General features: G+C 35.6%; 2 pseudogenes; both read left to right on the top strand.

Annotated features, from left to right (window-relative positions):
* Window positions 1–487,332: 487,332 nt before the first annotated feature.
* LOC148119578 (NADH dehydrogenase [ubiquinone] 1 alpha subcomplex subunit 8 pseudogene) lies at window positions 487,333–488,082 on the top strand (annotated as a pseudogene).
* Window positions 488,083–1,067,215: 579,133 nt separating this feature from the next.
* On the top strand, window positions 1,067,216–1,067,714 carry LOC125391294 (large ribosomal subunit protein uL14m pseudogene; annotated as a pseudogene).
* The last annotated feature ends 85,719 nt before the right edge of the window (window positions 1,067,715–1,153,433 follow it).

Below are 1,153,433 nucleotides of genomic sequence, written 5' to 3'. Positions count from 1 at the left end.
TTATGAAATTGTCGGTTGTTTGGTCCAGAAGACAGTGCTATGTAATAGCACCTTAAATAAAATAAAGCTGAATCTAACATATATACAGAGGACAATGCATGCATGCTTACTGATAAACCAAGAGACATTGGAAATTTAAAGGTAAATTGTACAGAAAATAAAAGACACTCTCTATACTGTACACGGAGCTCTACTGTACATACTATCATAATCCTGCTTTGGTTTTGAAAAATGTATGTAGCAGATACATAACAAAATATACTCAATTCTTTATAAGTTCCCCTCAAAATCATCTAAGAAGGTCACATTAAAACTACTCTACTAGAGTTATTACCTGAGAGACCTTTAGGGAGAAAATTATCTGTCCTTTCCATGGATGAGAACTCAATTAACTGCTTTTATTATAGACATCTCTACATCATGAGATAAATAGTTATAGCTATGATGATTTACCCATTAGCTGTTCTTGATGTCACAATAGCTTTAGTGTTGGTCTATTTAGTAGTTCTCCTTTACCTTGTCACAGAGTCAGGGATCGAGACTGGCACAAGATGGACTTTTAAGGATATTTCAAGATAAAGTTTCTGAAGTCTCATGTGGGAGGGCCAAATCCCATCTCTAGTGAACTTACACAGCACATGATAATTTCCCTACTATAATGACTGAGAATGAGAATTGCTCATATATTTGAAAACCCAGTGCCCACGTGGTAGAGGTGTTTGGGAAGGATTAGGAGGTGTGACTTTGTTGGAGGAAATGTGTAACTGGTAGTAAGCTTTGAGTTTTCAAAATACTTCGTGATTCTCAGTGCTCTATCTCTTCCATGTTCTCCCTCCTTCTGCTCCTCATTTAGACCTTGGGGGCTCAGTCCCGTGCTCCCAATGTGGGTCTCTGTCTCAATCTCCATCCATCAACGGGTGAAGGTTCCCTCTAATCTTGCCTTCTTTGCTCACGTTCCCTTTCCTTCTGCTTCTCGTTTGGACCTAGGGAGTTAAGTCCAGTGTTCCAACGTGGGTCTCTGCCTCTATCTTCATCCATTGCCAGATGAAGGTTCTATGGTGATATGCAAAATATTCATCAGCATGGTTGTGGGCCAAGGCTGGTTCAGGCACCCTCTCCTCTGTCCAGAGAACAATCTGGGGATCTCTCCTTGGACCTGGGATCCCCTTTATAATCAAGTCTCTTGTAAACCCTAAAATGATTCCCTTAGTTGAGGTATATACTTCCCTGATCCCATATCTATCCCTCCTCCCTCCCCCCATCCCAATCCCCCAAGCTTTCCCCATTCCTCCCCTACTCCCTTCTCTCTAACCCTCTCCCCTTCCAACAACCCCCCCACCCCCATGCACCCGAGGATGCCTGGCACTCTTGTCTACTTCCAATCTCCAGGAGGATAACTACATGATTTTCTTCAGGTTCACCTTCTTATTTAGCTTCTCTAGGATCATGAATAATAGGCTCAAAGACCTTTAATTATGTCTAGAATCCACTTATGAGTGAATACATACCATATTCCTCTTTTTGGGTCTGGGTTACCTCACTCAGTAAAGCATTTTCTATGTCCATCCATTGGCATGCAAAAGTCAAGATGTCATTGTTTTTTATCGCTGAGTAAAACTCTAATGTATATATGTTCCACACCTTTTTTAACCATTCTTCTATTGAGGGGCACCTAGGTTGTTTGCAGGTTCTGGCTATTACAAATAGTGCTGCTATGAACATAGTTGAACAAATGCTTTTGTGGTATGATAGGACATCTCTTGGGTATATTCCCAAGAGTGGAAGTGCTGGGTCTTGAGGGAGGTTGACTCCCAGTTTCCTGAGAAACTGCCACACTGCTTTCCACAGTGGCTGCACAAGTTTACGTTCCCACCAACAATGGATGAGTGTTCCCTCTCTCCACAACCTCTCCAGCATAGGCTATCATTGGTGTTTTTGACTTTAGCTATTCTGACCGGTGTAATATGGTATCTCATGGTTGTTTTGATTTGCATTTCCCTGATCGCTAAAGATGTTGAGCATGACCTTAAGTGTCTTTTGGCCATTCGAAGTTCTTCTGTTGAGAATTCTCTGTTCAGATCAGCACCCCATTTTTTAATTGGGTTAATTAGAGTCTTAGTGTCTAGTTTCTTGAGTTCTTTCTATAGTTTGGAGATCAGACCTTTGTCTGATGAGGGGTTAGTGAAGATCTTCTCCCAGTCAGAAGGTAGCCTTTTTGTCTTACTGACGGTGTCCTTTGCTTTACAGAAGCTTCTCAGTTTCAGGAGGTCCCATTTATTCATTGATTCTCTTATTGTCTGTGCTACTGGGGTTCTACCTAGGAAGTGGTCTCCTGTGCCTATATCTTGTAGACTACTTCCCACTTTCTCTTCTATCTGGTTCAAAGTGGTCAGATTAATGTTGAGGTCTTTAATCCATTTGGACTTGATTTTTGTGCATGGTGATAGATATGGATCTACTTTCATTCTTCTACAGGTTGACATCCAGTTATGCCAGCACCATTTGTTAAAGATGCTTTCGTTCTTCCATTGCATACCTTTAGCTCCCTTGTCGAAAATCAAGTGTTCATAGGTTTGTGGGTTAATATCTGGGTCTTCTATTTGATTCCATAGGTCGATTTCTCTGTTCTTATTCCAGTTCCAAGCTGTTTTCAATACTGTTGCTCTGTAATAGAATTTGAAGTCAGGGATGGTTACACCTCCAGAAGATCCTTTATTATATAAGATTGTTTTGGCTATTTTGGGTTTTTTGTTTTTCCATATAAAATTGATTATTGTCTCTCAAGGTCTGTGAAGAAGTTTTATGGGATTTTGATGGGGGTTGCATTGAATCTATAGATTGCTTTTGGTAGAATTGTCATTTTTACTATGTTGATCCTCCCAATTCAAGAGCAGGGGAGATCTTTCCATTTTCTGGTATCCTCCTCAATTTCTTTCTTCAAAGACTTGCAGCGCGCTTCCTGACCAGCAGGAATGAACGGCCACGAAAACGAGATTCCTTCCCTATCATGTCTTTATTCAGAGCACTCGGTTGAGGAAAATTGGGGGAAGGGAAGAGAGAGAAAAGACAGAGAGAGAGAGCTTAGAGAGAGCTTAGAGAGAGAGCTTAGAGAGAGAGCTAAAAACCCAAAGACAGCCGCTTTTCTATGGTGAGAGGCTCGAATGCTGATTGGTTGATGCCATTCTGCTAGGGCCCAAGGCCACAGGACAGGTCAGGATACCAAGTCTCTGAAATGCAAAACAAGGCTCCAAGCACACTGGCCTGTGCAGCAACATCAAAGGATTTGTATACCTCCAGGTTGTAGGACTGGTGGCACTATCTCGCCAAGGCGACATCCTGGCGGCTCCTTACAAAGACTTAAAGTTCTTGTCAAGTAGGTCTTTCACTTCCTTGGTCAGAGTTATCCCAAGATATTTTATGCTATTTGTGGCTATCGTGAAAGGTGAAGTTTCTCTGATTTCCCTCCCTGCTTCTTTATCCTTTGTGTATAGGAGAGCAACTGATTTTTTGGAGTTAATCTTGTATCCTGCCACATTACTAAAGGTGTTTATCAGCTGTAGGAGTTCTTTGGTAGAGTTTTTGGGATTGCTCATGTATACTGTCATATCGTCTGCAAATAACGAGAGTTTAATTTCTTCCTTTCCAATTTGAATCCCCTTGATCCCCTTATGTTGTCGTATTGCTATTGTTAGAACCTCAAGCACTATATTGAAGAGGTATGGGGAGAGTGGACAGCCTTGTCATGTGTTCTGGTAAGTATGAAAATATTAAATGAATGACAAAAAGGAAAGAGAAAGAAAAGACTAGAAAAAGAGAAAAGGAAGAGCTACATGGAATAAAGGAAAAGAAGACAAGGCAAAGAACATGATATTAAAAAAAATAAATAATGAGGGGAAAAAAGGTTCTCCAGAATTGAAAATGCTCAAAATCACAAAAAGATAAATGTCAGAAGCAAAATAGCAAATACAGGTGTTTTTAAGCTAAACAGATTATTCCACAATGCTATACAGACATAGAGAGGTAAAGATGAAACGTTGGAGAAAATAGAATAAGGAAGGAAAAGTCCAACTATATGAAAAATGCACAGGCAAGATTACATGGATGTATGAGACTAGAAAGCAAAATCATAAACAATTTAAAACTATATCACAAACTAAATTTTTTAAATATGTACATAAAAGCACACAGTAACACAGAAAAGAAAGCAAACAGAGGAAAAGAAGAAAAGGGAAGGTGTTGGAGAAACTTCTTTCTCAGATCTCAAAATATGAAGACTTCTACATACATGAATGAAAGGGACAGTCATTTCAAATTGTTGGTTCGAATCCTTCCTTTGTTTATGTTACTTCAGCATCTTTTTTGGAAAAATGTGTGATGGCTGCCGTTTTCTATGGTGAGACTACATTTTTTTAACATATTATGGAGCACTGCTGGACACAGTTCTATTATTCTATAGTCTTAGTAGGTTCTCTCTCCCTTCAAGGACTACTAAGATTGTATACCTGAGGTTGTCTGTAGAGGATGCTTGTGTTAGGTTCTTCAAGGTAACTTTGGAGCGTGGGAGAATCAACCATAGTACCGAGACTGGAATGAATGGAGGACCATATTCATTGTTTCGAAGTGCCAAGTTCTCTTGAGTATTGAACACTTAGATGCAGGGATGCCATTGCAGGTATTGTGAGAGCCCTGGAACTTTAGAGTTCTGTATGGGTTCCACATTAAAATGAAGCTCCAGAATTTTTAAACACACACACACACACACACACACACACACACACACACACACACATATGGATCAAAGATTTACATTTTATGAGAACTGTTAGATCTGTTCCTGTTGCCTGATGGTAGGATCATCTGCCTTTATGTTACATTAACTACAAATGCCAGCAAAACAGAATATGAACCCTGCTAAGACCCTAAGCATTAGTGGAGAGGGTGCCTGAACTGGCTTTGTCATGTAGTCAGATTGATGACTATCATAAATGTCACCTAGAACCTTCATCCAGAAACTGATGGAAACAGAGGCAGAGACCTGCAACAGAGCACTGGGCTGAGCTTCTAAAGTCCAGTTGAAGAATGTGAGGAGTGAGAATATGAGCAAAGAGGTCAAGACCATGATGGGGACACCCACTGAAACAGTTTGCCTGAGTTAATGGGAGCTCACCAATTCTAGCTGAACAGGGAAGGAACCAGCATAGGACCAAATTAGACCCTCTGAATGGGGGTGAGAGTTGCATGGCTGGGCAGACTGTGGGGCAATGGCATCAGGATTTATCCCTACTGCTTGTTTTGGCTTTTTGGAACCCTTTTTCTTTGAATAGATACCTTGATCAGCCTAGATATAGTAGTGAGGGCTTTGATCCTGCCTCAAAGCAATGCTCCTCACCCTCTCTGAGGTGTGATTGAAGGCTGAGGTGGGGATGGAAGGTGGAAAGAATGGGAAGAGGGGAGAGAGTGGGAAATGGGATTGGAATGTAAAATAAAAAAATAGCTTATTTTATTTTTAAAAATATAAAATGAAATTTAGAAAAGAAAGCAAAAAAGTGACGAAGAGGAGATGGATTGAAAAGGAAAAAAAATCTCATACACTGAAGTCAGAATATAGTAATACTAAACATAGACATGGAGAAGGCAGATGGAAACATAGGTGGGGGAGAAAAACATTTTCTATCAACATAAATAATACTTAGACAAAATTAAATGGCTATATAAAAGAAATTAACAACTATAGACATAACTTTCTTCTTCCTTTCACCTTCTGAGTCAATACTTAATGTTCTTGTTGGTCAGGTTATTAATCTTGTTAATAGACGGCCCTTCAGGGAGGGCTGGGCTTAAGGCATGTTAAAAAGACAGGGGGAATAATTATCCTTTTAATGAGATGATGTACTTCTCCTCCTCCAAGTTTCCTCCCGGTAGTATAGCTGCTCTGGTATGCTTCTCTGGGACTTTGGACTGTTTCATTCCTTTTCTCTGAAGCTGGCCACCTCGAGGCCCCAAGCTCCTCCTTGACCCACTGTATGTCTTTTTATAAGTGTCATGACTTTCTCTCTTTTTGTAATTTAAAAGTTCTTTTTTTCTCATTTTACATACAAACAACAGGTCTCCCTCCGTCCTCCCCTGCCCCCCAACTTCCCCACTCAACCTCATATCCACTGCTCAGAAAGGTGCAGAGATTTACAGACTTCTCTTTTAAACTGTGCTTGAGCTTCCTTTGAAGTCAGGGCTTTTTGTTTGTTTGTTTGTTTTTTGTTTTTCTCCCCAGTTCTTTGTTCAATGTGACTAAGAACTCCAGGAGGAAAACTTCAATTTCCCTAGAAACATGTGGCTATTTTGACAAGACTCACTCTAATTTCCAATAACTTTTATAATTTCTCAGCCAGAAGCAGCTTCATGCCATTTCCAACCTTCACCTGTCAGTATCCCATTCTTCAGCTCTCTACAACTGGCCAATAAGCTATAAGGCTGGGGCTTAGAATAAGCAGTAAGTCTGGGATTATCAAACACAGATCTAATTTTGATTAAATCAGAATTCTCATTGATGTCTGAAATTTATTTGAATTAAAATTGGTCGCCGTCATTAATTCCTAGGAGGAAAATAATATAAATTACATATCTGTTATTATTTATATATTTTATAAATATATCTTATTTATATATTTTACTATTTATATAATACATATTAATTAAAATAACTCTAGCAAAGGAAATGATATTTGCTTGATTCTGTTTTCAGATGTTTTGATAAAAGATTATTATGGCAGATCCATAAAATAGTAATGCAGGAAATGAATGGATATGATTAAAAAAATTGTTGATTTTGCTCCAAATTATGCTTTGCGCAATATCAAATGAATAAAAATTATACTAATATGGTAAATTTTATGTCTTGCAAAATCTATATTGACATTAATTAATAACTCAGAATTTATCGTTATCCTCATATTTTTGCTACTTTAAAAACAAAATTTTAAACCAAAAATATATAGTATGATGAATGCTTAAAATTATTGAAATTTTGGGTCTGGTTTACCTCACTCAGTAAAATGTTTTCTATTTCCATCCATTTGCATGCAAAATTCAAGATGTCATTGTTTTTTACCGCTGAGTAGAAATCTAAAGTGCCACACCTTCTTTATCAATTCTTCTATTGTGGGGCACCTAGGTTGTTTCCAGGTTCTGACTATTACAAATAGTACTGCTATGAACATAGTTGAACAAATGTTTTTTGTAGTATGATTGGGCATCTCTTGGGTATATTCCCAAGAGTGGAACTTTGGGTCCTGAGGTAGGTTGACTCTCAGTTTCCTGAGAAACTGTCACACTGATTTCCAAAGTGGCAGCACAAGTTTGCATTCCCACCAACAATGGATGTAAACCAGACCCAATAAGACGAATATGGTAAGTACTCACTCATAAGTGGATTCTCGAAAATAAAGAACATTGAGCCTATAATTCGTGATCCTACAGAAGTTAAATAAGAAGGTGAACCTAAAGAAAAACATATAGCTATCCTTCTGGATATTGGAAGTTGACAAAATTGCCGGGCAGGGGTTGGGAGCACGGTGGGGGGGGGTGAGGTGGGGATAAGGGGAGATGGCCGGAAAGAAGGGGAGGATGGGGAGAGCTTGAGGGAATGGGATGGTTGGGATGAAGGAGGGGTGGATGTGAGAGCAGGGAAGAATATATCGTAATTAAGGGAGCCATTTTAGGGTTGGCAAGAGACTTGACTCTAGAGGACTTCCCATGTATCCAAGGAGATGTTCTCAGATTGTTCCTTGAGCATCAGAGGAAAGGGTGCCTGAACTGGCCTTGCCCTATAGCCACACTGATGAATATCTTGCATATCACCATAAAAACTTTATCTGGTGATGGATGGAGATAGAGACAGAGACCCACATTGGAGTACTGGATTGAGCTCCCAAGGTACTAATGAGGAGCATAAGAAGGGAGAACATGAGCAAGGAATTCAGGACCGCGAGGGGTGGTCCCACTGAGATGGTGGGACAGATCTAATGGGAGAACACCAAAGCCAGTTGGATTGTGACTGATGAAGCATGTGACCAAACCGGACTCTCTGAATGTAGCTGATGGTGGATGCTGACTGAGAAGCCAAGGACAATGGCGCTGGTCTTTGATTCTGCTGCATGGACGGGCTTTGTGGGAGCCTTGTCTGTTTGGATGCTCACCTTCCTGGATCTGAGGGGAGCGGGGAGGACCTTGGACTTCCCATAGGGTAGGGAACCCTGACTGTTCAGGGTAGGGAGAAGGAGGAGTGGGGGGGAGGGGAGGGGAGGGAAGAGGAAGGAGGGGAGGAGGTGGAAATTTTTAATAAAAAAATAATAAATAAATAAATAAATAAAATTATTGAAATTTGAAAGTGTTTTTATTCATTGAAGAATATTCAACATTTAAAATTTTTTTGGGTGTGTTTGTTTACACATGCATGTATGGGTTTTTGTGTGTGAATATGTGTGAATGAGGGTGTCACTGAGTATGTATGGAGGTAAGAGGAAAACTTGTGCGAATTGGGTCTCTTCTTCTGCTATATGGGTTCCAGAGATCAAACTCAAGTCCCAGACTCTGTATGTCCTGTCTTTCTAAACTGCACAGTCTCTCCAAATTAGAATACTTCCTTCAGGAGGTCAGAGAAACAAGAGGCAATTGAAGGTCACATGTTTGGGGAAAAAAAAAGAAATTGGAAGATTGCTGAGGACTTCTGTCTAGCAGTGAAAAAAAAAGTAAACAGTTCTGGAGGTGGAGAATCTGACCATGCAAACCACAGAAAAAAAAGAAAGACATTTGGATTGTGGGTTTTTTTTTGGCAAGCTGATCAGAGATCTCTATGGTGGTAGGGTTTTCAGGCTTGATCACCCATGTGGGGTGTGCTTTCTGGTGATGCAGCTGCTTTTGTCCTCATCCTATCCCTGTTGGCAACCCCAATAAAAACCTCCTTGATTCACCAAGTTGGGATTGGCACATTGTTACTTTGGTCTATTGTGGGCTCCCTATATGGGGTGAGTTATTTTGTGTCTTTCCAAGAAAAGTCTGTCTCACAAAGAATATTTGATAACAAGTACCTCTACCTGCTGAGGCACTTGCTGTCCCATTTGAAGAAGAGTCACAAAATTATTAAAGTCCATCAGAGAATACAATTTAATGGTTCTCAAATTTGTGATTTCACCTACATACTAACCAAGGAGAAGTGCAAGTAGATACATTACATACACATGGATGCAAATGTCACAAGTTAAAGAGCCTGGTCTAAGTGCAATGTAATCTGGCCCTGATTTTAGGTTAATGAGTAGCAATCACTGAATGAAACTGAATATTCTATTAGTGTAAATTTCTGTATTTTAGAAGACTTACTATATAAATGCATACTTAGTTGTCATTTGAACTGTCTTAATCAGAAATCTGTCCTTGAGGGTGCTTAAAGCCCTTCAATATTGTCATTGCAAGTTATAAAGAATGAACTTCCAAATTGTCATTATGGATGCTTGTGGTATGTTCTCATTGTGAATTGACTAGATTTCAAACAAAATTTGCTTAGAAAGATGTTACAGCTTCCTACTCAGGAGTGTGACAAATTCAGCCTCCTCAAATGCAAGGAGTTTAATTTTGGATTGGTGGTCTGTTTGGTTTTTGGTTTCCCAACTAAGGCCCTGACAAAGGTTTTACCCTTTCATCATCAAACATTTGTTACTTCCTCTGAAATTTGCTTCCAGGAATACTGACAAGCAGATAGTGAGATAATCATTACTTTCATAAACAATCTTTTTTGATGTTTTATTTCCAGTCAATGTTTGTACTGACTAAGAATAAATCTTGCATTTATTGTGGCATCATCATACTAGGTGGTGCTGAGGTTGTTGGAGAGAAGATGGTCGAGTCCCCCTTCCCACTGACTCTTAGAGGTTTCCAATATCTAGTAATAATTGTTAAGCAGCTAGATTGGCCCTTTGTCACAACCAGAAAGGAAGAGAATCTGGAAGGAACTTGGAAAATCACTAAAATTTGGAATCACAAGACAAGTCTTCTAGTATATTTCTCTACCTGCATAAGTTACAACTTCCTTCTAGAGTAACCCCATAAGCATGACTCCTGATTGATGTGGGAGTCCCCTCTGTGTGCTGTGATTACCATTATGAATAAAGAAACTGCTTTGAACCTGTACCACGGCAGAACTTAGGTAGACCGGGAAAGCTTGTATGAATACTTGGAGGAAGGAGGTAGAGTCAGGGGGAAGGCATGGAGCTGCTAGTGTCAGAGATAGATGTGCTGAATCTTTACAGGTAGGCTACGACCTCATGGTGATGTACAGATTACTGGAGATGGGTTAAATTAAGATGTAAGAGTTAGCCAATAAGAAGCTAGAGCCAAGCAGTGATTTAAATATTATGGTTTCTGTGTGATTATTTCTGTTCTGGGCATCCAGGACAAAAAGGCATCTTCCTTCCAATACCTGATTGTGGTTCGAAGGGAGAAGAGGCAAACAGAAAGGAAACATGGAATAGATAAGAGGCTTCTGAAGGATGCCTCCCTGTGTAATTTCATGAAGCTTGGACTCAACAGAAGAAAACGAAGTCAATGTTTTTACCAATTTCTCCATGTTCTGTTGTGAGTAGTCCCAATGACACACAGGTGTGGATGAGCACTCCCAATGACACACAGGTGTGGGTGAGCACTCCCGGTGACACACAGGTGAGGGTGAACACTCCCATTGACACACGGGTGTGGGTGAGCATTCTCAGTGACACACAGGTGTGGCTGAGCACTGCCATTGTCACACGGGTGTGGGTGAGCACTCTCAGTGACACACAGGTGTGGATGAGCACTCTCAGTGACACACAATTCTGGACAGGTTGTGACTCTAAAAGAGCTTTGCTGAGTGAATTGACACTGGATTGTTCTTTCATTCCTTCACTTATCAACATTGCTAACCTGAAAAGTCACATCTACTTGTGTGCTAGAATTCATGCTGTTGTACCTCTTTAATTTGATTATTCCAGAAACTGACCCTTTTCTTTTAGGTATATTTTATCCTATGCTGTAAGTTTCTAGTTTCTTCACATCTACTTTTGTTTATCCAATTCTGACAGCAAGTTTTTTTTTTTGTAGTTCTGTTACTTGTCAATCTTCAGTTTATCAGCATATAATAACATCCTATACAATTGTTTGTTTCTGTCTTAGAGCACATCTTTCTCTTGGTTTATAAGAAGTCCGGTTGCCTTCTAAGAATTTCCTCACCTTACTAGCCTCTGGCTGTTAAAACATCTAAATATGTATTTTAATTGGAACAAATATGATGCAAAATATGTTCTGCTTCATAATTCTGAGCTCCTCCTACTGTCTTTCCGTTAGGAACTGTTGCAATTTCACTTTCTAAATATTTCATGTAATCTTTTTTTCTTTCCCTCATATCCTATATTTATCTTTATATAAGCTTTTGCTAGACCCAAATTTAAAATATATGTAGAATGTGACAGCAATAGTAGACTGTAGTTGGGAATGAAAGCTTTTGCCTAGTTAGCCATAAGTTTCCTCATTTTCCTGTCTTATTAAACCAATGCTTTTGTTTATTTGTTTGTTTGCTTTGTTTTTCAAGACAGGGATTCTCTGTATAACTTTGGATCTTTGGATTCTGTTCTGGAATACACTCAGTAGTCCAGATTTGCCACCAACTCGCAGAGATCTTCCTGCCTATGCCTCCTAATGCTGAGATTAAAGGTGTGCATCACTATAACCAGGTAAGTAAATGCTTTTTGGACTTTAATCTGTTGAACACTTGGTAACCATTTGTTGTGGACCTTTTGATTCTTATAAAAACTACTAAAATCTCTGTAACTAAGTATTTTGCCATGATTTGTGATTGTTGCAGCTTGCTTCCTGGCAAGGACCTTGAAATGCCATAGGAGCTTTTGAATGTTGTCTTCTCCATATTCCTTAGCAAATTAAAGATCCATGTGGTCAGAAAAAGAGAGATATACGGTAAAGAGAGATTCAAAGAGGAAGAAAACCTCTAAATGGTTTACACTGTGTTAAAAATATATGCAGGCTTGAAAAAAAAGGTTTAAAGATTCAAAATAAAAAAGAAAGAAAGAGAGTAGTTGGTCACAGTGGAACACACCTTTAATCCCAGCACTGGGGAGGCAGAGACAGAAGAATCTCTGGGAGTTCAAAGATAGCCTGGTCTACAGAGTTATTCCAGGACAAAGATATGCAGAGAACCTGTCTCAAAAAGCTAAAAGTTAAAAGTAAAAAATAAAAGAAATAGAGGTTAAAATAAAGCCACATAAAGATGGAAAATGCACAGAGAATCTTGATACTGTATGCTATTATGCTCTCTTTGAATTGTTGAAATGCTGAGGAAGGAGCAACAGTTGCTAAAAAATATTTGCTTATAAATGCTGAAGAATTAATCCAAGATAGGTATTTTGAAAATACTTTGGCTTCAAAATTGAAGTCAAAAGGTATGTTACTTTGGAGAAGAGATTTTGCTTTTGTTTCCACAGAAAATGAGAGGCTCTGGATTTATTCAGAGTTAAGAAAAAATCATCTTTGACCAAGGGAGACCACCTGAGCAATCTCCGGTTGGAACAGATGGCCCAGATGTCTGAGTTCTTCATCCAGAACAGGTTCAAGACTCCTGCCTGAGATGATCAAGAATCGCAAGATACTTCAGTCAGGACATGATCATAACTCTAAATTTTCTTTAGGTCCCCATAAGATTATCAGCGCCCCCAACCAGCTGAAAGTAGCCTGGAATACTACACCCACATTCCCAAAAAATGGACTATGGATATTTTCCTTTTTTTTTTTTTAAAAGAGGGGGAAGTGGTGCAGGAGAATTGTCTGTATTCTGTCAATCATGTTTTAAATAAATGCTGATTGGCCAGGCAGGAGGTGTAGGTGGGAAACCCAGACAGGAAGTGGAAATGATGCAAGGAGAGCAGGAGAATTCTGGGGAGGAGGAAGCTGATTCCTCCCACTCCTGCCCAGACCACCGAAGCAGCAGGATGTAGCTGCCCCACTGAAAAAGGTACTGTACCACATGGCTAAAATAGATCAGAAAAATGGGTTAATCAAGATATGAGAATTAGCTAATAAGTAGCCTGACCTAATGAGCCAATCAGCTTTATAACTTTCGGAGTCCTGTGTGTGATTTTCTCTGGGACTAAACATCCAGAGGGGCAGGGCGGGAAAGAAGCCCAAACAAGCAGTTCCCCCATGTTACAGATTTGATCACCCATTTTCCATCTGTGTAAGTCTTCTCTTGCAAATCTAGTGACTCACTCTGCCTCAAGGCAGACTCAAGGCCTCCTGTAAACATCAGGCTTCGCTGGACTAAAGTATTCTAGGTTTTTGACTGATCTTTTTTTTTTTGTTTGTTTGTTTTGGTGTCTTGAGGCAGCGTTTCTCTGTGTAACCCTGGCTATTCTGGAATTCACTCTGTAGAACTGACTGGCCTGGAAAACACAGAGATCCTCCTGCTTCTGCCTCCTGAGTGCTGGGATTGAAGGCGTGCGCCTTCACCACAGCTGTTATTCTCTAACCTAGGATTTTTTCCTCGTGTTTACACACATTTTAAAACTTCCTTACAACTTCTGAGTCTCTGTTCAAACATCACTATCTCTATAACGCTATCTCTGGCTGTCTTTTAAATCTGGAAATGGATCCTTCACCTTCAGACCTGAAATGGTGATTTGAATGAAAATGTCCCCCATAGACTCACGTATTTGAATGATGCTGTTTGGAGGCATTTAGGAGATGCTTCCTTATTGGAGGAAATATGTTCCTGAGGGCCAGCTTTGAGGGTTCAAAGTCAAGTCCACTTTTAGTGCTCTCTGTCTGTTTGGTACTTACTTTCCAAGATATGAATTCTCAGAGTCTGTTTCAGGTACAAACCCTGGCTGCTTACAGCCGTGAGATCTTGCCATGAAGAGTTGAGGTGGTTTGAGTAGGAATGTTCCCCATAGACTTATGTGTCTGAAAGCTTGTCTCATAGGGAGCTGTACTACTGGGAAGTGTGGCCTTGTTGAAAGAAGTGTGCTACTGTGAAGGCAGACTTTGAGGTTTCTTCAATGCTCAAGCTATTCCCAATATGGCATACTGTCTCCTTCTGCTGTTTGTGGATCAAGATGTAGAATTCTGAGCTCCTTCTCCAGCACCATGTCTGCCCTCATCATCCGTATTTCCCACCATGAGAACAATGGACTAAAACTCTGAAATCTTAAGACAGCCCCGATTAAATGTTTTCCTTAATAAGAGTTGTCATGATCATGGTGTCTCTTCACAGCACTAGCAAACCTAACTAAGACAGAAATTAAAATCTCTATGGATCCATAAATACAAATAAACTCTTTGTCCTATAAATTCTCTTGGTAATGATATTTCTTCATAGAATTTGAAAAGGAACATACCTATTTAACTCCCTTTGAAATGCATAAGAGTTCTCACTCCAAAGGTGTAGAAGATCATTTATTTTGAATCAGATAGGAGTAATCATGGACCAGAAACAGGAATTCAGCTTTCTCTGAACAAAATTTTGTCATAGAATTGATTACATAAATTAACATATACCCTCTTTTTTCCCCTATATGTTTGCCTATTAATTAAGTTATTTTTTATTTAAAATATATGTATGCAGCACACATGTTTTACTTTATAATGTTTTGTTTAGACAGACTATCTGGATTATCACTGATGTGACATATCAGGCCTTCCTGTGTCAGCAATTAGCTAATAATACGCTTTTTAAAATAGCAATTATTTCTGTTCATTCCCAGTCCTTATTTTAAGCATTTATTTATTTACTTATGTAGTGTGTGTGTGTGTGTGTGTGTGTGTATTTATATGTGATTTGTATGTATTTGTCCCTACCAGGATATAAGGGTGAAAGGAGAAGATAAGTTAGAGAAGGTTTTGTCTCATGTAGATCTAGGAAATCTAACATATGTAGGTTGGGTAGCAAATGCCTTTGCTTACTGACCCATCTCTCACACCTTCAACTCAATTCTTATAATGGTACTCAAGAAAGCATCTCTTTGTGACTTGGTCTATCTTCACCTATACAAACAACATTTTTTTATATATTATTTTTTTTTATTTGTTTATTTATAAAAATTTCTACTTCCTCCCCTCCTCCCCAAACCCTCCCATTCCACCCACTCCTTCTCCTCCCCCCACTCCTTCTCCTCCTCCCTCTCCAGTCCAAAGAGCAGTCAGGGTTTTCTGCCCTGTGGGAAGTTCAAGTTCCTCCCCCCTCCCTCCAGGCCTAGGAAGGTGAGCATCCAAACAGACTAGGGTCCCAAACAGCCAGTACATGCAGACAAAAGAAGATCCAGTGCCATTGTCAATGGCTTCTCAGTCAGCCCCCATGTCAGCCACATTCAGAGAATCCAGTTTGATCACAAGCTCATTCAGTCCCAGTCCAGCTGGCCTTGGTGAGCTCTCATTCGATCAGTCCCCTTGTATCAGTGGGTGAACGCACCCCTCGCGGTACTGATTTCCTTTTTCATGTTCTCCCTCCTTCTGCTCCTCATTTGGACCTTGAGGAGCTCAGTCTGGTGCTCCAATGTGGGTCTCCGTCTGTATCGCCATCCATCGTCGGATGAAGGTTTCCTCTGGTCCTGCCTATCTTGCTCACGTTTTCCTTCCTTCTGCTTCTCATTTGGATCTAGGGAGTTAAGTCCAGTGTTCCAATATGTGTCTAAGGAAATTCAGGGTGATTGCAACATCTCTGTTAATATTGTATGCTTGAATTTTCATGATGCATAAAACTGCATCATATTTTTATGTCTGAACTTCAGTGGTATTGATATTTACATTATTGATATCTCCATACAATGAAGACGGAGATTTACCCCCTGCACTCTGAGTTTGCCAGATCTGAATGTATTTTGCAATACAGTGTATGTAAACTACTGAAAATATAATATCTCTTTAGCATGAAGAAGTGCATATTAAGATTCCATTAGGCAAAATGCTTTAAAGATCCCTGTCCAATCATCTTTAGTTTTATGTATCTAAGAATACTAGATCCAAGATAGAAATTATTATATAATTCATTTATAAAGTGTAACCAGGAAGTTTTCAGAAAGTGATTTTTTAAAAAAAATTTAAACATGTCTGTTTATGACAATTTATGAGCTGAGTTATTTCAAAATTAGTACAGTCTTAGAAATATTAGATTCCTCCTTGCTGGCAAATTAGATGTTGTATTTTATGAAACAAATTCAAAAGTGAAACTGCTACTACAGCTCATGTGTGGAATTGTCATTCTGAGATTGTGGCAATAGAGGCCAGTAAAGCACTAGGCTTTGAGATTCCCCAAGAACTCAGCGTGGCGTTGGCTAGGAAATTCCCCGCATTGCAAGCACATGTTTAATTCAGCTTTAGTAATATATCAAAATAATTGATTCTCATAAAGAGGATGAAATGAAAGAGGTTTTAAGAAAAGGAAATGTTTGGCAATGGAACATATATGAACTCTGAGCATATGGTTAAAATTTAAACTTTCTGTTTCTAGTGAGTTTTTTACTGTTTTATAATAGAGACATTGGGGAAATACATATTTAAAAATTTACCTCCCAATTTTTTACTGTAAGCTTTCAATATCAGTAGTAATGAATCTAGTCACCTCCCATGAATCCCTTTTATAGCCACATGATGAAATGTGTGCAGTTCATTTACTCTACATTTTTATGAGCCTGAGCATAATCAATTAGAGGAGGAGTCTGTGCTCAATTCACAAACACTTCTTTTACTACTCCATAGAGCTGCCTCGCAGAGAATAATTTTGACTATATTTCTTTGGTATTGTAGGCAGATGAAGAACAGAAAGAAATCCTGCTATGGAGTTTTTTCCAACATAATTCATAACAACATAATACAGATCTATTTAATTTTGGCAAAATAAATATTGCCCATAATTTCAAAGACTAGTTAATTAAATCATCTTTAGAAACTGTGAGTCTATTTTTATCTCAAAAGTGTAAGCCAGGTTAATGGAACACCTTTATAAGCATAATGTCTCAATTAAAATGTCTTAGGTAAAAATGTAAGAGAAAAATCTGTTCAACACATGGCAGATCTCCCTACAAGGGCATCAGGGACGCAACTTCACCTCCAAAATGAATCTCGTACATGCTGACCACACACGTTACAGGATTGCTGTTTCCTATCTTTCTGCCAGATCTAACATAACATACTGAAGTTCTTACACCTTAATTTTCTTGGATTATGTTATGCCACAATAGGAATGAGGCCATGAGAATCATCATCGACTGTTTGATGACCTTTGGACTTGGAAATGGCATGCTGCACTGCTGGCTTACTCCTTTAGTTACAAGAAACCCTTGTTCTTTTCAAAGTATTTGGTTTTATTTACAATAAATGGGGGACATTACTTAGCCTATGTGACCACATTTACATTATAATGAGAAGGCAGAATTTGTTACAGAATTAAATAATTTGAACACAAGGACTTTATCATATTTAAAATATTCTAGTTACTATTCACTTGTCACAGTAGAGGGAAATAATAGACATAAATGCTACCTTAATGACTTACTGTACAAATATCATCATGATGTAGTTTGTGCCCATTGAATTCAACTCAGTGCTACCTACCTCTGGAAAAATTCTGTTTATCTAATTCTTCATTAGGTTAAGAAGTTAGTTTTAGATCAAATTAAATTGATTAAGGATCACATGATAGATTTTATCCAAAGCATTATATGTTCCTTCTGGGCCTTACAGTGACTCTGGACATGAAATCTCATTGGTGAAAGACTGTTTCCACCTATAGTGGAGAATGGAAACAAATGTCAGGTGGATGTAGGCATCATGATGCCCGTGATTCAGTATATTCACAATAAATAGTGTACATTCAGCCTGACTTCATTTTAGTCACAAGGAAAGCTCCTGATACATTTCATAACATAAAAATATGATTTAAATAGGTTTTCACAGAAGTTAGAATAAAATTCATTCAAGGTGACTAAATTAACTCTGTGTTGAATCATAAGGATATTTGTTTACCTGTAAATTGAACAAGATGTAGAGTAGTAAAATAGGATCTAAGGCTTTTATACAATAGAGTGTTCATTCACTTTTTATTACTTATCTCTTTATCCTGAGTGGCAGATTGTATACAGAAAGATAATCTAGATTGGTGGCTTTTTCATTTATTGATCAAATACAGTTGCTTGTTAGCAATACTTATGAATATATATGTGTATATATGCATTGATATTAAATATAGCATTGTAAACACTGAATTAATCAGTAATGAATTATTGCTCACACAGATTGTCTTAAAGTTTAAGAGCAACTCTCCCTTGTAGATTATTTTGTTTAAAGAAGAAAAAGTGGCATTGGTAAATTTTACATGAGTTGAAAGAGACACCCCATTAACAAATAAAGTTGAGATTTAAAAACCTCAGCAGGGTCTAATTAGTTTCTTGAACTCCTTGCTACCATCCTCACATCTGTCTTTTTAGTTTTTAGATGGTGGGTATTATAATGCAAAGTCCTATTTTTAGTGTGACATTTTTATTCATTCATATAGCATCTTCTCCAAATTAAAATAGATCAATTGTATGATCCAAAATCACCACTTCTGGATATATAACCCACTTGAAGATGGATTCAAAACCCATATATATATATATTAGAGATGAATTAATGACAAGTAGTGTATTTATAATATAGAATAAAATATTAAAATGAGAAGCTCAAGTAACAACAACTTTTCTCTAGCAGTTGGGTCAATTTTACTACTTTTTTTCCTTTCAACCTAGAGGGGAAGGACAAGTACTTTTGAACTGGAAATGAGCTGTGCTCCTGAGAACATCAGTAGGGTGAAGAGTTCAACAAAGCTGTAATTCAACATTTTGATGTATTTGGAACCAAGATCAATAAAGAACTTGTTAAGTGTTTCACTAGAGGCATTAATGGGGCTGTTATCATTGAGTAGTTTTTCTTGGTAACTCACAGCATGGTAATAACTTAATGATTCAGAAGAAATTCCTAATAGAATAATAATTTCAGCTAGCAACTCAGAATAGAAGCTAACTTTTATAATGAGCATGGTCAGGTCATTTATGAAAATATCTCGAAGAAGCCAAGCAGTAGTTTGGATTATTAGTATTACTAGAATTCTGGAAGGTTTTCATTTAAAAAAGGCAATGTGGCTGTTTATTTAAGCACCATAGAGTCACTGAAATAGCACCATCACCTTTGCTGTTGGGCAGACACTCTCACATCTCCCGAATTTGCTCAGACTTCTCCTGCCCCTGAGGTCACCTGACTGTGTTGCTTACCAGTGACCCTTTCCCCCCAATTTCCATGGCCCTCTCCATTAGAGTCTCGTATCCTTGTTTTCTCATTTCCCGAGCACAAATTTCAGGTTTTAGCAAATATATAAATCCTAGAAAATATTGAAAGTTTCAACAAAATAATTAACACAGCTTAACATGTTGATGAGCTGAATGTTTTCCAACACGAGTTTCCTTTCTCTAACAAGCGGCACCTACAGCATTCATCACCTCTAACCCACTCTTCCAACATCAGCAATCATTTATTCTCCCTTCCAGGATAATAATAAGCCTCTAAAACAAGTTAGAGTTTTAGAAATCATGATAAGTTCTATAGATAAAACATAGTTAATATATGAAAAAACATTAAAAAATATTCTCTGACTCAAGGTTATGCTTGTTAAAACCTTTTTCTTCTACCTTTTTTTGCCATTCTAGAGACAATTTGATGCAAAGCCTTATGTGAATGCATTCTACATAACTTTGAACCCAAACAATTCTGAATTGTCATGAGATTTTTAGTATTCCTATTTAAAAACATTTTTAATCAAAATGCAAAATTTCTTAATGCTTATTTTAAGATACATTTTTTTTGAGACAGGGTTTTTCTGTAGCTTTGTTACCTGTCCTGGAACTACCTCTTGTTGACCAGGCTGGCCTCAAACTCATGGAGATCCGCCTGCCTCTTCCTCCCAAGTGCTGGGATTAAAGGCGTCCGCCACCATTGCCTGGCTATTTTAAGATACTTTCAACATCCAGCACTTTAAGAAAGAATATGACTATGGTGTTTTTAAAAATGCAATTCTGGGATTAGACACTGTCCTTCAAGATTGCAATTTGTTAGTATCTCAGAATACACATGAATACTGTCAGTTTATGAATACAATAAGAAAAATAGCTATGGAATTTCTAAATAGCAGGGACTTGGGCCATATATGATTAAGTCACTTTGTTACTGTGTTTTTGATATCACATGTGTTTTGATTAACATGTGTTTGTAATATATATATATATATATATATATATATATATATATATATATATACCTAACTTTGACTGTTAGTGGTAAGGAGATAATACTATATGACCTTTGTTACGATAAGTGGAAATCCATTTTAATACACAGAAATTCATGAGACAATTTTAGGACCTTAATGAGAAGCTCTTCAGTGTGGATTAAGGTTCTGGAAGGGAAAGGAGAATGTTTACTCTCTGAAGACAAGATCTAAGAAATGGAGAACCAGGCATTCTTTGGGAACTGATTCCAATTTTGGATATTGCAGGAGAAGCTTCAGAACACTAGACATGGGATGATCTGCTTACTGATAAGCCTTCTCAAAGCACTATTTGGAAGACATTGGACTTGGCCTTATGTAGGTAACTCCAATGTCCTGTTGGGTGGGCTAACTTCTCCACTGTTTTCCACACATGAGAACTCTTCTCCAAGTCGAGGATTTCTTCCAGGCTGTGGCCCACTGGTTTGTTGACACTCAAGCACTTGACAACACCACTAAGGTCACTTAAGAAGAGGTCCCTGAGTGCCCAATCCTCACCTTCCAATACCACTCTATAATTGCAGGTTACTTCCTTAGTTAAATACAACAGTGTAATGTTTATTTCACTCAAACTGCCATTCTTCTTTGGTGTACTGATTCAAGCAAGGTGTCTAAAGTGACAACCCACCAAAACTGCAATACATCATTTTTCACAAAATGAAATTCATTGACTTTACCACAGAAAACAACAACATCCATAGGACACAAAAACATGACATCAAAGAATAAAAGAAAAAAACATGAAGTATTTCCCATTTGTAATAATCAAGGTTTAATTCTTTGGAATATCCCGTGACAATGGGCCTTTAAAACAGGACACATGCTTTCTGATAGCAAGAGCATGGAATGAGGAGCTGTTCCAAAGGGCAAATTTTTCTTGGACAGAGGCAGACTAGAGTATGTTTGTCTAGCAGGTTCATCTAGAAGAAAAAGGTCCGATGACTATAAAGGCATAAAATCCCTGAGAAACAGCACTCAGATGCTGAGCAATAAGGGCTGGCCAACAGTTCCTGCTTGTTTGTTTATTTGTTTGTCTGTCTATCTATCTATCTATCTATCTATCTATCTATCTATCTATCTATCTATCTATCTATCTATCTATCATCTATCTATCTATCTATCTATCTATCTATCTATCTATCTATCTATCTATCTAATCTATCTATCTATCTATCTATCTATCTATCTATCTATCTATCTATCTATCTATCTACCTAATCTATCTATCTAATCTATGTATGTATGTATGTATTTATTTATTTATTTATTTATTTATTTATCTATTTATTTATTTGAGACAGGGTTTCTCTGTGTAACAACAGCACTGGTTGTCCTGAACCCACTTTGTAGACCAGGCTAACTTATTCTTATTTTTAGCATTTATTTTTTATTTTATTTATATGACTTCTCCTATGAATATCTTTGTAGCATGTGCATGCCTGGTGCCTAAGGAGGCCAGAAGCGGGCATCAGTTCCACTGGGGCTGGAGTTAAAAATGGTTGTGATTGGCTATGTAGGTGATAGGAATTGGTTCCAGTTCCTTAGCAAATACAGGTGCTTTTAAACACTTAGCCTTCTCCCAAGCTCCAGAATTTTCATTTTTAAGGCCAAACATTACCCTGAAGGAACAATGGCTCTCAAATTAGTATCCATATCAGATGGTTTACAACAAAATACAACTTCAGGTGAAGTTCAGAGTCCTCTTTTGAACTCTGCAGGAACCCATGCTCATACACCCACTCTTGTAGGATATTAGTTTAAGATGTATCACATTTTTCATGCAGTGAAATATTTATTTAATGATGCAAATATGTGTTGCATTCTTTTATGCTGCATTTGTTTAACTCTATAAATTCATGTTACTTTGCCTTCTTAAATACCTAATTGATCTAAAATGAGCCGAATTATCAATAGCTAGGTAGAAGAGAGAAATAGGCAGGGCTTCCAGGCAGAGAGAATAACTAAGAGGAGAAATCTAGGCTCCAGAAAACAATGAGAGAGGAGCAAGAAAAGAACTCTCTTATAAAAGAGAAGGAGAGGAGAATGCCAGGGGCCACCCAGCCACCCAGTTAGTCACGGAATAAAACAGAAATAAAAAATGTAGAATAAGAAAGCTAAAAAACCCAGAAACAAAACATAGTTAAAGAGAAATGGGATCATTTAAGTTAGAAAAGTTGACTAGAAACAAGTCAAGCTAAGGCCAGTCACTCATAAGTAAGAATAAATTCCTATGTAATTATTTGGGAGTTAGGTGGTAGGCTGCCAAAGAGTTAAAAAAATTAACCACAAACCCAACCCTTTTCCCCAAGATATGCATAATTAAAAAATATAAGTCCCCAAAAGTTAGAAAACCAATTAGAACCACCCTTTCCCCTAACATATACATAATTAAAAAGTATAATAGGTCTATACAAAATTTTCCAAAAGAAAATGTCACTACATAAGTTAATTTCTTAGTTACTTATTTTGGATTGCAGTTTTGCCTGGAACGATAATCCGTCTGTAAGAATTGGTTGATCTAGTCCACATGTATCACCATGCTTGATGGGATTTCTATAAATTGTGGGCCACAAAGGTCAGGCATATGAAAGAAGACAGAGGATGAAAGTCTCCATTTATTGGATTGTTTACGTCGATGTCTGTTGTATTCAATTTATTTTACTGTATTTTTACACATGTTTTTGACGAGTCCTTTTTGAGAGTTAAGATAGGTCATACTTTTGAGCTGTAAAGACACAATCCCTTTCAGGTGATTTTAAGCGTGTTTTATATTATTCATAATCACATTCCTTTTATCAGTAGTCAAACCATCATTGTCTCATCCCATGATTGTTGAAATGTGTTCCCTAATCATTATAAACCTCAGTGATCATTCAAATCCTTTCCACCCAGCAATTTATTTACATGAAATCTTCCATTATGTTGTAATTTCACGATCACTCACAATTTATTACTCACTACATCTCATTAAGTATAAGTATTCTCAAAATTGCTACGAGAGGCCTAAAGCTACTTTAGAAACAATTTTTTTAAAGTAAGAATCAAATTAAAATTGCATACCCTTTGTTTGGCAGTGATGGTGCATGCCTTTAATCTCAGCACTTCAGAGACAGAGACATGAGTATCTCTGTGAGTTCAAGGACAGCCTGGTCGAAAAGACATTCCAGGACTGCCAGAACTGTTACAGAACTGAAACTCTATCTCTGAAAAAAAAGAGTTGTAAAAATGTACATATATTTACAAGAGTTGTGAAAAATGAGAATTCCTTGAGATTCTGAATGATATGATATATTTATGTAAAGCTACTTGGAGAACCCTTTTATAGAAGTGCTTAGTATGGCCTGGCTAAGAAGGATCCATTCCATCGGTGCATGGCCTGTTTGTACAACATATTATATTAACAAAGCGATTACATTGGCCTGGGCGATTCACTGGACAAATTAAGGCATTGGATAAAGTGTTATTGTAGTCATTACCCTTCATTGTGAGCATTTTCCCAGCTTTATGTAAGCATTATACAACATAAAGTTAATAGGGAAATAACATTAACCATATTGTGATTTGGTTGCTATTTATGCAGACAGGTTTCCTCTGGTGCTTTGAGAAGCCAAATGAGTATAAGATTTTATTGAAACCTTTACTACAGAGTAATAATTTCTTCATACTGTGTTTAGGATTCTTGCCCAATCCCCTGGGTCACTAATTTAGAATGATTATATTTGTTAGCATGTTCCAACTCCTATCTGCCTAGTCATTTTAAAATGCATGAATTTTACAGGAGTTAAAATCTTGATCATATTTATGTAAACAGACTATTTTAATTAAAACATATTTGTTTCACACACATACACAAATAAACACACACACAGACACATACAACTCAATGGAACTGAGAATAGTTTGACAGGAGTAATGGGAAATCAATTTTATTAATTTAAATATACCCACAGATCAGGTTTTCTGAGTCCTGTTTAAAACATCCTCCATCAATAACTGATGGTTATATTAAGATTTCAAAATTTTAGACATAAATATTATTTCATAGAGAATTTTAAAAAGATGTTAATGTGCCTCTTACCACACAAAGCAATCATTTTGTTCTAATTTTTAATTCAATTGTTCACGCTTCAGTTTTCAGCTTCCTGAATTTAGCAATGTTACTTGCGTTATAGTTGAGTCTGTAATGTTCAGTAATAAGCAAACAGACAGCTAACAAATCTACCTTTAAAAACGGAAGCAGAAAAGTGAACAAGAACAAGTAAGAATGAAGGATTTGAGTTCTGAAAGCCATCTCAGAAAAGCTGAAAGATACAGAGATAAATTGAATGAAGGTTTGAAGCCAGTTCCAGGATCTCTCTCTTCCCCTTGCCTGTAGATGATACACACGTAGAACTCTAATTCATTCTCCAGCATCATGTTTGCCTGCGAGTTGTCATACATCCTGCCATGAGGATAAAGGACTAAACCTCTGAACCTGTAAGGCAGCCTCAATTAAATGTTTTCCTTTATAGGAATTGTTGTGATTATGTTGTCTCTTTACAGCAATAGAAACCCAAACAAGACAGGAGGATTTAGAGGGAAGAAAGGTAGGGGGCAGATGGTGCAATTATAATTATAACCATAAATTGTAGTTTGAGAAAAATAAGTGACACATGGAAGAATGAAATAGTGTAGATAACCCAGAAATAAAATTATACATTAATAGCTGTTCTTGTTAGAATGTTGAATATTACCCATAGGCTCCTGGGTTTTAATCCTTGGTCTCTAGCTGGTGACATTTCTTGGGAAGGTTGAAGAACATTTAGGATATATAACCTAATTGAAAGACATTGATTACTGGCTTGCAGATGGGGAAATTGTGAGGTTTTATGGTTGGTGTTTACTTCTTATTCAATCTGCTTCCCGAGTATGAATGCAATAGGATAGCTTTTTCCTGTTCCTGCCACAATGCCTTCCCCACTCTCCTGGACTGTATCTTTTTGTACTGTAAAACACAAACTCTCTCTCTCTCTCTCTCTCTCTCTCTCTCTCTCTCTCTCTCTCTCTCACACACACACACACACACACACACACACACACACACACCATCCTTCTCTCTTCCATTGCGTGTTAACAAATATCTCCTCACAGCAGCAAGAAAAGTCAGGGATATATTACTTTGATACTATTGTTTGGGCCATGATAAACCTGGCCATGCAGTTTTAGACTTCTGGCACTCAATTTTGGGAGGAAAAGTAGAAGAGCTTAGAATTTTTGGAGTAGAGAAGCCACAGAATGATGTAATGAAATCTAAGAGAGGTGTACTCATAAAGTTTGCACTATCATAAAGCTCAGAGAAATTAGGACAACGGAGGCCAAGAACATGAGACCTCAGTGGAGGGAAAAACAATGTCCTAAAAGCTTGGTTAGTGGCTCTTCCTACAGTATACATGCAAAGAATCTGTTTCCTTCCTCCCCAGCCATGAGATCTTGAACAAGAAAATTTAAAAGCCATAGAATGTTGTGTGTGGTGGAGGAAACAACAAGGTTTAAGAACATTCTGGCTATGGCATGGTAACTGCTCACCACACATCTATATCTACAAGAAAAGAACAAGTCCATCAAAATGGTACAAAATCATGCAATTTGCAAAGAAGAAAACATAAGTTGCATATTGCAGATCAGGTGGTTGCTATAAGAAGGTCAAACTTGTTAAAGACAAGCTCATTCTGCATTGGGGCAATAAGAAAGGTGAACTGAATCCAAATACCTATCAAAGGCTCCTGCTAGTAAAAATGTAAATTTAATTGAACATATGAAGTCTGGATCAATGATGCAACTGATGAATTTCTCTACTCAAAATCATTTCCACAGTGTAAACTTGTAGACTCGTCTTACAGGCATAGTGTGTGCAGTATAGCTGTGGTATAAAGAAACCAACTCAAATGGCAATGGAACAAGTCTAGAATTGTCTGTATTTTACTTCTGGATCTCTGTTAGTTCAAAGCCTCCCTGGTTTACACAAGATAAATGCATAAACAGATTTAGGTGGTGTTGACTCACACCTTTAATCCCAGGACTAGGAACTCACGCATCTTCAATCCCAGCAATAAAGGGGAATGTAAAATGAGAGGAGACAAAGTCTCATGGCTCAGTTTACAGTCACCCAGTCTTGGTAGAGGTAATACTTCTCTACTGAGTTAACTGTTTTGCTCTTCTGATCTTCAGCTTGAACCCCAATGTTTTTATTATATATGCTGCAGTAAAGATTGTGGTGATTTTTAAAGCTTGAATGAATATATGCCACAATGTAGCCATAAGCCCATGGTGGGGGGTTAAGATTATAGTTTGAATATAAAATGTTCCCACAGGCTTTGAAAACTTTCTCTTTAACTGTGGCACTGCTTGAAAAGGTTGTGCAACCTTTAGGGGGTGGAGCATCAGGAGGAAGTGAATCACTGGGAATGGGCATTGAGGTTTTATTTATACCGCAGCATAACTTGGATGAGAAATGGCTTCTTAGGCTCACCTCTTTGAGCTGTGCTTTCCTGTTGGTGGCACTGTCTGAGATGTCATGGAAGTTTTAAGACACGAAGACTTGTTAGTAAGTGTATTGCTGGGACAGGAGGTGAGAGCTTATAACCTGGTCCCACTTGTTGTCTCCTCACTCTGCTTCCTGCACAGAGATAAATGTGTGATTTCTCAGCTTGCAAGTCAAGTCATCTCCTGTGACTCATTAATGTTTTCCTTTGAAAAGTAAATATGTATGAATGTGAACAACACTTGAAATGTACAAATATGAAAATGAAGTAATGTTTATATGCAACTGCAATAGTAAAAAATCATAACAAAATAATTATTGCCAGGTTTCTCAAATATTATATTCCTTGGGTAAAACCTTGGGTTTAAGATATAATGGAGCATGGTAATGAATGTAATAAAGTAATTAGTCATTAAAATATTTTAAATTATTTGATCAAGTAATATTAGAATGTATTTGTATTCAAATGTTTACTAGGATGTATTACTCATGTTTTCTAAAGAACAAAAGGGTTGAAATGAATGAATTTACTATAGTAGTTTACATGTGGTGGTCTGGCTAGTTCAACAATGGTTGTCTCCAAGAATCTTGCAGCTATTTAGTCTAGGAGGCAAAATGTCTCAGCATCCCCAATCTGGTGCTGGAGTCATGGAGGATTCCTAGGGTGCTGGTGGCGTTTGGTCAATGTTGGAATCACAAAGAAGTAGGTCCTGATATCAGAAAAGGAATGTTTAGCAACAGGGTATATGAACTTGCTAGTGGGAATGAGAACAGGAAGACAAGAACAGAAGATTCCTTCTGTGTCCTTTCATGTGGGCAGCCACTAGAAGATGTGGTCCAGTTTGGGGGTGAATATTCCCACCTCAAATGATTCAGTTAAGAAAATTCCTTACAGGTGTGCCATGCTGCTTAGGTTTTTTTTTTTTTTTGATTATAAGTATATTTAAGTTTACAGCCAAGATGATCTACTAAGTCAGTCCAAAAGTAAGTGTTAAAATGAAAGGGATAAATTTAGACCAGAGCAGAATTTATATCTTCTCAATGTATTTTCACATTATTAGCACCTATTACTTTCATAAGACACCAAAGAAAAGTAGTTTCTAATTTTAAATCTAGATGTATAAACAATTTAATTACATCATCGCAAATCTTTCTTGGATGTCTGAGGATAAGGGACAGTAGGTCATGGAATCAAGAGGAAAAACATTGACAAGAAAGAGTTAGCATAGTGAGGTGAGGTGAAGTCATCCTGTGTTACTGGATTGTGCGCACGACTTAAAAATATATGGGACAAACACAGGACTTACTGCTTTCCATAAATATTTTTTTTATTTAATACACTCCTCTGTTCTTCTGTGATTTCTTTAACCTTGTTAGTAGCACATTTAAACAACTTGAAGGGTGCCTATCAGGTAGAAAGTGACAGACCTATTAATAGTCTGCCAAGGGAATGTGGAAGCAAAAGAGAGTTATAAAGTATAGTTGGTTTCCTTAGAAGAGAGCAAGTTAACTATAAAACTTAGAGTTCTGACCACCCAGTGGCCTTGAATATCAAAAGTCTGTCAGTCATACATATCAGTAATTCTATAGAAGTTATAAGGATCTAATTTTATGTCTGCACATGTTTTAACACAAATTTGTCTTTATTTGAAAATTCTGGGTAGGGCAGTAAGAAATCAGTTAACCTTGTCATCTGAGATTTTATTGTCAATGCCAATTGAGTCCAGACTCTCCACCAGTGAGGCTGTGTTTGCATACTTATTTTATATCATAGTTGTGAATCCTTAAGTGCAGCTTATCTGGAGCATCATCTTGATACTCTATGAACTGAGGATGACAATGAAGTTTCCTTCACTGGAGTTCAGGAAGGGTTAAAGTTAGGTAATGTTCACAGAGATCTTAGACCGGTGACTGTAGCTATAACTCATACTCAGCAAGATTGATGCTGGTGACTCTCTAAGACCAGCATTTATCCAACCATGAGTCATGACGCCTTTGGGGGTTGAATGACCCTCTCACAGGAGTCACATATCTTGCATATCATACATTTACAATTTGATTCATAACAGCAGTAAAATTACAGTTATGAAGCAGCAATGAAATAATTTTATGACTGCAGCTCATTACAGCATAAGGGACTGTATTGAAGGGTTGCAGCATTAGGAAAGTTGAAAACCACTGACTCAGAGCTTACAAATTATGCAAATTAGTCATTAACAAGATATATTTACAGGTATTTTAAAATAATGTAGGATAATGCATTAAAATATGATAGAGTTTAAGTGATAACAATGTTTTCAAAGAATATCTTTTGTGTTTATGCTGAGGGGCTGTATCGTCCTAATACATATCAAAGATCCAGATTTTGGGTTAATTATTTATAAGTCATGATGACATATTCTCAATTATATTTCTTTTAAAATTGTGACCTTTTATTGAAAGTTTTGTTCATACAATACAAGAAAAATTTTATTATTGTGTTTTGAGGAAGTGTATATCATCAGGAAATGTTTAACTGTATAAAGTAAATGCTCGACAGTGTACATAATATACTGAGAAGTTCTAGGTAAGAATGTGGAATTACTTCCTTAGAAACAGCAGCCTACTTTTGGTCTACCAAACTCAGACTCAGCGATTATTGGGAGGTTGTGATAAGGATATGTTAGAATACTCATTCAACTTAATCTTTTTGAGGGCATTTATTGAAAGTGGAGATTAAGTGTACAGGTTAATTATTTGTTTTCAGGGCAAATTATTCATTACATGATTAGCCATGCTCTGTAAAGTGGTGCTAGTGGTACTCTCTGGAATCTCTAAGTTAATTCTTAGCATGGACAAGGCATGAACATCTGGGGGAAACAGAAAACCAAGCTGAGAAAAATAAGTATGAGAGCTTTATCTCTTTAGGATGGGAGCAGCCTGAGGCTGGGAGTCTGCTAAGCAGATGTTGATTTGGCTACTTCCTAGGACCCATGGGCCTTCTCCTTTTCCTGTTGGTATTGTTAGAGACTGATCGCCATTTCTGCACACTGTTTGTTCCTACGATGTATTCTGGAATAAGACACTGCCATTACAAGGAGCCTGTTTTCAATTTCCTTGTCTTTGTCCCTCATAGTCTTCTTTACCCTGGCTTTGAGACACATACACCCCCCACCCACACACACAAAACCTGAGTTCTTACCTTTTTCTTTTTTGTCTTCTCCTCATCACTCTCTTCCCTTCTCTTAATATTCTCTTTTCTCATACAGATTCATTTTTTCCTTCTTTCCCTTCCACTCTCTACCTTTAAGATACGTCTTTCATTTTGCTATTTATTCATATGCTTCTCTAAACAATGTGTCTTCCCTCACTACCATTTCTGTATTTATTAGATATCATGACAACAAGCTCTGTATGAGAGAGAGAGAGAGAGAGAGAGAGAGAGAGAGAGAGAGAGAGAGAGAGAGAGAAAGAGTGTGTGTGTGTGTATACTAACTCTTTACTTGTTATTTGGAATCTTTTTCACATGCTGATAATTTCAAACTATGTACTGTTGGGTCCAGGGAGGGTGAAACAAAGATGGGAACAGACTACCAAAGTCTAATAAACCAAAAGCAAACTTTATTCCAGAAACCAGAATTCAGGAAAAATAAAATAAATAAAATAAAAAAATCTCCATGAGGCACCAAAACCTTATCAGCTAGCTGAGACCACAGCCAGAGATGGATTTTGTTAGGCTGTGTCCTGGGCTGGTTTCTGAACCCACCTTTTTAGAGTAGGGGTACCAAGAAATAGGTCTGAACAAAGAAATTTTTACAATCTTAAGGTAAATCTCAGGAACAGATTGCCTTACTTTACAATCTCCATTAACAGAGTTTTTCAGTTAAACTAGTGTTTGTACTTAATCTATTGTCTTCCTTGGTACTTCCAGGTAGTGTTAACTGAACCCACATGGTCTCCCCTTTGATTCTGCCTGCTGTGAGGGGGCCACTTGTTGGTTCCCAGGACCTAGCTGGCTTAGACCCAAAATAATCACACAGAAATTGTATCAGTTAAATCACTGCTTGGCCCATTAGCTCTACTTTCTTATTGGCTAACTCTTAAATTAATTTAACACATTTCTATTAATCTGTATTTTGCTATGTAGCTGTGGCTTACTGGGTGAAGTTCCCAGCATCTATCTCTGGTGGCTCCATGGCTTCTCTCTGACTTACCTTTTTTTCACCACACTATTGGCTAACCCAGTTTCTTTATTCATTAACTAATAAAAGCAACACATAGACAGAAGGACCTCCAACACCGGCTGCCAGTTTCACATAACAGGGATAATAACCTGTTATTATGCATAATCCAGAGGTCATATATCTATTTCCTAAAGGTTGACTCAGCTCATATCCATAGGCTCGCTTTCAGTTTGCAGAGAGATATTTTGGTCTTGTAAAATTAAGGGTTGTTAATAGTTAATCCTCAGACTACTAAAACAAGCTGCTGACAGTTTGTTCTCATTCTTCTAGGCTTATATTTTATATTTTTATTTTTAAAATCTACATTTTTATATTCTTTGTACATGTACAAATGCATTTTGGGTTGAATTTAGCCAATTCAAATTTTTTCGTTCCATTCCTCTGTCTCCATTCCCAATACCCCTCTTCCCTGCTTTATGTACATTTTTCTCTATTTTTATTAGTTCTTTGAGAATTTCATACAATGTAGTTTGATCATATTCATCTCCCATAAATTTTCCTTATATTCATTTGCCTTCACTATCCACCCAACTTTGTAATCTTTACAAACAACCCCTCAAACAAAAATTATTAAGTGGTGTTTGCATTGCTCATATATGATTGGATGTGTGGCTTTTGCTGAAGTGCGGTCAATCTGTCAGGGGCTAAACTGTTAAGGATATCAACTATCTCCCTCTCCCAGCAGCTATCAGTTGTCAAAAGCCCTTTAGCTAGTGGTGGAGTTTCATGCTCATATTCCCTCTCCATGCAGGGATTTTCTCTGGCTTGACTTTGTATGGTTCTTTTGCATTCGTCTCAAATGGAGTGAGTTCTTATTTGTAAACTCCATACTCTACCCAGAAACACCCTTTTCTTGTATTCATTGATGCCTCTTACCCTTAAAATCTTTTTGCTTTTCTTTTCTGCAATGGCCCTGTGAGAAGAAAGCATAATAAAGACATCCTACTTAGCATCAAGCATTCAATAGTTTCTCATTTTCTGAACACTGACTAGTTGTGAATCTTTATGTCAATTGCCATCTTTGGTAAATAGAAGTTTCTCTGATTATGGTTGAGATGTTTGCAAATCTATGAGTTTAAATCAGATCATTAGGAGTTAGATTAAAAACTATGCGTTTTTAGGTAAGTAATGGTGATAGATTTGCCCCAGCGGCCTAAGATCTGTCTAGCTACATGACCTTGGCTTTGATAATGGTTCCAGGTATGACATTCATATTTCAACTATGTCTTAAAACCAAGCATAGAGTGTCTGATTACTCCCATGATGGTCATTCCACTGTAATAACAGTGGACATATTTTACTATGCCATTGTTATTTTATTGTACAGTGTACACAGCTGGGTGAGATTGGAGATTATTTTTCTCATTTGATACGATGCAAAGTACTTTCCAGCACCATGAAAGCTGGCCAGAAGGGTTGATACTTCCAGGTTATTATCAACTTGATTTCTCCATGCTCTATGAGTCAAATGTATGATAGCTTTAGCAGTGGGGTATTAATGTCAGGTACTAGAGGATTACTTACAGCATTTGAAATCCCACATGTGCTTGGGGATCTCTGAGGCATAACTGGCTAACATTCCAGATGGTAACTCATCCTTGGCACTGGAATTTTTGTGTTAATCTGTGACTTCGTAGGTGTGTTGTCACTTGGTTATATATTAGCTCTATTTGAATTCTTTCTATATTTTTAATATGACTATTTTATGGCATTTCTACAGTATTGGTTTGTACGTTACTCATTGGAAATGTGTTTAGTGTCAGTTGTTCTGCCCAATCTTCTCTCGTCTAACCCTCCCTTTTGGTCCTTATCCCATTTAAGTCTTTTCTGTCCCATTATGCTTTAATACAAGTTCTCCTCTCATTAGTTGCTAATATCCCTGAATTTCCCTATTAAGTCAATGCTGCTTCTCAGTACATTTTGACCATGCTCTAGTTACTCAGATAATTCAGATTCCTTAATGAGAGATGTTCTCTCACACTAATTTTATTTTTTTTTATTATTTTTTAGAATTCATCTGTCTTTCCATTTCCTCAAGGTTTCCTTCTTCTTGTCTCTTTCTCCTTGTTATTTAGTTTGTGCATGAATGTGTGTGTGTGTGTGTGTGTGTGTGTGTGTGTGTGTGTGTGTGCAATCATTGTCAAACACGGTGCGCTGCAAATTTTCTATAACTTGGTAGCTTACATAAATGATATGCTAGAAACATGATATGAATTTAACAAGTGCGAGATACTAATAACTCTCAGACCTCCTAGTGTTTACTACCTCTCCTTAGACTCCTGTGTTTGCTATGTTCATCTTTTATGTATTCATCCTGCTCTGTAAGATCTTCCCTTTTGGAATTAATGTTAAGTTTTACCAATGACCTTTTTTTCTTTTTTTTCCCTAGGTTAGCAGCAAACAGATAATGTGGTCTCTGTCTCTGAGTCTTGAGAACAGGTAGAATATATGAATCTCATTACCACTAAATTTTGATTCTCTAAATTTTCACAATTTAAATCCTGAAGATATATTTATGGATACACTGTCAGGATGCATGATCCAAAAGCAGTTATATAGACCAACAGAATAGAAAAGATCCAAATGTAAGCCCAGTAAGTTATGGCCATTTGATTCTTGGCAAAATTTACATAAAAACAAACATTAAGAACAGCATCTTTCAAAGTGAAGCTGAGTAATTTGGTATCCATTTATAGAAGATTTAAATTAGATTCCCATTTTTACCTTTTACAAAAATCAACTAAAAATCAAGATCTCCATGTAAGATGTGAAGCTCTGGACATACTCTCAGGAAGCACAGGGGAAAATACTTTAAGATATAGGTGTATGCACTTTCAAGAGCAAGAATTGACAAATGTTATTATTTCAGCCTTTAAAAGTGTCTAGCAAAAGAACCAAATAATAGGAACAGTATACAGAGCAAAATGAAGTCTTTGTCAGACTTTGTACACTCATTTGATAGGAAAGTAGAACTTAAAATAAAGAAATATTTCAAACTTTGAAAAACTAAAGACCAAATAATCCAACTAAGAATTGGGAATTGGAATTTAACTGAAGAAATATAAGTGGGCACAAAAGCCATCAAAATATTCTCATCGTTCAGAGCTTTTAAGGAAATGCAAGTTAAACTTACATTGAGAAGCAACCTGATTGCAGTCAGAACAGCAATTTTATTTTAAAGAAATGAGGAACAAAACATGCTGAAGAAGATCTGGAGAAAGGAGTTTTTAATAATTGCTGGTTGGAAGGCAAATTAGTCCAACCACTATATTTTGGAGGTTTCTAAAAATATTAAGGCAAGAATCTCCATATAATCCAGCCATAGCACTTCTGTAAATGTACTTGAAAATTCAAATCAGGTTATCACAGAGATACATATACAGCCATGCTTTTCAGAACAGTCTCTTAGTAAACAAGTAGCAAAATTGCTTAGGTCTCCATTAATGAAAGAACAGATAAAGAAAAGACAGCATGATACATGAGGGATTTTTTATGAATCATAAAGATGAATTGCTTCATTGTTATGAAGTTGCTAAACATATTTGTGGAGTAACTCTCTCTCACAAAGAAAACCATCACATTTTCATGTATGACATCTAAGGGTAAAAGACAGTGCAAAGATTTCTGGGATTTGCTAAGAGAAGGAGAAAACAGGGTATAGGTTTAAAAAGTACTAATGAAGGAAGACAACATGAATTTTCTTTTTATATGGAATTACTGTTGAAATCTCCTACAATTAGAGTGTGTGGTTTGATGTATGGTTTGAGTTCTAGTAATGTTTGTTTTACATAAGTGGGTGCTTTTATATTAGGGGCATAGATATTCAGGATAGAGACTTCCTCCTGATGAATTGTTCCTGTTATGAGTATAAAGTGTCCATCTCCATCTCTTCTGATTGATTTTAGTTTGAAATCAATTTTGTTAGATATTAGTATAGCCACACCTGCTTGTTTATTTGGTCCATTTGATTGAAAACCTTTTCCCAACCCTTTACTCTGAGGTAGTGTCTGTCTTTAAGTTTGAGGTGTGTTTCTTGTAAACAGCAGAATGTTGGATCCTGATTTCGTATCCATTCTCTTAACCTGTGCCTTTTTATAGGTGAATTGAGTCCATTGATATTAAATGATATTAACTCCAGTTATTTATTCTGGTGGTAGAGTTTGTGTGTTTCCCTTCTTTGAGTTGTGCTGGTGGAGGGTTGTCAGATGCTTGTGTATTACTGTAATGAAACAGTTATTTCTCTAAACAATGACTAAACACCTGCGTAGATTTTGAACAAACGCTGATGTCTTAAAAAAACATTTCTCATTTATGTTTTAACCATCTATCAAATTTGTCTTCACGTTCAGGAGTAAAAGAATCCCAACTCATATTGCTGCAGTACAGGTCCAAGGTCCCAAAACAGAATAAGACTGGCCTGTCCTTTGCTTTCATGGAATGGTAATTTTGATGAAGCAGCATTCAATGAGCCCTCTAGTTGACACAGTGTGACAGAAGAGATACTTTCAAACCAAATCAGTCTTGGAGATCACATCTTGAAGTACAGCAATGTTCTTACTTAGAGGAGGGAAGAAAGAATTTGATTTATCAAGTGAAAGATGCGTGTGACAGCTCTGAGTGTGAACTTGGCCGTACCTTCTGTTTGCTCATGCAGTCTCTCAGTTCTTCCCATTAGATGCTAGCCCTGTTTCTATAATAAACGTTCATAACACTTCCATCACTGTTTTCAGTTACACACCCATGCTGCCTTTTGGTGTTTTACCTTGATTAAGTAATTTTAATATTTGATAATAAACATGAATTGCTTTAGGCATGTATCCAAAATATATATTTTACGTTCCAAGTTGCTATGAGGCATAAAAATTTTAGTTGCCAAAATTCTAGTTTTTCTATTTTTCAAATCTGAGTCTTGCTTTGTCTCAATTTGCTTGCAAGTTTCCGACTCAAGTGATCTCCTATCTCAACTTCCTGAGCTCTGAGGTTCTAGGCATTTGGCACTGAATCCAACATAAGAATTACATCTTAATGTTCAGTTGTTCAGTTCCTTTACTATGTGCTGGATATTTGTGGGGCAATGTATTAAATACATTAGATGTGATCACTATTTTATTTGAGTGTTCGAGAATAATTCTAACATTAGTAATGAGATATTTGAGGTGGGTCGTGGTTCAGACATTAGCATCTGACATAAAGGATTTTTTTTTACACTTCAATTGCACTTAATTAGAAATCATATATATATATATATATGACTTAGTTATTTAAATTCAATACTGGGGCTGTGGTAAAGCTCAGTTGGCTAAATGCTTAACATGCAGGCATGAGAACATGTGTCAAATTGCTAAAAGCGGAAAAGAATGACTTGATGTTGGATACTTGTAGCTCAAACTCTGGGGAAGTAACTACAGGGTGACCCCTGAAGCTTAATGACCACACAGTGGAGCCTACTTCGAGAGTTCCAGGATGTGAGAAATCTTGTTTCAATGAAAGAAAATAATGGAGGACTGACTGCTCCTGAGAAATGACAGGAGACTGACCGCTGCTAAACCACATACACACACACACACAGGCACCAGCAAGCATTTCCACACGCTCTTACAGATACACTTGCACCCCATACACATACACAAACTCAGACAATAAATAAACAGAAAAAAGTCAGCTATTTTTATCAGAGCAAAATTTTTATTTAGTTTAGTATACAGTATATTTTGAACATGTTTTCCCCCTCCCAGTTCTTCTCAGATCCTCTCTACCTCCTTATGCATCCAACTTCTTCCTTCCTTCCTTCCTTCCTTCCTTCCTTCCTTCCTTCCTTCCTTCCCTCCATATTCCTGCCCTTCTTCCCTCCCTCCCCTCAGAAAACCAACAAAGGAACAAACACAAACAGGGCAAAATCTCACCAACCTCTACCCTTCTCCTCCAAAAATGTTGAAAAAGTGCACAAAACCCATCGAGTTCATTTTATGTTGACCTGCCTGGAGCAGGGCTGGAATACTAAGTGGCATTCCTTTGGAGAAAATTTATTATCCCCCACCAGCAGGGATAATAATAAAATGCAAGTAGCCTCTAGATTAGCAGTGGGATCTTTTGTCCACTCCACCTCTTGGTACTGGAATCCCAAATGGACTGGTTTTAAATTGTGCATGCCCTGTGCATGTTGCCAGAATCTCTGTGAGTTTGCATGCTCAGATACAATTTAAGTGTTAATTTCAAAGTCAATCAGACACTGGAAAATGAATTACATTTGATTCTTATTTTCTATTCATTTTTTCCTTTTATTGAAAATAGATTTATTTCTCATATAATATATCTTAAATACTGTTTCCTCTTCTTCTACACCTCCCAGTTCCTCATCTCCCATCCAGATCTTCTCACTTTCTGTCTTTCATTAGAAAAGTTAGGCATCTAAGAGGTAACAACAAAATATACCAAAGTAAAATATGAAAAAATAAAACAAAAACCTTACATCAAAATTGGGCAAGGCAAACCAACAGAAGAAAAAGAGCGTAAGGCATTGGAATTAGAGACCAACTCATTCACACACCCAGGACTCCCATGAAAATACTAAACTGAAAGCTATAATATAAATACAGATGAGCTGGTGCAGACCCGTGTCAGCCTTGGTCTAGCTGCTTCAGTTTCATTCATAAGAGTATTGCTCAGTTGCTTTAGAAGGACTTGTCTTCCTAATGTCCTTTATCACCTCTAGCTTTTATATACTTTCCTTCTCTTCTTCTGCAGGTTCCCCTGAGTTCTGAGAGGAAGGATTTGAGTCATCATTGCCTGATTATGACTTTCTTCTTTTTTAAATTCTGAGGAATTATAAATATTGAAATCAATCAGAAGAGATGGAGATGGAGATGGACATTTCATACTCATAACAGGAACAATTCACCCACCTCCTTAGTGATCAGGGAAATGCAAATCAAAACAACTTTGAGATACCATCTTACACCTGTCAGAATAGCCAAACTCAAAAACACCAATGATAGCCTATGCTGGAGAGGATGTGGAGTGAGGGGAACACTCATCTATTATTGATGGGAATGCAAACTTGTACAGCCACTGTGGAAATCAGTGTGGCAGTTTCTCAGGAAACTGGGAGTCAACCTTCCTCAAGACCCAGCAATTCCACTCTTGGGAATATACCCAAGAGATGCCATATCATACTACAAAAGTATTTGTTCAACTATGTTCATAGCTGCACTATTTGTAATAGCCAGAATATGGAAACAACCTAGGTGCCCCTCAGTAGAAGAATGGTTAAAGAAGGTGTGGAACATATACACATTAGAGTTTTACTCAGCGGTAAAAAGCAATGACATCATGAATTTTGCATACAAATGGATGGAAATAGAAAACGCTTTACTGATTGAGGTAACCCAGACCCAAAAAAGAGGAATATGGTATGTACTCACTCATAAGTGGATTCTAGTCATAGTTAAAGGTCTTTGAGTCTATAATTTGTGATCCTAGAGAAGCTAAATAAGAAGGTGAACCTGAAGAAAATCATATAGTTATCCTCCTGGATATTAGAAGTAGGCAAGATTGCCAGGCAAACTTGGGTGCACGGGGCGTTGGGGGGTGGTGGAAGTAAGGGGAGATGGTTAGGGAGAGGGGAGAGGGGGAGGATTGGGGATGGCTTGGGGGATTGGGAGGGGGGAGGGAGGATGGATGGTTATGGGAGCAGGGAAGTTTATATCTCAACTAAGGGAGCCATTTTAGGGTTTGCAAGAGACTTGATTCTGGAGGGGTTCCCAGGCCCAAGGAGAGATCCCCATATTGTACTCTGGGCAGCAGAGGAGAGGGTGCCTGAACTGGCCTTGGCCCATAACCATACTGATGAATATTTTGCATGTCACCACAGAACCTTCATATGGCGATGGATGGAGATAGAGACAGAGACACATATTGGAACACTGGACTTAACTCCCTAGGTCCAAATGAGAAGCAGAAGGATGGAGATCGTGAGCAAGGAAAGCAAAATCAGAGGGGGCCTTCATCTGAAGATGGATGGAGATAGAGACGGAGACCCACATTGGAGCACTGAAAGTCAGGACCGCGAAGGGTGCGTTCACCCACTGATACAAGGGGTCTGATCGAATGAGAGCTCACCAAGGCCAGCTGGACTGGGACTGAATGAGCATGTGATCAAACTGGACTCTCTGAATGTGGTTGACATGGGGGTTGACTGAGCTCCCAAGGTCCAAATGAAGACTGAGAAGCCATTGACAATGGCACTGGGTCTTGTTTCGTCTGCATGGACTGGCTTTTTGGGATCCTGGCCCGTTTGGATGCTCACCTTCCTGGACCTGGAGGGAGGGGGAAGGAACTTGGATTTCCCACAGGGCAGGAAACCCTGACTGCTCTTGGGAATAGTGAGGGAGGATGAGAGGGAGTGGGGGGAGTGGGGGGAGCGGGAGGGTATTGGGAGGAGGGGAGGAAATGGAAAGAGTGTTTTCGAATACTTGAATAAACAAGTCTAATGGGGGAAAAAAAAGTACTTGTTTCAGTTGCTTTTGATGGAGCCAGAAACCATCAAATATAAGAGAAAAATAAAATAAGAGCCATGGTTGCTGGTGGGTTTGCAGTCTTGGAAAAGAGACAGACATTCCCACATTTTCTGCATCTGTCTGACTCCCAGTGAGCACATTGGATTTCTACTTTTATTTATTGTGATTTTGATTATGTATATATGTATGTGCCTTTGTGAACTACATCCCAACTTTCACATTGACTCTCTACTGCCAGCTGAACTTATCAAAAGGAAGCGGCCACCAAAAACACCATTTTAATGAGTTAGTTTACATGTTAAATAGGTGAAGCACAGATAAACGTGTCATAGGACTTCCCATTGTTTAAACAATAGACAAAAGTTTAGCTGCCCGGGATAACAAGCTTTTAGGGAAGCTTTGGGAATTTGATTTGTTAAGGTAAAGTAAAATTTACACTAATTTAAATAAGCATACTTGTGTATTCTTTGGGAAATTGAGTATAACTTTTTTTCTGAAAAACAAAAAGCATCTTTCTTCAGAGTTTCCTATTATTCATGTACGTGAACAATTGCTTCCTACTGAATAAGAGCTGACCAATGACCTGCTTTAATTAACAGTATGTAGAAGAATGAAGGTGTGTGTGTGTGTGTGTGTGTGTGTGTGTGTGTGCATGTGCATGTGTGTGTGTGTGTGTAGCTTTCAAGGAGTGAAACAAATGTCATTTGGTTTTTTTTATCATGCTGTGAGATTTATCACTGATCACAGCTCTAAGTGTGTGGAGTAAGTTATGGTTATTTGAATAAGACACTGAAGTAGGAGTCTGCTTCTTTAATTATTAGATTGATATACAGCATAATTAACTAAGTGGTAGCAATAAAGTTACAAAGCCTTGCAATAATTCATTTTGTGATCATGCACCATGTCCAATTTTTCCATGCTAACCTTTAACCTGCACATCATCTTTCACATTATTACTTTGTACAAACAAATGCAAATTTTTCTGTTTTTTAATTACCTAAGGGATTGGGCATGATTACTTATGCGACAATATTAATAACATTTATGTTCAGAACACTCTTGTTGATAAGAATAAAATATCCACACAAAAATGTGAAAATAACAATAATGAATATTTCAAACCATATGCATGAAAGATGATTGCTCATTTGTACCAGCTTATAAAAATGAGTCATATGATTTGTATGCATGAAAGTATATAGGATTGAAAAGAATATTAAAAAGCAAATAACCATGTGTGATGCTTATGCAACAGATCTGGAGGCATTTATGTGTGGGGTGCTGTAGGAAATGTTGCAATCACCAACTGTTTCCTGCTGACAGATCCGCCTGTCCGTGACTATGGCTGTACTGTTCCTGAGATGATCTGATAGTGCCAATTATCTGCCCACTTTATTATTCAATGGACAGAGCTCACAAGGTAGCACTTAGTGAACAGACATCTTGATAGCTTTTATCTGTAATGTGACATTTTTATTCATATCTATTCACATAATAACTAAGTGCAACACATATAACTGAAGTGAAAACATTTAGAATAGAAGCTTATAGTGACTTTATTATCAATATTATATTAAGATAACTAGGAAGATCAGATCCAATTCCTGTGTCCATGTGCACCCTTTTCTCTTGAGCTAAAAGAGCAATAGGTTAGGAATTATTATGCTCCAATTATTCTGAATAATGGTCCAAATTCTTTGTGTAAAATAATTATGAAACTTAGATTGTCGAGTACTGGAGTTTAAACCCATCACCTTGTACATGTTAAACAGGTACTACATTCTACTAATGGTCTATATCACTTTTTACTTCTTAAGACAAAGTCTTATCATATACCCCAGACTGGCCCCAAAATCACAATTCCCTTGCTTCTGTTTCTCATGTACTGGAATTTCAGGCCTACATCAAGACACCTGGTGCTAACTCAGAAGTTTATGCCAGTGGTGTTACTTAAACAATTGTGTTCATGCAAGCATTCCATCTGCCTCAATTTACTTGTACATAATTAAAATTATTGAAATATTCAACAAAGCAACTGAAAACTTAAAACGCTTCTTTATGATATTCCATGTATACGTCCACCTGTTCTTCCACTCTCAAATTCTTCTTCCTATGTGTAATCAAGATTGCAATATTTTTTTCTGCACCTAACTGAGGTGCATATATCAGAGAATGAAAAATTACCTGCAAGAATTACCAGGGAAAATAGATCTGCATATTTTTTTTGTTTTATAAATGTTACCTTATATTCCCCAAAGTAACCAAGCATTTAGTTTGTTAATTTTGTCTGTTTTCTTTACAGTTCTTCAGTCTGAAGTCCTTGGTACACGTTGTAAGGAACTGAAACTTACAATAATTTTGATTCATAGTATAAATAAATTTCTAGTGATCATAATTAAGAAACTACCCCAATTCACACTTGACATAGCTCTAGAGAGATTCTGTTGATTGTGGCAAAAATAACTTCTTTTTTTTAATTTCCTTAATTTCTGGTGGTTTCTTTTTGGAGATGGATAGTGTTAAAAACTGCCGCCAAGATGATATTACAGTTCTGCTGGGGCTTTCGTTTATTAGATTTGGACCTAACTTTATCAAATGAGCTTCTAACTAATGATTATACTCTAAAGACCACTTTTACACTAATTGGCTTTCCCTGTTTAATTGTTTTACAAAATTGATAATTTAGTAGAAATATAATAAGCCTCTAATATTTTAGATAATTTGGCCCCTTTGTGGCCTTTAGAGGGTTCTCACTTCCTAGAAAATTAGAATGCACATTGTAAAATTTTGGTCTTGCTTTCAGCATGATTCATAAAGGCTGTAGAACTACACAAGAAGATTTGCACAATGCTGAGCTCTTGTCCTGAGTGTCTTAGTTTTTTTTTTTTTAAATTTGAACACTTAAGAACACTAAGTCAAAAATATTTTTCGGAGGTGTCAAATACAAGTATAATTTTTTGAAAGACTTAAAACCAAAATTGTTTCTTTTCTTAAGGAGGCAAACACCTACTAATTTTTTCTTTACTTTATTAGATTAAATTTTAATGTGATAATACTCCAGTTTTCTTTGGGATACTACAGTAAGAAACAAGTGCTGTGGTAGACCACAGACAAACACTTTAGGGAAGCTTAAGTTAAAATATTTATGCATATCTCTCCCTTTCCACCTCAGATGAAAGCTGTTTTCCAAGAATCCAGAGGCAACTGTTCTGCATGCCAAAAACTACTCACTGCATAGACCTACCTAGTCATTTCCTTAACTTTGCCCATTAGTATCCATGCCCCCTAAGGACAAGGCTCCCTTCCCTTTTGTAGGGGTTGTCTGCAGTGCTGCCCTCTGTCTTGAGGAAATGTGCTTTCCTGGAATGTCTGGGAATAGAGAATTATTGCAGATAAACTTGGCAACAGAAACTGTGACAAATAATTCAATACTATTGTACTTTGGAAACACAAAGTTGTTTTATTGGGATAGAAAATAAAAACAGCAATGAGCAACCCACCACTTTGGAGAGTGGCCAACAGCGAGATGTTTTATGCTATTTTTATGAAGTAAAGACTGTTTAGTGAATAATATGCTAAAAATGCTCGGTGTGCTCAGCATTTTCTATTCTCTTCATTGAAATTTTGAAAGCTTTCATTGTTGTTGGAGACACAAGAGTGACCGCTGAGCTGAAAATGTATGCTTGAAGTCAGAACTTAAGACTTAATGACAAATTTAGGTAGTTATAAAAGCCATATTTTCCTTTGTTTAATCATATATGACATTGAAAACTACACAATACTTCCAAAAGAATAACTGCAATTCACAAGAATAACTCAGATATTAAAAATCCTAATTGACTTTAAAGGAAATTTTTTGTCCTGTATAATTTCAGTCAATATTTGTTCTTTGCAAATTTCCCTGAAAATTTAGATACAAATTTTCTTTCTTTAGTCATTAGTCCTTTCTAAATGTTCAATTATGAGTAATAAGCACAGTTCCCAAATAATTTAAAGTAGTCCCAAATTATCAAAAAGCAACATCGAGTGTTGTAAACGCATCTATAGACATGATTTTGATGTGGATTTGAATATTGCACAGTGTGTTCCTCAGGGCACATCCCCCAAGATGCACCATCTAATCGCAGAGTTCAACATATGCCATCAATAACAGAGAAAGCGAAGTTAATTACAGGTTCCTATACAGCGTTTCTCTGCCACTAGTGGCCCATTATAATGTATCATTCTTCAAATTGAGAGGAGATTGACAGAAATTTTATCAACTTTTCAGTCCCCATGTCTTTTCTGTGCAATAAGTGTCTGCTGTACACTGGGAAAGTGATTAAATATCAATTTCACGGAAACCTGGGAATAATGTTTAAACGACTAATGAGACACTATTTTTACTGCTGAGGTACTGTGACTGCCCCATGAGTCAGAAGAACGCCTGCCATTCTAATTAGTCATCATTTGGCCAGGTTTTCATTTCTCTCTCTCTCTCTCTTTAGGTCCCTAATTGGGTATTTAGGAACTTTAAACTTAGTATCTCAGTGGGAGGAATGTTCTTACAAAATCAGTCGAATTTTCATGTCATAATTCTTTTGAGTTTTCATATCAGAGGCAGCAAGAATTTTATTTGAAAAACATCATTTATAGTCCATCTTCAACTTATATCAACAATACACAACTTGCTTTATTAAAATTTATTTCAAAATATCAAAACATCTTTTCTATAAAATTATGCTCATTCCTTTATATTATAAAGAAATATATATAGTGTATACATAATACATATTTTATTATATGTATAATTATATAATATATAATTATTGTTTCAGGTATTTTCTCTATTACAGGAACAATATAGAACCTATAAAAGATTTTCAAGTAAAAGCAAGTTCTATTAAAATCATTATTTCTTTCATATAAACATTATTCTACTAATTAGTAAGATACTATAACAGTAGGAGAGTTTTGATAAAATATTCTCAAGGTTAGCATTTTCATGACTATTATGAAAATAGAAGCTGTGGAGTGATTTCAGAGAGGAGGTCTACAATGTTATGATTAATTTCACCCATAAACTCTTCATAAGCAACTTCAAATTTCTGTTGTATGTAATCAATTTAGTTACTATCAGAGTAAGGCAGAAGAGCCTTGGCAAGTGATTTACTCTATTTTCTAAAGGTTCAGGCTTCTCCTATCTGATACTGGCTTATTTCTCCAACCTTGAGCCTACTTGAGTAAAGAAAATGCCAATAGTGACACAACCAAACCCTTGATAAAATCTTAAGGAATATGGTTTTAAGGTTTTTAATACAGAATTGTTCTGGCTCATTCATGGGCCTCATTGCTAAATCATACATTAATTTATGTACAAGAATGTTCTTCGAACCTCCATTTTCTGTTTTGTTCATTGGGGGCTGTGATAGTGCACTGGATGAAAATATTAGAAAGTCTAGGACTAGGATTCTGCTTTTCAAGAAAAAAAAATGTCTATAAGAAGGTAAATGAAGCCTAACACTAGTGAACTTCGGTGAGACGTCTAATTGGGACATTTCTTGTTCCCACCTTTCTGGTCCATTTTTCATTCTTCACTTCTTTACAACATAAACCCAGACATGGGACAATACAATTATTGATACTTTGCTCTGCTCTGATATGTGTGTCTCCCAGAAAGAGGTGCTGTGAGTTCTTTCAGCATCATTTTTATACTAAAGATTACTTCATTTTAATTCTGTTCAAAGATAAATCTAAAACTAAAATACCCACTCAGAAAATATGTGAATCAAGTTTACTTTCAACAGCATAAAAGTAAATGCTTATTGAAGACAATATAAGAAAGAAACTTTGGATATGCCAATCCATACTAAAAATAGAAATAAGTTTACATGTTGCTTTCTATTTATACTTTCAGAGAAAGCTATAAATAATTAAACAAGTGCAAATTCAATTATCATTAAAATGCTGGTCTTTAATTTCACTTTTTGAAATGATCATAAAACATAAGTTCAAAAACATAAATAAATTTTTCTGGTCAAAGGGCAACATCTGTGAATTAAACAATAATAATGGAAAAATTCCACAGTGATATTTAAATAGAAGAAATATACATGTAAATACATTTGACTCTATACTTGCATTATATCATGATAAATATTTGGTCAGCTGAGTTTCATGCCATAGAACATATTAATCCTATAGCACAGGACATCTTGGTGAAGGATACTATGTTACTCTCATGATCCATTTTCAGTTTTTCCTCTTGTTTCTGCTCATTTTCCTGGTGTGGAAAATATGAGGAAATTATATCAAATGCAAGTCTACCTGGGCACTCTGCCTCTCCCCCTCTCTCTCTCATACACACATACATACAAAAATTTTATTAACTTAAATAAGCTTTGTGTGCTGTTGCATTTTCTTCATGTAATCATAATCATAATAAGATTATGTAAAATTAAGTATGGTGTACAAAATATTTTAATATTGGTCATCTTTCTAATGGTTTTCATGTTACACATGGGTCGGTGGAATAGTCTACTGAACTTTGTTGAATGTTCAGATGTAGAGCTTGAGTTTATTACATGTGTTCTATAAGTTATTTCAATACATATTCATTATTCCACAATTTATATGATACAGAGAAAAATAAAGGAAACATAAATGAAGAAATTATAAATGCTTAAAGATTAGGATATGTTTTGAACATAGAAAATATTTCTTTCTCTATACCTTTTAATTCAATATTCATTTTGGGTATAAAATCTCAGTGTCTTCTTGAAGCAATAATTATTTTATGAAATTAACACCAGACAGGTAAAAATAAGAGTTAAAGAAAAGAACACATGTGTGGATTCTGGTTGAGTGGTATTCATTATACAGTGATCCAATTCAGCATCTCCCTTTGTCTGCATACTGTTTGAAAATGCAATCAAGATGCTCTAATCGCTTTAGCATTCTTATGCTTACTAGCAAGTGTACAATATATTATAAACAGATGTTCAGCTTAGCGGGATGTCTCATTAAAGACCTGGAATCCTGACCCATTCCAGAAAATGTATAGCATCTGGCATGATCAAAATAGAACTGCTCCCATCGATTCATCCATGGAATGGTACTCCTGTGTGCTCAGACACTGTGACTCACTTTTCTGGGGATGACTTCACTCGTTTTTTTATCTCATGAGAACTATCTTGGAAGAAATGTCGGTGAAAATACATAAAGTGAAGAAAATAGCATCACATGATAAATCCAGGGCTGGCAACAGCTTTTCCTTTATTTCAATTTTGGGATCATGACTGACATTATGAGAACATTTTTTTTTCCCAGCCATGTATCCTTTAAAATCAGAGAAATTTCACATAACTACTTACGATGTTTTTCTTGCTTTTCTCAAATCTACAATTTTCTTCAGAGTACAATTAGAAATTATTTCACTTGGATTTTCAAAATGTCACTTAAGTATTCATTTATAAAACTCTATGTTGTTTTTTACCTGCAATGTCTTTTAACCAGTCTCTCACATTTGAAAATTTTTTACATTTCTCGAACTTTCTTTTTCTACTTATAACCTCCGATTCTGTTGGCTTGTGATTGTGTTGTATATAGAGTATAACTTTATTTTTATTTGAAGATGCTATACGCCTTGTCCTAGCGAGCCTATTTCTCTTCAACTTAGGTAAAGAGAGTAGCAGCAGATTCCAGTCAAAATTACTTGGTACACCATGGAGTTTACCAGGGTTACTTTCAAAAGCATTTGTGGTTTCAGGAGCTCCTGACTGAAAAGTTCCAGCCCTCATGCCTCACAGGTGATGTGCAGAACGCATAGTGAAAGCTACATTGCTGAGATCTCCTAAACCATCTTCAGGCAACTCCAACACTCAGGTATCTTCTCCTCAACTAACAATTGAGTTGTTTACTGCTATATGGCCTTGTGTAGAGACCTCAGGAGTCTGAGATTTCTTAGTCCTGTGAACTTCCCTCACTCTGAGAGAATGTTAATGGGGGAAACATTTTTGGTTTCCTTTGGTGTCCATAATGGCAAATAACACTGATTTGATTCAAGACAGTAATGATCATATCCTACTTCAAGGAATAGAATTCAGTATTACATAATGACTGAAAATCATCTTCAACCTCTGCTATAAAATTATAAACTAAAATTAATAGGATTGGAAAAGGTGGCATGTAGGTGCTATTTTATTTTAAAATATTTCCAATTATTCTTAGAACTTCTTAAAATTATTTTAGGCACACACATTTTTCTTTCCAAAGTTAAACATAATTAATTGAGTTTTAAGCAAATTTATATCTCTGTCTAGTTCATGGCCTCCTTTTATTTGTTGATTTTACACACATGCGCTTACGCACACACACATATGCACACAGAAACATGACCTTCTGTGTCCATTGTCCATTTAATATTACTGCATGTCTATAATTTCAGAGATGACCACATTGTATTTTGATAATCAATTAAGGAAACCATCCCTGTGGAAGATTAATATTCTTACTCTCAGTATCCAATAGTCCAATACTTCCAATAGTCCTTGGTTTAGGGGTTAAGACCCATGAGATTTTTCCCATTACACATTCACATCTCTACTGATGTTTTCCTTCTTCAGTCTTGTTTACACAGTCGTATTTCTGAGGTATCGTGGTTGAAGCTTCCCTATCGCTTGCAATGTGCACTCTTGATATAGTCAGATGCTCTACAGGAAAATAGCCAAATTTTATATATTTTAAATTAGTAACAAGGGCAAAAGTAATTTGGAACATGGTTACTCAGTCTTTGAAGCTGAGTACCTCAACAATCTGAGTAGTCAAAGTTGCCTCTTACTGGGGGGTGAGTACTGGTAGTTACTCACTCCAACAGTGGTGTTCCTCAGTAGTAACAATCTGCTGCTGGGCACTCGGGAAATTCCTAGAAGCCACTGTTTGATATTCTGCAATGAACTCTTGGGAACACTGATACTGCTATCATGGAAGGAATCATCAGTGGCTTCAAGCATAGGACAGAGTAACTCATGTTGCAAGAAAGAAGTCCAAACAAGCAAAATGTGAGATAAATTTCCTTCTAAAGACATTTAAATAGCAACAATAACAAATGAAACAAGCAAGCAAGCAAACAACAACAAAAACACGACTGCTTACAGAAAGTGCAGTCCACAATTGGGGTTGGACACAAGTCAAGACAAATTAGAACAATTCATCATGCAAGACTTCCTTTGCAGGTGATTCTAATTGTGTCAACTTAATATTAAGAACAACCATAGTACTCCTCTTTCAATAAGTCCCCCGAGTCTTAGATGTAGGAGTTGTGCTGTAGAGGTATCTATGGGATACTGTCATGGGACTGGGAACCTCATGCGCAGTAGTTTCCTGTATCTTGATTAGTTATGATTTTCTGTAATAGAACATTTATTGCAAAGAAGTTTCTTTGATGAAGGCAAGAGTGGCACCCACTCGTGGGTGTAAGGATTATACTAGTTAGGAACTGTGCCTGTCTAGAAAAGTGTTGAGAAAAGTGAGCGGGCAAAGATTCTCTCCCAATCTATGGGCTTCCCCTTCATTCAGTTGTCTATCTCAACCTTCACTCTGCAGAAGATTTTTCATTTCATCAGATCCCATCTGTCAGTTGTCATTAATTCCTGGCTAAATGGAATCCTATTCAGCAAGTCTTTTCCTAAACCAACGTCTTGTAGGTTACTGCGACTTCTCCTAGCCGTTTCAGTGGTGCACATTTAGTTCTCTGATCCACTCAGAGTTGGATTGGTGCAAGGTGATACAGATCTAGTATCATTCTTCTACATGCGAACAGAGAGTTTTTCATATACTATTTGTTGAAGAATCTATTTTTTCTTCAGTGTAGCTTTTTTCTCACTTTGTTTAATATCAGATAGTGAAAATTCATGTGAACTCATGCTTGAGTCTTCAAATTTGTTGCATCTATCCATGTATCTTTTTTTTTTAAATTTTGTTTTGCCAGCACCATACAGTATTCATTAATATGGTTCTGTAATATATTTTAAGATCTGGATTGACAATCCCTCTAGCACTGTTCTTCATTTTCAGGATTTAAAGTTTCGTTAGAGAAGTCTTTTGTCCCCTAAGTTAGCTTCGTACTTAGATATTTATTCCTTAATGCTATTGTGAATATAGATGAAATTGTGCTTCTCAGCGTGTTTTGTAAATTGGTATTGCATTGATTAAATCGTTGATCACTTCTAAAAGTTTAATGACAGCATTTTGAGGATCTCCAATGTATACATAGCCATATCTTAGAAATAATTTGAGTTTTTTTACTACTTTAATGTCTTTCTTTTGCCTTTGTGATCCAGCTAGTGATTCCAATATTGTATTGGAAAGGAGGGAGTTTAATGCACAGTTCAGTATTGCTTCTGATTTAAATAGGATTGTTTCAAGTTTGAGTATGATATTGGATGTGACGTTTTCATGCCTTACATTTTATATTTAGAGGGATGAATCCACTAGTCCTTTCATCTTGATATCATGTTGGAATTTTTGTAAGATTTTTCTTTGTGCATGTATTGAAATGTTTATGTAATTTTGTCTTTAAGTTCACTTACACAATTTATCACATTTATTGCCTTGGGGGTTTTAAAACATCCCTGCATCCCTGGGTTAAAGCCTACTTTGTCATGATGCAGAATTTTTTGACATAGGCAATGACGTTGCAAAACTTTTATTGAGGAATTTTGAATGAATGTTTTCAGATATATTGGTGCACATGTGTGTGCATGTGCACACATTCACACATGCATGCTCATGAAAACTTAGTACAGTTTAAATGTAATAAAATTACTAGAATGTTTAAAATTCATTTACTTTTCACATAGATGTTCACATTGTCATTTTAAGACACATAAGGCACTGCATTGCCAGCAGTAAGATAAGCATCATCAATGACCTGATTCATCAAACTCTGAAATCTCCAGTTTAATCAGAATGTATGATTGTAAATATGAAGGAAGAAGAAAGCTGAAAGAATTATAAGCACCATCTTCACTGGTTTTTTGCAATGTCATGTATTCTATTAATTTCTAAACACATTGGTTCGGTCTTACTAAATATATATCCCTTCACTGCAAAGAAACTGTCAGAACAGATTATTCAAGTGACCATTCCCTCAGCTAGCAGTTGGGAGAGGACCATAAAGAGAATAGAGCTTATGAGACAGATAACAAGTTATAACATATATGTATTTCACCAGTGTCTGTTAATACGGCTTTAAAAAGAACCTGAAAAATAATATACTGTTAGATAGTAATGTTTAGACAACTATGGGTTGTTTAAAATTAATGTAAACAAGGATCTGGAATGTCCTTCTGAATATATGTTGCTTTAATAGTTGATGAATAAAGCTGTTTTGGCCAATGACTTAGCAGAGCAAAGCCAGGCAGAAATCCAAACAGAGATATAGAGAAAGTAGGAGGAATCAAAGAGACATCATGTAGTTGCCAAAGGAGAAAGATGCCCACCACAACCTTACCTTACCGGTAGGCCACAACCTCATGGTGATATACAGAGTGATAGAAATGGATTAATTTAAGGTATAAGAGCTAGCTAGAAATACGCTTGAGCCATTGACTAAACCGTGTTGTAATTAATATAGTTTCTGTATGATTATTAGAGTCTGAGAAGCCAGGAAATGAAAGAGCAGTTTCTGCCTACAAAATAAAACTGCTGAAAATCAAAATTTGTAATATAAAGGTCAGAGAAATGACTTGGAGGATAAGGACACTGCTCTTATAGAACATCTAGGTTTGAGTCTCAGCACTCACATGGAGGTTCACAACTGACTGTAACCTGAATTTCAGGGTATCCAATGGCCTCTTCTGACCTTCCGTTTAAATAGGCATTTACATTGAGGCAAAACAACAACAATAGAAACAACAGTAATAATAAACTTGTAAAATTATGTTTGACAAAATTTTGAAATAACATAAATGCACGTGACTATTATTTTCTATGTATAATTGACTTGTGACACCTTCATGAGGCTGGTGCCAGGAAAGAAAAAGAAAATTTCCTATTTCTATCTCATTTTAATTGGAATTTCCCCATGTTTTTATGAGCAAATGGAAGTGAATAAGCCATGATTTTTCCGAGCACACTTTTGTCACTTTAAATACAGAAAACATTAGAAAGCCACTGTAGTCTATCAGAAAGAATGAATAAATCATGAAGCTGCAGGATAATTTTGTGCCCTTTTCAGAAAACTCATTTCTGAATGTAATCTAGACTTCGAAATATGCTACAGTGCCAGAGAGATTGTTCTGTTTAGAATACTTATGCTATCCTAACTGAGCATTTTCCTATGAATTGTCTTCCCCAGTTTTTGGAAGAATAAGTTCAATTGGACTCCTCTACATGCAATCTTCCATCAGACAAAATTTTGAGTTTTGCAAATGTAAATAGAACAGCAATTCTTGGTGATGAAACCAAAAGCACAAACTCATGGAACAACTTGATGAGTCTATTTAGACTGCATATATTTATTCCTGCCTGCCTAGACTCACACACCATGTATCCCCACTGGAGTGAGCGAATGTGTGTGTGTGTGTGTGTGTGTGTGTGTGTGTGTGTGTGTGTGTATGTGGTGATGTGGAGACTGCTAAGAGGATAATTTAAAGTTTTCTTATTTAATTCCATTTACTCACTTAAATATATGTGTTTTTGCTTAATGTTTACTTGATTTACCTAATTGAAAATGTTTCCATATAAAGTTAGCATGCTTTTTAGTCATTCATTAAGTCATACATAGGTATTTAAAATCCTATCTATCTATCTATCTATCTATCTATCTATCTATCTATCTTTCTATCATCTATCTATCTACCTACCTAGTTATCATCTGTAATCTCTGACTACATTCTCATTCAATAGATCACCCCCTCAAACATTCTATCATTTATATCAAAATACTCATCCTTTGAAATGTCCGCCTCTAATTTTTTAACCAATTTCTTGTCTACTAATGCTGAAAAGACTCCTCATTCTTCTTTACCCTCACTCTTGTTCAAGTAGCATATCATTCTGACAACAAGTTAAATGTCTCCTTACTTATCTTGCTTGCATCTTCGATGTCTCCAGGACTCCAGTCTGGCAGACCAAAGTAACTGTAATTTAGTTTAATTCTGCATTTGTTGTTTCTCTGTGGGGGCTCAAACCTGGGGGGGTCACATTTTCTTTAGCAGGTTCTCAGCCTTTTTTATATTCATAAATTATGGGCTACATTGAGATCTACTTCCAGAAATGTGGCATAATGGAAACATAATGAAGAAAAGGCTAATAGCGCATGGCAGAACAGATAAAAAGGCAAAGCTAATTTTTAGGAACAAAAAAGACTAGTTGATTAATATAAGAGAAACACATGCCAGAGGATGAAAAGGTTATAATTCAAGCTAAATTTAAAAAGTATGTATAAATATGAAAGTAATGAAGATGAGTTTTGCAATAGCAGAATGTTCTATACAAGATAGCAAAGGAGGGGAGAAACAAGCATCCTATCCAGCTTTGACACCACAACAGTGATCAGCATGCCAGGAGAGCCTTAAGGGTTCAGAAGTGCTCAAACTGGGAGGTAACCAAAAGCTCTCTAATTGTACATAAGACCTGGTGAAAAAGAATGAAATCATGTGTGGTACTGGAAACCTCGTTAAATATGCAGTGCTGCTGCAGCCATAAACCTTGGAAAAGAACCTGTAACCACTACTGTGCTAAAATCAGTCTAATCCCTAACTGTATTCTAAATATATGTCCTTAATCCTACAGATGAGTGCAGTCCTTACACTCATCAAGTAAAATTGCTTGGCAACGTGTTGTGACCATTAATAAAAGTCACAATCAATAAAAAGCATGGTTGCTTTTACTGATTCCCAGCAGATATAGCTGCACTATAGCTATTCTACACAATGTTTGCAATTGCTATGAAAAAGGTGAATAAAGATTGTAAGAATCAGAAGAGGGAATTTGCCTTAAGATTGTGTCTTGTAAGGAACTCAGTAGTTATACTCAAAAAACTTACCAACATGACTGCCCAAACATGAGCTGGAGAAGGACAATAGTAGTTGGCATGCTAAAGTGGATGGTGAAGCCAAGGAAGCTTCAACCTTGCACAAAGTACAATAGAAAAATGGGAGATTCTGAGACTGGGACCAATGGCTGCCTCCATGGAAGAGCACATCGATTGGTTGTCCAGTATCATTTGATCAGCCCTGAAAACATACATACATAATAAATACATATATAAAGATATTATATAGAATGAAAAGGTTGTACATATGAATTGGGGATATATATATACATACACATGTGTATACATATATGTAATACATGTGTGCAAGTATATGATTACATTATATGCATATATATCTAAATAACCTTTATATTGCACTTATCTCATTGAGAAAGTAGTGAAAAGACTGATGAAGCTAATCAGGACAACTGTTGTGAGGTAATGTGTGTGTGCGTGTACATATATATATACACGCACACACACATTAGAGTAACTACGCACATAAAATCTCAATAATATTTTTGTCTAAACAATATCAACATAATTACAACATCATTTGACATGCTAACCTGGTTGGGAAAATTTTCACAATGCTCCATCCATAGATGAAGAGCTATAACAAATCACAGGCTGCTGAGACAGAGAAACAAATTTTCAGATAGATTGTCCTAACATATTCAGTTTTAAACACACTACAAAGGAACAGCAATATATAGATTCAGCAGAATATATATATATATATATGTGTGTGTGTGTGTGTGTGTGTGTGTTTGTGTATGTATGGAATATATATATATATATATATATTATATGTGGAATATATGTGTGTGTAATTAAAGAAGTCATAAATGATCAATCAAATGTGGAGACATAGAAGAATTTGGTGTGGAATAAGATGTAGGAAAATGATGTATATACAGTATGAAAAAAAATTTCAAAACAATATAAAGTAAAATTATGGTTTCAAGGAAATTTAAGACTTTTAGAGGATGAAACACAACTGCAATATTTTTATATTTTTAGTCATTTAATTGTTTCATGTCAAATATTGTTTTAAATTTCAAGGTTACGATTTACTTATTACAGGATATTGAGTTTATTAGAACTGTCTAAAGATTGAGACAACTGGATTATTATAAAATATCAAGAAAATGAAAGAGTTAAATTTTCAAAATGTGATGGTAAACTTCAATCATCTGCAAGTATGAAAATACCATAATGAAAACTTTTATTCTTTATATTAATTTAAAATTAATGAATAAAAATATTTTTAAAATATGAGGTGCAGAACATGCATGTATATCAGTTTTGATGACAGCAGACCCGAATTGTATGGCATGAAACAGGAGAATATCACTTTGAAAGTCAAAGAGCTTGGGCAAGGGGCTGATCCTATCAGAGATTCACAGATATAGAAGAATGGCCAGCACAGACAAATAAAAATCAGAAATATCTGAAGTTCCCAATTCCTGCATATAGTTTCCTTATCATCCTACTGTGTGACATTCAATAAATCTGAATTCATATCATTACTGTAATCATGATATTTATGAATTGTATTGTATTTCTAATGTAAAAAGTGTCAATAGATTCTGTTTGTCATAGATATATTTTCTCTAGCCTATTTTATAGTCTGGTACCACTGTCCTGTAGTTCTTACCTATACTACAGATTAAAGTTTCTATCCTCAGAAAATCACCACTTTGTTCCCTCTATACCAGTCAATACAGCTCTGGTTCATGACTGCTTCAGTCCTGGACATATGACACTCTGATCCTGCAACCCTGACTGACCCTGCCACCGGGCTCCTCCAAAAGCATTTCCTTACTTCATGTTGAATATGTGCTAGTGATGCAAAAATAATAGATAATGTTGTAAATACTGCTGACAAGGCAAAGGACATTGATAATCTGAATAAAGAAGGTAACTTTCTAAAGAGCAAGAAAATTAACTTTGTAGGAATGCTGACTCAACATTTAGTTCACTAATTAATTTTTTAAAGACAGAAGTGTCACAAAGTCCAAGAGGTCAGAGGACTAGATATTCTTCATTCCAGTTCAATAAAAAAGAAATGAAGGCAAGCATACACTTCAGAGCAGAGACCTTCTTGGAAAAGTGTACCTCACTGATCTCCTGGCTAGCATTTAGAAAGCTGTAAGTTCACAAGAGCACCAGAATAATATAACAGATTCTTGGCCTGTGACACTTGGCATAAGCATGTGGTTTTACTAAGAACTTTATAAAGTACCTCTGTATGGGTTTCTCTGCCAGAGAAATGCTTCTATGTGAAGATTGCCCAAAGGTACTGTATTTTCAAAGTTTTCTTTTGTACACATCCTCAAAATTCTCAAAATTGTTAGGAAATATTTAGAAGTGCTTCACTCACAGAAAAAAATTAAGTTTTAGAAGCCAAAATCATTGCATTGGTAAAAGCACCAATTGAAGAAATAAAATTAAATTATTTTGCTGCAAACCTGGTGGAACTGTGAAACACAGCTTGTTCCAATACTGAGGGGACTTAAGAGGTGAGTGAACATCCAAATTAACAAAATAATTAATGAAAAGGGGTAAATAGCAACAGACCTTGAGGAAATTCAGAGAATCATTAGGTCATACCACAAAAACCAGTATTCCACAAATTTGAAAAATGTAAAAGAAACGGACCATTTTATATAGATACCATATACCAAAATTAACTCAAGACCAGTTTAGCAATTTAAATAGACCTATAAACTGCAAGGAAGTCGAAGTAGTCATCAAAAACCTCCCAACCAAAAAAAGCCTAGGACCAGATGGTTTTCATGCAGAATTCTACCAAAACTTCCAAGAAGAGCTAATACCTATACTCCTCAAAGTGTCCAACATAATAGAAACAGAAGGGTCATTGCCAAACCTTTTTATGGGCTACTGTTACTCTGATACTAAACCACACAAAGAATCAACCAAGAAAGAGAATTACAGACCAGTCCCACTCATGTACATGGATGCAAAATACTCAATAAAATACAGTTCTGTAAAGAAAAGGACACAGTCAATAAGACAAAAAGTCAGCCTACTTAATGGGAGAAGATCTTCACCAGCCCCATATCAAACAAAGGACTGATCTCCAAAATATATAAAGAACTCAAAATATTAGACATTAAAATTATAAATAACCCGATTAAAAAATTGGGCATGGTACTAAACAGAGAATTCTCAACAGAAGAATCTCAAGTGGCCAAAATATACTTAAGGAAATGTTCAACATACTTAGCCATGAGGGATACCATCTTACACCTGTCAGAATGGCTAAGATCAAAAACACTAATGATAGCTTATGTTGGAAAAGATGGAGAGTAAGGGGAACAGACCATTCATTACTCGTAGAAACGTAAGCTTGTTTAATCACTTTGGAAATCAGTATGGCAGTTTCTCAGAAAACTGGGAACCAACCTATGTCAGGATTCAGCAATACCATTCTTGAGCATATATGCAAAAGATGCTCAATCATACTACAAAGGCACTTGTTCAACTATGTTCATAGCATCATTATTTGTATTAGCCAGAACCTGGAATCAACCTAGATGTCCCTCAACTGAGGAATGAATAAAGAAAATGTGACACATTTACACATTAGAGTACTACTTAGTGGTAAAAAACAATGACATCTTGAATTTTGCATGCAAATGGATGGAATTAGAAAACACTATCCTGAGTGAGGTAACCCATACCCAAAAAGATGAATATGATATGTACTAACCCATAACTGGATACTAGCTATAAACAAATGACATCGGGCCTATGGTTCATGATCCTAGAGAAGCTAAGTAATAAGGTGAACCCAAAGAAAAAACATATATAGGTCCACCTGGAAATGGAAACAGACAAGATTGCCTGACAAAATTGGGAACATGGGGGTGGGGAAAAAGTAGAAAAAGAAGAATAGGGGAGAAAGGGATGGTTAAGGAGAATTTGAGGGAATGAGATAGTCAAGATGGAAGATGGACAGAGATGGGACAAAGGAAAGAGATATCATGATTGAGGGAGCCATTGTAGGGTTAGAAGAAGTCTGGCTCTAGAGAAATTCCCAGGAATCCACAAGGATGACACCACCTAAGACTCTAAGCAATAGAGTAGAGGGGTCCTGATCTTGACTTGTCCTGTAGTCAGACTGATGATTACTTTAAATATCACCATAGAACCTTCATCTAACTACTGATGAAAATAAAGGTAGATAACCACATTGGAGCACTGGACTGAGCTCCCAAAGTCCAGTTGTAGAGTGTAAGGAATGAAAATATGAACAAAGAGATCAAGACTATGATGGCTTCACCTACTGAAACAGTTTGCCTGAGCTAATAGGAGCTCACCAACTCCAGCCAGACTGGGAAGAAACACGCACTGGCAGTGGCACCAGGATTTATCCCTACTGCATGTACTGACTTTGGGGGATCTTATTTTCTTAGGATGTATATCTTGCTCAGCCTAGATATAGTATAAAGGGCCTTGGACCTTCCACAAAACAATCTGCATTACCCTCTCATAGGATTAGATGGTGGTGTGGTACAACGGTATGTGAAGGGAATGGAGGAGGAGAGGGAGTGAGAATTTGGATTAGCATTTTTTTAAAAAAAATTAATAAATTAAAAAATTACACAATAAAAATTTGCCAAATTTTTTGGCATTTTGAGTTATTGGCTTCATTGAAACCTACATAAATTGTTTTAATTATTGCCATATATATTAGAAATTCAAAATAATAATCTGTAGAATCAAGTTTACACTTAAAATTTACAAGTTCCAATGTAAACAATGTCTTTTTTTAAAAAAATATTTATTTATTTGCTTATTATGTATACAGTATTCTTTCTTCAGTCCAGAAGAGGGCACCAGGCCTCATTTCAGATGGTTGTGAGCCACCATGTGATTGCTGGGAATTGAACTCAGGACCTTTGGAAGAGCAGGCAATGCTCTTAACCTCTGAGCCATCTCCCCTGTAAATAATGTCTTAAACATTAGTTCAAATTCATTTTGTGTCTTATGTTTTGATAACACAATATGTTTACTAAATATTTTATAAAATAATTAGGAGTTCAGGTTTTACATAGATAATTTGTTAATTCTTTCAAGGATGTTTTGAATTTATGATCATTTAATTTTGTACTATGATTAAGAAAATTGGTTTCTTTTTATTATTTTTATCAGTTGTTTCTTATAGTTTAATAATTTAATATTTATTATTTAAAATTTTATTCTAAAATGTTATTTAAACTATCATTAAAAATGTTAAAGGAATGGTTTTGTTCATACGTATTGATTAAAAATAAAGAAAATAATATCAGTTAAGGTTTTTAATTCCTCATAGTCCTTTGAGAGTCTTCCACAACGTAGTTTGATTATATCACCTCTCTTTCCCCAATTCTCAGATTCTGCTGTCTTCTCTACTCAACAAACTTCGTTCGTTTAAAATAAATAAACAGACAAACAACACCAGGACAAATTTTTGCTGCTCAAAGGACAACAAACTTGGAGAAAACGGTTTCTCCTTTCCCAGTTCCAAACAGTTGCCAATAGTTCCACGGTTAGCAATGGGATTTCATGTCCACCTCCAATCGCCACACCAGTGTTTTACGAAAGTCTTGTGTATGCTGGAGTAACTACTCTGATTTCATATATCTAGCTGCTCTCCTGTGTTCAGGAGACATTGTTTGCCTATAGTTATTCAGTACCACTGACTAGTAAATTCATTTCATCCCCTCTTCTGAAATTATCTCTCAGTCTTGAAAAGAGGAGGTACAGTATATATCTTAATTTAGGGCTAAACATTATGCTCTTATTATTTGAATCAATGCCAATAATGGGTATTAGTTCACTATTTATTATGCATAGAAGCTCCTATTGTTCAGTTATTTCCTCTGCAACATGCCCTCCTTAAGGGAGGAAGTTGATTTATGGACTCAGTAAGCTAATGAAATACACCATTAAGGAAATTTAAAAAGCTACAAAATTCAAAAAATGCCTTCACAAATTTGTAAAAGCAAAAAACAATCGAGGGGAAAGAGGAAACCCTTCAGAGTTGATTGTGAAGATGGGCAGGGATCTCCAAGAATACAAATTTGTGAGTCATCAAAAATTTTGGGTTGAGCATTTTGCAATGCAGCGGCCACTGAGTCCCTTATTTCTTCTTTTAAACCCTTTAATCATACTGCTGTGTCTCCAATAAACTTATTGATTCATGGAACAGGATGTAATTATTTCTTTTTCCTGCCATCTGTATCTGATTAAGTTTGAATAAATATTTTAAAATCATTGTCAACTTGAGATTTTGAATAGATGGGAACAATACAACTTGAGATATGTCTTCGATAGTTTCTGATTTTGGCTAATTGAAATGAGAAGACTCACTCTAAATGTGGGAGCACCATTGCATGGGCTAGCATCCAGGACTGTACATAATAAGAGAGGAATCTAAATACCAGACATCTACTCTCTTACTCTGCTTCCTATGAACACATGCATTGACACCAGCTGCCTTAAGTCACTGACAATGTATCTTCCTTGACATTATTCATGTTACCCTCAAATAACAAAACAAAATAAACCTTTTCTTTATCAGGTGTTCTCCTGAGGTTGTTTTCATAGCAGCAAGAAAAGTAACTACAACATTTCTCTAGGAAAATTCATGTAACACCATTATCCAGTAACTAGAACATTTCTCTAGGAAAAGGCATGAAACAACATTATCCAGGGAAAGCTATGAAAAGTAAAGGTCAAAAGGCAAAAGATCCAGGAACTGTGATGAAGACAAACTGAAGAACAAAACACAAAGACTCGTTACGAGACTCCAAACTTTACTATATATAAATAATACTTGTAATAGAAGTTTTTCTCAGAGCACTTTGAAAGGGGGAGAAAGAAACCTACAAAACTTAAATATCAATTGACAATGGCTCAAAAATCTTGTTTTCAGAAATTGCAAAGAGTAATTGAGAATACATAATATCAATAAATAGAAGTAGAGGTTCAGACTCAGCTAATATCTTTCTGTCGTGGTCAGGAGATCAATCAAATCTGAAAAAGGACAAATTTAGTATGTATTTGTATAGATAAAATTCTAAATAAATGATATTTACAAAGTATTGAACATTTTGTAAGTGTCTCTCCTTATAGACCCTTAGCAATTGCTAACTTTACAATGAATTTTCTATGACGAAATTGAATATAAACAATAGATTTGCTGCTGAGTTTGCCTGTGATAGATGTATTGTCTCTAGGGCATGATGTAAGAAGCGATGGAATTTAAAAGGTGAGTTCCAAACTGAGGTTCATAGAATACTTGGAAAGGATGACTGAAACTCTCATGGGATCCCCAAGATCCTGTGAGAATAAATGTTATTTGAGTGAATCTGACCTGTGGTAATTTTCTAGGCTTATGTTTTTCAACACTTACATCACCCCAGTTACCATGCTCTCATTTATGATGCCATGTGCCATGTGACCATGTGAACTTCATCAGAGGTGAACTACTAAAACTTAGCCTTTCAGAAACTAAATGAACATTTCTTTTTATATTCTTAGCAAGTATCAAAGATCTTTTCGTAATAATAAGGAGCAGACTAGAACAGAAAGAGTCTTAATCAAGGAACACATTGAATATTGACAATTCCTGAATATATATATGTATATATATATGCTCCCTCCTCCCTTCTTCCTTGCCTTCCTCCCTTCCCTCCCCTCCCTCCCTCCCTCCCTCCCTTCCTCCCTAATTCTCTCTCTCTCTCTCTCTCTCTCCTCTTTCCTTTCTTTTCTCTTCTCTTTTCTTTCTATTTCTTAGACAGGGTTTCAATCTATCCCTGCTTGATCTGGTGCTCTTTATGTAGACCTGACCTTGAAATCATGATGATCACCTGCCTCAAACTTGAATGCACTTTGACTTGAAGTATGGACAACTGTAACTACCTAGTTTCTAGTCTTTTTCTTTTTATAGCCTTTGTTCCTACCATGAAAAGAACTCCTGCTTGGCTACATTGATTTTCCACCATAAAGTGTCATAATTATTCAGGAATTAGTAATGTAGGTATATTTTGTTGGCTATAACTCTAACTAAATTAGCTATTATAAATATGAATAGTTCTTATTTCATAAGGTTAGTTCAATCATTCTTAAATGGTGTTTTGTTATCTTTATGAACATTCAAATTGGAAAACCTTTCCAGGTATTAATTACTATGTATGAAAATAGAAAATGAAAGAAAAAGACAAATTATAGTGACATAGGAAGAGAAGCTTCATCTCAGGACCCTTTTGTTTGTCCTGATGAGAGGGTGCAAACACAGGTACCACTTACATTGCTGAAGAACAAAGTGCATGCTTTCTTAAATCCAACTCAGAGATGAAATTGTCTTCACTTAGGGCACAATTCATGTACAACCTTGAGATTTTAAAATTCCTCTCCTATTACTTAAGTCTAATAAATGAAGTCCCCCAGAAGGCCACTTTACAACTATGTTTATAAAAGAAAACTCTTTAAATTTTATTCACTGGTGTATAAACTATGCTCTTTGAGCAATATTTTTAAAAATAGGTTTGGGTGTCTTAGCAAACTCTATAGGTGTAACGTAAGAGGCATCTAAATTTCATATATGAACATTATAAAGCCATTTTATTATGATTCTCCCTGGAAGATCCGATATTCACACTTGGGTGACTCTTTCTTCCCCTGATTACCCCTCTTTCCATTAACTCCCATGCCAAAACTCTATGTTAACATGACTCTTAATGAATCTGGAACTTTTCTTCTTCTCATCTCATCCTGAAATTCTTCTCTTCATCAAAACTGTGATTCCTACATTTACCTGCATGGAACTCTTCAAGTGGAAAGGGAGTTTTTCAGGCTGCTGTGACTAGATGGTAGTGGCAGGAACGGAACAATGTCCCTGAACTACTTACAAATGTAAGAGTAGATCTTTCTTGTGTGTGTTCTGTATGGAAATCAAGATTCTGTTTTCATAATGAGACTTGGAAAATGCAATCATAACAAAAACATTACCTAAGTAAGATCTGCAAATTATTTTAGACTAAATTTAGTTAATTATACCTAAATCAGTGATATGGTGATTATGTTTAAAAGTAAACCATTTAAGAAACAAAATTTAAATATCATTTTAGAAACAAAGGGTGAAGATTGAAATGTATAGTCAACCCTAGAAAAGGTGCAGATTGTGACTTCCCAAACGTACTGGAAGTTTGTCATGATATCTCATTGATAGAGGAAAGTTGAGGTGTTTCTAAAACTGGGCTGTCAGGAGCAACAGTGAACACATTTACCAGTCTCCAAATATCATCCTTGATGTTTACAACATTAAGGAGAAGAAAAAGTAAAATTTAGAATTTTAGAATGATTTTTTCTTGTTATAACTAATAGAAAATTTTCAAAAATCTCATTAGAATTAATCATATCATATTTAAAACCTTGGTTTCATAAGAGGAATATTTATACAAGAAATTTATCTTTTATTTAGTACTTGCAAGCTTAAGTATTCCCTTTACAGATTTGATATTTATATGTAAGATTCATTTATTCATAACATTTATATTCATTATTCACTAACAATTTCAGACTTATAAATGTATTTATAATAATTGCATTTGCTTTTATAATGTCTTATGCAAATGTAGGAGAGTATGTAAGAAGCATTTTCTGCTCTGGCCACAGTCTCGGATGAATGGGTACTCCGAAGTCCATACCACCCCTTGTACTAATACTGGCCAATATGAGTTGTAGATGGTATTATATTTGCTACAGTTAGGTTAGAGTCAGCAGTAATGGAAATACTTATATAAATTGACGTTTTGAATACCAGCTAAAAATTTCACTTTCTTAATGTAAAATCTTTTGTTGCTTATTTAACTGGAGTAATTAAGTTAAACTAGTACTCATTTATAGGCCAGGACAAGCATCCTGAATCCAAAGTTGACATGTTGTTTCTTAAGGCTTGACTAAAATTATTAACATGCAACCCCTAACTCCAACTAACAAGCCTATCACATGGACAAATAATTTTTGTATACTTCCTCATAAATTGCTCACCACAACCAGTCCAGTCACTAATTATAATTTTACGTTTTAGGTGGGGAAATTGGGGCTTGGAGATGTAACAGTAATTTGCATATTTCTAATAAACAAAATATTAAGTGTGATTATGTGCCACCAATGTGGCGGCCTAAAGATTTGGGGCCCTCAAATAAATTTATCCATTTTGTTATAAACACAAAGCAAAGTTTATATAGTACATTGCAAGGGGCAATCCGAGAGGCTCAACAGATCAAGTAACATAGACATTGGAATTCAGAGGTCGCAATTCTGGAAGAGTGGTTTGATCAGAATGAGTTATTTCACTTGCAGGTTCTGGGCTAGTCATTCTTGCCATGTGACTAAAAGGCAGTAAAGTAAAAGGCAGGTGTTCAAGTAAGAATGGGTGGCTCATGTAACTTTTATCAATGCACTGTCTTCTGTACAAATTGCACACACATACACACACTTATGGACAGTCAAGTTTGCTCAGTGCTGGAACTGAACACGGGGATCTGTTTATTGTTAGTTTGAACAGATAATGAACAAATGGTGTAAAAATTTAGTCTGATGTGAAGAGATAATGAAAAATGGAGTAAAAATTCTCACTTTAATCAATTTAATAATTTTGTTCTTTATTTGTAGTGAAATGTTTGAAAATACTTACATATTGGGTAGCAATATAATCATAAGTAGAAAAGTGTGTTAATAACAAGCTCACTTTACACCATTGGTTTATCATGTTATCAATCATAACTCAACAAGCTATCTCATTAACTGAGTGACTTTGTACAACTTGTCTACTGTCTCTGCATGCTTCCTTACTTGAAAAGTGGTGATTGTAATAATAATAATGTCAAAGAAGTTTATACGAATGGATTTAATCAATTTGTAACTATGACTTTATAAACCACAAAAAGCACTTTGCTAGGTCCTGACTCCATTAATTTAGTGATTTATGCTACTGTTTTCAGAAGAAGTACACAAGTTTCTAAACATGCCTTAGTTTAAAAATGGATGGATTCACTCCTGACAGGGAAATCAGGTAGGCTAATTGCACATCTTTGCCTCTCACTCTCCACATCCAAATCTTATCCCTACATATTTAGCAGAACACCTGCCTCAACCTCCCCTTCCTCCCTCCTCTCCTATCTCCAGTGGATCGCACAGTTTTTCTCTTAACTTGCTTCTCCACACTCACAGATTTAGCTCATCTCCCAGCTCCAGCAGACATCCCCTAGGAAGCTAAAGCCTACTCCAGCAAGGGAAAGAAGAGATAGCTTAACTACAGATCTTCACACCGCGTTCTTAGCTCCTCCGAAACCAATGTCCCAGTCTCATAACCAGGTCTGCAGGAGACCACCTGTTGTGGCCTCCTGTCTTTACTAACTCCCATCTGCAAAGGGTCACACAGATCTCTCCCTCCAAACCTCTCTCTTTCCACTCCTTGCTATATGCCAACCCATAACCTCAGCAGGCAATTTCTGGGCACATGCAGACTACGTTAGCCCAGGAGCAAGTAGGTTAAGCGAGTCTTTCTCTCTCCCTCAGCTCTTCCAAATTCAATCTTCAAGTCTCATTCCCAGCTCTTTATCAGACCACTTCTCACTCTGTGCTCCAAATTTTCAGGGCAGAAAGCAAACCCTGAGCCCAGGAAAATCCTCTCTGAATGATTTTTTCTAAGTACTGCAAAGATACCATCTAGTTAGGAAACAAAAGGAGAGGTGCGACTCAACCATAGGTCCTGTGTCCAGGATCCATGTGAAATATCACTGGATACCCATGATCTGTTTAGGTGTATCATTGTGTGGTTGCCACCCCTATTTTGTCTTTATATGTGTCTCTCTAGATGATCGTGTTTCCATTTGTGTCTGACTCTGTGTATTTCCATTACTTTTGTTGGTTGGAGAAACAGAACGAAAATTGCAAGGATGTAAGGTGTCCAATGACCACAGTCATGGCTGACCTCCAGGCAATACACATTTTGACAAAGGCTCATAGACCACACCAGACCACTCACCTGTATTGTGACACTGCCCCTTACTGTGACACCTATGACCAGGGAAGAAGCATGTTACTTTTGTTTCTATGGCGATAACTGGGAATCCCAAATGGCAATGCTAGCCATGATTTTCCCTGTTATAATCAATAGTTTTCTCTGATGAGAAAGACCACCTCCATTCCAGCACCTCCTTTTGAATTGAGATGTGTGTTTCATGTTGAATATCTGAATTAATTTTGCCTGGCCATCTTGGATGAAGAAATCCAAAACATTCATCTGTTTTCTCAGCCTTGTTGGGGGAAACTGACCTGCTCACCCCTTCCTGTCCTGGGTCATTTTCTTCTGGCTTGTTTAGCTTGATTTCTGCTTACCGTTCCCAGGTCCTATAAGTATTTTCTGTGTGGAAGTAGAGTGAGCCTCACTGTGACTCAGGGAGAGAAATAGATCTTCAAGTCTCTTGTGCTCTCTGATTCTTTGACAGTCTGCTGGAAGCAGCTGGTTGTTTCTGGGTTAAAGGAAAACTTATTCCCCCAGTTGTTTCAGGATGGGGAGAAAGTTCAACTCCTTCTCTAGTCACGGTTTGAATTCCCTTCACTACCAGTGATGTGTAAAATTGTAACTCCCAAAACCTTCGTTGTGGAGAAGTCAAAGGTTCTCATCAGCCTGATGAGAACTGTTTTAAAGCTAGAGGGTGACAGACATTTATTTACTGGAGTAATTTCTTTTCTTAGTAACTACTGGTGTAACCTCTATTTTGCTCGGGTAGTGTAGGGTAAAAAAAACTAAAGAAAGAACACCGTGACCCTGATTTAATCCCAAGATCAGGGTCAAGGAAAAACACCCTGACCTGAATTTGACCCCAGGATCAGGGCTTGAAATTCCACCAATAATCCAACATAAAATACCATCATTCCCTGAGCGGACCCCATAATCAGGCTACAAACCTTTCAAATCTCAAGCTACTTCAGGAGGCTCTGCCCCCAGGAAACCCTATAACATCTCTTGTATGAGTTTTGTTGTGTGGTGGTATGACATTTTGACCAGAGTGGAACTCAGCTATAACGTTTTTTTTTTTTTTGTTTTGTTTTTTTTTTTTTTGTTTTTTGCCTGGGTCAGAGAAAGGCAGAGCTGCAGCATTTTTCCCTGGGAAAACTTATCCCTAAAGGATCAGAGTTGATACACTCTGGGGGCCTGAAAAGAGCTGTAATACATTCACTGGGGAAACATTCCCCTACAGGAGCAGAGCTATAACACTTTCCCTGGAGAAACATTCTGCTAGGGTAGCAGAGCTGTAACATTTTCCCTGGGGAAACTTTCTGCTAGAGGGGCAGAGTTGTACCATTTCCCCTAGGGAAACCCGTCCCAGGGACAGAACTTTAACCTTCTAAGCTTACAGTAATTTTGTGCTATTGATTGGCTCCCGACTGCCAAGATCTCTTTTCATCTGAGCTGCAGTGCTTACAGATAGGCAACAACCAATCCTAAGAAGGTATCTGCAAACCCCAGAAAATATTTATAGTCTATCATTGTTACAGCCCTGGTGGAAAGGTATCTTGGCAGTAGTTAGAAGTTAAGGATTATCACAAAGTTAGAGGACACAACAACCCTCACACAAAAGATTTATTGGGAGGGAAAAATTCCAGGAGGGTGGCTGCCTCTGCTCATGTGAGAAGCAGCAAAGAACTGATCAGAAGACAGGGTTTATACAGATTTTCCTGGGGTATGGGGGTGAAGAAGAGCTTTCCAGGGGAAAGCTTTCCAGGATGGAGATTGGTAGAAATTCAAATATAGAACTTTGCTTTTTGCTATGTAGAAGGGAGGCAGAGTCCAGCTGTAAGGGCAGTAAATCTATGGAACCTGGCTGCTGGAGCTCCTCAAAGGGAGGGGCCTGGTCACTTGTGGGGTTTGAGAGCCTTTCTTAACCCAAACTGGAGGCCTGATTTCACTAAAATCAAACTCCCAATGGTCCTTAGAGCCATTTCCTTGAGCCTGGATCATTTGTATGATCTTGCCTAGGCCATTGAGGTTGATTTACCTGAGCACAAAGCACATCTAAAATTGTTATCTTTAGCCATGCTATCAAAGGTTAGAACATAATACCTGGGTCTGAGAAGTTCAGCAGTTTTTGAGACTCCTACGCGAGTAGCTTGGTAGAAATCTTTAACTTGTTCTCCCAGAGAAGAATGGGTCTGCCATCCAGTAGCATTCACTATCCTTTATCCTATGTGTCTAGATCTCATTTTTCCCAGTCAATTGTAAGAAGGCCACTTGTTTGTTTCCCAGCCTAATGGCAGCTCAGGCCCAAAATAACCACACAAAACCTATATTATTTAAATCACTGCTTGGCTCATTAGCTCTAGCTTCTTATTGGCTAACTCTTACATATTAATTTAACCCATCTCCGCGTGTATCGCCATGTGGCTGTGACTTACCACGTAAAGTTCTGTTCAGCATCTATCTCCGGCAGGGGTTACATGGCTTCTCTCTGCCTCTGCCTCCTTTCTCCCAGAATTCAGTTTAGTTTTCCCCACCTACCTCTATTACCTGCACAGGCTCAAGACTTTTTTTTTTTTTTTTGTATTAACTAATGGTATTCACAGCATACAGAGGGGAATCACACATCAGTAAATCCACCCCCTCCCCAGGTGTATACTAGCATTCAGTTTGATCTGGTAAAATAGGCTCTGGCAAGGTTACTAAGACTTTGAGAACCCCCTCTGGCTCTTCCTTGACAAGCAAATCAGCTGCTATGTGTATTCTAGCATATGGGAAAATCCCTTTGTGCGTGTGTGTGTGTCCCGTGCACTCGGTTACCTTTGCGGTAACCAAACAGCTTCCAATAGGGCTAAGATTTTTTCTCTATTTTAGGTTTTTTTTTTTTTTCTGCTGAGTTTAACAGTCCTTCCCTGTAAGAAGATGGGCCATGGCAAAGCATGCTGGCTATCAGTACATATGGTGATAGCCTTGTTTTTCCCCAAGTCAAAAGCATGAGTCAAAGTTAAAAGCTTAGCTCACTGAAGTAAAGTTTCTATGCTTAAAAATGTACCCAGATCAGCTTATCTTGGGTCACAACTACTGCCTTCCGTATACAGATTTCATTGGGAGTGAAAATGCTCTCCTCTATGAACAATACCACATCTGAGGTCATCAATGAGTAGTCAGTCGGATCAGACTTGATAGACTAGATCAGATGAGCCACCTCAGGATAGACATGCAGGAGATTGTTGTCTGGCAGGAGACTGTGAGGGTAAAGAACGGATATCTTGTGGCACCAAATGTGGTATTGATACAGAAATAGGGCTTGCTATTGGATCTCGAGGACATTAGACATTCATCTCTCTGGTAGACCCTGCAAGAGGACTCTTAGGAGTAGTTCATGCCCCAGTTAATTTTTCAGATTCCCCTGGTGATCTTGAAAGAAAATATTGAGGTTTGAGCATATCTCTCGGTAACCTGGTTCGGCCAAAAGGATTCAGGTCTCCAACAGAGACAGCAGAATTTTAGCATCGAAAAAGTCTTTGGTTATTATAGCAAAACTTTGTCTCAGGAGCCACCTGCATTGCCATATCATCAGCAACACCTAGCCACATTTGCTTCCAGAAGGGGACACACAACAATGTGGTTGAGCTGTTCTTCTTTGGGAGATAGTGCCATGCCTCATGGGCAAATGTAACTGTTGTCTCTTGACAGTTCATTTCCACTTCTATTATAAATCTGCCTTTCTTACCAATGGAAATGACAGAAAAACACATAGAGAGACATATACAATCATATAGATGGACACATATTAAAGAAAACAATAGGGTTTGCAACCACACATTCACATACCTGAACAGAGCACGTGAAAAAGCATTGCATCGTGTGGATTCTGGACCAGGATCAACAATCTTGCCTAGCATTCCCCTGTTTGTTTGTTTGTTTATTTTCCAGATAGTACCTCTTACAGAACAAACTTACTTCCAGTTATTCCGGCCAGAGGACTGTTGATTTACCTTTTTTTCCTTTTGAGTAGAAGCATTAGTGTGCTTCCAGAGTGCATAAGACTGGTCAGAAATTATTTTCCTGAGACCTTGGAATATCTAAGGATATGTAACCCCTGATAGTTCTCTCTAGCCAGTGCACTCTTACCCACTCCTGGGGGTCCCTAGTCACAGTCTCTTGATATTCTAAACAGGGCCTCAAAATATTATGGCAAGACCACTAGAGATGACTAATTAGATTCAGTTTATTATCAATTAGAACTCTATATTCCAGTCTACTGTGGCTACACTCAAGATATTTGGGGGAAAAGGTATAGTTTCCAGTGTCCAGACAATGAATTGTTTGTTTGAAGGCAAGAAAGAAAACCTGGTGTCTTGTTTGGCAGTTGCAAGGGGATGTGAGAGTGATTTGCAGAAACGAACAGTTTAACAGAAGCTAAGCTAAGATACCTGAAGCATCTTGACTTTGGGTTCCAAAACAGAGCTAGGAAATTTTCTATGAGATTCTTACTCAAGAAGATCAAATTCTAGTTAAATATCAAGTGATCTCAACAAAAATCCAAGATAACAGATTTGAGAAAATCAAGAAGATTAACAAACTCTCATCCAAATTAACTATAAGTTGATGTAGTAGTTTGAATAAAAATGGCTCCCATTGGCCCATAAAGAGTGTTATTATTAGGAGGTATGGACTTGTAGTAGTAGGTGTGGCCTTGTTGAAGAATATATGTTACTGAGGGTGGGCTTTTAGGTTTAAGCAGCTCAGGCCAGACCTAGTTAGTGGCTCACTCTCACTTCCTGCTGCTTGTGTATCCAGATGTAGAACTCTCAGCTACCTCTCCAGCACCATGTCTGCCTGCATGTTGCCATGATGATAATGGACTCTAAAATGTAAGCCAGTTAAAACTAAATGTTTATTAGAGTTCCTATGGTCTTGGTGTCTCTTCCCAGCAATAAGAATTCTAATTAAGAAAGATGAGGAGAGAATATCCAAACTAAAAAAATTAAATATGAGAGAAGAAATACAGCAGACATTGAGGACATCTAAAGAATCCTAAGGACATACTTAAAAACATGTTCATTGTCAAATTGGAAGACATAAAAGAAATAGCTAAAGGTTTCAACACATATCACTTACCAAGGTTAAATCAGGATAACACAAGCAATTAAACATACCTATAACCCCCAGAAAAATAGAATCATTAATTAAGTCTTTCAAATAATAAGCAGCCAGGACCAGATGGTTTTAGCAGAGAAGAGTTAATACCAATGCTCCTCAAATCATTTTACAAAATACAAACAGAAGGAGCATTGCCTACATTGTTTTATGAGGCCACAATTACACAAATCATATGAAGACCTAACAAATAAAGAGAATTATAGATTCTTTCCTTTATGATCATAGATGCAAGATTCTTAATAAAGTACTCGGAGACTGAATTTAAGAACTCATTCAAAAGTTCATTTGCCTTTATCAAGCATGCTTCATTCTAGAGATGTAGGAATGGTTCATCATATATAAATTGATAAATGCAGTGTACTTTATAAAGAAACTGAAAGGCAAAAACACATGATCATCTCATGAGATACAAAGAAAGCTTTTCAAAAATTCTAAACTACTTCACGATGAAAGTCATAGAGATATTAGCGATAAAATGGACATACCTTCACTAATAAAAACAGGCTACAGAAAGCCCATAACAAGTGCCAAATTATATAGAAAGAAACTCAAAGCAACTCTGAGTTTCTTTAAAATCACGAGTAAGGCAAGGTTGTCCATTCTCTCTATACATATTAAATTTAGTACTTGCAATTATGGGTAAAACAATAAGACAAGTGAAGGAGATCATGAGGATACAAATTGAAAGTATATTTTCATGCAGATGATAAATGATCCTAAAATTCCTTTGGGAAACTACTGCAGTAAATAAACGCCTTCAACAAAGTAGCTGGATACAAAATTAGCATACAAAATTTAATAGCCCTCTTATATACAAATGACCAATGGAATGAAAAGGAAATAAAAGAAATAACACCTTTCACAGTAGCCCCAAATAATGTAAAATATCTTAGGGGTAATTCTAAGCAAAAAAGCGATATATTTGACTGAAAAAAACCTTTGAATCCCTGAAGAAAATGGAAGAAGATATTAGAATATGAAATTATCTCTCATTTTCAAGGGTGGGTGGAATTAAAATAGTAAAACTGAATATCCTATCAAAAGCAATCTCAAAATTTAAAACAATTTCCATCAAAAGTCCAACATAATCTTGAAGTAAGAATCTTCGATTTCATATGGAAACACCAAAACAATAGAACAGTTTAAAGAATCCTAAAAAATAAAAGAAGAGAAGAAGGTATCACCATCACTGATTTTAAGTTGTATTTCAGAGCTGAAGTAATAAAAAGTAGCATTGTATTGACACAAAAATAGAAAGATTGATTAATGTAAATATAGTGAAGACAGAGATGTCTATGCATTATGTTAAAAACATATTTTTTTAGATAAGAGAAGACAAAAATATTCACTGGAAGAAAGATCACGTTTTTAATAAATGATGTTGGTCAACGTGAATGACTGAATATAGAAGAATGCAAATAAATGTATACTTACCATCCAGCCCAAAAGTCCAGTCTTAATGGATCAAGGCCTCAACATTAAGCTAAATACACTGTACCTGGTAAAAGACAAATTGGGGATAACCTTGAATTCATTAGCACGGGAAAGATTTTTCTGAACAAAGTACTGTTGGAAAAGACATTAATATCAACAATTAATAAATGGGGCCTCATGAAACTGAAAAGCCTCTGTAAGATAGAGGACACTGTCATTCAGTCAAAGTAGGAGGCTAAAGAATGGGAAATGTTTTTATCAAGTACACATCTGACAGAAGGCTAACTGCCAAAATACAAAGAACTTAAGATACTAGATATCAAAATTTCGCACATAAACCAATTTAAAAATGAGATACAGAATTAAACAGAAAATTCTCAAAAGATGAAACTCAAGTTACTGAGAAACAATTGTAGAGAAGTTCAATGTCCATACCCATCAAGGAAATGCAAATCAAAACTACTTTGAGATTTCATCTTAGCCCTTCAGAATGTCAAAGATCAGTAACACAAGTGATAGCTCATGCTGGTGAGAAAGTGGATGAAGGCGAACTCTTATCCATTCCTGGTTATGTACAAACTTGTAGAGACATTATTGAGATCTGTGTGGCAGCTTATGAGGAAACTAGAAACAATGTACCTCAATATTCATCTAAACCACTCTTGAACATAAATCCAAAGAGTGCTTCAACCCACCACAGAGACTCTTGCACAACCAAGCTCATTGCCATTCTATTCAAAGTAACTATAAATTGGAAAGATATTACATGTACCTCAACAGAAAAATGGACAAAGAAAATGTGATACATTTACATGATGGGGTATTACTCAGCTACTAAAGGAAAATGAAACCATGAAATTCACAAGTAAATAGATGAAATTGGCAAAAAAAATCATCCTGAATGAGGTAGACACAGAAAGACAAATGTGTGGATATTAACTGTTAAGTCAATGATAAGCTATAATCTATAGATATCACAGAGGTTACATATAGAGCACAGGACTAGGGGGGACAGATAGGTCTCATTAGGAAAGGAGATCTAGAGATGGAATGGGTAGAGGTTAAATAGCCAGGATCAAATGGTGAGAGGGAATCAGAAAAGAAAAAGGAAATACCAAGAAAAATGGGGATAGTATGGAAACCTAATACAATGTATAGTAATATTATTAATACGTATTAATATACATATAATTTCTAAATGACATTTTCTAATAATGTGGTGAACAGAATCCCAACAAGCTGTCTGTTGTCATCAAATGAAGCTACCTGTACTGGATTGCATTTAATTGAGTTGTTGGCCAGAGGTTCCCATGTTGTCTTAGAATTTCTATTTCTATGAAGAGACACCCTACCCTGGCCAACTCTTTTTATGGAAAGCATTTAACTGAGATTGGCTTACAGTTCAGAGGTTTAGCTCACTATCATATTGGTGGTAAGTATGACAGCACACAGGCAGACATGGTACAGAAGAGGAAGCCAGGAGTTTTATATTCAGATATGCAGGAAGAAAGAAACAGACACTGGGTATGGCTTGAGCTTCTGAAAGCCCAAAGCGCCCCGACCCCCGTGACACACTCATCAAACTACTCTATATCTACTACAACAAGGTTCACCTGCTAATTGTGCCACTTGCTATGAGCCTATAGTGAACCATTTTTATTTTAATTACCACACATGGGAATCCTTAAACAACCCAATCTGTTTCTAAGACCGGAAGTTGTTCTCCATAAGCTGATGATAAATCCCCATTTGCTAAAATAAACCCTACATACTTATTGTACATGCAGAAGTTGAGCCTGTGCCTACATGGAGCCTTCATGCCTATGTGTTCTTCTCTTGGAACAGGAAGGTATATCGCATGCTACCGAAGGAGAAATGTAAACACCATTTCAGCTTCAAGTCCTTTGGTCTGTAATGGAGTCCTGTCAGAAAGTTATGATAATCAATTTTGGCATGAAACTTGTGAGAGCAATCAACCAATAGCTGATTTTAGTTAAGGTCTACTCCATGAGATGAACCCATAAATGATACTGCTTGGGTGACCAAGTCCCTGAGTCTAGATAGGTCAGGATCTCATAGCAAAACCAAATACAGTAAAAATGCAGTAATGAAACAACTCCTAATTATGTTCTGCTATACTCGTAAATAAGTGCCTAGTCAATCATCATCAGAGAAGTTTCCTCCTCCATCAGATGGGAACAAATACAGAGACCCACAGTAAGATGATTCTGAGAATGAGAGATATTCATGACTGATAGGGATATCTCCATCAGATCATTCCTCTCAGGGATCAGGGAACCCTGTCAAAATGGGAACAGACAGAGGGTAAGAGCAAGGGAGGATGGACAACTCAAAAAAAAAGTCCTCTAAACTATGATTGACAAAAGTATAAACACATGTCTTCATGTGACAGCATGCACAGGGCCTGCACGGGTTTGCAGCAGCTGGAATCCTAAAAGGAAAAGTGCACACATGCCCCATCCCTAACCCACAAGCTATCTCCAATTGATAAACCCTTGCTAATAAAAATTCAGTTTCCTCCAAGGAAGCCTCCCTAGGGAAACAATCTACTTTTCAGAATAGGCTGCTGCCAAGCAGTGGATGGTCACCAAAGAATGAATTTGTCATGTCTTTTTCTTTCTTCTTTATTTTTAATTTTAATTTTATTTTATTCATGTTTGCTTTCTTCTCTCTTTTTACCCTACAGGTCATTTGCATATATATTATGGCTTCCTGTTTAGTGTTTTTATAATGGCATTTCTGAGTGTGCAAGTGGATCTCTGCTTTTTTTGTTGATTTCTCTTGGGATCTTTGCTTTCTCTTGGGATCTGTTTGTTTTGTTTTGTCTCGTCCTCATGTGCTAGTTTTATTTGATCATATTATATTTCATTATTATAATCCCTTAGAAGAATATTCATTTTCAAATAGAAGACCGAATGGGGATAGGTAGGGATGTGGGAAAGAACTGAGAGGAGTAGAGGCATGGAAAACTAACCAGTATATATTATGTGAGAAAGAAAAAAAAATTTTAGACTTCTTTGTTGATTCTTTGTGGATTTCATACCATGCATCCTGTTAGTTCTCCCCATTCCATCATATCTGCCCTCTGCCTTTGCAACTTCCCCCACAAAACAGAATTTATGGTGTGAAATTCACAAAGAATAAAGACACAACCAAGAAAGAGAATTACAGGCCAATCTCACTCATGAACGTTGACGCAAAAATTCTCAACAAAATCCTGGCAAATCGATTCCAAGAACACATTAGAAAAATTATCCATTATGATCAAGTAGGATTCATTCCAGAGACGCAAGGCTTATTCAACATAAGCAAAACTATCAATGTAATCCATCATATAAATAAACTGAAAGAAAAAAACCATATGATCATCTCATTAGATGCAGAAAAAGCATTTGACAAAATTCAACATCCCTTTATGATAAAGGTGTTGGAGAGATTGGGGATACAAGGATCATACCTAAATATAATAAAAGCTATTTACAGCAAGCCGACAGCTAACATAAAACTGAACGGAGAGAAACTCAAAGCCATTCCATTGAAAGCAGGAACAACACAAGGCTGTCCACTCTCCCCATACCTCTTCACTATAGTGCTAGATGTTCTAGCAATAGCAATACGACAACATAAGGGGATCAAGGGGATTCAAATTGGAAAAGAAGAAGTTAAACTCTTGTTATTTGCAGACGATCTGAGAGTATACATGAGCGACCCCAAAAACTCTACCAAAGAACTCCTATAGCTGATAAACACCTTTAGTAATGTGGCAGGATACAAGATCAACTCCAAAAAATCAGTTGCCCTCCTATACACAAAGGATAAAGAAGGAGGGATGGAAATCAGAGAAACTTCACCTTTCACGATAGCCACAAGTAGCATAAAATATCTTGGGATAACTCTGACCAAGGAAGTGAAAGACCTATTTGACAAGAACTTTAAGTCTTTGAAAAAAGAAATTGAGGAGGATACCAGAAAATGGAAAGATCTCCCTTGCTCTTGGATTGGGAGGATCAACATAGTAAAAATGGCAATTCTACCAAGAGCAATCTATAGATTCAATGCAATCCCCATCAAAATCCCATCAAACTTCTTCACAGACCTTGAGAGAATAATAATTAATTTTATATGGAAAAACAAAAAACCCAGGATAGCCAAAACAATCTTATATAATAAAGGAACTTCTGGAGGTATAACTATCCCTGACTTCAAACTCTATTACACAGCTACAGTATTGAAAACAGCTTGGTATTGGCATAAGAACAGAGAAGTCGACCTATGGAATCGAATAGAAGACCCAGATATTAACCCACAAATCTATGAACACTTGATTTTCGACAAGGGGGCTAAAGGTATGCAATGGAAGAAGGAAAGCATCTTTAACAAAGTGTGCTGGCATAACTGGATGTCAACCTGTAGAAGAATGAAAGTAGATCCATATCTATCACCATGCACAAAAATCATGTCCTAATGGGTTAAAGACATCAACTTTAATCTGACCACTTTGAACCAGATAGAAGAGAAAGTGGAAAGTAGTGTATAAGACATAGGCACAGGAGACCACTTCCTAGGTAGAACCCCAGTAGCACAGACAATAAGAGAATCAATGAATAAATGGGACCTCCTGAAACTGAGAAGCTTCTGTAAAGCAAAGGACACCGTCAGTAAGACAAAAAGGCTACCTTCTGACTGGGAGAAGATCTTCACCAACCCCTAATCAGATAAAGGCCTGATCTCCAAAATATACGAAGAACTCAAGAAACTAGACACTAAAACTCTAATTAACCCAATTAAAAAATGGGGTACTGATCTGAACAGAGAATTCACAACAGAAAAACTTCGAATGGTCAAAAGATACTTAAGGTCATGCTCAACATCCTTACCGATCAGGGAAATGCAAATCAAAACAACTATGAGATACCATTTTACACCGGTCAGATAAGCTAAAGTCAAACACACCAATGATAGCCTATGCTGGAGAGGATGTGGAGAGAGGGAAACACTCATCCATTGTTGGTAGGAATGCAAACTTGTGCAGCCACTGTGGAAATCAGTGTGGCGGTTTCTCAGGAAACTGGGAGTCAACCTCCCTCAAGACCCAGTAATTCCTCTCTTGGTAATATACCCAAAAGATGCCCTATCATACCACAAAAGCATTTGTTCAACTATGTTCACAGCAGCACTATTTGTAATAGCCAGAACCTGGAAACAACCTAGGTGCCCCTCAATAGAAGAATGGTTAAAAAAGGTGTGGAACATATATACATTACAGTTTTACTCAGCGGTAAAAAACAATGACATCTTGAATTTTGCATGCAAATGGATGGACATAGAAAACGCTTTACTGAGTGAGGTAAGTCAGACCCAAAAAGAGGAATATGGTATGTATTCACTCATAAGTGGATTCTAGTCATAATTAAAGGTCTTTGAGCCTATAATTCGTGATCCTAGAGAAGCTAAAAAAGAAGGTGAACCTGAAGAAAATCATGTAGTTATCCTCCTGGAGATTGGAAAGAGAAAAGAGGGCTAGGTAACCTCGGGTGCATAGAGGAGGTGGGAGGGTTGTTGGAAGGGGAGAGGGTTAGAGAGAAGGGAGTAGGGGAGGAATGGGGAAAGTTCTGGGGACTGGGATGGGGGAGAGGGAGGAAGGATGGATATGGGATCAGGGAAGAATATATCTCAACTAAGGGCGTCATTTAGGGTTTACTAGAGACTTGATTATAAATGGGATCCCAGGTCCAAGGAGAGATCCCCAGATTGTTCTCTGGACAGAGGAGAGGGTGCCTGAACCGGCCTTGGCCCATAACCATACTGATGAATATTTTGCTTATCACCATAGAACCTTCATCTGGCGATGGATGGAGATAGAGACAGAGACCCACATTGGAACACTGAACTTAACTCCCTAAGTCCAAACGAGAAGCAGAAGGAAAGAGAACGTGAGCAAAGAAGGCAAGACCAGAGGGAACCTTCATCTGACGATGGATGGCGATACAGACGGAGACCCACATTTGAGCACCGGACTGAGCCCCCCAAGGTCCAAATGAGGAGCAGAAGGAGGAAGAACATGAAAAAGGAAATCAGGACCGCGAGGGGTGCGATCACCCACTGACACAAGGGGACTGATCTAATGAGAGTTCCCCAAGGCCATTTGGACTGGGACTGAACGAGCATGTGATCCAACCAGATTCTCTGAATGTGACTGGCCTGGAGTCTTTCTGAAAAGCCATTGACAATGACGCTGGGACTTATTTCTTCTGCATATACTGGATTTTGGGGATCCAGTCTGCTTGGATACTCACCTTCCTGGACCTGGAGGGAGGGGGGAGGAACTTGAACTTCCCACAGGGCAGGAAACCCTGACTGCTCTTAGGGATGGAGTGGGAGGAGGAGAGGGAGTGGGGGGAGTGGGAGGGTGTTGAGTGGAGGGGCGGAAATGGAAACTTTTATAATTTAATAAACTTTGAAAAAATAAAATGAACTTAAAAGGCAAAAAGAAAACAAAAACAAATAAGCATATAACAAAAGAACAATAATTCTTGACATAGCAACTGTAGGTTGACACTGTAAGTCACACAGTATATATAACCTTTCTTCCATACATATGTACCTGTAAATCTTCATTGCAGTGAGTCATTTGTTTTATTCAAGGCTCCTGGCTTCTGCCACACCCTCAATAAGATAGTGAGCTCAAGTGCATTAAAAGAGTGGAGCTCGTATTATAAATTAGTTTGGTTTTAAGGGTTATTCTCTATCATAAATGTTCTTTTGTGAAAAAATTATTATCTATCCACTAAATTCCTCATTACTAAAGAACACATGTTGATTATTTTCCAGACACATGAAAGCTACTAGTTCAGTTCTGTTAAAGTACTATTACCCTGTAAAACCTCATTAGTTGTGTCTCTCCTCTACATGCTACGCTTGCTATTTTGTCTATTTAGTTCTGTTTGCAATATACATGGGATTTACTCTTCTGATTTCCTAAACCCTTTCACATACCTCAAAAAAATTAATTCCAAAGCCACAGGTCCAAGTTTTTTGTGATGTCATTGATATGGGATTCCCCTCTGTATGCTGTGAATACCATTGGTTAACAAAGAAACTGTCTTGAGCCTGCACAGGGAATAGAGGTAGGCAGGGGAAGCTAAACTGAATGCTGGGAGAAAGGAGGAGGCTGAGAAAAACCTTGGAACCACTGCTGAAGACAGACATGCTGAACATTTGCTGATGGGCCATGACCTCGTGGTGATGCACAGATTAATGGAGATGGGTTAAATTCAAATGTAAGAGTTAGCAAATAAGAAACTAATGGGCCAAGCAGTGCTTTAAATATGGTTTCTGTATGATTACTTCGGGTCTTAGCTTCTGAGTAGCCGGGAACTAACTAGTGGCCTTACTACAACATGTCATAGCATTGTCCTGTCTTTTGGTACAGATGTATTTTGGTTCACAGTTAAAATGGGTATTTACACATCAATTAATGTAATAAAGATAATCATTTATGAACTTGCTCAGAGGACAATAACCCTCACACATGTTACTGTAGGTTGCTCTCCTATATGAATTGGATCCTGTGAAAGTTCACAGTTGATATTAATCTCACACTCCCTTTTCTTAAATGACCATGATACATATGTACAAATGTTTGGAGCATGTTGGTACATAATTATACTAAAATTTTATATAGTAGAAAATAGTTCTTGGTATTAATTCTCTACAAAAATAGAAAACTTCAATTATACTTAGATATATTTAAATCTTCAGTGTTCATAAACTCATTCTGTTCAAGATCATTGCCAAGGATATGAATTCAGGAGTGGGATATTTAACCTAGTTATGTAGCAAACCTCTGTAGTTCAATATATTACCGGAAAAACAGCTTGTCTCTCTTTTTTGTGATAATTATAGTTTTGGTTGAGTTTCCTGAGATGTATTTCAAAATCATATTCTTTATAACTACATAATTTGATTCTTTTTTCCAAGAGACTCTTTGTTACTTTTACGTTAAATTTTGTTCAATTCACCACTGATTTCCTATTTTTTAGGTTCTTTTGAAGAATGCTTGAGCTATTTTGTTGTCTAAAACTTTACATAAGAAGAATCAGCACACCATTGTCTCAGTGACAAAATGTGAATGTGGGGCTTCACGTGCAATTTGAATGTATGTGCTATTTATTGCTTATAAAATTAACTGAGTGCAGTTGATTTTCAGCAGGAAATCCTCAAGGAAGAATCACTTGACCCGTATCTACCCATCTTTCCAGGGGGATAACAGACCCTTCACTTCTTGCACAGTACTTCATAGTTTCATACTACATAAAAAATTCAATGAGTCTGGTAAATAGATACCCTTTGCATAAAACTTCTAATTCAAACTTTGCCTATAACTTATTATGCATCTTAGTTTAATTTCAAATCTTACTTAAGTTTATATTTCCTCATATGATTATGAACTATAATGGACTTTGAGTACTATTATTGAATATTAAACTATGCAAAACGACACATAATTTATAAAATACCCACGCATCGTGTATTTGTACATGTATGCCAACATAAGTAGGTAGAAAAGATTCTTTGCATTTCCTCTGCTTTTCTCTATATGAAGCCACTACCTGTTGATTAAACTTCAATAACACAGCACACTTTGTTAGTTGTTCCCTGAATCTATCTACGTACGACATTTAAAATAATATTGCTCCATCTGAAAAAAAAATCTCACTTTAGTCATCCCTTATTTTGGAAAATATTTAAAGTATTTTCTAAGAAGAAAAACAAATTTGGATATCTTGAGACTATTGAACTATTTTGATGTTGATATTAGATTTTTTTATTGGCTGAATCTCACTGAATTCTAATTATTCATATGTCAAACAGAACTATATTGATAATAAATGAATATCTCTGAGAGAAATTATTGAAAATTTATTTGAATTTATTAGGGAAGACACATGTTTAAAGTCATTTATAGACAGCTTATAATGGTGTATTTAAGCTATGATAGTCTTTGTTATTAGTTTTACAAAGCAGAATGACAATCTATATTAAGTTTTTTTCTATAAACTCTACAAACCAAAGAATAATCATTTACATAGTTATATGGTAGCCATATCTGATTTTTTTTCTTTAAGAGTTTGTTTTCTGAAAAAGATTTAATTAGTGAAACTAGATTTTGTAAATGTGTGTCATAAGTATCTGGATAAAGTATCTTAGAGTGCTGTTTCAAAGTAGCCTCATTCGCCCATTGGTTAAAAGAAGCCAGACAATCTTTTATTCAGGTTACTTTTCATCCCTAAATCTATTAAGTTACAAGAATAATGTTTAAGTGAAAGAGACTTGACTCCTCAAGGGCAATAGGGAGTCTTGCTGGGAAATACTCAAATTAAGGTCATACTTAGTGCAAAGCCATTTAACTGAGACTTCCCGTAAACTTTCCTCTTTCATGAAAGTAAATAACTCACAAATAAATTATTTATTTATTCCATATAAAATGAGACTAAGACCTAATCTAGTAATGATCATTAATTTTTACCAGGAGTGTTAAAGTTTTTATTTGCATAATAATAACAACACCTCTTTACCTTATAAGACATAAATTCCAAAGTTAGATTTATCAATAACTCTTCTTAAAATATGAAAACTAAAGTTACTCATGTGTTCCTGATTTTCCTGGTTTGACACACACAGTTATTAAGTAGATCTCTTTTTGAGGACAATGAGGCCTTAATCAATAATCCTGTATTATTAACACTTAATCCATCACCAGATTATTTATGATGATAGAATATATCTTGGTTACTGCTCTTGTGTTGAAGAATGTATCCATATGAGCAAAATTTTGCATATAAATTAACTTTGATGAAGATAAATAGAATCCTTTTGGTACTGGAGCATCATTAAAGGCTGAAAGAACTCCCTAATGTTAATAGAAATAGCCTAATCATGAAACACTGAGATTCATATATTTTCCTGATGTCTTGCAAGTTGACTAAATAGAAAAAATACCAGCCACCAAAACTGGTTGAGTTTGATACCTGGGACCCACAAGGTGAAAAGAAACAAGCAACTCCCACAAGCTACAGCACAATACTTGCACTCATTAGTACATGTGTGTGCTCAAAAGTGGATCTCAGCATCCAAACTGCACATTAGTTTCTTTAATTTAAAGTAGCAGTAGAACCCAGGAAACTAGAAAGAAAAACTAGTGGGAAAATTATAGAATGATCTTACAAACTTGAAGATAATAGTAAACAATGATATTAAAGGAAAGGGGGGAAATAATGGTGATAGAAGTTTAAGAGGAAAGATCAATGGGAGGGTGGGGCAAATCAGGGATTAGGAAAAAAGATACCAAACAGCAAAAATATTTAAAAAATATTTTATTTAAAAATATTTTTATCAATTCCATATTTATTTTTGTATAAAGAGCTCAAGTAAAGTTACCCTATTCAAAAGCTTATGTTTATCTCTGAAGGAATAGGTTTCCATTCTTGTGTGACACCTCTATTCAAGGGTTTGTTCCTGGAGGTACCCAAACAATTTTTCATGGTTGTCCAAGAAGTTAATTAATTAATTATATTTACTGGTGATATTTTTGATGAAGAAACTTACACATCTGTTACAGAACATGAAGAAATCAATCTGTTACTGCCCAACAATATGCCTTTGCAGGCTAAATTTCATAGCATTGGAAGCTCCTGAAGGAAAATTCATCAACAGTCTCATTCATCTGTGAAGTCTATAAACTACAATAATGACAAGCATGGTAAGACGTGTCCATGGGTTTAGAACTGACAGGCACGTTATGCGGACAGCCAACTGCTCTCTGATTTCATTTAAGACCTTTTCCAAAGGAAGGAGACTTGACTAGTGTTATAAATCTGTCAAAGAACCCATGGTTAGGAGCTCATGGGGGGCACGGGTAAGCTTACTACTATTATTCTGGTAAAAGGATATAGCATCAAGTTGCACTCTCAAGTAGTGTCTCTATAAGAATGGATAAGTCCAGCTCTCAGACCTCTTGAAGGATGTTTCTTTGTGCATTAAAGGTTAAAACAGAAGTTCAAAACTAATTCAAGTACAGAGAAACAAATGTCAAAGAGTTCTTTGTCATGAGTGCCACATCTATATCACACTTCTCTCCCCAAGGTTGAGATAATATCATGGAAGAAAGGCCAGAGAATTTGCAAAATTCAGAAGTTGGTCAGTAAAATAGTGAAACAATGTCTTCTGATCATGATTAGACACCTGTACCCATGAACTCATAAAATTTGTGATTGACTTCAAAAGATTTGCACAAAGTTAAGCTAGTAAACATTCTAGCATAAAGTGGGAAGGAGTTAATGAACCCCACCTCTAACTGAGTAGCTATTGATAAATGGGAGATTTGGGGGGAGAGAAGGGTATTTTTCTCTAAAGGTAGCTCTGAATAAATTGACAATACTTCAGTGTATGTTCCACATGTAGTTTACATAAACAATTTGAGTCAACACATTATTTAAGAAAAAATGACTGTAATTTGGGTTGATAACATGAAGGAATCTAGAATATTTAGTGGAAGAATTGGGTCTTCAACATGATTAAAATATGTTGCATAAGATTATCAAAGTATTAATAAAAATAAAATATATGGTTGAAGTGGAACAGCTTCTGTAATAACTTACATGATAAGTCAGTGATATACAGTAATATTTAAATTGTTTGAATCTTTATTTCTGTTTCTATGAATTGAATTATATATTTAAAATACCTATTGTAAATTCTACAAATTAATTTGATGAACCCAAGTATATTTTAATCATCATTCACTACTATTGTCTACAATGCTTTCTATTTTCTACTAAATATTATTTAGCAAAAATTCTACTAAACTAATCATCTATTTTCTACTAAACACTATATTAAATAATGGATTGCAAAGAAATGTAGGACAAATATCTTTAATTCAAAAGAGTGCAATTAACCTAACTTTTAATATAAATGTACTATATTCATAGAAGAAAAATCTAATAAAATAGAGATGTGAAATGATGTATGGAGACTTTCAAAAAATATTGAGGCACAAACCTTATTTGAGAATATTTGAGAATATCCGTGATTGTTAGCAGATTCCAGACATTGAACCACAATTCATATTTGCTGGTTATGCTGCTAACATTTTGCACTCTGCTTAATCTATCAGTCACTACATCAGTAGCAAGGCACTTCTCAATTCATGCTCAGAAAGTAATATCCACTTTTTAATTTATTAAATATTAATGCATTTTAAATTCATACTTTAGAAACTTAAAGTCATGTTGGCTATAGGTTTATTATATAAATCCTCTATTTTTTTAAAGTATATTTCCTTTAGTCCTGCTTACTTCAGCACTTTTATGATAAAAACATACAACAATCCCACTCAAATCAGAAACGAGAGAGACATGTCTGCTACACTACTCATTATTGGCATAATACTTGAGGTACTAGGCAGAGAAATAAAACAACACATGGCAATTAAAGGGACATAAGAAGAAAAAGAAGTCAAATTAGTTTCTCTGTGTGGCTTTGACTGTCCTGGAAGTTTCTGTAGACCTGGCTGTCCTCAAACTCACAGAGATCTGCCAGCCTCTACCTCCGACGTGCTGGGATTACAGGCATGTGCCATTACCACCTGGCAAGAATTTCCATCTTAAAATCTTCTAGAGATAATCAACATTTTGACAAAAGTGGCAGGATACTGACAGTTTTAAAATTCAGTGGGTTTTCTGCATAACAATAGAAGTTTGCAAAGAAGCAGGTCATGGAAATATTCCTATTCACAGAAGTCTAGAATAAAGAAGTGTCTAGAAATAAACCTAACCAAAGAGCTGAAAGACGTCTACAATGAAAGCTAAATACCCCCCAAACATTAAGAAAGACTTTAGAAAATGGTAAATATGAATATATGTGAATATATAATGAAGAATTAGTCTTTCCAAAGGAAGGATTTGTCAAGCTATATATGTTACTAAGTGGAACAATTTAACCTTGCTGTATCTCCAGAATGGTACCAATGCTGTTAGGACTCAGGATGTTGATAGGGACACTAAGCTAATGTCAAGTAGTTCAGCAAAGTAGGGAGTGACTAACAAATAAAGAGATGACAAATTTGAACAGACTCTAGACTTCTCAAAGTACTTCTTGTAATTTTTGATAACTGAAAAATTCATATTTACTTTAAATGTTATTTTTCAAAATACACAATGCAATGATTAGAATACAATGCCCTATATATCAGTCAAAATTCCAGTGTTGCTACAACTAATTCTTCACTCTTACAGCTTATAAATTCTTCACCAGACAAAGTTGCTTCCAACCTTGAACTCCTTTAAGTTTCACTTCCCAGTTCACGACTTCACCAAACACTGCACCGTTTATCTTCGCCACCTCCTGAAAGTCGGAAGGAACCAGAAAACAGTGGGTTCAGCCAGTTTAGACAGTTTGGTGCTTATTCCAACCTCCAATCCTGGAAATCGTTAAGCTCTTTTGTCAACTATGATCTCCTCCCATTGCCTTGCCTCACTCAGACTCTTTTAGGCTGTGCAAAACACCTTTCTTAACTTTTGAGCTAATGAGGCATAAATTCAAGCTCCTTTGATTAAAAAATCAGTTTCCAGCACCTACTGGATAAGTCCCAAGAGGAGCTTTCAGTTGTACACATCAAATTCATGGAAACCTGGGAATGAATGGTCATTCCAGAAACGTCAAGTAAATGAGAATCAAATTTGAGAAGATTTGGAGTAAGAATTCAAGAAAAGAGACAAAAATAAAATTATGTGCTTAAGCTGCACTATTTGAAAGATGAAATATATAATTTTGTCAATTTATCATTATGTTTATTAGAGACAATCAAATTAAAATTCATTGGAGAAAAACTTATAGGCTATATTTTCCTTTTATTTATAATTTTTGTCTTTCCTTCCTGAAAATAAAAAATCAGACATAAGAAAATGTCAGGAACCATTTTCATCATAAAAACACATATGTTTACTGTCCATTAAACTGTCTATACTAAGTACCATGATCTCAGTGGACAGAATTTGTTATCTTCTTTCAGTACTTACAATATAGGCATTAATCACCAGAAATAGGGCACCTGTTTATGTTTTGACAAGTATCTCCCAGCGTTTATCATTGCATTAGGTATCTTAATTCTAGGTCTCTGCTACAACTGAGGGTATACTTTCACCAATGCCCTCTCCCATGTCTTCTTCAAACATTCTAACCCTGCCGAGTCTCAGCAGTCTTTCATGATCACCTCGTTCTGTCAAAATCAGTACAACCTAGTAAATCTTACACGGCTGTGTATACCGTATTCATGGGATACAGCTGTGGTTCACTCTGGAACACAAGATGTGTGTGCTGACCTTTGGAAACATGCCAAGAATTATGATCCTTAATGTTGATGACCATCTTTCTCATCACCAATTTGCAAGCTCCAACTAACCAGCATCAATTAATTGTCTAAATAAAGAAAAAAAATTTCCTTTAATGTTACTGGTCTCTTTTTATCACAGCTAACTCAGCTTCAAGCAGACCAATCACCACAACTTCTTAGTTCAAAATATTGAATGGACTAACGAGTCTTTAAGAGACTCCGAGATCTTCACTGTGAAACTTGACAACCCAGACTTTCACTATGTGTACTGCTCAATAGTTAGCTTCTTATTTTCTACACAATATGCTTATTCCTGAACTCTCAGTATTACAAAACATGATCAGATGTGTTACACCAATATAGTACCAGTTTCTGTCTTAGTTAGATTTCTATTGCCCAAATAAAACGGAATAATCAGAGCATCTCTGGTGGAAAGCCTTATTTCAGTTTATAGTGCTCCACATAGTCCCTCATTGATTGGAATCATGGAAAGAGCAGGTTCCTGGACGCAGGAACAGATGCAAAGGTCACAGAAAAGTACTACTTTCTGGCTTGGCCCTAATGGCACAGTCTGCCTTCTTAAAGCACCCAGAACCACCAGTATAGGGATAACATCTCCCACAATGCAATAGGACTACCCATCTCAATAATCAATCGGAAAGTACAACACAGGCTATCACATAGCCAAATCTGGATGGAGCATCAATAGAGACCCCATTTTCCAAAAATGACTACATCTGAGTCAAGCTGAATAAAACTAGCCAGCATGAAGCTGAAGCAGAAGAATCTCAAAATGAAGACCATTCTAGGTTGTAATGAACATACGGCTAATTATTACTTTTTAAAGTAGTCTTTTAAGACAAGCGAAAAGCAAATAATATTTTAAGAGGCAAATGGAAAGATGGATGCCTGTATCAGTGTTCTACTGCTCTGAGGAGACACAATGACCCTAGCAGCTCTTAAGGATAGCATTAAATTGAGGTTTTCTTACATTTTCCGTATTTTAGTCCATATTCATCACGACAGGGAGTACGTCAGCATGCAGGTAGATGGTGCTGGAGAAGTAAATGAGAGTTCTACATCCAGATCCACTGGCAGCATGAGAAGAGAGACACTGGGGATGCATGGGCTTTTGAATCACCAAAACCCACTCCCAGTGACACAGTTCCTCCAGCAGGGCACATCTACTCTAAAATTATTGCACCTTCTAATCTTTTTAAAACTTTTATTTATTATTATTATCATTATTATTATTAAAAATTTTCATCTTCTCCCCCCCTCTCATTTCCCTCCCCCCACTTACATTCCTCCTTCCCCTCCCTCCCCAGTCCAAAGAATAGGGTTCCTTGCCCTGTGGGTAGTCTAAGGTTCTCCCCCTCCATCCAGGTCTAGGAAGGTGTGCATCCAAGCAGACTAGGTTCTCACATAGCCAGTACATGCAGTAGAATCAGAACCCAGTGCAATTGTCCTTGGACTGAGAAGCACCTTCTAATCTTTCAAATAATGCCATTTCCTAAGAATTAAATAAATGAAACTATATGGGCCATTCTTATTCAAACCACCACAAGGAAGAAATTATTGCAGTTTATTTTTCTAGTTTCAAAGGTACAAACCACAATAATCTGTGGATAGACAAAAGAAAATCTGTGAAAATATGTTCCTGAATTTCAATCATCTGCTGGACACACATCTAAATGAACCACAGTCTCAGCTTTACAAACTGAGAAGCCCTTTTTTGTCCTTGTCATCTCCTCTTTGTCCTCTGAAGTCTCTTGACAATGTGAAAAATCTTTACCTATCTTTTAGGTTGTTGCCTACACTGCTTTTTCAAATTTCTTTACACTCTTCCCTTTAGCTCACTCTAGTAACCTTTAGCATTACTGCTTTCTTTAAATATGCTATTCATTTCATTATGAGATGATTATCTTTCATTTGCTTGACACTTATGTGCATTATGATCCTTTTGAGCAATACAAAGCCACATCAATGCCTTTCAGAGGAATTTGTCAAAATAGTCAAACACAATTATGATGGGAGTATGTTTACTCAGAATTCTTAGATTAGGTCCTTTTGGCAGGACTGTAAAGTCATATAATCTGATGATTCTTAAATCTTGCTGTAGCAAATTGATGGCAATATTTGGTCTCAAGATCAGAAACAATTATTTACTCCTAGATGATAAAATACTTTAAAACTTCCCTTCTGAATATTGAATTGCAACTTATACACTATAAAGTATTGTCTTTGGTTGAATATAATTCCTGAGTATGGTTTTTGCATCATACTTACTGAAACAAGCATATTCTATTAAATTTGTGACCTACTCTGTGCTTTCTGTCACAAAAAGGGATTGCAGGCATAAATCAAAATATGACATCATGATTTTATTTAAATGAGACATTATATATGCACTTCACAGTATGTCTAGACAAAATTACATTCTTACATGAACTTCTTTCTTCCATTTATCATAATGTTGTTCATTAATAATGAAAACAAAATGAAGGCCCATTATATGAATGTACATCAGATACAACAACCATTACAACATAGTCATGGTGCTGCTCTGTGTTATTTAAGTTACAATACAAAAAAACTAAAAACTTTACATTTGAAGTTATAATGTTTATGCCTTAGGCTTCTCTTCCAATATAACTTCATTTAATAAAACTTTTTCTTTACACAGTGATGCTAAGAACAATTTGTTTGGAGGGTTGTATTTAATTATAAAATTTCATTTTATAAGATGAGATGAAATTGTGGAAATTTAATACTTTTCAAGTGTATATTTAAAATTATATAGTACAAGAACTGTTTCATTGTCGACTCTGCTCTGCTCTACTATTAGGTTCAGATTTTTTTTTAATGAGAAAGTAATTTTGGTTAGATTTCCCTACCTCTATTTTTCTTGATTGATCCACTAAGACTTTATACTAATCAACTTTCTTTAAAACTGGTGCGTAATTTTGGATAGATAATGTTAACCTATGTGGCCATGTCCATGAGACTTTATGGGTGCAGCTTCTGAAATTACTAGGAGACACCGTCTTCCAGCAAACTCTCTGATCCTCTAACTCAGGTACATTCTGAACTATCTTTCGCATTGATTCCTGATCTTTAAATAAAGTTTTGTTGTAGATCTGTTACTTGGCACTGGCTATCAAACTCTGCATTTTGATTGGCTGCACTTTTCTGTGAGGGTCTTCATCCGCTGCAAAGAGAAGTTATCTTAGTGAGGTGTGATAACTATACACATCTTTAGGCATAACTATAAAGGTACATATTTAGAAGATAGAGATTATGATAGTGTGGTGAAGTGTTAGTTATAGGTGCGCATCTAGGATTCAGGACTTACTGGTCCTGAGTAGGTGTTAATGTTTCCAGTCCCAGGCATGAATTTCCTTTGGTAGACTGGGTCTTACATTCAGTTAGAGTTGTTAGCACTGGAGTATCTGTGCCACTGTTGGACCCTTTGCCTTATTGTGCCGTATTTTCTCTGGAGAGGCATCATAGATGAATAAAATAAATGGCTGCTTCCAAGTCCTTTGAAATGATGTTAAAGTTTGCATTGCATAAAGGTATAACTTGAAGATTTAAAATGTGAAGATACACTAGAAGCCAACATAGATAGGAGGACTCTCACAAGATCCTACCTTTGATGAAGAACTGTACTCAATCAGTGGCCTCTGAGATAGGGGAAGAAACAGTTTCTCTAAGGATAAACCTCTGACAAGTTATTAATTCAAATGGTCAGCCTTAAACAAATTCATATGTGAACAAAACTAAACTGACTAAATATAGATAATTAAAGAAAAAGAGAACCTGAGCTTAATATGGAGTTGGGGGATCACAATGGGAAAAGGAAATGATAAAAATAAATAAAAATGTGTGAGAGATTCCATAGTGTGGCAGGTGGAAAGAAATTCTTCCTTGACTGGTATTAACTTTTACCTATGGGGATAATTTTTTCATGTCATGTATTCCTTTGTTTCTTTTCTGACACCTGTGTCACTCTAGCTTGTCTGGAAACAGTATGTAGCTCACACTGCCAGCAAGTTTATGGTAATCCTTTTGCCAAAACCTGACCTCAAATTTAGGGCACTCCTCTGTCAGAGGTTGTGAAAATATACAGCGTATAGCAATTGATAATTCGGACATCGATTCACCAGACTCTGATGGAGATAGTCCTGACTAGCAAGACTCATAGGACCACTGACTCTGAAAACCAGTTGCCTTTATCTGTAATGTCTCTCTTATGTCACGTCACTTCATCCCTTCCTTAGAATAGCTTCGGGTGTTATTCCACTGCTTGTGGATTTATCTCATGAAAATATTACAACTACTGGGCACAGATTCTTTGTTGATGATCAAGAGAAGGACTTTTATATGTGTGTGTATAAGCTATGTATACATACATATATATGTGTGTATTTGTATATGTACATATATGTATATATAAAATAATGGGGCATGTTTCATAACTGAATCTATTTGTCCCACAAGGACTGTGGACATTTCACTGTTGGCATTATGGGTATTTTTTTTTTTTTGCTCAGACTTTGTGCACAATTAGCTCACGCTCACCTCAGTGCAAGTTCACACTAGATTAAAGACTTCCTGTAAACAGATTATAAGTTTGAAACCTTACACCCATATACAAGGTTAGAGTGTGTGTCTAACCAAGATTACAAAGACAAGCATGCCAGTTCTTCACTTGCCATTATAAGAACAATGAATCCGTGTCTCAAGGTTGTCATTGAGCACTGTGCCCCCCTCCATCTGGTCTTGGTTTTGCTCCTATAGGCTTGGACCCTTGTGTTGCAATGGTAAATGGCTCAATTCCTTATTGCTCTAGGAATGGGCTTCTGACAAATAAGAGATTTTTTTTAAAGCTTCAAGGCTCTGGAAGGAGAAGAGCTTTTAGATCAGAAGAAGCTAGGGTAAATTAGAAGTAGGGCAGGATTATTAGAGTAGAAACAGAACAATAAAGAAACAGAAGCATCAAAGTTCATAGTGGAGAATTTATTTCACCCTCATATTTTCTTCTAAGTACTGTGCTTGCTGTAAGCTTTTCTTCTGGACCCTGAGGGGGTACTGAGGCTGGAACTCAGAGGCCCCCAATACTACTCTAACCTTGCCTTCTTATGTGAGAGGATTACAGGAATGAGTATTGAAGGAGTCTATTCAATGTGTTGAGGTACAATATCTGTGCTCAGTTCCAGATCTTATTATCATCAATTTCTTAATTAGTGATACTCAAAATTAACTATTTTAGCTCAGTTTTAGAGCTAATTATCTCCATGTATTTAGCTGTCTTGTGTTCTGTGTCTGCTATTTATCTACTTAACTATTTCAGTGTGTTATTATTTGAGCTCTAAATCTTTTTTAAATTGTTCAAAGGAGCTTAATCTTCTGTATGCTTGCACTAAATGTTAGTTTGTTATAATATGATATGAACTTGTTTCATGTTACATAAAGAACAACCAATCCCAGTGGAATAAACCAGAATGGAAATATTTTAATTATATGCTCACTTATTAGTTGTTAAGTACATTGAAGATTTGGGTTCAAAACTGGAAACCTGTTAAGGGATATTTCTTTTATATGCTAATGTCTCTAGCTTTGAAGAATAGACCCACAAAGTGAACACCTGATTGCAAATATTCTTTAGTTTTGTCAGGCTTGGGAGCTAGTTGTAAATGATCTCTATGGTTGATGAAATTATTTCTACAAGAGTACATGCTTTTACTTTCAGACTTTTATATAGTAGGGAAATGTGTTTGTATTGTTTCTTTCATTTCCTATTTTTCTCAGTTAATTCAGAGTCAGGCACTTCTACAGTTATTTGGCATACAAAATAAAAGCTTGCCAATTTCTGTGTATAAACATGCACATATATTGGCCAACTCTATGATGACATTTGTTTTCATGCAGTGATTGTTTCTGAGAAACCTCTTCAGTGGCTTTGTAACACTGAACTAAGGTCTTTGTCTTTTAATGAAGTACACATGATAGGGTAAGTGCAGTGAAAGCATTCGCAATGACAGAATACGAGACTATGCTGGGTGAAAAATCCCAAAATAGCCTCATGAGGATGAGTGACATATGGAACATCATTTGATGTAGGATATCAGCAGGAAATGCGTAAATATTATGACATATGTGAAGGAGTTTTGACTGACAATGAAAATTTGTTAGATGGTGACATAGAAGCAGAACTATATAAAAGTTTCAGCCTGAAGGAAGAGACTAAGTAAATGTTTAGAAGTAAAAACAAGAAGATGTAGATAGGAAAGACCCAGCAATCTAACTCACTGCAGGGTAGAAGTTTTATGTGGTAGATATAGCAGAGTTCTCACTATATAACTATGCTGGGGGAAGTATATTAAACCTAGAATTGACACAGATATTTAGTCTATTATTAAATAAATCATATTTAGTTTTACTAGACAGACAATCACAGAAATAAATACATTTCTGTACAATTCACAAACATGAAAGCACATTATTGTTACACTTATTAAGGTTTGTTTTACCTAAGTTGCTATTTGATTTCCCATTTTATTAGAACTAATCATTAGCGATGATTGTGATGATAAATTATATAGTGATCATCAGTGTGAAAACCATGGGCATGAAGTTTATATAAGAATATAATAAGCATATTATTGTAAGTAATAGAGACAAAATGTTTTCAGACACACAGGCTATTGAAATGTAAGGTTATTACCCACAAAAGTAAAACTGGTGAGGCATGAACAATGATTTTAAGAATGATCCATATGGAAGAAATTCAGACAATAGGATGTGTATGAGATTTTCCTTAAAAATATTTCATTGTGATAAAATAAGAGGGGAATAAATAATCCAAAGCTTTCAAATAATGTTTCTTATTAACAATTCATAGAGATAATCATATTGCATGAGACAATAACTCTAGGTGCTGCTATACCATGTAGGCAGATCCATATCTTGGCATTTGAATCCCCCAATTTCTAATTTTAAAATTTGTTGAGAATTCAAAGATTTCAAAAAGAGAAAGTAAATTTTGTTGAATAAAAGAACGAGCCCGGATTATCCTAAATTACATTTCTAAGTTTTACTTGGCTCCTACAGTAATGATTCTTTAATACCTATGCCACTATCCAAGTGACATCCTAGTGAGGTTGATTGTCTCCTAAGGTGAGATTTATAAACCAAGACTCTTTGCTATTCTAGGCAGATCCATCTCCCACATGTTAGTGTTCTTCTCAATGGGATCTTTTTACTGGGTACCCAGAAAAGAATGTTCACAAGTGCATTGATATGTCACGCAGTATTATTTTATTTTCCAGGTCTGGAATTGACCCCTAGATCTTAGTATGTATGTGAATTTGATAAACTTAGTAACAATCTATTCCTGTCTTTTTTGCTGAATTAGTTTTCTAGTCATTCTCTAACAACATACCTTTGATATGGTAGCTAACACAACATGAATTTATTGTCTAATAGGGATGCAATTTAAAATTCTAATAGCAAGGTCTCAGTAGTTTTTTTTTATGTTTCTCTTTAAGGTCTGTAGAGATTCTTTCTATACCACACTTATGGCTTCTGATAGTTTACTGTCGGTCTTTGGCATTGCTTGTCTTATTTTAATCACTGCATTCTTCTTTATATTGCATTCTTCCTATGTCTGTGCCCCAATTTTTCTCCTTTTCTAGGAGCTGTTTCCCTCAGTTTCTTGGATTTGAGCCACAACCTCTTCCTGTGTGACCCCCTTCTTAACTAATTATATATTCCATATATATTCCATAATAATTCACACTACAAGCTAAACAGAGGTAGGACTTCAATATTTTATAACTTAACACATAAGAAGAGAAAGTGTAGAGTGCTAAATTCATAGATTTGAAATCATTATAATGTTATCAAAGAAACAATAAAGTGGAAAAAGGAGAACACTTTTGCCATAGTAATTGTGTTGCTTGTAGTGAGTTGGAAAACCAAAAGTGAACAGATTTCTCAGTGACACCAGAGGTGAGGGTGGCGAGGAGAATCCTATGAGAAGGATAGTGTGACAAAGCCAAGGGCAGGGAGGATTGTGCTTGAAGAGTGTTTGCTAAACAATTGTCTCCAGTGCCAACTGCTGAAGCTATTGTGCAACTCTTAACAGGTTTGTGTTCACTACTTTCTTTGTATAATGAGAACATTCTCATACAGAGAACAATAGCTTGCCCAATATCTTTTAATATGCTACTGTCAGAACTGAAATTGGCAGCAAGAACTCACGAGTCAGAAGTAAGCCAAGTTCCAGGCTTTCTTGTCTATATATACCACCTGTCTGTTTTTGCTGGAAGGAAGTGTGAGAGAACACACATTTGTCTCTATAAGATTTTTAACTTGTGAAATGTTTTGGATTGCTTATTCCATCTTTCTGTTATTTTTTTTAGAGCCAAAAAGTTTTTTTCCAGATATATTGCATGACAATTCAGCATCTATAAATTAAAGGAACAGGATCCTGACATGGTATTTATGTCTAGAAAGTAGCATGATATAAAACTGAAAACAGAGTCAAACTGGGCATTTAACCATCCTAGGCTCCAAATATTTCCTAACTACGTAAGTTAAGCTGTCCTGTAAAAATTATGGGCTTCCATCTCATAATGAATTTAACGGAGTGGAGAAATAGTGGATGTTCATGACCATCCTTGGAGTTATCTCCATTGAAGACCTGAATGATCAGTGATATTATTGTAGGAAAACTTACAGGTTGTAACAATTGAATATACTTTTACATTTGATTGATTTAAAATCAAAATTTTATTCTCTAGGATGTGTGTACATGTACTGTAAATTCCAATTGATTAACTGGCATGAAATTAAACTTATGTGTGTATTATTTTCCCGTGTGCAATGAAAACAGTGGCTCTGTAAGTAGCCAGAAAAATCATCCTTATTAACCAAGTATTTACTTGCAGACAAAGGTATTTCTTGTTCTCTCTCCATCAGTACTAGTTTCTGGTTCCTCAATTTTGCAATACCTATGAATTTCTTGTGCTGAACTTCAAACAAATGTCCTACTATTTTCTGAAATTTGCTGAAACTGCTCTCAAATTAGAATCATACTTATTTTCCTTTTATAATTGAAGATATATAACACATATATACACATATTTTATTGATATGCATGGGGCCATATATTTTAGTATTTTTAAGATATTCATGTCCTATATTAATAGTACATGACTCTTGGTTTAATTATGATATTATCATACCTTTTTATATTGTATTTTAATCACTTTTATTTGTAGTCAGAAACTGTTTATTCATTTCCCCGCCTCCCTTACCCAAAATAATTATATAGAAACTATATTAATTAAAACACTGGTTGGCCTATTAGCTTAGGCTTAATATTTACTAACTCTTACATCTTTAATTAACTTGTATATCCCACAAAGCTGTGGCTTACCATGTAAACTTCTGGGGTCTGTCTCCTTTGGCAGTTACATGGTGTCTCCTTGACTGCACTTTCTTTCTCTTTATATCTCTGTTCAGATTTCGCACCTGCCCATTCTACCTGCCATAGGCCCAAAGCAGCTTCTTTATTAACCGATGGTAATAAAACATATTCACAGCCTACAGAGGGAAATCTCACATCATTTAGTCCCTTACTATAACCTTCTAATTGTTCCTTAATCCCTCTTATATTTTTCCTTTTCTAACAAATCTTTTTTCCTTTGTCTATTTTCTATGACATACTGTGTTTGTGTATTATATAAACATTTACAAATAATTTGAACAATCAATAACTTTTTATAATCTTTTGATTTTAGTGATTAAAATATAATTATATTGGCCTCTTTACTTTCCTCTCTTATGTACTAAAAATATCCCTACTCTTTTTCACATTCATGATCAATTTTTCTTTAATTGCATACACACACACACACACACACACACACACACACACACACACACATGTATATATATACCATACAACCCGCTCAGTCCTTATATTGCTACTTCTATGTATATGTTTTTCAGAGATTATTTTCATGAACTTTCAGATGATTCTCATAAATTTGGTTTATGAAAATAAAGTGGTGTGCTGGTGTGCTCCTCCCTGGAAATATTATTTCCATATCTCTCAGCAGAGTTTAGTTGACTGATGCTGTTTGTTTATGGAGAAGATCTCCTAGACTATACCTATTCCACTTCAGCATGTCTATTTGTGTCTTTCAAGTTTAAGTCGTGTTTATGCAGCCACGTTGGTGAGATGACATGGGTGTAACTTCTCCAGCATTTGTAGTAAAAACGTTTTCACAACAAATTTCCTGTTTCTCCAACTCTTACACTCTTCCCACCCCTTTTTCTACAACGATATCTAAGATTTTGGTATGAGTTCTATTGTCAGTACATTCATTAAGACTTATTGTCTACCCCTAGGGGATGCAACAAAGGGCAACATCAATAGCTTATTAAGTTTGTGGGATATCTTAGATAGCCTTGCTCAAAATCCCAAAAAAAGACTTCCCTTCTTGGTTTGAGTTTGTGTTAGATGGTCTATGGCTATTTGTGGAACATTGTATATGTACGTAGAAAAATTCTTACAATCTCTACATGTATGTGTATACAAAAACTTATCTATATTACATTAAAGGTAATTTTAAGTAGTCTGCTGATAGATTTTTTTCAGGTTTTTTAGATAGCATTACTGTTATTGTACCCTTCTCCCACCTTCTATTGTATTTATCTACTTTTCCCTCCCTGATTAAAGTCCCCTTTACTTTTACCCCTTTTCCCTTGAGACATACATACCTTCTTTTTTATTTTTCATGGCTCTACACACACACAATACTTCCTTTATTCTTATTGGTTTATTTATTCGTATCTATATATTCATATGTATGTATTCATATATATATATATATATATATATATATATATATATATGTACACACACCCACACCCACACCTGAAGAGTTGAAGACAGAATTAGATGAGAGAGAACATATGTTGCTTTATTTCTGTATCTGAGTTAGGTTATCTCACTGATTAAAATATTTTTGAGTTCCATAAATTTACTTGAAAATTTTATAATTTTATTCTTCTTAATAGACTAGCAATATTCCATAGTGTATTTCTACCACATTTTCCTTACACGTTTATCAGCTGAAAAACATTCAAGTTGTTTCATTTTCTTACAACTGTAAATAGAGTGGCAATAAACATGACCCAACACAGTATCCATGGAGTATGTAAAGTTCTGTAGTCAAATGTCAAAAAGTGATATAGCTGGGTCATATTCAGATTTATTTTAGTTCTTGAGGATTCTCCACACTAATTTCCAATGAGTATTTATAATAATACATATGTTCATAGTAGACTAGAAATATATTTCTTTATATGCACCAGTACACAATAGAAATAAATACAGGAAATGCATAAACTTGGTTTTGAATGGTAAGAAAGAGCTAAGTCTGAATCCCAGAAAGTAATCTGATATTTCTTAGAACAAATTATTTCTTCTACAATCAATAGTTATTTTCTTTTCTTTTATCTGATATTATTATTGTTTTATCTTATGTCAATAAATATGACTTCATTTTCGGGGGCTCACTACTACTATTGTTGAAAGATCCCTGGTTATTACATTTATAGATGGTCATAATTTAAATATTAAATGTGGGGCACCTATGAACTATTAGCCTAAACACTTTGATTTCATGAGTTCCATTTGTTCCATTCTGTGAACAGAGATTTCTTTCTTGGAGTTATTAAAATGAGTGCAGAGAGTCATTGGTGATGTAGTTCAGTGAGAATTTCTACAACTTGGGTACAGAGTCAAATGGACTCCTTTTCATTTTTAACATATATGAGAAAATGATTCATTTTTCTCCTCTTACTGATACAACCTTCTCTACCTGTGTTTTCAGCCTTAGTTTAACTAGAACAAAAAGTAAACTTAATCTTAGACACTCATCTTAATTAGTTTTGGGTATTTAAGCAAAATTTTTTGTTTGACTTTTGTGAGAAAGCCCACTTTGGTGCTCTCAAGTGTGTTGTCCACTGAAAGATTTCTCACATGGAAATATGCCAATTAAGTGTTTAAATTGTCTAAGGAGAATTTGTTGAAGACTACTGCATTAGATACTAAGGCCATTGAGATTAAATCCAATAGCTCAGAAGCAAAGGTTGGAGGATATTTTCAGGTATGATTAGGGTGAGCTATAGCATATTGGGTTATGAACATAAGGAGGGGTTAATCACTGTCACAAGGCTATCTGAATTTGCTAGAAGATTCTTATGAAAGAAAAGAAACTTCTATACTGAGCTTAAGAGACTATATAGCTTCTATATTAAGCTTAAGATTAAATGTCCACATATCATTTGGACACTAACCAGGTGACCTATTAGTGAATTTGATATTAAACATTTTCACACTATGTTCTTTCAAATTCTTCTCAAAGTAACATAATATAGCATTGTATAAGGATATTTTGTAAGCTTGTAAACTTTTGAATTATTGACTTGTATATTAGCAGGATAAAATGGTTTAAATCATTCCATTTTTTGCCTACCATTTACAGAATTTATAACTTTACAAAATCCTGCACTAAGAGGGACACCAATATTCAGATAAATTATGTTATCTTCTCATAGTTTGTGAAACAGTGTGAGGCAAGTTCAGATTGCAAATTCTGTTCTTGATTAATAGCAGTAACAATAAAAGATAACACTCATTGCCCACATGCTTATGTCAAGAACTGCTTGAAACCACATTCTTTCTGAGTCTGATAGGAGCAGAAAGTAAACTTTAAAGTTTCAAATGACTTTCTCAGTGAATGCCAATAAATAAATATGGATCTCTGGTTTTCATTGTTGGACCAAGATTCTTATCTTTATAACCACCCTCTGCTGAATTATCTTTGCCGTTATAAGAGACAAAGTCTGGTACTTTTCTCGTCTAGCTCTTTTAGTTATTGCCATTGCAAATGTAGAGGATGTACAAATTGAAAGGTACAGCGTTGCTTCACATATGTGATTCAATTTAAATCACGCCATGTAGATTATACTCAGAACTAAAGTTTATAATTTATATCCATATGTGATCCCACAGTAGAGAGTTACTGAGCTTGAGGTGCTTTGAAATGTTTTGTTGTTCATAGTGACTAACATTTTATACGAAAATTTTATCTCTGAAAAATGATTAAAATAAAAAATATTTTCTCATATATTACTCAAAATCCTCTAGAACATCTATATATATTGGGAAAAGCAATTTACCACATATATTTGAAAACATTTAGAAGTAATATATTTTATTTATGATATTTTCCAAAACATACTGAAATTATCTAGAATAAAATATAAAGATTATTTCCATTTTTAAATGTATGTTCATCTGAAGACACATGCAATTAAATTTTATTTTCATGACATGTTGTAAACTGAAAATGTATTTTAGATCCGGTCTGTGTGCCAGTCAAGGACATGGAAAAATAATCAAAATGAATCAGGAAATTAATTATAAAGTCTCGGAAATGTAGTTCAGTTTGAAGAATATTTTGTTAATGTTTAAAAAGTCTTTGAACTCATTCCACGCCCCACACAAACTAGGCTTAGTATCACAGTCCTGTAATTGGGAAAGTTGGTAAAAGAAGGCAAGAGTCATGTTCAGCGATGTAGTGAGCTGAAGGCAAACTAGGGAAATATAAGGTGCCATCTTAAAAACATATCACTAGTTACAAAAACTAAAGTACTGAAAACATGTTAATAAAGTATAGACATTTACAGAGATAACAAATGGAAATGAAATAATACGGACTTTCATTTTTATTATAAACAAAAAACAGGATCTCCTAAGGAACACTTGACTTGTATTTATCTATGGTGGTTTGAATAGGAATGGCCCCTGTAGGCACATATATTTGAATGTTTAGTCATCAGGTAGTGGCACTACTTGTAAAAGATCAGGTTGTGTGGCCTAGTCAGAGTAGGTAGGCCCTTTGTGAAGGAAGTGTGTGTCAGTAAGTGTGGGCTTGGAGTTTTCAAAAGCCCAAGCAATATTCAGTTAAAACAGGCAGATATATAAATCATGCAAAATCACAGGCTATATAAAAACTTTTACAAAGTTTTGTGTGAATCTTCTCATTACTCTTTTAAGAGTTGGAAAGAATTCTAGTAAAAAGAAAACAGGCAGATTTTATTAGGAATTTTTCTATAATGTCATTTAGCAGCAATCTCTTATAGTCAGTCTTTAAGTAGAAGTGATTGTAACTTTATTCTTATAGTCACATGGGAAGCATATCCCTAAAGTCCTAGGACTTGGAAGACTGGGAGCAAGGGTACTAGGGATTGAGGCAAGCCTGAATTATAAAATGATACCACATCTTTCATAACATTTCAGGAAAGAGCAAAGAAATAATTTTGGAGAGTTTGTATTGTGTGTATTTAAATAAATTAATTTACAATGTGTTCAATCCTATATTTTAATTATTTAGAAACAGAAAATAAATTTAAGAATTTTAGCATTGAATGTGGAGAGAAGGCTAAGAGGCTAACATCCCACACTATTTTTGTAACAAGTTACAGTAAATAAGTTCTATTAGTCTAGTATTAAATTACCCACTTACTTTATATTTAAGGTGTCCCTAGTATTATTATTTCATTAAACGTAGCTACCAGTGTTCTATATTAATTTTATCAGGCATTTCTATTTGTGTCTTCATGACTTTTATTAGAGGAAAATTGAATCAAGTTTTGTAAAATCGGTAGCGCGAAGCACACATTTCATAGGAGACAATAGAGGGGTTGTTTGCATTCTTGCTGATTTTTTCAAGAAACCACTGAAAGTTGAATTTTTGCTGATGCTTTGATAATTGCACATATGAGGTTAATTCAAGAAGTTAAGCATGTCACCTCTGCAGTCAACTTCAACTTTCACTATTGTATAACATTTCGTACTGTGGTGGACCCACAATGTGTAAGCCTGATATTTACTGCCTCGTTGTTTTATTCCTGCTGACCTTGAGTCTTCCTGTAAGTAAGAAAGTGAGCTTAGGAAAGAGTTGATGCATAGAATGTTGTGAATGATGCTAAGTTACAGATTGATTCCCGGAAGTCAGAAGTTATTAGGAGGTGCATTCTCTTCTCAAAAGCCTGTAAGTTTATTTTCTAGCACATATGTTTTATATGCTAGGATTTTTGGATAATAATGAAGAAGTTTAAAGATTGGCAAAAATCTTTCTACTATCACTCAACAAAATACAGCACTTCAGTTTGAAAAGGCTGATAACAATTATCATAACCTTAATAAACTGTAACAGTTGGGAAACATGGGCCCAGATTTATTCTTAGTCTGTACTCATAACCTTTGATCCTATTTTAAAATAAATAAATAGAACTAGTTCTTTATGAAAAATGAATTTTCCATCCTCAATTTGTTAAAAATATATAAATCATCTGAAGGGATAAATTGCAAAGGAAGAAATAAACTTCAAATGTTATGTTTGTTTTAAAATTTGCAGAGCTTTTTTAAGATGGTGAGTGTGTTTTCTTCTGTTTAGCTAGCGGTACAGATTTCCTTCCCTTGTCAGATCACAGGAGAATGGCTCTTACATCACCGGGAGCAAGAACACATTAATAGCAAGGCAATGATGGATTCTTTCTAGATATGAGAGAAATAGCAAATGCATTGCAGAGGAGTCAGGTTACATAAGGATACGGCAGCCACCCCTGCATTTTGTAAGACTCTGAAAAAAATTGAGGAAATTTAACATGATTATTCTGTTTTGCTCCATTTAACCATATTAATATTTCACATTATAAATAATGAAAGCTTTCATACAGCAAAAACGTGGTCTATATATTATGTCAATAACTCAGCACTCCTCAGTTCACAGGAAGACTATAGAACTTATGTTTTGTCTATGAAAAAGGTTATAAATGTTGCTTCTGTCATGGAATCATTGAATTTGAGAAACAGAAGGTATACTCACAAAATATTTTCTACATAAGAAACTATGATACCCATGACTAAAATACTAAGAAAAAAAATAACAAAGTGAACCTGATGGGGACAAACAAAAACTGCCAGTGAGAAGCAATGCAGAGAAGAGCCTGCATGTGTCATGTGATATCAAAAATATAAATAACAGGAAAGGAAGAAGATTAACACTGGTCGTAGGGTGGTTGGCAAAAAAAAAAAAGTTGCAGTGAGATTTGACTACTAGTTTCTCCATTAGTTATTTAGGAGAAATCATAGGCTTTTGGTATTTATGATAGCACAAGGAGGCATTTTTCTACAACAACAATAATGACGGGAGATAGAAAGACTTTGTTTTGAAAGAATAAAATGTTCTCAATCAAAGTTAATGAGTAAGTCAAATAGGAAAGCTACAATTTTAACAAGTGAAGAATGACCAAGATTGGGTGTTAGATGACAACTAGGAGAAGGAACTCGGAATAAGAGTTAGGATAGGCAAAGTCTTCATCTTAATTCAATAGACAGATGAATTATGAGGAGAAAGAACAATGGTGCTGTTGACAATATTTAGTTAAGTTTGATTTTGGAAATAGTAACATCAAATAGTGAGAAACAAGCTATCCAACTATGTCTAGATGGCAAAGATTAGTGTTGCTGTCAATTCCTGTTACCAAGAGACAGGACATTATGCAAATCACAAAATATCATTTTACTAAGTATTATTACACATTGAATTTGATTTGAAACTTATGATTATCTAGATGTATAATTTGAAAAGAAGAACAATATTTCAGAAGTAGGGGAATGAAGAAAAGGGTGAAGAGGAAAGAGAGGAATAGAAGAGGAAAACGATATTTTTATGTTTTTAAATTTTCAATTATTACTATTTTTTCTGGAGAGGGTCTCACTAGCTTTGGCTGTCCTGCAGCTCATTATGTAGACCAGAGTGACTGCCATCTCACAGAGATTTGCCTATTTTTGCTTACCAATTCCTGGTATTAAAGGCATGCACCACTATGCTTGGTATGTTCTGTAAATGGAAATTTTTGTCCTGCCCAGTCTAGCAGCCATTCAGTCCCAAAGAAACACACAGAGGCTTATATTAATTATAACATGTCTGGCCTATTAGCCCAGGATTATTAATAACTAGCTCTTACCACTTAAATTAACCCACAATTCTCATCTATGGTAAGCCATGTATCTTGGTACCTTTTAGCAGTTTTCTCATCTTGCTTCCTCTGCATCTTGCTGGTGAATGTGTCTATGCCTTTCTCTTCTTAGAATTCTAGTCAGCTTGCCCCACCTATGCTTTCTGCCTGGTTACTGGCAAATCAGGATTTTATTAAACCAAGACAAGTGACAAATATTTACAGTGTACAAAAGCATTATCTCACAGCAATGTTTTTGACATTTTAATAAGGTATTGGAAGAACTTACTTCCCAAAGTTTAAAGCTTACTGAAAAGTATACAAATAATTTTCCTTTCCTTGGGAAAATCATTTAAAAAGACAAACAAAGAAAGAAATTGAAGACAGTAAAAAATTTCAAGAGTCAATGGGTAATAGAGGAAAGTAGAGGATGCAGAGGGAAGATTGGTTCAGGGTTCCAGGGATGGGAACTAGGTACCCACAGACGCACTTTCAACCATTTGTCTTAGGACATGAAGTACCCACAGAGTGTTGAAAGTCTTCTATAATAATAACACAAAGAAAGTACAGAAACTCAGTTCTGAGGCTCATTGACTTGGCCAACATATTTTACATGTAATGAGGTACTGCAATGGTTTGCATGCATCATATTTAAAATGAAGGTGAGGACTGCAAGCAATAATTATTTTAGTCTGTAATATCAGTGAAGATAACAGAGTAAAACAGGGTTATGGCTTGTGAGCTTTGCAAGTCATTTCAGTGCTTTAGAGGAGGAATAATTGTACAAAAACTATGTGAAATACTTTGATTTTCTCGCAGTCCTTTAGAATGACTTCTCAGTTACTCTCAGACAAGGTAAGCAAGGTTCTGTTTAGTCTAGCATCTACTGCATTCCTGCCTGCAGCACAAATTTAGCTGCTAAGTGAAAATGAACACCTTTTATCTAGGAAATGCATGCCTCAATGTATAACTGTGTTTATTCACACATTTGCCATTGATGTAAATTATGAAAGTGGCCCCTAATAAACTCATTGCTCTTGTAATGGAGTCAAAAAAAGCTACCCATGATACATGACTATGTCTATTTCAATTTTCTTTAGTATTACAGGATGTGAAATTTCTGTAGTCCAACCAGTATAGTTCTCTTGGGATGTTTGTAACTGAGAGAAATGTTAGTTCAGTGGTTTAAAATGATAATACTCTTAAAAATATTAAAATATGTATTTATTGTTTCATGTATATTACTTTGCCTGTGTGCATAAGTGTGTGCAATGCACATAGAGGTCAAAAGAAAATGTCAGATTTCCCTAAAACTGGAGCTATATATGCCTGTCAGCCTAATGTAGGTGATAGAAACTGAATCCAGGTCCACTAAAATGTTTTTAATCAGTCATTCATCTGTACAGCCTCTGATGATGCTTGACATTTTAAAATTCACCATCACTCTGTGAACCTGTCAGCCACTGTTCTATTACTATGAAGAGATGCCAGGACCAACACATCTCTTATCAAATCAAGCATGTATTTGGGGTCTTTCCAAACAGTGTTAGAGGATTAGTTCATTATAAACATGGCAAGGAGCATGGCAGCATACTGGCAGGTATGGCCATGGAGCAGTAACAAAGAGCATTATATCCTGATCCTTTGACAGGGGCCAGAGACAGTAAACTCTTGGTGTTTTATTTGTATGTTTCCCACTTAGATATTTGATACTTGCCTCAGTAGATTAGTTTCATTTTTTGATGCTTGAAAAGAATTCTTGACTGTGATAGGACCATGGGCACGAAGACTTGGGCTCTTGTTTCAATGCATTTTTGTGCCATTTGCTTTCTTTTAGGAAAAAAAAGTTAACATCTCTTTTGGAGAAGAAATGACATACCTTTAAGGTCTATGTTTAGCAATTCTTGACTAGACAGAGGGAGAGTGAGTGAGTGAGAGAGAGAGAGAGAGAGAGAGAGAGAGAGAGAGAGAGAGAATACTCCTGGTGTGGGTTTATAAAACCTTAAAGGTCTTCCCAGCAGCATAACTACTTCAGTAAGGACCACAACACCTAAGTCTTGCAAATAGCCCTCCATCTGAAGGCCAAGAATTCAAATATATAATCCTAAATTGGGCATTCTCATTGAACACCACAACCTGATAGACTCATTAAAGTAGTCCTTAAAACATTATTTGAGTATATACTAAATTGCAAATATTTATAAGATGAGACTGCACATAACATGTAAATGAATGTACTCTGTTTGTTTAAAACAAACCATAGAAATGCAGCTATATGATTCTTACCCTATACTATTCTTGAGATGCGCTTAGCAAGATGAGCAGGAAGATAAAGACCTTCATTCTATGTAGCTCCTACTGGACTCTTTGATTGAGCATACCACTTAAATCATATCTGGACTGAAAAGTAATGGTGACGGAAGTTGTGGTTTAGTGAAGACATATGAGTAATAGAAAACTGATATTATTCATTTCATATTTGCCTTTTCTAGATGCCAAGATGGATTACCTGAAATATTTCAATTTCTTAACTATATGCATTCCATAATATTAAGGGAACTTACCATTTTTATTGCATATTCTATATGGGCTCTTAATGCACTAGAAAATTTGGCTCTACATTTGGTTCTTTATTCTTAAGCCAGCTGTATAAGGTTCCATTTTTGTGCATTCATCTGCTTTTAGCACAGTAGGCTGCCAAACTCCACTGACTTTTTTTCATGTTGCCTGTTCTATATTTATTATTCTCCTCAGAGTTTTCAAATTTAACAAATCCACAGATGCTTTCTCCGTCTAGGCTCATTTATGGAGATTTGTATAACAGTAAATATGTCTACTGACCTACTCAACACTTCTCTCTGTTCTGGTAAACTCTTGGTGTTTTATTTGCATTTTTCCCACTTAGATACTTGTCATAGTGGAATCATTTCATTCCTTGATGTTTGAAAATAATTCTTGACTGTGGTTGGACCATGGGCACTAAGACATGGGCTCTTGTTTCAATGCATTTTTGTGCCATTTCTTTTCTTTTAGAAAAAAAGAAGTTAACATCTCTGTTGGAGAAGAAATGACATACCTTTAAGGTTTATGTTTAACTATACTTGACTAGACAGAATATTAATTTTAAATACTCAATTGGGCATATTCTTAATTATGCTGGCAACTAATATCTTTACAGTGAAATTGTTTTGTTGGACTTTGGCCAACAACATACTTAGAAAATTGAAGTATTATTCAACAAGAAAAATAGAAGCTAAATTTATGATTTCTTCTGCTAAGTTTCATGTTTTCCTTCCTGACATACTCAAAGAATTCAAATTTTAATGTAAAATATAGCTATGGCCTGTCAGCTGTTGCTTTGAAAAAAAAGGTAAAAAGAATGCTAATTATACAAGTCTCTTTAAGTGGTTGTCTTTTATCTTTGTCTCAATTTCTTCCTGTGCAAAATTATTGTTTTGATTTACTGTTATGCTTAAGTATTTCAGTATACACCTACAAATGAAATACTGTCATTTTATGTGGCACCAAAATTGAAGGTTTTATTTTGAGGATCAATGAGTCAGATGAAAAATTCCATTTCCGTTATTCATGATGCCACCATTTCTTTATATAGTAAATCTTATGTGTCCATGGATGATGATTCTGAATTGTAGTGCAACTAAACACTTATCATATGTGCTGTCTACCTGTAACTCAGCACAATTAATTCTTACCAGGAGTTTGCTTTGATAAATTGTGTGATAATTCACCACAGCATTACCAGAGCATATTTTTATCTGTCAAAAATAATAGGTGATGTGGATTCAGATGCTTATAATGACATTAGTATTCCTTGGTTTGAGTAGATATGATTTGTTTATCCTTTTGGGGACTCACACTATTGGATCCCTTGTATTACAGTTGAAATATTTAAAAATGATTTCCTACATAGTCACTTGCCAAATGAATATTTTTCTTTTAAAAAACATAGTGTGCTAATATTTCATAAATTTTTATAGAATCTTTGCTCAGATTAGCTATTTCATCTTTATTCTTCCTTCTTTCCCTCCTTCCTTCTTCCTTTCTTTCCTTCTTTCCTGCCCTCCTTTCTTTCTTTCTTTTTTTCTTTATCTTTTTGTAGCATTTGGTCTTCCTAAATTCAGAAAATGATCCCATAGTAAGAATAAGAACTGATATCTCACCATTTAAATTAAAAATAAAACAATTACAAAATAGATTACAATTTTAAGAAAATTTATTGGAATGTTTTGAAACATTTTTCTGCTTCACCTATTTAAAATTTTGACATAACTTTTGGCTTTTTAATATTAAATTTATTTCTAAAAACAGATACATCAATTAAATGAGACCTTTTGTCTTTCAGAGCAACAACTTTTAGTTGCACTGCCGATAGTTGTCAAATATTGTTAAAGTTTTATTAATACAGAATGATGCTCTTTATAGCATCTGATTATTTTTTGAGTCTATCATGCTCTAAAATATTGTTCTTAATTTCTTCTTTAATTTTATATGTAGAAATTTCTTTTATTTCTGTAGTGATCATTATGTTCACATAAATCTATTGTTTATCATGTTTAAAATATGAGTACCAACTACAATGGTGGACAAGTTACTGAGAATGGCAGGTTTTTTAGGAACACTAATTTCAAGCACTTAAAACGATGTTATATTGGATTTTCATATTTAGAGTTTAGGCAAGACTTGACAATGAGAAATATCAAAGTCATTTTATTTTAAATCCACAGATTAATGAATTACAAAAGTGTGGAAACTTTTAGCTTTATGTGTTAATAAATAATAATGCAAACACAGTATGTGGTGTCAAACTTATCATCTTGATAATGCCAGTCAAGATGAACTAAGTTCCCTCCCCGGAACTCAAATGATGAAGGAGAACACTGACTTTCCCAAGTTGCTCTCTCGACATTATATTTATGATGCTGTATGCCCTCCTCTCAAATAAATATAAAATGTAAATGAAGAAAATAATTGAGATGGTGAAATGTTCTTTCAATATTCTCCATTTTGTGGTATTAATTATTGCATTCCATGAATAGAAAGGCTCATTCTACTTAGCAAAAAATTAATGAAATTGGGACCATAACAGTCATTAGAGTAAGTCAGACTCAGAAAGCAAGAATTATATGTGAAAATAACAACGCAGTTAGGAAGAAGAAACAGTTCAAAAACAGCAGGTGCTAGTACATACACATACACACACACACACACACACACACACACAGAGAGAGAGAGAGAGAGAGAGAGAGAGAGAGAAAGGGAGGGGGAGAGAGAGAGAGCTCTTCCCTCCACACGTAAAAATATATATGTACACTCTGCAACATAGAAATTTAAGTTAAAATCTTGTACAATATTTAATCAGCTTGCATGCATTTACAGCCTCAGATATTTAGCCTTAAATTATGTTGTAAACCTCCAAAACTCCTTTGTCTGACTTTCTGAAATTTTAATAGTTCTTGTTACAATTGTTAACTAACAATTGCATTATAACTATCAATTTTTTAATCTTACAGTGAACATTCGAATTCCTTCCTAACAGTAAGTTAACATTCTTAGCTAAATGTTTCTTTATGGTAAATGTTACTTAGGAAGCAAAGTTTGCAATGTTCCACACTGAAGGGCTATGTTTTGGGTCTGCTCTAACCTTCCTCTGCCTTCTACAAAAGGTTCTATGCCATTTAGTGTACAGGATTGACTCTCCTATCCAAAGGACACTAAGTAGTAGAGTAAGTGCCTTCTAGTTTACTGGGTGATAAGAATACCAACAATGAGTGATTGGGAAAGATGAGCAGTTTCACATTGCCGATTGTGAGCAATCCATTCACAACACTCATGTGTTTTTTGTACCAGGATTTAGAGTTCTCCACATTAAAGCCATTCTGTCTTCTGAGTTACATAAGATATCATCAAAACATCCTTGGGAATCAGCAGTTGCATTGGCACATTCTGTTTATCATCAGTATTAATCATCTATGAGCTGTCCTTAGTGACTGGTGGCAATTAGGAAGCGAGTGTCAGAAAACTGCTGTTTCATTGTTAGGGGCATATGGACCCTGGCACACACACATGGCCTGGAACATTTAGAACCATTACGCTTTTTATACTCATGAAATATCACAGACTTTGGGTTTTATATTTCACTATCTCTTAAATCAAGCCTATAATATAAAAGCCTAATGAATGCATTAAGCAATAGTACCATGAACTAATAACCTCCATTTATTTTAGTAATGTTTCTATTTACATATGAAATCATTTTGCGTGTATTTTAACTTTATTTAATTTTTGGGAGACATTTATTCTCCACCTTTTATAGTTGGAATTTATTGTGTGAAATGAGGCCTGTGGTATATGTATGTTTGTATATATGAATATATATATATATGTACATATATGTATTCATGGTATTTTATTGTCTGACTGAATTTCCATATGTATGATCACGTGGGAACTGAAGCAATAGCCACACGAATTGGTTTCACCAGAGTAGTTGAATGAGTTCTTTTCAAATGTGACCCCTATACAAAGCGACTCCATTAAAATTATCATCCATCTTACTTACAGTAATTGTGAAGAACTAGGTTAAACAATCAACTAATGATTGAGTTTCAAGCTTGCTGTAAATTTTTGAAATGTGTCCAGGGACAATGCCTCGCTATGCTACTGTTCCTTAATCCAAACTGGCTGAACATCACAGATTTCCCATCACACTTACCGTTGACTCTGTTACTGCTCTATTTTGGTGTTGTGTACCTTTTTGGCACCTGCTTCTGTGCATGCACATGCTGTATATGACTATGTGTGTGCACACACGTGTACATTCATGTATGCACGTGAATGCTTGAAAATGTGTGCATGCATATGTGTTGCATTGTGTATGTGAATGTGTTTGCACATGTGTATGTCTGTATGTGTCTGCATGTTTGTATGTGTGTGTACATTTCTATGTGCAATTTTGTGTGTGTGTGTATTTGTGTGTGATGTATTTTCTATTTCTGGTGTTACAAAAGTATACAAAAATAATTCTACCACTTTTAGTTATAATATTGGCTGATTTAGAAGTTGAAATAGAAATTTTCTCTAAGGAAAAGTGGGAAGACAAAGTCGTAAGTAATCCTTTGAATTACTTTTTTGAATCTTTCTGCAATCTATGAATTGCATCTTTTGTAGTCATGTCCTGGTTGCTTAGCATTTGTTTTTCACTAAAGAGCCACTATTGAGTTTATATGACATACAATGTATCTTTCTATGTGCACACACTTGGATCACTCTGACACATCTTTATGAGTGGATAAGATTTATGTCTGTAGACTTTTGCAAGTGAATGGTAAGACTTGCATTCTGGTGAGTTGCTGACAACATTTGAACACAGGTAATTTGTCCCAGAATCATTGTGAATACGCTTTGATCTTCTCATAGTATCTCATCTCACAGTTTCCATGAGCAGACTGTTTTTACTCCAACAATGTTGTCCCTCTTCCTATTAAATTCACACTCCAAAAGTACTGTCCTAGAATCTTTTCATTTGCTATCTATCTTTAATGCTTTTGCCTGTGATTCTCCTCATTTCCATCAATTATTTTGACATGATTTTAAAAAGTATTTATTTATTTATTATATTTATTTATTTATTATGTATACAATATTCTGTCTGGGTATATACCTGCAGGCCAGAAGAGGGCACTAGACCTCATTACAGATGGTTGTGAGCCACCATGTGATTGCTGGGAATTGAACTCAGTACCTTTGGAAGAGCAGGCAAGGCTCTTAATCTCTGAGCCATCTCTCCAGCCTTATTTTGACATGATTTAAAGCCAAATTAGAATTCTTTCTGTCAATGCTAAATGGCTCATGTTCACTACAGCACTTCAATGCTTATTGTCTACTTCCACATGGACTATAAATGGAAGCTTATGTGATTGGTTAAATTTAGTCATTTAAGTTATTATTTAAGAATATGATGTACTGCTTTTTCATGAAAAGCTGAAACCTTGATTTACAGTAATATCATTATTTGGGCACGTTAACTCTACCTACATACTATACTTATACATTTTCAGGAGTTTGTTTTGTTCTTCCCTGTGGGAGGAATATGTTTTATTTGCAAGTGTGTTGTATCTGCACTACTCTCAGTAATTGCTTATATTTTGTTGCTAAAACAAATTTTTTCTTTGTCACTTCTCACTGATGTTAACACCTCTCACTGCTTCCTAAATTACAAAGTTATGACACCACCACTTTCTACCTCACTTTGTAAAGTCACAAAGATTAATTCCCACTTAAAACTGACCTAATAGAAAGCTTGGGGTCAGTGTGAACTTAGTATGACTTTACCATATGGCCATTGTATCAGTTTCTTTTCATAACAGGTATTATATCTTGCCACACTAATGCCTGGTGCCAGGGTCAGCACCAGAAATATCACTGGGCATTTCAAAATGGTACACATAGCCAAAAGTTTTGTATTTTCTTGCTCTGAAGATGGGGCATATCTGAGCATATCTGTTCATACATCATGAGAGAATAAGTCCAATTCACTGTCTAGTTTAGAAGTGTGTCTCTCCATAGGCAGGATAAATGATGAGTGGAAAGATGCTTGCAGCACCCTGGACAAGTCTAAAGAAACATGTGAGCAGACATGTTTAGAGAGGTCTTTAGCATACTATGAATTAGTGAGGGTCACCTTTCCACCCATGACCACAGCAGTGTGCTATTCAAAACACAGACTCTATTGTTAAAGTTAAATTATGTGGTAAAATACACAGGACTAAATGGACAGCAATAATGCCTAGAACAATTTAGAAACCCTGTTGTTTAATGAAAGTCTCTGGCAGGGGGGTTGATTGTAAACCATTTCAAATTCTTCTTTTGCTGAGTCTCTGGTCATCTGCAATGACCTGGTCAACACAGAGCAGTTTCTCTGCTTTCTCCTAATATAGGAATAACGATTTATCTTATTTGTCTAGCCTCCTGACAAACTCAGCTTGTGGATAGTATGTAGCTGACCGAGTGTAACAAAACAAAGTTGCTGATGTCTAATGTAAACTTTCAAACTTACTTCAAAGATTATGAATGCTTTAGTTTGTAATTATTTCCTTTTGCCATAATTTGATTCTACAGTCCTTGAGCATGTACTCTGTAGGTGACAATTTTTGGTTGGGCACAACTAACGTTTAATATTTTTAAAAATATCTTTTAAGGGATATGACAAGTCAACACATTTGTCTACAATTTCAGATATTTGTAGAATAAACATAAAAGAAATATCTGTAATGTAGTAATGCTTTCAATGCAATGAAATACAATGTCCATAGTTTTTCTCAGTTGATTATGCACTACTCCTTGCTTTGAGTAGTTATTGATAAGATCCGTATGACTTGGAATTTGCCTGATTGGTGTATAAGTGATGAAGACATGACAGACACATATGCAAAAAGCTGGCATGAGGTTGCTAATGCTTTCTATTGGAAACAACACCCAGCAGCTCGGAAAATTCAGGGTTCTAATCTCAAAAGACGCCTCTGTAGGGAAGCAGTCTGGGGTTACAGTCATCCAGAGAGGGAAAGTGGTTGATATTTTCATAATACATTATCAACCTCTGTATTCCAACTAGAAAAATGACCAAGGGAAGGCTTGCTGTTCACTTCAGTCTGAGGCATTCAGATCCTTTACACAGCTATGATGATGTCAGCAATATTCATTCACCGAGAACTTCAGCTGTTCTCTACAGCTTATACTGATTCTCAGTATCTAAAGAAACATGGAACTATACAGTGATCATAGATCGAAAGGTTTGTCTAAGTAAGATAACAGATCTCTCCAACTTGATATTGACTTATCACAATTCTGTCCATAACAAACACAAAGATTTAAAGTTTCGCACCTCAAAATATTTACATGCTAGTACCAATTATTTAGTAAATCTGTTTTCTTTGCAAATATCTCTATTTCTTTTTATAATATATAAAATATCAATAAACAAAAAACTTAGTATTGTGATATATTATAAAAACAAACATTCATGAAATACAACTTTAAGACCAAATTAGAAATTTCTGGGACATGTTTAATATAGGCTTATACATAGAAAAATATGAAATGAAGATGATTTTCGGTGATCTCAGAAAAATTTGCTTACTGATTGTCTATGTTTTGTTTCTTACTTTGTATTTTGTTTTTTGTTTCCACCATTATTTAACTACATAAAAATTACGTTATTTCTTCTTTTCATCTTTACCATCTGGTTGTGACCGTTGCAGTGAGCTGTCCTGAAAGAAGTCGAAAGATCATCCTGCAAACCTAGGAAGCATGGAAGAAGAGATATGGGCAACTAGAGGAATCCCGAGTGACTAAAGCCCTGAGTGGATGTGTATTTTGACATGACAAAGGTCTGTCGAAGATTCTGAGACTAATTGGTCTATTGTAAGGTGAAACAATAATAACCGTTTTATGCCGAACTGGACAGGGATTGCAAAGCCTTCATTGGGTGTCTGACTCAGGTTTTATGGGTTTATGAACAATTGGACAATGTGTGCAAAACGGTAGGAACTGCAGCTTCTTCCTCTTGGACTTTTGCAGTGTCAGACTGATGGCCTACTGAGACCTCCTACTGAGATTAGCCTTCCCCCTATGCTGGCCCTGTACCTAATTGACATTCTGACATTCCAGGTTGACAAAGTAGTAGTCAGAGAGCTTCCTTATGGAAAAAAAGGAAAAAGTAAGTTTCCATCACTTAGGTACTCTTGTAAATAATCATTCTTGGTGGTTCTACACATCTAGGTGATATTCTACACATGCATGTGATAATCTCATTCCTCCAATACTTCTAGACTCAACACTATTGTTTGCATTTGTTGCCACCCTTCTAACTTATCTTACTCCCACAACACATTTAAGTTTTTTTTTTTTTTTTAAATAAACTTCAGGGTCCTTTAATTCACTTATTTTATTTGATTGTTGTTGAGAAAACGTCTTACTCTATAGTCTATGGTAACTGCTCCTTTCATATAGATAAGACTTGCCCTTGATTACGTGATAGTCTCCTAAGTAATGCAGTTATTGCTGCTGAGCCTCAGTACTGGCAGTCCATTCGATCCTATTAGATCCAATTCTGGATCTCTCACAGACATCATGTTCAGTCTCTGTCACCAATTCATTGTTCCATTGTTCCATGATATTGCTTTTTTTTTTGAGTTCTTGGATTTTAATAAACTTTCAACTTCATGCACTAACACATGATAAGAGTTCTCTAGAATGTTCTTTTTGCTTCTAATTAAATTCTAGATTTCAGCTTTAATTTGTTCTTCCAACACAGATTCAAATTATTTTAATTAAACCCACAAAACCTGCTTATTTTGTCAGATTATTTCAAAAAATGATATTCCACGTGCTCTTGCAACATTGCATTTATGGATTACTTCCCTTTTGAACATTAAAGTCTTCTTTCCTGCTAAAATAAAAGCTTCATTAACTCAGAGGCTGTGTTCATAGTTTGAACATTTTATACCTCGCACTTGTCATAGAACCTGGTAAATATTAAGTGTTTAATAATTATTTGTTGAGCCAATAATTACATCAAGTGTATGAGCAACAGAAATAAACTTTTCCTTCTTTCAGTGTCTCAAAAATAGCAAATTATGATGCATCTGTGACATGTGTTGCATGATATAAAGCCAAAAAAATACAACATTTAAGAGTTCTGAATTTGTTGTAGCAAATTAGTGTAACCTCATTATAGATTGCTTGGAGCTAGTCATTTACAAAATAATGTGAGCAATGTGAAACGAAAGCATTGGAAAACGATTCCAATTTTAGAAAAGAACATTTCAAATGAGAACATTAACATTTACGAAGACATTTATTTTCAATTTTAGCAAGATGACTAAATGGCAATATGTGCAATACTTTGTGTGTGAAGGTGTAGTCAGTTGGCTCTACTTATGTGCTGAAGTGAGTATCTGATTTGCTAAAAAAAAATGTTGAATCCATTTGTTCTCATTTCTCTAAGCCCAGGATATGTTGAAACAGAAGTAGGATCCACTTAATGACATTCTGACTTCTGCTAAATATGTCACAAAATTTTATTGGAATTTCTCTATTAGGTGGTACAACTTACTTGGGGAGTGACGTTTCTTTGAGTCCCATATAATTTTAAAAAATATTAATTCAGGTAGTAAATTCAACGCCGCCTTCTTGGTAATCTGATTTCAAATCCTATACATGAAAGTACTTAGCCATGATGCCCTTTTTGATGAGAATCACTGAAATCACAATTTGAAGTCCCAGCTAAAGTAGTTAAACATCACGAGGAATTTCCTAGACTTCATTCCTTCAACCTTCCTGTGTTTTCGAGGCTAAAAGATTAAACTTGGTTTTCTCTGTCAGAAAGGCCAACATATGTGAAGTTCTATCTCTTTATTCCTTTTTTTACATTTTTATAATAAGAAGCTTGATGAATGGTGAAATGTGTTTTTGAGAATTTCTGCTGCTTTTCTTAATTAAATAAACCCAGTTTAGAAAAGTTCAGTTATTTGACAATACATGCAAGACTATTTAGTACTTGTTAACTGAAAAAGGCAGATTAAAGTTTTAACTTCAATATAAATTTCTGAATGACATTAGTTCATTTCTGTGATGTAAGAGAGTACAGATTACAAGATATATTTAATAGATACTTATGACCTGTTCACACTTATTTCTTTGGTTTGAAAGTGTTTTTGTGTCAGGAACAATTGGTGCAAAGACAACAAAGAGCCATGTTTGACAGTTATGAAAATGTTACACACCCCAAATTTTGCAGTACTTTTGTTTGTTCACTGAGATTATAATAATTACAATATTTCTCCTTAGTTTTTTCTTTCGAAAGCTTCATATATGCCTATGTATTACTTGTATATATGTTTACAAAGATGACTCAGTGTTATTAGTTAAGAAATTGGTATATTCTTCTCAGAGAAATATTTATCCTTAATTTAGCACATCTCTGCTTCCTATAGTTCTCTGTGTAATTCTGAAACTTAAGGGGATTGTTCCTATGTATGTTGACATGTTTACTGGTGTCATCCTCATTCACCTCCAGCTATGATGCTTATGAACCACAAAGGCCAATATGTCACATTAATACTAAGGGTACAGTAGTGGCATGCAGTCTTTGTTGGCAACCAACAGATTTCTAATGGTTAGTAAGATTCGATCAACAAGAGGTATATCATGGCTGGTAATTGAAAATTAGCTAACTATACTGTGCTAGTGAAAGTCAATGTTATTTGAGGAGCATCTACCAATATTAATTTCTTAAATGAGCATGATGCATAACAGCAATCTAAATATTTATTTTTATACCCACAGATAACTGTAGTCTCTATGCTTCTTCAAGGTAACTTTTCTTTTTAAAAGAAAAGACCATCAGATAAAACCATAACAAACAATAATGCAGAGTTGTGAAGCCCAGTCCTGGTAAGTATATCTATATAAGTCTCCCATTGGGTTTATATTTTTAAAGAATAAAGTCTATTTGGTTTAAATGTGGTAAAATATAAGAAAATGTTATGAATCCTTTTTGATAAGTTGAAAGATTAGTTGATGTTCTAAGCACTCTCTTACTATATGATCAAGATAAAAGCAAATGTTCTGTCTATGGTGTCCAGGTTATATATCTTCAAGATATTGATAATGGTGAACATTTTAAATGATTTTCCTTTTTAATTTGAAACACAAAATTCTGTGAGAAATGGTTTTCTAATTTCCATATTTATATGCATTCTATAGCTGACCTTTAGAAAATTTTCTTAAGGTAAGATATCATAAAAGAGCAAAAAATATCTAATAGCACTTGGATAATGATCTTGATAACTCCTTGGTGGATAAAGAGAAAATTAGAGAGAATTATTAAAAAGCATTATGAGTGTGTAAGAGAAATAAATTGATATATTGTATTTTATAAGCTATTCACTGATATGTAACACATAACTTGATATTTTATTGTCTATTGTTTTAGACAATATAATATAAGTAAGCTGAGTGTTTCATGCAGGTAATGACATGGATACTAACACAAGCTCATGAAATACCTAACTCTGAGTTTTAAACATGTAATTCTAGGGTCTACCAAGTTTCATGTGATCAGAATTTTAAAAAGTTTGAGAGAATCCTCATGAAAAGCAAGCTAGCAAAGGATTCTAAAGGAAAATTTTTAAATCTCACCAACATCCATTTTAAAAACTTTCTGAATCAAATGTCCATTTTAATGAGATATTCAGATTAATCATCAGTTTGAGGATAAAACTTCTATCTTTACAATATAGTGTTATGAAAATAAACTCAATTCCTCTACTATATTATAGATTACATATATAAACATATTGCAAATAACATATATATTATATGCATATAATTACTTCAACATTTCAGGCTATTACACCTTTAACTCATTATTAATAATTTTATTTATTTATTTATTTATTTTCTATTCTTATTTATTCAAACACAAAACCGCTTTAGAAGTTTTAAATAAGGAGTTGAAGAGATTTTTCAGGGGTTAAGAGCACTTGCTGGTAATGAAGAGGACCGCATTTTGCTTCTCAACAGCTACTTAGTGGTTAACAACATCTGTAACTCCAGTTCTAGTGAATCCGATGCCCTCCCTTTTTATTTCAGGCATGCACATTGTGTACATGTATGCACACTGACAAAAAGCTCATAAACATAAAATAAAATAAATTAAAATTTTAAAAATTCTTTAAATAAAATTAAGAACAATTATTCCTGCCCTTAGTTTACTTTATAATATAAAATAACAAACATACCTCTTTCTTATTATTTTGTTTCTTTGGGAAAATTTTGTAGTGGAGGCCACTAGTTAGGTACCAGCTGCTATCCCTGAAGTAATCACACAGAAACTGTATTAATTAGACCACTGCTTGGGCAATTACTTGGCGTAGGAGTTCCTTATGTTTGTGTGTTGCTTTCATTGGTTAATGAATAAAGAAACTGCCTTGGCCTAGTTGATAGGGCAGAACTTAGGTAGGTGGAGTAAACAAAACTGAATTCTGGGAGGAAAGAAAGCAGAGTCAGAGAAGCCATGGATCCTCTGCCTGAGATGGACGCCGGTTAGAATCTCTGGTAAGCCACTGTCTCATGGCAATGCACAGATTAATGGAGATGGGCTAAACAAATATGTAAGAGTGAGCCAATTAGAAGTTAGAGCTAATGGCCAAGCAGTGTTTTAATTAATATAGTTTCTGTGTGGTTATTTGGGGTGTAAGCTGGCTGGGTGGCTGGGACAAACAAGGAACCATCTCACTGTAACAATTACTTAAAACATATTGCTAGCTATCTCTTACATCTAGAATTAACCAATATCCATTGTTTTATATTTTAGCAAGAGGCTTGTGGCCTACCAGCAAGGTTTCAGCATGTCTGTCTCTGCCGGTGGCTCCATGGCTTTCCCTGACTATGCCTCCTTCCTCCCAGCATTCTTTTCAGTTTTCCCTACCTAGCTCTGGTCTACCCTATCATTCCAAGCCAGTTTCTTTATTATCCAGTGGTATTCACAACATACAGAGGAGAATCCCACATCAGGAAAACTTAGTTCCTCTTATTTTTTTTCAAACTTTCAATTATATTTGCTATATTTTAACTGATTTAAAACAACTTGAAAGACTTGGAAGATGGCTTAGTTAACAAGCACTTGGTTTGCAAGCATGAGAAACAGAGTTTGATTGCTAACACCCATGTGGAAAACTAAGCATTTTTTGACATCCAATTATATAATATCAGTGCTGGGTAGAACAGGTTAAGAAGTACCCTGGAATTTACTGTCCGAATCTCATAGCCAAATAATAAAGTCTCAGGACCAAGTAAGAGATCCTGCTTAAACAAACTAGATTATTTACTAAATAACTAACCAAGTGCTCTCAGTGAAATGGTTCATCAGCTCAAAGCATTTACCCTGCAAAGCTGACTACTTGAGTTCCACTTCCTGGAACTATGTTGTGGAAATAGAGACCTACATGCGTTTTCTGTCACTCACATACAAATGCAAAATAGAAAAACTAATGTAAAAATAAACACATCAACAGTAACAGCAGAAGCCAACTGGTAAAACAACAATAACCATGATTAAATTCTGACCACCAGGTAGATAGCTGCACATGTACATGCACATTTCCACTAACACGTGTCCTCAGATATGTGTGAACACACAGACATACAGAAAATGTGGAAAATTGCATAAACAGGTTCATTTTGATATATGTACATATCATGCATGTATATGATGCATGATAATCAGCTTTTAACTGATTATAAATTGGCTTCATTGAGGTAACTCCTCAGTTCAAAATACTTGCTCCTAAGGCTGACTACTTGAGGCCTATTTCTGAAAAACATGTGGCAGAGAGAACCCACATATATTTCCTAGAATTAATATTTATTAAGTATATGTTTTTAATCATAAATCTGTGATTAAACTTAAAGCTTTCTCTTGTTTTTAGTGAAAACATAACCAATATATTTACAAGCAATACATTGTAGCTAACCAGTAATTCTCCTGTGCACAGTACATAAGAACCTCATGTTCTAACTGTGATTTAATATCCAATCATATGTCTATCATACCTCTTCCTCTTCTCTCCCTGGATTACAGAATCCACTAATCAGCACTCTATTCTCAACTTGTTTGAGACTGGCTTTTTAGGATAATATGTTCAAGGTCACATGGTACTCATATTTCTGTGTTCAATTTCTATCATTTATCACATTAACCTCACATTCTATCTGTTCTGCCCAAAAGATCAAGATCTCCTCTTATTTTTATGAAGGAGCAGTGTTCCACTATCTGTATTTCTTTTGTGTTTTCATCAGAAGAGGGAAGCAGAATTTTCTGTTTCTTGGACATATACCGACCAGAAGTAGAGATGGCTCCTCAATTTTAGTTTCTTTGGACATACACCTACCAATTGGGCTGTTGAATTAAATTATAGCTTTTTTTCCTGAAATATTACTATCATATATCCTGTGATGTTCAAATGAAACAAAAGAATGTTTAGCCACTTTGCCAAGAATTTTTTATTAATTTTTTTTATAATAATCACACTTACTGGATCTGAGGGATACTTCATTGAATTGTATTTCCTTGGAGACTGATGATGTTGAGAATTTTCTTTTCATGTGCTCATTGACTGTGTGTTTCTGTAGGTGTTTGTCAAAGTTGTTGTCTTCTATTATATGGAACTGTCAGTGGTACATGTTGCCATCAGGTTGTTTTCTCATTTTTACTTTATTCATATTTTTCAATTTTTGTTATTATCGTTGGTTTTGATTTCTTGAATTCATTATATATCTCTATTAGTATATACCTGACAGATACATAATTAGTTTCCTTTGTTGTTATTTTGATGTTTTTATTAAATAGGTCTTTTCCCATTTGACTGTCTACTCTGTGTAAGAACTTTACATGATCCTAACATTTTATAGTCTTCAAGTGCATATCATTTCATTCCAGAAAAATTCTGTAACAAGAAATGATTATTCAAGTTATTTTAAAGAATAAATACCACCAGAAAAAATAAAGCTTAATATAGAAAACATTTGGCATTTTAGAATTAAGCCAGTTTTAAAGTCTCTGAAATAACTTATTTTATATCAACAAATAAGTTTCAGAGGGTAGTTTGCTAATTTTTTTTACCCTGTTTGTATCACACACAGAACACAGTGAAGAATGATCACCTCTGTATGATTTTGTGAATTGTGTTTTCAGTTTCTATACTCTAGTGCAGCAGCATTCAATCTTCTCCTCTACAGTGATTCCCTTGGCAATAACTCTGTTTTTTGGTTGTTGATTGGTTTTTCTTTGCTGATTCAGTGGTCCAGTTTGGGCTGCAATTTACTATGTGGCCCAGGATGGCTGGCCTCCACCTCTAGTTGGTCATCTAGTCTCAGGTGCCTGACTAAGTCATGATAGCCAACACTGCTACTCTAAGGATAGTTTTGAATTGAAGTTAACTTTTAATTCTCCTATGAATTCTTTTTCTGAGATTCTAATAAATCAAAGTAGTGTAGAGAGTGAAATATTGGCTTTGGATTAAATGCTAAATTATGACAGACATCTGATATTATTAAGAATTTTATGTGTTTATTTCTTAGAATATCAAATCCATATTAATGGTACTTGGCAAATATGATTCCCTAGGCAAGTTGTCTTTCCCAAGGTTATATTTTCTTTCAAAGGAGTATGTTAACAACTAAGATGGATGGAGATAGAGACAGAGACCCACATCAGAACACTGGACTTAACTCCCTAGGTCCAAACGAGAAGCAGAAGGAAAGAGAACGTGAGCAAGGAAGGCAAGATCAGAGGGAACCTTCACCCGTTGATGGATGGAGATTGAGACAGAGACCCACATTGGAGCACTGGACTGAGCCCCCAAGGTCTAAATGAGGAGCAGGAGGAAGAACATGAACAAGAATGGCAGGACCGTGAGGAGTGCGTTCACCCACTGATACAAGGGGACTGATCTGATGAGAGTTCACCAAGGCCAGTTGGACTGGGACTGAACGAGGACATGATCCAACCAGATTCTCTGAATGTGGCCGGATTCTCTGAATGAGGCTGGCACGGGGACTTTCTGAGAAGCCATTGACAATGACACTGGGACTTGTTTCCTCTGCATGTACTGGATTTTTGGGATCCAGTCTGTTTGGATCCTCACCTTCCTGGACCTGGAGGGAGGGGAGAGGGACTTGAACTTCCCACAGGGCAGGAAACCCTGATTGCTCCTAGGGATGGAGAGGGAGGAGGAGGGAGAGTGGGGGGAATGGGAGGGTGTTGGGAGGAGGGGCGGAAATGGAAAGTTTTATAAATTAATAAACTTTTATAATTGAAAAAAAGATGAATTAGTACAAAAATACATGTCCGAGAAGGGATGAATCTGTGCCAAGAGCACCTCTAGCTGTGCCTTGTGAACCACAGAGCACTACAAAAGCAACCACACTGGAAGACTATGCTTGCACCACCCAGTGGGTGCTAACTTTGAAGGTTTCTCTTGGTAGTAAATACATAGGTCCCTTGAGAAACCTCCAAAGTTAGCACCCACTAATTGTTGTAAGCACAGAAGCCAAACTTGGTGGGTAGATGCCTGCAGTCCTAGCCACTCAGAATGCTAACAAAGGATATCACTTCAGCCCAGAACTCAGAATTCACCTCAGAAGAATAAAAGCAGAAACACTGTAGCTCAAAAAAAAATCATGTTATAAAGATCTGAAACCATTAGCTAGTGAATTAATGAAGATTTTTCTTTTGTATTTCTTTTTTATCTTTTAATTGTGTTTATAAATTCATGTTTGTAATGTTTTTTTGTGTATTTTAGATAACAGCAGTTAATATGGTGTTCAATCTTTCCTGTATTTTGGCATTGGAAATCTGAATAAGTTCTCTTGAAAAAGAGGATATTTTAATTGATTTGAGATGGAATTTAGCTCTTTTTGGAGACCCTATGTTCTGTTGATAATGTGTCAATACATTTTCATTTTCCCTGACTATGTATTTCCTGCATAACACCCTGCTTCCCCTTCAGCCTCAGATTTGAATATATTTTATGAAGTATGCATATTGTACAATATTAATAATTATATAAACAAACCTTCATTTGATTAATGTGAAACTTACTCTTTATCATTTATAAATGTTAAATATATGTACAAGTATACTTTTTCTGCCTCTAATGGTGATGATGATTTTTGGTGATTATGATTGAGACAAGAACTCTTGTACCTAAGTTGTCCTCTAACATACTTGTAGCCTAGGCTAATACTAAATCTCTGATCTGCTTCTACCTTCAAATTACAAGCATGTAACATTGTTCTTGGTCAGTCTTCCATCCAATGTGAGGTTGGTGAAATCTTTTCCCATTCTGTAGGCTGCTGTTTTGTCTTGTTTACCATGTCTTTTGCTTTACAAAAGCTTCTCAAATTCAGTTGGTCCAATTTATTAATTATTTCTCTCAGTGTCTGTTTCTGGGATTATATTTAGGAAGTGGTCTCCTATGCCAATATGTTCAAGTGTACTTTCCACTTTCTCTTCTATGAGATTCAATGTGGTTGGATTTATGTTGAGGTCTTTGATCCATTTTTTACTTGAGTTCTGTGCATGAAGATAGATGTGGATCTATTTGTGTCTTTCTACATGTTGATATCTAGCTACACAAGCATAATTTGTTAAGTATTCTTTCTTTTTATTCCATTTTATGTTTTTTGGTTCTTTGTCAAAAATCAGGTGTTTGAAGGTATATGGATTGATATCTGGGTCTTCAATTCAGTTCCATTGGTCCTTCTGTCTGTTTTTATGCCAATACCAATAAGTTTTCAGTACTGTAACTCTGTAGTAGAGTTTGAAGTTAGGGATTGTGATGCCTCCAGAAGTTTCTTTGTTGTACAGGATTGTTTTGACTACTTTGAGCTTCTTGCTTTTCTGTATGAAGTTGAGTATTATTCAAAGTTTGTTAAGAAGTTTGCTGGGATTTTGATGGGCATTGCATTGAATCTGTAGACTGCTTTGTTAAGATTAACATTTTATTATGTTAATACTACCTACCCAAAGATCTTGGAAGATCTTTCAATTTTATTGTGTCTTCTCTAATTTTTTTCTGCAAAGATTTTAAGTTCTTACCACACAGGTCTTCTACTTGTTTGGTTAGAGTTACTCCAAGATATTTTATGTTATTTGTTGCTATTGTGAAGGGTGATGTTTCTCTGATTTCTTTCTCAGCCCATTTATCATATGTGTAAAAGAGGGCTACTATTTTTTTTCAAGTTAATTGTCTATCCTGCTACATTACTAAAGGTGTTTATGAGTTGTAGACGTTTCTTGGTAAAATTTTTGAGGTCACTTATGTAACTAACATATCATCAGCAAATAGTCAGAGTTTCACTTCTTATTTTTTTAATTGTATCCCCTTTTGACATCTGATTGCTCTAGCTAGAACCTTAAGTACTATACTGAATAGATAGGGAAAGAGTGGACAGTCATGTCTTGTTCCTGATTTCAGTGTGATCATTTAGTTTGATGTTGGCTGTTGACTTGCTGAATATTGCCTTTATTATGTTTAGATATGTGCCTTGTATCCCCGCTCTCTCCAAGACCTTTATAGTGAAGAGATGTTATATTTGTTGAAGGCTTTTTCAGCATCTAATAAGATGGTCGTGTGGTTTTTACTTTCAGTTTGTTTATGTGGTGGACTACATTGATAGATTTCTGTATTTGAACCATCGCTGAAGCTCTGGGATGAAGCCTACTTCATCACGGTGGATAATTTTTCTGATGTGTTTTTGAATTCAGTTTGCCAGTATTTTATTGAGTATTTTTGCATCAATGTTCATGAGTAAGATTGGCCTGTAATTCTCTTTCTTAGTAATGTCTTTTTGTGTTTTGGGTATTAAGGCAATTTTAGCCTCATAAAAATGTTTTGCAGTATTCCTTCTGTTTTTATTGTGTGGAACAATTTGAGAAGTATTGGTATTAATAATTCTTTGAAAATCTTGTAGAATTCTGCACTGAAATATTCTGATCCTGGGATTTTTTTTTATTAGGAGACTTTTGATGACTGTTTCTATTTTATTAGCAGTTATAGGTCAACTTAATATGTTAATTAATATATTAATTAATATTAATATTATAGCACTAGCATATTAATTAATATGTTAATTAATATATTAATTAAATATATTAATTTTGGTAATATACTTCCTAAAAATTTTCCAATTCCTTTAAGTTTTCCAATTTTGTGGAGTATAGGTTTTCAAAGTATGACGTGATAATTCTCTGGATTTCTTCCATGTCTGTTGTTATGTCCCCATTTTTATTCTGATCTTGTTAATTTGGATATTCTCTCTCTGATCTTTTATTAGTTTGGATAAAGTTTTGTCTATTTTGTTGATTTTCTCAATGAACCAACTCTTTGTCTCATTGATTTTTTGTATTGTTTTCATAGTTTCTATTTTGTTGATTTCATCTCTCAATTTGTTTATTCCCTGTCATCTAGTTCTCCAGGGTGAGTCTGCTTCCTTTTGTTCTAGAGCTTTCAGGTGGTCTGTTTACTCACTAGTATGGAATTTTTCCAGATTTTTTAATGTAGGTATTTGGTGGTATAAATTTTCTTTAACACCGATTTCATTGTGTACCATAAGCTGTGTATGTTGTGTGGTCATTTTCATTGAATTTTGGGAATTCCCAGTTTCTTCCTTAACCCATTGTTTATTCAGGTGAGCATTGTTTAATTTCCATGTATTTGTGTGCTTTCTGAAATTAGTGTTGCTGTTGAATTCTAATTTTAAGCCATGGTGATCCGATAAGATACATGGGATTACTCCAATTTATTTTGTGCATCTGTTGAACTTTGCTTTGTTACCTAGTATGTGGTCAACTTTTGAGAACATTCCATGAGGTACTAAGAAGAAGGTATATTCTTTTATATTTGGATGGGATGTTCTATAGATGTCTATTTGAGTTATAATATCTGTGAATTCTCTGATTTCTCTGTTAAATTTCTCTCTGGAAAATCTGTTCTGTGGTGAGAGTGGGGTGTTGAAGTCTCCCACTATTAGTATGTGTGGTTTATTTTGTGATTTAATCTTTCATAGTGTTTCTTTTACATAAGAGGGTGTCCTTGTATTTGAAACATAGATATTCAGTATTGAGATTTCCTTTTGATGAATTTGTCCTATGATTAATATAAAATGTTCTTATTTGTCTATTTTGATTGATTTCAGTTTGATGTCTATTTTCTTAGATATTAGGATAGCTACACCAGCTTGTTTTTAAGTCCATTTGTTTGGAAAATCTTTTCCCAACCCTTTACTCTGGGGTTTGATGTGTTGTTTACGGCTTTGTGGATGTAGCTAATTTCCTTGGGTTGGAGTTTTCTTATTACTTTGTGTTGGCCTTTGTTCGTGGCTTGGTATTGTTTAAATCTGGTTCTGCCATGGAATTTCTTGTTTTATCCACTTATGGAGATTGACAATTTTGCTGGGTATAGTAGTCTAGACTGACATCTGTGGTCCCTTAATGTCTGCATAATGCTTGACCAGGACCTTCTGGTTTTTATTGTTTCTGTTGAGAAGTCAGGTGTAATTCTAATAGGTCTGCCTTTATACGTTACTTGACCTTTTTCCTTTGCAGCTATAAATAATCTTTCCTCATTCTTATATTTAGTGCTTTGATTATTATGTGGTGATGGGACTTTTTTTATCTATTCTCTTTGTTGTTCTGTAAGCTTCTTGTATCTTTATAGGCATATATTTCTTTAGGATGGGAAAATTTTCTTCTATGATTTTGTTGAGAATATTTTCTGTGCTTTTCAGTTGTACATCTTCTTTTACTATCCCTATTATTCTTAGATTTGGTTTTGTCCATAGTGTTTCATATTTTCTGGATATTTTATGTTAAGCTTTTGTTAGATTTTGTGCTTTCTTTGACTTTTAGGTTTATTTCCTCAATTGTAATCTTCAACACTTGAGATTCTCTCTTTCATCTCTTGTATTCTGCTGTTTAGTGCTTGCATTTGTGATTCCTGAGCATTTTTTCATATTTTCCATTTCCAGAATTCCCTCCATTTGTTTTTTTCTTTATTGTCTTTATTTGGTTTTAAAATCTTTAATTTTTTTTTCATCTGTTTAGTTGCTTTTTTTGGTTTTCTTTAAGGGATTTGTTGATTTCTTCCAATTTTATGTTTGCCTTTTTCTCCATTTCTGTGATGAAATTTTTTATTTCCTCTTTAAGGGCCTCAAAGATTCATCTAAAATTATTTTGTAGGCCATTTTCTTCTGATTCATATATATTGGATGTTCAATTTTTCTGTTGTAGACCCACTAGTATTTTTAGTGTTGTATTATTCTTTGTGTGTTCTTACCTTGTCTACCCATCTTTTCCTCTGATTGCTGTAGCTGGGGCTGTGTCTCTGGCAATCAATCTTCAGGTGCCAGTACATTCAAGGCTCAGATGGTTACTCCTCGTGATGCAGTCAGGGCCACAATTCCAGTCACCCTGGAGACCACTCAATGTGTATGAAGGTTGCTCTGTAACGCCAGAGTTCATTCCATCCTGCTCCCACTGAGGTTGGTGGCTCGTGCCTGGTCCCACAGAAGTGGCTGGTTTGGATCTGCTCCTGTGGATGCTGTTGTGTCAGGCCTGCTTTGGTGGGGATGCCTGTACCAGTGAAGGTAGCTGGTTTGAGACAGCTCCAGAGGAGGTTGCTTACTTGGGGCTGTTCACATTGATGTCCCTGGCTAGGGCCGGCTCCCCAGGAGATCCATGGCTTGGGTGTGGTCCTGCAGAGGTCTCTAGGTTGGGATGCTCCCTCAGTGGTTGCTCCTTGTACCTGCTGCTGTGGAAGTTGCTGCCTTGGTTCTGCTCTGGTGGAGGTTGCTGACTCAGGCCTGCTCCCATGGAGGTTACTCGCTTGGGCCTTTTCCTGTGGACGTCCTTGCCTTGAGCCCGGTCCCGCAGAAGTCCCTGGATTGGCCCCAGTACATCAGAAGTCTCTGTCTTGGGCTTGCTCCCTTGGCAGTCACTCCCTTGGCAGCTGCGTCCTCCTACCTGCTCCTGTGGAAGTCGCTTGCTTGGGCCTGCTCTGCGACGTTATTTCTTAATTAAATATTGTAGTACATTATCTAGCACACATACATTTTTAATGTTATAACCAACTCAAATTCTGGACCTTAGAATATTTATTTAGTATCTTTTCCATTAAACATAGTTTCTTATATCTGTATTAAGAATTCCCATTCTTATAATTTTGGAAACTGGTAGGATTAAAATACAAAATAATGACTCATTTGTTGATCTTAATTTGCATGTTTAAGTATTGCACCTAACACAAGTCAAATAAATGACAGCTCTGAGCTTTCATTTAGGGCTCAGACCTTCCATCTGCACACCCTTGTACTTCCTTCTGCACACCGTTGATCCTCAGTACTGCAAACAAAACAAAGAGAAATAAACAACTGAATAATTCAAGCTCACCCCCATCCCTGTCCCCATCACAATGATGTTGTTGCTTAAACATTTACATTTTGTTTCATTGTTTTTAATCTGAATAACATAAGAATAATTGTCATTCACACCTGAGCAACCTTCCTTTGTGCTCTTTGTTGTATCTGGATATATGCAAACATCTGCATTGCCATTAACACAATCAAGGTAATAGCTTTTGTTTTTAGTATATGTTCCTCGGGAATATATAATTAGACAACACGCTTTAACGTCAGCTTAAATAATTCCTTGCTTTATAACTGCCAGTGGTGAACACAGTTGCACTTGTTTCTTGCCTCAAATTTACAAATCTCTGTTCATGGATGTAATTATAAATCTCAATATAAACTATCAGTTTTCAGGTTCATAACTACAGAATTGGATATATTCAAAGATCTCTGGTTTTTCATCTTAACTCCCCATTATTTCCTTTTGTCCTTAGGGGGAGCTATTTATTTCTTTTCCTTGACTATCTGGTGTATCTTTCTATTGTGTGTTTATTCATTCTTTTGTTCTTAATGTATGTAATATTGTCTTTTGTTGGTACTAAGGCAACTTTGCAGTTTTTTGTTCCTGTGTTTACCTTCCCACTAAATCTCTTTCTACAGTCCCCCTAATTTCCCTCTATTGGTTATGGGTTGTTAGATCCCAATATAAGAAACAATGAAAGTAGTTGCTAATTGTGTCTTGTTTGTGCCTCTTTTCTTCCCAAGAATCTGACTAGAAGCAATTCAGTTTAATTCACAGTTAATAGCTACTGGATGTCAGCAAGCAGATTTTATTTCTTATTCCATTTAATTTGGTAATGTTATTTAGAACCACTTTTGAACTAAGCACATTCCCAACATATTCGTTGATTGTTTTTTATTCATTTCCTAGAAATTATGGGTGTAAAATATTTTAAATTTTTATTTTCTGGATATGCCATATATTCTTCTTTGAATCATATTTATTAAATACAGCATTAATTTTGATTCAAACTTTAATAAAATGATTAGATGAATTTATAATAATTTAATATTTCCATGCAATGATTCAAATTGTAGGAGCTTTATTAATTGGTTGTAGAGTGTAGAGTTTGCTAATTTCTATCAAAATGCTGAGGCAGGAAAGTCAAAGTAATGTTCAAATAAGCTAATTTGAGGTAAGTGAACAGTTGTCTAGTTTTATGGGGGTATAAATATGCTGGGAAACTGACCAGATGATAGACTCAGATATTTAACTTTTTAAACTCTTTCCCAGCTCACAACATTTTTCTTTAGTACTCCTAGAGGCACACCTCTAGCTGAATTCTCTTCTTCATGTTTCTAATGTTACCTTTTGGAAGCAGTCAAAAACTCTTGCAAAGTTCTGCTATATTTGCATACTCATAACATAATCATCATCTTCTAGTGTGTTTAAGGGTTTATATGTACACATGATTCATCTTTGCTGTAGTTTATACACAGAACTCATTGCTGTAGTTTATACACAGAGCTCAATATGAGGAACTAGGCTTTAACTTAAAGTAATTCAGAAAATGAAAACAGAACCACAAAATTAGAACTTCCCTTGGATCTGAATCAAAATATATAACACCTCTGAGTTATCCACTTGCTGTAGAATGTAGTATTTTCTGTGAGAGAAACATCATTGGATATCCATCCCCCATTCTTACAGACATATCATTGAATTAGGGTAGTTAGTCTTTAGTAAAAATGTGGTTCAGACTTTGACCTTTTTGAAATTTTCCTCTCATTAACTTCCCACTATGTCTGGAACAAGAGAAAATATACTTAAATAAATATTAATGCTTTGGGCATTTGCTTTTCAACAATAAGCTCAATTCCTTTGATACCTTCTAGTCAAAAAGATGAGTCCTGTATTCACACATTAAAAATACAGAAAAGAAAACCTATCTCATAAAAGAGCAATTTTGAAAGCAATCAAGGGTATAAGATGTAAAATTTGAGACACCTGCCTACATTTAGATATCACTATAAAATTTGATTTTAGGATAATAATCTACTCCTAAAATGCAGAATATGCATCACCCTCACTTGCCAATTGTGCATCTGTGAAAATAATATTGTGTTGGCAAGAAAAAAAGCAAGATCCTTTTATGCTTTTAACAGCATTGCATTCTTGCCCAAGAATTCAGAAATTTTATGAAACCTTTGATGTTGAAATCATAACGCAAGTATTACTCTGCTAATCCCAAATTTATAAACATATTTTTTAAAAGTGAAATTATGGGTGAATACATATTTAATATTCTTCATATTTCTGATAAACTGTGCATTATTCTCACTTAAAATGTATAGTGGTTTAGCTATGATGGAATATTATTTTCTCCTGTAGATGAAGCCTGAATAATTGTAATTATTAGTAGTCCATATCCATATATATGGATACACACACACACACACACAAATGATAGATATTATCATTTGCCTGTGCAATTCTTTGAGATTAGCCCTAATCTTTCTAGTTTATTTGTTAGGAATTGTATCAGTTTGTGTGACTATTAAAGGTCAATAAAATAATAAAATGGCTATTTTAGAAAAGAATCTCATATGAAATTGTGTTTCTGAGGTAGTCAAATCAATGGACACGACACAATAGATAACATTATTTCCAGTTGTTTGTATCAGAGTAAACAAAGAAAGATGAGTTTTATGATTTAATAACATTTCAGTGGAAGTTAGTACTGAGTAGGGTAATAATTGATTTCACCTTTTTCATAACATGTACAATGTCCATCTAATCAAAATGGTTTTCAGGATATTCTGAGATTTCAGTGAGACTGTAGCTATGTTTCAGGATACAAGGTGGTGCTGTTTCATTTAGAATCAACACTGCTGAATAAAATAATAAGTACTGCTAGAACACGGACATCATTTCTTATAAAGAAAAGAGAAATACAGAGTCAATCCCATACCTCTATGTGCCAGTTATGATTTTGTTCAATGGAAAAGTAGCTAAGTTATATCTGTATACACTGAACAATGTAAATTTAAAGTCAATAGAAATATTCAATGAAGGATAAAATATTCATTCTTCATAGTTTGTAAGGCTCTGTGACCTGCAGTGTTGGGAAAGTCTGAAAGCCCTGCCCTTAAAGGAACAAAAAAACAGGTAACTTTGAAAAATGAAGAGTGAAACCAAAGGATTATTTCTAGTTCTTTTTACTTTCTTTTTTTAATTTTTAATTCATTTTGCATAGCAACCACAGATCCCCCTCCCTACCCTCCTCTTCCTCCCCGTATCTTCTCCCTATGCCCCATGAACTACTCAGAGAGTGTCAGCTCTCCCATGGGGAGTCAACACAGCCTGGCATATCAAGTTGAGACAAGACCAAGCCCTTCACCACTATACCAAGGTTCAGCATGCTATCTCATCATAGGGAATGGGCTCCTAAAAGTCGGTTCATGTACCAGAGATAAATCCTAATTCTGCTGCCAGGGAAGCACACAAAAAAATTCTGCCCCCCCACACACACAAAAAAAGACCAAATCCATGAGCTAGCTTGTGTCAGATGTATCTGTGGGTTTTCTATTGTGATTTTGACCCCTCTTGCTCATATAACCCCTCTTCCCTCTTTTCAAATGGACTCCAGGAGTTCATCTCAGTGTATGGCTGTGTATTTCTGCATCTGCTTTAATCAGTCACTGGATGAAGGTTATATGATATAGGGAATCATTATGGCATTAGGGAGAAAGAAACCTAGGGATAGGGAAACACCAAAGAATCCACAAGGATGTCCCCAGCTGAGTCTCCTGGCAATAGTGGACAAGGTGTAAACAGTTTCTGCACTCTTATAAGTCTTTTTTGATGCAATATTTTAAATAAGACCAAATTAGACTGAATTAGAACAAGCCCAGGTTTAATGGACACAAAGCTCTATGATGGCTTTTCCAGAGAGGAGATAGCAAAGAAGACCAACTGTTTGCTTTCCGGGGTCAGCTTAAATACTCTGTGGAAGTGGTCTTGTGCATCTCTGGGGAAGGGACCATCATTTGGAGGGCTTTCTGAGATGCAGCAGTGAAGTCCCAGGCCACTCATTCATTTTCCAGTCACATCGACCCAAAATAATCACACAGAAACTGTACTATTTAAAACACTGCTTGGGCTATTACTTCATGAATATTTCTAGCTAGCTTGTAAATCTTAAATTAACTGATTTCTATTAATCTGTATCACCACATGGTTTTGTCCTACTGGTAAGCTTTTGTTCAGCACCCAGCATCTGTCTCCTGCAGTGGCTACATGGTGTCTCCTTGAGTCTGCCGTTTCTCTTCTCTACATTCTTGGAATTTTCATCTTGCCATATTCTGCACTGCAATAGGTCCAAGCAGCTTCTTTATTAACCAATGGTATCCACAGCATACAGAGGGGAATCCTCCATCACAGCTGGATTTGAAGAGAGATGGGGAGGGAACTTGAAATGGAGCTTCCATCAGAATAGGGTGTCTCAACTGGCCTTCCCCTGTAATCAGACTGGTGACTACCCTAATTTTCATCATAGAACCTTCATCCAGTAATTTTGGGCTTTTTTTTTTTACTGAAAACATTTTAATGGCTTTGAAATGAAAATCTAGCTTCTCTATCCACTATTTTCCCAATGACCCATATCAAATGTATTACTACCTTCCTATCGCTACAAAAAACCCACCACAATTATCATTAGAATGTCTATTTACCTGCTGTACATCAGGAGGTTGATTCTCATCTTACCTTATTTTGTGCTTATTGTTCTAGAGAATAGGGATAAAATTCTATACACGATTCCTCTGTAGCATTAGCCAATTTTAATCACCTTTCTGCTTTTGAGTTTAGCTTAAACGGACACTCAATGTAAATATTTTCACAGTAGTTTTTGAAATGTGTGTACTATCTCTATAAAAAATAACAATGTAATTTTAAAAATAATAAATATGTTTATTGAAAATTGTTAATGTAGTGAAGTTGAATTGTTTTATGTGATTTGATTTTTTTGGCAGCTCTTTTGTAATACTGATGTTTTATTAAACTTCAATATATTATCATACTTTATACATTATATATCTTATATATTGTTATAAAACATATTTTGCTGTTTTAAATACATTTCAAAAAATAATATTAGTGATAATCCACTCTTCTTCTTTGAGACAGCTTCTCACATAGCTCAGAATACAGCTGAGAATGGCCTGAAACTTCTGATCTTCCTGCTTCTACTTCCCACATTCTGAGAGTGCAAGTGTGATCTTTGTACCCAGACTAACTTAAAATTTTTGAGTATCTTGTAATTCTTTTTTTTATTAATTAATTTATTTGTTTATAAAAATTTCCACTTCCTCCCCTCCTCCCCATATCCTCCCATTCTCCCCACTCCCTCTCCTCCCCCCCCACTCCCTCCCCTCCTTCCTCTCCAGTCCTAAGAGCAGTCAGGGTTTCCTGTTCTGTGGGAAGTTCAAGTTCCTCCCCTCTCCCTCCAGGTCTAGGAAGGTGAGCATCCAAACAGACTAGGATCCCAGAAAGCTAGTACATGCAGACAAAACAAGACCCAGCGCCATTGACAATGGCTTCTCAGAGATGATTAGAGAGAAGGGAGTATCTTGTAATTCTTGATTTAAAATTGTTCGATGAAAATAATTTTTTTTTGTAATTTTATTAAATTATAAAAAGTTTCCATTTACGCCCCTCCTCCCAACACCCTCCCACTCCCCCCCCCTCCCTCTCCTCCTCCCTCTTTGTCCCCTAGTGAAGTCAGGGTCTCCTGCCCTGTGGGAAGTCCAAGTTCCTCCCCCCTCACTCCAGGTCCAGGAAGGTGAGCATCCAAACAGACTGGATCCCAAAAATCCAGTATATGCAGAGGAAACCAGTCCCAGTGTCATTGTCAATGGCTTCTCGGAAAGACTGCAGGCCAGCCACATTCAGAAACTCCGGCCACATTCAGAGAATCTGGTTGGATCACATGCTCGTTCAGTCACGGTCCATCTGGCCTTGGTAAACTCTCATTAGATCCGACCCCTTGTATCAGTGGGTGATAGTATCCCTCGCAGTCCTTCGTCATTTTCTTCCTCCTTTTGCTCCTCGTTTGAATCTTGGGGGGCTCAGTTCGGTGCTCCAACGCGGGCCTCCATCTGTATCGTCATCCAACGCCAGATGAGGGATCTATGGTGATAAGCAAAATATTCATCAGTATGGTCACGGGCCAAGGCCGGTTCAGGCACCCCCTCCTCTGTCCAGAGAGCAATCTGGGAATCTCTCCTTGGACCTGGGATCCCATATATAATCAAGTTTCCTGTAAACTCTAATATGACTCCCTTAGTTGAAATATATTCTTCCCTGATCCCACATTCATCCTTCCTCCCTTCCCCCCATCCCGGTCAACCGAGCTTTCTCCATTCCTCCCCTACTCCCTTCTCTCTAACCCTCTCCCCTTCCATCAACCCTCCCACCCCCCCCATGCACCCAAGGTTACCTGGGACTCTTGACTATTTCCTACCTCCTGGCGGATAGGTAAATAATCTTCATCAGGTTCGTCTTCTTATTTAGCTTCTCTAGGATCACGAATAATAGGCTCAAAGACCTTTAATTATGGTTAGAATCCACTTATGAGTGAATACATACCGTGTTCCTCTTTTTGGGTCTGGCTTACCTCACTCAGTAAAGCGTTTTCTATGTCCATCCATTTGCATGCAAAATTCAAGATGTCATTATTTTTTACCGCTGAGTAAAACTCTAATGTGTATATGTTCCACACCTTTTTTAACCATTCTTCTATTGAGGGGCACCTAGGCTGTTTCCAGGTTCTGGCTATTACAAATAGTGCTGCTATGAACATAGTTGAACAAACGCTTTTGTAGTATGTTTGGGCATCTCTAGGGTATATTCCCAAGAGAGGAATTGCTGGGTCCTGAGGGAGGTTGAATCCCAGTTTCCTGAGAAACCTCCACACTGATTTCCAAAGTGGCTGCACAAGTTTGCATTCCCACCAACAATGGATGAGTGTTCCCCTCATTCCACATCCCCTCCAGCATAGGTTATCATTGGTGTTTTTAACTTTAGCTATTCTGACAGGTGTAAGATGGTATCTCAAAGTGGTTTTGATTTGCATTTCCCTGATCGCTAAGGAGGTTGAGCATGACCTTAAGTGTCTTCTGGCCATTCGAAGTTCATCTGTTGTGAATTCTCTGTTCAGATCAGTACCCCATTTTTTAATTGGGTTAATTAGTTTTAGTGTCTAGTTTCTTGAGTTCTTTGTAAATTCTGGAGATCAGACCTTTGTCTGATGAGGGGTTGGTGAAGATCTTCTCCCAGTCAGAAGGCAGCCTTTTTGTCTTACTGACAGTGTCCTTTGCTTTACAGAAGCTTCTCAGTTTCAGCAGGTCCCATTTATTCATTGTTTCTCTTATTGTCTGTGCTGCTGGGGTCCTACTTAGGAAGTGGCCTCCTGTGCCTATATCTTGTAGACTACTTCCCACTTTCTCTTCTATCAGGTTCAAAGTGGACATATTGATGTTGATGTCTTTAATCCATTTGGACTTGAGTTTTGTGCAAGGTGATAGATATGGATCTATTTTCATTCTTCTACAGGTTGACATCCAGTTATGCCAGCACCATTTGTTAAAGACGCTTTCCTTCTTCCATTGTATACCTTTAGCTCCCTTGTCAAAAATTAGGTGTTCGTAGGTTTGAGGGTTAGTATCTGGGTCTTCTATTCGATTCCATAGGTCGACTTCTCTGTTCTTATGCCAATACCAAGCTGTTTTCAATACTGTAGCTCTGTAATAGAGTTTGAAGTCAGGGATAGTAATGCCTCCAGAAGTTCCTTTATTGTATAAGATTGTTTTGGCTATCCTGGGTTTTTTGTTTTTCCATATAAACTTAATTATTGTTCTCTCAAGGTCTGTGAAGAAGTTTGATGGGATTTTGATGGGGATTGCATTGAATCTGTAGATTGCTTTTGGTAGAATTGCCATTTTTACTATGTTGATTCTCCCAATCCAAGAGCAGGGGAGGTCTTTCCATTTTCTGGTATCCTCCTCAATTTCTCTTTTCAAAGGCTTAAAGTTCTTGTCAAATAGGTCTTTCACATCCTTGGTTAGAGTAACCCCAAGATATTTTATGGTGTTTGTGGCTATCGTGAAAGGTGATGTTTCTCTGATTTCCCTCTCCGTTTCTTTATCCTTTGTGTATAGGAGTGCCACTGATTTTTTGGAGTTGATCTTGTATCCTGCCACGTTACTAAAGGTGTTTATCAGCTGTAGGAGTTCTTTGGTAGAGTTTTTGGGGTCGCTTATGTACACTATCATATCGTCTGCAAATAACGAAAGTTTCACTTCATCCTTTCCAATTCGAATCCCCTTGATCCCCTTATGTTGTCTTATTGCTATTGCTAGAACTTCAAGCACTATATTGAAGAGGTATGGAGAGAGTGGACAGCCTTGTCGTGTTCCTGATTTTAGTGGAAAGGCTTTGAGTTTCTCTCCATTCAATTTGATGTTAGCTGTCGGCTTGCTGTATATTGCTTTTATTATATTTAGGTATGATCCTTGTATCCCCAGTCTCTCCAACACCTTTATCATAAAAGGGTGTTGAATTTTGTCAAACGCTTTTTCAGCATCCAATGAAATGATCATATGATTTTTTTCCTTCCGTTTATTTATATGATGGATTACATTGATAGATTTGCGTATGTTGAACCATCCCTGCATCTCTGGGATGAAGCCTACTTGATCATAATGGATGATTTTTCTAATGTGTTCTTGGATTCGGTTTGCCAGTATTTTATTGAGAATTTTCGCATCGATGTTCATGAGTGAGATTGGCCTGTAATTCTCTTTCTTGGTTGTGTCTTTGTGTGGTTTTGGTATTAGGGTGACTGTAGCTTCATAAAAGGAGTTTGGCAGTGACTTTTCTTTTTCTATATTGTGGAATACATTAAGGAGTATAGGTATTAGCTCTTCCTGGAAGTTCTGGTAGAATTCTGCATTGAAACCATCTGGTCCTGGGCTTTTTTTGGTAGGGAGATTTTTGATAACAGCTTCTAGTTCTTCACGACTAACAGGTCTATTTAGATTGTTCACCTGGTCTTGGTTCAACTTTGGTATATGGTACTTATCTAAAAAAATGTCCATTTCTTTTACATTTTCCAACTTTGTGGCATATAAACTTTCGTAGTAAGATCTAATGATTCTCTGTATTTCCTCTGTGTCTGTGGTTATGTCCCCCTTTTCATTTCTGATCCTATTAATTTGCAAGTTCTCTCTCTGCCGTTTGATTAGTTTGGATAGGGGTTTGTCAATCTTGTTAATTTTCTCCAAGAACCAGCTTTTTGCTTCATTGATTCTTTGAATTGTTTTCTGTGTTTCTATTTTGTTGATTTCAGCCCTCAGTTTGATTATTTCCAGTCTTCTACTCCTCCTGGGTAAATCAGCTTCTTTTTTTTCTAGAGCTTTCAAGAGTGTTGTTAAGTCTCCAATGTGTGCTTTCTCTGTTTTCTTTAGGTGGGCACTTAGTGCTATGAACTTTCCTCTTAGCACTGCTTTCATTGTGTCCCATAGGTTTGAATACGTTGTGTCTTTGTTTTCATTATATTCAAGGAAGACTTTAATTTCTTTCTTTATTTCTTCCTTGACCCAGGGGTGATTTAGTAGTTGACTGTTCAACTTCCATGAGTTTGTTGGCTTCCTGGGGGTACCATTGTTGTTGAATTCTAATTTTAATCCATGGTGATCTGACAAGACACAGGTGGTCACTAATATTTTTTTGTATCTGTGGAAGTTTGCTTTGTTACCAAGTATGTGGTCAATTTTCGAGAAGGTTCCATGAGCTGCAGAGAAGAAGGTATACTCTTTCCTATTTGGGTGGAGTGTTCTATAGATGTCTGTTAAGTCCATTTGATTCAGTACCTCCAGTAAATCTCTTATTTCTCTTTTAGGTTTCTGTCTGATTGACCTGTCCATTAGTGAGAGAGGAGTGTTGAAGTCTCCTACTATTAGTGTGTGTGGTTTGATGACTGCCTTGAGTTCTAGAAGAGTTTCTTTTACAAATGTGGGTGCCTTTATATTAGGAGCATAGATATTCAAGATTGAGACTTCTTCCTGATGAATTGTTCCTGTTATGAGTATGAAATGTCCATCTCCATCTCTTCTGATTGATTTTAGTTTGAAGTCGATTTTGTTAGATATTAGAATGGCCACACCCTCTTGTTTCTTAGGTCCATTTGCTTGGAAAACCTTTTCCCAACCCTTTACTCTGAGTAGGTGTCTGTCTTTGTGGTTGAGGTGTGTTTCTTGTAGACAGCAGAATGTTGGATCCTGTTTTCGTATCCAATCTCTAAGTCTGTGCCTCTTTATAGGTGAGTTGAGACCATTGATATTAAGTGATATTAATGACCAGTGATCGATGACTCCGGTCATTTTTTTGGGTAGTAGTGTGTATGTGTTTTCCTTCTTTGAGTTGTGCTTGTGGAGGGTCGCTAAATGTCTGAGTTAATGTAGGCAGTGTTGGGAATGTTGGATTCCTTGGGTTGTGATTTTCCTTCTAGTATTCTCTGTAAGGCTGGATTAGTAGCTACGTATTGTTTAAATTTGTTTTTATCCTGGAATATTTTGTTTTCTCCGTTGATAGTGAACAATAGCTTGGCTGGGTAAAGTAGTCTGGGTTTGCATCCATTGTCTCTTAGTTTCTGCAGTACCTCTATCCAGGACCTTCTGGCTTTCATGGTTTCCATAGAGAAGTCTGGTGTAAGTCTGATAGGTTTACCTTTATAAGTTACTTGACCTTTTTCCTTTGCAGCTTTCAATATCCTTTCTTTAGTCTGAATGCTTTGTGTTTTGATTACTATATGACGAGGGGATGTTTTTTTCTGATCCAGTCTATTCGGTGTTCTGTATGCTTCTTGAACCTTCATAGGAATATCGTTCTTTAGGATGGGAAGGTTTTCTTCTATAATTTTGTTGAGTATATTTTCTGGACCTTTGAAATGCAATTCTTCTCCTTCTTCTACTCCTATTATTCTTAGATTTGGTTTTTTTATTGTGTCCCACAGATCCTGAATGTTTTGTGATGAGAATTTGTTGGATTTGCTGTTTTCTTTGGACAGAGTGTTTAATTTCTCTATGGTGTCCTCAGAGTCTGAGATTCTTTCTTCTATCTCTTGTATTCTATTGGTTAAGCTTGTTTCTGAAGTCTCTGTTCGTTTACCCAGATTTTCCATAGCCAGCCGGCCCTCGGTTTGTGATTTCTTCATTGACTCCATTTCAGTTTTCAAATCTTGAACTGTTTCTATTACCTGTTTGATTGTTTTTTCTTGGTTTCCCAGAATTTCATTTACGGATTTACTCATTTCTTCAAACTTTTTGGTATATTTCTCTTCCATTTCTTTACTCATTTCCTCAATTTTTTTGTTATACTTATCTTCCATTTCTTTACGGCAGATTTTCACCTCCTGTTTAATTTCCTCTATTATTTTCATAAAGAAGCGCTTAGAGTCAATTTCTTCTATTTCTTCTGGCGTAGGGTGTTCAATTCTTCTAGTTTCGAGCTCCCTGGATTCTGGCGGTGTCATGTTGCCTTTCAGGTTGTTGGAGGAATTCTTGCATTGGCGCCTGCCCATCTCTTCCACTCTGGATGAAACTCCTCAGCACTTTCTGGATAGAACTCCTCAGCACTCTCTGGGTAGGACTTCACAGCACTCTCTGGATAGAGCTCCTCAGCCCTCTCTGGGAAGAACTGCTCCCGATGAAAATAATTTTATTTTCCACTAGTTAGGCATTTTTCTTTTGATAATTCTTTGTTGTTAACATTATGGACAGAACAAATACTTAGACTTGCTCATTGATGATATCATATTATTCAATTCCATGGAATGTAGAATTATAATAAATATAATAAAGAAGTTGAGTTTATGTCTGTAATAGTTACATTGATGTGAAAGATGAATGCTAAGTAATTTCTGTAGCAAAAAGTGAAATCATGCAAACATTAAACATATTTAATGTGTATAATCCTTCTGAAAAATATCGCATGTCCTTTGATATCTCCTTTTCCCTGAGATTTGAGTCTGTACACTAAGACACACAGTTTTTATCTCTTCTTTGGGAAATGTACATATTATCTTAGAAAGACTGTTTTGATATAGAAAAGGTGCCTTTGAATTACATCAATTCCTCACTTGAAAATTAAGGCAAAGAATGTTGCTACTCTGTAGAATGGGAAGAATAAACATTCCTTATATACCTATATATAGGGATAATATTTTTATGGTGAAATGTTTGGGAAGATGATATATACCTAATGTCTAATAATAGTAAATACTCAAAAATTTGGTAAGTATAGCTTCAGACAAAGACCTTTGGCAGATATCTTTGAATGCCATTAGAATACAAAGAATAAACTAAACAAGCTCAATTAACAAACATTAAATTTTATTTTGATTGAACAGAAGAGAAGTTAAGAAAATTCAGTAGATCCCATGAACTTCTGGTAAATGTTTCTTCATCATGTGGTGTAATATGTGAAAAATAATTGAGATTGTTGAGCTCAATGTGAAGCTAGATATTTCCAGTTAGGTTTTTAGATCTATTTATCTCTATCTATCTATCTATCTATCTATCTATCTATCTATCTATCTATCTATCTATCTATTCATCCTCCACCCACCCATCTATCTATTCATCCATCTATCCTTCCTTGTGTCTACCTATTTTATATATGTATGTATGTATATATATACATATACAGAGAGAGAGGGAGAGGGAGAGAGAGAGAAAGAGAGTCTGTGACAACTCTGGCTCTCCTAGAACTCACTTTGTAGACTATGCCAGTCTCAAACTCATAGAGATAAACCTGTCTCTGCCTCACAAATGCTGGGATTAAAGGAGTGTGTCACCCCACTCAACATTTAGGTTTATTTGTAATTTACGTTATAAGTGTTTACTTTCATGTATGTAATTGTACCATAGCTTTGCTTTGTGCCTGTAGTGGCCATAAGAGAGATAGATCACTTGGAATTGGATGTATATATTAGCCCTCTGCAGATGCTGGGAACAGAATAAGTGAGAGTCTTGAACTACAATATCCTCACTGCAAGATATGCCAGGACAATGGCATCACAGTTATTATTGTTGAGGTCAACCAATATCTCATTTGACTTAATTCCCACTCTGTTAAATGAATCCCTACACAACACTGCTTAGGTGACCAAGAACCAGAGAATAAATATCCCACAGACAAAAACCAAGCACTACTAAAACATAAATTCTAAAAAGTAAATGTATCAATAAAATGACTAATAATGATATTCTGCTCTACTTATAGATCAGTGCTTTTCAGTCATCATCAGGGAAGTTTTCTATGCCAGCAAATGGGAATGAATACAGAGACCCAAAGCAGATATTACATGAACAGAGGTTCTAAGAGATGTCTTGATGAAATTCATCCCCTTGGAGTTATGAGAATCATCCCAGGAGAAAAGACCAAAATAGGGAAATAGTCATAGGCTATGGAAACAACAAGAGAACAAGGCCCCTTGAATTAGCTAATCAAGGGCACAGATATGCTCACAGAGACTGAAACCACAAGCACAGGGCCTACCCAGGTTTACACTAACACCTCTGCATGCATATTAAAACATGTAGTGTAGTATTTTAACAGAACACCTTAGTGTGTGAACAAATGGGCCTCTGATTATTGTGCCTACTCTTAGGACTATTTTCCTTCTGTTGAGTTTTCTTGTTCAGCTTTGATATCACTGTTTTTGCTTCATCTTATTATGTTTTATTTTGTCATATTTTGTTGTTATCTCTTAGACACCTGCTCTATTCTAATGAGACACAGAAAGGAGAGGATCTTGAGGGAAGGGCAGGTAATAAGGAAGTGGAAGGGGTAAAAGGAGGAGAGATATAATTTGAACATGTTTTCTGAGAAAAAATTATTTTAAAGAAAAGAAAAGCAAATGAAAAAGAAAAATAATATATACTTCAGTCTTGGAAGCCTGGGGAAGCTGATAAATGGGATCTTTGTTGATGTTGGATGTATGGGAACTCATTCTTATTATACTGTCTGTTGTCCAGACATGAAAGATTGATTGTGAGCCCTTGGCCAGAGGAGATGCCCCATTGCATATGTCAAATGATCAGTTGTTTAGATGTACAATTCTAGGAAAATAGCTCAGGGCTGAGAGAATGCCAGGAAGTCTAACATAAGCAATATGTGGTCAGAAATGACCACTAGTCTCTTATCTTTTCAAATATGTGAGGTCTGGATTTTCATCTTTTCTTTTGCAACAGAACACATTTTCCTTTGAACATTTCAAATTGACTTTAATTTTTATCATTAGATAACCAATTGTGATGGGTCGAAGTGGACTCTATATTTAGTAACTCTGCACATTTTCTCTTACATTTGACACAGGATTACAGACTAATATATTCTAATTTTGACATTTTTTTTCAGAACTGTATATAATAGACACCTGTATGTATTGTTTTATTCTGTTATTGTTTCTATAGTTCTAGGCATTCATTGTTGCTGTGTAAGCATTATTAACATATATTCAATTTCATATTAGATAAAACTATAATACTGGCTTTTTAATATTTTACTGCTAATTTAATTAATACTATAACAAATTTATATATATATATATAGCATACTGTAATCAAATCATAGACTTTTCTAAATCTAAAAAATTTAAATGATTAATATGTAATAACTATAAATACTTTTGGGGAATATTTAGAGTTATATATTGCATATGCATATGTACACAAATATGTACTCATAAAACTGAGGTAATTAAACTTTTCATCTCACCATTCAATTACTTTTTGAAGTTTCAACTTAATTTATTTCTAGTTATGTTTTTAGTCACCTTTTGTTTATATTAATTCATTGCTGACTTTATATATTTTTGGTTCATTTGTTAGTTGACTTGGTTTAATAGTGAAATTTTTTCCCACAAAGGGAATATACATGATGTATTGCCTAGAAGCTTTCAAATTTAAGAACAATTTTTGTTAGACTTTATGACTGTATAATATCTTGTCCTGTGTACATGGGTACTTCAGTTCCTTTTGTTCCTTTTAGAACTTTGTTCACAGAGACTTATCATCTTGCGGTATATTATTATTATGGTGCTAAATTAGACTTACTTTTTCTTAGGAGTGTCCTTTTAAAGTAAAATGACTTAAAATCCTTTATTTCACTTTGATTTTAGGAATATTGCAAAATGACTCGTTGTGACTCTCTTTTGCCATATCTTTTCTGGAAAATGAGAGATCGGTTCATCCATACACACTTTCTTCCTTCACATTACTGATGTATCCTTTGTAATTTTGAATTATTGACAAATGTCCCATTATATCTACAGAATTTTCCAACTTAATGATTGCCTTAATATGGTTTCTGTTATTTTTATAAAACACTGATAATTTGAGGGGAAAATGTTTTTTACATCTTGCAGATTAGAGTTTCCTGTCAAAAAAGGAAAGAGAAAGAATTGAAGCAGGAATCTGGAGGAAAGAACTGAAGCAAAAATCTCAGGAAATATCTGCTAACCGGCTTACTTATCCTGTTTTCTTATAGAACCCATGAACAGCTGATTGCAAGGGAATAGCACCCCTCACAATTGCCTGGGATCTCCTTTGCCAATCATTAACCATGTAAATGCACATCAGACTTGACCATAGGTTAAACATTGAAGGCCATTATTAAATTGAGGTTCCCTCTTCTAAGGTAACTTGATGTATGTCAAGTTGATAAAAGCTAATCAGGACAATTGTCTCCTTGTCAAAATGACACACAAAAATTTAAATTATACCTATTTTTTCTTGCCTATACACAAGAGCTGAAGTTACTATACTAACATAAAGTCTAACTTTTAAACTCCTGGATTTTAAAATCCAAAAAGTGATAAAATGTTTTAACAATTTGAAAGTCTAAATTCTCTCATTTTAATATAAACAGTCTCTTTATTAGGCTAAAGCATCATATGTCATCTTTTATAATACACAACATAGATTATATATTTTCTTATTACAATTGGGAAGAATCAAGGTTAAAAAAAATCGAACACTGTAAATAGTCTGTGTGCAGCATCTTGAACTCTCCAATAATCTGTTCTCCAAAACTTGAGTATTTGGGTCGTTCCACCTCTCTACCTCTGCCAATCACAGGACATATATTTGGTCTCATAAGCTTAGGTTGGCTCCACTTGACTCCCTCTACTTACTGTCATTGACAGTTATCCTATGGTCCAGGAATGTCCTAATACTGAAGTCTCAACTGCAACTAAGGCTTCATTTTAGCAATGCCATACCTGGCCTCTCATATTGCCAGACTCCAGCGCCTCTCCAAGAACTTTCCATGGTGCAGCTTTCATGATGCCAAGACCAACAAGTACCATTTTCAAGGATCTTACATATTATCAAGATGACTGCCACCTTCATGTATGGGTTTACCCTCGTCTGGAGTAGACTTTCTGTGGGCTGATGCTGAGGAAATACTTCCATGAAGATTTTACCTCAACCATGATAGTCTCTTATTAATTAGAGTTGATTTCTCAGCCTCAGCCCCCAGCGTTGTTTGTCCCAATAAAGAAAAGTTCTCCAACAACTGATGTTTATCTTTCAGTATTCATAGATGATTCTTCAACACAGTTGGCCAGAAACAGCACAGATTCTTAGTTAAAAATACTTGAATGGCACTGATAGACTCTTCAAGAGACTCTCAAACTTCCTTCTGAAATTTCACATGCCAAGCCACCATATTCTGACTTTTCCACAGCATCTTACCTTGTGCTGTTACAGAACAGTCCACTAAGATTTGGAACCTCCATGGCCATTGCTGTCCAAAATTCCAAAACAACTACAAGCTGAAAGATATAGAGGAAGAGAAAGAAAAAGGCAAAGAGAGAGAGAGAGAGAAAGAAAGAAAGAAAACAACAAAACAAAAAATCAAACAAACAGACAAACAAATCCCCCCCAAAGCAAGCAAACAAACAAACAAAAAAATTATGATCAAGCCTGTCACAGAAATGTCCCACATCTGGTGCCAGTTTTTGTCCTAATTGCTTTACTATTGCTGTTCTAAATATTGCGACCAAAATCAACTTGGGGGTGGAAACTCTTTATTTCAACGTATGGTTTACAGTTCATTGTTAAGAGAAGGCAAAACAGAAATACTAGGTAGGAACCTAGTTAAACAAACTCAAGGGGAGACCTCAAAAGGAAACTTCTTATTGGTTTCCTTGTCTTTCTTCCTGGCCAGTGCAGCCCTGCCCACAGTTACCTCAGCTCGTCCACAGCAAACATTAATCACAAAAATTCCCGTACAGACACGACTATAGGCCAGGATGATGGAAGCGTTTCTCAATATAGATTCTCTCTCTCCAGGTGACATCAGTTTGTTTCGAGTTGATGAAAAGTAGCCAGCTCAATGATATTTATTTTCTGGTTACTATGTTATACTTATTCTTGTTATCTATAACTGTAGCTGTTTTCTTTTATTTAAACAGATAATTTATCTTATTCATTTCAACTGTCTCAAATACATACATACATAGCAAAATTCCATTTCCTCATTCTGAAAATCTCTGTAGTCAGCTTTTATTTTGACATTTATTTGTGTGCATTGCACTTTTATTATTTGTACACATTATTATTTACGTTGTGTCTACCTTTGTATTGTATTTTTAATACTTCAGACTTTGGTTTTACTTGTGTAATATTTTTATGTAGTTCGAAGTATTTGATCTGAGCTAATCAGAATTTTACTCATTTCAGTGGAAACTCTTTATATCCAATTATTCAAATTTTATATGAGTTTATTTTATTCTTATATGGCTCAATGTCAATATCTGAATTGCTGGGTGATTATTCATATAGACATTTATTGTATGTGCAAATTATAACACTTAAAATTAAAACTTAGTTTCGTTTTGCTTACTTCTTTCTAACTCCAAATACATTGGAATTGACAGAAAAATGTCTATTTATGCAGGATCATAAAAACAATTAAAACATGAAATCCAATGTTTTTCTGGTATTTCAATTGACACTCTGGCTATCTGTCTATCTTCTTAAATATATGATGATTGATTATAAAAACAATGTAGTTTCTAGTTAGGTTTTCACTAATAGAAGGAAATGGGAACAATGATAGTGTCAATATCATGTTCTGTTATTTGACGTGGATTTTATTAAACTGAATTTAGTATTTAATTTTTAAGTCAGCACTACATATTCATATTTCTTATGTCATTTTATTACCTTTGATTAACATTTATAGAGATTCTTTTCAAAGTCTTTCTCTTTGCACTGGTAAATTTTATTTAGTTTCTCCTTGATTTTCTCCTCTTGCTTGTTTCTTTTCTAAGTCAATTTTTGCAAACCACAATACTAAAATCAGAATTATAAATGTTCAGGTGTTTAGGTGATAGAATGTCAGAGACTTTTAGAACTCATGACAAAGATGCCAAAACACTGCTCTTTATAGTTTATAGCTACCTTTGAAGGTTAATGATATTGAATATTCTAATATTCTTTCTTGCTTGTGTTTGCAACTTCAAACATATTATTATGTTTATTTTGTTTGCGTTCATTGAGTAAGGAGAAGTGACAATGCCTAAAAAGAACCTTTACCTAACAACCTAATGAAAATGCTTGTCTGGGCTGGAATATTGGTAGAATTGATTTAAGCCCAGTTGAATTATTTTAAACTTGTCAGTAGACTGGGTCAACTTGTTTGCTCTGCATTCCTCTGCAGCATCTCCTGCTGCTATGATCCACTATTGTAAGCAACATCCAGACTGGTGTCTTAGGTACTAAGTAGAGATAATTGTTGTGTGTCTTAGACAATGAGTTATAATCAACCATAAATTTGAAGATGTATATATTTATTTGATGTTGAAAAGAATTTTAATGTCCTACCTTAAGAAAAATTTATCAGAGATTCTAATGTCAAGAGGTAGCGTATCAATATTCTCTACTTAATACTTAGCCTTACAGTAAAAAACAAAAAAAAAACACAAAAACAAAAACAAAACTAATAAATAAAAGCATCTTCTACATGAGATACATGTGCAGTGTTGGAAAAACAGTTTGCAATCATTTATAACTTTGTCACAATTATTATTTGTATTGAAATATAAATAAGAAATAGAGAAAATTCCATGTTTTTTTGACTTTGTTCTCTTACTTGTAAAATCATTGAAAGTTCTTTATTGTTTCAGAAATGAATGAATCATTCTTAATTAAAAAAATAATGGTTCATAAAGTGGAAAAACCTCACATGGTTTTGATACCATGTGCTTTTAACTATAAAATTGTCATCAAATTTCAAATACTAGAACAGATTTTAAAATATTACTACCACAAAACCTCATAAGGTATCAAATGAAATGAGTCAACTTTTAGAAATAGGTTCCTTAGGCTCATAGAAACGTGAAATCTTCAGTTGATTTAGAAGCCAAGTCTCTAAAAGTACCAATAAGAGTATTGCCGCCTCAGTTCTCTATGGAGCAGCAGTTCTGTGTGTCTGGAATCTGAGCTTTGAGCTTTAATTTATGATTGCCATGTGCAATGTATTCCATGTACACTTTCATTCTTTTTGCTCCAGTTTAATTTTTATAGACTGCCATGTACTATATATGAACTCAGTTTTACGCTCACCCCTTTGGCAAGCTCACTTTAGTACTTAAGGAATTGCCTGTCTATTTAAGAACTTGGCTTAAAATAACAAAGGGGCAAATGGTAGAAAGATGGCAAAAATCTGCTTTTGGATTACCAGCCAACAAGCAAAAAATAGACATGCACACACACATTAGACTGAGTAGCTAAAATAAGTTATACTTAATTATAAACTATGTGAATCATTAATTTACACTAAACCATAGGTCTTGTGGAATGTTCTAATCTGTGGGGCAAAGGCATGTTGTGTCTGTTCAATGCAGGGGAAGAGTGCTGATTCAAGAAAAGATCTTACTGTAGAAGTCACTTATTCCTATGAACATTACCCAATTTATGAAAGACTTTTAATATTTGTATATTTTTTGAACATGAATTTCTCAAATGACACTATTTTCATAAAAATGGAGCACTGCAATACTACTGTATGTCTTTGAATTCCTTAGATTATAATCATATGTGTGGGTGCTTTCATGATAGTCACAGGTAAGTCACCAGAAAGGTAAGGGTTCATGGTGACATAATATAAGTGACAGAAATATACCTTGTGTGAAAAACTCCACAGGTTCTGCACCTGCACATGTCCGGACCCAGTATTATTCTTTATCTTAACTGAGAACAATAGTTCTTTCTTTCCAGCACCACTTTTGAGTTTTTGAATAAACATGTTGATTTAACTTTTGAAGTATGATAGGTATCTGAACACTTATCATTAGCACAGGACCTGCACTCTGGGCCAGGTCTCCAGAGTCAGGAGTGCTGCACTGCCCCATGATCTTCTGTTGGGTCTCCCGGCCTCTGTGTTTGTAAACGGGTATGTTTATAGAACTTTGTGCTTTATATCCTAATCTATGTAAAATTTTCTCTCCTGAAGGTGCTGTCAACATTCATATACACAATGTGTAATCAGACAGTGTCACACTGTTTTACATGGTGTTCATCGTATAGGCATATTTCTTTTCAGATGTCAATCGTGAAAAAAAAGTCAATTATAATATCTATAGATAGAATGTTTTTTTTATTAAATCTGGTGGAAATTTGAAGAAACCAAAAGAAAATAAGTAAGGTAGAAAGGGCCACACTAAAATCCTCCCACATATCAGAGCAAGAAAAAAGTATTTCTAAAGACCAAAGGTTCCCTTCAAAGTAGAAAGACAAAGTTCCTCTCATAAGCAAGCTGGGAATACAAAGAAGTTATAGATGAAAACACAATGGCGTTTCCACAACCATTGTCTTCTAAACCCAAACCAGCATCTCCAGTGCCCATTGCAATCAGAGCAAGCAGGTTGCACATCCTGGGAAATGTGCTATGAAGCGCTTCTTTCCTCTCAGAGTGTGGCTAGAGGAGAACAGGGAACACATTGAGATCAACCAAGGCCAGTACTGACTCTAGCTACTATAAAAGTTCTGAAAATTAGCAGTCTAGTATAAAGGATGATTAAGCATTCTTCCAAAAAGGCAACTGTGTAGAGGAGAGGAAAGATTGCATTCTAGGCTGGGCTTCATACAAAAATTAATAATGACATAGATTTGTATGTTGCGTGTGTGTGTGTGTGTGTGTGTGTGTGTGTGTGTGTGTAAGAAAAAGTACATATCACTGCCAGTCAAGGAATCACTGCCAGTCAAGGAACAATAATAATAATGAAATTTCAAAAAAACCTTTTCTATTAGTTAAATTTCCTCCTTTTTTAGAACAAGAAGTAGGGTAGCCACTTGAATAACTCAGAGATATAAATTAAAAACCTTAAATCCTATAAATCAGATGCATAAATTGAATATAAAATATCTCATCAAATACATGTGTCATATGTGGGATTGTCACAGGTTTTGGTCTGGATCATTGGGGTACAGTGCTCAACAAAATCTTCAAAGTAAAACAGAATTTGCAGAAATCAATAAAAATACCCTTGAAATATAAGAGCACATCTTGGAAATATATTCTATGTTGGAAAATTCTTGCTATGCTGAAATTTAAAGTATTGTGCTTATATGTGTGAAATTTCTAGGTGAGAAGGAAGCTTAGCTTTGTAATATTAGAAGGTATAACTTGAAGTTAATAGCACCAGTAAACCAGAACTGTTTTTCTCATGTGCTGTTCCAGGGATCAAAGCTATGATCCTGAGGCTGTTAGACAAGCACTCCACCATTGAGTAACATCTTTCAATTCTTTCTTTTTATCTTCTTCTTACTGTGCTAATATAAAGTTAGGTTCATGCACTTGTATAGGAAATTATAAAAAAGCTATAATATTGAAAAGAACTTCAGAATCAGTTAAATTAAGTAAATATTTTTGTTTCTAAAGAAGAACTATTTTTTGCTTTGTTCTATTTGTCCATATGAACAAGATCAGGTGGATCCCAAGTATCTTTTATTGATTTTTATAAGTTTGTAGATATACCTGGCAATTATATTCAGTAGAATTTATTTACATGTTTTAGCAAAAACACATAAATCTAACGAATAATTAGATAAGAAGTGAAAATGTAATTAATTCAGGACAACTCTCTGATAGTATGATGGGCATCTTCCCATTTTATTGCATATGAAGCACTTTAGAAATAATTAAACAAAACCTAAAAATCCTTGACAGAGCAGCTGTGGGAACTCAGGAGCATCTCTTTTGTCTGACAAGTGGTAGGGACTGGCTTCAGTTGCCAGTACTACTCAAAAATCTAATAAAAATGAGCCTTATTTTTCACTTTTACTTGTTTCAGAAAACTCCATTTTGCTATTAGCTTGCAAGTGATCTTTCTTAATCCCCTGTGTAAGACTGAGGCAATAATAGAACACTACTGATGACTTAATTTTAGGGGGTGAATTCACATCCATTTCCTTCTGCACTGCAGAGAGATACTGACAAGACTGTCACTCTCTATTTAACATAAGCTGAAAGCCTTTCTCATTAACAATTTTAATTTTTTTAAGTAAAAAAATATTTTAATTATAATGTAATTACACTATTCTCTACTCTTCTCTCTCCAATTTCACATGCCTCACATCCATGCTCTTTCAAATTCATGTCTTTAGTCTTCAATTATTTTAAGTGTATATACATTAGTCATACATGCATATATTATAATTATATTGTTTAATATATTAAAAATTTTAGAAAATCATGTGTAATATATCATATTATATTACATATAATATAAACAAGATATGTGTGAATGATTACATAATTTTTGGGTTTATATGCCTATTCTTTTAGGACTGATCAGTTAGATGACCAAGTAGGGTAGTACTTGTCTTTGAAGAATACTAATTCTCCTTCTCTTAGTGGTCAGCTGTGCTTTTGAAATAGTCTCTGTCTAAAATAGTCTTTGCAAAAGAAAATCACCTATGGTGAGGAGTGAGAGCAAAATTTATCAACTCCATAGGTATAGACTCAGCCATGGCCATCACTCCTCTATTCAGAGGAGCCAGGAAATGAACAAAATAAGTGTGCTTCAATTGTTACAAGGAACAGGACCCCTTGTTTATCCCTGCCGTCTGGCTAGCTTAGCCCCTGAAATGAACTGTGTTCATTAAAACACTGCTTGGCCATTAGCTCTAACTTCTTATTAGCTAACTCTGACATATTAGTTTAACCCATTTCCATTAACTTGTGTATCGCCACATGACTGTGGCTTACCTGACAAGATTCTAACCAGCGTCTGTCTCAGGCAGAAGATCCATGGCATCTCTCCCTCTGCACTTCTCCCCATCGTCCAGTTCTGTCTTCTCTGCCTACCTAAGTTCTGCCCTATCAGGCCCAAAGCAGTTTCTTTATTCATTAGCCAATGAAGGCAACACATGAACAGAACTTCCTATACCACTTCAATTGATGAATTGATAAGAAAAATGTGACGCACATACACACTGGAAATTATTTGGGCACAAAACAAAAAATTTATTAAATTTTCAGGCAAATGAATGAACTTGAAAAGTTCATGTTCAATGAGGTAACAAGTTCCAGAAAAAAAACATCACAAACTTTTGCTCATTAGTTCTTTCTGGGTCCATATCTTTATGTGTGAATGTAAGACCTAGAGTTACCACAGATATCAGGGGATTCTTAAGGGATTTTTGGGGAGTGGGGCTTACAAAGGGACATACAAGAGGTGTGGGAGATTAAATGGAAAAAAATGGGTAGGCTTTAATTGGTAAGGTATATGGAAGGAATAGAAAACAGTGACATAAATAACACTAGGAAATTTTGAAAAATACATAATTATTTTATATTTACCTAAATATATAAACATATACAGTTAAGTTAATTAGAGTGGCATTGCTCCTACCAAGAACCATAGATCTTCTAACAGAAACCTCAGTGCAAGGCATAAGAACCATTGTTTGAAGGTTGGTCAGGAAAGTCCAAGGGACTCCCAGAACAAGAGGTTATTGCTGATACCCTTTGGTGTCTCCTATAAATTGAAGCTGTATTCCACTAAGAAAGCCAGGCTCTTCAGACGTGGGGCTTGGAGGTTGGAGCTGGATCAGCTCTGCAAGCCTCTTCCTTAAGTATCATTTTGCATAGCTCCAGAAGTTAATATTCAAGCTGACTAGGAGAAGAGCTCTCAAAAGTCTTATAGAGTTATAGAGTCTATGAAACACAGTATTTCAGACTCAACAAAGTATCCCCAAATGTACAATAGTTGCATTTATATCTGGGAGATCAATAACAGGTTTCTAATTGGATTTAGCATACAATAAACAGGATCCTTGCTACGCATGATATTGTAAGCCTAACAGTTAACTAGTGAAGTCATATGCCTTAGAAAAGCGACTACTACTGCCGTTTTCCCAAACCAGTATAATTCCTAACTACATTCTGAATAGCTATCCTTGTTTTTTAGTTCTGAAAAAACATAAAGCAACATTTAAATATCTCTGCTCCCCATATTTTCTGAACAAGAACTCATCATTCTGTAAAGTCTGAGGAAAAAAATATCACTGAACAACGTGAAATCTTTAGGGAAGTTTCATCATTTTTAATTTTCTTGTGCTCCATTTTGAGTCTATGATATACACTAAAACTTATTAAAAAGCTCAAATGATTATCTTAAAGTTATTGCATCTTGCATATTTAAGTGGACTTTAGTCTAGTTATAGTTAATATTTGATGAAAGTTCCTTAATATTTCAACAGCTTGTCTTGTATGTCCATCCCTTCTAAAAGTCTCTGTACACCCTGCTATTACTTCAGAATAAATAAAATACAACTTTTTAATTTGGTAAGATGAAATCAGCTAATTTTAGAATTTTAGAGACTTCTGTTTGAAAATGTGATGTCTTTTGTCTTACTGACAGTGTCCTTTGCTTCACAGAAGCTTCTAGTTTCAGGAGGTCCCATTTATTCACTGTTGCTCTTGTTGTCTGTGCTACTGGGGTTATACATAGGAGGTGGTCTCCTGTGCTCATATGTTGCAGTCTACTTTCAACTTTCTCTTCTATCAGGTTCAGTGTGGATGGATTTATATTGAGGTCTTTATTCCATTTGGACTTGAGTTTTGTGCATGGTGATAGATATGGATCTATTTTCATTCTGCTACAGGTTGACATCCAATTATGCCAGCACCATTTGTTGAAGATGGTTTCTTTCTTCCATTGAATACTTTTAGCTCCCTTGTCAAAAAATCAGGTGTTCGTAGATTTATGGGTTAATATCCAGGACTCGGATTCAATTAAATTGGTCAACGTCTCTGTTTTTGTGCCAATATCAAGCAGTTTTCATTACTGCAGCTTTGTAATAGAGTTTGAAGTCAGGGATGGTAATGCCTCTGGAAGTACTTTTATTGTATAGGATTGTTTTGGTTATCATGAGTTTTTTGTTTTTCCATATAAAGTTGATTGTTGTTCTCTCAAGGTCTGTGATGAATTTTGTTGGGATTTTGATAGAAATTGCGCTGAATTTATAGATTGCCTTAGGTAGAATTGCCATTTTTACTATGCTGATCCTACCCATCCAAGAGCATGGGTGATACTTCCATTTTCTGGTGTCCTCTTCAATTTCTTTCTTCAAAGCCTTAAAGTTCTTGTCAAATAGATCTTTCACTTCCTAGGCATCCTACTAAATGGGAGAATATCTTCACCAACCCTTCAACAGACAAAAGACTGATCTCCAAAATAAATAAAGAATTCAAAAAACTGGACATGAAAATTCTAATTAACCCAATTAAAAAATGGGGTACTGAACTGAAAAGAGAATTCTCAGCAGACTAAGTTCGAATGGCCTAAAGACACTTAAGGTCCTGCTCAACCTCCTTAGCAATCAGGGAAATGCAAATCAAAACAACTTTGAGATACCATCTTACACCTGTCGGAATGGCTAAAATCAAAAACACCAATGACAGCCTATGCTGGAAAGGATGTGGAGCAACAGGAACACTCATCCATTGCTGGTGGGAATGCAAACTTCTGCAACCACTTGAAAATCATTGTGGAGGTTTCTCAGGAAATTAGGAATCAATCTACCTCAGGATCCAGCAATACCACTCTTGGGAATATACCCAGGAGATGCCCAATCATACTACAAAAGCATTTGTTCAACTATGTTTTTAGCAGCATTATTTGTAATTGCCAGATCCTGGAAACAACCTAGATGCCTCTCAATGGAAGAATGGATAACAAATGTGTGGAATATATACACATTAGAGTACTACTCAGCGATAAAAAATAATGACAGTTTGAATTTTGCATGCAAATGGATGGAAATAGAAAATACTATCCTGAGTGAGATAACCCAGACCCAAAAAGATGAATATAGTATTTACTCACTCACTAGGGGACTCTAGCCATAAACAAAGGACATTAAGCCTATAGCCTACAAGCCTAGAGAAACCAAATAACAAGGTCAATCCAAAGAAAAACTTATATAGATCCTCTTGGAAATTGGAAGCAAACAAGATTGCTGGGCAAAAGTTGGGAGCATGTGGGTGGGCGTAGGGTTGGGGGAAGTGGAGAAGGGGAGAGAGAAGGGAAAAGGGAAAGACTGGAAAGTGCTTGGGAGACAGGGAGGGTGGAGATGGAGGAAAGGCAGATATAGGAGCAGGGAAGAAGATATCTACAATAAGGGAGCCATTTTAGGATTGGCAAGAGACTTTGCTCAAGAGGGGATCCCAGGTGTCCATGGGGATGTCCCCAGCTAGGTCCTTGGGCAGCAGCGTAGAGGGTACCTGAACTGGCCTTGCCCCACTATCACACTGATGATTATCTTGAATATCACCATAGAATCTTCATCCTGCAACAGATGAAGATAGAGACATAGTCCCTCATCAGAGCAATGGACTGAGCCCCCAAGGTGAGTTGAAGAGTAGAAAGAGAGAGAAGATGAGCAAGGAAGTCTGAACTGCGAGGGGATGGTCCATCCACTGAGGCAGTGTTCATGTTCTAATGGGAGCTCACCAAATCCAGGTGGACAGGTACTGAATAAGCATGGGATCAAACCGGACTCAATGAATGGGGCTGAAAATGGGGGCTGACTGAGAAGCCATTGATAAAGGCACTGGGACTTTTTTCTACTGCATGTACTGGCTATTTGGGACCCTAGTCTATTTGTCTATTTGGATGAAAAGCTTCCTCGGACTGGATGGGGGCGGGGGGGGCGGGTGCTTGGACTTCCCACAGGGCAGAGTTCCCTGCCCTCTCTTAAGGAGGGAGGCAGAGGGAGGAGGGTGAGTGGGGTAGTAGGAGGGGGATGGGAGGAGGGGAGAAAGTGCAAATTTTTTGAATGGAAAATTTTTTAAAAAAAGAAATAAAAAGAAAATGTGATTTTTTTATGAGCAAAAAAATGTCCTACTAATTGTTTTTAGCATCAAAAGCTAAATATCACCAGACTTTGACTTGTTGATATTGATGTTGGTACAAATCATGCTCCAACATCTTTGAAATAGTTGAGATTTTTCTTAGAATCAAATACAAAAATTTCTTCCTTAACTAGTATAAACTGTGTAGGGAAATAGATGACACATGTCTTTTAATTTTATTTATGGAAATATCTTCAAGTTTTAGATGGCCACCAGAACAATGAAAATAGCTCATATTGGTTTTGGCAGTTTCTTGTAGTCTTCCAACCAATCAGAGAAGAAGAATGTCACACTTGGTATTGTCTGGCACATTCCCACCCCCACCTTTTTTTTTTTTTTTTTTAGAAAATTTACTTCTTTTTGGTTGAGCATCATCATCCTATGTGTCATCTTTTCTTTAAAAGTATACAGGGATTGGAGAGATGACTCACTTGGTAAAAACGTTTGCAACTCTTCCAGATAAATCAAGTTGAAATCTCAATACCTAAATGAAAGTATCCAATTAACATTAATTCCAGATCCAAAGACTCCAATCTACATTCTGGCTTTGGTGGGAACCTGTGGACATTTGGTAGACACATGTATGCACATCCATATAAATAAGAATACTATAACTTGAATATATTATGTTTATTCTTTTCTGTAACTTTCTGTTGTTTTTCTATGGCTTTTGCAGATAACCTCTGGTATTTTCTCTTTCTCCCTTCCCTGCTAGTGCATCTCTCATTTTTCCCATCATCTGCTTCATAGCACTCGTGGCCACAATTTTAAGGGACATTATCAAGCTATAGCAATAAAAATAAGCATTGTATTGGGGAAAAACTTTCCTGTGTGTCAATTGAACAAAACAGAAGACACAAGAATGAGTTCACAAAATTTGAGCCATCTGATATTTGACAAAGATCCCCCAAATGTAAATAAAACAGCCTGTTCAACAAATGCTCCTGGGAAAATTAGACATTCACATGGAGAAGATTGAAATTAGACCCATAACTGTCACCTGGCACAAAACTTAATTCCAAGTGCATCAGAGATTCCAATATGAATATTGAACCTGCCAGAAAAAAAAATCATATAAAATGCCTTACACAATTGTGTCTAGGAAAGCATTTTCTACATGCAGCTCCATTTGCTCAGGAACAGAGACCATCATTTTGCAAATGGGACCTCACAAAACAAAAACAACAACAACAAAGAAATAAACAGACAGAAAAAAATGCTTCTGTACAACAAAAGAAACAATAAAGTGAGGAAGAATCCTACCAACAAGGAGAAAACTTGGCAACTATACACCTAAGAGAGTGTCAATATTCAGAATATATTATAAAGATCTCAAACAACTAAGAATCAAGAAAATAAGTGACTAAGTTAATCTGGATAGAGTGGTCTTAAGAAAAACAAACAGCTAAGAAATATCTTTACAAATGTGCCATGTGTTTCTTATTCAACATCAGAGAAGCTTCTTCCTGCAGCAGATGAAAAACAATACAGAAAACAGCAACAGGACAATGGCGGAGGGTAGAAACCTTGGAATACTCAGTCCTAAGGGGGATGTCTCCATCAGATCCCTCACCTCTTGACTCAGGAAACTCTGTGGAAGACAAGAGGGAAAGATTGTGAGAGTCAGGGGGGGGGGGGGGACGAAGGACACCAAAGAAATAAGACTGATGCTCATATGAACTCACAGAGACTTGGCAGCATGTGCAGGGCCTACATAGGTCCGAGCTGGATGGGGTATGAACCCGGAAGTGAACATGATCGCTCATCCCTAATCAACAAATTATCTCCAATTAAAAATGGGCTTCACTGGGTCAATAAACGACACTTTTTTGGAGGCCTCTTGCCCAGGAGTAGATGGTCAACTCAAAATAAACTCAATGCTAGTTTTGGAGATGACTTTTTTGTCTCACAGTGCTTTGTTTGGGCATGGTTTAAATTTTATTCATATTTGCTTATTTGTTATAGTTTTTGTTTTGATTTTGTTTTTCTTGTGCTTTTTTAAATGTGCACATATCTTCATATATCATGCACTTATATATTTATGTAATTCTGTTCTTTTTTTCTTTTGGTATTCTGAGACAGGATTTCTCTGTGTAACAGCCTTGAATGTTCTGGAGCGTGGTCTAAAGGAAGCAGGTTCACCTCAAACTCATAAAAATCCTCCTCCCTCTGCCTCCTGACGATTAATTAAAGGCGTGTGCAACAACAGGCTGGCATTTTTTGCTTTGTTTTGTTTTGTAACGTCCTTGTTTGCTTTATAAAGAGGAAAGAAATAATGTGTGAAGTTGGATGGTTACGGAGATGGGGAGAATCTGGGATGAAATGTGGCCAGGACACTGATCAGAATTCATTGTATGGAAAAAATATATTTTCAATTTTTAAAAGTGTTCTACATCCTTAGCAATTAGGGCAATGTAAATTTAAAATTACTTTGAGATTTCTTGTTACCCAAGTTAGAATGCCCAACATCGAGAAAACAACTGACAACAAATGTTAGGGAAGATGAGGGAAAAGGGGAATCCTCAGTTATTTTTGGAGTGTTTTCAAATGAATGCAGCCATCTTGGAAATCAGTATGCAGATATTAGCCAGCTATACCACTCTTGGCATATACTCAAAAGACTGGATATACTCTTACATAGACACTTGATCAGCTATTAATCATAGCTGGGAAATAGAAACAGCATGGTGGATAATGACATTATGAGACACATACACAATCACATACTATTTGGCTATAAAGACATTTGTCTTAGAAGTCCTTTTTTCCCTTGGCCTCTTGTCTATCTCCCTGTTTCTTTCTATCAACTTGGTACTTATGAACAAAATAATGGTCTAAGTGGCAATACAATCAGGACTAGAAGAAATTCAAGGTGAACAATTCACTTTTCTCCTGAATATTCTATTTAGAATTAGTGTGGTTTTCTTAAAATGGGTAGTTGTATGTTAATAATTAATATTTTATGCTTAACAAGCAGTGTGTTCAAAGTCTATATTAGCATCTAACACACCTCTAAAGAGTTTTACTAGAATATTTTGAATAATAATATACATTTTGTTTTATTAATGACTTCAACATAAATAATTTCTTGTGAATATATGCTATATGTTACAGAGGAAAAATTAAAAACTCAGAAAGTGTTTCAAAATATATTTGCGCCTGTTTGAAATCTGTGTTGCTTATGTTTCATATTGAAGACACTGTGCCAGGAACTGCACAGGACATGGTTCCCATGAACATAGTACCAACATTACCAGCAGCTTTAGGGATTATTTCCTCACAGAATACATTTGTCACCTATGAATTTTCACTTTTCCCATGGAGAACCATAACTGAAGAACGGGTCTGTTCTCGTTTCTCAATTCTTTCAGTATGAGAACTTTTAATTCTTTTCCAGGACTTAATTATTTACTCTTATATTTTTCCTGTGCTTCAAATTCAAAGACAGGGATTTATTTATTACTTGATTCCTGCAGCATCTAATTCTTTCTTATTATATAGCTTAATATTTATTATTTCAGTAAAAATACCTTCCTCTAATTTGCTAGTTTATAGAAGCAAGTTCATGTAAAAAATCAAAAGTGCTACAAGTTCTGCAAGGCACTACAAAACTCTCATAAACAGCAATGGATGGATCACTACCCTCTAATCATTTTGCCAATTAAGTCAAGATATGAAAAGGAAGCTTGGGAAGCTTGGGAAGATGTATAGGAAACAACAAAAGACTCCAGATTTCTAGGGACAGATGGAACATTTACATCTAACTTATATAGTAGGTAATATGAGGCAAGGACAGTAAGAAAGTTGGATGGCTTGGACTGAGCAAACTTTTGGGAATAAATGCAATGTTTCAATGTGTTGCCTCTACAGAAATTTTGGACTGACTGGAAGATGACTCTGTTCAATGTTGAGAGCTCTGAGGGCAAAGCCATATGCCATCACTCATACAACATCCTCCCAGATAAAGCACACTAGTGATTGAGGCTTGGAGTAAGGAAGTGTAGCGCTACTCTTATGCTTGTAAGCCATATGAAAATTGAGTCTCTGAAGGGAGAAATCTTTATTTTCTTGGAAAAAGAAAAGGCAACAGGCACTCTTCCATCCTCTGAGGCATTCCTGCCGACCGCGAGAGGACAAAGAGGCCGATGCTACTGCTGCCACACTCATGCATATTCCTTCGATTGCTTAATCAAAACCTTATGTTTTCTACAGACTACATATGTGAAAATGTTTCAGAGTGCTTTGCTTCCCCCCTGGATGACTGAATGATGATTGAGTTCGAGCATTACGTAGTGATCTTGTCTCCTTTAAATCAAGGAAATCAGAAAAATTGCCCCTGTTGTAAGCAAATTCCAACACAATGCTATAAGTCTAAAATCATTTTCACTTTAGAATCGTGGCTATTCCAAGAGCATCAATTCACTTGCAAATGCCCATGCTTTCATAGAGACTCCTTTGTTTCCTTGGCTCTCAGAATGGTTAGTACACTCATTTCGGTTATTAGCATCAAATTCGTAGGATTTCAAAAGAGTTAGTGCAGTTAGAAAAATATATTTTCATAGTTACTTTCAAATATGTTGCAGTTGTGGAAGTTAAACCCGACTCTTCTGAAGTTATCAGCATCTATGCATACAGAAGCTCAGGTGCTCATTGGAATCATAGGTGGTTATTATCTTCTTTTTCATCTCTAAATATTAGTTCTTCTGTTCCATTTCTGCAGCGTCAAGGTGCCCATTCACATTCTTATCCACTTGCTGTTGTTGCAACAGCTCTAGCATATTCCATGGATGACATCGAGAGCATTTGGCCATAAGGGGGTGTATTTTGGCCACTTATTTCACATGCTGGGGTTCTCAGAGAAAACTAATATGTGGTTCATTTATAACAACTTTCATAAGTGGATGGGTAAATTTGACATAAAGATTGCCTTCATATTAAAGATTCATTTACTATTTATAACATTATAGTTAACAGTCTATTTAAAAAGCATGAGAGAACAAAGGAATTTAAATTGCGTTAGTTTTTCATAACTGGCAGTAACAACTGAAGATATTCTTTTTACTCATTTGATATACAAGCCTACTGGTCATTTCAAAATATTTTTTCTATTATTTATGCATGCATAATTTAAATTAAATGGCTTGAATCTATTGTCATTTACTACCATTGGACAAAATGTTGAATAGTATTTAAATATATATTAGTCATATGTACTTATTTGCATCCATTATGTTTTAAAATAGTTGAAAATTAATTATTTGAAAAGGCAAATTTGGAAGTGGAAGCTGAATTTTTCAATTTGAAAATTAATTTTTTATATCTTTTAAAATGAGCACTTTGAACTTTTAGTGTTTCAGGAATCTCCCCAAAGAATGCAGACCTGCCGCACACATGAGACTGCTAACCACAAGGCAGTCTTTTCTGGAAAATCATCTAAATACAGAAACCTCATTATGTCATGGGGATTTCACCTCATCAATCCATAGTTCAAACAATGGAAATTGAAGCATTGTGTTCAACTTTACTTGTAAAGTATTTTGCATGAAAAGACCACAAGGACATAAAAATTATGGCCACATTGCTTCCTCTTGGTACCATTACATTTATCGCCAGACATGAGGTCAAACAATTACAAAACAGGGTGAAGAGTTGGAGCATTGAGAATTCTAAGATTTGTTAACTATAGGATGGAATGTCCACTCAGCAAGAATTTCCCTAAGAGTAAAATGATAGGCTAAGTGTATTAGACTTTGGGTGACCCAAGGGCACTGTCCATAGATCTTCCTACACAGACCAACGGCTTGTAAACTGTCAGATAACTGCTTAATCTTGGGATCTCTTTGTCCTTGCTTTTGTATTCTATATAGACAGAAAATAACTTGAGGGTCCCTCAGTGAAGGTGGTGGTTGAGTAGTTATCAGCTAGGATCATTGAGGGCTGCTGATGCCCCTTCTCATCTGCTTTAAGAAGAGTTTCCTGTGATTCCCTGGACTTTCTCTGCACAGGCTTGTTATGATCATCCCAGGTGTTTTAACTCTCATATGGACGACAAAGCATATGAAGCTTGCATTGGGGGAAGGAAAAAGTTTTAGTGACGTTTGCCTTCTTAATCTTTTCACTTTCAGAGACACATTAGCAGCTCTTTGGTTTGATAAAGAAGAGGACAAGATCGCCTTAGAGTTGACTTTATTACTTGGAACAGTTGTTGAGTCAAAACAAAATGTAATTTTAACTGATATGCAAATAATGCCATGAATTTTATTCTTTTCAGTGTTACAAAATTTCTATGATGGGAACTGGAAGTTAATAAGTTTTGCTGAATAAGTTAGGAGTAGATGCACTCAATAACCACTGTGATTACTTTCAATATTAACTCGCTAAGGACAGTGTCTTAACGTCTTCTACAACAAAATGTTTATTTCATTTACAACATAGACTTCTACAAGATGAATATTCATCAAAGTTCATAAAATGAACTGACCTCAAAAAGGCTTATTTGTGACAGTGTGTTTGTAATTGTTTGGTCTAAAAAGTTCACTCCAGTAAGCAAAGTGGAGGAGTTAATGGCTCCCATTTGTAAATAGATGGCATTATTTATTGTAATGCTCAATTATCCCTGGTCCATGGATTGTTCAATTATGCAAGCCCTCATCTACCGAAATAAATACTCATTAAGGTGAGCATCTATGCCAAAAATATAAATTTTCTGTGATTTAGTTTTCATGTGCATAATAAATCCCGGAGAACTGGGTGAGCAGAATCAATAAAACCCTAAATTATGGACATAATTTGACAAATTAGATGCCCATTTAAAAGCAATGAAATGATTTGTTTAGAGAAATATATAAAATTACTTTGTAGAGACATTCCCCACGTTGAGCATAGTAAAAGAAATATTACTTTGGCTCCAAAATTCTATTTTTATAGAAAGTCGGGAATGGTCAAAGGTGAAAAACTTGAGGGTCATGGCAGTCCCAAATTACAGTGATAAATGGCACACATGCCACTCTAACTTTTTCAGGCTCATTGCAGAGAAGCGAGTTCGTGCATCTCATTCGAACTTCAAAGCTGCTTTCTCCTTTTTATGCTTAAACCAAAGCTTTCAAGAATGGAGGCCAGGGTTTCTTTACAATTTAAAATTCAAAGAGCACCACTTTGAAATTTAATAGAGCAGTGTTTGCTAAAGTAAACATTTTAGTCACAGTGAGGGCAGATGCCTCGGCATCCGCAGCCTTTCTGTAGATACCAAAGCAGTGCTTCAAAATATGGGCATGGCTTTTTCCCAACGGACGTCCGAAAAGATAACAGATTTCACGGTATGCAGACTCTTACTTCTCCAAATGACATACACCTTTAGTGTCAAAGCAATTTCAGCATTTTAAAAGTTCTCCCAACACTTTAAAGGGACGCTGAACATTGAGAATGCACTCTGATTTCTATGAAGGGGCTGTAGTTCCACCACCCCCATCTACAGACACAGGGCTAGAGAAAAGGCCGGGGAGGTAGGGAAAGAATTGGCTGGGACAAGCATTCATGGTGTCAATTTGTGGTGTGAGAAACCTTTTGTATTATTTAAAAATGGGCCTACAAACTATGCTCAGTGAAAGGCCTGTTTCTTTTACAATGCATACCAAATCCAATTATGGAAGAAGAACACAGAAAATTCTTTTCTTATTGAAAGCTAAACCAGTGTACTAAACCGTGTAATTTTCTCCGTAATCCTAGAACAGAGACAAATACATGTATTAAAGGATTTTTTTCTTTATGCAACAATGGCTACGTGCTGACGAACATCTTTTTTAGCCTTGTGAAATATTACATCTTATTTTGTTTCATTATTGCTATTATTTTCCATTCAGAATTCACTTAAAAAGATAAATTGCAAGGTGGATGATAAAACTTGAAATTTGAATCTTTTAGAAAAATAAAAATTTTAAATAAATTGTTTTCTTATGTAAGTAAGTTTACAATTGTGACTATATCCATATTGTAATGTGTACAACATATTCTCAGTATTGTATACTGATAAATGAACAAATGTTTAGAAATTACATATAATATATATATATATATATATATATATATGAATTGAAACCTCAAACCTCAAATTTTATGTTAAAGTCTATATTTCCCATTACACAATTAAAATTAAATTCCCTTGTTTAATTATACTAAAATAAATATATGTTTTAATTTATGTTATACTGTTATACTAGTCTTTAAAACATATGATTGATAAGAGACATGATTTACTTGATTATTTTTACCTGGATGAACACTTTGCATATTTAAATTCAGCATCAATAAAAGAAATAAAAACAAGTTTCAGATTAACTACATATTTCTAAGTTTTTAATTACACGTGTACATTGACCACTGACTTGATCTCCTTTCAGATGATGGTATGTTAAACATGGATAGAAACTTCTCTTCGAATAAGATAAGAATAAACAAAGACAAAAATTGAAACCAAGGAAGCAGTCATTTTCGTAAACTTGCAAGAGGCACACTCCACGAATTCTTATGTTTGTTGTGCTATCCCGTTGACTATGTTTCCCCCCTGGCACAGTAATTATAGCATTGCAGTTTTCTGGCAACGAAAGGCTTCTGGGGGTCACCAAATGTCTCTGATTCACTGCAGCATTTAATCTTCCATAAAAGCTGTTGACTGCTTCATGTAAGCTGAACGCCAGGAACATTATCCTTTAAATCATGCCTAGCTGCTAATTAATGGATGTCTAAATGTGGAACAGCCAATCCTACACAGAGCCAGCACAGACACTCTGCCCATCAGTAAAATAGACTTCCGATGAGCCATAAGCTATTGCATTGTGTATCTATCCTGATTGAAGTGCACTTGAGAAATATAAAGCTATCAGAAACTTAAAATATATTATGTGCTCTTGAGCTGCTCCACAATGTCTTACTATCTTTCAGGATACCCCTCCCATCCATTTTAAGAGACTCTAGCATGTCTCAATTTTGGAAACAAAACACAGGATCAAGATTTGGTATTTAGTACCAAGATTTGAGACGATGTAACTGTTGGACAACTGGCACCATGGTGTTTCATCTTTCTCTTATAAACCAAGTAGAAACTGCTTTCAGTTTCTAGGTTTTCTCTAGCTGTCCAATGTGATGTGATACACCATTCTAATAGAAACCTAGAGAGGATTTTCTGACATATAGGTACCAGGTAGGGTTCCAGGTTGGCACTGTAAGAAACCTGCCACATATACCAACTTTTTCACTCCTAATGACAGTGCTACATTTTGAACTAAAGATATTTATCAGATATCTATGGTTTCTAGATGAGTGTGAATGCAAGAATGGGAATTTGGGAACTTGTTCAGGCATTCATGAATGGCTAAAAGCAGAGTATATACTGAAAATCAATTTAAAAACTGGCTGAAACAAAATGCCTATGCTGTGAAGTACAATCATGCATTAGTCTCCTATTAATCTTGTCTTTAATGGAAATATAAATATATCTTCAAGTTTTCAAGTCACAGAGGGAAAATAATTAAAATACAAAATTAAAAAAGTCAATAATATCAAAACAAAGGGTCACACATAAAAAAGCAAGCAATACAGAGATTCAGAGGAACCCACAACGAAGGGAATGCTCGAACTTTACACATTGGGACATAAATTTAGATATTTTTTAAAATTTGGAAAGTGATAGGGAGGTAGAATAAATCATGTGCAGAGTGTCCCTCAGCCTGCTGAAGTGTGAAGAACTAATTCAGATCATTAAATGTACACTAAAACTTTACCCCCAACATTTTATTATTTTTATTTTGTGAAATTTTGTTTATTTCACAGAAACTTAGTTTAATTCACCTTCAGACAAAACATTTTAATTATTGTAGAAATAGTACAAGTACATAGATTCTGAATAAATGGTAATAAAAGAATAACTTGAAATTGAATGTTGTTTTGTCAAAGTAGTTGTGCTTAGAGAGATGGTTCTTCAAGTAAGTTACTTTATTTATTCTAGGGTTTTCTGTTGAAAACAAAAAATCTTCCTAATACTCACTAAGGCATCGTTAGTATTAAATGATGAGGTATTTGGAAAAGTTTCAATACCATACAAATAGCATTAAGGTTGATCGTTTTCTTCTCATTCTCTGTAACTCAACATTCTGAGTATCTTTTTCTTCAGAAAAGAAGGAGACATCCAAAGGTGACATCCCTCAGCACTTTGTCAGGAAGTTATTTCTCCCAACCAGATGGATAACCATTATCAGCTAACATGACAATGTAACTTTATGTTTCAAACCCTTTTTGTTCTCACTTCAAATTTATTTTAATCGTGGAAAGCTTCAGCAAAGATTTCAAAATAAAATGGCAGAAAAATAAGTAACCCAAGAAACAGCAATAAAATTGCTATAATAAAAGAAAGTTTTAAAATTCAAATACTGAACTTCTTAGTGTCATCAACTCATGGGTCAGAAAAAGCTTCTGGTAGTGTAGCTACTTTCTGAAGTTTGAAATGTCCTCTCCTGGAGGGAAGCTGAATCCTCATAAAATTCTAGAAACTAAGGAAAAGTACAAAACTTAGGAAACTCCTGAAATTACAGTTTGCGAAGCTTAGAATGTTACAGGAAGCCCAAGGTCATCGGCCAAATTGGTTTTTTTTTTTTTTTTTTTTAAAAAAAAACATAGTCAAGAATCAGTGAAGGAAAAGAATATGGGACGAGGCTGAAAGATAGTGATACAGTTTTCAAGGTCCATTCCCGTTCAGGCCTGAGCTTCTCAGTTATGCAGTATAATGTAAGTCACCCATATTCCTGGAAATTGCCCATCACTCAATCTCATGTAATTAAGACCAACAGATTTATCTATTCTGCAGGCTGGATTGATGGGCTTGTTTCTTTGTTGCCAGTGCTCTAGGTGGGGGGTGAATACACATTTGTTCATGTTTTTCCAGGGAAACTTCACAATTCCCGTATCTCCAGCATTTCTATGAACTATCTGTAACTCACCATGTTATAGAAGGAATGTAACAAATGATTGTGGAAAAGAATCTCACTATGTGGCGACATACTATGCCTGGGCATTGACTGTGTTTGGATAATTACATGCATACACACACATACATACATACATACATATATATATATATACATATATATATATATACATATATATGAGTATGTAAGTGATGTAAGTGTGCATCTTTTGCAATAGGACATTTCACAAGGTTATCTTCTGTATGAGATAGACTAACTAGACAACAGCCCTTTGCATAGATATGGGCAATTGAAGTATGTGGTAGTTGAAGTTAGTAACAATTCAGTATGAGTAAGGATCTTAACAGTGTTTGAAATGTATAAACAAATAAACAAAAGAAACTCACAGTAAAATCAATTTACAGGGATTTTAGACTGGTATATATGCTACTGATCACCCAATAAAAGTTAATCTTCATGAAAAGTCTGCTTAAATATTTAAGGATAGCAAGTTATTACTAGTGTGGGCTTTATTCTGATGAGTAAACCAAATGTAAAATTAATTCTTCTGAAGTAATATTTTCATTTGCATAACCTGATTTTGTTCCTGTCGTCATTTCCATTGCAAAACCATCCACCTTTCCTCCACTTCCATAAACTAGTAGCTCACATGAGAGACAGCTGCTGCGCCATTCTCCTGCCTTCTCTCCTCCAAACAGCCGCTTCAACAATGAAATCAAATGATCATACCCAAGCTACTTTCAACTCTCCTGTTAACACTGTATGGCTGTTTTGGTTTGCACACTAATGTTGGCAGAGAATCAGCACATTGTTTAGTACCTGGACTCATAAGTGCAGCTTACAGATAGATAATCATTCTTGTGCTTGTGACACTCAGCTTTCATGAATGTCTGATAAAAATGCTTTAGCTTTGCTGCAGGTTGGATAACACTCTGGAGTCATATTGGTTTTGTCATTAAAGGTAAATCTAGTTAGCTTTTCACACAAATTATAGTTCAATAGCTCCTTGCACAATTTTAGGTTTTATGCATCTAAAATTTTAAAACACAAATATAATTCTCTATTCTTGCACTAAAAACTTATTCCAGTTCTTTAGTCAGCTGAGAGATTTGAAATTCTATCTTTCGTTCTGTTCAGTGAGATATTGCTGAAGTGTGATTAAGTGTCTTACTTGAATGTAACACAGAACAATTAATTGGTTGTTTCAGCCTTTATCTTCTTTGGTAATTTCTCTTTAGAAATTACGGCCTCATAGAGCTACAATATACTCTTTTTGAATTAAACTGTCAGTGAATACCTGCTTTGCAACCAAAATCAATTTGCCATTGAAAATTGCCAATGTAGTTCAAACATCAAATATAAGCAATATCTAAGACACTATCACTTCTAAATTTAAAAAAAAAATGTAGTGTAAGCCAAAAGGAAAAGTATGTCATCTTCCATGTGCTTAAAAAACATAATAGAAGAGGAATCAAAAAAGACTGTAGAAACCAGAGAGTGGGGAAGAACAGTGCAAGTTTTTCTATTCTGAGTAAGAAATGGATATAACAGTCAATGACACACAGCAGAGGCACCTATCTTCCCAGGACATATGCACACACCCAAAGATGATGGAGAAGGACTAATGAGATAAGTAAGGAAGAGTGAAGAAGTTTGGGTGGGACAGTAGAGGTGAGTGTGATCACTGTGCTTCCTGTACACATGTATGACTGCCACAGAAGAGGTGTGAACATCATTATGAGTCATTGATTCATTCTAATATACAGACTTAGAATGGGAAGTGTGCTTTCACAGAAATGATGCCGGGGGAATGAATGGTGACTGCATGGGACCAAAAGGAGAAAAAACAATTTCCATGCAAAACTAAAATACGATGAAAAGAGCTTTTGGCCAGAATATTCAAATTTCCTTTCATAGACCACCTGCAATGTGTTACCTTGTCATAACAGGAAATCTGCAGACTCCTCTGTTTGTCTCCAGACATCCAAGAGAGGATTTTTGGATGAGGCTGTGCAACCGATACTTGTTTCCTTGGTGATGATTATGCGTGCAAATGTTGGGAAACTAATATTTTATGTTATGTGAAGTTACTGAATACTATTTCCACATTGTGGCCATGCTGTTCTAACGATGAGGCTGACCATCAACTACGGGGTTGGCAACAGAAAATCTCATACTCTCTTGGGTATAGATGTTGGGAACAGAAGCTTCTAAAATTGTTCAGAAAGGCATTGCAAGGAAAGGTCATGATATCATCTTGGAAAATACATGTGATGATAATATGAACAGCATAGTGGCTTCAATGATTCACAGGGTTTTAGAGGCTTTTTTTAAGACTCTGGTAATTCAACATATCAGCATTCATGATACTGATGAGGAAGATAGGAACTGAGGGCTTTTTAACTTCAGCCCGGGAGAAACAAACTGGCAAAGCAAAGGAGGTAGATTTGAGGGAAAACTGATGACCTATTTCAAGTTATGCTGCGAAGAGGTAACACATTTTTTTTGAAAGAGTGTGAGACAAAACTGTTGTCTAAGTGGAGAATATTAATGCAATGTTTCAATTGTGTAGTGCTAAATTCTTCTGACTCATTTTGAGAAAGTTATGCAGCAATTAGTTTAGAATATTGATCCACAGTATAAGAGTTGTCTGAAAACTAGGAGACTGTGTTTGGGGCCTGTCACGTGATGTTGTTTAAATCAATTAGACTACAAACTTTGATGTTTCCAAAAATTTTTAAGTCAGGTACAGAGGAAGAGAAATATGCCCCCTGCATGTTTGATACAGAGGTTAGGGAAACGGCAGAGAGGTCTCCTGGAAAGACGATTGTGGAGAAACAGCATAGGACTTAAAGAGAAAGAGAAGTAATCATTACAATGAAATCCAAAATGGGATGAAAGTAAATGAATGAAGATAAGAAAACAGGAAACTGAGTAAAATCTGAAAAGATACAATAGTGTTATCAAAAGAACAGGTTATACAGTAAAAAATTCAGACTGTTTTTATTTTTATTTTACCTGTGTGACTTTTTGCTTATTTATTAAGTGGTTATATTTTTAATTTACTTTTTTTACATTGGAAAAAAATGTTTTCCTGCCATATTTTTGGATCACATTCTTTCCTTTTCCAGTTCCTCCAATTTTCATAGACAAGATTAATTTTCTGTAATTAAGTCTACTGTGTATTTTAACCACAATTTAGAGTAGGCCCATGTTCAGAAGCCAATACAAAGCAAACACTATATTTTTATAGATTTTTTGTCTCATATTGCATTGTTTGGGAATTTTACTTTTTTGTTTTGTTTTACTATTCTGTTCTATTCTGTTGTTTGTATATCTTTGATTTTGATTTTGTGGCTCTTGTGTGTTAGTGTGTGTTTATTTAGAGGGGGGAAGAGAGAGAGAGAGAGAAAGGGAGAGAAAGAGAGAGAGACAGAGAGAAAGAGAGAGAGAGAGAGAGAGAGAGAGAAATTAATGGTTTTGAGTGGGCAAGGAAGTGGGGAAGATCTGGGAAGAGTTGGGAAAAAGACAATTTTTTGAAACAAATTTTTATCACAGGATTAATTCTGAATACTTTCCCTCCAACAAGGTGTCTCAAAATAAAAGATGATATTTAAACATGAATACAACTAATTCTTTTTTTTAATATCTCTCTGATATTGAGTTAAAGTTTTAATGTGCTATAATAGTTTTCCAATGCTTGTCTTTAAGAAATTTAAATGTTTCTTCTAGAAATGAAACAGTAATATCACTACTTCATGACTATGTCACCAGGATGGCTGGCTTTGACATTAGGTGAGTTTTAAGAGTTTGCTCATTGAAAAGAGTGAGGAAAATGATGTCACTGTTAATTCTCATAAACAATTCATTTACTTCCACTTATCTTAAATATTAGGTAGAACATATAATATGGAGTTCATAATCATAAGCATTTACCATTATACCTATTCATGTACTTAGTCCGGATATATTTTATTCTTCCCACTGAAGTCAAATATCTTATAATTGAGTTTCAATTAAGAATGCTAATGAAAATAACATGACCTAAAAAAAAAATCTGTCCTCCTCTCTCTCATTTCTTGACTGGTGCTAGGTACGAAATCCAGGACCACCCACATTCTTTACAGGTGCAATATCAGTAAGCGGCTCCCCAGCTCTATACAGAAGTCTTTCAAAGTTGACATACAATTTACCATATACATTGTGTTGTAGCAGTATTCAGAAACACGCAGATGTTGAGCCCTAGATAGGTTAGAAAAATCCATGTAGAGTGTCATAGAATTAAAAGCTTATTACTTGAGTAATACTCATTTTGCAGTTAATCATTGTCTCCATACAGCTTGGCATATTTGAACTGGGAAAGCATTATATGATATAAACTATTCCTAGTGATACATGAGCAAGCATCAATTTACACAGATGGGGCACCAATAACAGACCAAACTAATCACTTCATTATCAGTATTCATCTTGGTAAACCAATGAATATTTTGGGCAAGGAGTATGAATGTGACATTAGTTTCAGGAGGGTGAGAAACCCTAAAACAAGTGCAATGTTGCAAAATCCCACCCTATTAAGAATGAGAAACTTCTGGAAGCTACAGCATGGACCCGCACTTTCTAAGTGAAAAACAAAGACATTTCCATTTCCTATTGACGGAATTCTAGCAGGCTCCACAATGGGAAACATGGATCTTACAGACCTTTCCCTTCCCGTTTCTTCTGCCTCGGTAAATTCTTAAATTATATCCTAAAGCTAGCTGCCATGTGTATTCGCTTATTTGGCCACTTCCTCCTCCTGAGGCATACTAAAAGGCACCAATAATTTGACTTCAAATAATGTATTGAAGTCCAGTAATCAAAAGTCTCTTTTTGGCTACCCTAATTAACATGCTCAATCAAAATTAAACACCTCATCCTAACATAGAGTTTCCCACTTTAACTTTATTAACTGTCATGTGCCCATGTGCCATGTCTGTTCTCTCTCTATCCTGAGACAATCCTGTGTCCCTCCAGGATAAATATCCTTTCCCCCATCCCCCTAAACCGTTTCTCATTTCCCTTGTCTTTTATTTCTTGTCTTTGTTTTTTATTCCCTGCCTTTAGTACCTCAGGCACAAAAAAATCTTTGTGCTGAGAACTTGTTCTTGTGGTGTCTTTTGTGGTTACCAATCCTTTCATGCCTATTCTCATTTATCTAAGTCACTTGTAGCTGGAGGAAAGCAGGGCAGACTAATGGTGAAAACCACAGATAGAGTTAGTTACCAGTGTATCACTCAGCACAAAAAGTTAGTGCAAAAGGAGGAAGAAGTGCTCTTATTACAGATAGGAAAGAAGAAAAGCTGTTCTATACCACAAGGTAATCTGTTGAGCAAAATGGTTTCTTGCTGCTTTCTGTGTGGGCACGTCTTTGTGCAGTTGTTCTAATTATTTTTACCCCTCACTTCATTATCTCACCATCAGAATATGAAGGCAAACAATGTGCAAAGATACCAAACATATTAGAGGAACGCGTGCATAACATAAGTGGAAATTATATTTGTAGACTGTAGAACAGGTGTAAGATGAATTGAGATTTCAGAGAAAGGACTTGATTCTATTTAGAATAGATTAAGCCAAAAAGGTTCAATTCAAATAAATTTCTGACTGTTTCCAGAGTTTCTGTGCCATCAGAATCTGGACCTGAAATATCTGGACTATTATCTGGCTATTTGTCTGACATGAAATTATTCTCATTTCCTGGCAACACTATCAAATATCTTCTTCCTACAGGTCAGACTGTCGTATCTCTGATTGCGCTCTGGAGAGAATATTAGGGTGTTCCCCTTTTCACTGTTATATTCGAGACACAATGTGCATAGCGCCTTTCTAGTTGATTCATTTATTATGATGATTTAGTTCTATTTGTTAAGAAGCCTGAACTGCATAGTTAGTCTTAATAGAGTATAAACTTGCTGAAACAATATTTTCTAAGTCAAGAGTTATTGCACAGAAGTGACCTGTGCTCTCTATTCCCTTAAGATTTGGTCTATGAGCTCTCTTTTCAGTAGAAAGAATATTAAAATTCTCCATGCCCTGTTCATTAAATCTGATTCTGCTGTGATTTCAGAACATGAGCATTTTGTAACTCTGTGTACTGTTTGGGCATGCATCCTTCGGGACTTTTGTTGTTTGGAACACATATTCCATTGAGTTTATATATATATATCCTGTACTTCTTAGTTCAAATATTTTTTCCTATATACTTTACTTCTGATCTCAGATCTCCTCAAGGATACAGTCCATATTTGAGCTCAGTTATTCATTCAAAAACTGATAGACAACCTATTTTAGTTCAGGCTCTGAAATCTTGAGACTGATATCATGTATTTCCTAGTGAGGCAAAGCACTACAATAATTTTTCCTTATGGATGACTGTTCTGTTATAACATAAGGAAGCATGGTGCTATCTAAGACCAGGGATGGCATCTGGCCTCCATTTGTGGCCTCTCTCATAGACTTCATACTTGGTTTATTTTTAAAATTATTTGCTTAAAAAATTATGTGAAAATACATACATACAGATATGGATAAATGAAGTCTTAAAATATGTTATTTGTAATAAATGTAGTCATAACTCCATTAAATATTTTCTTAGTATATGTAATATAATTGCCATTAACTATCAGTAATACAGAGAAGAAAATATAAAATGTGGTTCTGAGTAAAAATATTAATTTGGAGAGACAATTCAGTTTTCTAAAGAGTTTTTATCTTTCTTATCCATTCGTTACCCAGAATAATATTAGTTAGCAATCACAAAAATAATTTTGTTTTCTTTTTCTCTTGTTTATTCTTTAAAACAATTATTTCTTTAATTTTGAGATCATATTAATCTATCTTGTCTTCCTTCCCTTTCCTCACTCCCAAACCTCCAATTGAATTCTCTCTTTCTTTCTTTGTTTTTTCTTTCAAATTCGTTGCCTCCAATTTTTATTTATTGCTACTACATGCATATCTAAATGTGTCAATACACATACATTCAAAATTATAACCTTTTTAGTCTTTATAATATTTTATGAATGTATATTATTTCTATTTTATCATGTGCATTTGTAGTGTACAAACATATTATTTATTAAATAAAATTCTGAGTGGAAAAACAAAGCTTTCAGTGCATCTTAACATCCTAAATTTGTAAACAAGTACAAAATTAAGAGTAATTGTGTATTCCAACAGTGTTTTCATATGAAAATATGTGGGGCTGCAAGATGGTTCAGCAAGTGAATCTTTAAGAACAGAGTTCTGTCCCCAGTAATTGCATGGTGAATGAGAGTGTCGATTCTTAAAAGTTATCCTCTGACCTCTTTTGTGCGGGTCATGGCATGCACACATAAAGGTATATATTCGTATTCATATACCCAATTTAAAGTTATAAAAATGCAGTGCATATAGACCAAAACAGCATTTTTACTAAAAGCATAATTTGATATAAAAATCTCAAACTCTGACTTCAGTAGTCAATTAACATATTGGATAGAGAAGTCAATGACAAATTCTTATTCATATTCAGTTTCCTTATCAGACAAATAATTATATACAAGTTTAATTTTTCAGTACACACTAAGGACAGCATGGTAATAAATTCTCTAGAGTAATAAATCTTCACAAATAGTTGACTTTAATTTGCTGAATTTACTGAATTTGATAATATTTTGCAGACTAACCCAACGTCTTGCCAATTTTTTTCATTATTTTAAATTCTGTTTTAAGATGTTAGAAACCCCAATATCTCTACACACCTCCCTTCCCCAAGACATGGTTTGTCTCTTCACTGTCCTAGAACTTTCTCTGTAGATTGATCTGGACTCAAACTCAAGAGATCACCTCTCCACCCACCTCTACCTTCTGAGAGCTAGGATTAAATGCATGCACGACCAAAACCCAGCTACATTTAATTGATTTGTTGGTCAAAGGAGCTCCAACGGAATTTCCAAACAACCCAGGCTGTTGCCAAACAACAGTTTGCTGTCTACAACCCGACAGCAATGCGTCATTGCTGAAGACAACACCTACAGAAATCACTGAACATAGACATTTGGTGATGGTGCCTACATAGAGACTTCGTTCAGATTTTACTAGTCTCATTAGTACAGGAAAGTAAGAGCAAGATACACTGCAAGGGACCAAAAGAAAATGAAAGCACCATGCAAGTCAACAACCCTTGTATCTAGACTGGTGTACAGTCTCCAGGATATGCTATAGCAATGATGGTACAACACTTGTGGGAGTGAGGTAGAAATACCTGATTTGACTTAAGGCCCACTCTATGAGATGAAACCCATATTCAGAACTGCTTAGGTGACCAAGAACCAGAAACTAGATGGTTCAGAAATCTTTGTGGGAACCAAATAATACTGTGGAGCCCATTACATGGTGATAAACTACTACCGAGCACTGGGCCTGAAATGGAATGGTTGATTTATAGGGCTTTGTTTTCTAAGTGTCTTCTGTCTCTTCTGGTTCTTACACTCTCTATGCCTCCTCTTCTGTTGGGTTCTATGTGCTAGGAGGAGAAGGATTTGGTGGAGACTTCCTTTATAAGGATTAGTGTTCCAAGGTCTCTCATTTTTACTTAATGTCTGGGTGTGGGTCTTTGTGTCTGTTCCCATGTGCTGCAGAAGGAAGCTTCTCTGATGAGTGCAGAACAAGGCACTAATCTACGAGTATTTAATGTCATTAGGAGTCATTTTATCACTATCTTCTATCTTTTTAGCATCTGTAAAACAAAACTACAAAAAAAAATGTTAGCCTTTAAAATCAATTTGTGTATTTGGTCTGAGTATAGTATATTTGATACAATAGTTATAGGCAATTTATTATTGAAGTAATACAGTTTGTTGCTTATTTTTCACTCTGACTGTACCTATCTTTAGATATTTTGATTTTTTGTTGCTTATTTTTCACTCTGACTGTACCTATCTTTAGATATTTTGATTTCCTATCTTTAGAAATATTGATTTTTTTCAGATCCCTCTCTTTTCCTTGCTCTACCTTATTTCTAAAAATCTTACTGTGCATAAAGTCCCATTAAGTTTATTTTTTGCACAATAAATATGCAAAGAATTCTTAACAGAAATTAGCATGTTTGCAAAGACATAAAGATTGTTCTTTCCTAAAGATGGTCTCAGATAATGATAGACCATATCTAAATATTAGCCACTGTCTATTTTTTCTTTAAATATCACTTTTATATGTATATTAAATCAGATTTGCCCTTCTCAAAACACTTCCAGATTCACAGAATAGATTACACATTACTCCTAGTGAAATAAATACACTGTGTATGTCATTCCTATTAGTTCTTTATACAGGTGAGCTTTTGTGTTCATCCTGCCATCTCACATCTACTCTCCCTTTATTTTCATTTGCTTGGAGTGTTTTTAAGTTAAAAACTATGTTTTTCATCACCTATTTCATCTCTGCTTATTGTATTCTCTAAAAGCAATTCCAAGACTAGAAAAGACAAATATGCCCAAAACATAATTAGAAATCTGCATAGAATAAATGGCTGTTAAGAAAACAAATATTATTATTTCTTCCCAATTTTAAATATTTTTATTAATTTAATACTATTTCTGTTTACTGTATTTTGTTCTCTATTTTATAATCATTTTTAAAATTTATTCATAATGACTCTTTTGTAGCATGCTAATTTGAAAGGACTAAGACTCTCCTATGTAGTGTTAACCATTAACTACCCCACTACTTGGGACTTTTAAAAAGTTTCCCTTTACCTAAAATTACATGTTTTAGAAAATCCAATAAGAAAGGTGAATCCATGTCTTAATGCTGATAAACAGCAGCTATGTGGTTGAATTTATTTGAATGATTTTTTTTAAAGTTACATTGTTGCAAAGCTAGAAATAATTTGTACTAAAAACTATCCCAGTCTCACACTGTAAACACTAATACTATAACTATAACTAGAAATTCTTCAGTTTCATCAAACATTCCAGAAAGATATATTACCTAAGTAAACAGGAAGTACATTTTAAGGAACTTCCAAAATTCTAGAATTGACAGAAACATCTTGCTGCCTGGACAGTCACCCAAGATTCTTCTAAACTGTTGGGGTATCCATCTTTGGCATACAGGTCCATAGTATCCAGCAGACTTTTCCATGAAGTAGGAAATTTCAAAGACAGTTCGGCCTATATTGGCAGTTTGTCAGTAACTTTTATCTGTGTCCTGCAGAATATTTAGAAGACTCTTTCATGAAGCATAAACCCTGAAGGGTAGTCTCATCTTTATGCATATTCAGCAGCCATTTTCTGTGAGTCCTGATTGCCCAGTTTATCAAGCAGTCCAGGCAAGAATAGGTTCTTATCAAAATACTAAATAAATCCATGAGGAACTTCTTCAAATGTCCATCTTCCTCTTGAAGCAATTGGTGCTACCAGGAGCAGATGTGTCTCATTGACATGAAAAGTCCTAAGTTCTTAGAATATTTGAAATGCCATATTCTCTAGTCTTTGAAAGATATGAAGAATATCTATCCATCTAAAATGCATGTCTGTACATCTAGAAACCTAACTGATATGACTACAAGCTTGACTATTATAGATGATTATCTATTAACCTATATTTTAATTGCACATTACATTTTTAAATGAACTGTTTTTGTTGTGGAATATTTAAGTATGCAAAGATGTGTTGGATTTATTTAATTATATAAGGACAGATTGCTGTTTTACCTTTCATGCATATGGTACTTGATTAGTCTAACAAAAAAAGCTGAATGGCCAATAGTGGGAGAGGAGGATTAGGCAAGACTTCTGGGCAGGAATAAAAAATAGGAGGAGAAATTTAGGCTGGGGGGGAATATAGAGTGACACTATGTAGATGCTATGGGCCAGTCAGGCAAATATGGAGAAAGTAGGACAGTGTGACAAACAAAATAAAAGAATAATAAAAAGTATAGATATATAGAAACAGATGAAATTAAGTTAAATAATTAGTTAGATAAGCAAAAGTGAAAGTTGAGCATTCATAATTAATAATTCTCTGTATCTTTATTTGGGAACTGATTGGTGGCCCAAAGAAAATTCAAACTAAAATTTCATGTGAGTTTTAACCCAAAGTTTAAACAATTGAATGCTTAGTGGATAGTTTTTAAAGATGGCGTGAGAATACTAGTATAATTTACTTCATCCTGGTAGTATGTGATCACAAAGAGGGAAGGATTATTCTGTCACACAGGTGCTTTTCCTAAGGATTGTCCATATCTTACAATATCGCGTTCAGTTAATACTTCATTGTCTGTAAAAAATTAATAAGCAAATATATCTCATTACTATACAAATCTATCAACTTTGTTTAAAATAAATGTACATAAATATATGTATATATCAGAGATATAGATATTGAGAAAGATATTTCATTGTATTGTCATCTCTTTTCATTTAAAATAGAGGGTATTTTTCAAAAATAATATATCCTGGCTAAATTACTCTTAGTTCCTCCTCATCTCTCCTCCAATCACAATCTTCTCTCTTTCTTTTTCTAATTATAGATAAATAGGCTTCTAAGGGATAATAGTAAAATATGATGTAGCATAATAGAATATAACTAAGATAATACAAAACTTAATATATCAAAATTGGACAAGCAAACATAGAAAAAAATCTCAAGAGATGGCACAAGATTGGATGAGCATTCATTCACACATTAGGAATCTCATCAAAACCCTTAACTTGAGGCTGTAATGTATGTGCACAGAATCTGGTACAAACCCATGCAGGTCCTCCACATACTGTATTAGTCTCCATGAGTTCACATGATCTTGTTTTATTGGTGTTCCCAGTTTTCTCTGGCTCTTAAACTATTTCTGTATTCTCTTCAGCAGGATTACTTCAACACTGAGGGGAAGGATTTGTTGGAGATATCACATTTAGGGTTGAGTGTTCCAAAATCTCTCACTCTGCATGTATGGCTGTGTTTTCTATATTTTTTATCTGCTGCATGAAGAAGCTTTTATGATGATTACTGAGCAATACCATGACCTATGAGTATAGAAGCATGTCATTATCAGTCATTTCATTACTGTAAATTTTTAAAACAATAGTTATTTGTTTTTATCCTAGGTTACTGAGCTACGTCATCTACGTTATGTTTAGTCTCCTAAACAATATTAAGTATGCATTCCATCTCATGGAGTAGGGCTTAAGTCAAGTCAGATATAGGTTGTTTACTTTTTTGAGTTTTGCACCACGGTTACCATAATCTACCTTAAAGAACTCTTTTAAAGTCACATTTCTTTACAGTTTGTTACATGTAATTACTTTATTTGTATGAGGAAGATTCATTTCTCTGTAGACGTTGGGTTATGTGCTTCCATTGTTTAATGGAAGTAGAGCTGAGGCCATTTACCTTGTCTTCCTAAGATGTCACTGATACTTTAGCAGCAAGAGTTATGTAGGATGCTAAACCCACTTTGGAATACCAAGAATTGTAGTGCTCTAGGCACCAATCAAAACAAAACACCGAAGATTACCCCAGATAAGTGTTTTATAGGAGAGGGGGTGGGGGGAGTGGGAGGGTGTTGGGAGGCGGGGTGGAAATGGAAACTTTTATAAATTAATAAACTTTTATAAATAAAAAAATAAAATTAAAATAGTTGATATTTAATCCAATTTTTATTCTGGGAGAGCTTTTAAATGTAGCAAAAGTACTTAAACCTGAGCAAATGTGGAAGAGTAGGAAGGCAATTTCTGATAGAAGATAAGAAGAATAAACATGGATGATTAACGAGGGCATTAATATTGGACAAAGATAAACAACAGTGAAGTAGCAGCTGTTACATGGAGGGAGATATACAAATCAGCAACGTTGATTTCGTTATGATATGAATCAAGAGAACTTAGTAAATCTAGTGTAGTACACTGCAGTTTTTACTTCTTAAAAGTAACACTCACACACACACACATACACACGCACACGCACACGCACACACACACACACACACACACACGCACAGTCACCCAGAATGGCATATCATCTTGGAATGAATACTAGAAGAACATTTTCACCAAAGCCTAGTGCCCTCTTTTTACTAGAGAAAAGTTCAGAGATAAATTTATGGTATGAAGGTAATTCTTGTTATGAAAAATATGACTACTTTTAAGTTGTGTTAAATATGATTATATATAGGAGCTCAAATAAATACCAGTAATATATAATTGCTATATGATATATGAAGTGGAAAGTATATCAAGGATTTATTTTTTTATAGAAAGGCATGGAACATATTTTTTAAAATAATTTTAATGATTGATGGTAGATTATTTTAGACTACTTTATTCTAAATCTTTCCCTCTTTTGAGACCTCATGAATACCTGAAGCTTCAAAATAGTTTAAAATTTTTCCATTTCTTTCTTTATCAGAATCATGGATTCAGCTGTTCCATGATGGTTGAATTAGCCTGGCCAAATGTACAATATCTTCAGCAGAGAGTTAAGCCTCAATTTAAAGATTTGAATTTAAGTATTATACTTTACCTTCTACAATCCTTCAAAACCAGACACATGAGAACTATTAGTGAATTTAGGTGTCAACTTTACCAAGACCTAATTAATTTTCTGGTAGTCAAAGGTCTCTTTTTTATTAATTTTTATGTATTCTTTTTTATTTCAAACACAATTGTTATGAATTTAGATCCTTTCTACCCATGTTCCCCTTCTCCAATCTTCTCTTCAATATTAGGTTTGATCAATATATCTTGACAGGTTTTTCTCATGCATCAGTGGCAGATCCTTCACTTTGAAATTTTGAATGAAAAGGGCAACATTCTTTCTTTCCAAGAATATCATTTCCTCATACAGTAATTTCCAGATGAAATGGTCCTGCAAGCATAATTGCTGATTCGATTGGAACTGTTTTCTACCCACATGTGCCCCTGACTAACTATTCGTTTATTTACCCATTGTACTTCTCTCAAGGTACATGCTTTAGTAGAGAAACTGATTCACATGAAATTCACTATATACATCATATGGATATCATAATATGCCAGGAATAAAATACTCCGTTTTGAAGATTTAATTTTTTATTTTTAAATTTTCATTTCTATGTATGTTTGTCTCTGAGTGCATATGTGCTGATGAATAGAGAGTTCAATGAAGGACATAGGTGCTGGCTCCCTATTGTAGGTACAAATTGATAAGAATCACCTGATGTCTGGGAACCAATCTTTGGTTCTATGAATTAACAATATGTGCTCTTGGTTGATGAAACATATTTCCAGCATCCAAATATTCAATTTCAAGATTGTATACACACTGTTTAAGCATTTTCTGAGATTGATATCAAGCTATAACAATCCCACTTTCCTTAGACTGATGCTGTTCATTTCCAGGGGTGAAACAAGATACACTGAGTATATTAGGTTTAAACGGTTATCTTGCCTGAATCGATATATTCTTTTGATATTTTCTGGTAATTTAGAGTAAGATAGCAATATAGTTTACATGGATACTAAAATTATAAAAGTGAATTCAAAAGCTATAATGAAGTTTTAATTGGTCATGCAAACTAGAGAACAGAGAAAGCTGATATCTAGAATCGTGCAGAGAGAAAAAACTTGAGATAAACAAGCAAATGAAGGCAATTCTGGGCTCTAAAACCTTTCAGTGTGTATATAAACATTTAGTGAACTTAGATTGTACTCTTGCCAATTGAGTGCTGGAGGCTCTGCTTACACACATTCCCCTTTCCTTCACCAAGGGGGCAAATTTGGTTTTCAACCTCTGAAAACATCTTAGTTTTCTATGTAAACAAAATTTGACTTGTTACATGTGTTCATGGGGACATTGATAAGGATAATAACAGGTATTTAGGTTATTTTCCATATTCCCATATACTAATGATGTTTTCTCAACTCAAAATTTTGGTTGATAGTTGGATTACATTCTTTTCATAATTTCGTTTTAATCAATATTCTCAAAGTAATTCTCTAAATGTTATTCCATTGTGCTTACATTCTTATCTTAAGTATAATGAATAAGGTAAAGAGAAAGTTGTTTTCAAGAATTGGGATAAAGATATATCCTTTTTATTGAATTCTCTTACATATGTTATTTCCAACCTGTATGCATGAAGAAGCATCAATAACAGGAAGTGTTTTCCTTTATCGGATTTCTAAGAATTAATCATAAATTTAAATAAATGAATGTGCTTGTTATACATTTTTATAAAGGTATTAATTAGGTCTTTAGGTTTTTCTTATTAGCCCATGCAACTTCATAGCATATTATGGTATAATTAATAATTTCAAAATTTTATTTTCTATAAAAGATTTTATAGATTTGTGATTTTTGCAGTTTGGAAATATTTCTCCATTTAAAGTGATTACAAAATTGTTACTCATCAGTTATTTTAGACATATACACCTATCATTTTTATACCTTACATACAGTTTATAAACATATACATAGTTTATAACTACATATATGCATATATGCATATATATATATAAAACCATATATCTAGATGTAGTAGTTGATAATAAATTATAATAAAAATTTCAGATTTTTATATTTAATTTTCATATTCTCACAGACCTGATGTAATGTTGCTACCATGAATTAAAAGCAAGACTTTTGTTACTATTTTTCCCTTCTCATCTTGAGTTAGTAAAGAATTATCTTCATTATTAGAAAATCTTTTATACTTTCTGTTAGTATCAACTACATAATTGGCAACTGTCTTAATCTTTAGTGAATGTTTTTTAAGAAATAGTATAAATTTAAATACACACTGTCCTAACTAATAGTGCATTCTTTGTGTATATTTTGGGATTATGCTAACATATTTTCTGAATATTTTTATAAATTGATTTTTTTTACTTTACCTCTAGCTATGCACCATTTTAATGCTGTCAGCAAAATCCCATTTAAAGTTTATTTTGCATAGATGAAAATGATCTTGTAATTGCTTTTCTGTCTTCTTTCAACATATTTATCTTAATATTGCCTAAGCTTTCTACCCTTTTCTTATGTGGGATGCCTACAGATATTGCTTCACTAACTGAAAAAATGTTTCTCATTCTTCTAATCTGTTTTTTTATTATCACTCCTATTATATTAGTTTCAACCACAACATTGCAAGTAAATTTGTTTCCAAATTTGATTTTAATGAATAGTCTATTAATTTTCTGGCCTTAAGATTTTTTTGATATTTTTAAAAATATATTTGAACTAAACATTTTATATTCAAAAGTTTAAAAGGTAAAATCAATCCTCAAAGATTCATCTTCTGCTCTGTCACCTGCCTCGCTGTCACCACATAAGACATCATTCAATTTTATTATTGATACGCACAAGAAAGCTATGCCATATTCAGCTCTACTGCAATATTAAAGTCCTTTTGTGGTACAGGAATATGTATGAATTTACAGTTTCAACTCCAGCACCCTTTAAAAAAGGACCTTGGCTCATTTATTATTATAAGTAATACATCTATTTTTACCTCAGATCAGAAAAGCACACTGTCATATCCAAGCAGGTATGAATTGTCAATATTTTTACTGTGACATTATGATTATCTCTCTCTTCAGTGCGTTTAGCTATGCTTATTTGTGCTGAAGGAAAGGGGATTTAAATCACCATGGTTTACTATTCCTGTAATCATAGGACTTTAGTTTTGTTTTTGAAGAATTTCAAGATGCAAAGTAATAACTATATTGTCTTTTGAATGAAAGAAGCTAGCCATACTTAGTTTAGCCATCTGACATAAATATATGGGTTTTATTCAATAATGAACTATAATTCTCTAGCACAATGATATATGAAATTGCACAAAATCCATTTGCTTGGGAGTACACTATATAAAGTGCTATATAACTTTAAACTAGAGAGCTATGAAGTTAACAATAGACATTTAGTAAATGATAGGAAAAGATCACCTTTGCTCTCTCATTAGAGTTACAGCATTCTGCACCACAGAAACTTCAATTTTGCTGCTGACATAGAATATTCATAAAAACAGAAATGTTCCAATTCCACTCAAGATCCAATGGCATCCTCAATAAAACAATGTCTAGTGTAGTCTTTTTCTTAGTAATGTTGAAATAGGATTTATCACTATTTACATTGTCAAATTGAGATGCAAAGAATAGAAACTTTAATTCTCTTTTAATCTTTTAAAACTTCTCCCTAGCAAAGGGGAAAAAAAATCCTATAACTAGGTTGTGATGATTTTCACTTACAGCCCAGCAGTAGGAACAGAAAAGAAATTAGACATTAAAAAAATCCCTTTCAACTTTGAGCACTATTTTGAAGGGGAAGTTTTATTCTGAATTTGAAATTTGCCAAGGTCTGTGGCAGAGTTTCAGACACCACTTCCCTTGTTGGCAGGAGATGATTTGGAAATCAGAAGTCTGCACACTTGTGATATTTCCAGGCTTAGAGTGTCAAAAAGACAAGATGGCATATGGTGAAGAAAAAGGGATTTCTCACATTCAGGAACACATTTCAACTTCCAAAACATAAAAATAAATAAGTGCTTTTTCAAATTCATAAGGGAAATAATGAGAATTTTTCCAAAATATTATAGACATACCATAGTTAAGCAGCAAGATGCCCGAGTCTGTCACTTCCTGAAGCTTTTTGCTAAGTGGATAAGTTCAGATTTCGGGATTGTCATGTTAACTTTGGCATGAAAATGACTTATTCTTTGGCAAGGATGACAGTAATCCCCCTCAAGGAAAAAAATATAGTCTAATTAAAATATACAATTTGATGTTTTCGTATGAGCATTTTCGTGGGAAGTTTCTTCAATATTCGCTAGCTAACTTGTTCCAGTATATCAGTTGTATTGAAGGAATTGGCCCAGTTGAGTTAAGATCTGATAGCTGGGTCAGGCTATAGTCCATTTACTAAAGTTATTTATTGAGACTGTTCGTTTATACAAAGAAAGAAGTGGGAGCATTCTGGAGTCAAGTTCAAGTGTTGGTCTTTGAGCATATCAATACTGCCCATGTCAGAGGACCAGTAAGTCATTACAAATGAAATTGATGAATTTTCTAATTTCTTCCTCATAAAGTTTAGCAAGAGAAAAATTTAAAAAACTATCTCTAAAAGCTGAAGAGGAAACTCAGATAAAAAAGGTTTTGCTGTGCAGGCAGGAGAAACTGAGGTATGACATTAGCACTCACGCATACACACAGACGCACACACTCTCGTGTGGTAGCATATGTTGGATTTTAATCCTAGTGCCAGTTTTGGGGTAGCAGAAGAAAAGAATGCCTGGAGTGTGCTAGCCAGGCTTCTAGTTCAGGCTGTGAAGTCCATGCTCATGTTTAGTGAGAGGCTCTGTTTCAAAAATTAAAGGGGAGCATTAAAAGAAAGGAATCTTGAGCATTGACATCTAGCCCTCACAAGCATGAATACAGAGAGAGAGAGAGAGACAGAAAGAGAGAGAGAGAGAGAGAGAGAGAGAGAGAGAGAGAGAGAGAGAGAGGTACATATGCACATATTTGTGTGTGCATATATATGTAAAAATGTGCATATGTATAATATATAGAGGCAAATTCACAAAAGACTCAATCAAACAAAGACATTGAGCATGCTAGTAGATTTCCATTATTGGAGTAAATACTAATTATTGCTTCAATTATGAAAAGTTGATATTTTCTTCTTAAGTCTAAATTAAACTAGCAGAAGAACTCTGTTGATTCTAAGATATCAAAGAGTGTAAGTTAATAAGAAGTTTTGAAGATACCCATATATATGTTTTTCATCATTTAGGCTTAGACATGGAAATCTTTCTGTAATAGTTTCTTTACAATATAAGTGCAAGTCCAAACATGTTTGAAAATGACAAAGAGTTACCCAAGAAAGCAAAATATCACAAAATTCAATTTATAAAGGCGAGACAAACTGTCAGACAACCAGCAACATTTGTATGTGACTGCACCAGGATGCTTTTCTATGACATTTATTTTTATGTAATGAGAAAGGATCACTAAAATACACTAAACTTAAAAGTCTCACTTTTCTGTGTCATAAAATATCAGATTCCAGTGCGCAAATAGCACCTACATTTTAGTCAACAACATTCTAGAAGTTGTGTTTTTGTAGATTTTATTAAAAATGAAGTCTATCTTTACCACCTACAGCATTGTATTTCCAGAAAAACATTAGAATGAAATGTTAATTGAACAATAATCCTATAATTTATGCTGTGTGAATTTCAGAATTTTTTCCTTTTTTTTCCTGAGATTTCTGTGAAGCAGACCCTCACATAGCTCATGTCAGCTCTGAACTTACTATGTAAGTGAAAATGAACTTGAACACATGAACCTTTGGCCATTACTTCTCAAGCACGGAGAGCACAAGTGAAACACTTACATTGGGTTCTGATCTTTTCAAATACATGAAACGTATTGAAAATGATAGTTACTGCAATACGAAATAGAGATCATGCTTATGAATATGCCGTTGTCTACAAGAGAAGCACAGTATCTTATCAAAATGCATTCTAACATGAGCTATACTATCTTCTGAATGTTTTAAATTACAAGACTAGTCAGAACTGAAGAATGATATGATTTGATTTGAAGAAATCACCCCAACCATTTTCTTCATAGTAAATATATAACATGATATTTTGACCAATGAAATAAAACTTTCAAAAGAATAAAGTTTGCATCAATACACATAGCAATAAAACTAATTAAATATCAATAATCCGTATGACTGTGCATTTCTCTGATTATATATCAATTTCAAAGTGTTCATAAACAAAAGTACCCACTTACTTTACTTATCCATTTAAAACGTGCTATAACAGGCTATTGCTTAAGGCAATGACTCTTCTGTTGCTGTTAGATAATACCATGTATGAGAATTTTTCCATCTTTGTGAATACTTACGAACTCCCAGTTTCAAAACAGCTTAACATTATTTAAATCTCTTATGTTTTTAACAAGAAAATATTTGAGTTCTTTTCATTTATTTGTTTGCTTTTCAGTTAAATTTATTTATTTTACATTCCAACCACAATCTCCCCCACCCTCTCTCCTCCGATTCTTTTTCCCACCTCTCCTCTACACCCCCTATCCGCCCCTCCCTCTATTTCTGTTCAGAAAGGGGCAGGCCTTTCCTTTGGCATCAACAAAGCATGCCATTTCAAGTTTCAGTAAGATTAAGCATCTCCCCTTATACTGAGGGCTGGTCAAGGCAACCCAGAATGAGGAATAGGTTCCCAAGAGGTAGCCAAAGCATTAGGTACAGACCCTGCTCCCACTATTAGGAGTCGCACAAGCAGACCAAGCTAAGCAACTATCATATCTACATAGAGGGTCTTGGCGGGTCCCTTGCAGGCTTCCCAGTTGTAGGTTCAGACACTGTGAGCTCCTATGAGCCCAGGTTAGTAGTTTCTGTGGGTTTTCTGGTGATATCCTTGATCCCTCTGGCTCCTACAATTCCTCCTCCCACACTTAAGCAGGATTCCCCAAGCTTAAACTGATGTTAGCTGTGGTCTCTGCATCAGTAGCAACATGAAGGCTCTCTGATGACAATTGGAGTTGTCACCAATCTATTAGTATAACAGAATATAATTAGGCATCATTACACTGACATTTGTTTTTTCTCAGGTCCTGTTTGGTACTGTCTTATGTCTCTGGGCCATCCAGATTCTGAGTCCTAGAACTCCAGACGGTCTCAGCGGTGGACTCACTCTCCTGGCACTGGTCTCAGGCTGGACTAGTCATTCGCCTGTCACTCCTACAATCTTTGTGGCGCCCCAGTACTGAGAGGTTAGACTTTATTTATGTAGCTTGGCTAGTGTCCAAGTCCCTCCACTGGAAGTCTTTCTTGGTAACCGGAAATGGCCAGTTCAGGCTAAGTATCTACTATTACTATCAATCTTAGCTGGGGTCATCCTTGTAGATTCCTGGGAACTTCCTTTGCACAAGGCTTTAAACTGACCCCTAAATGTCCCCATTTCCTTTCATCTCTTTCAGCCCTCTCCAACTCCATCCGACCTGCAAACCAATCCCTCATGTTCCCACCCCCACCCACCTTTAGTCCACCCATGGTATCTCTTGGATTCTCACTTTACAGAGAGATTCATGCATTCCCCTTGGGCAATCATTGATTCTTAGCTTCTTTGGGTATGTGAATTGTAGTAAGGTTTTCCTTTGCTTTACATCTAATATCCACTTATGATGAGTACAAAACATGTTTGTCTTTTAGGTCTGGCTTATGACACTCATAATGCTTTTTCTAGTTCCATCCATTTGCCTTCAAGTTTCATAATGTTATTAGTTATAGCAGTTGAGTAATACCCCACTGTGTAAATGTACTACATTTTCTTTATCCATCATTGAGGCATTTAGGTTATTTTTAGGTTCTTACTATTATGTACAAAGCAGTTATGAACACATTTGAGCAAGTGCTCTTGTGGTATAACTGAACATCCTTTGGATATATGCTTATGAGTGGTGTAACTGGATGTTTAAGTAGATCGATTTCCCTGAGTTCTATTGAATAAGATGTGCATATTTCAGTAAAAATAGTTTTATATATAAAAGTTAATTTAAGTATGTTGTGAGTAATGTGAAATCCAGAATAGTTTCAATGACCAAATATAAAAGTCGAAATAAAACGTTTTAAATGTAGGGTGTTTTCCTACCCAGCTGTAAGGTCTATGAATCTCGGCAATTTTGAGAATAGCAAAATATTTCCAAAGTTGCAATAGTGGCACTTATTTTTTTAAGTAACCAACAGTCATTAAATTGGTCTTAGACCCCACTTAATAGGAGGTAATTAGTTTCTGATACTGTCAAACTAGCAAAATACCCCTAGCTAATGATGCCATGGAATTTACAGGAGAACCAACCATTGCCATTTCCCTCCACCAGTATAATTGATAACTGTTTTGTAAAAGCGTATCCTGAAACTCACAGATAATTGTAGTTCAGTCCTTATCAATGGAGCTTTCTCTTCTCTATCAGATGAAGACTGTTACAGAAAGCCACAACTGGCCGAAATACAGAGAATAATTGACTGTAAAGAGTTCATTAGACATATCTATTGTACAACCTACAAACCTAAGGCTCAAGGATCACCATAGAAGAGGGCTGAGCAGATTGTAAGAGCCAAAGTATCTTAGATTCTGCCGTGAGAGAGTATCTTTTGATTGCGACAGGGAGGTTATTTCCATAAAAATCTCAACAAAATTGTTTCCTCAACAAGACTTGAGCAACTTTTGTCAAAGTTGTAGGGAAAACATCACACCAGGTCTCCTTCTTAGACAGAACACCATAAGAAATCAATGACTGCAGCGAGAAGAAAACTTATTCTTTCCCAGGGTAAATCCTCGCTGGTTATCCAATACAAAAAATAATCAACCATAAACACTAATAAAAAATTGCAAAGAGCATATGTAGGTTATATATATGAAACAAAAAATAATTAAAGAATAAATGATTCTGAATTTCATAAAGACTAGTGAAGAGGTTATAGTAAGAGTTAGAAGGGTAGAAATGATGTAAAAATGTAGTCATGTGTGAAATTATCAAAAATATAAATAAATGAGTGCCTGTTGTTTAAAATCTAATAATTGATATGCATAAATTTTAAAACATAATACTTCAATAATTTACTTTAGCAGATACAGAGACTTTATTTCTAATATATCTCTGAATATTCATGAATTTATATGCATACATCCATTTACATACATAGATTATATGATTCATAAAGTTAAATATATTTTATATATTCTTATAAGCAGAGTCAATTTACTTTTACAACTTTTCTATGATAATTTTCTAATATTAAATTTAAGACTTGTTAGATAGCTAAGTCTGAAATCTTGATTTGGGTCATGAGAACCCATATGAATATACTGTATTGTCACACACATCTGCTATCTTACAGCTGGGGCACAGGTGGTGAATACAGGAGAATATCTGGAATAGGTACACACTCTTCACACTCACACATACACACAGACATTACTCATGCACTCAATTTTAAAATGATGTTCAATTTATTTTAATCTTTATGTAAAACATTCATAGTGTGTCTATATCTATATACTATCGTCTCATTTAAAATCATGGTTTCTTACATCATCAGGATTAACTTATTGAAATTAGAATTCTGATTAAAACAGTGCAAAATTGGGGAATTTATTATGCTCTTTACTTAAATTATTTCACTCTTTAATGCCATGTGGTTTTAAGTACTACTTCTATCTTGGTTACTTGATAGTGAAGCTTCAATTCTGATCATTCTTCTAATTCTTAAGGTGCGAGTCTATCTACATGGAATCTCCACTGACAAAACAGTAAACAAAAAACCCACAAAAATATACAAAAGAGAACACAAAAAACATTCAAATAATGTTCTCATATACATTTACATTATTAATGAAGACTTACATAAACATTTCCATAGTAGAAGATTTTTGTGAGAGTTGCCTGAGCTCTTGACATAATTCTCAGACTCTATGCCCTGATTTTATAAGCAGAAGGGTAGTATTAGAGTAAAATCATATATTTTTATTCAAAATACATGAACTTCTGTAAATTTCACAACGAAAGACATTGTCCTCTTGCTGTGTTATACGAATCTTTAGATAAGCTGATTTCTCACATTTTTTGCTGTATTACTTTATTTTTATTATTTTTTCTTTCTTTTTTATTTATTTATTTATTTATTTATTTACTTGAAAGTAATTTTATTAAATTATAAAAGTTTCCATTTCTGCCCCTCTTCCCAACACCCTCCCACTTCCCCCACTTCCTCTCCTCCTCCCTCTTCGTCCCTTAGGGCAGTCAGGGTTTCCTGCCCTATAGGAAGTTCAAGTTCCTCCCCCCTCCCTCCAGGTCCAGGAAGGTGAGTATTCAAACAGACTGGATCCCCAAAATCCAGTATATGCAGAGGAAACAAGTCTCAGTGTCATAGTCAATGGCTTTTCAGAAAGACTTCGGGCCAGCCACATTCAGAGAATCCGGCCAAATTCCGAGAATCTGGTTAGATCACGTCCTCGTTCATTCCCAGTCCAACTGGCCTTGGTAAACTCTCATTAGATCCGTCCCCTTGAATCAGTGGGTGATAGCATCCCTCGCAGTCCTTATTTCCTTTTTCATTTTCTTCCTCCTTCTGCTCCTCATTTGGACCATGGGGGACTCAGTCCAGTGCTCCAATGTGGGTCTCCGTCTTTATCGCCAATCTTCGCCAGATGAAGGCTCTATGGTGATAAGCAAAATATTTATCAGAATGGTTATGGGCCAAGGTCGGTTCAGGCACCCTCTCCTCTGTCCAGAGAACAATCTGGGGATCTCTCCTTGGACCTGGGATCCCATATATAATCAAGTCTCCTGTAAACCCTAGAATGACTCCCTTAGTTGAAATATATTCTTCCCTGATCCCATATTCATCCTTCCTCCCTCCCCCCCCCCCCATCCTGGTCCACCGAGCTTTCCCCATTCCTCCCCTACTCCCTTCTCTCTAATCCTCTCCCCTTCCAACAACCCTCCCAACCCCCCCCCCCCCATGCACCCGAGGTTACCTGGGACTCTTGTCTATTTCCTACCTCCTGGCGGATAGCTAAATAATCTTCATCAGGTTCATCTTCTTATTTAGCTTCTCTAGGATCACGAATAATAGGCTCAAAGACCTTTAATTTATTTATTTATTTTTTAAACTTATTTATTTATTTGTTTATAAAAATTTCTACTTCCTCCCCCCTCCCCATACCATCCCATTCCCCCTACTCCCTCTCCTCCTCCCTCCACTCCCTCTCTTCCTCCCTCTCCAGTCCTAAGAGCAATCAGGATTTCCTGTCCTGTGGGAAGTTCAAGTTCCTCCCCCCTCCCTCCAGGTCTAGGAAGGTGAGCATCCAACCAGACTAGGATCCCAAAAAGCCAGTACATGCAGACAAAACAAGACCCAGTGCCATTGTCAATGGATTCTCAGTCAGCCCCCATGTCAGCCACATTCAGAGAATCCGGTTTGATCACATGCTCGTTCAGTCCCAGTCCAGCTGGCCTTGGTGAGCTCTCATTCGATCAGTCCCCTTGTATCAGAGGGTGAACACACCCCTAGCGATCCTGATTTCCTTTTTCATGGTCTCCCTCCTTCTACTCTTCATTTGGACCTTGGGGGTTCAGTCCAGTGCTCCAATGTGGGTCTCCGTCTCTATCTCCATCCATCGTCAGATGAAGGTTCCCTCTGGTCCTGCCTTTCTTGCTCACGTTCTCCCTCCTTCTGCTTCTCATTTGGACCTAGGGAGTTAAATCCAGTGTTCCAATATGTGTCTCTATCTCTATCTCCATCCATCGCCAGATGAAGGTTCTATGGTGATATGCAAAATATTTATCAGTATGGTTATGGGCCAAGATTTCTCACTTTATAACTCTTTTTTTTATGTCAACTCAAACAGTGTATTCTAATTATGGGTCAGCTAACAGTAGTAGAGTTATTGAAGGATGCAAAAGGAGAAAACCGTGAAAGATATGCAGACATATGCAAAAATAAGTGTTGATGATACAGAACCACCCCAAATTGATTTGAGAGAACAGGCATTAGTTTGTCACATATTGAGCGACAGCACTCTTTTCTGACAGTTTCTCTGAGTACTGGCCTTTGAAAAGGACACTAAGCTTTCACTGTATGTGATGGCATGTGAAAGAGAAACTAGAGAGTCAAAAGTAGTTCCACATGGTTTCAGTGATGAGATCATAGAATATGGTTTTAAATGAATGTCCTCATTCAGTTCCCGAAATAACTCCATGAACACACATCTAACATTAGTATGTAAGTATCTTGTCATGTTTCTCAAAGTCATAATTTTTCTAAAATATTTTTTCTAAGTTCACAAAACATTTACTTTTGAAAAACATATTTCTTCCTTCTAATATTTCCATGTAACTACGTGTGTGCCATGGGTATTTACTGGACCACCAATGAAAATGTTCAATAACAAGGATTTATGATGATTCTAAAGCAGATTTCATGTGATTCATTCAAATAAAACATTTCTGTTAGTTGATACCATGGTTGACAGCTGCTATTCATTCCCCATTTGATGTTTAGCATAAAGTCATTATAGAATTAGTTTTTTTATCTTCATCAGTGATGCTCCAAAGATTATTAGGCTTTATAACATTTGTGACAACAGACAGGGGAAAACAACATCCTTTGAAGAGAGACTTAGTTCTCAATTCTGTTGCAGAAAAAGAAACAAACAATAAAAATGAGATCAAACTAGCAAGAAAGTAGTAAATGGAAGAAGGAGACAAGGAAGGAAGGAAGGGAAAGAAACACAGAAACGCTTATGGATTATATAGGTGCTAGTCTCTCTGTGTATAACATTAGGGTGTTAGTGAAAGGAATTTTTTTTAAATAATCCAGAAAAGACATCATTCAGAGTTTTCTAAATGATGTTTGAGTTAAATTGTGATGTAACCTTTGCTATGAGCAATGTTGATAACATCTGCAAAGATGACTGTGCTCAACCTGAAACAGGGCATTTATAACATAAGCTTAGGAGCCATCTCAGAAGATGGGTAAGAAATATTGCAATAGCCAGAGGTGCTGAGTTCTGCTGGGAAATAGTATATTCTGGACCACACAGGGCTATTGTCCTTATGAACCTCAACAGCCATAGTTGACCAGTACATGGTAAATCCAGTAACATCCCAGCATACATGGAGAGGAGCTCACAGGGGCCCAGCTCAATCTGAAGAGGTCTGGGCAGTTCATGCCTACTAAGGAAGAGAATCAATTTCTTTTCACGTGTTCACGTGTTTTTAATGGTTCTAAGGATGACTGTACACCATCCACATATGGGAAGCACAATCTGGACTAACTAGAATATATTAAAAAAAAATGAAGAGGCTTTGACACTGGGTTGTAACATGGTAGAATGAGTGACCAGAAAAGGTTGCAGTAAAAGTACTATCATTTCTTCGGTTAATACTTCCAAGGAATTTCTGGAGAGCATTAATGTTTGAATGCTTTTTAAATCAAAGAAGAACATCACTTATTGAAGACTATAACAGGAAAATAGCTTTAGGTTATTTTTAAATAATTTAGTTCAGTGTAAGAATTCTTTCATTATTCATCAGCATGTGAAGCATAAAGTGAAGTTTGCTTTTCATACAAGCAAGTTAAGTAAATGGCAAGGGGAGTCTGCCTACTGTATGATCTAACATGTCTTGTAAACCATTGCTACAGAGAAACTAAAATTTCCCATATTTTTTCTTTATATTGTTTAACCTTTTAAATTATTTCTATTTTTATTTCTCATTATTACTTCTTATGACTTCTCCATTTCTTTTTATGAAGACATTTTTATGTCAATATCTTCTTTCATTACCAAAGGTTGTATCATACATTAAAATATACTATCTTTTTGACTAAAGGTTCTATAATAAAATAGTTATATAATTAATTTAATTCTCAAATGTACTCTTAATTGCCTATATCTAACATATTGCACACTAATACATAGAAGGAATCTGGCAAATATCATTAAAGTAATATGTAAATAAATCTTTAAAATTACTGGATCATCAACTAATTCTACATGTCTTACTGAAAAAAATTAAAACACATTTTTCAATTATTTCCATATGATGGCTTTATAATAACTGATGTTCAAAAATTTATCCTTGCCAGAAGCTTGAAGAAAGTAACTGTAAAGATTAAAAATTGAAATTGTTGGCTGAGTGGTAGTAGCACATGCCTTTAATCCCAGCCCTCCAGAGTCAGAAGCAGATGAATGTCTGTGAGTTCAAGGCCAGCCTGGTCTACAAAGCAAGCTCCAGGACAGCGAAGGCTGTTCTACAGAGAATCTTATCTCTAAATCCAGAAAGAAAAAAGAATTAAAATTGTGTACACAATCTTTCTGAGACAATCAAGAAAACAATGAATGACTGAACTGAGCCCAACTTAAAAAAAAAAAAGATAAGAAAGCGTGGCACATCTAGACATTAGAGTACTATTCAGTGGTAAAAAACAATGACGTCATGATTTTTTCATGCAAATGGTTGGAAATAGAAAACACTCTCTTGAGTGAGATAATCCAGACCCAAAAATATGAATTTGGTATGTACTCACTCATTATTGGATTCTAGCCATAAATAAAGGATACTGAGCTTATACTTTGCGATCTTAGAGAAGCTAAGTTAACATGAACCCGAAGAAAAACATATGTAGATCCTCCTGGAAATTGAAAGCAGACAAGATTGACAGGCAAAAGTTGGAAGCATGGGGATGATGAGAAGGGGATAGGGGGAGAGAGAAGGGAGAAGGGGAGGGTTGGGGAGAGCTTAAGGGAGTGGGATGGTTGAGATGGAGGAAGAACAGATGTGAGAGCAGGGAGGAAGATATCTTATTTAAGGGAGCCATTTTGGAGTTGGTAAGAGGCTTGGCTCTAGAGGGGTTTCCAGGAGTGCACGGGGATGTCCCCAGCTAGGACCCTGGGCAGTGGAGGAGTGGAACTGGCCTTGTCTTGTAGTCAGACTGATGACTATCTGGAATATCACCATAGAACCTTCGTCCAGCGACAGATGGAGATAGAAACAAAGACCCACATCGGAACCCTGGACTGAGCTCCTAAGGTCCAGCTGAAGAGCAGAAAGAGGGGAGAATATGAGCAAGGAAGTCAGGACTGCGAGGGGTTGGTCCACCCACTGAGACAGTGTGCCTGAGCTAATGGGAGCTCACCAAATCCAGATGTACTGGGACTGAAAGAGTATGGGATCAAACTGGACCTTCTGAATGTGGCTGACAATTGAGGCTGACTGAGAAGCCAAAGATAATGGCACTGGGATTTGTCTCTACTACATGTACTGGCTTTTTAGATGCATACTTTCCTAAGCCTTGATGGGGGTGGGTCTTGGACTTCCCACAGGGCAGGGTACCCTGCCCTTTCTTATGACTGGAGGGTGAGGGTGAGTGGGGGAGCAGTATGGAAGTGGGAGGAGGGGAGGAAGTGGAAATTTTGAATGGTATTATATATAAAGTAATAAAAAATAATCTGCTGAAAAGAATTCTTTAACCAACTTCTGGAATGAGGGAAAATGTATTCTATTATTGGCAAGCCAAAAATCCCATGCTATATGAATGTATACATGGGTATATGTGCATGCTTACATATGTACATTTGTGTGTGTGTGTATGTGTGTGTGTTAGGGAAAGAAAAGAAATACAGAGACAGAGAGACAAATAAGTAGGAGAGAAAGAGGGAGAGAAGGAGAGAGAAAGACAGTGATGAGTGGTTAGGACTAAGAAGCATGGATACACTCTGGTTAAGTTTGCCCCAGTTAGTGCTATTTTATATTTTTATTTTATTTTATATCATTCTTTTAAAAAGTAAGCAAACTATCTTTTTTCATTATACATACCAAACCAAGTTCCCACTCCCTCCCTTCCTCTCATTCCCTCCACTGAACTCCCCACCCCAAGCCCCACCCACTTCTGAGAGAGGGTAAGGTACATTGCTTTGGGGTAGGTCTAAGGCCCTCCCTTTTGTATCTAGGCTGAACAAGGTATTCACCCGAAGAGAATAGGTTCCCAAAAAGCTAGTACAAGCAGTAGGAATAAATCTGGACGCCACAGTCAGAGGCCTCTCAGTCTGCCCCAGCCATGTAACTGTCAAGCACATAAGGAGGGACTCGTTTGGTGCTATGCTTGTTCCTTCCCAGTTCGGCTGGAGTTGGTGAGCTCCAATTAGCTTAGATAGATGGTTTCAGTGGGTGTCTCCTTCATGGTCCGGGCCTATTTGCTCATATTCTCATTCTTCTCAATCTTCAACTGGATTTTTGGAGTTCAGTCCAGTGCTGCACTGCATGTTTCTGCCTCTGTTTCCATCAGTTGCTGAATGAAGGTTCTATGGTGATATGTAAGATACTCATCAGTCTGACTACAGGGCAAGGTCAGTTTGGGAACCCTCTCCTCTGTTGCTTAGGGTCTTAGCTGGGGTCGTCTTTGAGGATTCCTGGAAATTTCTCTCGAACAAGGTTTCTTGCTAACTCCATAATGGGCGAGGAGAACTTGAGAGAACGGGATTGTCGAGATGGAGGAAGGACAAAGATGAAAGCAAGGAAAGAGATACTTTGATAGTGGGAGCCATCATGGTGTTAGCAGTTAGTGCCGTTTAATTTTTATGAAAACCTAGACATATGTGGAAAGAGGAAACCTGAACTCAGGAATTATTTCATTGTATTGTCCTGTGGATATCTCTGTCATGTAGTTTCCTGATTGCTGACTGATGTTGAAGAGCACAGCCCACAAATAGTGATGCCTTCTTGGGCAGGTGGGCTTGATTGGTATAAGAAAGGTAGCTTGGCAAATCTTCGGAAGTAAACCAATAAGAATAATTTCAGCAGGTTGGTCTCTGCCTCAATTCTTGTTTCAAGAATTTTTTTTCTTGAATCTCCCCCCTAACTTTCCTCAATGGTGTATTATGGCTTGGGAGTATAAGCCTTAAACTGTTTTTTCTCCTAGCAATGATACACAACCTAAGACAAAGTTACATGATGCCAGAAACAAAATCAGAGTCCATTAAAGAAACAAAAATGCTGAACATTGTTATTGAAATTCTCCCAAAAATATGTGAATCAAGGATTTATTTTTTTCGGTAGCAGAAGAATTAATGAGTTTAGGCTGAAATAAAATTAATTTAATCATTACATTTCAAGGTTGAAAAAGACTCTTAACAAATATTTGACTATTAGAAAATAAGTATTATGTAACATCTATTGTTGAAGCCTACCAGAATAATTATCAAAATAAAAACTGAATTCTATAAAGATGAATTTAATATTTACAGAGATTTATTAAAAGAGTGCAAGGTTTAGAAATGTAAAGGAAGGACTACGGAGATAGATAATGATCAACTTCTGGATTGGCTGCTGGAGGAAAAGAGATTATGCGAGGACTCAGGATGTAGAGAGTGCAGCAACTTACTGTACTACACATTCGTGTGAAGGTAAAGTAACACTGTATGAGTAACATCAGCTGTCCAAAAGGCTGAACAGATGTGGGGCTGAGAAGATGTCTGAGTTAAAGTCCATTACTTAATGAACAAGGGAAAACTTTTCGTATCATGTATCCTTCCTCAGGTGCCTCTAAGAGAAAGATTTATAATCTTCAGTTTACTGGGAAGCATAGAGAAGAATGAGAGCTGGAGCTTAAATTGATGTTCAAGAACATTCGAACTAGCAAAAATCTCACATATTGTCATGCTAATTTATCATACACTAAGGCATCCCTTATTTTATTGGAATTTCTATAAGACACCATTAGTTATGTGCTACTTGGTACAATTGCAATAGTATATATACAAGTCCATTGAAGTTTATATAAAATCAGTCTTTGTTTGAGTGAGAAGGTTATTCAGACAACTTGAAACATTTTTTAACTATATAGTAGTTTCATAATAAATCTATGCTTCTTTGCTGCAGTAGATGAAGCTAACACTATATATTTTCTTCCAATTTTTAATCTCCCATTAAAGATGAGAATAATATCTATAATCCTGATATGCCAGTTATGGCTCATTAGTCACGGGAAAAAAATAGACAGCTGTATGGGGAATGGTTCTAACAAAATTCATCATGGTCTCTGCAAAAAACAACACAGACCTATATCCTATTAGTGTTGTGCCAGGAGCTTGATCATTAAAAGTGAAGGATGGTGTGCTAATGAATTTATATAAAGACAGTTCTCAGATTCACATATTTCAAATTAACATCAATCAGTCAATTATACACATGATATTGACTTACTTCACACACTGCCCTTGAGCAGGCTGGAAACATACAAATGAAGAAGAGTCAGAGTTATGATGGATCTGCAGATTCCTAATTTACATCCTAGTGAATGCTTTGTCTTCAAGGCAGAAAAAACACAATTTTAATTAAAATAACGAATTCTAAAGGAGTATGGCTGATATCTAAGCAGTTATAGAGAAAAGAAAAACCAACAAAAATAATCCTAAAGGTAGCAGAATGTGAAGGCACTGGCAAGAGTCCTATGACACATGATTAAACACTGCATTTCCCTAAAGTAAATGGACAGATTTTCAGAAATTATGGATACAAAATGATTCCAAAAATGCATAGGATAATAGTATCTTGTTTTCAGTGGATCATTAATACTATGATTTTTATAGAGATAGCTGATTTCTATGTATTTTATATTTTATATCTATATGTTTCATTAAAAAGTAAAGTATTCTAAAGAACTGCATGTTAGAATTTCTTAAACTTAAGTGTTTAAAAGCTGAGATAATAGTTGGATATTGTTGAGTTTACCTCATGTCTGTTTTGGTAATAAGATTAACCATAATTAACTGGTGCCACTTTTTGCAGTTTTTTTTAAGGAACAACCTTAGTTAAAACTAAAAAGGGATGCATTTTAACATTTAATTTAACCAAGGAAAGTGTGTATCAAAGTGATAATATCACTAAAATTGATGTAATTTAAATATGAAATTTAAAAAGCACATCCATTTGAATATTTGTTATTTTCATTAAGGGATAGATAATATGTCAGAGCACCTGCAAATGAAAAGAAAGAGATTCCATGATGGGAACTGGTCATAAGATCTCTAATTGCAAATGCTATAGTCTGAATTTTCACACTAACTCTGGCTGTGCCTAGCAAAAATTGACCCCAGATTGACAGAAACCTTCCCAGGAGATTGGGCAATGGAAGAGGGAGATTTTCTGAAAACTTGTCAGTTTACTGAGCAGTTAATTAATTACCTGCTTTTCCATTGTTTTGTTGTTTGTTAATGACAATTAAAACAACTGATCTAATGTGAATCATAAGCATGATGACACTGATTTCATTGGGAGTTAGCTTTACAGTGTGTCTATGTTAAAAGCGTGGACCAACTCAACATTTTGATTTGACTACTTCCCCACCACCCAGGAGCTTCTCAAGTTGCATTCTGCCCTATTTTCTTGCTTCCTTCTCATGCTTTTTATTTATTTATTTTCAACATTGGCTTTTAAAATGACTTTTAAAAACTGATGTTTGTTTGGCAATGCAAGTGGCAAGTGCTGGATTTACGAAACAGTTGGCAGCTTATTTTACTATTATGACTTATGATGGTTGATGTTTTAGACACCTATATAGTTACAGTTACCATCCCTAACAAAATTGAAACTCACAAGGATAAGATGAATCCTTATTTACTCTAAAATTTCAGAACTACAACAAACACTGTTTGCTAGTATTTTTGTGTACAACTAGATCATATTCCACATGGCATAAAAAGGAAGTAAATCTAAACAAAAGCAGTACTTACTAATTTGATTTTTAGGAAATAATTATTTGTATATTTTCTTTTGAAAATTTAATGTACACATTATTTTGTGTGCCAAAAAATCTGTCAAGAGTTTTACTGCTCTTGAGTATATTTAAAAACATAACATATGTACATTGATTTCTTGACATTTAAATCACACCGTGGAAATAGATCTTACCCCACTAGCTAGGCTGGTTGCCACAAAATGAAAGAAACTATAAAATAGAAAGTTGAAGCTCTGATTCTTACTGGACAGTGGTCAGAAATTCTTTGGGAATAAGGCAATAGTTGTCAATTGTCTGTCTAATGAAATTTCTAAGCCTTTTGGTGACCCTAGGAGTTTTATATTTCTTTAGCTCTCCCCTGAGTAGCAATCATAGAAAATGAGAAAAATAAAAGAGAAATCTCTCTAATGTAATTCCCTAGAAAATTCTTTGATTTGGCATGTGGTTAGAGAAGGATGTAGACAGACATACTCAAAATAACTAACATTATGGAATTCTACTCTATGACAGGCAGTTCCCTGGAAAATTATGTATTTGAATTACAAGCACACTTTACATTGCTCATTCTTTTCCTGTGCTTTACTGTACAATAATAGTATATTTCTTTTCCCACACATTAGTATATCTTTAGTTTTATTTCAATTCAAATATGTTTATTATGTTCTGTTAGCAAACAGTCCCACTGTTTTGAGTAGAAAAAGGAATCAGAATCCTCATGAGCATCTGGAAATGGCATAATTTTTTTTGTAACTTGAATGGTGCTAAAAGCAATTAAGAATTTCTATTGTGAAGTACAAGTTCATGCATTTAATATTGAGAGAAAAATAAGATATGGAAATTCATAAGTCAAATGAAACCTCAACCTAATTTGAACATAGTCTTTGAAATATAATGTAGTTATATTTATTATATATATATATTATATATGTAGTATATATATTAAATTACACATTTGACCGATTGCCTTTAAACAATTTAATGTTACACTATTGCTATTGCTCATATACTCTAATAAAAAGAAACAAAAACAGTGGTCAAACAATGTATTTGCTTATTTAAGTTACCTTCTAAGATATTTTTTTTCAATTTGCACTGTGTTGGTTTTAATAAAAGTTGAAGATTTCTAATCCCTCAAAAAGGAAAGGAAAAAAAACTTAATAATCTTGTTATTGTTTTTCTTTATGCATTTGCTTAGTTCAAGGCAATTGAATAAGCTGTGTAGATTTTCTTATTAGCATAGTGGGAAGGGAAAGTTTCCATAGAACTGAGGATCTTCATGATCAAATGATACATTGTTATTAATTATAAAATAAATGATATAAGCAGAAAATATTTTCCTCTTTGTGTTAACAGAGTCAGTCACAGTGATAATGGGAAAAGAATTCAATCAGGAAAGAGAAAATATTCACACCAGGGCTTATACTCTAGCTAATTACCAATGATCTTTGCTTTTCATGTATCTCTCTATGCTGCAGGAGATCATAAGACCTTTGTTATTCTATGTTGCTTATAGAAATATATCATTTGGAGAACAAAAGCATTATTTTTGAAATAAAGGTAGTTTATTTATATGGATTTTGCTGTTATTCTTGTTTATTTATGTGTTGTTGTAAGTAATTTTATAAAAAAAGTGCTATGAAAGACTAAATGTAAATAGTCCAAATCTTATTAAACAATCATCTACAAACCTTACGTTTTTATTTAAGTTATTATATATAATTTTGATTTTTCTTAAGCAGTCACTACAATTCACTTCTAAAATTTTTTAGTCAAAAAGAATTTAATGGGGCTAAAGAGATTGCTCAGTGGTGAAGAGCATTGCCTGCTCTTCCAAAGGTCCTGAGTTCAATTCCCGGCTCCAACATGGTGGCTCACAACCATCTGTAATGAGGTCTGGTGCCCTCTTCTGGCCTGCAGACATACACACAGACAGAATATTATATACATAATAAATAAATATTTTTTTAAAAAAAGAAGTTAATGAAAGGAATCTATATATCTACTTATCTAAGATTGAAAGAGGAGATAACTGACACTGACTCATGTTAGGAAAAAAAATCCCTCTTTTGTTAAAGATAATTCATTTTCATACAGTATTTATTCTAAAGATGGTTTGGCCTTATTCTTCTCACATATCTTTCCCACCTTCTCTCCATTGAATTTAAGTTTCACACCTTCTTTCTGTCTCACTCTAGAAAACAAGCAGGCAACACAGCAACCAACAGCAACAAACCAAGGAAACATAAATTCCCACCATCCTGAAAAGAAAAAAAAAGGAGGAAAAAGTGAGGGAGAGATGTGGGATAAAGAAGCCTGCTTAGCCTGTGATAGGGCAGAGTGTGGCTAGGTGGGGAAAACTAAACTTAATGGTGTGAGAAAGAAGGTGGAGCCAGAGACACCATGTAGCTCCAGAGAGGAAAGACACAAGCTGCCAGCCTGAACATTCCTGGTAGGGTTAATTCTAGATGTAAGAGCTAGCTAACAATATGACTTAAGCTATTGGTCAAACAATATTGCAAATCTATAGTTGCTGTGTGATTATTTCGGGAGCCTGGGCTGCCCGGAAATGAATACGCAGCTTTGCACAACAGGTGGCACACTGACATAGCTGACTACATCCACATCAAACCTGAGAAAGCTTGGAAAGGAATTCTGGTCACACACACACACACACACACACACACACACACACACACACACACAAATTAAACCTCTCCACCCCCACCCCCACTCCCTTTGGTAGCGTGCCACAGCTTCCTTAAGAAAGGTCTTCCTGATTCAGCAGTAGCAGAAAATAAATAAATAAATAAATAAATAGATCTGCGAGGTTTCAAAATATTCAAAATGGCAGCATCCTGGTTTGCTCTGAATCTATGGAGCATTTAAAGTAGGTTGTGTGAGCAGATTGCTACAACTTGCTTAATGGTGCAACATTGGCACATAGACCCGCTGTGTGCCTAGAAATGGGGCAATGTGCATGGCAGTATGAACATGTTTCTGCCATGTTGGACTGGGCGAAACAAGTAGACAGGGCCATGTTGACCCTAGTCATGCCGACTTAGCATAAAAAAAGGTGCTTCTAAAAAGGTGCTTCTTGTCAGAAAATGGTTACAGATATGCAATAAAAGCAGATTCAGATAAAATAAATAATACCTGTAAGTGGATCGCAGTGTTGTATTAATGTACATGATACAGGTCATTACTCTGCCAGCCTTTCTGTGTAAAAGACCACCATAAAGCTTATTTTGTAGTAGGTTTCCATTAGACCTTTAATATGACCTTCAGTGTTAATTTTCCTTCTCTTTATTCCTTCCCTTGTAAACCTTTTCCTCTCCATTCTGATTAATACTATTCCAATCTTTCCATTCTCCCTCCACAATGATATCTTCCAGTTTCCCTTTCTCAGGAAGTCCTTTCTTTAATCCTCATAGCATCTCCATACCTCACCTCTGTGGTTATATTTATTATAGGATACTAATAGAAAGCTTAAATATTAACATTTGCATACAAGAGAAAACAAACAATATTAGTTTTAGGCTCTGTATTTCTTCACTCAGGATGCTTTTTTCTCCTTGCTATATCCTGTGAATTTCATGATTTTTTAAAACTCAATAATACTCTATTGTACAAGTGTAATATTTTTATTATCCATTTATTTCCTCATGGGCATTTAGGCTATTCTGTCTATTATGAGTAAAACAGAAATCAACATAGATTAGCGATATTCTAAAGTAGGTTAAAAAGTCCTTTGATTATATTCCTCACAGTGGTAATATCTGGATCTTAAGACACCAGTTCTCAGCTACCAGAGATATCAGCTACTGCACTGACTTCCATGTTGGCTTTATGAGGTTGCACTTCCACCTGCAAAGGTTGAATGTTCCTTTTACTCCTCATCTTCCCCATTGTTTTTTCTTTGCTCACGTTTATTGGTCTTGACAGTTCTGACTAGTTTAAGATACACATGCTTTTGATCTACTTTTCCCAGGAAACTAAGGATTTTGAAGATTTCTTTCTTTTTTTTTTTTTATTAAATTATAAAAAGTTTCCATTTACGCCCCTCCTCCCAACACCCTCCCACTCCCCCCCTCCCTCTCCTCCTCCCTCTTTGTCCCCAAGGGAAGTCAGGGTCTCCCGCCCTGTGGGAAGTCCAAGTTCCTCCCCCCTCACTCCAGGTCCAGGAAGGTGAGCATCCAAACAGACTGGATCCCAAAAATCCAGTATATGCAGAGGAAACAAGTCCCAGTGTCATTGTCAATGGCTTCTCAGAAAGACTGCAGGCCAGCCACATTCAGAGAATCCGGCCACATTCAGAGAATCTGGTTGGATCACATGCTCGTTCAGTCACGGTCCATCTGGCCTTGGTAAACTCTCATTAGATCCGACCCCTTGTATCTGTGGGTGATAGTATCCCTCGCAGTCCTTCCTCATTTTCTTCCTCCTTTTGCTCCTCGTTTGGATCTTGGGGGGCTCAGTTCGGTGCTCCAACGCGGGCCTCCATCTGTTTCGTCATCCAACGCCAGATGAGGGATCTATGGTGATAAGCAAAATATTCATCAGTATGGTCACGGGCCAAGGCCGGTTCAGGCACCCCCTAATCTGTCCAGAGAACAATCTGGGGATCTCTCCTTGGACCTGGGATCCCATATATAATCAAGTTTCCTGTAAACTCTAATATGACTCCCTTAGTTGAAATATATTCTTCCCTGATCCCACATTCATCCTTCCTCCCTTCCCCCCATCCCGGTCAACCGAGCTTTCTCCATTCCTCCCCTACTCCCTTCTCTCTAACCCTCTCCCCTTCCAACAACCCTCCCACCCCCCTCCCCCATGCACCCAAGATTACCTGGGACTCTTGACTATTTCCTACCTCCTGGCGGATAGGTAAATAATCTTCATCAGGTTCGTCTTCTTATTTAGCTTCTCTAGGATCACGAATAATAGGCTCAAAGACCTTTAATTATGGTTAGAATCCACTTATGAGTGAATACATACCGTGTTCCTCTTTTTGGGTCTGGCTTACCTCACTCAGTAAAGCGTTTTCTATGTCCATCCATTTGCATGCAAAATTCAAGATGTCATTATTTTTTACCGCTGAGTAAAACTCTAATGTGTATATGTTCCACACCTTTTTTAACCATTCTTCTATTGAGGGGCACCTAGGCTGTTTCCAGGTTCTGGCTATTACAAATAGTGCTGCTATGAACATCGTTGAACAAACGCTTTTGTAGTATGTTTGGGCATCTCTAGGGTATATTCCCAAGAGAGGAATTGCTGGGTCCTGAGGGAGGTTGACTCCCAGTTTCCTGAGAAACCGCCACACTGATTTCCAAAGTGGCTGCACAAGTTTGCATTCCCACCAACAATGGATGAGTGTTCCCCTCATTCCACATCCCCTCCAGCACAATAAGAGAAACAATGAATAAATGGGATCTACTGAAACTGAGAAGCTTCTGTAAAGCAAAGGACACTGTCAGTAAGACAAAAAGGCTGCCTTCTGACTGGGAGAAGATCTTCACCAGCCCCTCATCAGACAAAGGTCTGATCTCCAGAATATACAAAGAACTCAAGAAACTAGACACTAAAACTCTAATTAACCCAATTAAAAAATGGGGTACTGATCTGAACAGAGAATTCACAACAGATGAACTTCGAATGGCCAGAAGACACTTAAGGTCATGCTCAATCTCCTTAGCGATCAGGGAAATGCAAATCAAAACCACTTTGAGATACCATCTCACACCTGTCAGAATAGCTAAAGGATTTTGAAGATTTCTTTAAGTGTGTCTTAGTCATTTGTGTTTGCTCTTTTGAGAATTCTCCATTTAGTTTTCTGACTTTTTTGTTTTTGTTTTATTTTGTATGTTTTGTTTATCAAGACAGGGTTTCTCTGTAGCTTTGGAGTCTGTCCTGAAACAAGCTTTTGTAGAATAGACTGGCTTCAAACTCAAAGTCTTCCTCTGCCCCCTGAGTGCTGGGATTAAAGGCACGTGCCACCCCTTCCCAGCTTCTGACTCAATTTTAAATTTGATTGTTCTCTTTTATGTTCTCTATATATCTTAGATGTTATGTGTAATTGGTAATGATGTCTTTCCATTCTATAGCCTGCTACTTTTTCTAAGTTATGGTGTCCTTTTCCATATTAAGACTTTCTTTTCAGTGTTTTGAGACAGAATTTCTCTGTAGCTTTGGGTCTGTCCTGGAACTAGTTCTTGTAGACCAGGCTGGACTTGAACTCACAGAGATTGGCTTACCTCTGCCTCCTCACTGCTGTATTAAAGGCATGCATCACCACTGCCTTGCTACTTACAGAAATTTTTGAATTTCATGATGTCCCATTTATTAATTGTTGGTCTCAGTGACTTTTATATTAGTATTCAATTCAGAAAGTCTTTTTCTGTGCCAATGAATTCAAACCTATTTCCCATTTTTCTTTGTTATCATACCATAGTGATTTGGTCTTATATTGAGATCCTGAAGTATCTAGAATTGAACTTTGTTCAGGGTTATAAATATGGATCTATTTCTGTTCTATATCCAGTCATCCATTTTGACTTGCACAATATGAAGATGCTCCCTTGAGAGTCCTAGACAATGCAAATCTGGGGAACTGTGTGAAATTCCATTTTCTTTTTTTGCTAGCTCTTAAAATTACCTAATTATTCCAAACATGTTTTTTTTCTAATGTTCCACCATGATTAAACTGAGACCTCTCTATATTACTACTCTTACTTGGTTAACTAAAGCCAGTGTGTGTGTGTGTGTGTGTATGTGTGTATGTGTGTGTGTGTTACAGCAAGTGTAAAGGTCAGAGGGCAACTTGCTTGTCCAGAAGTTGTCTTCTTATGTCATGAAGGTTCAGAGATTGAAAGTCTTAGTCTTATTGGCAAATACCTTTAACATCTCAATGGTCATATTTGCTCGTTTTTTTTTTCTTTTTAAACAAGGAAATTTGAAAGTATTCCAGTACCATTATTCTCTTTTGTATATGATTTAATTACCCTGGGTTTAAAGCCCAAGCTCCTAAATATCCATTTAATAACACTACTCTAAGTATTTCCAACCTACACCACTAGGTGATCTCCTTTTTAAAACTACACATTTTACCAAGTAGAATATGTTAATATCTCTTCTCCTATCTCTCTGGGCCATTTGTTCATTCAAAGTAAATAATGATTATAAAGTGACTCTCTGGTCACTTCATTTTTTTTTTATTTTTCCATTAAAAAATTTACACTTCCTCGCCTCCTCCTATTTCCCTCCTGCTCCTCCACTCACTCTCCTCCCTCTCCCTCCCTGATTGAGAGGGCAGGGATGTCCGAAGCCCTCCCTGCTGCATCAAGGCCTAGGAAGCTGTGCATCCATGTAGAGTAGGGTTCCAAAAAGCCAGAACATAACGTAAAAACAAGTCCCAGTGCCTATATCAATGGCTTCTCAGTCAGCCCCCATTGTCAGCCACAATCAGAGAGTCTGGTTTGATCACATGCTCGTTCAGTGTTCAGTTCCAGTCCAGCTGGATTTGGTGAGCTCCCATTAGATCAGGCACACTGCCTCAGTTGGTGAACCAACCCCTCACAGTCCTGACTTCCTTGCTTGTCTTCTCCCTCCTTCTGCCTTTCAACTGGACTTTGGAAGCTCAGTCCGTTGATCTGATGAGGGTCTCTGTCTCTATATCCATCCATCACCGGATGAAGATTTTATGGTGATATGCGGGATAATCATCAGTGTGATAATGGGGCAAGGACAGTTCAGGCACCCTCTCCTCTGCTGACCAAGGACCTAGCTGGGGACATCCCTGTGGACACCTGGGATCCCCCTAGAGCCAATTCTCTTGCCAACCCTAAAATGGCTCCCTTAATGTAGATATCTTCTTCCCTGCTCCTATATCCGCCCTTCCTCCATCTCCACCCTCCCACTCCCCCAAGCTCTATCCAGTCTTTCCTTTATCCCTTCCCTCTCCCCCCTCCCCTTCCTCCAACCTCACCCCCTTTGCCTTTTATCCTCAAAATTCTATAGTTGTAGACTTAAAGTATTGTGTAACTGCAGATAGCCCAATATCTGGGGAAAGTTGAAAGTATGGAATTATATTCAGCAGAGAAAAATGTGTAACTTTTATTTCCTTGGCCCAGTCCTATTACTGATGGGATTTGTGATGCTTGTGAGTGATTTCAATGTCAGTTGAAGAGAAGTTAGAACCCATTGTCCTGTAACAGTGATTCTCATAGCTTTAAGGATACTGAAAATAGGAAACAGAACTTCTCAAATCACAATTCCTCATTAAGTTTTAGTAAAGTACCACAGACATAAATTTGGTGTTAAGGCTGCTTTTTTGAAGATAGTGAACATAGATATCACTTGGAAATTAAAATCAGTGTATTAGATTGTTTTGATGTTTCAAATATAGAGAAAATTTTCTCACCAAGTTCCACATTGTACTATGTGAGTTTTGCTTTAAAATTTCACGTTGTTGATGAAAAATATTTTAAGTATATTATTACTTCTGAATAGGATATGATTTTTTATGCAACTCATTTTACTAAATAATTAATCATTAGTGTTTTAAAAACTTATTTCAGTAATAACTTTCTTAGAATTAAACCAAAATTAGTTCCTTTTAGGTAAATGTCATGCATGTGATGATCATTGTAAACTTTAAAATGTTAACTTAGCACAAAATAAAAGCACATATTGAATAGAAACAGTGTCATGGAGGTAGTATTCAACACTAAGAATTGTAATTATATGATTCATTAGATCAGAAATGCAAGTTTCTCCGTTGCTCTTTATGACACTGGTATATGCTAAGTGTTGTAAGGAAATTAAGTGTAAGTGTGTTAGAGAAGTCTAGTCAAGCAAGAAATTTAAGTAAAAACTAGTACTGTCTTTGTGTCAGATAAACCCACATCTCGAAGCAAACTTATTTCTGAGGGTTAGAGGAAGCGCTTCAAGAGAGGGTTTGCTGATTAATAAAAATGGCTGCAATTGCTAAGAAGTCTCAACAGGAATGCTGTTTTTCTCTGAGGGAACTTATATTCTAGTAAATAAGTGGGGAAAATGTGTTGCATGTTAGAAAATGGATACAAAGGAAAATTAGGCTAGAGAGCTTGTCTAGTCATTAAGTGTATTTCCTGGCCTTCCTGAGGATACCAGTTTGGCTCCCAGCATTTGTGTGAGAAGTCTCACTATTACACAAGGGTTGTGATGCTCTTTCTTAGCCACACTGGACACTCAACACATGTCACAGACACTCACACCAATATATACATATATATGAATAAAAATAAACATCAATTATTGAAAATGAAAAGAATTGAGTAGATTAAATAATTGGATGTAGGGACAAGGCTCAAAAGAAAATGTAGTATACCACTGGAGGAAGAGATCCATAGTGATTAAGAGGACATCCCTGTGGTATATCCTAAAGTGTGTTTGGAATACTAATATTCTAATACAGGTGGTACTCAAAGAAAGATTCTGTCTGGGTTTACAAAAAAAGTTACTCCTTGTGTGTGATGCAGTCTGAGAGAGAAGATAAGTGAAAAGAATACGGTGCTGAGAGAGAACAAACGAAGTGTGTCTAAATGACTTATTCTAGGGAAAACTTTGAGTTATCAAGGGTTTCAAGTAAAAGTATAGGCGTCTGCTTTCCGTTTCCAATGCATCATTTTCTGGTTCTTCACTGAGTGTAGTTTATGTTAGGTAGGCAGGGCTGGAAGATTGGTGAACTGATTGGTGAATCAGTTATATATTCTTGCAATCAGCATTTGAAATATCATTTGGTTCATTGAAATCACATAGACACCAAGGCACAGCCAGTTAGTCCTTTCTCTACTGAGAAAGTCACTGGCAGGACCCCACTTACTCTGTCAGTTGACTTATTGTCAGATGAGAAACAGTTGAAGAAGCGTTCTGAAGTTTTGTATAATTTTACATAATAAAGCCTAAAATTATTAACCTTCAGTCATACTCACTTGTTTTTTTTTATTTTATAAAGAATACCAATCAAAATTTCCACTTCCTCCCCTTCTCCCACTTCCCTCCTTCTCCCCCACATACCCTCCCTCCATACCCCCCCAGTCCTGAGAGAGGGAAAGGTACCCTGCCCTGTGAGAAGTCCAAGGCCCTCCCCCCTCCATCCAGGCTTAGGAAGGTATGCATCCAAATAGAATAGGATCCCAAAAAGTCAGTGCATGCAGTAGAGAGAAATTCCAGTGCCATTATCATTGGCTTCTCAGTCTGCCCCAAATGTCACCCACAGTCAGATGGTCCAATTTGATCCCATGTTTTTTCAGTCCCAGTTCAGCTGGATTTGGTAAGCTCCCATTAGCTCAGGCACACTTTCTCAGTGGGTGTACCAAGCCCTCGTGGTCCTGACTTCCTTGCTCGTTCTGTCCTTCAACTGGACCTTGGGAGCTCAGTCCAGTGCTCCGATGTTGGTCTCTGTCTCTATCTCCTTTTGTCGCAGGACTAAGGTTCTATGGTGATATTCAAGATAGTCATCAGTGTGACTATAGGACAGGGCCCATTCAGGCACCCTCTCTTTCACTGCCCAGGATCCTAGCTGGGGCCATCCCCGTGGACTCCTGGGAATCCCTCCAGAAGTCAAGCCTCTTGCCAAACCTAAAACGGCTTCCTCAGTTAAAATATCTCCTTCCCTGCTATCATACCCATCCTTCCTCCATCTCAACCATCCCACTCCCCCAAGCTCTCCCAAACCCTCCCCTTCTCTCCTCTCTCTCTTCCTGATCCCTTTTTAAGCATGATTTACTGATTCCACTGTTTATTTCCTTTCTTATTTGCCTTTTGCAATGAATGGAGAAGGGATGTGATGGAGACAATTAGGTCACACAGTGCCCACAATAAAATTATGTTTTTTCACATATGTGCAGATTTGGAAGACACATGAGAAGCATAAAAAGAGGAAATATTGATATTACATCATTCTGGTTTGCTTTACTGTTGCTATGCGGTGATTTAAAGCAATTTGGCTAGGAAAGGCATTATTTCAGTTTAGAATTCCAAAGTCTCAAATATGTTATTGAGGAAGTTCAGAGTAGCAACCAGAATAAGAGACCATGTAGTAACATTTCTCATTGCTTTTCTTCCTCTGGCTTATGTGCTTCTATAATCCAGCATTACTTTCCCAGGGTTGGCACCACTAATAGTGGATTGAGCACTTCCACATCATTAATTAAATAATAAAATACCTTATAGACTTTCCAACAAGGTATTGTCATAGAGACACTTCTCAGTTCAGGTTCTCTCTTGCAAGGTATGTTAAGTTGAAAACCAAGATTAAAACACCATAGGAGGGTTATAATATATATTATAATGATAATAAATAGCCAAATCTAGTATATTTAAATAGCATTTAAATACTATTTATGCCCTCTAATATAGTTGCATGAATGTGCAATACCAAAATAGGACTTGTGTAGTTCTTGTTGTTGATTTTGACAAAAAGTACTCATATACACTATATATTTTTATATACATGAAAGCAAAAATGTCTTTCTATTATTTGGTATAAATACTTTTTAAGGAGTATTCATTCACTATTTAAAATACCAGATCACACTTAATAAATATCCAATTCATTTTGCCAAAGGTAATTCAAATAAATTGCCTTCCTATAAGGTAATCATTAACTATTCAATTGGCAGAAATAATTATTTTTAGATATATTTCTTTGGCAGCTCAGCAAAAAGTAAACAAAATTGCCTCTGCAGAATAAGCAATAGAAGGATTTCTTGTAGTCAGCATTTAAAGGTGACTTCTGATCCGCTGTGAGATCTCCTCCTCTGAAGAGAGTGCATGTGGCATTCTCCTCTCACCCTTTGCTTACTTTACAATTCATTCATAGAAAAATTAGAGGCCGAACAGCAGCATATTTTCTTACTTGATGCTTGGTCTTTTTTTTCTAAAGAACTACATCAAAAGTGACACTGTTGCAATGGGATTTCACGTTTGCCTTAACAGAGCAAAGATGTTGCTGATTATACAGAACTTAAAACGAAAACACCAAGATAACACATTTAAAGGATCCAGGACTTTGAAAAGAAAGTACACAAGCAATAAGTTGCAAAACCTTAGACTATACCTCAGTATGTGAAAGCCTTAAACCCCCATGGGGTTCTGAGTTTCGATAGAGAGATAATTTTCTCTGCTTTTTCGCACCAGCACTTGACCTGAAAGTACCATATACTTGTATTCCAACCTGTGTCATACTCCATTCAGAATGACTGCTAATTAATCAACTTTCCTTAGCACATTCATTTACATTGTTTTGTAAGTACAGCAAATATTTTTAAAATGGCAAACTTGTTGCTTTACATGAAAGGGAGGCATCTCTGTTACTTTTGAATGTTGCATCCCCTAGTCAGTGAAACTGAAAGAAAAATATAATAATACTTCACATATTTTTTAAATCACATTGCAGCCCATTAAAATACAATGCTCATAATGATTATAACATCAAACATGAAAAACAGTAAAAAAATATAAAAATAATGGAACTGAACTTAATATTCATAAATCAATGAGTTGTAGTGAGCAGAACAGCAGAGTTTAGTCATATCTCAGTATCAACTTTCTAAAATTAAATTAATGATGGTGAAGAAGTCAGCACATCTGTTGCATCTCAAGTAGCAACATCATTTAAAAATAAATATTGATTATTGTATCATATTCTTATTTAAAGCTTCATTTCCTTTTTATACTTTAAATTTAATCACTAATTTTTTTTTTCGAGACAGGGTTTCTCTGTGGCTATGGAGCCTGTCCTGGTACTAGCTCTTTTAGACCAGGCTGCCCTTAAACTCACAGAAATATGCCTGCTTCTGCCTCTGAGTGCTGGGATTAAAGGCTTGTGCCACCACAGCCCGGATTAATCACTAAATTTTATAGATGAAACTAGTATGATAATTGTCTCTCATTTTAGCTAAAATTATAACAATATTTGGGCAAAAGATTGTAGTATGAAATATAGTTGATGGAACTATCATTAAAACACCCAATGAAAAGAATTACTCTACATATTCAATCTCATGTCATCGACATGTGTCAAAGACAAAGAAAAGTCCCAACCCCTCTGATATGTATTGCTCTTATATCCTAATGAAGAGCAACAAACAATATGACAAATTTCAAAGAAATGCGCTGTTGTAGATGATGCTTGGGAAGAGTGGATATGGGTATTGAGAAGAGAGGGTATGGGTACTAGGAAGAAAACAGAAAGACAAAGGCAGAAAGGCACATTAATAGAATATTTTTCAACACTGAAATAAAATTTGCAATGGTGCAACCTGAATGATTTTCCTATCTATCTGGAATAGAATAGAGGCATTCACTAACAGGTTTGAATCTTAGTAGAGATTGCTGTTTAAAATTCTACTAATAAAAGGAAGAACCTCCACTTTAGCCACATTAGTAAGCCAGCGTAATTCCTAATTTCATTTTAAATATAATACTTATACCCACAAATATGATTTTATCCATCACCAAAGAAACTTCTGTGTGTAAAAGGTATAGACAATGACAGAAAACTAAAACTGATCAAAAGCATCATTTTATTAAGAGTGATGCTCTTGGGTGGCCAAGTGCATGGCAAGGAGACAGGACAGCAGGGAGCACATGCATACCTGAAAACCATATATTTCTCCTCTGGAAACTCACTTAAATACCCTTGCATGCTGGGATTTGGAGTCCATACAAGTACAACTTCCAGGCCAGGTTGGCTGGGAGGAATGCCAGGGGCTGAAGGCTATACGCCCAACTTAGCATCTACCAAACTTTGTAAGTTCTTCCATACCTAGTTTCTTAAAAATTTATTTCTATATTTATTAAAAATTCATTTGGTATATAAATCCCTTTTGTGTTTTTGACATATTGCTTAACAAGTACTCCTCAAAAAGGAAGCTAAATATTTAGACCTCCTGAATCTATGAAAAAATTCACTGAGTGAAATTTTGTATCTCACCAGCTATTGTAATGATCTTTGACTTGATGCTAACATCAACATTTTATTTCTAGTTATCTGTATAAAAGCAAACACTGATACATTGTACTTAATTGTACAAAATTGTAATTAATTTTTTAAAATTTATTTATTTATTAAAAATTTCCACTTCCTCCCCACCTCTCTTTTCCCTCCCCCTCCCCCTCCCCTCCTCCTCCTCCTCTTCCAGTCCTAAGAGCAGTCCAAAGTCTTTCTTTTCTTGAGACAGGATTTCTTGTTAGCATTGGAACCTGTCCTGGAACTACCCCTTGTAGACCAGGCTGGTCAAACTCACGGAGATCTGCCTAAGACTTCTCTTGGAGAGTCAACAAAGTTCAGCACATTACTTTGAGGCGGGACCTAGGCTCTCCCCACTGTATCAAGGCTGAGCATGGTATCCCTCCAAAGAGAATGAGCTTCAAAAAACGGTTCAAGCAAGTTGGATAAACCTTGGTCCCATTTCCAGTGGCACTATAGACAGTATCAGCCATACATACAACTGTCACACTTTCAGAAGGCCTAGTTTGGTCCTCTGTTGGTTGACCTGATGTCAGTCCAGAGTCAGTGAGCTCCCATTAGCTCAGATCAGCTGTTTCAGTGGGTACTCTTATCATGGTCTTCACCCCCTTTGCTCACAATGTAGCTCCTCCCTGAAAAAGTTGAGAACATACTGGTGGAGGGAGAAGGGATGGCAAAAGTGGGAGAAGATCATGAGGGAACAGGTTTTCTGAGATGGGGGTGATGTGGGATTCCTTGCTGTATACTGTCAATATGTTTTGTTACCATTAGCTAATAAAGAATTTGCTTGGCCTATGACAAATAAAAGCAGACTAAAGCCAGGCAGGAAATTCAAACAGAGATATAGAGATTAGGCAGAGTCAAAGAAATGCCATGCTGCTGAATCTTCCTGGTAGGCTACAGCCTCATGGCAATACTCAGATAAATATATATGGGTTAATTTAAGATGTAAAATCTAGCTCTGCCTGAGCCTTCACCCAAACAGTGTTGTAACTAATATAGATTTTTTGTGATTATTCATATCTTGTTTGCTGAGAAATGAATAAGTTTTCTCCATCTACATGGAGGAAGGACAGAGAGGGAGAGAAAGGAAAGAAATATCTTCCCAGATAAACTGGTAACAAAGATAACCCTAAGAGAAACATACATGGACACCCCTGGAAAGGGGAAATAGACAAGATCTCTTGAGAAAATTGGAAGCGTGGAAGTGGAGAGACTGGAGGGCAGAAAGAAAGGATGAAATGGGAAAGGAAGGGGGCAGGAGGAGAACATGAGGGGAAAAGATGATAGAGATGGGGGGAGAAGAGAGAGGGAGAGCAAGGAAAGAGATATCTTAATTGAGGGAGTCATTATGGGGCTAGCTGGAAACCTGGCTCTAGGAAAATTCCAAGAATAAATGAGGATGACCCCAGCTAATGCCCTAAGCAATAGTGGAAAGGGTTCCTATACTGGCCTTTCCCTGTAATCAGACTGATGACTACCTTAATTGTCACCATTGAACCTTCATTCAACAACTGATGGAAACATGCAGAGATTCACAGGGAGACAATGAATTTCTTACATGGTAGCTAAGTAGTGGGGGGAAAGCTTCCTTAGCTTTATAGAAATTAAGAATATGGCTACATGAAAGGCAATGGAAAATTGTCTATTTGAAAAAATATTTCTCTTTTAAAATTCATTTATTAAAATATATTTTGAGAAGGGTTTTCTAATTTAGAACTAAATAAAGAAATTAAGTCAGTTGTCTTTTACTTTCATATAAGCATATCTCAAATATTTTCTAAAGCATGGCCAAATAAATTGTTTGATGTGCTCTATAATTAAATTTAAAAGTAGCTTCCAAATTTTATCTGACAGACTAATTGGAAGACATTTTTAAATATGTGCTTCTTTTATCCCCGAATCAAACTGCACACACACACACACACACACACACACACACACACACACACACAAATGCAAACACACAAATGGAATACTCAAGTAAGATAATATACAAAAGGATAATTATAGAGAGTAGTTTTTACATTTTTGATATGAGAAAATGTTTTTCTTTTGCATGTTTATGAGAGTGTGCATGCACATACCATGATCACACCAGAAGGTGAAAGATATTCAGTACTATTTTTTGATTCCACATCATTGTCCTAGATTGAAAATAAGATAATAGCTATATGGAATCACCTCTGATAAATTCAGTGGCACAAAGCTATTCATTGGAAAGTTTACAATTTACAGAATAGACATTTAAGTTCAAATTTAATCACATTTGTAAAGTATGTCTGTTTCAAATTCATTTGTATGTACTTTTTTCTCTAATTATTCTTTGGCTATCTTGCCAACACATACTTAATCGTGAGCAAATTTTTATTACAGTTGGAACTTGTCAAATTTTGGGTTCAGGAAAATATTTTCAGCCCTGTCCATTTATGCTCATGCCAAGTTATTTTCATTTGCTTTATAAACTGTGTGTTTTAAAATAAGTGAATACATTTTAGCTTTTTTTTTCTTATCCTTAACTCACCCAGACAATCCAGGAGACATTCAATAAAAACTTGTTTCAGATTATAAGAAACTGATTGCTCAAAGGTTTGAAAAGTCAAGAAATACATTTCCTCATTTGTAAATCATACTAAACTAAATATTCTAGCTTTGTAGATGACAGTGGATCACAGTATTCTGTCTGGAATGAATATTATCCTGAATCTCATTAAGGTTAGTCTAGTGCTTCATTAATTGGTCAAATCTAATGTTGCTCCATTTTCTATTAAGTAATTGTATTTCTCAGATCTTATTAAATTCATTAACTTACTGATACATGTGAAAACAGGCTATTTACCCACTCACCGAGTAATTATTAAAACTGATAACATTTGAAAATATTGAGTATTGAAATGATAGGGGTTTTTCTATATAACTGTAAGTTTAGTGTATGAATTAGCCTGTGCACTGCACTGGAAAAAGTGATATAGATGTTGCTAAGAGACACAAAGAATTATTTTACATTATTTTTTATATTTCATCTCTGTTATATAAATAATGATGTAATGATAAATATTATTGACTGTTTATTTGATATTTATTTATGTCTTAGTTATGAAATCATGTATGGAACTCAATTTGAGAGGATTTTCTCTAATTTATTTAGTCTTAACTCTTGAGGAGAAAAATGTTCTCCATCAAGACAATCCCCTTTCTCTACAGTTGAGTGAGATATTTTGATGAGGGCACTTTCATAGTGTAGCAACGTTGCAGAAGGGAGTATTTTAACTGCTGCATCTGTCCTCTGTGCATAGCACTCTCCATTCCCACTGCTTTGCTTGGCATTAGCTACATTACCACTGGAATGTTTCTTGATACTGACGCCATGACTTTCAAGTTCTGATGTAGTTTATCATACCATGCATTGTTAGGTCCTGCATTACCTTTTCCATTCTAATTCTTTGTCATAATTTCTTTGTGAATAAAATATAATGCTGTACCTTTAAACATTGATAGACTAGTTTCCCTTTCACCTCTAACTGTTCAATGTTAGGGGAGTGTGTGTGTGTGTGTGTGTGTGTGTGTGTGTGTGTGTGTGTGTGGTGCACATATGTGTGTATGTGTTTTATTTGTGATTTGTGGGAGGTATCACACTTCAGCCCTGGATGAATGTTTTTAGGTTCCACAAGGTAACATGAGTTTCTTTGTCCTTATAACAGAAATAGAAAGGAAACCAGAATAAGAGGGTGGAGTCTATTCTATAAGAAATCTGAGCATGTAATTTGTAGACTTTTAATTGGTTCACAGGGTGAATGTGGAAATGTTTCGAGCTGTGGGCTAGAGGAAGCATACATTCTGCTAGTAGAGCATATTGGTCCATTTTAGTTAAAGAAATGGCTGGACGGTGGTGGCACAGGCCTTTAATCCCAGCACTTTGCAGGAAGAGACAGGTGGATCTCTGTGAGTTTGAGACCAGCCTGGTCTACAAGAGCTAGTTCCAGGACAGGTTCCAAAGCTACAGAAAAATCCTGTCTCAAAAAACAAGACAAAACAAAAAGAAATGTGGACAGTGGAGTCCTAGGTTATAGATGTCAGCAAGAACAAGCCGAAAGGCTACTAAGCTTATTTTTTTTGAGAGATTCTGGCTTAATTCTGCCCCTGTTCTACAAACAGAAGAAATCTTAATTTAGAAAGGGTGAAGTAATTTGAATGATGGACGAAATTACAAAATACTATTGTATTCAGACTAGAAAATAGCTACTGGTAACTTCCATTATTAAGGTCTACGATTATGATAAATTTATTGTTATGAAAAATGTGAAGTTTATGTTCTCTCTCAGTCTGCTCCTCATTTGGACCTTGGGGGCTCAGTCCAGTGCTCCAATGTGGGTCTCTTGTCTCTATCTCCATCCATCGTTGGATGAAGATTCCCTCTGATCCTGACTTCCTAGCTCACGTTCTCCCTCCTTCTGCTTCTCATTTGGACCTATGGAGTTAAGTCCAGTGTTCCAATGTGGGCCTCTGTCTCTATCTTCATTCATCGCCAGATGAAAGTTCTATGGTGATATGCAAAATATTCGTCAGTATGGTTATGGCCAAGGCCAGTTCAGGCACCCTCTCCTCTGCTGTCCAGGGAACAATCTGGGGATCTCTCCATGGACCTGGGAAACCCTCTAGAATCAAGTCTCTTGCAAACCCTAAAATGGCTCCCTTAGTTGAGATATATACTTCCCTGCTCCTATATCCATCCTTCCCCCTTCCCCCCATCCCATTCCCCCAAGCTTTCCCCAGAGGGAACCTTCATCCCACGATGGATGGAGATTGAGACAGAGACCCATATTGGAGCACTGACTGAGCCCCCAAGGTCCAAATGAGGAGCAGAAGGAGGGAAAACATGAACAAGGAAATCAGGATCGCGAGGGGTCCTTCACCCACTGATACAAGGGGTCTGATCTAATGAGAACTCACCAAGGCCAGCTGGATTGGGACTGAACGAGCATGTAATCAAACTGGATTCTCTGAATGTGGCTGACACGGGGACTGTCTGAGAAGCCATTGATAATGGTACTGGGACTTGTTTCCTCTGCATGTACTGGCTTTTTGGGATCCTAGTCTGTTTGGTTGCTCACCTTCCTAGACCTGGAGGGAGGGGGGTCAGGTCAGGAAACCCTGACTGCTGTTAGAACTGGAGAAGGAGGAGAAGAGGGAGGGAGGGAGTGGGAGGGTATTAGAAGGAGGGGCGGAAGTGGAAATTTTTATAAATTAATAATAAAAAAAATTCCCTAAAAAAAAGAACATTCACACCAGAATTCATGTGGTGCTTGAATAACCTAACCATATTAATATAATAAAAATCTGAACTGCAAAAAAAAAAGAAAAATGTGAAGTTAAGATAGAAAGAAGTTTGAATGAGTGTTAAAGTTTCAGATAAGAAAGGTACCAAAATGTGTCTGTAATTGTCCAAAATGAACAGAAATAAAGAGAAAGTTTATTAACTGCACTGAAATGTCAACCCTTATAAAATACTTTATCTTCTCTCAAGAAGGTCCCAACATTTGAAAATTGAAATTCGTTTGAAAATAAAGTCTAAACTGAAATTACCCCTGAAGAGATTCCCTGCTTCTCAAGAGCCATAGAACACTATTTCCCTATAAAGCATAGAGGCAGATGCAAATTAGATCTAAAAAAGCAAGTCTATGACACAAAATGGCAGCAGAAGCTGGCAGCTGTTTTCCATGTAGTTCTAATATTATAGACATGGTAGATACAAGACTGCTGAAGCTATACAATCTGGATTAGTGCTTTATTCCTTACAAAGACCTGTAGGGCTGTTGCATGAAACTGAGAAGGGGGAGCAAAGCTGCAATAGGGATCATAGGATATTGGGGATTCCAGGACTGTGGGATAGTTGCCATTGAATGCTGCAGTCACAGAGCTGAGTTGGCCCACAAAAGAGATGGTTTGTGCTGTGTGCAGGATGAAAGAGCTGGAGAGGTGGAGTGACAAGTCCTTTGGAGTGCCAATGATTCTGTTGCAGTCCCAAATGCCTGCTATGCAATGATACAATTTGGTGTTTGCCATGCTGGGTTTTGGCCTTGCTTTGGTCCAACCCTTCTCTTGATGTGCCTCAATTTCTCACTTTTGAAATAGAAGGTCTACTCTTTGTCATTTTGTATAAAAAGTACATAACATGAGCTCCCAGGTAAAGAATTGCCTGGGGAGTCAAAATAAGCTTTTGCCAGCTATCAATGTAGATACACTTAAAACTTGGTGACAGAGATAAATTAAACCTATTTGTATTTAAAGATGCGAATGAGACAGTGGAACTCAGTGATAGAAATCTATGGTTTTAAGGGATATGTTTGGGGATCAGATTGGCAATAGGTAGAGATATAGTAGTCAATCTTCATTGTCAAATTTATTGAGTTTAGAATGAACACAGAAACACACTCAGAAAATAGGGGATGGTTATTGTTTTTAATGCACATTTTAATAATATTTTTAAAATTATTGAAATTTTATCACGATCTAGAAGTTCTTTGGTATTGGTCAAAGTTCTGAGAGCTGATATGGAATGGACAGATGCTATAAAAGTGGATAGAACAGGAAAAAGTTGACTTATGTTCAAACTTACATGCCTTAAAATGACTAATTGTATTAGTCAAGAGTTTATGTTATTATACAGGAAATTTTCATTAAATTATATATAATAAATTTGAGAACAGAAGTTGAAACATATTTCAAGTTGTATAGATAGACAACTATATGTCTAGAGTGTATTCCATGAATTTGTCTTATTTATTTGTTTGTTTGTTTATTTAATTATCCAGAGATATCATCATCTGTTGCATCCTTCTATTCATTTTAAATGAAAATATACAGAATAGACCCAACAAAGTATATGTGCAGATTATATTGGTGGCTTTTTAACTGTGCCAACTTAATTACATGTCCTGAATATTATCTAATTTGAAAAGATAACTTAGCTAGTGAGTTATTTTGTAAATTACTACACCGAGTCGGATGGAAATTTCAAGAAATGTTACCAAATTGTTCATGTTATTTTATTCAAAGAAACACTTATCCTTTCCTTTTGAATGTCTGCCATCCCTGGTTAAATAGTTCTTTTCATCTCCTTCATAATAGGATAGAAAGATTATCATTGAAAAGAAATCAGAATAACTTCCAAAATGTGATTCTTTAGTATGAAATTGGTGCAGTTATTAAGAAGACTAAGATAAAAAAATTTATGTTTTAAAATACTTTATTAAATGGTGAGATATTAAGACACTGATTATTGCTGGACTTTCTTGGAGTTTTGATAAGTATAAATATGTATGTTTCCACAGCAATTTTCTCTCCATTTGATTTGGAACCACTAATCCTAGTGTATACCTTTGGCAGTTCATTTTAGATATTATAAGCATTTATTGAACATTCTTACATTTCTTAAATCGATTGTTATAAGTTTTCTTATCTGAATTTATTTATGCTATCTTTAGTCTTAGAAAGTTTAAATACAAGAAACTGAGATTCTAAAAGATGAAGTGATGTGACCCTATTAAGTACTGAAACAACAGTAAAAACACAAACAAAACCATTTATCTCTAGTTTACGCCACAAGTAGTTTCCAACTTCCTTGCTTCTCAGAGTTGCAAGACTATTTCAAATCTCTTTTCCATAATTCTATTTTGTTTTTCTTCTTTTTTTTCTATTTTATTTTATTTTTTGAAAGTAATTTTATTAAATTATAAAAGTTTCCATTTCCGCCCCTCCTCCCACCACCCTCCCACTCCCCCCACTCCCTCTACTCCTCCATCTTCATCCCTAAGGGCAGTCAGGGTTTCCTGCCCTGTGGAAAGTTCATGTTCCTCCCTGCTCCCTCCAGGTCCAGGAAGGTGAGTATCCAAACAGACTGGATCTCCAAAATCCAGTATATGCAGAGGAAACAAGTCCCAGTGTCATTGTTAATGGCTTTTCAGAAAGACTCCGGGCCAGCCACATTCAGAGAATCCGGTCACATTCAGAGAATCTGGTTGGATCATGTCCGCGTTCAGTCCTAGTCCAACTGGCCTTGGTAAAATCTCATTAGATCCGTCCCCTTGTATCAGTGGGTGATAGCATCCCTCGCAGTCCTTATTTCCTTTTTCATTTTCTTCGTCCTTCTGCTCCTCATTTGGATCTTGGGGGGCTCAGTCCGGTGCTCCAATGTGGGTCTCCCTCTGTATCGCCATCCATCGCCAGATGAAGGATCTATGGTGATAAGCAAAATATTCATCAGTATGGTTATGGGCCAAGGCCGGTTCAGGCACCCTCTCCTCTGTCCAGAGAACAATCTGGGGATCTCTCCTTGGACCTGGGATCCCATATATAATCAAGTCTCCTGTAAACCCTAAAATGACTCCCTTAGTTGAGATATATTCTTCCCTGATCCCATATCTATCCTTCCTCCCTCCGCCCCCGTCCGGGTCCACCGAGCTTTCCCCATTCCTACCCTACTCCCTTCTCTCTAACTCTCTCCCCTTCCAACAACCCTCCCACCCCCCCCCATGCACCCGAGGTTACCTGGGACTCTTGTCTATTTCCTACCACCTGACGGATAGCTAAATAATCTTCATCAGGTTCATTTTCTTATTTAGCTTCTCTAGGATCACGAATAATAGGCTCAAAGACCTTTAATTATGGTTAGAATCCACTTATGAGTGAATACACACCGTGTTCCTCTTTTTGGGCCTGGCTTACCTCACCCAGTAAAGCGTTTTCTATTTCCATCCATTTGCATGCAAAATTCAAGATGTCATTGTTTTTTACCGCTGAGTAAAACTCTAATGTGTATATGTTCCACACCTTTTTTAACCATTCTTCTATTGAGGGGCACCTAGTCTGCTTCCAGGTTCTGGCTATTACAAATAGTGCTGCTATGAACATAGTTGAACAAACGGTTTTCTAGTATGTTAGGGAATCTCTAGGGTATATTCCCAAGAGTGGAATTGCTGGGTCCTGAGGGAGGTTGACTCCCAGTTTCCTGAGAAACCGCCACACTGATTTCCACAGTGGCTGCACAAGTTTGCATTCCCACCAACAATGGATGAGTGTTCCCCTCATTCCACATCCTCTCCAGCATAGGCTATCATTGGTGTTTTTGAAGTCTCAATCCTGAGTATCTATGCCCCTAATATAAAAGCACCCACTTATGTAAAAGAAAAACTTTTAGAACTCAAGGCAGTCATCAAACCACACATACTAATAGTAGGAGACTTCAACACACCTCTCTCACCAATGGACAGGTCAATCAAACAGAAACTCAACAGAGAAATAAGAGAATTACTAGAGGTAATGAATCAAATGGACTTAACAGATATCTATAGAACATTCTACCCAAAAAGGAAAGAATATACCTTCTTCTCTGCAGCTCATGGGACCTTCTCGAAAATTGACCACATACTCGGTAACAAAGCAAACTTACACAAAAAAATATTAGTAATCACCTGTGTCTTATCGGATCACCACGGAATAAAGTTAGAATTCAATAACAATTCGAACACCAGAAAGCCTCCAAACGCGTGGAAGTTGAACAGTCAACTACTGAATCATCCCTGGGTCAAGGAAGAAATAAAGAAAGAAATTAAAGTCTTCCTTGAATTTAATGAAAATAAAGACACAACATACTCAAACCTCTGGGACACAATGTTTTTATTCTTAATATATATCTGTGGGGAAAGATTTGATAACAACCTAAAATGGTGAAAGAGAAATTTATGAAGTTTAAACCCTTACTAGAAATTTACCAGCGAATTAGAACAGGTTCAAAGGTGTAAGCAAACTCTCTGAATCTTTGAAGGAAACTTTCTTAGCTCTATCTATCCTGAGCCATGCAAGAAAACAGGAGCAACTTTTCATTTACCTTAATATAACTGTCCTGTTTTATTTCACCCAAGTCCTAAGTGGCTGTGCAGTGTGCATGCCTTTTACTTGTAGTTCTTGGTTTTAATTATACCTTTCACCACGTCCTTCGGTTTTTAACTATCTGTCATCCCCTTGCAAGATATTTTCAGAATCACTGGTCATTGATGGCTAAGTCACAGCTACTTTATTTCAGGCTCAAACTTTTTTTTTCCATTTGTGCTAATCATAAGCCTTTCACTTCTAACATGCTACTTAGGAGAGAATTCAGTGGAGTTAATTATATTCCCCACATAATGTAATTCCAAACTCCCTGGGACGAAAATAGCATTAGAATTTTCTGTAATTTTATGTTTGCTCTCTCATTGCTTCTGAGATTTAAACAGATTTAGTTTAGGTGACCTGAAGTTCAAGGTTTTCCTAAGTGAACTGAATGAATTATCTCTGCTTTCCATTTAGCAGCAATGTTTATAAACTGACAAAGAGGGACATGACAACCCCCCTAAGGGTAGGGAGACAACAAGCTGCTGTCAACATCATAGTGTGCTTGTTGATTTGTTTTGTATTTTTTTCCACTGGTTTTTGTTCATGAAAGCCAAATCACAAAATAACCCTAGAGTATCTTGGGGTCATCAAGGATTGTGCTGACCATGCTAACACTTTACATTTTGATGAGAAAATATACAAAGAAAAAAATACAAGTACTTCTTTAGAAAACAAAAGGGTTTTCTTCTGTATACATTGCCTACATATTCATGTGTAATAGTAAGCATTGGTCTTGGAATGGATGGTGTAATTTCTTCTGAATTTGTATATGGTTATATGATATGAGAGAACAACATACCTCAGAATCAGACTAGATTACCTGGACTTTTGACTTCATATAAGAATATAATACTACACCTCTATATTACTACAGGTGTGATAATGAGAACTGAATATGGTAACATATATTGCAGTCACTTATTACAACTGGGGTTTATTCCTAGCAAGTTCTATTCAAGGGTTAGTGATGGTTATTTATAGTAATAATTAAATTTGATCAAGCCTTGGAATGTAGCAGAAGAAAGCTCCCTTAAAATACTCAAAATTCTCTCACAATTCTTTCTTCTCCTCATTATTTACTGAATATACAGCTAACTTGTAACTTTGGCAGGATCCACTTTAAACACAAAGCTCTTGTTATTTAAGACTTTCTTCTCTGTTTCAGGTAGGTCTGCAGTGTTTGATGTGTTCTCTTTAAAGCACACAGTGTATATTTTCTTCTGATACTACCATGTCCTGTCACCTGTACTACGTCACTGTTAAAAATGATTACCAGATTTTCAAACAATCTACTCCTACACATCGCCTTCTCTTCTTTCCGCAACATCGGGAGAGCACTTTTATAGATGTTCAAACTAAGCTAGGGTAGTAGACTCTATTATTTCGTTCTAATTGTGTCTTAAAGAACCAGGCTGGAATCTATTTATCAGATACAAAATAAAACCTTCTTCTTATTATTATTTTACTAATTTTTGTAAACTGAGGTCTTTCAGAGCTTTTTATTTTACCTCCTGTTTTCTCTGCAGGAAATCAGAAATGAGCCAACACAATCTGACATGCGTCATTCATTACTAAAATAAAAATCTTCCTGTATGCCAGTCCTCATCTGAGTGCGACTTGTGAACACCATTTGTCTCTGGCTCTCTCCCTTAGTCACAGAATCAAAATGCCTTGACAGTTGTGCATCCATTCATTTCGAATCAAAGGCATTTGTTTGTCTTATGAATAGAAGCATGCTGACTACCTTCCATCCTGATCCTAATACACATTTTCGGATTTGAATAAATTAACTCAGTGAAGAACAATAAGGTTTTTTCCTCTTAAGGCATGACTACTTAGCAATATCTGACCATGTGAAATTCCACCATACACTTGTAGGAAAATTTCATAAAATACTAGTCAATATAGACTTGCATAGTTACATAGATAATAAATCCAAATAATGACATTGTTATTATTAGTTTAGTCATCATATTCAACTGGTCATTAATTATAAGGGACTAACTTGTTCAAAACTACTGGATTTTCATTCAATATATTTATTGGCTATTATCACGGGAAACAGTACATTAAACTATTTTTAATATACTTGAAAATGTAGATTGAAAATACTTTTCAATGTCTAGAAATCAAATTAGGGAAATAAATATATTTGTATGTCTAGGCAACATGCTTGCAAGCATAGCGGTTGAATTTTAAAAATTGCTTCACCTATCTGCAATCTTGAAATTCTACATTGATCCATTACTTGTTAGAAAACACTGAACTGTTTCTAGAGAAAAAAAAGACATTTTCATCCTTCTCGCAATTGAATTAGGACTATATCAAGGAGACACTCTGTGCAGTAAAGTAGCTATTTCCTAATTGTTCCTGAATTACTGACCTATCTTTGAAATAAAGATGCACAGGATTTTATTCTATCATCACATATACAAATGTTAAAGTTAAAGATGAACCTAGATAGGAGACGATATTTTCATTATAAATAAATGTGGCTCTTCCATTAGATTATTGTATCCATGGTTGTCCCACTGAGCTGTAAATTATTCTCATTACTTTATCATGTGGTTCAATTTCTGTTGTCCTGGTAACAAACTATAATTGCCTTTTTAATATTTATGTGTTTTATTCAAATGTTCCTTTTTAAGTAAAGGAAAAATGAGCTCTTTAACAAGTTGAAGGGCATCTTAATTTTAATCTTTATAAAACTTAATTTATTTTCCTTTTTCTGTCTTTGTTTTCCTTTAGCTCTGTAAAATGAACTGGAATTAGTTAAAAAATGAACAAAATTCTTAAATATTTAAGTATAAATCTTATGTCTAAAATTGCAAATCTTCAGATTTGTTTAATAAAAGTCACAGTTTAATCAAATATAATAATAAAATATCCTATGTTATATTAAATACTATTAATTCAGGTATGTTTATTAGGTCAGACAATTATTTATGAAGGAAGTGAATTCTAACCCTTTAATGTTGTCCATTTTCAGATTATATATAAAAGGAGGCCATTTTGTTGGAAAATACTTGGTATATTATTAAAGACTGACTATTTTAGAGAATCCTGTAGGTCTTTTAGTCTGAGCAAAATATTCCACAAGTTCAAATGAATTTAAGGTAAATTCTATTAAACCATTACATTTAGATATTGAAGTAACATGTTATTTGAAAAATTACATAAATATCTTGGGATATTACACTAAGTGATGAGGTGGCATGTTTTCATCTTATTTTTCCTGGCATCATAATTTCAAAATGAGAAATATATACTTCTTAAATTAGAGACAAGCATATTTTGAAGACAGATGTTAGTTTTCAAAATGGAATCTATTAGATGAGCTAGAGAAAATGGAAAATATTCTAAACTTTTAAGCAACATATTCCTAAAGTTTTACGGCAACCTGCGTATATCAGCTATTTCTTGGATGTTGCAGAGTCAGTGTAATTTAGACAATATGCACTACTGTGAAAATAAATAAGAAAAGTAACACGTAAAAGAGAAAATTTCTGCCAACTGGAAGTTGAAAGAGCCGTGTTAATAGACAGGTCCATGTTTAGAAATGATCAGGTTAGCTCTTGCTCACACATGATGTAACAGGAGCATTGAGCTTGTGAAACCTGCCTCTTACTCTATCTGCTCCACTGCATTGTGTAGGGAACATACGAACAAACCATCTGTCACAAAACCTACAAACTCTCATTGAAATGTGGTAGTTACTTAGTGAGATGATCTAGCTAAATAAAATTACTTCAAATTGTAGATTATTTTAATCTAAACTGTATTAAGCAGACATGTTTGGGATTCTTTTATCCTTTCTGCTACAAACACACACACACAGACAAAACAAGTTTTGGCTCAATCTTTAAGAAAAGTGTCTAAAGATGACTAGGATTTCTAGGCTAATTTTATGATATATTCATGTGACAGCTAGGTCTTTACAAACTTGACTGCATTAGAATGTCAATACATTGGTGTGAGTTTGAGAGAGAACTGATATTCTGTATCCCAGCACAATACTTCATTTTTGTAACTTCGTTGTGTTGGACTAGATGTCCAAACATCAGGGAGGAGTTGCTTCACACACCACTCAAACAACCACAATTGATGCAAAAGCAAGAGAATTTTTATTCTTTCATGACAGGGCCCCTCAAGTTCGGGATATGAAGGACATCCTATAGTTATTACAGTCTATCTATTAAAGCGAAAAGGAACAGACAGAAGCAGGAGAACCTGAAGGTTGTTCTCCAACTTATTGGATTGGCTTATTCAAAGGGTTACTAGCAGTGATTGGTCTATTCCAGGACAGGAGAATAGCTGCGTGATCGGGTGAGAGAAGGGGGAGCTTGTGTGGGTCATCCTGACCTTGTTCCAGTGACTAAATCAATACATCAGGAACTGAGTCAACATCTGTGGGTTATCTTTGCCTCAGTTCCCAGAATGGAGTTATGTTTGAAGATTATTCACAAGGACACAGGAGGATGAGCAGTCCAGCATGTGTAGGGAGGGGCGACTGTCCCGTTTCCAAACGCTAAGAGGCTTCAGAAAATATCTTTAGAGCTTAGAAGTCTCAGAAATGCATTTAGAGTCTTTCAGTTGTTGACAGAGAATTAAAGTTACTAGGAAAGTGATCAGACATCTTAGTTAAGATTCAAAAGAGGACAGCCCATTGTCTTAGACCCACATTGTCCAACAATTTATTAAATACAACCCAGTCCTACTAGTAGAAGCCTTTCTTGGTGACAAAAGATGGCCAGTTGAGACCTCATTAGGATCATTATATTTCTTAGAATGTTCCCACTGGAGTAGGTTTCATATCTTCCCTCAATAGCACCAAAAATCCAGCAGTCTCTCCATGAACTGACAGCAGGGCCCTATTTACAACAACAGAACTGAGCATGGTGGAATTGAACTGTGCCCACATGATGTCTTCATTTCTAAATTTTTAGGTTACTATTTGTTTTGGGGTGTGGAAAGGTACTCTGCAGGATACTGAATAAGAAATGGATTCACCAAGCCAGCCACAAACACTTTGATTCATCCTACTGAAAAATATTGGAGCAATGGCAACACATAACATGTCTGATTTGAGTTAAGGCCCATTTCATTGGTAGAACCCATGCATAGCACTGCTAGGGCAACAGAGAAACAGACTAGATAGCCCAGAGGCCTAGGGTAAAACCAAACACTGGTGTAAAAAAATAGTATTATTATAATGTCTTCTATTGATTTTCTTTATAGACATACATAAGTGATTTGTTCAGTCATCATCAGAGAGGCATCTTCTGGCAGCAGATGGTAAGAGATGCAGAGATCAACAGATGAATATTGATGGATAAAGTGTAATAATGGGATATCTCTATCAAAGAGCTCAGGGATTCCAGTGAAAGAGTGTGCAGAAAGAGTGTAAGACTCAGAGGGGATGGAGGACAACTGGAGAACATAGACTCCTAGCTCAACTGAGCAAAGCTCACATGAACTCACAGAGAGTGAAGCAGCAAGCACAGGGCATGCACAGCTTAGCACCAAGTCATCTGTCTACATATTCTATATTATAGATAGTTTTTAGCATAACATTTTTATGGAATTCATGAGTATAATGAGTAGGTCTCATGTGCTTGCTATTGGGCTGGTTTACCTTCTCTTAGGTTGCCTTCTTCATCATCAAAATGATAGTTTTTGCATTATTTGTTTTTTTTTATTTTGTCATATTTCTTTGTTATCTCTTTGAAGTCTGTATGTATCTAATGAGAGGCAGAAAGATAGCAGATCTAAAGGGTAGAAGATGATAGGAGGAGAAGCAGGAGGAGAACCTTGAGTCCTGATATAATTTATGAGAAAAAAATTTCATTTTCAATAAAAGGATAAAATGAAAAAGACATTCAGAATTACAGTCAAAATAAAAAACAGAAAAGATTCAAAGGAGGGCCTGCTAGGATTGCTCTCTGGCCTACTACAAGAATAAGATATATACAAGAGGATATATACAAGAAGGAAATATATCAAATAAGTTAAAATATCAAATGTGTTACCAATGGGAAATATCAAATGTTTTAAAATACCCAGATATGTGTGGATAGTGATAGGAAAAAATACAGAAGAAACATGACAGACACACCCATACACAAAAACACAAAGACACACACCTAGAGAGAGAGGGGTTGGGGGTGGGGCAGAGAGAATTAGTAATGATCTTAAGATTCCACGTAATCAAAATAACTTGTTTAGAGAAACATAATAGTTAGTCAACACAAAACACACTCCTTTGTTTCTACATGAGAGATGTTATTTGGTTTTGTTTTCTTTCGTTTTGTTTTTTATCTTACTAGGTTGTTTTGTTCTTATTTGTTCTGAGTTTTGTTTTTGTTTGCTTGCTTATTTTACGACAGAGAGAGAGAGAGAGAGAGAGAGAGAGAGAGAGAGAGAGAGAGAGTCAATTTGACTGGTAGGGAGTGAGTGGGAAGTTGAGAAGGAAAAACTGCCATCAAACATATTTTATGAAAATATTTAAATAAAAGGAAAAATTTTGCTGCGCTATGGTGGCAAATGCCTTTAATCACAACACTAGAGAGACAGAGGCAGGTGGGTCTCTGTGGGTTCACGGTCAGCCTGATCTGCAGAACAAGTTCAACCATAGACTCCAAAGCTATACCTGTCTCAAAAAAACAAAACAAAAAAGGAAAAAAATAAAGCTATATGCAACCATATTATTGATATTTCATGAATGTAGTTTACATACATATATAAGAGGTAACCTAACCCTCTGGATCCTCCAATATTTCTGCCTTGTCTTGATCAATGTTCCTTGATCCTTTTATATATAGGAGTTGTGTGGTAGATGTATCAATTGTGCTCGGTAATCCACAGTCAGTGGTTGTCTAAACAAGGCCAGAATAATGACAATACCAATTTACCCTAAGACATAGATGGAGACATTTTCAGGAGCTCCCACCTTCAGAGGAAGAGCTACAGAGTCACAGGCAATTAATGGTAAGAGAAAGGAAATAGCTTTGCTTCAGGATGAACCCCTTTTAAGTTATCTAATCCCAAGTGGGGTTATTTTCCTTAAGTGCACACAAATGACCTCCACTAAATGTATCCATCAGCAAATCCGCATATCTTTGGCTTATAGTATGTTAAAATACGGATTTTAAAATCTGCTACTTCAGTTTATGACTTGCGACTTTTGAACAGTCTTGAAATAAATTTACACAGGCACTTCAGTTTCTATTTTGGACCTAAAAACCCTTTTGACATTTGATATTGTGTTTGTTAAAACTTGTCCTTCTTAAATTTGACAAGAATAAAGTCAAAATACTAATGAACTCTGAAAGCATAAAAATGCTATATGGCCTACATTATTGTATATTCAGCCTATATTTATTTATTTTAAAATAAATATTCACATCCAGCTCATATGCATAGTTTTGCTTCCATATTCAATAAATTGCTAATTGCATATACCAACACCTGTCTAAAATCAATGTGTTTATTATATTACTGGTAAATGTTTGCTTCTTATGACTATTCCATTGCTACCTAAACATCTTTGGAGCAAAGAGGATTGTGAGTAGCAAAGGTATAGGAAGCCCTGATCTACATGGGAAGTAGAAAAAGACTAGACCTCCTGAGTAAACTTGGAGCATAGGGATTTTGGGAGAGGGTAGAAGAGGAGCAGGGAGAAAAGGAAGGGAGGGGATAAAAATATATAACTCAATAAAAATAAGAAAAAAAGAAAGCCTGATTTATAGTCCCTACCATATGCAAAAATGCACATAAGTTTCTCGCTATCCACCTAACATGGTGCTATTGAGAAACCTTCCTCATCCATTTTCAGATTACTCAGAATTTCTAATAGTCATACAAATTTTAAAGGGCATTAAATAAGCATCTATTGAATTTAAATAAACTTGTCATTATTTAAACATTGTTCTTATATTTCTTTTTGCGTGATTCTAGACTATCCCAAAACTATGTCACCTAAACTGGTCTTCTGTTCCTTTCAATTCTCTTGCCTTACTATGCTGATTACTTGGACTGCAGACATGTATCATCATGCATAGCCTTTATTTTCATATTTTTAACAATGACATTTTCAGTTCTAAGCACAATGAATAAATCGCTACTTTGTGATTTTTATCATCATTATAACACATTATTTTGAGAAATAAAGCAAAAAGTAATTTAAGTATTGTGTCTTTCTTTGATTACCATACCTTACAGTCTAGGCACAAGCCAGACAAGTGCTTTGTTACTGAACTGTATTCCCAACCCTTTTACCTTATATTCTCATCATCACATAAAATTCTGCAAATATATGGATGAATAATAGTTATATATATATATATATATATATATATATATATATATATATATATAAATTTTACATATGGGTGAAGAAAATAAAGAATGTAAGGACCAGGTGAAAGGGCAGGAAACATGGAGCTTGTGTAGATATCATGAGTGACTTAAGATGGTCAATATCAGTAATCTGGCACTCATGAATAAACAATAAATGTGACTGCTATGCAGCTCTTTATATAATGAGTTTTGTCAGGATGCCACTTTTGGGTTACTTTGCAAAATGTTTTCAGTTTCAAGGGCACACAGTGAAGGTATCAGGAATGAATAAAGCAGTGTCTCTGAATCTTAAAATTTTTCTGGCCCCTTGTAAATTGCCAACCCTCTTCCTATAGTCAGCCCCACACTGTGTACTTATGTGGAACCAAGTATAGGTAAGATGGTTTCTGAGTGAAGAAGTGGAGAGATCTAATTTATTTTCTTTTTTTGTGGTAGAATAGATGGTAATCGAGAAGAATACAAAGGGATTATTAAAGGGAGCTTGTAAAAAGATATTAGGAAGCATCATTCGTTTTTTCAAAGTGCAGTGATGTAAAATTTATGTTAGTTAATTTCCTAGCATTGGGATAACAATTCATCTGTATATTTTCTCAATAACACTTTCTGGTCATTGATCATAGCTTAAGCAAAACCAAAACAAACACAAAAAAAGAAAATTGAAAGGAAGGGAGGGAAGTAAAGCAGAAAAGTGTAGAAGGAGCAACAGGCTGCATTTCCGCCTGGATCCTGGCTAGCTTACCTCCAAAAAATTACACGGAAAATGTATTTTTTTAAAGTAATTTTATTAAATTATAAAAGTTTCCATTTCTGCCCCTCCTCCCACCACCCTCCCACTCCCCCCACCCCCTCTCCTCCTCCCTCTCCATCCCCAAGAGCAGTCAGGGTTTCCTGCCCTGTGGGAAGTTCAAGTTCCTCCCCCCTCCCTCCAGGTCCAGGAAGGTGAGCGTCCAGACGGACTGGATCTGCAAAATCCAGTATATGCAGAGGAAACAAGTCCCAGTGCCATTGTCAATGGCTTTTTAGAAAGACTCCGGGCCAGCCACATTCAGAGAATCCGGCCACATTCAGAGAATCTGGTTGGATTGCTTCCTCGTTCAGTCCCAGTCCAACTGGCCTTGGTAAACTCTCATTAGATCAGTTCCCTTGTATCAGTGGGTGATCACATCAAAATGTATTCTTTTAAACACTGCTTGGCCCATTATATCTAGCCTCTTATTGGCTAACTCTTACATATTGATTCAACCCATTTCTAATAATTTGTATATCACCACGAGGTCATGGCCTACCGGGAAAGTATCAGCATGTCTGACCTGGTAGCTTCATGGCCAGCAGCTCTCTGCCTCTGCTTTCTTTCTCCCACAATTCTGTTCTATCTTCCCTGCCTACCTATGTTCTGACCTATCATGCCAGGCAGTCTTCTTTATTAATTCACCAATGAAAGCAACAGATAGATAGAAGACTTTCCAACATCAGAAAAGAGAAAATTAGAGAAGAAAGGAAGGAAAAAAAATAAGGAAACAAAGAAGGAAAGATGGACAGAAACAGTGGACAGCACTTTCTCATAAATTATCAGCATCCACAAGTTTCTATAAGCCTATTCTACATTGTCCCAGGCTGCTACTAAACATTTCACACTTGTCCTGCCACTGAAGCCTACAGCAACACTGCTCAGTAGACCTTGAAATTAGTGAGGGAGAGGGGAGACTGACAGCCAGTCAGATCATGACCAACAAATATAGCAACTAGGAGCAGCTTTGCCCCTACGAGAGAAATAAGGTTAGGGGAAATATTAAAGTAGTGGGACTGTCTCAGTTTCATGTCAATGGCTCTTTGTAACACATGGCAGGCTAAGTTTGAAACCTAAAAATTGAAAGCAGAAAATCCATATTTCAGAAAACTGACTTTTCTCAGGTAAAGAAAATGGACCATGTGCTTAGTGCATAAACCAACAGGCTTCTATTTTTTTCTTTTCTTTTGAATTTAAAGCGTGTCATACAAACTCCTATGCTAACATACTTAAATCATTACTTTGTATAGGTTTTAATTTTAATTAATCATTATTTATAGGTCTGTATTCTTATATCTTATTTTTCCATAGCATTTGTCAAATGAAATCAGGTGTAAATGTATCCTTGACTTATCTTTTCATTCTTGTTGTGCAATTTTTTTTGGTTAGACACAACTTTTTGTCATATGCACCAAAGAATCAGCTACTCCAACACAGAAGAGACCTTTCCTCAAAATGTAAAGATTTAACTTCTCTTCAATTTAAAAAACAACTGGAAATGAAGAATGGTATACTGGAGGTCAAAGAAAACACGAGGAACTCTCATATCCATATCATTAATAAAGTAATAAAAAAAACTCTAACAGCTTTAGGATTTAGTTGGTCATTTATACTCCTAAGTTCTACTGACACAATTACTGTGATATCATTATTAGAGACACAAAACTTCCAAATGGGTTTCAAAGCTATAAATATGGTCAGTTCTTTGATTTATTAATTCTCTTCTTGAGAATTTATCAAATTTAAAAGCCTGTAATTTAAAAAATATTTAGAAAAGTTAATGCAGAAGTATCTACTTCATCAGAAGACTTAAAAACACCCCAAATAACCCTTAAACAGTGTATAGCCATCTACTGAGATTGCTATGACCAGCACTAATGAATGGCTGGTTTAAACATCACCCTCCAGAATGTCATCCCAACCTGTTACCTGATATGCATACATTTGTCCAGAATGAGAAGGTTGAAGCCAAGGTGCTGGTCAATTTGTGACATGGGAAAGTTCTTTTCTGATCTTTCAAATGGCTGTATCCATCCTGTATTTTTAATGAAAAGATGAGAGTAAGTACAAGATAATGTTCAACAGGGAGAATGCAAAATGTACAGGTACTCTGATGCTTCTTTTTAAGATGATAATAAATCTGAGGGACAGAGCTCTACACTAATGGCTTCACTTGACCCCCACTAACCAAACTAATATCCTATTGCTAAGTAAATCTCCACTGAGACTTAAGATCTGTATTAGTCAGGGTTCTCTAGAGAAATAGGACTGATTGCCACACCTGCACAGCCTGGAAACGAAACCTAGCGAAGGATGTCAGGATTGAACACACATACACCTCTCAAGCTGCTGGTGGAAGAAGCCCTTTGTTGAACAGCAATATGGAGGTTTTATAGCTCACACAACCAGGTGGGCCAACAGGTGAAGACCTCATTGCCTGATCCTCGGTCAAGGCCAGGGCAATGTGTGCTCAAGAAGCAGGGTTGGTAAACAACTTTGACACAGTTCTCAGAAGCTCAAATCAAAAGGGCAAGAAAAGGTCACTAGCAGGGAAGAGCATCTTGAGGCCAGGACTCCAAATGGTCCCAACAACTGATAGAACACACACACACACACACACACACACACACACACACACACACACACACAATTTTTTAGAGCAGGTTAAAGACTGAGGTCTGACTATAACAAAAATGCTTGTCACCAAATAGAAAGCCAAAAAACCCAGTAGTTATTCAGTCGAGAGGATTGGAAATCTCAGGTGTTTTCATCATACATCAGATCCCTTAGGATGTAGGCTCTAAAACAAGTGAAGGAATGAACTTTCCCCTGAGATTGAGGACAAGCAGGCAAAGAACAAGAACTAACTTCCTCCATGTCTTTTATATAGGCAGCTACCAGAAGGTATGAAATAACAGCTTGGGTTTTAGTTAAACTCAGAGGCAATAAAATTAAAAATCAAAAATATCTGTAAGGTTTTGACATGGAAAATCTGGGAAGACCAAACAATTTAGGCCACAGCACAGGGATGGCAACAGAAGAATTTTTCCAGTTTACTAAAATGTTTTTTAAAAAGAGAAATATTTAGAATATATTTTAAATGAAAAATAGAAAATGCAATTCCTGATATTTAACCTTGGTTAACTCTTAAAAGTCAAGTTGAGTGTAGGCCGCTAATGCTGAATATACAGCTCACACAAAACAATACTGCTCACATAAACACAGGACTCAAATGATTCAGGCTGAATACGATATGAAATTCTCTTTCTTGCAAACTAACTTCCATGGTTCCAAAAGATACCATTCAAGCTGCCAAGAGAGGAAAGCATTACCCACTTGCAGTACGCATGGTCCATGACAGTACCAGCCTGGCAAAATAATGCATAAAGTGGAATAAGTGGTGCTCACATGTCGGTGGCACCCAAGAGCTGTATAATTTGGCACAAGGTCCAATCAGCTGGAGGTAAATAATGCCTAGTATTGGAAAACTTGCCAACTTTCTGGGGATAGTGAGGGTTTGGACTTTAGGAAAATAAGATATTATGACCACTTTGCTAGACAAACATAAATCTTTAATACAGGGTATATCTTATCCTTCTAGACACATGTATGTACAGCTACCATATTTCATCAAAGAAGTCTCACTTTTCAACCACTGGAATTCATCACAGGAAACACAATGGTACACAATATAAAAATCAATGTATCAACATATTTGGAAATCCAGACCTCAAAAAAATCCCTCTACATTACAGTTCCTACATCCATGGCTCTAAGAACACCACAGAAGACTTTAAGAGCAAAAATCACAGAAAGTATGATGTGAAACAGTCTTAGAAACTGCTGCATAAACATGATGGGTACAATGGCAATACTGATAGAGATGTTACCATAGAAGGAGTAACATTTCACATGGTACCCCCCCTAGAAAAAGTTTGCTTGTTGTGAAAAGAAGTCTTATAATCATCTAGGGACAAGTTCCTCACTGGCTGTCATTCTTAAAACCATACACAGACAAGCAACAATATCATACTCAATAAAATTTATTTATATATAATTGTGCATACACATGCATGTATGTATATATACATCAAAAATAATAATAGAAAGAAGGGAATTAACTTGATAGTGGGAGGGTCTGAAAGGAGTTTGTTGGAGAGTAGCTGGTGGGGTGGGGGTAGGGAATTGGAGGAAGGAAAGAAATACAGGAAATTAATGTAACTATATTTCAATTAAAAATATATGAAGCTAAGTATGCAAATGTAGGAGATGCATTTTAAAACTTTTTATGTGAAGGTTATGAAATATACAATTGAAAGTTTTCAAACTTATTCAATAACATTATTTATGCTATATGATTTATACATTAAAAGTAATCTGATTATAAAACAACCATCATTTTTTTAAAAAAATAAATAGACAATTTTTTCTTCCTAGAAAATGTATACAATCTCATACCAAATCTTATGCAACTACTAGTTCCAGGAAGATTTGGGATATAATATAAATCACAGATTCACAAATTGAAAAAAAAAAAAAAACTCCTCCTGATGTTAGGTAAGAAAGACTACCTTAATTAGTGACATCAAGTGAAATGTAATGGAAAGAGGCATAATTATTTACTATATTTAATCATAAGACTTGTCTACTCTTTGTAAACCCATAACTCTAAAGGAATTAAAAAGATAAACGATACTTGCAATAGACACTGGGTATTTTTAAGCCACAAGAGAAGGGGAGAAATATGTTGTGTCATCACTACAGGGCTGACAGTGGAGCAGCACAGAACTTCCCAGCATGAGCGTAAAGGGACTTCATCTAAGAAAGGTATGTCCATTAACCAGTATAGTATGTCATAGAAATACAAGTAGAAATCATACAGTTTTTTGTTTTCATTGTGCCACAGTTGCAAGAATAAATGATGTTTGATACTCATCGGTTAGATAGAAACAGGTTATATTTCATGAGCTATTGGACTTTTAATATGAAAATAGCTTGGAGCTATCTAGCTATGAGGAGATGAACATCATCTTATAATAACTCCATCATCTCTTACTCACTCAATACCTAGACACTCTTGTACAGATGGTATAGAAAGTTGTAGCCACCCATACACAGCAGCACTCTTAAGCATAGAAAAAAAGATAGTCTACACAAATACCCACCACCACTAGAAAATCAATAATAGTTGACAGATTACTGTATAAAGTTAATATAATGAATCAATGAATATGGAATCATTTGGTCAAGATTTTTCTTCATTGCCTCCATTTCAGTTTTCAATTCTTGAACTGTTTCCTTTACCTGTTTGATTGTTTTTTCTTGGTTTCTCAGGGTATCATTCACAGATTTACTTATTTCTTCAAACTTTTTGTTATATTTCTCATCCATTTCTATACTCATTTCTTCAAACTTTTTGTTATATTTCTCATCCAATTCTTTAAGGGAGTTATTCATATCCTGTTTAAGGGACTCTATTGCTTTCATAATGGCACTTTTTTCCACTTCTTCTGGGTTAAGGTGTTCAAGTCCTTCTATTGTAGGGTCCTTGGGATCTGGTGTTTTCATGTTTTTTTTCAGATTGTTGGATGAGGTCTTGCCTTGGCTTCTGCCCATCTCTTACTTCAAATGCTCTCTATTGGAACTTCTGGTACTGGGTCAGGTTCCCTTCTTGGGCAGGGACTTCACTGACAGAATGCCTACCTTTCCTCAGGCAGGCTATTGAAGCACAGGCACTCCCTCTTTCCGGGATGCGCTTACAATGCAGGCCCAGCTTGCAAGGCAGCTGAGCTGAGGAAATTTTATGGCCCCAGGGGGGAGGGAGAAATATATGAATTCGTACCTGGATGGGAGCTGGGATGGCAGGCGGGAGGGGGAAGCCAGTACTGCAGGGTGACCTGGGCGTCTATGGGGTCGGGGAACGCCCGAGCTCCTCTTCACTGGGACCCTGCCATGGGCCCGAAGCCTCATTTGGTCAAGATTAAAGAATCTCACAAAGATATGGCACAAGAATAAACCTCATTTGTATTTGTATTGAGTAAGCCATAACAAGTCTGGTACTCTATAATTAGCATGCCAAGCACAGTAAAAGAAGAAGAAAGACATTAAACAATGAGCATATCTAAGAACGCTTAGCAATCAAAAGGAAAAAGATGGCTGTGGTCAGATAGGACTATGTAGGGCTTATTTCATAGATACTATGATTTTCATTACTTCTTTCTGATACGTCATGTACAGTGTATTTTTCCATAAGGCCTTTAAAAGTGAGAAAAATTTAAATTTGAATATAACTTTGAATTAGACATGGACAGTGAAGTCATGTCTACATAAAACTAATACTAAATAGCGAGTATCCTAAATTTGAAATGTGTTTTGATATATTAAACCTTTAAAAGCACAGCTGGCTAACACAGGTTGTGATCATGAGAATAAATGACAGCTGTACCACATAGTCACTCCCAGGCATCACATGTCATACCATACCACACAGCCATACCAATAGCTATAAAATGATCATACATAAAAATTAAATATAGATTAATACTTTTGAGTGCATATTTGTTTTATATTACCCTAAACTCAAAATATTTAGCCAATTATTCAAAATAAACTGTCAGTTATAGTGTATGTCCCCCAAAATAATAGTCATTTACAAAACACTGCATCGTATGTCAGATTTTCCTGTAATGATCAATTGGTATCAACTTGCTGGAATTGTCACTAGCTTGGCAATAGACTCTCATAGAAATATCAGCAGATGATTAAAAGACAGAAACAATTTATCAAATTGTGGAGACCCAAATCCATAAATAAGTACAAGAAGAAGTTTATTAAAACCCTTTCTTCTTCCTCCCCATCATATCATGTCACCTCTCTCTCTGGTTCCTACAATCAAAATGTTCTTCTTAACCACAGACACAGAATTGATGAAGCCCACACTGGTCCTTAGAGCTCAATCATCCTCTCTTTGAAGAAACAAAGCAAAATACCACACATAATTGTAGCCACTGGAATGGTAGCATGAAAAACTCAATGTAATCAGAGCCTTGGTTGGCTTCTAAATTTGTCACTTCAGCATTTTAGGTAACATTGTAAACTATAGATTTATTTTGTACTGGAATCTGATCTTTTGTTCTATTTAGCAGCCCCACTGTCTCCAGAAGCATCCCTTCATCTTCTACCAACCCTAAGATCAATGATGATAATCCTGGGACTATATCATCCTTAGAAATCAGATAGGCTGTTTGGTTATTTTGCAAAGAATACACTAAAACTGATTGCTTTGTTGGACTTTAAATGACACCATTTTTAACTTCAAAAGACATATATGTATTCTTAAATATTTTGTCCTTAGAATGAAAATAGTTTAAAAAATTGCTTAGTATATACTTGATATTTTAACTTGAAAATAGTCACCATGACTTTTAGTAGAAAAGACTCAAAAGCTTTAAAAATTCACAAGCAAAAGCACTTCCTTTTATTATTATTTTATGTATCTTATTTCTATTTCCATGGAAACAGAATAGAAGTTGCAGCTAGAGGCCAGAAGTAGATTAGAAATCTTTCTTCTGACTTTGTTTGCTGTCTCCTGAGGTGATAGACTTTGCTAGTATTTTATGAGTGGAAAGGAAAGGACCTTCACAATTCAATGTTGTTTGTCAGATTCTTCAATAAATTAACATGTGCAAGAATTTATTCTTTTCCAGCAGAAATGATTGAATATTTGGGTCCCTTTTTCACAGAAAATGAAGCTAGAACACAGACAGTAGATTTTAATTTAGCTGTTGGACTTTAATTTTAATTGATGGTAAATATGAACAAGTTCAGGATATACATAAAATAAATAGAAAGACACTGTTAATCATTGAGTTGTGACCTTCTTATCTAAAATCAGCATAAATATATGCATAAAATTAAATGTAGTGCTGCAAGTGTGAGATAGTACACATGGCCTTTAAATTTAAGCTTACAATTTAACCTTAGAGATGACCTAACCTCTTCACCATAGCATTATGAAGTCATAGTTCTCTTGTCAGTATCATGTAATCATTCAAGTTTCCAATGACGTGTATTCCAAAAGTTTTTGTACTAACTGAATTAGAAATATTACACTTACATATTAAAAGTAAAAATTTAATTTATTTCAATAATCTGTGCTTTAATAACAAAAATAAATACATTGGAATGGTGTCAATTTTTATTATTTGTGGGAATAACAGTTCACTTGAATATACTTAACATTTTTTTCTCTCTTACTATATATCAATGTACTTATTCCTAAGGATAATTCTTCATATAAACAATATTTAATACATTACTCTCTTTTGACTGCATCCTAGGAATTTGCTAAAGTTACAATATGATACTCTTGAATGCTTTTAGAATTGCAAGAAATAATTTTAACTAGATTTTAAACTATAGAATTCATACCAGTATAAGTATATAGTTTATTCAATAGAAGTCTGTGTATAGGTCTTCTGATTCCAATGTGATGAACTAAAAATATGTTTAATGCAGCATGGAAATACACAAATTGGTTAGGGCTACAAATCTTCAAACTTTGTTTCAAATTGCTTTATTCTCATACACTCAATCTTCAAATTTCAAGTTTTCATCTTATAATGATGAACCCTTACAATTAATATTATAAAAGTACTTAGTGCATTATTTAAAAAAAAAAAACAAACATTCTCAGTAAAAACCATAAAAGGAACAGGAAGAGAGAGAGAATATTTGTGATTTTTTTGTGTGTGTCAGAGTTGCAATGCAACACAACTTCACTTGAGTAGAGATTTAAGGATGTGAGCACCAGAAAACATTGCTTATCTTGAAGAGCAACCCACCGAATGTGAAGTCAGTTCAATATTTTTGAAGGAGAGCTGAATTTCTGTTTGAGCAACACAAATTCAGGTTAGCATGGAAAATGCAAAAATGGTTACTGTTGTTTCAGGAAAGGTGTACTGTAGCCAGATTGGGCTAGAAGGGAGAATGAATTACTAATTTTAATTGACTAGTGGACCTTTGTGGGTATTAAGAACCATTGGTTTCCATGAGGTACTAATTACTATTTTAAATGCACATTCTTGAAAAAGGAACTCTGTTTGAGCATGAAGTTATTTCAGGAAAAGTTTTAAGCCTACATAGAATTAAAAAATAAAATCATGATAGAATTGTAATATTATATGATAGAAATAGTGAAAAGTACAAAGAACCTAATCTAACAAAATTACTGATGATGTGTAATTGTTTTTTTTAAAATATTTGATCATTGACATTCTCCCAAATAAATACACAGAGACTTATTCTTCCTTATGAATGCTTGTTTTAGTTGAATTATTTCTAGTCAAGTGTTCTTAAATTAAATTATTACCTCTATCTATTGCCTCTGGGCTATTCCTTTCTCTATTCCATATTTCTTTCATTACTTCTGTTGCTGGCTGTGGGACTGGATAGTTACCATTATTATAGTTACTGGATAGTTACCATTCTATTACTATTCATGACACCGTGAAGTTGACCCTTACAAAATGTGATGTAAGGGATCACATGATGATGGGAGATATGGAGCCTGAACCAGTCATTTTCTGTAACCAGGAAAGACCTACAGTATAGGGTCTAGGGATAGCAACACAGACACAAAATCTTCAACCAACAGTCTGTCCTTCCTACAAGATATAATTGGGTAAAGGTGACACAAAACTTTGAGAATAGCCAAGCGAGGACTGATGATATTTGTACCACGAGAGGGAGCTCACCTGTGACATTGTCTGAAGGGCCAGGAGCCAGATGCAGGACAGGCCAGAGATCTACTATAAAAGTACAACAAGAAAACCAAACAAGAAAACAAACAAAGTCAATGAAATAATTGCTGATGATACTCTCATATATGTTTAGACAAGAGTATGGCATAATCATCATCATAGAAGCCTCATTCAGCAACTGATGGAAGCAGACACAGAAACTTATGGCAAAACATTAGTTGGAGCTTGGGAAATCCTGCATAAGAGGGGAAGGATTGAAGGCGCCATAAGGATCAAAGTCACCACAAGAAAATGGCTCACAGTACAACTAAGTTGGATTCACAGGAACTCACAGAGACTGAACCTACCATTGAGAACTTGGTATGGACTGACTTAGGTCCTCTGAATATGTGTTATGTTATGGTGTTGGAGATTGGTCCTCTTGTGGGACCCTAAAAGTGGGAACCAGGCTGTCTCTTGATTCTAGTCTGCTTTGGGACCCTTTTCCTCCTACTGGGTTTCCTCATTTATCCTTAATATGACAGAGGTGCCTATTCTTATTACAGGAAGATATGCCATGTTTGGTTAATATTCCTGGGAAGTGTGCTATTTTCTGAAGGGAAAGGTGGATCTGGGGGAGAGAGAAGTGGAGTGGAGAGAATGGCCAGAGAGAGAAGGGAAGAGAAACTCTGATCACGATGCAATTTATGAGAGAATAATGAATAGAAAAATAAAAAGTAAGAAAAAGGTTAAAAAGAAACTCAGAGCAATAGACTGAAGTCATAATGCAGAAATAAGTAAAATGCCTTTTACAATTATAAATAGATACAAGAACAATTTAGGAAATAAGTGTCAAATAGTAGTTTTTACAGCTTTGAATTTTTTTAAAAAAGGTTTTTTTTTCCCTGAATATGATGTCAAGTGCGTAGAATCCTAGTATTTATGAGGGTGGGGGGGATAAAAACTGTGGTGTCAGCCTTGGCTTCATAGAGGCAGCAAAACTAAGATGGAAAAAAGCATCAAATGCCTACTTTTCAAAAGGAACCTTTGCACTGATTTTGGTAATGTCCTATTAAGATAATATTGATTCTTAGTTTTCATTTTTTCTATTTTATGCACATTCTATGATATTAAACTCAACTAACTCAATATAATATAGAATTTTAAAAACTGGATAATAAAAAGTCAAGGTAGGATAAGCAATATTAAGACTGATAATTTCTACTTTCTTTATAGTATCAATTGAATAAATACCAATAACATATGAAGCTATACTAAAAACAAATAATACTGAATTCCTTCTTTTATTTTTATTTTTCCATTCAATTATTTACACTTCCTTCCCTCCTCCCAATCCCCTTCTGCTCCCCCACACCTTCTCCTATGTCTCCCACCCTAGTTGAGAGAGGACAGGGAACCCTGCCCTGTAGGAAGTCCAAGTCCCTCCCCACTACATCCAGGCCTCGGTAGCTGTGCATCCATATGCACAAAAAGGGTCTCAAAAAGCCAGAACATGCCTTAAAAATAAGTCCCAGTGCCTTTATCAATAGCTTCTCAGTCAGCCCCCATTGTCAGCCACATTCAGAGAGTCCAGTTTGATCACATGCTCATTCAGACAAGGTCCAGCTGGATTTAGTGAACTCCCATTAGAACAGCACACTGTCTCAGTGGGTGGACCAACCCCTCGAGATCCTGACTTCCTTGCTTGTCTTCTCCCTCCTTCTGAATTTCAACTGGACCTTGGGAGCTCAGTTTGTTGCTCTGATGAGGGTCTCTGTCCCTATCTCCATCCATCGCCAGACAAAGATTCTATGGTGATATTTGAGATAATCATCAGTGTGATAGTGGGGCAAGGTCAGTACAGGCACCTTCTCCTCTGCTACCTAGGACCTAGTTGGGGACTTCCCCGTGGACACCTGGGATCCTCTCTAGAGCCAATTCTCTTGCCAACCCTAAAATGAATCCCTTAATGTAGGTATCTTCTTCCCTGCTCCTATATCTGCCCTTCCTCCATCTCCACCCTCCCACTCACCCAAGCTCTTGCCAGTCCTTCCCTTCTCCCTTCCCTCTCCCCCTCTCCCCTTCCTCCAACCTGAACCCCCACTCCTGTCCCCACTCCCATGCTCACAACTTTTGCCCTGCAATCTTGTTTGCTTCCAATTTCCACGAGGATCACTATATGTTTTTCTATATATGTGTTCACCTTGTTATTTGACTTCTCTGGGCTTGTAAATTATAGGTTTAATGACCTTGGTTTATGGCTAGTGTCCACAAGTGAGTGAGTACATACCATATTAATCTTTTTGGGTCAATATAATTTCAATATGTATAGCTCCACTGTGAAGTGGTTTCAGAATGTCTCCTTCTGGCTCTCTGAAGGAGACAGAAACAGATTGCTTGGATGTATAAGGTGATGATTGCAGGGAACTGAAAAGCAATCTGAAAGCTTCATCAGTGCTTAAGGGATATATGCAGATGTTAATATGCATGCAAACTTCCCAAGTCGTTAAACGTTCCTCTGATTCTCTATATGGAAAAGGGCTCTTTGTGTTTTTCTCACACCCTCAGTGATTCCATGACTTTCTCAGTGACTTTCATGCATGGAACATGATTGAGAAGCATCAGAGTACAGGATTAATCTGTACAAATTAGAATAGACTAATTCTAGTCTAGACTAGAATAATAGTTAGACTGCAGTAGTTGGTGAAGAGCAGTTGTATCAGTTCTGAGTCATAATTTAGAATCATCTGTATGAAGCTAATTAACCAACACAGACATAATAAACCCTATCTTCCTTTTATAATACTTATTTTGAGACATTTATATATAATATGCAATATAAATATTAATATATTTATGAAATATTTTAGAAGTGCTTAATCTAAAATAAGCAGTGTCTACAACTATTCCAGACATCTCCAAAACTGTACTTTTATTTGGAAAACAAGAATTTGATCAATATTTGCTTATATCACAATGAATCCAAATACCTGCTTTATAGAAGGGAAGAGTGACATCCCTCAGTTGCCTTCTGACCTTTACATATATTTTAGAGTATTCATGTGTCCCTCATGCAGCAAGGTAAAAATAAATTTTAAATTAAAAGCTATCATTCTGTAACCTTGCCCCTGCCTTGTTTCTCAGAATTAAGTGGAATTCTTATCATTGTTTCCAGTTATCAGCATTTTTGAATGATACATAAAATGATAAAATGATAGAGTGACATTTTGTGATGCACGTGTGTTGGATAATAATGTAATCATAATTTCATTATTTAAGTAGAAAAAACTTCTATTATTTAAATATATATTTGGTTTTGTTACCATAAAATATTACAATATCTTGTTTGCTATATTTTCAAGATATATAGCAAATTGTTAATTGTAATCAAATGATGCTAATACCAAAATTTCTAATTCCTATATAAATATAATACAAAATTCACTTATCAGCCTTTTGCTACTCTAACTTCTGATAGTTCAATCTTTTACTATTCCTCAAATTAGTAAGATCATCTGGTATTCTTTTACATTTTGTTTATTTTGCTTAACTTAATGATCTATACTTCCATTGTAATACAAGAGAATTTTATTTTATGGGCTATTAGCAATAGACTCTTAGTCCAGATTATGTGCAATTGGTTAATACTCTACCTGTTTCATTTTCTTGGTTACTTAGGATATTGATGTCATGAACATGGGAACACAGTCCTATCTCTTACAGACTGTGTATCTCCTTCATATATACAGGAGTTAAATTGTTAGACATATTGATTATTTTTAATTTAAGAAATTCCACACTGAATGTCACGATGTCTGAAATTCCTTTTCTTCTCTGTCTTTGACAGCACTTATTATCTCAATTATTTTGCATAATATTCATTTTCTACTGGAGTATGGCTTTATCTCCTATGGATTTGATTTTCATTGATGTGTCAGTTAGGGATGTGGATTGTCTTTTCATACATTTACTATTTGCCTGCATTCATTTGAGAAATTTCTAATCAGGTCTGTTGTCCGGTTCCAGTTTGATCAATTTGAATTTTTCTTTAATACTGAGACTTTAGTTTCTATTATATCCTAGATGTTAACCCTTTGTCTTTTATGTAGTTTCTGAGTATTTCTGTTAATTTCTCAGGCTGTCTTTCAATCTAAGAATGCCGGTTTTTCTGTTTGGAAGTGATTTTATATGTTGTAACCCAATTTATTTTGTTTTCCTTTTGTTTGTCATGCTTTAGGGTCTTGCCCCAAAATAACTTTATCCATTCATCAATATTGCTCAGATGATTATGCCAAGTTTGAGAATCATTGAAGTAGAAGGTAAAAGAAATAAAGAATCAGAGGTCAGTAGTAGTGAGAAAAGAAACGGTGCCTGAGGAGAGGTGTAGCCTCTACAGAGGAAGATGCATAGATCAAACTCACAACCCAGTGAAAGAAATTTTGCAGAGAAATGAGTAAAATGGGCAAGAAATACTGGACTGAATATTATTGCAGTCAGAGAGATAAACTGAACTCAGTTACACCGAAACCAAAATTTACTTTTCAGCCTCACAGGGTGCTAGAGGAAAAATACAAGCTCTTCCCTGTGAATTTGATCCGTGCTCATAACCTTTATCAGAAATAGGCTAGCACAATCCACAGCGATGGAGAAATGGGTATTTTCTCTGTTAGTGGATACAGTCAGAAGGATAATGTGCACATTTCTCACAGCCCCAGGCTGTAGCAGAATTAACAACAACAAATGAGAGAAAGAATTAACAACTAAATGTAAAGTAATGCTCTAAGAAAAAAGGAGTTTTGTTTGTCAACATGACATAGACTAGAGCGGCCTTGCAAGGGAGAACTGAGTTCTAACAATTGAGGAACTGTATTTATCACATTGGCCTATGGGCATTTTCTCAACTCAACATTGATGGAAGAGGGTCTGGCCCTGGAAGTATGGTTCAGAGTTTTATAAATCCATGCTGAGCATATCAGTAAGTAATTTTGTTCCATGGATTCTTCTTCAGTTCCTGTCTTTGAGTTCCTTTCTTGATTGTTATTCTCGTGATAATTAGCTATAACATATTTTCTAAAATTAGCCATCCCTTTTCCCATGTTGCTCATGGTCAAGATATTCATCAGAGCAACAGATGCAAATTAGAACATGAGGCCAGTAGCCCAGAGTAGGGACATATTTCTTTCATCTTTACTCAAACTGTAGGGTTTAGGTTGAAATGACCTACATTAAGAGCATAGTTCATTAAGTTGATTAATAATTCGGTTGCCAATTCTTGTTTAGTATTTATAATTAGTTTCCTCATAGGAAGTCTTAAGGCGTGTTCTTTTAGTCTTCCAGAACTTCAGATATCTGTGCTTCTGATCTTCCTTCCTCTGTGCATAAGTATTATTTCCTTGTTTTTAAATCATAATCTTGTTTTAGTGTGACTCTGCCAATTAATTTTGTTACTAGTGGTCCTAGTATTATGTTACTTTTTTCCCATAATCTTTAATACATTTGGGTATATTTTATGAAATTAGCTGTAATAGTTTTTTTTCCTGTCAGTTCACTATGAGGAACTGTCTTCTGGGTGATGAAACCCTCAAATATATATGAACATTCTTAGCTCTCTTCAGTTAAAAAATAAACTGTAAAATAACAATACTTTCTCAATAATGAATGAGATTTAAGTTTTCCTAAAACCCAGCATGCATTTCTCATATTTTTCCTGTTTTCTGAGCATACCAATATGGATTAATATTGCATCCTATATGAGAAACTCTATTTTTAAGATTATATTTTCCTACTTCTTTTTAAAACTCAGGTTGTGATAATACTGGGGCAAAATTAACTGTCCAAGGAGCCCTGAACTGTTCAGTGCAATTTATCTATTGTTTCCTGAAATGCTAGACCATGTATTGATTGGAAGGAAAGGGGATCAAGAATTGGACATGAAAACATTAATTAATGTTTAACATTTATATTCTCTATTTTTATAAGCTTCTGGTTCTCTCTGTGGGGTAGGTGTCAGGAAACAGTCATTGTGTTTATAATTGATCTAAGAGACATAGTCTCTATCATTGTTCTAAGTGTAAAGTCTTATTCCTGTTGATAAGGACAGGTATTATGATTACATTTCCAGAGAATTATATTCCCACTTATATGGCCCCATGGGACCAAGTAAATGTTGAGAGATTAGAGCTGGTGCTGGTGTTAGTGGAGCAGATTTATAATAAAACTGCTGTCATTGTAGTGAACAGAAAAATATCTTTTAGAGTTAAAGCAAATGAATCAAAATGCCCAGAAATTTATACAGCAATATTTATGTACAAGTTTAAATGTGCCATCATTTTTATTTTACAGTTATATGACCGAGTTGCCCTGGGCAAGACAAGCCATTTGATTTTCTGAGAGTGAAGATAAATTGGATAAATTCTTCATTTTCATACACTGACTCCCTTTTAACCCGCATGGCAACATAAATAAGACTTTGCAGGCTTATGCTCTTCTCATGCCAATGATGTTGGTTGCAAACCTAAAGAAATTTTAAATGAAGGAAAAGGTGGCTGGAGGAGTGAATCGTTAGAAAGCATTGGATGAGTAGCCATCCAATTAGTGCACAAGAGGGAAATGAGTCCCCAAGAATCCCCACTGCATCACTTCGGAAGTTTCTGACTAAAGGATCACTGAGGCTCCATAGGAGAGGAAGATCACTAGTGAGAGACACAAATCATTTTGTTTGCTTTTTGCACAAAACCAAGGTGATGTTTTCCTTTCTTTGTACTATTACATCATCAACTATAAATAGTAGATGCCGAATACACATGACAAGGTTATTGTTAAGTAGGATGTATGCTGATCTTTGAAATAAGATATAGATAGATGTAAGCACCAACCAGTTTCCTTCAGTTCATGTTGGGTATTGTATTTTTGTGATGAGCCATTCTTGTGAGAAAGACACCAAGAAGACAGGAGAAAATGGTCTAGACGATCAAGGGAAGCCTTTTAAGAGTACCCAGAAGAAAGGCAAGAAGGAAATTTCAGAGTGGAGGGGATTAGGAGATGAGTGGAAACTACTTCAAATCAGAATCTATTTTTAGGGTCTCTGTCTCTATCTCCACCCATCGTCAGACAAAGATTCTATGGTGATATTCAAGATAATCTTCAGCGTGATAGTGGGACAAGGACAGTTCAGGCACCCCCTCCTCCGCTGTCCAAAGACCTAGCTGGGGACATCCCCATGGACATCTGGGATCCCCTCTAGATCAAAGTCTCTTGCCAACCCTAAAATGGATCTCTTACTGTAGGTGTCTTTTTCCCTGTTCCTATATCCACCCTTCCTCCATCTCCACCCTTCCACTCCCCCAAGCTCTTGCCAGTCCTTCTCTTCTCCCTTCCCTCTCCCCCTCTCCCCTTCCCCAAAACTCACCCCCACCCTTGTCCCCACCCCCATGCTCACAGCTTTTGCCCTGAACTCTTGTTTGCTTCCAATTTCCAGGAGGATCTATATATGGTTTTCTTTAGGTTCACTTTGTTATTTGGCTTCTCTGGGCTTGTGAACTATAGGCTTAACGACCTTGGTTTAAGGCTAGAGTCCACAAATTCATCTTTTGGGTCTGGGCTATCTCTTTCAGGATAGTGTTTTCTATTTGCATCCATTTGCATGCAAAATTCAAGATGTCCCAAGGTCCAATTGAAAGGCAGAAGGAGGGAGAAGATGAGCAAGGAAGTCAGAACCACGAGGGGTTGATCCACCAACTGAGGCAGTGTGCCTGTTCTAATGGGAGCTCACCAAATCCAGGTGGATCAGTACTGAATAAGCATGTGATCAAACCGGACTCTCTGAATGTGGCTGACAATGGGGGCTGACTGAGAAGCCATTGATAAAGGCACTGGGACTTGTTTTTAAGGCATGTTCTGGCTTTTTGGGACCCTAGTCTATATGAATACACAGCTCCCTAGGCCTGGATATAGGTGGGAGGAACTTGGTTTTACCACAGGGCAGGATTCTTGGCCCTCTAAAAAGCAGGGCTGGAGAAGGAGGAGGGGGTGTGAGGAAGCAGGAGGGGATTGGGAGGAGGGAAGGAAGTGTAAATAATTGAATGAAAAAATAAAAATAAAAAAAGAATCTATTTTGAATTGTTTTCATAAGTAACATGCTTAAGTTAAGTTTAAATATAAATAAATTTATTTCTTTCATTAATTACCAAAGATTTCTAAATAGATCCATAAAATACAAATAACTTCCACTTATGTGTATCACTATATTTTTCTAATATCACATGGCAGTCTTAGTGAAATATAAAAAACCAGAGTTTACAACCTAATGGAAAGTATTACAATAGTTTCCTCATACACATTGTCTTCATAAGAAGATGTAGGGTACTAAAAAAATGCATCATGGTGGTGGTGGCACATGTCTTTGATCTTTGAATTTGGGAGGCAGAAGCAGATAGGTCTTGGAGGTCAAGGTCAGCCTGGTCTACAGAAAAAGTTCTAGGACAGTCAGAGCAATACAGAAAAACGCTGTCTTAGGAAAACAAAAAGGAGGAAAATAGTTCAAACTGGAAATATTTGTAAAAAAACAAGGAGTATTCTAAGATCTTGGCCCAGAGGAAGTAACATCAGAGGCAGATAAGAGGATCATAGTAGCCATGTGGACTGCTTTAGTGAAGAGCAAGCTCCTCTGATTGCCAGAGGCTGAGACAGCTGCTATCTAGGGAGACATGGTACGATAGACACATGGCTAATCAAAAGGCAGCCACATGAATAGTCTTTGGCTTCAATATGTTTGAATGTAGCCAAAAAGTCTAGGAGCAGCAAGGATTTGTTTTGTGCATAGTGTGTGTTCATGCCATCTGCTGGAAGGCAATCTTATATTTCTGTTACTTCACTTCACTTCCCAGCCTCAAAGCAAGTTAATAAATGGGTAACTAAACCCTGTGTGTATTCTTTGGAGAGAGGATGCATTCAAATGATCACCAGTAAGTAGGCATGTCCTTGCAGAATTTTTAAAAATGCAAATCAACTTCAAGGAGTTGTAAGGGTTAGTCTGCTAGGAACAACTTCTTGTTAACAACTTCTTGGAAGTCATTATTTTAAACATTTTATAGTGATTCTCATGGATTTTATCTATGGATAGCTTGAAGATGTCAAAAGTAGATTCATGTCAGAATCATGGATGTCACCTACAGTAAAGAATTGTACAGGGCAAATACAAAGAGTTTCTATAAACACTTTTTGTTGAACTTATTTTGTAAAGTATTGATACTGAATGAAAGAAAAATGCCTGCTGTATGATATTTAAAGTTTTTCACTGATAACTCTATAATAAAACCAAAGGAAATGTAGAAATATTTCATAAAATTAAAAATAAAGCTTCAAAATGGAAATGAATTTTGGAAAACATACAACAAGATGGGACAGGTGGATTTAATTTGCTCTTTCTTTCTGCTTTTTATTATTATATAGCAACACATTTACTTGATCATACCAAAGAACTCAGTGATAATTCAACATATTGTCAACTTATGCTTTATGAAACAAACATTTATAACAAATAAATGTTAGGTCAGGATGTCATTCTTAATGTCATCAACATTTCCTTATCTGCTGAGAATTATGGGAGACTGAAAAAAAATTTGGTGTGGGATCTGTCCATGTGTTGCTTTTATTGGTTAATGAATAAAGAAACTGTCTCAACCTGTGATAGGCAAAAGAATAGAGCTAGGTGGGAAAAACTAAACTGAATGCTGGGAGAAGGAAAGTGGAGAGAAAGACGCCATGAAGCCTCTGGTAGAGATAGACATGCTGGTAGGCAACAACCTCGTGGTGATGCACAGATTACTAGAAATGGGTTAAATTAATAAATAAGCGTTAACCAATAAGAAGCTAGAGTTAATGGGTCAAGCAATTCTTTAATTAATAAAGTTTCTGTATGATTAATTTGGTTCTGGATGGCCAGGACAAATAAGCAGACCCTCCTCCAACAAAATCAGTATTTCTGTCTCAGTACATAGGCATCCTTGTCTGTATACATGCACTCATTCGCACACACCAATTACACAATGCAGAATATGTTTTTATTGTGTGTGTGTATGTGTATATATAGCCAATAAAGGCCTCTGGCTATAACATAAACCTGCGTAATGAAGAAAAAATACATGTTGCAGAATAATTTGGTCATATTAGCAAAAGTACTGAAAGCTCTTAACTAAATTAATATTTTTGAAAAGGGAGAGGCGTAACTTCTCTAGGATCATAAACTATAGACTCAACGTCCTTTGTTTCTGGCTAGTATCTACCAGCGAGTAAGTACACACCATATTCATATTTTTGGGTCTGGTTTATCTCACTCAGGAGAGTCTTTTCTAATTGTATCCATTTGGATGCAAAATTCAAGATGTCATTGTTTTTTTTTTACCACTAAGTAGTACCCAAAGAAAAGCATATATAGATCCACCTGGAAATTGAAAGTAGAAGAGATCACATGACAAAATTTGGGGGCATGGGGATTGGGGATAGAAGAAAGGGGAGAAGGGGAAGAGGAGTGGAGAAGGCGAGGGATGGGGAGCGCTTAAGGGAATGGATAGTTGAGATGGAGGAAAGACAGATATGAGGGCAAGAAAAGAGATATCTGATTGAGGGAGCCATTTTGGAATTAGCAAGAAACCTGGTTCTAGAAAAACTCCCTGGAATTCACAAGAATGACCCCAGCTAAGACCCTAAGCAATAGAGAGGGTGCCGGAACTGGCCTTGGCCTGTAGTTACACTGATGATTATCTTAAATAGCACCATAGAACCTTTGTGTAACAACAGATGGGAACAGGACAGAGACCCACATCAGAGCACTGGGCTGAGCCTCCAAGGTCCAGCTGAAGAGCAGAAGAAGGGAGAGTATGAGCAAGGAAGTCAAGACCATGAGGGGTTCACCGACTGAGACAGTTTGCCCGAGTTAATGGGAGTTCACCATCTCCAACTGGACTGGGAATGAATGAGCATTCGATCAAACTAGTCCCTCTGAATGTGTTTGACATTTGGAGCAAACTGAGCTATCAATGACGATGGCTTTGGGATTTATCTCTACTGCATGTACTGGCTTTTGGGGATCCTATTCTCTTTGGATGTACACCTTGCACAACCTGGATGTTGTGGGGAGGGCCTTGGACTTTTCACACAGCAGGGTGCCTTGGCTTCTCTTTAGATTGGAGGTGGGTGGGGGAAGGGTAGGGGAATGGAGTGGGAGGGAAGTGGGAGGAGAAGAGGAAGTGGATATTTGGAATGGTATTTTTTAAGTATTAGAATAAAATAATAATAATAAAAATGCAAAAAAGGGAGAGGCCTAGAGTTAATGTTATAGTATTTATAAATATTTTATTATTCCTAGTTATTTCATTATTAATGTGAGTATTAAGAGTAACATGAATATTTCAACTTCTCATACAATTAAGAAATGCCTCAGTGGTAATTTCAAAATATTAATATATCTAGGATACAAATATAAATAATGTTTAAGAATATGATACTTTGACCAGTCAGAGAAGCTGGGCCAACTGGAGTTTTTCACTTCTCCCTCTTCTCCTCCAATTCAAATCCTAAATCACATGTCTAGGTCAGCATCAGGGTACCTGTTGTGGTTTCTCTTCACTTTTTGCTACCATTGCAAGGATACCAAGCATATTGGTGGAAAACAACATTTTCTCCATCCTGTGAACTCTCTTATACCTACAAAACTTACCCATCCCTATACCAAAGTATCAGCTCCATGTATGTGGTAACAATTTCAATCTAGAATCCTTATTGAACCCAATTAGCTGGATTATAAAAATTTCCATCTCGACAATTCATAAACACTGCACTCTCAAAAAGTCAAGAGAGGCCAATAGAAAGCAAGGAACAACACACACATCCAGCAGAAACAAGACCAGATTATAGTATCTAGAATTACAAACATCTGAAATTTAGAATCCTAGATGCTACTATAAAAACACAGACAGTAAGTCTTCTCTAAGACTCAGAAACCTTGCTACAGCAGGCCCTGAGAGACACCACATAGATGAAACAAATGACAGGGGCCTTCAAATAGCTTTCATGTCAAAAGAAGTCCCTAAGAGGAAATGAGAAAATTCTTTACAGAAATCTATGAAAATGCAAACAAGTTGTAGATTGAAATGAAAAAAAAAAACTGTTCAAGATCTCAATTGAATCAATAAATAAAAACTAAAGTGAGGGATAACTGGTAATGAAAGATTTAGGATCACAAATAGGAACTTCAGAAACAAGCCTCCTCGAATGTTTATAAAAATGCAAGAAAGAATGTCGGGAATTTGAGTTAAGATAGAAGAAATAGATAACTTCGTAAAAGAAAATGTTAAATGTCTAGAGCAAAACAAAAGAGACACTATGAAAAAAATAGTAAGAATAAAATAAAGGGATGAGAGCCAGGTCAAAGACACAGAAAGCATTTTCAACAAAACTATATAAAATGTTTCTCACAAAAGGCAGGTGATATCTATCAGAGTGGTATAAGAAGCAAAGAGAAGAACAAATAGACTGGCTCAAATAATAAATTCCTCTTGGCACATAATAATCAAAACACAATATGTATAGAACAAAGAAAGAATATTAAATGCTAAAAGGGAAAAGAATCAAGAAACATATAAAGGCAGCTCTATTAGGACAATACCTGTTTTCTCAATGGATATAACAAAAGCCACAACAGTCTGAACAGATATTTCACAAACTCTGAGGGACCATAGATGCCAGCACAGACAACGATACCCAGTACAACTGTCAGTCATGATAGATGGAAGTAAAAATTTCAATATTAAAATCAAATTTAAGCCATATCTACCTACAAATTTGGACCTAAGAGTCAATAAAAGGAAAACTTCACCTAAAGAAGTTACTGACCCACACCCCTATCCAAAAAAAAAAAAATAACACAAGGACTAAATAACACCAGACTGGAAAATCAAAAGAAGGCACAAATAAAAACACACAACACAACACAACAGCATAATAACAGTAATAAACAAACAGTTCTCATTGAAAACAATCAACAATGATATCAACTAACAATATAAACAAAAGCACGGCAAATAGAATGGATGAGAAAACCGAGTTCATTCTTTGTTGCATCCAAGAAGATAACACAACACAAAAGGATAAGCAATACCTTGGATAAAATGATAGAAATATAATCCAACTAAGTGAAATTAAATAGCAAGTGGTATAATCATTTTAATACCTGATAAATTAAACATCAAACCAAAACTGATCAGAAGAGACAGGGAAGGACACTACATACTCATCAAAGAAAAATTTAGCAAAAGGACATTGCAATCCTTAATATAAGTCAACCAAACAGGAGAGCTCCCAGTTCATAAAAGAAACACTACTAAAGCTTAAAATACATATTGACCTGCACATGGTGATAGTGACAGACAACAAATACTCCTCTCTCATCAATATATTGGACATAAAGACAAAAACTAAGAAGAAATTCTGCAGCTAACTGTGAGTATAAGCCAGCAGAACCTAACAGACATTTTCAGAAGATTGACTCAAACACAAAATAATTTACCTTTTTCTTAGCACCTCAGTTTGGAAATTTACTCCAAACTGGGCATATACTTGGACCACAAATCTCACAGGATGGAATAAAATTGAAATAACTCCATGCATCCCATCTGACCACCACATACTAAGGCTGAATATCAACAATAACAGAAACAGCATAAACTTTACAAACTCATGGAAACTGAATAAAAGTCTACAGAATGAAAAATGGGTCAAGAAAGATAGAAAGAAAGAAATTAAGAGTATATAGAATTCAATGAAAATAAATACCCAACATATCCAAACTTACAGGAAACAGTAAAAGTTGTTCTTAAAGCATGTTCATAGCACTAAAAACTTACATAAAAATGGAGAAATAGCATGCTAGTAATTTAAAGTTTCCCACCTGTATGTGCTAGAGCAAAAAGGAGTAATCAATTTCAAGGAATAGAGAACATGAAATAAACTGATGGCCAAAATCAATAAAATAAAAAGAAACAAAAATGTAAATAATCAATGAAACAATAAGCTGGTATTTTGAGAAAATCAAAAATATTGAGAAACTTTTATCCAAATTAGCTACAAGGCAGTGTGAAAATATCCAAATTAAGAAAATTAGAGATGAAAAGGAGGATGTAACAGCAGACCATAAGGAATCCCATAAATTCATACGTCCATGCTTTAAAAATCTGTACTTTATCAAATTTTAAAATCTAAAACTAACAGATAATAGATAATTTTCTCAACGCATATCATTTATCAAAGTTCAATCAGTATCAGAGAAGAAATTTAAACATACCTACAACACCTAGTAAAATGGCAGCAGTGATTAAAAGTCTCCCAACCAAAAAAAAAAAATCTTGTGCCTTTCTTGGGATTTTTATTTTATGTTTTTTGTTTTGTTCTATTTCAATGAATATGCTTTTGTTTTATCTGATTCTTTTATTATTATCACTGAGAAGCCCATTTATTTTTTTTAATGAGAGACAGAAAGAAGGTGGATAGGAACAGAAAGGGAAGTTAGGAGAAACTGGAAGGAGTTATATGGAAAAAAAAAACTATTTTCAATGAAAAAAATTTAAAAAAGAATCATAGTGATCAACCTCATTTCAGGAGAACGATACATTTTCTAGAGAGTCACAGGAACTGGTCCTCCTTACTGGATCAATAGTTATCACACAGATGGTGTGTCACAAAGGGGAAACTCGCAAGCTGCAGTGATACTTACAGAACTGCAGATGTACAACTCAATAGACCATTTCGATCTTTTCACCCTCTGACTTCTCGCCCCCCCCCACACACAAACCTTCCATGTACTCAGAGTTCTTTATATGGTCAATAGAACAATTGAGTGCCCATTTTACAATTATGTGATTTATAATAAAAAAAATTTTTCTTGATATATAAAAAGTGACTATTACAAATTTCTGATATAGTAGATTTTCATTATTAGCCTATAATAGTAAGTATTTATATTAACCTTTTCTCTTAGGTCCAGTATCACAAAAAACCATAATACCATAATTTATTAAAGATCTGCCTGCCTCTTCCTCCTAAAGATATGTGTCTCTATTACCCAGCTTATAATATGAATTTTATAAGCCATATAGAAGAATATATGCAAATATTCATATTATATATCCAGATAATATTTTAGTTTATGGACATTGTTGTAAATTCAATAAAAGTTCAAATAAATAACTATATTACATGAAAATATTCCTAGAGGTAACTTAATTAGTAAACTTTCCATGTTAAATTGAAATAAATTATATTAAAAAGTGGGTTCCAACCAACTATAAAAAGTTATACTTATTTTACGAATGCATCCAGTAGTTGATACTTGATTGTTACATTGTGATGCAGCAAAATAAAATATATATAGAAATATATATATATATATATTCTAACTAATACACAAAGGAATCTCCATGTATCAAATATAACATGGTAAATGATATAATACTAGACATATTATCGAAACTTAAACTATATTAAGTAAAATAAAATCTGACAATAGCTGAAACATTTTTATGTATTTATCCCTCAGCAATCTCCAAAAAGGCAAACTCTCAGAGTGGACTGTTTAATTACCTCACCTCTGGCACTTTGGCACAAGTTCTTTGCTTGTTTTAGACCAGCGGAATGATGACAAGACAAACATTTTCACTCGTCTGAGCTGAAGGAGGGAAAATAATAAAACACCTGAAGCAGCTGGCTGAGAAGATCTATGATGTATAGAGTCAGACACAGGGAGTGAAGAAACAATTAGACTGTGATGAATTTATTTTTGAGTCTTTAACTAAAAGCTGGTCTGCACATGTTTTAATAGAAACTCAACTAGTGCTTGTTGAAAAGGGAAGAAAAATGTTTGGGTGATATGAAGAGATCTGAGAGTTCTGACCCAGTGAAAAAGGAAACTGACGCCAAAGAGTTTCGACTGAGATAGCTAGAACATTTAGTCTTAGAAAAAAAATGAGCATTCCTTAGAGTAATATCTGCTTACAAAAGCAATGAAAAACTAGCAGTTAAGAATCTATGTTAAATAAGATTTACAGAGGCATCAGATATAGATAGGGCAAACTATAAGGCCAGAGGAATTTAGTAAACACTCTATGGTTTCAACAGATTCAACCTCTGTTAAAAATAAATCCAAGTAAGATTAAAATGATTAGCCAATAATAATTGCCTGTTTAAAAGTGGATCCAACACACTTCTTAAAAATAGAATACATTCTAATCTTTACAACATTGATTTACAATGCAAAGCACACTGCCAAAACTCCTACATCTATCAACAAATAAAACAAACAATAATATGACATGCATACCAGGTGAACAAAAATAAAGCAAACTGACTCTGAGGAAAATCACAATTTAAAAATAGAAAATAGTAAAGTATATAGGGGTAAATATGTTGAAAAACTCAATGAAATATGAAATCAATGAATACCTATATCAATAAATCAAGTATGTATGGTTAACCAAGAATGTCTCAGTAAGAACTTTTGATAATTTAGTAGAAAATTCACTGGAAGAATTAAAATTAGAGTAGTTATAATAGATCACTGAACTTAAAAAAATACTCACAGAACTAATTCACTTTCAAGGAAGTGAAACTATTAAGTAAAAAGAGAAATAAATGAAAGGACTAGTAGGGCAGTGTTAGGCAGTAGAAAGTATGTTTAATTAAAATCTTCTGAGGAGAGAGTAGAAATGAGACAGAACATTTTATTTTAAAAATGACCAAAATCCTTTATGTACTTGACGAAGAATTTTAATTTACTGATTCAAGATATTGAATGAATTCAACATCACAAAATTCTAATAACTTATACAGAAGCATAACATTTTCCTGCTAAAAAATAAAAGTAATGCTAAAGCAGATAAAACACAAAATGTATGTCAAGGTACCACAACGTATATTGGGTACGGTAAAAGATAAAAGGCAATGCCAGAACATATTTTTAAAAATACTGAAAAATTCCTCTGTAAAACATCCAACAGAATAGTACCAGTTTAAACAAAATGAACACATTGTTAAACTGTGCTTATAAGGAGTGTTTATAGTAAAACATCTCAATCCTCCTAAGATTCTGGGTAAATACAAGGTGAGTTTTTGCACTCATTTTCAGTACCTTGGGTCAGCTTACTTCAGTTCCAGTGCACAGGACCACGTTAAACAGTGGAAAATAAATTCAAATAGATCGCATGCTCAGTCTAACAATATTAGAAACAATAAAACATGTATAGTACATTTTCTGAAAATAACAAAGTCAATTGAAAGTCAACCTAAATGTTGGTGATTAAATGGATATATTTCTAAATCATGCAGATGTCAAGCAAAAACTTGCAAAGGAACGAAATTTATTGAAGTAAAGGAAAACAAAAGCACAAAATCTCCTATTTGTAGGTTATAGCTATGGTGGTAGTTTCATTGAAATTACTGGCATTATATAATGATATTGTGAACTATAAAAGTGATTAAATAATTATGATTTACTCCATATTTGCTGAAAATTTTGTAGAAAATTCAGAATATGTCATATTTTTAAATGTAAAATATCGAAAGGAAAATCATAATGTACAACTTTGAAGTAAGCCTAGAATTATAGAAAATGTTAAGAGTATGTTCTGTCTACAAGATATGCTAATACAATGATAACACAGGAATCATGAGTGTATCCAAACAATGTCTGATATGATTTAAGTGCACTCCATGATATGAGACCCATACCCAACACTGGCTGAGCAAAAACAAGAAACTGTATATCTCAGAATAGTAGGATAAAGCCAGATAAAACTAGATTAACAGCACCCCCAAACAGTAGAAAGCAGTGTGGACAAATCTACACCCATATTCCCAAATATTGTTTGTGAGTGTTTCTTCAAATTTAAAGGGAGAAATGCTATAGAGATGAATAATTTGCATTGGTATGGATTTTGGTTTATTTATACAAATTTAAGGTCAATTTTGTTATATGTATATGTATTTCTGATCTTGATTAAGGTATTTTGATTGTGTAGCTCATTTAAAAATGTAATATATAATTAGTAAATACAGGTTAATAGATAATCATCTATAATGTCAAGCTCGTAGTCATGTTAGTAAGATTTTTCTAGATGTGCATAGATACATTTCAGATGGATAGGCCTTCTTCATATCTTTCAAAGACTAGAGAATATGGCATTTAGAATGTTTTAAGAACTTAGGACTTTCTATGACAGTGAGGTACATCTGCTCCTGGCAGCAGGAATTACTTTGATAGGAAGATGGGCATCAAAGAGGCTCCTTAACCATTGCCTTGCCTGAACTGCTTAACCAGACATGCAGGACCTGCAAAGAAATGACTACTGAACTTGCCTAAAGGTGAGATGATACTTCAGGGTTCCTGCTTCATGAAAGAGCTTGCAAGACATACTGCAGGATAAAGAAGAAAGTGCCTGAACTGTCTTTGAAATTTCCTGCTTCATGGAAAAGTCTGCTGGATACTATGGAACTGTGGGCTGAAGATGGATGCCCCAATGGTACAGAAGAAATTTGGGTAATTGTTCAGGCAGCAAGATGTCTCTATCAATTCTAGAATTTTGGAAGTTGCTTGCAATGCACTTCCTGTTTGTTTACGTAATATTATATCCTTCTGGAGTCTTTGATGGAGTCGAAGAATTTATAGTTATAGTTTTCCTTAGTTATGATAAAAATAAAGTAGACCTAAATATTGTAACTATAATTCTTGCTTGATAACTGCTTTGTTATTTGTAATTTTATTACGTTAAAGATAAAGTTTTCCTTTTTTTGAAACAGAAATGGGGAAATGGTATAGGAGGTACTTCTGTCTTGGTGTTGCTTTCATTGGTTAATAAAGAAACTTCTTTCAGCCTGTTGATAGGGCAGAACTTAGGTAGGTGGAAAAAACTAAATGGGATGCTGGGAGAAAAAAGAAAGGGTCAGAGAAAGATGCTATGGAACTGCCACCAGATTCAGACAGACTGAATCTTTGCCAGTAAACTATTGCCATGTGGCGATATACAGATTAATAGAAATAGGTTAATAAGAGGCTAGAGCTAATGGGCCAAGCAATAATTAAATTAATATATTTTTGTGTGGTTATTTTGGGACTAAGCTAGCCAGGGGGCTGGGATGAACAAGTGGCCTGGCCCACCATACTACACATGTACAATAGCAATACCTTAAAACAAACTATATGAAGAAGATAGAGGTGCAGAGAGAAATGCCTGGCATTCGGGAGCATTTGATGGTCAATGTGGAACTATAATGCAGTGAATTCTCTGGGAATAGATGAGGGTGATCATAGTGAGGACTCCTAGCAATATGGTATTTGGAGTCTCAACTGGCCATCTCTTTTAACCAGGCAAAGTTTCTAGTGGTAGTACTGGGTTGTGTTCCATTGAGTTGTTTGCAGAGAGTATCCTGTGGAGATTCCCAAACAAACAAGACTGATGCTAGGACAGAGGATTTTTCATTATAAACCAACAACTAGGACCCCATTGCCAAGGAAAACAAACACACCATTCATTGACTATAGAGAGTTTGAGCTGATGCCGAAATGAACCTGTTTTTCCCTACATTCTAGTACACTGCAGGCTAAAGAGACCCATAGACACCATCTCAACCACAAAATCTTCGGCCAACAATAAGTTGTGCAAGATTTTTTGGGACAATGGTGGTAAAGTAATTGTGAGAATTGCCAGCCAATATTTCCTTTAATTTAAGGTCCACTCTATGAGTGGGAACCCATGTACAATACTGTTTTAACGACCAGGAACCAGTGACTAGATAGTTCAGAGACCTAGGGTAGAACTAAACACAAATGGTCTTTAAAAAAAACATTCAATGAAATGATTTGATGTGGGATATCCCTTATGTACATGTGATACTTATATTGGTTAATGAATAAAGCTACATAGTAGAGTGAACCCAGGCATCAAATTAGAAAACATACCCTAGAACCTTACTGTTAGGCCACAGCCATGTGGCAATCCACAGATTTATCGAAATGCATTAATTTAAGATATAAGAGTTAGCCAGGAAATTTCTAATTCTAATCTACTGGCCAAGGATGCCTAGAAATAAATAGATAGATAGATAGATAGATAGATAGATAGATAGATAGATAGATAGATAGATAGATATAAATAAATAAAAACTGTTATGCATAGCTTCATGGCAGAAGCATGTTCTTGGGTGGGCTGTGTTTGAGCTTTCCTGACTCAGGGGAAGCAGCAAAAAATTGTGCAGCTCCTTTAAGAAGGCTTCCTGGTTCATACTAGTTGCACAAATGGCTCTGGATCTTTAACGAGGCCATGCACTTGAATGGGGTTCTGGGCAGTGTGCTGCAAGTTATTTGGTGGCAGCATGGGCCAGTTGCTCCCCAGAGTTGAAGTGACAGGCATGGCTCCTATCTGGTGGTCCCAGAGCTGGTATTAAAAGTATCTCTAACATATTGAGAGGCTGAGAGATGTAGAGCCACCATCCAGGGCTGCTGCAATCACACTGCTTAATATTTTAAAATGCTTCTTAGCATAAAAGGTTAACATATACACAATAGGACAGATTCAGTCATAAAAGACGTCTAAATGAGACACAGTATGTTAAAACATGCACAAAGGCTTGGGAGAGAGAAGATAAAAGAGTATAGACAGTCAAATATAAATAAAGTCTTTAAAGAGACAGTAAAAGTAATATAAAAGAGTACAAACAAAAAAAATTCATGGGGACTGTCTGAGAAGCCATTGATAAAGGCACTGGGACTTGTTTCCTCTGCATGTACTGGCTTTTTGGGATCCTAGTCTGTTTGGATGCTCAGCTTCCTAGACCTGGAGGGAAGGGGGAGGAACTTGAATTTCCCACAGGGAAGGAAACCCTGGTTGATCTTAGGACTGGAAAGGGAGGAAGAGAGGGAGTTGGGGGAGTGAGAGGGTTATGGGAGGAGGGGCAGAAGTGGAAATTTTTATAAACTAATAAAAAAAGCTACATAAAGATAAAAATTACACAGAGATTCTGGATAACGTATACTATTGTGTTTTCTTTGAATTTTTTGTATGCAGAGAGACATTTGACTGGGGGGTTGCTAAGTTAAGTCAACATGTGTATTTTAAATGTATCTTGACTTCAAAATTTGAGTCTAAGGATTGGTTGCTTTGGAAAATAGATTCTGCTTTTCTATACACAGAAGATGAGAACATGTGGATTTCTTCCAGGTTCTGTGGGTGAATCACAAAAGAACCTCTAAAGTGATAGCCTAGGTGGTCCAACATCCACAACAGCTTTAGGACTGATGGCTGAGATGGATTAACCACACAGGATACACAAAAAAGACTTGATTAACGGCTCCATAATCAGTTGGAAATAGTCTAAAGATCTATGCCCAAATTTCCAAATATTATTTATAGATGATTGTTTTCATTTAAATGGGGTTCATTTTAAGTGATTAATTGTTATAGTCAACTTCTGTAAAAATAATGGAGGATATCATACAGAGATGAATACTTTGCTTATGGTGTTGGTCTACTAATACAAATTTAAGTTCAATTTTGTTATATGTATTTCTGTTCTTATTTAAGGTATTATGTTTAGCCATCTCAATTAAAAATGTAATGTATTATTAAAAACTGCGGATTGATAGGTAATAATTTTTAATAGTCAAAGGTCATTTAGTTAGGTTTTCTAGATATATAGAGATATATTTCAGTCCAATGGATCATAATTTTCAATACTTCTTTTCTTTTTCTTTCTTTTTTTTGAGACAAGGTTTCTCTATAGCTTTGGTGATTGTACTGAAACTAGCTCTTATAGACCAAGCTGACCTTAAACCCACAGATATCCTCCTGTCTCTGTCTCCCGAGTGCTGGTATTAAAGGCATGAGTCACCACCACCTGTCAACACTTCAAAGAATTTTGGAGTATGACCAAGAGACACTTAAGGTTTTGTTCAACTTCCTTAGTGATCAGGGAAATGCTTTGAGATACCATCTTATACCTGTCAGAATGGCTAAAATCAAAAACACCAATGATAACCTATGCTGGAGAGGATGTGGAATAAGGGGAACACACATTCATTGTTGATGGGAATGCAAACTTGTGCAACCAGTTTGGAAATGAGTGTGGCGGTTTCTCAGGAAACTGGGAGTCAACCTACCTCCGGACCCAGCAATTCCACTCTTGGGAATATACCCAAGAGGTGCCCTATCATACTAGAAAAGCATTTGTTCAACTATGTTCATAGCAGCACTATTTGTAATAGCCAGAACCTGGAAACAACCTAGGTGCCCCTCAATAGAAGAATGGATAAAGAAGGTGTGGCATATATATATATATATATATATATATATATATATATATATATATATATATATATATATACTTTAGAGTTCTACTCAGCGGTAAAAAAAAAAATGACATCTTGAATTTTGCATGAAAATGGATGGAAATAGAAAGCACTTTACTTAGTGAGGTAACCCAAACTCCAAAAAAAGGAATATGGTATGTACTCACTCATAAGTGGATTCTAGCCATAAATAAAGGACATTGAGCCTATAATTCGTGATTCTAGAGAAGCTAAATAAAAAGTGAACCTAAAGAAAAACATATAGTTATCCTGAATATTGGAAGTTTACAAAATTGCCAGGTAGGGGTTGGGAGCATGGGGGTGGGGGTGAGGTGGGGATAAGGGAAGATGGGGCAAGAGAAGGGAGAATGGGAGGATGTGGAGAGCTTAAGGAAATGGGATGGTTGGGATGCAGGAGGGGTGTATGTGGGAGCAGGGAAGTATATATCTTAATTAAGGGAGCCATTTTAGGGTTGGCAAGAGACTTGACTCTAGAGGGTTCCCAGGTGTTTAAAGAGAGGTCCCCAGATTGTTCCTTGAGCAGCAGAAGAAAGGGTGCCTGAACTGACCTTGTCCTATAGCCACACTGATGAATATCTTGCATATTACCATAGAACCTTCATCTGGTGATAGATGGAGATAGAGACCCACATTGGAGCACTGGACTGAGCTCCCAAGGTCCTAATGAGGAGCAAAAGGAGGAAGAACATGAGGAGGGAAGTCAGGACTGCGAGGGGTGCGTTCACCCACTGAGATGGTGGGACAGATCTAATGGGAGCTCACCAAGGACAGATGGACTGGGACTGATGAAACACGTGATCAAACCAGTCTCTCTGAATGTGGCTGACGGTGGAGGCTGACTGAGAAGCCAAGTACAATGGCACTGGGCTTTGATTCTACTGCATGGATGGGCTTGAGGGAACCTTGTCTGTTTGGATGCTTCCCTTCCTGGACCTTGGAGGAGCGGGAATGACCTTGTCCTTTCCATAGGGTAGGTAACCCTGACTGCTCTTTGGCCTGGAGAAGGAGGAGAAGGGTGAGTGGGGGGAGGGGAGGAGAGGGAAGTGGGAGGAGGGGAAGAGGTGGAAATTTTTAATAAAAAATTAAAATAAAAATAAAAAAAGAAGAAAGAGAGCCAGTGTCTCATGCATTTCTGAAGTCTCCATGAAATCCATTCATTTCTTGCATAGAAATGGTTATGAGGATCATTGCGGTGCACATGCGTTTGTGCCTGTTCTTACCTGCTGTGTTTGAAAAATAAAATAAATTAGTGAGTTCAGTATTGGGATTCTTGGCTACACTACCTGCTTGATTTGTGTCACAGAATTGTTGTTACTGAAATAAAATAGTAAACATGTGTTGTATGATTTAAATATTATTTTCAAGATTATGAAAATAGGAAGCTTGTTTTAATAGTCTGCCCCTTATAACAGGAGTAAAGCCCCTTTAGAGGACAGTTTTGTAGAATATTCTCATTCTACAATATTCTTCCTAATGAGGGAAAGAGCTGTCATTTCTGAGCTAATATGTTATTATTAGATCTGAGTAAGAAGCTATGTGTTACAGCATTCATATGTTGCTATGGAGAACAACACATAATCCATTTACAAAACCTACAAGAAGGAGTTTTGAGCATGTTTACACAATGGAATGATAAATGCAACAATGAACTCAGCCATCCTTATTGGACATACATCTGCTCAGCACTCTAAATGGTCTGTGATTGTTAAAGTGGAACGTGCCTGCTGCAGCATTCTGTGTTCCACCTGGATACCAGGCATTCAGGTGATGAAAAGGAGAACACTATAATGAGCAGAGCCATTACTTCCCTTTGCCTGCGGGTGGAACCAAAACATTTGTTTTGAATCACCAATTCTCTGTTGTACATGCGGGCATTAGTATCTGTAGTGTTTTGTTTTCAACTCGCTTTTGCAAGTTTTTATTGAACTATCAGATCTCGTTATACTGGAACAATACTCTTATATGTCTTCATGACTATACTTGACTGTAAAATATTCAGAAAATTTTGTTAATTAAAGTGCATGTTATTTGCTGTTAATACTTTATAATTGGAAGGTATGGGCTTTCTATTACGGATTTTAAGATTTTGTGCTGAATAGTAGCTCTCTTCTCACTCCTTAGTCATGTAAACTTAAAACTGAAAACAAGATATTATTCCATTGTAGAACTCTACATAAGTCCTATTTACTCAGGAGGAAATAATACAAATCCAGTTGCCCCAAGATATCATTTACTTTCTTTCTTAAAAACACTTAAAATTCACACTATTTGTGAGTTTCAAATAAATAAGTTAGAAAAAAAAAGTCTTATTTTTGGGAATATCTTCCAGATACAACTCAGATCAAAGTAGGAACAGTGCAACAAATTTAGTAATCACTCAAAAATACTTAATGAATAGTTATAAAAATCAATCTTATAGCTAAAATCATGCATAGTCATAAAACATGTTGCAAAAGCTATATTGAGGAAAGTCTTTGAAAAAGTAATTTTCACTAAATGATAAACATGCTTCTGAATTTTAATCTTTTCAGAAATTTATGCAATAGCATCAAAGTTGGAAATTAACTAGGTCACTAGGGTCAAAAAGTTAATGGTATGTCTATGTGAAGCAGAAAATTGATGTGACTTCAAGACTAAATTCAAAATGAGTCAATTCAAAAGCGATTTTAAGGATACTTTGATGGTAAGATGATATTGGAACATAAAGTGCCTTATATGATGTAACAAGTCTAAGTGGGCATGATGTTAGGAATTCTAGGTGAAGAAGAATCCTGGTCACTGGATTAGCGTCAACAAAGGATGAAGACTGTACTTACAGCCAGCATGCTTCTGGACACTGCACAAATAATTTCTCAGTATTGATCTCCTCATTCCAAGTGCAGGCAAAGCCACCTTGGCTTCTTTATAAAATCATCTTCCATTACGCAGCACAAACACATTCAAAGTTAGTAAAAGAAATAGAGTATTTTAACTCTGCATTTAGTTTCTCTGGTTAACGTTAAGATTTGTGTGTGTTTGTATGTATATCTATATGCTTCAGAGGCTGAGTCCATCCATAACTTACATTTTGTTCTTTAAGGTTTAAGATCCATCAAAAATACATGAAAGGCTGAGATCAGAAGTAGTAAAATGAAGTGAGTCTGATCAATAAAATTTTCCTTTCTGTTTAAAATATTTTTGAAGATAACAAAAATAACTGCTTAAAAATATTAATATAATTGATCATTCTTTATCAAAATATTTTATTTATAACTCACATGACCTTTCCTTAAGAGATTCTATGTAAGCCGCCTAAACCTAAGAGGGAAAACTGTTGAACATTAAGCAATACATAAGCTTGAAAACAAAGTTTTGAAAACGGATTGTTTTCTAATCTATCTAGCTCCCAGATAATATGCTATAGACCATGTCTGAAATATACATTATTTCTCACAAAGAAGGTGGAGTTTATATTCTTCTGGAAGACTGCTCTGACATGATAGGAAAGGTTGGGTAGTGATGTTGTAAGTCTTTAATCCCAACACTTGTGAGGCAGATGCAGGCAGATCTCTGAAATCAAGGCCAGCCTGGTCTACAAAGGACAGACAGACCTACACAAAGTAACCGTTTCTCAAACAGACAAAAAAAAATCAAATAAAAAAGAAATATAGGAAGGAATATACATTACATGTTTTATATAATAACCATGAGGACCAAATATTTTAAGTAAGTAAAGATGCCCACCACTCAAACACTCTAGATTCAATAACTAATATTAAATTTAAAAATGGTTATTTTTTAATTTTCATCTAAGACTAGTGAATCTCACTTTTAAAAGATGCCACCATATGATGTGATTTTAGATAAGTCTGCAAGGCATTTTTTTAATTTATGATTTGTTGTTGGAAGACCCAGCTCAATGTGGGGAATGCTACTACTGGGATGATGGTCCTGAATTCTCCAAGAAAGCAGAATGAGCAATCCAGTAGGAAAAAAATCATTAAGTAGCTTCCCTCCATGACTCTGATTATCTCTTGCCTCCTCCAAGTTCTTGCCCTGTTTGTTTTCCTCTCCTGACTTCCTTCAGTGGTGAATGGTGATTTGAAAGCATAAGCTTAATAAATCCTTCCCTTCCAAAGTTACTTTGGCCATGGTGTTTCTTCATGGCAATAGTAACCTTAACTAAGACAGATATCAACATGGCCGGAAGTTCTCAAGTACTTGAACAGTAGTACAGACAGAAATCCAGGAGATTCTGACAGTAAGATCCATGGCAGAGATAGTGATTGTAGACTACATAATTTTCAATTCTAATTTAAGAGAGTTTTGCAAGTCGTGTTTTAGGAACAATGTAGTTGTAAAGTATGAAAGAATAAGTTTTTACTGTTTGGAGTAAGTAGTCAATCTTAAAAGATGAGAATAGCTTAGTGAGGTAGAATCTAATACAATTAGGTTAAATAGTAATGAAAAGTTTAAACATCATTTGGGCATGATATTTTATTTGTGCATAAGAAAGAGTTAGTCTTAATTATCTAATGAATATACAGTACTATATATATATATATATATATATATATATTACCTAGTTTATTTTAGTATAGAGGATGGTAATTGAAATGTAAACTCTAAAGTGTATTAATATTTGATATTTATTTTGTATTAACAATAAAATTTTCCCAAACTTCTATGGATAGAAAAAAATCTCAGTTTTGTTTTATAACTATTCCATTTTTGTTACATTAAATAATTGTATGATCATTTCTTGTAAGATGTGTAAATAATTAATACAGCTGCTTAGATAGCTGATGCTTTCAAATGCATACTATTTTATTATTTCTCTAATTATTTTGTGGATCACAAGTCATGTGAGTCAATATTTGAACATTATATATAATGTGATTTCTTTATGAATGAGGTAATAAAACCGATTTATTTAATACAGGGATGAGAAAGGCAGAAATATTTTTGTGTCATTTTTTAGTAGCCCACAACTAGGACTTCATATACTCTCCGTCATCGGCTTCTTTAAGCATAAATCATGCTTTCACCAGCAAACCCAGTGTGGGATTTAATCAGGAGAAGCAGATTACTCCCGTGTTGTAATGTATAACATGTTCTACAATATGGCGGAATTTAACCCAGAATTGTTTAGTATAATTCAGCTGGAAAATCTGAGCTGAATTCGTTTCCATTTCATTTTTTTTCCAGTGTTGTTATTTAGAAAAGATTCGGGAGAAACTCTTGAACAGGAGGACCTCAAGCTATGGTTTGGAAACAGTCATGCTCAGTATGACTCTATGATAAGACTATTTTGACAGCTTGACTGGACAGAATGAGGAGGATAATACTCTTTTTAGCAAGTGGCTGTGCAGAACTTCAGGTAAAAAATAGACCTCGTGAGAATATCCTACTGGAGAACAAAGTGAGCACACTAGCTGAGACTTTCACTTTTCAAACATAATATTTAGCAAATCATCTCTATTCCCCTACTTATTGTCCTTTCCCCAAGTAATGTCTGAGCTTTGCTTTGCCAAAAACTAAACTTAGGTGAGGAAAGTTGGAGAGAGGGTCAACTTCTGCTGGAGTATTGAACTTGTTCCATGTGCCTGCAGAACTCTGCAGGGGAGATGTAGACTCTGTCAGGGCAAGTATTGTTGGTGTCATGACTCAGTCTGGCTACATTCCTTTCCTGTTGATGTGTGTTAGAGCGAATAAAATGAAGACAGACAAGGGATGAGGGAAACACTTAAACCCACACACTCGAGTACAATTCTTAAATATTGTGACTGATTTGAGTTACTCTAAAAACAGTTGGGTCTGGACTAAATCATATTAAAATATGGCAGACTGAATAGTGTCTCAGAGCTAGAAGAAAATTATTAAAATGAAGGGAATGAAAGTACATTCATAATGTCAATTTTATATTTATAAACAAGAACTTGCACGTTGTTTGTTTGTTTGCTTGACACAGGGTTCTCTGTGTAACAGGCCTAGGTGTCCTTGAACTAGGTCCTGTAGACCATGCTGGCCTTGAACTCCCAGAGAAGTGCTTGCCTCTCCCTCCCAAGTGCTGGGATTAAAGGTCTATTTCACCACCATCCCTTTACAACAAGCACAATTTTTGTAATTGATTGTCATTCATGTTAATATTTATCCATGGTAGATCATGTATTCCTTTATAAAGTTATGATATTTATATAACATTTTTCTCTTGAATAAATAATCTTCTACATTATACTTTACTTTTGCTGGGGAAAATGGAGTCAAAGAGTGTCTTCTGAGGGTCTCACAGTTAATACAAGTTGGATTCAGGTTTCATAACTCAGACAACCTTCCTCGTGTCTATATATTTAATGACTTCACTGTAGAAGTTAACCACTAAGAATTCGAGAAGTTGCATAAAATCAAATGAAATATTGTATAGTCACAGTTAAAGCTAAAGACCAATGAATTTGGAGAGAAATAAGTCAGTCGGCAAAGGTATGAACTGTTCTTTGAGGGTATATTTTAGATCTGTGAATCCCTGAGAAGGAGAAGGTGTCTGGGTTTCCATAGAGATGTTGTTCCTTATGTCTGAAATGTTTGGATACATATTGCAGATAGATTTGAATTTACACTTTAACAAAAAACTGCAAACAAATATACATTTTTGTTAATCCACAAATGACCTAGATTGCCCCAAACAGAATTTCTCTGGAGAGAAAATCTGTGAAAATTGGCACGAAAATTAAAGCAGAACATTGAAAGGAAAAAAACCGCACAGAGTTTAACCTTAACCTTTAATACACATCCTCAGTGGTGTAGCTATGAAAAGATAAAGACAATGACAGTATGTTCGCTATGGTGACTGCAAGCACCCAAGCCTGTCCTCAGATTAATGCTTTTGCCACAGTTCTCCACCTCTGTAATCAAGATACACTTACGGAATTGATTGAAATAAACAGTCACACTCTCAAATGTGTCCCCGAATTATCCTTAATGGTAAATGTAACAACAAAGCAGCAAGGAAATTGCCTTGCTCAAGAACTATATGGTATTTACAGATAGATCTTGGATGTAAAAGGATATTGTGAGGTCGGATGTCTTCTCTTTTTTCTAATATTGTATTCTTTAAAAGGAGAAAACACATGTACTTTTTATATGCTTCAGGGAACACTCAAAGTTTTATTATCTACATTTTTATCTTTGCTCCCTGACTGCTCACACTGCTGGAGTGCCTGGCATTGGGGACAGAAAAGCAATGTACCATGGTCAAGAGTAACTATCATTGCAGTCTCACTCTGAGCAGGCTCTTTGCCCAAAGTCCTAATTCAAGTGATAGGGAAGAGCTCTCCAGAGGTTGTAACGGAAGGCGATTGCAAATGTGGAGCCCACAAAATCATTTTCACTCGCTTTGAAGAATACTTAGGGAAGGCTTTCATTCCGCTGTTCTTTTTTTGTGAGGTGCTTTGGCTCTACAAAGAAAGTGAAGCAAAACACTGCAGTTTTTGCCCAAGTGGCCAATTGAAAGAGTGATAGATAATTGTATTATATTCATAACAATATTCTCCAAAGAAAAATAACCGCACAGTGCTCAGACAAAAAGAAAAAAAAAACCTTTTCCTTTTCCCCATTTCTAAATTGTAATAGATAAATTAAAATTCACACTGCTTGTGTTTCTCTGTAGAAATTGTTTTGCATGGTAAAAGTAATGTCAGTTTTTTTTCCTACTTTAGATGCTACCAAATTTAATGTTAATATGCTATCCATTTATCACATGTAATATTTATATTTCTTTATTATATATAATTAATAAAATATATGTTGTATATTTGTTACATATTATATATAATTAATATATTATGTTTTAGATTACATATAAATCATATACCTCTCCCCATTCTCCTTCAAATTTTCAAATTAATAGCCTCCTGTTTCACTAATTGTTACTGAATGTATATATTTATAAGTCTTGACATATACATATTCCTAATTTAATCTCGTATCTGATAGTTTTATGTTATCATACAGGAAAGTATGTGCATTGCTCCAGCATACATGTTGAGGTTACAGGATAATTTGTGGACTTCAATTGATAATTTCATTATTTGGTTCCCTGGGCTGGAAACTCAGGTTTTCAGTCTTGACAGTAAGAAATTAATCTGTTGAGCCACTTAAAAGGATCATCATTTTTTTTTCAAATTTGAAGTATCATAAATTTTGAATATATCAAAATAATGTGTTTTAAGACAATAATGTCCTTGGGAAACAACTTACCTCAGGATCCAGTAATATCATTCTTGAGAATAGATCCAAAAGATGTTCAATCACACTACAAAGACATTTATTCAACTATGTTCATTACAGTGTTATTTATAATAGCCAGAACCTGAAAGCAACCTAGATGCCCCTCAACTGAAAAATGGATAAAAATAGTGTGACACATCTACACATTAGAGTACTACTCAGTAGTAAAATAACAATGCCATCTTGAATTTTGCATGCAAATGGATCAATTAGAAAACACTACCTGGAGTGAGGTAACCCAGACCCAAAAAGATGAATAGGTACGTATGCACTCATAAGTGGACTCTAGCCATAAACAAAAGGACACTGAACCTATAGTTTATGATCCTAGAGAAGCTAAGTAATAAGGTGAACCCAATGAAAAACATATAGACCCACCTGGAAATTGGAAACAGACAAGGTCTCCTGACAAAAATTGGGAGCATGAGGGTGGGGGTAGAAAGAAGGATAAAAAGGGAAGAAGAGGGAAGAAGGGGAGGGTTGAGGAGAACTTGAGGGAATGAAATAATTGAGATGGAGGAAGGACAGATATGAGAGCAAGGAAACAGATATCTTGATTGAAGGAGCCTTCGTGGGGATAGCAAGGAACTTGGCTTGTGAAAACTTTCCAGAATCCATAAAGATGACCCCAGTTAAGACAGTAAGCAGTAGAGGAGAGGGTGCCGGAACTGGCCTTGCCCTGTAGTCAGACTGATGATTATCTTAAATATCACCAAAGAACCTTCATCTAACAACAGATGGAAACACAGACAGAGACCCACATTGGATCACTCGACTGAGCTCTCAAGGTCTAGCTGAAGAGTAGAAGGAATGAGAATATGAGCAAAGATGTCAAAACCACGAAGGGTTCATCCACTGAAGCAATTTATCTGAGCTAAGGGAAGCTCACATACTCCAGCTGGAGTGGGAAGGAGCAAGCTTAGGACCAAACTAGTCACTCTGAATGCGGTCAACAATTGCATTCCTGTGGCAGACTGAGGGGCCACGGTCAGCGCACTGGGATTTATCTCTACTGCATGTGCTGACTTTTTTGGGGGGTTCTATTCTCTTTGATATATTCTCTTTGAGAAATGTATACCTTGCTCAGATTAGATGTAGTAGGGAGGGCCTTGGACCTTCCCAAAGGCAAAGAGCCTTACCCTCTCTTAGGATTGGAGGTGGTGAGATGGGAGGGGGTGTAGAGGGAAGGGGAGGAGGGAAGAGAGTGAGAATTTGAATTGGCATAATTTTTAATCTAATTTAAAAAAGAAAAGAAAGCAAAACAAAACAAAGACAGTAATGTCCTTGTTCTTCTCATGATTGTCCAAAGCCTGTTCTTGTTCCTAATTTCTGATTATGTTGCATATACTCATTCTGCACAGTATATTTATCTGTGTATTAAGAAAAGGCTTTCAAGCATTCACAGATGACTCCCCCAGCCTTAACCAATGTACAATGTGAACATTCACATATATTCACTACTATCAGAAAATATCAAACTATCAGGCAGTCACACAAATTTTTAGTTCTACTTATGAGGTTTTAATTTTTTTAATAAATATAATGGCAAAGTGTTTTAAAGCTAGTGATGTAACAGTAAGTTAACATTTTCTTGTTATTTCTCTACTACTCTGAAATATTTCTCACAAACACAAAATTAGGATAGAGTGAATCCAAAGCTATGAGTCCATAAAATAGACATGTTTTGCCATGTTCTAGCTTCCAGGTTTATTCATGGGCGTTTTTCTCTAATTCTGTTATGGAGCAGATTGATTATGTTCTCTTTTTATTTTTAATTAATTTGAAACTTTTTAATTTAACATATATTCTATAACTGGAAAAATATTAAAATAGTAACAATATGTTTGATGTGAGGTCTGAAGTCCATTAAATTCATTATCCCTTTCTGACCAGTTCAAGTGCAGCAAAATCCTTCAGCTCTCACAATGCCTGCCTGTCTTCAATGTGACTTAATTCTCATATCTTAACTCTGTTTGATTATTTCATGCTGTGCACCATTCACCCTTCCTTAATACTGCTTTATCCTACAAATTAACAATGCATTTTCCCATCTGTCTGTCTTTTCGATAAAGGAATGTAATTTGAGTTATTGCAGTGTGCTCTGAGAAACTATAAAATCTCTCCATTTTCTGAAAATGGGCTTGTTTTTATTCCTCTTGAGTGATAATGTGAATAAACACTTGTTCGTGTTCACTACTGTTCTTTGGGAACTTTGATGATACCTTGAATGGTCAATTTTTCTTATTTATGATAAAAGATAAATAACATATAAAACCTTATAATCATAAAGAAATATTGTAACTATAATTCTTCTTTGATACCTGTTTTGTTATACGTTATTTTATTATGTTAAAGTGAAAATCTTCTTTTTATTTAGACAGAGAAGTGGAAATGATGTTTAATACCCCTCTGTATGGTACGAATGTGAGTTATTGCCATTGGTTAATTAAGAATCCATTCTGGACCACGGGCCGGGTCAGGCGGTGAGTGCAAAGGGACGGGAGTCCCTTTGTTCGGATAGCCGGCCTGCAGCAAGCTAAGCCTGCAGGCAGGGAGTCCTCTGACCAGCGAGGGGCTCTGATCCTGTGGAGGGATAAGTGTGTTGACCGCCATACAAGTCCGGTTAGGGAACACACAATATTCCCGCCATCCTTATCTCCCTGGCTACTCCAAAGGGGCAGCTTCCCCCAGCTAATCCCTCTCTCCTGCTATGCCATCCCAGCTTTCGGCCTGGAACCCCTCCCCTCCCCACTCCCTTTTTCGGGGCTTAAATTCCTCCATCTCAGCCGGGGTGGGCACCGCGGGTCGGGACAGGTGGTGAGTCCAAAGGGAAGGGAGTCCCTTTGTTCTAATAGCCTGCCTGCAGCAAGCTAAGGCTGCAGGCAAAGTGATTCCCGGATAGCAAGGGGCACTAATCCAGTAGAAGAAGACCTAGCGGAGGGAAGAGCCATTGGAGAGCATCTGAAGGAAGAGATGGACAGGCACCAAGGCAAGAATTCCTCCAACAATCTGAAAAACAACATGAAAACACCAGATCCCAGCGATCTTACGACAGAAGGACTTGAACGCCCTTTTCCGGAAGAAGTAAAAACAGTGTCATTATGAAAGCAATAGAGTCTCTTAAACAGGGTATAAATAACTCACTTAAAGAAATAGAAGAGAAATATAACAAAAAGATGGAAGAAATGAGAAAAGAAATGGAAGACAAATAAAACAAAAAGTTTGAAGAAATGAGTAAATTCGTAAATGATACCCTGGGAAACCAAGAAAAAACAATCAAACAGGTAATGGAATCAGTTCAAGAATTGAAAACTGAAATGGAGGCAGTGAAGAAAACACAAACCGAGGGCCGGCTGAATATGGAAAATCTAGGTAAACGAACAGAGACTACAGAATCAAGCATAACCAATAGAATACAAGAGATAGAAGAACGAATCTCAGATTATGAAGACACCATAGAGAAAATAAACGCCCTGACCAAAGAAAACAGCAAATCCAACAAATTCTCATCACAAAACATTCAGGAAATATGGGACATAATAAAAAAACCAAATCTAAGAATAATAGGAGTAGAAGAAGGAGAAGAATTGCAGATCAAAGGTCCAGAAGATATATTCAACAAAACTATAGAAGAAAACTTTCCCATCCTAAAGAGGGATATTCCTATGAAGGTGCAAGAAGCATACAGAACACCGAATAGACTGGATCAGAAAAAACATCCCCTCGCCATATAATAATCAAAACACAAAGCAGTCAGATTAAAGAAAGGATATTAAGAGCTGCAAAGGAAAAAGGTCAAGTAACCTATAAAGGTAAACCTATCAGACTTACACCAGACTTCTCTATAGAAACCATGAAAGCCAGAAGGTCCTGGGTAGAGGTACTGCAGAAATTAAGGGACCATGGATGCAAGCCCAGACTACTTTACCCAGCCAAGCTTTCGTTCACTATCAACGGAGAAAACAAAATATTCCAGGATAAAAACAAATTTAAACAATACGTAACTACTAATCCAGCCTTACAGAGAATATTAGAAGGAAAATTACATCCCAAGGAATCCAACATTGCCAACACTGACTACAATAATTCAGACATCTAGCGACCCTTCACTAGCACAATTCAAAGAAGGAAAACACATACACTCTATTATCCCCCCAAAAAAAATGACTGGAGTCAACAACCAATGGTCATTAATATCTCTTAATATCAATGGACTCAATTCACCTATAAAGAGGCACAGACTTAGAGATTGGATACGAAAACAGGATCCAACATTCTGCTGTTTACAAGAAACACACCTCAACCACAAAGACAGACACCTACTCAGAGTAAAGGGTTGGGAAAAGGTTTTCCAAGCAAATGGACCTAAGAAACAAGACGGTGTGGCCATTCTAATATCTAACAAAATCGACTTCAAACTAAAATCAATCAGAAGAGATGGAGATGGACATTTCATACTCATAACAGGAACAACTCATCAGGAAGAAGTCTCAATCCTGAATATCTATGCCCCTAATGTAAAGGCACCCACATATGTAAAAGAAACTCTTCTAGAACTCAAGGCAGTAATCAAACCACACACGCTAATAGTAGGAGACTTCAACACTCCTCTCTCACCAATGGACAGGTCAATCAGACAGAAACCAAACAGAGAATTAAGAGATTTATTGGAGGTATTGAATCAAATGGACTTAACAGACATCTATAGAACACTCCACCCAAATAGGAAAGAATATACCTTCTTCTCTGCAGCTCATGGAACCTTCTCGAAGATTGACCACATACTCGGTAACAAAGCAAACTCTCACAGATACAAAAAAATATTAGTAACCACCTGTGTCTTGTCAGATCACCATGGATTAAAATTAGAATTCAACAACAATGGTACCCCCAGGAAGCCAACAAACTCATGGAAGTTGAACAGTCAACTACTAAATCACCCCTGGGTCAAGGACGAAATTAAGAGAGAAATTAAACTCTTCCTTGAATTTAATGAAAACAAAGACACAACATACTCAAACCTATGGGACACTATGAAAGCAGTGCTAAGAGGAAAGTTCATAGCAATAGGTGCCCAAATAAAGAAAACAGAGAAAGCACACATTGGAGACTTAACAACACACTTGAAAGCTCTAGAAAAAAAAGAAGCTCAATAAAATCCTGGCAAACCGAATCCAGGAACACATTAGAAAAATTATCCATTATGATCAAGTCGGCTTCATCCCAGAGATGCAGGGCTGGTTCAATATATGCAAATCTATCAATGTAATCCATCATATAAATAAACTGAAAGAGAAAAACCATATGATCATTTCATTGGATGCTGAAAAAGCATTTGACAAAATTCAACACCCATTTATGATAAAGGTGTTGGAGAGACTGGGGATACAAGGATCATACCTAAATATAATAAAAGCAATATACAGCAAGCCGACAGCTAACATCAAATTGAATGGAGAGAAACTCAAAGCTTTTCCACTAAAATCAGGAACACGACAAGGCTGTCCACTCTCTCCATACCTCTTCAATATAGTGCTTGAAGTTCTAGCAATAGCAATAAGACAACACAAGGTGATCGAGGGGATTCGAATTGGAAAGGATGAAGTTAAACTTTCATTATTTGCTGACGATATGATAGTGTATATAAGTGACCCCAAAAACTCTACCAAAGAACTCCTACAGCTGATAAACACCTTTAGTAACGTGGCAGAATACAAGATCAACTCCAAAAAATCAGTGGCCCTCCTATACACAAAGGATAAAGAAGCAGAGAGGGAAATCAGAGAAACATCACCTTTCATGATAGTCACAAATAGCATAAAATATCTTGGGGTTACTCTAACCAAGAAAGTGAAAGACCTATTTGACAAGAACTTTAAGTCTTTGAAGAAAGAAATCGAGGAGGATACCAGAAAATGGAAAGATCTCCCTTGTTTTTGGATTGGGAGGATCAACATAGTAAAAATGGCAATTCTACCAAAAGCAATCTATAGATTCAATGCAATCCCCATCAAAATCCCATCAAACTTCTTCACAGACCTTGAGAAAACAATTATCAAGATTATATGGCAAAACAAAAAACCCAGGATAGCCAAAACAATCTTATACAATAAAGGAACTTCAGGAGGCATTACCATCCCTGACTTCAAACTCTATTACAGAGCTACAGTATTGAAAACAGCTTGGTAATGGCATAAGAACAGAGAAATCGACCTTTGGAATCGAATAGAAGATCCGGATATTAACACACAAACCTACGAGCATCTAATTTTTGACAAGGGAGCTAAAGGTATACAATGGAAGAAGGAAAGCATCTTTAACAAATGGTGCTGGCATAACTGGATGTCAACCTGTAGAAGGATGAAAGTAGATCCATACCTATCACCATGCACAAAACTCAGGTCCAAATGGATTAAAGACATCAACATTAATCCGTCCACTTTGAACCTGATAGAAGAGAAAGTGGGAAGTAGTCTACAAGATATAGGCACAGGAGGCCTCTTCCTAAGTAGGACCCCAGCAGCACAGACAATAAGAGAAACAATGAATAAATGGGATCTACTGAAACTGAGAAGCTTCTGTAAAGCAAAGGACACTGTCAGTAAGACAAAAAGGCTGCCTTCTGACTGGGAGAAGATCTTCACCAACCCCTCATCAGACAAAGGTCTGATCTCCAAAATATACAAAGAACTCAAGAAACTAGGCACTAAAACTCTAATTAACCCAATTAAAAAATGGGGTACTGAACTGAACAGAGAATTCACAACAGATGAACTTTGAATGGCCAGAAGACACTTAAGGTCATGCTCAACCTCCTTAGCGATCAAGGAAATGCAAATCAAAACCACTTTGAGATACCATCTTACACCTGTCAGAATAGCTAAAGTCAAAAACACCAATGATAGCCTATGCTGGAGAGGATGTGGGGTGAAGGGAACACTCATCCATTGTTGGTGGGAATGCAAACTTGTGTAGCCACTGTGGAAATCAGTGTGGCGGTTTCTCAGGAAACTGGGAGTCAACCTCCCTCAGGACCCAGCAATTCCACTCTTGGGAATATACCCAAGAGATTCCCTAGCATACTACAAAAGCATTTGTTCAACTATGTTCGTAGCAGCACTATTTGTAATAGCCAGAACATGGAAACAGCCTAGGTGCCCCTCAATTGAAGAATGGTTAAAAAAGGTGTGGAACATATATACATTAGAGTTTTACTCAGCGGTAAAAAATATTGACATCTTGAATTTTGCATGCAGATGGATGGACATAGAAAACGCTTTACTGAGTGAGGTAATCCAGACCCAAAAAGAGGAACACGGTATGTATTCACTCATAAGTGGATTCTAACCATAATTAAAGGTCTTTGAGCCTATTATTCGTGATCCTAGAGAAGCTAAATAAGAAGACGAACCTGATGAAGACTATTTAGCTAACCGCCAGGAGGTAGGAAATAGTCAAGAGTCCCAGGTAACCTAGGGTGCAGGGGAGGGGTGGGAGGGTTGTTGGAAGGGGAGAAGGTTAGAGAGAAGGGAGTAGGGGAGGAATGGAGAAAGCTCGGTTGACCGGGATGGGGGGGAAGGGAGGAAGGATGAATATGGTATCAGGGAAGAATATATCTCAACTAAGGGAGTCATTTTAGGGTTTACAGGAAACTTGATTATATATGGGATCCCAGGTCCAAGGAGAGATCCCCAGATTGTTCTCTGGACAGAGGAGAAGGTGCCTGAACTGGCCTTGGCCCATAACCATACTGATGAATATTTTGCTTATCACCATAGATCCTTCATTTGGCGATGGATGGCGATACAGACGGAGATCCACATTGGAGCACCGGACTGAGCCCCCCAAGGTCCAAATGAGGAGCAGAAGGACGAAGAAAATCACGAAGGACTGCGAGGGATGCTATCACCAACTGATACAAGGGGTCGGATCTAATGAGAGTTTACCAAGGGCAGTTGGACTGCGACTGAAGGAGCAAGTGATCCAACCAGATTTTCTGAATGTGACCGGATTCTCTGAATGTGTCTGGCCTCGGGTCTTTCTGAGAAGCCATTGACAACGACACTGGGACTAGTTTCCTCTGTATATACTGGATTTTTGGGATCCAGTGAGTTTGGATACTCACCTTCCTGGACCTGAAGGGAGGAGGGAGGAACTTGAACTTCCCACAGGGCTGGAAACCCTGACTGTCCTTAGGGACAAATAGGGAGGAGGAGAGTGGGGGGGAGTGGGAGGGTGTTGGGAAAAGGGGCGTAAATGGAAACTTTTATAATTTAATAAAATTACTTTCAAAAAAAAAAAGAATCCATTCTGGCTTATTTTCAGGTTAAGATATAAGAGCCAGCTATGAATATGCCTAAGTTATTGGCCAAACAGTATTGTAATCAATACAGTTTTTGTATGATTTTTCAGATCTTGGTGGCAGGGAAACAAGTGAGCAGTCTCTGCCTACAGATTGTTTTTGAGCAAGAGAATTTGCTAATAATATCATCATGACACTGAATATTTGATGTTTTGTCCTTCATAGTACCCCAACATTTTTCAGCAGTATCATTTTCTTCTCTTCTTACCTCTACACAAATGATAGCAGAGACTCATACAGTATTATTGTTTGCTAAGTAATTCTACATGTTCTCCAGTACTCTATCTTAGGGAACTATAACTTATTAATGCAAAATTGAACAAATAGGGCATGTGGAACACACTTTCAGTTCTTATTAAAATATGGTTTTAGAGCCTCAATTTATTGCTAATTCCATTTACAAATGTTTCTATACCTGTTTCTTTTTCTCTACATATTTAAACATTTTCATATGAACTCTCCTCAATCTAACTTTTAAGACTCTCAATTTTTTTCTCAATGAATTTTGTATTTTGAGTTATGTGTCTTATTTTCTTGGCTTATAGTTCAGCTTCTAGCATGGTTTAAAGATCTGAAAGTCATAAAATAAAATTAATATTTTACTAATCTCCTTGAACACCGGTTTAGAATTACTTTTTGCCCTTTAGTAGTATTTTCACATATGCTGTTCACTTCACTGTTGATATTCTGTAGAATCTCATGTAGTACTAGGGGCCAGACATTAGAAAAGGGCTTCATGCTTTCATTTTTTCAAACTCTACCCAGACTCAATACAGGTATCCAGCAACTAGTTATACATAGTCAGAACCACTAAATCCCTTGTACACGTGTCCTTGTACCCTAAATACTACACAAGGCACCCAGTTTCTTGTCTATGTTGGAACTCTGGTCCAGTGGACTAACATGATATGTAAGATACAAAATCAACAAGCTTTTTAAAATATATGTAGTTCCTACCACAAAACCATAAACACAAAATGAAGTCAATATATGGCCCCAAAGATTATCAATCCTATAGTCATTGTCCCCAACAAAAATAATTTAGATAAACTCACAACACAAAATTGAAAAGAGCTATTAAAAATTTGTTCAAAGAGTTCAAACATGACAATAATAAACAACAGAAATAAACTTTTGACAAACTTCAAATAGATGGCTGAATGAAATAAGTGAGGAAAACTTAAAAATTAAAATTGAATTCAGTAAATAAATATATCTGAAATTCACTCAAAGATGAGCATGCAGACATTTAACATAGTCAAAGAGAGAATTAGGAAACCTTGAGATAAACATGTAAAGTTTTCTTTTTTAATTTTATTTTTTATCTTTTTATCATCTTTATTGCTTTATAAATAAGACCATTAAAATTTTCCACTTCCTCCCGTCCTCCCATTTTCCTACTGCTCCCTCACTCACCCTTTCCCCTCTATCCCCAGTCCTAAGAGAGGGCAGGGTACCCTGCCCTGTGGGAAGGCCAAGGCCCTCCCCCCTCCATCCAGGCTTAGGAAGGTATGAATCCAAATAGACTGGGATCCCAATAAACCAGTACATGCAGTAGAGACAAATCCCAGTGCCATTATCTTTGGCTTCTCAGTCTGCCCTAATTGTCAGCCACATTCAGAGGGTTCAGTTTGATCCTATGCTTGTTCAGTGCATAGGATATCAGTGCAAAATAGTGAATGGCCACCAAATCAGCCTCATTGAGACTATTGGGAGAAATACTTTATTATGATTTAAAAAAAGAATAATTGAACTCAATCTGTTATTCAATATAGAAACAAAACACCATATATAACAGCATCAACAAAATTACAGCAATTAAAACATACCATGGAAGACTAATTCTGAACATTAAATTCTCATTTTTTCACTCAAAAGTCACATGGGAGTTAATTGTATTGACAAACAGCAGTCATTTTGACGTATACATGAAAAGCACCAAATTTTGAAAAGCATGCACTATCCTAAAGTAAAAGAATGGGGAGGCATATTGCAAGCAGACTGGGCAGGAAACTGGTGGTGTTGCTATACTCTCATCTGCCCAAACTACTCTTGAAAACTATCCAGAAACGTTAATGAAAGTCCCTTTATTCTGATAAAAGAAACAATCCACCAAGAAGATAAAACAACTTTAAACATGTGTGACCAAACACATATCAGATCAACCAATTTTATAAAACAAATTATATTAGTCGTGAAGCCACCCATTAAGGAAATAGTAAGCAACATTACTACTTCACTTTCACTCATGGGCATGTCATATATACAGACATGTAAACCAGTGAACATTGGTGATAAATGCGGTCATACTCCAAGCAGATACATCAAATGTTCATGGGATATTCCACCCAAACTCTAGAGAACAGCAGTTTTTGTCAGCAGCTTTGGAAGTTTCTCTATAATAAACAGTATACTGTAATACAAGCAAATTTCAACTAATATAGGAAGACTAAACTAGCTTTATGTGTCGTCTCTATTCACAGTGGACCAAAGCTCAATACTAATCTCCAATATGAAACTACATTTTCTCATTTTCATCCTACTCAAAAATCATCTTGTTATTCATCAATGAGTCCAAAGTGAAACTTGAAAACATGAAACTCATAGAAGTGAACGAGGAGTGTACACTACAAGATATTTATGTAGGCTCTTTCTAAATAAGGTTAGAGTCTCTCTAAAAGTCCAAAAATTGACAAATGTGACTTCATGACAAATCAGTCTTCTCTAGCTCTTAGCCAAACAGTGAAAAGTAATGAAAAGTATCTGTAAAATACATAGCCAATCCACTGAAGAGGGAGGAAAGAGAATGGAGAAAATCCTCTGACAGAGAATTAATATCTAAATTATTTAAAGACTGAAGAAAACTCAAAATAATCCAAAAATAGAATATGATTATAAAGTGGGCTCTCAAGAGTAGAAATGCAAATGACTAATAAGAATTTTTTAAAGTTCTTGAAAATTATTAGCTTTCCAGAAAACAAATTCAAACTACTTTGAGGTTCTCCCTGCTCCCTGAATGACTATAATCAAGAAATCAAATGACAATAATTGTCAATGATGATTGGACAAAGAGAGACCCTGATTCATGGTTGGTGTCAGTACACACTGGTATAGAAGCTATGACAAACAGTGGCATATTTATAGATATGATAAAACTAAGAGGCGTGGATACTACTGTTGCATAGATTTTCAGCTTCTAAGCATACTTAGAGCTCTCTATACCCTACTACTAGACATATTTTCTCACCCATGTTGTTTAGTGTTTCATTCATAGTTAGAATGTAGTAACTATAGAATAAAAAAAAACCAAGAACGTGGCCATGTACTTTTGCTGTAATCGGATGGGGATAGTAGGACATAATATATGAAATAAAAGTCGAGAAGTCTGTGGAAATTCTGGTGCATATGCAGGGGTGGGAAAAAAGATGAAGGAGTGGGGAGTAAACAAAAATTAAGGTGTATACAAAACCTATATAGGGACATAATACTTGCAAGCCAACAAAAATATGCATAGTTATTAAAAGTATTGCTCTTCTTAAAATCCAAGGATTATTTTTTTTTTAAAAAAAATCAGTGTCAGCTCTAAAACACCTCCTTAAGAATGACTGGCCAAGGATGACCTAGAGGTCCTGCAAAAATGTCTGTCTCTTGTCACCCCACTTGTTGTTTTCCAGAGCTACTTGATAAGATCCTACCTTTGAAAACAGTACACATTTTCATTGTAAGAGAAATGGAAATCAAACTGGGATGTGAACTGGAGTTGAAAGCTGTCTCCTTGCTTCTATGAACCTGAAAGTAGCTATACAGTCTGATAGAATATATATGTCAGCCATGTTCTTGACAAAGTATAAACACTAATGCTGCAGTGCCAACTTGCTAGACAGGCTGTGAACACTTGTGTAATTATGGTAGGCTGTTAAGGGATTATCCAACCTTTCTCTAATTGTATTTGAGCTATGTTCTAAGAAGGGAATTCGGGCCTGGTTGCTGCAATCCTAGTCAAACATTCATGGCTGAAGAGATGTTAGGGCACAGGTAGAAACTTACTATTTTAAAGTTACATGTTCCCAAATTTCCTTTTAAATATTTGTGTTTATATCTGTAGACAAATACTTGTTTTGGTGTTAATCAAAGAATTTTTTTTTGTAGTGAACAGTAATGAATACAGACATTCATGGATTCAATAGATGCTAAGAATATTTAATGGCTGAATGTTGAAACATAAACAGAATTTTTTCATCAATATTTCTAAGGCTTAGGGAATCTTACAGACTTGAAGACAAAAAGGCAATATCAGAAAAGGCCAAGGGATATGGCATGCTGCCTTCAGGGTACGACTCAGATATTAGAGTCATGGTCCTCCATTTGGCCTGTGCAAGACTGGGCTTGACATCAGTCTGCCATAGCCAAGGGAAATGGATTCTACCCCTCCCTTTTGAATATTGGCAAAACATTTGATTCTGTGAGAGGGACTTTATTTGTCTTAAATTATGTACCCAGGGATGAGATGCACACAGATAGATATCCTTGTTTAAACCTGGTAGATCATAAAACAAAACAAAGAGGTGTGAATGTTCATGAAAGTGATTTTTATTAAGGGTAGGTTGACAAAGTTTGGAGAGAAAGAGGTGAACAAAATTGGGAGGGAGATAGGTAAAGGAAATTGTTGAGAGTAGCCAGAATGTGTGTGTGTGTGTGTGTGTGTGTGTGTGTGTGTGTGTGTCTGTATGAAAAACCTGAATAGAATTGTTTTTTTTTTAAGTTGGTTTTTGTTGTTTTTTCTGTTCCTAATACACTTAAATGACAGTACATGGCAAATAATGGCAATTTAGCATTTTTTCCCTATGGAAGAATGGTAGGCCTCTCCTCCTCAAACAGTCCCCAGGCACAAGCAGTACCCCTCTCCCATCCTTTTGACTCAGAGAGATATAGGCACATCCAAGAAAAAATAATGATCAGAGTGCAGGTCAATCACCCAGGGAAAACTGTTTAGCCCCCCCAGGGACTGATGATCTTTTATAGTCTTTATTAAATTCAATAACTCCTGGTTGTTGCTTGTGTACTTAGGCTGCTTTTTTCTTTTCTATTCTTTAAAACTATTTTTAAGTTTAAATATATGTTGATTATATTCTATCCCTTACCCAAGTTCTCCATGATCCTGTCACCCTCCCTACCTCCCTACCTACTCAACTTTCAGTTCTTTCTCAAAAAGCAAACGAAACACAATTTTGCAACAAAACCTCCAAAACCAAGATAACGACAACAATAAAAATAAGACACCCTTCCCTGATAAAATGTCAAATTGTAACTAAATAAAAGTACATGCAAAAGGACTGTGGATTTCACTGTATGTTGGTCAACTAATCCTGAACCTAAGATCTGTCTTGTACTGGTTGATATACCTAGTTTCTCTTTATTAAAGAAAACTGATTCCCTCTCTTAGCAGGTATAAGCAATGGTTCAGCTGTTATTCTTTACCATAGTGTCTAGGTTTATATTCATTCATTTTTAAATATAACAAAATAAAACACAATATGATAAAATGATCACATCAGATTTAGACAAAACAAAAAAAAAGAAGGAGTACAAAAAAGGCACAAGAATCAGAGACCCACTCATTCATACTCTCAGGAATCCCATAAAATCACTAAACTGGAATCCATAATATAAGCGCAAAGGGCCTTGGGCAGATCCATGCAGGTCCCAGTCATACTGTTTCAGTCTCTGTGAGTTCACATTAGCTAGGCCCATGTTGATCTGGAGGGCCTTTCTTTCAGTTTTCTATTCCAAACACTTTCTTCTATATTGTTGATTCCTTAGGAAAGAAGTCTAAAATTCACTGTTCCAAGATGCAAATTCCAAGATGCATTTTCTGGCAAATCATCGGCACAGTCTAATTGTTCATGTGTTATTTTCTCTTTTTTGTTAGCTTTTAATTTTAGTTGTTGAAAATTGAATTAGTTTATATTTGAGATTGTAATTTCTCCTTCTATTTCTTCCCTCCAGCCCATCCCATGTCTCTCCGATTTTCTTTCAAATTCATGGCTTCTCTAGTCTCATTTGTTTTCCAGGTTTCATATAGAGAACACATGAGAATTGATACTTTATTGCTTAATGGATAAATGGCCAGTTTTGCATCTGAAGCAATGTGTCTCGCTGGCCAGGATGCACAGTAAAGCAGCATCGGCCCTTCCTCTGATGGTCTGTGATGAGTGATATGCAGAACAGATAAAAGCAAAGTAACTCCTATGTGTCATTTGCTTTTATTACTGTAAATGATATCATGTGTATGCATTTACTTGAAAGTTGATCAAATGTAATAGGAGACAGTGTTGACAGATGCTGAAGAAGTGTTAACCTCTCCTTTCATCTTTTCTGCTTATGTGCCTCTTGTACCATACCCGGGCTTCTTAGATAGTTTTATTAGCTGATAGGTGAAATGTTGTACAAAATACTCACATAAAGAATTCCATAGTTATAAGGAATTGCCTGAAATTGCATAAATGATATATTCAAACTGGTGTTTCATATATGATAACACTACATGCATTAGCTTGATCAAATGGTTTTTTTTTACTGAAATGCATAAATGTAAAGAAAAGTAATTTGTTTTAATGTGTATTGAATTAATATTAAACTAATTGATTGCATCTATTTATACAACTGCTTTATACTGTGTGAAAAATCCTTCAAAATATATGAAGTTTATCCATGTTAATTTAAATTTAAAGTTATTTTAAAACCATGACATTAAAACTGCTTTAACAGAATGCATTTTTGTTTTGCTTCTTATGTATTTATAAAACTAAATGAGTTTCATATAGAACAAGTACTTATAGGCCTGCTTCCAGAAACATCAAAGCATTGCATTTTATCATACATGGCTAGTAAAGGGAGCCTTTTTGTTGTATATAGAATCACCTATCCTATGTATATTCTTTTACTGTGTAAAATAGCAAAAAGTTTGAAACTATTAACTAGTTTCTTACCATTGTTTCATTACAAATACATTTCTGATGTCAAAGAAATGTAATACTGAAGAAATAAATTTGGCTCCTTTAGGAATATAAAACAGAAGAGATACCATTCTTTGGAGTATGTTGACATGTCATTTCAGTCTTTCCCTTAACTCTAGGTAAGGCTGGGAAGTGTGTTTTGGAACTTAGCATGAGAGAAAGAAGAAATCCATTAGGAGAAATTGAAAATAAAATGAATGCATTAATCATGGAAGATGACTGAGGTAGGACACTGGCTAGAAACTGACGGTATGTGGAAATGTTAAGTACAGATGCCAAGAGAAGAATCTCAGCCGCAATTAAACCAGAACCAACTAAGAAAACCAAAACAATAACAAAAAGTCCCAAGTAAAATGACAGCTGAGAAGTATCTAGGAGATCTACTTTCTCAGAATTGTATTAGACTCTCTGCTTCATTTGCCTATAAAATTGTTTCTGATGGAAGTACACAGATTAAGAGCATAATGAGTAATGAGCCAATAGTTTATTCCAAACACACTAAGAAATAAGCCAGTTTTGGTTTGCCTCACTATTTGGTTGGGGAAGAGGATAGGTTAGTAATTTTAAAATTGTTAACATCATAATGGCATAGAAAACATATGAATTTGCTCTCTGAACTTCAGATTTGGTTTTCTAGTAATGCTATCTAAATCTTCATTTGATATATATTACAATTAAGCATCATAGCAAACAACTATGAAGGGAACTTCTATGCTATCAAGATACATACCATTCTCATTTCATCATAAATAATTTTATTCCTTATATTATTTTTAAGAACAATCTAACTAATGCTTAACTTTCAAGAAGAACAAAATGCAGTCTTTGCACATAAGTTCATGTTCTGGGATGTTCTTCAATGACATGTGGTAATCATAGGAGGAGAAACTATCAGTACTCCATGTAGTGTGTCCTTAGCACATGTGGCTTACCTGTAGGTTCCCTGGAAAATCTGAGAGTTTCATGGACTTATAATTCCTCTCAATGTGTCAGTGGGAAAAACGGTGCTGCAGGTTATGAGTGCATAGGTCATATAGCACAGACATGTAGGACATAGTCTGATCTACCTCGTTGTAGAGGAGAAGCTATTTGTCTTTCAGAATATGCTATAAATTTATCATTATTTATTATTTGGTATATTATTTTAATATGTAACAGACTCATTGGAGCTAATAATTTCAGAACAAACTGTGGATATTTAATTAAAATCAAGAGTTTCCATGTCTTAGAGTGGTACTTTCCTCTAGGTTTTACCTACTAGAGGCTGCAATGCCTTAGGGGATGGCCAAACACTTATGTATAAGGATTGTGCTAAGTGTCCTCAAGAGGTAGTTAATAACCAAAACAAAAATTAAAAAGAGGATATAAATCTAGGGTAGAGATGAGGTGAATCACACAGAGAGGACAAAGGAGACTTTGGTGGAGGTGGATGTGGTCAATATACATTGTCCAAATGTGTGAAACTTAAAAATGAAGGTATTATTTAAAAGTATTTATTAAAACTTACCATAGACCAATTGAGTCCAATTAATACATAAAAAATCTTCACTCTAAAAGCGAAAGACATACATCACCAAAGAAGCTTCAGTGTCTATAAGGTAATTACTCAAAGCAACCAGAACGGTTGCTTTCTGTATACTAAAGAAAGGAGGGATGAGCTAATCCATTTAAGGCCTGTTATGAAGTTCTGAATTCTGTCTTCTCCAGAACTTGGCAGCCTTGTACATGCTCTGAGGTCTTTAAGGAAGCAGAGCTAAAATAGTGCTTCCCTGTCATTAGGGTTTTAGAGTTATTGCGACCACACCACATTGTCTGTGAGGCAAGTAGATTTATAAAACAAGATAGCAAGACAGATTTTATATATTAACCTTCAGGGAAGAAACAATTCAGCAGACCGCAGAAAGTCTGGCGGTAATGTTGTTCATCCACGTCATCCACACAGTCTTAATGCTTTTCTGCTCCCTCATTATGAGTGTTGATGAATAAGTTTGTGGGGCTTTTTATCAGCAGACAGATGAATAATAAATGGTATGTAACTAACTGTCAGCTAAGATTTTATTAGACATGTAATTGACCTTTCAATTTGCTAACCATACAGGATTTTTACCCATAAGATATATAGCAAGATAAAAGACTCTAAAGATCTTGTATGGTCTGTGAGTATCATTTTAAGGAGACATAAAAAGCAAGCTTCTGATAGCTGAATTTAATTTTAAATCCTTCCTAAATTTTCTCCAGGCAGAGATTTCTTCTATTTACACACCTTAACCTTTTTATATAAAGCTGGGTTATATAGAGAAAGTGAGAACTTCAGTTCTAAAAGGAAACTTCACATCAAATAATAACATTTCAGCCACTACACAGAGAAGGAAAACAAAACATAAGAATTATTTCTAAAACATCACATCCTCCTCCTTTTTTGAGACTTTCTAAATTAAAAACAGTTTTTTTTTCCACACAATATATTCACATTATGGCTCCACCTTCCCCAGATTCTGCCAGATCTTCCCCATCTACCCACACACTGAAATACACATCTTTGGGAATCTCTCTCATTAGAAAAAAAGAAGCATCTAAAAAAGAAAGTAAGTAACAATAAAATAAGATAAAATAAAGCAAACAATCCTAAATAGGACAAAAACAAGCAAATGTCTAGAAAAAGAGTCCAACAAACACATAGAGATGCAGAGGCATATGCACTAACAATCATAGAATCCCCATAAACACAAAATCAAAACCCATAATTTATAATAAAAAGATCTCTGCAAGAGGCAGCTTCTCTGATGATGACTGAGCAAGACACTATCTACCAGCTTAACAGAATTTCATCCAAAGTCATTTGGTTGCTACTCTCCTTTAGCAGGACAGTACTATTTGGTTTTCCTCTAGATCCCTGGAATATTTGTTCTCAGGTTCTTGAACACCCAAGAAATATCAGATATAGGTTATATCTCATAGAGTGGATCTTAAATTTAATCTTATATGAGTTGGCTACTTCTACAAGATTTGTGCTACTGTTCCATTTTTGCTTCCTGTATCCGGGTCATTTTTGTAGATTCAAGAGTTTGTACCTGGGTTGTGTTAACAGTGATTCTTCTTCAGTAGTATGCAGAGTACTTCCAAGTACTGCTGCCAGCAATCAGTAGGGTGAAGTGGGTAGGTAGGCATCAGATCGAATTCTCCATGTTCAAGGAGCTGTTCAGATGTCTTCGGCAACACAATCGCACCATCAGTTTGTAGAGGGTAACCAATAACCTTGGCAACAGTTGGACTGTTTGTAAGTTTTCGTGGTATACCTGTGACCCTCAGCTCTATTATCTGTTGCTGTAATGACAGTTTGGAATTAAATATCTGAAACCCCATTCACTATGTTTTTATTTTTTACTATTAATGTACATTTGAATACTTACATTTACTGACTGTGCTGTAGATATGCAAACCCATTATACATTAGTATACTAACTATGGAGAAGATGATTTCTTACTAAGTCATTGATCTGTGGATCTAGTTGACTTTTATCTTTGTTTCCTTGGTTGGTTTGTTTCCTTCAGAATTTTGCCCGAGCTTTGACCATAGGTGGAGAAGAACTTACCTTTATCTACTTAGAGACAAATGTTTTCTTGTGTCCAGAGAAGAAAGATTCCCTATCTGCACAAAGAACATCCCTCTATACAGAGAATCACAGTCTTTGGTATAGAAATTCACTTTCCTCTATTCACCTAGATAAAGGCCTTCCTCTATTCACCTAGAGGTGAACCTTTCGCTATCCGCCCAGAGCAGATTCTTTATCTGCCAAGAGAGCCTGCTTCTATCCATATAGACAAGAACCTTCCTCTTGTACCTAGAGAAGAACTTTCCTCTATCTGTTGAGAGGGCTTTCCTCTTTTTATCCAGCAACAAGGATCTAGGGAAAATAAGTAGAGACTTTATCATATAGCTTTCAAACTACATAATTTTAAAAAGTGTACAAACCAAGTAATCAACCCTGAAGTCATACACATACAAGTAATATGATATGGTATAAACATTATATATAATCTATATCTATATATATTTACATTATGCTCTATTAATTAGATAATAAATATATATATACATACATATGTATATATATTTAAAGAAAATGAGATCAGAGGCAATAAATTGGAAAGCAAGATAACTTTGCATAAGAGGATTGGAAAGAGTAAAGGAAAAGGAAGAAATATGAATCAATTTCAAAACATTTAAAAAATAATGTAAAATAGATAATAAATCACTGGGAATATACTTGGACACATTGTATAAATCAAATTTGCAAATAAACAATGACTTAAACTATATAGTGAGAGATAACAATTATCTTGCCTTTCCTTTAAACCACTACCCTTTGCATTAGTCCCCTTAAAAGACTTTTTCCCACAATCTTCCATTAGTGACATCATCACACAAGATTCATAATCTCTTCTCTGTATTTCACTTTCTGGCCCTTAAAATTTGATGGTTATTCACCCATTTACTGCCGTTTTATGCCTTCTTTTTCTTCTTACTGAAAATCTGTGATTTTTCTCCCTTGTTCTAATCACTTATTGCTCCATGACTTTCACAAGAATATTCTGGTTTACTGTATTCCGTTGTTAATAAGATGCCACTGAACTTGTGTCCTTCATGTAGTACATAATGATTCATGGCTGGGACAATTATCTTTCAGAAAACATTTTTCTGGGAATTAACCCTCTTCACACAGTAAGCGTTTCTACTCACAATAAATTTTCAGTGATGGAAATAAGAAAGAACTCCACATACAATAATGTAAGATTAAGACCCGAGAGGTCTTGTTTCAACACAGTTTTTCATAATGAGGTAGAAAAAAGGCAATGTAATATGTTGTTTTGTGATTTAAAATGTTTCCTTATAGATGTGACACATGCAGCCCTTCTCTTACTACTTTATCAAGATTACCAAACATATGAGCACATACTTCAAATGGCATCATGAGAAAAATACTGGTCATCTCTAACCCTTGCATCAGCTAGGACAGCTAGGATAGAGAACCCTGTCTGCTTAGATCCTGTTATCTTATTTTGTGGAAGGGACTATGGAAATGACTTGATGTTCTTCATTTCCTTGAGTGTAATTATTGAACCTCCTTTCCTTGTGAAGGCAGAACTTATAGATGTGCATCTCCAAAGCTCTTAGTGGTGTATACCAAATGCTACGGTGCAAAGATTTGGTCATTTTGAAAATTAACACGTTGAATTTTAATCAACCAACAGAATGACTATATTGAGTGGACTCAAAATAATCTCCCATCTTCAGATAGGCACTGACTGAGTCTTTTTCTGAAAGAAACCTGGTTAATTGCCATGATGTGTAGGACTTGGAAGAGTAACTTGTCTTCTGGGTCTCTAAGAACCAAAAGAAGTCTCTAGCTCACACTGTATATGCAACTTTTAAAGACATTCTCATACACTCGGAGATAACTCAGACTTAAAATCTGTAGATGGTAATGTGTGAAATTATCAATTCATGTTGCTTGAGACACTATGACATTAGCCATTTAGAGTAATAAACTAGAAAAATAAAGTATGCCTCCATGTGTAAATTCACATTTTTATTATATAACTATTTTGTATACATGTAAAATTGAATAGATTGGATATTATTCAGTTTACTTTTAATAGATACTTTAAAACATAGTCTTTTATTTTGATACATGATTACATTTATATGTCTAACATGGTAAGTTTTACTTATTCTTATGATGGGAATCTATGCTTTAAGTGGACAGCTAATCATGGGTGGGAAATAAGAGCATCACTGATTTTGAGGCTGTTGTACCTGACAATAGCAAAGTTTAGAAGTTGAAAGGGCAAATTTTAAGTCACATCTAAGGATTTGGTCTTATTTGTTTGCAGTGGATTTTAAATTTAGGGAAGAGCTTCCTAAGGACTGCCTTGGCCACATGCAGGAACATTGTGTGAAATTCTCACTGAATTTCAGTACCGTGTTCTAATACTTGACCATGATGGATAAAAAATTGCTGAATGAGGAAGACTGCAAAGTACTACAAATCTTCATTTTCTCAGGATTGCTTCTATCTCTAATGCAGCATGTAACTAAAAGGATGAAAGATGGGAACAAATAGATTTTCTTTTCTATCTTTGGGCAATCAACAAAATCATGTCTTCAACTTTCACTTTTTTGTCTTAAGTTTTATTTTTATTTTATGTATGTGTGTGTTTTCTTGTCTGTGCCTAAACCATGTGCATGCAGCTGAATAAGGAGTCCAGGAAAGAGCCCCGTATCCTCTAAAAGGAGAGGTTACAGTTACAGTTGATAGTTGCCATCACTATAGTTCCCAGCCTATACCTTTGATGTTTAGTCATATAGGCACTGAGGGAGATTTATGCACAATTGCTGTAGGGCAATGCTCTTGTAACCTGGACTGATTTGTGACTTTCACTGGTTTAATAAAACACTGATTTGACCAATAGGCAGACAGGGAATAATGGTGGACTGACCAGAGTAGGAGAACTCTGGGAAGAGGATAGGCTCTGTCTGCAGTCACCAGTCAGACACACAGGAAGGAAGATAAGAATGCCTTACAGAGTAAGGTACCAAGCAGCAGAGATAAACATAGACAAGAATTAGGGGTTAATTTAAATTGTAAGAGCCAGTTTATAATTAATATAAGCATGTGTGTTTCTTTGGGAATGACTGCGGAACCAGGGTGGACAGAAACTTCTGTCTACACACAATTGAACTGTCCTTCCACTTGATTAAGCAAGAACACTCACACCCTAGTTGAGGCATGAGGATGGAAGAGGTAATCCTTTCACTTTCCCAGTGTGCATCTTCACTCTGTGGACAGAGGGCTCCTGATAATAGTGTGAAAAGCCGATAAGCATTTACTGGAAAGTTTTAACTATAGAGGGAAAGCAATAGTAATTCTCTTATCTAATGCTTAGTTTTGTCCAGCTAGGTTCACCCTTAAGTATATATGAAATCCAACTTATATTTTTAATTTTAATGCCTGAAAAATGAACATACGTATCCTGTTATTAAGAAAAAAGTTAAATTTTAAAAAGTAAGAGAAAAAAGGAAACTGATATAACTTGAATGTAGAACTTCTTTCTTGCAGTCATTTTTATAACGAAATAGAATATGGGGTTGCATGAATGATTATTTTTCTATGTTCAACTAGTAATCTCATTGAAAAATAATTCTAATATTGTAAGACTTATTTGATTAAATTTTTCTCATTTATTATTAAAAGTTTTGAAAATGGGAGTATAGTTTTTCTTTTAAAGTCATTACCACTGCTTTTGAGTTAAGTAAAATTGGCTAAATTGCCGGTGTTATCCACAAATTAATATTGTGCTCCTAATATAAGATTCAGAAGAAGCCAAATCATTTCACTTAGTTTTATTATAGTTAAAACTACAGTGTATGCCATATAATTTCTAGTAAAAAGTAATAGGAACTGAAAGTCATTTATGATTGTAATAGAATTATTCCTTTTTATTCAATTTTAAATAACACTTTAATCTCTGGATCATACTTTGAAAAATGAAGTATGATAACAAAATTTAGGCTTTTCCCTAAAGAATTATAAAATGACCCTAGAAAAATCTACATTTAATTTTCTGTGACTGTACAGATCATTCTGTGTCCCAAAAACAGGTGCAAGTTTTTAAGTGGCTACTCTCCCTGATAGATATCATACCTATAGTTTTGAAAATATAGCTAATTTATCAATGAGCATTTATTGTAATAGTACATTTACTATTTTGGGAATTATTTTCTGTATTCCCTGAGAATTTGTGACTTTCCTTTACTGTATCCAAAATGCCATATTATGAAAACTAGGTCAAGTTTTATAAACTTATTTTGTCAATCAAGTGACTTTGTTTATAGTACTAAGGCATTGATGTTAAAGTGAAATAATGTAAAATTTTGTGGCAAAGAAGTGCTAGTTTAATGAAATAAAGTACCAGAATTTTATAATGGAACATTCCTATATTTGGGGAAACATTTTGATCAGCAATTGACATTAGTAGGTATAATAGTACTGTACACAAATTCCATTACGTATCATGTTTGTTGTTATACAGCTTTTTTGCTTGATAGCTTTTTCTGTGAGAGTACTTATGTCAAGTATATAAGCATTAAGAGACTTTATAGTCTCTTGTCTGTAGTTACAAACTGCACCTTCACAAGATTTGATATATTTGTAAATATTTATTAATTCACACATTTATTTTTAATTTTGTAAGCTGATACATAATAAATGAAGAAACATATAGGATATTGAGGGAGATTTTTGTATACAAACACATAATTAATATGACAGACATTTTCATTGGATTAAAATATATGTGTTGAAAATGTTGAAAATCCTGTCTTCTGACCATTTTTAAGTATCCCTGATGCTCTAGAAGTATTGACTATATAACAACATATAGAACCCAGAGGCAGGTACTAAAGAATATTGGTAATACTCTAATTTTGGCCAACAGCAATACAAAGAACCTGAGCAGGGGAACATAGTCTCATGTCCCTGATGCCAAATAATTGTTCTGTGTTATGAGAAAGAGAATATGTTGATGTTTCAAATTGTAATAAATTTACATAAGTCATAGCCCTCTTTGGAACATGCAAAAGTTCTTGGTAGACCACATACTTCAGTGAAGCACTATTAACAATGAAATGTTCAAATTGTATGCCAATGAATAGTGAAATGCATTATTTTCCCATTTGCTCTTTGGATCTTTTCATTGTACTGCTTCAGCTTAAGGTGTCTAGGACCCGGGTAGTCTATAAAGTGTTCAGTAAGGGTCAAAAAGAGATTGACATATTATTACAACACAGGTAGCACTAATACATGTGAGGGATTCAAAGAAACCCATGGACTGATTGAACACATGTTCTCTTCCAGATTAATATAAATTGAGTGCTCCTGGGTGAAGATAAAGGCCAAGAATGAGTTCGCTAAGGATATTATATTCAAATGGAGTAAATCTTACAATAAAAAACACATTTTCTGTGAGGATGATAATGAAGTTAACTCCCACTTCTCAGGTTAAGGAATACTAACAAATCATTGTGATGCTGTGATAGCATGCTACGCCGTGAACAATGATGCAAAATGTAGCATGTCGTATATTTGAAGTATCATAATAACTGATGCTTTAATATATTACAGATTTTAATGCATCATCGAGGAAATTATGTGATAATGTATTTTACGACAGGGTTTAGCAGTGGGAGTAAAACTCAATTAATGCCACAGTCATTAACGTTTAATTTCATTTGTCATTTATAGCTTGTAATTGTACTGTTTCTTAACCTTTTCATTCACTCATGTTCATAATTCTACTGAGCCTTACATCTGTCACGACTGATACTTCTCCGAGAGATTCCTACAGCTAAATCCTTCATGCAGTGGAGGAGAATGTTTTTCCTTTCTAACTACTGCTACTAATTTAAGAAAACATGAGCTGGCAAAGACTCAGAACTTTCCAACTATGAGGACTCTAGTAATTGGAGGCAGGAGAAAGAAATCCAGTTTTAAATACATGAGGTGGAGGTAAGTATAGTACATGTGACATGGTTAATATCTGAACTTTGGAATAGTCAAACAGCACACAGTAAAAGCTCAATATTATGATTTGCGAGCACATTTGAGTAGTTAAATCTTCCGCTCAAGATGCTCATGTCAAAGTTGGAAATATAGTAGAAGAGTATTGGAGAAACGGTAACATAAGAATTAGTGGATTGCAGAGCTGTGTTGTCCCAGCACCTTTCTGGAGAAAGTTTAGTCTTCCTGTATTCAGTAGATAAACCATAACAATTATTTTAAACCCTTTAGAAGGAGATGATTATCACAAATAAATGCGCTGAGAGAAGTTCAGAGCCTGGGATGTAGCTCAAAGACAAAGCAGGTTTCTAAGGATTGTAAAGTTCTTGGTCCAATCCACAGTACTGTGAAAGAAAAGAAAGGGGAACCCAAGAAGTGCAAACAGTGCTAATCACAGTCATGGTCAAAGTTTGCTCCCACAAATTGTTTGGTTTATGCTAGAATACAGATGGTGAATGTGGTTTTACTTTTGTGTCCTTTTAGTTCTTTCCCTTTTCAGCAACCAATCTCCTGAAATCTAAGTAGCCTTATTGGGATATTTTTCCTAGTTTCATTTTGATGTATAAATGATAGGTCCTATTATCACATGCTTATATTTTGGATGACAAGGTCTTAGAAAGACTAAGAACTTTCTTGAAGTTTTAGGATATGTCTACAAACTTATTCTGAAGATAGTTTATTTTTAATATTTTTATAATACCAATTTCAATGAATAGTTAACAGAGAAGAAGACAGGAAATTCTAGATATATTTTAATTATTTTTCTTAGTAAATTGATTTTGTGGTATATACTTTCCATAACTGCAGATTATATAAGCTATAGTTACATTTTCTTAACTATTATGTTTCCTTTCTGAAATTATTCTTACCAACTGATTTTGAATTGGAATGGACAATTTAATTTTTTAAATTGTTTTTGTTTGAATAAAATCTAAATTAATTCATTCTTCCTTTACTCTCCTCTCCCATGTTTTATTACTCTAAAGGATTCCATGTCAAAAATCACTCATTCTAAATTGATGACACCTTTTTCTTTGATGTAACACTTGAAACATTTTGAGTCTGTTTAGTGTTTTATGTGTGAATATGACTTCAGGGATGATGACTTGATATGAGATAACCAATGAGGGGCTAATCCTTGGGTAAGACTAATTTTCCTCTTACCACTCATTACCTTCACACAAAATGATCAGTTGATCTCTAAATTATACCGACTTTTGTTTCTCTAAGATGGTCTATTTGCTGAAAAGGAAAGCTTTTAGATGAGGAAAGGGAGATACACTTATATGTGGGTGCAAAGATAAATTTTAAACAGTTAAGAATCATACTGAGCTAATCAAATGACAGTAGAAGGTTGGTTCCTCTAAGAGCCAAACCATAATTCATACAGTCAGTCAGCTAAACTTCTGAGAGCAGTCATAGCAGACCTTAACTCCTAGTAACTACCTGTTTGTTGCCAGCAAAATATCAGTCCATTGTGGCTTATTATTTAGTTAATGGTTCTTATTATGGTTCTCAGGAGTCACAATTTCAATAGATTATTGATTGTTTTTCAGGCAAGTTTCAAAAATTATCAATCAACTTATAAATAGAAAGAAATAGAAAAAAAATATGGTATGATTGCTTTAATGGACATAAGTGAGCACAGTCCTAACGTCTGGCCCTATGAAAGCTAGACAACAGAATGTAAGTTATCAAGTTGACCCCTGCTCAAATTTTCTAAATCCTGTGTGGAATGGTATGATATGCTCAGCAATATGAACTTAGCTCAAACTTTGGGAGGTAACCAAGGAAAACAGAAATAATTTACATAGTTTTACAAGGCTCCTAGTGTTATGAAAGGGGAAATAGAAAAAGTAGATTAATTGAGAAGGGAATAAGGAGGTCAATATAGAATAATATGAATGAAAGAGGGAGCAACAATGTGAAGGACATATAAAATGGCCTAAAAGATTCCCATTATTTTATGTGCCAAAAATTATATATGCCGCATTACATAGCGTACACACACACACACACATATACATATAAACTTATATATTCACTAAATATGTATACACACACACACACACACACATTTATTTTGGACTGGTAGAGCTCAACACAAAGGACATAGTGATGCCGGGCAGTGGTGGCACATACCTTTAATCCCAGCACTCAGGAGGCAGAGGCAGGCGGCTCTCTGTGAGCTCGAGACCAGCCTGGTCTATAAGAGCTAGTTTCAGGACATGCTCCAAAGCTGCAGACAAACCCTGTCTCGAAAAACCCAAAATAAATAAATAAATAAATAAATAAATATAAAAAAATAAAGACAATGATTACTATTGCACTTGATTGCCTTACAAACATTGGCGCTTGGCGCTAAGACACTATTGTTGAAGATGCCATATAATTTAGGCAAAGTATTCACATAACCTAAGATATCTCTTAGCTAAGCTTCTCCCTCAGGACTAGGTTTTATAGTACCAGAAGGTGCTATGGAAATTGCCAAAGAGAAAAGCAACCAATAGTCCTGCTTTGCTATGACACCAATGAACCACAATGACCAGCTCAGCAAAACATTCCTATAGATGTTACTACTCATAATATGGCAGTAGCAAACAACTGTGTAATTGGACTTTAGGACTGCTCAACATGGGAGAAATCCTGACTGATACTGGAAAACCAACTAGGTATAGAAAAGTTATGGATTTTAGTGGAAAACCTATTTTGCGTACTTCAGTAGATCAACACAATTCTTGATTGAATTCCATATATTCATCCTTATATCAGTCATTAAATACAGCTCCCATCACTCACCATACTTCTGCTCACAACAGAGGGATCTCATGCAGAAAACCATAGTTGCCTAGATACAACTACATTACAAGTGCTGCTCAGCAACTTTGCAGAAGATGGCGCAGAGTGGCTATAAGAGCCAGAGGCCCAAGAAACCTGTTGGGTGTTATATCTCTTTGAAATGACATAAAATTTATACTGTGATATCTCAATTAAATGGCTACCTAAATAAGATCTAACAATGATAGAACCAATAAACATAACAATGTGGTAGGAAGAACTTTCATCCACAAGACTCCATGGTTGGATAAAGATCTCTAGCAAACTAATGACTCCTAAGAGAGGGAAAATCAGTTTTCTTCTAGGGATGAGTTAAATTATTTATCAAATACCAAGGAGTCAGACCTAAAATATATATACTAAGGGAACAATAAATAGCAGGCTTTATTTACATATTCTCGAATATGGTAAATATAATAATCGAAGAAAAAGAAGCCACAAATTTTAAAATTCCCTCAGAGAACAAGTGAGGGAAATGGGAAGATCTAGATGAAAGGGTGGAAATTATGTAATTATATTTTACTTAAAAATGAAATACTTAAGAATTGAATTTTACCTTTATTGATATTATAATATCAGTTACTGGAAAACACACAAACATTAATTATTGACTGTGCAATGTCAATATTTGTATTTATGCTTCATTCATTGTCTAGTTGTTGGTTGCAATGCAAATATATTGCTTTTACTAGCACTTTGATAAATTGCTTCTCAGTAGGAGTTTCCTCAGGAAGACTTCCATGCTTGGCTCTCTTGTCATTCAGATGTAAGTACTGGTGATTCTGTTTCTTCGTCAAGTTTATTAACCAAGGCAATGTGAGATGCTAGCACCCTGATTTGTTTACATTTGAAACGGAAATTCATTTAAGGAAAAAGTGAAATAGAGCCCAACATTAGACCTAGATAGTGTATAATTTCAGGACTCAACGTTTCAAATGTTTTGGAATGAGTCTGAGAAATATTATCATAAGTAAATGACACATTTTAATCTTTTCATATTTTAAGTGAAATAAATTTGCCAATTTTTTTCTTCTCCAGATCACAATAATTAATTTGAATGTAACTGTCCACTCAAAAATCTGAACAAAAATGAAAATCATTTTCAATTCTCACAAGTAGTAATTAAACAAATGGTAAACATATGAATTGGTTTTGCTTCAGTATGTTGATCAGTAATGAAATTATTTCATCAGTATTTATTGAGTACTTATTGCATGTTAGGCAAGAAGTCAGGCGACAAGTGTGCAGTGATGAACATACTTGGCATCTTTCCTCAGACAGCTGTGTTATGACCAAGATTGACTTGTCGCAGAAACTATTTGATGTGTTCTCTGAAAGAGGGATTTCTAGATATCCCATAACTATGGCTGGCAGGTATTGAAGTGCGGAACTCTGGAATCATTTTGGTTTGAAGTTATTTGTCCTGGTTGACTCATGATCAAAACTGAGATATTGATTAGTTAATGTGGTGTATGCCCTCCCAAAACACTAATTCCTCTGAACTATTTATGCTTTTTTATTTAAATCAGAGAGATAAAGATAATTAAACTTTTAAAAGGCATGCTTAAAATTTATCAACTTTTAAGCTGGGCGGTGGTGGTGCAAACCTTTCATCCCAGCACTTGGGAAGCAGAGGCAAGCGGATCTCTGTGTGTTCGAGGCCAACCTGGCCTACAAGAGCTAGTTTCAGGACAGGCTCCAAAGCTACAGAGAAACCGTGTCTTGAAAGAAACAAACAACAAATAAAAAATTTTAAAAAAAATTATCAACTTTTATCTGCTTTCATGGTAAAAGCTTCCTCTTAGTCTTTCTAATCCCAATGCCCCCCCCCCCTTAGAACTATACTAGGCACTTTACAATACACTGCAACCTGGGCTAGTACACAGGTGTAACACACATGGTTTGCTATTATAGCCAAATGGTATTTTTTAATCCTGGTTAGTGTCTTTGTTTATTTTGCTCCCTTTTTGTCAACCTGATACAAACTAGCAATAATGTTCCCATCATATTTACTTGTAGGCAAGCCTACAAAATACTTTTTAGTGATGATTGATGTGGAAGAGCCAAGCCTACTGTGATGAGAGCATCCCTAGGCAGGTGATTTTGGGGGTATAAAAGAAAGCAATCTGAGTAAGCTAGGAGGGACAAGACCATTGAAAACATTCTCTCACTACCTCTGCTTCAGTTCCTCTGTCCGTGTTACTGTCTCAAAATTCATGCTTTGACTTTCTTGAGGGAAGACCTATAAGCTATATAATAAAATAAACTCTTTCCTTTTCAAATGTTGTTGGTCATGGTGTTTATGAAAGCTTTAGAAAATAATCTACTGCTCATAGCATCTTCCAATAAGTGTATATCAATTGAAAGGCAAAATATACTTGTTTGAAGTTGATCCTAGAAACTTAATAAATGAATTTGAGTACAAAATTTATTTTATCTAATCAATAATATATATATATATGAATGCATTTATAGATGAAATGCTTCATTATTTTCTTCACATGTATATTGTTATATTTAAGAAGAAAGAAAATTATTGCTACCCTAGGAAAATGGAAGTTCAAGTAGATACAAATAACAATTAAGAATACAATATGAATTATAATTCTAAACTCTAATGATTGTACATAGTTTTGTTAATTACAGAGTTTCCCCCTATGTCCCGTGAAGTTGATTAAAATCACTTGTAGACATGAGAATGCTCACACAATCAAATGCAAGTGTGATATTTTAATTATCCACACCTGCAAGCATTCAAAGAAAAATACCCTACTGACTTTTTCAAGTGTCAGAAATAAGCACACAAATTGTTTTCAGTATAAACTTTAAAGTAGGTCTACTAAACTTTATTCTCTTATGGGATAATAAAACTAATATTTTTCAGTAAATCTAAGTAATCTTTTTTCCTAATAAATCCAGTTCTCATCCTTATGTCTTTTCATCCTTTCCACTTTATTGTTAAGGTTACCTCCTCCAGTTATATTCCCCTAATATCTACACGTACCAGTTTCTCAGGTGATACTCTCCAAATTCCTGGTGTGGTATGTGTATTTATTCATTTGTATGCAGCTTTGCTTAATTCTAAAACTCATTGATAACTATTTATACTACAAATATAATTCTAGTCCCTTCCAGAGAAGAGGAGCAAAACTATTGACACGTCTGTGGTTATTATGATAACCTTTTCCAGGGTATCATATATGCTATACAACGTGTAACAAAATATCATGATAGTCTGTCCTGACCAGCTGGTGTGGAGTTTTTAAATTTATCCTTAAGTTATACATTTTTTAAAATTTTTTATTGTTTTTATTGAGTTATACAAAACACACAATAAAAATCGAAATCACATCAGGTGGCACTCCAGGAGTCCTGCAGAGGAGGGGAGAAAGGGTCAGAGACACCAGAGGGCTCAGGGACACTGTTAGAAAATATTCCACAGTATCAATTTGTCAGGACTCATGGGGGTTCACAGAAATTGGGGAGCGTGTTGGGATCTGACCTTGGTTCTATGCATACATGTTTTGGCTGAGTAACTTGGGGTTCTTGTGGGACTCCTAACAGTGGGAGTGGGGGTCAATCACTGACTCTTTTGCCTACTTATATGACCTTTTTCCTCCTACTGGGTTGCTTCGTCCAGCCTTGATGTAACACAGTACATGCCTGGTGTTATTGTAATATATTGTGCCACATGAGGCCTGCTCTTTTCTGAGAGGAGATGGAGGGGGTGTGAATCTGTGGGAAGAGGAGAGATGGGTGGGAGAGACTCGGGGAGAGAAAGGAGGGGGAAATGCAATCTGGAGGTAATATATAGGAAAAGAATAAAAACATTTAAAATCAAAACAATAAATAAAAATAATAAAATTTAATCTCTTTTCAGGACCAGAAATTAATTTAAATTAAGTACAAATTATTTTTTAGAAAGGAATGCTTTCTGCAACCCTAGGGGTCAAAGGTACATATGTGCCTTACAAATGGCTAGAATGACACAGAAGATGAGAAAAAGTTATTGTTGGCTCATCAACATTGTCTTCCTTTATTGAAGTTGCTTCAACATTTCCAACCAAAATATTGCCCTGAGATCTGTGGTGTTGTGCAGATTGGAGGAAATTATTCCGCAACTGAAAGGGAAGTTTCGTAGTTAGGGTTCCAGTTTCCATGCAACATACTGGTATGAGATATGATCTGCTTCTAAAATAACTGATAATTTCAGAAAACAAATGCATAGTAAGGCATAGTAAATGCATAGTAAAGCAGACATTATGGGATACCCAAGACAGAATGTTTGGTATGTTTAAATGTAAAATGTCCCTCCTAGTCTCAGGCATTTGAACACTTGGTTGCCAGCTATACTGGGAGACTGCAGACCCTTTAGGAAATTGGAGCTCACTGAAGAGTGTTTTTTAGCTTAGAGTGATTCCTACCTCAGAAAAACACAGCCATCTCTGCATGTATTCTCTTAACCCCAGTCTTGCTACTATGCCTTCTCACCACAATAGATCTAACCAAATGTGCTCAAATATGCAACAGAAATCAGACACACTTTCCCTTAACTGTCTCTCTATACTGTATTTGCTTATACACATGAGAAAAAGCATAACTAATATATTTAACTACACTGAGGAGAGGGTAGTTTTCTCTTTCTGCCAGGGTGACACCATTTCTTTAACTTTTTTATTGCTAAATCTTGCATTGCTTTCAATAGTGACGAGCCATGTTCATTTCTTAGGATAGTAATCAATTCGGTAACTTTCTCAAAATGGTGGACCTTTCTTCTCCTCAGGGAGGTCTGAAAGTAAGATTCTCGGAATCACAAGCCACGAGCTTTGAGACTTTTATTTCTTGTTTGTTCCTTGTACAAACTTAAGTACAGTGCATACCTTAAATACTTTTCTGTTGTTCTTCCACAATAACTTTGTCTTCCAAAAGTGAAATACAGAACACAATCATTGTGACTTGTCGTTCCAGAGGATGGGCAGCAAGCAATAGGTATGTCAACAGAATCAGAAAGATGAGGGATAAGAATTTCTGAAATGCATGAAGAAGTTATCAACCTGGCAACAGAGCAAGGTTTCATGCATGCAAAGCCAATCCTGCCTGCATACTTGCTCCCACGAAGTTGTGTTTCCTAAACTTCCCTAAACAGCTCCTCCAACGGGGAATTGAGTATTTCAATGCTGGAGCCTATGGGGAATATTTCTCATTTAAAGCAACCCAGATATAACCTTAGTTTCACCCAGGTGATTCTCAAGGTCTCCATACAAGGAGACACTCTGCTTCATGCTGTTTGACCTGAGGAATGGTTGTTACTGACAGTATTCCACAGACTCAGTGTTTCACTGTCCTGACATTTCCTCCCCCAAGTAAATTAGCCCATTGCTCTTACATTTAGCCCAAGTCACACTTGTAGGACACATTCAGATTCTTTGCCAAAATATGACTGGAATGCCGTCTAGTCTAGTTGCCAATATTCTTATCCCATGAATCTTTTGATCTGGGCACCTATCATCCTAATTATTCTTAGTACTCTGTATTCCATGTTCCTCTTGAACATCCCTTTAAGATTTGCTTATAAAGATTAAATACTTTACTGATCAAAAGTCCCAAGGTCTCCCAAGTTAAAGTAAACAAGCAAAAATACCAAACCACAACAAAAACAAAAAGCCTGGTGCAATGGTCCAGTTCTTCAGCTCTTCACAATAGCCCACTCTCTGGTACCAATTCCCAGTTGATATTTTACTGTTGCTGTGCTAAACTATCATGCTCATAAACAACTTATTGGAGAAAATATTTATATTGCTTATGTCTCCAGAAGGGTCAAAGTTCATAGTGCCGAGGAAGCAGAGCACCAGGAACTGGAAGGTAGGAACTCATCTCCTTAGCCTCAAGAACAAAGCAGAGAGTACAAACAAGAGCTAGAATCAGTTTGTAAGGTTGCAAAATTCATGCTAGTGAGGCACTTTTTTTCCAGCATAATTGCACAACTTTCTGAGTCTGTCTATATAGTGCCACACACTTGGGACCACATATTCAAATATCAAAACCTAAGGGTGAAAATTGTCATTGAATCCACTACAGTTCACTTAACAAGAAACAAAACAAAAAGCAAACAGAAGCAACACAAGTAGAAAGGACATCATTTTTAACCCCATAGACATCCTGTGATCCTTCTTCAGCTATAGTTGGCAATTTCAGGAAATGTGTCCAAACAGCAAAATGTGTCTGAGTCTCTAGCTCGGAGGATTTGGTGGAGAAGCAGTCATAGCTTAGGAACAAAATGCAGGACCACAGCAACGAAGTCATATTTAATAATAATTCAGATACTTTTGTGTTACAATCCTGGTAAATTGTAAAGTCAGAAGAAGTGTACCTCATGGCTCCCAGGGTACATAACACCATCTACTCAGTACCAATATTTTGCTGGTCACACTGCCACACGTTGATTATAATTAAAAATGAAAATGATCATAGACTTCCAGGAAGGCTGTCAAGGATTGACGGATGAGAACTGGCTGTGCCAGCTTTCTTCTGGTAGTCGTTATTAACAACATCTTCTCAGGCACCCCCACTACTCTTGGTCCCTTTCCTTAAATGAAAGTAGAACATGGCAGACTTGTTTATCTGTGTCCTCCTCATCCTCTTTTTCTGTCTGTTTTCCTTGCCTCTCTTTTTTTCTGATCTATCTTCTATATATTTCTTGTATCGTCAGAACGTACAACAGTATATATACTCAGCAAATATTTCTTGAATGAGTAGACTATCATAGCCTTATTGATTATTTAATTTTATTATTTTTCAATGTTTTTTAAGCCTTCCTCTTTGCTTTATCCCATGCACTCTTCCAAGTAGTGCTGCTTCGGGTATCTGCCTTTATTCACTCTCATAATATAGTCAAACTATCTCATGCACTATTGCCACATCCTGTAGTTTACTTCCTTCTGTAGATGAAGTTTTTTTAAAATATTTATTTATTTGTTATGTATACAATATACTGTCTGCGTGTATGCCTGCAGGCCAAAAGAGGGCACCAGACATCATTATAGATGATTGTGAGCCACCATGTGGTTGCCGGGAATTGAACTCAGGATCTTTGGAAGAGCAGGCAATGCTCTGAACCACTGAGTCATCTCTCCAGTCCCGATGAAGATGTTTTTTAATGTCATTGTTGCACAGCCTGTCTCTTCATGTGCGACCTAGAATCCTCCTGAGACACGCCATCTCAAACACATTCAACCACTATTCTGAGGAGCGTTTCATTGTCCAGGTTTCTGGGTTGTAAAGAAGGCAGCTCAAGACAAGTGTGTCATATACTTGTCATTTTGTTGCTGTTGTTATGGCTTTTGCTAATCAAACCTTTCCTAGTACCTAAAATGCAGTCTTCCCTATCTCTGTCTGTCTCCTGATCTCTGAAATAATTCCACTTTGAACTGAGGTTTCCCCCCACATAGACTAAGTTGACTGTTTGCTTGAGGTTCTGTTTCTTTATTACAATGTTAAAATCCTTGTGTACCCTTCCCATGTGTTCTATCTCAATATTTTCAATATTTCTCTTCACACCAAGGTTTTCACTTATTTCCACCACTCTATTTACCATGGTCTGTGACTCATTTGGACTTTCACCAAGAAGTGCTGTATTGTTGGTGAAACACAAGTTATTGATTCACACACCACCTCTCTGCACACTTGATTCTTATTCCTAGCACCTAAAAGAATGCCCGAAATATTGTGGTTATACAGGCAGAGTTGTTGGGTCATATAAGAATACGTGAATCAGAGTTCCATAGAATAAAATCTATGTCAAATTGCTGCAGAAATGTAATATCAGACAGTGCTAAACAAAATAGAACTAAGCTGACAGCTACTCTGAGGATGAGGACAAATAAGGTATGTCAAATACATGAATATTTTAGCAGTTAAAATTGACTACTGGGAAAAATATAATTCAGCTCAATCAACAAGTGATCAATTTTTAATAATATGAAAAAGTCATTGAAATGTTTAATTGCTAGTTAATGTCTCCCAGATTTGGTGCTATGATTGTACCCATAATATATTCATGTCCGTGCACATGGTAGCATAAGAAGTATGTGGGGTTTTTTGGGTTTGTTGGTTTGTTTTCAATGAGAGGAAATAAAACCTGACCTATATATAAGGTTATTGTCTAATAATTTAACATATGACAATATCATTTGCTTTCCTACCATCCTAAAGCAAGGCCTGTAAAATTGACAACTATGTAAGTAGTATGCCTTAGGATTTGGTGGAAGACAATCTATGCTCAGGTTGACATTACATGTCTGTCACCGTAGTACTGCTCATGTTACTTGAAGTAAAGGACATGGTCTTTCTTTACCTTACTTCCTTTAGTGTTGAAATTGTGTTTGGGCGTCACATACCGCTAAACATACAGCACTATAGGGATGTGCTACCATCCCCAGCTTTCCAGCAACACATCACTTTCTCGGTAAGGTTGGTGAGAAATGGCAGCCTGGCTACTTCGCTCTGCTTTAACACTCAGTTTTTTTGCACTTAATACAAGTCCTGGAGATCAAACCCAGGGCCTTGCACAGGCTGGATGATGACGATTTCAGTGGCATTGTATTACAGTGATTAATTATACAAACTGTCAACTTGAATTTATCTCTTGGAATCACCTAGAAAACAAATATCTGGGCACATACGTGATTGAGATGCTAGAAAAGTTAAAAGGAACTAGAAAGCCCCACCCTAAGAATGGGCAGAAGGATTCTGTGGGTTAAGGTTCAGGAGTAAATAAAGGATAAAGTGAGGTGAGCAATATCTCTCTGATTCTTGAGTATGCATGCAGCGTTCCATAGCCTGAAATTCCTGGTGCCATGATCCAGCCCTCTCACAAATTGTACCCTTGTTATATAAATGATAATAAGTCTTTCATAAGTTGTTAATCACCATTCTTTATTTGTGTCTGTGTGTTACTGGAAACCCAAGTGACCAATATTTCACTCTAACATTTTAATATTTATCCTCTGAAATTTTTATACATGTCTATTGTTCATAGATCATTAAACATTGCAAATTCTATAGGTTACTGCCATTAAGTGACAAGGGAATTTTAGGTATTTTAGAAGTCCTTAACATCTTTCTTGGTGAATTTAGGAGAACGTTTTGTTTTTGGTTCCCTTGTTTCCCCAAACAGGTGATCTCTAACATATAATGTCTCTTGTTCTAAGTCTTCAGTTATTATGACTTTTGGCTCTTTACGATTCCTCTTTCAGATCACTCTATAATGTCCTCATTTCTAGTAGATATTAATAGAAATTACAAAGAAAGCACAAATCTATGTATCAAAAATGATTGTGCTATATGAAACGTTTATTGGTTTTAATCTGTTTTTATTGTTTTAGCAATAGCCTTCTGAATTGTATCCTTGCTTCAATGTTCCTCACACTATCATGAGATAATATACAAATTATGATTGCACTATAAGTTAAATAAAAAAGGTTGGTGAGAAGTTTCAGCAGGTAAAGGCATTCGTTGCACAAGTCTGGAGACTTGAATTCATTCCCTCAAATGCACATCCGGAGAGAAAGCCAAACTCAGTACTCTAACATTCTCATATAAGGCATGCAGGAAGCCTATTGTGCACACATGCCTACTTTCACACACAGAGACACAATGGTGACGATAACAATATAGTAATAATACTACTAATAAACTTGAAAATAAAATTATCTGTCAATTGGTGATTTTCGATAATTTTTAACTTGCTAAAGAAATAACAGTCTTCAAAACTAGCAGGCACAAGGAGCTGTGGAATTTAATGCAAGTTATAACACTACTTCTCTTTTAAAATTATCTTTTAAATTATGTGCATATGTATATGTGCTATGTGGAACTGAGCACAAGTAAGGCAGTAGCCTATAGGGGCCAAATATAGTGTCAGATTCCATAAACCTCAAGTTTCAGGTCATTTTAGGCTCCCATGAGAGCGCTGGGATCTGAACTTGTTTTCTCTCAAATGACAGTTGGCACTGCTAAAGGTTGAGCTATGTTTTCTACCTAAATTTATTAAATTTTGACTCAAAGTTGAATTTTTTCATGTTTCCAAAAGAGAAAAGCACATCAATAAGGATAAACATTTAGTTAAGGTTTTCAAAGGAGTTGAGAGTGTAGAAAAACAATGGTCAAGGAGTGGAACAAGACTTTGGAAGGTGTTGAAAACATTCTGTTTCTTAATTGTGGTAATTTGACAAAGCTCATTAAACTGTATATATCAAAAGATGCGAATGTTGCCCTCCGTAAATTTTTACAAAATATCCTCATTTTACAGAAATGGAAGCATCTGACATGAAGCAGTCACTGAATGGATAGCAGCTTTCATCATTATTGCCATTTAGATCATTCACACATGGGTAACATTTTACTAGCGTGCCCAGACACTAAATTCCAGGAAGGGATCTTATTGGAGGTCCATCCTCTAGTCTGGCAAATCCATGAGTACAGAACACTAGACAATGCGAACAGAGGCTTAAAGAAGGTGGATGTGAAAACTGAAGAAAAACACAGAAAGCTAGACCACTAAACGTTTTCACGCCTTAGCTCCATGAGTGATGTATGGATTTTCTATTGCCCACCCTTGAGAAACCAGCCTCTCTTATACAAACAACAGCTCCCTCTGAATAATTCAGTTAGGGTAATACTAGTTTAAAATCTGACACACACAGCTTCTTTCTGGGTGACAGCCAAAGAAAGGTGATGCCAAAGCTGCAGGAAGCTACTTAGAATTCACCTGAAATCGCAACCACAGTGGTGTGTAATATGTCCTAAGTACATGTGTGATGCTGTGGTTTTGATAATTTTATGTCAAATTGATATGTTTATTGAGGGGTTCAGTTCAATGGAAGTAAAAACCTTATAGTAGAATTTTAACAAGCTGTATAGCTTGAGGCTTTTTACATGCTAACAATCCAGCCTAAGGGCATGATATAAGTGGAAAAACAAGCAAGCTAGACAAATGAATTGGCTCGTCCATGAAATTTCTAAGTTCTGCGAACTTTGTGGAAATTTGGTCATTCATCACTCAACAAGAGGAAATCTTTCAGAAATGCTTAAATAGAACAAATGTATTAAACTGAGCCGCTCTGACAGAAACTCTGTCCGCATTTAAACCTGCTCATTTCCTAAGTCTGGACTCTGACAAATCTACTAATCTCAAACTCTGACCTCCACTTCAGCTTCCTTCGGCCATCTAGTGGGTGGTATCAAACCCCATGACACAAATAAAGTGTTTGTTATTAATATTTTCATTTCCTTTATTAAAGTAAGAAAACTAGATCTAGGTCCAAAACTTTAAAAACATACCCTTCATTTTTTGATATAACTCTTCTGGAAATCTCACCTGTTCCTTTCATTTTTCTTAGGTTTGAATCTTATTTTTTTTTCCTCACAGGTACTACTTTATTTTAATTCGTTGGTTCATTGGTTACGTGGGCACAAACCATTACAAATCATGCCAATTCATATGATTTGTGTTACACCTGTGTTCCAGAGCTTGCTTTAAGCAGTTTCCCTTTGTTTAATAGGAGTAGTATAAGGACCAGGTACCACTTTTATATTGCTTTGAAGAAGGAGGACACTGATTTTGCAAAAGTAGGTCAGCTGTTCAAATCAAACAGGTATATTGAATTTGTATATTGAATTGGTTTGCAGAAATATAAAATTAGATCATATTAAGTGTATGTGGTTTTCAATTTTGTGACTATTAACATCCTATTTTTCATTGCTCTACAATTCTTTGCGGCTTTAGTATATTTGACGATATTATTTAGTAATTAGAGTGTATTTGCATGGCATTATAATTGCTTATTATATTTCACACGTAGTATAGAACGGTTTCACTACACTGAAGGTTCCACACACTAAGGAAAATGATGTCAGGCCTTTCCTGCTTACAGAAGACAAAACTGAAGCTCAGAACTCTGAACCCGCTGTGCTTATTAAGTGGCAGTGTCCAGATTTATTTAACACCAGTGTGCATGCACAGCCTGACAGTATTGCCGGCATGTCAGTGAAAAGTGGACAGAAATGCTTACCGACTGCTGTTCTTCCATGGCATGCATCAGAGGATCAATTCTAGAATGAGGTTTATTCATTTATTCCTGAGAAACAGGGAAGCACGTGAAGTAGCAACACAATTGGGAGTGATAATAATTATTTTAGTAAATCTTATTTTTAGGGTGCTGTTATGGTTCAGGGGGTAAAAAACACTTGCTGTGTAAGCATGAGGTTAGGAGTTTGAGACTCTAGTACCCACAAAAACAGTCTGAGATTTTTGCATGTCCTTCAGGGATGTTAGGGACAGAAACGGGACTATCTAGACAATGATCTTACCATTAAGCCAGGCTAGCTGATAAAGCAAGCTAAGTACTCAATGATAGATACCTGCTCAAGGAATACACTGGCTAGTGATAGAGGAAGACATCCTACATCCTCCTCTGGCCTGTGGATTCTTGCATTAACATGGCCAGCTGCATTTATCTGGACACCCATGTGAATCCAGCATACCATACAGATGTGTTGGGGATTGGGGACAAGATGCATATCACACACAGACACACACACATACACACAAACACACCTAAAACACATTTGCACCACACATACACTAAACACATAAATCTATACACATCACATATAGATATACAACACAATAGATACCACATGAACATATGCACACACACACATTCACACATACACATGCTTCACACACACCCCAAATACATAAATCCACACACATTAAGCACACACATATATATGTACCACAATACATACATGTACACACATGCACACATATGCAAATAAACAATCTTATACCTAATAATTCCATTATTAAATATTAATGTTCCCAGTGTGTGTGACAGGATAAATAGATCAGTGTGTCTCATTCTCTCATTCTGCACAGAGCTACCTGTTTATTTCAGTAACTTCACCTTCCTTCTCTATTATATTAGATTCAAATATCGCTAAAGGGATATCGACTCTTGGAGGCTTATTATTTTTCCTACTCCAATGCCCTCCAGGGTGCTGCAGAACAATTTCTGCCACCTCGTCATTACTGCAGAGGTCATATCTGACAGAAAGCCAAACATACTCATGCAATTCAACACACACACACACACACACACACACATACATTCATTCACTCTTCTTATTTTCATGTGAATAATTTCATGTAAAGAACTCAGACTTCTAAAATTTTCAGAGAAGTAAGAAAAGAAATACTTCTCATGTGAGTGTTATCACTCGTTTCTACCTTGACCTCAATTCTAAAACCTTTTACTACTTGAACCTTCTCTGTTGACATACTGTCTGGTAGATGATTCTCTCAAGTGTTTCAGAAATACCTATTTGCCTAGTCCAGATGTTTACTGTTTTATTTCCATTTCCTTGTTTAGGGAAACAAAAATCACTGTTACCTAGTAACAATACTTAAAGTGCACATTTTAGGGACTTCTATATTTAATTTAGATTTTGGTATTTATATTAATAACATAATATATTAAATGTGATTCCTAGTTTTTCAAAATTGTCTATCATAGGAATAATTTGTGGCATGATAGTCAATATGAAAGAGAGTAATTTTCCTTTTCTTTCATTTGAACTGTATTTTTAAGTTGATTTGAAGTTTTTCTTATGTTAATATGTTAGTGTTCCAGACAAAATTAGATTGTTTTAAATTTGATAATATAATATGAAACTTTATACTGATTTGAAATATATATTAAAATATTTACACGAACTCTGGAGAATATATACTGCTCCAGACATAGGATTTCCATAAAGAGTTGTCACGCTGACTGTTTAGCCATTTCTGGCTTTGCTTCCTCCTTTAGTTTGGTAATTGTTATGTTTGTGGTCACTAAATTGTTCTAGAATTAATGTAGCTTCTATGGGGATAAGAGTTCATATTTTATCTCCACTCTTACATCTCTCCTGCTGTTTACATCATGTTCACACACAAAAACTGGTTATTGTCTTTTAGCACTTTTTGCCTTGCTGTATGTACCCAAATAAAGTTACAAATCCTATTTGATATATCTGTTTGTCATTCTTGTTATCTCTGAAGACTCATAGTCTCAACCTAAACAGGGAGGGGTGGATTACTGTAGTATTTTGTAATGTTAACATGTAAGTGAGAATCTCAATTCAAGGAGAGTAAAACAGAAGATATTTAAGCAGAGAGGCAATAATTTGTATTATATCATTGGCACAAATACTATTAAAATGCTAATTTGGGCAAATTACACAACGGCAATGTCTGTCTTGTGATTCATAATTTCAAACATTAAACAAATCAACTAGAATGGGCAGTTTAGTACAGCATCATTGCAGCCCGAGCATAGAAAACAAGGGTCTTGGAGATCCTGTGTCAGTTGAGACTGCCAAAAAGTGAATGTTCATTTGAAATGAGCTCTTATTTTTATCATTAAAACAAAAATAATTTTCTACAAAACTAAATACAAGAATAGTATATAATGCAAATGACAATTATCCAAAGATAACTGAATTACATTTTATATACCAGAGGGAACAGAGATTATTCAAACTATTGAAGCAGTGGGAAAAAGATACAATGCAGTTTACACAAATGAAATTTTTAAATAATTAGCTTTCTTTATACAGATGTATTTATATTAGGTCTGCATATCTAGTTATTGGTTTCAATCCTACAATTTATCTTTCAGAACATTTTTAGGTCCATGTGGAAATCAAATGGGTCTAAATCACAAAATAAAGGCAATAATTGCATCATCAAAGTGTGTAGAGGACTTCCAATTTCTATTGCATGTTCACAAGTTCCCATTTATACTGCCTTCTGTGAAGAGTAAATAGGAAGGGAGCGTCAACCATTCAACAGTTTCATAGGTGATTGCACTAAAAAATGATTCAAGACCCGTTTTATGAACTATTGGGCCATCTTTTACAGGAAGCTAACTATAATAAGCGATTTTGTCTGAAATTGGTTATTAGATGTTGTTTGCTTTCTTATACTGAGTGTGAATTAATAAAGATTCCTCTTGTTAACACTCAATATACAGTAAATAGAAGCTCTTAAGTGTGTAAACTCATGATTATTTTCACAGTAAGAAAAGCAGAAAACAACTGAATGGATGCTTTAGGGTCAGAAATAATATACTTTATGTATAAGAATAAAAAAATAGAAAGAAATCAAATGATTGCTTTTAAATCAATGCAATGTTAAACTTATGTGAATGTAAACATCTTTCTCAACCTGTATTTCACCTTACACACCATGGCATATATAATATATTTTGAAGCAAGATTTTGTACATAGAAATGTTAAGATGTTTTGTTAATTCTCTACAGAAATTTTTCTTTTTGAAAGGCTTCATGATTTATTTGGAAACAGAAATTCAAAATTCTCCAAATGTATTAATGGCAAGAATTTTAAATGTATTATTTTAAAGAAGTGGAAGTATGCAGAAGGCAGTTTAATGCACGGCAGTGTTAACAGCTCAACATTAATGTTATAGAATAGTATATTTTTTTTTCAAGTAAGGAAAGTAGAACAGAGAGAAGTCATAAAAAACACGAGTAAGAAAAAACAATATTTAAGTATTTGACATATTGAGGACAAGGTATTTTTGATGGATCATTGTCTTAGCTTGTTTCATGACCCACATGATACCTCATATCAATCAGAGATGAAATTTTCTGAGCAAGTCTTCATTTTTGTGTCTTTTTCCAGTATTCTGTCAGTGGTAGGGGAAGCAATGATTTATTCAGTGCTCATGACTGGTCAGTATGTAATTCCTTTCCATATTCAACCAATTTAAATACAAATTTAAAACTACAAGTAGATATTTGAATAGAGTTGCCTTGATAAGAGTCGGTATTGTGTTTAAACATAAACTACTGTAAGACTGAATTTTTAAAAATAAATCCAGTATATAATATTATAAGGAAAGATCATTAAATAAGTTTGATATAAGCTAGATAACACATGTGTCCCATGTTGGGTAGTAGTTTTGTCCAGAAAACTTGGATCAATGCTTTTACTCAAGTGAGTCTGTTGATGTCATGTGATATATGGCATATATTGTCCAACTCTAAGCACTATAGAATGTAAATTTGTGATATAAAAAGATTCAGTTAAGTAATAGAATGGCAGCGTGTTATTAAATAGTTTGTCTAAGAAAATATAAGCATGCATGTATTTATAAACATTGAGGTGAAACTTTACAAAATGATAGCTATATATTTAATATTACTACAGAAATCTTGACTCAAAAAACTCCTAAAGTGATTTATTTTAAAAATTTATTAAACAGCAGACATTCAGAAGAACTTTTGTTATTTATTGCAAATTATAATACCTCTCTATTGTTTAAAATCCTCTAAATAATATACAATTTACTTTAAAATACTTCTCTTCCTGTAGACAAATTTTTAATGCAAATCCAACAAAGGAAATCCTGAAGGATGAGTCTTCTGTTTCTTGTTTCATAGTTCCCCTTTAATTTCATCTTGAAAGGCCAGAATTGTATTTATTATACATGACCTGACAAAAGCAGATAACATCTGTAATGCTTTTATTTGTGATTCCATTTCCTGCCTTGCATTAGATGCAATATAAATCTTTTACATATATCATCAAAAGTGCTTTATTCTGACAATTAAAATAAAAGAAACAAAGCACTTACAGAATGAAAACTGATCAGATTTCCAACTAGCAGTCTCTGTTTATTTTATCTACCTGAAATATTTGCATCTCCGGAGTAAGTAGTTTTGCTAATCGGTTTACATCTCCAAGCTCGCTTCAGTTCCTTAAATATTTATACAGTCTTAATGTACATCATGCTGGTTTTATTAATTTTAACCCCAAAGCCTCTCCTACCAATTACTACCTAATGACTATATTGCTTTTCTCTTGATCGCCTTTGTTCTTTGCTACGATATTAAAAATGGGTGGGAGGGAAATATGAGGCTTAAAATCAGATGGCTAAATCAATTGCTCTTCCCAAAGATCCAGTATGGAGGACCCAGTGTCTCTGCCCCTACTGTGTTACCCTGGCAAAGTGTCTGGGTTACGTTCGGATTTTTTTCTTTCTTAATCCAAATTGATATGTTTTTCAGCTTAAGAAAATAAAAAAAAGACATATTTTCTACCAACGAAGTTGGTATTAGGCTTCATTTCACTGGATAAAAAGTACATCAAAGACATTGAAACATTCTACATCTTTCAAATGATCAGTAAAGGAAAACATGCCTTTTGGCAAGCTTAGTAAGATCATTCAGCCAAAAAAATTAAAGTATTCCTCTCATGAAACACACTTAGCATTTCATGCTATAAAAGGTGCTTGTGAAAGGGATTAATTTCAAAGTCTGTGATATTTCTTCACATTTTTAATACTTGCCTAAGGTAATAATTATATTAGGGTATAAAACAAAGCAAACATAAATATACATGTATGCATGTATGTATATACATGAATAAAAATACTCTCCATCTCATGACTTATAAAATAGTATCTTTAGTGCTAGAGAATGTGTTTTTTAACCTAAATATTTGCTTATCTGAATGACCACAAAAATGTATTTCAGTATAAAATGAATACATTTGTATACTCAAATAAAATTATGTTTTCTTATTTCATTTTTCAGAATTGAAAGTGGAAAGATTTACCAAAGTTAATCTTAAATATGTCTTGCTATATTTTACTCATATTTTATTATTTGTAACTCGCTGGTATGTATCTATTTTATCTATAACTAAAATCATTTATCTATATCACTCTATCATTCATCTGTCATAAAGGTGTTATGCAAATTTCTATACACAGACAGGATTCACATAGCATCCAAGATGCCTCACAAACCAGCAAGGCACTCTGGAACATGAAGAGGTACGATGATATTTGTTCATAATTGAAAAGTATTTAAATGTCCATTTTAGCTGCATTGCTAGGTGTTAGTGCTATTAGTGATAAAAATATTTAGGAATTTTTAGTTGTTTTGAAATGAATTATAGTCATCGAACTTTTGATTATCTAAATTTCTCACATTCCTTCCAGCTTTACAGTGTTTGGCAGCTCTGATAAAGAGTGAGAAACACAATTTAGGCTAAAGGAAAAAAAGAGATAAATCAAATGTTTAGACTGATTGAAGATATAAAATTCTTTCTTAACTATTTGCTACACAATATACAAGTTTATTTAAAACTCAAAAATTCAGTGCACTGCACCTAGCTTTATTTTTATCACATGAATTTTTCCACAATTGCTTTTACAAGTAAATTTTATGTAAATATTTATATGTCCAGCATAGACTGTAATGTGTATTTGTTGCTATTTTTTGTGAATAAAAATCATACATCTTTTTTACTGGTCCCGATCAATTAACTAATGGTTTGAAATTCACATAGATCTAATGTAAGAAAACAGTTTCCTGACATTCTTTCTTTCCATTCAAAGATATGTACACTTTTGAAAACACAGAACTGAAAATAGAAAGATTGTCGTAAAAGAAAATCTCAGCTTGGATTTTCTTTTAGGACAATCTTTACTTATGTGATTCACCAATTTTCCCTATGGTCCTTCTCTGTGTCTGAGAGAATAATCACCTACCTGTTCTTCAAACACACCAAATTTCTTTCAATTTCTCATATTCATTTCTTGAGCTATTGTATTTTAGCCCTCTACATAATCATCCTCTCTTTGAAAACCTCAAATTAAAACCATCAATTTTCAGGACGGTATCCTGTTGACTGAGGTTTCCTATCATCCTCAAAATTCAGGCCTTGCATTATGTTTCAGACTTTTCTCTTTGGAGAAGAGACTCATGTGTTTCTGGTCTTTCAACATGAGATGTACTCAACTTCTTGTAAAAATCGAACATTACATTTATATAGAGCTGCTTACTGTGTTCATTAAGACAAGGCTTTCTCTGTTGTCCGTAGTTCACAGTCATTACTTCTGTACACCATGCATCACAGTGAGTGCAGCTCCTGAGGAGAAATTGCAGAGAATGTATGAAAATTTGATCTTGTCTATTCAATTGAAAATCGAGCATTTCCCCTTTCTAGAACATCACCCCAGCCCTACTTAGCTGCCAACATTGTTTCCTTTTTCTGTCTTTTGGTGTCTTAAGGATTTCACATAGCTGAAAGCTACTGAGTCCTAATTAACCCAGCATGTTAGAAAGCACTACATTATACATCTCCTAGACTGTACCTCACTAAGTCAGCACAAGACTACTGACACACAAACAACACATATGTGTACACACACACACATGCATGCACACACACACAGACACACAAACATACAAGAACATTCTTGAGTGAAATGTGTAGTGCGATCTTATTTTCCTGTTTAAATTATACTTTTGTATTGTAGAGCAGGTACCATTAACATAACAAGTATTTTCTAGTCTTTGTTTCAGCTAAAGAAAAATATTATAGAAATTAAAGCATATATTAAATTGAAAACTAATAATCTTACATTTTTATGAAGGTTCCATTAGATCATTCACCTGTTTTGTATTCTGTAGTCCAGCTGTATACACAGAACTTCATTGCCTGAACTTTTTTCCCTTTATACATAGACATGTTTATAAAATATTCATAAGAAATTGTTGACTGTAGAACTGTGGCAATTCTCCTGAGTGATCTGGGGAGTTTTTCAGTCAATGAGCTCCATGCAGCTCTGGCAGCATGGGCTACGCTCCATAAATCAGGCTAAAACCATTTTATGCTACTTTCTAAAATTACTGCTATCAACAAAACCCATGAGCCTGAATTACTTAATCTATGCAGATGTTGTTAACTGCATTAATTATTTAATTCTGGCAATAAAACAGCAGTTGCATTTGCCTTAATACAGACAGACCATTCACAGGGCTCATTTTTGAGAAAATGTGCAATAAAGTGACCACTAGATGGGAGTAGAAAGCCTTCCAAGCAATGCTCAGTTTGAGACTGACAGTCCCTAAACTCAGATGTAAGGTGATTCTAGGTTACTGTATCACATTTCTAACCAAAGCTCAAAAAGTATCCTTTGTTAACTCTTGGAGGTTACATTGAGATTGAGTTGCTTATGTCAAGAACTAAACTGATCTGAAAACACATTCTTCTTCAGAGCCAGAATTGTCATCTATATGATTTCATGGTGAGAAAGCAACACAGAAATATTTTTATGCCTTTATTGACACAGAACTAACTTTAGATCATAGTAAAGACACTAAAAGCTTGATGAATAATATTGTCCATTATGAAATGCAGCTGTGTTAGAAAAAAAACTAGACATGAAGGAGAGGAATCAAATAAGCCCCTTCTGTCTTAGAGATGGATAATTGAACAGTTCATGCATATGTGTTGAGTAACAAGCTCCTCCAATCAAACGCAGGTCTAGAACAAAATGAAGGTTTTTAACTGGGTGGGATGTGGCAGTGAGCCCTGGCAGGTCAATGAAGTTATAATTGGTTCTAATTACCACATTTCAAGCTGTTAGTGATTTTGTTACTGTTACTAATCTGTATCAAAATCAAGAACAAAGGTAAAAATAATTAGAGGAAATAAGAATAAAATGACCAGGATGCACGATTCTTTCATCTTGGGTAACATCTCCAAAGCTTAGATTTTGTTCTAGAGAGGCAGCGATAGATAAATAAACTGTCCCTCTTAAACTGCAGTATTTGTCCTGAAGGGAAAGAGAAAAGAAAGAATGTCATTGTAATAGTCATGTTCATTTTGTTATTGTTCATTTCACACATAGCAACACAGTCAAGGAGGTCATCAATATGAGGCAAAGGCAACATTGTCTACAGAAATCTCAGCCTTAGTAATCCGCTCACTTTCCTGAAAGCTTTCTCATTGATGCAGTTTAACACTCATATTTAGGTCAGTTTTGATTTTTATTATAGGGTAGTTTATTTGTTTCTTACTGTTATATATGATTGATACATAAGTTTATCCTCTAAAGTTTCTCCTAATAATATACTTGAGAAACTTTTCAAGAATTTAATCTCAGGCTACATTTCCTATATTTGGCCTTTAATCACATTTTCCCAATTTAAGACTCAGAAGATCTTTGCCATTCAATTATATTCTTACAAATGTAAATTTTATTTCAATTTTAATATTTTTCTAAAATTAAATATCATCATTTTAAGAAAAACTCCCCCGAAAAATGAAAGAATGTGTTTTATGGCAGTTTTGCAAATTTAAATAATAAAGTAACTGTTAAATATGTCTCTTATGCTATTAACTTGTATTAATATGTCTGTCAAATTATGAGCAAGAAAAGTTGTCTTTGTAATTGTAGATAATAGATGCAATTTCGAAAGATTTTTCTAACTGGATTCAAATGTCTTTAAGGAAAATAGTATTGTATAGCAATATTTTACAGTAAAATTAACACTGTTTTTTAAAATATGTTTCAAAGTAAACATTTTAATGTGTATAAAGGTTACAATGCATGTGAAGCCAACTTAGACTTCCAAATGTTCATTTTATGTGGCTACTAAGAGCTTTAAGGGGATTGTAAACTGATTTTTAGGAAAACAAGGGCAAAAAGGCCAGTCTTATGAGACAAGTTAAAAAATTCAATTTATAATCAAGTGGGATTTAATTACCTTTTCCAAATAAGTTTTAATAACAGACTTATAAGGAATTTTTAAACTACAATTTAAACATTTCAATAAGAAAATTAAAAAAAAATACTGTTACTAAATGGAAATTTTTATGGCAGTCTTTAGCTTTTAACAAAACACAAATATTTTATATGTAGTTACATTTATTTAAATTTTCCTATTTTAATATCTGAAAGATGCAAATTGAGAAATTATTAAATCAGAGGTAGTATTAAATGTATTTAGGTTTTCCTAATTATATTAAAAAAATGAAAAAAGTAAAAAAATCTGAATAATTATAAATGATTAAATGTAACTTATATTTATTCTATTTTTGTATATGGGACCTTAAATGACCTTAGCATTTATGTGACAATAGGAACTTATTTTGGCATGTACTGATATATCATATATTATATTTCCCAGTTATTTGTTAATGATTATCTTTTGGTAAAAATTTCAATGAGTCAGGTGCATATTTTTATGTGTCTGGGTAGTTTTGGAATCTATGTATTAGTTTATGAAAGCCAACCTTTTCATTTATATAGAAATTGAAATGTTAATATAAAGTATCTAAATCTCTTCATTTATTCTAAATTAGTTGTTGATAGCTATTGATGAAATCTGCAGAAAATCTGAAATGGCACTGCTAGTGTCCATTTTGAAAGAGAAAAATATAAAGTAATTGTGGGGAGAGCAAGCATTCTTCGGTTTAAATAAGAAAAATGTAAAGAAAGCACATTAGTTTGAACACGACCAAACTAAATTGAATGGAACTGAAGGATGTAAGCCTGCTCATTTTTGCTTTCATTTTACTTACCTTGTGTTTCCTTGGCTTTACATTATGACTGCCTGAAAACACAGCAAACACTGAAGCCCAGGCAAGTGCTGGGGCCCAACCCTGCTGCTGCTGAGAAATCCTTCATCTCTAAGTCTCTCAGCCTGAGTTAGGAAGATGCCTCTCTCCTGTCAGCTGCCCCTCCTACCTCCTCCTTACAAATCACCGAAATGTTATAAGAATCAACAGAATTACTTTTGCAAAAGAATGATCGTCACCAGGAGAGAAAATGTTCTAAGTACAAGGGGATAACACAAACTATCTTTCTAATGGAGAAACTGCAAATAAAGTACAAGGTAAATTGGTACATCCCTGCGCGCGCAGAAAGCAGCGAGCTAGCATAGCTGGCATTATGCATCCAGGACAGCAGCCCTGGAGGCCCCTTCATGACTGAGAGACAGCGCTGCCTGGGGGTTTCTACAAGCTCAATGGTTTCATTATTGCATGTGTTGTTTGAGGTTAAAATCAGCCTGAGTATTCCGTGTTTATGCTATGACCGACATAACACAGACGGAACAGGCTTTGTTCATGTATCCGAAGCTGGCAGAGCTGGTGCAAAATATATATTTAAGAGGAGTTATGTCTAAATGATGGCATATCTCTATATATTTAAAACTGACCTACGAGGTTTCCTTCTGGTACATTTCCCAACAGGAAATGTATATGAATTTTGACTTTTAAGGTGGATCAGTGAAATAAAATGCAGAGAAGTTATAAAATGAAGACACACACACATACACACACACATGTCAAGTCATTTCAATTTACACTGTCAAGATAACATCTCAAGCTACGGTAGCTAAACAAACAGCACGGACTAAGAGATTTTCTCTGGCCTTCAAAAGGGAAAAAACAGTTAATTTTTCACAAATCTGTAATTTAAACAATGAAACACGTTTTGCATACTGCATTATATTTTGTGGTTACATTTAGCACATCTCACAGAAGAATCTTATTCTAATTCCACACAGCTCAGGAACAAGAACATGGAGGGTATAGAAAAATCTGAGAACAGGGGGAGGCAAACCGTGACTTTGGCCCTTCCAGAGAACGAAGAAGCACAAGCTGTTGTAAACAATTTGATTTTATTTGGCATTTTTCAAGCTTGCTTAACATAAACTTCATTTTAATTGCAGAATAATCATCCAGAGGGAGTGGTTTTATAGTCAACACACAAGGTTTGAAACTCTTGGATTTTCTGAAACTCCAGGTTCAAATCCCTGCAGTGCTCCGTTCTTTGGCGGTGGCTGAGCTAAGCACCGTGCACATGTGTACATGTGAGAGCGAATATTTTGCGGTTGAAGCTTCCAAAACGAGAGCACTGGTTTCACTCCACAAAATACCCCGTGTATTTTTCCTAAGAACAGAGTGTGTGGCTCATGAATGACTGCAGCTTCTGGGAACCTTGCCAAAAACCTAGGGAAACCATGAGTATGGCTCTGCTCTAAAGGAGATTAAACTCCCTATTTAAAAGCTCTCTGTACTCCACCATTGTGAGGGTTACACTCATTACTTTTTCCATGTTAGATGGCGAGTTAATACACATGTCTAAATGCAATATCTTAATTCTCTTCTCCCTCTGTGTCTCAGAGTTGGTGGACTTGCTACCACGTGCTGCATTCAGGGTTGGGGATTTACAATGGCGCACACAAGGTGCTAATGTAAAGGAAAAAGTATGCACGCTGGACCAACAGTCAAATAAATAGTAACTGACTGACAATAGTTATCTCGGTAAGAATTTTAAAATAGAAATATTTTAAAATCTGAGGTAATAAGACTAGTTTCCCCACGCATCTTTTATTTTAGTTTTTCTACGTACACACGGAGGTTTCTTATTAGCAAGATTTGTTAAAAGGATTAGGGGAAAGCATGCGAATGACCGACATTTATTAATGTCTCCTACTCATCTGTTTTGCATCTCTCATTATGCATGTGATTATACACTTAAAGAAGCAAACACAAAATAGTTATTAAATTAATATTTCTTAATAACATTTTCTGTTGTTTATAATTGAAGGTGGCATATAATATATAAATTAGCAAATATGTTCATTTCACTTGACAAATTAAAAACTAAGCATAACAACTAAAATTTATTCAAAAATACTTAAATTTTATATATGTGAGATTAGATGTGAAGGACAATAAGAGTTAAGTATAACAGAAACAATCATTTTCTGCTACTGTGGATATTTTTCTAATAGTATCCTAGGTTTTCTATTAAAGGCACTTTATAGTTTAATCAGTAAGGCATTACTTACATATGTCTGCATAAAATAAATATTATATGAGCTTCAAAATCCTTCACTAACTCTTTTCTTCAGCTTAAGAACAATGCACTAGCCTTTGAACTCAGAATCACTGTAATGATCCAGAGACATAGTGGAGTATCAGTCACCTGAAAAAATGTAATGCATCCTAAAAATTTAAGATTAATTTTTCTAGCTGTGATATTACAGTGAGCAGCTTAGAAGGTTATGAAATAAAGATGGGAAAAGGGCATAAAATAATCATTCCACAAGTACTCCAAATTGATAATGAAGTTAAAAACAATTTGTGGTAAGACCACATTTGGCATCAGAATTATTGTTCAGAATTAGTGATATGATTAGAACCCACAGAAAGCTAGATTTATGATTTTAAAAATTCTGTCCGGAACATGGATTCTATGCTCTGACTTTAAAGAGAACACGGGTTTGACACCTATACATGGACAGTGCTCAAAATAAAAGACAGCTTTAGTTGGACTATTGACCTTTAATTTCTTTGGAAAAGCATTGAAGGTATGGTGAGTTGTAGCATGGAGCCATAATTTTGTACACAGAGAAACAAAAGTTTAAAAGCTGAATTTTCATCTAGATTATTAGTGAATATATACAGTGTGAAGGGAGATTTAACTACCACAAATTTTCCTCTGACCACCACATGTGTATTTTAACACACACATATCCCACACTAAAACATACAACCTGCAAACAAATAAATGGTGACAAAAATCTTTTAAAAATTAATTACAGTATCAAATAACAAAATATAAGTATAAATTTTATAATGATATTTAAAACAATTTCACAATATCATGCAAAAATAAAGGAAGTTTACAACCAGAAAATGTAGGTGAAGAATACAGCTGATAATAATTATAGGTAAGATGAGATCAGTCAAAAGAGAAATGGTCCATGTTATTACCTAAACATAAGAAAATGATCTATTCACATGAAGAAGGTATTCCACACTATCAAACAGATAATTAAAATTGAAAACCAATGCCATATGTTTTCTTAATTTAAATGAAAAATTGTAAAATTGATAAAAACGTCTTTTAAAAATGTGATATAGTGTGTGAAAGAAAGACATGGGTGTGTTGGTATCATGGAAACATGCCCCTATTGTTCACGCTAGAAAAACAACAACAACGTAGATATGGAGATACGGAGCAGAATGACTCTGGCAGCACTATCACAGCCCAAGCAAAAGATAAAAGAATTTTTCTATCAACAGTAGACTGTATGAATGAATCATGATGTGTGGGAAACTTAGTAACTGTATAGATGAACAAATGGGCATTATAACCAATATCATAACTAAAAGTCAATGATGACAGAGTACACAGGGAGCAAATGGTAGAAAAATGTTTAGACAATCAATTTATATAAAAATCAAGAGAAAACATGACAAAGCAATATGTCCTCAGGGAAAAAAAAGCTGATAACAGTCATAGATCTAAGCAAAAAAAGATGAAACTCAGAAAAGACTTTGTCTCCTCATTGAAAGCTGAAAAGATTACTGGGCACGGGGCAGTGTGCTGGCAGCTTTCCTTGGGTTCAACTTCTAGTAGAGATAACAAACAACTCATACAGAATTGAATGGAGAAAAATGCACACAGAGAATTTTAAAGTTTTGAAAACATTTCAGTGGTATGATAGTTGATTAGGAGTATTAATGTTAAAAGGTTTATTTGAGTATTTATGGTTTCAAAATTATTTCCATATTTTATTTATTTATTTATAATTTATTTATTTATTCAAAATGTCCACCTCCTCCCCTCCTACTCTCCCTCTCCCTCCCTCTCCAGTCCTAAGAGAAGTTAGGGTGCCTTGCCCTGTGGGAAGTCCAAGGTCCTCTCCGCTTTATCCAGGTCTAAGCAGGTGAGAATCCAAACAGACTAGGCTCCCAAAAAGCCCGTAGGTGCAATAGAATCAAAATCCAGTGCCATTATCATTGGCTTCTCAGTCAGCCCTCATTGTCAGCCACATTCAGAGAATCCAGTTTGATCACATGCTCATTCAGTCCCAGTCCAGCTGGTCTTGGTGAGCTTCCATTAGATCAGTCGCACCGTCTCCATGGGTGGACGCACCCCTCACGGTCCTGACTTCTTTGCTCATGTTCTCCCTCCTTCTGCTCTTCATTTAGACCTTGGGAGCTCAGTCCAGTGCTCCAGTGTGGGTCTCTGTCTCTATCTTCATCCATCACTGGATAAAGGTTCAATGGTGATATGCAAGATATTCATCAGTGTGGCTATGGGATAAGGCCAGTTTAGGCACCCTCTGCTCTACAGTCCAAGGGACACTGAGCCTATAATTCGTGATCCTAGAGAAGCTAAATAAGAAGGTGAACCCAAAGAAAAACATATATTTATCCTCCTCGATATTGGAAGCAGACAAGATTGCCGGGCAAAAGTTGGGAGCACAAGGGAGGGTGCGGGTGAGGTGGGGGTAAGGGGAGATAGGAAGAGAGAAGAGAGAAGGGGAAGATAGGAAAGAGCTTGGGGGAATGGGAGGTTGAGAGGAAGGAAGGGTGAAAATGGGAGCAGTGAAGAAGATATCTTAATTAAGGGAGCCATTTTAGGGTTGGCAAGAGACTTGGCTCTTGAGAGGTTTCCAGGTGTCCAAGATGTCCCGAGCTAGGTCCTTGGGCAACAGTGGACAGGGTGCCTGAACTGGCATTTCCATATTTTAACATTAGTAAATAATCTTCATGAAACAGGAAAAACAGCTTCATTCAGTAGTCAGGCATTAGCTTCCACTTAGAATGTTTTTATGCAGTTTATTATCCATGTCTTATAGAATATGCAGCTAGTAATGACAAAGTCACAGTTATAAGTCAGTCTTACTTTTATACTAAGAGTTTCAGTTAAAATTAATACAATTGTGATGGCTAGGGGTCTCTGAAAAAACAACTGATTAGTGAATACATACAAATACATACCAACACATACACACATTAGTTTACAGCATTACTTACATAGTAGTCCAGGTACCAATGGCTATCTGATCCTGGAAAGGCTTAAAAATCTTGCAGTTGTTCAGTTCAGGAGGGGAAAATCTCTATTGCTCTTATCTGGCACCAAAGGCTTAGTAGATTCCTTCCTTCCTTCCTTCCTTCCTTCCTTCCTTCCTTCCTTCCTTCCTTCCTTCCTTCTTTCTTCCTTCCTTGCTTCCTCTCCTTGTTTTAAAATCTATCTTTTCTCATTTTATATACCAATCGCAGTTTCCACTCCCTCCCCTACTCCCATTCCCTCCACTTTCCTCCTCACCCCACCTCTACGCCCTCCTCAGAGAGGCTAAGGCTTCCCATGGGGGGTCAGCAATGTCTGGCACATTGCTTTGAGGAAGGACCAAGGACCTCCCTACAATTTATAGGCGGAGCAAAGTTTCCCCCCAAAGAGAATGGGAGCCAAAAAGACAGTACAAGCAGTGGGGATAAATCCTGGTCCCACTGCCAGTGGCCCCACAGTTTGCCCTATGGTTACTTCCGTGTCAGGCTGGAGTTGGTGGGCTCCCATTGGCTCAGATAATATGGTTCAGTGGGTATCTCCATCATGATCTTGTCCTCTTTGCTCCTATTCCCACTCATCCCATTCTTTGACTGGACTCTGGGAGCTCAGTCCAGCGCTCTACTGTGGATCTCTGCCTCTGCTTCCATCAGATGCTGGATCACATTTAAGATAATCATCAGTCTGACAACAGGGCAAGGCCAGTTTGGACACCCTCTACACTATTCTTTAGGGTGTTAAGTGGGGTCATCCTTGTGGATTCCTGGGAATTTCTCTAATGCCGGGTTTCTTCCTAGCCACATAATGACTCCCTCACCAAGATATCTCTTTCCTAGCTCTCCGTTTCTGTCCTTGCCCCATCTCAATTATCCTATTCCCTCAAGTTTCTTCTCCCCTACTCTCTCTTCCATTCCCTTTCTCTAACTACCCACCACCGTGCTTCCAATTTTCTCAAGAGATCTTGTCTATTTCCGCTTCTCAGGGGATCTTTATATGTTTCTCTTAGTGTTCACCTTGTTACTTAGCTTCTGTGCTTTACAGCTAGTACCCACTTATGAGTGAGTACATATCATGCTTATCGTTCTGGATCTGTGTTACCTCACTCAGGATATTTTTTTCTAGTCCCACCTACCTACATGCAAATTTCAAGATGTCATTGTTTTTTTTAAATTAATTTTTAGTGAGCTCTACATTTTTCTCTGCTCCTCTCCCTGCCTATCCCCTCCCCCTCAACCCTCTCCCAAGGTCCCAATTTACTCAGGAGATCTTGTCTTTTTCTACTTCCCATATAGGTTAGATCTATGTCTTTCTCTCTTAGGGTTCTCATTTTTGTCTATGTTCTCTGTCATTGTGATGTTTGAGCTGGTTTTCTTTGCTTTAGGTTTAAAAACCACTTATGAATGAGTACATGTGATAATTATCCTTCTGTGTCTGGGTTACCTCACTCAATGTTTTCTAGCTCCATCCATTTTCCTGCAAAATTCAAGATGCCTTTGATTTTTTTCTGCTCTGTAGTACTCCATTGTGTAAATATACCACATTTTCCTTAGTCGTTCTTCAGTCGAGGGGGCATTTAGGTTGTTTCCAGGTTCTGGCTATGACAAACAATGCTGCTATGAACATTGTTTTTTTATTGCTGAACAATACTCCACTGTGTAAATGTGCCACATATTCTTTATTTATTCTTCAGGTTCAGGGGTATCTAGGGTGCTTCCAGGTTCTGACTATTACAAATAATGTTTCCATGAACATAGTTGAACAAATGTACAAACTGAAATACGATTCTCAAGAATCTCAGTCAAATGGCCACAAGACACTTAAGAAAATGTTCAACATGCTTAGCTATCAGTGAAATGCAAATCAAAATAACTTTGAGATATCATCTTATACCTGTGGAATTGCTAAGTTCAAAAACACCAATAATCACTTATGCTGGAGAAGATGTGGAGTAAGGGGAACTCTCCTCTATTGCTGGTGGGAATGCAAACTCGTACAACCGCTCTGGAAATCAGTATGGCAATTTCTCAGAAAATTGGAAATCAGCTTACCCAAAGACCAGCAATACCACTCTTGAGTGTATACCCAAAGGAGGCTCAATCATATAAGAAGGACATTTGTTCAGCTATGTTCATAGCAACATTGCTTGAAAGTGCTTTAGGTAAGCTTTGTAGTGTATAGTGGTATAGCAGTTTGGGCACTTTCTGGAGGTTTGTGATTTTCCTGATATGGGAGCTGAAACCCGTGGCACTTGCTATTTGCAGCCAAGGGACAAGAAGGAGCTATCCTAAAATATTGATGTTGTTTCTATATGGGACATTCCTAAAGGCAGCTTTATTTCAACATGATGTGTGCCGTCATCAGAACTGTAGAAATAAAGTGCCATCACTTTAGTTTGAAAGGGAGAGAACATCAATGAAAAGGAAAGCAACATCTGAGTGGAAGCTTGTTAGTGGACAAGAGTCTCCCTGATAATGGGGATCTAATGTAATTTTCTTACTTTTGGGCTTTAGGCCCTGAAAACATCTTTATAATGGCTCACCTTTGTTCACCAGTGGAAAATTACAGGCAGAATTTACTATAATTACTCTGAATTTCACATTGTTTTTCATTATTCATTTTACTCACAAGGCTTTGTATATTTTGTTACAAATTAAATTTTCATGGTATTGAGTGTTATCCAGTTTTTATGAGAGCATGATACTAGAAATATGTTTCTGAGAGTAGAGCAGTAGTTGCTAAAATCAGGGAGAAATGAGGGTTAGACACGAAGAAAGATAATCAATATCCACTAAATAAGAACTTTACTGTGACAAGAATGTGGTATGTTATATACACTGATAAGAAAAATATTAGTATGTATGTAATGTATAAAATGATAGGTTTCTATGTGTTAATTCCATAAACCTTATAATGTACCTTGATTATGTTTGCCCCTCTATCACCTTATTTTGTCCTTCCCTTTCTCCTATTCCCTTCCATGCATTAACATTCCTCATTTTATTTTAGTGTTCCCCCACACATTACACATATCATATCTGTCTTTCTCTGTCTGTCTTATTTTACTTGCTATCATGATCTCCAGTTCCATTTTTTTTTCTTGCAAAGGCCATGATTTCATTCTTCTTCAGAGCTAAGTGATATGTCATATTTTTATGTTTTGTGTGTCTATTAGAGTACCTTTAAATATGTAAAAGACAAAGTCAAGTTAACAAAAACTAAAACTTATTAAGCAATTGTTATTATTAAAAATTGTTATTATTAAATTTTAATTAAAAAATTAAAATGTAAATTTTTGAGTATATTACCTTATGAAGATGACACCTACTAAACTGTATCCAATGTTAACATTGACAAATAATTTTATGAAGAATTTTTATGCTGTTTATACTAATTATATATTATGAAGCACTTTAAATGTTTACATAGGTATTTGTTTTTCTAGGAGGTGTAAAAGAATTATGCAGGAATAAAATCAATATTAACATTAAGCCCATAGTCATGTCAGCGTGAGAAATAAGAGAGAAAGAAATAAAACCAGAATCTTTAGATGAATGTTTATCATAGAAACGATCTAAATTTATTGGTAAGTGCAAATATAAACAGAATTTAAAACTATCTGACCAGGTTCAAAATTAAAATTAAAATGGATCAAATCACATATTTTCAATTCATGCAAAATTTCCATACACATATTTAGATTTTAATCCAATGTCCTTGTCTATAAAAATGTGATCACATGTTTGTGCATGGAGGCTCCACCAGCCTTTTTCAGTATTTGACATCATTTATTGGGAACCTTGAGCCCCAGCCTCAGAACCTCCTCTGGGCTCAGAATAGGATGTCTAAGGCATGTGAAGATCTGAGGGTAAAAGAATTAACTCAAGCATATTACTTCTGCATGTTCTTTATTTTTCTGGAGAGGGGGAATTGAGCTTGGAGAAGAATAAGGGGAATAAAGAGAGTGAGGGGTGATCTCCACAAGGTTTCTAGTTTTCCAGACATAGCTGGAAAATTCCTAGGCAAAGACAATGATAATATGCTAATCAAAATTCCAAAAAAAAAAGGCAGGTAAAATCTGAGAAAGTAGTTTTTTGGGAGGGGTGACATGACCCAGGAAAGAGCCAGCATTCAAGGGGAAATTCCTGATGTTACAAATCATTAGATAAAGTTGCTAAATGACCCTGAATCCTGGATTCACCCATTCTTGTTTAATCTCTTTTATGATAACCAACTTTGGGGACACCCAGGTTTTTTGTTTTTTTGTTGTTGTTGTTGTTGTTTTTTTGTTTTTTTTGTTTTTTCTTTTTTTTTTGCAAAGGTGTGGCATAGTGCCTTCCTTCTCAGTATTTGTCTTTTATTGAAATTTCTATGTGGACTGTTCGCAGGCAATTTTGTGGAATTGATTCTGTGTAAATTCGACCGTTAGAAGGAAAGTGCCATTCCTTGCCAGGTAGGAGAAGTTACACAGGTGAGGTGATTTTGGAAATGAATCCCAATTTGAAGGAAGGATCATGCCCCCTCAAGGTTTTTACAGATGTTGCAGTGACTTTTCCAAAAGACAAATATTCCCATACCTCTATAAAATGGGCTATTTCATGTGGAAGTGCACATTTGCACTTCCTGTGGTTCTGCCTATTGGTCTGTCAGATGTACTGTTACTGTGTAGTCTTTTTAGCTCCAACGATCACTCAGAATAAAAAACAAAAGCTATTGTAAGAAGGAATTAGGTTGGTAGAGGGTAGGGAGTTGTCTACCGAAGATAAGGGCCTGCGTTTGAACCGAATACTTTCAGAAAATCTTGAGGATAACATAAAATAGACAGAAGATGTAAAAATGTAAATATGTGGTGTAAAAAAAAAAGGAATAATTAAATGAGAAAGTGCTTCAATGCGACCTATCGAAAGCATGTATTCTGAAACTGCCCATAATCAAAGACAACATCTTAAACTAATGATACAGTTTTCACTTAGTACGTTTACAGAAGATAAAAACAAAATAAAGAAAAGAATAACACCAACATCAATGATACCGTCACTGCCAAAACACAACTTTCACAGAAAAAAAAAAATCAGGGCCAACATGGTGTTGCATGTTAATCCAAATACTAAGAGGACAAAGGGAGGCAGATCTCTGCGTGTTCAAAGCTGTTGTTGTGTTCATAAGAAATTTCAGGACAGCAAGAAGTACACAGTAAGAAAACACCTCAATAAAATTTAACAAAACCACAACAAGAATTACATCTCTATCCTAGTTTTCCTTTGCCTCCTTCTGAATTAGTTCTGCAGTGAGGCACCTAAAAGGACTGTCATAACTATTACTATTATATAGAACATTAGTTCTGAAAATTCAAAGTATAATATAGCATACTACTCCATTTCCCCAAAAATGTGCGAGACCCAAGGTCTCACCACATCTTCTCACCATTGCCAAGACTAAGTCTTAATATTGGTGTCCCATTGTTTTCCTTGTGTTTAAGAAGTCTTACTACTGTTTTTTGTTGTTTTACCTCTTTCCCAATGTATCCTCTTTTCTATTCCTTTTGTTTTTTGGTGTCTTCTATAAATGCTCAGCTTTCAACTTACTGTTCTTGTAGTTATCAAATTCTGTGTCACACTGAATATTTCAAGTATCTGCAAGTGTACTAATGCTTGGTAGCAATTGGAGTTTCAAGTTATCTCTTCAGATTTAGAGCTTACCATAACTAATTGTAGTCATTGTTTAAAATGTTCCACATGCTTTAATATCAGTGTTCCATATATGTTACGAAATAAGTCAGTTTTAATTAATTTATATAGAAAATGTAATTGATTCAAGAATTACTCCAATCTATATGTGGAATGCTCATGAGAGGTTAGGAGGAAAGAAGGGAAGAAATTAAACAGACTTTCGAAATCCTCATCTCCCCAGATAGGGTTGAAAGCCAGAAACTCAAAAGCTCAGTTACAACAGTAGAATTATTGTAACAATGGAATTGCAACGAAGGAACTACTGTGTGACTTTTCCTGAGGAGAAGAAAACAAACATGTTTACCTCAGAAAGAGCACCAATGACTAGTTAGAGTTTCACCAAAATCCAACAGGAAAAATTACTGATTCGGGACTGTGTTTTGTTACGGTAGTTTTGTTGTGTAGTTTTTTTTTAAAAAAAAAAAACATTTTAACAGCAGTATTTGAGAATCCATTCATAAGCATACCATATTTACATAATTTCACCCTTGCTTCTCCCTTTCTAACTCATCCATACATATATTTGTAGACATATGAATGATATACATATATATTAGTTTATGTATAATTATTGTTCCCATAATGTATATGGGTTAAGGGCTGACTGTTTAGGATTACATAACCTGTCAACAGGTTTGTCCGTGGAGATAACCAAATCACTTTTCCCTCAGCAATCATTGCTTGTCTTTCACTTTTCCCTTAAGGGTAGGGTCTTGTGAAATTCCCCCCCCCCCAACGTATTGCAAGTTTACTTCTGTGGTATTGTACAGGTCTTGACGTGAGGACGACTGTACTGTTGAGAGTTGAAGAATATTCATTTTACAGAGCGATGACACTATTTCACAGCAATCAACCTGCTTTGTCCCCTTGTCTCTCACAATTCCAAGCTGTTCCCTGAGCTTTTGTTGTAAATTTTGTGTGGTAGATGGCCCAGCTGAAACTGAACAATCCGTGGTCATTTATTTTCTACAATTTGACCAGTTTAGGCTCCATCTGATACAAAGGATCTCCTTTAATGACGGGTAAGAGCTGCAGTTAATCTATTGATAGAAAGTTAAGTGCTTAGAATAATATAGAAAGCTTTATTAACTTAGGAAATTGGCAGTAGTATGTTCTTTGCTGGAGTCTATAAGCTCTCCAGCCATGGGTGTTGGCTGTGTTTACAGTGACGAGCATTAATCCCCTCCTATTGAGGAGATATTATATCTTATTAGATAGTTGTGTATTACCCTGACATATAAAAGTCACCACTTTGCTGGGGTTGTTTTCAGAAGCTGCTAATTTTTGTTCACAGACTTAACAGGTGGACAGTACCATTGATGATCTTTCTTGGAAACTTGCATTGCAGGGAAGGGTTTTTTTTAGAAGCTCGAATAATTCAACAGCAGTTGTGTTACCAACAGAGTCAATCCAGCCTTGTTGAATACTCAGGAATACTATATTGCTGAAGCTGCCTGCAACTCACACAGGGAACTCTGAAGTCAGGCCCAAAGAGGTCTCTTTCCAGCAGTCCTCCTGCTTAGATAACATTCAAAAGAGGCATTGTGGATCTCATATGTTTCATCTTTCTGAGACTTGTGAGGTATGTCTCTTTCCTGAGTCTCATGAGATTCTGTCTTTCCTTCTGGAGATAATATTTTAATCAGTAGGCAGTTGCAACAAAACAGCTGTTTCCCATATCTGTGCCAAATTGAGAGAGTCCCTCCTTTGAAGCAAGTTCTTTCTTGTTTGAACAGAGAAACCTGTTTTGCAGTAAAAAGGGCATTAAATCAAAATGAATGAAAAAATTAAGACATGCCTGAGTATGAGGTAAATACTTTATATACCTGAAAATCCACAACTGTCTGAAAAGAAAACAAACAAACAACAACAACAACAACAACAAAAGAAACATTTAAAGACCTCCTTTCCCATCCTTCCCACATGCAAGACTCTCCTCTAGCTACTTTTTCCTATATATCTTATACAGATGGCTGCTACTTCCTGTCAGATGACCACTGTGTTGCAGAATATGCAGTTGTCTGAGACAGTGCCATTGTCAAGGCAACCTCCTTACCCACACACACTATTAGTTGACAGGCACAACTTGTGTCTCTCGATAGAGCCTTCCATATTGTTGAAAATACGTGATTAATGTTTTATACAGCCTCTAAATATGCTTTCCATATCCTGCTAACAACTCAGTCATCTGGAAGGATCTAGGATTTCTAAACACAAAAGGCAATTTAGCTACCAACTCTTCATATAAACATGACCATCTTAGGCCTTCTCTCTTAACCTCTCCAGTTGCCATGATTCATTGCAAAGCACATCAGATTGTTGCCCCCAATGTCAGTAAAGACAAAAATCACTCTTATATGGGAGCCTGTCAAGTCATCCTTCCATCTCTTATGATTAAGTCTACTTAATTTCAGGCTAAGCTACTATGTAATGAATAATAAAACGCCTAGCCCTCTTTTAGCATAAAGCATCATTGCTACTTACAGAAAATATTTCACTCTAATACTAAAACCTTTCTATCCTTTTTCTAAACCTACCTGACACTCACACCAGCAGACAAGACCTTTTGGCAGAATGTAACCCAAACCTGTATTGTCTGTCAGAGACCTAACACTACTTTCACTATATTACCCCCTATGTTTCTCACTCATCAGGTCTGGAGACTGCTTCTTGGCTATATCTGTCAGACTGATTTCACCCATATGCTTCAATATCCTTTATTCTGAGTCAGTCTATTCTCTGATCTGTTTGAGAACTATCCAACCACAAACAAAAACTGTTATTTATCACCACTTTTCTGTTCTCTGACATAGTCTCTCACTTCAGACTGACTGCCTACTTCCCTCCAGTCAGACAACAGTCTAGATTCCATCTTTCATGCAACACTATGCCTAATCCCAGCTCTCTAGATTCTCCAGCATTTTCATATCTCATATTATCCACAATTCTCTGATAAGGTAGAGAGCACACCAACAGAGGCCTAAAGTCAATACTAACCAAATTTACCCTCGAGCTTTATCTTGACTAGACCAAATTTCTCTGTCTCGCTCATCACTGTTTTTACTCTATGCCTCACAAGCCCTCAAATCTCTGTCTTGTTCCTTTGAACTAAGGGGAACTCTTCATCCAATAATACTATGTCCCCTTCTAACACTCCAACAACCCACCCCCAATAAACTCCTGACCCCTCTCTTACAGGCCATCCAGTTTCTAATCTGGGCACATTCTTTCCTCTTTCCCAAGTCTTTGCCAGATTTTCCAACTTGCACTCTGCAAGTAACCAATTCCGTTTCTCCAGCTCAAGTGTCAGGGCCCTATATCATGGTACCCATGACCTCGATTGTGGTTAGGCTCAGGAAAATTCCATATTGGGTTCATCTGTCTCATCTCAAACCTTTCTATTCCATTCCTTCTTATCCCATCCATGAATACTCCCCTAGACCCTCCTTTACATATTCTTCCAAACCCTCTGGTCCCAGTTCCCTTAAAATTAGACATTCACTGTTGTCCCCTATCATTGAACTGGTGAATTTTACTCCCTTCTTCCATTCCTTCTTCTCCTTCTCCCAATTAATTGTCAATATGCATGGCAATTCGAGGTCAGGGAAACCCTCATAGGTCACAAAAATTCTGTCCAGGTTATCAGTAAGGCTTTCTGTGCCTTGGCTGAATACAATGCTCCCATTACAATTTCTATTCAGTCCTGATTTATTTTACAAACCATGACAATCCACCCCTTGCTTTTTTAATGTCAAAAGTGCCAAAGTGTGCACTTTCTCTGAATACAGGAGATTTCCTTTCTAGAGATGCAAAGTTCATTGGATAGGTACCAGCACTATGTGTGTAGATGAAAGGTCCCCAGGACCAAAATTTCTCCAAGCCACTACAATAAACACCTTACAAATATATATATCAAAGACTCATGGGAGGATAGATAGTCAACCAGACTCTGTGAGGTATTTTATAAAGGAAAAACAAGATAGTTCCTTTAAATCCTGGACTCTCATTCCCAATGGCCACAATTAACATTTACTGCTTTCCGGCTTCCCTAGTCACTTAGGATCTCCAAGTGTCCTAGGTTATAAGATGGTCTGAACAAAGCCTTCACTACCAATTATGAGAAATACTAGACCCAAATATTCTCAGCCATCAGAATATAAGTAAAAATACTGCCAAGCCTTGCCAAGACAGGTTAAAACACTTTTGAATTCATTTTCTGCCTCTGAAAATGGTCTTTTAGATACTCTAGGCCTTAGCCAAAGTTAGTTGCCCCAATGTTGCAAATGAGACTTTGGGTGATTGTCCCAGTTACCACTTGTTTCTGTCATTTACTGCACCTTTTGGAAGTTGCTTGATTGTGTTCCTGTTTACTCAAGTAATATTATTTCCCTTCTCTTGTCTTTGAGTGGATTGAAGACTAGATAGTCGTAATTACTTTTCTCTCATGACTTAGCCAAACCATTTCCAATATAAGGTTTAAACGCATTAGGGTAGAATAACTATTTAACTATTGAAATATTTTGCAAATGTTTCTTGCTTGATGTTGTTCATATTCATTAGTAATTCTAATTTTTATACTTGATATCTGTTCATATTGTGTATTGTTCTGTATATAGATTTAGAACTTCTTTATTTAGACAAAAGAGAAAGTACTGTGGGAACTTCTTCAGCCAATAGCCTTTAAGATACCAACCCACTTTGGGTTTGGTTATATGTACTATATATGCAGATGTAAAAGTGTTTAAAACCCCATTGCTAGATTTGGTTCCAGTTCCCCACTCATACGGAGGACTGCTGATATGCGAGTCTACCCCTAATTGAAGACATTTTTATTATAATTGATTCTGGGCTAGTGTGGAAATATTTTATTATAATTTACAACAGGGGTGGTAGAGAACATACATACATACATACACACACACACACACACACACACACACACACACACACATCCATACACATATATTTGATGTTTTTCGAGACCGGGTTTCTCTGTAGCTTTGGAGCCTGCTGTTCTGGAACTAGCTCTTGTAGAACATGCGGGCCTCAAACTCACAAAGATCTGCCTGCCTCTCCCTCCTGAGTGCTGGGATTAAAGCCATGCTCCACCACCGCCAGGTGAGAAAAATAAATCTGAGACCCTGCAAAAAGGGATTTTAACTCTGGCTCCTTTTCCAATGTACTCTAATTAATTGGTATAGGCCCTCTTGTCATTATTTTTTCTCATACTTTATAACTTAACTGTTCTTCCTCTTTCTTAACCAAACTAGACAAATATATAATCAAATATTTAAATCAGTTCCTCTTCAAGTGTTTAAGCCTCTCATGACCAAAGATGATATTGCATGAGGCAGTCACCAATCTATGACTAGAAAGTTACTTACAGCTACTTGACCTAGAGAGTGTTGGGTTTGGTCTTTCCTTCTTTATGTATCGTTCTTACCTCATGATTAATGTCCCCCTCTTCCTTGATCAATGGCCAGAAATAGCCAGAAGAATGATGCCCACCCTCCTGAAACCCAGAAACCAAATAATGAACAAAATCTTGACAATTAAGGGCTTTATCAGATCCAAGTAACTCAAACATGGTACCTCTAGCAGGTCTTGCTCTCCCAGCTTCTCTTCTGCTTGCTAAACCATGGATTTTTTTTTTTATTTAGCCACTTCTATACCTCTAATGCTACCCACCAAAGTTTGTTCCCTGATTTAGCCACTTCCTTATGCCTGATTTATTCCTGAGTCTTGTCACCAAGGTGCAACTATGAAAACACCTTTAAGGTCTAGCAATCAAAATTCTGCATTGGTCTCCCCTGACCAGCATGTCCAATCAGAATTTATCAACTCATTCAAACTCATTCTAACACAGACCTCTTCTTTCTTTTTTTTTCCTTTTAAAAACACTTCTACAAATTATTTGTTGCTGTTTCAGCTCCATTCTGCTCAAGTCACCTTGTCTTTTTCTTTCTTAATAAAGGATCTCTTTCTGCTGGAAAGACCACTTATTGGGGCACAGGTGCCTTCTTTAGTATCCTCTTCAATCTTTTCTTCAGAGATTTGAAGATCTTATTGTAAAGGTCTTTAACTTCCTGTGTTAGGTTGTTGCCTCGATGGTATTGTAAATAAGAATGTGATCCTAATCTTTTCAAGTGTTTTTGTTGTTGGCATAGAGAAACTTTTGGATTTTATAAGTTAATTTTGTGTGTTTGTTGAAATTGTTCATTTCTGTAAGTTTTCTCATGAAAACTTTGAGTTTTCTTATGCATATCAAATCATCTGCAAATGGTGAATATTTGACTTCTTTTCCTATTCATATCCTTTTAATTTCCTCCTCTTGTCACATTGACTTTATACCTCATCCAACAGTATGTTGAAAATGAATGGGGATAGTGAACAGAACTCTTTTTCCCTTGATTTTAGAGGGATTGCTTCTAGCTGTTTTCCTCTTAGGATAACCTTGGCTAGGTGTTTGTTATATATAGCCTTTACGTTAAGATGTGTTTTCTTTAGTCCTACTATCTCCAGGTATGTTGGTTGTGATCAAATGTTTTTATTACAGCTAATGAGATGACCAAGTAACTTTTGTCTTTAAATCAATCTACAAACTTTATTTAAATTAATAATGCTGAAATATTCCCGAATTTCCAAGATTATGGTAGAAGATGATCTTCTTGATTTTGCTTGTATACCATTTGCTAGTATTCTATTGAGGAATTTTGCATCTATGTTCAGAAAGGATGTTCTACAGTTTTGTATCTTTACATTGTTTTGATATTATAGTAATAAGGGCTTCTGAATAATTAGGAACTCTTTTCTGTTTACACATTTTTATCTATGATTTTAGAAAAAATTGTTTTAGGGTTTCTATTGCTGTAAAAAAATACTGAAATCATGGCAACTCTTATAAAGGAAAACATTTAATTGTGGGCTGGATCCCATCATTATGGTGGGAATCATGTTGGAACACATGCAAACATGGCACTACAGAGTGACTGAGAGTTCTCTATCTGGATCCTCAGGCTGAAGGAAGAAATGAGTCACTGGGCCTACACTGACCTTCTGAAGAATCAAAGCCTACTTGCAGTAACATATTTCCTCTGACAAAGGACACACTTTCTCCAACATGGACACACCTACTAATAGTGCCATTCTTTGTGAGCCTATGGGAGCTATTTTCATTTAAATAATCACAATGATTGACATATCTTCATAAAATCTGGTAGATTTGTGCTATAAACCACTATGGACATGGGATTTTTCTTTAGAAGCAAGGTGGTGTAGCAATTCTAATATTTAACAAAATAGGATTCCAAATTAATCAAAGGAGATGGAAAATATTTCTCATATTCATCAAAAAAGAACCCACTAAAAAACAGTTCGTTTTCCAACATCTAAAACAAGGCACCCATATTTTTAAAGAAAACACCAGTAAAGCTGAAATCACCCATTGATCGTGGAAGTCTTCAATACTCTACTCTCACCAATTGACAGCCTATCCAAAAAGAAACTAAACAGAAAAAGGCTGCAACTAACAGATGTTATAAAACAAATTGATCTAATAGATATCTATGGAACATTTGAATCAAACACAAAATACTATACTTTATTTTCAGCACGATGACCCATGACCCAGAGACCTAGGATAAAACCAAAGATAACTGGGGGAAAAAGTAACTGAAATGATTTAAAAATATGCTTCTTAAGAGTGGTCTTTGGGAGAGTGTTAAAGGCGAGGGAGAGATAGGGAGGAAAGCAGAGAAAAATGTAGAGCTCAATAAAAATAATAATAATAAAAGAACATCTGTCATCCTTTTGTTCTGACATGAAGAACCAAAAGTCATTGCTGATGCTGGTATAGAAATTCTGGTGTTCTAAAGCTCTTATAAAACACACTATAGTGGTATGAAATGGTAAGTTGTCATAGTAATTTTTGTGGAATTGTGAATTGAGAGTTAACTACCAAATAGTTTCAATGATAATTGAAGAAGTATTATAGCGAATTCAATAGAAAAAAACAAAAGACAAACTGTCCAAGTCCTGTGACCAGGCAAGACTTCTAATAGAGGGATTGGGACACCAAACCAGCCACTTAAACTTTAACTTACAATCTGCCCTGCTTAAGAGATATCCTGGGGTAAGGGAGGCCTAGAGTTTCAGGGAGTGGCCAATCAATAACTTTTCTAGCCTGACAACCATGCCATGAGAGGAAGCCCACTGTGGCATGACTTGGAGCACCAGAGACATAAGATAGAAACAGACATGACTAGCAAAAAAAGAAGAAGAAGAGAGGGGAGAAAAAGAAGAAGTAGAAGAGGAAGAAGAAGAAGGAGAAGAAAAAGAAGGAGAAGGAGAGGGAGAGGGAGAAGAAGAGGAAGAGGAAGAGGAAGAAGTAGAAGGAAAAAAGTGAATATAATTCTATAAATCACAAACACTGATCAATGGTGTGATGGTATGAGTTACAAATACAACTGAATGACCAACAAAGTTTCAAAATTGAACCAATGTATGAAGATGTTTCAAAATAAATGTTTTAGACTAATTATAGATAGAAATTTTATGACCCTTGATTTATATGTCATCTGTGAGAATACAATTGGAATTACCTATAGAAAGTAAATTTTAAAGCTTCTATTGAACAGATAGGACAAAATATAGAAAATACAACTTGCAGAACAATGAGTAGTTGGGTTTGATATTATAGCAATGGATAAATGGGAGCTCAATAAAATTAATATTTGTTGTTTGAAAGGCCGTAAAGACAATGATAAGACAAATGTAATTATACCAAAATAAAAGTTTTCTGCTTAACAAAGGAAACAGAAACTAGAGTAAATTTGTCACTTGCAAAATGGAAGAAAACTATTCAGGTGACAATAAGGAACTCTAGAGACATTGTAAGTAGTATGGCAACTCCACAGTAAAACTCCCAAATAAGAAGATACAAACTTGGAAAACATCTTAAGAGATACTTCCTTAAAAAAATGTCTGAAATAAACAGCAGGTACAAGAAAACTCATTCAACATGAAAAGTCACAAGAGAAATAAAAATTCAAAGCACTATGAGAGACCATCATATTTCAGTAAAAGTGGCTATTATCAAATAGTCTAAAAGAAAATGCTGGATATTGACAAGGGGAGGGATACATGTAGAGCTTATCTACGTTACTATAGCCATTGTGGACAAGAGCATCTGGTTTCCTCCAAATGAAAACAGATTTTTTTCTATTCAAAAATTGCACTTCCTCCCCTCCTCTCATTCCCCTTCTGCTCCCTCACTCACCCTCCTCCCTCCCCCTCCCTCCTTAACAGAGGGCAGGGAAATCTGCCCTGTGTGAAGTCCAAGGCCCTCTCTGCTACATCCAGGACTAGGAAGCTTTTCATCCAAATAGACTAGGGTCCCCCAAAGCAAGCACATGCAGTAGCCATTGATGAAGGCACTGGGACTTGAAATCAGAAATTTCATGTGACACTGCAAGCTCAAATCTGGGAAAACCAGTAAGTCAGCACAATTAAAAGATTCCTGAACTGCCACACTTAATTCACAGCTACTCACAGTTACCAAGATAGACAACTGGTAAAATGACCATGGCCTGACAGATAAGAAATTGAGTAAAAGTATTCATCCCTAAAGATACAGATGATCTGTGAAAATAAGGAAATGGATAATCAACAAATGTATCAGCAGCAGAGCAAATATATCACCCCTAACTCTGAAACATGTCTTTCCAACACACAGTGATAGACCCCCTCCCACACATACATAGAGCCCTTTGGAAGGATAACTAGAGAATGGTCCTTGGTGAAATATGTCAATTCAAAAATAAAACCCATGTAAGAATAATGTTTTTGTAATTTTTAAATTACATATTTACTCTTACATCATTATGGGGGTACTATAATCATGAAGGTGTTTTGCTTATGTTAAGGTTTATCTATTTTACTCCAAATATGCTGACTCTTAAATCTTCCCTAAATGAGAAAATTCATCTTCATAATATCTAGGACTAGGGTAAGGTATTTGTACTTTACCATGGGAAAAAATTACAATTGTCTGTTGTGCATGTTTGCAGGCAATGGACACGAAGGCACACTAGTCTTCTGAGAAAAGTGTTAATACATTTTTATTTACACTTAGATGATTGATCTATCAAGCACAAAGAAGTATTGCAGACAATTTGTATAAAAATTATTAACCAATCCACTGGTTGCATGGTGAGAAGTGTTTGATGTCTCAGTTTTCAAAATAACATAGAATTTAATTCAGTGAATAAAAACGAATTCTGGTACCCTGTGTGAAATAAATTTGGAGAATTTTTACCATTTTATTTAAATTCAGGATATAGTAAAGAAATGATAGATAAGGCGATTAGCTCTGTGATAGGAACACACACTCATTAGAAAGGATATAAGCAGCACACACTGTGAAAATGACTAAATTACTAAGGTTTAAAATTATAGATTGTTTGAATACCTGAAAGTATTCAGGATGGTTTCTTTTTATGTATTTTATGGCAAACAGCACTGTAACAAGAGGGTCTGCTTTACTTATTTTTTTATCTATGAAAATGTTTGGTAGAAGCAAGACTAAAGTATATTCTGAAATTGTACTCCAGCATTATGTTTATCATATCCTGAAACCAGAATTTAATGAACTCAACATTTTCTACAAACCCTGGGAAATTACTTGTGTTGTTAACTTAAAAAAGAAATAAAGATCAGAGTAGGGTGGACTTCCCAGAGAAATTTCTAAATATGTATATTTCTGCTTCTGGACCTCTGAACTTATGTAGGCACCCTCACTCACATTTCCACTACCCCCAACATATGTGTGTGTGTGTGTGTGTGTGTGTGTGTGTATAAATGGAGATAGTCATGGATCTTGGATCCCATTTTTCTTCATTTCTTCCATTATATTGGCATTACAGAGCTTATAAAAGTCTCCAAAGTTGACTGCTTAAGTCTACTGTCTATCAAATGAAAGTGGTAAACAGTGTCAGAATCTAATTGAAATATCATAGCATTTTGTATGATTTTTATTTCAGAAAAATGAAAATGAAATTTTAACTCTTCATAAAATTCTGTACTGGTTTGCAACTGAATAACAAAATCTTAAATATGTTCTGAGACTAAAACATGTTAGGGCAGCATATTTTAATATTGCTTTCACTCTCACTCTCATCATTTTGAAAAGCAATTCTGAGTTGTGGTTTGTTTAGTTGACCAAGTCCCAAAATGATAGAATACTTCTTGAGATTGAATGACCTGAATTGAATTAATTTGACATCTGAATTTCTCAGCAAATGTATCAAGGGCATTTTTGTTATATTTCCATTCAAGAAAATTATAAACATACCAGCAGTTGAAATGATTACACAGAATATATTAGACATTTATAATCTACTATAATATTATACTGAAAAGTGTGTATTTGTGTGTGTACTTGTGTGTAGGTGTAAGTTTATGTATGTACATGTAAGTTTATGTATGTACATGTCTGTATGTATGTGTGAGTGTTCCTTTCCTTGTATGTTTCTGTATATGTATGTATGCATATGTATGTATCTGTTGTATGTGTATGTTTGTGTTTATGATTATGTGTGTATATAAGTACATGAGTTTCCATGTGTGTATGTGTCTTAATTAGGATTTCTATTGCTGTGATGAAACATCATGATGAAAAGGCAAGTTGGGGAAGAAGGGGTTTATTTGGCTTTGACTTAAGAATTATTGTTCATCACTGATAGAAAGTCAGGACAGGAACTCAAACAGATCAGAAAACCAGAGGCAGGAGCTCATGCAGATATCATCAAGAGACTTACCAGCTTGCTTCTCATGGCTAGATTAGCCTGCTCTCTTATGGAATCCAGGACGAGCAGCCCAGGGGTTGTACCACCCACCATGGCCTGTGCTCTCTTTCACTGATTACTAAATGAGAAATTGTCTTACAGCTGGATTTAAAGGAGGCATTTCTCAGCTGAGGCTTCTTTCTCTGATAACTCTATCATGTGTCAAGTTGATACAAAACTACTCAATCCAGTGTGTAAGTATTTGAGTGTGTATATGTGTGTTTGCATGAGTATATGCATGTGTGTGTGTGTGCATGGGTGCCTATGCATATTTTAGTGTGTATGAATGTGTCTATTTGTGTGTTCTTGTGTGCATGTGTATGTATGTGTGTGTATGTCAATGTGTTTGTATGTATGCGTGTACACATGTGTGTATGTGTATTTATTTATGGGTGTATGTATTTGTGTGAATGTGTGTGTATGAATGCACATATATATGTTTATGTGTGTGCATGTGTGTGTGGTATATGGGGCACTGTAAGTACATGCTGCTGTTCACATAAATGAAGAGACCCAATTAGGACATTGAGAGGATATTCTGTTTCTCTCTGCTGCATTGTTTTGAGACAGGGTATCTCAATGAGCAGAAGCTCAACATTTCAGCTTGGATACCTGACAAAGGAGCTCTCTGGCTTCATCTTTCTGTGCCCTTCTAATGTTTGGGTGGCTTTTATGTACAGTAATGCCTATTTACATGGGTTCTGTAGATTAGAACTCAGTTCCTACAAGTTGTGCTTGTAGGCAAAGTGATTTTATCCACTTAGTCATATCTCAGTACTCAGAAAATATTTAAAAAATAGATAATAGTGAAAAAACCTCTTGCTGGTTATGACACTGACAACTGGTGTCTAGTCATTTTGCCTGAAAAGTGATTAGCAAATATGTACCAACAAAGTGTCATATCAGCATGTCTTTCTCATATGATAGGCTGTGACCCCAAATAAACTATTTTTATTGCTCTTTCCAGGTATTTTGTCACGATAATTACAAAATTTAAGTAGGTTGAACAAGATAATCCTGCTTCTACCTCAGGGTAGTAATTAGTTCTCACCTCACATTAATGAAATAAAAATCACAAAAAAATTTCTGCATTTTTAGAGTGTACTTTTCTGAATAACTCATAGTCATTCATTAAGAGATATTATGGATTCTGTGTACAAGTTATTAAAGAAGATAATATGCATGGAATTGATAAATATACTTTTTCATGGCTTGATTCATTTATAAACATTTATTAAAACAGCTTAAATTTCCTGTAGTAAAATGTGCAAATCCCAACTTTCCTAGTCTTTGTGTTTCCTATTAAAGAAATTAAATTATTTTTAAAAGTTCCTATTCAGTTCTATGTTGGAATTTCACTAGGCAGTGATCCAGTTAGTTCCCATGTGTCTTGTGAACATGCCATTCATTGGACTTCCTCCTCATGTCATCTGTTGTGATTGCTTTTTAGTGCACGGTGTCAATACTGTTTTCCATGTGTGACTAAGATTGCTTTTTACCTTTTAACTTAAAACTACTAAGGAGAATAATGGCAGTTGGCATATGTGATGTTTGTTTGCACTCCCACAGTTTGCTAACAATGCCTACTTGGGTTAAACATTTACATGAACTTAATGTTTCCAAATACACTAATTTTAAAATGAGAAAATTTTGCTTTTTTAATTATATTTTGTGCTCTATGGAATCTATGTGCATATTCAATGTTAAAAGGAATCAAAGAGCGCTACAAGAAATGTTTCATCCTCCCACCTATAGCTGATATCCAAAAATAGCATTTCCAGCTGGTTTAGTTGCTCGGCTTTCTTCCCCTCTCATTTCTCTAAGTAAGAAGCATGTGCTTCCCTGAGCCTATTGTTCACAGGAATCATTATATATTCATTTATTCACAACGAATGATTTAAAACACAACCCAAGTACCTACATTTACACAACCCTACAATTTTTATCATAATTTGGTTTTAATTGGATTTATGCTGTCAATATGCTAGAGTGTCTTAAGCAAAGTATAAAGTTTACCATTATTTTTGCTAGCTGGCATACTGTTATTTTGTTCCAGAATTAATAATTTTATTGCAATTAATTTTTCTTAGTATTCATTGTACTTATCACTGATTTTTACAGTGGCTTCTTGGCTAGAATTGCAAAAGTTCTTTCCATGCATTCACACATTATATGTTCTTCATGTCCTTAATAAACTCAACCTGTTCCGATATGTTCCTTTTTCACCTGGTAAACATTTTCATAGTGGGACCTACTTTTCTCATTCTACAGAGTCATTATTTTGAAGGGTCGATAAGAATAGAAATAAAGAAGTGTGATCTGATCAGCCCACTTTACCTGCAGAGCCTGACTCATGGGGAACTATAAAGAAATAAGCTAGAAGTCATTCATGCTTGTAATGAGTGAGACACTCATTTGGACAGACATTTCTTCCCGTGGCCTGCCTGGGGAAGTCTGGCTGAAGTGCCGACATTTTCAGAGGATGCTGGATGCTCCACAGTCTCTCTTTCAGAGCTTAGCTTGTTGAAATCTGTGTGCCACGGTATCAGGTGCCCAATACTAGACACAATTTCCTCTTCAGGCATCTACTGGCATGAGAAAAGAGTGGTCTCTTATTTCTCTAAATAGGATAAAGAAATCGAAGTGTGCTTGTGTTATATATGTATCTACCTAATGCTATTTTAAATGTTTAAAAATGTCTACGGTTACAGTTACCAAACACTACACAGAATTTAAGGGGTGCCACGATGTTACTGGCTCTCCTTTCAATTTCATTTGTTGAAACCCATGGCTGATGTGTGTAAGTCAGAAACTGAGTGGTCATGAGTTAGACTTGTTCTTTAGAGCAGAATCAACATGGGTGGTATTTATGATGTTAATCTTGTTAGTTGATTACTATACTGAGAAATGCTTAGAATATTTACTAGTAATGCCCACATCTGATACTAACTATGAGGAGGGTTCCAGAGAAATGCACAAGGAAGATTAGAAAATAAGGACAGAACTCACTTTGGATGTGGATGGCATTTTCCAGTTGACAGTAAATGGAACAAAAGTGAAAGAAGGAGGTCAGCTGTGACAGGAACACTCCTCTTCCTGGAGGCTGTCATACCATACTGTTGCTGACTCCTTCCACGGATGTCTGACTCTACCTTCTCCAACCTTTCTGGAGTAACTCACAAATTACCTAATCTCCAAAATCTTCCAGCCTTCAGAGTAAGACTGGTAATTACCATTGCTACTTCCTTTATTCTGAATCTTCCAACTTCTCAGAGAGAAGCTGTTGAGTCTCAGATTCTCCAACATACTTACAACCACCATCAGACTATTCAAATTCTATAGTGGAAGTGGTGCAGCAAACTCACTTTTATAATGCCAAATATGATCTGTGTTGTTTTTTTAAACCTGCTTAATACAGGATACGGGCACTTATGAAAACAAAAATAGCATCCATTTTTATTTTCTGGGGACCCAGAAAGTAGTTATATATGTGCAGCTGGGAGTTGGTCTTCACCACATACCAAAGCTGTTGGGCTTTGAACACAGAAGCACCTCAGTCTCTCAAGTGGAAAATGCCTTTCTAATGTGAGTAAGCCAGGCAGGATAGCATTTTCTTACAGCAGCCTTCATGACTCTGATGATAATTTTGAGATATACACATATTTTCTTGGTCTTCTGCTGTTTCAGTAACTTGATATGAACCATCTTCATTTTAGCGTCTGAAATGTGAATATTGTATTTTCTCTCATGTTACTATTGGCTGTGTTGGTTTCAACCCATTAGAAGGACACAACCACCTTTGACGTATGAGTAGTATTGAGCATGTGAAAGCAGAAATCTACTGCTTTAGTAATCACATTTTTGCTGTGCACGATGAGAACACCTACTTGACAAAAGCATTCCTCCACAAGTAGTTTATTTTACCTCCAATGTACAAGTAACCACAAATAAAATAAAAACAATAAAACAAACAATTTATCATTTAGACAACACAATACAATCTTCTTTTGTGGAAATGAAAATGTGGCATTCACAGAGAGTTATGTTGCCATTGTTCTTAAAAGTGCATGATATTTAATGCAGTTTATAAACCTTGAATAATTGATTTGATTAGAACCAAGCAATGTATTAAAACTGACTCCTGTGTCTCTGAGATCAGAAGCTTCTGGTCTCACTGTCAGCACTTAGTCCAGAGTGTCGTAGTGCTGTTGACTTCTTTCCAGTTCTACCACAATGAATCCTTTCTGGTGCTTTATCAACACCTTGAGTATATCTTCTACTTTTCAGCTTTTGATCATAAAATTATGTCACTCTGAGCTACTTTATATATATGTACTGCCTTCATTGAGGAGATAATCTTATCTCTCCTTAACCAGGGCTTTGATGAATGGGAGAGATATTAGCAATTTATAAACACTCCAGTTGTAAGCATAACTGCAATTTTGAAACTATAAATAAGATTCTTCTATTTTGAAACTACGAATGTTCTAATGTAAAGACACTGGTATAAAGTTAGTCTTAGATATTGTCAAAAATTCTCAAAAATGTGCTATTTTATTGTTCTTAGTAATATTGTATAATTGTTTTAAAAGAAAAAATGGTTTCATTAAGAAATTTATGTTTATGGTTAATGCTTCTGATTATTTAGAAAAGTCTTAATGGGCCAGAGATATGACTCAGTGGGTAACACTGCCTGATGACAAAGAAAATTGAGTTCAATCCTTGAGACCTAATGGTATGAGAGAAAAGAACTGTGGGAGAAAGTTGTCTCTGACATTCACATGTTCACTGTGACACACATGTACCACCATGCACGTGCACATGCATATGTCTGAGTCCAAACACACACACACACACACACACACACACACACACACACACACACACACACATTGAGAGAAAGGGGGAAAGAGATAGAGAGAGTGATGGAAAGAGAGAAAGGAAAGGATGGGGAGGGATGCGGTAAGGAGAGGTACAGAGTTAGCAATATGGAGAACAAAAGGGTAAAGGGAATAAATAAATACAATAAAATTATTTTAAAAAGGAAAATAAAATATCTTTTGAAAACCAAACTTCATTTCATAGTGATTTGCATTGGTTTTTGTTTTGTTTTGTTTTGTGTGTGTGTGTTGTTTTCTGTTTGTTTTTATTTTTATTTTTTGTATGTTTTTTCCAAGACAGAGTTTCTCTGAAGCTTTTGGAGCCAGTCTTGCATTATTTTTTTAAGTGAATATTTTGTAGGGAAATATTTTAATATGATTTTAGTACATTTAGTGCCCTATATATCTGTGACTAGAAACATGTGTTGCTGTGTATTTGAATGTCATATGTTGCACAAAATCTAGCAGAATTAAAAACTTGAGAGATTAATTATGCAAAGTGACCTCTAAGAATTCTTTATAACCACATTGGTATTTGAAAATGTTTTCTAATGTATACTTGGATTAAAAACTCATGACCTCAGTTTAGCCAGAAAGCATTTTACTGACTGTGTCATCTTCTCGATCCCAAACTTGTATTTTTTACTTGATTCATTCATTTGTTTCTGTGGCCCCAAGACAGAGGCACACAATTAATAGTAGGTGGCACAAATACTTGTTATGTATAGATACATATAGATGATTTATATATGTATATATGTGTGTGTGTATATATACATATACATATTTACATACATAGATATACTGATACATTTATATATAGATATAAATAGGCTAAAGTGCCCAATAAAATAAAATTTCTTGAGATGGAATACACTTAATTACTTGGGCTCCACATGACAACTACACATAATAAAAAATAATGAATATAATTTCAGGATCTTGCAAATAATACATCAATTACAGTTCCATTGAGAAGTACACCTATCCTTAAGGCAATACTATATAAAAGGTGATGTTCTTTATTCATGGAGAATCTAAGTAACAACACTGAGTTATTTTGTATTACCAAAGTTACTTTCTTGTTATATATTGTGAAATGATTAATTTCTTAAGTCAAGAAAGACACTTAATGTTCTTTAGTTATTAACCAGGTAGTAACCTAGCTATTTGGTAAAGGTGTTATAAATGTGGCTGTTATGTGCAATCACTTGATACTAAGTAAGGAAAGCTACCCTCGACAGTGTGAGTAGGTCCCATTTAACCATCTGATTTATAATGAAGACAGGTTTCCCAGAGAAGAGAAAGCCTGCCTCCTACTGTAACATTAGCATCTTCTAGATTTCCTTGTATTATCTTGCTAGAGACTCTAGGTTTGTCAGCGTTATAATCATCAGAACCACTTATTTATAAAGCTCAATCTATGAGTTATAGGTGTCTAGATATTTCTGTTTATTTGTTCTTTTTCTCTTAAGACCATTAACTGCTATATTTAGTTGTAACACATTTGAAAATCTCATGGAAATTTGTCGGCAACGTACAATGAGATAATTATCACAGAGCACTTCTGCTAAAAGTGAGGTACCAGAGAATCATTAACAAAGTCTTTATGACATGGTGCCAGTTGTAGCTATAGAATCTATAGTCTGTGCCCAAATTCCAGCTTTTAGGCAAGTTATCAGCTCCTCAGAACCCAACTCCTCATCTAAACAATGGCATTGTCAGTGATTCTTGCTGCACAAAGTATTATAAAGATTTAATGAGGTCCTGAATACAAAATAGAATAATGCCTTGCTTGCATCTAATGAAAAATCAGTAAATCTAATGTGCAATTATAATTTTTTAGTTTTGGAAGAAAAACTATACCAATTATAGGAACAAAGAAAAATACAGTAATCTAACTATAAATTTTCAATTGACACACAATTGAGAAAAATGTCTGACACTTCAATTAAACTGTAAAGTAATAAAGACACCTACAGAAAAGAAACAAAAATATATTTTGTTTGAAAAAGGTTCAAATGAAGAAAACTTTCAAATGAAAATTGAAAATTTGAGTGAGTATTACTTTTTAAAGAAATGGAGGAAGTTTACAAAGTTCACCATGATCACTACTAGATGAGAAAAAAATGCCTGACTAAAATGAGAAGGAACATTTCTCTTTCAGGCTGAATCATAAATATGTATTTTTGCCTGGTAGTGGTGGTGCACACCTTTAATCCCAGCACTTGAGTCCAGTCTGGTCTACAAGAGCTAGTTCTAGGACAGGCAGAAAAGCCACAGAGAAACCCTGTCTCCCTTCCCCCCCCCAAGAAAAGTATTTTTATGGTCAGTAATCTACACAAATGACAAAACCTGACCTATAGTTGCTTCTCTAGAGAGCTCCTCATCCTTCCTACAGTGTTTATTTTCTCTTCCTTATGCTTCTCCACCTTGCCCTTGAACTCCTTGTCCTGCTCTCCCTAGTCCTCATCTTCCTTGACCTCCTCATCCTTCTCCTTGTCTACCACATCCTGATTCCTCTTCCCCCTCCCCCCCTCCCCCTCCTCCTCCCCCTCCTCCTCCCCCTTCTTCTTCTTCTTCTTCTTCTTCTTCTTCTTCTTCTTCTTCTTCTTCTTCTTCTTCTTCTTCTTCTTCTTCTTCTTCATCTTCTTCTCCTCCTCCTCCTCCTCCTCCTCCTCCTCCTCCTCCTCCTCCTCCTCCTCCTTCTTCTTTTTCTTCTTTCAGCAATAGGAATCCTGGGTTGGGACTTGGGGCATGGGGCAAGCGGGGAAGTACTCCAAGGTGTGTGAATGAGTGATAAGTATTAGTCACTCCCTATCTAGTGCTAAAAATGTGCATTTTTCTTGAAATACTGAGGAAGAGGAGCTGTGAATTAGTAAACTCCCAATGACCAGTACAGGTCCTTGTTAACAAAAACTGTGAGAAGGGCCTGAAACAATAACTGAACTTTCACCCTTCCAGAAAACTAGGAGTTAAGTGTTGCCATAGTCATTGGCATATTATGAACAAACATTTTGAGGTGAGCATAATAATTCTAAAATTCTTCAAGAATTATCTGTCTAAGATTTATATTCATGTTTTAAACAGTTTTCTTTCATGTAATTTCAATGTAATATAAAACATTTTAATATATTTGTTGAAAATATTTTTATAAAATACATTGTGATCACTGATTCCCATCCTGCAAGTACTTCTATATCTTCCCAACCTCCCTACCAATCCAACTCAACGCATTTCTCTCACTTTTTAGAAAACAAATAGGTAAAGATATAATGTAACAAAATAACTTAGAGTTAAAATAGTTAAAAACAACAAAGAAAAAACGTATGGCACATAAACAAAGAAAACATAACATTAACATACAAACAGAAATGATGATATACAAGCAAAACAACAATTAGAGAAAAAGTCCATATAAACACCTAAGTTTACAAAAATACCATTGAGTTTATTTTTTTGACCATCTACTGTGAGGCAGAATTCTTTTGTTAAATGTGCTTAATATACCTACTGAAGTAAAACTTACAAAAGCTGCTTAAGGTATATACATATAAAAGTAGTCTAAAAGAAGTCACCATGTAACAGGGGAAACAATGTTTCAACTAGAAATCTTTGCCAACAGGTAAACATTTCTTTTTGTCTTTAAGTTCCTCAAATTTCTGCTCTATACATAGGCACCATGGTGTAATTATTATAAATTTCTCATCAAGACTATCCTGAATATTAATTTATATATTAAGATGTGCTATATTACTAATTGAGGTCTTTTTCTGTGCTGACGCTTGGTAATATATTCAGTTATGGAACACTGATGGGGATCAGTTAAATAGCCCATGAGCTGGGGAGGTCCTGAGGCTTTATTTCTTTTTCTTTTATGTTTTTCTTGTTGCTGTTTACTTTTTGTTTGATTTTTGTTTTGTTTTTGAGGCAAGTTCTTATGTATCCAAGGTTGAATTTAAAGTCATTTTATAACCAATAGAAAAGAAGATCTTCTGAATCTTTGGCCTCCATCTCTGTCATGCTGAGATTAGAAATATGTACTAGAAAGCATGCTTTGGAATATGTCTTAAATTGCAGAATAACAAGAATAAGATGAAAGTTTGGGCTTATCATCTCATCTACCAAAATCCTTTAACTCTAATTGGTTTTATAAAAGAAAACTGTATTAAAATCTATTCTTAGACATACTAAAAGGTATGCATTGCCATAGAAGTGTATTAGGGATGTAGAGAGAGGATCAGTAGTAGTGGGGGACAGATAAGGGATTAGAGAGTGTTTAAGAACAAGTAAATGATAGACATGTATGAACTACCAATTAATTTGGTTGGGCAAATATATATAAATAAATATCAAGCTATAGAAACATGAAATGGAGAGAAAGAAAGAAACATTTTGTCTGGTCTAATAGTGTCAAGTGTAATGATAACCTTCCAGGTGACTACAAAGTGCTAGAGATGAGCTAAGTTGTAAAGACACTTTCTAAGGAGACTGGTTTCAAACCTATAATACTCCTGGTGGAAGAGAGAGTGCCAACTACTGCTACCCCCACATAAATAAAAGCAATAATAGACTTAATAGATAATACATTTAAGAAATAAATATTTTGGCATTATTGGATTCCAAAACCCTCCCTAAGCTGCTGTGACTTCCAATCTTCCTTGACTCTTCACTCTAGTAGATCTGTGTGCCCCAAGAGAAAAGCTGCTGGCACGTCCTTTTGCAGATACCTATGTTGTATCTTAGCAACGAACATTAGTTTGTTTGAAGTTCAAAGAAAGACATCAACAAGATGTGGGTTGACCTTCACATGGCTGTCATCTAATTTCAGTCTTTAAATATTTGCAGACCTAAGATGTATAACAAATAATAATTAAATGGACACATTTCACAGGAATTTTCAGTAAAGGTCACTGATATCAGATATCACTGATAACTCCATCAGAAATTAAAATGTTGACAGCAGGTAATCACATGTTTTTGCAAATATGAATGTAATTTATTCAAGGCTAGGAGCATCCTCATTCTGATTTTTTTCTATTCTTTCCCTTCTCACTCTTTCTTTTTCTTAACATTTTGTCAATACATAATGACTCCTTCAGCAGACTGAGGCATAAACATGTATCTAATAACAGCAAGTAAATAATTATGGTCAAAAAAACTGTCTCAAAGGTGGTCTTCACTTAACTATACCAAGTTAAAATTACTCAATAAAGAAATTATTTTAGTAGGCTTTTAAATACAACTTTATTTAACATAACAAAACCTTTCCATTGTCATGATTAATTCCTTATTATCATAAGCAGTGTTTCCTTAATGAGGTCTAATTCCTACTCAAGAAGATGAAATTTCTTCTTTAAATGCTCAGCTAATAATCTAATGTTACATTTTAAATTAGATTCATACAGAATAAAGCATTGTAGGCTATTTGCCAGTGGTCCTCCAGCTATCCTCCAAATAACAGACTTTGCTACTGAAGATACCGCATAACTTGAACTTGAGTTCATGGAGAACTCAAGCCTGCACTAACTGAGATGCTTTGCCCATACGGGCTATTTTTTATAGTGCTGAAGATACCAGAGAAGAGGAATTACCAGTCTAATCCAGATGTGGATCCTGTGAAGGACAGTCATAGCTGGCCTAAAAAATGTGCCCACTGATCAGTAGTGATACAAAAAAAAATAGTAATAAGCAGTTCTTTCTATTTGGGCTGATGGCCTGCTCCACAAGTCAAAAACCATGCCTGGCACATTCATAGGGGACAAAATGTACCAAGATTTGTCTCACCTAGGAGAGAAACTATCATTTTGGTAAGTTTATGGAGGAGCAAAATCATACCTAACATATTAATCTTAAATCCTTAGACCAGTGTGACTCTCAACCTTTATCAAAGAAGCTACTTTTTACTTTAGATAGCAACTAATAGAGACCCACATCTGGTCAAAGTATGGATAATGAGAGACTGTGTAATGCTCATTCCCAAATGGGACATCTGTGTTACATCCCATAATCCAATACTCAGGAATTATTGTGGAAGACGATACAACACATTGTAAAAGTTAAAGGTAGTAGATGAAAACAAGAAAACACTATTTTCTGGGCACAACAGGGTGGTTGTCCATATGGATTCACAGTGGTTTTAGCAGCAGGCACAAGACCTTCACAAGCTGAAGTCGAACAAAATCCCAGCAGGAAGGAAGTAGACATAAAGCACTGTTTCTAGCCAAAGAGATACATGTAATTTATAATAGTTTGTTTTCTTCAAAGGTATGGGTTCAGGCAGATTTACTGGCTCCTGGCAACTTTACGGCTAAGATTATAAGGCCAAGGAAAACTGTACTTGGTGAGTTAAAAAAAAATACGACACAAACTTGGGTGTGTATGGAATGGCTGTGCGTCTAGAAGGTATTGGATATATATGGTCAAAATACATTGGATGGAATTCTTAAAAAACTAATAAAATTGAGGGGGAAAAAGTTTCCAAAATAAGTGAAGCAAATGTCAACATAATAGAACAAGTTATGTAGAGAAGCATAAATAGAAGATCAATGGGAAGTATTTAAAAACAAGAGAAAGAAATTGCTCAATATACAATGTTCAGCATAGAAAATTCTTCTGCTGTAATACTTCATTGATATTTTGTTTAAAGCCAAATGTTTTCTTTGAGGGTTATTAAGATAGCAAAGTATTGTCTTGTGATGCCAGAACTGCTCATTACTAAGAGAGAATATATTTTCCTAGTTATGAAATTTCACATGAGTCAATACTCTATTGTGAAGAGCCAAATATAGACTTAGAAAGTAAGTAATATTTTAGACTGTATAACTTTTTTAACTGTTTAACAACATTTCACAGCAAAAAAAAGCAAATCTATGAATTTTTTTGACCGCAAAGCAGGTAAAACTCCAGTTTGATAAAAAAAAATAAGTTTTCTCAAGATAAATAAAAAAATCACTGGTTATTAAATATTAAAATATAAATGCTTGAGGATACACACTAATCACAATTGATATTGCTAGGCCTGTTATTAAATAATTTTCTAAAGATCCCAAGCCTATTTATGTTTATGGTTTTACTTATAATTCCCAAAACTGAAATATGGTAATAAATGCTTATCTTAGAAAAATAAAACTAATTTCATGAAAATGTAGATAAAATACATTATAGTTAAAAAAGAAGAGAAATTTAAATTAGAATGTAATTGAGTTGAGATCAGAGGGAAATGGAAGCAAAACAGCAATATTCTGACATGATTTCTCAGTATAGATCTTGATCCCATTCACTGTCTTCCCTTGATGATACAAAGTAACCTATCAGCTAAAATAAAACCTTTTTCCCATCCCCAAAAGTCATTTGGGAAATAAATTTTTCCTTATGGCAATTTATCACAAAAAAATAAAAGTAAAAGATATTTAAAATATAATGTGGTATGGGAAGAGGATACAATAACAAGAACACAAGGAAGAAGTTGTAGAGGTTTGTAGAGCAACAGGCCGTGGAACTTTTCTTAACAAAAGAGAAGGTAGTAGTTCTGGATTCAACAGAGAGTGGAGACATCATCCTGCTCTGCCTAACGTCAATAAAGAAAGAAAGAAAGAAAGAAAGAAAGAAAGAAAGAAAGAAAGAAAGAAAGAACAGCACTGAAGAGAAATAAGGCAAAAAAATTCTTCTGACATATATAAACTAAGTTTTATTTTATTTTTTTTTACTTTGGAGGTTATAATTTAATTAAAATTGTTGCCTGATGTTGGATTTCCCTCTGTATGCTCTAAATATGTTTTATTACCATTGGTTAATAAATAAGCTGTTTTAACATATATATATATATAATATATAGTGCTATATATTATATATATATATATATATATATATATATAGAGAGAGAGAGAGAGAGAGAGAGAGAGAAGGCTGAGTCAAGAGACACCATGTAGTTGAAAAAGGAGAAGGTAAGACATAGCCTTGTAGCAATACATAGATTAATAGAAATGGATTTATTTAAGATATAAGAAATTTCTAGGACCACAGCTAGTTATTGGCCAAACAGTGTTGTAATTAATATAGTTTCTGTATGACTGTTTGGCTATGAAAAGTTTGGAAAATAATGTGCAGTCTCTGTTTACAAAAAGTTACCCACTGTCTGGGGCAAGGATCCACATAAGACCTAAAAGAAAGCCTAAGTAAAAACTCAGAGCTTCTAGACCCACAAAAATAGGAGCCAGCTGCAGCTTCTTGGTAGCCATATATTTTTTCCAGATAGGCTCTGTTTGCCGGCCACAAACAGAGGCAGTGATTCTTTAAAGGATGTTTCTCTGCCTGATGGTGGTGGCACACGCCTATACAGGCTCCCTGATTGTCAGCTAAGTCTCTTTGAGTCCCTGCTAACCCTAGTTAGTTGAATCTGTGGGCTGTTTACTTGTGGGATCCTTTACTCCTCTTGCTCTTGCCATCCTTCCTCACCCTTTGCTTCAGAATTCCCCAAACTGTGCCTCGTGTTTGACTATGAGTCTCTTATTTGTCTCCTATTAGTTGCTCCATGAAGTCTATGTGATGTAAATTTTGACAGGTTCATGACTATGAATGTTGCAGAACATCATTAGTTATCATTTCATTGATTTTGTTTTTTGCCTTTCATGTTTGGTTCTATAGTAGACCTCTGGTTCCTAGCTCTCAAGCAGTGTGTGGGTTACTCCTCTCAGGATGATTTTTACTAGTTTCATCAATTTGTCCACAAATTTCATGTTGTTGTTTTTTTCCTTTTTAATAGATAAGTAATATTTCATTGTGTAATGTAGTACAATTTTTCTCTATCCAAGAGAAAAAATCCAAGAGTACATTTAATCTCTATTATATTGGTTAAGGGATATCCTCACATTTGTTGCTATTATAAATAAAGCTGTAATGAAAATAATTAAACAATGTCCTTGTGGTAGGATGAAAAATCCATTGGGTATATACCCAGGAGTGGTATACCTGGGTCTTGATATAACTCTCAAATTTCTGAGAAACTGGAATATTGACTTATAAAATAGCTATACAGGTTTCCATTCCTACTAAAAATAGAAGAGTGTTCCCCTTACTCCACATCCTTGCTAGCATGAACTGTAACTTGCCTATTGATTTTAGCCATTCAGACAGGGCTATGATTGAATCACAGTGGCTTTGATTTGCATTTCCCTAATTGCTAGGATTGTTGAACATTTCTTTAAGTGTTTCTCAGTGATTTGATATTGTTTTGTTGAACATTTTCTGTTTAAATCTGCATCTCATTTTTTAGTTGAAGTATTTGGTTTGTTGGCATCTAGTTTCTTTAATTAATTTATAAAAATTTCCACTTCCTCCCTTCCTCCCAATACTCTCCTACTCCCCCTTCTCCCTCTCCTCCCTCTCTAGTCCTAAGAGCAGTTAGGGTTTCCTGCCCTGTAGGAAGTTCAAGCTCCTCCCCCCTCCCTCCAGGTCTAGAAAGGTGAGCATCCAAACAGACTAGGATCCCAAAAAGCCAGTACTTGAAGACAAAACAAGTTCCAGTGCCATTATCAATGGCTTCTCAGACAGACCCCATGACAGCCACATTCAGAGAATCCAATTTGATCACATGCTCATTCAGTCCCAGTCCAGCTGGCCTTGGGGAACTCTCATTATATCAGTCCCCTTGTATCAGTGGGTGAACGCACCCCTCGCTGTCCTGACTTCCTTGCTCACATTCTCCCTCCTTCTGCTCCTCATTTGGACCTAAGGAGTTAAGTCCTGTGTTCCAATGTGGGTCTCTGTCTCTATCACCATCTATCGCCAGATGAAGGTTCTATGGTGATATGCAAAATATTCATCAGTATGGTTATGGGTCAAGGCCCGTTGAGGCACCCTCTCCTCTGCTGCCCAGGGAACAATCTGGGGACCTCTCCTTGGACCTGGGAACCCCTCTAGAATCAAGTCTCTTGCAAACCCTAAAATGGCTCCCTTAAGTAAGATATTTACTTCTCTGCTCCCATATTCATGCCTCCTCCATCTCACCCATCCCATTCCACCAAGCTTTCCCTAATCCTCCCCTTCTCCCTTTTCTCTAACCATCTCCCCTTACTTCCACACCCCCCCGTGCACCCAAGTTTGCTGGCAATCTTGTCTACTTCCAATATCCAGGAAGATAACAATATGATTTTCTTTAGGTTCACTTTCTTATTTAGCTTCTCTAGGATCACGAATTATAGGCTCAAAGACCTTTAATTATGGCTAGAATCCACTTATAAGTGAGTACATACCATATTTCTCTTTTTGGGTCTGGGTTACCTCACTCAGTAAAGCGTTTTCTATTTCCATCCATTTGCATGCAAAATTCAAGATGTCATTGTTTTTTACCGCTGAGTAAAACTCTAATGTGTATATGTTCCACACCTTTTTAAACCATTCTTCTATTGAGGGGCACCTAGGTTGTTTCCAAATCTGGCTATTACAAATAGTGCTACTATGAACATAGTTGAACAAATGCTTTTGTAGTATGTTAGGGCATCTCTTGGGTATATCCCCAAGAGTGGAATTGCTGGGTCCTGAGGGAAGTTGACTCCCAGCTTCTTGAGTTCTTTATATGTTTTAAATATTGGACCTCTAGCAGATATGAAGTGAATGAAAATCTTTTCCCATTCTGTAAATTGTCATTTGTCTAATTGACGTTGCCATTTGCCTTACTCAAACTTTAGCAATAAATAGAACATTACAATGAATGCATAAAAGAAAGAAATGGTTCTTTGGGAAAGGAAGCAAGATATAAAAACTCATTTCTGAAATAACTAAACGCAGAGAGAAAATATTCAATGTTTTTAAAAAATGAGAAGTTTAAAGTAGGACATAACAATAGACACTGAGAATATCCAGAGAATCATAAGGACATACTTTAAAATCCTGTAATCCACTATATTGGAAAATATAAAAGAAATGGATAATTTTTTTAAATATATACTACTTACCAAACTTAAATCAAGATAAACAATTTAAGTAGATCTTTAACCCTTAGAGAAATAGGAGCAGTTATTTAAAATCTCCCAACCAAAATATCCCAGGGTAAGATTATTTTAGCACAGAATTCTACCAGTTTCTCAGAAAATTCTTCAGCAATATTTCCCAAATTATTCCACAAAATAGAAACAGAAAGAGCATTATCAAAATAGTTTTATGAGGCCACAATCTCCATGTGTGATACGCATCCCTTGTCCAGCAAGCAGAAGCGACCACGAAATCGAGATTCCTTCCCAAATCACGCCTTTATTTGGAGCACTTGGGTGAGGAAAATTGGGGAAAAGGAAAAAGAGAGAAAAGACAGAGAGAGGAAGAGCAGGTGAGGGAGAGAAAGCGAAAGAGGAAGTGAGAGAGAGAAGCTTTTCTAGGGTGGAGAGGCTAGGATGCTGATTGGTTAATACCATTTGCGGGAGCCCAGGAATTTCGAGATAGGCCTGGGAACCAAGGCTCTGTAATGCAAAAATACAAGCCCCAGGCACTCTGGCCCATGCTTAGCAACAAAGGATCTGTTTACCTCCAAGCTGTAGGAGGTCAGTGCCATTTAACAATGGCGACATTCTGATGGCTCCTTACAGCCATGATACCCAAATCACACAATGATAAAAAGGAGAATTCCATACCAATTTTCCCCATGAACATTGAAGCAAAAATAATCACTAAATTATTCACAAACTGAATCCAAGAACACATCAAAAAGATCATCCACCGTGATTAAATAAGGTTTATCCCAGAAATCCAAGGATGGTTCAACATACAAAAATGTGTCTATGTCATGCACTACAAAAACAATCTAAAAGAAAAAAAAAACATGATTATATCACGAGATATGGAAAAAGTCTTTAACAAAATCCAGCATCTTTTTGAAAGACTCCCGCAGGGCGTCTTCCCTCGGGAGAGGCCCCGTGCCCCAAAGATCAGTCGAAAACACGCAGCTGGATGCAAACAGCAGGAGGTTTATTGGTGGATACACAGGTACCTGGGCTACAAGTCTCTCGGATGACTTGCGCGCCTGCAGGTTGGGGATGAGGGGTTCTTATAGGGGAGCAAAAGCGCGGGTACAGAAGCAGAAAAGCTTTCATTTCATTGGTCAATTTAAATAAGGCTAAGCTGAGTGGCACACTCCTGACCTTTTACCTATATACCAAGGAGGGGGTTGTCCAGACCCACCTGGATACCAAAGAGGGGGTTGTCCTACCTGTTTTTCTTATCTCTTCCTGCCTTCCTAGCTTGGCTGGCGACTAGATGTCTGATTTGCACAGCCCCTGACTCGTGAGAAGCCCGCTCTGTACGTGACTCAGGCCTCGCAATCCTCTCTTCCTCCCTTGAAGTCTTTGTTCCTACTCATGTCAGTTCATAAATCTCCTGTCCTGCTGCCAGATAAGGCTGTCCTCGCTCTAATCTCAGGTGTCTTTGCTTTAGCATTCTGGAGGTCCTGAATTAAGCCTGTTATTTGTTCAGCACTCTGGAGGCCCTGACTCCGGAGGCCTTTAATGAAGCTTGCTATCTGAAAACATTTGCAGAGCGTTATAACTGTGGTTAAAGTTAAAACCACAGTTTTAACTGTGACCCCAATGAAGTTGGGGTCCTTCATTTTAATGATAAAAGTCTCAAAGTGATCAGGAACACAAAGTGATCAGGAACAAAAAATATATGACTTTGCCATAACAAAGTCAATATACAACAACTGAAAATTAAGGATGTTATAATTTAAATATTAAATTAAAGAAAAAGAAGACTACCATTAACTTAATGGTAAATAACCTGCTTAATATAATAGTTTGAGTTTGTTATATCACTAACATTTATAAATAGAGTTTAGGTGGGCAAAGTTAGATAGCAATGGTTTACATCATGAGTTCCAAGACAGGCACCAAAGCTACACAGAGAAACCCTGTCAAAAACAAAACAAAACAAAACCAGCAAAATAAATAATGTCTTTTAGTTCTATCATGAGAAAATCACAGACTAGAATTCATTAAGACGCTGTAAGTGGTGATAAGAATCATTAGGTGTTAGTTCTTCATGCTATCTTTCATAGCCAGTATAATATTTTAACTTAAATTTTATGTCAATTAGAAAAAATATAATCTAAAAGTGGGAAATGCACTTGAATGCATTGACACTGGAGACTACTTCCTAAATATAGCCCCAGTAGCACAGACACTGAAAGAAACAATTAATAAGTGGGACCTCCTGAAACTGAAAAGCTTCTATAAAGCAAAGGACATGGTCAAGAAGACAAAATGACACCCTACAGAATGGGAAAATTCTGTAGGTTATCTTCACTAACCACATATCAGACAAAGGTCTGATCTCCAAAATTTACAAAGAATTCAAGAAATTTGACACCAACAGAACACATAATTCAATAAAAAAAATGAAGTACAAATCTAAACAGAGAACTCTCAACAGAGGAATATAAAATGGTTGAAAGACACTTAATAAAATGTTCATCCTCCTTAGTCATCAGAGAAAAGCAAATCAAAACAACTCTGAGATTCCATCTTACACCTGTAAGAACGGCCAAGAATGAAAACACTGGTGACAACTTATGCTGGAGAAGTTGTGGAGAAAAGAGAACACTTCTGCACTGGTGGTGGGAATGCAAGCTGATTCAACTCCATTGGAAGGCAGTGTGTCAATTTCTCAGAAAATTAGGAAACAACCTTCCTCATGATCCAGTAATACCACTTTTGGGAATATATCCAAAGGATGCTCAATCATGCCACAAGGACATATGCTCAACTATGTTTATAGCAGCTTTGTTTGTTTGGCAGAACCTAGAAACAATCTAAATGCCCCTCAACCAAAGAATGAATAAGAAAATGTGGTATATTTATAGAATGGAATACTACACAGCAGAAAAAAATGACATCTTGAATTTTGCAGAAAAATGGATAGAGCTAGAAAACAAGGTAGCCTAGACCCAGAAATACAATTATCACATGTACTCACACATAGTGGTTCTTAAACATAAAGCAGAGAAAAGCAGTCTACAAACCACAATCCCAGAGAACTTAGACAACACTGAGAACACTAAGAGAGACTTGCATAGATCTAATCTACATGGGAAGTAGAAAAAGACGAGATCCCCTCAGTAAATTTGAAGCGTGGAGACTTTGGAGGAGGGTTGAAGCAGGGAGGGGAGCAGAGCTTAATAAAAATCGATAAAAAAAGAAATTAGGGAAAAAAAACCTACAACACTGGCTATTCAAGAGGTGAGATACTATATAGTAAATAAAAGGAGTGATGCTTATTTTGTATTAAAAATATATTCTAAGTACATAGGAATAAACCTTGGAAAATTTGTAAGATATTTTATAAGAAATTATTGAAATTTTGCACATAGTTAATAAGATATTAATAAATGGAAATATAAATCTTCATAATGAAATGATGTATAAAAATAATGAAGATACCAAGTTGTAGAAACTAACCTCAAAAGGTATATATGTAATCAAACTCTATTGTATTCACAAAAAAGGAAACATAACCAATATTCTCAGTATGCTTAAAATAAAAATAAATGTGTTTTTTATTTATTGGTTTTTGCTGTTTTGGTGGGAGGGATTTGTAGTTATTTACCAGTGAATATTATAGTAACTGAGTATAGTTTTCAATTAAAACATCAAATTAATTCATCTTCTTTTTGTAACTTATATACATGTACTTTACCTAATGCTAATTTAGTAAAAAAATTTTTGTTTTATTCATGGTTTGGCAAAAGTTCATATTATTGTCAAGCATGGAATTTTCCATTTTTAGCATCAAGATTAAAATAAAGAATATATATTTTGAAGAATTTAAGGTTTCCTGTACAAGGAGTTGATTCTAAGATACTCATGACTATTCTCATCTCCAATCAGTAAAACTAACATACCCAAACAACAAAGATAGAGCTGAAAATGCAAAAACACACATCAGTTATCAATTTCAATTGTGAATAGAAATCATAGTAACATAATTATGACAAACAAATTATCACTTAATAGGTTATAGGAACATAGCCAATAAAGTTTGTCTTCATTTTGAACAAATTTTATACATAATTTTTTTGTATTTGGGAATAGATTAATAATCACAAAATACTATTCAAAAATACGGAAGCTGGTATAACAAAATGTTAAAAATAGCTATGAAATAATGAAGCATATCTTAACTTTTATAGTCTCTTTACTGCACATATAATATAACATATGCAAATTGAAAAAGAAAAATACATAAACACATAAAAGGAAAATGCTACAAACACATAAAAGTAATGGTATTTATAACAAAATCATATTGCTTACACATTAGCAATAAATACCTACGAATATTAAGTACATAATTACTATAAAATTAAACTAAAGTCAGGAAATATTATTTTTGATTTGTATAACATTGTTAGGTAAAGTATAAAAGGCTTAATAATAACAAAAATTCATGAACCCATAGAAATTAAGTACTTCCTCATGTAGGTTTATAAGCAGTAAAATCCATGTTAGGATAGTATTTTCATATTTTAACTTATAGCATACACAAGTAAAATTATAAAAAGTTCTTTTGGTAGGTCAACTGAAAACTACAAACTTGCATATAAGGTACGCATAGAATATACTCTCCAAACCTCCTAATCCTTTCAATGCAGTTCTACCAACTGGGGACCAAACATTCAAGGATATTGTATAAAGTTGTAAACTTCAAGCTTGAATTGTGTTTGGGATCCCAGAATATTGAAGGTACAAGAACCAGAGGATGTCTCCTTAGAACAGCAACTTACAGGGAAAAGAACCAACTCAAAAGAGAGAACTATGTAGCACCTAGAAGAGCTGGAAGTTTGGAACAATGTTTGCCCTTTGACATCAGACATAGAGATTCAAAATTTGGAGTGTTTCTGCTGGGTTTTATCTTGGATTTAGTACAACGTTTTTCTCATTTTGCCTCTATTCCTCTCTTTTGGAATGGTAATGCATATCTTTGTATTTGTTTAATAAAATGCTGATTGGTCAGTAGTCAGACAGGAAGTATAGGTTGGGTGACCAGGCAGGAAGTAGAGGCAGAACAATAGAAAGAGGAGAATTCTGGGAAGAGAAAGTGTCAGTCCACAGTAGACACAGAGGAAGCCAGATACTGAGCAAGCAAGTTGTGACTGCCTAGCTTGAAAAGGTACCAATACATGTGGCTAACTCAGACAAAAATTATGGGCTAATATAAGATATAAAAGTTAATAAGAAGCCTGAGCTAATAGGCCAATCAGTTTATAGTTAATATAGGCTACTGTGTGTTTATTTGGGACTGAACGACTGCAGGATTGGGCGGGGCAGAAACCTCAGTCAACATGTGGGAGTCTATATGAGTTGATGTCTTTATTTCTTTTGTGTGTATATGTATGTATATATATGGTGTGTGTGTGCATGTGTATGATTGCTATTCATATGATAGTTCCATTTAAAATTTCTGTTGGGATTTTAATTAGTTTCTATAATAATAGTTGCATTTTACAAAAATAAAGAGTAAAACAATGAAAGGAATATATTCATGAATACTACTGCAACTTGTGCCAAAGTACTAGCACATTGACCTTAGAGGAATACCAGTGACTTCCCTATCAAAAGCCAACATAGTACATCTTAGTATTGACAGCTTTCCTTTATTCTAAAGTCATTATTTATACTATTTATAATGTATATATACATACACACATACTATTTTAGTTATATAAGCTTTTGCATTCAGGAGTGCATGTATCTTCACAGCATATTTTCTGGTTCTAGAGAAGAAAAAAAGATGATTTTAGTTTTCTGAACTGAAGAAGAAGATGACTCTGAGAATTCATATGGGAGCTAGGAACACAAGGTAGTCCTCTGTAAGAGGAGCAAGTGTTCTCAACGACTACGCACTTTTCCTAGCTGCTTTCCAGGTTTTCTCAACATTTAAAATTGAACCACATCATTTTTAACAGCAATAAAACACAAGAGAGAAATTGGTAGATAGTATTAAAATTGAAGGAAAAGAATTTACATGGATTCACACCCATTAATTACATAGAAAACAACACTCGGGCTAATATTTTATTGGCTTGAGACAGATTGAAATTTCTTAGGTACCATAAAATAGAGATACATTTTCTGAGCTCTTCTCAGTGTCTTGCTGGGAATTAATGAGAATTTATCAACGTGAATAAAATTATTTTTAACAAGATCTATAAATGAAAGCTTTTTTTCAAAAGAAGAAATATAACTTACAATTGGTGTATCATTTTCTACACAAAAATTTTCAAATTTTACCAAAAATTCCCCAAGATCTTATTAGTGCTTTCCTATGTACTAGCCCACAAAGTAATAAAACTCACATAGCAAAAAGTGCAGTACCATAGAAAAGCACAATATATAGACAAAGGAATGGGCTTTGGGAAAATTAAGGACATGTGTTGACAAAAAAGGAAATCCAGTGAATGAAAGACAATATTTATTACCTCTTCATCTCACAGTGAATTAATATCTACAGTAAAGAAAGAACTGAAAGCAAAGAAGGGAGAACTCAGAAGAGAGGCTATCATGAGGTTAGCAGTTATTGATGTCTCCTAAGGAAGAACTAGAACATACTCCCACCCCTTTCCTGCATGCTGGGGCTTTGGAGGCCATGAATTTATGCAGATATTGTCATAGCCATTGTGAGTGCAACTGCCTTATAATCTCTTGAAAACACTGTTTTGCTTTAGCTGTCCACTTCCTTTGGTCCTTACAAATGTTCTTGTATTTAATTCTAATTTTAAAATTTTAATTGCCATTTATCATCAAACAAATTATCCTTTAACATTTTTATTTTAAAGTCTTTTTCTGACATGTTTACTCATTTTTTTGTCTTTGTTCTCATGTATCTTTGTCTACTCAGGAAAAAATCCAATCATTTTTTCTAGAAGAGATTCTTAATTTACTCTGTAAAAAATTCTTATCATTTATCAATATTTTATTTTCTTATCAAGTTGCAGTGTGAACATTCCTGTTTCTTCACAGCCATCCAACACAGTGTTCTCTCATGCTGGTGCACCAGGATATGATTCAACAGTGGCTACAAAGATTAGAGTTAGAAGGTTGGGAAAGACAGAAACATGAAGCCCAGGAGCTTACAGATGGAGAACAATTCCAACTCTATGTGTCTTTTCTATTTCTCCAAGCAAGATACAAGGAACCAAATGAGTGATAAGCTTGCTATGAGAAAGGGTGAGAGAGAGAAGGAAAGAGAGAGAGAGCAAGACACACACACACACACACACACACACACACACACACACATACATACACAGAGTCTACCATTTAACCCAACCACAAGGAAAATACAATAAAGAACAAATTTAATCTGAAAAGAAATGAGAGTATTACTCTAATGTGGTCTTTTATATGTCAATGACAAGATTTAACTGAGCAGGTGCTTTCTTCTCAGTTCACCCAAATTTGTCTGCTGACTACTAAAATCTTTGGATCTATATGTGTGTTTGTATGTCTGTATCTGTTGATAAATAAAATCCAAAGATTTTAGTACACATATAAATATATATACAAAGATTTTAGTATATATATATATATATATATATATATATATATATATATATATATATTTAACTGTTTTACATTTTTCTTTGATTGAAAAAAGGCTTTTTTTCTCAAAGAATATATCCTGATTACAGTTTCCTTTCCCTCTCCTCCTCCCTGTTTCTCTCCAACATATACATAATGGTTTGTGATTCACTGTATTTGTTTCCATTTGCTGTTGGAGAAAATTTCTCTGATTATGGCTGAATTGTGTGATACTGGAAATGTTCCGGGTATCTATTTCCTTCAGTAGCTACATGACATCTCATTGAATCTGCCCCCCCCCCTCTCTCTCTCTCATCATCATACTACCTAAGTAAACAGGAAGTTTGTAAGCAACTTCCAAAACTTTAGAATTGACAGAGACGAATCACTGCCTGGACAGTCACCCAAAGTTTTTCTGTAATGTAAAACTAGTAGCACACTGCTCACAAACCCCGTTTAAGTACAGGACCTCCCAAAAGAGCCACAACTCCAGAGTTAACATTTAATTTTACTTTGATATTTATTTCATCTATTATGCATTTAATTCCTTAGATCAACTTTGAAATCTCTTGTATTCTGTTAGTAAGAGTTGTTTCTGAGGGCCTTTCAAGTTAGTAAATTTTTCATTTTCAGATTTTTCTTAGTTTGTGTTTTCATTATTGATTCTATTTCAACTTTCAGGTCTTGAACTGTTCTATTTATTTCTTTTGTGTTTTCATGGATTTCTTTAAAGGATTTATTCATTTCCTCTTTAAGGATTGCTGTCATATTTGTAAGACTATTTTAAAGTCTTTTACTTTTGCTTCATCTATCTTGAAATATTTAGAGCCTGTTGTGGTAAGGTTGCTGTTGTCTAGTTTAGAAATATTGTCTTATGTATTATTCATTGTGTTTTCATGTTGGTGCCTAGGAGTCTAGGATTGGGAAGAATGTAACTCTAAAGTACGGCCTCTGGTCTTGTCTTTGTTGGGTGGTTATTTTGTTCTTTGGTTTTGTTGCCCTCTCCAATTCTAAGAAGAACGCAGTGGTTGTGTATTCACTGGTAAAATACTGTTCTGGAATCCTGGTAGGTATGACTGCTGCTGGGTCCTGGTAAAATCTACTTCTAGGTATTAGCAGCTGACACTTAGGGTTTAGTTATGGAGGGGCTGAGGGGATCCACAGTAGATGGAACGCAGGGTTTTGGCCATGATCTTTTGGTCACCTGGGAATGGGGATGAGAGTGCAAAGATGCCACTAAAGCTAGCCTTTTACAGAACTGAGAATGAGATGGGGGATTGGATACTGAAGATAGGAAAGGGAGTGAAGATCTGAAACTTGCCTAATTTCTTCTCTGACCTTGTTGCTTCTCTGGCAGGTTTTGACTGGTGGGTTCCTAGAGAAGGCCTGCTGGAGTTTGGAGCTGAGGTAATAGGATGAGTTAAAATGAAGTTTGGAGGAGAAGATCTGTGTGGCATGATGGAGAGAGTTGGAGACAGTGGGGTTACTGATGCTTTGCTAGAGTGCGATGAGGGGTGGAGGTAGTGAGGAGGACACCTTCAGAGATGGATTCAGAAAAGAGGAGGGGGAACTCTGTAGTTAGCCTAAGTAATCTAAAGGTGGAAAAGGCCTGTGGTTCCAAGATAATGCCTTTTGTTTTTGGAAGTTAAGATAATGGGATTAGTTGGGGAAAAGAAACAGTGAAAGAGAAGTTCAATGTGTTTATTTGGAGATGAGGGACAGGAAGGAAGATAAAGCTGGAACAGTTAGTCCACTACCAACCTGGGGCTGAGTTTCAGGCGTTCAACTTCGAAGAGTCTGCGCTAGAGGTGAAAATTTGGAGCTAGTCTGCCTGCTTCCCTACCTGGGGTGATCCATGGGTTCCTAGGTAAAGCCTAGCTGGGTGCTATGATAAAACAATGAGTGAAGAGAGTTTTGTGGGAGGGGGAAGATCTGTGTGATTCACTGGAGATCATACAGGGAATGGAAAGGGAAGCTGCAACAGGTTGTGTGCTTGACCCAGGGGTGAGATTGGGGCGCTGGATTTGCAGTAGAGGAAGTGGTAAAGATCTCAGTTATGCTACCTACTTTTCTGGCTTTAATGAATATATATTTATAATATATCACACAGATGGCTTCTTTTTTTTTCAAAGTTTATTAAATTATAAAAGTTTCCATTTCGGCCCCTCCTCCCAACACCCTCCCACTCCCCCCACTCCCTCTCCTCCTCCCTCTCCATCCCTAAGAGCAGTCAGGGCTTCCTGCCCTGTGGGAAGTTCAAGTTCCTCCCCACTCCCTCCAGGTCCAGGAAGGTGAGTATCCAAACAGACTGGATCCCAAAAATCCAGTATATGCAGAGGAAACAAGTCCCAGTGTCATTGGCTTTTCAGAAAGACTCCGGGCCAGCCACATTCAGAGAATCCGGCCACATTCAGAGAATCTGGTTGGATCACGTGCTCATTCAGTCCCAGTCCAACTGGCCTTGGTGAACTCTCATTAGATCAGTCCCTTTGTATCAGTGGGTGATCGCACCCCTCGCGGTCCTGATTTCCTTTTTCATGTTCTTCCTCCTTCTGCTCCTCATTTGGACCTTGGAGGGCTCAGTCCGGTGCTCCAATATGGGTCTCCGTCTGTATCGCCATCCATCGTCGGATGAAGGTTCCCTCTTCTTATACAGAGATAGATCCCTTGTATTATTTAAGACTTGGTCAAATTTATTTTATTTCCATACCTGAAAAAATAAATATTATCCTTTGTAATTAGTACAGATATGTAAGTTTCTTTCTTTCTTTCTTTCTTTTTTTCTCTTTCTTTCTTTCTTTTTTTCTCTTTCTTTCTTTCTTTCTTTCTTTCTTTCTTTCTTTCTTTCTTTCTTTCTTTTTTTTTTCTTTTGCCTACTACTCTACGCGGATCTAAGGTGGACAGTGGGAGGTTGTGTATGGGTCGTACTGCAGACCGCCGGGCGGCGCTGACTGATGGTCACGCAACTACATGCGGTACCAGGCCGAGAATAGAACTCTGGTCCTTGAGTGGAGCAGTCGGGCGCTCTGCCCCCTGAGTCTTCTCTCCAGCTGGATATGTAAGCTTCTAAACAAAGCTTTAAAATATAGGTACAAATTCTTTTTATTTTTTTAAATGTAACATTTTCTTTTAGTTTAATTGCAAATATTCTCTTATTTCTTCGGGTCAAGCAAAAGTTTGTTATTTGATTCATATTTTTGTTTGTTTGCTTTTGTTTTTTGCTTTTGGGATTTGGTGGAACCTTGTTTATTTGTTTTGGATTCCTCTAGAATGGTGAAATGAAGACAAACAAACCCATCAAAAATTAGCACAAAGAAGTCTGTTGTGATTAGGTTACCATTGTGATGTCATATTTTAGTGGGAAACTATTTTTGTCCTAAATTCATCATCCACTTAAACTGAAGCAGTTGTAACATGTTGCAGCTTACTCTGTGATTATGTTCGCCAACACTACTGATAAATCTTCCAGAAGTCTCTTTAGTGAATTTATTATAATCTTTATTTCATGAAAGTCAAGGAAATATTACAAAAAGGAAAGAAGAAAACAGAAACTAAATGAAAACAGTTCTTGAGTTAACATAGGCTTAAAGAATATATTTGTAGCTTGAAACATAGTAGGAGTAGCCAGTATACTGAAAGTCATGAGTGTAATGCTTAGTTTCACCACCAAACTAAGCCAATTAAAACAGAAAAACACATAACATGCACAACCAAATGATTGGGTTATCATTTTAGTATGTAAGGTCATGTGGTGATTTGAATGAGCTGCGTTCTACATATTCTTGGGCATTTGAATACTTGGTCCCAATTGCAGACTCTTTGGAGACGGTTAAGAGGATTGGCCTTCCTAAAGTATGTCACCAGCGTGGAAAAGCTTTGTGGTTTCAAATTACACGTGCCATTTTATATGGTTATTCTCTTCTTCTTTTTGTGGTTTGAATGTGACTTCTCACCTGCTTCCATCCCATGCCTGCCATGCTGATACTGTATTGTCATGTTCCCATCTTGATGGTGATGATCCATCTGGAACCATATTTCAGAATAAACGACTCCTTCTAAGTTGCCTTGGTCTTTGTGTTCTAGTATAGCAATAAACAAATGACTAATAAGGATGAGATGGGTATTTAAAACAAATGTTTTAACTGTAAATTTTAAAATATGTGTTCTCTTTCTATGTGCACACACATACACACACACACACATATATGCACATTATTTAAGAAAACACTAATTATGTACTTGGTCTTGTTATTTATTTATTATTTAAGGAATTTATAGAGGTGCCATCATTATAAATTTTCACCACAGTTCATGTGGAAAAAGAATCAAATTATGTCTATTACCAGTAAGGGAAGAATCTATCATTTTTATTCAGTTGAAAAATTGGGACTGATTGGCACATGTCAGAATGCAAAGAAATCCAACTGAGAATGAGCTGTCAGCAGCATAACAGCAATTCTAGTGATAACTAATATTTGTGTATGTGTGTAGACAGGGAGAGAAGGGAACTGACTAGATGACATTATACCACATATTCTGCTCTTGAGGAAAAATAAAATAGTAAATCCTTGCCCTACTTATATTGGTCTATAAATTTCTCTCTCTCTCTCTCTCTCTCCCTCCCTCTGTCTGTCTTTTTCTTTGCCAAGCTCCCTGTTCATTCTGGACAGTTTTTTGGACAATGCATATAAAATTAGATTTTAGATTTTTTTATTTCAAATATCACAAGTCCCTATAAAATATCTGCAATATTACCACATCTCTTTACCTTGTTCTAGATTTTGAGTCTTTGATATTATCTTCTTAACATTACATTTATACTACATTCCTACTACAATAAATTCTCTAATCATAGTTTTAAAAGGACACATAATTCTATATAGGGATAGCATTCAGTAATGTGAGGAAAATATAATTTTCAAGGCCAGTGCCTCCCATAGAGATCCCTTAGTGCCTCAATGACAACAAAGCTTTATTTATGTTGGGCTACTCATTGGTGATCTCTATACCACAGCACAGTTGGTTGTTGCCAATTAGGTATTACTCAAATATTTACAGAGTTATAGTATGTTAACAGAAAAGCATGCTTTGAAAGTATTTATTCTTAAGAAGAAATATAAGAAAAACTATTTTTACATAAACACTTCAAGTAAACATAACTATGTAGCTATTTTGATTTTTAAAATAAACTCTCAAAGATAAAATGTGAAATATCTATATTTACTAGGTAAATAGTTTAAAATACTGCACAAGACAGTTATGTTGTATTTTCTTCTGTTGTTATAAAATGAGATTCAAAATGAAAGTAGAAGAATAATCTAAGAGACAATTCCAGATAAAATGACAAACAGTCTCAACACACTTTTGTCAGGTTTCACATGAAGATAAGGAATATACCAAATACCAACTAATAGCTGAACATTTGTATACTTGGATTCATAGATTACATGGGTTATTGTGAGTATTCTAGGTAAACATTTGATCTGTTTCTGTGCAATACTTCTGGTAAAGTCATTTGCTTTAGGTAAATAAAATTAGCTCTTTTTCCTGAAGGAAGAAATTGATATATTTCTAGTAGATTTTCATTCATTTATTAATCAATTCAGTCTTTATTTTAGTGTTTTCTTTTCATTTATTAATTTAATTCTCAGATGAATATTCTATTGTTTTAATATTACAAGTAACATATTTGTTGCATCTGACCAGCGTGCCATAGTTTCCCAAGTTGATGTTGTCTTGAGTTGGGAACTACATTTACCTTCTGTCTCTTTGTTCCATTTCTTAATCAGAATATAAGCATTATTAATGTTGAAACTTTTCCAAACTGCATAACAGCTAATTACTTTCGTTTTATACTTGATTCTCAGCCATTTTATAAGCTGAGAATTTATTTTTAAGCTTAATTGTTATATATTTTAACCTAAAATGCTTTTTAATGACAATTCAATATTCAAGTCAGTTTATAAGCAGGGAAATGTTATCTGAAGAGATGTAATAATATCTGCAATGCTGCTTCTTCACATTGCAGAGTAACCTGCTTACAGTTACTTTTCCTTCATATAGGCATGTATATTTTCTGAATAACTTTTATATTACCAAATCATTCCTCTGTACAAATGTCTTTCCATGATTTATTCTACTGTCATGAATTTACGCTTCAATGTAGACTTGCTAATCCACATTTTGAGTCATTAAGAGAAGACTTTGTCATTTCTAAGGATGAAAACTCTGACATTTAAATGGAAAAGAGTGTAGCAGGTCAAATACAGGCCAGGGACGAGACCTGGTGAAGGTCTCCTGTTTAGCTTTCCGTTTAGGCATTATTGTGATTACTGGAACGATGTTTGATTAAATTTCATCTATCTCGCACTCCCTTTTGCAATTAAAAAGAAAAGTACCTAGGCTACAACTTTTATAGTTAGCATTGTTCCCATTATGCTGTTTATTAAAATGACTCTATAATTATTAGCATGCTTAAACACTTTGTGGTCACCACTGTCTTTTGTTTTTAAGGCCTCAATTTCAGGGCAACATATGGTTTTATTTCCATTACCCCATCATCCATTTGCATTATGTCACCATTTTTCTTGCCTTTATTTACCCTGGTATCACAAAATTAAGTTTTCAATTTCGATATCTTTAAATTTAATATAAGGGTTATTACCCAGTAGAATATGAGCTTTCATACACTTTAAAAGGTGGTGGCACTGCCTTTAATCCCAGAATTTAGGAGGGAAAAGCAGGTGGATCTCAGTGAGTTCAAGGCCAACCAGGTGTACAAAGTGAGTTCCCGGACAGCCAGGACTGTTACATAGAGAAACCATGTCTTGGAAAACAAAAAAACCAAAACCAAGCAAAACAAAACAAAGAAACATTAAGACCAACAAAATTATTCAGTGAATAAAGACTATTGCTGCATAGCCTACTGCTTTGAATACAAGTTTTGAACCTTTTGTGGTAGAAAAAACTTACACTGCCAAGAAGATGTCCCGACTTCTGTGCTTTCCATGCACACAATGGCTTTTATATGCACACACATGCACATGAAATAGGTGCAGTAAAGTATAATAAAAATCTCAGTAAACATATATTTGTTAATCAGCTATACATGCAAGGAGTTGATAAACACTGATCCATATTTTAGCTAAAACTACATTTGTTATAAAGTTCATCTATGATATACAGCAAAATGATCGGAAATTAGTATTTGAACCTTAAGATCTCATGATGGCATGACTCCTTCACAAGCACATTTAATTAGCACAGAAAAACCTGCTTCAGTTAGTTTATAATTCTTGACTTATAAAGCTCTGTAAGATTATACAGGCTTCAAGGTGCCAAAAAATCTCAAGATCTATTCCTGCCAAGAATGGACATTTGATGATTAGTTTTACACTTATTTTTAAAACTTGTTTCTTCATTTCCAAATTCTGACATATTTCCTTCTCACAGTATGCATCTGTCCTGCAGAACACAAGCTGAATATTCCAAGCATTTTGGCCTGGAGATGTTTGGGGTCCAGGTAAAAATAGAGACTGTAATAGCACATTTGTCATTTTAGATCTCCGATCTGAGCTCTGTTTTGAGTCTGAAAATACAGTGAGAGAGGATGGTGTATTCAACACCTATTGGTAATAGCAAACAAACAAGAATATCAGAGTGTGGCAGTAACACAACTAGCAAAGATAAGGACTGTGACTGTGGACATAACAAATGAGGGGGGGAAACCCTACATTAAATCATAAAACCACTTCATCAATTATGGGTAAGTGTAAAGAAAGGCAAAGGTGAAAACTGAAAGAATGATTGTAAATCAAACCCTACAGATTCTTTTAGCCTTTCCTTATTAATATCTGAAATTTGAAAAATTTTAGGTGTGCATTTCAATTAGTAAGGCATCAGCTCTGTTTGTAGTATTAATTGAGGTCAATGGCCCCTATAATCATTCATCTGGGATAATCAAAGCTTTCCTTAATTTTCTCATGTCAAATATGTAAAACAGCACTGACTGGAGATAAAGAGCCAATAGGGCAGAAGAAGGAAAAGGCTGGAGTGCTGTCTCTTAGAAACAGTAGAAGTCAGGTCTGAATGGGACTATCTGTCTAAAGCCCTGGGTTGCATTAAGCTTCCCCAGTGGACAGAATCTGCATCCTCCAGGTTTCCTCTCTCTGGGGAATCTCAAAAGCGAGTGAATGAAAAATCACATCAATCATGCTGATGTCAGAGGTCGCTGATTCTGCTGCTCTCCTGCCAGGAACATGACAGGCCCAGTTATATAAACTGTGAAAAAGCAACTTAAATTAAGAATACATTGATAAGCTGTTTCAGAACAATTTCTTTTATGTTTCTTGTAGTGCTAGTAACTTTTTCTTCCATCCTGGGCTTAGATGACTTGCACCTTCATATATTATTTTATGATTTTTATTGAGCTCTACATTTTTTTCTGCTCCACTCCCTGCCTCTCCTCTCCCTTCAACCCTTTGCCAAGGTCCCCATGCTCCCAATTTTCTCAGGAGATCTTGTCTTTTTTTACTTCCCATGTAGATTAGATCTATGTAAGTCTCTCTTAGGTTCCTCATTGTTGTCTAGGTTCTCTGGGATTGTGATTTGTGGGCTGGTTCTCTTTGCTTTATGTTTAAAAACCACTTAAGAGTGCGTACATGTGTTAAATGTATTACTAGGTCTGGGTTACCTCACTCAAAGTAATGTTTTCTTGCTCCATTCATGTGCCTGAAAAATTCAAAATGTCGTTATTTTTTTTCTGCTGCGTAGTACTTCATTGTGTAAATGTACCACCTTATCCTCATTTATTCTTCAGTCGAGGGGCATTTAGGCTGTTTCCAGGTTCAGGCTTTGCCAAAAAATGCTGCTATGTTTAGTTGAGCACACGACCTTGTGGCACAATTGAGCATCATTTGGATATATAACCAAAAGTGATATTACTGGATCTTGAGGAAGGTTGTTGTTAATTTGCTGAGAAATCGCCACACTCACATCCAAAAAGGCTGTACCAGCTTGCATTCCCACCAGCAATGCAGGAGTGTTCCTTTTACTCCACAACCTATCCAACATAAGTTGTCATTAGTGTTTTTGTTCTTGGCCATTCATACAGGTGTAAGATGAAATCTCAGAGGTGTTTTGATTTGCTTTTCTCTGATGGTTAAGGATCTTAAACATTTCCTTCAGTGTCTTTCAATCATTTTAGATTTTTCTGTTGAGAGTTCTCTGTTTAGGTCTGTACTCCATTTTTTTATTGGATTATGTCTTCTTTTGATGACCAATTTCTTGAGTTCTTTGTATATTTTGGAGATCAGACATCTGTCTGATATGAGGTTAGTGAAGATCTTTTACCATTCTGTAGGCTGTCCATCTATCTGTCTTGTTGACCATGTCCTTTGCTTACAGAAGCTTTTCAGTTTCAGGAGATATTTTTTATTAATTTTTTTCAGTTTCTGTGCTACTGTGGATATATTTAGTAAGTGTTTTCCTGTGCCAACAAGTTCAGGTGTATTTACTACTTTTTCTTCTATAAGCTTTATGTTGAGGTCTTTGATTCATTTGGATTTGAGTTTTGTGTATGGTGATAGATATGGATATATTTTCATTCTTCTACATGTTAACATATAATTTAATAAAATTTACTATAAAAAAAAATAAAATAAAATAAAATAAAATAAAATTATTTCTACAGTCCTGTCAAAAAAAAAAAAAAAAAAAAAAAAAAAAAAAAAAAAAAAAAAACATCCAGTTATTCCAGCACCATTTGTTAAATATGCTTTCTTTTTCCATTGATATTTTTTTGCTTCTTTGCCAAAAGTCAGGTGTTCTAAAGTTTGTAGATTAATACCTGGGTCTTTGATTCACAGCTTTATATCTTATATGGTAATACTGTTAGCGTCATTCTGAGGGAGATGCCTTCCAATACTCTAACACTGGTGATCTGCTCTGTAGGAATTCATTCAATATTAAAGATGTACTACAATATTAACACATGCATTGCCATTTCTAAATGACTTTCAAGGTCCTGTGACTCCCAAAGTGTTTTTAGTGTTTTTACATGTGTAAGTTGTCAGTCTTTATCAGAGACTCTCAGAGTAGATGATGAGGCTGTTTCCAATAGTATACTTTATAGCTATAAATAAGACCCAGAAAAATAAAATATGTAAAGTCTTCAAAAGTTAATGCTATTACTATTTCCATATACAAATGAAATTGAGGTACCTGAGAATAAAGAATGAATATTTCATATTTCATAAATCTCTTTTGTTACTCTTTTACTAGGGTTTTTATAAGTCTCAGAAAATCAGCAATAAATGGAAAATCAACATGAATGTACAACAATTTCATTCTGGAGTTTTTCTCATTCAGAATCATTTTTTACTTGATCTCATTTGCTACATAAACTGAGGTTTCTATTTCTTGTAATAAAGCAAAGTATATGTTTTGCAGGTCTGTCTAGAATGAACAAATTGTATTACAATAAATACTTTACAAATGTATTCAAGATATCTGCAGATATAAAATGGAAGTAAAATCAGAAATCTTGGCACATGAGCACACAGATTTGCCTATCCTAAGCTGAGCCTCTTGAACTCTATAACAAGTATAGGGTCTATAGATGCAAACGAGACCAATCTTTACTCCCAACCAAACCTAATGAGTCTTAACGCAACCTTCATATACCGGAGAACTCAAGACAACTACCATCAACATAATTCTATTCATAACAAACATTTGGAAATTGTTAGTTAATACAACAAAATGCAAAGTGTTACTACAACTATTTTGTTAAATGTTAATAATCAGCTAGTAAGTTGCTATTTGCTTGTTTTTTTATTATTCAGTCACATGTTCATTAGAAGAGTATATATTATATTTTTGGTATAGAAATATTTCAACATATCTAGAAAACAAATAGAAATATTTTCAGCCAACCTTTTGTAGTTAAGACCATCACAGCAAACTTGAAAATATCAATAATAATTCATAATAAGATAGTTTATTGAGTGAATGTAACTACATAGATCTGTTGACTTCAGCAAGAAAATGTAGTTAGATTTATTGAAATCAAACAGCATCATTAAATATCAAATCCATTGCATTGAGTTAACAATACCGTACTGACAAACATATTATATTTTTATTCATATAAAGTCAGGTTACATAAAAATTGTTTTTTAGGAAACTGGTAGGAAATCACAATTTAGAATGTTAAAAATTGCTAGAAAAACTGATATAGGATATTTTGATTGCTGAGCAGTGAACTTTTAGGTATCTTCAAACATTCTGGAAAACAGAGGTGATTTGACAAGCTTTCTGGAAAATAGAGGTGTTTCTTTAAATTATACATATCTGTATTTAGCAGGAGTATTAAATATGTGTCATGCTGAATAGAAAAGACATTTGGGGACAGGCCAAGGCATAGTCATAGAAAAAAAAGGGAAGCAATAAAAATCTTGAGGTAGTATCACACAACACTCTCCAATGCCCCCACACACACCGTATTATTTCTTAGCAGGCTCTGGTAACCAGCAGTTTCAAAATCAAGACTTCTGATTTCTCATGTAAGTGAGATCACACACTGCTTGTTTTTTTTGTGTGTGTTTATTTAATTTAACACAAATGCACTTACTTTTCATGCACAATATGCATTTGTTATAATTTCTTTCTTAATTATATTTCATTATACATGAATATCACCGTTTCTTTATCTGCTCTCAGCAGATGGGTACAGAGTCTTTGACCTTATTGACTAGGGTAGAAGATCTCAGTTAATGATAGAGTATGTATAGCCTGCATAGGACCAAACTAGGTCCTCCGAATGTGGGTGACAGATGTCTGTTTGGGACAGTCATTGTGGCCACTGGCAGTGGGACCAGGATTTATCCCTAGTGTTTGAACTGACCTCTTGGAGCCCATCTCCTTTGGATGGGTACCTTGCTCAGTCTAAGTATAGAGATGAGGGACTTGGTCCTTCTTCAAAGTGATGTGTTAGATTTTGTTGGCTCCCTAATGGAGACTGTACACTCTCTGGGGAGTGAGGGGGTATGGAAAGGTTGGGGGAACAAGAGGAAGGAAGGGAGTAGGACTGGGATACATATGTAAAATGAGAAAAGATCATTTTAAAATTAATAAATTATTTAATAAAAAGAAGGGAAACACAATAAAAATAAATGAATAAATATAAAAAATAAATATAAAATTATTTCTGTAATTAAAATAAAGTGGATTAAAAGTGCTCTCTGGTAAATTATCTTCAAACTGTCTTCTATAGTTTTATTTCTTAAGACAGAAAATATTTTGCCCAAAAGAAAGAAGAGAACAAATCAGGAAAGCATATCACACGAAAAGAGGAAGGAGAAACACTTTCAGGATTTAACATCTTAGGCAATTGAGTGTAACATAAGTTCTCATGTGCTATACCATTCTGGAAGGCTCCTGCCGAATGACTAGAGCAAAGATACATGAGAAGCACTTTCAAAGAACTCTGACTATGACTGTGTCATGGACATTTCACTCAACAGAATAACAATCTTTTCCTAAGATAGTCTTAGCATCTTTCTGTTATATGTATTTTATAGGAGACAACACAAAAAGACATAGAGTTCCCTCTCTCCTTAGCTTCTTTATGTGGTCCCAGAGCAACAGCCCTACTTAAGGGCATGGGACATACCTCAATATTCTTTCTTTCATAGTTTTTCTTTCAGAATAAAAACTGATATATAGAACCTGAACTGAGATACAGATGACATTGCTTGGTGTGCACAGTTAAAATTTGTGATAAGACATACAGAATCCTATTTTCTTGGATTGAAACTTTGGAACTTTTCTCTGTTTCTTTATTTTGCTAATTTGGGCCTCTAGTCTTAGGGAACATCTACTCTTTCCTTCTATATCTAACTCTATTTATTTGCTTATTTATTTTAAAGAAGAGTGAGGGACTGTGCAAATTTTATCCATGAGATGTGGAGAACAACAGGAACTGAACTCAACGCAGGCATAATATAAACCTGATGCTTTATTAAGATCTCCTTTGGTGGCCTAATCATGGTGGAAACAGTCTTGTGACTTAGCTGCCCTCTTCATCAATGATGTCATTATGATTTTAACAGCCATAGACTTGACCTCCATCTTGTTGTTGAAAGGAGCAATGACCATCTATTTGACTTCATATCCATGCTGTTTAGTTTTATGTGAACTTGATACAAACTAGAGTCATCTGTGTTGCCAGAGACGTAACCCAATCCCTTTGAAGATGTCCAGAAAATCATGAGTGAACACTTGATATTCAGACAGTGAGTGATGGTGACTCACATAAAGTTTTGTTTTAACTCTCAGTAGATCAACAAAACAATTGAATTTCCAGTATCATAAGCATTCAGTCATATGCCTCATTTCTCTTCTTCATTTTTTCCCTTTTAAAATTTCCCCTTTCTTGATGGCTAATAGGGTCGTGTAAATGCAAGACTTGAAGGAGATTTGAAAATGGGATAGAATAAAAAGGGATAAGGTCAATGCATTTTTATGTCAGACTAAGGTGGTAATATCAGACCTCTAATGTGTATTTTTGCTTGATTTATTTTAGTTTCTTTTTACAAATTTTTACATATTGTTTTTTTCTGATATATTTGTTGGTATTTAAGTGTTTCCCTACCCCTGTGTCTTTGATACTAGCCAACTTTTAAAGGAGGCCAGATGACAGTGAAATGACTTGTCTTGGAAAGCTCATGTGAATTTGCAACAGCCCAGGGGAAACTTGGGAAAGTACAGATCCAAAGTTGGACCCAGTGGATAGATTGCCAGATGCTAGGCAAGCTGCTGTCAGCAGCAGTTACAACAGCTGGAGGCAAAGACAAATCAGCCTGCTTGGATAGGAAGCTGAAGATGCAGTCTGTGTTGGCTCATAATGCCTGCACTTTCTGCCTGGCATCTCCAAGACTGCTTTTCTCTAATTGTGATAAAATATTCTCTACTTTCCTGAGACCCTTTAGCAACCATCTTCCTTTTCTGCTACCTTTTGCCCCATTGAACCCTGACTGTTCTTGCTTTGTGCATTGCTTAACTAGTAGTGACTTACATGGACAGGATGAATAAGAGACTGGAACTATCTCTTTCTAACACTTTGGTCAAGAGTCATGGATTAACGGGGCTCAGTTCTGCTGGATATTGTAAGTATCAACATGACGAGGTGGTACTGTGTTTTGCTGCATTTTTATATCTACTCCTTCCAATTATTCAGAACCAAAAACAGCTACTGGAGATCACCACAGCTCAGATTGTTTGTTATTGATAAACATTATGGTGGCTAGAATCTTGTTGACCAGAATAGGATAAAAACAAAACACTAGAAATCTGAAGTAAGTGACAACATTTGATATGTAAAATATTAGACTTTGTATATATGATATTAAAAAACAAAATTCAAAGATTAACACATTAAAGTTTAACCTCAGCTTAAATATATGTCTACTCCAAGTTTACTTTTAAATGTTTGGGTTTTTCCCAGATTTATCTAGTATCTAAATACTAGTTATAATTATCAAACTGTTATATTTGACCTGTGTGTTGGGTAACTCTACCTTGAACCCTATACTAATGTTATAAGAAGGATTAAAAGAGGAGAATATGTCCCCTTGCCCTCCAAGATTAACAAAGTCAAGAGGAACTATGGTACATCTTTCTATATGTCCTTTAATTATGGGAAGTTATCTATTTGGTTGTTCAGGAAATCTATGGAGAACCCAATGCAGGGGACTGTATTCAGTGTAGAGTCCATAAAGAAGGAGACCAACACAAAGAACAATTTCCTCTGTAATTTCAAGAAAAACTATGGTCAAGTAAGGTCTTTTGACTTATACTTACATACAGAGATCAACTAGTAATGGAAAGACAAGACAATTAAGAGGTTGCTCTAGAACTCAGGTGATCCCCGAGGACTTGAGTCTCAACTGGCCTTAAAAAAAGACCATCAATTTTAGCTTTCTGCATGACTTCTAACATTGAACAAGAAATATAAAGACCAAAATGACTAGTATATTTCCTCAATATTTCATGAATAGCACTCAGAATTATAGGATACCTATAGTTTCATGTTCAGAAAACTATTTTTCATTATTTTCTTCTTGATAGCCACTTTGAAACATATTTTCAGACCTTGCTTCACTGAAACACCTATCGACAGTCAACAGAAACAGAGCCCTTCACAATAATTTTCACCACTCCACAGCTATCAAAAGTCCTTTGGTCAGACACTGGGTTTGCCACTCTGGAGACCAGTCCATGGCAACGTAAAAAATGAGAAGAAACCAATAGATGTGTGTGCACACGAATTATCCGAATTATCAAGAGACTGTAACAGATATTATTTAAACATTTTAAAAGATATTTTCTGTTCTGCCTTTTTCTGGTTCCATCTTAGGAGATGTTATGTTGATAACATTGCTTGTAATTCTCCCTTATATCTCTTTCCAGACACAAGTCAAGGTCTTCTTTCCTCACTTCAGCAAATGAAATGACCACTGCATTTTAGGGTTCTTTTAGATAGACTACCCTTTAGGAATATTCTGTTTGCCATAGATGATGATAAAAGCTCTATTGGCCTTTTCCTCAATTTTATAAGGGCAGTGAAAACATTTAACATCAATAGAAAAAATAAATAAAGTGGCTACATAAGAATAAAGAATTCCAAAGAGAAGCCACCAGCATCTATCTGGGCTAAGAGCTCCCAAACATTTTGGGAACTCTTGGTAGCCTCATTTTTTTAGCTGAGGCCAGAAATGCCAAAATTATTTTGTAGAGAAGAGGTTGATCTCAGTTCTGCTTCCTGAGTGATGCTAGTGTTATCTTTGGAGAAGGGAGAATAATAAAACAGCATGTTGACTGAAAATAGTTACTATTCTGATTTGGGTTCTGGCACATTCGCATTTTTTGGTGGGGGGATGCCTTGCCAAATTACTACTATGTGTCCATGCAGTTCTTTCTAAAGCACTGAAATTATTCTTCAAACAACTAGCAATAAAATATTTAACTTTGATATGTTCATCAGCAGTGCTTGAAATCTGTGGATCATTTTGAGCAGTACATCCATCATATCAATATTAACTCCTCTTTAGCTATAAACATGGGTTTTTCGGCCTGGTGATTTTTTTCCCTCCTTTCCTCTTAAAATCTACTGCCTTCTTTGGCAATCTGATAAATCTCTCTTATAGGGTTATATAGAGAAAACTTACAACTCTCTAACTTACCCTGAAACACTAGCAGTTTTCTTTTAATGCTATTTTGTTTTTCTCTTTTATCTGAAACACTATATTAATATTGCCATATATTTTCAACATGATTGTGAACCCTTAAAATAGAAGTGTAACATATCATATTCTATCAGTAGTGATCTAATAGCAATTTATACATGTTCCATCCTAAGTTTGACTTAGCTTTGAATTGTCTAGTTGCTTATAAAGACTTTTTCATCAGCAAGATTTTGTATACTTGATGCAGTTGATTTATCTTATATACTTTTTAAATAAGGTTGCAATTAATACTTGTTTTTAAAATTACAGGGCATATATACTTTATTTACAGAAATATTATAAAAGTACAATAAATTGCAAAGAAACATTTTTTCTATAAAAGTACAACTTAGAAAAAATAGTAAACTGTATATTTTTATTTTTTTATTTTCTTGAATTTGAATTGTTGTTTTTTAATTCTCTTATATATTACAATCTGACCTGTTTATCATTCCTCTATTACTCCCAGGCCCTCAAGTTCAGTTCACCTTTCCTTGAGACCGACTCCCATTCCATTTCCCTTCAGAAAACAGGAGACCTCCAGGTCTATCAACCAAACAAAGTATCAGGGAGCAGGTCTGAGCAAGGTTCTCTGTGTATATATATGTATATGTGTATGTATGTATGTACGTATACACACACACACACAAGCACACACACACACACACAAGCACACACACACACACACACACACATATTGCTCTTGTGAGACTCCTAACAACGGGAAAAGGGGTTGTACCTGACCCTCTTGCCTGCTCTTGGGCAACCTTGATATGGACATTTGTGTCCCGTCTTCTTGTAATGAGTTATGCCATGTTCAGTTGATACCCTTTGCATTTTTTAAATGTCAAGGATTTCCAAAACTTTTCAAGGATTATTTACTTTACTTTGTTAGTTGTCTTCCTCTCCTTTATCATCCAAGAAATTCTCATACATATGTCTAGAGTCTACTTTCTTTGAAATTCTATCCAGTTCCTCAAGTGAATTTAGTTTCTCTCCACTTTTACACTAATAACTTTCTAGCTGTCTTTATATCAAAATTGCAGTAACTGTTTACAGTCCTGAAAAACTATACCAGTATAATAAGACTCTTGAGAATAGTGACCTCATTTTGTGTTTATAAATAACTCCAGAGTCAGAAAAATCAATGTGTTATATTTCCACACTTTATAGAATCATTTTTAGTAAATTAAGTTTGAATGACATTGTGAATTCCTATATATATAAGAATCAAGTTTAATAATCACAAATACATATAATCATATACAAAGCTCTAATATATGTCTCAAAGATAAAACCATTTTTCTACCATTAAAAGAATTTTTTTGTGACTAGTATAAAATGTTGCAATGTGTAATTTTTATCAAACAAAAATGTCCATAAATGTTCTCAATTTTAACACTTTTTCATTTTGTTTTTTTCTTTATTTTTCTTTGAACTACATTCTAAAAAATTTCACAAATTATTTGATTGATCAATATATTAATCCTACTTTTATAATCCCCTAAAGCTTGCTTTGCTTTCATAAGAAACCAGAATTTTCTTCTATAGAATTGTGTGTGTAGTGAATACATTTTATTACATATTGTGATGGCATATAACATATTGCTTTCTAAGTTTTTTTCTCCAATAAATTTCATAGTACAATCTAAGGAAATGCTACCTAGGTCGAAAGTATTTACCTATGATTTCATATTAAATAAAAACTAATACTTTGATGATCAATAGGTAGATGGAAGACAGTGATGATATTGGAAAACCAGTACAGCTTATTCAACAGCATCATTTTTGTCTTTTATTATTTGAAGTATGTAATATTACATAAATTCAGTATAAATTACACCAGAAATATTAGGACACATCTAAAATTTCAAAGGAAAGTAAAATTTTCTCCATTCTGTAATAATTTTGACACTGAATAGCCCAGAGGTAAACTCTTTTCATGATTTAAATCCACAAAAGTTGTTTTCTCTTATAGTGAGATTTATTTCAAGTAAAAATATCTACAAATAATTTTATATTATTAGTTTTTGAAGATTTAGTTATTTTATTTTACATGCAGGTATATTTTGCCTTCATGTATAAATATGCATAATATGTGTGACTGAGGTCCATATAAGTCAGAAGGAGGCACAGGATTGCCTGAAACAGGAGTTATAGATGGTTGTGAGTTATAATACGGGTAACAGTAACTCAAGCCAAGTCCTGTGGAAGAGCAACAAGTGTTCTTAACTGATAGGCCATCCCTCCAGCTTTACTGCTTGTTGTTGTGACTAAAATACCTAGCATATACAACTGAAAAGAATGTGTCTTAGGGTTTCTATCACTGTGAAGAGATGCTATGACTACAACTCTTATAAAGGAAAAACATTTATTTGAGGTAGCTTACCTTTTCAGATGTTTAGTCCATGGTGCAACATGGATGTGTGTAGGCAGATATAGTGCTGGAGACAGAGCTGAGATTCTACATCTTGATATGTAGGCCACAGGAATTGGTCTAACACTGAGTGAAGCTCAGGCAAAAAAAAAAAAAAAAAAAAAAAAAAAAAAACCTCAGTGTAACCCTACAATGATACACTTATTTCAACAAAGTCACACATTTTCCAGCAAAGCTGCACCTCCTAACTATGCCACTTCCTATGTGTTTATGAAGAACAAGTACATTCAAACTACCACAGAGAAGATGGTTTTATTTTGTAACATGGTTTCAGAGTGTACAGTACAAGGCTCCTTCGCTTATGCATGCGAGGAAGCCATATCAGAGGAGACTCTTAACCTCATTGTGCTCAGGAATTTTAGTCAAAGAATGGATACTGGAGGTCAGACATAGCATTTTCAGACAGGCCACTTATGACTTATGTTCTCCTTTTATATCTCAGCTGACTAAGGTTTTACACTCTTCCAGTATAGTGTTGAAAGCCTAAGGTAAAGGTTTCAAGTATATGAGCCTGTTGGAAACATCCATACTCTAATCAAAACATTCTGTTCCTGTCAGACACAGTGTCATGTCCATATCACAATTAAAACCACATTTAAACATGGCTAGAGTGAAGGCTTTCTCCACCAGACATCTATAATCCTACTACTTCCAATATATTGAACTCTTCATTGGAACTCTGTTTTCCAATTCACAATGATCAAATTTGACCCATCGTCCTTTCTGGTGACATGTGAAAGGATCCTGATACAACCACATAGTACTTGATCTCAAATCTTCATTTGATACTACAATGGATGCTTCTTAGATCCTGTACTCTGACAATCTATATGCCTGCAAAGATAGAAGTGCTCAGAGAGTGACCCTAAGCAAGGATGCCAGAATGTGCTATGTTTGCGGCCCCTTTAGCTGCCTCTGTGCACAGTTGCAATGAGTGTAGACAAAAGTTTCTGTCCCACCCAGTCCTGCAGCCATTCAGTTCCAAAGAAATACCCAGAGGCTTATATTAATTATAAACTGTTTGACCTATTAGCACAGGCTTATTATTAACTAGCTCTTACAACTTAAATTAGGCCTTAATTCTTGTTTAGCTGTGTGGCTTGGTACCTTTTCTTAGTGAAGCATTTTCATCTTGCTTCCTCTGTGTCTGACTGGTGACTGACTCTGCTTTTTCTCTTCACAAAAATCTCCTAGACTTGTTGCCCCACCTATACTTTCTGCCTGGCTACTGTCCAATCAGCATTTTATTAAACCAATATGACTAAAATTTTTTACAGTGTACAAGAGTATTATCACACAACAAATGACTTCTTAATCTCTTGGTGTCTGAATCAAGAAAAATATTCTCTCAGGCAGTCTTGCATTATTGAAGTAATGCAAGTTGTCTTCACAGGAAAAGTCCTTCAAATTACTTCGTAATTTCATGTATTGGAGCTAACATGGGTGAAAATTTGACAGATTTTAAAATGTCATCATTCTATTTTTACTGTTTTCTGAGTAATTTGGTTTGCTTTTATTTTAATTTAATGAATTTCTTTAACACTGGAATGACCATTGTTCATAGACATCAACTTAACCTGTTTCTGTTTTAAATAACAATTACAAAAATTCTCCTGTTGTGATATTTTGCACAAATCTTTACTAACAATCAAGCCCAAAGTAGCTAGCAAAGATCATTCTATAGTCTAAATGCCAGACTATCTTAAAATTTTTAGATTCAAATTAAGTAGTTAATTATTTTTTAATTAATCTTCATCCAAATTACAAATAGACAAAGGGGAGAAAAATTCACTGCCAGAATATAACATGAGTGGTGGCTTGTATATTCCCAACATATTTTTCTTCCAAATTGAACTTTCAAAATACTAGCATTTAATAAAGATCCTTATTTCTGTTTCCATTCTTCTCTTCTGAGCTTCCACCAGAATAACCTATTTGCTTGTGGAAATACAGGATGCTTCTAAATTTCATTTCCACATTTCCATGCACCATTTCCTGCAGTAGGACAATGGTCTTTTATCCTGTCACTTGTATTATTTCTAATAAAATGATGATTGGCCAGTAGCCAAGCAGGAAGTATAGGTAGAACGACCCGCAACCAGACAGGTAATAGAAGCATGGCAACAGGAATCCTGGGAAAATGAAAGTTTCATTCTGCAGTTGTGACCAGGCCTCAGAGGAAACAAGATTTGATTGCCTCACTGAAAAAGGTACCAAGTCACATGGCTAACTCAGACAAGAATTACGGGATAATGTAAGTAATAAGAATTGGTTAATAAGAAGTCTGAGTTAATGGGTCAATCAGTTCATAACTATTGTAGACCTCTGTTTGCTTTTTGGGACTTAATGACTGTGGGAACCGGGCAGGCCAGAAACCTCTAACAATTTCCAAAGTCCTTAATGACAGCATGTATAAACATAATCATATCTATGACCCCATTCCTGGCACTATTGCTATTATTTTTTTATTTCTCCTCGCACTCTCGCATCTTCTTTTTCTTTGTTTTGAACTAGGATGAGATAGTTAAATGTGGGCAGGGATTTTTTGGGTCATATTTCAGAGTGTTCACTCCATTATGACTTGACCACAATTGCTTGAGGTAGAATGTGTTGCAGATGAGCTTCAACAGGTACCGGAAGGAAAAATGACAGGTACCTAGCACAACCTTAAAAGGAATGTCCTAGTGGTTTACTTCTGTCAATCAGGTCTAAACTCTGAACTTTTCACAGCTTCCTTGTGGAGTGTCATCAGCTGGGGGTAAAGAATTAAAAATTAAGATAAGCCTAGGGTACATTTAATATTAATATCATAAAAATATTTTAAACCAAAATTTAAGGAGCTTATATTTAGTAAACATTTTGCATTATAGAATTTTTTCTTTTCTTTTATGTATGTATATATATATGTGTGTGTGTGTATACATATATACATATATATGTGGTATAGGTTTATGTGAGGATGTATATTTGGATATGTGTTTATTCGGATCTATATGAGTATACAAGGACATGTTTAAGTGTGTATGTGGAGGAAAGATGTTGACATAAGTTATCTTTATCTGTCTAATTTCACTATAAAGATAAAGGTAGAGTCTATCATTCGAATCCATAGGTCACTGATTTTTCTTGTCTAGCTCAACTGCTTGCTCCTAGGGGCATTGTCTTTCCCTATCATGTTCTGGTATTACAGGTGGGCCACTAACACATCAGGAATTTATATGTATGCTAGGGAACTAAAGTTGAATTCTCAAGGATAGCATGGAAATGTTTCTACCCACTAAGCAATATTCTCATCCCATATGAATATATATACATATATATACATATACATAAAATAATGTACATGAGTATACATGAGTCACTTTATATTTTAGCATAAGATTCTGTTATTGAAAATAGCCATTATTTTCTGATTCTGTTCATAAATATAGTGATTATTTAAAATATGATGGTAAACTAAGTAGATTACATATATTCTATCATGTTTACCAATTAATTTATAAATACTATTTGTAAATTATTTCTTTTTTAGTGAATAAAGTATCTTCATTAAAAATATAATTTGTGGTCAACATTGCACAATTAAAAGGCAGAGAATAGTTTATAAGAAAAGTTATTTTATATTTTCTTGTTCATTTAGTGGAAAATATCATTATGGTTTTCTAAAAGGTAATCTAGCAAAATCAGTTAGTAATTGTTAAATGTCCTAATGCCTAACCTCTTGATGAATCTCTTTTCTATCTCTCTTTTTAGGAATAATGATATTTCATTAAATTGCAACTGCCTAGTACAGCTAGTACAATGTCTACTGTATTGTAGAAATATAGTACTGAAGTTCTGAAACATTATTTTTTAACTAATTTTCTGGAGTTTTAATCTATGGAAATCAGCAAATATTTTAAGTCAGGGCTCTAGTAGTTCAACATAATGGTTTTTTTGAATGTTTAGCAGTACACAGACTACGATCACAAATGCACATATCTACAAAAATAAGTGAAATAATTAGATAACCCTCTGTCATTTAAAACCAATATTTTTTAACAAAATAAAATGCTTAATGTAAAATTTAAGTAAAATCACTATAACTCTGTATATATTGTAAATGCTAGTATGAATTCATTATAAATCTTCACCTTATGTTTCTTTTGTGGGGAAGGTGTTATATATTGGACCTTGAGTATACTAGGCATGAGCTCCACTAGAGTGTTTTATCCTTACTCTTCCTCTCTCCTTTTTAAAATGGAATGGTTTCTAAACTGAATTCTTTTAAAGTTTTTGCGAACAATAAAAAAATCCTGATAGTAATTAGAAACTCAAGGGACAGGATTGTGATTTTGAAAAATAGATAATTCATATGATTGAAACCTTCTAACAGAAATCATTGATTTTAAGTTCTGGTACTTGGTAGAGGTACCCTTGTTCATTTACATCTTCATCAGCTTTATGTTGTTCATGGTTTCTTTCTTGTTTAAGCTTGATTCTCCTGGAACATCCCCTAGACCAGGCTGGCCTTGAACTCATAGATTAACTTGCCTCTGTCTCCTAAGTGCCAGGAATAAAGTGGGGTTAAATGTATGTACCACTGTGCCTAGACCTACTCTGTTCTTTGTTTCTTTATCACAAAATGAGAGTTCAGCTGGGTGGGGTTTCTCCCTGAGGTTATCATTCCCTTTATTCTATTTTGTATTCTATTTCTCTCTTTGGACACAAGATTTAGCTCCATTCTACTTACTGGGCATCTCTTTTCTACTCAAAATAAACATTTTGTATATTTTCTTGCTTAACTTGCTCTTTTTCATCATAGATATTCATAAGAATGAGTATTAATAATATTATGATAGAGTCAGTAGTAGGCTATTTTGAGATTTCCTCTGCCAATGAACTTAATCCAAAACTGTACACTTTAGCATCAGGCTGATTTTTTTGGACAAGAGCAAAGGGCAAGCATATTCTTCAGTATAATATTATGAGACTGGTCTCAAGAACATATACTAATATTCTTTTCCTCAGAAATATTTTGAGCCAGTCCCACACAGTACGAATCACCCTTAGAACCATTGTCTTCCATGCTCTTACTAGAATGGAAGCCTCAATTAAAGAATTCATGCAACTGCTTTTCTAATCCAAAGTCCCAAAGTCCACATGTCTCCAAACAAAAATATGGTTAAGCATATCACAGAAGTACCCCATTCTTGGTATCAATTTCATCCTTAGTTAGAGTTCCTATTGCTGTGAAGAAACACAAAATGTTATAAATAAAACTATTTAATAGAACTGGCTTACAATTTCAGAGGTTTAATTCATTAGCAATTTGGTGGGAAACACAGTGGTATATAATTGGACATGGTGAAGGAGATGGAACTGAGAATTTTGTCTTACTCCAAAGGCAAATAGCTGAGACCTCAATGTTCACCCCTATAATTACAGACCTTTTTCAGCAAGGCCAGACTTACTGCAGCAAGGCCACACCTCCTAATGGTGGCAATTCCTATGAACTAAGCCCTCAGACACGTAAGTCTATGAGGTCCACTCACATTCCAACCTACAAAGTCCATTATTAACTTTTGTCATCTCCCTTAATTTCTTAGAGCTTAGGCAAGAAATTATTTTTCCAGAGTATAAAATGAATGACTCCTAGTCCAGGTCCTTTCAGAGTTCTTTTTCTTTTTTGAAATCTTAGGAGTTAAGCCTTCTCTGACCACATTTTTGTTGGCATTCTTGTCGTCCATACTTACTTAAGAATCTACATTAAATCTTAATTATAGCACTCAAGAGTTTTTCTAGCCCAAATTCTGAAATTCATTTGTATTCCTCACATATGCCATCTTTAAAAGTGAAAGAAAAAGTCAAGATTTTAACAAAATATTCTCCATCTTTGTATCAATTTTATGCATTATTTGCTTATTTCTTTGTAAAAAAATGACAAAAGTTACTTAAAGGAGAAACAGCTTATATTAGCTTATATTTAGCTAAATATAAGAATATAATCTTTCCTAATGGGAATATAATGGAAAGAGAATTGGATGGCAGCTTGTCATATGACATCTGTTGTTAAGAAGAAGCAAGAAATTGGGGCTAGTAAGTGCTCAATTTTCTTATTTATTAAGTCTGATACCTGAGGTATTGGCTTATACCATGCAAGGACAAAGTTTTTCTTTAAAAAAATCTTTAAATCTTTCTGGAAACACAAGTATTGATACACATAGAGATAACTTTCTGTGATTATTATAAATCTAGTCAAGTGTTAATGAAAACTACATCTAACAGTATTGGAGTTGAAAAAATGCAATGGATGGTTATGTATCAAAAATGTTTACATCATTGGTTTTATTCATAAAATTGAATCATTTAACTTTGTTTGATATCTAGAGATTCAACTTTTACTCCAAATACATTTATATCTTAGAGATAGCTCTGTTTTTGTTTTTTTCCTCCTTTGTACATATAAGTGTGATTATGTATACACTTGAATACATCACCACTATCTAGATAAAGATCCAATCAAAATTTTCTAATATATTGTGTTGATTTTTTAATTATATATTCTTAAATATATTTATATAAGCAAAATAATATATTGCCTAATTCCATATGATATTCATATTTTGATATGTTAAATCTATTTCTCTAAAATTGTATTTATTAATATAAGTATATAGGCATATAAATTTAAAATAAAATATATATATATATATATATATGTATATATATATATATATATATATATATAATTTAAAAGAAAATTTCCCTTCCTGGGTGATGATATTTTCCCTAAGAGCCATAGACTACCTAACAAAAAAACCTAGAATTAGGCAAGAGGTATCCCCCTTTGAATATTGGTCAATGTTGTCCAAGAAATGCCCAAAAAAGTATAAGCTATGACTCTTGCCCTTGGTAGTCTCCCAGAGGTCACAGGTAAGTCTCTTCTTGCTGAAGGCAGAATGTAATTCAGGTATAAAAAAATGAGGAGCAAAGATGGATCTTCTTTAATGGTTCAAGAAGGTATCATACAATCTTCTAGGGAAGGAATCAACTCATAGTCCCACTTAGCTATGATACCTATGAACCACAACAATGCCTAGCATGACATTATGTCCCTAAGTGTGCAGCAGAGGCTTATCTCAGTGGTAACCTACAGTTTGATAGTTGAATTTAAGAGCAGCCAAATAAGATAGAGAATATGCCTGGGAATATAAATGTAGTCAGCTATCCGGGGCTGGTAAAATTATGGATTTTGGAGATGAACCCACAACCACCACTTTACTAAACCTACATAATTCCTATCTGTATTCTGATTATTTGCCTTTATTCATATATATATATATATATATATATATATATATATATATATATATATGTGTGTGTGTGTGTGTGTGTGTGTGTGTGTGTGTGTGTGTGTGTCTCACCTCTCATCAAACTTTGTTTTTCCTCTTTGCAATATAGACCATTACAGAAAACCATAAAAGATCAAACTGCTAAGAGAAAGTAACCATGTGGTTCTCATCCCCAACTGATACAACCACAGCACAACTCCTGAACCTATTCTTAGAGATCAAAGAAGAAGAGGTAGGAAAATTGCAGCTAGAAAAACAGTTTCATATGGGATTGTGTCACCTATAAATGTCAGAGAAACTGCAACGATAGAGTCTCATCAATCTGAATGCCTAAAAAAGACCTCAACATGGCTAACATCATCAAACACACTAACATAAGAGGAGGAAATGTCATGGGGCCTCAATCCCAAACAAAGAACTACAGGAAGTTAAGGAAGGCTAAAAGCAGCAGAAGTAATCTTCCCCAAGGAAGAAGTCCCCATTAATGATTCAATACGAAGAGGTCAGCACAACCCTAAAGAAATTGGTATGCAAGTAAAATTGTATGGACTAAACCATTAGAACTTATATTTAGGATTAGACACACATACACACACCTATCATATTAACAACTAAAAAAATAAAGGTTATTTGTTTGAGAGAAAGCAATGAGGGGATACATAGGAAAGAAGAAAGGGAAGGGGAATATGTTGTCGTATTGCTATTGCTAGAACTTCAAGCACTATATTGAAGAGGTATGGAGAGAGTGGACAGCCTTGTCGTATTCCTGATTTTAGTGGAATGGCTTTGAGTTTCTCTCCGTTCAATTTGATGTTAGCTGTCGGTTTACTATATATTGCTTTTATTATATTTAGGTATGATCCTCGTATCCCCAATCTCTCCAACACCTTTATCATAAAGGGGTGTTGAATTTTGTCAAATGCTTTTTCAGCATCCAATGAAATGATCATATTTTTTTTTCTTTCAGTTTATTTACATGATGGATTACATTGATAGATTTGCGTATGTTGAACCAGCCCTGCATCTCTGGGATGAAGCCCACTTGATCATAATGGATAATTTTTCTAATGTATTCTTGGATTCGGTTTGCCAGTATTTTATTGAGTATTTTAGCGTCAATGTTCATGAGTGAGATTGGCCTGTAATTCTCTTTCTTGGTTGTGTCTTTGTGTGGTTTTGGTATCAGGGTAACTGTAGCTTCATAAAAGGAGTTTGGCAGTGACTTTTCTTTTTCTATATTGTGGAATACATTAAGGAGTATAGGTATTAGCTCTTCCTGGAAGTTCTGGTAGAATTCTGCATTGAAACCATCTGGTCCTGGGTTTTTTTTGATAGGGAGATTTTTGATAACAGCTTCTAATTCTTCGCGACTAGCAGGTCTATTGAGATTGTTCACCTGTTCTTGGTTCAACTTTGGTATATGGTACTCATCTAAAAAAATGTCCATTTCTTTTAAATTTTCCAATTTTGTAGCATACAGGCATTTTTAGTAAGATCTAATGATTCTCTGAATTTCCTCTGTTTCTGTGGTTATGTCCCCCTTTCATTTCTGATCTTATTAATTTGCGTGTTCTCTCTCTGATTTTTTTAGATTAGTTTGGATAGGGGTTTGTCAATTTTCTTGATTTTCTCCAAGAACTAGCTTTTTGTTTCATTAATTCTTTGAATTGTTTTCTGTGTTTCTATTTTGTTGATTTCAGCCCTCAGTTCGTTTATTTCCAGTCTTCTACTCCTCCTGGGTGAATCTGCTTCTTTTTTTTCTAGAACTTTAAGGTGTGCTGTTAAGTCTCCAATGTGTGCTTTCTCTGTTTTCTTTAATGGAACACTTAGTGAGTCCAAAAGGTTGTACCTATTTCACTTTCTATTCTAATTTGTAGTACCAAAACAGTCTTTTAATGTCTCTGAACCTTATATTGTTTACACCACTTTGGTGAATTCCTTTTCTGAATCTGGTAGCATGGAAAACTGTAACTCTAAAGTCTTCAACTCCTTCAGAGAACTGAGAAGGAAATAGTAATACATTAGTAAGCAGAAAGTACAACCAAGCTACTTCCAAAAATGAGAAAGGACATAAACAACTGACTACTTGGACAGTAATCCAAGGTTCCTAGGCAACATTGGGGCCTCCATCTTTAGTCTACAGACCTAGAATATCTGACTTTAATGTCAAGCAGGATATTTTGAAGGGTTTTCCTACCTTGTCTTAGCAAAGTTCAGCAGTCTTTTCTTTTGTATCCTGCTTGTACAATTTGGTAAGCATGCTCTCAACAGTCTTGGCAAGAGACCTGTCTCTCAAAATAAAATAAAATAAAATAAAATAATAAAATAAAATAAAAATAGAAAAACTAGCACAACTTATTTTAACACGATACTCGTTGGATCCTGGTCAAAATTTCAATGGCCTGCCCCTTATATAAAACTGAGACATTACTCTCCCACAATCCTACCAGAAGCCATCAGTAATGGAGAGCTATACTTCAACATCCTTACTACACGTTTGAAAGGCTCTCTGTACTAGTTTCCTGTTTAGTCTTTAACTATTTGGCTGTTTGTGGTTAGAAATTGTCACTCAAGTCTTTCGTGTCCCTTTTTCTCAACTGTGTATTTATAGTCATCAATATCATTGCAAAATGTAGTTTCTTTGCTATTACACTTAGTGGGAGCATAGATTATGGGCTTCCACATGCAGAACAGACCACAGACATCTTCTTGGCCTTCAAGATAACAAAGGCCACAGGCATCAATAAAAGCAGTGCCCACAGTAGGACCACAGAACCAGACTTGGCATCTAGCCACAGCATGACTCACAGACATCATTTCAAGCAAATAAAAGTCAAATAAATTTAAAAAGAAATTATAAGTTCTCTACATATTAAGTATTAAATAAATGGGAACTATTCTTCTTCTCTAGATCAATGCATGCTAATTTTTTGAATAAATGAGTTAGTTTCTTTTATGTGGCCATTCCATTTCTTTCTTACATCATAGATATTAGTATTTTTATCATTAAATTTTATAAAGGAATTGGAACTATAATCGTTCAAAATGTTTAAGACCTCTACTTAGAAAGTGGCTGTATTACTTTACATCATAGGGAAAAAGTTGTACAGTAGATTTCATTTGCTACTGACCTGAGGCAATTCTTTCTTGGACAATAAAGAGAAAGGAGGGGTAAACGTCATGGATGAAAAGACTTAAGGACAATATTATCAGTCACTTGAATGATAACCCCAAGCACCACAGGCATGGTAAATTATTAAATAAAAAAATGTAGCACCTGCCATAGCAAAGTTAATGGTGCATATCTTTAAAAAGCAGTAAGGGCCTTAGGTGGTGATATTTAGGCAGTCTGTACCTAAAATGTGCAGTTTTTCTTTCAGAATGAATTGATTAACTAGAAAATACCTTATTGAAGGGAGGGAGCCCTTAACCTCACTAATGAATAGGACCCAAGTTGCAACGCTAATGTTCTAAGTCCTCATTTTATCTTTGTTTCTAGCTGCTTGCCTCTAAATCAAGATTAAAAAGCAAGTCAACATGAACTAAAATGAAAGGGAGGCCATTTAATCACCCTGTTAGCTTCAAATGATTATTGATTCTAGGAGGTGATATCTAATTCTGCTAGCAAATCCATTTTAGTAATGACTACTGCCTCAGTTTTATCTATGATAACAGTGGTTATTAAGAGTGGAGATCTCAAGAAAAATATACAACTTTAAGCCATTAACATCATATTTCACATTTTTTATTTGGGCATGTGTTTTAGGTCTGACTTTTAACCAGTGAAAGAATCAGAATAACCATTTAGGAATATTTGCTTCACAGGTCCAATAATTATCTACAGTCCTTTGGGGAAGGAAAAAACATTGAGATGCTGATAGTTAAGGAGCAGAGTAGAAAATGTTGAATATTGTTAAGTGAATGCACATAACACACAAGCGTTCCTGTAGATGTGACATTAATGTATTGCCTGTTTTTCTCTCAACTTATTTCATGGTCATACATTAAATAATGTTAGAGTCTCAGATTTGCAAATATAGGGAAAACAAATTTCTAAGCATGGTTGAAATAAATATAGGCAGCAATGTACTTCTGACGCAAATAACTAGATTTAAGGTAATACTTTCTGTAGAAATTATAATGGATGATATCCTACCAAATCAGAGCCTTGCTCCTTTGGGCATAGTCCTATGTTTGTGATTGCTCCGTGGAATCAAACAAAAGAAAGGAGCAATATTACATGTGATGCTATAAAGCCTGGACATGTTAATTTATTACACTCTAACCTAGAATAGACTTGGTTCTCTTAGTAGGAATACAGAAAAGCAAGAGTGCTATTTGAGAGTGGAAAGAACTGTTTGCATTTCATACAGCTATATGGTGGTTAATACACGTAAATAATAAATAACTTATGTCATCCACCTATAAGAATAGGAGTAATGGGAAATTTATAAACTCAGTCATATGAAACATAAGCATTAATTTTTAACTTGTGTGAGATTTTGAAAATGTGAATTTTATAAATTAAGGTAGAAAATATAAAAAACCATTTAAGATTTGTATTATCACATTCAATAGGATGTAGAGGAAAAGGCATGTCTTAGTTAGCATTAACTGTCAACTTGCATTAACTGTTAGCATTAACTGTCCAGCCTAGCATTATCTAAAAAATGTAGACTTAATTGAGCATTTGATTTCATCAGGTTGGCATGCTAACATATTTCTGAGAGATCATCTTGATTATTTTAATTTAAGAAGGATGGCCCAGTTAACTGTGGATGGTACCATCTCTAGAGAGGTAGAAACGAAACAGGAAAATACAATGGTCTTTTATATCATTGCAAGCATTCTGTATCCAATTTCATGAGAAATGACAAAATTTTCATATTAAAAATCTTTCACGATATTAAAATAAAAGATTACGCATATAAGGTCTCTTCCTGTCATTTTTATTATTAATTTTCTTATTTTCTCATTTATCTATTTTATTTTTAAGTATAAAACATAATCGTACCAGTTCTCTTCTTTTTCCTTTCTCTCTCCAAAATTTCCCATGTTCCCCAACTTACTTTTTTTTTCTTTTATGAAAGTAATTTTATTAAATTATAAAAGTTTCCATTTACACCCCTCTTCCCAACACCCTCCCACTCCCCCCCCCCTCCTCCTCCCTCTTTGTCCCTAAGGGCAGTCAGGGTTTCCAGCCCTGTGGGAAGTTCAAGTTCCTCCCCCCTCCCTCCAGGTCCAGGAGGCGATGGATGGCGAAACAGACGGAGACCCACATTGGAGCACCGGACTGAGCCCCCCAAGGTCCAAATGAGGAGTAGAAGGACGAAGAAAATGACGAAGGACTGCGAGGGATGCTATCACCCACTGATACAAGGGGTCGGATCTAATGAGAGTTTACCAAGGGAAGTTGGACTGCGACTGAAGGAGCACGTGATCCAACCAGATTCTCTGAAGGTGGCCGGATTCTCTGAATGTGGCAGGCCCAGAGTCTTTCTGAGAAGACATTGACAATGACACTGGGACTAGTTTTCTCTGCATATACTGGATTTTTGGGATCCAGTCTGTTTGGATACCCAACTTACTTTCAATTCATGGTGTTTTTTTTTTGTTTTTGTTTTTTTTTTCCATGTCTGATTCAGCTTTTATTCTCTTTCCCAATAAAGTTGCATAGGAATTCAACAGAGAGATATTCCCTTTCATTTTTTTTATTTTATTAAATTATAAAAGTTTCCATTTCCGACCCTCCTCCCAACACCCTCCCACTCCCCCCACTCCCTCTCCTCCTCCCTCTCCATCCCTAAGAGCAGTCAAGGTTTCCTGCCCTGTGGGAAGTTCAAGCTTCTCCACCCTCCCTCCAGTTCCAGGGAAGGTGAGAATCCAAACAGACTGGATCGCCAAAATCCAGTATATGCAGAGGAAGCAAGTCCCAGTGTTGGTGGGAATGCAAACTTGTGCAGCCACTGTGGAAATCAGTGTGGCGGTTTCTCAGGATACTGGGAGTTAACCTCCCTCAGGACCCAGCAATTCCACTCTTGGGAATATACCCAAGAGATGCCCTAACATACTACAAAAGCATTTGTTCAACTATGTTCATAGCAGCACTATTTGTAATAGCCAGAACCTGGAAACAGCCTAGGTGCCCCTCAATAGAAGAATGGTTAATAAAGGTGTGGAACATATACACATTAGAGTTTTACTCAGCGGTAAAAAACAACGACAACTTGAATTTTGCATGCAAATGGATGGAAATAGAAAACGCTTTACTGAGTGAGGTAAGCCAGACCCAAAAAGAGGAATATGGTATGTATTCACTCATAAGTGGATTCTAACCATAATTAAAGGTCTTTGAGCCTATTATATTCGTGATCTTAGAGAAGCTAAATAAGGTGAACCTGATGAAAATCATGTAGCTATCCTTCTGGAGATTGGAAATAGACAAGAGTGCCAGGTAACCTCGGGTGCATGGGGGGGGGCCTGTTGGAAGGGGTGAGGGTTAGAGAGAAGGGAGTAGGGGAGGAATGGGGAAAGATCAGGGAACTGGGATGTGGGAGAGGGAGGAAGGATGGATATGGGATCAGGGAAGTATATACCTCAACTAAGAGAGTCATTTTAGGGTTTACAAGAGACTTGATTATAAAGGGGATCCCAGGTCCAAGGAGAGATCCCCAGATTGTTCTCTGGACAGAGGAGAGGGTGCCTGAACCGGCCTTGGCCTACAACCATACTGATGAATATTTTGCATATCACTATAGAACCCTCATCTGGCGATGGATGGAGATGTAGGCGGAGACCCACGTTGGAACACTGGACCTAGCTCCCTAGGTCCAAACGAGAGGCAGAAGGAAAGAGAACGTGAGAAAAGAAGGCAAGAGCAGAGGAAACCTTCATCCGACGTTGTATGGCGATACAGACGGAGACCCATATTGGAGCACCGGACTGAGCCCTCCACGGTCCAAATGAGGAGCAGAAGGATGAAGAAAATGAAAAAAAGAAATCAGGACCGCGAGGGATGCGAGCACCCACTGATACAAAGGTACTGATATAATGAGAGTTCACCAAGGCCAGTTGGACTGGGACTGAACGAGGACGTGATCCAACCAGATTCTCTGAATGTGGCTGGCCTGGAGCCTTTCTGAAAAGCCATTGACAATGACACTGGGACTTGCTTCCAATTCATGGTGTTTTTCTTGAATTGTTATTGTTACATATAATTTTTAAGAAAGCATAAGAGTCATGAATTTCATTAGGATATATTAGTATGTACACGTCATCAGATGTGACTCATTTTCTTTCTCTGTTCCTTTCACTTATCCCACTGTCTCTCTCTGTCAGCTTCTATTTTTCACCTAAATTAGATCTCGCATCTGTTTTCATGCTACACTGTCCACTATCCTCTCTTTTCCCTCCATCCCTTAAGAGTTTGCTCCCACTTCTGACAGTTTCTTCTCTATATTCAGGTTACCAACACATGTATACATACATACATACAAAAATAAATATATATGCATTTTAGTTAAAATATTCACACATAAAGAAAGTATTGCGTTTATCTTTCTGGATGAGTTTTTGCCACTAAAATGATGTCAATATTTCAATCTTTATTTCCTCCAATTTTATGTCAATTTCCCAATGTGTAAAAGCATAGTTTTTATTTTCTTTTTATTTACTCTTTCTCATACAATACATGGTCATATAAATTTCTAAACTCCTCCCCTTCACCACAATTTCTGTGATCTGTTTGGGTAACAACAAATAAAGCTCACTTGCAATTTCCCCTATACTAGGACTTATAAAGAAAAGTTAAGCACATTACAGTCTCAGGTCTTTAAATTACAAAGTTAATTGAAAAAAATCAATAACTCAGTTGTTTAATCACATATTTATAAATATTATTAATAAACTATTCTATACACAATCATAACTGAAACATTTTTAGTAATCTTATACTAATAACTGTTTTCATTATAATACTTCACAAGAAAAACTTTTCTTTTTTCCTTTCATCTATGCTTCTGCTTATTTGTGAGATTGTAAAAGCTTCCCATGTCCTTACATGACTGTACAGATGGACGTGATTTGGAATGGCAAGAGAATAAACAAAAGAAAGTAGGCTCTTAGAAAAATCTCAGCATCCTGAAAGTTCAGCATGTTTATTATATAGAATTGAACAGAAAGGCAGAGTTTTGGCACACAGCTGGACAAAAAAAAAAGGGTTATTACATACGGGAAGTTGGATTTTTGCTATACAAGCTGAATAAAAGAGACAGGTTTAGCTAATTTCATTGGGTTCTGTCTCTGTCAGAAAGAATTCTTCACACTATGTGTGGTGATATTTTCATCACACACGATCTACATTGGCACTTTGACATTAGAGGATTTACCATTGTTCTTAGCCTCACCAGAAGGGGAGTTTGACCATTCTTCCATGGTTCTGAGACTGTATTCTTGTTATAACAATATGTAAGTCAACAGTACACACCCACTCAGAACTTTGTTCACTCAGAGCTTCCTCTGCTCCCCCAAGGGCTAACTTGCTAAAAGTGATTTGTTGGATATAAAGTGCCAATTTTAAAATTAAGGTCTGTAATGGGATTGAGTTAGAAACACCCATACATTGAGACTATTTACAAAGTGGAGTGCACATACTCAATTATAGTCAAGACATGAGCTTTCTATATTCTGCCAGTCTGTTCCTTACACTTTCTGTACTTTCCTCCCTTCGCCATTTCTTCCTTCCTTATCATTACTCTGTCCCTCCTTTCCTTATCCCCATTTCTCCCTTAATTAGGATACTGCTGACAATTCTAAATTTCTGAAGTTTTGTCTGTTCAATTTATCTAACGATGGTGCAGAAAATCTACCAGCTTAGAAATTTCTATTAAAAGTTGTAAGACTTCATCTTTTTTTATATATACACCCAAGCCCATACATTGTAGGACTAAGAAAAAGGGATCAATCATAAAGCTTAGCATATGCTTTTACATTTTGCCCTTGTGTTTTTACCTAATGCAATCATTTTGTGATTCACCCATCCTGTATAATAATAAGCATAATAGCTTCCTTTGTATTTATGTTCCATTAATAAATTATATTCCGATAATCTGCTGTAAGAGACATGCTGTAATTTGTTTAGCTCTTACCTGATGAAAGAAATTTGGCTTTTCCCCTTCTGGCAATTTTAAATGAAGATTTTAAGAGTATCACATTCCAATCTGTGGATAGATGCATAATATTTCTCTTCTGTGTAAATGCCATAGAAGTAAAATTGAGTAGGTCTTATCATACATACTTTTTTTTCAGAATTGTGGTTCTGTTTGGTACTTTCACCTCCAGAAAATGAAAACTCCAGGTGTCCTGTATTCTTGTAGCACACGTCACAAAATTATTCAGATTATCCTGATCATTATAATGTGTAAATAGCCATAATTTGTTATGATTTGATTTTTGTTTACTGATAAATAGTGATTAATGTGTAGCATCTTTGCACATGAATATCCTCATCATATTCCCGGCATATGTACTCCATACCTAGTTGTTCTTGAAATTCCTCTACTGTTGTTTTAGAATTTGTTCTATGTTCTATGGCAGACTTTTCCATTCAACTAGCTGCCCACCAAATAGCCACACAGAGACTTATTATTTATAAATCCTCAGCTGACTGCTTAGACTTGTTCCTAACTAGTGCTTTTCACTCAATTAAACCTATTTCTCTGAACCTTTGTGCTTCTTTGAGGCTTGTTTAACTCATCTATGATCTTCCTATGTTGCTTCTTCCAAGTCTAACTCATGACTTTGGCTTTCTTCTTTCCAGTGTTTTCCCAGTTCGTGTCTCCCACCAAACCTCTTCCTGAGTAGCTGTTAGCCAGTTAGCCCTTTACTAAACCAATGTCATCTATACATATTCACAGTGTAGAAAATGATTATGCCACAGCAGTATATTGTATAGATGAGGAACCAAACGGATGGTTTGCAAGTGCTTTTATCCCAGTGTGTGACTTGCTTTTGTGTTCTCTTTAAAGTAGTTCATAATTTTAATGACTGATAATTGATCTTGTTTTTGTATGTTATACCTTGTGGGTTTTTTTTTTCTAAAAAATGTGACTCTATATTTTAAAACATTTTTTGGTGATTTGAAAGATGTCTAAGTGGTGAAGAGAAATTGCTGCTCTTCCAAAAGTACTGGGTTCAGTTTCTTCCAGACTTTACATGGTGACACACAACTGTCTGTAACTCCAGATACAGAGGATTCAATGTCCTCTTTATGAATCCATTGGTAACAGGAATATACACGGTGTATATACACACATACACACACACATACACACAAATTTTATTCTATTTTGTTTTGAAATCTGAAGGTTTTGAAAATTACTCTCAATTCTGATATAAATGAGGCAAAAACACAAGAGACTCTCACTTCAGAAACAAAATGCCTGTTATTTATGGAGCAGGATCAGGTTTCTTTCATATCAGCTTAGCTCCAACGAGAAGGTAGAAGCATCTCAGTAGGCCATACTGTACATGAGTTGACTGATCTGAAAATAAGTTTTATTGTAGTCTCTGCATATATTTATGTTTATTCTCTACAGTCTGTCTACTTGGGTTAATAATGGAATTAAATTAAATTAATTCCCACATCATAAATATCAAAATCCTTCATTGTCTAAGATTCAAGATCTTCAAGAGTTGTACTTCTTGTAGTCTTAATACTGAGTCTCTTATTGTCAAATTTAGATAACTTTTCCATAGGATATTATTATATATTCAACATAATCTTAGCTTGCGTGTGTGTTTTGAATATGCATCAGCATCTTTAACTAAGTCCCTTGAAGGTGATTATCTTATAAATGCATGCCATTCTAATTATAATTTCTAAGAAATACAAATTTAATGTGCCTTTATTTTATTTAATTTTATCAAATTTAACAAAGATGTAATAAGTTAGAATGATAAGATTGGTTCATCCATACCTGCTCACAGCCATGGCTTCTACATGAACAGTTAGTCGTAATAAAAACTCTTTTGATTTGTATAAGTCATGCCTACTTTCTCTACGTGATGGTCAAATTACCTTCATTATTATATTAGCGCATTAGTCAAATTATTTATTCCTAACTACCATTATGAAAAAATGTGGAATTAAGAATAATTTAATCACTAACTAGGGAAATTTAACTTAGTTATTATTGCAGCAGATTTTTGATGCAATAATATAAAAGGCCTGCTTATTTTTTTTTAAATTTTGTCAAATGAAGAAAATCTTGTAAGATTAAGAGTTCAATGAGATGTAATTTTAGTTAATCATCTTACATTCTTTCAGTTTGTAGAGGACATCATGAAACACCATTCTCTCTTTAAAACATAGATTTCATGTTCATAATTAATCAACCAATACTTCTTTGTTTATGTCAGATTCCATTCATTCTTACATTTCCTCCATGTTCTACAAAAATTGATATTGACATCTGCATGGGAAGAAGCTGAGAACATAAGATCCATAAATGCTAGGTAATCATGTGTTACATGATTAAGTGGAACAATTATGAAGGAACAAGTTGGCGCTAGCAGACAGTTGTACATCGTCAGTTAACTCACTGTCAGACTCACTGTCTGCTGATCCTTGTCTCGCTCAACTTTAAACTGGTGATTCATTGCAGTGATGAAACATTTTATATTTAAAAATCTCCATCAAAGCACCTAGATATTTCGTCTATCCTATTTGACCATTTGATAGAAGCTTACTTATTTAACCACAAAAAATTATACACCTCGTGTTTTAATGTACTACTTTTATAATGTATTATTTCTTCATTTTCTTTAAATAACATGCCAAGTATTTCATAACTGTAGTGCTGTTGTTTGAATTCAAGACATACTCTATTACTTCAATTTGTTTTCAAAGATTAAACATTAGTTAACTTAAGTTACACCCATAAATTCTCACCATTGTGAATGTCTAAACATGAACTAAACAAGGATGACCAACAAACATGCCAAACAAGATGAAGAAAAGTCACAAGGCCTTGACTTTATATATAGAATTATAGGAACCTTTAAAAGCTGAGTAAAGAAGAGGTGGTCTTCCCTAGGTAAGAAAACACAAATTGGTTGTTCAGTATCAATTAGTCATTAAAACTTAATTACAAGCATTATTATGTGGATTGAAGAGCTATATTTAAGAAAATATATGCAAACACATAACGCAAGCAGTAGTAGTAAAAAAGAGGATATTTATTTGAAGGAGAGTGGGATATGGGGAGAAAGGAGGAAAGGGATTGGAGAAATGATATTAAATTATAATCTCAAAATCATAGATTTTATTTTGTATTTGTTCAATTCAACACATCTCCTAAATGACATTCATAGTTTGAAATTATTAAGTAAATTATTTGAAACATTTAATATGGTCTCAATATTTCTAAACCATGCAGTGCAATCATAAGGCAAAAAAAGAGCAGTTAGAAAAGAAAGGGAGGGGATAGGATCCACTGATACTCCCTCATGCAGAAAAGTGATATATGTTAAACAGCACTTAAAATGTTCTATGCAATGCAATTTTAATATATTGTAGTAACTAAGAGAAAGAGGAATGAACTGATAGAATGGCATGTGTATCTAGCTAGAGGATTATCCTGTTTATCAAGGGAACCAGCAACTGCACCTGTACCTACTTGTTTGACTCACAGGTGGTACAGTCTACATTTACAAGGATATCTGCCAGTCTAAAGATGCTTTCTTGTAATGAGTGTAAGCCATTGTGATTATAGGCACATAAAATTCAAAGGAAGCCATTCTTAATCCTTCTCATTCCCATCTGTTAGCTTGCTACTTCTCAGGTGTAATTTAGGGAGGCAGATGTGCAATCTGGGAATCCATCCAAGCTCACTTTACTTTCTTCCTCTTTAAAGAAAGAAAAGCATTCAATAATATCTTCTGAAAACAATTTTGTCTCTGCTTGTGTTGTGTTCAATCTGTGATTATATTTTAGTCTCTAATCACAACATGGAAGATGTGGGTCTAACAGCATTAACACTGGGTTTTTCTTTCCTCATAGCAGGCAGTACCACCTTGAGAGTGCTTTCAGCTTTTCTTCAGAGAACCATCCCCAGCCATGACTGTGTGTCTTTGGACAAAGAAAATTTACACTTACATAACGTTCCCCATAATCTGTCCCTGCAGGCAACCCAATGGTGACCGGAGTCAAACCAATTGCTTAATTGATATAATAAAAAGTTTAGGGCTCTTTTACTAACCAGACACGATTGGAATGGTCAGATAGCTATCATTAAAGTATCATATCAGGAGTAGCCAGAGAATGAAAATGGATTAAGATTTTAATTTTTTTATGATTGGGGTATTAATGAGGATAACATCTCTTATACAGTACTAACTAAATAAATGCAAGAAAGATCATAAAGTATTTGGGAAGAATGGAAATATTTTATTATTCAACAGCTAGTTAGGACTACATATGCATTTCAATACAGAATGATATAGATATACATATACATATATATAACACATAGGCGTATATATGTATGTATCAGGGAAGATGAGTTGAGTCAATTATTTCTAAATTGTTAAGATTATTTACTACATATTATGAAATAATAATTTATAAGTAAGTAGCTTAGTTTCATTTTGTATTATTACTCATTAGCCACTCATGTTCATGAAGAAATAAGGAGTAGCTATTACTCTTTTATCTTTCAAAAATAGTCTATACTTATTTTATTTCCATGTGTGTCACTGAGGATTTGTCTGTGTGCACGTGTACAGGACACAGTGGAGGTCAGGAGAAGATGTTATATCCCCTGAAACTGACATTAAAGATGGTTCTGAGTCACTATATGGATGCTAATAATAAACACTAGATCATCCGCAAGAGCAGTAAGTGCTCTTACCCACTCGACAATCTTTCTGGAATACTCTTATTTCTTAATAATTTCTGTATCTCAAATTAATTATGTTTATTTTCATTGCCATTGTATTGTGAGCTCTGTACCTATACCTAAGCAAAATGTAGGTGTTCAGAAAAAGTGGCTACAAATTAAAGTCTTTTATTTAAAAGGACATTGCTGTCACTGACTTAATGATGCTTGAATTATTGAAAATGATGGCCAGTCTTTGTTTGGTGAGACCAAGTGAATGTGTTTAAGTGTTGAGGCAAATAGTGTCATGATGTGGAGGAGAGGAGAGAAGGCCTTGCTAGAAGGAATATAGAAATAGAAATAAAAAGATTAACTCTAGGTAATAGCTGCTAGTGAGAAAATTGCCCAATTTATTTCTGATATCCAAGATTTTCACCACACCTATTTTAGAAGCAGAGAATGTAGAATCAGTTTTGGCACTTTTGATTTATTTGGCCATAACCCAGAGGCCGTGGATCCTTTTCCCTACTAAAGTAAGCCAGGCAATCATACAAGGAAATAACATATATTCTGCAGAAGAATTGTGAGCCAAGTATTGTTGTTGCTATTATTATAATTAAAATTAGAATTAATTATTATCATTTTAATTTTTGTGTTTGGGAGTGCATGACATGTGTATACGGGTACTCAAAGAAATCAGAAGGTGCCAGATTGTCAAGAACTGGAGTTGCAAGCAGTTTGAACTAACCCATGTGAGTACTGGAAAAATCGTAGAAACTCTGAAAGAGTAGTAAGTGGTCCTTACCTCTAAGCCATTTCTTCACCCAGAACCAGGTGTTCATGTCCATTTGAACCATCTTCATAGTTAGATATTAGCTAAAATATCTTGTGCTAACAGTAGGAAATAATTGCAGGATTGTTATGTACACAACATTGAACCAAGTCAAATATTTGTAACAAATTCTTCTAATATAGCTTGATGTCACTTATGATATCTCATAATTGGCATATGTATTAACACAACTAAAGATCTCCTAGAGACATTTCTCCATGGTTAGGAGCAATGGGTGCTCTTCACAGCACCTGTGTTTGATTCTCAGAACCTACCTGGTGGCTCACAACAATCTATACCTCTTACCACTCTTCAGCACTGGGGATGTCTCAAAAGTTCTGGATTCCAGGAAATCTGCGTAGGAATTGCTGGCAGCCTGGCTAGTCCACCACTTAGCTGAAGCTTCATACTGTAGCATCTTTTGGGAAGGCTTTGTGACCTTTAAAAGTTTTGTTTTTGGATACTTGTATTATTTTTTTACTTCTTGAGGTTTTATAGTTAAATATTTTTTTATTTATTACATGAGAATTTCATACAATGCAAGAAAATATGCACATGATTGAACTTCATACATTTTAGATCATATTGATCCCTTCCAACTAGTACCAGATTCTCTTTCATCTCTCTATCCACTCTATTTCATATACTTTTTTTTCAGTTTTTGTGGGCTTGCTTCTCCTACATATATGCCCTACCTTGGAGGATGGCTGATATACAAGGTTTAACTCCTTCAAAAAAACAAAACAAAACAAAACAAAACAAAAAACTAACCTCCTCTTTCTCAACAACAATGAAAAGCAAACACTGATCAGTTAAGGGAAGAATTTTTTGACCATCCCCACTTTTTTATTTTGCACAGTTTCAACATGTGCAGGCCTTTCACATGCTGTCACACTATCTATGAAGTCATAAATATATCTCCCCATTCAGTCTGGAAAATGCTGTTTTCTTGAAGTTATCTACCTCTGACATTCATAATGCTTCCTTAGCCTGTTTCAGGCAGATCCCCAAGTTTTGAGCCTGGTATGTATTGTGGTGGTTTGAATGATATCGTCCCTCAAAGACTCATACCTTTGAACTTTTGATGCCTAGTTCGTGGAACAGTATTTGAAGGATTAGGAATTATGGTTTTTCTTTGAAGGACTTATGTCATTGTGGGTTTGTTTTGAGGCTTCAAAAGTCTGTATTAGATGTAGTGACTGACTGTTTCTGCCTATAGATCAAGATATAAAAGCTCTCTGCATTCCAACACCAACTTTGTCTGTTTCCTGACATAACAATAATGGACTAACAATCTGAAACTGTAAGTAAGGGCCCCTATTAAATGCATTCTTTTATAAGAGTAACCTTGGTCATGGTGTCTCTTAACAGCAATAAAACAGTAACTAATACAGACGTGATATAACGTTCTATTTAGGCTTCAACCCTTTTAAAGTTTCTAACTCTCTGAACATTGAGCAACTGTCTTTTCCTGAGTTAACTCCCATCTACTGCAAGAAGAAGCTTCTCTGACGAGAGCTAAGCAATGTATCAGTTTATTAGAATGGCAATAAACCCAGACAAAGCAAAATGAAATAAAAAGTTCACAAAATATCATTTAGTTCATATTTTATTTATCAGCTTCTCCTGTTCTTGGGGCCTGCCCTAAAGCATGAAGATATTTGTAATGAAACTCTACCATAATACATTGATTTTTCTTTGCCAGCAAGTATCAGTTGTAGATAGCTTCTTGGTTAAGGGTGGGACACGGTGTCCACTTCCCCTTCTCAGTGCTCCCTTTGGCTTCAACTCCTGCAGGTCTTATGTATGTAGCCACAGTCTCTGGGACTTCATATGTTCATTGTTGTATGTGTCTGAACCATGCTGAATTCTATGGAATTCACCATCTCCTTTGCCTCTTACATTCTTTGTGTCTCCTCTTTCATTTTGCTTTGTCTGGGTTATTTAATTTTTACTTATTTTGAGATTTTTTCTTTTTGGTGTGTCTTGTTTTTTTATTATGTTTTTTTGTTTCTTGTTTTATTCTTGTTTTTCAAAGAGAACTAGAGAGGAGGAAACAAGTAGGGTGGGTAGAGAGTTGGGAAAGATCTCGGAGGAGCTAGGGGAAGAGCATACATGAAGAAAATATGCTGTGGGCATCCAAACAAACCAGGCTCCCACAAAGTCAGTCCATACAGTAGAATAAAAACCCAGTGCCATTGTCCTTGGCTTCTCAGTCAGCCTTCATTGCCAGCCACATTCAGAGTGTCCAGTTTGATCACATGCTCCATCACTCCCAGTCCAGCTGGCCTTGGTGAGCTCCCATTAGATCAGTCCCACCGTCTCAGTGGGTGGACACACCCCTCGTGGTCCTGACTTCCTTGCTCGTGTTCTCCCTTCTTCTGCTCCTCATTTGGACCTTGGGAGCTCAGTCCAGTGCTCCAATGTGGGTCTCTGTCTCTATCTCCATCCATCGCCAAATGAAGGTTCTATGATGATATGCAAGATATTCATCAGTGTGGCTATGGGACAAGGCCATTTCAGGCACCCTCTCCTCTGTTGCCCAAGGAACAATCTGGCAACCTCCCCTTGGACCTGGGAACCTCTCTGGAGTGAAGTCTCTTGCAAACCCAAAAATGGCTCCCTTCCCTTGGACTTCCCACGGGGCAGGGAACCCTGACTGCTCTTAGGACTAGAGAGGGAAGGGGAGGTGGGGAGGGGGAGAGAAAAGGGAGGCAGGGAGGAGATAGAAAATTTTTAATAAATAAATAAATAAAATGTTATTTTAATAAGTCATAAAAAAGAGAATGGCAATAAACCACCAAAAACAGTTTTTTCACTATGTCTTTTTAACAGACGAAAAGTAGTAGTATTTTTTTCTTTGTTTGGGAGTTTCTTGGAGTTAACTGACCAACAACTCAAAAGAACTTTTCACATACCTACATAATTGAAATCATCTAAATTGAGTCATCTAAAATATGTGTCAAAACCATAATGGTGATACCGATAAAAACAGCTGAGCTGAGCTAGATAGAGATCACTGACTCTGGACTGAGAGCAGGGAAGTGTGCATAGGTCCAAACGAGGCACACTAAATGTGGGGGAGGGTTGTGAGGCTAGGGCAGACTGTGGAGCCACTGGCAGTGGGATCAGGATGTATCCCTAGTGCTTTAACTGGCATTTTGGAGCACATTTTCTTTGGAGGGATACCTTGCTCAGTCTAGATATAGGGTGGAGGGCTTTGGAAGTGATGTATCAAACTTTGTTAACTCCCCATGGAAAGCTTTGACCTTTTTGAGGAGTGGATCAGGAGGGCATGAGGGAAGGGTGGAATGAGAAGAGTCAAGGGAGTGAGAACAAGGATAACTATGTAAAATGAGAAAAGATTGTATTAAGACAGATCTTACAATTCAAATATAAAAATTGGAAAATGTAAAAAAAAAATTCCATGTAATGGAATAACAATTCACCTTTATTTCCTCGTGTTAACATTGAAGGTTAGGGTTTTAGTAGAAGCTTTTATAGCACATGTAGAAAACATCTAAACCAACTGATTTATTTGAAAGATCAGTATAAACTTACCACTTTCAGTTTCTTCTCCTACTCCTAATGTGTGTTCCATATTCTGCCTCGCAGGATTCTGTTGTTTGTCTGCATCACAGAATGATATCACCTGCACGCCTGCAAAGCATTATCCTTTACCATGCGATTCCATTCTTAAGATGTCACTGCGAGGAATTCTTGCCACCTGTGCTTCTCCATTGTGCTAATGGGGACTATCAGGCTTGTCCCCCTGCTCTCACTTCTGTCACTGGTAATAGTGGATACAAAAGCAAAACTGGAAATTGCATTTAATGGCATTCTTAAATATGGAATAATTAGAAGCTTTATAGCCATCCAGGCTCTAGTTAGTGAATTTACCACGAGAAAAATTTGAAGATATTTAGATAGGATGCATCTGACAGATATTGGCAATGTTGATTTTTACACACCTGTCTTAAAATTGAAACAAAATAAAAGCTTGTTAAAATTAAAGGAAATTGCTCAGTATATGGGATTTTCTTGAATTTCATAATTTGAAAATCATTTTCGATATTGCATTCATTGAGCACTCTTTAAAAATATTTTAATTTCTTCTTTGACAGTGTTATATATACTAGTAATTATTTTGATCATGTTCACCCCCATTGTGGTCTCTTATTCTCTCAATGCTGCTGAATTTATTCTTTCTCCCAAGAAGTCCTTCTCCTTACATAGCTTTTGGTGTGTGTGTGTGTGTGTGTGTGTGTGTGTGTGTGTGTGGTGTGTGTGAATGTGTGTGTGTGTGCATTTGCACACACACATTATTCTGTCTATATTTCTGTGTCTGTTTCTCTGAAAGTATCTGAGTATCTGTGTTTGTGTGTCTGTCTGTCTGTATATATGTATGTATCTTTCTTCGTGTGAGTCTGTGTGAGTATCTCAGTCTGTCTGTGTCTGTTCCTCTACGTGTCTGTGCATGGCTGTTATTTATCAGTCTATGTGTGTCTGTGTTTGTATCCCATTCAGTACTGAGGATTTTTTGCATAAACATGAATAGGAGATCAACGGAATGTATGGAAATAAAGAAGCTATAATTAATTTCCCAGTGGCAATATCAATGAAGAAAATGGCTTTACCATCCAGCAGACATTAACTACCAGTATCTCTTTTATTTATTTATTTATTTATCTGTTTATTTATTTATTTATTAAAAATTTCCACCTCCTCTCTGCCTCCCTTTCCCCTCCCCCTCTCCACCTTCCCTTCCCTCTCTAGTACTAAGAGCAGTCAGGGTTCTGTGCTCCGAGGGCAGTCCAAGGTCCTCCCTTCTCCATCCAGGTCTTGGAAGGTGAGCATCCAAACAAACCAGGCTCCCACCAAGTCAGTCCATGCAGTAGAATAAAAACCCAGTGCCATTGTCCTTGGCTTCTCAGTCAGCCTTCATTGCCAGCCACATTCAGAGTACCCAATTTGATCACATGCTCCATCACTCCCAGTCCAGCTGGCCTTGATAAGCTCCCATTAGATCAGTCCCACTGTTTCAATATCTCTTTAGAGAGAAAAGGGGACTTATTTTTTCCTTCCACATCTATGATGAAGTGTTGAAGGTCTAATCTTGTGCAAGTCTTGTGAAGGTAGCTACAGTGGCTATGAGCTTGACTAAATAGGCATGCTATGCACAGAAATCATTTCACAATGCTGCTTCTCACCCTCAGATTTCTTGACTCATATTGCTTTCATTTCTATGATGACTCAAATGTCAGAGAGTGTGACATAGATGTGCAGTTTTGGACTGAGCACTCGTGAGTTCCTCACTCATTCTTAGCACTTTAAGAAGTCATGCTCCACTTCATTAGCTGCTACAGATTGCAGAGGAAGCCTTGTTGACTATAGCTGCTATCAGCACTAATCTGTTAGTTTAAAGATAAATATTCAGCAAACAGTTGGACAACAACTCCATTTATCAAAATGGCAGTGATTAGTTCTTCTCTAAAGCCTATGACCTACATAGTCAACAGCTTTGGACCAAGATTACAGTATCAAGCAAGAAATTCTTCAGGTGAAGCAGGACAATAATTCCATCAGAGAGTGGTAAGCTATAACCATAGCACACATTCTACTTTCATGCCTCAGAGTATATTTTGATTTTCTGGTCACTATGATGATAATGGGAGTGCATAGGTAAATAAGACTATTGATGCTTTTTCCCCACTCATCAGCCTGTATATAGCATTCAGACACTATCAGAGGTAGCCAACAGGAAAGAAACCTGCGATTCAGTTCCATCTGATTTCTCAATCTCCTATAACAAAAGTGTGCTAAGAGAACAATCTGGGGATCTCTCCTTGGACCTGGGATCCCCTTTATACTCAAGTCTTTTGTAAACCCTAAAATGACTCCCTTAGTTGAGGTATATACTTCCCTGATCCCATATCTATCCATTCTCCCTCCCGCCCCATCCCAGTCCCCCGATCTTTCCCCATTCCTCCCCTACTCCCTTCTCTCGAACCCTCTCCCCTTCCAACAGCCCCCTCACCCCCCCATGCACCCGAGGTTACCTGGGACTCTTGTCTATTTCCAATCTCCAGGAGGATAGCTACATGATTTTCATCAGGTTCACCTTCTTATTTAGCTTCTCTAGGATCACGAATAATAGGCTCAAAGACCTTTAATTACGGTTAGAATCCACTTATGAATACATACCATATTCCTCTTTTTGGGTCTGGCTTACCTCACTCAGTAAAGCGTTTTCTATTTCCATCCATTTGCATGCAAAAGTCAAGATGTCATTGTTTTTTACCGCTGAGTAAAACTCTAATGTATATATGTTCCACACCTTTTTTAACCATTCTTCTATTGAGGGGCACCTAGGTTGTTTCCAGGTTCTGGCTATTACAAATAGTGCTGCTATGAACATAGTTGAACAAATGCTTTTGTAATATGTTAGGGCATCTCTTGGGTATATTCCCAAGAGTGGAATTGCTGGGTCCTGAGGGAGGCTGACTCCCAGTTTCCTGGAGGGAGGGGGGAGGAACTTGAACTTCCCACAGGGCAGGAAACCCTGACTACTCTTAGGGATGGAGAGGGAGGAGGAGAGGGAGTGGGGAAAGTGGGAGGGTGTTGGGAGGAGGGGCGGAAATGGAAACTTTTATAATTTAATAAACTTTAAAAAAAAAGTGTACTGAGAGAAAGAGAGAGACTAAACCTGAGGAGGAGAAGAATTTTGAAATTTCAAAGAACATACCACCTCTAACAAAATTGCACCTCTTCCACACCTGCTAATCATTCCTATACAGTCTTTAAATGGAAAACAAATATTCAAATGTATGAGCATATTGGGGTCATTCATGTCCAAATCACCACAAGGATTTACTATGTAATTATGTTAAATATCCAAAACCAATGATAAGAGCTTATATTATTTTGGTGCTCTGGGGTCTCCCACATAGGGAATTATCCCACACCTGATACTGGTATTTTTCTTTATCACCCTATGCTTCTGGAAGCAGCATTACCCTGAAAATAAAAAGTAATCATTTATACAAAGAAGGAGGTTTGCATATAGCATTTCAGTTTATCAGCCATAATAAAACTGATTTGTAAACACAGTTCTCTAATATATATTCTCACATCAGGTAGTATGATGTCTATAGATTTTTTTCTTTTGTTTAAAACTTCTGTAGCTAGGTGTTATATTTAATGATTCTATTAATTTGAAAATATATTTTTCTATTTCTGTGAAAACTGTCACTGTAATTCTTAAAGTTTATTTTATTTACATAGGTTAACTTATAGAAGACAATTCCTCTCAGTAACAATTCATATATAGAGAGATAGGATACATATATATGCAATCCTTTGATATCAAAGCTTGATTTTGTGTTTATGTGTGTGTGTGTGTGTTTGAGAAACTGCAGTATTCCATATACTGATGTGAGTGACGTGGATATTTTCTTAAGAGTCCTTCAATACACACACACACACACACACACACACACACACACAAATATTTTTTGATTTATTTTCAATGTATTCATTAATGTTTTCTTACATTTAATTGATAGGCTTTCAACTTCTTGCTAGAATTTATTTCTAAATTTATTAGTTACTCTTTGTTGCTGTGATTAAAAAAGTCATGTGCAAACGGGCCTTTTGAAAGTAACAGTTCATTTCGGCTTCTGGTTCCAAAGGGAGAATCCATATTATTGGGGAAGACACAGCAGCAGGGAGCAGGATGAGGAATATAGTGATCACATCTTCACTCACATTTAGGAAGCAGGAAATGAACTAGAAATGGGGTGAAATTGTAAACTATCAAAGTTCAGTCCAGTGACATATGTCTTCCAGGAAGTCTCCACCTCGTAGACATTCTATAATGCCCCTAAACTGTACCACTACCAGGGATCATTTGTACAAATACGAGACGTTGTAAGGGACATTACTTATTCAAGCCTTTACACTAAATTTTTTGTCTCGTTTTGTGCTTGTGTGTGTTCTTCATCTCTTAGGAAAATATTCAACATTAAGCATTGATGTTGATCATAACAATGGGTCTGTCATCCATGACCTGTCATAGGTGGCCCTATTTTATGAACTATATTACTTTTATATAGTATTTTGAGAAATATTACGTGGAATGATTTATTAACTATTGTCAAGCATTTTATATCTATAATATACATGATTGCATGCATTTTCCTCATTATTTTCCATTGGTAAAATTTCATTTATTAGCACATATGCATTGAAAATGTCATATTGTATTCAGCAGATAAAGCATATCTCTCACTGTGAATAATCTTTAAAACATGCTATTTATTAATTTTCGCTAAGATTTTTTTCAAGGTATTTTATGACCATACTGATGTATATTTTGCTTATCACCATAGATCCTTCGTCTGGCGAAGGACGGCTATGCAGTCGGAGGCCCACATTGGAGCAACGGATTGAGCCCCCCGAGGTCCGGAGGGGGAGCGGAAGGAGGAGGAACATGAAAGATGAAATCAGTACTGCGAGGGATGCTATCACCCACTGATACAAGGGAACGGATCTGATGAGAATTTACCAGGGCCAGTCGGACTGGGACTGAACGAGGACGTGATCTAGCCAGATTCTCGGAATTTGGCCGGATTCTCTGACTGTGGCTGGCCCGGGGTCTTTCTGAAAAGCCATTGACTATGACACTGGGACCTGTTTCCTCTGCATATGCTGGATTTTGGGGATCCAGTCTGTTTGGATGCTCGCCTTCCTGGACCTGGAGGGAGGGGAAGGGAGCTGGAGCTTCCCACAGGGCAGGAAACCCTGACTGCCCTGGGGGACGGAGGGGAAGGAGGGGGGGAGTGGGGGGAGTGGGAGGGTGTTGGGAGGGGGGGGCGGAAATGGAAACTTTTATAATTTAATAAAATTTACTAAAAAAAAAAAAAAAACAAAGAAAGAACATGGACCTCAAAGGCAATGGCACTATAAGAAAGTGTTACCTTTTGGGAGTAGTTGTGCTTTTGTTGTAGGGTGTATGTTACTGTGAATGTAGGCTTTGAGTTCTCTTTTGTTCAAGCTTTCCTGAATATGATACTGAGTCTGCTTACTGTTGTCTGATGAACAAGACATAGCCAGCATCATGTCTGGCTGCATGACAACATGTCCCATGATGATAATGGATTGAAACTCTCAAACTGTTAGTAAGCCACCACAATTAAATGTTTTCCATTTTAAAAAATGCCACGGTCATGGTGTCTCTTCACATCAATAGAAACCCCAACTAAGACAATCAGCTGTATTGACTTTAAATGTTTTTGTTTTTTTTTTCGCAGTTTTCATCTAGCCTTGTCATTAAAAGTTGATGGCTTCTTAAAATGGATTTAGAAGAACACAAAAATTTGTGTCTTTTCTAGTCATGGAGTTAAATCTCTCCTGTTTGTTCTTTATACTACTTTTGTAATTCAATAAAAAATTTAGGGTATTTCTAGTTCTGCAAAAAGTTCTTTGAAGTTTTGGATGATATTGAATGTGGAGATCTATCTCAGTATAAATGTTTTAACACTGTGAATACTTCAACCCAGGAACACAGGCCGTCTTATTGTTTTGTGTACTCACTATACAGTAGTTGAGGACTTATGGTAGATTTGAGACCAGCCCTGTGAACAACCTGAGGCTGTTAAGACAATATCAGCAGTTCCAGGAATGCAAAAGACTCAGGTTGTTCTCTTACACCAGTGAAAGGCCTGAGCTGGAAGAGAATGTGAATTTGGCCTTGAAAAGGCTCCTTTTCTTTTATCTGGGCCTCAGTCAAAATACTCAACTCAAGTTTGTGCCATGAAACAGACATGGATAATTTATAAGGAAAATGGGAATATTTTGTTGCAATAGAACAGTTTACAAAATATAAGCAATCAAAAATATAAACAAATTTTATTTTAAATATTATCTAATTAAGTTAATGTTTTTAATGTTTTGTAAAATGACTATGAGTATGTAGGAAAATGATAAATTTGGAATTTCATTTTATTTTCATATAAATGAGAAAAATGTCAATTTATTTAACTTCTTACTGTTTCGATTCTTTTTGCCAACATAATTATTTGAAAAATGACAAATATTTTATAGTGTGTTCAATAGGATGATCTTCCAAGTGAGGCTTTCTGTGTCCTTGTAGAACCTCAAAAAAACACAGGTGCCTGATTTCACTGAGCTCTCAATAAATGGAATCCATAAAAATGAGATTGTTTGCATTCACAGGAAATAACTTTGAAAATAGTCTATTCATATTGAAATCAACTCCTGACTAGGGCTTTTGTGTTAGCAAAGAATGTCTATTCTGCAATGATTGACATTCACATAGCCTCATATAGCACAGGACTGGATTAGGCAGCTATGCGGTAGTATTAGCTCCCTTAACTCCAATATTACATTCAACATTAGAATATAAGTAGAGTCTGCAGTCAAATAAATGTATTGAACACAAATACATATTGAATTTATTTTTTCTCTATTTAATTTGAAGAAATTTTTGTAATTTCTTAAGAATTTATCTGATTTCACTAGGCAAATACTATATTTTAAATTTTAAAATAATATCTTACTACAAGGTAATCATGTATTAAGATAATCATGTAAATAAGTAGTAATTATTAGTGCCTTTTATACAATATCTCCAAACAACCTAGTGAATACAAAAATATATCAAAGGGATTATTAATTAAAATCAAAAGTGTTTTGAGACAAATCAGGATAGCATCTATTTTGTAGAATCAAGTGTTAAGCAGTACACCTACTTCTTCATATAGTTGAAACAGTAATAATGTACCACTATGTTCATCTTGTGTTTCAATTGTGTATGTGTTTGTGTGTATATACATGCAAAAATAAATATATATGTAAAGATATTGTTATTCATCTTTATTTCTTATATTTTTATTTATATATGTATTTATTTGTCTATCATGGTACTTCTCTGTGTAGCCCTAGGTATCCTGGAACTTACTCAGAGCAGGCTCAGTCTCAGAGAGCACCATCTGCCTCTGCTTCCAAAGTGCTGGGATTAAAGTCATGCATCACTATGGCCTGGTTGTTCATATTTTAGTATATCTAGACTCATAACTTCCTTAAGTGATTCATTGTAATTCCAAATGGAGAAATTTATACTATACTATTATGTGTTAATAGCCTATGATGTAGCTTGGCACGTATAACATGACCGCACTCCCAGTCTATCAGACTTAAATCCATTCAGATAGTAATTGATTATGCTCCTGATACTTGTGTCACAATCCAACAGTTACCAAATGTTGTCAGGCCAGTCATTATTGCAGCTGATAAACTTTATATTTAGTGTTGAATGATAATTTTTTTTTGACCAAGAGTAGTGTACATTGCATCTTTTACCACACAGAAAATTAGAAAGTAGTGATTAATGTTCAGGGTATGTTTCAAAGATATTATTTCAGTTTGTCAAAGAAACAACTGATGTCCATGTAGACCAATGCAGATCTGTCTGTGAGACTTTGAAGACCTTAAAGAATGGAGTGGACTACAGTTTAATACAGGTACAATACAAAAAATCAGATAGATTGGTTTGATGGAATAAAGATCACTGGAGACCACCATGACCTGGAGAACATAGGAAGTGTTCCTTCCCAGAGCACTTGACAATTCCATGCTTTGTACACAATTGATTTTCTTTATTTTCAGCCTCCAGGACTGAGAAGGAAAATATCTCTGTCATTTTATCCTCTAGTTTATTGTGCTTTGTTATAGCAGCCTTAGAAACCTGGAACAGGTTGTAAAAGTATTTGGAAGTAGGAGATGGGTTATGGGTAAGAACTGGTATACCTCCTGTGACAAATGGGGCAGTCATGATGCACCTATGATAGAGACTTGCATACTTAGGAAATTTAAATAGTAGGGACCAACATTTTATAATCATTATAAAGCCTTAAAACAACACATTGAATAGCCTAAAACAAAACCTACTTCTTCAGGTTAGTTTTAACGTTCTAAATTTGAAAATTCGCAGTCATTTGCTAAGTATCAGCTAGGCTAATAATACTTTTCAAAATAGCTCTTCCTTGCTCATCATTGCTTTGAAAGCTGACATGTCCAATTATGAGAAGCATATCAAATCTCATATAAATATGAATTATTATCAGTCTTTTCTAGGTTTTTCCTGGAATATGCTACATTTGTCCCCTTTTTTTGCAAGTTTCTTTATATGCTCAGAGAAATATCTCAGCATTTTCCTCCAGAATACACGAATTTCAACTAGTTTGAAAGTTTCTAAAGATTAGAGACTCTATCTCAAATATCCCAAGTCTCATAGAATATCTGCCATAATAGTTTTTAGATGCTTTCAAATAAGATAACTTTTGTCAGAAGAAAAACAATAATCATCTAGACTAGCATTCCTGCACAGGTCAGAGTTTAATAACATTTTATTGTATTAAATGAATTTATTGACACCTATATGTTCAGTCTAAAATATATGGATATTGTTTTTATGATGCATAGATATCGACATTTGACAAACTTTTATTTGACGAACCAAGACATGGGATTTATTGAAAGCATTTTGAACTTATATTTGAGTAAAATAAAATAATAAAGAAAAAAGACTGCTAATTTAATAGGGGGACATGATAGAAGTTGGAGGAAGGGTACTTGGAAGACGCTGGAAGGGAGAAAGAGATCGAAAAAATTGACATAATCCTATTTTAATTAAAATAGACTTATATAAGAAAGTAAAATACAAAATAACTGTGGAAATGAGAGCTTCCAATGTTTTACCCAGTAGAACTGATTATTTTACAAGTTCATTTTTATTAAACTTCTTAAATTTCCATCATGTATTTCTGAACACCATGTTCTCTATTTCCTGGCTACTGAAAAGAAAACAGGGTTGGATAAAGTTAAAATGAAACATTTGCTTATGTCACGGAACCCTTGGCTAGATGTTAGTTAAAGATTTGCTCATTAATGACTGCTGTGAGATGAGAAGTTATTTGAGATTTTTACTCCTTCAAACATGGTTATGTTCCATTGCCAAGGGTAACTGAAAGCTGAATGAATCATGAAATGACATCGGCCCAATGTGTATCTGAAATGGTTCCGGTGGATGCGAGTTAATATTCCGAGCCCCAATCTCCATCTGACTATAGCATCATATCTTTTGTAGAGAAAGTGCTCTTTCTGAATGTCTTGATAACTATTTTGATAAACGAATAATGTATATATTGTATTCAGTTCACATTGAATAATAATATTTCAAATAATTGTTTATTGGAGAATGCAATTGATCACTACCAAATTGATAGTCAGAGGGTATATATAGTCAGAAGGATATATATTTTTTCCTTTTTGAAAATAATAACACCTTAAATATCTATGTATTTTAATTCAGTACAAATATTTTATAAATAGTCTTACCCAAATATTGCAAAATTTCAAGCTAATACTTCATTCAGTTGTAAATAGGGTACAGAAACAAATGAAATTTACAAACTAAAATGTAAGCTATATGTCTAAAAATAAACTGATTTCAGGATATTTTACTGTACTTAATAATGGAAATCTGGGCACATACTGTCAAGTGAGTTATAGAGTACTTAGCACTTTGGTTGTGTTGGCATTGTCTTTCTCTTCTCATTAAATGACAATAAGCATCTGCTTTCAAAATATTTTTCTGAACACTTTTTTGACCTATTCAGCAATACTGACACTATGAGTAATTGTGCCATATTTCCCTGTTATTCTCTTGTTATATATAAAATAAAATATTACTCCATTTAGTAAATTGTGATGGCTAAGTATTTGTTTTATATAAATGAAAACATTATGTTCTTATCTACTGTTAGTCTGCCTAGTAATAATCTATATGTGATTTCACTTAGGCTATAAAAAATTAAAAGGATAAAAGAGGAAATAAAATAAAATTATACACACATATGTTTTATTATACATGAAGAGATTAATTTTTTGTCCTACACTTAAAATGAATGCTTTATCCATGCCATAATTATGTGGAACATGTGGGCATAAGCAGCAAACTTTCTTCCAGAGATTTGAATAAAATCCACTAAAACGTAAATATAGATCTTTAATATTCTCAAAATTCTAGTACATTAATAGGCATTTTGAATTTTAGTCATCATTTGGATTTCATGATATTTCTATGTTATGTACAAGGAAATCAGCTTTTTTTTTTTTGAAAAACAGACAGAAGACATTTTCATTCTTGAACCATGTTCTAGGATGTTGTTAGATAAATTTATTTTCAGTTTTGACATTATACAATTTTGTTTTAATTTATTCGTTGTTTCAGGTTCACAGAAACACGTCTATCCTTTTCTTCTCTAATGAATTCTCACCTATTCAGAGCCAACCTCACCAAATCGAATGCCGCCTCGTGACACATATCATCTGAACTTTTCCATGTACCGATATGTCATTGACAATCTGTGTCAAACCATACTCAAATTACTCATCCATCTAACGTCTGCTCCCCAAACCATCCCCTGAACTGTGACTTTCCGAGCCCTAGACCCCAGGAAGTCTTGCTGTTTCCTAGGCAAACCAAGCACACTGCTGTTCTTCCTATTTCCTTATTCGGAGATAGTCACTCTCCATGCAAATCATGTAGTTACTTCCTGTTTCTTTAACTTTCCATCCATTCCATCTCCTTACTACTTCTTTTATAACTCTTCTCAAAATACGATCATATAAGGAAAGCTTTCAGGAAACAACTCATTTTCTGACACTTTATTGACTTGCCGTAATTTATTGTTCACCAAAGCACTCAGATGCTCTTGCTGATGATTTCTTCAAATTATAGCGTAAAGACACCAAGAGAAGGGCACTTTGTCACTTTTTGTCCACTTCTGTATTCAGAGTTCCAAATATAGCAATGCAAACTTAATACCCACTGAGAAAACAGTTACTGAATAGATGAATGGATAAATGCTTGACTTGTCTTCTTAGATTTCTCTTGACCGACTATGAGCATTCCACACTGACATTCTCCAAACATGCTAATTAAACCCATGGCCAACTTTATTTAAACATTAATTCCAACTTTTTAAACAAATTTTATTTTTAATCTAGCTCATACTCTAAACTTTTATAGTGCTATTTATTTATCTGAAAGTTATACCTAATTCAGATAATTTACCTTATGGTATATTTTTATTTCTCTCTTCACCAAAGATTTGAATTGGTCTTTTCTTGCTTTTTTTCACAAGTTAAGAACAAATAAATTGAGCTTTTCATTTTCATTTATTTATGAAATTTCAGAAAGCAAAAATTTCACAATTATGTTTTAAACGTAAAATTGAGTCAGTGTTGTGGCAATTACTTCTAATTAGTTAATTAATTTTAATACTATACATATTTAAAAAATTCATCATTTTGATTTAATATTTATCAAACATATGGTGCACATAATATTGTCTTTCAAAATTTACAAAACATTACAAGTTAATGAAAAGAAGTAGATCTTTTCCAAAACTGGGGAGCCATTCAAATATTATTCTCATGTAAACCTCAGAAATGTTAAGCACACTTAAAAATTGTAGCTATGATATACTACCATATGTATGTAGCGAACTATATGAATAGAGAACTTTCAAAGGAATATAAACCAATTATGAACCCATATAAATTTTATCAATATAATTGTACACTAGAAAAATGTATATTGAAAATAAGTATATATACATGTGTGTGCATATATACACATATGCACATACATATGTGTTTTTAATTACAATTAATTAAATAAGAGGTCATAAATTTGAAGAAGATAAAGGAAGAGTATACTGGAGAGTTTGAGAAGCAAAACTGAAGGAGAAAATGATCTAATTATATAATCTCAAAAATAGAAGAAATAATTTAAATAATTTAAAAACAATAAAAAGTAATAAACAAAAATTCAATAAAATATATTTGCTTTCACAGTTTGACTGATATCTGCCTGTGTTTGCATATATGTGATTCACAAATGTTGTCCAAAGGATTCTTACATATTTTCTATTAGTGTGCATTTTAAGTTAGTAAAGCTATTAAGGAAAACAGTATAAAGGTTCATCAAATAAATAAATAAATAATAGCGACCCCTTGACAGATTGTTCAGTACTTTGTTATCTTTTTTCCTTAACCTTTAATCTCTTAACATACTGTAGGTTTCTTGAACATACATCATGTATTTTTTATGCTGTTCTTTTTTAGAATTTGACATGTAGATGAAAACAGTGAGTGGAGATCCTGAAAAGTCATTGCTAAGTTTTAAACCTCAACTGTAATGTGGACCGCAAAATCTTACAAACGGCAGGACCGTAGATCTCTCAGAGAGAAGTGCAGGTGTGCCTTGTGCTGTGGAGCTGGCCTAAGAGAGAAGCTCTGCAGAGCTGGAGAAGGGGGCTGCCCATGCTCTTTGGAGACCTAAAGATGAGACCCAGATGAAAATCTTTGAGCTGCAGGAATTGGTACTCCCCTTGCTGAGTTTTGGTTTTGCTAGGATGTGATTGTTTTATGATGCCTCCACTCTTTCTTTTTAGGAAATGAAGTCTGTAACTTGTTTTTATTTTACTGGAATTGACTGTTAAATGATTGGAATTTTTAAAGACTTGGTACTTTTAAATCATGAGTTTAACCTGAAAATGTGAATAGGGATAGAAAATATGTTTTAAGTATGTGCGTGTGTTTTGGAAGTAGGTGTGTGTATGTTTGTTACATTGACAAGGAGTAGATTATGAAGTTTAGTTATGTCAACTCACCACAAGCTGGAACCTCCTTGGAGGAACAGCTTTGTAGAGAACTTATTAAGATGCTTTCGGACAGTGGGCTTGTCTATGGGAGAACTGTTATAAGGGTTAACTGATGTGTTGAACTCTGCCTTGAGTGTTACCATTTAATGGGGTAGACCCTGAAATACTAAGCTGGAAAGTCAACCAACAGTACAATGACTTTCATGTCTTTGTAAGTGGATATAGAGGTATTGTGAGCTCCTGCTTTGAAACCCTGCCTTTTCTGCTATAATGGACTTTAACTTGCTAATTGAAAGTGAAATATGCCCTTTCTATCCCTATGTTACTTTCTGTCAGGGTATTTGTGAAAGCTACAGAAATGGAACATGTGTCCTGAGATCTTTGAGTTGTATATTGTGCCTGCTTTCTCTCAGTTAGTGATTTAGTGATTGCTTCTCAAAGAAAAATTAAGAAGTATGATTAGGGGAAGATTTGAGAGGAAACAAAGAGACTGGAATGAGAAATGGAACGGTGAGAGGACAATAAGAACCAATGTGAAAGATGTGTGGGAAGATAAGGAAGAAGAGCAAATGAGCTAGGTGTAAAGATGTGTAGGTGGGATTTTCTTTTGATTTATTTTTCACTTTTTAATGTACTTATTTTTGTTTTCCATAAATTTCCTTCAGCAAAATAAGCAAGTCTGCTGGCCTGTCAGTAGTTGCCTAAGTCATTGAGTTAAAAGAACTCCAGCTCTTAATGACTATATGTTCGACAATTTGTTGGTGGAGAATCGTGGAATTTTAACCAAGTAACCCATAAAAAAGGCAATTCTTGATTGCTGAGCTAGTTCCTTAGGCACAAATCACTTTTATTCTAAAGGTCTTTCTCACTGATTCAAGAAAGGGGAAGCAGAAAGGATCATGTTAGAATTAAAGATTAGTTACATCATTGTAATAAAAATGATAAGAAAACAGGTAAAAAAACTGAGGAAGTTGATTAATATTCAATTAATTTTATCACAGTGAATTTAATTACATTTACTTTTTATGAAACTATTTTCATGTGGTTCTCTGTGCTTATAAATTGAAGGATTCCAATACATTATTGTATTGTGACATTTTTCAATGTGGATAAAAATATACAGTAACTGAGATACTGTTGCCTAATCCCTGAAAGGGGAGAAGAAATGAACAAAATATACAAAGGGGGTTAGACGGAAAGAAGAAAGAATGAGGGAAGATATGAAGGAGGAAAAATTAGGTAATTATGTGTGCGCATAACCTGAAGAACATGTCAGCTGTGTAGAAGTGTGTTGGTATGAAACACCATGGTCCACAGGGAACTATAAATGAAGATCTCCACAATTACCTCCAATGTTTTAACTTTGGAGGAAAAAAACAATGAAGAAAATACAAGATCCCACCATTAGATAATTAAATTGCAAAGAAAAGTCCTATTCAGAAATGTTTAGGGAGGTGAAGTCCCTTAAAGAGAAGCCTAGAAGCCTATGGTCTACAGAGAGTTGACAAATGACACTGGCCATGATATGAGGGATCTCTCAGAAACTGTTCCGTGAGTTCATTTCACTGGAGCACAAACAAGCACTCCAAATTCTCAGCAATGAAAAAGCTATAGGAACTTACCCATCATCTAGAAGTGTGAGAGTGCCTTGTGAAGCATTTAAAAGTCTGTTGATTTGCTAGCTATGAAAATCGAAGATGGTTGTTTATGTTTGGTCTGCATTACATTTTCTTTTGCAAGAAGAAATGGTTCAGATGCTTTATTCTGTTTAAGAAAACAAGATAGAATAATCTTGAGATGTTCTAGAAAAAAAAACTACCCAAATAATTTCTTCCTTTCCCTTTTTAATGCCTTGGCTTATTGGAGTATGGATGTCACAGAAATAATGAGTTTTTAATATTTAAAATGGGAAATATGCTTAACCACCTACTGTAACACAAATAAAGGTTTACATTTTCAATATTTGCTAATGTTACAGAGTTCAAAATGCTTATGATGTGTCTCTTAGTGCTGCCCCTGTTTTATATATGGAAATAAGACCAGCACTTCAGATCCAATGACTTTTCAATGTCCACCACTGATTACTATTAGACTCTGGGAAAACAGGTGTTCCATTTCTATATCTGCTTCCCAAATGGTGCTTTGCTTTAGGGAGTGATTTTACCAGGCTTGCTTGTTACCTAGAGATCCATCCTCAGATCCTATTTTCTCTTTCATGAGAATTTTCTTTTCTTTCATGAGGCTTTTCTCCTTCATGAGAATTTGTTGCTATTCATTTCCAACAGATCTGTTGAAAGAATATAACTTGGAGGCTAATGTAACACATTTTCTTCCAGTGCACAGAATGCTTTTTTTTCCCAGAGGAGACATTAACATATGATATTTTTGTGGAAAACAATCGGTTCTGATTGGCAGTTTCAGCCATCCACCAACCTCTTCACTGATACCTGAAGTCACTTAGTGACTTACTTTGCTTATCTTTTAATATTATTTGTTAAATAATCAAGTCATTACTGTGAAAACTGGGCTTTTACATATTTTATACTCAGGACAAGTTCGACTAGATGGGCTGAAAGTACCACAATTAATAACTTGTTCACTTTCAGATGTTGAATCATAATGTTTATTTGTGTTTATCTCTGGAGACATGGGAGGCCTCTGGATAAATTGCATTTTTAATCTCAGAGCAAGTGTTAAGCTGATGCCAATGAAAGAAGAAATTTCAATACACTGGACTACAAGCAACCTTATGTGATATTGACAGCGAAAACTAGACAAAAGTAAAATATACTCATAAATATTGAAATTTCTGAGGATTTGACACACTGATTTCCACATTGACTTCCACCAGCAATGTATGTTGGTTCTTACTCCACATTCTTGTCAAAACGAATTGCCAATAATTTTGTTGATCTTATCTATTCTGATAGTTGTAATATGAAACCTCAAAGTAGTTTCAATGTACGTTTCATTCATAAATAAGAATGTTGAATATTTCTTTGTGTTTGCAGCCATTTTACTTTCCTCTACAGAAAAATCTCTGTTTAGATTCATGTCCTATTTGGGGGAACATTGTTTTCTTGATATCTAGTTTCTTGTGTTCTTAGTATATATTAGATATTAGCCCCTTATTTGATGTAAAATTGTTTAGCATCTTTTCCCATTCTGTAGAATGCCACCTAATCTGAATGACAGTGCCCTTTGCCTTATAGAAATTACTCAGTTTCATGAGGTCCCTTTTATGAATTGCTGTTTTTATTCCTGTGGTAATAGTTTTTTGTTCAGAAAATTTTTTCCTGTGCTGTTGAGCTCAAGGCTATTTCCCACTTTCCTTTCTATCACATTCATTGCTTCAGGTTTATATAGTAGTCTTTGATTCATTTTAGTTGAGTTCTGTACAGGGTCACAAAATTGGGTCTATTTCCACTATTCAAGCAGACAACCAATTTGATCAGCACCACGTTGAAGATGATATTTTGCCCAGTGTGTATTTTTGGCCTCTTTATCAAAAATAAGTTTTCCATAGGTGTGTAGAGTCATTCCTGAGTCTTCAGTTTGATTCCATTGATCAATATGTCTGTTTTTGTGACAATACCATGCTGTTGTTTTTATTACTATAGCTTTGTAGGAAAAGTTGAAATTGGGGTGGTGACACCTTTCACAGCCCTTTATTAGTCAGGATTATTTTTAACTATCCAGTTTTTTCTCTTTTTTTCTGTATGAAGCTAATCTTGTCTTTTTTAAAAAAATGAAGAATTGTGTTGGAATTTTCCTGGGAATTGCATTGAATCTATGGATCGCTTTTGGCATGATTGAAGCTCCTTAGTGAGATGGGTATTGATCTACCTCAAAATCCAGCTATACCATTATTTGTCATATACCCAAAGAATGTTTGATACTACCATAGAGGTGCTTAAAACAGGCTCATTGCCTGCTTGGGGTTAGGAGAAAGGTAGCTGAGAGTTCACAGTGAATCAATAAACCCGCTCCCCTGCCTGTATTGGATCAGATTTCCTAGGTATGCACAGGCAGGAGAGCATGGTGATTCCCAGCACCATACACAGAGATAGTTTCACGTCGTGCAGCCCACTGCATGGCAGATTTAGCTTTTACTATGATAAAAAGAGTTTATGTGCTGCACCTTGCATCTCAGAGTTGAGGTGATGAGTACAGCTCCCACCTGATGGTCCTAGAGCTGGCTGTGAACTAACCTCCACCATGTCAAAAGGCCAAGAGAGGCAGAGCTAGCATCCAAGACCTCTCTGATGAAGCTGTTTACATTTTAAAAGTGCTCATTGTCAGAAAATGATTGCCAATATGTATTAAAGACAGATTCAGACAGAAATAAAGCTCTGAAGGAGTCATGGTATGTTTAAAAAAAATGTATGTAGGCTCTAGAAAAAACAAGAAAATGGGTTCAGGCAGATATAGAAAGAATTTTAAAAAATAAAAAAAAACTTTAAAGAGACAGTAAAAGTAATACTAAAAAAACTTAAGATGGAATATAAAGTGTCTGGATTATGTATATTATCGGGTTTTCTTTCAATTTTTGACTATTAATGAGTTAACTGCAGAGAGAGATTTGGCTGTGGAGACTGCTAAGCTAAGCTAGCATAAAGGTATGTTGACTTCAAAATTTAAGTCTAAAAATATGTTATGTTGGAAAAAAGATTCTACTTATGTTTCCACAGAATATGAATCTGCAGATTTCTTCCAGGATAGTGTGGTTTGATGGAATAGGACCCTATGATAGGTCTCCATGAATCTTAAAACTACATTGCCCAACAAACAGGAAGAAGCAGTTTGGCGAAAACTATATTCAAATTTCCTAAATAATTGTTTAAAAATGTTTGTTTTTATTTTAAAAAGATTAATTATAAGTGGTTAATGGTTAGAGTCAATCTCCTTCTAAAAAAAGAAATAAGGGTAATATGATATAGAAATAAATGCTTTACATTGGTATTGACTTTTGCTTATTGATACAAATTTAAGGTTAATTTTTATATGTATATTTCTACATTTGTTTAAGGTATTATGCAATAAAGCTTATTTAAAATGTAATATATAATTAAAAATATAAATTAATAGCTAGTCATCTATAATAACAAAACTTTTTGTTATGATAGTGAGGTTTTCTAGATATACACAGATATATTTCAGTTAGATTGATAATCTTCAACACTTTAAAGACCTATAGAATAAAGTTTTAAGAATTTAGACTTTTCTCAGCAGTGGAAAGTTGGCAGCATCAATTACTTCAGAGATGTTGGTAGTCACTGAAGAAACTCGCTATGAAATTTACCTTTAATGTGACAAGGCTAGCCATTTGGGCAAGAAACTGCTCTTGCCTGGACTGCTTGATAGTATGCTGTATAAACGTGACATGCAGGGACCACAAAAAAATGACTGCTGAACATGCCTCAAGAAGGTGATAAAGTCCTTCCGGGTACTTGCTTCTTGAAAGAGTCTGCCACACATTCTGCAGGAAACAGAAGAACGTGACTGGCAAACTGTCAAAAGAGGTGAAATAATCCTTCAAATCTTTTGCTACATGAAAAAGTATATGAGATACAGTGGGCTTACAGGTTAAAGATGTATGCCCCAGCCTTACAGAACAACTCTGGAGAACTGCACTGTTCAGGCAGCAATTCTAATGTTTTAGAAGTTGCTTACAATGCACTTCCTGTTTACTTAGGCAATATCATATCCTTCTGGGGTCTTTGATGGAGTTGAAGACAGATAGTTATAGTTTTCCTTAGTTATGATGAAAGATAAATTAGATTTGAAACTTTATACTCACAAAGATAAAATAGATGATATAATTTTTTCTTTAAGTTTGCCTGGTACTATTGAAGGAGAGAGGGTCTGCTTTTTGTACCGGCTAGCTTATACCCAAAATAATCACACAGAAACAGTATTAATTAAATCACTTCATGACCCATTATCTCCAGCCTCTTATTGGCTAACTCTCACATCTTAATTTAACCCATTTATGTTAATCTGTATTTTACCACTTGGCAGTGGCCTACTGGGAAAGATTTGGTATGTCTGTCTCTGGCAGCTCCATGGCAGCTCCCTGTCTGCCCTGCTTCCCAGCATTCAGTTCTGTCTACTCTGCCTACCTAAGTGCTGCCCTATTAAAAGGCCAAGGCAGTTTCTTTATTCAACCAACAAAAGCAACACATATACAGAAGAACCTCCTACACCATTTCTTCTTTTTCTGCTTAAACAAAAAGGAAGGCTTTAACTTTAACATAGTAAAATTACATATAACAAAACAGTTATCAAACAAGAATTACAGTTACAATATTTATATCTATTTTATCTTTTATCATAACAAAGAAAAACTACTGCTATTTACCTATTTTTTACTCCATCAAAGACTCCACAAAGATATACTATTACCTAAGTGAACAAGAAGTAACCAACTTCCAAACTCTAGAAATTACAGAGACGTTTCACTGCCTGGACAGTCAACCAAAGTTCTTCTGTACAATTGGGGCATCCATCTTTAGCCTACAGGCCCATAGTATTTTCTATGAAGCTGAAAATTTCACAGACCGTTTAGTCACTTTCTTTTATGTCCTGCAGAATGTCTCGCAGACTGTTTCATGAATCAGGAACCTCAAAGGACCTTCTCACCTTTAGGCAAGTTCAGCAGTCATCTTTCTATGGTTTCTTCATGTCCAGTTTGTACATCAATCCAGGCAATAGATTTTTTTTGCCCAAATAGCTAACCAACTCCTTAAGGAGCCTCTTTGATGCTTATATTTCTCTTCAAATAGATTGCTGCTGATATGTCTCATTGTCATGAACAGCCCTAAGTTATTGAAACATTTTAAATACCATATTCTGTAGTCTTTGAAAGATATGAAAAATGCCTATTTAACTGAAATATATCTCTATATATCTAGAAAATCTAACTAACATGACTACAAGAAATGAATTACACAATCACAATACCTTAATCAGGAATAGAAATGTACATATAACAAGATTGACCTTAAATTTATATCAATAAAGCAAAATCCATAGCAATACAAATTATTTATATCTATATCATATCCCCTTTTAAATGTAAAAGAACATTTATAAACAATATTTGGGAATATGGGCTTTTTTTTCTCCAAATTGCTTCATGCTGTATTGGGGTTCTGTTAATCAGGTCTTTTATGGTGTATCCTGTATGTTAGGTTTATCTCAGCTGTCAGTTGAGCAAAGTAAGTTTTTGAGGGTGTTTACGTTAACCTTTTAGAAGGGAGTAGTCTATCATACCACACTGGTCTAGAAGCAATCCATAGGGTATCATCCTCTGTGAAAAATAAAAGAAGAACCACTTTTTCAAAGTACCATATCTTTAGACCTAAATTTGGAAGTCAAGATACCTTTATAATATAGATGTTGGATTAGCTTAGCAGCACATATAATGAAATGTCTCTCTGCAGTTAGCTCCTTTACAGTCAAAAATATATTAAAAAACACAATAATATACAGAATCCAGACTCTCTGTGAATTTTTTATTTTTACATGGCTTATCTATTTTTTTACTCCTTTTAATTTATCAACATTTGTACTGCCTTTCTCTTTAAAGACTTTACCTTTTTAAAAAGCATTAACTTTATTTTATGACTTTTTATATTTTTTTCTCCCCCAAGCCTACGTACATATATCTAACAGTATGACCCATTTAGAGGTCTCTCACGTCTGAATCTGTCCTATTGTGAATCTGTAATTTTTAACTCCCTAGGAAAACATTTGCTTTGTGCTTTTAAAATGCTGAGCTCTTTAGAATCCAAGCTGCAATGCTGCAACAATCCCAGGTCAAATACAGATACTGCCTGCTTGATTCACCCAGTCCAACATGGCGAAAATACTTCTGCCTTTGAGTCACTTGTGCCTCTGAGTCACAGCAAGCAATGCCCCCTTCCAGGCACAACATAGCACTTTACTCACAAACACCATCTAAATGCTCTGTCTCCTGCAAGAGACAGAGGTTTTGTTAGGAGCATAGGCTGGAAAGCTGGCATTTTAAAACTGTGTGGCTTTTTTTTGTTGCTGCTATTGGTAAGTCAGGAAAATCTCTCTGTGGCACCCCAGCAGAAAACAGCAAAAAATTGTGTTAAACTCCATATTTGTGTCTAGAATTATTTTTAAAGCCCTCTCAGGATTTATGTGGAGTCAGTTTACCATGTTGGAGTACCAGTTGTTGAGGGAGAGGGGGCCTGCTTTTTGTTCTGGCTAGCTCACACCCAAAATAATCACACAGAAACTGTATCAATTAAATCACTGCTTGGGCCATTATCTCTGGTCTCTAATTGGCTAACTCTAACATATTGATTTAACCCGTTTTTGTTAATCTGTATATTGCCACGTGGCAGTAGCCTACTGGGAAAGGTTTAGCATTTCTGTCTCTGGCAGCTCCCCATCTACCCTTCTTCCTAGCATTCAATTCTGTCTACTCTGCCTACCTAAGTGCTGCCCTATCAAAAGGCCAGGGCAATTTCTTTATTCAACCAATAAAAGCAGCACATAGACAGAAGAACCTCCTACACCAAGATACAAATAGACTAAGTATTGTAACTGTATTATTTATTTTATGCCTGTTTTGTTATATATAATTTTGCTAGTTTAAAGTTAAACTCTACTTTTTATTTATACAGAAGAGGAGAGATGTCGTGGGATTCTGCTCTGTGTGCTATGAATATGTTTTATTACCATTGGCTAATAAAGGCACTGCTTTGACCTATGGCAAGGCAAAATATAGATAGGTGGTAAAACTAAACTGAATGCAGGGAGAAAGAAGACAGAGTCAGGCAAATGACATGTAGCTGTCCAAGAAGTAAGAGGTAACTATACACAAGTCTCATGGTAAAATATAAAATAAAAGAAATTGGTTAGTTTAAGATATAAGAGGTAGCTATGAATAAGCCTGAGCCATCAATAAAACAATGTTGGTAATTAATATAGTTTTTATGTGATTATCTGGATCTCAGTGGCTGGGAAACCAGAAGGCAACCTCTGTTTACAAGATGTAGAATTCTCAACTCCTTTTCCTGAACAATGCCTGTTTGTGCATCACTATATTTTCTACCATGATAATAATGACCTAAACCTCTTAAAATGTAAAACATTCAATTTAAATGTTTTCCTCAAAAATAGTTTCTATGTTCATGGTGTCCCTTTACAGCAATTGAAACTCTAACTACAACAACAGTTATAGAATAAGGGAGTAGAGGGAACATATTTATCTTGTTATAAAAGATAAATAAAATAGCTAGATATGTATGAAAGAGGGTTCTGGAATGAAAGTAGCCAGTGAGTAGGGGGAATGAAACACAGGAAAAGACAGCTAAAGTCAAGGGTCATTTTTGGACTACAATAAAAACATAATACAGTGGAAACTTGCTAAAGATATGAAGGCAATCAAAATGAAATCACCAATAACAGGGGAGACAGAGTAATATCTGTTCATCTCTTGTCACTAAATGAAGCTTCTAGTATCAAGGATTAGATTACATCTAATTGAGTTATTTGTCGAAGGAGTTCCATGGAACTTTCCAAACAAACCATGTTGTTTTCATGACTACAATTTGGTCTTGATAAACAAGCAGTAAGGTTACATTACATAAGACAACACTCACAGATCTCACTGAACATGAAGATGTCAAAGTTGTGCCTACAATGGTTTTCATCAATGTATTTCAACATTTTTAGTGTAGTAATGTACTTTGCAGATTCACAAAAGACATAGATAAACACCAAGTGAGACTCAAAACCTTTCTCTATCATTGTGTTCTACCTGCAATGGTGACACAAAGCTTGTAGGAGTGATCAAACAATAACTGATTTGACGCTAGTACCATTGCATGAGAATGAATCCATACCTTGACACTCCTTGGATGACCAAGAACTTGAGGCTACATAACCCAGGGAGATAGGGTAAAACCAAATAATACTGGCTTAAAAAAGAAATGTTAGATAGATAGATAGATAGATAGATGGATAGATAGATAGATAGATAGAGATAGAGAGATAGAGAGAGATAGAGAGATAGAGAGATGATATTCTGGTATGATCACAATACACATTGTTCAGTCATCATCAGAGAAGGAATGTTCAGCCATCATCCTATAAGGAGCTCCTGAAGCATATGGGAACAAATATAAAGATGCATAGCCAGACATGCAGAGAATGAGAAACCTTGGAACACTGAGTCTTCAATGGAATGTCTCCATAAAAGTCTTCCCTTCAGTAATCAAGGAACCATGTGAAAGAATAAAAAATAAAGAGAAAAGAGTGTAAGAGTCAGAGGGAAGTGAAGACATCAAGAAAACAAGGCTCATGTGCTAAAAGCACATGAGCTCACAGATTCTGGAGTAACATGCAAAGAACAATCATGGCTCTGCACTGGGTCCTGTGAATATACATTATGGCTTCCAATTTAGTGTTTTCATAGACCTCCTAAGTATTTGAATGAGTGGGTCTCTGACTTTGTGTCTTCTCTTAGAATCTGTTCCTTCTGTTGAAAAGATCTTTGTCTTGCCTAACTTTGATGTGATTGGTTTTGTTTTATGTTATTTATTTTGTTTGTTATTTCTTAAGGAATGAATGAATGAAAACTTATTGTCAAGGATAAATGTTAACAGCTGAACAGTCACTTATACCCACTGAGAGAGGAAAAACATTAGTTGTCTCTAACAGAGTGACATTGTTTATTCCAACCACTTCAGGACGTTCCTCATGGTTCATGGATCATTGAATAACATATAACAGACTCCATAGTTTTCTCTGTGTGTTTTAAATATGATTGTAGTTTGTTGGTTGGTTTTTGTTTGCTTGTCTGCTTACTTTGGGTATGGTTTTATTTCACTGTTTTGTTTGGGGGTAGTTTGTAGTTGTACTGGATTTTTGTTTATTTATTGAAAAACAACTTAAAGTTCAGTTAGTTGAGAACAGGAGAGGATTTGGGGAGACTTTGGGAAGAGAAAGAATATGATTAGAATATATTTGAATAGGAAAACTCTTTTAAATAATAAAAAATTCAAAAAAGGAATTTCTGAGTATCTTACTCTTGGAAAAATACATACAGTACCATGAAAGACAATTTCATCTCTGGATTATTATTGGATAGTGCACATGATCAATTATACAATATTTTAAACTCCTGATTAATACTACAAATTACTTCCATATTTTTCAATATGGCAATTCAATGTTATACAAACAGGCATGAAGTTGGGAAGATTCTCATACACTAACTGTGTAATGATAGTTTACAATTATTATAAACTTAGCACAAACTTAGAGTCACCATGGTGAAAAGCTGTGGGCATGTTTCTGATGGTTTTCTAGATCAGATTAAATGAGGTTGGAAGATCGACCCATGCTTCTAGACCAGTGGTTCTCAACCTGTGGTTCACGACTCCTTTGGCAATCCTCCATCTCCAAACATAATTTATATTTTGTATAAATAATTTATATAAATAAGAAATAAAATAAAAATTTATAGTTATGAAGTAACTGCAATAATAATGCTATGGTTTGGGGGTTGCCTAGACATGAGGAACTCTGTTAAAGAGTCACAGAATTTGGAAGTTTGAATAACACTGTTTCATTGCAAATCAAAAATAGAAGGCAAGTTGAGTATAGCATTTGTCATTGTGATTCCTGATACAGTGTGATGGACCAGATGCTCAAAGCTCCGCTGCTGTAATATTCCATCTGTGAAGTGTGAGCCACATAACCTTGTAATGCCATGTTCAGTTGATATCCCAGGGAATCCTGTTCTTTTCTGAAGAAAAATGGAAGAGGAGTGGATCTGGGAGAGAGGAAAGTTAGGGAGGGATGGCAGGTGTGAAGGGAGGAGTGGCTGTGGTTGAGAAATATTTATAACAAAATAAATAAAAAGCAAAAAAGAAAATAAAAAATCTTCTCTTAAGTTGCTTCTTTTAGCTGAGCACAAAGATGGCAGCATAGGGTAGCAGTTGTACTGGGACTGGAGTTCATGGAGCTGATCATGGACATCTTGTTTGGATCAAAAAGTGATACTGATAAAAAAGAGAGGTGAAAAATGGAATTCTAATATAATAGCTATTTATAGGCATGATGAAAAGTTGGGGATACAAAATGGTGAGTTGATACATACTAGTGGCACAAGAAATAACACCAAAAAGAGAAATACTTCTATAAATTGGGTATATGAAGCCGTAAAACTTTAGCTTCCATAAATTCTGTATGACACATTTTGAAATATCTTTCAAGGATCTTACTATCTTACTAGGAAGACAACTGTCCCATAAAAATGATTAACTAATATAGTATGGAAAATGTGAACAGTACACACTTATGCTTAGGTATTTTCCACATAAGTGGGAGTACTTTCATTTTTGTAATAACACTTGAAATGGTAGAGGAGATTAATCTCTAAAATTGTATTGTGAATTTGGGACCATGTGGAAGCATTCAACTTGGACATATAAATGTCAAATGGCAGTATCCTTTTATGAGAATTCATTTGTATTGTCAATCTGAAACACTATTGGCAAACTCATAATGCACTTTTGTGAGTTTTTTTTTTTGACAGAGAATAATTAGGGCTTTAAAGTTGCATTAATGCTAAACTTAAGGTTAAAAGAAAATCATTTAATGTATATTTTTATTGATGGTTCATTTTTGTCCATAATCAATTTAGTGTTATCATGTGCTGCTTAATGGTGGAGTATCTTCAAAAATATGTTCAGTGAAATCTTTGAAACATAATTGGTGACTTTTATAAGTTCAGAAAGAGTTGTTATGGTAGATTTTGAGACAGTGCATAGCTCACTGAAGTCTCCTGGGCTTGTTGACATCCTGGCACTTTGTGAATGAGGCCCTTTTTATTCTCCCTTCATTTGTTTAGTTCTTTACCTAATTGATTTTCTGTGCTAATACACTAAAAGTCTGAAGAAGGCAATGCCTCAGGTGTGACAGATGAAATAAGGTGCTCTTAGGCATTTCTTTTATCTTCCATGTCTAATGTGTTGGTTACAGCTGTGCAGTTTAACAGCCAAATCGATACATCATTTACTGCCAGTACCTGAAGGAATTTGGAAGCCCTTCACTATTTTAACTATTAGATTTCCCCTGAAGTTTTATTTAATACTTACTTACTTGTTTGCTTTCTACTTCTAAATTCTACAAGGTAAGAAGTTGTTTTATCCTCTCAGCTTTCTTAGGCATTGTTCTTTCCACTAGCTAGTTAAGCAAATTAGCTCTGCATGCTGGAACATCTGCCAATTAAATGAATCCTAGAAAGTGCAAAATAAATGTTTAAAAAATCTTTTCGATTTTGTTTAAATCATTTTTCAGCCCAAGCATTTAGCATTTACCATATGTTGCACTACAATTGGAAACATTGCAATGTGCATGAAAAACAGAATGTGTGGGGGCATTTGGGCAATTCTTCATTTAAATGGAGTGTTTATTGCCAGTTTACCATTTTGAATCAGTAATGTCAGGATGTCTACAAAAAGTAGAAGCAAAAAAGTTTTACTTCAATAGAACATTTACTCTGTCCATTATTCCCCTGTCTCACTCCCCTTCTCTCTCCCTGTCTCTGTCTCTGTCTTTCTCTTCTGATTGCTAGCTTGCTCTCCCTTTCACTATCTGTCATTCTTTCTCTCTGTGTATGTATGTATGTATTTGTGTAAGTATGTGTGTGCTTGCTCTCTTATTTGCCTTTCCCTAGTTGTTTGGCACTTGTTGCTTTCACTTGTGTGCCTCAAGAGTGACAATTTTGAATATATGAGATGTGCTGTTTCTCTCTCTCTCTCTCTATAAATAAACACACCCAGACAAATGAATGAGAGCTGTTCTTACTGTTTTGAAATCTCGCAGGGGATTTCTCAAGAGGTTTAACCCATAATGGATTCTAAAGAACAATTTATTGGATTTATTTAATAATATCTCTGACAGTTTTTTTTAATTTATGTCCAAAACAATATTAATTGAGGAAAGTTGTTCCTTTATTATGGATAATTTTATCAAATTACACTTACTATTTTAAAAATGAGTCTATATGATTGTTAGTTAAAGGACATAAATGTTAAGGTGAAATAGCAATTACACAGATGTGTATAACATATTGAACAGGAATCAGTTCTCTGGCATTTATTTCTCATTTCATCCTAATATCTGCGTTAAACATACATCTTTAAACGTAAAGGATTACAAATAACTTTGAAATGTTATATCTTTAAACATGAAGGATTTCAAATAACTTTCCCTCATTTGTATGGGGAGAAATGGCAAAATAAGGCATTGCTTTGTTCACAGACTCTCTCCCTTATAGTTTTGGTTATGAGTAAAGTCATTAATGTCTAAACTCTCTCTCTCTCTAGGGATAGATAGATAGATAGATGATAGATAGATAGATAGATAGATAGATAGATAGATAGATAGAAGAATGGATAGATGCTACCCTTTACTTGAGTCCAATTCATCATGTGTACAACTGCCGTGCTTGAACAAACTAAGGGTCCTGAAGCAGCGGAAACTTGATTCACATTAGTTCTATTTCTCCCACAGTGTTATTTGTTGTTTCAATTTACATTACTTTAATGAAGTTTAACAAAGTCTAAATTTTATTAGTGTATTGATTAATAGTTTACTACTCTATACTATTTGCTGTTTGACCAAAACGTTTAAGATTATCTGTATTTAAAAATTACTTTAACCAATTATATACTATATATAATTCATAAGTACTATACATAATTATTAACAATTGGTTATTAATCCATTCTTTATACAAGTTGTTCAATAAGAAAACATATATTTAAATAGTTATATACAAATATATGTATATATCTACAGCCTATTTATGTCAACATTTACCCAGTTTTAAGCTTTTAATTGTTCAGATAGACTAAACTTGTGTCTAGGCTGTTTCAATTTGATTTGGAACTAGACAAACTTCAGTCTTATTTGCTTTAAGGGCAAAAAGCCAAAGTGAAACTTATTCAGACCCAATGCTGCCTTCAAAATAAAATAAATTTCTTTTTGAAATGGTAGAACTACAGTTTTTCCTCATTATTAATTTCACATATTAGGAAGCATTTGATTTTGCTCAATTCTAAGAGAACTAATTCTGTCTATTATGTTTGTGTCTGCATTTTCCTCACATGTTGACTTTATCCATAAAACAAAAGTCACCAAAGAATTTAGTTAAACAGGTTTATGAATCTAAAAGAACATTCAAATAGAATACTTAATTGAATCTGAAAACAGCCTAAAAATACTTAGCCAAATTTGCAAATAAGAAAATATTCTTATTTATATGAAGATAGGTAGGAGGAGGGTCAGCTTGTTTGTCCCGGCCCCCAAGAACTGAATTGTATTAATTAAATTAATGCTTGACCAATTAGCTCTAACTTCTTATTGACTAATTCTTACATCTTAATTTAGCCCATTTATATTAATCTGTGTATCACCATAAGGTTGTTCCCTACGAGCAAACTTCCAGCACGTCTATCTCTGGTAGGACATGCAGGGTGTCTCTCTGACTCTTTTTTTCTCCCAGTATTCAGTTCGATCTTCCCTGCCTACCTATGTTCTACCCTATCAACAGGACAAGGCAGTTTCTTTATTCATTAATAGTAATAACAGCATACAGAGGGTACCTTCACATCAAAGATATGTTTTAAAATGAGACACATTTTCTTTTTTGTGTATGTGTGTGTGTTTTCTTTTTTTTGAAAGTAATTTTATTAAATTATAAAAGTTTCCATTTCCACCCCTCCTCCCAACACCCTCCCACTTCCCCCACTCCCTCTCCTCCTCCCTCTCCATTCCTAAGAGCAGTCAGGGTTTCCTGCCCTGTGGGAAGTTCAAGTTCCTCCCCCCTCCTTCCAGGTCCAGGGAGGTGAGTGTCCAGACAGACTGGATCCCCAAATCCAGTATATGCAGAGGAAACAAGTCCCAGTGTCATGGTCAACGGCTTTTCAAAAGACTCCGGGCCAGCCACATTCAGAGAATCCAGCCACATTCAGAGAATCTGGTTGGATCGCGTCATCATTCAGTCCCAGTCCAACTGGCCTTGGTAAACTCTCATTAGATCCGTCCCCTTGTATCAGTGGGTGATCGCATCCCTCGCAGTCCTGATTTTCTTTTTCATTTTCTTCCTCCTTCTGCTCCTCATTTGGACCTTGGGGGGGCTCAGTCCAGTGCTCCAATGTGGATCTCCATCTGTACCGCCATCCATCATCAGATGAAGGTTCCCTCTGGTCTTGCCTTCATTGCTCAAGTTCTCTTTCCTTCTGCTTCTCGTTTGGACCTAGGGAGTTAAGTCCAGTGTTCCATGTGGGTCTCTGTCTCTATCTCCATCCATCGCCAGATGAAGGTTCTATGGTGATAAGCAAAATATTCATCAGTATGGTTATGGGTCAAGGCCGTTTCAGGCACCATCTCCTCTGTCCAGAGAACAATCTGGGGATCTCTCCTTGGACCTGGGATCCCATTTATAATCAAGACTCCTGTAAACCCTAAAATGGAAATATATTTTCCTTTTAGTGGAAATATATTCTTCCCTGATCCCATATCCATCCTTCCTCCCTCCCCCACATCCCAGACCACCGAGCTTTCCCCATTCCTCCCCTACTCCCTTCTCTCTAACCCTCTCCCCTTCCATCAACCCTTCCACCCCCCCTCCCATGCACCCGAGGTTACCTGGCACTCTTGTCTATTTCCAATCTCCAGGAGGATAACTACATGATTTTCTTCAGATTCACCTTCTTGATTAGCTTCTCTAGGATCACGAATAATAGGCTCAAAGACCTTTAATTAGGGCTAGAATCCACTGATGAGTGAATACATACCATATTCCTCTTTTTGGGTCTGGCTTACCTTACTCAGTAAAGCGTTTTCTATTTCCACCCATTTGCATGCAAAATTCAAGATGTCATTGTTATTTACCGCTGAGTAAAACTCTAATGTGTGTATGTTCCAAACCTTTTTTAACCATTCTTCTATTGAGGGGCACCTAGGTTGTTTCTAGGTTCTGGCTATTACAAATAGTGCTGCTATGAACATAGTTGAACAAATGCTTTTTTAGTATGTTAGGGCATCTCTTGGGTATATTCCCAAGAGTGGAATTGCTGGTTCCTGAGGGAGATGACTCCCAATTTCCTGAGAAACCACCACACTGATTTCCACAGTGGCTGCACAAGTTTGCATTCCCACCAACAATGGATGAGTGTTCCCCTCATTCCACATCCTCTCCAGCATAGGCTATCATTGGTGTATTTGAGTTTGGCTATTCTGACAGGTGTCAGATGATATCTCAAAGTTGTTTTGATTTGTATTTCCCTGACCGCTAAGGAGGTTGAGCATGACCTTAAGTGCCTTTTGGCCATTCGAAGTTCAACTGTTGTAAATTCTCTGTTCAGTTCAGTACCCCATTTTTTAATTGGGTTAATTAGAGTTTTAGTGTCTAGTTTCTTGAGTTCTTTGTATATTTTGGAGATCAGACCTTTGTCTGATGAGGGGTTTGTGAAGATCTATCTTCTCCCAATCAGAAGGTAGCCTTTTTGTCTTACTGACAGTGTCATTTGCTTTACAGAAGCTTCTCAGTTTCAGTAAGTCCCATTTATTCATTGTTTCTCTTATAGTCTGCACTCCTGGGCTTCTGCTTAGGAAGTGGCCTCCTGTGCCTATATCTTGTAGACTACTTCCCACTTTCTCTTCTATCAGGTTCAAAGTGGTCGGATTAATGTTGGTGTCTTTAATCCATTTGGACCTGAGTTTTGTGCATGGTGATAGATATGGATCTACTTTCATTCTTCTACAGGTTGACATCCAGTTATGCCAGCACCATTTGTTAAAGATACTTTCCTTCTTCCATTGTATAGTTTTAGCTCCCTTGTCAAATATCAGGTGTTCATATGTTTGTGGGTTAATACCCGGGTCTTCTATTTGATTCCATAGGTCGACTTCTCTGTTGTTATGCCAATACCAAGAAGTTTTCAATACTGTTGCTCTGTAATAGAGTTTGAAGTCAGGGATGGTAATGCCTCCAGAAGTTCCTTTATTGTATAAGATTGTTTTGGCTATCCTGGGTTTTTTGTTTTTCCATATAAACTTGATTATTGTTCTCTCAAGGTCTGTGAAGAAGTTTGATGTTATTTTGATGGGAATTGCATTGAATCGATAGATTGCTTTTGGTAGAATTGCCATTTTTACTATGTTGATTCTCCCAATCCAAGAGCAGGGGAGGTCTTTCCATTTTCTGGTATCCTCCTCAATTTCTTTCTTCAAGGACTTAAAGTTCTTGTCAAATAGGTCTTTCACTTCCTTGGTTAGAGTTATCCCAAGATATTTTATGCTATTTGTGGCTATCATGAAAGGTGATGTTTCTCTGATTTCCCTCTCTGCTTCTTTATCCTTTGTGTATAGGAGGGCTACCGATTTTTTGGAGTTGATCTTGTATCCTGCCACATTACTAAAGGTTTTTATCAACTGTAGGAGTTCTTTGGTAGGGTTTTCAATTCTTGAACTGTTTCCATTACCTGTTTGATTGTTTTGTCTTGGTTTCCCAGTGTATCATTCACGGATTTACTCATTTCTTCGAACTTTTTGTTATACTTCTCATCCATTTCTTTACTCATTTCTTCAATCTTATTCTTGTATTTCTCATCCAGTTCTTTAAGGGAGTTATTCATAACCAGTTTAAGGGACTCTATTGCTTTCATAATGGCACTTTTTTCCACTTCTTCTGGGTTAAGGTGTTCAGGTCCTTCTATTGTAGGATCATTGGGATCTGGTGTTTTCATGTTGTTTTTCAGATTGTTGGGTGAGGTCTTGCCTTGGTGTCTGCCCATCTCTTCCTTCAAGTGCTCTCTATTGGAACTTCTGGTACTGGGTCAGGTTCCCTTGTTGGGCAGGGACTTCACTGACAGAATGCCCACCTTTCCTCAGGCAGGCTATTGAAGCACAGGCACTCCCTCTTTCCGGGATGTGCCTACAGCCCAGGCTCAGTTCGCAAGGCAGCTGAGCTGCAGAAATTTTATGGCCCCAGGGGGAAGGGAGAAAGATAGGAATTTGTACCTGGATGGAAGCTGGGATGGCAGGCGGGAGAGCTTAGCAGGGTAGAGTCAGCACTGCAGGGTGACCTGGGAGTCGATGGGGTCGGGGAAAGTCTGAGCTCCTCCTAGCCGGACCCCTGCCGCGGGCCCGAAGCAAACTCACCCCTCCGATCTCCCTCTGGATGGAAGCTGGGATGGCTGGCGGGAGAGCTTAGCCGAAACATTTTCTTATATGCAGCTAAAATGGTCAAAAACAGTCTCAAGCTGTGCCTCCATTTGTATCCCAAGCAGCACATTCAAATTACTGTACACAAGTTTCTTTAATCCACATAATTTTTTAAAATGTGGAACTAGCCCATTTTATCATGTCTTATCTTGCCAGAGATTGAACCATTAACTGTCTGAAATATGTAGCTAGAGACAGGAATTACATGTAGTTTAGTAATGAAGAAATGAGAAAAAAAATCTTGCATCAAACAAAAGTAAAACCACAAAATTCTTAATTCTATAGATATGAGATAGTCTTTCCCAATTTTCGATAATTCTTTATTAAATGCAACAGATATGCACATACATGTTAGGTATCCTATTCAGAATTCCTTCAGTATTTTTGCGAGCTACTATTTTGTGATGCTAGAGGTCTAGGAGATCCATACAGGGAAAGGAAATGATCACTATTAAAAACAATACTAATCTGAATGATGGGATAAATGTGGAAGAGAAGACAAAACTTCATAGGAAATAGTAAACTTGTATTCTGGTTCGACTTCTATAAATGATCAAAGACAAAAGTGAAGAGTGTATATGAATGTCATTGTAATTATTGGTTTGATAGGCAAAAGTGTGGATGCGATCATCATTACTCCAGAATCTAGGCATCTGAATTGGCATCTTCAAGAAGTAGATGTTCAGTTCCTGGGAATTGGAACCCCATCTTGGGTAAGACAAAGCACAAGATGGGTTGAATGCATAGGGCTAGAGGGCAAATGGGAGGAAAGAGGCCATATATAGACAATATTGCAGTGACTTTGTGGGGCCATGACCTATTGCAGTAATAGGATACCCAGATTAACATTCCTGCAGCCCCCAAAATGTATGTTTCTGAGGAAAATATTAGAAGATATTACAGATGACAGTTACCAGCCATTTGGGCTGTACAAGAACACAAAGCAATTCGTAAACCTTCAAAGGTACCAACAGCCCTGCCTTTAAAATGGTTAAATGAGAAACCAATATGGGTTAAGAAGTGGCCTCTAGCTGAAAAAAAGTTGCAGGCATTAGAACAGCTGTTACAAGAACAACTAGATGCTCAACATGTTGAAGAATGTACCAGCCCTTGAAATTCTCCTGTATTTGTTGTTAAAAAGAAATCTGGAAAATGGAGAATGATGACAGATCTTAAAATTATCAATAAGGTTATTCAACCTATGGGTCCTCTACAATCTGGAATTTCTCTGTTACCAAAGGAATGGTCTCTTATAGTTACTGATTTAAAGGATTGTTTCTTCACTATACCTTTACAAGAAAAGGGTAGAGAAAAGTTTGCCTTCACAGTGTCTACTTATAATAATCCTCTTTGGGAAGGCCTCTCACAGGCCCCAATATTAAACATGGCCCAGTCATTCCAAGTCACTGTGGAGAACATGTCTCACCAGAAAAATTAAACAATCCAGTGCTTACAGGAAAAAACAAACAAACAAACAAAAAACTCATACTGTTCTGAGTGATTGGATAGACTTGGGGGATGAGTCAAAAACTTCAGCAGGAAATAAAAAATGCATATTTTGGCAGACTTCTATAAATGTTTAAATGTTTAAAGACCAAAGCTAAGAGTGCATATAAATGACATTACAATTGAGGGATTACTAGACACATTGCAGATGTGACCATGATTACTCTAGAATTTTGGCATCTAGATTTGGCTCTTCAAGAGGCAGATATTCAATTCCTAGGAATTATAACCCTATCTCAAGTAAAACAAATGAATGCATAAGGCCTGAAGGACAGAAAAGAAGACCTAGGCCATATGTAGCTCAAAAAGAGGATCAAGAAAAAATTACTTTCACAGTGCCTACTTATAATAATTCTCAGCCTACTAGGAGATACCAGTGGACTCTCCTACCACAGGGAATGCCCAATAGTCCCACACTGTTACAGAAAAAACAAATTGAACTATAAAGAATATGCTAAACAAACCGAATGGGATAGAAAAATAATTCCAGAAATAGATTGAATAATATTTTATGAATCTTGAATTTTCTTAATTCTAATGAAAAATGAACAACAGCAGGAGAGAGACATTGGATAATAGAAAAAAATGCTTCTGAATTTAATCAGTGAGTATATTTCAAGGATGTGCTGACCTCACATTGGAAACCAGATGTGCTACGCTGGGGAAGGGGTTTTTCTCTTGTTTCTACCAGAGAAGAAATGCTATGGGTACCATCAAAATTGATAAAGGTTTGGTTTGAAAAAGAGAAACCTCTTGAGAAAAAGAAGTAATGGCTCATCCACAGTTGTGACAATCATACGTGTGGTAAGATAACCTCATAAGGATGGGGGCAGAGTTCTGTTCTTGTCTTTTAAGGAAAATATTCATCTTCAAAGGGTGGAGAGACCTTGAACTTCTAGAAGTCTAAAGATAAAAACATAGCTACCCAGAAAGAGTCAACAAGCAAAGAGAAATCTGCCTTATGATGTTGTATTACCATTTGTATGGTAAAATTTGTTTATATGAACACATATACATCTCTGATTAAAAATAAGTGCTGGCTTTGGAGTTAGACAATTGCTATTCTTTTCTAAATGCAAACATGTTGTTAAAAGAAAAATTCAGAATTTATGTCCAAAGTCAAGGGTCATCTGGTATGGACAAAGAGAAGAAGATTTTAAGGAAATATTTTACTTTTCTCCATGCCCATTTTGTTTATATTGTATCTACCTTGAATATTGTCTATATGAATAATCCTTAAGTTTTTCACAATTAACAGTAGATTTTCCAGCAGTAAACTTTGAAGCTTCCTGGAAGAAGATGGGGCCCCATAACAATAACGTCACCTGGCTGATATAACATCATGATGTTGATAGTGCTATTATGAGACTGGTTTTTGAATACAAGCTGCAGAAATGGTGGACCGTCTTACAACATCCTGGCTAGAACACCAAATAAGAACTTCAAGAAAAACAAAAAGACAAACAAATATTCAGAGACCATTTTTAGTTATACAAAACAACAATCTTGAAACTTAACCACCATTTTACTTTTACGGGATCCTATAGAAAAATCATCATCCCCATGACAGCAGGAAACAATTCTGGAAAGTGAAATTCCCTCTCCTAACAAAGTTTATCCTCACACTTAGAGACACATTTAGTACTTGATTATTACTTACATAGGGTTGGGGGTTGGGTGCAAATTGTGTAAGCCTAGAGCTTGCAAAAAAAGGGAGATTGAATGGGAAAAAAGTAATTCAGTGTTAACTTATTCACACTAATAATAATAATAATAATAGTTGTAATAGAGTGAATACTTCTGAGCTATTATTTATGGACAATTTACACTGGGATAGTTTCTTGTATATTGACACAAGTTCAAGTTATATTTAATACTTCTGTTTATAATATTTGTACACCTATTCAATGTTATCTTGCTATAATGCATACATGCATGCTTCTACCTCTGTTTCAGACATTTTGTATGTTCATACAAATTTAGGATATATTTATTATATTGCATTATATATTTCTACTTCTGATTAAAATATTTATACATTGTTTACATTTTGATGTTTCTGTCCTCGTTTACTACACAGTTGTTTAAATATTGTTTAACATTTTGAAAAGAAGTCTTAATCTTTAAGTTATATAGGTATTAATTTTTCTAGGTCAATAGTCATTCCTGTTTGTTATACTTTAAGTCAGACTAGTTAGGTTATTTAGATACAAAGAGATTGTGTTCTGCATAGATAGGCAACCTTCAACCACTTCAAAGATCTGTAGAACATGGCATTTGGATAATTTAGGATTCTGTTGACATGAGACACAATTGCTCCTGGCAGCAAAGATCTATTCCCAAGAGAGTGTTGAGCGCCAAAGACACTTCACTTGGAGTTTGTCTTCTGCTTGGCACAATTGGCCTATGGGCAAGCAAAGGCTCATTCCTCGACTACTGACAAAGTGCATGAAGTTCAGACAGGTCAAGCAGGATACAAGAAAAAAATCTTTCCAAGAGATGTTAGAATGGTTTTGAAAAATTTCCTGCCTCTGAAAATGGTCTGCCCATTACTCTAAGTCTTAGCCAATGTTGGTTGCATCAACATTGCAAATGATTGTTCAGGCTGCCAGTTGTCTCTGTCATATACCACACATTTTGGAAGCAGCTTGATTGTACTTCCTGCCTACCCAAATAATATTATCTCCCTTCTCAGGCATTAAATGGAGTTGAAGAATAGATAGTCATAGTTACCGTCCTCTTATGATATAGCCAAGCCATTTCAATACAAGACTTAGACTTCTTAGGAAAGTATGTTTATCAAAACATTTAGCATATGTTCCTTGCTTAATATTGTTTATACTGGTTGTAATTCTAATCTTATACTTGATATCTCTTCCTTGTATATATACTTTTGTATTGGGTTTGGAACTCTCTTTTTAAAACAAAAGGAGGAGGTGCTGAGGGCCTGCTTGTTGAGGCTTTTGTCCTGCCCAGTTCCCACTGCCATTTAACCCCAACGAAAATCATACAGAAGTCTCCATAAGATTATAAACTGATTTACCCATTAGCTCAGGTTTCTTATTAGCTCTTGTAGCTTATATTAACCCATTATTTTTATCTATGTTAGCCACATGGCTCAGTACCTTTTCTTAACAGGGCAGGTCATATCCTGCTTCTTTGGTGATCTGGGCAGGACTGGGGAGGGAGCTTCCTTCTTCCCAGAATACTCCTTTCTCATCACCCCACCTCTACATCCTGTCTGGTTGTCTTGCCTGTACTCCATGCCTGGTTACTGGCCAATCAGTGTTTATTTAAAACATGATTGACAGAATACAGACAATTCTACTGCATCATAAGTGATTTTTTATGTTGTTTACTCAGCTACATTTTACAGGTAAAATAATCTAGAATAATATATTGAAATTTGGGGACACTAGCTTATTCTTAAAACACAAAATGCTTGTGCGCAAACAGAGACCATGGAAATAAGGCTTGATGAAATTATTTTTCCCAAACAATCTTGTTTAGTAAACACTGATTTAAGAATATGTGATATCTGCAGAATTGTAGACAACTTGAATGCTTTCAGTGTAAGTAAATTAGAAACATAGAGTTCTCATGACCAATAATGATCATACAGAGTTAGAATCTACTGGTTGCAGAATAAAGCTAGAAATCTGAAGACAGGAAAGGTAATCCATTTTTAAATTTGATCATTTTTAATTGAAAGTATATATCAATATTTTTGCTGCTATGAGCACAATGAACTATGAGAATAGTAATGGATGAACTGATAAAATTTCATTGAGGGTGAGTTAAGGATGGAAACTAGGGAAACAGAACTAATTCCTCACTGAAATGCCAATGGTCCTCGTAATTTTACTGCACAACCATCCAAGTAACCATCAAGAGTACCCCATAATACAAGTCACTTACAAACATATGTATGGGGACAATAATTCTGTTAAATGACTTAAGATTACTAAGTAAAATAAACATGAAAGATATAAATAACAACAAAAGTATCCAGTTTCTTTGAAATCAACTAAATGTATTTCCTCCCCGCCCCAATTTTCTTACTCTTTCCTCGCTCAAAACTTATCTCTCCTGACATCCTTTCTAATTTATGGTCCCCTCTTTCATTAATTGTTTCATTAATCTTTTTCACTAATATAATTAAAACATTTCTCCCTTCTTTTTTTCTCACTCAAAACTGCTCAAAATATCTCTCGTATTTTTCAAATTCATGGCCTTTTCATTAATTTTTGCTACATGCATATATGTATATGCATATATATTCATACATATGGCAAATATTTTGTATGTATGTTTTTATAACTGGCATTGGATAACCTATCAACATTTAAATGTGGTATCACCATCGACAGTTTGGTTTCTACCACATTTATATGCATAGACAGAAACATGCTTTAGGGACCAGAATTGAAAACTTTAGTCCTATAGGAAATATGGAGCAAAAAGATCACAGTGGAGGTAAAAGGTCATAGAACAAGCATGGATCTTATAATGATTTTGAAAATGATATAATTTATGCACTTTTGAGTCTCTAAGTATTTTTAAGTAGCTAGATTTGAGCTAAATTATAACACACACAACTAGAGATCAAACCCAGGGTATTATGCATGCTAGATAAATATTCTATGATTTAGTTGTCTTCAAGGCCACTATGCTCTTAATCTTCCAACCATGGTATACATGCAAGCATTACTTCATTTTTGTATAAGGACAAAAAGAATCAAGTCAATTACCTGATTTCCACTTGATCACAACCAAACAGGTGGTCTATGCCAATGCCTAAATAGTCTCATATAGATATATGTTGCATTACAATTGACAAAATTATAAGTATCATTGACAAAATAATTACAATTATTATAGTTGGCAAATTGGGGGATTCCCAGATAAGAAGTACAAGTCTTATAATATTGGAGCTCAGAACTAAAGGTGACCTTGTTACAGAAAAAAAATGATTTCCTAACTGCTTTGACTTTTTCCTCCATGATACACAGATTTGCATTCTCTGAAGATTTTTCAAGGAATGGTTCTCTATAATTCTAGGCAGAAATATACATTGATGCACGAGTCAGTACAATAAAGTAAAATAAAACTTTGGGTCTTATCTTTTCCTTACCATCCTGCCCTATATGGAGATGTGTTTAGTTTCTTTGAGTGTTGCACCCTTCCAGAATTTTGTTTTACCATTGTTTGTAAGATTTCATTGAAATAGAAATACTCAAATGATAAGGAATATTTGCTGTAGTAGGTTACTTCACAGTAAATGACTTATTTTTGAGCTAAACATAAAAAAATTGCAGGTCATTTAAGTTCGTGTTCAACAACAGAACGACAGATTAATATAGTTATCTGAAAGTTATCAAAGAATAGTAATGCTTTAACTGGTTCTTTTTTCTAGATTTTTTCTATATATTTATGCTTACATCAGATGTAAGTCTAAATTTTCTTTTCCATAATATGGAGATCAGCAAATCCAGAACAATTTTACATTACAATTTCTAGAGAATAAAACAATTGTGGGAGGCAAAGCATTATTAGCAAATTCTTGTTACAATATAAAATGTCAAGGAAATAGATGTTATTATCATATTACTCATTCTATTTTTGATATGAAGGTTGTAGATTTTAACCATTTTAGAGAGCAAGAAAATTAAACTGAATGGGAATCATTTTCTGCATGACTCAAAGTCATTTTCTGTCCAACTTTTAATTACAAGCTATTTGCTATGAAAATTAGTCAGCTCAACAACAGTTCAAACTGGTAAAAAAAATTGTAGTTCATTCAATTCTGGGTAAGATAAAAAAGCAGATCTTAAAGATATGAATGATCAGTCACCAACCAGATGCAGAGGAAGCAAGATGACAATGCATCACTAATAAATGTGTCCTCAAAAATCTTGGCAGTTAACAGTCCCATTCTCAGGATTCCTGAATGCAGGATCGCCATTTTCATACTGAGGTAGAGAAGGAGAGAGAGTACCTCTCATATAGAGGACATGGTTTTTTCTGTCTTCTACAAAGAAAAAAAAAATCTAAGTCTTACTGTAAAAAGGTGATTGGTTCAAGCTCACTCATTTGCTCAGCTAATTCAAGAAACAGTTCTTAAAGTTAGTGATGACAAAAATCTAAGAAAAAAGTTAGGGGAACACCCGAGTGACCTCCAGGAACAAGCAAGTAAGGCCCCAGGGTCCTCAGTGAGCAGACAGAAAGGTCTGAATGACATCCTGGATAAGGCAGAAAGGCAAGACCAATCTCTAGGGAGTACTGAGCTACTTCTGCGAGCAAGCAAGCAAGGCCTGTGTGACCTCCAAGAGCAGCTAGGAATACCTGAACAAACTCCTGAAGCATCAAGTGACCTCCAGGAACACTGAGAGACCATGACCCTGACTTTACCTTGAGGAGCAACCATCTGAGCCTTGGACACACTGAGAACACAGCCTCACTACAAGAAGTGGAGGAAAAGATGGGTAGATGACAAGGTAAGAATGTACTCAACAACACAAAGAACAACAGGACACCCACCAAAAACTAGTGGCTCTACAGCAGCAAGATTGAGCACGCCAACACAAATGAGGTATAAGAAAATTGCCTTAAAAAATATCTTTAGGAAAATGTTTCAGTCCCTTAACAAGGAAACAAAAAGTTTCCTCAAAGAAATAGAGGAAAAGACAAACAAAAAATAATAATAATAAAAAAACAACAAAATCCTTAAAACCAAGAAAAAGCCATTAAACAGATGAAAGAAATGATTCAAAATTTGAAAACCAAAATAGAAACAATAAAGAAAACACAAACTGAGGGAATTCTGGAAATGGAAATGTAGGTAAATGACCAGGGACCACAAATGCAAGCATAAACAGCAGAAAACAATAGATGGATGAGAGAATCTCAGGCACTGCATTTACAATAGAGGAAGTATATTCATTGTTTAAAGAAAATGTTAACTTTAACAAAAGTTTAACCCAAAATATGCAGCAAGTATGGACAGCATGAAAACCCAAACCTAAGAATAATTATGATAGAAGAAAGAGAAAAAGTCCAACTCAAAGGCAGAGAAAATATATTCAACACATTATAGGAGAAAACTTTCCCAACCTAAAGAAGGACATGCCTAAGAAGATACAAGAAACTTACAGAACACCAAATAGACTGGACTAAGATAAAGTCCCCTCTCAATATAACAATAAAAACACTAAATATAAAGAATAAAGTAAGAGCTGAAAAGAAAAAAGACCAAGTATAATATAAAGGCAGACATATTAGAACTACACCTGACTTCTCAATGGAAACAATGAGTCAGAAAGTCCTGGTTAAACATTATGCAGACATTATAAGACCACATATGCCAGCCAGATTACTATACCAAGCAAACCTTTCAGTAACCATAGACAGAGAAAATAAGATATTCCATGAAAGATTTAAGCAATACCTAGCCACAAATCTGGTCCTAAACAAAGTAATAATAAAGGAAAACTCCAACCAAAGAAGTCATCTACACCCAGAAAAACACAGACTACAGATGATATCTCACAGCAGCATGTCCCAAAGAAGGGAAAAGCACACACAATAGCATCACCAATAATCAAAAGCCAAAATAATAGGAACTGGCAATTACTTGTTATTAATATTCATTAATATAAATGGGCTCACCTCACCTATCAAAAGATGCAGACTCAGACATGAAAACGGTGTTATTTTTTCTGGTGCATACAAGAAACTTACTTCAACCTCAAAGACAGACATTAGGTCAGAGTAAAGGGTTCAGAAATAAATTCCCATCAAACGGACTTAAGAAACAAGCTTGTGTAGCTATTCTTATATCTAACAAAATATACTTCAAACTAAAACCAATCAACAGAGACAAAGAAGGACCTTTCATATTTGTCACATAAAAATTCCATCAAGAAGAAATCTCAATTCTGAACATCTATGCCCCAAATGCAAGAGCGTCCTCATTTGTAAAAGAAACACTACTAAAGCTTAAAACACATTAAAACCCACACACTAAAAGTGGGAAATTTTAGTTAAATCAAGACCAGATAAGCAAAGTAAATAACCTATAACCACTAAGGAATTAGAAACAGTCATCAAAAGTGTTCCAAACAAAACAAAACAAAGCAAAAAATCCAAGTTTAGATGGTCTCAGGGCAAATTCTCCAAGATTTTCAAAGAACTAATACCAATACCCCTCAAATTATTACACAAGAGAAAAGAAGGAACATTGTTAAACATTTTTTGAAGCTAGGGTTATCTTGGAACCCACATCAGACAAAGACACTTCTAAGAAAGAGAATTACAGATCAATATCACTCATGAACATTGATTAAAAAAATCTTAATAAAATACTGGAAAATAGAATCCAAGAACACATCAGAAAAATCATCTCCTATGACCCAATAGGCTTCATCCCAGTGATACAGGGATGGTTCAACATATGGAAATCTTTCAATGTAATCTACATAGAAACAAACTAAAAAAGAAATTAAGAAGACACCAGAAAATGGAAAGATTCCCCATTCTTTTAGGTAGGTAAAACTAACATAATAAAAAGGCAAAAGTAATTTACAGCAAAATTCTTCACAGACTTCAATAGAACAATACTCAACTTCATACGGAAAAGTCAAAAAACTACGATAGCCAAAACAATCCTGTACAATAAATGAACTTCTGGAGGCATCACCATCCCTGACTTCAAACTCTACTTTAGAGTTGCTGTTGAAAATGGCCTAGTATTGGCATAAAACAGACAGGAGTACTAATGTAATCAAATCAAAGACCAAAATATTAATCCACACACCGATGAACACCTTAGATTTGACAAAGAATCTAAAAATATAAAATTAAAAAAGAAAATGTATTAAACAAATGATCCTTGAAAAACTGCATATCAACATGAAGAAGAATGCAGAATGATCCAAATCTATTGCCATGCACAAAATTCAAGTCCAAATGGATCAAAGACCATAAAACCAATCCCACCGAACCTGATAGAAAAGAATGTGAGAAGTATATTTAAGTTCATTACCACAGGGCACTACTTCCTAAATATAACCCTAGTAGCATAGACACTTAAAGCAAATATTAAGAAGTGGACCTCCTAAAACAGAGGAGCTTCTTTAAAACCAAGATGATGATCAACAAGACACAAAGGCAGTCTACAGAATGGTAAAAGTTGTACACTAACCTTACATCAGACAAAGAATCTCCAAAATATACAAGAACTTAAGAAACTAGACATTGAAGGAACATAATCCAATAAAAAATGGCATACAGATCTAAACAGAGAACTCTTAACAGACGAATTTCAAATGGGCAAAAAGCACTTAGGAAATACTCAACATTCTTAGCCAACAGACAATTCCAAATTAAAACAACTCTAAAATTCCATTTTACACCTTTCAGAATGGCTAAGATCAAAAACTCTGATGACAACTTATGCTGGAAAGGATGTGTGGTAAGGGGAACACTCCTCTATTGTTGGTAGGAGTACAAAGTTGTGTAGTTAGTTTGGAAATCAGAACATTCATTTCTCAGAAAATAGGAAACAAGTTATCTCAAGACCCAGCAATACTACTCTTGGGCATAAACCCAAAGGATACTCAATCATACTATAAAGACATGTTATCAACTACGTTTATAGCAGCATTATTTGTAATACCCAGAACCTGGAAACAATCTAGATGCCCCTCAACTGAAAAATGGATAAAGAAGGACAACTGAGTACCACTCAGTGGTAAAATAATAACATCTTGAAATTTGCAGACAAATGGATGGATTAAAAAAGAACATATTGAGAGAGATAGCCAAGACCCAGAAAGACCAAGAAAGAGAAATATAATATGTACTCATTCATAAGTGGATATGGGACATAAAGCAAAGAAATATAAGCTTATACTCCACAATCCCAGAGAACCTAAAAAACAAAGATTCCCCTAACCTTAGAGAGATATACAAGGTTGTACATAGGAAGGAGAAAAAGACAAGACCTCCTGAGTAGATTGGGAGCATGGGGATTATGAGAGAGGGCATAAGGGGATAGAGCAGGGATGGAGGAGAGTAAAGAAAAATGTATAGCATAATAAAAAATAAAATGAAAAACAAATCCTGGCAATCTGGACACAAAGACAAAAAATAATGTGATAAATTTTGAATTATGCTGCTAGGTGTTTGGAAAGTGTTTATTTTGTAGAAGTAGTCCTGTTGTTTTTCACGATTTAATTTGAAACTTATTGACCACTAGAATCACATTGAAAAGAATATCTGAATATTCTAGAACATTTATCAGACACTCAGTCTAGCAAAAACATAATACAATAACCTAAATTAAACAAAAGACTTCTAAGCTATTATATGTCAGCTACATTAATTTTTTTTTCAAATTTGAAGCAAGCTTTATTAAATACTGGCCAAGAAGATGGACAATGGCCATGTCCATACCCAGGATTCCCAGAGATTGGCTGCGAATCACATAAATCAGGCAAAAACCACAAGACTATGTACATCCTGCCTTTGTCCAATTGGGAGAAAGCATACATCCTGATGTACTTCCTGCCCCATACCTCCTGCTTACATGTGTACATCCTATGCAGCTGGGGCAACTAACCTTGATTCTGAAACTTCAAAGTCCATCACTAGGTCACACATACTAATCCTTTTCAGAACTATTCTAACAATTAGGAACTAAGCATTCAAATGCATGAGCCTTTGGGGGTGGTCCATTGTCATTCAGACCACCACAGTTTCTAAAAGGTCTAAGAAATTACATAAGAAGGTGCTGTAAACTCTGATTACACTCCAGTCTGTTTACATTCATCTTTTTTTTTGACCTACGTTAAATTTTTATAACTGAAATATTATGATACACAGAAAATTCCAAGTTATTTATTACATCATTAGAACTGTCATTCATCTTTGATTCTCCTTTACAGTGAATAAATATGGAGTTCTACTCTTTGCAAGTGCTCTCAGAGAAATTTCACATTAGCTAATTGAGACTCATATGATAAGCTTCGAACATCACATACATGTAAGATACAGAAAAAGTTCTAAGACACTAAAATTTTCTAGAGTCCATAAGAATGATGCTGTTTCATTCAAGCCTCCTCTGTGACTGGGTATATGCTAACAATGCATTTTTAGAATATTATGCCTTTAACCAGCTTTTCATTTAAACTTTAATTTACTGAACATCACCAAAATATAGTATTATATTTGTTTTTCAAAACAGGCTTTTAGGTGTCATATTATACAATGTCTAGATGCTTTGAAACGTTTGTGTTACTATAGTTTAAAGGAAATGTCATTTTGTCAATGGGTGAACTCTGTCCCATTGTGTACACAGCCCCAGAGCTCTTTCTCATTCTTTCTGATGTAGTGGCAAAGAAGTATAATTCAGGTCATTACCTCTAGTGTTTTCAGGGAAGAGAAGTGCATTCGATTAAATTAGAAGTGGACAGATGAAAGCTTTTTTTGCTACACAGTATAGCAAAGCTATGAATTTACATTATTACTGATAAAGTCAAAACTCTTCTATGGGTCATTGAAAATTGTTTGCCAATGACCGCACTGTGATTTTCAAGGAGATATTTGATAAATTCTCATCTTTTCTGAGGAAATTCTTGAAACCCTTCTTTTGAGAGAATACATTTAAAGAATTATAGTTTTTCTTGTGTGTGTATAAAACCAAATTTTCATGTATTGTTCATTGAATAAATGATTTCAAAACAGTCTCTTTAGCCACTGTAACTTTTAACCAGCCAAGATGAATTGGGTATTATTTTTCAACCTTTTAACTGGAAATGTAAGGATCATAAAATTGTTGTCACGTTGTTTCTTCAACAGAAGAAAGAGAAGGAGAAGTCTGGCTATGATACAAAAACATGTTCAAGGCTTATCCTTCTAACAAGAATGTTTAGATATCTATGGCTGAAGAGAAAATGACTGTTTTCAGCTCATGAGCAAAATCATGATCTTTGCAGAAAAAGAAACAAACGAAATGTATTAAGTATTTGCTCCAATATTCCTTCTGGGAAAATTTCCAAACTAAAGGTAAGGCAAATAAATTTTACAATGATGTTAAAAATCTCTTAAGTATGTATATTTTTACCTTTATTACTGACAATATAAATCTATAAATATGTGAGTATTGATAATACATAGATTAAACTTTGATAATTCTGAACTTAGACTAAATGTGACAAATAGGTCTCTTACTCATACATACCTGATTCTATCATTTGCTCTTCCTTTAGTCTGTGTGCATTACTAGTGAATTTAAGAACAAACATTCAGTAGAGATTGGAAGGATTCCTTATGGGTGGTATTGTTAAATTTTTACAATGCTACAGGTCAGTTTAGAATGATGTTATAAAAATGGGCAAATAATAACAGAAAAGTAGCTTGTGGTTTCAGAAAAATTATAAGCAACATCTTATATACTTGTCACATTAAGATCTAACCTATTTTAATAGTATATATATTTAGAATTCTACAATATGACCTTACTGTGTAATACATGCAAGCATTAATAGCCACACCTAAGAATAAAAAACAAATATGAATGTCAAGATAATATTTAGTCAATGCAAGCCCATTAAATGTTCTTCAATACACTCTAGTGTACTTATATCAAAATTTTATTATATTACATTGTTCAACAAAGAGAATAAAATTGAAAATGTAAATGCAAGATATGTCAGAAATAGTATAATATACAAAATAAATATAATTGGTTAGAATTGACTATGAACTAGATATTTCAAAACAAAATTATAATGAATTTATATACAAATAATACAGTTTATTAAAATTACACGTAATTTATATGCTATGGAATGAAGAAAACTCAATCATATTAAGTGAATAATAGAACACTTATCAGAAAAATAGAATATGAAATTAAACAAACCCCAGGAACACAAACAATGACAAAACTAAAGACAGTGACTCATGATATTTATCTACTATATGAATAGTTGCTTTAGACACTGCTATATCAACTAGACGTATATTATAATATCACAATGCAGCACACAGCTATATGTTGAATACATGAAAATGAATTCAAATATAAAAGCACAAAAGATTAAAAGTGAAAAAATAAACAGATACCATACTATAATTACTCAAAATATACCTGATATAACTACATTAATTTATGTTGAGCCAATCTTAAAACAGGAAAAAAATTAAGGTTTAAAAAGCAAGAAAAGAGATAAAAGGGAGAGAAAGGATGTGCTTTGAGACAAACCTAACAAAAATAACCATAATAAAGAAGCAAAAAATGGGTATAACTGCAGAGCAATTGAATGTCCTATTCAACTTCAGGACATCAATACATTTTTACTAAAAGTGATCAGATCTAAAAATTAGATGTAGAAAGCCAATAAAGACACGAAGACATGAGTAATGGAAAACGACAAATGCTAAAAATAAAAGTAACTTGTGGTTTTCAAAGATTTGTAACTTTATTTGCCAAGTAGCCAAGGAAGTTGTGACACATGAGTTTAATAGCACATATATTTAGCATTCTACAACATAACAATACTACATGCAAGCATTAAGAATAAAATACAAATATGAAAAGAGCAACATTATTTTCAATTTGATATTGTGTTGGTTGGCCTGCATTGTCAACTTGCTTAAATTACATTCACTAACTAAAATACACGTCACAAATTATTTTATGAGACTATCATTATACTAACAGCCAAAGTAGTAAAAAAAATTGCACACAGGCACACACAATCGTAGTCACACATATAAATGCCCAAATAATAGAATGGAGTATAAGTTCATCTAGCTATAAAAAATGTTCAAAATTAAGAAGTAATCCAGTGATTGTAATTACACATATCTAAACATACAGACTAAAAGAAGTAGAAAAATATTGTCACATCAGTAGACATTATAGACTCATAATTTTTTTTCAATAAACCAAACACAAGTCACAATGATAACTTTCAGTCAACACTGGAATCAAGAGAGATTTCTTTTACTTGATAAGGTATGTCCAATGATTACACAGTTGTAAGCACAGATGATGATATCCACATTCATCAGTTCTTTTCAATTTCACATATGATTTTTGGCCAAGCTAAATAAACAACATATAAAAGATATATAGATAAAGATGCAAATAGAAAACTGAATTTTTAATGATGACATAATCTATAGAGAAAACCAAATAATTTTCAAAAGCCGTATAATAAGCAGGTAAAGTTATAGGATAAAAGGGTGATGCATGAAGTCTTATTACTCTCCTACTGATAAATAATAAAAATGTGTAATTTAAATTTTTAAGTATAACAGAATTTACATTAGCATATATATCAAAGATGAATTAGTAAAGTAATAAAATTAACATCAATAAGTGAAATTTTACAAAATCTGAGGAATAGCATAAGAATGAGTGAAAAATCAAATAACTAAATGGATGAATATTCTATGCTCATAAATAATATGATCTGACATTATAAATATTTCTATTTATCCCAACTTAATTATGAATCCAATTTGAAAGAAACTAATAATATAAGCCTGTTACCTAATTTTGAAGATTATTTAAGATAAAGAATATCTCAATATAGAAGGATTTCAACAAAGTCAGAACACAGACATTATTTGAGGTAAAGATTTATCATGAAGAAACATGTTCAAAGCAATGAGATATTTCTGTAATTATACACAAGAAGACTAAAAGAATAGACATAAACATGAATATTGTGAGTTGACTTTTGACCACATGAGTGAGTGACCAATGATAGTTTTTCAAAAATCTTTCCAAAAAAGAAATTTGAACTAGGTGGTCACTACCACCACCTCCTCCAACTGGATCATGAATCTAAATATGAAACACCATAGTATAATATCCCTGGTATCCAAAATTTATATGAAGTTTACTGGAAATCCTGAAAGCTTTTTAACATGACAGCAAGTCAGTCAACAAAAGAAAGAAATGAAAAGTGAGAACTCATGAAATCAAATTTATATATTGCTTAAATTTTTCAAACATTGTCTAACTGTAAAGATACATTAATCACTTTTATGTTATTAACCTAAAAAATAAACTATGGTGGTAATATCAAGAAAATACATATATAAGGAAATTGATCTGTTTCTTTTGTGCCATCAACAACTTGAGAAAGAATCATAGCTTAGACTTTGGGTATAGTTAGATCGTTACTAGTACAAATTCTAAACTCCTGAGAAGAGTTCCAGTCATCCAGTAATTTTCCATTTCTTCTTGTTCATCACAGTCATCACTACTCTATGTTAAGAAAGAATTTCCTTGAAACTTTCTCAACAAGGAAGAGTGAATGTAGAATATTGGATAAATGACTCACTAGCTCCATAGTTTACTAGGTCTAACCAACGTGTGATTCTCCAAGACAAGCATTCAAGTCAAATATTGGAAAGTCATTATAAGGAAAGAAGAAGAAAGAATGGCTGGTTTGCTAAACATTTTTTTATCAGTTTGGAACTTGGTCTTATAATTTTACATAACAGTAGCTTTGATTAATAGACTAAGAACTGAACATAGAGAAATAATTATTCACACCTATGAATACCTTAGTTTTGACAAAAATAGCCAAAATGATATGTATGTATGCTGGAAAAATTGGATAACCATGTATAGAATAATGAAAATAGTTCTGTATCTATCAGCCCACACAGAACTCAACTCCAAATCAATCAAGGACCTTAAGAACAAATATCTTCAACTGATAGAAGAGAAAGGGAATAACCTTGAACTCACTTATACAAAAAATTTCTGAATCAGGACATCAATAGTACAGGCAGTAAGAACAATGATTAATAAATAGGACCTCATAAACTTAAAAGTCTCCTGTACAGCCAAACACACCATCATTAGACCAAAGAAGCAACCTAAGGAATGGCAAAAATAAAACACTTAGCTTTTATGCATCTAGTAAAGGGTTAGTTTCTAGAATACATAAAGGACTTTAAAAAAAATCAAGCTTGAACATCAAAACTCAAATAAAATTAAATTACCATTTAAACATGGAATCCAATATTAAGCAGAGTCCATAAAAGGAAAAGAACAAATAGCCAAAAAAATCAACCAACCAACCAACCAAACAACAACAACAACAAAAACCACTCAACACTCCTAGCCATCAGGAAACTGTAATTTTAACTACTCTCATATTTCATCTTACCCTAATTAAAATATCAAAAATAAATTAAACATATGATAGCACATGTTGTGGAGGATACAGAGAAAGAGGAAAATTTATTCATTAATAGTACAAATTGATACAGCCACTGTGGAAAGCACTGTAGAGTTTCCTTAAAGAGCTGAAAACCGATGTACTTTAAGACCAAGCAATACCACTCTTGCCCATATACTCAAAAAATTAATCGGAGAAGCTTCTTTATTGGACATAGGGGAAATAGATATGATCTCCTGACAAAATTGGGAGCAATTTGGTACAGGACAAGGCCAGTTCAGGCACCCTATCCACTATTGCTTAGGGTCTTAGCTGGGGTAATCCTTATGGATTCCTATGAAATTCTCTAGTGCTAGGTTTCTTGCCAGCCTCAAAAAGGCTCCTTTTATCAAAATCTCTCTTTCCTTTCTCTCCATCTCTGTCCTTCCTCTGTCTTGACTATTCCATTCCTTTAAGTTCTCCGCCTTCCTTGCCCTTCTCCTCTCTTCTTCCCATTCTGTTCTCCCTTCTCCCTTTACACACATGCTCCCAATTTTGTCAGGAGATCATGTCTATTTCCCTTTCCCAGTGATGGAAACATATATACATACATATACATATGTTTCTCTTACGGTTCCTTTTGTTATTTTGGTTCTGGACTTAGGCTCATTTTCTTTTGCTTTACAGCTAATGGCACAAATTTTAAAGGAGTAACTAACTATTTTCTGGATGGCTTAAAGGAGCTCTCCACTAGATGGGATCTATACATGGCACTGCTTAAATGTCCAAGAAACTAAGACCAGATGGTTTGTGGTTCCTCAAGGAAAACATACAACTATTATTCTCCTCAAGGAACACAGCAATGTAATGACTCATATTTACAAATTGCTGTATCCATAGATTAATACCTTGCTCAACCCTCATTATAGAAGCTTCTTTCTTCAGTTTATAACAATTAACACAGAGATATATAAGTGGACATTGTGGAGTGAGAGACTTGAAGTACTTACTTTTTAATGGGATTTCTTTATTAAAACCCTCTCCTCAAGACTGAGGGATCTACGTGTAAGTGGAGGCAAAAAATTATAAGAACCAGCTATTTCTAATTGATACCCACTAAAAATGAGGAAATCAGTTATCTCTAATGAACTGTCACTATGATTGATTGAGAGTGAATCAATCACTCTCCAGGACAGGCTTAGTTCCCTGGAATAACTAGCCAAAACAAAGCAAACTAATTTTTTTTTGTTTTTTTGCTGTTGTTGTTGTTTATGGAGTGTTTTTATGTTTTCCTTTGAAGGAAGAATGAACATGAAATTGAGTTGGTCTGGGAGATGCTGGGGCAGGGAAGAATATGCTCAAAATAGATCGCAAGAAAAATATTTTTAATAAAACTTATTAGAAATCCTTGTGGTTTATCTTAATCAACTCCTTAAATTTTAAAAATCTTAGACTCAAGAAAAATATCTTTTTTTTCCAGGTATGCCACACCTGCCTGGGTTTTTATATAGAAAGAGCAATTTACTAAGACTGAGATGGAATATAAAACTGAAATTTCTGAACACTGCATCACCTATGCATAGCCCCAGTTCTTCAACCACTACTTCCCTTTACTTGATAGACTGCTTTCCCTGATGCATACCTCACTGCAACAGTTTATTCACAAAGAATATCTGGAAATTAAACCATGATTAGATTATTCACATGAACTTTTTGTTTTACTTATTTCTGTTTGTTTTCTGGTTTTTGTTTTGTTTCATTTGGTCTACATGTGACAATGAGGCACTTTTCCACATTTATATCTATTCTTGGATGACTTGAAAATCCTAAGATAGTACCAACCTTGTAAAGCATTAACGTGGGGGAAATACTTCCAGTGTACAATTCTTGTGCATATGTAAAAGCCCATATTCTTATTTATAAATGAGCATTGGTTTTTCAGTAGCGAGAGCTGTATTACAAGTACTTTTGAGAACAAAAGAAAATAAAAATTATCTCAACACGGATAAAACAGACTTTCTAATATTGAGGTATATTTTCCTTTGGAAGCCAATAAATATTAGTGACTTTTTCTACTTCCAAATTCATACTGAGACTCTCTCTAAGTTAGCATAATAGTCAGTGTCTGTTTTCTGATATTGAGTAGTGAAAAGTGTACTGAAATTATCAAAGTTAAGAGAGAGCAAAATCCTTGACAGGAAGTAAAATTCCATTTCTTATTTGTGGTCTAACTCAAAATATTTACAAATATTAATTAAATTAATTTTCAGATTATATGACTTCATTACTCAATATTTTTCAACTCTAATGCACAAATCTTATGTTTTATTATGAATAATCTATGTATGCTTCATCTACACAGAAAATTCTTACAAAAATCAGAATCAATGTAATTTTTTTAAAAAAGGATATTCTCATATATCTATGTATAAAAAAGAAACTATGAAACTTCAATGTGTTCAAGACATTTTATATAACAAGGTGGACTCCTAATCCAATGTGATATTCTCAGTGAAAAATCATTAGAATTTAACTGGAATTCATTGTACAACTATCAGAATTGTCCAGCCCTGTGACTGTCATGAAATGTGGAGGAAATATTTATGGTGTGAAACAGTGGAGGCTCTGGTGGGATGAGACTTTCAAAGCAATAGCACTTATGATTGAAAAGTTCTCCAAACTTAAGGGTGTCTGAAAATCTTGGCAGTGTCTACTCTGCTTAAAGTTGGAAACAAACTAAATAACAAAATAAATAGTTCATATAAAATAAACTACTTCATGGGCAATTGCAAAAAGATTTAAAATGGCATTTGAAGAATGAAATTTATTGCTTTACTCATTTTAATTTTTTATTTTCTAAAGCTATGACTTTTCTAGTTTCCTTTTTTCTTAAAACCAGTGCTCACCATATGGTCAGGGTGGTCTTGAACACAGCCAGCATGCTTTAGCCTGTTGAAAGGATACCAACAGAAATTCTGAACTTATTTTGAAAGTCATATGTCTGACCAGAGAGAGAGAAAAAGAGATAGGCAGACAGACAGACAGAAAGATAGAGACAGGGAGATTTAATTCTTCATTAGATTTCTGTCTACACAGATGAGTCTGCAGGCTTTACCTCATGTTGTATAGATTAAATTTACCCATGTAGGTTAAAGAAGTTATGTAGCATTATGAAATAACTGAATTTTCCCTGCTGTAGCTCTGTGGATATGTTTTGAGACTATCTTTCAATACCGCCATCCTTAATAGCATTTTTCACAATCTGCACTGGGAAACTACTGAAATGCAATTCTTTTCTGTTCTTAGGAGGGAAGAGAAAAACAGACCTGTGAGTAATCACCAAAGCACATCGAGGATATTTAATGTAGCAGAGCTGAAGCAGCGCAGCGTTCCAGACTGCCTCTGAATCACCAGTACTTGTGAAAGAAGCTTAGGATCCTCATAGATACCTCTGTGAGTGTTCTCCCAAAGTGAGGGTGAAATGTGGAAAGCAAATGGAGTTGGAGTGTTGATGGCATTAAAGATGATATAGAAGACATTTTAATGACAGTGTAATCAAAGATTGCACACCAGCTGTCACAACCAAGGCAGCCATAGTAATCGGAGGTGACCAGAAGGCCTTCCAAAATAAGCTTCTTCAAATACTCTACTAAAACTGTCACCAAAGAACTGTTAACATTTTAAGATTTTCCTTCGATTGGGAGTTACTTTACAATTTTGGGTCTTTTTTCCATTGCAGAGCATTAGAATTCGAAGCTTTGTCACCCTTCTCTATATTGACTCATCAGAAACAGATGAAATGAAAATGAAAAAAATATTTATATAGTGTATATTTTTACTGCATTGAGGCCATTTAATGGCAAACAGAAATAATTCATTAACAGTTTACTTCACATTACCATAGATATAATATGCATATTTAAAGTTATATTTATATCCCTAATTTAATTTGTAACATTTCATTTCTTGATTGGTTTCTAAGTAAATTAGTGTGCACATGAATTAAACCTGTTCAATCGGTTTTAAACATAGAATCAGAATGTACTGCTGTTTGCTTCTGAGCCAGACTGCCAGAGTTCAATCACTGAATACCACATGATAGGAAACAAACAAAAACAAACAAGCATAAAACAATTTCACAAAGGTGTCCTTTGATTTCCACATTGAGTCATGAAACACCACACACACATACACACACACACACACACACACACACACACACTCCACTATATTCTGGCATTAATTTTTTTTTCATTTTTTTTCAAAGTTTATTAAATTTTAAAAGTTTCCATTTCCGCCCCTCCTCCCAACACCCTCTCACTCCTCCCACTCCCTCTCCTCCTCCCTCTCCATCCCTAAGAGCAGTCAGGGTTTCCTGCCCTGTGGGAAGTTCAAGTTCCTCCCCACTCCCTCCAGGTCCAGGAAGGTGAGTATCCAAACAGACTGGATCCCCAAAATCCAGTATATGCAGAGGAAACAAGTCCCAGGGGACTGATCTAAGGAGAGTTCACCAAGGCCAGTTGGACTGGGACTGAGCAAGCACGTGATCCAATCAGATTCCCTGAATGTGGCCGGATTCTCTGGATGTGGCTGGCCCGGAGTCTTTCTGAAAAGCCATTGACAGTGACACTGGGACTTGTTTCCTCTGACATTTATTTTATTATTATGTCTAATTGATAATAACTCTTCTGATGTCTTTCTCTTTCAATAGTGTACAAGTAAATGACTACTGTGCATCGAGTACTTACAATTTCACTCCCTGATAGCTTCATAGGTACACAGTAATAATAGCTCATTTCACAGTCAACTGAATGTATTTTATCAAAGACATTCTGCAGATTTAGATTTAGATTTGTGTCTCATAGCGGCCCAGTTAATTAAGATATGAAAGAGACTCCCAAAGATTGAATCCTCCAGATTATACAATGAAGAGAGTGTGCACCTGAGATTTAATTTTGCTTTGTTAATATTCTTGTTTATTTTAAGCCATGCGTGGTATTTTACCGTGGATTCTCCCTCTGTAATGATAAATGAGATGGGGCCTCTCAGGTGTTCACCATTCATTTGTGTACAAATATCTGTTCACATCTTTGAACTGTTTTGAATATTAGCAGTCTTTCTATTTTTTGAAACTTGAGGTATACTGTGTAAGCTGCATCTTTTGTGGAGCAATATAAATACGTACGCTTTTTCCACATGTCCCTTAATTGTTCAGTTTTTCATTGTTACTCAGAATATTTTGCTTATTGTCAGCTTTAAAGTGAAATTGGTTTTATCTTTTGGATTGTGCTTTTAGCTTTAAATATAAAAGAACATTGAGTAAAAAATATTGTTTTCCTCAATGACAATTAGCAGTCACCCATCTGATTACAGGAGAAGGCCAGTACAGATACTTTCTCCACTTTTAGCTAGGGTCATCCCTGTGGATTCCTTTGAGTTTTACTGGCACCAGGTTCTCTCTAACATCAAAATGCTTCCCCCAATAAGATATCTTTTTCATTACTCTTCCCCTCTGTCCTGTGTCCAACCTGCCCAACCTAAACCCTCATCTTCCCTTTTTCCCATCTTCCTTTCCCCCCAGTTTACCCTAATCTTTTTTCCCCTTTCAAGGGAAATCCATGCATTGCTTTTTGGATCCTCCTTGTAACTTAACTTTTCTGGGGCTGTGGATTGTTGCATGGTTATCCTTTACTTGACATCTATATTCACTTATGAGTTAGTACATACTATATTTGTCTTTTGGGGTCTGAGTTAGCTCACTTGGGATGATTTTTCTAGTTACTTCCATGTGCCTGGAAATTTTATGATGTCATTTTTTTTTACAGCTGAATAATACTCCATTGTGTAATTGTACCACATTTTCTTTATCTATATGTTGGTTGAGTGGCATCTAGGTTGTTTACAGGTTCTGGCTAATACAAATAATGCTACCATAAACACAATTGAGCAAATATCTTTGTGGTATGATTGAACATTCTTTTCTCAAAGAGCCTTCATCCACTAACTTATGGAAACAGATGCAGAAATCCACAGTCAAGTACTGTGTTGAGCTCCTGGAATCCTGTTAAACAGAGGGAAAAGGGATTGTAAGAACCAGGAGGGTCAAGGTCATTATGGAAAACCCAGAGAGACAGCTGACCTGAGCTTATGGGAGCTCACAAAGGCTAGATTGACAGCAAAGGGGCCTGTACAGGACTTACCTAGGCCCTGGATGTGGGTAACTGTTGTGTAGCTTGGTCACTTTGTAGGGCTCCTAGCAGTGAGATCAGGACCTGTCCATGGCACTTGAGCTGACTTTTGGTAACCTATTCCTCATGCTGGCATGTTTCACCTACCCTTGATGCAGCAGGCGGGGCTTGGTCCTGCTTCAACTTGATAAACCATGCTTTTTGACTCACACGGGGAGGCTAGCAGTTTCTGCATGAGGAATGAGGGAGGTAGGATGGATGGGGTAGATGAGAAGTGGGAGGAGGGGACAGGAGAAGGAGAGAGAGGGATAACTGTTGTCAGTATACAAAATGAATGAACAATCTTAAAGAAAAAATATTTTTCTATGTCAGTATTTATCATTTGACCTCATTTCTCCAACCCAGGATGGCCTCAAGAGTGTTAGGTCTAAAGGGGTGTCCCCATTAGTCTCTAAGATTTCCTTAGTTCCTTTCTCAAGATTGGAATTTTTCATGGGTGGGATTTTGCCCTAAAGTCACCATTCAGTTTATTCTGTTTGTTAACCCATTTACCTCCTTGAACATAGAAATTAGCTCTATTGCATTTTCTGGTGGTTTTTCTCCTTAAATATTTTTTCTTCCTCAGCTTGCTCTTTTTCACTATATATCATCATTAGAGTTAACTTTAGTAACTACAATACAGCGTCTACAATAAGCTGCTTTGAAATTTCATCTCCCACACCTCTTAATAGTACCATTTCCTGTGAGATTATGTGGGCCACCTACATTCAAACTACCACACTTACATTCATTTAAAATCATATTTATCTGTCTACTAGCATCACACACCTTCATAACTATGCCTTTGTGTTAACCACTGAAATATTCTTGACTTTTTATTTTCCATACAGTTTTCAAAATACATTGAGAAAAAAATATCATTTAAACTTTGGTTTATTCATGGGCAATTATAGAGCAAAGTAGTTTCTTCAAATCCATGAACAAAGTGTGCATATGCTTAATTCTTATTTGAATTTTTTACTGGTTTTGAGTTCCTTTGTTCTTGTTTTAAAGTTTTTACATACAGATATTATACGTTTTCGGATATTTGTATATCATGTTCATCCTTTCTTTACTGCCTACCTTTTCATTTATTCATTTTAGAATAAAAGTAATTTTTATTCCATGTTCCTAGGCACACACGTACATTCAATGTATGAAGTTTTTAGTTATCCCAGTTTTTCGTTATATAAACAGAAGCAGATTGAGTACATTCCCTTCAGTTAACATTTTGATTGGAAGGAAAAGGTTCTAAGCAAAATAGTTAATCCAAATTTAAGAAAATCCATAAATCTCAAATATAGAGAAAAAAAGCTTGTTTCTTGCTAAATTCCTTCAAGGCTTTGCAATTTGTTGGCCAGGAGAATGGCCTTCTTTCAGAAATTTCTGCACATTGTTTGAGGGTGTTTTGTTCAGTGTCCAAATTGCGAAGGAAAACATCTATTATTATCTTATACTGTTGGCATTTTCCTCTTGTTTTAAAGTAAGGAGTCGAGGGATAGACTTTTAACACAGAGACAAGAATTACACTGCCACAAAGCAAGGATCTCCAGATCCCACTAGAATCTCACCAGATAAAAATACAACCATGGAGCCCAAAGGAGAAGAGCAACTTGCTGTGTAATGAGATTTAGGGTTAGGGCTTGTAAACCTATCTCCTGACCCTCAGGAATGTTGCTCTTACTATTTCAAAATGGGTGTAAGTGAGTCATACTCTATTTTAGACAATAATTACAAGACATTTAACTGTGGTTAAAACAGATGTTATATCTCATGTGGTGTGAATGAACGCTAATAATGTTCATTGCTTGTGAAGAATCTATTTCTTAAATTAAAAAAATAAATTGAAATGAAATCCAATGACACATAATGATATATATTTATACATGATAAAAAGTTCAGTAAGGGTATTATGTTATCTGTCAGATAACTAATATACAAACTTCTGCCTCTCAGGGCATCATTTATTTTTCTACAAATAAAGATCATAGAAAGAAATAAAGAATTTTTGACTTCTGGGAAAAAAACATCATAAGAGGATTATCAATTGTTCAATTTACATAAGTTAATGAATGAAGGCTCTTTGATGACAACTGAGGTAGTCACCAATCTGAGTACAGAAGATAGCCAGACCAGGCTACCTATCCACTATTTTTGGTAATCTTAGCTGGGATCATTCATGTAGATTTATGGGAGTTTCTCTTGCACCAGGTTTTTACTTTACCTCAATGTCAGGAGACTTTCTATAATTAACCATTGTGGTCCATGACACAATTACAACTTATAGCAATAGATAATTCAGATGTCAATCTACCAGAGAAATTATTCTCAGATGGAGGAATCCTGCCCGACCAAGTCGTCAGGGCCACTGACACTGAAAACTGTTGCTTTCCTGTGAAATTTTCTTGTGCAAGAATGGCTGTGATATCTCCTCTTTACCAAGCATTTTCATGCAATGTATACAAGTAATCTCATGATTTCATCTCAATTTTATTGACACACATATGTTTGTGAATGGTCAAGAACATGACTTCTCTCTACACTATATCAAGCAAGCTCTCATAGTCCAGTCTTTGTCCAACATTATGAAATTTTGAAATCTGTCTCCTATCATTAGCCTTACTGAGAGAGTAATTTGGTCAGGCATGTTTCCTTCTAGACATAGCACAAAAGGAACTTACACAGATTTTACTTATGAATTTGCAGGTGTTTGGCCTTGTAGGATCTAAGCATTTCAGAGAATTTACAGTGAACTAGGGTGGTACTGCAAGGGTCTGACCTTATTATATCATAGTCCTTCATGAGATCAATAACACATATGTTGTCCTAAGCCACCTACATAAACACCTCCTTGTTATAATTCAAAATAGCAATTAATAATCTATAGTAGCTTTTGAAGCAAAATTTTAAATTCAGTAGACAAACTATTTTGTTTTAGGTCCTGAGATTCAAGTGGTAAGAAAGGGTGTTAATGGCAAACTCTGTCCAGATATTATTGATCACACTTAAGAAACGTAAAATATCAGGTTCAGTTAGGTCAGATTTATATTGAGGTCTTTAATCCATTTAGACTTGAATTTTGTGCGTGGGAATAGATATCGATCTATTTTCATTCTTCTACATGTTGACATCCAGGTAGACCAGCACCATTTGTTGAAGATGCTTTCTTTTTTCCATTATATAATATTAACTTCTTTGTCAAAAATCAGGTGTTCCTAGGTGTGTGGATTAATATCCGGGTCTTTGATCAGATTCCATTGGCAACATCTCTGTTTTTATGCCAATAACTTCATTCAGCAACTGATGGAAACAGAGGCAGAAACCCACAGCAGAACACTGGGCTGAGTTCCCAAAGTCCAGCAGAGTGGGAGAAGGGAGAACATGAGCAAAGAGGTCAAGACCATAATGGGGATACTCACTGAAATAGTTTACCTAAGCTAATTGAAGCTCACAAACTCTAGTCAGACAGAGTAGCAATTAGCATAGGATGAAAGTAGACCCTTTGTATTTGGATGACAGTTGTATGGCTGGGGCAGACTGGGGCCACTGACAGTGGAGCCAGAATTTGTCCCTACTGATTTTACTGGCTTTTCGAGAACTCATTCTCTTTGGATGGATCCCTTACTCAGCCTAGATATAATAGGGTCTTGGATCTTCCCCAGAACAATGTATGTTACCCTCCCTGAAGAGTGGGTAGAGGTGGAGAAGGGAGGAAGTTGGAGGGAGTGAGAGGAGATGAGGGATTGGTATATAAAATTAAAAAAGATAGTTTTTTAATAAATAGAATAAAATAAATTTTAAAAGAAGCATAAAATAATGCACATATTCTTTACCTTTTCCTTAGATCTATCAATGATTTCGTTTTCTCCCTTTGTAACCTGTAGCAGCCCTTTAATATATAGCCATAACCTCTTCAAGGTTGCAGATGCAGTTGGCTACAAACTAGCTGATAAGTTTTGCTATGTCTTTAAAAAATGTCTGTATCCATAAAACTTTTTTGTAGTTTTTTTTATTGCTGTTAATGAATGGAGGTATATATGCATGGGATTTTGTAATAGTGAAAAGAACAAAAAATTTAGAGATACAATAAGAATGCAGAGGAGTAGATGGTGATTGTGCTTTCTTTTCCTGGTTGCCCAGGCCTGAATAATCACACAGAAACTATATTAACTACAGCAGTGTTTAGACAATGGCTTAGGCCTATTCCTAGTTAGCTCTTACATTTTAATTAACTGATTTCTATTATTCTGTGTATTGTCATGAGACTGACTTATCTGTGTGACCTGTTAATCTTTCAGCAGCCTCGTGGAATCCTTCTGACTCTGCCTACTTCTATATATTTCTGTTCAGATTTCTGAACTAGTTTTACTCTATTAAGCCTTTAGTCAAAAGAGCTTTATTAATTAATCAATAAAAACAACACCTATACAGAAGAACATCCTACATCATGGGAGAAATAAGATGGAAAAATGCAGAATGTAGAGGAATAAGGATATAGAATATAGATAAAATAAGAATGTTTGGCCTGGAACAGATAATTAGAGCTAAGAAATTTTAAACAATTTGGACAACAGAATTAATATAAAAGAAGATAAAAAGACTCTCATATTCTGTGTGAAGTGATTATATAAATCTTTTAAATCCTGCTCTTGAGAAGCATTTCTATTTTGGAACCCTCAGTAGGGACTATGATCTGTCCTTTAGCTTTTTTTTTCTTTATTAAATTATAAAAGTTTCCATTTCAGCCCCTCCTCCCAACACCCTCCCACTCCCCTCACTCCCTCTCATCCTCCCTCTCCATCCCCTAGAGCAGTCAGGGTTTCTTGCCCTGTGGGAAGTTCAAGTTCCTCCCCCCTCCCTCCAGGTCCAGGGAAGGTGAGAATCCAAACAGACTGGATCGCCAAAATCCAGTATATGCAGAGGAAGCAAGTCCCAGTGTCATTGTCAATGGCTTTTCAGAAAGGCTCCGGGCCAGCCACATTCAGAGAATCTTGTTGGATCATGTCCTGTCCTTTAGTTTTTATACCTCAAAATACGTCCCCCATGAAGAAATTGCTTTCAGTTTCACCTGAATCCACCTGCAACTCAATCTGTCCTGATTCCATTCCCACCGACCTGTACTCTACCCAGGAGTTCTCTTCTATATCCCTTTCCCAAGGATACTCATGCATCCTGAATAGAACACCAGTATCACAGACTCTGAAGCTGACAATTAATAAATGGGACCTCATGAAAATGAAAAGCTTCTGTAAAGTAAAGAACATTAGCAATAGGACAAAATAGCAGCCTATAGAATGAGAAAATATCTTCACCAACTCCACATCTGATAAGAAGCTGATCTCCAAAATATAAAACGTACTCTAGAAACAAGACATCAAAAAGCCAAACAATCCGGTTAAAATTGAAACACAGATCTAAATTGAATTCTCAACAGAAGAAATTCAAATGGCTGAGATATACATAAAGAAATGTTCATCATCATTAGCCATCAAAAAAATCAAAATTACTCTAATATTCTAATAACCTATACAAGTCAGAATGGCTTAAATATAAATACTAATGATAACTTATGCTATGGAGGTTGTGGAGCAAGTGCAACACTCCTTCACTGCTGGTGGGAAAACAAACTTGTACAGTCACTTTGGAAATCAATATGATGGTTTCTCAGAAAACTGAAATAATTTGCCTCGAGATCCAGCTATATCACTTTTGGGCATATACCCAAAGGATGCGCAATCATACCACAAGTATACATACTCAACTATGTTCATAGCAGCATTATTTGTAATAGACAGAACCTGGAAAAAAACCTATATGCCCTTCAACCAAAGAATGGGTAAAAAAAATGTGATACAATTGCACAGTGGAACATTTATTACTCAGCTGTCAAAAACAATGACATCAGGAAATTTGAAGCAAATGGATAGAACTAGAATGAATTATCCTGAAAGAGGTAATCCAGACCAGAAAGACAATCATACTATGTACTCACTCATAAGTGTATATTAAAAGTAAAGTAAAGGATAACCATGTTTAATCCACAGCCCCAGAGAATGTAGGTAAGAAAGAGTACTCAAAGATAAGGAAAATGTTTAAATTATTTCATTACCAATAACTTTTCAGTAAGTAATTCCAAGTTTACTTGCATTTTTTAAGGCCAATCTTACACACTTTTTATAAAATAGATCAGGGAAAACTTCTTTAATAACTTAGTCAAGAATTTTATGAATATTTTACAAAAGAAAAAATGTAAGCCAAACCAAGATGATACACTTTAGAACTACTGGCTCTGTGTGTGATTCTGCTTGCCAATCATCTGACTCCTGAGCTTTCTGAAGTCAGATGACATGGATGTAGAAAGTCTCCATTGCTCTCAAAGGATAAGAAGTTAGAGATTATTTACCCTTTCAATAGTTGATGGAGTGACAAAGGTTGAGGTCTTGTCCCAGAGACTTAGAAAACTGTAAGCTGTTTTCAGAAGCAGGCATAGCAGGCTAAAATGCAGTCTTGTGTCTGTTTGGCCCTGAGATGAGCTAGACAAGATCTTTGGAAATTAGAAGGCACATAATGTTTGGGAAGCCAAAATGGAACTTAAAAATAACAAAGATGGGTCTATTATATGGAATGGCTCTGCATTTTGGATATTTAGGTTATGCAATTTCTCCCACCTATATCACTATACCATAGCATCTCCCTTCTTGAAAATACTGGTTTGAATCTAGGACTTTATCTTCATTAGGACCTCTGTTGCAGTGACAAAACAATGTGTCACACACACACACACACACACACACACACACAAAACCTCACAGAACAAGAATTTGTTCCAGCCCATAACTCTGAGGTCACACTGAATCATGTAAGGTACAATGCAACATTATGGGGAGAAACTGTCATATACAGATCTTTTTGGTTATGGACCTGTGTACCATATGCCAGGTATATGTGCCTGCAGGTAGCCTAGGGGTCCATAGAGTATGATTGTTTTCAACTGTTTTCTGGTTGAATGTAAAGCCAACTTCACAGAATAAAATTCACACCTTCTGTTATTAGCAAGGGAAACAAATCTCACAGCAGGGAACATTCATAGAACTCCATGCATAGGCATCAATTTTTATTCTTTTGTTTAACAGATGCCATATGTCTATCAAGTTGTTTTCTAAACATTTACATTCAAACTAATGGATTGTTGATTCTGTAACTCTGGCCATGAGGAGAGGTATTTATATATTTGCCTGTTTGTTTATTATTTATTTACCTTCATATAGATGATGGCTACCAGAAAGTCCCATCTTCAGTTAAGCTTCCTAGACTAAGAGATTTCTGCTGAGTCAATAGACAAATTCTGGAAGATGGAGCTGAAAAAATGTTAGAACTAAAGGAAGGGGTAGACTTTTCAGTAGCTGTTTTCTCTTTGAATTGAAATAGTTCCTTTTCTAATGATTTATAAAGGATATAAGAGTTGGGAATAAAATACAATGCAGATGACTTGGAGGTAATCAAAAATTACTAGGCCTAGGAGGCTGCTAAATCTTAGGAGATTAACATTGCCCTTCCTCAAAATCACAAGTGGAGCAACTGCTCTGGGAAAAAGGAGCTGTACAGCAGCTGAGCTGGTGCACATTCAGGATGCAAGTTTTACACACTGTTGAAAACCCTGATTCTGCCCACTATGACTCTTCCCCATGCCAAAACCATCCCAGTTTTTCCTAGCTCTGCTGTTTCTGGTCTTCTGCATCCAATTCCAGTGGACAGCTGCCACTGAGGTACAGAACATATAAGACAGAATGGGTGAGGGACCTGTCTACCAACCAATCTTCACCACCATCTTAATTCTGACCCAGGGACCATTTTCCAAGTCAAAGTTATCCAAGGTACAGTTCAGTTCTGGCCTATGCCCTCCGCTAAAGCCCAGAATACTGTGAACAACCAGGCCCCTGTCTCACAAGTCAGAAAGGGTGAATGGGACTATCTAGCATCAAAACTGTACACCTCCCTGATTCTGTCATCCAAGATACTTCCCCAGTCTCATATCATCCTAGCTCATCTTTGGACCTGTTGCTGCTGGGCTGCTACCCCAATCCAAGGAGACTACCATTTCTGAGGCACAGAATAGAATACAGCATTTAGAATGTGTGGGACCTGTATACCCAAACCCAGTGGATTTCTGCCACTGAGTTGCAAACCACACCAGACACATTCACCTTTATCAGTCTCCATGTGACTCTTTCCTAGAAATTAAGCGGACTTCACAGCCCAGACATAATCCGCACTACTTACAAGAACAGAAGCCAGAAACCCACTTATAGTCTCCACCATTCTAAAGGACAGCCGCCCCAGCTCTACTGGAGAACAGATTGGTCCTAGGTATCCCAGAAAATAAGACTCAGGTTTTACTGGAGTCTAGACAGGTTCAAGGAACTCAGCACACCCAAAATCTTAGCAGAGACATCCCACTGGACCAGAAGGCTCATCAGTCACCAGAACCCTTGGCCAATATACAAGAAAGAAAGCAGAAATCAGAAACTAAAACACCCATTCAAGAAAGACCTACATAGGAATCAAAACATAAAATTATAATTACTCCAAATCAAAATGCCTAAATTCCAATGTAGGAACACAATAAGTAACAGAAGGGGCAATACACTATCATTAGAATCCAAATAACTACAAAAACAAGATCTGACCATCTCAATGTAGCCAAATACAAGAACATGACCTTAAAATGACTTTATAAAATGATAGAAAAAAATCCCTTAAAGAAGTGGAGAAAATTAATAAAAATATTGGATGAAATTAATAAATCACTTAAAGAAGAATGTCAAGAAAACCAAGGACTGTGTCCTTTGCTTTACAGAAGCTTCTAAGTTTCAGAAGGTCCCATTTATTCATTGTTGCTCTTATTGTCTGTGCTACTGGAGTTATACGTAGGAAATGGTCTCCTATGTTTCTGTATTGCAGAATATTTCCCACTTTTTCTTCTATACGGTTCAGTGTGGTTAAATTTATATCGAGGCCTTTAACCCATTTGGACTTGTGTTTTGTGCATGGTGATTGATATTGATCTACTTTCATTCTTCTACAGGTTAGTAACCAGATATGCCAGCCCCATTTGTTAAAGATGCTTTCTTTCTTCCATTGTATACTTTAAGGTTTTTTTGTCAAAAATAAGGTGTTTATAGGTTTGTGGATTAATATCCACTACTTTGATTCAATTCCATTGATCTCTGTTTTTATGACAATACCAAATAGTTTTCATTACTGTAGCTCTGTAATAGACCTCCAATGATAACCTATGCTGGAGAGGATGTGGAATAAGGGAAACACTCATGTATTGCTGGTGGGAATGCAACCTTGTGCAACCACTTTGGAAATCAGTGTGGCCGTTTCTCAGAAAATTGGGAGTCAACCTTCCTCAGGATCCAACAATACCACTCTTGGGAATTCACCCAAGAGACACCCAATCATACTACAAAATCATTTGTTCAAATATGTTCATAGCAGCACTATTTGTAATAACCAGAACCTGGAAACAACCTAGATGTCCCTCAATGGAATAATGGATAAAGAAAGTGTGGTACATCTATACATTAGAGCACTACTAAGTGTTAAAAACAATGACATCTTGAATTTTGCATGCAAATGAGTAGTAATAGAAAACACTATCTTGAGTGAGATAATCCAGACCCAGAAAGATGAATATGGCATGTAATCACTCATTAGTGGATTGTAGCCATAAACAAAGGACATTAAGCCTATAGTTCACTATCCTAGAAAAGCTAAGTAATAAGGTGAACACAAAGAAAAACATTTATAGTCCCTTGTGGAAATTGGATGCAGACAAGATTGCCAGGCAAAAGTTGGGAGCATGGGGTGGGGAGAAGGGGAGAGGGGGAGAGAGAAGGGAGAAGGAGAGGGTTGGTGAAAGCATGGGAGAGTGGGATGGTTGAGATGTAGGAAGGATGGATATGAGGGCAGGGAAAAAGATATCTTAATGAAGGAAGCCCTTTTGGGGTTAGCAAAAGGCTTGGCTCTAGAGGGGTTCACAGGTGTCCATGGGTATGTCCCCATCTCGGACCCTGGGAGGAGTGGGTGATTGAATTGGCATTGTCCTTTAGTCAGACTGATGACTATCTTGAATATTACCATAGAACTTTGGTCTGGCGACAGATTGAGATAGAGACAGAGATCCACATGGGAGCACTGGACTGAGCTCCCAAGGTCCACTTGAAGAGCAGATGGAGGGAGAATATGATCAAGGAAGTCAGGACTGTGGGAGGTTGGTCCACGCACTGAGACAGAGTGCCTGATCTAATAGGAGCTTACCAAAGCCAGCTGGACTGGGACTGAATGAACATGTGATCCAACTGAACCTTCTGAATGTGGCTGACAATTGAGGCAGATTGAGAAACCAATAATAATGCTACTGGGATTTGTCTCTACTGCATGTACTAGCTTTTTGGAATCCTGGTCTATTTGTATGCATACCTTCCTAAGCCTGGATGGAGGGTAGATGGCCTTGGACTTCCCACAGTTCAGGGTACCAGGCCCTCTCTTAGGACTGGAGGGGGAGGAGCAAGGGAGAGTGAGGGAGTGGAACAGAAATGGGAAGAGTGGAGGAAGTGGAAATTTTGAATGGTATTATTTATAAAGAAATAAATAATGAGTAAAAAAATAAACTGTGAATTTTACCGCTGAGTAGAACTCTAATGTGAATTTGTGCCACAACTTCTTTATCCATAATTCTATTGAGGAGCACCTAGGTTGCTTACAGGTTCTAGCTATTACAAATACTGCAGCTATGAACATAGTTGAACAAATGCTTTGTAGTATGATTGGGCATATCTTGGGTATATTCCCAAGAGTGGAATTGCTGGATCCTGAGATAGGTTGACTCCCAGTTTCCTGAGAAAATGCCACACTGATTTCCAAAGTGGTTGCACAAGTTTGCATTCCAACCAACAATGGATAAGTGTTCCCCATAATCCACATCCTTTCCAACATAGGCTATCATTGGTGTTTTTGATTTTAGCCATTCTGACAGGCAGAAGATGGTATCTCAATGCTATTTTGATTTGCACTTTCCTGATCGCTAAGGAGGTTGAGCATGACCTTAAGTATCTTTTGGCCATTTGAACTTCTTCTGTTGAGAATTCTCTGTTCAGTTCAGCACCCCATTTTTTAAGTGGGTTAATTAGAGTTTTGATGTCTAGTTTCTTGAGTTCTTTATATATTTTGGAGATCAGACCTTTGTCTGATGTGGGGTAGGTGAAGATCTTCTCGCATTCAGTAGGTTTCCTTTTTGTCTTAATGACAGTGTCCTTTGCATAACAGGAGCTTCTCAGTTTCAGGAGGTCCCATTTATTCATTTTCCCCCTTATTGTCTGTGACACTGGGGTTATATGTAAACTGGGGTTAACAGGGTTAAATGGTCTCCTGTGCCCATGTGTTGCAGACTACTTCCTACTTTCTCTTCTATCAGGTTCAGTGTGGTCAGATTTATATAGAAGTCTTTAAACCATTTGGACTTGAGTTTTGTGCATGGTGATAGATACAGATCTCTTTTCATTTTTCTACAGGTTGACATCCAGCTATGCCAGGACCATTTGTTAAAGATGCTTTCTTTCTTCCATTGTATAATTTTAGCTCTTTTGTCAAAAATCAGGTGTTCATATGTTTGTGGATTAATATCTGGGTCTTCGATTTGATTCCATTGGTCAGCATCTGTTTCTAGCCCAATACCAAGCTGTTTTCATTACTGTATCTCTGTAATAAAGTTTTAAGTCAGGGATGGTAATGCCTCTGGAAGTACTTTTATTGTATAGGATTGTTTTGGCTATTCTGGGTTTTTTGTTTTTCCGTATAAAGTTGATTATTGTTCTCTTAAGGCCTTTGAAGAATTTTGTTGGGATTTTGATGGGGATTGTATTGAATCTCAGTGGTAAAAAAACAATGACATCTTGAATTTGCAAGCAAATAGATGGAAATACAAAACACTTTACTGAGTGAGATAACCTGACCCAAAAAGATGAATATGGTACGTACTCACATATAAGTGGATTCTAGCCATAAACAAATGACATTGAGCCTAAAATTTAAATGCATCCTCCTGGATGTTGGAAGTAGATGAGGTCGCCAGGCAAAAGTTGGGAACACAGGGGTAGGGGTAGGGTGGGGAGAAGGGGAGATGGGGAGAGAAAAGGCAGGAGGGGAGGACTGGGGAGACATTGGGGGAATGGGATGGTTGAGATGGAGGAAGGGTGGATATGGGAGCAGGGAAGAAGATAATTAAGGGAGCCATTTTAGGGTTGGCAAGAGACTTGGCTATAGAGTGGTTCCCAGGTGTCCAAGGATATGTCCCCAGCTAGATCCTTGGGCAGCAGAGGAGAGGGTGCCTGAACTGGCCTTCTCCCATAGCCATACTGATGAATATCTTCATATCACATATCACCATAGAACCTTCATCTGGCTTTGGATGGAGATAGAGACAGAGACCCACATTGGAGCACTGGACTGAGTTCCCAAGATCCGGATGAAGAGCAGAAGGAGGGAGAACATGATCAAGGAAGTTAGGACCGCAAGGGATTCGTCCACCCACTGAGACAGTTGACTGATCTAATAGGAGCTCACCAAGGCCAGTTGGAATGGGACTGAATGAGCATGTGATCAGACCAGACTCTCTGGACATGGCTGACAATGATGGCTGACTGAGAAGCCAATGATAACGGCACTGGGTTTCGATTCTACTGCATGTACTGGCTTTTTGGGAGCCTAGTCTGTTTGGATGGTCACTTTCCTAGACCTGGATGGAGGGGGGAGGGCCTTGGACTCCCACAGGGCAGGACACCCTGACATTTCTTAGGACTGAAAAGGAAGGGTGAGGGGGAGTGAGGGGAGTGGAAGGAAAACGGAAGGAGGGGAGGAGGTGGAAATTGTTAATAAATAAATTAATTAAAAACATAAAAAAATTAAAAAAATTAACTATGAAAAAAAGAAACAAAGGAAAAAAATGGATAGTTGATGTAAATAAATAAAGCTTTTCAAGATCTGATAATGGAACTAGATGCACTGAAGCAGGCAAACAAACAAACAAACAAACAAAACAAGCTGAGGGAATTTCAGAAAGAAAAAACCTGGGTAAGCAAATAGGAACTACAGATGCAAGCATCACCATCAGAATATAAGAGAAAGAAGAGAGAATCTCAGGCATTAAAGATATGATAGAGGAAATAGATTGATCAGTCATAGAAAAAGTTAAGTTTAAAAGTATTCCTGACACAAAACATCCAGAAAATCTGGAACTCCATGAAAATATCAACCCTTTAAAAATAGAACAGAAGAATATCTACGCAAAGGCCCAAAAAATATACTTGACAAAACCATTGAAGAAAATTTTCCAAACCTAAAGAAGGACAGAACACCAAATGGACTAAACCAGAAAAAAAAGGTCCCATTGTCACATAATAACCAAAACCCTAAACATACAGAATAAAAAAAAAAAGAATAATAAAATATGCACAGGAAAAGGGCCAAGTAACATATAAAAGCAGACTTATCAAAATTACAACTAACTTCTCAATGGAGAAATTAAAAGCCAGAAGATTCTGGGCATATCTTCCAGACTCTAAGAGACCATGAATGTCAGTTCAGTCTATTATATCCAGCAAAATGTTAAATTACCAATGATGAAAAAATAAGGTATTTCATAACAATGTCAAATTTGGTCAATATCTATCCATAAACCCAGCTCCACAAATGGTACTAGAAGGAAACCTTCAATTCAAGGAAGTCAATTACACCCAGAAAAAGACAGGCAAATATTATCCCCCACCAGAGGAAACATATAAACACCACCACCATCATCACCACAATCGGCAACTATAACAACAAATCACAGGAATTAACAATCACTGGTCATTAATATCTCTCAACATCAATAAACTCAATTTGCCAATAAAAAGACATAGGCTAAAAGATTGGATATGTAAACAGGATCTATTCTTCAGCTACATACAAGAAACACATCTTAATTTCAAAGACAGACATTACTTCAGAGTAAAGTGGTCAAAAAATATTTTCAAATTATACAGACTGAAGCAGCAAACTGATGTAGCTATCATAATATCTAATAAAACAGACTTCAAACTAAAATTATTTTAAAAAGATGGAGAAGGAAAATTCATATTTATCGAAGGAAAAATCCACCATAATGATAATGTCTCAATTCTGAACATCAATTCCCAAAATTCCAGGGTATACACATTTGTAAAAGAAACATTAATATAGCTAAAGTCACAAATCAAATCATATGTTATAGTGGGTGACTTCAACACCACATTCACACCAATAGTCAGACCACCCAGACAGAAACTCAAAACAGAAACAATAGAATCTACAGATGTTATGATTCATGGAACTAACAGATATCTACAGAACATTTCACTGAAACACCAATGAGTTGATATATTTTCTTCTCAGTATCTCGTAGAACATTCTCTAGAACTGATCATGTACTTAGTCACAAAACAAGTCTTATCAGATACACCAAAAGGTATAACGCCCTGTATTTTTTCAGCTCAGCAGGGATTAAAGTTAGAATTCATCGGCAATGTAAACTACATACAGAATGCCTACAAATGCGTGAAAGCTGAATAACTCTCAACTGAATTACCAAGGAAGAAATATAGAACGAAATTAAATATATCCTATAATTCAATGAAAATGAATCCACAACATATCCAGACTTACAGGATACAATGAAAACAGTGCTACAAGGAAAGTTCACAGAATTAAATGACTTCATAAAGAATTTGCAGAAATTTTATGCCAGCAACTTAACAGCATACATGTAAGCTCTAGAACAAAAAGAAACAAAAACATCAAAGAGGAGTAGATGTCAGGAACTAATCAAACTGAGGGCTGAAATCAGTAAAATAGAACCAAAGAGAACAATGCAAAGAATTAATGAAACAAAGAGTAGGTTCTTTGAGAAAATCAACAACATAGACAAACTTTTACTAAAACTAACTAAAAGTAGGGGTAGACTACCCAAATTAATAAAATCAGAAAATAAAAAGTAGAATATAACCACAGACACTGAGAAAATCCATACAATCCTTAGGTCAAAGTTAAAAAAGCTGAACTCTACGTAACTGGAAACTCTCCAAGAAATAAAAAAATTTCTTGATATATATGACACATATTGCCTCTGTTGCCTCTGCCACCTGAGTGCTGGGATTAAAAGTGTGTGTTACCACTGCCTGACAGCTGTCTACTCATTTCATATCTATTCAACAGAGTACTCAAAATTCTAGCTAGAGCAATAAGACAATAAAAGTTCAAATGGATACAAATTGGAAAGGAAGTAGTCAAACTATCTCTATTTGCAGATGACATGATAGTACACAGAAGCAACACAAAATTACACTAAGGAACTCCTCCAGTTGATAAATACATTTAGCTAAGTGGCTGAATACAACATTAACACACACACACAAAAATCAGTAGCATTGTTTAACTCTAACTAAGCAAGTGAAAGACTTTTTTTTGTCAAGAACTGCAAGTTTTTAGAAAGAAATTTGAGAAATTATCAGAAGATGGAAAGATCTCTCATGCTCATGGATCAGTAGGATCAATGTACTAAAAATGACCATCTTACCAAAGCAATCTACAGATTTAATTCAATTCTGATTAAAATTCCAAGACAATTCTTCACAGACTTGAGAGAACAATACTCAATTTCATATTTAAGAACAAAAAATCTATAATAGGTAAAAAAAAAACTGTACAATAAAGAACAGCTGGAGATATCATTATCCCTGATCTCAATACTACTTTCAAGCTTTAAAACCAGTATAATTTTGGCATAAAAACAGATCATAGGGGAGACCCAAAGGGGAATTGAAGGAGACGGGCGGCGCGGCTGAGGGCACCTGATCAGGGTCGGGGCTGCCGCCGTCATGCCGGGGATAGTGGAGCTGCCCACTGTGGAAGAGCTGAAAGTGGAGGAGGTGAAAGTCAGCTCAGCTGTGCTTAAAGCCGCAGCCCACCACTATGGGGCCCAGTGCGACAAGGTCAATAAGGAGTTCATGCTGTGCCGCTGGGAGGAGAAGGACCCCAGGCGCTGTCTGCAGGAGGGCAAGCTGGTCAACAGCTGTGCGCTGGACTTCTTCAGGCAGATCAAGCGTCACTGTGCAGAGCCTTTCACAGAGTACTGGACTTGCCTCGATTATTCCAACCTGCAGATGTTTCGTCACTGCCGCAAGCAGCAGGCCAAGTTTGACAAGTGTGTGCTGGATGAACTGGGCTGGGTGCGGCCAGACCTTGGGGAGCTGTCCAAGGTTACCAAAGTGAAAACGGAGCGCCCTTTACCAGAGAACCCTTACCACTCAAGACCGAGGCCGGAGCCCAATCCTGTGAGAGAAGGGGATCTGAAACCCGCCAAGCACGGCAGCCGATATTTTTTCTGGACCATGTAAAGATGGGGCCACACGTGCCCAGATGACAGCTGATGAAAACACCCATGCTGCTCGCGTGTGCTTTCCTGGATCACGGACGTTAACAAAAAAGTTAATTTATGTGACTTGGCAGTTATTCTATACATTTCCTGTCCATTAAAATTTTAAAGGAAAAAAAAACAGATCATAAAAACTGATCAAGTTTCTATGATCAAGTGTTTTATGATCAGTATAGTATTGGCATAAAAACTGATCAAGGGAATTGAATCGAGAACCAGTCATACATCCACACATCTATGGATACTTGATTTTTGATGAAGAAACATCTTCAAAAATAGTTCTGGTATAACTGGATTTTGGCATGTAGAAGCATGAAGATAGAAAAAACATCCATATCTATCACCCTGCACAGAACTTAAGTCCAAGCACATCAAAAACCTCAACATAAATCCAGTTACACTAAAATGTATAGAATAGAAAGTGGGAAGTAGCTTTGAACACATTGGCACAGACACTAAGATCAACATTTAATAAATGGTACCTCATGAAACTGAACATCTATAAGGCAAAGGATAATACCAATATGAAAAAATGGCATCTGAGAAAATGGGAAAAACTCTTTATCAACCCTATATCTAACATAGGGTTGACCTCTAAAATGTATAAAGAACTCATGCACTAAACATCAAAAAGAGAACTCTAATTCAACCATTAAAAAAATGAGGTACTGTGTCATTATCTTTTTCTGCTACGTTGTACTCCATTGTGTAAAAATAATGACATTTTGAATTTTGCAGGAAAATGGATAGAACTAGAAAACATTATTTTGAGAGAAATATCTCAGACATAGAAAGACAGTCATCACATGTACTCACACATAAGTGGTTTTTAAACATAAAGCAAAGAAAACCAGCCTAAAAATCACAATCCCAGGGAACTTAGGTAACAATGAAGACCCTAATAGAGACTTACATAGATCTAATCTACATGGGAAGTAGGAAAAGACAAGATCTCCTGAGTAAATTGGGAGCATGGAGACTTTGGGGAGAGGGGCAAGAAGGGGAGCAGAGAAAAATGTAAAGCTCAATAAAAAAACAATAAAAAATTTAAAAATGAGATACTGATGTAAATAGAGAATTCTCAACAGAAGAATCTCAAATGGCAGAAATAGTGAATGAAATGTTCATCACCCTTAGCCATCTGGAAGATGTAAATCCAAACAATTCTGAAATTTCATGTTATACTTTCAGAATAGCTAAGATCAAAAACAACAATGACAGATTATGATGGACAGGGTGTAGAGCAAAAGGAACACTCTTCCACTGCTGGTGGAATTGTAAATTTGTGCAGCCACTTTGGAAATCAATATGGAATTTTTCTCAGAAAATTGGGAATCAATCCATCTTAAGAAAGAGCTATATGACTGTTGGACACATACACAAAGGATGTTCAATTATACCACAAGGACATTTGCTCAACTATGTTTAAAACAACTTTATTTGTAATAACCAGAATATTGAAGCAGTTTATATGTAACCTCAACCAATTAATGGATAAAGAAAATGTGGTACAATTACACAATGGCTTATTACTCAGCTGTTAAAAACAATAACATCACGATATTTGAAATCCAACAGATGGAACTAGAATAAATCATCCTGGGTGAGGTAACCCAGATCTAGAAAGACAAATATGGTATATACTCAGTCATTAGTGTGTATTAGATTATCTAAATGATTAGCATGCTACTGTCCACAGACCCACAGAGGCTGGCTAAAAAGGAGTGTCCAAAAGGTGATGCATGTATCTCCCAGAAATAGGGAAAAAGAGATCTCCTGGTTTTGGTGGGGCTGGTGGGCATGGGAACCTGAAGGATGAGGTTGGGGGCTGGGTAGAAGAGAGAGTGCTGAGAAATATGATTGGAAAGGAGGGTTTTATGATGTTGGTTAGAAGCCTGCTGCAGGGCAACATCCAAGAGTGTATAAATATGACCCGAGCTAAGATTCCTGGCAGCAGTTAATACCTACCCTGAAAGGGTCATCCCCTGTGATAGGACTTATTACAACTCTGGTTGACTCAGGAGAGACTTCATCCTCGTATTGCTGCAGACTGGGTCAGAGCCAAGGCCAAGCACTGGACAGAGCTCAGGGAATCCTGCTGCGGAGAGGGAGGATGAATTACAGGAGCCAGTCAGGTCAGTGACATCAGGAGGAATACCCACAGAAATGGCTAGCCTTACTTATGGAAACTCAGTCTGAACCAATAACCAGGGAACTATCATGGGACCAACCTAGGCTCTCTGCATACATGTGACAGTTGTGTAACTGTCTATTTGTGGGAATCCTGGCATTTGGAATGAGCTTGTTCCTGGGGTTTGGACTGGTTCATGGGAACCTATTCTTCATGCTGGATTGTCTTGCCCAGCCTGAATATAGTGGGAGGTGCTTGGTTTAAGGCAGGTTGATATGCCATTACTCTCCTGATGCCCATAGGAGGCCTGTGCCTTTCTGAGGGAATATGGTACAGAGGAGGTGGGTATTAAGGAGTGTGTGGAGAGGTGAGGGGAAAGGAGGGAGTCAGAAAGTAGGGAGTCTGTTAGAGGGATGTAAAATAAAAAGAATTAATAAAAGCTTGAAGAGTCGTATTAACTTTTATGACATTAAAATGAAATATATCAAGAGACATTTGAAGAGACAAACTCTGGGTTGTCATTTTTTTCCCTAATGAAGTGTTTTTAATATATTCAGTAATATTACTGAAATGCAAAAAAGTGAACATTTTCTGATACAGTTTTAATGTATAAATAGCTATCTATGACAACAAGAGTAGAAGGGGAAAAATAACAATATCATGGCAGAATTTCTCCAGTCACTAAAATAGAGTAATAAATATAGTTCATTGTAATTAGCTTCATAGTCTAATACTAGACTATAGAATATTAAAAATATTAGCATTGTAGACAAAATAAAATACATATTGAATAATTGCACACAAACTCTCTGAAAATAATTACATGTTCAGTGTAAAAATAATGGAAAATAACATATTAATACTATCTTAATTTTCTTCTCTGTCACTGTGAGAAACACCACGATCAAATCTAACTTTGTGAGTTAGATTTTGGGAGAACACGGCATATTTTATCTTACCCTCAGGTAACAGCACATTTTCTAGGGAAGGTAAGGCCAGAGTTTAAGGTAGAAACTTGGGTCCAGAAACTCAAACAGAGAATAAAAAGGAACACTACCTCACTGGCAGGCTTTACCTGACTTATTCAGCAATCTTCTTTACTCAACCAAGTACAAACTGTCCAGGGGTGGTACCACCCATGGTAGTATGGACTGTTCCATATCAATTATTAATTAAGAAAATATCCCACAGACTGTCCACAAAATAGTTTGATGGAGGCAATTCTTCAATTAAGTTTACATTTTTTCAAGTGACTCTAGTTTGTGTGGAGTTCACAAAAACTAGCAAGTACAAAGACTAACACATTGTAGTTCATAGAGAGTGCACACACACAGAGAGGGAGAGAGAAAGAGAGAGAGAGAGAGAGAGAGGAGAGAAAGAGAGAGAGAGAGAACTTAAAAATATACAAAGAAAATCAACATGAAATAAACAGAAAAATGTTTCAGCTGAGTAATGGATGATATCAGAATAAAACAGAATGTTCAGGGTTGGAGTCATCTAAGAATAAAGGAGTTTATGGAACACTTTACCTCACTTTCCATCTATCTATCTATCTATCTATCTATCTATCTATCTATCTATCTATCTATCTATCTATCTATCATCTATCTATCTGTATGTATGTATGTATATGTGTATATATGTAGATATATGGTATATAACTCAACATCACATCTGACAGTCATACAACAGAGTTAAACAAATTTAAAATAGTAGAAACTATCTAAATTCTGCTCACTTAAACATAGTCTAGCAGATAATAATGATAGAAGGGGTTCCTGGTCTCTGATTGCCAGGAAGTACCACTATTTTTTTGTACATGCTTTAGAAAACCTTTTTCTGTTTGCATGCAATAAAACTTGCACAAAGTTTCTAAGAATCCTGGCTATATTCATAAATACATAAAACCACAAGTACGTTTCTCACTTACTTACCAAATCCACTCCCTATATGCAGGAAATATAATGTAGAACTGATTTTTATGAAGTTCCTCAATCTCACACAAGTATTGTGTTAAAACCCAAGTAGATAAATGCAATTTAGCATTCAGTCCCTTTCTCACTCCAAAGATATTAAGTTATCTGTTCAAAATATTTTAGAGATCAAAGGAAAGAAAGATCTGAATTTTACACGCATGTTTTCTCTGGAGTTGGAGAGAGACAATAGATAACATTGAAAACAGAAAGTGTCTGGTGACTTTACTGCATTACCAGGGTCACATTTCCAATTTCAGGAGTCTGCAAATGAGTTACTAACAAGAATTTTTAGTGCACATCACAGAAGTAAAATATATTCAATGTCATAAAGAAAATAAAATCAGTATTTATTATAAATTTATATATACTTAGTATTTATTATTAAAAAGCTCGTTTTTATCAAAAAATTGAAGTAACGACTACTTCTGAATTTCAGACTTAAATTTGTAATGAAAGAAATAATAAGCTGAGTACTAGAAAAAGTAATTGTTCTGTAATCAACCATATAATACCCACATTAGTAAACTTTAATGCAAGAGAATTTTTTCATATTAATTTGGGGACAATAAATTCACTTACTAATTTTGGAAAATTATTTTTCATTTCATAGTCAAAGGATTAATTTTCTTAGAAGCTTCCATCACAAAGCCTTTGGGACTACAGTACAGTCAGGTATAGCATTATTCCTTTGTCAATTTAAGTTTTTAATTTTTTTAGAATTTCATAATTCTAAATTGAGTAGGCTATTCACATCTTTTCATGCCCGTTTCTCAAACCTTGATCTCCTACTGGGTCTGCCTAACTTCATCTCAAATTTATGATCCCTTTTTTATCCTTATCAATAGCACACAAAACATATTAATAAAACCTGCTGAATCTAATTTGTGTTTCTTTAGTATATATGTGTTTAGGCTTGATGGCTTGGGATTGTGTATCCTATCAGGCAGCTTGTCTTTGGAGAAGAGTTACTTCCCCTCACTCAATAGTCATTAATCACCTGTTGCTCTGCATCTAGGGTAAGGCCTTTTGAGATTCCTTCTTGGACCCTAGCATGCCAACTAGTGTGGGCAGTGTCAACACCATGTTTTTAGCAGTCACATTGAGATTTCATATGGATAACTTTAATGTCAAACATAAATGACACTATTTCATAGCAGATACCCTGATCTTGTGTCTTCTACAATCTTTCTGTTCTCCTTTCAAGGATGTTCCCTGAGCTTTGGCCATATGGATTGTTTTACAAATATATTCATTCGGTTCCTCACTCTGTGGTCAGCTGTTTTCTACATTTGGATCACTTGTAGATTTCTGTAATGGTTTCATTCTACTGGGGAATGAAGTTTCACTAATGAGGAGAGATATCAACACTTATTTGTCCTGGGCCATTAACTCCTACCCAATTGATCAGGAACTATGTTGAGTCTGAACCCAGAGTTCTAACCAGAAGTTCAGATCTGGGAGTAGTCAGAGTCCAAACCCTAAATCCAAGAGTGGCCCCAAGAATGAAAACCAAGTATCATTCTTGTGTTCCACAACCCATCATATTGGTGTAACAGGGACCATATTACTCTTCTCTTCATCACTTACATTACTTAATCCAATAACCACATGAATTTTCAAATAAATGAATTAGTAGTAATTGCTTTTCACAAGTTTTTTTTCCTTTTATCTTTATTATAAGGAACATTTCTAACTAAAACAAACAAAATCAGTCTGGAAATTAACAAGAAACAAAGACTCTACAATTCAATGAGCCTTTTACACAGTTTTAAAGACAGAAAATTTCAGGGATAGAGTGACAAATTTTAGCCATGAATCTGTTGCTGGTTAACTTGTAGTAAGTTTCTGAAACTTACCAAGCATCTCCATCTATAAATAAGGGTGGTATCTTAACTTCATGAGCAGTCTAGAGGACTAATAAATAATGCATGCACAGCTTTTATCATGATGTGAATTCAGATATTAATTAAATGTAAATATCATTGTCGAAAGGTCTTAGAAACTCTTAGAAAGTGCAGAGATAGGTAAAATATAACATTCTTCTATACTGTGATCCAAATTATATTGAAATTTACCTGTCACTGTGAAACAACTTTAGAAAACATAGTTTTAACTACTTACTACTCCTTCTCCTACACTCCATACAACTGAAAAAGAAACTTGTATAAACCTCAGAATATATGCTCAAAATAACAGATCTTAATCATGGAATACTTAAAAAAACAGTGATAATATTTTAGCATATAATATTTTATAATACTTAGTATAACTTAATTTAGTATTACTTACTAATATATTCTTTAAAATTTCTAACTTGGGCAGCTGCTATAGTTGAGATAGGTTTGCCACCAACCTAATGACCTAAATCCACTCCATTAAACACATATAGTGCAAAAATAAAACAAACCTTCTCAAATTGTTTTCTGACTTTACAAGTACACCATGATCCATAGATAATCTCCCTCCTCATACTCACACACTAAGAGAGAAGATAGATATATATATATATGTAATTAATAAAAAACAACTGACCTGATCACTATTCCTTACACACCAGTTTTCTTTCTTTTATTTGTTTCCATACAAAAGAATATAAGACTAACAGAAGAAATAGTTGTTTTGGAAGTATTCTGATAACAGAATTCACTGGTTCATAGTAAAGCTAATCTGTGTCTTTGTCTTCCAACAATAATCACTCACAATATAGATCAACAAGATGTACAACATGTTGTATAAACATGTATAAATACAAACACATCATATGATACAAATGCATTATATATGCACACACATAATACATATACACAACATATACATAATACATATATATATATATAAAACACTGTATATATTTTGTATACTAGAAAGAAAGCTTAAATACTCCTCAAAATCTATTCAGACATGAAATTCTCTATCTGTGTTCAGTCTTCTAATACCCTGTATGTGTTAACTATAAATTGTAGAATCATTAGAACAGTAATTAGAAGGTGCTTTGTTGAAGATATCATTGTTTGAAATTCAGAATAGTACCACTCACTGTAAGCTGCATGGCATAGGTGGCTTAGGTATAGCTTTTCTTTTATTTTCATTTTTTGTGTCAGGATTTCTATGTTAAATGTCTGTCCTGGATATAATAGAACTAACGTTGTAGACTAGGCTGTCTCAAACTCACAAAGATCTTCATGATTCTTCCTGCCAAGTGCTGGATTAAAGGCACGATCCACTATGCTTGAGTAAGTGCAGTTTTTTTTATTCATTCCCTCACAGTGTATTGGCATCAACCACATGAAGGCTGCTGTTTAGTTATGTTACATTTTGGATCTCATATTAAAATTCATGGCTTTTCTTGAAGAGAGGATAAGAAATCATTATTTTAAAAGTATCAAAGTAATAGTAACTCATTATATAAAATAAATAATCAGTGTCCGTATTTTAACAAGAATATCCTTTTCACATTTTATTTATTTACTTTCTTATATTTATTTATTTATTTTGCTACTTTATTCAAAGAGAAACTAAAGTAAATGTCCAAGGGCCTTACAGACTTCAAACTCAATGCTACTGATGTTGTTTTGTCACAGTATTGTGGTATTTCTTTGCAGAATATGAATAATATTCAACTAGGCGTTTTCATATCTGTGATCACAATTTTAAGCCTGCATCTGGTACAGTGTTTTTCAAAGCTTTTGTTTCGGTGGTATCTTACTCAGGTAATCACATTTTGACATAATTGTTATAAAATAATATTAAAATTAAGAATGATAAATCATGGTCAATATAATAAGTTACACAAAAAATGTAGGGTCTCTAAGAAATGAATGCTTTCATTGTGACTCATAATTTAAAATTGTTACTAATGTAATGTTGCAAATAAACAGGTTCAAAGACTAAATAAATCTTTGCATGGTAAATCAGTTACTGTGTTATATAAAGTAGCTTTTGTTCACACCCAGGATAATAAATAATAAAATCACTGAAAGCATCTGTCTTAGATGTAATATATTTTATTAGACTGTTACTCAAATTAAACTAGAATGCAAAGCTTGCATTTTTCTAAAATTGTATATTTTATTGTATATCTTTAAAATTAAGTAACACAAAATTAAGAATTTTTTTTGAGACAGGATCTCACTAAATGATGCTGTCTTTCCCAGAATTTACCACATAGTTTGGCTGGCCAGGAATTCACAGAGATCTGTCTGCCTCTGCCTCCTGAGTGCTGGGATTAAAGACATGTAGCAGTATGTCCTGAGAACAGAAGTACTGAGCAAAAAAAAAAATACCATGAAAACAAATCAACATCTCAAATAATCAAGTTTGCATTCTAACGTAATCTTCATCTTCATTGGAGTAAAAATATGAAGGTTTAATGGAATGGAGGAATAGGATTGTAAAAGAGAATGTTTAATCAGCCACATAAAGTACTTGTTATTTATAGGCATAAACCCAGCATGGTGACCTACCTTTCACTTACACAAAATATCCCAAGATCCTGAAATTCATGCAAAACTTCCTCAGCTATCATGATCAATTCATACTGTAGAAATCATGTGAATAGTAAAAATCGAGAAACTCATTACTCAGTATCCCAGACAGATTTTACTCTGTTTATTGTAAATTTTTAAAATACAGAAATTTGGTTATCATAAGAATCCATGTTATATAGTTAGAAGACTATGAAATTCCATCACCTTTTAATATTGATGCTGACAATTTATATAATGTCGAGGAGTTAGTCTGTACTGAATGCATACCATAAGAATAGTTACTTTAAATTGAGGTGGAGTTAAAAGGAATGAACAATTTGCAAAGCTCTTAAGAAAATACTGTGGGTATTTTGTTTTTGAATTTATTTCATTATATAAGCTTGAAGTTTGTACAAACCATATAGAACAGAAATGTGTTCAATTTTCAAGAGAGCAAGAAAAGCTACCCAGGATCTCTTCTAGGTGAAATTAGTGGTATGGTGTCACTAGAAACATTAACTATTCCGTATTGTTATTAAAGAAAGACAGGTCAATATTTCCTTTCAGTTTTGTTTTTAGGATTCCTGAGTCTGTGCAGATAGGCCCTGGAACCAGAGCACCCAACAAACAAGAAAATGCTTTCCGCACAGCAGTAGCTCCAACTGTGGAGTCTGCTGCTGTGTTCACTCCTCCCTAATTTAGAGTGCTTTATGGAGGGTTCACAGTTGGTTGTGTGGGTGTTCCCTGTGCATTGGCTCTCTATCAATTATCCTCCCTCTTCCACTAAGCTGGTACTCTGCAGGCTTCTAGTGCACAATGAAGTGCTTTTTGAAAATAGCCATCATGCTTTGAAATAATTTATATGACTTGTCTTATTTTTTACAAATTATCATAGAGATTATTATCTTCAAAATAACAAAGCTAAGTCAATTTTTCTCATACTTAAAATTAGAATTCATATTTTATTTCTAGACCAAATATCGATAATAATAAAAAGACAGCCTGGTAACTGTCAAAAAAATCTTCAGCTAGCAAATAATAACTTAATTTCTGTGTAGCTTGAGGGGTGGGGGTTGCAAAGGGAGTGTGAGAAGTTCATTATTATCCATCAGAAAAAATGGGGGCATGCTAAGAAGAAAGCAGTATCTTTCCTACTGGGATTTCTCTTGGACTACATGATTTGCATGAAGGGCACCACATCAAACACAGTGGGTGCCCTTTTTCAAATATTAATGTGAAGCTTGTTTTAAGTTCTCTCTTGACTTTGTGCCACCTTCTATCAAAGGAACTTAAAAGTAGGACTTGGGGGTGGGAGAACTCTTCCAACTGTTTTAGCACTTAGGAGAATTCTTTCTGCATTTGATCAGTGTGTTTCAGATTTGTAATAATTTCATACATATGCACATTTTAGGATGTCTACTGCTCAAGATATCAGTTTTTCATATGTTTAATTTCTGTATTCTGTGTTGACATATTCTGAAACAAGAAGAAGAATTAAGAGATTGATAGAAATATTGCATGTAGAAACAATAAATTCAGAGACCGATAGCTTATAAATTATTGTGGCAGGAAAATTCTTCGATATTGTTATAGATGAAAATTCTCAGCTATTTAGTTTAGGATCTTTTAATCTCCTATCTTTTGGCATAATTAAAACAAATCGAATTTGGAGTCTAGTATTTGGAAGAGTTAATCAAGAGGCAGATGAACATAAAGTAAGGTACAGGGTGTGGTATGTGATTGTTTAGCTGATCTGCTGTGTGTAAATTTGGATTTGTCTCTGTCTATGTGGGTCAAACTAGAACTTGATCTTGCTATTTATTGTTTAATAATTTAGTGCTTCAGTCTGACAGCTCATATCTGGATGTATTTTGGGGGCAATTAATAACAAGAATTAAATTTTGAAATATTTATAATCTGATGTCATATTATTCATATTGCTTAAAACAAAGATTTATAAAATATTTAAATTGGAAAACTACATTTAAAAACTCCAAATCTACATATTAGATTTGTTAGCTCTAAGAATAACTTGAGAGCATAATTCTCTTAAAAAAGACTGTTCAGTTTTTCCATTCCTCTGATCCTAATGCTTTTCACTATTGGGTGCTGTATGTCCTACTCAGTTTTGCTTTTTCCTTTAATCTCCCTTCAAAGTAAAATTGACAATGGAATATTAGTTTATCTATTAACACTTGAAATATGCTACTGGCATTAATATGCGCTTTATTGACAGAACAAGTAAATATATTTAGAACAAAGCTAGAATCAGTTTTCACTCAATACTAAGGCAATTATTGGGTAAAATCTTCAATATCTCAATGATGACATCCCGTAGATCCCGTTGTCATGTAATGTAGAAAATTATTTATTAACTGAATTTACCCTAAATACTTAAATGTACTATATCCTTAAATATCCTATCTGTACACATTCACAAAGGAGTCCCATAAAAAATGCTGTAACTGAAGGCCGACTGAAAAGCCAAGAACAATGGCACTGGGATTTGATTCTACTGCATGGGCTGACTTTGTGGGAGCCTGGTTTGTTTGGATGCTCACCTTTATAGACCTGGATGGAGGGGGGGGAGGACCTTGGACTTCCCACAAGGTGTGGAACCCTGACTGCTCTTAGGACTAGAGAGGGAGGGATAGGTGGGGAGGGAGAGGGAAAAGGGAGGCGGGGAGGGAGAGGGAAAAGGGAGGCGGGGAGGAGGTGGAAATTTTTAATTAATTAATTAATTAATTAAAAAAAGAATGCTGTAACTATTTTTTTCTTGCTTTGGAATCCACAATCAAAATAACAGCATTGTGCATGTTAGGACAAATACATTCTCCAGAAACTGACCACACTGAGACCCTGATATTCAGATTTCTGCATTCAGAATAGCAAATGAAAACATAATTTTGTGGTTTAAAATTTGTTGTTATTGAAGCTCAAGTAAGTTAATCTGTTGTCTTAGTTTACAGTCTACATCATTATAAATTAGTAAACATATTTACAACATGCTATGTCATTGATATTAAGCACTTGCATTATACAAATAACATGTGAGATAAAACTAGCAGTCTATTGTGTAGGTTTGGTTCCTGGTTTTGTGACAAACTGCCGTGACCAAAAATCATTTAGGTGAAAAAGGATATTATTTGAAATCATAATTGCAGGTTATGGCTCATCTTTCAGGAAAATTTATGAGAGGGACTTGAAGCAAGTCAAATCATAACCACATTCAAGAGCAGAGAGCAGTAAACACACACATGCTCATTTGCTAGTTTGTCTGACTCTGTTCAGCTCAATTTCTCCATTCTCTTTTCTTATTTTTTTAAAAAAGAAAACAAATTATCTTTTTGCATTTTACATACCAATCACAGTTACCACTCCCATTCCCTCCACCTTTCACTCCCCTTCCAACCCCACATTCACTCCTCAGAGAGGGTAAGGACCTTCCATTGGAGAAGGTCCAAGGCCCTCCCTACTATATCTAGGCTGAGCAAAGTGTCCATACAAAAGAAATGGATTCCCAAAAAGCCAGTACAAGCAGTAGGGATAAATCCTGGTGCCATTGCCTGTGGTCACACAGTCTGTCCCAGCCAACAACTATCACCCACATTCAGAGGGACTAGTTTTGTCCTATGTTTGTTTCTTCCCTGTCCAGCTGGAGTTGGTGAGCTCCCATTAACTCAGGTAAACTGTTTCAGTGGGTGTCCCCATCATGGTCTTGAACTCTTTGCTCATATTCTCACTCCTTCCACTCTTCAATTGGACTTTGGGAGCTCAGTCCAGTGCTTCACTATGCATCTCTGCCTCTGTTTCCATCAGTTGCTGGATGAAGGTTCAATGGTGACATTTAACATATTCATCAATCTGACTGCAGGGCAAGGCCAGTTTGGGCACCTCTCCTCTTTGTTTAGGGTCATAACTGGGGTTATTCTTGTGGAAATTTTTCTAGTAACAGATTTCTTGCTAGCTCCATAATGACCACCTCAATCAAAATATCTCCATAAAAATTCACAAAACCATGTCCATGAAATGGTGCTAACCACAGTGAGATGGATCTTCCCATGTCAGGTTACAATCAATATGATTTCCCACAGTCATAACCATCTACTGACAATAGTAGAAAAAAATTTAAGATAATCTTCCCAGATTATTTTGGCTTATGTTATCAACAATAGAGCTATTCACGACAGCTATGGTGAATGTTTTTGTTCAGGTAGATTATTGAAGCAGAGGGATTACTAATTTTTGTATACAGAGTCTCATGCAGTGTCTATTATTATTACTTATAATATATCTAGCCTTCATTTATAAATTATTCACCTTCATAAGTCATATTATACATATTACACAAAATAGATGTACTTTATTTGAAAATATATACCAATTTCTTAACTTAGTACCTATTGTGAATTTTTTATTTTCTGCTTTTCAAGAAAATAAAATTCCATGATTTCTCTCTTCATTTTCTTCCCTCCAAATCCTCTTCATTTGCCTTCAAATCCATAACATGTTGTTCATTCATTGGTATTGTATACAATATACATATATTCTGAAATATTATTGTTCATTCCTGTTAATAGTACTTTTTACCTGTGTTTTCAGGACTGACCATTTGACCCTGAACAACTGGATGTGGTTCTTTGCCATAGAGAAGACCTCATCTCCATTCCCAAGTGTTTCTCAGCTGCCTGCAATTCTTTGCCTAAGTTTAAGGCCTCTTGGACTGTTACTCTTCCACTTTGGAATACCCACTGATGTCCTTGGTCAGCTCATGTTGTAGATAATGTTTGTGAGACTTTATAAATGTAGCTTCTGACATTAAAATGAGTAACAAATTCACAATAAACTTTCTGTCCTGCTCTTTCTAACTCCTTTTTCCCCAAGGTTTCTGACTGTTAAGAGTGGGAGGGTTTTGAAGAAATATTCATTGGAAGAGAGGTTTGTAACTGCATTTTGATTGGATGGTGTTTTCTGTAGTAGTCTCTGTCTGTTGCAAAGAGAAGCTTCAGAGACAAGGGATGAAGACTATAGTAAGCTGTGCGTTTACAGATGATTGGTAGAGATTATGCTGGTTTAGTAAATCAGTGATTGTCGATATTCATACAACAAATAACAATTTCACCTGCACTAAGTAGTTATCTAGGTTCTCAGTACCAGATATGATTTCCATCATTTTGACTGTGTCTTAAATCTAACTAGAGAGTTATTGAATACTATCAAGATTTTCAGTGACACTTAACTGCACCATTAGGGTTATTGTGCCAAATTAGTCTTTGGTGTTGTTTATAGGCATCACAACTTGGTAGGACTGTGGGTAGACCCCTCTTTTGGAAGCTTGCACTCTGTCTTCTGACATCAGTTGGCTTCATATTTTGGGAGTCTCTTGGATGGCCTTTACCAGTAACTCAAAAAAGGCTTTTCTTATTGTGGTTCATATTAGGTGGTTGATGGCTTTTGGAATGAGCATTATCAGTCTTGTTGTGAAAAAATCATTAAAAATATACATATACAGGCTTGTTTATGCACAGAATTGTGTGTATTATGTAACTTTCTTATAGGCAAATAGCTAGCAGCATTGTTCCTTGTATATTTTCAGACACCCCTATTGTTGTTTTAATCTTTCCATTTTCTTCTGCATTACCTTAGCTCCCTTCATTAAAGAGTGTCCTTTTTCCTTTTCCCCATCAGGTTACTTGTATCTTGTTATGCCCCTCTGTATTATTTTTAGAGAAATGCATAATCGGATAATACTTTGGTGAAAATGGTGCTGCAAGGAAATTATATATGTGTTCTCTTCAGCTAAATAAAGAGGACTGTGAAAAAACTCATGTGTAGAATAGATAATTTAGAGGTTGATAGGTACTTAAGCTTACACACGTTCTTCTGTGCGATCTCATTCCTATCCTCTAAGAATTTCAGAAGAAAAAAAGTGTCTTGGACTTAATCTTCCTCGTAGCTTTCAGTTTTATCTTTCAGTATTGGTACTTAGGATGCAGAGTAGTGTCTCACAGTCTTACGGCCCAGTCTGAAATATTTCCTCACCCAACAAGTGACATAAAAAGAATAAATGATTGGTTTTGTTTCTGGTTTGTTTTGTTTGAAAGTTGTTTTGGTTTGGACACTAATTTCTAGAATGGATACATTTTATATTTATTTATTTGGAGATACATATGTTAGAGTCAGAAGACAATTTAAAGGATTGATTCTTTTCTTTTATGATCTGGTTTCCAGGTATCCAACTTATATTGTCAGGCTCGGTGGAAAAAAAATGGGAGCCAACCTGTGGGACCAAATACTCTAAATTTTTAGGATGGTATCTCTCAGGGAATTGGAGGCCAGATTTCTGAGCTATATATAAGTATTAGAATATTTGATAAAGTATGGAGTAGTTAGATGATATCCACATCCTAGTCCTGGGAACCTGTAAATATGCTCCCTACCATAGGGAAAAAAGCTAAAGGAGGAGGAAAAAGATCCCTACATTCAATGAATGTAAACAGTCTGGCACTATGAGCTATTCTAGTAAGGCTCAGTTTAGACTTCTAACTTTTATTATATTTTCTTTTCTTTTTTTGATTTTTTAAATATTCTCTACATTTTTCTATATTCCCCTTCCTGCATCTCCCCTCCCCTTCAACCCTCTCCCAAGGCCCCCATGCTCCCAATTTACTCAGGAGATCTTGTCTTTTTCTACTCCCCATGTAGATTAGATCTATGTAAGTCTCTCTTAGTGTCCTCATTGTATTTACTGTTTCAGCTAATTCTTTTTAATTTATTTGCTCTTCTGTATGTTTCATTGCTGTCTAAGTTCTCTGGGATTGTGGTTTGTAGGCTGGTTTTCTTTGCTTTGTGTTTAAAAACTACCTATGAGTGAGTACTTGTGATAATTGCCTTTCTGTATCTGGATTACCTCACTCAAAATATTGTTTTCTAGCTCCATCCATTTTCCTATAAAACTCAAGATGTCGGGTTTTTTTTCTGCTGTGTAGTACTCCATTGTGTAAAAGGACAAGGGGCATTTAGGTTGTTTCCAGCTTCTGGCTATGACAAACAATGCTGCTATGAACATAGTAGAGCACATGTCCTTGCGGCATGATTGATTATCCTTTGGATATATACCCAAAAGTGGTATTACTGGGCCTTAAGGAAGGTTTTTCCTAATTTTCTGAGAAATGGCCACACAGACATCCAAAGGGTCTCTACCAGCTTGTTATTCCCACCAGCAATGCAGGAGCGTTCCCTTTACCCCTCAGACTTCTAACTTCTAGAACAATACTTGTAACTTTTAAGCTAATGCTGAAGTAAGAGAACTTGTAATGAATAAACTAGTGGATTTCACTATTAACATAGACCCTGTCAACAAAATGGCTTAAAAAGGGAAGGAAGTTGGAGAGACCTAGGACATCCAGGCTTAGAGGATCAGAGTTATTACAGTTACTAATGCTGTCTTGGAAGATGAAAGAAAACAGTACTCCTCTGACTATGGCAATGAAATGAATAAAAGCAAAGTAGAAGAGAGTGGATTACTTTCTAAAATGATATTTTCAAGCTTAGTAAAATAAGTTTTGCCGAGTAAGGGTTCTTCCTCAACAAAATAAATATTTATAACTCTTTCTTTTTTCTGTGTATTTACTGTTTCAGCTAATTCTTTTTTATCTATTTACTCTTCTGTATATTTCTTGTATTTGTATAGACATGTCTTTCCTTAGTTTGGGGATGTTGTCTTCACTGATCTTGTTGAAGATTATGATTATACATTATTAAATTATCCCCATAAATGCTAGAAGCAGTACAGAGTTATTGCTTGGCAACATTTGTTTGCAGTTCTATCTGTTTTTTGGGGGGTGGTGGTGGTAGTGGTGTGTGTCTGGGTGTCTGTATGTTTGTGTAAGTGTATTTCTGGGTCACTTTGAGTCAGTAACCCTGCTTAATTTTTTTCGTAAATTTTCTCTCATTTCTTCCCCTTGTGATGCTTGCTGCTATGTTTAATAAAAGAGTAAGGAAATTTCTTTGCTAGTGAAACAGTACAGACATAGTGTCAGATATCAGACAGATGGAAGAGACAGGGAGAGAAGTGAATAATTCAAACTTGGGCTCCCTCTTCATTTAATTAATCCAAAGAGAAGCATTTTATTTTCCTCCTTTAATTTGACAATGATATATTTTTGTGCCACTGAAGTTGTCATTAATGTATTTAGCTGACATAGAATACATGGTTTATGTCATTCTCCTTCATTTGTGTCTATAATTTAAAAAGTTGGTCTTTTCATGGTATCCCACTGTTTCTAGTTGTGTCCTCCATTTTTTTGACATTCTTGCTATATAGTCAAAATATTCTACTTAATTTTTATTTCCTGGTCATATTTATTCCACTCTACTAGTAAAACATTCCCTTAATTTTTAATTTCATATTAGAAAATTTTAATTCCATCTTCATTCCAGCTTTAGTTCTCTTTAATTTCTACTTATTTAATGGATTTACTTTTTACATGCTAGATTGTCTTCATCATTCAAATGAACAATATGTTTATGTTTTCTGGGGCATGTGAATCACCTATTTTCTGTAACCTCACTGAGCTCTTTTGTTGGGACTTTTTGAAATCTTTTGGAATTTCTAGATTGAGTTTGTGTTTGTTGTTTTAATTTCTTTGTCCTGTAATTCATCTCAACAATACTCACCATAAAACATTTTGGTAGAACTAGGGGTTTGAGAGAGAAAACCATACTATTTGGATGTTTCATGCTGATTGAGGTTTATGATGACACTTGGACATGTGGACTTCCTTATTTGATTTGCATCTGATATTGATATAGTAGGTTGGGCTGGCCTCAACAGGGAAATTGAAAAAGGCATGGCAGGGCTCACTATTTCTTTTTTTTTAATCAGGTCTGTACCGAATTCAGGGGTAAGTCTAGAGTTAGGTAGTTTTAGTTGTATGCACTCAGGAGACTGGGGCAGAGAACAGAATGAGTAAAATTTTGATAGTTATTTAATAAACTTATAGCTAATCAACTTGCTAGTGAAGGACATCAATCCTTTATAGCTTAACTTAAAATCTATAATTATGGTCCAGTGACATTGCTTTGTTCGTAAGGTATTTGCTGCTTAGTCAGACGACATGAGTTTAATTTCTGCAATCCAGGAGGTGAAAGGAAGGAGCTGCTGAATAACCTCCAAGCGAGTATTATGCCATCCATACAAAAAGGCAGACACAAAATTAAAATAGAATATATGTGTGTGTGTGTCTGTGTGTGTGTATGTATACTGTGTATATATCTTGTGTGAATTTGCAATGAACTCAGTCTCAGTTATCTATTTTTCCATTTCAATGTACGTCGATATTTCCATTTATTCACCCTTTTGTAGAGTAGATATTCACATCAAAGTATAAAATGAAAATGAGAATTTTTTTATTTGAACTAAAATTTCTCTGTTATTTTTACTACAGTTATGTACATAAGTAAATGAAAAATCTTTTACAAACAAATGGGACAGAAATATTCATTGAAGAATTATTAGTAATAATCACAAATTGAAAGAAATATTATTATCAATCAGCTAATGAATATAAAACTAATGATTATGCCTCATGATTTTATGATTACTGAAAAGGTGATCATATCACAGCCTTTCAACGCATGACTAAAACTACATGTGAATTGTTTCTTCATAAATATCAAGGAATACCAAGGGAACAAAGACTATCAAGGAAAAGAATAAGACGATATAAAATATATTTTATATTAGTCTTATAAATACTTTTATTATATTAGAAATATCCTAATAACGTATAAACCCAGCAAAATCACATTTTTGTGATTCTAATAAACATTCACTAGTGAAAATATTTCCATGTTATTTCATATTTTTTTAAGAAATATTTCTAAAAAAGGAAAACTGAAACAAATTTTTCAAAACTTACATGAAACAAAATTATCAATTTAAACTACAAGATGATGGGAGGAAAAATCCTCATGGTTGCCTCTTCTTCAATTTTAGAATATCTTATGAAAAAGAGGAAGACACAGCACACAAGACTTTGCTGAAGTCAGTTAAGATAATGCTATTTTCTCTCAGTTAAATCATTAGTATTTACAGACAATCCCATTTTTTATGATTCATTGTGCTTGTCTACTCTATTACATGATTTATTTGACCAAAAGAGTGGAAGTTTTATATAGTAGAATACATTTATTGATTTCAGTATATTGACATTACTGTGCCTCTGGGATGATGCCTACTTGATTGTAGGGAATGATGTTTTTGATGATATGACATACCTAATCATATTAAAGGCAGTTTAGAGCAAGCTCATAACCAGCATCAACTCAGGAAGACAGAAATTCAAATCATTTCCCCTAAAATCAGGAATAACAAAAAGCTGTCCACTCTCTCCATAGCTATTCAATATAGTACTTGAAGTCTTGGCTTCAGCTATAAAGACAATTGAAAGAGAGCAAAGGAAAGCAAATTTTAAAGATTGGACAAAAAGTATGCTTATGTGAAGATGACATGTAGTATGTATAAGTAACCTTAAAATTCAACTAGGGAACTCCTAGAACTGATAAATACTTTAAATAAAGTAACTGAAAAAAATAACACAAAAATCAAATGGAATGAAAAAGAAATCAGGAAAATAACATCTTTCGCAATATCCTCATATAATATAAAATGTCTTGAGACATCTCTAACCAAGCAAGTGAGAGGTTTGCATGATAAAAAGCTCAAGTATTTAAAGACATTGAAGAAGATACAGAAGATGGAAAGATTTGCATGCTCGTGGATGTATAGAATTAATATAATAAAAATGACCATCCTACCAAAAGATACCTACAGATTTGATGCAGTCACCTTCAAAATTTCAACACATTTCTACACAGATCTTGAAATGATAGTTCTTAGCTTCATACAGAAATACAAAACAAAGCAAAAGAATAGCTAAAACAACACTAAACAAAGAAAGAAACTCTATTTCAAGAATTACTACAAAGTCATTGTAATAATACTACATGATATTGGCATAAAAATAATGACAGTGATCAATGGCATTGAATTGTAAACCCTGACATATACCTTCCAACTTATGGGCATCTGATTTTTCATGAAGAATCCAGAAATACGCACTGGGGAAGAAAAGCACCAATAAGCAGTGCTGGGAAAAGTGTTAAAAACTAGATCCATACCTGGCACCCTGTGCAAAACTAAACTCCAAATGGATCAAAAATCTCAACATAAAACCAAGTACAATGAACAAGATAGAAGAGAAAGTGGAGCATAACCTTGAACTCATTGGCACAGGAGAAAACTTTCTGAATAGAACATAGATCATTCATGCTCTAAATTCAACAATTAGTAAATGGGACCTCGTGATACTGAAGAGCTTCTGTAAGGCAAAGGGCAATGTCATTCCGACAAAATGACAGCCTAGAGAATGCAACATAATTAGTCATAAGGGAAATGAAAATAAAGACTACTTTGAAATTTAGGCTTACACTTATCAAAATGGTTAAGGTTAATAATACAAGTACCTACAAATGCTGGCAAGGATGCAGATAAAAGGGAACACTCAACCATTGATGGTGGGACTGTAAACACGTACAACCACTATAGAAATAGTGTGGCAGATAAGACTCAATCTACCTCAAGATACAGCTATACCACTCTTGAACATAAACCCAAAGGATGCTTCATCCTATTCCAAGAACCCTCGCTCAACCTTCTCATTGCTGCTCTAGGCATTCTAGACAGGAACTGGAGCAACCTAGATGTACTTGAACAGAAGAGATGGTAAAAAATGTGCTTACTTTACACAATAGAGTATTACTTTTTTCCTTTTAAAAAGAAAGAAAGAGGGAAGCATGAAATGGATAAAAGAGGGAAGAAAAGAAGGAAAGAAGAAGGGGGAAGGAATTAAAGAAGCATCCAGTATTGACACTAGATTACATTCAACTGAGTTGTTGACCAAAGGGGTCACATGGAAATTTCATTTCAACCCAATTTGTTGTGAGAGTAGAATAACCCCAGTCATAACTCATCTACATCAGTTTAATGAAGGAAGAATTCAGGTAGCATGTGACTAGATGAGAAATTGTGTCTGGGCAAACTATAGTATTTTACATGTTTAAATGTACAGGGAAAGAAAAATCAACAAAATGATAATAAAATAAATGTGAAATAACTGAATAGAAGAAAAAAGTATGGGTGACGTTCATATTAGTGCTTAGAAAAAGTTGTAGGATAAACTTGCAATCTGCAGCAATGGCATTAAGGTGAGAGCAAGAAACATTACCCAAATGTGTAAATATGACACATTTTCTTTATCCATTCTTTGGTTGATGTGCATCTAGGTTGTTTCCAGGTTATGACTATGACGAATAATGATGCTATAACATAGTTGAACAACTGCTTTTGTAGTAGAATTGAGCATCTTTTGGGTATATGCCCAAGAGTGGTAGTGCTAGATCCTGAGGTGAGTTGATTCTCAATTTTCTGAGAAACCACCATACTGATTTCCAAAGTGGTAGTACAAGTTTGCATTCCCACCAGAAATGGAGGAGAGTTTTCCTCCTCCAGCATAAGCTATCATTGGTGGTTTTGATCTCAGCCATTCTGACATATGTAAGGATGGTATCTCAGAGTTGTTTAGATTTGTTTTTCCCTGATAGCTAAGGATGTTGAATATTTCCTTAAGTATCTTTTGGCTATTTGAAATTCTCTGTTTAGTTCAATATTCTATTAGTTAGTTGAGAATTCTCTGTTTAATTCAGTACCTCATTTTCAATTGAGTTATTTAGAATTTTAATGCCTAATTTCTTGAGTTCTTTATATATTTTGAAGATCAGTCCTTTGTCTGATGTGGGGTTGGTGAAGATCTTTTCCCATTCAGTAGGCTGCCTTTTTGTTTTATTGACTGTCCTTTGCTTTACAGAAGCTTCTCAGTTTCAGGAGGTCCCATTTATGCATTGATGCTCTCAGTGTTTGTGCTACTAGGGTTATATTAGGAAGTGGTCTGCTGTGCCCATGCGTTGAAGATTACTTTCCACTTTCTCTTCTATCAGGTTCAGTGTGGTTGAATTTTTAATGAGGTCTTTAATCCATTTGGACTTGAGTTTGGTGCATGCCGATAGATAGATATGGATCTATTTTCATTCTCATACGTGTTGACATCCAGTACTATTTGTTGAAGATGTTTTCCTTTTTCCATTGCATAATTTTAGCTTCTTTGTCAAAAATCAGGTGTTCATAGGTGTATGAATAAATATCCTAGTCATCAGTTTGATTCTATTGACCAACGTCTCTGTTTTTATTCCAATACCAAGCTGTTTTCATTACTGTAGCTCTGTAATAGAGCTTGATGTCAGGGATCGTGATGCCTTCAGAAATTCCTTTATTGTACAGATTGTTTTGGCTATTCTGAGTTTTTTTGTTTTCCCATATGAAGTTGATCATTGTTCTTTCAAGGTCTGTGAAGAATTGTGTTAGGTTTTTAATGGAGATTGCTTTTGGTAGGGTTGCCATTTTTATTATGTTGATCCTTCCTATTCAAGAGCATGGGAGATCTTTCTATTTTCTGGTATATTCTTCAATTTCTTTCCTCAAAGACTTAAAGTTCTTCTCAAATAGGTCTTTCACTTATTTGGTTAGTTATAACCTATGATATTTCATGTTATTTGTGGCTATTGTGAAAGGTGATGTTTCCCTGGTTTCCCTTTCAGCTTCTTTATCTTTTGTGTATAAGAGGGCTATTGATTATTTTTAGTTTTTTTTGTATCCTGAAACATCACTGAAGGTATTTATCAGCTGTAGGGGTTTTCTGGTAGAGGATTTGGGGTCACTTATGTGCACTATCATATCATCTGCGAATAAGGAAAGTTTGGCTTTTTTCTTTCCTATTTGAATCTTCTCGATCTCTTTATGTTGTCTTACTGCTATTGCTAAAACTTCAACAACTATGTTGAAGAGTTATGGAGAGAGTAGACAGATTCTTCTTGTTCCTGATTTTGGTAGAATCACTTTGTGTTTCTCTCTATTTAATTTGATGTTGACTTGCTGTATATTGATTTTATTATATTTAGATAATTTCCTTAATTCCTGGTCCCCCCAAGACCTTTTCTAAAGGGAAACAGAGGAAGAGTGGATCTGGAGGAGAGGGGAAGAAGTGAAAATCTGGGAGAAGCAGAGTGTTGTGGGATATTTGTATACTATGAGAAGGTGTATTGATGTGTTTGGTGAATTAAAAATCTAAATGGCCAATAGTTAGACAGGGACCTTCAGGGCCGAGTGAGTTCTGGGAAGAAGAAAGGAGGAGATGTCAATGAGATACAGAAGGATTTGGACATCCAGATGAAAAAAGATTAAAAGACACACGGCAAAACATAAATTAAGAGAATTGGGTTAATTTAAGTTATAAAAGATAGTAACAAACCTAAACTATAGGTTGAGCTTTCAAAATTAATGATAATTCTCCATGGCATTATTTGGGAGCTGACTGGTGGGACAAAGAAAGGTTCTTGCAGCAGAGGGAAGAGAAATTGTGGTCAGGATGTACGAAACAAGAATCTATTTCAAATAAAAATCATAAAAATAGAAATTAATTTAAAACCTGAAACACTGAAATGTCTACAAGAAAACTAAGGAGGTACCATACAAGTTATTGAGGTAGGCAATAACTTTTTAGATATAACACTAAGAATACAGAAACTAATTGCAAGAAATAAGAAAAATAATTAAAAAGAAATAAAATGATTTCGTACAGGAAAGGAAACAGACAAACAGTCATTAGAGCAAACAGATAAGAAAATAGTCCATAGACTGGGAGAAACTTTGACAGCCATACTTCAGAAAAGGGGCAAATTTAATTTAATTTATGAAGAATTGCAGAACTTAAACACCAGGAAAGTAAAACTTTCAAACAACAAAAGGGTCAATGAACTGAATTGACAGTTTTCAAAAAGGAAACCCAAATGGCCAGTAAATGTTTTAAAAGTGTTCATTTTTACTGTCTAACAAGGAAATGTTATTCAAACTAGTTTGAAAAATTATCTCGCCCCAGTCAGAATAGCTGCCATTAGCAAATATAACAACAAATGTTGAAGAAAATATGGAGATAAAAGAAGCATTACTCATTGTTGATGGAGATTCAAATTATTATATTACTACTTATTTTTGAGATTTCTCAAAAGATTAAAAGAGAAAGTACATATGACCCCTTTCAATTCTACTCCTGGGCATATATCCTGTGAGCAGCATAAACTACCATAGCGATATAGCTGTGTACACATGCTTAGTCCTGATTTATTTACAATATCTGAGAATCAGAATAAAAATTAGTTGCTCATCAGGGGATGAATGAATAATGAAAATTTGCTATATATAGAAAATGAAATGCTATTCATAACTAAAGAAAATGAAAGTACAATTTTTCAAGAAATTTTGAACTTTATAGCGCAAATAATGTGAATATTAACTGGGATCAAATAATCACAAAGAAAGAAAGAAAGGGGGAGAAGGAAAGAAAGAAGAAAGTGAGAAGAAAGAAAGAAAGAAAGAAGGAAAGGTAGCATGGATTCTAATTGGTACTAATAAATAAAGGCAGAGTCAGATATTATGGTGTGAAAGCTGTAGTATCAGAGAAGCAATGCAGCCAGCCACTAGCGAGACCTTTTTACCTTACCAATGCTCAGACCAAAAGAGTGAACCTTCCCTCAGACTCTATCCTTAGACATCATCCTTAGACTGTATGGAGCTCTTGTCTCCTTCCAGCTAATATTCCTCTCTCTGCCCAGCCTTATTCCTTCCAGTCTCTACCTCCCTAATGCTAGATTAAAGGCATGGGACTGCCTTTAATTCCAAGTACTGAGATTAAAGGTGTGAGTCACCACAGCCTGGCCTCTAATGGTTTAGCTCCATACTATGACCTGAAGAAAGCTCTATTTGTTAAAACATAAACAGATTATCACCTCAAAAGAAAAAGAAGGAAAGAAAGAGAGGAAGGAAGGAAGGGAGGGAGGGAGGGAGGGAGGGAGGAAGGAAGGACAAACACATGTTCTCCCTCATATTTTGAATCTGAAAAAGTGAATGAAATTTATGCTCTGGCAATGCTGAAGCATTCATGGACAGCCAGTATATGGTAGTTTTGTTGAACTTGTCCATATAGGGTTTCATGGTCTAAGTTGATTAGGATGACTGAACAGATCTCCTCATATTTTGAATCTAGCCAGTAATATATGTATGTATGTAACAAATTGGTGATGAAGACACCTTATAACATACAGAATAGAGAGTATGTATGAAGGTTAAATAATAAGGGATGAGGAAGGACTGAATGCTGGTGATAGATATAGTTATAAAAAAGGATATGAAGATAATTGTTTATTTAGTTCTAATACTGTCATGGATTTTTAATTTCTGGTGGCTGATAAGTACATGAAATTATAGGCAATAGCTTGGGTGTAAAATCCAACGAGAAATACCACAGATTCAAATAAGCTCTTCTAAATACACAGTTTACTGAAATGCATATACTTTATGTCTGATTAATTTTGGTGTAAGATGTTTATTTTATTTTTATTCTTTTTAGAAAATATAAAATCTATGAATAACATGCCACAGCATAAAAAGCAGCAAAACCAAGTCGTTGGCTATACATGAATTTGAGTTACTCTCTAGTGCCAAGATAGCACAGCACTGTTTCTTGTGAAATTTAACCTCACATTTAACAATCATATAACACAGACATATTTATTTCCCAGATATTTTGTATTGGTCATAGTATGCTGGGTTGTCGTCTTTGGGCATTCTTTTTTATTTCAGTTAGATAGATCAGGATTGGGGAAGTAACTATGTAACATGACACAGTTACACAGCGGACACAAAAATCTTATTGTCACCTGCTGAAAATAGCTGAATTAGCAAAGATTTTGGGCATGTTTTCATGATTCCTACAGAACAGAAAACCCAGATTTGGTAATAGCAACTTGGGCTGTTTGACAGTTTCTTTACAACAATGAGAAGACAAAGTTGCTGATTCACTTGGTAAGTTCCTTGGAAAGAATGCCAGTTAAATGTGTGTGACCCTCATTTTATTTAGGAGTGAGACTCAAGCGTCAAATGTTCAACATTTCACTCTCTGTTGAAGGGCACTTTTTGGAGCTAAAGTCTTAGAAATTTTATCTAGAAGTGCCTCTTTTAGGTACTTCCTAAAATATCTATGATATTCAAAAAGCTTTATTTGTAAAATTGCTATGAAAACTCATCACATGTAGTTAATTTAGTCAGAATATGTGACAGCAAAACTTTATCTTGCCTTCTAGCCACTTAAAAAAAGCTTCATATGTAATAACATATCTAAGTTTGCGTTGTTTAATAAACAATGTAAATTGAATGAAAACTAGGCATGTAAACTGATAATAGCGGTAAGTTCTGGTAAAAGGGACAGTTAAGACAGTGTAGAACTTCGTGCTGATTTTTTTATTACTAGAAAGTACTGTGTAAGGCATGCATTTTAGAACTGAAAAATGAAAAAAAACTGAGTTCAAAATATTTACATAAATTTACTATATGAATATTTGAGTTGTGAAATGAGAGTCTAAATATCAAAATATGTCTGGAGAAATTTAATCACCAACATAGCTGATTTATTTAGTTGGAAAACTGTTATAAAACAAAGGTCAGTCAATAATCCTGTCAATAGACAAGGTAGGGGACACACATGAATTCTAGTTGAGAGCACAGTGTGAGAGGCCCAAAGGCAGTGATGCTGCTGCTGCTGAATGTTGAGATGAGTCACTGAGATGGAGCATGACTTTTCAAATACTAGTTACCTACAAAGGAGTGAAGAGACTATGCCCATCAAATTTAACATGGTGAATAAACATGATTTCCTTGTCTTTCCTTTTGTACTATGCCTATTCTCTGGATTTAGATCCAGTTTGGAACAACTACATAGCAATTGACTTGGCAGTTGTGGCTCATGAGCATCCCTCTTTAATCCTCATGCCCTCTTTAGTCAAGATTGCTTATCGTTTTTGTTCAATTCTCTGGCATTCAGAACAACAACCATTGCCCTCTCTGCTAATGTACCTCAGAACCATTTGGAAAGGTAGTAAAATTGCACAAGCTCCAGGTACAAATTAATGGATGCTTTTAGCCTAGCAAAAGCAATGACAGGTGGTAGACAATCTGAAATGATTCAATTCAGCCAAATCTTTTAAATCTATTTTTCATGTGGTACATCAGAATGATTTTGTTTTGACTTATATTGGCTTCTAAAGTAGATTATTTGAAAAACTCTGCAGCAAATGCTCCTATAAATATCAAAGCCATACTTTGAAACTGAGGACCACCAACCATTGTAGCATTTTCCTTGTAGGCAAATCTGGAAAAGTATAAAAATCAATTTAAAGGGAACATGAATTTTTAATAATCTTACAGCATTCAAATGCCTCTTATTTGCTGGGTATCTCCAAAAATTGTGCAGCACAGTCTCAAAAGTTCAAGTGCAAAAGGAAAAACTAAAATGTTATTCTCCTAATCCACCTCCTGAATAATATTAGTTTCTAAGTTAAAAGCAACCTCATTCTTTGATTGTTGGTATTGTCAGCATGACTAAAAATAGAATTACCTGGTGATGAGCCATGGAAAATGATCAGTGATTACATTAATGAGATTCAGAGATCTGCTGTCTACTCTGGGTCACACCTTTTCCTGACTGGGGCCATAGACATTATAAAACGGAGAAAGAGAGCTGAATACATGCATGTGTGACTTATTGCTTAGTTTCTGGCTGTGCACGTGATGTGATCACCAGCTTCAAGGTCTGCTACCTGGCTTCCCTACCAGATGCAGCACAACTTGAACTTTGAACTCAAATGAACTCTTCCCTCCATTAATTGACATTGTCTGGCCTTTTTATAACAGAAATAGGAAAAAAAAATCTAAGACATTCACTAATTCCATTAAGCAAATAAACCGAATAACAAGCAGTCATATTTAAATATCAGTATTTGTGTTTCTGTAGAACCAGGCACACCCTATCCTCTCAACACTAGAGAGGTGAGGCAGAAAGCTGGACCTAGTATGAAGCTTGCTTGGGTTACATAAAGATTTCCTGCTCCCGTGTTAATAACACCCATTAATATCTCCAAATAATCTCTTGCATTGTCACTAAACAGAAAGAATATTTCTATGAATTAAAAGAAGTATTGATATTTCTGATATGTCTGTGGACCACAGTTTATGAATAAATTGCAAAACAACCACTCTTTTGAATTAATATTTTAGCACATGTATTTGACTCAATAATTTCAAAAGTCTATTTTAATTATCTTTGTTTGTTCAGTGCTGGGTTTTTCATAGTTTAGAAAAATTTATGTGATATGTACAGGTGAAGAAATTGATTTGGGAACAGGATAAAAAATCAAATAAAAATCAAAATAGTGACATTATATAATATGACATGGGGATAAACTTATTAAACATATAGCTGTAGCTATCACCCATAACAGCAAACACTATTTTTGAGAAAATAGTTTTATTTTTTTATACATTTAAAACCTCTAACATTTATTTAGTAAAATTTAAATTGAAGTTTAAGTTTTAAAAATGTATTTTTTCTAGAATACTCTCTAGAAAATTATATGGTACTTGTATATAATCCTTATTTTCAAGAAAATTTTATATGTAGTTATAGAAAATTCTAGCTGGTGGAAATGCTAATCATCACAGTAACGGCTTAGGATAGAATAGACATCCCTTAAGGAACAAAGGTAAATCTGCTGAATGACCTGATTATCTCATTCTAGGTATAAAGGCCAAAGAAAATTCTATTAGTATAAACAAGAGACCTACATATACCTATATTGGTTACTGAATTATACACAGTGGGTAAATATGAAAAAACCAACACATCCATCATAGATGAATATAGAAATATATATAGTGTAAGTAACCTATAGAATTATATTTAACCATAAAAATTACACATCTTGCTATGTGTCGAAGATTAAGGGAATTAGAGAATATTCTGAATAAATGAGTACAGAGAAGCAAACACACATTTGTTCTGAATTCATATATATATATATATATATATATATATATATGGGATTCATATATATACTAAAATATATATACTAAAATACATTATGCCAATGCAGTGCGGTGATTCATCTCTGTAAGTATGGTAGTTGCAAATTGAGGTGAAAATCATTTAGCACTGGAGTTAAAGCAGCCTGAATAACATAGAGACATGCCATTCTTAAAAAAAAGAAATTTTCACATTATATTTATAATGACTGGTGTGGAGTTAGGATAGACAAATATTGGGAAATGAGAAACAAACTCTGTTAAAGACATGCAGTAATGCAAATTGAATATAGGACATTGGCTTAACTACCATTCACAATATATAAATAAATAAATAAATAAATAGAAGAAATATTCTCAAAGCCTGTAATGATAAAACTAAACTAAAGATGCAAATATTACTTATTTTTATGTGGCCACTGCACGCATGTCCATATAATATGTTCATATGCTCAATTATTATGTGTTAGTCAAAAGGTTTTTTAAACTTCTGGAGACTTTAAATGTAAGAGCACTTATTTTTAAAGCATGGGTACTTCAGCTTGAATCCCTAGAACCAGTGTTAATAAGTTAAACATGCCTTCATATATAAATAAAATTCTAGTCTTGAGGGGATGAATACACATGAATCCTTAGATCTTGCTAATCAGTAAGCATAGCAAAGTTATTGGTGAGCTTTGGACTTCTGTTTGAGCAATAGCTACCTCTCAAGAGAATAAGGCAAAGAAAAATAGAGCATTGCACCCTTTACTGAGAGCAAACGCCCGAAGTGGACATGTGTGATATATACAGTGCTCTATACAATAAACCTAACACACACACACACACACACACACACACACACACACACACAGAGAGAGAGAGAGAGAGAGAGAGAGAGAGAGAGAGAGAGAGGAATAGAGAGAGGAATAGAGAGAGGAGTAGAGAGAGGAATAGAGAGTGAGGAAGAGAGAGAGAGAAAGAGAGAGAAGAGAGAATGAGAGAGAAAGGCAATGTTGAGGTTGTCATAACTGACTTCTACATTTTTGTGACATGTGCATCTCTGCGTTTACACATATGAACATTCACATATACATAAACATGCATGCATTATACACAAACAAAAAATAAATTAAAAGTTCAGGAAGTTGAAAAGTGGTCTTTAAATGGGGACCAAAAAAAGGGCACCTTAATCTAGCAGAAAGATCAGGATATATAAGATTTGAAAGTAACTAGGGAGATAGTAAGGGTGGAAAATTTGAAGAACATTTGAGAACAGAGGAGAAAAAAGAAGTGTTAATCAATGCAGTGAGGCTTGAAAAATCTTCATGAAAGCCTATTATTTTGGAAATCTATTAAAAGAAATAATTTAAAACAAAAAACATTGAAGGTATTCTTTTGGGGAGGATGATCCTCCTATCAGAAGCTATAAGTTATTAAGTGAAAATTTTATTACAAGGTGTGGGATAGCTCCCTATGAGCTATTGACAAGGCAAGACCACAGATGTACATAAGACATTATAGGATTTTGCTAATACCCTTGCAGGATTGCATTCTAAGAATGTTATTGTAAGTCTGAGATGAAGAAGGTGCCCACCTTTAGATTGGTTATTTTTTTATTTATAAAAAATTTCCACTTCCTCCCCTCCTCCCAATACCCTCCCACTCCCCCCACTCCCTCCCCTCCTCCCTCACCATTCCCAAGGGCAGTCAGGGTTTCCTGCCCTGTGGGAAGTCCAAGTTCCTCCCCCCTCCCTCCAGGTCCAGGAAGGTGAGCATCCAAACAGACCAGGATCCCAGAAAGCCAGCACATGCAGACGAAACAAGACCCAGTGCCATTGTCAATGGCCTCCCAGTCAGCCCCCATGTCAGCCACATTCAGAGAATCCAGCCTGATCACATGCTCGTTCAGTCCCAGTCCAGCTGGCCCTGGTGAGCTCCCACCAGACCAGTCCCCTTGTATCAGTGGGTGCCACCTTTAGATTGTATCCCAAAGAATTATCAAGTTGGCACTGAACTGGAAGTTCCCTCACTTCTGGATGGCTTCCATAGTGCCTAAAGGCAATCTCCCAGTCCCGGGGAAGACACATATCTGTGGTCCTACCCAGTGTGTACCAATAGTGTATTCAATTTGTTGATGTGCTTTATTTCTTCTGGAAGCAGTTCTTACAGGTTTGGGAAGTAGCATTTGTGACATTCATTTTGCCAGTGTACATGGTGACCTTAGAGACAGCAGTTGTGATGTCAGCTTCCTTAGCGAATGCCTGACACCTTGTACTGGAAACTGTAGCTCATGGTAACAGAATCCCCGTGCACCTTGCTGCTAGAAGCTGGGCTTTTATCCTGCACCAGCATCTCAACTGAAGTGTCATCTTTATCTACACTGAACTAATGTCTGGCATTCCCTAAACTATCCTCCACCTAGACATGCAACTTAAAAGTTGTGGCTTTTCTCTATTCTCTTGCTGTTGAACAGGGACTAGTCGTCTCGGTGACTTCATTCTTAGTTTGTGCATTTTTAAATTGCAATTTTCTTAAATAAGTGTCCAAGATTCTGTCCTGAGCAGTCTTATTTTCTCTTTCAGCTCACATTGTTTTATGTTCTCACACTAAACCCTCATTCACAAACTTCATGAGACTTGTATACTTACCTTGCCTTTTTATATACTGTTACCTACACAAAATCTCTTACAGGACCAGGTGGTGGTGGGACATGTGTTCAATCCCAGCACTTGAGATGCAGAGGCTGGAAGATCATGAGTTTCAGATCAACCTGGTCTACAGAGCGAGCTCCAGGACAGCAGGGGCTGCACAGAAAAACCCTGTCTCAAAAAAATCAAAAAAGAAAAGAAAAGAAAAGTCTCTTATAGGAAAATAGAAGCTGATATCTGCATTTGAGGGAAGAGATTGAGTGCTTGTGCTTCAGAGACTGAGTTGCCAGCTATTATATATTGTTCAAATGAAAACACAAATTCATCTAATTTCCTGAGAACTTTATACACTTGTTTTTCTTTGTGGTTGTATAAAATTAGGTGCTACCTATTTCTCAATTGATCAGCACCTAATCGAGACAGAAATTGGCATCAAGTGTGTGGGATATTGCAGTTAAAGACCTAATGAGGTTGTTCATCTACAATTTCTTCAGGCCCAGATATTCTTTCTGTTCTCTCTTTGATTCTTTATAGAGGTGATATTTTCCAGAGTGTGATTTGCTGTTTCATCTATAATATTTTAATATGGCTTACCTTCACTATTTGCAACTCTTTTCTGATTTTCTTTTTTATATTTTTATTGATTTTTCTCATGCTGTTTAGATGTTTATGTGTATTCTCTTGGTATTCATTCAGTGGTACACATTCTTCTTTAATATCTTTAAATATACTTGAAGTTGATCTTTCTGGGTATCTCAGCTAATTCATTTGCACAAGAGTACATCACTATGAGATAAATAATTTTTTTAATATTATGTTACTTTGGATTTTCATGTTTCTTATATTACTGCTTTGGGATTCTGATGCCTAGCTTTATGTTCTTGGTTGGATATTTTTTATTAGCTCTATTATTATAATTGAACTATTTGTAATATTCAAGTCGGGCTGATTTGTGTTGTAGTTGCCATGTGTAGTTCAGTAGTTATAATCTATAATCAGTGATAGAGCTCAGGGAAATTGGTGCAAACTCTGTATTATTCCCAGTGTAGACTATTAGCTGTGAGGACGATCAAAGTTGGTGGACAGCCACACTATATAATATTTATACTAGCCAATTACTGGAAAAGCACCTAACTTCAATGGCTTAGAGTGAGTTTCTGGTATACATGCAAGCAATCAAGCATTGGAATTCACAGTTCCCTCATTCATGATCTCTTGGGTGTGCTGGTCTCAGGATTTTCTGTGAGAAGAGGAGTGATTGAGAGCCCATAGCTCTATCAGCAGTCCCTAATGTTGGTGGGAGGTTGTAAATCATTTTCTTGTAGTTTTCATGAACTTCTGCTGGTCTTTCCACTCTGTTTCAACTTTTTTCTTTTAAAAAATTTATACTTCTTATTGAAAATATTGTTAATTTAAATATATTTGATAATATTTTTCCAATCCTACAAGTATTTCAGGATCTTTTCTTCCTCCTTCCTAATCTGACGTTATGTTCTTTCTCAAAAAGAAACCAAAAACCAATCCAACAAAATGTCCCCAAACCAAGAAAACAGAACAAAATCATGCACCCCCCCAAAAGAGAAGTACACCAAAAAAATTGTGAAGTCCATTATCTATTTGTCAACTATTCCTCAACACGAATCCTGTCCTGGAGTGTTTAATATATTCAGTACCACTTTATTGAAGAAAACTTGTTTTCTCTCTCTCAGGAGGTAAAAATAACATTTCAGTTCTTAACCTTTACCTTAGTGGCCAGGTTTTCATTCATTCATTCACTTTTAAAAATACAATAAAATAAAATATAATAAGATAAAAGAAAAAAACAATCACACTAAAGTTGAATAAGACAAACCAACATAAGAAAAAGGAGTCCAAAAGAAGACACAGAAATCAGAGACCCATTTGTTTGCAGACTCTGGCATCCCATAAAGATACTAAACTTGGATACCATAATCTATATGCACCTAAATCTTGGTGTAGACTCATGCAGATCCTGTGCATGCTGCTACAATCTCTGGAAGTTCATATGACCTTTGATCATGTTGACGTAGAAAGTTTAGCTTGCATGTTATTCTACTGGTTCATACACTCTTTCTGCATCCACTTCCATGGGGTTCCCTGAGCTCTGATGGAAAAATTTTGATAGGGAAAAATGAGCCTATAATTCGTGATCCTAGAGAAGGTAAATAAGAAGGTGAACCTAAAGAAAAACATATAGTTATCCTCCTGGATAGTGGAAGTTGACAAAATTGTTCCCCCACTGCCTGTTTACCTGGTAGATCTCATCGGTTTGCTCTTCTCAAGGTAATCCATGTGTTCCTCTTAGAGTCCTTCTAGTTATATAGCTTCTCTGCAGCCAAGGATTATAGTCTGGTTATCCTTTGCTTTATATAGGTTTACATATTGTGTCCACTTATGAATGAGAATACACCATGCTTGTCTTTCTGGCTCTGGGTAAACTCAACCAAGGTGACTTTTTCTAGTTTCATTCATTTGTCTGCAAATTTAATGCTTTCATTTTTTAAACTGAATAACACTCCATTGTATATATGTAACACATTTTCTTTATCCATTATTTGGTCATGAGGCAGCTATGTTATTTCCATAACCTTGCTATTACAAAGAATGCTGCTATGGACATACCTGAGCAAATGTCCTTGTGGTATGAGTGAGTATCCTTTGAGTATATTTCCAAGACTACTAATATTAGGTCTTGAGGTATATTGGTTACTAATTTTTTGAGAACTGCCACACTGATTTCCAAGTGACTGCACAAGTTCACTCCCACCAGCAGTAGAGGAATATTCCCCTTACTCTGCATCCTCTCCAGCATAGGCTATCATCAGTGGGCAGGGACTTGGTACTTCCTCAACTTAATGCACCAGGCTTTGTTGACTCACCATAGGAATCCTTAACATTTCTGAAGAATGGATAAGTTGTATTGTGAGAAGTTAGTGGGGATTGGGAGGAGGAGAGTGAGGGAGAACTGTGGTTGGTATGCAAAACAAAGAATAAAAGATAATTAAAGAGAGAAGAAAAAGAAAAAGAAAAAAATCACAACTACTTTGTGATTTAACATTACATATGTTAGAATGGCTAAGATCAACAAAACAAGTGCCAGCACTTCCTGGAGAGTACATGGAGTAGCAGGAACACCCACACAGACATTTTTAGTAAGAATGAAACTATTAGAGCTGATATGGAATTCTGTGTCGTGGTTCCTCGAGAAGATGAGAATCAATTTACCTCAAGATCCTGTTATTTCCCTTTTGAACACATATCCAAAGAATGTTTCGTCCTAGCACATAGACATTTGAGTAACCATTATCACGGCTGCTCTGTTCAGAAAAGTTAGAACTTGGAAACAACCTGGATTTCTTTTAGCAGAAAAATAGATAAGGAAAAGGAAGTACATTTACAAAATGGAGTATTGCTCAGCTGTTAAAAAAAGACATCATGAAATTTAGAGGCAAATTGATGAAACTAGAAAAAAAATCATCCTGAATAAGGTATCCCAGTGTCAGAAAGACAAATATGGTATGTATTCACTTTTATGTGGATATTAGCTGTTAAGTCAATGATAGACAAGCTACAGCCCATAGACTCAAAGAGGAAAGATATAGAGTAAGGGACTTGAGGGAACAGATAGATATCCTTGAAGGGGAGGGGAAAGGCAGAGAGAAGAACAGATAAAAATGTAGAGCCCAATAAAAATCAATAAAAAAGAAAAGGATGTAGAATATGTAGATATGGATAAAAGGGGTACCTGAAATGGGAGGAGAGCTGGAAAGAGGGACTGGTAAAATGAAGCACAGGAAGAGACAGCTAAAATTAAAGTTCATTTCAAGGATAATATGGAAGCCTAATACAGTAACAATTTCATAAATTACTTGCATATATAAAGGCAATCTAAATGAATTCATCAAATAATGGGGCAGACAAAACCCAATAGGCTAGCTCTTGTTACCAAAGGAAACTTTCTGTACTGGGTTTGGGTGATATGAAATTGAGTTGTTGTCCAAAATGACCCCAAAGGAATCTCCAAACAATCCAGACAGCTGTCAACCATAGAACATTTTTGCTTGTGAGGAGAAGCATTTTCAAATATGTTTGCATTGTGTTCTTTAACACAGTTTAAACTCTTGCAAATGTATCCAGAGTAAATGCAGATAGAGCTCAATTGAAAACAATTGCAAGAAAATGCCCCTGCCTCCTCTCTGTTTTTCTAATCATGCTTGAGTAGATCCAACTTGCAGATGGAAGTTTCTACCCTGACTGGTCCCCCAGCCATTTAGGACCAAAGAAACACACAGAGGATTATATTAATTATAAACTATTCAGTCAATTAGATCAGCCTTATTATTAACTAACTATTACAACTCAAATTAACCCATAACTCTTATCTATATTTAGCCACATGGCTTGGTACTTTACTCAGTGAAGCAATCTCTTGTTGCTTCTTCTGCATCTTACTGGTGACTGCTTTGCTCCCTTTCCTTATCCCAGAATTCTCTTTGTTTGGTTGCATTACCTATAATTCCTGCCTGGCTACTGGTCAATGAGCATTTTATTAAACCAATATGAGTGACAAATCTATATAATATACAAAAGCATTATTCCACAGCATCAACTGAGAGTTTATTCACTTTCAGAAAACTAGAGGACTATGAAACACCATTAGCTATGTTAGTAAAATGCCCAACCAGAGTATAGATGACAATCTCAAAAGGTACATTAGTGAAAAAGTTCACATTTATGTGAACATTTCTGGGGTGCCTTAGGGAGCTACATTAGCATAGATTATGTTATCTGTATGGCTCTGAAAATTATCTGATAAATGTTACAAGGCTTTCCTTTCTGTTTGTGTGTGTGTGTGTGCATGTGTGCATGCATGTGTGTGTGCATGTATGTGCATGCACTAGGTATTGAAACTGATTCCTTGTGCATGTGCAGCACATCCTTTACTACTGAACTATGTTCCATGCCCAGATTTATCATTAAATATACTACAGTACATACGATTTATATTTTCATATATTTATATTGAAATATTTATCTAATGGGCTAGAAATTTGAAATTATAGAGGAGAAGAAATAGAAAATAATCCCAAATTTCAAACTTTAATAAATATATTGTAATATTGTGTAATTAATGATAGAGAAGGTAATATTGGTTAATAAAACTGGACAGACTATTATTGGTACCGAAATGACAAAACAATGGCAAAGAGATGAGATGTGTTTCCTGGGCAATAAATATTTGGAAGAATAAGACTACCAAAACTTTTAAAACTGTGATGGAAACAGAGTATGTAAGGAATAATTCAGAGATCCTATCTTAAATATTCCCTGTAAAAATTACTAGATGTGTGTGTGTGTGTGTGTGTGTGTGTGTGTGTGTGTGTGTGATGGTTTAAAAGAAAATACCACCTCATAGGCTCATAGGGAGTGGTGCCTTTAGTAGGTGTGACTTTGTTGAATTAGGTTTGGCCTTATTGAAGGAAATGTGTCACTGTGGGTGGTCTTTGAGCTATGCCCAGTGTTACTCTCTCTTCGTGCTCTCCAAAGATCTTGATGAGAACACTAAACTAATTCTCCAATGCCATATCTGCCTGCATGCTGTCATGCTTTCCAAGAGGACAATGATCAATTAATTAAATCTCTCAACTGTATATCGGCACTGATTCATTTTTTTTCCTTTACAAGAGTTGCTGTATTCATGGTGTTACTTCGCAGGAATAAAAACCGTAAGATGAAGTTTTAAGAAAACAAGGATAAATTATGGCTTTTTTGTACTTGATAACTATAGTATTGATTTCTTTAAAGTCTCTGTTATACAACACTTAAGTTTATATAGAAAAAAGATTGAATAGGATTATTGTACTATTTACACCCACAAACTAACAGTTTTACTATTATTCAGTACATGTGACTTTGACATATTTACAATACTTTTTAATCATTTTGCTTATGAAAATATCTTAGAGTAGATTACAGACAAAGCTTTTACCAAGAAATGCTCAGCCACATTATTTCTAAAATAAGCCACACTTATTTATAAAACTAAAGGTACTTATATTTATATAACCATAATTTTATTTTCATATGCAATTATGGTAGCAATGATTCTTTGAATTAACCCTTTGCAAACAGTGCCCTCATATAATATCAGGACATAATAAGCTTTCATGTTTTTAGAGATTGACTATGAACTCCATAAATAGGTGCTTGATAATTTATCTCTAAAGACTATAATTCTTTTTTACTTCTAAAGTCATAATTTAATATTATATAATATTTTAATTTTACAAATGTTGTAATGAGTTATAGAACACTCATCACAGTTATATTTTATTAACCTATATTATATATAATTGCCAGTTTTATATTATTGCCACATTATATTATTTTGCTGAATAAATAACCATGACAACCTATTATAATAGTAGTAGTCATTGATTGGTTACTGATATAGAGTTTATATGAATATGCTTTTTGAATATTTCTACTGATTCTTCATTTATATACATATGCATTTTCTTGATCACATGCTTAGGGGAACTAACATGATTGGTAACAATTGTCAATTAAATAAATAAGCATATAAAATCATAAATTAGAAGTTTTAAACATGTCTAAACCACTTTATAATACAGAAGACTTCCAGTCTTCTCTTTCTTTTTTCTTTGCTTTTTATTATTATTTTATTACCTTAAAAAAATATCATTCCAAATTCCAACTCCCTCTCCTCCTCCCACTCCCTCCACTCACCCTTCTACCTCTCCCCCCTCCATTCCTAAGAAAGTGCAAGGCACCCTGCCCTGTTGCAAGTCCAAGGCCCTTCTTACTAAATCTTGATTGAGCAAGGTATATATCCAAAGAGAGTAGGATCCCCAAAAGCCAGCAATGGCAGTATCGTAGCTAATGAGATTTATCAGTCTTCCTTTTCTTTTTAGCACTTGGACTTGACTAAATTTGTGACCATTCTGAATGTAGTTTAGTGATAACTACGTGTGTTTTTAATCTTATTCATTTAGAACAAAGATTAGATTGTATTCTATGACTTATTGATTTTTCTAAGATGTTTCATGTTTTTAAATTGACTTTTGCCTCCTTTAATAATTGTTCTTGATAATTCCTGTTGTTCATAAGTTTTTTAAAGATATGAATGTTAACATTTTTTAATATGTTCTATAAAAACTTTGCTACTTTCTATAGTCAAATGTACAAATGAGATGTAATGACTTTTATATTACAGTATGAGGCTCATACAAGATAGGTCAAAGAATCAATATGAGCAGCAGTTAACTGGACACCATTAATAAAACACTTTTCCGGAGTTTGTTTCGGGCCCACGGCAGGGGCCCAGTGAGGAGGAGCTCGGGCTTTCCCCGACCCCATAGACTCCCAGGTCACCCTGCAGTGCTGGCTCTACCCTGATAAGCTCTCACGCCTGCCTTCCCAGCTCCCATCCAGGTACAAATTCCTATATTTCTCCCTTCCCCCTGGGGCCATAAAATTTCCCCAGCTCACCTGCCTTGCAAGCTGGGCCTGGGCTGTACACGCATCCCAGAAACAGGGAGTGCCTATGCTTCAATAGCCTGCCTGAGGAAAGGTGGGCAATCTGTCAGTGAAGTCCCTGCCCAACAAGGGAACCTGACCCGGTACCAGAAGTTCCAATAGAGAGCATTTGAAGTAAGAGATGGGCAGACGCCAAGGCAAGACCTCATCCAACAATCTGAAAAACAACATGAAAACACCAGATCCCAACGATCCTACAATAGAAGGACTTGAACACCTTAACCCAGAAGAAGTGGGAAAAAATGCCATTATGAGAGCAATAGAGTCCCTTAAATAGGATATGAATAACTCCCTTAAAGAATTGGATGAGAAATATAACAAAAAGTTTGAAGAACTAAGTAAATCTGTGAATGATACCCTGAGAAACCAAGAAAAAAAAATCAAACAGGTAAAGGAAACAGTTCAAGAATTGAAAACTGAAATGGAGGCAATGAAGAAAACACAAAAAGAGAACTGGCTGGATATGGAAAACCTAGGTAAACAAATGGAGACTACAGAATCAAGCATAACCAATAGAACACAAGAGATAGAAGAAGGAATCTCAGATTCTGAAGATACCATAGAGGAAAGTAAATGCTCTGCTCAAAGAAAACGGCAAATCCAACAAATTCTCTTCACAAAACATTCAGGAAATCTGCGACACAATAAAAAAACCAAATCTAAGAATAATAGGGATTGAAGAAGGAGAAGAACTGCAGATCAAAGGCCCAGAAAATATATTTAACAAAATTATAGAAGAAAACTTTCCCAATCTAAAGAACGATATTCCTATGAAGGTTCAAGAAGCATACAGAACATCGAATAGACTGGATCAAAAAAAAAAAACATCCCCTTGCCATATAATAATCAAAACACAAAACATACAGATTAAAGAAAGAATATTAAGAGCTGCAAAAGAAAAAGGTCAAGTAACTTATAAAGGTAAACCTATCAGGCTTACACTGGACTTCTCTATGGAAACCATGAAAGCCAGAAGATCCTGGATAGTGATACCGCAGAAACTAAGAGACCATAGATGAAAACCCAGACTACTATACCCAGCCAAGCTATCGTTCACTATCAACGGAGAAAACAAAATATTCCAGGATAAAAATAAATTTAAACAATTCGTAGCCACAAATCCAGCCATACAGAAAGTAATAGAAGGAAAATCGCAACCCAAGGAATTCAACATTGCCATCACTGCCTACAATAACCCAGACATGTAGCGACCCTTCACAACCATAACTCAAAGAAGAGAAACACACAAACTCTACTATACATACACACACAAAATAAAGATAACCGGAATCAACAAGCACTGGTCATTAATATCACTTAATATTAATGGACTCAACTCACCTATTAAAAAGCACAGACTAAGAGATTGGATACGAAAACAGGATCCAACATTCTGCTGTTTACAAGAAACACACCTCAACCACAAAGATAGACATCTACTCAGAGTAAAGGGTTGGGAAAAGGTTTTCCAAGCAAACGGACCTAAGAAACAAGCGGGAGTGGCCATTCTAATATCTAACAAAATTGACTTCAAACTAAAATCAATCAGAAGAGATGGAGATGGACATTTTATACTCATAACAGGAACAATTAATCAGGAGGAAGTCTCAATCCTAAATATCTATGCCCCTAATATAAAAGCACCCACTTATGTAAAAGAAAAACTTTTAGAACTCAAGGCAGTCATCAAACCACACACAGTAATAGTAGGAGACTTCAACACACCTCTCTCACGAATGGACAGGTCAATCCAACAGAAACTCAACAGAGAAATAAGAGAATTACTAGAGGTAATGAATCAAATGGACTTAACAGATATCTATAGAACATTCCACCCAAAAAGGAAAGAAAATACCTTCTTATCTGCAGCACATGGAACCTTCTCGAAAATTGAACACATACTCGGTAACAAAGCAAACTTCCACAGACACAAACAAATATTAATAACCACCTGTGTCTTGTTGGATCACCACAGAAAAAAGTTAGAATTCAATAACAATAAGAACACAAGAAACCCTACAATATCATGGAAGTTGAACAGTCAACTACTGAATCATCCCGGGGTCAAGGAAGAAATAAAGAAAGAAGTTAAAGTCTTCCTTGAATTTAATGAAAATATAGACACAACATACTCAAACCTATGGGACACAATGAAAGCAGTGCTAAGAGGAAAGTTCATAGCACTAAGTGCCCAATTAAAGAAAACGGAGAAAGGACATATTGGAGACTTAACAGCACACCTCAAAGCTCTGGAAAAAAAACAAGCAGACTCTCCCAGGAGGAGTACAAGGTTGGAAATAATCAAACTGAGGGCTGAAATCAACAAAATAGAAACACAGAAAACAATCCAAAAAATCAACGAAACAAAAAGTTGGTTCTTGGAGAAAATCAACAAGATTGACAAAGCCCTAACCAAGCTAATCAAATGGCAGAGAGAGAACACTCAAATTAATAAGATCAGAAATGAAAAGGGGGACATAACAACAGACATAGAGGAAATTCAGAGAATCATTAGATCTTATTACGAAAGTTTATGTCACAAAGTTGGAAAATGTACAAGAAATGGATTGGTTTTTAGATGAATACCATATACCAAAGTTATATCAAGACGAGGTGAATAATCTAAATAGACCTGTTGGTCGTGAAGAATTAGAAGCAGTTATTAAAAACCCCCCGAGCAAAAAAAGCCCAGGACCAGATGGTTTCAATGCAGAATTCTACCAGAACTTCCAAGAAGAGCTGATACCTATACTCCTTAAGGTATTTCACAATATAGAAACAGAAGAGTCATTGCCAAACTCTTTTTATGAAGCTACAGTTACCCTGATACCAAAACCACACAAAGACACAACCAAGAAAGAGAATTACAGGTCAATCTCACTAATGAACATTGACGCAAAAATTCTCAACAAAATCCTGGCAAACTGATTCCAAGAACACATTAGAAAAATCATCCATTATGATCAAGTGGGCTTCATCCCAGAGATGCAGGGCTGGTTCAACATATGCAAATCCATCAATGTAATCCATCATATAAATAAACTGAAAGAAAAAACATATGATCATCTCATTAGATGCTGAAAAAGCATTTGACAAAATCCAACATCCCTTTATGATAAAGGTGTTGGAGAGATTGGGGATACAAGGATCCTAATTAAATATAATAAAAGCTATTTACAGCAAGCCGACAGCTAACATCAAACTGAACAGAGAGAAACTCAAAGCCATTCCATTCAAATCAGGAACAAGACAAGGCTGTCCACTCTCCCCATACCTCTTCAATATAGTGCTAGAAGTTCTAGCAGTAGCAATACGACAACATAAGGGGATTAAGCGGATTCAAATTGGAAAGGAAGAAGTTAAACTTTCGTTATTTGCAGACGATATGATAGTATACATGAGCGACCCCAAAAACTCTACCAAAGAACTCCTACAGCTGATAAACACCTTTAGTAATGTGGCAGGATACAAGATCAACTCCAAAAAATCAGTTGTCCTCCTATACACAAATGATAAAGAAGCAGGGAGGGAAATCAGAGAAACTTCACCTTTCATGATAGCCACAAATAGCATAAAATATCTTGGGGTAACTCTGACCAAGGAAGTGAAAGACCTATTTGACAAGAACATTAAGTCTTTGAAGAAAGAAATTGAGGAGGATATCAGAAAATGGAAAGATCTCCCTTGCTCTTGGATTGGGAGGATTAACATAGAAAAATGGCAATTTTACCAAGAGCAATCTATAGATTCAATGCAATCCCCATCAAAATCCCATCAAACTTCTTCACAGACCTTGAGAGAATAATAATTAATTTTATATGGAAAAACAAAAAATCCAGGATAGCCAAAACAATCTTCCATACTAAAGGAACGTCTGGAGGTATAACCATCCCTGACTTCAAACTCTATTACACAGCTACAGTATTGAAAACAGCTTGGTACTGGCATAAGAACAGAGAAGTCGACCTATGGAATAGAATAGAAGACCCAGATATTAACCCACCAACCTATGAACACTTGATTTTCGACAAGGAGGCTAAAGGTTTCCAATGGAAGAAGGAAAGCATCTTTAACAAATGGTGCTGGCATAACTGGATGTCAACCTGTAGAAGAATGAAAGTAGATCTATATCTATCACCATACACAAAAATCAAGTCCAAATGGATTAAAGACCTCAACATTAATCTGACCACTTTGAACCAGATAGAACAGAAAGTGGGAAGTAGTCTACAAGACAGAGGCACAGGAGACCACTTCCTAGGTAGAACCCCAGTAGCACAGACAATAAGAGAATCAATGAATTAATGGAACCTCCTGAAACTGAGAAGGTTCTGTAAAGCAAAGGACACCGTCAGTAAGACAAAAAGGCTACCTTCTGACTGGGAGAAGATCTTCACCAACCCCTCATCAGATAAAGGCCTGATCTCCAAAATATACAAAGAACTCAAGAAACTAGACACTAAAACTCTAATTAACCCAATTAAAAAATGGGGTGCTGATCTGAACAGAGAATTCTCAACAAAAGAACTCTGAATGGCCAAAAGACACTTAAGGTCATGCTCAACATCCTTAGCGATCAGGGAAATGCAAATCAAAACAGCTATGAGATACCATTTTACACTGGTCAGATTAGATAAAGTCAAAAACACCAATGATAGCCTCACCAATGGAGAGGATGTGGAGAGAGGGGAACTCTCATCCATTGTTGGTGGGAATGCAAACTTGTGCAGCCACTGTGGAAATCAGTGCGGAGGTTTCTCAGGAAACTGGGAGTCAACCTCCCTCAGGACCCAGCAATTCCACTCTTGGGAATATACCCAAGAGATGCCCTATCACACCACAAAAGCATTTGTCCAACTATGTTCATAGCAGCACTATTTTTAATAGCCAGAACCTGGAAACAACCTAGGTGCCCCTCAATAGAAGAATGGTTAAAGAAGGTGTGGAACCTTCTTTTAACCATTTTACCACTGAGAGTTTTACTCAGTGGTAAAAAACAATGACATCTTGAATTTTGCATGCAAATGGTTGGACATAGAAAACGCTTTACTGAGTGAGGTAAGCCAGACCCAAAAAGAGGAATATGGTATGTATTCACTTATAAGTGGATTCTAGCCATAATTAAAAGTCTTTGAGCCTATTATTCGAGATCTTAGAGAAGCTAAATAAGAAGGTGAACCTGAAGAAAATCAAGTACTTATACTCCTGGAGATTGGAAATAGACAAGAGTCCCAGGTAACCTCGGGTGCATGGGGCGGGGTGGGAGGGTTGTTGGAAGGGGAGAGGGTTAGAGAGAAGGGAGTAGGGGAGGAATGGGGAAAACTCAGGGGACTGGAATGGGGGGAGGGAGGAAGGATGAATATGGGATCAGGGAAGAATATATCTCAACTAAGGGAGTCATTTTAGGGTTTACAAGAGACTTGATTCTAAATGGGATCCCAGGTCCAAGGAGAGATCCCCATATTATTCCCTGGACAGAGGAGAGGCTGCCTGAACTGGCCTTGGCCTATAACCATACTGATGAATATTTTGCTTATCACCATAGAACCTTCAACTGGCGATGGATGGAGATAGAGACAGAGACCCACATTGGAACACTGGACTTAACTCCCTAGGTCCAAACGAGAAGCAGAAGGAAAGAGAACGTGAGCAAAGAAGGCAAGACCAGAGGGAACCTTCATCCGACGATGGATGGCAATACAGAGGGGGACCCACATTGGAGCACCTGACTGAGCCCCCCATGGTCCAAATGAGGAGCAGAAGGAGGAAGAACATGAAAAAGGAAATCAGGACTGCGAGAAGTGCGATCACCCACTGATACAAGGGGACTGATCTAATGAGAGTTCACCAAGGCCAGTTGGACTGGGACTGAACGAGCACGTGATCCAACCAGATTCTCTGAATGTGGCTGGATTCTCTAAATGTGGCTGGCCCGGAGTCTTTCTGAAAAGCTATTGACAATGACACTGGGACTTGTTTCCTCTGCATATACTGGATTTTTGGGATCCAGTCTGTTTGGATACTCACCTTCCTGGACCTGGAGGGAGTGGGGAGGAACTTGAACTTCCCACAGGGCAGGAAGCCCTGACTGCTCTTAGGGATGGAAATGGAGGAGGAAGGGGAGTGGGGGGAGTGGGAGGGTGTTTGGAGTAGGGGCAGAAATGGAAACTTTTATAATTTAATAAACTTTGAAAAAAATACTGAATATTGAAAATGTAGAGGCATTCTGTGTTCTCTTTAAATAAATAATTATTATCATTGAAAAAAATAAATAAAACACTTTTCCTTAATACTTTTTAAAAACATGAAATTGTTAGCCAATTGTTGTCAGCTTATTGAAAACAAGGAATATTTGAAAAGAGGGAGCTATAATTGAGAAATTCTTCCATTCATCACAACTGGGCTCTAAGTAGTTTTAGTGGGCAAATTTTTGATCAATGATTGGTACAGGAGGACCCAGCACAATATGCTTGTTGAAATCAACTAGAAAGATACTCCTGGTTTATATTAAAAAACAGAATGAGCAATTCTTGTGTAGAAAGCAATTAAGGAATATTCTTTAATGACCTCTGCTTCAGTTCCTGTTTCATGGTCCTACTTTCCACTCAGGTCAAGTTTATTTAAAAAAATTATAAGCTGAAATAAACTTTTTCTTACTCAAGTTGGTTTATGATGTTTTCATAGCATTAAAAAACTAATTATGACAATTATGAGTATGTGACTATGCATGTTGTACTTAATATTTTATCGTACCTAATACGTGTATTTCGGCATATGTAGTCATGAATGACACGTACATGTAACTTTGAATACTATATATTTGTAACATTTTTATAACTAAAAGTCTGTCTGAAAAATAATTATAAAAGAAAACAAAGTTGATGTAAATACTACACTTTCATTCTTTTATGTCACAAATACCAATTTATATGTACCCAACTTTTCTGTTGAAATTTCTCTTGCTTTTCAGAGTTTTCGGGAATAAAACCTCATACACACACACACACACACACACACACACACACACACAAACAGAAAGAGAGAGAGAGAGGGAGAGAGAGAGAGAGAGAGAGGGAGGGAGGAAGAGAGAGAGTGCGAGAGAGAAAAGAGAAATAAAAGTATAAAACTAGAAATGTTTAGGGATAGAAGTGAAAGGTTATGAACAAGAAAAACATTGTTTCTTATATATTTTTGTCTAGGTTTCTGACTACATTAAATAAATGATAATTAATATATATTATATTTTCGATAAACCTAAAATATTCTGGATATTAATGCTCTATGATATATATTAAAAGTGGATTTTATTTTCAACAGTTGACAGGGGATTTATCTTTATTCATTTTTGAGAATTTCCTATGTGAATATTGCCTGTCCCTCTGTTACTTCCAACCAACTTTCCCTTTCCAACTGCTCACACATGCCTCCAAACCCTGTAAAATTGACCTCTATTCTTTAATTATTATTAGAACATATACACACATGTACATATGAGTGTAGGTATCATGTTTATATAATTGCAACATTCTGAGGCCATTTATTATTTTTTCTGTGTATATGTTTTTAGAGTGAACCTCTTACTATGGGATAATCCATTGGGGGAATTAATTGCTTCTAGCTCTTCATTTAGACATGTAGTCTTTTGAGATTTCCTCCATCCAAATTAAGATGACAAAAGTATTGCCTTTGTACTGGTATTATTCAAGATAATATATTATTAATATTTTATAGGTACAGCTCCCTATCGCACATATAATATATATCACATATATGTATCATATATACATATACACGTATGATACTATAATATTGCAAAAGAATTCCTGCTCTTGTTTGTACAGTCTTTCAACCTCCTATTCCATTATATTCTCTGAGCCTTAGGTTTAGTGTTTTATATATATTGGAGATGAACAATGTATAGGCAGTGATTATCTGCATTTTGACAAGCTGTGCATTTTCTCCATCGGGTGTAAAAAGATACTTCATTGACAATGGAGAATTACACTGTGGTTATAAAGATAGATAGGCAGTTGGAATTGTACTTGTATAGTGTTTGTGACCTCACCAGACAGAGGGAATTGCGTAGATATACAATGACAAAAAATTTCCCTCCTATTTAGTTAGCCTTAATTCCAGCTAGATAGCTATTGACTACCCCAACATATGAGTGTCAGTACTGCTCCCTGATTATATATTGACATGATAGTTATTGTTGTGGATTATAGGTTTGTAAATTATTATTTTTAACGTTTAATTTTATTCATACATCTTTTCTTTTCTCTTTTTACCATATAGGTCTTTTGTATATATATTATGTATGACTTTCAGTTTTGTGTTTGTGTAGAATTCATGAATGTGTGAAAGAGTGTATTTCTGTTTCTTGTGCCTTCTCTTGGACCCTTTTTCTTCTCTTTTGTTCAGTTATGATGTGTTAGCTTTGTTCTACCTCATTAAGTTTTGTTTTATTAGTATTTTCTTTGAACTCATTTGTTTTTTAATGAAAGACATAATGAAGAGAGTATGGATGGAAAGGGAGATACGGAAAGTATGGGAAGAATAATGAAGGAGAAACTTTAATCAGAATATATTATGTAAGAAAATATCCACTTGAGTAAAAAAATATAAGTGAGATGGGGAACCATAGGGGTGTTAGAGATTGGATTATTTATCCCTCTGAGAGAACTTTCCAGTCACAAAAAAGAACGAATCTAAAAACACAAACTGCTCTTTTTATAAGAATAAAATTCAGGAAATAGAAAATATGACTATGGACTGAAAAAAGTAAAAATTTAGTTTTAAAGTTCAGAATTAAATATACATTCTAACTATACCTGTCCTGTTTTAGGAGACTTCATGCAGAAAACGAAGTGAAGGAAGTGTACCTTTGTGGAAACATAGGCCTTGGCTGCACTGGACCACTTACACTGTGCAGAGGATGAAGGTTTTGAAGTGTGGTAATCAAAAATAAAAGAACAAATCAAATTTGAGAGAAACTGGAACCTCAGGGTTTCCCTCTTTCATTTTAATTTTTTTACTTACTAAAAAATAGGAGTTTTGCCTATTATATACATATATATATATGAATGACAAAAAACTACATTTGTATATAGACTTTAAAAAATAAAAATATAACAAACATGATATGATGATGTGATAAATAATCTGGAAGGGTATAACATTACAAGATAATTACAATGTTTTATTTTTCCCTGCGTGCCATATTCTTAACTTGTCAAAATTTTAAATAAGATACTCTTCTATTCATGAAATACATCTTAAAATAAAAACAGGTTAAAGAAACATAAGACATGGTATAAAGCAGAGTCTCTTCAATAACATATTTTCTTTCTTTATGGCAGGAGTTGGCAGTACATTTCAATGAACACTTGCATACAGCAGGCACTTCTCTCATATGTAGTTCTGTTATTCACACTAATCATAGTGCTCACTAATTGACCTATGCTCCATATTTGATAAGCATGTTGTCATTATTTTTATTGATACATTTTACAAATTCTACAACGTTTAAAATGATCACAAACCTTCTTATTCATTATATAACTTGGTGTAACTTTACATTGCTGTTATAACTTCAGCCAGATTTCTCAACAGGTACCTTGTAAGCAAAGAGGATAAAAGCATTTCTTTGACTCAAAGAAGATCTAAACAAAAAGTGACACATAATCTGAGCAGTACCAGATAAATAGATCCATCTCGAAAGCAAACACTGACAGAGTAAAGAAAATCAAATTCTGCAAACTGATAAACTGAAATGGATAGTTGCCATATGTCCACTTCTGTTTGCATATTGTATATAAAAAATTAATTTCCAATGACAAAGTCATGTATTATCATACCCATAGTCTATGCATGGCTTAAAGAAGCTTGTGCACTCAAGGAAATCTTGTTTCAAGAAAAAAATGAATTTCCTATGAGAATGCATATTCCATTATGATGACAAAGATAGCTTCAATTTTGATATGATTCTTGTCAAATAAGCCTATCATTCAAAATAAGGCTTTTTGTGACTCTTCGCTCTTTCTAACTGACTCTAAAACAAGGGAAAGAAGAGAATAATGAGGGTAGCATTTCTCCCTTACTGCATTGCATACATATTTAAGTTTTTTTCTTTTGTTTTTGATTTTCTCAGTGGCTTTACGTAAGTAAATTTGTTACAATTGAGCACAAGTCACTGGTGTATAAGATTTAAAGAAAAAGCTGTACATATTAAGTATCATATAAGTCCTAGAATTAAAGAAAAGACATTAACAAATAATATGAAATATATCATAAATGTCCTCAAATAATTTGAGTAATAGCACTGAAAAAAACACTATTAAGGTTGTTCCTTTAAATTTCTGAGTGTAAAGAAATGTTCTCTGACACAGTTTGTGGTGGAGAAATTCTTAACTTCTCATCTTTGATATTTCCTGCCCACAATGAATCCAACTACTAGCTTATAAACATTCACTGGGTTTCTTTTACTGATAGCATAACTTGGGCACATTTGCCCAACAATTGTTCAATATTTTAAGCCATCTTTTTTATTTTGGCACTGGTCAAGACAATGCAAAGTTTCCTTCATCTTGCTGAGGACATTTTATGTAAACTACCGTTTGATCTCGCTGATGGAAATTTACCCAGCTCTATTCTAAATACCTGAGGTCAATCAATATGCTCCAGTTAACTTATCTTAACTTCTCTTAAACTGCTTGCTTTCATAAAGTCCTCATCCCTCTTTTCCACTTCCACCTGCATCTGCCCAGCTAGACGCCAGAATGTGTTTTTGTCCTCAAAATTCCTATGTTCTGTACCCTTGAAGCTGCACTGAGGTCCTGAATATCTTAGTATATTCCTAATCACCTGGAATAAATCCTTACAGTTGTCTATAAATTCCATCTAAAAAGTGGTCTGGTGAGCTCCAAGACACATTCACATGTCTCCTGTGCATCATACCCACAGTCCATGTTCTTCTGATTTGACCCACAGCTTTTCATTTTGACCTCAGTTTATGCCTCTTCAAAGACAATGTTTTCATGGTCAGTACAAGCAATTAGAGTCTTTCTCTAATTGTACAGATTAGTTACAAAGTCCTCCTCTTTGTAATCCTTCCTGATTTTTAATTTTTCAGTTCTTACCAGGATCCGAACTGATTCTGACTCCAGCTAAAGACTGTGTACAAAGATCCTATCTGATTTTATCTGAGAGTCTGATCAGAAGCACAGTTTAACTTGTTGCTAACTTGATTTAAAATATTCATAAGGAAAACAATGCAGAGTACTTAGCCTGCACTGAGAGCTTATCCACTCAACAGAGATGTCTGGACAGTGTTACTTGTTATAGTCCTTGCTGGGTGATTCCTAATGCATTAATCTTGTATTGCTTATGTTTGAATTTCCTGGGTCTACTGCTTACTGCTCTTTCCTAGTAAGGTTTCACCTTCTCTATTTGGACAGCTAAATAATATTCTACTTAATTTTAAATATGAATTATATATAAATGTTAACATACATTTATTAATTGCATATGTTAATGACATAAAATTAATATATTATATAAATGATAATATAAATATTAGGAAGCACTAAAAGACCATTTCCCTCAAAAAACAAGCAAAGCATACTTCCAATCCACATACTTTAGTAATTCATGAGTTATTTTTATAATATTCTAGTTTCACTGCATTAAATATAACTTGACATAGGTAACATTAAGAATGAAATCTTATTATAAAAGCCAGAGTGCTCAAAGATACCATAAGAAGACACAGAGACTCACTTATCTGAATTTATATAGGCTCACAAAGACTGAACTGCCAACTAGAGATCCTGCATGGGATTGACCTAGGTCCTCTGTACACTGTGTAACTTGGTCTTCTTGTGGAACTCCTAATAGTGAGATCAGATGGTGTGGGAAGTCCTTCTGTACATGTATTGCTTTTATTGGTTAACGAGTAAAAAAGCTGCTTTCGGCCCATGACTTACCAGAATATAGCCAGGCTAAAAAAGATATAGAGACAAAGTAGGCAGAGTCAGGGGGAAGTCATGTAGCCCTGTCAAAGAAAGACGCTGGAAGAACTTTACCCGGTAAAACACAGCAATGTGGTGATACACAGATTAATGGAGATGGGTTAGTTTAGGATATAGGAGCTAGCCAGAAATATGCCTAAGCTATTGACCAAACATTATTGCAAATAATATAATTTATGTGTGATTATTTTGGTTCTGGGCAGTTGGGAATGAACAACAACCTGCCAGAACAAGCAGCCTCCCACATCAAGCAGGGGCTATCTCTGATTTGGTTGCCAGTTTTTGGGACTGTTTCCTCCTACCTGGTTGCCTTTTCCAGCCTTAAAATAAGAGAAGGTGCCTGGTCTCACTGCGAATTGATTTGCCAGGGTTGACTGATATCCATGGGAAGCCTGCCTTTTTCTGAATAGAAAGAGAGCAGAAGTGTAGAGACTGAAAGAAGAGGAGGGAGGGTAATCTCTAGTTAGGATGTATAAAAATAAATACATAAATAAACCAATTAATAAAAAAAACAGAGTGAAATCTTGTAGCAGGATTTAGTTGTTAAATCCTGATGTTAGGATTCTCTTTTAAGACAGAGAGAGATTATAAGACTACAGGAATTTATATGAGGAAAGCCACCTTTGCTTTCTTTTAAATGGGAAGAGACCCTATGGCAAATGATATGAGTTTCCTCATGTGCTAAATATTAATATTTTCCAAGGCTGCTTGGACCAGGGAAATACATAGGCTAACTGCAGATGTCCACATCTCCTTTAGCCCCTCAATAAACCAAACCCCCATTCTTATATATCCCTCACTTTTCCATTGTGTCAAACAAATCTTCCACTTTATACTTTCTTCCCCTGACACAGGGTTTTATCTCAGAACTCAAATACAACAACCCCTTAAAGGAAACCTACAGGCTATTTTTCCAGGAAAGCAGGTGAGTTAACTGCAAACCTTCACCTATTTTTACCCTCCCTAAATCCAGTTTCCCAACCTATCATGATGGAGGAGGGTTATCTGTCTATTGTTACTTTCATTGGTTAATAAAGAGACTGCCCTGGCCTTTTTGATAGGCCAGCCCTTAAGTGGGTGGAGTAGACAAAACAGAATTGTGGGAGAAGAAAAGCAGAGGCAAGCAGATGCCATAGCTCTCCTCCCCGAGATGGACCCTGGTTAGACTTGTCCCGGTAAGCCACAGTCAAGTGGCAACACGCATTAATAGAAATGGGTTGAATCAATATGTAAGAGCTAGTCAATAAGAGGTTATAACTAATTGGTCAGGCAGTGTTTAAATGAATACAGTTTTCGTGTAATTATTTCGGGTAAAACTAGCGACGCAGCCCGCCGCTCCTTCTACAGAGTGGCGCCCAACATGGTAACTAAATCCACTTAAAAACCTGAGAGAGCTTAAAAATAAGGGAAAGAGAGTTTAACACAGATTTTGCTGTTTGCTAGGGCGTGCTATAGAGAGATTTCCTGTTTCAGCAATAGCGGCAAAAAAAAAGCTGCGCCATTTTAAAACGCGGCTTCCTGGGCCCTGTCGCCGGTACAAACTCCAGCTATGGAGCATTTCTGGGCCCAGAGGTTTGTGTTCCCACTCCAGCTCGGGATCAGGAGAAAAATACTCTGAGACCATGCCTGTTCTCCCCACCTGAGCAGACTGTGGGACTAGGCTTAGGCAGACGCGAGAGCATGGAGGATTTCTGCCGCCATACAGAGAGACGTTTCCAGGCTGTGCAGTGCTCTGTGTGTCAGATTTGGCTGTTACTTGGATGAAAAGAGTTTCTGTGCTGCACGCTCAGTCTCAGAGTTAAACTGTTGACTGCGGCTCCAATGTGGACCTGCTGTGTGCCTGGAACTGTGCTCGGCTCTGAGGCTGGAGCAGCTCTAGCTCCACTCTGCCAGGCTAAACTTTGCTGACCTCAGGCAGGAACGATCGTAATTATCATAATAAAAGTGCAGTTAAGGTTTAGACTGGAAATTGGTGGTACCATATTACCTCTGCATGGTGCAACTTAAGTTTTTAAGAACTGCTTAACATATTAAGAAGTGCTCCTGGATACTAAAAATATTACAGATTCACAATAGGACAGATTCAGACATACAAGACCTATAAATGGGTCACAATGTTGGATGACTGTACGTAGGCTTGGGAGAGAGAATAAAAAGAATATAGAGAATAAACTTAATGCTTTAAAAAAAAGTTAAAGTCTTTAAAGAGACAGATTACAGATAGATATAAATTAAAAGAAATAAAGGAAAATAAGCTACATAAAAATGGAAAATTTACAGAGAGTCTGGATTATGTACATTGTGTTTTCTTTAAAATTTTTGATTGTGAAGGAACTAAGTACAGAAAGACATTTCATTATATGGGCTGCCAAGCTAAACTAGAATGGATATCATAAGGGTATAATGACTTCCAAATTTGGTTCTAAGTATATGATGCTTTGGAGAGGGTTTTCTTTTGTTTTCACAGAGGATGAGACCCTGTGGATTGTTTCTATCCCAATATGGTATGATAGACCACGTCCTCCTGAAAGGTTGCTGTGAACACCCTCAAAAATTGCTTCACTCAACTGCCAACTGAGATGAACCTGGCACACAGGTTATCATGAAACACCTGATTAACATCGCCCCTATACAGCAGGAAGAAGTTTGGAGAAAAATAACTACGCCCCTATTCCCAAATATTATTTATAAATGTTCTTTTACATTTAAAGGGAGATATGATAAAGATATGTATAATTTGCATTAGTATGGATTTTAAGGTCAATTTTATTATATGTATATATATTTCTGATCTTGATTAAGGTATTGTGATTGTGTAGTTCATTTACAAATGTAATATATAATTAGGAAATATAGGTTGTTAATGGATAATTGTCAATAATAGTCAAGCTTGTAGTCATGTTAGTTAGATTTTCTTGATATATAGAGATATATTTCAGTTAGATAGACATTCTTCATATCTTTCAAATACTACAGAATATGGCGCTTAATGTTTTAATAACTTAGGGATTTTAATGACAATGAGACATGTCTGCTCCTGGCAGCACAAATCTACTTCAAGAGGAAGATGGGCTTTGAAGAGGCTCCTTATGGAGTTTGATAGCCATTTGGGCAAGAAACTGCTCTTGCCTGGACTGTTGCATAGACTGGATACAAAGAACCCACAGAGAGAGTACTGCTGAACTTGTCTAAAGGTGAGATGGTCTTTCGGGGTTCCTGACTCATGAAAGAGTTTGCAAGACATTCTGCAGGACACACCAGATAATGACTGAACTGTCTTTAAAATTTCCTGCTTCATGGAAAAGTCTGCTGGATACTATGGGCCTGAAGACTGAAGATGGATGCCCCAGCGGTACGAAAGAACTTTGGGTGACTGTCCAGGCAGCAAGATGTCTCTGTTATTTCTAGAGATTGGAAGTTGTTTATTTCTTGTTTATTTAGGTAATATTATATCCTTCTGGAGTCTTTGATGGAATTGAAGAATTATTGGTTATAGTTATAGTTTTCCTTAATGATGATTAAAAAATAAAATAGATATAAATATTATAACTATAATTCTTGCTTGATAACTGTTTTATTATATGTAATTTTACTATGTTAAAATGAAAGCCTTTCTTTTTTGTTTAAACAGAAAAAGAGGAAATGATGGAGGAGGGTTATCTGTCTATTGTTACTTTCATTGGTTAATAAAGAGACTGCCTTGGCCTTTTTGATAGGCCAGCCCTTAAGTGGGTGGAGTAGACAGAACAGAATTGTGGGAGAAAGAAAGCAGAGGCAAGCAGATGCCATAGCTCTCCTCCCCGAGATGAACCCTGGTTAGACTCGTCCCCGTAAGCCACAATCAAGTGGCAACACGCATTAATAGAAATGGCTTGAATCAATATGTAAGAGCTAGTCAATAAGAGGTTATAACTAATTGGTCAGGCAGTGTTTAAATGAATACAGTTTTCGTGTAATTATTTCTGGTAAAGCTAGCTGGGTGGCGGGCGGGGACGCAGTCCACCGCTCCTTCTACATTATCACAAACCCCTTAGCAGACCACCTTCTGCAGCCTCTATTCCCCTCTCAGTGCCCATCACCTTTGGATCACAGGATCTTCCTTTCCAGGCTTCCACTCTTGACTTATTGCTTATCCCAGCTCCCAGTTTCAGGGAAAGCTCCCTGGGAAACCTCTAGTCACTCTCACTGAAGATAAATGACATCGTAAACCACATGAAACTAATAGATACTTACACACACACCATTCACTCAAGCACTAAAAGAAAAACTTCTTATCAGCACCTCATGAATATTCTCCAAAATTAAAACATATTTGTATACAAAACAAGTCTCAGTAGACAAATGAAAATTGATAGCACTGCATATATTGTGTGACCATCTTGAGCAAAGCAGGAAGAACAGAAAGCATAGAAACTCATGAAACTATACAGCATATTATTGAATGGAAAATTAGTGAAGACAGAAATTAAGAAAGAAATTAAATACTTTCTAAAATTAAATAAAAAACAAAACATAATAAAGCATATAGAATCCAATGAAGACAGTTCATTAAAATCCCCATCAATATATAAGCATAATTCTTCACAGAACTTGAAAGGCTAATTTTCAGCTTTATGTTATAAAACAAACAGAAGAAAAAAACCTCAGGAGTGCTACAATAATCTTGAACAATAAAATAACTATTTTAAGTTTCACCATACCTGATATCAACTAGTGTTACATAGCTATATAGTGATAAAAAGAGCATGGAATTGGCATGAATCAGGCATCTTGGCCAATGGAATTGAATTGAAGTCCCAGACATCTGCTTTTCGATAAAGAAGCCAGAAATACACACTGGAAAAAGACATTATCTTCATCAATTGGTTAAATGTTAGAAGAATCCAAGTATGTCAGTACTTACAATACTGCACAAAAAGCAATCTAAATTTGATAAAAGATTTCATCATTAAGTCATATATACTGAACCCAATCAAAGAGAAAAATGGGGAATAGTTATGAATTCACCAGAACCAGAAATATCTTTCTTAAGAAAGCACTGCTGATGTAGACAAAAGATCAACAATTAGTAAATGAGACCTCATAAAACTGAAGAGTTCATGCTCCACCAAGAACTCTGACATTGAGACAAAGTAGCAGCCTATAAAATGGAAGAATTTTTTTTATTAAGTGTATATCTGATAGAGGACCAATATCTAAACCATATAAAGAACTAAAAAATATATATCAAACAAGCAAATAACCCAACTTTTAAAATGGGTTTATAATTAGACTAAAATATCTAAACAGAAAATTCTCAGAAGAGGAAACACAAACGACTGGGAAAGATGCAAAGAAATGTTCAACAACTTGAGTCATTAAAGAAATCTGAATTAAAATTATTATTATGAGATGTTATCTTACCCTTGTCAGCATATCTAAGATCAATAAAAGAAGTGGCACATCATGTTGAGAATATATGGTAAGGGTTTTTTTATTTTTTTAAATTCATTTATTTATTAAGAATTTCCACCTCCTCCCCACCTCCCTTTTCTTTCTCCCTCCCCCTCCCGCTCCATCTCCAGTCCTAAGAGCAGTCAGGGTTCCCTGCCCCATGGGAAGTCCAAGGTCTGATTTCTATAGTGACACACACCAGCAATGGATGAAAAATCACCTTACCTTGATTTTTATCCATTGCTGGTGTGTGTCAATATAGAAATCAGTGACTTGGTTCCTTGGGAAGACGGGACTCAATCTGCCTCAGGATCCAACTATAGCACTCTTGGACATATATCCAAAGGATATTTTCTTCTATCACAGAGTCAATTGGTCAACTGTGCTCACCACTACTATATCCATAATACCTCAATATTGGAAACAATTTAGGTTTCCCTCAAGAGTAGAATAAGTTAATAAAATGTGGTATATTTATAAACCAGAATATTATTCAGCCATTAAAAATAATGAAATTTACTCTTAAATGTATGGAACTAGAAAAAATCTAAGTGAGGTACCTCTGATCAAGAAAGAAAAATATGATTTGTATTTGCTTATATGTAGATATTATCTGTTAATTCAATGAAAACTTAGTTATAATTTGTAGGTATAAAAAATGAGGTGAGACAGCTCTTGTTAGGGGAAGAAAATAGAATATACAGTTATGGATGTATATGGGGATCTAGTGTTGAGGAAACGGGGAGTATACAAATAAGGGAAGATGTGATGAGATAGCTGAATTAAGGTTCATTTGAATAGTAGTATGGAAAATCTAATAGAGGCTTCCCATTATACATTCATACATGAAAGAGATCTAAATGAAATCACCTAATAATGGAAGAGACAAAGTCCATACTCAATATCTCTTGTCATTCAATAGTTTACAGTCCTGAGACTGCGTTATAGGCAATTGAGTTGTTGGCCAAAACAATCCCATGGAAATCTCCAAATGTCTCAGGCTATTTCCAAGGTTACAGGTTTCTGTCGACAAACTGATGTCAAGTTCCATTGCTGAAGACAATTCTTATACAACTCACTGGACATGAAGAGGTCAAACTGGTGCGTATACATGGTCTTATCTCCTTCATTCTAGCTTATTTGGTACAGGAAGGTATTCTGTGCACCGTCAAAGTAGAAATATAAACACCAATCTAGCCACAATGCTGTCTTGCCTGAAAGATATGCTAGGGAAGATATGCTAGGGCAATGGTAGCCCAAAGCTTGTGAGTGTAACCAATGACTATCAGATTTGACTTAATGCACGCTCCATGAGAGTGCACCTCTCCTCAAAAATGCCTGACTGACCAAAACCAGAGGCTAAATATTCTAGGGACATGGGGTAAAACCAATTACTAAAGTCATAAAAAATATTGTAGAAATAAAATAAGTGTTATCATATTATTCTGTACTCATCAATGCCTTGTTAAGTTATTATCAGAGAAGTTTTCTCTTGTAGCAGATGGGAACAAACACAGAGACTCATAACTAGACATTATGTAGAGTATGAGAGATTTTGAACTTTCAGTCAAAAATAAGTTGTCTCCATCCAATGTTACATCTTGGGGATCATAAATCCATGTGGAAGTATAGAAAGGAAGTGTATGAGATCCAGAGGGCATGGAAGACAGCAAGACGATAAGGCCCTTTAAATCAACAATGGTAAAAGCTCTTATGAACTCAAGAGACTAAAGCAACAAGCAAAGAACCTGCTTGAGTCTGAAACAGGTTCTCTGCACATAGATTATAGTTTAGTGTATTTATGTGATTCTTGGGTATAAAAACCAGTGGGTGTTGTTGGTTGCTGTTTTGCTCTTTTTGGTCTTTTTTGGGTTTTTTTTGGGGGGGGGAGAGTGGGGACACCAAGAAGCTACTAATTTAATCACATATGGAGTCTTATTCTTAATTATAAATGCCTAGCCTTTGCTTTGCTTATTTGTAGCCAACTTTTCTTAACTGTAATTTATCCCATCTATCTTTGTCCTCTGTGCATTTTCCTTTCCTTAGTTCTGTATATCCTGCTTTCACTATCACTCTGCACTTGACTGGGTGGCTGGCCCCTGACATCCTCATTTTCTTGTTCTGTCTTGCTCCTCCATTGTCTAGATTTCTCTTTCTATTTATGCTCTCTGTCTGTCAGCCTTACCTATCCATTCTCCTGCCTCACTATTGGCCATCCAGCTCTTTATTAGGCGATCAGGTGTTTTAGACAGGCAAAGAAAACCAGCCTCACAAAGTAAAACAAATGCACTACAAACAAAAGCAATACAACTTACAATTTAAAACAATATTCTAAAACAAGTGGGTCTCTGCTTCTTGTGCCTTCTCTTGGACTCTGTTTCTTGTGTTTGTTTTATCTTGTAAAATTATGATGTGTTAGTTTTGTTTCATCATTTATATTATATTATTATAGTATAATACCTTAGAAGCCTTATACCTAATATACTAATGGAGGTACAGAAATCGAGGGTATTCACATGATAGGAGAAGTTTTGAGGAACCTCCAATGAAAATAGGAAGAAGGGAGTAATTTGAAAACTTTATCAGTGTATATTTGGTGAGAAAAAATATTTTCAATAAAATAAAAAATGTTTTTTCTTCCAATTGTCATTAATATTGCAATAATCTACAGTTCCTCATTCTTCACTATCAAATTAATAGTATGCAGCCTTATCTAAGAGGCTTTGGGTGGTACATGACATTTCTAAAATAATTTGTAATTTGAATAAAATAATACTGTAAAATGACAACATATAACCATTATTTTATTTACACAATGATATTAGTATAGAAATTATTTTGTGTATTTTTTCTAGTAAATTTATAATAAATAGCAGTCCATTTACGTGTACTGAAAACTTGGATTCTAGTTTCATTTTCCAATAAATAAAGAAATAAATCTTTAAAATGAAGTGTGAGCAGTGATTATGCATTCACATTGCTGAGTATACAAAAATGCTTGAAACAGCAGCAGTACTAAGGAACTGCTAATAATTATTCTGTGTTTATTAAGCCTGCAACAGTAAAACACATTCCACATGACCTTCTTATGTCCAGAAAAGTCATTTTAAATAAAGAGATGCCTAGGGAGGAAACATGAGAAAAGAGAAGTTGGTCAAAAACACAACTTTTAAGGTAGAGAGAGGAAATATGATAAAGTGATATACTGTACTAGGTGTGACAATAGTAACTAATATTTTATTGAGTTTACAAACACAGATAATAGATAGGACTTCAATGTCCTCAAGGAATAATGTTAGGATAGTGCACTAAGTGGTGGATATGTTTCTTAGCTTAATCAAAACTTTCTGTAATGTATACACTGATCAAAATTTACATTTTGTTGCATAAACATTGATGGTTATTATCTTTCAGTTAAAATAATTACAGTAAACAAAATCCATGATGAAAAACTATGATGGGTGTATGTCAAAGAGAGCTAATAAAGGAGTGAAGAATACCCAAGTGGGTTGATTTGGAACAAGTTGAGCAATGCAGTTTACAAAGCACTATTGGAATATGAAAGGAAAAATATGTACTAATATCACATTCTGATACAAATAAATAGTTGCTTAAATAAATAAGTGGATATTTGACCTTTTCTTATGCCTAGAATTAAAAGTGATCTAGGTGGAATATTTAATTGAGAGGGAGAATTTTCCAATCCCTCTCTCAACATATAAGCAATGTATGGAGACAAAATTTAAGAGAATAATTTATAAAATGGTTTGTCAAGCATACGACATGTGCTTTTAATCCCAGTAATCTAAAGGTAGACACAGATGGATCTCTGTGTCTACCAGACACAGAAGGCCAACCTGGTCTACAAAGTGAGTTCTAGTACAGGAAGGGCTGTTACACAAGAAACATTTCTCAACAACCAAACAAACAAAAGACAATAAAAAAATACACCTTAAATGCTGTAACTTTAGGGTAGAGAGGCATGACAAATACTATATTGCTACACTGATCAAGGTCAGACTAACAATGAAAAATTTTGTTGATACCCTTGTTCCAAGATGGTAAAAATGTCATGATATATACAACGTTTATATTTTTAAATTTTGTATTAATGTATATATGTATTTTTCTCTCATGTGTGCATGCCATGTGTATGCCTGGTCCCTGCAGAAGCCAAAATAGGATGATGAATCCCCTGGAACTAGAGTTGAGGATAATTGTAAAGCACCTTGTTGGTGCTGGGAGTTGAGATTGTGTCATGGAAGAATAGCCAGTGACAACTGAGAAATCTCTCAAGTCTCTATCACTTCTTCTAAAAACCTACAAACTTGGTATATGTATGAAAAAACAATATCCATCTGATCATTTACTGTTATGCTTCAATCTACATAGCACTTGACCAGTTTTCAAAGTTATGAACACCATCCAAAGAATTGAAAGCACATCCAAGAGGAATCTAAGATGATTGTCTATATTGTCTTATTCTAGGCATGAAGCTGGAAAAGCAGAGGAACATAGGATAAGACTTTGAAAACTTTGAATCTTTTTTTATTTGTTTGTTTTAAGACCGGCTTTCTATGTGTTGCCTTGGAGCCTGTCCTGTAACTAGCTGTTGTAGACCATGCTGTCCTTGAATTCACAGAGATCCACCTCTGCCTCCTGGGTGCTGGGATTAAAGGCATGCACCACCACTGCCCAGCCAAAACCTTGAATCTTGAAGGAGATTTGACTCTGAAAGACAAATATATCTATATCTATATCCATATCTTTATCTATATATCCATATCTTTATCTATATTACCTTGTAAGTTGTTCATAGTAACAGGATTTAGATATGAAGTCAATGATGATCTTTTACTATCAATGTATTTAACTGAATGTGTGTGTAAGTGTTCACTTTATGTGCACCGCATACTTTCAGGTATCTATGGGATAAGAAGGGAGTGTCAGAGCCATTGGAACTGGAGTTACAGGTAGATGTGACCTGTGGGATATGTGTGCTAGTCAATGAACCAGGGTATTGTGAATGAGGAGCAAGCACTTGTAACCCATGCACAATTTCTCCAGCTGCTTAAAACATTTATTTAAATTTGTAGAACTGATCATTATGTTATGAGCAAATGAAAAGAATGAGGGAGTCTGTGATTCTAAAACTATAAAGAAGAGAGTGCTTAGAAACAGAAGGATTTCAGCAGTTAGAATCATTGTTGATCCAGAAATGATTACCAGCTGTGGTTTCCAGATGACAATGTGGACACAATTGTGCCAGAGTTTTGGAAGCAGATCTTGCCAATATTTCATTGACATGCACTTAAATTTATCTGAGCAATATTTGGAGTAACTGTCTTTTATTCTTAGAGTTTGTTTTTACAAATAGCACAAGAACATGTTGATCTGCTTTCTATTGATGAAAGTCCAGTTATTGAAATGCTAATAGCAACCTAATAGGGTTGCAGTCTTTAAAGTGTTGAGCCAAATCAAACAGAAGAAATGCTCAATTAAAAATGAGCTTTTCTTTTAGTTTATCTTAGGATCTATATGCATGGATAGCTCTGTTAAAATTTCATTTGAATTTATTTCTTGAGAAAAAAGCTTAAGCAATATTATTAAATTTAGATTAATGTACTCACATATAATAATGAAAAATAATAGTGTCAGAGTGTACAATTTGAAAATGAGAGATTGTGAAAAGTTAACAATTGTTTTGGAAAAGAAACATTCAGTAAACTGAAAACCTATATTTTTGAGCTATAATCATCTGTACAAAATAAAATTTGTTCTGAACTTCACCTTTCAGTATAGGTAATTCCCGTCTCTCTCACTGTGATCACTCATAGAGGATCAGTTTCATCTACTTTCTGTCTACTGTACATACACTCTAATACCCTAACTCTGATGATGAACTAAACTCATACTCAACCATGACAGAAGTCATTTATAATGTTCTTGTAGATATCCAATACACTAAATTGCAAAATAAAGAGAGCTTTATTTCTGTCTCTGAAAACAAGAATAAAATATTATATAGCAACAGCAAAAATGGTAATATAAATGTATTGTCAATAATGGTAAATGTGTATTCTAGATTTATACTGCATCTCAAAATCTATATCACAATATCCTCCTCAGCCTCCCAAGGATACATCAGTTTCTGTACTGTTATTTTGTGGAACTGATGCTGCTAACCTCTCTGTTTTCATTTGACACCCAAAGGTCATCCTTTCCTGTCCCACCTCTGTATCTCTGTTGGGGACTAAAGCACTGATTATATTCTTCAGATGTATAAATTTAGGAGATACTGAAGTACCTATGTATGATAATTTGATGTGCTATAACAGGGATATGTGAATGTCATAATATTCATTCTGATCCCCCTTATGTCCTAGTACAGAAACAGAAAAAGGGAAAGGTAACATGACATAAAAGCTATTTTTCTTAAAATAGTGACTTGTATGAGAAATGTCATTCACATGAACTGAGCTAAAAAGCTTAGTATGAAAGACCCACCTTGGGAAGTGGAGTTCTCGCTGAGCCTTTTCTTGCTGGCTAATGTATGCTTTTCACAGTTGCATTTTCCACCAGTAGAGCTGTCAAATATTAAGCATCCAGACTTGTCAGAGAATTTGGCTGGAGACCACTGATATTCAGTTTAAAAGAGGACAGATATACAGACTATCATCAGCAGAGGGTGTTATAAAGATGCTGGAGGGTAGATATACTGACTGTCATCAGCACAGGGTGTTATGAATACTGCAGAGAAGATAGAATATAATCAACAGAGGGTGTTATGAAGATGCAGGAGTGTAGATATACTGACCATCTCAGAGTGTATTATGAAGATGCTGGAGGGCAGATTTATAGACTTCCAACAGCAGAAGGTGTATGGACTCTACGGCTTTTACTTGACTTGATGGTTGTACATATACTAGGGTAATGAAACTGTAATAGAATTTGAACCCTTCATTGTAGGCAGAGACTTCTTGTTCATTTCCTGGCTGCCTACACCCAAATAATCACACAGGAACTAAGTCAATTACAAAACTGCTTGGCCTATTAGCTCAGGCTTCTTATTAACTAACTCATATCTTAAATTAACCCTTTTAAATTAAGCTGTGTATCACCATGAGGCTGTGGCCTACTGGTATTGGTAAGGTCCCAGGGCACCTGTCTTTTCAGCTGCTATGTGGCATCTCCTTGACTCTGCCTACTTTCTCTTTATATCTCTGTTCTAATTTTCCGGCTAGCTTTATTCTTCTAAGTCATTGGCTGAAATAGCTTCTTTATTAGCTAATGGTAATAAAACATATTCATAGCATACAGAGGAATACCACATTATTTATTTATTTAAAAAAAGATGTATTTTGTTGGTTTGTATACTTTGTGATATATATACTGTTTCAAGGAAGACCATTCTGCATTGTACAAACAATGAGGGGCTCATGCCTGGAACAAACTAATTCTCTTTCCGTAAGTTATTAGTTGTGTGGTGTGGTAAGTCCTTCTGTCTTACGTGATGCTTTTACTGGTTAATGAATAAATCAGTTTTTGCCAATGACTTAACAGAATAGAGCTAGGTGGAAAAACTAAACTAAATGCTGGGAGAAAAAAGGTGGAAACAATGAGAAGCCATGGAGCTGCAAAAGACAGATGTCAGATGGAACTTTATTCGATAAGCCACAGCCACATGATGACACACAGATGAACAGAAATGGGTTAATTTAAGATATAAGAGTAAGCCAGAAATAAACTATTGGACAAACAGTATTGCTAATAATACAGTTTCTGTGTGATAATTTCATAGTCTGGGCAGCCATAAACACACAACACTAACATCTTTCATCAACAAATTCTTGTGCCAACGTGGACGACTCTATCCATGTGAAAACTAATAAAGCCTAAAAATAAATTCAAAACGCTAAAAAACCAAAGTTTAGCTGTATTTTTATTTCAGATAGGTTCTGTTTGCTGGCCATGACTACTTTAAGACAGACATTTCTGACTCAGCCTTGGCAAGGAAGGCAGCACAGCTTTAGGAGCTGGCTTGCTGGTTCACCAGCAAAAACAAACAGCTTTGGTTCAACAGCACAAAAAGCTCTGACTCTTTCAGGAGGTCTTGCTATGGAGCATTTAAATGGGGTTTGTGAAGAGCATATTACAAACTATTACTTAATGGTGCAACATAGACCAGTTGCATACCTGGAACAGGGGCGGTGAGCATGACTCACAGAAGTGGTGAACATGCCTCCGCCATGTTGAACTGGGCAGAGCCAAAAGGCAAAGCAGCCTTAGTCCTAGCCATGGTGCTTAAGAAGCAATACTGGTCAGAAAAGAATTAGAGATACACAATAAAAACAAATTCAAGTTAAAAAGATAAAAACTCTAAATGGGTCACAATGTTGGACAAATGTATGCAGGCCAGAAAAAAATATAGAAAGAATATAAGAGTACAGACAGTCGTAGATTAAAGGAGTAAAATGAAAAATAAGCCCCATAAAGATGGAAAATACACAGAGTATGGACTATGTATATTATTGTGTTTTCTTTGAATTTTTTGACAGCGAAGGAGCTAAGTACAAATCATATCCTAAAGTAATCCATCTCCATTAATCTGTGTATCACCTCAAGGCTGTAGTTTACCAGGTAAAGTTCCTGTGTCTGCCTTCTCCCAGCATTCAGTTGAGTTTTCCCTGCCTAACTTTTTTATGCCTGCTCTGCTATAGGTTCAAAGCCATTTCTTTACCAACCAATGGTATTCACAGCATACAGAGGGAAATCCCACATGTTTAAATAAAAAGGAAAGTTTTGACTTTAACAGTAATTATAAATAAAACAATAGTTATCAAGCAAGAATTATAGTTATAACATTAATATCTACTTTATCTTTTATCATAAATAAAACTATAACTATAACTATCTGTTTTTCAGCTCCATCAAAGACTCCTGAAGGATACAATATTACCTAAGTAAACAGGATGTACATTGTAAGCAACTTCCAAAACTCAAGAATTGTCAGAGACATCTTGCTACCTGGACAGTCAACCAAAGTTATTCTATATCATTGGGTCATACATTTTCAGCCTATAGGCCCATTGTATCCAGCAGACTTTTCCAAAAAGCAGGAAATTTCAAAGACAGTTCCATCTATATTGGCAGTTTGTCAGTCACTTTCTTTTGTATTCTGAAGAATGTCTCCCAAACTCTTTCATGAAGCAGGAACCCCAAGGACAATCTCACTTTTAGGCAAGTTCTGCAGTCATTTCTCTGCGAGTCCTGCATGTCCAGTTCATACAGCATTTAATCAAGCAGTCAAGTTAAGGGCAGTTTCTTGTCCAAAAGTCTAGCAAACTCCATAAGGAGTTTTTCAATGCCCATCATCCTCTTGAAGTTAAAGGTGCTGGATATATTTCTTAACCATATATTACATTTTTAAATGAACTACAAAATCACAATACCTTAATAAAGAGTAGAAATATACATGCAACAAGATTGACTTAAAATTTGTATCAATAAATAGATTCATACATTGCACAGTTTTCATGTCTATATCATATCCCCCTTTAAATGTAAACAAACATTTATAAGCACTATTTAGGAATTTGGAAATAGTTCTCTCCAAACTGCTTTCTACTTTTTGTTGTGAAAAGTAATTTTGGGGGATGTTTATGGTGACCTTTCATGGAGATATTAATCCATCAATCCACATTAGTCTGGAATTAATCCACAGTATCTCATCTTCTGTGGAAACAAACACAGAACCTCTTTTCCAAAGCAGCATATCCTTAAAGCAAATTTTGAAGACAAGATACCTTTAAATTGGGTATTTAGCTTCTTCACAGTCAAAAAATTCAAAGAAAACACAATATTATAAATAATTTAGATGTTCTGTGTATTTTCCATCTTAACATGGCTTATTTTCTTTACTCCTTTTAATCTATGACTGTTTGTAATCTGTCTTTTTAAAACATATTTCTGGATAAATCATATCCTAAAGTAACCCATCTTTATTAATCTGTGTATCACAATGAGTCTGTGGCTTACCTGGTAAAGTTCTGATAACTATCTCTGGCAGGGTTACATGACTTCTCTCTGACTCAACCTTCTTTCTTCCAGCATTCAGTTTAGTTTTTCTTCCCTAGTTCTGCTATTCTCTGCTCTACTAGAGGCTCAAAGCAGTTTCATTATTAATCAATGATGTTCACAGCGTACAGAGGGGTAATTCTACATCAATAGGTATTATTTGAAAGGATTTAGGACATGTGGCCTTGTTAGATTTGGTGTGGCTTTCTTGGAGAAAGTGTGTCACTGGGAGGGGTGGTATCAGACACTCAAACTAGACAAATTGTCCCACTCTCATTTCCTGCTGTCTGCCAATACAGTTGTAAAATTCTTAGCACCTTTTCCCATGCCATCAGCCTGTACACCATTATGTTTTCCACCATGACTTTAATAAGTTATACCTCTGAAATATAAGCTAGTTCCAATTGAATGCTTTCCTTTATAAAAAAAATGTCATAGGATTATTCATTGAAGAACCCAGGGGCATATGGTTTATGAAATCAACAGAGTAGGCTTCACAGAGACTTTATCAACAATCATGGAGCCTGCGTGGACCTATGCTAGGTCCTCCAAATATATATTATGGTTGTGTAGCTTAGTGTTCTTGTGAACTCCTAACAGTGACTGTGAGAAATGTGTATGATATTTTCCCCTAATCTTAGGATCCTTTTCCTCTTATGGGGTTGCCTCATCCAGCCTTAATATGAGAGTTTATGTCTAGTCTCATTGAAACTTGTTCTTCTCTATTGGGTTGATATACATGGGAGGCATGCATGAAAACAGAGGAGGAATGGACCTGAGAGCTATTGTGCCATGACAGTTAGTGGTTGGTTTATAGGCCTACTATCTGGCTAAGACCCTTGACTACCACTCTCCTTTGGAGGATTGCATGACACATTCTGATATCACACAAACTAGACCTCAAAGGAATATTCTAAAAACAACAGCAGCAGCAGCAACAACAACAAAAAACTATATATAATGCTCATAACTCCATGCATGACTATATATAGTTTTGATGAACTTTACATTTATTAAAGAATCAGAATATATGCGAAGAATTTGGCATAAAAATATTAATCAAATAACACAGTGAAGGAAAACACTTGCCACCAATAATTGTACATACGCAGTGGCATGTATATCCCTAGTTCACACTAAATAAGTAAGCAAATAAATAATTAAATAATTTTTAAATAAACTAAAATATATCAATGAATTAAAACACCCTCTAAGAACAGAATTATGCTGATATGTACATTTAGTGATACAAGTTCTTGATAAAATGTGATGTTCAAAAATTAATTTATGAAGAATATTAATAGAATTAATTATTTTAATGAAAGGAATTTAAATTATATATACTATGTGGTATATCTTAGAACAGAAGGGGACCTTGTTTGAGTCTTATTTAATAAGTACTACAATGATTTGACTCTGTATTTTGTTTTATTTCTTATTAGAACAGATATTTGAAAAAGTTAACTTATGGGAAAACAAATGGAATATATTTACCTTTCAACTATCTCATACTTCCTTTATTTATATTGATGTTCTTATTAAATTTTTCCTAGAATATTATGATCATCCAGAAAAAGTAAACTTTTGTTGTATACCCTTATTGTCAAGTGCACCAGAAGTTAATGTTCTTCTTTCACTTCAAGATTAAATATGTAACTCTTTTAAAATATGTGTCTGTCATTTCATTTAATAGCTCCCTGAATGTCTTTCTTTGGTAATATTGGTTGTTTGGATTTTTTATTGTGGTTTTCATGAAAATGCATTCAAAGACACTTTAAATATTTACTTACTTCTTCTCATTTTGTAAAACTTTTTACTTCACCTGCTTATATAATCCTGTCTAAATGGAGGCTTTTCTTTCCTGCCCAGTCCTACACCACTTTTAAAGTAATCATGTAGAGGCTTAATATTCATTACAAGTCATTTGGTCTATTACTCAGGCTTATTACTAACTAGCTCTTTACAACTTAAATTAAGCAATTTCTTTCAATCTGTATTTTACCACGTGGCTTTGTGACATTGCCTGTTCCCTAGAGCATCTTGTTTCTCTGGCACCTTGTTGGCATCTCCTCTCACTCCACTTCTCCCTATATCTCTGCTTGAATTTCTTGCCTGACTCCATCCTATCTTGCTGTAGGTCAAAACAGCTTCTTTATTAAACATTGTCTACAAAACATATTCATAGTATACACAGAGGTTATCCCACAGAAATACTAAGTATATAAATAACTAAGGAAAAATATCTCTTTATAAATAACTGATTTAATAAGCAGTTAGTCTTAGTCACTGACTTGGAAGACAAAGTGTCCCTTTGAAAGATGTTGACATGACTTGGCACCAAGTAGCAGATCTTTCTTAGTAAACAAACAATAACAGACAGAACATCTTGAATAACCTTAATAGGAAGGCACACCAAACAATTAGGGCAATGTGATCACAAGTTTAGTAAAACAGCTCTGGTTATTTTCTTTTATGCCAAGATAGTTTTGTGCTTGACAGAGAGGTTTAAATTTTATTCTTTATCATAAAACCTGAAATTATAGCAAATGTCAGATATTTTCCAGCTGGTTGGATATCTTTTCCATAGCAGATACTACTGATTTTCCAGGAATATCCCAGGCATAAATGGACCCTCCATGCTGAGCTGCCTTCAAGAGTGTCTTAAGTGGCTTATAGTTTGATCTCCCTGCTCTATCTGTGACTCTTTATACTCTTAACTTTGCCCCTAACATTCTCAGCCTCTTATGCCATTGGTCATTCATTTTATGTTTTCTATACTCATAGCAGGAACATTCTTGATGTTAAACTTGTGTAGACATTTTCTTTGAATATTTCTCACTCAAAAAGTTTTCAGCAGAAGTCATTTTGATCACTTTTTATTGCACCATAATCTTTAGATTTCTCTCTATTCTTAAAGTTCTTTACTTGACATTCTTTCTATATATTCTCTTTATAACCAACAAGTGCATTCATATAAAGGCTAAACCAAATTAATAAATGTTTCTCAAGACACAGTAGATAAACTCAAATTTTTTGCTTATGGAAGCAATAATGATAATTTAATTCTCCTTAAGATTAAGGGGGCATAAAAGAAAACTTAGCATATTTTTAGCATTAATAAACATAGTACAAAGTGTGTGATATAACAGCAAATTCAACACAATACAAGTGACATAAAATTAATTATATACATATATATATATATATATATATATATGTATGTATTTCCAACATTGAGAAATTGAGAAATAGCCTCTAAACATTGCTTGACAAAAATAATTTTCTTTCATGTATGTATGTACAAACTTTGTCTTGCTGAGATGTTAAGAACTAAGCCAGGAATGTATGTACTTAAGGAAATGCCTACATGGTGAAAGAAGACTATGGAGATCTGAAAATTTTCCTTCGACCTCCCAAAGCCCACTGTGGTAGATGAGTGATTGATGTGACAGCTATGAGCCCAAGTGTGCATATTCACTACTTAATGAAAAATAAATTAGAAAAAACAATAAAAAATCGAGCACTGGCAATTCTTAGCAATATTATGAAAAGTGCACAGTGTTGCTAAGCTAAAACCATTTAGTTTTCATCCATAGATTGTGGATTGCATGCTAATTATTTTTAATATGAAAATAAATTTCAATGGAAATCTTCAGTTTTGAAGTTTGGTCAGGGACACTTTCCATTCTGACACTGTCCTTTCTCATTCTACTTCATCTCTAGACAAGTATTAAAGAAATCAGTCCTGCCTCCAACCAAAATTATATCTAATATCTTCCTTTCTTAGAGGAAACTGAGTCTTTCCAAAAGAATCCTCCTGCTGTTTTTGCTGTAATAGGAACTTCTCAGCAGTCATTTAGTGTCTATGGCCCATTTGTCCTGACATCTGTATTAATTCCTGGCATAGATAATGCCAAGAACTCCCAAATGAACTGATAAGACAAGGAACATGACAGATGGGATCCTGGTTTGTAATTTTCTAATATTCGTTGACTATTTATTTTGCTCCTTGCCCCCTAAGTATAAGCACTTTAATTGCTACTTGTGACTTGGACCACTGAAAAATCAAGTGTGACATGTTTTTGCATATATTTCCATGCACAGAGTTGCTGAAAAGGAAGTGGGATCACCACATACATGCTCTGCGGAACAGAGTTTTATACAGAATCCTCCACATTTGTCTATCCAGATTTGTTCCAATGTATATAAAACATAAAAATGCCAAGCACTTTTGCTCAGTTGTTTCTATCATCTTGAAGGCAAATCTATGGATGAATTTGTGTACTGAACTAAAACAGTCCCCGAGGTTCAACCAGAGACATATGGCAGACAGGTTGCACCTGTCAAAAGTCGCTATTGAAAAAGCATCGGTGTGGGCAAATGTATTAATGCTCTTGATTGTTAATGCTTGCTATGTGACCTTCCCATTACCAGATATGTGTGCCTCTCCTTACTGATGCCTTCATCCATCTCCCTAATGGTCCTGCCTCTGTAGCAGTTTCTAGCATGACCCATCCATCACTGCACATAGATGTGCTCCATGCCTGACATGCCTTCATTTCAGCTGAATGTGGACTAGAAAAGATACACGTTTGGACACATTTCTCATTTCTCATATTCTGCATGGTTTAATATTAGTGCAGATCTAAAATTCAGAAATATCAACTTCTCCCTTCTTTAGAGTTTTGTGAAAGATTTCTTACTTATAAAGAAGTAAAAGGGCAAATCATTTTATTTATTATTGAAATTCATTATTATGTGCTTGAACACCTATTCCACTACAGATATAATGTTAAAATAAGATGTACATTAATATAAATTTTTGTGAACTATGATATCATGAACAATTTTGTTTGTACAGCTCAGTTTCTGATTCCAGTTACTCACTCTGTTTTTGATTACTAAGAATAAGTTCACTTTGTTTTATTCTCTGTATATCCTCTTTGCACCATTTCTCCTACCTAGGGCTGTATTATATAACAATTAAAATGGAATCCTACTGACTTTGCTGTGATAGCTATTTTCTGTCAATAAAAGGATGTTTGATTTAATTACATCAAATTTTATATTCATCTCATTAAAACATAAAACTGAGCTCAATAAGATTCCTCTTTTGGTTGTGTTAGTATGAAGATGACTGAAATATGAATGGTGACTCCTTTATGGTAGACACATCTACCACCAAGTCTGGCAACCTAAGCTCAACATGGTAAGAGGAAAAAACTGATTTCTGTAATTTATACTAAAATTTTTCTTATGAGTAGTGAGGTACATGTGCACCCACATATATCAAAAGTAAGGCTGAAAATATAAAAGCTAAATCAAAAAAGTAAAGTTGTGCAAAATATCTACAATGCTCTTGAGATTCTAAGTGAAATAGTTATATATGAACAGTTTTATAAGTTTCAATGTAAAGGTTCTTTTTATTCAGACACAGATATTTGATTCTAAAAATCTACTAATCATATTATGTGAAATATTAAATGGTCACTCTCTTGACACATTCAGTGATGGTCCAGATTTTATATTAACTCAAGAGGCTAGCCCAGAGGCTGTTTAATGCATTGCTTGACAGTGTCTAAGAGACTCAAGTGACTCAGAGAACTATGAGGCAAAATCTTCTAGACAAAACACAATCAGAACGCAAATGAATACTCTGCCTTGGCTCTGTGTCTTTAATTGGTTTAGAATAGAATTTATGACATTAGACTTAAGCATTGAGTATTTATTAACATGGTCCTGGAATGCAGATGACAAAGAAAACCTAAAGACAGCAAACTTACAATCTGTGATCAAGAGAAAGCCAATTAAAAAAGAAAGAAAACAAATAGCAATGTGACCAAAGAGGTAAGAGAGTTCAGATATTCATATGTCAAGGATTCAATATAAGTCCAAAGGTTCAAAATCATGTCCACAATGAAGATTAATAAGAACATATGCTATTATTGTTTACTACTTGTTTTTTATTTAGGTATGGTTATGTAGAAAGGTAGTACATAGATGATAGATCAAGATATACTATTTGATATTTGAACCATTTATAAACAAATTCTTTCCAAATAAGTAGGACTTTTAGAAACCCTAACTGATATAAACAATTCAGAGGTGTTAATAAAGGTTAATTTCATTATCAATTAGGGACATGGAATTTAAATATGCAATAATATTATTTTATACATGCTAGCTTAGCAAAAAGTAAAATTTAATGTTGACTAACAGTGAAAATATGGGACAAAAATTCTTCTGAAATACTGCTCATAAAAGTTCCATTGGCACAAGTTAGGTAGGGTTCTACACAAATTTTAATGTGCCTCTTGTAATGAACATGTACTTGAAATGAAACTGAAATGGTTATAAGATCCAGAATTATTAGAGAAAAATGTTGTATTAGTATTTCATCATAATTTATTTTATGACAATATGTTTTAAAATCCTTATAATTCAAATCATTGATAAATGCACTAATTTATTTTCACATGATGTCTAATTTACAATGCAATTTATCTAAATGATGTGCATTATTTCATAAACAAAATTAACAAGATAAAACAGACTGTTTATTTCCTAGAAATTAAGCTCTTTCATAAATAAAGAGCTTATGAAAGAAATCTTATTCTTTCATAAATAAGACAAACCATACAGTTCATTGAATAAGCTCTTCACTAAAAACATTTTTTTAATTTAGACTATCCATGATATATCGATATATAAATAGATAGTAAAGGAATACATGTCAGTCCTATAAATGAGTCCACAAATGTAGTTAAGAATCTAGCCTTTAAAGAGTTTAGAAACTTAATTGGATGTTACATTTGAATTTATGAGCATAAATTTAAAATTATACATTAACAAGATTGTTTCTGTTATTATACTTCTCATATTTGAGCAAATATAATAAGTGAATTATATAAATATTAAAATTTTACATTTGATTTCTTAAACTATAAAGAATGCAATTTTGGAATGTGCATTTATTGACAAACTGATAATCCCTATTATTTGAATTTGCAATAAATACAAAGACTTTGTAGTTTGCCATAGAAATAAAATTAGCTGTAATACATATTGTGTGTGTATACTGCTTTAGTTACTTTTACGATGGCTATCACGGATACCCATCAGAAGCTGTTTAACAGAGCAGAATTTGGTATATAACCTGAGGGGAACCAATCCGTCACAGCAGACAAGTCATGGCAACAGAGCATTCCCTAGCAGTGAGAACAAAGAGGGCAGTTTCATGCTCACTAATATCTTGGTGGAGCAGGAAGTAGAACCAAGACCAGAAACACACCAGCCAATAAACCTATCCTGCATTGACCTACATACTCGATCTAATTTTTCCAGCTGTTAAAGATTCTGCATTCTCTCAATATCACTAGCTTAGGGCAAGCATTCAAACACATGAGTCTGAATAGCCACGTTGTAATGAAACTTTATTTTACTAGCCCTGAGTTCTTTTAGAATATGCTGGTCTGATAATGTGAAGTGCCTTAATGTCACCATAATCACCATAATTATTGTGCTGACTAGTTTCTTTTTCTTTTCTTTTTGAACAACTAAAGTTTAAGGGAAGAAGTTACCTCAGCTAAGGAATTTCTTTTCATCAGGTTTTCTGTAGAAACTTCTGTAGGACATTTACTTACTTAATAATTGGTATGGGAAGGCCCAACCTTGTAGTAGGGAGCGGGCCCTCTTTGTTTCATCCTGCCCGGCTAGCTTAACCCCCTAAATAACCACACAGAAATTGTATTAATTAAATTACTGCCTGGCCCATTATCTCCAGTCCCTTATTAGCTAACCCTCACATATTAGTTTAACCCATCTCTATTAATGTGTATTGCCACTTGACTATGGCTTACCGGCATGAGTCTAACCAGCATCCATCTTGGGCAGGAGAATCAAGGCATCTGCCTGATTCTGCTCTTCTTCCCAGCATTCTGTTCTGTCTTCCCCACATACCTGAGTTCCACCCTATCAATTAGGCCAAGGCAGTTTCTTTAATAACCAATGAAAGAAGCACAAAAACAGAAGGATCTTCTACGCCACAACCTACTGTGTAAAGTGTCACTCTTAGGCAGGTGGTGCTAGGCTGTATCTGAAAGCAGACTGAGCAGATTGTAGAAAGATCACCAATAAGCATTGGTCCTTTGTGGTCTCTTCTTTAGTAATTATTGCTTGAAGGTTCCTGCCTTGAGTTTTAGTCTTGGTTTCCTTCAGTGATGGACTCTATTATATTAGTCAAATGAACTCTCTTCTTTTCCTAGTTGCTTGTGGTCAGTGTTTTATGACAACAACCATGAAGCACATTAGAGTAGTCACTAACAAATTGCACCCAAATTGTTACAAATTACAAAACCAAAGTCATTTTGAAGATTCAAGACAGTCTTTAAGTTTAAGCTCCTATAAAGAGTCTAAAGTAAGTATATCTTTTCAATGTACAACAAAACTGGGTATAAATTCACACTTCTAAAAGTACAAAATGAGAATAAGGGAAGATTGGACCAAATTAACGTTGAACTCATCAGGTCAAACACCAACCCTTAAATGCTATGAATCTAATCTGGGACTCAAAAACAGTTCAATATGAAATGCAATAAGTTTTTATAGCCCTAATAACCCAACTCTGTTGACATTTTTATTCCAGTACACTATGTTAAAATGTGAATTATTAGTGCAGTTTAAAAATGTGATCTCATTTAACATTTTTGCTCTTTATTTGGTGTGATCTAACTATTAAGTAGGCAAGTAGACATTCAAGCTGACACCTTCTTTTCCTAAAAAGACACTATTTTTCAAAATGCTAACTTTTTATATTTCGGGAAAGAATATAAACTTATTGAGAAGATAATATAACTTCATACTATATCGCATGATGATTCAAAAGCCATTATGAACTTCTATCCTGATGGGTTTCATAAGATAATTGGTATTTGACTCTGCACTCATTTATAGACTGAGAGGTTAAGAATTAGTCCGTGAAATATTCAGAAGTATATTTCCCACCTCATAGGTTTCTGTCAATTATCACTTTCCAGGAACTTGCATGTCCATCATGGTGATTGCCTGTTCAATGTACTGAAAAAAATCACTGAAAGAAATAGTTTTAAGTCTAGAATATAGATTATAAATATTTGCTAGCTAGACAGCATGATTAATCAAGTCTCTTTCATATGACAAGGTTTCTCATTTTTTGCTTTATGAACTTTGCTTATATACCCTTTAGCTGTCCATTTTAGCTTAATGGCTTATTCTATCAAGTCTCTCTGAAGGTTAATCTAATGTGTATATTAGGTAAATAAATTGTACAACAGAAATCTATGCATATGGACTGTGCAATGATATCAAAATTACTCAAGCAAGTGATATGATCATTCATTTTTATATTAATATTTTTATTGTACAGTAGAGATTTTGTAAGAATATGCAAAATGCTTAAATGAGGAGATGTAAATCCAGGATCTACTACTTCATTAATTTTCTTTTCCACCAAATAAGAAAGCACTACAGCTGATTACAATATTAGTATATAATTATTAGACACACAGATTTTGCCTTATATAAATAACATTAAGAATATAGAATTGGTGAAGAATGTGTGAGCTTGTGCATATGTATCCATCCATATATGCACAAACACACACATTATAGCACAAATTCTAGTTGGTTTCAATAATAAAACTCAAGGGTCAGATATTAGGTGGTGAAAGCTGAAAGGACAGAGAAGCAGAACAACCAGTCACTAGTTCACCTCTATAAAATCCTCAGATCAAATGGGGTATCCTGTCTCTACAAGTCCTCCCACTAAATGCCTTTCTTTGAAACAATAGACTGAATACTGAGCTCCTGTCTCCTCCCAACTTATATTCCTTTCTCCACCCAGCCATATGACTTCCTGCTTTCACCTCTGGTCTCCACCTCCCTAGTGCTTAAATTAAAGGTGTGAGTCACCACTTGGCTCTGTTTCTCCATTAGACTCATTTGGTGCAGAAGAATTGTCTGTATTTTGTCAATCATGTTTTAAAAAAATGCTGATTGGCCAGGAAGGAAGTATAGGCAGGTCAACCAGACAGGAAGTAGAGGCTGGGCAATGAGAACAGGAGTATTCTGGGAAGAAGGAAGCTCTTTCTGTAGTTTAGTCCAGATCACTGAAGAAGCAAGATGTTACCTGCCTCACTGAGAAAGGTACTGAGCCATTTGGCTAACATAGATAAGAATAATGGGTTAATATAAGTTACAATAACTAATAAGCAGCCTGAGCTAATGGACCAAACAGATTATATCTAATATAAACTCCCTGTGTGGTTTTCTTTGGAGCTTACTGGCTGTGGGAACTGGGCAGGGCATAAACTCCAACAAGCCCTCATATTACATTCATTCAATCTCCTATAGTCCAGAGTGGCCATGAACTCACAGAGATCCATCTGCCTCTGTTTCCCAAGAGCTGGGATTAAAGGTGTGTGCTACAACTTCCTGGCCTCCATGGCTAACTAGTGTGGCTAGCTCTGCACTTTGCTCTTCAGACAAACTTTATTTGTTAAAGCACAAACAAAGTATCGTCACAACAAATATATGATGAAATACTAAAGCACCATAATTTAGTACAACATGTTTCAATAATAATCCTTGACTTCAAGATTCAAGCATCATTTCTGACTTTTCAAAGAACTATAAAGCACAAGGAATTTTGTTAAGTAGATGTATATTTTCTAATTTGCCCAATGTGTTATCAAAAGGCTATTCTAATAGACATTTTGCTGTACAAACAGATTAAAATGAGTACAGAAATGCACCAACACACAGCACATGAGCACAAACAAAAATAAATATTTAACAGTGTGATGTTTCTGACATTTTATGAAAAATACAGGGTCCAGAAATGAACCTGTTGCACAGATTATTGAAAATGTCTTCCATTATTTAAATGATGAGTTACAAGCTAGGCTTTCCTTTCCTGAACTGTCAGTCACTTGTCTATGCCTTTATTCTTATATACATCCAGTAGCATTTCCTTAGGTTCAGGAATTTGTATGGTTTCCTTGTTTTCATTCAGCTCTTCTGCTCTTCCCTTCAACTCCTTCTGTTTTCCTGTGAAATTCTGTTTTTCTTGGTTCTGAATTTTAAGTCGAATTACTTTAAATCATTTTGAGCTTGTTCCAGATGTATCCAGAGACTGCTTAGCACCTAGTATATCCCTTCTGCTATGTATGTTTTCTCTAATTCTTTGTTGTCATTGTCCCCTCTTAAACAACTAAATAGGAGAGTGGAGAAACCAGTCTGTTTTCAGAGACTAGGAGGGGAAACATAAAGATGGAAGGAAAGTCACACTAAGGAAAAACAGACTCGATAAAATGAGATATAAATGAGAGCTCTACTTTAAGCATGTTTTCCTTAAATGAATCTAAAATGAATCACTCTAGACTTGCATGCTTAGCTGGCTACTGAATATCATTACACAGCTACATAACAATGCACATTCCCCAACATCAAAGTTTCAGCAAATGCCACATTTTTATTTTCATCTTGGGTTATTATTGAATCCTAGATTTTATCTTTCAGTATTCTCAGTTTTCAGTATAAATCTAATAAATCATGTCAGATTACATTCCACATGCGAGACAATATGAAATTTGTATAGAGCAGAAGATTAGGAATTTGTCCTCTATGGCACATTGTTATACTTTCTGTAATCTGTATGTCTCAGTGCCGCTCTGTTTGCTATGAAGAGGCACATGAATAAGATGACTTTCATTAAAAAATTCTTTCAATGGGGGGATTGCTTACCATTTCAGAAAATAAGTCCATTATCATGGTGGGGAGCAAGATGGCAAGCACATAGGTGCTGAAACACCTGTTGAGAGTTACATCAAGTTCTGTAAGCAGAGAGAGATACAGGGCCTAGTGTGAGCCATTGAAACATCAAAGCCCACACCCCGTGACACACTGCCTCTAACAAGTTCATGCTCCTAATTCTTTTAATCCTTTGAAATAGTGCCACTTCCTGATGACTAAGCATTTAAATGCACAATCCATTTTAAGTTATCCTTATTCAATCCACCATACTGTGTATCATTAAGTCATATATCTTTTTATTCTTCTGGAATGGTAGGTCAATCTGCTCTGTTTATTGCTTTGTTTCTACAACCATCTTGGCCAAGATATTTCTTGCTTTTACTGTAGCAATTTAATATTATGTTTCTCTGTCCTCTTCTTAGTTCATATAATTCATATAAAACAGTCCAACCTACTGTTTTAAAATTTTATTTAATCATATTGCTATAATGCTTACATAACTTTTAACTTTTCTTTTTAGGCTGAAGGATGAAGTAGTTTACAAAATATTGTTAACTGCTTTTTTTCTCTCAAACATAAGAGACTTTTAAAGTACTCAATAATTCCCACTATGCATCAAGGGAATATATTCCCATACTGAGGTAATGGTGTTAATTTTAAATATATATGATACTTATTGAATATATGTCTCTATCATCAATAATATATTGGCAATACATTCTACTCATAGAAAATTCTATGCTTCACCAACATCTCACATTTTTTTTAATCACTTCATCTCCTGAAGTCTTTGGACCTATAGATTTCCTTGCCTCTGAATATCAAACAATTACTGAAGTCCACTGAGCCAGCACTGGATTCTTTCTACATTCCTGCTGAGGCATCTTAAAATTTTATCAGCGCTTCATGACCTTAGATCTTTCCTTCCACACATTTGATGTGCTTTAAACTCCACTAAGATTCTGAAATGTCAAGGTCTGAGTATAAAATGCTGGGAATGGAAGAATTCAATTTTTGATTCCTTGGTTCCAAGCCAGGTATTTGGAGTTCACAGTTTGGTTAGCACTGTTCCACATTCCTGGCTAAATAGGAATTATGGTTCCTGCAGGTGCTCTTCTAAAATACAAAGGCATAGAATGACAAAACCAATACTGGAACTGTATTTTATGATTCTATATTATTTCCTAGATTTTTCATCTATGAGATTGATTTGCCTTAAATCAGGGAATTTAGGTAGCAAAGTGCAAGAAAAATACCACACATTGTTTACATTCAGACCATCTTTCCCTTCTCTTTCTCTGCCCCTTTTATATTATATCATATATAGACATAGATATCCACATACTATTTTATTTGATGCTACATTTCTATATTATTTTGACTATTTTTTCTTGATAAATCCCAACAGCCATTCAAATTAACTATATGAATTGCGGTATTTCTCAGAAATTGGATCATTCTTTTACAATTCTGTGCTTCAGAAGAGTTCAATGAACAAAATAGTTATATATAAAGTTTAATACACTATTTATCCCTAAAAGCTAATATTCTATGGTCAAAGAAAAAGAATTAACTAAGGTAATTTAAAAATACTTATTGCTATTAACCAGGAAATTTGTTTAAAACTCAGGTTAAAATTGCGTTTTTTAAAAAAATAAACTTTTCTCTACTCACTGGTTTCCAGATAATCGAATCTGAAAATGTCTGAAATGTTGATTATTAACTGCCACAGGATTGTGACATAAAAATTTTAAACAATAGTAAGGGATTCTCTCCCTTTTAGTGTGACATTTTCTTGCATATATAAATGCACAATTACAGCTAAAACATCAAGAAGGTTGTAATAGCAAGTTTTCCTCAATCATGACATTCATTAATTGCAGTATATTTAATAATCCTTAGTACAATAACTATAAGACTTTTCACATGAAATCTTAAGTGAATGTTAGTTCTATGCATCACAGGTAAGCATTTAAAAAAAATCCTATTTCTTTTCCCCTTATTCCTTTATAAGAACGAATATACATTTCTACTTGTGACTATTTCTAGACATTTGTATAGATTTTATTATACATGAATATTAGGTCATCTATATCTAACATTTCCTTTTAATAAAATAAATGTCATGGGTGAGTGTAAGATAATTTTCCCCAATGAGTTTTGAACTCAGTCAATTCTAGCATGCACTAAAAAGCATGGAAATAGTTGTACTTAAATTTCTCCACAACATAATTTGTGATACTCAGCATTCAGTCACTGTAACAGAAGTCTTTAGAAAAACCTTAAAAGTATACATTCACTGTGAGCCTCTATGAGCACAGTTTAATTCTTTGGGCCTTGCTGTGTTGCCCTCAATCCCTCCAGCACCTAAAATCGCCCATGTCCTTGGGGGTCCCCAAGCTATGCATAATGTTTGCCTTTGGGTTTCTGCATCTGTTCCTATCAGCTTCAGGAGGAATCATCTTTAATGCTCATTAGTCTAGACACTTATCTATGATTATAACAGAATATCATTAGCAATCATGTAATTAACATTTTGTGGGGTGGGCAGTCAGATTTAGTTATTTGCTAGGTGTCTGGTTTATCCAAATTCTGCTTCCTAGCCTTTAAAACAGTGTTAGACATGGGTTCTCTCTCATAGTTAGGGTCTCAAGCTATATCACTCATTGATTTATTACTCCCACAGTTTATGAGTCATCATTGCCCCAGCCCATCCTGCAGAAAGAAAAACTGTAGGTCAAAGGTTTAGTGGCTTAACTGGTGTCCCAGTCTTACCACTGGAGGTGGTCTTGCCTGGCTACAGAAGGAGAGTAGTTCAAGTTCCATATCTGCCTTTACTAGACTCTCCACTGGAGTTATCATCAGAGATTCCAGGAAGTTTTTACTTCCCTAGGTTTCAACATCACCTCTAAATGTTCTCCAATTCCAATCCTTTCACCCTTAACTCTCTCTCTTTGTCCCTCCCTTTCCCACTTGATTCGTCCTGCTCCCATTCCCTGCTTCCCTGAGTCCACCCACAGAGTCTGTTTATTTCACCTTCCCAAAGAGATCCATACATCTCACAGATTGAAAGGGCAGTCTTGGGACCTCTATTGGTCTTCAGCATGTCTTCCGTTGTTATGTTAGGGCTGTTGTACTGGTGCTTTGGGGGAACTCCTAAAAATGGAAGTAGTGGTGTTTTTTTGCTTTTGTGTCTGCTCTAGGGACCCACATTTTTTAATCTACTCAGTTGCCTGATGCAGCCTCTAAATACAAGCTTGTTCCTAGTCTTATTGTGTCTTATTGTGGTACCTTTGGCTGGTATCTTTTGGAGGTTTGCTCCTTCTGAATGGAAATGGGGGAGGGCAGTGAATTGGGAGAGGATGTGGGAGGAACTGAGAGGATTGGAAGGGGAGAAATCTGTGGTCAGGATGTACTACATGAGAGAAGAATACATTGTAAAAATAGCGAATGATAAAAGAACTACTACGCGTGCGCGCACACACACACACACACACACACACACACACACACACACCATTTATTTTGTTTTATGGTTTTAAGGGGTATCATTCATAATCACCTGATCTTGGCATTCCTAGCACTGGGCTCAAATAATAAAACTTGCAGGTAAATGGTGAGAGTGAGTTGGGAAGCAGGGAGAATAAGGTGTATGAATCTATATGTCTCCATGAACATGCCCTCAATAACCTTTTTCTACAAGGATTTTACTTCTCAAAAATTACAAAATACCCAGTAAAGCTATAGACTTCATCATATAGCCTTTAGGGGACTATTTCCTATTCAAACTATAACCCCATTACCATTATAATAGTTAGACTGGGCAAATAGACTCTTAAAGTTATTTTGATTTCTCAAACTACACAGAAGCTTACCTGTATCCATTACAAAATAGGTAAATCTTGTTCTACTGTTGGAAACAAGAATCTCGTCCCCTTCATTAGCATTGGCGTCTTATCCCATTAAAAGGCAAATATAAAATATTGGATTACAATACTCATGAGAACTTAAGTGATAGAAATGACTTCTTCAAATGTTATTTATTTACCTAAATGGTTTCATGTATCGCAATAGACCTGAACATAGTAAACAGTAATAACAAAATTATAACAGGAGACACTTTACTATGTGTTCACATAAAAACTCATCAGCAGTGCTAAGTTTCTGTGTGAGCATAGCCCTTTAGCACAAGACTTCTTTTTTTTTTGAAAGTAATTTTATTAAATTATAAAAGTTTCCATTTACGCCCCTCTTCCCAACACCCTCCCACTCTCCCCACTCCCTCTCCTCCTCCCTCTTTGTTCCTAAGGGCAGTCAGGGTTTCCTGCCCTGTGGGAAGTTCAAGTTCCTCCCCCCTCCCTCCAGGTCCAGGAAGGTGAGTATCCAAACAGACTGGATCCCCAAAATCCAGTATATGCAGAGGAAACAAGTCCCAGTGTCATTGTCAATGGCTTTTCAGAAAGACTCCGGGCCAGCCATATTCAGAGAATCTGGTTGGATCACTTCCTCGTTCAGTCGCAGTCCAACTGGCCTTGGTAAACTCTCAATGGTTAAAAAAGGTGTGGAACATATACACATTAGAGTTTTACTCAGCGGTAAAAAACAATGACATCTTGAATTTTGCATGCAAATGGATGGAAATAGAAAATGCTTCACTGAGTGAGGTAAGCCAGACCCAAAAAGAGGAACACGGTATGTATTCACTCATAAGTGGATTCTAACCATAATTAAAGGTCTTTGAGCATATTATTCGTGATCCCAGAGAAGCTAAATAAGAAGATGAACCTGATGAAGATTATTTAGCTATCTGCCAGGAGGCAGGAAATAGTCACAAGACTTCTTTATATACACTGTTTTCCCTGAACAGGTGATTTGGCTTCAGGATAGCTGAACCTTTAGCTGAGGTCTTTGGGTTCAGTTTCCATTCTCTTACTTTCTTGTCTGTACAAAGAATATTGGGTTCTGCTCTGATTTTACTGCATTTTGATAAGAGTGCTCTTTCTGTCTTTCTATTTTAAAGATGCCCTGAGGCTTCTTGGTCTATATTTGCATTTATATGTAAGTCTAGTTGTTTAGAAATAAATGAGAAAAGAAATAAAATATGTATGATGGATGCAGCATATCAACAGTTGAATATAATACATCTTGATAATTGACTAGAAACACAGGAAATTTTGCCATATTCAGTTTGGTTTCATTCTGAACAAAACTTTCTTGACATAAAAAATGATGTGAGCTAAGAATTTTTTCTTTTCTATACACTATTTGTTTTTTCTCCTTTTTTTCCTTTGTTCCTTCCTTCCTCCCTCTCTCTCTCTCTCTTTCTTTTTTTCTCTTTCTGCTTTTTTACATTTTTCCCTGAAGGAAGGAAAAGGTTGCCAATTCATTTGAAATGCTACTTACAAGTTGAACAAAAAGGGTTAGGACCTCACTGAAACAGTAATTTATGGAGAAGCAGTATCTGCAAGTAGTATACATTAGGGATAAATGCCTAGTGTATAATATATGAAAAGGTTCGTTTACATAAAAATGTAATATCCAGATTATGTGGCAGCTCCTAAAATCAATGAGTTTAGTACAGAATTGTTCCATTTTCTCCTGACAATGATAATCATAGAATGCATTCTCTTACCTAAAAATCAGCCCAGGGGACAATATTAGAATCTTAGAGTTACAAGTAATTCTCATGTAAGAATGTATTCATGTCATATTTTTCAACACATAGCATTTTTTCAACTATTACCATATGTAAATGTAAGCCCTAGAAAAATATGTACATTTTAGCAGCAAGTAATAGTAATCTATAAACATTCAAGCTTACAAAATCAAAGTTAAAATAGTAATACATATTGTCACCTTTAGTGAATATGAATGTTACGTTAAAGCTGAAGTACATATTCTTACATGATATCATAAGATATTCAAATATGATTGTTGTATCAAGCTCCCTTTGGAAGCCATTTCCAAGCTATGTAGCCTAAGATTATTATGTTTTAGAATAGAGCCTGTATTTCTGGTTAATCATTTTAAAATACATAGGTTAAGCTTTCTCTATACTAATTAGGAAAATGAAGCTCAAGAAAGTTAAGCAGTATAGTCAAGAACATATTATTTGTGAAAATCTGTGTTTTGAAATCACGATGCAAATGAAACTGTAAAAATACATAGATGAAAATATACTTAGTGCACAGACAGAAATTTATTCAAAATTTAATATGCCCAATATCTGGAATCACATGAGAGAAAATCTACAAATTAATTGAAAAAAATATATTTATCTGCTCAAATCTTAACTAATGTTTCCTTTGCTATAACTTACACAGAGGCAAGTATGCTCATGACAATTGAATTCTGACTCGTGTCTTTTCTCTAAATAAATTAACACACCTAACATCTCATTTGCAAAATAATTCATGCATGAGCCACAGAAAAATGTCATATCTACATATTTGTGCGTTATTAGAATATTTGTAACAACTTCAACTAATGAGTTCAAATTTTCAGATATTTATAAGTCTACAAGAGCAGACTATAGTAGCCACCACTGCATATTAAAAATGTTTATCTTTAAATTCTTTTTCAGGGTAATCAGTAGATCTTTTTCTAAATTAATGTACATAGAAAATCTCATGCATTATTCTTTATAATATTTCTGTATGAATATGCCATCATAAAATAACTTTTGACTGTTGGAAACAGGGTAGCAACACATAATTTAAGCAAGGAAAGATTTTTTTGGCTACTAGTTTGAGTTAATCTTGATGGGGAAAAATTATGTGGGAGCTACTTGGATCTATTTGGTAGTAGTAGTGTTAAATACATCTTTATTCACAATGCAAGCAGACAGGGAATGCTCAAGTCAGAAGCTGAACTAGTTCTTAACTCTGAGGTTCATTCCCATGGTCCACTCTGTAATAGTTTCCTATTCTTCCTAAGGCTAAATAACTTCTCAAAATATCCTCCCCAGTTTTAATCAAATATTCAAACAAATACAGTACTAGGAAACATTTTACATCCAAATCATACCAGTAAATATCTTACTAAATCAGGAAAAAAGATCAAATAAGCTCAGCAAAGATATGTAAGCATTTGTTTTCCTTTGCCTACCTGTTCAGCTAACAGATTTTACAATGGACTTTAAAATCATACATCAGTTATACTAAAGCACTTTAACCTCAATAAGAATCACTAAGTTTTAGAAACTCAGTTGGTGAATAGGTAAAACTAATGTCAAGCTATAAATTGTGGTTCCTGGGTGTATCATCAATGACATCATTTTTCATTCTTATTATTTTCTATAAAGAAAGATGTTTTAGATATTAGTCAAAGCAAATGGTGTTCTTCCTTAGTGGTAAGCACCATACATCATTCCTAGAATACAGTGGCACATATTCTCATTTGTCATGCTCCTCTTTTCATCTTCATACTGGAAAACAGTAGTCCTGCTCTGATTAGAAGAACTAGATAAAGGCTTAGCTATAATCTTCGGTGATGGATGATACAGAAAATAGTTACTGTTTTCATCCTAGCTTAGCAGTATAGACAACTACTTTATTATTGGCATTTTTAAAATATATGTTTCCATATTTCCTCTATTTAAAACTAAAAACTACTTGTTTGGGGTTAAATATGCATATTGTAGTATAGAAAAATTGGGTCTTAGTTAAAAATTGTGTTTTGAGTAAAACTTAGAAGTTTATTGCTTTAAGTAGATGCCATGACTATGGCAACTGTTATAAAGGCAACATTTAATTGGGGCTGACTTAAAGATTCAGAGTTTTAGTCCATTATTGCCACAGTAGAAGTCACAAGAGCTTGCATACAGACATGACTAGAAGAGAAGCTGAGATTTCTATCTCTAGATCAGCAGGAAACAGGAAGAGGGAGTGACTCAAGGCATAGTTTGAACTTCAGGAAACTCAAAGTTCACCCTCTGTGACACAGGACCTTCACAAAGGTCACACTTCCAAGATGAGTCTTTCAATATACCATCCCTATAATTCTATGCATCATAAACTGTAAGATAAAAAATAAAGGAAGAAAGAAAGAAAGGAAGAAAGAAAGAAAGAAAGAAAGAAAGAAAGAAAGAAAGAAAACTAAAAATATACACACACAATAAAGTACATGGTTAAATGTAGAATACTAGGGGTGTGAATAATTTGATGCAAAAAATATGTTTGAGAAAAATCTGGCTTTATTTATCTCATCATAGAAATTGTGGATCTCTTTTTATTATTTCTGATTATACTTATATGATTCATAAGAATATCAAATTTTAAAACATTTCTTTTGGATTTGGAGAGTTGTTGATTGAATCATTATTTTCACAGTTTGTCTAATTTGATTTTTGATTGGCAAATTATCTAAACATTTCTGATATCTGTGATCCTTGTCATCACCAACTTTTACTGACGTATGAAATGCAATAAGCACCAGATGAAGGTATTATCTAAAGAAAGAGTTTCTTTTGCAATAAAATGTAATATTTTTAGGAGTCCTGGTGAAGGATTATTCAAACAAATACAAAGCACATAAAATAAGGGTAACATGTAATAGAATAAAATTCACATATAAGGACCAAGCAGGGCCCCCCCTTACCTCATTGGGGGACAGTAACATGTAGTTGCTAGAAATAAACAAAGAAACTCAGACTTTGACATTTGTTTCAGTTTGAAGACCAGCAAACATCACCCAGTTTTTTTTTCTTGATGTGGGATTCCCCTTTGTATGCTGTGAATATCAATAGTTAATAAAGAAACTGACTCGTGCCTATGCAGGGAAAAGAGGTAGGCAAGGAAAACTAAACTGAGTGCTGGGAGAAAGAAGAAGAGTTAGAGTGAAACCATGAAGCCCTGACAGAGAAAGTTCCCAGAACTTCACTTGGTAAACCACAGCCATGTGAAGATATGCAGATTAATGGCCATGGGTTAAATTTATATGTAAGACTTAGCCAATAAGAAGCTAGATCTAGTGGGCCAAGTATTGGTTTAAATAATACAGATTCTGTGTGATTATTTTAGTTCTGAGCAGCCAGGAACAAACAGCCAGCCTCCTTACAACAGTTTCTTCCATTTTTCTTTTATTTCCTTATGAGCTAATTTCAGAGATTAATTAATTTAACATGAAGATAAAAATTTATATCACATTCTCCAGACAGCTGTGACTTCCATAACACTTCGTTCTTACTTGCAATAATAAAGGGGAGAATGGAAAATATTTCTGAGAAAATGAGAGGAAAAAAAACTGTTTAATACAAAAAAAAGCTTTATTTTAAATTTCTTTTTTTTTTCAGAGCATATTGTCACATGTTTGAAGTAACACATGGAAAAGGGAGGTGATGCCCATTAAAAATTATATCAAGAGTGAAGAAGGAGACCTGGGTGTATAAACAATGAAAATGTCATACTCAGATAAAAATGAAAATATCAAGGTAGATCTAAAGTGTGCATTCAAACTGAGAACAGTTTTAGCAAACACGCAAGAGGGGCAGCTACCTCTGCACAGCCTGATAGTTACAAATGCAAACAAAAGAGAAGCGTGGGGCTGATAAGAGTGCAGAGTGGGCATGATTAGATCAATTCTATTAAAAGCTGTGAAAGACAATAAATGATTCAGTAGAAGTAATCTACATTCAGGTTTGTTCAGTATCCCACTGGAGGACTTTGTCAAAATCTTTTGACAAGCTAATTAAAAACAGACAGTTATGCAGCATTTGCTGTTTACCTTTGTGAAATGAATCAACCCATCTTCAAGTTCCTTTATTCAAATTTCCTTCACTATCTTGTCATGTTGACCTTTATTGTACAATATCATGAATAAACTGCATATTCATCAAGACAGCATTGATGTCACAGTGAAAATAAAATGTCACCTGGAAAGAATTTTTAGCCTGTGTTTAACTCAATGAAGAAAATGTTCATTGAGTATTGACTACATAGTATACTTATTGCAAGTATTCTAAGTATATCAATAATAAATTTTTCTGCCTTTGAGGAAATAATAATATGTTAAAATATGTAGTCTGCATTTTCCATTGTAAATTTTTTTAGATTTTTTTTCTGAATTAAAAGGATATATTTTCTTCAGAAAAAATATGTCTTTTTACGATGCTCAATTTATTTTAACAATATACATTCAGAACCAGTACAGCTTTAAAAGGTTTCTAAACTAAAGATGGAATGGGGGAAATGTTAATTCTATTTAGTTGCTGTCTTTAATCCATGTTATAGAAATACCTTGCAGTGGTTCTATAGGGTAAGTTGATGTCCCGATGCAAGAATAGTTTATATTGTCACTAGCACGTGGAAACTTGGTAGAAACTTAAGTATTCTTTATGCCCACTCAGTCCTTTAGGGCTAGTTTTAGTTTAACAAACTCCTTTCTAAAGACTCAAAGTAGGTCATCCTTTCTAGCATCCCACTGCCCACGAAGGCTTACAAAGAATTCAGCAAGTAGGGTCAACCCAGCTGTGCCTTTCAAAAAGTTATAGTTCAGGGATTTGAATATTTTGGAAAAAATCTTGTACACGGGCAGATTTCTAATAAAATAAAAGTGTTACAATAGTCTGTATCATGGGCTAGTTTATGCTTTCTGATAGCTAAACAGATGGGAAGATCAAATCAAAATACTAAGCATTATCTTAGAATATTTTAGATATAGTGAGATTTGATGGTGATGAGGCTGCTGATTAGAGTAATTAGAGTGATTAGTCTGTGTGCTATAAGTAGGACTTCATACCCATCTCAGGAATTTCATCTGACCTTGGCTGACCAAGTCTTGTGTATGCTGGCAAAACCGCATTTTTTTAAAAAAAATTGTGATATATTCTGCTTGATAAAGAGAAGTAAGCTCCTGCTTTTATATCATCTTCTCATGCACACATCCACTTTTACCATTCCTCAAATGGTGTTTAATCATTTTTGTCCAATTAGTATTCACATGACACCCTTCGGTGTAAATCTCTTGTCTGTGTGAGCTACCGAGATTGCATTTTTTTATTCCTATATGACTTTTACTTTCCCCCAATGTTGTTAATTGCCACATTCCATTTTCTTAGATGTGTAGGTGCATTCCATTAATTCTGTGTCAATATTCTTTCAAAATTATAATTTACTTGCAGTATATTAAAGTTTATATTCCTTATGTCAAGTTTTGTTTCTATTGTGCATGGAGCTCCACTTTTCTTGCTTCATGATTCTGACCTCTTTAATTTAGTATACAAGACAGTCTTCTCACCACAAGGCAGGGAAATTGACTCATGTCTCATTTTAATCTGGGTCTTTCCCTTTGAAAACTTTCCTGGGGAGGGGACCTTCTTGTGAATAGCTGAACTTTTATCACCATCAGGAAATATGCTGTCAAGAGCTTCTGTAACTATAAACTTTATAGAATATTTAAAATATAAAGTAAGGAATTAATAATACCTCTGCATCTATCTTACACATACACAAATCTTTATAAGCATAGATTTTATATTTCTATGTTCTGCTTAGTTTACAAACTGTTACACACACTCAATTTGTGTTGCATGGGAAAGTTATATAAGAACATTGTAACTCAGACATAAAGAAAGGAGAGCTAAGACACCAAGAGGCCAGATTTCGGGGAATCTGATCAGAGTGATTTAGAAGCAGAGATCAGAATACAAGTCAATCACAGTTATAAAAAAAATATCAGCAACCAAACTCAAATTGAAAATAGAACAATAATTAGAAACATAAATACTAAAGATTTGCCATTCTAATATAGTTTATGTTTATTGTGGCATCAATGAAGGGAATTATTCTAATTCATCCAACCAAAGCTCTGAAAAAATAGCTCAATAAAAGCAATGAGTTAAAAAGATCTATTCAGTCCCTCTTCCTTGCAGGAGATATTGCCATCAATAATTGGAAACCTCCATTAGCCTTCTGATGCATCTAATTTTGATATTGAGTTGGAAGTGTCACCCCAGCCCCTGGCCTGGGAATTGCCAAGCACTTGGACTCCAGTTCCCAGCCTGCCAAGCACTTGGATTCCAATCCCTCTCTGGGAAGGGTCAAGACCACTCCCACAGGACATTTAGGCTCATACTGGAAAAAGGATCATGTTGTTTCGGGTTTTGTGTGTGCTCTCCCTCTGACTTCCCCCACCATGCTCCTGCCGGCCCGAGAGCATGGCATTCATAAAATATGGACATTTTTGATTCATTCTAATCTGATTGGAGTTTTTGCACCAGTGGAGAGTCTCTATTAGGAAATATTCCTAACACTAATGATGATGGAAATTACATATTCTGTATAAGATATTTGCATATTGCTGTGATAAATACTATCACCAAGGCAGCTTATCAAAAAATAGTTTATTTGAGTTTATGGTTCAAAAAGAATGACAGTCTATGTTGGCAAGAAGATTGTGACTGAAGATGAGAATTTACATTATGAACTACCAGCTGGAAATAAGGAGACAACAAGGAATAGTGCATGGCTTCTAAACCTCAAAGACTGCCTCATTGACACAGCAAGGGAAAACCTCCTGAACCCACAAATATCTAAGCATATCTGTTAACCCCACAGAGTCCTTCTTCAAAATGTTTTTCAGTTGTATTAATTCATTCATATTTCATTCATTTACTTGGTTGAAGTCATGGGGTTGGAACAAAAAGCTTCATGCATCTACTCTCCCTCTGAGTCACATCCACAAATTAAGGATGATTGATTAAAAGTGATAAAATGAGCTAATCACAGAATAGATATGCTACACATTAAAAGTCAGGCAAATTGAAAGATACATTTGTGATTATACTCACATAAGTTCATATAAAATGCAAAATAATCATAAGTCACGCTGAAAGTTAGTTGGGCAAAGAGAGGGAAGGGCAAGGCTTTAATAGACACATGAGGGAGCTATGGAGTAATGGGAGTAATGACTATTATTTTTTTATACATTTTTTCAAATATAGTAAAAACCTTTGATTAGATTCAGATGTTGAAATACTTCAAAGTTTACATAAAGAAGCATAAATCATAATTGAAACTTTTGATTTTACTTTAATTTTTCTATTTGACATTTTTACTTTATATCGCTATGACTTTTAAAATTCATTTGATTTAGTTGATTTTTTTTTTAGTTTTGTTCACTTTTTAGTCTGCTGACAAGGTGAAACTGAGGTGAATTAAGTAGAGGGGACACATCTCCATTTCTAGTTTATATTTTGAGATGATGCAACTATATTATTTGTTATATAAAACAAATTTTAAATTATACAACATTTACTTTCCATCTCAGCTATATTTGGTTTATCATAATCTACATCTTAGTAATACATATAACCTATCATAATGTAAAAGTTAATAAATAGTGTCTGGCTCATAACTTATAAATCACTTTATTCTTCTAACTCAAAGGTAGATACAGTAGAATGCAAAAGTGCAAACAATACATCATATGTTCCAAAATGCTGTTCAAATGCAAGGTGGCCTTATGCTTCTAACAGAAAGACACAAATAAGAATTGTGACATGGTGACCAGATTTAGGAGTAATGTTCAATTCTACTGATAGAAGGGTATCTTGAACCACCACAACAAAAAATCTCACTTTCGTAAATGTAACTTTAGATAATTTTTGACAGAAACAGAAAAGTAGTCAAGTGCCCTCTGCTTTATCTCCTTAGGTGCTCTTCTGAAATCCTATAAAATCCCCTCACTTGTTTGTTTTACATTAGGCTTAGAACTCTATTATTTAGACAAAAGTGGGAGAAACTTTTTCTGCCTATAGCTTTTAAGATGCCTTCCCACTTGGGCATGGTCTCTTATACTATAAATGCAGCTGAAAAGCATGTGTGGTCTCTCTCCAGGCTCTTGTTTTCAGTTTCTATTTCCCGTTCATGCAGAGGACTGTGATGGGTGAATCTACTTCTACATAAATAACGCTTTTTGTACTCAGTTCTGAGCTAGTGTGGGTGGTTTATTGTGTCCATCTTCAAGCAATTGTATCCAAGCCACCCTGTAGCTATTATCACCCAAGTACTCTGAAGGAGAAAACAGTAAATTTAGGGAAAAAAGCTACAAAAAAAAGAGTAAATGGTACTTAATGGACCAGTAGTCAGTAATAAGTACTGTGATCTCTTCTAGAATGAAGCCTCTGGGTCTTGTAGTTTGGTGTATATGGAAAAAAAAAAGATGGAATAAGCCCACAAAGAACAAAGAGTAGTACAAAATGGAAAATAGTGAGCACTTTAAATGAAAATTTGATGAGTGACCACTAATGTGCCTTCAAAGTAGATGTACAATAATGAGGAGTTAAACAGTAATAGAACTGTTTGAGTATCTTGCTTGTTTTTAGATTAGAGGGGATAAAACCAATTTTATGTCACATAATCAGGTGACAATCATTTTCAAACACATACAAATGGATAAAGGTGTATGACCTCTCCACTGGGTACCTGTCTAGGTTGTCTGTTCCATATAGTTTACAGAGTGAAATTAAATTGTGCTACTAGAACAAGGGAATATTATGCAAGCACCTTTTCTGGAGTTCTCCTACTTACAGAATCTCACAACACTGTTAGATTTGCTCAAAAACAGAGAGGCAGAATCCCAAGGCACAGTCTTACAACCACTTCCCCCCAGGTTTGTATTTGTGTTTATTTATTTTCTATATCTTATTTACACATTTTTAAAAATTGTAAATAGATTTTTATGCAGTACATTTTTAGCAAGGTTTTCCCTCCCTCAATTCAGTCCAGATCCTTCCAATCTTCTCACTCATCGAAATCCATACTCTTTCTTTCATGAAAACAAAAAATAAAAAAGTAAAAACAGACATCTAAGAAATAAATTAATTAGTTAGAATGGATAAAAACAAACAACAAATAAACAAATAGGAAATAAGGAGCCAAAGAAAAAGCACAAGAAACATAGACATAAAAGCTCACAAGTTTGCACACATAAAAATTCCATATAAACACCAAATTGAAAACCAAAATGGTTAAGCAAAAATTATGTAAGATAAAGAAAATGCCAATCAAAATATGTGACAGAAATCCTCCAAAAAATATCAATAAGGTTGTTTGTATTGTCTGTCTACTGTTGTATATGGGGCTTACCTAGGAGCAGTTAGTACACACAGTCCGTTGGAGAAAAATAATTTTTACTTTTTGAACAGCTGCCAGTTGGAGATAGCTTCTGGGTCAGAGACAGAGCTTTGTGTCTGCTTTCTCTCTCAGTTCTGCTACCCTGTCTATCCCAGACCTGTGTAGCCCCCGTGCATACTGCAATGTGAGTTCATATGTGCATCTGTCCCACTGTGTTTAGAAGGTGTTACGTTCATGGTGTCATCCATCCCCTCTGGCTCTTACATTCTTTCTGCCTTCTCTTGCACAGAGTTGCTTCAAGTGTAAAAACGAAGAGTTCATATGTAGTAATTATGAAGAGTTCATATGTAGTAAATATGTAGTGATATGTAGAATTATGAATTTCAGGTTTACTAACCAGTATGTGGACTGGAGAAAATATTCTGTGTGAGCAGTTAGAGGTAGAAGCACTTTGCTGGCAATAGCCTGAGGAGCAATCCCAGCTTCTGGAATGCCATTCAGGTCCTACGCCCCAGGTCCAATTCCATGCTGCATTGTTTTGGAAAAGGAGAAAACTGCAGAAGCTGCTACAAAACTTTTCTTTATAAGACTTTTATCCCTCAAACTTCAAGACAAGACAGAGAATATCAACACCATCAGGACCATGAGAAAACAACAGAGGTAAGTGGATCTGGTTCAGGAAGATCTACAACTCCTTCATAATAACCTGAAGCCACTTGCAGTTTTATAACTACTGATAAATTTGAGATTTTACATTCTTTCCCTTTTCTCCCCCTTTCCTCATATTGTTTTAACTCTTTATTAAGAAAAATAACTATACTGTAATAAAAGTTTTTTATTGAAATTCATGTCAAAGAGAAGATCATTCCTAGGATTAGATTTTACTTTAATTTTTAAATTCAAATAAATTTTATTCAGAGAATTTAAATTCAGTCACACAACAAGTCTTTGACATTGATATTCGAGTATGCACAGTATTTATGTTTTGCAAGAGAATTGAACGTTCAGATCCCATGGACTAAGCAAGAAGTCTACCACTGATCCATAGCCTCCTTTCTAATACCCATATTTAACATACAAATAATATGAAAATTGTGAGGCTAAGATAACACCTGTTAAGGATGCACCAGAATATGTACATCTAGAGTTAAGGGCTAAATTTACATTTAAATTTAAATTACTGTGCTCCTGAGATCTATAAAACAAAAATAACTCTAGCCTATGAGCCCCAATTGCCCAAAGACAGATAACTTTCTGGAATTCTGGGGACTGTTTTTTATTTAAGATAACAAGCCAGGTGTTTTCACTTCTGTATACAAGTTGCCCTTGGGCAACAACACTCCCTGTGTCTGCACAGGGCATGTTTGTTCACTGGTATACAGGAGGTGTGGGGCAGATGTAAACTTGCCCCTCTTTGGAAAAAAGTTGAAAGCCCATAACCTTGTAGGTTTTGCCCTTCTAAGTACCTGACTATTGCAATTCTAGTGTCCATCATCCTGGCCAGTACTGAGTAAACTTTACTTCAAATTTGGCTCAAAACATGTGGTAACTGTCTTATCATCCCCTAGGATTAAGATTATCTATTTCAAACCTTCACTCCTTCTCTACTTGATTTTTTCCTCCATTTTTCTTTATTGGTTTGATTCCCATTTGCCTTTATTCTCATAACAAAATTCTAAGATTGGTTACATGTAGCAAACATGTAATAAATTTTACTAAAGTGTGAGGAAAAATAAGTAATATATGTGTAGACTGACGTGTATAAAATATTGTTAGTGCATATAAGTTAGGAAATCTGATTTATTAATATGATGTTTTGGTTATTTATATATAGCTATAGATTCTTTGAAAATATTCTTATTAAAATGTTAATAATTGACAAAATCAGAGTAATAAATCACTATAAAATGAAATTAAGAAGTTCTCCAAATCTTCCATGAAAATGAAATATTTAGATACTTGGCAAGTGGCTCTATGCTCAGTAAATACACATATGTGAGAATATGTATAAGTACATATATATGTAAGAAGTTTATATTCACAGGGTCATGTTTATTCCTTTTTTGATCATAGAATTTCAAAACATTTTCATAAATTACATGTAATTGAAAGAAAATTATTAGAATGCAGTTCTGAATTTAAAGCCAGTTTGTTTGAAGACAAATCTTGTTCCTGACACTGTATAGTAGAATACACGGGAGTCAATTTTACTCTGTTTGAAGGTTCCTCTTGTACAAAATCAATATAGTAATAGAATTGAACTGAAAATTTTGTTATAAAATTACTTTTCACAGTCTTAATGTAGATCATTTAGCTTTTACTACTTTCACATCAGACATCAGTTGAACACTTCTGGTGTGGGCTATTTTACTGTTGTGTGTTTTGGTGTATACCTGATATGGCATCGTGAAGGACTATTTCCTTGCCTCATCTTAGGGAAAACAGCACTCTGACATATGTCCTTTATATTTAACATTGATTTACAATTAGCTGGAAAGATGCATGCAATATAAGGAAAATACACTGGTACACTGAAATAATTGACCAAGATTCTTTTTTTCTGTTTTTCAATATGTTGACAATTCAAGTTGTCTAGTTTGAATTTCTGTATGACTATGAAACTCCTTAATTTCCAAAATCTCAATCTTCAATCATACTATTTTGAAATTTTGCCAACTTTTATTACCTGGGTTAACAATCTAGGACCAAAATTATATTTTTAATTATGACACAGGCACATCTCAATATCATTCTACTAGTTCCTTTATTTTGAGACATTATCTGATATATCCCAGGCTGACCTTTAATCCTTTCTGTTGGAAAGCATGACTGAATTTCTGATCCTAATTTTTCCACCTCCCAAATGTTAGACTATTGGCATGCTTGAGTTTGCTCAATTCTTGTGGTACTTGAAATCATACCTAGGGCACGCTACAGAAGGACGATACCAATTGAGCTACATTTCCAATACCCATATATTTTTAAGAGCATATGTCATACATGTGCAAGTAGTGAGAAGTAACATACTGACAAAATTTTAGAAAAGAGGTAACAAAATTTTGGAATAAGGAAAAAAAAACTTTGGATTTCCATTGTAGGTAAGGCTTATCAGTGAAATTTTGCATCATTCAAATTTTATATATATTTTTAAATTTATTCATTGGGTAAGTTTCTGAAGGCATAATATTGAATGCAACAATATGTATAGCATATGTGATATCCTTACTAAGGTAACTTAAATAACAAATTGAAATAAATTTTTCTGATCTTCCAAAGCAGAGCAGCCAATTAATCCTATGATTACAAAGTCACTGGTCACATCACACAGTTTTCTGATAGGCCAAGTTGTAATTAGAATAATTGTGCCAGGCTATGTACTTGATTAAGTTTTTTGGCTTAGACTTTGTATATATGTTTGTGTGTACATGTCTTTCTGTGTGTTTACGTATATTAAAACTATAGTTTTCATAGAGAAGCAAATTCTACTGTGAGAAAAATGACAGTACTATGGCCTGAAATTGAAAATAATAAACTTTTGTTTCCTGTGTATCACAGTAAACCACATTTTACATGATTTACTTACAAAGAAATGGATTAAGGACAAAAGTGAAATATATGAGACACTTTCTACCATTTTTGTGAAGATGTGATCTCTTGATGTTTGATTTGTCTATTTGTTTGGGGTTTTATTTTACTTTACTTTTATACTTTTTGAGATGGTCTATGGCATGAAGGTGTCTTAGGCTTCCCCACAAATAAGAAACATTTCTTCTCCATTTGGATTTATGTTTTCCGAGGGGCAGCTCCAAAGGCCACATTAGATAAAATGCAGGCTCTGCCATGAACTTTGATTTTTAAAAGTTCAAAATATCCTATAGGTCCTTCAAATTATCTTTCTTCTGAAAATGCTTAATTTTCATTCAGGAATTAAATACACCATGAGTCAATAAATTGTGTGTTTAAGCAAACATTCCATCTCCAATCTGAGGTGCACATAAGCAGCTGGTGAAGGTTAAGAAATATTTAAACCTTTTGTTTGTTTAACAAAACAACTATTAAACTATTAAACATGAACTATTAAAACATTTATAATTACAAGAAAAGAAAAAAACAGAATGCCCATTAGAAGTAAATTAAAAACACTGTAATGATTTACAATTACTGTATGTCTCCCACACACATGAGCATATACAAATACACATACCTCAGGCCAAACTTCTTTTAGCAGGTAAACATAGTCTTGCTTGGCAGGCAATCATAGCTGCTTCAGTCTCCAAGACAGAGTCTGGGAGTGAAGTGTATAGAGAAAGAAGTTTGTGTGAATAGTCCTCAGACTTTCCCCCATTAAATAGCAATACTGTACTTTTTCTGCCGTTGTCTGTGAAGATAGTCACTAGTACATAATGGAAGCAGGCATTTTGAGCTGCATACACAAGGCAAAAGGAACTAGAGGTGTGGTAAGGCTATAATTTATTTTATTTTATTTATTTTTCTTTGATTTTTTTTTATTCATTTTACACACCAACTACAGTTTTCCCTCCCTTTCATCCTTCCCCTCACACGTATCTTTCCAGATCTCCCATCTGTTCTTCAGAGAGGATAAGACCTCCCATGGGGAGTCAACAAAGTCTGGCATATCAACTTGAGGTAGGACCAAGGTCCTCCCCCTATTCCAAGGTGGAGCAAGATATTCAACCATATGGAACAGGTTCCAAAAATGCCAGTTCATGCACCAGGGATAAATCCTGGTACCACTGTCAGGGGCCCCACAGAAAGATCAGCCTTCACAAATGTCACCCACATTCAGAGGGCCTAGTTTGGTTCCATGCAGAGTCCCTGTTGTCAGTCCGGAGTTCATAAACTCCCACTAGCTCAGGTCAGCTCTCTCTATGGCGTTCTCCATCATGATCCGAGTGCCCTTTGCTCATCTAATCCCTCCTTACTGTCTTCAACTGTACTCCAGGAGCTCAGCCCAGTGTTAGCAGTGGATTTCTGCATCTGCTTCCATCAGTTACTGGATGAAGGTTCTATGTTGACAATTAGGGTAGTCACCAATGTCATTACAGAAGAAGACTAGATCAGACACATTCTCCATTATTGCTAGGAGTCTTACCTTGGATCATCATTGTGGAGTTCTGTGTGCTTCCCTAGCTTCAGGTTTCTCCCTAACCTAAAAATGGATTCATCTATCAAGGTATTTCTTTCATTGCTTTCCCTTTCCATAAACCCCTTAACTCAACCATCCCATTTCTTCATGTTTCTATTCTCCTTCCCCTCTTCTCTCACTTTCCCCGAGTTTACCCAGGGAATCTTATCTATTTCCCCTTACTAAGGTGACCCAAGTGTCCCTCTTGGGGTCCTCTGTTTCCTAGCTTCTCTGGGAATGCAGGTTGTAGCCTGGTTATCCTTTGCTTTACATCTAATATCTCTTTATGAATACATAACATATTTGTCTTTCTGAGTCTGGGTTACCTTTCTCAGGATAATTTTTTTCTAGATTCATCCATTTGCCTGCAATCTTCATGATGTCATTGTTTTTTACCGCTGGGTATTACACTATTGTGTAAATATACCACACTTTTTTATTCATTCTTTGGTTGAGGGGCACCTAGGCTGTTTCTAGATTTTAAATATTATAAACAATGCTGCTTTGAACAAGTATCCCTAGGGTATGATTAAGTATCATTTGGGTATATGCCCAAGAGGGTATCACTGGGTCTTCAGGTAGATTGATTCCCAATTTTCTCAGAAAGAGCCACAATGATTTCCAAAGTTGTTGTACAAATTTGCACTTCTACCAGCAATGTGGAGTGTTCCCCTTATTCCAAATTCTCTCCAACCTTATCTGTTTTCAGTGTTTTTATTCTTAGCCATTCTGAATGGTGTAAGATGATATCAGAGAGTCATTTTGATTTGCATTTCCTGTATGACTAAGGCTTTTGAGCAATTCTTTAATGTCTTTTGGTCATTTGAGATTCTTCTTTTGATAAATCTCTGTTTAGATTTGTACTCCATTTTTAAAATTTGATTCTTTCATATTTTGATGTCTAGTTCTTGAGTTCTTTATATATTTTGGGGAATAGCCCTCTGTCAGATGTGGAGTTGGTGAAGACCTTGTCCTCTTCTGTACACTGCTGTTTTGTCTCATTTAACATGTGCTTTGCCTTACAGAAGTTTCTCAGTTTTGGAAGGTGCCTTTTATTAATTGTTGCTCTCAGTGTCTGTGCTACTGGTGTTATATTTAGGAAGTGGTCTGCTGTGATAATGTGTTCCAGGCTACTTTCCAGTTCTCTTCTATCAGGTTTAATGTCACTTTAGATATGTTGAGGTCTTTGAGTCACCTGCATTTGAGTTTTGTGCATGGTGATAGATATGGATCTATTTACACTTTCTACATGTCGACATCAGCTATGTCACCACCATTTTTTGAAGATGCTTTCTTTTTTCCATTGAAAAATATGGCTTCTCTGTTAAAAATTACCGGTTCATAGGTATGCGAATTAATGATATCAGGGTCTTCTATTTGACTACATTGGTTCATATGTCTGCTTCTATGCCAATAGCAAATTATTTTTGTTACTATAGTTTTATAGTAGAGCTTTAAGTCAGGGATAGTGATGCCTTTTGAAGTTCTTTTCTATGTGGAGGATTGTTTTGACCATACTGATTTGTTTGTTTGTTTGTTTTTTCTTTTTTTCCTGTAAAGTTGAGTATTGTTCTTTTAAAGTATGGGAAGAATTGTGTTGGGATTTTGATAGGGAATGCATTGAATATGTAGATTGCTTTTGGTAAGATTGACATTTTTATTATGTTAATCGAGTAAAACTTTCAATTACCGTAGAAAGAGCAAACATAGTATTCTGTGACAAAATGAGATTTAAGCAATACCTGTTCATAAATCTAGCCCAACAGAAACCACTGGAAAGAAGAGTCCAACCGAATGAAGTTAACTGTGGTCATGAAAACACAGGCAATAGATAATCTCATATCAGCAATTCCCAAAGAGAGGAAACACACACTCCCACCACCACCAACAAAACCAAGGAAAATAACAAGAATTAACAATCACTGATCATTAATATTTCTTAGTCAATATCAATGGACTCAAATCACCTAAATAAGACACAGGCTAGCAGAAGAGATATGGAAACGGAATTCATTTTTCTGATGCATACACGAAACACACCTCAATTACAAAGACAGACATTACCTCAGAGGAAAGGATTGTGAAAGGTTTTCCAATCCAATAGACCTAAGAAACAACCTAGTATAGCTATCCTAATATCCAACAAAATAGACTTCAAACAAAAATGAAAAGATCTGGAGAAAGACATTTCATATTCATTGTAAGTAACTGTTATAATTTTGAAGGAAAAGTTATTCTGACTTGTTTGGAAGTCAGGCTATCCTGGAGTTGCAAAGGGACATTTCTCCAGGCTGGAACTGCAGTAGGGCAGCTTTGGGGGGAAAGGTATCCTGACTTTTTGGAAATTCAGCTATACATGAAGCTGAAGAGCCATGAGGGATTTTCTTCCAGCAGAATAGAGTAATCCTGTGTCTCTCCTAGAGCTTTGCTCTGATCCCCTAAGGGAATATCCTAGCAGAGCTATCCATTTCTTAAGCTCTGCTCTGCTCTGCTCTCATTCAAGATGTTCTTCTCCTTCACTCTGCTAAATAGGAAACCCCTGGAGAAATGTAACAATTGCCTCCCGCTCTGGTGAAAAGTTATTTTTCTGCTTAACCTGAAGGGAGTTTTTCAGCTGATTTAACTGTTTCTCTGTGTGTTTTCTGCTCAGTCTCCCTAAGGGAATGTCTCAACAAAGGCTCTTCTTAGTTTTCTGATCATCCCTTCTAAGGGAATGACTCAGCAAAGGTTCTTCTCCTTCATGCTGGTGAAAGAAGATCTTCACCTAAAACTCTTTAAGAAAGAGATTTATTTGAGGAGGAGGAGTCAGAAGAGTGGCAGTTTCTACCAGGGTAGGAAAGGACAGTCATCAGTTGGACAGAGGATTTACATAGGGCTTCCTAGGGGAGGAGTTTTCCCAGGGAGAAGATTTTTCTGCTCAGGGATTGCTAAATTTTCCTGCTCAGGAATTTGTTGGTTTCGTTTTCTAGTGGCATAGTCAAACTCTGTTTCCTTCACTGTCCCTACTTTGCATTATAGCTTTATTTCCAGAGCTAAGGCATGTTTGTTTCATTGACTATGGTTCTAGGTCCAAAGTGTGTTTCTTCAGCTCTGGTTTCAGAGTCAGGTGATTTTTTTTCCAAGTTTATCACTAAAGTATTTCATTCAGTAGCTAGGGTTTCAGGGTCAGAGTGCAAGATTTTATATTCAGGGATTGGTTGATTTTCTTCTTAGGGATTGTTTGGTTTTCCTGTTCAGAAATTGGTTGGTTTCATGTTCAATCGGTCAGGGTCAGAGTTGGGTCTGGTTAGAGTCAAACTGTGTTGGCGGAGGCTTCTTGTTCACTTCCAGCCAACCAGACCCAAAATAATCACACAGAAACTGTATTATTACAACACCACTTGGACCATTAGCTCATGCTTTTAATTGGCTAGCTTTTATATCTTAAATTAACCCTTTTCTATTTAAATTGTGTTTCCTTTTTTATTATTTTTTATTTATTTTATTTTATTTTTTAATATTTTATTTTATTTTTTGCTTTTTTGGCTCTAGTTTGGGGCCAAGGCATATTTCTTTCTCTCACTCTGGTTCTAGGATCAAAGTATGTTTCATTGGCTCTGGTTTCAGGGTCAGGGTATGTTTCTTTGGTTCTAGATTCAGGGATAAAATATGTGTGCTTTTTCCATTAACTCAGGTTTCTGATCCATGATGGGTTTTTTTCACTAGCTCCAGTTTCAGGGTCTGAGAAGTTTTCTTTCACTAGTTCTGGCTTCAGGGCAAGGTTAGGTTTCACTGACTCTGGTTTCAGGCCAAGGTGGTTTCACTAGCTCTTTTTTCAGGCTCAGGGCAAGTTTCTTTCACTAGCTCTGGTTTCAAGGCCACAATTGGTTTCTTTGGCTGACCTCTTTACCCTACATTCATCACAGGGACAATCCATCAAGATAAAGTCTCAATATTGAAATTTATGCCCCAAATGTAAGTGCACTCACATTTGTAAGAGAAACATTAATAAAGCTTAAATCAAATATTAAGCCCCAGACACTAATAATGGGAGACTTCAGCACCATACTTTCACCAAGGCATAGCTCTTTCGAGAGAATCTTAACAGAGAAATAATGGAACTAAGAGTTTTTATGACTCAACTAGGTTTAATAGACATATATGGAACCTTTTACCCATACACAAAAGAATGTACCACATGGAACCTTTTGCAAAATTGACCATACACTCAATCACAAGGCAAATCTCAATAGATATAAAAAAAATTGGAATAACCCCTATCAAGTCTTGTGGCTTAAAGAAAAATATAATAACAACTCTAATTCCAGAAAACATACAAACTCATGCAAACTGAATAATTCTCAACTAAATCACCACTGAGTCAGGAAAGAAATTAAAAAAAAAAACTTCCTAGAATTCAGTGAAAATGAATGCAAAACATACCCCCAAATTATGTGACACGATGAAAACAAAGCTATTAGGAGAGTTCATAGCACTAAGTGCCAACATAAAAAGTTTGAAGAAATCTCAGACTAACAATTTAACAACACACCTGAAAGCTCTAGAATAAAACCAAACACATACCTAGGAGGAGTGGATGCCAGGAACTAATGAATCTCTAAGCTGAATTCAATAAAATATAAACAAAGAGCAATACAATTAATTAATTAAATGACAAGTTGATTCTTCTTAAAAATCAACAAGAAAGACAAACCCTTGTGCAAACTAATCAAAGGCAGGGAGATGATATCCAATTTAACAAAATCAGAAATGTAAAGAGGGGGGAAAAAACAGACACTTAGGAAATTCAAAGAATCATCAGGACATAAACCTGTACTCCACAAGATTGAAAAAATCTAAAAATAAATAAACAATTTTGTAGGTAGGTACCAAAACCAAAATTAAGTCTAGACAAGATAAACAACTTAAATAGACATATAATCCTTATGTATATAGAAGAAGTCATTAAAAAGTCTCCCAACTGAAAAAGCCCAGGACCAGATGGTTTCAGCACTGAATTCTACAACTTCAAAGAAGAGTTAATTCCAATACAATTCAAAATGTTTCACGCAATAAAAATCAGAAGAAATATTGTCAAAATCTTTTTATGAAGCTACAGTTATGCTGATTCTTTAACCACACAAAGATGCAACAAAAAAAGAATATTACAGACCAATATCCCTCATAATCATTGACGCAAAAATACTCAAGTAGTTTCCTGGCCAGCAAGGGGCATTGATCCTCTAGCAGACATCCATCGGAGGGGTGAGTTTGCTCCTGACCCATGGCAGAAGTCCAGCAAAGAGGAGCTCAGATATTCCCAAGCCCCTTGACTCCCTGGTCACTCTGCCATGCTAAGCTCTCTCGCCTCCTACCCCATCCCATATTTCACCAAGGTACCCCTTCCTTTATTCCTCCCTTCCCCCTAGGGCCATAAAATTCCCCAGCTCAGCTCCCTTGCATGCTGGGACTGGGCAGGAAGCGCAACCCAGCAGGAGGGAGTTCCTGTGTTTTAATAGCCTGCCTGAGGAAAGGTAGGCCCTGTGTCAGCTCAGCGAGTTTCCTGGCCAGCAAGGGGCTGGTGTTCTGTATACTTCTTGAACCTTCATAGGAATATCATTCTTTAGGTTGGGAAAGTTTTCTTCTATAATTTTGTTGAATATATTTTCTGGGCCTTTGATCTGCAATTCTTCTCCTTCTTCTATCCCTATTATTCTTAGATTTGTTTTTTTTATTGTGTCCCAGATTTCTTGAATATTTTGTGATGAAAATTTGTTGGATTTGCTGTTTTCTTTGATTGGAGCGTTTATTTTCTCTATGGTGTCTTCAGAATCTGAGATTCGTTCTCCTATCTCTTGTATTCTATTGGTTATGCTTGATTCTATAGTCTCTGTTCGTTTCCCTAGATTTTCCATATTCAGCCAGCCCTCGGTTTGTGTTTTCTTCATTGCCTCCATTTCAGTTTTCCATTCTTGAACTGTTTCCATTACCTATTTGATTGCGTTTTCTTGGTTTCCCAGGGTATCTTTTACAGATTTACTCATTTCTTCAAACTTTTTGCTATACTTCTCATCCATTTCTTTACTCATTTCTTCAAACGTTTTGTTATACTTCTGATCCAATTCTTTAAGGGAGTTATTCATATCCTGTTTAAGGGACTATATTGCTTTCATAATGGCACTGAACTGAGCCCCCAAGTTCCAAATGAGGAGCAGAAGGAGGGAGAACATGGACAAGGAAGTCAGGACCCGAGGGGTGCATCCACCCTCTGATATAAGGAGACTGATCTAACGAGAGTTCACCAAGGCCAGCTGGACTGGGACTGAATGAGCATGCGATCAAACCAGATTCCCTGAATGTGGCTGATATGGGGACTGTCTGAGAAGCCATTGATAATAGCACTGGGACTAGTTTCATCTGCATGTACTGGCTTTTTGGGATCCTAGTTTGTTTGGATGCTCAGCTTCCTAGACCTGGAGGGAGCGGGGAGGAACTTGAACTTCCCACAGGGCAGGAAACCCTGACTGCTCTTAGGACTGGAGAGGGAGAAGGAGAGGGAGTGGGGGGAGTGGGAGGGTAATGGGAGGAGGGGCAGAAGTGGAAATTTTTATAAATTAATAAAAAAATAAAAAATACTCAATAAAATATTGACAAACTGAATCCAAGAACAAATAAAAAATCATCCACCATGATCAAGTAGGATTAATCCCAACAATGCAGTTGAATAATTATATTGTTATTAAGTTTTTGAAAGTAATGTTGAAAAGAGTAGAATTAGAATATGTACAACCTTAAATTATAATCATAATAATCAAAGAGATTTTTGTTGGTTGAACCTATCAACATGCTTTTTGAATATAACTTGCTATTATTTCATAGGGCAAATGTTCCAGAAATCTACAAATGAGGAGATATCCTTACATTAACTTTTGGAAGTTTTGACATTTGGAAATCCATCATCATCAATCACTTTTGAGTTCTGCATAAAAGTACATGAAAATCATATTCAAATTCAAAAATACTTCAAAATATATTAGTATTATTTTATAATCCTAGGGCTGCAGAGTTTGTTCAACAGTGTTGTGAGCTACTTACTCTTCTAGAGAAGGCAAGCTAGGTTCTCCAAACCAACATAGCCGCCTGCAATTCCAGCTCTGTAGAATCTGATGCCTGCTTTGGATGATAATATACTCCATTGGTTTGTACATATGGTGACCGGTAACCAGCTGGTAGATATGTATAAGAAAGATTTAGAGGTGTGATTTTGTTGAAGAAGGTGTGTTAATGGGAGTGGACTTTAAGGATTCAGGAGCCCATGTCATATCCAGTTCTCTGTCTCTGTCATCTGTCTCTGTTTGTCTCTGTCTCTATCTTTATGCCTCCTAATTGTGGATCCAATATATGCTCAGCTACTTCTCTAGCAGTGCTATTTGTCTTCTTGATAGCACACTCTCAACAATGATGTTATTAGACTTAACCTTTTGAAACTATGATCAAACCTCCAGGTAGATGCTTTTTTTTTCATGTTTTTTGGCCATGGTATCTTTTCACAGCCATAGAAAAGTACCTAAAACATCTTCCTCTTGCTTACTCAGGTAACTATACATAAAAATTTCACAAACACATATACAATTACAGCAATTCTGTAAATGAAGAGTTATTTGTTTGTTTGTTTATTTATTTATTTATTTATTTATTTATTTATTTTTGGCGGTTATCTGTCAATCACGACCTGTGCTTGTGCACAGCTGGAAGAGGTAACACCACAGGGATTGCAATGTGAAAAAATGAGCTAAGCAATAACATGTATGTGTTGGTCCATAGCAATCTTCCTTTGACAGCCAGGTATTTGTAATGTGGTTAGCTACAAAAGATTTCTGCTGCCCTATGTAGGCTGATCTCTCTTAGTCTGAGTCCATCCTTATCTACAGAGAAAATTCCAGAACAGTCAGAGTTAAATAGACCCATGCCTCAAAAAAGGAAAAATAAATTCTTCTGTCATGTGTTCCTTTTATTGATGAACTCCAAACTTAAAGCATAAGCCAAATAAACTTTCTTTTTATTAGTTTTTTATTTCAATAATAAAAAATAAAATAAAGAAATAAATCAGTATTTAGATGTGAGAATATTACTGTGTTAAACCTGACGATGACAGTATGTATTTTTAGAACTGTTTTGTGAGAAACAACATAACCTGCCATTCTTGGTGTAGTCTGGAAGAGAATAATGCTGATATAAACATACACAGCAGAGCTCTGGCTCTGGAAGTCTTATATAGCAGCAAGGTCTGGAACAGGTTCATGAGCTAGGGACTAATTGTGTGACTGTTGTGCCAAAATCTGTATTCATCCTCCCTGTGTCTTGAGAAATTGATAGACTGGTTTTCATTGCTGCATAAATGTGTGGGAATAGGCTTAAAGTTTACTGAAAAAGGAGTACAAATACAAACACTGATTTACTGTTAATACTACTAAAGAAAAACCTGACATGCTCAACAAATCACTAAAATGGTACCCTGTATGCAAAGTCTCCTCCCATGAACTTTCCGTGTGGTGAAGATCTGAATTCAATTAAAATAAGAATCTGTGTGCATCAGTTGGCAGAGCTGGCATGGTAGAGTCACTCCAACCATTTCACATCCATCCAGTTGTATTTTGAGCTTCAGTTGCCACAAAGCTGAAGGACTTGATTTTTTTCTTGCTGAATTTTGGCTTTGCTTTGTGATGAACATTTCCTATTATGCTCTAATTCTTCCATTTGGAATAAGAATGTTTATGCAATAAAATTTTGGAAATAAGTATCTTTATTTTATGTGAACACATAGTCAAGGGACTTTGGCTCTTCAATTTGGGGAATTTTTAAAGACTATAGCTACTTTTTAAAGTGGTGGGATGTGTTATATTTTTAAATATAGTACTGTTCTTATAATAGCAAGTGTAGCATGAGGCCTGGCTGGCTTGTTGGGGTTTCTGTCCTGCCCGGTAGCCCACAGCCGGCAAGTCCCAAAGAAAATCACACACAAGACTCCATAAGGTTATAAACTGATTGGCCCATTAGGTCAGGCTACTTATTAGCTCTTATAACTTATGTTACCCCATTATCCTTATCTACGTTAGCACATGGCTCAGTACCTTTTCCAGCGGGGCAGCTTACATCTTTCCCCTCCGGTGGTCTGGGCAGAACTGCGGAGGGAGCTTCCTGCTTCCCAGAATACTCCCAGTCTCTTTGCTCCACCTCTACTTCCACCTATACTGCCTGCCTGGACAATCAGCATTTTATTAAAATATGATTGACAGAATATAGACAATTCTCCAGCACCATTTCCCTCTTTTTTTGACGGGACATAATTGTTTATTTAAGAGTATAGAAAGAGAGCTGTGCACTAGAATGCGTTCAGTTGCTCTTTTCTCTTGACTCTGAATATAATGTAATTAGATGCTTCAAATTTTTGTTGCTTTGGCTTCCTACAATGACAGACCATGACCTGGAGTTGTAAGCAAAATAAGCACTTTCTCCATAGGGTTGGTTTTGGCAGAGCATTTTATCACACCAACAGGAAACAAAATTAAGACCTTAACATTCATTAATATTTTATGAAATTGCAAGTTGCAAGTTGGAAGGAACTACTTCCTTGAAGCAGTAATCACATTTCACAGAGCCATCACAAGTCATGATGAGATGCTGCTCTTCTTTTTATATACTAAATTCTGTGTTTACTAGTCAAAGTTTGCCACTATAAATTCATTGACTTTCTGCCTTTGTTATTTTTCCATTGCCCCTTTGACTTTATTACTGGCAATTTTCTTTCAGCTCTCCCATCAAATCTAACCTTGTTATAATACTTTGAGTCATGTGGTTTTCTGTACTAATTCCATGTACCCCCTCCAAAATTATAAATTAAGAAAAGGACCTGAACTAAAATATCATATTTATTAGGTGACTTATAGCATGAAGCAAAATAAAATTTATTCTAGCATTTTTTCAAGGTGTCTAACTTAGAATATTTTAGTATAATTTAAAATGTAAATAATAGAGAGTTTCTAATGTATATTTATTTAATTTATCCATATTTGAATAAAATGCTTTGTCAAAATCTAAGAAATTTTACAATTACAGTTAATCTTAAGCACATGCATATACTAGAACTTTGTAATTTTGTAAATAAAGAATTGAATGAATCCATTGTTTGTTATTAGATATTCCTTTTTATTTTACCACATGTTTCCTCTAATTCTTTGAATTTTGTCTATAATTTGATGTGGTGATTTGAGTAAAAATGATCCTCATAGGCTCATCTCGCTGAAAGCTTAGTCATCAGGAAGTAGCACTCCTTTGAGAAAGGCTAGAAGCTATAAGGTTTTGGGGGTAGCTGCCGTCTTGGAGGAAGTGTGTTACTAATGATGTTCTTTAAAGATTCAAAATCAATGCCAAGCCAAGTGTATCTCTTTCTCCTTTTCTCCCTGATCATCAGTTCTGATAATTTCTTATATTTCTCATCAATTTCTATACTCATTTCTTCAAACTTTTTGTTATATTTCTCATCCAATTCTTTAAGGGAGTTATTCATATCCTGTTTAAGGGACTCTATTGCTTTCATAATGGCACTTTTTTCCACTTCTTCTGGGTTAAGGTGTTCAAGCCCTTCTGTTGTAGGGTCCTTGGGATCTGGTGTTTTCATGTTGTTTTTCAGATTGTTGGATGAGGTCTTGCCTTGGCGTCTGCCCATCTCTTACTTCAAATGTTCTCTATTGGAACTTCTGTTACCGGGTCAGGTTCCCTTCTTGGGGAGGGACTTCACTGACAGAATGCCCACCTTTCCTCAGGCAGGCTATTGAAGCACAGGCACTCCCTCTTTCCTGGATGCGCTTACAATGCAGGCTCAGCTTGCAAGGCAGCTGAGCTGGGGAAAATATTATGGCCACAGGGGGAAGGGAGAAATATAGGAATTCGTACCTGGATGGGAGCTGGGATGGCAGGCGGGAGGGGGTAGCCAGCACTGCAGGGCGACCTGGGCGACTGTGGGTTCGGGGAACGCCAAAGCTCTTCCTCACCAGGACCCTGTCAAGGCCTGAAGCAAACTCACCCCACAGAAGGCCCTCTGCTAGAAGTCAGGGCCCCTGCTGCTCAGGAATGTGGCTGAGCTGGCACCTGGACCACCTGTCCTCAGGGAGGCCTTTAGGACCCAGGAACTGCCTGGAGCCGAGCTGCACCTACAGCCAAGGCCCAGCTTGCAAGGCAGCTGAGCTGGGGAAAATATTATGGCCACAGGGGGAAGGGAGAAATATAGGAATTCGTACCTGGATGGGAGCTGGGATGGCAGGCGGGAGGGGGTAGCCAGCACTGCAGGGCGACCTGGGCGTCTATGGGGTCGGGGAACACCCAAGCTCCTCCTCACCGGGACCCTGCCACGGCCCGAAGGAAACTCACCCCACCGATGGTCCTCTGCTAGAAGTCAGGGCCCCTGCTGGAAGGGAGCCGGGATGGCAGGCAGGAGGGGATAGCCAGCACTGCAGGGCGACCTGGGCGTCTATGGGGTCGGGGAACGCCCAAGCTCCTCCTCACCGGGACCCTGCCATGGCCCAAAGCAAACTCACCCCACCGATGGTCCTCTGCTAGAAGTCCTGATAATTTCTTTAATCATTTCAAGAACATGATTTAGCCTCACCAATATGTGCCAGAGTCCGGGATGACTTAGAAAAAGTTTTATTTGTTTATCTGATAATCTCTTCTGAGAATCCATATTGATTTCTCAACTAACCATTTTAAATAAACCTTTTGATGCTGACAAAGGCTTAAATAGTCCCAGTGAATCAACAGCTGAAGCGAAGAAAGAATTAACTGTAATTGCATCAATATAAAATGTATGGCAAATAAACCAGTAAAGGAAGGTTAAAAATCAGAAGATTTACTGTCCAAAAGGCAGAATTATATGCTATTCTCATGCTACTAAGGAATTTTAAAGAACTTCTCAATAGAGTTACTGGCTCACAATATGCAGAATGAGTTGTCTTGCATGTTGAAACTGCTGAATTTATACCAGATGTTACAGAATTGACTTTATATTTATTCGGGTTCAAGATATAATCAGAAATAAGTTTTGTCACATATACATAACAGGCATCTGATCCCATACAGATTTTTCCAGGTCCTCTAGCACAAGGTATTGCAGAAATTGTTTGATTGTTGATTAGAAGTGTGTTGAAAGCCTCAGATTTTAATAAAATATTATGTCAATAGCAAAGGTTTAAATAAAGAGCTTTCTATTTCATGGCAACAAGTTAAGAATATTATAAAGAGATGTCCTACTTGTTCTTTCTATAACCAAACACCATTACTTGCAGGGAGCAACACAAAGCATACGCAAAGGAATGAAATCCAGCAGGTTGATGTGTTTCAATCTACGGAATTTGAAAAGTTAAAATATGTACACAACACCATTGACACTTATTCAATGGGCAACTGCCTTGAGATCAGTAAAGGCGGATTCAGTGATCATGCATTTAGTAGAAGTTATGGTTATCATGAGTATACCTGCACAAATGAAGGCAGATGATTGTTCTGCCTATTTGAATAATGAAACAGGATTTTTTGCTTACTATAATATAAAGTATATTACAGGTATACTGAACAATCCTACAGATCAGGCAGTTATATAAAGATCAGTCAAACTACAAAGGATATGTTAAATAAACAAAAAGGGATGGAAAATACCTCCAGAAATAGATTGTGTTTATTAACCTTAAATTTTCTTAATCTAAATGAGGAAGGAACAATGGCAGCAGAGAGACATTGAACAATTGAAAATACTTCTGAATTAAGTCAGCTGGTGTATTTCAAGGATGTGTTGACCTCACAATGGAAACCAACAGATTTGCTATGATGGGGAAGGGTTTTCACTCTTGTTTACACAGGAGAAGAAAAACTATGGATACCATCAAAATTAATAAAGATTTGGTTTGAAAAGTGGAAACCCCTTGAGAAAGAAAAATGACATGACAGCTCATCCACAGAGGTGACAATCATACAGGTGTTAAAAAAAATGCCTCATAAGTTTTGAGCTAGGGTTTTGCACTTATCTTTGCAGGAAAATACACAAATAGCTGAGAACCATCTGAAGAAAAAAAAAACTATACATCCCTACTTGTCAAGGAATTCCAAATTAAAAAGACGTTTTGAGGTTTCAATTTGTCCTAATTAGTATGGATAAGGTACAAAAACAAAGAAGGAAAATGTTGGCTTAGATTTAAGGAGAAAAGAATCATTATTTGCTACTGGTGAAATGCAAAGCTATACAGTCACCATGGAAATCAGTTTTAAGCCTTTTAAGGGACTCTTCTATATAAACCATAGATCAGCTCTGACCTTCCAGCCATTCCCCAAATAACCACTCAGAGACACATTATTAATTATAAATGGTGGAATAATGGTTTAGGCTTATTTTTAACTAGCCCATAACTTAAATTAGACAATTTCTATTCCTCTATGCGTTGTCCCAAGGCTTGTTTACCTCCATATATACTTCCCATGTTGCTTCTTTTGTATCTGACTGACAATTCCTGGGATTCCATCCTTCTTCTTCGCAACATACTCTCTGCCTGAAAATCCTAATTATAAAATATAGTCAATGTTCATAGTTACCCTCTAGAACTAGATTGTAAGAGAAATCACACTCTTGATATGAATCCATGCTGTGAATAGAATAATGACCATCACAGGATTAAATGTCTTTTATAGGTACTTAGTGCTTTGAAATTTCCTCTTGGCACCACTTTTATTGAATCCCATAAAATTGGGTAAGTTGTCTATTCAGTTTCATTGAATTCTTGGAAGTCTTTAATTTTTTCTTCATTTCTTCCTTTACCCAGTAGTAATTTAGTAGAGCATTGTTCAGTTTCCATGAGTTTGTAGGCTTTGTTTTATTTCTATTGTTAAAATCCAGCTTTAATTCATAGTAGTCTGACAGGATGTCAGGTGTTATTTCAGTTTTCTTATGTCTTGTTGAGCCTTGTTTTGTGACTGAGTATGTGGTTAGTTTGGAGAATGTCCCTTGAGTTAGCAGAGAAGATTTCTTTTTTGTGTTTGCCTGAAATGTTGCATAGATAACTGTTTTGATAAGTTAAAATGTGAATACTGGGATTTTTCTGTATTTTCAAATTTTTGAGTTTTTCAATTGGCAACACTATTTTCTTAGTATTTAATCTCTCCAGTTCCTTGTAAATTCTGGAATATTGGCTCCTGATTGAAATCTAGCTACTGCAGACTTTCTTCTACACTATGGGCTGTTAGCTCTACTGACAGTTTACTTTGTTGAGAAAATTTAAACTGCATATTTTCTTATCTTCTCATAACTGGAGTTAGTTTCTGTGCAATTGATTACCTACTCACAATGTTCTTACCTACAGTCCTAGTACTGTGTTGCTGTGCTAAAATAAAGAAAAAAAACCAACTTGGTGAGGAAAAGATTTATTTCACTTTACTCTTCTAGGTAACAATCCATATGGAAATGATTCAGGGTGGGAATTGAAAGCAGGAACACATGTAGGGACTGTGGAGGAAAACTTCTTACTAATTCGCTTCAGAGTTTTAAGCAACTGCATTTTTGTGTAACCCAGGGCATCCTATCAAGAATTTGAACTGTCCACAGTAGGCTGTGCTGTCCCCCATCAGGAATATTCAAGAAATTGTTGTGGAACATTAATTGAAGATATGCTGCATTTGTTTAATGATGCAAAGATGTCTTTTATTCTGTTATGTTGCTTTTGTTTAGCTTTGTGAAACTGTGCTACTTTAGCTGCCTAAAACACTTGACTGGCCAAATAAAGATCTGATATGGCCAATAGATAGACAGCAGAGAGAAACAGGCAGTGCTGGTAAGTACAGGGAATAAATAAAAGGAAGAGAGAGAGAGTGAAAAATAGGAGAAGGAAAGGAGGACTACGTGGACCAGTCACCCAGCAACACAGTCAGAGACAGAATAGGAAGGAAAAAAAAGAGATTTGCAATAAAGCTTGAAGCCCAGAGGGAAAAGGAAGGTGGGATTAATATAAATTAAGAAAAGCTTAATATAAATTAAGAAAAGCTTGGTAGAAATAAGCCAAATTAAGACCAGGCATTCATAGGACACAACAAGCCTGTATGTATTTATTTGTGAGCTGGGTGGCAGGTCTAGAAAGAGTAAAAGTTAAAAAAAAAACAGTAACAAGAAAATGTCCCACAAACATATCAACAAGTCACTCAGATGGAAACAAACCTTCAATTTAGATTCTCTCTTCACAAGTGACTGTAATTTTTTTCAAGCTTAACAAAAATTAACTAGCAGACTTAAACCCTGTTTTTCTTCTTGACTTGATATACAACCACATAACTAATATGGTAACACTTTTTTTGTTTATTCTTAAGATCTCCTGTTGATATCACAATATAGAACATGGTGTAACTTTAAAAACCTAACAGTCTTTAAAATTGTCAAATAGCTTAAAACTTCAATCTCTTGGCTATCCAGTGTCTCTTAACTGTGGGTTCCCTATAAAGTGAAGTATCATTAAAAAGTTATATACTTTCTTATTATATACTTATATTCTGGGAAGAACCAGAGTATAATTACAACCAAATCAAACCAAAACAAATTCTCCAGAGCTTACAATCTGTGAGACTCAATAGTTAAGCCAACAGGCTTGGGCTGTTCTTCTTTGACTCTGCCATGTAGAGCTCACATGGCTTGCTTTGGGATTAAGCAAATCTGCTGCACAGATGTCACTGTCCATGATTTCAACATTGAGTGCCAGTGTCTACCACAACATTGGGCCTGGAGTTGTACCTTTCCTAATGGCCTGCAACCAGCTTCACATGATTGCTAGGGAAATGACTGAAATGATCCTAATATTTCTACCTGAGTATGTATGTCAGTTAATGTATTCCTCATGCCTCTTTTTCCTTATTTTTCTTTACATTGTTTTTAAATGTCTTCATTCACAAAGTTAGGGGAGTTTTTTGTAATTGTTTCAGTAACTAGTGTATCAATTCTGTTGTATTTTATCTCTGCTCTTTTCTACAATACAAAATATCATGTTTGTCCTCTCAAATATATCCCAGAAATTTTAGAAATATCATTCATCCATTTTATTTTTTCAAGTGTGTGTATGTGTGTGTGCATGCATGTGTGCATGTATATTCACGCTCACATATTTGTATTATTTTTTTTCTACATTGTTCTCCATCTCTGATATTTATTTTCTGTGTGGTCTTGGTTGTTGTTGATGCTATCAAATGAGTTGTTTATTTATTTGAACATATCCTTTAATTCAAGTATTTCAATTTGTTTCTTTTATAATACTTCAATATCCTGGATTTTCTTTATATTTTGCATTTTGCCTATAATGTAACATTTTATTAACTTTGGAAAAACTACCTCCTAGGTCTTAAAAAGATTTCCTCAATTCAAAAATCTCTTTGCTTGAATCGGCAATATGATCTTGAATTATTTTAAAAATTAAGACCATATTTTATAATCATTTCAGCTACTTGTGTAGTTTGCTTTAAAGTAGTAAGTTAATAGGGAAGAGTTGTGGGTGGTGGTGTATTATACTCTGCACTACTTTGTCATTTGTGTATTTGTTAACATGCACATGTCTTTTAATTTCAACCTTCCCCCATTCTTCTAAACCTGTTTGGATTTTTGGTTTTCTATGATACTTCCTAGACATATGTCTGCAAGAAGTCTACTTAGGGAACTGGTAAGAATGGGTGTCAATTGTCAAATGGATTTATGATAGCCCATTCTTGGCTATGTACCAATAAGACTAAGGTTTTAATTGTTTGCTGAACACCAATATCACCAGAAGGAGTCAAATCCCTGGTCATCTCTTCCATTCTGTGGAGCTTCTGAAGTCAAAACACCAAGAACCAGACTTTGTGGATTCTGTGTATGCTCTAGGATTGTAGTTAGGTCCATAGGTCAGAAGTAACGTCTGTGATGTTTGGAATATAGACTCTGCATCCTTCAGTATGCATTGAAATTGAAGTTAAATCCCCAAGATCTTGAAGGGCTCTGAGTCTGCTGGAACCAAAGGCCCAACCTTTCAGAGTATCTAAACACCCTGAAAACAAAGGTCTGACCCTGAAAATTCCGATAGGGGTGCAAGTCTTTCAGGGCTTTCTTCTCTCTTCAAAGATGGAATCCTGGTTGTTTTCTGTTTGGGGGTAACACAGAAGCTAGGGATCTGATTATGATATAACCTCTACTCTTTTCAGAGGCCTAGTTTCTTGCTACTCTCTCACTGCCTGAAGGTTTCTGCAAATATAATACTAAAGGTAGAGGACACTAGAAGAACATGTCCTACATAATCACCTAAGCTGTTCTCATAGTTCACAGACAATGAACCAGATGTTATGGAGATGGCAAGGCTCTACACTAAGTCCACTGTGTGTGTGTGTGTGTGTGTGTGTGTGTGTGTGTGTGTGTGTGTGTATGTGTGTGTATAATGGCTGTTTAACTTGGGTTTTTTTGGTGGGATTTCTAAGAGTGGGAGTGAGGGTGTCTCTGACTCTTTTCCCTATTTGTAGGACCCTTTTCCTCCTACTGGGTTACCTCATTCAGTCTTGAAATGAGCATTTGTGTCTATTCTTATGGTGTCTTGCTGTACAGTGTTTTGTTGATATCCCTGGGAGACATTTTTATTTCTGAAAGAAATTGAAGAAGAAGTGGATCTTGGGGAAAGGGAAAGGAGAAATGGGGAGGAGTAGAGGAGAGGAGGAGAGGAGGCTATAGTTGAAATATATTACATAACAGAAGAATAAATTTAAAAACTAACATTATTAAAAATAATATTTCATTGAAGAAGTTTTTGAAATAAAACTGTATTAGGTGAAGTTAAATTTGATCCATCATGAACATTTAAATATAAATCTAATATAAACACTTTTAAACAAATGTCATGATGGTCATCCAAAATTAAAAAAATTTCTAACATTTGTATCATTTAATAATTTTTATACTCACAACACACAAAATAGATATCATTTGTCTTATAAAAACAATATAAATTTTCCATTCTTGTTATTTATAACCATTGTTAAAGTGTTGACGTGAATTTGTTCAGATATTGGATAATACTTTCTGTTTTAAGTAAAACATCTGTGCGTTATGGCCTGCTGGCAAACACCCATGCAAATTGTAGATTCTGGAAAGTTCACAAGCACAAACTGGCACAAAAGATATTCATAGCTGTAGGTGGGATGAGGCTTAGCCATCTGTGGTAATGCCACATATGTCCATTTGACAAAGGTTATGTGGGCTGGATTATGTGCAAAGCAGAGATTTTTATTAAAATAATTCATTTTGTACTAAGTGTGACTTAAGTGGTTCTATTGCAACACAGTGACTTACTATTAGAATTGTCTCATTTTGATTATTATAGTTAATACTTTAACAATTAATTTTAATGTGCTTTCAGGTAATAGATTTACTATTTAAAATGATACTTTCATGATCAATTGGACACCATAATTGTGTTACCTAAAAGTAAGCAAACCTTTCTAAAATATACCGAATGGCATAGGTTAGAAATTTAAATTTATAATTCATTTATTTTTAATAAATATTAAAATTAAAATTCTTGAAAAATTTGAAAATTATCTACTTATTATACAATCTCATTAAAGTGCAAAAATTGACATAGTTACTGTTTTTAATTCATTAATAGGAGTAAGTCTAATTTATTGACACAATGGCAGAGTACAGAAGCAATTTTAAACTTAATCACTAAACTAATTATCTGTTAATTTTTTTCTTAAGGCAAAGTATCATAAAAGTTTTATTTTTTTTAGAAATCTATAGCAACATAAACTTCTGATTGCCATCCTATTTCTTAAAGTCAGCTTTGTATATATTTAGACATAAATTTAAATACAGAGTTATTGTGCATAATTTGATAATTCTCACATGGATATTTTTCACATAACAATATAGAAATAGATTAATATATTTAACTTTATAGCACAATACAACCATTGGTAAACTGTCAGTTCTCTAGAACTATTAAGATGAGAGGTCTTCCCATGTTCTATAATTGGCATCGCTTTTCTTTGTTTTACAGTTTTAGTGGTGAAGTTATTACATCTCCTTTAGGTTTATTTCTATAGCTGTCTTTTCATTCTCTTGTTTGCAGGTATTATGAATAACATTTTTCCTATGATGTATTTCTAGGCATATTTGTTATTGGTATACAGAAAATCAATGGATATTTTTCTGAGATTGTATTCAATACTTTTGGCTTGTTTTTCGGCTCTCTGGGATATGTGGTTGGGCCATTTCAGGATAACATAAGGATAGGTCACATCAGACAACAAGGTCAGTTCCATTTCTTCCTTTCCCGTCTGCATTTCTTCCTTTCTTCTCATCATTTTCATTCCAGCCTCTGTCTTGACATAATATTCAGATGACTTTTCCCCCATCAATTAAACTATCTATATGAGTCAACACAGCCTAGCAAAACAAGATGTAGGACTAGATATTAGAAAGGGAATGACAATAAGAAGAAAAATAAAGTTATAGATCAATGAGGTAATTAAATAAAGGCTGTATAGAAATAGATGGGTGAAAAATACAATACAAATAATCCAACCCGTCTTTAGTCTTTTATTTTTCCTTTATGTTGTCTCTGTGTACCCGAAGATTTGCGTTACATATCATATCCTCATGGACGTTAAAATCTCACTTTGTATCCATGGACTGTAGTTTGAACAGGAGTTTTGCTTCACCTGAATGATGAACACTGGGATTTACAGTAAGACCTATGTGGCTACGCCCACCACCTTTTATTCCAGGACCTCGTGAACTTTCTCTGTTCAGGTGTTCACAAGGAGCAAACACAATGGTCTGAAGTCAGGAAACCCAAGGAATCCATATTAAACATAGCAGAAGAAGTGAAAATGCCAGTTCAAAAATGTAAGAAAATATGGATACAATAAATAGATTAAAATATGTACAAAGACATTCAGTAAAATAAAAATTAGAGAGAAAAACAATAAAACACTGTCAGTCTGTCTGGTATCAAGCTGAGCAAATGCCTTTGGGCAGAGAGACAAAACAAACACAAGAGAAGGCTGTCAGAAAGAGGCCATTTTGTCCTAAATGCCTCAGCATTTTTATATTTTTATGTGATCATCATATCTAATATTTCCATTACCCATAATAAAGTAGCATTATTTACAAAAGTAAACGGTAATATAAAATCACTAAACCCAGAGCAGGTGGTGAAGGTAAGGAAACAGAGAAAACACAAAGAAAAGTATTTAAAAATCATAAATATGGGATAGCTTATGTGTTCTATTCATACATACATCTGTGTTAGATATCTTTTACACGTTTATTCAATATTGACATTCCCCTTTCAAACAATGCCCGCAGTTGCCTTTTTCTATTCACCCTGTCTTAAAAGAAGACTCCTTCAAAAACTCTCATCTCTGTGAGTTCTACAGCAGCCACCATTGATAACTGCTCACACTAAGCCTATTTTCACAGCTGTAAGCAGGATTTTTAAATAGCAAAGGTGTGTTGAAAGCCCTCCTTGGCAATTACCAAGTACAATAATAAAAATATTTGCATTTGTGACTTTTTTACTCTGAACAGACCAAAGCACTTTGCAAGTAAATAAACGTTATTAACCTAATTTTTTACAGATGTGCAGGAAAAACCACTTGATTTAGGTTAAGCCCATGTAAATTACTCTGCCTACATTTGACCAAGTGTGACGCATGACCTTGAATGGGGCATGGGATTCCAGTAAGGGCTTTTTCCAAAGCCTGTGCTTTGCCTTTTAAAATCCAGTGCCTCTTAATGCTTGAACTTCAGATGACCACCACTTAATGCATCCATTTGTAGTACCACTTGGCATGGAAAGCATTCTGTTTTGCCTCAAATTGCTTCCATAAAAAAGTAAATATTCTGCAGGTGAAATCTAATGATACGAAATAATCAAAAGGACACAGAAGCTAAAAGAGAACAGATCAGTGGATCAGTGCTGTGCTGGCTGCCTTGCAGAGTGAGTGGAGGGCCCAGGGTTTCATTGTAAAGTCAAACACTCTTCTCCAAAAGGCTTTCCTCAAAATTTCTTAGAGTATTTTCAAATTCTGAGCCTGGTTTGTTTGCTAACACAGACAGATTAGATAACTGTATCACGTAATTCATTCATAGGTTATGGCCAAATATTAACCTGTCTATGGTTCATTGAAGTTATCTTGTCATAATCTAAACTACGAACCCTTTAGATATCACACAAAATGTAAAATATATGGCTTAACTATATCTCCAATTATTCATGTCATGAATGAGTAAAGGTCTCTTCCTTCATTTTTTTTCTTTTTCTTTCTTTCTCACCCAGGGTCCAATTTCCCCCCTCCTTGCCTCCCAGTCCCATTCCCCCATCCAGTCCTCTCCGTTCCCTCCAACTCTCACTTTTCTTTCATCTCTATGCAAGAAAAGGCAGGTCTCCCATGGATATCAACAAAATATGGCATAGCAAGTTGCAGTAAGACTGAGAACCTCCCATTTATTAAAGCTGGGCAAGGGGACTCAGTGTAAAAGGTAGAGTCCCAAATCTAATAGGAGTGTCAGAGACAGCCCCTACTCCCAATTTTGGAGTCCCACATAGGAACAAGCTACACAACTGTAAAGTATAAACATAGTGCCTAGGTCAGTCCCATGCAGGGTCCATGGTTGTTGGTTCAGTCTCTGTGAGCTTCTATGAACCCAGGTCAGTTGATTCTGTGAGTTTTCTTGTGGTGTCCTTAAACTTTCTGGCTTCTACAGTTCCTTCTCCCACTCTTCACAATTCCTAGAGCTCTGCCTAATAGCCAACTATGGTCTCTGCATCTGTTTCCATCAGTTGCTGGATGAGGCCACACTGATGGAGATTGGGGTAGGCACTACCCCAATACTGTGAGCATAGTAGAATATTGTTACAATCACCTTGTGATGTGGGAGAATTGTCTGTATTCTGTCAATCATATTTTAATAAAACGCTGATTGGCCAGGCAGGCAGTATAGGCGGGAAAGGCAGACAGGAAGTAGGGGTAGAGAAAAGAGACTGGGAGTATTCTGGAAAGCAGGAAGCTCCCTCCGCCACTCCTGCGCAGACCACCAAAGAGGCAACATGTAACTTGCCCAGCTGAAAAAGGTACCAAGCCATATGGCTAACATAGATGAGAATAATGGGTTAATATAAGCTATAAGAGTTAACAAGAAGCCTTAGCTAATGGGCCAATCAGCTTTATAACTTATATAGATCTCTGTGTGATTGATTTTCTCTGGGATTTGCCGGCTGTGGGTTACCGGGCGGGAACAGATACCCCAAGCAAACCGGCCCCTCATGTTACAACCTTGGCATTTTGTTTGCCAGTTCTGTTTAGTTCTATCCTAGGTCTCTGAGTCATACAGCTTGTGGGTCCTCTCCATGCAATGTCAGGCAGGAGTGGACTGACTCTCCTGGCATTGGTTTTAGGCTAGACCAGTCATCCTTTAGACATTCCAGAAATTACAGAGATGACTACAACTGAGAATCCTAGCAATGGCAAATATGTCTCCTTTTCAGTCAAGATTTCAAGTAGAGGGAATGGGAAACCAATCCAGGCACATAATCTTCTATATATAATCTGCCCTGTCTATGGGATGTGCTGGGGTAAGGGTGACTGAAGAAATGACCAACTGAAGGTCACTTTTAAGGTGATATCCTAATCTTTGATAACATGTAATTCTTGGGATTTGTCCACTTAAACAGAGCCTCTAATCTGGCACATTTGAAAACTGTTGAAATCTTCATCCAGCATTCTTTACCAAGTCAATACGGAAATGTTATTAAAATATACAAAATAAATAAGTTGTTGATCTCTTCTTGATTTTTCTTTGATGATTTGGATTGACTTAGAAATCATTCATATTTTTTAAGATAATTCAACTTAATAGAGTACAGAGTTCTAATAAGAATATATAGTAAGTAACACTCTGAATTTCTTTGGCATTTGTTTTAAAGTGTCCTGTAGGGAGCTGTGGGAGTATACAGAAAGTGACAACTAGTATTTAGCAGGTCGTTTCACCAGATGTATGAATCTCTGATAGGGGGCCCCCACTTGAAAAATTGTGGAGTTACTGGCTGTAAATGGCCAGTTGACTCTGGCTGTAATTCTCTCATGTGTTGTCATGTTCCTTCCCAAAGAACAGCTCTGGGTGTTTTTATCGCTACTTGTGTATTTATCTCAAGAAAATATTCCATCTACTTGGAACACATGTAGTTGTGAGTGGTCAGGAATATGATTTCTGCTTAAGCTGTACAATTTTGATGACTAGGACTAATACTAGAATATTTTTCATTACTCAGACTCACATAGGAAAAAAAATAGTATTCTTATTCACTAAGAAAGCTAATTTTAGACTTCAAAACAAGTCTATTTTTTGAACTAGACTTTTTTTCAAAACAAAGCAAACTGGTTGCTACTGGAGATGAATAACTGGTTGCCCCTAGAGACAAATAGGTCTCTTTCCAGGTGTCTGGTGCTGATTCAAGGTCAGAGCTTGAAGCAACATAGTAGACACAACTTTCTCAGCAATGGATTTCTGCACGTACTCCCAACCTCAGGTTTCTACCAACTAACTGTTTATTGTTTAAGTTCTGAATTTCAATGTCACTTTCTGTCTCTGAAAGAGCTGCATGCATGACCAAGCCTTACTCACTTACTGGTCAATGTGACCTCCTTTGCCTGAGATGAAGTAAAATGAAGGTGAGCATCAAAAAAGCCTGTGCTTGTTCCTTTTTTTTCCCCTTGCTGCCATCAGATAGCATGTGTTTATTTATTCTCAGATAAAAAACTATAGCCCAAAAATAGAAAAGAAATATTTCCTATGTTTCTCCCTGTTCTAGAAAGGTTTTCTTCTTTTGTTTTTTAATTGATTTTTATTGAGCTCTTCATTTTTCTCTGCTCCCCTCCCTGCCTCTCTCCTCCCCTTCAACCCTCTCCCAAAGTCACCATGCTCCCAGTTTACTCAGGAGACCTTGTCTTTTTCTACTTCCCATGTAGATTAGATCTATGTATATCTCACTTAGGGTCCTCATTGTTGTCTATGTTTTCTGGGACTGTGATTTGGGTGCATCCCTGGGAGTTGGCCTCCTGGCCTACAGCAGTGTCCCTTGCTAATGATTCTTTGATTATTTTTATTTGAGATCTCTACTTCTTTTGGATTGTCTGTTGATTTTGTTTATCATCTCAAATAACCATTTCTTAGACTGACCTTTTGAGATCAACATTATAATAATTCATATATGAGATGGGACACTTATATTTTTGTGCCTTATTTACTTTGCTTAACATAATCTCAAATCCACTCATGTTTCTTCTAACAATAGAATTTCCTTGTTTTTATGACCAAATCATGCTTCATTTTGAATGTTTTCTTTACTCATGCATCCCTTGGAACATTTAAGGAAATTTTATTTCTCTACTGCCATGAATAATGCTGTGTATTTGACTGAGGAAATTGATTGTTGAATTATGTAGCACCTCATATTTATAAATTTAGGGGTTTTGTTCTGTTTGGGGACACCCCTTGTGTGAATCTCTCTTAATAAACATAAAACTACTCATTTATCAAAAACCAACATGAAAGAAATTAATGTTTGTTTCTTTTTTAATGAACAAGCATTTCTGTGCTGGTCTTTTTCATTTGTGCCATCAATTAGCTCCCAAATAATAACACAGAGACTTATTACTAGTATTGCCTGCTTGACCTAGCTTAGGCATATTTCTGGATAGTTCTGAAACCTAAATTAGCCTGTTTCTCTTTATCTACCATTTGCCCCAGGGCTTATTATCTTTGATACTTCTGTGTATCTGTCAGTGCTTCTCTATGTCTGGCTGACTGGTGTCTGCCTGGCTTTTGGCACTAAGCATGTCCCTCTCTTTCTCCCTCTTTCTCTCTTCCTTCTTTCCTCAGACTAGATTTCTCCTCTTCTTTATTCTTTCTACCTAGCAACCCTGCCTAACCTTTTTCCTGCCTACCTATTGCCATTCAGCTCTATCTTAGACCAATCAGGTACCTTAGGCAGGCAAGGTGAAACAGGTGCAATATATCCATGCAAATACACGTCCTTACATCATTAAATGCAGCATCAACTAAATTAACATACCTTTACCACTTAAAGTAATATTCTGCAGCATAAACGAATGTAACACATTTTTGCCTAGTTAATATTCTATACCAAATTTATTTTCAAGTGAACACAAAATAAACACCAGGATAAATCATGTTCATGTCTCCATGTCTCATAATTAAAATTAAATAATTAAAATTATAGAAAATTCGCTCTCTGAATAGACCTAATTTAGCTAGAGATAAATAACAAGAATCTATCTGGGAAATTGATAAATATTTAAGAATTAAACTGAGTTTTAAATAACTCATAGGTAAAAGCAAATTCCAAAGGTAATTGGGACTATCATACATGAGTGTCTCTTGTAATATCACTAAATGTGCACATGTGTATATAACTTACTGAGTTCATTAAGCATTGCTCATATGTACATCTGCCTAAGGCTAATCATTTTGGATTGTCCAACCTGTGCAAGACCTCTTCAATGAGAGAAAATTATTCTACGTCAGCAGATCCTCAATTAAGGTTAAGACATTGAGAACTTCTCCCTGTTCATCTTAGTATGTTAACTGATGTCATAATTCAACTTTTCTTCAGACAACCACATTGCTGAGATGCTTTTAGACTTTTTGAGAAATTTCCACACTATGCTACAATAATTTATATTTCCACCAACAATAGATAAATGTTCCCCATTTTATATATCCTCATCAGAACTTATTTCTTCATTTTTAAATGTTATCCATTTTATAATGGCATGATGCCTTATTAGATTGTAGTTTTAATTTTCATGTTCCTAATGTTAGTAATGTTGGACATTTTTCATGTACCTACTAAGTGAATGAGTTATACTGATGAATGTCTGTGAAGTCAGGATATCAATCTGTTGTCAGAGAAGTATGTTGTAGGATTAGTTAAAGATGTGTTACATTTATTTATGCTGTGGAACACTTGCTTAATGATGCAAAGATGTTTTGCCTCCTTTTATGTTGCATTTTTTTATTTCTGTGAAGCTGTGTTATTTTGCTTATCTAAAAAACTTGAATGATCCAATAAAGAGCTAAATGGCCAATAGCTAGGTAGAAAAAAGGATAGGGAGGGATGGCAGGCAGAGAAAATAATAGCAAGAGAGATATACGGAGAGAAGATAAAGGAATGAGAAAAGTAGGAGAAGAGGATATCAGGGGCCAGCTCCTGAGCTATGTATAAAACCATGGAGTAAGAAGTCAAGAAAGATATATAGAATAGAAAAAGATAAAAGCCAGAGGCAAGAAGTAGATGGGATAATTTAAGGTAAGTTAGCTAGAAATAAATCAAGCTAAGGGCAGACATACATAAGTTAAGAATAATCCTCCCTGTCATTTATTTGGGAACTGGTGTAGCCTCCCCCCCAAAGAGTAAAGAGTAAAAGCAACAAACAACAGAAGTAGTCTGAATATTTTTTCTTGTATTTCTCAGATTGTTTTGCATTCTCTTTGTCATCTTTTCTGTGTAGCACTGTTTAGTGTTACATAATCTGATGTGTTTACCCATGGTTCTGCTTCTTTTGTCCTGCTCCATTATAAAATAATCACACATTTACAGTAGAGTTTCCATGATTAGACTTATGTCTTATGTTTTAATTGTAAATGGCTTTGTGATCAATTTCTAAAATTTGTAAGAAATGTCTATAATTTGTAAGAGCTACAACTTATATTCAGGATTTCACATGTAGAAACTTAGTTTTCACAGAAATATTCCTGAAGATTCTCCTAAATCCAAATGATACACAATAGAAATACTTGAAATATACATTGAAGAAGGGAAATATTACAAATTCGCACTAATTTAAAAAATATAAAACCATTCCAAAATAAAATAATGAAATAGCATTAAAACAGAACTTTATTTCATATTTGACAGTGCCTCAATTATATAACTTATTTGACGTAAATACAAATAATTTATAAACATTATACACATAAGTATATCTTGTTTCTCTTTTCTATAAAAATGTTATGAATGTTCTCTAAATGTTTATTTACTGTATATAAAACAAATTTTAGGAATGTATGAATAAGAATAGATGATCCTTATTCTGTTAAATATGTTTGCATATAAAAATATGTCTTTGATTTAAAGATATTATTACTATCTATATGTGTTTTCAGTTTTAAATAATGATATTAAAGTCATTAAACATAAAGTGCTGTGAGCCAGACAGTGGTGGCACATGTCTTTAATCCCTGCTCTCGGGAGGCAGAGGCAGGAGAATCTCTGTAAATTCAAGGCCAGCCTGAACTACAAGAGCTACTTCTGCAACAGGACTCAAAACTACAGAAAAACCCTGTTCCAATAAATAAGTAGATAGATAGATAAAGTGCTCTGGATTTGATTGCATGTATTGTTATTTAAAATCTGAGAGAAAATAATCAAGAAATAAATGGTATAAATATTAAAATGGAATTTATATTGCCATAATATCCTTCAATTTTTTTCAACTGATTTACATTAACTGCGGAGAATATATTGGATATGTTCATATATTTAAGAACTTGGTCAGCAGTTGATGGAGCTGTGTGAGAAATTTTAATAGGTGCAGACTTACTTGGGTCAGTCTATCCCTAGGGGTGGGATTTGAACTTTCAAACGGTTCTTCCCATTCTCAGTGTACTTTTGTGTTTCCTGCTTGTGGAGTTTGATTTCAGCTCCAGCTCCCATAAGTGCCTGCTACCATACTTACCAACTGTGATAGTAATAGACTATTATCCCTTCTAAATGTATAATCAAACGACTTCTTCATGTGTGATTATAGCAATATAAAAGTAACTAATGATCTTAGAAAGGATAAGAACATAAATCTGATCATCATCATCATCTGGACTCATGAAAAATGTTTGTATGATGTTGTTCATTTGTATTTCCCATTCCGAGGAGAGAAAGAGAGTCAATAGATCCCTGGAACTCACTTACTAGCTTACTAAGTTTCTCAATCTGGAAAAAATAAACAAAAACATGTGAAAGGTACCAATGGAAGAATAGCTGTTGTCATCCCTTTGGGCTCTAGACATATGTGCACACATTTGTACATAAACTTATCATACATGAATATGAATACAGATATGCACACAAGCACACACACCTTATGCTAGACACACTCAGTCTACATCATAGTAATGTGTCTTTTGGTCCTCATGAGCCGTCAGCATACTTTGGAGATCATCTTCAGGTATTGTTTCAAAATGAGAAAAGCATCATATATCATCAAATATATAATAAAAAGCTAGACAGGAGAGTCAAAGTGTGGCAGGGCTATATTCATTCTGACATGATGGTTTTATGGAGAATGAGTTGAAGAGAGCAGCCAGGCTCCTAACTGCATGCTGCAACACTGGAATTCTGAAACTATATGAAAGAGTTAGAGAAGAAAGAAGTTAAGGAGAACAAGAAAAGTTCTGATGAAGATCTAAAAATAAATCCCCAATGCTAGTAGAAATGTGCATATCACCTGACTCTTCAATTCTCTAAGGAATTTTTTCTTTCTTTCTTGTCATCAAAAAGTCATCCTTATTCAGGAGGATTGCTCTGAATAAGACATGTGTGTCGCATTCATGATTCACAGCAGCTGCAGAAGATCAAGCACATGAAAACTTCAAAACGTACAGTGGAGCCCTCAAGGCCTCACCTCTAACTGAACGGTTACTGTCAGCTGATGGCTGCTGTACAAGGAAAAGTAATTTTCTTTGAACTTTTTGTCACCCCTATGTTGTCCATTCTCCAGTGTAGGACATCACACTCAGGTGCATACAAACAGTAATAATTGGATATTGAAAAAAATTAGAAGCAAATAAAGTTTAGTATGAAAGTATTGGCATGACAGGGGAAATGGGAGGGAAGAGAGAGTAGATATGATGATAGTACATTGCCTACACTTTTGACTTCCCAAATGAGAAGCATGAAAGTAGTCATACTGATAATATAAATACCAGTTTCATTTACAAGTATGCAAAAATGTGCATGTTATTTAGTAAAATTAATTCTGATTCCAAAAACATATAAGTCAAGAGGGTTTAGGGAATAACAAATATAGTAACTTATGCAATAAAACTACCTAAGTAAGATAAACTCAAATTTAAAAAAAACTGTTACATTTGTAAACAGAAAAGATTCATATTTTTAAAAAAGAAGACAAAAAGCAGGATATCATTTGCAAAACAAAAGTTTTAAAAAATAAAATGAATTAATATGAGAATAAAATTAAATTTTTCACATTTGTAGTAATGTGAAAAATATCGATTAGTATAGGATTTAAAGTAATATTAAGCATTGTTAATATAATTAATATCTAAAACAATTAGAATAGCATGACCAAATAAATATCCATCTCTAAAATCAATTTTATATTAACAAAATTAATCCAACAAATAGAAACAGAGTTGTAAATCTTACAGTAAAACATGAACAAGTGGAACAATTTGAGAAAAATTAGTTTAGTTATCAGCTAATGAATAGTCTTTAACTGGTATCCAGAAAGAATAGGTGAGGGAAAGCTTTAGGCAATACTGTAAAAAATGATCTGCAAAGAACTTAAATGATATTCTATAAGAAGTGCTAATGTGCACTGAAATCATAAGACTAAAAAAACATTTATTGTATTATACATGTATATATTTGTGAAAAAAACTGAAACAAAAGTAGTTGATAGAATTATAACATTAAGATATACTTGTCAATCCTTAACATAACAATTGTACAAAACACCCACATATATATTTTATTTATATTTTATAGTTAATAAAATAAAATTTTACATAAAAAGACTAGGTATTATAACTAACTATATACAATATTTTATGTAGCTGATGTTAAGGATGAAGCTTGAAACTCCTAAAACCTGTATCACACTAAAAATATTTGTGACTATAACTCATCATGTATCTATTTCAAAATATAATTTCTACAAAGCTCTCTTTCACCTATTACTAATTTCATATTTTTAGGAACTCTCTGTTTAGACATGAACCCAATTTTTAATTTTGTTGTTTTCTTGATTTTCAGATTTTTATTTTTGTTTCATTTTTAGTTGTTTAAATTTTTAAGATGCTAAGCAACATTAGAGGTATAATTGGTTAAGATTTTTTCTCATTCTGTAGCCTGACATTTTGCCCAAGTAATGGTATCCTTTGTCATAGAGATGCTTTTTAGCTTTTTGAGGTACCATTTATTAATTGTTGCTTAGGAAATCTTCCTGTGCTAACGAGTTCAAGTTGATTCATCACTGAATTTCCCTCCTGATTCTATTCTGTATTTCTGTCTTTATTTCTTTCATATCTCTGTTCCTTCTGCTTAATTATTCTATTTCTCACATTCCTACCCTGGAATGTGCAAAACCTGTCGATACTGGGCCCCGACAGATGTCACCCCAAAATGATAGGCTAACTACATTCAAATGACCAGATTCAGATTCCATTCTCTGGTCTGAATAAACTTGTAACAATATCATAATGAAAGGTGAATTTAGTCCAACTTCAAAAATCCCCATAATCTATAATAGTCTCAGACTTGTTCAAAAGTCAAAAGTCTCTTCTGAAACTCACACAACACTAACCCTCTGTAAAATAAAAAATAAAAACGTGGATCACATATAATGACACGGTGTATATTGCTATTCCAAAATGTAGGGAAGGGAGCATAATGAAGAAATACCAGGCCAAAGTAAGACTGAAAACCTGCTCGGCAAACTCCAAACTCAGTATCTCCATGTCTGATGTCAAAATGTTCTTAAGATCTCCAACTCTGTTCATCTTTGATGACTACAACATGTTTCTTCTTCTTGGACTGGTTCCACTTTCTGTTAGCAATTTTCCTCAGTTGGTATCCCATGACTTTGACATCTCTAACATCTTGGGTTCTCCAATGCAATCTGGGGTTCAATTTCAGAGTTTCATGAAATGACATCTGTAGTAGGCCTCCATTCATTAACAACCCTGACACATGCTAGACCATTCTATCTATAGTATGGTTATTAGTGGCTATTTTAATGAAACTTTAAAATGAAAAAGAGCAAGCTGATAAGGGAAAATTGCAGAATGTACATTTTATGGAGGAAAAGAATACCAGGAAGTGGAATGGAGCTAAGGCCTATGGTCAAGGAGATAAAGGAATTAACAAGTGAAATATAGGGAGTGGTGACCTCAGGGAAAGATCCCACCCAGGTAAATTGAGGATAGATTCTATCCTTAATTCTTAAGTCAGTACCATGTGGCAGAGGATGCCAAGCTGTGCTGCTTATTGTGGCTGGAACACAGTCCCCCTCATTCAACTATGTCTACTACAACTTTCTGTTCTTCACTGCCTAAGCTTGACAATCTTGAAACTTGCTCTGTAGACCAGGCTGACTGTGAACTCAAAGACCTCTGCCTTCCTAGTGCTGGGATAGAAGGTGTGCCTCCACCACACCCTACTCTAAGCCTTTCCTTTTAACAAGGTAGAAATTTACCTGGATGGGATCTTTCCCTGAGGTCACCACTCCCTATATTTCACTTGTTAATTCCTTTATCTTCTTGAGCATAGTACTTAGCTCCATTCTGCTTTCTAGTATTCTTTTTCTCCTCAAAATGTACATTTTGCAATTTTCCCTGATCAGCTTGCTCTTTTTCATTTTAAAGTTTCATTAAAATAAACACTAGTAGCCATACTACAGAGTCTATACTAGGCTGTTTGAATATTTCTTTTGCCAAAGGAATTAATCAAAATCTCTTCACTTGAGCCTCAGGCAGACACTTTGGAAAAGGGAAAAAGGCAGATCCTTCTTCACTAAATATTCACAAGAGCAATCTCTAGGTCACACATTAATGTTCTCCCCTGAAACTTCTTGATCAAATCCCCCTAGCTTTATCAAGTCACACTCAGTATCACTCTCTTCCATGCTACTACTAGTATGGCAAATTAGGCAGCACTTAATGCTTAATCTATAGTTCCAAGGTTCATACTCTTTCATACAAAAGTATAGTGAGGCCTATTAGAGCAATGCCCCATTCCCTGGGACCAACTTCTGTCTTAGGGTCTTTATTGCTGTGAAGAGAAACCGTAAGTATGACAACTGATAAAATCATTTCACTGTCGTGGAAGCTTACAATTTTAGAAGTTCAATCCATTATCATTATATTTAAGCTACTACATCTCTATTTCATTCAGCTGGCTTATTGTTCTAACTTCGACTTTAAGTGTTATATTGAACCGTTATGGAGTAATTGGATACTTGACTTTCAGCTAATTTTAGTTGAAATTATTTGGGGTTCTTTCTATTTAAGTAATCATAATTTGTGGACTCCTTTTAAAATGAATTTATTATGTTGATATATATCCCTTGCATTTCTAGTTCTTTAAGTACTCCTTCAATGAATGAAAGGATGTTAAATTTTGTCAAATGTCTCTTCTTCATCTAGTAAAATGAATCCATATTTTTTTCTTTCAGTTTGTGGATTCCCTTCTCTCACTTGATGTCAACTTGGTTTAAAACTATCTAACACTATTGTCCTGTTGTCAACTTGACACACAAACACATCACTGTTAAGCCACAGCATTTCTTTTTTAATAATCCCAGATGAATCACACATAATGTCAACATCTTAATATAAAACAATTTACAAGCTTACAACTCTAGATTTGACAGAGGCTTCTCATTACATGAAGAGTACCCCATAGTTCTTCTATAACATTGGTGCATCCATTTTCAGCCTACAGGCCCATAGTATTCGACAGACTTTTTCACAAAGCAGAAAATTTAAAAAAACTGTTACACCTGTATTGAAAGTTTATCAGTCTCTTTCTAATGTGTCCTGCAGAAAATCTGTCAGATTCTTTCATGAAATAGGAACCATGAATGAATATTTTACGTCCTTTTGTCAAGTTCAACAGTAAGTTTTCTGTGGGTCCTGAATTTCCATTTTATAAAACATACTGTCAAGCAGTTCAGCAAGAGCAGTTCCTTGCCTAAATGACTAACCTTGTAACATTAAAGGCGAATTCCATAATAGGTTTCTTCAATGCCCATCAACCTCGCTGAAGTAACTGATGCTGCCAGAAGCAGACACATTTCACTGCCAAGAAAAGTCTAAGTTTCTAAAACCATTTAAATGCTATAATCTGTAGTTCTTTGAAGTGTTGAAGATTATCTATCTAACTGAAATATATCTCTATAAGTCTAGAAAACCTAAGTTACATGACTACAAGTTTGACTGTTATAAATGACTAACTATTAATCTATATTTACATGTTAAATGAGCCATATAAACATAATTTTTAAACAAGAGAAGAAATATACATATAATCAAATTTACTGTAGTGATGGGAGCAGCGGGCTGTGGCCCTGTTCCCAGCTAGCTTTACCCGAAATAGTTACACAGAAACTGTATTCTTTTAAACACTGCCTGGCCCATTGTCTGTAGCCTCTTATTAGCTAACTCTCTCATATTGATTCAACCCATTTCTAATAATCTGTATCTCACCATGAGGTGGTGGCTTACTGGGAAATATTCAGCATGTCTGACCTTGCGGCTAGCTGCATGGCGTCTGCCTCACTGCCTTCTTCCTCCCAGCATTCTGTTCTGTCTACTCCGCCTATCTAAGTTGCTGTCCTATGAAAAGCCAAGGCAGTTTCTTTATTAACCAATGAAAGTAACAAATAGACAGAAGACCTTCCTCCATCAATTTACCTTAAATTTATATTAATAAATTAAACTTTCTTATCAATGTAAAGTATTTATTTCTATGTCATTCCCTCCTTTTTAGAGAGAGATTGACTGTGACCATTATCTACTTATAATCAACCCCCTTTAAATGAAAGTAAACACTTACAAACAATTAATTTGGGAATTTTAGCATTGTTTTCTTTATACTGCTTCCTTATGTTTGTTAGGAAAAGTATTTTTAGAGTTCATGAAGACTTTTCAGGGGGTCTTATTCCAACAAATCACATTAACTTGGAAGGAATACACAGGTTTTCATCTTCTGTGAAAAAAAAAAGCAGAACCTCTTTTCCAAAGTAACATATCTTTAGATTCAAAATTTGAAGTCAAGATACCTTTAAAATATATATGTTGATTTAGCTTACAGCCCCTACAATCACATGATTTTTAGCAGTTAACTCATTAACAATCAAAAATCAATACAATAATACATATAATCCAGACCCTCTTTGTATATTCTATCTTTATGTGTCTTATTTTTTACCATATTAGTTTTAATATTTATTTTATTGTCTTTACTCCTTTAATCTATGGCTGTCTGTATTCTTTCGTTTCTCATTCTCCTAAGCCCAAGTATATATTTTTTTGAATACTGTGACCCATCCAGAAGTATTTATGGTCTGAATCTCTTATTGTGTATCTGTAATCATTTTCTGACCAGGAGAGTATTTTTTTAATTTTAAGCAGGCATGGCTATCACTAATGCTGTGTCTTTGCCTATTGGTTCCATCCCCTTCAACATGGTGAAGGTGTGTTTGCCACCTCTGCAACCCATGCTGACCACCCCAGATCCAGGGATGCTGCAGGTCTATACCATCATTAAGCAACATGTAACAATCTGCTAACAAAACCCCATTTAAGTGCCTTCTAGCAGGATCACCTGAAAAATTCAGAGCTGTTCTTAATGCCAATATGAACCAGGAAGCCATCTTTTGAAGAAACCATGTTTCTGCTTGGGGCCAGCAAACAGCCCATCTGAAAAAATGCAGCTACCAAGAAACTTCAATTGAATACTATTTTTGTGGGTCTAGAAGCCCCCCTTTTAAAGTTTTCTTAGGCTTTATGTGGATTACTTTGCTGAACATTGGGTGCCATTATATAAACAGAGACTGCACTTTGATTTTCTGCCCATTCACACCCAAATAATAACACAAATTAACTACTATATTAATGGCAACACTGCTTGGCCAAAGGCTCAGGTATAATCCTAGCTATCTGTTACATCTTAAATTGACCTGTTTCTATTATTTTATAATTTACCATTGGGTTTGTGGTTTGTTACCTAATATCTTGCTTCTTGGGTCACCCCATGGCAACTGCCTGACTCTGTCTTCTTTCTCCCTGCATTCACTTTAGTTTTTCCACCTAGCTACATTCTGCCCTGTCATAGGCCAAAGCAGATTCTTTATTAACCAATGGTACTAAAACATATTCATAACATATCCCACATCATGGTCTAACACTGCCCTGTATAGATACAACTTATCAAAGTATAAGCAAGATCAAATAAGCAATTTGAACAGACCCATCACCTACAATTATATTAAGGCATTATATAGAAGATTGCTAACATTTTAGTAACATGTCTGCATTTTAGTCTTAAGCTCATTTACGCCATACTATCTATATTTCAAAGTTGTCTTATATCCAATGTAATATAAAAGACAATGTTGAAAGGCAAACAAGTAATCACTCACTATTTGTTCTTTTTCAATGCTTTTTGTAAGAAGAAACGTTGACTGCAGTATGATTCCCATGTTTGTTTATTTTTTTAAAATATTCATCCATTCACTGTTTTGATCTCAGTTGAATTTTCTCAAATCTGTTGCATCAGCACAAATTCTGAAGTATTTGACCTATAGAGGTAATGCCCAAATCTATTCATTAATCACATACAATATTTAATTAATGTTGTTCTCGAAATGATTCCAAAGAGTCTAATGAAGGCAGCCCTTTGCATTGATGAGGAGATTGACATCCAAAGTACTAGAAATTGCTCAATGAACAAATTAGACTTTTATTTAGATACACCTCTTTATGTTTCCACACATTTCAGTACTTACATTTCTCCCTGGCTTATAGTAGCAATTCAGCAAGTGTATTTCTGATTGCATAACCCAGAGCTTTAAGGGACTACTCACCAGCAGTCTTTGATCTGTGAATGTAAGTGAAATAGTGTGATATGCAGAGCCATGCTCACTTCACTCTGTGTCAGCAATATATTTTGTACTGTTTCTATTTTTTCTTACGCTAAAAAAACACCAATAAATATTAAATAGCACATAATTTTATTTGTTATCCCTCTGAGACTACTAAAGTTATTCAAAAAGAAACACATTTGTAATAATATTTATAGTTGTCTTTGTGTTATAGGATCTAATATTTGTAGTTTATGAAACACTTTAAAAAGTAAAATATCTATTTCTTATGTATCAGCCACTAAATTTGGGGCAGGGGAATGGGGACAAAGTCTTTTCTCTGTATCAGAGAAACACCACTATTTCAGATATATATGAAGTTTCCTTAAATAAAAATTTGTTTGCTATTAGTGGTAATATCCATCAAAAGGAAGCATAAGCTAACAGTAATTCCAAATGCAGCCTCCCAGGAAACTATTAAGATTAGAACTACTATCATGGTCCATCAAAAAAACTGATTTAATTCTAGTTTGAAGGCAACACTTAGGTAATCAGAGCTATGGTGTTTGTCTACCCCATAAAATGACTAAGTGAGGAATATAGGTACATGGAGGGACACTATGCCCAAAGTTACTAGCAGGTAGAGTTTATATAATGTGGTTAAACATATTAAGGAATTCTATCTAAATATTAATCATACATTAAATGAGTTAAACTCACACACACACACACACACACACACACACACACACACACACACACACACAAAACCAAACAACATTATTGTAAATAGCAATAATGATCTAATAATGTTCATCAGGTTCTCAGGCTTTCTGGAACACAGGTAGCCACTGTTGGACTGTGCAGTCTAGATGATAAGCTAATTTAACAATTTTCCTTAATAATATATATCCATTGTATTGGTTTTGTTTATCTGGAGAACCCTACTGAATAAATTTAGAAATTCTAATTACGAGTGTATAATATTTATATAAAAATTCTGTGAGTAAACTTATTTTACATGAATCATTTAGCAGAGTTCATAAGTGAGAATGTATTCATTTTCTCATATTTATCTTTAAATCATAATTTGTATTAATTATTTAATCATTTTGCAATTGCTAAATAATACCCATTTAACCTTTCAATCAGGCTTATTTTTTAATTATTTAACTGTTTCATCAACAGAAAATATATGGATTAGTAGATCCTAAGTAATGTTCTGATATATGCATATATTACGTGATGGTTTAAAAGCTTAAATGTATTTTTGAAATCAAATGTTGATTAAGTTTACCAAGAAACCATTCAAAATCCTGTCTTCTTTCTTGAAATATTCCATATGCTATTTTTAACTTTAATCAGGCTATTGTGAGAAAGAAGGCAAAGATACATTGATGGAGGAGGGTTATCTGTCTATTGTGTTATTTTCATTGGTCAATAAAGAGACTGCCTTGGCCCTTTGATAGGACAGAAAATTAGGTAGGCGGAGTAAACAGAATAGAATGCTGGGAAGAGGGCAATGAGGCAGATGCCATGGAGCCAGCCACCAGGTCAGACATGCTGAATCTTTCCCGGTAAGCCACACCTCGTGGTGTGATACAGATTATTAGAAATGGGTTAATCAAGATGTGAGAGTTAGCCAGTAACTAACTCTGTAGAGATAATGGGCCAGGCAGTATTTAAATAAATACAACTTATGTGTTATTATTTCTGGGGCTAAGCTAGCCGTGCGGGAGCTGGGCAGGATGAAAAGCAGGCCTGCCCACAGCTCCATTGTTACAATACATTACTTCTGTCATTTTTAAAAACATTTTCTTTATTATTTCATTATAATATAATTACTTAACTAACTCCCCCATCCTACTACCACACCCATGCCTGCCACTCTTCCTATATTCCCAAGATCATGGTCTCCTCTTATCTAACTATTACTCTTACATATTCATATAAGGGAACAAACATACAAGTGTAACATGCTGAGCTCATTCAATATTTTTTATACATATTTTTAGGACAGACAACTTGGTATTAAACAACCAAAAAGGGAGCTCATCTCTTGGAAGACCAATTCTCCCTCTTTTGTTAAGTTTTTGTAGCTCTCCAACTCAGGGATGGGCCCTGTGAGATTTTCCTATCTACTTTTGGAAGTCAAATAGTGCGATAATTGCTAAAGTCTTGCTTAGATGGTCATGTTCTTGATATTTTAAGAAGGTAGCTTCTCTGCAATATCTAAAAGGCTCAATCTTACATAAGACTCCTTTATCATGTGGTTCTTTCAATCTTCCCATCACTGTTTTCTGTGATGTCACATTAGAATTAGGTAAAGAAGCTTGATTGTAAACATATTGGCTGAGGATGGGCACTCCACAGTGATTTTTTTTTATTTTGTTTTAACTGGTTGGAACTTTCTGTGATGATCTACTTCTACTGTAAAAGAAAGCTTTGCCAGGTGGTGGTGGCACATGACTTTAATCCCAGAACTCGGAAGGCAGAGGCAGGTGAATCTCTGTGAGTTTGAGGCCAGCTTGTTCTACAAGATCTATATCCAGGACAGGCTCCAAAACTATACAGAGAAATCTTGTCTCAAAAAACCAAAGAGGAAAAAAAGAAAACTTTGAGCAGAGCTAAGGTCGACAATTATTGTGTGTATAAGAATGAATAATTAGATTGCAATTAGGAATTATACTGGTTTGGGAAAGTGGATAGAATGGGTGATCCTTTGAGAACAATGATTTCAAATATTTACAGTTCAAAGTATTATTTCCCTCCTGTTAATTGAGACTTGACTCCAGTTAGATGAATGTTGGGTAACAGAAAATGTAAGTGCCACTGTTGTACTTTTAAGGATATTTCGGATGCTCTAAATTGCACTGGTTGATAGGTTACCTTTTGGAGGAGGACCATAATTGATTTCTTCCTTTAGTAGCTTGTTCATAAACCTTAAGTACTATGAATGCTGGTCCTCAGGCATAAAGCTTTTTGAGACAGTTCAGCTTCAAACCTTTTGTGTCTCCAAGTCATTTCAAACTATGAGTGAACAGTCTTTCCACATTTATCTCTTCATAATGTTGGGAAACAATATTGTACACTCTTAATCAAAAGGAAAAACTTCATTTTTATTTTACATAAGAGCGTAACCAAGTAGTTCTTATTTTTCTTTGATTTGTTTCAATTCATATTACAGTCTCCATTTCGTTCCTTGTAAGTCTGAATGTCAGAGTTCCATGCTTTTTGTGGTCAAATACATTTCTTCTGTGAAAATACAAGCCATCCTGTTTAACTGATCATGATGTGATGATATTTAGTTGATTTCAGTTCTTTATATTATGAATAGTGCTGCGGGAACATGGAAGGTCAGGCATCATTCAACAGATAATTGTGTTGCCTGTGGATATATACCTACTTTGTGAATTGCTAGAACATAGGCTGCATACATTTTATTTTTTAAAAAAAGACTATTATTTTCTACAATGAGTGAGTTACTTTGCATTCCCACCAACAGTTTTCAAGTCTTCTCGTTATCCTATATTCTTGGCATTGCCTGTAATTAAATGTTTGATATTTGTGATACTTACTAGAGAAATATGATAGTTCAATCTTGTTTTGCCATTTTATTTTCTGGTGATTTGCAATATGATATGTTTTTCAAGTACCTTTTGACTATGTGTTTACTTTGAGGTATCTGCTTAGATCTGAATTGTATTTTTTGTCATGAGCTTTTATTTCTGTTATTGAGGTTTTGACATTTGGCATTTGTCTTTGACAGTAGTCTTTTCTGATGTACACTTTATATTTTTAATCATTTTGTTAAATCTTTGAGATTCTAATACAATATATTTTCATCCTATTTACATTCTTTCACCCAAGTCCTCTTCATCTCTCCACAACTGCTTCCCCACCCAATTACGTGTTCTATTTTATTTCCATATCTCTGTTTTTTCAGTCAAGTTTGTGTTGCTCAATAGTCTTTTATGCGAGCCTGCATGAAATACTATTGATATACCAACTCTGAAAGTATTAAAGAAATCCAGTACCACTGGCCCAGTAACTTTCAGATGCCAATTGCTTCTAATCTAAGGGTATGATTTTGTGACCACATAAGCCACTCTAGGTTTGTATATTATCTGGACTGAGCTTCCAAAGATTTTGTCAATGCTGTCATAATATCTTTGAGTTCATAGGTGCAACTTCTTTGTTGTTTCATGGAATCACTGCTTTGTTGAAGTAATCTAGCACCTCTGGTTCTTCCAATCTTTCTGACGCCATTTTTTGTTAATACATCCCTGAGCTCTGAGGGGAGGAGTGTGATATATATAAACAGTGATTTTATTACAATTTTCTCTGAGGGAAAAGCCTTCCATATTGGAGGAAGATGTTTTTATATATATAATAAATAAAAAATAATAGAGCACAACTTTTTGAGATAGAATGTTTACAAATTGGTGAAACGTTAGAATAGTCTAAGGGGAGGTGAAACATTTTATCTTCCAGGATAGTTCCACTATGACTTAAAGTAAACCTCAAAACAGTTTAAGGAAGTCCCTGAAACTGACTTGATTGAATAGGCCCCTTCATCTAAAAGAATATGTAAACTGAGGAGTTCTGAGAGTGACTTTCAAAGATTCAGGCAGTCTAAAAGAAACTGACCAGCCAAGCAGCCTGGAAGAAGCAGAGGCAAGTCAAACTGCCTGGAAGTGGTTCAGGCCAACTGAGTCACATGGAAAAGATGTTCTACAGCCTGTTGAGTGATCTACAAACAGTTTCGTTTGTCCCAGGTTCCCAAATTATGTGAACTGTAATTCATACTGTGGTGGAAGTTAGTAATATTGTCTTTAAGATGAAATCTTAAAGAGACTTTAATTTGCATTTCACCTAGGACTAAAAATAATTAATCCTTGTAAAAGTACTTTGTATTCATTTTGATTCTACTTTTAGAAACTCTTCTTTGGTTCCATGTACCATTTTTAACTGCACTATTTGTTTCCTTGGTGTTTAGCCTTTTTTTTTCTGTTCTTTTAATACTTGAGATAGTTGCCGTCATTCAGATGTATACATGTTAAATATTTTTTCCTCTTCACTCAAATGATGACTTTTTCTTTACATAAATGTTTTGTTTTCATGAGGTCCCATTTATTAATTCTTGAGTTTAATGCCTGCTGTATTGGATCCTTATAAAGAAAGTTTTCTTTTATCCTGAAGTTCAAGTCAGTTTTCTGCTTTCTTCTAAAACATGTTCCTTATATCAGACCATAGGGAGAGGTTCTTTATGCATCTGTAGTTGAAGTTTTTAGTTCCAAAATAAAAACTAATTATCCAGTTTTACCTCCAGTTTAGGAATTACCTAGAAATGAGTTCTTAGCTTTATAATAGTGCTAGTTGTGTGGTTTCATTCTGTGAGAGGGACTTAAGTCCCCTCAGAAAACGGTTTGTTACTTCTACAATATTCACTCCCTTGCTTTACCAGTGGGCATGAATTTCCTAACTAGTCATTATTATAGGTCAAAGAGTTCATTAGGACATGATTTGTGTTTACTCTTTAAGTTACTTAAATAACCTTTTTTTGTTACTATTAATGTTAGTCTATAGGGATGCAACTTCCAGGACCATACCATATTCCTATTACACTAATGTGCAGTTTCTTCAGCAATAGGATTTTGCTGCAGTGTTATGGAGGATACCAAATAAGAAAAGCAATAACACATGTGTTGAAGTGGGGGGAAATCTGTGGGAGTGACTCACGTAAAAACTCACAGTAGCTTTTGTAGCCGTATGCCTGACCAAATTTCAAATAAACAAGCCACACAGTCTCACCCTAAGCCATGGAATCTTTAGAATATTTTAGCTGCTGGGGGGAATAGACAGTTTTCACAGACTGCATCCCCTTTCCAAGTTACCATTCTCCAGAAAAAGAGTCCACACCCAAAACTTCTTGGTAAACACATTAGTCTTGAAAAAAAAAATTAAGTACAATGTAGGGTAACTTGGGAACCAGGTGTTAAATTGTACAAGTGTTCCAGGAGAAATGAAGCATTAATCTAACTAATCTTATCAATAAAAAAATCAGGAGTCAGATATTGGGGTAAACCTTAAAGATTAGAGACGCGAGGGATCAGCCACAGTTGCTTTCTAACTTTCTCATTCTTCCAACCAAAAGCGGCTGATGTCTCCTCTCAGCCCCACCTTGCCTCTTTGTGAGTCCTCTGTCTATTGCCCTCCAAAATTCTATGGTCAGCTGGTGGCTAGCTTTGCCCTCTGACTTCAAGTGAACATTATTTGTCAGAACACAAGCAAAATATCACACACCAGAGAGAAGCAAGTATGATCCAAACACATATAAAATTTTCAATGAATTAATAATATAATTAAAAAGAATCCAGATTTAATTTTTTATATGTAGCTCAATAGTTTGGCCAACATTATTTGTAGAAGATTCAATTCTTTCTACAGTTTTTTTCCTCTTTGTCAAAAATCTGGTCCTAAAATAATACATACTAGAAAGAAAAAAGACAGCTTCTTCAACCATATGATGCTGGTCAAATTTAACATCTGCATGTAGAATAATGCAAAAAGCTCTTAACTTATCACCATGCACAAAACTCAACTACAAATTGCTTGGGTGAAAATGTCACTTCAGTTCCCTATGCCTCTATATCCAAAGAGTCTAGAATGCTTGGGCGAAATACTCACTTCAGCCCCTGGCATCCATATATCCAAAGATTCTGCAACCTTCAGATGGAAGTTTCACCTCAAGTCCCCAACCCTGGGAATCGCCTCAATTCTGACTCCACCCCTCTGAAAGCCCTCCAAGTGATGACCCCTCCCCAGAGATGCTTGCAACCACTGTCACAGGGTATTTAATCTTCCCTTACCCGAGAGAAAAAACATGTGGTTTTCCAGTCTTCCTTTCCAGTTTCCTCTCTGAAGGGATGGAAAGTCATATGGGAGCATTTGTATCCATTCGACCTGTTTTTTTCTTTCTAATTTGGTTTGATTTGATCTGATGTGGATTATTGGGTCAGCAGCAAGGCTTATTGGGGTGCAGGAAACTTTTCATAAAAGAATCAAAGACCTCAATGTAATACCAGATATAACAAATACTTATAGAAAAGGAAGAGAAGAGTGCAAAGGTTTCCTAAACAAAACACTGATACTACAGACACCAATTTCAACAATTAATAAATGGGACCTCCTGAAACTGAAAAGCTCCTGTGAAGTAAAGAACACTGTTATTCAAACAAACAAAATGATAGTCTATCAACTGAGAAAAGACTTTTCATCAGTTTCATATTTGATACAGGAATGAGCCACAATATATAAAGAACTCAAGAATCCAGTTATTTAAAAAACAAATAATCCTGAACCGGCCTTGGCCCACAACCATACTGATGAATATTTTGCATATCACCATAGAACCCTCATCTGGCGATGAATGGAGATGGAGGCGGAGACCCACGTTGGAACACTGGACCTAGCTCCCTAGGTCCAAACGAGAGGCAGAAGGAAAGAGAACGTGAGCAAAGAAGGCAAGAGCAGAGGAAACCTTCATCCGACTTGTATGGCGATACAGGCGGAGACCCATATTGGAGCACCGGACTGAGCCCTCCATGGTTCAAATGAGGAGCAGAAAGATGAAGAAAATGAAAAAAGAAATCAGGACCGCAAGGGACGTGAGCACCCACTGATACAAGGGGACTGATATAATGAGAGTTCACCAAGGCCAGTTGGACTGGGACTGAACGAGGACATGATCCAACCAGATTCTCTGAATGTGGCTGGATTCTCTGAATGTGACTGACCCGGAGCCTTTCTGAAAAGCCATTGACAATGACACTGGGACTTGCTTCCTCTGCATATACTGGATTTTGGCAATCCAGTCTGTTTGGATTCTCACCTTCCCTGGACCTGGAGGGAGGGGGGAGGAACTTGAACTTCCCACAGTGCAGGAAACCCTGACTGCTCTTAGGGATGGAGAGGGAGGAGGAGAGGGAGTGGGGGGAGTGGGAGGGTGTTGGGAGGAGGGGCAGAAATGGAAACTTTTATAATTTAATAAAATAAAATAAAAAATAAAAGTAATAAATAAAAAACAAATAATCCAATTAAAATGAGATACAGTTTTAATCAGATAATTCTAAATAAGCAAAACTCAAATGGCTGAGAAACACTTAAAGAAATGGTCACTATCCATAGACATCAGGCCAATTCAAATAAAAACTTCTTTGAAATTTCATCTCACTCCTGTCAGAATGATTAAAATCATGAATACAAGAGTGTAACATGATGGGCCGGCTAGCTTGGAGTATCTGTCCTGCCCAGTACCCCACAGCCAGCAATCCCAAAGAAAATCAATCACACAGAGATCTCTATAAGTTATAAAGCTGATTGGCCCATTAGGTCAGGCTACTTATTAGCTCTTATAACACATATTACCCCATTATACTTATCTACATTAGCCACATGGCTCCGTACCTTTCTCAGCTGGGCAAGTTACATGCTGCCTCTTCGGTGATCTGCGCAGGAGTGACTAAGGGAGTTTTCTCCTCCCTAGCCTTTTCCTATTCTCATTTCCCCGCCTCTACTTCCTGTCTGCTTGACCCACCTATACTTCCTGCCTGGCCAATCAGCGTTTTTTTAAAATACATGATTGACAGAATACAGACAATTCTCCCGCACCACAAGAGAGATCTCATGTTTGTGATGGTCTACAATAAAGGTGGGAAGCGTGTGTCTATTTCGGATAAAAGTGCTCATTTCTACAGCCACTGTGGAAATCAGTATGACAGTTTCTCAGAAAGTGGGGAATTGATTTACCTTAATATCCAGCTATACCAGTCTTGGGAATATATCCAAAATATGCTTCATTCTATGTGAAGGCCCAAAAATATAAACATATTTCTTCCTTGTCTGAAGGTCATACGGTTTCAGTTTCCTCAAAGTTGTTGCCATTCCACCCTGACAAAGGTCAGAGAGTTGGAACCTAAGCATGACTCTCTTGGAGTTATTGCCAATGGGTGTGACTAACACCCAGACCCTATATTTCAGACCTTATATTTCAGGTATAGAGAAGTAGATCTGTTTCTACCTCAAACAAAAGTCTAAATATTCAAAAAAATTCCTGCTCCCTTAGGAAGATAACTATAGATTCCATGCAGGGAACAGTTTACTTACAGAATGTTTTGATGTAGGTTGTGAGCATTACCTGTATTGTTCTAGCAGACAGAATGTTTAACTAAGAATGTCACCTGCAATTTTCAATTGTTAAGTTCATTTCCTCTTATTATGTTAATGCAGTTTTTTACATTAGTCCTTCATTTTGGGGTTGAGGGTATTTTAAGCAAAAGAAAATTAAATGTGGGTGATTTCAGTGTTCACTGGAACTTTCTCCTGGTACTATTCTATGTTTTCTGTTTTATTATTTCCACTTACGTCTTTAATCTCTTTACTAATTTTCTATTCCCCATACCCTGAACCTGGTAAGTGTCATTTTTGTTGAAGTTGGTCTCTGACAATCCTACTACATGAGAACTTGTTCAAACATTTTAATTGCTGTTGTATTCTACTTCTAATAGCCAGAAAGCAAAAAAAATCTAAATGTACCTTGACAGAAGACTAGAAAAGAAAATGTGATGCATTCCATAATGTATCATTACTCAGTTAAATTGCAGTATGAAATTTGCAAGTAAATAAATGAAGCTAGAAAGCATTATTCCATGTGAGGTAATAGAAATCCTGAAGTATAAATATGATATATATTCATCTATGTATGGACATTAGCCATTAAATGAATGATAACCTACCTACAATCCATAAACCCTGAGATATTAGGTATAGAGGAAGGGAGTAGGAGTGACATAAGCTTCTGCCTTGTAAATGGAAATAGAATAGATTTTATTGGTGGACTATGGGCAGGGGTATGACTGCAATGAGATGATCAGGTGAAAAAAGCAAGGAGAGATAGGGATGAGGGAGAGAATACAGGGAGACACAGCTGGAGCTGAGGAACATTTGAGGTATGGCAGGGCAATCTAATACAGTAGACACTTCCTAAGCATACAAAGGAATTTCTAATGAAGTCTCCCAATAATTGGGGTGACAGAGGCCCAATGGCCATCTCTTGTAACCAAATGGAGCTTCTACTAGCAGGACTAGGGGGCATTCAGTTGATGTGCTGGTAAAGGGAGTCCCAAAGACATCCTTGAACAATGCAGGGTATTGTCAAGAAAATGGATTGCTCTCTGAAAACTGACAGTGGGACCCCATTCCTGAGGAAAACACCTGGACAACTCATTGAACCTGGAGAAGTCAAGTTTGTGCCTACATTGAGCCTTTTACCCCAAGTTCTGATGTTTTTAATGTAGAAGGGTACTTTGGAGGCTACCAAAGGAGAAACAAGCCGCAAACCTTTTACATTTAATCTGTCCTATATGGAAAATATTCTAGGACAATGGTGACACAAAACTGTGGGAGTAGCTAAGTAAGAATAATATGGCTTAAGGACCATAGCACAAGATAGAATCCAGACCTGACATTACTTAGGTGACCAAGAAACAAAGACTAGGTATCTTAGTGACCTAAGATAAACCTAAAATTTACTGCTCTAAACAAAATTTAAAAATATTGATATTCTGCTATATTCAGAGATCAGTTCCTTATTCATTTCTCATCAGAGAAATGTCCTCCTTTTGCAGATGGAAACCAATGCAGACACCTAGAGCCAGACATTTTGTGGAGAGAGAGAGAGACAGAGAGAGACAGACAGAGAGTCCATAAAACACGTAACTTTAAATGGAATTTCTATCAAACCCCTCCCTTTATAATTCAGGGTGCCCTGTGGAAAAAAAAGTCAGAAAGAGCAAAAAAGTCAGGCGGGATGGAAGACTTTCAAAGAACATGACCCTCTGAATCATCTGAGTAAGGCTCAAGAACTCACAGAACCTTAAACAACAAGAACAGAGCAAACATGATCTAAACGAGGCTCTGCATGTATATTATAGTTTTCAGCTTAGTATTTATGTGGGATTCCTGTGGGTGTGAATAAGTGTGCCTCTGATTCTTCTTCCTATTCATAGGCTCTTTTCCTTCTGTTGGATTACCTGGCCCAGGCCCAAATGATTGTTTTTGGGTTATCTTACCATTTTATTTTGTCATGTTTAGTTATTATTTCTTAAATATATTTGTCTTCAAGATCTGATACTTTGTCTTGCATATGATATAAACCATGTTTGAGATTTTTCCTCCAAATATTTGACTTCGTTACTTCTTCTTTTCTAGTTTTACCTCATTTGCTATTCATAAACTATCCTATCTCTTTACAAATCATTATATTCATATCTTGAATTATTTCTAACATTTCACTCAACTGATTGTGCATTTGTAGTTGTCATTCAAATATTCATTCATATCTTCTGTGAAGTCCTTGAACACATTTATAATTGTTTTCATGCAGTGTTTGCCTTATGTGTCAGTGAAGTTGTTTTATTCAAGGGATGTCATTCGATGGTACTGCTGTATGCAACTGTCCTATTGTTTTGATTATTTGTATCTGTTGTGATTTTATGATGTAATCTATACTTTCTAAGGTTATACAGCCATGTCGTAGGTGACGTGGCTGATAGTTGAGAAGGTGAGTAGACTATCAGTGAGGTACTACATAAGGTTCCTATTAGACTCAAATCAGTCATGGAGATCAGCAGATGGTAGATGTTTGATATTCAGGTGGTAATTAGTGTTGAGTGAGGTCCTCTGACTGTGTTTCCACATGGTACTAGTTCTGCCTGATATTTACCTATCTATCTAGAGTGGTTTGTAGACAGACTGGTATGGTAACCAGCCCTGGTGACATTTATGTGATTATTACTTTTAAAGACTTACTTGTTAGGCTATGATGTACAAATTTACATACTGCTGCTTCATTAGAATACCAGCAAATACATTTCTTGTTTTATTCTGTATCCTGATCATCTCCATTGTGTTAACAGAGGAAGCACTAGAGTAGCAAATTTGCTTTAAAAAGCTTTGTGCATGTTCTTTACATTGATCCATTTGACATTTTTTATTATAAAACTCTGAGTAAACAATAAAGAAACAAGTGAACCACATAAGTCTCATTTAAAATACATTTGTAGTTTGTGAAACAAGAATTACGTTTAAGATTTAGTAAGCCTGCATTTGTTTATCTTACTTTAGACTAGGTTAGAGAAGGTCACTGGGCAAAGTAAAAGTATGCAACATTTAAAGTGTGTACAAATTTTGTCATAAACTGATTTTAATTATAACTGGCACTTGTGAACTTAACTGAAGGCAGCTGAGGATATACTTAACGTTAGATGAAGTAATCTGGGACTCCAATGTAAGTGACTGGCAGCAATTTAATAAGCCTAGAAAAGACACATATATAAACCATATGCTTAATTTGAAATATTGCACATCAAAGGACTCCTTATTTCTTCCTGTCACAGTAGAACTAGTTTTAACACAGTCTAAAAATTGGTTTACAGACTTTCCTTATATCAAAGACATGAGAACAGAGATTGTGACCATGTGACTGCATCTAGCTGTAGCCCTTTGCCTGCCATAGATGATTTAGCAGCCTCTGCATAGAAAGAGTCAAGACGTTTTTAGTCTGCATTTAGCAAAAGTAGTTTGGAACAGTTTAAATGAGTTACCTTTATTTTTAGAAACCTTGACTCTTTTTATATTTTCTGTTTTTTCCAGCTGGCTAGTGACTCTGCTTTGCTCCAAATCAGGTGCCTGTCTATAAGAAAGCCAAAACTTCAAGAATTAGATGGAGATAACATTTACTATTACAAATCCATAAATGTCTCTACTAAAGACAAGGGCAATTTAGGTTAAAATGCATGTGTAAGTTTGCCAGCATTTGTGTGTGTGCACATGTATGTATGAGTATATGTATGTAACGGTATAGAGGGGTTGCTGTAAATCATATAGCCAAAGTGTCATATTGCTCTCCAGTCACATGTGGATAATTTTAATAGAGAAGTCACTCCTATTATGCAGCAGTATTTTCCAATTGTTATTCACATATACTTATTGTTCAAGAATTTTCAGAAGTGAGAGCCTTTGAAGACTTAATATGTACATACATTCAAAAAAATGACATGTTCATTAGCGATTGGAGTTCAAGGAAAGATTTATAGGTTTCTCCATTGAAAGAGTTTTATAAGTAATGAATGCTAATTACAGGGTTTCTGTTTTTTATCTAAATTTACTGAAAATGGATTTTGTTTAAGTTCTTTGTATAACACAAAAGTCCTTAGACTCAGACTGCTATGGTTCCTATGCATTATTTATGTAAATTTTCAAACCTTATTTCATCTCATTTACTTATGTGAAACTGACAGTTTATAATAGGTAATTTATGGATTGAGGATGATTAAATAAATCTATACATCCAGTAGTTTTCAGAAAGCACTTGGTATATACTACATCAGACCTACCATAATAAGCAGTCAATACAATATTTAATAAGATTGCCTAATAATGATATTATTAGAACTAAGCCTCATGACAACCTGTGCATGAACAATTTCAATGATAATGTTCATATAATGAAAGTAATAATTGATAATACTAAATTATTCTTTCCAGTTCATCAGAGATTTTTAAGTGATAAAACAGGAGAGCATGCTGACATACTGGGCCTTTCCCAACACAAACATCTACATTTTTCTTCAATTTGTTCAAGTACAGACATGTGTTTTGAGTCATGAAGTACTGGAATTGTGTAACCAAGGTTTAAGAACACAAGATACTGCCTAAATATTTCTAATGACAGGTTAGTTAATAATTTTAAAATAATACGTTAACATTGATAAGTCACATAAGAGTAACTTTGAGTTCTTTCTGTGATGAGCAAGAATATGATATATAACAGACAGTGCTCCAGGGAGAATCAGAGAAATAGAATACAGTAATTTAGTTTGACAGTTTTAACTGAAATCATTAAAACAGTATCTATTAATGAATGTTTACTAAGCAATTTTGCTGTTTTAATTAACCAAGCATATTTGACAGAGAGACCTATAGTTATTGATAAACATATCAAATTTACTTATACTTTCTATATTACCAACCAAATATCAAATTAGTTTAATTTTTTGCAATCTTGGCATATTTCAGCTGAGGTTAGAAACCTTATTCATCAATATTTTAAATATGCTTTTGTGTCATCAAAGTTTTATGGTGAAGTTTAAATTTTATGAAAATTGACTAGGAAAAATATCAAATATACAAATACTTGAGATTTTAAAAATTTTATTACTGGTTTACATTCAATATAAAATTATGAGTTGTGCAATTGCTTAAACTATCTATCAATACAGTAGATATTCTGTTATATTATTTTACTTTTATTATCTTTAAATTATGGCGTTATTGCACTTAAATCATAATGGGACAGAAGAAGGAATATGGGGAGGGATAACTAACACTCAAGGTCTTAAGCTATATGAAAAATGACTATTGTAGAAATTTCCTAAATACATACATATGAAGAAGGAATTTAAATTGATTTATCATGTAATAGGGAAAAATACTGTAACTAGGCATAATATACTACCAAATAAAACCCCTAATAATATGAATGGGTTACAAAGCTTTGAGATGTTGGCAAAATGGGTGCCATGCATCTCCTTTCCACAATCATTAGTGGCTATTGCCAGTACTGTTGGCTATGCTCGACAATCTGATGGTTAGAGCCTATTTCTAAAGAAACCACCTATGTATAGAACATGGAGAAATCAATCAGGCAATCATCTGGAAGATTCTTTCCTACAGACTAGATGTATATTGCTGTAAGAGGGTGCTGTACACTCTCTTCCAAAGATGAAAAGTAATTATCAATGTCACACAACTAAGAATTGTGCAAACCATAAGGGAACTATGTGAAAAACATGCGTGTGACCTAAGGGGGAAGTCTCCTACTATTTTTCTGCTAACTGAACATAGTGTAAGCAGAGGCTGTGTTTCATTTTCCAGCTTCCCAGACCCAATTAATCACACAGAACATATATTAATTACAACACTGCTTGGCCAATAGCTTAGGCATGTTTCTGGATATAACTCTTATATCTTAAATTAACCTATTTCTATGAATCTGTGTATCAACATGAGGCTGTGGCCAACCAGTAAAGCTTCTGGGCATCTTTTCCCTTCAGCAGCTACGTGGCATCTCCCTGACTCCACCTACTCTCTGTTCATATCTCTGTTCATATTTCCTACCTGGTTTTATTCCTCCCTGTTCTAGTCTTCAGTAGCTTCTTTATTAACAAACAGTAATAAAACATATTCATAGCTTACAGAGGGGAATCTCATATTATCATAGTTGTAAAATTACTCCTAATGACATATTCTTATATCTATGAGTGGTGCATTTCTCTAAACCATCATCATACAAGTTTTTTCTTATATAAGATGATAGCTAACACAAATACTCAGAGTGAACAATGTGTAGATAGTGAGAGAATTTAGAGCACTTATCTGTAAATATGATGCCTTTATAGAACCTTTTCTCTTGAGCACACGGATCTATGTGGAAGAGGAAGGAGAAATGTTATAATTTCAACCTTAGTTAAGAACCTTTGTGCTAGTGATTGCTTTTGAGAGATAAAAAAATCATTTTGTCAGTGGAGTGACACTGAGAATATTAACCATATCTCTGGAAGTCCCAGTGCCGAGAACAACTTAAATTTTATTTCTTGTGTGTATGAATGTCTTTGTGTTTGTGCATATATGCACACAGCTTACTTATTTAGTATAATTTAAATATCTGTACCATATGTTTTGCTGTATTTTCATCTCCCTGAACACTTCACAGATATACCCTACCTACTCACATACTTACACACTCAAATTTATCCTTTCTCTTTTCACTCTGTCTGTCTTTCTGTTTCTCTCTCTGTGTGTGTGTTTCTCTCTCTCTCTCTCTTTGTGTGTGTGTGTGTGTGTGTGTGTGTCTCAAAAAGAAAAAAGGAAAATAAAATCAAACAAAAACCCCAATTAGACAAAAACTACAAAAATGAAGGACTGGAGAGATGACTCAATGATTAAGAACACTAGATCCTCTTCCAGTGAATCTTGGTTTAATTCCCAGAACACATATGACTATTCATGACTGTCTGTAACTCCAGTTCCAGGGAATCTGACATCATCATACAGATAAAATGTATGTCCAAACACCAATGAACATAAAAAGTACCCCTGCCAAAACTAAGAAAAATGCCCAAAGAACAAAATAAAACAAAATAAACAAATAAAATGTAGTTTGTTTTGTATTGACCAACTATTTCCAGGCATATGACCTAACTTGGAGTCTGGTTGATAAACACAGTAGCATTATGACTCCACTGGAGAAAAGTGACTTCCCTTCTCACAACAGATATCAATTGTAAACATCCTTTTGGTTAGGAGTAGGATACTGTGTCTACTTTTTCTATCAATTCTGGTGCCCCATCTGGCTTGAAACTGTGGCGGTCGTACACTGCTTCCACTTTCTCTGTGAATTCATGTGTGCTTTGAAGCCTTCAATATGTGTGGTATAATTTGAATAATCACTGAGGTGATATACCTAGTAAAGAAGCAGGAAGAATAATGGAATCTTCCAAGGAAAGGGAAATGGAATATGGTGTTATGAAAAGATGGAAATAAACTACAATGAGATTAAATGGTAGGGAATGGGACAACAGGGTGAAGAAGGTAAATAGAGGATGAACAAATAACTCTAAAGCCCTTTTGAAAATCCTTAAGGAAACCTATCACTACAGAAGCTTCGTAAAATATACATATACAAAAGAAAGAGTCTGTATATGATGAGGAGAAAATGCCTCAACTATAAATCATAGGTTACCAAACAAAACCACCAGAGCCTGGAATGGGTTACAAATTGCTGAGTCATTGATCAAAGAGATTTCATGGACTTCATTCATTGATCATAGGGTGTTGCAAAGAACACTGATAGTTCTTGCCAACATGATGATAAGGCCCTATTGTTTAAAACAACATATACATATGTTATGTGGCATGAAGAACTTGAGCTTGTATCCAGTTAGAAGATTTTCTCTACTGACTAGCAGTCATGGTGTTATAAGGTAATCTATTTGCATGCTACTAGAGGAGAAATGTAGTTATTTAGTACCCAGCTACAAAACCTGTAAACTATAACCATGAACTTCTTACAAGATATCCTGATAAAAAGTCACATAAATATCTATTGAAAAATATCTATTGGGAGTAACCAATCACTTGTTTTTAAGGGATAAAGCTACATCTTTTTTTTTAATCAAATTTTGAATATACATAAATTACCAAGAAAATTCACAGAATTAATCCAATATGTCATTTAATCAATTCACCTCTTTTTTTTTCTTCTTCTTCTTCTTATTTATTCATTTATTTATAAAGAATTTCCACTTCCTTCCCTCCTCCCAATACCCTCCCACTCCCCCCACTCCCTCCCCTCCTCCCTCTCCAGTCCCAAGAGCAGTCAGGGCCTCCTGGCCTGCTGGAAGTCCAAGTTCCTCCCCTCTCCCTCCAGGTCCAGGAAGGTGAGCATCCAAACAGACCAGGATCCCAGAAAGCCAGCACATGCAGACGAAACACGACCCAGCGCCATTGTCAATGGCCTCCCAGTCAGCCCCCATGTCAGCCACATTCAGAGAATCCGGCCCGATTGCTGGTTCAGTCCCAATCCAGCTGGCCCTGGTGAGCTCCCACCAGACCAGTCCCCTTGTATGAGTGGGTGAATGCACCCCTCACGGTCCTGACTTTCTTTTCCATGTTCTCCCTCCTTCTGCTCCTCATTTGGACCTTGGGGGCTCAGTCCAGTGTTCCAATGTGGGTCTCTGTCTCTATCTCCATCCATCCTCTGATGAAGGTTGCCTCCGATCTTGCCTTCCTTGCTCACGCTCTCCCTCCATCTGCTTCTCATTTGAACCTAGGGAGTTAAGTCCAGTGTTCAAATATGTGTCTCTGACTCTATCTCCATCCATCGCCAGATGAAGGATCTATGGTGATATACAAAATATTCATCAGTATGGTTATGGTCTAAGGCCAGTTCAGGCACCCTCTCTTCTGCTGCCCAGGTTCTGGCTATTACAAATAGTGCAGCTATGAACATAGTTGAACAAATGCTTTTGTAGTATGATAGGGCATCTCTTGGGTATATTCCTAGAGTGGAATTGCTGGGTCCTGAGGGAGGTTGACTCCCAGTTTCCTGAGGAACCGCCACACTGATTTCCACAGTGGCTGCACAAGTTTGCATTCCCACCAACAGTGGATGAGTGTTCCCCTCATTCCACATCCTCTCCAGCATAGGCTATCATTGGTGTTTTTGAGTTTGGCTATTCTGACAGATGAAAGATGATATCTTAAAGTTGTTTTGATTTGCATTTCCCTGATCGCTAAGGAGGTTGAGCATGACCTTAAGTGTCTTTTGGCCATTCGAAGTTCATCTGTTGTGAATTCTCTGTTCAGTTCAGTACCCCATTTTTTAATTGGGTTAATTAGAATTTTAGTGTCTAGTTTCTTGAGTTGTTTGTATATTTTGGAGATCAGACCTTTGTCTGATGAGGGGTTGGTGAAGATCTTCTCCCAGTCAGAAGGTAACCTTTTTGTCTTATTGACAGTGTCCTTTGCTTTACAGAAGCTTCTCAGTTTCAGGAGGTTCCATTTATTCATTGATTATCTTATTGTCTGTGCTACTGGGGATCTACTTAGGAAGTGGTCTCCTGTGCCTATGTCTTGTAGACTACTTCCCACTTTCTCTTCTATCAGGTTCAATGTGATCAGATTAATGTTGATGTCTTTAATCCATTTGGACCAATCACTTTTTAAATCAGATTTCAGACCTATTTCTTAATACAGAGCCTCAATCTTACACTGCTAGTGTATCCAGGAACCTGAGATTTTACAGGTCATGTAACTACAGGAAAAGGCACTACTATTATTCTACTAAAGGAACTTAGCAATAAAATGATTACAAGTAGCATATTAATATGGCCATACATTCGTGTTTTATTCAACCCTCATCAGAGAAACTTTTCCTTGCCGGAGATGGAAATTCACACAGAGACCCACAACAGGACAATGGACAGAGAGTGAAAAACTTTTAAGTGCTCAATCTTAAATGGAATGTTTTTCATATACAGCAAGATTGATGAACATTTTGTGGGGGGGATGTGGGAGGTCCTTTTGACTATGTGCTGGTTTTATTGGTTAATGATAAAGAAACTGGCTTGGCCTATAGCAAGGTAGAAGGAAGGCAGAATCAGAAAGAAGCCATGGAGCCATCAGAGACTGACACTGGGAACTTTAGCCAGTAAGCCACTGTCACATGGCGAAACACAGATTAATATAAATGAGTTAAATTAATATGTAAGAGATTAGCAAATAAGAATCTAGAGCTAATGGGCTAAGCAGTGATTTAATTAATACAGTTTTTGTGTGATTACTTTGGATCTAAGCTAGCCAGGAAGTTGGGAACCAGCAAACACCATCCCTTCACCAACAGATTGATGCCAAATGTGGGACTAGGTAAATCTGCATAAAACCTTAGAAAGTTTAAAAAGAAATTATAGACACAAAAATACAGAGTTTAACACATGTTCTTGCTGTTTGCTGATGGCATGCTGCAACTTCTCTAACAGAGGGAGGTTTTCCTGACTCAGTGGCAGCAGAAAAAAGCCACACCATTTTTAAATGCAGGCTTTCTGGGCCATGCAGACAGTGTGACCTCTTGCTCAATCAGGATACTGAATATTTGGATGGGGTTTGTGAACAGCATACAGAAGCTTGCTTGCTGGCAACATGGACTGGCTGTGTGCCTAGAGATGGGGCATAATTCATGACTCTCAGAGGCAGTGAGCAGCTCCGCCATGATGAGTTATGCAGAGCAAGCAGAAAGTATCATATTTACCCTAGTAATGGTACAGTTTAGATATTTTTTAAGAAGCTCTTAGCATTTTAATAATCACTCATGGGCAGTAAAGAATTACAATTATACAATAAAGATTAATTCAGATGAAAAAGGCCTCTAAATGGGTCACAGTGATGGATAAATGTACATAGGCTTGGGAGAAAAAACAAGAATATAGACTCAATAGGAAGTAAATAGTATTAAAAAGGTAGTCTTTAAAGAGACAGAGTAAAGACGGTCATAGATTAAAAGAAATAAAAAAACAAGCCATATAAAAATGGAAAATTCACAGAGAGTCTGGATTATGTATTTATTGTGTTTTATCTTGAAGAAGTCCCATGCTGTGCTTAGTAAGTTTTGTTTTATTTAGGGGTTAAATTAATGTAAAGAGACATCATGACCATGGCAACTCTTATGAAGGAAAACATTTAGTGGGATAGGCTTGCTTATGTTCTGAGATTCTGTCTGTTATCATCATGGTGTGTGATGGCAGTGTGCAGGCAGACATGGTGCTGGGGAAGTAAATGAGAATCATACATCTTGCACGCAACAGAAAGGGGTCTGTAATACTGGGAGTAGCTTGAGTATAGGAAACTTCAAAGCCCACCCCCCATAGTGACACACTTTTTCCAACAAGGCCTTACCTACTGTAACAGTATCCTATCTCCTAACAGTGCTGCACCATTTTAGGGTCCATTTTCTTTCAAACTACTACAGTGATATTTTATTTGTTTGAATAAAATGTTCTGTCAATATGTTAGATCCATTTGGTTTATAATTGATCTTATAACTGATGTTATAAACCAAATGGATCTAACATATTTATCAGCAGTTATATTAAGCTTATAATTTAATTATCTAACTTTTGGTGAGAGTGGAGTATTAAGGGTTCCTCAAATTAGTGTGTGAGGGTGAATATTTGATTAAGCTGTTTCTTTCATGTTTGGTGTCCAGATGGTAAGAGCTGCAATATCTTCTGAGTAATTTTTTTTTCCTTCGAAGCATGTTTAGGGTCCTTCCCTATCTCTACTGTTATATTTTGTTTGATATCTACTTTTTTAGATATTAAAATAGCTACCCAATCTTGCTGCTTTGATCCTTTCATTCTTAGGTGATGCCTATCTTGGTGTTAAAGTGAGTTTATGGATGCAGTAGGAGAAGGTTTCCTGTTTTTCCATCCATTCTGTTAGTCTGCATATTTTTGTTGGGAAATTTGAATAATTATTCTTGAGAAATATCAGAGAGATATATGAGCAGTGCTTCTTGATTCCTGTTATGTTGTTGTTACTGTTGTTGTTTGTGGTAGTTGTGGTGGATGTGTGTGTGTTTCCACACTTTAAATTTGCTGGTCTTGGATTATTTATTCCTGATGTTTTCTTGGGTGTGATTAATCTCTTTAGTCTACATTCTTCTTTATGGTGCCTTCTCTACTGGATTTGTACTTGGATATTACTTAAATTTGGCTACATTATGGGATTTGTAAGTGTTTTGTGATTTGCAATTAAAAGTTTTCCTAGGAATAATAGACTGGACTAACACCTGCGGTCTCTAAAGAGTCTGCTGCACATCTGTCCAGATTTTACTCTCTTCTAGAGTCTCCATTGAGAAATGTGGTATTATTCTAATACATCTTCCATTATATGTTATTTGGTATTTTTCTCATACAGTTTTTAATATCCTTTCTTTGTTCTATACATCTAATGTGTGATTACTGTTTTCAAAGGAATATTTTTGTTTCAGTCAATTTGGTGTTCTCTATGCCGCTTGTACTTTGATAGGCTTCTTCTTATTTAGGTTTAGGGGAATTTTCTTCTATGATTCTGTTTAAAATTTTGTTTTTGGAACTTTGACCTGGGTTTCACCTTCCTCCTCTATCCCTATTAATATTATTATTATTAGATTTGGTTTTTCATTGTGTGCTAGATGTCCTGGAATTCTTGTGTCGGGATCTTTTTATATTTAACATTTTCCCTGACTAAAATTTTCATTTCTTCTACCATGTCTTCAGTGCCTGAGATTTTCTCTTCCATATCTTGAATTCTTTAGTGAGGTCTATTTCTTAGGTTCCTGTTTGAGTTCCTAAAGTTTTCATTTTCAGATTTCCCCCAGTTTAGGTTTTCTTTATCAATGAAGTTTACACCTTCACAATGTTGTGGAATGGGCTAAAGCAAGAAGTTGGGGAGGGGGATTTCAGAAGAAGATCTATGTTGTTCGCTGGATATAGGAATAGGGAAGACATGGAGACTAGAAAGGGTGGTCACCTACAGAACGAGCTTTGAGACTAGGGATTGGATTTGGAAGAGAGGATGGAAAGGAGAAAATCTATAGTTACCCTTTCTTCTACCCTGGCCAGATACTTTTTTCTTACATGTTAGGAAATTTAATTTTAAGAAAAAATTACAAACTTTCAATCACTGGTAGTTCTCTTCAAATACATTGTGTGTCAATAATAACCACAGACCAGCAAGCATTCATAAAGTTGAAAACAGGAGTGTTTTGAAAAGGCTGATGGTCACACATTTATGTTGTAATAACATATGGTCTTTACTTAATTTATGTCACCATAAAAGTACCAGAATTTTTCAGTTTTTTTTTATTGAAAACAGATTCTTCTCTCACACAATGTAACACAACCAAAGTTTCTCCTCCCTCCACTCCTCTTGCCCTCTCTACATCCTGTCTCATTTATATTCACCCCCTTCCATTTTATTTTCAGAACAGAGCAGGTATACAAAAGATTACAGTGAAACAGAACAAAACAAGATATGATAAGACAATGCTCTTGAGACTTTTGCTCTAATTGGGTTGCCTTGTCAGACATCTACAGGAGTGCCTTTTCTCAGTGTGTTTTAAAGTAAACTACTTATCCAGGTCATCACTGCTGAATAAGTCCATTTGTTCATTAGCCGATTGAACACCCCCCTCCCTGCATCTAAACCATCAACAAATAAAATCATCATTATTAGTGCTTAAAACCAAAACAACACTCAAATCCTGAAATTGTGACCAACTTAAGTGGAACAGACACTGTTATTCACTTTGGTACATTAAACACATGATTATGTGCAACAATTACATCATTATTTCAATAGTGTATTGTTTTAATTAGTTTAACTAAATTCTCTTCATTGAAAAATGTAGTGGCAGATTGTCTGGTGACAGTTCATTTTTCCCGATTATACTTCTAACACTGTTTTATTGATTCCATAGAAAATAGTCTCATCGTTGGAATAACACATCTCTCATTCTATAATATCACATCTCTAGTAAGAAATTCCACATAAATATCCTGAAATCACTGTTACATCTGCATGTTTTTTGGAATTTCTGGGGTTCATTTAGAAACATTTTGAACATTCCCTATGCAAATAAAAAAAACTACTGAGTTTAGGAAGAAAAGATTCGTTGCAATTTTGAGTAAGAATACATTCTGCTTTTGTATCTGATGTTACAAAAGTGACCATGTCTTAGATCACCCTGTTTATATGTGGGAATTTACAATTTATTGAACATGACTAACATAGATTCTTTCTTTTGATATTATTTAATTTTTTGGATATGACTAAATTTGGCCTTTTCCTATTAGTTCTATTTATTAAGGAACTGGTTCTAGACTGGCAGAATGACTGTCTTTGAAAACACAAAATCTAAACAATAAAAACTATGTTAATGATCTTACTCCAAATAGTAGAATCATTATGTTACTGATGTTTTTGCTCTCTATCTCTCATTCTATTAATGTTTTGTTTTCTGCCTTCAGTCTTTCACATATTTCAACTATTTTTACTTACTTTTATAAATATATAAATGAAAGAAAATTAAGTCCTGTTCATTTCAGTCCTGTCTGGCTTCTACTGCTAGTGAGTCACACCGATCCTAGTGGTAACACAGCCAACCGGATTTTCTTTGCTGTTTCAACAACATGATGAACTGTTGAGACTTGGACAGTGGTCCTTTAGATCCCTTTGAACTTGTGTAATGCCCCTGGGCTTAGGTTAGATCACATTCCTAGCCACAGCATCTGAAGCCAAAGTGCACATCTTGCTCCTTCATCACGGAGCATGAAGGAAGAGACAGAGTGGAAGACAAGAGAAAGCACCAAGTTGAGGGTGTTTTTAAGTGAGCTGACCACTGCTTGCTGCTGAATATACTTGAATATGCTTGAATGTAAAGAATTCTAGCAGAGAATTCATTATCCTATCTAAGAACAGAATAAGCAGGAACCAGGGGAGAAAGAGAAACTGTCCCGTTCCCCACTGTCAAAGTCAAAGCGAGCTTCAAAGACAGCATCTCTGGCATCTTCAGTAAGTGACTGAGCTATTTGGTCAGTATGCGCAGAAGCAGTGTCTCTCTGCCATGCACAGCATGTGTGGGCGCATCTCATCATGCAGTAGAGTAGGGCAACCATGAGAATCTCTCTGGTTTTGCATCTCTGGAAACAGCATGGCAATCACTCTTGCCAGACCCAGGAGTTTATATAGACAAAGACAAGGAAACAGGAGCCCATGAGCTATGCACTAAGCTCTGAATCCATGGCAGCATCTGTGGACTGAATGTGGTCTCTCATATGCCAGCTCTGCCCTCTATGAACATTCATTGTGAGAAATTGCTCTTTTGCTAAAGCACATGTGTCCAGGCAAACACAACCAGACAAGAACTATGGATCATTCACACCTGCCTTGAGCCACTGGGCCAGACGTACTGTCTTGGGAATTATTTTCTTGTCTCCAGAACCTCAAAGAACACGGAGACCTCTCTCCCAATCCCTGCCTCAGAAATTGTACTCCTTGATACTCTTTTGAGGAAGTGCTTTATTACAACCCTAAATAAGAAATTTTATGCTACAGGGGCCAGGGTGGGGAAAATGGCAGTTAAAAACACAGAGAAATTTATCTGGACAGGGCTCTTTAAAAGCTGATCACCCAAAAATCCAGTATATGCAGAGGAAACAAGTCCCAGTGTCATTGTCAATGGCTTTTCAGAAAGGCTCCGGGCCAGCCACATTCAGAAAATCTGGTTGGATCACGTGCTCGTTCAGTCCCAGTCCAACTGGCCTTGGTGAACTTCTCGGATCCAGTCTGTTTGGATACTCACCTTCCTGGACCTGGAGGGAGGGGGGAGGAACTTGAACTTCCCACAGGGCTGGAAGCCCTGACTGCTCTTAGGGATGGAGAGGGAGGAGGAGGGGGAGGGGGAAGTGGGAGGGTGTTGGGAGGAGGGGCAGAAATGGAAACTTTCATAATTTAATAAACTTTGAAAAAAAAAAGCTGATCACCCATGGCTTGCCACAATCCGCCTTCCAGTTATATAAGAATCAACAGGAAATTTAGCTTTGCGTGTCTGGATCTGGATGAGCCAAAACCTGACTCTTACTGAATGAATCAGCTCAACAATTTCTTCTTGTTATAAATCATATTGAAATTTTGTTTTGTTGTTGGGTCCTTTGGAGAACAGGTTCATATAGGCTGGTGGAAAATGCACTAGGTAGCTGAAGATGGCCGTGAATTCCTGCTCCTCCTGTCTTTATCTCCCAAACACTTTAAAGATATCTTTATGATATCTAATGCATATACATACATTTCATATAGCACTTGCCTGGCAATATAAAAGTATTAGAGACAAATAGAAAATGGGCCTGAACATTTAAATAATTTCCCCAGAATCGCAGAGCCAATTAGAGGCATTTTCATATATGTATATAATATACTTTGATAATATTTACCCCCTCTATGGCTATTTTTAATCCCATCTGTTTTTACTTTTTCTTTCCCCATATACCCTTCTGATTTCATGCCCCCTTTCTCCCCTAGATTCCACATCATAGAAACAGCGGATGATATTTTTCTCATTATTTTGAATAAAGTGAAATGATACTGCTTTTTACACAATAAATAAATAAATAAATCTCTGGTAGAGACAGTTACCATTGTAGGTACATATGATAGGAATTTTATGACAATAAATATGTTTATAAATTTTATTTTGTCACTAAAATGTCTTTGTACTGTACTATAGAAAATAATTATAAACTTTAAAATAATGATCTTTAAACTATCTGTGTTTGGTATCAACAATAAACAGAGGTCAAGTTCATTCATTTCAAAATAATTTTCTCCAATGTATTTTAACTTTTTTGAATTATTTATTTCATCTTATGTGTTAGGGTTTTTCCTGCATTCATGTATATGTACCTTGTAATTGCTTGGTGGCCCCAGAAATAAAAAAAGTATTTATTCTCCTGAAACTGTGTACACAAATTCTTTGAGCAAGAAACTGAACAGGGTTCTTCTCAAGAGAAAGGGTTTTTAAACACTGAGTCATCTCTTCCAGCCTTTCCCGTGTATTCCTGTGATTCATGAAAGTAAACTGTATTCAGAGTCTATGTAAGTTATTTGTATTACTCTCTCTCTTATTCTAAGTGAAAATAAATTCTTGTCTCATACAATGCATCATGACATCCATTGCCTTCCTTCCACACATCCAAGATCCCCTCCCTCCCTCAAATCTACTCTCCCTTTGTTTCCCTTCAGAATAAAGCAGAACTCCAAGAGACAATGACCAAACATGACAAAACAATATACAACAAGACAAGATGAAAGCCCTCATATCCAGCAATGTACAAGGCACCCTAAAAGGAGTAAGGGTCCCAAGAGTTGGCAAAATAATCAGAGCCACAGCCACTCCCTTTCTTAGGAGTCTCACAAACATACCTAGGTAATGGCAGAGTACCTGGTGTAATTCATGCAGCTCCCCCTGAGCTCTCCCTACGCACACACCTTGTGGTTTCTGCTAGTGTCTGTGTGAGCACACAGGAACAGTTGGGATCTGGTAGGGTGGGATATGGAGGGAGAAACTGCAGAATTGAAGGGAATTGAGGGAGGGGGCAGTGTACAAGCCTGGTGTAGCAGAAACTTCCTGAAATCTGTGAGAGTAATTGTACTGAGAATTCTGAACAATGGAGTTTGCCCTGGCTGTCTTTTCTAGTCAGTCAAGTCTTTCAGTAGTGGGATGAGGCTGTGTTTGGGTGAGCTTTGGTCAAGGGGCTGCTGTGGGGATCCACAAACCAATTAGATTCATTGTAGGACAGAAGGTGACTCTCTGAAAACTGACAGCAGAGCCCCATTGTTAAGGACAACATCCACAAAGCTCATAAAGTAAAGAGACGTTAAATTGGTGCCTGCATGAAGTCTTCACTGCTACTAGTATCTTTGGTGCAGGAACTCTGAAGGCTTACCTGAATGGTATTCAGGTAACCCAGGCAAAATTTTTTTTTAAAAAAAATAATCCGCTAATAATCTGTCCTGTTTTGAAGATGTGCTAGGGCAATGATCATGCAGAACTTATCACAGTAGTTAACCAGTACATGGTTTACTTTGGGGTTCATACCAGGTGAAGGATCCCATGCCCTATATTGCTTGAATGGCCAGGAACTGGAGACCTGATAGTACAGAGACCTGGGGCAGAAACAAACACTATTGATAAGAAAAATGTCAGTGGAATGATTCCTAATGATATTCTCCTACACCCATAGATTAGTATCTTGTTCAGTCATCAAAAAGGATTCTTCCAGAAGCAGATGGTAGCAGCTGCGGATATCCACTGCCAGACGTGATAAACAGAGTCTAAATTTTTGGTCTTCATCAGGTGCCTCCTCTCAGAGCTCTGAGAATCCAGTGGGTGTATGAGGGAATAGAAGACACAAGAAGAGCGTGGTCCACTGAATCAATCACACTACTGTATTAAAAAGAAAACACAGTACTACAATCATAGATAAACTGCTGAGCCTGTTTATTGGTAAATTCACAACTGTATCACTGTGTCTAAATTTCTGCTTTTAGTTTGTTTTTGCTGACTTCATTTGAGCTTTCATTTCTTTTTTTGCAAAGAAGTTTGCATGCTCATGATTTTGTTAGTCAAAGAAAAACAATCTAATGTCACTTTTACATTTTCAGCAACACTAGCATTTAAGCCCAGTGATAATGATCATCTCTCTAAATATTGTCTGATCCCTACATTTCCTGCAGACCAAATTTCCTCAGTAGGTTCATGCACACTCTTCAATTTCTTGTTAGCGATTCACCCATTCCTAGAATGTTGGCTCTGATATCCTTTCATCTCTACAAATTCATTTGCTTAAAGATCTCTTAAGATTGTGGAATTTTACATTATCAACTCTCTGTGTACACTGCTGCATATCTGCAACATTTATCCTGCTTGGATAGTCTATTGTCTAACTTGATTTTCTTCTGTGATGTCTGAAAATTATGTAAAATGTAATAGAAATTGGACTTTTTCTCACTTGTAGAACGTTTGCCTACGAAGATCGTGGTTTAATCCCTATTGTTATGACAACAGATAAAGTAATAAATAAATAGTATTTAATATATTCAAGAACACGTTCACACTCACCCCCAACTCTGCACATGTTATTATTTGATACTTACTCTTTCCTTTATTTGGTCTAAAATTTGGAGCTATTATTATTTATTATACCTTTTCATTACTGTAAATAAATCATGCTATAAATCCATGTGAATTTTTAATCTAGTTCTGTTGACTGCTCGACAACAATTTCAATAGAGATATTATATTCTACTCAGACAACTGCAAAGTTCTGTAAGTATCTGTGCTCTCACTTTTAATTTCTTAGTCACCATGTGCCCTGATAACAACTTCACATGCAAAAGGTCAGACAGTCACCACTCCAGAGTATTTTGTATTGGTACTTTCAATGCCCTTTAAAATAAGTCCTTAAAATAAAACACCTTTAATGTGGCCTAAAATAAGGCATAAATCTTAGCATTTCTTATGAAATTCTTTCTTATGTCAAACCACATTCTCTTCTTTCAGTCCAGTGTGAGAACTCCCTGGGTGTCCTTCTTTTCTTCAAATAATTATCTGGAATAGTCATTTATTTATTTCATTTAACCCAATAAGGAAGGTATTTATTAATGCATCTTTCAAAAGAATAGATGCCAACTATTTATTAATATTTAACTTGTCTTGACCTACTTTTCTAAAATATATATTAATAGACCTGACAATTTTACCTATAATTATTAAAAAATTAGTAGTTTTTTTCCTGATATTTCCTTTTGAGGAACAAAATAGAACATGAAATTGCCCTTAGAATTTTACATTTTTGAAATATAAATATAAAGTTGGAATATACCTTATGCTATAGGATAAAATGTATTAATTTTCAGAGTTACAGTACTTACACTGAATAGAACAAAATAGCTTTCATGATGCTCTGCTTTCAAGTCAACATGACAGAATGCAGATCAATTTAATTTTATTCTCTGAAATAATAGAAATACAGTGTGTTAGCAAGGGGTCTAAGGATAAAATGTCATGTTATTTCCTACTAAAATAATAGCTTGTTCATCTTCCCAATATTATCATACTTAATGAAAACTGGCAGATGCCTGAGTTACAAGTATAACATATTTGATGATTCAATGCTTGATAATACTACTTTAATATTTGTGAAGGATTTTACCATGGTATAATTTCATTAATGTAACAGATTTTTTTTAAATATTAGGGTTTGCAGGAAGTAAGTATTTTAGGAAAGAGAGAATGGGGGATTATGTTAGGATCATTTAACAATATTCCTTTGAGTAGGTTCACATACCCTCCTGGCATAGCTATAATGCTGGTTTCTGCTAAGTTTATCACTACATATTATTCCTGTACCTAGGGAGAGAGATTGTTAATGGTCTTACATACCCCTCACTGTGCTTGGGATCATATGTCTTCTCAATCAAATGGTACAGATAATTACTAATGCTAATAAAGACTCAAGATTGACAACTTTTGCAAAATTGAGTTATTTCCAACATATTTAAAACTCCCAGCTTCGAGACAAGCTTTCCCTGCTAACTGAGTAGTAGATGCAATCCATATCATGCCATATATAGATATTGACAAACTGATCTAGTTGCAAATATCTACCCTTTTCTCTTCGTCTTAAAATCTTAGATGTTGAACAGAGCTTGAATTTTTGTTTTGCAGCCTTCTCACCTATGAAAAATCAATATTTCTTTTAAAAAAACACTGGTACATGAATGAGGGAGAAAACAATATAGAATAAAGCAGTCTATATTTTGTTTTATATTGAAGAGTTAAATGGGAACTACCTTGCTATATTCAGCTTGCCATATCTAATCATATGTGTATTAATAACCATATGGGAATAAAATATTTTTAATATGGTATTAATTTTAAAGACGAAGTAATGAACATGTTAGTAATTGGAGTTACATAATGCTTCTTCATATGTCCTCACTCTTGCTTATTCTACTCTCTACAACGCTCTTTTCTTATCACAGTGTTCCCATAACAATTTAAACCTTCAGTTGCCAATATCCTCCACCCTTCTTCCATAACATATGTGCTCTACTATCCCATCTTACTGCGTTTTTCTTAGGCTTGGATGACAGACTCATAGAGTCTCAATTAGACTCCTCTTGCACAGATCATTCTGGTTGACTTCACCAGGTCCTTCATTTCTCCAGCAGCAAACCTCCATTACATATTTGAACATTTCTATATCCGGCATTCCCCCTCTACGTTTTTTTTCACTTACAGTGCTTTATCCACTTTACCTCCTTTCTAGATTTCTAGATTTTTTTTACTCACTCTGCACACTGAAGATTTGAATTTGGGCACATATATGAGGGAGAACATGTGACATTTCTACTTGGGTCCCTTCACTCAGCACGACTGTTTCCAGTTCCATTCATGTATTTACAAACTTCATGATTTAATTTTACTTTGTGACTGGGTAATATTATTTTGTGTATATGTGTCTCATTAATTAACCTTTTTAAGTTTGCAAAATCTAGATTTATACTATTTCTTAGCTATTGGCAATAAAAAAAGAATGATTACAGATAGACAAATATCACTTTAGTACAGTATAAAATTGGGAACATGATCAGTAGTTTAGCTGGTACTATAGATCATATTATAGATCTATATATCAATTTTTCTTTGTTTTGTTTTGTTTTTTTTTAAAAACATCGAGACTGATTTCCAGAATTGCTTCATTAGCTTTCACTACCACCAACAATGGCAAATATTTGTTGACATTTATTTTCCTGATGATTACTATTCAAACAGGGGTGAGATGTCATGTTTAAATAGTTTAAATTTGTACTTCTCCTGATCTCTAAATTAAAGAAGTTTCATATTGTTCATTAGTCATTTATACTGCTTCTTTTGAAACCTGTTGATCCTTGTTTAGTGACAATCATTATTTAATAGTTCTCTCTCTCTCTCTCTCTTTCTCTATCTCCCAACCTCCCTCTGTGTGTGTGTGTGTGTGTGTGTGTGTCTGTCTGTCTGTCTGTCTGTCTTTCTCTCTGACAGATTCTCACTGTGTGTCTCTGGTTGGCCTGGAACTCACATTTTAGACTACACTGACTTCAAACTCACAGAGGTTGCCTGCCATGCATCGCAAATTCTAGGATTAAAAGCAAGTACCATCATGTCTGTCTAGTTTTGGTAGTTCTTATTGCCGAGATACATTCAAAGTACTGAGAATAAGCAACTTTGAGTGCTGAACTGTAGATGAGGCATCTGTATCAATATCTCAGTCACTGCCAAGACTCATAGAACACCATAACAAATATGAGAGAAAAACATGCAAGTCAGAGGATGTGGGGGGGTGATGCAAAATGCTGCCCTCCAGAGATGGCATGACTGGTGCACACATGAATTCTAAGCAATAATGGCTTCCTACATAAGACTATTACTACACAAATTCCAAAACGGAGAAGGAAAGGCTTTCTGAGGTCACACCCCTAATAGAGATATCATTTACAGTTGATGTCTTTTGGGGAATGAACAGTCACTATTTTTCTGGGGAAATAGATGCTGATGAATGAAAATAAAAATAATTTGATAAATTAATGTTTGTTTATCATAGTTAAGTAAATCTTTGACTTTATCTTTGTTCAGTACGCATTTCTAGAAACATAATTACAGAATATGGTTATGTGACTTATGTCTACCCTATGTGTAATATGTATTTTAGAGGATGGAATCTAGAAAACAAAAATAATGTGATACTTGATTTTTAAAATTTTATTAAATATCATCATAATACAATTTTTATTGATTTTATCAAGCTCTACAAATAGTAGTACAATTTTATGTGATAATTTTTGCTTCATTATTTGTATTGAGAAAAGACATGTGTATATTTTTACTGTGTATGTATCCAATAAATATTTCTAAGTCTTTATGTTGAGCTGATATAGTCTTACTATTATTTGTACTGTGATCAAGATAAAATTTAGAAGTTATATAAACTGCTCTCCATCATTTCTTAGCTGTCCCCCAGTGTTTGCAAGTCACTGTATTCGGGAATCACATGATTCTGTATTCTCTGCATGCTTAAGTCTCTAATTCTGTAACATTTATTCATGGTCTACGTATATCTTTCTAAATCCAGATAATCCAGATACTTAAAATAATAAATACAATGTAGTTATTATGCATCTGTACTCTATTGTTTAAAAGATGATGGCAATGGGAAAGACTGGGTATGTTTGATAGAGATTAAATTTGTTTTCTATTTAATTTCCAGTTGTGGTTGGTTGTATCTGTGGATATAAAACTACCAATATGAAAGACAGATTACATTTGACTCAATAATTAATAGCAACTGTTACTGAATAGTATACTTAGTTTGGCTGTACATTTATTTTATATATTAACTAATTTCTAATGATTTTGAAATAATAAGGCACATCAAATATGCAATAAACGTTTGGAGTGAGCTTGATGTAAAATTTGGCTATTTTAGCCTTATTATCGTTTTCTCTTTCCATCCAAGTAATTATTCATCTCTTTTGTTTGCAAATTACAAAGTTCATTCTATACTGAATGCTACAGTCATATATTCCCATTAACACTTTTGTTTACATGATTACACATGTACTACTGACACGATTGTACAAGTTTCACAAACTAATCCTAATAAAGAACAGTGAATGTTAACAAAACCAACATGCTTACTCCTTAATTCAGAGAGATATAGACAAAATATTTTAAAGGACGTACTAAATATTTTATGATGCTATTATTTGAGGTTCTCTTGTAACACAATTTTGGCCAAATGATTATATTATCTGCTAAATAAGGAGATTTAGAGTTTTTGAGGAACTGGGTAGTAAAAACATCCAATGTACAATTGTATATAAGTGGAAGATACTGCAGTATATGACTCTAGATTATTTCTTTCCGTTTTGAGTGAGGTCACTAAAGACTTCAGCTTCCTAAGTAAATCAGGTTACGTTATGCTGAACCAAGGATGTGGAAAATTTGAGAGCAAGAGTAACTTCCTCTCTAACTGCAAGAACACTGAAAATAGTTTTAATAGTATGGACAAATCATGCTGTCATCTTATGCCTTAGGAGCACATTATTATTTGTATTAATCTCAGTCTGTTATATTTTGAATGTTATCTGTGCAATATGGAGGTACACTAGTGACTTCCGAATGAATGATTACATCTCAGCCAGAGTTGTATGGAAATTCTGAACAGAATACAGAAAAGAGTGTAATGCTTTCAGCAAAATATCCCTTTTGGCCGCTTGTTCGTTTCTGATTACCCAGTCCACGAAATGATCACTCTGAAACTATATTATTTGTAATACTGTTTGGCCAATTGCTTAAGCATATTTCTGGCTTACTATTATATCTTAAATTAACAAATTTCTATTAATCTGTATATTACCATGAGGTTGTGGCCTACTGGCAAAGTCGGTGAGCTCCAGGGCAGGTGTCTGTCCCAATGGTGGCTACATGACATCTCCTGACTCCACCTACTCTCTCCTCCTCTATCTGCTTGGAACTCCTGCCTTGCCTGATTCTGCTTGCCTGATTCTGCTAAGCCACTGACCAAAACAGATTTATTCATTAACCAGTAAAAAAACACAAAGACAGAAGGACTTCCCACACCATGTCCCCAAACTGTGATTGATGATTTCTGAATTTTTTCCAAAAACTGTAATAATTCAAATATCATTGCAATTATTGATATATAAAATAACATAGGAAACTAAAAGCAATGTATATCTCCTATAGATCTTAAAACTCAAGATGTGTATAATGAAATAAAATCATAAGTGAGATCATATAATTGTATTTGCCAACTCTTGGTATTCAGCCATTTTTATTCTTACATTTAGAAATCTAGAAATTTAAATTTAAAAATTACCTTCTTTTTGTGATTTTGGTAAACATCTCTAATGTCAGTGTGAAGAGTCAATAATGCTTTAAATACCAACTCTTACTTTATTCCTGTGTATCTGATAGGTTGATGTTTATAAGTATTTGAAAAAACATTTTATAGAAAATAATCAATGACTTTTTAACAAATAAGATAAAATAAGATTTACTTCATTTATTTAAAATAAAATGTGTAGCATGTATCAAGTAGGACAATCTAATAAGTTTACCATTCTAATAATGAGGTCATATTAGAAATTTTCATCTGTAATTTTTATCAGTACATAGAAATATTCTAAAATCATTTGTCATAAATCTACATTTTAGACATTTCACTATTTGAAATATATATATTCAATAAATATTCATGCATTTTTATGTAGCTAAGATGCCAGATTTATTTTTAGATTTAAACAAAATCTCTATGATAATTTTAGACTGAAAAGGGTTAGAAATTAAGCAATTTATATATTCAAATGATGATGATGAATTTGACAGCAAAGAGATATTCTCTAACACTTTGTATCTTCTTCCTAAAATGACACTGTAAACACTGAGATTAGAAATTATACCTTCTTTATGGTCACAGGGTTTTGAAAATAGGCTGTAAGAAACCAGATTAATATATCTTTGACCATGTTCAATTAAACAACACAAATATTAATACTTCCAAAGCTAGAAGCTATTGACATTGTAAGGAACTAGTGTACTACCTCCCTACTAATGTGATAGTTATAATGGGCAATTCTAAACCACCCACTGAACTTTCACCTAGCCTGATTGAAACTATTAGTTAAAGTCCAGGAACTCATTCTAAGTATATTTTGTTACAAGGACTTTCTTTTTTAGGTAAAAGAATACTGATACAAACCTTGAAAAATAATATAAAATGTGCATTTGTTCTTTTCATTTTACCTGGTTTCTGATTTATCTTAATGGGGTAACACATCATGGCCTTCTAGATAGATTGAAATGGGGTTGTCTATATCACAATAACTACCTAAGAGACTGGAGGTTTGAGATTATGTGCCATGCACTGGGAGTTTATTCACATGAGGAAAGTGAGGCCTATGACTGAGTTCATTCCCTGTTCAAAGAATTTAATTAGTTGTTTCTAAGAAACAAAACTATAAAGATTCTCAACAGATGAAGAATTAAAACATATTCCTGGTTAGTCCTACAAATTGATTTGACAGAGGGGTGCTGAATGGCACCATGAGAACAAGGCATTAGAATTATTTATTTAGAATCAATCCACACTATTGTGCAATGAATGGATATTTTTGGCCAATATTGCTTTTGTGTGTTTCTTGAATTTGGAGTCATCCTACCAAAAGACAAGAATGAGAAATAAAAGTTTAAAACAGTTCAACAATTTATACATACAGAGAGAGAGAGAGAGAGAGAGAGAGAGAGAGAGAACAAACAAAATATTGTGAGAATGTTTATAAGTATTTGATCTAATCCTATACAAAGTAATCAATCTATTTTTATCATCTATCTAACTAAGAATTTATATATTAATCTACCTGTATTTCATGAAAAATTTTTTTGTTAACACATTCAAGGAGATAGAGAGACTTTGTGTTTAAATGGAGTCACCAAATCATGAAGAACCAATATCACTAGTACCAACCACAACAAATTAAAAGTGCTGTGTCAAGAATGGGTTTTCTCTATGGAAGTTGTTGACCAATGAGGTACCATAGATCTCTGCAATTTGTATGGTCTAGTACCTTATAGACCTTAGCAATAAGATTCTATCACTGAAGAAGCTGCATATTGGACTCATAGGAGATGATGAATTTGAGCTAATACTTGTATGTAAATTTAATCTCTACAAGTATCTTTCATCATGTTGAAAGTGGTATTCACACTACTGAAAAAGAAAAGTAATTGGCACTCTTACTCAAGTCTAAAGCTGTGAGCTACAATAATGATTTTCAGCAGGGCATGTCCACTGGTACAACAGTGACATAAATGTCATGGTATTGGGGTCAAGAATCTATGGCTAGACAGATTTTGGGCCCTAGAACAAAATCTACTTCTATTGTTCTGCTAAGTAGGTATAGTATTTAATTGACTCCCAATTACTTATCATTAGATCCACATTTATTACATTCACAACTCTAAAAAGAAAGTTTTTACATAGTAGATGGCAATGCACACAGAAACCCACTAGTCAAAGTGAAGAGAATGAAAAACTGCAGAAGGTGCATTCCTAAATGAGACATATAGGTCACTGTCCTCCCAAATCTCAGCAATCATTGTAGAGAACAGAGGGAATATGTGAGTGAGAAAGTGCACATAACTACAAATAAATAGTGTTTTCCAGACACAATAGGGCATTTGCACATGTGAAACTACAGAGGTTTTACCATCATGCACAGCTTAAGACAGAATAATTCCCCCTTGTAGCAGAAGCCAGAAGTGATATCTCACTTCAAGTTACAGAGCTGTAGGCAAGTAATAGTTTCTGATTGAGGGAGAGAACTTTTATTTAAGATTGTTCCTCTGGTATATTGGCCATGCTCATTTGTGTAACTACACCTCTGAGAGTATACAGGTGGTATGAACTGGACTCGATATGCAAAACAGTTGCATAGGTATGGGTATGTCTGTGAGGAGCTAGCAGGGGGATGAATATGATTCAAATATGTTGTCTTAAATTCTCTAGGAATTAAAAATAAACACATGTTTCCTGGTGGCTTGAAGCTTGCAACTGATTTAAGAGTTATGGAATAATACGTCATTAAGCATTGGAGTTTGAACTATGAATTTTTCTTGTCTCATCGGTACTGCATTAATAAAATGTATTACAAGTAAAATATATTCCACTTAGTGGGAAAATATATCCAATATTTCTGTAGCCATAATGGTAAAATAGGGAATTATAAACATAATTATACTTTGTTATTGAAAGTATGTTGCAATTCGATATACTATATGAATATGATGCATTTCTTTAAACTACAATAATTTAATATACATATATATAATGCATATACATTTTAATAAGCTTTGCCTACATAAATTAATTTAACAAAAGTATTACAATGAATGATTTATAAATAATAAAACTAGGTTACACAATAGTAATACTACAGTCTTCCCTCTGTTCATTCTATAAAGACATGTGCTTTAATATTAGTAATATGTCACATGGCTTCCACAGCTCAGGTTAGTTAATTTTGTTATTTCTTGAAGAAAATGTAGCTCTTTGGCAGTTTCTTTGATAACATTTTCCATGTCCCCTATCTTCCTTACTCATAATTAGGCAATGATCAACATGAATGCATGTACATGTTGATAGTCAGAAGAAAAGATTAGTAATACAAATAGTAGCACTTTAAACATGCAAAAATTGTCCTTCAGATAATTTCAATTTAGATATTTAAATAGAAGTCCAATAGAATATTAGTGAAACAGTAATAAAAAATAGTAAAATAAGTTAAAACAAAAATTAATAGGAAATGTTACTACAATAAAATTGGCAAGAGCTTCATAATTGATATTGAAAATGTTTTACTTTATATTCAACAATCTGTTTGAATAAATTATTACTACATAAAAGAAAATTACTTCACTAGTCAGAATCATTGGGTCTTCACTGGTGACTCTATGTAAAATTGAACTCACATTGTAAGATTGCTTTTCTATAGATGTCTCCTAAGTGTCAATCATGTGACTTATTTTGATAATAAATTTTAGTCTTGTTATATTGATGTTTCAATTTTTATACAAAATGTAACAGAGAAAGTTGACAGGGTTTTCAAGGAAAATGACAGTGAAATGTTAATATTTAAAATATGATTTCATGATTATAAAATTTTATTCTGTTAATGTTTATATGGTTTCAGAATAAAACAAAGGTAACAGGAAAATTTTAGCCCCAATAATGATATAATAATGCAATATCAGTAAGGAAAGCATTTCGTATGTTCTGAAATTTGGGTGGTTAAGGCAAGCATTCATTTTCAGAGCATTGCTGCAGCCTTAAAAATAATGGTATCATCTCCTACTCATGACCTCTAAATATCAAACATTCATAGCCATGATTTTCACATTACAGATTATAAATACATATCCATCCATCATTTGTTCATTGAGTCACTGTGTTGCTTTTATATAACTGAATTCATGTCACTTTGATAAATCTGAATTGTAAAGTACAGTCAGGCAACAGGGCGGTCCATAAATATATCCAGCTGACAGAAATGTTTTGTAAGTAAAGTTTTACCAGAGAATAGTAATTCACATTCATGTATATTATCTATAGCAGGTTTTATGTCCAAAATATCTGAACTGTGGCATAAAGAATACAATTTATATACTTTTTGATCATCTGTACTTTGAAATAAAAGTATTTCAATTTCTATTCAACACCATTCAGAGGAACTGACGAGAAGAGAAGAAAGACATTGATGATGCTACTCTGCAAAAATGTCATAGAAATAGACTTAGCTCTCTCAGAATGTTTATTTAATTTAATGTTAGTGAAAATATAAAAATATTTAAGGTACATACCTGATGCTGTTAATGTCTCCAAGTTTTTTTCCAAGTAAGGCAGTTATATAGTTTCCATGTATACCTTGTTCTTCACACAAGTCAGAGAGTAAATGCACATTTTTATCCTACTTTAAAAAAATGTTGGTTTCTAGTTCAAGACACTTCATATTTGGCTAACAATATTTTACAAAGAAATTTTACTCCACTAGGATTTGACTAATTACTCTTTTCCTTTCTAAATTTTTCTTCATGAATTATTATGTCCCACCTTTCCAATTATCCAAATTCAGAGAATTTGGTATAACACTTACCTTTCTTTGTAAAGATGTCTAGATTATTTTATTCAGTGTAGATACTCTTCCCACTAAATACTAAATTGGTATTTTACTAGATGTCAATTTGCCCACAGTCTACATTTTAATGTTCTTTCTATTCCACTGTGACATTTTGTTACATTGTATAATAATTTTGCTTTATAAATTGTTTGTTTCCCATCTTTAAACAAATTAACATTCTTTTCACTCAAAGGATGACACTGAGTATGTATTGCATCTTCATTAACATTGGTTATCAGAAGTAATTTCTACATTTTATATTCAACATTTTTTGCTATTTTACCTATGTGCTTTGCATTACTGTATCTTTGGTTCAAGATATATGATTATTTCCCAGCCTGAACAGTTTTCTTATTCATCTGAAGTAAGTAATGAGAAATGCATACCTTCTCCCAAGATAAAGAATATGTAGAATAGCCAGTGTCTATTGATGTGTTTTGTTTCCCTTAAGACATAAATTCTCACTTTCTAGAATTGCATGAGTACTTAACATGAGAAAATTATATCTACTCTTTAATTTTATATCATACAATAAGTGCTTGACATGTGCCACTTTCCTTCCAGCATTTCCTGGGCTTGAAGAAGAATCATTTCATATTTCTGTTGTGACATTTACCAGATATCATGCAAACTTATTGCTTTGATTATCTAATTTATCTCTTTGTTGTTCATAAACACAACATCAGATGTTAATCTCATCTGAGGTAGCTACTATAATGTTATATTTACAAATATGTTTACGTGAGTAGGCTAGAATTAACATTTAACTTGAAGACATAAGGTAGGAAAGCAACAACTTGTATGATCAAGGAAGGAATAAAGCTGACTACTTCCAATTTACTTCAAGATATGCTTGAAAGGCTCCAGGTGACTGGGAATGTGGTTGTTAGGCCAATATGAGAGCCCTTCAGAACCACCCGTATCAATTTACCATTAAACAGTTTCTTCTTTCTTTCTCACTATGAACTGTCAATTCCAGTATTTTTAGAACTTTTCTTCCCATGAATGGTTACTCTGATAGACTCTTCTGGAAAAACAGTAGTGCATTTAAAAGTTTTAGGAAATTATAGCCTGTGGTCCAGCAACGTTGAGAAGAGATTTACAGTCAGTGATTAGCTGTTTGCACAGAAAAAAGTCTTTGACTCTCTGCTTATCTGATACTTCAATTATTTCACAGTAATCACAGAGTAAAGTAGATATTGATTTCCTAGGTATTCAAGTTATACTCCTGACTGCAACTACCAGTAAAATGATTTTATTTTATTTTATTTTTCGTATCGTAAATGGTATATAATTTGCTATAATGGGTTTGTCATCAAGCAAGGGTATATATTCATGTATGTTTAATGTTATGTTTTAAAACCCAATGTATGGCTAATTTTTAAACATATTTAGACTTTTCCTTGTAAAAAGTGTTCTTTACATAGGAATACAAAGAGAAAGTATTAGATTTTGGAGACTGGCCCAGTTATAAAAATAAACAATTATTGTTTTTTCATAGCAGAGTATAAGAAATCCAAATACATTTAGCTTACATCTGTGAAATTTTTAAAAATTTGTGTGATTATACAATAGTTAGAATTATGTAAAATATTAAAATACTGGGTGATAACAAATGGTTATAGGCTTCTGTCACCAAATTTTGTCATTAACCATTTCCTTTCTAAGTGCACTATGAACAATTCATGCGAAGGCATTTACTGTTTCATCTGAACATTACCAAATATATTTATTAGACTTAATTAAAACAAGTGTTTTAATAATCATCATAATAACTTTTCTGGAAAACCATGTCTGTCTTGCCTTTAAAAATTCAGGGCATGATTTTCCTATCTATGATAGAAACAAGAGACAGATCTGAAACATTCACAAATTACATAAATTACATGGTCACGTGTTTTCATAAGCTAAGGAAGTTAGGTGGGACAAATCACATATGCTTCTCCAAAGGGTAGTGGAACACAGATATTTCAAATGTTCAAATCAATAAATGCAATTTTTCTTTTTCTTTTTTTTTATTAATGGAACCTCGTTTCCATTAATGAAGAGTTTTGGGTTAATATTTTTGTGCTTTGGTTCCTATCTTGTACAGAACTGAGTTTCTAGCCTTTGACACACTCTTGAAGAAAAGAAACTCTGTGAAAATTCTTTCATTACTAATCAAAATGTGTTACTTTTTTGCTTATTCCATTTATGAAAAACAAAGAATAATTTGCAACCAAATTCCCAGTAGTAAGTCTCAACTTTTGTTTTCATCAGATTCCTCCTCAGTCTATGAAACTGCTATGTTGTAAGGGTAGTCATTGTCTTCATCTTGATATTCTACTGTATTCTGTATTTTCCCTAAATAAACAACATGGAATTCAAGATTACACATTTATTCTACTTCTGACGTCCTTCAAATACACCATATATTTTGTATAATTAATATTTTCAAATAATCGTTTTAATGAATAATTTTACATGAACTTGGCACCAGCTAAAGCAACTATGAAAGAGGGACTTCAAGTTTAATAAAAACATCCCCCAGTACTGACCTGTGAAAAAACTTGTAGTGAATTAAAATTTATGTTTGTTTTAATAATATTCATCAACTGTGGGAGTTCCCTGGTAGGGTTTTTGAGGTCGCTTATATTTACTATCACATCATCTGCAAATAGAGAAAGTTTCACTTCTTCCTTTCCAATTTGAAACCTTGTTCTCCTTTTGATGTCTTATTACTACGGCCAGAACTTCAAGAACTATGTTGAATAGATATGCAGAGAGTGACCAGCCTTGTCTTTATTCCTGATTTTAGTGGAATTGCTTTCAGTTTCCATTTAATTTGATGTTGGCTGTTGGCTTGCTGTATGTTGCTTTTATTATGTTTAGATATGTACTTTCTATTCCTGATTTCTCCAAGATCCTTATCATGAAGAAGTGTTGGATTTTGTCCATTGCTCTTTCAGTATCTAATCAGATGATCCTATGTTTTTTTCAGTATATTTATATTTTGGATTATAATGATAGATTTTCATATGTTGAACCATTCCTACATCTCTGGGATAAAACCAACTTGATCATGGTGGATGATTTTTTTCATGTGTTCTTGGATTCTGTTTGACAGTATTTAATTGAGTATTTTTGCATCCATGTTCATGAGTGAGATTGATCTGTAATTCTCGGTTAAGTTTTTGTGTGGTTTTGGTATCAGAGTAACTGTAGCCTGACAGATAGAGTTTGGCGATGTTTCTTCTGTTTCGATTATGTGTAATATTTGTGGAGTGTAAGTATTAGCTCTTCTTGGATATTCTGGTAGAATTCTACACTAAAACCACCTGATCTTGGGCTTCTTTGGTTGGGAGGCTTTTGATGACAGCTTCTATTTCTTTGCAGTTTATAGGTCTATTTAAATTGTTCACCTGGTATTGATTTATTCTTGTTATATGGTATCTATTCAGAAATTTGTCCATTCCTTTTAAGTTTTCCAATTTTATGGAGTACAGATTTTTGTAGTATGACCTAATGATTCTCTTGATTTCCTTAGTGTCTGTTGTTATATCTCCCTTTTCTTTTCTAATCATGTTAATTTCAGTCCTCAGTTTGATTATTTCCTGTCTTTTACTTCTCCTGGGTGCATCTGTTTCTTTTTGTTCTAGAGCTTTCAGGTGTGCTGTTAAGTCACTGGTTTTCTCCACTTTCTTTATTTGTGCACTTATTGCTAAAAACTTTCCTTTTATCACTGCTTTCATACAGTCCCATAGGTTTGGTTGTGCCTTCATTTTCACTGAATTCAAGAAAGGCTTTAATTTCTTTCTTTATTTCTTCCTTGACCCAAGGGTAGTTCAAGAGTTCACTATTCAGTTTCACACAAAGACTCACACACACACACACACACACATCCCACACACACACATTTTAACACTATATAGTTGTAGCTTTTGACATTTCTACAAAGACATTTTCTCAGCAAACTCCTTGATCCCTTACCCTTATAATATTTTCACCCTTACTTGAGAAATGGTCCTTGAGCCGTTGACAAGGGAGTTGTTTTGAAGATGTATCTGTTGTGACTGTGTTCCACACCTCTGCATTTTGAGAAGCTTTGAATTTCTTCACTGTTTTCTGTCAATTGCAAAGAGAAATTTTCTTAACGAAGGTAGGGACTCCAATTATCTGCAAGTCTAAAGACAAATATTTACAGGATAGATAAGGATTATATTGGTTGTGCAAGCACTGGTTGTATAAGATGTAAGAGAGTAGTTGGGTGGAGTGGCATACACCTTTAATCACAGCATTTGAGAAGTAGAGGCAGAAGGATATCTATGAGTTCAAGGACAGCATGGTCTACAGAGTGAGTTCCAGGGTAGTCAAAGATACACAGAGAATCCCTATTTCAAAAAAAAAATAAAAATAAAATATAGAATTTAAAATAAAGCCATGTAAAGATGGAACATATAAAGAGTATCTGGATATTGCATGTTATTGTGTTATTTTTGAATTGTTTGACTGCTAAGGAAGGAGCAACAGCTGCTAAGACATATGATTATAAATGCTGTTGGATTAATCCAACATTTAATTTGAAAATACCTTAACTTAATATTTGAAGTGAAAAGATATATTACTCTGAGGAAGAGGATTTGCTTTTATGTCCACATAAAATGAGAGGCTGTAAATTCATTCTGGGTTAAGAAAAATCAGATTTGATCAAGGAAGACCCTCTGAAAAAACTGATTAATGCTGATGAGCAGATGATCCAACATTTCAGAATACCTCTGTTAAAGTTTCATTTGAGTTCTACATCCAGAATAACCTCAACACTGATATCTGAGATGATCAAGCCCTCACAGAATATTCCAGACAGGATTAACCATAATTCAAATTTTCTTTTGGTATCCATAAGTTTATCCGCATCCCCAATCATCAGGAAGTAGCCTAGAAAACTACACCCACATTCCCAAAGTTGAATTATTCATGTTTGCCTTTTTTGGGTGTGTTGGTTACAAGTTGTTATGGATAATAGTCAGGGAAAAAAGTTAAACAAAGGATATCAGATTCAGAGTTCTTGTTTTGAAAAGAAAAAAAGGGGGGAAGTACTGTGGGACAATGGCCTTGTACCCTGTAAAGATTTTCTGCTTACATTAATTTAATAAAATGCTGTTTGGCCAATAGCCAGGCAGGAGGTATAGGCAGGGCACCAGAATAGGAGAATGCTGAGAAGAAAAAAGGCTTACTCTATAGTCATAACTCAGATGTAGAGGAAGCAAGATGAGAATGCTTCACTGATAAAAGGTACCAGGCCATATGGCTAACACAGACAAGAACTATGGGTTAATGTAAGATGTAACAGTTAGGTTAAAAATAAGAACTCTGAGCTAATAGGTCAACCAGTTTATAATTACTATAGACCTCTGTGTTTTTCTTTGGGATGGAATGGATGAGGAACCAATCAGGACAGAAACATCTGTCAACACAGGCTGAGCAAAGTATCCCTCTAAAGAGAATGGTTCCACAAAGCCAGCTCAAGCTCTAGGAATAAATCCTGGTCTGGCTGCCAGTGGCCCCAGAAACTGTCCTGGTCACACAGTCACCCACACTTAGAGGGCCTAGTTTGGTTCTATGCAGATTCCCCCTCTGTCAGTCTGGATTCAGTGAGTTCCCCCTAGCTTAGCTCAGCTGTTTCTGTGTGTTTCCCTATTATGATCCTTACCCCTTTCCTCGTGTTATTGCCACTTCCTCTCTTTGACTGCACTCTGTGAGCTAAGCCCAGTTCTCACGATGGATCTCTGCATCTGCTTCCATCAGTTGCTGAATGAAGTTTCTGTGATGACAATTAAAGAAGTCATCATTTTGATTACAGGGAAAGGCCAGTTCAGATTCCCTCTCCACTATTGCTTAAGGTCTTAGCTGGGGTCATCCTTGTAAATTCCTGGGATTTTTCCTAGAGAAAGTTTTCTTTTTCACCCCATAATGGCTCCCTCAACCAACATATCTTTTTGCTTCTTCTCCCTCTCAGTACTTCCCCATCTTGGCCATCCCTTTTCCTCTTGTTCTCCACCACTCTTTCGTTCTTCTCTCCCCCTCCTCTTCTACCCTTCCTTCTCCCTGCATGCTTCCAATTTTCTCAGGAGTTATTGTCTATTTCCTTTTCATTAGGGAATCTATGTATGTCTCTCTTAGGTTTCCATTGTTACCTTTCTTCTCTGGGGCCATCCATGTATTATAGGCTTGTTAGACTTTGTTTTGTGTCTACTATCTACTTATGAGTTAGTACATACCATATTCATCCTTCTGTGTCTGGGTTACCTCACTCAAGATGATTTTTTTCTAGTTCCATGCATTAGTCTTCAAATTTTGAGATGTCACTTTTTTTAACCAGAGTTATATTCCAATGTGTAAATTCACCACATTTTTTCTTTATCCATTCTTCAGTTGAGGGCCATCTAGGTGCTTTCAAGATTCTGACTATTACAAATAATTTTGCTATAAACATAGTTGAGCAAATGTCCTTGTGGTATGAGAATGAATAATTTGGATATATGCAAATTTTAATTACCAATTTTTTGAGAGACTACCATACTGATTTCCAAAGTGGTTGAACAAATCTGCACTCCCATCAGCATCTGAGGTGTGTTCTCCATACTCTGAATCCTTTCCAACATAAGCTATCATTGGTGTTTTTTACCTTAGCCTTTCTGATTTGTATAGGATGGTATCTAGGAGATTTGATTTGCATTTCTATGATGACTAAGGACAATGAGCAATTCCTTAAATGTCTTTCAACTATTTGGGATTCTTCTGTGGAGAATTCTCTGTTTAGATCTATAACCCAATTTTTAAAAATTGGATTAATTGGTATCTTGATATCTAATTTCTTAAGTTTTTCTGTATTTTAGAAATCAGTATTCTGTCAAATAGAATGAAATCAAAGAACCTGATATTAATCCACACACCTGTAGACTCCTGATTTTTGACAAAGAAACTAAAATTGTACAATGTAAAAAAGAAAGCACTTTCAATAAATGATGCTGGCATAACTGTGTGTCACCTTGTAGAAGAATGTAAATAGTTCCCTATTCATGAAACTCATGTCTAAATTGATCAAACACCTCAACCTAAATCAAACCACACTGAAACTCAAAGAAGAGAAAGTCGCAAGCAGCCTTCAACATAGGGCACAGGAGACCACTTCCTAAATATAACACTAGTAGCATAGACACTGAAAACAAAAATAAATAAATGGGACCTCCTAAAACTGAGAAGCTTCTGTAAAGCAAAGGACATAGTAAGACAATATGACAGCTATTTGAACAGGGTGTTCTTAGTAGCTATTTTTGGAAACATTCCTTTAGCAAAACAGTAATTTTTGGTTTTTCCTTAGTTCCCTATCCTAATGTTTGAGGTTCATGACATATACCAAAGGATACTTCATCCTTTTATAGAAAGAATTTCCCAACCCTGTTTATTGGTTTTCTATTTATTATAGCTATAATTAGAAACAACCTGGACATTATAAGAAAAATGAATGGACAAAGATAATGTTGTATATTTCAACAATGGAGTATGATTGAGCTCTTAAAACTGAAATAATAAAATTCACAGGTAAATGGGTGTATCCAGAAAAAAACTCCTTCTGAGTGAGGTACCCAATTCCAAATGATTGATCTAAAATAATGTGTATTTCTTATCAGCATTCCAGTACTTGGATTTTAATTAATTCAAGATGTAGGTAAGTTGACAATCAAGAATAGCCTGCTATCTAAACCACACAAATATTTTTATGTGGTTTAGATAGCAGGGTAGTTGTAATCTTGCAAAAAGTAAAAACAAAAGTTAGACAATGTTCCTTCTGTTTCTATTTTGTAGAATACGTTGAAGGGTATTGGCATTAACTCTTAAAGGTCTGCTAAATCAGAGCTAGTATCATTTGATCATGGTATCTTTTACCTTGGGAAAAATTTAATGACAGCTTCTATTTCAATAGGTGTTAAAGGTCTCTTTAAGTTGCTTATTTATTTTATTTAAGTTCAGTAGGTGTTATATATTGAGAAAATTATCCATTTAGTTTTGATTTTCCAATTTGGTAGAATACAGATTTTTCAGTATGTCCTTATGATTTTGTGAATTTCCAAAGTTTCCCTTATTATGTTCCCTTCATAATCTCATAATCTCTAATTATGTTTATTTAGATAGCCTCTCTCTGAATTTAAGTTATCGTAGCTAAGATTTTTCAACCTTACTGATTTTCTCAAAGAATCAACTTTGTTGTTTTTTGAAAATTCTTTGGAAGTTTGAAAGTTCTTTGAAAGTGGGTGATTTAAATATTCTATTTTCACTAATATTTAGGCCATCAAGACAAAAACTAAAGATAGAAATGACAAAGCTAATGAGGCCATAAACCAAATGGACTTAACCGATATTTATAAAACATTTCACTCAAAGAGCAGTGAATTTGCCCTTTCGGCATCTCCTAAACTTTTTCCAAAATTAACCACATGCTAGTGTACAAAGAAAGTCTCAACAGATACAAGAAAATTAAAATAACACTGCCATCCTATCTGACCATGATGGTTAAATCTTGATTTTATTTTTCTTTACAACAGATAATATTCTATGGTATTTTTGGCCATACTTTTATTATTTATTCATCAATTGAAAGACATTTTGTCTTTTAAAATTATTGTTCTTTTTCTATGAATGCAGTATAATCCAGCATACCTGGTAACGTTTGTGTAGAATAGGACATCTTATTCTTAGAAATAAGCCAAAGAGTGTTATCTCTGAGTAACATGGTAGAGTTAATTTTACATTTTTGAGAATTCTCCACATTCATTTCTATAATGTTTCCACTAATTAGCAGTCATTCCAAGAATGAAGTAATCCTGCAATCATAAGTTTCAATAAGGATTTATGGAATAAATATATAAGTTTATTAAATAATTGAAGTATAAGATTAATCTATGTTCCCAACCAGGAACTTTTTTTAAGAAATAAATAAAATATTTGCAAATGCTCTTGGAACACACCTACCAAAGACAACAATCATGTGTCTTTTATTATATGAATCCCAGAATTGAAAGCATTAGCCATGAGCTAGGAAGAAGTATGCAAGTTAATATCCCTGATACTTATTTTGCAAACATCATTTCCAGGACTTTGATATGTACACACTGCAATTGTTTCAAACCACTGGTATTTTGATATTTTATATATGTATATTAGAAAACTAATGTAATTGGAATTACTGTATTATGAGAAATTATTTCAAACTTGTCCTACTCTTCATAAACTTTACCAGTTATGTTCTTTGGAGTAGTATTTATTTAAAAAAAATTTTTCTTTTTATTGTTTTTTAAAAATAAAACAAACTGTTATTTTTCATCATACATACCAATTCAAATTCCCACTCTCTTCCTCCCATTCCTTCTACTTACCCACCCCCATTCACTCTTCAGAGAGGGTAAGAAACATTGCTTTGGGGACAGGTCCAAGGCCCTTCCTACTATATCTAGGCTGAGCAAGGTATCCATCCAAAGAGATAGGTTTCCAAAAAGCCAGTATAAGCAGTAGGGATAAAACCCTGCAGTCTGCCCCAGCCATACATCTGTCAACCACATTCAGAGGGACGTTTTTGGTCCTATGCTTGTTTCTTCAAAGTCTAGCTAGAGTTCGTGAGCTCCTATTAGCTCAGGTAGACTGTTTCATTGGGTGTACTCATCACGGTCTTGATATTCTCATAGTCTCACTCTTCCCACTCTTCAACTGGACTTTGCGAGCTCAGTCCAGTGCTCCGCTGCTGGTCTCTGCCTGTGTTACTATCAGTTTCTGGAGAAGGTTCTATGATGATATTTAAGATATTCTTCAGTCTGACTACAGGGCCAGTTCAGGAACCCTCTCCACTACTGCTTCAGAATACAAACTTAAAGAAACAAATACATAATATCAATGGCATGAGAATTGTGTTGACCAATTATTGAAAAGTATATCCAAAGAGAACCATTTTTATTGAAAATAAGATTCATATATTAGAGAGTAAATTATCTTCCAAGAGTAACACCAATAAATTTGAACTAGGTTATAATTCAATTCAGATTATTGATTATACTTTGCAGTTATCATATGTCAGGTACTTAAAAATATAATTTGCAATTAAAGGACAGAAAATGTGAATTGCAATTAGACTTAGCCACTAAAAATATTAATTCTTATTCCATTATACTCTTTCCCTTACTTATTTATTATGAAAACCATTTATGTATTATTTGTTAAAGTCACACCATAAAAATACATACTTAAGGTTTTTTTACTTTGCTGTTGTTAAGGCTAAAAACAATATAAAAAACTAATTTTAATTATGTTTAATTAATTTTGACATTTAGTGAAATAAGGGCTTATAATCTATGAACTCCCAAAGCTTTAGTAAAATAAATTCTCATAATTTAAGGCTTTATCTAATTTTCAAATTTTTTTATATACAAGCTAGTATGATTGTTTAATACCAGTCATTGTTTAATGGAATTTTATAATTTGCTTCAAAAACAAAAATTGATTTTTTTATTAAGCCATAATAGTAATGCAATGCTATATATGTATATATATATATATATGGTTAGTTAGAATTATTATTGCTATGATAAAGTACTATGTTCCAAATATTCATCTATTCATCATTAATCAAGAAATACCCCACATATCAATCATTACTCAAAATTGCACTTTACAGAAAGTTAATATTAGACTAGAATTTATCACCATCTATAACACACCCAAACACACACACACACACACAAACAAACAAAAGTCACACAAAATGCATCAAAGACCCAAAGCCCTACATATAAAACTTGAAACATCACTGGCAGAAAACATAGGCAGTACCCTCCAGGTTTAAGAAAGTACTTTCTGAATAGTAAATCCATTTGCTCAAGTATTAATGCCAACAATTGACAAGATTAACTTTATACAGTACAAAGCTTTTGCACAGCTAAAGAAAAAAAGTCAATCTGTTAAAGTGGAAGGGCACAGAATGGGTGGAATCTATGTCAGCTCTCATAACTGACTGAATATTAATGTTCATTTATAGAAAAACCAAAGAGTCAAAAAATCCAAATGCATCATTGAAAAACTGGGTCTGAGACCCAAACAGACTTCTAAAATGGGGAATAAAATGGCTAAGAAATATCTCCAAAACATCATATAGACACAAGTAATTAGGGACAATTTTAGATTTCATCCTAGTTAGGGCTGCAAATATTATCACAACAAACAATAACCAGTGCTATATTGCATTATATGGCATGAAGAAAACTAATATAATTGGAATTACTGTATTACAATAAATTATTTCAAACTTGTAATATAATAATTTTAGTATGTATTTTAACAAATGTATCCCAACAGAAACATCATAATTAGTGATGGGCATTTGTTCCATTATGCATATTAATACTGATTTTGCAATTTGCCTATAAATGTCAAGTTATTCTATCATCATTAATTTTGAAACACATACTTATACAAACTTTATTTTGTAGTTCAATTCAAAGAGGCCTAGTTATGATAGCAGGTTTTAATATTCTTAGAGTGGAAGTAAACATAGAAGCTTTTCCAAAATTGAAAGCTTAAAGTAAGTAATAATATAGCAGGAGTTTCTGTCTCACCCAGTTCCACAACCTTCCATTCCCAAATAAACACACAAAGGCTTATATTAATTATAAGCTGATTATCCTATTGCTCAGGTTTATTACTAATTAGTTCTTACAACTTCAATTAACCCAAATTCTTATCTATGTGTAGCCATGTGGCTTGATACCTTTTCTCAGTAAGACATTCTCATCTTATTTCTTCTGTTTCTGGGTGGCGACTACTTGTCTGCTTTTCCTCTTCTCTGAATTCTTCTACTCTGATTGTCCCACCTAATCTTCCTGAATGCCTACTGGCCAATCATTGTTCTATTAAACCAATATGAGTGACAATCTTTGCGCTGTACAAAAGCATTGTCTGACAGCACAATATAAAGCATTAATATTTTCTGTGGTTCAATTTAAAAAGAAAGCCATAAAGACTTTCTTTTTATTTGCTGTTATTTACTAGGATATCTGAATGAAGAAAACAGAAATATTAATCATTTTTTATTCTGAGCATCTAATATGCACCATTTGTTTATGAAAAACCTTTTTTCTTAATTACTGTAAGTGGGAACTGAAAACACGAATATATTTGAATATAAGATTTTGAGAGCCCGCATATCAACCTGTAAATTGCTTTGTTAAAACTCCTGTATTCTATGTGAGTATTCACTATTTGTCAGTGCATTATTTTTTTCAGTGCATCATGCACTGGCTTGCAATTGCCAGCACACAGATATTAATAAGAAAGCTCCTGTCAAATTAGCAAATATATTTGATAAGTCAAAAATGCTAAGATTTTTAAGAACTTAGAGTCTTTAAGCATTCTTAAAATTGATGGGAGGAAGTAAGAACTAGTAGGGATGATCTTATGTCCTCATCACCCTCTCTCTCCCCTGTGTCTTTACAGCTATCTTCTTTATTACTGTAATTTGTGGGTTCCAGTGTGTTTATGTAAAGGCGAAGACACTGAAAAGTGTAGAAGAATGCATGGGAGAAATGTTTTAATCTACAAATAATTTTTTTAAATTTCTTTTGCTAAACCTTTGTTGAATAAAAATATGGTTGATGATTTCAAATCCAAGTCTCCTGTATTCAGCAGGTTGTTGTGTACTTAGGGTTGTTGATGGAAGCATTTTGCAAAGTTCAACTTCTATTTTGCCTGACTACAATTCAATTTGTATAACAAAATCATAGCCAGACTGCTACCAATACTCTTCGATACCTTTCAGAACTTGGAAGTAGTACTTTAATGCTGAAGATAGCATATATACAAGTAACAGATCATGGAGAATTCAAGCTGGTACACGACTGAAAGTTTCATCAAAATGGCTAGTTTCCATGGTGCTGTAAGGAAAGATGTATTTTTTTTCAGTAAAAATGTACTCATCACCATTTATGAATACTATGAACTACAGCAATTGTGAATCTGACATGTTATATAAATCGGTTTAATAGTGGCGTTCATGTGACAGTGGCCAGGCATGTTCTAATTAGATCAAAGGACCATTCCATAAAACAACCCATACCTTTCATTGCTAAAAGTGCCAAGAACCTGTGGTTGGATAGATGACAATTCTTGTAAGTTGTTATAGTGTTGAAATGTCTCCTAATGAACTACTGGTGTTTCCATATATTAGATATCTGTCAACCTTCACTAGAGAAGCTTTTCTTTATTGTAGATGTCAATTAATACAAAGATCCTCAACTGGTCATAATATAAAGGATTGTGGAGTGCTTATTTCTAAATGAGACCCATGTACCATACTCCTTATCCAAAAGCCTAGAGATAATCAAAGAAAGTGGAGAAGAGAGATTTTAAAAAATAAGTGTGGTTGATACTACCAAGAACACACTAATTACTTGAAATATGAATAAAATTGCACTTGAGAATGCATAATAATTACAATAGCATGTATAATACATGTAAAAGCAGTTATAATAGGAATTGGTTGTGACTTGACAAATAAATACATTCAAAACACATTGAAGAGAAAGAGAGACTGAGACAGAGAGACAGAGGGAAACAGACACACAGAGAGACATAGAAACAGAGTGATAGAGACAGACACACATATACACACATGCATTGAGAGAGAGACAGAGAGAGAGAGAGAGAGAGAGGATAAATATATATAGAGGGAGGTAGTTTGCACTTAGAATGGGTCATAATAATAACAAATATCATTTCAGGAAAAGCCCAAGGCAAACAGAATTAAACTAAGAATACATCTGGAATCAGAAATGTAGGTAAATATATACTAAAGTAAAGGACAAACTAAAAATGATGTTTGGGAATATGTTTTATGGTACTCAGTTGGCCTGTGACTTGACGTACCAGGATAACTTTATTGCTTCAATGACTGCTGAAGCACATTATGTGCCATCAGAGATCATTGCTGGAGGGGCATCTCACTTCAGCTTTAAAACACAACTGTGCAGAATGATTAACTGCAGCATTAGAGTGGGTACAAGGCACAACATAGGGTAGTAGAGCATCCAAGATTTTTTAGACAAGCATATATACTAGTCTTGGCACTTTATCCAAGATAAATGATACACCTTGCAACTATGGCACATAATACATGTTCATGTCTATAATTAGAAGATGAAGAGTTTTCTTTTTACACTATATTAAGAAAATTGTGAAATTTACAGTATGTCATTTCTGATAGGAAATTACTTATCTATCCATTACTTACTTGTTTGAACGAAATAACACTGTTCAGAGTAGAAAGTAGTGTTGTTTGTATGTGTGCCTTCTGGGAAGATTGTTTAGTGTTAGATAATCACTTGGTATGCTCTTCCCTTGGAAAGATTGAACAGGTTATACTTAAGTATTTAAGACTATACAGATCGATATCCATACACATGTCTAAAAACAATCAATTAGAAAATATGTCGCGAATTTGAAAAAGAGAAAGCAGCAGTATATAAGAATGTATGGAGAAAGGAAAGGGGATGGGTGAATTAAGTATTTGTTTCCTCAAAAAATAAAATAATTCTTTTAGAAAAAAAATAAACAAATATATAAAATTTATAAAAAATGGACTGAGCCCCCAAGGTCCAAATGAGGAGCAGAAGGAGGGAGAACATGAACAAGGAAGGCAAGATCATGAGGAGTGCGTTCACCCACTAATACAAGGGGACTGATCTAATGAAAGTTCACCAAGGCCAGTTGGACTGGGACTGAATGAGCACATGATCAAACCGGATTTTCTGAATGTGGCCTGATTCTCTGAATGTCGCTGGCACGGGGACTGTCTGAAAAGCCATTGATAATGGCACTGGAACTTGTTTCCTCTGCATATTCTGGATTTTTGGGATCCTAGTCTGTTTGGATGCTCATTTTCCTAGACCTGGAGGTAGGGGGGAGGAACTTGAACTTCCCACAGGGCAGGAAACCATGAGTGCTCTTAGGGATGGAGAGGGAGGAGGAGGGGGAGTGGGGGAAATGGGAGGGTGTTGGGAGGAGGGGCGGAAATAGAAACTTTTATAAATTAATAAAAAAAATATAAAAAATGTATTACAGTATGATCGGGCATCTCTTGGGTATATTCCCAAGAGTGGAATTGCTGGATCCTGAGGGAGGTTGATCCCGAATTTTCGGAGAAACCGCCACACTGATTTCCAAAGTGGTTGCACAAGTTTGCATTCCCACCAGCAATGGATGAGTGTTCCCCTTACTCCACATCCTCTCTAGCATAGGCTATCATTGGTGTTTTTGATTTTAGCCATTCTGACAGGTGTAAGATGGTATCTCAAAGTTGTTTTGATTTGCATTTCCCTGATCGCTAAGGAGGTTGAGCATGACCTTAAGTGTCTTTTGGCCATTTGAACTTTTTCTGTTGAGAATTCTCTGTTCAGTTCAGTGCCCCATTTTTTAATTGGGTCACTTAGCATTTTAAAGTTTAGTTTCTTGAATTCTTTATATATTTTGGAGAACTGAGAGGACACCTGAATTGGCCTTATCCTATAGCCACACCGATGAATATCTTGCATATCTCCATAGAACCTTCATCTGGAGATGGATGGAGATAGAGACAGAAACACACATTGGAGCACTGGACTGAGGTCCCAAGGTCCTTATGAGGAGCAGAAGGGGGGAGAACATGAGCAAGGAAGTCAGGACTGCGAGCAGTGTGCCCACCCACTGAGAAGGTGGGGCTGATCTAATAGGAGCTCACCAAGGCCAGATGGACTGGGATTGATGAAGCATGTGATCAAACTGGACTCTCTGAACATGGCTGACAAAGAGGACTGACTGAGAAGCCAAGGACAATGGCACAGGGTTTTGATTCTACTGCATAGACTGGCTTTGTGGAAGCCTGGTTTGTTTGGATGCTCACCTTCCTAGACTTGCATGGAGTGGGGAGGACCTTGGACTTCCCACAGGGCAGGGAACCCTGACTGCTCTTTGGACTGGAGAGGGAGGGGGAGTGGGGGAGGAGAGTGAGGAAAATGGGAGGAGGTGGAAATTTTTAATAAAAAAATAAAAAATTAAAAAATTAAAAAATGTATTACATCTCCCCTCAGAAATCTGTCAATGTAATGAACAATTTGAAACTAATATACAGGAATAATTTAGGAGATTTTTATAATATAAATCTAAGTTACAAATTGCCTTGACTGACACTATAGAATTATCCAAAACATACAATATTCTGTTTCATAAAATGATGGCAACTGAAATTCAGCTTCACAGAGAGTAAGCAAGTCTTATGTTTGACTTATGTTCTATTGTTCAGTTTTGCTTAGTGACAAAGGAAGGACAAATTTAATTTAAAATAATTCTTAGATGTATAACAATTGTGAATTGAAACAGCTGTGAAATGCTCCACTAAATCCGCACTATTAAAATAGTTCTTAAAGGAATGATGTTATATTTTTCTTTAATAAACATGAACAAGATGTGCAGTTCACTGAGGTAATTTATCATTCAGTAGATAATCCATTAACATGTCTCATAGAAAGCAACAGTCACTAATTCATTTTCAGAAAATTAAGTAGTAAATGTACAGTGACTAGAGTTCTCTCTCACTCTGCTTTCTTTTTTATACTAGTTCTATAAAATATTTGTTTGTACTCTGATCATGTTGATACTCCCATTCCAAAGTCATTCTGAATCTCTCTTCACACACAACTGTGTGTCTTTTTTCCCTCACCAATGATAAATTTGCATTGCCCATATATTCTTGAATATGTAGTCTTCCACTGAAGCATGATAGACTTATTAAAGGTACACTGTAAGGAAAATCAACTCCTCATCCCCATGAAGCTAAGAATTACTAGGTCATCAGATAGAAATAGAAATTCTTGTCTATAACATCCTCTCCATACCGAAATTTGGTCTCACATGGGCTTGTGTAGTAATTGTGACTAGTGTCTCAATGCTATGACTCCATATGTATACGTGTCCTGCTGTGTCCAAAAGATGCTATTTCCTTATAGTCATCCACAAATTCTGTCTCTTACAAATTCCTTTCCCTCCTCTAAAATGGTACTCTTTTAGAGGATGAAGTTTGGAATAACTTCCATTTAGAGATGAACTTTCGCATTCCCTCATTTATTCCACCTTGGTCAGTTGTGGATCTTCTTCTTGATCATCATGTATTGAAAACAAAGATTCCCTGATGAGCGCTATGAGTTGCCTTAATTGATGGGTATAATAAGAGTTTATGTTCTATCTAAACATCGGTTTTTGGAATAATAATGGTATCATGTATGGGTTTTATCTTATAGAATAGATTTTATAGTTCAGGAAGTTATTGTTTAATCTCCTGAGAACTATGGCACTATTTTAAGAGTAGGCTGTATCAAAGTAAATCATCATTGTGGTACATGGAGTTTACAGCTGAGTAATATGGATGATTTTGTTCCTCCTCTGGTACTGTACATAGCACCTTGCAATTTTGATAGGGTATAATAATGAACATATTTGTAATATAGAGTGTAGAAAAATTTTATTTTGCCTTATTCTCTCAGAAGAAACATCACACATGCACATATATTACATATTCACTTTCAGGAATAATGAATAATTCTGGAATAAAGACACCTGAAACACAATTTTCTTTTCCTTTACTTAAATAAATAGATATAATTTTATTATATTATAATCATAATATATTATATATCATGTAATTATTCTATGATACAATATATACAATATTAGAATATATATGTATATATAAATATGTATAAATATCTATGTAAATAGATACACATATGTCATTATTTTTGTGAATTTGATCCTTGGATATAGAAAGTGTGATAACATGCTCTTGTGTGAGTTTTCAATTAAGAGATGTGAAAAAGCACTGTTTTTAAAGTAGAAACATGGATTTAACTCAATATGAATTTTTGTAAGACTTTGATAGAGTAGTTTTTTTTGAGTAAACTATGATGCACTACATTCTGATGTCATCTTACAAAAATAGCTACTTCTAACTAGAAATAAACTTTATATGGTAAAATATTTAAAATATTTTGCTGTGAAATTTTAAATTAGTAAAAATCTATTCATGGTAGAACCAACAAGGTAACATTTGTTCAGTTAAGTCTTTATTAATAACTCCACTCATTATTGCTTCTTTAAAAAGGAGCAATCAGAATCAAAATATTACTAATATTTGGAAATACAAATTTTATTTATTTTCATTTTATCCTTTTCCTTCCTTTGCTTTAAATTTTAGCAGCTTTTATTTTCCACTGTGGGCTTCCATTCATGAGCTGACATTACTTGTATCAGATCCCTCAATCATGTTATTTGAACTGACACTTCTTATACTTTCTTTCTTTTTGTGACCTTGACAGCAACCTTGTGCATCAGTTGGGTGTTTTAGGAAATGTCACCAATTTGGAACATTCCTGCTTGTACCTGATAATCCCATGCATGATCCACAATATGCTTCAACCACAAAATAAAGTGTTCATATACATATTTCATACTAGAAACTGTGTCATGTTCACTAACAATAAGAACATTGTTTTGGTATAGCTTGATATACTACTTCATTATCAAGACAAAATGGGAAGTGTATATTCCACTGTTGTTTTGAAACCATAACTTTTAATTTCATGATCATTGATGCTCCAAGACTTTGTCCTGCTGAGTAGATTCAATGAATCAAATATTTCAAGGTAAACTGTAGAAATATTCTGCACATGATAAAGAAGTGATCACAGGGATCACAGGAAAGCACTCTTTCTTAGAAATGATCACCTGTAATATAAAGACTGAGTATAATACATGTCATCTAGCTAAACTGTTGGTATCAATAACCTTAGGCAAACCAGATTGCATATTCCAAGGAAGAATTTTTTAATGAAATAGGAAGTCAGAAAGCTTTTCCTGAAATACATCAAAGTAGATCATCAAGTTGAAGTGCATTTGATTTGTCCTCATGGAGGAATGGAGTAAAGACTTAGGATGTTTACTATGTTATGGAGTCATAACATAATATGACTATGTTATGGAGTTCATTTTGAAAACAAATCAAAGCAAATAACCAAACAGAAAACAAAATATCTATATATAATAGCTTGCTACTTCACAAAATATTGGGAAAAAAGAAATAATTTCTTAAATTTCATTCCCTAATATTTAATAGAATACTGTGTTAAAACAGTGGTCCAAATGCTATTTTAACTTTGATCATGTTTTCATGATAGATTTAAAATGTTTTAGGGAGATAGACGGGAGGGGGAGAGAAGTACTATGAAGTACTGTACGTAGGCAGGTAGCAAGATTTGGGAGGAGTTGAGAGAGTAAAAACAAAGTAATAATAGATTGAATGAAAAAATGCTGGTGTATTTTTAGAAGAATATTCTTGTATATTTCATTTCAAAGTTTATCCTCCTTCAAATTTGTTTTCTTTTCTTAATTTAAACCTTTTGGAAGTTTACCTACTAGCTCCAGGTCTCCCTCCCACTCATTTTCTTGTTCTAGCTATCTCTATCCCACTTCCCATCTACTCCTAAGAGGGCTTAGGCCTCCCTTGGTGAGTAAACAAAGTCTGGTATACCAAGTTGAAACAGGACCAAGGCCTCCCCCTGTATCAAGACTGAGTAACGTATCCCACCATAGGGAATGTGCTCCAAAATGCGAGTTCATGTACCCAGGATAAGTTCTTGTCCCACTGCCAGGATTTTCCCCAAAAGATCAATCCATGTAACTGTCATTCACATTCAGAGAGCCTAGTTTCGTCCCTTTCAGTATCCCCAGGTGTTAGTCCAGAGCCTGTGTGCTCCCATTAGCTTGGGTCAGCTGCCTCTATGCTTTTCACATACATGATTATCACCCTCCACCTTGTTCATATGATCCCACCTCCCTCTCTTTCACTAAGCTTCAGGAACTCAGCCCAGGGCTTGGTTGTGGATCACTGAATCTGCTTTCATCAGTTACTAGAAGAAGGTTCCATGTTGACAATTAGGATAGTTATAATCTGATTAAAGGGGAAGGCCAGATTAGATAGCCTCTCCGTTATTGCTTGGAGGCTTAGCTGGGGTCATCCTTGTGGATTCCTGAGAATTGCCCTTGTACCTTGTTTCTCCCTAACTCGATTATGGCTCCCTCTTTCAAGACATATTTGTCATTGCTACCCCTCTCTTTCCCAACCCCCAACTTGGTCATCTGCAGCCCTCATGTTCCCATTCCCCATCCCCTCTTTTTAACTCCCCTTCTGAGTGTACCCAGGAGATCTTAACTCTTTCCTTTTTATGGGGACTTCCATGTATGTTCTTCTTGGTGTCCTCCTTTTTTGCCTAGCTTCTCTGGAGTTGTGGATTGCTGCCTGGTTATCCTTTGCTTGTATTTATACAATGGAGTATAACTCAGTGGTAAAAAACAATGACATCTTGAAATTTGCAGGTCAATGGATAGAATAAGAAACAAAAAACATCCTGATAGAATTAACTAAGACCCAGAAAACAGAAATAGTATATATTCACTTATAAGTAGAAATTAGATATGAATCAAATTTATTTTTGTATCGTTTCAATATATGTAGTTCCCTTTGGTGTACTTAGTGAATTATTTTGAGTGCTCACTAGGCAGTCAAAGCAAGTCGAACTACAAATTTCACTTCTCTCCAATTAATTTTAAATTCTGAGACAACAAAGTCATCCATCATGATGTTGGAATGATGTCTCAGGCTTACACAGGCACATAAGGATGTCATTATGGAAGTTTGATTCATTTCCATTTGGCAAAAAAATTCTGATATAAATCACTGGATTCCCACATTTTAAAAAAAGAGATGAAGGCAAAAATATTAGAAAGTATGTATTTATCACTATTTTGCAGAACTCCAATTAAGTGTTCTTGTCCTATAGCATTATTGGCTGTAGTATTTACCAAACTAAATAGGATTATAAGTAGCCAAAGACATCTTTGTTACCACTCTTGAGAAAAGAAGCTTTGTAGATGATTCAAGGGAAAGAAACACCAAATATTCTTACCCATGTTTCCTTTGATAAAAAGCAACTCTATAGGTAAAATGAACATTAAATATCTACTCGATAGAAAGCTAACAGAACATAACATGAGGGATTTAAGGAGCTAATAATGTAGCTATTATTGTAACTAATAATGTGATATTTTATAGTAATATATCACTGTAAGAGCATTTATAAAGAAATGTATTAATTGAGAGTAAGTATTTTTACTTCATGCCGCTATGAGTATAGGTGGATAGATGTGCTGCAGACACTAAGAGACCATGGATGCAAGCCCAAACTACTATACCTAGCAAAGCTTTCTCTCACCATCAATGGAGAAAATAAGATATTCCCTGACAAAAACAGATTTAAACAATATATATATTCATAAACGCAGTCTTACAGAAAGTACTAGAAGGAAAACTTCAACCCAAGAAAGCTAACAATACCCACAATAGAACAGACATCTGATAACCCTCCACCAACACAACTCAAAGAAGGGAGAACATAAACACTACTACCAGAAAAAATAACCAGAGTTAACCACCGGTCATTAAAATCGATTAATATCAATGGACTCAATTCACCTATAAACTGGTACTGGTTAAGAAAATGGATATGAAATCAGGATTCAACATTCTACAGTTTACAAGAAACACACCTCAACTTCAAAGGCAGACACTAGCTCAGAGTAAAGGGTTTGGAAACGGTCTTCCAATCAAACAAACCTAAGAAACAAGTAAGTGTGGCTATCCTAATATCTAACAAAATTGATTTCAAACTAAAATCAATCAGATGAGATGGAGGTCACTTTATACTCATAACAGGAACAATTCATCAAGATGAAATATCAACCCTGAATATCAATGCCTCTAATACAAGAACACCTATATAATGTAAAAGAAACATTACTAAAACTCAAATCACACATCAAACCCCACACACAAATAGTAGGAGATTTCGACACTCCTTTCCCACCAATGGACGGATCAAGCACAGAAACTTAACCGAGAACTAAGAGATGTAATGAATCAAATGGACTTAACATACATCTATAGAACATTTCATCCAAACACAAAAGAATATGCCTTCTTTTTAACATCTAATGGAACCTTGTTGGAAATTGATCACATACACGGTAACAAAGCAAATATCCACAGATACAAATAAATTGTAGTAACCACCTGTGTACTATCGGATCACCATGGAGTAAAGTTAGAATTTAACTACCCCCAAAAGCTTACAAACTCATAGAAACTGAACAGTCAACTACTGAACCACCCCTGGGTTAAGTAAAAAATAAAGAAAGAAATTAAAGTCTTTTTGAATTCAACAAAAATGAAGACAAAACATACCCAAACCTATGGGACACTATGAAAGCAGTGTTAAGAGGAAAGTTCATAGCACTAAGTGCCCACATAAAGAAAGCTGAGAAAGCTCACAGTAGAGACCTAACAACACACCTGAAAGCTCTAGAAAAAAAGAAGCAAACTCACCAGGAGGAGTAGAAGACTGGAAATAATCAAACTGAGGGCTGAAATGAACAAAATAGAACACAGAAACAATTCAAAGAATCATTGAGACAAAGCGCTGGTTCTTTGAGAAAATGAACAGCATTGACAAACTGCTATCCAAACTAAACAAAACACACAGAGAGAACACCCAAATTAACAAATTCAGAAATGAAAAGGGGGAAATAACAGTAGACACTGAAGAAATTCAGAGAAGCATTAGGTCTTACTACAAAAGCCTGTACTCCGCAAAGTTGGAACATGTAAAAGAAATGGACAATTTTTAATATAGATACCATGTACCAAAATTAAATCAAGATCAGGTGAGCAATTTAAATAAACCTATAAGTCACAAGAGAATAGAATCTGTCATCAAAAACCTCCCAACCAAAAAAAAAAAAAAAAAACAACCAACCAAACAAACAAAAAACCTACTTCAGAATTCTACCAGAACTTCCAAGAAGAGCTAATGCCTATACTCCTCAAGGTGTTCCACATAATAGAAACGGAAGGTTCATTGCCAAACTCTTATTATAAAGCTACAGTTACCCTGATGCCAAAACTGCAGAAAGACTCAACCAAGAAAGAAAATTACAGCCCAATCTCACTCATGAACATTGATGCAAAAATCAAAAAATCATCCATTATGATCAAGTAGACTTCATACCAGAGATGCATGGTATGGTATGCAGGGCTGGTACAACAGATGAAAATCTATCAATGTAATCTCTCATATAAATAAACTGAAAGAATAAAAACATATAAGCATTTAAGATGCTGAAAAAGCATTTGACAAAATTCAACACCTCTTTTGATAAAGATATTGGAAAGATTAGGGATACAAGGATTATATCTAAATATAATAAAAGCAATATACAGCAAGCCAACAGCTAACATCAAATTAAATGGAGAGAATGTCAAAGCCATTCCATTAAAATCAGGAACAAGTGAAGGCTGTCCACTCTCTCCATATCCCTTCAACATAGTGCTTGAAGTTCTAGCAATAACAATAAGACAATTTAAGGAGATCAAGGGGATAAAGAAGAGGAGAGGGAAATTAGAGAAACATCACCTTTCATGATAGCCACAATTAGCATAAAGTATCTTGGGGTAACACTAACCAAGGAAGTGAAAGATCTATTTGACAAGAACTTTAAGTCTTTGAAGAAAGAAATTGAAGAGATACCAGAAAATGGAAGGCTTTCCCATGCTCTTAGTTTGGTAGGATCAACATAGTAAAAATGGCAATCCTACCAAAGGTAATGTATAGATTCACTGCAATCCCTATAAATCCCAACAAAATTCTTCACAAAACTTGAGAAAACAATGCTCAACTTTATATGGGAAAGCAAAAATCCCAGAACTCTTTAACACTGAACCATCTCTAGCTACTGTAAGACAAAATGGCAGCCTACAGAATGAGGAAAGTTCTTCACCAGCCCCACATCAGACAGAGGACTGATCTCTAAAATAAATAAAGAACTCAAGAAACTAGACATCAAAATATGAAATAATTCTGTTAAAAAATAGATACAGTTCTAAAGAGAGAATTTTTATCAGAAGAATCTCAGATGACCAAAAGATACTTTAAAAAATGATCAACATCCTTACCCATCAGGGAAATGCAAATCAAAATGACTCTGAGATATCATTTTACACCAGAAAGAATGGCTAAGATCAAGAACACCAATGACAGCTTATGCTGGAAAGAATACAGAGTAAGGAGAATTCTCTTCTATTGCTGGTAGAAGTACAAACTTGTTAGCCACTTTAGACATCAAAATGGCAGAGTCTCAGAAAATTTGGAGTCAATCTACCTCAAGACCCAGCAATACCTCTTCTGAGCATATACCCAAAGGGTGCTCAATCATATTGTAAAGATATTTGCTCAAATATGTTCACAGCAGCATTATTAATAATAGCCAGAACCTTGAAACAACATTGATGCCCCTCAACCAAAGAATGGATAAAGAGAAATGTGCAACATTTACATGATGGAAAACTGCTCAGCCGTTAAAACAATGGCATTTTGAAACTTGCATGCTAATGGATATGACAAAAAAACATCAAAAATGAAGTAGTGAAGTAGCCCATACCACAAAAGGCAAAAAACAGTATATATTCATTCAAAAGTGGATATTAGATATAAAGTAAATGATAATATGCCATTACTCCAGAAAAGTCAGGTAACAAGGAGAACATACATGGATCTTGCTGCGAAGGGAAATATATTAGATCTTCTGAGAAAATTGTGAGCATGAGGGTGTGCGGAGAAGGGAGAGTGGAAGGGGAGGAGGAGTGGAGAAGCAAAGGGAGGAGGAGATCTTGAGGGAACAATATGGGTGAGTGGGGAGAAGGATAGGGAGAGAACATGGAATAAGATATCTTGATTGAAGGAGCCATTATGGGACTAGCAAGAAACCTGGTGGGGGCCATAAAATTTCCCCAGCTCAGCTGCCTTGCGAGCTGGGCCTGGGCTGTAAGCGCATCCCAGATGGAGGCAGTTCTTGGGTCTTAAAGGCCTCCCTGAGGACAGGTGGACCAGGTGCCAGCACAGCAACATTCCTGACCAGCAGGGGCCCTGACTTCTAGCAGAGGGCCACCGGAGGGGTGAGTTTGCTTCGGGCCGTGGCAGGGTCCCAGTGAGGAGGAGCTCGGGTGTTCCCCGACCCCATAGATGCCCAGGTCACCCTGCAGTGCTGGCTGCCCCCTCCTGCCTACCATCCCAACTCCCATCCAGGTACGAATTTCTATATTTCTCCCTTAGCCCTGGGGCCATAAAATTTCCCCAGCTCACCTGCCTTGCAAGCTGGGCATGCATTGTAAGCGCATCCCGGAAAGAGGGAGTGCCTGTGCTTCAATAGCCTGCCTTAAGAAAGGTGGGCATTCTGTCAGTGAAGTCCCTCCCAAGAAGGGACCTGACCCAGTACCAGAAGTTCCAATAGAGAACATTTGAAGTAAGAGATGGGCAGACGCCAAGGCAAGACCTCATCCAACAATCTGAAAAACAACATGAAAACACCAGATCCCAAGGACCCTACAATAGAAGGACTTGAACACCTTAACACAGAAGAAGTGGAAAAAAGTGCCAATATGAAAGCAATAGAGTCCCTTAAACAGGATATGAATAACTCCCTTAAAGAATTGGATGAGAAATATAACAAAAAGTTTGAAGAAATGAGTATAGAAATAGATGAGAAATATAACAAAAAGTTTGAAGAAATAAGTAAATCCGTGAATGAGACCCTGATAAACCAAGAAAAAACAATCAAACAGGTAAAGGAAACAGTTCAAGAATTGAAAACTGAAATGGAGGCAATGAAGAAAACACAAACGGAGAACCGGCTGGATATGGAAAACCTAGGTAAACGAACGGAGACTACAGAATCAAGCATAACCAATAGAATACAAGAGATAGAAGAACGAATCTCAGATTCTGAAGATCCCATAGAGAAAATAAATGCTCTGGTCAAAGAAAACGGCAAATCCAACAAATTCTCTTCACAAAACATTCAGGAAATCTGGGACACAATAAAAAAACCAAATCTAAGAATAATAGGGATTGAAGAAGGAGAAGAACTGCAGATCAAAGGCCCAGAAAATATATTCAACAAAATTATAGAAGAAAACTTTCCCAACCTAAAGAACGATATTCCTATGAAGGTTCAAAAACATACAGAACACCGAATAGACTGGATCAGAAAAAAAATACCCTCGCCATAGAATAATCAAAACACAAAACATACAGATTAAAGAAAGAATTTTAAGAGCTGCAAAGGAAAAAGGTCAAGTAACTTATAAAGGTAAACCTATCAGGCTTACACCAGACTTCTCTATGGAAACCATGAAAGCCAGAAGATCCTGGATAGAGGTACTGCAGAAACTAAGAGACCATGGATACAAACCCAGACTACTATACCCAGCCAAGCTATCGTTCACTAACAAAAGAGAAAACAAAATATTCAGGATAAAAATAAATTTAAACAATTTGTAGTCACAAATCAAGCCTTACAGAAAGTAATAGAAGGAAAATCGCAACCCAAGGAATCCAACATTGCCATCACTGCCCACAATAACCCAGACATTTAGCGACCCTTCACAACCACAACTCAAAGAAGAGAAACACACAAACTCTACTACACACACACACACACACACACACAAAAAAAATAATAACCGGAATCAACAACCACTGGTCATTAATATCACTTAATATTAATGGTCTCAATTCACCTATAAAAAGACACAGACTAAGAGATTGGATACAAAAACAGGATCCAACATTCTGCTGTTTACAAGAAACACACCTCAACCACAAAGACAGATATCTACTCAGAGTAAAGGGTTGGGAAAAGGTTTTCCAAGCAAATGGACCTAAGAAACAAGCAGGCGTGGCCATTCTAATATCTAACAAAACTGATTTCAAACTAAAATCAATCAGAAGAGATGGAGATGGACATTTCATATTCATAACAGGAACAATTAATCAGGAGGAAGTCTCAATCCTGAATATCTATGCCCCTAATATAAAAGCACCCACTTATGTAAAAGAAAAAACTTTTAGAACTCAAGGCAGCCATCGAACCACACACACTAATAGTAGGAGACTTCAACACACCTCTCTCACCAATGGACAGGTCAATCAAACAGAAACTCAACAGAGAAATAAGAGAATTACTAGAGGTAATGAATCAAATGGACTTAACAGATATCTATAGAACATTCCACCCATATGAAGGAAAGAATATACCTTCTTCTCTGCAGCACATGGAACCTTCTCAAAAATTGACCACATACTTGGAAACAAAGCAAACTTCCACAGATACAAAAAAATATTAGTAACCACCTGTGTCTTGTCGGATCACCACTGAATAAAGTTAGAATTCAATAACAATTCTAATACCAGAAAGCCTACAAATGTGTGGAAGTTGAACAGTCAACTACTGAATCATCCCTGGGTCAAGGAAGAAATAAAGAAAGAAGTTAAAGTCTTCCTTGAATTTAATGAAAATGAAGACACAACATACTCAAATCTATGGGACACAATGAAAGCAGTGCTAAGAGGAAAGCTCATAGCACTAAGTGCCCAATTAAAGAAAACGGAGAAAGCACATATTGGAGACTTAACAGCACACCTCAAAGCTCTGGAAAAAAAGAAGCAGACTCTCCCAGGAGGAGTAGAAGATTGGAAATAATCAAAGTGAGGGCTGAAATCAACAAAATAGAAACACAGAAAACAATCCAAAAAAATCAACGAAACAAAAAGTTGATTCTTGGAGAAAATCAACAAGATTGACAAACCCCTAGCAAAACTAATCAAACGGCAGAGAGAGAACACCCAAATTAATAAGATCAGACATGAAAAGGGGGACATAACAACAAACATAGAGGAAATTCAGAGAATCATTAGATCTTACTACGAAAGTTTATATGCCACAAAGTTGGAAAATGTACGAGAAATGGATTGGTTTTTAGATAAATACCATATACCAAAGTTAAATCAAGACCAGTTGAACAATCTAAATACACCTGTTTGTCGCGAAGAATTAGAAGCGGTTATCAAACACAGCCTAACCAAAAAAAGCCCAGGGCCAGATGGTTTCAATGCAGAATTCTACCAGAACTTTCAAGAAGATCTCATACCTGTACTCCTTAAGGTATTTCACAATATAGAAACAGAAGACTCATTGCCAAACTCCTTTTATGAAGCTACAGTTACCCTGATACCAAAACCACATAAAGACACGACCAAGAAAGAGAATTACAGCCCAATCTCACTCATGAATATTGACGCAAAAATTCTCAACAAAATCCTGGCAAATCGATTCCAAGAACACAGTAGAAAAATTATCCATTATGATCAAGTAGGCTTCATTCCAGAGATGCAGGGCTGGTTCAACATACACAAATCCATCAATGTAATCCATCATATAAATAAACTGAAAGGAAAAAACCATATGATCATCTCAATAGATGCTGAAAAAGCATTTGACAAAATTCAACATCCCTTTATGATAAAGGTCTTGGAGAGATTGGGGATACAAGGATCATAACTAAATATAATAAAAGCAATATACAGCAAGCCGACAGCTAAGATCAAATTGAATGGGGAGAAACCCGAAGCCATTCCACTAAAATCAGGAACATGACAAGGCTGTCCACTCTCTCCATACCTCTTCAATATAGTGCTTGAAGTTCTAGCAACAGCAACAAGACAACAGAAGGGGATCAAGGGGATCAAGGGGATTCGAATTGGAAAGGATGAAGTTAAACTTTCGTTATTTGCAGACGATATGATAGTATACATGAGCGACCCCAAAAACTCTAGCAAAGAACTCCTACAGCAGATAAACACCTATAGTAATTGGCAGGATACAAGATCAACTCCAAAAAATCAGTTGCCCTCCTATACACAAAGGATAAAGAAGCAGGGAGGGAAATCAGAGAAACTTCACCTTTCACGATAGCCACAAATAGCATAAAATATCTTGGGATAACTCTGACCAAGGAAGTGAAAGACTTATTTGACAAGAAATTTAAGTCTTTGAAGAAAGAAATTGAGGAGGATACCAGAAAATGGAAAGATCTCCCTTGCTCTTGGATTGGGAGGATCAACATAGTAAAAAGGGCAATTCTACCAAGAGCAATCTATAGATTCAATGCAATCCCCATCAAAATCCCATCAAACTTCTTTACAGACCTTGAGAGAATAATAATTAATTTTATATGGAAAAACAAAAAACCCAGGATAGCCAAAACAATCTTATACAATAAAGGAACTTCAGGAGGCATTACCATCCCTGACTTCAAACTCTATTACACAGCTACAGTATTGAAAACAGCTTGGTACTGGCATAAGAACAGAGAAGTCGACCTATGGAATTGAATAGAAGACCCAGATATTAATCCACAAACCTATGAACACTTGATTTTCGACAAGGGGGCTACAGGTATGCAATGGAAGAAGGAAAGCATCTTTAACAAATGGTGCTGGCATAACTTGATGTCAACCTGTAGAAGAATGAAAGTAGATCCATATCTATCACCATGCACAAAAATCAAGTCCAAATGGATTAAAGACCTCAACATTAATCTGACCACTTTGAACCAGATAGAAGAGAGAGTGGGAAGTAGTGTATGAGACATAGGCACAGGAGACCACTTCCTAAGTAGAACCCCAGTAGCACAGACAATAAGAGAATCAATGAATAAATGGGACCTCCTGAAACTGAGATGCTTCTGTAAAGCAAAGAACATGGTCAGTAAGACAAAAGGCTACCTTCCGACTGGGAGAAGATCTTCACCAACCCCTCATCAGATAAAGGCCTGATCTCCAAAATATACAAAGAACTCAAGAAACTAGACACTAAATCTCTAATTAACCCAATTAAAAAATGGGGTGCTGATCTGAACAGAGAATTCACAACAGATGAACTCCGAATGGCCAAAAGACACTTAAGGTCATGCTCAACATCCGTAGCGATCAGGGAAATGCAAATCAAAACAACTATGAGATACCATTTTACACCGGTCAGATTAGCTAAAGTCAAAAACACCAATGATAGCCTATGCTGGAGAGGATGTGGAGAGAGGGGAACTCTCATCCATTGTTGGTTGGAATGCAAACTTGCACAGCCACTGTGGAAATCAGTGTGGTGGTTTCTCAGGAAACTGGGAGTCAACCTCCCTCAGGATCCAGCAATTCCACTCTTGGGAATATACCCAAGAGATGCCCTATCATACCATAAAAGCATTTGTTCAACTATGTTCATAGCAGCGCTATTTGTAATAGCCAGAACCTGGAATCAACCTAGGTGCCCCTCAATAGAAGAAAGGTTAAAAAAAAGTGTGGAACATATATACACTAGAGTTTTACTCAGCGATAAAAAACAATGACATCTTGAATTTTGCATGCAAATGGATGGACATAGAAAACGCTTTACTGAGTGAGGTAAGCCAGACCCAAAAAGAGGAATATGGTATGTATTCACTCATAAGTGGATTCTAGCCATAATTAAAGGTCTTTGAGCCTATTATTCAAGATCCTAGAGAAGCTAAATAAGAAGGTGAACCTGAAGAAAATCATGTAGTTATCCGCCTGGAGACTGGAAATAGACAAGATTCCCAGGTAACCTCGGGTGCATGGGGGAGTGGGTGGGAGGGTTGTTGGAAGGGGAGAGGGTTAGAGAGAAGGGAGTAGCGGAGGAATGGGGAAAACCCGAGGGACTGAGTTGGGGGGAGGGAGGAACGATGGATATGGGATCAGGGAACAACATATCTAAACTAAGGGAGTCATTTTAGGGTTTACAAGAGACTTGATTATAAATGGGATCCCAGGTCCAAGGAGAGATCCGCAGATTGTTCTCTAGACAGAGGAGAGGGTGCCTGAACCGGCCTTGGCCTATAACCATACTGATGAAGATTTTGCTTATCACCTTAGATCCTTCATCCGACGATGGATGGCGATTCAGACGGAGACCCACATTGGAGCACCGGACTGAGCCCCCCATGGTCCAAATGAGGGACAGAAGGAGGAAGAACATGAAAAAAAAACTCAGGATCGCGAGGGGTGCGATCACCCACTCAGCGTAAGACCAAGCTAGGCCCTCAGAATGTGGGTGACCTTTGCATAGCTGGGGTGGTCTTTGCAGCCACTGGTTGTTGGTCCAGAACTTAACCCTACTGCCTCAACAGGCATTTTGAAACTAATTCTCTTTGAAGGGATACCCTTCTCAGCCTAGATATAGTGGCTGGGGGGCTTGATCCTTCCTCAAAGTGATGCGCTAGACTTTGTTGACTTCCTATGGGAAACCTTGCCCTCGCTGAGGAGTTGATAGGGTTTGGGGTAAAGGGGGATATGGAATGAGTTGAAGGAGGGGAGGGAGTAGGAACTGGGATTGGTATCTAAAATGAGAATTTTTTAAAAACTAATATTAAATAGATATATAAAGAGAATGTAGGGAGATAAGTATACTAAAATATATTGATATGATTTTCATGAATGCGACTTTGACTGGGCAAACATCTGACCCATAATTAGAATTTTAATTGTGGAAATAATAACACTGATTTGAAACACAGCTATCGTGTGCTGAAATTAGATCATGCTTCTGTAACAGTGTCTTACTAATTGCCTAGTTATCAAGTAATGTGAGTTTTATCACTGTTCTGGAGACCTAAAATTCACTATCAGAGGGACAGAAATGTATTACAGTGAAGACTGTCTAGACTCAAGACTGCAGATTCCTCTTTGAACCTTCATGTGCTGGGGAAGAGACAAGTTCTCAGTTATAATTTATGATCCATCTACACATTTAACATGATATTTAAAAGGAATAAAAATCATTGAATTTATATAATAATATAATATGTTAGCTATACAATTGTGAGTTTGACATAGTAAAACAAAGTAATATTGCAACACAGGAAAATAGGTTAACCATTCCTTCACAGATAAGAAAGCATGTTACAGTTTTATGACACTAAGAGTAATTAATAAAGTCTCTCACCTGAATATTAAGAAGTATTTATTGAGAATTTTACTGATGCTACATTTGAGTTAAGGGCCCAAATATAAATTGGAGAAGGAGCAATGGCACACAGTATACACACTCTGAAAACTCAAAATATAAGACAGCCAAGACTGATCCATTTTTATAGTTCTGGAAAAATAATTTTCGAAAAGATTCACATTTGTCAATTACTGTTTTGCATATTGAGTTTGCAGAACAAAATTTACTTAGATAAAGCAAGAGATATGATTCCATTCTCAGGGTACAGAGAAGAGAAGCAGACATTGTGATTGCTCTTTGTTCTTGTCTCCATTAGGACAGCTGAATCTCAAAAGAGTTATTTTTTTTATAAAAGTTTATTAAGTTATAAAAGTTTCCATTTCCGCCCCTCCTCCCAACACCCTCCCACTCCCCCCACTCCCTCTCCTCCTCCCTCTCCATCTCTAAGAGCAGTCAGGGTTTCCTGCCCTGTGGGAAGTTCAAGTTCCTCCCCCCCTCCCTCCAGGTCCAGGAAGGTGAGCATCCAAACAGACTGGATCTCAAAAACCCAGTATATGCAGAGGAAACAAATCCCAGTGTCATGGTCAATGGCTTTTCAGAGAGACCCCGTGCCAGCCACATTCAGATAATCTGGCCACATTCAGAGAATCTAGTTGGATCACGTGCTCGTTCAGTCCCAGTCCAACTGGCCTTGGTGAATTCTCATTAGATCAGTCCCCTTGTATCAGTGGGTGAACGCACTCCTCATGGTCCTGCCTTTCTTGTTCATGTTCTCCTTCCTTCTGCTCCTCATTTAGACCTTGGGGACTCAGTCCAGTAATCAAATGTGGGTCTCTGTCTCAATCTCCATCCATCAATGGATGAAGGTTCCCTCTGGTCTTGCCTTCTTTGCTCACGTTCTCTTTCCTTCTGCTTCTCTTTTGGACCTAGGGAGTTAAGTTCAGTGTCCCAGTGTGGGTCTCTGTCTCATAAAATATCTTGGGATAACTCTGACCAAGGAAGTGAAAGACCTATTTGACAAGAACTTTAAGTCTTTGAAGAAAGAAATTGAGGAGGATACCAGAAAATGGAAAGACCTCCCCTGGAGGTCCAATCTCTTTCTGGAGATTGGAAGTAGACAAGAGTGCCAGGCAACCTCGGGTGCATGGGGGGTGGGGGCTTGTTGGAAGGGGAAAAGGGTTAGAGAGAAGGGAGTAGGGGAGGAATGGGGAAAGCTCGGGGGATTGGGATGGGGAGAGGGAGGAAGGATGGATATGTCATCAGAGAAGTATATACCTCAACTATGGGAGTCATTTTAGGGTTTACAAGAGACTTGATTATAAAGGGGATCCCAGGTCCAAGGAGAGATCCCCAAATTATTCTCTAGACAGAGAAGAGGGTGCCTGAACCGGCCTTGGCCCATAACCATACTGATGAATATTTTGCATATCACCATAGAAACTTCCTCTGGCGATGGATGGAGGTCAAAAGAGTTATTTTTAAAAACATTTTTCTTTACTCTTGGGAATTCCATACAAATAATATGGTCAGATTTACTCCATTCCCTTTCTATGTATTAATGTGTATGCTATAAATTATTATTGAATTTTTTTGACAAATTATAGTTTCTTACAAAATTAAAAGGATCATTACATTAGAAATTTCCTATTTCTAGCATTAAAGCAGTTTTGTAGATTTTTATCATTTTGAGCTTTAAAACATAACATGAAAAAGAAAATCAGAACCGCAAGGGGTACGTTCACCCACTGATACAAGGGGACTGATCTAATGAGAGCTCACCAAGGCCAGCTGGACTGGGACTGATGGAACATGTGATCAAACCGGAGTCTCTGAATGTGACTGACATGGGGGCTGACTGAAAAGCCATTGACAATGGCACTGGGTCTTGTTTTGTCTGCATGTACTGGCTTTTTGGGATCCTAGTCTGTTTGAATGCTCACCTTCCTAGACCTGGAGGGAGAGGGGAGGAACTTGTACTTCCCACAGGGCAGGAAACCCTGACTGCTCTTAGGACTGGAGAGGAAGGAGGAGAGGGAGTCTGGGAAGGAGGAGAGGGAGTGGGGGGAATGGGAGGGTATGGGGAGGAGGGGAGGCAGTGGAAATTTTTATAAACAAATAAATAAATAAAAATAAAATATATTATCTAATAACTAATACACAGTAGTAAAAATCATGCCTACAATCCAAGTTTCACGCAGAAATTTCCACTTTATCCACATTCTCCTGAAGGCATAGGTAAGGGCTGGTCTTTGCTTGTAGAAAGTTCTCCACATGCATTTTTATGATAGCAGAAATCAAAGTAGGAGCCTTAGTAAAAATACTCAAAGATTCATCAATTTCTATAAAGCATACCTGTAAAATTTAAATATTTCCATTTCACTAAAGCACTTTGCATTATTTGATAGTGATAAGACTACTGATAATTCGTGGAAGATTTTCCAAAATCTATACTTTTAAAGTAAAATATAACAATAAGCATTAATATATATTTTCTAGTTCAATTTTAAGACAAAGTCACTACTTTTCTCTATATCCTCTTATTGTGAGATTGAATGAGATGGAACCCTAGATGCCACTGCTTGGGTGAACATGAACCTTCACCTAGATAGCCCAAAAAACCTATGGTAAGATCAAAGTATATATATATATATATATATATATATATATATATATATATAATGACTCCTCACTTTATCCATGTATACTCATAGATAAATGCCTTTTTGGTTATCTGGACAAAAAAAACTTTTCCTTCTGCAGCAGATGGGCACACAAATAGAGACCCATACTCAGACATTACTTAAGAGAATGTGATAACATGGAACACTTGGTCCTAAATGGAATGTCTTCATCAATATCTCTGCTCAGAGCTCTGGGAAGCCTATAGAAGAGGAGGCAGAAATAAGGTATAAGCCAGCGAATATGTAGGATATCAGGACATCAAGGCCCTCTAAATATATATGACCAAAACACATATGAACTCACAGAGACTGAAACAACACATACAGGCTCTACACTGGTCTGTACCATGTTATTTGTGCTCATATTATGGCTTCTAGTTACTGTTTTTATGGAGTTCCTGGGTGTGTAGATAAGTGGGTCTCTGGTTCTTGTGCCTTCTCTTAGGCTATTTTCCTCCTGTCCATTTGTCTTATCCAACTTAGATGTGAGTGTTTTGTTTATATTATTATATCTTATTTTGTATATTTTAAAAACTAAATGAAAGATTTAATGAATGAGCAAAAACTTAGCTACTAAGGTAAAGGTTAACTGTAGGTGGCCTGCCTGCCAAACCCAAAATAATCACACAGAAACTGTATTAATTAGAACATTGCTTGGGCTGTTAGCTTAGACTTCTTATTAACTAACTCTTACATATTGAATTAACCCATTTCTATTATTTTATATTTTACTATGAGGCCCTTGATTTACTGGTAAAGTTCCTGGGCATCTGCCTCCTTCAGCAGCTACACAGTGTCTCCCTGATTCTGCCTATATATCCCTGACTCTCACTGTATATTCTTTCCAGTCTGACTATATGCTTTCCTGCTATAGGTAGAAGCAAATTCTTTTATTAATCAATGCTAGTAATACATATTTACAGCATACAGAGGAGAATCCCACAATGGTTAACACCTGAACAGTCACTTACACTTGCTGGAAAAGGGAAAATCAGTTTTCTTTAGTAGAGCGACAATGGATATATCAAACACTTTAGGACAGCCTACATTCCAGGAGTAGTTCACTGTCATATTATGGTATGGTTTGGTGGGGTTGGTTTTATTTAGTTTTCTTGGTTTTGGGTGGTGCTGATTGTTTTTTGAGAAAGAACTTCAAGTTGGGTAGGTTGGAAGAGGGTAGAATCTAGAAGTTCTTGTTGGCAGAGAAGAATATGTTCAAAGTATATTAAATTTAATTAAAACACAATTTAACAAGAAAAAAACCTTGTGAAATGAACAAAGTACTTTGCAAGTTAAAGAAACTTTCATCGGTCTCAGTGAAATAATATTACACTTAATTGCTATTGCTTATAATAAACATTGTAAGAAATGTCAATATTGTGAATATTGCACTTCACATCAAAATTTACCCATAACATTATTCAGTCAGAATGATTCATTTGCATTACTTATTAACTTTCTGAGAGCATTCCGTATTTATTTCCTGTTCAAGGAGAGTAGGGCATGCAATGCCTCATATAGTAACTTTATATTTCAAAATAGAATATTTTTCATATTTTTAAAATAAAGTTTTACTTTTCCATGTGATATATTAAAATTATAAAAGCATCATCATTTGTGTGATGATTATACCTAATTTTCACCTTTACTAAATCTGATATTAATTAAAGTCCAAAATGGAGGCCACGCCTGTGAGGAAATTAGTTTTATTTAAAATGAGAATGCCTTTAATCTAGATATTTAGGCATGAAGATATAAACTTAATCTTGGCCAAAACTTCCACGTGAAAGTTTGTGTAAGAGCATTGAGAAGGAAGCTTTGGCTCTTTGCATGCTTGCCCTGTCTTGCTAGCAAGTCTATTTCTTCACTTACATTAGAGTTTCTTCAGGACTCCAGCATCTACCAAAGAACAGATGAAACATCCAGCTTTATGGACTGAGCAATTTATGGATTATTGGACTTCACATTGATACCCAGTCATTATTGGATTATTTTGACTGTAACCTGTAATTTATTCTAATCAACCCCATACACATATAATTATAATTGAATAAACCTCAGGTATGTAGTTTATTTTATAAATTCTGTACTCTAGAGAACCCTGGCTAATACAGATAATTGTACCACAGTGATTCCAGAGCAAAAGAAGTATAAAGATGAATATTTCAAGTATCTGGTATATGCTTTCCTGTTTGCTTATTCATACAGTTAGTTACAAAGCCTCTTTAATTACTGTAGCCTCTCTAGGGATCGGAGAGAATAATAAATTCCCATGGTGTAAACTATCTTATAATTTTGATGTGATAAATGCATCTGATTATCCTTATTCACCAATTATGACTAGCAACAGATTTGTTGGCTCTGTATATAAAACTTTTTAGAGTTTGTGGAAAAATATTGAAAATAGTGATGCTGACTGTAGGGAAGTTTACAGTGAATTTGTGGTAGTCCTTGGCTCTGGGCTGCTAGGATCCCTTTCCATCTGAGCTGCAAAACTTATACCAGCCAGTTGATCTTGACATCTTTGGCCAATTTGACAAAAGATAGGAATGAATTCCATGATTAAATTAACTAACTACTTGCATCTCAGAATTTAAAAAAGAACAATGAGTTTAGTGTTAATACTGACTTGTTCCAGATGTTCATAAGCAGTCTGGAGGTTTCTAAGTGTGTCCTGGAAGAGATACTTCTTTCCAGCAGCCAGCAAGTTCAAATTGTGGAAAGTCAAAGTGAAGTCCTCATTATAAGGTTAGCCGAATTATATGGAAAAATGATGCCCCTACCCTGGAGGGTATTGGCATTTAAAATAAGAGCCTTAGTTGGTAAAGAATAAGATCCTGCAATTGGAATAGGGTTGTGGGGAGGTCTGTATTAAGGGTAAAAACTTTTAACACTCAGATTCTCAAGGGTTTCTTTCACTTGAAGAATTAATCTATCTACATTCAGTCCCACCCCTTGAAAGATAGCCTTTTTTATTGTTGATGGGGATAATTAATCCCTCATTGCCTGCTAGATTAGCAATTACCTTCTCTGAAAGAAATGCCAGCAAGACAATACTGATTTCCCTCAAGACATCAGTTGCCTCTATAACAAGACTTAGTGAAAAGTAGTCTCCTAGAATAGAGGTAGAAAATGTAATCAATGAGGTGTACTATGCTACTAAATAGCTCAATGAGTTTGCTAATTTATTCAAGCACAAGTCTTGGGAATATGTGTGAAAATAGATTTTATGAGTATAGTATAATGGTAACAGGAACTTAAAACTGGATTAGGATATGCTTATTGACATGAGCCTTCTGAGTGGAGATTGTTGGTTTAATATGGAAGCTTTTACATTTTTAGAAAAAGATGATTGATGTGGAATGCTATTGTAAAATATGTTACATTTGTTTCTGCTGTGGAACATTTGTTTTATGATGCAATGATATTTTGCTGTCCTTCATGTTGCATTAGTTTAACTCTGTGAAGCTGTGTTACTTTGCCTGTCTAAAACGTCTGATTGGCCTTATTAAGAGCTGAATGGCTCTATAATAGGAGGAGAAATCTGGGAAGGGAGGATGAATGCAGAGGAACATGAAAAGGAGGAGGTCATCAGGGGCCAGCCACCCACAGCAAGCCACAGTGTAAGAAATAAATGTATGTAAAATAAAGTAAAATAAAAGCTCAAAGGCAAAAGGTAGATAGGATAATTTAAGGTAAAGAAAACTTGTCTAGAAACAACTCAAGCTAAAGTTAGGCATCATAAGAATAAGTGTCTGAGTGTAATGTGTTTGGTAACTGGGTGGCAGGCTCCCAAAAGAGCCAAAGAGCCAATGACTAAAAACAACCAACAACAGGTAAGAAAAGTTTGTTTGAATTGCTGACTGAAGCATATGTCAAAAGATGACATAATGAAGGAAATGTGTGATTATTCCTTGACTTAATATTGATGAAGGAATTTTAAGACTGAGGGAAATTGCAATGCTAGAGTGGAACTACTATGTAAAGCCTCATCCTCCTCAATGGGACAGCCCAGAGGACATGTCCTTCACCATTTCTATGCAATAAAGGCAAGAAGGGTGCCAGTACATTTTAATAGTTTTATTGTTTCCCTTTTCCTCATACTAGACATTATGTTTGGAGACATTGCTATTCAGTGGGATGACTTAGATACTTTGGGTTTAATTGGCACACAAAAGTAGCAGGAGCCTAGTGGCAGCACTGACTCATCAAAGGTCAGGTGATCTATCTAGACAGCACAGACCAAGCAATCTTAATAATGACTTAACCCGTAATGAATAGCACAGACAAAGTGAATTTTATGGTGGCATGACTCATCTTGACCTTTGGCACTTATTAATTTGTTATGATGTTTTCAGGCATGAAAAGTGTAACAAGTCTCCCGAATTTTTGTTGAATCAGTGTAAGCAGAAGCATTATCACACAAAGAAAGAAATGCGACATTAGATTATGGCGAAATGGATACTTGGACTGTTAACCAATGTCCAGACTTGAGCTAGTTTGCAGACACAGAACCTACTGAATATCAGGAAAGAGAGGTTTCCCTGAGTAAGGACCTTGATGAAATACCTAAAAGTTTTACAGTTAACCATTCTCCAGTATTTCCCCAGAGCTATCTACAGAATTTTACAATAGTAACTATATAGTAGGGGAAAAGAAGCAAACAGACATCTCAGGTTCTATTGGATACTGATTTTTTAATTGAAGAAGATTACCGAACATCCCAAGAAACATTGTGGTACTTCAGGTAAAGTAGGGACATTTAGAGGCCAGGTTATTAACTCCATTGTTTTGGCTGAAATCTGACTCACAGTAGGTCCAGTGGGTCCTCAAACTCATTCTGTGGTTATTTTCCTGGACCCAGAGAGTATAATTGAAAGAGATATTCCTTGAAGTTGACAGAATTCTCATGTTGGTCTCCTGAACTGTGCAGTGATGGCTTTTATTGGAGGGGCCAATGGAAGCTTTCAGAGTTGCCTCTTCCAAGGAAAAAATAGTGAATCGAAACCAGTATCATACCCTGGAGGAACAGGAGAAATTAATACCACTAATCAGAACTTGAATGATGGAGTAGTTATGCTTCCAATCACATCCCCCTATAACTCTCCTGTCTGTCAAGTGAAGAAGACAGATGGATCATAGAAAATTACAATTGACGATTAAAAACTAAAACTGATATCGATTCCAATTGCAGCTGCTGTACCAGACATGATATCCTTATTACTTACTTAACAGATCTCCTGGTACATAGTGTGCAGTCATTGATCTAACGAATGCCTTTTTCATGGTACCTATCCTTAAAGACCCCTAGAAGCAATTTGCTTTCAACTGGTAAGATTATATTTTGCAGTTCTATATCAAGGGTATATTAACTCTACATCCATCTGTCATAACGTAGAAGGGATGTCTCGATCCTCCGATTCTTCCACAAAGTGTCGCACTGGTGCAATGCATTGACAATATTATGCTGATTAGACCAAATAAGCAGATGGTAACAACAACTTTCAGCTCATTGGTAACACATATGTGTATCAGAGGATGAGAAATAAATTCACCCAAATTTCAAGGGTCTTCTACAATAATGAAATTCTTAGGAGTCAAGTAGTGTAGTGCATGCCAAGATACTCATGCTAAGGCAGTGATTTTCAACCTTCCTAATGTTGTGATTACCACTTCATGGCATTTTGATCCCCAACAATAAATTATGTTTTGGTAATTCATATCTATAATTTTACTACTGTTATAAATAGAAGTGTAAGGTATGAATATATGTGATGCACGATTAATAAAAATTCAGGGTCAGAATTTGGGGTTCTACCTGAAGATCTGAAAAGCAGAAGTCACCTTTTGATGAATATTTTATGGGTGTGCACAACAGCAATTTATTTTCAAATGTAAGTTGCGTATGTGTGTGTGTGTGTGTGTGTGTGTGTGTGGTGTGTGTGTGTGTGTGTGTGTGTGTGTGTGAGAGAGAGAGAGAGAGAGAGAGAGAGAGAGAGAGAGAGAGAGAGAGAGAGTATGATTGGGCCCAGGCAGTTCCTGAAGACACAAGCAAGTTATATGAAGAAGTTGCCAAAATACATATGGTTTCCTAACCTGTTACACTGCCAGATGGTGTCAAGTATGCATCTATGGACTCATGGGGTTTACTAGACTGGGACCTACTGTATTGATAGTTCCTCGTGCAATGCAGGCACTACCCAGAAGCTAACCGATGAGGCAATACAAATCCATTTCTCCAATAACCCTAAACGATATTGGTACAGGAGAATCTTCACAATGGGCAGAACTTTGGGCAGTACACATGACCATACAGTTTGTAAGGAGAAATGACCAGATGTGTGGATTTTCACTGATTCATGGGCTCTAGGCAATGAATTGGCTGGATGTTCAGGACTTGGAAAGAATCTGCTTAGAAAATTGGTGAGAAAGACATCTAGGAAAGAAGTATGTGACTAGATATCTCCAGATGGGTAAAGGATGCGAAGATACCTCTTTTCTGTATAAATGCTCATCAAAAGGCGACTTCTGCTGAGAAGTTCAATAATCAAGTAGATAGGACAACTCATTCTGTGCAGCCTCTTTCTTAATATCTTATTCTAATCAGTCCAGATGTTTCCAGGGTTGTCCAACTGATTCAGAAAACAATACTGATGATTTTTTTTAAATAAAAAGTTCTTTCTTTGGATCACCAGCTCACTAATAATGGAGGCTTTGGCCTTTGCTTAGGAGTTTACCCACCTAGCCCTTAAAATTTACAGTAATTTGTTTATATTAATTTGCACTCTGCCTTGTGGCTCATTACCTCCCTGCAATAATATACATCTGATTTCTTCTACTTCTGGCAGAAGAATCTTCCCCACTTCCATCAATCTTATTCCAAAATTTCTATCTCTTTCTGAAGCCCTGCCTATCCTTTCCTGCTTAGCTATTGTCTGTTTAGCACTTCAGTAAACCAATCAGAGGTGAGATTCATCTCACATAGATAAAATAGAGATTCATCTTCACATAGAGTACAAATGGACTACTCCAATAGTTGTTGCCTATACTGGCTAGTTTTATTTCAGCTGCCATAAGTTAGAGTCACCAGTGAGGGATGAACCACAACTGAGAAAATGCCTCCATAAGGTCTGTCTGTAGGCATGCCTGTAGCACATTTCCCTCATTAGTGATTTATGGAGGAGGGTCCAGCACATAATTTCTACTGCCATGTCTAAGCTGGAGGTCCTGGGTTCTATAACAAAGCAGACAGAGCAAGCGATGGGAAACCAGTCAGTAAGTAGCACCCTTCCATGACCTGTACATCAGACTCCAGCCTTGCAGGTGTTCCTGCTCTCACTTTTTATTATGAACTGATACATGGAGCTGTGGGTTTCCTGGGATAATTTAATGAGAACATGACAAAAATCCACCTTGTCTAATCACATCTTCCTATTAATTTAAATGTGTATTAATATTCCCTCTACCTCTTGCGATATTTTTTATGTTTTTCTTTTGGTTATATCTGCATATACAACTTAAAAGTGTTGAATATCAGCATATTTTTTTAGAAAATGAATTTTCTCTAGAAAATTCAATGAATAGCCCCCAAATTGCTATTATTATAATAATTTGCTTTCTAAAATTCACACAAGGTCTAGGTAGAATAAAAATCTCTCCGTTTATTTACTCACTTCTATTTAATGTGATTAATATAGGTTAATATCTATCAAAATTTAAAATATGTTGCTGTAAAAACATGATGAGTTATATTAAAAATAAAAAAGAGATACATGTGAAAAATCACACGGGCATTTAGGCTACCTGACCAAACTGTTGCTGTGATATATGACTGATATCACATAATTTTTTACTTGTTTCCTTTTATATTTTTGATGATGCAAAGATTTCTGCATTATAGTTGCAGAGATGGGTAAATACAGGGCACCAACCTTGCCTAGAAAAGGTAATAGCAGTTTACAATTCATAAACACCTGACATCCAGATGATCATATTTAGTACCAAATTCAAGAGCTATAATTGACAACAGATGCTAGTGCTCCGGAGCTAGACACACAAGAGGGTGGAGTATCCTCTAGTATTCCAGGGAGCACATGCGCATGTCTGTTTTAATTACACTGTAGTGTGGACTGATTAGGAATTCCAAGATGATGGCTATAAATTTCCTCCTTGTTCCTTAAATTCTGAAATTTAGTTTGAAATTGCTCAGGGAAACCTTAAAAGCTGTGATTAAATCATATGTGACACTTGTGATTTCGCCACTCACAAAAAAAGGAGAAAATATTAGACTAGATTGTAATTTTAGATATTTAACCTTAAATGATAGAAAGCCTAGGAATTGCCATGGTAAATTTTCACCAAGTCAAGAGTCTATAACAGACCTCTGTAGACAAAATCATCAGAATTGTTGGGTGTAGTGGAATACCTCTGTATTTTCAGCCTTTAACATGGGAAGGCAAGAGAATCAAGGTCATTTTTGCCTGCATGGGAAGACTGTCTGAAAAAGAAAAACAAAAAAAAACCAAAAAACTGGTTAAAAACATAAATGATAATTTTGTGTTTTATAAGTCATTCACATCCATTAAAAAGTGGTCTTACTGCTTTAGAAAGAAAAAACTATAGTAAAATTATCATTTGTTCCCTTGTTCCTTCTGTTACTAGAAAATTAACAAGACCTTTTTGTAAGTTCCCATCAATCAAATTAGCATTTTAAATAGATTATTTAAATGAGAAACATCAATTTTGTTGTTTTAAAAGGATGATTTAGATGTACCTCTAGTGATTTGGGGTTAGTTTGAAGCACTTTGTTCTTTCTCTTTCCAAAAACATATGCTAATACATTCCCAGAAATATTATAAAGATAAACTAAAAGGCACTTTGCATAAAAGAAATGGTATATAAATGCAAATTAATAGAACTAATGTATGTTATAATTATGTATAGAACATTCCAATGTTAAGCACTGTCTTAAGTTAGGATTTATCCCGTGGGGGAAGATAAGAATGAAAGAGTTCACAAAAGGACACATAAAATGGTTAAAGTAGAATGAAATGTATGACTGTAAAAAAAATCCAGAAAGGATGCTAAGATTATTTAGTTTGCTAATGTGAAGAGATAGGGAAAATATAATTGAGTTATTTAAGATTTTGAAGGGTATTATAAAAATTGATAAGATCTTTCTGTATATGCTATTTCATAACAGACATTGGAACAATCACTCAAAATTAATGGAAGGTTAATTTAAAAGGAATAGAAGAAAATACTTATACTTAACACTTTGTAAAGTCAAACCACCTAATTCAGTACTTTGGGAGATTATAGATTAAAATGCATAAATTATGTTATATAAAAGGGAAAAGTGGCATTTTTAAACCAAAGTAATTTCCCGTATAAGATGGAAAAAATTCAGAATTAACTTTCAAAGCAAAATTATGATCAACAGTATCAATGTCATAAGATTCCAGCTGTCACTGCACACAGCAAATTAGCATTTTACCATACGGATTGCTGAATTCTTTGCATTTTTGAGACATTTGGTTTATTATCAAGAAAGAAAGCAGTGAACATAGAATGATGTCTATTCCTCCCTATAACTTCACTTTTTACCCCTCCATATATTTTTCCTACAAATATTCTGTATTTTTAAGAAATCAGCTTACAATAGCTGTCATTTATCTATAAATAATTGATAAAATAAAATATCAAAAAAGTAATTTTCAATAAAACACTAAACATCAAACATTGAGGCTTGGAAGTAAATTTAAAAAGCTAAAATTAGATATTCATGCTGCTTTAATTATAAAATTATTATTTTAGCAACTTAAGTATGGCTATTTGGAATGGGAAAATATATTCAAAATTTCATACAATTTTACAAAAAGCTATTTTATGACAAATAAATGATTTCCACTTAGAATTTGAGGGTTATATAAAAATAAGACTAAAAAAATATACAGAGCAGTAAATAAAATATTCATACTTATAGTAAGCTTATTATTTTTCTTAATTTCCTTTTTTATCTTTTATTTCCATTAAAATTCAATAGGGGCATTATGATTTAAAATGTTTTTAAAAAAACTAATATTTTATTGTGGAAACATGATGGTACAGACAAAATAATTAAAATACATATTTTAAACATACATATATATGTATGTTTATACATGCTTTTTCTGTTAGTATTTTGCAATCTCCATCTAGAACATTGTCACTGATGAGCTACCTACAAAGTACTCCTTTTCTCTATTTTCAGCCAACTCAGAGTTTAACAACTAAAGCAAAGGATCTGCTAGAGACAGTGAAGGGCCAGGGAACATGCCTCAGAGAATGAAGGGATTTGCCAACAACCTGACCAATCATATGGTGTAATGAAAAAAGAATAAATCCTTCCACTGTTCTCTGACCTCCACATATGCAATTTGGAATAGGTGTGGGCACAGTCATGCATACCCCCACAAGCAGTAAATTTATAAATGTGAAAAAAATGATGTGTTTCATTAACTTCAATCAGTATTCCTAATCAAAAGATAAAATATGTTGCTTATTTTAGGTTTTGCTGTTGTTTCTGTTCCCTATATGATAAGAACTGATTCATTTAAGTGTTCTAATATTCCATGTGATTGGTTTAATTTGTTTTTTCTTGCATGAGAATGAGTTAATAGTTCACAGTGCTTGATGTCATGAAAATTTTTTTTTTTGCAAATAAAATGTATCTTGACCAAATGCAGCCCACAGTCTCCACTTTTTCACACTTACCATACCTGTAATTCAGCCTCATTCCTCCACACAATCTCATTTCTAATTTAAGGTCATGTAAAGAAATGATTTATATATGAAACCTGCACACAAGCTCAGACTCATAAGAACACATGCATTCCTGGTTGTTTTCAGTCAGATGTATTTTGTTTAATGTGTTCCCCATTTTCAAATATTTTCCTGAATATGATAATATTTCATTCTTTTTCTTTTGAATTGGAATTTCATAAATGTATACGATGAAAATCTTCTCTACACTACAGGCATCTATGGAGTGAAGAAGGCATGATAGCAAGCCTTCCCCCGGTGGGCTCCTCCCTTACACTTCCTGGGTTCACAGCAACATATCTTTCTCTCAACTTTATATCCTGTTTTAATTAATAACCCACTAAGCTCAACGATAATTTATCATTGAATAAAGGTCCACTGTGTATAATATGACATATTCTTTACTGATTCTGTATTGACTCACACATAGAATTAGTTCCTTAATTTGCTCATTTTACAGAACATTATGGAAACATGAAGGGGCAGCAGTCTCTGTAGCATGTTGAGTGAGCTAATTGTCCTTCGAATATATTGCCAAAAGTGCTACATCAAGGCCATAACATAGTTTGGGTTTAGTTTTTTAAGGAGCACCCATATAGAATGCCACAGTGGTTGTACAAATTTTAATTTGCATAAGGAGTGTACAAATGTTCCTCTTTTGTACATCTTTGTCAGAATTTGTTGTTTTATTTTTGATCGATACATTAATTAAAACATTATTGCACCCTTCCTTTCCAATTTCTCTCATTCTCCCCCCTTGTTCATTCTCAAATTCCTGTCATCCTCTTTTTTTAAGTTGTTACTGTTATACACACATACACACATACACGCGCGCACACACACACACAGACACACACACATACCTGTTCAGTGTTGCATTGCATGATTTTACAGCTTGCTAATTAGTTTTGGCTTAGCAATTAGTTACATCCATCCTGGGGGAAGACTTACTATCCTGTCTTCTTCACTCCATGGCTTCTGGTAATTCTTTATCTAGGAATAGGACCCTATTAGTTTTTCTGCTTCTGGTTTAGCATGTCTATTGGTGTTGTCCTTGTTCAGGTCTTTTTAGTTATCATACTGTTTGGGCATTATTCCAAAGTTTCTCTGTCATTCTAGGACATGCGACCTTGCCATTCTCCTTTCAATGGTGTTCCCTGAACCTTAAGTACAAAATTGTAGTTTAGGTTTTTTTTTTTTTTTTCATTGAGGCCAACATCTTTTTCATCAGTTCTTTTCTGAATTTTGACCAGTACTAATTTTTTGGATTGGTCTGTCTATTGCCAAGATAAACTTATTTTATGATCAGTGAGAACTACACTTATCTGTGGATTTAAGCAAAAGTATCCAAGACACTAAAATTATCTTGCTTTATTAAAATGGATATAAGAGGTTTTTCTCTAAGACAGAAGAATCCACTAGCCATGGGTGGCTGGCTTGATTTCCAGCAACAAGCATTATTTCCCTCATATTGATGTGCCTTAAGTTTAATTAGACATCTATTGATTACAAAGAAGATGTGAGTGTCACCACTATTGAACCTGTAGGGATATTTTGTCATTTTGGTTATTGTTGCATTTCATAGGCATAATAACTGAGTAGGAATATTGCTTCTGGTCCTTAGTGGCTTGTATGACACCATTGGGTTCAAGGAAAGCTAGCCCATAGGGAAGAGGTACACAGGACAAATTCTCTGACTCCTATGTCCAAAGTGATGCGGACTTCTGAAAGGTAACTAAAGGCAATGGGTATAGCCTATATCATTTGGGGAATCTCTTAGAATTCCCCCAATCAACAATTTAAAAGAAAGTTTGCATACTTGGATTTAGAGTTTTGTTAGACAGACTAAGTCTCTTTAGGGAGGAAATACTGTCAATCCAAGTTGCTTTGCTTTCCTCAATGTAAATATATATATATATATATATATATATATATATATGTGTGTGTGTGTGTGTGTGTGTGTGTGTGTGTGTGTGTGTGTGTGAAAGAAAAACAGTAGAACTCCTTGTAAATTTTCTAAACATCCTTAGTGTTAATTTTGCCTCCTTGACCCCTCTTTTTCTTTTTGATCTCTGTCCTTTTTCTCAAATAGATATCAACCCCATTTTCTTTGATTTTTTAAGATAAGTAGTTTCTTAGTATAGTTAACATATGTTCTTAACTGTGAATATGTGCTGTAACTAAATAACTGAAATTTTAATGTGATGAGGCTATAAAAAACATTAACTGTCCCAAATTCTCTAATACATATTGAAGCTGTAATTATTACTAACATAAAAAATTTAATGTTCTTGCACTATGTTTTATGTACCAACTCATTTTGACCTTTGTCTTAAAACTATTTCAAATATTTTCAAATATATTAGTAACATTAAAGGGGACTCATACACATCTGGCTTTCTCTCACAGGACCCGGATTAAGAACAAACTACACCCAAACACCTGTTTTTGGAGAGAGATCCTTTATTAAGTAGGGGAGAAAAGATAAAGTAGCTGCTTTCTGACTCAGGTAGGAAAAGAGCAGCAAACAATCTTGTAAGCATAATGATTAAGAAGGAAAGAGGGGATGTCTGTTTCAGAGTGGGTTAGGATGTGATGGGATGTTTTGAATTGGCATCTTAATCGGTTGGAACAAAGGGGGCGTTGATTTAATATTTAATATCTCAATGTCTGGAAATAAGTGGCCAAATAAGGGAATAGACCTTGGTGGCTAGTTTTAGGAATATAATCTAATAGTTTTTACCAAGGCAAAAGGAATGGGGAGGAGGGAAAGCCCTGCATGAGCCATGCTTCCCATGATCGAGCTGGCTGGTTAGAGTCCCTAAAATTTTATTTAAGTAGTCTTTGAAAAGAAATTCTTTTAACTAAAGATGTTTAAATTTCATTAACTTTCTTTTGCTTAACAATAATATGATTGGGTCTAGAGAAAGTTTAAGTGGATTCAATTAACAATATTTTTAAAAATACATTGATTGATTGATTGATTTCACATCCTTCCCACAGTTTCCCCTGCCTCCTCTCATCCCAGTACCTCCCCCACCTGCTTCTGTTCCCACCCAAAATTCACTCCTCCATTTTTATTTAGGAAAGGTCAGTTCTCCCATGAGTATCAACAAAACAAAAACCATCAATTTATAGTAAGAGGAAACCCCTCTCCATGTATTCAGACTAGAAAAGGCATCCAGTATGAGAAATAGAGTTCCTAAAGTAAAAGAGTTAGAGACAGCCCTTTTTCTCACTGTTAGGATTCTCACAAGAGAACCAAACTACACAACTGTAATATATGCAGAGTGTCTAGGTAAGTCCCATACATATTTTCGGTATAGTCTCCATGAGCCACTGGGAGCCCAATTTAGCTGATCCTATGAGATTTCTTGTGGTATCCTTGATGCCTCTCACCTCTTCCTTCCCTTCTTCTTCATAATTATCCAAACTCTAGCTAATGTTTGGCTTGGTCCTGTGTCTCTTACCATCAGTTGTTGGGTGAAGTCTTCTGGATAACAATTGGGTCACCTCATTTATAATCATTTTCATATCCACTCATTTTTTTCTGAATATTTCCATGATTTCATTTTATATCTGAACTCCATTTTGTATATTTGCTCACACCATGTTTGGTTCTATTCTAGGTCTCTGGTTAATTCAGTATCTGGGTCCTGGTGCTCCATGCTGGGTCAGAGGTAGGCTTATTCTCATTTTATGGGATTTAGGCTAGGCTGATCATTGGCTGCCCACTCCCTCAATCTCTAGGTCACTCTTACCCTGACACCTTCCATAGGCAGGGCAGACTGTGGGCCAAAGATTATATGACTGGGTTAGTTTCCCACTCCCAGCACTTGAAGTCCTGCCTGATCAAAGGAGATGACCAGTTAATACAGCTATTGGTAGGAGTGTTAGTTACGGCCATCCTTGTAGATTCGTGGGTGAATCCCTTGCACCAGGTTTTTACCTTACTCTGAACTCCTCCTCTTTCCAGCTGACTCTTTCAGTACTGAGCTCCTTCATTCCTGCCTAATCTGATCACTCGTGTTCCCATCCCCACCTGTCCTCAGTCCCCCCATTAAATCACTTCTATTTTCCCTTCCTGTAACCATCTGGGCATCCTCCAATGAACCCTCCTAGCTACCCAGTTTCTTACTTTCTATGGGTCTGTGGTATGTAGCAATCCATCATATTACAGGTAATATCCACTTAAGAATGAGTACATTTCATGTTTATCATTCTCATTTTGTGTTTCCTTGTTGCAAGGAGGCTACTTGTTTGTCTTGTCTGCCCCAAACCAAAATAATCACACAAAAACCATGATAATTAAAACACTGATAAGCTCATTAGCTCTAACTTCTTATTGGCTAACTCTTACATCTTAATTTAACCATATCTATTAATGTGTGTATTGCCACAGGGTAGTGGTTTACTGGCAAAGTTTTGTCATGTCTGACTCTGGCGGCTCCATGGCATACCTGACTTCACCTTCTTCCTCCCAGCATTCAGCTTAGTCTTCCTCGCCTACCTAAGTTCTACCCTATCAGGCCAAGACAGTTTCTTTATTCATTAACCAATAAAAGCAACACATAGACAGAAGGGCTTCCCACACCATTTTTCCTTTTCTGTTTTAATAATAACAAAGGCTTTAACATAGTAAAATTACATGTAACAAAACAGTTTTCAAGCAAGAATTGTAGTTACAAACTTTATGTCTACTTTATCTTTTATTATAACTAAGGAAGACTATAACTATAAATTCTTTAACTCATTAAAGACTCCAGAAGAATATAATATTATCTAAGTAAACAGGAAGTGCATTATAAGCAACTTACAAATCTAGAATTGACAGAGACATGGTGTGGGAGAATTGTCTGTAATCTGTCAATTATATTTGAAATAAATGCTGATTGGCCAGGCAGGAAATATAGGCAGAAAAACAAGACAGGAAGTAGAGGTGATGCAATGAGAACAGGAGAATTCTGGGAAGCAGGAAGTTTCCTCCACCATTCCTGCCCAGACCACCAAAGAAGCAACATGTGAGCTGACAGCTGAAAAAGGTACCAAGCCATATGGCTAACACAGACAAGAATTATGGGTTACTGTAAGATGTAAGAATTAGTTAACAAGAAGCCAGAGCTAATGGGCCAATCAGTTTATAATCTTATGGAGTCCTGTGTGTGATTTTCTTTGGGTCTTGCAGGCTTATTGGGGTATCTGGCAGGACAGAAACCCCAACAAGCTAGCCGGCCTTCATGTTACAGAGACATCTCATGGCCTGGATAGTCACCCAAATTTCTTCAGTACTGTTGGGGCATCCATTTTCATTCCCTAGGCCCATAGAGAGTAGGCAGCAGACTTTCTGCAAAACAGGAAATTTCAAAGTTAGTTCCACCTATGCTGGTTGTTTGTCAGTCACTTTCTTCTGCACATGCAGAATGTCTTGCAGACTTTTTCATGAAGCAGGAACCCCAAAAGACCATCTGACCTTTAGGCATTTCTCTGTGGGTCCTGCATGTCCAGTTTACCAAGCAGTCCAGAAATGAGCAGTTTCTTGCCCAAATGTCTAACAAACTCCACAATGAGCCTTTTTGATGCACATCTTTCTCTTGAAATGGCTTGTGCTGCCATAAACAGATGTATCTCACTGTCATGGAAAGTCCTAAGTTCTTAAACATTTTAAATGCCATATTCTGAATGTCTCTGAAAAATTTGAAGAATACCTATCTAACTGAAATATATCTCTATACATCTAGAAAATCTAATTAATAAGACTACAAGTTTGAGTATTATAGATGATTGTCTATTAACCTAAATTTCTCTATTACACATTACATTTTTAAATGAGCTGTACAGACACAATATCTTAATCAAGAACAGAAATATAAATATATATAGTATAAAAATTGACCTTAAATTTGTGTTAATAAACCAAGATCTATACCAATGTAAATTATTTTATCTATATCATATTCCCCTTTAAATGTAAACAAACATTTATTAACAATATTTTGGAATATGGGCATAGTTTCTCCAAACTGCTTCCTGCTGCTTATTGAGAAAAGTATTTCCTTTGTGGGAGTGTGTGTGATGACCTTTCAGGGGGTAGTGCTCTATCAAACCATATTGGTCTGGCAGCAATCCACAGGTTCTCACGTTCTATGAAAACAAAAGAAGAGCCCTTTTCCAAAGCAACATATCCTTAGACTCAAATTTTGAAATCAAGATACCTTTCTGTTCATTTAACTTAGCAGTCCATACAATGAAATGTCTCTATATACTTAGCTCTTTCACAGTCAAAAAATTCAAAGATAACACAGTAAAATACATAATCATACTTTCTGTGAATTTTTCATTTTTCTTTACTCCTTTTAATCTATGACCATCTATACTCTGTCTCTTTAAAGACTTTACCATTTTTAAAGCATTAAATTTATTTTATGAGTCTCTATACACTTATTCTCTCTTTCAAGCCTACATACATTTATCCAACACAATGACCCACTTATAGGTCTTTTTTTCTGAATTTGTCTTTATTGCCTATCTGTAATTATTTTCTGAAAAGAAGTACTTCCTAAAATTCTAAGTGCTTAAGAATCTAAGCTGTGACATTACTAGGGTACATAAGGTACTGCCTGTTCTGCATGCCCATTTCAATGTGGTGCAACTGCTTGCTGCTTCTGAGAGCCACACACATTGCCCCACTTCCAGGCACAGTGCCAGTCCATGCTGCCATTATGCAACCTGCAGAAGTCTGCTCACAAACCCCAGTCAAATACTTGGTTTCCTAAAAGTGTCAGAGTTCATGATAACAGCACAACCCATGGCCAGAAAGCTGTCACTGATGAATAAGTAAGACTTCTTTCTCTTTTTTATTGATTTTTATTGAGTTCTACATTTTTTTTCTGTTCCCCTCCCTGCCTCTCCCCTCTCCTTCAACCCTCTCCCAAGGTCTCCATGCTCCCAATTTACTCAGAACATCTTGTCTTCTACTACTACCCATGTAGATTAAAGCTATTTATATCTCTCTTAGGGACCTCATTGTTGTCTAGGTTCTCTGGGATTGTGATTTGTGGGCTGGTTTTCTTTGCTTTATGTTTAAAAATGACTTATGAGTGAGTATATGTGATTATTGTTCTTTCTGGGTCTGGGCTACTTCACTCAAAATGATTTTTCTTGCTCCATCCATTTGCTCGAAAGATTCAAGATGCTGTTATTTTTTTTTAGTTTTGTAGTACTCAATATCTATCATCATGCGCAAAACTCAAATCCAAATGGATCAAAGACCTCAACATAAAGCCAGCCACACTGAACCTCATAGAAGAGAAAGTGAGAAGTACACTTGAATGCATTGTCACAGGGAACTGCTTCCTAAATATATTCCCAGTAGCACAGACACTGAGAGAAACAATTAATAAATGGAACCTCCTGAAACTGAAAGCAAAGGACACAGTCAACAAGACAAAACAACAGCCTAAAGAATGGGAAAAGATCTTCACAAACCCCACATCAGACAGAGGTCTGATTTCCAAAATATACAAAGAGCTCAAGAAAATGGCCATTAAAGGAACAAGTGATCTAATTTAAAAAAAAATAGAGTGCAGAGATAAACAGATAACTCTCAACAAAGGAATTTAAAATTGGTGAAAAACACTTAAGGAAATGTTCAACATCCTTAGTCCTCATGATAAATTTAATCCAAACCAACTCTGAGATTCCATCTTACACCTGTAAGAATGGCCAAGATCAAAAACACTGATGACAATTTATGCTAGAGAGGTTGTGGGGAAAAAGGAACACTCTTTCATTGCTGGTGGGAAGGCAAGCTGGTATAGCCCTTTTGGATGTCAGTGTAGTAATTTTTAGAAAATTAGGAAACAATCTTCCTCAAGACCCAGTAATACCTCAAGGACATGTGCTCAACTATGTTCATAGCAGCACTGTTTGTCATATCCATAACCTGGAAATGGCCTAAATGTCCTTTGACCGGAGAATGGATAAAGAAAATGTGGTACATTTACACAATGTGGTAAGACCTCTCCACCAGCAAAGAGCAAGAAGCTTTGTTAAACTCTGTATTTTTGTGTCTAGAATTACTTTTCAAGCCCTCTCAGGTTTTATATGGATTTAGTCCACCTTGGTGGTGCCAATCTGCTCCGTGGAGGGCTACTTGATTGTCCCAGCCACCCTGAACCAAAATAATCACACAGAAACCATATTAACTAAAACACTGCTTTGTCCATTAGCTCTAATTGCTTATTGGCTAACTCTTTCATCTTTTTTTATCCCATTTCTATTTATCTGTGAGGGTGATTTTTTCTAGGTCTATCCTTAACTTCATATTTTCTAGTGTGATTTTTAACAGCTGAGTAGTACTTCATTGTGTAAACATAACACATTTTCTTTATCCTTTCTTTGGTTGAGGGACATCTAGGTTGTTTCCAGGTTCTTGCCATTAAAAATAGTGTTTCTATAGACCTAGTTAAGCAAATGCCCTTGTGTTGTGACTAAGCATCCTTTGGGTAAATCCACAACATTAGAACTGCTATTATTGTGGTAGATTGATTCCCAGCTTTCTGAAATAAATGTCTTATAGATGGAGTTATGTCTTTTAAGGTCATTCCAATCATGGGTCTTGCAATTATGATGGAGAAAAAAATCACAACAGGATATAGTAGAACAAATAGACAGAGATTTTGTTGTGTTTTGTTTTGTTTGCTTTGTTTTTAATCAGGAGCAAATGCAGAAATGGAAAGAATATCTCAAGACAAACACTGAACAGGCCAGACTCAAGCGACTGGACTTGAGAGACAGGGAGAGAAGAGAGAGAGAGAAAGAGAGAGAGAGAGAGAGAGAGAGAGAGAGAGAGAGAGAGAGAGAGAGACTGAAAAAAACAGGACCACTAGTTTTTGCACTTTACTCGATTGCTTTGTTATCCTAAGGTATTATACAAAAATTTTTGAAGTGCCATGAGATAATTAAACCTCTTTAAAGTGCAGAAGCTGAATTAAATAGTTACTAAATGAAGCCAAGGCAATACATAAGCTTAAATAATGCCATGAGGCTTATTTATAAGAAGTTTACAGTGAAAAATAGTGTCCAACCAAGTATTTTTTCTTTACTTATAAATATTTATTTACTTTTGGGAAACAGTACAGTGCTTTGAAAACAAATATTATAGAGTAATTTCATAGAAATGAGCTAGTAATTGTTTTATTTGTACCAGTAATTAAAGCCAAGTATTTTTCCAATATCTACAAAAATGAGTCTGTAAAAGAGCAGCATAAAATTATAACTAATTATTTTTCAGCCCTTAGTTCTCTGATTATTGTGTCATGTACTGTGACTATTATTCTATTGCTTTCTATAAAAATAGATTTAAGGGAAATCATACAATGAACTGGAATTTTTGTCATTTTAAAATACTTTAATGTTGTACTTAATGTTTATGCTTCTATTTTCTGTATAATTATATTTTGTTTGAATGTAAATCAGATACTTTTATGATTTTAATGGAAAATGTCTGCCATCAACTTACTTGGTTGATTACCTGACCCTCAGCTGGAGATAACATTTTGACAGTTTGTGAAATCTTTAGGAGGTGATGTTTTGTTGAAGGAATTGGATCACTAAGACCAAGACTTGAAATTTTATTTTGTATCTTTACTTCCTTTCTATTAGCTATTCCTGACTGGATAAGAAATATGACTAACCTTAGGTTTCTGCCAAATTGACTATATTGTCATGATGTAATATTTATTCTTGAATTGTGTGGCAAAATATCCTCATTCCCTTAAATTATTTCTTGTCAGGTGTTTATACCAGCATTGTTTGTCATAGCCAGAACCTGAAAACAATCTAAATGTTCCTTAACCAATGAATGGATAAAGAAAATGTAGGACATTTACACAATAAAATGCTACACAGTGGAAAAAATATAATGACACCTTGAACTGTTCAGGCAAATGGGTAGATGGATGGATCTAGAAAGAATCATACTGAGTGAGGTAACCCAGACATAGAAAGATAAATATAATATTTACTTACTCATAAGTGTCTTTTAGACATAATGCAAAGAAAAAACATCCTACAGTTCACAACCCCAGAGAATCTAGACAATGAGGAGGACACTAAGAGAGACATACATGAATCTAAACTACAGGGGAAATACAAAAAGACAAGATCTCCTAAGTAAATTAGGAGTGTGGGGGCAAGAAAGGAGAGGAGTGGAAATAAATAAATAGCTTAACAAAAACAATAAAAAAACATGAATTATAAACTGAATTCTGGGAAAAAAGAGATGGAGTTAGTAATATGCCATGTAGCCATCTGAGAAGACAGATGTTGGAAACTTGCTGGTAGGCCATGACCAATTGGTTATACACAGATTAATAGAGATGAGTTGATTTAAGTAATAAGAGTTAGCTAGAAATATGAATAAGCTAAAAGGCCAAGCAGTGTTGTAATTAATATAGTTTCTGAGTAATTATTTTGGGTTTGGGTAGCTAGGAAATGAATGAGCAGCCTCCAACTATAGATAGCTACTGATATTTTTTAGTTGATCTTGTATCCTATCACATTATTGACAGTATTTATTAGTTGTAAGAGTTCCCTGGTAGAGGTTTTGGGGTCATTTGTGTATACTAGCATATTATTTTCAAGTACAGAAAGTTTGACTTCTTCATTTCCAATTTGTATCCTGTTGACCTCCTTTTGTTTTTTTATTGCTCTAGCCAGAGCTTTAAGAACAATGTTGAATAAATATGAAGAGATGGATGGCTTTATCTTGCTCCTGATTTCAGTGGAACTGCTTTGATTTTCTCTTTATTTAATGTTATGGTGACTGTTGACTTGTATATTGTTTTTATTATGTTTAGATATCTTCCTTGTATCCCTGATCTCTCCAAGACATTCATAATGAGTGGTTGTTGGATTTTGTCAAATAATTTTTCATCATCTAATGAGATCATCATATATTTTTTCAGTTTATTTATATAGTGAATAACACTGATAGATTTTCATATGTTGAACCATGCCTGTATCTCTGGGATGAAGTTGACTTGATCATGGTGGATGATTTGTCTTTTTTGTTTTGATGTATTCTTGATTGTTTCCAGTATTTTATTGTGAGTATTCTTGCATCAATTTTTATGAGAGTGATTGGTCTGTAATTTTCTTAATTGAATATTTGTGTGGTTTCAATATCAGGGTGATCAGAATCTCATAAAAAGAGTTTGTCAGTGTTCTTTCTGTTGCTATGATGTGGAGTACAGGTAGTAGCTCTTCTTGAAAGTTCTTATGGAATTCTGCACTGAAACCATCCAGGTTTGAGTTTTGTTTGGGGGGGGGGAAGCTTTGATGATTGCTTCTATTTCCTTGTAGTTAAACCATCCTGAGTGAGGTAACCCAGACCATGAAAGATGAGCATGGTTGTACTCACTCATAAGTGGATATTAGCTATAAAGCAAAGGATAATGAGCCTATACTTCACAACCCTAGGGAAGCTAAGTAACAAAGTGAATCCCAAGAGAAATGTATATAGATCTTCCTGGGAAGGGGAAATAGACAAGATCTCCTGACATAGTTGGGAACATGGGGTGAGGTGAGAGGGGAGGGCAGAACGGGGGAAGGAGGGACGGAAGGGAGGAAGAAAACAGGGAAGAAGAGGAGGAGTAGAGGGGATGGGGGAAGAGGATAACTTGAGAGAATGGGATAGTAGAGATGGGGGAAGAACAGAGATAAAGAGCAAGGAAACAGATATTTAATTGAGGGAGAGATTATGGGACTAGCAAGAACCTGGCACTAGAAAAATTCCCAGGAATCCACAAGGGTAACCCCACCTAAGACCATATGCAGTAGAAGAGAGGATCCTTAAATTGGCCTTGCCCTGTAGTCAGGTTGATGTCTATCTTAAATTTCACCTTAGAACCTTCACCCAGCAACTGATGGAAACAAGAATATCCCTTTTGACAGATACCTTGCTCAGCCTGGATATAGTGAGGAAGGCCTTGGTCTTTGCTCAGGGCAATATGTCTTACCCTTTCTGCAGAGTGGATGGGGTAGGTTGGGGGGAAAATTGGAGGGAATGGGAGTAGCAGAGTGAGTTGAAACTGGGGTTGATAAGTAAAATGGAAAAAGATAGTTTGTTTCCCTTTTAAAAAGTAGTCAAATAATATTATTTATAAAAAGTAAAATAATTTCTCTCATAAAAATATATCTTGGAAGAAAGAGAAGGTTCAGTGAATAAGATTACTTTCTGCTTTTGCTGAGGACCAAGGCTCAGGTTCTAGCACACATATAACAGCACATAGCAGTCTGTAACTCTATTTCCAGAGGACATCCGTGGGCAATGCATGATCCTGTTACTCACTCATACACCCATACACACAAAATAATATTTTTAAGAGGTGCCTTCTGAGTCTTTGAGTTTACTGTTTTGCCTATTGTGTTTTACCACTCTTTCTAAAATACATCTCAAATATTATCAAGCAGATAAAAATAATAGTTGTTAAAAACTCCGAAAGCAAAGATAATGTGCACATATTTTTATACAATTAGTCTGTAAAAATTAGCTCTCTGTGTGGTTCTTACATCTTCATTAGTAGAGAGCTGCTCTCTTTTATGTTTTCCTCTATTACTAAATTTGCCTTGAACAATTGAGCACATCCTTTAGTCTTTGCCCTGCTGACACTCTACCGTAGAAAATGCCTTACTTTAAGTCTACAAAAATTGAAAATTTCAAGACAGTGACTTTTTTCACATCAGACGATTATGGAGGTAGACATCCCTGTCTCTGAGGACTCTGTGTATATAACAGACCTTTGTCTTGGCTACTCACTTCATCTTTCTGTCTTTTCTTCTGTATCCATTTACTATTTTAGAGGGATAGATTATATGTCAAAAGAAGTACATCTTCTTTCTTTGAAATCTCTTTTACTCTTCTGAAAGTTTCACTCAGTATGGCTTTTCAATCTTTTGGTCACCATAACTGCAAGAGAATTCAGAACACAATATCTCTTTCAATTAGTTAAGACAGTATTTCATCAGTCCTCTTAAAAACAATCACTCGGGTCCAACTTTTATGACTCTGATATACATAGTCTGCTTTGGGTTGGTAAATATCATATCAGATTACCTCACATTTGAAATTCACTAAGAAAACAAACAAAAAGTAATATTTCAAGATATTTTTACTAATAAAAATACGTATTATCTTAAAAGGTCAAGTTATCCAGTAAATTTACAAATAAAAGAAATGCCGTGTTCACTAGTTTGTAATTTAACTTTTCTTTCTTTTATAACACTGAGGAGAAATGAAACACACTTAGGTTACATTTACTAATTTTTTTTGCAGCATAAACATCAGGCCTGAAGGGACATCCCTGTCATAAAATTCATGCTTAATTCTTTAACATTTTAAAGAATAAAAAAGTGGATGGCAAATCTATCTTAGTAAGAGATAGTTAGTGTTTATTTGTATTTAACAGAAATAGTGTAGCTTTCAATAAGTTATTGTAGAAATTAGATTTTAAAAAGAAAATAATGATTTTTAATAAGTAAATATTTAGCAGGGAAATATATATCTTAATTAAGGGAGTCATTTTAGGGTTGTCAAGAGACTTGACTCTAGACGGGTTCCCAGGTGTTCAAGGAGATGTTCCCAGCTTGTTCCTTGAGCAGCAGAGGAAAGGCTGCCTTAACTGGCCTTGTCCTATAGCCACACTGATGAATATCTTGCATATTTCCATAGAACCTTCATCTTGGGATGGATGGAGATAGAGACAGAGACCCACATTGGAGCACTGGACTGAGCTCCCAAGGTCCTAATGAGGAGCAGAATGAGGGAGAACATGAGCAAGGAAGTCAGGACCATCAGGGGTGCATCCACCCACTGAGACGATCTAATGGGGAGATCACGAAGGCCAGCTGGAATGGGACTGATGGAGCATGTGATCAAACCAGACTCTCTGAATGTGGCTGATGGTGGAGGCTGACTGAGAAGCCAAGGACAATGGCACTGGGCTTTGATTCTACTACATGGGCGAGCTTTGTGGGAGCCTTGTCTGTTTGGATGCTCACCTTCCTGGACCTGGTGGGAGCAGGGAGGACCTTGGACTTCCCATAGGGTAGGGAACCCTGACTGCTCTTTGGCTTGGACAAGGAGGCAGAGAGGGGATTGGGGGGAGAGGAGGGGAGGGAAGTAGAAAGAGGGAAGGAGGTGGAAATTTAAAGAAAAAAAAACTCAGTTTTGGCAAGCATATCCAGAGAAAGAAATTCTCTCTCAGATAGTGTTAAATGGATGGAAGTAGAGAAGTTATTTTGAAGAATAATACAGATGCTGCTTAGAATTTGAAAACTACTATTACATGATCTCATGATCTCACCATCAATTTCTCAGGACCTTTAATGAAAGGAAGTTAAAACAGCACGTGGATACACGACCGTAAATTTTAAGAAAATAATTATATTAGCTCATGTATTAAATCGAATCACCCTATGAATAAATGAGTGAAAAAAATGTTGTGTATGTCTAAAATGTAGTTTTCCTTAAAAGAATAATCATGTAAAAAATTTGCAACAAAAATGAATGGAACTTAAAACATATCAAAGAGAATAAGACAGAAGTAGAAGAAAAGTATAATCACATGTGGTAGATACAGAGAAAAATTGATCTAAATGGGAAATAGTGATTTCTAAAGACTGGAAGGATGGCTAAGTAAGTTGGATTCGATCACTGTATGCTCCTTGTATGAGTTAAAATATCAAATGTATCCATGTTCATCCATCTGTGTACATATACTTGCATATAAGCAATATATCCATATACATACTATATATTGCATGTTGAAATTAAACAATAAAAATGGTGAGAGACCTGTTAAAAAAGGCTCAACTTACTGAGTTTTATTCCTATGTGTGTGTGTGTGTGTGTATATATATATATATATATGATCCTAACTTTAGAGCTGAAAATCATCTACTGATGACATAGTTATTTTTCCTAAATTATACTTGGAAATGAAACAAAGAGCAATTTAAATATAATTTCTTCTTATGATTGATACTAATAATGGTATCCTTCATTTGAATCATGCAATTAATTTGTATTTCAAATATCATTATACTTAAAACACTAATGAATTTCTTCTCTTTAATTGAAATGTTCCATAGCCCTTTATTATTTTTGATGTTATAGGATAATTGCAACATTTCTCCCTTTTCATTCCTATCTATAAACATTTCCATATCCCTCTACTTGCTCTCTTTCTATTTCCTGTCCTCATTTTCACTAATTGTTATTGCAAATGTGTATGTGCATGTATGTGTATTTGTGTGTACGTATGCATATGTGTGTGTTTGTGTGTGTCTTTGATTTACTGATGCATCCTAGAGAGACAAGACTTCTAAGTTATAGAATAACTTCCTATTTCCTTGAATAGATGATCTCCCAAACGTTCATCTATACCCTATTCATTAAATCTACTCAAGTTATCCATAAAAAAAGTTACTGAACAATTATGTGAAGTGCTTGTAGGAAAGAACATTCATTCTATATTAAATAAGTATACTGTTTAATCAATTATATGACTTTTTATATTGCTACAGATAATTTGATTCTATAGTCTATCTCAATATAAATAAGTACTATAGAATTTGAATTTGTTTTTATGGAAAATGTATTTGAATGAAAGTTGTGAATGGTTTTAAACAAAGTCAACCCAAAGTCTTGTTATTCATTAATTATAATTAATGAGCTCAAACAGTTAGAATTTGCACACCATGTGAGTATAAGTTCTTGAAAAAAAAAAGTCACTCCAATTTAACTACTTTAAAAATGTCCAGCTTTGACAGGCAGTGGTGATGCATGCCTTTAATCTCATCACCCTGGAGGCAGAGCTAGGTTGATCTCTGTGAGTCTGAGGCCAGCCGGGTTTACAGAGTGAGTTCCAGGACAGACTCTGAAGCTACAGAAAGAAAACCTTGTCCTGAAAACAAACAAACAAACAAACAAATAAGTCCAGGTTTAAATAAGAAAGAAACTGAAGAAGCAAAAATGAGAAGCAAGTCAACTATTTGCTAGCCATTAATCTAATCTATATACTGACAACAGGTGTAGGAGTAAGAAACCAGTTTATATTTTCTGACTTTCAAGCTTACAGAGTGTATCTGTTTGTTCTTTAACACTTTAGTCTTACTAGTGTTAGACTAACGTTTTCCACAGTTTTAGTCTATGATGAATTTGCTCATAATAACTCCCCTTCACAGAGAAATAAAACTAAATAAATACCATGTGATTTGCATTAGTCTGTCCTTGGCTTGCTTCCCAAAGCAATTATAACGATAATGTTTGGTAAGAGTTCATGCCTCAAAAAAATCCAAAGACATGCGTTATATATTATAATAACTCTCAAACTCTGAACAGTCAAGGCATTGAATTTCAAAAACTCTAAGTCTTTGAGTATTGTGAGGTTTTAATAATTAATATCTGCTAAAATTGAGAATTACAATTTTTGTGTCACAAACATTGAATGAAATGATTCTTGAAAAACCTTACATTGCTTATTCTCATGAAGTCAGTATCTGCATATTATTCATTAATAATTTTATTTCCTTTGCTATGCATTTCAATTTCTTTAGGTATTCATTGCCAAAAGTGATTCCAATAATTCACATTATTCTGATGGTCTAATCAATGTATACTTCAGTTTTTCAATGTTCTTGTCAAGGTTACATTAAACTGAATAACCCACTTTAAATATTATAAGTTCTATAGTCCAAAAAGATCTTAAAAATCTATGAAGTTGAAGTATTACTGTCCAACTTGGGACACTGAAATATCCCAATTATTTGATGGTTACTTAATTGGACTTCTGATTTTCAGAGAGAGCTGTAAAACAGATTGGCCCCAAAGCTTGTCAGGGCTGATGGGAATCCTGGCAGTCAGTAAGGGCAGATGGTATAGACCAGACCCTGGCAGAGGCAGATCCCATGGTGGTTGGATTCAAGCAAGTAGAAATGACCAGACACAAGTCAAGCACTGACTGGCAAGATAAACATATCAAAATTAACACACACAATAGAACCACAAAGAGAAATCCTGTTTGTACTGCTTTGCTCAATCTCATCTTATTTGAATTCAAATCAAGGCCTACTTAATGTCTAAAATCTTTGGAGAAACAAGGATTTGATGTGTTGTTGAGAAATTGAATTCTATACTTGAGATAGACAAAGTTTATGAGTGCAAAAAAAGTCTCCTCTTTTTTCTCCCACATGAATTAATATATCTACAGCATGAGCAAGAGATTACAGATTGCAATGATCATTCATGTCCTTGGATTGAAAGCACATGAAAAAAATATCAATTGAAACTCTCTAATAATGATTCTCATTCAGTCAAACTGGCCTTTAAACGCAAGTCAATTACATGATCATCTATTATTTAAGAAAGGAATTATAAATTACTGTAAATTATAAGGAAAATTGTAGGGCTTATCGAGATGTATATAATAAAGAAAGAGTATGCTCTTGTGAAGCACACTGATAGAGACAGGACAAATGTGTTGAGCTCCTGTATTCTCTTCTGGAAGACTGTTCGATTTTACTAGACATAAGAATGCTATAAAAAAGAAAATATAATCTTTAATGTCTTATTGTTTTTTTCTCCTTATGGATAAATACCATCCAGAGTTTCTTGCTATAACTATAGTACATAATTAGAATCTCAAGTAAAATTTTAAACCAATTTATTCTGCAATGTTGTTTAAAAATATTGCAAAAATAGAATAAATAACATTTGCATTAATCTGTTTTCTAAGAGATCAATTAGTATTAACTGAGAAACAAAATAAGAGCAGACATAACTAAAAAGAATCTCTGAATGTATTTTTAGAATATGGGAACGATTATAATTTCTAGGTATTTCCCTGTTATGAATCAGTTATCTTTAAAAATCAAGTGGTTTTGGTTATATCATCTTATAACAACAAATCTTAGTTATCAAAAATACTATTTGGCATGATCATATATAAAAACTGCTTGGTAATAAATTTACAAATAGATAAATATAGATACTAAAACATTTTATGCACTCATGAATGATATACTTAATTTCTCACATAAATGGTAACATTCAAATCATTTCAAAATGATTTGAATTTCTTATACACAAAAGAATAAACTATTCTTTTAAATTATTCTCAATAATACAAATACTTATACAAATAATACTTAATTAATTAATTATTATACAAATAATACTTAATCAGACCTAAGCTTTCTTTATTTTTCATCATTCCAAAACAAGAAGAAATTCAACAGCCAATCTGACAATTTGGAATAGAACTAACAAAAATATGAATAATATCTCATAAATCATAGAATAATAACAGGTGGAATGAATATTTAATAAATAAGCAATTAATAGATGAACATTGGCTGACACAGTATTTTTAATGTTTTCTGCAATTTCTTTTTTTTTGAAAGTAATTTTATTAAATTATAAAAGTTTCCATTTCCGCCCATCTTCCCAACACACTCCCAATTCCCCCACTCCCTCTCCTCCTCCCTCTTCGTCCCTTAGGGCAGTCAGTGTTTCCTGCCCAGTGGGAAGTTCAAGTTCCTCTCCCCTCCCTCCAGGTCCAGGAAGGTGAGTATCCAAACAGACTGGATCCCCAAAATCCAGTATATGCAGAGGAAACAAGTCCCAGTGTCATAGTCAATGGCTTTTCAGAAAGACTTCGGGCCAGTCACATTCAGAGAATCCGGCCAAATTCCGAGAATCTGGTTAGATAACGTCCTCGTTCAGTCCCAGTCCAACTGGCCTTGGTAAACTCTCATTAGATCAGTCCCCTTGTATCAGTGGGTGATAGCATCCCTCTCAGTCCTGATTTCCTTTTTCATGTTCTTCCTCCTTCTGCTCCTCATTTGGACCTTGGGGGCCTCAGTCCGGTGCTCCAATGTGGGTCTCCATCTGTATTGCCGTCCTTCGCCAGATGAAGGATCTATGGTGATAAGCAAAATATTCGCCAGTATGATTATGGGCCAAGGCCGGTTCAGGCACCCTCTCCTCTGTCCAGAGAACAATCTGGGGATCTCTCCTTGGACCTGGGATCCCATATATAATCAAGTCTCCTGTAAGCCCTAAAATGACTCCCTTATTGAAATAAATTCTTCCCTGATCCCATATTCATCCTTCCTCCCTACCCACCCATCACAGGCCACCGAGCTTTCCCCATTCCTCCCCTACTCCCTTCTCTCTAACCCTCTCCACTTCCAACAACCCTCCACACCCCCATGCACCCGAGGTTACCTGGGACTCTTGTCTATTTCCTACCTCCTGGCGGATAGCTAAATAATCTTCATCAGGTTCATCTTATTTAGCTTCTCTAGGATCACGAATAATAGGCTCAAAGACCTTTAATTATGGTTAGAATCCACTTATGAGTGAATACATACCGTGTTCCTCTTTTTGGATCTGGCTTACCTCACTCAGTAAAGCGTTTTCTATTTCCATCCATTTGCATGCAAAATTCAAGATGTCATTGTTTTTTACCGCTGAGTAAAACTCTAATGTGTATATGTTCCACACCTTTTTTAACCATTCTTCTATTGAGGGGCACCTAGACTGTTTCCAGGTTCTGGCTATTACAAATAGTGCTGCTATGAACATAGTAGAACAAATGCTTTTGTAGTATGTTCGGGAATCTATAGGGTATATTCCCAAGAGTGGAATTGCTGGGTCCTGAGGGAGGTTGACTCCCAGTTTCCTGAGAAAAAGCCACACTGATTTCCACAGTGGCTGCACAAGTTTGCATTCCCACCAACAATGGATGAGTGTTCCCCTCACCCCACATCCTCTCCAGCATAGGCTATCGTTAGTGTTTTTGACTTTAGCTATTCTGACAGGTGTAAGATGGTATCTCAAAGTGGTTTTGATTTGCATTTCCCTGATCGCTAAGGAGGTTGAGCATGACCTTAAGAGTCTTCTGGCCATTCGAAGTTCATCTGTTGTGAATTCTCTGTTCAGTTCAGTACCCCATTTTTTAATTGGGTTAATTAGAGCTTTAATGTCTAGTTTCTTGAGTTCTTTGTATATTTTGGAGATCAGACCTTTGTCTGATGAGGGGTTGGTGAAGATCTTCTCCCAGTCAGAAGGTAGCCTTTTTGTCTTACTGACAGTGTCCTTTGCTTTACAAAAGCTTCTCAGTTTCAGTAGATCCCATTTTTTCATTGTTTCTCTTATTGTCTGTGCTACTGGGGTCCTACTTAGGAAGAGGCCTCCTGTGCCTGTATCTTGTAGACTACTTCCCACTTTCTATTAATTTCGGATTAATGTTGATTTCTTTAATTCATTTGGACTTGATTTTTGTGCATGGTGATAGATATGGATCTACTTTCATTCTTTTACAGGCTGACATCCAGTTATGCCAGCACCATTTGTTAAAGATGATTTCCTTCTTCCATTGTATACCTTTAGCTCCCTTGTCAAAAATTAGGTGTTCATAGGTTTGTGGGTTAATATCTGGGTCTTCTATTCGATTCCATAGGTCGACTTCTCTGTTCTTAAGCCAATACCAAGCTGTTTTCAATACTGTAGCTCTGTAATAGAGTTTGAAGTCAGGGATGATAATGCCTCTAGAAGTTCTTTTATTGTATAAGATAGTTTTGGCTATCCTGGGTTTTTTCTTTTGCCATATAAACTTGATTATTGTTCTCTCAAGGTCTGTGAAGAAGTTTGATGGGATTTTGATGGGGATTGCATTGAATCTACGGATTGCTTTTGGTAGAATTGCATTTTTACTATGTTGATTCTCCCAATCCAAGAGCAGGGGAGGTCTTTCCATTTTCTGGTATCCTCCTCAATTTCTTTCTTCAATGACTTAAAGTTCTTGTCAAATAGGTCTTTCACTTCCTTGGTTAGAGTAACCCCAAGATATTTTATGCTATTTGTGGCTATCATGAAAGGTGATGTTTCTCTGATTTCCCTCTCTGCTTCTTTATCCCTTGTGTAAAGGAGGGCCACTGATTTTTTGGAGTTGATCTTGTATCCTGTCACGTTACTAAAGGTGTTTATCAGCTGTAGGAGTTCTTTGGTAGAGTTTTTGGGGTCACTTATGTATACTATCATATCATCAGCAAATAACGAAAGTATAACTTCACCTTTCCAATATGAATCCCCTTGATCTCCTTATGTTTTCTTATTGCTATTGCTAGAACAACAAGCACTATATTGAAGAGGTATGGAGAGAGTGGACAGCCTTGTCGCATTCCTGATTTTAGTGGAAAGGCTTTGAGTTTCTCTCCATTCAGTTTGATGTTAGCTGTCGGCTTGCTGTATATTGCTTTTATTATATTTAGGTATGATCCTCGTAAACCCAATCTCTCCAACACCTTTATCGTAAAGGGGTGTTGAATTTTGTCAAATGCTTTTTCAGCATCCAATGAAATGATCATATGTTTTTTTTTTCTTTCAGTTTATTTACATGATGGATTACATTGATAAATTTGTGTATGTTGAACCAGCCCTACATCTCTGGGATGAAGCCCACTTGATCATAATGGAGAATTTTTCTAATGTATTCTTGGAATCGGTTTGCCAGTATTTTATTGAGTATTTTAGCGTCAATGCTCATGAGTGAGATTGGTCTGTAATTCTCTTTCTTGGTTCGGTCTTTGTGTGGTTTTGGTATCAGGGTAACTGTAGCTTCATAAAAGGAGTTTGACAATGATTCTTCTGTTTCTATATTGTGAAATACATTAAGGAGTATAGGTATTAGCTCTTCCTGGAAGTTCTGGTAGAATTCTGCATTGAAACCATCTGGTCCTGGGCTTTTTTTGATAGGGAGATTTTTGATAACAGCTTCTAATTCTTCGCCACTAACAGGTCTATTGAGATTGTTCACCTGTTCTTGGTTCAACTTTGGTATATGGTACTCATAAAAAAATGTCCATTTCTTTTAAATTTTCCAATTTTGTAGCATACAGGCTTTTTTAGTAAGATCTAATGATTCTCCGAGTTTCCTCTGTGTCTGTGGTTATGTCTCCCTTTTCATTTCTGACCTTATTAATTTGCATGTTCTCTCTCTGATTTTTTTAGATTAGTTTGGATAGGGGTTTGTCAATCTTCTTTATTTTCTCCAACAACCAGCTTTTTGTTTCATTGATTCTTTGAATTGTTTTCTGTGTTTCTATTTTGTTGATTTCAGCCCTCAGTTTGATTATTTCCAGTCTTCTAGACCTCCTGGGTGAATGAGCTTCTTTTTTTCTAGAGCTCTCAAGTGTGCTGTTAAGTCTCCAATGTGTGCTTTCTCCGCTTTCTTTAATTGGGCACTTAGTGCTATGAACTTTCCTCTTAGCACTACTTTCATAGTGTCCCATAGGTTTGAGTATGTTGTGTCTTTGTTTTCATTAAATTCAAGGAAGAGTTTAATTTCTTTCTTTATTTCTTCCTTGACCCAGGGGTGATTTAGTAGTTGACTGTTCAACTTCCATGAGTTTGTTGGCTTCCTGGGGGTGCTATTGTTGTTGAATTCTAATTTTAGTCCATGGTGATCTGACAAGACACAGGTGGTTACTAATATTTTTTTGTATCTGTGGAAGTTTGTTTTGTTACCGAGTATGTGGTCAATTTTCGAGAAGGTTCCATGAGCTGCAGAGAAAAAGGTATATTCTTTCCTATTTGGGTGGAGTGTTCTATAGATGTCTGTTAAGTCCATTTGATTCAATACCTCCAATAAATCTCTTAATTCTCTGTTTGGTTTCTGTCTGATTGACCTGTCCATTGGTGAGAGAGGAGTGTTGAAGTCTCCTACTATTAGTGTGTGTGGTTTGATGACTGCCTTGAGTTCTAGAAGAGTTTCTTTTACATATGTGGGTGCCTTTATATTAGAAGCATAGATATTCAGGATTGAGACTTCCTCCTGATGAATTGTTCCTATTATGAGTATGAAATGTCCATCTCCATTTCTTCTGATTGATTTTAGTTTGAAGTTGATTTTGTTAGATATTAGAATGGCCACACCAGCTTGTTTCTTAGGTCCATTTGCTTGGAAAACCTTTTCCCAACCCTTTACTCTGAGTAGGTGTCTGTCTTTGTGGTTGAGGTGTGTTTCTTGTAAACAGCAGAATGTTGGATCCTGTTTTCTTATCCAATCTCTAAGTCTGTGCCACTTTATAGGGGAATTGAGTCCATTGATATTAAGTGATATTAATGACCAGTGGTTGTTGACTCCGGTCATTTTTTTTTTTTTTAGGTAGTAGAGTGTATGCGTTTTCCTTCTTTGATTTGTGCTTGTGAATGTTCGCTAGATGTTTGAGTTATTGTAGGTGGTGTTGGTAATGTTGGATTACTTTGGTAGCGATTTTCCTTCTAATATTCTCTGTAAAGCTGGATTAGTAGCTACGTATTGTTTAAATTTGTTTTTATCCTGGAATATTTATTTTTCTCCGCTGATAGTGAACAATAGCTTGGCTGGGTATAGTAGTCTGGGTTTGCATCCATGGTCTCTTAGTTTCTGCAGTACCTCTATCCAGGATCTTCTGGCTTTCATGGTTTCCATAGAGAAGTCTGGTGTAAGCCTGATAGGTTTACCTTTATAAGTTACTTGACCTTTTTCCTTTGTAGCTCGTAAAATTTTTTCTTTAATCTGTATGTTTTTTGTTTTGATTATTATATGGCGAGCAGATGTTTTTTTTCTGATCCAGTCTATTCGGTGTTCTGTATGCTTCTTGAACCTTCATAGGAATATCGTTCTTTAGGTTGGGAAAGTTTTCTTCTATAATTTTGTTGAATATATTTTCTGGGCCTTTGATCTGCAGTTCTTCTCCTTCTTTAATCCCTATTATTCTTAGATTTTTTTTTTTTATTGTGTCCCAGATTTCCTGAATGTTTTGTGAAGAGATTTTGTTGGATTTGCTGTTTTCTTTGACCAGAGCATTTATTTTCTCTATGGTATCTTCAGAATCTGAGATTTGTTCTTCTATCTCTTGTATTCTATTGGTTATGCTTGATTCTGTAGTCTCTGTTCGTTTACCTAGGTTTTCCATATCCAGCCGGTTCTCGGTTTGTGTTTTCTTCATTGCCTCCATTTCAGTTTTCAATTCTTGAACTGTTTTCTTTACTTGTTTGATTGTTTTTTCTTGGTTTATCAGGGTCTCATTCACGGATTTACTTATTTCTTCAAACTTTTTGTTATATTTCTCATCTATTTCTTTACTCATTTCTTCAAACTTTTGTTATATTTCTCATCCAATTCTTTAAGGGAGTTATTCATATCCTGTTTAAGGGACTCTATTGCTTTCATAATGGCACTTTTTTCCACTTCTTCTGGGTTAAGGTGTTCAAGTCCTTCTATTGTAGGGCCCTTGGGATCTGGTGTTTTCATGTTGTTTTTCAGATTGTTGGATGAGGTCCTGCCTTGGCGTCTGCCCATCTCTTACTTCAAATGTTCTCTATTGGAACTTCTGTTACCGGGTCAGGTTCCCTTGTTGGGCAGGGACTTCACTGACAGAATGCCCACCTTTCCTCAGGCAGGCTATTGAAGCACAGGCACTCCCTCTTTCCAGGATGCGCTTACAATGCAGGCTCGGCTTGCAAGGCAGCTGAGCTGGGGAAATTTTATGGCCCCAGGGGGAAGGGAGAAATATAGGAATTCGTACCTGGATTGGAGCTTGGATGGCAGGCGGGAGGGGGGAGCCAGTACTGCAGGGCGACCTGGGCGTCTATGGGGTCGGGGATCGCCCAAGCTCCTCCTCACCAGGACCCTGCCAGGGCCCAAAGCAAACTCACCCCTCCTATGGCCCTCTGCTAGAAGTCAGGGCCCCTGCTGGTCAGGAATGTGGCTGAGCTGGCACCTGGTCCACCTGTCCTCAGGGAGGCCTTTAACCCAGGAACTGCCTCCAGCCGGGATACGCCTACAGCCCAGGCCCAGCTAGCAAGGCCGCTGAGCTGGGGAAATTTTATGGCCCCAGGGGGAAGGGAGAAATATAGGAATTCGTACTTGGATGGGAGCTGGGATGGCAGGCGGGAGGGGGTAGTCCTCACTGCAGGGCTACCTGGGTGTCTATGGGGTCGGGGAACACCCAAGCTCCTCCTCACCGGGACCCTGCCACGGCCCGAAGCCTGCAATTTCTTAATGTGAAAAAATTCAAGTAAAATCTAAATTACCCTCCAGTTCTCACCTCTACATTTGTTATTAACTTGAACTCCTTTTTGAAGAAATATTTTAGAATAAAATATGTTTGCAGAAATAAGGACAGTACAAAACATAGTTCTGAGTAGTGGCTGCATTTTCCCTTGCTTTTCATGAGTGGTACTGACTTACCTGAAGCATCAAAATCTGTCCTCCCTGAAAGAGTCACATGTGCCAGCATCCTGCTGCTAGTGTTCAATTTGCAAACAGTATGTGAAAGTTTGTCAGATTCATGTGTTTTCAGTATGATACTCTGTCACTGTCTTGCAGGTTAAAAAGCCACCACATCTTCAGCTGCAGTTTTCCCAGCAGAAAACAGGTGTGTATTGATTATATCGTCAGCAGGGAAACAAGAGTTTTGTGTCTTCCTTACCATGTCATTATGATGTAAAGCGGCAGCTAAAATACCACAAGAAGCTGGTTTATGGTGAACTAAAGGTAAAATTTCCAGGTGTTTGGGAAGTGCCTGATGTGAACTGGCACAGTGATTTTGTTTCTTTCATTTAATGATAGCATTTGCTTATTGCTTCTTTTAGGACACCCTGCAGTGATTTCTGACATATACAACCCCATGTGAATGACAGCTAAAAGGCTACATGATAGCTTGCTAATTAGAGGGGTAGGGACTGCTAGATTGAATTTGGTATTTCTTTGCATATGTGTGTTTATTTTAATGTTCCTACCTCATAGATTCACTTATAATATTCAAGATATATTCATGGTACTTTTGATATGTCTAGTGAAGAGGCATACAAAAATTAAAATATAGAGCTGGAGAGATACTCAGTGATTAAGAATATTGTCTGCTCTTCTAGAGTTAGTTTTTCAGCATCCTTGTCTGGCAAAGACCTGCTCAGGATCTAGAGGGCCTATTTCCACCTTGTGGCCACTGTCATTTAATATACACAGTTTACATATGCGCATAGGTACAAGGATATGTAAATAAAAAAGAAAAATTAATCTTTTGAAAAGAAAGAGGTTTTATCTGGGCTATACACAATAGCATCTCAGTTAATTTTTCTTTCTCCTCTTATTCCAGTTCATACATTTTAATAGTTATTAATAAAAATATACTTTACTAAATTGATAGCGATATTTTAAATCATATATTATTTCATTAACCATGCACAAGTGGCATGTACAGACAGGCACACACATGTTAATAAAAGTAAATATTTTTTTGTAAAGGAAGAGGTTTTATCTTAGTCAAGTTCAATAAAATTTCATGTTTTTCTATATTATTCTCTCATCATTTCAGTATATTTTATTTTTCCTTAAAACTTCCTTTTTAACTATTCTTTGTGCCTTTTACGTCATGCCTCTTGATCACACCTATATCCCCTCACCACCCTCCAGAATAAAACAAAATAAATTTTAATTGAAAAAAATGAGAGAGAGAGAGAGAGAGAGAGAGAGAGAGAGAGAGAGAGAGAGAGAGAGAGAGAGAAAGGGAAAATCTCATCATGGAAGCTACATTGTGGCACAATAATCATGAAGTAAACCCCTTTATCTTTATAGTTATATATGCAGGCTTTCAAGGGAAAGAATCATTGGTCTAATTCAAGGTCTCTGGTTTTTGCTACACCACCAATACTGGGCCCTCAATGAAACTCTCACTGGACATCCTGTTTCTGACCTGTGCTGTGGAGATCCTGCCACTCTGGGTCAAAATGATCTCCCCCACCATTCTGCAGATCACACATGTTTGGATATTCGGTGGACCAACATGTTTTTGCAGGGTTGGTTAGCCTACCTGGTCTCCCTGTCTTCACCACCAGGGTGAGTTCTCTAGCTTTGCCCTGTATAGTTTATCCCTTCTAGTCGTGAGCAAGGGGTGGACATTCTTCAGCTTTCCCATTCTCAAGGTTGGTGTCCCCATACCTACACATCAAGGAGAGCGCTACTGCGCTGCCAAGGCAAGGAGCAGGGTATGTGTTCCTGGATGCTGCGGATGGTCGGAGAGAGGTTCAGCTCCCTTTTCTGTCACAGGCAATGAGAAGCAAGGGTAAGGAGGGAGGTGTCTTTTCTCCCCTGTCTACACCACTGCATTATGGATGAGTAGAAGGGACAGCTCCCCAATGCTAACAACTTCAGGACTGGCTCACCCACAATTCTCTCAGCAGGGTTGACTCTCTAGTGCTGTTCAGGCAAGGTGCAGTGCTCTCCTGACTGTTTCTGCTAGTAGGAGTCCAGGGTCACTTCTCCTACTCTTATGACTTTAGGGCCAACTCTCCCTCCTGCCTGATTCATTTATGGGGCAGGGGAGTGCGTCTTTCTCCTGCCCATGCTAACATATGACAGATGAAGAGTAGGCTAGGTCTTCCAAGCTCAAATTCTCTGGGCTGACTCATCTGTGCACTTGTTAGCAGGGCTAACTCCGCTGTGCTGTCCAGAACAGGTGCAGAGTTTGCTTTCCTGAGTGTTCCAGTTGGCAAAGGAGCCAGCTCCCTCACCAGCTAGAGGCAGCAGCACATGGGGAGGCAGGGGGAGGGCATCTTTACCTGGTCCCTGAGAGTGTTAGGGCAGGGTAAGACCAGAGCCAAGACAGGCTCTCCTAGTAGCCTGACAGAGACCAGGCCTTAGTTTCAATTTACTAAAATGGAACAGAGCTGAACAGACAGTACTCAGTAAAATCACAACTTAGGACCAACCAATAATCATGTACCCCACAGCCTTTTGCTGGCTCTGCAGACTCCCAAAACCCCTTTGCTGGCTCAGCAGGCACCCCCATTCCCACCAATTAGCCCCAGATTAATCTTTCCTCCACCAATTCAGCCCCAGATTAATCCCTTCCTCCTGGAATTTCCTTAACTCTGCTTAAAGGAAGTTGCATCTTCTTGTGGGGGTGGGGGTCGCCCTATGTCACCCTAACATTGGAATTAAATGCTCTTGTTATTGCATACGTGGCTGTTGGTGTCTCCTTGGGGACGTATCTTGGATCCCAACAGTCCCCGTCAGCACACCACAGAGCAGGGAGCTGATACCAACTATGCCCGTTTCACACCCAAGGGCTGGTTCTTCCAAATCTGTGTCAAATCTACTGTGCCGCCCAGATGAGGCCAAGGGCCCATTCTTCTCAGAGCTGCAGCTGATGACAGATTAAGCCAGGTCCCCCACTTGCTGCAGATGTTGCAGGATAAGGAGAGGTGGGTATCTTGACCTCCCCCTTGCTACCAAGTGGCAGACAAGAGGGACATGATCTGCTATTCCTTTCTTATGCCCTCAGGGGCAGCTCCTGAGAACAGGTTCAGTTCCATTGCACTGCAGAGATGAGGTGTAGGGTCCTCTCTTCTGAGTTCTACAACCAGTGAGGGGTGGGGTCAACTCTATGTCTTTCTCAGGGTCCCATACCAAGTCTCGGTCCTTGTCAACAGTCCGGACCCTTATATCTGGCCTTAGGTGGCAGTAGGACATCTTCATTAAAACATTCCTCACCTACCACACTTTTCAAATCTGCCTCTCACTCATTTACACGACTCAGTCTATCCATCTCTCCCTCTTTCATTTTATCTCATATTGCCATCCTGTAGTCATTCATTCCTGGTTGTGATCTTTCCCTGCCGGACATATGGCATGCTGGGGTGCTATTGTTGGGCCTTGCCCAGAGCTAGAGTCTCCAGGCAGTTCTTGGTTGAGACCTGCTCCTGGTGGTTATAGGGCATGACTGGGAGCTGTTGCTGTAACATGCTCATGGCAGTTAGTGTATTTTAATAATTATCAACTAAAATATACTTTATTCAGGTATAAGCAGTATTTTAGGTCACATAAGTCTCACCATAACTGAAACTTTACATTAAGACTTACAGTAAATACTCAATTGAGGAATGGAACTTCTTCATAAAAAATATATTCCTTAATATAGTGTGTGTGTGTGTGTGTGTGTGTGTGTGTGTGTGTGTGTGTGATGCTTATGGGGGCATTTATTGCATGTCTTGAGGTTAGAAAACAGTTTTATGGTGTCTGTTCTCTCCTCCCAGTTTGAGAGAAAGACATCATGGTGTCAGGCTTCTCCATGTGTGTCTCTCTTAGGGTTCTCCTAATTACCTAGATTATCTGGGTCATGGACTATAGGTTGGCTGACATTTTTTTTACATCTAATATCCACTTATGAGGGGGTAGATACTATGTTTGTCTTTCTCAATCTGGGTTACCTCATTCAGGATAATTTTTTTTCTAGTTCCATCCATTTGCATGGAAGTTTCAAGTTGTCTTTTTTTCAACTTCTGAGTGGTACTCCATTGTTTAAATGTACCACATTTTTTTTTATCCATTCTTCAGTTGAGGGGTACCTAGGTTGTTTCCATGTTCTGGCTATTATTAATAATGCTGTTATGAACAAGGTTTAGCAAATATCCTTGTGGTATGAGTGTGCAACCTTTCGTTATATGCCCAAGAGTGGTATATCTGAGTCTTGAGGTAGATGGGTTATCAATTTTCTGAGAAACTGCCAAACTGATTTCCAAAGCAGCTGTACCAGCTTTCACTCCTACCAGCAAAGAGGAATGTTCCCCTTATTCCATATCTTCTCCAGTATAACTTGTCATCAGTGTTTTTAATCTTACTCATTCTGACTGGTGTAAGGTGATATCAGAGAGTTGTTTGATTTGCATTTCCCTAATGACTAAGGATGTTGAGCAAGTCCTTAAATGTGTTTTGGCCACTTGGGATTCCTTTGTACCTCATTATTTAATTGGATTGTTTTTTATTTTAATGTCTAGTTTCTTATGCTCTTTACATATTTTGGAAATTAGCCCTCTGTCAGATGTGAGGTTGATAAAGATCTTTCCTATTCTGTAGGCTGCTATTTTGTCTTATTCAGCATTCCTTTGCCTTACAGAAGATTCTCAGTTTCAGAATGTTCCATTTTTAATTATTGCTCTCAGTGCTTGTGCTACGGGCATTATATTTAGGAAGTGTTCTCCTGTGCCAATTAAAGACTGTTTCCCCTTTCTCTTCTATCAAGTTCAATGTTACTGGATTTAAAATATTGAAAATATATAATTTTTAAAGTCCTTTCCAACTTTTATACAGATGGGCACATACCATTTTGGATATTTGTGCAGCTTCTCTTGCTACGTATGGTTCCCATAGATCATTTCTTATTATATTTATCTCTTCTTTAACCTCTAAGTCATGCTTTTCAATATTAAAGTTTCCCTAAATATATGCCATATATATATACATATATATATGCATTTTCTTATGATTCTCGATTTAAAAAAAAAAGCCAGCATTGTCTCTGTAATGGAAAAGTAAGTATGGATAAAGTGAGCATTTCAGTTCTTAGGAATAAGAATTAGCTGTCTTTAATATGTCTTTGCCTCTTTACAGGTTTTTAAGATTCTTTTAACGTCTGTTCTTTTAACTTCTCTTTTGAGTTTGATCTTTCTGAAATTTGTGTCTATTTCTCTTTCAGCTTTAATTTATCACTCTAGAAAACTGTTGATGTTGAGGTGTGCGAAAAACAGAGAGATTCTGAGATAAATACCAATCTTTCCAATGTCATCAGGATGTGAGTGTTAAACATAAGCCCATTTCCTGGCTTCAATTTCCAGAACCCACTCATACCCCAGAAGGGACTGTCACTCAGCTAGGGTACACCTCAGACTATTCCCACACCCTTGGAAATAAGACCTTTAATGTGGAGAAATCTCTGGAAAGGAATGGTTGATTTTTCCCTACCAGCAGAAAAAGGAATACTTCTTCCTCAGAATTTCAGTTTTCAGAAGGTGAGGCTTTTGGAGCCAATGATCACAGTGCTGCACTTTCACAGAGAACATTCTCCTCTTTCTCTGAGTCTGATGAAACAGAGCAAACTTCACTGTAAGTAGTCCGAAGAAGTGGATTTGTTACTGACGCATAACAGCAAGGGTAAGCAGAGTGCCAAGATTACTTGTAAGCAGGTCCGCCAAGGCTTGGAAAGAAGCCCGAGGCAGATGGTGCCCGGGATGTTTGGTCTCCTCTCCCCCAGACAGAAGGGTCCACAAAAGATTGCTCCTTCCAGCTTTGTAGCCGAGGGTCGCCAGACTAAGTGAGGTGAAGAACTAAAGGGAAGAGATTGAAACGGAAATTGGACTTTCTGAACACGTCCACAGGACTGTCTTAGATGATTTTCCGTTCCACAATGCTCCACATTCAGCTTCTACTATTCTTTAAAATATCTATTTATGTTTGTTTGTTTTTCAGGACATTGCTCTGAGGGTTCCTTCCAGAACTGAGGTTAGTGGTTTGCCCATTACACTGCAGAGTCCAAGAAACGTCATTTATTTTCTCTCTGCCTATATTTTACTTATCAGAGATTGGCAGCGAGTATTCCATTGCAGTAGAAGATGAGAAACCTACCATATTGCCCTCCTCCTGGCTTTGGATTCGTTTAACCTATTAGGAGCGATAGCAGGTTTCTATATATGAATAAGCTCATTTGTTTTTCATTTAAAATATTTTATTAACACTGTGTGTGATTCTCGCAATCCTACTATTTAGATAATATTCTTAACACATTTTATAAAAACGAACAGTTTGATTGTTAACATAGATTTGTTAGCTTAGCTTTATATTGTTTCATACACAAAAACACTTTGTGTAACCCAAACGGAATACTTTCCTAGGTGTTTTGTGTTTTTCTGTACTTCCATCCTTCTTTTCCTCATGAAATTTGAATCTGATTCATGCACAGTTTACTTTCACACTAGGCAGAAGGACGGCTCTCTGTCATGGGGTGAACTGTTCCTGCTGACTCAGTGTTTTCTTCTCTGCAGCTCCCCTTCTAGCCTTCTTTGTTCTTTGTTATTCCTGTGGAGTGCCATCAGTCCTATTGTTGGTATTTTAAGAAACAAATCCTCCCCTTTTAAATATCCTTTGAGTGTATAGAAGTTCTTGTTCTGCTGTTTAAAAATATATCTTCAACACAGGATTCTGAACAGCCTCATTTTTCCTTTCAGGACATTTATGAACTTCTTGTTTGTTTTGAATGAAAAAAAAACAGTGTTATAATCTTTTTATTTTATTTTTATATAATGTATCTATTTTTTGCCTACTCTAAATAAATTTTATTTTTAATAGTATAGATTGTTTTGATAATGGTGTCCTTTGGTGCTGTTATTGGGGGCTTACAAAAATGCTTTATAGGTGGAATTGTCATATCTTAATATGTGGGAAATTTTCAGTCATCATTTTCTCACTCATTTTTCTGTACTAACTTGAATAATTTAAATCAAGGTATATTGACACTTCTGAAATTATTCCACTGTCAACTGATCTTATTTTCATTCTGATTATCATAGTATACTAAATAAAATAGTAGATGTAAGAACATTTCTTTTAATATGTAACTTTTTGCTAATTTAACACTATGTTTACATCATACCATATATTCTAATTCTCTAGTAATACGGTTTTATTTTTTGTCTTCCGTGATCTTACAGAACATATTTTTTTATGTATAAACTTTAAAATTTACTTTACAACATTTATTACAATTTGGAACAATTTTTATTGATGTGTTTTATTCTGGAATATTATATTCATCAGCTTTTCATGATGTAATTCTTACTAAAGTCCAGACATTTTGATTTCATGTATCAGCTGCTAATATTTCTCTATGTCTTGCTATAAAAACTACACAGAGACCCTTTTCTCAATTCCTGCCTTGCCCTTCCAGCTCATTGCTATTAGAGCTCGTTAATTCTACAGTTAAGTATTCCGTGCACTGAGGCATGACCCTTCTATGTAGGCACATTGTCCCGTTAGTTTTGAGAACTACAGTCATTCTTGTGAAAACAAGCAATATTTATAGCTCCTTATGCATATTAGACTGCACTACTTATACTTTATAATTTTACGTATTTGCTAGCTGTAATTAATTTGAACAGTTCCTCAATGGTGGTTTATTTGGAACCTCAGTATGGTTCCTTTATAAATCTGATTTTTCTTCTCAATGAAATTGTACTCCCTCAGGCAACATCCTCTTCCCTTTCTTTTTGCTTCTTAGTTTGATTTGAAACTGGGTTGTGTTGCTTATTATTTATGGCTATCTATTTTCATTTTTCTAATCTTTATTCTGATACCTTTAATTCTCTGTGATTCCATTTATACATTTAGTATAATAGCACTGTTTTATTAGTAATCACTCTTAGATGATGTCCATGATAATGATGACCTTCACACGTTTTTCTTTGTGTTTCCGTTGCAGGAATATTGATGCATCTGTCTATCTCTAAACTCACAAATACCTCCTTCATATACATTTTTAGTTCTATAAACTACTCAAAAATATTCTTCCTATTCATTCTGTTTTTCTTTTTGGTTTATCAACTGGATTATTTAAAATATTACCTATATTTATCTTAGTGTATCCACATACATTAATGTTTAGGCATCTGAATCATAAGTATCATGTATTTTAAATTTCTATGAAGATATGAATCAGTGTTACAGATGCAACCAACATGAAATGTTACTAAAATCTTTCAATGTACTGTAAACTATTACATTTATAAGCTATAACTGTTTACAAACTTCAGCATATAATAACATTTATTTTGATGACTAATAGTCACTTGGCTGCAGTCTTATATTAAATGTGTCCAGTACAGCTAAGGAAATAGATGCTAAATTTTATTGATTTTGGTTAAATTAAAATAGCTTCTTACAGCTGACTGTTGTTGTGTTAAACAGCTGAATCATAGAATTTATCAAAACTAATTTTTCAGATTTTGGTAAAGAAAAATACATTCAACACAGACTACTCCGTCCTCACTGGTATGCAAGAAAACGCTCTTATGCCTTGCAGGTAAAGAGTCAATATTGCTCTTTACCTGCAAGGATTTTACTCATAGGATTTTCTGAGTCACAAACACTCATTTGAACTACCCATATTTTGCAAAAAGCTATTTTTCAGATCATTACAAATGAACTGTCACAAGTTTTAAACAGTCAACTACTTTAGTTATCTATGTTATCCCTGAAATGTGGCTCTAGGCAACTACACTGCTGGTATTTATTTGTCATATAATGAAATGAGAACAAATTTAGAAACATACCTTGATATAACTGGAAAAACTTATTTTATATACTGAACTCAACTTAGGTATCCTTGTGAACAATATCAGTCAGGAGAGATCAAAATGAAGAATAGATCTGGGCATTTTGGCATTTTGTGTCCTCACCTGTAATGTTAATTATCATGGTGTCATTTTTCCTCTTGCATAAATTAGAGAGAAAATTCTACACCATGAAGTTTCTGGGAGTGAAAGACACTGAATATAGTCCAACTGTTTCTTGTTAAATTTTTTTTCTCCAAAAGCCCAGAACTCTGACATTACAGCTCAATATAAATATTGGCAGCGCTCAACCTTTGTTTCTATTTGTATATAATATTATACTTAACACAAAATAATTCACATATAATTTAATTATGAGACATCACATTTACACGTCATGACATACCAAATTACATTTAATTATCTTCACTTATTAATCATTTATAGAAAGAAAGGTAGGGTGTGTGAAGGTTGTGAGATATAACTCAGATATCCATGAACTGAATCATTTATCAGTCTGCAGATTTGCCCCATTCACTCCCTGCTGTGTCCCAGCATTATTTCAACTAGATGAGATGGTGAACACACTACTGGTAATTTAGCCAGCTGATAATAGATGCATAGCATTTTAGCACTACAGCAGGGAGCCTGTCTATTGCCTTTCAGTTCCTAGTATTGTTGCACAATATAACACCAATTAACACGTAAATGATAGAGCTTTGGTTTCCAGGTAAAAACTGGGAATTCTCTGACGTCTCTGGACTAGATCCTGTGTAGTTAGGATATTTAATCAGCTGAAAGCCCAGGGCAGTCTCTTGCAGTGCTGCTATTACTTAGAATTGAATGTAACACTGCTGCTCTGCAAACCTTGCTGGCATCATTTGTATGAGGTTTAATGGTTTCTAGCATTACTCCTAGCTTCTTGCTCATCAGGCCATCCTGCCATAGTGTGGGGAACTATTTTTCTGAATACGACATTAGTTGAAATAGAATTACTTGATTTTTTTCCTCCTCCTGGCCTCCTTTCCAGTCACTCCTAGCTACTGGCCTTGAACGCTTCCCATGCTTTCCTGTTGTCAAATTGATAGCCCCCTTGTCTTGTATTATTGTTGTTATATACAAGTATAAATGTGTCATCACAAATACATGCTGTAGATAATATGTATGTATGTGCTAAAAATACACATGTACATGTTCACAAATGTATTTATTACATATATACATGTATATCTGTGTATATATACATATATGCCATACATATAATCTGTTACATCCATTTTGGTTTTGGTATGTTTATGCTGACAAAAAGGTATTGGAAAGGCAATAATATGTGGGCTCATTCCAAGGCAATTTAATTGTCCTTTACCCAGAAGTCATTGGTTGCCTGTAATTCCTTGTCCAGAAGTGGGACCCTGTGGAAATCTCCTGGTTTCAGTTTAGCACGTTTATGGATGCTGCCATTTTTTTATGGTTTATTTATGCAATCACTTCTATGAAAAAATTGGTTTGCCAGAGACTTCCTGATTTTTATGGCATTTGCTATCTTTTCACATCTCTTTTTTGATGTTTCCAGAACCATCAAAGTAGACACTGTCATGTAGTTGTATGCTGGGCTCTCCATAATATGGGAATCACTGCACTATGTGTTTAGTTTTGTTCTACAATTTTCTCCTTTTTCTGGAAAGAGGCTTCTTTGATGAAGTGTATCAGTGAGTATTAAGGTAAGATTTAGAACATAATATGGTATTATGCTTTTTCTAGCAGAGTGGTGAGAATAGACACTTTTCTAAGACTTTGTTTGCCCCAGGAAGCTGGGTAGATTTCCAGTGCCAGGCATGGATTCCCTTCTATTGAATGAGTTTTAAGTCGAATTAGAAACCTGTCTGCTGAAGTTGAAATGTGATTCCCACTTATTTCACCTTGATGAGTATCTTGCTATAATAGTAATTATCATGGTTCATAGGTGTTTTATCTACCAGGGACTGTTGAACTGCTTATCTGGCTTTGAGACTGGTAAACTATTTGCATACCATAAATGCTAAGCTACAAGAAAGAAACTTTCAAATCTGGTCTATCTATAATAATCTGAGACCTGGGTCCTATGAGTGTGTTGTCATTAGCAATAGGGACCCAATCTCAACTCCTGAGAGGCAACTAAGACCTGCATCTATACTGTATATTGTTTCAGAAGTCATTTGGACTACCCTAACAACCATTCAAATGGAAGTTTCTTATGTCTGGTACTGTTTATTTTTATTTTCTTTTATCTTTTCATCAATAGCTCTGATGGGAGCACTATCAACTCAACCAACTTAACCTCAAGACACACACACACACACACATATTACATACACTTATGGTTATTGTAAATAAATTTAGGTAAGCATAAAATAATATGATTCATTGAAGCTTTATAAAACAACTTTGATATGACATGCTCCACATCCAATCCTTGTTCCTCCTTCTGAATTAATCTGCCTTCCATCTCTTTAGTTGGAACTCCCCCTCTATTTCCTATTTGCTGCTTCATATCACCTGTATCCTACTGGTCTAGTCCCAGTCCCTGGCAACATTGGTTCCTATATACTTCCCTGGTTTTTTGCTTACTACTACGCTGTATACATACATGTGAAGTTTGGGAGCTATGCACTAAAGATGGTGAAGAAATTGTGGCATTAGTCTTTTGGGGTTTGGGTTACCACATGCAATATAATTTTAGAGGTTCATACCTCTTCTTGAAATTTTTATGATTTCATCTTTTCCTTGCAGGTTAAAGCTATTCCAATATGTGCATCATTTGTATTTTACATTCATTTTTGGAAGGGCATTTGCATTGCTTCCCCTTCTTATCTATTGTGAATATGGACGCAACGAACATTGGTGAACAAGTGTATGTAAAGTAGAATGTGGAATAGGATTTTAAAGGTTTTATTTTTTTTCATTAGTTTGATTTGGCTTGGTTTTATTTTTCTGAATTCAATAAGTAGTAGCAGAAATAATATTGAAACCTAAAAACCAGTAATTTTCAGAAGTAAACATCCTCTAACTTGTGCTTATTTTCAAATGAGATCAAGAACAATAAATCGAATATCTATTTTGAAACTAAAGAGGCTCTAGATACATACAGAAACGTACACATTGAAAATAGCAGTGTTTCATAAATTATTATATGAATCTTGATTTGAGGGCTCATATGTGTTATCCTTGGTCATCCCTTCAATGGGAGGGATGGGCTTTTCCTATTTGTGTCAACATCGTTATAAAGGTATTTCTGTATTGACAATGTTGTGACTATATGGTGCTATGGGAAGCAGTTCTCTATCTGTGCTCTTACTAAACATCCACCAACATTTTAGTCATAAAATCTTTGTTATACTAGCAAAATGACACTTTTTTAAAACTTTGAGTAAAATTCACAACTTTAATAAGTGTCACTTTTTCTCCCTTTTCCAGGAACTTTTTCTCTAATATTCTTTTATGAATTGTCTGTGAATACTTTTAAAGTATTAGCTTATTTTTTAGTAGGATATGTGTTGATATAATTTTCTATTAGAAAGTATAAGAGCTGGGAAAGAAGTTATATTCGATAAAAGTTTACTTGTCTGGAATTTAAGCAATATGGGGTTGAAATTCATGCCTGCTACAATTAGTAGAGTTAACATTATACAATTCTCAAGGGTTGAGAGTAGATAAACTAATAACTGAAGGATTTATAATTTTAGAGAGAATTAATTGCATAGTAGTTTGCTTTCATAAAGCATTAAGAATAATGTGATACAAATATGAGCTTCTCAATTTGTTTGAGTGATTAAATATATTTCCCTTTGAATTAATATGAAATTATATCTCATCATAAATGATGAAAATTATATTTTATTCTACCTTCATCATGGATTGTAAACTATCCCCAAACTAACTTGCTAGTGGATTCTTAGAATGTTTAAACCTAATTTACATTCATGTATATGTTTGTCAAACATACTTCGCATTATCAGTTTTTATTTTGAAATATTATTTGTTATTATTCTCATATTAATTAATTATAATTATTTAAATTTAACTATTCAATTTCATAGTCCTTTACAAACTGTTTCCATGTATTGATAAAAATTAAAATTCTTCATTTATTTTTTATGAATTTATAATAAAATTTAATTATGCCTTTAAATTATCATTAACTTCATCATATTTTTAAAATTAATTCCTTTTTGATAGAAATAGAGATTAGATGCCAATTTGTGAAATAAGTATAACGTAAAGAAAATAATTTTTAATTAATCACCTCTGCCTTTTGACAGCAGTTCAAGACTTGAGCAGAAGGTGACAGGATTTTGTATCCTAAAGGATACGCAATAAATATTGAGATGTATCTGATCATTATAGATTTATTTGGTAACTTCTGATAGGAGCAGTGCTATTGACTCTTACACAATGCATTAAATAGTGCTGTACTGAATAAATGACTGAAGGACAGAGGCAATAAGCATGGAGGAATGAGAGAATAGGAACCGGGTTAGGATATTATCATTCCAGGAATCGTAAAAAGTGGATGAAAGGAAGAACTAAGTGCTTCACTTCAATGAACCTAGAATCTTACTTACAAAGCTTCTGTGAAATATCTACACAGGATAATGTGATGATTGTTAGATGACTCTAATAGCATAGAAAGACTAGAGAAGACACCTCTGACTCCCCGACCCCACCACTGCCTGTTGTGATCCAAATGAAAAGAAGCTGGTTCTGACAGTTTATGTCTTCTGGATTCCTGGACTGAGAATAATGAACTTGTAGGTGTATTATTGAACCTGAGGTGGAGACGACACAAACAAGAGGAAAACATTAGGGATTTAACTTTATTTTGGACTTATTAAAATGTTATCTGAATAATCTTGGAGGGGGACTTACAAAGAGGAAATTTGGATAATTAACCTCTTTTCCTCTTATGGCCAAGAGATTTTTTTTTCAATTGACAATTTTAGAATAAGGCATACGAGGATTATTAAACTATATACTGTTTTCTTCCTTTTCAAAGAAAAAAATAATAGTTTCCAAAGAAAATTTCACAGTTTATGTACTAAATATGTTACAGCCTATTCACAATATTGTTGAGCACTTATTTGTCAACCAAATTACTATCAGATAATGGTTTGTCGCAATTAAACCTGTGTGCAAGCATAAATTTTGATGAGCTTGCAAAGTGTTATTACCTTATAATCTAGTAATATTAGAAATTATCATTGCTTATAGAGAGCTTATTTCATCGTTCCTTTCTCTGCTCTTAAAATGGGACCCCTAACTGAGGATTAAATTAAAATAAGTCTTTTCATACATGTCCCCCACTGGAATGCAAATTGTAATTCTAAGATAGCAGGCTCTCATGCCCTTCCTTTGCTATTTTTCTATTAAAGATTCTAATTTTAGTGAAAACAATTAGTGCGTTTGTGCTACATTAAAAGAAGCTTGACCAGAGTGAAAGAAAATTTAAATGTAAATCACCATGAACTTATCATTTCTACAAGCTGACTGAATAGATGTTTTGGCTCAGACACAATAAAGTTTTGCTTCATAACCTCGTTCCCCACTACCTCTACAAGAAGCTTTTATGAGCAACTTGCACTCTAGATTATAAATTAACATGTATAATATGAAAGATCAGACTATTTACATATTTTGATTTAGTCACATTGCCTTTGGTTTACTTCAACCAAGATGTCTTGTAGCCTGGAAGGTAGGGTGATAAAGTTCTTTAAATCTGTCATTTAAAGGGAAACATCCACTGGAACCTGTTTCATAGCAGCTTTCCTGGACCCTATCACGCCTTGTTTGGTTGGTATTTCTGGGAGGCCTGCTCCTTCTTGATGGAAAATGGAGGAGTTGTGGGTTTGGTGGAAATGGAAAGTATGTGCTGGAAATTGAGAAGATCGGGGGGCAGGGAATTGGGGTAGGGATATAATGCATGAAAGAAGAAAGACAATAACAAAACTACTGGGTCAGAATTTCTGTCAAAGAGAGCAAGGTAGCCCTTTATATTATACTAATGCAGGTATATTTTTAAAAATCACTATTTTCTAAGATGCTTAAAAAATGTACAGCTTATGAAAAGTAAAAGATCTATAGGTGTCCCCATTTTAAGTTTTCTAAAGGCTCATATACAACAAAGTTATTTCCATATTATAGTTTAGCTATGTTTATTTAAATATTTTATATGTTCTGTTTCTATCCAAATGAAGAAAGAAAACATTTGCTCCTCAGACACTATGCTCAAATTCCTCTTTTTTAAAAGTCACACATATTTCTAACACTTTAAAATTATGATAAAACTGAAAAAGAACCTACAAGAAATGCTTTAAGAAGGGTTGTACCTCTAGGAATCATCAATTCGATATGAAATTATCAAAAAATATTACATATATTGAAGTCATCAATATGGAAAGGATCAAAATTGGCATAAGACACCCCAAGACCACATTCTCCAGGCAACGAGTATTTGTTCCAGAGGGACAAATGGCCAGGAATAAGAGACAAAGACTTGAGATGATAGAGGTCTGGGGAGAAAGGAAAAGGAACAAAAGAGAGATGGAAGAGAAATTTGTCTCAGAGGGACAAACGACTGCCTGTGGATAGAGAGGAGACAGACTTCACCCAAAGGCAAATGTCAGTTGATAAAGGGACAAAGGGAAGACCAGTGGTAGGATTACTTTGCGTTCCTTGTTCTGTTAATTAGGTAACCAAAAGAGAACATTTTGTTGTTGGACTTCAATACTTTAACAGCTGGAATTTGGTGGTCAAACTCAGGAGGATGTAGTGGCTAAATAAGTAAACAGACCTCAGCGCTAACTTTAGGAATGTAATCTAACAGTTTAGCAAGGAAGGAAAAATGAGGGAAGAGCAATTCCTTGTAGTAACATGTTTGCTATGCTCTGACCTACTAGAAGCTTCAAAATGTCTTTAAATAATTTTGAAAATGGAAATAAAAATACAATGATACTCCAGTTTACCCTACACAGAATGGATATTGCAACTGACGACAAAATGAATTTTAAGGATTCCAAGCATAAGTATTACTAGGGAAGGCCCCAGGTTATAATCCATAGATGTGTCTTTATCTACACTAAAACAAACTATTTTTATAAAACTTTAAAGTTGTGGTGGGTTGAATAAGAATGGACCCATAAGCTCATATAATTGCATGTTTAGTTCTCAGCTGGTAGAACTGTTGCAAAAAGATTAAGAGGTATGCTCTTGTTGGAGAATGCATGTTACTGCAGTGAACATTGAGGTTACAAAAATCAAACTACCATATGGATTTTCAAAGAATCTGTACAATTTTTCACTCCCACCAGCAATGTAGAATTATTTCCATTGCTTTGCATCCTCCCCAGCACAAGCTGTCATTTGTGTTTTGGATCTTAGCCATTTTGACAGATATAAGATAGAATTTCAGAGTCATTTTGATTTGCATTTCCCTGATGGCTAAGGATGTTGTGCACTTTTTAGGTGTTTTCCACCATTTGTGATTCTTCCTGTGAGAATTCTCTGTTTAGGTCTGTATATTTACACAATGGAATATTACTCAGTTGTTGAAAACAATAGCATCAAGAAATTTGAAGGCAAATGGATGGCACTAGAAAATATCATCCTGAAGAAGGTAACTCAGAGGCAGAAAGACAAACATGGTATGTACTCACTCACAAGTGGATAATAACTGTAAAGTAAAAGATAACCATCCTACAATCCATAGACTCTGAGATGCCCGAAGTTGGGGACAGATGGATGTCACTTGGAAGAGCAAATAGAAAAGATTCCATTGGTGCACAGGGAATAAGTAGGGATGGGAATTTGGGAGATTGGGTTTGGGGGGCGCATGGAAATGGAGAGTATTGAAAGAAATTATAGGAGGGGAAATTTCTGTGTCAGATTGAACCTAACACAATAGAAACTTCCATGAATCTACAAGGATGTCCTCAGCTAAGACCCCTAGCAATAGTGAACACGTAACCTGAACTGACTCAGTCCTGTGATCAGGTGGATGACTTACTGCATTGTCATCAGAAAGCCTTTATCTCCAGTAACTGATGGAAACAGTGACCCAGAGTCAAAACATTACCTCAAGCTTGTAGAATCCTGCTTAAGAGAGGGAGAAAGGATTGTAGAAGCTAGAGGGGCTAAGGACATCACAAAAAAATCAACAGAAGTCATTAATCTGGCTCATAGAAACTCAGAGTCTGAACCAAGAACTAGGGAGCCCTCATGGTAGCAAACTAGGCCCTCTCCATATAGGTAATGGTTATGTAGCTTGGTCTACTTGTGAGTCTCCTAACAACGTATTAAGGGTCTGTTCCTAATATATTGGCTGGATCTTGGGAACATATTCCTCATACTAGGTTGACTTGCCAAATTTTAATGAATGTGGTGATGCTTAGTCTTACAACATCTTGATAAGCCATGCTTTATTGACACCTATAGAAGGTCTGTCCCATTCTGAATAGAAACACTGGATGAGTGGATTGGGGGAGTGGAAAAGGGCAGATGTAGGGGGGAAATCAGGGGACAGGAGAGAGGGGAAAATGTTGTTGGAATGGGAAAACTTTTTAAAAAATGTTAAAAAAGTAGTAATTCTAAAAATAGATCACAAGGTTACTGTAAATACTAATGGAGTACATAGATACATGAATTGAACTATAATATGCCTCCATAAGAGAAATATTATCCACAAGCAATTAGAATACTTAGCCATTAGTATTTCTGTGCATATAATTTCCTAATTATATCATTCTTCCATATAATATTCCTGTTTGATACAGCTACCTCTCCCAGGGCTTGACAATTAACCCAAGTTTTTTTTTCAGCATCCCATATATATATATATTTAGTTAGTTAGCCCAAGACAGCAGAAACTAATTTTAAGAATACAATGCTCACATTCCCAAGAGGTAGGGTAGAAGGGTTTTGGGGTTTGGTTGTTCAATGGATTATGTACATTTGTCATTGGTTCAGTAATACTTGTAAGTTATTATTGGTAATAACCAGAAAAAAATCTAAAAAAGTAAATTAGATTCAAGATTCTTGTTTTGAGATGAGTCCAGTGGAAGAGTCCAGTGGAAATGAGGGATATAGTTATGATAGAATAAAAGAATAAATTATGAATCTACACTGAAAAGAAAAAAAGGAGGGTATAGATAATAAGAAAAAAGATGAATTCTTGAGTATAATTTTAAAAAAATACTAGTTTAAGTGTCTTACATTGGATTGGACTTTTATATATTGTATACAAATTTTGTATATTGATACAAATTTGAGATAGTACCTATATAACTCATTTAACAATGTAATGTAAATTTCGAGTCCTTGAAAATTATTATTACCAATGGTATAGAATAATAATAAAATACAGGGTTAGTAGTTAGTCATCTTTGATAATTGAACTTATAGTCACATTAATTATGTTTTCAAGGTCAAACAAAGATATATTTTAGAATAACATGTCCTCTCCAAACACAGTACCTTAAACAAAAGGAGAAATACATATATACAGTGTAGCAAATCAACCTTAAATTTGTATGAATAGACCAATATCCATACCAATGAGAAATATTCTTCTTTGTATCATATTCTGCATATTTCCATTAATCATTTAAAACCAACCACTTCAAAATAAAAACAGATATTTGTAAACAATTATTTTGGGAATTTGGATGTTGTTTTCTCCAAACTGATTCCTAATATTTATTGGATGAAATATTTTAGGGTTCACAGAGACCTTTCAGGGGCTCTTGTTCCATCAAATCATGTTAGCCTGGAAGGAATACATAGGTTCTTACCTTCTGTGGAAACAAAAGTAGAACCTCTTTTCCAAAGCAACATATCCTTTACCCAAACTTAGAAATCCATATTCTTTTATATTGGTTTGATTTATTAGCACCCAGAATCAAATGTCAATCTGCAATCATAAAATTTAAAAAATACACAACAATATACATAATCCATTCTCTCTGTGTGTATTCCATCCTTATGTGGCTTATTTTTTTATTCCTTTAGTCTACAACTATCTGTATTTTTTACATTACTTTTATTGTCTCTTCAAAGACTTTGTTTTATTTTTAAAGCTATTTACTTATTTTTATTATTGTCTAAACTTTTTCCTCTCTCTCCCATGCCTACACACATTTTTGCAAACACTCTGTCTCATTTAGAAGTCTTTTTCATCTGAATCTGTCTTTATTGAATGTTTGTAATCATTTTCTGACTAGGAGCACCTTTTTATTTTTAATGAATGCTAAGCAGGCATGACTAGGAACAACTCTACAAGCAAGCCCTGCCTGCTGGCTCTGCCCTGTACAATATGGCAGAGGCATGTTCACCACCTCTGTGAGCCATGTTCACTGTCCTAGCTCCAGGTACTCAGCAGGTCTATGTCACCATTTAGCAACCAGTGAAATGCTGCCCACAAACCACATTTAAATGCAGGACTTCCTGAAACAGAGTTCATGCTACCACCATGCACCAGGAGGCTGACAATTTTTAAAAGAATAAGACGCACAGTTTTTGCTGTTAATGCTGAGTTAGGAATCCTTCTCTTAGAGGAGATGCACTTCTGTTCACTGCCAGCAAATAGAGCTTATCACACACACACACACACACACACACACACACACACACACACACACACACACACAAAGTCACAGCTATTAAAAAGCTTTGCTTAACCCTGTTCTTTTGTATTTAGAATTTCTTCCCAAGCTCTTTCAGGTTTTATGTGGATATGACAGTTCAGCCAATGACTCAGACATTTTTCTAGCCAGCTCTTACATCTTGAGTTATTGTATTTCTAATACTCTGTGTACCATCATGAGGTTGTGGCCTACCAGTAAAGCAAGGTTCAAATGATTATCTTTCTCCTATGGCAGCTACAAGGCATTGCTCAGACTCAGCTCTCTCTCTCTCTCTCTCTCTCTCTCTCTCTGTCTGTCTGTCTCTCTCTCTCCATATGTATATGGCTTTACTCTACTAAGCCATTGGCCCAAAGAGCTTTATTCATCATCCAATAAAAGCAACACAATATAGAAGGACATCCCATGTCAGTTATAATCTGTATTGTACTATTTAATCATAAGACTATATTTCATTTCAAAAATAATTGCTTTTAATAATAACCTTAATATATTTTATTCTTAAGGCATATATTCTATGAATTCTTAGATACTGTTTACTAAAAATGACAAAACAAAAAAAAGTTATATCTTCAAATGATGTAAGAACTTGAAAGAACTCCTCATTTACCCACACTCATTTCCTGTTGGGGACCAAATCTGTGTCCCCAGGCCTATTCCTGAAATTAAGGATGTAGTAAGATTGTACAGGGATGGGGTGGATGTAGCATCTGGAAACTTGCTGATTCTTCTCACAGAGGTCACCCTCCCCTGTTACATTGTGTGGAGACTTTTGAAGATATGCTGCCTCTGTGTCTCTCTTTGACAGCAGTATAATCTCTTCTTCATTTTTAACTTATAAAGCTATAAAACAATTTCTAACCTAATTGTATTTTTGGCATCAGTTTGAAGAAAGAGACTATTAAAAAGATAGCAGTGTGAGAGAAAGAGAGATAGAGATACAAAGACTTGTTCTTCAGTATTCACAGAGAATTTCATGTCTATTCCAATGATGAGACTGCTACACTTTCTCAAAGAACAAAGCTCACTGTAAACTGTTTTCTTCTTTCTAGCCTAGTTTTGTAAGTATAAACTTATTGTATGTATTAGTTATACTGCTTCCATACATATTGAAAATATTTTTCATTGCATCACCTAATTACCTAAGCCAAGTTTGATCTAAACAATGGATTTTATCTTCTAATTTTGACAATTTTTAAAATCTTCTTAAATTATAACACAATTGTACCATTTGACCTTTTCTTTTCTTCCCTCATTCCCTCCCATACAACCCCCTCTCTTTCATGTTCATGACTTCTTTAATTGTTCTTACATAAATATGTACATCAATTTTTCTATAAAAAGCTGAATTTTAAATATTTTATTTACACACTGTTAAATTTACACACTATTAAATTAATGATAACAAAAGAAAACATGTTCAATTGTTCTCAGAGAGGCTGCTACTTGATGCAATTTACTCTTTCTGATTTTTGTACTTTCCATTTATTTTTTTCTTCAATATTTAGTGTTGATTATGATTCATATACTATTTCATTAAACTATATGGGATATATAGTTATGGAAGAGATTATAACATATTTTCCTTTTCTTATTTCTATTTATTTATTTGTGTATGACTGTAAGTGTGAATGCCTATATAATGACATGAATATGAGGCTTGCTGGGAAATGGTTTTCTCCTTTCACCTTGTGTGTTCATAGTTGGTTACTCAGGCTTGTTTCAAAACCTGTGTCAGCTGAGCTATCTTTTCATCCTTTTATATACATGTACAAACACTCACAATATATAGTCAATAAATAATACGAAGTTGTGGCTAATATGGTTAGTATTGCTATCTGGGTAAATTTTTATTAGAGTGATCTTAAGAAATGAAAATAGAAGCAGGTTTATTTTACTATTAACAGAAAAGTCAACTTCAAATTTTGCAAATGAAAGAAATTATTAAGTTTGTTAAAATATACAATACAGGATGGACAATTTCCACTTGAGGATACACTCAAATTGATACAAAGAAGTTCATTTATTGGATAATGACTGTGATTGTTAAAGTTTGTTGAGAAAAGATATTACTTTGAAAGATCCCTGTCATGAGTCAGAGTCTTCCTTGAGATGTTATTCACCTTAGAATTGTTTTGTAGGGCTCTGTATCCCCCATTACTAAGAGAATTTGCTTTGGTCAGTCTTGTAGATTCCAGGACTTTCCTAATGAGGCAAAGCTCCCAATAGTGGGACTGGGCAATCAACCCAGGCACAAAGCCTTCCACACACAATTGGTTCTGCCTTCAACATTATTGGGTAATGGCTTAGAACTTGTGGGAGTTGCCAACTAAGGACTGGCCTAACTTGAGGCCTTTACCAAAAAATAAGACCATGTCTAACACTGTATGAATGGCCAAAAACTAGAGACCCAGAATAGAACCAAATATAACTGTCCCCTCCCAAAAGGAAAAAAAAAAAGATAATAAAATGGTTCCAATGATACTCCACTATACTCATAGATGGGTTCCTGGTCTAATTGTCTCAGAGTCACCATCTAGCCAGTGATGAGAGCCGATACAGAAACCTAACATCAAATATTAGGAAGAGTTTGTGAAACCCCAAGAAGAAAGGGAAAGTAGGACTCTAGGACTGAGAGTGTTTGACAACTCCGTGGGGAACACTGCCCACAGAGTCAAGTATGCAGGGCAATTTGTGTCTCAAAGAGACTGAAGCAGCACAATGAGGACTAGGGACCATTCATATGCAGTATGCTTGCATAGTTGGTGTTCTCCTTGGAACCCTAAGAGCAAGAGTGTTTGTGTGTGTGGGGGGGGAATTTGTCTTTGACTTGTTTGCCAATGCTTAGGACCATTTCTTTCCTAAGAGGTCTTCTGTGAAGCCTTGATCTGAGGATTTGTTATGTCATGTTCAGTTCATGAGAGCCTGCTCATTTGGGTGAGGGTGTTTGTTTGTTTAAAAAATGGAAGAGGCTGCTAGGTGGTGGTGGTGCACACCTTTATTATCAGCTCTTGGAAGGCAGAGACAGTTGTGGATCTCTGTGAGTTTGAGGCCAACCTTATCTACAGGAGAGAGTTGCAGGACATCCAGTGCTGCTACGCAGAGAAACCCTGTCTGCAAAAAGGAGAAATTATGGAGGTAGAATGGACCTTGGGAGAGAAGAAGTGTGGGGGTACTTGGAGAAAGGAAGGTAGGGTAACCACCGTAAGAACATAAAGTAAGTAAAAAAAGTAAGATTAAGACAAAAACAAAAACAAAAGAACATGAATTGCTTTATACTATTATTGTTGAATTATTCATCAAATATATAAACATTTTCCACTTTATTATTCAGTTTTCTATTATTAATCAGAAGATTACAAACTAAAACATCTGTAGCCTTGGCTGGCTTTTTTGGTAGTAGGATGAGTGATGGTACCATCAGGTAAAAATTCATTAATAGACAATAAGGCAGAAGTTGGCTTAGAATTCAAAGAATGATGGTGGCTCACATTTGTAATCCCTACACACAGGATGGAGAGGCAGGAAGATTTCTGAGTTGAAGGCCAGCCTGGACTACAGGAAGTTTTAGGACTACCAGGACTACTCAGAGAAACCGAGTCTCAAAAATAAACAAAAAAAAAATGAAAAAAAAAGTTACTGAAAAATTACAGAAAGAATTCTCTAAAGCTAATCACAGAAATATCAAAATTGCTGTCTTCTTGTTAACTTTAACTCTGAGCACTACACTAGAGAATTAAACTTAATGGGTCAGATGTTGGGCTTTCCATTCTATTCTTTCAAATCTCTTAAGTTGGGGTGAGCTTGTTTGTCCCAGTCACCCAGTACTGAAATAATCACATAGAAACTGTATTAATTAAAACACTGCTTGGCCCATTAGTTCTATCTTCTTATTGGTTAACTCTAATAACACATTTCTATTAGTCTATATATAACCACGTGGCTCTGGCTTACTGGCTAAAGTTCCTAGTGTCTGTCTTCAGTGGCTCCATGGCTCTTCTCTGACTCTGCCCTTCTCCCAGCATTCAGTTTAGTCTTCCCTGCCTACTTAAGTTCTAAATTGCTATAGGTCCAAAAGAGTTTCTTTGTTCATTAATAGAAATCATAACAAATATAGGGAACTCCCCCATCACTCTTACCTCTGTTAGATTTGTTTGTTTAATTTTTCAAGTGCTTGACTATTCATTGTTGAGTTTTAAAAATCTATGTTAGAGACCAGTGACTAATCCAACCTCATTGAGTTGTGTAGAAGAAGTAAGAAAATTAGCATAAATATTGGCCAAGCCCTCCATGCCATGTTCCACATATTTTATACCTATCAAAACATATACTTGTTACCTTCACGACTACGGGGAACATCCATCTTTGATATTTTATATGTAACAAAATACTAAAATTCAAATGTATCAGACTATAATAAACATTTTTCTTAATAGAAATCTTCGTTCATTTGAACCTTCTTAGAAAATCTCTTCTGGGTAGCAGAAGATACAAGGATGGGTAAGTGTGCTCCTGAACCGCCACACAAGCCTGGTAAGGGAACACACAATTTTCCCGCCATCTTTATCTCCCTGGGTATTCCAAAGGGGCAGCTTCCCCCAGCTAAACCCTCTCTCCTCCTACCCCATCCCCGCTTTCACCCAGGAACCCCTTCCCTTCCTCTCTCCCTTTTTCAGGGCAGAAAATCCTCCAACTCAACCTGTGTGGGCACCACTGGGACAGGGCAGTGAGTGCAAATGGGCAGGAGGGAGTTCCTTTGTTTTAATAGCCTGCCTGCAGCAAGGTAGGACTGCAGGCAAGGAGATTCCTGGCCAGCAAGGGGCATTGATCCTATAGCAGAAGACCCAGTGGAGGGAAGAGCCATTGGAGAACATCTGACGGAAGAGATGGGCAGGCACCAAGGCAAGAATTCCTCCAACAATCTGAAAAACAACATGAAAACACCAGATCCCAGTGATCTTACGACAGAAGGACTGGAACATCCTACTCCGGAAGAAATGGAAAACAGTGCCATTATGAAAGCAATAGAGTCTCTTAAACAGGGTATGAATAACTCACTTAAGAAATATAAGAGAAATATAACAAAAAGATTGAAGAAATGAGTAAAGAAATGGAAGAGAAATATAACAAAATGTTTGAAGAAATGAGTAAATTCGTAAACGATACCCTGGAAAACCAAGAAAAAACAATCAAACAGGTAATGGAATCAGTACAAGAATTGAAAACTGAAATGGAAACAACGAAGAAAACACAAACCGAGGACCAGCTGGATATGGAAAATCTAGGTAAACAAAGAGAGACTTCAGGAACAAGCATAACCAATAGAATACAAGAGATAGAAGAACGAATCTCAGATTATGAAGACACCATAGAGAAAATAAATGCTCTGACCAAAGAAAACAGCAGATCCAACAAATTTTCATCACAAAACATTCAGGAAATCTGGGACATAATAAAAAAAAACAAATCAAAGAATAATATGGGTAGAAGAAGGAGAAGAATTGATGATAAAGGTCCAGAAAAATATATTCAACAAAATTGTAGAAGAAAACTTTCCCAACCTAAAGAACGATATTCCTATGAAGATTCAAGAAGCATACAGAACACCGAAAAGACTGGATCAAAAAAAAAAAAAAAACCATCCCTTCTCCACATAATAATCAAAACACAGAGCATTCAGATTAAAGAAAGGATATTTAGAGCTGCAAAGGAAAAAGGTCAAGTAACTTATAAAGGTAAATCTATCAGACTTACACCAGACTTCTCTATGGAAACCATGAAAGAAAGAAGGTCCTGGATAGAGGTACTGCAGAAACTAAGAGACCATGGATGCAAGCCCAGACTACTATACCCAGTCAAGCTATTGTTCACTATCAACAAAGAAAAAAAATATTCCTGGATAAAAACAAATTTAAACAATACATAGCTACAAATCCAGCCTTACAGAGAATATTAGAAGGAAAACCACAACCCAAGAAATCCAACATTCCCAACACTGCCTACAATAACTCAGACATCTAGTGACCCTTCATAAGCACAGCTCAAAGAAGGAAAACACATACAATCCACTACCCCCCCCCAAAAAAAAATGACCGGAGTCAACAACCACTGGTCATTAATATCACTTAATATCAATGGACTCAATTCACCTATAAAAAGGCAAAGACTTAGAGATTGGATATGAAAACAGGATCCAACTTTCTGCTATTTACAAGAAACACACCTCAACCACAAAGACAGACACCTACTCAGAGTAAAGGGTGGGAAAAGGTTTTCCAAGCAAATGGAAGAAGCCGGTGTGGCCATTCTAATATCTAACAAAATTGACTTCAAACTAAAATCAGTCAGAAGAGATGGAGATGGACATTTCATACTCATAACAGGAACAATTCATCAGGAAGAAGTCTCAATCCTGAATATCTATGCACCTAATATAAAGGCACCCACATATTTAAAAGAAACACTTCTAGAACTCAAGGCAGTCATCAAACCACACACACTAATAGTAGGAGACATCAATACACCTCACCAATGGACAGGTAATCAGACAGAAACCTAACAGAGAAATAAGAGAATTATTGGAGGTATTGAATCAAATGGACTTAACAGACATCTATAGAACACTCCACCCAAATAGGAAAGAATATACCTACTTCTCAGCAGCTCATGGAACCTTCTCGGGAACTGACCACATACTCGGTAACAAAGCAAACTTCCACAGATACAAAAAAATATTAGTAACCACCTGTGTCTTGTCAGATCACCATGGATTAAAATTAGAATTCAACAACAATGCTACCCACAGGAAGCCAACTTACTCGTGGAAGTTGAACAGTCAACTACTAAATCACCCCTGGGTAAAGGAAAAAATTAAGAAAAAAATTAAAGTCTTCCTTGAATTTAATGAAAATAAAGACACAACATACTCAAACCTATGGGACACTATGAAAGCAGTGCTAAGAGGAAAGTTCATAGCACTAAGTGCCCAATTAAAGAACACGGAGAAAGCACACATGAAGACTTAACAGCACACATGAAAGCTTTAGGAAAAAAAAGAAGCTGATTCACTCAGGAGGAGTAGAAGACTGGAAATAATCAAACTGATGGCTGAAATCAACAAAATAGAAACACAGAAAACAATCCAAAGAATCAATGAAACTAAAAGCTGGTTCTTGGAGAAAATCAACCAGATCGACAAACCACTATCCAAGTTAATCAAACGGCAGAGAGAGAACATGCAAATTAAGAAGTTCAGAAATGAAAAGGGGGACATAACCACAGACACAGAGGAAATTCAGAGAATCATTAGATCTAACTACAAAAGCCTGTATGCCACAAAATTGGAAAATGAAAAAGAAATGGACATTTTTTATATATAAGTACCACATACCAAAGTTGAACCAAGAGCAGGTGAACAATCTGAATAGACCTGTTAGTCGCGAAGAATTAGAAGCTGTTATCAAAAATCTCCCTACCAAAATAAGCCCAGGACCAGATGGTTTTAAGGTATAATTCTACCAGAACTTCCAGGAAGAGCTAATACCTATACTCCTTAATGTATTCCACAATATAGAAACAGAAGAGTCATTGCCAAACTCCTTTTATGAATCTACAGTTACCCTGATACCAAAACCACACAAAGACACAATCAAGAAAGAGAATTACAGGCCAATCTCACTCATGAACATCGACGCAAAAATTCTCAATAAAATACTGGCAAACCGAATCCAAGAACACATTAGAAAAATTATCCATTATGATCAAGTAGGCTTCATCCCAGAGATGCAGGGCTGGTTCAACATACGCAATTCGAACAATGTAATCCATCATATAAATAAACTGAAAGAAAAAAACCATATGATCATTTTACTGGATGCTGAAAAAGCATTTGACAAAATTCAACACCCATTTATGATAAAGGTGTTGGAGAGACTGGGGATACAAGGATCATAACTAAATATAATAAAAGAAATATAGAGCAAGCCGACACCTAACATTAAATTGAATTGAGAGAAACTCAAAGCCTTTCCACTAAAATAAGGAACACGACAAGGCTGTCCACTCTCTCCATATCTCTACAATATAGTGCTTGAAGTTCTAGCAATAGCAATAAGACAACATAAGGGGATCAAGGGGATTCGAATTGGAAAGGAAGAAGTTAAACTCTCGTTATTTGCAGACGATATGATAGTGTACATAAGCAACCCCAAAAACTCTACCAAAGAACTCTTACAGCTGATAAACACCTTTAGTAATGTGGCAGGATACAAGATCCACTCCAAAAAATCAGTTGCCCTCCTATACATAAAGGATAAAGAAGCAGAGAGGGAAATCAGAGAAACATCACCTTTCACGATAGCCACAAATAGCATAAAATATCTTGGGGTAGCTCTAACCAAGGAAGTAAAAGACCTATTTGACAAGAACTTTAAGTCTTTGAAGAAAGAAATTGAGGAGGATACCAGAAAATGGAAAGACCTCCTCTGCTCTTGGATTGGGAGAATCAACATAGTAAAAATGGCAATTCTACCAAAAGCAATCTATAGATTCAATACAATCCCCATCAAAATCCTATCAAACTTCTTCACAGATCTTGAGAGAACAATAATCAAGTTTATTTGTCACAACAAAAAACCCAGGATAGCCGAAAACAATCTTAAACAATAAAGGGACTTCTGGAGGCATTACCATCCCTGACTTCAAACTCTATTACAGAGCGACAGTATTGAAAACAGCTTGGTATTGGCATAAGACCAGAGAAGTCGACCTATGGAATCGAATACAAGTCCCGGATATTAACCCACAAAGATATGAACACCTAATTTTCGACAAGGGAGCTAAAGGTATACAATGGAAGAAGGAAAACATCTTTAACAAATGCTGCTGGCATAACTGGATGTCAACCTGTAGAAGAATGAAAGTAGATCCATATCTATCACCATGCACAAAACTCAAGTCCAAATAGATTAAAGACATCAACATTAATCTGTCCATTTTGAATCTGATAGAAGGGAAAGTGGGAAGTAGTCTACAAGATATCGGCACAGGAGACCACTTCCTAAGTAGAAACCCAGTATCACAGACAAAAAGAGAATCAATGAATAAATGGAACCTGCTGAAACTGAGAAGCTTCTGTAAAGCAAAGGACACTGTCAGTAAGACAAAAAGGCTACCTTCTGACTGGGAGAAGATCTTCACCAACCCCTCATCAGACAAAGGTATGATCTACAAAATATACAAAGAACTCAAGAAACTAGACACTAAAACTCTAATTAACCTAATTAAAAAATGGGGTACTGAACTGAACAGAGAATTCACAACAGATAAACTTTAAATGGCCAAAAGACACTTAAGGTCATGCTCAACCTCCTTAGTGATCAGGGAAATGCAAATCAAAACCACTTTGAGATACCATCATACACCTGTCAGAATAGCTAAACTCAAAAACACCAATGATAGCCTATGCTGGATAGGATGTGGAGTGAGGGGAACACTCATCCATTGTTGGTGGGAATGCAAACTTGTGCAGCCACTGTGGAAATCAGTGTGGTGGTTTCTCAGGAAACTGGGAGTCAACCTCCCTCAGGACCCAGCAATTCCACTCTTGGGAATATACCCAAAAGATGCCCTATCATACTACAAAAGTATTTGTTCAACTATGTTCATAGCTGCACTATTTGTAATAGCCAGAACCTGGAAACAACCTAGGTTCCCCTCAATAGAAGAATGGTTGAAAAAGTGTGGACCATTTACACATTAGAGTTTTACTGAGCGGTAAAAAACAATGACATCTTGAATTTTGCATGCAAATAGATGGAAATAGAAAATGCTTTACTGAGTGAGGTAACCCAGACACAAAATGAGGAGTATGGTATGTACTCACTCATAAGTGGATTCTAGCCATAGTTAAAGGTCTTTGAGTCTATAAATCCTGATCCTTGAGAAGCTAAATACGAAGGTGAACCTGAAGAAAATCATAGAGTTATCCTCTTGGATATTAGAAGTAGACAAGATTGCCAGGTAAACTTGGGTCACGCGGGGGGGGGGGTATGAGTGGAGGGGGAGGTGGAAGTAAGGGAGATGTTTAGGGAGAGGGGAGAGGAGGAGGATTGGGGATGGCTCGGGGGAATGGGGGGGAGGGTGGAAGGATGGTTATGGGAGCAGGGAAGTTTATATCTCAACTAAGGGAGCCATTTTAGGGTTTGCAAGAGACTTGATTCTGGATGGGTTCCCAGGCCCAAAGAGAGGTCCCCAGATTGTTCCCTGGGCAGCAGAGGAGAGGGTGCCTGAACTGGCCTTGGCCCATAACCATACTGATGAATATTTTCCATGTCACCCACAGAACCTGCATCTGGCGAAGGATGGAGATAGAGACAGAGACACATATTGGAACACTGGACTTAACTCCCTAGGTCCAAATGAGAAGCAGAGGGAGGGAGAATGTGAACAGGGAAGGCAGAACCAGAGGGAACCTTCATCCGATGATGGATGGAGATAGAGACGGAGACCCACATTGGAGCACTGGGCTGAGCCCCCAAGGTCCAAATGAAGAGCAGAAGGAGGGAGAACATGAAAAAGGAAGTCAGGACCGCGAAGTGTGCATTCACCCATTGATACAAGGGGACTGATCTAATGAGAGCTCACCAAGGCCAGCTGGACTGGGACTGAACGAGCATGTGATCAAACCAGAATCTCTGAATGTGGCTGACATGGGGACTGACTGAGAAGCCATTGACAATGGCACTGGGTCTTGTTTCCTCTGCATTTACTGGCTTTTTGGGATCCTGGTCTGTTTGGATGCTCAACTTCCTGGACCTGGAGGAAGAGGGGAAGAACTTGGACTTCCCACAGGGCAGGAAACCCTGACAGCTCTCGGGATTGGAGAGGGAGGAAGAGAGGGAGTGGGGGAAGCGGGAGGGTAATGGGAGGAGGGGCGAAAGTGAAAATTCTTATAAATAAATAAATAAGGAAACCAAAAAGAAAATCTCTTCTGTGAAAAATCAAAAATTCCAATAAGACTTTGAATTATACAAAAGAATCACTTGGATTTTTCATCTTTATTTTAAATAAATCCATATTAGCTTTTTCTTATATAGTAAATGGAAAATTTGTGATTGAGATGAGCTAAACCATGAGTAACCCAACACTTTTTAAATTTTATTTATTTATTTTTTATAAAACTTTCTTTTCTCATTTTACATACCAAGATCAGTTCCCACTCTTTCCCCTCCTTCTACTCCCTCCACATTCTCCCTCCACCCTAACCCACTCCTTGGAGAGTATAAGGCTTCCCATTGGGAACTCACCAAAGTCTTGCTCATTGCTCTGAGGCAGGACCAAGAATCGTCCCACTATATCTAGGCTTAGCAAGGTATCCTTTCTTTGACAATGCTTTCTAAAAGCCAATACAAGCAGTTGAAGTAAATCCTGATCTCATTGGCAGTGACCACACAATCTGTTTCAGTCATATAATTGTCACCCAAATTCAGAGTGCTAGTTTGGTCCTACACTGACCCCAACTTAATATCACCTGTAACCAACTCCTAATAGATGTCCCTAAGCCTGAGTATAATCTTTGTTGGGAGAGGGGATGTTGTCTTCAAAAATTGCTTCCAACTGTCATAGGGGTGATGTTATTTCTATGGGATACTGTAATAACTAAAATAATGGCTAAGTTTCAAGATTACTATTTTGATTAATTTCAGATAGTCTCTGAGTAGTTAGTAGGGTTTTTCTAAAGTTCTTATTTGAAGTTCCGGCCAGAATATTGTAAGAAAGCACACCATCTCAGCTAGCCAAGTTGGAATCATCTTAAGCCATTTGTAATCCAAAACGAATCTTAAAGTAGTGTTATCAGCATAATGACATTATATCAACCAGGTGGAATCATTGGTGTGGGGCCAAATCTTCTTTCTGGAAACTTCAAAAATCACTGTTTTTTTATTGTTCATTGTGAAAAACAAACATTATTCATATAGACATATATTCAACAAAATGTTCCATAGACACAAAAATAGGTATGGGGAAAAGCAAAACTTTTCATAATTTTTTTCTTTCTTCTGTCCCATACCAGGTGGCTACTGATATGAGACAGAAACTCTGAATTTTTCTTTTAACCACATACTTGGATTTAGAGAAGGATAATCAGTGTCCAATTACAAAGCCAGCTTTGATTTTTGAGTGACTCGTCGTTCTCGTACTGAGAAGTATATATATATATATATATATTTAGGTAGTGAAATTTTTCACTGCAGAGGATATGGATATCATATGTCAGTTGTCTCTGTGCTTGGTGATTCTTTCAGGATAGCTTTCTTTTCTTCTTTAGGCATGTAGATGTCCAAGGTTTCTCAACTTTTGAAGATGGGTATTTTTCAGCAAAGGCAAGAACAACTCTGCCCCACCCTTTATGAGGTTTCCTTACTAACTGTAGGATTGTCACTTCTGTGGATGACCTGTAATTTCTCTTTCTCAAGAGATTTCTCTTTTTCATACTGAGTCTTAATTAATTTTGATAGTATCCATAGCTTTTCTTCTCCTGTGGAAACAAAAGCAAAACCCCTTAACCAACATTGCACATCTCCTAGTTTCCATTCTGAGGTCAACACATTTTTGAAATAAATCAGTTGATTAAATTCAGAAGGTTTTTTTTTTTTATTACCCAATGTCTCTCTGGTGCTTTTGTTCATTTCTCATTAACATTAATAAAATTTAAGGTTGCCAGGTTGTGGTGGTTCATGCCTTTAATTCTGGCACTTGGGAGGCAGAGTCCTATGAAATTATATGAGTTCAAGTCGAACCTGCTCTACCAGACCTAGTTTCCAAGAAAGGTTCCAAAGCTACCAAGAAACCCTGTATTGAAAAATCAAAAAATAAATGAATAAACATAAAAAATTTAAAAATTCAAGATCAATAAATCATTACACAATTTATTTCTGGGGGTATTTTTTCATCCTTTTCTGTTTCTTTAACATATCCTTTATAGTTTGATGTGATTTTTATATAACTACCTGAACTGTAGGATTATTTGGAACACCTGTAATATACTTCATATTATAATAAGCAAAAAACATGGCATGTATGTTTTTTGCTCTTCTTATCCCTGGACAATACTTGATATTTGTTCTTATTTTTATATAGTTTTGTATTAGGCTTAGAACTCTCTTATTTAGAGGAAAGATGGAGGTGCTGTGGGAACTCATTAATTCAATGGCCTTTAAGATACCAGCCCAGTTTGGGTATGGTATCATGTACTATAAATGCAGATGAAAAATGGGTGTGGGTTTCTTGACTGTTGAATTTGGTTTCAGTTACCAGAACATTTAGAGGATTGAAGATTACTACTCATTCTGTGAGTTAATCCCCAGATATAAAAAACTTTGTTTTATTCCCTTCAGAGCTCTTTTGTTTGCCAATAAAGTACTATTTTGAATAGATTTGGAGAGAGTGGGCACCTTTGTCTTGTTTCTGATTTTAGTGGAATCATTTTGAGTTTCTCTTTATTTAATTTGATGTTCATAACCCGACCCTTTTAAAGTTTGCAGTAACCTGAAAGAAAGTGTTGTATTCCACACAGTTTTGCTATTAACAGAGCTCAAAGCCTCTGGACAGTCACACTATGAGATGCCTGTCAAGAAACTTCAGAAATCTACTTGTAGCTCTAGAAAATCTCCCTCTTCTTACTATTATTTATTCAGCCTGTAAGTCAACAAGGATATACCATTAGATTCTCAGAAAAAAATTTATTTATACTTTATATTTCATTTAACAAAATATAGTTTTCAACAAAAGTCATAAAAGTATTTTCTTTGTTTTAAAGTTTAGTTTTATTTATATTTATGTTCAAATGTTAAATTTTTATGGAATTTATTTTCTACATAATATACTAAATGAATAAAAATATAAAAACTGAATTTTCTTAATACTCTTTACTGAATAGATTATATTTGTACTAACTGATACTTTCAGTGGATTATAGAACAGTTTGTGGAGTATAATTGTACTTTTGCAGAAAGTAGGAAACTCAGTAAAATATGTATGGTATACATTACATTTCTATGTGTAATTGTGTTTATAAGCACAAACATTTTATTTGGTACATGTCATAGTCATATTTTCATATTTATATAAATGATGTATATATATGCAGGACAGTTTCACCAATTCCATCTCCTTGGCCTTTGCGAGAGGACGCAGAGCGTTTGTAAGAGTCATACAGGATGGATGACCCCAAGAAAATAGTGTCTTCCAGAAACAACAGCACTGATGCACATATGAACTTATAGAAACTGTGGTAGCACACACAAGACATGCACAAGTTTAAATCAGATACAGTCCTAGTGCAAAGGGTAAAGAGGGAGGTGAATATGAACTCCCATTCCTAGCCAACACCTTGACTTTCATAGGAACAATTAGTTTTCTGCAATGGAATCTCACTGAATATATAAACCATACATAAATGTAGGATTTATGCACAACAGTAGATGACCAACATTGTAGTTGGACCATTTTGTTCAGACTGTCAGCTCCCCAGTAATGACACAGAGACTTAATATTAATTATAAAAGCTCATCCAGTAGCTTAGTCTTGTTTCTAGATAGCTCTTACAACTTAAAGCAACCCTTATTTTTAAATGAATGTCCTTCTGTGTGGTTTGGTGAATTTTACTAACTCCGTACCCCCTATCCTGATTCTTCTTCATCTGGCTGGTGAATCCTCCATCTCCACCCTTTATTTTCTCAGCCACTTCTCTGCCACCAAAATCCTGTCTAGCTATTGGTCATTCAGGTGTTCAATAAATCAATCCAAGTGACAAATTTTCACAGTGTACAAAAAGATTATTACACAATAGAAAATAATGATATTTTTTGTAGACTCCTTTCATCATTTTGCTTTGTTTGGTATTTATTTATTTATTTATTTATTTATTTATTGGCTTACTGATTTTTACTTGTATATTATGGTTTCTGGATTTTCTGTTTTATGGCTTTTGATTTGTTTAGTTTTGCTTTTGTGTTTTATGTGTTTTCATTTTATTTTTCTATTTTGTTATAGTTCTGGTATCCTTAGTTGTTTTGTTTGTCAGACTGTTTTCTAAAGACAGAGAGAGAGAGAGAGGGAGAGAGGGAGAGAGAGAGAAAGGTCATGGAACTAAGCACATGGAGATGTAAGGAGGATCTATTAAAACTTGACAAGGGTAAATGCCTGTTGGAACGTTATATGAAAATTTTTACTCTATTAAAAATGGACAACCACAAAAAACACTTACGTACAATGATTAATTATATTTATTCTATTTATTATCTATAGAACAAAATACTAGTTTTAACATCTAGTTTTTAAAGTGGCTGTTTTACTATTCAGAAGTTTTATAATTTATTTTCCTATATTTTATATAACATATTTTCCTACATTTGGTTTGTATTCTTATTCTAAAAAAATTTCAACTTAATTTTTATTGCCTATAAAGAGGAAGATATAATATGGCAATATCATTATGAATACTAATTTTGTAACATGCTTTGTCATATATTTAAGGGCAAAACAACCTATTGAGACATTTTATTAAATGTGTACTTTTTATTTCATCTAAAAGTAATATCCAAATTTATAACAATCAAATTTCTTTCATGCCACAACCCTGATCAGAGTTGACAGAGAACTATCCAAAAGGAGGTGGGTTGCCTTACTTACTGTCATCTATGATGAATGCATAATGACTTTTAAAAGCTTTCTGAAGGTCTGTGAGATGCCAGTAATATCTCATAGCAATGTGATAGATATTGATGAAGCATGGGAAGATAAATACTTCCCCCTCATAATAGAATAGCCAATTTTTGTCATCTTTGTATTGGCAGCCATTTAACAACAACCATGACAGCTGGTCAGTGAAAGAATAGTATCAAGACCATTGAAGGATGCAGAAATGTGATGCTATTTGGCAAGTTGCCTATATACTTGAGATAAAATAAACCCAGCAACTGGATGCTCTAGCAGCTGTCTAAACAAAAGATATTGTTCACATATTTAGCAGCTGATAATAGAACTAGTAACAGTGGATGAAAGGAAATTGGTTAGTAACCAAATGGGATAGCAAATATTTGAAGACATTGATACTTGAGTTTGCGATATTGACTTATAGAGAGAGATAAGCCAAAAGTTTTTGATTATCACCTCAAACCTTGGATGAATACTTTCAGTAAGATTAGGCTAGAAACCATCATATAAAAGTGAAATGAGTCATACATATGCTTCAGCACTGAATAGTCATTTTATACTTTTGATTTTTATTCACTATAGATCAGTCCCCATACCACCATTTAACCATTTCTATTTTGTTTGATTGCACTGTTTTTCTAATAATAGTATCACTTATATGCCTTTTCAATATAATCTCATATTGTATGATTGAACTTTTCAATAACTAATATATTTAACTCTTCAACAATGTATTCAAATTGGAAGATTATTTATTCATAGTAAAACAAAGAGGAAAAATATTACATTCTCATTATATGACTAATGTGCTATCATTTTGGTTTATGGAGAAAAGTTAACTATGAACAGGCTAATTTGGGAAAATTATTCAAAATTTTAGCTTTCAAACTTAAAGACATATCTATGATCAGTCTCCATTCACAAAATAGTGTCTAACTTTTGGCAATGTGCATCCACATAAAACCTTAGAAAGCTTTAAAAGCATTTCTAGACCCACAGAAACAGAAGTCAGTTGCAGTTACTTTTTTAACTGCATTTTTTCACTTTCCACTGGCAGCATAAACTGCTCTGGTTCTTTTTGGAGGTCCTGCTATGGAACACTTAAATGGGGTTTGTGGCAGAGTTCTATTAGTTGCTAAAAGGCAACAAGGACCCACTGTGTCCCTATAGCTGAGGAACAAAGTAGAGGCCGTGAACATACCTTTACCATGTTGAACTGGGTGGAGGCAATAGGCAAAACCTCAGCATTAATCCTATCTGTGCCTTATTAGCATTTTTAAATAAATGCTCCTAGTTAGAAAAAAATTAAAGATTTACATTAAAGACAGATTCAGACGAAAAATGCCTTTAAATGGACCTTATTATGTTTGATAATAATATAGGCTAAAGACTGAGAGGAAAAATGTAGAATCTTAGAGAAAATAAAATAATTTAGAGATATTAAACTGAGTTTCTTAAAGAAAAAATAGAATTAAAAATCATAATGTGTCATGAAAGGATGGAACATACAGAATCTGGATAATGAATATTTATGCGTTTTCTTTGAATATTTTAATTGCAGAAAGGCATTTGATCCTGGGGCTTCTAAGTTAAACCAACATGTATATTTAAAAGGTATCTTGACTTCAAAATTTAAGTATAAGGATATGTTTCTTTGAAAAAAAGGTTCTGCTTTTGTATCCACAGAAGATGAAAAACTGTGGATTCCTTCCAGGCAAATGTGGTTTTATGGAACAAGACCCCTGGAAGGTGTCCGTGAACTCTAAAATTATGTCTACCAAGAAGTACCAGAAAGAAGTTTGGAGAAAACTATGCACAAATTCCCAAAATGATTACTTATAAATGTTTATTTTTATTGAAAATTGGTTGGTTATAAATGGTTAATGCATACACTCAATTTCTTCCTAGAAAAAAGGGGGCAATATGATATAGATATGAATACATTTGTATGGATTCTGGTTTATTGGTACAAATTTTAGGTTAATTTTGTTTTATATATATATATATATTTATATTTATATTTCTACTTTTGTTTAAAGCATTAAGGTATTTTATACAGTCAACTTAAAAATATAATGTAAAATTAAAAATGTAGATTAGTATATAGTCATCAATAATAATCAAAATTTTAATGATGCTAGTTAGGGTTTTTTAGACATACAGAGATATACATCAGTAAGATAAAATTTAACACTACAAAGACTTACAGAATATGAAATTTAAAAAGTTTTAAGGACTTAGACTTTTTTAACAGTAAGACACATCTGTTTCTGGCAGCACCAATTATTTCTGAGTGATTGATGAGCATTGAAGGAACTCATTATAAAATTTGCCTTCATTGTGACAAGGTTAGTCATTTGGGCAATAAACTGCTCTTGTCTGGATTGCTTGATGATACGTTATATAAGCTGGACATGTAGGGCCCACAGAAAAATGACTGCTGAACTTGCATAAAGAAGGTGAGGTAGTTCTTCAGGGTTCCTACTTCATAAAAGAGTTTGAGAAACATGCTGCAGAGCACAGAAGAAAGTGACTGACAAATTGCCAATATAGGCAAAACAGTCTTTCAAATTCCTGCTTCATGTAAAAGTTTGCTAGATATTGTGACTTTATAGATTGAAGATGGATGCCCCAATACTACAAAAGAACTTTGGGTGACGGTACAGGCAGCGAGATGTCTCTGTCAATTCTAGAGTTTTGGAAGTTGCTTACAATATTGTATCTTTCTGTGGACTTTAATTGAGTTGAAGGCAGATAGTTATAGTTTTACTTGACTGTGGTAAAAAAAATAAATTAGATATGAAGCTTAATACTTAAAAAGAAATATTATAGCTGTAATTATTGATGGATAACTGTTTTACTATATATAATTTTACTACATTAAAGATAAAACCTTCCATTTTATTTAGACAGAAAAGGGCAGGTGATGTAGAATTCCCCTCTATATGATATGAGTATGTTTTATTACCAAAGTTGCTTTGACCTATGGCATGGCAAAATATAGCAAAGCAGGATATCCAAACAGAGATAGAAATGAAAAGAAGGTGGAGTCCTGTCAGATGTCTATCAATTGCCACAGAAACAGGACATGTTGAAAATTATGTAATGCCATGGCCATGTGGCAGGACATGGACTAATAGAAATGGGTTAATTTATGATGTAAGAGCTTGTTAGAATACATCTGACCAATTGGTCAAACAGTTTGTAATTAATATAGTTTTTGAGTGATTTGTGATTATTCAGGTCTGAGCACCTTGGAAATAAAAAAGCAATCTCCATTTACAATTTATCTTGGATATGGGTGTGTCTGTACTCTCAATCACCAACACAGACAAAAAAATGACTCTAATTAGTGGTTCACAAGCCCAGAGCTCATTAAAAATAAAAACATTAGATTTACTCTTTAATTATTATATATTTATCTGATTTAACATAAATAACTCCTTGAATTCAATTACACAATTATGGAAAAAAGTCCATTTTCATTATTGTTTATTAAAGTGAACCTTTAATAATTATAAATGTGCATCTCTTTTAAGACTACATCTCTTTGAAGGCATGTTCTGTAAAAATCATATTTTTCTTAAGAAAATGGCAAAATCTCTTGCAGTCATTAACACTGCCTTCATTTAGATAGAATTATCATTAGTTTCTGAATGAAAGATAAGAGGAAATACACAGATCACCCTTCAGAGGTGATCCAGGAATAGTTCAGAATGGCTCACTTTAGAAGTTACACATATCACACTGAAAACAGGAGAGGCAAATGACAGATAAATTGTCTAGCACTTGAAATGACTACATGGAGAAAACCATAATTGCATAATTCATTTACCAGAGAAAGATGGTTCAACTCTATGAGAGTTCGATAAGCACATTTTAGCTTTCTACAAGTAGAGTCACATTTTACTACATATTAATTCTCATAAGGAAATAAAGGGGGATATTATAGTCACTTTTAGGAATACATCCATAATCTCTAGCATATCCTAAATTTTTGAAAAATATAAGTTCCTGAATAATAATGTCCATATTGTTCATTTTGAGATGCTAACGTAATAGTTTTGAGATTTTTGTTAATTAAGTTTCTTCTTTGGCTAGTGTATGCATGTGTAAATGCGTTCTGAACTATATTGATTTCATATTCACTTTATTTTCAACACCAAAGATAAACCTCCCCATATCTACTAGGCTTTCTCCTATATTTGATTTTTTTCTGTTTTGTTCTTTAATGCAATGGATTTGACCAAGGTCACTCTGTAACCATACATGTGGAATTCTCCTGTGGAGCTTTGTAAGAATCATCAATAAGCACATGGTTTAAGGAAGCAACCAATCCTTACCCAGAGTCTAACAAAGAGGGGAAGAATTTCATGATCCAACCATTTCACCAATGTTTTTCTGGTCAGAACTACATTCTTGTGCAAACAGAGAACAGGCAACCACATCAACCAAAAATTCATTACGTATTGCATGCCCAGACAATACTATATTTATACCTACCCCTTATCTTCTACTTCTTATGTAATTCTTTCTACTCCTTCATCTCTGATGTTACCTAAGCCTATAAATAGAAATTCAGGACTGTAATACATATATGAATGAAAAATATTATTTGTCAATTAGTATAATTTTTCAGTTCCATTATTTTACCAGAATATTTCATTATTTCAAAATTTTCAAAGATGAATAAAATTCCATGGCATGTGACACAATTTCATAACCCGTCTATCAGTTGATCGACATCTAGATTTATCCCACTTGCTGGTGATTATGTGCAAATCAGCAATGGGTACAGATGGACAGAAATCTCCATGATAGGCTACAGATTCTTTTGGGTACATGTTCATGAATGATATAGCTGGGTCAGAAAGTAGCATTATTTTAGCTTTATGTGGAACATGTACACGGATTTCCATTGTGATTGCACTTGTTGATATTCCATTCAACAATGACTAAAGTTTTTCTCTTCTTGTCATGCCTTCCAACACTTACTGTTATTTGATATTTTTTTTTGTAGTGATAGTCACTCTGAGATAAGATGAAATCTCAAAGTAGGCCTAACTTGCATTTTCATAAGAGTCAATGGTGTTGTTTGCATTTCTTCTTTGGAGAACTCTCTTTAGGTCCTCCCATCTTATGGGTTGACAGAAATGATATTGTGAAATTATTATCATACTAAAAGTAGTTTACCTGTTGAATGCAATCCTCTCAAATCCCTATAGCATTATTCATATAAATAGAAAGAGCAATTTAAAAAATCCTTAAATTTATATGGGCATAGGAAAGACTTACGGTAACCAAAGGAGCTTCAAGTAAAATAAAACAAAATGAGAAAAGAATGTCCGAGTCATTTCCGTAGCTAAGCTCAAGTGATTTTGCAAAGTCATAATAATAAAGACAGTTTGACACTAGCACAAAAACAAGCACAAGAAGAAAATGCAGTACGTATGTTTTAAGGTAGACAGAGAAAATGTTGTATTGGATTGCTTAGGGAGTGAGACTATTTAAAAAGATAAGGTTGTGTTGTCTTGTTAGAGTAGGTGTGGCTCTGTTGGAGGAAATATGTCCTTAAGAGTGGGCTTTAATATTTCAAAAGACCAAAGCAAGCCCAGTGTCTCTCTCTTCTGCTGCCTGTGGATTAGAATGTAGGACACTAATTAGGATGTAGCTACTCCTCCAGCACCTTTTCTGTCCACATGCTGCCATGTTTCTTGTAATAATTACAAGGGACTACACCTCTGAAACTGTAAGAAAGACTAAATTAGATGCTTTTCATTACAAGAGTTGTCATGGTCATGTTGTCTCTTCACAGCAATAGAACAATAAGACAGACAGAAATAGTCTAAGTAGATTCTGGCCACATATTAAATAAAGCTGTAAAATTTGATCTGATGAATCTAAAATGCTTCTGAACAGTAAATAATTTGGTCATTCAAGTGGAGAAGAATCCTAGAAAAGAGACTATCTTTACATGCTAAACATTTGACAGAGGATAATTAATTGAAACACATGAAGAACTAGAAAAAATATATTTGGGAAAACAAACAACCTAATCAGAAATGGACGGTTAATCATCTAACACTGTCAAGATATGTATCTTGGCAACATTATCCACGTTATAAAACCCCATTAAGTCACTTTTTGATAAGTAATACGAATATGGATGTGTGTGTGTTCTAACACCCACATACAACTATTTATATAAACTTATGTTTGCCCCTACTACTTGTCTATTCCTAGGCTGATGGCTGCTAAGATAACCACCATTCAGAAAATATGCAGACATCATTCATTTTGCAAAATATGCCAAGGTAATTGTTAAATTTGATCTTTTAAAATATACTTTTGTGGTTAAGGAGAATTATAAGATCATTTATGAACTGATTATTGTGATGATTAAGTTTGATGTCAGGTTTACAGAATTTAAAATCACAATGGAAAATTATGGAGGTTTTTTTGTTTGTTTGTTTCCAGAACTGAAGTGATGGATTGAGAGTAAAATGTTTGTAAATCTAAGGATCCGAGTTCAGATATCTGTCCTCTACATAAAAGCTAGACCCATTGGTGCAAGCATATGTAAATTTACCCTGTGCTTACTGGGAGATGGAAGGCAGAATACAAATTAAAGGAATCTCATGGGTCAGCTAGTGAGACAAACAGAACAGTGAATAACATTACTCAAAGAAAGTGGAAATCAGACACTGGTACAGAAGATTGAAATCTCACTACCACACTCATGCTGTGACATATATACACATACACAGACATGCTATGAGAATTCTGTTCATGTACTGGCTCATTATCCAATGGAACAGGGCATTTGATCTGAGAGACATAGTTCAAATTCAGCCCATCGAAATGAATCAAAGACACCAAGAGAAGAGAAATAGTGGCCCATATGGAGAGAATTGGCATAGCCGGAAGTTTGCACTTGCATTGAACTTTGGCATCCTAAAGTCAGTGTAGGGGATACATTGTGGCCATGATAACTGTTCTTATCTTAAATTTGTTCTCAAATTAATAAGCAGTAAAGAAATCCCTCATTTTATACACACAGATACAAACATGCATATGACTATATGCGAGAGAGAGAGAGAGAGAGAGAGAGAGAGAGAGGAGAGAGAGAGAGAGAGAGAGAGAGAGAGAGGAAAGAAAAGAGAGAGAGGAGAGAGAAAGAAAAGAAAGAGGAGAGAGAGAAAGAGAGTGAAGGAGAAAAGAAAGGAGGAAAGAAGGAAGGAAGAAAGGAAGTAGGAAGGAAGGAAGGAAGGAAGGAAGGAAGGAAGGAAGGAAGGAAGGAAGGAAAAAAAATACTTGTAAATCTTTTCTAGGAACATTTGGCTTATGAAGAAAGATCCAAAGATTAAAGTTGCTTGTGACAGTTTAAGTATTATTCCATGGATTGAGTTTGAACGGGACAAATCAGGTTTTGGTTTTTATGCCTCTCCCACTCCTTACTGTGGATATCATGTGACCAGCTATTCAGGCTATGCCACCATTGTTTGTCCACCATGATGAACTGCATCTCCAACCTAGGAACAAAAATACATTCTTCTTTCCTTTACCTATGTTTATCATCTATCTTATGATTAGAATGAGAGCAATAACTAATAGAGTCATTCCATTCTATTGCTTTACTTTCATTCTGCAAGATGGGAGCTAGTAGAATACCTTATGGGAAGTATTGGTTTCTCTTCTGTTTTTTTTGTTTGTTTGTTTTTATAAATCACCTACTTTGGGACATGAAAATGTATGTTTCTTGCTTTTCAGAATATATATTTCTGGTATAATGAAAAGAGCAAATGGAGCAACCATACTACTCTAGTGGATATAATAACAGCAAGAACGTAGCAATCACCTCTGTTTCTTCACCTTTTAGAAATGTATTTATTTATTTTACCATCCTCTCCTTTCTCTTCTCCAGTTTGTTCTCTCTAGGTCCCTCTGTCCCCGCTGTACAATCCATTTCTTTTCCATTCTGTTCAGAAAAGGGCAGGTTTCTCATGGATATCAATAAATTATGTCATATCAGTTTACAGGAAAAATAAGCATCTCCCCTACACCAAGTAAGGCAACCCAGTATGAGAAGTAGGGTATAAAAAGCCATTAAAAGAGTCAGAGACAGATTCTGTTCCCACTGTTTGGAGTCCCACAAGAGGACCAAGCTATATAACTGTAGCATATATGTAGAATGCCTGGGTCAAGCCTTTACAGGTTCTCTCATTGTAAGTTCAGTCTCTGTGAGCCCCTATGAGCACAGCTTAGAAGATTTTGTGTTTTCTTCTAGTGTCCTTGCCCCCTCTGACTTCTACAATCCAAAAAAAAGGAGGAGTCAATATTGCCATGTAGGGACGTGGATGCCTACTAAGAGTGCATGCAGAGATACTGAATGGGCAGTTTGGTAGTAGGGTTTCCATGCTTGAGGTCATGTTTAATCTAGTTATAGTCCCAGTGGTTAAGAATATTTGCTGTTCTTACAGATGACTGAAGATAGTTTCCATAATATCAAAGAAAGACCTGATAAATAAAATCATCTTGGAAGGTCTCACATTCATCTCTTACAATGGTTAGTAAAAGTAGGTTTGGAGCACAGATATCCATGTTTTGACACTTACAAGAAAAATAGTAGATAAACAATTATGTCAAATATTCAGGATGCTTAGTAGCTGTAGTTTTGCAGAATTGGAAATATGGTCTGGATTTCCTCTATCTAGAAACTTAGATATATTGAATTTTGCAGGCCAGGTGGTGGTGGCACACACCTGATTCCTAGCACTTGGGAGGCAGAGGCAGGTAAATCCCTGTGAATTCGAGGTCAGCCTGGTCTACAAGAGCTAGAACTAGTTCCTGGACAGCTAGGAGTGTGTAAAATAGGGAAACCTTGTCTCAAAAAAAAATTAACTGGATTTTCCATTTGTCTTAACTTAGGGTAAGCTGTTTGGCTAAAGCACAGTCCAAGAGAATTTTAGACACTAGACTGTTGGGTGTTTAAATAAACAGAAGGACTTTGATACACTGATGATTCTTTTCCATTGATGCCAAGTTGTGTTTGAACAAAAGAAACTGAGAAAATGTGCAGCAGTCAAAGTAGCTGCAGTTCCCACAGTTATCTTTCAGTTAAAATGATACAGGCAAGAACTCAGTTGGTCTGAAATACAAATATAGTTATAGAGATAGATAGATAGATAGATAGATAGATAGATAGATAGATAGATAGATAGACAGATATAGGGATGACAAATAGCTAAGTATAAAGATATATTTCTTATCAGGTTTGTAAACTTAGATCTATTCAGATGTTTCATCCACTTTTATTTTCCCTTCGAGCAGGGATAATGACATTGTCTTAATTAAAACATAAGAAATATGTGTACTGAAATTCCACCATGTATATTATAAATATGAGGATTCATATTCTATTATTAAAAATATAAACTAGATAAATGAAGATGAAGATGTTGCTTTCCCTAAGTTGGCAAATGGTATACATTTATTAAAGCACTACATTGCACCCACTAACTATACATAATTAATATAATTATTTAAAGTAACTGAGAACTAAAATGCATAAACTGAAGTTTTAAGAAATAAAAACATCTTGGTGATAATTTTATTAGATTTCATGTAAAAACTATATTGACCATAGGTAATGATATATAAAATTAGTTTAACAGTTACTTTTTATTCCTTTAAATTATTAACTTAGATTTTAGGTTAGAATTATGAATATGAGTATTATTTAATTTTTTTGAACAAGTCCAATGTACAATAAGATATCATGTCACAATTTGACCACATACCCATACAATACATTTATCCATTAGTTGACAGAGAACATATTTCTGATCTAATCTCCAAAATAAAAAGGTGGAGGTGCAAAAAACTTATTCTTTATCAATTTTGATAGTATCCATAGCTTTTGTTCCCCTATGGAAGCAAGAGCACAAACCCTTCCCCAACACAGCACATCTCATGCTTTCCATTGGGAGGGCAGCACATCCTTAAAATATACTAGCTGATTTAATTCAGAAGTTTTTTTTAATTATTATTTTCCAATGTCTCTCTGCTGCTCTTATTCCTTTCTCTTTAACATTAACAAAATTCAAGGCTAATAAAGCATTATGTAATATATTTCTGGGGGTATTTTCCATCTCTTTGTGTTTCTTTAGTATATCCTTTAGAGTTAGATTTGATATAACTGCCTGACCTGAAGGATTGTTTGGTATACCTGTAATATTATAATAAATAAAACACTGTTTCATTTTCTTAGACACATATGCTGGACCATTGTCTGTCTTTATTTGTGCAAGTATAGTCATGATGGCCATAACTTCTAATAAATGTGTGATTATTTAATCAGCCTTTTCTGAGCTCAAAGCAGTTGCCCATTGACAACCTGAATAAGTGTCAATGGTAGGGTGTACATGTTTTAATTTTCCGAATTCTGTAAAGTGGAACACATCTATCTTCCAGATCTCTTGCCTTTGATTACTCTTTGGGCTACTCCCTGCTGATAATTATATTTAGTGATAGAAAGAACAAGTAGGATATCTTTTTATAATCTCCATAGCTTGTTGCCATGTAATAGAAAACTTTTTTTTTCAAAGTTTATTAAATTATGAAAGTTTCCATTTCCGCCCCTCCTCCCAACACCCTCCCACACCCCCCTCCCCCTCCTCCTCCCTCTCCATCCCTAAGAGCAGTATGGGCTTCCAGCCCTTTGGGAAGTTCAAGTTCCTCCCCCCTCCCTCCAGGTCCAGGAAGGTGAGTATCCAAACAGACTGGATCCCAAAAATCTAGTATATGCAGAGGAAACAAGTCCCAGTGTCATTGTCAATGGCTTTTCAGAAAGGCTCCGGGCCAGCCACATTCAGAGAATCCGACCACATTCAGAAAATCTGGTTGGATCACATGCTCGTTCAGTCCCAGTCCAACTGGCCTTGGTGAACTCTCATTAGATCAGTCCCCTTGTATCAGTGGGTGATCGCACCCCTCGCGGTCCTGAGTTTTTTTTTTTTCGTGTTCTTCCTCCTTCTGCTCCTCATTTGGACCATGGGGGGCTCAGTCCGGTGCTCCAATGTGGGTTTCCGTCTGTATCGCCATCCATCGTCGGATGAAGGATCTATGGTGATAAGCAAAATCATCAGTATGGTTATAGGCCAAGGCCGGTTCAGGCACCCTCTCCTCTGTCCAGAGAACAATCTGGGGATCTCTCCTTGGACCTGGGAAAACTCTTTTTTTTAAATCTTTACTATTGATATGATGTTTCTTATAAAATTCTGAAGCCTTCAGCACAATTTCACTCAATAATCAGCCAATTTCTCCATTACCTTATGTTAGAGAACCTGGCAGGGTTATATAGAATCAGATGTGTATTATGTATATGGGACAAAGCCTATTCCTGATTATGCCTTGAACCTGTATGAATAATGAAGTCAATTCTGTATCATCTGGTATAAATTCAGCAATTTCAATATGCAAGACAACTCTTTCTGCACATTCAGAATCAGTAACTATATTAAGAGGTTCTTTAAAATCCCTTAGTATCATGAGAATAGCCTATAATTCTGCCTTTTGGACAAAATTATAAGGGCTTTGTTCCACCTTATTTAAATCTTCTGATTAGTAAGCTGCCTTTCCTGATATATTTTTATCTGTATAAAATGTATGGGTTCCAATTATTGGTGCATCAGTACAATTCTGGGTACAATCCAAGTAGTTCTCTTTATAAGGTTAATTCTATCGCTATTGTAATAATTGCTATTAAGTTCTCCCAAAAAATTAGCAGCTCTTTGCCAAGGTTCATTGTCTTCCCATAATTTTCAATTTCACCAGCAGTAAAAGGAACTCTGCTGGGTCTATACCTGCTAGTTGACAAAGTTTCAATTTTCCTTTTATAATTTATTCAGAGACTTTTTCCACATAAGTTTATAATTTTTTTTTACTTGATAAGGTAAAAATATGCATTCTCAGATAAAATCTTCCCTTTTCATTAAAATTCCTGTAGAGGAAATTCTGGAAGGTAATATGACTAGAATACAATTAAGATTGGGATTCACTCTAGCTACATGTGCTTCCTGCAATTTCAATGACCATCAATTCTTTTTCTGCTTCAGCTGTTAATTCTCTTGGAATATTTAAGTCTTTGTCATCATCTAAGGTTTTGTTTAAATGAACTATTAGATCAGGTGTTATTCCTACAACTGGTGGTAGACTGGAAATATCTCCTAAAAATCTTGGAAAGTCATTAATTGTCTACAATTGGCCTCTCTTAATTTGTGTTTTTCGTGTTTTATTTTTCTGTAAGCCTATTTTATAACCTAGGTAACTGACCAAATTTCCTCTTTGTATTTTTTTCAGGAGCAATTTGTAATCCTGGAAGAAATCCTTCATCCTGGTTTGACTCAGTAGAACATTGTTTTATACACTGCAGCAGTGGCTGGTTTCATTGCATCAGAAGCACCTTCAGTGTAAGAGTAGAGAATGCTCCTGGGTTCCATAGTGGAGGAGGTTTGGTGGTATATTGGTCAGGTCAATTCCAGAGCTGGAAAAGCAGTACGAACAATCAAGCACACATTTTGTACAGTTCTTGGTAGATGAGGAGACCTCTGGGGCAATCTCAGATCTGCTCAGTTATTCCCTAGAAGAAAAAAGAAAAGTGTTTCTATGTATCGACAACTACTAATTTTTAACTGTGAATTGAACTGGGGTGCTAATTCCTTTGCTTCTTTCATAGAAGGGATTTCAAATATTGTATTAGACAATGATCAGCACCAGAGGGAATTAAAAGTGCCAAGTTTTTTCAGTATATTGACAGGGCATGCCACTGCAGAGTCTGAGTAAAAGTTTGGTACGTGAGTGAAAGAGAAAGAGGAGAGGAAGGAGGGAGAGAGGATTTTAATTTTTTTATGTTAATAGTATGTAATGAACTGTACCAAATAATTGGACTGTATGTATCAAAAACTTAGCTAGTTATATTTAATGGCTGATATTGTTCATTCACCTAATAATTTTCCCCATGTAGCAGGGAATGAAATGTCACATTTGGCATGACTTGTGGATGACCTCCTTGGTGATGCAGTCACCTTTGATCTGTCTCTGGCCTTCGAAGTCCTCTGCCTTCTGTGTTCTTAAAAGTAAACTCAAAAACACAAGCTTTGTCAAGTTTGTCTTGGGCAGAATCTTTATTTTGATTGGTGATTGGTTATCTACTTGGAGGAAATCAATATTTCTCAGCTTCTGACTTCTTTATGCTGTGCACTAGCACGTACACACGCGCACACACACACCGTGAGAGAGAGAGAGAGAGAGAGAGAGAGAGAGACAGACAGACAGACAGACAGACAGACAGAGACAGAGAGACAAAGAGGGAAACAGAGAGGGACTGAGTGAGACAGAGACAGATATTACTGTCATGTGGTTTCCAGTTCCTCCGAAATGACTTTGTAATTGGCAGCACTTTAAGTTTCCCTAATTCTTTTAGGCCAAACTTAATTTTTCAAACAATTGAATTTTTCCCTTCAGATTACTACAGCTTCTTAGTGGAGATGGAAAGTAGAAGAATAAACAGTGTCTTCCATCTATCCATAACAATTTGGGCAATTTGACAGCACAGTGTTTTCTTGTGCATATAATTTTCCATTCCACATTACTGAGAAAAGATAGGAAAATTGTTTTTTGCATTGCCACTCTGTATTTATGTCAAAAAGTGTCATGGATTATAATAATGTATATTCTTTTCTTTCATACTATCAGCCTTAAAGAGTGAAGCCAAAAGTTAAACTGAATTATTCATTTGATTTCTGTGTCTCAAAATTTTCCTTTTCATATTACCTTGACTACTTTTGAGATGAATGAATTATTTTATTAATTATATCCAACAGTATAAAAGTCATTCAAGAATGTGAAAATGCACATACAATCATTGTTTTACTTTTTCTTAAAGTTTACTTCTTCCCAACCAGAAGACATGGCCTATGTACTCTCTCTGATTAAATAAAGTAGAACTGAATGCCTTCTCTCCCCTTTACTCAGGTTACTGCCTGCAAAACCTGCCCTTGGTTCCCCTTTGCTATTTCACCTAGACAAGTCGATCAAGAGACTATATACAGAAAAATCTGGTAAAATATGTCTTCAAAAGGAACTCTGAGAACTTAGTGACCTGCAAAAGTGTTGCATATGAAACTAATGACCTAAGAATGCCTTTAATCTCAAAAATATCTAATATAGTATTGAATTGGATATACATACACTGATTCAGCCATGAGATTAAATAGCATGATACATTAAATGTTATAGTTATAATAGAAGTTGGAATGTTTTACGGAGTCCAAATGTTTCACCTGATACCTGAGAAATTCTGCAATTTTCCTTCTTTCTTTCCTTCGATTCTTCCTTCTTTCTTTCCTTCCTTCCTTCTATTCTTTCTTCTTTCTTTTCTTTTTTTCCCTTTTTCTCAATCTTCTGACAGAACCTTATAATTTCTTCATTTCTCTCTCAGAATCACTCATTCTACACATAAATAAACTATAGTAATAATATTTCATCATAAATCCATGATGGATTTATGGAAATTGAATATATCATAATACTAAGCTAACTAGAAATTTATTAGCTTCTTAGGGCAATTCATCTACCAAATCCTTTCACTAATTTTTGGATATGTGCAGGCATGCTGGAATTCACTATTTTAAAAATAATAATAATTCCTAGTGATGACCTACAAAAATAGTGATTAGTGTATTCATTATTCCTTACAAGGTCTGATTTTAAAAACATAGTACATATTTTATGTCACACTTAAAGCCATAGACTTCCAATTTTCTAATCAATACAATACTGATGGATTTTAGAGCTAAGTGACAGGATTAAAAGGAGGCCTCCATAGCATTTAGTTAATGATTAAATCAATAGATAAAGTATTTTTTAATGCTTGCAATGCCAGTTTTATTTTATATGAAAGGAGAAAACACTGTTGTTATGTTGTCTTTCATTTAGAAGATAAGGGTAGAGTTGAAGTATGCATAATGAATTTGAACCTGAAAATTCCTTAGATCAAAACAACCCTTAAATCTCTCCAATTCATTTTTAAATAGAATATTATCCCCAGTGTGCAGTTCAATAGACATCATTAGAAATTATGGATGAACAGCCACAGTGCTGGAAGGGATCAGAAGCTGCTTCTAGAGAACTCGATAATCACATTGTATTCTACAAAGTGTGTTTTCAGTTTACATAATGAGCTGGTTATTTTTCTTTCCACCTCCTATTGTAATTAAATAAATATAAGATGCTTTTTATTGTGTAATTTGTGTTTCTCAAGAAAGCTTTATAAAGAGTCTCATTAAGCCTCAAAAATTAAAACTAATTATAAATCAATTCGCCTTAGATTTGCTTCCTAATTTAGGATTACTAGAGGAAGTGAAAAGTATTATAATATTCCATTGATAGTTTTGTGACCAGCAATTGTACCTAAGACTATGAGAGTTTAGATTTAACAATATTTTTCCATAAAATATTTTGAATATTTTATTTATTTTGTATTTTGATGTCATGTAATATAAAATCAAGTAATAGCACAAAATAAGTCACTTAAAAGAGAAAATTAAATCTCCCACTCAACCTCAATTGCTAACACTTGTGCCTAAACATGCACAATATAACTGTGTATTTAACTCTCACAGTCTGCTTTGTGAACTGAGTATTTAGAGTTACATGATGCTATGACTCTCAAGAGTTGTATATTGCTATTTAGTTGTTCAGTTCATTTTGAGCAAGCATATTTAACATTATTAGAAATGCCGCAAATAAAAATTTTACTTTTATTTTTCCTCCATTTATTGTCCAATTAGCCACACTAGCCTCATACTTTTGTAATAAAATACTGTCAGCTCTGGCACTACAGAAAGATACCACTCATATTTCTGAGAACTAGTAGGCTTGAGATGAGGTGTCATTACTCTTGGAGTACAAAATTTTGGAAGAGACATATTATCTTGATTATTCATGTTGTTTCGTTTTTCCCAGTGGGAATTGGTCTTCTGATGTTAGGTTATAGGCAGTACTATGGGTAGCTGTCAAACCTCTGTCGAGTAGACATTTGAAACTCAGTTGTTACTGTAATGGACAGGTTTTGAACCATCTAAATGGTTTTTGGGATACAGTTTTAGGGTCACTCAATATTCATAAATAAATAAATTTATGAGAGTTTAGATTTAACAATATTTTTCCATAAAATATTTTGAATATTTTATTTATTTTGTATTTTGATGTCATGTAATATAAAATCAAGTAATAGCACAAAATAAGTCACTTAAAAGAGAAAATTAAATCTCCCACTCAACCTCAATTGCTAACACTTGTGCCTAAACATGCACAATATAACTGTGTATTTAACTCTCACAGTCTGCTTTGTGAACTGAGTATTTAGAGTTACATGATGCTATGACTCTCAAGAGTTGTATATTGCTATTTAGTTAAATAAATAAAAGAGATATTAGAAGTGGCCCCAATGGTGCTCAGGCTAGATGTTGCTTTTGAGCACAGGAATAATCCCTTCTGTGAGATGATTGTGACTTAAGATCTTCAAAATCCCATTAAAGGATCACAAAATTATCTTCATGGTATTATCATAGCTTGGTAGGTCTGAATTCCTTGAGAGCTCGGTTTGCTGTGTGGCTCAATGGGGTCCTTAAGCGATGGGGTTGGTTTTGCAACATGGTTAGACAGTATGATTTTGGGTAGGTACACAGAACTCTTTGTGATAAGTAGATTTGGGAAATGAGTTTGAAATGAGGTTATGTGTTGCTACTGGAAAAAGTGAATAGAGTAATGGTCAGGTGATGGGTATGAATCTACTTCGTCCATTCTTCAATTGACAGGCATCTAGGTTATTTTCAGGTTCTGGCTATTATAAATAATGCTGCCATGAACATTGTTGACCAAGGGTTCTTGTGGTATGATTGAGTACCCTGCAGGTATGTGACCAAAAGTGAAATTACTAGGTCTTGAAGTACATTGATTTCCAATATTCTGAGAAACCAACATACTCATTTTCAAAGTGGCTGTACAAGTTTTCAATCCTGCCAGCAGTGGAGAAATGTTCCCCTGACTCTACATCCTTTCCAACTCACACTCTCCTCAGTATCTTTGATCTTAACCATTCTAACAGGTATAAGATACTATCTCAGAGACATTTGGATTTGCATTTCCCTGATGATTAAAAGTGTTAATCAAATCTTTAAATGTACTTCGGCCATTTGTGATTGTTCAACCGAGAATTCTATGTTTGGTCTTCTGCATAGTTTTCAAGAAATGCTTCCCTTATTTTAATTGTGACATTCTATATTTAGGGTCAATATTCTAATATAGGTAGTTTTTGATAAGCTAGATTTTAGAATTGATATGAATTAAACTTCTTTTTATTACAGATGCAATAAAATGAAGAGTATATATATTTCTAAAAAAGTGCATGTACATATTCTACAAATATTGATAATTAGAAAGATATTTTATTATTACCAAATTCATGAAATGTGTTTATAATAAATGTTTGTGTTAATATGTGTTTTGATGATTCTGAATATTATCTCAATATATGCTTAGCCCTGCTGCAGTGCTGAGAAGTTCTATCCAGAGAGGTGAGTGGGTGCTCGCCTGAACGGCCTGTCCCCAAAGAGAGCACAGACCCTTCCCCCTCAGCTTCTACAGCAGGGTCTTCGATGTTACACGGGACCCCTCCCTACCCCCATTGCTACCGCCCTTTTGTCTCCTGGGTCCTGGAAATACCAGCTATCCCTGCTGCAGTACTGAGGAGTTCTATCCAGAGAGTGCTGAGGAGTTTCATCCGGAGAGGAGGAAATGGGCAGGCGCCAATGCAAGAATTCCTCCAACAACCTGAAAGGCAACATGACATCTCCAGAATCCAGGGATCATGAAACTAGAAGAATTCAACACCCTACTCCGGAAGAAATAGAAGAAATTGACTCTAAGTGGATCTTTATGAAAATAATAGAGGAACTTAAACAGGAGGTGAAAATCTGCCGTAAAGAAATGGAAGAGAAGTAGAGCAAACAGATTGAGGAAATGAGTAAAGAAATGGAAGAGAAATATACCAAAAGATTTGAAGAAATGAGTAAATCCGTAAATGAAATTCTGGGAAACCAAGAAAAAACAATCAAACAGGTAATGGAAACAGTTCAAGATTTGAAAACTGAAATGGAGTCAATGAAGAAATCACAAGCCGAGGGCCGGCTGGCTATGCAAAATCTAGGTAAACAAACAGAGGCTTCAGAAACAAGCATAACCAACAGAATACAAGAGATAGAAGAAAGAATCTCAGACTCTGAGGACACCATAGAGAAATTAAACGCTCTGACCAAAGAAAACAGCAAATCCAACAAATTCTCATCACAGAATATTCAGGAAATGTGGGACACAATAAAAAAACCAAATCTAAGAATAATAGGGGTAGAAGAAGGAGAAGAATTGCAGATCAAAGGTCCAGAAAATATATTCAACAAAATTATATAAGAAAACTTCCCCAACCTAAAAAAAACGATATCCCTATGAAGGTTCAAGAAGCATACAGAACACTGAATAGGCTGGATCAAAAAAAAAAAAATCCCCTCGCCATATAATAATCAAAACACAAAACATTCAGATTAAAGAGAGAATATTAAGAGCTGCAAAGGAAAAAGATCAAGTAACTTATAAAGGTAAACCTATCAGACTTACACCAGACTTCTCTATGGAAACCATGAAAACCAGAAAGTCCTGGATCGGGGTACTGCAGAAACGAAGAGACCATGGATGCAAGCCCAGACTACTTTACCCAGGCAAGCTATCATTCACTATCAATGGACAAAACAAAATATTCCAGGATAAAAACAAATTTAAACAATACGTAGCTACAAATCCAGCCTTACAGAAAGTATTAGAAGGCAAATCACAACCTAAGGAATTCAACATACCTAACACCGCCTACAATAACTCAGGCATCTAACGACCCTTCACAAGCAGAACTCAAAGAAGGGAAAAACATTCATTCCACTAACCCCCCCCCCAAAAAAAAAATAACCGGAGTCAACAACCACTGGTCATTAATATCACTTAATATCAATGGACTCAATTCTCCTATAAAAAGGCACAGACTTAGAGATTGGATATGAAAACAGGATCCAACTTTCTGCTGTTTACAAGAAACACACCTCAACCACAAAGACAGATATCTACTCGGAGTAAAGGGCTGGGAAAAGGTTTTCCAAGCAAACGGACCTAAGAAACAAGCAGGTGTGGCCATTCTAATATCTAACAAAATTGACTTTAAACTAAAATCTATCAGAAGAGATAGAGATGGACATTTCATACTCATAACAGGAACAATTCATCAGGAGGAAGTCTCAATCCTGAATATCTATGACCCTAATATAAAGGTAACCATTTATGTAAAAGAAACACTTCTAGAACTCAAGGCAGTCATCAAACCGCACACACTAATAGTAGGAGACTTCAACACACCTCTCTCACCAATGAACAGTTCAATCAGAAACCCAACAGAGAAATAAGAGAATTATTGGAGGTATTGAATCAAATGGACTTAACAGATATCTATAGAACATTCCACCCAAATAGGAAGGAATATACCTTCTTCTCTGCTGTCCATGGAACCTTCTCAAAAATTGACCACATACTTGATAACAAAGCAAACTTCAACAGATACAAAAGAAATATTAGTAACCACCTGTGTCTTGTCAGGTCACCATGGATTAAAGTTAGAATTCAACAACAATGCTACCCCCAGGAAGCCAACAAACTCATGGAAGTTGAACTGTCAACTAGTAAATCACCCATGGGTAAAGGGAAAAATAAAGAAAAAAATTAAAGTCTTCCTTGAATTTAATGAAAATAAAGACACAACATACTCAAACCTATGGGACACTATGAAAGCAGTGCTAAGTTCTTAGCACTAAGTGCCCAATTAAAGAACACGGAGAAAGCACACATTGAAGACTTAACAGCATACTTGAAAGCTTTAGAAAAAAAAAAAGAAGCTGATTCACCCAGGAGGAGTAGAAGACTGGAAATAATCAAACTGAGGGCTGAAATCAACAAAATAGAAACACAGAAAACAATCCAAAGAATCAATGAAACTAAAAGCTGGTTCTTGGAGAAAATCAACCAGATCGACAAACCATTATCCAAACTAATTAAACGGCAGAGAGAGAACATGCAAATTAAGAAGATCAGAAATGAAAAGGGGGACATAACCACAGACACAGAGGAAATTCCAAGAATCATCAGATCTTACTACGAAAGTTTATATGCCACAAAGTTGGAAAATTTAAAAGAAATGGACATTTTTTTTTTTAGATAAGTACCATATACCAAAGTTGAACCAAGAACAGGTGAACAATCTAAAGAGACCTGTTAGTTGTGAAGAATTAGAAGCTGTTATCAAAAATCTCCCTACCAAAAAAAGCCCGGGACCAGATGGTTTCAATGCAGCATTCTACCAGAACTTCCAGGAAGAGCTAATACCTATACTCCTTAATGTATTCCACAATATAGAAACAGAAGAGTCATTGCCAAACTCCTTTTATGAATCTACAGTTACTCTGATACCAAAACCACACAAAGACACAACCAAGAAAGAGAATTACAGGCCAATCTCACTCATGAACATCGATGCGAAAATTCTCAATAAAATACTGGCAAACCGAATCCAAGAACACATTAGAAAAATTATCCATTATGATCAAGTAGGCTTTATCCCAGAGATGCAGGGCTGGTTCAACATATGCAAATCTATCAATGTAATCCATCATATAAACAAACTGAAAGAAAAAAACCATAAGGTCATTTCATTGGATGCTGAAAAAGCATTTGACAAAATTCAACACCCATTTATGATAAAGGTGTTGGAGAGACTGGGGATACAAGGATCATACCTAAATATAATAAAAGCAATATACAGCAAGCCGACAGCTAACATCAAATTGAATGGAGAGAAACTCAAAGCCTTTCCACTAAAATCAGGAACACGACAAGGCTGTCCACTCTCTCCATACCTCTTCAATATAGTGCTTGAATTTCTAGCAATAGCAATAAGACAACATAAGGGGATCAAGGGGATTCAAATTGGAAAGGATGAAGTTAAACTTTTGTTATTTGCTGACGATATGATAGTGTACACAAGCGACCCCAAAAACTCTGCCAAAGAATTCCTACAGCAGATAAACACCTTTAGTAATGTGACAGGATACAAGATCAACTCCAAAAAATCAGTTGCCCTCATATACACAAAGGATAAAGAAGCAGAGAGAGATATCAGAGAAACATCATCTTTCACGATAGCCACAAATAGCATAAAATATCTTGGGGTAGCTCTAACCAAGGAAGTAAAAGACCTATTTGACAAGAACTTTAAGTCTTTGAAGAAAGAAATTGAGGAGGATACCAGAAAATGGAAAGACCTCCCATGTGGATGTCAACTTGTAGAAGAATGAAAGTAGATCCATATCTATCACCATGCACAAAACACAATTCCAAATGGATTAATGACATCAACATTAATCTGTCCACTTTGAACCTGATAGAAGAGAAAGTGGGAAGTAGTCTACAAGATATAGGCACAGGAGGCCACTTCCTAAGTAGAACCCCAGTAGCACAGACAATAAGAGAAACAATGAATAAATGGGACCTACTGAAACTGAGAAGCTTCTGTAAAGCAAAGGGCACTGTCAGTAAGACCGAAAGGCTACCTTTGGACTGGGAAAAGATTTTCACCAACCCCACATCAGACAAAGGTCTGATCTCCAAAATATACAAAGAACTCAAGAAACTAGACACTAAAACTCTAATTAACCAAATTAAAAAATGAGGTACTGAACTGAACAGAGAATTTACAACAGATGAACTTTGAATGGCCAGAAGACACTTAAGGTCATGCTCAACCTCCTTAGTGATCAGGGAAATGCAAATCAAAACCACTTTGAGATACCATCTTACACCTGTCAGAATAGCCAAACTCAAAAACACCAATGATCGCCTATGCTGGAGAGAATGTGGAGTGAGGGGAACACTCATCCATTGCTGGTGGGAATGAAAACTTGTGCAGCCATTGTGGAAATCAGTGTGGCGTTTTCTCAGGAAACTGGGAGTCAACCTCCCTCAGGACCCAGCAATTCCACTCTTGGGAATATACCCATGAGATGCCCTATCATACTACAAAAGTATTTGTTCAACTATGTTCATAGCTGCATTATTTGTAATAGCCAGAACCTTAAAACAACCTAGGTGCCCCTCAATAGAATAATGGTTAAAAAAGGTGTGAAATATATACACATTAGAGTTTTACTCAGCGGTAAAAAACAATGACATCTTGAATTTTGCATGTAAATATATGGAAATAGAAAACGCTTTACTGAGTGAGGTAACCCAGACCCAAAGAGAGGAATATGGTATGTACTCACTCATAAGTGGTTTCTAGCCATAGTTGAAGGTCTTTGAGTCTATAATTTGTGATCCTAGAGAAGCTGAATAAGAAGGTGAACCTGAAGAAAATCATATAGTTATCCTCCTGGATATTAGAAGTAGGCAAGATTGCCAGGCAAACTTGGGTGCACTGGGCGTGGGGGGTGGAACTACGGGAAGTTGGTTAGTGAGAGGGGAGAGGGGGAGGATGGGGATGGATTGGGGGAATGGGTGGGGGAGGGAAGAAGGATGGTTATGGGAGCAGGGAAGTTTATATCTCAACTAAGGGAGTCATTTTAGGCTATGCAAGAGACTTGATTCTGGAGGGGTTCCCAGGCCCAAGGTTAGGTCCCCAGATTGTACTCTGTGCAGCAGATGAGAGGGTACCTATCTGGCCTTGGCCCATAACCATACTGATGAATATTTTGCATGTCACCACAGAACCTTCATATGGCGATGGATGGAGATAGAGACAGAGACACATATTGGAACACTGGACTTAACTCCCTAAGCCCAAATGAGAAGCAGAGGGAGTGAGATCGTGAGCAAGGAAAGCAAAATCAGAGGGGTCATTCATCTTACGATGGATGGAGATAGAGACGGAGACCCACATTGGAGCACTGGAAGTCAGGACCGTGAAGGGTGCGTTCACCCACTGATACAAGGGGACTGACCGAAGGAGAGCTCACCAAGGCCAGCTGGACTGGGACTGAACGAGCATGAGATCAAACCGGACTCTCTGAATGTGGTTGACATGGGGGCTGACTGAGCCCCCAAGCTCCAAATGAAGACTGATAAGCCATTGACAATGGCACTGGGTCTTGTTTCGTCTGCATGGACTGGCTTTTTGGGATCCTGGCTTGTTTGGATGCTCACCTTCCTGGACCTGGAGGGAGGGGGAAGGAACTTGGATTTCCCACAGGGCAGGAAACCCTGACTGCTGTGGGGAATGGTGAGGGAGGAGAAGAGGGAGTGGGGGGAGTGGGGGGAGCGGGAGCGCATTGGGAGGAGGGGAGGAAGTGGAAAGAGTGTTTTCAGATACTTGAATAAACGAGTCTAACGGAAAAAAAAAGACAAACTAAAAAAAAAAGAAGAAATTAATAATATTTTTATAACTACCAAAATCCCAGGATAATTCTGATGGAAATGGCACAGAGAAGGATTGTTACATTCAGTTTTTCTATATAAGAACATTTTTTAACTCTCTCTGTCTGACATTAGTGCTTTATGTCAAAAGTACTTTCATAAAAGTGACTTTTTTTCTTGGCCATCTTCCATGAAGGTGGAATCAAATTGCTACCACTCAATCCTTGATATACACTCCACTGATAATATATTTAGTTTTGGAATATAAAAACATTCCTTCAAAAGAGAACAAATAAAGAGTGTCCTGTGCTTATCACCTCTTTCTTTTGCAAGTAGCAATGGAGTTTAGTAAAGACAAAGCAAATTTCTTTCTACTCCTATGATCTTTTCAGATCTGTGGCCCTGACTGAGCTTAACCACTAAGGCCACAGCCACACATTTTTAAGGAATCATTTGATGTGATTTATAGTGGAGCAAAACTGCTTTCTTTGAGTCATTCTAGTTACCATAATGCTTAAGCTTCTGGTTTGCCCACAGTAGGCAATCTTCAGAATATGATTAGAAAATCGTGCTATTTTAAAGAGATTTTTAATGAAAGTGCTTGTGATACAGATGCAATTAGCTCAGCACTAAAACACACATGAGACATGGCAGGAGGGCAGGAGTATGTACTAAAGCACCAACAGGCCTTCTGGGAACAGGTAAGAGTGTTGCTTTTAATACACACACACACACAGGCACGCTCGCACACACACACACACACACACACACACACACACACACACACACACATATTATCCTTTGTTCAGCTTTATATGAGATGTACTCTACTTTGGTATATGTCTGTCACTTCCAACTTCCTTGGATAGTTGAGACAAGAGTAACTTTTCTGGCCTGGAACTAAAGGGCAGGATGGGAAACACATCACGGTATAGCAAGCAAACAGGTTGGGCTTCCCTTACTAGTACAGAGTGAGTGGGCCAGAACCATGAAGACCAGATGCTGGTGCTACTCCCCCAAACCACTTTCTTAGAGGAACTTCTTTAAGATCCTGCTTAAAGTTCATCTTAAGTATCACTGTGTCAGAAGCTTTCAAAGTGCTGAATTTGCAGGTGCAGAGAATCAATAACGCAAAATGTAGGTTAGACATGGCCCTGTACTGAGTTGGCCTTTCAGAGGAACCTCAAGTAAATTGTCTCTGACCTTACATCATTTCAGCTTCCTGAACTCTAAGTATCACACCAGGCAAATGATAGGATGCCCCTGTACCATGAGCTAAGTGGTCAGAGACAGGAGAAGAAAAGAGAAAACTTCTAGAGTACGCTCATTACTTTGCTTTGTTTCGATTGTTTGAAGTTTAAAATACTCTGTACAAGTGCTACACCACTGAGCTCCAAAGAGAAGCATTTTCAGCATCCTCATGACCTTGAAATGAAAGTAACTACTCAAGAAGAAATCCAAACACAGGAGCAGGGGTCTAGTGAGAGGCATTTAAAGGTCAGAAGTTGGATCAAAGAAGCCTGAATTATGCCTTGTTAAATAAGATGTCAAAAATATAACAGAAATTAGCACAAACATACTTTTTAATTACCTTAAAAATCGACTATATGACAATTATTTGTCCACATGAGCAGATTAATCCATCTCGTCTATCACTGACTTGAGCTTCATAGTCTACTTTTCCTAATCAAATACTTCAGGCTAATCAAGCTTTCGCTCCTCTAGTTTCAACACACAAAATATATCAGTCTTACCACAATGACCTTTCTCGCAGATATGTGTTGTTATGTCCATAGGACAGTGTGTTGTAGTCTAAAAGCAAATCTAGTTAAAGCCTGATTGGTCCTCACTTTTATCTCTTTCTTATTCCTACTCTTTCACAAAACACACAGTGGCCATTGAGAGGCTACACTTCCATCATCCTGGCTCTTGCTTGTGTAATTTCTATTCTTCTGAAACCCTCCCTCAGCAGTCTTTGAACAATGATCTAATTTTTGATACTACACCTTTAATTCATTCCTACTTTTCTCTCACTCCTTGAACTCTGGATTTCTAGAACGAGATATTTTCAAGTCCTCCCACCTATAGTCCTCTATGCTTGAAGATTTCTTTGTTGCATTCTATGAAAAAAAGGAGAAAAGTAGTGAGAGAAAGATGTTATGAGGCACTGTTCATGTGGAGACATTTTTTATTAGGGGAAATGGAATGTAAAAAGGGGGACAGGGAGAGCAGAAGTCCACCTCTGGAAACAGGAGCAGCAGAAGTGAAAAGAGGCAGAGAATCAGAGAACAGATAGAGAGAGAGAGAAGGAGAGAAAGAGAGAGAGAGAGAGATCCACCTTTCAAAGAAAACATAATGAATCTGCATAGAAGAAGCTCTTAGTAGCTGCAGCTGAGGATGTATTCTGTCAGGATCCCAAGGACAGGCAAATACAGATGCCTGAATACTAATAAACTTTCTCCACATCTCTGATTTTGTCAAGTTATTTTCACAGTCTCATCTGAAATGCCATCCCACCTAAGAAATGAACTAAAAGTTCTTGGATAACCCAAGCAAACACAAATACTATCAAGTCACAAAGAAATTTTGTCTATTCATCAATGTGGGAAATGATTTCTCACAATGAATCATTGTTTTAAGTCAATAGCAACTACAATGCAAAGTGATGTCAAAGGTAGGAAATTTCTAGTGAAAGGAATTATGTAATATGTTATTTACAAATTTAATAAAGTATCATTAAACCCTGTGACTTTGTTTTGAAATATTTTAATTATGGTCAATGAGTACAATTAATGACTTTTTAATAAATGTGTGTAAATGGGTTGTTATTGACAATTTTCAATACAGTTTAAATTATAACTACTCTGACATTTCAAATGAAAAACTTACAGTCTTTCTGTAACATTCTACAGAAATTTGGCATATCAGGCTTTTAGAAATCTCTACCCTTTTTCAATTAGAAAGTTGAAAACAAATAGAAAATCAGATAGCATTTACTGCAGATTTTATGTGTTTAAGAAGACTCCATAATAAAATAAATGGTTTTCTTTGAAGTACTGGTTACAGAATCTAATGCTTTGGGCATGCCAAGGAAGCATTCAATTAATGAGCTCTATCCCATGGGGTCATGGGAAAAAATTCCCACTAGACATCATATGCTATGATGTAAAAACTCTGTCACTGTAAGTGAGCTACTTCTTTAAGAGTAATTGGTTAATTGAGACCCATAAATTCCCCAAATATTACAGGTAATAACTACTCATATTTGCTGCCCTCCTGAACTTGACAATATGACCAAATTCCTGAAGATCCCATATACTTTTGACCTAGAATATGGAGAAATCAGAGTGGTAATTAACTGGAACATTTACCTCTGCTGGTTAGAATTCATAGTTCTGGAAAGCTACTGGAGAAGAGAAGAAACCATCAATATCACCCAACTATGAATACCAAAAGCTCCAATAATGAGCTGTCTCATAATGTTTTCCCACCGGTACAATAGTGGCAATGAATCTTATGGGAAAACCAATCAATGTGTGATTGGATTTGAGGCAGCAAACCATATATGGCATTGTAAATGAGGCCAAGAACCAGAGGGTAGATAGATCATAGACCTTAACAGAAAATATGCTGCTACTATTCTGCTAAATGAACATGGCAATAAAATGACTCCTAGTTATGAGTTGCTATATCTATAAAGCCATGCATAACTTAATTAAAATCAAAACAAATTCTTTTTATAATACCAATTATCACAGAAACCCACACACTCTTTTACATTTAAACAATAAAAGACTATTCTAAATATCTTCCTCAAGAAATCTATATGAAAACCTAGAGAAGAAATATTCTAACAGTCAGAGATGGTTCGTTACTTCCAAGAAACTGCTTTCTAGACACAGTAAGGCAGATTCACATGAACTGATAAAGTTTATAAACTTTGTACAAGCCCTGTGCCAACTGAAGAAAGGCAAAATTCAATCTTGGATAAGGAGAGATGTGTGCAATGTCCCACCCCAATGAAGGGGCTATTGATACCTGATTGTTGTTGGGTGAGGGAAGACACTTAGTGTACCTACCAAACTACAGGGCAGTCCTCCAGGTCAGAAGTACTCAGTCACCACAAGCTAGATTCTAAGTTTTTTGTTTTGTATCTCTTTGTGTTGTTCTTATAGAGAGACAGAGATAGGACATTAAGTTGAGTGGATAGTGAGGTGTGGGTAACTAAAAAGAGCTGAGAAAAAATGCATAGGATCAAAATAAATTGCATAAAATTTGCAAAGGCTAAATAAAGGATTACTTAGAAAACACACTAAAATCATTTTCAAATAACATCTCCCAATGAATTAATTTGATTTTTCTCCAGTAAAGAAAATAATTGATTTCAATGAAATTAAGAAAAGACAATTCATGTTTGTATTTTTCAGTCTGAGATATCTCACTTAGGATGATTTTTTTTTTAGTTCTGTCCATTTGCCCTCAAATTTCCTACTTTTAACAGCTAAGTAATACTCTGTTGTATAAATCCATTACATTTCCTTATTCCATTCCTCCCTTTGGGGGCACCTAGGTTGCTTCCAGGTTCTGGCTATTACAAATAAAGCCTTTGTGAACAAAGTTGAGAAAGTTGTATGATTGAACTACCTTTGGGTATATGTACAAGAGTAATATATTTGGATCTTGTGGTAGATTGATGCCTAGTTTCCTGAGAAACTGCCACACTGAAATTCAAAGTGGCTATACAAATCTGTGCTCCCACCAGCAATGAAGGAATGTTCATTCTCCTTGTTTCATATCTTCTCCAGCATAAGCTGTCACTTGTGTTTTTGAACTTAGCCATTCTGACAGGTGTAAGATGGAATCTCAGAGTCATTTTGATTTTCATTTCCCTAATGGCTAAGGATGTTGAATACCCTCTTAAGTGTTTCTCAGTCATTAGATTTTTTTTTGTTGAAAGTTCTCTGCTTAGATGCATATCCCCTTTAAAAATTGGATTATTTTGTTCACTTGAATTCTTTATATATTTTGGGAATCAACCCTCTGTTGGATGTTGGATTAGTCTTTTCCTATTCTCTGAGTTACTATTTTGTTCAATTAATAGAGTTTCTTGTCTTACAAAAGCTTCTTAGTTTCATGATATGCCATTTAATAATTGTTGTCCTTAGTGCCTGTGCTAATGTTTTGTTCAGGAAGTAGTCTCCTGTACCATTGTATTTGAGACTATTTCCTACTTTTTTTTTCTTTCTGGTTAAGTGTATCTGAATTTGTGTTGATATCTTTCACCTGCTTAGACTTGAGTGTTGTGTAGGATCATAGATATGAATCTAGTTGAAGTCTTCTACATGACAGCATCCAGTTAAAGCATCATCACTTGCTGAAGATGCCTTTTCACCCCATTGTATAATTTAGGCTTCTTTGTCAAAAAATCGGCAGTCTGTAGATATTTGGATTTATGGCTGAGTCTTTGATTTAATTCCATTGACTCACATGTTTGGTTTTTCTTTTCCAATACCATACAGTTTCAATAAATATACCTCTGTAGTAGTTCTTTAGACCAGGACAGTGATACCTCTGAGTTACAGGAGGAGAGGGCTGCTTGTCATCTCGGCTAGCTTACACCCAAAATAACACACAGAGATTGAATTAATTAAATCACTGCCTGACCAATTATCTCTAGTCTCTTAATGGCTAACTCTCACATTTTGATTTGACCCATTTCTGTTAATCTGTATATTACCATGTGGCAATGGCCTACCAGGCAAGAAATGGCATGTCTGTCTCTGGCAGCTCCATGGCAGCTCCCCTCTCTCTGCTTCCTTCTTCCCAGAATTCAGTTCTGTCTCCTTGCACACCTATGTTCTGCCCTATCACCAGGCCCAAAACAGTTTCTTTATTAACCAATGAAAGCAACAAGAATACAGAATGACCTTCTGCACAATTTCCCCTTACCTATTTAAACAAATAGTAAGGCTTTAACATAGTAAAATTGCATATAACAGGTATCAAGCAAGAATTATAGTCACAATATTTAGATCTGTTTTATCTTTCATCAGAACAATAGAAAACTTTTACTATCTATCTAACAATTTTTCAACTCCATCAAAGACTCCAGAAGGATATAATATTACCTAAGTAAATAGGAAGTGCATTTTAAACAACTTCCAAAACTCTAGAATTGACAGAGACATCTCATTTCCTGGACAGTCATCGAAAGTTGTTTTGTACCATTGGGGCATCCATCTTCAGTCTACAGAACCATAGTATCCAGCAGACATTTCCATGAAGCAGGAAATTTTTTTTTAAGTTTATTAAATTATAAAAGTTTCCACTTCCGCCCCTCCTCCCAACACCCCCCCACTTCCCCCACTCCCTCTCCTCCTCCCTCTCCATCCCCAAGAGCAGTTTAGTCCCTTTTTTCTGTGTCCTGCAGAATGTCTCACAGACTCTTTCATGAAGCAGGAACCCTGAAGGACCGTCTCACCTTTAGGCATTCATCTCTCTGTGGGTTCTTCATGTCCAGTTTATGCATCAGTCCAGGCAAGAGGAGTTTCATGCCCAAATGGCTATCAAACTCCATAAGGATCCTCTTCGATGCCCATCTTCCTCTTGAAGTAGCTGGTTCTGCCAGGAGTAGATTTGTCTCATTGTCATGAAAAATCATAAGTTATTAAAACATTTCAAATGCCATATTCTGTAGTCTTTGAAAGATATGAAGAATGCCTATCTAAAATATATCTATATATATATCTAGAAAAATCTAATTACCATGACTTTAAGCTTGACTATTATCGATGATTATCCATTATCAACCTATATTTGCTAATTATACATTATATTTTTAAATGAACTACACAATCACAATACCTTAATCTAGATCAGAAATACATATACATATACATATAACAAGATTGACCTTAAATTTACAACAATAAGCCAAGATTTATACCAATGTAAATTATTTATAGCTATATCATATCCCCCTTTAAATGTAAAAGAACATTTATTAACAATATTTTTGAATATGGGCGTAGTTTTTTCTCTCCAATTTGCTTCTGTTGTATGAAGGCGCTGTTAATCAGGTCTTTTATGATATATCCTGTGTGCTAGGTTCATCTCAGTCGGCACTTGACCAAAATAAGTTTTTGAGGGTGTTCACATCAACCTTTCAGGAGGGCATGGTCTACCATACCTTATTGGTCTAGAAGCAAACCACAGGATCTCATCCTCTGTGAAAACAGAAGAACCTCTTTTCCAAAGTATCATATCCTTAGACTCAAATTCTGAAGTCATAATACCTTTATAATATACATGGTGGTTTAGCTTAGCCCACACAATGAGATGTCTCTATGTACTTAGCTCCTTTATAGTCAAAAAATTCAAAGAAAACACAATAAAATACCTAAGCCAGACTCTCTGTGAATTTTCCATTTTTACGTGGCTTTTTTTCTTTATTTTATTAATCTATGACTATCTGTACTCTGTCTCTTTAAAAATTTTACCCCCCTTTTTAAGCATTAACTTTATTTTATGACTTTTTATACTCTTTCTATTCTCTCTCCTAAGCCTACGTGCTTTATCTAACACTATGACCCATTTAGAGGTCTTTTATTTCTGAATCTGTCCTATTGCATTGTTTTTAATTCTCTACTGTCTTGAAAAGCTTTTAAAATGCTAAGCTCTTAAGAATCTAAGCTGTCACAATCCCAGTTCAAATACTGGTACTGCCTCCTTGCCTCACCCAGTTCAATAAAGCAGATCAGCTTGTGCCTCTGAGTCACTTCTGCCTCTGAGCCGCGGCATGCAATGTCCCCCTTCCAGGCACACCATATCCCTTTACCCATGAATGCCATCTAAATTCTCTGTCTCTTACAAGAGACAGAGTTCGTGCTAGGAGCACAGCCCAGAAAGCCAGTTTAAAACTGCACAGCTTTTTTTTTTTTTTTCACCCGCTACAGCTGAATCAGGAAAATCTCTTTTAAAGCAGCTGTGACAAACCACCAGCAAACAGCAAGAAGCTGTGTTAAACTCTGTATACTTTTTGAAGCTCTCTCAGATTTCATGTGGAGTCAGTTTATCACAATGGGGTGCCATTGTTACAGGAGGAACAGGCTGCTTGTAGTCCCGGCTAGCTTACATCCAAAATACACCTGAAATAATCACACAGAGATGTATTAATTAAGTCACTGCCTGGCCCATTATCTCTAGCCTCTTATTGGCTAACTCTCACATCTTGATTTAACCCATTTCTATTAATCTGTATATTACTATGTGGCAGTGGCCTACCAGGAAAGAGATGGCATGTCTGTCTCTGGCAGCTCCATGGCAGCACTCTCTCTGCTTTTTTCCTCCCAGAATTCAGTTCTGTCTCCCTGCATACCTAAGTTCTGCACTATCACCATGCCCAAAGCAGTTTCTTTATTAACCAATGAAAGCAACACAAATACAAAATGACCTCCTACACAACCTCTGCAATTATTTTTATTGTACAGAGTTGTTTTAGCTATCCTGTGTTTTTTGTTTTTGTTTTTTTACATGAAATTGAATATTGTTTTTTAAGGTCTGTAAAGAATTGTGTTCAGATTTTAATTGGGATTGCACTCAATCTGTGAAATGATTTTGGTAAGATGGCCACTTTTATTATGTTAATCCTACTTATCCATGAGCTTGGGAGATGTGTCCATCTTCTGAGATCCTCTTCAATTTCCTTCTTCAAATATCTGAAGTTCTTGTCATATATATCTTTCGCTTGCTTAGTTAGTTACATGAAGATATATTATATGAGGCCATTATAAATAATGTTAATTTTCTGATTTCTTACTCAATCCATTTATCCTCTGTATATAGTATGGCTACTGATTATTTTTTAGTTAAAATTTTATCCAGCCACTTGATTAAAGGTGTATATCAGATGTAGGAGTTTTTCGGTATAGTTTTTGATCATTTATGTGTATTATCACATCATCTGTGGATAATGATATTTTGACTTTTTACTTTCCAGCTTGTATCCCCTTCATTTCCTTTAGTTGTCTTATAGCTTTAGCTAGAATATCAAGTAGTATATTGAGTATGTATATAAAGAGTGGAAACCTTATTTTGTTCCTGATTTTGATGAAATTGCTTCATTTCTTTCCATTTTATTTAATGTAGACTCTAGACTTGCTGTAAATTGCTTTTATGTTCTTGTATGTCTCTTTTATCCCTGATATCTCCAAAATATTTTTCATGAAAGAGTGTGAGATTTTTGTCAAATGCATTTTCAGCATTTATCAAGATAACCAAACATGGTATGTATTCACTAATAAGTGGATATTGGATATAAAATAAAGAATAACTATGCTGCAATCCACAGACACAGACAAAATAGCTAACATGAAGGGTTCATGGAGGAATGCCAGAATCTACATGGGTAGGAGTTATAGGAGAGATTTTGTGAGTGGACTGAGGGTGGAAGGAGATGGGAACATGAGTTATCATGGTGAGGGAAAAGACAGAGGGGTAGAGTGCAGAAATAGACTACTGTAAGGTTGTGGGTATTTCTGAGTCAGATAAAAGCATGGCACAAGTGAATCTCCCAGGAATCTACAAGGATGATACCAGCTATGACTCCTAGCAATAGTAGATATGTAGCCTCAAGTTACCATTTTCTGTGGCCAATTGCCATTGGAGAGGCTTCATTCAGCAACTTATGGAAAGAGATGCACACCCACAGCCCAACGTTAAACTTACTTTGGGGACTCCTGTAGAAGAGAGGTATAAAGAGTTGTAGAAGCCAGAGTAGTTAAGAACATCACAAGAAAATGTGTGTGTGTGTGTGTGTGTGTGTGTTATCTTGGTCCCCTTGTGGGATTTTTAACAATGGTAGCAAGAGCTATCCTCAATTCTTTTACTGACTTTTGGGACCCTACTTTTTATACTGGTTTGCCTTGCCCAGGTTCAATACACGGGAAGGTCTTACTGCAACTTGATATGCCATGTTTTGTTCATACTTATGGAGAACTAAACAAAATGGAGGAGGAATTGATGTATGAGTGGGAACAAAGGGGTTTGGGGGAGAGAGTCGGAAAATGAGGAAGGGGAAACTACATGGGATGTAACATGAATAAATAAATGAAAAAAAGAATGAATGAATGATTGAATGGGATGTAACATGAACAAAAAATAAATAAATAGTTACAGTAATATAAATAACTATTTATTTTGTATAATAAATACTAAACTGGTTAGTCTAATATTAATTTCACATTTAACAAGCTAAAAATTCTCTCCTTTGCCTTTTCAAATTAAACTAACTTCAGAAGTATGAATAGCAATTTTGTATTGATGAAATTGTTTCCTAATAACTTCTATATTCATTTCCTATTGATTTCCGATTGAAAAGTGTTATTTATTCTTTTAAAAATGTAATCATTTAATTTATTAAAAAATTTACTTGTGTTTTATCAGTTATTTGATTAAAATGATAAGATATAATTTTAAATACTGTCTCCCAATTTCAGACAGAAGTTACAATGTTCAATTTCACTGTTTTCCTAACGTTTGATATATTGTTACTAAATTTACACATCTCCAACTATACCTAACAGTCTGTGTTAGAAGCTTATTCCATAAGTGAGAGAAAATGGTCCCAGTACCTAGTGTGACCTAGACACTTACTAGACAACTGTGCTGAATTCATGTACAAATTAAGTTTATCAGAGTTGCACCCAATATGCAGAAATCAACCACAAGCAGAACAAAATATGTGCAATTAAGGACAGAAGAGAATTAATATATTCACTCTGTCATTAAATAATGACCCTAATACTCAATATGGTCTACACCTAGTTCCTTAATATTTCATGTATTTAATTCAATCTTATTTCCTGTATAGGATATAAAAAATAAGTTCTTGTGTGTCCCATTGGATTGCTGGAATGAATGTTGGGTAAGCTTTTCTCATGAATTCTGTTTTTCTACCAGAAAGTTTCGATCTGTTTCCTTGTTTGAGAGTTAATCATTTTTTTCATGGTTACAGTTGTATTGTCACATACTTATTTCTGAATATTTTGGATTATAAAAGAGACATGAGAACCATATAACACCTACATTTTCATAACATGATAGATAAATACAACTTTTATTTTCTTTCTTATCAGTCAATTAGTGGCATGGAACATTTATGACCAAAAATGATAAACCAAGGATACATGTGACTTGTTTAGAACATATTCCTTAGTATGGGAAATGCATTTCACAAATTGTTCAAAGATATATAAATGTAATAATAAGCTTTGTGAGAAAACTGAGGGCATTGGCAGACAATAGGCAATAAAATCTACTTAGAAGAATTATCTGTCAGTGAAGAAATTCTGAGAGTCATTGGCAGACTGTAAGAGAAGGTATTTAATCAGACTAGACTTGTCTGTTTCTGGGACAAGATGAACTTTGCTCTTTGAGGAACAGAAAGGACGTCTGAGTAACATAATTGATAAGAAAGATGCTAAAGAAACAAGCCACGTCGTTGTCCATATTTTAAAAGCTATTCTCCTAATACAAGGTTTTTAAAATCTGTTTTCTTTTTCCATTATTCTTAACATTATATCCTTTAATTTCACAGTTAAATCAGTTAGCATCCAAAATATGTTTGTGTCTATTAACTTATCCATTTTTCCATCCATCTTTCTTTGGTCTAAAGTTGGATTCTATGATTATAAATTATTTTTAGTTTCACAATCATGCTTTTAATAATTTAAAAGTTATTTTCATACTGTTTTATGTTTTTGATAATTTAAAATGTTTATTTGGGTAAACAATGAAGTATATATCCTGGTTTCATGTTGGGGAAACTTCTACCAAGAAATTTCTCTGATTTTCTCTTATATATTTGTTTCTACAGTCCTACTTCTGACTTATGAGTGTAATTCTGGTAAGTCAATAAACCTGAGTCAGCTCTCAGAATATTCCATTATTATACATTGTGAAAACAACAGATAGAACATGTAGAATTGGCATGTCAGTTCACATTGTCTGTATTCATCCAACATCAGAAACATGTTGCTCAGATCCAACATGCATTATTTATTCTTCAATATTTCTTTATTAGAAAGTATGGGCTTATAGAACATTGGCTGTTATTGTTTGCTGTTATAGAGTTTGCAATAAGATATTGTGCCCTGTATTCTTCTATCTTGCTATATTTTCTGCATTTTTTATTTGTGACTTACTATGAATTTGTTTTTCAATATTTGTAAATGTTGTATTCCTATTAAATGTTTTTGTTCTTTTCCCTTTCATAACTGCTGAGGGTATAGATGGCTGTCCTGGATAATTCTGTGCCAGTGTGGCAAAAGCAAATGTCATTTTTCATGAGAGAGCAATGTTTAAGAAAATACTTCCATATGATGTGTATGTCTGCAACCCTATATGAATATTTTAATAAGTGATTGATGGGAGAGTGCCCAACCAGTTGTGGGTAGGGCCCTCCCTGGGCTAGTTGTTCTGAGGTATATAAGAAGCAGGATGAGTAATATAGAGGAAGCAAGCGTGTAAACTGCATCTCACCAAGGCCTCTGAATCAGCTTCTGCATCCAGTTTCAAGTACTGCTTGAGTTCCAATCATGACTTTGTTCAGTGATAGACTACCATTTGAAAGTATGAGCTGAATAAACCCATTCCTCCCCAACTTCTTTGGGTCATAGTATTTCAACATAACAAGAGTGACACTAAGTAGCACTATGGTCCATTATGTAAGATGTGTAGCTTTCTTGATGGAAGTGGTAATTAGATCTCATTTGCCAAATATACACTTGGCTAAAGCAAAGGAGTGTTATCTAATATTAGCCCTGCACATTTGCCATTAAAGTAGCTGTGTAGTTTCTAAATCTCTTAGCTTTCAGATACCACATAAAGGTATATTTTTGGGTGATTTTTTTATAACTCTTTTAGCTTAACACTGGAACCTTGCCCAGCTAATAAATAGATTTGTTATGTATTATTATACCTTCATTATATAAAGTACTGAGAGTTTCTTTTTAGCCATTTAATCATCTCAAACTTCTGATTTTCCTCATAACATACAGTTCATTTTTAAACTGTCAAAACTACTTCTAAATAGCACCAGAAAACTTTCTTTACACACAATCTTTCAGTTTATGAGACTGTCCAAAATTAAATAGACTTTTAATAATTGATAACTTTATATTTAGAACATGCAATCAAGTAAATCCTAAAAAAATATTTAGTGTATTTTGCTAATGATTTTTTTTTGAGAGAGAGAGAAATGTCTCACTAGGTGTCCTTGCTTGGCCTAGAACTTACTATGTAGACCAGGCTGGCCTTGAACTCACTAAACTATGAATGCTACTGCTTCCTGAATTCTGGTATTACAAACATGAACCATCAGACCTAACAAGAGATTTCTTTGTTTTAATCATAAAATGGAACGTGAGTAAAAGCCTGAATATATTACATTATTAGTAATTGCATCTTTGATTTTAAATGTACATAAATGTTTATTTAACTTTATTACCCATGTTTTAAATCAACACACTAATCATAATATTTACAATTAATTAAAACTTTCTACTTATGAACTCCTGAAAACTGACAAAAAAATAGGACTTCATAGTCTCATAGTCATCCAACAATCTTCTGTGCTACAAAGCAGAAAGCAATGAGTGAAGCATCCATCAATAAATTGCATTTCTAAAGAATATAATCAAAGTCCCACACTAATACTGACTGAGTAACTTTGTCATTAATTGTAAATGTATATGTACATACTCATATGAATATATAAATTTCCACAACCATAAATGTACCTTTAGGTAATAGGATGTCTAATAATAATAGAATTGGCTAAAACAGTAAACCATATTCAAGTGAAGCATATTCATTGAAACACTGTTTGTGTTTGCTTCTCTAGAAACGTTTATTTTTAGATCCTTGTTTTTCATCTGCACTACCCCAAGGCAGGTTGTCCTTGTAGAAGGAGCCTGAATAACTGGTAAACCAGGTAGTAACCGTGCAAAATAACTTCAGGGTGAAATTATTTTATAATGAAATGTTTTATACTCTGTTCATAGGCCTCCATGAACAGAAATTTAACTAAAAGTGAACTTCTTTTAAAAATATCTCATATTTTATTGTTAAGTTTGGGTTTTTACTGATTCGAGACCACAATCAGCCAACTGTAATCCTCTTTGTAGGAAGAACTGGCTAGCTGGGAGTTGAAGGTAAGTCATCAAATTTGATTATCAAAATGGGAATTTGAATAAAGATGAAGCCGTTCTTCCCAGGTGTCTTTCATAGAAGAACAGTACTTGCATCTGTGCCACTAAAGACTAAAATGACATTGGAAATAAGCAAACTTAGTTTGTGGGATCATTTGTCTTTTCCTGAACCTATAGCTATGAAAACAGTTTTTCAATATTTTCCACCATTTTCACATGCCTCATTGAATGAGTTACCAGATTCCCTTGCTCTTTAACTGGAGCGTATTTATTTCACACATGCCTATAAATAATTACAAAGTAAATCTTTTGCTTTCTAAAATAGTTTGTATTTGAATAATGTTCCTCAGATAACCTTCTAAAATTATGGGCCCAAAGCCAAAAATAAATAAACAAGCAACCTAGAAAACTGAGGTATTTTGTATCTCATATTACATAATGTTCCTAGAACTCAAAGTAAAATTTACAGCCGTACTTCTTCTGGAACTAATATTCAAGGTCATGGAAAACAGCATGTTACAATCCTGGAAAAGAACCTGACATATTTTGTCTTGTTGATTGTGTCCTTTGCTATACAGAAGCTTTTCAGTTTCAGTATGTCCCATTTATTAATTGTTTCTCTCAATGTCTGTGCTACTGAAGTTATATTTAGGAAGTGGTCTCCTGTGCCAATGTGTTCAAGTGTACGTCTCACTTTCTCTTCTATGAGGTTCAGTGTGGCTGGCTGTTTGTTGAGGTATTTGATCAATTTGTACTTGAGTTTTGTACGTAGTGATAGCTATAGATCTATTTTCATTCTTCTACATTTTGATATCCAGTTATGCCAGCACCATTTGTTAAAAATGCTTTATTTTTACTATTTTATATTTTTTTGCTTTTTTGTCAAAAATCAGGTTTTTGTACGTTTGTAGATTAATAACTTGGTTTCATTGGTCCTCCTGTCTTTTATTTTTTAATGTCAAAACCAGGCTGATTTCAGTACCGTAGCTCTGTGATAGAATTTGAAGTCAGGGATTGTGATGCTTCCAGAAGTTCTTTTGTTGTACAGGATTGTTTTGGCTATCCTGGTTTATTTTATTTTATTGCTTTTCCTCACTCATAAGTGGCTTCTAGACCTAAAGCAAAGAAAACCAGCCTATAATTCACAACTCCAGAGAATCTAGACAATAATGAAAACACTAAAAGAGTCATACATGGATCTAATCTACATGGAAAGTAGAAAAAGACAAGATCTCCTGAGTAAATTGGGAGTATGGGAACCATGGAGAGGATTGAACAGAGAAAAATGTATAACTCAAAAAATCAATTAAGAAAAGACTCTGAGTCATTTTTGTCTATCTTAATTTTTACATCTCATATGTATACAAATCTTAGGCTGAATTTTATACAGTGTTCCTGTGTATAGTACTTAAAGATTTAATAAATGCTTCGGTCTCACAGGGATATTTCTGAACAGTGATATAAGTTACTAACTAGTACTGGAGAGACTAAAATCTGATTTTGAAAGTTTAGTGAGATATAGCCATGTGGAAAACCCACCAGACACTTCCTTGAAGCTTCACTTTACAATAAAAAGATCCTGTGTTCTTGATCAAACAAATTATTCCAGCAATGTAGGATGAAATTAACATACAAAATAAGTATAGAACACGTGACACTCTATATTGAGTGGATCAGCTAGTACTTTTTACCTATTTGAAAAAATAATAAAATATGGAACATATTGCCAAGTTCAGATTGTATAATGTATGACATATATAATTTCTGCTGAAAAATCAAATTACTTTACATGTATAGAAATTTCTCATAAGTATGATAATTGCAAAAATAAATAGAAATAGATTCAAGTGAGAAAGGATATTAATACAATCTAGTATTTCAATGAGTTAAAGATACTATAAATTACTGAATGATGGGAATAATCAATGAAGAAAATAAATTACTAAAAAAGAAGAAAACAGATATTGAAATGCTAAACTACATACTAATTTAAAAGCTATGTTACTAACCATAAGTATATCAAACTGTAACTTACTAAAAATGACTGGTTAATTTGAATAAAATTAATGTAGGCCAATCAATATATTGTACTGAAAATAACCAGGAAGGGAATTTTCAGATAAAAAAGCAAATGTATGCCCTAAAACTATTATTGGAGAAAAATACACTTGTAAAATTTAAATTGTAAAGAAGTATTAATAGCTCGGGATTGGTGGCACATGCCTTTTATCCCAGCACTTTTTTGGCAGAGAAAGTTGGAGCTCAGTGACTTCTATAAGTTCCAGTCAGGGTCCAAAGCTACAGAAAAATCCTTTCTCAAAAAAAATTACCAATGATATAAAATCATAAATGAATGAAATGAGTATTTTAAAACTATACATAAAAGATACATGAAAAGCTTAAATTAATAAACACAGACTCAATGAGCTTAAAAATGAAATGAATAGAAACTTATAAACTGAAAAACACAATTAAACATTCTTTGGAAGTCAGTGAAACAACATAATTAAGTTTAAAGCATGAAAAGCTGGTGTCCCAGGAAGAAGTAGAATAAAAATTAAATTGAATATACAGGAATAATCAATAAATCACAGCCCTAAAGTACTCACGCTCACCTAACCTTGCCCCATATCAAATCATTGTTATAAAGGAAGACAATGAAAACATCCTGTTTGGATGGGCATGGGAAATATGTGGGTAATTAGCCCAACAGAAAATGTATGCAGCTAACAAGATTTATAAATGCTAAATCAGCGAATACCAATAATGCAACAGAACAATTTCAGCATGTGACATGAGGTGAATTCTACCTTCATTGTTTTAGATGATTTTATTCATCTACACAATGAAAATTACCTTTCCTTCCTCGAACTCTTTCTTTACTCGGTAGCAATTCCTCCCTTCCAGCTGGATCAAAAGTGATATGAATGAAGTACCATGTAATATCAAGGGGAAGCATTTCAGAAAGGGGCTGAGGCATGGAAATATTCAAATATAAAGCAGGTGACTCTAAACCTATATACTCACTACAAACAGATTAAATAAAGCCAAATAATAAAACTAACCTAAGTCAGATGCTCTCATGTAAAATAAAATGTAAGCCTAAGTGTTGACACATGAAAATGATAAAGGATTTCAGAAAATGAGTTGAAAAGTCCTTTTAATTCAGAAACGGATGCAATGGCTTCCAAAACAAGTTCACAGAAGCACTTCTGTTAGATGCATCTCCGCACCCATCATTCTGTTTATTCCAATCTCCATGCTGTAAGTCAGTACAAGACATCTTCATAGAAACAACAAACAGAGAGGGAATAATCGTCAGTGCCATGAGTTATGGACCACACAAAGAGGACGTTCTGAAGATGCTCAGGCCTGGTACAGACCCAGTTACCTCCATATGTAGCTATGATCACTAGGCAGAATTTACTAATGGAGGTGTTAATCTACTTTGTACTCAACAAAAATCATGCAAAATGAGAAATTGTTATTATTATGAGAAGCTAATTTTCATATAGTCATGTGGGACATTAAAATGCGACAGATTGTTTAAGATTCTTCATGTTTAAGTTTGCCCAAAGTGGGTGGTGGGGGGACCAAATATAAGCTAACCCAAACTGTTCCCAAAGATTTGTACACTCAATGAAAAAAAATTGTTATTTCAAGGGATTAGGGAAAAATAAAAAATTGAAACTATGTTTCTAATTAAAAATTTTTGGTAAGTTCAAAAACAAGACATTTTAAAAACTTACTGAAAAATAAATATTGTTCATATTCAAAAAGAAACAGAAGAGAAGGATTGCTTAGTGGGGACACCACTTTCCCAGAAGCCCTCAGTTTGGTTCAAAGGACCAATACCAAGCAGTGACTATGGTCTACAATTCCATTTTCAGGAGACCCAGCGCCCTCTTTTACATGCAAATAAAAATGCCCAATAAATAAAAGCAAATAAAAAACTACTAGACTGGGGCAAGTTTGTTGACACTGTGTCACATAGTAGTTAGAATAAACATGAAGGGAATCAATGACTTGCTAAAAGGCACAATAATGGTTTATGTAATTGTATCACCTTAATGTTTGTTTTAAATAAATCAACATTTAGAACATTGGGTTGTATGTTGAAACAACTGAAATCCATATTTAATATATTTGGTCTCAAAGTTGTTAAAAATTATACAGTGGCAGGTCAAGAAAATGGAATAAATTCTCAGTTGATGTTCAGAACAAACAAAGTTGGGAGTATACAAACATAAGAGAAGAGATAAAACTGCCATTATTTATAGAAGATACTATCCCCTAAATAGTTACCTAAGAGAACAATGAAAGAAATCAGAAAATTTTCACAGTGCAAGACCATCATATAAAACGTATTATCTTCCCCATATACCATCAGTCACCAGTAAGAACACATAATGGAAAAAGTTTTTCGTCACAACGACTCCAAAATAAGTGATAAAAATCTAAGATAAAATGAGAAAAACCATAAATTGAAAGCTGTACACAACATAGAAAAAGACTTAGTAGACTGAGAATCCTATTAAAAGCCTAGATAAACGATTCACCATTAAGAACATTTGTATTGACAAAAACCAATCTGATTCAGAAAAAGATTTATATCTGAAGTACCATAAGTCAATTTAAAAAGCTATAAAGAAGAAAATTTCCACAGGAATTATGGAGATGACAATGAAAATAACAGTAGAAAGTCTATTCTGCATTATGTCAACAATAACTTACAGTAACTAAGACATATGGCTATAACTTTATTTTATCTATTATTTTGTCTAATGCTGCAAATTAAACTCCTGTCCTAGGAAATTACCCTATAACTAAGTTACACTCTCAGAGTTTTAAATCCTTGAAAACATTCAAAGAAGCCTTCAAAATTTTTGTATGTGCGAATGTTTTTCTTTTGCGCTGTGTGTTATGTGAGGTGGGCATTTATGCTACATGCACATGAGTGTGTAAGTGTATTCACCCATGCTCACACATGCAAAGGACATAGCAGTATGTCTGGTATCTTGCTCTGTCTCTCCCAGCCTTACTGCCTTGTGACAGGAGTGTCTCATATTAAAAAAAAAAAAAACTCACCAATTTTAACTTAGAAAACTGGCCAGCAAATTATGGTGATCTGCCTATCTCCAGTCCCTAATGCTGGGATCATGAGTTGACACAGCCACACACAGATTTTTATGAGTCTTAAGTATTTGAACACAGGTTCTATTGCTTGCAGGTTAAGAACAGCTCTGCTAAATTAAGCCCATTTTGAATAATTTCATTTTCAAACTTAATCATTCAAAAATATAGACATGACCTAATTATATGGTACTAAGATAGTCATTGTACTGAAACCTAAAAATATCATAAGCAACAATTTAAAATAATGCAGCCAAACCATTGAAATACTAGTAGGCTACAGAAACCTTGGCCCTGACTGCCTGTGAGAGGTGAATGTCTGGGTCTTCGGCTGGAGGGTCCCTCTCTCTAGACTTTGGCCCCTGGAGGCATATCCTCATGTTCAGTTTTCAGCCATAGCAGGAAAAAAGCTGCACCATTTTAAAATGCCAGCTTTCTGGGTTGTCCTGCCAGGGCAAACTCTGACTCTCTCAGGCAGGCAGTCTGATGGTGGAGCATTTTAATGTGGCCTGTGAGCAGAATGATGCAGCTTGCTTGCTGACAAGGACCTTGAAACACCATAGAGTTGTGGCAATAAAAATGGCTACAGCTAGTACCTCTGCGATGAGGCTGGAAAGCTAAGGAATGGGCTGGATCTAGCTGTCAAAGCCATCACTTTAATCCTCTCTAAATAGACTAAAGTGGTCAGAAAAAGAGAGATATACAGTAAAGAGAGATTCAAAGAGTAAGAAAACCTCTAAATGGTTTACAGTGTGTTAAAATTATATGCAGGCTAAAGGTTAAATTCCTTAAAAATAAAAAAAAGAAAGAGTGGTAGGGTGTGGTGGTACACACCTTTAATCCCAATGCCTGGGAGGCAGAGAAAAGTGGATCTCTGTGAGTTCAAGGACTGCCTGGTCTATAGAGTTATTGCAGAAGAAAGATATACAGAGAACCTGTCTCAAAAAGTAAAAGTAAAAAATAAAAGAAATAGAGGTTAAAGTAAAGCCACATAAAGATGGAAAATACTCAGGGAATCTTGATACTGTATGCTATTATGCTCTCTTTGAATTGTTGGAATGCTGAGGAAGGAGCAACAGCTGCTGAAAGATATTTGCTTATAGATGCTGCTGAATTAATCCAAGATAGATATTTTGAAAATGCCTTGGCTTCAAAATTGAAGTCAAAAAGTATGTTACTTTGGAGAAGAGGATTTGCTTTTGTTTCCACAGGAAATGAGAGGCTGTGGATTCATTCTGAGCTAAGAAAAATAAGGTTTGATCAAGGAAGACCACCTGAAAAATTTTCAGTAAGAACAGATGGCCTGGATGTCTGAGTTCTACATCCAGAACAGATTAAAGACTGCTGCTTGAGATGATCAAGACTCACAGGATACTCCAGTCAGGACTTGATTATAACTCTAAATTTTCTTTAGGTCCCCATAAGAGTATCAGCACTCCCAGAAAGTACGAAGTAGCCTGATATACTATGCCGACATTCCCCAAAAATGGACTACGGATATTTTCCTTTGTTTAAAAAAAAGGAGGGGGAAGTGGTGCAGGAGAATTGTCTGTATTTTGTCAATCATGTTTTAAATAAAAGCTGATTGGCCAGGCAGGAAGTATAAGTGGGTCAATCAGACAGGAAGTAGAAGTGGGGCAATGAGAACAGGAATATTCTGGGAAGCAGGAAGCTTCCTCCACCCTCCTTCCCATACCACCTAGAAGCAAAATGTAACGTGCCCAGTGAGAAAGGTACTGAGTCATGTGGCTAACAAATATTAGAATAATGGGTTAATATAAGCTACAAGAGCTAATAAGAAGCCTGGGCTAATGGGCCAATCAGTTTATAACCTTATGGAGATCTCTGTGTGATTTTCTTTGGGGCTTGCTGGTTGTGGGGTACCGGGCAGGACAGATACCCATATAATGGGTCCATATAGCTTTCCTTCTAGCCTGAACTCTTTCTAGCCTGAGCTCTCTCTGCTTCTTGATTCACAGGTATAACAAATTACATCTCAAATTGCCTCAACTTCTTCAGAAGTATGACTTATATATCCTAAACCATGAGCCAAGATTAAATTGCTTCTTTGTGGTAGATGAATTGATAATACCCATTTCAAAACGTGAAGACACCTAACAGATAAATGATACTGAAAGGGGAAACGAATCGCACCCAGTAAAAATATGTCATGTGTATTCAGTTAAGGTTTGAGAAACCTCATTAGGGAAAATTAATTGTAATGCCTGCACTACAGGATGGTTTGAGAGTTGGGCAAGGGGCTGGAGATTAAAACACAAGAGACATGGGTCATCCATGAAGGGAGAATGATGTTTATTCAAGCTTAGAGAAAACCTTATATTCCTAAGTGCTGCACAATGGAAATCCCTCCAGGCAGGTGGGAAATTCAGCTCATGACAGGAGTAAACAACTCCCCATAGCTAACCACCAGTTGGGGCAGAGTGAGCAAGGAACAACAGGATGTTTTGCCTAAAACTGCAAGTTATCCTCAATATGAACCCCAGGACGAAGGGTAGACCTGTGGGCCCTACAATTTATAAGTAATGTTTAAAATAATACTAGTCAATAATTTCTGATAGTAATACAGTAAATAATAAGAATGATAAAGCAAATATTCCTAGTAATCATAAAACAACAAAACATCAATGCGAAACTATGAGAGGAGCTGGGTGCCTATGCACTCCTCTGGTTCAAGCAGTTTCTCAAGAAACATAGAAAAGCTTCCTTGAGCCTAGCAAAGAGACCATATTGGGAAGATCATTGTGTACCTCTCCCACATTCCTGGAAATAGTCAAGCATGTTAAAGGAATTTGTAGATTATATTGGAGCAGTTGAGTTTCATGAAGGCAGAATTGGAAATTTTTCTTATTTTATTTACTCTAACCTAAACTATTATTGATGTATATGGACATTATCCTCCCATCACACCTTATTTTGTTCTTCTATGATTCTCTAAATTCTCACAATCTTACAAATTATGACAATTTAATCTTCAATTTGTGATATTATTAACAACTTTTAATTGCCAAAATCAAGTTGTGAAACATTATTCCTATCTTAAACATTTAATAACTCACATTAAATAAATCAACCTTCATTTTGTTATGCCCAAATATTCAAAGTCCTCCAAAAGCCAACAAGGAGACTGAGTCCCATATGTAAAAGAAAAGAGTCTTTATTTTATGCAAGTTTGCAAACTTGGTCTCTCTGCATGTCCAACACATTGGAATAAATGGAGAGCTCTGAGCTCAGTTCGAGTAGGGTTTTTATCTACAATTGTTGGAATGCTTTTTTTTTTTTTTGATGATCTGTTCTTGGGTGGTGATCTGATATTCTCAGTTTGTTGTTCTTCCTGTAACCAGGTTTTGCTTCAGGGTAAATATCTGAGACTCTAGACTCTATTAAACTTATTGATGGCTGAGTCCCACACTGGAAGGTGATAATGGTTGGAAGTAATAAACTTCCTTTGGGTAATCTGTTTATATTTAGCTTCTCATGTCTGGCTCCTACAATTTGACATATTTCCATATAATAATACATTAGTTGAGTCAAAGTTTGACTACTTACTATATAGCCTAGGATGATAAAGAATTCACTATATAGCCTATTGTGGCTTTGAAGGGCCTATTATGATTGCCCTTATTAGTATCAGGGTTATAGGAATATGCCACAATGATGGTTTAAATCCTTAATAATCAATCTTAACTATTTTGTGAGGGATCTAATTTTTAAATAATTCAACATTCATAGTTAAGACTGGATATTTATTTGAGGGAGATGCTGTTCAATCTGCTATAGAAGATAGACAAATAATTTTACATGATTATAAATATTCCAACTATGTCTTTATAGACTATAAACACACAACGCCTATACAGTAGATAATTATATTCAAACTGAAGAGTGTGACATACTTCTTGATACAATCTTTTATAAATTAGCTTCATATTCATATTAATTGAAGTGATGATTTAGTACAAGTATCTGGAATGTCAGATATTTTGTTCATGCTTAGAGTGGCTGGTGCAGGGTAGGCGGGTGCCTTTCAGGGATGGTAAAGGCAGTTTCTAGTACCACAGCACATGCTTAGAGTGGCTGGTGCAGGGTAGGCGGGTGCCTTTCAGGGATGGTAAAGGCAGTTTCTAGTACCACAGCACATGCTTAGAGTGGCTGGTGCAGGGTAGGCGGGTGCCTTTCAGGGATGGTAAAGGCAGTTTCTAGTACCACAGCACATACTCTAAAAACATTCTTACTTCTCACCAAATGAAAGTTGAATAAAATCTCAAGAGAACTTAAGTAAGCTCATAAGATTAACACATACTGAATGAATGAAGTACCCACACATCTCAAGACTACAGGCTTCTTTAAGAATTTGTATTTCCTCATGAGGAATAGAAAATAACATCTCATTTAAAAAGAAAAAAAATGCTAAATTATCAGGAATAGGGTAGAGCTTTTTTAAAAGACTGGTTATGGACAACAGAACAGGCAATACAGAAAATTGCACACACCTTCATATGGATGTGAAGAGTCACAAATGGTTTTAAAAACACATAAATCCTTTAGAAAATTGATGATCACTTATTTACTTCCAAACTAGGGGTCCAAAGTAGATTAGAGTTGCTGAGTATTCCTTTCCTTTTATGAACTCATGAAAACGAGCCAGTACATACAGATTAAGCTACTTTGAAGAGTGTTGGAAATGTAGTTTTTATACCATATGCTTTGTATAAATCCTGCTCATTATGGGAGCAATAAAAGATGTGGCTGAGATACTTCTTTATTGAATAGTTCATTAAATCTCTGTATGTCAGAGCAGAAAATCAGTAAGCATTCAAAGTAATTTGTGCCTAATTTACTTAAAGTATTTCTGATTTCCATTTGTAACTAATTGATAGTGTAGCAAGAGAGTGTAATGATGATGAAGCTGCCTTAGGGTGTTATGTTAATAATTTATTAGGTTGCTTACATATTATAAGTTGAATAATATGCCCACATTTATTTTAAAAGTCATGACTTACTATTAATAGCATTTTGTTTTAGAGTTTGTGGAATGCAAGGAAACTAGATCCAAGGTTGACATTAATTTGCAATTTTATTTGATGCAGCTCATCATGGGCAACATTTTCAGGGAAAATCATGCTGACAGGTGCCTATCCAATCTTCCCTCTTTCACTTCCAGTTCATTAGAAAAGTACAGTCTTGCACATTCAAAATTATTCTCCAAATAACACTGCATTAGCATTTTTTTCCTGAATTTTGTTGTTCACACCAAGCTGGATTGCAAGCTGGTTGTGGTGAAAACAATTCTTAACCAAAGCCTTGATAGAATAATACTGAGATCAATTTTTGACCACCAAAATATTTTAAAGAACTTTTCTAAGATTTAAGTGGTAAAAGCACTTAAGATCTTTGCCAGGAATTTTGACATTGCTACGTTAATCTTGTTTAACTTTATGGCTAAGATATACAATATAGAATGTGTTACTATTTTAAATCAATGCATTGAAGCATTTGCTGTAGAAACAAGAAGATCCCAAGTGTCAAGCATAGGGAAAGTAGCAGTTCCTAACCTATAAAACATTCTTTTGACTGAATTGTAATCCAAAGGTCACTTCAAATGGTAAAACCAGACTTAAAATGTTCATATGCCAGTTACATACAATTTGATGGCATGGCTGCTCTTAATCATTTCAACAACCAGTAGTAACTAAATGGAATTCATCATAGTTCTTGTGTACTACAACCAAACATATGACAGAGGCAATGTAAAACAATAAAAGGTTAACATGGTCTCTCCATTATAGAAGGTCTAGACTGTCTGGAAGCAAATAGGAGTATTTGCACAATGAGAAGGTGTTTGCTCACCAGAATTCTCAGACCTAGTGAAACTGTTGATTATGGTTGCAAAGTGTGTTCAAGGTTAAATTAAATAAAATTTCTCCTTACCCAATAATGCACAGAAAAAATATTAACCCATGAATGCAAATTTACATTGACTTCATTAAGTTTATAAAGAGAAACATAATTTAACTCACTACTTACTCATTATATACAAGTGAATTTTACTAGTTATTGTTCTTTGTATATATGTTTTGTTTTTTGTCTCAATTTACATGGTTACTATAACAGCAACTACAAGGCTTTTAAAAATAATGTTGAGTCATCAAATACTTATTGTGTAGCTTTAGTGTACAAATTAAAAACAAGTAAGCTTTTAAACAACAGCCTCACAATAATAAAAAATGAGTGAAATCTTTGGACATGGCAACTGGTTCATTCTGGCTTTTGGAGAAATGGATGGAGACTGCTTGAAGTACTAGAAACGGTCAGCACAGTCCACTCTTCTAGACTATCAGGAAGTTTCTTATATATGTTAAATTTCACTTGTCTCAAAAATCTATCGTGCTTCTTCCATTACATTTTTTATTTTATTTTTTGAATAGAAAACAAGCTATTCTTTTTTCATTATACATACCAATCCAAATTCCCACTCCTTCCCCTCCTCGCATACACTTCACCTTTTCCCTCACCTCACCTCCCCCTTCCACTCCTCAGAAAGGTAAGGCTTATTGCTTTGGGAAGGTCCAAGGTCCTCCCTACTACATCTAGCCTGAGTAAGGTGTCCATCCAAAGAGAATATGTTCCAAAAAACCCAGTACAAGCAGCAGGGATAAATCCTGGTGTCAATCCCAGTGACCCCGCACTCTGCCCCAGCCATGCACCCACATTCAGAGGGACTTCTTTGGTCCTATGCTTGTTCCTTCCCAGTGTGGCTGGAGTTGGAGAGCTCTCACTAGCTCAGGTACACTTTTCTGTGGGTGAACCCATCATGGTCTTGACCTCTTTGCTCATATTCTCACTCCTCCCACTCTTCAACTGGACTTTGGGAGCCAGTGCTCCGATGCAAATCTCTGCCTTTGTTTCCACCAGTTGCTGGATGAAGGGTCTATGGTGACATTTATGATATTCATCAGTCTGACTACAGGACAAGGACAATTTAGGCACCCTCTCCTCTATTGCTTAGGGTCTTAGGTGGGGTCATCCTTGTGGATTTCTTGGGATATCTCTAGTGCCAGGTTTCTTACTAGCCCCATAATGTGTCTCTCAGTCAAGATATCTCTTTGCTCTCATCTCTGTTCCTCCATCTAGACTATCCCTTTCCCTCAAGTTCTCCTCCCTCTCCCCTTCTCCTTTTATCTTATGCTTCTACCCTCCTTCCTCTCCCAACCCCCATGCTTCCAATTTTGTAGGGCAATCTTGCCTATTTCGACTTTCCATGTGGATCTATATGTTTTCATTAGGTTACACCTTGTTACTTAGCTTCTCTAGGATCATGAACTAGAGTCTCAATCCCGTTTGCAGTTAGTGTCTACTTAGGAGTGAGTACATACCATATTCATCTTTTTGAGTCTGGGTTACCTCACTCAGGATGGTGTTGTCTAGTTCCATCTACTTGCATGCAAATTGCAAGATGTCACTGTTTTTTTTTACCACTGAGTAGTACACTAATGTGTAAATGTGCCACATTTTCTTTATACATTCTTTGGTTGAGAGGCATGTAGGTTGTTTCTAGGCTCTGGCTATTATAAATAATGCCACTGTGAACATAGTTGAACATATGTCTTTGTAGTATGATTGAGCATCTTTTGGATATATACCCAAGAGTTTGCTGGATTCTAAGGGTGGTTGATCCCCAATTTTCTGTGAAACTGCTATATTGATTTTCAAAGTGATTGTACAAGTTATTATTACATTTTAATGAAGGTAATTTGTTGTGTTTTATATGCAAAAATAAAGCTTTTTAAAAAGAGCAACACACAAAAATAACAATTTGACAAATTTATAGATAAATTAAGTGTATCATTTTTCATTAAGTTTGTAAATAGCAACATAATTTAATTGCCACTTCTGATTTAATAAAATGATTTTACTAGTTATTATTCTGTGTACATGTTTTATATGTTTTTATTCTTTGCTCTCAATTTACACATCATTTACATTGAAGCTTTTATCCAACACCCTAGGAAAATGAAGTTCTGAAAGATGTTGGTGTTTTTGTCATCAGACTTTTTAATACACATGACTAGAAGTTGATTCCAGCCTCTAGACTTAGTCAGATATCATTATATCTATCACTATGGACACTAAAAATAGTGAAAACACATGATTTTTGTTTATTTATTTTGCTATTTTATTTTTTTCTGTACAGTGTGTGTGTGTGTGTGTGTGTGTGTGTGTGTGTGAGTATGTGTGTGTCTCTGTGTGTATGTGTCTAGGTTGGAAGTCAACACTGAATATCTAGCTCTATTTCTTCCCAATTATTTTTGACAGGGGTCAAAAATCATGTCGATTCATCTAGACTGGATAGAGAATGAGCCCTGTGGATCCTTTTGTCTCTACCTTTCTAGCAGCTGTGGAATGTCCATTGTGCAAGGCCACACTGGCTTTTACATAGCTTCTGATGTATGCAGCAATCACTTTACCAAGCAGGCAATCTCCCCAGCACTTGTAACTTTATATAAAGAGAAATTGTTGCACAAATTCTAATTTGCCTAAATAACAAAAACCTGGAGAGAGTTTTCAGTGTGAATGGAGAAATAAAGGAGCCAGTCACTAAAGAGAATTTTTTACCTTTACCGAATTCTCAGACTGAATTCTGTCTCTATGAACCTTTGACTAAATCCTGAATTCCTGTCTGCTCCTGCCTTACATATCTCTCTCTGACCAGTCTTATCACTTACTTCCCTATGCTGGGATTAAAGGTGTGAGCCACTACCACATGGCTATATTTCTCTTTAAGATTTTTACTTTCACTCTTCTGTAGTCCAGCGTGATCTTGAACTCATAGAGATCCTTTTGCCTCTGCCTCTCGAATGTTGGGATTAATGGTGTGTGCCACCACTACCTGGCCTCGATGTGTGGTTAGCTCTGCACTCTGTTCTTCATGAAAGCTGTATTTGTTATAGCACAAACAAAATATCACCACAAGAAATTTCCCACAATTTTAATTTAATAATAATATAATGGCATTACATTTATCAAAAACTGAGAAAAACTGTTTCAGGTAAGTGTAATGGCCAGGCTACATGTAAACATTCTTATATCCTACAGCCACTTAAAGGGTTAAAAAACATACCAATAAACTTTTGGCTAAGTATTACTAGAAAGGTTAGTAAGATAGCTTTTTTAAAAAAGTTAAAAAAATAATGCATATTAACAAGCTTAGTACCTCATAGGGAAGAAATATTTGTAACCCAAATCTAAGATTGCTTATATAGCTTCCATTACAGATGTGAATGTTGGGGATTGTTGGTTAACAGTAAATGTTAACAAGTCTTGATGGATTTGGATCAATTTTTACCTGTATTATTGTTATGAATAAGTCAAAACTGGAACCTATATTTAATTTTCGCAAATTTTAATGTGTCCAAAATGCACTTCATATTTCAACAAGAAAAATACTGAAATGAAATCATAGACATAACTGTAGAAGGAAGAGGTATAAAGGTTGTGCTTTTTGACAATCAAAAATTTTACCATAATTTGATTATAATGAAAACCAATTCAATATGATTCTATTCATGGAACTTTGAAATATGTTTTAATAATTAACAGTGCATAGAATTTTATCAATTTTATTCACACACATTTTACCTTTCTATGTTTTACATATTAAAATATTTGGTAGAGGTAGCAATATCTTATTAATTCTTAAACATAGTTTGTGTTAACACAGGAGATTAGTGGCAATTGCTTTTGGGGGCTTTGTTTATTTGTTATTTCATTTTGGGACAATGGACATTATACTTGTTATTCAATAAATATTTGTAACACAAATGTAGTAACTATGGAAATATTTAAGAATATGTCATAACTGCCCTCCTTCATAAATATTATACACCTCCAAAAGCTCCTGCTAAATTCTTCACATGAATTAGTTGGGGGTGTATTAGCTGTTTTTTGTTGCTGTGATAAAATACCGTGATGCACGCAAGCTACAGGAGGAAGAGTTTATTTAGCTAATAGTCCCAGAAGGATAGGAATTTATCACTTTGAGATTTATGGCAGAAAGCACCAGGCATGCTGTGAGGGACAAGAAGATGAGATTCATATTTTCAAGTACAAGCTGAAGCAGAGAAATGAACTAGAAGTGGCGTAGGGCTATTAATCTTAAAGCCCCCTCCAAGTGACATTCTTCGTACTGAAAGCCTGCACCACCTTAAACTTCCCAAATAGCAGCTAGGGAACATGTTTTCAAAGCCCAATCCAATAAGATTTACTTCTCATTCAAACAACCAAAGGAAATTTCTCTCTCTCCTTTCCTCCCCCCCCCTCCTCTCCTCTCCTCTCCTCTCCCCTCCCCTCCCCTTTCCTTCCCTCTTCTCCCCTCCTTTCTCCTCCCTTCCCCTCCCCTTCTTTATCCAAATTTAGTATTCTCCTGGTTAGTCATTTTCCCAAGTTGCATGCCTAAGAGCTCCTCCATGAGATCTAATCCAGTTTAGATGAAAGTTGTTTCCATCTCAACAGCAAGTTTATTGATTTTGCAAACTCCTCCTCTTTGTCCAATAATGTACGTTGAAGAGTCAACTTTTCCAGATGCTATTCATAGTTTTCTTAATGACACCATCCCAAACCAGACCAAGATTCTTGATGTAATGTGAACATTGCAACCTTGTCAGTACACAACGTCAGTTATAGCAACATCCCAGAAAGGAGTATCCTCCTGGAACAGATGATGCATTAGTTGGATGTAAAGGTATTTGGAAAACCTGTGACTTTAGCAATTAGATGATGATAACAATAAGAATATTACAGAAATCATATTAAAACTTTGTAATAAGCATGCTTTCCTAAACACTGTTTTCTTCCCCCCACCTTACTGGGTTTCTTTACCGTCTGTTTAAAGACTCGTCCCACTCATGCAGATGCTTGTCAGATGTTTCTGAGTCCCATGGCATCCTAAATGGCATGGCTTTCCTCCTCCTCCCCTTCCTCCGTCTTCTTCTTCCTCCTTCTCTTCCTTCTTTTTTCCCTCCTCCTATTTTTCTCTTCTGGGACACTGCTGAGGATTATTGCTTAACTTAGCCTTAAAAAAAACTCTAGTAAAAATGTTCTTGAAATTAAAAATAAAGCAAAGGATAAAAAATAAAACTTAAAAAGTCGGGTGTTGATGGAGCATGCTTTTAATTCCATCATTTGAAAGGCAGAGGCAGGAGGATTCCTTGTGAATTTGAGGCTACCTGTTTTACAGAGTGCACTCCAGGACAAGCTTAAAAGCTACACCGTAAATCCCTGTCTCAAAAAAACTAAAATAATAATAATAATAATGATAATGAAATAAATAAAAAACAAATCAAAATTTTTGAAGAATTCATGGATTATTACAATAATTATTACAATGACTAGACAGTTTCGTAGGTAAAGATGCTTACTGTCAAGACTGAAGACCTGAATTGCGATTTCTCAGAAAATTATGAAACAACCTTCTTCAAGACCCAGCAATGCCACTTTTGGTATATATCCAAAGAATGCTCTATCATACCACAAGGACATGTGCTCAACTATGTTCATAGCAACAATGTTTGTGATAGCCAGAACCTGAAAACAACCTAAATGACCCTCGACCAAAAAATGGATAAGGACAATGTGGTATGTTTACACAGCAAAGCCCTACACAGCAGAAAAAAAATGACATCTTGAAATTTGCAAGCAAATGAATAAATCTAGAAAACATAATATTGAGTGAGGTAACCCAGACCCAGAAAGACAATTATCATATGTACTCACTCATAAGTGGTTTTTAAACATAAAACAAAGAAAACCAGTCTACAATTCACAATCCCAGAGAACCTAGACAACAATGAGAATCCTTAGAGAGACATGGATCTAACTTACAAGGGAAGTAAAAACAGACAAGATCTCCTGAGTAAATTGGGAGCATGGGGGCCATGCGAGAGAGTTGAAGGAGTAGGGAGAGGAAGTGGGGTAGCAGAGAATAATTTATAGCTCAATAAAATCAATAAAAAATTACAAAAAAAAACTGCCTTTGTGATCATGGTGTATTCAAGTGATTTTATTTAAACCCTAGCCACTGTGAATGCTTTATTTAGCTTTTTTATTCTGGCTGAAAAACCAAAAAAGGGTGAGAGTTGGAGGATGCCTTTCCTTTAGCGAGAAAAGTTTCACAAAGTTTAGTTTGTTCTCAAAGACAAGTCTTTTTATGGCTGAAATCTTATTGTGTTTTATAAGAGTTAATCTCTACTTGCTCGATACTGTATGATAATGCTCAAATTTTAGCTATGAAAATATATGAGGGATCCTGGAACCCAAATTAAGGTGCCACAATGTCTATTATACTTAATATGTGTTCTTTTACTCTTCACACATAGTGTTGGTCTGTCAGTATTTTTATCATTGTATTTATTACATTTAAACTTCTACTCACCTATGGAAACAACTGTGGTCTTAGAGGGCAAAACACTGCCATTTCCATATATGAATATGTTTTCTAAGTTTAGAAAGGCAATCTTGTGCTGGACATTGTTTTAAGATTGGTCCAAGAAATGCCAGTTGCTTATTAGTTTTTGATCATTTTCTCTGTTTAACAATGGTGTAAAGACTTTAAATTCCCTATGGGCTTGAACAGCCATTGCATGTCCAGCACATTGGATTTTTCTTCACATTAAGTTAAATTTCTCTCTCCATTCAGACATCTCAGTGTTTAACTACCCGGTTAGATTTGTATCTGTTTTGTTCCGTGTCCATACTTGATGATGCTGTAAAATCTTATGGCCTTGGGATGATGATGTGGCTCAAATGTACAAGATGTGCAAGTTTCTATTTTAGACCTTCAAATTTTCACAGGCTTATCTACTCAAGAATTCTTTCTTCCTTACAAATGATTTTGTCTGTGGGTCTGCAAAATGGTTTATTATAGAATTTGCAGTGAGACAAATATTGAATCTGTAGTTTTAAAAGATAAATTAATAAAATAGTTGAAAAACTACCCCATATAATGTGGCAATGCCTATGAAGGCATTGCTGCCCACACAAGTAGTCTTATTTTCCACAAATAAGTATGGCTGTAATGAACACTCATATACAATGCTTATATGGCTAACTACATGCATTTATTTTTAATATCCATTTACATTCATTTTAAGTTTGTAAGTTGTGAGACTATTTTGAGGTCAAATATTAATTTGAAAATGGGGATTTGGTTCTATTAGTGAAATACTTGGTATAAAATGTGAGGAATAAGATTCAGATATTAAGCACACTTGTAAATATGGCCTTGATGTTCTCCAGTCTCAGTCCTAGAGGTTGGAGGCAATGGGATGCTGGGGTCATGAAGGCCAGTACTATATCAAAAATGGTGAATTTTAGGCATAGTGAGAAATCTTGTCAAATGTTAAAGTGGAAAACAATGGAGGACAGCAAGAGTTCCTCACCTCTGCCTGCTATGTATGCACATACATAAACAAACATACTCATTCATCCAACATACAAACCACACATACACATAAATATACACATTCTTACAAATTTAGGCACACACATACACATAAAGGAATAAAATCTTAATTTCGTTCTTTTGGAAGTTAATTGGTTTCATAGGCTTCATATATATTTCTGCTAAATTAAAATTATCCATATTTTAATTATTGTAGCTACCAAGATGAAACTTCTTTGAAAAAAAAACATTTGATAGTTTTTCTTTGTAAATAATTGCTGAGGATACAGTAGGATGTGCAAAGAAGGAAAGGTTATCTTGAGGAAACTGCAAGGCTTTGGCCAAAAACAAGGAAGAATAATGATCTCTGAAGAAGTGAGAGATAGGATTAGCAGGCCTATGCTATGCAGAACTTTCAAATCCTTTTGTTTCAAGTTTACCAGTATATACTTTGTGATACATCGTGTCCCATTCTGTTACTTTTAGCAAAATGCATTCCATGCTGTGATAAGTAGAATGATTGCTAATTTAACCTCAAAATGGATTCTACCAAAGCAGTCAGTCTTGCTTTCCCTTTAGCTGTTGAAAATTGCTCAGTGCTATACATAATCTAAAGGGTGGTGCTAAATGGTTTATTGTATTACAGAACAGCATTAAAATAATTGAAGCAATATAATTTTATGATTGCCTTCTTTCTGAATGAATCCTCATAATCCTACTTTAAAGCAGACATGGCAGGACTCATTTTACTGATAGAAAAGTTGAATATGGCAGAAAATATTTGAGTCAATGTACCACAGTCATGCTATGCCAGGGTAGTATTTATCATGAGTCATTGTTGTCTCTTAATAAGAAGGTCCTTTATTTCATTTTTATATGTTTATGTTTAGCTCAATCCAAAATACAATTACATATATAAATATCTGTTTGAAACTTATGATATTAAAGATGGAAAAAGAGAACAGAGTTCAAGCATGAAAATTTCAGACACTAGTAGTATTAAATTATTTAATTGAAAATTTAAATAACAATCTCTTCACTGTCACTGAGGACCATGGGTGGGTCCATGGTCCTGATGTAGCCAGAGCCTGAGTTGATGTCCGTGGCCTGAGTTACCACCTAAGGACATTGGGATGCCCATAGTCTGTGCTGTGATCTGAAGCCATGTTGATGCCCATGAACCATGCTTTTGTTGAAGTGCAGGCTGAAGTGAGTTTCCTGTGTAGCCATTTGAGTACAGGTTGATGTCCACAGTCTGTGCTGCCATGTCTGTATCCTTGGTTCTGAAGCTGCGGGGGGCAGTTATCGTGGTCTGTACTGTCACCAGAAACCGTATGGAAGCCCATGATCCATGCCCCCTCTGACTGTAAAGAGCAAGGACGCTGGTTCCTCTGGCAGAAATATCGATGACTGCAGATGCACAGTTGAGAGACAAACAGGGAAGACTTCTAGGACAAGCCCTATTCCACATAACACTCCCCCAAACGTAACAGCCTAAACAGGAAGGCATCAAAGACAGCGCTTTAAAAATTGTGGTAAAAGCCGAGTGGTGGTGCCGTCTGTTTTTAATCCCAACACTCAGGAGGCAGGGGTGAGCGGATCTCTGTGAAATCGAGGTCAGCCTGATCTAGAAGAGCTAATTCCAGGATCGGATCTAAAGCTGCAGAGAAACACTGTCTCAAAAAGAAAAAAAAAAGTACAATAAGGATGAAGACTTGTAGTTCTTCACAATTCATGGCCTCTGTTGGGGGTGTCAGAGGGGAAAAACTCAGTTCTATTTATGGGGCAGGCCACTGAAAGTTGGACCATGCTCCATTGGTTGTAAAATAACACAAACTGGATTTACCTATTTTTTAGTTACTATGATTTTTATTTCTGGTGTGGGGGGGGTGGGTCACAGGGTTTGGGGGAGCAGATATTGAACAACTGGAAAATGTGATCAGTGTATTTAATGTGAAATTCCCAAAGAATCTATGAAGGAATATGGTAGATTATTGCCCCAGGTATAAACTCTTTAAAAAAACTAAATTTTCATCTGCATGTGGTTATCATTAATGGGATTCATCTTTTGAAGTATTCACAATCTTCTTTACATTTTACAAAAGACTTTGGCTTACATATAGATAGAAATCAATGGCAAAATAATACTCCAAACCAAATTATAACCTATTTGCTTTTAAAGGGACAATAAGCAGTCTTTGGTATGATCACTCAGATTCTACTGAGAACTAGACTGTTTGCAGAATGAAAACCCTTGGATTTCTATGAGGTTCTGTGACCCAGAGAAGTTATGGAGAATATATAACAGAAAGTTGGAGATAAATATTGAAAGTTGAAGATAAAAAATAAATATATCCTCATGTATTTCAATATGACATGTTGTGTTGGCATTATTCTCTATAGGTTTTTTCTCCTCTTCTATTAATTTTAGTGTAATCAAAACAAAACTTGGAAAATTCAGAAATAGAAGCATGCAGCTCTAGTGCAACTGTTTCTATTGTATGATGCATCACCTAGTCTTCTCATGCTGATTGTATGATACATCACGTTTTTCTCATGCTGATTTACATCTTTGGAATGTAGACTACAGTGATGCTCAAGACAGTCCTTGGCAGTTTTTGCTTCTTTTGCAACGTGTACAAGTCCAGATCAACATGGCGTGGCACTTCATATTAGCTATGCAGCTTGAGGTGTTTGTATTGTAAATACCGTGCTAACCGTGGAGAGAAAGCTTCATTGCATGTCTCAGTCTTTGAAGTAAGTGGAAACTGCAGAGAAGAACTGGATTTCTGAGAAGGATGAGATGCAGTGCACATTTGAATTGCTCAGATTATATTTTAATGGAAAATGAAGCTTGAAAAGAAGAAATTGGGCATTCTGTCAGAGTATCTAGTTCAAAATGGTGGTCACAATCCACCAAGGTTCCCTAGTTCCTTCCAGCTTTAAAAGTTTTATTTTCAATTTAAATATTTGACTGTGCTGAGGCATGAAAATCCTCCCTACAGGCTACAGTGAAGTAATGTACTGCAATACTAATGTTTGTATCTGGGAAAAAGTTACTGAGATGAGAGCCTTTAAGAAATGGATCTTGAAAGAGAACAAGAATATTGCTCAGGCAGTGAGATGGTGAAAAATGGCTGGCTGCATCTTGGAAATGAGTACTGAATTGCTACAAACTGCATGGATGCAAGAAAATGAAGCAAAGTGATAACACTATAATTCCTTGCATGATCACAGTGGAAAGACTCAATTACAAGCTGTGTTAACTTCCAAAGATAGCGCATGAAACCTAGCAGATGAAAGAAGATGCTCCTATCACTTCTGCATTGATTTGATCACATAACAATTCATATACAGGTGGGAAAAGCATGCACTTGACTTTTTATAAATAAACCTTTCACTCAGTTTAAAATAGCTCACGCAACATTGGGGAAGCAACACCAATGTGGAAGACTCACATAAACAACGGAAAAAGTTGCTCAACTGCACTCATGCCGACATTCACAGTCCTGCACTGAGAGACTCAGATTGAGCTTCTAGTAAAAGACCAGAAGGGTTCTTTCTCAAGTGCTCTCTGATACACCAATATCTTTCCTTATTTTTTATAAGAACTTTATAAAAGAATTAGCTACAAAGAAATATTAAACAAATGAATAGAAAACTACAATATTTTATCTGAATTTTTTGTCATAGTAAACTATATATGTTAATATGGCAAATAATTCTATCATTATTATTTTTAGTATAATTTTAAATATGATAATGACTTACAAAATACATATATAAATGGAGAATCATGCAATGCAATTATTTTTATTCATTTGTGCTTAAAATACCTTTGACTTATATATTAGCTCTACCATTTTGGAAAGTATTTTTTCAAAGATTTCTCAAGACCCCCACATATGACACTATGTAACAAGATATTGACTTTATAATTTGCATTTTATTTGAAAGTTTTTCTTGATTTCAATTCTAGTAAAGCCATAAAGAATTGAATGTGTATTGTAATAATTCCCTAAACATGGTGGTAGATTCATTCATGCTGTTATATGGTATGAGGACATACGTAACTTTATGCAACACAAATAGTCCATTTTATTGTGACAACACAGTTATTATTTATGCTCTTGTTGAATATTCTTTGTCAAGTTACAGCAAACAGTGACCACATGACCATTTTATGTACCTTCTCATAAGCATGATGATGTGTCATAGGATATGCAAATGAGAAATTTAGGGGAAATTCTCAGATCTCTGAATAGTGGCAGAATCAAATTTGGAGAATCAAATTAAATATATTTGTAAAGTAAGGCTAATAATTAAATATATTGGTATATGAAGAGAATATTGAAATATACATTAATGATGTTATCAGTATACTGTCTCAGCTATGATTGCTTTGTTTCTGACATGCCTCTCCATTTGTAGCTAATATTTATAATTCTATTTCAATGAACTAAAAATAATATCCCTTTGAAATGATTTAATTATGGGAACACTATAGATCTTATTTTAGAAGAAATCAAAATTTGGATTTTTATTTGGTTGTGTTTTACGTAATTATTATGGAGGAAGAGTGTATATAATCACAATTTTATGGAGTTCAGAGAAAATAAAACTGTCAAAATCTTGAGGAAATCCATATAGGAGATATTAGAAATTATAAGAAAATATTGAGAGAGCTCAGTTTTTTCGTGGGTGTCATATGATTCATCTAACATTTTAATATCTAGGATATTAAAGTAACCCATTTTTTTAAGTAACTAGTCTATTAAACTATGATATCTTTGATAGCTCCCATGTCCATTTACAATTGAGTAAGTATCTGATGAATTTATTCAGGAAACAGCTTTTCATTGAACCAGATATATTCTGAAGACAAATGCTAAATAAATTAAACTTCAATACCATACTCAAATTTTTTAAACATTAAACCAGAATTAATGTCACTAGATTGATTTCAAATATAATAGTACAGATTAATCATTGCAGCAATGATACATTTTTGGGTTTGAAATGTATGTAGAAAGAGTTTTATACTGAGTAAAAGAAAAAACTTGTAGAAAGGGTTTGGCTTTTTTTGTGTGTGCACTTATGATGACCTCATTTAGAATGTAGGACCCCTAGGTAAATGGTAAAAACAATAGTCAACTTTCTGCCCTCTGGAGAGTAATTATTACAGTAAACTCTGTAATCAGCACATTGGGACATATGGTAGCCAGAGGGGTTCATCCTAGTTATGAGTGTTGATAAATAGCCCAGGGAATTCAGTGTCCATGCGCAGGAGAAAACATCTACCCTTGTCTACACTCAAGGGATGATGCTTTGAGCATTATTTAATGACTCACTGTCTAAGCCCTCAGTTATTTCAAACTTTAAAATATACCTTCCAACAAATCCCTAAATCACGTATATCATTAGATATCCAAAATAAAATATTTCAAGATCATATGCCCTTTTGTTGTTACTTGGACATTTGGTCCCTACTTTCTCTATGCTAACCTTTGGAAAACGTATTTTTAAGTGACATGAAAATAGGAAATCAAGTACTCCTACTAGAAAAAAATGGGTTGCGAAAGCAATTGCATTTGAAAATTAGATGAAAGCACGTAATGTTCGTCACACAAAAATTTTGCACAGTTAAGTCAGAAATGAGTAGCGCCACAATATCATATATGGACTATTCAATATCTTATGTAGCAAAGGCCCTTGGTGTTATTGTTTCATTGAAACATAAAAGTAAGTAGTGATGTTAGAGGTAACAATATGTTCTAGACTGAGGAATCGCAGAACAGATTCTATCCAATATTAACCAGATGGCTTGGAAAAGGAATCCAGTGTTCATGTCCCTGTTTCCCAGAGACAGCAGGAAACCCCAACAGTTCTGTGCTCTATGCCCTATATCGCTGCTCATCTGAAGTGTAATTTCTTTGCTAAAAATTGTGTGTTATTTTCCTAATGTCCTACTTTATAAAAATGTCTTTATGTGGGAAAGAATTCTGACTCACTATGAGCTAAAATGTGAAAGCATAAATAAATTTTACTTTAAAATTATATTACTTAGAATACCAATACAGAAAGAAATTAATTGCTTTGTGTGGGAGTTCAGGATGCTAAAGAAGACCACAATCTCTCAATTATATTTACTACTACCAAAGCTAAACATTTTTTCTCCATTGTCTGATTCACAAAGAAGAAGAAGTGTTAAAAGAAATGATGACTGTTTCATAATTGCTCTAAACATGAAAAAGCAGCATTTTCTTATGCACATTTTTCAAAGACATAATATTTGGTAATTAATGTTGAAATATTTTATTTTCTGAGCACTATGAGAAAAAATAAACGCAGAGTCCAATGTAAGGAAACTTCGTGTGACACAATAACATCAACCATGACAACAAAATTACATCAACTGATAAATGGATGTCAAAACTGGAAACTGGAAATAGGTGGAGAGAAATAGGAAATTATATAGCTCTAAATGAGAAGGAAAAAACAGAGAGATATATTCTATGTACACACAGTGTTTTATTTTCAGCATGCATTGTAATTATGTTCCTAAAATTTGGAAGAAATATGTAACATGCTTTTTTAGATAATAAATGATCAAGTAACAATAATTCTTATTTATCTGAGATAATTTAAAAGTTTTCTGAATTTAAAGTAGGTTCTTCTAGTTTCCTTTGAGGACATGTGATCATACCTATGCCTTGTGGAACACTGGATTGGGAGGTGATGAAAATAGTTTGACAGTTAGTACAGGGATGATCATTTTTGTGAATTCTCTGAGATGAAAATTAAAACTTGATGTTTAATAAAGAGGCATTCTTTTCTTCCACAAATAGTATTCACTCAAAACTATTGTGAATCTGCTATAAACACATATTTTGATCATCAGTAATGAAATAGGTTTTTACCCTAATGAAAGCTTTATTTTGGAATAAGGTACATAGTGTAAGGAGACTCCAGTTCTTTTTACAGGAAGTGAAATATTCACTTTTCACCAGTGTTCTTATTTGTTAACTGTTTTATTTGCTATAAATAAAATGAAAAAAAAAGCAAAGGTGAAAATACAACAAAAATTTCCTTCTTTTCGTCCTTCATTCTTCCCTTCCCTCCTTTCCTGCTTCCATCTTTCTTTCCCTCCCTCCCTCCCTCCCTCCCTCCCTCCCTCCCTCCCTCCCTCCCTCCCTCCCTCTTTGCCTCCTACCATCTATCCATCTATCCATCTCTTCCCAGGGCTACTTCTTTTCCATTCCTTTTCCTCTTGGTCTATCCCTCCCACAGCCAACTTTCCCCCAAAAGTCTTGTGAAATAATACTGCCTGATTTCAAACTTAAATTTTTTTAGTCTGATTGTCAGGATTTTTGTCACATGACCTCATATGTGATTCATTATTGAAAAGAAAATCTATTAAGATTATGATGGAAAGCTTTCCTTAATTCTGTAAGCACTGAAAACATCTGTTTTGGAGACTAACTTGTTTCTTTAGCATAGTAGGTTTGATATTAACTTCTGAATAGTATTTCAAAATTATTCAAAATAAACTTCCTCTGAGCATTTTAACCAGGTATTTTCTTGCTGAAAATGTAAAGGGCCTTTTTTAGGCTGTGAAACAATGTATTAAGAGGCAGGCAGATCTCTGTGAGTTTGACACCAGTCTGGTCTACAAGAGCTAGTACCAGGACAGGCTCCAAAGCCAGAGAAAAACCCTGTCTTGAAACACAGAAAAAAAGAAAGAAAGAAAGAAAGAAAGGAAATAGTTCACTACCTATGTTTTCCAATATTTCTTCTTACAAAATATATATAATTTAAGATGAATTTCTATAATTAAATTCCTTGTAACCAGAAGTTGAATAGAGATAATTAATATTTTATTTTTAAAAAATAATTTTTGTGCCACTGCCCCTATAAATAGTCTTTCCTACTCTTGAGTAAAGACATATTAATAGATACAGGGTAGGTATTCATTACATTCTAAATATGATAGAGTTGCATATTTGAAGGGAAAACAGAAAAGTCTTGAGCAAAACGTGTGTTTTAGGAATTTTGCTAGTCGCTTGCTTTGAAGAAATTTACTTCTATTTATGTACTAATAGAAACATAGAAGCAGAACCATTAGTAATATAGAAATAATGTAACATGTGACAGTAAATAGACAGTAAATAGACAGTAAATAGACAGTAAATAGACAGTAAATAGACAGTAAATAGACAGTACTAAAAGTAGAAGCTGAGTGCTGCCTGGGCGAAAATAAATTGCCATTGCCATTTTGGTGCATATTTTTGAATTCTAGATTTTCATTATTTGAATATCTTCAAATTAGAATGTAGTCTTACTTGACAAATAATATATGGTGATATATAATTTTGTACCACATATTATTTTCCCCAACTTTTGATGGCTGGGGAATATGTTTAGCAACATTTTTATTAGTGTTTTATTTTGAGGAGAAAGATACTTGCTTTGTGTCATGAGAAATTAAGCATATAAGAATAAGAGTGAATTAAGGCATTTGGAGACATTAATCAAATTAATTGGTTATGGAAGGGGATACACATATTGTATGAAAGAAGACAAGAATATTCAGGATTAACGATTTAGGCAGGAATGAAGTTGAGAGAATGGTGGAGAGTAAGGGATGGGGTTGGGTTAAAAATTCATACACGTAAAATCCTTTCTGGAAACCCATGTCACTAAGGTAGGAAAAAATTATCGAGAATTCGGTTAATATAACAGCGTATCTGGCTCAACATGGCCTGCCTCCACAGATGCTCACTTGGTCTTGTGAAGTGTGACCTTTATCGAATGCTGGCTATATGTTCTGCTCTTCAACTCCTCATCTTCTAGAGTAGTAATCTTTCAATACCACTGTTGTTACTCAGTATGTAGTTTTTCCTACAGCAGAAGAAAGTGAATAAAGGTAGGAATTGTAACTAAGATTCTTCTCATAGCAAATGTTTGAAAATATTTTAATCTTGAGGCAGAAACATAATAGGGAGAAACCTAATGAGTAAAAGCTGGAAGAATTTCACCGAGGATTAAGAAAATCTATAAATGTCTTGAATGGACTACTGGGGGTATTTATAGTAAGAAATCCAAAGATTAGAAAATGACAAGACCTGCATTTCTCCCAAATTATTTAAGTGGTTAAAAACAGAAAGGATGGAGAACTATGATGAATAAAATACCATTTCTGATGCAAGTCGGTTACCTTTGTTAAGCATTAAAATGGTAAAAATGTTTATTAAATTCCATAATTAGTTTTAAACATTTAACTGATGTTTTCTGTTTATGAGGTGATGGGTAATATTTCCATAAGTGTGTTCATGTATAGTGTTTAAATCAGGTTAGCAGGGGTAACTACTCAGTTACAATTTGTTTTTAGTGTTAGCTTTCAGAAGTCTTTGTGTAGCTTTTCAAAGCAGTGAGCATTGTTTGTTGATATCCTACTGGATGATGCAGTAATCCTAAACCTTTGGTCCTCTCTCACTAGGATATACGATTTACTCAGCAACCTTTCCGTATCACCTTTGCGGTCCTCATCTTCTCGTGGGTATCACTCTACTTTCAGACTTCTTGAAAATGATGTTTTGGGATTCCCCAGGGTAGCAAGCAGGTGGTACTTCCTTTTCTGTGCCCAGGTTATCTCATTTAATGGAAAGATCTCTGTTTCTCTTCTTGTTGCCTATCAGGCAGATTCCAGTCTTTTGATAGCTGAATATTCCACTTCATGTGAGCCATGCATATGAATCCATGTAACAGATCTTGAAAATGGCATTGAAGTTGTTTCTCTTTCATCTATTTGCTGACCAATTACAACACCAAACAATTGATATTCCAAACGTTTCCCTTAAATTCATGCTGTTTTAGCATCCATTTGGTGTATGTGTTATGTGTTACAAACGAGGAAAGAAAACAAATGTATAATTGTTAAATATGCAAGAGGTTAAACAAAGGCATGAAGGACCATGAGATGGAGCCTTTGGAAGCAATGACCCCACACTGAGCACAGGAGACAAGACCTATCAGGAAGGATTTCAAAGACAGTAAAAACTTCCTGACCTATTACGCTATGCAAAGTTTAAATATATTCTAAATAATCATGAGAGAAGCTTTACTGGATGACAAATGACAAAATAATGAACATAAAAAAATGTTACTAAACCTAATAAGACCAAACTTCTGTGTGCAATAAGAATCAACAATTTCTTGAGTTCCGATTTTTCTGGATCCTCAGTATTCATAAGACCTTGCATGGAACTTTACTCCTTAGTTCTTTCAGGAATGGAGGAATGTATATTCTGCCTTGATCTGTATTGGTTTGTTTTTTATTACTTTTACATATTTAAAATGAGATTATAACTTTATAATATACAAGAAAGACTTTTTTCTCTACAAAATGGAGTTTCATTTTTTTGAATATTAAACCTAATTTTTAATTTATCATTCTCTATATGCAGAAAAGCCCCTGTTAAAGTTTATCATCTGATCTTTCTTTCTTTCTTTCTTTCTTTCTTTCTTTCTTTCTTTCTTTATTAAAAATTTCCACCTCCTCCCATCCTCCCTTTTTCCTCCCCCTCTCCACCTCCTCCTCCCTCTCTAGTCCTAAGAGCAGTCAGGGTTCCCTGCCCCATGGGAAGTTCAAGGTCCTCCCCACTCCATCCAGGTCTATAAAGGTGAGCATCCAAACAGAGCAGGCTCCCACAAAGTCAGTCCATGCAAAATGGAGTTTCTTAATGCAATAGCCCAGCTATTCTGAAACTCACTTTGTAGACCAGGCTGACCTCACAGAGATCTACTTCCCCCGTCTCAAGAGTTCTGGGACTAAAGACATGTGCCACCATGCCTGGTAATAAGAAAGTCATAGAGAACTCTCGACTAGGCATCTTGTTTGACATTGTTGTATTGTCTTCATCTCATTTACATGCTGGACAGACCTTTACTTGGACCTTTCAGGTAATGAACTAATTAACATTTGTGGAGAAAGAACATGAATGCCACTTAAGTCTGAATCTTCTGTAGATCTCTTCTCTTATGATCAAGAAAACAACAGGTTATTAGAAGTTTGAAAAATCCAGAAAACACAAGTAGAAGTATTTTTCTTTGCAGTTTAGTTTATTACCAGCATGTGTGATACTACATAGGGTGATAATATTGTTTTGAAACCATTGTTAAAAATAATTCTGGCTTATAAGTAATTTTAAGTCATATCCTGAATTTACTATAAAGTCTTTAACTAATTTGTCTCTTGTCTGTAAGCAAAACTATAATAAAATGCACATATAAATTCGGCTTAAAAGACATTACAAAAATGAGTGCAAATCAAAAAGTGCCTTAAAAATAAGAGAACATTGCGTGATAGTTTAAGTAGATGTATTTTATTTTTGAAAGTACCAAAATAAGTTAATACTTTGTTTCCTCAACCTAAGCAGCTTGTATGTGAGTAAAGTAGCACTAGACAAGGACTAGAACTAAAGACGGATGATGCTAGTGAGTGTGCAACATTGCACGTTGTCAGTTATTTCTGCATTCAAATGTGTGAATTCACATGTGTGTAGAGTTTTTATGTGAATGTGTGCATCTACGGTGTACATACATATGAAGCTGACTGTGCACACGTGTTTGTGCGTGGTATGTATATGCAAATGTGTGTATGATTTCTACATAGTGTGGAGGAAGACAGTTTGTACATGTGTATGTGAGTGTAAGCATATATATCTGGGTGTATTGTGTAGGTATGTAAAAGTACAAAATCACACAGCAAACTGGCAGCTTTAGTGAATTCATACACTAAGTTGAAATATTGGAAATTCTAGCAATCAGTTAATACATACCAAGTATAGTCAAAAGATTAAAAAGTAGTAATATATGACAGCAAATTCCATATGACACTTATAAGACCCTGGAAAGTCACTGCATGGTAGATATATGATTAACTGCACACTTTGGAACCTTGCATTTCTTTCAAACAAATTACATAAAGTGTCTTAGTATGTTAAAAAGAAATCATCATAATTAACTATTAACAGAATCTTTTTAAGATGACCATTGCATTGGGAAAGACAAAGATAAATAAACATACATCTTGATATGCACTGTGACCACTGTGGAAGGCTTTCTTGGTAATTATTGATAATATTTTTTAGACAAAATAAAATGATTTTTCTGTCCAGTAATCAGTATAAGACATATTTGCCTTTGACAGTCAACACAACTCTTCTGAAAGAGTAACTGGTTCAACATTAATATTAAACAAAACCTTGACTGTATGCAGAAAGGATGGCGATTTCAGGAAAACTGGGTGAGGCAAAATATGGACTGAGAAGGCACAAAGGTAGCATAGAGCCAGTGGTTGTTGACAGGTTGTCAGTGACAAGGACTCACAGATGACACAGTTAAAAGCCTGCGAGAGAAAAGGAGCACGGCAGAGTTTCCTATTTCACAGGCAAAGCTTGCTCTGGATGCCTGGGGGTCTCTTACCTACTGTAAGAGAGAGGAAGATGATCACTTCTCCTTTCCTGACAAAACTGGAGGCTGTTCGGGTGATTATCTGCCATCTGTTGTCTACAGCAATTCACCGCTGAAGAGTCCTCTAAAGGGGGAGGAAGCTCCTTCACGATGGAAGGTTGAATGTACATCCCGAGGTAGCTGAGCAAGTGCCCAGCTAATCCCCTTTGCACATAGGGACAAGCCTGCCACCAGCTCTAATTGATTCTGAAATGAATCTGTATAGAAAATTAGAAGGTTTTGGATTCCCATGTGAGCCTCAATAAAGGACCAGGATGTTAGCCTGACAGCTGAATAGACTCCGAAATGAAAATCTGATAAGCAGCTTAAAACTGTACTTAAGTCCAGCAATGACTTGAATGCTGTTGTTAAGGGTGCATTGTGTGCTGTCACCTAGTTAATTATCTCTGAAGATGAGTTCCTACACAGGAGACGTGCCATTCTTCCCCAGCTTCGCCTCATCACATATTTATCAACCCCACCCCGCCGCCTTCCCCACCTATCTTTGCTGGAAGGCAGACAGGAGGGATTAGGGCTCTGCAGCTCCGCGCTGTCAGTTCACTGTGCCAAACTTCAAATATGAACTGTTGCATGTCCTGTCACCGGCGTTCCCTTTCACGTCTTCATTTGCAAATGAGGAGCTGACAGTGTTTGGGCCTCCTGTTTGCTTGTGGCTCCAGCACATCAAAAGCAAACACTGTCACTGCCGGCTACTTTGTTTATCCCTGGGCAGATATTATATGCCCTATTTAGAGATTTTCTTCAGAAAGTCTCTTTTTTTTTTTCTTTTTAACTAACGGAGAGAGTCACAAAGCTCCATGTCTTCATATTTTATTCAGAAAGCAAGCTACGCTTACAGAGCTAGCACTGCATTTTACAGCCACTTAAAACTGTATTTTAAAAACCAATTTGCACTTTTCTGGTTTATATTCTTTATTTTTATTTTCCCAAAATAAATTTAGGTTCATTTTCTGATTTACAAAATCAAGGTTTCTTACTCATTGTATTTTTTTAATAAAGAATGAATGTTTTCTGCCAAGTGGAAACAAAGAGGTAAATTTTGTAGTATAACAAATTTTCAAAATATTGTTTCTGGTTTATTAAAATTTCATCATTTCAAAATTAGTTTGACAGTGTCAACAGAGCAAAGCAATTGAGATGATCGTCTGTTATTATTACCTTTTCTTGTAACAGAGCTTCAAAGCCACTTTTTCATGGATAGAACACATTCATTCCTGCAGATCAGCTAGACACCAGTCTATAGCAGGGGGCCTGGCTCCTATGTTGGTCACCTAAATGACTGAGTGCTTGTTTAACTTACAGTTAATATAAAATGCTTTGAGCACAGTTTTGCTGTCCAAAAATGACAAATTCAAATCCTGTGCCAGACAATAGCATGAAATAAAAGAAAGATTTAGAGAAGAGTACATGGTGACTAAGAAATCTGAAATAACATTACATCAAGAGAGTTAAGAATCTGAGAGGCGTGTGTGAGAGAGTTAAGATATGAGATGTGTGTGGGGATAGATGTGTGTGGGTGTGTAGGTGGGTAGGTGGTTAATACACTAAATACAACCACCCATGAATTAATAAAAGTATTATTAAAATAGTCTGCTTTCTACCAGATCTTCAGTGATTATTATTCCCTATACCACAAGTGTAAGGTAAATAACATTTCACTACAATTCATGTGTTAGTATATTTGATTAGGTTGTAATTTAAAAAAATGGATAGGAGAATGAGGTAACGCCAAAGGGACTATTGATTCAGATAGTATGCCAAGACAAGCAACTGAAAATAATAAAAAAATATGAGGGATATAGCCAGTGAAATTAAATTGATATTAATTCCCTTTGCTTTCAGCTGTTTATGTGATCAGCAAGGACTATGTCCCAAATTGCAGCAAAGAAAGAAATACTGATGAGAAGGGTGAGAAGAAAGCCACCCTTAAGTTACACCACTCTCCCTGAGATTTACCTGGTTTTCTCTTAAGAAAACAGGAAACTTGAAACCAGTATCACAGAACAATTGCATACTTGTTGATCAGATACTATCAATGCAGTATGGAATTTTGGAAAGGGGACTTGTAAGTACTCCAATGTTAGTGTTCCCTTTACCTGAATCACAGCACCAGCAGTGGTGTCAGCTTATCTTTCTCCCCAACATTTAACATTTGCTAGCAAACATTCTGTGTCACAGACTTGCTTTTTGTGGTAAGTAAGGCAAAGTTAAGGTCAACAAAATGAACCGGCTGCCTGCTCAGAGCAATCAGCCCGATGGGGAAGCTGCTGAGCCTGCAGCAGTAAAAGTTCTGTGGGTAGCATCATATTTTTTTTTCCACACACAACTTTGACTATGTGACTTGCCACCTATTGGCTAATTTGATCCCTGAACCTCATTATTGTGTACCCCTTTAATTTTATGTTATTTTCTTTTCACTGTCTGGGTAATGGCTATCCTTTTGTTATTTTGACAATGTTGAGCAAAAGAAGTTTTGTTCATCCCTTTATTTTCATAATTGTTAAATGATAACATGTTCCTTTCCCATGTTATGAAATCACGTTCTAAATTTTTGGTACCATTGCTCTGAAGGTTATTTTTTTTCCTGTAGATTTTAAATGTGATCTGCAGTGATCAATCGATTGCTTACAAAACACTATATGCCATGGCCTTTGTTTTGAAAATTATTACTTAAATATACAGGACAAAATGCTTCAAGAGTCCACGTTTGCATAGCTTTCTTCCAATTAATAAGGATGTTTCTCTTAAGACACAGCAGGTCATAATTTCTGAAATATGAACTTTGTAGGGGGCCACAATGTTTTCAAAAGAAACGAGAGAGTTAACATGAAACCAGGCTGGATGGCAACTCATGAAAAACCAGGCATTAACGAAGCTTCAGTAGGAGAATTGTTAACTGAGATTCACAGGATCCCAGCTCCTTTCTGGTCCTCCCATAGGAGTAAAGCCTGGAAGCGTAGAAAGAAGAAGATTCTTTCTGAAAGAAACCATGGTAATAAAACAGAATGTCTTCTACAAACTAGAAAATGAAATGGTACATCAATTAGAAGTTCCACATAAAATTTATCTTTGTCTGAGTGTGTACACTTTTCTAATCCCCCCCTCAATATATCCTTCAGTAAATATTAGAAGAAGTAACTTAATCATGGATTTCTTTTTTCAATCTGAAAGAAACTGAAACATAGGTGTAGGAAACATAAAAGGTAAAATATATGGCTTTATGTTTGAAGATAAAACCGATCCCCTCCCCCCAGCACAACATGAATTTCCTAGCATGAACACTAGCTTTGTAAACAAAAAAAGAAAGTTCTTTTAAGGCAAAAATTTCTGTGTGTACCACAGGGAGAGAAGAGCGGTGCACCCTTGCAAACCAGGCCACTGCCTCCTGCTCCAAGAACAATCCCCACTCCCTTCTCAAGTACTGCGGCTTCTTCGGGAGTAGAAATGCAACTTTGTTACCTCCTTCTCTGATAAACTAGGGCTAGAAGAGACAGATTTTTCACTTAGCACATCAATACATTTTCATTATGACTAGTAATTTATTGCTCTTTCAATATTCTCATCAGTTACCTTAAAATACTCTCGCGCGCAACATTATTTTTCTCTGGTAGAAGATTAAGATGGATGATCTGCAAGCATATGTTGTAGCTCATACTTATGGGAATTTCTTAAGAGCATTTAAACTAGTTAATGTGAACAAAAGAACACTCTAAAATTAACAGTTACACAGTGTATATAAAAATGCATCATCTTGAAATTCTACATTGAAAATAAAGCTTTCTGTAACAATTAAAGTCATTGAATTTTGTCTTGTTTCTGGGAATATTCTAATGATAAAGTAAATAAGTGTAGCTTAAACTTTTTTACTTTATTGAAGAATAGAAAGAAATGGCAGTTCTTTTTATTTGATCTGGTCTATTGTATCAGAGGGGGAAATTGGGTAGGAGAAAATGTCTTTAGGTAAGTATAGTAAATATCTATGAGATATTTAGTGAAAATGAATATTGTTAGAATATGACAATGGCATAGTTTGAAAAAAATCATTCATCAAAATTGGTGATATAATATGAAATGTATTTGTTTCTTTAGATTAAAGGACAACATATATAAAAAATTTTCTATACATAAATTTAGTTTAACTTGTTTTTCTGTAATAGAAGTCAGTGAATAATACTGAGACAATATTTTAAGGAATTACCAAAATACTCTGGCAAGAATCCAAACTTAACATTCCAATAAGGAAACATCATATTTGATGAATTCAAACAGGATGGAAACTGTTATTGTGAAGAAAGAAAGAAAGAAAAAAAGGACGGTGAAGTATGGAACTCCAGAAATCAGTTTAAAAATAAGAGGTATAGAGAATTCAACCAGTCCTAGGTTTAAAAATATTGTTCCAGGACAATCTTGTTTGCATTTATTGGTTAAGAATCAGCAGGGTTCTAAATGAATAAATGAACTCTATAGAAAGAAATTGAAACAAGAAAATTCAAAATCCACTTGTCAGGACACTAACTCCAGACTAGTCTCATGACTACTCTGACTCTTCTGCTCACCTTTCTGTTCCCATGATGAGGCATTTGATCCTTTGTTAAAACTCTTATGAAATACCTCCTTCAATCTGAAACTTTTCTGGACATTATAAATTTGGAAACCAGTATTTATTATGATTGCTAAGAATGATGCACCATGACTTGTCATGAAATCAGAAAAGCCAGCTCCATATCTTAATCTATCCTTCTTCTTCAATTTCATTCTGATAATCTTATCCCCAGTACATCAGTATACAACATATAGGACATCCCCTTCCACTTTGCTCCCCATCTTGCAATAATGTCTTAAAACTTCTCCTCCAACCTTACTTCCACCCATTCATTACTTTACCCCAGGCACTAACTCCAGCAGACATTCCCTGGGAGCTAGCAGTCTACTACAGCAAGTGAGGCAAGCTGCTTGACTGGAATAATCACCTCTTTCTCTTCTCTTCCAAGTCCAATTCTCCAGTCTCACTCCACCTCTATAGCAAACTATTCCCTATGGCCTCTGCCTCCTCTCTGACCATATGCTGCAAACCACACTGACTTTTTCCTTCAACCTTGTCCCTATATCATATATTATCTCAGACACCAATAACAGCAGACATTCTTGGGAAACACTCTACCCAAGTCTGTCAGAGAACCAAGTAGGTAAGTGAAAAACATGAGTAAGTTTTACATTTTCATTCTTCCTCCTTTCCTCAAAATCTAATCTCCCAATTGCATCCGAAATTCTTCAGCAAACTGTCTTGTATAGTCTATCCTCACACTCTGAGCCAATTTGCAGGGAACTAAGCAGATTCTGGCAGAACACCTTACTTCCCTTTGTTCTGTGGACTCTTTAAGTACACTTCTTCTGAACCACTTACATCCCTTAGTCTTAAATGTCAATATCTAAAAGCACATTTTACCCAGAACACCGAGTAGCAACACCTAATAGAAACCCAGAACAATTTCTTGCCTAGAAAAATATAAGCAGAACAACCTTCTAAGAAAGAGAAAGCAGAAAACAAGGAACAAAACACCCACCAAAGAGAAGACCAGCAATCAGTACCTCAAATTACAATCTTCCCAATTTCAGATGGTTAGCTAACAGCAAAACAACAAACCTAAGAAATAACAGTCAGGATAGCTGTGTACTGCAAGAACATGGCCCTGAGTACTGCAACAGCACTAAAGGTCCAATGAAGAAGACCTTCAAAAAGTCTTTATGAATGTGATAGAGGTTCTTAAGAGAGAGTTAATAAATTTCTTAAACAAATGTATAAAGACACAAAGGATGGAAGAAAATGATTGGAACCAATCAAGTCCAGAAAATGAAAATATGATTAACAAGATAAAAAATAGATAGGAACTCAAACAGAAAGCTCAGATATAAGCTGCCCCAACAGATACAAGCTATATAAGACATAATGGAAGAAATGACTACCATAGTTAAAGAAAATGTTAAATCTAAAAAGGTCCTGAACAAAACATCCAGGACATCTGAGACACTATGAAAAGACCAAATTTGAGAATAATAGAACTAGAAGACAAAAAAAAACAAGTCAAAGGAACAGAATATACTTTCAAGAATATCACAGAAGATTTTTCTAACCTAAGGAAGTATAAGAAACATACACAACACCGAATAGACTGGAGCAGAAAGAAATTCCCCTGAGCACATAATAACAGAAAATACTAAGCAAGTAGAATGTAAAAAAGATTATTTAAAGATGCAAAAGGAAGAAGGCTAACATATAAAGACATCCCAGCTTTATCAATGGAGACTCTAAAAGACAAAAGAGTCTGGACAGTTGTTCTACATATTCTAAGAAAACACAGATGCCAGACTAGATTTTTATACCCAGAAACATTTCAATCACAATCAATGGAGAATAAAAGCTACTCAAAGTTAAAACCAAATTTGAGCAGTACCTATCTACAAATCCAGTTTTACAGAACTCCAACCTGAAGAGTTTTACACTCAAGAAAAAAGCAAGAAATGAATAATTCCAGACCAGCCAAAATAGTAACACACACACACACACACACACACACACACGTAACAGGAATCAAGAAACACTGCTATTATAGCTCAATGATATCTCTTTGTGTCAATAGACCCAATTCTCCCAATTTAAAAAAAAAAACAGACTTACAAAATGGATGTAAAAGGCTCTAACCCTTGTTTTATCCAAGAAGTAGACCTTAACATTAAACATAGATACTTTCTCATAGAACATAGATGGAAATTTTTTTCAAAGAAATTAAACAGCAAACTTTTATAGTCATTTTAGTATTTGACAAAAGAAACTTCATGCCAAAATTAATCAAAGGCAATAGACACTACATGCTGATCAGAGAAATAATCCATTGAGAAGACACTGCAGTTCTTAGCATGTATACACCACACAGAAGGACACATAATTCCATATGGAAGCACTACTACAGTAAATTACATATTGACCCTCACAGACTGATAGTGGGAGACTTCAATACCTTACTCTCACAAAATGACAGATCATCCAGACAAAAGCTAGAGAAAGAAATGGTGAAGGTAACAGATGTTTACAGAACAGTTCAGCCAAACAAAAAAGAATATACCTTTTTCTCAGTGCCTCATGAAATTTTCTCCAAAAATGGACACATACTAAGACATAACAAAAGTCTCAATAGCCACAAAAATTGGCATAACACCCTGCATGCTATCTGAGCACCAAAGATTAAGACTTAATAACAATAATAGGAAAAACAGAAATATTGCAAGTTCGTAGAGACTTAAAAACTCATTACTGAATGAAAATAAATAAAGACAGAATTTATAAAAATAAATCAAAAATCTCTTTTCAAAGTGAATGAAAATGAATACTCGATATAACCAAACTTGTGGGATGCAATCAAACTTGCTCTAAAAGACAGATATACAGCGCCAAGTGCCTACATAAAAATATTGGGAGAGATCTCACACCAGTATCATAACAGCATACCTGAAAACCCTAGAAGAAAATTAAGAAATAATAATAAATTAAGAAATAATAAAATGCAATAGGTGGCCAGAAATAATCAAATTCAGGGCTGAAATCAATAAATTACAAATAATCCAAAATACAGACAATCAATGAAATGATGAGTTGAATCTTTGACAAATTAAATAACATTGACAAACCCTTAGCCTAAGTAACTAAAAGGCATAGAGAGAAAATCCAAATTAACAAGATTAGAAGTGAAAAGGAACTATAACAATAAATTCTGAGAAAATCCAGAGAATCGTAAGGACATACTTTTAAGGACTTAAGGACATACTATACTCCACCAAATTTGGAAATGTATAGTTGTGTTGGTCATCCACTATTGAAGTTAAATCAAGATCAGAGAGTGAACACTCTATGTAGGCAAGAGCTCATGTTTCCATGAACAAAGAAATATGGAGGTGTTGCCTGAATTAATAGGACTTTGTATTTAGCTTTTGAAGATCAACTTGTTTTCTTGTCAATAGTCTGAGCAGTTTGCCAGGCCCCATGGAAACCCTTTCACCTATAATTTGATTCCCTACAACCCAACACCAGTACCAAGGGCTTCATTTGATGACAAGAGATAAAAAATTATGGTTCTGTCTTTCCCCTATTTGTCAATTTCATTTAGATTGCCTTCATTTCTGTGTATTAGAAAGTCCTGTTGATTCAGACAATGCCTACATATTTCTTTGTAGAAGGAAAAAATTTGAGCTCATGCCTACATAGAATATGTATTCTTATGAGACAGTATCTTTGGTACAGAAAGGTACACTGCACACTACCAATTAAGCAAAATAAATACTAGTCCAGCTAAAATTCCTTTGATCTATAATGGTGTCCTCTCTTTCATATACGCTAGTACAATGGTGGCACATAACCAGTAGGAATAACCGTACAATAGAGGATTTGACTTAATGCTCGCTCTATGAAATGTAACCCACATATGACACTGCTCAGGTGACCAACACCTTAGAAAAGATAGCTCAAGGACCTATGCCAAAATAAAAAAAAACTGCAACAAAAAAGTTATCAATGCAATGACTTCTAATGATATTCTGCTATATTTTCATAGATAAGAGCCTTGTTCAGTCATCAGCCAAGGAGCTTCCTCTTATAGGAGATGGAAATAATACAGACATCCACAACCAAATACCATGCAGAGAAAAAGAAACCTTAATAACTCAGTTCTAAACCATATATTTCCATCAAATTCCTCCACTCAGGGCTCATAGAACTCTTAGAAAGATGTGCAGAAAGAATATAAGAGCCAGAGGAAATGGAAGACACCAAGAAAATAAGACTCTCAAAATAAACAAGATCAAAACATTTATGTACCCATAGAAACTGAGGCTGAATCTCCAGGACATGTATGAATCTGTACCAGGTAGTAACCTTGAGTTAAAAGAAGAGGACACATGTAACTATTCCTAACTCAGAGGTTATCTCTAATTCATAATCACTTGCAAATAAAAATTTAAGTTTGTACAATGGATTCCTACTGAAGAAATAAACTACCCTTACAGCTTGGCCATGAACCCAACAGTAGATCTCTACGGAAAATGACCTCAGTAGCATCTATGAAGGCTCCAAGTCTCCAAATGTTTTGTCAAGATTTTTTTCCTTTTTTAAAAAGTATTTTTTGTTTTACCTTAATAGTTTTATTTAACTATATATTATATTACTATATATATGTATATACATATTTTGTGTGTGTGTGTGTGTGTGTGTGTGTGTGTGAGAGAGAGAGAGAGAGAGAGAGAGAGAGAGAGAGAGAGAGAGAGAGAGACTTCCAATTAAGTGTGTATATGAGATTTCTGAGTGTAAGAAAGAATAAGACTTATTCTTGTAGGTTCTTTTGGACTTTTCCCCCTCTGATTTGTGTTATTCAGATGTGTTAGGTTTTGTTCTATTCTTATCTATCTATCTATCTATCTATCTATCTATCTATCTATCTATCAATTTAGATATGTCTATATGTATGTATATAAAATTTTTATTTCTTTGAAGCCTGTCTCTTTTCTAAGAAGAAACAGAAAATATCTGGTGAATCCAGATGGGAGGCGAGGTAGGGAAGAACTGGGACTAATTAGAGGAAGGTAACCATAATCAGAATATACAATGTGAGAAAAAATATATTTTCAATGAAAAAGGAGTGTCACATCAGGCAACCATGGCAGAAAATCGATTATTCTAATGGAAGAGCTGTTTACCTTAGGAAACATAATAGAACAGATTTTGTCTTTCTATATGCAGCAAAAGATGCAATGTTCTAATATATAACATTAGAACACATGCTGTCTTGTCATGAGTCAGTAAAGTTCTTCCCCTTCGAATATCATTGTCAAGTGACATAAGGAATAACTATAATCGTTTAGAAGTGTTTTGATGCCTGCGAATGTAGCGTACTGTTAAGATGATTTTCTAGCATGTGCAAGGTTCCATGATTGCCTCCAATGCTGAATCAAAGCATGTTCCTTCCCTGATTACTACAGATTAATAAAATTGCATTTACTAATTGACCTCAATTAGTGCCAAGTCTGTGCCATTTCTAACTGATATGCTTAACAGAAGAACAAGGTGTGTCAGACAGATGAAACCTCTTTTGCACTTTGCCTTATACTGTCAAAATCTATCTGGGACATTTTCAATTTTATTACTTTAGAACAGGGGCTGGAGATTTATCTCAGTCTATAAAATGCTTGACCTGTGAGCATGGTGACATGGATATGTACCATAGAACACATATTAAATAAAGTCCTGCCTTGTGGCACAGACTTGTAATCTCAGCAAAGGAACACATAAACACTGGAACTCCTAGAGTTTTCTGGCCCACTAAGCTATTTGGTAAACTCAAAGCCGGTAAGAGACACTTTCTCAAAAAAATAGCTAAAAAGTGTCTGAGAAACAATACCCAAGGAAATCCTCTGGCCTCAATGTGGAGTTCCTCACACATGCACCTACACTAGCTCACTCACATATATACATCCACACATGTAAGAACATATACAAATAATAATCATCATCATAATTATCACAATGTTTTCAAATTTCGCATTTATGCTCTTACTTTTCTTTACTTGTTCTTCTTTCTCCTCATTTTAGTACGTTGAAAAATGCACATTAATCTAGTTATTTTTTATTCAATTTAGAAGCCCTTATTCCAAGAAGACCATAAAGCTAAAAAAAAAATAAAAAGGAAGCATCAAATTGTATAATTTTGTAAGTCCTTGATTGGGAAGATGACTTAGGTTCAGGAGACACTGTTTACCAGAATCTGTTACCAAATTCTGGTTACTACAGTTTTTCCACTCACACTTCTGTGATGTTCGCTGATCCCTGAAGGTGATAGAATATGATGTATGTGTCCTGCTTACAGCTGGGCCATATACAGTCACTTATTCCTATTCTTTTTAGCACTGGGGAAAAGAGGGTCTGTAAGAAATTCCATTAAACTGTGCATCAAATATCCTGCCCATTATTAACACAATCTGAGCTGTCTCCTAGATAAAGGTGCTTCTGGAAAATATTTTGCATGAATAAGATTAACTGTAGATAAATTAAAATGGAAAATATTTTATTTTTTGACTTATTCTCTGTCTTTATATGTTTCAATAGTAATTAGGAATTACTCACTTACTTGCAATGTAAAAGCAACATAATTTTACCATATCCTGAGTTAACACTCAAGAAAAAAGCTAAGTATAAAGTTAAATGTAAAAGAGAGCAGGTGTTTTATAATTTTCATGATCAGGGTCTAAGAAAGACTATGATTATCATTTCATGGCTTACTATTAATATTACTTATGCTAGTTCTTCCAGAATCAAGGTTATAGATTTTTAAAATCTTATAAAGTCTATCACAGAATTTTCATATTGATACACTGCATATGTAGTGTTTTAGGCCATTTCACTACATAAAGATAGTATGATGAACTCTATAGTCAACATAAAAAATTTCTGTACCACAAAGGTCTTAAAATCCTTTTGAACTCTGATTTCTCTTTTCAGATTTTAGAATGTACATTATCATTGACCCAAGGGTTTTGAATAATATAAACTGATGCAAATATTTGCACAAAGTGATACATATATTATGAGAACTGCAATCATGCATTGTTTGAGAAGAATATTATTGTAATGTTGACAAGTTCATTTCTTAGCTCAGATGCCTGTCTTAGCTCACATGTGAAATCATTGTATGCATTTTTTCTTTCAGTTCCTAATGGAGTACAAGGGACCAATTTTGCTACACAATTAAATCACAATGAGTACATGCCATTGATTTAGATAAGTCCAGCATATGTTCAAGTTTTTATACCAGCTTTAAATCTTTCTCCTCTATGGGTGGAGGATGTTACTAGTAAAAGTATAAAGGAAGAATCAAAAGCTAATTTTTTTTTTCTTTTCCTCTTTCATATTGCTCTTCAACAGTTTCCCTTACCTGATGGAGATATAAAAGGGAAATGGTAGTCACAAATTGTCCTTTTGCTGGCGTGGTACTGGGACAGGATCACTGGATGGTACTGGACAGTTCCACTTTCATCACATGCTGGCTTCCATCACTAATATGAAGTTCTCTGTGGAAGAATGAGCACATGCTTGTGATGATGATCCATTTCAAGTCCTACTCTTCACTAACACACTATCTGTGCAGCATTGATAACTCATACTGCTTACATAATTACCCTTCTCTACCTGTATGAAAGATCACTTTCTTTCATTTCTTTCAATCTTTTTCTTTTAGAATAAACATTATAACCTCTTTTTATTTGGGAAGAAAAGGAAAAGTCATTTTTTTTTTAACCAGAAATACTTTTATTTCTACACCAAAAGAGTTTCTAATGCTTCCCATTGCTCATGCTCTGAGAAAAAGAGGTATCAGAATTGTCTTCAAGAGTCACAAGAATCACAAGCCCAGCCTGACTTTCCACTGCAAGGTTTGGGAGATTTCAAATATGGCTTTTCAGCTTTTTTTTTTTATACACCTACCTATATCATGGCAGAGAGTACACTCTGAGCTTAGGAGATTTATATGTAGCTAAGGATTTTTAGTCTTGCACAGATCTAGGTGAAACTGTAAACACTATTAAACACTATATATATCTTATCTTTCAAGCTATAAATTTATCTGTATTTCACTTAATTTTCAGACTTTTGTTGGAGATTTTAAATTATGGGAATGAAGCAATTGTACATGAAGTTGGAATTATTTTGAGGTTAGTTCTTTTACAGTATGGCTATAAAAGGTGCAAGTTGCAAACCAAGTCTTTCAGACTCACTACCACTGAGTGGTTTGGGGTCTAGTGAAACTGTGGTTGTGGCAAGAGTATACTCAATGGGGAATAAATGGTTTTTGGTAAAGTGTTCATAACTAACATTTTGAAAATCACTGAAAATACACATAGAACTCAAGTTAATGAGTGATCAACCTTTTTTCTTGAACAGTGAAAGAATTATTTCTACTAAACACAAAGGGTGCAAGGATTATAGATAATGTGGACAAGAAATAAGACACATGATAGTAGTCAACTCAGTAATATTTGAAGATGAGTTTACAAACAAAAAAAGGATCATTTTAAAGAACTGAAGTGAGGGAAAGTATAGGTAGAGGGTTAATGTTAAGACATGGACATGCAGGGCATTTGGGACAAACTTCTGCCACATATAAATCTTACAGATCTAGTTCCAATCTGATGCTACTGCCAACATAAGTTACCGTTCAGCTCCCAAATTCTAATGTGGTATTGCCAGTTTCCAAAGTACAATTTTTTTTACCAGGTTGTAAGGTTGCAGACTCCTTGTATAGACAAAACTGTTATTCGACAGCCTTTAGCCATATTGGCGTTTAGAATGGGAGAGATGTGGAAGTAGTAGAGTAAGACCACAGCTGCTGGCTTCATTCTGTTAGTTTCATTGCAAGTAGTTAAATGGTGGTCCTTTTCCAGACAAAGACCAATTTCAGGCTCTCTTAGGTGAAATCATGGAGAATAGTGATGGTATTCAACAATTTTATCAGCCAGTAGTCTCTCACCCCCTTGGTGGTTTTAAATGAAACGAATGCATTACAGAGTGAAATTATTTGGACAGATGTCGGAATATCCCTAAAGAGAAAGCCCAGCCTACTGTGAAGGACTCCTCAGTTACCAAAGGCATACACAGAGGTGTGCAGACAAATCCTGTTACCCCGTAATGGGATTGATTTGCGTGTCCAGACGTGGGTTAGAAAATGCAGTTCTGCGCAAGACATAAGCAGAAGAGTGCTTATGTGGGGTGAAATTCTGTCTCTAGCAAAGATGGAATATATTTCCCTAAAGTCATTCTGGCACTCTTTTTAATAATTTGCTTGAAGGAAAAGAAAGTCTTTGCTGACACAGAAAATACAGCGGCTCCCTGAGCTTAGCCTTTGAAGTACAGTCTACATCAGGGAGGAAGCGCGCACAGAAGGGAATCTAAGGAGAGGGAACCTGCAAAAAAGATGGGTTTCTCACTAAAAATCACCTTTGATTTTTGCCAAATAATGACTAGAGGTCTGCAGTATTTTATTTACAACTGTCTTAATATAAATTTATGATGTCTCATGTTAGGGTAGGTATAATGCTTTTTTTTTTAAGTGAAGTATATTATTTAATTCTCTGGTTGCTGCCTAGCCACTGCCATGGATGTTCCTAAAAGTGTTGCTGTATAAAACTGTTACTATGAACTGTGTATGAATGGGTGGTTATGGCTGAGCTCACACCAAGGTTTTCATTGAACAGTCCTTAACCCCATCCAAATTATATGTATTGATGTAGTTCTAACATATGTTTCAATTTTGGCATGCAATACACACTAATAAATAAATAAATAAAATACTTGGGGCATGCTGCTACTGCCTATTTCTTTCCAGAAGGAAACTTTTCCCATCTAATTATCATTTAATATGATTCTAGGTGATGTATTTTTGGCTTTCTGAATATTGATAATAATTTCAGTACTTATAATCGGTGAATACTTTTAAAGGAATCCTTCTAAACTAACCACGAGGGAAGGCTGGAATTACATAAATTAAAAGATTCTCTACAAAATTAAAGGTAAATATTAAAGAGAAAACCGGTGCAACACAACAAAGACATATGAGAATACTTTCATGTAAATTAAATCAACAAGAACAACAAAAAAATGATGAAGAGTTTAAGATGGGTTATATCCGAGTTTGCTTTCTATTGCCATGGTACACACCATTACCAAAACCAACCTGTGAATGAAAGGCTTTATTTGGTTTATAATTCCATATCCCTCTGTATCACTGAGGGAAGTCAAGTCAGGAACACAAACCAGGAAGGAACATGAAGTCATGACTAATACAGAGAGCATGAGTGAACAGTGCTTATGGGATTGTTTCCCAGAATTTGTTCAACCTGCCTTCTTATACCACCCAATTCAGCTGTACTTTCTCATATCCTTACACCATGCACTTTAGATTTGCTTACAGGCAATCTAAGAGAGGCATCTTCTCAACTGAGATTCTGTTGTAGAATATTATTTTAAGGTGTATTATATTTGTTTATGATCTGGAACATTTGTATAAAGATATGAAGATGTATTATCTTTGTTTCTGCTACATCTGATTAAGTGAAGCTGCGATTCTTTGCCTGTCTAAAATACCTGATGGTCTAATAAGGAGCCTAATGGCTAATAGTGAGTCAGGAGAAAGGGTAGTTGGGAGTATAAATAGAAAGAGAAATGAGGAAGAAAGGGGAGGAAGACAGAACAAGTAGAGAAGGACTTTAGGGGTCAACCAAGCAGCTAAAGAGGAAGTCACAGAGAAAAACAAAGTAAAGAAAGGTATGCAGAAATAGAGAACGATAAAAAGCCCAGAGACAAAAGGCAGACAGAATAATTTAAGAGAAGCTAACGAGAAACAAGCCACACTAAGGCCGGGCATTTCTAAGTACTAATAATCCTCTGTGAGTGATTTACTTGGGAGTTGTGTGGTGGAGCCTCCAAAAGAACAAAGTCAAAAGAGTAAAGAGCCAAAAAGAATAAAAAGAGTAAAAGATAATCCAACAAGATTCCTGTTCCCAGATAACTCAAGCTCAAATCAAATTGACAAAACAAACAAACAACAAAAAACTAACAAGCACAGATGGTCAGGCAGAGCACAGACAGAAACATAACTTAGTGAACACAGAAACAACTGTGTGAATTGTGTCCTGGAGGGAGTTGTTTGTCACAGAGGGAGCCTGAGAGGAATTAACAATGGTATGGTGAGTACTTTTGTGGAGGCTAGGTACAGTTTGTTTAGAAAACCATGATTTCTAAACGGAAAATCTTCTAAATTATAACTATAATTGTTATAATATAAATATTATAATGATTTTGATTTTATATTTTTTGAAATAGTGTTTTTATATTGTGCCCCCTCTTTCTCCTCCATCCAATACCTCCTGTGTCCATCCACTGCTTATTAATTTATGACCTCTAATTCTTCAATCGTGATTTTTTACATATGTTTGTATAGAACATATGTTTATAAGAGCAACCTGCTTGAATCATTGAATGATGTCCATATGTGTTTAGGGCTGACCTCTTGGAATTGTCTAGCTTAATTAGGGAGCTCATCCCCAAAAAAGACTATTCTCCCCTATAGCTATTCTGGGTTGAATCCTTGTGAGAATTCCCCCATTCTTGCTACTTGTGGGAAGCAGATGAATCCTTTAGTGCATGTGTAAAGGCTGAATCAAATCCCGAGTGGATCTGTACTCTTGATATGAGCACAGCCATGTCAGGGACCTCAGTGCCTCAGAACCATGAGAAGTGACAATATCTTCCCCAGGTGAGGTTCAGACGGGTGGCAAAGACCTACTTTGGTTCAAGTATAAATGTTGACAGTGTATACAAGTACTATGGTTCACAAACAATTGACCAGTGCAAAAAGTAACAATTGCAGCTTCCTACTGGTTGATGGTACAATGAGACTGCTTCACTGCAGAGAGCGCTGCTGAGACTAACCTCCTCCTTGTGCAATAGGTAACACATATGCTGTGGTTTCAGCATGCTTGTGTTATTGGTAAGGTTCCATGAGAGAAATCACAACCCACCTGATCCCACCTTTTCTGTATGTGTCTGTTCTTCCTTCATTTCTTCCATATCCTTTTCAGGTTTCTAAGCTCCAGTTTGGCAGAACACAAATATCGATGGGTCAATTGGTGTTGACATGTTAGTGTCTTGTATAGGCAAGCGGAGAATTTCTTTGAATAGCTTTATTTCTCTGTCATATGTAGAGCACATCTCATGGTAAATGTTTCATCCTAGTCCTCTGACTCTTGAGATATCTCTGTCCTCTCCTCCAAGATTTTTCCCTGAGCCTTAGGTTTACAGGATATGCTGTAGCTGTATCAATTAGGACTGGGGATCACACTACCCATTGTTCTCTGTGTTTTGATCAGTTGCAGTTTTCTGAAATGATCATTGTCTGCTGAAAAAAAAAACAACTTTGATAAGGAGTGAGGGCTATGTTTTTCTGTGGGTAGAAAAGTGAGTACTTAGAATACAGTTAGAAATTCTAGTGGAAATTGTGAAGTAAGCATAGGTTCTCCATCATAGGAGAAAAGCAATCTGTTGCCCTACCAAGTTTACTGCCTATAAAAACCAGCAGTGAACAATGACAATATATTCTGCAAGGTTCAATAGTGCCATTTACATCCTGTAGCTAACTATAGCCACCTAATTTGCATTAAGGCCTGATATATTGAAATTCATACCCAGATATGTGAACTTAGTCTACTACCTGTGACTGGTAAAGTCATGAACTCTAGATGTGCTTTGCTTATAGACAGATTTACTTTTTCATTTCTGTTTTGTGTTTTCTGTTTTTTTTATGGACAATTGAAGAAATTAAACAGTCTTCAAATTGTCTTAGGCTTATTTATATTAAGGTCCTCTGACCTTAATATAAGTCAGTGTTCAGTTAGAACACTGAACAACTATGTAAATACTTGAACTGTTTTCCGTGTTTTTATCTAAGTGTGTGTGTCTCTGTAGGGGTATGTATGCTAGCTTCAGAAAGCCAAAAATACCCAGAAGTTAGACTTACAGGTGACTGTCAGTGGCCTGACTTGGATGACGGAAACTGAGCCCACAACCCCATTAAAAGTTTACTGCTGAGCCATGTATCCAACCTACTTTTAAACTATATGAAAATAAGCACATTTTTATTTCATTTTAATTTTTAAAATGTATTTATTTTTCATCCCAAATGTAGTTTTCTCTCCCTCCTCTCCCTCAACTCCCTCTCTCTACCCTACTCTGACCCCAAACTCTCTCCTTTTCCATTTCTATTTAGAAAAAAAGATAGGTTACCCATAGGTATAATAAATCATAGAGTGTCGAGTAGCAGCAAGACTAAGTAACTCCCCTTGAATTAAGAATGGGGAATGCAACTCGATATGAGGAATAGTGTACCAAAAGATAGCAAAAGAGTCGAAGACAACCCCTATTGCCATTGTTAGAAGTTCCAGAAGAAGACCAAGATATACAGCTGTCATTTATATCCAGAGGTCCTAAGTTAGTGCTGTGTTGGCTCCCTGGTTGTCTGTTCAGGTTCTACGAGCCCTTATGAGTCCAGGTTAATTGATTCTATGGGTGTTCTTGTGATGTCCTTGACATCTCTGGCTCACACAACCCTTCCGTCCTTTCTTCAGGAGGATTCCAAGAGCTCTGGCTAATGTTTGGCTTTGGATCTGCATCTGTTTCCATCAGTTTCTGGATGAAGCCTCTCTGAAGACTATTGCACTAGGCACCAATCTATGAGTATAACAAAATATCATTAGATGTCATTACATTGACATTTTTTTTCTCTAGTTGTGTTTGGTTCTATCATAGGTCTCTAGGCCATACAGCCTGAGGGTCTTTGTGCTCCAGGCAGTGTCAGTGGTGAATTTACTCTTCTGGCATGTGTCTCAGGCTGAACCAGTCATCGATTGGCCATTTCCAAAATCCCTGTTTCACCCTCACCCCAGCATATCCCATAGGTCAGACAGATTGCAGGTCTAAGGTTATTTGACTTGGTTGAAGTTCCATACCCTCCACAGGTAGTCTTGCCTAGTCAGAAGGGGTGGCCAATTAAGAGTACATATCTTTGGTTGCTTGGAGTATTAGTTGGGGTCATTCTTGTATATTCCTGGGAGTTTCCCATGCACCAGACTTCTATTTGACCCTGAAATAATCCCTTTCCAGTAGCCTTATTCAGTACTCTCTCCATCACCCCCATTTGATCCTTCCTGTATCCCATTTTTCAGTTGAATTGTTTGGATTTTTGAAGTATAGTTTCTTGAGGGATATATATATATATATATATATATATATATATATATATATATATATATATATATACATATATATATATATATATATATTCAATCTTCTGTCCAAAGTGGAGTTGGTGAAGATCTTTCCTATTCTGTAGGTTATCATTTTGTCCTATTGACAGAGTCCTTTGCCTTACAAAAGTTTCTTAGTTCCATGAGGTCTCATTTAATAATTATCAATCTTAGTGCTTGTGCTCTGGTGTTCTATTCAGAAGCTGTCTCTTGTGCCAATGATGTGAAGGTTATTTCTCATTTTTTCTTCTATCAGGTTCAGTGTATCTGGTTTATGTTAAGAACTTTGGTCCACTTAGTCTTGAATTCTCTTCAGGGCAGTCTATTTGCAATCTCTTAAATGCAGAATTCAGTTAGACCATCATCATTTATTTATTGCTTTATCTTTTCCATCCTATAATTGTGACTTCTTTGTCAAAAATCATGTGTCCATATACATATGAATTAATATTTGAGTTATTGATTTGATTAAATAGATATACCTGTCTATTTTATGCCAATATTATGCAGTGTTTAATTACTATGTCTCTGTAGTAGAGCTTGAAATCAGGGATGGTGAGACCTCTGGCAATTCTTATATTGTACAAGATTTGTTTAGCTATCCTGTTTTTGTTTGCTTGTTTGCTTGTTTTTCATATGAAGGTTTTTTTTCTTTAAAGTTTTGCAAAGAATTCTTATAGAATTTTAAAGATATTTGCATTGAATCTGAAAACTGCTTTTGGTAAGATTGTCATTTTTACTATGTTAATCTTACTGTTCCATGAGCATGGGAGATCTTTCCATCTTCTGATATCTTCTCCTATTTCTTTCTTCAAAGATTTGAAGTTCTTGTCATACAAAAACTTGTTTGGTTAAAGTTACCCATGATATTTTATTTTATTTGTCACTCTTATGAAGGGAATTGTTTTTCTGAATTTTTTATCATCCAGTTTATTGTTTATAAATAGAAGGACTAATGGTTTTTCTTTTTTGAGTTAAGTTTCTATATATCTATTTCACTGTAAATATATACCAACTGAAATAAATTCCTGGTAGAATTTGGGGTATGCTACTGTATAATATCATAACATTTACAAATAAGGATATTTTGATTTCTTCCTTTCCAATTTGTATCCCATAATATCCTCAAATTGTCTTATTGTTCTACTTAAAACTATAAATACTATAATGAATATCTATTTTGAGAGTGGATATCTTTGTCTTATTCCTGGTTTTAGTGGAATTACTCTAAGTTTCTCTCTCTCAATTGTTGGCAATTGGCTAGTTATACATTGTCTTTATTATGCTTAGGTATGTCTCTTTTATCCCTGATCTCTCCAACATTTTTATCATGAAGGAGTGTTGGACTTTGTCAAAGTCTTTTCAGTCCCTAATTAGATGATCATGTGAGTTTTTTTCTTTCAGCTTATTTATATGGTGAATTACATTGACAGATTTTCTTAGGTCGAAACATCCCTGCGTCTCTGGGATGAAGGCTATTTGATAATGGTGCATGATCTTTTGGATCTGTTCTTGAGGGAAACTGGCTAGTAATTTTCTTTCTTTGTCGAGTCTTTATGTGCTTTGGTATCAGGGGGACTGTGGCCTCATGAAAATAATTTGACAGTGTTGCTTCTGTTTTGAATTGTTGGAGTAATTTGAGGAGGATTGCTATTAGCTCATCTTTGAAAGTCTAATAGAATTGTGTGATAAACCTATCTTTTTGTTGTTGTTGTTGTTGGGAGACTTTTTTGTTATTAAGAAAATTTTCTTATTGATTCTTAGGGCATCTCAAATCATGTACCCAAGGCATGGCTCTTGGTAGCAACTCAGGCCCTGATGCTGCTATGGCTTCAGGTGGCAGCACAGGTCACTCAGATCAGCATGGCTCTAAAAGCAGCATGGTCCTTGGATACCAATAAGGCCATGGGTTGGAATCCAGACCCTGAGCTTTTCTGTGGCCTTTAGTGGAACATGGGACTTGAACTTCAACTCAGACCCAGCTGTGGTAGCACCACTGACCCAGACGTGTTCTTCAGCACCAGCCAGTCCTATATATCACCATTGTCCCAGATGGCAAGTGCAGGCCACCAAGATCAGCATGACCGAAGTGACAGCATGGTTCCTGGACTCCAACATGTCTCCAGGTGGTGGTCCAGCCCTTGTTTGTTCACATGGTTTTGATGTTGGCAGGAAACACAGATGTCAACTTTAGCTGCAGTAGGACCACGAACCTAGATACGGACCTCAGTTGCAGCCCTGGCCCATGGTAACAGCATAGACCAACTTCATCTGTATGCCCCTGACTGTAGCATTGCCCTTGGACACCAACATGGTCTCAGGTGGTTCTTCAGAACCTGGGCAACCACAGAACCCTCGGTTACAACAGAGATTGGACATCAACTCAGACCGTGTTTGTTATAGGGCCACAGACCCAAATGTGGCAGCAACTCAGGTCTGAACAACACCGTGACCCTAGATGACAACTCAGGCCACTCAAATCAGACTTCCTGTGGCATAGGTTTTGGCCCAGACTCTGGCTTCCATGTGGCATTTGGTGGCAACATTAGCCATGCACAGTAGCACAGACTCCAACTGTGACAGGACCACAATCTCAAACATGGAGTTCTGCAGCAGTCTGGGACCCGGGGTCATTCTGACGTCATTTAGCAGAACAAGCCACTCTGAGAAGTATGGCACACTTGCAGCATGTCTCTTAGACTCCAACATATCCTCAGGTGGCAGACCAGACCCCACACATACTCCCAGCATTTGGTGGTAATGGGAGCCAAGGACATCAACTACCCCACCTAAAGTAGAGCCATAGGGACCCAGTCATGGGTTGCAGCTTCAGCTGTCTCACATGACACCAGGTGGTAGTGCAGGCCAATCAGATTTCTGTGGCCCCTGTGGTGTCATGGCCCTCTGACACCTACATGGCCACAGATACCAACACAAACAGTGGTCATCCTTGTGGCCTTTGGTGGCAACATGTACTATGGATGTCAGCCATAGTTGTCAACCATGGTTGTGATAGAACCATGAACCCAAACATGGCCCAGGGCAGTAGTAGGGGACCAAACATCACCACTGCCCTGGGTGGCAAGTAGGCTACTCACATCAGCTAACTCCTCACCACCTTCACTTCTTCAGTTCGGCCTATTTTCACAGCACATAAACCATTCTGCTTCTTTCTCTCCCATTTCTCTACCACATAATGGCATCCACTTACCTGGTGACACATGACTCCAGGTGGGTCAGTGAAGGTCTTCATACCAGTCCAGGCTGGCTTGTTCATGGTTATCACCTCTCTGAGCCTAATTGCATCTTTGGTTGGGAGACTTTTAATGACAGATTCTATTTCCTTAGGGTTTATAGGTCTATTTAAATTGTTTATCTGATCTTAATTTAATTTTGAAATTACATTATAATGGGAATTTAATAACAATGATTATATTGATGCCTATAAAGAAATTTCTTTTGTATTTTTCAATTTTGTGGAGTACATGTTTTTGAAGTGTGATCTAAAGAGTCTATGGATTTCCTCAGTTTCTGGTGTTATGACCCCCCTTTCACTTCTGATTTTGTTATTTTGGATATTCTTTCCCTGTCTTTACTAGTTTGAATAAGGTTTTGTCTATCTTGTTGATTTTCTCAAAGAACCAACTCTTTGTTTCATTGTTAAGGTTTTGTCTATCTTGTTGATTTTCTCAAAGAACCAACTCTTTGTTTCATTGTTTCTTTGTATTGTTCTCCCTGTTTCTATTTTATTGATTCAAACCTTAATTTGATTATTTCCTGTTGTCTAGTGTTTTTGCTACTTTTTATTCTAGAGCTTTCAGGTGGGCTGCTAAATTGCTAGCATGATATTATTCCACATAATTTATGGCGGCACTTAGCTCTATGAACTTTCCTCTTGGCGCAGCTTTCATTGTGTCTCATTAGTTAGGATATATTGTGCATCCATTTTCACTGAAATCTAGTAAGTCTTTAAATCCTTTATTTCCTCTTTGACCCAGCAGTAATTTAATAGAGATTTCCCCAGTTTCCAAGAGATGGTAGGCTTCCACAAGAGGTGTTGGCTGAGCTAAGATGACGCTTACATTTTGCATTTCTAATATTTTAATTAGAACAGCTTTACCTTGATGTTCATTATATAATATTCTTTCATCACTGGGAGGCAGACCTCAGATAGGTTCCTACAGCCAGACTTGTTTTAAGGTATCAATACATTTTAGCTATGAACATAGCCGATAGGAGCAAGAGAAGCAGTTATGAGTTTAGGTTTATACATACTGCAATTCCAGAGAATGGTAAAATGAATTTTTCATAATTAAACTGCCCTTAAATTCTGATTTTCCAGAAATTGTGTGGTTTTCCTCCTTTACAAGAATATCAAGTATTTTGCTCTTAAATTGGGCAGCTGACCTCTAGAAATCTCCATGTAATTTTTACTAGACTTTGCAGGTTTTCTCTTTACAAATTCTGTTCAAATTAGTTATTGTTATCACAGAGGAGCTCATTCTAAATCTGTTGCTTAGTACAAATAATGCTTAAAATCAGTAGTATTTTCTCATATCTTCGTACTATGTTTAATTTAATTACAGAAGTGGAAGCATTTTTCATCACAAAAAAAATACATTTTTCCTGAATGTCACCTTGATCAAAGGTAATACATTATGAACCTATTTATGTTTTTATATTTAAGCTTTATTCCATTTGATTTTTATTATACAAATACTGATTTCTATATAGTAGCTTTTGAAAATGATGCCTTCATTTGCAAAACTATGGAGCATAATATGCTATAAAAGATCTTTTTTTAGAGTTTATTGAATCCCTATAGTACCTTTTTCTTTTCTTTTTAAACAAAAGGCATTATTGTGATGAGAAGGAAAATAGTTATACTCTCAACATCAATTATGGGTATATTTTTAATCTTATGTATACATTCAGATTGAATTTTAATTACACCATCTCTCACTTACCTTTTCCCTCTCAATACCCTCCTACATAGGCCCACCCCTACTTCCCTTCAAATTCAAGGCTTTGTTATCAAAAATTAATATTATAAATGTATGTATTTGTATATACACACATATTCTCATATAGAAACGATTGAGTCAATTTAATGCTACTTGTCTGTTTTCAGGACTGACCATTTGGAAATGGACAACCATTTTGCATGTTCTTCCCTGGGAAAGACTACCTCTCCTGGTCCAGCTTCCTCAGTTGTGTATTTTCTTTTTGTGTGTGAGTGTAGGATTGAGGTCTCATGGACTTTTTTTTCTGTGCAGTTTGGCAGAAACATTGTTGTCACCTTTCTTCAGTTTACATTTGACCGGACATGCTGGTCAGACATTATGGGCCTGGATTCTCTGGTTACTGGGAGACATAATCTCAAAGCAAACTCCCATCTTCTGTCTCTTATAATTTTTTGGTTTCCTCTTCTGTAAAGATCCGTGAATCTTAAGTATGGAGATTTTGTAGCTGTCTATAAGGAGACTGGGTTCCACAACTCTCCATTGTGATTGGTTGTGACTTTCTGTGTTGGACTCCATGTGTTTTAAAGAGAAATTTCCTGATGAGGAGTAAAGACTATGCTATATATATAGGTCTAGAACCAATGTTTAGAGATTATTGTTAAAGATTATGCCGATTTTGTAAATCACTACTTGTAGATTCTCCTTCAGTAACCATGACTTCACTAGCAATGAGATGTTAGCTATGTCTCTAGCACTTTTATACATACATATGCCACAGATACTTGTTGACAGAATCCTTGTTTTCACTGATCCTTGCACATCCCAAATCCAAAGACTTTTTGAGCTTTCCAAAGCTAAATATGCTCTTTGTGTCACCTGTGGCTTGAACCCCTACCCTTTTCCGTATTGAACAGTCGTAAAATCACATTGTTTATTCTCTTGTTAACTTGCACCAAATTTTGTGTTTTAAATTATACATATTTTTCTGTCAAGTCAGAAACACACATAAGTGAAGAGAAATATTTTGTTATTTGTTTCTTTGGATTTAAGCTCTAGAGCTAATGTGTACATGCCATCTTTGTTGTCTATTTAATAGCAGTGGTTTCTATAATGAGAAATTTTAGAGAGTTATATAAATTTTTCCTGCATACATTTTTTCTAAATATGTATTTTAGTGATGAAAACTTCTAAACATTGTCTAATAACTTTATTTTTTTGTTGGGAAGAGCAACATTTTATTTTTGTTTGACAAACATAAAGCCTCACACAATACATTTTTACACACCCAATTTTTAGTCAAAATTTATAGCATTAGTATTAAAATAAAATACTTCATTTGTTTGAGATACACAAACTATATTCTGTTCCAAGTAAAATTCTATCCCTTAATTCAATTGTGTTTTGGCGTTCATTCCATTTCACTTTTGGTCTACAGCTTTGGCGAATTTTTTGTGATTGTGTTCTTTATCAAATGAGATGGCTCAGCTTTCCCATTGCCAAACACTCGGCTGTGTGAGGGTACATACAGTAGAAATACCCAAGTAAATCACTGAAGCCAGGTTTAAAGTCTTAAATTCTCCTCAACTCAGCAAGTGTCAAAAGAATTACCGAAGACAGTCAAATATAAGACTAACTGCTAGGACTGTCAACTCAAAGAATGCTGCAAGGTCAGAAACCCTTGAACTTCTGGCATTGATACTGCTTTCCACCATGGTAGCCTGATCTAAAGACAAATAATACACAACATAATATCTGTGTTCTTTGGGGAACTTTTAAGGTTTACCCAAGACCACTTGTGAATACAGATATCCCTAGGGAAAGAATGGTTTTCTATGTCACTTTCGACTGTAGTCCCTGGTGCTGTAGCCTACTTAACTCTCACTTTTCAATCCATTGTCGGCTCTTAACTACCAGGCTGTGTGGCCATGTGCAAGTCTTATCTTCAGGAAAGTTTGTTGATGTGATAAGTGTGTGAGCCTGCATAGGTTTGTTTAGTGAAAGAAAGACACTTTGCCAGTTTATTAGTTTATTAGTTAGCTAGCTAGTTAGTTAGTTAGTTAATTTTTATAAATGATGTGAATGGATCAAGGACTGGCTGGGTTTCATTAGCATTATTTTGAATCAAGCTCCCACACTTCTGCCCAAGCTTGCCTGTTGCTCACCTTGGAATTTTTCTTGCTTTCAGTTTGTGAGATTACTGCCTCAGCATCCTAAAGAACAGAATTAAAAGTATGTACTAGTATGTGAACACTCATTAACAATTTGAATTAAATTTGAAGGAAAAATAAATTCTGACATTGTTTATGTTCTGTTACCAAATATATAGTTCCAATGACAGTAAATTAATACCTAAAATTACTATGAGCTAAAAAATATTATTAAGTAAAACTTGAAAATCATGTGAAATCATAAAATTTTTTATGTCTCACATATAACATAAATAATATCTTTGAATCTAAAGTAAATTTTAATGAGTTATATATTAATTTAAAATAAAATTTAAATCATTAGACAATTTAATATATAAACATAATTCTATTAATAATTTAAAAATCTATAGAAATGTATGTATAATGTTTACTGTTGTTTGCAATTGTGCTGTGGTTCATAAAATATTAGTTTGAATCTTTTAAATTTTTTACTAGTTATCTTTTATTTTTATTTACAAGTGAATTAAAAATATATAAACACTGATATACCATTTTAAAAATGCATAAATTATGAAATTTATTATAAACCTAATAAGTCATTATTTTAAATTACACTTTTAACTGCTCAATCATTTTCAGAGTATTAAACTTTGCACAGTAGTAGATTTCATAATACCATTTGCCACTGAGCATATTATATGTTTACTTTCTATTCAGCAGATAATTATCTTAAAAGGAAAAAAATGTGTTTTTGAGATGAATATAACTACATCACTTTCCTCATCCTTCTCCTCCCTCCAAACCCTTCTACCTACCACTGCTTCTCCATCTTCAAAACTATCACTTCATTTCTCACAACTATTGTCAAGACCTCATCTCTGCTTTGTCCATTCCACAACCATTATCGTGCCTTCTGCATGTTTATGCCCTCCTCTCCCTAACCTTCACAGTTCTATCATTAATTCAAAGTTCAAATATTAATTTTAATCACAATAAGTGACTGCTTGTTTTACTTAAAAAATTCACATTCTTCACAAAGGTTTTCTACTCAATAAACTGGATTACTTAAAAATAACATGGATTAAAGTAATTGAGAAAACATAATCTATGCTCAAATGATTCTCTGCATCTTCTGAATTTAACTTCCAATTCTACTTAGTCTTTGATGTGTCAAGCTATAAAATATATTTGGAATTGCTTTTCTTAATCTATTTTAACCATGTTTATTTTTCTTCTTACTTTGTTACTGGGTACATTAGCTCGAGTTAAAAAATACACACAGGAAATTTATTTTGCCCAGGTTTAAATTTTGGCAAAAATATTTTTATTCAAGAGAAAGCAACCACTGTTGATCATTTAAGCTCCTGAATGTATAATGCATATTTGGGATTAGCATAACAATGTTAGCTAAGGGCAATGTACTATAAGAGTTTTCATTTTTAAGTCATTTATTTGAATATAAATCAGATCTCCAGCGAGGTATCTCTCAGCACTACCAGAAAACAATTTCTGAGCACAGTAAAGAATGAACTGAACCTTCTTTCTTTGCTGGCAGTCAGTCTCATTAAAATTCACAATGATAATACCAGTTTGTGTTGACATAATGACAATCACACAGTCAAGTCGCTATAAATAGTGTAAATGCTACTCACAGTTTACTTTTTAGAGTAGGGTTTAGTTTATTTGATTTATTTAAAATATTTATCAAATCTTAACCATAAATCACATGGGATATTCTAATCATGGTGATAAAGTACTTACCTGTAAGTTTGCAGTGCCCAGAGTGAGAAAGCTAACATTTCAACTACAATCTGACTTGATGTTGTTTTAAAGCAATCCCATATTTCTTTTAAGATATATGAAGAGAATGACAATATGGCAACATTTGGTTACTTTTAATCCCGTTACAGTAATGAGCAAAAATTAATAGAATTTTTTAGCAGTTTTTTTTTTATCTGGCAGATACAAATTTGGAAACAAAGTTCATACTTTTCATAGGTTAAAAAACATGAGCATTAAAGTCTGAAGTCTGAATACAAACCAAACCCAGGTATTTCTTGTTGTTGTTGTTGTTTCTATTTTTTTAAGTCTTTCCTATTGAAGGGTTCTCACAGTAATGTCCCTAACAACATACTCAGCTAATTACAGAAATATGAAATTATCTGCACAATCCATTTTTAAGAACTAGATGCACATAGACTTCCAGTACCTTTTATTCTTGTCACCAATTTATTTTCTAAAATGTGGATATAATCATTCATTTAAAAATATCTATTAATTATTTTTAGCTGGGATACTTTTTTGTAGATCTAGAAAATAAAGACATAAAAATTATTTATATTTTCAAATATCCTAGAGTTCTCAGGAAAAAAAATTTCCAGATCATATTTCTGTTGCAATGGCTACAGGGATGCTTCAAAACTGTTGAAGTATTAAATCAAATGAAACTGTTTAGCCAAGTAGCAAGATAGACACACACAATGCTTAGCATCAGCGGTAGATTATTTTTCTAAGTTAAATATCAAATTTCCAGGTAATGATTTCTTGTCTAATTTTATTTTACCCAAGATTCATAATGAAAAATGAACAGCTTAAGACTTATAAATAATATTTCTGGAGTTATTTCAATTATGCTGACTAAAATATTATCATAATTCATAAAAGAGCTGTGATAAACCACATTCTATTTTTTCTAGATCCACTATGTTAGAAAGAAGTTGATTAAAAATAAAGTTTTTAACTGTTGTAAATATTGAACTTTGGAAGTGAGTATAAAATCATTTCGATTAAAATGAAGATTAATGTTTCAGACTATAATTTCCTCATTTGTTTCACACTCACACACACACACAAATATATAATATAAGTTTATCTTAAAATTTTATGATAAAAGCTTCTAAATGTAATTGATACACATATGAATATATGGCATTAATTATATAAACCATTAGTATACTGTAAATACATGAATCAAAAGAGGATATAATAAATATTGTCATTTGACTCATTTTTAATTAGAACTCAATGATTTATACAATAATAGTGTCATCATTCAGTTGGTAATATTGAAAGACAAAGTAATTTATCTTTATATATAGAATTATAAAAAGGAGGGTTCTTCATCATTAGAGTAGTACTGTCATCCCTCATTCACATTTAATATCCACCGTGAAAGAAACATTGTCTACTCATCTAATATGAAGTACTCTTGTACTTTAGTGAAATGAAGATTTATATAAGACGAACTTGTTTATGTTTCATCTGTATGTTGTAGAGTTAGGTCAAAAAATTAAGTAGTAATTCATAATTCACCAGGCAGTGGTGTTACGTGCCTTTAATCCCAACACTCTGGAGGCAGAGGCAGGCATATCTCTGTGAGTTCAAGGCGAGCCTGGTCTATAAGACCTAGTCAAGGACAGACTCTAAAACTACAGAGAAACTCTGTCTCAAAAAAAAAAAAAGAAAAAGAAACAAAGAAAAATTAACTCATAATCCAATGAGGATTAAAATATTTCTTTGTGAACTGATTGTTTTCTGAAAATTTTACCCGAATCTTGGTTTAATTTCCATCCTCCTCAGACTTTGTTTACCTGGCAGAGTTCTTCCCCCTTTATATGTTTCCTCTTGCTCATTGGGCGTGTTTTTTAGAGCTTATTGGTTTATCACTCTGTCTCCTTGTCATTCACAAGCCTTAGCCTTGTACATTTATCTTTTAGAAGTTGGTCCTTTCATTTAAAAATCCAATGTGTCAATATACAATCTTGCAAACATACCTGTCTATAGATCACAGATCCATATATTCATGTCTCATATCAACCCAAAATATGTCATGGAAACTTAATTTTCCAATATCAACAGAACAATGTGGCTGCACATTTTATTTCTTTGCATTATTTTCTCCACCTTTCTCTCTTATGTGCTTTTTACAATAGTAACCGCATACCTTCAGAGCCTTCTCTCAGAACAAATTACTCGTTCTTTGCCAAGAATGAAAGATTTTAAATTGGCTAGTTGCACTGACTGATGTCTGAAAAGGAAAGAGATGGTTACTTTTCTCTCCAGTTACTTTGGCTAATATTTTTCCCCATTTTCTTCCTGTTCTCTGGAGTCCCTAGAAGCCCTAGTTCCTTCTCAGGTATGTTTTCAACACTTAACAGATATCAAAATAAATTATACACATAAAATCTGTAATTCCTAATGACAGTAATTCACCTCTAAGATGTATTTAAGGAGAATAAAACATAATGTATTTAACCTATAATAGAGATTAATATAAAACCTCTTTGTGTTTTGAGCAAATAGAAGATGAAAATAATAAAAGCCAAATCTCAAGGTTTTATACACTGGCCTTTCATATTACAGTGGTGAGGATTAATCAGTTGCACCTCTCACTACTTATGTATGAATTCATGTAATAAGAAATACTATCACATGTCGAGCTTACTGTATTTTGGAGAATGGTTAATGTTAAGATTTAAGAACACTGATGAGCACATATAGTTAGGATAATTGCTGCAATAACATTCTTTTAACTGTTTCTTAATATATTGGATGGTGTATACATGTTGAACCAAGGATTAGACTTTATATTCAACTTCCTCTTTATTTTTAAGAATATTCACATGGTATGAGATGGGAAAAACTCTACTCAACTGAGAAAGTAGAACAGAGTGGTACTGTCACTTGAAAAATGTTTTTTTCTCAACAGCACTTCTTATTTCCTTGCTACATTGCAACCCTTACTCCTCTGCACATTCTTGGGGACTCAAATAAGTATATGCCATGAAAGCAATGCGTGCTCAGCATGCATGCATACACAGATGTTCCAGCTGTGTTGATGGTAGCAACCATATGTTGTCTGTTTCACAGGGGATGTTCAAGCCTGCTCATCTTTGCACAGTAGGAGTAATTGGGTTCAGTGGGAAGCATGGATTTCTGTAATGGTGCAACATATCAGGTGAGAATGCAAATGAGCTGTAAATAAAAGAAAATCACGGTGCTTGATGGCAGAAATGGTATAGGAGGAAAAGGATCATTAATTGCCGTCAGAATGTGTGACAAGAAACAATCAGATATAAGCAATCCAAGACATGAGGAAGGAATAAGAACACCCAGTGCAACCTAAGAAAAACACTCAAGTTACTTCAGACAAACATGGACATATTGGAAGGTTATTTTGCAACGATAAAATAATTTAAAAACAACAAATACAATTATAGGATAATACTGAACACTGTTGGAACTTGTAAGAGAGGGAAGAGCTTTCAAATCATTGCACCTGCATAGTAACTCAAAGATTTGGGATTAAGACATATGTACAGGGAAAAAAAAAGAATTAAACAGTTTGATAAACCAGAGATGGGATAGCTGTTGATATACATTGACTTCCTTGATGACAGCTGAATATTGAAAAGGAAGCTTTATCCAAGAACTCACAACATCATAAATGTACATACCTTGTCCATTTCTCAGTTATTCAGAGGTATGTCTGAAATTTGGATTTCTTTATGTAGATGAAGTGCATTAATTCTAACATTTATTTGGAATGTGCTTCTATAAAAACTGGCCAGATTTAGGATGCAGATAGAGAATCCTTTAAATTCCCAGAACCTATGACTAGTCACCACACCTATTTCTCTTCCCTGGCTGAGCATTTGTTAACAATATTTATAAAGCAAAACACATCATCTGTAAAACTGCATATTTCCTTTTTGTTATCATTTTTTTCCTTGGGAAGCCTTTTCAAATTTCCCTTATGCTTTCTTTGACTGGTAGCAAGAAAATACAATAATACTAAAAACTGCAGTCATGCCTGTTGGAAATCAATCATAAGCAGATGTGAATATATAAAATAATGAATTTATTATGCTTTATTTGAGAATATAAAAAGACCCCTGATTAAATTGAACATTTTACTATGTTTCTCAGTTATTACTGACAGTATATTTATTAATAATTTGATAATCTCATTATTTATTGATTTGATTATAGGACAAAATCAATCACTAGGTAATGTGTACCTTACCAAACTTAGTGGTGGCATCAGTGTGATTCTTCAGGGTGTGAGATGTGAACTCAGTGTGTAGACTCAAATAGAGAGATAATGTATTTACTTACATTTATTTGAGATTGGATTCCTGAAATCAAAGAAGGAATGAAGAGTTGATTTTAAAAACATCATCGTACTATCTTTTCTGTGTTGAGGGAAATAAATGAAGTTTGGACACATATATGAAATATGGACATTTATGGTCACAAATAAAATTTAATTTGAGTACAGCCACAAAAAAAAATCTGTGTTTTGTTTATATACACTTTCCCAGAGTGATGCTAATGTTAATTTGTTATGTCAGAAAACACATATACCATTCTACAAAATTGTACTGATCTTGTTGACAGGATACAATCAGTCAACAGGTGATTTATCTCTTATCCCTTATCATACTTCGAGGGCCCAGTGTGATTTCATTGGATGTGATCGATGTGAAGATGGTGTGTAGACAGAAACACAGAAGTAATGTGTCGTCCTGAGAGATCTCAACCCAGAGGGTCTTGGCACCATCATTCAGGCGCTTCTCTTCCTAATCCTTGATATCCAAGCAACCAGAAACTTCTACCATTCACTTTGAACCTCCTACAACGCCTTTCAGTTTTTAAATTTTGTTTTCAACTTCCTAGACATTAATATGTAAGCCTATGTACTTCTTAACAGGATATTTGTGTTTGTTTGCGGATAGGAAAATAATGGTGTGTCAACGCTCTGATGAGTACAGGTCATCCATTACGGTCCCGCTACAGCTTGAGTCCATTAGCGCCAGGGTACGACTGCAGGGCAAGGCTGTTTCATCTTCTAGGGGCCATTGGTCACGTACCCTTCACCTTCAAGAAAGTCGCTTTGAAGAAAGGGTGGAAGTGTATGGAGAAAGGTTATATTTTCACGCCACATTTGACCAATTAGTGGAACACAGTGTTAAGCTTAACGAATAATTATACAAATAGACACTTTTCTTTACGCCTGAAACCCTTCTGAAAAAGAAAAGGGTTAGAGTAAACGAAAGTCAAGAGAAAGTGAAGTGCCCAAAGATCAAAGTACACTCAGCTGCAACTTTAAGGGAACTCAGAGGAAGGTAGTTACAGCGTTTTCAATCCAGCATCACAGTTTGTTTAAGACAGGGCATTTGCCTTCCTGGTTCTTTTGGATTGAAGGTGTTAAATCTTGAAATGATGATCTTTCTCTGTTCTTTCCTGCAAGATAGAGAAAGAAATTTATGCCACAGCAGGCATGTTTTCTTGAGAGGTGGTAGCTCACAGCAAGGTTTATTAGGAAGTCCATCCGCTCAAACATGGCAGTCTGCTGTGGATTCTCTTGTGATGTGTTCAGCATCAAGTGCTCACGCAGATTCTGTCTTTGAAATCCGAAGGCTTTTGAAGAGGACAATGAGTCTGACCTACCAAGTATTCACCAACTCCTCAATCACTTGAGCCCCTCTTGATGCTATTGAACAAAACACTTCATGTTTTTATGCTCTAGCTGTTGGTCAGTTACAAGTATTTAGAGACCTTGTCAAAAGCTACAGCTTTTCTGGGAGGTGACTTGATACGCAGTGATTCTGCTCTCTTCTAAGCAGCATTTCACCTGGTGCTGGCATATCGACAGCAAAGGGTTTACACTGAAGCAGACCATAAATGAATGCTGTCTTGTTAAACAGACCTCTGCTGACAGGGAGGATTCACGACAGACTCTTTAGGAACTGAAGATACCTATTTTTATTTTTACTAACAGTATTATTATACTATTAAGATTTAGTGAGACATTTTGCGCAATTAGCCAAGAGAAATAAAAATAGAGAAGAATGAAAAGACGCTGTTGAAAATGGAAAGTCATTTCCATGAATACACCTAACCTGCTGCTGCATTACGTGCTTGCTCATCCTGTATGTCCAGTTATGACTTCACTTGCTAAGAGCCTTGCTCCCTAGATCATAAATAAAAGCAAACAAGTCTGTGAAAACTCCGTGAAATCAAAATTGAATTTGAAATTATTAGGATATATTCCTTTATTTTATCTTAAACTCATCATGTGACTTCAAAACCAAGTTATCATGAACAATAAACTTCTATGAACCCAGGACCAAACTCAGTAATTGCTACCAGGTAATTGTCTTTTAACTTTATTTCTTCCTTGGTTACTTTTTTCTTTAAATGAAGAATATAATAGTAAAGTAAATTTTAATTTATGATACCCATTATTTTAACTACATATTTATATACACACAAATTATTTTTCTTTCTTCTTTTGATGGTTATTATACTAAACATTATTGTAGGTAGCTATTTGATGAATGGTTTCTCAACATTTAAGATTGATATATACTTTGTCAGGTAAGCTTCCGTGTAACTACTAAATGTTTACCCAAACCATATTTTTGTTGAGCATTCATTCGTTGTCAATATTCAGTTTTTGTTGTTTCTACAGTCTTGTTATCACCAAAAAAATTCTGCCAATGTGAATACTGCTTTCTCCTTTTCTGGAAAAAATATTGAAAGGTTTTATTATCTTGTATTTGTTTAATAGGTAGCACACTGCTAGGCCAGAGTGCTGCCATATTAGAAGGCAACAAATGACAGTATGATTAATATAGTGACTTAGAGTTCTTAATGAAAGACAGCTATTGTTGCTTCACCAAATTAATTAATCCACATTTTCTCCACTCTTTGATATAAACAGGGTCAATAATTAGTTGATGATCTAGGGGAAAGAAATTGGTATCAAATGTGGCTTAATTTTTAATTCATCTGAATAATAGTTTCACTGAAAATATTTATGTATATTTATTTTAAAAAACTTATACTTCCTCCCATGAGTCATCTCCTCCTCTGACTTCTCCCACTTCTCAGGCTGCATTATTCTGGGAACATTTCCCTACTGTTTTCATATCTTAAAACATATGTCCTTCTAGAACAAATCACAGAATACTGTGGATACCTGTCATCTGAACTATTATGAAAAAGTATATTAAAATTTAAGAACTTTTTGCAGACAAACAAAATCATTATACACTTTATTCTTGGTTGTAAGAATTGTTGAGGAAACAAAATGCTTCATAACCCCACAGTAGGGAGTGAAGTTTTAAGGTTAGAAGACAATGTTAATTTATTTTAAGGAAATGCATATTTAAAAACTTTTATTTATTATTACTCATTTTTATTTTTCTTATAAGAAAATTTGAGATGACAATATATTCTTATGCTTAAAGTTATTTTGGGTTGAACAAATAAAGAGTAAGAAAGAAATAAACATTTTAAATCAAAAACCTCTGCATACATTTTTATCTTATGTTGTGTCTGTGCTTAAACTAAGTTCTAACATGATAAAAAAGATGTTATCCGAAATATTTCTGTGTCTTTGAAGTTCTTCATTTAATCTCCCTAAAGTCACAAAGATACAAGAATTTTTTCACTAAATCATAAATAATCATTGGACTTGGATTTGAAGTTGTCCGTAAGTATGTATCAGTATTTCGAAGATGGAAAAATCACTTAAAATCACTAAAAATATGGTGTTAGTTTCTTTCCATGTGTGTCTACAAACCTAAGCTTCTTACATATTTTTTAGTCTGAAGATCCCCAAACAAGTACAGTCTCAAAAATCTGGACAAGTAAGAAAGAATACTTTTTTCTTCATTCTTACCTTTTAACTTTTCATGAAATCTCTAATCAAGTTGTTCTATTTAAGACAATTGTTGCCATTTCTGCTCTTTGCTTAAATTCAATTTCTGCTATCTTCTTTTTCTTGAAAAAAAGGAAAAAAAATTACAAAAATATACAATTTATTTGAAAAGAACTACTATAACATTTACTACTAGAGACCTGACTGTGTATATCTAAAGGTGTCTATCAACATTTAAAACTTTCCATTATAATATTTTTATTATCAATTACAAAATGTTCAGGCAATGAACATAAGCATTTTCATTTGCTTTAAAAATTCTTCAAAATACACTCAAATAACAGACTTTGTAACAAATTTGAGAAATATAAGGAATTCAGTTAAAAACACTTTTCCTTTTAAAATATCTTGAATGAGGTTGAGATTAGACATTGAGAAAGACTTGTTCTAATGAATTTGTGTTCTTTATTTCCTTTACAACACTATAAAACTGCATTAGGAAACTTATATTCAGTTTTCCACTAAAATGCAATACATAATTACATCTTGAAAACAGCAGATTCAAAAAATGAAAGGAAGAAACAAAGAAAGAAAGAAAATGGCAGCTTCAGAAAAGAACTTGGCAAAATTTATCACTGTACATTGTACAGAAAAGGCTTCCAAATCGTACTACATTAGTAGCAATTTACATATGTGGATTTTGTCTTAAAATGAAATACAGTTCAAAAGGTTTAATCTGAATGGCTGCAAAATGAAAATACAAATCCTGAAAAGAAAGGTTAGCAGGTTACATTCTGAGTGTGACTGATAACATTAATTGCAGAGTAATTTGATTAACACTGATTTTGCAGTAGTCTTACACTGAAGAAAGGTGTAGTTTGTTTTACACTGTGCAGATTTGTTTTCAAAGTGTAACCTACTCTTTATCAACTTATCCAAAACCTTCACTTGTTCAGAGAAGAATAAGCAGTTAACATTTCTGTTTCAAGTGTCAGGACACTTTGTTAATACTTTACTGTCTTGAAAAGGCTTTTGATACAGGATAGATTCACAAATAACGTAAAGTCAACTTTAGTAAAACAATCTCAGGATTACTGTATAGGCTTAAATTTTTACTGGGTAACTTTTCAGACTGAATAATTTTGACTTTGAATAACTTTGTGATTAAAATGACAATGTTAATATTGTTAGCAATGTTTCATCACCAGCTAATGAAATAAATAATTAATATAATCTATAGTCCTATTGACATAAGGTAGAACTGAACTACTGCATGGAGTAATGAGGAAACTGCACTCAATTTAGTGTTCTAGCAGACAAGCGTTCCTCAAGTGTGTATACAGAGTGAGGACAACAGAGTGAGGACAACAGAGTGAGGAATATCAAGTTTTGTCAAAAGAGAAGCCATTTGGACTATCAGAAGAATACAAAGAAAAAGAGTTTAATTTATGAATAGTTAAACATATCACTCTCTATTTGAAGCAGTTTTCTGATAAATATCTTCCAGAATTCAGGAATATCAGATTTGGTAACAAGAATGTCATTTATGACATATGCAAGACACTCACTATTGATAGCAAAATTGGTGACCATTTCATGTTTTCCCAAACATATCTTGATAGATTAATCTGTTCTCCAATGAGTATATACACTTGTCGGGACTACACTTTAGTTTCAACTCAAGTACCAAAATTATCAGTAATTGTTCACTGTATGACACAGTTTAATAGTATGCTAAATTATGTAATTTCAGATTAGTAAAATCAACATAACATCAATTTACAGTCAAATAATTGAGAATTAGCAAAGAAATACCAGAGTATTAATTTTCTGATTTTTTTCTTACAGTTATTAGCCAATACCAGAAAATGTCTATTCTGTTTAGACATTTATATTTAGAGATTGAAAATAATAAAAGTCAAATGAGACAAAGTTCTCATTCAAAGTATGCAACTCTATTTCTACCCTCAGTTTTATATTCCTCCTGTGTAGTTTTCCAACCAATAAACAATGCGACACCTCCCCCTTGTTTTCAATACTTTATTGATTATTTGGGAAATGCACAAAATACTGAGAGGTCACACTTGCTTCCCAGTTTTCCCAGATCGACCACACCTTCTTGTGCCTACTTAAAAAAAAAAAAAAAGAAAAAAAGAAAGAACGAAAGAAAGAAGATGAAGAAAGAATAAAGAAAACCAGAAAAGAAAAAAATACACCATGTCCAATTTATGTTGCCCATATACTCACTGGAGCATGGTCAAACTCACAGTGGCCAGTCCCTTAACAAAAACTGAGTCTACCTCCCATTCCCCTCCCGCCGCACTGCCGTGAAGAGTTATACTTCAGCATCCCTATTACAATTTTTAAGGGCTTTCTTGAATGACTTTCTGTCTAAACTGGTTTTTTTGGGGGGACAGGGATGAGATGAGGCAAGAGGTAGTCACAGAAGTCTTCAATATCTTCCATTCTCAGGTACACGTCTTCAATCATCGATTCCATTTCAAAATTAGCTTCCTTGTCCTTAACAGTCAGAGGCAAAATAGATCACAGAATTCTACATAGTATCAGGTGACAGAAAGGACCAGGGATGTCAACACAGTCTTAGGATTCAGCACAAGTCAAGGACAGCAACATGACCTCTGGCTGCATCATGGGCTAAAGACATGGACATGGCGTCTGGCAATAGCATGGACCATGGGGGTCTTCTAAGAAGGCCCAGTTTGGAAAATTAACCATTGTCCATCTTGAACATTCTATCATTGCTAAGAGTCAGAGTGATCTTATTGCTAGACAGCGCATTTGGGGACAGAGTATACCCAAGCTCCAGGCTGTTGCAAACTACCCTGCTATCCCTACTTGGCAATGACATGTTTCCACACCCGAGGATTCTCTAATTCCATCTCTTTCCCTTGTACCTCTCTCCACTGCGTAATTACATAACTACGGGATTATTGGGTCTTGGATATTTTGTTGTTGCCCAGCATTAGGATAATCTTGCAGCTTGGCAAGGCATTTGGGGACTGCGTCTTCTTGAGTTCTAGGCCTCCACATTCCTCTTTGTCCTCATTGCCCACCACCTGGTGACTCACCAGTTATGATAGCCTTTGTGTTTGCAACCTGTGTGTAGCGCTATGGTCCCACACTTTCCTTCTCCCGGAAGCACAAGCTGCTGTAGGCTCTAGCAGCTCAGACAATTTTGCAGGAACTAGAAGCAACTAACCACTTATCTACTCAAGAACAGAGATGAATGAGTCAATATACTCATGCTTCTTCTCAGATCAGTACCTGATTTTCATTTATTGCAGGGTCTAGCCCTTGAGAGGGTGTTTCCCACAATCAGGGTGGGTCTTCTCATCTCAATGAACAAAAAATTTGGAAATCCCAAGTAGGCAGGCCCACCAGTCAACTAAATCCAAAAAAATCCTCGTTGAGACTTAGAGGTAATTATAGATTGTGTCAAGTTGTAACGAACCATCACACTCTGTACAGTAGATTTCCATTTTTGTCTTTATCAGAAACATCCACCTCACTCATACTGATGACTTCCTGATTAATTCTGCAAGATATCAGATGTATGGCTGCCTCTTCCAAAACTCGTCTTGTGTTTGAAGACACAAGGTATATTTCAATACAGCTCTAAGCACAGCATAGCATAACAATATTGCCATTTGCTTATTTTACCAGAGCTGAATGACCTCCCACATGTTTGAAGTCACTTCACCAACTATCTTAATGACTACTATAATTTCCACTTGCTATTTTCAGGCTGGATAATTCAAGAGATGATGTCTCATTACTTGTCTGTAAAGATACTGTTAATCTCATTTTGATCTCATCAGTCTCATGATATTTTGAATGATGTTTAAAGTTAATATTCTTTATCACAAAAAGAAACTATTTCTGATATATATTATATTGAATATTGAAACTAATAAAATTATTTGTAATATGGTTTCATATACAAAATGGATTTCCTTATGCTATTTTGTATTTATTACTTTGGTTGGACTATAATTTTAAAAGCTTACTGTATGTTACTTATTGTATTATTTCCTTGTTACTATTTAACTTGGTGTAACAGTTCTGATCTTTCTTATTTCACTTAATAAACCAACAATAGACTTTTAAAAATATTGTCTATTTATTTATTTTGGGGAATTTCATAATTTGGTGATTTCATTTTTTTCCCTAATTATTCTCAGACTCTCCCTACCCACTCTACTTTGTGCCAACTTAACATAAAAAACATCAAATACAATGGGTGCTATCCTTATCTTCTCTTTTGTATCCCTATTCAATAGAGCATGGACAATCTAAATAGAACTGATTCTCACTCTCAAGCCATTATTAACTGATGGCAGTAGCTCCTCAGGTAGGTGTGGGACTTCTTGACCTTTTCTATCATCTGTGCTGTGAATTTTTCTGGATTGTTATATGGTCTTATGTTCTTCCTGTGCATGGTGTCACAAATGCTATGAGTTCATTTGAGCAATTGCTCTGTTAATTCTGGAAAAATAAAATTGATTTTTTTGGAGTTCCCCATCTCTGGCTCATAAGATTCACATCCTCTACTGCAATAATCCCAAAGCTTAGGCAGAAGAGAGTGTGATATAATGTCTTTTAAGGTCAAGAATTCTGTCATCTTTTTATTTTTGTACCATGACCACAGTGGATTGCCAAATCAATAAAGGATCTGAAGATAAGAACTGATATTATGAGTATGTTTGAGAAGAAAGTACATAATCTGCTTGATCTTCTTTGTATAAGAGAGAAGTTTATGAATAGAATCTCTAGTATCTTAAGTATTAAGCTACCATTCTTCTAAATGGATATAGTAGTAACACGATTTCTAATGAATTGTAGCCATAGATTATTGTCCCTTTCAGCTTTGATAAGAGAAGCTTATTATTGTAATAATGAATAACAATAACTCAAAAGAAAAATTGAACATAAAAGTGTTATTTGATGGGATTTTACTGTCTTTTTACAACTTTCTTCCACAGTGTCAATAAATGTATAAAATCACATAACTCTCAAACTTATTATGAATTATTAGTGCTTCAAAGAAAAATTCCTTTGTCTTTCACAAATAAAATGCTGTTTATTTTTAGTTATCATTATTAACAGTTGTTAAATGCATTCATATGAAAAAGAAGTTCATTTAAAAATATATTATTCTGAAATACTTACGAATGAAAAATAATAAAAACACTGTCACAAATTAGTCAAGTCATCAAAATCTTACAAAACTGATGATGAATGCTGCAAACTTGACAGCCATCTCTAGGTGTTTGAAGTAAATAGCTTCATACTAATTTGTAAATATATAGCTATTGCATGCACTCTATTGTGAGTCTTCCCAATTATTTCTTTGTTGATTCTAAATCCAGAAATAGACACCAGTAGGCTGAGCTATTGTTATGTTGCCAGCTGCAGCTGCACATTCTCAGAAATAGTGAGGAAAAGATTGAAAGCTACACTATAAGAGGTCCTCTAAAGGTATGGATGTTGTCTTGCATTTCTAAGAATTGCTGTCATGCTATCTGCACCTGGATCCCCAAGAGACACACTTTATTTTAGATGACAATAGTGTAGTTATGAAAGTTCTAATACCATGGGTATATAGAAGAATATTTTAACTAGTTAGGTTTTTTTGTTGTTGTTGCTATTATTTCTCTCTTTACTTGTCTTTGAAGTTAGGAAAATTGGATATGGCTTTTTTTTACAAGTCTTTGGTTCTAAATTTAATATCTGTGTGTGTGCATACCTGTCTTTTATAACAAAGTTCCATACTAAAGCCTTTTTTTCTGAAAATGAGTTAAACACGAAAATTTCTGAGCATGGTAAATAGGAAACGAAAAGAGAAATACTTGTATTTTTGTGCTTTTTAATTAGCATATAAAGAGACAGGTTTCCTTGTCCCATTTTCAGACCTTGTCTTGGCTGATTTCTGGCTCCTGTACCTCCCTGGATAGACTTCCTGATTGCACCTTTCAGCTCCAGTATTCCCTTTTGCACTTTGCTGTCATGTGTGTATTGCCCTCCCCACTTCACTCCCGTAAAACCTGCCTTCCTCTGTCCTCAGGCCATTCCTGAATCACTCCAACAAAATATACATGGGTAGTGGTATAATGATGTATGTGTATGCAATATAAGTATAGAATGACAGAATCTATAATTCAAATATTAGAGCTATTTGAGTTTCTGGGATTCTGTTGTTTAACTTAATATACATTTCATTTGATTTCCATTTTTGTGCAAAGTGCATAATTTTATTTTTTTGTGGTTGAATAAATTTTCATTCTCCATGTACCACAGTTTCATTATCCAACTAAAGGCTATTCTGATTCAATTTCTGTATATTCAAGTATTTCTGTAGTAGAAGACAGAGTTACTTGGATATAGATACAGGAGTGAGGTAACTAAATAATATTATGGTTTTGTTTAAGCTTTTTGAGAAATTTTCATACTGATTTTCACAGCGACTGTACCAGTCCGTTTACCCACCATACAGTAAACGTGGGTTCCTTTCTCACCGAATCCTTGCCAGTATTCATTGTCAATTGTTTTTTAGGAAAAAAGGAACTTCAGACATTCTTCAGGCTGGTGTAAGATAAAATTGCCAAATCCTTTGTGTTTCCCTAATAGTTAAGGATACTGAACATAATAAAAATATTTAAAAGCTATTTTTTCTACTTTTGAGTAGTATTGTTTAAGATATTGGCCTGTACTTTAATTGACATTTGGAATACGTTTTTCATTTCAAAATATGTTCTAAATTGAAATAGAGAAATATTATGTTCTCCCACCCTTTCTTTCCCACAGTACTCCCTAGTACCTTTCCTCTAATCACATCACTTTCAAGTTGAGAGCCTCTCTCTCGTATCCTATTCTTTTAGATTTACATATGGAGTTTTTTTGTATGTTTTGTTCTTTATTTAAGCCAAAAGAACTATAAAAAAAAAACGAGAAGAGAAAATCTTAAGTGTGTTTAGTAGTATCAGTTGTCTTAACTATAATCAAGGTTATCATTTTTGTTTTTATTTCAGTGGACAGTTCAGTTAGTGAAGATACAAAATATAATTAAAATTTGTAAGACACTCCAAAGACTGAAATTTAAAATGTACCAATAATCTTTCAGCAAAAAAACTGTTATTTTAATAAAAGTATTTTTCTAGGGAGAATTTTAATTTGTTATTCAATTTTTCTTTTATTGAAAGTATATTTTTTTCATATAATATAGTCTGTTTACTGCTTCCCCTCTGCAGCTCCAGCTCCTCCCGGTTCCTTTCCACTTCCCTTGCCATTTAGAGTCTCACACTCTCTATCTCCCCTTAGAAACATACATGCCCAGCATGACTCTTGTGATGTGAGTTCCAGGACAGCCAGGACTGTTACACAGAGGTAACCCGGTCTCAAACAAAACAAAACAGAAAAGAAAGAGAACAAGCAACGAAGGCACTGATTCTCAACCATCCTGATACTGTGGCCAGTTAATGCAGTTCTTCATTTGGTAATCACCAGCCAAAAAATTATCTTTATTGCTACTTCATAAATGTTTTTTTGCTACCATTATGAATTGTAATATAAATATATTTTGGAGATAGAGGTTTGGCGGGGGGGCATGACTCACAGGATGAGAAATGCTGATCTAAGGAATAATAATAATAAAAGAGTCAAATAAAATAAAACAAACAGAATTAAAGAGACAAAGAAAACCATGAGAAACATATATGTACTCAGAGACACATTTTTCTGCACACTTAGGAAATCCACATCACAATACTGATGGTCATAATATATTTGCAAAGAATTATGAGGAAAAAGCTATTATGAGACAGAGAACCTCAAAAGATACCTCTGAGATCATTTAGTTTTGTTCATCTATTGCTGGCATTGAGGCCTACCCTTAAGAGTAGTTTTCTTCCCTACAGAGACTCCCTTGGAGAAAACTGACATTTTCTTTTCAAAATCTACCAGTAGAACTAGTTTTTGGCTCAGAGATGGGGTGTATTCCTCCTTCTCTCAGCTCTAGGATGCCATCTGGTATAGCCCTTCTGAAAACTGCTACAACCTGTGTGAATTCATTTGTCTGTTAGTCCTAAATACATGCATTTATTTACAAGTCCTTTCTTCCTTACATTCTTTCTGCTGCCTCTTCCAAAGTATTTCCTGAACCCTGAGGGAAGGGAGGATATGATCCTGTTTTGGTCTGAGTGTTTCAGGTTCTCTCACTCTCTGTATGTATTTTGGCTGTGGATTTGTTCCCATCTGCTGAGGGAGGAAGATTCTCTGACAATGAATGATCAAGGAACTGATATATTAGTATAGCACACTATTATTAGGAAGCATATTGTTAAGTTCCTTTAGTATAACAATAATATTTGATTGTCTTCTAGATCCCTTGTAACATGAGGGCCGGCTTGTTGGGTTTTCTGTTCCACCCAGTACACCACAGACGACAATTCCCAAAGAAAATAACATGGACACTACATTAGGTTATAAACTGTTTGGCCCATTAGCTCAGTCTGCTTATTAGTTCTTATAACATATATCACCCCATTATCCTTATCTACGTTAGGCATATGGCTTAGTACCTTTTTCAGCAGTCAGCTCACATGTTCCTTCTTCAGTAGACTGGGCAGGAATGGCTGAGGGAGCTTCCTCCTCCCTAGCCTTTTCCTATTCTCATTGCCCCACCTCCACTTCCTGTCTGGTTAACCCACCTATACTTCCTGCCTGGCCAATCAGCGTTTTATTAAAATACACGATTGACAGAATACAGACAATTCTCCCACATCATTTCCCTCTTTTTTTTTAAACAAAGGAAAATACCCATAGTCCATTTGTTGGGAATGTGGGTGTAGTATTTCAGGCTACTTCCTGCTGGTTGGGGGCACTGATAGTCTTATGGGGACCTAAAGAAAACTTAGAGTTATAATCAAGTCATGACTGGAGTATCCTGAGAGTCTCGATCATTTCAGGCAGTAGTCTTGAATCTGTTCTGGATGTAGAATTCAGACATCTGGGCCATCTGTTCCTGTCAGAGATTCCTCAGGTGGCCTTCCTTGATCATACTGGATTTTTCTTAACTCAGAATGAATCCACAACCTCTCATTTTCTGTGGAAACAAAAGCAAAATCTCTTCTCCAAAGTAACACATCATTTGACTTCAGCTTTGAAGCTAAAATATTTTCAAAATACCTATCTTGAAAATCAGTGGCCCTCCTATACACAAAGGATAAAGAAGTGGAGAGGGAAATCAGAGAAACTTCACCTTTCACGATAGCCACAAATAGCATAAAATATCTTGGGGTTACTCTAACCAAGAAAGTGAAAGACCTACTTGACAAGAACTTTAAGCCTTTGAAGAAAGAAATTGAGGAGGATACCAGAAAATGGAAAGACCTCCCCTGCTCTTGGATTGGGAGAATCAACATAGTAAAAATGGCAATTCTACCAAAAGCAATCTACAGATTCAATGCAATCCCCAACAAAATCCCATCAAACTACTTCACAGACCTTGAGAGAACAATAATCAAGTTTATATGGAAAAACAAAAAACCCAGGATAGCCAAAACAATCTTATACACTAAAGGAACTTCTGGAGGCATTACCATCCCTGACTTCAAACTGTATTACAGAGCAACAGTATTGAAAACAGTTTGGTATTGGCATAAGAACAGAGAAGTCGACCTATGGAATCGAATAGAAGACCCTTATACTAACCCACAAACCTATGAACACCTAATTTTCGACAAGGGAGCTAAAGGTATACAAGGGAAGAAGAAAAGCATCTTTAACAAATGGTGCTGGCATAACTGGATGTCAACCTGTAGAAGAATGAAAGTAGATCCATATGCATCATCATGCACAAAACTCAGGTCCAAATGAATTAAAGACATCAACATCAATCTGTCCAATTTGAACCTGATAGAAGAGAAAGTGGGAAGTAGTCTACAAGATATAGGCACAGGAGGCCACTTCCTAAGTAGGACCCCAGTAGCGTAGACAATAAGAGAAACAATGAATAAATGGGACCTGCTGAAACTGAGAAGCTTCTGTAAAGCAAAGGACACTGTCAGTAAGACAAAAAGGCTGCCTTCTGACTGGGAGAAGGTCTTCACCAACCCCTCATCAGACAAAGGTCTGATCTCCAAAATATACAATGAACTCAAGAAACTAAACACTAAAACTCTAATTAACCCAATTAAAAAATGGTGTACTGATCTGAACAGAGAATTCACAACAGATGAACTTCGAATGGCCAGAAGACACTTAAGGTCATGCTCAACCTCCTTAGTGATCAGGGAAATGCAAATCAAAACCACTTTGAGATACCATCTTTCACCTGTCAGAATAGCTAAAGTCAAAAGCACCAATGATAGCCTATGCTGGAGAGGATGTGGAATGAGGGGAACATTTATCCATTGTTGGTGGGAATGCAAACTTGTGCAGCCACTGTGGAAATCAGTGTGGCGGTTTCTCAGGAAACTGGGAGTCAACCTCCCTCAGGACCCAGCAATTCCACTCTTGGGAATATACCCAAGAGATGCCCCATCATACTACAAAAGTATTTGTTCAACTATGTTCATAGCTGCACTGTTTGTAATAGCCAGAACCTGGAAACAACCTAGGTGCCCCTCAATAGAAGAATGGTTAAAGAAGGTGTGGAACATATATACATTAGAGTTTTACTCAGCGGTAAAGAACAATGACATCTTGAATTTTGCATGCAAATAGATGGAAATAGAAAATGCTTTACTGAGTGAGGTAACCCAGACCCAAAAAGAGGAATATGGTATGGACTAACTCATAAGTGGATTCTAGCCATAGTTAAAGGTCTTTGAGTCTATAATTTGTGATCCTAGAGAAGCTAGATAAGAAGGTGAACCTGAAGAAAATTTATATAGTTATTCTCCTGGATAATACAACTAGGCAAGATTGCCAAGCAAACTCGGGTGCATGGGTGGTGGGGGGTGGAAGTAAGGGAAGATGGTTAGGGAGAGGGGAGAGGGCGAGAATTGGGGATGCCTTGGGGGAATGGGAGGGCGGAGGGAGGAAGGATGGTTATGGGAGCAGGGAAGTTTATATTGCAACTAAGAGAACCATTCTAGGGTTTGCAAGAGACTTGATTCTGGAGGGGTTCCCAGTAAAAATTAAATAAAATAAATAAATAAATAAATAAATAAATAAATAAATAAAAAGAAAAATAAAAAAAAATAAAAAGAAAATGCTTTACTGAGTCAGGTAAGCCAGACCCAAAAAGAGGAATAAGGTATGTATTCACTCATAAGTGGATTCTAGCCATAATTAAAGATCTTTGAGCCTATTATTCGTGATCCTAGAGAAACTAAATAAGAAGGTGAACCTGAAGAAAATGCAGGTAGTTTTCCTCCTGGAGACTGGAAATAGACAAGAGTTCCAGGTAACCAAGGGTGGATGGGGGGGTGGGTGGGTAGTTGGAAGGGGAGAGGGTTAGAGAGAAGGGAGCAGGGGAGGAATGGGAAATGTTCAAGGGACTGTGAGGGTGGGAGGGAGGAAGGATAGATATGGGTTCAGGGAAGAATATATCTCAACTATGGAAGTCAGTTTAGGGTTTACTAGAGACTTCACTGTAAATGGGATCCCAGGTCCAAGGAGAGATCCCCAGATTGTTCTCTGGACAGAGGAGAGGGTGCCTGAACTGGCCTTGGCTCATAACCATACTGATGAATATTTTGCTTAACACCATAGATCCTTCATCTGGCAATGGATGGAGATAGAGACGGGGACCCACGTTGGAACACTGGACTTAACTCCCTAGGTCCAAGCGAGAAGCAGAAGGAAGAAAAACGTGAGCAGGGAGGGCAAGATCAGAGGGAACCTTCATCTAGCAATCGATGGCGATGCAGACGGAAACCCACATTGGAGCACCGGACTGAGCCTCCCAAAGTCCAAAGGAGGAGCAGAAGGAGGAAGAACATGAGAAAGGAAATCAGAACCGCAAGGGGAGCGATCACCCACTGATACAAGGGGACTGATCTAATGAGAGTTCACCAAGGCCAGTTGACTGAGACTGAAGGAGTGCTTGATCCAACCAGATTCTCTGGAGGAGGCGGGATTCCCTGAATGTGGCTGACCGGAAGTCTTCCTAAAAAGCCATTGACAATGACTCTGGGACTTGTTTCCTCTGCATATTCTGGATTTTTGGGGATCCAGTCTATTTGGATACTCACCTTCCTGGACCTGGAGGGAGCGGGGAGGAACTTGAACTTTCCACAGGGCAGGAAACCCAGACTGCTCTTGGGATGGAGAGGGAGTGGGGGGAGTGGGAGGGTGTTGGGAAGGGGGGCGAAAATGGAAACTTTTATATTTTAATAAACTTTAAAAAAAAAGGTTTTTAGCAGCTGTTGTTCCTTCCTCCGCATTCAAACAATTCAAAGAGAGAATAATAGCATACAGTATCAAGATTCTCTGTGTATTTTCCATCTTTATGTGGCTTTTTTTTAAACCTCTGTTTCTTTTATTTTTACTTTTTGAGATAGGTTCTTTGTATATCTTTGTCCTGGAATAACTGTAGGCCAGGCTGTCTTTAAACTCACAGAGATCCGTCTGTCTCTGCCTCCCAGGCTACTCGTTCTTTCTTTTTTTTTTTTTTATTCTTTTTTTACTCTGAGAACTTTAACCTTTAGCCTTTATATATTTTTATCACAATGTAAACCATTTAGAGGTTTTCTTACTCTCTGACTCTCTCTTTACTGTGTATCTATCTCTCTTTTTCTGACCACATGGGTCTTTAATTTGCTAAGGTATATGGAGAAAACAACACTCAAAAGCTCCTATGGCTTTTCAAGGTCCTTGTCAAGAAGCAAGCTGCAACAGTGTTTCCATAGTCTGGACTGCCTGCTTGAAAGAGTCAGAGTTTTCCCTGGCAGGACAGCCCAGAAATCCGACATTTTAAAACTGCACAGCTTTTTTCCTGCTACAGCTGAAAACCAAAATGCTTTACTCTAGTCTTTCCAAAGCCTTGTCAGGCTTTCTGTGGATGCAGTTATCCACATGGGCGCCATTTGTTATAAACTGATTGGCCTATTAGCTAAGTCTACTTATTAGCTCTTATAATATGTATCACCCCATTATCCTTATCTACGTTAGGCATATGGCTCAGTACCTTTTTCAACTGTCATCTCACATGTTTCTTCTTTGGTGATCTGGGCAGGAATGGCTGAGAGAGCTTCCTCCTCCCTAGCCTTCTCCAATTCTCATTGCCCCGCCTCCACTTCCTGTCTGGTTAACCCACCTATACTTCCTGCCTGGCCAATCAGCGTTTTATAAAAATACATGATTGACAGAATACAGACAATTCTCTCACACCAATCTGTGGTCTATCTAGTCACAGATTTTTGGCCATGCAAACGGTGTTGGATATAGGTTCCATCTTATGCAGTGCGGCTTAAACCACATCAGATCTCGGATGATTAATCCCACAGTCTTCATACCACTATTCAGCCTGCTTAACTTGGAGGCAGGTCGCCATTGTAAATCAAAGGAATTCTGGTTGGTTTGATGTTTCCTTTTGTCTTTTGGTAGGTTAAAGAGTACCTTCCTGTACAAAAGAAAGTAATGACTAATACTTCCTGGTGAAGGCTCTATGAAGTCATTAGTTTGACTTCCATAGGTTCATTGAGCTGTGTGGGTGTTATCTTTAGCAGTGAGGCCTTATAGTTATGAAGAACAATCTAGAGTCTTAGCAACAACATATTAGGTTTGGAGGTTCCCTTGGGGCCCCTGTTGCAGACATCTTAGTCAGTCAACTGTAATCCACATTTGGTTTTATTGGGTGATAAGAAATGTTCAGTTGGGGATAATTTCCCCATTATTTGGTGATTTCATTTAGAATGCTTTCAAATATGTATACATTTTAGGAATCTGTTATTTTGTTAGTTCTCCACATTTTCCACAAATTACCTAAAATGTTAATTTTAGCCATTTCACATTGTATTCCCTTTCTTCCCACCCACTTTTCTCCTGTCTCCACTTGATCAATTTTTTCAAAAACTATGCCCACATCCATCCATAACTATCTTTTCTATTTTTGTTTCCTAGGTAAAGCTATCTGTCCTCACCTTTGCTCTATATTTAACCTTTGCGATTCTATAGATTGTAGCTTAGATATCATTGACTTAAGAACTATTTATTATTGATAAAGAAGGAAATACGTACAATATTTGTCTTTATGTGTCAGGGTTACCTTAATCATGACGATTTTTTCACCAAGCTCCATGCATTTACATACACATTTCATTTGTTGTCTTCTTAGTTTTTATTTTTTATTTTAATTTTTTTATTCATTTTACATACCAAACACAGTTCTCCCTTCTTCCCCTTCTCCCGCTCCTCCCTACCTCCTCCACACCATCCCTCATCTACTCCTCAGGGAAAAAAGGGCCTTCCATGGGTGTGGTCAAGATCATGACAGCTTACCTAAGATAGTGGGAGCTCACAGACTCTAGACTGGCAGCTGGGGAGCATTATGGAACATTACTAGGCCCTCTGCATATGGATGAAAGCTTGTGGAATCCTGGTAGTAGGAACAGGATCTTTCCCTAGTTCATTTTTTAATGTCCGAGTAGGTGGGAATGTACCACATTTTCATTATCCATTTTTTTGACAAGAACCATCTAGTCATCAATTCTATTCCTTTGATCAACAGCTAGCTTTTGTTTAAGCAGCAAACGTTGATATCAGAGATGTTGAGGCCTACAACAACTCTTTTATTATTTGGAGGTGTTTTGACATTTTGGATTTTTCCGTGTTTTCATAAGAAACTGAAAATTGTCCTTATAATATCTGCGTATAATTGTGTTGAAATTCTGATTGAGAGTCTATTGAATATGTAGATTTATTTTGGTAGAATGTTCCTTTTAAAATTTTAATATTACCTATTTATGTACAAGGGTCATTTTTTAATGTTGAATTTTTTCAGTTCTCTTTATATTCTAGAAATGACTAGCTCTCTGTAACAGAACTGACAAAAAACTCTCTGCCACTCTATAGCTCTCTGTTTACCTGGTGTATGCGTCCATTGGCTGTGTGGAGCTTATAAATCAATATAATGGTGTTTGGCAATCATTGAAACTGTATAGTATTTTGTTATGGTTCTATTCACAAGGTTTTTTTTTTATTAGAAAGGTCTTGAAATATTTATCTCAGCATCTTAGGCTTTCAATAAAGGTCTTTGTTCTACTTTAAAATGTTGCACTGGATGAGAAATAATAATACAATTCAATTCTTTTACAAGTGAATCAGTTAATCAATTAACATATTTTAATTACTTTTTCCAATATGAAAGATTTGTTGAAAACTGAGTGATGTCAAGGAAATCACCAACTTCCTTTTACCTTCAAGGAGCTCCCAGATATGTTCACACATACGAAGGTGATGTCAAAAAGAAGAGATGATGTATCTATCACTAAATTACTGATCAAAATTATCCAAGTCAAATGAAACTGACAATCTTTGTTTTATGGATCACCTTCAGACCTTCCCTAAAATTAAGCACAATTGCAGAAAAAACTGGCAGTGTAATTTTCCAGTTTTTTTTACAGTAGCAAAAATCTCTACTTACTACACGCTTCAAAAGCAAAAGATACTCAGTAAAGAGAATATGAAAGGAATATTCAAACAAGTAAAAAATAAATGAACCATTAGGGTCTCATCAAAGGTAACCAAGGAATTAGAAATCCAATTTGAGATGATACTGTGTTTTCTAAATTCTTTCTCAAAGAAAGAAAGGAAGAAAGAAAGACAAGAGGTAAAGATTAAGGAGAAAGAAAGAAAGAAAGAAAGAAAGAAAGAAAGAAAGAAAGAAAGAAAGAAAGAAAGGTAAAGAATAAGGAGAGAGAAAGAAAGAACCGAAGGAAATAATGGTGAGAGAATGGAAAAGTAAAAGACATTAATAAAATAGTAGAACAATGTAGTTTCTACCTTAGTATCCTAACTTACCACTCTTTCATGATCTAAACTTTGTAAATAAATGATATCCATGAGCCTTTACTCTGTAATGTTATATAATTCTTTCATCAATTTGCTGTGTAGAACAGATATTTTATAATTATCTTAAAACAGGCAAGCTTGTTAACTGTATCAGAGATCTTAGCATGGTCAGTGACTCTTTGGAAGCTAACAGAAAGAATTTTCTCTTGTGAACCTTATTTAAAAGTAGGTGGAGATGAGACATAAGTTCTAGAATTCTGTTTTCCAGTCACTTCCTCCCTGGGAGTTGTTACTGTTGATTTAGATAACTCTAGTTCAGACAAAAATCATCTCTGTAATTTTCTTTGCTGGTCCTTAATTTTCTCATCCTGATGCGTCATATACTTGTAGTACGACATTTTTTCCACTACTTTAATTGAGTGGTTAGGAATAACGCTCTTAAATGCAAATGCTTCTGTTACATTTTAAAATAAACAGTGAGAATGTTGAAAGTATTTCTGTGATATATTTCAAGACTTCTGACACTGATATCTTGACCTAACTTGAAAAGACAGTCTAATCTATGTGCTTATAAGTTGATAGTATCAGAGCATAAGTAAACTCACTTTCTAAAGTAAGATCTGTATCATTTGGACACAGGCTTCTGGTAACGCCTGTCTGGGATTATTTGGTTAGTTTAATTGAGGTGCATAGTTATAAACATTAAGGATGGCATCATTTCTTGGAATGGGATCACATCCACATAAAAAGGGGAAGGTAAAATGAGCACAAACTGCTTCTTGACTTTGGACATATTGTGACTTAAAGGTTTCCTATAAAACCTTAACTTCTGCATATTTCATAGACTTATTGATATTTCCATAACATTGCCAAATTCCACTAAAAGAAAAATCAAAGATTCTCCTCATATGAACTTATACCAATGTCTTATTCAGCAATTATTTTATTAAATACATTTTACAATGTCTAATAATACATAGTCATGGACATCCACATATATTAAAATTGTTTGTGCTTAAATGGCCCCTTAGCTTACACAAAAAGCTAAGTATTTCTTTTTAATATTTAAACTTAGTTCCCCTAGCCAGAAGTTATTAGATATTGTTAATTATTAGAAGAGAAACAGTCTTTACTCTTTAAAAGACTAACTCATGGTAGTTTGATAATCACCCAGTGAAAGGCCATAGTCTTACGCATATTTGGTCAGTCCAAATTGGTCTTGATTGTGGAAAAGAAAAAATAGAAACAAAAAATAAAGTTGGTTGGTAGGGGAAGGAAATATGGATCTGTGAGGAGTGAGGAAAACATACAAAATTTTAAAAGTACTAAAATAAACTAATTAATAGATTAATGAAAAATTGGCATACCTCTTGTTAATTTTCCATTTTGTTGAGATAAATCACCTTATTGTACTCAACTTCAAGGGCAAAGGATTTGTTTGGGCACTTTATTCTTTTAGAGAAGTTATAGAAACAGATTGCAGAAGCTGATGACACTGAATCCACAGTCAAAAAACGCATGTAAATATATGTCTGTGATCATATCACTCATTCAATTTTATACACGCCAGAATCCAATTTCAGGGAAGCATACCAATCATAGTGAATGTGTTTTCCCATTGTAAGTCCCCCTTCTTAAGACACATAAGTAACCAGGACCACTAACTGTCATTTTCCACATACAGAACACTGTAATTGGCATAATTCACATACCCAACTACCAACTCATAAAGTAAAAAATCCTAGACTCTGGACTGGAAATCCACCCCCCACCACCCTGAAAATCTCCACCATGGAAAGCTCTGTTCCCAGAAAATGTGATATAAACCTCATCTTCTTCTCAGTTCTCTGATGCTTCTCACCAGTGCTTACAGACGCAGCCGTTCTACTGGATTCTTCCTTCTGAATAAATCTCTTCTTCTGAGGTTTGTTGTGCAGTGCTGTGTAAAATTTGGTGATTATCAGGATACCTTTCCATTTATAGTTGTAACTCTGATAGCCACCTTAACCTAATCATACAAACCTGCACAATGATTCTTTGAAGCTTGCCTCCTGAAGAATTCTAGATTTTATGGTTTTTGTTTGTTTGGTTTTTGTTGTTTTTTTTTTGTTTTGTTTTTGGTTTGGTTTGGTTTGGTTTAGCAACTGTGGTTAACTCTTTTACACTATGTCTGGATTTTAAGATTCTGAGTAATGAACAAGGTATGTTATATTCATTGTCACTTAGTCTAGTCTGTCAAAACAAAGTACCCCATTCAAGATGTGACACCATGGCCAATTTTGAAACCTGTATATTCTGCAAGCAGGTACAGAAACATCATTCCATGCTGCATGCAGAACTACATTGACATTTTAGACTTAGTATACCAAAATAGGACATTTTTTACTTTGTTTAAAATTCACACACACACATATATATATACTTTTCTGGATTATGCTGTACTTGCATTCAGAAATCAAATTTACTAAATTGTGTAGCATTTTATTTGATTTCCAATTCCTGGGTTAATCTTTTCCAAGAGAAAGTAGCCTTATATATAAACGTGTGTGTGTGTATGTGTGTGTGTGTGTGTATACATATAAACAAAATGTAGCATTGACCACATACATTATAATTATTTTCCTCACTCATTTTCAACTTCCCCACACAGATAAATGAGAAGGGTAACTGTGAGTCTGCGAGTTTCAGGTCCAGAATTCAAATAAATACAGATTCCTCATCTGCAGGTCCCCTACCTGTGACTATATACACTGCCTTTCCAGTTGCCTGCACTGTTGATTCCTGTGCCTTACTTTGAATGTGTTTGTATTTAAAGGATAAATAATATTCTTAATGATTACCTATGTCTACTAATTTTACACCACAAAGCTTATGAAACAGTTTGTGTTTCCTTGCAACCCTCTATAATGCCAATTTCTTGTTCATGGTATAATGACAATAAGCAACTTATCCAAATATAGTCAAATATGTCTTTATGACTAAAATGTTTTACAAATCTTAGATCTAAACCCAGCCCGCATATCAAGAGCACTGAGAAGTCAGCATAGTTCAAGTAACTAGGCTGGGGAGGCTCAGTCCACATGTGGATTAACTGCAATATCACAGGAACTGCTAATCTCAAGAATCATTTTTCACAAGAGTAAGTTTGACTTTCAGGATTCCTGCCCTGTCATACATTCCTGTTTGGCTTTCCTCCTCTTATTTACCTTCACTCTTTTTTATAGTGAGGAAATTCACAGGTTCTCTCTAGCTGGTAGCCTCTAGATTTTAGGACCCCAAGCATTCAGAGGTATAGGAATGAAATTTTTGCCCTTTAGAAATTATCCAACTTGTGGATAAAAGAAATAATCTCTTTTATTTCTTTCTCCACTACATGCCAACATAGGAAGGCTAGTTTGTACCCAAAGAATGGCTTATGTTGGACTCTAGCCTTTTAGCTACTTTTCAAAAATTTGTATTAAATCTCAAACTTAATGTGGCTTTTAGCAAACAAAAATACTCAATGTTGAGTACTATTTGAAAAACATTGTAAAAAATGATTATAAATAAATAATCAATAGCCATTCTCAATATTCCCAACTTTTACTTTATGTGTGTGACATAATCAAATAACCTGTAAACATTTTGCCTTTCCAGCTGAATGAAAAAGTTCTAATTTGTTATCAACTGTGTGTATTGATGGTGATTGTTAACTTGACAGTCTCTAGAATTGCCTAAGAAACATACCTTTGGGCAAATCTGTGCTGTTCTAGATTTCATTGAGATATGAAGACCCACATTAAATATTGGCAGCAGAATTCCAATGAGCTGGCTTTCTGACTGAACTAAAAGGAGAGAGCAAGTAGAGTTCTAGAACATATGTTAGTCTTCTCCCTGACTGTAGAACCAATGTGAACAGCTGCCTCCTCTTTCCAGCAGTGAAGGACTATAACACCAAAATTCATAATAATGTTGTTTTCTATAATTTCATCACAGAAGTAAAAAAAAAGACTAATAAAATAATTGCTTATATATTAGCCTATGGGGAAAAAGGTTTTGAATAAAATTAACATAATAAATTAGCTTGTAAATGTAATTTTAAGTTGTGGCTAGAATCTGATCTATCCCCTGAAACCTCATATATTGAAGGACTAGTTTTTAATTAGCAAGCTTTGGGGAGTGGCTATATCATGAGAGCTCTGACATAAGGGATGCTATAGTTCCTTAAGATTTATAAGATGATGACCTTCTGAATATGGGGTGTGGTTGGAGGAAGTAGATCAGTGTGGACTTACTCTTTCTTGGCTGCAATGAGTCAAATAGCATTCTAGAACATAAAACCTGTGCCATATGTTTCTGCCTTACCAGCTAACGATACCAGATATGAAGATCATATACCCTTCTAGTTCTTTTACATTGAGCATATTGTCACATCATCAAGAGCTAACAAAATATTTTGTGGGGTGGATTTTTAAGGGTTTTATTCTCTAAAAAGCACTTTCACAAAAGTAGGTCATACCTTTAAGAAAATGAAGATTCTTCCTTTTACATAATGTATGCTGACAAGACAAATGACATTTTACCTAAAAGTTATAAGAATAAATATATAACCTTTTACATAAAATGGAGTAATACATATCTTTAGTGAGGCAGACAGCAAACACTTAATCAGGAAACAGAATAAATTTCCCTGAGTATCCTAATAGGTGTTTTGGAGGGGAAAAAAAGGAAACAAGCAAAAAGCAGATTCAGCTGAGTGATTTCTTATTGAACCAGTTTATTTTTGATGCCAAACTTACTTAGAAAATCACTCTCTCTTTCGGCAGTTAGCAGCTAGAGAATACCACTTAATTACCCCTTCAGTGCTTATGTACTTAGTTTTATAATCCGTCAAAAAATGCCACAATGTTAGAGTTGGTTTCCATGTAAAAACAATTCCTGTTCCCGATTACATGGTGAAATCGAGGTAAAGCCCAATTGTCTGGTATTTACAACCTTTTCCATTGCTCTCTAGCTATTTACAATTTGGAAGTTTGACACCCTCGTTTGCTTGACTCTTAGATACTCAGATACAATAAACTCTCCCAACAGTATTTAATAGAATAAGTTGAAGGAATTCCGTTGGATTTTTAGGTACCCATTTTATTGTCATGATTATTTAAATTTTATTGTGAACACAATAGTTGTCATTTATTCTTTTTTTCAGATGAGCCACTGGTTGCCATTTCATAACAGTAAGCCATTTCCTAGTTTCTGTTTCTTTTCATAATATGCCCACTAGATAGTTTTTACTATAAACAGCTGTTGAAGCCATAGATTTTTTACTTTTCCTAGAGCCTTGCATTATAAAAATTTGAATTTTCATTGAAACTTAAGCTATAGGTTACAGAAATACCTTGGACACCTATAAAATCATAATGATTATACCCATGACCTTGATCCTCTGTAAAATAATTGGCATAGTATAGTGTATTCTCACACAGTTACAGAAGGTAACTCTATGCTTGTTCTTGACATAGAAAACAAATATACTAATTTTATTTAATATATGTTAGTGATCTGAACGGCATATATTTTCTACTTGCTCCTAAATCCTATACACTGGAATCCTAATTCCTAATGTAATAAAATTAGGACGAGCAGGGTTTGGTATGTAATGTATGCATTCTGCTTGTGGATCTTTTCCTAAAGAGACATCAGATAGTTTTCTACACCTCCCTGCCATGTGCTGACAATAAGGGGCCAACAGTGGTAAGGATTTGGAATAAAGTTATAATTAATTTCCATGATCTTGTGCCCCTTCTTTCTTCAGTTGTACTGTGGACTTAAGGTGATTATTTCTTGTTGATTTTTTTTAAAAAGTTGTTTTTTTTTTTTTTTTTTTAAGATTCATTGCCCTTGAGTGTGGGAGTGAGAACAAAAGAATTTCCCAGCAGAGTGAAGCCATGTGGTGCCCTGTTCCTGGGTCATCAGCCTGCAGAACTTTGAGAAACAGATTCTGTACTTTAGAAGCTTCCCTGACTATAGCAGTTTTTAATATCAGTGAAATTCTACTGTGACTGAAAGCCTTTTAAGTGAGTTCTGTGTACCTAGTCAAATGCCATCCACCAGAAGGTAGCAGAGTTGCAGATTTACCTTGACAGGTAGTTGCTTTTCCTTTGACTTCTTCAATAATAGTAAATGCGCTTAAAAGATTTGCATTTTTGAGCAGTATTATTCTGCCTCAGTTTCTTAATCCTACCCTGTAGGTTTGTCACTATCGCCTTTATCTACTCCTTCAGCCTAAAGTAAATCCAAGCAATCATGTATTGTTCTCTAGGAATACTATAAGCCACAAAGCAAACTCCTATGAACAGATAAGATATTTCTAAAGGTAATATTAAAGTGCAAATGTGACTGAAACCTTGCATTCTGTAACAAAACCAGATAATTCAATAGAACCAACTCCTAGGGAGTGGGGAAAGGAAGAAATCTAACTGAGATGTCTTCTCTCATCAATCCAGGTGAAGCATCCACCTACACATGTATGGTTAAGGTCCCTTTCTGATTCATGAAGGCTATCTTTCCCAACAGTTCTTCTTGCTTCTGAGTTTACTTGAGAAGCACGCTCTACTGCTGAAGCAGAGAAACCTGTGAAGTAAATATCAAACCTTGTTTCTATGCAATACTTTTCTCCCACCTGACATGACAGTTTCTTGAGAGTTGTGATAACAACTGAAAGCAGCACCTATAGTTCTAATACTTCTATTGCTACTGCCATTTCTCTCAGGAACCAGAACGCCATGTGTAAAATCGAGATACTAGATAGTGGAACTAGGGCTATTATTTCCCTTCAGGTGTGCTCACACAGAAGGAACACGCTTATGCTCCTTTCTCTGTGTCTCAGTTGTGGACCAAGGCACCTGAACATTAATTACAAATATTGTTTTCCACTGGTCTTGCCTTCATAAATGACTGGCAAGCGAAATTGGCTTCTAGGACTACCCTTATCTCCTAAGAACTATGACATAGATATTCACATTCTGATACGACTTAGTTTCTGCACTTCCATTTTTTTTCTTACTTATTAATAAACATGAACCATTAATCTAGATTGTAACCATTTACTCTAGATACCAAAACATTTATTAAAAATAAGATAGAACTCCATTTGTTGTCTTATTGCTCTAGCTAGTACCTCAAAAATTGTATTGAATATGTATGGAGAGAGTGAACAATTGTGTCTTGTTCCTGATTTCAGTGGGATTTCTGTGAGTTTCTCTCCATTTATTTTGATGTTGGCTGTTAGCTTGCTGTGTATTGCCTTGATTATGTTTAGGTATGTTCCTTGTATCCCTGCTTTCTCCAAGACCTTTATCATGATGGGATGTTGTATTTTTTCAAAGGCTTTTTCAGCATCTAATGAAATGATCATATGGGTTTTAGTTTTTAATTTGTTTATATGGTGGATTACCCTGACAGATTTTCATATGTTGAACCATTCCTGCATTTCTGGGATGAAGCCAACTTGATCATGGTAGATGAGTTTTCTGATGTATTCTTGGATTCAATTTGCCAGTATTCCTTGAGTATTTTTGCGTCAATGTTCATGAATGAGATTGGTCTGTAATTCTCTTTCTTAGTAATGTCTTTATGTGGTTTGGTTATCAGGGAAATCAAGGGGATAATAATTGAAAAAGAAGAAGTCAAACTCTCATCAATTGCTGATGATATAATAGTTTACATAAGCAACCCCCAAAATTCTACCAATGAACTTCTATAACTCATAAAAACTTTCAGTAATATAGCAGCATACAAGATGTACTCAAAAAATCAATAGTCCTCCTTTACACAGATTATAAATGAGCTGAGAAAGAAAACAGAGAAAAATCACCATTCACAATAACCACAAATAGCATAAAAATTCTCAGAGTAACTATAACCAAACAAATAAAAGACCTGTGTGACAAGAACTTTAAATTTTGAAGAAAGAAATTGAAGAAGGCACCAGAAAATGGGAATATCTTCTATGCTCTTGGGTAGGCAGAATTAACATAGTAAAAATGGCAATTTTACCAAAAGCAATCTACAGATTCAATGCAATGCACATCAAAATCCTTCCCAGACCTTAACAAAACAGTATTCAACTTTATATTAAAGAAGAAAAAAAAAACAAGAATAGCCAAAACAATCCTGTTCAATAAAGGAACTTTTGGAGGCATCACAGTTCCTGACTTCAAACTCTACTACAGAGCTACAGTAATGAAAACAGGCTGGTATTGGCATAAAATTAGGAAGGAGGACAAATAGAAGCAAACTGAAGATCCAGATATTAATCCACAAACCTACAGACACCTGATTTTCAATAAAGAAGCAAAAAAATATAAAATGGAGAAAAGAAAGCATATTTAACAAATGGTGCTGGCATAACTGGATATCAACATGTAGAAGAATGAAAATAGATCCATGTCTATCACCATACACAAAACTCAAGTCCAAATGGATCAAAGACCTCAACATAAAGTTATACTGAACTATATAGAACAGAAAGTGGGACGCACACTTGAATGCATTGGCACAGGAGACCACTTCCTAAATATAACCCTAGCAGCACAGACCCTCTGAGAAAAAATTAGTAAATGGGACTTCCTGAAACTGAAAAGCTGATGTAAAGCAAAGGACATGGTCAACAAGACAAAATGACAATCTACAAAATGAGAAAAGATCATCACTAACCCCATATCAGACAGAGGTCTGATCTCCAAAATATACAAAGAACACAAGAAGCTGATAATCAAAATAACAAATAACCTGATTAAAAAAATGGAGTTCAGACCTAAACAGACAACCCTCAACAGAGGAACCAAAATGACTGAAAGACTCTTAAGGAAATAGTCAACATACTTAGTCATCAAATAAATGAAAATTAAAACTACTCTGAGCTTCCTTCTTACACCTGTAAGAATGTCCAAGATCAAACATACTGATGACAACTCATGCTGGAGAGGATGTGGGGTAAAGGGAACACTCTCAGTGGTGTGAGTGCAAATTGGTACTGTCCCTTAGGATATCAGTTTGGCGATTTCTCAGAAAATAGAAAACAACCTTCCTCAAGACCCAGTAATACCACTTTTGGATATATGCCCAAAGGATGCTCAATCATATCACAAGGACATGTGCTTAACTATGTTCATAGCAGCATTATTTGTCATAGTCAGATCCTGGAAACAACCTAAATATCTTTCAACTGAAGAATGGATAAGGAAAATGTGGTACATTTGCACCATGGAGAAATATACAGCATAAAAAAATAATGACATCTTGAAATTTGCAGGCAAATGGATGGATCTAGAAAACATTATATTGAGTGAGATAGCCCAGACCCAGAAAGACAAATATGATATGTACTCACTTATAAGTGGCTTTTTGAAATAGAGCAAAGAAAACCAGCTTATAATTCACAATTTCAGTGACCCTAGACAACAAGAGGATCCTAAAAGAGACATACACGGATCTAATCTACATGGAAATTAAAAAAATGACAAGATCTCCTGAGAAAACTGGGACCATGGGGACTATGATAAGGTTGAAGGGGAGTAGAGAGGAAAGGAAGGGAGCAGAGAAATATGTATACGTTAATAAAATCAATAAAAATGTGATAAAAGGATTAAGCTAGAAAATAAATAAATATAAAACACTGCCATAAATTCCACTCATGCTACATTTGATTCTCTTTTCCTAACTGAGAAAGACTACTGTGTTCAGAACAAAGGAACATGTGAAACTCCTCTGCATTTACCAGGGTTCAGGCTACTGGACACACAGCATATAAAGCTCTAAAGGTTTGAGGGTGTGAAACACACCTGTTAAGCAGAAATAAAGCAAGGAAAGTTTTCAATCTAAGTTAAACTTAGTGAAATCATTAGTTCATGAAGTTTACATATAAGACCATCTGTGACTCAAAGGGAGCTTTATTTATAGAATGGACCCTAGGTAACTTCAAGTAGCCAAATATTGAAGTTTCTCACTATAAATAATTGTTCACTTAATACATACTCCTTGAGAGAGACAAGGCTTCATAATATCTATGACTTCTACTAGGCATGGTTGCACAAACCTTTAATCTCTGCATTCAGGCAGCAGAGGTAGACAGGTCTGTCAGTTCAAGGCCAGCCTGGTTTACAATGCAAGTTCCAGAACGGTGATAAACCATGTATAAAAAAATCAAAGAAAGAAAAAAAACAAACAAACAAAAAAACAATTCATGGCTTTCTTCTTTATTCCATAACAGAATATTGTCTTGGTCTCATGAGACTCTCTTATAGATCATAATAGATGTTCTGTATCAAGCAAGCAATGATTATATCTATGTAGGAAAAGGCCATATTACATGTTATGATCATAAAATGTATAGATTTTTTTATTTGAAATTTTATGCCTTTTTATGTTTTAGTAATAACTGCAATTCCATGTCAAAATATCCTCTGAAGTGGGTATAAGATCAGAATATGAATGACTATGTCATAGCTCCTAGAATATGATTTGTTAACAGCCAAGACTGCTGCTCCTAGACGTTTTGATTATGATCCAGACTGTAACTCTAACTTCGCATTCATTGCTTATAAAATCATTTGAAGCTTTACCACAATACTATCCATCTTGAACCATGTCAGAATACAGAAACTTCACATTGCTCTTACACTGCATTACACTTAAAAACAAGTACATACAGTGAAAGTGTATATGATTGCAAATGCATTGCTTATAAAACATTTCATTTGCATTTACCTTCATATTTCAGGTATTAAAATAGATGTTAGATTTCCTTAGATTTGTGTAATTACTAATTATAAGCATTATTTCCTTGAAGGAGTCATAAGAGAGTGTTAGAGGACATACACTGACTTCTAAGAAGCACACAAATCTTAAAAAAAAATCTATTTAAATTTTCCATGCAAATTACTACTTAAAGCCCGCCAGCCATCCCAGCTTCCATCCAGAGGGCCTTCGGAGTGGTGAGTTGATTCGGGCCCCGCGGGCCCAGCGAGGGGGAGCTAGGACTCTCCCCGACCCCATAGACTCCCAGGTCAGCCTGCTCTGCTGGCTCCACCCTGCTAGCTTCCCCGCCAGCCATCCCAGCTTCTATCCAGAGGGCCTTCGGAGTGGTGAGTTGATTCGGGTCCCCTCGGGCCCAGCGAGGGGGAGCTAGGACTCTCCCCGACCCCATAGACTCCCAGGTCAGCCTGCTCTGCTGGCTCCACCCTGCTACCTTCCCCGCCAGCCATCCCAGCTTCCATCCAGAGGGCCTTCGGAGTGGTGAGTTGATTCGGGCCCGCAACAGGGGCCCGGCGAGGGGAAGCTAGGACTCTCCCCGACCCCATAGACTCCCAGGTCAGCCTGCAGTGCTGTTTCCACCCTGCTAGGCTCTCCCACCTGCCATCCCAGCTTCCATCCAGGTACAAATTTCTATATTTCTCCCCTCCCACTGAGCCCATAAAATTTCCCCAGCTCAGCTGCCTTGCACACTGGGCCTGCTCTATAGGGGCATCCCGGAAAGAGGCAGTGCCTGTGGTTCAATACCCTGCTTGGGGAAAGGTAGGCATTCTATCAGTGAACTCCCTGCCCAACAAGGGAACCTGACCCGATACCAGAAGTTCCAATAGAGAGCATTTGATCAAAGAGATGGGCAGACGCCAAGGCAAGACCTCCTCCAACAATCTGAAAAACAACATGAAAATATCAGATCCCAATAACCCTACAACAGAAGGATTTGAACACTCTAACCCAGATGAAGTGGAAAAAAGTGCCATTATGAAAGCAATAGAGTCCCTTAAACAGGATATGAATAACTCCCTTAAGGAACTGGTCGAGAAGTATAACAAAAAGTTTGAAGAAATGAGTATAGAAATGGATGAGAAATATAACAAAAAGTTTGAAGAAATAAGTAAATCCGTGAGTGATACCCTGAGAAACCAAGAAAAAACAATCAAACAAGTAAAGGAGACAGTCCAAGAATTGAAAACTGAAATGGAGGCAATGAAGAAAACACAAAACGAGAACCGGCTGGATATGGAAAACCTAGGTAAACGAGCGGAGACTACAGAATCAAGCATAACCAATAGAATACAAGAGATAGAAGAACGAATCTCAGATTCTGAAGATACCATAGAGAAAATAAATGCTCTGGTTAGAGAAAACGGCAAATCCAACAAATTCTCTTCACAAAACATTCAGGAATTCTGGGACACAATAAAAAAACCAAATCTAAGAATAATAGGGATTGAAGAAGGAGAAGAACTGCAGATCAAAGGCCCAGAAAATATATTCAACAAAATTATAGAAGAAAACTTTCCCAACCTAAAGAACGATATTCCTATGAAGGTTCAAGAAGCATACAGAACACCGAATAGATTGGATCAGAAAAAAACATCCCTGCGCCATATAATAATCAAAACACAAAACATAAATATTAAAGAAAAAATTTTAAGAGCTGCAAAGGAAAAAGGTCAAGTAACTTATAAAGGTAAACCTATCAGGCTTACACCGGATTTCTCTATGGAAACCATGAAAGCCAGAAGATCCTGGATAGAGGTACTGCAGAAACTAAGAGACCATGGATGCAAACCCAGACTACTATACCCAGCCAAGCTATTGTTCACTATCAACGGAGAAAACAAAATATTCCAGGATAAAAACAAATTTAAACAATACGTAGCTACTAATCCAGCCTTACAGAGAATATTAGAAGGAAAATCACTACCGAAGGAATCCAACATTCCCAACACAATCTACAATAACTCGAACATCTAGCGACCATTCACAAGCACAAATCAAAGAAGAAAAACACATACACTCTACTACTTAAAAAAAAAAAATGACCGGAGTCAACAACCACTGGTCATTAATATCACTTAATATCAATGGACTCAATTCACCTATAAAGAGGCACAGACTTAGAGATTGGATACGAAAACAGGATCCAACATTCTGCTGTTTACAAGAAACACACCTCAACCACAAAGACAGACACTTACTCAGAGTAAAGGGTTGGGAAAAGGTTTTCCAAGCAAATGGACCTAAGAAACAAGCGGGCGTGGCCATTCTAATATCTAACAAAATCGACTTAAAACTAAAATCAATCAGAAGAAATGGAGATGGACATTTCATACTCATAACTGGAACAATTCATCAGGAGGAAGTCTCAATCCTGAATATCTATGCTCCTAATATAAAGGCACCCACATATGTAAAAGAAACTCTTCTAGAACTCAAGGCGGTCATCAAACCACACACACTAATAGTAGGAGACTTCAACACTCCTCTCTCACCAATGGACAGGTCAATCAGACAGAAACCAAACAGAGAATTGAGAGACCTATTGGAGGTATTGAATCAAATGGACTTAACAGACATCTATAGAACACTCCACCCAAATAGGAAAGAATATACCTTTTTCTCTGCAGCTCATGGAACCTTCTCGAAAATTGACCACATACTCGGTAACAAAGCAAACTTCCACAGATACAGAAAAATATTAGTAACTACCTGTGTCTTGTCAGATCACCATGGACTAAAATTAGAATTCAACAACAATGCTCCCCCCAGGAAGCCAACAAACTCATGGAAACTGAACAGTCAACTACTAAATCACCCCTGGGTCAAGGAAGAAATAAAGAAAGAAATTAATCTCTTCCTTGAGTTTAATGAAAACAAAGACACAACATACTCAAACCTATGGGACACTATGAAAGCAGTGCTAAGAGGAAAGTTCATAGCACTAAGTGCCCAATTAAAGAAAGCGGAGAAAGCACACATTGGAGACTTAACAGCACACTTGAAAGATCTAGAAAAAAAAGAAGCTGATTCACCCAGGAGGTCTAGAAGACTGGAAATAATCAAACTGAGGGCTGAAATCAACAAAATAGAAACAGAGAAAACAATCCAAAGAATCAATGAATCAAAAAGCTTGTTCTTGGAGAAAATCAACAAGATTGACAAACCCCTATCCAAGTTAATCAAACGGCAGAGAGAGAACATGCAAATTAATAAGATCAGAAATGAAAAGGGGGACATAACCACAGACACAGAGGAAATTCAGAGAATCATTAGATCTTACTATGAAAGTTTATATGCCACAAAGTTGGAAAATGTAAAAGAAATGGACTTTTTTTAGATAAATACGATTTACCAAAGTTGAACCAAGAACAGGTGAACAATCTAAATAGACCTGTTAGTCGCGAAGAGTTAGAAGCTGTTATCAAAAATCTCCCTACCAAAAAAAGCCCAGGACCGGATGGTTTCAATGCAGAATTCTACCAGAACTTCCAGGAAGAGCTAATACCTATACTCCTTAACGTATTCCACAATATAGAAACAGAAGAGTCACTGCCTAACTCCTTTTATGAAGCTACAGTTACCCTAATACCAAAACCACACAAAGACACAACCAAAAACGAGAATTACAGGCCAATCTCACTCATGAACATCGACGCGAAAATTCTCAATAAAATACTGGCAAACCGAATCCAAGAGCACATTAGAAAAATTATCCATTATGATCAAGTCGGCTTCATTCCAGAGATGCAGGGCTGGTTCAACATACGCAAATCTATCAATGTAATCCATCATATAAATAAACTGAAAGAAAAAAACCATATGATCATCTCACTAGATGCTGAAAAAGCATTTGACAAAATTCAACACCCATTTATGATAAAGGTGTTGGAGAGACTGGGGATACAAGGATCTTACCTAAATATAATAAAAGCAATATACACCAAGCCGACAGCTAACATCAAACTGAATGGAGAGAAACTCAAAGCCTTTCCACTAAAATCAGGAACGCGACAAGGCTGTCCACTCTCTCCATACCTCTTCAATATAGTGCTTGAAGTTCTAGCAATAGCAATAAGACAACATAAGGAGATCAAGGGGATTCGAATTGGAAAGGATGAAGTTAAACTTTCGTTATTTGCTGACGATATGATAGTGTACATAAGCGACCCCAAAAACTCTACCAAAGAACTCCTACAGCTGATAAACACCTTTAGTAACGTGGCAGGATACAAGATCAACTCCAAAAAATCAGTGGCCCTCCTATACACAAAGGATAAAGAAGCAGAGAGGGAAATCAGAGAAGCATCACCTTTCATGATAGCCACAAATAGCATAAAATATCTTGGGGTTACTCTAACCAAGGAAGTGAAAGACCTATTTGACAAAAACTTTAAGTCTTTGAAGAAAGAAATTGAGGAGGATACCAGAAAATGGAAAGACCTCCCCTGCTCTTGGATTGGGAGAATCAACATAGTAAAAATGGCAATTCTACCAAAAGCAATCTATAGATTCAATGCAATCCCCATCAAAATCCCATCAAACTTCTTCACAGACCTTGAGAGAATAATAATCAAGTTTATATGGAAAAAACAAAAAACCCAGGATAGCCAAAACAATCTTATACAATAAAAGAACTTCTGGAGGCATTACCATCCCTGACTTCAAACTCTATTATAGAGCTACAGTATTGAAAACAGCTTGGTATTGGCATAAGAACAGAGAAGTCGACCTATGGAATCGAATAGAAGACCCAGATATTAACCCACAAACTTATGAACACCTAATTTTCGACAAGGGAGCTAAAGGTATACAATGGAAGAAGGAAAGCATCTTTAACAAATGGTGCTGGCATAACTGGATGTCAACCTGTAAAAAAATGAAAGTAGATCCATATCTATCACCATGCACAAAAATCAAGTCCAAATGGATTAAAGACATCAACATTAATCCGTCCACTTTGAACCTGATAGAAGAGAAAGTGGGAAGTAGTCTACAAGATTTAGGCACAGGAGGCCTCTTCCTAAGTAGGACCCCAGCAGCACAGACAATAAGAGAAACAATGAATAAATGGGATCTACTGAAACTGGGAAGCTTCTGTAAAGCAAAGGACACTGTCAGTAGGACAAAAAGGCTGCCTTCTGACTGGGAGAAGATCTTCACCAACCCCTCATCAGACAAAGGTCTGATCTCCAAAATATACAAAGAACTCAAGAAACTAGGCACTAAAACTCTAATTAACCCAATTAAAAAATGGGGTACTGAACTTAACAGAGAATTCACAACAGATGAACTTCGAATGGCCAGAAGACACTTAAGGTCATGCTCAACCTCCTTAGCGATCAGGGAAATGCAAATTAAAACCACTTTGAGATACCATCTTACACCTGTCAGAATAGCTAAAGTCAAAAACACCAATGATAGCCTATGCTGGAGAGGATGTGGGGTGAGGGGAACACTCATCCATTGTTGGTGGGAATGCAAACTCGTGCAGCCACTGTGGAAATCAGTGTGGCGGTTTCTCAGGAAACTGGGAGTCAACCTCCCTCAGGACCCAGCAATACCACTCTTGGGAATATACCCTAAAGATTCCCTAACATACTACAAAAGCATTTGTTCAACTATGTTCATAGCTGCACTATTTGTAATAGCCAGAACGTGGAAACAACCTAGGTGCCCCTCAATAGAAGAATGGTTAAAAAAGGTGTGGAACATATATACATTAGAGTTTTACTCGGCAGTTAAAAACAATGACATCTTGAATTTTGCATGCAAATGGATGGAAATAGAAAACGCTTTACTGAGTGAGGTAAGCCAGACCCAAAAAGAGGAACACGGTATGTATTCACTCATAAGTGGATTCTAACCATAATTAAAGGTCTTTGAGCCTATTATTCGTGATCCTAGAGAAGATAAATAAGAAGATGAACCTGATGAAGATTATTTAGCTATCCACCAGGAGGTAGGAAATAGACAAGAGTCCCAGGTAACCTCGGGTGCATGGGGGGGTGGGAGGGTCGATGGAGGGGGAGAGGGCTAGAGAGAAGGGAGTAGGGGAGGAACGGGGAAAGCTTGGTGGCCGGGGATTGGGGGGGAGGGAGGTAGGATGAATATGGGATCAGGGAACAATATATTTCAACTAAGGGAGCCATTTTAGGGTTTACAGGAAACTTGATTATATATGGGATCCCAGGTCCAAGGAGAAATCCCCAGATTGCTCTCTGGACAGAGGAGAGGGTGCCTGAATCGGCCGTGGCCCATGACCATACTGATGTATAGTTTGCTTATCACCATGGATCCTTCGTCTGGCGAAGGACGGCTATGCAGTCGGAGGCCCACATTGGAGCAACGGATTGAGCCCCCCGAGGTCCGGAGGGGGAGCGGAAGGAGGAGGAACATGAAAGATGAAATCAGTACTGCGAGGGATGCTATCACCCACTGATACAAGGGAATGGATCTGATGAGAATTTACCAGGGCCAGTCGGACTGGGACTGAACGAGGACGTGATCTAGCCAGATTCTCGGAATTTGGCCGGATTCTCTGACTGTGGCTGGCCCGGGGTCTTTCTGAAAAGCCATTGACTATGACACTGGGACCTGTTTCCTCTGCATATGCTGGATTTTGGGGATCCAGTCTGTTTGGATGCTCGCCTTCCTGGACCTGGAGGGAGGGGGAGGGAGCTGCAGCTTCCCACAGGGCAGGAAACCCTGACTGCCCTGGGGGACGGAGGGGAAGGAGGGGGGGAGTGGGGGGAGTGGGAGGGTGTTGGGAGGGTGGGCGGAAATGTAAACTTTTATAATTTAATAAAATTTACTAAAAAAAAAAATTACTACTTAAAGTTTTTTGAAACAGTGTAATAAAAGGTTTACTGAAAACTTTATTTTAGTATATAAATATCTACAATTGTTCATCGCCTAGTAAGTTATCAAGCTGGCCCTGAATAGTTTCCAGACACATAAAGAATTCACACACACACACACACACACACACACACACACACACACACATACACACACAGAGACACACACACAGACAGACACACACCATTTTGAAAAACAGTAAACCAACTCATGCAACACAGACTGATGCTAAACATTTAATGCATCAGCTTCTCACTCAGAACTGTGGAATCTTTCCATAATTAATTTTTGTTTGTCACTAGAACAGAAATAAAATAAAATGAAATGAAGTTAAAATAAATTAAATTAAACTGAAATTGAGAATAACGTTTCCATCAGAATGAAAGCAGTGCAGCCTACATTCAGACAACAGAAGAAGGAATGGAGACTATCCACAAACCCAGAGCACGAGAACCTCAAGCAGCACACTGTAGAGTCATTTATGGTGATGACAAACAGTGCTATGCAACTCAATATGCTTCAGATGTTTGCTGTGTGAGATCACAATAGAGGAATTTAAATTCTGATTGAATCATAGATGGCTGCCAATGGTTACATGCTCTTTACGTAGAGGATGGTTAACAATAAAGTTCATGAGTGGAAAAAGAGCCAAACACTTATTTTTTCTTTAGGTGACTTTTAAGTGTTAGAGGGAAAAAAAGAAAGAAACAGAAATTCAAAATACTTTTCTCATGTCAGCTTTGAGTCTTGTTTCACAAGCAGTAATCTCTGTTTCTTTTGTTCCTTTATGGCAGCTCTTCTCTGAGACACTTTCTTACAGAAACCTAGATAGGCAAGGAGGGAAGACAAAGAGGAAGTGAACCAAAACCCCAGCAAGTTATGCTCAGTCTTCACTGTGTGAGGAGGGAAGTGACCTTTGACAGCTGCCCATCACTGTGTGAGGAGGGAAGTCTCCTCTGACAGCTGTCCTTCATGTGTGAACAGCGAAGTGGTCTCTGACATGTGTCTGTCTGTCCATTTGTGTCTTCTTAAGAAGGAATTTGGGAAACACCACAAAAAATTGGTGGTGCCACTTTAAATAAATCTCATATTTTCTGAGTTTTGTCCATTGTTCATTCACTGAGAATATATCAGATTTCTTAATGTAGAAGAGCCATTCTTTATCACACCTTAGAAACTAGCAGCTTATTCAAGAACAGACTAGAATTGAATTTCTATATTCCATGCCATTAAGCAAGGCAATGAAAATTCAACTGTACAGTTTATCCAGTAAAAAGAGGGTATAGTGGTCGTATTTATGCAGTCCAATATCACTCTAGTAATAATCAGTTTCTCCCAATGTTTACATTACAAAATTGTCTTTCATAAACTATATGCTCATAACAGTTCTCATTCATGGATCTCCAGTTACTGTACAAAGATTTTTTTATAAATTTTCTTGATGAACATTAACCTGAATGTTTCCTAATGCAGACACATTCAGTTTGCATTTAACTGAGGGGAATACTGAAGACAACAGTGCATTGATAACATGAAACTCTCTTTGTAAATGCATTTTATGTTTTAATTCTTGCTAAATACATGTAAAACTAAAATAAGGAACAAATTTTACCTGCATATATTTGAAAATAATAGCACATAGAATTTTGATTTCTTTATCCCTGTTTAATGATATTTCTTAAATTGCCTGAAAAATGCTGGCTGCTGAGAGTGGTCTGGCTAACACCGTCATTTAGAAGAGCATTGAAATATGCCCTCAGCTAAGAAAGTCACAGGTTCTTGCTTCTCCTGCTACTTGTGCAATGGGGAGTTTGTAATGGAAATGACAACACACCATTAAGTATAGCACTAGCTTGCAGGCATCAATATAAATATCATTACAGATTAAAGACCTCTGCAAGAATTCAGGCAAGTAGGATTAGCAAATAAACTATTAGAGCTGGAGATTGAATTCTGATAGGCTCTACAAAGCAGAATGTCTGCTATAGTCTCAGTTTTGTTTATTTCCCAGAATGGCAATGGTTCTTGTTAGTTTTCAAAGTGCCTCATATGAGTCGCAACAGCTGAACAGTGCTGTCAGGGCTTGTGGAAGAATACCTGAGGTTAGGAGAGAATCACGTAATGAAAAAAAGAGGCTCTTTGCCAATGCATTGGAGTTGTGGCACAAGCCATTTACAGAGACTGAAATTTCAGGGACTTTAAGTACTATGAGTAACAGGACCCTGAGAAATGTAAGGTGGATGCTTTTCCTGCATTTTCTGGGCTTGAAAGAACCCATTATCAATCCCAAAGGCTTTGAAAGTCTCCCACAGTAGCAATTGTTAAAAGCTCAACATGATTATTTGGGTAAATTTTTACCAATAGTACACACTTGATGCACACAAACAGATGTATGCAGTCCTCAGAATGTTCACATACCTCCTACATAAGATCTAAAGTCATCTAATTCAGAGCCTTTGCCTTTATGAAGGTATTTCTTCCAGAGGATAATATTTCATGAATGGGGGGAAGTACCCCTGTAGTATACTTTTAAATGTCTCCCAAAGATCCCTCTAGTCTAGGTGCTGATATGGAGCTATTAGGATATGAAAGAACTTGTAGGAAATAGGAAGTAGTGGGTTGTCTTCATTTAACATGACCTTATAGAGCAGAGAGGCCTCATGATCTTCCTATTTCTGTCCTCCTTTAGGTCACAAGAAATAGGAACATATCTCTGCTGTGGTATTCTGTCAGACATTGCATATTCAAACACTGTGATCTGTAAGATCTCAGATTGGAGAATAAACTTTTATAAATAAACTACCTAGTTCATAGCATTTTGTTATACAACAAAGGAAGTAGAGTGCAAGTGTATTTACTGGTCTCTGTGTGAAAGTTTGTACTTACAAATATCTGTGTGTGTGTATGCTCCAAGGAAATGTATTTTCTATCTTCCCCAGATTACTCAGACAATGACTTTATTTCTCTTGGGATATGGCTCATATAAGCCAGAACATTTTCATATTATTGGCATATAAAAATTTAAACTGCATCTGTATCTAGTTTGACTTTTACATGTATTTACAGGACTGAGAGCATATAAATATACATTTTTACTATTGTGGTTTCATGTCTCCATGAATCCCTTCAAAAAATATTTCACCCATCAAAAATCAGGAAGCAGTTTAGAGAGAACTATGCCAAATTCCCAAAATAATTGTCTATAAATGCTTGTTTACATTTAAGGGGACTAAGCTATAGTGATAAATACTTTGCATTGGTATGGATTTTGGTTTATTGATACAAACTGAAGGTCAATTTTGTTATATGTATATTTCTACTCTTGATTAATGTATTGTGTTTGTGCAGCTCTTTTAGAAATGTAATGTATAGTTAAGAAATATAGGTTAATAGAAAGTCATATATAAGAGTCAAGCTTGTATTCATGTTAGTTAGGTTTCCTAGATGTACAAAGATATATTTCAGATGGATAGTTATTTTTCAAACCTTTCAAAGGCTAATAGAGTACTTCATTTAAAATGTTTTAGTAACTTAGGACTTTTCATGACAATGAGATACATCTGCTCCTGGTAGCACTAATATGCTTCAAAAGGAAGTTGGGTATTGAACAGACTTCTTAAGGAGTTTGTTAGCCATTTTGTCAAGAAACTGCTTTTGCCTAGACCGCTTGATGTTATGGTGTATGAACTGGACATGCAGGAACCACAGAAAAATGACTGCTAAAGTTGCCTAAAGAAGAACTTCGAATGGCCAAAGTTGCCTAAAGAAGAACTTCAAATGGCCAAAAGACACTTAAGGTCATGCTCAACCTCCTTAGTGATCAGGGAAATGCAAATCAAAACAACTTTGAGATACCATCTTACACCTGTCAGAATAGCTAAACTCAAAAACACCAATGATAGCCTATGCTGGAGAGGATGTGGAGTAAGGGGAACACTCATCCATTGTTGGTGGGAATGCAAACTTGTGCAACTACTTTGGAAATCAGTGTGGCGATTTCTCAGGAAACTGGGAGTCAACCTCCCTCAGGACCCAGCAATTCCACTCTTGGGAATATACCCAAGAGATGCCCCATCATACTACAAAAGAATTTTTTAAACTATGTTCATAGCAGCATTATTTGTAATAGTCAGAATCTGGAAACAACCTAGGTGCCCCTCAATAGAAAAATGGTTAAAGAAGGTGTGGGACATATACAAATTGGAGTTTTACTCAGCGCTTAAAAACAATGACATCTTGAATTTTGCATGCAAATGGATGTAAATAGAAAACGCTTTACTGAGTGAGGTAACCCAGACCCAAAAAGAGGAATATGGTATGTACTCACTCATAAGTGGATTCTAGCCATAGTTAAAGGTCTTTGAGCCTATAATTCGTGATCCTAGAGAAGCTAAAGAAGAAAGTGAATCTAAAGAAAATCATATAGATATCCTCCTGGATATTGGAGTTAGACAAGATTGCCAGGCAAAACTTGGGTGCACGGGGGTGTTGGTGTGTGGATGTAAGGGAGATGGGTAGAGAGAAGGAAGAAGGGGAGGATTCGGGGAAACTTGAGGGAATGGGATGGGTGGGATGGAGAAAGGATGGATATGGCAGCAGGGAAGTAAGTATCTTAATTAAGGGAGCCATTTTAGGGTTTGCAGGAGACTTGACTCTAGAGGGGTTCCCAGGTCCAAGGAGAGGTCCCCAGATTGTTCCTTGGGCAGCAGAGGAGAGGGTGCCTGAACTGACCTTGTCCCTTAGCCACACAGATGAATATCATGCATTTTACCATAGAACCTTCATCTGGCGATGGATGGAGATAGAGACAGAGACCCACATTGGAGCACTGGATTTAGCTCCCAAGGTCCAAATGAGTAGCAGAAGGAGGGAGAACATGAGCAAGGAAGTCAGGTCCACGAGGGGTGCGTTAACCCACTGAGACGGTGGAACTGATCTAATGGGAGTTAACCACGGCCAGCTGGACTGGGAGTGATGGAGCATGTTATCAAACTGGACACTCTCAATGTGACTGGCAATGAAGGCTGACTGAGAAACAAAGGACAAAGGCACTGGGTTTTGATTCTACTGCATGGACTGACTTTGTGGGAGCCTGGTTTGTTTGGTTGCTCACTTTTATATACCTGGATGGAGTGGGGAGGACCTTGGACTTTCTACGGGGCAGGGAACCTTTACTGCTCTTAGGACTAGAGAGAGAAGGGGAGGTGTTGAGGGGGAGGGAAAAGGGAGGCGGGGAAGAGGTGGAAATTTTTAATAACTAAATAAATTAATAAAAAAAGAATATGAGACAATCCTTCAGGATTCTTGATTCAAGAAAGAATTGCCAGACATTCTATAGGACACAGAAGGAAGTAACTGACAAACTACCAATAGAGGCAAAACAGTTTTTCAAATGTCCTGCTTCATGGAAAAGTACCATACACGATGGTCCTTTAGACTGACAGTGAATGATACAATGATAGAGAAAAACTTTGGGTGACTGTCCAGGCAGCGAGATGTCTCTGTCGTTTCTAGATTTGTGGAAGTTTCTTAAAATGGACTTCCTGTTAACTTAGGTAATATTGTATCTTTCTTGAGTCTTTGATAAAGTTGAAGAATTGATAGTTATAATTATATTTTTTCTTAGTTATGATATAAGATAAAGTAGATATAAATATTGTAACTGAAATTCTTTCTTGGTACCTGTCTCTTTATATGTAATTTTAGCCTTTTAAAGTTAAAATCTTCCTTTTATTTAAACAGAAAGGGAAAGTGATATGGGATTCTTCTCTTATATGCTGTAAATATGTTTTATTGCCATTGATTAATAAAGAAGCCACTTTTGGCCAATGGCTTAAGAGAATATAATCAGGCTGAGACAGATACACACACACACACACACACACACACACACACAGTGAGAGAGAGAGACACACAGAGAGAGAGAGAGAGAGAGAGAGTAGGCAGAGTCGCGGTGAAGTCATGTATCAGTCACAAGAAACAGATGCTGGATGCTGGATGCTGGATTGAACCTTATTGATAAGCCACAACCACGTGGCAATACACAGATTAATAGAATGGGTTAAGATATAAGATCTAGCCAATAAGAAGTGTGAGCTATTGGGCCAAGCAGTGTTGTAATAATACATTTTCTCTGTGATTATTTTGGGTCTGGGCAGCTAGGAAATGAACTAGCAGCCTCTGACAACAACCACTGAAATCTCCACACAGAGACAGTATTACTTGTGTGAGTTTAATGTTTACTTACTCAAATATTTAAAGTTTCCATACAGGATATTTGTAAATGAGAGTGCAGTTTTCTTTCTCCTTTCTTGTAGCATAGTCCAGGTGCTTAATCAAGAGAAAAGGAAAATGGAAAGAAAACTTCTGCCAGAAACTGATCCCTTCCTTTAAGGGAATCAAAAAACATGCTGAGAGCAGTGGAAGGCCCTTGCACATTAACTGCCAGCTATAGGCTACCCAAGCTAATTCAGAATTCAGGATTCTGACATCTGGGGCACAGTGCACTATGCTTCTTATTTAGAAATGCAATATGTCAGGTAGGTAGACAGTTCATCCCTGCATTCACTCTTACACATATGTGCACTTGCCTTGTGTATCCTGAAAGCAGTTTTCTTGTAGTTATCTTCCACCTAGGCATCTTACAATATTTCCAACTCTGTAATGTTTACCTAAATTTAGCTAGTACTAATAACATCTCTGGAGTCAGAAATTGTAATAATGACATGATAAGTCAATGGTACACCAGAAGAGCCATTAACTCACTCTCCTTTTCGTTTTTCATGAACCAAAAGTCCAGAAGTACCTCTCAGTGCCCCCTTATCTCTTCCTGTCCCTCTCTATCTGACTTCTTCAGTCCTCCAACATTTCTACGACTAACTCTTGTCAGCCAATTACTGATTCTGTCTTTGATTAAAGGTGGCTTTCTTGGCACCATGGAAGAGTGACAATGTGAACAATTCCCCAGCAACACAACCCCTCTTAATCCATATTTCCTGAAACATGTAAAGAAGGGTTGGACTGCAGATGTCCCACTGAAGGCTGAGTGCTCTGTAGTCTGTTATTCTCGTCATGTTGATAAGTTGATGAGTTTTGGGCCTCTGTGTTAATTGCCCTCTAATTATAGAAGAAATTTGTCTGGTAAGGTTTGGGGGACTCTATGGATAAAACTGTAAGTCATTATACCTGGGTTCAACACATAACCGTTTAGCAAACTACTAGTAGTAGTTCCTTCCACAGGCTAAAGTTCTAACTAGGCATAGGTTCTTCACACTGATAATGGTACAAGGGCTTGAGTTCTATTGTGTGGAGTAGGTCCATAGTCCAACCAGAGAGTGATTAGTTATCTAAAGATCATTGCTTTCAATATTGATTGCATCAGTAGACATATCCTACCAGCTGGTTATTATTGTTGCTATCCATTGGGAATCTGGGTAAGAATAGTGGTTATTTTCATCTCTGATGGGCTGTACAGTGCATTCTAGAATGAGAAAACATATGCAGTGCAGACAAAGGTACGTGTCAATACTACCTTGATTTTTCCATGTTCTATGACTCAAGTATTTGATGTCTTCTACAAAAGAGTTTCACCATCAAATTGTAGAAGGTAATCAATATCAGTGGCAATAGTCTATAATACTTTGGGGTTTATGGTACTTCATTTACCAATAATTCCAAAGGAGTTAACCCATTTCTGAAATTGAACTTTTTATGTTATACTCTATGGTGTCTAGGAAGGTTATTATCTCCCTTTATAGTATTAGTAATTAAATCTATACTCTTTTTGTATATGTATATATATATATATATATGTAAATTTTAAGATGATTCCAAAGATTTCAAAATGAGTTTATCAGACTCCTTCAGTGTTAGTATTCTTCCATATGCACCCTCCTCTACTCCTAACTTCTATCTGCCATACAAACTATTTCCTCTTATCTATCTAATTTTATCACCAACTGAGTTCCACCTTTCCTCTCTTAAAAATCCCTCCTTTCCTGACTCCTATGTATTGACACAAATCCCCCAGTTTCTCACATAGAATTCAGTTTTTTAGGTAGCTGCTAGTTTCACTTATTTTTTCTCAGCATATCATTTTGTTCCTTCACTTTTTGAGAAAATATAACAGACAGGCACATAATCAGTGGGATCCAGTGTTTCTTCTCCGTCTCCAGAGAAATAAAAAAGTAAGGAGGTAAAAAGTAGAAGGTAGGGGAAATGGGAAGAGGAGGAGTAGCAGGAGGAAAAAGAGGAGCAGGAGAAAGAGAAGGAGGAGAGGAAAGACAGAAAGAGAGAGAGAGAGAGAGAGAGAGAGAGAGAGAGAGAGAGAGAGATAACAATCCAGTTCTTTTAAAACACAATAACAATAGTAAACATACTTAACACTCTGTTTGAGTTTATTCAAAGTAACTCAACCAATACAAGCATTCAAAACTTTATTTTATTTTTCTTGTAGGAAAATCAGTTAAGTGAACTGAAATAATTTCCCCAGGATTATATAATATGTTATTATGTAAACTCAGCTATAATCATTGACTGCTCTGATTTTTAAATGATGTTATGCTATTTTCACCCTTAATAACATCTTGGAAAGCAAGTGAAATTGCAGGTGCTTATATAAGCAAATTATTTTATTTACAACCAAAATTATTATAAACTCATAAAGCTACAATGCAGAAAAAATGAAATTCTCAAAATTGCTATAATAAGAGAAATATTATGAGACATCTTATTCTTAGATATGCAAAATAAGATAACATCTCTCAAATAGGTTCTGAAAATTTTCAAGTTAGACTAAGTGATTCCAACTTAATTTATAAATAATAAAAATAAAGTAACTATTAGAAGGTTTTAAATGTGATATATTCATCTAAATTAGTAAACAGGAAAAAGCAACATTCTTGACAGTTGAAGAATATTAATTATTAAGAAAGCACAATCATTTGGTTTTTACGGAGGGTTTCTAGTGTTGTTACACATTATTGAATGTTTCAGTAATAAGTTATTTTTAAAATATTAATATTAATATTTAAAATATTAAAAATACTATCATATTTTTAAATATGATAGTATATTGCCACAGAAGTAAACTAACTTATAAACAAAATACCATGTTGTTACAGTAAAATCTCTAAGATTCTCAAATTACACTGATATCCATTCTTTTTCTTTTTTTGTGAAAATTCCATTAAACGTTTCCTAACCACAGCTAACAAAATCTACTTCTTATTTCCTGTTTGAAACCTTCTTGACAAAAATAACTGCAGAAAAGAAGAAATTTTAACATAGAGCACGCAAGGCAATACCCACAAAACCTTCAGTTCTAGTGATGAAAATTTTACTTTTTACCATAGCCATGCTATAAAAGAGTCATACAATAAATAGCTATCTATTCAGTGATTTACACTTCTCTAAAATAGTAAAAACCCAAAGTTCCAGCTATAAATGTGCACCAGGTCCAGGGAAAAGACTGATGAGTGATTGTAGTCAGAGGATTCCTTGGCTATGAATTAAAACTCCCAACATGCCAGGTCGTTATGAAATTTCATTCTTCCACCTAATTATTAGCTACTCAGATTATCTGAATCCAATCTCTTTCAAGCTCTTCTTACAATCTCACTGTCTTCTCTGAGTAATACAGTTTAACAAACATGATACCTCATTCAAATAGTCTATTGTACTTATTCCCTTTATTATTTTGGAGAACATATAGTTTCTGCCCGTTGTGGTAATTCTGTAAACACATTAGTGTGGTTTTATACTAACTTTTTGAATTCATAATAAAAGTGTGTGTGTGTGTGTGTGTGTGTGTGTGTTCGTGCATGTGTGTGTTAGGTTATGATCATGTGCACATACACAAATCTAGAAACTTATGCTTTCTCCAGTCCTGAGACTTGATGAACTATATTTCAACAATTGATAACTTCAAGTAATTTTTCTCCTAAAGTAGTGCTACTACAAGATTTAGAGCATGTACAACAGCCGTGTTCCAAAGCGACAAGGAATAGACACCACAAAATGATGGAAATAATTCTACTAGCATCCTTTGGAATTGTTAAGCTGTACAAACTCAAAAGCGCTAGTGAGATTCTTCAGCAACACTAGCACAATTACCAAGGACAAATCGGGATGATACTTATCAAGAAAAAGTGTACACTCACCCCTGGTTTACAAGATAAGGAGGCTGAAGAAGCTGGCAGAAAGATGTTGTTTCCCGAGGCTATGTAAACTCTCTGATAAAGAACAAAAATGTCATCCACCAGAGCACACGAGCTATGTCTGACACAGTGAGATCTGGGTCATAATGAGAAAGAGGGATGTCTGTTTAGAGTACAAGAACGGAAAATTCATCAATTTCCTCCACAAGCTGCTAGAATATGATCTTGGGAAATAAATAAATATAGAAAATGTATTGTTTTGTTCATTTAATTTTCTGGTTTTAAAAGATATAGAAATAATTCATCTTAAATGAGTGCTAGGAGTATGGAATTAAAGAAAAATTAATAACAAGAAAAAGTTAATCATTAGAACACGTAAAATACTATGTTAAAAGGGAAGAAACCACTCTACAAAACAATTTAAGCAGTGCCAGCATTAAAAAAGGATCTTTTAGAGTTTGTCTTATTCAAATTCTCACAGCTGAATGTAGGTCTAATAAATTTGAATGAGGGAAAAGATAAGTATAACTATTTAAATAAGAACCACAAAGACTATCAGATACTGCAACAAATGCAACTAGTGCTACAAACAATAACCTTCATCAAATTATCTCAGACACTAGGGGACGAAAGCAGCATAAGGATTGATATGATACACCCTAGACAAAAGGAGTAAATCCACGGATATTATACAATATAAAATTAGTATGTCCTATGTTAAACTTTTCTTTTTTCAGTTTATATGTGAAAATAGTTCATAGAAAGCCTAGCATGCTTAAGAAATATCATGCCTTAAATAAACTTCTGTAGAATATTGCACTAAAAAGCCTTAAAAATAATTCCTAGGGGCATTTCCTCCGCTTGAGAAAGAAACTTTCCCACCTCCACCTGAACCACAATGGTTCAGGGTCTCACAAGTAGTAAGGGACTGGAGTGTGTGGTACATGAGTACCTTGAGGTAAAAACAAACAAAATCCCAAACAATTCAAATCTCATACCTAGAAAACAAAAACATACAAACAACGAAAAAATAAAACCACCCAGTACCAATGGTAAACATAAGTGACTAGGTCTACTACATCCTTTTATAAAGCACATCAATGATGTACTTGAACCAAACTCTTATCTTGTGGGTAGTAGGTCTCACTCTAACGATCCTCTGGCTATTGTTCCATGGATTTGTAACTCACACCTTGCTTTACTCATTTTCTTTCAATTCTTTCTTTTCTAGGCAAAGTTTCTTTGTTTATTTGTATTTGCTGCTAATAATGATAGAATTCTGCCAATTCATTGTCTTTTTCTATCGTAGCCAGCTTCCCCTAAATGAGGTCAGATAAAGTGAATGAACACTGTTCATCAACATTCAAAGAAATAAAAAAGAAACAAAAATTAAATAAAAAAGTAAAGAAAAACTTAAAAACTAGAGAACACATCCATTCTAACAGATATGTAAACCACAACAAAGAAACATAAAATAATGGACAATTCAATATGATTCCACAACAGTCTAACTCTGCCTTAATTCTGAAATCACACATACACAAGGACAAAGCTAAAATTCCACAAAATAATTAAGTCATAAACTAAAAAAACAATCAATGGCCACACATATAACTTAAAGAAATAAGTGAATAAAGTGAGACTGTTTACTTTAAGCTTAGAAAAGAAACAGTAATGTGAATGAAATGGCCAGCATAAAACAAAAGAAACTTAACACCATGGAGGATAATGTTAGTATGAAATTTGAGATTATGAAAATAGCTTAAAACCTGTCAATTCATCAAAAACAATGGAAAATAGTACCAACCAAATAAATGAAGCAGTAGAAAACTAGTTTGGATGGAAGAAAATGTTAAGAAAATACATCAGTTATATGTATGCATTATATACATACACAAATACATATGCACATATGTAAATAAAAGGAAATATTATCTTTTTAAATTGTAGAAAAATGAGAGCATTTTTAGAAATGCATGATTTTAGGAACTCCTAACAAAAAGCTACACTGCAGAAAGCACTTCAAACCTACTGGTACAAAAGTGAAACACAATGGGAGATTATTCATAAAAGTAGAAGAATAAATTTCTACAAGAAAAGAAGAATAGAAAAGTAGAGAGGAATTTACCATGTTCTGTTGAAAAAAAAAACAGGAGAGCTAAGGACAAAACAATTGCATTTTATTTATCATAAGGGAAAAACTCAAAAAACAAGAAACCAGAAATCCAAGCACAGCAATGTCCTGCTTGAAAATGTGCAGAGTCAGAGCATCTGAGCAGTGCATAGGTTTTTCCTCGGGTCTTAGAAAACCACGCCTTACCTAGGCTCCACCTTTTAAAGATAATTGACTAACAATGTTTTCTCCAATGTTCAAATAAAGTAAAGTACAAACCTCCTAATATCAATAAAGAAAAAGTAAAATTAACAAGAACAACAACCAACAAAACCATAGGAATCAGCAGCCTACCCTCTTTAATAACCTGAAACGCAAATAATTCCACCCACCATTTTAAAGTATTAGAGAAGATGAATAACTTATCAGAAAAGATCCATCTATCTTTTGTCCCCCAAGAAATACAAGTTAATGACAAAGACATTGACCAACTGAAAAAATAAAAAGATAAAAATCAACTACCAAGTGAAAGAAAGCTGAAAACACTGAAAATAACTGTTCTAACATCTGTTAAGTACATTCCAAAACTAGCCAGAAGAGGAAAAAAGCTTTCCAGATATATATAATGAGAAAAATTTATCAAGAGGCTATATTTATAAAAATATCAACAACAAATGATATGACTCCTAAGTTCACCAAGAAAACAAAAATGCATGAGAGGGTAAGAGAGTTCTTGATCCAATAATATTGCATGAATTAAATATCCTGCTGTTATCAGTAGATAGGCGATTCAATGTAATATTTAACAAAGAAACTTTAGAGCTCAATAACCCTATACGTCCCTTGCACTTAACAATATATGTAGATATTTATTCCAACAGAGATATAACATGAGCTCTCAAGTGACCCGTGGGACCTTCTCAGAATCTGATGACTAATAATGGGGATATATGGATATATTTTCAGGTGAATAGAGATCCATTAATAGAAACCCAGAGGATTTTTTCAAAATTCTTAGAATCTGTGTAAACAACAGAAACATTTACCAGAATAAATAGTCCATAATATTGTTTATTCAAAATCAATGTAAATAAACCATTGACATTTTTATATATGGATGAGAAGCTTGCTGAGAAGGGAAGTAGGAAACTATTCCATGCTTGATAGCTTAAAAAATATTCTTAGAAATAATCTAGACAAAAGAGGTGAAAGAAAAATACGATGAAACCAAAAGTACTAAAGTAAGGATCAGAATAAGAAACCAGATTTAAAAAAAAAAGAAACCAGATATATGAAAGTTCCAATCTCATAGGTTGGCAGAAGTAGTAGCTATATTGCCTCAAATGCATATTTATTCACTGCAGTGCCTCATAGACCTACAAAGATATATGCAAAATTCATCCAGAAACAAGAAAGATCCTAAATAGGCAAATCAAAGATAAGATCTCAATGTTTGAGATATACTAAAACTTCAAACCATACTACAGCACTACAACATCATGGCATCTGTGTATTTTTGTGTCAGCGTGAGAGAGAGAGAGAGAGAGAGAGAGAGAGAGAGAGAGAGAGAGAGAGAGAGAGAGGTGCTATGTCAGGCAGGGTGTTGTGAGGGATAGAATAAAAGTAGAACAGATATTTGGGAAAATGAGATCTTCAGTAAGAGATAGATAAAGAATATATGTGAGGAGGTGGGTTGATTATTATTGGAAATAAAAATGGAAACAATGAGAGTGGGTAAGAAATGGAGAAGGAGAAATACTGAGAATGAAGTTTGCTCATAATGACTACAATAAACTTTTTACTTCATACAAAAAATAAAGTAAAATCTCAATTTAAAGAAAAAATATTAAACTTGTCTTTGACAAACACAGCATAAAACTAAGACGTATAATTGAACTGAAATACTATTAATTAAATACCTTATTAAACCTATAAAACATGTAAGTTTCTGTATAAATATGCATATGTGGTTTAAATGAAGTTCTTGCATCTTGCCTAACAATATTTTCTCTAAGCAACTAAGTTCATCTAACAAAAATCTCAACACCAAGCATGAGAAAATCTCTTTGAGTTCCCTGTCAGGGTTGTCCAAAAATCTCCCAAAACACTTTACTGTATTGCCATTGTCCTTGTAACTTCCCAGAGATGGAAAGTAAAAATACCTGGTGTTGAACATACCATGTATTTCAGACATAGAGTCTAGAAGACAAGAGCTGAAACTAAGCTGAGGACCAGCTTTCATTGTACAAGAGGGTGCCACACAAGTTTCCAAAGGAACGACCAGCAGCATAATAAGTTGTCATCAGTGTTTTTTATCTTGGCCCTTCTTAGAGGTGTAAGATGGAATCTCAGTGTTGTTTTGATTTGCATTTCTCTGATGACTAGGGATGTTGAACATTTCCTTAAGTGTCTTTCAGCCATTTTAGATTCCTCCGTTGAGAGTTCTCTGTTTGGGTCTATACTCCATCTTTTTTATTGGATTATGAGATCTTTTGTTGTTCAATTTCTTGAGTTCTTTGTCTATTTTGGATATTAGTCCTCTGTCTGACGTGGGGTTAGTAATGATCTTTTCCCATTCTGTAGCCTGATTTTTTTTTTCTTGTTGACCATGTCCTTTGCTTTACAGATGATTCTCAGTTTCAGAGGTCCCATTTATTAATTGTTACTTTCAGTTTCTGTGATACTGGAGTTATATTTATGAAGTGGTCTCTTGTCCCAATGCGGACAGTATACCTCCCACTTTCTCTTCTATGAGGTTCAGTGTGGTTGGTTTTATGTTGAGGTCTTTGATCCATTTGAACTTGAGTTTTGTGCATGGTGATTTATTTTCATTCTTCTACATGTTGATATCCAGTTATGAAAGCACCATTTGTTGAATATGCTTTCTTTTTTACTTTTGTTTTTTTTTTGCTTCTTTGTCAAAATTCAGGTGTTTGTAGATGTGGATTGATATCCGGGTCTTTGATTCAATTCTAATAGTCCTCTTGTCTGTTTTCAATATCATGTTGTTTACATTACTGTAGCATTGTAGAGAATTTGAAGTCAAGGATTGTGATGCCTCCAGAAGTTTCTTTATTGTTCAGAATTGTTTTGTCCATCCTGTTTTCTTTTTGCTTTTCTATATGATATAATAGTTTATTTAAGTAACCCCAAAAATTCTTACAAGGATCTCCTATAACTTATGAACACATTCAGTAATGTAACAGGATACCAGATTAACTTAAAAAAAAAATCTAGCCCTCCTTTATACAAATGATAAATGGGCTGCCAAAGAGATCAGAGAATCAACACCCTTCACAATAGTCACAAATAAGGAAATATCTTGGTGTAACTCTATCCAAACAAGTGGAAGACATGTATGACAAGAACTTTAAATCTTTGAAAAAGAAAATTGAAGAAGACATCAGAAAATGAAAAGATCTCCCATGCTGTTGGGTAGGTAGAATTATCATAGTAAAAATGCCAATCTTACAAAAAGCAATCTACAGATTCAATGCAATGACCATCAAAACCCCCCAAAACCTTCTTCACAGACCTCAACAGAACAATACTCAACTTCAAATGGTTATAAAATTTTAAAAGGCCATCCTTGAAAACATCCATAAAGCAACATATTGACTACTCAGGTTGTGTTTATATATCTAGGAATATTTAGGTATGTACATTTATGCATGTAGCAATGATCACTAAGAAAATAAAGGTCAAAAATTTGCAAAAGATCAAGGACAAGTAAATGGAAGGGTTTAGAAGAAAATGGGGTAGGAAAAAATTATGCAGTTCTAAAAAATCTGAAAAAATGAAAAGAGTGAATTTTTTTAAAGATACAATAGAAATCAATTTTGAAAACTATTTAAGAAGAGAAAATTTTTCATAATGGGTAGAAAAGCTCATGAAAAATGACAAAGACATAAAAAAATAGCTAAGGCTTGAGCCCATGCACATGTGAAGTAACAAACTGTTGTCTAGCATTCTATTGGATGCTATGGCCGGTAATGCTTAATTTTTTTGTTTATACTTCTGAACAAAGCACAATTTATAAACATACATATTCAATTTGCAACAGTGAAGTGTTTTAACCAAAAAACAAATGGTAAGGAAATGCATAAAATCAAAATACTTACATGCATATGATAATTTCATTCATCTGTATCCATTCTCTTTAATGTTTCAAATTAAATTATTACTTTTACTGTAATGGATGCATTTTTTTTTCTAAAAGGCGCAGGAAGTAGCTGTCTGAGCAAGTCCCAAGAGGATATGGTCTTGATGGAGCCTGGAGCCAGCCATGTTGTGTTTACATTATGGAATATGCAAATGTACTTTAATGTGTATGCTTTGGTTTTCTTGATTTAACAAAATTAGCAGGAAGTGAAATTTCAGGAGCAAATAGAGATGTATAAAGGTGTGGTGGCTTCTCAAGTAAAGGCGAGTCTATACTAGACCATGTTTGGAAACTTGTTAATTTCTGTACAAAACAAAATACATTGCAGAAGTGGTAAATAATTCACACTATAGAACAGGAATTACTGCTTTGATATTTTTTCCAGAGGTGCTGGAGCAGCTTGAAAATCAGAGTCAGGAATTGTGTACCAAAAACAAAAATGAAAACAACAGACTTTGTCTACATAGGAGCATCCCTGTGTTTCAGAAGCAGTAATATTGTAAAAATAGTGCCTGAAACTTTTTGTACAATAATTGAATAAGAAGGACAATATTTAAAGCATTTTCTGATAAGTAACTACTGAACTGGACCGCAGGTTCTCCTGCTAGGCTCGCAAAGGCTCCCCAAAGGCTTTCCAATACACTTAAAACAATTACACAGCTCAGGCATTCTCTCCTAATCTTGTGACCACATTTTTCACCAGTCCAATTTTCCAAATATTAAACTGTTCTTTTTTTCTAGTAAGTCTCTCTGATCCTCTGAATGCACTCACATTTTTATTTTTATGATTTATTGTTTTCATTTATCTCTGTTGTCCCTACAGGAGAGAACAAAATATCCCAAATGTGCTCATCAAAGGAACCACTACCATCATATACATAGCCTATACTCCACTGTTGAATAATTTTTCTATTACCTTGGCCTAGATATTTTTGATACTCAGGGTTTTTTTTGTTTATTTATAAATGTAGTTAATACTTCTTATTTATCTTTATTTTGAATCACAACAAATGAAATAAAAGAAAACTTTGCAGTTGCTATGTTAAATCATCATGGTATCATTTAATACCCTTTAGATAAATGAATTCAAAAACACAATGAAAAGAACAAATAAAAAACAAATTTTAATTTTTCATGACTGCTTTCTTGCTTGTGAATTCATTATTTCTGTGTTTGTAGACTCTGAATGCTTTACTATGATTAGGGTAAAAACAGTCCTCTTCTGCATTCCACTCAACGCCGGCCACATGGGAATTATCATAGGAACCAGAATTTGAGCATCAGAACACTGTATTTCCTCATCTTTCTGTGTCTATAGAGGACGCCGAAATTAAATATGCCTGAATCATATGTACACAGTCTTCTATTGAGTGACATATCTTATTAGATATAGAGACAATTCTTAAACAAATACAGAAAAATTCATTGGAACTAAGGAGGCAAGAAATAGCAGAAGAATGTTCAAGTAAGAAGATAACAACGGGCTATACTTAGTCATCAAGCAAAATAAAGATGGCTTGGAAAAGTGAGTTTTCTAATGAAAATCTTGATTTCTTATACTACATAAAATCAATTTATTAGGACATTTGTATGAACACTGAAACCATTGTGCTTTCCAAATTGAAACACAGTTCAAGGATACATGGGAGGGAACACTCATTTCTAACTTACATTATCTGTAAAAGTTGTTTGGTAGCCTCTTTTGTCACCTTTCAATACCTTTTCTTCTCTTAGCAAAATGTAAAAACAATATAAAATTAGAAACATTTCTCAGATTTTAATTTGATAGGCCCTTTTCATATACTCCCTCTACATGGCTATTTAAAAAACATTTAAAATCCATTGTGAAGTTTCTCAATTGGGAAGAATAGAAGCTTTGTAATTTATAATAAAAACCTTTCTTCCCCAAAGAACAATCACATTCCATTGTTCGTAACATTTATAATCGTGTGTGGTTATGTTCAAAAATCTTGAAAAATACTGCTTTTCTTGGGATATTTGAAGCTGCCAACTGCCCAAGCTTATTAAAATCAAGGCTAAATCACTGCGGTGTGAAAGTCTCAAAGATTTAGCGGAATTGTCGCAGGCATAAGAATAAATTAAAATGTAAAACTTGAACTCGGGAGGCATTTAAATGATCAAACTTAAGCATTAATTCAGGATAAACCTAATCTTAGCAGCACAGAAATAAGGCTTTTCTAGCATAACTCTATCAAGAATCAATAAATGTTAGTGTATAATATTAAGTGATTTGTTTAACAGTCCAAGTATTAATACACTCAACCTGCCTTTGTCAAAACAGAAAATTTGATCACACTGGATGAAAGAAGCCTGACTCATTAAAGCATAAATTAAATGCCGCTTTTACAGAGACTTTTCTCTGCATAACCATTACGATCAAAATTGATTTTTCTCAGTAGAGAAAATCATTTCGTTTGGCTATCATACTATTTCAATACAAAATATTAATATAAGGAAATCTGAATAATACATCCAGGCTTTAGAAATTCCTTGTTATATTATCCCCTGTTAAAAAAATTCATCACTATTGCTCAATCACTTTTATGCAATTAACAGACAGGTTTATATAATAAAGAGGAAAATAAAGATACACTTCTCTGTGACATTTATTTGAAAACACTAGGTTCAAGATATTTGTAAAGGTATATTAAATACTTTCATGATATCTATATTGAAATGTTAAGATGTTCAATATTTATTTAGATCATTTTAAAAATGTTATTTCTGAACAAGCTATGCAATTTTTGTTTGATTGTGGTCTACATTTTGCCTTATTTCTCATTAAAATGTATTCGATTGTAATGACCTTATATTTTTACTTGTTCCATATTTCAAGCATGCAAACAAGTCAACAACAAACAAAGTAAAATAAAACAAGACTTTTAAGAAAAACATAATTAACCTTATCCTCTCTACTCATAATGTTATCCATTTTTCTTAACCTTAGGTGCATAACCTCTGCTACCTGAGTAAGGCCTACCTTCCACTTTTTAGCTGTTCTGATTAGCACACTTAGTACTTTGGTTACTGAAATTTAGCGTATACTTGCTCCGGACACTAAAGTCATCCCACTCTTCTCATATTTTACAGAACCTCTATTTTGAAAATTCCTTGCTCGGTCTCTTAAGTGTGTCCACTATATCTATTTTTCAGCCTATTAAAAAGGAGTTAGAGTTTCACACATCTGGAACTCTGATCATATTTGTTTATTATTAGATTTTGCTCCTAAGAAAGTTTTTTAAATTATGAGAAAATGACAACAACATTAAAGAGTAGTACTTTGGGTCAGCTCATCTCAGACACATCAGCTCTATCATTTCCTTGGCTTCATAAGTGATATAGGCTATTCTAGTTATCAAATCTGTGAATGAGATTACAGGCAGTAATAAGCACATTATAAAATCGAAAAGATAAATCAATTAGTCAATGGTGTTTGAATTTCTTCGGCATATGTGCTGCTTTTAATTGTTAATAAATAAAGAAGCTGCTTTCAGCCAATGGATTAACAGAATATAGCAAACCTGGAAGAGATGTATATAGAGAGAGTAGGCAGAGTCAAGGAGCCCCCATGCAGCTGCCAGAGGAGGAAGATATGAGCCGCCCAGTGGATCTGTGCCTGTAGGCCAGAAGCCTCGTCGTATAATATAAAATAATAAAAATGGGTTTATTCTAGATGTAAGAGCTAACTAGAAATATGCTTAAGTGATTGCCAAAGCAGTGATTTAAATAGTATAGTTTCTATGTAATTATTTCAGGAGTCTGGATAGCAGAAAATGACCAAACAGCCCACAATTACAGATTGGCACCACAAGGTGGTTGACTATATCCATTAAAACCAGAGAAAGCTTAAAAGTAATTCTAGACACAAAAGAACAGAGTTAACTAAATCTTCTTGGTAGCCAACGTTTTGCTGGCTGCTGGTTGCATGCTGCAACTCCCTTGAGAGTTCAGGCCTTCCTGATTCATTAATAACAGGAAAAAAAAAAAACAGCAGTTTCAAAACAGTGGTTTCCTGGACCATGCTGGCAGCACAAACTCTGGCTTTTTCAGGAGGGCAAGCATTTAAATGGGTTTGTGAGAAGAATGCTACAACTTGCTTAATGGCAACATAGACCCTCAGTGTGCCTAAAAGTATGCAATGTGTATGGCTTTCAGAGGCAGCGAAGATACTTCTATTATGTTGGACTTGACAAAGCAAGCAGACAGGGCCCTGTTGGCTCTAGCCACACCCACATAACATAAAAAGTTGCTTCTGGACAGAAAATGATTACAAATAAACAATAAAGACATATTCAGATAAAAAAAACCTCTACATGGAGAGAGAAGAAAAAGAGTATAGAGAGCTATAAAAAAAGTAAATACTTTTTAAAAAATAAAACAAAGTCTCTAAAGAGATAAAGTAAACATATAGAAAAAGTATTAGGAATAAAGAAAAATAAGTCACATAAAGATGGAAAATACACAGTGAGTCTGGATTATGTATACTATTGTGTTTTCTTTGAATTTTTTGACTGTGACAAAGCTAAGTACAGAGAGACATTTCATTGTATGGGCTGCTAAGCTAAACCAACATATATACATTAAAGGTATCCTAGCTTCAAAATTTGAATCTAAGCATTTGTTGCTTTGGAAAAGACATTGTTTCCATAGAGGAGGAGAACCTGTGGAATTCCTCCAGACTAATGTTGAATGATGGACCAAGACCCCCCAAAAGGTCACTGTGAACACCCCCTAAAATTACACCACATACAAAAAAATCAGGAAGCAGTTTAGATAGAACTATGCTCAAATTCCCAAATATTGTTTGTAAATGTTTGTTTGCATTTAAAAGGAGAAATGCTATAGAGGATTGGCATTTGTATGGATCTTGGTTGATTGATACAAATAAGGTCAATTTTATTATATGTATATTTCTGCTCTTAGGTATTGTGTTTCTTTAGTTCATTTAAAAATATAATGTATAATTAAGTAATACAGGTTAATAGATAATCATCTATAATAGTCAAGTGTGTAGTCATATTAGTTAGGTTTTCTACATATATAAAGATTTATTTCAGTTAGACAGATATTCTTTAAATGTTTCAAAGACCTTCAGAAAATGGAATTTAAATGTTTTAAGAACTTAGGACATTTCATGACAATGAGACACATCTGCCCCTGGAAGCAGCAATCTACTTCAAGATGATGATAGGCATTGAAGAGACTCCTTATGGAGTTTACAAGTCATTCTCCAAGAAACTACTGTTTCCTGGATTGTTTGATGTTATGTTGCATGAACTGGACATTCAGAACCTACAGAGAAATGCCTAAAGGTGAGATGATCCTGCATGGTTCCTGCCTCATGTAAGAGTCTGTCAAACCTTCTGTAGGACACAAGAAGAAAGTAACTGACAAACTGTCAATAGAGACAGAATTGTCCTTGAAATTTCCTGCTTCGTGGGAAAATCTGTAGGAAACTATGGGCCTGTGGGCTGAAGATGGATGCCATAATGATATAGAATAACTTTTGGTGTTGTCCAATCAGCAAGATATCTTTGTTAATTCTAGAGTTTTGAAAGCTGCCTATAATGTACTTCCTGTTTACTTAGGTAATATTATATCCTTCTGGAGTCTTTGATGGATTTGAAGAGTAGATGGTTATATCATAGTTTTCCTTAGATATGATAAAATATAAAGTATATATAAATATTGTACCTAAAATTTTTGCTTCACATCTGTTTTGTTTTATGTAATTTTACTATACTAAAGTTGATATCTTCCTTTTTTATTTATACAGAAAAGGGAAATGATGTGGAAAGTCCTTCTGTGTATGTGTTGCTTTTTTTTTTTTTTTTTGGTTAATGAATAATGAATCTGCTTTCAGCTTAATAGAATGTAGCCAGAATAGAGCCAGGCGCGCTCTCTCTCTCTCTCTCTCTCTCTCTCTCTCTCTCTCTCTCTCTCTCTCTCCCTCTCTCAGATAGTAGGCAGAGTCAAGGAGATGCCATGGAGCCGCCAGAGGAGGAATATGTGAGCTGTTAGCTGGAACCTTGCCAGTAGTCACCAAACTTCATGAAAAAATATAAAATAATGGAAATGGGTTTATTCTAGATATAAGAGTCAACTAGCAATATGTTTAAGTGATTGGTCAAGCAGTGATTTAAATAATATAGCTTCTGTGTGATTATTTTGGGATTCTGGGTAGCCAGGAAATGAACAAGCAGCCTACAACTACAATTCATGTATTAAACTCATAGCGCATAAAAATTATAAGATATAATTTATTTTATATGTAATAAAATTAAATTATAAATATATAATTATTTTATATATTACACTATATATAATATATAATAAATTAGATATTATAAAATGTCAACTATAAAAATGAATACTAAGTTATTCATCAATGTCTATATTAACTTATTTAAACTTTAATATATAAACAATAATAATTATTTAATGTTTCAATTCATGTTTGTTGAATCTTCTAAACACTTTAACAGCAATGAATGATTAGGCAGACAAGTCCATGCTACTGTTAAGTAGCAATGAGGAAGAAATTACTAAGGAAATTATCTGTAAAACATAAAACAATTGAGTTTGAGTAAATAAGATCAGGAAAGAAGTAAGTCAATATTATTAAAGGGAATTACTTCACTGGCAGAGGAAAGGTAAATATTGATCCAAATCAATTAAGAATGTTAAAATATTAGTTATTTTTCTGTTGCCATAATAAAATACCACAACTAAGGAACCTTATTCAGGAAAGGAATCATTGTGGGATATCTTTACAAATGGTCATACAAAGGTAGAGCCGAGGCAGCAGGATTGATGTCATGAGCAGGATGTTTAGAGCTTTTATACTGAACTATTAGCATGGAACAGGAGAGCAAACTTGAAGAAGGGCAAGAGGTCTTTAAATCTCATAGCATGCTCCAGGAGAAGCACTTTCTCTAGCAAATATGTATCTCCTAAACCTCACCAAACAGCTCCATTAACTAGGGATTGAGAATTCAAATGCCCCGAGAACATTCTTCTTTTCAAATCACCACCAAGGAAACAGTAGGTACAAAAGCCTGTAACAAAAGAAAACCTGGAGTGTTGAAAGTGTAAAACAGTGACCTGTCTGATTGACATTTAAGAAAACTGGAACAAAAATAAGAAAGAAGAAACAACAAATACTTGTTTGCACATTCAAAGAATTTATATTCTATAAAGCTAAAGCCCATAGAGGTGTATTGACCTGCTCTAAATTACTTTCAAATAAGGTCACTTTGAATTGAACAATTGAAGAATTATTCTTTGGAAGTGTGTTGCAATATTTCTACGTTAAAAATGATACCAATATGTTGGAAGTAGTGGTTCTCCATGATAAAATCTTGCTTATCTTTAAACTACAGATCAGATTTGCTTACAAACTGATTGTGGGCTACAGTTAAAAGAAAGAAATTAAGAATTATTCCAAAGGCTCCAGACCAAGTAACATATTAAAATAAAGACGGGAATCTGGGAAGATGAAGGCTCTGGGGAGATCTGGAAAGCAGTGTGAATGTTGGTTTGTGAGAAGTATTTGTAATCTGGGTAAAACATGGAAAAGGTGATAGATATTGATGTGGGAACTTAGATCTAGAGACTGACAAGCATGGCACACTGGGTATATTAGGGGGTAATTGCTTGGCATGTAATGATAATTGAATTAACACCCAATTCATAGTAAATACAGACAGACAGACAGGAAGCAGTGAATTCCTTGCAGCAGTCAGTGTAGATTAAAATAATGAAGAGTTCCAGTCACTGATTCTTCTATGAACTTCTAAGTTATTTTGTTCAGTTTTGGAAACCGATGGTGCCATTGGTGTACAGAGTGCAAACCTCTGGGCATGAACAATTTGATATATAACAAGGCTCTATAAAGTTGTAGGAGACTCTTTCTGATTTGTTATGTAATGATTTGAGAGAGCAAAGGAAACTACCTTGGGGTTTTCGTTATACTTGGAGGGTGAAGTCAGTGTGAAAGTTCATACACTCAGCTTGTTCTTGTATGTTCTGATTCTTCCACAACCTGACAAAAGTATTCCCAGTCTTTCTTAGCAGTTAGCTCAACCAAACAGGTGAAAAGGAAGATGATATAAGAGATTGTAAAAAGTTATCACTGGCCAAATATTTTTCAATTATAAAGATATCCACCAGCTTACTAGTGTGAGAATCTTCATATCTTTTGAAAAATGAGTTCTGTAAAGAGCTTAGAAGAAAACTCTTAGAGCCAACTCAGATAAGACAAATGGGAAAGTGTGAGAATTCATACTGATATTTCCTTATCTGATTTAACATGAAGAATAACAAGGGAAATGAAAGTATTAGAAGATGATGTAGAGATTTAGTGCATTCAATAAAAGCTTGTAATTTAAAGCGAAGCCAGTGCCTACCATCTCTTAAGACTGAGTCTCATTGTCTAGCATGCTGGGCATCTGTGACATTGAATTGCTACTTTTGGTGCAGCATTACAAACAACACACTTTTTTAAACTATATAATCTCCCCAATTTTCCTTTAACTTGAATTATATAAATACACTTTAGTTCTATAATAAAAAGACAGAGATATCTCTCAGTAAATAGCATTCTACTAAGAGGTGAACAACGTTTGATGAAATCAAGGAGAAAGATATTCTCACTAGAGTGTACCAACAGCAGCCATTTTACTGCCTTACTGGGTACCTAGTAGTCTGTGAGTCGATGTTAAAATCAGATAAAAGGGTATTTGCAAAAGTGTTTTTAAAAATCTCTTACCTCACCTTTATTTGATGTCCCATTTTATAAAATAGCAGGGTACCATATTGTGTCCTATAACCTGCCCAGATATGGACAGAAAGTGAGACTGTATCTAATATCTCATCTACAACAGCAAATAAGTATTAGCTATAGTTTTCTATCTTGTGAAGCTGCTGGATTCCAAATGAGTAGCTTGATTTATACATTTAGTGTTGCTATTTTCTACCTGTATTTCCAAGGTTATTGTATTAGAATCTCAAATTTTATTGCACTGAGAGTCAAGATCTTTACTAGGTCAAGAGGATTATGGTCATAGGGATGAATTAATATCATCAGCTACAGGAATGACAGTAAAAGGATGCATTGCCCAATGTCTTTCACACTTCCTCGTCTTTCTTTCTCCTACCATGGAATGATGCGAGATGGCAGCCTTTACCAGATGTAAGCAAAGTTATGTTGAACTTCCCTGTCTCCAGAACTATAAAGATAAAACATTTTATTGATCATATCCTGTCTATTGTATTTAGTTATAGGAAAACATAAAAACAAAGGCAATTATACATCTCAGAATTACAGAGTATTTCTCATTTCTATGTATGTAAATGAATCTTATCAGCAGGAAGATAATGGTGAATCAATCCCACACCAGTTAGGTTTTAAAGGGGTATTTATTTGGGGGGTAAAACTTACATACACACAAACCGTCAGGAAAGGAGCCTAGTCGCTAGAGCAGAGAGAGGACTGCTGAACTTGCCTAAAGGTGAGATGATCTTTCGGGGTTCCTGATTCATGAAAGAGTCTGCAAGACATTCTGCAGGACACTGCAGATAGTGACTGAACTGCCTTTGAAATTTCCTGCTTCATGGAAATGTCTCTGGATACTATGGGCCTGTAGGCTGAAGATGGATGCCCCAACGGTACAGAGGAACTTTGGGTGACTGTCCAGGCAGCAAGATGTCTCTGTCATTTCTAGAGTTTTGGAAGTTGCTTACTTCTTGTTTACTTACGTAATATTATATCCTTCTGGGGTCTCTGATGGAGTTGAAGAATGGTTAGTTATAGTTATAGTTTTCCATTATGATGATAAAGATAAAATAGATATAAATATTGTAACTGTAATTCTTACTCGATAACTGTTTTGCTATATGTAATTTTACTATGTTAAAGTGAAAGCCTTTCTTTTTTGTTTAAATAGAAAAAGGGGAATGGTGTAGGTGGCCCTTCTGTTATGTGTTATTTTCATTGGTTAATAAAGAGACTGCCTTGGCCCTCTGATAGGACAGAAAATTAGGTAGGCGGAGTAAACAGAACAGAATGCTGGGAAGAGGGCAATGAGGCAGACGCTATGGAGCCAGCCACCAGGTCAGACATGCTGAATCTTTTCCGGTAAGCCACCACCTCATGGTGCTACACAGATTATTAGAAATGGGTTAATCAAGATGTGAGAGTTAGTCAGTAACTAACTCTCTAGAGATAATGGGCCAGGCGGTGTTTAAATGAATACAATTTGTGTGTTGTTATTTCCAGGGCTAAGCTAGCTGTGTGGGAGCTGGGTGGGACGAAAAGCAGGCCTGCCCACAGCTCCTTACTACAGGAAGAAGTTACTACAAGAACTCATGCAGACTTGGTTCAGCCAACATATCCTTTAAAATTGAACAAAGGCTTAGTGTGGAAGACCCATCACACACACACACACACACACACTCTCTCTCTCTCTCTCTCTCTCTCTGTCTCTCTGTCTCTCTCTCTCTCTTACACACACACACCATAGGCACAGTAATTATCAGATATTTGCAAACATTTAACATTTAACTGTAAAAAGTATAAAAGGATGAGAATTTTAATATGCAGTAAGAAATCTCTTTTATACTATGTTATACTAAAAATATCAAGACATATTTTTAAAAATTAATATGTATTTTATTCAGTGTAAGTGTTTATGTGTGTGTAGCTTTATTTAAGCAATAAGGTCATCAAATTCTCTTAGGATACATATTTCTAAATACTACACATAAAACCAGACTGAACATTATGACAAGATTTAGAGAACACTGAGCATGAAGGAAAAGAATTAACACATAAAAGTCATTGAACTTTAATTGTACACTGTAATCAACAAATATGTTATATTTCTATCTGTATGTTTACACATTTCTTATGGTGGAAAACACTTGTAAGAATGGAAATAGAGTGTAATTTACAAGCTTCTCTGATTTTAAAGTGAAGAGTGAATGATAATAAATTTAAAAATGAGCTATGCCTTATAAAGGTCAAGGGAGGCAATGTCTCAGTCATTCACTGGAAAGTCTTAGCTGATGAACAAAGAATAGGAGAAAAGGGGGACAGAGGTAGTTATGAGAATTTTTCTTTGCTAGGGTAAGCTCTGGCTTCAAATAAATTCTTGTACTGACATAGTAAACACTTACATAAAGCAATTGTTTCGAGCCTGCCATCCCTCCTATGGTGGCACCAGGCTGTGAACATCACAATGTAGATGCTGCTACACACTACTAAACCAAAAGTTCACTGACCTGGTTCATTTATTCTCTGTGGAGGTAACACTATGTTTTCTACAGTTGATAAGTAACGGCAGAAGATTAAAAATGTTCATAATATATTGAAAATTTTGTTTCCATTTGTTTCATTTATATCTATTTGCTTATGTGCTTGTGTATGCTGGTGTAAGCACAAAATAGGACTTACCTGAAAATCAGAGAACAGCTTAAATGAGTCTGTTCTAGCTTTGCAGCACATAGGCTCCAGGATGAACCCAGTTGATCTGACTGGGTGGCAAGGGTTCCTGCCTGGTGACATATCTTTTACCCTATTGATTCTATTTATTAGACAAGATCTGTAATTTTACATTTCCAGGAGTAAATGCAAGCATTATAAAGCAATAAAAATCACTAAGAAAGAAATTATAGTGAGGACGAAGGTAGTCCTGATTTGAATTATCATTCTTCAAAGAAGAAATAGGCCCTAATACTTTACTAAAGTGATTTACATGAATATCAGAGGTACAGAGAAAACTATCATTAAAAAGTCAAAACAATATTCACCGTTACTGGGAGAATCAATTTGGAGAAAAAATACTGTGTGAATGTGTGTGAGAGATAAGAAAGTGAATAAAAGGAAAGGAAGGGAAACAGAGAGGCAGATACAGAAACGGAGAGGGAGGCCAGCCCTTGTTCCAGTCATCTGTAATGAGCACTTCTGTTTGCAGGAATCAGCATTGTCTTGGTGTTTACTGAAGTAGAGAGAGCCAATTACACAGCAGGGACCAGAACCCAAATTACTTGACCATCTTCACCTTATGAAACTCCGGGGGAACTAGCAAGAAATTAGCACAAAGAATAGAATATTGCACATTCAAACTACCATTGTTTGGAGAATTTTGCTGCTACACTAGACAGTTTTTCCATGATATATGCAAAATACCCATTATTGATTAACAAACTTACTGAATTAATATCAGTTGACTCAGTAACAAACCAGTAATATTAAGTACATTTATAACGTGTCCTATTTTCTTTTTATTTAAAAAATAAACCAGAAGGAATCAAATGCCTGATGTGGTCCTCAGGTGAAATTGCTAGTTAACGAGGTGTGGTGAATAGTTTCTTTAGCCGGAGTATGAAGCCACTTCAGAGTGCTGGCTGTTTCAAATGAGCCACGCAATGATGAAATGAAGATAGAAAAAGACACCTCTGCAGAAGATTGGGGGACACTCTTAATGCACTAAATGACACTATGCACATTTCTTGATGAGACCATTTCGACATTTCCTAATTTCTACTACAATTTAACTGTTACAGAAGACCTGGTTTCATTGAAATTTGTTGTGAGGTTAGTAATGAATTCATTCTACCTGCACTAGACAAAGGATTTAAGGATTCATATTGACTTAAAATAGCTACGAATCCTATTACCTGACTATCAACAAATAAACGTTTTCATCTGTCCAAAAAATCTGTTTAAACCATTTTCTCATGAGGGGTTAAAAGTTAATGTGAGAAAATGAAAAATAGCTAATCCTCACTACAAATCACAAAATGACAGACAAGCAATTGAAGAATATTGTAATTTATGAGAATTTTGGTTCAACATTCTCTGTAGTGTTTATTTATGATGTATGACTAAATAATGAGCAACATATCCAATTATATTAGTGTTTTAATTTATTTCTATTACTTATAAGAAAATTATTTAGTTTTATTAATCAACTAGAGAATATTACATGTCAATGACCAATATAAAGCCTAATAAAGGTGTCTTTAAATATTATTTATTAAATATTTTGAAATTTGTATTTTAGTTCAGTTCTTGAGATATATAGGTCACCTTTCAAATTTTCTTACTTTTTAATTTTTGAGATGCTTTTTGAAGTTATCGTAGACTTTGCATATGAGAAGTTTTCATTTTAATCAGACATGGCAACACAGTCTTTAGTCCCAGTACAATGGAGATAGAAGTAGGAAGATCACTGTGAGTTTTAGGCCAAATTGGTCTACAAAGAAAATTTCAAGCATGTCAAGGTTACACATAGAGATGACAAAACACTTAGTACTTTCTGATCTTGAAAAGGAACTGGGTTCCATTCCCAGTATCCATCTGTCATGTATAGCAATTTCTTGAGACTTTAAAACTTTGGAGAGAATAACCTTAACAAAAGGGATGCTATAAGGCAGATGAAACAATAGGATTATTTGTGAGCAGGATGCAAATCTTTATATTCTGTTGGAAAGCTCATAAATCTCTGAAAGTAAATAAGTCAAAGGTTCTAAGAAATGCACTGAGGCTGTCCCTATTCATATGTATGAATGTATGTATGTATGTATGTATGTGTGTATGTGAGCACACATTAAGGACTGCTGAAAGAGATTCACAGACAAGTCAAGCTGCCGAGAAGACTATCAAACATGCCATGACAAATTCACAAGAAGAGGCTCAAACTAGTCCTGCCACCAAGAAAGAAGTTCAAAGTTTTTCAGACCACAGGAACTCCCCAGCAAGACACCTCCAACATTTTGAATTTCCTGAATGTTGTACAGTGCCCTGTAAGCGTCCAGTTTGTGTGAGTTGTCTCCTATTGTGTGGTGGTTTAAGTGATGCACTATTTTCAAGACATTTCTGCTCCCATAGGCAACCCCTGACTCGTAATCCTTAAGTAACCACAAAAAAACTCATTTATTCGCAATGTGGGACCTTGGTGGTATCCATAATTTGACTGATTGTTGATACTTTACCTGAGATAATTAGACAGCTGTACATGTCCCCTGCCCCAGGAATATTGGTCACACAATAAGATGGCAGCTGAGAATCAAAAATACCCCAGTTCCAGAGGGTCTGATAGCATCCTCTGGCCTCTATTGAGAGAAGCAGACATGCAGTGAAGATAGAAAACACTCAGTAATAAAAATTAAGAAAAAATAAAATTGTAAGTTGTAGTTTGATATAAATTCAAAATTTGTAAACTTTGCCCATCAGATGCCAAGAAACTGCATTAACACATGAGTCTTTTTAAGAATACTTCATTTTCAAATAATGAGAGCATAAAATTCTTTTGGTATGTTTCACATTGCAGTCATTCTCCTTACTCTATTTGAGAACCTATCTAAAATAGTCTATAGATCTTTGTTCCTGGACTTAAAAAATGTTTTTCATAATAGTAAGAAGTCAAAAACATTTAGCTTTTAAGTCCTTAGAATATAACTAGATCTCAAAGCAAGAAATTTTAATTAAGCAGTTAAAGATATTCTAGACTCTTAACCTGATTCATTATTTTTCCTGGCTCAACTCTATCTTACATATTATAAGTTTTATAGCTCAGGATCTCAGCAGCAGCTCATACTTTGTCCTCACTATTTTATCATCATAGCAGACAGAATTTGTTTTATAAACAACTACATACTTTCTGCCCTCATCATTTGGAAACAAAGTGTCCCTTACAAAGATCATGTGTTAATGTATTTGTTGGCAGCTGACAGTGTTCTCAAGATTAGAAGATCATGGAGTAATCCATTGATGGGTCCATATCTGGCTTGACTTCTATTAGTCAGAGACTGTTAAGGATGTGGGTCACTTGGGTGAGCCCACTGGAGGATGTTTCATTTTCAGTATTCCCTCGTCTGTCTGTCCTTGTCCACTGGAAGGCAAACCACTCTGCTCTATTAGCTTTTTTTCACCTCATATCCTTCATGGAAACACAAGACCACTTATTGGCACTTCTGAAACTATTAGCCTAATATACCATCCATAAATTGTTTGGTTAAACAATATTTTCCTCAGTGACAAAAAAGCAACTCTCATAACAGTAAATAAAATAACACTCCAATATTACAAATTTTGCAAAATATGTTTTTACTCTCGCATTTGCATGATTATTCTTCATTGATATTAATTTTGATATCAAATAAGAGAATAGATTTAAGCTAAACTGATCACACTAATGCATACCAGACTTTTAAATGTCTGAGATAAATTTTCATGCTAGAAATCAGAATTTAATGAAGATAGCTATAAGAGAATATTTTTCTTCGTAAGGTTAAATGTAGAATTAGTATGTGGGAGCCATTGATGTTTAAATTTTAAATTAAGCACAAAGAAAAAGGGAAATAAGAAATTAAGCAAATTGTAATTTTAAGATAAAATTTCTCTTCTTTTTTCCCCAAGCGAACTGAACTGTGAGAAAGTGGGAACAAACAGAAGTTTACCATCATTTGGAGAGGAGAGTATTGAATCGCTGATTTGCTTCTGCACAGCAGGGATTGTCTTGCTCTTCCTGACCCTGAATTCCATTCAGTGCTATTACAGGAGAGAAAAAAATCCTTTTAAAACCAACAATTAGTTTTCTTGCAAGTTGTTTATATATAAATATGTGTGTATATATATGCATAAAATGCATACATATAGTGTACTATAATTGTTATAGTTATTACAAATTTATATTGTAAATAGAGATTTTAATATAGTTATTTTTATGACTTCCCTTTTATAATCTATTGCTTCTTTTATAAAATGTTTAAGAAATCTGAAATAGCGTCAAATAGTGGATCATTAAAACTACCATATAAGAAGATCTCTTTTTAAGATTACTATGATACAGACACAGGACCCTTCTTTATAGTCATCTTCAAATTTTTAAAGACATCAAGTACTTCAAAAATAGAAAGGGCTGTGGATGTTGGGAAAATGTATACCAGAATTTCCAAGTATTTTTTCATTACATGCAGATACTTAAAATAATCAAAAAGATGCTTGAATGCCTAATGTGGTACATCAGGGAATGTATGTCCTAGTGAGAAAATTTGGCTTAAGAGTTTTTCTATATCATGAATCTCATCACTAGAATCATAAAGCAACAGAGATTCAGCAATCCATAAAATTTATCTTTCCTAGAATGCCAACCTCTTCCATCTCTTCATGGTATACTAATTTACTGGACAATATACTAGAAGATGATTGCTCTAATTCACCTTAATACTTCCAATAATGAGAACTCATTACCCATTAAGGAAGCCTCTTTAATTTACAGAGAGTTAATGTGTGCTTGGGATAATTTGGATAAGAGTGTGTGTGTGTATGTTTGTGAGTGTGTGTGTAATATTTGCCAGATTCCCCTAAGCATATTAATATTCTATACCACCATCTTGCTGCTTCCATTCATATATCTTGACTTGTTTGTTTATTTTGATGGCAAAATAAAATCCAAATAATTAATACATCTTGATAAAAAATTAAGAGTTTTGTTTTCAGGGTAGTTTTTAAAGACTGCAGGAATTAGTAAAAGCCTTTCCAGTATAGATGAGAAATTTAAGTCATACTTTTAGTTTCTAAATGCGTGCTTAGGAAAGAGAAGTATAAAAATGAAGAGTGCTATGGTGTTAATGTGAGCTTCTAAGGTATCCAACTCTTTCCAAGTCCAGGTTTTTTTGTTAAGAAATATGTAAACAATCTGAAGACAGGATAATCTTGAGTAATCTAAATACAGTAAAAAAAAATGTTCTATCATCTCCATCATGACTACAGTTTTCAGCATCTAGATCACCAGTACCCCAACAAAGAGAAAAAAATAAATCATGGAGAATGCCTCTAAGACATGTGGAGAATATGTGAACGCAGAATTGTGATAAGAATTATGGATTTGACTGAAAGCTGGTTTGGAACTTATGATCCTGAAAACAAAGGAGGACCAATCACCCTGAGTACTTGGGTCGAATCCTTATACACATTTTTTTTTTTGCATACTTGAATTGGAGCAGAAATTTTGGAAATTTTCAAGTTATAACATTTATGGGCAAAACATTTTTAAAAATCAGGAACACGACAAGGCTGTCCACTCTCCCTATACCTCTTCAATATAGTGCTTGAAGTTCTAGCAATAGCAATACGACAAACTAAGGGGATCAAGGGGATTCTAATTGGAAAGGAAGAAGTTAAACTCTCGTTACTTGCAGACGATATGATAGTGTACATAAGCGACCCCAAAAACTCTACCAAAGAACTCCTACAGCTGATAAATACCTTTAGTAATGTGGCAGGGTACAAGATCAACTCCAAAAAATCAGTTGCCTCCTATACACAAAGGATAAAGAAGCAGAGAGGGAAATCAGAGAAACATCACCTTTCACGATAGTAACAAATAGCATAAAATACCTTGGAATAACTCTAACCAAGGAAGTGAAAGACCTATTTGACAAGAACTTTAAGTCTTTGAAGAAAGAAATTGAAGAGGATACCAGAAAATGGAAAGACCTCCCTTGCTCTTGGATTGGGAGAATCAACATAGTAAAAAATGGCAATTCCACCAAAAGCAATCTATAGATTCAATGCAATCCCCATCAAAATCCCATCAAAATTCTTCACAGACCTTGAGAGAACAATAATCAAGTTTATATGGAAAAACAAAAAACCCAGGATAGCCAAAACAATCTTATATAATAAAGGAACTTCTGGAGGTATAACCATCCCTGACTTCAAACTCTATTACAGAGGTACAGTATTGAAAACAGCTTGGCACTGGCATAAGAACAGAGAAATCGACCTATGGAATTGAATAGAAAACCCAGATGTTAACCCACAAACCTATGAACTCTTGATTTTCGACAAGGGAGCTAAAGGTATACAATGCAGGAAGGAAAACAGCTTTAACAAATGGTGCTGGCATAACTGGATGTCAACCTGTAGAAGAATGAAAGTAGATCCATACCTATCACCATGCACAAAACTCAGGTCCAAATGGATTAAAGACCTCAACATTAATCTGACCACTTTGAACCTGATAGAAGAAAAAGTGGGAAGTAGTCTACAAGATATAGGCACAGGAGACCACTTCCTAGGTAGAACCCCAGTAGCACAGACAATAAGAGAATCAATGAATAAATGGGATCTCCTGAAGCTGAGAAGCTTCTGTGAAGGAAAGAACACTGTCAGTAAGATAAAAAGGCTACCTTCCGACTGGAGGAAGATCTTCACCAACTCCTCATCAGACAAAGGTCTGATCTCCAAAATATACAAAGAACTCAAGAAACTAGACACTAAAACTCTAATTAACCCAGTAAAAAATGTGGTACTGACATGAACAGAGAATTCTCAACAGAAGAACTTTGAATGGCCAAAAGACACTTAAGGTTATGCTCAACATCCTTAGCGATCAGGGAAATGCAAATCAAAACAACATTGAGAAACCATTTTACACCTGTCAGAATAGCTAGAGTCAAAAACACCAATGATAGCCTATGCTGGAGAGGATGTGGAGTGAGGGGAACACTCATCCATTGTTGGGAATGCAAACTTGTGCAGCCACTGTGGAAATCAGTGTAGCAGTTTCTCAGGAATCTGGGAGTCAACCTCCCTCAGGACCCAGCAATTCCACTCTTGGGAATGTACCCAAGAGATGTCCTATCATACCACAAAAGCATTTGTTCAACTATGCTCATAGCAGCACTATTTGTAATAGCCAGAATGTGGAAACAACCTAGAAGAATAGAAGAATAGTTAAATAGAAGAATGGTTAAAGAAGGTGTGGAACATATATAGATTAGAGTTTTACTCAGCGGTAAAAAACAATGACATCTTGAAATTTGCATGCAAATGGATGGAAATAGAAAATGCTTTACTGAGTGAGGTAACCCAGACCCCAAAAGAGGAATATGGTATGTACTCACTCATAAGTAGATTCTATCCATAATTAAAGGTCTTTGAGCCTATTATTCGTGATCCTAGAGAAGCTAAATAAGAAGGTGAACCTGAAGAAAATCATGTAGTTATCCTCCTGGATATTGGAAATAGACAAGAGTGCCAGGTAAACTTGGGTGAACGGGGGGAGGAGGGGAGGAAAGGGGGAGGAAGGGGAAAGGATTAGAGAAAAGGGAGTAGGGGAGGATTGTGGAAAGCTTGGGGGATTGGGATGAGGGGAGGGAAGAAGGATGGTTATGGGAGCAGGGAAGTATACATCTCAACTAAGGGAGCCATTTTAGGGTTTACAAGAGACTTAATTCTGGAGGGGTTCCTAGGTCCAAGGAGAGATCCCCAGATTTTTCCCTGGACAGCAGAGGAGAGCGTGCCTGAACTGGCCTCAGCCCATAACCATACTGATGAATATTTTGCATATCACCATAGAACCTTCATCTGGCGATGGATGGAGATAGAGACAGAGACCCACATTGGAACACTGGACTTAACTCCCTAGGTCCAAATGAGAAGCAGAAGGAGGGAGAACGTGAGCAAGGAAGGCAGGATCAGAGGGAATCCTCATCGGACAATGGATGGCGATACAGAGGGAGACCCACATTGGAGCTCTGGACTGAGCCGCCAAGGTCCAAATGAGGAGCAGAAGGAGGGAGAACATGAACAAGAAAGGCATGACCGTGAGACGTGTGTTCACCCACTGATACAAGGGGACTGATCAAATGAGAGTTCACCAAGGCCAGTTGGACTGGAACTGAATGAGCACGTGATCAAACCGGATTCTCTGAATGTGGCTGGCACAGGGACTGTCTGTGAAGCCATTGATAATGGCACTGGGACTTGTTTCCTCTGCATGTACTGGCTTTTTCGGACCCTAGTCTGTTTGGATGCTCACCTTCCTGGTAGGGAGAGGGGAGGAAATTGAACTTCCCACAGGGCAGGAAACCCTGACTGCTCTTAGGGCTGGAGAGGGAGGAGGAGAGGGAGTGGGGGAAGTGGGAGGGTATTGGGAGGAGGGGCGGAAGTGCAAACTTTTATAAATTAATAATAAAATAAATAAATAAAAAAGAAACAAAAAAACATTTTTTAAAATATACTGTATATATTACAAGCCTGTCATACATAGATGTATTGAATGAGAATTATAACTATGGAAATGGGGATAATTAGCAAATTTCTTTCTCTGAAAATATTGGATAAATAACTTGAAATTAACACTGAAATTAGAATAGTATAAAATTGGGTCACCAAACATTTGCATAAAAAACTAACACATTTCGTTCTGGAAGAGTATAATTTTATGTTTTATTTAAGAATATTTGAAATGATATACTTTATGACTTGAACTATGGCATATATTGACATGCTCTTTTAATCCCTAAAGCTTTCTTGAAAATGCTTTATTCCATAAAGTAATAATGATGAAGAGGCAATGGATTGGAGGATAATCTGTTGCTAACTTATTATGAGGACAATTATAATTGTATGTATATTATCACAAAATAATCATCAGTGTATATGTATGAAAGCATGTCAGTCCTGCACAAAGTGCTAGGTGCTCATTTGTTACATGTGAAGGTCATGCAAAGTCACTATAGTCAGTTTAAGCAATAAGAAAAAAGTCATCATAAATGAGTGTGAATCTGTTAATATCTTATAGCTTTTTTACTTTTACTATGCTCTAGTATTCTTGATTAATAATTTTCACTGGATACTAACACAGAAACAGATATTGTAACATATGGACAAATGTTCTAGCACATGCACAGATATTCTAACAATAGACAGATTTTCTAACATGTGGAAAGATTAACATATGAAAAGATGTCCAAACATATGGACAGATGTTTTAATGAATGGATAGATGTTGTAACATATGAAAGGACATTCTAAGACATGGACAGATGTTCTAACACATGGAGAGCTTTTCTCTAAAAACAAAACAAAACAAAACACAGTTTTTGAAGCCTTGCTGGCAAGCTAATAAGCTGTGTAATTATATCAGTCTTGAATTCTTTTACAGTATTAAAGATCATGTACACTTGAGATATGACCTGCTGCTTATCATTGAGTTGCTCTTCCAAGGGTTAAATTTATTCCTTTTCTTTTTAAAGAATAAAGAAACTTTACCTAAAATAAAGCACCAACTGTGACTTACTCAAAGTGTAATGAACTTTTCTATTCAGAACAAAAAATGAGTAAAATTAAGTTAGTGTTAATATTTATATATTTAATCTTCTTTGCTCCTTTAATTATTATTTTCAATGCTGAGGATAGAATACAGGCAAGCACTCTAGCAATGAGCTGCACTTCCCCTTACTCCACATTGATGATAGCCTTAAGAGTCACAGGGCATTAAATGGAAAGGAAACACACTCCAGAATGAGCTTTTGAATATGAATTCCATCCCTTCATAATGAACATGACCTTGAACAAAATAATAACCCCTGATCATATTTTTTATATTTGAATCTTAAGATTAAATCGATAAAGTTCTTGGAAGGTATCAATCTGTCTGTGTGTCTCCCTCTGTCTCTCTCTTTTTCTCACTCTGCCTATAGAACAGGATATAGTTCTCAACTATTGCCCCAGCATCTTGCCTGCCCTGTCTGCCACCATACTTCCTAGCATGATAATGATGGCCTAAACCTTTGAAATGCTAGCAAGACACCAATAAATGATTTTCTTTTAACAATTGTGGTGGTCAGGCTGTCTCTTTCCAGAAATATAACAACAACAAAGACAGGGTGCAAAGAGGCATACAAGCTACTTTTCATGTAATCATGCATTGCTTGTAAGGTAAAAGCCTATCTGCTTTAGTGAGATGGTGTATTTAGGATTACAGCTAAAAAGCTAAAGATCTGAAGGATCTGGCGTGTATAAACATTGATGAAAATGTTTTTTAAATATTTAAGTAAGTGAGCTAGAAAGATAGATTATCGATTAATAAATATATTATACTTCTAGAGGTTTCCAACAACCACACCCAGTATCTAACCACTCATTGTAACAATGACACCAAAGTCTAACCTCCACTGGTAGGTGAACTCATGTATAATTTTAAAAACAAATTTTAAATAATATTTAAATTAAAAGGAAATAAACATACACTCATGACCAGTGATTTTTATGAATGGAGAAATAATTATTTGTAACTGATTAACTAAAATAATTATTTGATAAAATAGTTGTCTAAGATTTTAGTGGCATATCATGGTGGTAATCAACTTAAGACTGGTTAACAAGTATAATATCATGCTGTTAAGGGAAACCTAAACAGCAACTCAGTGTTAATGAGATTACTATTACTAAGGGAGAAACTCCAACCACTTATTCACTAAACCAGCATAATATTTAACAACAAGGTCTAAAAATTGGTCTTTAAGCCCATAAAAACATGTGAATGAAATGAATAGTGGTGGTATCCAATCTCAACAGATACATCTACAAAGTTTTCCCACACCCAAGGCTCAGAAAATTGTAGAGAGAAGGACAAAAATTTTTAAGGGCCAAGGATCAGGGAGTAGTTGGACGTCAGGTTGCACCTCCAGGATTGTCAGAAAGGATGCCCATGTCTCACCAGAGTAGCCAAATGTGAACAAGGATGAGCAGAGGTGACATGGATTGCCAAACTAGACAAGAAGAAGTCTGGGAGGAGAGAGGAAAAGAATAGAAATAGGTAGGAAAGTTGGAATCGCAAAATATAGGGTATTAAAAGTCATATAAAGTATTTTTTTGATTGTTGACTTAAAATTTATTTAAGGTTTTAAATTGATATTTATTGAGCTCTCTGTTTTTCTCTGCTCCCCTCCCTGCACCTAACCTTCCCTCTTCAACCCTCTCACCATGGTCCTCATGCTCCTAATATACTCAGGAGATCTTGTCTTTTTGTATTTCTTATGTAGATTAGATCTCTGAAGTCTCTCTTAGTGTCCTCATTGTTGTCTAAGTTCCCTGGGATTGTGATTTGTAGGCTGGTTTTGTTTGCTTTATGTTTAAAAACCACTTATTGAGTACCTCCTTAGTCATCAGAGAAATGCAAATCAAAACAACTCTGAGATTCCAACTTACACCTGTAAGAATGGCCAAAATCAAAAACACTGATGACAGCTTATGCTGGAGAGGTTGTGGGAGAAAGGGAACACATCTGCATTGCTGGTGGGAGTGAAAGCTGGTACAGCCCATTTAGATGTCAGTGTGGCCATTTCTCAGACAATTAGGAAACAACCTTCTTCAAGACCTAGTAACACCACTTTTGTGTATATATGCAAAGGATGTTCCATTGTGCCACAAGGATGTGTGCTCAACTATGTTCATAGCAACATTGTTTGTCATAGCCAGAACCTGGAAACAACCTATATATAATCTTTTATGTGACTTTGATCACATTGAGAAGAGTTTGCAGTTCGAAAGACACGATCGGATATCCATGGTAGAAGGATGGGTGTGGGTCATGAAGTCAGTCTCAGGACAGCACAGATGCAGAATAGTTAATTTTATCGCATAATTTAACAATGATGACAATCGAATAGCATGTGTTATCAAAAGCACATTTTTAATACTTATTTTTATTTAGGGATGTGTGTTTTTATCTTCAGATGTGTGTGAGTTATTGTCAGGGGTCCTTGGAGGCCAGAAAAGAGAATTGATTACTTGAAGCTGGAGTTACAGGAGGCAGAGAGCTGCCAAAGGAGTTCTGAGACCCGAACTCTGTTCCACTAGAAGAGCCATAAGTGATCATAATCACTGAGCCACCTCAAATACCCCAAATCTTGCTTTAAATCTCATAAAAAGGGACAGATATCTTTGTAAAAGTTTTTGAAAATCAAATCATTCCAGAACAGTAGTGCATAACACTTTAAAATTACTAAAACAATTCTGGTAAATTTTATTCCTATAAATATATTTAGGAAAAACTTCATAATTTAGATTACTGCAACCTATCTATGTGTTCAAGAGCCCTTGATAACTGACAGGTACTAACTTGTGTTTATATTTCTTTGAAATCATTTTCCATATAGAATTTCTTATAATTTTCTTTCAAAATAGGTTTTTTTATAATATCATGAAACATAAAATGTCAACAAGAACGGAAAAGAAAGATTTTTCTTTTCTTTAGGATTTTTCTTAGTCTGCATGTAGTTCTAATGCATAGAAGTCCAACCATGATATAAAGATTGGCAGGACCCTTTTTTCTATATATATATAATGTACATTATTATTAAATTACATTAATATGCCTGTAATAGCAGTTAATGAATAGAGGTTATGGTTACTCATATATTCATATTGTTTCTTCTCCATTGGTAATATGCAAATGAGTTTTGAAAATATATATTTATTAAACCTTTATTATTATATTTATTGAGATACATTCAGGATGCAAAAGTTATACTTTGGGTTGTTTTTTTTTGGCCCTTTTGGGTTTAGTTTGGCATACCCAGTTCATGTGCCATCCCCACACCCTCTGAACCTCTGCTTCCTCGGTATCTACGTTGTTTTTCTTGTGAATTTCCTCAGAACCAGGTGAGCTCTCACTGCCTCCAGATTTCTTTGTCTAGTTTTGGGGAGCAGCTTTGCCACCAATTTTTCATGATGTGTCCTCCAGAACCAAGCGTGCTTGAGCTGTCTCCAGACCTGACCCCTGAAATGCAGCTTGCCTTCTGTCTACTGGTGAGCTGAAAATCATCTATCCGCATCATCAGTGTTCTTACAGGCCATACTTTGCTTGAATAATTATTGCACTGGCTTTCCTTGGAGAGTCCTTTCAGAACTGAATATACATGCAAAATCATATCATCAGTTAACACTCCAAGGTGTATACGGGGGGATCTCACAAGGCCCATCCCTAGATGAAGAGCTATAGGCAATAAATAGCTATGGAAAGAGGAAAAAATGGTCTTTTTTAATGGACAAGTCCCATAATAGGTAATCACATCTCAAGTAAGCAATCTTTGGTGTGTGTGTGTGTGTGTGTGTGTGTGTGTGTGTGTTAAATATAAAATTTGTGTATCACAACGCCTACGTTGGCAAGCTATATATCAACTTGATACAAACTAGAGCCATCATAGTGGAGTGAAAAATTTTCTCAATTTTTCAATTGAGAAAATACCTTCATAAGATCCTATTGTAATGGCTTTTCTTCGTTAGAGATCAAGAAATGAAGGCCTAACTCATTGTGGATGATACCTATAAGAACACAGACTAACCAAGCCATGAAGAACAAGCCAGAAAGCAATAATCCTCCATGACCTCTGCATCAGCTGCTGCCTCTAGGTTTTAGCTCTGTGTGAGTTCCTGCCCACACTTCTTTTCATGATGAACTGTTATATGGAACTGGAAATAAAATAAAACTTTTTCCCAAGTTGCTTTTGCTTTTGGTAATGGTTTTTCTTCACAGCAATTGTCACCCAAGCTAAGACAAACTATATGTTAATATATATGGTGGAAGTAATAAGAAAGGGAAGCACCAATGATTTCAGTTTTGAAAGTGAGGGGGTTCTGGCATTCTAATGACCTAGAGCTTCTACCATGACTCAGGAGTGTGCTCTTTCTTGTTGCTTAGGACACATCTGGCTTTTCCTCACTCTGGATAGAAATGAAGATTATACCAGAAACAAAATAATCCACCAGTCCACTAGGAAGAAAATCATGATTGAAACACCAAAGAAATTGGGTTGGGGAAGTTATTCTGTGACACCTGTTACCTAATGTATCAAAAGTACACTGAGGTATTATATACTCCATGGCTTAAAGTTCACTGAAAAAACACACTGCCTTCATTTTTAAGAGATTATTAGCAGAGAGTATTGTTAGCTACTATTAATTAATTAGTCTTTAGTAAAATGAATACCAATTACTTTGAACTCAAATATTTAACTCTTTCTATTCATTGTGATAATAGATAGTTACTGTATTATAGATACAAGATAAGTAAAATATATGTGAATAAGAAATAATTTTAGAGAGTACAAAGCAAGTAGCATGACAGTATGCTGTATGGTAAATATTAATTTCACAAAGAGGAAATCATGATCTGAGTAATTTATTGATTGGCTCCCTAAGTTTAGAAACTATGCAAGCAAAAGAAGAGTTTTCACAAAAGTAACTTTCAGGACTGACTTTAACAACTTATATTTACACTTGTTTGTTAGAGCACATATATGTGTTTAAGTGTGTCACATGTGTGCTTGGTGCCTCCACAGGTCAGAAAAGGGTGTTTGATTTCCCAGTGTAGAAGTGACTTTATAGAACTTTGAAAGCTGCTGTGTAGTTGTTTGGAACTACAGACCCGGATCAGCTGCAAAAAATAAGTATTATAAACTGCTGATCCATCTATCCATCCACTAAGTTGCCTAACTTTTAATGTATGTAATTCATGTCTTCAGTTTTAGTTGTACTACAATTGTGACTTTGTCTAGTAAAAAAGTTATCTCCATGTCTTTACTACATGAGTCAAATCATGCTTGATTATTGCTTACTATAAATAGAAAACACATTCTCTACTAACTGTTTTCTCCATGGCAAAGTAAGAAATACTGAGTCAAATCTTTGTGGGAAAAAATTCAGTTTTTAAAGAACCTATCCACATAAAAAAAATCTTAAAATGAAAACGTATGCAAATTATTCTTATTTCATAAAGTTATTTTTCTTCCATATATATGCAATTCATTTAGAATGTGCAATATTGTTGAGTGTATGTTCTCTGGTGGGGAATGTTAATGTGTTATACAAATGGAAAAAAGTTATGGAATTCATAAAAGGAGTCCAAAGTTGCTATTTGTGGGCTGCAACACAACGATATGATCCATCAAATTCTTTCTCTCCAAAATGGAAATAATTATGATATACACAGAGGACTCTTAGAAGATTAAAATAAATATTCAAGCAGCAATTAAACCAATTGCATAGTTCTGCATACATAGTTTTAAAGTTTATCTTTTACTTATGTTCCTTTCCCCCCTTTTGTTCGATAGAATGTTGACTTATTCCACTTAATTAATGCTCATCATCAACCTATGGTCATCTTCATCCAGAATTCTACCATAATTTCACGTACACATTAGCAACACTCTGATGCCATGTTTTGGGAAGAATGGGTGGAACAGGCTGGGGCTCACTAAGCATATGGGAAGGCCTTGCTCCAGTGTTAACACGGAGGAATCAAAAGCACAGTGGATGGTCTTTTCCCATATGACTTCCCCAGATACTCAAGGTTTATGAAACTGCGGTTTCAGAGCAGGCCCAGCAAGCTTCCCACTCTAGCCTCATCTGATTGCAGATGCACTGTACTGCCTGCAGTGGACCTTTTCCCTACAAGGTGCCCTATAAATTAAGTATGACAAGTAGCACTAGTCTATAGACTTAAAAAATGGGGTAAATCTCTGAAACTAAAAGAAAACCTGCTTCACACCAGTGAAACCTTCAGTATAAATCATAAGATTTATGAATGGTGGAGCCAGAAGAGTCCTTTAGGAATGTCCAATCATCATTCTCATCTTAAATACAAGGGGTTCAGTGTTGGATTTTGTTATACTGCACGTGGCAACCATTCTAAAACTAGCAAATATGGAATGAAATTAAGGAGAATTTGCAGACTTCCTTTCTGCATTGCTATATTTTGTATATGTGCATCTGGCTATTACCCATTCTTACATATTTATTTCAAATGAAGCAACCTTTGATAATTTGCAATGCAATGCTTTGACATTTTATAAATTTCTTTTGTCTCTTATGAATAAATCATTCCAAACTTAATGTCTATGATGTTATAAGTATGGATTCTACTGGAGTTCATGTCTATCTAATTTTTAATGTGAACATACTCCATCAAACTAAAAATTACTCCAGTAAACTTTGATTGCTCCATTTATTTATTCTTTTACATTCATCCAGTTCTGTGAAAACCAAATATCTATTTTTGTTTTAGTTTTTACTGGACACTGAAGATATAAACTGTAAAGTAGAGATTCAGGACACTGGTTTTGTAACTAACTTGTCTAAGTTTGAATTTTGCTTTTATTTGTTTTTTTTTTCTTTTTGTCTACTACTCTATGCGGATCTATGGTGGACAGTGGAAGATTGTGTGGGGGTCGTTCTGCAGGCCGCAGTGGGGCACTGACAGAAGGTACACGGAACTACTTGAGGTGCTGGGCCGGGAATCGAACTCAGGTCCTCAGGCGGAGTGGTCAGGAGCTCTACCCCCTGAGCCATCTCTCCAGTTGGTGAATTTTGCTTTTAATACAATCTAGCTTAAAGGCCCCAGCAATTTATTAATGTCTGTGACCCATAGCTTTCTCAGATATAAAATGCTTGTAGTAACATAACAGTCTATATTCCTTATGAGCTATGAAATTTAAAGTTAAGTTATGCACAATTTTAACACACTGTCTATTGGTTACTGCCACTCATATGGTAAATGGTATCAAACCTTCTTTCCTTAGTAACAGATACAGAAATTCTAACACTACTCAGAAATTTATAAAACAAAATCTCAGAAAGGTAGGTATTTTACCCATTCAGTGATGAATGACTGGAGTATATATTTTTCACTAAAATGTTCATCCTTGAGCTACATTTTGTGAATTTTCCACAATTGTTTCTTTAGTTATTTTAGAGTATCATAGTATATGCAGTGAATATTATAGGTAAAGCAATATATTTGGAGTTTACGATAATTGCTCTGGAAACAATAGACACGAGAGTTTAAATTTGTCTTGCTCTAAGGTGTTGTAAAAGTAAAACATATGTGTGTCCATCAAGAGTGCACGATTTAAGAAAGGTCTTTGCCTCCTTAAGTTCTGAGAGATATATTTACCATGGGAAACCACAGGGCATGGAAACATATCTTTCTGAAGACTAAAAGGCAAGCATCATTGATCTACTGTAAATGCTGGGTGGTTTTTCAAACTCAGTAATCATCTGCATTGATATAAAGAATGTCAGGTGTAGGTATCTATCTATCAGAGAAACTGTGTCAACTTGCAAGACAATAGTAAACCTTGGAAATATCAGCTACTGTTGTTGTTATCAATAATAAACCCCACTCCTTACATTCAAGGATTCTTCTATTTCTAATATTAACTGTAGTATTGCAATAGGATATAAAATCCAGCTCTGATACCAGGGAATTATAAGAATGACAAGCGTAGCAATTCACTCATAAACGTGCAGCATTGGTACTCATGTCTTGCTTGTAATCAGCAGTTATCTAATTGGATTCAAGGCCCACTCAATAATGTAGAAATCAAGGCTATCACAATAAGCCAAATTATCAAAGCTAGTGACATTAGTGATCTTAGAAGACAATCTAGAACAGTAGATTTACTAGATCACCACAATTCTTAGCTGCAGTCAAGGACGTGTCATCACACTTAATTGTAACTGTGTGCCTTTTCAAAAGAGCTTCTTGTTACATCAAATGAAGACAATTACAGTGAAGCACAACAGGTTGTAATGCAGAGATCAATGGACTGTGGTTTAATTACATCTCCAGCTGACAAATCTACAGCACAACACCTGCACCTAAAGACCAGGAAATATTTCAGAAGATGGGATAAATAAAAGTGAGAGGAGTGCCGGACAGTGGTAACACCCATCTTGAATCCCAGCACTTGGGAGGCAGAGGCAGGTGGATGTCTGTGAGACTGATACCAGCCTGGGGCTACAGAGCAAGTATCAGAACAGATCCCAGAGCTACACAGAAAAACCCTGTCTAAATAAGTAAATAAATGAGAAAGAGTGAGAGGATCAGGAAATCTGCTATGAGATTTTGACTATTAAAAATGACAAGGAATCTATATTCATAATATCTCAATAATAGCTGGCTAAATACAGTCTGAATGATTGGAGTATCAATAGATGTGTTTCCATGGTACAAAGACATATCACTGGGTTCCATCCTAAACTAACAACTATGGGCAACTAGTGACTACTGCATAGGAAGAATCATCCTCTTCCAGGTATGAGCCCAATAATTGGTTAATTGATTAATTGGTTATACAGTACAAAGTCATATAACCCTTAAGTCATTTACAAACAGCCACACTAAACAGAGTCACTAATGTTGTGATTACATATACATATATATATACATACATATATATATATGCATGTATGTGCAGATATGTATGCATGTGTTTATATTTATGTGTGTATAATTATACAATGCATCTAATTATAATGCATATGGTTGTAACATGTATATATTGCAACACACATAGATATATGTATGTGTTAAAATAATAATTAAGAAGAGGTCATCATTTTGAAAAAGAGTGAGCATAGAATAGGATAGGTTGGAGGGAGGGAGACATGTGAAATGTTCACTTGATGACTGGAATGGAAGAAGTGACTTAATTATATTTTAATTAAAAATAAAATATAAAGAAATAAAAATAGGGTCCTGTTTGACCTCTTTTGCATATCTAGCATTGACTGAGACAAAGAGAACTTATAACAACCTCTTTAATAACCTGAAAACAAAGTGTCTAATAAATATATGTGTAATGTTTCTGTTGAGCAATGGAGCCTAGAAGAGTGATGTACAACTATATATAATCACTGTGCCATTAAATAACACTTAATTTATTTTAGATAATTCTATCTAAATTTTCATCAATTATTTCCTTAAGCTATAACCCAGCTCCTGTAAAATCCAACTCTATTCCAGTGAATACTGGAGCTCTACCTTACATTTCTTTGAAAGCATACGTAATGGCAATGAAACAATAATGAATAACACAAATATGGCAGATCATTCTATTGTACAGGAAAAGCTGATAGCTATTTCTATAGGTACACATTACCTAAAAATATGTTGGATTTCAACATAAAAAAGTTCAAGTTAATAAAATAGTGGAAAACAATGAAAGGTTATCGCATTAAAGTGTCCAAAAGCATACTAATTATTTCAAAGAATATTTGGTGAATAGGGATAGAAAAAGAACAAATTGAGTTAATTACTTGAAGCTTCAATGATAATGTAGGCTATTTAAAATAACATGTTAAATCTTCATTTTTATCATAATTTAGATTTTAAATAATCAGATCATGGAATCCAACAGGACTTCTTTAGCTTATAATCAATGTTCTTTGTAGAAGCAAATCAATGTCAATATTTTTATTGCAATTTTATTTTTATCCTGGAACAATCTTAGCAAACTATTTAAGACACTTCTGATTTCCTTTGTAGAAACAAAGGAAATAGGCAACTCCATGCTCCATCCAGGTGGTGTGAAGGGGTCTATGCTTTTGAAACGAATGCACCAATCTGACTTGCACCGAATTCTTTATCCTTTGACTGGCTACCTGGTGCTTTACAAGGTCTAAAAGCCTCAAAGCTTTAGCTTGAATGGTGCCCAAACATAAAGCAGAAAGCAGTGGGTTTGATCTAAAATCCATAAAATCAAAAGTTTGACTGACCACAAACCCTACATTTTACCATCTAACTGTGAATTGCAGTAGGAAATAAAGTATTGCTTTTATTTCTTTCATCCAACATGTTGAAGGACATATGAGGTCTTGATTTATGGTTTTGAGAACGTAAGTGTGGATGTTAACAAGTAAAGAAAAATTCAATCACACAGTTGCATATGCTTCTTCAAAGGCATGCCTTTAGCTCCCCGTTTTCTTGTTGAACTTTTTGATTAAATGGCTATGCCTAGATTATATGGCCCAGAGAACAGAATTCTTTCCATTCCAGCGTTTTTACCAATGTAACTTTAGCAAAATTGTCCTATGTTCTAACAATTTTATCACATAAATGTTATGTTACCTGATGTGTAAATTATGGCTATAATTCATTTAATTCTCAAGCTATTAACATATTTGAAATGTTCACATCATTTTGAAAATGATGTTGGAAAAAGGAATTTATTGTAAAAAGAAGAATAATCTCACAGTTGGGGCTACAACAGGTAGTCTGTGCACTCTTAGACAAATTGACTCAGCAATGTCTTAATTGATGTAATTCCTAAAAATGTCCCCTTCTGAAACATCTCCGTAAATCTCTCATCAGTTTACTAAGATAGATGGTGCATATTCTAATACCTACAAGAATACTTAGGTCTGCTTTCTTTGTCTAGATTTAATTTTTATCACCAAAATAAATTTTTAGAATCTATTAAGAATAGAGCTTTAAAAAAAAGAAAAAAGAACTGTAAGGAAAAGATACTGTGTTGGATCTGGGAGATTTAAGCAAGATGCAGTAAGAATTAAAGAGTACATTTGTAGTCTTACAAGAGCACATGAAGAACTGGCCTGAATCACATATCTGCATCTGTGTAGGGCTCCATTGCTGCCAGTGCCCTGACCAATAAAATGGATGTGATGAATTGATAGAGGAACAATAAAATTTCTGAACATTGAGTCTCATTCAATAACTGAGGGCCTTATATCATACCAGAAACTTCCTTCAGTTTGTAAAAGATATTAGAAAATCTCTTATTTCTTTCTAGTTTGCATTGAATTTCTTAGAAAAAGAAATAAGATGACGTACTTTTTGCATTTTATGATTCATGTCACTTCACCTCTTCTCCTTATTAAAAGACCTCTGCTCAAACTTTATCTACTGAAGATGACAGGCACAGCTATATTTGGAGGAGGTCAAGTAAGTGGAGAGTGAAGAAGTATAATACAAGATTAAAACTGTGTTCAGGGGTGTGACATATGTATACAGATATATGTAAAAATGTAGGTAGGTAGGTGTGTTTGTATGAAACTACAATACAAATGTCTCAATATTCATAAAAATGGGAGGCTTCACATTATTCTTTATGACAGAATCCTTAGGAGGTAAACAAATATTTATTATCACAACTATTTATTTCCACTCTAAAGCCTCACTTGTAACTGAGAAGTATCTTACTTAAGATGTAATAATGCAATTTCATGATTCCTGTAAAAGATTAATATTGCATTATCATGAGTCTGTATCATGCAAAGGAACACAGAATGTTATATTCCATAAGATCTTAAACAATAGGGAATAGCATTCTAGAATATTTTAAATGGATAAAATTGAGTTCAAATCAAATGATCTAGTACCTTACATGAAATCCTTAGATGCATTGATTCATTAGCAGCTTCCCAGTGCTTGCTATGGGCAACATACTCTTTACCTCATTACAATGTAAAAGTGGCAATTCTCATTTTGCAAGTTAAAAGAGAACAGTATGCCTTAGAGACAAATCGTCTGCTGAGAATATACCAATAGTAAGTAGAAAGCAGAAAATTCCCAATTATATCTGGCTTGGGTATTCATGACTTTTAATCTGTCACATCACATATACCCTTATCACCATAACTAATTTTCAACTTTTAAAGATATATTTTAATTATGTATATGAGGGGTGGGGGGACTGAATCACCCAATATAGGCGCTTGAAGTCAAGGTCTGAAGGAGCTGTAAGCACTTTCTTGATTGTTTAATTTGAGATTTTTTTGTTTGTTAGTTTGTTTGTTTGGGGGGTATATTTAAGTCATTATTGAGTAAACTGCATGATTTAGAATAAAGTAAGTTTATTTCTATTTCTAGTTTTTATTACTAAAATATATCTAAGAATATCTACAAGAGAATATTGAAACCTTTTGAAATGTTAACAAAAATTCCATATCATCTTTTAAAAAGTTTGGTAGATGCACTCACTCACTGCTAACAAAATTGTTCTCAGTTAAAAGCATATGAAATAACTTCAACTCCTCATGTCACACCACACTGTAGACTGATATTAAAAAATAGAATTTGTCTCCTTTGTCCTTAGCAATTTCATTACAAGGAATGAACTTTTCTGAAATACAGAAATTCTTTGGCAGCAAAAATTACCAATGGCATCTCCTTTCAAATACTGCAATGGTTCAAGTGTCATAACTAGTTCGATTTTATTTTTCATTTACTTTTTATTATTATTATTTAAAACAACGTTTAAACATAAATATATTTCAATCATATTCTTCCCCTTTCTTATGTCATTCCAGTTCCCCCCTTCTCCCTACCCAACCAATTTTAAGTTCATCCCCCCCCAAAAAAAAAACAGATAAAAGTCAAATATAATGACAAACCAAGAAAACAAAATTAAATAAGGCCCAAAGAGAAAAAAAACCCAACAACTTGTAACCCAATAAAAGAACACAAAAGCTGTGAAGCTCGCTATATGCTGGCCAACCACTCCTGCATACGAGGTCTGTCCTGCAGTAGTTAAGACACCTAGCTTCACTCCAATGGATAAAAACTTATTTCCTCTCTCCCAGGAGTTATAAATGACAGTTAAGTCTTTACCCTTTACTCTAGTGGCTAGGTTTTCATTCATTCATTTTAAATTAGACTACTTAAAATGTAAGGAGATAAAATAAAAACAATCCTAACAAACTTGGGAAAGACGAATAAACAAAAGGTTAAGAGTCCAAGAGAGGACACCAGCATCAAGAACCCACTCCTTTGTACAGTCAAGAATTCTATAAAAACATTAATCTTCAAGCCATAAAATAAGCAAAGAAGAACTGCCACAGACCCATACAGGTTCTCCATAAGTTGCCTAAGTCTCTGTTAGTTCATATAAATATTGATCATATTGATTTAGAGTGCCTTATTTTCTTGGTGTCCTACATTCCTTTGGCTCTTACTCTCTTCCTACTTTTTCCCCCAAAGGGTTCCCTGATTTCTAGGGAAAGGAATTTGATGGAAACATTCAAATAGGTCATAGTGTTCCAATGTCTCTCATTTCCTACCTAATGTCTGACTGAGGGTCTATGAATTTGTTTGCTTCAGCTGCACGAGGACACTTTTCTCAAGCTGGCTGAACAAAGCTCTAATCTATGATGATAGTGGAATACCATTAGGAGTCTTTTTATCTACATTTTAAAACTCTTTTTAGCTCAATATTATTTGAATTTTTTCCTAGTTCTCTGGGTTATTTTTCAGGTTCATGGTCACCCAGTGTTGAATAAGGGTTCCAAAGTTTCCCTCCTGTAGTGTCCATCAAACTTTACTGATTAATTAATTAATTAAAACTCATATCTTCTGTTACTCCAAGGTGGTAGAAACAGAACATGGTCACAAGAAAAGTAAAATGAAACCAAAATCCAAGAGTGTACCAAGCTCAATGTTGGGTCTGTGGGATTCACTTACAGTCTTCTGGGCTTTAAAGGGCTTCATTTCTCCAGCTCTTCCATTGCTAACACACAGCTTATTTCTTAGGCCAAGAGTGGCTGCACGCTACTGCTGCTGCTATCCATAGTGTCATCTGCTGGTACTTCAATCTCAAAAATGATAGGGTCTTCACTAAAACTGGGCTGCTCTTCTATCAATAGAATTTCCCAGGCTATCTTCAAGCACTCTGAACCTGCCAAATGGTGCAAAGAATCAACTTTTCCCTATGACTATTTAAACCCTACAGTTTCCAATGCTACTCCGTCTACTTTGTACCCATCATAATAACTAAAGTGTACAAGAATTAGATTTTATTAAATTAAGTAATGGATGATTTCATTTAACATTTTAATTTATTTCACTTAAGTATATGAAACACATGGGGAAAAGTATCTGAGATGCACTATGAAAAGTTGCAGTGAATTGTATGGGTGGAGAGTACGCCAAAGATGTCTGAAGCCAGTGGGATCTGACTCAGCTAAACAGAGTCATTGCAATCACCAGAACTTAACATTGGTATTCAGTTGACACTGTTATTGATTATTAAGCATTTTTGGCTCCTGATTCTCTGTGATAATGATCAGAAAGAATCACCTAAATTGCTTTTATTCACAGGTAATTAAATCACTCTCCCTCACTTTGAGCTATGAAAGGAGATTACAGTATTTATCTTGTCTAATAAGGCAGAAAAACAGGGGTAATAAGTTTTTACGTTGTTTCATTTATGATTACATGGATTAGCAGTAGAAGTGGAATGGAAATAAAAACATATAAACACATAATATGCAATATGAAATAACCTTGTCAAACGCCACTTCATATCCTTTCTCCTACATGAACGTACATATTATATGTCTTCCTCCTGAGACACAATGATTAAAGTACATTACAAAAGAATCATATAGTTGATATATACTTTTCTTTGATATGTGAAATAACCAGTGGGTTTTATCATTTTTAACACTCACTACATTTTGCTTTATGCTGATTACTTTTAACTGTCAATTGATACAACCTGGCATTTCTTGGGAAGAGAATGTTTAAGAGGAGTGATCTAGTTTTTGCAAGAGTGTGATCGTAACTATGTGAGGTTGTTTTGATTGCTAATATGAGTAAAAGACAGGCACTGAGTGTGTGTAGCGTAAAGTCAAGAGCTGGGCACTGAACCTAAAAGTAAAACAAAAACAAAAAAAAGAAAAGAAAAGAAAACAAAACAAAAAAAAAACATAGGCAGCAAGCGAGAGTCAGTGTGTGTCCTTCTCTACTCTTGACTGTTAATGTGATTAAGTCTGTACTTTGACTTTCCGGCAGGAATGGGATTGTAAGCCATCTAAACCCTACTCATCTCAGCTTTTTTTCATGGGAAAACTTAATCACAGCAACAGAAAAAAAGCTAGAACATGTACCTTAGGAATATGAATTTTTTTAACCCTGAGAAAATAGTTTTTCCCACCTTCTGCTTTTGACGGAACTTCAACAGCTTTATAGAAACTGACTGCAGCACTTCTGGTGTTAAACAGGATGCTCTGTAACACTGCTCACCACAGTCCTGTAGCAAGAATAATAAAAGCCCAGAGACAGATATTGAGGTTCAACCTGAAGATGAAAATGAAAAAGCAGCCAGGCACTGGATTTTACCTCTACCTGTAACCAAAATGGTGATCCTGCCTCCACGAACCTCAGAATGAGACTGGGCATGATACCTGTCTCCTCCCATTTTATATTCTTCTCTAGTATTGGGATTAAAGGTGTGCATGACCAGTGGTCAGCCTCTAGGCTAGCGGCCTTTACGGCTGACTAGCGTGGCTGCTTTGTGCTGATCTTCATGCAATCTTTGTTTATTATAATACAAAAAAATATACCACTATACATTCCCATAACAGTGTAATGCCTGGTGAACACCTATTATGATTCTTAAATGCTAATACTTAAGAAGACTGTCATATGGAATGGGACAGAATTTCTGTTCCGGCGTTTGGGAAAGGAGGCTGGATCACCTCAATTTCTAAGCCATCCAGTTTTCCTTGACTGTTTTATATCACCCACAGAGCCAGGTTAGATATTGAGATACTAGTTTGAAACTAAAAGTGAAGAAAAAGAGGAGAGGGAAGTACTAAAGGAAGCAGAGGAAAAGGAGTAGGAAGGAAGGAAGTAGAGGTAGATCCTAGGTATGGAAATTTTATTATATTTTAATTCTTCTACAACTACTAGGAAAAATTTAGAAGTAGAAAAATCTTCCTCTAGTTATACATCTGATATACAGTATAAATCTGCACAATGATTATTAATCAATGCAAACAGAGGTGCAAATTTACTTAACTAAGAATGGTGTCAGTCTCTAAGCAGAGGTGGGTGGATGAAAATTTACATATCAAAAGTGAGGAAACAGATATTAACCAGCAAGCTTCTCATAGATGCCATTATCCTTTAGGGAACAGAAACTTTCTGTGGAGAACAAACAGCAAAATCCTGGTTTCTGACACTGGGAATCATTAGATAGGTTTATAGAATAATTAATTTCAATAAGGAAACCATTTCATTTAATAGACATGCTTTTATTCCTGGCATTAATACACTCAGGAAATCCCAATTTTAAGATTTAAACTTTCACTAGAAATACTCAAGATGAATGGTATAAAGGAAAGCAAAGGACATATAAGTACCATGTTAATGAGAAAAATGTATTAAAATAGTAGAAAGATAATAAGATAAAGGAAGAAAATGGGAAAATAATCATCAATATATTAATTGTGTTCCTATTTGTGCTCAGTTTGGAGAGGGTAAGCAACTGAATTATTTCTATATGCTCTGCATTTCTTTATATAATTTTCTTACTCTAACATCCAGAAAATTACTATTACATTTTACTGTCCAGAGAAAATGAAGACAATTAGTTTCAATTTTGTTGACTAAATCCTATGACAGACAAAGCAGCTGGCACTCTGGGATTATGTCACACATTTTTGATGAAAATGAAAAATATAACGCATACCTGCCCTCCATGATCATGGAAATTCAGAGGTTAATAGACTGATGAAAATACTGAGTCATAAAATATAAATGTTAATTATGAGGAGTTATCACCATCTCTGTTAATATTCCTTTAAAGAGATAAGTAATCCATTTGTTATTTTATAGATGAGTATTTGGTTTTAGCAGGACAAAGTGAAGTGCTGAAGCAAACTAGAGAATACAAAACATGTCTGCAATAAAGAATAAAATGTAAATGTTATGAGTTTTGCAGGTCAAAAATTGTATTCTAAGGCTTGGAGATGCAAGCCAGGTCAAATGACACGCAGGATGTTGTGTGTGGAGGGGGACTATTGGATTGGGTTTTGTATCCCAAAGAATGCGTATTGAAGCCCTAGCCTGAAGTCTTGTACTCTGCTGCAGCTTCCAAATAAAATAAAATATAAAATCAAATAAATAAAAAAAACCTTAGCGATGTAATCACCAAAAATGAAACCATATTGGGCAAGCATATTTCCCTAATCCTCTATGACACTTTTGCTATAAAGAGTGAAGACAGAAACAGGAGACAACGAGGAGTCATCCTGTCAAGATAAATCCTGAGGACAATGTGATGGACACAGGAGTCAAAGAGCAGTGAACTTTTCAAATAACCAACAGAACTGGAAAGGCAGGGGCAGGCTCCCTTTCTCCTCAGAAGGAATCAGTACTGTTAGTGTTGGGACCTGAGACTTACAGCCTTCAGATAATGGTGCAGACTTCTATGACGAGCTTTTTGATAAAAGCAGAAAGTATAGTTTCTTTGACTTGTGTTTATAAGAATCACACACTCACTCTGAACAGGTTGTCCCCTCTACGTTTCCTTTCTTTCTTCTTTCCTTTCTTCCTCTCTTCTCTTCCTCCCTCTCTCCTTTCCTCATTCTCTTCTTTTCTTCTTTGTTTCCTGTTTTCTACATATGTTTTCTGTTTTCCACACATGGTCTAATTTTATGCCTTTGAATTACAATATAAACAAAGTCTAAGTTGTACCAGAGATTATCCCTAGACGTTTTGCTTTAAGAAAGAAAACTACAAATTTTTCACCCTTAACTGACTTTCATTTTTGCTAACAACTCAACCTATTTCTTTGAGGTCTGCATATTTTTTAAAAAAATAATTTTATCCCCGACAGTAGAGGTGCACAGTTTTATTCCCAGCACTTTGGAGACAGAAGCAGGTGGATCTCTTTGAGTTTGAGGCCAGCCTGATCTACAGAGGAAATTCCAGGACAGTCTTCAAAGCTACAAAGAGAAACTCTGTCCCAAAATAATAACAGTAATACTACTACTACTACTACTACTACTACTACTACTACTAATAATAATAATAATAATAATAATAATAATTTCATTTTACCTTGAATACAGGACATGGAATACAAGATCTCACACATTTAAGGCAAGCTCTGTATCACAGAGTATCACCCTTAGGCTTAATAGTTTTACTTTTTTTTTTTACTTCATCTTATGTGTGTCTCATGTGTCTGAAAATACATACATGTACCCAGTGCATGCCTGATGCTTGCAGAAGTCAGAAAAGGCCATAGTATACCATAGAGGTAGAGTTATGGATGACTATAAGCTACCATATGGATATTGGGGATCAAACTTGGTTACTCAACAATAGCTACAAGTACTCATCCCTCTACCCCCAATTATACATTTTTTTTAGAAACAAATTTTAAATAATCTCTGAGTGGCTAGACTGCCATAATAGACTGGAAAGAATTAAAATTTTGTGTTTTTCCCCCCACATTTCTAGGAATTGTAAATCCCAAATAAAGTATGGGAAGGATGAGCTATGGCTGGGCCTGTCTCACTCACTGCCTTACACAGAGGTATAACATGAAGGGGCCTGCATGCTGGGGTTTCTGTCCTGCCCAGTACCCCACAGCTGGCAAGACCCAAAGAAAATCACACAGAGATCTGCATAAGTTATAAAAACGATTGGCCCATTATTTCAGGCTTCTTGTTAACTCTTGTAGCTTATATTAACTCATTATTCTTATCTATGTTAGCCACATGGCTCAGTACCTTTCTCCGTCGGGCAGCTTACATCTTGCCTCTTCAGTAGTCCGGGCAGAACTGTGGAGGGAGCTTCCTGCTTCCCAGAATATTCCTGTTCTCATTGCCCTGCCTCTACTTCCTGTCTGGTTGACCCACCTATACTTCCTGCCTGGCCAATCAGCATTTATTTAAAACATTATTGACAAAATAAAGACAATTCTCCTGCAAGTGGGAGAGCACAGTGGATTTCTTCCGCCATACAGAGAGATGTTTCTAGGCTGTGCAGTGGTCTGCCTGGCAGATTAGTCTGTAACTGAGATAAAAAACTCATTCTCAAAGTTAAAGTGCTGAATGTGGCTTCTACCTGGAGGAGGGAAAAAAAGCAGTGTAGTTTTAAAACACTGTTTTTCTGGGCTATGTTCCTAAGCACAACCTCTGTCTCTTGCAGGAGACAGAAAATTTGGATGGGGTTTTGTGAGTAAAGTGCTAAGGATTGCTTGATGGCAATGTGGACTGCTGTGTGCCTGCAACTGTGCAAGACTCAGGGGCACAGAATGGCTCTGAGGCAGGAGCGGCTCTATCATGCTAAACTGTGCTGATCTCAGGCTGGAACTGTCATAATTATCATAATAACAGCACAGTTAAGGTTTACACTGGGCAGGAAACAGGCAGTACCATATCACCCCTACATGGCACAAGTTAAAGTTTTTAAGAAGCGCTCAGCATTTTGAGAAGTGTTCCTGGACAGTAAAGAATTACAGATTCACCATAGGGCAGATTCAGACATAAAAAACCTTTAAAAGGGTCATAGAGTTAGATAGACATACATAAGCTTGGGAGAGAGAAGAAAAAGAGTATTAAAAAGTCATAAAATAAAGTTAATGCAAAAAAGGGTATAGTCTTTAAAGAGACAGAGTACAAATAGTAATAGATTAAAAGAAATAAAGAAAAATAAACCACGTAAATGGAAAATTCACAGAGAGTTTGGATTCTGTATATTGTATTTTCTTTGAACATTTTGACTGTGAAGGAGCTAAGTACAGAGAGACATTTCATTATATGGGCTGCCAAACTAAACTAGAATGGATATCATAAGGGTACGATGACTTCAAAATTTGGGTCTAAGTTTGTAGTCATTTAGATTTTTCTAGGTGTGCATAGATATATTTCAGGGAGGCCTTCTTCATATCTTTCAAAGACTATAGAATATGACATTTAATGTTTTAATAAGTTCGGGCTTTTCATGAAAATGAGACACGTCTGTTCCTGGCAGCACCAATCTACTTCAAGAGGATGATGGGCATTAAAGAAGGTCCTTATGGAGATGGTTAGCCATTAGGGCAAGAAATTGTTCTTGCCTGGACTGATGCATAAACTGGACACAAAGAACCCACAGAGAGAGGACTGCTCAACCTGCCTAAAGGTGAGATGGTCTTTCGGGGTTCCTGATTCATGAAAGAGTCTGCAAGACATTCTGCAGGATACAGAGAAAGTAACTGAACTGTCTTTGAAGTTTCCTGCTTCATGGAAATGTCTGGTGGATACTATGGGCATGAAGACCAAAGATGGATGCCCCAGTGGTACAAAAAATCTTTGGGTGATTGTCCAGGCAGCGAGATGTCTCTGTCATTTCTAGAGTTTTGGAAGTTGCTTACTTCTTGTTTACTTAGGTAATATTATATCCTTCTGGAGTCTTTGGTGAAGTTGAAGAATGGTTTGTTATAGATATAGTTTTCCACTGTTATGATATAAGATAAAATAGATATAAATATTGCAACTGTAATTCTTGATTTATAACTGTTTTGTTATATGTAATTTTGCTATGTTAAGGTGAAAGTCTTTCTTTTTTGTTTAAACAGAAAAGGGGGAAATTATGTAGGTGGGTTTTCTGTCTATGTGTTACTTTCATTGGTCAAATAAAGAGACTGCCTTGGCCTTTGGTAGGACAGCAGCTTAGATAGGCAGAGTAGACAGAACAGAATGCTGGGAGAAAGAAGCAGAGTCAGGCAAATGCCATGAAGCTTTTGCCTGAGATGGTTGTGGGTTAGAATCTTCCCAGTAAGCCATGACCCCATGCTGATACACAGATTATTAGATATGGGCTAAAGCAATATGTAAGAGTTAGTCAATTTAGAGGTTAGAACTAATGGGCCAGGCAGTGTTTAAATGAATATAGTTTCTGTATTATTATTTCTGGGGCTAATCTAGTCATGCAAGAGTCGGGCGGGATGAAAAACAGCCCGCCGCTCCTTTTACAGCACATAGGTACTATCTTGATGTGACACAATTTGAGCTTCCTTCTGAGTATGCAAAGAGTCAAAAGGGTCTAGTGTTCCTCCTTGTCTTCTAAACTTCATTCAATTAGACTAAGGAAACCACAGTTATATGCTTAATTTTACTCCTGGAATGCTCTAAATATGATCAGGTTGAAGGTGAAAGCTCTAACATCTCTCAGTGATTCCTTATTTATTCATTTTTATTAATTTACTTGTGACGTTGCAGTCCAAATTCTTCAGTTGTCCATCAGGTGCCCCAGAGGCTGTTCTAGTTCTACCTTTGCTGAACACTCTTTCTCACACTCTTTGCCACCCTTTATAAACTTATATGAACAATACAGTTATTACAAAAAAACATGGTTTCTTTCTCTTTTCCTTAATTCTCTAACGTGTATTATAATGAAAAAAAAATTTTTTTGTGCCTTACCCTTGTCATTTTTCAATCTCATTTCTAGTAACATTTCTTTGAGGAAGGACTCATTTTCTTCCTACATTGCCCCAGTGGTTCTTTTTCTTCATGCTTGCCTATGTTCACGTATCCTACCAAGTATACTGAATTGTCTCTTTCCCCTTTTATTATAAAATGTTTTGAGATAAGAAATATACATTTTTCACTGGTTTATCCAAGAAATACTGTCTTATATCTAGACCATAATAAGTAACCCACATCTTACACATAAATGCTGAGGAAGAAAGACCCATCAAGTAAAATGGGTAGAATTGTTGGAATAAATTAAACTGAGTAAAAAGAAATAACTAATTTTTGAAAATTATTTTGTGAGACATTTGATAATGTCTAGAGTCCATTTTTTGAAATTATGGTGTAGTTCCATGTTAGAATGTAAGACTATATGGGGCTACAGAGAATTTGGTGATAGGAAAAGATTTCTGAACAAGAAACAACCAAAAATTAATTCAAAATCAGCATGGCATGATTTCCAAGTGTTTCTCTTGTGACTTTTACACGTAGTCTCGTGTTTCTTACTTCATGCAGCCTTGACTCAAAACAAACATGTGTAGTTTCCACTTTACATATGCCTATCATATCACCCAGCACGAGTGAGCTCCTCCTGAAAGACACCAGCTCAAAACTGAGACGGCTGTGAATATCAACAGCAGTGGTTTTAGCCTATGTGGCTTCTCCTGATACAGAAGCAGGTTTAATTACAGAAAACGGTTTTTTATGTTTTCCTTCCACTTTTCTCAGCATGCATCAAATTAGTGCGTCGTTAGATTCCACCATGTCAGGATGCTTCATTTGAAAAATGTTGCTAATTTGATTTTAAAAACAAATTATTGAATGAATTTTAATTTTGGAATTAGGTAAGAATTTCAGAAACCTCTATAGTGACTCCAATGTACTTTTGCCATTTAGTACTAAATATATATTTTAAGTAGCATTATCAGCCTTGTACGTTATAAAATTAAATAACAATTAACTCTGGAAGCGTTAAAGGAACTCTATGCTCTATTGTATCAAATGCTTCGCCAAGATTTAATTCTTCATTCATAATAGACAAGTAAATAATCAATTTCATATATATATATATATATACTTTTTTGTCTTTAATAAATTATAAAATTATATATTTACCATTCAATTAAAAATAAATTTTTTTATGATTTTTACCATTATATTTTCATTTATACTCTTTTATACTAGAGGTCACTTTAAATTTCCTTGTGTGAAAAGGGTTAACAATTAGAAGTATGAGTAGGCTCTACATCTTTTATATATTTTATCCCCCAAAATATTGAGAAACAAAGTGTTATATATAAAATTCTAACATTCATTCAGAAACACAAAATTTTATATAATTGCAGAAATGTAAAATGTATGTAATAATGTTTCTTTGGTTGAAAATTGAATATGATTTACTGTATTACTGAAACAATGTGCATTAAAATATTTTATAAATCAGTATTCAATGCCATCAAAATTCCAACTACATTCTTCATAACTGTAAAAAAAAGAACAATCCCAAAATTCATATGAAACTGCCCATATACATTAAAAACAAAAAACTTGGATAGACAAATTCAACCCTAAGCAAAATGAACAATGCTCAGGTTACCAAAATATCTAATTTTATATCATACTATTATGTCTTAGTAACAAAAATAACTTTGTCTAACAACAAAAGCAGACATGTAATTCAACTAAATACTATTTAGGTCCTAGAAATAAATCCAAATTTGATATTTGGCAAGGTTCTAAAAGAATACATCTGAGAAAATATAGCCTCTTCAATGAATGCTGACAGAACAACTAGGAATTCCAGTGTTAAAATTAAGCCAGATCCCTACCTCTTCACATTTAATATATTAAGTTAAGTTGGAATAATAGGCATTAATTTGCAATGTGAAACTGAAACTATTGAAGGGAATATGTATAAAAAGTCCAAGACTTACACCTACACAGTCCCTTCTGAAAAGGACTTCAGTACACTGGGAATAATTTAAGGAACAGAAATGGAATTACATTACATTACATTAAAAATATTCAATTTTTCAAAATATTCAACAGTTTCAATAAAAAGAAAAATGAAATGAGTGAAGAAACAATCTGTAAAACATGACAGAAATTGCTAGCTATTGATCTGTTCCATTCGGGTTACTTTACTCAACTTTGTACAAGTTAAATTAAGCTTGGAAGTAGGAACCTCAACTGACAAAAATGTCTCCATCAGACTAAACTCTGGTCAAGTCTGTGGGACATTTTCTTTATGAATGATAGATGTGGGAGGGCCAAACTTCTTAAAGACCGTGCCATTCCTTGACATGTGGTCTTGAGTTGCATAAAAAGCAGTGTAAGCAAGTCAAGAAAAAAATCAAAAGCTAAGCACTAAAACTTCAAACAATTCAATTAATAAATGGGTTACTATAATGAACAAACAATTCTCAAAGGATGATGATTGTAGGTAGATAAAAACATACAAAATCAATATGTAAATGTGTTCAACATTTTAGAAGTTTGACTGCATATTAGAACAATCTATGTCATGCAGAGTAGCTCTGCCTGAGAAAACAGACAAAAATGTTTGAAAATGGTAAAAATTTTTTGTACCCCACATGGGACTATCAGTCTGGGCATCATCATAATCTGTTTAAAGGTTTTTCTTTAAAAAAAACCTTTCTTTCTTTCTTTCTTTCTTTCTTTCTTTCTTTCTTTCTTTCTTTCTTTCTTTCTTCCTTCCTTCCTTCCTTCCTTCCTTCCTTATTCCTTCCTTCCTTCCTTCCTTCCTTCCTTCCTTCCTTTCTTTCTTTCTTTCTTTCTTTCTTTCTTTTCTTTCTTTCTTTCAACTTTCCTCTGAACTTTAATTGACATTCCTACAGGTTAAACTCTTTAAATCACCTGCACATTTGATTCCTTTGGCTTCTCTTATACTGATCCATATTTAAAGTACACCATTGTTCTGTTGTTATATTTTGTGACTCAATCTAAAAAATGTTCTATTACAAGAGAGTTAATAAAAATCAGTAAGATTTTATTATTTTCAAATGAACATTGAATCATTTTTTCTAGGAATTAATTAAATCAGCTTCAAAAATGGTTATCAAATTGCAAAATTGTTCAGAAACACTATATATCTATTCACAAAATATAGTGTAGTTAGCCAAAGTCATACTGTTTTATAGATTATAAAATACATGGATTATTGTGAAATTGAAACTGAAACCCCGGAACTACAGCTTTCATGGGGCTCACCTATACCATCCCTGAATACGTAACTGAAGGACTCTAAGTCACCTCCTGACAGGTAATCTTGCATGCTCATGTTTATGGGGACAAAACACACAAGGGCTGAACTCTCAGAAATAGCCTTGGTTGTGATTAAGAGACAAATGGATAAATAAAATTAGTCACATATACACAATAAGTTGGTATTTAGTCATAAAGAAGAATGAAAACTCCTACTACCTTTTAAGACAAAATTCACAGAGACAAATAAAGATAACAAAGTGAGGGGGCTTAAAAGGTGAATGACAGCCACACAACTGGACACCCCACTCTCTAGGACCTCCCCAGTGGGACAAAACCCAAAGGCCCTTCCCAACTCCCTTGGCTTTTATAACCAACCAGCAGGGAGTTTCCTACTTTCCGAGAGATACATAGACAATGCAAAGCAGACCAAACAAATAAACAAACAAAAAACTTTCAAATACTCATACTGTCACAGCAAAGATTGGATCAAGACACAAAGACATAGCTGGTCACATATGAAGGAAGGGAAGGGTAGGCACCAATGCAAGAATTCCTCCAACAACCTAAAAAGCAACAGGGTATCACCAGAACCCAAATGTCACACATCAGGAAGACATGATCATCGTAACCCAGAAGAAGTAGAAGAAAATGATTTTAAACGTAACTTTATGAAAATGATGGAGACATTTAAAGAGTAAGTAAAAAAAACTCCCTTAAAGTAATGTGAGCATACTATAGATTCAATGCAATCCCCATCAAAATCCGAATACAATTCTTCAGAGACCTTGAAATAACAATAAACAACTTCATATGTAAAAAGAAAAAAAAAACCGAGATAGCCAAAGTATTCCTGTGAAATAAAGAAACTTCAGGAGAAACCACTATCCCTGACATCAAGCTCTATTACAGAGCCACAGTAATGAAAAGTGCTTTTTACTGGAAGAAAAACAGAGATGTTAACCAATGAAATCTGGATTGAAGGTCCAGATATTAATCCACACACCTATTAAAACCTGATTTTTGAAAAGAAGTTAAAATTATACAATGGAAAAAGGAACGTATCTTCAACAAATGGTGCTGGAATAACTGGATGTCAACACATAGAAGAATAAAGATAGATTAATATCTATTGTCATGCATGAAACACAAGTCAAATGGATTAAATTCCTCAGTATAAATCCAACCACACTGAACCTGATAGAAGGGAAAGTCGGAAGTAGTCTGCAACACATGGGCACTGAAAGCCACTTCCTAAATATAACCCCAGTAGCCCAGACACTAAAAGCAACAGTAAATAAGTGGAACTTCCTGAAACTGAGAAGTTTCTGTAGAGCAAAGGACACAGTCAATAAGACAAAAAAGTAGCTTATTAAATGGGAAAAGATCTTCACCAGCCCCATATCAGAATAAGGTCTGATCTCCAAAATATATAAAGAACTCAAGAAATTAGAGATTAAATTTCTACATAACCCAATTAGCAAAATGGTTACTGAACTAAACAGAGAATTCTCTACAAAGAATTTCAAATGGCCAAAATATCCTTAAGGAAATGTTCAACTTCCTTAGCTATCAGGGAAATGCAAATCAAAACAACTCCGTGGTACTATCTTACACCTGTCAAAATGGCTAAGATCAAAAATACTGATGATAGCTTATGCTGGAGAGGATATGGAGTAAGGAGAACACTCATCCATTGCCTGCAGAAATGCAAACTTATACAATTACTTTGGAAATCAATATGACGATTTCTCAGAAAACTGGGAATCAACCTACCTCAGAATCCAGAAATATCACTCTTAGGACTATATCAAAAAGATGCTCAATCATACTACAAAGGCATTTGTTCAATTATGTTCGTAGCAGCATTATTTGTAATAGCCAGAACCTAGAAACAACCTAGATGCCCCTCAACCGAAGAATGTATAAAGTGTGGTACATTTATACATTAGAGAACTACTCAACAGAAAAAAAACAAAAAACAAACAAACAAAAAAAACAATGGCATCTTGAATTTTGCATGCAAAGGGGTGGAAATAAAAAACACTTTACTGAGTGAGGTAACCCAGATCCAAAAAAAAAATGAATATGGTATGTACTCACTCATAAGTGGATACTAGCTATAAACAAAGGCATTGAGCCTATAGTTCATGATCCTAGAGCAGCTAAGTAATAAAGTGTACCCAAAGAAAAACATATATAGATCCACCTGGAAACAGACAAGATCTCCTGACTAAATTGAAAGCATGGAGGTGGGTGGTAGAAGGGAGAGGAGAAGGAGAAGAGGAGGGGAGAAAGGGAGGTTTGATGAGAACTTGAGGAAATGGGATAGTCGAGATGGAGGAAGAACAGATATGAGAGCAAGGAAAGACATATCATGATTGAGGGAGTCATTATAGGGTTAGCAAGACCTGACTCTAGCAAAATTCCTGAGAATCTATAAGGATCCTAAGCAACAGGAGAGGGTGTCCGAATTGGCCTTGCCCTGTAGTCAGATTGATGATTAACTTAAATATCACCATGGTTAGCCCTTTGTCTAACAACAGATGGAAATAGAGGCAGAGAACCACATTGGGCACAGGGCTGAGCTCCCAAGGTCCAGTTGAAGAGTGTAATGAATGAGAATATGAGCAGAGAGGTCAAGACCATGAAGGGTTCATACACTTCAACAGTTGACCTGAGCTAATGGGAGCTCACCAACTCCAAGAAACAAGCATAGGACCAAACTAGTCCCTCTGAATGTGGTTGAAAGTTGCATGGTTGGGGCAAACTTAGGGGCCACTGGCAGTGACACTGGGATTTGTCTCTGCTGCATGTACTGACTTTTGGGGATCCTATTCTCTTTGGATATATACCTTGCTCAGTCTAGACGTAGTAGGGAGGGCCTTGAGCCTTCCACAAAGCAAAGTTCCTTACCCTCTATTAGGATTAGAGGGAACGAGAGGAAGGAAGAGAGTGGGAATTTGGATTGGTATTTTAAAAAAAAATGTAATAAAAAATAAAGATAGCCAAATGTGACACGTCTTATTTGCTAACTTCTGCTTTTCTCTGTATGTAGTTTTCTATTGATACCATAATAATAATAATAATAATAATAATAATAATAATATAGCTTTGCAATGAGTGAGTACTTATGGAGTATTTTCTTGTATGAATATTCTTTTAAATCTGCACAGAATTTTAAGGTCAGGCAAAGAGCATTGAAATATAGTGATGTCTCATAATCAAATAACAATGACTTTTTTGTAAAATTGCTACTTGCTATCATGAAACAAATATTGTTATACTTTGTAACTTTAATAATTTGAGATTATGATCTAGCATAGCATCCAATAATTAAATAGCATTCTTAGGTTAGACCACCCCTTTCTGAAAATGCACTTCTTTCTCCAGCTAAGTGTGAGCTCTCAGACTTTGATCTAATAGTGATGAAAGTTCAATGTTTGTGATTTAATTCATTATAGGCTCGATCTTGACTGCACAAAACAAAAAGTACTACTTGAGTTGTAACTACCTTTGATTTTTTTCCACTTCATTTACCTTTACATGGTTTTTGATGTTGAGATACAATTTTTCCAGGTGAGAAACAAAGGAAAAAGTTAAGGTGGTTATGACTTTTTGAAAACACATAAATGAATTTAGCTATATTGTCTAACTATCAATTTGTTTCAGTAAAAACAATCAACAATATAATTGGTTAGCTAAATTAATCCTTCAAGTGAGAAAATCAATCAAACAGCTCTAAATTTCACTCATGAAAGGACAACTAAGCTAGGAATAGTATTGTCATAGTTAAAACTCCGATATAGTATTTTATAAATAAAACTAGCTTATTTTTTCTCATACGAATGATATAATTAAAATGATATTATATCAATGAAGATTTAGAATTATTTTAAACCATATAACATTTAAAATATTAATGTTAGAATAAGCATAGATTTGAAAAATATTTGTCTATCATAGCTGTGGTTTTTAGACTATCATAATAGAACATAAGTTTGGCTTTCTAAGAATATCTTTTCAATACTCTACCTGACTTACCTACATAGCTTTCCCAATTTCATCAGTCAACTCACCATGCCAGTCAAAGCTTTTCCTTTGCTGTGATGTGGTGTCAAGAGAAGTGTACTAAAGAAGCACTTAAAAGAATATGACCTTTTTCAAAAGTATGCATTATTATGATCAACTTATTATATGTTAGGGGTTTTAAAGTAGTATGAGTTTCAGATTTTCGAAATGATAAAATTATACAATTTTTTCAATAATTATTTCACAAATTTTATTTTTATATATGACATCTACAATAATTTAGAAAACCCAAAAGTCACTTTTAAAATCTTTGGTGTTGAAACAGACTCTAACATTATAGCTATGTCTGGATTGCAAATCAATGTACAGTCCAGGCTGAATTTGAGCTCCTGCCAATTTAGCTGTATCAATCTTCCAAGCGCTTTAGATGCTCCCAGATGATGTAGCTATAGACAAAGCATTTTGTTAGTTTTCATTTTTCCATATTTTGATTGACATTTATGACAACAATGTGATGTGATCGAATTTTCCTGAGTTTCCTTGTAAAAGTTTGCAAAGAAATATTTTTTTTTCTTGATTGAAAAAAATCAGGGCCACCATTCAGAGCATTTGACTAATCAGTTTTTGTTGAAATCCTCTGGGGTTTTTGAAAAAAAAAATGCCTGGACTCCTAAGATAGGCATGCTTCTACATAGTCTGACAAGGAAGGGAGCGTTTGAAGACTGAGAGCTTGAAGACAGAAATGAAGTTTTCAGAGCAGTGTCTCTTGCACATGATAAGACTATTGAACTCGTGAGCTCACAGCATTAAAAAAATTAACATTCTGACACAGAATACGAGGAGGTTCCTGAGCCCCCACAACTAACATAGACGGCTTCTGAAGACAGTCAGGGACTTTGTTAGTTAGTTTGTTTGCTTGTTTGAAGGTAAAACTTGTAGTAAGTTGACCACACGCCCTGAAGTATATTTTTACCATGTAATACAACTGTTGGGCCATTAATTAAATTGACAAAGGGAAGAAGACATAAAATTAGGAGTAGGTGGGAATATGGGGTGGGTTGTGGGAGTCATGGAAGGAGGTGAGATGAATATATTTAATACACATTGTGTGGCCTTTGCAAAGCATTCATGAAAATATTTATTGAATAAATCTGTTATGAGACTAACATATATAAAATCATTCAGAAAAATTATTTTACCTCCATTAAGGTTCATATTTTGATTGTTGATGACTCATATTCTTCCACTGAGTGCCAATATTTCTTAAACAATGGTTACTATTTATAGCAATTTGTTCATAGTATTTTATCTTTAGTAAGCCTATATTTATATGAGTTTTATAGATTTGAAAAGAAGCTATATAATGTTTTCTGTTAGAGATTTACTTTATCTTATTTATTTAAGCCAAAGTTTTGTGCATATATATCATTATTAATTATGGGTTCTTTTCTTTATTTCTTTATTTTTTGAGTTATTTATTGATATTGTTGAGTTGCATGTGATCTGTTATTATTAGAATAGCATTGATATATTTCAGATACTATAATAATTTCCTAAATGAAAATTTCAAGTATGTATATTATTTAGTGGCTGTTCATTATTACAGCAACTTTAACAGGACCAGATGCATTTTTTCCTTTAAATTATAATAACAAGAACTGCAATTTGTATATTCAAGTTTCTCTTGATTAAATATCTGATTGTATATGCATAAATTACACAGTCTACAACATGTCATCATAAATTGTTTGGAAATAGACACAGTGTGTCAAGTGATTTTATGTATTTCCTAATTATTCATAAGAGTAAAGTATAAAGTTTTTATAAGTACTACAAGTCAAAATTTTTATAATTGTAGAAATTTACCTTCCTTTTTCTTTAAAAACAGCAAAACAATAACAGCAAAATACTTTTTAGAATAAATATGCCTATAACCCGAGATGAGCTATTATATTAGCAATGTACGTCATCTTTGTTTAAGTATTGAGGGCAAAGGCTGACAATGTAGTATGTCTAAAGCTACACTCATTGGGAAAATAGGACCATGATCATTAAAAAAGAGTTGGGCAGCTCATTTTTCACACTACAACTCTGTATAGCATGTAAGAGTTATTGATGAGGCTGTAGAGGTGGTTTAGTGGGCATCAGATGCTCTTCCAGAGGACAAGTTTCTTATCCCACTACCCACATGGTAGCTCACAACATCTGTAGTAACAGTTCCAGGGGTTCTAATGCTCTCTTTTGTCCTCCTTTAATACCAGAAATGTACATGTTGCACAAAGATAAACATAGACAAAATATTCATACACATAAATTCAAAATATTTTTTTAAATGTTAGCAAAGGTTTCTGTTCTACCTGGTACCACAGCTGTTCAGTCCCCAAGAAACTCACAGAGGCATACATTAATTATAAACTGGCTGGCCTATTAACTGTGGCTTCTTAATTACTAATTCTTACATCTTATATTAGTCCATAATTCTTGTCTGTGTTAGCCATGTGGCTTGGTATTTTTTTTTAATCAGTAAAGCATTCTCATGTTGCTTCCTCTTGGACTGGGTGAAAACTACAGACTGACCCTTTCTTCTCAAAATTCTCCTATTCTGGTTGCCCCGCCTATACTTCCTCTCTGACTTCTGGCCAGTCAGTGTCTCATTAAATCAATGTAAGTGACAAAACTTTACAGGGTACAAGATCATTGTGCCATAGTCATAAGAGATCTATTTGTAATCTTGAGAAAATACATAGGTGCTTCACTTTTAATCTTTTTTGATATAAAAATATGTACTTTCTTTTGATTGAAATGCATGTGTATATTAAAGAACTGTGTTAAACTTGCAATTTTGATAGGTTTAGGAGACAAAAGTATAATTTTATATAAATATGTAATTACTCTTGAATCATATATCTTTGAAATTATAAATACAGCATCACAATTTGTAAAAAAAAAACTAGCTGGTTTATGCCACAGTTGTTATAATGTCATATCTACTCTTACTGTACTTTATAGTAATAAGGGTGCATGTATACAGGCAAGTATACCTAGATATCCATCTTGATATACTACCCTGGTGAAACAATATTACAGTTTCTAATTAAAAAGCTTTCTACATATCAACTCTTTATTACTTCTTTATGTGCTTATTATAACTTAGAATCACTCAATGATACTATATATATTTTTTTTTTTGATTTTGGTTTTTCGAGAGAGGGTTTCCCTGTAGCTTTGAAGCCTGTTCTGTAACTAGCTCTTGTTGATCAGGCTGGTCTCAAACTCACAGAGATCTCTCTTTCTCTACCTCCTGAGTGCTGAGAATAAAAGCATGTGATACTATAATCTTAAGAACTAAACTTAAAATAAATATAAAAAACAATATTTAAAGTTTCAGCAGAAAGTAATAAAATGAGGATAAGATAAGTATGTCTAAGTGAATTTAAACATCACACAATATATCCATGTACCAGAGTATTACATTCTGCCCCTTTGATATATATTTTGCTTTTACATATCAAGTAGTCAGATAAATGCCAATTAAAATGATCTGTTATTCTGTACATAGGTATTTTCTCTTTTTCTTTTCTTAATGTTCAAATATAAGGATTTTCCCTTTAATGATACTAAGAGAACAAGGTAGAAATTATCTTAAATTGAAATTTACCATCTTTGGAGTCAGAGGCATCAGGCAGATGGTAGAAGGCTGTAAAGTCACAGCTTGACATAGTAGGTATACAAAAAGAGACTACTGAGAAAATCAATCTTACTACCAGAATTGCCCAAACACAACGTCTACAAGTTTATACTAATATAAACTTTACTATTTAAACTTCATGTATGGCTGTTCCCTTCCTAAGATTAAACAGAAGATCCAGCTATCTAGAAATATGGCTTATTTGTGTGATTTGACACACCTGCATTGAAAATACCACCCTTCATTTGGTCCTTCAGGCCAGCTGCTTAACCTCTTTAAACTTCTGTCCTTATCAGGAAAATAGGGTATTTATAACACAAACGTCAAGATACTGTAAGAGAAATTTAACAAGAATATATTGTGGATAGTAAGTATTCACTAAAGGTTACCCATTACTATTAAGAGGGTAAAAACAGCCCTCAAAGCTTAACCCTGTGGTTCACTGAAATCTCCATATGCAATGTAGTTATTATCACATCATTTCTGCCTGGCCCTGAGGGTCTCTACCTGGTGGAATCACCCCACTTAAAAATAGATGGGATGCATGTCAAAATATCTTATTCAAGGGCAATTTTAGAAGAAAATATAAAACATTGAATTAAATGTATTTTACAAGTTGAGAATCCCTAAAGCATACAATACCATGTAATTTTATTTCTCTTTTTACTTCAGGAAATCACTATTTGGACAAAATAGCAGGATAAGTACTTGAGGTGATAATAATGCTGCTGCAGGTAAAAATGGACAGAAATAGGACTGGGACATTATTATCATCTCAAGTACTTATCCTGCTGAAATGATATGAGAAATATATGCTTAATGTCAACAGTAGATCAATATGTCATAGAAAATGACCTATAAGAGAAGAAATTATTTCACAAATAGATTTAATTACTAAATGTTAGTCAAAATCAACATTTTAAAGTTGATATATTCAATCATAATTATCTGCAGTATAAAATTTGACAATGTTCATATGTCAGTACATCATGAAATCACTATTAAATTCAGTACAGTAGGTTCACAATCTGGTTTTTGTAATGATTCTGTTTCACCATCTGAAGTAAGTACTGATCAGTCCTCATCACTGTGGAATACTTAGGAAGTTTCACAAATTTTACAAAACTAAACCCATGTTGTGTGAAATATTTATGCTTGGTTTCCTTATTGTAACTTATACTATGCTTATTATCAGTATTTTGTTCCTTTCTCATGATGAATATTGATTACATGTATAAAGTTCATGTTTATAAACGTACCCATTTCAGGATATTTGTCTGTGTCCAGTTGTGGGCTATTGAAATTAAAGATGTCATTATCACTTATATAAAGTATTTGTAGGGTCAAGGCTTTGTTTCATTCATGTACATGTTCAGGAATGAGATAGCTAGCCAAATGGAGGGTTTTATTAACATTTTAAAGAAAAGTTAAACTGTTTTCGATTGTTTTATACAATCATGCAGTGTCTCCATAGGCAGGTGAGATTTCTAGAACAACATTTCTTATGGTCAGACATATTTATTTATGTTTTATATTTCTAAAATGGAATTATTATGCAATTTTTCCTTTTCATTTGCTCACTCCAATCCTTTCCATAAAACCACTTGTTCAGTCTCAAATTCATGGTCCCTATTTTTTTTTAATATTTCATACATATCTGTGTGTGTGTTGTTCGACTTTTATGATTTTGAATATTCTAATTTGTGTAAAGTAATATCAGTTTAAGTAAGCTACTCTACTTTTAAATTTAATAACTTCTAGAAGAAATTTAAATGCTTTTAAATATTTAGGCTATTTTACATTCTATTTCAGAGTAATATTGAGCAGAAAATGCTGAAAGTTCCATAAGACCCATCAGTTTTTTCTAGCTTAATACTCCACACCTGAACAGTGAAATTAGTATGGTCCTCTTTGCCTGAAACTAACTCCAAAATCCCACAGTTTACAATGGGCCACCCTCCTACTGTTCTACACATTTGTTCAGTCTTATGAAGCTATTCACTGTTGCATATCCATCTTGATGTAGCAGGTACATTAGGTTCACTACCTCTGAAGTCCAAAGTTCAATATTCCATTTGTCCACATTCTCTTTACCTAGTGTTTCATAAACCCTGCTCTTTTAAAGTCTCCATTGTTTGATCATTTTCCAGATTGTCATAGTTAGAATCATGCAGTTTACAGCTTTCTCAGCTGAAGCCTTTCACTTGGTAGTTTAAATGTAAATTTAATTTAAATATGTTTTGGAATGGCCTATTAGCTCCTGTCATTTCAGCACTGAATAATCTCTCATTGTCTGATCTTAATTGTCTTTATATATCTACTCACTCTCTGAATAATATCTTGGTACTCTATTGTGTAAATGTACCACATTTTCCTTATCTATTTTTCGGTAGAGAAGCATTAAGTTGTTTCCAGGCAATGGTTATGACAAACAATGTTGCTATGAGCATGGTTGAGTACATGTCCTTGCAGCATTATTGAGCATCCTTTGGATGGATATATACCCAAATGTGATATTACTGGGTTTTGACCTAGACAACAATGAGGACCCTAAGAAAGAAATATGTAGATCTAATCTACATGGGAGAAGAAAAAGACAAGATCTCCTGAGTAAATTGGAAGCATGGGGACCTTGGACAGGGTTGAAAGGCAGGGAGAGGCAGGGAGAAGAACAGAAAAATGTAGAGCTCAATAAAAATCAATCAATAAATAAGTAAATAAAGCAGTGGACTCCTTTAAGAACTGATTAATGGAATATACTAGTAGGAGCATGGAAGACAGTGGTGCTAAGAGTTATTTGAACTGTGGGGGTCTGGTTTCCGAGGAGAATAATATAAATATATGACATAAAGATCCTTTCTGTGATTTATCATGAAGAAACTAGCTGCCTTTTGCCCTTGCCTGAAAAAAGTCGGCCTGAAACTAAAGTGAAGACCTTTGAATCATTTCCATTGGCAGAGGAAATCTCAAAACAATAAAACCTAATTTAGGCTTTGTCACGTGATTATTTGTGGTAATCCTAGTAAAGATTTATAATGAAAAGGAGCACACTGAGCAGGATAAATTCCAAAGGAAAAATTAAGGAGAAAAGGAACAAAAAAATGTTGAATGGGAGCTAAGTTCTCTGTTCAAAGATATAAATATTAAGAAATAGAATAAAGAGAGTAGTGACTTCAGAGTAAGAACTCACCCAGCTAAGGTTGCAACCTGTGAAGCAGAATTAAAGAAGACCTTCGAGCTGGGTGTGGTGGCGAATACATTAAATCCTAGCACTCAAGCCTGAGACTAGAGTATATCTGAGTTTGAGACCAGCATGGTATATAGACCAAGTCCCTGGATAGACAAACTTAGGCGATGGAGGTAACAGTTGAAAGCAGAAAGCCAGTGAAGATTGTGGGACCCTCACCCTTATTCTCAAAGGGGCAAGAAGAAATTTCCTAGCAGAATGTTTTCCCAGGAAGATAGTGGCCTTCCCCTCTCCCACCCAGGATATTCTGAGCACAAGGTCACTTAGCTCAGCCCAGTCAGTCACCTGGTACAGGCTGATAAAGATGGCCTAACTCAAGAACAGTCTGGGCCTCTGGTGATCTATCTCTGGGGTTCGTGATCTGGGCACAACGTATGGCGCATTGGCCGGGAACCCCAGAGATTCCACCAGAATGATGGAAGTTCGGAGGTTTATTAGCATCTACCAGTGAGAGAGTGCTCCTTGTCTTTTGTCTCTTGTCTCTTTGTCTCTGTCATTTTGTCTTGTCTATCTGGCTATGGCTGCTTTGGTTTTGTACCGGTCGATCGATTTGGGATTTTGGTATTGGCAGGTGTTCTCTGAAGTGGAGGTGCTTATACAGAGACCTTGGAGAAGCAAGGGATGCCTTGTCTTCCATTTTCAGACAGGGGCAATTCTGGCTCCGGGTCATTTTCAGACAGGGGTCTTTCTGGCTCCGGGTCATTTTCAGACAGGGAGTTTTGCTCCCAGGTCATTCTCAGACAGGGATGGGAATTCTCCCACTCCCAGGTCATTTCCAGACAGGGTCTTTGCTGGCCCCGGGTCATTTCTAGACAGGGGCCTTTCTGGCTCTGGGTCATTTCCAGACAGGGATGGGAATTCTCCCACTCCGGGGTCATTTTCAGACAGGGGCTTTGCTGCCCTGGGTCATTTCAAGACAGGGGCCGGCATTCTACAGGCCCTGGGTCTTTTGCAGCTACCTCAGAGACAACTGTTTGAGTTTCTCCCATAGGAGAAATGTCACTAAGTGTCTTGTCCCTGGAATTTGTCAAAGTCCTTTAACGTTATGTTATGGTAATTATTGCTTTGTTTTCTTTCTCCAGGCTCCTATGGAGCTCCAGCTGCCTCTCCCCTGCAGTTAGGCATGGAGAGGAGAGAGGCAAAATCTTGGAGAGCACCCAAAAGAAACTGGGAGCAGAGAGGATAGGGAATACATGCCTGTGACTTGTAATGGCTTTGGGGCTACTACATTGGGTACGTGGTGATCCCCTGGAGTTCCAGAAAGCTGTTGTCTCTTTGTTTATTATGTTTAAGACTGAACTGACGAGGAAAAATAAAAAAAAACAAAAACACTTAAACGTGAAATGCAGATAACTTGACAGTAGCCCGTCTAGGGTCTGTATCCCTAGCCCTGAGCCAGGTCTGATGGCAGAGAATACACTGGTTGGGTGCTGAGAGCTAAGTCTTGAGACTGCAATGCAATGTGGCAGAGGATCTGGATGGGGGCTGGGGGACTCCAAGGCCAGGGAACAAGGACACCTGAGATGGAACAGATGGCAAAATCATCATGCACCCAGCTTCTTCAAAAGGCAGACGATGGAGCTAATGACAGAGAGACCGGCTGCAACAGAACAGGACAGCCACCTCTCCCTTGTTCTCTCTCTCTGTATCTTGAGGGTCTTTGCCTTAGGCAGCAGAGAGGGACCTACACGCAGATGACAGGGAATCGATCGCTTGCAATTAAAAAAACTGTGCAAATGTAAAACAAAAAAATCTTAGATTATGGTCAAAAAAGTTAACAAAAAACTTTTTTAAGAAAACGTTGACAGCCAAGGACACTCTCTGTGCCCCCTCTTTTCTTTTCTGAACCAAGTTCTTCAGTATGATAACACTCAAGGTCTCTTCTACTGGCCAGTAGTTTCCTGTCTTAACCCTTTTCTGTCCTGATACTGCTTATAAGAAGTTTTCAATTATACCAACCTGTAACTTTAAAAAATTTGGTTTTAAAGTAAATGTCAAAAAATACATTATGTGTAAAAATGCTTTGCTTCCACAGAGAAAAAAAATATACAAGTTACAAATACTTATCACCTTTTATTAAGATGCATATTTCTGTTTCTGTTTTATGCAATGTTCTGCTAAACAAAATCACAAAAAAAGACTTTGATAAAAATTTACACATTGTCTAAAAAGGTTTTTAACAGAGGTTTTTTAAAAGACCAAAAGATGTTTGCTATAATTTCTTGTACCTAACTGTTTAATGATTAATTTTGGTTTTAAAAAGCTTTATTTGGACAGCCCTCCCCACCTCAGCTTCTGCGGCAGGGTCTTCGGTGTTCCAAGGGACCCCTCCCCTCCCCCCACTGCTGCGGGCCCTTTGTCTCCTGAGTCCTGGGAAGACCAGCTAGCCCTGTTGCCCTGCTGAGCAGTTCTTCCCAGAGAGGTGAGTGGGTGCTCACCACTGCCCAGGAAGAGAGCACACCCCCACCCCAGCATCTGCAGCAGGGTCTTTGGTGTTCCAAGGGACCCCTCCCCTCCCCCCACTGCTGCGGGCCCTTTGTCTCCTGGGTCCTGGGAAGACCAGCTAGCCCTGTTGCCCTGCTGAGCAGTTCTTCCCAGAGAGGGCTGAGGAGCTCTATCCAGAGAGTGCTGTGAAGTCCTACCCAGAGAGTGCTGAGGAGTTCTATCCGGAAAGTGCTGAGGAGTTTCATCCAGAGTGGAAGAGATGGGCAGGCGCCAATGCAAGAATTCCTCCAACAACCTGAAAGGCAACATGACACCGCCAGAATCCAGGGAGCTCGAAACTAGAAGAATTGAACACCCTACGCCAGAAGAAATAGAAGAAATTGACTCTAAGCGCTTCTTTATGAAAATAATAGAGGAAATTAAACAGGAGGTGAAAATCTGCCGTAAAGAAATGGAAGATAAGTATAACAAAAAAATTGAGGAAATGAGTAAAGAAATGGAAGAGAAATATACCAAAAAGTTTGAAGAAATGAGTAAATCCGTAAATGAAATTCTGGGAAACCAAGAAAAAACAATCAAACAGGTAATAGAAACAGTTCAAGATTTGAAAACTGAAATGGAGTCAATGAAGAAATCACAAACCGAGGGCCGGCTGGCTATGGAAAATCTGGGTAAACGAACAGAGACTTCAGAAACAAGCTTAACCAATAGAATACAAGAGATAGAAGAAAGAATCTCAGACTCTGAGGACACCATAGAGAAATTAAACACTCTGTCCAAAGAAAACAGCAAATCCAACAAATTCTCATCACAAAACATTCAGGAACTGTGGGACACAATAAAAAAACCAAATCTAAGAATAATAGGAGTAGAAGAAGGAGAAGAATTGCATTTCAAAGGTCCAGAAAATATACTCAACAAAATTATAGAAGAAAACTTTCCCATCCTAAAGAACGATATTCCTATGAAGGTTCAAGAAGCATACAGAACACCGAATAGACTGGATCAGAAAAAAACATCCCCTCGTCATATAGTAATCAAAACACAAAGCATTCAGACTAAAGAAAGGATATTGAAAGCTGCAAAGGAAAAAGGTCAAGTAACTTATAAAGGTAAACCTATCAGACTTACACCAGACTTCTCTATGGAAACCATGAAAGCCAGAAGGTCCTGGATAGAGGTACTGCAGAAACTAAGAGACAATGGATGCAAACCCAGACTACTTTACCCAGCCAAGCTATTGTTCACTATCAACGGAGAAAACAAAATATTCCAGGATAAAAACAAATTTAAACAATACGTAGCTACTAATCCAGCCTTACAGAGAATACTAGAAGGAAAATCACAACCCAAGGAATCCAACATTCCCAACACTGCCTACATTAACTCAGACATTTAGCGACCCTCCACAAGCACAACTCAAAGAAGGAAAACACATACACGCTACTACCCAAAAAAAATGACCGGAGTCATCGATCACTGGTCATTAATATCACTTAATATCAATGGTCTCAACTCACCTATAAAGAGGCACAGACTTAGAGATTGGATACGAAAACAGGATCCAACATTCTGCTGTCTACAAGAAACACACCTCAACCACAAAGACAGACACCTACTCAGAGTAAAGGGTTGGGAAAAGGTTTTCCAAGCAAATGGACCTAAGAAACAAGCGGGTGTGGCCATTCTAATATCTAACAAAATCGACTTCAAACTAAAATCAATCAGAAGAGATGGAGATGGACATTTCATACTCATAACAGGAACAATTCATCAGGAAGAAGTCTCAATCTTGAATATCTATGCCCCTAATATAAAGGCACCCACATATGTAAAAGAAACTCTTCTAGAACTCAAGGCAGTCATCAAACCACACACACTAATAGTAGGAGACTTCAACACTCCTCTCTCACCAATGGACAGGTCAATCAGACAGAAACCTAACAGAGAAATAAGAGATTTACTGGAGGTATTGAATCAAATGGACTTAACAGACATCTATAGAACACTCCACCCAAATAGGAAAGAGTATACCTTCTTCTCTGCAGCTCATGGAACCTTCTCGAAAATTGACCACATACTTGGTAACAAAGCAAACTTCCACAGATACAAAAAAATATTAGTGACCACCTGTGTCTTGTCAGATCACCATGGATTAAAATTAGAATTCAACAACAATGGTACCCCCATGAAGCCAACAAACTCATGGAAGTTGAACAGTCAACTACTAAATCACCCCTGGGTCAAGGAAGAAATAAAGAAAGAAATTAAAGTCTTCCTTGAATATAATGAAAACAAAGACACAACGTATTCAAACCTATGGGACACAATGAAAGCAGTGCTAAGAGGAAAGTTCATAGCACTAAGTGCCCACCTAAAGAAAACAGAGAAAGCACACATTGGAGACTTAACAACACACTTGAAAGCTCTAGAAAAAAAAGAAGCTGATTTACCCAGGAGGAGTAGAAGACTGGAAATAATCAAACTGAGGGCTGAAATCAACAAAATAGAAACACAGAAAACAATTCAAAGAATCAATGAAGCAAAAAGCTGGTTCTTGGAGAAAATTAACAAGATTGACAAACCCCTATCCAAACTAATCAAACGGCAGAGAGAGAACTTGCAAATTAATAGGATCAGAAATGAAAAGGGGGACATAACCACAGACACAGAGGAAATACAGAGAATCATTAGATCTTACTACGAAAGTTTATATGCCACAAAGTTGGAAAATGTAAAAGAAATGGACATTTTTTTAGATAAGTACCATATACCAAAGTTGAACCAAGACCAGGTGAACAATCTAAATAGACCTGTTAGTCGTGAAGAACTAGAAGCTGTTATCAAAAATCTCCCTACCAAAAAAAGCCCAGGACCAGATGGTTTCAATGCAGAATTCTACCAGAACTTCCAGGAAGAGCTAATACCTATACTCCTTAATGTATTCCACAATATAGAAAAAGAAAAGTCACTGCCAAACTCCTTTTATGATGCTACAGTAACCCTAATACCAAAACCACACAAAGACACAACCAAGAAAGAGAATTACAGGCCAATCTCACTCATGAACATCGATGCGAAAATTCTCAATAAAATACTGGCAAACCGAATCCAAGAACACATTAGAAAAATCATCCATTATGATCAAGTAGGCTTCATCCCAGAGATGCAGGGATGGTTCAACATACGCAAATCTATCAATGTAATCCATCATATAAATAAACGGAAAGAAAAAAATCATATGATCATTTCATTGGATGCTGAAAAAGCATTTGACAAAATTCAACACCCTTTTATGATAAAGGTGTTGGAGAGACTGGGGATACAAGGATCATACCTAAATATAGTAAAAGCAATATACAGCAAGCCGACAGCTAACATCAAATTGAATGGAGAGAAACTCAAAGCCTTTCCACTAAAATCAGGAACACGACAAGGCTGTCCACTCTCTCCATACCTCTTCAATATAGTGCTTGAAGTTCTAGCAATAGCAATAAGACAACATAAGGGGATCAAGGGGATTCGAATTTGAAAGGATGAATTTAAACTTTCGTTATTTGCTGACGATATGATAGTGTACATAAGCGACCCCAAAAACTCTACCAAAGAACTCCTACAGCTGATAAACACCTTTAGTAACGTGGCAGGATACAAGATCAACTCCAAAAAATCAGTGGCACTCCTATACACAAAGGATAAAGAAACGGAGAGGGAAATCAGAGAAACATCACCTTTCACGATAGCCACAAACACCATAAAATATCTTGGGGTTACTCTAACCAAGGATGTGGAAGACCTATTTGACAAGAACTTTAAGCCTTTGAAAAGAGAAATTGAGGAGGATACCAGAAAATGGAAAGACCTCCCCTGCTCTTGGATTGGGAGAATCAACATAGTAAAAATGGCAATTCTACCAAAAGCAATCTACAGATTCAATGCAATCCCCATCAAAATCCCATCAAACTTCTTCACAGACCTTGAGAGAACAATAATTAAGTTTATATGGAAAAACAAAAAACCCAGGATAGCCAAAACAATCTTATACAATAAAGGAACTTCTGGAGGCATTACTATCCCTGACTTCAAACTCTATTACAGAGCTACAGTATTGAAAACAGCTTGGTATTGGCATAAGAACAGAGAAGTCGACCTATGGAATCGAATAGAAGACCCAGATACTAACCCTCAAACCTACGAACACCTAATTTTTGACAAGGGAGCTAAAGGTATACAATGGAAGAAGGAAAGCGTCTTTAACAAATGGTGCTGGCATAACTGGATGTCAACCTGTAGAAGAATGAAAATAGATCCATATCTATCACCTTGCACAAAACTCAAGTCCAAATGGATTAAAGACATCAACATCAATCTGTCCACTTTGAACCTGATAGAAGAGAAAGTGGGAAGTAGTCTACAAGATATAGGCACAGGAGGCCACTTCCTAAGTAGGACCCCAGCAGCACAGACAATAAGAGAAACAATGAATAAATGGGACCTGCTGAAACTGAGAAGCTTCTGTAAAGCAAAGGACACTGTCAGTAAGACAAAAAGGCTGCCTTCTGACTGGGAGAAGATCTTCACAAACCCCTCATCAGACAAAGGTCTGATCTCCAGAATATACAAAGAACTCAAGAAACTAGACACTAAAACTCTAATTAACCCAATTAAAAAATGGGGTACTGATCTGAACAGAGAATTCACAACAGATGAACTTCGAATGGCCAGAAGACACTTAAGGTCATGCTCAACCTCCTTAGCGATCAGGGAAATGCAAATCAAAACCACTTTGAGATACCATCTTACACCTGTCAGAATAGCTAAAGTTAAAAACACCAATGATAACCTATGCTGGAGGGGATGTGGAATGAGGGGAACACTCATCCATTGTTGGTGGGAATGCAAACTTGTGCAGCCACTTTGGAAATCAGTGTGGAGGTTTCTCAGGAAACTGGGAGTCAACCTCCCTCAGGACCCAGCAATTCCTCTCTTGGGAATATACCCTAGAGATGCCCAAACATACTACAAAAGCGTTTGTTCAACTATGTTCATAGCAGCACTATTTGTAATAGCCAGAACCTGGAAACAGCCTAGGTGCCCCTCAATAGAAGAATGGTTAAAAAAGGTGTGGAACATATACACATTAGAGTTTTACTCAGCGGTAAAAAATAATGACATCTTGAATTTTGCATGCAAATGGATGGACATAGAAAATGCTTTACTGAGTGAGGTAAGCCAGACCCAAAAAGAGGAACACGGTATGTATTCACTCATAAGTGGATTCTAACCATAATTAAAGGTCTTTGAGCCTATTATTCGTGATCCTAGAGAAGCTAAATAAGAAGACGAACCTGATGAAGATTATTTACCTATCCGCCAGGAGGTAGGAAATAGTCAAGAGTCCCTGGTAACCTTGGGTGCATGGGGGGGGGTGGGAGGGTTGATGGAAGGGGAGAGGGTTAGAGAGAAGGGAGTAGGGGAGGAATGGAGAAAGCTCGGTTGACCGGGATGGGGGGAAGGGAGGAAGGATGAATGTGGGATCAGGGAAGAATATATTTCAACTAAGGGAGTCATATTAGAGTTTACAGGAAACTTGATTATATATGGGATCCCAGGTCCAAGGAGAGATCCCCAGATTGTTCTCTGGACAGAGGAGGGGGTGCCTGAACCGGCCTTGGCCCGTGACCATACTGATGAATATTTTGCTTATCACCATAGATCCCTCATCTGGCGTTGGATGACAATACAGATGGAGGCCCGCGTTGGAGCACCGAACTGAGCCCCCCAAGATCCAAACGAGGAGCAAAAGGAGGAAGAAAATGACGAAGGACTGCGAGGGATACTATCACCCACTGTTACAAGGGGTCGGATCTAATGAGAGTTTACCAAGGCCAGATGGACCGTGACTGAACGAGCATGTGATCCAACCAGATTCTCTGAATGTGGCCGGATTTTCTGAATGTGGCTGGCCTGCAGTCTTTCCGAGAAGCCATTGACAATGACACTGGGACTGGTTTCCTCTGCATATACTGGATTTTTGGGATCCAGTCTGTTTGGATGCTCACCTTCCTGGACCTGGAGCGAGGGGGGAGGAACTTGGACTTCCCACAGGGCAGGAGACCCTGACTTCCCTAGGGGACAAAGAGGGAGGAGGAGAGGGAGGGCGGGAGTGGGAGGGCGTTGGGAGGAGGGGCGTAAATGGAAACTTTTTATAATTTAATAAAATTACAAAAAAAAAAAAAAAACAAAAAAAAAAGCTTTATTTGTCTTGTTAAAGGGTCATGGTTATTTCTTAAAAAAATTATATATGTTTATTTTGCTAAAAAAATAGTCTTTGGTAATTATAAATTTCGTGCTTGTAATTTTTCTCTGAGCTCTGGTCACTAGATTTGGGTTCACAAAAATTTAATTGTCTTTTTGAAATAGATAATGTTAAAACTGTTTTATGTCGTTCTTTATTGATATACAAGAAAGTCAGTTACCACCAGGAATATCTGGGATTAGATTCCCAAAGGAAAAGAAAAGAACCCAGCTACAAAGAAAACCACCAATGCCAGGAAATAGTCACCAGAAATGTCAACTATAATAAAGTAGGTTATAAAACATATATGCTTATAAAATGTTTCATATTGTTAATATTTAGATTTTAGTCTCATTGTCTTTGCTAAAATCATTAAAGGTTCAATCTAACAAAAATATGATATATAGTTCTGGACTGTTAAAAATACAAATTAATAATCAGACATCCTCAAATACTGATATAAGTACATGGATAAGCTTTATTTAGTCCCCTATATATGTTTTAAAGTTTAAAACAAATAATTTTTAATTATAAAGTCTGTCTAATCAGAGATACCTGGACAGCCCTAAGTACTTCAGAGATCTATAGAAAATGGCATTTAAAACAATGTTTAAAAAGCTTATATCAGACAGAGACTCTGAGATCCGAACAGTGACCCAAGGTCTCCAAAGAAGACTATGAGACACCACAATGTCTCCACCTGGATAACGACGACGCTGACCACTGTGCGAAATGCCCCGATGCTACGACCTGCTGCCAGGACCCAGCCCAGACTGTGGACAAACAGTTGGACCTTGGAGAATTGATTGCACCACTTTTGCCTAGACAAAATAAAGTCAGTCTTTTCCATGTCCCTCTTCCACAGAAACCAATCATCTTATGGGCCTGGTAAAGTCTGCTGTTCTGATACTGCTGCCTCCAATCCTATAGAGACCTGGGTATGACAGTATATGGGCTGGTCTCTGTCATTTTTCTGTTTTGTCTGTACTTAAGTATAATTTATTTATCCTTCTAAGATCTCTGATTGCATTTAATGGCTAGGCCAGCTATAATATCAATTTAAGAGCAAAAAGGATATCCAAATCCTTACACAAAGCTATAGCCAGCTTGTTAGCTCATTATATATAAAGGTCTGAGGATATAAAAATTCATAAGCATTAAGGGTTTAAAAAATAATTTAAAATAATACTAATAAACAATAAAACAATGACTACATACTGTTTGGATTACAAGTTCAGGATTTTCTGTGTTTTTGTTGGGACTAAAAGGTATAAGTCTATTTTTACTCTTTTATAAATATCTGTTATTTGCTATTTCTATAGTACAGATTTTAATATGGGTCTAAAAGTTTCAAATATATTAACTTCTGTTCCTAGTTTAAGTTTGTCTCAACAGGTTTCCCCTTGGTTGGCAGACACAAACAAACATTAATTGCTGACTACAACCTGCTCTAAATGGCTGTGGACCATGGACTTGCTAAAAATCTGATATGAACCAGTCTAGCCGATATAAATGCTCCCTGGCTCTTCAACAAAATCCACAAACCAAATGTTCCTAAGATTTTCAGTTTTTGACTAGCATTTCACCTTTGTTAACCCTTGACAATGATGCCCCAAAGTCAGCTGGAAGCAGTTAAAAGACTATATCGTCCAATAATCCATGTGTAAAATGCTATGTCTAAAGAAAGATAAAAAGACTCTAAGTTTAAGAGACAATTTGGCCAAAGTTAACAAATCCATCTCATAATTGAGCTGATTCTTAGGATCAAGAGGAATGGAGAATGTGGGACCCTCATCCCTTATTCTCAAAGGGGCAAGAAGAAATTTCCTAGCGGAATGTTTTTCCAGGAAGATTGTGACGTTCCCCTCTCCCACCCAGGATATTCTGAGCACAAGGTCACTTAGCTCAGCCCAGTCAGCCACCTGGTACAGGCTGATAAAGATGGCCTAACTCAAGAACAGTGACCTTGCTCTAAAAACAAGAAAAAAGTTTACTTAACACAAATGTGAGGGAGCAAAAGTCCTTGTACCCATGCCAAAGCATCTTCAAAGATTCTCTTTGTAGTTATGCCTTTAAAAGCTTACCCCACAGAGGAGATACAACGCCTCTCTACCTTGTTGTAACGGGGATGGAGATGAGTTCCAAACATGTTTGTATTATACTGATAAAACCTTGCTTATTACAGTCTGGGCCTCTCTGGTGGTCTCTCTCTGGGGGGTCGAGATCTGGGCACAACAAAGACTTAGGAAACATGCTAGGAACAGTTGGTCCCAGCAAGCAGCAGAACATGGCAGTTTTGACCACATGATTCTGACTTTAGAGTTAAGGATATGGTGTGGGAGAATTGTTTGTAATCTGTCTATCATTTTAAAAAAATGCTGACTGGCCAGGCAGGAAGTATAGGCGGAAATAGAGGTGATGCAATGAGAACAGGAAAATTCTGAAAAGCAGGAAGCGCCCTCTGCCATTCCTGCCCAGATCACCAAAAAAGCAGCATGTGAGTTGATAGCTCAAAAAGATACCAAGCCCATATGGCTAACATAGATCAAAATAATGGGTTAATATAACGTATAAGACTTAAGAAGAAGCCTGGGCTAATGGGCCAATCAGTTTATAAACTGATAGAGTCCTGAGTGATTTTCTTGGGGCTTGCCAGCTGTGGGGAACTGGGCAGGACAAAAAACCCCGACAATTCGCCTCCTCATGTTATAAGGATAGAAGAAAATACTTATGGAATTCGCCTCTGTAACTATGGTAAGTCGCTTAGACCAGGCATATGTTGGGAGTGTCCTTGAATGGAGACATGGAAAGGCCATTGACCATTCAAAGTTCATCTGTTGTTTAATTCTCTGTTCAGTTCACTACCCCATTTTTCAATTGGGTTAATTAGAGTTTTAGTATCTAGCTTCTTGAATTCTTTGTATATTTTGGAGATCAGACCTTTGTCTGTTGAGGGGTTGGTGAAGATCTTTTCCCAGTCGGAAGGTAGACTTTTTGTTTTACTGACAGTGTCCTTTGCTTTACAGAAGCTTCTCAGTTTCAGGAGGTCCCATTTATTCATTGATTCTCTTATTGTCTGTGCTATTGGGGTTCTACTTAGGAAGTGGTCTCCTGTGCCTATATCTTGTAGACTACTTCCCACTTTCTCTTCTATCAGGTTCAAAGTGGTCAGATTAATGTTGAGGTCCTTAATCCATTTGGACTTGAGTTTTGTGCATGGTGATAGATATGGATCTACTTTCATTCTTCTACAGGTAGACATCCAGTTATGCCAGCACCATCTGTTAAAGATGCTTTCCTTCTTCCATTGTATACCTTTAGTTCCCTTGTCAAAAATCAGGTGTTCATAGGTTTGTGGGTTAATATCTGGGTTTTCTATTCAATTCCATAGGTCGTCTTCTCTGTTCTTATGCCAATACCAAGCTGTTTTCAATACTGTCACTCTGTAACAGTTTGAAGTCAGGGATGGTAGTGCCTCCAGAAGTTCCTTTGTTGTATAAGATTGTTTTGACTATTCTGGGTTTTTTGTTTTGCCATGTAAACTTGATTATTGTTCTCTCAAGGTCTGTGAAGAAGTTTGATGGGATTTTTATGGGGATTGCATTGATTCTATAGATTGCTTTTGGTAGAATTGCCATTTTTACTATGGTGATTCTCCCAATCCAAGAGCAGGGGAGGTCTTTCCATTTTCTGGTATCCTCCTCAATTTCTCTTTTCAAAGGCTTAAAGTTCTTGTCAAATAGGTCTTCCACATCCTTGGTTAGAGTAACCCCAAGATATTTTATGGTGTTTGTGGCTATCGTGAAAGGTGATGTTTCTCTGATTTCCCTCTCCGTTTCTTTATCCTTTGTGTATAGGAGTGCCACTGATTTTTTGGAGTTGATCTTGTATCCTGCCCATTACTAAAGTCGTTTATCAGCTGTAGGAGTTCTTTGGTAGAGTTTTTGGGGTCGCTTATGTATACTATCATATCGTCTACAAATACGGAAAGTTTAACTTCATCCTTTCCAATTTGAATTCCCTTGATCCCCTTATGTTGTCTTATTGCTATTGCTAGAACTTCAAGCACCCAAAAGACACTTAAGGTCATGCTCAACCTCCTTAGCGATCAGGGAAATGCAAATCAAACCAACTTTGAGATACCATCCTACACCTGTCAGAATAGCTAAACATAAAACACCAAAATCATAGCCTATGCTGGAGAGGATGTGGAGTGAGAGGAACACTCATCCGTTGTTGGTGGGAATGCAAACTTGTGCAGCCACTGTGGAAATCAGTGTGGCAGTTTCTCAGGAAACTGGGAGTCAACCTCCCTCACGACCCAGCAATTCCACTCTTGGGAATATACCCAAGAGATGCCCTGTCATACTACAAAAGCATTTGTTCAACTATGTTCATGGCTGCGCTATTTGTAATAGCCAGAACATGGAAACAATCTAGGTGTCCCTCGATAGAAGAATGGTTAAAGAAGGTGTGGAACATATACACATTAGAGTTTTACTCAGCTGTAAAAAACAATGACATCTTGAATTTTGCATGCAAATGGATGGTAATAGAAAACGCTTTACTGAGTGAGGTAACCCAGACCCAAAAAGAGGAATATGGTATGTACTCACTCATAAGTGGATTATAGCCATAGTTAAAGGTCTTTGAGCCTATAATTCGTGATCCTAGAGAAGCTAAATAAAAAGGTGAACCTGAAGAAAATCATATAGTTATCCTCCTGGTTATAGGAAGTACTCAAGATTGCCAGGCAAACTTGGGTGCACGGGGTGGGGGGGTGTGGGGGGTGGAAGTAAGGGGAGATGGTTAGAGAGAAGGGAGAGGGGGAGGATTGGGGATGTCGTGGGGGAATGAGATGGGGGGAGGAAGGATGGATATGGGAGCAGAATGTATATATTTCAACTAAGGGAGCCATTTTAGGGTTGGCAAGAGACTTGTTTCTGGAGGGGTTCTCAGGCCGAAGAAGAGATTCCCAGATTCTTCCCTGGACAGCAGAGGAGAGGGTGTCTGAACTGGCCTTGGCCCATAACCATACTGATGAATATTTTGCATATCACCATAGAACATTCATCTGGCGATGGATGGAGATAGAGACAGAGACACATATTGGAACACTGGACTTAACTCTCTAGATCCAAATGAGAAGCAGAAGGAGGGAAAACGTGAGCAAGATAGGCAGGACCAGAGGGAACCTTCAACCGACGATGAATGGCGATACAGACGGAGACCCACATTGGAGCACCGGACTGAGCCCCCCAAGGTCCAAATGAGGAGCAGAAGGAGGGAGAACATGAAAAAGGAAATCAGGACTGCGAGGGGTGCCTTCACCCACTGATACAAGGGGACTGATCGAATGAGAGCTCACCAAGGCCAGCTGAACTGGGACTGAACGAGCATGTGATCAAACCGGACTCTCTGAATGTGGCTGACATGAGGGCTGACTGAGAAGCCATTGACAATGGCACTGGGTCTTGTTTTGTCTGCATGTACTGGCTGTTTGTGATCCTAGTCTGATTAGATGCTCACCTTCCTAGGCCTGGAGGAAGGGGGGAGGAACTTGAACTTCCCACAGGGCAGAAAACCCTGACTGCTCTTTGGACTGGAGAGGGAGGAGGAGAGGGAGTGGGGGGTGGGAGGAGAGGGAGTGGGGGGAATGGGAGGGTATGGGGAGGAGGGGAGGAAGTGGAAATTTTTATAAACAAACAAATAATTAATAATAATAATAATAATAATAATAATAATAATAAAAAAAGAAAGGCCATTGAGTGAAGCTGTGAAGGTGAAGCATGGATTTCCTTGGCAACCTCAAGATGTTTCCCACAAAACTAGATGTGCTTAAGTGAGTCAGGTTCTCTATGTTATGAATGCTTCATGTCAACAGTTTATATTATTCTTATCATTCTAAAGCAGTAATGTTATCTCATCAAGATCATACTGAAAATTTATTATAAGGCCTGGGTCATATTCTACTAAAATCAGGAATAAGATAAGGCTGTCAACTATCTCCATATCTCTTTAACATAATTCTTAAAGTTTTGGCTATAACAATAAGACAACAAAAGGAAGTCAATGGTTTTCAAATTGGAAAGGAAGAAGTCAAACTTTCATTATTTGCAGATGATATGATAGTATATGTAAGAGACTCAAAAAACTCTACCAGAGAACTCCTATCGCTGATAAATATCTTCAGTGATGTGACAGGATACAATATCAACTCAAAAAAATTCAGTAGCCCTGCTATATACAAATGATAAGGAAGTTGAGAGGGAAATTAGAGAAACATCACCTTTCACAATAGCCACAAATAACATAAAATATCTTAAAGTAACACTAACCAAAGAAGTAAAGAACTATTTGATAAGAACTTTAAGTCTTTGAAGAAAGATATTGAAGATACCTGAAAATGGAAAGATCTGCCATGCTCTTGGATAGGTAGGATCAACATAATAAGAATGACAATCCCACCAAAAGCAATTCATCGATTCAATGCAATCACCATCAAAATCCCAAAACAACTTTTCACAGACCTTGAAAGAACAATAATCAACTTCATATGGAAAAACAAACAAATATAAAACTCAGGATAACCAAAAATATTCTTTATAATAAAGAAACTTCCAGAATCGTCACCATCCCTGACATCAAGTTCTATTACAGAGCTACAGTAATTAAAAAAAAAAAAAAGCTTGTTACTGACATAAAAACAGAGAAGTTAATCAATGGAATCGAATCAAAGACTCGGATATTAAACCACACACCTATGACACCTGATTTTTGACAAAGGAATTAAAAAATTTTACAATGGAAAAAGGAAAGTATCTTCAACAAGTGGTAAGTGGTGCTGCCATAACTGAATGTCAACATATAGAGAAATGAAAACAGATTCATATCTATCACCATGCATAAAACTCAAATCCAAATAGATTAAAGACCTCAATATAAATTCAACTACACTGAACCTGATAGAAGATAAAGTGGGTAATAGTTTTCAATGCATGGGTATAATCGACCACTTCATAAATATAATCCCAGTAGCCCAGTCACTGAGAGCAACAATAAATATATGGAACCTCTCCTATCTTTTGTTTAACCATTAGACCATTCTCTTTCTCTTGAGTAGCAAACATAATCCATTAATTTTCAAAATAAATATTATTTGGAATTTTTTCTGTTCTATATTTTTGTATTACTCATCATTTTACATTCATTTTTTCTCATTTTGTGTTTAGTAAATTTTATGAAATTTATGACTGTAATTCCTCTGAAAATCTGAAAATATTTACTAAACACAGATTACACATCTATAAAACTGTAAAGAGTTTTAAAATTTATTCATTATCTATAATATTTAATTATTACCAGTTATTCATTGCTTATATATCCTAATCACTGCTCTGATGCTTGCTTCATCCAGTAATTATTTAGCTATGTTAAATACAATTGCATTACTAAAAATCTTTCCATTCAGTCTGTGTATTTTCTGTTGAGATTAGGGTTGCCTTTTATTTGTACTTGTTCAATAATGTGTAGTGGACTTTCAGATTTATGCTAATTTAGAATGGTGACTCTATTGTTCTTTTGTGGATGTAGATTGATATCATCCTATTTCTTTGTAACTTTGTGTTTGGGGGATATATTAGACATGTAGATATTTTGTGAAAACTCTGGATCTTTGGCTGTGGGGAATAAACCCTAAAGTTCTCCTGTCAGTATATTTGTTATGACAAGAAACCATTTAGATTTATAGATTTCTTCTACAATTCCAGCCTTTCTTACATACTCTTTAAATTTAATGCAGGATAAGTTTCCAAAATGTTACAGAATTTAGGTTTACTTAACGTATCAACTAATTATTGATTTAATTTTAATTTGGTCTAGTACTATTTAGCTAGTTATCAAAGCTTGTTTCATAATGTTCAGATTGTATTTATGTGTGTTAGACTCTGACATGAACTTAGGAATGAGGGAGTAACATTATGAAATCTTTTACTTGAATCTCAGTGCACTTCATTCTTCCTCTTTGTTTTAGGTTTCACAAAAGCATCATCCTTTGGGTTTTTGACTTCATAGTCATGATTTCCCTGGAGTTCTTAGCTCTTCTATGGACTAAACCCAGTCAGTTTAAGATAGAACCTCCTTCCTTGGGATTTGAATTTGACTCTTTCCTATCCCAAACTGAATCAGTACTGGAACTTTTGTAATAAAACTGCCCTCACTATAAGCCCTGGAGGAAGAATGCTTATATTTTGATGAGGAATACCTATTGAACTTAAGAATCTTCCTTATCAAAAGATGTTAAGGGAAATGAAATATTGATATATTATTGTCTTATAATTTTATTACCAAAATGAAACTGAACTAACACAGTAAAACAAACAGCATATCATCTGGTTATAAGATGAAACAAAATAATATTTTCAAGATATGAAAGAAAAGAGTTTGGGCAGGGATCATAGTTAATGAAAAATTCTCTTATTACTAGAAGTTTCTTTGTTTAATCAATGCTCAGATAATAAAGATTGAAGACAAGGTGAAGCTACAAAGTGAAATTTTATGGTAATTATGTGTTGAGAAAAGAAAAATGAGTTCAAAATGCTAGGTACTGGAATACCAACAAATGTTCCATATTGTGAAAACTAGAAATTACTGGTTTTTAAGTGTATATCAAAAATTCCAAATCTGTCTATTACCTGGTGATATTATTCCTCAAATATTTAGAAAATTTTCTAACATAACATTAGCCTAATGAGAAGTCAAGAGAGTTATGAGTAAAGTAAAATTAACTACAAGTGCTTGCCTAGTCCAATTTCAAAGATTTAGAAAGGACATTATTAGTGCATGATAAAAATCACTAAATAAAACTATTTAATTTTGTTGAGTCTAGTATTTTCCATTCATTGACTAAAATGATTTTTGTCACATAATACTCAATAAATTCAATGAAAATAGAATTTTTTAGAATACATTTGGAAATTGCTTTTCTTTTGCAGTTGAGCTGAATTCGTCATTAATTCATTGTTTATGATATTTGAGCAACATAACCCTGCAGACAAATAATAGAAAGGACAAGAAAAGGTAGATATCTCAGATCAGCAGGCATGCAGAGAGCAATATCAGTATTTGCTGTGTCTTTGTATTTCATTAGGCTTTGAGGGATTCTTGAGGAACACTCACACTAGAAAGGCACATCAGTTTTACTCAATCCCACAATTTAAAGCACTGTACATTCTGGAAAACCAACCACAAGCACTCCCAGAATATCACTAAGTTAACTATCTGAGTAAACCACAGTCTGCATCATTTTACAGAAATTTATATATCACAGATAAAACAATAGTAAAACACAATGAACCCTCACTCAACATAGCATGATATAAACATCTGACATAACTTCTCTCATTCATCAAATGATCATTTCAATATCTGTACACAATTATTATCTAAACAACTGATTGCTTGGGTTTCACATATTATTTGCAATACACTTTTGCATTTTTAACTATTTCCCAAGTTACTATGGTGCTCCTTGATATTCTGTCTCTGTGCCTGCTTCCATTCTGTCAGAATCTTTAGCCTATGCCTTTTGTGACTGATACACTTTTTGTTTGATAAGGAAGAATTTATTTCAACTCATTTCTTTTTTTAAATTGATTTCTATTGAACTCTACATTTTTCTCTACTACCCTCCCTGCCTCTCCCCTTCCCTTAAATACTCTCCCAAAATCCCTATGCTCCTCATTTACTCAGGAGATCTTGTCTTTTTCTACTACCCATATATATTAGATCAATGTATGTCTCTCTTAGGGTCCTCATTGTTGTCTAAGTTTTCTGGGATTGTGATTTGTAGGCTGGTTTTCTTTGTTTTATGTTTAAAACCACTTATGAGTGAGCACATTTATTAATTGTCTTTATGGGTCTGGGTTGCCTCATATGACTGATACTCTTGAACGGTATGTATGGGGTAGAATCCCATAGCTCATAGTGAGTAATCATTTCTCTCTCACTTTTATTTGATATCCGTGTTGTTCCAATTTTGATTTGGAGCTCTTTCAGCTCTAATAAGACATTTTACCTGTCTTTTGGTTAGTATTACAGGCATTGTATATATGTATTTAATCATTCTTCTCTCTATATAGCTATCAATATTTGACCTATTTTTTATTTGTGAAGAGTTTATGTTACCCAATGTGTTAACTAACAAGTAGATAAATGTAGCCAAATGTGTTAACTAATAATAATAATAAAAAGCTGTGATCTGCTAGTGAATAAACTCAGTGGTTGTGTTTTCTATAGTAGCATTGCAGCAAGCAGCTTAAGCTCCTTTTGCTAAGATTGTCTGACATCAGTCTTTAAATTTGCAACAATTGCTATAGCAATAACAATACTTTGCCTGCTACATTGGAGGTAACAAATACTTCCTAAGATGTTCTTTGGAATATGCGCGTATTGATGGGTACATCAACATTAAGTGGCTATTATAGCTGTATTAAATATTGTTTTCAAGCATGAAAGTCTTAATCCTCCTCCAAATAAAAAGGGATATGAACCATTTTAACCAAGATACATTCTTTCCTATTCTAATGCACCCATTGTTTTCCAATATTACTAATGTTTAAATACACAAAAAGGTAGGAATCATGAAGAAAATAAATAGTAGCTGTCATAAAAATGATTTTTAGGTGTTGGACAACTCCTATAGTGGAAATACAGCTTAGCTTACTAGAGAAAAATTAATAAATAAAAATAATCAGGACAATGATGTGTTTTATAACAAATACTTTAGGCTAAACATTATTGACTTGTTTCTTTTAAACTTGAGTCATTAGGAAGATGATACTTTACAGAAAGTGTCATTCTCTAGAGCAAAAGTAGTTATCTCATGTACAGGGATCATTTGAACATCATTTTACCCAATTAAAAGTTTTAACAATGACAAATTGTTCTTTTTCCTAAAACCTGGTTGCTGAGTAATGCCATTATTCTAGAGGTAAAGATTTAATTGAGGTTAAATCTGAAGCAGAAATTAATTTTCATTGGTGAACCTTACTATAGCCAGTGTTCATATAATTTAATAGTATATCCCAGGCCTCCCTTCTTAGGGAAAAGAGAAGGTCACATCAATAGCTTAGAATGATCATATCGAATATATAGCAGTGCGCTATCTGTAATTTGATCTAAGAAGTTGCATGATGGGAAAGACAACAAGGCAACACAAAAAATGATTATAATAAGTATAATCAGTGTTACTTACAGTTTTTAGTTTTAACTGAAGTTACTAGTAAAGCACATTTGTATTCCTTGATTGTGTTGTTAGATTTATGTCTACTCAACACAAGCAAGAGTCACTCAGAAAGAGAGAATCTCAACTGACAAAATGCCTACACCGAATTGTCCTATATGGGAGAAAAACAAACAGCTTGCTCTGCTCTTGCATATTAATCATTAATCAAGAAGTTCTGGGTGATTAGGCATTATCATGATATCTTTGTGATAAGGAAACATGGCACAAGCCAATATCATGGTGAACTGAGTGGGAAAAGAAGACCCACACACAGGCCTGGGCTCTAAGAAGAAAGCATGGGCCCACCTGGTACCTTGAAGGATCAGACAGATGGGTGCTTTAGAGTGAGCCAAGCAATGGTATGATGTGGTATGGGAGAGAGAGAGATAGACAGAATGGTTTAGGTTTTGGGTACAGATGCATATTTGAAGAAACCAAGGGAGGAAGAGAGCAGGTTGAGATGGTGAGCCGACCCCTTTGACATTGACCAGCAGCATCATGAATGATAGTGAGTCATGCAATTCATATGGGCAGCAGAGCAGAGATCACCCTATTGATAAGAGCACATGTGACCCATCGCTGAGACAATGAGCATGGGAGACTTAGCTCCACCCCGTGTCTGCTGTATGGGCAGCATTGGCTTGGGAGAGATGCCCCTCCCTTTTCCACACATCAGTGTCTAAAGCAGATGGGAGAGTTGACTCTCAAGTAACAAGAATATTAGAGCTGTCCCTGCCCCACACAAGCTACAACACACTGGAAAATGTGCCCTGTACCTCTTCTGGCCACCAGAATAGAGCCAAACCTCTTGGTGAAAATATGGATGACTTAGGCCCAAAGTAGTGAAATGTAGCCCCACCACTCATCCACCATACAGTTGCATAGACTGGGGAGAGATGCTCTTCCCCACATCAATACCAAAAGTAGTTGGGAGAGCTGGACTTGTGTTCATAAGAATGAGAAATCTGTCCCTGACAGCTGCAAATCTTTGACAAACAGGCACTGCACCTCTGCAGGGAAGCACAATAGAGCCAATCCTGTTATTGAAGATGTGGGTGAATAAGCCCTAAAGTTGTGTGCATAGGACAGCTGTACCCATTTCTCATCTGTTCTGTGGTAGCATGGGTGAGATAAAAATTCCCTGCTCCACACACCTCAACACCAGAGACAGGTGGTAGAGCTGGCTATGAGGTCATAAGAGCAGGAGAGCCAGGCCTCCATCTTGCCTGTGCAACATTACAAAATCAACCCTGTTGGTGAAGGTGTGGGTGAGCCAGCCATGAAGTAATGAACAAGGGAGAGCTGTCTCCATTACTTATCTGTCTTGAGCTGGCATGGGCAAGGGAAAGTTGCCCTTTTTCTTGCCCCCCTGACCTTCAACACCTGAGACAGGTGAGAGAACTGGCTGGCCCTGTGGTCAAAAGAGCAGGACAGCTGTCCCTGAACCCCAGTATCTCAAGCCCTTCAATGTGAGGTTGCAAGAGTTGAAGAGCATGCCCTGTACATCACCATGGCACCACAACAGACAATCCTGTAAGTACAAGTGTAGACAGAGACTGCTCGTTCATTTTCTGGCTGCCCAGACCAAAAATAATTACACTGAAAATTATATTATTACAATACTGCTTGGTCTATTAGCTCATGCTTCCTATTGATGAACTCTTATATCTTAAATAAACCAATTTTTATTAATCTGTGTATTGCCACATGGTTGTGGTCTATTGGTAAGGTTCCATCCAGAACCTGGCATCTATCTCCTGTGGTGGCTACATGGCTTCTCTCCGACTCCACCTACCCTCTCCTCCAATATCTGCTTGGAATTTCAGTCTTGTCCCATCCTGCACTACAGTAGTCCCAAAGCAGATTCTTTATTAACCAATGGTATTCACAGCATACATAGGGGAATCCCACATCATTTCCCCTTTTCTGTCTAAATAAAAAGAAGGTTTTAACTTTATCATAGTAAAATTACAGATAACAAAACAGGTATCAAGTAAGAAGTATAGTAACAACATTTATATCTACTTTATCTTTTATTATAACTAAAAAAACTATAATTAAACTATCTATTCTTCAACTTCATCAAAGACTTCAGAAGGATGTAATATTACTTAAGTTAACAGGAAGTTCATTGAAAGCAACTTCCAAAACTCTAGAATTGACAGAGATATCTCACTGCCTCGACAGTTACCCAAAGTTCTTCTATAACACTGAAGAATCCATCTTCAGCCTACAGGCCCATAGTATCCAGCAGACTTTTTCTTGAAGCAGGAAATTTGAAGATCTCTTATGCCTTGTACTGGAAAGTTCATCAGTTTCTTTCTTCTGTGTCCTGGAAAATGTCTGGCAATTCTCTCATGAAACAGAAACCCTAAAGGACTGTCTCACCTTCATTAGGCAAGTTCAGCAGTTATTTTTCTGTGGGTTCTTATATCCAGTTCATACAGCATAACATCAAGCAGTCCAGGAAAGATCAACTACTTGCCCAAATGGCTAACAAACTCCATAAAGAGCCTCTTCTATGCCCATCATCCTCTTGAATGAGATTGGTGCTGCCAGAAGCAGATGTATCTCATTGTCATGAAAAGTCTTAAATTCTTAAAACATTTTAAATGCCATATTCTGTTAGTCTTTGAAAGGTTTAAAAATAGCTATCCATTTGAAATATATCACTGTACATTTAGAAAACCTAACAAACATGACTTCAAAGTCTTTACTATTATAGATGATTATCTATTAATTTGTATTTCCTAATTATACATTACATTTTAATGAGTTACACAAACAGAATACCTTAATCAAGAGTAGAAATATACATATAACAAAATTGGCCTTAATTTTGTATCAATAAAGCAAGATACATACCAATGCTAAGTATTGCACTATCTAGCATATCCCCCTTTAAATATAAATAAATGTTTATAAACAGTATTTGCAAATTTGGTCATAGTTCTCTCCAAACTACTTTCTGCTCTCTTTAGTGAAGCAATTTGGGGGTTCATAGAGACCTTTAAGGGTATCCTGGTTCATTAAACTACACTGGTCTGCGAGGAATCCACAGGTTCTTATCTTCTGTGGAAACAAAAACAGAACCTCTTTTCCAAAGCAACATATCCTTAAATCCAAATTTTGAAGTTGATACCTTTAAAATATATATGTGTGTGTGTGTGTGTATGTATGTATATACATACATACATATATATACATATATATACATATATATATGTATATATCTTAGCAGCCTCTACAATGAAATGTTTCTCTGTATTTAGCTTATTCACAGTAAAAAAAATTCAAAGAAAACACAGTAATGTACATAATCTAGACTCTCTGAGTATTTTCCATCTTTATGTGGCTTATTTTTCTTTACTCCTTTAATCTATGACTGTCTGTACTTTGTCCCTTTAAATATTTTGTTTAATTTCTTTTAATGATTTATTTATTTTTATAACTCTCTATACTCTTTTTCTTCACTCTCATAAGACTATGTAATTTTTTTAAACACACTGTGTCTCATTTAGAGGTCTTTTATGTCTTAATATGTCCTGTTTTGTATCTGAAATTTTTTTCTGACAAAACACAATTTAAAATGGTCAGCAGTGTTGTTGCCACAGCCCTGGATGCTGGTTCCATCTCTCTCAGCCTTTTAACATGGCAGATGTAATTAGTGCTCTGGGACCACTAGAAGAGAGTCGTCCTCACCACCTCTACTCTGGTGAGCAGTTGGCTCAGGTTGCCAACAAGTAACTTGCAATATGCTGCCCACAAACCCCATTCAAGTGCTTGGCCTCCTGAATGAGAAAGAGTTCTTGTTGGTAGCGCAAACCAGGAAGCTGCTGCCATGTGTTTTTTGCTACTAATGCTGAATCAGAAAGACCTCCTTTAAAAAAAAAAACCACTCTATCCCTGTTTTTCACCAGCAAACAGAGCCTATCTGATAAAAAAAAAATGCCAACTATCAAGAAGTAGTGCTTAATTCAGTTCTTATGTGTCTCTGGCTTTACACTGATGTATTCAGTCCCACGTTGGTGTGCCAAATTGTAGTTGGAAGCTGCTTTTTCATTTCCTGACCGCCCAGACCAGAAGAAAATCGCACTGACACTATATTATTACAACACTGCTTGGTCTATTAGCTCACACTTCTTATTGGCTAGCTCTTAAATCTTTAATTAGCCCATTTCTATTAATTTGTGTATTGCCCCGTGGTTGTCACCTACCAGTAAGTTTCCATCTGGCATCTGGTGTCTGCCTTCTGTGGTGGTTATCTGGCTTCTCTGACTCTGCCTACTTTATCCTTTCTATGTGCTTAGAATTTCCACCTTGCCATTTTCTGTGCTGCAACAGGCCCAAAGCAGATTCTTTACTACCCAATGGTATTCACAGCAAACAGAGGGGAATCCCACATCATGCAAGTGTCGATAAGCCATCCCCAAATTTGTGAACATGGGAGAGTTGTTTCCAACACTCATCCATTTTGCGATGGCATAGACAGCAGAAAGATCAGCTCCCCTTTCCACCATCAATGCCTGAGGCAGATGGGAGAACTGTCCCTGAGGTCACAAGAGTATGAGAACTATTCCTGCCTTCAACCAGGTGCAACACTTGGCAGAGCAGACCCTGCATCTTCCCGAGGTAATGAGGTAGAGCCAGTCATTTTGCAGAGGTTTGGGACAGCCAGCCCTAAAATTGTACATATGGAAGAGCTTTCCTCACTTCTTTTCTGTCATGTGCCAGTGTGGGAAGGTGAGAGGTCCCTCTTACCCCTCGCCCCTTGTCAACTGAAACAGACTAGAGCAATGACCCTCCCCTTTACCAGCTGCAGCACTCAGGAAATATGCCCTGCTACTTATACCTACTACACAGAGCTGCCCTGTGTTCAGAGGTGAGGGTAACCCATTCCAAATGTTATGAACAAGAGAGAACTATCCCTATTCCTCATTCAACATGTGGCAGCAGGGGCAAAGGAGAGGGCCCTTCCCCCACCTCCCACCCATCAAGACCTGAGACAAATGGTGGAGCTGGCGATGGGGCCAAAAGAGAGGGAGGGATGTCCCTACCCCTCATCAGCTGCAGCACTCAGGAGAGTGGACCCTGTACTTAGGATCAGCAACACAATAAAGCTAGCCCTAAAGGTGTAGGTATTGGAGAGACAACCCTGAAACTGTGAAAGCAGAACAGGCAACTGGACTCACATTTTCATGTTTGTTTGCAAAGCACTTTCCCCAGTAATAAATGTTCTCTCTCTTTCTCTTCTCTTTCTCTTCTCTCTCTCTCTCCCTCCATCCCCTCCTTTCTCTTCCCCTTCTCTCTCTCTTTCTGTATCTCTCTCTATCTCTCTCTGTCTCCATCTCTGTCTCTGTCTTTATCTCTTCCTTTCTAGATCATGCTCTGTTTCTCAAGCAGGTCTAGAACTCATTGCATAGCCCTATATGGTGGACCCAAAACGTGAACCTCCTGCCTTCCTCTTGAGTGCTGGGATTGCAAACATGGAATGCCATATCCAGCTGATAGTTATTTTTAATTGAAAATATTTTTGTAATTTTTTTGAAAATATAGCACTCAAATCAAATCCTGACAAAATCCTCGAGAAGCAAAGCTCTCATTTATATTATGTTCTAGGAAATCTTCTAATTATAAAACTCTAGATCTTTGTTGTTGTTGTTTTGTCTTATAACTGAGATTTGTTCTATTTCTCTATCCAAGCAAACTCTTGGTGAAAAGTTAATTTGTAAACTAAACAGTGGGACAGGCTCATCTGGAGTTCATGTTTCTATCAACACTTTACTTGTTCTATTCGATCAGACTGACTCTAAATCTACATATTACAAAGACCATATTAAAACTCGAACCTAGAAAATAGAAAGTTAAGGTCTACATAACTGGACTTTACTTATGATATACTTAATTTTGTAGACTTTTGCTTTTAGATAAAATTATAGAAAAATTTGTATCATTAAAATTTTTTAAAGTCTTCTAAAATGGCATCTATTCTCAAGTGCACTTTTTACTGCTCTTCAAGGCACAAAGAAAAAAATAACAATCGTTTAAAAGCACACATCCACTAGCTTAAGCCATTCGAATTAATCACCCTGGGAAGGCTTCCTACCTCTGCAGTCAATTGAACAACTTACTTATGGAGCTGTGTCAGATTCAATCCCTTTGCTTCTCTCTGTTCCCCCACTGATAGTGTCTTACAGGGGATTGCTAGCATGCTGAGTGCTTGAAGGATCTAAACTCAGATCACAAACTTAAGCCAAAATGCATGCTCCCAGGAAGGTGGACTCCTATCTGTTACAATACTTCGTATGTCGAGTGAGTCCAATAAGAGTGAAACCACCTTGCAAAGATTTCCCTTTATGAGATTTTAATGCTGAGCCTCAGGAAAAGATTCTCACGAGCAGATTACAGTTTTCAAAAGCTTGCTAAAGATCATAGCACAAATCCATGTCGTGTATGTACTCTGCAACCCAAATCTCAGGTCAGTGGATGAGAGGATAATTCAAATAATGTCTTCTCCCACCACTCCATTAAACAATTGCTTTTCCTTGCTATAGATAAGGATGTTTGGAGCAGCATTCAGATGCTATTTCCATAGCAGAACAAGGTAAATCCTTCACATGGAGGTAAAGTTCCCAGAGAGCACACTCTTTATGTCTGGCCTTTAAGACTTGAACTGGAAACTTTCATTTGTTGTCTCATTGCTGTATAATTGAACCAGTTTATAGGCTGCAAAAGATCATACAATGCAGCAACTCAACAACTTCAGACAAATATAGCATAGTGTGTAATTGAATTTCAAAATTCAGTTGCTATTACTTCCATATTATAAAGAAATAAGGCAAGAGCATTGGAAATAATGTCAACAGACATTTTTTCTCAAAATTCCTTGATACTTAAACTTGAGTTACAATCTAATCCTTAGAAAGCATCTATAAAGCCATTGAAGCCACACAATCCAAAATGGTCTGAAAAAAAAAAAACACAGGCAATAAAAACTGCAATTTGGGTAGATTATTGAAACTGAGACTTCATAATGGGTGTTGAGCTTTGGTAGTTTGAAACCCATACAAGCAGCTCATATACAAGGTTTCTAATTTTCTTTTATTCTTAATAGTTTCCAGTATTTAGTCCTCCTTTTACTTTCACTGCTCAGCAGTAATAATATTCAAATAAATTCAGTAGTATTAAAGATACTACCAAAAAACTCTGATGACATTTTTAAAAATAAACTAGTCCTTAAGGAATACAGTTTTAATGATGTGTAAGGGAGGAAAATAATTATGATGATAATATAATGATACATATGGACTTTTTCAATGAATTAAAAAAAGTATAACTGAGTTTCAAATGTGTACTCTGGCATCTAAATCACCAGAAATTTTCCTAGCTTATTAAGATGGACAGAAAATGAAATGAAATGAAATGAAAATAATATTTAAGGAGTAGAAGTTGCAATTTATCATATTAATTATTGTTACTAAATGATAGCATGAGTGTGAACATATTTCCATAGATTTGAGGTTTGTGAAATAACTTTGCTTTCAAACTAAAAGGAATACACAGAGGAGATCATGAGAGGACTTTTGACACAAAGCAAAGCACAATGTCATATCATCTTTAGTGATACCTAGATGACTCTGAGTTAAATTGTTTCTCCTTCTTTCTGTCTTTAACTCATATATCATCAAAAGGATAAGTAATACTTAATATTTAAACAAATGATATGATAAAGAAAGTGTTGAGGGGCTTGTGATCTTGCTCAGTGGTTAAGAGCACTGACTGCTCCTCCAGAGGACCCGGGTTCAATTCCCAGCACCCACATGGCAGCTTGCAACTGTCTGTAGCTCCGGTTGAAGAGAATCTGACGTCATTATACCAATGCGCATGAAATAAAGTTAAATAAAGTTGTTTTTTTTTAAAAAAAGAAAATGTTGAAATAATCTTTACTGTCTGATTCAAATACTTAACAAGTGTGTACATTCAGCCTTCAAAATGCTTGACTTCTAGCAGCTCAAGTGTTTGGAGAACACGGGTACTTTAACTGTGTCATCATAGAAAAACTAATTTCAGGGGATAGTACTGAGAACACCAATAGATAAGATAAAAGGAAGTACTTTACTTTGGATGAGTTCAAATCCAAATAAGAAATTATGTTTCCATTTAATGATGTGAGGGAAAGAGAAAGACCATAGAAATCTGTGCTATTCCAGTTCCTGAACATTTCAGAATTATGGGTTTGTCTTTTCCTCTTGTAACAGAAAACATCCCACTGAAAATATCTTGCTGGTATAAGAAGTAAACAACAAATGATACTTCTTGGAAAGGTCAGAAATATGAACAAGCATAGGACCCATACTTACATGGACAGATTATGGGTCTGTGACAATGTCCACTCAGTTCTTGTGAAGCATTGTTAGATAGATATATACAACTTGGGATAGCAAACTTCTCAGGGAATTGTAATGTTTTAGATGCTGAGTTGAAGAAACAAAAACCAGTTACTTTGAAATGTTCTACTACTAAAATTGTGCCTGTTGAACTCTCTAATGACTACTAAATTATTATTCTACTTGATGCATGAATGCAAGCTTGAATATTCATTCCTTGTCTCCATATGCTTCCCCTGAAGCAAGGAGACAAGAACTCCAGAGATTTTGTTTATTTGCTCCATTCTGAGGTGTAGGTTCTCAAAATCTGATAGAATGAAGAGAAAGAGATGGCTCAATTTGGTTTCTATTACTTTGATTTTAAAAAATTACAAAAAGCAACTTGGGGAAATACAAAGGGGATATTTTAGCTAATGATTTTAAGGCCACACTCTATTTTTATGCCTGAAATAATTTCTGGTAGAAACTCAATTAGGACAGGCCCTTGGATGCAGTAACTGAAACAGAGTCATGAAGAAATGTTGTTTACTGGCTTGATTCTAATTGGTCTTCCAGCCTGATTCAATTAATAATCAAAACTTACCAATAGGCTTGCCCACGAGCCAATCTGATGGGGTCATTTTATCAGTTGAGGTTTCTAATCGCTGAATGACATTAACGTATGCCAATTTGACCCAAAACTACCCAGTACATAAAGATTATAAATGGTGGATATGACCTATCCACAATCAGGCACAATACATACCTAACTAAACTCTAGCTCAGATTAAATATATATATAAAGTTTTTGACACTGTCGGTTGAAAGGGCTGATAGGTTATTATAACTTTTTAGTAAGTTTTAACATACTAAATTGTCAATAATTTCTAGGTTGAAGTTGTATTTTGTATAAAAGTACTTTGAAAACTTCTGGAATATTCATTAGAAACTGATTCTAAATTTTATTTGAAGATGAATGTGGAGTCCTAGGAATAGATAGTACATCATACTTTGCCTAGGGCATAGTGTACATACACTGTTGGCCTGCTTTGTACTGTGGACATTTTACCTTTATATAATTTATGATGAAAACGACTTTTAGAGTCATGTAATTTATGCTATTTCCCTATAAAGTTTCATGCAGTATTTTAACTTCCAGGTTTATTGTGACAGATCAAATACTGAAAAGATGTTAAACTCATTGCAACATACATTCCCATTTGAAGTGACCCTACATTGGCACTGTTGGAACATCTTCTTTTGTATTTAAAAATGCTGCATTTTTTTTTTTTGCTAAATGAGACTGTTAATTTTTGTTGCACTAAATTCAAGACAGTGTGTGTGTGTGTGTGTGTGTGTGTGTGTGTGTATGCTCAGAAGCAACAGACAGCTTACTTAAATCACTGAGCCTCAGTGTTTTCACCTGAAATGCAATTTTGATAATATTTCATGTAAAAATAAAAGGAAATAAGCCAATTTTAGTGAAGTTTTTTATTTTAATTTTGTGGATGATGTCACAGTCACTGTGAGTTCATATGTGCATGTGTCCTATTGTGTTCAGAATATGTAGCATGAATCTAATTGGTCCTTTGTAATAAAAAACCTGAACTCAGATATTAGGTGGTGAAAATTGAAAGATCAGAGAAGTAAAGCAGTCAGTCATTAGAGTTCTTAGGTTATTGAATATATTAAATGGCATATTCTGTAGGTATTTTAAGTGTTTGAAGACCATCCATCTATTTAAATATATATGCATATGATATTGAAAACATATCTTACATGACTATAAGTTTGACTACCATAGATGACTATTAATCTGTTTATCTTAATTATACACATGGCTTTATTCCCAACACTAGGGAGTTGGAGACAGGAAGGGATATGGCTGGGCAGAGAAAGGAATATAAGGCTGGAGGAGAAAGAAACTCAAGGCATTCAGTCTGAGGACTTGATCTGGAAGTTTTCAAGTTCAAGCCCATATTCCTTGAGGACTACAAATTGGCATAAGAACTTAAAATATCATATCATACAATATTTTATAGTTCACACACATTTTATATCCAATGTTTTAATAACATTTTTTTCTTTTTTCTTTTTTTTGTTTGGTTTTTTGAGACAGGGTTTCTCTGTGCCTGTCCTGGAGCCTATGCCTTTCAAATTCTGGGATTAAAGGTGTGTGCCAACACCACCTGGTATAACATTTATTCTTATTTTTTCTTATGTATGTATGTATTTATTTATTTATTTATCCAAGACAGGGTTTTTTTTGTAGCTTTGGGACCTGTCCTGAAACTAGCTCTTGTAGACCAAGCTAGCCTCTAACTCACAGAAATCTGCCAGCCTCTGCCTCCCAAGTGCTAAAGCTGTGCACTACCACTACCTGATACATAACACTTATCCTTAAAGATATATTTCAAAATAGTGTACGCAGAGCTTGAATTTTATTATTTGAAAATGTCTTCTATGAGCCTAGAGCAGAACAGGCTCATAAATGATCAATATAGTGAGAATATAACTGTTGGCCACGCGTATAAGAAATGAGTGTGGCAAATATTTGATTTACTTAAATTGTACAAGCTGACTCTTGAGTAGATTTTTTTCCTGTGAGTATAATATTTCAACTTATGCTGAAGAAGAGTATTAATGAATCATTTTAAGTTTCTGAATATTAGTGTGATTGGAGATATACAAATATCTGAAACAACTAAAAGGATCTTCATACTGAAAATAAAAGTACTGTGTTTAACACATACAGTTAATGAAAAAAATGGCTAAGTCAATAGAACTAATGTATTTTGATGAGATCATAGGTGAATAAAGGAGAAGCTAAAACTTATTAGGGATTGTCAAAGTGTGCTTCTCTTCAATTTAGAAACTTAACTTTGAAAATTATGCCTAATTTTTTATTTTATTCTTACGATTGAAATTGTACTAAAAAATATAAAAGTAACCAGCACAGGGAGTTCATCCTACAATGGATGCTCATTCCATTCTTCTCATTTCTTCTGATCTCTATCTTAGCTAGTAATTTGATCAAATTCTAATAAAATTTCATTGAGTCTAGAATTCACATTTTTATTAATTTCTCATTTAATGATAGTACATCAATCCTTGTGCAAATTCTCTTATTTCCACCTTTATGAGATAAAATAGTCACAGCATCTACATTTGTCTTTACAGTCATTTACTGAACGGATGCACCAGGGCTGGTAATCATTGCTTAAGGCCTTGCTACTCAAACAATGATCCATGGACCAACAATGTTTTAGTCGTCTGGGATCTTATTTGAAAAGCAAAATCCTGAATCAAAGTTTATGCACATTAAAGGTCAAAAGGTTTTCCTGCTTACATGAAACAAGACATTCTCTGTGCTGTGCAATAGAACTCTCAGATGACTTTGGGATTTTACAATGTGATTGATAAATTAAGCTATGAAACCTTAAAACTGTGACCAAGACTACAGCAAAGAAATTATCATATATTTCATGAGCAAGGAAGGATGAATATATAGTTGTTAAAATTACACTTTTAAAATATAAATCTTATATCACATTGAAGCAATCATTGGGTATATTTGGCTCTGTGATGTCATAGCTATAGTTTTATCATTGTTGGTCTTTACACTGACAATGAATGACCATTGCACAAACCTAAACTGTTCAATAAGAAAATCATTACCACATGGAAGGAATAATTTATTATGAAGAATGGACAATATGTTTATTAGATATTAGTGAGCCCACTCTATAGCTCAATAGCTCAACTCCCTCCAGAGGATGAAGTAGAACCTACTCCCTATTTTAGCTATGGCACAACATTAGGATATTGTTCCCAAGAGTGAACAATTTAGTCCTTATCTTGATTAGCTTTAAGGTGCTCATTGATGTTAAGAAACACATAGTAACTTTCTAAGAATTGTCTTGGAAGTACATGATGAACCTGTCAATAGATGTAAGTGACTGATCCATGTGGAAAAGGCAATAATGTTGAAATATTATTGAATACCTTCTTTTCTTATTGACCTACTGATGTGCAAAAATAACTACATCAATTTCTAATAAATCCTCCTGAATAGGAAGTGCATATTCATTATGTGAGTTTGCCAAAATATGTTAAGATTGTGGATTACTTCATTTTAAAGCATAGAAAATCAATGTTTCTCTAAGATAACATATCTAACTGCTCTATAATTATGACAGAGTCTATTATGTCTATATAATATGCTTATGAGAATAAATCTTAATGCATTTGTGATATTAAAAATTGCTTTGTTCTTTCACTAAGAAATCAAGAATTTTAGAATAATAATTCTCAAATGATATATATTTTTATATATGCATCAAATGTATTATATATTCACATATTTATCCTTAGAACTCATATATTTAAACAAACTTGTATATGATTTAAAAAATGAAATCTAATAGTTGTCATTGTTCCTCTAAAAAAATGATATTGAAGCCAAACTGGCATTGTAGATTTTAAATGTGTATAGTCATATTCAGAGAAGACACATCTCATTTTTTTCTTGATTCTATCATCCTCATTAGTTTATTGTATTTTTCATGTAATAAGTCAATATAGTAGGTTTTTTATTTTCTTGATCTGTTTTCTTTTCTATCTGTTAGCATTGGACATAAATTAAATCATGTTAAAAATTTATGCTCAAGCCCCCTAAAGACTCTGAGTTAAAAGTACCTACAAAACAGGCATTGGTGGTCTGTGTTCATAAAAATGTATTAAATAAATATTTAGAGATATGGTTCTCCATGCATAAGATACTAGTTTTAGCCTAGGCAGTGGTAAAGAATGCCTTTAATCCCAGCACTTAGAAGGCTAAGGCAGGCAGATCTTTGTGAGTTCAAGGCCAGGCTAGTGTATGCAGTGAGTTTCAGAGCAGGCTTCTAAGCAACACAGGAAAAAAAAGAAACTGTCTTAAGAAACCAAAACTAAACAAAACAAAACAATTAATTTTAATTGTTATCTTAAAATAATTCTTACTTAAGCAAATTAAAAAAATAGTCTTAGACTTGACCTTAGAGGGTTGTAGCTCAATAGTAGAACACTGAACCTTCATGCATGAGTCTTCATTGTCTATTCACAGCAACACCAAAGAAGAAAGGCAAAACAAAGGAAACATATTTTGGATCTGGACAGCAGAACTCATCACTGATAAATGATACAACATTATACATGCATATATATATATATATATATATACATTCAGAACTTCAACATATTATGGATAGAAAGATACATTAGTATAATGAATATTTAGTAATACTCTAAAGCACAAAACACATCATTTTACAGCTTGTAAAATCTATGATGATGCAGCTCAATACTAATATTAATAACATATTAATATTACAAAGTATAGAACAATTAAAAACAAAATATTAATCATACTGTACACCATACTCCTTATCAACCTAATTTCAATTTTCTTAGTATACATATCAGGGAAGACCCTACAGACTTTTCAGCCAGGAAAGAAACCATCTGGGTGAGGGAAGAATGAACCTTGGTTGAGCCCGATTTAATTACCAGTGCTGGACCAAAACTGCTAGAGTCTGATCAACAGTTTGCTTATTTTTGCTATGATTTGGGAGGGAAAAATCTGATATTAACTCAGTCACATGAGTACGACAAAGCTTAAGACATGTTTTCGATGAATCTCTCATAAGGCTTGATCCATAAGATGGGTTCTTATTGTTTTAGAAGCAATGCTCAAGACTGAGGCAAGATAATACCTCTGGGAGTCCATATTTGGCCTTGCTCTAAGATAAATGGAACAATTAAGCTGTTGTGGGGTACAAGTGCTGTGGGAAAATGGTCTTGTACCCTGTAAAGATTTGACACTTGTATTGGTTTAATAAAGTGTTGATTGGGCAATAGCCAGGTAGGAAGCATAGGCAGGGCAACTAGAATAGGAGAATTCTGGGAAGAGGAAAAACTCAGTCTGCAGTCATCACCCAGATGCAGAAGTAACAAGATGAGAATGCTTCATTGATAATAGTTACCAAGCCATGTGGCTAATACAGATAAGAATTATGGGTTAATGTTAGATGTAAGAATTAGTTAATAAGAAAGTCTGAGCTAATAGGCAGCCAGTTTATAATTAATGTAGGTCTCTGTGTGTTTTCTTTGGGACCAAACTGCTAAGGAACTGGGAGGGACAGAAACCTCTGCCAACATGCAAGTATGTATTTTATGGACTAGAAGAAATGCTCAAGTGGGAAACTTGAGCATTTTTAAATTTTAAGTGGGAAAACGTCTAGAGAAACAAGCATTATATTCTGGGAAATATAGATGGATCCTGACTTAAATGAAACAAACAATTACTAAGTTGTAAACTACATTTTCTCTCAGAATTCTAGGAGAACAGCCAAATAGTATCACCCTTTGAGAAGATCAGCAATGTGTTTAACTCTTCCTGACTTCTCTATCATTTATCTGTGTGCATAAAGACTTTTTTACCTCTTCATATATGGATGTAAATTTTGGAGTAGACTTTTCAATGTATCTTATTTTTTTTCTCCCGAGACAATAAATCCTTACTGTCAAAACTCATTTTCATCAAAGTACCACAATGTTTTACTGTATGTTTTATGAAGTAATAAAAGTATAATTTTATTATAAAGAAATAAAATAATAATGTAATAAGCAAAAAATAAGGTAATAAATAAAAGTATTTTATTATCTTATTATGAGGCAATAATAGTATTATTCAATCCTAACTCAATCAAAGACTAAATAATTGCTTTATTTTATTATTCAAATATTGTATCCCTTTTTCAAGTTGCTACTCCCCTTCTGTTTCCTCTTTAGAAAAGAGCAGGCTTATAACAGTTGACAGCCAAACAAGGGAAAATAAGATATAATAAGACAAGGCAAAAGCTTTTATGAATTCATAGAGGTTGGATAAGACAACCCATTTGGAGAAGAAGCTGAAATATATACAATTTTTAATTACTTTTAGTATGTAGGTATATACATTTGATTATGGAGTCTGAAAAAGTCAGAAAGAAATCACTGATTATACTGGAGCGAAAGTTAACATAGATGATTTTGAACCTCCCAACATGGGTGCTGGCAACAGAAGATGGGTTCATTGCAAGAACATCAAGTGTTTGTGGCAACATACCCATATATCCAGAATCATTATGTCCTTCTCTTAGTGTTTTCCATAAAGAATAAAAGCATTACTAGTATTTAAAAACCACAATATGATTGGTTTATATCTACTAAGGAAAGGATTACTTCTTGAAGAACAAATAATTTCAAAGGCACATAATGATCTTAACAAAAACTATTAATGAGTAAAGAGAAATACAAGTTTCAAAGAATAAAAACTTTAAATAGTATCCCTAAAATATTTTTTAAATGTTACACAACTCCATTTGTTCCTTTATAGAAAAATAGATATAGAATGAAAGGACAAAAGTGATATTGTTGCGGCTCCGTGGTCACACCCTACAACAGATATGATGTGCACTTGTAATATTCCGGTTGGATTGCACTAAAAGCTGTCAATTTTTCACCACACTGACTCTCCACTGACCCAAGTTATGGCAGTGCTTCTTCCCAGTCCTAGGAGGTATTCCGGGATCTTGGGAAATACTTTAGTGAGAGGAAATTTAATAAGCTTTCCTAAAAGATTCACTCCACAGAATCCCCAAACTGAGGTTTGCAGGAACAACTACGATACCAATATTTTAAAAAGGAATAAAAAGGTTTTGTTTTTGCTGTTAAGTTTAAATGTGACCCAATGATATATGATTCTTAATGATTCACAAAACACAAACAGGTGGGTATATAGAAATTTGAACATTTATGTCTGTTCCTCAGAAAAGTCACATATTTCTTTAAAAATTACAGCCTTTTTAAGACAAAAATACAAAAAAGTTCCAAATATAGAATAAAAGTCTGCATTAGCTAGTTTCACACTATTAACTATTATGAAAACAATCAGATACATCTGTTCTAAGAACATCCTGGTATTCACATAAAATGTCCTATCTTTTCTTATTTAATGGAAGGTCTAGAACCATCACGTATCAATGTTCATTGATAAGCATATTGATACAGAAAGATTCAAGCAGAGATGGAAAAGTCTGCTTGCCAAGTGAAACTGTGATCATATAGAGTCCAGTACAGATCTCCTAAAATTATGCTGATACAAAATTAGAAGATAACACAATTTTTTAAATTAAGTCCTTCTCATTTTAATTGTTTGGATAGGAATATAATGTACATTTTTCCACAATACCCTTCCATCCAGCATCCTCCCCTTTCAACCACCACCCTGCCCTCCACACCATTAATTCTAGCCCTAGAAAGGTTTAAAAGATGGGAGCAGACAGTGCACAGATACAGTCTCACCCTGAGATTCCTGGAAACAGGATAGCCATTTTCAGACTGAGGTCGAGGTAAGAGCCAGTGACCGGCTATTTTGTTTTCTGACCTTCAGGTTGAACTTCAGTTTTTCTCTCTGAGTTTTTATTAATCATGTTTCATCCAGAGTCTCTGAAAGTTTCTTATTGAGGTGGTTAAAGTATTATCCTCACCAAGTTCACCCCGATGTAAATATCATCTCATGCAGCAGGACTCTAGTGACAACCTCGAAGAATTCAACCCAGGAATACGTCTTGAAATTCAGTACCAAGCCCTCCACAGAAACACCCAGAACCTAAAAAAGGTCAGAGGCTGTGTTTAGAAAGTGTTCAATGGTGGAGTTTTCAATGAGTTCCAGAAATACACAATGTGTTTTGGCCTTACCACCATAAGACATGACATGGTTCTGTTGTTAATCTCAGAAACTGCACAACATTCTTCAACTGGGTTTCCTGAAGCAATGAGACTTAGATCTTACCTAATTTAGCATTATCTTTAGCTGCCAGGGCCTGATTTCTTCATTTCTCTTGTAACATTGGGCAGGAAATAAAGACTAAAGCATTCAATTGTGGTATATTTCAAAAAATCGGGCACATGGTTTAGTTAAAACTCAGTGTTGAATTATTTGAAACCAAACACTGCACATTCTAATGTTCCCTACCCAAAGGCCAACATCTATGGATGGGAAATTGCCATCTTTGGCAAGTAAGTCAGAATTCTATCATGTTACCATTATTTCAGACTGGTTGTAGACATCTGAGTCCACAAATCCATGTTAACAAAATTCTTGTCCTATAACTATTGGTCTTACTTTTGTTCTTGTGCTCAACAGTTTTGTTCAACTACTAACTCTGGTTATGACTCAAGTTTTCACTGCTAATGGTTTGCTTTTCTCAACCCTGGGCTTACAATACAGAGAAAATATTTTGCATATCACCATAGAACCTTCATCTGGCGATGGATGGAGATAGAGACAGAGACCCACATTGGAACACTGGACTTAACTCCCTAGGTCCAAATGAGAAGCAGAAGGAGGGAGAACGTGAGCAAGGAAGGCAGGATCAGAGGGAACCTTCACCCGATGATGAATGGAGATTGAGACAGAGACCCACATTGGAGCACTGGACTGAGCCCCCAAGATCCAAATGAGGAGCAGAAGGAGGGAGAACATGAACAAGAAAGGCAGGACTGTGAGGAGTGCGTTCACTCACTGATAAAAGGGGACTGATCTAATGAGATTTCACCAAGGCCAGCTGGAGTGGGACTGAACGAGCAAGTGATCAAACCGGATTCTCTGAAAGTGGCCGGATTCTCTGAATGTGCCTGGCACGGGGACTGTCTGAGAAGCCATTGATAATGGCACTGGGACTTGTTTCCTTTGCATGTTCTGGATTTTTGGGATCCTAGTCAGTTTGGATGCTCACCTTCCTAGACCTGGAGGGAGGGGGGAGGAACTTGAACTTCCCACAGGGCGGGAAACACTGAATGCTCTTAGGACTGGAGAGGAAGGAATAGAGGGAGTGGGGGGAATGGGAGGGTACTGGGAGGAGGGGCGGAAGTGGAAACTTTTATAAATTAATAAAAAGAAAAAAAAGGAAGACAACAGCAGGGCTGTGGTGCTGCATACCCTTAATTCTGCCTTGGAGGCAGAGGCAGACTGATCTTTATGAGTTTAAGGCCAGCCTGGTCTAAAGAACAAGTTCCAGGACAGTCAGGGTTACTGAGAGAACACCTGTCTTGACAAGGCCCATAGGTAAGGGTCCATTCTATCTTGACTAAATGTAAGAGTTGGAACTTACTCCTGTTCCTTCAAGGTTATTGTCAACAGTTCAAATAACAGATCCTGATCAGAGAGTTTTGCTTTCTTAACATAAATTTCGACAGGGGTGACTAATTTCCACACCAGGTATTTCTACTTTAAACAAAAGTCAAAGGATCCAACTAGGTTCCTCATCTCCTAGGTAGAAAACTATGGATTCCACCAGGGAGATTTTTCCCTCCAGATTGTTTCTGGTACAGTGTGTGAACATTTCTTGCCTTGTTCTGACAACAGAATGTTTAACTAAAGATGCAGCCCATAGTCCTTCAACTGGTACGTTAATTCATTGTATTATGTGAATGTAGATTTTTTTTAAATCTTACTCCTACCTTTTGGGGTCAGGATATTTGAATAAATGGAAATTAAATGTGGGTGATTTCAGTATGCACTGAAACTCCCTCCCAATACTATCCTGAGCTTCTGTTTATTATTTTCACTGTGTCTTCATTGTCTTTGCTTCTTTTCCTAATCATCATGCTCCTATCCTGGTAAGTGGTATCCTTGTCAAAGCTGGTTTCTCAAAAAAATCTAAAAATAAATAAATAAATAAATAAATAAATAAATAAACAAACCAAGTCACTGCATTGGAGTCTAAAGTGTTACTTGAGCACAAAGCCCTGAGTCTGACAAAGTCTTCTAGTGCCAAAATATGTCCCAATGAATTGATTGGAAGCATCTGAGCACAAAATTTTCCCAGAAAAATGTTCATGAACAAACCATCTTTTGAAACTGTTCACATCCTTCAGAACAAAATAATTATCTATGGGATGAGGAGAAATCTGGGTTTGAGGTGGCCTCTAATATTGAAATAGCAAAACATAACAGTAAACTCATGCAAACTTAGAATGTAAAAGGCATGCCGTTCTGAAAATTTCCAAGTATACAGTAAAGAAAATAAATGACAATATTTTCTAGAAAATGCATAAACACAGACTATGGAAAATAGGAAAAATACATTTAATGCTTCAGTGAACAGACAGCATCATAAGTCAATAAGAAGTAAAAATTATTTATTACACTAGATAAACAAAGAAATGTCTCAGTAGCTAAGTACATAACTAATATTTTCAAACTCGTGGATGCAGAATTTCAAATAACTGATCTAAAGAAAATCAATGAGCTTAAGGAAAACACAGAAACATAACTCAGTGTACACAGGAAAAAATTAATAAAAAATAATTTTAAAAATTAAAAATAAAATATAGAACTAAAATTTCATTGTATGAAACCAAAGGGGTGGTCAACAGCAATAACATTATGTTATGAATCATAATGTATGTATCTGATATGCAGAATATGTTATCTGTGACCCCTGTGGTGTTCACAGATTGACAACAGCTGCTTTAAATTCTTACCCCTATATAGCTCTTAGACTTCATCAGATAATGTGTGTGTGTGTGTGTGTGTGTGTGTGTGTGTGTGTGTATATTGTGTCTATGTGTGTATGTGCATGCATGCACTCACCCAATGAATCAAAGTTAAAGCAGAAACTCACAGCTGGTTAAAGTGCAAAAAATAAGTTTTACTGAAATACTCAGTCACAAATCATAACTCTCCTTAAAAATTAGGGACCATTAAGAAACTGGACTTAAAAAAAGATAGTAAGAATCATTGATCATGGATGGCCACACTAAAATAGTGCCTTCTAGAAATGTCAGAGTCACTAACTTTATTGACTTACAATAACAATGCTGACCTGAACAAGCTCAAGTAAATCAACAGTCTAGCACAGAGATTTCTGAAGTTTATAAACCCCCAAAACTAAGAAGTTTTTGACATGTGAAGTCTTCTGGTGGAGGGAAGGTTAATATTTTTTAATGGCATAGCCCAGTCAATCAGTTTCTAGTGTATGATCCAACACCCAAAAGTACATAGTGCAAATTGGATTCAATAGATTATTTTAGTGAATAAAATAAATAAAACGTGGAGTATCAGTATATAAGTAATCTGATAAAGATATGGGAAATAAGGGGGGACTCTAATTAGGTAGAGGTTGATAAATACAGAAGGAGAAAGGAGATTTAAAAACAGTAAAAATATTTTAAAAGTTGACTATCTACTTAATAATATTTAATAAAATATGTATGTTTGTATATAAATATACATATATGATTTAAATGAATTTTCATCTGGGCTGACATTATTCCCTCTAAATGTCAAAGGCTACTTATCAGTAATCTCAATACCAGGTATAAAATATCTCATTTTAATTGATGGTCACCGTTGTCCAAGAGACTCCTAGAACTACACAGCCCTTGTTATTAGCCTTGATTGCCCCTAAGAGTTGGAAAATACCTCCTTACTGCTGAAGACATCATGCACTCACCTCAGCCACACAGCCCCAAAGGGTCCTGAACTGCAACATTCCTAAAAATCTTCACCATGAGAACTAGCGTTGATGGTACCACAAGATGTCATACAAATTTCCAAAGGAGGGAAGTGATCAAGACAAGAGTTCTGTTCAGCTACAATGTCTATGAACCACATCAATATAGTGTCACTGTGAAACTATAGCACTCAGGGTACAGCAGTGACATATATTGCCTTCATGGTAACCAACAGCTCTCAAGTTGGACTTAGACACACTCAAGAAGGAAGTTGTTCCTGGCACTGGAAATCTAACCAGTTTTCCAGGTTAGTGAAATCATGCTTCCTAGAGGAGAACTTACAACCCCCATATACTAAAACAGCATAATCTCTAACTACATACTAAACATGTGTCCTTACACCCATAGATATATGAAGTCCTCATCCGACATTAAGGAAACTTCCCAACAGATGAAGGCCACAAAAGAAAATCTATCTAAACGCCCAGTTCCAATGGCTACAATTACAAAACAATTCTTGTATGTAAGAATAAGGACATAATTGCAGAAGAGGGAGCTGAAAGATTTTAAGTGTCAGAGGCTTGGCGAGGATTGGGACATGGAAAAGTCCCAATGTATGTATATAGCAGAAACGACCTCCATAAAGTCTACTAACATGACTGCCCAAATGTGAGTTTAAGAAGGATGACATTACTGTATTGGTCAAACTGAACAGAAAAAACCCACAAGGCCACAACCTCATATAAAGATCTAAAGGCAATGAGGAAAGCTGGGAGAAAAACAAACGAACCATAAAAAAATTTTTTTGTTTTGCTTTGTTTTGCTTTGTTTGTGTTTTGGGAAAAGCACACCAATTGGTTGTTCAGTGAAAATGGCAAGCCATAGAATTACACACACACACACACACACACAACACACACACACACTCACATACATACACACACACACACACTCACACACACATACAGAGACACACGCACAGTAATTATTAACTGGCTCTTTGCAGAAACGGCTTGCCAATACACTTTATTGTGTAAAAATCTGTAATACTCTTTAAAACTTTCAGCTCTCTCTTCTGCAATTATCTGTATATTCTTAGGAGCGAAAGTTGTTTTGTAGAAATATCCATTCGGACTGGTCACTTAGATTGATTTTAGTTTCCTGAAATGGTCGTCATCTATAGCATAGAGAAGTGTCCCTCATATCAGTGGGTAAAAGAACACTGATAAGTATATATATATATATATATATATATATATATATATATATATGTGTGTGTGTGTGTGTGTGTATTTATATGTATTTATATATAATGTAACACTGATATATGTGCATATATATGCCACTAATACATATATATCCATATATATTTAACATACTGACTGAGCAGGTTATATTAGAAATATGTGTATGTATACATATATGCATGTAACAATAATTAGTGAAAAAATAGGCCATGAATTTTTAAAGAGAGCAAGGAGGTTTATATGGGAGGGTTTGAGGGAGAAAATGGAGTGAATAATGATACAATTATTTTATGAATAAAAAACTAAAAGGAATAATAGTTTTTAAAAAATACATAGAAAAGCCAATAGTATAGCATACTAAAAGTGGAAAAACTTATTGGGAGAAACAGGTAGTTAATATAAATGAAATACATTGTAAAAAATTCTTAGAAACTTAATTAAAATATTATTTTGAAAAATAAAGAAGTCAAAAGTAAAGATCTAGCCATAACATAGAGGAAAGAGAGAAATAAAGGTCATCAAAAACCTCAAAGTTACCTTGAAAAACATGTCAGAGTTATATGTTAATTAAACAATTTGAAGGACATCTATCTACTGATAAAAATCAGTATAGTATCATCACACACCAATAGTAAACTATCTGAATTATAGTGAAATTAAGGCCATTTCAAATAATTTTAAAGTCACTTATCCCAAGAGGTAATATTATTTACAATGAAATTATAATATATTGGTAAATCTGAAAAGGAAAAATATTAAAATAAATCCATGTTCATGAATTTTAAAATTAAAGTCTAAGTTAAACTTTAAAATTGATGAAATACCTATTCTGAGCTGAGCTCAGGTCCAATAGTAGATGGGCAACACAAAATGAACTCAAGGATACTTTTTGAGGTTTTTGTCTAATAGTACTTTTTCTGGACTTTTTTTTTCATTTTTTAATCTTACAAATCTTTTACTTGTTACGGTTTCTGGTTTTGATTTTATAGAGTTTCTATATGTGAATGTGTATCCCAGCACCTTTATATGTACATTTTGATACTTCTTTGGAATTATTTTCCTGTTCCTTTGATTGTTTTGTCCTATTCTGATTGTTTTCTATTTTCTATTATGATTATTATTAACACTTTTAGATATATGCTTGTATTCTAGAAAAGAGAAAGAAACCATGAAGATTTGAGTTGGTGGGAAAGTGGGGAAGATCTGGGAGGAATTGGAGGGGGTGGAACCACCTTTATCAGAGTGCATATATAAAACAAAGAAAATCTATTTTCTACTACAGCCAAAGCCCTATGCTTCCCAAAGCAATTTACAAATACCCACCTGTCATAGTTTGTGTTTCTGTGGATGTGTAGAGACACAATGGCCACAGCATCGTTATAAAGAAAACCATTTCTGAGAAGTTTCTGCATCCCATTAAGCCTCTCTGCCAATGCAGCAATCCAAATAACACCAAATCAAACTGAATTAGAAAAAAACCAGGTTTATGAATGTAAAACCCTGGGTAAATTTTCAGTCCCAACCCTGTGAAGAGATGGTGGGAAAGGAAGACTGGAAAATCATGCATGTTTTCTGGGGGGCAGTTAACGTAACCTGTGGGAGTGGTCTTGTGGTGTAGGAGATCCTTCTGTTTGTGTGTTGGTTAATTAATAAAGAAATTGCTTGGCCTGATAGGGCAGAACTTAGGTAGGCAGAGAAGACAGAACTGAATGCTGGGAAGAAGGGCACAGTGTCAGATGCCATGGATCTCCTGACTGAGACAGACACTGATTAGAATCTTGCCAGTAAGACACAGTCATGTGGGGATACACAGATTAAGAGAAATGGGTTAAATTAAGGTGTAAGAATTAGCCAATAAGAAGTTAGAGCTAATGGGCCATGCAATGTTTAAATGAATACAGTTATTATATTTTCTATTATGAATATATATATGTATATATACATACATATATATATATATATCAAAGGAATATATATTTCAAAATTTGGGTCTAAGGATATGATGATTTGGAAAAGAGGTTCTTCTTTTGTTTTCACAGAGGATGAGACCCTGTGGATTGCTTCTAGACCAATATGGTATGATAAACCATACCCTCCTGAAAGGTTGCCGTAAACATACTCAGAAAATTACTTCACTGAACTGTTGACTGAGATGAACCTAGCACTCAGGATATACCATAAAGGACCTGATTAACAGCTCTCTCATACAGCAGGAAAAAGTTCAGAGAGAAATAACTACGTCCATATTCCCAAATATTGTTTGTAAATCTTTGTTTACATTTAAAGGGCAATATGATATAGAGATGAATAATTTGTATTCTTATAAATCTTGATTTATTGATAGACATTTAAGGTCAATTTTGTTATACGTATATGTATTTCTGATCTTGATTAAGGTATTGTGATTGTGTAGTTCATTTTAAAATGTAATGTATAATTAAGAAATATAGGTTAATAGATAATCTTATATAATAGTCAAATTTGTAATCATGTTGGATTTTCTAGATGTGCATAGATATACTTCAGTTAGGCATTCTTCACATCTTTCAAAGACTACAGAATATGGCATTTAAAACAGGACTTTTCATGACATTGAGATAGGTCTGCTCCTGGCAGCACCAATCTATTTCAAGAGGAAGATGGATATCAAAGAGGCTCTTTATGGAGTTGGTTAGTCATTTGGGCAAGAAACTGATCTTGCCTGAAATGATGAATAACTAGACATGAAGAACACACAGAGAGATGACAGCTAAACTTTCCTAAATGTGAGATGATCCTTCGGGGTTCTAGTTTCATGAAAGTTCCGTGAAATATTCTATAGACACAGAAGGAAAGTGACTGAGCTGTCTTTAAAATTTCCTGCTTCATGGAAATTTCTGCTGGATACTATGGGTCTCTAGTCTGAAGATAGATGTTCCAATGGTACAGAAGAAATTTGGGTGACTGTACAGGCAGCAAGATGTCTCTGTCATTTTTGGAGTTTTGGAAGTTTCTTACTTCTCATTTACATAGGTAATATTATATCCTTCAGGAGTCTTTGATGGAATTGAAGAATATATAGTTATAATTATCGTTTTCCTTAGTTATGATAAAAGGGTGGACAGGGAGGAATGTAAGGAATATTAGCCACTGAATGGATCATGTGTCCCAAAGGAGGGGGTTGGGTTGCCAAGGTTGGGGGAATTGGGAAGTGGTAGTGCCTCCAGCGGCATGGTTAGGGCAGAAGGTTTAGGGTACCAATTTCCAAATAGGAGGAAATCTGGAGGCACCAAGACCCCAGGCAAGAGGACTGCTGCTGTGAGATACTGGCTACTGAAGGAAGGGCAGGAATACAGTACCCAGAAGACATGGGTATATGGGAGATCTGTCTACTTGTCCCTGTTAAGTTTGTAGCATAGTCCCCAACCCCTCGCATCTGTCTCAGCCTCCTTTACCTGGTAGTTGCTTTGGTCTGGACTCCAAATCCCAGCATGCCAGGGCATCTATGTGAGTTCACAAAAGAAACACATGGTTGTCTGCCCCCCTCTCTTTGCCTCTCCAGGTTCTCCCTTGGGGCCACCTGAAAGTGCAGGAATCCCATTAAACCTGGATATGTCTTAATTTGGCTTGTTGTGATTTGGCTTGTTTGGGATTTTTGCATTGACAGAGAACTCTTGTTAGAAAAAATTCCTAACAGTCCTGTGCCAGGAAAAGTATTCAAGGTCACAGAGGATGGAAATCTCATTGTCAAGGGCATATTGAAGCCAGGCCTTAGTGCACAGAAAGATTAGGCATTCAGGACAAATGGTCCCAGATAGTCCCTATTTAAATAGATTTTGTAAAAGGCAGCTCAAGGGCATTTTGGAATCTGGCTTTGAATTGCCAGTGTCCATTTCACAAGTCTACACTGGGACCCAAACTCTAGCACAATGTGTTTCTGTGGTAAGCGTTGGGTCAAAAAAAAAAACAAAAAACAAAAAACAAAAAAACCAGGGTGTGTGAGATATTCCCTTGAACAGTACATCTTCTGAAAATGAGTTTTCACAGGACAAGGGAGGTCTTTGTCCCAATTACAGGTCATGGACCTGGCACAGTTATATCTTTGGCAAGATACATGGAAAAATCGCAGGAGGCCCTGAGCCTATGAGAAAACTTCCCCATTCAAAAGCAAATCTTAGCCTGGCAGAGGGTAGGTGTGGGGGAGAAGGGTGTTTTTCCTCTGTGGTGTTAATGGACCCCCACCTGTCCTGAGAGTTGTGTTGGTTTGGAATCCAAATCCCAGCATGCCAGGTCCTGACCCCTCCGAGGAGGGAAAATATTCCCTCAGTGGAACTTCCAGATAAAAAGTTTCCATACTCTGTTAAGCCTCTCCAATGATGTAGCAAACTAAATCATACTGAATCAAGTTAAATTAGGAAAAGTCCTGGTTTAATTGATACAACACTCGGGAATAATTTTCCAACCCCACAGAAGGAGACAGGAAAGGAAGATCAGAAATCACACATCTGTTTTCTAGGGGACAGTTTAAGTACCCTGTGGGATTGGTCTTGAACTTCTTTGTGGGAGGGGTCATCTTTTAGCGGTCTTTCTGAGATGTAGCAGAGTTTGGAGAAAGATGGGGGCCGGGCGCTTGGTGTGGAGCTTCCAAGCAAACATTCCAGACTCTTTGAGTTCATGGATTCCAGGGCCTGAGGTGAAACTTCCACCAGAACATCTTCATTGGGACTGGCTTATATTTTAGAGGTTTAGACCATCATTATCATGGCAGGAAGCATGATGGTTCATAGGCAGACATGGTGCAGGATAAGAAGCAGATAATTCTACATTTGCATCAGCAGGCAGCGGGAAGGGAGAGTAATCTATTCAGCCTGGTTTGAGCTTATAAAACCTCAAAGCCCACCATCAATGACATCCTTCCTCCAATAATGCCACACCAACTCCAACAAGGACACACTTCTTAATAGTGCCATTCCCCATGAGGTTATGAGGGCCATTTTCGTTCAAACCACCACACTACTCAGTTTTATGGTCTCGCTAACACAAAGAAAACAAAAACAAAAGTAAACAGGGAAATAAGCTGTGATTCAATTATGCTATCTCAGAACAAAAGAAATGACAGCTTTAAGAGACATCTTGAAAGACAGGTTATGCAATTATGCACTAGCAAAAGGTAGGTGCACAGGATATATAATTACTTTCAACAGCAAATAATAAATGAATATTCATTAAAAATGTGAGCAACTCAAGTAGATGTTTCATTGAGAAATTTATGTAAACAAGAGCACTACATCACTAATCACCAAGCAAATGCAAATACAAACCATACTGAGAAGCACCTAACCCAGGAATAAGGATTACTATTGAAAAGACAAAAGCTAACTATGCTTAGAAGAAGGTAGAAAATATTCCACAATTCTCACAGGTATACACCTCTGGAAAAAATGTTGTTAGTTCATCACAGGCACATGAATCTCCCAAGTTCACAGAAGAAATGCCTCCTATTTGTAATCTAGACAGGAAACCCTTCAACATCAAGTGACGAGTGGAAGAAAATAGAATCATTTGCACAATGGAATACTAGTCAACCATAAACGGCAACAGGATTCTGCCATTTATGATAAGAGAAATAACAGCCAAAGTTCTGAAAATATGTTTTTATTATTTTAATATGAGTGTGTGCATGGTGCAGATTTGGAGGACAGAGGACAATGTCAGACTGTTCTCTGCTTCCTTAATATAGGACTCTGTTGTAGGGCTCAGATCTTCAAGCTTTGTAGTAAGTGCCTATCTCTGATAAACCATCTAGCCATCCTGACACTGAAGAACTACAGTTCAAAGAAACAAGAAGATTCAGACTGACTAGAGATATTTGACCTCAATGGAGGGACAAGGTGAAAAGTTGATCTCATACAAACTGATAATCAAACAATGGCTACAAAATACTAGTGAAAAAGAGGAGAGTAAATAAGAGAAGGCTTCCTGGATACCTCATACAGTGGAGTGAATATACAGAAAAGTAAATTACTACAAATATTTAATAATCTAGTTAAAATATTTTTATATGCTTTCACCATTAAGAAGTTATAAATATCTGAAGAGATAGCAATATTGAGATGCACACATTGAAAATATCATTGAAATCATGCACAGAGCTCCATCTATATGCACAAATTCCATGTCTGTCACAGTATTTTCATAGAGGACAAAAATTTCTAATATGTATATTGTTAGAGATTAAAAGTAGAAAGAAATTAGTTATAATAAACAAAAGGTTTCAACTTTGCTAGTCACAGTTCTTGAAGCTGAGGTTCAGTGTTCTTAGTGAATCTAATTTTCACTTGGTTGTGATCATATGAACAAAGTTGCTGAAGCATAATGTGGAGTGGTGATGCATATAATGATTTTATGGGTGAAGGTACCTGTTTGGGTTAAGGCTTCACCCCAGCACCTGGCACCCCTATACCCAAAAAGCCTGGAACATTTGGGTGGAAAGTTCCATTCCAAGTCCCTCCACTGGGTGTTGCCTCAGTCCAGACTCTATCCCTGAGAAAGCCTGCCAAATGCTGACCCACCTCAGAGATGCTCAAGACCACTCCCACAGAGTATTTAAACTGCCCCTAGAGAACAAACACACCTCTCCATCTCTTCTCTGAGGGCCTTGAAGGCCACCAGGGAGTGTTAATATCCATTAAATCTGGGATTTCTCTAATTCGGTTTGGTTTGGTCTGATTTGGATTATTGCATCAGTGGCGAGGTTTATTGGGGCACAAAATCTTTTCAGTACCATGGTGGACTGGAGACAAGGGCTACCACAAAATACAATGGGACTCATGTGGGAGGTTTATGGGGTTGGTGCAGAGGCAGCCTCTAAGTCAGAGCAGAATGGGGAGAGAGGAGAGCACTTTCTTTTTAAAAGGCCATATAGTGCAAGTGCATAGGGAGTGCTCAACTCAGTGTCAGTAGTAGTCCTGGTGTCACAACTGGGCTGTTGATAATGACATTTCCTGCTGTCATCACGTGGTCCTTAAGGGCAGGTCAGTGTAAATGCCTGAATGCTAACACTTATCTCTTTGGTCTATTATTAAGTTGAGAAAATAAGAAAGAGAGTGGTGGGGCAGAGATGGGGGGGATGCTCTTTCAGATTGTTTATTGCAGTCTTATGGATGTAGACATTTTGGGGGGACTGTTGATTCTTATCTGATGGTTCAGGGCATATCCTGTAGTCAGAGTCACTAGTTGTTGGTAGACCTATAGCAATAACTAATTAATTGTTTCATTACATATTTTCGCATTTGTCGCTGTAGGAATGTAGAGAAGAAATTGATAAAATAGTGTGCAATTATAGGGAAGGGACAATGAGGAAGGGTCGGGAAGGGAAATATCTGCTCCCACATGGAGTTCTCAATGCAGTAGAGTTCAGCATGGCTACAGGGAGGAAAGCCCCATTCTTCTGCAACCAGCAACAAGGTATTCCATCTTAGTCCTCTGAAAGTTAAGGGATCAAGATTCTATTGGAGTTCATATGTAGGAAGGAAAATTGTCTTAATGCAGGGGAGTAAAAGCCTCAAGATGGCATAGGTAATTCCAATGATGGAGGCTATCAAGTTTAGAGGCTGTGGGGTTAAGGACTTTGGTCTGGAGAGAAGGAGCTGATCCTCAGTGTTTATCAGTGGGACAGGTCCTGTTGTCTTCACTAGGTCTCCAAGGGTAGATCAGCTTAAATGCTTGAAAGCTAATACTAAACACAGCCTTCCTAATTGGTTTGGATTTTGCCACAGCCACTGCAATCAGTTCAGATACGATCATTAATTAAGTATGACTGGAAAACAAACAAATGAAAATAACCAGAAAGCATCCATTTTGGAGAACTCCCTCTTAGTCTTAGGCCAGCCCTCTTAGCTACCTGAGGCTTTTAATACAAGGAATTTGAAGACTGAAAGCCAGGAGTATTTCTCATACCTGTGGAAGCATAGAGCAAATTGGGGCCTTTGCCTTTAAAGATGGGCTTCCCCTTTGAGTGGGCTTCAGTCTCAGATCCAACCAAAGGATCTATGGTCAGTTATTGCAGTTTAAAATAAAAATGTGGCTGATTATAATTGTATAGAGTCTAGCATTTCTTTCCTGGTGTTCTCGAACTCCATAACAAGAGGTAAACAAAACTTACTGACAGCAACAAAACAAGTTGCCAAATATTTTTGTAACTTTTATTCTGTCGGACAGAAGAGCAAATTTTCTATCTCTGTCTCTACATGTATATATAATACACTTAATTATTGGGTTTATGTCAACGTATGTGTATATATGTGTTTGTGCATATTAACTTGTAGGAAATTACTTCTGAATAACAGATTGGGTCTTTCTTTAATTCAATAATAACATCTTTTAAATGACTTTTTATTAAATACAAGAAAGCTAAATCATAATTTATAGGAAATTTCAATAGCAACAAGCACACACAATATAAAGTCGAATCTGAATTCAAACAGGAAAGAAAATGACAATTTTTTTTCTTTTTTCTTTTTTTTTTTTTTTGCAAAGAGGCTGTACTACCTCTTAAACTGGGCTAGCAAGCACACCAGGAAAGGAGGCTCACATAGATCTTGCTCTAACTTAGGTGGTGACCTTGTCTCACCCACCTGGATGGAATGTCTCACCATTTATCACTATTGACTAATTTACAATTAGCACAAAGGAAATGAAGGAAAATGGGGAGGTGTCTTCAGTTCCTGACCACCAGGTTCTGGAATGCAGGAAGATCATTACTTGAGCAAAAGTTCTGTCAGGCAGGGAAGAGAAAACGATTTGCATGAAAGTTTTACAAGGTGTGGGATATTTATGAAATTTATGGAGAACTAACTAATTTCAGTGAAAAAAATGTTCACAGAAACTACGAGAAAAGGTATTGAAGAATTTGTATCATTCAAATTTATGTCGACTTTTAATTGTAGAGAGAGAGAGGAGAGAAAGATGGCGTGTCCAGCTTTATAAAAGCTGCCTAGCGCATGCGAACAGGGTTTGGGGTGACTAAGTCATACACAGATGATGGGGCTCACGCATGAGCGCAAAAGCTTAGCTGAGTCATAGTGGATATAACCACGCATGTGAGCACGTCGGTCATGCAGGGCCCTTTAACATTCAAGCACTTCTGCCTGGGGACTAGTCTGCATGTGCATGGCTCTGGAACCCGGAAGTGCAGCTTTATTTGTGGCTAAATAATTACAACCCCCTTGGGTTGTATCTGTAAATAGGTTTTCTCTATGCACTGGTTGTCACTTTTCTTTTTCTGTAAAACTAGGGAGATGGAAGTCTAAGTAACTTAGGACTTCTTTGAGGTTCCCAAAAAAGGATGACATTCACTCTCAGATTCTATTGGAGGATGGGCAGACGCATCCACTGCCGTTTTGAGTCTAATGGGCTCCCACGTTATGTCTGTACCACTGAGGTCTGCACTCATGGCTTGTGTTTTCTCTTTAAAGCAAAATTGAGCACAGAACTCTGCCATTAGAAGCTAAGTCTCAAAATCAAAAAGGCAATAATTCTTTGTAGGTTTGCTGTGGAAAATCCCACTGCATTTCTGACCGCGTTCTAGTCAAAGATAACATTTTTAAAGGTTGAATTTCTCCCCTGTGTTTTCCTTAACTAGACACCTGAGGAAAAAAAAATACCAACTGCTAAGCCATCTCTTAGTCTGTGTACAAGAGACTTAATCCATTAACTCCCTGCCATGAGATTCTGCCAGCAGGAAGCCAGAACATATTAATTAAATGCTTCAATTCATTATTTAAATGTTTAGATTCCTTTTTCTCCAAATGGAATGTCCAGTGAAAAATGTTTTAGGATTTTGAAAAGTAATAAAATAAAGCGATTTTCTTAGAAACTAATTAAAAAACTGTATGAGCTACATAAGGGTGGATCTTAAAATAACAACACAAACTTAGAGCTAAAGATATTTATTTTATTATAAAATGTTTTAAGTATATCCCACGAAACTAACAGGATTTGTTTAGCATCTCACAAACTAGACAACAGTTCAAAGTCTAAATTTAGACGGACTGGATGCAGGGCTCACTAAAAACGCACATGCAATTTGTACATCCCTGAGACTCATACCAGGAGAGAACTGACTTCCGTAGACTGTTCTCTGACCTCTACACCATGCACATGCACACATATACACACAGAGAGATACACACAAAACTAGATAAGTAAATAAATTTTTTTGAATGTAACTTAAAAATAGCTGACTTTAGAAGCAAAAAAAACCCAGTATGATACATTTCGGAAACATACAAATTTTTATTACAGGGTGTTCCTCCACTCTGAATATGTCATCTACCTAAGGAGTCATTGTGGTGTGGTCATTATTTCATATAGTACAGAACAGGCCACTATATAGTACAGTGGCTCTGGATTTTTGCCAAACTTTCATGGTAATATAGACTTTCTTTTTTCTTCTATCCATCAAATTTCATGTAAAAAAATGTAGGAAATTTATTTCATATGTGTGTATGTTTATGAATATATTGTTTGAAAGCATGCATTAAGGAGTTACATATATTTTATATGTGTGTAAAGAAACTTCCATTCTTTTTTTTTCACTGTAGCAAGGTGAATGTTTTATTTTTTATTTTTTCAAATTTATTTATTTATTTGTTTATAAAAATTTCCACTTCCTCCTCTCCTCCCCGTACACTCCCATTCCCCACACTCCCTCTCCTCCCCCCCACTCCCTCTCCTCCTCCCTCTCCAGTCCTAAGAGCAATCAGGGTTTCCTGCCCTGTGGGAAGTTCAAGTTCCTCCCCTCTCCCTCCAGGTCTAGGAAGGTGAATATCCAACCAGACAAGGATCCCAAAAAGCCAGTACATGCAGACAAAACAAGACCCAATGACATTGTCAATGACTTCTCAGTCAGCCCCCATGTCAGTCACATTCAGAGACTCTGGTTTGATCACATGCTCATTCAGTCCCAGTCCAGCTGGCCTTGGTGAGCTCTCATTAGATCAATCCCCTTGTATCAGAGGGTGAACACACCCCTCGCAGTTCTGATTTCCTTTTTCATGGTCTCCCTCCTTCTGCTGCTCATTTGGACCTTGGGGGCTCAGTCCAGTGCTCCAATGTGGGTCTCTGTCTCTATCTCGATCTATCGTCAAATGAAGGTTCCCTCTGGTACTGCCTTTCTTGCTCACGTTCTCCCTCCTTCTGCTTCTCATTTGTACCTAGGGAGTTAAGTCTTGGATTGGGAGAATCAACATAATATAAATGGCAATTCTACCAAAAGCAACATTTAGATTCAATGCAATCCCCATCAAAATCCCATCAAACTTCTTCACAGACCTTGAGAGAAAAATAATCAAGTTTATATGGCAAAACAAAAAACCCAGGATAGCCAAAACAATCTTATACAATAAAGGAACTTCTGGAGGCATTACCATCCCTTACTTCAAACTCTATTACAGAGCAACAGTATTGAAAACAGCTTGGTATTGGCATAAGAACAGAGAAGTTGACCTATGGAATCGAATAGAAGACCCGGATATTAACCCACAAATCTATGAACACCTGATTTTCGACAAGGGAGCTAAAGGTATACAATGGAAGAAGGAAAGCATCTTTAACAAATGGTGCTGGCATTTCTGGATGTCAACCTGTAGAAGAATGAAAGTAGATCCATATCTATCACCATGCACAAAACTCAGGTCCAAATGGATTAAAGACATCAACATTAATCTGACCAGTTTGAATCTGATAGAAGAGAAAGTGGGAAGTAGTCTACAAGATATAGGCACAGGAGACCACTTCCTAAGTAGAACCCCAGTAGCACAGAAAATAAGAGAAACAATGAATAAATGGGACCTCCTGAAACTGAGAAGCATCTGTAAAGCAAAGGACACTGTCAGTAAGACAAAAAGGCTACCTTCTGACTGGGAGAAGATCTTCACCAACCCCTCATCAGACAAAGGTCTGATTTCCAAAATATACAAAGAACTCAAGAAACTAGACACTAAAACTCTAATTAACCCAATTAAAAAATGGGGGTACTGAACTGAACAGAGAATTCACAACAGATGAACTTCGAATGGCCAAAAGGCACTTAAGGTCATGCTCTACCTCCTTAGTGGTCAGGGAAATGCATATCAAAACAACTTTGAGATACCATCTTACACCTGTCAGAATAGCCAAACTTAAAAACAAAACACCAATGATAGCCTATGCTGGGGAGGATGTGGAGTGAGGGGAACACTCATCCATTGTTGGTGGGAATGCAAACTTGTGCAGCCACTGTGGAAATCAGTGTGGCAGTTTCTCAGGAACCTGGGAGTCAACCTCCCTCAGGACTCAGCAATTCCACTCTTGGGAATATACCCAAGAGATGCCCTATCATACTACAAAAGCATTTGTTCAACTATGTTCATAGCAGCATTATTTGTAATAGCCAGAACATGGAAACAACCTAGGTACCCCTCAATAGAAGAATGGTTAAAAAAGGTGTGGAACATATACATATTAGAGTTTTACTCAGCGCTTAAAAACAATGACATCTTGAATTTTGCATGCAAATGGATGGAAATAGAAAACACTTTACTGAGTGAGGTAACCCAGACCCAAAAAGAGGAATATGGTATGTACTCACTTATAAGTGGATTCTAGCCATAATTAAAGGTCTTTGAGCCTATAATTCGTGATCCTAGAAAAGCTAAATAAGAAGGTGAACCTGAAGAAAATCATATGGTTATCCTTCTGGATATTCGGAGTAGACAAGATGGCCAGGCAAACTTGGGTGCACGGGGGGTGGTGGGGGTGGAAGTAAGGGGAGATGGTTAGAGAGAAGGGAGAGGGGGAGGATTGGGGATGACTTGAAGAAACTTCCATTCTTAACAACGAACTTATCTTTGGCTTTCTCAGGTAGAACTTTTAAAACTGTGTTCTGGTTCTAACGAAGAAAAAAAAAATTCCATGAAGAAAGTAAGAAATGTGGCAGAGGCTGACAGCCCTTCCTGACACACCTAGATAAAGAGGAACAGGGAACTGATGCTGCGCAAAGAGCTGTATCAACTGAAAAATATTTACTGTTCCTATTAAAAATGAATTAACCCAAACAGACAGCCTTTTAATTGAAATCTTTATCACATTACCTTCCTATTTAAATGCAAATGTAAAATCCTTTTTGCAAACTAATAGAAATCAGAAAATGAAAGGTGAACAGCACTTACAAATGACTCCATTCACCCTGGGCAACCCAGGCCTGATGTCATGTGAAATGCTGAAAGCCTTAGACAGACTTGCCGAGAGTTCACTGCATCTTGCCAATGGTTTTACGCATTTCTAGAATCATTCTTTTGTTATGTTTTCCAAATATTAGGTTTTATTTTTTTTAAACTAATTGATATGTGATATATTTTATTAGTGTGTTAGAATAGAAAATAATTAGTTTCTCACAGTTGCTTTCTGCATTACAATAATATACCAAATTTTTAACATCTTTTTCTAAACAAAGTATTAATCAATGTTTATGTTGCAAACAGAACATTGTATAAGCATTGGCCAAACAATGTATATATTGCATAATGTGACCAGATATAGACTGAGAGGGAGCAATTTTTGAATCACTTTATGGCTCCTGATCTAAGGAATTAATGAAGTAGTCTATTGCTTTAAATTTTTCAATTTAGCATTAAATTCTGAAAGAAGGCATGCATCTGCACGTGTAAAATCACCATTAGATTTCTTTGAATTTCATGGCCATGAATTTCTCATTTAGCTACTATAACATTCTTTTGAAAATTCTTAGATATTATGAGTTATAAGATCTGAAACTTAAAAGCATATTCTTACCTCAAGTATGGTAGGGTAAGTTGCATCGTGCTGGCTTTTGTGTTACAGGTCACACTGTGATTTTGTACAATGTGCAATGATCAGTCAATTTCATATTTATGGCAATTTCCTGCATCATACACCTCTAGCCCATTTTTCTACCATTTAGCCTGCATATCCAAAAGTACAAGGGAGAAGTTCAAAGTAAGAATGCTTATGGTCTTGGAAATGAAAATCTTAGAGACACACATGCACCAAATAGTACTTAACGTCAGACATCTATAAGACCCTCGGAATTCATTTTATTTCAAAATGCTTGCTGTTTATTAAGAAATTGAATACTAATAGGCTAATACCACTACTGAAACAAAATTATTAAAAGATTTGATTATACACATTATTTAAAAAATGATTGGAGCAGAAATCAATTTCTGATTGTTTATCATTGGCAAGTTTCTGTTTGTCATCTTTGTAGAAGGAGCTCTTAAGTTCTTCTGAAGTCGGGAATAGACAGCTTTGTGTTCCAGCATTCGGAAGCTAGGAGTCCCACACAATCAGCAGATCCCATGAAGACCCTTGGCCTCAGAGACTACACTGCAATACCCAGACTCTCCATGCCGCAGTTGTTGGTATACAACACCGGGAGCCCTGTCAACTCTCCTGGAGGAATATGTACAGGTGCTCTGATATCCAGGCCTTGTAAATAGGAGTTTTCTTATCTGTTTTGACTATCTGGTGTGATTTAGGCAGAACTGGGGCACAGACATCCATCTATGTAGCTGACAATTTTCCTAAATTTAGTAACCTGCTCTTGTGTAATTCGGTGACCTCCCCAGTTTCTCCTAAGACTTTCCATTCTGAGTTAATCTGGGAGCTATTTCTCATCCACATGTAATACACCAAACAGAACAGTGAAAGTTGTGCTTAGCTGGGCTGCAGTACACCATAATTTACTTAAGAAGATAAAATATTTGGGAGCTGATTAAATAATTAAAACCATTTATCTTGCAGAATACCCCAGCTTTGGGTCCTAGTTCTTGTGCAACTCATTCCAGGAGATCTTACACCTTCTTCTTGCCTTCACTGGTGACCAGCATTCATTACACATATACACATGCAGAGGAAACTATTTACACACAAAAATAATAGATGAATCAATTTTTTATTAAATGAAAATCTGATTCTAGAAAAATATGGAAATACTTATCACATAGAAATCTCAAAGTTGATGTGAGATTTGTAGATTGTATATCTAGCACAGCTTATTTTATAAATAACTTTATTTTTCAGTGCAACAGCAGTGGGTAATCATGGCTGATAGAAGATTCTCATTGTGGATACAGTCTACATGGACCATTGCAAAGGTATCTGCCCCTATCACTGCAGGAAACCCATAGTCTTCTGTGTCTCAGATGGAAGAAGGTAATTATTTTCTGGCTTAAATTAGTGTCTCTAGAGTTCAGAACATCTGCTTGATTTGCAAGATGGTGACTTTGCTGTGTCCACTGACTTGTGTTGAGAGATCTGTCTCAGTATACGTCCTTTAGAATTTAGCAAAGGCCAAATGGGTCATGTGTCATCTGTGATCACATGAATGAAAAGTGATAGAAAAACAAATTTGTGTTTATGTTTGGATTTGCATATGTACATGTATGTGCAAGTATAAGTGCATGTATGTGGATTGGTGTGTCTGGACATGTACACATGTAAACATGTGTAGGTGTTTATATGTGCTGATATGCTGGCTGGCAGTCTGTTCTGTGCATTGTTTTCTGTGCCTAATCCTTTCTGTTCATTTAACACTATCATCTAGTGCAGTAACTCTGCCATAAAGGAAATAAAAAGGTCATTTTGCGATATTGTTATTGTTTTGTTGTACTTTAAATGTATTTCAAGTCACATGTTAGAAATGGTCTCGGCATAGCATCATTGAGGTGATGGAACATTTAAAAGGTGGGTCTTAGTAGAAAACGGGTAGATTACTGGATTTGGTGCACTGTGAAGAAATTAATATATTCTTTTAGAAGCTGGTGAGTCCCAATAAAAAGGATTGTGGTAAAGAGAAAATCTAGTCCCCGAACCTTCCTGCATATCACCTTCTTTCTCGTGTGTGCATGTGCCAGAACACCTTCTGCCAGGAAGTGATGCAGTCAGAGACTCTTTCCAGAACTCAGCTGATGGTGATGTCATTCTCCTAAATCTCCAAACACTAAATACATTAAATACAGTTCTTTTAAAATTATATTTCTATGTCCTGGTGTTTGTTTAAGCATCATAAATCAATTAATACAGATGGACTTGTAATCTTAAACTCTGTAAATGTTCCTAACTTCTCTTTCTTGCTTTGCTTACTTTTAGTTGTTCTATCTCTCGAACATAATAAAATCTATTTTTGTACATATTTTTATAAACATACGAAAGCAAGCATGTAATACACTAATTCCCCAGTGCTTCCAATTCAGCATAAGACAATTCCCTGCTTTGGTTCTCTAGCTTTCCGCCAAATTCATTATAGTACAGGACAGAAAGATTTTCAAACTGTCCATAATACTCTTTCTGAATGTGACAGGATACTTCCATACCAGAACATGCTACTCAAAATATATCTCACATCAGCAACTGCACAAGAAAAGAGTGAAGTATTTCCTGAGCATTGATTTATACTAGGCCAGACTGGTCATCACCTAACTTCTCAAATCCGTCCCTCCTTCCTTTGGTTATCTCCTTCTGATTTTATTTTGTTACTTGATATAAATCAAGGTAAAAATATACTAAAAGCTGTGGTCTGATGTTGCAATCTACTGATGAGTTCTACATTGCTCTTGATGAGAAATCATTCTTCAGTTCTCAGATCCCATGTATACATGTCCAGACACATGTATACATGTCCAGACACACCAATTCCAGTGGGAATTGCTCAATTACCTAGCAGAATTTCACAAACTATGTTTTCCTAACATTAAATGTTCTGCAGCTCCATTGTTTCCGAACTATAAGGATGCTGAAGGAATTTTGTGTATTTTCTTCAATTCCCATTGAGAGATATAAGAATATCAAATATGTTTCTTTAAAAAGACATTTGTGAGTAGTCCACATTTCCATCTAAATTTTCAGTCACTCACTTAAACTGGGGATTTTTTTGCATATTTTATTGATGATTTTCCCTTTTGTCTTTTCTAGGTGAAGCCAATATAAACTTTTGTGCTGGAATTTCAAGAGTAATTATTTATGTTAATTATTAAATTTATTTTGATTTAATAACACTGTCCTTAAAATATATATTTAGAAGAGTTGTCTGTTATGCTTTTCCAAGACATAAAATTCTCTTTCCAAAGTACACATACTTTGTTCACTCTGCACATCCTTCTTGTTCTCAGAATAGAAATGCTTCAGCTAACAGGCTGTTATTACCATTGCTTTCCCTCCTGCTCACATCCATCTGGTTGCCCGTGTTCCGTTGTTTAGATTTGTCTTTCATGTTAAGTGCATTCTATGTGCTTATTGGTTTTTCTTCCAAAGATTAAAGAGAGCTCATGATAGTTCTCTCTAGTTGTCCTCACCATGAAGTAGTTTATGCAGGCCATTTGATATCTGATATCTAATCCATCTGATTATTAAGGGTATTCAGAAATGTCAGAGAAAGCTTTTCCTAATCTGTCTTTACACTGGTGAGGAAAATTTTAGGAACTGATGTGGCATTCCCCACTGTATGCTGTGAATATTATTGGTTTATAAAGAAACTGGCTATGTTTGATAGGGTAAAACAAAATTAGACAGGGAAAACTATACTGAAGGCTGGGAGAAGAAAGAGCGGGGTCAGAGTGAAGCCATGTAGTCCCACTGGACACAGATGATGAAACTCAGTAATTCACTGCCTTGTGGCACTACCCAAATTACTAGAAATAGTTTAAATTAAGATATGAATTAGCCAATAAGAACCTAGTGCTAATGGGCCAAGCAGTGGTTTAAATAATATAGTTTCTGTGTAATTATTTCTGGGCTGAGCCACTAGGAACCAATATGCGGTCCTTCTTACCACAAATTGGTGTCCAACGTGGGGCACGACCCATGACCCTGGGAAGAAGAGTCCCATGCTCTACTCACTGAGCTGGCCAGGCACCAACAAGCAGCCCTCCTTACTACAAGGAACATCTGTGTTTTTGTGCTGGTGGGCAGTTATTGAGTCACCCGATCTGTGTCACACTCTGTATTCCTCTGTGTCTTCTCCTTAGTGCTTCTCTGTTCAGGGAAAGAGGCTTTGCCCTAGTGTCTACCAAGTACAAACTATCAGTTTCCTCTGGTGATTAGGAATTACGGCAGAGAGCCCCTAGAGGAACCTCTGAGAAAGAGTTTGTGAGCAGTGTTTTTGTGCAAATATTTCATACAGTAAATTTTAAATTTATTTATGGCTTTGTTTTTAAATGACACCTATATCTACTGATTAAGAAGTTATATGGTTATGTTTTAATGTAACAATCAGTACATGCCCAACCCTGTATTTTCTATAAAATACTCTCTGTTAAGTTTTCCATTATCTGTTTGACCTTCATTTGAAAAGAAAAAAGACATCTTATAAAAAAAAAAAGCATTGGAAAGTGGACAGTGATGAGTGATGAGTGACTTAGTTATCATGACTTTAATGTTGGTTCTGAATTCTGTAAGAGAGAACATTCATCATTTGTCACAAAATAACAATATTAGGATTTGCCTAAGTAATCTACACACCATAGAAGCATCCCAGAGAGCATCTGGGTTCAGAAATTCAGGTCAGTCGTCTTGTTATATGCAAGCTGTATGTCTGTTACAGAAAAGGGATGAACCTGAGTATGGAAAGAAGTCTAGCTCTTTAGATTACTAAGTACATGAGTAATGGAAAGTGGCCCACTGAAGATGATGCTTAGACAGTAGTCAGCTGAAACTGATCTTTTTCTTTCCTGGAAATCTAGTATATGCTGAATAAGCCCTTAATATTTTCTTCTTTTAATGTGCGCCTCAGCTGTCCAACAAAGAGTGAGCTGACAAAGGGGAAACCCATCTCCAACCCCCAGCACTAATCTCTAAGAGGTTCCTTTCTAGTAAATGGCAGTCTAGTAAGGTTTGTCCAAGGCTTAATCAAAGCACTGCACAGAAATATCTGACACTGTGTGAACAGCTTTCTTCTCTCTCCGTAAGAGTTCACATCTCTAATTTATAGCACTCCTGGTCCTGCTATGCCTTCCCTGGGCCCAGTGTGGGGCTTCTCACTCCCTGTGGTTCTCAGAGGCAACAGGAAGTTGAGGGGGGGTGTAGAGACAGGCAGCAGGGACTAACACCAATGCTGTCAAGATTGCATTACACTCCTCTCTGTAAACGAGAGCTAAATCCAATTGACACATACCGAAGTAAACAGGCAATGACATATTTGTAGACAAATTGTCATACTTTAGATCATCCACAAAACAAATGTTTTTTTGATTCACACTCAAAGATTGGGGAAAAAGTCTGCCAGCACTAACAGCTGCTCCCGTTTCAAAGGAAACTAGCAGTTAATGAAAAAAATTAATTTAAAAATAATGTTCTACTGCTGTAAAAATTCCTTAGGGGAAATATTTAACACGGCTCAAAACTAAAAGAAAATATACTTGTTTCAAGACCTCTAGAAATTTCTTAGCTTTCCTAGGGGAAGTGTTAGCTCTGTAACTGAGTTTTTGAAAGCATGTGAAAGTTTTGTAGTATTGAAACAATGTTTTTTAAAGTAATAATGAAATAGTATAATAATATATCTAAATATTTTTCTTATGATTCTTTTCTCACTTCTCAAAATTTAATAGTGTCCCTAAAATAACTGAGTTTCACTTTTTATATCATCTTGGTGGCAAGTCATTTCTGCTCATTAAGGTGCATTCTTACATTGCTGGTTACTTCATAGGGTCACTTGAAAATTACTATGAAAACTGCAGCCCATTTACATCCTTAAATCCAAGTTATCCAAACAGTGACTGTTTGTGCTTTATGCAAAGGTTATATCATCATTTATATCTGTAATTTTTCTTTCTGAAATCAACCTCATCTGCTATACTCAGGTTACTATAACAAAGCACCAGATGTGGACCAGCTAAAATAACAGATATCAACTGTTTCCCATTCTTAGACTGATAAGTCTGAGATCACAGGGCCATGGTGGCCAGGCTGTAGTAAGAATCCATTTCCTGGAGAGTGCTTAGTTTATCTTTTCTGTACCTTCAAATGGAAGTGAGAGGTACAGAAGGCAAAAAGGAAGAAGCAAGAGGGCTGGAGCTCTGATGTATGTCTTTTTCCTCTGTCGAGGATACTGATACCGTTGGAAAGTGACTCTACATTCATGACCTCATCAAAGTCTTAGTAATTCCTAAATCCTTATGCCCTACCACTATTGCAAGGTAGTTGTGGTGGTTCGAAAGAAAATGATGCCAAAGGGAGTGGCACTACTAGAAGGTGTGGCCTTGTAGAGTAGGTAGAGTTTTATTGGAAAAAACATGTCACTATGAAGGTGGGCTTTGAGGTATTAGATATGTTCAAGATACCACCAAGTACCTCACACTACTTGTTGCCTGTAAGATGTAGGATGCTCAGTTATTTCTCCAACACTATGTCTGCCTGTACGCCTCCATTCCCACCATAATGATAAATAATACACTGAATCTCTGAACTATAAGCAAGCCATCCCAATTAAATGTTTTCCATTATAAGAGTTGCCACGGTTGTGGTGTCCCTTCACAGCATAGAAACCCTAACTAAGACAGAAGTGAAAACATGAGCGAGCCTAGACTGTGTCTATGCTGTAGAAAAAAAAACTCAGCATAGGGAGGAGAGCCTGATAAAGAATGAGAAGATGAGAACCAGAGAATAAAGTACTTAAGAAGATGAGAATTATGGGATCAACTCAGAGAAGAAGTGATAGAATTTTTTCTTTGCCCAAGAAACTGGGATGTTTCATCCATGTGACAAGAAGTGTAAGCGAGATCAGCATGGATCTGGGAGATTGTGAATCCATTGGTAGGATAAGGGATGTGTGGTATATCTTCAAGAAAACTATGTAATGACAGCCCATGTATTCCTCCAACTAAACATGGACTACTTTTATTTAGTTGCTTTTAATAGTATAACATGCTTCTGGAAAACGATCACACAACCAAAAGCATGAGTAATGACCAATATCTCTCCAGAGTACACTGCAATCCTGGTAACAACTTCTGTCTTAGTCAGAGTTTCTTTTGCTGTAAAGAGACACGACAACCACAACTCTTACAAAGAAAGAATATTTCATTCAGATGGCCCACATTTTCAGAGGTTTAGTCATTTATCACAGTGTAACATGGTGGTATGCAGGTAGACACAGTGCTGGAGAATTAGCCCTGAGTCCTACATCTTGACACAAATGACATTGGGCATGGCTTGAGCATATATGAGACTTCAAAGTCCACTCCACAGTGACATATTTCCTCCAATAAGGTTATACTTACTCCAACAAAGTCACACCTCCTAATAGTGTCACTCCTTTTGGGGACCATTTTATTTCAAACCACTACAATAGTATATAGTGTCAATATATAAATTTGACTGAATTACATACAAATATCTGGCCTGTGACATTACTTATTATAGATAGTCCACTGTCCACTACTCCCTAACTCCAGAATTGAGTTTGAGTTTCCTCTCTCAATGTTTCAAAGCCACTTTTGATTGTCTTTATTACAATTATTTTAATTGTATCTGATCAAATTGCCAATGTGACTGATTTATTTAAACCTATTGTAGATAACTTGGATCAAACTTTAAGGACAACTCCAAACAGCTATTTATTGGTACTGAGCAATTAACATGAAAAGCAAAGATCTGGGCAACCTGAGTAACACTCTTATTATTTTAGTGAAGTGGTTATTAACCTGTGTATCTTGACCCTTTGGGACAGAATGACCCTTTTACAGGGGTCACTGAAGGCCAGTGAAAAGCATGGATATTTACATTATAATTAATAACAATAGAAAAATTATAGTTATGAAGTAATAATGAAAATAATTTTATGGTTGGGGTCACTACAACATAAGAAACTACATTAAAGGGTGCAGTATGAGGAAGGTTGACAGCCACTGCTCTTGCTGTCGCCACATACTGATCCTCATCCACTGCCACATAGAATACATTTTGTTTCAGGAGCCGCACGCCTCTTGACTCTCACTGTAGTAAATTTTAAGTAGTACATTAGATTTTGAACGTTCATTCATCAGGTTAGCCAAATGTGCAAGTTAATATTTGTAACTTGTATAATATTCCTTAATATTGCTACTTAAAACCATCTTGTCTCAATTTCTTTAATCCCATTTCCCTATTTAATGCCATTATGACTGACTACTTTAATTTATTTGCAATCACTGTTTTCTATAAGTTATAATGCATAGTATTTGCTGTTTTGAATTATTTAAAACTTTAAAATATTGAGAGTATATATTTCATGTAATGTTTTCTTCCTAAAGCAAGAAACTAATGTGCTATGTAAGGACATTTCAAGCATCAATTTTCTTCCACATTTCTTTATATTATTCTAAATATTTGATCCTACATCCATACTATCTAATGTTTCATTCTCTGGAATTAGGAACATAACACTTGTTGAAATATTTCAGCACCAGTGAGACCCCTGAAACCATTTGAAGTTGTCATTTGCTGTTTCAGAGCATGATTGCATTATTTTTCTTAAAGGCAAACTAAGTCTTGCTACCCTTCCTGCGTCTCCTCTTTACATTACCTGGACAGTGATACTGTCCATCGACATATCTCTACTTCCATTTAATATCATATAATCTTCCATTTAGATTTACTCAAATTATAGAGCTAGAAATAAATTCTTCTAAGTTTATGATCCACTATGATATAATTAATTGATGAGTGAGTTTTCATTATGCAATAGGAATCAAGGTTTAGAAAAAAAATTGCAGAAGTAGTTGAGGTAAAAAAAAAAATTGTGTTGTAATTAAAAGGTTGCATTTGTGATCTCACTCTCAAATTTATGGGTTTTTTTGCGGGGAGGGCTCAAAATTTGAGTTACTTTACCTTAAATGTATTATCCTCAGAATAATAGTAAGGAGAAAAGAAGAAGAGAGGGTAGAGGGAGATTTTTATATGCAGTAGAAAACAGTCAATGAGATAGTAGGTTTGCATCCAAAACTTTCTATTTGACTATGCTAATGTGCAGAACGATAGCTATTATTATTTCCTTTATTTCTCCTATTGTCTACCATGATAAATTGGATATCTCTAGAGAGTTATGAGCAGGAATGTTTAAACTATTTCTGATTTACCTTAAAAAAAAACCTTACTGTAATAAAATTAACATCACCCATGGGCAATTTAGGGTTCTTTATAATCATCAAGTTTGAATGTTTGTTGAAATACAAAGAAGGAGGATAGATTGTCGTGTTGTGTGAGTTCCTCTCAGTCACTTATGACCAAGAGCAGCTTCCTTAGTTCTTGGCCTCCATAAAGAACTTTTACTCTTAATTGTAAAACATTCTGCCAAATTACTCCTCCCCCACTCCAGAAATTCTATAACCAATAAGCTTATGGAGATTAAGGGAATTATTTTCTTTTTCTTTTTGTATTAACTTATAAACTTAATAAACGGATCACACAGTCCCTGACTCTGGGAGAGGAATAATCTGATGGTATTCACACAGGCATATGCTGCCAGAGGGCTGTTGTACACAAGGTTTTGAGTAGGCACTGGCCCTGAGACACATGGTCAATAAGAAAACAAAGAACTTGAGAAGGCCAATGATGAGCAAGGGGTCCTGGGAGATTGACAACGTGCTCCAGTAGCAGTTAATGACCTCCAGGCGATTTCTATTTAAGTCTCCATTCTTTGTCTGTCTTTCTGTGGAATAGCTCTTTGATTACATAATGCCTTAGTTCCTACACTGTACAACTCATATATCATGAAGATATAAGGTGATTTAAAGCAATAGTATAGGCTACTCATCTTTGATACCATTACCAGCATTCTACATATCTAATGTTAAAATTCTTAAGGAAATGGATGCTATTAAAACCTTGGATCAGAAAAAGAACGGGTACTATCCATTCTTAGAAAGTGAGATCCAAGGTAGGAGTTGGGGGCAATACAAATAAATAGGCCAGGTGCTTCATAATAGCATGGAGTATAACGTTAAAGGCAATAGTGTCAGTTGTGCTGGGAAAGAAAGGTCAGGGTGGTAGAGAAGACAGGGCACTAGGGCAACTTCAGAGATAATTTGGGAAAGCAATTATCTCTCAAGTTATCCTAGTTGTCAGACATACCAAACTTCTTTATTTACACAGGGGAGATGGTGCTTTGAATCCCAAACGTAAGGATGTAATGTGTGTTTGAGAAAAAGGAACCCTATCTTACAATTGTCTATTTTTTTCACTTAAATTATCTGCCTTTTATTTTATCATTTTGATAGAAAAAATATTTCTGAAGACTTGAAATATGATATAATCAGTTGATAATTTAAATTACTAAAGAGTACTGAAAACTTAAATTATTCATTTGGAGTAGTCCAGTGTCATACAACTGACAGTATTTACCTGAGGTCAACCTGACCACAGGAACCTTCTGTTTCCCAACTCTTATGACACCGTTCAGGAAACAACTTTTCCCTTCTCTCTCAGTTAAGCTTTCATGCCATAAAAAATGGTTCCGATTTCTTTCTAATTGCGAGCATCAATATAAAATATTATAATATAATATCATATACACAGGTCCTCCTGAGTGCTTAGGCCATATCTGCTTGCCTGCAACCTTTTCACAGGGTTCTCAAAGGGTGAGGAGCATACTAACAAAGAAGAATGACAGGAGCGTCTATGAGCTTGTGCCGTGAGATAGAGGAGAGGCAAAATGAGAAGCACAGCTGCTGCCCCAGCTTCTCGGAGCAGCACAGACATCCATGACTCTAAAAGAGGGAACCTCCCAGTTCTCTTTGTAAGCACTAAGAGTACAGAGCCAACTCAAGGGGCAAAGGGGGTAAAAGGTCAGTACTTCATGAGCCCTTCACACATGTCTCAGAGCCTACTAACTCAATCTTTCTAGTCAAGTGCAGGCTACAACAGAGCATAGACACATTTGGCTGAATTTATAGAGGAATGCAAAAGAGTTGCTTTTATTATTTTCCAAAATTAAAACTTACCTGACATAATGCATTTTGTTATGTTATAGCTCTGTGCTGATTCTAAAATTAAACAAACATTGTACTAAGTACCTTGGAAACCAGACATCCTAGGTAGTATCTAATTGTTGGTAGTCCACACTTCAAAATTCACAAAAGACAATAAACTACTTATTGGTCTGCATAAGCATAATTGTCTTGAAATAACCAATAAAGCAGGGACATTGTCTAAAATTAAAATGTGAACCACCTACCAAAGTAAACATTTTTAATATGCACTACTTGCTCCATCCCACTCCCTCCTTGTTGAATAACATTTCTATTGCTGTTCTATCATTATAGTTAGAATAAATTTTTGTGACATTAATAAACAGGGATCTTTGCATTTAAATTCTAAATATGTTATCTTAAGACTTTCACAGGACATTTTGAATGGAAGTCACATAAATTCTCTAAACTTATTAATGTATACCAATTTTTTCTTGATATCCTTTTCCTTCCTCTCCCAGCTCCTTGATGGCTGGTTATAGCATTGCAATGCTGATACCTCTGGGTGGCTCAGCTCCAAAGGCATTATGAACTGAATTTGCCTTTTGCATTCTCATTTTTAAGGATTTATGGTAGGATGTTGTGGGGACACATGGTGACTTCCACCAGTCTGGAGCACCAGCTGGTGGTTCTTGGTTGTTAAATAATCATCCAGATTTTTCTTTTGTCATTTGGAGAAAAGATGGATTAATAATACATTTTGAATTAGAATTAAAAAATAATAATGCCCTTGACAATACATTCAGAGGAGTGAAATTAATCATCACGGAAAATTCTATTTTTTGTATAGATTGGTTAAACTGATTAACAACCAAAAATCAGTTTGCTCATTACTTAAGCAGGTGGACAAAAAAGCATAAAAGGGAAGAAGATGTGGTCACTCGAACACATTAGGAGCAACTCTGGGCCAGTCATTGAGCATTTAATTATTCTCCGCAGTATTTTATACCTTTGTTGCATTATTAACTAAGAGCTTTTAAGTACACACTTTCAATATTGAATATTATTTTTATTTTCATGTCAGCATTTTTCTAAAAGTTAAATAGATTTGATCATTACAACTGTGGTTGTTTCAATAAAAATTTACAAAGATCTTCTAAAACTACCCACACAAACTTACAATAACAATTTCATTAATATGCTACTTTAGAAATAAAAGAACCAAAGCAGTATGAACACATTTTATATAAAAAAACCCCACAATTACAAAGTTACTAAAAGGTAGAACCTGGTTTAAAATTTAGTCTCATGAGACAAACTCACTCTGTAGGCTTTAGCCTGCAGCAAGGGAATTAACAAAATGGCTCACCATGATGACAACTGAACTTGATTTATTTTTTAAAAAAGATTTAATATTCTCTGCAATCATGTGTGTATGAGTGCATGTATGTGAGTACATGCCATGTGTGTCAGTGCCTGAAGAGACGGAGTATTCTAGTCTATGGAGCTGGATTTACAGGCTGATGTACATCATCTGATACTGCTGATCAGAATTTGAACTTGAGTCATCAGGGAATGTAACACGTGTTCTTAACCACGAAGATACCTACCTAGGCTCCCTGACCTCTGCTTCTTGTCATTTTCTTGAATTTCAAGGCCCATGGTGAGACTCCTAACACATCTGCAATACATATTTTGAATTAAGTAACGCGTGTTCATTATTTCACAACTGAAAGATTATTTTTAATTTTGTAATTAATAAATATATAAAACTGAATTATTCGCTAAAAAATCATGAGTTTTTAAAATTTGCATGAAAGCTTTTCTTAAATTACTATATTTAAAGGTATTTTGTATTAACATACAAAATCCTAGGCTTTCTTCTGGTACTGCAGTGCCTAGGAAGTGGTTTGCTCATACTTGACTCCTAATACTGTTTTTTTTTTTGTTTGTTTGTTTCCTTTTCCTCTCTTAGTAACCATTATAATCTCAATATAACCCTTCTATGTTTCTGTGTTTGGTAGAAAAAACTTGCAAATATAGGTTCTCAAAGAGAACGAAAAATCAAGAATGCAAACAACAACAGAATATTTTTAATGCATGTTTCTAAGGGTAGCAGTAGAGATGGAGCCCCAGGGTTGCCCAGCCCGTCTATTCCAACTGGTAAACTCTATGTACAAGGAGATACTGTACTCCAAGAAGTAGAAAAGGTAGTAATAGTGGAAGATAGTCGAGTCAGCATCAAACTTCCCCACATGCACAGAGACAAGCAGACTCACAGGTGTGCACACATGTGCATACGCTACATGCACATATACACTTCTTTTTCCACTTTATTTAATTTTATTTTTTATCATATTGACATTGTATTTCTTTTCTATTCAAAAATTTACACTTCCTCCCCTCCTCCCAATTCCCTCCTGCTTCCCCACTCAACGTCTTCCCTCCCCATCCCTGCTTGAGGGAACCCTGCCCTGTGGGAAGTCCAAAGCCCTCCCCTCTACATCCAGGCCTAGGAAACTGTGCATTCATATAGACTATAGTCACAAAAAGCCAGCACATGCAGTAAAATCAAGTCCCAGTGCCTTTATCAATGGCTTCTCAATCAGCCCCCAATGCCAGCCACAATCAGAGAGTCTGGTTTGATCACATGCTCATTCAGTCCTGGTCCATCTGGGTTTCCTGAGCTCCCATTAGAACAGGAACACTGCCTCAGTTGGTGGACCAACCCCTCACGGTCTGTCTTCTCCCTCCTTCTGCTCTTCTCTACCATGCTCTTGGATCAACATAGTAAAAATGGCAATTCTACCAAAGGCAATTTATATATTTAATGCAATCCCCACCAAAATCCCAACAAAATTCTTCACAGACCTTGAGAGAACAACAATCAACTTTATATGGAAAAACAAAAAACCCAGGATAGCCAAAATAATCTTATACAATAAAGAAACTTCTGGAGGCATTACCATTCCTGACTTCAAACTCTATTACAGAGCTACAGTAATGAAAACAGCTTGGTATTGGCATAAAAGCAGAGACGTCGATCAATGAAATAGAAATGAAGACCCAGATATTAACCCACAAACCTATGAACACCTGATATTTGACAAAGGAGCTAAAAGTATACAGTGAAAAAGAAAAACATCTTCATATGCTGGCATAACTGGATGTCAACCTGTAGAAGAATGAATATAGATCCATATCTATCATCATGCACAAAACTCAAGTCCAAATGGATTAAAGACCTCAATATAAATCATACCACACTGAACATAATAGAAGAGAAAGTGGGAAGTACTCTGCAACCCATGGGCACAGGAGACCACTTCCTACATATAACCCCAGTAGCACAGACAATAAGAGCAACATTGAATAAATGGGACCTCCTGAAACTGAGAAGCTTCTGTAAAGCAAAGGACACTGTCAGTAAGACAGAAAGGCATCCTACTGAATGGGAGAAGATCTTCACCAACCCCTCATCAGACAAAGGTCTGATCTCCAAAATATTTAAAGAACTCAAGAAACCAGACTTTAAAATTCTTATTAACCCAATTGAAAAATGGGGTACTGAACTGAACAGAGAATTCTCAACAGAAGAAGATTGAAAGGCCAAAAGACACTTAAAGTCATGTTATCTTCCTTAGTGATCAGGGAAATGCAAATTAAAAAAACTTTGAGATACCATTTTACACCTGTCAAAAGGGCTAAAATCAAAAACACCAATGATAGCCTATGCTCGAGAGGATGTGGAGTAAGGAGAACACTCATCCATTGCTGGTGGAAATGCAATCTTGTGCAGCCACTTTGGAAATCAGTGTGGTGGTTTCTCAGGAAACTGGGAGTCAACCTCCCTCAGGACCCAGCAATTCCACTCTTGAGAATATTCCCAAGAGATGCCCAATCATACTACAAAAGCATTTGTTCAACTGTATCCATAGCAACATTATTTGTAATAGCCAGAACCTGGAAAGAACCTAGATGCCCCTCAATGGAAGAATAAATAAAATGTGGAATATATATGCATTAGAGTACTACTCAGTGGTTAAAAACGACGATATCTTGAATTTTGCATGCAAATGAATGGAAATAGAAAACACTATCCTGAGTGAGATAACCCAGACCCAAAAAAGATTAATATGGTATGTACTCACTCATTTGTGAACTCTAGCCATAGACCAAGGACATTAAGTTCACAAGCCTAGAGAAGCCAAATAACAAGATGAACCCAAAGACAATCATATATAGATCCTCCTGGAAATTGGAAGCACATATACATTTCTAAAACAAATAACATTCAAATGAGGAAAATAGTTTAAAAAATGTAAGCAGCAACATTTCACAAATGAACTCGTAATATATCCTGACTACTCTCAAATGAACACACTCAGCTGTTCACTATTCTTCTTCCCACAGATCTATCTCTCATATTCATGTTAATTGGGTCTTTTGTGACCTGTTAAACTTAAGCTGGACTGTCCATGTGACCAAGGGAATGAAGTAATCTTGGGGAGCCCAGTGAGCTCAGTAGTGAATATGCAGCTAAAGACACTGACTCCTCTTCTTCCCAGAATCTATCTAATGCCAATAGTTTCACAAGAAACGAAGGAACCTATCAGGACCATTGCTGTTCAAGATGCTTTTCACCACTTATGTAACTCCTGCCACCTCTTCTACATTGTTGCTTTGGCTTGTATACAGCTGGCTGAGCACACAACAAACCATCACTTATTTTCTACATAAATGTCAGCCTTTTATCTCCACGTTCGCCATTGTATAAGCTTCCTGAATAACTCAGAGCAGCTTTTGTCTATAGTTATAAGCACAGATGTTTAGAAGCTATGTTCAAACAATGTCAGTTAAGTGACAACAGAAATAACCCTGTCATTTGGCCTAATGACTTCCCAAGGCCCTTTTAGAACCAGGCTTACAGTGACGGAAGAATTTTGTTCAACGGGGTGGTGCTCAAATCCAGTCAGAGTAAGTTGCCCATCCAAAACTCACATTCCACTCTTGAACCGGCAGATAAACACTGCCTTAGTGTTTGGTCTGTTGGTTCCTAGTGTTCCCAGCTGGGTGAGACCAATGGTGTCTTTTCTCCTCTAGCAGTCTACATGACAACCCCAGGCATTTGCAATCCAGCAGGTCAGTTTCCAGCTCAACTCCAGCATGCTTTATTTACACTATGAGACTGGGTGTGTAACCTCTTCCACTATGTGACCTTATCATATTCTTTAGTTCAGTAGGAAAGCTAGGCAGACTGACAAGAGTATTATATTGAGCAGGGGCTTTGGGGATGTAGATGGTGTGAAGAATATGGAGGGCATGGAATATGTAGTCTCTTTGACAAATTGTCGTGAAGGTATCTCGCACCTGGGAGTGGAGACTATGCTCAATAAATTACTGCTTCTAGAAGCAGTTCTGCCACGAAAGGGTAACCCCACTGATTCTTTCTTTCTTTTTGTTTTGTTTTTATTTGGATTACAAGATAGAAAGCTTTCATATGGAAGTATATTTTTTATAAATATTTAATGTAGGATCTTTTAGATGTAATTCTATCCCAAGAAAAAACTTGAATTAAAAACAATAAATTGATTTTGGATTTGACAGATCAAGATAAAAAAAATGGCTTTATATTTTAAGAAATGATGAGACTCCCTCTTATTCAAATAAATTGAGATTAAAATGAGTTGTATTTTTTTCAAATGTCAAATTAAAATTATAAAAGATAAAACTACATCTTTAATGTTTTTGAGCATGTTAATTTTAAATTCAGGCTGGTTCAAAGCAGGGAAAATTATTTTTCTTTTTGAAAATTTTAACTAAAATCTTATCAATTCTCCACCCCCCAACTCTTCATAGATCTTCTGCCTCTTTCCTAGAGACCTAACTTTGTATCTTTTTTCTTTTAAACCCAAAAAGTCTAATTTGTGTACCCATATATTTATGAATGTTCAGCCTTTTACTAGAACACAGTTAATTTACAAAGAACTATTCATTTAAAGAAAACTGAGCCCCCTCTTCTGAGAAGTTATCATAGTTTCTTAGTTGTGACAGACATTGAGACAATTTAATATCCCCATGCTGAAATTTTACCTGGTTTGAACTGGTGCAGGATTTGTGTATGTGGTCAATACCACTATGAGATCATAAGTGCTACTTTTCTGTTGTGGCCAGAAAGCAGCTTCCTTACAGTACTTCTTACAACCTTACCACTTTCTCTTCCACAATAGCTGATTAGATTTGGAAGGAAGAAATATGAAAAACACAGAGATGTGGGAGGAGGTAATGTAATAGACATGTCTCATTTAGGATTGAGCTCTCTGTAATATTAATCTCTACACCTACGTTTGTGGTCCCTGTGCTAATTGTTGTTTACTATGTGAAGAAGATTTGATGATAAGAATTGAGAGATGTATCAATATATATGTACAGTGTTAAATCATTAGAAGTTAGTTTAATTCTCTGTCACTGTAGAAGAACAAGAGTAATATGTTCTCTTATAGAACCTATAATCGTGGCTCCAAGGATGGCACCAGGTATGGGTTTCATTTTGCAGAGGTAGACACAGACAACAAATTAATTAATTAAAATTCTGCCTTATATAAGATATATATTTGTGCAGATTTTACTGCTCCCACTGTGCAGATAATGGCACAAATTAAAACAGAAAATTGGCATATTGGCCTTAGATAGAGAAGACTGAATCCAGATCTATAGAAGTGGTTGGAAAATCAGAAGTAAAATGCAAAAAAGAAAAAAGCCACTGAATCTTAAATAAAAAATCTGTAAGTAAATCTACCCTTACATTTGTAGACTCCTGAGTCACAAATACACTAGGGAAAATTTTAAGTTCCCAGAGCAATTTATGGCTGCAAATTTGAGAACTGAGCAGTATCCTGCTCATAAGAAAGGAATCTTACAGTTGAACCCACGCTAGTTTATTGCAGGCATGAAAGTCATCAATACTCAAAGGAAGATATTCACATCTATAACTATTGTAATATGTAACTACAGTGCTCAGAGTAGCATCAAACATAACTAACTATCCACAGTGTGAGGAATTAGTAATATGTATTAAGACTACTAGGAATTTTTTTTAACTATTAAGGTATTTTAATGACCTGATTTAATTTTTCCTACTGAACAGACTTGTGATGCTGACTATTTGAGAGATCAAAGAAAGAAGGTCACAGATTCAAGACTTGTTGTGTTCAGGAGAAAGAGGGATTTGTAAGCCAACCCTAATTAATTATCAAGATGCTTCCTCAGAATGAAAAATGGAAGTAGCACCACTGATGCAGATTAGTGGTATAATGCTGTCTGACATAAAGTTTTGAGTTCAGTCCACATTTCAGTAAATAAATAAATCCAGATTGCAAAAGCTAAAAATTTAATAGGATAAGCAAAATTGTGATCATTTATTGACATAATTAATAGTAATTTGTTTTAACTTTTGCAGTGAGATTATTCATATCAATAATCATGTTGTTCAATGTGATTAGTCATCAGGAAATGACTAGGTAAACTACTATACATTGCCAATATATGCTTAGTGCCTAAGACCAACAATCTGTACTCCCAAGAGTTTTTAAGATATCATACAACTGGAACATTTATACTGTTATACTGGAAGTATAAATAAATATAATTCTGTGTTTATATGGAGACAGTGCTTGTGCTTTTTATAGATTACTAGCTGACATTCCTATAAACTACACTTATACTTCTATATATATACAAAAGAAATAAGCAAAATATTTTTCCACAATATACAGGTTCATTAAGACTCAGAGTTTTTTTGGTAAAAAAATCACAAAATTATATAAACAAACAGAAGCATCTATTAATTATTGGAAAAACACATATTTATATTCCAATCATCTGACAAATTAAGGAAGATTGAATGTTAATGCATGCTGATAAAATACACAAATGCTTGCTTCTAGCAAGATCTTTGAAAAATCTCAAATGGGATGTGCACAGCAATGAAGGGAAAAGGAAAACAGAATAGATTTTATGGAAGGATTGGTTATGTGGGAACTCATCGGGTGAGAAAGAGGAGAAGAGGTAGAGTAGAGGCAGAGAAGGTGAAAAGAGACAGCTGGAATGGAGGGCTATTGGAAGTATGATATTGAAACCCAGTGCAGTGGAAACTGCCCAAAATATATGAAAGGAATCCTATTGAGATCTCCTAAAAATAAGGATACAGAATCTCAACTGGCCATCTCTCATCACCAACTGGAGTTTCCAGTATAGGACTGGGTTGCATTCAGTTAAGCTATTGACATAGGATATTCCATGGAAACCCCTAAAACAAGACAGGCTGTTTCTAATACAGTGGGTTACTCTCTGAAAACAGACAGTGGAATCCCATTTCTGAAGACAATACACATCATTAATGATTGGATAGTCAAGCATGTGGCTGCAGTTAACCTTCACCCCTATATTCTAAGATCTTTGGTATGTAAAGGTACTCTGCAGGCTGTCAGGAAAAAAAAATGTGACCACCGATCCAGCTACAGAACATTTGACCTAAAATCTGTCTTGCCTTCAAAATATGCCAGTGTAATGGTAGCATAGAACTAACGGAGGAGACCAGCCAGTATCTGATCTGACTTAAGATCCACTCTACATGATGAAATCCATTTCTGACATTGCTTGGATAAACAAGTACCTGAAAAAATAGGATAAAAAAAAATTACAGAAAATAATAAAAGTATAAAAGAATAAAAATATCATTAAAATGATTCCTAATCATATTCTGTTATTCTCTTAGATTCAGGGCCTTATTCAGTTATCATCAGAGAAGTTTCCTCTGTCAGGAGATGGAAATAGATGCACATGCACATAGTTAGGAATTAAGTAGACATAGAGTCTAAAAAGGATATTTCATCAAATTTCTCACCTCATTGATCAGCGACCATGGAGGAAACAAGAGGGGGAAAGAGTATAAAAACCAGAGTGGTAAAGTACACCACGAGAATATGGCCATCTGAACCCACTAAGCAAGGTACATTTGAACTCACTTAGATTGAAGCAGCAAGCACAGAGGATATATGGGTCTGTATCAGGCACGATGATTATATTCTACAGCTTTTAGCTTAGTATTTTTATGGGACTTCTGAGTGTATGGACAAGGGGATCTCTGATTTTGTGTCTGTTCTTGGGACTCTTTCCCTCCCGTTGGTTTCTTTGTCCAGTCTTAAATGTTATCATTTTTGCTTAATTTTATTATATTTTATTTTATTGTGTTTGGTTGCTTTTTCTGATAAACCTGTTCTTTTGTAATGAGAGACAGAAAGGGAGTCAGTCCAGAGGTAAAGAGAGGAGGGGAGAAACTGGGACGAGTAGAGGAAGAAGAACAATAATGAGGATATATTGTATGAACAAAGAATCTATTTTCAAAAAAGAGATCAAATGGAAAGAAAAAAGAAGCTGCAAAATACAGTTTAGATTTTCTGAGTGTTCAAATAGCTTATAGAAAGGCAGTTTGCTCAACTTATGAAATGTTTAATTTAGTAAAATTTTAAATCTCAATTCTATTTTTTAGAAAGACAACTAATAAAATAATTAAAAATTTTCAGCAAAGACAAATATTTCTTGCAGAAAAAATAGATTATTAATCAATCTTCTAAAGAAGATAAGTAAATGGCTTTTTCAAGACAAAAGTGGCATATATATATAATTAACTCAAGAAGATCTGTTTCAAATTTTATAAAACAAATCAAGACTGTATCAATATTTTATACAGAAGTGGTGAAATAAGAGATCAATGCATCTTTTTTTAGCATAAATGAACACTATTTCTGAAGGTCCATTTTATTTAAGACAAATAATGAAAAAAACTTAAATTGATCTCATTTTTGGCATAGGTATCTAACCTTATGTCTTTACTCAAAGATGTATTTAAATAATAAACAGAGAGGTATTGTAAGAATTTAATTTTAATAATCAATCCCAATATATATGATATCATGTGCTGTTTTATTCATATATTAAAATATATCATTTCACTAAAAGAAGAATTGCATAATTGAAACAATCAATGATAGAATATGTGGAAAATATGACAGCCTATGGCACTTTGAAAATGGCCATAAATGGTAAATAAATTTGAGTAATTTCCATGGTGCATAATGATTAATAGCTTGTTAAACACAAAAATACTTTAACTAAAATAGAAATTACTGTATATGTGTGCAGAAATGCACAAGGTCCTAATATTCTTTCTGCTCTGTGATTTTTGTCTGTGGGGAGTTGACAAGATGTTCTGCAACATTCAACAATTTTATACTCCTTTGCTCTTCTGTTTTGTGTTTTCAATACACAATGGAAGACCTTGACGTGAGGAATTTGGGGCCCGTTCTGTCCTCTACTCCCTCTGCTGAGGAAAATTGCTCTGGTTTCCAGTCTCTTGGTTCTTGCTATTTGTTCAGGGAGTTCCATTGCTGGATTTCTTGTTTCATTTTCCTTTCTGAAAAGTTACCTATGTCACTGCCCCAAGACTGCTATCAATCATAATTTATCACAATCTTGAGATGAATTCCAAATATAGACTAAACATTTTTCAACTCTCTGTGAATGATAACTTAGAAAAAAACCTGAGACAATTTCAGGTACATTTCCTTAACTGATGACAGGTTCTTACTCTCACTCAGAGGAACATTCAAATTATGTAGGAAGGCAGCTCTGTCTTAACATGTGACATTTATTGACCATCCCAGTCTTTAAAGTCACATTAATGATTTCACTGCATGATCTGACTTGTACACACACTCCATAAAACATTAAAAAGAAGAGTTTGAAAATTAACATTCATTAATCATTAGATTATGTCAAGCATAATGCTAGGCATTTCTCATTACTTAAAAAAAATTTATACAACAACACTTGGTAGATTATAAAGACATTTTACTGAACATAGACAACTGTCATATAGAGAAGTGACAGAACTATAAACCATAAAGAAATGCTTAGTGATAGAATTGGTACTTTGATTTTTGTACTTGCCTTCAAAAATAATGATCTACTGCTAGGATATGCTGAATTAACATGTGTATCGAATGAACTTGCAGTGAATTATGGCAGTTGGAACCTATGTTCAATCCACATACTGGACTAAATGCTAATTCCTAGGCTTTCTAACTATATGACTATATTGCACCTAATGGTAAGGAAAGTTTTTCAATATCTATAGGTCCTTCTGTCTTGACATAAACAATAATTACCATTTAATTTTTAAGGATAATTGACTTTTTTTCAGAGGATAGGATGTTAGGAAGATAAGTAGATGATCAAGCATGTCACTATTCTAGCATGAATGAAGAAGTGATTATTTAGGTCTCACCCATAGCTGAGGAGTTCTTAGTACTTAATGACTGATAGGAATAGAAAACCAGTTTTCTTCATGGTTATCAATCTTTGTTGGTTACCCCATGTTCCAATGAATAATCCCATACTCACGCACACACAAAGAACCCTAGAGTCAATGTGGTCCTATCTTGCTTCCTTGTTGGTATGGTAAAACAGGGACCATCAAGATCCTGGGGAAGGAAACATATACTCTAGCTTACAGGCTCACTGTTACTGGAAGTCAGAAAAGGGAATCAAGGCAGGAACCCAGGAACAGGGACTGAATAGAGACATGGGAAAAACACCATTTCCTGGTTTGTTCTCTTTTGCTTAATCAGCTACCTTTCTTATATAGTTTGTGCCCAGTTGCCTAGGAATGGCATTACCCAAAGTGAGTTGAAACATCTTTCATTAATTAGCAATTAACAAATACTTCACAGACATGGCCACAGGCTTATCTGATCTAGGAAATCCTTCAACTGAGGTTCTTTCTTCTCAGATGACTCTGAATTGGTTCATATTGACTCCTGCTTCTCTAATAACCAATGTCAATAAAACATTCACAGCATAAAGAAAGATGTCCCACAACATTTCACCCTTTCTGTCTAACACAAAGGAAAGTTTTAACTTCAACATAGTAAAATTGAATATGACAAAGGTTATTAAGCAAGAATTATAGTTGAAATGTTTAGTCTCTTCTTATTTAGTAAAATATTAAATTAAAGAACTATTTTAACATCTGTCCTATCTTCGCGAGTCTAAAGTTTCAAATCTAATTCATCTTTTATGATAACTAAGGAAAACTATAGTTATAACTATCTAGTCTTTTACTCCATCAGTGACCCAAAAAGATATGATTTATCTACTAAACTGGAAGTGTAAACAATTCTAATAAAATTATTCTAATAAAATTCAAGAAATGACAGAAACAATTTGCTGTCTGGACAGTCAGCCAACATTTTTCTGAAATGTTGGGGCATCCAACTTTGATCATTGGCCTAGAATATTTGACAAACCATTTTTAGAAGCAAGAAAATTAGAAAAACTGTCCTAGCCTGTCTTGGCAAGGTTTTGCAGTTGCTTTTTCTTTCTTTCTTTTCTTAAAAATAATTTACTGATTTTTATTTTACACACATTGGTATTTGCCTGTATGTCAGATCTTGGAGTTACAGACAGTTGTTTGCTTCCATGTGGATGCTGGGAATTAACCCTGGGTTCCCTGAAAAATCAGGGAACTCTTAACCACTATGCCATCTCTCCAGCCCCTGCAGTTGCTTTTTCTTGTGTACTGGTTGTCCAGATTGGACAATATGCTTAATGTCAGCAGTTGAGGCAAGGACAGTTATTTTACTCAATAAGCCAGTTATGTCAAGAAGAAACCAATCCCCATATGGAATGTCTTTGGTGCACATCATCCTCTTGGGAGTAAATCAGTGCTGTCAGGAGCAGACATATCTCACATTGAAAGAATTAAAAATTGTTAAAATATTTTAAATGCCATATCTCATAAGCATTTGAAGATTACTAATCCATCTAAAATATATCTCTGTATATCTAGAAAACACACACACATATATGACCTTAAGTTTGATTATTACATATGACATTTAATCTGTGTTTTTATTTATAGATTATATTGTCAAAATAATTGTATAGACACAATACTTTCAACAAGATTAGTAATTTTTAGAGAGTATAACAAAATCAAACTTAGACTTATATCAATAAACTAAAATCTATAAGACTGTAGCTGTTTTATATATTAAGAATTTTGATTCAATAATCTAACTTTTTTTCTCATTTCTATATCACACACCCATTTTTAAGAAACAGATTGACTGACCAATAACAGTTTGTAAGCAATCCCCTTCAAATATAAACAAACATTTATAAACAATATTTTGGATATTCAGGCATAGTTTTTCGGCTACTTACTGCTGATTGTTGGGCACAGTTATCTGTGAGGGACCCAGAGAAAATTTATGGTTAAATCTAGGTTGTATCTTCTCAGCATTTGTTTTGAAGTTGTTCTGGGTGTTAGATCACCTGCGTTACCATTTCCATTGAAGATCTTCCAGGTCATATTGATCAATCATGTCATATTAGTCTGGAAGGAATCTACATGCTTTATTTTCTGTGGAAACAAAAACACAATGTCTTCAAAATCTCATATCCTTAGACCCAAATTTTATAGTCAAGATACCTTTAAAATATATATATGTAGGTTTAACTCAGTAGCCCACACAATCAAATGTCTCTCAACAGACTCTCTGTGTATATTTTATCTTTGTGTTGCTTATTATAATAATTTTTATTACTTTATATTTAAGGACCTTAGTTTTGATTTAATTTTATTTTAATTTATGACTTTGTCTATCCTTTATCCTCTTTCTCCCAAGCCTGTGCCTATTTATCAAACTCATTGTGACCTGTTTAGAGGCTTTTTTGTTTGAATATATTCTTACTGTGTATCTGTAATCTTTCTTTGTCCAGGTAAGTTTTTAAACTGCTAACTGGGCATGGCTAGGACCAAAGAAGCAGCTTCTGCTGCTGGCTTTGCTGGCTTGGCTTTCCAACATGGTTCCCAACTCTGAAAACCAGTATTAAGGAGTGTACAACTGTGTTCTTCAGCCAGCAGCTGTGCTCTCAAGACTGCAGGCTGCAGCCAGGAGAAGCCTCTTTACTGTGGTCCATGTAAGAGGTTGCAGGAAGCTGTCCACAGCTGTAGTCCTCTGAGGCCAGGGAATATGGTTCTGTACCGTTGTCTGCAATGATAGACATGTACTATAAAACTGCTCTAGGCTCTGTTTTGTGTGTCTAGAACACTTTTTAAAATGTTGTTAGGTCTCTCTTGCTGACATTGGGCGCCAAATGGAAATGAAGTCCTTTTCTGTCCCACCTGGTCCCAGAGCACTTTTAAAATAACCAACTAGAGGCTTAATATTAATTGCAAACTCCTTGACTTGTTTTAGCAAGTTGTTAAAGCTAAATTCACCCATGCCTATTAGTTCATATTTTACCACGAAGCTCAGCTCTGTTACTTCATATCTTGCTCCTCTAGCAGCTGCTGGCATTTCTCTAACTTTGCCCTTCTTCTCCCTGTATCTTGTTTGGGTTTCCTGCCTGGACACATTCCACCTGGCTATTTACCAAATTAGCTTATTTACTAAGCAGTGGTAATAAAACGTATTTATTGCATACAGAAAGACATCCCACTTCACTGTGGCCTTTGTCCTGTGTAGCGGGTGTGGTCGATCGATAATTAAAAATCAACCAGACTAGCTTAATACAAAAGATACAGCTTCAATAAACAGAAGGAAAACTTACACCAGAGTCCCAACGGTCCGTTCAGGAATGCAGAGGCCAAGAGAGGGCGGGGAAGCACACCCGCCAGGTTTATAGATAAATTTTTGGCTTAGGGCAACACGCCCCAGTGACAGAATGTGATTGGCTGAACTCCCCTATCAGTCCTGGTTATCACTGAGGGCAACTAGGGTAGGGGTTACACTCACAGTGGGAAATGCCGCAGACACAGGCACAAATGCCTGTCCTCTACCTGATGTTGGAAGGGTTAATAAATTGCATAAGAATGGAAAACTTTGCTTAAGGGTTTAGCACACATGGTGAAGATTGATGTTTGTCACCCAAATCTGGTAGTCGTGGGGAAAAACGTACCATGAACACCCAAATTTTAAAAAAAATGTAAGAACTTGTTGTCAACCAACAAATGTTCCAAAAGCTGAACGAAAACAGAAAGTCTCAGGACTTAAAAGTCATTCAACATTCATGTAATAATATTCAGTTGACTAGATAATATACTGAGTCCAATCTGATTCAATAGAAAAGAAATTAAAGTCTCACACTTCAGAGAAAGAACAAATTTTCATTGTTACCTTTAATCCGCTGCAGCCTCTCTAATATGTCAAGTGTTTTCCCTAAATAAATGAATGAGCACATCCAAATGTCTTCTGTTTTTTTTCTCTCTTTTTATTTTTTATTAAAAACATCCGTAGTGAGATTTACGTGAGTCTTATTGAGTATGGTTATCATTCAATTAGGATTTTAAAGGTCCTCTACACATATTGATAGACTGTCAGTTTAATTGCAGGTGACTATGACAAAATAAAATTTAAAGTCAAATTTTCATTACAGCAATCCAAAGCCGAAAACAGATTGAAATGCCAAATGATGTTCAGCTGAGTTGTGTCCTCGGATAACATTTTTCTAACTGCTGTTCTCGCTTTCGAGAACAGCAATTAGAAAATTACATATGCCAAGAAAGAGGCCGGAAAATGCTGGAGATTCAGCTTCACCATTGTTAACAAAGTCATACACTCTGCCTTTCTTTATTAACATTTTTTTTAAGACGAAGACAGCTGAAAAGCATGGCCCATTCAATGTCAAATTACAGAAAGGAAAAAGAGTCTTTGATAACTGCATCTGAAACAGTATTATTTTTTCACCTGTTCATGTGGCGAACATCTGTGGATTTTTGGCAATTCGTATTTCCACTCTAAAGAAATCACCTAGTTCAAAGACACATCCTCCCTGTGTTTGTCTGTTTGAAGTGTTCCCTAGGATCTTTTCAACTATGGGTAGCCAAATGATTTTGGCATATGGGATATAGACTCATTACAAATTGTGTGTCTATAGTCAGTATTGTATGACCTGGTCCATCTCTGTACACTTCTAGTTTTTAGTTTTTACCGCATTGCCAGGAAGCCTTACATTTCAGCAGAAATTCCAACTTCACCGAAAAATACAATTGTTTGTCTAGCACAAGCATAACTGCACACAGATTCTCACATGAAAAGAAATGATGATGATGATTAACTGACAACAATTAGATAATAGAAAATAGAGAAGGCATGCATGCTGAGAGAGAAAGGATTTTTTAGAAATGCTTAATGAACATTATTATAACACCTCATTATGGAGACTGTCAGTAGCGAAATGCCACTTGTTCTTTAAAGTCTGTTTATGAAAACGTGTTTAAAATCTGAATTTCAATTTGCAACTCAAAAATATTATGAGTTGAGCATGCAAGACATATCCTTTTGAAGGGTCAGACGGGCAGAGTCATTGTAAATACTCTCACTTTTAACATAAATTCAATGAGCCCAGCCATTATCACTGATAGATGCACTTAACATCCACAGCTACCAGCTTTCACAAACACTTATAATTACCACAATTCTCTAGACATCTGCTAATGATCATGTAGGAACAATCATGCACTTCCTATATCTCAAATTAAATAAATATTAACTTGTGTTGAAAGTACTGATTTCATCATGCATTTTTGTATTAAACTGGAAGAGATTTCAAGAGGTTATATTATTATAAAATGCATTTATTGTTTTTTGTCGCAAATTATTCCTCAAAGAATCCCTTAAATGATCATTCTTAATTTTTCTGTTTCAAAGAAAAGCCAGAGAGCATGGAGCAAAGAGATTTTTCAAAGACAAGACTGTTTAAACAGAGGAAAGAAGGCAATCCTTGCTGAGGTACTAGCATGGATTGAGCTAATTCTGCCTTTATGAATTAATGTTAGTTAATGTTACTTTCTCATTTATGTTCTGGACATTTTAACAGAGTATCCTTGTTCAGGAAAGTTCATGATTATTCCTGGTATAGTAATATAGTTTCAGTTAATACACTCAAAAGGTGACTGAAAATCCACTGTAGTTTTTAAATAAAAGAGAAATCATTAATTTTTTTTATCTTGCTATTGTTATATTTATTGTACATGCAAACTACAGTTTTCCCTCCCCTCTCTCCTCCTGTTCCTTCCCCAAACCTTCCTTCTACCCCGGCACCCCCTTCACATCCACTCCTCCTCGATCTCTATTCAGAAAGGGTAAGGCCTCCCATGTGAGTCAACAAAGCATGGCATATCAAGTTGAGGCAGGATCAAGCTCCTATCCACTGCTTCAAGATTGAGCAAGGCATCCCTCCATAGGAAATGGGTTCCAAAATGCCAGCTCAGGTACGAAGAACTAATTCTCGTCCCAATGATAAGAGCTCCACAAACAGACCAAGTTATACAAATTGTCACACACATGCAAAGGGTTTAGGTCAGTCCCACGCAGGCTCCCTAGCTGTTGTCTAGAATCCATGAGCTCCCACAAGCTCCAGTAAACTTGTCTGTGGATTTCCTCATCATAATCTTGATCCTCTTGCTCATAAAATCCCACCTCATTCTCTTTAACTGGACTTCTAGACCTTAGTCCAGTGCTTGGCTCTGGATCTCTGCATCTGCCTCTGTCAATTACTGGCTGAAATTTTTATGATGATATTTTGGGTAGTTGCCAATCTTATGACAAAAGGCCAGTTCAGGCATCAGACATCCTTTCTACTATTGCTAGGATTTTTAGCTGGGATCTTCCTTGTGGATTCCCAGGATTTTCCCTGGCACCAGGTTTTTCACTAAGCCTATAGTGGCCCCCTCTATCATGATATTCATTGCTTTCCCTCTCCATCCCTACCCCAACTCATCTATCTGGATCCCTCAAGTTCCCATCACTATCCCCTCCCATTTCCCCCCTAACCCAGCCCTGAACCCAGTTTACCCAAAAGATCTCATTTATTTCCCCTTCACGGAATGAGAATGATTCATGCATCCCTCTTGGGTCCTCCATGTTACCTAGTTTCTCTGGGACTGTAGATTGTAGTTTGGTTATCCTTTGATTTACATCTAATGAGGAGGAACGACTTATATGCTTCTTATCTGATGAAGAAAACTGTGGTTGTTCAGTAAAATTTATGGTTTAAAATTTATAATCTTATTTTAAAATATACAGTTTAGTTGAATTGATTCATCTCAGAAATTATTTAAGAAAAATAGTTTATACTCTGCCTCATAAACTTTTGTTCTTATTTGCTTAAATTACCTATCAAAACACCTTTTCTTTCAGGTCAAAAAATATAATATGATCAAATTAATTTCACTATATTCTTGGTATATGACTCTTGGAAATGATAAAATTGATGATTATGGCTAGAATATGCTGATGAATTAATATATTCTAAAATTATATTAATTTAAGGGACTCAAAACACTCAAAATGCACAAGTCAATTTTTAGATGAGGTTTATACACAAGGAGTCTCCCAGCAAAGATCATTCTACTACAGCTTTCCAAGTACTATAATCAACAGGTGTGCACCACCCTACCCTATACATCAACCTCCCACACCAGAGGGTACACAGGCAATGCCAGACAGTTGCTCAAAGGAGTCAAAGTCAGAAGCATAAAGCCCCCTGGTCAGCCATGCTCTTAAGAGCATTCTTAGCCAATATAACTTCATATATCTAAGACCCTGGGTACAGGATTTCTCCTTATGTGCATGTGCAAAGGAAGATATTAGAGGCAATATTAAAGATGATTTCCTCACTTTAACTCTCCCTAATAAGTTTTCACCCATTCTGTCTTCCATTCATTCTTATCATTGTCTCTACACACAGGACTAACAATGTATAAAGCTGCTCCAACATTTTGCTAGGGTTCCACCAGCAGTACAACAGTCTCACATCTGTGATGTTATTCTACAAGAAATGGATCAGGGTGGTGGTGTTTTCGACAACTTCGATTCATGATTATACCATAGTAGTTTGTGATTGAATTTCCTGACTTCTACTTTTAGATTGATTCATGGACTTCTCTGACATCTGGCAGCTCAGCTGTCTTTCATACAGCTCAGATGAGCGCTAAGATAAATTTTACACATATAAACTGATTTGAATTGGCAAAATCATATTAAGAGTGCCAAGAGGAGAATTCACTGCACCAGGACGAGAATAGCCACCACAAATATCCACTGAAACTTCACAGAGACCAGATTATTAAAGACATATTTAGTAAGTAATATTATTTTTGAATAGTAATTAGAGAGAGAGTGAGAGGTGAGGAAAAAAAGAGATAGAAATATGTTATAGGATGAATTATATTTCTCCATCATCCATTTTTAAGTTTTGCAGTGTGAGACTATCTTACATGTCTTAAGTAAATAAAAGAAGGTCACTGGAGTAATTTCTAATTTGAAACAACTAACATTCCTAAAAGAGAAAGAAATTTTGGGAACACCAGGTACAGAGAGAAAACAATTTGAAGTTGTGGAGTGAAGACTGAAAACCAAAGGCAGAAGTATAAGATAAAAGTAACCCTGCCTGAACCTTAATGTAGGATTTCTAGCCTCCGGGAAAGTAAGGAAAACAACTGTTTGTGGTTAAACAGCACAGTTTTAGTAATGTCAATTAAAACAGGAAAATCAGAAAATGTCTTACTTCCTTCTTCCCTTTTTTGAATTAAAGAATTGAATTTTACTACATTGGTATATTGAAAATGAAGGTGCATGGTAAAAGTGATATAGAGAATAAGAGACAAATTTTGTGTTTGAATGAATTAGAGTTTTGATTGTGTCTCCTTAATGGGAAACCATGAAGACAATCCAGGCTGCGCTCCTGCTATTCGGAGAGAGGTTTATGTCAGAGACTGAAATCTATGAATTCTGAAGTAATATGTAAAATATCAAAATCTCATTCAGTAATTAAAACCATTCTCAACCATCTAATCTAGGTAGAGATGCATAGATATATTCCTTTGTAATGTTAACTCTAATTATATTCCAATAAAGAACAATTGAAATCTTCCTGAAAAATAGCAAAGATAAAGGTCATGTCAATAGAGGTATGTAATGAGTGGACAAGACACAGTGGAAAAAGAAACTTAGGACAGAAGGGAAGAGTGGGGGCAGATATCATACGAGTGCTATGGTGAATTAACATTGATTTGACAATCCTGTGATATTTGAAAATCAACTTCAAATTGCCTTCCTTCTTGCCTCAGCCTTGAGCACTTGGTATACAGATGAACTCCGTTGTGCCTAGTTTATAGGTGCACTTTAAACCAAACATCTGTGACATTCACCAAAGGAGAGCAGAAGAAATTCCGACAGGTCACCTGAGAGGAATCACCAGCAGCAGAGGTACAGGAGTCTGGGTAGAGCATTGCCACAGCTGTTTGCAGCCTTCAGAAAATGCTGGAAAAACAGAAACAGAGTCCAGGAGATTATCAAAATATGTTTATTTCTAGAGCACCTTGCTTGTAGTACCAATGGGTTGAAGAGAAAAAAATGAAGATTATCAATGGTCCCTAATCTCGATTCCCTTGGTTATACATAGGAAAACAATCTCAGCTATGTGGAAAAAATATTCAGAGTCTCTTTAATAATTTAAAGTGTCCATATAATCTTTGCGTTTTTTATCTATATGTGTATTTTCTTCTCTGTGACTTGAGAAAAGTAAACTTTTTAAAAAATAAATTTGCATTCCATTTAAAAAATGATTTTCTAGTGTATTCAACACAATTCAGTAGAAACAACTAAAGTATTTAACTTCAAACATTAAAACAAGGAGTGGAGGCGGGGCCTGGCCAGCGGGGTTCGTGGCGGGAGATTGCCTGGGAGCCAACGAGGTTGGCCTTCTTGAGATCCATGGTTTTCCTTCCTGGGCTCTGGGGCTCTTTTGCCCATGTCAGCTGAACATTCGGCCCGCACTGCTTCAGCACCTCCGGGAGCCTCCGTGCAATCCAGAAAATGTCTCGGGTGAGTGTAGTGGACAACAGTGCCCTGGGGAACACCCAGTACCACCGGCCTCCGCGATGCATCCATGTCTACAAGAGTGGGGTAGGCAAGGTAGGCGACCAGATTCTGCCGGCCATCAAGGGACAGAAGAAGAAAGCACTCATTGTGGGACATCGCATGCCAGGCTCCGGAATGACCCCAAGGTTTGACTCTAACAACACGGTCCTCATTGAGGACAATAGGAACCCTGTGGGGACTCGAATTAAAATACCTATCCCAACCAGCCTTTGCAAGAGGGAAGGTGAGTATTCCAAAGTGTTGGCCATAGCTCAGAACTTTGTGTGAGCAGCGTGCCTCTGAGCCATGCAGCCATTCCCTTCACACCGGTGACAGTTGGAACAGAATAAATGTTTTAATGTGTGCTTCCTTTCTATGCTGTCTGAGCTGTGGTGATGAGGTGGGTAGCAGCAGTTTAATGCTGACCTCCTCCCTAGAGCCCAGGAGGGCCTGGGCTTTCTTTTATAGCTGGCAGCCATGCAGTGATTCAGCAGGGGTTTCTCTTCTTCACTTGTTGGTCTCTGTGGGGAATAAGGACTCCTCAGTCTCTTTAATAGAATCTTGTCAACTCTGAAGTATTGGCTGCTCTTCTAGAGGGCCAGGTTCTATTCCTAGCACTTATATGGAGGCTCAAATATTCTGTAACTCCAGTTCTGAAAGATCTGATGCCCCTCCTCTGGCCTCAGTGGGGACTGCATGCATGTGGTACACAGACATACTTGCTGGCAGAACATTCTTATACATAAAATTGAAAAAGAAAATAAATTAAAAGATACTAAAAAAAAAATAAGGAGTGGAGGGCTTGAGAAATGACACAGTGTTTCAATGTATGGGGACATGAAGGAAGGTTCCCACACCCCACCTAAAGATTCATCATTAATTCTAACACACTCAAAATAAAATGGGAGGCAGGGACTGGAGAATCTTGGAAGATTGCAAGTCAGCTAGCCTGGCGTTTACATGCTCAAACAAAATGCCTTTCCTCAAATAAGGTATAAGGTCAGGACTGATATCTGAGGTTCCCTTTATTCTCTATACACTCACCCACAAACACTCTGACCTATACAGTGCGTACACACACATACACACTTCATGCATATATACACCTCATACGCACATAAAAATAATTAGAAGATAAAAACTATCATCAATTTCCTGAACGCTTTCATGAAGTCCCTGGAAACCCTCATGCTTTTCCGTTTAAGTTTTAAACATATAAACGAGAGTATTGTAGGCAATGAAGTGGGAAAACATGCTGGCATCAAGAAGTCTTTTCAGAATTAGCCTCTCTAAAAGTCGACAACTTCTCAAGTTTTGGAGTGCTGCTTAAAAATATCAAACTGCAAAGATGCACTTCTAGAAATTATAAGTAATTTGTGCATCAAACAATATGTACAATAGTACTATACAGTAAATTGGACCAGCTGCCTATGCCTACCATTACAGCTGGTAGCAAAGTATATAATTTTTGTTTCCTGCAGCATCAAATAGGAAGGATTTTTAAAACTGTGTTCTTGATTTTATAAAATGCCTTTTCCTGTTTTATTTTAAACATTGTATCTAAAGAAGTGATATTTATCATCGTCTTTAATATTAACCCATTTATATTATAGTTGACAGACCTATGGTCATCATTTAAAGTGGACATGCAGATATGCTTGCCTTGAGATTTTCTTAAAATATGAGCTTACTTTGTTTCATAAAAGGCACTGGCAGTTACTAACAGAAGAGTATTTGGTAACAAATAATTGGGTCTAAAGATCTGAAAATTACATGAATTGCTCTCAAAAATGTAAAGAAACAATGCCTTTTACTAATGGACCATGAGCCAGTTTTAGCAAGGTTCTTGTATTTGTTTTACTGTTTCCTATAATGATGCGTATTTAGTTGATAAAAACCAATATGAAGTATATTTATACACTAGTTATTGGTTCCCAGACTACCTCAGAATCTGAAGAAGAATTCAATGTAGAATAACCGTTTAGAAAAATAGTATCAAACAAATTTGTTTTTGTTGCGAAAAAGACATTTGTGATTACTATCATGAATCAAACATTGGATTGAGAAATGAATGAACTATGTCTAGCCTTAAATGCCTATGTTCTGTTATATTTGCATGTTGAAATCTGATATAACTCAGAAGTTCCCCCTTTTAAATTTACTTGTTGAAAATTAATGGGCAATGTGATAATATTAAGAGGAGAAGGCCTTCTAAGGCCATTAGGCCATGAGGTCTTCTACCGTTTTGTAGAGAGCTGCGTAATGCCATGCCTTAAAGATGGCACTGGTTTCCACCTTCCACCTCCCCGATGGTGAGTGCTCTCAGTCGTAAACAACTCCATATATGGCTAACGCTAAGAATCTGGCTTGCTTCCACATTTCTGGACCTATCTGCATTTCCCATGTGACTTGCTGGGGTTGGCTACCCAGAGGTTATTTAAGCTGTGGGCTGGCTTTCCCCCGGGTGAGAGGTCAGAAGATTGTTCAAGGTTCCTGAATAAACCACAGTAAGAAGAGTCTGTGTTGCATCATTCTTGCAGGTCGAGGCGGACAGACATCTTTTAATCAAGATAAAAAAAATAATGTAAGCCCTCTTCCCTCTCTTCAACTGAACTCCCAGAATTCAGCCCAGTGCTCGGCTGTGGATCTCTGCATCTACTTTTATAAGTTACTGTATGAAGGTTCTATGATGATGGTTAGGATAGTCAGCAATCTAATTACAGAAGAAGGTCAGTTCAGGCACCCTCTCTACTATTTCTAGGTGTCTACCGGGGGTCATGACAAGAGTGGAGGGCAATCAGGATGAACAACCCCACAGAGGCAGCTGACTGGTGCCCTTGAGAGCTCATGGACTCTGGCACAACAGCTGGGGAGCCCACATTATACCTAACTTGGACTTCTGCATGTGGGTGACAGTTTTGTAGCTTTGTCTGTTTATGGGACCCCTGGCAAAGGGACCAGAATCTATCACTGATGCATAAGCTGACCTTTTGGAGCCCATTCCTTAGGGTGGGGTGCCTTGATCAGCCTTGTGGCAGTGGGGAAGGACTTGCTTCTGCCTCAACTTGATGAGCCAAGCTTTGTTGACTCTCCATGGGAGGCTTTACCCTTTATGAGGAGTGGATGGGGAATTGGTAGTAGGGTAGGAGGAGAGTAAGGGAGAACTGTGTTTGGTATCTAAAATAAAGTAAAAAAATTTTAAAAAGATAAAAGATACCTGGAAGTGTTCTTGTTTGGCATTTTCTACCATTTAACTCATGAAACCAGTGATCCTCATCTTTGCAAGACATTGCATTAAACTGTATCTTGAAAGCACCTTCACAAAAAACAAAAGCTGTTAGTATCCTGATTGTAGGTTTCCTGGACTCTAGAATGAAGTGACAAAATAATTGTGATCTCTTTATGAGTTATATAGTTGATGACATGGGGTTACAACTGTGTACACAAGACCTAAATATGATCCTCCATTTGAAAAAATTAAGGTAGTTGAAATGTTGGCAAGTGATTAGGTCATGAAGGTAGACTTGTCAAAATTATACAAGAGCCTTTCCCTGAGTCCCACAAGAGCTGATCTTCTTCTTTTACAATTTAGATACCTACGGGAAGAGTGAAGCAGAAAATGAATCCTCATCAGCCATCTAATTTTCTAGCCCTTCAATCCTGAACAATACAGACTGTAAAATAGTGGAAAATACATTTCTGATTTTTGTGAATTGCTAAATAGAAGGCATTTTGTTATAGAATATCAAACTAAGGTCAACAACCAAACATCCAATAGAATGGTAACCTAAATCTGGAAACTGACTCACATCATATTATAAATCAACAGAAGCACAGATTGCAGACAGAAAATAGAAAGTTCTGCAGTAACATGAGAAGATAGTTTTGTGTTTACTTACAAAATTAAATACACTTAACATGCACAATATATAACAGCCATACTCTATATTTTCCCAAAGACAATAAAAAAACTTTACACTAGCGGAAACCTATATAGGGATGTTTATGCTAGCATTTTTTCCTGATCTTGAATCAGTTGAATAGTACTTTGTTAGGTAAGTGGATAGACTAGAGTGCATTGAGACAATGGAATATTATTCAGAGTTAAAAATGAATGAACAATTATGTCAGATGCAGGAAATGTGAATGACCATCCACAACTGAAAGAAGGCAAACTGAGAATGTGATATGTTGTGCAATTCCAGGACATAATATTCTGCAGTGGTAAAACTATGGAGATCTTGTTAAAAATCAGTGACTGCTGAGGGTCTGACAGTTAGGATTAGGCATCACATATTAGTTTTCAATAAATGAAACAATTCTGTCATTTTACAAAGATGGCTTCATGTCATTGCAAGTATGTCCAATGCAATGGATTACATAATTTTCTGACAATTTTAAATTATAAATTGCAAATCAACATAATCAAACTTTATTAAAATTTGAAGTATAAACATGTATGTGTATAATTTAGCTATATTTAAAATTTTTTCACAGATTTGAAATATAGACAGATTAGTCTTTAATACATTATATCACAAAATTAATGACTACATGAATGATATGACATGATTTATGATATGATTTATGTAACATAAAATGATTAATTGGATTCTTCCTGAATTTTGTATAACATTTTACTGTGTATTTTCCACTATTGAAACTAAAATAGAAATAGCTTCATTCATTTGCCTATATATTTAAACATCATATGGAAAATTCAGTAAATTATAAAATTACTACATATACCATTATACTCTCATAAAATTCTAATGAATCTATAATATTTGTAACACCTAGTAATACCTACTAATTTCTTAGAGATAGAGACTTCTTGGCTATCAAATCGTTGTAGCAACATTACTAATGAATTGACAGTTAAATAAAACTGCAGCACATTTGATTGTGCAAGACCTTTAATACTTGATAATTGTCATAAAATACACTGTCTTATACATTTTCATTGTTTTTCTAGAATATATACTTATAAAGAGTAACTTTACTCTAAAACAATATTCTGTGTTTCACTATCAGTAGCTTCATGCAATTTCTTCTCACTTCATGTCATTGTAGTTTTATTTCTAATGCTGATCTAGTTTATAATTCCTTTGGACATTATAGAAGCTAAGCAAATATCCTGTAGTGGTTGACAGTAAGATATCATATTATATAACTTACTTAAAATAAAATAAATATATATGAATATAAAAATATTAAAATAAAATATAAAATTATTAAGAAATAAAAATAGTAAATTATAAAATGGAAAATCAGTGTTGATTCTTGTTTAAAATGAAGAACAATAATGAAATAGTAGAAATTGGTAAAATATCTACTTTTTGAAAGTAACAAGAGAGGCAATTTCAGCCAGAGAAGAGCTGTGGGACAATGATCTTGTATCCCGTCACTTGTATTATTTTAATAAAATACTGAATGGTCAGTAGTGAGAGAGAAATTATAGGTGGAGCAACATGGCAGGAAGTAGAGGCAGGGTGATGAGTACAGGAGAATGCTCAGAAGCGGGAATGGTTAGCTCCTGTCATCACCCAGCCACTGAGAAAACAAGAAGAGAATGTCTTGTTGATCAAAGGTACCAAACAACGTGGCTAACATAAACAAGAATTATGAGTTAGTATAGAATTATTATATTAAGAAGAGTTAATAAGAAGCCTGAGCTACCAGGTCACGCAATTTAAGATTAATTAACACCTCTGTGTACTTCTTTGGGACTGAACTACTGTGGGACCAGGTGGGACAGAAACCTCTGTTAGTGACTCTCACCTCTCCTTCTACTCTTCCAAATCCAATCCCCAATCAATTTCCAGCACTCATTAACAGAACAGTTGGTACAGCCCCTCTTCCTTTTCTGTCTCCATCTCTATTGGACCATACAGGTATCCCTCTTCTAAACTCCCATATATATTTTATCTGAAAGCCCCAGTGGCCACACATATCAGAATCCCATAAGATTGGCATAGAATCAGCACACAGTCACAAAACCTTTCTAAGAATCAAAAGAAAATAGAAACCATGAAACAAAACATCTACTCAAAATTAAGACAAGGACAGATATCAGCACATAGTATTTCAGTCTTCTCAAACCTATATACAATCAAAACAGCAAAATCAATAACAGCCAGGACAATACGTTTACACTAAGACCCAGAAATCATACCATAATAGGCCAATAATATTCCAACATGACTAAATCACAAATCAAAGACCTTAAAACAGCCTTCATGCATAGGATAAAAGTTTTTTAAAAAGAAATGAATGAATCCCTTAAAGAAATCTAAGAGCATACAAAGAAGCTGTGGAAGGAAAGGTACAAAACTATTCAAAACCTGAAAATGGAAATTGAACAAACAAAGAAAACAAAAATAGGGAAACTTGGAAATGGAATATATAAAAACTCTAACAGGAGCAACAATGTTAACATTAGAAAATGAGAACTAGAAAAGCGGATTGATGTGGAATTCTCTTCTGTATGTTGTGAATGCCATTGGTCAATAAAGAATCTGCTTGGGCATATTCAGCATAGAATAGGGCAATGTGAGAATTCCAAGCAGATAGAGGAGGAGAGAGTAGGCAGTGTCAGAGAAAAGCCATTTAGCTGGCTAAGGAGACAGTTGCCCAGGAACTTTATCAGTAAACAACGATCCTCATGGTACAATATAAAATAATAGACATGGGTTGGTTTAAGATGTAAGAGCTAGCTAGAAATATCCTTAAGCTATTGGACAAACAGTATTGTAATTAATAGAGTTTAATTGTGATTATTTCAGGTCTGGGTGGCTGGGCAATAAGAAAATGGCCTCCAACTACAGAACAGCACCCAACATGGGGTGACAGATAAAGATGGATGCTATAAAGTAGTCCCACAATAGCTCAGAACTGAGTTTAATAAAAAGTTCTATAATTAAGGGTAGACTCACAGATCACAGTCCTCTGCACGGGTAGGGAACATAAATAGAATTTAACAGCCAAGAGAGACCATACAAACTTTTCAACTGCATTTATAGTATAAGAGACCATGCCAAAGTGGCTGTTACCTAAAAGGCTATTGGCTAAAAAAGTTTCCACTGCTGAGGATCTCAGGCATTGAAGACATGTAAGAAATGTCAGTCAAAGAATAATCTGAAATCTAAAATATTACTGGTACAGAAGATCCAGGAAATCAGGGACACCATAAAAAGATCAAATTTAAGAGAAATACCAGTAGAAGAATGAAAGAAAAATGGTTAAAAGCAAGAACAATATTTTCAATGAGTCATAGAAGAAAAATTCCACAATCTTAAGGAGAAGATATCTAACAAGGTACATAAAACATAAAAAAGAGCAAATAGAATTAACTATAAAAACTTCTCCCTTAGCATATTACAATGACACCCCAAATGTACAGATCAAAGAAAGAGTATTAAAAGCTAAAAGGAAAAAAATTATAAGTAACATAGAAAGGCAAACCTATTACAATTACACATTGCTTTTCAAAGGAGATCCTAAAAATCAGAAAGACCTGGGGAGATGTGCTTCAGAATCTAATAGACCACTAATGCCAGATTAGACTACCCAGTAAAATCTTCAATCACCATAAATGGAGAAAATTAGATATTCCATAATAAAACCAAATTTAAGCAATATCCATCTACAAATCTGCCCCTATACATAGTGCTATGGCACAATGATCTGTACCCTGTCATTTCATTTCAAATAAATGCTGATTGGTCAGTACCCAAGAAAGCAGTAGAGGCAGAGCAATGAGAATTCTGGAAAGAGGGAAGTTTCAGTCTGCAGTCGTTACTCAGACACAGAGGAAGCAAGATGTGACTGCCTTGCCAGAAATGGTACCAAGTCACGTGGCTAACACAGATGAGAATTATAGACTAATATAAATTATAAGAATTAATAAGAAACCTGAGCTATTAGGTCAATCAGTTTATAATTTACATAGACCTCTGTGTATTTATTTGGAACTGAACAACTGCAGGACCAGGTGGGAAAGAAACCTCTGTCAATGGGTGGGGAGGGGGTTTGAGGACAGCACCTGCACAAGTCATTGAACGTGGAGACCTTGAGTTAATCACTATGACACCCACATGGAGCCTTCAAATGTACATTCTAGGGATTTCCTCTGAAGGTTGCCAAAGTAGAAACATAGACACTAACCCAGCAACAAAATCTTTGATCTGTCCTGCCTGCAAAATATGCTAGCATAATGGTGCCACAGAATTTGTAGGAGGAGCAAACCTATGTCCAACTTGATGTAAGGCCACCTCCTCAAGAAAGAACCTATAGATAATACTGCTTAGATGACCAAGAACCAGATATTAGATAGTCCAGAGATCTGAAGTAAACCAAAGTACTTCTGATTTAAAAAATCAATAGAATATCTCCTAATGATATAATACTATACTTGTATATCAGTGCTTTATTCAATTATCATCAGAGAAGCTTCCTGCAGCAGATGGGAACAGATGCAGAGACCCACAAGTCAGATCTTATGGAGAGAGAGAGAGAGAGAGAGAGAGAGAGAGAGAGAGAGAGAGAGAAAGAGAGAGAGCTCTTGGAACACACAGTACTAAATGGGATATTTGTTTCAAATTCCTCTCCTCAGTGCTTACGGAACTTGTAAAGAATGATGGAGAGAGAATGTAAGAGCCAGAAGGTATTGAGGACACCAGAAAAGCAGGTACTCTGCATCAAACAAGTGAAGTTCATATGAACTCAGAGAAACTGAAGAAGCAATCGCAAGACCTACAGAGGTCTGCACGAGGTCCTAGGCTTACATATTTTACCTTTCAGTTTAGTGCTCTTATGAAACTTCTGAGTTTTTGAACAAGTGAGTCTCTGCTTCTTGTACATGTTCTTAGAACTCCTTTCTTTCTTTTGGGTTGCCTTGTTAAACCTTGATGTGATGTTTTTTATTTTATCTTATTATTATACGTTATTTTTTTAAGTTTGATTACTATCTCCTAGAAGTTTCTCTTTTTGTAAGACATACAGAAGGAGAGTGAATATGGAGGCAAAGGGAGATAGGAAGGAACAGAGGGGGAGGTAGAGGGAGGAAGAACTGTAATCAGGCTATATTGTATGAGAAAAAATACTATTTGAGTAGAAAGGAAAAAACAATGAAAATAAAGAAAGAGAAAGAAAGACAGATGGGGGAGGAAGGAAGGGAGGAAGGAAGAAAAGAAGGAAGAAAAAGAAATACATCAGGCTGAGGAAGCCATGAAGAATAAGCCAGTAAGCAATACTCCCCCCATGCCTCTTCGTAATTACCTGTCTCTAGACTCCTGCCCTCCTTGAGTTCCTGCCATGATGTTCAGTGATGAACTATATTTGGAAGAATAAACTAAATATATCCTTACCTCCTCAACTTTCTTTTTGGTCATGGTGTTTCTTCACAAAAATAGTAATCCTAACTGAGACAAGTTGGTACTATAATATTGGGGTATTGCTATGACAGACTTGAACATATTTTTTTTGTTTTAAATGGTTTCTTAAATTTATTTATTTATTAAAAATTTCCACCATTTCCCCGCCTCCCTTTTCCCTCCCCCTCCCCACCTCTCCCTCTCCACCTTCCCCTCCCCACATCTCCCTCCGTCTCTAGTCTTAAGAGCAGTCAGGGTTCCCTGCCCCTTGGGAAGTCCAAGGTCCTCCCTCATCCATACAGGTCTTTAAAGATGAACATCCAAACAAACCAGGCTCCCACAAAGTTAGACCATGCAGTAGAATTAAATCCCAACGCCATTGTCGTTGGCTTCTCAGTCAGCCTTCATTGCCAGCCACATTCAGAGTGTCCATTTTGATCACATGCTCCATCGCTCCCAGTCCAGCTGGCCTTGGTGAGCTCCCATTAGATCATTCCCAACGTCTCAGTGGGTGAATGCACCCCTTGTGATCCTGACTTCCTTGCTCATGTTCTCCCTCCATCTGCTCCTCATTTGGACCTAGGGAGCTAAGTCCAGTACTCCAATGTGGGACTCTGTCTCTATCTCCATCCATTGCCTGATGAAGGTTCTATGGTGATATGCAAAATATTCATCAGTATGGTAACGGGCCAAGGCCAGTTCATGCACCCTCTCTCTGCTGCACAGGGAACAATCTGGGGATTTCTCCTTGGACCTGGGAACCGCTCTAGAATCAAGTCTCTTACAAACCCTAAAATGGCTTCCTTAGTTGAAATATTTACTTCCCTACTCCCATATCCAACCTTCCTCCATCCCACCCATCCCATTCCCCCAAACTATCCCAAATCCTCCCCTTATCCCTTCTCTCTACTCAACTCCCCTTGCATCCACCCCCCCAGCCCCCCACCCTCCAAGCCCACCCCTGTGCCCCCAAATTTGCCAGGCAATCTTGTCTACTTACAATATCCAGGAGGATAACTATATGATTTTCTTCAGGTTCACCTTCTTATTTAGCTTCTCAAGGATCACGAATTATAGGCTCAAAGACATTTAATTAAGGCTCTAATCCACTTATGAGTGAGTACATACCATATTCCTCTTTTTGATACTAGGTTATCTCACTCAGTAAAGCATTTTCTATTTCCATCCATTTGCATGCAAAATTCAAGATGTCATTGGTTTTTACCGCTGATTAAAACTCTAATGTGTATATGTTCCACACCTTCTTTAACCACTCTTCTATTGAGGGGAACCTAGATTGTTTCCATGTTCTGGCTATTACAAATAGTGGTGCTATGAACATAGTTGAACAAATGCTTTTGTAGTATGATAGGGCATCTCTTGGAATATTCCCAAGAGTGGAATTGCTGGGTCCTGAGGGAGGTTGACTCCCGGTTTCCTGAGAAATCGCCACACTGATTTCCACAGTGGCTGCACAAGTTTGCATTCCCACCACAATGAATGAGTGTTCTCCTCATTCCACATCCTCCCCAGCATAGGCTATCTTTGGTGTTTTTGAGTTTAGCCATTCTGAAGGTGTAAGATGGTATCTCAATGTTATTTTGTTTTGCATTTCCCTGATCCCTAAGGAGGTTGAGCATGACCTTAAGTATCTTTTGGCCATTCAAAGTTCTTCTGTTGAGAATTCTCTGTTCAGTTCAGTATCTCATTTTTTAATTGGTTAATTAGAGTTTTAGTGTCTAGTTTCTTGAGTTCTTTATATATTTTGGAGATCAGACCTTTGTCTGATGAGGGGTTGGTGAAGATCTTCTCCCAGTCAGAAGGTAGCCTTTTTGTTTTACTGACAGTGTCCTTTGCTTTACAGAAGCTTCTCAGTTTCAGCAGGTCCCATTTATTCATTGTTTCTCTTATTGTCTGTGCTACTGGGGTTCTACTTAGGAAGTGGTCTCCTGTGCCTATATCTTGTAGACTACTTCCCACTTTCTCTTCTATCAGATTCAAACTGGTCAGATTAATGATGTCTTTAATCCATTTGGACCTGAGTTTTGTGCATGGTGATAGATATGGATCCACTTTCACTCTTCTACAGCTTGACATCCAGTAATGCCAGCACCATTTGTTCAAGATGCTTTCCTTCTTCCATTGTGTACATTTAGCTCCCTTGTCAAAAATCAGGTGTTCATAGGTTTGTGGGTTAATATCTGGGTCTTCTATTCGACTTCTCTGTTCTTATGCCAATTCCAAGCTGTTTTCAATACTGTAGCTCTGTAATAGAGTTTGAAGTCAAGGATGGTAATGCCTCCAGAAGTTCCTTTATTGTTTAAGATTGTTTAGGCTATTCTGGGTTTTTTGTTTTGCCATATAAACTTTATTATTGTTCTTTCAAGGTCTGTGAAGAATTTTGATGGGATTTTGATGGGGATTGCACTGAATCTATAGATGGCTTTTGGTAAAATTGCCATTTTTACTATTTTTATCCTCCCAATCCAAGAGCAAGGGAGATCTTTCCATTTTCTGGTATCCTCCTCAATTTCTTTCTTCAAAGATTTAAAGTTCTTGTCAAATAGGTCTTTCACTTCCTTGGTTAGAGTTACCCCAAGATATTTTATGCTATTTGTGGTTATCGTGAAAGGTGATGTTTCTCTGATTTCCCTCTCTGCTTCTTTATCCTTTGTGTATAGGAGGGCAACTGATTTTTTGGAGCTGATCTTGTATCCTGCCACACTGAACATATTTTTATCAGGATTATGAAGAGTCTTTGAAAATTTGGGCTATATAAGCCAGTGAGTGCTGAGTATGCAGTGAGCTGTTCTTCGGGATGTTAGAGGATAAGAATTTTGAGAGTAATCTAGAATGGGTGATTTTTGGTTGTTTCAAGTGGTTAATGAAGGCTATTTATTACAGTAGTTATGGATGTATAATCATATATAGCTATGTTTGCAGGTCATAAAATTAAACAAAGGAAACATGACAGAAGAGAAAGAGTTCTTAAGAGGGTGAAAAACAGAGAATGTAATAGAATACATACTTTAGGAAACCAAAGAGGGGATATGTTGTAGGATATTTGTTTGCACTGACACTCTGGGACTGCCAATAAAGTTAAACCTTGAATCAGAAGACAGACTCAGCAATTGCTTAAAGGAATTAGCCATAGGTATGTCGGAGAAACAAGGGAGTCAGAGAGAGAGGTATAGGAAGAGATAAGGAGAGACTGTAGAAATTTCTAATGCATTTCTATCTGGGAAACATGGGATGTAGGGTCAGCCGATCATTCTTCCACTCTTCTTTGGATTTATCAGGTTTTTAATCTTAATTTCTGACTCCCAAGTTTCTGTTAATACTAGAACAATTAAAGTAGATATATTAGGAATAAACTGGTAGGAAAAGAGGAATCAACTGAACGGGAAAGAGAGAACACATGGGAAAGCAGTGTGAGAAGGAGTGAGTGACGTAAAATATGGCATACATTTAAGAAGAAAAGATAATGAAACTCATTACTTAGTGTGATAACTTAAAACTATTAATAAGAGTAAATACTACTACTACTAACAATAATGAATAATGAAAACAGTTTAAGATTTCTATATTTGGAAGAAGTAATGGCACTGTATGAATCCTTAAGAGACTATGTGATGAATTCTGAAAATATTCTGTGTGTGGGTGTGTGAAGGAATAAAGTCTATTCTTCCTATGGAATAAAGGTACAAAGGAATGAAGCACTTCAGACAGGTTTCTATCTTAAGAATTATCTCAAATCTTTGGGATGATACTGGTTAAAGTCTAGCCAGGGATGAAAAACTTGAATTGTCAATAACCTAGTGAAGCAGGTATATAAGGCCTAGTATACTGTGTGTATTGGAGCAACATGTATTTAAAATGATTGGCTGGAAAATTTGGTAGTCCACAGTTTTCAAATAATTATACGTAATTATAAAATTTATGTAAATTTAATCAACTTAGTTACACTCACTGAAAAGGAATTAATTCATATTTGAAAACAAGACTCTATTAAATACTGAAAAGCATTAACTTATTTATACATCTATTATCTTATATTTATAAGGTTTATATTTATGTACATATAAACACCATAAAACTTTAACATCTTTTCTGTGTTTTAACTTTTGAAATTCCCTTCTGTGTTTGATTTTACTTGCTGTCTATCCAGGTTAAAATACACAGTCTCTTTTATCTTCTGCACAGTAAGAGTTAATATTCACTCTTAGTCATGATTGATGGTATTGGAGATGATATCTCCAATGAGCCTAGCTTACACCTGCTTATTAAACTGGGCAGACTGCTGTTAAAATTGTTCTGGTAGTTATTCACACTCCGCTGCTCTCTGTAAGCAAATGAAAGGTTGACTCACTTTTTTTTTTAAAGAATAAAATAGAATGATTCCCTTCAATCTGAAATATATACATAAAGAACGCTCTTTGATGTCAGGGTGAGTAAGAATAGCTGGTGTTATGAAGCTAGAGGATCACCAAATCAGAACAAAAAGATATGTTTCAAATTCTAAATGTTAGCTAGGAGTCTTCTGAGCTGTAAGATACACGTAAGTCACTCAAAGTCATGACACACAGACTCTTCTGAAAAATGGACAATAAACCTCCTGTTTAGTGTCTCTGAGGATATCAAATGCTACAAGGTGCAACATCAGGTGGAATGTTTTCACTACATGTGTGTTTGTGATATGAGGGAGCCAGAGAACTGTTTAACCCTTCCAATAAAGTTTACTTTTCTCCCGTTTGTCACCTCTGAAGAAATACTTTCTTCTCTAAGTCACAAAGGATCCTGTGGGTCTTCTTCAACATGCGTCAACCTTTAGCAAATTACACTGTTCTTTCTTTTGTTTATATGCATAATATTTTATAACCTATAGTGAGTTTCTCCTTGTTCCAAACACTGTATTTGAACCTTCACGATCTCACACAGACTCCAAAACCAGGGTCAAATTTTGCATTAGCATTCAGTTTTGGAAAAAAATGTACTAAACACACTACTTTAAAAGTGTAGGTAGACTAACAAGATTGCCATTGAAGGAGATTTGCTGCCTCTGTTGATGACAGAGTGAAAAGCTGCATACAGTCCCCTCAGCCAAGCACAGATGTCTGCGAGGTAGCACTTCACTGCCTCCACCCAAAAGAATAGAATATGTATGGGTAGCTTAACAAGATCGGTTCTCAAGTTCCACAGCATAACTTTCTATCCACTTTTTCTTTTTCGTTTTCCCATTTATAATTATTATCTTATGACTGCACACACACACAGACTAAAAAAAAAAAAACAATTTATATACCAGATCCTATTTAAACGTACTTGCAGAAGAATATATCCAGTTTAAATAGTATCATATACTTCTCAATCAATATTATTTAACTTGCATCTTCTTTACAAAGAAGGTCTCTTCTGATTGTTTTTTTTAAATTTGAAAGATAAGAAAGAAATTACTTATGTTATGAGTAATTAATTTCTTTACTTCTGTTGCTAAGTATTCTGAAAATATTTAAAAGTAAAGAAACAATATTTGGCACTGAAGAAACTGAAATACAGATTTATCTTTACTGACCTTTTGGCAAAAACAACTTTGGAAGATCATAATGTTTTTCTATTCTTTTTGTAAATTTTTCCCAATATTTCCTCTTAAAGGCTACTAAAATCCATGATAGAAAAATACTGGCTATCACTTTAAGAATATCTCTGATCCTCTGGATATTTTTTTCTACCATTGAAAACAGCTTTTTATTCCAACCAGGGAAGCAAACAGGCTAATTACTGATCTTTATTCTCCATCTTCTCCTACAAAATCAATCTCTCAGTTCCATCCCTATCTCTCTAGCACACCACCTAAAACCTCTAGAACAAAAAAAAAAAATCACACTCAAATATAAGGAACTGGCAAGGAAAAAAATCAAATTCAGGGCTAAAATCAGTAAAGTAGAAACAAGCATTCAAACAAAAAATAGTACAAAGAATCAATGAAACAAGAAATTATTATTTGAGAAAAATCAATAAGATTGATAAACCTCCAGTCACATTAACTAAAAGGAGAGAGAATATCCAAATAGAATTAGAAATGAAAAAGCAGACACTATTGTAGTCAGATTTTCTTTGGTCTGCCACCTCACAAATAAAGTAAGATTTTTATTTTTTACATAATAAAATTTATTTATTCTCTGTGTTTTTCACATCATGCATCTTGATCCCATTCATCTCTTCACATCTGCCATTTGCCCCTGTGTCCCACCAAAATAAAACAAAATTCAAGAGAAAAAGTGAAAAGAAATAAAATGAGAAAAATATAAACAAAGAGAAGGAATTACAAATCTCATCATAAAAGCTGCCCAAAAAGTCACATTGGAATCCCCTTTGTCCATCATTTCTATTTTCCAAGAGTCATTGGTTTGTTTTAAGGTTCCAGGTCTTCACTGAATGCTTGATGCTGTGCCCCCACAAGGACTCTTCCTGGACATATTGCTGGTGCCATGTGTTGTAGAGACCCTGGAGTTTTGAGTTTTTGGGTCCAGTGCCTTCATGCGCTCTAGCAGATCATGGATGAGTTGGTGCTGAGCAGGCCATGTCATAACCCTGGGTCTGAGTCTGAGAAACTATAGGGTTGGCCCACCAGAAGGTAAATGCAGACAGCTCTCCCATAGTCATAGTTTCTGAACTTGCTCACCTATATCTTCACTAACAATGTTGGCTGTATTGTACTAGCCTGGTGAAGTGCAGGGTCTGCACTCCCAAGTGTTACAGTTGGTGGTGGTCTGAGATAGCTCTCCCATTTTTATGACCAAAGGGTCATCTCCCCCTATTGTCTCCAGCACTTGTGGGTGGGCAGGAGGAGGGCACTTCTCCCCTATCCTTATTGCCAGAAGACCTATAGTTAATGGGGATAATTTGAGAAGTTTATTATGTATAGAAGCATAACCTTAGCTTAGGTTTGTTCACAGCTAGCTCTTAAAACGAATGAGCATGTGATAAGATCAGACTCTCTGAATGTGGCTGATAAAGAGGGCTGACTGAGAAGCCAAGGACAATGGCACTGGGTTTTGATTCTACTGCATATACTGGTTTTTTGGGAGCCTAGTCTGTTTGGATACTCACCTTCCTAGACCTGGATGGAGGGGGGAGGGCCTTGGACTTCCCACAGGGCAAGGCAATCTGACTTCTCTTAGGACTGGAGAGGGAGGGGGAGGGGAACGGGGATAATAGGACAGAAATGGGAATAGGGGAGGAGGTGGAAATTTTTAATAAATAAATTAATTAATTAAAAAAAACTTGAGACATTTACATTAATCTACATTCTGCCATGTAACTTATTCCCTCCTCTCAGTACTGTACACTGCACTTACTTCTTGTCAGGATGACAGATTTCACCTCTCTTCTTCCCAGAGTTCCTATCTTTTCTGGAAGCCCTACCTATCCTCCCCTGCCTAGCTATTGACTGTTTGGTTCTTTATCAGAATGATCAGAAGGTGCCTTGGAAGAGACACATCTTCATAGTGTACAAAAGGCTAAATCACAATGCACTACAAACTTTGAGGAAATCTAGAGCATCATTAGGCTAGATTTTAAAGGCCTGTACTCCACCAACTTAGAAAATCTAAAAGATTCAAAAAGTTTTCTAGAAATGTCATTTATCAATGATAAAAAGAACAGATAAGAGTTTTATTTTTCAGTGATTTTTATTGAGCTTTACATTTTTTCTCTGCTCCCTCCCTTTCTCTTCTCTCCCCTTCTACCCTCTCCCAAGGTCCCCATGCTCCCAATTTACTTAGGAGATTTTGTCTTTTTCTGTTTCCTATGTATATTAGATTTATATATGTCTCTCTTAGGGTCCTCATTGCTGTCTAGGTTCTCTGGGATTGTGATTTATGGGCCTTTTTTTGCTTTATGTTTAATACCCATTTATGAGTGAGTATATGTGATAATTGTCTTTTTGGTCTGGGTTACCTCACTAAAAATGATGTTTTCTAGCTCTGTGGGCTGCCGTTTTGTCCTGTAGACCATGTTCTTTGCTTTATGGAAACTTTTTTCAGTTTCAGGAGGTCCCATTTATTAATTGTTTCTCTCAGTGTCTGTGCTAATGGGGTTATATTTAGGAAGTGGTCTCCTGTGCCAATGCATTCACGTGTATTTCCCACTTTCTCTTCTATAAGGTTCAGTGTGATTGGCTTTAAGTTGAGGTCTTTGATCCATTTGGACTTGAGTTTTGTGCATGGTAATAGATAAGGATCTGTTTTCATTCTTCTACATGTTGATATCCAGTTATGCCAGCACTATTTGTAAAATATGTTTTCTTTTCTTCATTTGATATTTTTTTTTCTTCTTTATCAAAATTCAAGTATTAGAGGTGAGTAGATTAATATTTGGGTCTTCGACTTGGTCCTTCTGTCTGTTTTTATGCCACTATCAGGCTGCTTTCAGTTCTATAGCTCTGAAGTAGAGATCGAAGTCAGGGGTTGTGATGCCTCCAAAAGTTCTTTTCTTAACAGGATTGTTTGGCCAGATAGTCATTTTAAACAACCTACATTCCTAGAGAAATAGAAGCAGTTATTGAAATCTACCAACCAAATAAAAACCCACGTTAGGTTAATTTTAGTGAAGAATTCTACCAGGATTTCAAAGAAGAATCTTTTTAATCCCTGATCTCTCCAGGCCTTTTTAAATGAACAGTGTTGAACTTGTCAAAGGCCTTATAAATTATGTGGTTTTCATCTTTAATATGTTTAGATGGTGGATTGTATTTATTAATTTATTATGTTGAACCATCTCTGAATTTCTAGGATAAAACATTTTGATCATGATGAATGATCTTTTCAATGTATTTTTGATTCAGCTTGCAAGCATTTTTATTGAGAATTTTTACACCAATGTTCACAAGGGAAATTGGCTTGTAATTCTTTTTATTCATTGGGTCTTTATGTAGTTTGGATTTGAGGGTAACTGGCTGAAGTAAGAAAAATTATTATCTTACAATTATGATAAGAAACAATACCACAATAACTTTGCATGGTTTTATCCCAGTAATATCTTAAAAACCCATGATTTACTATCTGTTAGTATTCTTATTAAAAAGCCATAATACTAGATGTTTCAATCACTGCAATAATATTTATGTTCTCTTAATACATACATGCATATAATGAGATACATACATGCATATAATGTGCTTTGATAAAAGCTATCATTATTTTGTGATTTTAAATTACAAAATTCTTTCTTATCTCCCTCAAAACTTTTCCTGACAACTTTATCAGCTCTGTGTTTTCTAAAACCACTGAGTGGACTTTGTACTGTTTGTGTGTGCATGGGTGTGAGAACTTCTACTTGATTATGGATAACATTTCAGGTGCTACACCCATAAAGAAAACTCGGTAATTGCAATAGATTTTTAAATTAAATATGTGACAACATAAGCCCTTTCCTTATCGTTGTCATCATTTTTATGTGCTTTGATCTTAAGAAAATCTTATATCTGCAGTCAAAGCCAATGTGAGTTCATGTGTGTAATAGTCTTGCTGTGTCTAATGCAGCAGTTACTTCTCTGTGATAAAACCCATTACAGAAAATGTGACTTCAGAAAGATAGAGTTTATTTTGGCAGTTGGAGAGCAATGGAAGTCTATCTTGGTGGGTAGGCATGGAGGCGGAAACAAAGAGCTAGGTGATCACATCTTCACCCACAAACAGAAACCAGAATGACCTGAGGATAGCTTGAGACTATATAATCTCAAAGCATCTCTCAGTGATATACTTTGGCATGCAACCCCATATCTTTTGACACCCCTAAACAGCACCCTAACTAGGAACAAAGTATTCAAAATGCAATGTCTATAGGGGCTATTAATTATTCAAATCACCACATGCCACAAGTGACGTTTCACTGAAAATTTCCACTACTTCTGAGTCTGACTGTCATCCTGTCTTCTCTTCCACAGTGATCATTGAACCAGGCAGCAGGGAGATATAGCATAGTTTTCATATTTATAACTGAACATTCAAAAATCTCTTAGTCTCTGAACATTGTCTCTGTATTAATTGTCATTCATTATCAAACAAAGCTTCTCAGATGAGGGTTGAGAGTTGAACTAATTTATGAGACTAAGGATAAGAACTTAGAGCAAAATGTGATATTGTGTCAATTTTTCAGAATAAATCTATTTGGTTCTGCTCTGGGACTTGTGACTTAACCACTCATGGTTTTGAACTTACTTAAAAGTGCCAATATGTATTCTGTTTTGTAGAGAGAAGTTGAAATGCAATGATAAAATGAATGATTGTTGCAAAAGGCATGGCAGGCTGTGTTCCCTGACTGTGTTCCCACTGGGATCCCGGCTCCCCTGCTCCCTGGCTAGTTTACACCCAAAATGATTACACAGAAACTGTATTCATTTAAACACTGCCTGACCCATTAGTTCTAGCCTCTTATTGGCTAACTCTCACATCTTGACTAACCCATTTCTAATAATTTGTATGTCACCACAAGGTTGTGATTTACCGGCATGAGTTTAGCCAGTGTCCGTCTCAGGAAGGGGAATCATGGCATATGCCTTACACTGTTTTCTTTCTCCCAGCATTCTGTTCTGTCTAACCTGTCTACCTATGTTCTGACCTATCAGGCCAAGCAGTTTCTTTATTAACCAATGAAAGTAACACATAGACAGATGACCCTCCTACATCAAATGATTACTCCAAAATATTCATATCACTATTGCATAACTGCATCTGTCTTGGCAGGCCAGTCATTTTTGTAGTTTACAGATTCACAAATGAGTAAGACTGTGGACTATTTTTCTTCAATGGAAGAATAAACAGAACTTCTCATTGCTACAGAAACTATTCACTGGGGATGAAACCTCTAGGCTTGTGCTGCTCCATGTCCTATGACTCAAGTATCATATAATGACCATTGCTCATTTTTGTCAACAATGACAGTTAAATGCTGATGCGGGAGAATTGTCTGTATTCTGTCAATCATGTATTTTAATAAAATGCTGATTGGCCAGGCAGGAAGTATAGGCGGGTCAACCAGACAGGAAGTAGAGGCGGGGCAATGAGAATAGGATAAGGCTAGGGAGGAAGAAACTCCCTCGGCCACTCCTGCGCAGATCACCGAAGAGGCAGCATGTAACTTGCCCAGCTGAGAAAGGTACGGAGCCATTATGGCTAACATAGATGAGAATAATGGGTTAATATAAGTTATAAGAGTTAACAAGAAGCCTGACCTAATGGGCCAATCAGTTTATAACCTAATGTAGACTCCGTGTGATTTTCCTTGGGACTTGCTGGCTTGTTGGGGTACTGGGTGGTACAGAAACCCCAACAAGCCGGCCCTTATGTTACAAAATGCTATAAATTATTTATCCCTTTTACATGTCTATAATTTTGTTGTATCAGAAATGCAATAGAAGTGGAATCACACAATTTTATCCATTGTAGTTGTCTTTTCTTCCCATGGAATGAATGTTTAAAATGATGCTATCATTTTAACACTTGATATCTTTTGTCTATAGTTATATAATTTCACACTATTTCTGGAATCTTAGGAAACACTAGAATTTCTATTAATTTGAAAATGAATCAGCAATTGTTTTTAATGTTATAATTTATATAAAGCGTTTGATAGAACTTATGGTTGACTATACCTGCCATCAACTTGTCATTAATGAACTTTTATTATCCATCTGATCTTTATATGAAATAATACAGACCCAAGACATTGCAGTTTCTTTCAAATTTTAGGTCTTATATTTGATTTATTATTTGATATAGAATTTTGTCTAATATTTATCTTGACCCTGCCTCTACTGTCAATTATCTATTACATAAACATTAAAGTATATTATATAACTTGTTTTTTTCTCTTCATTTCATCTTATGACTCCTAGAAATCTATAATATAAAGTATAAGTACATGTTTCTATAAATGTGTAAACACTTTGTACCCTTATAGAACAGCATGTCTAGAAATTAAGAATTATATTTTAACATCCATCAGGAGGGCATTTCATCTCTTCTATTGAGAACTTAACAAACAACTGTTCACAGAATTTTTTATCAGAGTGAGCATTTGTGTGCTCAGTTTTCATGATATTTAAGTTGTTGATGTCCTCCATTCAAACATTTGCTATATTGATATGTGACTATGATTAGATTATTTGTGCTTCCCAATACACGTATTCCTAATAAAACAATAATAATGTTGTGGGTTAAAAAGGCAGTCAAAGTTCTCTGAAGTTTGCATATATATATTAGATTTTCTGATGAGGCAATATATGTGTGGTATTTGTTATAGTCACATAATACTATACACATAAAATGAATATTGTTACTTCTATTAATATCTAATCTATAAAAGTAAGTTTTCCTATTTAAGATACTGTGTTCAAATGGCTAAAATTATTGAAAAGAAAACAAAAACTTCCTGTAGATAGTATAGAACAGTTTTCTGAAAGGAAAATAGTTGCAACACCAGAAACATAATTAAAAATATGTTTAATTCTAATGAAAACTTAATTTTCAGTTTTTCCTAAAATTTCAAGTCTATTATTTTAAAGAATTTAATATATTTTCACATTTATTGTGGAATGTAATATTAAATAAATGAGAAAGGGTTTGATCATAAATTTTACTGTTGAATATTTTAATTTTATTTTATTGAATCCTGCCTACATTTCTGAAACTCATTTCCAAGTTTACCAAGCACTCAGACTATCAGGGATTATTACAGTCATTATAACAACATGCTTTTAGATGAATTTTCATTTACAATGCTGTTGCAATACTGTGTTAAAAGAAGTCTCTTTGATCAAACTTCAGCAAATATTCTGAGCATTTGTGGAAAGCAGCTTGCTGGCTTCATGTGTCTCATGGGCATGATTACAGTTAAAGGGCATGCCTTAGGGAGAAGGCGTTGAAAGAGACGTTAAAGAATAAATTGTCTTTCTGCTTTGGCATCATTCCACTTGTCTTTCATCTAATCCTAAAGAAATTGATACTCGTATATTTCTGAAGATTTTCTGAGAATTTAGATCATTGCTTTTCCAGCTTAATCTTATTGTTTGTCATCCCCCTAGGTTAGGATGAGTCCCAAGAGAGTTCAGAAAATTGAAATAGTGAAATAATACCAATTGAAAAAATGATTGCTATTACAGCGTATTAATCTGTAGAGTTCAAACTCATTAATCTAGTTCACCCCCGTCTGTGAGATGAGAAAACACAAAGGACAATGCTACTGAAAAAAGAGTCAGATTGAACAAAAAAATGAGGTGATATTAAAGCCAATTCCAAGTTACATTATACATCAAAAAGGGAATTGTACATCTTTCTTAAGTGTTGGTTTTGCTTAGTATGGAGTGTTGTTCCTCCTCAAGACCAGATTCAATTAATTTGTTTAGGATGCCTACTAACTCAGTGATGAAAGTGGCCGAAATAAAATGCTACCATACTTCTGAAGACAAAAAAAAAAAACAGTTTATGAAAGAAATAATTTGAAATTTTCCATTCTATTGTAAATCTTCAGCTTACCTCAATATTATAAATCAGTTTCTGAGACATTTCATTTTTTGTATTCTTTGTTCAGATGTTATTCTTTGGAGATTTAGACACTAGTATTGAGGATAGATGGCATTTGTCTCTATAATAGTTGTGGCCATTTGGATGTTAAGAAAGATATTTTTAAAGTGCAGGTAGCTCTAATTTGGCAAGTGAGTCCTCAGTGACTGTGTTATGCACCATACTGGGACAACGACAATGCTATAATTGCCTATAATGCTCCACAGAAAATTTTAATGACACCAGAGAAGCAAATTATGGAGATTTGGTATTTCTTTAAAAGAAATAGACCTATTTTCAAATTCCATAGCCACAATATTGAAGTAGGTTGACTAAAACATTGATTAAGCAAATGCAAAAGAAAATTCTTTGTTCAACATAGATGAAATATTAGGTAAATGTCCAGTGCTAAGTTTTGTGGGTCACCAAACTATTTTGAATAAAGGGGAATGAGGAATTATATATGTCTTTGAGGATAAAGTAAAAGTATTTAATAGAGAAAACTATTCCTCTATATTTAAATATGAAACTTGAAAACTAAGGTCTAAAGAAACCTATTTTTGGAAATGAAAGATCATTTCCTTTGTTATATATTTGACATAAAATTTCTCCAAGGATCAAAAATGTATTAGAGAATCTATTTCATATTTTATACTTTCTTCAAAAAAGAGAGAGCTCTGAATTTTGTGTTTAGTACGATAAAATATAAGACCCAAAGTATGAAGGAATTATATTACAAATGTGTTGTATTAAGCGGTTTTATAAAAATATAAGATCATTTTTAACAGAAATAATATATTTTATCAGGTTTGTCTTAAGTTTTAAGTAAAGACAGTTTGTATTTGAAATATTACTTGTTTTGATTTTTTCCAAAAAAATATTAATTTTATCATTTTTGATATGTATGTGTATGTATGTGCACATATATCTTTATGTCTATGGGGAGCAGAAGAGGTTGTCAAATCACCGGGAGCTAGAGTTACAGGTTTTACTGAGCTGTTAAATATAAGTATTCGGAACTAAACTCTGACCATCTGAAAGAACAGCAAGCATTTATGAGATGTGACACTGTTCTAACTAACCAGTTTCATTCATTACCTTAATAATAAAAGAAATATATTTTAAAATTGTTCCTCTCCAAACTAGACCATCCTATTCCCTCAATTTCTCATCCCACATACCCTCCTCTCTACCACTCCCGCCCTCAGTTTATTTCCAGAACATCCTGTCTATTTCCCCTTCCTAAGGTGATTTTGGTTCCCTCTTAAGGTCCTTGTTACTTAGCTTCTCTGGGGATACAGATTGTAATCTGGTTATCTTTTGCTTTATACCTAATATCCATTTATGAGTGAGTAAATGGCATGTTTTCCTTTTTGGCTCTGGGGGTATTACCTCACTCAGGATGATTTGTCTCTAGTTTTATCCATTTGCCTGAAAATTTCCTGATGTCAATTTTTTTTTTTTACAGCTGAGTAATACTCCATTGTGTAAATGTACCACATTTTCTTTGTCCATTCTTCGGTTGAGGGGTGTCTAGCTTGTTTCCAGGTTTTTACTATTATGAATAATGCTGCTATGACTATAGTTGAGCAAGTGCCCTTGTAGTATAATTGAATATCCTTCGGGCATATGCCCAAGAGTGGTATTTCTGGGTCTTGAGGTAGGTTGATTCCAAATTTTCTGAGACAACACAACACTGACTTCCAAAGTGGCTGTACTTTTTTACTCCCACCAGCAGTGGAATAGTGTTCTGTTTAGTACATAAGGGGTCATCAATGTTTTTCGTCTTGACAGGAGTAGGATGGTATTTCAGAGTCATATTGACTTACGTTTTCCTGGTGGTTAATGATATAGGACATTTCAACAAATGTCTTTTAGTCATTTGAGAGTCTTCTGTTGGAATAAAAAAGAAATTCTCTATTTAGATATGTATCCCATTTTTTTAAAAAATTGGATTATTTGGTATTTTCATGACCAGTTTCTTGAGTTCTTTTTTTTAAATTAATTTATTTATTTATTAAAAATTTCCACCTCCTCCCTGCCTCCCTTTTTCCTCCCCCTCCTCAACTCCCCCTCCCTCTCCAGTTCTAAGAGCAGACAGGGTCCCCTGCCTCATGGGAAGTCCAAGGTCTTCCCCCGTCCATCCAGGCCTATAAAGGTGAGCAAGCAAACAAACCAGGCTCCCGCAAAGTCAGTCCATGCAGTAGAATCAAAACCCAGTGCCATTGTCCTTGGCTTCTCAGTCAGCCTTCATTGCCAGCCACATTCAGAGTGTCCATTTTGATCACATGCTCCATTGTTCCCAGTCCAGCTGACCTTGGTGAGCTCCCATTAGATCAGTCCCACCGTCTCAGTGGGTGGACGCACCCCTCGTGATCCTGACTTCCGTGTTCATGTTCTCCCTCCTTCTGCTCCTCATTTGGACCTTGGGAGCTAAGTCCAGTGTTCCAATGGGGGCCTCTGTCTCTATCTCCATCCATCGCCAGATGAAGGTTCTATAGTGATATGCAAGATATTCATCAGTGTGGCTATGGGACAAGGCCAGTTCAGGCACGCTCTCTTCTGCTGTCCAGGGAACAATCTGGGGATCTCTCCTTGAACCTGGGAACCCCTCTAGAGTCAAGTCTCTTGCAAATCCTAAAATGGCTTCCCTTAATTAAGATATTTACTTCCCTACTCCCATATCCACCCTTCCTCCATACCACCCATCCCATTTCCTCAAGCTCTCCTGAATCCTCCCCTTCTCCCTTCTCTCTACCCATCTCCCCTTACATCCGTACCCCCACACCCCTGTGCACCCAAGTTTTTCCTAGCAATCATGTCTACTTCCAATATTCAGGAGGATAACTATATGATTTTCTTTTCGGTTCACCTTCAAACCTTCATTATTTGTAGATGATATGATAGTGTACATAAGCGACCCCAAAAACTCTACCAGAGAACTCCTACAGCTGATCAACACCTTTAGTACTGTGGCAGGATACAAGATCAACTCCAAAAAATCAGTTGTGCTACTATACAGAAAGAAAAAAGATATATAGAGAGAAATCGGAGAAACATCACCTTTCACAATAGCCACAATTAGCATAAAGAATCTTGGGGTAACTCTAACCAAGGAAGTGAAAGATCTATTTGACAAGAACTTTAAGATTTTGAAGAGAGAAATTGGAGAGGATACTAGAAAATGGAAGAATCTCTCATGCTCTTGGATTGGGAGAATCAACATAGTAAAAATGGCAATTTTTCCAAAAGCATTCTAGAGATTCAATGCAATCCCCACCAAAATCCAAACAAAATTTTTCACAGACCTTGAGAGAACAATAATAAAGTTTATATGGCAAAATAAAAAAACCCAGGATAGCCAAAACAATCCTATACAATAAAAGTACTTCCAGAGGCATTACCATCCCTGACTTCAAACTCAATTACAGAGCTGCAGTAATGAAAACCGCTTGGTATTGACACAAAAACTGAGATGTTGACCAATGGAATCGAATCGAAGACCCAGGTATTAATCCACAAACCTATGAACACCTGATTTTCGACAAAGGAGCTAAAACTATACAATGGAAGAAAGAAAGCATCTTTAACAAATGGTGCTGGCATAACTGGATGTCAACCTGTAGAAGAATGAAAATACATACATATCTATCACCGTGCACAAAACTCAAGTCCAAATGGATTAAAGACCTCGATATTAATCTGACCACTTTGAACCTGATAGAAGAGAAAGTGGAAAGTAGTCTACAAGACATGGGCACAGGAGACCACTTCCTAGGTAGAACCCCAGTAGCACTGACAATAAGAACTACAATGAATAAATGGGACCTCTTGAGTTCTTTGTGTATTTCAGAGATCAGCTCTCTGTCAGATGTGGGATTGGGAGAGATTTTTTTCACATTTTGTAGACTGCCACTTTCCATTATGTACCAAGTCCTTTACCTTACAGAAGTTTTTCACATTCTGGAGATGGCATTTATTAACTGTTACTCTCAGTGTCTGTGCTAATGGTGTTAAATTTATAACGTGATCTCCTTGCCGATACATTTAAGGCTACTTCCCATTTTCTTCTTTGTTAGGTTCAGTGTAACTATACTTTTGTTGAGCTCTTTGATCCATTTTTTAAGAAATTAAAATTTACAATATTTTATCAATATCCAGGGGTTCTTTTTTTAAAATTAACAATTTTAAAAGGGAATTTTACATGCCAGACTGATGAGATTTAATATTTTTGTAAAGTTAACTAAGAAAATTAGGAACTCAAATGAATGAGTGAATGGATAGTGGTATGGGATAAAAGGGACTTAAATTATAATTTTCTATTGCACACATTTATTTTTATACATATTTATCTAATATTTCTTTCCCTTTTTATGTTAGTAACTAGTTATTTGGAAGATAAAATAAAATGCTAATTATCAAGTTCCTTTGTCTGATGTGCATACTACCTCCAGCAACAGAAATTTACCTACATACTGTGATTCAACCAAGAGTTATAGCAATAGTCTATAATAGTTTTTGAATAATTTGTACTCACCTGGTTAATACCTCAATGGGGGAATTATCTTGCTTAATGTTGGGAATTGTTATTATTCTCTTGCTCTTAGGGAACATTGCCATCCCAATTTGGGAGATTTTATTTAAACAAAACATGCATACATAGACTTATATGTAATTAGAGGTAAGTAAAGCAATGATTACTTATTGCCTTTTCAGACGTAATTCCTGTTATTTTCCCTTCTCCTTCACTTGCCATCTGTGTTAAACTCCTATCCAAGTCTCCAGTTCATGACATCATTTTTTATTATCTGTTTCATCTTTAAAACATTGGCATAACACTATCCCGTTTCTTGTGTTCTGCCTCCCAGATAGTCTCTTCTTATTTTTCTGGTTTCTGCTGTTAGACCAGGTTAAATATTCACAGATTTGGAGTAAGGAGTTGCAAATCAGAAAGAGCGTGTTGGGTTTATCTTTCTGGGCCAGGTTAACTTTACTTAATAAAATCAACCCAATTCGACTTATTTACCTAAAATTTTCATGAGTTCATATTTATTTACAGATGATTAGTATTCCATAATGCTTATGTACAACATTTTCATTATCCATCCTTTAATTGAAAACCATTTATATTTTTTCTAGTTTCTAGCTAAAATAAGTAGAATGTCAATTACAATGGTCAAATAAGTATGCATCTCTGTAATAGGGTGTAAAAATTTTGGGGCATGTTATGAAGAATGGTATAGCTTGGTCATGTCATAATTTATTTTTACTTTTTTGAGAATTCTGCCAAATTTTCAGGGAAGGTGGATTAGTTTACCATCTCATAGTGAATGAAGATCTTGTTTTTCCAACATCCTTTCCAGCATTTCCTTTCTGTTTTGTAGGCTTATTTATTTTCACTGATTTTTATCCATTCTGAGTGGGGTAAGATGAAATCCCAAAATGGTTTTGATTTGCAAATTTCTACGTTCTGATTGAATGATGAACATTTTTGTGTTATTTCTTAATTTTTCTGATTTCTTCTTTTGATAATTATCTGTGGAGATCAATAGCTCATTACTAATAGGTCATTTTTGATGTAGATTCTTTCAACTGTAAATTTCTCTCTTGGTGCTACTTTTAACATAACATATAGATTTTGTTATTTTGCATTAACATTTATATTTAGTTCCAGGATTTTTTGACCCATTCATGATTAATTTAAGATATCATTAATGTCCATGCGTTTGTGTATCCATGTGAAATTTATTTGTTATCAAATTTAAGTTTTATTGCATATTGGTCAGTTAGGATACATGAAGTTATTTCAATTTTTCTGAATAAGTTAAAGTTTGTTTTGTATATAAGATTTTAGGGAGGCATTCATGACCTACAAAGCAAAAAGTATTTTATGCGGTATTTGGTTTAATATTGTATAGTTAAATATTAATCCCAACTGATGTATTTTGTCATTTAGTTATGATGTTTCTGCTTATTTTTTTCAGATGATCTCTTTTTTGGAAAGAGAGTAAGGTGAGTGTTGTTTAAATTACCTACTATTAGCGGGTTGATATTAATTTGTATATTTAAGAAATTGGCTGTATCACATTTTAGTGCACATATTTTAGGATTGTAACATCTTCTTTGTTAATTGTCTCACTGTCAAGAATGAGGCATCCTTCTTTATCATTGTTGTTTTGTTTTAGTTTGAAATCTCTTTTTCCAGTTATCTAAGCTTCTGTCAATTTAGACTTTATTGATCATTGAGAATAGGAAGTAGTCTTTTCAGCAAAGGTGTAAGCTGGCAAAACAATGGAAGGCAACATCTTTTCTACAATGAAGATCATTCTTCCATCACCTATGAACACACATGAATTGGACAAACTCCCACGTTTCCTCAGAGAATTGTTCACTGATGCTCTTCACATTTTAATGCTAGCTGACTGTTGTCTAGTTGAACTCATTGAAAATCTATACAACTGTTTTCCATAGAACTCTTTTGGGGGAATCTGTTGTTATTGTTATAATACTCTCAGATATATATTTTATTCAATATGAAAGTTACATGGCAGTATAGGAAAATATTCTGTTTGCTACATAGTTTTCTATATAAAGAGGTCCTTGCTATACAAAAGCATGTTTTTAATTTTTTATAGATAAAATCCAAGCTTCAGAAAATAGTAGTCCTTAATGAAATTAATAGTTAGAGTAAAATGAAATTAGATGTTGGATAACAGAAAATCTCTGGGGAGGAAAAAGGAAGGATTTGAAAGCAGGGACTGAAAGCAAAAGAGTTATTTGAGCACCCTTCTAAACCCCAAGATTTTGTGTTTCAATCTTCACTGAGGTGATAATGGAAATGTTATATGCATGAAAATCTACAAAAGACAGCGTGGCAGAGACAATAGAACAGCTTTTGTTAAATAAAACTTTGCACTGAACAACTTGTAAAATATAGTTTACTACTGCATCTGATGCCTTCAGCTAATACTTTAATAATCCTTTTACTATTTTTTCTTAATTTTTGAAATTATAAAATAATGACATTTTCCTTTGGTTCCTTCGAATCCTCCTATATATCCCTCCTCACAATCCATCAAACTCATAATGTCTTTTTTTCAATAATTGTTATTGTATGTGGATATGTGAAAACATGTATATTCCTAAATATACCACTTGAGTCCATATAATTGTACTCGTGTCTGTTTTCTTGTCAATGATTGTTTCCTGTTCCATGATAACTGTCATTTTCTAATTCTATAAACCAACATACAAAATCTCACAAAGAAAATTAATCAATATTTCCCAATTGCATATAACAAACATAAGAAAGGTAGAATGAATAGTCAGTCTTTCAATACAGTATTCGATAATGGGCTGCTGAATCTGTAAAAAGTAAGACCATGGTGTGTGCCCTGGAGAGACTATTCAGTGGTTATGGACTCTTGTTCCTCATGAAGAAGTTTTGTTTTAGCAGCCTCATGGTAGCTCAAACTTCATGTAATTCCAGGTTCAGTGGATTTTATACCCTCCTCTTACCCCAGTGGGATACTACATTCAGAAAGTGCATATAAAATCAAAACAGCAAATTTACATACAAAAGCAAAGTACATAAATTTTAAAACGCAAGTAACACAAAAACTTTTACATAAAGTGGTCTTTATACTGAAATATAAATATGTTAAAACCATTAAATAATTGTTTAAGTTTTAGAATCTGTTTTAAACACCAACATACATGTTTTGCTGCCCTGGATATCTATGAACTCTTAATGACATTTTGTTTACCATGCTAGTAAAAGAGAATAAAGGAACTTATGGCCACAGATAAGTGGGTTAATAGCAAATGTGAATATAAATGTGATTGGCTCTAAACACCGTAGAAATAGAAACTAAATAACTACAACAAATTAGGCACCATCTATACCACAAATGCTAATGACTTCTCAAAAAGAGGAAAAATGTCTTCACATAATGGTCTATTGCTGACTTCATTCACCTCCCACCCATCTTTAACTAGTGCAATAAGGAGGTTCTGTCAGGGTCAGGTCAACTTGGGTTTCCATCTCTGTTCTTCCATTATTTTTGAAGGAATTATATTTCAGAGCAGCATGTGAGGGCTAGCGACTGGATGGACTGTGATAGTCTGAGATTCTAGTTTGGTTTGTGTTATTGTGTTCCTTCCTAGGGTTGTACATATGAATGAAGAGACCAAATTATAGGTTTGTGTGAGTGAAGAGACCACAAGCTACTTACAATCATGGTGACCACTGTTTTGCTTCCCCGGTGTAGAAATTAGCTCGGTTCGGGAAATAGCCAGGCTAACTAAAGGAAAGAACAATTATATTTTTATTAATCATAAGGGGAAAACTCATGAAACAGGTAGGATAAATCCAAGCTCAGCTCTGCCCCGCGGGAATCATACAGAGAGAGCTCACCTGGGTCCTGTGTCTGTTTTTCTCTCCTGGTCCCAGAAAGCCAAGCCTTAACTGGGATCTACCTCTTAATGGTAATTGGCTAACAAGGTTTCCCCATCACCCACGTTTCTTGAATATTTAGGTTGCCATACTGTTTGAATCAGAATAACTTTTTAAATTTAGTAACACATATTTAAGTGGTTTCTTTATTATTTTATGGCTTCAAAAGTTTCTTTTAAATTAGGCATAGGCTTTTTGTACACAGCAATGTATCTAATCTGTAAAATGCCTATCCCACCCTTCACCTTTCATATTTCTTTTATCCTTCCCTCATTCACATAGGCCCCTTTTCTTCCCTTAGATCATGCCATTTCTACATTCATGCTGCATATACACCAGTGATGTGCCTATTCAAAATCTAGAATTCACAAATGAGAGAAAATGTGATTTTTCTGTGTTTTTCATACAAATATATAATTTTACGCTTATTTTTTCTTGGCTGTTTTTTGTTGTTGCTTTGTTTCAGTGTTTGCTTCAATCAATGACTGTCGTTTATTTGTAGTTACAGATAAGAATTTTCTGTAAAGGATTCTAGTAGCTTGGGAATTAAAAACAAGAGCTTTAATAATTAATGATCAATGATAACAACAACAACAACAACAGCCTTCCGCACAACAGAGTAAACAATTATTCAAGTAAAAGTACAGTCAAAGGGATGAAACAGCATCTTTGATAGATACAAATCTGACAGAAGACTAACAGCTAGAAGGTATAAAGAATGGGAAAAATATCTACTAATCAGTGAACTGATTTTAAAGGATGAAGAAGAAAAAGCCAGTGCCAATAAGCATATAAAAAGTTCAGAACACTTACTTTAGCTCAGTACTAAGTTCTTGATGACAGCTTGTAGTCCTGATGATAAGCATACATGTGTACCGACACCTGAGATTTGAACTTGCTCATCATAACTGCATCACCAAGCCAAGACCAAATCACCTCTGCCATCCCAATCAGGGATCTACACAAAACCTCAGTGATCTGCACAACTGAATTTCATACATATGAAGCATTGAGAATCTCAGGGACTCAGAAAGAGTTTTGAAAATCTAGCTGTGAGTGCCGATTAGAACAGAATTATCAGAATTTATTTTGCTTTCTTTTACTTTGTTTGCTGTGTATATTTTCTTGTCTTTATTCTGTTTTGTTTCTCTTTCTTAGTGTGCCACTAGTTCATTGATTTATATACCTGTTTTCATTCTATATCCTCTTCTTTGTTTGGATTCATCCTGTTTTTGTCCTTTTCTCAAATATTTTAGAATTTAACTACTCTAATTGCTCCCTTTTTACAACTACTCCAAGTTTGTTGATTACCTGTTAACCTATGGAGTTTTGTCCTCTATGTCCCGTGATAGACTTCCTAATCGTGCCACATTGTTCTGCATCCACGAAAATCTCCTCTTCTACATTTCTGCTTTTGAAATCATTACCCTTAATCTTTCCACCAAGTGCACAGTCCTTCGTATGTCTTTTCTCCTCCTTCGCTTATTCTTTCATCATTTCATTATTTAAATACTGACACACTCAACTGCATGTGTAGGGGAGGTCTGGGAATGTGGAGATGGCCAGGAGTAAAGAGATCTAACTTCCCAACTTTTAATCACCTTGTACTTGCATCTCAGGCTGGAAGCCAACTACATCACAATTCAAGATATTAAAGTGTTTTTAACTAAATCTGTGAATATTTGGATGGGAGCTTCTGCACTGTATTGATCAGTGAAATTGATACGCTCTGTTTATTTTTATTTTGGTTTTTGTAAGGTATGGAGAAAGCCCTGAGTGAATGTTTAAGGAGAGAAAGAACTCCTGACTGAATATGAGTTACTGACAAGAGCAACACAATCTTGCTTGACTCACAGGGAGTAAAACAGCTCTCCTGGGTGAGGCTCATGGAGTTCGTCCCTTCCATGTGGATGTTGACATGTTGACAGTGTATGTAAAAACTACCATCAGCAGCCTCCTCTTCATTGATTACTGTAACATGAGATTTCTTCCCTACAATGACCTTTGCTGAAAATAATAAACACATTCTGGTTCTGGGCTGATGTTTAATAAATTGCCTCCATCAGAGCAAACATGCTCCATCTAATCCTTGCTTTTTTGGACATTTGTCTCTTGTTTCTGCACTTTCTGGCATATCTTCATTCTCTTGTTTTGCCAGTCAGGCTTTCAGAATCAACTGAATAGGTCATGGTGGTGGTGATTGTTGCTTTTATTCGGTTTTGGTACCATCTAATGCTAGCTTCATGAAATAAAGATAATATATATTTTGTCTGTTAAATGTCTTTATGATTTTCTTGAATATTGAGGATACATAGAACTATGAACACAATCTTGTTCTTATGTTTTTCTTTATCTCTTCTTAACAACGTTTCCATTGGAAAAGAAACTGACAATTGTTTTGTTTGCTCCCTATGAACAGTTTCAAAATGTAGAAATGTGATAAGACCATTTTTCTTCAGCCTTGCTTATGCATTTTGACAATGTTTATCCCTTTCATTACCTTAGTTGTGTAAGGTGTGTGCGCTCCAGTTTTCTTGACATCCTTAGATCTTGGATTTATGACTTTTAAGAAAAAAAGAAGAATATAAAATCTTTCTTTACAAGTGAGTTTTGAGGATACTCAGTTCACTCGAGGTTATGAATCCCCCTCAATGGGATATATAAATTTGCCCAGTAGCTCAATGATGATTTATATAGGTTTTAATTACCGTGTCTCTTTTGCCTTTTATTATGAGGAACTATATTAAAGTTCAGTAATATTTGTTCTATTGTAGCTGACATGGCATGAATTATAACCAATATATTCTTATCAAGTCAATCTACATTTTATGCTACAATTTTAAAAATTGTGTTTGGATATCCTACATCTGTTATGATTTTTTTAAATTTGTATGCCACACTCTCTGTAACTTTCAAATATTCTTAGCTACTAAATTTAAAATCTTTGGCACATCTGGTCCAAGTACTATATTTTTTTATTCTTTGGCAGATTTTACCTTGATGCTACACTCTAACATTATTGTTGTATGTGGCATTTTTTTTCTATTTTTGTAACCATAGAACTTTGTTCTTTGGTGGTGGTAAACTGACTTGGAAAGGTGTAATCTTTCACTTACTGCTTTTCATATCATTGGAATTCATAAAATGTTATTAGACATTTTATTTTTCTCCCCAAGGAAGACTAATCTAGGTATTCAAAGTAACACCACATGAGTTACTGGCTTTTTTTTTCTTCATGATATTTGGCAGTGTCCACCATTGTGATCACTGTGTGAGATGGACACTCCTATATTTTATCTACATGTGAGATTCTTTTTCTAATACAGTTTATATGTTTGAGTTTTCACTGGGAATACTATCTCCATCATTGGCTAAAGCTTAATACTTGAAACCTATTTAATTTGTATTTATTAGTTTATGGTTGTTTAAACTAAAAAAAAAAAGAAACATTGATTCTTATTCCAAAATGATCAGCTATAGTTATCACACAGTTAATTCTATTATGTTGCATTTTTGGTTGCGTTTTTCATTTGATACTTCTTTAAATTTTTATTCTTCTAACATTATTACCAGATCCCTTTATAATCTGTTTGTTAATCACCATGTCTTAAAAATTCCAGGTTTCATCTCCAGAGGATGATTGTTACATAGGCTAGTTGATTTAATTAATCTATATATGAAAGAATTGGAGATATAATGTCAATGATGCTGTTTTCCTGTAGAATGTATTTATTTAGACTTCTAAACACATTATGCCAACAGACTTCATTAAACAATTTAAGAACTGAGCTGTATTATTTTGGGTCACTACTGAAAATACCTGGTGTTTTTGTTGTTGTTGCTAGCCAGAGTTCTAATCTAAGAAATACATTGAATTCCTTTTTCCCACATCAAACAGGTAGTCTTCATAAACTTTGCAAAGCTTTTTATCTGTTTCTAGCAATATACACTTTGAACAGAAAGTTGCACCAAATGCCAACCTGTCTTCCGGGATACAGTTTTTGCTGCTATTGTAGCTTTAAGACGACTTCAGAAACCTCTTTTCTGTCAAGATGTCTAGTTGTTCTTAACTTGAAGGTTGATCTGAAGGCAATTAGTCTACTGTTTCTCTAAGAAAAAGTTTCACTTGATTCATTTTTAAACAAGAATCATGTAATATGCCTTTATGGCTAATATACCCCTGTTAGCAATGAGTTAAATATATGTAAGAAGTCTTAAAGAATTTACCTCTGAGAATGTATTAAAACATTCATTGAGAACCACAACTTGCATTAAACATTTTAAACTTATGAAAGCAAGTTTACAGTTTCATAAAATCTCTTTTTATTCTCAACAGGGAGTTAGAAACATGAAAAGTCAAATTTCTACATTTTTGAAATTGACTCATTGGATTATTTTACTGTGTTGATGAATTCTGAGTTATAAATAAAAACATGAATGGAAATACTTAAACTAGAAATGAAGGTCCAAACAAGTTAAAACAGATTTACCTAATCAACTAAAATGTTATTCAATTCAAAAGTCATTTATGAAATAGTTATTTTTGCAAGTTCTTTGAATATGTACTGATGAAGGGGATTTAAAGTAATTCATATCCCCTAGTAATATTTATTATTAATTTAGATTGAATAATTCTACCTCTATATATCACAAGAATATATTTTATTTTCATTATTGAAATAATTCAATTACATAAGTAAAGTTCTCTTGTAACATTTTTTATGCTGTCAGGGTTTAAATAACACATAATTAGAAAGGTTTCATTTGAGATGAGGACGAAAAATGTCATTTCCCAGTGACTTGCCAGCAACTTCCTACTTCCAAGTTTCCTTGTGTGTGGTTTTGGCTTGAATAACACATTAAGAAGTTTTAGTTGAAAAAAAAATAAACGTCTGCCTCTCGTTTGGACCTAGGGAGTAAAGTCCAGTGTTCCAACGTGGGTCTCCACCTCCATCTCCATCCATCGCCAGATGAGGGTTCTATGGTGATATGCAAAATATTCATCAGTATGGTTGTGGGCCAAGGCCGGTTCAGGCACCCTCTCCTCTGTCCAGAGAACCATCTGGGGATCTCTCCTTGGACCTGGGATCCCCTTTATAATCAAGTCTCTTCCTCTGCATATACTGGATTTTGGCGATCCAGTCTGTTTGGACTCTCACCTTCCCTGGACCTGAAGGTAGGGGGGAGGAACTTGAACTTCCCACAGGGCAGGAAACCCTGACTGCTCTAGAGGATGGAGAGGGAGGAGGAGAGGGAGTGGGGGGAGTGGGAGGGTGTTGGGAGGAGGGGCTGTAATGGAAACTTTTATAATTTAATAAAAAAAAGAAACACTTAAAAAAAATAAACTTCAAATAATTATATTCCATTTCATGTACTTAATCATTTATTTGGCATTGTCATGGGTCAATAGATTAAGACAAGTCATAATTAATTTGTATGACAAGATTTTAAATTATCATACATATGGTGTGCACAGTCACATTAGTGACTTAAATAAGATGGAAGTAGCCAGCCGTTTCTGAGTTGCATTTATGTCCCTCTCCACAAATGAAACCCATATCTAGAACCAGTGTCTGATCAAGAAACTGTGGCTAGAGTGGTCATAGGCACTAGGGGAGAATCTACTATTATTATTCTGCAAAATCAACATAGAGTGTTAAGCCAACCTCAATATCTTTTTGTTTGTATACGCATAGATTAATGCATCTCTCAACACTCACCAGTAGGACTCCTATATTCAGTAGATTTCCACTCACACAGACAAACAACTGAACAATATTCAGATAATACGAAACTGGGTGTTAAGCCTTAAATGAAACATATATAATGCATATCTCCTCCCAAATTTCAGATTTTTTTCAGGAATAGGATCCAGAAAAGACTGTAAGAGCCAGTGATAGTAAACCAAAACAAATAAACAATGTCATCTGTACACAAGAGAGCAACAGGTAAGAACTAACTGTAGAGCTAGCCATGGTAGCACATGCCTTGATCTCAGGACTCAGCAAACAGAGATGACTTGATCTCTGAGGACAGCATGGTCTACAAAGCAGATTTTAGGACATTTATGACTACACAGAGAAACTCTGAACCCCTGTCTGAAAAACCAAACAAACAGAGAGCAAGAAAAAAGAACGCATTGCAGTTATGGCAGCATCCACAAGACCTGTTTAAGCTCAACTCAGACCAAATCTTATCATGAAAAAGGAAAGTGTACATAAAATACCACCCCATCCTAGGAAGTATAGGGATTTGATCTGTGCTGAGAGAGGGAGAGTCAGTTTTCTGACCCTCATCCTAGGTGTTCCATGCTCCAGTGGAAGGAAACACATTCATGATATATGGACTGTACCGGCAGGGTTTGAAATAGGAATTAAAAACACACTCATTGGGTGGGTAGGGAAATGGGCTCAATCTGTGAGGAATTTGGAAAGAATGAAGATGATCTGAATTATTTGGAGAGAATTCTCAAGAACTATTAAATAAAAAATATTTTAAATTTGGAATCGATTAACTCTACTCAAAATTTTCATTAAATAATAATTTGCTAATATTTTATATAACTTGTTATAAGTACATGATTCAATTTATAAACATCTAAGCCCTGTTGTCACATATGGAAGGAAATGAATGGAAACTATCCTTTTCAAAATAATTAAAAACAGACTGAAAAGAAAATGTATGTGCTTGAATGCCTGTGAAATAGAACTTTCCATGTTCGTATTAGTGTATTTTTTCCATATTGACAGGTCAAAATGTATTTATACTGGCTGCTTCTTAATAAAAATTAATTAGTAATAGTTTAACATTTTATTACTTTAAGTTTTACATTTCACTTACCTTATGAATTAGGAAAAATTACACTTGTTTTAATATATTACTTAATATTTATGAATTGAATGATTTTCTGAAAATAATTAAAGCAAAACTAGTATTTTCACCAAAATTGTTATGTAAAATTCATAACTGTTAAACAGCCAATTCTCCAAATAAAATCAGAATGAAATGCTAAAGATCATTATCATTGATTTATTTTATATCCTAACAAATATTATTGTTGACTACAAATAATAAAAAAGATCAGTTATCCAGATGGCACAAGGTAATTAATCAGTTCCAACATGTTAAAAATGAATTTATATGATGATGGTGCATGTAATAAACAGCAGTATTTTTGTCTTTATCTAGAAATATAAGTAATAAAGTAGTAAATTGCCCACCAATAATTATGATATAGGTAATATAGCTATAATGCCATTACCTACTGTCAATTGTTATATGTACTCAACATCAAGTTGATAATTGATTACTTAAATATCTTTTAAAACAAAATTTACCCAAAATTGCCACACCAGTAAGAACCCCTGCTTTATTTATTTCCTCACTATCTGTATTTACAGGCGCTGTCTGAGAGACATGGCCTGTATCTTTTATTATGTACCACACATTCATTTCACAAAACTTATTTGTATGTATTTATTGAATAAATCTATCTGCCTCTCCTGATTAAATTTCCTAATCAAATTGCTTAGTTGGAAGTGTAATTAACTTCTTGAGCAACATTCTCACTCCATTTGTTGTGGATGCCAGAGCTATATACTCATAATAACATCGGTATTTTTTTTTGTAAAATCTGAGAAACTGAATGCAATAATAAATCTCTCCATATGTTGCTCTGCCATCTCCTACTACAGTGCTGAAAAGTAGTTTTTTTTTTCTTGGATGAAAGTTGAAGATTAATTTTTTCCTTGATGAATGTCAACTTCAGGTACAGCTTAAGAAATGCAGAGACACCCAAATGGTAAGAATATTTTCTAAATGGAAATAAAATTATTCACATCAACAGGAAGTATGTATGTTACGATTTAAAGCCCTTCACATTTAATCCCTTTCCTTAATTTGTTTGTGTATGGGTCTAGAAAAGTTTTTGCAAGCATGATTGGTCTTGATAGGGAGTTGGCAAGCAGAGAGCAGTAGAGTTGCTCACAGGATTTTGCTAAAAGAAAAATAAGGGAAAACGGGAGAAAGTGAATGTAGTATCGGTACTTGCATGAGTCAAGCATTTATGGACTTTCTCCTTCTTACTCTGCTGTCTTAGCCATGGACAAATGCCATATCCCATTAAGAAACTTGGCTATGTAAACTGGACACTCTCCAAAGCCTCAGTGTGTCAAAATAAAATAAATAAATAAATATTGGAGCCAGGATGTTACACATCTTATCTTCTGAGAGCTGTTAAGTCAGAATTACCATATGTGGTGGCTGTTTATGGTTAGAATGGTCAAGATCATTGTTGAGAATATTGAGCCCCAATACTAATCTGAGTGTCAGGAATTCTGTTTCACAGCAAGTCTTCTGCGTCAGGTTTTGGCAAAACTTCAAAGCCAACCTTCAAAGTCAAAAAGCTTAAAACTGTGCAAGCTTCAGATTTCATTAAATGGTATGATTTAGGAGATTTGGGGCCTCTTGAAGCTTTGTATGCCATCATAGAGGAAAAAAATTAATCTATGAAGCTATGTTTCAATAACACAATATTGTATTTATATAAAAGTTTTTTAAACTTGGATTTCAAACACATTGAAATTTCTCCAGGATAAAGAACAAAGGATGTTTGTTTGCTTTTAATATATAGTCATTGCTCTTCATGATGAAATGTATGTTGTCAGAGTCTGAAATTATTCATGTCATTTGAAAAATACTTAAAAAAATTATTGGCATGTATATGTATGAGCGTATTCCATGAATGTACAGATACTCAGAGAGGCCAGAAGATGGCCACAGGATCCACAAGAGCAATGGGCTGCCCTTATCGAATGTGGAAAATCAACTTGAGTACTGGAGAAGAAAAACAAGCACTCCTAAGAGTGCTTACTTCTGAACCATCTCCAAACAAATCACAAAACATCTAATTGTTGTCTTATTTATTTATTTTATTAGTTTAATAATATTTAATACTTCTAAGTTATATATATTATATTATGAACATTCTCATTCTCTCTTCCATCTCCTACCAAATCCATGTCTTCTACTGTATTCCATAGCCTCTCAATTTTGTGTTCTTGTTTATTTATGAAGCCCATTGGACACTATTACCTATACACTTTCATGTATGTGGATATTCACTAATTTGTGTTAGACCCATCACTTAGCTCAACCTTAAAATAAACTTGCCTTCTCCTGGAAACTGTCAATTACCAATAGTGTCTCAGCTTGGATGGACATTGTTCCCTTTCTCTCCTTTTCATTGGGGTATTTTGTCTTTCTTGAGTTTTCCCATTTCCTATGAAAGCTGTCACAACTGCTTATGTGTACAACTGTACTATTGTGTCCAGAAAACACTGCTTTCTTCTAGAAATCCACAGATTCTAGCTCTTACATCTTTCTGCTCCTTCTTTTACAACAATCACTAAGTTTTTGGAGGAAGGATGTATGTTTCTGATGCCCTGTCTATACATGAGCACTCCATAGTTACTCATTCCTTAAATCAGGTGTGGATCTGTGTCAGTCACCGAGCAACGGTGAGAGCTGAGATATGTAATGATGCATGGATATAGTGATATGTCATTAGGAACTGATTAAATATTATGTTCTCTTAGTAGAACAATTATAATGGTTTCTTCTTTAGGTTCTATGACCTGTGGAGCTCTAACATCTTGCCCGAGTACCTGAGATAGGTATGAGCTCCATCTTTGAAAATTATATCTAATTTTATCTTGATATATCATTACTTCAATATGCATATTTAAACATTACACAGTGCAAATGCTAAAAAGACAATATTTATTAAAGAAAGCAGTAAATAAGGATTTTAAAAAACAAAAATATTGACAATGTCCTTTGCATTACAGAAGCTTTTCAGTTTCAGGAGGTCCCATTTATTAATTGTTTCTCTCAGTGTCTGTGCTGCTGGGGTTATATTTAGGAAGTGATCCCCTGTGCCAATACATTCAAGTGTACTTCCCACTTTCTCTTCTATATGGTTCAGTGTGGCTGGCTTTATGTTGAGGTCTTTGATCCATTTGAACTTGAGCTTTGTGCATGGTGATAGATATGGGTCTATAAACAACGTAAATGCCCCTCGATCAAATAATGGATAAGGAAAATGTGATACATTTACACAATGGCATACTACACAGCAGAAAAAAATAACGACATCTTGAATTTTGCTGGAAAATGGATGGAGGTTGAAAACATCATTTTTATTGAGGTAACTTAGCCACAGAAAGAAAATTATCACATGTACTCACTCATAGGTGGTTTTTAAACATAAAGCAAAGAAAACCAGCCTACAAATCACAATCCCAGATATCTTAGACAACAATGAGGACACTAATAGAGACTTACATAGATTTAATCTACATGGGAAGTAGAAAAAGACAAGATCTCTTGGGTAAACTGGGAGCATAGGGACCTTAGAGAGGGTTGAAGGGGGAGGGGAGAAGCAGGGAGGGAATCAGAGAAAAATGTAGAGCTCAATAAAAATCAGTAAAAATGAAAATATTTATCTATTTTTTAATGAGAATAAAATCAATCCTTTGATTAGGTTGATTGTTTTTTAATGTTTTTCTAATAATGTCAAGAGTATTTCTCTTTAAATGTAGTTAGTCCTATTTAATGTCAAGCTTGAACCAAGATAGTTACCAAACATTTGAATATGTGTAGATACTGGACATTCCCATATAGAAAATTTACATACATGCACTCATGATAACTGTGCTTACTTGTACAACTCCTGCATAAGATCAAGGTAGTCGGCATTCCCCGATGGATGGAGAAGAGGATCAGGATCATGAGTCTCGCCTAAGGCTAAGGATGGATTCGACAGTTGATAACTGCTGGGAGTAGGTTGGGGAATGTACCCTGTGTTGTGCTGCTTTTGATCCACTACACGTCCTCTCATGTCCATGTATATGCAGGAAGCATTAATTAGACTTTATGCATGACTAAAAGACAGAAGCTAGATGGAGAGAGGGGGCAAAGAAAGGAAAGAAGAAAGAAAGGGAGAAAGGAAAATAGAGAAAGAGATGTGGAATATACTTTTACACAGTATGAATATATGTCACTGTGATTGTCTTAATAAAGAAGCTGACTGGGCAGTGGCTAGAAAGGTAGAGGTTAGGTGGAAGAGCCAAATAGAGAACTTTGGCAAGAAAAATGGCGTCAGGAGTCTCAAAAATGCAAAACGATGAAAATTGGCAAGCTGTGCTGAGAAAAGGTACCAAGCCGTATGACAATGCATAGATAACAAATATGGGTTAAATTAAAATGTAAGATTCAGTTAGTAACTAGCATGAGGTACTGACTGAGCATTTGAAAGTGATATTAAAACTCTGTATTGTTTATTTGGGAAGGAACTGATGGCCAGGCATGAAAAGTCTGTCCACTTATTGTGCCCAATGTGGGGCACCTATATCAACATAAAATCTGAGAGAACTTGGGAAAGTGTTCTAGTCACACAAAAACAGAACCAGGCATGGCTTCCTAGTCATATATCTCTCGTGCCAGCAGTGATATGGACTCATGTCTCCCAGCCACTGCTTCCTGACTTTAGCTGCCAGCCTGAGCTCTGTCAACACACTATGAGCTAATCTATGGAGGATTATATAGTGGAGGAGATATGGAGGATTCCTGTAGTCTCTTACATGGGCCACAGTACAGATAGATGTCTCCTAGCAGCTGCCTGGAGGCTTGAGCTCCTATTGTGCACTCCACCATGGAGAGTTTGAAGTTTTGCTCATGCAGACATAAAAAGTTACAGATGCTAATTAAAGACATATCCAGAAGTAAAAACCTCTAAACAGGTTACAGCATGTTTAAAAATATAAAAAAGCTCCATCTATTTGCCGGCAAATTTCAAGATATTGTTTTTTTTTTCTGCTGTGTAGTACTCCATTGATTGGGTCTGGAAAACATCATTTTGAGTGAGGTAACCCTCAACCCAAAAGACAATTATTATATGTATTCACTCATAAGTGGTTTTTAAACATAAAGTAAAGAAATCAAGCCTACAAATCATAATCCCAGAGAACCTAGATAACAATGAGAACCATAAGAAAGACATACATGAATCAAATCTACATGGGAAGTAGAAAAAAAAAATCTACTGAGTAATTTGGGAGCATGGAGACTGTGGGATAGAGCTGAAGGTGCGACCATCTTTCAAAATTCCCTGCTTCTCAGAAATGTCTGTCAGGTATTCTAAGCCTGTATGCTCAAGCTGGATGCTCCAATGTTACAGAAAACCCTAGGGTGACTGACCAGGCAGCCAGATATACCTGTAATTAAGTACCATTTCACCCTTTTGTGGACAGAGTTGAAGACAAGATGGTTATAGTTAAAGTTTTCCTTAGTTATGAAAAAAGGTAAATTAGGTATAAAACTTTAGAAACACAAAGTTAAGTAATAGAGTTTTTCTCTAAATTTGTAAATATAAATGAACTGAATATTGTAATTGCAATTCTTACTTGACAGCTGTTTTTGTTGTATGCAATTTTACTGTGATAAGTTAAAAACATCCTTTTTAATTAGACTAAAAGAAAGAAATGTGGAATATTCCTTTACACTTTGTGAATGTATGTCACTGTGATTGGTTTAAAAGAAGGTGGTCAGTAGCTGGATAGCTAGAAGTTAGCTCGGTGAGCCAAGCAGAGAACTCTGTCATAAAAAAGGACAGAGTCAGAAGTCTCAAGCAGATGTAGAGAGAATCAGGATGTACATACTGTACTGAGAAAAGTCACCAAGCCGTGTGGCAAAACATAGGTAAAAAATAAGTGTTAATTCAAATGTAAGAGTTAGCTAGTAACAAGCATGAGCTATTGGCTGAATATTTGTAATTAATATCAAGTTTCCATGTGTGTTATTTGGGAACTTGTGACCAGGAAAGAAAAGTTCCTCTACAGAGAAAGAGAGAGAGAAAGAGACAGAGACAGAGAGAGACACAGAGAGAGAGAACATGAAGATGGGAAGGGGATGTGTTGAAGTATCTGAGAGGAATGAGAGAGAAAAGTAGTGTGTGGATATATATGTTCGTATGTATGTTATTTAAATATACTAATATATGTATATATACATACATAAGCATGTTTATATATATGAAGTATTCAAAGGCAAAGGATTTTTCAAAGAGCACATTACCCAAAAAAGTATATAAATTTCTGATAAAGTTTGTGGTGTTAATGTTAAATGATGATTTTTGAGATGCTGCCACAAGAAGAGATAATAGAAAATTTTCAGAAAATTATTATACTCAAAGACTAGAAAAAGAAGAGGGTCTTTGTATGGCCATACATGTGGGGCATCCAAAGGATGATGCTCAGTCAAGCTGGTCTGGAGTCACCAAAAAGAATAGTACTTGTAAACACCTGTTCTTCTTAGAGACTAGAATAACTAGAAAACTATCCAGGGGTTTTCACTCTTGTCTTTACTTTCCCTAGGTCATGACCAGGTAGAGAGGAAGAGACTATCCTGTTGTTCTGGTACAATTGATGAACTAAATAAACTAGATTTTAATCGTCATTTTGTGCTGACAATTGAAAATAAAGAAGAGAAGGAAGGTAGAAATAAAAGAAGGAAGGAAAGAATCAATCAAGGAAGAAGGAAGAGAGAAAGAAAGGTTATACAGTTGAAAGTGTAATAAGCTGATATTTTATTTATGTTTTAATAAATAAAGTATGCATGAATGTCTTAAAGGCAAAGCTAAGCCACTAAATGTCAGGCAGTGGTGACAAACATCTTTAATTCCAGGATTTGGGAGACAGAGTCAGATGGATCTCTATAAGTTCAAGGCCACTCTGAACTAAACAAGATCAATGCAGAAACAGTAAAAGTGGTGGTGGCTTACACCTTTAATCCCAATACTAAGGAGTCATGCTTTTAATAGCTCTACTAGAGGAAATTTAAAATGGGAGGAGTGAGAGATGCTTGGGTTGTTTAGCCTACTTAGTCTGCAGTCACCCAGCCTTAGGAGAGCTAAGACTTTTCTCATGACTTGGCAGCTTTACTTTTCTGGGTTTCGATTTGAACCCCAGTATCTGACTATAGGTTTTTATTATACATGCTTCATAGCATAGTAGAAAGCAGTCTAAAAATGATGCCTATTGTGTGTTTTTTGCCAATGCTGCTTCATCTACAATGTTTCTATCATCTCAGGGGAGAGATCAGAAATATGTTCCATAGTATTTTTCTAGGGATATTCTACCTTAGACTCTGAAGGCATAAGATGAGAATCTTATCCACCCTGAGGTGAATAAAAAGAAGCAGCCTGTGTCATTTTGAGAATCTTATCCACCCTGAGATGAATAAAAAAGAAACATTCTGTGTCATTTTTGGAGATTTTGTAATAATTAAATAGCTTTAAACATTGCTTTCAACATGGCTCTCTTTTGGAAACTGCAGTATACCAAATATGGACATTTCTTTGCTGTTGCTACATTTTTGGGTTGCTAAAAAGTAACCTAGAGTTTACCTCCATAATGCATTGGGTAGATCTTCAGGCAACAATTTTACATTTTCTTCTGCATTATTTTACTGGACTAGCTTCTGTTTTATTAGTGACATCCCAACATTTTCCTATGAAATTCCAGGCCACTTAAATGATGTAGAAGATCAAAGAATTTTAAAAACAGATATATCTTTCCTTTTCATTTAGTTTATAGGATTTTCTTATCCTGGTTTTCACTGATGTGGCAAAACACCTGTAAAATGTCTTCTCAAAAGAGGAGCGAGGTTTATGTGGCTCATAGTTTCAGAAACTTCCATTCATGGGTGGCTTGGATCATTACTGTTGTCCTGTGGAAAGGCAGAGTATCTTGACTTAAGCAGCAATGGCTTTGGGATGGATAATATGCCATAAGAGAGATTTCAGGGATTCATCAAGGTGGATCTTTCAAGATGTATAACCCAGGCTAGGTCTAAAGTTTTGATATGTTACATGTGGTTTACGATTGTGAAAATGGGCTTAAGAAATTTAATCCATTCACCGATGTAATCAAGCCTAGGTCTAGAAGCTAAAGAAGGTGTAGAAATGGTTAAATTCAAGGAGTTCACCAAAGTTGGCATAGTGATGGATTTCTTACCACTTGTAGACCTAAAGATTAGATGTGGTGGTGGATCTAGAATGAGGAAGGAAAAACTGGCTTATTGGCACATGATATCTATTATAGGCAACAAATAAAGGATAGCAATATTGTACGTAAGATTTAGCATATTGTGCTTGGAAGAAAGGTGTTTAACTAAGAACAAGTTTCTAGATTAGAAGCAGATACAGGCAGACTAGAATATATGGAATGCACTAGACTGAGTCTAGACACTGCATGTAGGAGTCAAGCCTGGTAAAGCCTGGGTGTTTGATACATCAGGGGTGGATGAAGAGGTAAATCTGGGATAGAATGAATTTAGGTATCCTTTTTTAGGTCAAAATCTCAAGAGACGGCCTTGTGGTCCATGCTAAGGGTTGTCAGCAAGTACCATAGAAATCGAGATGGCCTGGGAGAAATGGCTGAGGATGGCAGTGGGAAGAGCTAGAACAGTCCCTCTATACCAAGTGTCGCTGTGGGGTTACTGGTTAGAAGTTGGTCAGGGGACTCATTCAAGAATCCACGGTAGAAAGGTGACTGGCACCAGCTGTTGGTTTTTCGGGACCCTACAACTGACCAGAATGAAGACAGGAGGAGTATAGTGACCATGTTAATGTGGCGGTGGTGGTGGGGTTCCCAGTTTGGAAAGGGTCTGTGTTTTGCTAGGAGTGCCAAATGAACAAAAATGGACTAGTAGAAATGACTTTCAGGAGCAATGGTGACAAATGTCCATAAAAGGAACTTTTATACAAATCTATTGACAAAAATCATTTGGTGTACATTCCCTACTTACATTAATGAGAAATATAGGAAATGTGAGATGCATGAGGCCATTGAAACGTGATACAAATACATAGTGAATTTATTTTACTAAGTAGAAAGAATTTAGTTTAATATGGTGATCAAGTACACATTATAGTAAATTCATTAACTACAAGATAATCACATACAGCTATTTGTGTAGCCTCTAATTTAATCCATGTAAGTTTAGCTAAATTAGCCTTCCTTGCCCTACCTACAACTCATTCTCTCTCCGTGTCTCTCTTTCTCTGTCTCTCTCTGTCTCTGTCTCTCTCTCTGTCTCTCTTTGTCTCTCTGTTTTGTCTCTGTCTCTCTCTCTGTTTGTGTGTGTATGGGGTGGATTTTCTTATTTGAAAGTTTGAACACTTTCAGGTTTTCTTGTGAACGCTGAGAAAAATCTAAGACAAAACTTCACATAGAATTTTAGCATAAGATTTAAACTTAGTACAGTCAGAAAAAATATGTTGTATTTACTTTCAAGGAAGTACCATGGGCAAAATGAAGAAAGCAAAAAAGTGAACCAAAAGTTTCATCTTTTAACAGTCTTTGTCCTAATACACTAACAATATACTTAAAATAAAAACACAAACATAAGACTCAGGTAGAATCTTGCTAATGTATTCTAACAAAGCTGTTGGACTGGACATTAATGAACTGATAAGAAGGTATATGGAACTGTATTAGAGCAGCCTGAAGACATTAACACAATGCTGCAGCTTACAGCAGAAACATATGGGAACACTGCTCTGAATTTACCCCATATCAATGAATTCAGAAATGTGGACACATTCAAAAAATGCTTTCAACATTAAGTTAACATCACCAGGGCTAAATCATTTTATTTCACTTAGTGAAAACTCGATGATGCCTCCACAACAGCTGATATGCAAGCACCTTACATATCACTATGTAACTAACTCACAATATCTGCTCAGACAGCAAGGGCAGTATCTGCATGTTTTGACGGTTTGACACAATGATGGATCATTTATTTACTGAACAACACTGGTGGCCAGAAAATCTGATTTCCATGCATGACATCCATGAAACTTCAGTAACTGAACAGTTTCTTTTGCACATGGCAAAGGTCATTCATCAGGGGATTTTCTCACGTTTTGTGTGATTGGTCACGCCTCATTTCCTTCAAGAAAATATGATTTCCCTAAAGTCTGTGCATTTTAAAAAGACTCACAAAAGACCTAGAAAGTTATTTCCTCTCTGTTTGTGATAAGCGCAGAATACGGAGGTTAACTCACAGAAAGAGACAAGTAAGTATTAGTAGGAAGGAAATATATTTAAATCATTAGGGCAGCCTTAGTCCATGTCAAGTACAAAAGCGCTGCAGAATTAGACATTTAACCTTGTCATTTAACCTTTCAGTGTTTAACCTGTATTCACCCTTAATAACTATATCTCAAGACAAACATTTACATACATATTAGAAGAAAAATTTTCATATAAAGTATTTCAAACTTATAATTATTAGGTGAATAAAATTTTGATTTTTCACTTGAAAAATAAATGAGGAAGAAAAGGCACTAATATTTAAGATAGTTTTTAAGAATGGTAAAATTAAGACATGAAAAAATCAAGAACAATTTAAAGAGTACAGTTTGATGGAAATAAAACTAATAATAAATGATTGTTAGAAACTTAAGCATAATTCTATTATTTAAATTTAATCATAATTATGAAGTATTCTTTTTGTTGCAGTGTACCAGTATCTTGAGAGTTAAAAATCTCCAGCTGTCTCAAAAGGACACCTGTAGCATTGCTTTGTAGATATCAGAATCCTTGCTCAAGTCAAGCCAAAATAATGGAGGGTCAAAGATCACTAGTGGAGATGAGAATGCTTCTAAAGACAATGGCTGCAGTGAGTGGGGAGAAACACTGAGGATGAGAAGGCTGTAATGATGGAGAAGGATGTAGGAGGGGATCAGGAGAACTCAGGGAGCCTTGCTGTGAACTCCCTGAACAATGCATTTAGGCCCAGAGCAGAACCTCACATGGTTTCTTTTAGGTCCCAGATAATATTGAATTAATAGTAAATTGTGATGTTTATTAAAAAGACAGTTTCTGTTTATAAAAAGAGTGCCTTCAAAACCTGTCTCCACTAATTATCACCAACATTGTTTATTTCTAGCTTTTTTTTCTTAGGTAGTAAAACATTTCTTTTCATAACAAATTGTTCTTGCACATTTATTATACAGTTTTTCTGACATTTTTACTATTTTTACTATAGTCATTTCTATTCATTTTGACTGTATAGTTTTAAATTTTAATTTTGGCCAGATATATTAGTTTCAAAGAGAACAAAAGATTGGATATTTTTTCGAAGGTAATTTAAAATTATCAATTTAAATTTACTGCTTTCTGCTGGGATCGTTTGGCAATTGCAAGGGAAAGTAGAGCAAGCAAGCAGTATAATAGAAGGAAAAAGTTAGCTGGGTCATCTTGAACTCAAGCCCAATGGTGGGGAAGGTGTAAGCAGGGTGGGGGTGGGGAAATTGAGTCAAACCTTAGATGATTGCAACAGGGACAAAATGGAGCAAGTTAGGCCCCATAATCCTTAACTGTAGAAATACATCTTTCTTTTGAAATGCTAATGTCGGTGTATGGGAAACAGAGGAGGGTGGCACAATTTTCTCCATTGTCATACTTGACTTGACATCCGGAGATGCAGGAATCTTGCTGCTGTCCAAAGCAGGGTCAGTGGCTTTGATAGGGAGAAGGATTTAAGGACTATTCAGTTGTGCTAGTTAGATTTCTGTCAACTTGACACAAACTGGAGCTGCCTGGGAACGAGGAATCTCAGTCATGGAATTGCCCTCATCAGATTACCCTATGGCCATATATGTGAGACTTTTCCTTCACTGATTATTGACGGATAAGATCCAGGCCACTGTGGGTTCTGCCGTTCCTGTCCAGATGGCCCTGGTCTGAGCCAGCCACAAGAAGCAGGGTTAGAAAGTCCTGTTCTCTATGTTTCCTCAAGTTTCTGACTCCAGGATTCTTCCTTGAATTCCTGTTTTGGTTTCTCTCAGTGATGGACTCTAAACACTTCACGAAACAAGCCATTTCCTCAACAAGCTGGTTTTGGTCATTGTTTTATCCCAGCAACAGAAAGCAAACTAAGATACCAGTATAAAGCTGAATTGGGGCTTAATAAAAATTATTTAAAAAGAAATGTTGAGCAGTAGTTTTAACAGCTCAGAAGAAAAAGTATGAAACATCAAGAACATAAATATAACTTCTCTAAGAAACAATTTCATCATTACCTTTACAACAGTCATGCAAGATTTAAGTGTGCGTGTGAGAGTGGTTTCACAGAAACCTGTCTCCTGGGGACCACCTGACAGAGTTACAGTTGAGATGGTAAAAGTGTAACTCACAGGGACAGGAAGATGGGATGTCTTTCCTGTAAACAATGTTAATTTTTGTTTCGTTTTTCAAGACAGGATTTCTTTGTGTAGCCCTGGCTGCCATGGAACTGGCTTTGTAGACCAGGCTGGCCCTGAAGTCACAGAGGTCTGCCTGCCTCTGCCTCCCGAGTGCTGGGATTAAAGGCCTGCACCAACACTCCCTGCAAAGTTAGTTGTTTTCTTTAAGATTCTCAGGCAAAGCCTCAGGAGAGGAATGAAGAACTATACAATGTGGTACAGAATCAGCTTTTAGGCCTACATGTAAGTTATAAAAATGATTGGCCCATTAGCCCAGGCTTCTTATTAGCTCTTATGACTTATATTAACCCATTATTCTTAACTATTTTGAAATATGGCTCAGTACCTTTTACAGCTGGCAGGTCACATCCTGCTTCTTTGGTGATCTGTGCAGGACTGAGAGGAATCAACTTCCTTCTTCCCAGAATTCTCCTGTTCTCATTGCATCATTTCTACTTCCTGTATGGTTTTCCCATCTATACTTCCTGCCTGGCCAATCAGCGCTTATTTAAAACATGATTGACAGACTACAGACAATTCTACCACACCAATATTCTTTCATTGTATCATCTTGCAGCCAATGTTTTCATTTCTGAGATTTTTTTGCTTCGTAGGAGGTGAGAAGCTTTGATCAGACTCCAAGGTTAGGGTCTCCTTTACCTTCCCACATTCCCAAAATTCTCCAGGTGATTTTTTATCTTCAGTATAGCAAGTAATTCATAGATTTGTTACTTTGTCATTTGTGGTATTATTGCAACACATTAATATTTTAAGGAAGCCATATTTATATTTAACAAAATTCTGTTAATAGTTTACAGTCTGGTGCTATGAAATTGGAGTTGTGTTTGTTATATGGCAATATCAGGATGTATTTAAGAATGGAAAAGCATTTCTCAGGTCTTGTTGAGATTTAGGCTAGGTATCCAAAAATGCAAAAAAACTTAAAGCCAATGATGTTACCTCAAAGAACGTGGTTTACAGTTTCTTGTCTTTAACCGTAGAACAATTAAATTCTTGACCCCAGAGCGGGAGTTTTAGAAGAAAGTATTTATTGTAGAGGTCTTAAGAATGAGGAAGAAGGCAGGGCTTTTGTGTAGTAGTAGGTATCACTAGGAGAGGGATACCACTCAGATTCCTTGTGCTGTATAGTATTTACTGAGTGGATAAATGGGTGGGAGGATTTATTCTGTCCAGTTTCTAGTCCAGGTGTCCAGGTGTAGAGATGTTTCTGTCATCCTGACAACCATAGATATTCTTAAGGGAAAAGAGATGAGAACAAACCAGTCTGCATACCTTTCCTCTGTCCAAAGACGTTATTGGTTTAGCTGTCCTGGGTTTCTCTGACTTCTGGCAAGGACAAGGCTAAGAAAACACAATGTTTCTGGTTTTCAGTCCATAAAGAAATTGACCATTACTTGGAAACTCACCCTAAAACTGCCTTCCCAATACTTATATCCTGTTCTTATTACTTTAACAACTTTTATATTTAGCAATCAAGAGAACAGGCTGCTGTTTATCTTACTAAAAGTAACCCAAAATCTGTTTGATCCTTGTGTCACCAGGTATATTGAGAAGGGAGTATTTTCTATAAGAGATGCCTTTTTGTCAGTTTTAGAAACAAAAATTATTTGTTTTAAAAATTTAAAAGGTGCTTTATAAAGTCTATTGTTATAAAATTAATGTTTATTTTTTTAGACTATGCATGCTTGCTCTTTACTGCTAATGAATTTTCATATTTTGAACTTACCATATTTTGAACATTTTACTTAATGGTGTTATTTTTATCTAATCAATATTGTCAGCCCGTGTGGAATGCAACACAATTCCCTTTAAGTGAAGGTCTAGTAACTTATAGGCCAACTTTGATAGCAGCCCAGTAATTTTCTACATTATCATTTATACATAAGAAGAATATCAGAACTGGGACAGCTGACACATACAAGCCTAAATATTTATTTAAATAGCACCTAAAGCTTCTGCTGTTTTGTGATTCATCCACATTTTATTAAGGCTCAAGGAATTGACAAATCACTAGATTCCTGAGAAACTTAACTCGAAAGAGGACACCGGTTGCTTTGATGTTACAAGCTTCAGATGAGAATGCAATAAAGCCCTGTGTTCATACACATCCTAGGACAAAATATGGAAATGAATATATATTCATATATATGGGATCTGATGGTCCCTGGCACTTAATCACTCTTCTCTGATGTAAATAAAAAAAGCGCAGCACAGAGGAAAGGAGTTGAATTCAATTTTCATAGTAATTTCTGCATTATTAAGAAAAATGTAAAGGCCCTTTGAAGGAAGGAATGCAGAGGTTTCTTTAAAGTAAATGCAAAATCTGCTAATTCAGTGGCTGGAAAGTCAAGTGCTAGAGCAGGCAGACATATGGTTGCTTAAATTTCTAATGTGACAGTAGGAAAAAAGGTGGGAAATTTTCCACACAGTAAACAGTAATTCTTTCAAAGTCCAATAACAACCTGTCCTAGTGCCCTTTGCAACTCTCATCCCAACACTCACTTTTCTTTCTTCTCTTAGTCTTTTTAATTTTGAGAGTACTTTATTGTCTGTATTCAATACCATATTAATTAATCTGTATATTTTTAATTCTGGATTTATTTGTCTGTCCTGTATTTTTTAACTTATTTATGTGTTCATTTGTTTGTCACAAATGGAGTATATTAACACTGTGGCTTCAGTTTAGTGACTAAATGTACTACCATTCAAAATCACAGTCTTATGTAGATGGCCTCTCGTCTATTATATTTCCTTGGGTCAAACAAATCCAATATAAAGTATATTTGAGCACAATGAACTCTACTAAGTCTGGGGATTGTAAGGTAAAAAAAACTGAAATGATAGTGTTCTAAAATCATTCAAACCTAGTGTGAAATGCTCAAAACCTTGGAAATGTTACATAAATAAATAAAGACAATAATGTTGGCAAAGAGATTGGGATAATAATAGTTTAAAAAATAAAGGACACGGAGTTGCATGAGTAGTAAAAGTCAGCTACTCGTCTTAGCCTATGCACTTTATGTTGATAATTTTTCTCTACCCCAACCAGGTTGCTTTCTCCCACAATATATGCATATTGCTCTACTTTCAAGAAACTTTCCAGAAGAGGGAGTATGGATCGGTGGCAGAACAGTTGCCTAGTATGTATGAAGCCACAGGTTCAGCTCTTAGTACAATGAATAGCAGATGGACATGTATTTATGTTCATATGTATGTATATATTCATGTTCAATATACACATATGCACATATTTTTCAGCATTTTAAACTTTCTCTAGTCACAGTGAGAAGAGGAGGATTAAAGCTAGGACAACTGAAAGAACAAGTGCTACAGAGTCTTTCCAGTGCTCGACCCAGGAATAAATGTGTTCCTAGAACTAGTTTACTGCTAAATGTTACTTCACTAGTAACTAAAATGAAAGGTTAATAATTGGAAAGACAGAGTCAAGACTACTGAGTAACTATGTGTGGTTCATATGTTATTTCTTTGTCTTTTAATTCTCAGAACAGCTACCAAATGTAAAATCCATTATCTCATTTCACATGTGAAACTAAACTTCCATACCTAGTTCGACAGATGTGTTCAAAGGTCGCTTAGATCATTGCTTAGATCATTTTAATAGGAGTAACCAATGTTGATGTTTGATATACATTTACTACAGCATTATGTCACAGAGAAATTTCTTTACTCCTAGAAATAAAGTAAATTAATTTGAAGATAGTGCTTGAAATTTACTATCTGGAGTGATAAATTCAGTCACTGTCCCTTCTGGCAGTAGATCTGTGATGGACTGAATGATGTCTGGTGGCCCTGCAGATGCACTGAATAAAGTCAGCATGAGGTTGTAGGTTGCGGTCCATATAATTGCAGTTCCTATATTTCATAAGCAAAGATTTTTTTCCTCAGTGCTCCTATGGCATATTCATACCTATGACTCTATACGTTTTATGGAATACTTTCTGATTGCCAACACATTCTTTAGTTTTTAATTTTAACTTTTGATCTTATTTTTTCTTAGTGATGAATAGAACAAAAACAGAAAATTGTGCAGTCTAGAAATGACAGAATCACCCTAAGTGTATAATATCTAACTACCTCTGTATTCTGTATTCTATCAACAATCATGATGAACCTGAAAAACTTCTAAGTAGGTTCAAATTATTGATATTTTTGAAAAAACAAATCAAGAGAAGCCACAGATTGAGAACTTTAAATTATATCAATACTCTGCTCAGAAGAAATGCTTCTATCACATTATAATATAAATGATTTATTTTTTAAAAAATAGGTAATTAACAAATATATACAAAATTGTAATAGGATATATGTTTTATCAAATATAAATATCAAATATGATAAGTAAGAGACATTATATTTATTAATAATCTTATTAATTTGCATACATTTTAAATTTACAATATCTTTTACTTAAATTATAGCCCCAGATGGTTTTAATTATGCCTAGTGACGTTCATGTTTTTTCTATTTGTTTATTTTTTATAATTTTGTAGCCAAGGGCTTTATTGGCACATGCTTTTTTCTATATCTTTGGGATAAAACCATGGACACTATTTTTATTTTTAATAATTTTTCTTTTAGAAATATTTTTTATTTCTAGTTGAGTTTTGTGTTCGTGATTTGGCATATTAGACTTCATATAATTCTGACTCAATAAATAAGCACTTAATTCATTTAATTAAATAACAACAGCAATAAAATTTACAGCAGATTCTGTGTGAGAACCACAGCATGAAAGCATCATGGAAATCAGTCATACGGATATGAAACAGCAGAAAACCAAAAAAGTGTGTTTTTGGCCTTAACAATTTAAAATTACCATGAATTAAAAGCTTGTACTTTGACATTCTCAGGGGGAGGAAAATACTATATTGAATGTTTAATTCAAAAACAAAAGTGGGTGACTTTATGTTCAACCTTGACATTTGAGATTTTAAAATAGTGATTGTCTTTATGCTGATAGTTTGTTTACAGTCTTTATAAAGTGCATGTAGAATGAATGAATAAATATTAGAAAGACACTTGAATACCAGGCTCTTCTCTTCTGATTTTTTATTGAGAAAATGATAAGCTAGGAAATCATTTGTCTTAAAAAAGCAAATTCCACACTTTCTTCTTTGAACTCATTAAAACCATCAAATGAAATTTCTCTATTCTGATGTTAACCGAATGGGCATTTTGACATATTTTCTGAGTCTTAAATGCATAGGTGAAAACAGTTTTATATAAATTTTTATATCTCCAATATCAAACTACAAAAAATAATGAATGAAATCTTTTTAAAAACAAAGCTAAAAACCATGTGTGCTATTGTAGTGGTTTGATTGAGAATGGCCCCATGGGCTCAGATCTTTCAATGCTGGGATGTTCAGTTAGTGGAACTACTTGCAAAGGATTCGGAGTTGTGACCATGTTGAGAAAGGCATGTCATGCTTTAAATACCTAGTGAAATGCATGTTTGCGTCCCACCTGGATAATGTTGGACTAACCCTCTAAAACTAGAAGCAAGTCCCTTATTAAATACTTTCTTCATAAGAGTTGTCTTGTTCATGGTGTCTTTTCACAGGAAAAAAAATATACAGCTATGCCAGTTCCCTTCTAAGGTTTGACTTTCGTGTTTCTCCCGTTCTGCCATTCTAATCCCTCAGCAAGCTTGCTCCCTCAGTCATAGAATAGGTGAGTTACTGAGTTCTAAGAGTGTCCTTCGCGATAAGATCATCTCTTTTGGATCAGCCACCAGCTCATATTGCTGTTGCCAGGGCAGGACTTTGCCTACCTCAGCTTCTGGTTGTATTTATCATGGGTTTCAATATTAAGCTATTTTATTTTTTTCTCTAGACACAGGCATTTTTTCCGAATTGAATTTCTTTTATTTATTTATTTATTTATTTATTTATTTATTTATTTATTTATTTATTTTGCCAACCCAAGTGAAACTGATATTCTTGAACACCCCTAGATGCTATCTTTGGCTTCACAGCGCAATGTCCTCACCAGCCCACATCTGCACCACAGCATCGTGCAAAAATCTGCTGCTCCATCTGCTGCAAGCACAGGGATTACAATGGATTCAGATTTGGACCTCAGTTTCCGATTCCTGGAGACATTCCACAAGAAAACATATTGGTGAAGCCAACATTTAAATCTCTGCCTACAGCTGCCCCACTCCAAACAGGAAATTTAATAAAAATAAGGCAAAGACTGTTAATTCAATTGCATTGCATTTTTCTTTTTTATCTCCCTGTTTGACACCTTTCTGTTAGTACTGGCACTAGGCAGCTTGGCTTTGTTTCCAAATTTAAATATTCCCTTTCATGGCAATGTGGTCCACTGTGTCATCTTCATTGCCAGCGTTCCTGTCAATAAAACACAACTGCTTGCACATCCTTAGTTGTTTAAGAAATAGAGAGTAAATACTTACATAGGAAAAGAGGGAAACTGTTCACTTCTATCAACACAAAATTGAGAGACTTTGGAGTGCAGAATGATGATTAAAGGCAGCCTTTGAATCTAGCTGTTTCTTTCTTTCAATTATGTGAATATACACTGTTCCCAATATGTTGGCAATTACTGAGAAGTGGAAGAAGATATGCTTTAAAGAAGATCCAACATTGCAAAGGAAGATGTCAGAGAGAGGTCTAATGTTTTCCAGCATACATGATGCAATTCACGTTTGTAAAAATAATGGGATCTATGGTAGAGGTATTGGCATGTAAAGGCTGCTTTCTACTAATGAAATTATAATTCAACTTCTGAATATAAACATGTAACAATGATGTCAAAATTTTATTTTCTTCTAAGAATACCTTGATATGTTTATTAGTGATAAATCTTGTTATGAGAATAAAAGGTAGCATTTTCAAGCATAATTTGGAAAGTAGACATTGTGAAATTAACATACTTGCACGTGTGTGTATTTATGTGTGTGTCTTTGGATAGCCAAAGACCAATTTCTTTTTTCTTTGTGTGTGCAAAATCTTATCTTGTTCTTGGTTTCAATTTTGGTATGAATAATTTAGCTTCAGTTTCTAATAATCTTCATGTACTAAAATCATTTTTGGTATTCCTAGGAATACATTGATCACCATTTAAAAAACACACACCTCCATTTGTCTGTCATCTTTCTTGAGAGTATAATTATGTGACAATTTTTGCACTCAAATTCCCCACTGAAAAAAAATGAAAGCTGTTGACTTCTAAGTGGTAATGAAAGCAAATAAATTCTTCATGATAAAGTGTGAGTTACCCTTTCCAAGAAGCCTTTCTTGACACATTCCTCAAACTTTGCTGCCTATTTGCCTCCTTGAAAGAGACAAATATTTCTATGTCTCATATCAGTGAAAAGTTTTCTATTCTTATATTTTTCCATCACATTTATTTTCTTTATTCTGCATTACATCTTATTTATACAGAAGCATTAGTTCCAGAAATAGAGTATTTTTATTTTTACTGACTACAAGGGAACAATGTTTGTAGACACAGCAGGGCAGCTGCACGTATGAACTCACAGAGGTCACATCAGTATGCACAGGACCTGTGTTAGCCCAAACTAAATCAAACTGTCAGCATGTAAAGGGAAGTTGGGATTAAAGATCCATCCTTACTTAGCCAAGAGCTATTGGAAAACTCTTTACTTCTTGGAGAGAAATGGCCAGTTTTCTCTGAAAATGAAGCCCCTGTTAAGTTGACCATGATGTAGTGTAAAGCCACACATCTAAGGATATTTGTAGAGCTCAAAGTGGCTTTAATGGAAAAGAATAAGGTCATGAAGGACACAAAATTGAATAGGAGGGAAAAGTTGGTGGATTTGAAAAGAGCTGGAAGACAGAGGTATAATGTGATACAAGTACACCATAAGAAAATCTTAAAGAACTAATTAAAGTAGATTAATGCAGATTAAAGTAGAAAAATGCAGGAGTGGTTCCACACCATTCATTAGAAAGTGCCAAGTTCCAATAGGCAGGTTAATGATATTTCATATAATTTTACTATATTTTGTTCTATACACAGTTAAAACAAACATACGAAGTATTTAGAGAAACATCTGGAACTGAGGTAACTGGGGATCATTAAGCAAGTGCTGAAATGATAAAATTTTAAAATGACAGCTGTCATTAGTGACAGAGAAATTTCAAAGGCAAAAATTAATTAAAATAGGTTTTAAGCTATTCAATAGACTGTGATTACTGATGTTAAATGTTAAAAATTGTCCAAATGTATCACAAATATTAATAGAGCAAAATGAATAAGAATGGAAATGTGGAGATAGACAGCTGACTGATTTGTATCTAGCTGTGACTTTCTGCTCACAGTGGATAAACACCGGTGTTTCTAGCAGCGTGGGCAAAGCATCGAAATAACACTTAAATCTAGAATAACACTTAAAGTTGGAAAGAACCCAAAACATCCATTTCTACAAACCCATTGTTGTTTGGGATTTGTGTGTGAGAAATCCAGCAATAAAATATAACTTTAGACAATTAAATCTGTGTGGCCGATATATAAATCAATTTAATGAAAGCACCTTCATTCAAAGACATTCCTCCACGTATTACATAGAAGATTTTTTTAAATGAATGGTAGTATATCATTTATGAAGTGATTATTAAATAAACAAAAGAAATAATGACATTGGACTTGATATATCTTAATTGAAAAAGAATAAAACTTCTGTTTCTCTGTTTTGCTGCTCCATTTATCTTTAGGCATCAGGTTAATGAGATGCTTCAGATAGCATGGAATGTTTGAGAAAGTGGGAAGAGTTTGACAGGCTGTGATGAACAAGGGATCACTTGGAAGCAAACAAAGTAGGGCAGATACACGAGGAAAGAAAATAGCAATGGAAGCCCAAGAGACTCTCTTGATTTTTAGAAGGCATCACAGAATCTTTCTTATTGCTAATTTCGTCTTTTTTTTTTTTCTGGATTTTTCAAAACTGGGAGAAAGACCAGGAAGTTGAAATCGGTGTTGACAATACAACCTGACAAATACTGGCCAGTCCTCACCCCCTACTTTATGCAAAGCTGCTGTGGGGGAGACTTACCTTTGATATACCCTGCCAGAGAAAAACAAAATTTGCATCCGAAGGAGGGTAGAGCTCCTAGGATTAAAGTTTTGTGAGATGTTAATAACAGTTTTTTTTTTAAATTTTCAATATACTAGTGTGTAATACTTTCTTTGGTTCAAAGATCATTCTTACAATAATAAAATGAAAAGAAAAATATTCTATCCACTATTTGTCTACCTGATCTCTTGCTGGAATTCTTCTGGATCTCTAGTTATTTCACAGCTAATAAAGGAGAAGTCCTGTCTTCAACTTTTGCAACTGATGATTGTGTTGTTTAATTTGAAAAGAGAAAATCTTAATTACACACCATAAGCATTTCTAAAATGATTTTATTAAATTGGTCACTAACCAATATCTATTCCTTTCAAAAAAAATGAAACGACATTGAACTGAATTTTGAATATTAGCAAAACATATCTATGTTTTATTTAAGAGTCACTAAAGATTAATTTAGGAATCACATATTTGTGAGATAATAAAATATTGAGATATTTTTCACTAGTGATATAAGTAAAATGTATTTGAAAGAAGAATGCTTTGCATTTGAAACTAAGTTTTACAAGATAGAAGACTTCTAGATTTCCTCCTAGCTTAATAATGAGATAGGCATCTTCATTTTCAAGATTGGTTAATTAAAGGTGAACATTTAGGTCAGGGCCTGCAACAAATAAATTCCGGTTTGTGAAGAAACAGCCGCCTACATCTAACACAGCTACATTTTTAACTAATTAACATGATTATCTGCAATTAAATTTTAATAAATAATTTTTTGTAATAACATGCATCTTAATGTTACCCAGCAACAAACCACCCAAAAAGCCTTCAGAGAAAAGCACTGACAACTAAAATTTCACCTTAATTTAGTAAAGGGAAAAGTCTTTTCCCTTTTTTGCTGATATATTTTTGAAATCCTACTTGCAAGATCAGTGCCTTTATACTTGTCTTTAAGTATTTCCTGTTCCAGGCCAGCATATAATTTCTGGTTTTAGACTAGAATCTTTGGGTTAAGTTTTCACAGACTGAGAGATAGTAGCTACATGTCAGTTTTCTGCACAAGAAATCCCACTTCAGCTACACCACTAGCTGAAGAAGTTGACCATTTCCTGATGTGGGAATCCCCTCTGTGTGCTGTGATTACCATTAATGAATAAAGAAACTGCGTTGGACCTATAGCAGGGCAGAACTTAGCTAAGCAGGGAAAAGCTATGCTCTAGGCTGGGAGAAAGGGCAGAGTAGAGAGACACTGGAACTTTAGCTGGTAAGCCACAGCCATGTGGCGATACAAAGATTAATAGAAATGGGTTAAATTAATATGTAAGAGTTAATCAATAAGAATCTAGAGCTAATGGGACAAGCAGTGATTTAAATTATACAGACTTTGTGTTATTATTTGGGGACTAGGTGGCTGGGAACAAACAAGTGGCCCCTTCCTACAATTTCCACAGTATGTCTTCTACATCCTTGTCTAAAACAAGTTGGTTGGTGATGCACATGCTATTGGAATCTCCATTCTCTTTTCTTGTTCTGTCTATTTTCTTCATTCTGTCTCCTGCTGTTTTGTTTACTGTCTCTTTCATTCTGGCATCCTGCTGTTTTATTTATTATGTAGCACAGCCTAATCTTCTGAATATTCTTTCATTATAGAATTTTTATTTTTGATTCAATAAAAATGCTCATGATTGATTTGATGGTGGTGGTTGGTTGTGTTATTTTAATCTGTTTGCTCACTGAACTTTAGTACACTTTATCTATCAAAAAATTTATCCTGTTCTTTTTGCCTTTCTATTTGTTGGAGCACATCTGTTAAAAATTTACCTCTAATCACCTTTAGCACTTTTGAATATCTGTTAACGTATTTTTCTCTTTTTCCTTAGACTATCTAAAAGTTTGTTGTATTCATTTTCTTTTAAAACAATCCAATTCTGCTTCACGGATCTTTTTATAATGTGTGCATACATGCATACTAATATGTGTATTGATATTTTATTTACATCTGCTAAAATATTTGTAATTTTTTTTATTTGTTCAACTTTGAGTATGTTTTATCATATATCTCTAGGTCGATGAGACACATCTTTAGGCTGCTAATGTAAACTATTTCTCAGCTCATAAAAGTATTTAGTGCTGGAAAACTGCCTCTTGGGTCTGTTTTTCCTTTTTCATTTAAGTTGTGCAATATTGTTTGCATTGTATATGTTTCAAGAAAACTTTTAGTGCTTGTTGTGATTTTAAAAAATAGCATCTTGTATTTTTGTTATTTTTCTGTGGGGGGGGTTACTATGTATCTGTGAACTATCATGAATCCTGGTTTCTTTTGTAATTGATTCTTATTTTTATCCCAGTAAACTCAAAGATGTTTTTTTTCTTTTCCTTTTTTTTATTTCTCTAAGCTTATTCTATGGTCTAACATATGTTCACTTCTATAGCATGTTCCATATGCTAACGCAAATAGATTCTATAACTGGTAGATGAAATGTGCTGCAAGTGTCATTGTCTTCATTTGATCTATTATAGTTTAACTTCTGGTCCTTGTTTCCACCCGCCATATATATACACGGATGAAAGTGGTTTCTTTTTTATTTTATTAGAATGGCATTTGGTCTCCTGTCACTTCTGTTTTTCACTAATGTACACTTGTATGTCAACACCTACTTTGCTAATGATTTTCTTGGTTTCTTTTGTTCCCATAGTAGCAATTACTTTTACTTGTTTCTAGACCTATAATTCAATATAGTTTATTTTATAAAGCAAAGCTTTCAGTTATAAACCTCTGTTTTGTTATAAGATTTGTATGTCCACTTTGTTTTCAATGGATAGCTATGCTAGATATAGTATTATTGCTTGAAACATGCTTTCTTCTAGAATTTTGCATAAATCATGCCATTTTTATTACATATAATCTTTCTCTTCATTGTTAGTGTAAAAGTCATTCCCTTAAATGTGAACACACAATGTGTAATTTTCTCAGTTTTCATATTATGTATTTATCAGTTTCTGATCATATTCCTTGTTTCCTATGAACCCCCATACCAGGAAATCTGTAGAACTACAAAAAACCCTGGTGAAATTTTTAGCTATCATTTCATTGAATTAGATTAATTTGTATTTTCCTTTTCCCCACTTTTGATATATTAAAAAAAAATTGCACACTTAATCCTGTCTTTAAATCACACTGATTTTATCATTAGTTTTATCTGTAGAATGCAGACACAGAAAGTACATAACAATAATAAAAGAGAGTGGAGTGTAAAAATTTCAAGAGAAACCCTTCAAAACTGGTATACTAAACTCATTTATTCAATGTTTTTTATCAAATGAATAAACTGTTAATTTCATTCTAGGATAGAAGAATCAATTCAAGGAAATTAATACCCCATGTTTAAATATCTCCTTGGTGGTTTATTTCTGCCTGGAAATTAGGTCATCCAACAGAGACTAGAAAGAGAGTCACACTACATTCTGCCTCTCTCTCTCCATCCATGCCTCTTTCCCTGTTCTTCTTTTCTTATATTCTGGTTTACTTCTAGCCGTTATCATTTACTGCTTAGACACACGCTTAAGTACTTTAAGGCATATATATATATATATTATTGCATTCCTATTGGAACATAAGTTTTCTATTCATTGTTAGTACACATACAAACCTATGCATATATGGATATATATGTGTGTATATATACAAACACACACACACATACACACAGGTAGAATGAATTTGGGTTAATGCTTTGGTATCCTCTCAACATAAACACTTTTTTCTTGATATTGCATATAAAGTTACTGAATAGCTGTTTCAGGGTAAGGCATACTATGTAAAATGTCATTCTAAATGATACAGACAGTGATTTTTAAATCTTCCTTAATAGGACAGACTTTTAATAACAGGTTTAATCTAAAGAAAAAATATATACTACAATTATTTTCTATAGCCAGTTTTAGTTATAATTTATTCTGAATTAAGTTACCTGGATATCAATATTATTTTCTCCCTATCTACAGTGCTGCCTTTCCCCTAGGAATCACAAAATAAAAGATAGTTGACTAATAAATGAAGTGCTAGGATTTCAGAGAGCAGACTTGTAGACCATTAAATTTATTAGATATAGTTTTCCAATAGTCTTTAATCTAGTTCCTCATGAACTTCAGGAACAGAAGCATTTGAAAGATCAATTTAAGCTGTGTTTAAAATCTTCACTAACAGAGTAAAACTGAAAAAAAAAACTTGAGTTCAGTATAAATAAAAACTACAAATGAAATTGTTAAAGTGTAAGCTACACAAGAAAATAAAGCTACATAGCATCATCTACCTACACTGAAACTTGAGTGCAACTGGTCCCACAAGCATCACTATAAAGCTACAATGTGCAGTGTGTTTATGAAGGTACTGTCTCCACATGCATGTGATGATGAGCTGGTGCATGGTGTTGACCTACTGAGACAACTCACGACATCTAGTTGATATGGGAATATCCATTTAGGTTTGAAAAGTTTCACAGGATTTTTGAACATCATTCAACATTTCTGTATTTATCGTCGATTCTTTTTTTCAAAGGATATTCTGACTAGCTATATGCCATCTGAATAGCAGGGTATATACCAATTAGGAGATAGGACAGCTACAGAATTTCCTCTCATTTTTACCCTGGAAAAAATAAAATTTATTAAGCTTAATCTGAAATACATCATTAATATTAAAATGTTATGTGATGTGCTGATATTTCTTTATTTTGAAGAGCTAAAATCCATTATCTAGACGAGAGAAAATTTAAGAAAATAATGAACATCGATGACTCACTACCCCCAATTATCCAGCAGCTGGCAGGACATTAGCACAACAATATGAAAAAGGGAAGCATTAACCCTGTCTAAAGTACAGCTCTGGTTCTTAGGCTGTCTCTTTCTGCTGCTGATGGTTTCCTTTGCAGAGATGAGGGCTTTTAATTTAATGTAATTTTGCTTATTGCTTTGAGGACGGTATTATTTCCTATACTATTTCACTTCTTTTCAGAACATTCTCGCCTATTTTTGCATTCCCAAATGTTTTCTTCAATCAGTTTCAGCACTCTGGGTTTTATATAAAGATTCATTCTGAATTGATATCTGTGAGAATCGACAGATATAGATCAGTTTAAATGCCTCTGAGATGAATGTCCAGTTTTTGCAACATTATTGCTTAAGAAGCTGTTATTCTCCATTCTAAATTTTGATACCTTTACAAAGAATTAAGTGACTGGAGCTAAGAGAGTTTAACGTTGTGTGTTCTCTTCCAGACCAGATTTCTACATTTTTTTTTCCTTTTAATTCCTTCTTTCTTTCTTCTTCATCTCTTTTTTCTTTTTATCAGTACCATGGCACTCTGGTTTTGTAGTCTAATTTAAAGTCAAGTATTGTGATGTATTCAACATTGTTATTTGTACCTGGTATGTCTTTGACTATTTAAGGTCTTTTGTGGTTTAATACATTTTTTTAGGAGAATGTTTTTATTATGTTTTTATTATTGTGACGACACTGCAACTTTTAAATATATACATTGACACTATAGAACACTTTTAGAAATATAACTATTTTTATAATACTAATTTTGCAAAAAACATTGACACAATATATATGTTAAGAATAGTCAGAAGAAACATAAAAATTCAGGTCTCCTAATTAATACATGAGCTAATAAACCAAATAGGTAGTTGTATAGAGAATAAACCAAAACAGCCAAAAAAATTTTTAAATGTGTTTAGCACACTTATCTATCAACAAAATGCAAATGAAAATTAGTGTGGAAATTTCTCAGCAAATTAAATGTAGAACTACTTTGTGGCCCCAAACTATACTTTATTGGTATATAGCCAAAACACTTAAAGTCCTGCATCAAAAAGAAAGTGAATATTCATATTTATTTTGCTGTATTCACTACAGCTAAGAAATAGAAGTGACAGGGATGTCCATCAATATATGAATAAAGACAATGTAAATATTCATAGTAGAAATTTATACAGGCTTAAAACACATTGCATGTCATAAATAGAAGAGACTAGTTTGCAGCAGATGTCCTACCTAGGCCTCTGGTTCTTGCATTCTTCCTGTATCCTCTTCTGTAATGTTCCTTGAGCCTTATGTGTAGGGGTAGTGTTGTCGATGTACCAATTCGGGCTGGAAATCCAGTCTGTTGTTGTCTATACTGTGAACAGTTGGGGCACAGTCTTGCATTTCTATATTGTTTTTTGCTTATTACAAAAAAGAGCTTGTTTGAAGGGTGAAAGCTGTGCTTATCTGTGAGATAATAATGAGGTTTAGAATACAGTTAGAAATTACACTGGTTTAAGAAAATGACTGTAGTAGAATCTCTTTTGGGGCCCATGTCCTGTTGATAAAAAAATAAAGAGAACTCTATCTTCAAAATGTCTTCTTACTTGCCTTTAGAACTTCTACGCTTTTCCACTTTATTTTTAATTGAAATTTACTATTACTATTACTAAATATTGATGTTTTGACTACATATATGTCTGTGTATGCATGTACACTGCTTACAAAAACTGGAAGAGGGTAGTAGATATTCTGGAACTGAGTTTGCAGAAATGCATGAGTTTTTATAACCCACCTTGTATTAAAGGCATCTTCTTTCCTATCATCTATCCCTTCCTGTTGATGTTCTTCATAGATATAGTTCATTTAGTTTTGGTGAAATTCGTTTGACTACAAATGAGAGCTCTTATTTCCAATACTGTGATACCTAGAATCCCCTGTGACTTTCATATGAAAACTTGACATTTACTCAGTTGATACCCTATGAGAAGAGAACAACAGTTCTTCTCAGTAACAAACTATATCATTTTTAAAAAATGTGCATCACAGTGAAAATCAATACATCTTCAAATGTGCATTTCACATTTATAAATCAGTTCATTTTAATTGTGTTGTTAGTTATTTTGTGCCATTTACATCATAAACAATGTTTACATATATAATCATATATATATAAATGATATTACTTATTTTACTTTATCCATAATTTGGAATTTAAATGATTAATGTATTTGACAAAAGACAAGCTGATCATATCATTCTCTTTGGTAAATGAAAATTCATTTTGCTTGAATATCAAATTTTGCTCCTTTGGAGACTCTGGGAATTCATAATTCTTCAAATAAAAATCTATTAAGCTTGAAAGTCAAAGAAATATGAAGAACTGATTAAGCATATTTAATTTCAGAAACCTCAAATGCTCTGGTAGGTGCTACTTTCTGTTAGGTACTGATATTGACATCACAGTATTTGGAACTTTGTAACTGTGTGTGCAATAACTGGCCCCATAAGGTTTATGATGGAAATAATAGATTGTAAATGCATTTATAGAAAGTAATTGCAACTCTGAATTGTATAATAATATATTAATTCCAAATACCAATGCGTACTTATATTTCATTTTTATGAATGCTGTGTCTCTTTCTTTTTATGTAAAAATTAACCAAATATTTAGCATAGACATTTGTAAAGCTGCTGTAATTGGTGTGCAGAATAACATAACCATATTTATGTGTAACAATTGGAAAATTTAAAATAAAGAGTATATTTAAACAAAATACAAATTCAACTTGTTTTTAATACTCATCAAAATTGTTAATTACTCTTTTATTTCTCATTTGGTTCATGAGGTATGACTAGAGCATAAAGTCTCTATGTCTTTATTTTCTGCAATTCAAGGGATTCCCTATCTTTCAGCACCTGAGGATTAACTAATAAGGCTAATTATTAAAACTATCATCTCACAGATATTTGAGACAATATGGTAGTCATACATTTCAGTTGAAAGTGAACCTTAAAGGTAAAATTATAGCAATCACAGATACACACTGAATTATCATTGAGGTGGTGAAAACTGTTACAGTAAAGAATATATTTATCACTAAACATCAGATCTTAAATTGTCTTTTATATCTTTTAAAGGATTTTTTGTTGTTGTTTTTCTTTTTTGAGACAGGGTTTCTCTGTGTTGCTTGGGAGCCAGTCCTGGAACTATCTCTTGTAGACCAGACTTGCTTCCAACTCACAGAGATTTTCTGCCTCTGCCTCCTGAGTGATGAAATTAAAGGCATGTGCCACCACCATCCGGCTGTATCTTTTAAAAGATTTTTTAATAATTATATTTGAACTTCATGGAAAAAAGAATCTATAATTGCTCATTATCTTACCTATAGAGACATATGGGAAATACATCTTTGTGCAAAGTGACCGGTAATTGTGTCAGGACAATTGTACTGAGAAAATCTAGAGCACAAGTTTTTTTTTCAACCAGCTTTGCAAGCAATATTTAACTTGTATTCCTTTAAAATCTATTACTTTATATATAAAAGCAATATTTAGACTGTCACAAATACTTTACTATTAGAGTAGTTGTCGTATTTTCTCTCTCTGTTACTGAATGAATTAGCTGTGCTTGCTACATGACCAATGTGCAGCCTTACACAGAGATGTGGTTTCTGACTAAGATGTGAAAGAAACAGACCGCTGTGCCCTTGATGCTGCATGTGTCAAAACAGCCCTAGGCCATTCTCCTATTACATCCTGTTAACACTTGGATATTGGTATTACAGGAGATGCCACAGTTATTTTGAAAGGGGAAAAAAAGATTTTAGAGATTTTTTTTTTAGTCATTAAACTCCCAATACAGAAATTAAACGAGTCATCCATGCTGACATCTGGCCCTAGGCAAAGTCCTGCAGCTGATCCTTGTTCTGGACTCTGAACAGAGAACTGCTCTTAATTTGTGTCAAATTAACTATATTTAAGCAGGAAATAAAAAGGTCTAGTGTGTTACTTCTGCTTATAATTTAATCACCACTACTGTGCTATTTGTCACTGCTGGAGACCAAATTGGGCACTGCAGACATGCTACTACTGAGCTCCATCTCTGCCTCACCTTTATAAAAGCCTCAAAGATAAAGCGTGTAATAATACTTTAGATTGTCTGACCATCTAGTTGTCTAGGTCATATTCAGACACGCTTGACCTCCTCTTTTCCAATATCATTACAATTCATCAAGACTTCTCAGTTCTTTGTCTCCAACATGCCTTGAGTTCTTCCTCCTTTCCTTGCCTTTAATGAGCTCCTTCATTCAGGTGTGCATAATAACTCATGAGATTCTGACAACATCCACCCACCTCTCTCTACAGCCGTCTACCACAGTTCTTTTACAGTTCTTCCACTGTTTTGCCCATGGAGGACAAATATGACTACATAATTTTCATTTCAATTTCCAACTTTGGCTTCTCATAATGTGACAGAAAAGCTTTGATTATCATGACTAAATATTCTTGTATCTAATTCTATTCAGCTCTTCATAAACATAAATACACACACAAAGATCATACACAACGAATTCTTTTATAGCGTTCATTTTTCAGCTGTTACTGTATCCACTTGGGTACATGTTCTGTGGTATCCTGTGCTTGGCATGACCTATTTATCCTTCCTTTCTTTCCAGTCACAACAGAAATAATTCAAACATATCATCCTCCCCACACTCTGCTGTAGTAGAGTACTTATTCATCTTTGGCACCCTAGAAGTTGTATTTAACTACAGTAAATAACTCGCCCCCCCCCCCCCAAAAAAAGATGTTAAGTCTAACACGAAAGCTGTTTGAAAAGAACAACTCGAGTAGTAAATGAATGTGAATCTCTCTCTCTTTTTTTTTTTCTGATGGGATCTTGCTATATAACCTTCCTACCCTAGGCTCAAAACCCTAGAATAAAGTCACATGCCATGACAGTTCCTTTAGGAATACTTTCCTAATTTTTTCTTATAATTGACCAAATACTCTAATATTATAGCTAAAGTTTTGTAATTAAGAGAGATAAATTTCCAAAGAACAACTAATTTTATCGAGTTCATATGGTAACATGGTTCTACAAAATTAAATGTTTAAAAACTGTCCTTGTCTATTACAGATGTTTGACATTGTGTTATATGCTGAAGTTGAAGAGTTAAAATGTACTGAAAATGTCTTCATTTTCAAATTAGTATACGCTGAGCCACAATTTCTGGCTGCCGTTTTGGGGTTGTAGATTTGTCAGGAAAGAGTATGGCAACAAAGGGTGGCAGAGTAACATAGGGTAAAATTGTGAATATCACCATATTGAGCCCAAGACTTCACATATGTTAAGCGCTCACTCACTTTACCTCTCAGCTATATCTAATATATAACAGAAATATTTTGGGTCCCTTTCTTTGTTCTTAATTCATACAACAGGAAAAATATTATTGAATTCAAAGCACAGAAGTGAAGATACCTTGATAGTTTGAGATAGTCTAATTAATTGACTTTTACAATGATGATAATACTTTCTAATCTAAGAGTCTTCATGAGTATCATGCCTAAAAGTCTAATAACCATAAAATTCTAACTGCATTAAAATTTGCTTGACTAGTATTATTAAAAAATATATTAGATATTTCAACAACTTCATTTTAAGATCTTTAGTAGCTTGTGAGCATTCATATTTACAAACACACACACACATTCACACAAGCACACACACATATATGCACGTGAATTTTCACTTTTGTATATTCATCTATCAAGATCTTAAAATTTTTTAGGACAGTTTGAAATCATTTAGTCTAAGGATATGAAAGTTTGCCATATTTGATTTTTAATAGAGTGTTATGTCGTTTGTATTCAACTCTAAACACTGTCAAATAGGTTACTTTGCATATAGTATAGCCAGTTAAATTTACATTTAGCAATTAAGATTTAAAACATCTGAAATTTGAATTTCATTTGTACTCTTTTTTCCTTCTATTCTCTCATGCATTAAATCCCATCAGCTGTTTCCCTCTCTCCATTCATCCAAGTCCTTCCCCACACTCCCCTCTCCTTCACTCCTCTTCTTCCATTTCCCTTAAAACAAAATCAGCAAACCTCCCAGAGAGATCCACCAAACATGGATTAAAAAGATACTATAAGACTAGGCACATACCCACATATCAAGGCTGAATAAGGTGGCCCAGTAGATGAAAAAAGGTACCAAATACAGGCAAAAGATTCAGAGGTATACCCTGCCACACAGTCACACATTCCCACTATTGGGAGTCCCACAAGAACAGCAAGCTATGCAACCATGGGTATATGCGAGGCCTTAGCTCAGACACATACAGCGCCCAAATTTGTCACTGTAGTTTCTGTGTGCCCTAATGAGACCTGATTGCTATATTCTGTGGGCTATGTTCACTTGGTGCCCTCAACTCCTCTGGCCCCTAAGTCCTCCCCCCCTCCACCTTCTATGGGGTTCTCTTAGGCTCGGCCTAGTGTTTGGTTGTGAGTTTCTGCATCTGCAATCATCAATTGCTAGATGACATCCCTCTGATGACAATTGGATTAGGCACCAATCTATGAGTAAGGTAGAATATCATAAGGATTCATTTCATTGATTTGCTTTTATCCTTTCTTTCTTCCTTCCTTCATTCCTTCCTTTCTCCCTCCCTCCCTCCCCCCCTCCCTTCCCTCCCTTCCCTACCCCCCCTCCCTCCCATCCTCCACCTCCATCTCTTCCTTTTTTTTCTTTCCCTATTTATTTATTTATTTCTTGCTGGTCTGGTTTGGTTCTACACTGAGATTCTGGGTTGTCCTGCCTACAGTTCCTGATTATCCAGGCACTGCCATGTATGGATTTCCTCTAGTGGCCTGGGCCACAAGTTGGACAAGTCATTAGTTGACCACTTCCACAAGTTGATTGGCCATCATTACCCCAATACATCTTGCAGAAAGAACAGATTTTAGGTCAAAAGTTTTGTCTGTGTTGGTATGCTAGTCCCACCATTTGCAGCCTTGCCTGTGTATAGAATCTGGCCAGTTCAGGCTCCCTATTCTAGTAGATTTCACTAGGGTCACTCTTGTAGATTCCAGGGAGTTTCCGCTATACTATATTTTGGCCTTGACCACAAATGACCCTGAATTCCAATCATCTCTCCCAGTACTCTCTTCCTCTGTTCCTTCCACACCCTGCCTTATCCCTCCTATTCTTCACCTGTCTCCACTCTCCACAAAAATCTATTCTATTTCCTCTTCTCAGGTAGACAGTGGGTCACCCCTTGAACCTCCCTTTCTACTTATCCTGTCAAGGTCTATGGATTGTAGAATGAATATCTTTTACTTAACAGCAAATATCTCTTTATGAGTGACTACATATCATGCTTGTCTTTCTCAGTCTGGGTTGTCTCACTGAGGATGATCCTTTCTAGCCTGACAATTTCATGATGCCATTGTTTTTAAGACCTGAGTAATACAACATTGTATAAATGTTCCACATTTTTAAATCCATCTTTACTTGAGGGACATCTAAGTTGTTTCCAGTTTCGTTTATGAATAAAGCTGTAATGATCATGGTTGACTAAGTATCCTTGTGACATGATTGAGCGTCCTTTGGGTATATCCCTACGTGTGGTATAACTGGGTGTTAAGTTAGACCAATTCCAAATTTTCTGAGGAACCATCATGTTGATTTCCATAATGGCTATACTTTTTTGCACTCCCATCAGCAGTAAAAAGTGTTCCCCTTACTCCACATCCTTGTCAGCAGAAGCAGTAACTTGCGACTTTTATCTCAGCCATTGTGGTAGGTGTAAGATGGAATCCGTGTTGCTTTGGCTTGCATTTCCCTAATGACTAAAGATGTTGAACATTTCTTTTAGTGTATATCTACCATTTGATATTTCCTCTACTGAGAATTCTCTGTTCATACCTGTACCATTTTTTATTGGATTATCTAATTTGTCAATGTCTAGCTTTTGGGGTTTTATTTTTAGTTCTTTATATATTTTGTATATTAGTTCTCTGTCAGATAAGCAATTTGTGAATATCTTTCCCATTCTGTAGGTGGCTGCTTTGCTTTGCCCTATTGGTGGTTTTCTTTGCCTTACAGAAATCTTCTCAGTTTCATGAGGTCCCATTTATTGATTATTTTTCACAGTGCCTCTACTTTCATTGTTCTGTCTAGGAAGTTGTCTTCTGTGCCAGTGTGCTCAAGACTATTTGTCAATTTCTCCTCCATTAGTCTCAGTCTATCCGGTTTTCTGTTGAGATTATGTAATTTGCTTGAACTTGAGTTTTGTGCATGGTGATAGATATGTACCTATTGCTACATGCTATCACCTACATAGACTGACATGATTTGTTGAAGATGCTTTCTTTTTTCGATTGCGTATTTGTTTTTTTTTTAAATCAAAAAATCCAGTGTCCATAGGTGGATGGAATCATTCATTTATGAGTCTGTGGTTTGATTACTTTGATCAAACTGTCAATTTTTATGCTGTTACCATGTGTTGTTTTTTATTACTTTAGCTTTTTAGTAGAGCTTAAAATGACAGATGGTGATATCTTCAGAGTTCTTGTATTATACAGGATTTTTTTTAATTCTGTTTTTTTTTGTTTGTCTGTTTGTTTTTCCATATAAAGTATAGCATTTTCCTTTCAAAAGCTGTGAAGCATTGTGTTAGAATTTTATTGGAGACTGTGTTCAATCTGTGGATTGTTTTTGGTAGCATGGCCATTTTCACTGTGGTAATCCTAACAATCAACCCTTGAGCATGAAAGATCTTTCCATCTTCTGGTATCTTCCTAAATTTCTTTCTTCAAAGCTTGAAGTTTTTGTCCTAAAAGTCTTTCACTTGTTTGGTTAGAGTTATTCCAATATATTACATAAGATTTGCGGCTACTGTAAAGAATGTTATTTTTCTGATTTCTTTCTCAGTCCATTTTTTATTTGTGTAAAGCAGGGCAAAAATTTTTTAATTAGTTAATTTTGCATTCATCCTCTTCACTGAAGGTATTTATCAGCTTTAGGTATTTCCTGGGAGCACTTTTGGAGTTGCTTGCTTACAGTATCATATCATCCACAAATAATTATATTTTGACATCTTCCATTCTCATTCATATCACTTGATGTCTTTTAGATGTCTTATTGGTCCTGATACAACTTCAATTATTTACTGAATAGATATGAAGTGAGTGGGCAACCTTGTCTTGCTCTTGGTTTTACTTTGCGTTTTTTTCCATTCAGTTTGATGTTTGACTATTAGCTTATTGTAAATTGCCTTTATATATATTGTAACCTTAATCTCACCAAGACTTTCAGAATTAAGGGGTGTTGAATTTTGTTAAAGGTTTTTATCAGCATCTATGAGATGATTATGCTTTTATTCTTTCAGTTTGTTTATCTGCAGGATTACATTGACTGATTTTCTTAGGTTAAACTATCCCTCCAACTCTACTAGGAAGCCCACTAGATCATGGTGGATGATCTTCTTGATGTGTTCTTGGATTCAGTTTTTGAACACTTATTGAGTATTTTTACATCTATACTCATGATAAAAATTGATCTGTAATTCTCTTTCTTTGTAGAATCTGTGTGGTTTGGGTAACAAAGTGAATATGAACTCATAAAAGAAATTTGGCCATGTTTCTTCTGTTTCAATTTTGTGTAGTAGCTTGAGGAATGCTGATATTTACTCTTTGAATATACGGTAGAATTCTGAACTAAAACTATCTAACCCTGAGCATTTTTTCATTGGAAGACTTTTAATGAATGTTTAGGGCTTATAAGTGCATTTTAATTGTTTATTATACCTTGATTTAACTTTGATAAGTGGTATCTATCTAGAAAATTATCTATTTCTTTGAGATTTTCCAATTGTTTAGAGTAGTACAGGTTTTTCTAAGGCATAACCTAATGATTTTTTGAGGTTCCTCAGTATCCATTTTATATCATCCTCTTATTTTCTGATTCTGTTAATTTGGATATTTTTCTCCATCTTTTAGTTAGTTTGGATAAGGATTTGTCTATATTGTTTGTTTTTTCAAAGAAACAACTCTTGGTTTCAATGACTATTTCACATTATTCTCTTTATTTATATTTTAATGATTTCTGTCCTCAGTTTGATTATTTCCTGACATCTAATTCTCTTGGATGAGGTTGCTTCTTTTCTTTCTAGAACTTTCAGGTGTGCTGTTAAATAGCTAAGGTGAAGTTTCTCTAATGTGTTCTGTTTGATTTAATCTTAAGAAAAGCTGCTCTACCAATGCAAACAACTCCAATTAAACCAGATTAAAATGCTCATGTTTAATAAATGCAGCAATCTTGGGTGGTCTGAGACAGCATGGCAGGGAGAGGAGCCCTTGCAAACTCCAGAGAACACATGTTTTTTTTTTTTTTTTTTTTTTTTTTTTTTTTTTTTTTTTTCCTAGAGTAATCCTAAATAACCTGTGGGAGTGGTCCTGATCCTCCCCAGGGGAGGGGTCAGTGCTTTTCAGGCTGGGAGTTGGAGTCTTGATCAGGAACTTGGGTGATGCTTCTGATTATTTATCCCAGACTCCTTGGATATAGGGGTGTTAGAGGGGTGGGGTCTCACTTTTAATCAAACATCCTAGAGTCCTTGGATATAAGGATATTAGAGGGCTGGGGTCTTACACTCAAACATCTTTATATAAACAGTACTATGCAGTTTCCTCTTAGCACATCTTTCATTGTGTCCCATAAGTTTAAGTATTTTGTGCACTCATTGTCATTGGAATCTGGGAAGTATTTAATTTTTTTCTTGATTCTTCCTTGACCAAGAAGTCATTCAGTCAAGAGTTTTTGTTTCTGTGAATTATAGGCTTTTGGTTGTCTTTGTCATTTTTTTGAAATCCAATTTTAACCTGTGTTGTCTGAGTGGATGCAGAGAATTATTCCAATTTTATTGTATCTGTTGAGACTTGCTTTGAGACTGAGTATGTGGTCAATTTTGGAGACTGTTCTGTGAGGTGCTCAGGAAAAGGGATATTCTTTTTTGGTTTGGGTGAAATGCTTTGTAGATATATGTTAGGCACATTTGATTCATAATGTCTGTTAACTCCAGTATGTCTGTATTTACTTTTTCTTTGAATGCTTTCATCTGTCATTCTGGTTTACTTACCTAGATGTTCCATGTCCAGGATTCCCTCAGTTTCTATTCTCTTTTTTGCTTCTATTTCAATTTTTAGGTCTTAAACAACTTTATTCATTTCCTTCAGCTTCCCCAAATATGACTTTCTTTAAGGGAATTATTTATTTCCTCCCATTCTTTTGTTTGTCTTTGCCTCGATTTTTTTAAGGGATTTGTTCATTTCCCCTTAAGGACCGCTATCATCTTCATAAAACTGGTTTTAAGGCCATTTTCTTATATATCAGCTGTGTTGGACTATTCAGAACTTGCTGTAGTAGGATAGCTGGATTCTGGTAGTGACATATTGCCCAAATTCTTGTTGACTGTGTTCATATGCTGGTGTCTAGGCATCCGAGTGTGGGATAATTATAGTTCTAGGAGCTGATTTCTGAGTTTGTCTTTTGTTTGGATAGGTAGGTTTCTTTTTTTCACTTCCTGTTTCCTCTTTGATCTTCTGGCAGAATTAGCCTGCAGTCATGTGCACTAGCTTGTCCTATAGTTCAGAAGGGTGTCTCTGCCAAGGTTCTCCAGGCAGGTGTAACCAGGCAGAAGGAGATCCCCCTGGGGGTAATGCATGCTCTCTGGTAAATCAGGGGCTTCCACCAGAATTGTTGGTTGGGATGTGGTGAAAAGGAGTGTGGAATTTTGGGGGTAGGTGTTGAGCTTTGAAGGAGTCTTAGCAATGTGCATGTGGGGGGCTTGCCTGGGATTCTAGGTGCTTTCTGGCCTCTGGTAAAGCAGGGGTTTAATCTAGCTTTTAAAAATCCCTTTACTGTCATTATAATCACGGTTTCAGTGAACTGTTATTTCAAATTTTGGGCTTTAGAAATTTAATAGTTTCACTAAAATAATGTATGTAAACATGCATTCATGATTACTTGATACCTAGAGTACGGAAGATATTATATATAAATTACACTTGAAACCAAAATTTTCATTTCTTGAAAAAATAAAAAAGGCAAATAAAAAAAACAACAACAAAACAAATTTCCAAGTAAGAAAATTAAATAATTTAAATAAAATTATTTTTTTTTACAGAAGAGCAGCACAGTATAAGAGCCGAACTCTCGGACACATGTACATATTTCTCTATAATTTATTGGTGATTCAATGATTATTTTTTCTTAATTCAAGGAATTTCAAAATCGTTGTTCTAACAATTGCAAGATTCCCTTTGTTGCTGTTATTTTTTGTTAGTTTGTTTTTTAACGGGATAAAGGTAAGAAAAGAATATAGAAATATTGAGTAAATAAAGCTGTTTATGTGCCATGCACTTGGAAATTATCAAATTAGGGGTTAAGATACATCATGTGATTAAGAAATTATAAGCTTAACTAATAAATGCTTAATTTATTGAAGATATTTTGTGGTTTTTATTATGTGTGTTTGACAAGGGATCTATCATCTATGATGACAAAACACACATGAAGAAAGATCACACTATGATTAAAGATAGAGAGAGCAAGAGAGAGAGAGAAAGAGAGAATTTGAGCAAATTTGGTAAGAAACGGGCAGAGGGTTTATTTCCCTTGCCCTACTAAATAAATTCTAGCAACGAAATCTTTCTGTTGGTAAGCAAATCATGTTTAATTTTGCCATTGTCTTCATTGCCTACTCCTGCCTTGAAAATTTAGTATCCTGCATGCATCCTTCTTATTGCTTCTAGTTGGATCTCATATATTTGCATTAAAGTCAGAAGGATGTCAAATTATATGCAACGATTTACATTCTGCACAGCTTAATTACATCTAGAGATAATTGAAGAAGATTTTAATTATTCACTTTCTTAGTTTTGACCTAATTTCTTATTAAATTGATGTTTTGTCTTGCATTTCATATTTAGTGAATATTTTATATAATATTAACTTTCTCTTGAAAAATGTAGAAAAAGCAACTTTCATTATTTCTGTAGATGCTTGGCCTATATCAATCATTTTTGCTTGCCACAACTGAACAATTTCTTTTCATATGTATTTGGTTTGTGCTCACATTTTCAGAATTCTGAATCCTAAATAGATACTATTAACATCAAAGCAGAATAGTAAGTTCTGAAGTCTTCTTAAAAACAAGTAGTTTCTCCAGAAGCTAAAAAGACAAACACAAGGTATAAGAATGATAGTTTCCTTTTCAAATGTGTGCATTTTTTGTGCTCTGTTTTTCTGTTTTTCTTCCTGAAATGATAGCACTTATTCTTTTAATAATATTTTGAAGGGATGATTTGTAGGTTTAATTCAAATTAATTAGCCACTTGTAGTTTTTTTATTATTCAAAAAGTAATATGCATTCATGTCAGTTTTATTTTAATCAATTAATGTTTTTGCCAACATGACTAAGACAATCTACAGCTAATTATGGGGCTTTACGGTGTAAAGACAACCAAAAAAATTTTTCTTTTAGTGTTTTAAAACTTTTACCTTTTTCAATACATTTTCTTATAAAAATGTGCAAATATATAAAGTGTCACACATCAAAATTAACCATACTCCAAATTTCCAAAATATAATGAACTTACATACAGTTCAAATTGGTATTTATAAATGAGAAGCTGTAAGACTTCCTATGATATTTCATCCTTTCACCATCAAATAAAATTTATGCACACACCCACCACCAAAATAAAAAATAGTCCCTTACAGAATTATAACTAAAAAACAATTAGCTTTATATCTTCTTTCATAACTCATGTTTATTACCTGCATTCAGTGGCTTCTTAGCCCCTTATGTGCAGCCTCTCTCGTTTTCTTTCATCCTGTGCCCAAATATACACTTATTTACATATATGTGTCTGATGTTGGTTAAATTAAACATATAAGAGAGGAAAATGCAGTTCAATTCTTTCTGTGATTATGCTACTCCAGTCAATATTACACATTCTAAATCTATTCATTTTTCTGCATTTTGTGAAACTTTAAAAGTATAGTAGTTCTGGAGGAAAATGATACCAACTGAAAATTCCTAAAAGATATCCAATTATACTCAGTACATAAAGAAGACATTAGAAGCAATGAAGTGACAGGTCTACAACACTGACTCGTTGGTTAAAATCACAGACTGATCATCAAGAGCACCTGAGGACTCTTTCCAGCACACACATCAGGCTGCCCTGTGAGCTCTTCTCCTTCTTCAGGCACTTGTACGAATATGAATATACTCCCATGTAGATATAAACATATAACGAAATAAAACTACAGTTAGTCTTAAAAATGAGATGAACCGTGATATCTTTTCCCGTTGCATTGGAAAATGTTTAAACTGGAGCAGAGAGTAGAAGACAAAGAAAATGTCTTTCCCTCGGGCTTGCACTGTGATGCTGTGCCAAGGTTCTGCAGCTCTGATCCCAGCCACTCCCAATCTCCTTTCACATTTTTTTTTTTTTTTTGCCTCCAGTTTTTGGCATGCCTGTGACTTTCTGAATGACCAGTGTTCATTGATAGTTTGTAATTCCTTAGTATTCTAAATAAAATTTAAAAAAAAACTGTTTTCTGATTTTCTTTACTGTATATTAATGCTTTCTAAAATGTGAATGGAAGCATAATTTTCTTTAAGCATGATTTCATGTTTTCCTTTTATTCTACAATGTATTTGAAAAATGCCGGCTTTTCTTTTTCTTTTTCTTTTTAACCCTAAGATTCTTGTTAAGCAAAGTAAAAGCCAGCCAGCTCCCTGCATCACTTCCCGTAGTTGTCTTAGATTGTTTTCTCCTCTTTTTCAAAATATCTAAGACTGGAAAAATTAAATAAAAAGAGATTTATTTTCTTTGGTCCTATGATTTCCTAAATTCAATATCCAGTGATGGCAGATTCAGCATCTAAGACTGCTTTCATGCTCTGTTAGAGCCTTATTTTGTGTCCTTTCATAGTGGAAGAGTAAAGAAGGAAAAATGTATATTCTCCTCTATAATGGAGCAACGTCCATGTAACGAAAATAATGCATCAATGAGAATCAAGTCTTATGATCTAACCACAGTTTTCATATTGCTGTAACAGCTGTTACATTGCAAAATAAATTTAAGAAGTAAAAACCCTTCAGGTGACAGAACCTCCACACAAGTTAAACCAATGTACTTTTGTGTAGCTAGTGACTGCTATGCACTTTTCAGGAGCGGGAATCAGGGAAATACGGCTGTCCTATCACAGTCATTGGAAACATAGGAAGCCAGTACGAAGGAAAATATTGCAAAATTTGTAAATTGACATTTTCTCCATTCAGCCATTCTTTGATTGGTGAAAATGTCATGATTATCAGAGTTATGACATCTTTTTCTCTAAAATCATTGCTTCATTTTTAATGGATCTATGGAGGGAGTGGTGTTTGTATCCCATCTTCCCTATTTTCACCATCTCATGGCTTATTTATTTATGTTTACAACACATATGTTTATAATACAAGCATATTAATCATGTTTACAACGCTGCCTCATGGTAGAAATTACCATTGCCAGTGATCTATGGCTGTGGTCTTTTCTAAAGGTGATTTGAAAGTGGGAAAATTTTATAGTGTGTCTAATTGTGACTAACTTGGGGAATGAGAATATAAATATTTGTTTTTAAAGATTAGTTAGTGAGTATAAAATGAGAATGCTAAATTGTGTGGTATTGTTGCATTTCAACTTGTTTTTTAAAATATTTTATTGTATTTATCATTGTGCACTGTGTGCATGTGGATATATGTTGCTGTACCACATGTCACAGAGTGTGTGGGGACATTAGAGGACAACTTGTGAGTATTGGTTTTCTTCTTCTACCATAAACATGTCAGGGGTAAAACTTATGTAATCAGTCTGGGAAGCAAGCACCTTTAACTGCTGAGCAATCCCTCCCCCCATTCAATTTGGTAAGCTTTAAGAAATAGTATGAACTTTTCTTCTAGGTAACAATGGTCTTCTTTCTTTATTGCATGTACATTTAAGTGCGAATATAATAATACTTATCTGTTGTAAAATACTCAAATAACAGGAAATAACTAATTCAAAGAAAAATTATTTGAAAGTATTATTCTCTTGGAATCCTTAAGGGTGCTGATATCCTCTAGGTGTTTTATATCTCTCATAGGTATATACCATACAACATAGACATTAGCTATACAGATGTTGCATAGGAGCCTCCATGTTATAGGAAAAGAGCATCACTAAAGATGATACAAGCTGATACTATACAGAATAATTTTACAGTTAATAACAAAATGCAATCTTTAATATAAGAAAGTGTTATCTAAATATTAAAATTACTTCATTTTCTGCTGTAAATGCATAAGGAAATGAAAAAGTTAGTAAATGTAATTTTACTTACTAGATTATAATTAAAACTTCAAATTGTTAATTTCAAATTTACTTATAAAATAGAGGAATAGCTTTTCTTCTTCATCTTATCATATAATTTAAAATGTAGTACAGGAATCTTTTCTAGACACTGTCAAATTAGGAAATTCTTTTCTAAGTTTGGGTCAGCTCTGAATATTTTATCCTTTACATTTTCAGTTTCTTAAAGTATATAGTAGAGGTTATCATAAAGTTTTTGTATGTCTTTTCCATGGGATATTTCTTTTTGTTACCACCAGTTCCCTGAGAACTAAGTATGTAACAAGATCTATACACATCAAGTAGAAGCAATATTGCTTTGATGTTTAAAGAATGAAAAAAATTGCACACACAGGGTCTTCCAGGGATAGCAATACAAGACTATAACTAAAAAAGAAATTAAAATAAAAAGATAGTGGAAAAAAATGTATTTGGGAAATTAGAATATTCATACTGTTATAAAAATTAAATAGAAAAAAATTAAAACATGTCTATAAACATATTTAAGTCAACAAAAAGAGTTAAAACATTTTGGTTTAATGAATAGTTTTACTAGAAATATAGGAAAAACAAATCAGTTATATGTATGAAGCCACTTAAAAAAATGAGAGCAAGACAGATATGTATTAAGGGACCTCTGTAGAGCTGGAAAGTCAACATTCAAACTGAAAAAAACATAATGTAAAAAAAAATCAGCATAGCTACCACATTCAGCAATAATATATAAAAAGGGAATAGATATAAATGACAAGAAAGTCATACTTTTCTTCCATTTAGCAAAATAATAATCAAACAAGTATGTAAAGACAAATGTAAAACAACAGATTATCTGTGGTAAACTAAATCATTCTAGCTTCAGCCTTCTGTGCTACTATAAATGGCACAAGACATTAAGAAACACTTTTAAATCGCCAAGGGGACAGTTTGTGCATTTCTAAACAACTACATCTATTTTCCAAGCTGAATGGACAAAGAAATGAAATGTCATAAATAAAGCCACAGTGATCATAAATAATCCATGTGTTTTTAATTGCTAGAGTGCTTACTCGTACAGAGGAACAGGCTTGAGTGACGTGTTTGAACTGATCATTTGCAACAGTACATTGAGAAGACCATTAAAATTTAATCGTTACCTGGAAGGGGAGATTTTATAATCTCCAAAGTGCAGCTTATCCATTGCTCTCTGGATGTCCTGACTCTATTTCCCTAAATATAGGAAGCTATACTGTACAATTCACAGAAGTAGGGAGCTGTGTTCGTGCTCTTCCTTGAAACAAATAAATATAAGTTTTTAATCACTAAACCAGAAATTAAATGGATTATGTAGTTACTGGGATAAAATTCCTACAGTACTACAGTACTATATATGTGAATCGCAAAAGCACTTGACCTGTATTTCTTATACCTGACTTAATATGCTCTGAATCCTAGAAGAAAACATTAACTAATGAGATGACATGCAGATTGAAAAAGACATAAGCCAATAGTACCATATGTGGGGATAAAATGGTCTTCAACTAGATGTATCTATGATATCAAAGCACTTATGTCCCAGGATTTCCTAGATGGATGAGATTCTGCAGTACTGTGAACCAACCCTGGCCCAGTGTGGATCCCCTCTTCTGTAATACTACTTCTCGTAAACTTCCCCTTTTCCTCTTGACTCTTAGTTGGGATTCAGCAGCCTATCTGTTATGTCATAAGAGGCACCCATTTTCCAGAGAGCTTTTATAAAAGTAAAATCGGATTTTTTTTTTTGCATGTGTTTTTATCTCTCCTTTGTCCTAGCAAGCTCCATAGCTGAAGTAACAGTTGAAAATCCCCAGTCCTGGTTTTCACCGACATTCCTGCAGGTTTATAATGACAAAACGGAATAGCGCACCATGTTTCCACATGTTGTATTTGACCCAGTATCTGGGTCATGTTGAGATCAAGCTTCCAGAGGCACATGCTCTCAGTTAAGATCGTGTTGACACTCATTTAATGCCTGGGAACATCTCTCAGCTCCAACAGGCTTTATTCAGGTCGAGAGTGGATACTCCTCTGCTGTGAACCTCTCACTTGAGAACGCATACTACTTATCTCCAATATGGATCTAGTTTCATGCAATGACTGCTCTGATTAGGTCAAGGATGTTTAGGATAACCACCACTATTGTCAATGTGCATCATGATTTCGTATTAAGTGGTCTTTTGCTTGTCTTACACATTCTGGACTGGAAAAGATCATGCAGAGTACTACATCAGGGCTGGGGGATGTTGGTTATCATTTTCTGATTGTGTCTTTCATATATTTTCTCTCACCCTTTTATTTCTAACAGCTAGCACAATGCCTGTCACACAATACGCTTCCAATGGAATCATCAACCTCAGGGTTCTAATCTGATCCTAGATCTTTTCCCTGTGCTCTAACATACATTGTGCAAAGATCTGCCAAGTTTATTTCACAACTTGAATTCCTAGAAGCCACTTCAAATTATTGTGTCCAAAGCAGAACACTGAATTTATGTTACCACCCTTCAAATTTTATCCAACAAGGAAATTAATTTTATTGTATTGTCGTCCAACTCCTCCTCCTGCCAAAACTTGGGCATCTTCTAGGGAGGACATTTTCATTTCCATCTGCTATTCAGAACTTGCACAAAACCTGTCATTTTTACTTCCAAAATATACGCAACCCAGACACTTGTTTTTCCTCTTACTTTTCTTTTCATCCAACCACATGCCCCCCTGGACTCCGGCCCTGCAGAAACAGCGCTTTCCTATTTGCTGTCTTTCTCTCAAGCTCACGCATTGTTTCCTTCCCCAAAAGTTGTTCCCAGCGAAGTTTGTAATGCAGCCCTTCTCACCTTTAGCATCCTTTGTCACAATCTTCACATATTTTCTTCTAAATCATTTGAATGTCTATGTAACTCTGTTACTTAGTGACTTGATTATTGGTGACTTTTCAGAATCTTGGTAGAAAAAAAGTACATAGATAATGGGTATCTTAGTTCATATACACTAACAAAATAATATATAACAAGCTTTGGTAATTTGTAAAAACCCTTTTCTTTTTTTACAATTATTGAGATCAAGATACACAAGGTTACGGTATCAGCATGTGATTGTAGCAAGGGATTTCTTGATGAATTCTTACATGGCATCACAGGACAGAGATATAAAGACAGAGGGTAAACTACAACATGGCCCTTCCTAGAAGTAGGTTTTGACCTTATTCCTCAATCCCCTTTAATCTGTAGTACCACAATATAAACATGTGAATTTTGAGAGGGAAATTTAAACCATAGCAACAGACATACAACAAAGCTGGGTGAGCAAATGAAATTAAAATTCATGTCATTTCAAGATCATTCAAAAAGACTTGGGAATATTGTGCCTTGTAGACTTAAGGTTTCTAACAGGATAATAATGCTCAGTTTAAGAAAAAGTGGGTAAAAACACCAGGCTGAGCTGCCTAGGGGAATCTGGTCGCAGGGAGGGAAGAGGGATTATAAGAGCAAGGGCAGGTCAAGATCATGACAGGAAATCTACAGAGACTACTGAACCGAGCCCTTGGAAACTCACAAACTCTAGACTGACAGCTGTGAAGTCTGCCTGGGAACAAACTCGGTCCTCTGTATGAAGAAGGCAGCTGTGTAGCTTGGTCTATTTGAGAGGCCTCTGGCAGCAGGACCAGGATCTATGCCTAGTGCATGAATTGGTTTTTTTGGAGCCCATTCCCTATGGTGGAATGTCTTGCTCAGCCTTGATGCAGGGCGGAGGGCCTTAGTCCTGCCCTACTTAATGTGCCAGAAGCTGTTGACTCCCTATGGGAGACCTTACCCTTTGGGAGGAGTAGATGGGGGTAAGTGGTGGGGCAGGGGCAGTGAGAGGGGTGAGAGGGAAAACTGATTGAAATGTAAGATGAATAAAATATAAACAAAATAAAATAAAACAAGAAAATAAAAAGTGGGTAAAGAGCAATGACATTAAATATGCTAAGATAGAATGCAGACACGTTTGTACTATTATACTTTGGCAGGATAATTAAAAGTTCAGTCCCTCTTATTATTAAAAACAGTTATGATATAATTTAACAGTCATCTGATATTCAGGAGACAAAATTTTCCAATATCCAAGACATTTTAGATAAAGTAACCTATGCTACATAACTGTCCCATCACATCCTATTATATTAAATATGATATGTTACATATGTACATGTTTGGGGAGTGTGAGAAAGAAACGTATAATTTACCCTTAAATACTTAGGGTATTATATATTTCTAATTTTGTTATAGAGACAATCAAATGACAGAAGAGATTGGGAGATTTTACCCAGTTTCATACGACTGATAATAAAAGGACTGACTATTGGAACCCAGGAACATCAATTTTCCAGCACACTATTAAACACCAGACACCACAGAGTAGTCCAGTGGAAACAATGGGATCTAAAAGTTTCATTTCTAGAGTAAAACTCCAAGTACAATAGATGCTAAACACAGAAATGCAGTTAAATCCAAATTTATAAAACATGTTTCTTCCATCACTAATGACAACAGACAGTGTACAGGCAGAGAATATACTAAAGTAACACAGCTTCAAGAAAGTCACGATGCTTGGTCTTTTTCAGAGCGTGAACACTTCACGACAGTCTCTTTGGCACTGAGAATCTGAAAGCAAATGCCCAGGCTACCTTTATACTCGGAAGCAGCCCCCTTTCTTTTATTATTGCCCATGTATTGACATCCCAACAATAACACACAGCTTGAGAAGCCCTTTTAATAATTCTCATGTTGCTAGAATTGTTTAGAAGGACTGCCAGAGATCCTCCAGGCCCCACTGCTCTGACGGGCTATGAATGTACAGAGAAACAGGTCGACTTGTAGCAAGCTCATAAGAAGTCAGTCAACAGCACTTAAGAACACAGATCTCTGTGTGGGTGTGCATATGGGCTGCGGGGAGGGAGAGGCAGGGCAGCTGAGAGGGAAGAAGCAGCTTAGTTACATACATATTTAAAAGTCAAGAGGATGCGG

This window comes from Myodes glareolus, chromosome 16 (assembly GCF_982192425.1).
Source record: "Myodes glareolus chromosome 16, mMyoGla1.1, whole genome shotgun sequence".
NCBI lineage: Eukaryota > Metazoa > Chordata > Mammalia > Rodentia > Cricetidae > Myodes > Myodes glareolus.
This window is presented reverse-complemented; position numbering and strand designations above follow the sequence as displayed.